This window comes from Saccopteryx leptura, chromosome 4 (assembly GCF_036850995.1).
Source record: "Saccopteryx leptura isolate mSacLep1 chromosome 4, mSacLep1_pri_phased_curated, whole genome shotgun sequence".
Taxonomy (NCBI): Eukaryota; Metazoa; Chordata; class Mammalia; order Chiroptera; family Emballonuridae; genus Saccopteryx; species Saccopteryx leptura.
In genome coordinates, this window is record NC_089506.1 from 169995930 (window position 1) to 171149362 (window position 1153433).

A 1153433-nucleotide genomic window follows, 5' to 3' on the forward strand; every position below is an offset into this window, starting at 1 on the left:
TCATAAATATTTACTTGATTTCAGTAAATGGATGTATAATTTAATTTGGAAGGACATAGTAATAGCTAGCATGTTCATTGCCAAGGCCTGTGCCAAATGTACTATGCATCAGTATCTCCCACAATGTGCTCTGCATATGCACTTAATCCCAACATCTGTCTCTATCTCACCCTCTCCCTCTTCTTTCTCTTCCTCAAAACAAAACATCTTTCTTTATTTTCCTTTCAATGTATATATTAAGGAGACAATGTATATATTAATGTTCCACTCATTTTACAGAGTTTTCTCCACTCTAGATTTTGTAGATTATATAATCCTTACAAGAACAATCATGTGATTAATCTTATGAGGTAGGTCCTAGTATTATCCCCATTTTGCAGGTGAGGAAAACATGGCTCCGAATAATACAAATTTGCCCTGGCCAGTTGGCTCAGTGGTAGAGTGTCAGCCAGGCATGTGGAAGTCCCGGGTTTAATTCCTAGTCAGGGCACACAGGAGAAGCGCCCATCTGCTTCTCCACCCTTCCTCCTCTTCCTTCTCTCAATCTCTCTCTGTCTCTCTCTCTCCTCCTGCAGCAATGGCTCGATTTGTTCTAGAGAGTTGGCCTCGGGCTCTGAGGATGGTTCTGTGGCCTTTGCCTCAGGCGCTGAAATAATGGTTCCATTGCTGAGCAATGGAGCAGTGGCTCCAGGCGGGCAGAGCATCACTCCCTAGTGGGCATGCCGAGTGGATCCTGGTGGCGGCTCATGCGAGAGTCTGTCTCTCTGCCTCCCCTCCCCTTACTAAAAATAAAAAAATTTAAACAAAAAATTTTTTTAAAGAATGATGCAAATTTTGCTTAAGGGTAACATAGAAATTTATAAGTGAAGATGCAAACTGGGTCTCGCTGACTCCAAGACCCATCCTCCTGACCACCAGTCAGACAGCCTCACATATGGCCTTGCCCAGCGAGCATCTGCCACAGGGCGGTCACGCTCTCTGCCATAAATCATCTTTCCACTTAGGTTGAGATATTAAAATAGAATGGTGCTTTTATGGTTTCTGTTTATTTGCAAGTTTTAGGAGAATCATAACAATATTCAATGTTTGACTAAAGCATAGCATACACAATTCTCTAAAATGACCAAAATTTGTCCTAAATAAACCAGAGACATCACAATTTTATCATGGACAGTTAATTTGCAAAGATTTTTTTGATCAAGTTCTTTAACTCATAAGTTAAAAGGTAAAATATGTAAGTAAGTTTGAAAAGGATTTAGATAAAAATATTAGATATATAGCAGTTTACAAAAGGAAGCCAAGTATATCTACAATATATTCCTATTTTTTAATTGTAAATAAGAGTAATGAATGTTTATTATTGAACATTTAGAAAAATTTTTAAATATAAAAGAAATAAGAGCCACCGACCATGTCTTACCCTCGGGCCCCCCACCCTCTGAGGCTGATGTGAGAAGAGCCGGGAGTCTCTTCCACAGAACGGGGCTGCAGAGGTGAAGCCGGGCCCGCTGGTAGCGAAGGTCTGATGTCCCGTGTGGAGTAGCTAGAGAATTTTCAGAAGGGGTAGAGCACATGCTCATAGACACTGGAGAAGGGGACACATTTGAGATAATAAAAGATCTAATACTAATGGGAAAAAGAATCATGAAACTTGGAATTAAAATCAGAGAAAGACACAAATAATAAAATCTGGATATTGATACTAGTAAGAACAACAACAACAGAAGAGGGGAAGATGAGGAGGCATGTGAATTTATATTTTAGGTGAGTTCCAGAAGTCTTGACATTAAAATCACCTGCATTATTTTAAGACAGAAATTTTGATCCATCTAATAGGAGATAAGGTTACAGGATGAAATGGAACATAGAAACTAAGCCACAGATCATTTCTAAAAACATAAAAGACCTAATTTTTCCCAAGCCAGGGGTTAACAATGCCCCAGGCAAGGCGGGACAGCTCCCACTCACTGAGCTTGCCATTGCAGACCCACCCTGGCTGTCACCTCGCCCCAGTCTTCATTCTCATCTCCCGTTCATTACAATGTACCCACGCTCCTCCGGGGAGGTTGCCACAGTAGTTGATAGCAGATCTGAGTTTAGAACCTTGCTACTCAAAGCGTGCTCCCTGGACCAGCAGCATCTACATCCCCTTGGGGACTTATTAGGAAGGCAGAATCTCAGGCCCCGCCCCAAACCTACAGAATCAAAACCTGCATTTTAACAAGATCCTCAGCTATGACCTTGGCTTCTCCCAATGATGATTTCTTTCTTGTAGTTTTCTTGACAGTTTTTGGAAAACATCTATTTTCTTCGATTCAGATACTTTGGGGGTACCCCTTTCCCCATTGTCACCCTGACCTAGCCTGGACACACTGACAAAACCATTTTCTAGGACACTCGTGCTGGGGATACAGCAATGAACAAAATACACAACAGTCCCTACATTCATGGAGCTTATATTCTGGAGGAGGGAGATTGGTTTAAAAAAAAAAAAAGAAAGAAAAGTTAAAAGAATGAAAAAAAAAAACCCTAGCTTCCTGCAAGGTCACCTCTCGCCAGGCAGCAGGTCAGGGCTGGGGTCCTCTGTTTAAGGACCTACTGCCTCTGGCCTGACCTCCATCCCCACCCTCCTCTCTGTTTGCCAGGGAAAGAAAAGGACCTTGCTGACCCCGATGCTAAGACCTGACGTGAATGATCAGTGTTCAGCAGTTTCCAGGGCAGATGGAAACAGTCTGACGTTGCCCTGCTACTGGCCCTTCTCCAAGTGCAATTCCTTCTGGAGACAGTCACGTTTGTAAAGGTGACCACATGCACCTCGGTAATGAAACCCGTGGTGCTTATTATGGTATTTAATGAATGGGGTATAACAGGCGAGGGTTTTATGGAGAGAACTAATAAGCAGGCCTACTTTATTATTATTATTATTATTATTATTATTATTATTATTATTTGTCATAAGACTACTCTACAGCCTGCTTTGCTGTCCTCTGTTAGATCATTTGCACACTCAGAGAGCCACAAACATTGGAGGCAGAGACCAGCTATGTCCTTTCTTAGGAGCCAAAATGTGACAGCAGGCTTTCAGCTCCAGAGATGCTACCTGGTTGGTCTCGTTTTTAAATTGGTACTTAACCACACTATATTTTCCAGAAGTTTTATTATCATTATTTGTGCTCAGGTAAAATAACCAACCATAAACTAATTTGGAGATTTTTCTATCAAGAGAGAAGAAGAAAAGCAGGCCACAGCAAAATGGGGTTGAGCAGGAGAGGGAGAGAAGCGGAGGGGAAGTTTTTTTTCATCAACATGAGTGAAGCCTTAGCCCAGAAGCCTCCCTGCAGCCAGAGGGAAAGAACGCTCTCTTTCTCCTCCCTAACCCCAGCCCGATTTACTTCACAGAATCCCACAGCACGGTATGTTTACAGAAACTCACCCAGGCGGATGTAGTGATATTTCTTTCACCCAGAGAAATTTTGATTTTACAGTTTCATGAAAGTATATCTATAATGTCTAGGCCTAAGTGAAATAACTGTTTGCATTTCTTTAATTCTTCTCATCTCTGTCTGCATATACACATACTTTTTTTTACATGATTCTTATACTTGAATATGTGTCATTTTGTTTTCCACATTTTTAACTGGATGCCTTTTATGACCTAGTCACATCTCTTCCCTTCTACCATATTCTGTTGAGAAGACCGTTACTGAGTACAGCCCACACTCAAAGGAGAAGAAATTTGCTTCTGCCTTTTAGGGGGAGGATGTCAAAGAATTTGTGGTTACATTGTTAAACTATAGTACAGCAAGCTTTTCAAACTGTGGGGAGTCAGGTGTATAGAGGGATGGGGAGAAGCATCAGCTCCTAACCTCATTGCCACCCCCAGAAACTGCAGAGGACAGTCAACAAAATCCTAAGGATTCTCACCAATACTCTCAAATTCAGAGAGATATATATGGAGGGAGTATGTCCGTCTCTCCGTCTCCTGTCTGAGGAGTGGTGGGAATGGATAAGGGGAAAAGAGCTGACAGAGAAAAGCGAGCCAGGGTGCTGACTCTCTGGGAAGCATGGGAGGCTCCAGGTTTCGGCTGTGTTAGAAACAATCCCAAACACCAAGGTATCTACCAGCACCTTCGAAGCTCCTGCACACCCCCTCAGCATTCACAGTTGCCATGTTTGCTTTCCAGACTTCCAATAGCGATCACCCACAACTCTCTGAGGGTATTTTTAACCAATAGAGCCACTTGGCTTTTTTTGAGGCAAGCAGAAAGTGCTGGGGAGTTAATGCCTCCTCCCAGCAAAGCTCAACCAATGACTGGCAACAAGTAGGATAAATATCCAGTTCCTCCATCTCTGTGGTGCTAACTCTAGTATGTGTTCTCTACCATCTCCCGGAGTACCCTGGTGGGACTGAGCTCCTCTAGTCTACACAAGTAACTATTCCATAGCACACCCTACTAGCTTCCTCCCTTTCCCTTTCTCACCTTTCTCCTCTTCTACCAGTGCTGTCTGGGGTTACACCCTGTGGGACAGCTGTGCTAGGCTTGCTCGCCGGTTTACCAGCTGCGAGCCCTTTGCCTGATTACTGCGTGAGCATGTGGCAGCACCATGTGAGTATGGCCTATATAAAGCTATGGGTGCTTGCACTCAGGGGGTTGTGGATGCCCGGATTGACTGCCTGCCTGCCCGCCACTGTGAGGGACCATTTTGCTGTTTGTTTGCCTGAGAGGCAGTTTCCCCTGCCTGAGCACCTGTCTGCCGTTGTGAGACTTGATTAAATGTGAATGGCCCAACGCTTTTCCTTCCGGCTCCACAGTTTTTCTACCATCTGCCCAAATCCAATGTGAACCTACCTGCCTGGCCTTGGCCACTAGCATTACACTTCCCAAAAAAACTTCCCTCATTTCTTTGCCTCAGCTTCTGCTTCTGTGGAAACCCAATGTATAAACCACTGAAAAGGATGAAATAAACAGCCACATGAGAAGTATGAATTCTGACATAAAACAATTAACAAAATACCAAAGAGAGAGTAGAGCCCAGGTAGTGTCAAAGATGATATACCCATCATAATGGTATGACTTCATTTTTATAAAAGTACCTTCTCTTGCTCTTCAACCAGCCTTTCATCTAATTAGTCATCTATCCATCCATCTCTTGTTCACCTATCTATTGACATGTGTAGAAAGCTGTCTAAAATTGTGCTTCTCTACTGTTCAGTTAATTCTCTCTAGAAAGTACAACCTGAAGTGTTTTTTACCTTTATTCTTGTCCTTTTCTACAGTGTACACATTCTTTATAATAAGCATGGACCATTTTTACAAAAACAATAGTGATTTCTTTTCTTCAAAAAGCAAAGACAAGCCTTAGCCAGGTAACTCAGTTGGTTTAGAACATCGTCTTGATTCACCAAGGTTGAAGATTTGATCCCTGTTCAGGCCACATAAAGAATGCATAAGTGAGAGGAATAACAAATTGATATTTCTCTCTATCTCTCTCTTATCAATAATTTTAAAAAAAACAAAGACAAGAAACAAGAGATAAATAAGTAGTTCATAGATCATGTGAATATAGACAACTATAATCTTTTATGACTTTTTGTATTTTTAGTGAGAGACTATTTTCTCTTCCTCATTTCTACCAAATCAGTGAGTAATGAATTTTTAAACTGAAAATACAGTGTTGATGAAAGATAGCAAAATAATCAGTTTTATATACTACAAAGCAAGTAGAAGGATAGTTCAAAGTGATGAATTGGTAAATTGATAAAACCTTTCAGCATGGTAAATTAGCAATCTAAATCAGAGACCTTAAAAATATCTATGCTTTGATCCATTAATTCCGCGTCTATGTATTTAGCCTAAGGCAATTTCCCAAAGCTTGATCCAAGCATCAGAATTACCAGCCCCCCCCCCCCCGAGATGTGTGAGTCTATATCTCTGATTCAGACTGAGATCTGGGAATTTTGCGTTAACAAGTTCTCTTGATAATTCTGACATACATTAAAGCTTAAGCCGTACTGGCTGGGGCAAATGAGAGAGTTGTTCATTAATGCTTATTGAGTCCTAATAAGAATCAGGCTCTATCCTAGGCATTGGGGACACAGCCATTCCTTGTAACACAGAAAAATTCCTTGTCCTCGGGGAGCTTACTTTTTTACTCAAAAATTGTATATAAGTGTATTCATTACAGTACTATTTATAATAAAAACAGGAACTAAAGGAAATATTTGATATTTTAAGAGTGGCAAAAGCTGTTTATCGTGTGTTGTCAAATGAAAATAATTATATTCCCTTTTTTTAAAAAAAAAAATATATATATGCATTGATAAAAAGACTAAAGGGAAATATACTGCTCACAAACAGGGGATATTTCAAAATGAATATAAAGCGATAAAAAAAGAAGCCCTGGCCAGCTGGCTCAGCAGTAGAGCATCAGCCCGGCATGTGGAAGTCCCAGGTTTGATTCCCGGTCAGGGCACACAGAAGAAGCACCCATCTGCTTCTCCACCCTTTCCTTTCTCCTTCCTCTCTGTCTCTATCTCTTTTTTCCCCCTCCCACAGCCAAGGCTTCATTGGAGCAAAGTTGGCCCTGGTGCTGAGGATGGCTCCATGGCCTCCACCTTAGGTGCTAGAATGGCTCCAGCCACAAAAAAGCAACGCCCTGGATGGGCAGAGCACCTGGTGGGCATGCTGGGTGGATCCCGGTTGGGCGCATGCAGGAGTCTGATTGCCTCCCCATTTCTAACTTCGGAAAAATACAAAAAAAAAAAAGCATTTGATTTTTTTTCATTAAACAAGAACATCAGAAAAGCAAACAAGTCAAAGAAAGTTGTTCAATTATGCAAATGAGATGCAAAACCAACTTATGTTTCATTGGTGAAAATGCACTGTACAAAAGGCTGAAAGTACTGGAGTGTCTGCACATTCCCTGAACCCCTAACTTTTGTGAGCAGTGTATATACACAAAAGTACTACTCTATCTCTGGAGAACATGATTGTAGAATATTTTTTATTTCTTCTTTATACTTTTAGGTATTTTCTAAAGTCCTAGAATAAACATGAATTACTGATAAAAGAAAATACACTGTCTTTAAAAGTTGATTTAAACAGTGGAGAAAATGAGAAATTTTTTCCCTTGTACATTAGAAGGTGGCCAGTAGATAACCAGTTCCACATGGGGCCTCCAGGCCCTGCCCATTCCTGTTAACAGGTTCCTTGGCCTTCCCCCTATTCAAACTGGAACAGCGGGTCTTGAGGGTCCTCCTCTCCTTCAGCGGTCTCCATCGTATAATCTTGTAACTGTGCCGCCTGCACACCAACCGTTTTATTAGTAGCTGCTGGGACCATTCGTCTCAGCAACTGGAATCTCTGTCCTGGTTTAAGCTGCTGCCAAAGCTCCAAAAGAACCTCATTAGGTTTGCCATCCAATTTCTCCCTATCTGCCCCAGCCGCAATGAAATCTACCCACATCTGTGTTCGGGTAACTTTCACAGGCCCATTCCTCTTGCTAGTCGAAGGGGCAGCAGCCCTCACAGCTTTGTGATTCCGTGCTATCTACAGCTGCCCCAAATCTGCTACCATCTGTGTAATCTTGTTGATAAGCTGTCCCACATAGGGGCCCAGGATAGCCCCTAGTGACTGAAAAAGGGTTGATGAAGCACTGCAGAGAATAAGTTCCCACATCCTGGCCATAAACACTTCTTCGTCTGGTCCACGGGACCCCGGGTAGAAAGCAGCATTCTTCATACCTAGTTCCCAAAGGACCTTTACTAACTCACTATAGCACTGCCACCGACTCACTGCCTCCAGCAAGTCCCCAGCATTCTGCCAGACCATACGAATGGCAGCCATCACCCACTCTAATAGGGTCTGGTTTCCTGGGTTGTCATGGCAGTTCTGAAGACATTGCCTCAAGAAGGAGTGTATGGTAATGGCAGCCAATTTCTCCATCTCTAATCCGGAGAACATGATGCCATGCACCCCTACGTCCCACACCTCAGTAGCCAGGCTGCCAGGAGCTCCATGGGTTTCTGCCTGAATTGCACCCCCAACTCCATCAGCTCTGCCTCAGAGTAGGGCTGGACCACAGAGTGCTCCACTACTGTGGAGGAGGGACTCTTTGTTGCTGGGATTGTGCTTTCTTGGCACCCACCAGCCGGACTGAGTCTGCAGATGACAGTTTTAGCCCGAGCCTCCCCTTAGAACAGTAGGAGTCGGAAATGCCTGCTCCGCCAGCTCAGAGCTGCTTCCCTGGCAGGAATGCAGCTCCGTCTTTCCTGACCTCTTCGGCTCCTGTGGCTGCCGGCTCTTGGCCTGAAACTGACTCTCGAGCTCCTGAACCCATTGTTGTTTCTCCAACAACTGTCCCTGCCACCCTGCCAACATTCAGCTTCCAGGGCAAACTGCAACTTGCGAACCCACAATTCCTTCTCCAGAGACCGCTCCAGGTCCAGGCGCTGTTGGTGTTCCACTTGTACCTCACAGTGCAACTCTCAAACCCGGTCAGCCTGCCTCGCCAGGGCTGGCTCCCGTTCACGCCGGCGCTGGTTCTCAGCCTGCAGTCTGCCTGCAATTCGCAGATCTACCGCTCTTTCTCCAGTGACCGTTTGCTCGTGCCATTGTTGCCGCTCGCTCTGCAGCTCACCCTGGAGCTTTGGACCTCGGGCCACTTCTTGCACAGAGCTCTCGGTTTCCTCTCACAGGGCTGTAAAAACCAGCCAGCCTAGGGCCCCCAAAAGGACAACCATGGGGAACCATATGCTGGAGAACAGTGACTTCTCCTCTACCCCACCCTTCAAGGGTGTTGGCAGCTCCATACCGACCTGCTCCAAACCCTGCCCACTATACCAATGTAATGCTGGTGGCCGAGGCCAGGCAGGTTCACATTGGATTCGGGAAGATGGTAGAGAAACTGTGGAGCCTGAAAGAGTTGAGTCATACTCATTTATTGGACGTTCGCAAAGACAGGCGAGCAAATAAACAACAAAAGTTAAAGAGCTAATAAACAAAGGAAGATCTAGCTATTCGCAGTAAGGGAAAGGGAGCAAGGGAAACAACACCTCACCGTGGCGGGAGACCAAACTGAGGTAATCACTGCTGCCCAAGGGAATCACCCGTAGCCTTATATAAGCTATGCACACATGCCTCTGCACTAATCAAGTAAAGTGCTTACAGCTGGTAAACCCGCCAGCAAGCCTAACACAGCTGCCCCACCAAGGCTTTCCTTTAAATTTTTTCAAGTTAACAATATCATATCCAGTTACTTTTTTTTTTTTTTTTTTTGAGAGAGGGACACAGACAGGAAGGGAGAGAGATGAGAAGCATCAATTGTTTGCTGCAGCACCTTAGCTGTTCGTTGATAGCTTTCTCATATGTGCCTTACCCAGGGGGCTACAGCAGAGGGAGTGACCCCTTGCTCAAGCTGGCAACCTTGGGCTCAAGCCAGCGACCATGGGGTCATGTCTATTATCCCATACCAGTGACCCGTGCTCAAGCTGGCAAGACCACGTTCAAGCCAGATGAGCCCATACTCAAGCCAGTGACCTTGGAGGTTTCAAACCTGGGTCCTTCATGTCCCAGTCCAACGATATATTCACTGTGCCACTGCCTGGTTAGGCAGCAGTTACTTTCACTTAAGAACTAAACTTTAGCCTGACCAGGTGGTGGCACAGTGGATGGAGCATCGGACTGGGATGCGGAGGACCCAGGTTCGAGACCCCGAGGTCGCCAGCTTGAGCACAGGCTCATCTGGTTTGAGCAAAGCTCACCAGCTTGGACCCAAGGTCGCTGACTCGAGCAAGGGGTTACTCAGTCTGCTGAAGGCCCACGGTCAAGGCACATATGAGAAAGCAATCAATGAACAACTAAGGTGTCGTAACGAAAAACTGATGATTGATGCTTCTCATCTCTCTCTGTTCCTGTCTGTCTATCCCTCTCTCTGACTCTCTCTCTGTCTCTGTAAAAAAAAAAAAAAAAGAGAGAACTAAACTTTAGATTCCTTTTGGGATCTGTGAGCTTTCAAATTCTCTGTGAAGGGAAGGTGTTTGACTAGTAAATGAACCATACATGCTTGCCAGCTCCAACAAATGGAGAGTTCAGGAAGATTCTTAATTTTTCTTTTAAATTTTTAATCTTTACTGATTTTTCTGAATTCCAACTATAATACATAACTGTCATGCAAAAATATTAGAGAAATATAGAATATAGAAATAGAAAATTAGCCATAATTCCAGCTCTCCTTCATCTCTAAGAAAACCACCTAAAAGGATTTGTTATATATTTTTTTTAAATGCTTGTGCTCTTTTTTTTTTGAAGATTTTTTAAAAATTCATTTTAGAGAGAAGAGAGAGAGAGAGAGAGAAGAGGGGAGGAGCAGGAAGCATCAACTCCCATATGTGACTTGAACCAGCAACCTCAGCGTTCCAGGTTGATGTTTTATCCACTGTGCCACCACAGGTCAGGCTGGTTATATTCTTTCAGATTATTTTCCATCATGCATTTGTGTACACACACACACACACACACACACACACACACACACACATGCTGTTTAGACCTTGTTATTTTCTCTTACCAAATATCTTAGCTCTCTTCCCCTGTCATCTTACAGAGATCCACATTATCTTTGTAATGGTTGTATATATTACATCGGATGGACATATGTAGAATTATTTAAAGAATTCCTCTTATTTAATCTTATTTATTTCTTTATTTTAGGGAGACAAAGACAGAGACAGACAGGAAGGGAGAGAGATAAGAGGCATCAACTCATAGTTGCAACACTTTAGTTGTTCATTGATTGCTTCCCATACTTCCCTCGACCAGGAGGCTCAAGCCATGCCAGTGATCCTTTGTTCAAGCCAGCGACCTTGGGCTCAAGCCAGCAACCTTTGGGGCTTAAGCGAGCGACCATGGGATCATGTTGATGATCCCAAGCTCTAGGCAACCCACACTCAAGCCGGATAAGCCTGCCCTCAAGCCAGCGATCTCAGGGTTTTGAACCTGGGACCTCAGCATCCCAGGTCTATTCTCTATCCACTGCACCACCACAAGTCAGGCTCATTTAATCTTTTTACATTGTGTTTTATAATTGATTTTTTGCTGATATGTAAGAAAGCTGCTGATTTGGCATGCTTATCGCTACACCTGGCTTCTTTATTATATTTCTCATCAAGCCTTACTGTTTTTCTTTTGCTTGTCTTAAATTTTCTATTTCTGAGAAGACAACTATATCCTTCAGTGATTATTTTTGTCTCTTTCTTCTCAAGACTCCTCATCCTGTTTTCCCCTGTTGTCTTATGCTTTGACTAAGACTCCAGAAGAGTGATAAATATCACCAAGAGTATCCATCTGTGTAAGTTAGGTGAAAGTTGATCTTTTGGGTTCTGGAATCATTGAGAGAACTATCTAACCAACCTGTGTAGAATGTACCTCTTCTCAAGCACCACATTGCTTCTCTTAACCTGACAGTGCACCTTGGCGGTAGAAAGTTCAAAGTGGACATTTTTAATTGCAGCCAGCAGAGACAGAATAAGGAGGTGATGGATGCCGTTTTGTCATTGGTACTAATTTGTGATTTCCAGCTTCAGACACAGTCCTGTTCAATTTCCTATTTCTTATTCCTGCAACCTTCTATGACAGAAGAAGAAAAAGAATTAGAAACCCTCAGGTTCTGCTGTTTTCGTACCTGTCCTCTCTGCAGACATCTACCCCCAGCTGGGCAGTGATAACTTAGGGAGGTAGAGCTGCTGCATCAAGTAAGGAGCAAAGGTCTTCCTCGGCCACCTCGAGGGAAACTGAACCTAAAGACTTGGTAGAATTACTGATATTATTAAGCTGACCTAGAAAGTTGCTTTGACTTGAGTGAGGGCATGGTTAGTTAAAAAGTCATTTCTACTTAATCTAAAAATCAAGCTAGAAAACTGGAACTATTATGGCTTTGGGCGGGTAGGGAAGAAAAGCAAAAATTGTTTGAGATCAGCACAACTCTATCAATAACCAACTTGAAACAGTTGGAAAGTTAGGCTGTTTTTACTTAGTCTCATCTTGTTCCCAGTAATTGCTTCCTTTCAACCATAAAGTTGTTTAGTGTAGGAAAGATATTCCAAGGCTTCTCTTTATATTCACTGCTGCAAGATCCCATTTTAGCATAATTACAGTCTTGGAGTTGCAGAGACAAGCTCACTCTATCTAGCTATGCAGCTGGCTTTCTCAAATGACAATAGGATGCTCACCAGCTTAGCTGCGTCCAAGGCTGTGAGCCAGGGAGAGACCCTGATGCTGAAATTTTGCCCTTTCCCTGTCCATAAAAATGAGGATATGGTTTAGAATTTTTAAAAGGACAAAAGTGGGGTTTTTTTAATTCTCTTAGGATTTTTAAAGGGACATGCTGAGCTTCAAATCCAGATTTCAGAATACCAAATCAAGTCAGAGATTATTCATCTTTACATTTCAAATAGACGTTACTGAGCAAAAACAACAAAAAAGAAAAACAAATTTTGCAGTATTTTCCTCTTCTCTGTGTCCTTCTTATGTATCTTCTTCTGAATATAAGTCTAACTTTGCTTACCTCCTTGCCTACAGGGTGATTCCAGATTCAGCTTGATTGCTTGCTACAGGGTCTTTTCATAATCTGAAATAATGTATAAATGTTCACACTTAATCCTGTTCTCTAGCTAGAGACTTCTGCTTACATCTGCACTGATTTCCCTGCTTCTAGGTAAGCCCAAGGCCCCTCCTCTCTTCTATCCAGCTCACTGGATGTTTTCCTCCTGCCTCCAAACCCCGTACATCCTTCCCTCACTCGAATATTTGCAACAACCCCCTCTCTATTCCACTTATCACACCTTAGTTCAGCTCTTTAGATCCCTTTTCTGAATGATTACAAAGCTTCCTGAATGGTCCATCTATTTCTAGGATCTCCCTATCCAAACTCTTTTGAAGGGTTCAGATCAACTTTCTTACAGCACCATTCAGAAAGGAATGAACAAAAAGAATACGAACCATTCGTTCTGTGTCAGGTGCCACAGCTGACACTTGGAATACATACAGGAAATCCACTTTCGTGAATAGACTTTCTGCTCTGGACAAACTGAGTCTTTCCTGGCTCAAGGGCAGGTTCCGTGCATTAGTGGTTCTCAAATGGGAGTGGTGGTTATTTTATTTTATCCTACAGAAGACTTTTGAAATGTCTGGAGACATTTTTGATTGTCCTAGCTTTGAGTGGAGAAGAGTTACTATCAGTGTATAGAGGCCAGGGATGCAGTGAAGCATTCTACAATCTACAGGACAGTTCTCCACAACATTAATAGTATAGTACTGCCTGGTCTGTGTGACACAGTGGATAGCGCATTGACCTGGAAGGCTGATGGTCGCTGGTTCAGACCCCTAGGCTTGCCCAGTCAAGGTACATATGAGAAGCAACTACTATGAGTTGATGATTCCTGCTCCTGCTCCACCCCTCCCCTTTCTCTCTCTCCTTCCTCTCTCTCAAATTTAATAAATTAAATATATTTTTAAAAACTAGTACAAAATGTCATTGGAGCCAAGACTGAGAAACTCTGCACATGTCAATAGTTAATTGTGAATTGTCCCTTCAGGTCAGTGCTTCACATTCTCCAAAGCTTGCTTCAACTTCACTTATCCCAGTTCTCTCTACAAATTTCTAATGCTCTTTTGGTCTGAACTACTCACTGTGGGTATATAAGCATCATTTTCCTTTGGAGATAGCAGTCTGCATCCCAAGTGCCCTACCTTGTCAGGGTATTGCTGTAAGTCACTGGGCTCATATTGCACTTTATTGTCCACAGCACCAAATGCAGGGCCCTGCATATATTACACAACTAGTAAATAGTTATAACTCAAAAGATGAATCCATTAGCACAGAAATTGACAATTGAAGTAGTCAGAGGACAACCTGCTGCAGAGTAAAATTTAGGGCAATTTATCTGCAACAATCTCATTAAGAGGAAAGCTAAGAGAAATGAGAATATGGAGAAGAAGAGGAACAAGGACCTCAAGATGTACTGCTGCTGATCAAAGAGAATGTGCACTTAATCAGACTCTCTATTGTGGTAAAATATACACGACTAATTTTATCATTTCAGCTATTTTCTTTCTTTTTAATTGATTTTAATTTATTGTGGGGGTTTTTTGTTGTTGTTGTTGTTGTTGTTTTTTCTTTCTTTCTGAAGCTGGAAACGGGGAGAGACAGTCAGACAGACTCCCGCATGCGCCTGACCAGGATCCACCCGGCACGCCCACCAGGGGCGATGCTCTGCCCACCAGGGGGCGATGCTCTGCCCCTCCGGGGCGTCGCTCTTCCGGGACCAGAGCCACTCTAGCGCCTGGGCAGAGGCCAAGGAGCCACCCCCAGCACCCGGGCCATCTTTGCTCCATTGGAGCCTTGGCTGCGGGAGGGGAAGAGAAAGACAGAGAGGAAGGAGGGGGAGTGGGGGTGGAGAAGCAAATGGGCGCTTCTCCTATGTGCCCTGGCCGGGAATCGAACCCGGGTCTCCCGCACGCCAGGCCGACGCTCTACTGCTGAGCCAACCGGCCAGGGCCAACTTATTGTGTTTACATAGATTCAAATGTCCCATCGACTATATCTCCCCCCCTCCCCCTTGTGTTCCCCTTGATACCCCCTTTGTCCCCTATTGGCCTCCCTCCTTCCCTTCAGGCTTTGCTGTCCTGCTCTCTATAACGCTGTCTAATGTATATATAATTTCACTAATCTCTTTTCTCTGATCCCATCCTCTTCTCCCCTTTCCCTCTGACTGCTTTCCTGCTGGTCCCTTTGATCCCCCCTCTACCTCTATTTTGCTCCTCAGTTCACATTGTTCACTAAATTCCTCATATGAATGAGGTCCTATGATATTTTTCTTTCTCTACCTGGCTTATTTCACTTAGCATATTAGACTCTAGGTCCATCAATGCCATCGCAAAAGGTAAAATATCCTTTTTTTCACAGCCACGTAGTATTTCATTGTGTATATATGGACCACAGCTTTTTAATTCACTCATCCACTGATGGATACTTGCGCTGTTTCCAGATCTTGGCTATTGTAAACAATGCTGCAATAAACATGGGGGTACATTTCTTCTTTTGTATCAGTGATTTGGTATTCTTAGGATATATTCCTAAAAGTGGGATAGCTGGGTCAAAAGGCATTTCCATTTTTAATTTTTTGAGGAATCTCCATACTATTTTCCACAGTGGGTGCACCAGTCTGCATTCCCACCAGCAGTGCAGGAGGGTTCCCTTTTCTCCCCACCCTCTCCAGCACTTATTATGTGTTATTTTATTAATGAGCACCATTCTGACTGGTGTGAGGTGGTCTCTCATTGTGGTTTTAATTTGCATTTCTCTAATGATTAGTGACATTGAAGATTTTTTCATATGCCTATTGGCCATCTGTATGTCCTCTTTGGGGAAGGGCCTATTCAGTTCTTTTGCTCAGTATTTGATTGCGTTGTTTCCTTTCATGGTGTTGAGTTTTACAAGTTCTTGATAAATTTTGGTTATTATCCCCTTATCAGACTTATTGTCAAATACGTTCTCCCATTGTGTGGTTTGTCTTTTTATTTTGCTCATATTGTCTTTTGCTGTGCAAAAGCTTTTTAGTTTGATATAATCCCATTTGTTCATCCTGTCCTTTATTTCACTTGCCCATGGAGATAAATTAGCAAATATATTGCTACAAGAGATGTCGGAGAGCTTACTGCCTCTGTTTTCTTCCAAAATGATTATGGTTTCACATCTTACATTTAAATCTTTTATCCATTTGAGTTTATTTTTGTGTATGGTGTAAGTTGGTGGTCTAGTTTAATTTTCTTGCAAGTACCTGTCCAGTTTTCCCAACACCATTTGTTAAAGAGACTGTCTTTATTCCATTGTATGCTTTTACCTCCTTTGTCAAATATCAATTGTCCATATAGCTGTGAGTTTATTTCTGGGTTCTCTGTTCTGTTCCATTGATCTCTATGCCTATTCTTATGCCAGTACCAAACTGTTTTGAGTACAATGGCCGTTTAGTATACCTTGATATCAGGAAGTGTGATACCTCCCACTTTATTCTTCTTTTTTAAGATTGCTGAGGTTATTTGTGTTCTTTTTTGGTTCCAGATAATTTTTGGAATATTTTTTCTATATCTTTGAATTATGCCATTAGTATTTTCATAGGAATTGCATTGAATTTATAAATTGCTTTGGGTAATATAGACATTTTAATGATGTTTATTCTTCTTATCCATGAACATGGTATATGCTTCCACTTGTTTGTATCTTCCTTGATTTCTTTTATCAATGTTTTATAATTTTCCAAGTACTAGTCTTTAACCTCCTTGGTTAAATTTACTCCCAGGTACTTTTGTTGTTGTTGTTGTAATAGTGAAGGGGGTTGTTTTCTTAATTTCTCTTTCAGACAGTTCATTGTTGGTGTATAAAAATGCCACTGATTTCTGAACATTAACTTTATATCCTGCCACCTTGCTGAATTCATTTATCAGGTCCAGTAGTTTTTTTACTGAAATGTTAGGGTTTTTATGTACAGTATCATATCATCAGCATGTAATGATAGTTTTACTTCTTCTTTTCCAATTTGGATGCTTTTTATTTCTACTTCTTGTCTAATTGCTGTGGCTAGGACTTCCGAACTACATTGAATAAGAGTGGTGAAAGGGGGCACCCCTGTCTTGTTCCTGATCTTAAGGGGATTGCTTTTAACTTTTGCCCATTGATTATGATGTTGGCCGTGGATTTGTCATAGATGGCTTTTATCATGTTGAGGTATGTTCCCTGTATTCCCACTTTTCTGAGGGTTTTGATCATAAATGGGTGCTGGATTTTATCAAATGCTTTTTCTCCATCTATTGATATTATCATGTGATTTTTATTCTTCCTTTTGTTTATGTGATGAAACACATTGATTGTTTATTGTACCAGCCTTGGCTCCCCAGAATAAATCCCACTTGATTATGATGTATGATTTTTTTCATGTATTGCTGGATCCAGTTTGCTAATATTTTGTTGAGAATCTTAGCATCTAAGTTCATCAGGGATATTGGTCTATAGTTTTCTTTCTCTGTATTGTCTTTGCCTGGTTTTGGAATGTGGATTATGCTTGCCTCATAAAAGGAGGTTGGAAGTCTTTCCTCCTCTTGAATTTTTTGAAATAGCTTGAGACGGATAGTTAGTTAGTTCTTCTTTGAATATTTGGTAAAACTCACCTGTGAAGCCATCTGGCCCAGGACTTTTGTTTGTTGGGAGTTTTTGATAACTGTTTTAATCTCATTTGAAGTAATTGATCTATTCAGGTTTTCTGATTCTTCCAGATTGATTTTTGAAAGATGATATGTTTTGAGGAATTTGTTCATTTCACTTAGGTTGTCTAATTTTTTGGCATACAGTTCTTCATAGTATTTTCTTACAATATTTTGTATTTCTGCTGTGTCAGCTGTTACTTCTCCATTCTTATTTCTAATTTTATTTATTTGAGTCTTCTCTCTTTCTTTCTTGGTGAGTCTGGTTAAAGGTTCACCAATCTTGTTTACCTTTTCAAAGAACCAGCTCTTGGTTTTATTGATCTTCTGTATTGTTTTTTTAGCCTCTATGTCATTTATTTCCACTCTAATCTTTATTATTTCCTTTCTTCTACTAGCTCTGGGCTTTACTTGCTGTTCTTTTTCTAGTTCTTTTAGATGTAGGGTTAGGTTATTTGGGCTTTTTTCTTGCTTCTTAAGGTATGCCTGTAATGCTATGAACTTCCCTCTCAGGACTGCTTCTGCTGTGTCTCATAAATTTTGAGTTGTATGTTCATTTTCATTTGCTTCAAGGAAATTTCTTATTCTTTGATCTCATTGTTAAGCCATTTGTTATTTAATAACATGTGTAGTCTCCAAGTGTTTGAATGTTTTTCAGTTTTTCTATTGTAGTTGCTTTTTAGTTTCATGCCATTGTGGTCAGAGATGATGCTTAATATGATTTCAGTCTTCTTAAATTAATTGAGACTCATTTTGTGTTCTAGCATGTGATCAATCCTAGAGAATGTACCATGAGTACTTGAAAAGAATGTATATTCTGCTGCTTTAGGGTGAAAGGTTCTGAAGATATCTATTAAATCCAGTTGATCTAGTGCAGGGGTCCCCAAACTACAGCCTGCGGGCCGCATGAGGCTCCCTGAGGCCATTTATCTGGCCCCCACTGCACTTCCGGAAGGGGCACCTCTTTCATTGGTGGTCAGTGAGAAGAGCACATTGACCATCTCATTAGCCAAAAGCAGGCCCATAGTTCCCATTGAAATACTGGTCAGTTTGTTGATTTAAATTTACTTGTTCTTTATTTTAAATATTGTATTTGTTCCCATTTTGTTTTTTTACTTTAAAATAAGATATATGCAGTGTGCATAGGGATTTGTTCATAGTTTTTTTTATAACCTGTCCCTCCAACAGTCTGAGAGTCACTGAACTGGCCCCCTGTGTAAAAAGTTTGGGGACCCCTGATATAGTGTGTCCTTTAAGGCTGCTGTTTCTTTGTTAATTTTCTTTCTTGAGGATCTATTCATTGATGTTAGCGGGGTATTAAAATCCCCTACTATTAGAGTATTGCTGTTGATCTTGCCCATTATGTCCATCAAAATCTGCTTTATAAATTTAGGTGCTCCTATATTAGGTGCATAGATACTTATAATGGTTATATCTTCCTGGTGGATTGCTCTCTTTGTCATTATGTAGTGACCTTCTTTATCCCTTACTATAGCCTTTGTTTTAAAATCTATTTTGTCAGATATAAGTATTGCTACCCCAGCTTTTTTTCATTTTCATTTGCATGAAATATTTTTTCCCATCTCTTCACTTTCAGTCTGTGTGTCTCTTTGGTTTTCAGGTGTGTCTCTTGTACACAGCATATATACGTGTCCTGTTTTCTTATCCATATAACTACCCTATGTCTTTTGATTGGAGCATTTAATCCATTTACATTTAAGGTTATTATTGATATGTAGTTTTTTATTGTTATTTTATTCTTTAAATCTACATTCTTCTTTTTTCTAGATTTTTTTCCCTTTGTTCTGTTTACAACAGGTCCTTTAACATTTCTTGCAGCATTGGTTTGATTGTAATGAATTCCTTGAGTTTTGTTTTTTGGGATTTTTGTTTGTTTGTTTGTTTGTCTGGGAAGCTTTTTATTTCTCCTTCAATTTTAAATGATAGTCTTGCTGGATAAAGAAATCTTGGGTGTAGACTCTTGTTTTTCATTACTTTAAATATTTCTTGCCATTCCCTTCTGGCCTCTAGTGTTTCTGTTGAGAAGTCAAATGTCATCCTTATGGGGGCTTCTCTATAGGTAATTGACTGCTTTTCTCTTGCAGCTTTTAGTATTCTTTCTTTATCTCTTAATTTTGGTATTTTAATTATGATGTGTTTTGGTGTAGGCCTCTTTGGGTTCCTTTTTAATGGGACTGTCTGTGCTTCCTGAATTTGTATGACTTTTTCCTTCATCAGTTTAGGGAAGTTTTTAGCTATGATTTCTTTAAACAGGTTCTCTATCCCTTGTTCTTTCTCTTCTCCTTCAGGAACCCCTATAATGCGAATGTTGTTTCTCTTCATGTTGTCACAGAGCTCTCTTAGAGTTTCCTCAGACTTTTTGAGACTCTTTTCTTTTTGCAGCTCTGCTTCTGTGCTTTCGTTTATCTTATCCTCTAAATCGCTGATTCTGTCCTCTGCTTCATTCAGTCTACTTTTAATTTCTTCTAGGGTAGTTTTCATTTCTGATATTGTATTTGTCATTTCTGACTCATTCTTTTTTATGATTTCAACTTCCTTTTTGATCCTTGCTATCTCTTTATTTAGGTGCTCATTATGTCCATCCATTGTTGCTCTAAAATCCTTGAGCATCCTAACAATCATTATTTTAAACTCTGCATCTGGTAATTTGGTTATTTCTATCTCATTAAGTTCTTTTTCTGGGGATTTCTCTTGTTGATTCATTTGGATTGCATTTCTCTGTCTTCTCATTTTGTCTGTGTATAGACTCCTTCTTTGAGTGTGTTATTTGCATAGCTAGATGAGTCTAGGGTTTGGTATTGTCTGCCTCCAATTTCCAGTTGTGTTGTATCTGGATTTTCTTGGGTTGTCATTAGCTGTTGTTTGTAATCCACTGTGGGCTACTTGTCTGCTGTCACTGTTCTTTTTGCTATTTGTGTTGACGTTTTTCTTGTCTTAGCTGGGTCAGGTGTGAGGAGCCCTTCCTTAAGATACTACTCTAACAAGGGTTGTTAGGTCTTGAACTGATGCTCTCCATATCTGGCCACTGGATGCGCACACCCTGGACCTCCCTAACCGGAGCCTGGTGCAGATCAGTGGGGGTCACTGCCTATGACTGGCCCTTATCAACCTTTTTGGAGCTACAGGTGATCCAGATCTTGTGGCTTTCTCTGCTGGGCCCAGGTGCCATTTTAAATATCAGCTGCACTCCTACACTAGCTTTTATCTACTCTTGGCCTGGGGAAAGTTTATTTAAAAGTTCAAGTTCCCCTGAGATCTTCTTTTTGCTGCCTCTTATTGCTGGCTACTTGTTGGGCTCTGTACTGTACTTAAGAGTTAGGTACAGTATTGGATGTGGCTTGCCCCTTAGCCTCAGGTGTCATTCTATCCAGACTTTTTTCTTTTTCTATTTTATTTTATTCTTTTCTTCTTTTTCAGTCCTCAGAAGGGTGTGGCCACCGGAGTACAGTGGGTGTGGCCACAGTGTTCCCTATGTGTGGTCTGTCCGCTGGCTCACCACAGCCATTGCCACCCCCTCAAGCATTTGGGCTTGTGCACTGCCCGTGCTGGCCCACCACTATGGCCACCGTGGCTTCAGCTGCTGTGGACAGGCTTCTACACGCATGCTCAGGCTACCGCCACAGCCTCCCTGGTTTCCGCCACTGTAGTGAGCTTGTGCTCGCGCCTGAACCACCATACCCCCCAGCTGCCATGGCCGCCTGGGCCTCTGCCAGCGCATGTAGGCTTGCGTGTGTGCTCCTTCTGCCCTGGCCCCTGCAGTTGTGCAGCTGCTGCCAGCCCACCCACCCTCCAGGAAGTACTCAGCAGCATGGGGTGGGGTGGTGGGGCTCAGCCCTCAGCACTCACAACCTGTGTCCCTGCTTCTAAGTGCCTCTTTGCTCTGACAGGAGCAGGAGAGCCTCTGGTGGGCAGGGTAAGTTCTTCCCTTTGCTGGTGTTGCTGCTCCCAGGAAAAATGGTCACTTTAGATTTGGGGAGTGACTCAGCCCAGGGGTTAGGGTGGCTGTCCCTCAACATGCCTCTCCCTGTTCCTCCAAGATTACACTCTCCTCTGGCAACTCCAGTCCGCTCAGTGCTCCCCGCTCCTGGAGCCCCGGGTAAGTAGCTGTGAACGAGGTTTTATGCACGATCCCTTTAAAATGGAGCCTGGGTCTGAGAGTTCTGTCTCTTTCTCGCAAACAGTATCCTGGCTCTTTTCTCAGCTAATTACTGTCCGTACACCTCTTCTAGGCTCTGGGGCCCTAGACTGGGGCTCTGGTCCTGGGGCTGAGGACCCACAACTCTCAGGGCTACCCACCCCACCATGAGAGTCCCTCCAGGCTGCCGCTCACTCCTGGGAGTGGGGCAGCCCTTTCTGTGTCTCCACCTCTCCTACCAGTCTCAGTGTGGTTTCTTCGGTGGTCCTTGGTTATAAAGTCCTCTTAGTTTAGTCCAAAGTTGGTTTTTCAAGATGATTGTTCTTAAAATTAAGTTGTAATCCATTTTGGTTCTGGGAGTTGGGAATTGGAACGTCCACCTACTCCGTCACCATCTTGTCGCCCCCTCAGCTATTTTCAAGTGTACAGTTCTGTGATACTAACTATATTCATATATTGCAACCATCAGCACCAACCACCTCCAGAACTCTTTTCATCTTGCAAAACTAAAACTCTACACCCATTAAACAATAACTTTATTCTGTTCTTCTCCCAGCTTCTTGCAACCACCATTCTATTTTCTGTCTGTATAAATTTGACTACTATAGGAACCTTATTATATCAGAAGAATCACATAATATAATTTTGTATTTTCATGACTGGCTTATTTCACTTAGCTTATTTTATCAAGGTTCATCCATACTGTAGCATGTGTCAGAATTCCCTTCTTTTTCAGGCTGAATAATATTCTATTGTATCTATATACCACATTTTGTTTATCCATTCATCTGCTGATGGACACACTTGGGTTGCTTCACTTTTAGCAAAAGTTATTTGTGAATAATGCTTATTTGTGAATAATGCTACTGTGAACATGGATGTATAAATGTCTCTTTGAGTGCTTGCTTTCACTTCTTCTGGAAGTATACCCAGAAGTGAAATTGCTGGATCACTTGGTAATTCTTTTTAAGTTTTTGAGGGATGGCCATACTGTTTTCCACAGTAGCTGCACCATTTGACATTACAACCAACAGTTCACAAGGGTTCCAATTTTTTAAATATCCTTGAAAACACATTATTTTCTGTTTTGTTTTGTTTTGTTTTGTGTTAAACAAAAACCATCCTAATGAGTGTGAAGTGATATCTCAGTATTGTTTTGATCAATGCTTCTCCAATGACTGGTGGTGTTGAACATCTTCGCATGTGCCTGTTAACCAACTGTAATCCTCTTAGAAGAATTGTCTATTCAAGCCCTTTATCAATTTTTTAATCAGGTTGTTGTTTTATTGTTGACTTGAAAGAGTTCTTTATAGTTTCTAGATATCAATCCCTTATCAAATACTGTATATGAATTACAAATATTTTCTCCCATTCCATGGATCACCTTTTTCCTATGCTGATAGTGTTCTTTGCTGCATAGACATTTTTAGTTTTGATGAAGTCCAATTTATCTACTCTTTCTTTTGTTGCCAGCATTATCATATCCAAGAAATTTTTGCCAAATCCAAAGTCATGAAGATCTTCCTCTGTTATCTTCTAAAATTTTTGCATTTTTAGCTCTATGTTGAAGTTTTTTAATCCATTTTGAGTGAATTTTTGTATATAGTGTAAGATAAGGGCCCAACTTTTTTGTATATCCAGTTTTCCCAACATTATTGATTGAAAAGACTGTCCTTTCCCTTTTTAGGAACCTTGGCAGCCTTATCAATATCATTTGACCATATGTGAGAGGATTTATTTCTGAGCTTCTTATTCCATTCCATTGGTTTATATTTCTGTCTTTATGTAAATGCCACACTGTTTTGATTACCATGGTCTTGTAATAAGTTTTGAAGTAAAGAAATGTGCAAATGACCTTGGCCAGTTACCTCATTCAGTTAGAGCATCATCCAAAAACACCAAGGTTGCAGGTTTGATCCTCGGTCAGGGGTTTGATCCTTGGTCAGGGCATGTACAGGAAGCAACCAATGAATGCACAACTAAGTGTAACAACAAATGAATGTTTCTCTCCCTCTTTCTCTTACTATTTCTCTCTCTTCTTTTCTCTGTTGTTCTAAAATCAATCAATTAAAACAATTCTAAAGAAATGTGAGACCTCCAACTTTGTTCTTTTTCTTTGAGATTGTTTGGCTATTTGGGGTCCTTTGAGATTCCATATGATTTTTAGCATGGTTTATTTTTCTATTTATGTAAATAAAGTTGTTGAAATTTTTATAAAGATTGCATTAAATCTGTAGATCACTTTGAGTAGTATTGACATCTCAGTGATGTTTCATCTTCCAATCCTTGAACACGGGATGTCTTGGCATTTATTTATTGTGTCTTCTTTAATTTCTTTCAACAACATTTTATAGTTTTCAGTGTACAAGTCAATTAAGTCCTTTTTAAAAGAAGTTATATTATAAACATTATAGTAACAACAGTATTAGAAAATTTGAAATAGAAATTATTTATTCAAAATCATTTAACTTTGTTTTCCCCATGTCTTCTTCTAGTTTTATCTGCAGGTATATATCATTTCAACATAATTGAAGATTCTGAGGGTGCTTTACTAATAGAGGGCTCAATCTGGGATGGGGAGAGGCAGCCAATGGCCCGCATTTTCTCTAACCCTAACTCTAAAATGCAGCATTGAACATTTGGAATCCATCTTGACAGATAAGAGTCCCAAAGCATCAAGAACATTAATCTGCTACACTTATCACAGTAGATGACTGAAATATTTATGTTCATCTGTAACTTTCAGTTACTCAGTTTCCAATAACTATTCAGAAATTCTATGAAATTGGACAAAATGCAAATATGAAGAGCCGTTTTAGTAATGTTTTATTTTATCACTTTTCTTGAGATGAGAAACTAAGCTGACAGTGTTGAGTGTTGAATTGAGAGGTAAGAACAGGTTTGGGAAGACTTGCCATGCCAAAGTTTATAATCAGACCAGTGAACATGCCCCTACAGTGAAAGCAGACTGTCTCCTAAAATTATCTCTCCTTGCATAGTTAGCAGGAGCCTGTACATGTCTGACTGCAGCAATGAAAACCCACAGCTTGGTCTTTTCTTTACCGGATTTGTGCCACTTCTTGGATGAATTTGAGGACTGGTAAAATGTAAACATGGGTCTTGGGTTTTTCTTTCCCCAACTTCTACCACCTTTTTTCCCCCTTTAATTTAGGGACCTTGTATTTCTAATTAGAATTACTAAAGTTATTATGGACAAAAAAATTCTACCAAGTATTTATTTTTTTCCCTTCTCCTCCTCCTTCTCCTTTCTTATTTTTCTTTTTTTTTTTTTTTTTTTCAGAGACAGAGAGAGAGAGTCAGAGAGAGGGATAGATAGGAATGGAGAGAGATTAGAAGCATCAATCATCAGTTTTTCGTTACGACACCTTAGTTGTTCATTGATTGCTTTTCTCATATGTGCCTTGACCGTGGGCCTTCAGCAGACTGAGTAACCCCTTGCTCAAGCCAGTGACCTTGGGTCCAAGCTGGTGAGCTTTTGCTCAAACCAGATGAGCCCGCGCTCAAGCTGGCGACCTCGGGGTCTCGAACCTGGGTCTTCTGCATCCCAGTCCGACGCTTTATCCACTGCACCACTGCCTGGTGCACTGCTCCTTTCTTCTTTTTCATCACCATCATCATCATCATCATCATCATTAGAGACTCTTACTCTACATTTTAAAGCTATTTATATAAATGTCTTAATTCACATTTTTCTGAAGTCGCACTTCCTCAGGGTTCAGGAATTGAAAATAGGTAAAGCTACACTCACAATGTTCTTTTTAACTAACTTCTAATGTTTTTTTCTCCACTCAGTTTAAAATGGAATCTTCTTTTTTTTTTAACCAGAATATATTTTAACATTCTTGGATTAAAACTTTTTTGATGTGGTCCTGGCTGCATGGCTCAGTGGATAAAGCATTGTCCCAGCATGCCAAGGTCATGGGTTCAATCCCATGTCAGGGCATGTATGAGAATGAGACTCAATCAATGAGTGCACAACTAAATGGAACAAGTTAATAACTCTTTCTCACTCTCAAATCAATAGGAAATAATTTTTTTCAGAAAACATTTTTTTAACCCCAGAACCAGTTCATAGGTCTATGAACTTACCGTATTTGCCCATGTATAAGACACACATTTTTTTGAAATATTTGAGGTCTAAAAACTGGGTGTGTCTTAATCAGTGATTGTAGGGTTTTTTTACTTGCATTTCCCGCTTTTTTGCACTTGTTTTTGTGCTCATTGTTGAAGACAGTGATTCTTCATCAGATATATATGAGGACAAGCTAATTGATGGGAGTTTTGACAGTGATGAGGAGTTGTATGAATTTTCTGATGAATAAAACTTGAGTTCAATAACTTTGTGTAATACATTTTTTTTCAAATTTCGGGCCCCAAAATTAAGGTGCATCTTATACATGGGAGCATCTTATACATGGAGAAATACAGCGGTAAGAGATTAAAGTGACAAATATCCCACTGAACATCTACTGGAGAACTGGTTTTTAGACTGGACACACAAGGTGGGCTATTTCCATCTATGGGGCACACTCACCTTACTGGTGAGTACAGAATGCATACATTTTAGCCAGTCACTTTCAACATGCACCAGGGATGTAGATGGTTCATTAGACCATGTCAGAGAAGATAAATATGTCTAAATTACATGCCAAAAATGCTTAGTGAGCATCAGAGAGATGAGTTCTGCTTTCCAAATTATTAAGCAGACTATTCAGAAGTACTGAAATATTCATTTTTCACTGCAAGTTATTAACCAGAAGTCAGGGACAGCTGTCTCCTTGTGATGCCCCGTGGTGACACCCACAGGAACTTTAGTGTTCAGGCACTAAAAGGTACGAAAGGATGTGCATCATTTTACATCCCTGACATTTAGGATGTGACTGAGGATTTTATACAGTGTGTCCGTAAAGTCACGGTGCACTTTTGACCAGTCACAGGAAAGCAACAAAAGACGATAGAAATGTGAAATCTGCACCAAATAAAAGGAAAACCCTCCCAGTTTCTGTAGGATGATGTGGCAGCATGTGCGCATACGCAGATGATGACGTAACACCGTGTATACAGCAGAGCAGCCCACGGCCATGCCAGTTGAGATGTGGACAGTACAGAGGAAAGTTCAGTGTGTTTTGTGGCTCGTTAAATTCAAATCTGTGACCAAAGTGCAACGTGAATATTGGCGCATTTATAACGAAGTGTCACCACATAGGAATAACCTGACTCAGTGGGATAAGCAGTTGAAGGAAACCGGCAATTTGGTGGAGAAACCCCGTACTGGTAGGCCATCAGTCAGTGACGAGTCTGTAGAGGCTATACGGGATAGCTACCTAAGGAGCCCTAAAACATCTGTGTGTGAGCCCATATCGAACTGCACTGAATAGGTATGAAACTGGGAGAGTTTTCCTTTTTTTTTTTTTTTTAATTTTTTTGTTTTGTTTTGTTTTTGTATTTTTCTGAAGCTGGAAATGGGGAGGCAGTCAGACAGACTCCCGCATGCGTCCGACCGGGATCCACCCGGCACGCCCACCCTAGCGCCTGGGGCAGAGGCCAAGAAGCCATCCCCAGCGCCTGGGCCATCTTTTGCTCCAATGGAGCCTTGGCTGCGGGAGGGGAAGAGAGAGACAGAGAGGAAGGAGAGGGGGAGGGGTGGAGAAGTAGATGGGCACTTCTCCTATGTGCCCTGGCCGGGAATCGAACCCGGGACTTCTGCACACCAGGCCGACGTTCTACCACTGAGCCAACCGGCCAGGGCCGAGAGTTTTCCTTTTATTTGGTGCAGATTTCACATTTCTATCGTCTTTTGTTGCTTTCCTGTGATCAGTCAAAAGTGTACCATGACTTTACGGACACACTGTATAGAGAAACCCATGAATCCTGGAAAGTCAGTTGTCTGCCTTTAGATGAATTTGTTTCAGTAATATCAACTTGTCTGTTTTTCTCTGCATATAAATACTGAAATAAATCATCACAGTTTATATATGTATTATATGTACCATAGTCTAAGTATATACATATTTCTGGGAGACAAGACCTGGATTTAAAGCATGACATATTTAATATGTGGCATTTTTCTTTGATTCTAGAAAAGATAGAATGAAGAAGTCAACTATTTCTAAGGAACTGCTTTGTAAAATGAGGTCCTAGGGACTATCTGCATCAGAATTATCTAGCTTTTAAAAAAAATAAGATTTCAGAATTTCACCCCAGGTAGGGCCCAGAATCTGCTTTTTAACAAAAATTCCAGGCAATTCTGATGCACATGGCCCCATCATCTCTTGTCTAAGAATCAATGTCCTGGGGGCAGCAGAGCGCCACCTCAAAGTCCCTCTCAGATGAACTGATTTCTCTGTCCCTCTTGGTGAAAGGAATTCAGCATTTATACTGCTGAATTATTTTACTCTGCAGAACTACTCATAAAGAAGAATTAAGAGAAGTTATTTTGACATCTGTCAACTCCATTATCTTCTTTTCTCACTCTGGTGTTTTTTTTCAATTTCTCTCCCTAATGAACGCTTGTGCTGCAGCTGTAAGCCCTTAGTCATTCTCATTTATTTTTATGTAGCTCACTAAAGAGTAGAGAGTGATCCACCATGGCCACTGTGTTTAGGGAATGATTCCTAAAAGAATTATCAAATGATTATTCTTTTATATTATATAATAGTGAGTGACTAGTGTTCTGTCTAGTATTTTTTTCCTTCTGACCATTAGAACACTTTGAAGACAAAGCATACAACAGAAGGTATAGGAGAATATGGGAGGTATAGGATACTCTCTGTTTAAAACCATTTCTTAGAAAACTTGTATGAAGGAGGTGGCATTTCCTCTTTAATGCTTTTCTTGTCACTCCAGAATGCCCCCACTTTCTCATCAGGTCTTTGATGAGAGCACATAGCTGTCCCGCTCCCTGTTTGCTCTCACCCAGGTGCCCCCCATCTTCACTAAAGCACTGCTGGCTAAAACCTTCTCTTCCTTCCTATACACCAGAATTTGTTCTCCAGTCAAACTTTGCCAATTCATTTATTAATATCAATGTAGAAGTCAAATAAAACATTGTCAAACAGAAACCAGCAGAACATCAAAGGAGTAACACACCAAGGCCAAGTGGGTTTCATTCTAGAGGTGCAAAGGTAAGCTCTTAAAATATATGTACGTCTATTCTTTATAAAAACTCCCAGTCCTTAGCATGATTAAGTTGCTCTGTCTTAACTCAAAAGCCATCATCATACTTCATGGGGAACCGCGAGAAACATTTCCACCAAAATCATAAACAAAGGCCACTTATTACTTTACTTCTCTTAAAAGGCATTATAGTAGGCCCTGGCCGGTTGGCTCAGTGGTAGAGCGTCGACCTGGCGTGCAGAAGTCCCGGGTTCGATTCCCAGCCAGGGCACACAGGAGAAGCGCCCATCTGCTTCTCCACCCCTCCCCCTGTCCTTCCTCTCTGTCTCTCTCTTCCCCTCCCGCAGCCGAGGCTCCACTGGAACAAAGATGGCCCGGGCGCTGGGGATGGCTCCTTGGCCTCTGCCCCAGGCGCTAGAGTGGCTCTGGTCACAACAGAGCGACACCCCGGAGGGGCAGAGCATCGCCCCCTGGTGGGCGTGCCGGGTGGATCTCGGTCGGGCGCATGCGGGAGTCTGTCTGACTGTCTCTCCCCGTTTCCGGCTTCAGAAAAATATAGGGAAAAAAAAGGCATTATAGTAAAATGATAATGTTTGAAGACCTTGGTATTCAACTACCAAGATTCTAATCCCAACTTTACCATCTAGAACCTGTGTGACTATGGGAAATTTGCATAATACACTGCTCACAAACATTAGGAGATATTTCAAAATGAATATGAAGCTATAAAATATCCCGTAATGTTTGTGAGCAGTATATATTTGCGCTGTTTCCCCTTCTCTAGAGGAGGATAATGATAATAATTCTTAAGACTGCTTGCTATGAGGTATAAATAGCTTGGTAGTTGTAAAGTACTTATGTACTACAAGGTATATAAATATTCAATAAGTTTAAGTATCTTTGCTATTATTTAACATTATTTTTGAAGTACTAGACAAACCAAATAGATAGAATTAGAGATATTAAAAGGAGAGAGAAAATTATTTACATTTTTAGTTGCTATAATTGTAAAACTGGAATATCAAAGGGAATCTACAGCAAAACTACAACAAATAAGAGAATCCTAGCCTGACCTGTGGTGGCACAGTGGATGAAGCCTTGACCTGAAATACTGAGGTTGCCAGTTCAAAACTCTGGGCTTGCCTGGTCAAGGCACATACAGGAAGCAACAACTATGAGTTGATATTTCCCGCTTCTCCTCCCTCTTTCTCTAACTCTCAGTTTCTATCTCTCCCCTCTATCTAAAAATTAATACATAAAAATAAATTAATAAAAGTAACCTTAAAAAAAAAGAAAATTCTATAAGTATAAAAGTCACATTCAGAAATCCTATGTATGAAGACTTGAGTGGATAAAAAGGCATACCATGTTCCTAGATAGGAAGATTCAACATCGTAAAGATGTTACACCTCTCTAAGTTAACGTATAAGTTTGACACTGTAATTAATAAAATGCAAGGAATGTTTTTAACTGGATAAGTTGATTCTAGTCTTATATGCAAAAACAATCATGCAGGAAGTTCCAGGGAAATTCAGGAAAAGAAGAGATAAGAGGTAACTTATTCTACCAGATATTTAACATTATAAAGCCTCAATATTTTTTAAAGAATATACTAGCATATATATATATATATATATATATATATATATATATATATATATATATATAAACAGATTAACTGAATAGAATATAAGCTGAGAAATTAGTTTAAACACATACAAGAATTTAGTGTATAACAAAGTTTTCATCTAGAATTAGTTTAAAAAGGAGGAACTATATTTTTAAAATAGTGATGGATAACAGTACAGCCATCTAGAAAAAATAGAGGTAGATCCTGTCAGGAACTGTGACAAGTCTTGGATTTTACCCTCTTGCAAACTAACAAGTTGGCCTCCTAGGATTTCACAAATGCTCTCAGAAGACATGAAGACTCCTAAATGAGAGACAAAAGGTTTTATTACTCATGCACAGCTGAAAGCATGAGCTCCATAATACATTAGTTCCTCTTGTTCCCTAAGTACCTCTGAGGCGAAGCAGAGATCGTTCCAGGTGGATGCTGCACACACAGTAGGGTGTGTCACAGTTGAACTCTGACCTTAGGAAACCCTCCAAGGTATAAGGGGACTGCAGGAAAACCTGACACAGGGGAAAACATTGTCTTTATTATACTAGATGGCAAGCAAATCTGCCCTTTGACCTACTTGTCTCCCAAGACTGATCACTCTGCAAATATCCTTGAAAAGATAGTTCAGAACAAAAGCCATCATAAGATGCACAAAAACATAAGCACTCCATGGAGAATTAACTCTCAGCATACCTTTCCCTTTATACCAAGATAAATTTCAAATAGATCAAAGAATTAAATCTTTACAAAAAAGTAAGCAATAGCAGAACCATAAGGAAAGGTAAAGAATCCATGACACAAAAATATTATGACATAATTTTTAAATACATGCTAAAATCGCCATAAACAAAATCAACAAACTTGGAAAAATAATTTGCAATTCCTATCATTAACAAAGAGCTAATTAACCTCATAGAGCTGTTACAAATAGAGTGCTAAGTTGAAACCCAAAGCCCAATAGAAAAGGGAAAGGAGATAAACAGTTCATTGGGAAAATATATATAAGTGGCTCTTAAACATATGGAAATTTCAATTCTACTCAAAACAAATGGGGAAAATGCCAATTAAAATTACAGTGACAATATTTCTCACCTATTAAATTTTATTTATTTTATTTTACTTTTATATTTTTTTTACGGAGACAGAGAGAAAGTCAGAGAGAAGGATAGATAGGAACAGACAGACAGGAACAGAGAGAGATGAGAAGCATCAAGCATCAGTTTTTTGTTGCAACACCTTAGTAGTTCATTGATTGCTTTCTCTTATGTTTCTTGACCGCGGGCCTTCAGTATATCAAGTAACCCCTTGCTAAGCCAGGGACCTTGGGTCCAAGCTGGTGAGCTTTGCTCAAACCAGATGAGCAAAGCTGGCTGGCGACCTTGGGTTCTCAAACCTGGGTCCTCTGCATCCCAGTCTGAAGCTCTATCCACTGCACCACTGCCTGGTCAGGCTCTCACCTATTAAATTCTTCATACCACTGTGTTAGTGGTATGGAGAAACAGCCACTCTCATGTTTTGCTGGGGGAAAGATAAATTGGGACAATCCTTATGAAGGGAAACTTGGCAATATTATCAAAATTACAAATGTGTATGTTCTTTGCTCTAGCAATTCCATTTCTAGGAATTTACAGATATAATTTCTTATTATTTGTTGTAGTTTTTCAGTAGATATACAAGGATATATATATTCATTGCAACATTGTTGGTAATATAAAACTATAAGGGATTTATTAAATAGATTATGCTACAGCTATATAAGGCAATGCTCTGCGGCTATAAAAAAGGATTAGAGAACTCTTTATGCTCAGATATGGAAAAGATTTCTAAGATACAAAGCTTTTTTAAGTTGATGCAGAAGAGTATGTGTTATATGTTTTTCTGTTCTTAAAGAGGGAGCACAAATTTGTTTGATTATATTTACATAAAATACCTCTGGAAAAATATATGAGAAACTATGTTAATAATAGTGATTGCCTTTGGAAAGAAAGCCTGGGAAAGAATGTCTTTCCACTGTAATTTCAACCAGTCAGAATTCGGTAGCAAAGAGTAGAGAACCTCTAGCTAGTCTAAACAGAAGGGCCTTAAGACAAGGATTTAGATCCTCATAAAACTCCCTGGAAGTGCTGAAAGAGCAGACTCTAGAACGGGCACCTGAAACGACTCCCAGAAAATTGCCAAACTCTCAAGGGTACGGCTACCTTTTTCACTATTGAGAAACTGCGGTGTGGGGAGGGAAGGATAAGAAATTTGTGACTTGACTCTGGTTCGTCCAACTTAGTTTCATTTCAGAGATGAGGCCAGAGCAGAGCTACGAACATTGGCTAGCTGAAAACTTTGCCTTCACTGCAATCCAGGACTCTGCCGATACCCTTCCCATGAACGCAATGAATGACTGTCATGCCATTTCTTTCCCCATATAACTTATTTCCAAATTCAAATTTTATAAAAAATATATCAGATTAGTATACCTAATTCATATCTGGAACCCTAGTTTCAAGGATATCTTTAAATACATATTTTGCTGCCTGACCTGTGGTGGCACAGTGGATAAAGCATCAACCCCGGAATGCTGAGGTCGCCAGTTCAAAACCCGGGACTTGCCTGGTTAAGGCACATATGGTAGTTGATGCTTCCTTCTCCTCCCCCCTTCTCTCTCTCTCTCTCTCTCTCTCTCTCTCTCTCTCTCTCTCTCAAAATAAATAAATATAGGTTTTGCTTTTCAGCCTCTATTGTGAAAGTTAGAGCACATGCTGAACAAGCCCATCTATTAGATTTACCACAATATTGCTTTTAAAATTTTTGAACTATGAGCCTGACCAGGCAGTGGTGCAATGGATAGAGCATCACACTGGGATGCAAAGGACCCAGATTCAAAAACCCGAAGTCACTGGCTTGAGCATGGGCTCATCTGGTTTGAGCGCAGGCTTGCTTGAGTGTGTGAGATCATAGACATAACCCCATGGTTGCTGGATTGAGCCCAAAGGTAGATGGCTTGAGCAAAGGGTCACTCGCTCTACTGTAGCCACCCCCCACCCGCCAGTCAAGGCACATATGAGAAAGCAGTCACTGAACAACTAAGGTGCCTCCACAAAGAATTGATGCTTCCTGTCTGTCCCTACCTGTCCTTTTCACTGAGTCTCTTTGTTTCTGTCAAAATATAAATAAATAAAATTTTTGAACTATGAGAAAGTATTAGCTATTTTTAAAAAAACTAAGTTATAATATTAAAAGCTGATCAATTATAGCTTTAATAGCTTTATTCACAATCACAAAAATAAAAACAAATGTCCCTGTGGTAATCTGCTTGGGTTGCTATAACAAAAATATCACAGATTGGGTGGCTTAAACAAAAGACATTTATATTCTCATAGTTATGGTGGCTGTGAAGTCTAAGATCAAAGTGGCAGCCAATTCAATTATTGTTGAGGATGCTCTTCGTGGCTTGTAGATGGCCACTTTCTCTGTGTGTGCTCACATGGTCTTTCCTGAATGCATGTGCTCAGAGAGAGAGCTCCTGGTGTCTCCTTATAAAGGCACTAGCCCTATCAGATTAGGGCCCCACCCTTATGACTTCATTTAATTTATTATTTCCTAAGGCGCTATCTCCAAATAGTTAGGGTTGGGTTAGGGGGTGCTCAATGCAGTCCATAGGGGTCCTTTAACTGGGAAATGAATAAACAAAATCTGGTATCCATACAAGGAGATACTTCTCAACAGTAAAAAAGGACAAACTATTGAAACATTTAAAATAATAGGTAGATCTCAAATGCATTATGCAATGTGACCAAATCCAGATTTAAAAGTCAATAGACTATATGAACCCTTTTATAGAATGTTCTAGAAAAAGCAAACCTCTAGCTACAGAAAACACATCAGTAGTTGCTAAGGAATAAAGAGGTGTTTGACACAAAGGGACGTGGAGAAATTTTTTTGGTGTGATAGAATTATTTCATATCTTGATTATGACAATGGTTACATAACTATGTATTTATCAATACTTACAAAACTGTATGCTAAAAGGACTGAAATTTACAGTATCTAAATTAATTTCATTTTTTTAATTAAAAAAACTGTTCTGTGTCCTATACCCTATCAGCTAGTTATAAGGTAATAATATTTATTAATGATATCAGTTCTTCCCTACCAAGTGTTTCCTACTTCTGCTTTTTCCATTTAACAGGGCCTACCAGGAAAAGAAACAACTGAAGTAGTGAATCTCAATAAAAGTTTAAGGAAAGACTTTTTTCTTAGGGTAAGGATGTCCTTTGAGTAAACCCACAAATAGAAAATCTCTGAGCCTCCAAACCAGGAACTAATAATATTGCTAGCAAGGGTAAAGTTGGAATCTTTGGAAACAGCCTTGCTCTTTCTTCCCTGGAGCCAGCTTTCTAAAAGAATGGACAAAGGCATCAAAGGGAACCAGAGAACAGAACCCATCCTACACAGTATCCTACAGTGATACTTCATCCCTCAAGGGACGAAGGTTAGATTTCCATTTCTCAACTGATGTCCTCCCCATGCCCCCTCTCTCCTCTATTTTCCTGCCATTACTCAGTGTCCACACAGCAATCGAATATCATTTCTATCATGTTCTACCATCAACAAAAGAAAAATAAACAGGTGGACCAAGCCCTTTGTAAGAATAACATCAGAAAAAATGTTAAGCCCCACCAAACAGGAAATAAATGAAAGCCACAACCACTAATGGAACTTCTCTTAGAAAAAACAACTAGCATGGCATTGATAGGCTATCAGTTTGATATGAAGTGAAATTTGTTTAAAATGTTTTAGGGAATCCTCAGACTAGAAAACATCAGACTGGAAAGGTCAGCCTGTCCGGGGTGGAAACAAAACCTAGTTTGCTTCAAAATAGTATCCCACATCCTGTTCTTTACCACTTAGATTCCTCTCATCACTCCCCCAATAGCCAGCTTTGCACATTATGGAAATGTGGGTGCAAGTTTGTTATCCACACTTTTTCCAACCTGGAGAATTAGTCTGAACAGTAGACAGCAGTGGAAGTGAAATGTACAAATGGAGGAACTGTGCACCTGCATTCTGCCTCAGGAACTGAGCCTCAAGCCCTTACTCTGTGAGTCTGAGCATTGTGTGCATTGGATATGACCTGCTCTGAAAGAACGCGCGACCCCTGTCAAGACTATATCTGCAAAACTGCTGGGACTCAGCTTGGCTGTCCATGCTCATTGCTTCAGTTCTGCAGGCTCGGGAAGCAGCTCTGCACTGCATTTTTCGGGCCTGGGCTGCCCAGAGATACCATGGAAACATCCACTCCTCCCTGCCCCTCTCAGCCAATCACTCATTCCTGATTTTAGGATTTCCTCGCAAGTGAGCAGCGTGTTATTCTATAAATAATATTTTGCATTCCTGAGTCTATTATTACACTTATCACCCCCGACACTTCCCCAAAATGTATGCCTTGTCTTCCCTTCAAATGCTCCTTCCACACGTGTGTCGTATTGTTCCTCAAGTTCCGCAGGGATAGGAAAAGCACGTTCCTCAGAATCTGCTCTGTGCCTTGTAACTCCTGGATTCAGGAAATTCCTCCTCGGTCTGCCCTAAACTATAATATTTCTAAAGAAGGTGAACCCTATTCCTGTTTCTCCATCTTCATCACAGATGAGAAATGGCTAATCAGAATTCTCTGCATAAGCTTTCATCTTACTTCATTAGAAACAAGAAATGAACAACATTTTAAAAAGCAATTATCTGCCTTTGAAAAAGCCACAGCGTCTCTGGCCAGGTAACTCAGTTGGTTAGACTATCATCCCAATACGCCAAGGTGGCAGGTTCGATCCTGGGTCAGGACACAAACAAAAATCAACCAGTGAGTGCATAAGTAAGTGTAACAACAAATCGATGTTCCTCTCTCTCTACAATCAATTTAAAACTTGTTTTTCAAGAAATAAAAAGCCACAGGGCAAGAGAGCTGCACTCACCCCACTCTGGCCCCAGTATGTGAAGAAGTGTAGGGTGAATTTATTTTTTAAGTCTCCAGGCCTAAGGAATTCTGCCATTTTTGTTGTAAATCATAGAAACATTTGTGCTACTGTTGTAAGATGTTACACTGTAATAAAGAGGAGTCTGCTTTTTTAATCTCAGCATTATTTTTAATCACCCACTCTTATCAGGTCTCGTTCTCACCCATCACTCCCTCTCCCTAACAGCCTGCTCCTATTCTCAGCTTGGTGAGAATGTTTGACTACGTGATACATTTTGGCAAAATCAGCTAGAGTCATTGAACGTACAAATGAAGAAGCTCGTTTTATAGTTATTTAAGATAATGCTAACTTAAAAAAACTAATCTTCCACAAGACAATACAATTTTATTTAGAAAATTAAATTTAACAGGGTGACATTGATCAATAAGAGTACATAGGTTTCAGATAAACATCTCTATAGCATTTGAACTGTTGATTATGCTGTATACCCATCACCCAAAGTCAAATCATTTTCCATCATCTTATATTTGTCCCTTTTTATACCCTTCCCCCCCACTCCCTCCCCCAGACCTCCATGTCCCCCTCCCCCTGGTAACCACTTCACTTTTATCTATGTCCATGAGTCTCAGTGATACAAAACAACTTTAAATGCATTATATTTATTATGAACATATTTTTCTGATGAGAACTTGACAGTAGCCAGCTCTATAATGAGCTTTGAACTTTCAACAAATACCAATGCGCTTTCAAGGTCGACAATGCGGGTTCTAGACTCATGGATACGGAGCCTTTGCTCCTGCTTTCCTGTAGCAACTGGTGTGCTCCACGAAAGACTTTGATCTCATTGGAACCCAAAGAAGGATGGTTTTAAGACAGGCCCTCCATTTTCTTGCCAACTATTTGCAGGTTTGTCTGCCTAGTGCAAAGCTCATATCACGCTAGTACTGAATGAATGACGAGATGGGAATGTGTGTAATTTGCATTAGCATGGGCTCTGTGGGACCATGACTTCTAAACTTGATTTTTATAGAGTAGAATATACCTTCTTTGACATTAACTTCAGCCAAATAAGCCAAGATAAAAATTAAATAAAGATATTATGGGATTCTGGGTAGGTCAGAGGCACTGATAGACTCAAATAGCCCTCTTTTATCCAGAATATTACATGCCTCTTAACAATCTAATGGAGTAATCAGTATTATGACAATAATTGCCAAGATTAAGGTATGTGCAAATTTAACACTTCTACAATTTTACCATCTGCATCTGTCTTTTAAACATTATCACCTTCTCTTAGTAAATGCTCATGGTTATGATTAAATGTCTTCTAACAGCTTTATCCATATTAATATACTTTTTTCCCAAAAGAATCATTTCTATTCTTATCCATACAGACCAAATGATGTAAATAATTTTTATTGTTATCTAAGATAAGCCAAAAAGGCCACTTTTGCATCAGCCAGCTGTATGTTAGAACAAAAGTACAATTTTGACAAAATTGTTTAGATTGTTTGCCTCAATTTTCAGACTCATTTTGAGCCAGCTGATGCTCTGTAGTGTTAGCCAAATGCTACTGTGGATGAGGCTCCTCAAATGGCTCTCTGAGGACCTTAAGGACCCAGAGGTCTTTGGTCCCCTAAGTCCACAGAAAAAGCTTTCAGCTGAGCAACTAGAGTTAGAATTGCAAGCTTTTCAGTCCAGGACAAGAGCGCACCTGAATGCTGGCTCCTCTCCATTGTTTCAGGAAGCACAAAGCAAGAGCAACTCCACGCTCTCCACGGCTGCTCTCCACGGCTGCTCCTTCTAACTTGCTGGGATCCGGCTTTGGTGGTTCTAAGCAATGTAGTAGTCCTCACCTCTTCTTCCCCTCCCCTGCTCCTTTCTGCCTCCCACCAACAAAAGCACATAATGGGTGACACATGTCTCCAAACTCAGCCATGAACAAATTAAATTCTTCTACCCAAAGGGGCCATTTTGTTCCCTTACTAAAGGCAAGTCCAGCATTTTCTTTGTTTAATACCTGAAAAGCCAGTTTGTAATAGGGATTCGTGGGTAATACAGCTAGCTAGAAACAGCTCATCCGAGTAGGTCCTTATGGGAGATTTAGCCAAAAGTTTTCACCTCATTCTTCTGTATCTCCTATGAGCTAATTTGTGAAAGAAGATTTTGGCCCTAAACACATTTCTGAGCAGTAAGTAAGAAATTGTGATAAATAATATTTAACTTACTTTGAAGCTACTACTCTGTGTTCCCTACACTATCAGTTTAATAACTTTTTAAAAATATCATGTTTTGAAGGGAGCTTTGTTATTCTCAGCTCTTTCCCCCATCTGCTACATTTTGTAACAAAGCTATAATCTGGTGTTTATATTAGTTGCTGTTGAAATTAATTTAATGTTCTGCTGCAATGTTTTACTGAGACAGCATGTCAGTCAAGGGGTTTGAAGCATGAGTTTTCAACTACAGTAAGCAGTGGAAAAGTGAAACATTTAATAAATAGAATCAATTTTAGACTTAATATGTACTCACCTTTGTGCTCACATATTGCTTAGTTACAGGTGCATTTTAAAGGATTCGGCCAAAGCAAATTCTATTTGAAAAGACAAATTGCAGGGGAAATAAAATTGCATCCAAACAAAGAGATGAAAATATTGTATTTTAAAGTGACCTTCATTGCATGTTCCAGCATAAAGTATTTTTAGAAAAATAATTTACCTTTCTCCCTCCATAAGATTAATAGAGTGTGTGTGTGTGTGTGTGTGTGTGTGTGTGTGTGTGCGCACGCGTGCGCGCGCGTCGGGGGTGGGGAACTAGTATGGGAGGAATGACAGAGCCCTGCTACCTTATGAGACACTGCTACCTTAAATAATTATTTTCTCACAGCCTTTTATTCCAGCCACTAGAGTGAAAGGAAATACTGCCTTCCTTCTCAGCGCCTCCTGGCCTTCCCATGCACTCAACCACCACCTGCCAGCTCCCACTCTGTCCTAGAGGACTGCACTGGCACTGCCCCACAGCAGGCCACTCTCCCCCACAACACCCCCCGGTTCTCTCGCCCTGTTGGGCTTTCCCCCTCCCCCCCCCCCGGGGGGGAGGAAGAGAAAGGACTGGGACTAGAGGAGACTTCTCATTGGCAATAATGTAAGTTTTGACTACTGGTGAAGAAAGACGCTGGACTGAGGAGGAAAGCCTGTGACAGCAAGCTCGCTAGTGGATGCTCACACAGCACTCCCGTCATTCTGTCATTCCGTCACCCTGGTGATCTCCTACCTACCTCCTTTGGCTTCGCCAACTTACTAGTTGCCTCCTTCCTGTTCATAGTCTTGACATTGTCTCTTTGCCACTTTGTCCTCTTAGTCATCGACAGAGAGGGGAATGTAGTTTACTGTTTAAGAGATTTGGCCTGGATTGTTTGGTAAATACTTATATTTGCAAGTTCCTTTTTTAAAAAAAATTTTTTATTTGTTGATTTTAGTGAAAGAGGAAGGGAGGGAGAGAGAGAGACAGGAGCATCAACCTGCTCCTGAATGTGCCCTGACCAGGAATTGAACTGGCAACCTCTGTACTTCGGGATGATAATCCAACCAACCAAGCCATCCGGCCAGGGCACAAGTCCCATTTCTTATCTCCTGGTTTCTGTCAGTGAGCGTCTTGAAATAAACGCTTATCTTCCAACATATTATTTACAGGCTGGCATTTAGCATACCATAAGTGCTTAGTAAATGTTATTATTTTTTTTGTCATATAAAGATAATTAATGGGGTGGATAATGTACCCTGGCCCCTGAAGAAGCTGTGTCACCATTGGGCTGTTGTCAGCTGGGAGAATTTGAAAAGTTCTGGAGCTTCTGAGATGCTCTGATGGGTGAAATGTGCCCAAGGGCTCCAAGTGCGGGTGACAGAACCCACAGACACTGCCCATACTGTTTCACTGAGCTCACACCTGAGTCATTTTGCTGTCCACACCAAGTACATGATTTAAGGGAAAATATGATAGTGTAATGGATTTAAAACTCACAATCTACTACTCGAGCAGGAAGAAAGATGTTTTAATTCATATCTCTCTAATGGAATTGAACTTGACTCTAAGACCCCATTTTTAATGATGGAAGAAACTCAGTCTTGTCATTCTCAAGGTCACTGTATCATCAAGTTTCAAAGTCAGTCTCTTGGGGTAAATATTCAGTCAAATTAAAGGTTTAAACTCAGTCCATTTAAAGCTCAAATTCAGTATCAGAGCTGGTCTGCACTCTCAAGGATTCTCCTCTTCTCTTGCCCTCAAGATGTATCTGGGTGCAGGGAAGGAACAGCAAGGGGAGCTCTGCTTGTGTTCCAGGTGCCTCTGGACTTGCAGGAGCTGAATAACTTGTAGTCTGTTGTCTTCATATAATAAAGGTCTACAACTCCCATCCTCCTGGCTCAAGTGAAGCTTGGACATTCAACCTCATCTTGATCCTTTGGGCTCCACACCTTAGAGCCTCTGCTATAGGGTCACTTGCTTGGGGCCTGTCATGCCGACTGCTCCATGTTCAGGCTCTGAGCACTGTCTCCAGCCTTCTCTCTGCTGAACTTACCACACTGCCATTTCCACCCTGGGTTCCGGAGAACAGGGTCAGAGGGCACTCTGCTCCAGGGTGTCCAAGCTTGTCTGGGAGTCTCTATGTCCGACAGGGACAGAAAAGGGAGCGGTAGGGGTCTGAAGCTGTCCTCGGGGTAAGGTGGGAAGAAGTGAACCTGGGAGCAGTATAAATACTCTCAGCTAAACGTTTATGCTTTCTTCGTCTCTTTCCAAGTTCCTTTCCCTGCCTCTTTCCTCTTTTTTATGATTTGGATATATTTTAAAAGATATTTTCTTAGCACAATCCATTCTTTGTTTCAAAATCATGTAACTTTATAAGTACTCCTTTAAGTTTAGGCAATGGATAGGTTTTAGAGCAACCTTGCAAATAAAATGAAAATTTGAATTATTATCAGGTGCTGTATGTTAAAATACTATTCTTAGTCTTAGTAATAGCTAAAATCTATACTCTAACATTATTCCTAGTGAAATCTAGTATTTTCTTAGTTGAGCTCACAGGTTACTTTGAAACTTCAAATTCTATCATTTTCCACCAGCATCTGATGACTCGTGCAGCAATTTGTCCTCACTAGCCTCAGCCTCTTTTCTGTGGGCAAAGCGAGAGCAGCAGATAATCTCAGCACCTCTAACCCATCTGTTCCCCAGAAGGTTCCTCAGAAGGTGCTCCTGGAGCAGGAACCCATGATTGGGAAGTAGGCCAATAAGGTGCTTTTGGTATGAGGGGGTGGGGACATTTGGGGGCGACTGAGGCCTGGAAGACACCCTTTCCTCAATAGTGAATAAGCTAGCTACTCTGGCAGAGTACAGGCTGTGGTCTGGAAGGCATTCAGGTGTCACTAGGAGCTGTGTTTCCTGGGAATGGTGTCCTGGGCCAGCCAGCTTTACTCACCTTGGATTTCTATGAGGACTCCATGAAGTATCCTTGGCCTCCATAGCTGGAGGCTCAGAACGTCTGGGGCTTCCTCCCTGCCCCCCCCCCGACCCCAGTACTGGGGATGTTATACAGATGACCAGTGACAGCACTGACACCGCCTTGCTTATCTGTGCAGTGTCCCAGGACTTCACTGCCACATTTGTGATGTTTGATATCACTGAATATGCCTGAGAGAGATGATTACTTCAAGGGTAAGTAGGAGCTGCTAGTGTACTCTCAATGACCCTCACATGAGTAGCTCATGACTGAACTCTATAATATCAACTTGGCTAACTGGTTTCATTACATACAAAGAAGAGCCAGAGGGTGGCCCCTATCTCAACCAAGATATAGGTACCTTCGATCTGCAGAGGGCAGTGGAATTCACACCAGCACCCAACCTCCACTAAGAACCTGGACAGCATCTAGTGATGCTACGGCCGCTCTCCTTTTTTAGTGGGAGGACTTTCTTTCTTGTTCCCAGTACCATGCTGCAATTCTCCTTTGGCCTGGGGCAGGGCTCTCCTCCAGTGTGTAGCCCAGCGTGAGGGCACTGAGCACTGGAGAGTCCTGATCTCCAGGAAGATTGACTTCAGGTGAGAATGGAGAGAAAGGAGGCTGAATTTGAAAGGTATGAGATGCTGTGGCTTTTTTCTGCTTTCTGCTTTGAATTCATTTTTCCTGCTCATTACTCTAAACTTACTCCTCATTGTCTGCTCTGTGATAATGTAGCTGGACTCTAAATATTTCTCTTTTTCCAGCTAGCATGATGTTAAGTCTGTCATGGAAGGGCCTTTCATCTAGGAGCTCACAATCTAGTGGGACACACACACACACACACACGCACACACACACTTCCTACAAACACAAGGAAGATGGAATAGGGTAAGAGTCCAGAAGAGACTGAGGGCATCCATGCCATCTCGGCTTTACTGAAAAATGTGACTTTCCAAAAGGAAGTGAGAGGAACTTCAGAAGCAGAGTGAATTTAGACACAAAAAAGATTTTTCTGGCCCCCTTCAGGAACATAGAGAAAGGGGTACTAAACTGCCTTCTATGCAGAGGCGGAGTTAATGGTGGGCGCACCAAGCATGCGCCCTGGGCCCTGACTTCTGTAGGGCCCCACAAAACCCCAACTTCACACTTCATATGTAAAGGGCCTAATATTTTCTTCTGCGACCAGGGCCTCAACCGACCTTAACCCACCTCTGCTTCTATGGAGACATAGCAGCAGTGGAATACACTCATTGCTTTGCACCTCATAGTGATATCTGAAGGTCTCCAAGTGAGAGAGCAGGAATAAAGCCCAGGACTTAACAATGAGAAATCAAAATATAGGCCTCTTGACCAGTTCTGCTGGTAAGGGATATTGGTGAGACCCTTAATTCTGAATCTAACTCTGTCTCATCAGGCAAGGACTGAAGACCCCCCAGGGACACTGGTGACCAAGACTCTAGACCAGGGGTCGGGAATCTTTTTGGCTGAGAGAGCCATGAATGTCACATATTTTAAAATGTAATTCCATGAGAGCCATACAACAGCCCATGTACGTTTCGCATTATCCAATAAAAATTTGGTGTTGTCCCGGAGGACAGCTGTGATTGGCTCCAGCCACCCGCAACCATGAACATGAGCGGTAGGAAATGAATGGATTGTAATACATGAGAATTTTTTATATTTTTAATGGTTTTTTTTTTTTATTAAAGATTTGTCTGCGAGCCAGATGCAGCCATCAAAAGAGCCACATCTGCTTGCAAGCCACAGGTTCCTGACCCCTGCTCCAGACTGCCTTTGTTACCCTGAAGCCAGAAATGCTTACTCTCCTTCCAGAGCTCACTCTCCTGCCATGTAAGCATTCCTGAAAGGTGACTCAACGCATTTATCAATCCCTGTTCCTCGCGTCCCCTTTTGCATAATTTCCTGGACTTGAGTCATAGAGTTTTTAGGGCCTTACTTTTCTCCCTTTTCTACTCCCATCCTTCTTGATAGGGAGACTGGAAGAGATACAGTCAATTCCCTACATATAGGTTCTTTAAAAAAAAAAAAACCATTCTAAATAATTATGAGGCAGAAATCACAAAAGTGTGGGTTCAGAATGATGAAAAACCTTAACTACTCCAATGTTATGCAAACAGGTACTTGTGGCTTGTGATAAAATCCCTGAAGATAGCTTCATGCAGACATTCAAAAAACACTATATTTCAAATAACAAAGCTGCTGATGTGCTCTGAAAAAACTGGGTTACATGACGAAAGAAGTGGGCCTAGTGTGGAGAAAGAGTCAGGCAAAGATATGTGTAAAGAACTTGGGTGAAATTATGCCGTGATAAGCAACAGAAAAAAAAAATAGCAACACTCCTAGATGTATATAATTTTAAATAATAAGGGATTTTTATAATTACTAATTATAACAATTTTTTTGTGTTTTTTTTAAAGAGAGATATTTGACTGCTTTGCTATATCTCTGGAAATGTATATTATATTCAGGTTGGCCCAACATAATTTAAAATTTTTTAATTATTTTATTTTAAAAAATGAGGACTTCTTATATTCAGGATTCCCTTGTATTTAGGCATAGAAGGTATACAATGAGTAGAATAGCTAGTAATCAGCCACAAACTTACCTCCTTGAGGTCAAAGTAGAGGAAGCCTAGGCCTGAACCTTCCTCCAAGCTTTCTGCTTCAGGAATTTATTAAACGCTGGGATCTAGTCAGGATGGTATCTGTGGCTCTTTGAATTACCCCTTTCCTCCCCCAAAAAAGAGTTTTCATAGCTTTTGACATAGAAGGCCTCATTTTACAATCCTAACATAACCTATATGTACACATGGTGAATTGATTTTTCAACAAAAGAGCAAAGATAACACAATAATGAAATACTAGTCTCTTCAATAAATGGTGCTGGAATAACTGGGCATCTGTATGCAAAAAAAGAAGAAGAAGAAGAAGAAGAAGAAGAAGAAGAAGAAGAAGAAGAAGAAGAAGAAGGAGAAGAACCTCAACCCTTATCCTGTGCCATATACAAAAATTAACGCAAAACTAGATCATAGACATAAATTTACAGCCCATAATTATAAAACTTCTAGGAGAAAGGCTTTTGATCTTGGGTTAGGCAAGGTTTTTTAGATACAGCTAAAACACAATTTATTAAAATAAAAACAACTAATCATTGGGACTTCATCAACATATTAAAACTTACCTTTTTCAATAGACACTGTTAAAAATACAAACTACAAACTGAAAGAAAATATTTGTGAAGTGCATTTTCATTAAAAAATGCGTATCTACATATATAAAAAGCTCTTTAAACCCAATAATAAAAGAACAAGTGCTTCTACACACCTATTAGAAAGATCAAAATCTGTAACAGTGACAACATCATATGTTGACAAGGATGTAAAGTAATGATAACTCATTCATTCTGGTGGAAATGTAAAATGGTACAGCCACTTTGGAAGACAGTTTTGTACTTTTTTTTTTTTTTTTAAATTAAACATACTCTTACCATACAATTCAACAACCATATCCCTTGGTACTTACTCAAAAGAGTCGAAAACTATGTCCATATAAAAACCTGCAGGCAGATATTTGTAGCAGCTTTATTCATAACTGCCAAAACTTGCAGGAACCAAAATGTACTTCAGTTGGTGAGTAGATAAATAAACACAGGTTTATTTATGTCCAGATGATGGGATATTATTCAGCACTAAAAAGAAATGAGCTATCAAGCCATGAAAAGACATGGAGGAAACTTAAATGCATACTACTAAGTGAAAGAAGTCAATATGAAAAGGCTACGAACATTATGATTCCAACTATATGACATTCTACAAAACTATGAGCATAATTATAAGCATCAGGGATTGCTGGTGTTGTGGCGAGATGAACAGGCAGAACACAGGATTTTTCAAGTAGTGAAAATACTCTGTATGATACCATGACTATAGATACTTATCATTAAATATTTGTCCAAACCTGTAGAATGTATGACTTCAACAGTGAACCCTGAAGTAAGCTATGGACTTTGGGTGACTATTATGTTATCAATGTAGGTTCATACTTGGTAACAAGTACATGTACCACTCTGGTGAGTGATGTTCATTGGAGGGTAGGGGGAAATTTATGGGAAATCTCTGTACCTTACTCTCAATTTTGTTGTGAACCTAAATCTATTCTAAAGCATTAAATAAGCCAACCAACCAATGGTTTTTTCATAATCATTTTGAATTGAAAATAACCCAATAGTTCTTCACCTGGTGAAGAGGTAACAAACTGTGGTACTGTATGGTAGTCTGTGTGCTACAATAAAAATAAATAAACTACAGATACAAGCAACAACATTGAAATCTCATACACAATGTTAAGTGGAAAAACAGAACTCAGAAGTCCACATAATGTGTGAGTCCTTTCCTATAACATCTGGGGGGAAAACAAAAGAGGGATAAGACACTAATCAGTGGTTGCCAATGGCTCAAGACAGGGAGGGGGCAGATTACACACAGGCTTGAGTGAATTTTGAGGGATAATGAAAATGTTCTATATCTTGGGTATGATGGTAGTTATGTCACTATATGCATTTGTCAGACTCAGAGAGCTGTACTCTACAATGACAAATTTTACCATGGGGAAATTATACCTGTATCTCAATTTTAAAAAATGTTAATGACAAAACACATAAACCTAAAAAATACCCTGACCCAGAGTCAGCATGGTCATTGTTGATAGAGACTGTTGCCTCCTTAGGTCCCTTCATGCGGGGTAGTCAGCTAATGCCAGGCATATTTGTGACTCCAGCGGTCCTGAAGGGTTGTGCAATGGTTTGTCTCCTTTCTCGTGAACAGCGGCTGGCTGATCGATGAAAGACTGAGAAGAGGCAGGAAAAGGCAGAAGGCAAGACAAGGAGAATTTACCTATTCTTTCCTTTCTTTCTCTTCTATTCTTCCTTGCTTTTCTGCTTTTTTCCTCCAAGCTCTTATTTTTCTTTTACTTCCTTTCCCTATTTATTAATCAGTTCATGGCTAGCTGAAAGGAATCTGCTAGAGGTTATGACAAGCGGGGCAAAAAGAAGCATCTGCTCTGATCCGTGATGGTTTAGTAAATAAATGATTAACAACCAACTGCAACAAACACACACACACACATACTTACAAGTTTATTTTAAATTTTATGGATACAAGGAGTATAGGGCACGTAGTTTATAAGTATTAATAAAATATACAATATTCTTTTATGTGAATTCAGTGTAGCCATTTGGTTCCCAAAGGTTTCATTAATTTTTCCTAAACTTTTGTATCTGTAGCCAAGTTATCATTGTAAGTAATAAACAAGTATAGTTTTTTGGGGGGTTTTTTTTTTGTATTTTTTTTTTCTGAAGCTGGAAACGGGGAGAGACAGTCAGACAGACTCCCGCATGTGCCCGACCGGGATCCACCCGGCACGCCCACCAGGGGCGACGCTCTGCCCACCAAGGGGCGATGCTCTGCCCCTCCCTCCGGGGCGTCGCTCTGCCGTGACCAGAGCCACTCTAGCGCCTGGGGCAGAGGCCAAGGAGCCATCCCCAGCGCCCGGGCCATCTTTGCTCCAATGGAGCCTTGGCTGCAGGAGGAGAAGAGAGAGACAGAGAGGAAGGAGGGGGTGGGGGTGGAGAAGCAAATAGGCGCTTCTCCTATGTGCCCTGGCCGGGAATCGAACCGCGGTCCCCCGCACGCCAGGCCGACGCTCTACCGCTGAGTCAACCGGCCAGGGCCCCCCAAGTATAGTTTTGACAAGAATCTTGGTTGATCTTTTCATTGATGTTAATGATTAAAATGAAAGTGAAACAACAAACAAATTTTTTGGAACTTCACTCATTCATAGATAAATTGGATAAATCTTATAATTGTTCTTGAATACTGGAGGAATATTCCTTTGATCTTTCTGTTATTCACAATGGAACAACTATAAATATGACACATTTTTTATTTAATGTACCATATTAACATTTTCTCCATCACTAACAATCAACAAAAGAATAAATGAAGCTCAAATTTGGAGCATTTGTTCATTTCTGTGGTGCAAATAGGTACCCTATCCAATTTCAAACCAACAATGTGAAGTCACTGAACAGAGTTATGCAGGGATGTGCCCAGGACACCATTCTACTGTATCTTCACCATACAGATACAATGGATAGAAACAACATCAGGAACAAAGGTAATAGCAAAATGTAAAAAATGATTAAAAATGGTAAGTTTTGAATTTTTACCTTTGTTTTGAATATAATTTATTTATAAGTGGTTTATCACTTATTTTTCAATAATGACTGTGTTTAATAACCAGTTCACCAAATGCCTGAAATCTAGCACTGTGCTCTCTAGTGCTTCTTTGAGCTGGCTTGTACCCCAGTGAGGATCCTGGTATGAATCTTTGAGCCTCTCCCCCATTACAAATTCTGGGACAGCAGTGGCAGCATGAAGGGACAGTGGGTACAAACATATGTTGTTTCCCTGAGCCCCATTACTCTTGACATGCTGCCAGGGCTGCGTGCCTTATGGGGTATTTCCCTGCACTATTCAGCCTGGCTGTTAGGACTGAATTATCAATGTCATCAGGCACACTATAAAATATATTAGGAAATGGATATGGATTTCAGTGGAATAAATGTGTTTTTTTATATTTAAGTTTCATTCATTAAAATATTCTGTTGGGTTTTTAAAATGAGGGTTTTTTGTTGATGGAGAACAAATTGTTATTCTGAACTTCCTTTTATTCTATTTATTTTCTTAAAGTTTGTTTTTTAACCTTTTTAAAAGTTTTATTTATTGATTTTAAAGATAGAGGAAGGAAGAAAAAGAGGTCTTCCTCATTGGTCTCTTTCTATATATGCCCTGACTGAGACTCAAACTGGCAACCTCTGTGCTTCAGGGCAAAGCTCTAACCAACCAACCTATCTGGCCAGGGTAAAATTCCTTTTAGTTTTTAAAACCAAATCTGGAAAGCTATTCATCAAAATGTCATTATCTTAGATGGTGAGATTTTTTTCCCTTCTTTTTCTTACGATTTTCTGTAACTTCCAATTCTACAATAAACGTATAATGCTCGGTAATAGGGAAAAAATTGAGAAAAATCTTTGATTATTTGATATTTAAAATTGTACTGGTGCTGTCCTTTAAAGACTAGAAGAATAAATAGCATTTCGGTAAAAGAATGCCTAAGGAAACAGACATTAATTACTATGTTCAGTTTCATTTAAAAGCCAGATGTCCAGGAATTGGATATGGCCAATTATCAATTTCTACCCAGATGGAGTGTTTTCTATTTTTTTTCCTGTCATTAGATGGAAAAGCACAGCATTTCTGGCTGCTTGCTTTATTACATTCAATCATTTGGCTGGAAAGCTCTAAGGAGTAGGTGGAGTTAGAGGAAGGGCACTCTATTCTATCATGAATGAAAGTTGAAGTAGGTACAAGAGGTAGGAGAAAAGAATTAAAATACGTGATTGGGTAAATAATGAAAGCTTTTCGAGCTTGCTCTTTGACCAATTCCAGCAGTGTTGGAAATGGAAATCATACCTTCTCCTGTCTGCCTTCTTATGTTACTCTATGGCTGTATAACAAATTACTCTAAGATTTAGCAGCTTAAATTAAGAAATAGCTATTATTATTTTATTTTATTTTATTTTAACAAGAGAGACAGACAGACAGATAGGAAGGGAGAGAGATGAGAAGCATCAACTAGTAGTTGCGGCACTAGAGTTGTTCATTGATTGCTTCTCATGTGCCTTCACAGGGGTGGGGTGAAGGGGTGGGTCTAGCTGAGCCAGTGACTCCTTGTCCAAGCCAGCAACCTTGGGTTCAAACCAGAGACCTTGGGCTTCAAGCCAGCGACCTTCGGGCTCACGCCAGCAACCATAGGATCATGTCGATGATCCCATATTAAAGCCAGTGACCACCAAACGCTCAAGCTGGTGAGCCTTTGCTGAAGCCAGATAAGCCCAAGCTCAAACTGGCAATCTTGGGGTTTCAAACCTGGGACCTCAGTGTTCCAGGTTGATGAAGAAATAGCTATTATCTCAAAGTTTCTATATATCAGGGAGGTGAGCATGGTTTACCTGGCTGCCTATGGCTGCCTGTGGCTGAAGGTTTCCTACAAATGTTGAACCAGCCACTCACACTGGGAATACATTTTATTTGTTCATAGATTTTTAAATATATTGTTGGATTTGATTTACTAATATTTTGTTGATATTTGCATCTAAGTTTATGAGAGATATTGGTCTCTAGTTTTCTTTATTGTATGATATTTGTCTAGTTTTGGTAATACTGACCTTATAAAGTGAATCGAGAAGTATTCCCTCCTATTCTATGAAAAAGATTGTATAAAATTAGTATTATTGTAATTTTTCTCAAAAGATTTTATAGAATTCTCCAGTGAAACCATCTGGAGGGGTTTTTTTCCAGAGAATTTTAAGGACAAGTTCAATTTCTCTAATGGTGATAAGACTATTTTATTTCATCTTGTTTGGGGTGTGGTAGTTTGTTGTTTTTGAAGAATTGGTTCATATATCCTAAGTTATTGAATTTATAAGTGTAAAGGTACCCGTGGGATTCCCTTACTATTCTTTTTTTTTTAAGATTTCATTTATTAATTTTATAGAGGAGAAAGAGAGAGAAGGGGAAGTGGAGCAGTGAGCAGTAGGAAGCATTAACTTGCAGTAGTTGCTTTTCATATGTGCCTTGACCAGGCAAGCCCAAGGTTTTGAACCAGCAACTTCAACTTCATTCCAGGTCAATGCTTTATCCACTGCGCCACCACAGGTCAGGCTTCCTCATTATTCTTTTAAAGGTTATGGGAATTGTAATGCTATACTGTTTCATGACTGACATTGGTGATTTGTGTCTTCTTTCTTTTTATTTTGCCAGTCTTCTTATAAGTCTATTAAACAACTTTTCTTTTATTGTTTTTTTAAATTGTTTTCCTTTCCAATTGCATTGATTTCTGCTCTATATTATTTCCTTCTTTCTGTTTTTTTAAAATTTATTTTGCTCTTCATATTTTAGTTCCTTGAGGTAAACTTAGATTATTATTATTATTATTATTATTATTATTATTTTGACAGAGACAGAGAGAGAACCAGAGAGAGGGACAGCTAGAGACAGACAGACAGGAAGGGAGAGATGAGAAGCATCAAGTCTTCATTGCGGCACCTTAGTTGTTCACTGATTGCTTTCTCATATGTGCCTTGACGGGGGGTCGGGGGGTGGACTACACCAGAGCGAGTGACCCCTTGCTCAAGCCAGCGACCTTTGGACTCAAGCTGGCGAACATGGGCTTACGTCTATGATCTCATGCTCAAGCTAGTGATCCCGCGCTCAAGCTGGTGAGCCTGTGCTCAAGACAATGAGCAAACACTCAAGCCGGCAACTTCAGAGTTCTGAACCTGGGTCTTTCGTGTTCCAGTCTGACGCTCTAACTACTGCATCACTGCCTGGTCAGGCAAAAACTTAGATTATTGATTTGAGAACTTTTATAGTGTAATCACTCCCTCTTTTCTGATATAATTAGTTAATGCATGAATTTCCCTCTCACCACTAATTTAGCTGCAACCCACAAATTTTGATAGGCTGTATTTTCATTTTCATTCACAGCTCTGTATTTCTTTAATTTCCTTTGAAATTTCATCTTAACCAGGTATTATTTGTTTGTTTTTAAATTGCTATTTATTGATAAAAGAGAGAGAAAAATAAATTTTTTGCTTCATTTATCTATGCATTTATTGGTTGATTCTTGTATGTGCCCTGACCAGGGATTGAACCCACAACCTTGATGTATCAGGATGATGCTTTAACCAACTGAGCAACCCAGCCAGGGCCTTTCCATATGCTTTTTTTTTTTTTCCTGCATTTTTCTGAAGCTGGAAACAGGGAGAGACAGTCAGACAGACTCCCGCATGCGCCCGACCAGGATCCACTCGGCACGCCCACCAGGGGGAAACGCTCTGCCCACCAGGGGGCGATGCTCTGCCCCAACCAGAGCCACTCCAGCGCCTGGGGCAGAGGCCAAGGAGCCATCCCCAGCGCCCAGGCCATCTTTGCTCCAATGGAGCCTCACTGCGGGAGGGGAAGAGAGACAGAGAGGAAGGAGAGGGGGAGGGGTGGAGAAGCAGATGGGCGCTTCTCCTGTGTGCCCTGGCCGGGAATCGAACCCGGGACTTCTGCACGCCGGGCCGACGCTCTACCACTGAGCCAACCGGCCAGGGCCTCCATATGCTTTTTAATTGTCTTTTCATATGACAATAATTTTGTTTTATTATATTTGTATCAACTGAATAGAAAGATAACTTATCTTTCTTCAAACATAGTTCATCAAAAATGTTTTTTACCTTGACAACTTGTTATTAATAATAACTTGTAATTTTTAAAGACTGTAGTAATATTTGAGGAAACTATTAGCTTTATTTATGAGCTATGAAATTTGGAAGAATTTTCTACAGATAGCTTCCAACTCTGTCCATATTTCTGATATAAGTAGCATAGGACAGGTCTGTATTGCAATACAATCAGTATTCCTGGAAGCTATTTCAGGTTAGCAATAGATACTGCACACAGAAGTGACTATGAATCACATAAATATCCTCCCACCAAATTCAAATTAATTGTACCTGAAACTCCCCTTTATCTAGATCCAAAAATAACCACAACCCCTGCAATACTACTCGACACAAATAGAAGTGTAGCACTGTGGAAGTCAGAGTAGAAAGAGACAATTCCCTTAAAGAATTGTGCTTAAGGCCCACACAAGTGAGGGCCCAAGCAAGTGAAGGCCCTTGAAGCTTAACTTTCATTAGTTTCATTGAAAATCAAGCCCTTCTGCTGACATTTAATGAGATACAAAGAGAAGGGAGTGAAATACTCGTACCTAATTCACAATCTTGAAACAGAAGTTTCTTACATATCTTTAAAAAGAAAAAGGCCCTGGCTGGTTGGCTCAGTGGTAGAGCGTCAGCCTGGCATGCAGGAGTCCCGGCCAGGGCACACAGGAGAAGCGCCCATCTGCTTCTCCATCCCTCCCCCTCTTCTTCCTCTCTGTCTCTCTCTTCCCCTCCCACAGCCAAGGCTCCAATGGAGCAAAGTTGGCCCGGGCGCTGAGGATGGCTCTGTGGCCTCTGCCTCAGGCGCTAGAATGGCCCTGGTTGCAACAGAGCAATGCCCCAGATGGGCAGAGCATTGCCCCCTGGTGGGCATGCCGGGTGGTTCCCGGTCGGGCGCCTGCGGGAGTCTGTCTGACTGCCTCCCCGTTTCCAATTTCAGGAAAAAAATACAAAAAAAAAGAAAAGAAAAGAAAAGAAAAAAATCCCACCTTTTTGTTATGAAAATTTCCAAACATGTACAAAAGTAGCAAGAACAATGAAATGAATATTGATGTTACTCATCATCCAGCTTCTAAAATTACCAAACTTTGCTAATCTTGTTTGTGTGGATTCCTCCAGGTCAAGACATTGTGAAGGATAGGTATAAAGATGAATGAGACACAGTCTCTGCCCTCATGTCTGTACCTAGTGAAGAAGATGAACCAGGAGCCTAACAAACCATGTCATGCTACCCAAAGGAGAACTCTGTACCCTGGAAGGAGATCACCTCTAACTAGCAATGACCACTAAAAGCTTCAAGGAAGAAATGGACTACTTAGAACACAAGTACCTGTTTTAACTTATGCAAGCTGAGGCAGAATTGAGATATATGACATACATATTTCTAGGTTTGTTTTACATTAGAATATTCCTCTTGGCTTTTGGAAAATAGTTCAGCCACCTAGCTGTTTATCTACATCTCTAACTGGATACGCAGATTCATTTAGATTTAATTAACATTTATTGAGTGCTTGCTAGGTGGTACTCATTTTCACATACACTATTTCATTTAATTTTAACAACAAGCCTGATGGATATCATCATCCTAATTTCTTAAGATGAGAAGAGAGATCCAGAGAGGCAACTTGCCTAAGCCTGCACAGATAGAAGACATAACTAAAGACCAGGACTTCTAACTTAATTAAAGATAATTAAAATCCAGCACTTCTAACACACTTCCAGTGTTTTTAAAGTTCTATCTACAACTGCATGGTACTTCCCCAGTTCATAAATCTTCAGTGGCTCACAATCAATACACTACAAAATTAATAATAAAAGTCCTTAAGTTCATCATTTCACTGTCTCTACAATGCAACCTTGGTTTTCCTTCAACTTTATCTTCCATTTATAAGATTGCATTTGACACCTCTTCCTGTGTTTGAGAACTTGTTCCTTCATGTAGCAGAACCCATTTCACAACATGGAAATCAAAAGTTCATACACTCATTTTCATGGCCTCCCTATCAGTTAGAACTGCTGTCAAATATGATAGCCACTGGCCCCACACAGCTATCTACTACTTCAAATGAAGCTAGTTCCTCATGTTGAAATGATAATATTTTGGATATATTGAGTTAAATAAAATATATTATGAAAATTAATTTCACTCTTTCATTTTCTTAATGTGGCTACAAGAAAATTTAGGCTCATGGGTGTGGCTTGCATTATGTTTCTATTGGACAGCATTGAGAGCTAAAATGTGAACATATGACTGGATTGTGTCAATCATTTGCCCTCAGGCATGAGACCAAATGCTAGTGTAGCGAAGTCTCAGTGACCCTCCTTCCTACCGAGAGTAGTGGCAGTGAGAGGAACTGTATCGAGTTTCCAGGGACAATAGCGGCATCATCCACTGTCTAAGTCAAGTGGCATTGGTGGTGCCAGCCGTGGCTGTAGTGGTGGAATCTTGAGACCAGTTCTGGGTATAATGTTGAGTGTTGCTCCCAAAGATCCTGCAGGTATCCAATATCCTTCTAATAAATTCCTCTTTGGCTAGGGTCCTTCATAAAGTCTCCCTTCTCCATCCCAGTCCACAACGATCCCTCCTGCTTTTGAAATCAATAGTGAATCAGATCCAAACCACACACTCGGCACTTGGCCTGTGCTAGTTATCTTCACAGCCAGACTGTAAAATTCTCAGTAGCAGGAACCCTGGCTTTGGCAAAATTGTTTCTCAGTATCTGGCAGGCTGTCTTGGTCACAGCATTTTTGGAGGAATACTTGTTAGTTATCACTGCAGGTCTGTGAGGTTGGCAGAACAGCTATTATTGTTTCTGTTCATACAGATGAGGAAACTTGGTCAGTAGGGTCTGAGGTCTTGTAAACCCAATTGACAGTCGTCCAAACCTCCTCACTGCCCACCCTCATCTCTGTCCTCTATTTCAGGCCCTGTCCTATACATAAGATGGTGTATTAGTTATAATAGTGCCACAAACTGGGTGAATTAAAACAATAAAATTTAATTGTCTCACAGTTCTGGAGTCTGTAAGTCTGAAATCAAGGTATTGATTGGCAGGGTCACGATCCCTCTGAACCCTGCAGGGAAACCCTTGCTTGCCTCTTCCTAAATTCTGGTGGTTTGCCGGCAATCTTGGGTGTTCCTTGGCTTGTAGCTGTGTAACTCCTTCTCTGTCTCTGTCATCACACGGTTTGTTTGTTTGTTTATTTATTTTTTGTATTTTTCTGACGCTGGAAACGAGGAGAGACAGTCAGACTCCCGCATGCGCCCGACCGGGATCCACCCGGCACGCTCACCAGGGGGCGATGCTCTGCCCACCAGGGGGTGGTGCTCTGCCCCTCTGGGGCGTTGCTCTGTTGCGACCAGAGCCACTCTAGCACCTGGGGCAGCGACCAAGGAGCCATCCCCAGCGCCTGGGACATCTTTGCTCCAATGGAGCCTCGCTGCAGGAGGGGAAGAGAGACAGAGAGGAAGGAGAGGGGGAGGGGTGGAGAGGCAGATGGGCGCCTCTCCTGTGTGCCCTGGCTGGGAATCGAACCCGGGACTTCTGCACGCCAGGCCGACGCTCTACCACTGGGCCAACCGGCCAGGGCTATCACACGGTTTTCTCTCTGTGTGTTTCTTTCTTTATATGGCCATCTTCTTATAAGGACACTAGTTATTAGATCAAGGGTCCACCCTACTCCAGTATAACCTCATTAAATTTAACTACTTAACTTCTAGTTACATGTAGGTTTTTGACTGCCCAGGAGGTCCGTGTCCCTACCCTCCACATTATTCAAAGGTCAACTATATGCCAAACTATATCTGCCATAAACCTATTTCCAAGTAAGTTCACATTCCTTATACTGGAAGTTAGGCCTTTGACATATCTTTTTTTTTTTTTTTTTTTTTTTTACCCCGGGGTGAAGCATATTCAACTTATAACAGATGGTAACCATAAGAAGAGAGAATACCATAGAAAAAGGAAGAAATTGTCTTGTTTTCAGTATTTATTCCAAGGAATAATTACACTACAGTGGGGTAGAAGGTGGAGAGTCTTTTCAGGTATATATTCCCACCCACTACTTGGTTCGTGTATACTATTTGTTGACAAGGGTATATTAACATGAATTATTATATATCACTTCCTTCATATGAAGACTGAATGGCTCCTGATATATAAGATAGAAAGCCCATCCTTTATAGAAGCTCTCCCCAGCTATCCTGAGGCAGCTAACCTGTTTAGAGGAAAATGATGGCGTGTATTTCTGATGAGTGAATGGGATGTGATTGTTGTGGTGAGCCTGGCACTCTTTGCCAGGGAACTGTCTTTGATGTCTGAAGTATTACCTGGGACCTGGATGAGAGAGCTAGTGATACAGTGACAAGCCTAACCTAGAGGGTCAGCTCGTATTCAGGAGATGCAGTTATTTTTCTGGTATCTCTTTTCCTTTGATGAAACATAGAAGTCATACATAAGTTTAAAAAAAACACACACAATTCTTAAAAACATGAAAAGGAAATGGCAAAATGAGCTCTGCTTCAGTTCAAAAGAAAAGAATTACAGCAGTTTTCAACAAGGCCCTTTGGTGAGGTCCTACACAAGAATAGCAATTTGATTAAGATTTTTAAGTGGCAGTAGCTGAAATCTCTAATGGAAGTTGACTAATGACACAGAATCAACTCATCAAATGAGCCATCTTCAAATCCAATTTCTCTAGATGGGAAGAACATGGGCTATAGGCTTAGTGCTACCTTTTAAGTGTGACCTTGGGCAAGTAAATTAATCTCTTTTAATTATCCTATGTATAAAAATGAGAACAACTACCTAGCAGGGCTATGGTGAGGATTAAGTACCTAACATAATACACAACACATATAATAGGTGCTCCATTAAATTGAAGCCTTGCTTCTCCCAGTCATGCAAACATAAGCAATACAATCTCTGCCCACTGCCCCACCATCACCACCTCGTCTTCTCCTTTTCATTCCCACCCCTCTTTCCAAAGTTCTATTTATAATCTAGTTGAAGAGACAATTTAGTAAGAAATGAAATGACTGCATTTAATTTTAAAAACAAACAAGGAAAGAACAAAGTAGTATACCTCTGATTACTTAGGTTCTGACAAAATTCCTTATTTGTTAATTCAACAAACATTTATTGAGTGACCACACATGTTGCGCATGGTGCTGAGCATGAGGTATTCACTGGTAAACAAACATTTTCTTTCTTTCATGGAGTTCACAGTTTAGTGGGTAGACAGTGAAGAAACAATACATGTATAATTTAAAAATATGCTGAGTGTCATGAAAGAAACAATCAGGTGGAGACTAATGGCAGAGCAGGAAGGAAACTTAAGAAGAATGTCCTTTCTAAGGTGACATTTAAGCTGAAACCTGAAAGAGGACAAGCTAGACATTCAAGGAACAAGAGTAAGGGTCTTTGAGAGCATTTAACCAGCATTTGCAAAGCAATAAGTCAGAGAGGAACTAGAGGTGGTTGAAGAGTAGTAGTTGGGGCAGTGTCAGCAGGTTAGAGGGCCCACTTGGAATAAAATCCAACTCTTATCATGACCTCAGTGTCCTGTCCTACCCTATTTGGCCCTTGCCTCCATCTGACTCCTTTCCTCCTACTGTGCATGTCATCTATTCTCTCTGAGCCTCCTCCTACTGTGGTCTCATTCCCATCTCAAGCCTCTCTCTGCTTTAGCTGCTCCCTCTGTCTGGAAGGCTCTACTCCAAATCTTCTCATGACTCTTGGCCCCTGTGGTTTGCTCTCTTCCCATTCCTTATTACATTTTATATTGATATATTTTAGCCTTTTACTGTATATTCTTTCCCACTACAATGTAAGTTTCATGAGCTTATATTTCCTGCTATAAACCTAGCACCTAGACCAGGATGTAATAGCTAACAGAAATTCAAATAATATTATTTGTTCAATTAATGTTGAGTACAAGTAAGAGAGGTAATGCAAGGTAAAGAACTGGCCAACCTGTGTGAGACGAACAGGGAGGACTTCCTGAAAAGATATGCTTTGCATTAAAACTGTGTGCAGCTACAAAACTGTAATTTAGGGTATTCGTTCACCTCTGTCTTCTTCATTAGATTGGGAACTCCGTTAGGGCTGGAGCCAAATTTTATTAAGCCTTCTGACATCAGCGCCTAGCAGGGAGACCTGGCACACACTATAGTAGGCATTAGATAAATGCTTGCAGAATAACTGACTGCAGGGTGCTCAGAAGGGCCTATTAGTTTGACTGCAGCACGGTTCAGGAAAGGAGAGTAGGTTCGAGGACCCCTAGATGCAGGTTTCCAAGTAGCCATCGTGCACGCGACAGGACAGTGAAGCAGGACTTCAGGGCCCGCGCGCCACGGCCAACGCGGCTGCGCATTACAGTCGCCTCTTCGCAGGGCAGGGGGCAGCTAGCAATCTACGGGCACGCGTGCGCACTGTATTCTTCCCGCCTCCGACAAGATGGCGGAGGCCGAGTAGCGAGGGGGCGGAGTGTTGCCGCCGGAAACCCTGCGCTGCTGGGGGGAGCTGCGGGAGAACGCCCGGGAACAGCGGGCCGAGGTTGGGGCGATGCTGTTCCCGGGAAGCGTTTTTAGATACCGGTGAGGAAGGTGAACAAGGAGTTGCCTTCCCGGTGCTCCCGGTGCCCCCTATGTACGCCTCCCTGGACTCGAGTCCGGAGTCCGGTTTGCCCGCCTCGGTACCACTCGCTACTCCCGGGTTCTGGAGCTGCGGCGGCGGCGGCGGCAAAGGCTGGATCCCGCAGGAGAGCAAGCGCCCGCGCGGCGTCCGGGCTTCTGGCCTCGGGGCGAACGTCTGGCAGGTGAGTGGGGCTGCAGGCTTGGTCGTCTCCTCCCGTGGCTCGTCTCCGCTCCGCCCGGCCGCCGCTCGGGACCCTCGTGGGACCCGTCCCGCCGCGGCGGTCAGCCTCCGGGCCCCACCCCCTGGCCGCCCCGCGCCGCCCTCGGGCCTCGGGCTGGCCCCGCGCTGTGCGGGTCGTGCCGCCCGCCGCCCTCGGGACCCTCGTGGGACCCGTCCCGCCGCGGCGGTCAGCCTCCGGGCCCCACCCCCTGGCCGCCCCGCGCCGCCCTCGGGCCTCGGGCTGGCCCCGCGCTGTGCGGGTCGTGCCGCCGGCCGCCCCCCGCGCTCCTCTCCCGGCTCCCGGAGAAGCTGCCCCCCTGCGAGCGCCTCTCCTTCGCGTTAGGTGGGTGGGTCGTCGTCCCTCCGAATTTAGTCGCCTCCCCCATCTTCTTCGTTTCGACCCTCTTCTTTCCTTTTAACTGTCTGGGCAGATTACCCGAAAGCCTGGCAGGTACGAGTTACAAAGAAAGCTTGTTATATCTGAGAGGAGAGTGAATTTTGTTCATTTTGACGAGGGAATTAAGCCCTCAGGAGACCGGAATGGTTTGAGAGAGTTGAACTACTACTTGGCCCTTCGAACTCTTGCAAACCGGGGAATGGTGTCACGGATGGCAAATGACTGTTCGTCTACATTCATCTTTTTCTGACTGTAGTAAATATTTAGCCTCTAAACTTTTGAGGCGCGGTGAAAAATTTCTAGACCCAGTGAAAGAATTGAGTGTTTTAAAAGAAAAGGCCTTAGGAATGTAAGATAACATGTCATGGCACAAGAAAGGATAAGTGATTTATTCCTTTATTCAGTGTTGGCTTAAATTACCCATTGGAAGAATTCCGTATTCTACAAGCTCTTTGTTTTATTTAGAAAGGAATAACATGGAGAAAAGCTTTTTAAATTAAAAACTTATAAAATTTCTTGGATTCTCCAGTGTAGCTACTATTAAGCAATCCTTATAGTACTTAATATACACGATAAAATTTAGACTTTGCCAGGCTCAATTCTCCCTTCTTTTTTACTGGGGTGGGGGGTGGGGTGGGGTCAGAGTTAATAGTATAAAGAAACTGTCCGAAATAACGTGATGTGACAGAATTTGTAAGTGCAAACTGCAGGATCCTACTGGTGGTAGTGGAGGAAGTTGCCATAGCTGAGTCTCCCACCTTTTCCTATAGTTGGTAATCTGTCAAGTGCCCCAAATTGTAAACGTGGCATTAGAATAAAAATGGTAGCTTGTCCTTTGAGTTTGCAAATGGGTGGGCCCTTTTAATTAACATGAAATTGAGCAATTTTTTGTTTGAACAATGCTAGGTGCTCCCAAGTTATTAAAGTACAAACTATCCTTGCCCTTTTGGAATTCTATACTAAAAATTTTTAACATGTGAGTTAAATCTTTTCCATAAAAATTTTTACCTCGGCCCTGGCCGGTTGCTCAGTGGTAGAGCGTCAGCCTGGCGTACAGGGGTCCCGGGTTCGATTCCCGGCCAGGGCACACAGGAGAAGCGCCCATCTGCTTCTCCAGCCCTCCCCCTCTCCTTCCTCTCTGTCTCTCTCTTCCCCTCCCACAGCCGAGGCTCTATTGGAGCAAAGATGGCCTGGGCGCTGGGGATGGCTCCTTGGCCTCTGCCCCAGGCGCTAGAGTGGCTCTGGTCGCGACAGAGCGACGCCCCTGGTGGGCGTGCCGGGTGGATCCCGGTCGGGCGCATGCGGGAGTCTGTCTGACTGTCTCTCCCCGTTTCCAGCTTAGGAAAAATACACACACACACAAAAATTTTTTTTTTAACCTCATGACACATGATAATTGTTTTCTCCTTTGCTGTAGACTTTAGGACCTCTTAATGAATTTCTCAAATTTAGAGCAGAATTTTTCAGATTGAAAGAAGGGGAGATATTTTTGTGTTTGGTTGTATGGGCTAGTTCATTCATTTGTTGCTAGCCTTCACTTTTCTACAACCAAGGACTGCATGGTTTTAGAATTGGTTGTCTCTCAGTTCTGTACTTGTAGCTGAAGAGAGTAGGACTGCTGAGCCCTAATCAATGGCTTGCTACTCTGGCAAAATAATTCGAAGCATTGTGTGAAAAGACATTTAAACCACAAACACTCCTTAAAATCACTCTCTTCCACTCTTACGGAATCTATTTTCTGTCTCACCATCTAGTTATGAACCCTTTTTCATCTCTCTGTTCATCCAACTCATTCGTCTGCTGCTGACTTTGTTTGCTTCCCTATGTAACCAGGATCCCACAGTCAACAGCTTTTACCAAGTTCTTACTGATGCCCTAGGATGGTTTACTTTCTGCAGATTTACCTTTCTAGTCTCCAGTCCTGAATAAGTCTCATCATTAGCTTTGTCAGTTTGACCCCTGAAATCCTGAAAGATACCAGATACAGTTATGTAAGGATTTGTGCTCAGCTCTCTGCTGGATCTTTAGTGTTGGTTGTGTTCCTTTCTGTCTCATTTCCTATAGGTTTCTATAGCACATAACTTGATCTCTTCCTTTACTAAGAGAAATCTCAACCGTCTGAGGTATATACCCCTTTTACTTTCCTCTCTTCCAACTCAGTGTCATTTCCCTTATTTACCATATCTCAGAAGAAGACTTGCCCTTTCTTTTTGCAAGAGCAACCCCCTCCAGGTGTGTCCGTGATCATCCCTCCCAGCTTTCTTTCTCTAGAAGTGTCCATTATCACTCCTTCAGTCTCTCCCTCTAGCCTACATACATGTTTGTATTTTTTCCAGGACTGCCAAGTGCAGTGCTGTGTGCTGTGCAACACAAGGACTCTAGTCTGACTCTGGAGCCTGTTGTGCTACTATATTTTCATTCCACTAGCTTGATATAGTGGAAAGAAAATTGACTTTTGAACCAGGTAGATCTGGGTTTTGAAGTCTATTAAAAACACTTAGTGGCTATGTGGCTGGGCAAGTTATTACTCAAACTATATTCTTTATGTATAAAGTATATAGAATGTTAGACTTACCTCACAGAGTTGTAATTAAAGGAGTTTAACACATGTTAAATGTCCATTTAAGTGTTTGGTACATTATGGACTTCTTAATAAATACAAGTAGTCTTTCCTTTGCACTCTGACTTCCATTACTATTTCAGCACTGAAATTGCTATTTACAAGTCACTTATGGCCTCCTAAGCACCAAATCTTCTGGCCTTTCTTCAGTCATCCTTGGTCTTAAACCAATTGTGAAATATACAGGAATAAAATGATCTGATATCTTGGTTCTTCTGCATTGTCTTCCTAATTCTCCTACTTCTTTGAAAGTTTCTTCACATTTCCTTACTGTTTTGACTTTGTTCTTCCCCCTGAGCATGGCTGTTCCTACCTGGCATCAGTTAGGATGCAAACAGGACCTAAAAACAAAAGAAATGTATTGGCTCATATAATTGGCAAAAGCATAGATAGAAATAGCTTAAAAAGTAATTTGTTCATAGGCTTATGTCATCAGGGCTGAGATTCCATTTTATGCTCTTCTCTCAACTTTGTTCACTTATTTGGGCTTCATGCTCCACCTGGCTTCCCTCCTAGTAAAAAGATGGCTATCAGCAATGTCCTTATTATTGCCTTCTTTATTTACTTCCAGAGGGAGAAAGAAAGCTTCTCTTCTACACTTTCCCCAAAAGTCCTAAACTCTGTTCAGATTGAATAAATGAAGAATATCATGCTGCCATGTCTGTCACAATATCTTTGTCAAGAGAGATGAAATTATTCTAATTGGCTTAGCCAGTGGATGAATTCCGTCTAAAATGAGGAGGAGGCAGAATGGATCCTGGGAAAGTAACCAGTGTCAAGGGTCCCTACACTTTTCACTGTGTTTCTCGATGATCATACCATTTTTATAAATGATATAAATTATCATTTTTATGTGGATCAGTCTCAGTTCTGTAACTATTTCCCCCTTCCACTGCTTGCTGTATATCTCTATATTATGTGTGCTACTGTAAACTTAAGCCATACCAAACTGAATCAATTTGCTTTTCTTCTACCTGCCTTCACCTAGTATGGTTACATGAGCATGTGTGTGTGTGTATTCCTCTTCCTCCCAATTTCTTTTCTAACTGCCTTTCTCTGAGCCACCCTGTCTTGAAACCTTGCAGTCATCTTGGTTCTTCTCCTACTTTCAAACAGTTGTCAGATCTTGAACACATCTTGTATTACTTCAGCCCTAGGTTATATAATACCCAACTGACAGTGATTTAACCAGTATCGCACATAAAAAGAAGTCCAGAGTTGGAAGATTCCATGGTTAGTCAATTGAGCTGCACAGTGTTATCAAGGATCCAGGTCCTTTCCACCTTTCCCCTTAGCATGCTGACCTTTGTGCTCAGGCTTGTCCTCTCATTGCAGATTGCTCTTTTTGCTCCATGCATCACATTCTTACGCAGCAACCAAAAACAGGAGGCAGTTTGCCCTCCCATCTCTCGACTAGGCAAATAAACCTTTTATAGAAGACCTGTATCGGATGTCTATCCTGTACCCCTATGTCCTAGTTGCAAGGGTGCAGAAAAATGTAATATCTGACATTTCAGTCTAGGAAGAAGTTAGGCAAATGGCTGAAGGGAAAGTAACCAACAGTGTCAGTAACATACCTTCATAGTATTGTGTGGAGAAATATTTTTAAATAAAGTAGAATTTTCAGATAGTTGTAGGAAACTTAAAGTACTGCTTACCCCAAGCTTATAGTTGTACATAGGATTTTGGCCAAACATTTAGATAGATGACTGGTGAAAATTGGATTGTTATGTAAAATTTTGAGTGATGTACCCCAGTTCTTTTATGTTGATATTAAGTACTTTCAAGTATGCCTGGTGGAATTATGAGGTCTTACTGACAGTGGGTAGAGGCCAGATATGCTAAGCGTCATATGAAGTTTGCCATAAAACAAGAATCATCTCTTCAGAAATGCCGTTAGTGCCCCTTCACACTGAAATAGGCAAATGCTTTGATTTTTGAAAGAATTTGCTGAGATTCATCTGTATTCTTATATTGCAAGTGACAGAAAACCAAATTCAAATCGCTTCAACAATAAAGAGAACGATTAAATCTTGTAGTTAAACTACTAAAGGCTTCATCTAGTGCCTCACTTTTCTCTCCCTCTTCCTCTCCGACAGCCAGTGGCTTGATTGGTTCAAGCATCAGCCCCAGGCACTGAGAATAGCTGGTTGGTTCCAGTGTCAGCCTCAGGCACTAAAAATAGCTTGGTTGATTTGAGCATGGGCCCCAGACAGGGGTTGGCGGGTGGATCCCAGTCAGGGTGCATGTGGGAGTCTGTCTTACTATCTCCTCTCCTCTCTCACTTAAAATAAAAATAAAAAGAATTTTTAAAAAGTTATATCATTTTAAATACTAACTATAATTAGAAATTATTCTAAATAATTAACATGTCATAGATTTTTATAATTTAAATATTAGGAAATGGTTTACCTGAATAATAAGATAAAATAGAAATTTTAAAGCTACTTTATGTTTTTAAAGATTTTATTACTCATTTTAGAGAGGGGAGAGAGAGAGAGACAGCGAGAAAGAGAAAGAGAGAAGAAAGGAGGAGCAGGAAGTATCAACTCCCACATGTGCCTTGACCAGGCAAGCCCAGGGTCTTAAACCAGCAACCTCAGCATTCCAGGTTGACACTTCATCCACTACGCCACCACAGGTCAGGCTAATGTATTTCATTTTTAATGTTGTTTGGTATATCTCAGGGTTATGATATGATTTATTTCTTACTGATTTTTAGAGGGAGAGGAAGGGACAGAGAGAGAAACATCGATTTTTTGCTCCATCCATTCTTGCTATCATTGGTTGACTCTTGTGTGTCCTTACCCAGGATCAAACCGCAACCTTGGCATGTTGAATGGTGCTCTAATCAACTGAGCTGCCTGGCTAGGGCCAGAATATGATTTGTTTAATCTTTGTGCACATCTATTTAAAATATTATATGTATAATTTGCATTTAATTTCTGAGATTAAATCTATTAAATAGGAAGACAAAGACACAGGTTAGAAATTCTACTGGCAAACTAAATTGTAGCAGTCTTTACATAAATTGCCATTCTTCTCTGGGTAGGGGGATATTGAAAATTTAGTATAACATACATTTTTTGTTTTAAATACATTTAACTTGAGTTAATCACAGCTGTTAGCATGAAATACCATCTATCACTTCGTGACTACATTGATGCATCAACAAAATTCACCAACAGTTCTCTTTTATGGAAACCTAAGCATTCTTATTTATTTACTTGATTCTTTTTTCACTCAACTAAAAGAAAATACTAGAATTCTTGTTAATTATAGTTCCTTTACTTTCCTGCTATGTTAGATTTAAACAGCTCTTAGTTTAGGTTTGCTCACTTCCCTTTAGAAAACTGAAGGACAAAATGAGACCTTTATAACTGAAAGACCTTCAAGACATCATTGGGTCTCCCATGTTAAACATGTGAAAACAGAGGACTCTGAAAGATGGGTAACTCCACTAGCCTAAAATTAAACAATTAAAATCCAGCTCTCTCCCTCTTCATAGTTTCCTGAAGTTCTTTTCAGCCATATGATACCATCAGCTGTACCTGAGCAAAGCTAACATGATTTATCAGTAACTATTAATATCTGATAAATGTTAATGTGTCTTGATTATCTGTATATTTATTACAAATGCACTTAATTTTATACTTTCTGAATTCACTTTGTAAGTGTAGTGTTTAACTTCTGAAAGTTAGCTGTCTATGACTAAACTCAGCTGTCATTCAGTCTTGCATTCAATCTCAGCATTTGTTCTTGAGTTCCACTTGCATATATGTTTTCTGAAGATTTTTGCTTCAATAATATCCTCCATAAAGGCAGCTCTTGTGTTAAACTAAGTACTTCAGACAGTGAGGAAATGATACTGTTCTGTTAACATAGAGCGTATTTAGTCCATGTACAGGGGGTCCTTGGGTTACGACACAGTTCCATTCCAACAACAATGACATAACCCGAATTTTGGTTTAAGTGGAAACACACCCTAGCCTAAGTCACTTACCTATCCTAACACAGTCATAAAATCATAATCTAGAACATAAAAACACAACTAAGCCACAGAAAAGGGAAAAGGACATAAATATACTGGACTGTAGTAACAGAAAAAATGAGTGTAAAAAAAATTCCTTACCTTTATTCCTGTGGTTGACTTGCACACTGGAAGGGGCAAGCCAGTGTGCAAGGTGGGAGAGAATGACCCATTGGGAAGAGGAAGCTGGGGAGGCAGGAGAACCTGCAGAAGGTGCTGGAGATACTGGGTCAGGTGAATCAGGATTGCCTAAGGAACATGCAGGAGACACTGGAGATGATTCTACCTGTACTCCATGTGTTTCATCTCAGGAAGCAGCTGATGTAGAGGGTACAGGATCTGTTGCAGACCTCTTTGCCTTCTTAAAGAATTGTTCTAGGCTTGTCTGGAAGGTTGATGACTTCTTCTCTTCCAGAATCAGCCTATAGCATTGCAATCCTATAGCATTACAGTCTGTAGACCTTACTGAATCTGTCATCACTGTATGATGCTAATGGTGTAAGCCGAGACACTGAAGTCTCAATTTTTAAAAGTTTTTATAGGAATGAGTGTTGTAAACTTGAAATGTCGTATGTCAAGACTGGCATAACCTGAGGACCCCCTGTACTTACTCTTATTTCCAAACTCTTGCAGTGCTTGCCACACAACTGTAAGACACATTTTCCCTATTATATTCTTTAATGTTGATTAGATCTTGATTTCAGTACCTCTCTTTAGATAGGCCTTTGATATTCAAGTTCCTCATTCTAGTCAATCTTACTTCTTTCTCTTTGCCATAGTTTCATTTCAGACTGATAGTTTCTTCTATGGTTCTCAATTCTAACACAAGAGTTTTTTCTCTGCCTTCTCTAATAAATATTAATATCACTGAAATGTATTAGCCATAAGTTAGGAAAATAAACTTAGAGGTTGGGAAAATAGTTACTAGACAAAACCTACAAATATATTTTAATTACAGTACTCATTTAGTTTAACAGTCACTCATACACATATATTCTAATGAATTATTGAGTTGATTCTCAGTTGAAATTAAGTTAGTTTTTTCCAGAAATTTAATGCTTATTCAAGAACCAGGTCATATAGGGGAAAACTTAGTTCTGTCATACCAATATATAATGGCAGCTTTAAAATCTAGTTATTGCTTTACTTTCATTGAAGAATATACAGTCATGCTCTCTTTTGGAAGTACTTACTGGTAGGATTTTTTTCCCACAACTTAATGATATTTTCTAATAAGTTTCCACATGCTATAATTTCTTATTAGTTTATATTAGATTAATGAGATTCTTGATTTAGTGTAGAATAAAGTCTTTTTTTTAACTTTTTAAAATATTTTTTATTGATTGATTTTTTAGAGAGAGAGGAGTGAGAGAGAGAGACAGAGAGAGAGAAGGGGGAGGAGCAGGAAGCATCAACTCCCATATGTGCCTTGACCAGGCAAGCCCAAGGTTTCTACCGGTGACCTCAGTGTTCCAGGTCGACGCTTTATCCCACTGCGCCACCACAGGTCAGGCGAATAAAGTCTTTGACAAAAGATTTGCATTAATACAGGTAGTAGCTTGCTAATTAAATACTATTATTAGGACCTTGAGGACTTGACTTTTAATCACGACACATGTCAGTTTTCTTGCCAAAATAGTAAATGTCAGGAATCAAAAAGAATAGCTGAATAAGAAAAAGAGTTATTTTCATCTTATGTAACCAGTGTTTGGAATATTGCTTTATATGCCTGAAAAAGAGACTGTGTTTGTGTGTGTTTTCAGTTCTATTCCTAATCTATCTCCGTGTTAGTTGCAAATTAAAATTGTTTATTTGACTTTTAATTTGTTCTTAATAAAGTTCCTAAATGTCCTCTGTAAACCTAGTAGTGGAGGCTTCTGGTTTTACTACTTACAGTACTGATACTCAACATTTCATTTTATTGGTATTTTGCACAAATTTTTTTTCATACCTGGCACACATATTCTCATTTTATTTGTTCATTTCTAGTGAAATTTAAGGACCAGCAATTGGTATAGAAAGACATCTCTGTTAAAGATAAGTATATTTATATTTCTAAATTAGAAATAGTTAAATTTTGTTCAGTGGAAAAGAAGACTTAGTTTCAAGTCTTTCGTTCTGCCTTAACTAGATTAGGACAAAACACCTAAAACCTTCTTGTGATTTAGCTTTTACATCTATAAAACAGGAACATTCAATATTTTAACTATGCTTTTCCCCAAATGTTTTTATGAAGTGATATAGGGAACAACTATCTCATAACTTTTCTAAAGCTGATATACTTATAAAATTTTTAAAATCATATTCTGGTTTTGTTATTAAAGCTAAAATGTTTCTTGTCATCTTGGTTGTTTCAAGGTTATAACATTTTGGTTGTAAATATTTACTTCTTGGCCTTAAATGTAGGCCCTAATAAGATACTGAGATAGTATCTTACTTGGTAGACCAAAAAAAGTAGTAATGAGTGTGGTTTTGTTAGCCATAAAAATAGCCTGACCAGGTGGTGGCACAATGGATAGAGCATCCAACTGGGACGTAGAGGACCCAGGTTTGAAGCCCCAAGATCACTGGCTTGAGCACGAGGTCGCTGGCTTGAGCTTGGGATCATAGACATGACCCATGGTCGCTGGCTTGAGCAAAGGGTCACTCACTCTGCTATAGACCCCCCAATCAAGGCACATATGAGAAAACAATGAACAACTAAGGAGACTAAGGAGCCACAACGAAGAATTAATGCATCTCATCTCTCTCCCTTCCTGTCTGTCTGTCCCTGTCCCTCTCTCTGTCTCTCTCTCTCTGTCACAAAAATAAATATAAATAATTTTTAAAAATTAAAATCACTTATTTTACCAACAAAAATGGGTTTATTCTGAAACAGCAAAAAATTGCAATTTGGAACAAGCAAGCTGTGGTTAAAGCAACAGTCAAATCTAACAAAAAAAAGAAAGGAATGTTATTTTATGGAGAAAAAGGAGGAAGTTGGGAGCGGTTGTTTTAAGTAAAAGTTCATTGCAGAAAAGTGAGAGTTCAGGTTTCTCATTGGCTCAGTTGCTGAGATATTCATTTCATGTAGTAGATGCAGTATACATCTCTTTTTTTGTTGGAGCCTTTAACTGATTCTATCCTTTTGATTCTTCTGTTAGCGGTCTATAATCAACCATGCTTCCTGTAATTAACATCAAGTAGTACTGTGTCAGAACTCCCCCTTCTGGCCTCTCATTTTATTTTAGTGAGGTCTTCCTTTAATCTCAGTTTTCACTAAGTACAAAAGTTGTTTTAGGCCTCGCATTTTATTTTATTTTTCTTTATATTTTTATTTTAATTTGTGTTAACATGGATTCAGGTGTCCCACACAATCTAACACCCTCACCCCCCAACCACGTGCCCCCCATTACACCCCTTTGGCCCCCTTCTCTCTAATTACCTCCCCCCCTTCTCTCTGGAATTTGCTATCCTGTGATCTGTATCTATGTGTTATGTATATATAATTTCACTAATGCCTTCACCTTCTCTGATCCTGTCCCCTCATCCTCTTCCCTCTGACAGCTGTTCCTCTGCTCCCCATGACCCCACCTCTGCCTCTATTCCATTCCTCAGTTCACTGTGTTCATTAGATTCCACGTATAAGTGAGATCATATGATACTTGTCTTTCTCTGCCTGGTTTATTTCACTTAGCATAATAATCTCCAGGTCCATCCATGCTGTTGCAAAAGATAAGATTTCCTTCTTTTTCACAGCTGTGTAGTATTCCATTGTGTATATATATGTACCACAGCTTTTTAATCCACTTGTCCACTGATGGACGGTTGGGCTGTCTCCAGATCTTGGCTATTGTAAACAATGCTGCAGTGAACATGAGAGTGCATATCTTCTTTTGAATCAGTGATTTGGTGTTCTTAGGATATATCCCTAAAAGTGGGATAGCTGGGTCAAAAGAGAGTTCCATTTTTAATTTTTTGAGGAAACGCCATGTTGTTTTCCACAGTAGCTGCACAAGTCTGCATTCCTACCAGCAGTGCAGGAGGGTTCCCTTTTCTCCACATCCTGGCCAGCAATTACTGTGTGTTGTTTTGTTGATGAGCGCTATTCTGACAGGTGTGAGATGGTATCTCATTGTGGTTTTAGTTTGCATTTCTCTGATGATTAGTGACATTGAACTTTTTTATATGCTTATTGGCCATCTTCTTTAGAGAAATATCTATTCAGTTCCTTTGCCCATTTTTTAGTTGATTACCTTCCTGGTATTGTTTTAGAAGTTCTTTATAAATTTTGGTTATTAACCTCTTATCAGATGTGTTGGCAAATATGTTCTCCCATTCTGTTAGTTGTCTTTTTATTTTGTTAATGGTGTCTTTTGCTTTGCAAAAGCTTTTTAGTTTGATCTAGTCCCATTTGTTTATTTTGTTCTTTATTTCACTTGCCTATGGAGATATATCAGCAAAGAAACTGCTATGAGAGATGTCGGAGAGTTTAGTGCCTGTGTTTTCTTCCATGATGTTTATGGTTTTGTGACTTGCATGTAAGTCTTTTATCCATTTTGAGTTTATTTTTCTGAATGGTGTAAGTTGGTGGTCTAGTTTCATTTTTTTGCATATACCTGTCTAGTTTTCCCAACACCATTTATTAAAGAGACTGCCTTTACCCCATTGTATGCTCTTACCTCCTTTGTCAAATATCAATTGACCATAAAGGCATGGGTTTATTCCTCTGTTCTTTTCCATTGATCTGTATGCCTGTTCTTATGCCAGTACCAAGCTGTTTTGAGTACAATGGCCTTGTAAAATAATTTGCTATCAGGACGTGTGATACCTCCCACTTTATTCTTCATTTTCAAGATTGCTGAGGCTATTTGGGTTCCTTTTTTGGTTCTATATAAATTTTTGGAATATTTGTTCTATATCTTTGAAGTATGCCATTGGTATTTTAATAGAAATTGCATTGAATTTATAGATTGCTTTGGGTAGTATAGACATTTTAATGATGTTTATCCTTAGTATCCATTAACATGGTATATGCTTATGCTTCCACTTGTTTATACTTTCCTTGATTTCTTTTTTCAATGTCTTATAATTTTCTGAGTACAAGTATTTTACCTCCTTGGTTAAATTTTTTCCTAGGTACTTCATTTTTTTGTTGTTATTGCTATAGTGAAGGAAGTTGTTTCCTTAATTTCTCTTTCTGATAGTTTGTTGTTGGTGTATAAAAATGCCACTGATTTCTGAACATTAATTTTACATCCTGCCACCTTGCTGAATTCATTTATCAGTTCTAGTAGATTTTTGACTGAGACTTGAGGGTTTTCTATGTACAGTATCATGTCATCAGCAAATAATGGTAGTTTTGCTTCTTTTCCAATTTGGATGCCTTTTATTTTCTTTTTCTTGTCTGATTGCTGTGGCTAGGACTTCCAGAACTATGTTGAATAAGAGTGGTGAAAGGGGCACCCCTGTCATGTTCCTGATCTTAAGGGGATTGTTTTTAATTTTTGCCCATTGAGAATGATGTTGGCTGTCGGTTTGTCATTGATGGCCTTTATGTTGAGGTATGTTCCCTGTATTCCTGCTTTGCTGAGAGTTTTTATTATAAATGGGTGCTGGATTTTATCAAATGCTTTTTCTGCATCTATTGATGTAATAATGTGATTTTTATCCTTCCTTTTGTTTATGTGATGAATCACATTTATTGATTGCAAATATTTTACCTGCCCTGCCTCTCAGGAATAAATCCCACTTGATCATGATGTATGATCTTTTTGATATATTGCTGGATCTGGTTTGCTAATATTTTGAGACTTTTAGCATCTGTGTTCATCAGGGATATTGGCCTATAGTTTTCTTTCTTTGTAGTGTCTTTACCTGGTTTTGGAATGAGGATAATGCTTACCTCATAAGAGGAGGTTGGAAGTCTTCTCTCCTCTTGAATTTTTTGAAATAGCTTGAGAAGGATAGGTGTGTTAATTCTACTTTGAATGTTTGGTAAAATTTGCCTGTGAAGCCATCTGGTCCAGGACTTTTGTTTGCTGGGAGTTTTTTGATAACTGCTTCAATTTCATTTGTTGTAATTGGTCTCCTAGGTTTTTTGATTCTTCCCAATTGAATTTTGGAAGATTGTATATTTCTAGGAATTTATCCATTTTGCCTAGGCCAGTGGTTGGCAAACCGTGGCTCGCGAGCCACATGCGGCTCTTTGGCACCTTGAGTGTGGCTCTTCCACAAAATACCACATACCCTAATTAAGTTAATAACAATGTACCTACCTGTATAGTTTAAGTTTAAAAAACTTGGCTCTCAAAAGAAATTTCAATCATTGTACTGTTGATATTTGGCTCTGTTGACTAATGAGTTTGTCGACCACTGGCCTAGGTTGTCCAATTTTTTGGCACATAGATCTTCATAGTATTTTCTTACAATCCTTTGTATTTCTGTGGTGTCAGTTGTTTTTCCACTTTCATTTCTAATTTTATTTATTGAGTCCTCTTTTTTTTTTTCTTGATGAATCTGGTTAAAGGTTCATCAGCCTGACCTGTGGTGGATAGAGCGTTGACCTGGAACACTGAGGTCACTGGTTCAAAACCCTGGGCTTGCCCGGTCAAGGCATATATGGGAGTTGATACTTTCTGCTCCTCCCCCCTTTCTCTCTCTCTCTCTCTCTCTCTCTCTCTCTCATTCTAACTCTCTTTCCTCTCTAAAAAAAAAAAAAAGAATAAGTAAAAATTTTAAAATAAAAAAAGTTCATCAATCTTATTTACCTTTTCAAAGAACCAGCTCTTGTTTTCATTGATCTTCCGTATTGTTTTTTTAGCCTCAATGTCATTTATTTCCCTCTAATCTTTATTATTTTTTTCCTTCTACTTTCTCTGGGCTTTATTTGTTGTTCTTTTTCTAGTTCTTCTAGGTGAAGGGTTAAGTTGTTTATTCGAGCTCTTTCTAGCTTCTTAAGGTGTGCATGTAATGCTATGAACTTCCCTCTCAGGACTGCTTTTGCTGTGTCCCATAAATTTTGAGTTGTATGTTCATTTTCATTTGTTTCAAGGAAGTTTTTTATTTCTTCCTTGATCTTGTTGTTAACCCATTTGTTAGTTAATAACATGCTATTTAGCCTCCAAGTGTTTGAATGTTTTTCAGTTTTTCTATTCTAGTTGATTTCTAGTTTCATGCCATTGTGATCAGAGAAGATGCTTGATATGATTTCAGTCTTCCTAAATTTATTGAGACTTGTTTTGTGTCCTAACGTGTGGTCTCTCCTAGAGAGTGTACCATGAGCATTTGAAAAGAATGTATATTCTGCTGTTTTGGGGTAATAGGTTGTGAAGATACCAAGTAAATCCAGTTGATTTAGTGTATCATTTAAGGCCGCTGTTTCTTTGTTAATTTTCTGTCTGAAGGAACTATGCATTGATGTTAGTGGGGTATTAAAATCCCTTACTATTATAGCATTGCTGTCAATCTTGCCCTTTATGTGCATCAAAATCGGTCTTACATATTTAGGTGCTCTTATATTAGATGCATAAAACAGGAGGTTATATTCTCCTGTTGAATTGCTCCCTTTATCATCATGTATTGACCTTCTTTATCCCTTACTATAGCCTTTGTTTTAAAGTCTTTTTTGTCAGGTATAAATATTGCTACCCCAGCTTTTTTTTTTTTTTCATTTCCATTTGCATGAAATATTTGTTTCTATCCCTTCACTTTCAGTCTATGTGTATCTTTTGTTCTGAGGTGGGTCTCTTGTAGACAGCAATATGTACGGGTCCTGTTTTCTTATCCATGCAGCTACCCTATGTCTTTGATTCGAGCATTAATCCATTTACATTTAAGGTTATTATTGATATGTACTTATTTGTTGCCATTTTATTCTTTAAATCTACAATCTCTTTCTCTCCATTTCTTTTTTCCTTTGCTCGTTTTACAGCAGGCCCCTTAACATTTCTTGCAGTACTGGTTTGGTTGTAATGAATTCCTTGAGTCTTTTTGTCTAGGAAGTTTTTTATTTCTCCTTCAATTTTAAAGATAGCCTTGCTGGATAAAGTAGTCTTGGTTGTAGGTTCTTGTTTTGTATCACTTTGAATATTTCTTGCCAGTCCCTTCAGGGCTCAGGTGTTTCTATTGAGAAGTCCGATGTCATCCTTATGAGGGCTCCTCTATAGGTAATTAACTGTTTTTCTCTTGCAGCCTTTAGTATTCTTTCTTTGTCTCTTTGGCATTTTAATTATTATGTGTCTTGGTATAGGCCTCCTTGTATTCCTCTTTAATGGGACTCTGTGCTTCTTGAACTTATGTGTGTGACCTTATCCTTCATCAATTTAGCTAAATTTTCAGCTGTGATTTCTTCAAACAAGTTGTTTATTCCTTGTTCATTCTCTTCTCCTTCAGGAACCTCTATGATACAGATGTTGTTTCTCTTCTTGTCACAAAAGTCTCTTAGAGTTTTCTCAGTTTTTTTATTCTGTTTTCGTTTTGCTGCTCTGCTTCTGTGCTTTCGTTTTATCTTGTCCTCTAAATTGCTGATTTGGTCCTCTGCTTCATCCAGCCTGTAGTTGATTCCTTCTAGTTCAATCTTCATTTCTGAAATTGTATTTGTCATTTCTGACTGGTTCTTTTTTATGATTTCAATGTACTTTTTGATGCTTGCTCTCTCTTTATTTAGGTGCTCATTATGTCCATCCATTGTTGCTCTAAGATCCTTGAGCATCCTAAAAATCATTATTTTAAACTCTGTGTCTGGTAGTTTGGTTACTTCCATTTCATTTAGTTCTTTTTCTGGGGATTTCTCTTGTTGATCCATCTGGGTCTTTGTCTGCCATTTCGTCTGTATATTACATAGTGCTGTCTGACTTTGAAATTTGTTGTGGTATCTTTATGAGGAAGGGCTCGGTTGTACTGATCTCCAGACCACCTGAGTTCCTTGCTCTAGGAATGCTTCTTGAGGGTACTATTTTCCCTCTTGTTGTATGTGAGTATTGAATGTAGTTGGTCCTTTTATGAGTACGGTTATCTCTTCAGGCTGACTGGCTCTAAGGGTCAACCTTCATCATGTGTATTACACACTGTGCAGTGTCTGTCTTGTTGGGCTTCTTTATTCTCCACAGTGTCTAGTGCCTGCTAGACTCCTCCTTTGGGTGTGCTGCATGTGTAGCTAGCTGAGTCTAGGGTTGGTGCTGTCTGCCACCCACTACTGGTTGAGTTGGCTCTAGAAGTGCTTGGGTTGGTATCAGCTGTTGTTTGTAACCTGCCGTGGGCTACCTGTCTGAAGCTACTGCTCTGTTCACTGTTTGTGTCAGCGTTTCCTGTGCCTGGGTAGTGTTAGAGGGGCCAACCTGTGTATAAGGACCAGCTTCCTCCTGCTTAGAGATGACAGCAGCTCCATAAAAGCCCCAAGCTCTGTAAGATTTGCCTCTACATTTCAGGTGCTCCTCCTCCTCTTGCAGCTGCATGGTCTTCCCACAGAATCTTCCGTAGAAAGACTGTAGGCTGGGCTTAGACTGGCCTCACCCAACCAACCCCTCTACAGGTTGAAAAGTTTGGTGGGTTATTGCAGCTGAGGTTGGGAATATAACATTAGTGGGACCCCTCACTTCAGGGATCTCAGTCAGGAGCTCAGTCTGGGGAAAGTGGCCCCTACTCCAGAGCCTAATCCCTCAGCATGGATACTGCTGTATACTCAAATTTTATTTCTCCCCAGCGAGGTGAGCTTCAGGTTCAGATTGGCTGGGACCAACAGTCCCCTCTGCAGAACTTCTTACAGCTGGTGAGACCTTGGTCTCAGGGAGGAAGGCTGAGAGAGTTCTCTCCTGGGGCTGACTCTGCCTCCCAGGAAGTGGCTGAGCCCCTTGACCACACCCAACAGTGGCACTGCTCACAGGGACCCACAGTTTAAATGTCCATACTCCAATCCTCTCTCCCTTCCCCCTGTGGAGTGTAGCCCAGTGGGGCAGGAGATCCAGCACCTGGGCCAACTAGCTGTGAAGTTCTACCCTAACCAATGCACATGAGCTGCTGTGCTAGTGCTGACCACAGAGAGCGGAGCTCACCTCAGCTGGACCACATGTGAGGAACCCTTCTTTAGGACACACCACCAGCAAGGGTTGTGAGGTCCTGAACCGATGCTCTCTGCAGCTGGTCCCTGGATGTGCCAGAATAGGCCTTTCTGGAGGGAACCCAGTGCAGACCAGTGGGAGACACTTTCCGTGACTGGGTCTCAGCAACCTTCTTGGATCTACAAGCAATCCAGAGTTTGTGGCTGTGTCTGCTGGGCCCAGGTATACGTGGAAATACCAAGGTGCAGGCCTAGGCTGGCTTTTACCCACACTGGTCCTGGGGGAAGGTCTGCTTAGAAGGCCAAGGTTCCCTGAGTCCCAACTCCTGCAGCCTCAGTCTACTGGCTCCTTGTTGGGCTTGGCCACTAAAAAATAACCTCTAGTAGAATGTAGAGCCTGCGGCAATTCAGGGATTAGCAAGGGTGGTGGGTGTGGCTCAGCCACAGGTGTCAGTCTGTCCAGACGTTTTTCACAGACCTCAGTAGTATATAACCCCAGAAATCCAGTGGGTGTGGCCTCTGAGACCCAGAGATGTGGTCTGCTCGCACTCTGGACAGTTTCTAGTGAGTCTTACATGAGGCGGAAGCACCAGTCATAGCCTGGAGAGAGTGCAGGGGGAAAGCTCCGGCCTCAATGCCGGAAAACTGAGTCACTGACGTGCACCCTGCTTCCTGGCTTCTCAGAATGACCCTGTCTCCATGACTGGGTCAAAAGAGACTCCAAAGGGTGGAACAGTTCCTTTTCCCCGGGCTGATGCTGCTCAGAGGGGACTGCTCCTCCCAAGAAAGATGGCGACTGTGGTATTGGAGAATGGCTCTGCACAGGGGTTCTGGTGGCCGTCCCCCACAGTGTCTTTGCCTGGGCTTCCAACTTCACACTCTCCTCACACAACTGTAGTCCTCTCAGCCCTCTCTCCACCTGAGTCCCGAAAAGTGGCTGTGAATGAGATTTTTTGCACTGGCCTTTTAAGATGGAGCCTGCGTCTCCATCTCTGAGAACTCTCTCTCTTTCTCTCAGACAGAAACCTGGCTCTTTTTACCACCAAATGCTGTGTGGGCACCTCTTCTAGGCTCTAGGGATGTAGGCTGGGCTCCTGGCCTGGGGCTGAGGACCCACCCCTTTCAGGGCAACCCTCCGGGCCCTCAACCCTGCTCACTCCTGGGAGCTGCACAGCCCTTTCCATGTCTCTGCCCTTCCTACCAATCTCGGTGTGGCTTATTCTGTGATCCTTGGTTATAGACTCCTCTTTGTTTATTCCAAAGTTGTTTTTTCAAATGACTGTTCTTAAATTAATTTGTAATCCAATTTGGTCCTGGGAGGTTGCAGTTGGAGCATCTGCCTACTCTGCTGCCATCTTGGGACCTCCTAGGACCTAGGTCTTGCATTTTAAACATAAAAAATGCAGCTTCCAGGAAAAGAATCTTAAAATATGAGAGAAACCCTGGCCGGTTGGCTCAGCGATAGAGCGTCAGCCTGGCATGCAGGGGACCCGGGTTCGATTCCCGGCCAGGGCACATAGGAGAAGCGCCCATTTGCTTCTCCACCCCCGCCTCCTTCCTCTCTGTCTCTCTCTTCCCCTCTCGCAGCCAAGGCTCCATTGGAGCAAAGATGGCCCGGGTGCTGGGGATGGCTCCTTGGCCTCTGCCCCAGGCGCTAGAGTGGCTCTGGTCGCGACAGAGCGACGCCCCGGAGGGGCAGAGCATCGCCCCCTGGTGGGCAGAGCGTCGCCCCTGGTGGGCGTGCCGGGTGGATCCCGGTCGGGCGCATGCGGGAGTCTGTCTGACTGTCTCTCCCCGTTTCCAGCTTCTGAAAAATACAAAAAAAAATATATATATATATATGAGAGAAAATATTTTATCTTTGAGCAAATATTACATGCATGTAGTACACATTTCAAAAAGTACAACAGAGTATATATAAAATTAAAATTAATCTTCTACATCTGTTTCTTAGCTACCCACATCCCTTCCACAGAGGTGATCACTGTTACCAGTTTCTTATTTACCCTTTCAAAAAAATTTCACAAACATAGCTGTGATGTTCTTTAGGAAGGCAAATACATATACTATTATGTTAGGGTCTTAATTTGTGTTTTCACCAAAAGTTAGCATTCTGGAATATGTCATACTCATACTTGAGTTTAAAATCATAATGGTAACTCTTATTCAAGCTCCATAAGTTTTTTACTTCAAAAATTACAAATCAGCCTGACAGGTGGTGGTACAGTGGATTGGGCATTAGCCTGGTTGCTGAGGTCCCAGGTTTGAGACCCCACAGTTGCTAGCTAGAACGCGGTCTCCTTGGCTTGAGCACAGGGTTGCTGGCCTGAGCCTAAGGTCACTGGCTTGAGCAAGGGATCACTGGCTTGGCTTGAGCTTCTGGGTCAAGGCAAGTATGAAAAGCAATCAATAAACAGCTAAAGTGAAACAGCTACGAGTTGATGCTTCTCATCTCTCTCCTCCCTCTCTCTTTCTCCCTTCCTGTCTCTCTCTCTCTCTAAAAAAAAATAAAAAAAAAATTACAAATCAGATTCTGAAGGAGAATAAACAGCCTTCTACTAATACTCCATTATCTGATACTTCAGTATGAAAATTCTACTGGTTTGTAGTTTAACAAAAATTGGTCCCATGATTAAAGGTAATTTGGAAAAACAACCTTTATGTAGGGAGCTTATTTACTAGTCACACAGAAGGTGGTTGTGAGAAATTTCCATTGTGAATTACAGTAAAGTGAGAGAATCTGTATATTTGGCTTATTTTCTCTGTCTACATGAGCAGCATTTGAGCATTTGTTGACTTGACAGGGTTGGAGGATCTGCTTCCAAGGTTAGTTTACTCATTTGGCTGGCAAGTTAGTGTTAGTCAGGGCACCATACCAGGGGTCCCCAAACTTTTTACACAGAGGGCCAGTTCACTGTCCCTCAGACCGTTGGAGGGCCGCCACATACAGTGCTCCTCTCACTGACCACCAATGAAAGAGGTGGCCCTTCTGGAAGTGCGGTGGGGGGCCGGATAAATGGCCTCAGGGGGCTGCATGCGGCCCGCGGGCCGGGCCGTAGTTTGGGGACGCCTGAATTATTGACCTTTCCATAGGATTGAGTGTCCTCACAACATGGTGACTGGCTCCAAAATGAGCAATCCAGGAGATTAAGGTGGAAGCTACAGTGTCTTTTTGACCTAGCCTCAGAAGTCACACACTTCTTCAATATTTTATTGGTTACAGAGGTCAGCTCTAATCAACATGGGAGAGCATTATACAAAGGCTGGAATAAATCGAATAGACTTAAAGATCATTAGGGATTTCTTAGAAGGTGGTTGTGTACCTCCCAACCATATTCTTTCTTGCTCCCCAATTTAAATAAGGATTGGATCAGCATTCTTGTATTTGGTGTTTGTGGTAATTTCAAGGTGAATTTATGCAAAAGAACCCTGAGGCTTTCAGAATGCTATGCATCTTTCTATTATGTATGCACTGTTCAGGAAAATGCTTGTTTGATTGCCAAGTGTTTTGCAGTGATTTATTTTTTATTATGTTTGCTGTCTGATGAGAAGAAAACTCACATAAACTGGGAATGCATAAAGATACTAATGCTAGCCTTCCTCTTAGAAATTATAGGATCTATTCTTTATCTTTAATACATTGCTAAAATCTTGGCTACCTTATTGTTGTTACTACTACTTCAACCTAATTATTTGGTTCAGTTATCATTCAGAAACCTAAATGTATGATACGTAAAGACACATGTAGCCCCATGTTCATTGCAGCACTGTTCACAGTGGCCAAGACATGGAAACAACCAAAAAGCCCTTCAATAGAAGACTGGATAAAGAAGATGTGGCACATATACACTATGGAATACTACTCAGCCATAAGAAATGATGACATCAGATCATTTACAGCAAAATGGTGGGATCTTGATAACATTATACGGAGTGAAATAAGTAAATCAGAAAAAAACAAGAACTACATGATTCCATACATTGGTGGAACATAAAAACGAGACTAAGAGACATGGACAAGAGAGTGGTGGTTACCAGGTGTGGGGGGAGGGAGGACACAGGAGGGAGGGAGGGAGGGAGAGAGTTAGGGGGAGGGGGAGGGGCACAGAGAAAACTAGACAGAGGATGACGGAGGACAATCTGACTCTGGGTGAGGGGTATGCAACATAATTTAATGACAAAATAACCTAGACATGTTTTCTTTGAATATATGTACCCTGAATTATTAATGTCATCCCATTAACATCAATAAAAATTTATTAAAAAAAAAAAATCAAACAAATATGATACACATTTTCTTGCCCATTGAGGTCAGTTTGTTGGTAAATAAAAATAGTTTCTTCTCAAAAAAAAAAAAAAAGAAAGAAACCTAAATGTATATGGGTATATTTATTTCTGAAGTAATGAATTTTGGCTGTAATCAGAAATTTAAGGTATTGGTATGTTTATGCTCTGGGATAGTATGTAAAAATAAAGCTGCCACTATATGATGAAACTAAGAAAAAAATTGCCCATGTATTATGTTTGAGGATGATTTTTAGAGGAGTAAGAATTTGAAAGATTTAAATCTGAGTGGGAGGGGGCAGGGAGATTTATGGATCATAATGACTGTTTAGTTTTAAATGTGTCAGATATCCAAGTGAAATATCAGCTAGATAGTTGGATATTTAAAGGAAAGGGTCAAGATGGTGATATAAATTTGAGCTTTAGCATCATAGATGATGTTTAAAGCCTTGGGATTAGGTGAGAAAACATTGAAGAAAGAAAGCAGTTCCAGAACAAGCCCTGAAGCACTTAATCTTTTAGAACAGTGGTCCCCAACCCCCGGGCCGCGGACCAGTACCGGTTCGCAGAGAAAGAACAAATAACTAATGTAACAAAACGGAAATAATGTAATTTCCGTTTTATTTATATTTAAGTCTGAACGATGTTTTATTTTTTAAAAATTCCCTCTGTTACATCCGTCTAAGACTCACTCTTGACGCTTGTCTTGGTCATGTGATACATTTATCCGTCCCACCCTAAATTAGGCCGGTCTGTGAAAATATTTTCTGACATTAAACCGGCCCGTAGCCCAAAAAAGGTTGGGGACCACTGTTTTAGAAGACTAGTGAAGAGGCAGACCATTAACAGAAATTAGAGGCTAGAGGAAAACCAGGGGAATATGTTGTGGAGGCCAAGAGAAGATGTCTGTTTAATGTAGAAGAGAGTAATCAGCTTTTTCTAATATTACTTTAGAGGTTGCACTAAGATGAGGGCATGGAATTTGGCCACATGGTGATCATTGATAACCTGGACAGTTGAACGTCAAGAAATTGTTTAGGATTAGGGTGGGTTAAAAAGTGAGTAAGAGGTGAAAAAACAGATAGGAAATGAAGGCTATAGATTAAGAAGTTTTGATGTGAGTACAACACAGAAATGAGGTCATATCTAGTATATAAGTTTGTGTGAGAGGGGTTTATAAAGATAAGGGATACTAGAGTATGCTTGTCTGTTCATGAAAAGGATCCAGAAGAAAAGGAGAAATTGATTGTACAGGAGAAAGGGGCTAATCAAAGGTGATTTCTTGAAAAGACAAGAATAGTTGGAATCTGTGCGCAAGTGAGGAGCAGAGGTGCTTTTTCCAGTTTAATAAGAGGAAAGTTCTTCCCTTATTGCTTTTTATGGGTATGAAGTGGATATGGGAGACATTTTGTCTCTTCCAATTGTGTATTTTTGTAGTGACATTTCTATTTAAGGAGTTCATTAAATCACAGTATTTATAAAAAAAAAAAATAAGAGGAAAGCAATGCAGACTTGGTAGGGAAATATGAAGGAATTTCTCTCTAATGGAATGCAGTAGGTCTTCAACTGTGAGCGTCATAGGTAAGAAAATAGCTCTGTTACAGGTTTGAAGAGAGAAAAATAGTATGAAGACTGAGAAAGCAGACTTTCCAAGAAAGACAGTAGTGTCTGCAGGCATGTTAAATATCCTTTCATGTTTATATTTGTGAATTTAAAATGAGACTAGCCAGTCCTCTTTTATCTGATCACCCCCCCCCCCTTCCTGAATAAATAAAAAGCTGCTCTGATGCAGGCATGCAAAAGTGGGATAATATAGTTCAACCAGAGTTGGGGTTTTAGTAGCTCAATATAACAGAAAGAGAGAGGAATGAAAAATTTGAGTTGTTGAACAGGGGTGGTTAATGTTGGGTCTGAGGAGGAAAAACAAAGGTATTAGTGAGAAATGGTGAGAACATCAGATTGAGGAACTCAATGAGGTAAAAGAATATTGTGTTTGGATGTAGTAGAGTGAGCCAGAGGGGTAGGAGGTATGCTTCCAAGACCGGAACTTTGTTAATTGAGATTTTTGGCCAAGATTTTGAAGTTGGTACATTTATTAATGATGGCAAGGCTCTGAGTATGATCATGGTAGTGGGTATTTGGAGATGAAGAAGTAAAATACAAAGAAACCAGGGTACTGGATGAGTAATCCACAGACCTCAAAGTCACTGAGAGTGCTGGGGACAGTAGTTGTTGCATAACTGGATACAGTACTGTGTCGAAAAGCTTGAGTCTTTAAAGAGGTAGGAAAATGGTTTGGAAGTGGTCATTGAACGCACTCAACTTCCTACCAGTCATGTCTGGGCTACAGTGCAGTAATATGAGGCCAATGTTCTCCCCCTTGAGAAAGGTGTAAAGAAAGTAGTGTCATGAAATTTCAACTAAGATAACTATGTAGGTAATGAAATTTCAACTAAGATAACTATGTAGGTATAGAGGATATTCACTGAAGAGCTTGAAGTTATAGGGGAGTTAATTGATTTTTGGTACCTTAGTCTCTTGTATTTTTATATACTGTAGTAGTATTAAAATATAGTTTAATTATGTGAGTTATGTAAATTTGTGTGTTATATTAAATATGTTAAACACTCTCAAACCTGTTGTGAAATTCAGAATTTCTTTTGCAGGAAGAGGAAATATGAAAAGAGTTATATATATAGTAGTTCAAAAATCCAAACATCTGGTATAGTCCTTAGGCATCATGTTGGCTATTATGATTATGTCCCCAGCCCTGCCCACAGACTGTTTAATCCGTATACAGTATTAACTCCCATAACTACCCTATATAACATTGTGTAACACTATTTCTAGAGGAAAACCTATTTGGCTTTTCAGTTTGGGCTGTCAAACATTTCATCTCTCCTTGTCCTGATGTAAGAGTTTCCCTTCTAAGCTTACTATTACCACCCCTATTAAACTGGGACTTTCCTACTTCTAAGCTACTGGTAAGGCTCTAGTTTTGTGGGTCAAGGGAGCTACTGTGAGAAGTGAGAATAGAATTTGGATGAAAAAGAGAGCAGAGTTTCAGGAAGTAAGGAGATAAGGAGCTGACTGAGCAATAGTTTAGACTTTTAATGGCTCCCTAACCCTAATCCTAAAACAAGCACAAAATATTTGTTAGAGCTTTATGGTCTTTTAGTATTAGTAAACATGGAGAAATAAATGAACAGGTTATCCTATGCTTGATATTTTTCACTTGACTTTTTACATTATATTCACTTCATTTACTCAACAAATATTTAATTTCTGCTAGATACCTAGGACAGTGCTTGTAATTAGGAAGATGAAGGCAGAGCACCTTTTCCAGAAGCTGCCTATGAGAAGAAATAGGTCTAAGTTGAGTTGGTAATTAACTTAAGTACTATAGGAATATAGAGGGCAACACATCTGACTACTTGGGATAGTTAGAAATAGCTTGACAGAATTGGATCTTGACATATGAGAGATATTTAATTCGTGTCCCACAAATATTTGAATAATTTCTTTGGAATAAGTAGAATACTGGCAATTGAAAAGCAATGATGATATATAAGCTTAGTGAGAAACTAGAAAGCCTGGCGGTCATAAGAAATGACTGCTGTTCTAGATATTATAAATTGTAATTAAAATGATTTGTGCAAAGGTGTCTGCTAATTCAAACTGAATTACCCAGGGCAGGCGGTGAGGACGCCCCTTTGCTTACTGCCCCACGGGGTTTCCCCCTTCTACTTGCTTAATTGCTTAAAGTAGAGGGCAATGAAGGAAACCACTGGTGGTACATTTCTTAAGAGCCACTGCTAGCTCAATAAATAAAGGTGATTTAAATAATAAAATGTTAATTCACATGTCAAAGATTTCTTTGTACACATTTCTTGTGTAGATCTTTCCATCATTTTTAAGCTCGCCTTGCAGAGGACCATCAATTATTTTTAATTTTACGTCCATTCTTTCACGAACGTAAAGAACATAAAGTTGACCGTGTCCAAATGCAGGCTCAGGTAAAAAAATACCAACACGCTTAAGCGTTTGGCCCTGAGACTTATTGATGGTCATAGCAAAGGCAAGTTTTACAGGAAATTGTCTACATCTCAATTGAAACGGCAACCCTGTTTGAGATGGAGCCAAATCAATTCTTGGAATGACATGTATTTCACCTTTAGAGGAGCCAGTCAAAGACTTAGCTATTATGACATTATTTTTCAATTGGAGAACCTCTAGTCTTGTACCATTGCAAAGACCCCTTCTGGTGTTAAGATTTCTTAACAGCATAATAATTGCTCCAATCTTTAACCTCAATTTGTGAGGGGCATGCCAGAAGGCGGGACTATTTGAATGTCGTGGCAACTTCACCCCATTGGCTAGTACAGTTACGCAAGCAACCAATAAGCTATCGGCGACAAACAGACACTTAAGCCGCATATAATAAAGATAATACTAACTAAGTAATCACTAAGTGTGTGATAAATGAGATAACTGATAAGCTGAGGGACCTTTGTAAGCATATTGGGGGAGAAGGGATCTAGCACCCTGGCAAGAGGACTTAGAGAAGGCTTTTGGGAGATGTCATCTAAATATGGTCAGAGCCCTAAATATGGGTCAGCATTAGCTAGGTAAAGTGTGGTTGAAAGCCTTCCAGGAGACAAAATAGTACAATAAGGTAGTGAGTGCACCAGAGTCCATATGGTTGGAGTACAGCTGGAGAGTATAGTTGGAGTAGTTGGGTGGTCATGGGTAAAGTTGGAGAAGTATGTAGGGCTCAGGTCATAAAAGACCTTACATGTAGTGCTCTTGAGCTTGGACTTGGAAAGCTACGAAAGGTGGGAAACACTAATCTTGAAGGATCTGTATAGAAGCTGGCAATTATGAAGAATTTTTAAAGTATAGCTTAGTGCCAGGTTGATTTGTTGTTCTTCTGATGTAAAAGTAGTACAGATCACTGTTAGGATTTAAACACTAAAAAAAAATGTCACTCTATTCTACTATTCCTCAGAGCAGGGGTCAGGAACCTATGACTCGCGAGCCAGTTGTGGCTCTTTTGATGGCTGCATCTGGCTTGCAGACATATCTTTAATAAAAAAAATAATGTTAAAAATATAAAACATTCTCATGTATTACAATCCATTCATTTCCTACCGCTCATGTTCATGGTTGCGGGTGGCTGGAGCCAATCACAGCTGTCCTCCGGGACAACACCAAATTTTATTTGATAATGCCTAATGTACACGGGTTGCTGTATGGCTCTCATGGAATTATATTTTAAAATATGTGGCATTCATGGCTCTCTCAGCCAAAAAGGTTCCCGACCCCTGCCCCAGAGGAAATCACACAAGTTTCTTGAGTATATATTTTTTAAGCGAGAGAGAGACAGACAACAGACAAACACAGGGACAGACAGACTGGAAGGGAGAGATGAAAAGCATCAGTCCTTCATTGTGGCACCTTAGTTGTCCATTGACTGCTTTCTCATATGTATCTTGACCAAGGGGCTACAGCAGAGCTAGTGACCCCCTTGCTCAAGCCAGCAACCTTGGGCTTCAAGCCAGCCACTTTTGGGTTCAAGCCAGCAACCATGGGGTCATGTCTATGATTCCATGCTTAAGCCGGCTAACCCGCTCTCAAGCTGGTGGGCTCTTGCTCAAACCAGGTGAGATCGCACTGAAGCCGGTGACCTCGGGGTTTCAAACCTGGGTCCTCAGCATCCCAGGCCAGTGCTCTATCCACTGCGCCACCACCTGGTCAGGCTTGCGTTTTTTTAAAAACATTTCAAGCAGCATCACACTCTTAATACCAAAAATAGTGTTAGACAAAAACATTATTTCTAAAGAAGTGGGGTAGGATCAGAATCAACCCTTCTAGCTTCCAGACAAATAAGATTTTATATAGACTACATAAAATAAATTATTGATAAATCCAACCAAGTTGCATAGGAGACTTTTTTTTTTAAAGAATTTTGTGTTCTCTGTTGTAAAAGAACAAATATCAAAAAGATCTCTTTTCTATGAAATTCCAAGTGTTTTATTGAGCAGATCTATTTGAGATAAAAAGAAAACTTTCTTTAGGAAAAGATTTAGGCAGAATGCCTAATAGAAGGCATCCCTGCCCTAAAAATTCCTAAACATTTTTCAAGGCTAGTTCTTTTACTGCTTTCTCTCTGAAATCTTTCTTGATTACCTGGCTGGAAATGATCTAATCTCTCATACTTGAAACTTTCTTTGGGCAGAAAATGCCTTTATCATATTATATTAGGTACAAACTAGTTTGGGGCCAAGATGCTTATTGGTTGTTGCTGTCTGTTGAGTAAGGTTTTTGAATGTGAAATGAAATACAATCCTGTTTGTAAGAAATCTTACTTTTTGCTTCTATAAAAGCTATGTGATACTTCAAATAATTCTACCCAATCTTGGAGGAAACTTGGCCAATAAAGTTTAAGAAGTCTTAGAAAGTAAATATGAAGTTTTAATTTATTAATTTCCTTTGATTTTTTTTCTTTCTCTCTTCCAAGAACATAATATTAAATATTTATTTTGAACTCTTTTATTAGGTGACTCATTCTCCTAATATTAAAATAGATCTATATATTAGGTACTATTGCAGGGTAATCCAAGTTGACCCAGAGGTTTCTGATTTGATTTACACAATAATTCTAGGTAGTTTTTTTATTTCCCTTTTAATTAATAATTTTAGAGTATTTAGCCTGTAATAGTGAACATTTATATTCAGCTCTCCAGAAGTGAAATAATTTTATAGTCTATACTTTACCTTATATCATACGTTTAAAATTCAGCATAAAGCAAGAGAGAGGGAAGACATTCAAGAAGAAAGAAAATGGTATAGTATGGCCGGTCATTAATATATAGGGTGTTCAGAAAGTGATTATTTTCACATCCAAGGAAGAATTTGTGGATATTGGCATAAGAATAAAAATCTTGACCCACTGATTTTGGCTTAAGGTCCTAGTTAATAAATACTGTTATTAGGCCATATATTTATTCTTTCATGTACACCTAAGTGTGTTCTTAACATCAGTTAAAATTGGGATTTTCCTCATCAGTTCCGATGTGTTTCAAGGGCTAATTTATGTGTTATAATTTGATGAATGATTTGTTAACTAATCTAGGTATTTCGTGATATTTTAAATGATCAAGATATTTTTGTTCTGAGAGAAAGACTTTAAAAAGATGTGTTCTATGTTCTCTTAAATTCACCATGATCCCATAAACATTCGGTGCTATTTTGGTGACCTTGTGCTACTGAGCTCTTTAGTGCTAAAATGTGATCCTTATGAATAGGTTTTATAAGTTTGTACTACAAATTGTACCTTTGGGAACAATTTTATTGCGGTTTTAGGTTTTCAGTAAAGATCAAAGTTTAAAACATTAAACTAGACATGCTTTTAAAAAAACATAGGCAAGCATAAAATTTTGTCATAAACATTTAGTTTTTAAAAAGTAGAAATCCTCCCCTCCCCCAAGGGGAAGTTTAGTTTAAAAACATCAGATGCCCTAAAACTAGAGCTTTCCCACATTAGGGCATATTAAGAATTAAAAATTTTTTTTCCTTATACACAAATAACCTGAATATTTTACTAATTGGGTTAAACAGTTGCCAAAGATGACTTTATTTATTAACAACATAAAATTAATGAATAACTGTGTGGTCAAAATTGCCAAAATAACACCAAATAAAACAAAGTTAAATTCCTTATAGAGTATGAAATTTAGTGTTTCCTCCTGCCATCATATTTTCCAAATGAAAAAGGTTTGGGCTATTAAATTTCACTATACATTATATTAGTATGCATATGAATTCTGATGATTTCTTTTCTTAAGTGGGAACTAGAAACTAATCCTGTTAATTTTTATAGATCTTGCTCTGACTGTAGATCTTGCTTTTGTGTATCTTTCCTTATTTGAAACAACTTTGTTTTTTGTTGTCTATAAGGTAAAGTCTAATTTTTTTTTTAATTTTTTTCTTTTCCCAAGTGAGAGGAGAGGAGATAGACAGACTCCTGCATGTGCCTGACCAGGATTCACCCTGCAACCCCCATCTGGGGCCGATGCCCTGCCCATCTGGGCCCATGCTCACAACTGAGCTATTTTTAGTGCCTGAGGCTGATGTTCCCAGCTGATACACTCAAACCATTCCAGCTATGGCTGCAGGAAGGGGAAGGGGTGGAGAAGCAGATGGTCACTTCTCCTGTGTGCCCTGACCAGGAATCAAACCCAGGACATCCACATGCTGGGCTGATGCTCTACCACGGAGCCAACCAGCCAGGGCCTAAATTTTTTAACTTGACAGATAGATAGTATGGAAATACATCCCTGCCCTGAAAAATTCCTAAACATCTTTCAAGGCTAGTTCTTTTACTGCTTTCTCTCTGAAATCTTTCTTGATTACCTGGCTGGAAATGATCTAATCTCTCATACTTGAACATATGTGTCCTTGTATTAAAATTGTTGTGATTGTTTTAGAGTCTCTACTAGACTGTAAGTTGATGTCTATTTATCTTTTATTATCTACTATACATTCATACATTTCTTTCCTTTTTTTAATTTTATTAATTGATTTTAAAAAGAGAGAGAGAGAAAAATCAGTTTGTTGTTCAACTTATTTATGCATTCGTTGACTGATTCTTGTATGTGCCTGACCTGAGGATCAAACCTGCAACCTTGGTGTATCGGGATGAAGCTCTAACCAACTGACCTACCTGGCCAGGGCCTACATTAATCCATTTCAACAAAATGTATTGAAATTATTACAGTGCACCAAGCACTGTTCCAGGTTTGAAGGAAACAGCAGTGCAAAAGAATCTAGATTCCTGTCCTCATAGAATTGTTATTCTACTTTGGGAAATAATGATGAGAGAGACAGACTACTAAATAGAAAGATACACAGATAGAGCCTTTCAGAACTTAAATTATTCTAGGACAAAACAAGCATGATGTGATAGAAAGTTTAAGGATGTAAGGTTGGTACCAGTGTTGATAAAGTGATCATGCAAGGTCTCTTTGAAGATGTGATATGTATGCCTAAACCTGAATGATACAATGGAGCAGTTATTTGAAGATTAGGGAGTAAAGTTCTTGAGGCTGAAGGAAAGGCAGTAAAGGAAAAGGAGAAGGAGGCAGAAAAAGATAGTGAGAGTGAGAAAATGAGCTAGGTAATGCAGAGTTTTGTAAACTACGGTAAGGAAATTTATTCTAATTTCATTGAGAAGCCAGTGAATGGTTTGAGGCTTTAAGGGCTCATTTGGGCTCACTATGATAATCTCTCTATTTTAAAATCAGCTAAATCCCTAATTCCTCTCTTTCATTTCTTGTGACATTGCTGTCATTTATTTCACTTAGCAATATGATATAATAACCAATTCATCATTACTACTATTACTTTAAATAGTTTTTAACAGTCCTGCCTTACCTTCAATTTCACTTTCCACAGTTTCAGTTAACCCACAGTCATGTGTCATCTGCAGTCTGAAAAACGTTTTAAGAAAAGAAAGTCAGCTAATTAATAACTTTAATTATATCTGCCAAGTCCTTTTACTCTAATGTATCATAATCACTAGAGTATCACCAGGGCATGTTTAACCTATTACAGATTTAACATACAGGGCAGTCAAGTTGAATTAGCTCAGACAGGGTAGCCATTATTGAGTCAGTCACAGTTTTATGATTTCTTTGGCCTTTATTGATGTCCCCACCATCAGATATTACCTCGTATTTGCCACAGCTCCAAACTGTTTCTCCTTCATTATTTAACTAAATTAACATAAAAGTATCTTCTGCATTTAAAGAAATTTTGTTATAGATATGTTCCAGAGAATCTGTGGTTTACTCACTATAAGAATTTCTGGGTAAAGGGTATTTATTGTGGATTCCAAATAGACATTTTCAAAGTTTGAGTTTTCTTGTTTTCACTTATTCTAATTGTTAGAATAATGCATTCATTCTATAAATATTTATTGAGCATCTACTACTGCAGAGCCAGGTGCAGCAGTAATCATCAGGATGATAGTAATTGGGGAATGAGGCTCTGAAGAAGTCAAGCTACTCTGGGAGATAAATAACATACTCAGATCTCACACTGTAGGGAGGTGCTTATGAGACCTGGAGAGTGAGTGATTTTGACTTGATCAGCATTGGCTTAGGAATCAGACTGCCACTTCACTATTGTATGGATTGCCCGAGCTTAAAAATATTTTTTGCATCAGTTCTGTGTGTGTGTGAATAGTAATCTTTTTCTTTAATCTCTGCGGAAGTTTTATTAAGGTTAGATGATTATATATATTTGCCTAACGTAGTATCTGCTCCTAGTTTAGAAGGAGTTTTATCATGAAATTAGTGAAGCTTAATGCACTTTATTGCACAGGCCCTTCCTAGGCCATTTTGCAGCAGCACTAGCAATCTTTATTAATTTTTCTTAAGATACTGCTACAGTTTATATGTGCTTCTGGCCCCCACAAAATCTGATTTTGCCTTTGGCCACTGGTGAGATGAGAAATAAATGTTTATTTCTCCCTCCTTCAAATGTTGTGATTTCAAATTCTGTCCAATTTAGAAGCACTTAACATTTGAATAAAATTACAGAAAATAGTATGTGTTAGGTTATACAAGTTTATAAAATTCAGAAATGGTTAAATTTCTGTAATCCCACACTCAAGAGAGGTCACTTAGTAGTTTGGTTATCTCTCTCTGGTCTTCTCTGCTCTTATATATAATTTACTTTTAAGAAAAGCAGGCTACTAAGTATCACATTAAGCATATAATATTCTGCATTTTCAGTTAATATTATGTGAATTATTATATATTATATGATAATTATATATCATAATTATCTTTTATGACATTTTTGTTTGAGTAAATTGACTTTTTATTTAGATTCCACATATATAAGTGATACCATGCAGTATTTGCCTTTGTCTGGCTTATTTCACTTAACACAATACACTAAAGGTCCATCCATAATATTGCAAATAACAGGGTTTCTTTTTTTCTCATGGTTATTATGAATAATGCAATTAACATGGTAGTCAAATATCTCTTCCATATTGTTTTCATTTCCTTTGGAAATATATATTCAGAAGTGGGTTTTTGGATTGTATGGTAGTTCTACTTTAAATTTCTTAAGGAACCTCTGTGCTGTTTTTCATAGTAGCTGCACCAATTTACTTCTCCACCAACAGTGCACAAGGGTTCACTTTTTACCATATTATCCCCAATATTTATTATCTCTTGTCTTTTTTATGATAGCCATCTATTGTGATTTTTATTTGCCTTTTCCTGATAGTTATGTTGAGCATAATTTTGTGTACATGTTGGCCGCTTAAATATCTTTGGGAAAAAATGTTTATTTAGTTCCTCTGCCCATTTTTTAATCAAGCTTTTTTAAAAAAAGTTTGACTACTGAATTAAATGAGTTTTTTAATATATTTTGGCTATATTCACATCTCAGCAAATATATGATTTGCAAATATTTTCTCTCATTCAGTAGGTTGTGTTTTCATTTTGTTGATGGTTTCTTTTGCTGTGCAGAAGCTATTTGGCTTAATGTAGTTTCACTTTTTTTAATTTAATTTTTTCATTGATTTGAGAGAGAGAGTGAGAAGAAGGGGGGTGGTAAGGAGAAAGAGAGAGGCATCAACTCACCGTTCCACTTAGTTCCGTTTTTAGTTGTACACTCACTGGTTGCTTCTCCTACGTGCGCTGACTGGGGATTGAAACTGCGACCTCAGCTCACCAGAACGATCCTCTGTACACTGACCCACCTACCTGGTCAGGGCCCCCACTTGTTTATTTTTGTTTTTGTTTCCTTTGTTTTGGTGTTAAATCCAAATAGCATTGGCAATATTGATGTCAACAAGGCTACCTACTATATTTTCTTCTAGGAGTGTTATGATTTCAGGTCTTAAATTTAGGTTTTTAATCTATTTTTAGTTGATTTTTGTGTATGGTGTTAATATAGGGGCCCCATTTTATTTGTTTGCATCTGTCTATCCAGTTTTCCCAACACCATTTATTGAAGAGACTGTCTTATCCCCATTGTATTCATATATGTAGATAGAATGGTGCTTGGTGCTTCTCGATTCTGGCAGCACATACCAATGCCTAGGCCTCATCCTTAGAGATTCTGACTTTAATGGTCTTTTAAAAATTCAAGCTCATAAAGTGATTCTGCTCTGCAGCTGCATAATCTCAGAAATTTAGTTCCAAGGCTGCGTCACATTTTTTTACCTATAAGGCCCAGGGTTATTACTTAAAGCATTTCATTTCCTCTGTTGAAAGTTGTATTTTTTTTTAATCAAACCCATTATTCAACATTTGCTCTACTATTATTTCATGAGGGCATCTGCATTGATAGTCTTTTGAAGATTAATGTTATGCCAGTCCTAAACAAATATTTAATGAACATCTATTACATATGTACAAAATATTATGGTACTCACCATGAGACATATGAGGTAAAATTAGATGTGGTTCTTCCTTTAATATTTTTATAGTCAAGAATAGGGAAGGAGATGTACATTTAAAGATACAAAATGTGTTTGTGCTATAAAAGAGATGGAACAATGGAGGGAAGAAGAGCGTTCATTGGATTGTAGGTATGATGGTAGATTACTTCATGGAAGTGTGTGTTTAAGCTGAACCTTGATTTGGACCAATGGAGCAATTAATAATCTGTTAATTTTAAAAAGTATTTCACAGTTTACAAAGTTTGTTCACAATGACAGATTTGATCCTTATAAATAAAATAAGCTAAACAGATAGCTATTGTCATTTTATAGATGAAAGATAGCCAAGTTTTAGAAGATTGTTAAGTGACATATCCAAAATCATAGAGCTACAAGATGAAAGTTTCAGAACTTTGAACCTAAGTCTTTAATTTCCATATTCTGGAGCCGTTTACTCTATCATGTTAGTGTGTGTGCTGTATGCCGCTGAGTCGGCTCTGACTCCTGCTGACCCTGTGAGTGAGTGATGTAGTGATGTTCATGATGTCCTGTTCCCAACAGCCCTGCTCAGCCCCGTAGACTTATGCCTGTGGCTTTTTGTGGAGTCCGTCCATCTCATATTTGGTCTTCCTCTTTTGCTGCTGTCTTCTGTTTTCCCAACATTATTGCCTTTTCCAAAGAATCCTTTCTTCTCATGACATGCCAAAAGTAGGATTCTGTTTTGTCATTTTGCCTCCAGTGATGTTTTAGGCTTAATTTGTTCTAGGACTTCATTTGCTCTAGGATCACATTAAAGTCAGAAAGTTCTATGTTTAAGGTGAGTTTTAGAAATGGCTAGTTGTTTAGTTTTGATTGGATTATTATTAAGATGCAAGTTCTGCCTGACCAGGCCATGGCGCAGCGGATAGAGTGTCAGACTAGAACGCAGAGAACCCAGGTTCGAAACCCTGAGGTCTCCAGCTTGAACATTGGCTCATCCAGCTTGAGCATAGGGTTGCTGGCTTGAGCATGGGACCACAGACATGACCCCATGGTCGCTGGCTTGAACCCAGGGTCACTGGCTTGAGCAAGGGGTCACTAATTCTGCTATAGCCCCCTTGGTCGAGGCACATATGAGAAAGCAATCAATGAACAACTAAGGAGACTAAGAAGCCGCAGTGAAGAATTGATGCTTCTCATCTCTCTCTCTTCCTGCTTGTCTGTCCTTATCTGTCCCTCTCTCTGTTTCTTTCTCTCTCTGTCTCTGTCACACACAAAAAAGAAAAGATACAAGTTCTGACGAATGGATAAAAAAGCTGTGGTAGGCCCTGGCCAGTTGGCTCAGTGGTAGAGCATCGGCCTGGCATGCAGGAGTCCCGGGTTTGATTCCTGGCCAGGGCACACAGGAGAAGCGACCATCTGCTTCTCTAGCCCTGCCCCTCTCCTTCCTCTCTGTCTCTCTCTTTCTCTCCTGCAGCCAAGGCTCCATTGGAGCAAAATTGGCCCGGGCGCTGAGGATGGCTCTGTTGCCTCTGCCTCAGGCGCTAGAATGGCTCTGATTGCGGCAGAGCGATGCCCTAAGATGGGCAGAGCATCACCCCCTGGTGGGCATGCCAGGTGGATCCCAGTCGGGCGCATGCGGGAGTCTGTCTGACTGCCTCCCCGTTTCTAGCTTCGGAAAAATACAAAAAAATAAAAAGGCTGTGGTACATATACACGATGAAATACTACACAGCTGTGAAAAAGAAGGAAATCTTACCTTTTGTGATGGCATGGATGAACCTGGAGATTATTATGCTAAGTGAAATAAGCCAGGCAGAGAAAGACAAATATCATATGATCTCACTTATATGTGGAATCTAATGAACACAGTGAACTGAGGAACGGAATAGAGGCAGAGGCAGGGTAACAGGGAGCAGAGGGACAGCAGTCAGAGGGAAGAGGATGAGGGGACAGGGTCAGAGAAGATGAAGGCATTAGTGAAATTATATATACATAACACATAGATACAGATCACAGGACAGCAAATCCCAGAGGGAAAGGGGGAGGAAGGCAAAGGGGGTGTAATGAGGGCACATTGTTGGGGGGGGGTGAGGGTGTTATATTGAGTAGAACACTTGATCCATGTTAACATAAATTTAAAAATTTAATAAAAAATAATTTTTAAAAAAGGTGCAGGTTCTGAAGTAGTTGAAGATAAAGCTATAGTGTGGTAGGCATAATACAGTGGTACCTTGAGATACGAACAGACCAACATACGAATTTTTAAGATATGAGCTGCGACTCGGTCCACATTTCTGTTTGAGATCCGAGCAAAATTCCAAGATACGAGTCGTGATTCAGGAAGCTACTGCTAGTTGGCGCTTTGGTGCTTGGGTCCAGTATCAGCAGCACAACACCAGCATCTCGTTCTTTCTCACGTGTTACCCGCAGAATCAAGTCGAATCTTGTGCGCTGTACTCATTCTTGCATCATTTTTGCATTTTTTACTATTTTGTGTGCTATCATGGGGCTGAAGAAAGTGAGCGTAAGGAACAGCGGTGAAAAGAAGAGAATGATGTCGATAGAAGTAAAGCAAGAAATAATAGAAAAACGTGAGCATGGTATACGAGTGATTGAATTGGCAAAGCTGTGCAACCACAATACATCTACAATTTGTACCATCTTTAAACAAAAGGATGCCATCAAAAGTGCAAATCCAGCAAAAGGAACTACAATTCTGTCCCAATTAAGGACAAATATCCAAGAAGAAATGAGGAAGCTTCTGCTGGTGTGGGTGAAAGAGAAAGAGCTGGGAGGAGATACAGTGACGGAGACTGTAATATGCGAAAGGCACATATTATTTACGGCGACTTGAAGAAAAAAGAACCATCAACCTCAAGAGACAGCAGAAGATATGTTTAAGGCAAATCAGGGCTGGTTTGAAAATTTCAAGAAGAGATCTAGCATCCACTCTGTGGTGAGGCATAGTGAAGCTGCGAGTGCTGACGTTAAGGCAGCTGAGGAGTAGTACATCGCACGTTTTGCTACGCTTATCACAAAGGAAGGCTACATCCCCCAACAAGTGTTCAACTGTGACAAAACTGGATTATTTTGGAAAAAAATGCCCCGGAGGACTTTAATCACCATAGAGGCCATAAACCCATGAAGGACCATCTGACCCTTGCATTGTGTGCAAATGCTAGCAGTGACTGTAAAGTAAAACCTCTACTAGTGTATCATTCTGAAAATCCTCGAGCCTTTAAGACTCACAAGATTCTTAAAGAAAAACTGCAGGTTATGTGGTGTGCCAATGCTAGGGCATGGGTTATGCGGCAGTTTTTTATTGATGGGTAAATCTCATCTTTGGTCCTGCAGTGAAGAAATACCTTCAAGAAAATAAACTCCCAATGAAAGTATTACTAATCCTTGATAATGCTCCAGCCCATCCACCTGGCTTGAAGATGACATTCTTGATGAGTTCAAATTCGTGAAAGTCCTCTACTTCCCACCCAACACGACTTCAATCTTGCAACCTATGAGTCAGCAAGTCATTTCCAACTTTAAAAAGCTTACACAAAGCACTTGTTCCACTGCTGCTTTGAGGTGACCGAGAATACAAATCTAACCTTTCAAGAGTTTTGGAAAGATCACTACAACATCGTGATATGTTTACGCATTATTGACTTGGCATGGCAAGAGGTTACAAGAAGAACCTTGAACTTGGCATGGAAAAAGTTATAGCCAGATGTTGTTTCAGACAGGGGCTTCAAAAGATTCGAACCAGAGACCAAGACTGAGGTAGAAGCATTGGAAGAGATTGTGTCCGTATGAAAGTCGATGGGTCTGGAGGTAGATGAGAGTGATGTAAACGAGCTTGTTGAGGAACATGAGGAGGAACTCTCAACTGAGGAGTTGAAGGAGCTACAGATGATGCAACATACGGAGCTTCTGCAAGAGATTAGTAGTGAGGGGGAGGTAGAGTCGGAGGAAGTGATTTCTACAAGTGAAATTAAAGACATGCTGGCAATGTGGGAGACGCTTTCAAGTTTCATTGAAAAGAAACACCCAGAAAAAGTTTCAACTGGTCGTGCTTCAGCACTTTTTAATGACACTTGTTTGTCACATTTCCGTAACATTTTAAAAGGCAGGCAAAAGCAAACCTCTTTGGATAGATTTTTATTCAAATGTCCTGCAAGTGAAAGTGCTGAAAGTGCAGCCAAAAAGGCAAAAACAGGTGATGATTAAATGAAAAATACGTAATGTTAAGCTTATGTTAAGTTTAAAGTTAAGAAAGTGAATTTTTTTTACAATTAAGTTTTTGTGGTTTCATTTTAAGTAAAGAAAGTGCAGTTTTAGTTTACATTTAGTGTTAAGAAAGTGCAGTTTAGTTTATGTGTCTATAGTGCCTGCATCCCTTCCTCCCTCCCTCCTCCTCTGCCATTCACCTCCGTTAGCCGCACTCATCTGTCTCCAAGGTAAGAATACAGTACTAAATAACACTTCTTTCTTTTATTTCATGTATTTTGTTACACATTGGTAAAGTATACATGTGTGTTTCTTAATTAAAAATATGTCGTTTTTTATAATTTAGGATGGTTTGGGGATGTTTCACAGGGCTGGAACGGATTAAATCTTTTCAGTTATTTTAAATGGGAGAAATTTGTTTGATATACGAGTTGACTGACTTATGAGCTCGGTTATAGAATGAATTAAACTCGTATCTCAAGGGACCACTGTAATGGCTCCCCGAGGATGTCCATTTTCTAATCTCCAGAACCTGTGAATATGTTAGATTATGTAACAAAAGGGAATTAAGGTTGCAGATGAAATTAAGGTTGCTAAAGAGGTAACCTGAAAATAGATTATCCTAGATTGTTGAGATGAGCCAGTATAAGCTTCTTTAAAGGGAGTCTTTAAAAGTGGAGTAGTAAAGCAGATGAATGAAGAATCGAAGAAAAAGATAGTCAGCCTGACCTGTGGTGGCGCAGTGGATAAAGCGTCGACCTGGAATGCTGAGGTCGCCGGTTCGAAACCCTGGGCTTGCCTGGTCAAGGCACATATGGGAGTTGATGCTTCCTGTTCCTCCCTCCCCCTTCTCTCTCTCTCTCTCTCTCTCTCTCTCTCTCATTCTCTCTCCTCTCTAAAAATTAATTAAAAAAAAAAAAAAAGTAAAAAAAAAAAGATAGTCAAAGTAGAAGCAAGGTCAGAGTGCTGCAAATTTAGGAGGACTCAATTCATCCTTACTAAAACTCTGAAGTTGGAGGAAGAAGGCTTTTCACCAACGAATACAGTCAATATCTAGAACAGGGGTAGTCAACCTTTTTATACCTACCGCCCACTTTTGTATCTCTGTTAGTAGTAAAATTTTCTAACCACCCACCGGTTCCACAGTAATGGTGATTTATAAAGTAGGGAAGTAACTTTACTTTATAAAATTTATAAAGCAGAGTTACAGCAAGTTAAAGCATATAATAATAATTATGATACTTACCAAGTACTTTATGTCAGATTTTCGCTAAGTTTGGCAGAATAAATCTTTATAAAACAACTTACTGTAGTTAAATCTATCTTTTTATTTATACTTTGGTTGCTCCGTTGCTGCCCACCATGAAAGCTGGAACGCCCACTAGTGGGCGGTAGGGACCAGGTTGACTACCACTGATCTAGAAGCTAGAAAAGGTAAGAAAAGATTCTTCCTTAAACCCTTCAGAAAAGAGTGCAGCCCTAGGAGATAGATACCTTGATTTTGGCTCAGTGAGATCTATTTTGGACTTCTGAACCACGAACTGTTAAATAATAAATTTTGTTGTTTTTAACTACTTAATTTGTAGTAATTTGTTACGGCAGCCATGGAAACTTAATATAAGAAGGTAGCCTTTTAGTGTAGGAAGACTAATTAACATGCCATTGAGGGCCCTCCATTGTTCAACTCCAAACTATCTCAATTCCACTGTCCAGCAGTGGAAAGCTGTGAAATGTTCCTGTGCAAAAATGCTGTTTTGGTATGTGTTGATTAGAGAAGAGAAAGATTGTAGGGAGAAAAGCTAATTAAGATTCTATTGTGCTAGAAATGTTTCTTTGGGGTAACTGTTTTCCCCATAGGTAACACAGAACACATAGTTAAATCTAGCGGAAGGCCTGAGTATACCTCTCTCTTAGTTTATACATCACTAAAAATCCCATTGTCATTGCAACATTTCCACTCTTTTCTGTATCCCATGAGAAGTATAGAAAAGATGGGAGAATGGGTCTTCACAGCCAATTTGGCCTTGGAAATCCGACCCATTTTATTCTTGTGCTTTTTTATTATACCATAACCCAGTATAAATTCTAAGACTGCAAGGTTTCTAAATGATTCTGAGCTTTATTTGATGGCTTAGCACCTGGAGAAATTAGATTTACATTGGCATGTTTTCTTTCTTTCCCTTTTTTTTTTTTTTTGGCATACATAATTATTTTTTAAGACAAAAACTTTTGTTGGTCTCTTTGTAGGCATAAATATATTCTATTCTGTATCTGAGGTCTTCAGTAGAGTTAAGTATTGACAAAGCACAATAGTTAATTAAGACAAGTAAAAGGAGCACTAATTTTTACTCATTTTATACTAGTTAATACTGTTGTTCATATTCTTCTCAGTTTTAAAAACTATATCTTAAATTAGGCCCAGTATGTCTATGTTAAAGTGGAATGCAAGATTTGAAACATTAGGAATCCTGTTAACCCAGTTTAGCCATTAATTTTTTTTAAGCTGCAGAAAGGTCTTTTCTTAAAAAAAAAAAAAGTGGGCTCTATGTTCAGGTTTATACATTTATTTATGAACATTTACTAAAAATGTTCAAGCCGATCATAATGAACTTACAGGTATTTGAAATCAGGGGCATGGTTGTCAGTGTCATCATACAATAACCTTAACATACAATTAATTTCTATAATTTTGATCAGAAAATATTTTTTAATCTTTAATATGTAATGTATATAACATTTTTAATTTAATAGGGATGACAGGAGCTTTATTCCTAGATATGTAAAAACCTAAATGCACAAATTAATGCTCCAGTGATCTTTGTTGTGTTTGAATTTGGCTCAGTACATTTTGATTGTAGGTTTTTTAATTATAATTTTTTTTTTTTTTTTTTTTGCATTTTTCTGAAGCTGGAAACAGGGAGAGACAGTCAGACAGACTCCCGCATGCGCCCGACCGGGATCCACCCGGCACGCCCACCAGGGGCGATGCTCTGTCCACCAGGGGGCGATGCTCTGCCCATCCTGGGCGTCGCCATGTTGCGACCCTCCTGGGCGTCGCCATGTTGCGACCAGAGCCACTCTAGCGCCTGGGGCAGAGGCCACAGAGCCATCCCCAGCGCCCGGGCCATCTTTGCTCCAATGGAGCCTCGGCTGCGGGAGGGGAAGAGAGAGACAGAGAGGAAGGCGCGGCGGAGGGGTGGAGAAGCAAATGGGCGCTTCTCCTATGTGCCCTGGCCGGGAATTGAACCCGGGTCCTCCGCACGCTAGGCCGACGCTCTACCGCTGAGCCAACCGGCCAGGGCCTAATTATAATTTTTAAAAAAGCTAAATATATTTTTTAAATAAAATTCAAATAGAGGCTTTGAAGAATCCCTGAGGAAACTGATTTGAAAATCTTACTGAATAATTCAGTTAGCAACATTGTAAAATATAAAGTTTTTAGATTGGCTTTCTTTTAGATTTGGATCATGATTAATGAACATGTAACAGTCATATGTTTCTTTAAAATTTTGTCATTTGTATTACTGAGTTCTACAATGCATGTAGACAAATATTTTGGCTATAAACTGGTTTACTAAATAATAACTTGAATCATAGTCTGAGTCAAGAGCAATAGAGTTGTTTTTTAGGGTACTAAGAAGTTATTTTTAGGAGCTTCTACAATGTATTCTTTGTTTTGAAGGGTACTTTTTCTGTACAGAAAGGAAAGGGCACTTTTTCTAGGCTTCATGAGAAATTCTGTTATGAATTTGTCACAAATAGTCAATGACTATATAAATAATTAAGTCCTGTTTAATGAATCATGCAGTTTGAGTAAGAGAATCTTGAAAGCCTTTTGTAAAACTAAGTCATCCTGACAGAAAGGATATTTAAGATAGAACCAAATTAACTTACATGTTTCTTTTATTTCAAGCATGAAGAGAAACTGTGTCTAAATATATTTAAACTTTTAATGTTTTTTTTTTATAAATTTTTATTAATGTTAATGGGATGACATTAATAATTCAGGGTACATATATTCAAAGAAAACATGTCTGGGTTATCTTGTCATTAAATTATGTTGCATACCCCTCACCCAGAGTCAGATTGTCCTCCGTCACCCTCTATCTAGTTTTCTCTGTGCCCCTCCCCCTCCCCCTCTCTCCCTCCCTCCCTCCTGCGTCCTCCCTCCCCCCACCCCTGGTAACCATCACACTCTTGTCCATGTCTCTTAGTCTCGTTTTTATGTTCCACCAATGTATGGAATCATGTAGTTCTTGTTTTTTTCTGATTTACTTATTTCACTCCGTATAATGTTATCAAGATCCCACCATTTTGCTGTAAATGATCTGATGTCATCATTTCTTATGGCTGAGTAGTATTCCATAGTGTATATGTGCCACATCTTCTTTATCCAATCTTCTATTGAAGGGCTTTTTGGTTGTTTCCATGTCTTGGCCACTGTGAACAGTGCTGCTATGAACATGGGGCTACATGTGTCTTTACGTATCAATGATTCTGAGGTTTTGGGGTATATACCCAGTAGAGGGATTGCTGGGTCATAAGGTAGTTCTATTTTCAGTTTTTTGAGGAACCACCATACTTTCCTCCATAGTGGTTGTACTACTTTACAATCCCACCAACAGTGTATGAGGGTTCCTTTTTCTCCACAGCCTCTCCAACATTTGTTATTACCCATCTTGTTGATAATAGCTAATCTAACAGGGGTGAGGTGGTATCTCATTGTAGTTTTGATTTGCATTTCTCTAATAACTAATGAAGCTGAGCATCTTTTCATATATCTGTTGGCCATTTGTATTTCTTCCTGGGAGAAGTGTCTGTTCATGTCCTCTTCCCATTTTTTTATTGGATTGTTTGTTTGTTTGTTGTTGATAAACTTTTAATGTTTAATTACTAATTACTAATGTGGTCAGATCATTTGTTAATACAACATATTTAGGGAGTATTTGCTATATATCAGGCATTATATTATAATAAACAAAGAAAAAATATTGAAAAGCATAAAGAAAAATAGAAATTACTCCATTATCCTACTTGCCAAGGATAACCACTGTGAACATCTCTTATATTTATGAGCATTTTGCCATATATCTGTTACTTTTCTAATTTAAACAATTTTTAATAAATTGGAATTACTCCAAATACACTGTGTCAAAGTAGGAAACAGCCAAACCAGTAGAGGATTTTTATGAGTTCATTTGACCCAAGCTGACTACAGTTGCTGGTAAGCAAAATCTCAATGGATTTGAGAAAGTACTCCAGAGAATGGCATTTTTGTAGCTTATTTTATATGTGAGAATAAAAGGAGCTGTAAAGAGGGTTACATGAAATCTATTGGTGGTAGAGTAAGGGGCGGGGGCGGTTGAAAGCAGAGTTGGTGGACAGGATCTCTGGAATTAGATAAAAAGACAAAATAGAGAAACTCACACTTCTGTATTCATGAGTACAGGCTAGTTGATAATTACCATTTACAGCACAGAGATGGTACTTGGGGGAAGAAAGATAATAAGGGGTTCTGTGGTCTCATTCTCTGGTGGTTGTGACTTGAGGGATCTGGAAAAGAGTACTCTGACTTTTCAAAGGTATGTTATCTTACGTACAAAAAGACAGGAGATAGACTCAGTTAAGGTGAATATTGAACTTTGTCAAGGAAGCTATAAGCCTATACAACATGACTACCAGCCAAGACCTGCTTTTAGTTAGGAATTATGTTCAGACCATTCTGTGTGTTTACTTTTGGTGGCTGAGTTTGTAAGGCCCTCATGCCTTCCCTGAGCTTGTGACCCCTTTTTCATTCACAGCTGTTTAATAGCTTGCTTCTTTCATGCTATTAATTTGAAAAATTAAAAAATATTGTAGTAAATATATTTCATTTAAAGACCTGAAGTTAAACATTCTTTTAAATTTGAAATAGGTCATGGAAACTGGTTTCCCTCTATTTAAACCAGAATTTAAGTCTACTTTAAATTTTGGCAACTTGGATTTTGTCTTTCTAACTCATAAAAATTAGTAATTTAAGCTTTACTTGCCTAGATTTAAATGAAATGCAGAATTTGCATTAAAATATTAAATTTAAGTCTCAGATTTGTAGTAGCCAATAGCCCTTACTGTGTCAGGGACTGCTCTAAATACTGCTTCATATATATTAATTCCTCTATTCCATATGTCTGCTACTTTTTTACAGAGGAAATTTAAGCACTGAGCCTTTAAGTAACGAAAATCAGAGTTAGTAAGTGGCAGGAGCAAAAATTCAACCCAGACAGTGATTCCATGATTCATTCGGTTATGCTGTCATCATAGCTTTTCTGGTAACTGTATTTTTTAATTTAAACATAGTTTGAATGATTTATCTAACAAATCAGTGATTTGTAATGTAAAAGTATTATAATACATTCATTTTATCTATACTAGGCATGTAAAGAGATGTAATTTATGTATTACCCACCCACCTCAGCATCTCATGCTAATCTATCCACCGTGTGGATCACCCCAACCCAACCTATCCTATTATGCATGTGGGCTTCTCTAAGCTTCGATGCGCAGTTGCTTGGTGGTAGGGGTGGTTAGGCTCGGCTTGTGCAGCAGGGTGGGACCCTGTGCCTTGCTGCCAGTGTGGAGTGCGGGCTTCGGGACAAGAAGCAGAGCGTGAAGCAGCTGTGAAATCCGCTGGATGCGGACCAGGGCGCTCCCCATCCCCATTCCCGTCAGCCACCCGAGGATTGGCTGGGCACGGGGACACGTGACCGACATGTGGCTATATTGGCGCAGCCCGCCTCTGTGTCGCTGGAGACGGAATGGAGGTGCTGCTGGCTTCGGAAATGGGGTAGGTGCTGGACCTGTGATGACCTGGCTTGCTGCAGAGGGACGGGAAGACAATTTTTCCTCGTACTGACTGAAACTGGTGGTTTTTCCTTGGCACAGGGTCCGCTGCCACATGTCAAGCGTGGAGGCAGGGGCGTCTCCCCCCCCCCCCCCCCCCCCCTCTACTGCAGCACAGGAGATGGATTTCCTGTGCTTCTTGATCCAGGGTTTTTGACAGAAGGGAAGAAGGGGGGAGGGGTCGGAGTGTTAAGGGGAAGCTGGTGAGAAAGCTATTTTTGAAGCTAGAAGGAGGTTTTGTTTTTATAATGCCTGTTGACAGAGTAGAGGGGAATAACAGTATCTAAGGAAACTGGTAGAGGACAACAAAGAATGGAGCATATTCATGACGAAGAGCAAAATTTCTAAACCGATGAAAGGCTTCTTTTCCTCCCTGGCTACAGGGACACATGCAGTGTTAGCCAAAAGAGGAGTTCAAAGCTGCTGCTGATGGCTGATGTGTACTAATGAAAAGGAATACTTAGGAGTGGAGGAAGAAGAGGCAGGTGTTGCAGAGCTTAAGGATAGTTTTGATTGACTGGTGAAATTTTGGTTACCAGAAGTGCGTGCTTGTGCAGAACATTTAAGTGAACTAACTCCCTGTGAATTGGGTGGCAGAAAGATACCAGCGTCTTTGTTAGTTTCGCGGCGCAGTGTAGTGGCTTTTGCAGATGACTGCAGCAGTGCTTCTCTCCCTCTGTGAGGCTGAAAGGACAACTGCAGAGGAGTAAGAAACCGTGTAGCGGTGCCCGGCGGTGGAAGTCCTTTACAAGAAGCCATGGTTTATCCTTGCAACCTGAATAAGAGAAAAAAAATATTTGCCTTTTTTAAAGTGGGAAAAATATGAGGCTATGAGTGTTTTGACAGTGAAATGTGTCAGACACTTTGATTCAGCATCTCAAAAGAGATGCTCAAATCCTTTACTCTAACATAAATCTTATAGTAAACCTTAAATTATGTATGAAGCAGTGGATCTTTTCCTTTGTTAGTATAGTCTTATTCTATTAATTAGGTTATTCAAGAGTAAATCACTTTATTATGTCATTTTCTTTGTGAAAAATTATAGTGATAAATTTTTCATAGGCCTAATATTTAAGATCTGTATTTTTAAAGTAATTTTATAAACATGTTTTTGGATTGATATGATTTTAAATGGATTATCTTTATTCAGATTTATAGTAGCCAGCCTGCCACACCTTCCTACTCCCTGAACAGGATGGCAGTGGCTTTGTAAAGTCCTCCAGGATTAGTGACAGTATCTCCTAAATAGTGCTCACCTAGTAGAAAGTCTTGAGATAACCTGTAATTTTGTCTTACTAATAAGGTAATAAGGACTTGGTCTTAAATTAATAAAACTAAACTTTTCAGTGATAAAATAATTTTATTTTTTTAAAGACTATTTCTGCTTTAAGAATCATTTATTATTGTTATCAGGGTTAATAGCCCTTAAAATGTGGTGGAAACTATAGATAGAATTAAGGATGTCACATTAAAATTCAAAATGAAATTTAATTGCTAATACCATTTAGTTCTTTGAACCCTAATTAGTTTAGTCTTTGAGAATTTATGATTCTTAGTTTTACATAAATGATCTCATTTAACTATTTAAAACAGCTCAGTGTAACATTTCATTTTAAATGTTATACTTTAATTAGGTATGTTGTGACTTTTCTCAAGGTCATTGTATTGTATAAGTTATTAATCATATGCATACTTCTAAATAAAACACCATTAGTTTGAGATATTTTTAAGAATTAAATAAGAAATAAAAACTAAAATAAGAAAAGTTGTCTTTTTCCCTATAAACTACCTAATATAGGCCTGACCAGGAGGTGGCGCAGTGGATAGGGCATTGGACTGGGATGCAGAAGACCCAGGTTTGAGACCCCAAGGTCGCCAGCTTGAGCGCGGGGCTCATCTGGTTGGAGCAAAAGCTCACCAGCTTGGACCCAAGGTCTCTGGCTCGAGCAAGGGGTTACTCAGTCTGCTGAAGGCCCACGGTCAAGGCACATATGAGAAAGCAATCAATGAACAAGTAAGGTGTTGCAACGCGCAGTGAAAAACTAATAATTAATGCTTCTCATCTCTCCGTTCCTGTCTGTCCGTCCCTGTCTATCCCTCTCTCTGTCTCTAAAAATAATAATAATAAACTACCTAATATAAGACTGAACTATTGGCTTTAGTGGTCTTTGAAATTATTCATTGCTAATTGATATGGCCAGAATGGAGTTATTAAGGAATTTAGAAGTTAAATATTCATAAGTATGCCTTATAAACTGAATCAAAGCACTTTATTAATGCTTTTCATACATAAATTGTTCTGTGGATTTTTATTTTACCATTTTTCCTGTTACTAATTTCACCAATTTTTTTTTTTTTTTTTTTTTTTTTCTCTGAAGCTGGAAACGGGAAGAGACAGACTCCCGCATGCGCTACCCGGCACGCCCACCAGGGGGCGACGCTCTGCCCACCAGGGAGCGATGCTCTGCCCCTCCGGGGCGTCGCTCTGCCGCGACCAGAGCCACTCTAGCGCCTGGGGCAGAGGCCAAGGAGCCATCCCCAGCGCCCGGGCCATCTTTGCTCCAATGGAGCCTTGGCTGCGGGAGGGGAAGAGAGAGACAGAGAGGAAGGGGGGGGGGCGGTTGAGAAGCAAATGGGCGCTTCTCCTATGTGCCCTGGCCGGGAATCGAACCCGGGTCCCCCGCACACCAGGCCGACGCTCTATTGCTGAGCCAACCGGCCAGGGCTTTAACCAATATTTTTATGTTAAATGTCTCTTTAATTTTGATTATTTTCCTTTTTCTTCTTTCTTTCTTTCTTTTTTTTTTTTTTTTTTTGTATTAAAGTCTTAGTGAAACTTTACATAGCACACAAGATGGCATGGCATAGGGCAGGGGTCCCCAAACTACGGCCCGCGGGCCACATGCAGCCCCCTGAGGCCATTTATCCGGCCCTCGCAGCACTTCCGGAAGGAGCACCTCTTTCATTGGTGGTCAGTGAGAGGAGCATAGTTCCCATTGAAATACTGGTCAGTTTGTTGATTTAAATTTACTTGTTCTTTATTTTAAATATTGTATTTGTTCCCGTTTTGGTTTTTTACTTTAAAATAAGATATGTGCAGTGTGCATGGGGATTTGTTCATAGTTTTTTTTTATAGTCTGGCCCTCCAACGGTCTGAGGGACAGTGAACTGGCCCCTGTGTAAAAAGTTTGGGGACCCCTGGCATAGGGCATTATGAGCTAGAAAAGATGAATGATCCTTGAGAAAATGCACTCACTACATATTTGAATACCTAATAAATGTCAGAACTATAAAAGGTGCTGGCGAGTCAGATAAGACATGGAAGCTAACCTCTAAGAAATTTATAATAGAACTATATGAAATGTTATTTGCTAGCTAAACACTGATAGCTTTTGCTACTTCTAGGATATTTAAAGGTTTATATTATCTAAAATACTTCTAATTTGAAGGAATGTGTTGGTTTGCTCTTTGAAACACTGTGCTTGTAAATTTTTCTAGGAATCACAGGTCACTATGAAAAGTAAATTACTTTTGAAGTATTAAGTGTCTTGAGTGTAAAATGAGAAGGTTAAAAGAAGTGATTTTAATAGTCAGTAGTGGTTTTAATAGTCAATAATCTGTGGTTCTTGATTTCTGTGGGTTCAACTGTTAAGATAGATACCCAGCTCTTGTTTTGGTACAGATGGCATCTCATACGTTATGTAGTAACTATGTTCTCAAAAAAAATTTTTGTAGATCAAATCATGACATAATCAATCCATATAAGGCAAGCCTTTTCCCCCCTTACTGCTATACCCTATTCCTGCTTTCCTTACAGCATTCAAAGGTATTCTTCAATATGCATTAATTCTTGTGAAATATTTGGCATCATTTTGTGTCTGGTTTCTTTGCAGTTAATGACTTTTTTATTGTAAAATGTACATACATAAAATTTACTATCTTAACAATTGAAATACATATATATTTATATCATTAAGTACATTTATATTGTTGTGAAGTACCATCCTTCATCCCCAGAACTTTTTCATTTTTCCCAACTGAAACTCTGTACCCATTAAACAGTAACTTCCTATTTTCCTCTCCCTCTAGATCAGGGGTCCCCAAACTTTTTACATAGGGGGCCAGTTCACTGTCCCTCAGACCGTTGGAGGGCCAGACTATAAAAAAAACTATGAACAAATCCCTATGCACACTGCACATATCTTATTTTAAAGTAAACCAAAACGGGAACAAATACAATATTTAAAATAAAGAATAAGTAAATTTAAATCAACAAACTGACCAGTATTTCAATGGGAACTATGCTCCTCTCACTGACCACCAATGAAAGAGGTGCCCCTTCTGGAAGTGCGGCGGGGGCCAGATAAATGGCCTCAGGGGGCCGCATGTGGCCCACGGGCCGTAGTTTGGGGACCCCTGCTCTAGATGGTGGCAACCACCATTCTACTTTCTCTGTGAATTTGACTTCCCTAGGAACCTCATATAAGAGGAATCATACAATATTTGCCTTTTTGTGACTGGTTTATTTCACTTAGAATAATATCTCCAGTTAATCTGTGTTGTATCACGTGTCAGAATTACCTTTATTTTTAAGGCTGAATAATGGTCCTTTTTATGTATATACCACATTTTGTATATCTCTTATCTGTCGATAGACACTTAGGTTGCTTCTACCTTTTGGCTCTTTTAAATAATTCTGCTGTGAACATGCTGTATGAGTCTCTGCTTTTACTTCTCAGGAATATGTACCCAAATCTGTATTTTTATTTTATTTTTTTTACAGAATCAGAAAGAGGGATAGACAGGGACAGACAGACAGGAACGGAGAGATGAGAACCATCAATCATCAGTTTTTTGTTGCGCATTGCGACACCTTAGTTCAGGGGTTCCCAAACTACGGCCCGGGCCACATGCGGCCCCCTGAAGCCATTTATCCGGCCCCCGCTGCACTTCCGGAAGGGGCACCTCTTTCATTGGTAGTCAATGAGAGGAGCACATTGACCATCTCATTAGCCAAAAGCAGGCCCATAGTTCCCATTGAAATACTGGTCAGTTTGTTGATTTAAATTTACTTGTTCTTTATTTTAAATATTGTATTTGTTCCGGTTTTGTTTTTTTTACTTTAAAATAAGATATGTGCAGTGTGCATAGGGATTTGTTCATAGTTTTTTTTATAGTCCAGCCAGCCCTCCAACAGTCTGAGGGACAGTGAACTGGCCCTCTGTGTAAAAAGTTTGGGGACCCCTGCTAGTTGTTCATTGATTGCTTTCTCATATGTGCCTTGACTGCAGGCCTTCAGCAGACCGTCACCCCTTGCTCAAGCCAGCGATCTTGGGTCCAAGCTGGTGAGCTTTTGCTCAAACTAGATGAGCCCATGCTCAAGCTGGAGACCTCGGGGTCTTGAACCTGGGTCCTCAGCATCCCAGTCCGACACTCTATCCACTGCACCACCGCCTGGTTAGGCCTGTATTTTTTAATTGCATGTTTTTTTTTAACATTTTAAGCTCAGTAGTGTTTTTAAGATCTGTTTTACCAGGCGATAGCACAGTGGATAGACATGGACCTAGGATGCTGAGGACCCAGGTTTAAACCGTGATTGCCAACTTTAGCATGGATTCGCCTCAATCTCAAGCTTGAGTGTGGGATCGCTGGCTTGAGCCCAAAAGTTGTTGGCTTGAAGCCCAAGGTCACTGGCTTGAGCCCAAGGTCACTGTCTTGAGCAAGGGGTCACTGGTTCAGCTGGAGCCCCCTCCCTGGTCAAGGCATGTATAAGAAAGCAATCACTGAATAGCTAAAGTGCCACAACTACAAGTTGATGCTTCTCATCTCTTTCCCTTCCTGTCTCTCTCTCGCATTCTCTCTCTCTCACTCACTTAAAAAAATATTTTAATTTATGTTCATCTAGTTTGTGGTGCTGACTCTACTGTATAGTGTTGTGAAGGTCCTAGGTTCTTTTCAAATCTCTTATACCATAACGCTGCTGTGGTGTGTATATATATATATATACATTTGTACATGACTACTTGTAGACTATTTTATGTTATGCAACAAAAACCAAAATCTTAGTAGCTTAAACAATAAATTCTATTTTAGAATTTCCACGGGATAGAACTTCAGGAATGGCTGATTAGTTGGGTGCTCTGGTTCAGAATTTCTCATGTAATTGTCTGTCAGACAGGGTCACAGTCATTTGGAAGGATTGACTAGACTGGAGGAGGATCCACTTCCAAGATGGCTCACTTACATAATTTATTTCTCCTGATCATTTGCAGGAGGCCTCAGTTTCTTACCATGAGCCTCTCCACCTGGCTGCTTGAGTGTCTTACTGAAATGGTAACTGGCTTCCTCCACTGATCATAGAAAGAGCAAGAAGGAAGCCATTTAGAACATAGTCTCAGGGGTGAGACACCATTACTTTTATCATATTTTCTTTATTAGAAGTGAGTAACTAAATCCAGCAACACGAGAGGAGATAAATTAAGGTCCTCCTTTTGAAGGTGTAAGGTCAAAGAAATTGTGGACATATTTTAAAATACTACATGGACCAATGAAAAGATTTCACTGGAATTTATCCCCAGGAGAAAGATCACTGGATCATAGGGCATTTTTTTCCTATTGCTGTTATAACAAATTATCACAAATTTAGGAGGTTAAAACAACACAAATTTATTATCTTACAAACCTGGAGATCAGAAGTCTGAAATGGTTTTCACTGGACCAAAATCAAGATAACAGAAATGTTTCCCTCACTTCCTCTCGAGGCTATAGGGAATCCATTTCCTTGCTTTTTTTCCAGCTTCTAGAGGCCACCTGCACTTGTTGGCGGATGGCTCCTTCCTTCATCTTCAGTGCCAGCAGCATACTAAATCTCTCTCTGCTTCTGATCCTCTGCTTCTGTTGTCACAGATTCTTCTCTGACTCTGATTCTCCTTTGTCTTATCACAGCTCTTGTGATTACTGTACATTATATGCACCAATATAATTAAGAAAAATCTTCCCATATCAGATTCTTAAATCACATTTGTAAAATTTCTTTAGTCATCTAAGTTAACACATACAGGGATTAGGGTGTGGACATTTTTGCTGGTTCATTATTCTTTCTTCTATTGGCATACACATAGATTTTTTTGTTTTTTAAGCTAAAGAGGGGTTTTTTTTGTTTGTTTGTTACTTACACTTTGTGAATGTGTTACTTTATTAGATAAATACAGACTTTCATTTACCAGATTTGTTAAAACTATAGTATATAGTATATAATGGTCACTAAGATGATAAGCAGAAATTCATTGAAGAATATTGAAATATGTTTTCTACTAGCTATTTTTAGATTCTTGATCTTATTATCATTTAATTTATTTGAGTTTATTAGCTACCTCTGACATAGTCTATAATAATAGAAATTGAGAAATAGTAAAGCAACATGGTCTTGTACCTCTGTTATCACACCATTTCCATGGGTACTCTATCCAAACCTCATCTTCCTTGCCCTGTGAAGTAACCTAGCCACAATGTGGTTCCAGTCCATATTTATGCTGTTTTCTCTCTCTTTTCCTTGATTCCTCCAGACTGTATTTCAACTAAATTACACTGTTGTCTATTATCCCAAATACATATTATTTTTCCAGTAGGAGTTTTGATCATGCTGTTCTTTCTTCTAGAATACTGTCCTCTTACATTTATGTTTGCTATATGATGCTATCTCTCAAGTCCCTTCTTAAGTGGCTTTTACATTCTGAACACTTTCTTTAATTTTCTCAACAAAGTGTGACTGCCAATGCTCTTATACCCAAATTTGTCTTTGAATGGTAGGTAATTTGTATTCTAGTCTGGGGTCCCCTGTAAGTCAGAGCTTGGAACAGTCAGGACCTTGTGTGAAATTCTTTCTTTTTGAAGTGATCCAGAAACAGGAGTAGAGGCCTTCCTAGAAAGAGTTAAATAATGAAGGAAGACAGCTAGAATAAGCACATGCTCTCAAGTTGATCATCACTTTGAACATTTGTGGCTTGATCTGTTAGGACTTTTTCAGGAACCATATAGAATTGTCCACTCAAGGGAGAGGATGATACATACTAGCAACCATTCCCCTTTAGTCAAGGATTATCTTACTAGGTATGCACTCTTTTATAGGTTGTACATGCAGAAATGTTGGGGTCCCACACTGTGGTATCACAGATGCTCTAAGACAGAAAGCAAAAGATACCTGGTGCTTTCAGTTTACATTTGCTTGTGAGCTGATTGATGCATTAATGAGTAAGCCAGGAGAATGTAAGATGGAACACAAACTTCTGATATATTAGTACACTGATACTTAAGAACAAGGAACGTGTCAATTTATCTTTTCCCCCCTCTATTAGTAGGGCTGTTGTGACCGAGTACCACAGACTGATGGCTTAAAACTATAGAAATCTATTCTCTCACAGTTCTGGAGGCTATATGTCTGAAATCAAGGTGTCAGCAAGGATGGTTCTTTCTGAGGATGCTAAGGAAGATTCTCTTCCATACCTCTCTCCCTAATTCTGGTGGTTGTTGGCAATTTTTGGCATTCCTAGGCTTGCAGCTGCCTCACTCCAGTTTCTGCCCTCATTGTCACATGATATTTTCCTGATGTCTCGTGTGTCTGTATCTTCACATAACCTTCTTTAACTAGTCATTGGATTTAGGGTCTATCCTCATCCATAAAGACCTCATCTTAACTTGATTATGTCTGCAAAGACTCTGTTTCTAAAATAAATCAGGTTCATAGGTACCAGGGATTAGCTATCTGTGACTCAGCATATCTCTTTGGGGAATACAACTCAACCCTCAAGACCTTTTTATAATATTTGCATGGTGTCTTATTTTATAGTAAGTTTTCAGAAATTTGTTGATTTGAATTGTGTAGCCATTGAAAGAAGTCCATCATCTTCTTTAATGCGAATGCCATCTTGGACATTCTCTGAATTTATGCCCTCTTTTCTGTTTTTTTGCCCTCCATGGTTGATAAAACACTGTTTTTGTGTATTCTTGCATGTATTTGTTTTTTTATGGCTGTAAAGGAGTCAAGCTTTATGGGCATTACAGATGCTACATATTAGATATACACTTTGTCTTAAAAGATGAGAAAACAAAACTCACCAAAGTAAAATGGAATAATTAGAAAATAATTAATAAAGAACAAAATAGGCCCTGGCTGGTTGGCGCAGTGGTAGAGTGTCGGCCTGGCGTGCAGGAGTCCTGGGTTCGATACCCCGCCAGGGCACACAGGAGAGGCGCCCATCTGCTTCTCCATCCCTCCCCCTCTCCTTCCTCTCTGTCTCTCTCTTTCCCTCCCGCAGCCAGGGCTCCATTGGAGCAAAGTTGGCCCAGGCACTGCGGATGGCTCCATGGCCTCTGCCTCAGGTGCTAGAATGGCTCTGGTTGCAACAGAGCAGCGCCCCAGATGGGCATAGCATCGCCCCCTGGTGGGCATGCCGGGTGGATTCCGGTCGGGCGCATGCAGGAGTCTGACTGCCTTCCTGTTTCCAACTTCAGAAAAATACAAAAAAAAAAAAAAAAAAAGAACAAAATAAACCAATGAAAAATAAGAGGATATAATTAATAAAGATAAATGAAAAAATGAATAAAATAGAAAATGAGGCACTGGAAAGGATATGTACACTAAAAGTTAATTTTTTGGTAAAGACCAGTAAAATAGATGAAACCCTATAAACCTGATTTAAGAGAACAAAAGACAAAACAAAAAGAACATGAATGGGAAAGAAGATGAATTTTAAAATAAGACAATATATATCCAACTGCACTTGAAAAACTAGAGGGAATGGATAATTTACTGGTGAACTATTAATGAATCACTGATACAATAAGATTAAGAAAACACATATAGCCACATAAGAAATTTCAAAATACTTAAAAATCTTTTCTCTAAAAGAGTACTTTCTGATTAGAATTCTAGCTGATTTGATTTCAAAGAATAGATGTTATTATTCAAACTATTCTAGACTGTATAAGATTAAGATGAGAAATTTACCAATTCATTTTTTTTAAAAACTTTTTTATTCAGTGAAAGGAGGGGAGGAAGAGACAGACTCCTGCATGCACTCCAACCAGGATCCAGGGCCATTTTTTAGCACCTGAGGCAGACGCCATAGAGTCATCCTCAGCACCTGGGCCAACTTGCTCCAATTGAGCCATAGCTGCAGGAAGGGGAGAGAGAGAGAGGGAGAGAAGCATGAGGCAGAAGGATGCAGAAGCAGACAGGCGCTTCTCCTGTGTATCCTGACCAGGAATTGAACCCAGGACATTCACACACGGACCAATGCTCTACCACTAAGCCAACTGGCCAGGACTGAAAACCTGCCAATTCATTAAACTTAGTGTAAACTTAATTCAAAATCTTATTTTAAAATACTGTAAAAATTAAAAATATATATTGGTTTCTCATAAAAATTTCACATGAAATACTGAAAAATAATAAAACATGAACAAAGTAGGATTTATTGTAGGAATGGAGGCTGGGTCAAAATGAGGAAATCTTATAACTGACAGCATCAATATATTAAAAGAAAAAACTGTATGGTTATATGTTATATCAGAAAGTGTTATTTAAAAAAAAGCATTTAGATGCCACTTCTAATAAGAAATGTAAAATAAAAGGAAAATATCTAAACATGTTGAAAATAGTTACTGAAATCTAAGAGTAGGACTGTTAAATGCTGAAATACTAAAGCATTCTTACTAAAATCAGGAATAAGATCACTATTGTTCAAAATTATTTTGAAGTTTTAAGGTAAGAATAAGACAAAAAGAAATGAGCTATAAATATTGGGAAAGAGACAAAATTATCTTTACTTATAGATTAATATGATTGCAAACTCAGAAAATCCACAAGAGAAACTATTAGAATGCATGGGATCATTTGATACGTGGCTGTAATAGCAGTATCTGGTATGGAATGGTAGGGTCTTATTCACAGCAAACCAAACAACAAGAACAACAACAAATAAATGTGATACAAAAGACATGGAACATTTTCTTGAAAAAACTGGAAAATTTAATTGAATTACCTTAATTATTTATGACACAGAGAGGAGAGGTAAGATTTAGTATCATAGAAATGTAATCCGTTTCAAATTAATTAAATGTTAATGCGTTACAGTTCTAATTATACATGAGAATGTAGCATATGAAAAATGCATTTCTACTCAGTGGAAAAGAAATGGTGTTTAATAAGTAGTGCTGATATAATTGTTTATCAGTGTGGAAGACAATAAAGTTAACAATTATACTCATACCATATACAAAAATTAAAATTCTGTTTGAATTTAAAAATTTATGTATAAACAGAATTTCTGATGCAAGCTAGTGAATTAGTTACACATACTTAGCACTTCATTCTCCTAAGACTCCATTTAAGTGATAGTAAAACAATTTTTTAAAGATATGTGCTTACAGTGCCATCGAGTGAGAGGAACCCAAGTCAAGATTGCAACAAATTTTTGGAAGTTGAAGAAATCATGGAAATTAAATTGATTGCTGAAAAATAATCAAGGATGTTAAAACTTCACAGTTTTCTATTCTTTCCAATATAGCAAATTACTTTCTATCATTTAAAAGTAAAATACTAATATTGAGAATTTCTCAATAGCCTTTGAAATTATTTGGGCTATTTTGGGGTGTTTGAAAACCAGAATTAGGAATTCATGCTCTGGGCCCAGGGGTCAGCAAACTATCACTGTTTGTGTAAACTAAGTTTTATTGGAACAGGTCATGCCCATTTATTTACATGTTGTCTGGCTGCTTTTGTGTTATAATGACAAAGTCAAGTAGTTGCAACAGAAATCATATGGGCAACAAAGCTTATTTATTATCTGACCCTTGTAGAAAATGTTTGCCAACCCCTGTCCCAGGTAACTTTGATAGCCGTATTTGGAAGTTTACCTTCACTTGGGATGGGTTTGGATGGAATCCAGCCAGTATATATAGCCATTTACAGAATGTAAGGAAAGAACTAAGTGGGAAAAAAATAAAGCAGCCCTGACCAGGCGGTGGCGCAGTGGATAGAGCGTCCAACTGGGATGCGGAAGACCCAGGTTCGAGACCCCGAGGTCACCAGCTTGAGCCCAAGATCGCTGGCTCGAGCAAGGGATTACTCGGTCTGCTGAAGGCCCCGCGGTCAAGGCACATATGAGAAAGCAATCAATGATGTTGCAACCCGCAACGAAAAACTAATGATTTATGCTTCTCATCTCTCCGTTCCTGTCTGTCCCTGTCTATCCCTCTCTCTGTAAAAAAAATTAAAAAAAATAAAGCAGACAGGAAATGTCACCACCTATGTATGGTTAGTGGAGAAGAGAAAGAGAAGTTGACTAGGAGGATAAAACCTGGTTAAATAAAGAGAAAAGAACTTAAAATGCTTAGAATTAAAGCCATTTTTTTGTATATTGAATCTTTTATCGGACAAACATGATAATTTTTTATATTTCTTAAGATTTTCTTATTTAGTTCCTTTCTAATCGTTATTCTTTCCTTTTTAAGCATTGACTGTGCTGATTAGGATTTCCAGAATTGTGTTGAGTGACAGTAGCAATAGTATACATTCTTACTTGTTTTTTATTTTAAAAAGAATGCTGTTAACATTTCACTGTTAAGAGTGTTGTTTCCTCATACAGAAGTCCATAGCCTTTCTATATGCCAACAATGAAACATTTGAGAACGAACTCAAAAGAATAATCCCCTTCACGATTGCAACAAAAAAAAAATAAAATACTTAGGAATAAACTAACAAAGAATGTAAAGGACTTATATAATGAAAATTATAAACCATTGTTAAGGGAAATCGAAAAAGATATAATGAGATGGAAGAATATTCCTTGTTCTTGGTTAGGAAGAATAAATATAATCAAGATGGCCATATTACCCAAAGCAATATACAAATTTAATGCAATTCCCATCAAAATTCCAATGACATTTTTTAAAGAAATGGAACAAAAAATCATCAGATTTACATGGAACTATAAAAAAACCCCGAATAGCCAAAGAAATCCTAAGAAAAAGAATGAAGCTGGGGGCATTACAATACCTGACTTCAAACTATATTATAGGGCCACGACAATCAAAACAGCATGGTATTGGCAGAAAAATAGACACTCAGACCAATGGAACAGAATAGAAAACCCAGAAATAAAACCACATATATATAGTCAAATAATTTTTGATAAAGGGGCCAACAACATACAATGGAGAAAAGAAAGCCTCTTCAATAAATGGTGCTGGCAAAACTGGAAAGCCACATGCAAAAGAATGAAACTGGACTACAGTTTGTCCCCCTGTACTAAAATTAACTCAAAATGGATCAAAGATCTAAACATAAGACCTGAAACAATAAAGTACATAGAAGAAGACATAGGTACTAAACTCATGGACCTGGGTTTTAAAGAGCATTTTATGAATTTGACTCCACAGGCAAAAGAAGTGAAGGCAAAAATTAATGAATGGGACTACATCAGACTAAGAAGTTTTTGCTCAGCAAGAGAAACTGATAACAAAATAAACAGCCAACTAAATGGGAAATGATATTTTCAAACAACAGCTCAGATAAGGACCTAATATCCAAAATATACAAAGAACTCATAAAACTCAACAACAAACAAAGAAACAATCCAATAAAAAAATGGGAAGAGGACATGAACAGACACTTCTCCCAGGAAGAAATACAAATGGCCAACAGATATATGAAAAGATGCTCATCGAGAAATGCAAATCAAAACAGCAATGAGATACCACCTCACACCTGTTAGATTAGCTATTATTAACAAGACAGGTAATAGCAAATGCTGGAGAGGTTGTGGAGAAAAAGGAACCCTCATCCACTGTTGGTGGGAATGCAAAGTAGTACAACCATTATGGAAGAAAGTATGGTGGTTCCTCAAAAAACTGAAAATAGAACTACCTTATGACCCAGCAATCCCTCTACTAGGTATATACCCCCAAAACTCAGAAACAATGATACGTAAAGACACATGCAGCCCCATGTTTATTGCAGCATTGTTCACAGTGGCCAGGACATGGAAACAACCAAAAAGCCCATCAATAGATGACTGGATAAAGAAGATGTGGCACATATACACTATGGAATACTACTCAGCCATAAGAAATGATGACATCGGATCATTTAAAGCAAAATGGTGGGATCTTGATAACATTATGCGAAGTGAAATAAGTAAATCAGAAAAAAAACAGGAACTGCATTATTCCATACGTAGTTGGGACATAAAAGTGAGACTAAGAGACATTGATAAGAGTGTGGTGGTTACGGTGGGGGGGAGGGAGGGGGATATGGGGAGGGGCACAAAGAAAACTAGATAGAAGGTGACAGAGGACAATCTGACTTTGGGTGATGGATATGCAACATAATTGAACAAGATAACCTGGACATGTTATCTTTAAATATATGTGTCCTGATTTATTGATGTCGCCCCATTAAAAAAAATAAAATTATTTTTTTAAAAAGTGTTGTTTCCTGTAGGTTTTTGACAGTTTTCCTCCTACTTGGACTTTATTAAGCATTTTTATCTTGAACAGATGACTTCTGTCAAATATTTTTTCTTTACCTATGGAGAAGATCATAAGGCTTTTTCTTCTTTAATGTTTTAATGCAGTGCATGACACATGAAAATTATCTCATATTAAACTATCCTTGCATTCCAGGGAAAACTCAGCCTGACTCTGCTCTGATTTCCTTACTGTATACTATGGTATTCTGTTTCCTGATATTTTGTTTTGGGTTTTTGTATCAATATTCATGAATCATATTAGCATATAATCATTGTTTTTCACACAACCTTTGTTTTATATTGCAATTATATTAGCATCATAAAATGCATTGGAAAGATATTTTCTGTTAAACCATTTGGATCTAGTGGGATTGTTTTGTTTTTTTGGTGTTGGGAAGAGGAGAAAAATACTGTTCCGGTTTTTCAGTAGTTATAGAACTATGTATTTCTCTTGAATCAATCCCCTGCTTCACCCACCACCTAGAATTTTGCTCGTTTTATGTTTGGGTTCTTCTCTTTCTCTACTAATATGGAATCTTCAATGAACTAACTTTTTGCTTTGATCTTTAAACACTTCAAAAAGAATATACATAAGAAGGAAGGCTTCTTGCCTGACCAGGGGGTGGCGCAGTGGTGGAGTGTCGGACTGGGACACAGAGGACCCAGGTTCAAAACCCCAAGGTCGCTGGCTTGAGCAAGGGGTCACTCGGTCTGCTGTAGCCCCCCCGGTCAAGGCACATATGAGAAAGCAATCGGTGCACAATTAAGGTGCTGCAACAAAGAGTTGATGCTTCTCATCTCTCCCTTCCTGTCTGTCTGTCCCTATCCTTTCCCTTTCTCTGTCACTCTCTCTGTCTCTGTCACACACACACAAAAAAAGGAAGGCTTTTTCCCAGCAGACCTTAGACCTTTTCTCCAGAGGCAATGACTATATATTTTTTATCCTTTCAATGACATTTGTTATCCTTATACAGTTATTTTTGCTAGCACTAGATGGACCACATGAGACATAGATATTAGTATACTTTTTTTGTTTGTTTTTTTACATTAACATCATTCTTTTTAACGCCAATAGAGTGTTCCATTGGATACATCCTGTTTATTTAAAAGTAGTTATGCTTTTACAACAAATAAAACTCTCCCATTTGTTTGAGGTATTCTAAGAACCCATTCTGTTACCCTATTCTAGTAACAGACGTCATCTCTTCAGAGAACTCCAGTTGGCCCTCTATGTGCCTTTTATACTCATTAATGAAAATGTTTGTTGCTCCATAGTATCCTTCTTGGAAGAGGGTACATTTCATTTAAATATCTCTCATTTAAAAACAAAACAATTTTGACAATTTAGATGTCATATAATATTTTTAAATGTTTCTTTTGTAGTTTATCTTAATATGAGGAATAGATGCAATTTTATCTTCTTCTTCATGACTGCCCTGTTTCCGAGTATAATATCACTTGTATTTGTGATACTACATATAACATTACTAAATGTACATGTATTTATGGATTTTTTATTGTGTTCCAATAGTTGGTCAATTCATATGCCAATATCATAGCTTTTTTAAAAAAAAGACTTCATTTATTGATTTTACAGGGGGAGGGAGCGAGGGGTATCAACTCATATTTGCTTCACTTTAGTTATTCATTGCTTACTTGTATGTGCCTTGACTATGCAAGCACAGGGTTTCAAACCCACAACCTCAGTGTTCCAAGTCAATGCTCTTTTACTATGCCACCACAGGCCAATCTGCCAATAGCATGGCTTTTAAAAACTTTAAAAAAAAAATAATTTAGGACTTACAAAAGAGTTAGAAAATAGTAAAGTTCCTGTCTACCTCTACTGAGCTTCCCCTGTTAACATTTTATATAATCATAGTATAATTATTAAAACTAAAAAGTTAATTTATTGGTATTGTACAGTTTACTAGATACTGTTTTACTTATAAAGGCTTTGTATAGTATTTTAATATGTGATAGGTGTACTCCTTCTGCTGTCCTATTTTTGCTTGTTAATTTTTTCAAATGTCCAGCTGCAGAAAACAAAAACAAACTTTATATAGTATTTTTATTGAGACTATGTAAAATTTATAAATTAGGGAGAAATGACAACCTTAATGATACTGACTCTTTGTGTACAAGAACAAGGTGTTAATCCTAATCCAGAGGGACCCGAAACATTGAAGACACGAACAAGGTCCGTCGATTACACACCAAAGCTTTATTGTCTAGCTTGGCCAAGCGGCGGCAAACTCCCAACAGTGGTCTGAGGGAGCGCACACTGGCCCTCTGTTCTACTTAGTTTTTATAGTTTTGTAAGTGGGAAGTACAGAAGCAAACATTGCAATTAGGAGCCCCTTACCACTATTGGTTATAGTCATATGTCCTTTAACATGATAGGACCACATTTAATTTGCAAGCCATACATTATTTTGGAGAAAACAAAATTTACAAATTAACACATTGGTAGAAAGATGTCTCTTTACATATTAAAAGGCATTCCTATATTATCTAGTATTTATTTGCCATCTCTCTGTCCAGAGTCACACGTGTTTACTACACGCATTTACATAGGAGAGGTAGTTTCTGTGGGGACAAATGCCCGCAAATGGCTCATAGTTATAAGAAAAGGCGCCTGACCTGTGGTGGCGCAGTGGATAAATCGTCGACCTGGGATGCTAAGGTCGCCGGTTCTAAACCCTGGGCTTGCCCGGTCAAGGCACATATGGGAGTTGATGCTTCCTGCTCCTCCCCACTTTCTCTCTCTCTCTCACTCTCTCTCCTCTCTAAAATGAATAAATAAATTTAAAAAAAAAAAGAAAAGGTTTATTTTGGCTTTTCTCTTCCTGCACCTGGCTAGCATTCACCCCTTTCCCCACAGGTGTGGAATGTCTGGGGATCCATGTTTTCCTCCCCTTTGCATTTACAATATAATGCCAAGGGCCATCCTGGTTATGCCAGTCACACAGTACAGAGGCTATTCTCACAATTTCTCTGCACACCTTAATCCAAATTAATAAAATGTTCTCCAAGCCTCTTAAAATATTAATATTAATTCTGTAGTTTTTGGTACCTTATAACACCTGCGGGTGAAGTAGCTCAGTGGCTCCTTAAAGGTATGTCTTTCCTTGAAATATTTTATAGTTTTGGGCACTTTGTTCTGTTCATGCTTAAGTATTTTATTATTTTTTAAATTATAAATGGGATATTTCCCTTCCATGTCTGGTTTCTCTGTGTATATATAAAGGAAACAGTTCTGTATATTTTGTACTACAGTACGTTACCACATTATCTTAATATATTTAGTAATATTTAGGAGTTTTTTGGATATTCCAGGTTTGTATTTATATCATCAGCTAATAGTATTCCTTTCTAATTATATTCTTTAATTTTGTTGACTAGTATTATGAATAATAGCTCTGGCTGGTTGGCTCAGTGGTAGAGTGTTAGCCCGGCATGTGGATGTCCTGGGTTCAATTTCCGGTCAGGGCACACAGGTGAAGTGACCATCTGCTTCTCAACCCCTCCCTCTTCCCCTTCTGACTTTATCTCTCTCTTCTCCTCCTGCAGCCGTGGCTCCATTGGTTTGAGCGCATCAGCCCAGGAGCTGAGGATGGCTCTGTGGGGCCTCCACCTCAGGTGCTAAAAATAGCTCAGTGTGAACATGACCCCAGATGGGCAGAGCATTGGTCCCAGATGGGGATTGCCGGGTGAATCCTCATCGGGGCACATGCAGGGATCTATCTCCCCTCTTCTCACTTAGAAAAAGAAAAAAAGTATTATGAGTAATAGAGTGGTAAAATGAGCTTTTCCTGACTTGAAGAATATATCTAGTATTTCCACATTAAGTATGGTACTGGCTTTGGGGCTGATACATATCATGTTAAAGAAGTGGTTTTTTTATGTTAATTTTCAACAAAGATGGGCATTGAATTTCTAAAACATCTTGTCTTTGGTAGATGATATTTTTTCCTCTATGTAAATCTATTAAGATATTGAATGATACCAATTTTCTAATAGTGATTTTTGTTGTAAATTTTATTTTTTCCATCTTTGGTGGATGTTTGTTTTGGTAAATTACATTTTCTAGTAAATTATTTCATTTAGGTTTTCAAATTGATTTGCATAGAGTTGAACAAAACACTCTTATGATTGATTCTTATAGCTTCTTCATATTCTATTGGTTTTTCCTCATACATCATTACCATCTGAAAGTGCTGGCAAGTACATCTTTTTTTCCACTCATTAAAACAGTAAAAGCGGTTTCACATGTAACACATTTTTTTCAAAGTGATCCCAAACTTCTTAAATTAGTAATAATGAGTCTTTCACATTTAATTCTGAAAGAGTATCCCCTGCCTGCCTAAAACTTTTCTGTCTTCTTATCCTATGTCTTAGGATACTTGTAAATTTGTTTTCCAGTGAACATTTGGATAAAAACCTAGATAACTGCCCTTTTGCTTTCTTCTCTCTTGCTCTGGGTCTTCCTAACTTGGGTAGTCCTACTAAAACTGCTAGCATTCTTCATGCCAAGGACCTCTTATTACCTGGCAATCTTCTATATATTTTCTTTTTTCCCTCTTCTTCCAGTTATGTAACTAACTGCCAGGCTCTGTTTTATTTCTCTTTGACAGTCTCGACTCCTGAAATTATCTGTTTTCTTTGAGTGTCTTTTGGCCTCAATCTGAGCATAGTTGGTTCCAAGACCTCATATGCCATAGCTTGGCATGTTATATTCATTTTTTTAAACTTTGTATTAGTAATTCTTATTTGTCATTTTCTGTCAGAAAAATTTAAAGTCTCATCTAATGCTCTCCTTTGTGTCTGTTTTGTTAAACAACTGCCTTTTAATGAGGCCTTCGTGAAACTTAAGAACTACTTCTCCAAGGATGATGTTGAAGACTAGTCTTTTATCAAATGAAAAGTGATGGAATACACTACTTAATCTCAGTAATTCATTGTGGCTCTAAAATTCTATGACTATCAGACAAAATTCAGAAATACATTAATATTACTAATATAAAGAAATTCCTTATCAATAATTATATTCCTAGGTTTTGCCTGTTAGACAAGGTACAATATCTTTAAATCCTTAAAAAAATTCTTACCTGACAAAAATCTCATCCACTGTGAAAAGGCAAACGTATTCAGACACTACTGAAGTTCTCTTCTGTTTTAGTCCTGTTTGTCTTCGACTAAGACTCCATTGTTTCATCCTCCTAGATGCTACTACTTGAACAATATTGTTTTGACACCTAAACGAGCATTTTAACTCATTCTTCTTATTAAATGTCTCAAGAGTTTTGTTTCTTTACCCCTTTCCTTGTAAACAAGCAGCCACTATATTTTTAGTAGTGAATTTCAAAATCCTTTTTAACCTTATAGGTCCAAGGGTAGCCAAGGATGGCTGCAGCTTCCTATGATCAGTTGTTAAAACAAGTTGAGGCACTGAAGATGGAGAACTCAAATCTTCGACAAGAGCTAGAAGATAATTCCAATCATCTTACAAAACTGGAAACTGAGGCATCTAATATGAAGGTATCAAGACTGACTTTTAATTGGAGTGTATCATTTTTATTCAGTATTCCCTCTTGTAAACTTGGGGGTTAGGTACTTAACTTACTTAAAAGTGTATTTTAATTAAGTGGTAACATGTAAACTCTTTTCCTACCAACATTAACATTTATTTATACTTTTAAATAAATTATATTGAATTCATCCATTTACTCATATAAAGAAAATAAGTATAAAACCTCAGTGATTAGTTAGTTAGTTCTTAGGTTCTTTTTAACTTAATTATCACTTGAGCATCATTCTACTGAGGCGAGTGTTCTATGTAATTCATAGAAACTAGCTTCGCAATGTCAGAGTAAATCTCAGTTATTAAATATAGCCTTCCTCCCCAACTCTCTCAGATCTGTTGCCACTGAATTGCTGCATCAATAGCTTGTCAAGAAAATCAGGGTGCCCTGATGGGAAGAGTCCTGAATGTAAGTCAGTTCCTGCTCCCATTCCTAGTATTGTCACAAGCTAAGTTGCATCACTTTTGAGTCCCCTTCTGGACTTAAGTTTAAGTTGCCTTGTTAGGAAAATAGGGCATTGAACTAGCCTAGAGAATTTCTATGGCACCTTGAAACCCTAAAATTGGTTTGCCAAAAAGCATTGAAAAGCTATATAACCTCCAAGAAGACTTATAAAAATACCCAGTCTGAAGTGGGGAAAATATATTCTAATTTCAAAACAATTGAGGTTAAAACTTGAGCTGTTTTAATTTCTAATTAAGTATATTTTCTTCTCACTAAATTTAATAACTTTATAGAATTAGAGATCATCAGTAAAACTGTTAACTTCCTTTTTAAAAAATTCTTCCTGCTTCCTGTTGTTTCTGCTCCTAGGCTATTTAACATCTGGGTTCTTGACCCTATTCCTGTCTGTTCACTTACTCCTATTTTTCATTCATTGTCTATTCTCTTCTGAGTTTTCTTCGATGCATTTTGAGATTTCTCTCATTCTTCAAGTTTCTATATAATCACTGTACTATTTCTGCTCCTCTTTTACCCTTTATATTCAATATCATAACAGTTCAACCTTTTTACTCATGTGTACTAGTCTGTCTGCTAAGAACCATTTCTACTCTAATTGCCTTTCTGTTATAAAAACTGTCTCTAGCAATGACAGATATCCAAGATATCTCTCTCAAATCCTTTTGGAAATAAGGTAGACTTTAAACAAACATTTTCTAACCACAAACTATGGGTGACCTTAAAAACAACCGAATTAATTACTTAATAGGTTAAAAAAAGAATAGTTTGATATTTTAACACTGATCAACACAGTGTATCTAAAATTGTTTTTATATTATTGTGGTTTTTATAATAGTTTAAAGATTCAAAATTCCCAACAGGACTACCTTTTCATCTGCTTTGGAGGTATATTTTGCAGAGAACTCCTGGCTGATCTATCTGAATGTTTTTGTGGTGTAGAGCTCTGAGATGACTTTTTTAAGTTTTGTTTAACTACTTGATCAATTTCAAAATTCATGTTGGGGAGACATTTTTACCTACCCTTAGATCCATCTCCATGCTGAAGTAGAATGTTAGAGTAAATAACAAAATCAGACCCTTAAAGTTCTGCAGTGGAATATCAGGTTGACATTTTACCCAGGTGATGTAATATGCATCGTGAATAATAATGGCATTTAAGATACATAAGGACTCAGCCATAAATTGATAATTACTCAGCATGTGCCTCTACAAAACATTCTTGCTAATCCATCCACATATTTTTTTAGGATTGGGCATATCATATAGGTATAGCATTTACAACTTTATAAGGAAATTATTTATGTATCTCTTCCTTAAAAGGCTTTAAGCTGTTAAAGAGCAGAACTATGATCTCTTCATTTTGTTTTGGAATATCGATTTGTGAAAAGACACTTGAAAACAGTGGCACTTCCTCCATTGGATTAAAGTTTATCTAGAACAATGGTTATTTGCCCTCCAACAATCACTTGTTAGACTTTGGAATATACTGTACAATCTTGAATCATGCTTCCTAATGATTAAGCTGTTTAACCCAAAGAAAGGCAAGGTGTGTCCCCTCCCACTAGATCATTTAAGGATGTCTGCAGTTTATGCAGCAGTACCATCTAGTGGCAAAAGAGAGTACTCCTTGTTTTTTGATTACATGGCATTGATACACACTATAAAAATATTTTTGTATGCCAACAGCAGAATCAGTATATAACACTGTGACTGTATATTTAAGAATATTAAGAAAATGTTTGTTTTTTAGATATAATGTTGGCATTGTGCTTGTGTTTAGAAAGAATCTCTGTTTAAATATACATATTGAAATTTTCTTATTGAATTTATTGAGGTGACACTGGTTAACAAAATTATATAGGCTTCAGGTGCACAGTTCTGCAGTACATCTCTGTTCACTGCACTGTGTTCAGCACCCCAAGTCAAGGGTCCATCCATCATCACTTATCCCTCAATACCCTCTTCCACCTCTTCCCACCCCACCCCCCCACCGGCAGTCACCACACTATTGTTCGTATCCATGCGTGTTATTTTTCTTTTTTGAAATATTTACAGAAAAAATAATATAATGTCTTAGATTTGTTTTCAAAATAAATCTGAGTGGAGGTGGGGAACTGGAGAAAGTAGGTATAGGTGTAGATGAAACAAGACCCTGAGTGGATAATTACTGAAGTAGGTTGTGAAGATATATGGGAGTTTGTTATAATGTTCTTTATACTTACATATATGTGTGACATTTTCTATAATAAAATTATAGTAAAGTGTAGTAGAGATGTCATCGGATTTAGTTGACCTGCAATTGGATAAAGGCAAAAATTGTTAATTAAACTTGACTGAAGTATGGACTGTATTTTTTACTCTAGGATTAAAACTCAACTTGATTGATTTCAATTGCTGAACATAGCAACATGATCAGTATGGTCATATAGAGATATAAAGCATTTAAACTAAAAGGTAACACGATATAAAAAAGTTTTCTGTAGGCAAATTATTAATGAACCATTTGTATCTTTGTTATATTTTGACAAAATGAAATATTTATAAATTGCTCTAAAGTCTTAAAACCATATTCATGTAAAGTATCTTCTACTTTCAGAGTGTAAAGGAAAAATGAGAAATAGAAATTCAAATTAACGTAGTTTATAACTAATTTTGGAGATTTTATTATCAAGTGTATTGTGTCTGGTAATGAAAAGAATTTATAACTGTGATGTATTGAAAAGAACAGAAGAGGGTCATGTAGCCACCCCCATGAATAAACAGTTGTTCATTGATAAATATTTTCTATTCACTAATATTCTCACAGCACATTTTGTCTCTAAAAAATAATTCTCTAATATTTCTAAAATCTTAAAATGTTTTTTAAAATAATGTCTGATTATATAATGTAGTTAATTTTTTAAACCAAGCTTCCAGAATTATAAATACAAATGAATATTGTCTCCTTCAAAATTACATATTAATTTTAAAATCTGCCGTCTCTCAGAGTACTTTTTGAAATTGCTTTACTGGTTGTTTTGTATTTTCTTTCAAAAATTCTTTGAAATTGAGGACGACTTCTTTTAGGTCTATGCAGTATGCAGCTTCAAACAATCAGTCCTACTGCAGCAACTAGAACACACTGGCTAAAACACACACCAAAAACCATACTTTTAAAGACGTCGGAGAACTGTGGAAGCATCAAGGACGGTATTAACTAAAAATCCAAACAGGAAAGAGCTATTTTCTAGATGAACTGAGATCTCTGGTGATTTTCTTCCCCAGGATATCTGTTGATTCTAGGTACAGACTGATATTTGTCATTGGAACAAGCAGAAGGACTCCAGTAGAGGAAAGAAACTACTAGAAGTCTTGACAAACATGTAGGCAGATGTTGACATGTTGACATTTAGAGAAGGATTTAGATAGGAAAGGAGTAATGGCATCAAAAGTCAGGAGGCATTGTGCATTTAATTATTATTTAAGTATCTGCTGGATGTAAATCAGTATACTAGAAGAATATACTTAAATGTGATACAGAAAAGCTTGAATATTTTTAGGGTAATAAATAAACAGCCTATTATAGTTTTGTTGATTTGATATTTTCAGGGTCGTTTTTGGTGTAAGCCTAAGAGACATAGATTCTAAATACTTAACTATTGAGCCAGCTTCATTGAGGCTTGGCCATTTGGCTGTTTTCTGATTTTTTAGGATTCTTCTACTTATTCTCTCTCTTTTACTTTTATATTTCCCTCGAACCAGAAGTCAGTAAATTTCTCTGAGTATCAGCATTTGTGATAAAGATGTTTTCTGCTCCCTGCATAAATTTGCTGCTAAATAGCTTGGTCAAGTCTTTTGAGTCTCGGTTGATCTATCCAAAAATGAGAATAATTCACCTTGTTGTTTTGTTTTAAAAGTCAGAGATAATAGTAAGGGTTCCATATAGTATTGTGCAAGGAGACTACTTCTTATCACCATTATTACAAAATATTATTAACGTTGTTGGAACATAGTTTGTTATTCTTAATTTGTACTGGATAATATATGTATAGTCCTTTACAACTTATAATATGTTTCCAGATTAATTGAAAATAAACTTTTTTCTATCATACCTAAGTACAAAAAATTAGAATTGTTTCTTCAAGAAGATTTAGAATTTTGTCATGTTCATATTCTGTTCTTTTTTTTACAGGAAGTACTCAAACAACTACAAGGAAGTATTGAAGATGAAGCTATGACATCTTCTGGACAGATTGACTTATTAGAGCGCCTCAAAGGTACATTGTAAAAGAGTGTTTTAAAATATTTTTTTATGCTTCAGTTGTCAAACTTTAGTTCTATGTATCTAACTTCTTTTGACTTGGGTGTTGGTATCAGTTATTTTGATATAACAGCTTTACCCATTAGGTTGTAATTGTTAAAGTAGAAATATGTTAAAGGTCTGTTTTCTTATTTCTTCAGTTAAACATTTTACAGGCTTTGAATGAACTATTTTGGATGCTTTCCTTGATCATTTTAAACTCTCTTTTAAAGCTCATCACTATTCTAACAGTCACTAAACAGCCCTTCATTCAGCTGTAGACTACAGACTGGGCCCATTGCCTCCTGTGAAGTGCTGTCCTTCCCTGTCCCATGTGGGGTAGAAATGCTTTATCCTCTCACAAATATAAGTTGACTAAACCATTTTTAGCAGAATTTAAAAAGAATGTTTTATTTTGTTGCTTAAAAATTCCGATGTAAAAATAGGGAAAAATGTGTAATTCTAACTGAAGCTAGACAAAGAAACTACCTTTTGGTCCTTAAACGTATTATTATCTAGCATGAATCTAAGGAAGGATATATTGTCTAATTTTATTTTAACATATTTCTTTTTCCCTTGCTTCAAGCTGACTTTGGAGGGAAAGTTTGGCCATTCTGTTTCTAAAGAATTGTATATTCAGTAATGTGTATTAGCAGTTAACTCTGTCAGAAATTTGTTTGCTTCTGAACCAAGAGTGTGTCCTTTTATCGAGTCAGTGCTTCACTACACTGTCCTTTTGCGGGCCCTCAGAGAGCCTGCCTCATTGAGACTTAGCCATTTTCTGATTTTTATTTATTTTTTAGTGTTCTTCTATTTATCCTGTCTCCCGCCTTTCCATGTTCCCAGAACCAGGAATCAGTTTCTCTGAGCCTCAGCATTTGTGATTAGGATTTCCTCTGCTCCTGGCAGAGTTGGCTACTCAATAACAGCATAATTTAGTACTCCTGTAGGCTTTGTGTAATATATCTATGAAGTATTTTCAATTCTGTTATAAAATGGGTTAAAATTGAGGGCTAAATATGAACCTACGCTTTCACTTTTAAAACAATATAATTGCATTAGACTTTAAGCAATTGTTATATTAAAACATCTTTATTTTATTTAGAGCTTAAATTAGATAGCAGTAATTTCCCTGGAGTAAAACTACGATCAAAAATGTCCCTCCGTTCTTATGGAAGCCGGGAAGGATCTGTATCCAGTCGTTCAGGAGAGTGCAGTCCTGTCCCTATGGGTTCGTTTCCAAGAAGAGGGTTTGTAAACGGAAGCAGAGAAAATACTGGTTATTTAGAAGAACTTGAGAAAGAGAGGTAATTTTTTTCATTAAATAGCAAACATTTTTTTAAAATAGCAAACATTGATTTGTATGCTTTAATTTTTGCTATTATTTTGTCAATTTGTAATACAAGATATGAATTACGAATCATGTTTGGTGAGTAACCGTTAATATTTAGAGCACATTCAGCATTTATTAACTCAAAGATAGTATGTGGCTGACTGTCTCTGTACTAAATCTAAAAATTTAAAGGACACAATTTCTTGTAAGACTTCTATTTTGTCACTTAAATATTTCAGATGCTGTGTTCAATGGGTCCTACACATGATCACAATCTCCATGTGTGGTTAAAATATATAACTGAATTTTAATTACATTTCTGGTTATCTTTTGAACTAAAATAGGTACTAGATTTAGTATAAGATGACTGCATTATGAAAGGCCTGTTAGAAGTGCCACAAATGAAACATTGCTTAATTTATCAACTTCAGCATTGAAAAACATTGCTTGACATATGGAATGAGTTCTGGTTTCTCATAGCTAGAGTAGTCTTTTCTTCCTGCAGTTAAAATTATTCTGTTACAAATATCAGAATATATATCATCAAGAATTTGTCAAGTACTTATGTCTCCTAAAAGATTATAAATTCCTCAGCGCATGAATGAAACCTTTTTATCTCCATATTCCTAAAATTTCAACTATACATTAAAGAAATTTTAACATTTATAAATGTTACCTGTCAGCTCTGGAATCTTGGTCAAGTCATTAAATTTTTGTATGTTTTCTTCTTTAAAATAGGGTTATAGCTTACCTGGTAGAGTTGTGAACATTGTATTTTAACATATAAAAAATGCCCAGCAGCCCTGGCCGGTTTGCTCAGTGGTAGAGCATCGGCCTGGTGTGCAGGAGTCCCAGGTTCAATTCCCGGCCAGGGCACACAGGAGAAGCACCCATCTGCTTCTCCACCCCTCCCCCTCTCCTTCCTCTCTGTCTCTCTCTTCCCCTCCTGCAGCCAAGGCTCCATTGGAGCAAAGTTGGCCCGGACGCTGAGGATGGCTCTGTGGCCTCTGCCTCAGGCGCTAGAATGGCTCTGGATGCAACAGAGCAACACCCCAGATGGGCAGAGCATCACCCCCTGGTGGGCATGCCGGGTGGATCCCGGTCGGGCACATGCAGGAGTCTGTCTGACTGCCTCCCCGTTTCCAACTTCAGAAAAATACAAAAAATAATGCCCAGCATATCTCACTGAAAAGCAAAAGACCTTTCAGTATCTTAGGTATGTCCATCTACAAAAATAGGGATGCTCATCGGGACCAGCAGTGTTAAGCTTTCTTTCATCTCTTAAGTTCACATGAGTCTATTTTCTACTTTGAACCTGGACTATTTCTCTCTGACAGTGTAGGAAATACTATGCTGAAAAATAAGAAGCTAACTAGGATCCACAGTCTTTTATCTCTTTTTCCCCTTTGAGTTCTATTAAGAAGCAAAGGACATGTGAGCATACTGACTTCCCTGGGAAGTTTGCTTCATGTAGGTAAAGTCGTGTTTTATTAAGACAGAGAGAGAGAGAAGAGAGAGTATTTTTATATGTATAGTTCTGATATATCTTGTGTCCGCTTGGTTCTGTTGGAAGAAAATTGAGACCTTACTTATGTGACAGTACCTAAAAATTGCTCTCACACTTGATTATTTGGATAGGTCTAGGTTCAAATTCATTTTCTTCTCATTATTAATGGCGCTGATGAGAAGTTCAATTATCAGTCTGATTCTTATTCCTTTGTAGGCAGCCGTTTTCCCTCTTTGAAGCTTCTACAATGGCTTGGTATATGTGTTTGTGTCATTCACTGTGCTAGATACTAGTGTACCCTTTTGATCTGAAAATTTGTGTGTATGGTTGTTTATTTTAGCTTTTGAAAATTCTGTTATTTCTTTGGTAATGTTTTCCCTTCTGTTTTTTTCTGTTCTTTCTTGCTAGCCCTCCCTTAAGTCATAGATTAGCTATCTCTGTCTCTTTATTTTCTCTTTTTCTGTATTGCACAAGATAGCTGTTATTAAGTTGTCAAACCAAGATTCAAACCCAAATCCATAGCTCTATAAGCTTTTTAAACCTCAGTTTTCCAGTCTATAGAAAAGATTTTAAAATCTATAGATTTTTTTAAAAAAACTCTTTAGCACTCTGTCTTATATATAAAGCACTCAATAAAAGTTAGCTATTGTCATGTTAGCCATTATTCATTCACTTTTTTTTTTTTGAAGAGAGAGGAGAGAGAAACAGACAGGAAGAGAGAGATGAGAAGCATCACTTCTTTGTTGTGTCACCTTAGTTGTTCATTGATTGCCTTCCCATATGTGCCTTGACCAGGGGGGCTTCAGCAGAGCAAGTGACCCCTTGTTCAAACCAGCGGCCTTGGGCTTCAAGCCAGTGACCTTTGGGCTCAAGCCAGCCACCAGGGGATCATGTCTATGATCTCACGCTCAAGCTGGAGACCTTGCATTCAAGCTGTTGAGCCTGTGCTCAAGCCGGCAACCTCGGGGTTTAGAACCTGGGTCCTCTGTGTCCCAGTCCAACACTCTATCCACTGCGCCACTGCCTGATCAGGCTAACCATTCACGTGTTTAACAGATGTTTATTAAATACCTACTACATTTGTACCATGTAACTTTGAGTTAGCTAGAGGACTTAAAAGTCGTGGGTTTATGTGAAGAAGCATTTTTAAAGAAGACTATTGACAGTCACTAAATAAGCAATAAAACACTAAACCCTAAAGACCTACCTGTGTTTCTGGGTCCAGATCCAGTTTCATTTCTAAGCCTTAAGCACTGCTGTGGGAGTTACAAGGTCAACTACTGTCATTTTAACCACTCATCATTTTGGCTCAAGACATTATAGCTATGGCTTTTCCAGAGTTTTTTATCACAGTTTGGTCTTAAACTTGATACTAACAACTTGTCCCTATTCTTCCTAATCTTCTCTCACTTTAGCACCATCAATAACATTGGCTTGTCAATTTAAGCACTTTAAATACCCAACTCTTATTTCATAAGCCTATTTATTAAAGAGTAATCAGAGGGTCACCATTTATCACTCTCTTTTCCCCACTTTAATCCGTGGGTCCTGCAGGTCATCATGAAGGAAAGTTGGGAAATACTATAGAATCCTATCTTATCTTTTATGGTAGTTTGTTGCTCAGCTTTAAAAGGGGTTCAGGCTTTCTGCAGGGCTTTTTCCTGCTTCTGTTGTTAGAAAGGGAGGAAGGAGGCAGCTTCTCATTAATCCACACTCCCCCAAGGTTGCTACATCATAAACAGGGATTCCTTGCCTGCCATGGATTCCCTCACTACTGAGGTTACCACATCAAAAGTGAAGGCTTATTTCTAATTGTTAAGCTGCTTCTCAAGTAAAGGAAAGGGAATTTTAGAATAGAACCTCCTACATTCATACAAACATTTTTTTTCTATGAAATTATAATCAAACAGGATCTTAAAGTAACAATATTCAAGTGGGGAACATCCCTCTCTGTGTATGAGCAAACTTCAGAAGCCATAATAGAAAATATTCACAAGTCTGACTATAAGAGTATCAAAAAAACTTACATGGCAAAACATTGTAAACAAAGTTAAAAAATAAGTGATGAATTGAGAAATGTTTGCAACCCATAAAGTGCTGTTATTCTTAATGTAGAAGAGGTACTGTAAGTAAAAAAAAAGTCACAGACAAGAAAACACAAATACTGATTGAAAATTGCTTACCCTCATACTAAAAGAAGTCAAATTAAAATCAAAGTGGTAGAACATTTTTGGAGAGAAAACAACCTAGTTTTACAATTGTAAAATAGCTTGATAAAACATTTACATTGGTGAAGGCAATAGGTGCATAAATAACATCTAATAGGTGCAGTATGTTAAAATTTTACATACCCTAGGAATTTATCTTCTATACATGCTTCCCACATGTGTGAAATCAGGTTATGTATAAGGATATTCAGTGCAGCGGGGTTTTTTTGTTTTTTTGTTTTTTAGATTTTACTTACTCATTATAGAGAGAGGTGGGGGAAAGAGAGAGGGAGAAGAGAAAAAGAGAGAGAGAGGAGCAGGAACCATCAACTCCCATATGTGCCCTGACCCGGCAAGCCCAGGGTTTTGAACCGGTGACCTCAGCATTCCAGGTCGATGCTTTATCCACTGCACCACCACAGGGCAGGCACCAGTGCAGCATTCTTCATAATAGCAAAAGGTTAGAAAGGTCTAAATGTCCTCTAACAGAACTGGTATGGATTCAAGAATACTATGGAATATATGGAATACTATGCCCCTGGCCAAAATACATGGGATTTTTATGTTCTGATAAAATTATTTCCAAGGTAGATTTTTTTTTAGTGAAATGTAAATTAAAGTATACTTTTTATACCAACAGTTTTATTATCTCAGTAAATTCTTTTTTTGCATTTATGTTTATGATAATCAGATAAAGTATCTTGATATAGATTATTATTGAGGACAACATTGGTTGATTAGGTCAGCAGTTCTCAACTGTGGGTCGCGACCCCGGCGGGGGTCGAACGACCAAAACACAGGGGTCGCCTAAAGCCATTAGAAAATACCCCTGTGTTTTGGTCGTTCAACCCCCACCAGGGTCGCGACCCACAGGTTGAGAACCACTGGATTAGGTAGTTCAGGAATTTCATAAATTCATCTTCAGTTCCAAACTTAAGAAAAATCTTGTCTCCCTCAGAATAACTAACTTACTGCACAGTGACAGTATATTTGTTATTATTTTGGCTGCTGAAAAGCAAAGGAGTTCCTCTGTCCAATGCAGTAGTTTCTTACACTTGAGATTTATTTTCTGCATAACTACTGCTTGTATTTTCTCCTTCATTATACCTTTTCTTCTTGTAATAATTTGGGATTTTGTTATATCTATTCTTTCTACTATAAACCATCATCATGTTCTTAGACTGAATGAATGTGAAGACAGTGTCTTTGGTTAAATATAAATATTACAGTAAGGTTAATTAGCATCTCATTTAGCTGAAAAAGTAAACTTTTTAATGATTATAATATTTTAAGTCCCATCTTCAAAAATCCAAAATCAGTGTTTTCCATTTATTCATTATTAATACTTTAGCTTAAAGAGAGAACTTTATAGTAACAGGTAATAGGAATTGCTGTTATGTACTTTATAGTAGCATTGTGTAACCTTAACCTTTTTTTAAAAAACAGATCATTACTTCTTGCTGATCTTGACAAAGAAGAAAAGGAAAAAGATTGGTATTATGCTCAACTTCAGAATCTCACTAAAAGAATAGATAGTCTTCCTTTAACTGAAAATGTAAGTAACTTGGCAATTTGACTTATTTTAGACTTTAATAACTTGATTTTTAGAAGTACCTAAATTATCTATTAAAAATCTAGGATAACTACATTTATAGTTACTTGTAAACTAAAATGTTTTATCTAACTTTCAACTTGAATATATAATTGTTAATAAGTTTTTATGTATAAAGATAAAACTTCATGTGTTCAAGTAAATATTTATATTAAGCTCCAAGTTAAGCTCTATTAAGTTTGAATCTTAGAGGACTCAGGATTTAACTAGGCAGCTGGTTTTTTAGTCTGTGTATTGAATTGCCAAACATATTCTGTAGAAGTGTTCATCTCCATCTGTCTATTTTATGGACCTATTGCAGGAATCATGCCTGATAGTTTTTTGTTTTGTTTTTTTGTATTTTTCCGAAGCCAGAAACGGGGAGGCAGTCAGATAGACTCCCGCATGTGCCCGACCGGGATCCACCCGGCATGCCCACCAGGGGGCGATGCTCTGCCCATCTGGGGCTTCGTTCTGTTGCGACCAGAGCTACTCTAGCGCCTGAGGCAGAGGCCACAGAGCCATCCTCAGCGCCCGGGCAAACTTTGCTCCAATGGAGCCTTGGCTGCAGGAGGGGAAGAGAGAGACAGAGAGGAAGGAGAGGGGGAGGGGTGGAGAAGCAGATGGGCGCTTCTCCTGTGTGCCCTGGCCAGGAATCGAACCCAGGACTCCTGCACACCAGGCCGATGCTCTACCACTGAGCCAACTGGCCAGGGCCAATCTAATAGTTTTTTAATAAAAATATCTTTGAAGATAATTTGAGTTCTGTTTCAGTTATTGTAAATGACAATAGCTGTTGGCATGGATTTAGAACTTTTTTCATATACTAAAGTTTGTTTATTTTGCAATTATAACTGTATAAAAAAGAATTTAATCTTGTCATTCTCTCCCTCCCCACCCCGCCTTTCCTTGTTGACTATCTTAATTCATGGAGGTGGCACATATAAGAAAATTTCTGAAATATAACAGTATTTCAACTGTTCATAAATTTTTTTGTAATATTTAAAATATATATATTTTAAGAAGAATCTGTTAGCTTACATTTTTTATTTCCTAATAGCATTTTTGAATAACATAATAAAACAAAAATAGAAAGAAGAAATACCTTTTCCAAAACATGTAGCTAGATTTCTTGAGTGAGCATTGTCTGGCAGGCGCTAGAAATAAAAGCTTAAGTGCTTAGTCATTGCCCTTACTCATGGTTTTGAGAGGGAGAGAGAAAATCCCCCTTCACCACCTTCCTGGGAATTAAGGAGACATAGGTAGTGAAAAAACAATTGTTAGAAAGTTGTTAGCAAAAGAGGAGTAGGAACTCAGGAGGGTTTGGCAGAATTTTTACTCTTATAAACAAACATACCAAGTATAGTTTTGTTCACCATTTACTTTGGTAATTAGAATATACAAATTTAGAGTCTAACTGCATGTAGTGATGTTCAGAAAAGGGCTCAGATACATGTAACAACTCAAGAGCAGTTTGTTAATGTTGAAAGAAAGATAAGTTGTCAAATAAATTATTCCTTTATGAATTCATTTAATAATCACATTTATTTAATAGATTATATAAGAAATTATTGTAGCTTATTTGGCAACATAGCCAATTTAAATTGCTTGCATTTTATAAATACAAAATATTATAAGCAGATTTGCTTATAATACTGGGAAGCCAAGTTAATAACGCTTTCATATGGAAATACTTATCAAAATATATACATTGCTTTTAAAATATCAGATCTAAAGCACGTTATTGCAACATGCTGTGTCATGTTCTTTTTTTCAGGGGTGTTTAGGAAATGGGGGACATATGAGTGGAGTTACAGCTGGCTAATTGGGAATTAGAAGTAAAACATGCAGACTTTCTTCTGTATTGCAACCCATAATTTGTGTATGCCTGTGAGAATACAGTCTGCATATGAATGAGAAAAGGGTCAAAGCTCCTCTTAAGTTAACTGACAATACAATTTGGAGTCCTTGGGCTCACAGAATTCTGAGTCAGACATATGTCATATGCACCTTTCTCTTGGGCATCAAGAGCTTGAAAAATCTATAGCACTTCATTATTCTCTTCATAGCACAATGACTTACTATTTTATTTAATTATATTTTAGCCTTTATCACTTCTTGGGGGCATGTGTTTATAAGTTTCATTATTTCGTCCTTTTATCTTTTTGTATGCCTAGAAGTTATCATAGTGCCTTGAATTTTAATTAGGACATTAGTAAATTGTTGACTGAATTATACTTACTCTGTGAAGCAATACTTCTTTTTGTTTGTTTCTACTTTGTTTCACTTTTGGATTTTTACCAAAAAATGTGTGTTTACTTTTTCCTCACAATTTATGATTATTTATATGACATAAAAGCTTTTTCTTATCCCATTTTCTGGATTTTGCAAATGGACAAGTTCTCTCTGTTTAGTTGGCATGTATATGGTAATTTTTACTTTAAATTGAGGTATAAACTTAAGGATGAAGGGCTTGTTTTTTTACTTTTCCATTTGTCTACATTAAGGTGCTATTTTTAAGTAATTAAAAATAATACCTCTTCAGTGGAGAAGAATCATAGGGAACTAAAGGCAGGCTTACTGGACCAATTATATATATTAAATGAAGTAATAGTACAATTTAACTAAAGACATTTGTGGCTATGGGGCAATAAAGAATGTTTCAATTCTGCATTTCATATCAGGGACCCAGACTGAGCAAGAACCTTTAAACTTAGGGCTCCTTGGAATAAAACATAATTTATTCATGCACCAAAAACTAATAACGTATTTGCTTATTCTTTTTCTTTTTGGTGTGTATGTGCTTTTTTGCTTTTATTGATAAACATACAAACATGAGATACTAACATTTTAATTTTATTTGTGGTTTCAGTTTTCCTTACAAACAGATATGACCAGAAGGCAATTAGAATATGAGGCAAGGCAGATCAGAGTTGCGATGGAACAACAGCTAGGAACATGCCAAGATATGGAAAAACGAGCACAGGTAACTGATTTATTATTCAACTAAAACCAGCACTAGCTAAACTATCAGCCTGTCTTCACTTTGGGACTATGGCTGCTGGGCAGCATAACTATTGCTCACGTAATTCTGCCTCCACTATATTTCATTTTCCTGACACTGTTCTGCTTTGCCTTGGAATTATAAGAGGGAAAAGAGTTAGATGCTGGTCATCTGGTAGCTGGTAGCTAGTTCCAGTCCTTCTTTGAAATTTTTACTTCTTGTAATCTAAGTGTGTATAATGACATTCAGAATACTGCTCTTCAAGTTGTACACTTAAAAGAAAAAAAGAAGCCCTGATTCAAGGATGTAGGAAGGAAACATATAAAAGATCTTTGGGAAAGATGAAATGAATTGGATGGAGTACACTTCCATATTTCTACCTTCAACTAATACCAAGAAAGAATATTAACTGGCTTTGTTATTTGTTAAGCAGTTCTATATATTGAATTTAGACCTTTTATGTTCACACAAGTGTATTACTGTTTTTAAGCCTTCAAGAGACTTTGTTGATTGCCTTGTCTTATTTCAAAGCAAGCATGGAGAATTAAAAACCCAAAACAAAAAAAATATGGGACATACTGGAGGGAAAACATTATTTGAGAGATTTTTCTATAAATAGCAAATGAAAGGGAGGGCCTACATTCATATGCGTGATATAACTGCATTTATGTGTTATTTTATAGTTTTAAAATCGCTAATACAGGACATTTTACATTTTCCAGAGTCTTTATCTTTCATGTAGTAGCTTCCTAAACATAATATATATTTTACTTATTCTAGAGTGTGGTGCCAGACTTAGGTGATTCCTAAACGCCATATATATAGTTCATGGTCCGTACTTGTTCGTTTCACAGCGAAGCTAAAGGCTCATTTAATAACATACATATATTGTATGTGTGTGTATGTATGTCTGTGTGTATGTGTGTGTATATATATATATATATATGTAAAGCATAATATAACCTTTTCTTTATGTTTCCCCTCACCGCATTCCATTCAGATTAATGTCCTAAATACCAAAAATAAAACTTAAAAACAAATGTAAAATACTAATTATAAAAGATTGATAAATTTTACTGTATTAAAATTATGAATTTATCTTCAGGGAACTTAAAGAAAGTAAAAAGATAAGTTACAGCTTGAGAGAAGATAATTATCACCATATAACTGACAAAAGAATTTAAATCGAGAATATATAAAGAATTTCTAATTACATACTCTTTTAAATTTAGTATTTGTAACATTTGGGATCTAATGGAATTACTCTAAAATGTCAAGCCAGTTTGTTTTATTTACAGAAAAACATGAGAAACAGGTTTTTGGTTTGCATGAATATTTGAAATACTGTATAGAAGTTATTTTTTCTGTATCTGTTAATGTGTTTGTTTTTAGAGATCCTTAAGAAACAAAATCACATAGTAGATTTGAAAATTCTTGTGTAATACAAATGTAGATAGGTGTATTCCAGGCAGTTTAATCCATATCCTAGAAGAGAGATTAACTTAAATTCTTTCTTGGCCATGTTGTTGAGATACATGCTGATAGAGTCATTTTTATTTTATTCTGGAATACAATGTTCTTTATTTTGGTAGTTAATATTCTAAGGAATATTATTCCGTATTTTTAGAAATACAACAAACATACATTTATTATGGAAATAGCAATTAAAGAAATATTGTAGACAAAGTATAAAGGCGAATAATGGAAATGTTTGTAGCATATACGTTTTGTTTTTAGTTTTGTTTTTTTTTTTAGCGAGAGAGACAGAAACAGACAGGAATGGAGAGAGATAAGAAGCATCAGTTTTTCCTTGTGGCACCTTAGTTGTTCATTGATTGCTTTCTCTTATGTGCCTTGACCAGGGAGCTACAGCCAAGCCAGTAACCTTTGGGCTCAAGCCAGCGACCATGGAGTCATGTCTATGATCTCATGCTCAAGCCAGTGAGCCCGTGCTATAGCTGGATGAGCCCCCGCTCAAGCCAGCGAGCTCAGGATTTCAAACCTGAGTCCTCTGGGTCCCAGGCTGATGCTTTATTCACTGCACCACTGCCTGGTCAGACTGTAGCATATATATTTAAGGAGTTAATATCCCTGATATACATGGAGCACCTATAAATCAATTGGAAACAAGATAACCAAATAGTAAGAGTCAAAATGTATGAATGGTCCCATCACAAATAAGTACAAGTGGTTAATAAACAATTACAGTGCTTAAACATCATTATTCATCAGGGAAATATAACATAAAATAGGTTGGTTTTTTGGGTTTTTTGTTTTTTTTATTTTTCTGAAGCTGGAAACGGGGAGGCAGTCAGACAGACTCCTGCATGCACCCGACCGGGATCCACCCGGCACGCCCACCAGGGGGCGATGCTCTGCCCATCGGGGGCGTCGCTCTGTCGCAACCAGAGCCACTCTAGCGCCTGGGGCAGAGGCCAAGGAGCCATCCCCATTGCCCGGGACATCTTTTGCTCCAGTGGAGTCTCGGCTGCAGGAGGGGAAGAGAGAAACAGAGAGGAAGGAGAGGGGAAGGGGTGGAGAAGCAGATGGGCGCCTCTCCTGTGTGCCCTGGCCGGGAATCGAACCTGGGACTTCCGCACGCCAGGCCGACACTCTACCACTGAGCTAACCGGCCAGGGCCAAAATAGGTTGTTTTTTATGTTAGTGGTTGTGGGTTGTGATGGTGGTAGTTTTATTTAGTTTTATTTGTTTTTTGGCCTATTAGACTGGCAAAAACTGTACAGTATAATGGCATGCAGTATTGGTGAGAGTGTGAAAGAAGCAGTTTCTACCCTGTTGTAAGAATAAATTGATATATTTATGGAAGAGAGGGTGGCACTCCCTGTCAAAATAAAAATACCTGTGCCTTCTGACCTGGTGATTCTGTAGGACTTCTAGGAGTAGGTCCTACAGAAATACTAAGGCAACAAGAATACAGCTATCAGTTTTTTGTTTGTTTTTTGTTTTTGTTTTGTTTTGGGTTTTTTTAATTTATTGGGGTGGCATTGGTTAATAAAATTATGCGTGTTTCAGATGTACAGTACTGTAATACATCAACTGTATTTTGTATTATGTGCTCACCAGCCCAAGTCAAGTCTCCTTCCATCACCATTTTCCTCTTCTACCTCCCCCATCCCTTTCCTTCTGGTAATCCTCATACTGTTGTCTTGTGTCTATAAGGGGTTTTTTCTTTGTTTAATCCCTTTACCTTTTCACCCAGGCCCCCAACCCCCACTCTCTGACATCTATCAGTCTTTTTTCTATCAATGAATGTTTCTTTTTTTTTTTTTTCTTTTTAGAGAGACAGACAGGAAGGGGGAGAGATGAGAAGCTCAATTTGTAGGTGCAGCACTTGAGTTGTTCATTGATTGCTTCTCATACATGTCTTGAGCGGCACGTTGCAGCTAAGCCAGTGACCCCTTGCTCAAGCTGGTGACCATGGGGTTATTTCTGTGATCCTGTGCTCAAGCCTGGTGACCTCAGGGTTTCGAACCTGGGTCCTCAGTGTCCCAGGTCAATGCTCTGTCCACTGAGCCACCACCTGATCAGACTGTTTCTATTTTGTTTGTTGGTTTATTTTGTTCATTAGATTCTACATATGAATGAAATCATATGGTACTTGTCTTATTCTGACTGGCTTATATCATTAGCATTAGCATAATGCTCTACAGGTCCATCCAAATGATGTCATTGCTACACTATTTGTGAGATGTTAACGAAAAGAGACAACTTCATAAATCAGAAAAAAACAGGAACTGTATTATTCCATACGTAGGTGGGACATAATAGTGAAACTAAGAGACATTTATAAGAGTGTGGTGGTTACGGGGGGGAGGGGGGAATGGGAGAGGGATAGGGGGTGGGGAGGGGCACAAAGAAAACAAGATAGAAGGTGACAGAGGACAATCTGACTTTGGGTGGTGGGTATGCAACATAATTGAACGACAAGATAACCTGGACTTGTTATCTTTGAATATATGTATCCTGATTTATTGATGTCACCCCATTAAAAAAATAAAATTATATTAAATAAATAAATAAATAAATAAATAAATACATTGGACAAGAAAACATGGATAAAACATTAAATTATAAACTATTTGTAATAAACTATTATAAACCATAAAAAAAAAAAAAAAAAAAAAAGAGACAACTTCAGTGTTCATGTGTTAGGGGAATTATTTAATAATTTGGCCAGAGAACTCCTTTCCCTCCCAACTATGCTTTGGTGACTGACTCAACATGTAAAGCAAGAACGGCCAGCAGTTGGACCCAGAAGTTGACCTCAAGAAGATTTGAGGCTATGAGAAAAGATGTGAGATCTCATTTGCAAGGTGCCAGGATAGATAAGAATTCTAAATAAGAGCAGAGTGAAAGTGTTTTAAAACATAAGTATTTAGCCTGACCAGGCAGTGGTGCAGTGGATAGAGTATCGGACTGGGATGCGGAAGGACCCAGGTTCGAGACCCTGAGGTCGTCAGTTGAGCGCGGGCTCATCTGGTTTGAGCAAAAGCTCACCAGCTTGAGCCCAAGGTCGCTGTCTTGAGCAAGGGGTTACTTGGTCTGCTGAAGGCCTGCAGTCAAGGCACATATGAGAAAGCAATCAATGAACAACTAAGGTGTCGCAATGCACAACGAAAAACTGATGATTGATGCTTCTCTCTCTGTTCATGTCTGTCTGACCCTGTCTATCCCTCTCTCTGACTCTCTCTTAAAAAAAAAAGTATTTATAAAAAGCTAACAGAAATAACAGGGTTATCACCATTGCAGTTAATGTTGTTGGGGTCCTTGCTGTCCCACTATTATTTAACTTTGTTTGGAGGCTCCATTAATGCAATTAGAAAAATAAAACAGGTGGTAAAATACCTATTTCCAGCTAGAAAGGGAGAGACCATTAATAATTGTCATTGGTAAATGATATGATTGTTTGTCTAGAAAAGCCCTAGAGAATAAACAAAAAAATATTTAAACAAATCGAGAATTGAGTAAGGTGACTGGAGTTAAGATACATTATACAAGTTAGTAGCTTTTCTCTAGTAGCAGTAGCTACCAGTTGAAAATGGAAATGCTCTCACACTAACAGGAAACTTTAAAATACTTAGAAAAGACCCACATGAAAAATATAAAATTACTAAAGAACGTAAAACAGGACCTTAAAAATAAACCTCAGATGGTAACTAGACTTATTGTAGTGATCATTTCAGTGTATGCAAATACTGAATCATTAATATTGTACACCTAAAACTACTGTATTTTTTGCTCCATAAGATGCACCTGACCATAAGACACACATAGGGTTTTAAGGAGGAAAATAAGAAAAAAAATATTCTGAACCAAATGGTGCTTTAAAATATTTTAGAAAATATAGTAACATGGTTATATTTCAATTTAACTCAGTTTTTTTAAAAAAAATAAAGAAGCCTGGATGGGAAGATTTCAATATCCTAAAAATGTCTGTATTTTTAAAATTAGTATACAGGGGGTCCTTGGTTTATGACATTCTTGACATACATTTCAAGTTTACAACGCTCACTCCCATAAAAACTAAAAAAATTGGGACGTGAGTGTTTCAGCTTAGGCCGTTAGCATCATATGTATGAACTACATGGGTGAACTAGTTTGGTTGCACACAGTGGAAGAATACTCAGTAATGTGGTGTGTGAATGAGGGAATTGCTGTCCCCTGGTACACTTACCTACACCTTTTTGGACTGTTAAAAGCACAAGTGTTCTGTTTGTGTTAGACTAGAATGTGTTTCAACTTACACCAAAATTTGGGTCACGTCACTGTCATAGGAACAGAACTGTCGTAACCTGAGAACCCCCATATAAATATAACATGGTTCTAGTTATAATCCAAATAAATTTTTGGAACTTGGAAAATTGTTTTTAAGGTTTATAATATAACAGTTTCCAAAAGTATTTAAGAAAGATATCACAGTGAGTGGGGATTTACCATTCATTAAAAATTACAGTAAAGGCTCTAGCCAGTTGGCTCAGTGGTAGAGCATTGGCCCAGCGTGTGGAAGTCCCAGGTTCGATTCCTGGCCAGGGCACATAGGAGAAGTGACCATTTGCTTCTCCACTCTCCCTCCTCTCCTTCATCTCTATCTCTCTCTTCCCCTCCTGAAGCCAAGGCTCCATTGGAGCAAAGTTGGCCTGGGCGCTGAGGACGGCTCCATGGCCTCCACCTCAGGCACTAGAATGGCTCCAGCCGCAATGGAGCAACGCCCCAGATGGGCAGAGCATCGCCCCCTGGTGGGCATGCTGGAGTCTGTCTGACTGCCTCCCCATGTCTAACTTTGGAAAAATACCAAAAAAAAACAACAAAGAAAACCAGTAAAAATGTCTCAATAATTAAAATGTGTTAGCACAGGGCTAGACATAAGCAAATGAATCAGAATAGGGAGTAGAGCCTGATCAGGCAGTGGCATAGTGGATAGAGTGTTGGACTGGGATGCGGAGGACCCAGGTTCGAGAACCTGAGGTTGCCAGCTTGAGCACGGGCTCTTCTGGTTTGAGCAAAGCTCACCAGCTTGGACCTAAGGTCGCTGACTTGAGCAAGGGGTTACTCGGTCTGCTGTAGCCCCACAGTCAAGGCACATATGAGAAAGCAATCAGTGAATAACTAAGGTGTCGCAACGAAAAACGTAATTGATGCTTCTCAGCTCTCTCCGTTCCTGTCTGTCTGTCTCTGTCTATCCCTCTCTCTGACTCTCTCTCTGTCTCTGTAAAAAAAAAAAAAAAAAGAATAGGGAGTAAAAGGAGATGGAAAAATATATGGAATTCTTATATGATAAAAGTTACATTATAAAATGGGGTGAAGTGGTAATAATACAACTACCAATCCATTTGGAGGAGGAATCGATTAGATCCCTACCCCACATCTGTACAAGAAAAATTACAGATGGATTAAATATCTAAATGTGAAAAAATAATCTAAAATTAATAGAAGAAAATATAAGACAAAAGAGATTTTCTTAACTAGAAATGGAAACCCAAAAGGCCTAACCACGCAGTGGTGCAGTGGATAGAGCGCTGGACTGGGATGCGGAGGCCCTAGGCTCAAGACCCCGAGGTCGCCAGCTTGAGCGCAGGCTCATCTGGTTTGAGCAAAGCTCACCATCTTGAGCAAGGCGTTACTCGGTCTGCTGAAGGCCCACGGTCAAGGCACATATGAGAGGACAGTCAGTGAACAACTAAAGTGCCACAATGAAAAACTGATGATTGATGCTTCTCATCTCTCTCTGTTGCTGTCTGTCCCTGTCTATCCCTCTCTCTGACTCTCTCTCTGTCTCTGTAAAAAAAAAAAAAAAAAAAAAGGAAACCCAAAAGTAATAAAGAGGGAAAATAAATTTATTTTGTAAAATTTTAAAGCATTATCTTGCAGAGGATAAAATAAGGGAAAATATTTGTAGCACATAAAAGGAAAATGGTCAATATCTCTAAAATTATAAGAATTCCTACAAATTAATAAGAAAAAGACAACTCTTTTTCAACAAGCAGGGGATGTAATCAGTCAATTTATTGAAAAGAAAATACAGATGACTAGTAAAATATACAATGACTAGTAAACATTTCAGGGAAACTGAAAACAAAATCCATTCTTGCTTGTGCCTGTGTGAGGTTCTTGGTTTTCAGCTACCTCTGTTAACAGTTTAATTATTTATTTACTACTTTATTTGATCGCATATTTAGCCACTTGTTGTGGTGTCATCCATCCATGACAGTATTATGTAAACAAATGGACATGGCGCCTGACCAGGCGGTGGCGTAGTGACTAGAGCATCGGACTGGGATGCCAAGGACCCAGGTTCGAGTCCCTGAGATCGCCAGCTTGAGCGCGGGCTCATCTGGTTTGAACAAAAGCTCACCAGCTTGGACCCAAGGTCGCTGGCTCGAGGAAGGGGTTACTCGGTCTGCTGCAGGCCTGCGGTCAAGGCACATATGAGAAAGCAGTCAATGAACAACTAAAGTGTCGCAACGAAAAACTAATGATTGATGCTTCTCATCTCTCTGTTCCTGTCTGTCTGTCCCTATCTGTCCCTCTCTCTGACTCTCTCTCTGTCTCTGTAAAAAATAAAAATAAATAAATAAAAATAAAAGTAATAAATAAATAAATAAATACAAACATTAAAAAAAAAAACAAATGGACATGGCTATGTGACAGTAAAACATAATTCACAAAAACATGGCTAACAGGCCCTAACTTGCTCACATCTGCTCTGGATTATATAACTGAAAGCATAATTGCTGGCCATTAGTTATGAGTGTTCTGAACTAATGTTTGGCAGGTTGTACTCAAAATGACTTTATTGATTAGTATGTGAGAATTCCTTTTTCTTCTGCATGTCTTTAGTACTTGAATCAGACTCTATATATATAATTAACAACCATTGAGCAATGAAATGTGTTATTTTATACTTCCTTGAATACTACTGAGGTTGAATATCTTCATATATTTATTAGAATTTTGGATTTTCTATTTGTTCATATTCTTACCATTTTCTATTATGTTAAATATCTTATTCTTAAATATTTGACAGATGTTGGCCCTGTCCATTTGGCTCAGTGGATAGAGCATAGGCCTGGCATATAGATGTTCCAGTTTGATTCCCGGTCAGGGCACACAAGAGAAGTGACCATCTGCTTCTGTCTCTTCTCACCCTTCTCTCCCTCTTCCTTTTTCACAGCTCGTGGCTTGATTGATTCCAGCATCACTGGGCACTGAGGATAGTTGGAGTATGACAGCCTCAGGCACTAAAAATAGCTCAGTTGATTTGAGCATCAGACCCAGACAGGGGTTGCTGGATGGGTCCAGTTGGGACATATGTGGGAGTCTGTCTCACTATCCCCCTCCTCTCACCTAAAAAAATATATATCTTTGAGAGATGTTTTAGTATCCTCTTGATGCCAATCTGTTGTAGATGATATATATCACAATTCTCCTTTGCCAAACCTGTTACCTATTTTAGCTTCATGATAAAAATTAATTTTTATTATAAAGCTAAATTAATTGTATTGACATATTTGTGCTTTCTTTTTTTTTTTTTTTTTTTCTGAAGCTGGAAATGGGGAGAGACAGTCAGACAGACTCCCGCATGCACCCGACCGGGATCCACCCGGCACGCCCACCAGGGGCGATGCTCTGCCCCTCCGGGGCGTCGCTCTGCGGGGACCAGAGCCACTCCAGCGCCTGGGGCAGAGGCCAAGGAGCCATCCCCAGCGCCCGGGCCATCTTTGCTCCAATGGAGCCTCGGCTACGGGAGGGGAAGAGAGAGACAGAGAGGAAGTAGGGGGGGGGGGTGGAGAAGCAAATGGGCGCCTCTCCTATGTGGCCTGGCCAGGAATCGAACCCGGGTCCCCCGCACGCCAGGCTGATGCTCTACCGCTGAGCAAACCGGCCAGGGCCTTTGTACTTTCTATGACCTATTTATATATTATTTCCTATCCTGAAGTCATCAAGTACCTACCTATTATTTCTAATAGTTTTAATGTTTATTTTTACAATTAAGTCTTTTTTTTATCTCAGATTCGCTATTATGTTGATCTGGAGGTAGAGATCTAATTTTACACATATACACACATCTTAAAATATGTATATATATAACTATTTAGTTTAAAATATTTAATATAAGTATATTTAATATTAATATTTACTGTTTAATTTTAGTATATTGTTTTATTGATTGTTAATATATAATATATTAAATATATGTTCACATATACATATATACAGGTACATGAATATTTATGTTGAATAATTTTTATTTTTATTTATTTATTTTTTTTCCCCCCCGAAGCTGAAAACAGGGAGGCAGTCAGACAGACTCCCCCATGCACCCGACCAGGATCCACCCGGCATGCCCACCAGGGGGCAATGCTCTGCCCCTCTGGGGCGTCGCTCTGTTGTATCCAGAGCCATTCTAGCGCCTGAGGCAGAGGCCACAGAGCCATCCTCAGCACCCGGGCCATCTTTGCTCCAATGGAGCCTCGGCTGCGGGAGGGGAAGAGAGAGACAGAGAGGAAGGAGAGGGGGAGGGGTGGAGAAGCAGATGGGCGCTTCTCCTGTGTGCCCTGGCTGGGAATCGAACCTGGGACTCCTGCACGCCAGGCCGACGCTCCACCGCTGAGCCAACCGGCCAAGGCTTGTTGAATAAATTTTTTATCATTCTGTAGGCTGGCCATTGAAAAAGACTGATTTATTGAACCCCACTATTTTCCCATTGATTAGTAATGCCATCTCTGGCATATGCTAAGTTCATCTTTTCTGGATATTTCGGGACTCTGTTTCAATAGTCTAATTTAGTTTCTCTGTGCCTGCACTGATACCATATTTGTTTTATTTGCTCTAGTTTTAGAAATCTTGGTACCTGGGAGGATGAGTTCTTATTTTTGTTTGTAAAAGTGTGGTTATATTCTGTCTCATTACTCTTCTATTTGAAATTTTGTATCAGCTTATCTAATTCAAAGAAAAGCCTTTTAGGCTTTTGATTAGAATTACATGTAATGTATACATTAATTTGAGGAGAATTTATCTTTACAATATTGAGCCTTTTTGATTGAAAGGATGGACTTGAAAACCAGACCTCTTGCTTTTAATCTTAGGCCTGTTAATTTACCAGCACTGTGATCTTGGATCAACTGCCTGCCTCAGTTTTCTCATTGTTAAAATACAGCTAATGGTAAACTATAAAATGTAAGGATTAAGTGATTTAATACATGTCAAAGCACTTAGAATCATGTACATAAAAACATTCAGTAAATATTAGGTATTATTAATTTTATATCTCTATTCATTTAGGTCTTAAATTATGTCATTGAATAAAGCTATTATACATTTTTTAAAGATTTATCCCTAGATATCATATAGTTTCTGTTGCTATTTTGAACTAGATTTTCTTTGAGTACATTACTAAAGTACATTTAAGTAATAAGTATCCAGTAATCTTCCCGAAATGTTTTATTAGATTGTCTCATAAGCTTAAGATTTTTTTGATTTTAAATAAACTGTCATATATTTGCCAGTATGACAATTTTGTTCATCTTTGCCAGTACTTTCTTTCTTTGTATTGTGTAAGAGCTGTAATGCATATTTTTTAAGATTTATTTTTATTAAATTTAAGGGGCAATGTTGTTTAATAGGATCATACAGGTTTCAGGTGTGTACATGTCTATGGTACATGATCTGTACATGGCGTTGTGTGCCCATCACCCAAAGCAAACCATCTTCCATCACCATGTATTTGGCCGCCCCTACCTCTAATATGTCTTTGAATAAGAAGCAGGATATTGGTCTTCTTTGTCTTGTCTTGACTTAAAAGGGGCTTCTATAATTTCACTCTTAAGTATTTTGTTTACATAAGGTTTATGATAGATACCTTTTGTCAAGTTAATTTATTCTCAATTCCTAATTTGCTGAGGTTATCCTAAATCTGTATTGAACTGTGTTACTACTGTAATTTTTTAAAATCTGTTTTTCGAAGTCATACCAACTCCGTACTCCTGAACAATTAAGCACTTTTATTAAACATAATGTCATACATATTCAAGATTATCATATAGAAAAAGAAAAATACTGTTGGCCTCCTCCGTTTTCCTGTTGAGAAACAGAAACACAAGGGTTGTCATGTCAGAAATCATCCATCTCAGTGGACATTAAGACAGACTTCACTTCAGGATTTAGTGATATATTGGCAATATAGAAATGTAGTGTTGCATTATTCCATACGTAGGTGGGACATAAAAGTGAGACTAAGAGACATTGATAAGAGTGTAGTGGTTACGGGGGGAGAGGGGAAAGAGGGAAGGGGAGGGGCACAAAGAAAACTAGATAGAAGGTGACAGAGGACAATCTGACTTTGGGTGATGGGTATGCAACATAATTGAATGACAAGATAACCTGGACATGTTATCTTTGAATATATGTATCCTGATTTATTGATGTCGCCCCATTAAAAAAATAAAATTATTATAAAAGCAAAAACAAAAAACAAAAAAAGAAATTAGTGTTATGGAGAGGAATATTAGCTATAATTTATACTTTTATCCTCTAAATATTAAAAATTTTAATTTAGGACTTCATTGGGGGAGGGTATCTAGTCATATAAAGAAAGGAGAAATATTCAAATATTACAAAGCCAGCAATTGTGTATAGTTCCATTGTTTCTGTAAAACCAGGAAATATTTACCATCTGGTTGTAGAAGTGATTGTTCATCTTTATAATGTCTTTAGAAAGCTACCAATAGTACAGGCATTTGTCCTTCAACGTATTTTCATGATGTAAGTTAGACTCGGACCTGTTTATTAATATTTATCTTACGTTCACTATTTTCAGATCCATGGTAGAGAGAATCAGCATAGTGTTAGTGTTACAAAGGTAGGGAGGGAAGAGGTTTTTTTTAATTTTGTGAGCACAACTTCCATTCGTTTTCTGTATTTAGCATAGTATTGGATAATAGCAGTAAACATTTTTACTATGTCAATAAGAAGAAGACATGGCTATTTAAGCAAAACTAGATATGATCAAAGGGTAATTTTTATTAGTTTTTAAATTATATATACTTAAAGTTTTTTGTTATAGTACTTTTATTATCTATTGGGGTATACATGCTCAGAAATCTTTTGATGGGGCTTATAGTCAAAAATGTTTGGGAACAACTTTATCTACTAACATTTATTTCAATCAGAACAATTACTGTTATAATACAATTTTTCATACCTCAATATTAGAACATCAGCTACAGAATTATTTCAGAAAATGGTACAACATTGGCAGTACTTGTATTTGAAACCTGTATATTCGATCTATCATAAAGCTAATTAAAAGTAATTTCAGTTTATAAGATTTTTACATATAAGTGATTTGGTTTTTCCTACTTTCACTAGTATTTATACAAATTAAAGCAATATCTAGCTTTTTCTAAAAGGACTTTTTCCACTGTTTCATTCCCATATTCTTTGATCTACAGTTACTGCTTTCTGTTTACTTGAAGTAAACAGATAGTAAGAAAAAGCTTGACCATCAGTGAACCCATTACTGGAAATAAAAATAAACTTGTAATAGGAATAACTTTGGGGAATGTTTATCCTCCTGTTTAAACCCTGATGTTTATTAAAACAAATCAGTTTTTCTTTACAAGCATGCCATGTTTTATATAAATATAAATAATGGATTTTTTATTACATGATACTGACATCTGAATTAATATAAAGGATTAAATTCAGGTGTAATTTTCCCTTCATTGAAATATTTTTTGAGATTAACTTTTAAACAATTTTTCATACTACCTGCATTATGTACAATTTGACATATAGTTGTACCATTTTGCTAAACAGAGCTATAGATCTGTTGTATAAAGTTGGGTATGTTAAAAAAATTGAACTGAACCTAATGTCATCAGTCTGTGAATATATATAAATATCTAACTTCTAATCTAAGAATTGTCTGACATAATCCTGAGATGTTAAGTGGTAGCCATAGTATGATTATTTACACTAATATCTTTAATAAGAAAGATTTAATTTGGTCACTTATTTTATTTTAGCAAAGAGTAACCAGAATTCAACAAATAGAGAAGGACATACTTCGTATACGACAGCTTTTACAGTCCCAAGCAACAGAAGCAGAGGTTAGTAAACATCTTTATTGTTTTCAGATATAAATATAGGTATTTATTGTAAGAAAAGAAAATATATATAATTAATGTGACATCATTGAAATATAGATGATTAGAGAATTGAGATACTTTGTTTTTCATGAAATTAAATTATCAAAAACCTTGACTACTATGATTTTTCCTATAACTTTTAAACAATTAAAATTTTATAGAGCCATACAAATACTTTATTTCAGTTGTCAATTTACATATAATCAGAAAACTAATTTAATTTGGCTATTATCAGCTAGTAAATAAATTTTCTTCTGGTAATCCATAGTAAAAATTGATGCTGCACATTTATCTATGCTTACTCCACAAACCTCATTAAAATGACAGTGAGAGACACAATGAAACAGTCACAAAGACTAGGTGAGGTGACATCAATAAAGTTTTGGGCCTGACCAGACAGAGGCACAGTGGGATAGAGCATTGGACACACTCCCAGGTTCGAAACGCCAAGGTTGCCAGCTTGAGCACAGGGTCGCTGGCTTGAGCGTGGGGTCATAGACATGATCCTTTGGTCGTTGGCTTGAAGCCCAAGGTTGCTGGCTTGAGCCCAAGGTCAGTGGCTTGAACAAGGGGTCACTCGCTCCACTGTAGCCCCCCCCCCCCCATCAAGGCACAGATGAGAAAGCAATCAATAAACAACGAAGGAGCCACAACGAAGAATTGATGCTTCTCATCTCTCTCCCTTTCTGTCTGTCCCTGTATATCCCTCTCTCCATTTCTCTCTCTCTGTCTCAGTCACAAAAATAAAATAAAACTTAGGGAGCTAGAAAGCAGGTAAACATTTGGTAGAGAATTGACCTACAGTTTAACAGTAGGAAGTTAGGAAGCAACTTGTTTTATATTGTAGAGTCTTAAAAAGTTCCAGAATTGGTTACGCTAGATACCTTTGTATATGAGGATTAAAATGGGGTCCAAAAGTAAGAGGATGATTTAAAATTTGTTAAGAAGCTAGTAGAGGCTCCAGACCTCTCTTCAACTCTGCGTAGCTGGGTGACTGCTCCTTTCCAGTCCGAGCAAAAGATGAGAGTTATTTGAAAGGATAAACTAGGGGTCCCCAGACTTTTTACACAGGGGGCCAGTTCACTGTCCCTCAGACCGTTGGAGGGCCACCACATACAGTGCTCCTCTCACTGACCACCAGTGAAAGAGGTGCCCCTTCTGGAAGTGTGCCGGGGGCCAGATAAATGGCCTCAGGGGGCTGCATGCGGCCCGCAGTTTGGGGAAGCCTGGTAAACAATGTGTCTTTGAATAGGAGTAAGCCTAGAATTGAAGTTGGATGTACCATATTAAAAACTACATTAAATAACAATTTACTTATCGAATGCTCAAACCTTCACTGGTATCCAGGCTTACAATACAGGCAAGTTTCGGGAAGCAACTTCTCTAAGAAATATGTCTAACGTCCCCAAAAGAGATCTAAAGACATTGACATTAGAAGATTTCTCAATAAAACAATTCATCTAGACTAGCCTACAGGATAGCTGTAGTTAATAAGCTTCATCTCTCAGGCATAAGAGTTTCACTTAACTTTTTCATAGGTATCCCACTCTTAAATATGGTTGGATAACTAAGGACTTCAGGCATTTTAAGAAAATTTCTAGGCCCTCGCTGATTGGCTCAGTGGTAGAGCATCGGCCCAGCATGTGGACGTCCTGGGTTCAACACTCAGTCAGGGTGCACAGGAGAAGTGCCCATCTGCTTCTCTCTCTCTTTGTATCTCTCTTTTTCTGTTCTCCTTTCCTCCTGCAGCCATGGCTTGATTGGAGCAAGTTGGCCCCAAGCACCATGGCCTCTGCCTCAGGCACTTAAAAATGACTCCAGTTGCAATAAAGCAAGGGCCCCAGATGGGCAGAGCATTGCCCCCTAGTGGGCTTGCCCAGTGGATTCCGGTCAGGGCTCATGTGGGAGTCTGTCTCTGCCTCTCCTCCTCTCACTAAAGAAAAAAAGAAAAAGTTTCTAATGCAAAAGAATTTAGTGAAAACAGATACTATGCAGGAAGAAAACTTTTGAAAAATAAAGCTAGTATCAATATTCTCAGATAAAAGATAATGCATCCAAAAAGGAAGAAAATGATGGTATATAAAAGGAACATTTAGAGAATTTTTAAAAAAAGAATTTTGGGGAATTAAAATTGTGATAGCAGAAGTGAACTCACTAGAAAGGTTAGGAAAATTTCTCAGAAAGTAGAACAAAAAGATAATAAGATTGAAAATAGAGAAGACGAGAAAATCAAAGTATTGTTATAGGAGTGTTTAATAGCCAAATGAAAGAGGAGTTTCTGAAAGAGAATGGAAAAGTTCTCGGATACCCACACTGGGTGTCCTACAGTTCAGTTAAGTTTTGGTGCTACCTAATGTAGACCCTACAGAGGTAAAGTCATTCACAAGACGGGCTTCACTTCAGGCACCAGCTGCAAGTTTTAGATGTCCCCAAGCCACCTTCACTTTGCCCACCTTGCTGTAAATTCCACCCCAGATGGATGTACTGCAGTGGAATTCAGTTCCAAAACTACCTGAAGTTAGCATAGACCCTACACATTGGGGCCAGAGTCCTTCACAAGACTGCCCCCATTTCAGTGCCAAGGCACCCATACTTCTGCCCAGCTGACTACAGATTTGGGACTTCCCACAACCCCCTTAGGTTTGATAATTTCTTAAAATGACTCAGACTCACTGAGAGTACAACACTTTCAGTTATAGTTTTATGATACAGCTCAGGAACAGAAATAAAGAAACATGTAGGGCAAGATATGAGGGTAAGGAGCTCAACCAGGCGGCGCAGTGGATAGAGCGTCGGACTGGGATGCGGAGGACCCAGGTTCGAGACCCCAAGGTCACCAGCTTGAACGCGGGCTCATCTGGTTTGAGCAAAGCTCACGAGCTTGGACCCAAGGTCACTGGCTTGAACAAAGGGTTACTAGGTCTGCTGTAGCCCCACGGTCAAGGCACGTATGAGAAAGCAATCAATGAACAACTGAAGCAGCGGTTCTCAACCTGTGGGTCGCGACCCCGGTGGGGGTCGAACGACCAAAACACAGGGGTCACCTAAAGCCATCAGAAAATACATATTTATTATACAATACATTTTTAAATAAAATATTTCGCGACCCACAGGTTGAGAACCGCTGAACTAAAGTGTCGCAACGAAAAACTGATGATTGATGCTTCTCATCTCTCTCCGTTCCTGTCTGTCTATTCCTGTCTATCCCTCTCTCTGACTTTCTGTCTCGGTAAAAAAAAAGAAAAGAAGGTAAGGAATGGAGGATGCAGAGCTTCCATGTTCTATCCTCATAGAGTCTGGACATACCACTCTCCCAGCATGTAAGTGTTTTTATCAGCCAGAAAGCTCCACTGAACTTTGGTGTCCAGAGTTTTTATTGGGGTTTCATTATATAGGCATGCTTGATTAAATAGGTGGCTACGTGACTTAACTCAGTTCCAGCCTCTTCCTCTCCCTGGAGGTCAATCTGGCCCAGAGTTCTAACCCCCTAGTAATACAGTTGGTTTCTCTGGTGACCAGCACTGAAGCTTTCTTGGGGCCCTCCTTGAGGCACCCTATTTGCACAGTAAAATCAAGGAATTCCAAGGGTTTTTGAAGTTCTGTCTCCCAGAAATGAAGGGACAAAAGATATATTTTATATTATACCATACCAGCCTGTAAATTTAAACCTCTAATCAAACTGCCTATTAAATTTGAAAGGAGAATGTACACTGCTTACAGAAATTAGAGGATCAGGGAACACGTAGGTACTTTCAGCCTTTTCTATACTGCATTTTCACCAATGAAATAAAGGTTGGTTTTGCATCTCATTTGCATAGTTGAACAACTTTCTTTGACTTGTCATTTGGGTGTTATGACCCTTTTGGTTCAATTATTCCCATCAGGGCACACAGGAGAAGTGCCCATCTGCTTCACCCCTCCCCTTCTTCTCTCTCTCTCTCTCTCTCTCCCCCCCCCTTTCCTTCCTGCAGCCATGGCTCAATTAGCATGAGTTTCCCCGGGCACTGAGGATGACTCCATGGCCTCCACCTCAGACACTAAAAAATGGCTCTACTTGCAACAGAGCAACAGTCCCAGATGGGCAGAACCGGGACACCTGTGGGAGTCTGTCTCTGCCTCCCCTCCTGTCACGAAAGAAAGAAAAAAGAAAGAAAGGAAGGAAGGAAGGGAGGGAGGGAGGAAGGGAGAAAGAGAGAGAGAAAGAAAGAAAGAGAGAGAGGGAGAGAGGGAGGGAGGGAGGGAGGGAGGGAAAGAGAAAGAGAGAGGAAGAGAAGGAAGAGGAGAAGGAAGGAGGAAAAGAACTAAAACCCCTTTTTAAATTATTTTGCTGTTTTTAGTTTTTTTATTGCATTATTGTCATTTTTCTAATAGAGATCACAGAGAAAATCTAGAAAATGGAGAATACTGGGGATTTGACACTTATAAATTAGTTTATATGCAATATAGACAAGAAGAGATTGCTGCCAAATAATTTCTCCACCACTAAGCAGATTGTGCTTATTGCAGTGCTTATCGCACTGTCTCTGCCTTACCTCCCAACAGTTCTGGTTTCCTGTCTAGATGCTGCACATAATTCAAGGGGCATAATTATTGCACATGATTCAAATTACAGAAGGGCATAAGAGACAACCAGTGCTGCTACTTGTGCATTATTTCTGGCAGGTTATTTAAGAAACAGTGAGAAAAATCATAGCATGGTTTTTAAAAGCTCTAGATAATAAGCCAGGGAAAAATATTTATTAAAATCCTCTGCAAAGTACTTACAACTCAATAATAAGGAGACAGCCCAATTTAAAAATGGACAAAACAGTTGAATAAATATTGCATGAGAAAAGATACAGGAATGGCCAATGAACAGATGAAAAGATGCTCAACATTATTAGTCATTAGGGAAATACAAATCAAAACTACAGTGAGGCCTGACCAGGTGGTGGCACAGTGGATAGAGTGTCCCAGGTCCCAAACCCTCAGGTCGCCAGCTTGAGTGTGGGCTTGTTCAGCTTGAGTACGGAGTCACTGGCTTGAGCATGGCGTCATTGACATGATCCCATGGTTGCTGGCTTGAGCCCAAAAGTCGCTGGTTTGAACAACGGGTCATTGGCTCAGCTGGAGCACCCCATTCAAGGCATATATGAGAAGCAATCATTGAACAACTAAAGTGCCACAACTACGAGTTGATGCTTCTCCTCTCTCCCTTCCTGTGTCTCTGTCTCTTGTCTCTCAAAAAAACAAAAACAGTGAGGTGCCACTTTACATCTGTTAGGATGGCTGTACTCATAAAGACAGTCGTAATAAGCATTGGCAAGGATGTGAATAAATACAGTGTTGGTGAGACTTTAAAATGGTACAGCCACTTGGAAAACTGGCAGTTTCTCAAAATATTAAACATAGAGATACCGTGTGACTCAGTAATTCTACTTTTAGGTATCTGTCCGAGAGATGAAAGCATGTGTCTACACAAAAACTCTTACTTGAATTTTTATGGCAGTATTATTCATTCTAGCCCAAAAGTAGAAACAATAAAGTATATATTGCCTGGTGAATGAATACAGATATGGTATATCCTTATAATGAAATACTCTTTGGTAATAAAAAGAAACAAATTGATGATACATACTATAATGTGGATGAACCTAAAAAACATGCTAAGTAAAAGAAGCCAGACGTGTAAGTCCACATATTCCATTGAGAAGAAATGTCCAGGAAATGTACATTTATAAAGACAAATTAGTTGCCTGGAACTGTGGGTAGTAATGAGGATTATCTGTAAATAAGCACAGGAGATCTTATTAGAAAGATGAAAATGTTTTGCAACTGGATTGTGGTCATACTTGGTAGATTTAATAAAAATCATTGAATTGTACACTTACATTGGGTGAATTTTGTGGTATGGAAATACCTCAACAAAAAGCATATATTTTAGTCCTAGTTATCCAGTAACAATAGGAATGAGGAAACTAGTTAGGATTCAGAACAGCTTCTTTGCCTTCAATGTTAGCACTAGTTTTAGACAGTGATCAGAGATGCAGGCACATCTGTAGCCTAGGATCAATGAAAGAATAAAGGGAAGTAAATAAGGAAGGAGGAGAAAAAGTAATAGCCGTAAATGTTAGCTATTAGTTTGGCTCTGCAATCAGACTCTCTGGGTAGTCTGTCTCTGTCATTGACTAGGTATGTGACCTAAGGCCAGATACTTCCCTGTGTCTCAGTTTCTTCGTCAGTAAAATGGGGATAATAATTCCACTACCTCATAGGGATAATAATTCCACTACCTCGTAGAGTTGTTATGAGGATTAAATTAGTGTATGACAAGTGATAAATGCATAGTAAACATTAGATTTTTTTTTAAACTTCATCCTATTTTTCCTTATCATCATCATCAAATGGGCCTGGTAGTCCTGAATGCCTACTATGTTTCTTTGGGTCCTCCATTTTCCCTCCATTGGAAATAACTATTTCAACCCTTTCTCCCTTCTTCTAATAATTCCACGTCCTCCTTCACACAGAAAACAGTAGCTATCAGAGAAACTATGTCTCCTAACAGGAAGCATTGTGCACTACTTCCTTCTTGCACTTTGGATTCTCAATTCCTGCCTTCTCAGGAACATTTTACTTTTTTCTCTCAAGTATTTATCATCTTCCTCTTCTGTAGCACCTTTCCATTGACAATTAAACAGAATCAGATCTTATGTTTAAAATATAAAATGAACTTTCCTCAATTCCACCCCTGCCTGCAACTGTCTGTCTTCATCTCCCCTTCCCTCCCTCATTGTCTTTTCCCAGTCCCCACTCTAAAGGTGTTTCTAGACTCCAAGTCTACATTTCTCCTCACCATTTACTCTTTTTTGTTTGTTTGATTTTTGTTTTTGTTTTTTTTTCTTTTTGTGCACACGTGTAAGAAGCGGGGCGAGCTGAAGGGAGAGAAATGAGAAGCATCAGCTCATAGTTATGACACTTTAGTTGTTCACTGATTGCTTCTCATATGGACCTTGACTGGGAGGCTACAGCTGAATCAGTGACCCCTTGTTCAAGCCAGTGACCATGGGATCATATCAAGGATCCCACCCTCAAGCCAGCAACCTCAAGATTTCCAGGTTGACACTTTATGTGCCACCACCAGTCACGTCCCACCATTCATTCATTTTTTTTTTCTCAAGTGAGAGGAGGGGAGATAGTGAGACAGACTCCCGCATATGCCTCAGTCAGGGTCCACCCAGCAGCCCCCATCTGGGGTCGATGCTCAAATCAACCAAACTATCCTCGGTACCTGAAGCCGACACTTGGACCAACCAGGCTATCCTTGGTGCCCATGGCTGATGCTCGAACTAATCAAACTGATCGAGCCACTGGCTGTGAGGGGAGAGAGTAGGGGATGGAGGGAGGCGAAGAGAAGAAAATGGTCGCTTCTCATGTGTGCCCTAACCAGGAATTGAACCCGGATGTTCATGCCCCAGGCTGACACTCTATACACTGAGCCAAGCAGCCAGGGCCACCATTCACTCTTAATCCAAGCCAATCTAATTTCCATTCCCATAATTTCACTAGCATGGACCATCCGTGACTTTCATATTGTTAATTAACTTGATATTTTCAGTCTTCATCTTAACACTTTTCACATTATTGAATACTTCTTGTTATTTGAAATTATTTTTCTCTTGGCACATATGACAATATTTTTTTGGTGTCTTTCCACCTGTTTGGCCTTTAAGGGCTCATGTTCCTTTATGTGGATGTTAATTGTAGGAATTTCTTAAGGCTTATTTCTCTTTTCTGTGTATTGTCCCTTCCTAAGACCATCTCATTTGTGCTTAGAGTTTGTTACCATCTGTATACTATTGGTGCTTAAATTTGTTTTTCTAGCTCTGAGCTCCAGACTCCTAAATCTGTGTGCCTACTCTGCATCTCCCCTTGTGTCAAAGGCACTTTAATCCACCATAGCTAAAACATAATAAAAGGTCTCTTCCTGAGTCTTCTTACCACTCTCCCTCCTTCAGAAAACCTTTATCCTCTTTTAAGTTATTATCAATCTTTATTATTAACACCATTCTTATTCAGATGTGTGAGCTAAGGAACATAGGAGTAATTCTTGACACCAGTTCTCTTTCTTCACACGCCGTACCCAATCTACCACCAAGTCCTTCAGATTTATCTCTATGTCTCCACTTCTTTTATCTCCATCACTGCTTTCTTAGTACAAAGTGCCATCATGTCACACTTACATAAATACGTTAGCCTCCAGAGTGATATCCTCTGTTTCCTATTTACTTAGACCCCTGCTCTGCAAACTGCGACTCGCGAGCAACATGTGGCTCTTTGGACCCTTGAGTGTGGCTCTTCCACAAAATACCATGTGCGGGCGCTACCTCAATAAGGAATGTACCTACCTATATAGTTTAAGTTTAAAAAATTTGGCTCTCAAAAGAAATTTCAATTGTTGTACTGTTGATATTTGGCTCTGTTGACTAATGAGTTTGCTGACCACTGATCTTAGACCATTTAAAAATTGACTTTAGCCTGACCAGGGTGTGGCACCGTGCATAGAGCATCAGCCTGGGATGCTGAGGACTCTGGTTTGAAACCCCAGGGTTGCCAGCTTGAGCCTGGGATCATAGACATGACCCCATGGTCTCTGGCTTGAGCCCAAGGTCACTGACTCAGCTGGAGTCCCCTAGTCAAGGCATATATGAGAAAGCAATCAATAAACGACTAAGGTGCCGCAAAAATGATTTGATGCTTCTCATCTCTCTCCCTTCCTGTTTCTCTGTGTCCCGCCCTTCTCTCTCTCTTAAAAAAAAAAAAAAACTGACTTTATAAAATCAATTTACATAAAACATTTTTCATTAATATGCTCATATTAGTTATTTGGGAGCAAGAATGTGATCTGAGAATCACTAAAATTCAACAAAATCAGTATTTTACTGTCTTTCTGTTCTCTTCACCCCATGATTCTCTGATATGCTAAAACAAGCCATGCTTCCTTCTATTTCCAGGTCTTTTATATGATCTTCTGTTTACATAAAACCTTCATCCTGTACCCATGTCCCTTTTCTTAAAACTCCTCTATTTATTATTCAGATCTTAATTCAAACAGGTCTTCCTAAGAGAGCTCTTCCCCAAACCCCCAGACCATATGACTCCTGTTACATATTCTTATAGCACCTTGTGCCCTTCTTTCAGAGCACTTGTCAAAGTTTTAACTTTATTGTTATTTCTCCCATTATTTGATAGTATCCCTGACTGGACAGTAAGCTCCAAGAGTGCCTAGAACAATGTCTGGTTTGCTTAGCATTCTTTCCTTAGCACATAATGCAGGTAACTAGCATAGCGGTTGCTACTTTTACATTGACATCTTCGGTTATGTTAGTGTCAAATCTTTGTGATTTTCATTGGTTTTGATTCATTTTGTTTCTAAATTGACTCTATATGTCTCTACCTTTGTTCATTTTTATCAATTTTATAGTGTGATTTTCAGATGATACTGTTTTTTTCTTCTATTGCCAGATTATTAGGGCTACCTCACTTTTAGCCTACATAGTTATACTAGTTTATTGATGGAAATGTTGCATGTAAATTAATTTTTAAGTCACATTTTAAATGGTCTAAGAAAGCATGATGTTTAAAGAAGTTCCAGTGGAAGCCATTTTGTAAGATAATTATCCACTATAATGTAACACTTTTTAAAGTATAATTTTTATTTCAGAGTCGTTTTCCCAGAGCAATCATATTTGTAATTGTTTCTATAAAAGATATTGGAAAAATTGTTTTTGATTCTGCAGTGTTATTTTTTACAAATCACTGCTTTATACTGGATATAATCTATCTTGAAATGCCTACTTTTACTAGATATAATCTGTCATTTTCATTTCATATACCAGCTGGTAGTTACATTAGAAAAGATTTTTAATTTAATTATATCAGAGTCTAAGAGATTATCTGCTTGTTTCATATATTTTAATAGCAAATGCTATGTATAAGTATACTTACACAGAAGGTATTTATAAGCTTAGGTAATAGCGTAACTGTTATATTTGCAGCTCCATTAAATGCCAGAATCATGTGACCTTGCAGAAAAGACAGTTATTTGTTCTAGTTGGATTATATTCCTGATAGTGGTGTGAGCACAGCTGCTGGAGGATGGTGTTTCTGTGAGTCTCAGAAAATCCTTTGTCTTGTGCAGCTCTAATGCTCAAGGGACACACTTCACTTTCCTCTTACTGAAATAGCCGACTGGCAACCATGCTGGAGGTTATGAAGTCTGAAGTGCAGTCCTCTGCCTTCATAAAGCTTCATAACTGATGCATTCAGACCCTTAAAACAAGGAAGGAAAAAAAGCTGTGAGCTAAAAAGGTATACACCATTTTTGTCTGTAATGATGTTAACTCCATGTTAACAGAGGTCATCTCAGAGCAAGCATGAAGCTGGCTCACACGAAGCAGAGCGGCAGAATGAAGGTCAAGGAGCGGCAGAAATCAACATGGCAACTTCTGGTAGTGGTCAGGTAAATAAATCATTTTATTGGTTTTTTTTTAATTAACTATTTAAATATTTCAAAAGGAATATGGAGTTAGATGGTCCCCAGAATGATCTGTAAATCTTGTTTTCTTAGTCCTGAATGGATATCTTCAGAAGAAGAATTCAGTACCAAAATGCTATCATTATTCTTTATTACATCTAACAATAATGTTTTCAAATCTCTAAGTATATTTTATAGTCTAAATTGTTTGTGTTTTAATCTGAAGTGATTAGTGTGAGTAGTTTTTTGAAAAATAAATACTAAGCTGCATTTTGGTTATGCATGTGATTTGACCTAGTTATTGCTTGCGTTGACTAGGTTTGCTCTTTCTCTAAGGCATTCTGTGCAAAGACATTTTTGTTTTTAAAAAATGATCATAAGGACTTTGTTAGAGTTCTTGTTTTCTCTTGTAATTCAAGATTACTTAAATCTATAAATCTAAGTCTTATCTTTGAGAAGATGATTCTAATGCTCATAAAAAAGTAAAGACAAAGCCTAGTCATATTTAACTATTATATCATTTTTAGCAACATTGTGGAAGTCAGTGTGATTTTTTTGAAATGTAGGACTATATTGTCTTATTGTGCTGCCATCAATTTTCTATTAGTCTTATTGGATTTATCCTAATATAACAGAATTTTTCTTTGAGGTGTTCTGTATGCTCTGTGGTTTTTCAGTGAATATATTTATGCTGTAACTAAATAATTATTTAAAAATAGAATTTCACTAAGTTGATTTTAAGGTAATTTTCCTATGGTTGACATAAACTATTTCTTTAGTGTTTATAGGTTACTTTTGGTATTTATGAAAATGAGCATGCTTCTTTTAGTTTATTAAAATTTAAAACTTAAAATTGAAGCTAAAATTTATTATACTAAGTTAAAACAAAAAGTAATTCATTTTAGTATTACTAGTTAGCATTGCAGTGGGGAAAGTGCTAAGTTATAGATGGTAAATTAGTGCAAAAGAAATTATATTTAAATAGCACATTTGACTTTTATTTTGTTTCATTTCTTTTGTTTTTGAGAGAGTGAGAGAGAGAGACAGGAACATCATCTGTTCCTATATGTGCCCTGACCAGGTATTTAGCACTCCAACCTACTGAGCTATCTGGCCAATGCTTAATTTTTATTGATTTTTAGAGAGCTAGAGAGAGAAAGGGAGAGAGAGAAGGGAGGAGGAAGGGAAGTATCGTTGTTCCATTCAGTCATTATTTTTTGGTTGCTTCCTGTGTGTGCCCTGACCAGGGATCGAACCCTCAACCTTGTTGTTTCAGGATGACACTTAACCTCTGAGCTAACTGGCAAGGGCCACATTTGAGTTATTTCTTTGTTGTTTAGGGAATTACTTGGGAAGCTTATATGTTTCTGCACATATGTAGAAAGAAAGAAAGTTCCTTTTGACAGAAAAAAATTCTGTGCTTAGGATTAGACTTACCATTAATGCTTTGGGTCATATTGCAATTATTATATACTACTTTAAAGCCTTACCTGTCCAATCTGGGTGTCCAGTTAAAAAATAATAGTTGAATTTTATCACACTTATTTCATCAGAATTAATCCTAAGATTAGATTTAATGTCAAAAATAAAACTAAAAAATATTAAAAGATTACAAGAAAGTATGGGTAAAATTTTTATAATCATGAGGTAGGTAGGAAACCATAAAAAAGGGCTCAATAGGCCCTGGCCAGATAGCTCAGTTGGTTGGAGCATCATCCCGAAGCACAGAGGTTGCCAGTTCGATCCTGGTCAGGGCACATACAGGAACAGATCAATGTTCCTATCTCTCTCCTGCTCTCTCCCTCCCTCTCTCTAAAAATCAATAAAATAAACATTTTTTAAAAAGGTTCAGTAGGTTTCATATAAGAGTGTAAAACTTCATTGTGTCATAAAATCAGAGCAAGATTATAAAGCAAACAACCAAGATCACATTATTTATGAATATTTATTGCACAGAAAAAGTTAAAATTCAAAATACATAAAGCGTATTTACGCCCTGGCCAGATGGCTCAGTTGATTAAGCATACCCAAAAGCACAGAGATTGCTGGTTCAATTCGCAGTCGGGGCACATACAGGAACAGATCAATGTTTCTTTCTCTCTCTCGCTTCCTGTCTCCCTAAATATCAATAAGTAAAATTTAAAAAACAGAGTATTTATAAATTAACTATTGAAAAACTGTTAAAACATGGAAAAAAGGCTGTTAAAACAGGAATTAAAAGGAAATAGAAATGACTTGAAAACATATGGAAAGATTATCAGTTTTATTAATAATAATGTATAAATATAAACTACAACCAAAATGAGGTATTTTTAAGGCCATTGGGTTAGCAAAGATTAATAACACTCAGTATTGGTAATGGTTAACAGGCTTCTCATATACTTCCTGTTCCAACTTACATACAAATTCATCTTAAGAACAAACCTCCAGAACCTATCTTGTTCATAGCCAGGGGACTGACTGCCTGTAGTGCTCTCTTTGTCCTCCTTCATTCAGTTACATCAGTTCTTGTGTGCCTGAGCTTAAGATGACTTTCTCAAGAGGTTGAATAGTTCAAATCCCACTGTTACAGGTTCTCCTAGCATGTTTCTCTTTTTCGAAGATGACCACATTTGCAGTTTTACATTTATTTGTTTGAATATCTGATTAATATCTATTTCCCCCACTAAACTGTAAGCTCAGAAGGCCAAGGATTCTGTCTAGTTTTGTCCATTTTTATGCTCCCACAGTCCCTGATAAAGAGTAGATAACATAAGTATGTGTTGTTTGGAAGGACTGGCATCCCTTCTACAAAGAGGGTATCTTGATCTGTAGTCTCCCCTGGAACTTATTTGGGTCTTTTCTTTCTTTTCTTGTTGAGTCTGGTTGAAGGTCAATCTTGTTTATCTTTTCAGAGTACCAGCTCTTGGTTTCATTGATCTTTTGAATTTTTTTTTTAAGACTATTTCATTTACTTCTGTTCTAATCTTTTTATTTCCTTTCTTCTACACACTTTGGGCTTTGCTTGTTCTTTTTCAAATTTCTTTAAAGTGTAAAGTTAGATTATTTATTTGAGATTTTTCTTGTGTTTTTTTTTGTGGTAGGTAATGCTATGAATTTCCTTCTTATGACTGCTTTCTATTTTTCTCATAGATTTTGAGTTGTTGTGTGTTCATTTTCATTGGTTTCAGGGTATCTTTTGATTTCTTCCTTGATCTCATTGTTAACCCATTCATTGTTTAGTAACATGTTATTTAGCTTCCCATGTTTTATGTGTTTTTCAGTTTTATTCTGGTGATTGATTTCTAATTTCATACCATTATGGTCAGAGAATATGTTTGATGTGTTTTCAGTCTTCTTAAATCTGTTGATACTGTTTTGTGTCCTAGCGTGTAATTTATCCTAGAAAATGTCCCATGTGCACTTGAAAAGAATGTATATTCTGCAACTTTGCGGTGAGATCCTCTGATGATATCAATTAAATCCAGCTGATATAGTTTGTCATTAAGGCCACCATTTCCTTGTTGAATTTCTGTCTGGAAGATTTATCCACTTATGTCTATGGGGTATTAAAATCCTCTACTATGATTATATTACTGTCTATCTCTCCTTATATGTTTATCACATTTTGTTTTATATATTAGGTGCTGCTGTGTTTGGTGCATAAATGTTTACAAGGAGTAAATCCTTTTGTTGGATTGCTCCCTTTTTCATTTTGTAGTGTCCTTCCTTTTCTCTTATGATAGCCTTTTTTCAAAGTTTGTTTTGTCAGATATAAGTATTGCTACCACAGCTTTTTTTTTTTTCATTTCCAGTTGAGTGAACTATCTTTTTACATCCCTTTACTTTTTGTTTGTGTATATTTTTCGTTCTAAGATGGATCTTTCGTAGATGGCATACATATGGGCCTTGCTTTCTTACCCATACAGCTACCCTATGTCTTTTGATTTGAGCATTTAAGCCATTAGGTTTAAAGTGATTATTGGTAGGTATGTATTTATTGCCATTTTACTCTTTTAGCTATGTTTCTCTTTCTGTTTGTTTCTTCCTAAAGCAGGCCTTTTAACATTTCCTATAATACGAACTCCTTTAGCTTTTTCTTGTTTGGAAGCTCTTTATTTTCCCTTTGATTTTAAATGATAGCCTTGGTTGAAGGTTCTTGCTTTTCATCACTTCAGATATTTATTTTATTCCAGTTTCTGTTGAGAAATCAGCTCACAGTCTTATGAGAGCTTCCTTGTTGGTAACTAGCTCCTTTTCTCTTGCTGCTTTTTAAAATATTATCTCCTTGTCTTTAACCTTTGTCATTTTAATTATGATATGTCTTAGTGTGTGTATCTATCTCCCTTGGGAATTAAATGGGAAGAGAAAGCTAGAAGTAAACTATACAGGTCAGATTCCTGATTGCTTAGTGTATAACTATGTGTACAATTCATTTATGAATTGGTTCCCAGCGTTTCTATTTCAAGTTTAGAACCAGACCTCTAGTGACAACTAATAAATAATGAAATTCAACCAAGAGTGGGAAAGGATGAAATCGGTAAGAAAACCTTTTCTGCTGCTAATAAGTGTTTTAAAATTTTTAGTGTGGAAAATTTCAAACATATACAGAGACAAACAATGATATAGTAATCTGCATGTACCTCATCCACTTTGCCCTCCCATTTTATTTTTGAAGATTCCACACATCGTCATTTCTTCCCTGGATATTTTACTGTGTATTTCCAAAAGATGAGAACACTTTTAAAATATATAACTATAGAGCCATTATATACTCCCAAGTATTCAAATTTGCAACTTTTTCATAAATGTCATGATTTTTCAGTTTTTTTGACTCAGGGTTAGATACAGTTCAAGCATTGAGATTGGTTAACATCTCTCTGAAGTCTCTTTTACTATAGGTTTCTTCTTTGTCCCTTTTGTTTTCTTGCTTTTATTTGTTTAAGAACCAAAGTTGTTTGTCTTACAGAGTTTTTCGTAGTCTAGATTTTGCTGATAACATATCCATAGTGTAGTTTGACATGTTTCTCTATCCTCTGTATTTCCTATCAATTGGTAGTTGAACATAGAGATGTGTTCAGTTAGGTTTAATCCTCTTTTATTTTTTGGCAAGACTTTTTTCTAAGTAGTATTGTGATCTTCCATCAGGAAGCACACTAATGTGTGGTTGTCTCTCCTTCACTGATATTAATAGCCATGGTATTCAGTGTCTGGCTCCATTAAGAGTTACAAAATTATCTGGAATACTTCTGTAAAGAAAAATTACTTATCTACTGTTTGATAACTCCCAGGTACAGTTTGTACAGAAAAAAAAATGGAAAATTCTTCTTTCTCTTCTTGTGCCAGGTTTCGTAGTGAGTTAGTGGCACTGCCTTATAAGTAGAATCCCTTTCCAAAGTGAACAGCAGGAAGATAGATGAGGTTCTGACATAGCAGGTATAATTGAAATTGTATATCTACTTGGTTAAGTGTAACTGTCAAGCATTAAGTGCCTATAATGGCAATGAATATATTTGGATAAATAAAGGGAAAGTAGAAAATAGACAAATGCTTGATTCTAGAATGTAGTAGAAAGGAATTGTACTTACTTGAAGGATAGGTACATTCATCTTATCTCCATCTTTCTATTTCCTACCCCATTTTTCATTCTGCTGTTAACCTTTTCCTCGACCCCTTACCCCTGAAAGGTAATTAACATCTCATCATCAATGTTCATCATATGTTTACTAAGCATGTACATTATACCAAGACTATTCTCAACCCTAGAATATGGTGGTAAGCTAGGTAGATGCTACCTTACCCTCAAAAATGTATAATCTAGAAGTAAGGCATGAGCAGTGTCCACAAAATGCGTAAGTACTATGGGAGAGCAGGTACACAGTGCTGCAGGAACACAGAGCACATCACCTAGTTTTAGGGTAAGGTTGGTCCTGGAAAAAATTATAAGTTACTTTATTATGACTCTTCAAAACTATTTGGGTAAATTAGATAACAGTAATCTAGATGAACTATGCTGATGGCTTAGGGTTAGGGAAGAATTGATCGATTTAAGTCCTTTACTCAACAGATATCTGAGTATCTGAAAATATTTGGCAAATAGAATTCATAAGCTTTAGTGTTGGGTGTGAAAGTTGAGGGGAAGGAGAAGTTAGGAATAACTCCCAGGTTTCTGTCATAAGCGGCTAGCACAGCGGTTCTCAATCTGTGGGTCGCGAACCCGGCTAGGGTCGAACGACCAAAACACAGGGGTTGCCTAAAGCCATCGGAAAATACATATTTCCTATGGCTTTAGCCGCTGAAAAGCCGCGCTACCGTCTGCAGCAGTGCTATTCAGCTTGAACGCACGCTGTTATGGACGTGCATTCCAAACTGAATGCCTGCGGTCATGCGCAGACGTGATTGCATCATCCGTCCGGGGCCTAAGGGGCTGAGGGGGGGGACGCTCCACAGTGCATAGCCCCGCGGCTGCGCATCCATAGCAGCTCATTACATGTGTCCGGTGCTTGCTGATGTCATCAGTGGGCGGGTGCAGCAAGCGCCGGAGGACAGAAGCCTAGGAGGTGGAGAGGCAAGAGGCAGAGAGCCTGCGAGACAGCCTGCTGGTGTAAAAAAGGATAATAATGTAAAAACAGTACATACACCATACACACAATACTGTGTAAGTGTAAGGTGCTTTGTGTGTAATCATTACACAGTACACAAAGCAGCTTACACTTACACAAAGCACCATACATTTACACAGTGTGAACTACATCGGTCTTATACTATAAGAGACCACTATAAGATGTAGTTCACACTGTTCCCCAATGTTTAATTGTCTCCCATATCTCCCACTATTTTCCCATATTCTGAATGAGGAAACTGCTGAAATCAGCGGTTTCCGGCATTGAATCCGCCTCCTATTGATTTCATTGGGAGTGCAGCGGATTTTGTGGAAGAGAGCTCCCGAGAATCTCGGGTTACCACACAATCCGCCGCAGCCTCCTTTTGATTTCAATAAGAGGTGGAGAAATGACAGTTCCCGACACATTTCTTCCTCTCCTATTCAAGCCAATGGGATGCCGCAGCAGATTCCGCTCAAATATAGAGCATGTTGCTTAATTTTTTCCATGCTAGAACTTTTCCTAGAGCAGAAAAATTCCAAAGGTGGAATCTGCCACCCCCGATAGACTTCTATAGGAGGCAGATCTTTTACACTGCAGAATCCGCACAGCAGATTCCTCAGTGTGAGGCCTCTTTCAGTCTATTGGGGGTGGCGGATTCCACCTTTGGAATTTTTCTGCTCTAGGAAAAGTTCTAGCATGGAAAAAATTAAGCAACATGCTCTATATTTGAGCGGAATCTGCTGCGGCATCCCATTGGCTTGAATAGGAGAGGAAGAAATGTGTCGGAACTGCATTTCTGCTGTACAGGGGATCTCTCTTCTGCAGAATCCACGGGTCTCCCATTGAAGTAAATGAGATGTGGATTCCACCGCAGAAACTGCTGCTTTATAGTGTGAAAGAGCCCTGAAAGATACCATGCTGTGCAGAAACTGCAGTGTATCCTATGACGTAGTTCACACTGTTCTATATAGAAAACTTGCCACTAATCTGGAAAAAACAGATCCATTAATTAAGCAGCTATTTACGGAATGGTAGCCCCAACACACTAGGTAAGGAGGTCCATTAGTAATAAATATTTCTCAATATATAATTAAATATTGTTTTTGTGATCACTATGTTTAAATTATGTTTGATTTGTAGCAATGAGAATACATAATGCATATCAGGTATTTACATTCCGAATCATAACTGAAGCAAAATTACAGTTATGAAGTAGCCACCAAAATTATTTTTTGGTTTGGGGTCACTGCAACATGAGGAACTATATTGCGGGGTCACGGCATTAGAAAGGTTGAGAACCACTGGGCTAGCAGGTAGTGATGCAGGTCAGTGACATCAGTAGATGAAAAGCAGGTTTGAGGGAAAATAATCTAGTTTTGAAAATGTTAACAAAGATATTTAGACATTGAAGTAGAAATGTGAGATAGGCTAGTTGGTTTTAGAATTGAGGGGAAAGGTTAAGAATATAATAATTAAAAGTATGAAAGATTTTTATGTCTTTTGTGATTATAAAGTGAGAAGATGAAGACCACTAAAATCCCAAAGCAGGGGAATAATATTGTTTGAGAAAAGAGGAAATAGTTAACAGTATCCACAGTCAATCATAAGGGCCAAAAAATCTCCACTGGGTTTTAAAAAAAGAAGTATGTATATAATGCTAATCATGGCAAAAACAATTTCATTGACTTTCCTCCTTACCTTATCATATTGGAGTGAGTTGGGGGTTTAAATGAAAGATTAGAAAGCAGAAGAGAACAATTTTAGCTAACTCAAAAAGTCTGGGTGTGAACTGTTCGAGAGAGAAATGACTGTTAGCTGATGCAGAGTACAGGTTTGAAAGAAAATTTGAAGGTTGTTTGATAAGATAGAAGAGATGAGCATGTTTGAATTGTGATAGAAAGGAATTGGGACAGAAAAAGGTTGAAGATCCAAAAGAACAGAGAGAAATGGGGAGAGCGGATCCAGAGCACACGTGGAGGGTGGGCGTTAGGTAGGAGAAGGTGCCTCTGCTGCAGCAGCAGGGAAGAAGACAGAGCCAGGTAATTCTGTCAGTTTGGTAGCAAGAAGTTGAGGGAGTTTTTCTGATGACTTTTATTTCTCTGTAAATTAGAAGGTGAAATTATTTGTGGTAAAGGAAGGAAAAGAGCCACAATTTTATACAAAAGTAGGCCTGTCTAAAATAGCCACTATGGCCTGCCCAGTGGTGGCACAGTGGATAGAGTGTTGACCTGGAATGCAAGGTTCCCGGTTCAAAACCCCGAGGTTGCCAGTCATAGGCTTGAGTGTGGGAATATTGGCTTAGGGTGGGATTGTGTCGGTCCCAAGGTCACTGGCTTCAGCAAGGGGTCACTGGCTCGGCTTGAGCCCCTCAGCCGAGGCACCTATGAGAAGTGATCAATGAAAACCTAAAAGTGACGCAACTACAAGTTGATGCTTCTCATATCTCTCCTCCCTCTCTCTCTCTCTCTCTCCACCCTCTCTCTCTCTCTCTCTCAAAAATAATAAAAATAAAATAACCACTATGAAGAAAGATAGGAAAGTTAACTAGGGATACACAAGGATTACAGGTGCAATATTAAAGGCCTAGGTGTATAGGTGACCATCATGTTATATGGGCAGCATGCTGGAGAATTGTATGATTTTTCTCATGTGGTAAAATTCCTCAAAGGCCCTGGCCAGTTGGCTCAGTGGTAGAGCGTCGGCCTGGCGTGTGGGGGACCCGAGTTCGATTCCCGGCCAGGGCACATAGGAGAAGCGCCCATTTGCTTCTCCACCCCCCCCCCTCCTTCCTCTCTGTCTCTCTCTTCCCCTCCCGCAGCCAAGGCTCCATTGGAGCAAAGATGGCCCGGGCGCTGGGGATGGCTCCTTGGCCTCTGCCCCAGGCGCTAGAGTGGCTCTGGCCGTGGCAGAGCGACGCCCCGGAGGGGCAGAGCATCGCCCCCTGGTGGGCAGAGCGTCGCCCCTGGTGGGCGTACCGGGTGGATCCCGGTCGGGCACATGCGGGAGTCTGACTGTCTCTCCCTGTTTCCAGCTTCAGAAAAATACAAAAAAAAAAAAAATCCTCAAATATGTCTCAGAATTCATATCGAAGTGTAGAGAAAACACATAATTGGATTCATCTATAATTGCAGTATTTCCCAGCAGGTGAGATGGAATAACTGTGAAGCAAAACTTTGAAAACTAGCAAGAGAATTATGGAAGTGATAAACCACAAGAAATCCAAATTGGAATATATAGAGAGATTCATGCACTGGTTACTCCAGTCATTTCAAAGAGGCTTTCTTGGGAAAGATTAAAGGAGATTGATAAATGAAGAGGCTGTCAGAGATACAACAGGATAAGTAAATTATTCATAGATAAGCATTATTCAGAGGTGGTACATTTTCATGTAATGCAAAATGGTCCAGAATATGGCCATGGATGTCAATGGCTAAAATGGAGTAGAGGAGAAAAATCATTGACGAAGAAATCAGAGAACTGAGAGGCTAGGGTTTTGAATGGGTCATGTGCAAGATGTTAAACTTACTCAGTGATTGCAGTAATTGAAGTTAACCCTTTGAGTAGTATGTACATTCATGTACATGGTCATGTATTCTGCCCATCCAGAGTACGATCGTACATGTGTAAGGCAACACTAAAAAAAGGCAAATGTATGTACTTGGCCCTGGCTGGTTGGCTCAGCGGTAGAGCGTCGGCCTGGCATGCGGGGGACCCGGGTTCGATTCCCGGCCAGGGCACATAGGAGAAGCGCCCATTTGCTTCTCCACCCCCACCCCCTCCTTCCTCTCTGTCTCTCTCTTCCCCTCCCGCAGCCAAGGCTCCATTGGAGCAAAGATGGCCCGGGCGCTGGGGATGGCTCTTTGGCCTCTGCCCCAGGCGCTAGAGTGGCTCTGGTCGCGGCAGAGCGTCGCCCCTGGTGGGCGTGCTGGGTTGATCCCTGTCGGGCGCATGCGGGAGTCTGTCTGACTGTCTCTCCCCTTTCCAGCTTCAGAAAAATACAAAAAAAAAAAAAAAGGCAAATGTATGTTCTTCTTGTTTCCATAAATTGGTTATCAAACATGATTTTAAATTAATAAAACTATAACTGGAACTAGTTTCATTTTTTGGGAAAAAAACTCACTCCAGAGGGTCAGTGAGCATGAAAAAGACTCTCTACTCAAAGGATTAAAGAAAGTTAGTAACCCTTGAACCAAAGTCTTTAATGATTGAGGATAGTGATTGGGACATTAGTAGATGATAACACTGGAGAAGGGGAAAGGTAGATTATAACACAAAATTTGAAACTATTACAACAAAGTGGAGGAGTAATGGTTTCAAAGTGGTATGTAAGAGTGAGGAAAACAGGCTTGTGCTACCCCTGAGTCCGAAGTATGTGCAGTGTGGGAAAGAGAGCTATAGGGGAAGTGGTGTCCTATGAGAGCGAGGTTTCAGTTCAGGCCAGGAGTAAAAGGAGCATTAAGTAAAAAGCTGAAGATGTGGGGGTATCTATGAAGCGTGGAACCTAAATTCCACAAGTAAAGTTAGAAAGGAAAGAGAGCAATGAGAAGTAGGGTCTCACACATTTTAGGGCTGAGAGTCAGGAATGATAAAGAACTTACCGTATTTTTTGCTCCATAAGATGCACCTGACCATAAGACACACCTAAGGTTTTAAGGAGGAAAATAAGAAAAAAAATATTCTGAACCAAATGGTGTGTTAAAATATTTAATAAAATAACGTATTTTTTGCTCCATAAGACGCATGGGCATTTTTCTCTCCACTTTGGGGGGGGGGGGTGCATCTTATGGAGCAAAAAGTACAGTATATCTTTGGACAGTGAGTAAGGCCGATTCAAGGAATATGCATCATGACTGATTTTAATAGGTTTTGAAGTTGTGAGAGTTAATTACACTCACGTTTTTTCAGAATTTAGTCATGAGTTGGGCAGGAAATGCTTTTTATGAAGTTACCAATTCTTGTGGTAAAGAAACATCTTTCTTTCTGAAAGATACTGGCTAAGGTCTAGCCATAATAAAGGGGCCCGGGAAACATTCTCAAGGCCCAAGTTCTAGACTTACAGTGAATGTGGGCACGGAAATGTTCTTTTGATGTCTCCATTTAATAAAGGCATCTGGATTTCTAGCTGGGGGGGGGGGGGAGTGTCCCACAATTAAGGAACTGTACAGGGAAATACTAAGACTGAAGCTTAAAGATTTCATGTCCACACTGAGGTCAATGTCAGGAACAGCTTATTGTGGAAATAGGGTTTTGGTTTGTTTGTTTGTTTGTTTGTTGACAGAGGGACAGAGACAGGTAGGGAGAGAGATGAGAAGCATCAGTTCTTCGTTGCAGCTCCTTATTTGTTCAGTGATTGCTTTCTCTTATGTGCCTTGACGGGGGTGCTACAGCAGAGCAAGTGACATTTAGGCTCAAGCCAGCGACCACAGGATCATGTCTATGATCCCACGCCCAAGCCAGCTACCCCGCGCTCAAGCTGGTGAGCCTGTGCTCAAGCGGGATGAGCCCGTGTTCAAGCCAGGGACCTCTGGGTTTGGAACCCGAGTCCTCCACATCCAAGTCCGACACTCTATCCACTGTGCTACTGCCTGGTCAGGCTAGTTTCTCTTTTGTTTCATGTAGTGTATTATCTGTTGCTGCTTAACACATTTAGGAGCTTAAAACAACAGACTTTAGCAGCTTATACAAAAAAAAAAAAAAACATTTAGTTTCTGTAGCTGAGTCCCTCTTGACGGTCTCTCACAAGGATGCAATCAAGATGTTGGCTAGGGCTACAGTCATCTCCAGTTTTGACTAGGGGAAGTTCTGCTTCTCAGCTTACTCATATGGTTTTTGGTAGGCCTCATGTCCTTACTGGCTGTTGGCCAGAGATGCCAGTTTCTTGCCACCTGGGCCTTTCCAAAGGGCACTTCATAACATTGTAGCTGGCTTCACTCAGAACAAAAGAGGGTGCTCAAGATGGAAGCCAGTCCTTGTTATATTATTCTAGAAGTGATTTCTCATCCCCTTTGCAGCATACTGTCACTAGAAGCCAGTCATTAAATCTAGCTCATTCTCAAAAGGAGAGGATAGAGGGCATGAATACCAAGAGACAAGGGTCATTAGTGGGTGTGTTAGAGCCTGCCTACACAAACAGTAAAAATAAAAATGGTGTGTTCACTTCAGGATAAGGAGTCATTCCCCTTCTACTGAAGACCAAGGCAGGCCTCATCCTGGAATCAGAATAAGCTTTTTATATCCAGGCCTCTGTCCCTCTCTCTTTCTCTCCTCCCTCTCTCTCTTTCTCTCTCTTTCTGGGACCAGAATAAGCATTTTATATCCAGGCTTCTCTCCCTCTCTCTCTTTCCTTCCCTCTCTCTCTCTTTCTCTCTCCCTCTCTCCACACACACACACACACACACATGTTCTTTCTGACCTTTGCTTATGCTTCTGCCTGGGCTGCCCTGTGACTAATCCTTCTTTTTGTTGGCTAAACTCTCCATAGTTCAAATCTAAAGTCAGGTAACACTTTTTCTAGGAAGCCCTCCCTGTACTCCCAAGACTGAGTATATGCCCTTCCTTTATGTTCACATGCCCTCTGTCAAAGCATTTACCACTGTGCGTTTACATGTTGACCTCCACCTCAAGACTTTCTGTGCAGTAAAGGTGGAACTGTTTTCAGTTAGATTCCTCGTGACTAACAGTATACCTTGAAAGTAGTAGAAGCTCAGTAAATATTGCTATGTGGTTGTATATGAATTGAACAATCATTTTAAAAGCACCCAGTGGCTGGTGGCAGTGAGAAGAAATGCAGGATGAGTCTGTCTCTGCTGCGCTTTCTCCCTGCTCTGAGGAGTGCTAACTAACTACTCCAAATAGAGATGTATCCCTAGACTCTAGGGCCTAGAGAACCAATCAGTATAAAGCATCCAAACCTACAAAGAGAGTAGAGACTAGAAAGGGTAGACCCTCAGGGACTCTGTACTAGTATTTTTACTCCAACTCTAGATTTCCCTATGTGAGTGAACATAATTGGGTCTTCATGCTTTTATATGTGGAGACATTAAAAAGACTTCTCCGCCCTGGCCGGTTGGCTCAGTGGTGGAGCATTGGCCTGGCGTGCAGGAGTCCCAGGTTCGATTCCTGGCCAGGGCACACAGGAGAAGCGCCCATCTGCTTCTTCACCCCTCCCCCTCTCCTTCCTCTCTGTCTCTCTCTTCCCCTCCCGCAGCCAAGGCTCCATTGGAGCAAGGTTGGCCCAGGCACTGAGGATGGCTCTATGGCCTCTGCCTCAGGCGCTAGAATGGCTCTGGTTGCAACAGAGCAATGCCCCGGATGGGCAGAGCATCGCCCCCCTGGTGGGCATGCCGGGTGGATCCCGGTTGGGCACATGCGGGAGTCTGTCTGACTGCCTCCCTGTTTCCAACTTCAGAAAAATACCAAAAAAGAAAAAAAAAAGACTTCTCAAGTTGGCACTTCTTAAAATAATCTTGATTAAGGAAAGATTAGCATACAATAAAATATATCCATTTTAAGCATACAATTAAATGAGTTTTACATTTACAATGTTTTAAAACTTTTACAATTAAATTTGCAAAGTAATTTTCTCTTTAAAATGTTATTGTGAATGATAGTAAAATATGCTTTTATAGACTGGACAGAAAAAAAATAACCTTGGCTTGTAATTTGACTTCTATGGAAATTCTCAGCAGTGTTTTTAAAAATGAGCTTTATAAAAGTATTATCTATTTAAGGACTTGTTATAACAAATTCAGAAATCTCTGTAAGAGTATCTAATTGTCAGATTATTAGTATTTAATATTAGTACTTCAGTGCTGACTAATCAGTTAGGAATGCTTGTTAACAATATTCTATATTGTCTACCAGCGGAAGTTAGCAGATGAACAGTAAAGATTGCTGGCTAACAAGGAAGGTTTTTTGTTTGTTTGTTTTTTGAGAGAGGCAGAGAGAGAGAGACAGGAACATGGAGCTGCTCCTGTGTGTACTGTGACCAGAAATCCAACCAGCAACCTCTGGCTCTAGAAGGACTCCCAGCCAACTGGCCAGGGTTTATTTTCAGAGGGACGGAGAGAGGAAGAGAGAGAGGGGAGAGGAAAGAGAAACATTCATTTGTTGTTCCACTCAGTTGTGCACTCATTGGCTGCTTCCCATGTGTGCCCTGACCGGGAATTGAACCCCCAACCTTGTTGTTTTGGGACAACAGTCTTAACTGACTGAGCTAACTGACCAGGGCCTAATAGGGAAGTTTTAAATGTGTCATAAATTACAAGATCTGTTGATTCCAAACTTTAGGGCAATGGGTTACGTTCAGAGATACTGATTCGTTCTGAACCATTGTGCAGCCGCTGTCTGGGACTGATGCTCTGCCCATCTGGGGCCATGCTCGCAACCGAGCTGTTTTTAGTACCTGGGGCTGCCACTTGGACCACAACTAGCTATCCTCAGTGGCCCTGCTGACACTTGAACCAACTGAGCCATAGCCTGTGGGAGAGGAAAAGGGAGAGGAGCAAATGGTTTCTTCTCCTATGTGCCCTGACTGGGAGTCAAACCTGGGATGTTCATACACTAGGCCAATGCTCTATCCACTGAGCAAACCAGCCAGGGCCAAAAGCGACATTAAAACGACACATGAGATACTTAATTTTTTAAGTAAGAGGAGAAGAGATAGTGAGACAGACTCCCACATACAACCTGACCATGATCCACCTGGCAACCCCTGTCTGAGGCCAATGTTCTGCCCATCTGGGGCCCTCATAACCAAGCTATTTTTAGCACCTGAAGCAGAGGCTCCACAGAGCCATCCTTAGCGCCCAGGTCAACATACTAAAATCAAGCAAGCCATGACTGCAGGAGGAGAGGAGAAAGAAAGAGAGAAGTAGGAGTGGGAAGAAGCAGGTGGTCGCTTCTCCTGTGTGCCCTGACAGAGAATAGAACCTGAGTTACTTAATTAAATGAATGTAACCTTTATCTCCTGCTGTATACCTTGTATCCTTTTCACTGTAAACTGGAATACTCCATACTCTCCTTAACCCCAAAGTTCAAGGCCTATCTTAAATGTTACATTTTATGCAGGCTTTAATAGTTTCTAAGCAGGTAGTTGTTTCTTCCACTTCCCCCTCTGAATTTTATATATTCTTCTATGATAGTGCTTATATCACACTGCAGTTACTTATTTTTTCATGTCTTTCGCAAAAAGAAGTTTCAGGCCCTGGCTAGTTGGCTCAGTGGTAGAGTGTTGGCCTGGAGTGTGGATGTCCCAGGCTCAATTCTCGGTCAGGGCACACATAAGAAGCAACCATCTGCCTCTCCACCCCTCCCCTTCTCTTTCTCTCTCTCTCTCTCTCTCTTTCTCTCTCTCTCTCTCTCTCTCTCTCTCTCTCTCTCTCTCTCCCCCTCTCTCCTGCAGCCATGGCTTGATTGGTTCAAACGCATCGGCCCAGGCGCTGAGTATGTCTCTGTGGAGCCTCAGCCTAAGGCACTAAAAATAGCTCAGTTGGGAGCATGGCCCCAGATGGGCAGAGGATAGGCCCCAGATGTGGGTTGCCAAGTGTATCCCAGTTGGAGCACAGGCAGGAGTCTTATCTCTCCTCCTCTCGGTTGGAAAAGAAAAAAAAAATTTTTTTCAAGTTCTCCTACTGTGAGCTCCCAGAGAACTGGACTATACTGAATTCAGTCAGTTTTGCATTAATTTAGAGCAGTTCATCAATCAATGGAGCTCTCTATTGATCCATTTATATGTAACTGAATGTAATTGCATGTCTTTGGATCTATGAAAAAGTAATTTCACAGGATTTCTTCAGTGTTTGGTTACTTCTGTAATGTAGTTTAACTGGCTTTTGCAACAGATCTCCTTTTCTTCAGTTTTTCTCAAAACTTTACTTAATAGGCCCTGGCCGGTTGGCTCAGTGGTAGAGCGTCGGCCTAGCGTGCGGAGGACCCGGGTTCGATTCCCGGCCAGGGCACACAGGAGAAGCGCCCATTTCCTCTCTGTCTCTCTCTTCCCCTCCCGCAGCCAAGGCTCCATTGGAGCAAAGATGGCCCGGGCGCTGGGGATGGCTCCTTTGCCTCTGCCTCAGGCGCTAGAGTGGCTCTGGTCGCAATATGGCGACGCCCAAGATGGGCAGAGCATCGCCTCCTGGTGGGCAGAGCGTCGCCCCTGCTGGGCGTGCTGGGTGGATCCCGGTCGGGCGCATGCGGGAGTCTGTCTGACTGTCTCTCCCCGTTTCCAGCTTCAGAAAAATGAAAAAAAAAAAAAAAAAAACTTAATAAATTTGTAGGTAAAAAAATTATTTTGAGCAGTTATAGTGTTTACACTTTTAATGGTATATTTAGCTGTCTACCCTAAAGAGTGCCTTAACATGAAGCTAGCTGTAGTTGTCTACAATCTAAATTACACTATCTATAATTTGCTTAACTTCTAGGGTTCGACAATACGAATGGATCATGAGACAGCCAGTGTTTTAAGTTCTAGTAGCACACATTCTGCTCCTCGAAGGCTGACAAGTCATCTGGGAACCAAGGTAACAAGATTATAAACCTGGTCACTAATACAATGGGTACTTCTCTAGTATCTGTAGATAAGTCACTAAAAACATTTTCTTCATCTTTTACATAGAGGAGAATTTTGATTCCATTATCATAGTCTCTTAAAGAAATGATATCTTCTTATACAAAGAAGCAAAGACAAAGGGAAAATAAGTATTATTAAAAGGGCCAAATTAGCTAGTTATTTTTTTCTTTTTTCAGCCATAGAAACTTCTCTGCAGTGACCCTAAGCTCCAGCCTCACTGGCTTACTTGCTGAGCTCTCTCTCCTGTGACTTGCTGCCTCCATGCTTTGCCTGCACACATCTCCCTGCATGTCACCTCACCACGGCTGTCAAACCTTAGCCGCCTTCGGAACTCTTCTGTCTTTTCTTCTTACACAACCATTTCTGAGTCCCATGGTCCTCTTGTTTCCTCACTTGGTCTTTCTACCTCCTTTGAATCACCAATTTTCATGAAGCTCTTTTGGAAAACAGGAACTGTTTTCTGTGTATTGTTTGCTGCACCTAGCATAGAGCCTGCAAAATATTTGAGTAGATGGGAAAATTATTGAAATTCAGTGTTATCCAGTGCTGGTAAGTCAGCTTTCTTAGGGTCTCTCAGATGTTTATAAATATCTTAGAACTTGGGTATAGCATGTTCGAAAAGAAATTTTTTTTATTGTTTTAAAGCCAGAAACTTTAATATTATATTGACAAAGAATGAAATTCTGATATTACCAAACAATATTTTTTCATTATTTCTAAATATAAGGTCTACCGGAAAGTTCTGTCCGTTTCTATCACAAGTTTCGACATGTAAGCACGTTTATTTGGCGCATGTGTGCCTCTCTATTTTTATCACTTAATGTATACATACTGACGTAGCAAACTAACTAAAACAAAGTTGATTCACATTAGTCTTATGTGTGAAGTGATAGTGTACCCATAGCTACTGATAAAGTTCATTTACGCCACTGTAATTTTTACGAATTTCAACAAGGAAGAAATGCTACAGAAGCATGTCTGTCGCATCCACCATATTCCCCGGACTTAGCACCCTCCGACTATCACTTGTTTTTGTCTTTACAAAATTTTTTGAAGGGCAAAAAATTCAAAAATGAAGAAGATATCAAACAAGCACTGGTTCAATTTTTTGCATCAAAATATAAAACATTTTTTAAAAATGAGATATACAAATTGCCCTCACACTGGCAAGAAATCATTAATAATAATGGCAATTATATTATTTAATAAAGTTTATTGACGGTAAGAAAAATTTGTATTTTGTTTTATTCCAAAAATGGACAGAACTTTCTGGTAGACCTTTAATTCCATTAACTGTTTTCATAGCATACTTTATATACTCTTTATTTTAATAATATAATGGCTCTTAGGAACAGCATTACTGAAATACCTAATGTTGATTTAAAAAATAATTTTTAGACTAGTCCATGCTATTGTTAATATAAGACATAATTCTTTTAATAACTCACATTAGCCAGTTCTTAGGATCACTGGAATGCTAGTAACTGTGCTAAAAGTTGTATGTATATGATCTGTTATCTTCTCAAAAACCCTGTGAGATATTCTTGTTTCTCTTTTTTAAATGAGAAAACTAATACAAAAAGATTCAGGCAGCTATGTGATTAAATTGAAATTCATCCCCAGATCTATCCAACATCAATACATAATTTTTACTATAAAGAAAGTCTCTAATATTCAACATTACTGTTGTGTGAACACTGGCAGCAAGAATACCTTTTCCTTTTGAAGTAATTTATGCATGATATTAAGACCTTCCTGGCCTGACCAGGCGGTATAGCACAGTGAATAGAGCATCCGACTAGGATGCTGAGAACCCACATTAAAAACCCTGAAGTCTCCATCTTGAGCGTGGGCTCACCAGCTTCAGTGCAGGGTCTCCAGCTTGAGAGTAGGATCATAGACATGACAGCATTGTTGCAGGTTTTAACCCAAAGGTCACTAGCTTGAGTCCAGGGTCGCTGGCTTGAGCAAGGGATCACTCATTTTGCTGGAGCCCCCAGGTCAAGGCACATATGAGAAAGCAATCAATGAACCAACTGAGGTGCCACAATGAAGGATTGATGCTTCTCATCTCTCTCCCAACCTGTCTCCCTCTCTCTCTATCTCTCTCGCTTATAAAAATAAAAAGCCTTTCTACATTTTTGAATGCCAGCTGCAACCCTGCATATGTATTACTTTATTTAATCTTCACAGAAAACCCTAGGAGGTAAATTCCTCCATTTTGCAATTGAGAAAACAGGCTCAAAAAAATCAGATAACTTGTGTCACACAGCTTACTCATAAGTGGTGGAGCCAGAATTTGAAAGCCCATTTATCAAGTTCTACACAGCCTCCTGAAATGTTTAATATAAGAGTAGGGTATGTTTACACAGTTAGAGTCAAGTTCCTCAGTCTGAGTCCTATGGGCTGGATAATTCTTTGTTGCATTGTAGTATATTAAGGAGCATCTCTGGTCTCTGCCCACTAGACACCATAGCACTTCATCCTGCAATTGTGACAACCAAAAATGTCTCCAAAGCATTACTAAGAGTTAAGAACCACTGATTTATAGACCTGACACATTCCTTATGCAATAGCTTTAAAATGAAGCTGGTCACAGTCCAAGATAACAGTACTGTTTCCTGTTTCTAATTGGCTTCTAAGTAAATCCTTAGACTTTACTTTCACAGGGTAATTGATGCTTAGCAGTTGCTTTAAAAAATTGTGTAAGAATCCTGGCTTTGTACTCTATGTGATCATGGCATCCTTCTTTTTATGACAAAATATTTTTATATGTGTAAGGAAGAAATCTTACAGTTTTTACAATGCTGTTAAAATCCAGTGAGGTTTAGTGATTGCTGAGAACTAGTACTTAGTTAAGTAATGATTGTTGAAAGTGTTTTATTTTTATTAATTATAGTTGTAGAGTAAAAGAAGTAAAATAAAATGTTTAATTGTGCAAAGAATTTAGATAGATACATTACTCTCCATGGATATAAGTGGTTAATTGGTTTTCATTCATTATAATCAATGGATTATCACCAGCTTATCCAAATAAACAGCACTTTAAGTATGTAAGAACCTACTTATTTTCAGCACTGTATACTACCACTGCTACTTACTCATATAAACAAATTGGTGATGATTACATAGATTTTGAAACAATATTCATTACTTCATCCTGGAAAGGGTTTTTTTTTTTAATGAGTTACAATAAATATCCCATTCATCACTTCATTGGTATTGGCTTTTGGATATTAAAGTCATAATTGTGTTTCTAAACTCATTTGGCCCACAGGTGGAAATGGTGTATTCATTATTGTCAATGCTTGGTACTCATGATAAGGATGATATGTCACGAACTTTGCTAGCTATGTCTAGCTCCCAAGACAGCTGTATATCCATGCGACAGTCTGGATGTCTTCCTCTCCTCATCCAGCTTTTACATGGCAATGACAAAGACTCTGTGTTGTTGGGAAATTCCCGGGGCAGTAAAGAGGCTCGGGCCAGGGCCAGTGCAGCACTCCACAACATCATTCACTCACAGCCTGATGACAAGAGAGGCAGGCGTGAAATCCGAGTCCTTCATCTTTTGGAACAGATCCGAGCTTACTGTGAAACCTGTTGGGAGTGGCAGGAAGCCCACGAACAAGGCATGGACCAGGACAAAAATCCAAGTACGTTTCCTATAGTGTACATCATAGCGCATGTTACAAAACAAATGTAAGTTTAAAAAAAAAAACTTTTTTAGTTAGTATGTTTTCTTTATGAATAGGAAGGGAAAATGTTTATTAGCCATCTACACTACTAACATAGTTTAAAGCTTAAGTCTATTTTAAGGCTAAAATTAAGAAAAATGTTTTATGTATTATAGCTAAAAAAAAAAGAACAGGAAATGAAGAGAGACTGAAAGGGTCATAGGATAGTAGATCTAAAAAGAACTGAAACAATTATGTTGACCATCTCTTTTATTTTATACATGAAGTTCAACACAATCACTTTACATAAGTTTTTACAGCTAATAGTGACTAAGCCATCATCTTTTATATTTGTATATTACTACTTAATGGATACAGAGCCCATCTGGGGCCATGCTCCCAACCGAGCTATTTTCAGTGCCTGAGATAGAGGCTCCACAGAACCATCCTCAGTGCTCAGGATGATGCGCTTGAACCAATCAAGCTGTGGCTGCAGGAGAAGAAGAGAGAGAAAAGGGGGAGTAGGAGGGGTAGAGAAGCAGATGGTTGCTTCTCGTGTGTGCTCTGACTGGGAATTGAACCTGAGACATCCACACACTGGGCCAGTGCACTATCACTGAGCCAACGGGCCAGGGCTTGAAACTTCTTTTTTGAGAAAGACATGAAGAAGTATATAATTGCAGTGTGATATAAGCACTGTCATAGAAAAATATTTGTTTTTATCTGATCCTCACAACAACCTTGTGAAGTAGGAGGGGAAGTTATTATCATCTCCATTTTACAGATGAAACAGGCTCAGAAAGGCTAAAAGAGTTGCCTGTGGCCTCACAGCTAGTAAGTGGTGGAACCAGGAACAGAGTCCAGATTTTCTGATTCTCAACCCTGTGCCTTTCCTATTGTACCATCCTGCTCCAGACAGTGGCCCCCTTTTGTTTGGGGTGGGGGGTTATCAGCCACCCAGCTCTTTGCTCAGGGAAGGATTCTTGGCCAACGGAACCTTTCCCCCAGGAGCAGGGAACATGGGAATTGGGACTCTTGGGGACATAACTTACTTCATTCCTGTAGCAAAAGCAAGAACCAAAAGCAGTAAGTATATAAGGTAAGAACTTCCTTTCATCTGATAAGAGCATGCACACACACAGAAAGGACTGTTGTGTCAACCTACTGATTTGAGAAGCAGCAGGGGAGTGATGGTGAGAACATTACCTATGAAGCTTTAACAGACTTTTTTTAAACTTAGTTATAAAATTGAATTTACTTTAAAAATCTAAAAAATTTCCAGGATAAGAAAACAGAAGAAATATACTGCTCACAAAACTTAGGGGATATTTCAATGCTTAGTATTCATTTTTGAAATATCTCCTAATTTTTGTGAGCAATAGTTCTTTATGTGTCCTAGGGATGAAAACTAGTAAGATACTTTACTAGGAGAACATTGTCTTTTTCTATATTGTTTTCTTTGGCTATTCACAATAATGACTAGCATTTTGTGCTCTTGATAACCTCTTTAAAGTTAAATATAATAAATTAATATTCCTTCTGAAAAATAGATCTGCTTTTTATTTTATTTTTATTTTTGTATTTTTCTGAAGTGAGAAGCAGGGAGGCAGAGACAGACTCCCACATGTGCCTGACCAGGATCTACTAGCATACCCACTAGGGGGTGATGCTCTGCCCATCTGGGCTGTTGCTCCGTTGCAACCAGAGTCATTCTAGTACATGAGGCAGAAGCCATGGAGCCATCCTCAGCGCCCAGGCCAACTTTGCTCCAATGGAACCTTGGCTGTGGGAGGGGAAGAGAGAGAGAGGGAAGGGTAGAGAAGCAGACAGTCACTTTTCCTGTATGCCCTGGCCAGAATTCAAACCCAGGACTTCCACATGCCGGGCCAACACTCTACCACTGAGCCAACTGGCTAAGGCTAGATTTGCTTTTTAAATTTTATTTCAGATAACAAGTTTTGTAGTAAATGTAGAGGTACATTTTCTTGGGTAACATTTCTTTAAATTTTTGTTTACTGCCTAGTATCTTGTCAATGCAATAAATAAACTTCACTAGGTTTGTACTAGATTTCTCTACTATATTTGTACACTCATGACAATAGTTTAAATAGAAATTATAAATAAAATGAAACAGTTTTATACCAAAATGGTACTGTTCTTTCATATAGTAAACATAATTGTAAATTATTTGAGTTATTGCATAAACCTGCAAGGGACTCATTCTGAGACCTTTGTCAATGGAAGAGGAGTGGTAAACATTTTTATGGAACCAAGAAAAGTCCTATACTCATATTTTCGTTTTCATGTTTGTAATATTTATTTCTCTGTTCAGCAAATAGTTTTTGATCTATTAAACTATGCATTAGTGATCCCTGTTAGTTTTTTAAGTATAATAAACATCATTGCTTTTGAGAAAAACAAAGCATTATGGTTTATGTCAATTTTATTTTTCAGTGCCAGCTCCTGTTGAGCATCAGATCTGTCCTGCTGTGTGTGTTCTAATGAAACTTTCATTTGATGAAGAGCATAGGCATGCAATGAATGAACTTGGTAAGACAAAAGTGTTTCTTAATGCCACAGAAGAATACTAAAGATTTCTTCATTGTTGAAATGGAATATAAGGCCACTAACTTCTATTACCAGCTGCTTCCTCCCTGTAGCAAATGATTATACTCTGGTTTCCAGAGAAGGAAAGAGACTGAATGACAGAAACTGCTACCCTTAGCTAACTTTGATTTTCAAAATATGAGTCATAGATTGGAAAAATTCTTTTTGTAGTAACTTTTTAAAAAATTAATTGGGGTGACAATGGTTAATAAAATTGTACACGTCTCAGGTACCCAGGTGTATAGCACATCACCTGAATATTCCATTGTGTGCTCACCACCCCAAGTCAAGTCTCCCTCAGTCACCATCAATCTGCCCTCTACCCTCCTTCATCTCCCCCCACCCTCCTAGAATTTTTCCAGTCTGTGACTGATATTTTGAAAATATTCCTTTAAAAGGAAAAATTACTGAATGGACCACTCCTTGCCCCTATCGCCAAGGTAGACCTTGTGTGGTAGTTGACAGGAAGGGTCATTTGAATTATTTTCTAATGTGGAGCTGCTTCATATTCCTGAACTCAGTCGCTCTGATGGACACCAGAAGGAAATACTAACATTTTCATTTGTCTTGTGGTTATTGATACTTTAATGGATTTTCATGATAAACAGCATGGTATCTTTGAAATTGGTTACTGTGGAAAAGCATTATGCTCTAATTTAAATCAGAAGCATTCCATTAATTTTGGTTTTGTGTTATCACACACTCTGATCTTTATATAACCTGCATTTGTGCAGCCCATTTTTCATGTAACGGCTTTTCTTTGATTTCTAGGTTGATTTTGCACATGTGGCATTTATAAATTGCATCATGTTGAGCCATCTCGTGTGAACTGGATCTCTAGTGGTGCCACAAGCAAGACCATGCACTGAGCTCCCATCTAGTGTAGCAGTGCCCTGGCTTTTTGTGCTGTTTATGTTACATTGCATCCCCGCCCCCACTTCGTATTCCTGTCACCCGCATCATCATCATTCATCGTTTATCTTTAAAGTGACAAGGTCATGAAACTTAAACAGAGAACCTGAACAGCCACAATGAGTGTTGTCTCCTCGAGAGTTATTACTCAAGAGGCTATGCACTTCTGATGTCAGGACTGTCCTCAGCACGCTTTTCTTCCTGCAGGCCTAGCAGTTGGCCCACCTGATTCTCTTTCTTTCCCCCACCACCTTTCTCAGCCTCCTGTGGAACTGAGTGTAATCTTATGAGTTTTCCCCTCCTCAATATAGTCTCAACATTTGTGAAAGTTATGTTTGGGTGGGTTTTTTAAATCCTAGCAATAATGGGAAGGGGATAAAAATACTGAATAAACAGGAAAATTAATCCAATTTTAAGCTAACACAAAGATTTTTCTATAAATGCCCCTGTGTTCCAATGAACTGTAGACTAGGACTGATACATTAATCATCTGAATTTCAAAGTAAAACGTAGACTCAGTATTTGTTCCTCTTCCTTCTTCAGGTAGAAAGGCTACCCGGGGCATTTCATCACAGGAGCTAGGGCAGGGGCTTTCAGGTGAGGAGCAGGATGGGGCCTCTGGGGGTGTGACTGCTGGGGACATAGCCACAGAGGAGTACCTTCTTCTCATTCCTAGCCTCCGAATTTGCACTGGAACAAGGTTTGTGGATTGTGGAGAAATAGAGTAAGGTACCATGAAGTATCTGACTGTGAGAGATAGGGAGGAAAAAAGTCCCAACTAGGTGAAGAGAAATCCCCAAGCCCAGTCAGCTGGAACTGTCATTTGTCCATATAAGATTCTACAGCTATCAGGGTCATCTAAGTTTGCACCTGTTAATACTGCAAGTTTTAGACTATAACGTTAGTGTTATTAATTTATTAATTCTTAACTCTGTGCCAGAAACTTTGCTAGGCACGAGATATAAAAAAGATTAAGACAAAGTCCTAACTTGCAAAGAACTCATGGTTTATTCGCCTTGTTTCTGACACCAGATCATAATGATCACTATAGAAGTACTTGTTTAACCAAGTAGGTTCTCTTGCCCTGTAGGAAGCAGGCTTAGTAAAACAGTCTCCAGAGGGAGAATCTAGGAGTCATATTTAATTAGTGCCTCGGGTAATTCTTCTGATTAGGAAATTTTGTGAACCACCAATTGACAGAATATTGATGTTGGGCCCCTAATATTTATATATTTTAGAATGAGGCATTTTATGCTGATGGTGACTAGCTAAACCAAGTTTATACATACACACATACATACAAACTTTAAAAATTATGTCATCTTTCTGTTATCTTTTTTTTTTAATTAAGGATTCTGTTGAATGTCACCTGAATCTGTTGGTTCACTACTATCTATAACATTATGAGATAACATACTGGGTAGTATTTGGTTTATCTGGACCCCTATTTTCTAATGTAGGCACTAAAAAAATATGGAATGATATGCTCATTATCTTTGCACTACCTTGAAATATTCTAATTTTTCTCAGGCAACCCTGTTATTTATTCTAACATTCATGAATTTCCATCATATTTTTTATTTGCCTGAAACCATAAGGGCTCTCTCTTTTATCTGATATCCTAAATTCTTTTCAATGTTCTTTTTTTATTAGCCATGTTCTTCATGGTTTTGTTCAGATTGGCCATACCCTTCTTCATTTCTTTTGCAAAATCAAATGCTAAGATTTTTAGTTTTTCCATACAAGAGTGCTCAACTGTTTGCTCATTTAGTGCCTTCTTGGAATCTTTATCACAGATATTGCTACACCAGGCAAGATTTTACTTAGGCACAAAGCATAGTATGTTTTGTTTTGGTATTGATAGTCTGCTTTATAATGCTCAATATTTTGATGATCATTTCAGTACATAGGACCACTGTCTACAAGTCAACAGTGACCAGCCCCAGGTGAATTTCCTGGGTCAAAACTCTCAGTTCTGGCCCTGGCTGGTTGGCTCAGTGGTAGAGCTTCGGCCCAGTGTGTGGAAGTCTTAGGTTTAATTCCTGGTCAGGGCACACAAAAGAAGTGACCATCTGCTCCTCCACCCCTTCCCCCTTTCTCTCTCTCATATCTTTCTCTTTCTCTCTCTCTCCCTTCTTCCTCCCCTTTCCTCCCTTTCCTCCTCCTGCAGCCATGACTCATTCAAGCAAGTTGGTCCTAGTGCTAAGGATGGCACCATGGTCTCCACCTGAGGTGCTAAAATAGCCTGGTTGCAGAGCAGCAGAGCAGTGGCCCCAGATGGGCAGAGCATCGCCCCATAGAGGGCTTGCTGGGTGGATCCCGGTAGGGGCTTGTGAGGGAGTCTGTCTCTCTTCCTTCCCGCCTCTCACTTTAATAATAATAATAATAAACCGTTCAGTTCTTTTACTGGCTCCATCTCCTTCATACAAGTATCACATGGTGGAATTCCGCAAAGCTCTATCCAGGGCTCTCTTTCTTTCTCCCTAGGCAGTATCCTCTAGTCCCTGGCTTCAGTTACAGTGATTTTCAAATTTACATCTTAATCCAGGTGCTCTCTCCTGAGTTCTAAATATTATCAAACTGCTCCTCTGACAGCTCTACTTGGATGGTTTTACAGACATTTCTAACTCATGTGCCACAACTGAAATTGTTATCCCCTCTGTCCCCAGATCACTATCTCTCCAGGGTTTCGTTTCTCAGAAAAATGGCATTTCAGTCATCTGAGTTGCTCAAGCCAGAATCCTAGAAGACATCCATGACTCTATCCTTATCTCTTACATCTAGTAACTGAGTACTTTAATTCTGTTTTTTAAGTATATCGAGTCACTGTTCTTTCCATCCCCAGTTCAAGCCACTATCTTCTCTTCTATTGTGTAGTACTTGGTTTTATCTCCTAACCTCCAGTCAGAACCTATTCTGCACCTTACCACCATGAGAATCTCTTTAGAACACTTATACTTTTTCCTTCCCCTGCTTGAAGTCCTTAATGTGACACATGAACTCTTGCATGATTTGACCTCGACCCCTTTCTGTAGCCTCATCTTGTAACGCTGATGCTGTGTATTTCAGGCCCAGGGGCCCTGCACATGCTTTCGTCTGCCTAAAATGCTTTATTATTCCTGCTCCAGCTTTTTATATACTATACTTCTTTATCATTTAAGTCTCAAACATTATTTTCCCAATCTTTTTCTTGATCCCTCCAGTCCAGTTTAAGTTAAGTCCGCCTGTTATCTTGCCCTGAACTTACACAGCCCAACACACTTTAATTAGTTGTTCAGTGTCTATCTTGTCTAAATGTATAAGCTCCATAAAGACAGTGATTGTTTTTTTCACTGCTATATATTTTTCCATCATGGGTAGTTGGAGAAAATTTTTGTTAATATGATTTGGATTTTCCTTAACCAAATAAATTTTTATTTATCAAACTCATCTGTCATTTCTGCTGGTCATAAAAATTTATTTAAATCTTCCTATAATTAAATCTCGTGGCGTGGAATTCTTGACCCAGGATTAAAACGTAGTCTATTTTGCAGATCTCTCTTCATAATGACCCCCTGGATCATTTTTAAAATATGGTTCTCTCAGATTAATGAACTGACCATTAAGACTTAAGAGTATCCAAAATTTTTCTGTTTATATTCATCCTTCTTTTTTTTGTCTAAGCCACTTCTTTGTGACAAAACAATATTCTCATTCCCATAATGATTAATGTTGATGATGAATAATATTTTGAATAGCCTCCATATGCATTCTTATTTTTCTTTTTGTTCACTCTCACCATTTTGCTTCTGTCTTCCCTTTCCTTTGTCACTGTTTTCCTCCTTGACTTCCTAGTGTTGACCACTGTGGGGATTGTTGAGTCTACCCGATGGTGGGAATCAGGGGGGAAGAAAATACTAAATCCTGCTGTAGTTGCTATTTGATTCTTGTGACCATCAAAGAAAAGTAAGAAATTTTTTAAAAACATAGATAGTTTTATAGAACTTAGTAGCAAGTTGAACAGATCATTCTTTTTCATAAAAATAGAAGCTTTGCTTCATGCACGTTTTATTTATAACTTTCAGTATTCCTAAGTAATTATTAAGCAAGTAATAAATATTAATTAAGTTACAGTGTGCAACAATGAAGAGTGTAAAGTCCTAATAAAAATGTTACTTTTTTTCTGCATATATTCAGGAAAACCTAGTGTTAAACGAAATAGCCTTCCCCATCATTGACAACATACAGTGTATATGTAGTAAATAGAGCATAATGCTCATTTCACTCCGTAGGGCAAGGGTTGGAGGGTGGAGAAACTGGCAAAAAATGGGATAGTTGTTAGTTTTACTTTGTAAATGTATCACACAGAAATCCTTTATAACAGTTTTTATAGGTTGTAATTCTAAAGACAAATTTCAACCACATAGTCTCATTTTTGAGATTTTTTCCCCTAGTATTTAAATCATAAACTTGGTTCTAGTTTGCTTTATTTTAGATTATTGTCTTTTCTTCTTGCCCTTTTTAAATTAGGGGGACTACAGGCCATTGCAGAATTATTGCAAGTGGACTGTGAAATGTATGGGCTTACTAATGACCACTACAGTATTACATTAAGACGATATGCTGGAATGGCTTTGACAAACTTGACTTTTGGAGATGTAGCTAACAAGGTATGTTTTATAAGATTCATTTCTTAAAACATCTCAGGTATGAGTTAGTTTACTTTCATACAAACTACTTTTCACTGATTTTCTTTTTGTCACTCTCCTCATAAAACACTAACTAGTAAAAACTTGTACTTTATATCTCATAGTATCTTTTTATTCATTTGGTTTCTTATGATTAAATAAAAGCAAAAGATATAGCACAGTAGTGGATTTCTTTAATCTCATTTTAAACACTGTTCCTAGGAATGAGAGCAAAAATATGAAAAGCCTGATGACCAGTACAGGTGTTATATATTAGTTGTATCCAAATAAGAGACCTTACTTTAAAACCCTTTGCTTATTTATTCACTTTATTTTTCCAATTTTCCAACGAAAAGGACAGATAACAAAGGATTAGGAGAGTATTTGTCTTTCATTTATGTAATCTGATTCTGGATACTTTATGAGTAACATACTATATATCATATAATTAAAATGGGGACAATTAAAACTGGGTTTGAATTTCAGTAGTGAACAATGAAACACAGCTGCAATTGTCCTGTTCCTGACCCTCTGTTCTGCCTCTGATCTTGCAGGCGACACTGTGCTCCATGAAAGGCTGCATGAGAGCACTGGTGGCCCAGCTGAAATCTGACAGTGAGGACTTACAGCAGGTACTACCTAGCATTTCCAGTGTTCTTCTAGGACATCAGCTGGTGAACACCTGATGTAGATTATTTTAAGCTGTGGTTCAGTATTTAGTATGTCATGTTTAAATTACAATTACATTAACACCAGAATAAAGGAAAAGAATTATATTGTAGGAATTCTTCTTGGCACCATGGTAGCATTTAGTAGGAATTTCTTAATTTCTACTCTTACTCTAGCATTAAAAACAAAAAATGCAGCTAGTATCAATCATTTTATATATAAATATTCTAAAATTGATTTATTTGCAGGTTATTGCAAGTGTTCTGAGAAATTTGTCTTGGAGAGCAGATGTAAATAGTAAAAAGACATTGCGTGAAGTTGGAAGTGTGAAGGCATTGATGGAATGTGCTTTAGAAGTGAAAAAGGTACCTTTAAAAACATTTAGTACAGTAATATGGATTTCATCTTTGGATACTGTTTTGCCACTCTCTCCACCATTGACATTCCCTAATTCCTGACCTGTGTATCTCACCAATCCTTACTACTACAAACTTCTAAAGTATTAAGATGGAAAAAGTTGTACAGTGGCCTAGTGTAAGTCAGGATTTCTCAGATTTGGCACTGTTGACATCTTGGCCAAGATAATTCTTTGTTTGAGGGAACTGACGTGTAGTTTGTAGGATGTCTAGCAGCATTCCTGCCTTGCCCACTAGATGTTAGTACACCCTCCCCTCATTCGTGACAGTCAAAAATGTCTCCAGATATGACCAAATGTCCCCCAAAGGGAGGAGGGACCGAATTACCCCCTGCTGAGAATCACTGATAAGAGTGTTGCCTCTATGCTACTGAAATCTTAATGCCCCAAAGCCCTCAAATTTTCATGGTCATCTTTACAAGAAGTGATCAGACTCAACAGTGAGGAATTCCCAAATAATTGTTTATTAAAGGAAATATGTCCAGGTGGGATACCTATTTTAAGAACTAAGCTTTTTTTTTATTATTATTAAACTTGAAATTTGGGCCCTGGCCAGTTGGCTCAATGGTAGAGCGTCGGCCTGGCGTGCAGGAGTCCCGGGTTTGATTCCTGGCCAGGGCACACAGGAGAAGCGCCCATCTGCTTCACCCCTCCCCCTCTCCTTCCTCTTTGTCTCTCTCTTCCCCTCCCACAGCCAAGGCTCCATTGGAGCAAAGTTGCTGGAGCGCTGAGGATGGCTCCATGGCCTCTGCCTTAGGTGCTAGAATGGCTCTGGTTGCAACAGAGCAATGCCCCAGATGGGCAGAGCATCGCCCCCTGGTGAGCATGCTGGGTGGATCCGGTCGGGCTCATGCGGGAGTCTGTTTGACTGCCTCCCCGTTTCCAACTTCAGAAAAATACAAAAAAAAAAAAAAAAAAAAAAAAAACCTTGAAATTTGACTGGGACTGCGCAAGTCTTCTTAGCTAATCAGGGCTTCCTACACCTACAGCCAACATTTTTTCTTTAAAATTTTCTTTTCAGAGAAGGCAAAATGTTTTGCTTTTTATTGTTTCTTTCTTTATGCATTTTTGCTAAATTATGTTATTTTATACCTAGAAAACCCAATAAAATCAACCAAAAAATTATTTGAAATAAATATATTTAACTAAATAATTGGTTCTAAAGACACAATTCATATATACTTAGGGTGAGCATAAAAGTACCCTTGAAACTCTGAACTGTCAGAACACTTGTACTGATGCTGCAGAAGAGAAGATACTTGAGTGTTCAATCACCATTGGAAAAGATACCCAACATTAGTCATCAGTGAAAACATAAATTAAGACTACAATGAAATACTGTTACACGTGATATAGTGACTAGAATTTAAAGATTGACCAAGCTTGTCAAGGATGTTGAACAGCTGGAGTTCTCATATACTGCTGGTGGGAATGCGAAATGGTAAAACCACTTTGGAGAACATCTGTCATTGTTTTAAATAGTTAAACATACACTTTCCTTACAACACACATTTTAATTCTTAAATATTTACCCAGGAGGAACAAAAATTTACATTCACACTTACACAGATGTTCATAGCAATATTATTTGTGGTAGCCAAAAACTAAAAATAACTCTAATGTCCATCAACAGGTAAATGGAATTATGAAATATCCAAATTGGAATATTCAGTTATAAAAAGAATGGACTATTGATACACGCAATAATTTATGACAGAAAACAAATCAGTAGTTGCCTGAGGTTAGCGAATTACAAAGAGTAACAAGAAAATTTGGGGTGGTGAAATAAATGTTACCTTGATTGAAGTGATGGTTTCATGGTATACACATACATCAAAAGTGATCAAATAACACACTTGAAATATGTGCAGTTATACCTTAATAGTTACACAAATGAGTTAGTACTGTGTACACTTCAAGACTCCTAATTTACATCTTTTCAGAGAAATTTAATGGTTTATATGTATTTTGGGAACTTGTACTGCTGCTAAATATAGTAGTTCATAATGATATTATCTCTCAAGGACCTTAGAGATCTACATACAAACTAATTGCTACAAATCAAGAAAACTAGATTGAAAAACACATACTACTGGGGAATGTAAAATAAGATAATAAATGGAAAGCTCTACTCTGTTCTTATAAAGAAAGAGTAGTATTTTAATAATCATTTCTCCCTAAATTCATATATAAATTTTAAATGCAAGTTCCATCTTGGATAAACTAGCCCATCAGAAATTTATGATACCCAATTCTGGTTTGGGCTTGCTTCTGGTTAGCAGTATTAAACTTTGTTTCCTTTTTTTCTACATGTATAGCAACAGTCATGAACAGTCTCTTTCTCAATTTATCATCTTTTCCTCGACTTCATTTGCTACTAGTGACCAAGAGAATCAGAACTACCTTTCATATTTCCCCTACTTTGTCTCATTTTAACTTCATCCAGCTGGCTTTTACTCTTCTTCACACTAGAACCTTTCTTTCCTTCACCTGCAGTCTGTGCCCCAAGTGCTGCTGTTCACTCAAAGATATCAGTCCCTTACTCTTGTCTTTTATATCTTCTCTACTGGCTAGAGAGAAGAAAGCATTTTATGTTTCACCTGTCTAACAAAGGCCAATTTTTTTAATTAAAAAATAATTTCTGTTACTTCTAATTCCTCTTTTTTTTTCTGTAACAACCAAGACCCTGAACAAGTCACTTGCTCCATTTATTTTTTTTTAAGTGAGAAGAGAGGAAATACTGGGATGGACTCCCACATGCACCCCCACTGGGATCCACCCAGCAACCCCCATCTAGGGCCAATGTTCAAATCAACCAAGCTATTTTTAGTACCTAAGGCTAATGCACTGGGACCAGCCAAGCTATCCTCAGTGCCTGGGTTGATGCTCGAACCAATAGAGCCACTGGCTATGAGAGGGAGAGAAGGGGAGAAAGGCAAATGGTTGCTTCTCTTGTATGACCTGACCAGGAATCAAATCTGGGCTGTCTACATGCCAGGCCAACACTATCCACTGAGCCAATTAGCCAGGGCCACTTGCTCCATTTCTTAACTGGTATGTCTTCTTCAGTCCCTCCTAATTTTGCTTCTAACAAAACCTACATTTATACATTTTTACTTCTACCTACACATATATTTGATACTTTTTGTTCACACACCTATTGAAACTCCTCCCTGTGCTTTTACCACCTAAACTTTTCAGCCTATAACTATTTCTTCATGTTTCCTCTAATTTTAACTGTAAGGCTTCTCTGACACAAAACTCTTGTCCCTCTACACGTAGAGAGCAACTTCTCTTTTCTTACCTTCAGCTCTCCTTCTGGGCCAGATGCAGTTTAAAAGCTCACTCCTCTGAACTCTTGCTGTTTTTTCTGTTCTCAGGACACTTTGAACGTCCCACCTGTGTGTCAGTCATAAAATTGAGCTCTCAACCTTCTTTTATATTGATTAGTGAAAGCACTTCTTCCCTACCTTCTCATAAATAGTATCTGAACTTGGTCGTAGATTGTTTCACTTATTTAATGTTCTGATGAAGAGAATACAATGGCTATTTATTGAATTAGGTCCAAAATGTTGGCTGTGACATTCAAGACTTGACCTCTCTGACCTTAATTCTCACTATTCCCCAGCATGGACTTTGATGTCCTCTCCGTCTTCTTTCTGTTCTTCAGTTCTCCCTTGTTGATTCCCACTTCCATGCATTTTTTAATTCTGCTTCCTCTGCCAGGAGAAACTGTCTTCTCTGAGTCAGAGGTCAGAGATACAGGTCTTCTACTGAGCTGCTCTGCTCCATGAAATATTTTATTTGATTAAATTTAGATGGCAACTATATTTCCATTAGAGCACTTTGTTTCATTGAAGTGTGGTTTTGCATCTTTTTTTCTCCCAAAGTACATTTTTAGCACATTCAAGCAGGCGTTAGTTTACTATATTTGTATCCTCTCTGGTACCTCTAATTGTGATAGCCACAGATTAGGTTTCTAATGGATGGTTACTCCTTGACTGATTTGTATAAGCAGAAAGGTCATGGCAGGTTTTGACCAAATATCTTTAACTGTATATACAGAGTGCTACTGTGGCAGTTAGAATTTGACAGTTTATTGTGATACTGTATACCAGGGAGTACTGATTTTGTAATTAGTTTGTTTCTTTGGAAGTTTTAAGAATTGGAGTTTTCCAGTGTGCTTTTTAAGAGATTTATTGTTACTTTTGAATCAACTACATATTAATATATATGTGTGTTTCATACAAACAGAACATTGTACATACTACTCTGCAGCTTGTTTTTTTTCTTTAATATATCTTTCCATATCAGCATACAGAGGGTTTTTTGTAGTTTCTGTTGTACTAATAATGTAATCTTTTAAGCATTCACATCAGTTCTATTCATTTTCTTTTTTAAGTGAGAGGAGGGGAGATAGGGAGCCAGACTCCTGCATGCTCCCTGACTGGGATCCACCCGGCAATTCCTATCTGGGGTGGATGCTTAGACCAGCCAAGCTATCCTCAGCAGCAGGGGCCAGCACTCAAACCACTCGAGCCATTGGCTGTGAGAGGGGAAGAAAGAGAAAGGGGAGAGGTATGGGAAGAGAAGCAGATGGTCGCTTTGCATGTGTGCCCTGACCTGGGATCAAACCCTGGATGTCCCCATTCTGGGCTGACGCTCTATCCACTAAGCCAACCGGCCAGGGCCTCTGTTTGTATTCTAGTATCAGCTCTTATGAAATATATTTGTACCACTTAGAATAAATTTCAGAAAGGTTATTATTTTAATACTGTGTTCTGCTTATGGAGATATCAATAACTTAACTTCCATTTGTTATTTTATGAAAGTTTTTCTAAATGGGGAATTCCTAATACTCTACCAGTGAGGGGTAGCAGTAGGGGAGATTAAAAACATAAATTACTCTAAAGAGTTAAATTAGAAGTTATGAGAGACAAATTCCAACTCTAACTGGTAACACATAATTTGTTTTTTAATAGGAATCAACCCTCAAAAGTGTATTGAGTGCCTTATGGAATTTGTCAGCACATTGCACTGAGAACAAAGCTGATATATGTGCTGTAGACGGGGCACTTGCGTTTTTGGTTGGCACTCTCACTTACCGGAGCCAGACAAATACTCTAGCCATTATTGAAAGTGGAGGTGGGATATTACGAAATGTGTCCAGCTTAATAGCTACAAATGAGGACCACAGGTAAATACAGTGTGATATTACTTTTAAATGAATTACTATCGAATTTATTTCCTCAGAAAGACTATTTTTTTGTATAAATATGCAAGTTCTAAGCCAAATTACATTTATTGTTGTGAAAAGATAACTATTTGTTTCTAATTTACTTGTAAATATATTTCAATAAAAGGTATTTTAATAAAAGGTCATAGTATCATAAAGAAGTATAGAAATGAACAAATGATAGCTGGAGGTATAATTCGTATGAAGAGAAGAAAAATTAGTCACACAAACAAAACTTACCGATGTGATCCAGAGAGTACAGTGGTTTACATTTTTCTGATGGTGCCCTAACAGCAGTAAGCAATCTACTGGAGCTCTGGTACCTAAGAGTGCCTCAGATAGAGAGCATACATTTTCAGAATTTGGGCTCTGTGTTACGCCAACAGAAACACAGGTATCTTTCACAGCATATTCATTTTATTCAGTATTGTTCCTCTCTCATTTTCAAAAAGACCATGTAGTACTTTTAGTAAAAGAATGAATAGAGTATATAGACATCTTTTCTTTAAGTTTTGAAATATAAATTACATGCCTTTTAGCCCTTTCTGCTATGCAAAGAAGACTTTTTTTCTTGAGAGACAGTGAGACAGGAAGGGAGAGAGATGAGAAGCATAAATTTGTAGATGTGTCACTTTGGTGATGCATTGATTGCTTCTCATACATGCCTTGACCAGAGGGGTCAAGGCAAGCCAGCGACCTTGGGCCTCAAGCCAGCAGCCGTGGGACCATATTGATGATTACCACACAAACCCTATGCTCAAGCAAGCCAGATGAGCCCATGCTCAAGCCGACAGCCTTAGGGTTTCAAACCTGGGTCCTCAGCATCCCCAGTTGACACTGTCTGCTGCACCACCCTCAGTCAGGAAACAAATAATACTTTTTAAACTTTAGGAAGCACTCAGGTGTCTACTGGACTGCTGAGAGAAGACCACCATGTTAAAGCTTATTGTACGCTCCTGCCCATCAGTTTTAAAGTCCACTAAAGCTGAAGATGTTGTCACTAACTTCAGCATTAAGCAAGCTGTAGCTTTTTGGGTTCCACAGTTCATTATGTTGATTATCAAACCTTATTTTTATAGTTACTTTTAAATGTTTTGAAAACCTTTCTTTCACTTTATTTTAGCAATAATGACTTCATACAATTTGCCAGAGAGCACTTGTAAGGGGAATGCAGTATAGCAAAATCAAGCCAGGGACAGCAATTGCTGATCTAGGCACTTACAGCATGCTCCTTGACTACATAAAGATCTACTGATTAAATCACACAAAGTTCCTTTCAGGAAGACATAGTCCTTAAATTGGGAAACTCTGTCACTATGTAAATAACATAAATGTATCTGCTCAAGAGAAGTTTTAAAAGCTATCAAGTCAGAATAGGAAATGCAGAATAAGTTACACTGAGTATTGTACTTCTTTTAGTCTGACAAGAATACTTTAAAACAATAAACCTTAACCAAACTAAGACAGAACAGAAGGAGATGTAGAATGCTTAGAATTTATAGTATAATTTGGTACAATTTTATTGTGCCTGTTTTAGTAGTTATCTTAGATTTGTTTTCTATCTTTTTATTTGTTGTTGCTACAGATTTTGACCTTAATTTTGTGATCTTATTTTTATTTCAGGCAAATCCTAAGAGAGAACAATTGCTTGCAAACCTTATTACAACACTTAAAATCTCACAGTTTGACAATAGTCAGTAATGCATGTGGAACCCTGTGGAATCTCTCAGCAAGAAATCCTAAAGACCAGGAAGCACTATGGGACATGGGAGCAGTCAGCATGCTCAAGAACCTCATTCATTCAAAGCACAAAATGATTGCTATGGGAAGTGCTGCAGCTTTAAGGAACCTCATGGCAAACAGACCCACAAAGTATAAGGATGCCAATATTATGTCTCCGGGTTCAAGCTTGCCATCTCTTCATGTCAGGAAACAAAAAGCTCTGGAAGCAGAATTAGATGCTCAGCACTTATCAGAAACTTTTGACAATATTGATAATTTAAGTCCCAAGACATCTCATCGTAGTAAACAAAGACACAAGCAAAGTCTTTATAGTGACTATGTTTTTGACACTAATCGACATGATGATAATAGGTCAGACAATTTTAATACTGGAAACATGACTGTCCTTTCACCATATTTAAATACTACAGTGTTGCCCAGCTCCTCTTCTTCAAGGGGAAGTATAGATAGTTCTCGTTCTGAAAAAGATAGAAGTTTGGAGAGAGAACGAGGAATTAGCCTAGGCAACTACCACTCAGCAACAGAAAATCCTGGAACCTCTTCAAAGCGAGGTTTGCAAATTTCCACCACTGCAGCCCAGATTGCTAAAGTCATGGAAGAGGTATCAGCCATTCACACCTCTCAGGAAGACAGAAGTTCTGGGTCTGCCACTGAATTACATTGTGGGGCAGATGAGAGGAATGCACTAAGAAGAAGCTCTACTGCCCACACACATTCAAACACTTACAACTTCACTAAGACAGAAAATTCAAATAGGACATGTCCTATGTCTTATGCCAAATTAGAATATAAGAGATCTTCAAATGATAGTTTAAACAGTGTTAGTAGTAGTGATGGTTATGGTAAAAGAGGTCAAATGAAACCTTCAATTGAATCCTATTCTGAGGATGATGAAAGTAAATTTTGCAGCTATGGTCAATATCCAGCTGACCTAGCCCATAAAATACATAGTGCAAATCATATGGATGATAATGATGGAGAACTAGATACACCAATAAATTACAGTCTTAAATATTCAGATGAGCAGTTGAACTCTGGAAGGCAAAGTCCTTCCCAGAATGAAAGATGGGCAAGACCCAAACATATAATAGAAGATGAAATGAAACAAAGTGAGCAAAGACAATCAAGGAGTCAAAACACAACTTACCCGGTGTATACTGAGAGCACTGATGATAAACACCTCAAGTTCCAACCACATTTTGGACAGCAAGAATGTGTTTCTCCATATAGGTCAAGAGGAGCCAATGGATCAGAAACAAATCGAGTAGGTTCTAATCATGGAATTAATCAAAATGTAAACCAGTCCTTGTGTCAGGAAGATGACTATGAAGATGATAAGCCAACCAACTATAGTGAACGTTACTCTGAGGAAGAACAGCATGAAGAAGAAGAGAGACCAACAAACTATAGCATAAACTACAATGAAGAAAAGCATCATGTAGATCAGCCCATTGATTACAGTTTAAAATATTCCACAGACATTCCTTCTTCACAGAAACCAACATTTCCATTCCCAAAGAATTCATCTGGACAAAGCACTAAAACTGAGCACATCTCTGCAAGCAGTGAGACTACAGCTACACCCTCATCTAATGCCAAGAGGCAGAATCAGCTCCATCCAAGTTCAGCACAAAGCAGAAGTGGTCAGACTCAAAAAGCCACCTCTTGCAAAGTCCCCTCTATCAACCAAGAGACAATACAGACTTACTGTGTAGAAGATACCCCAATATGTTTTTCAAGATGTAGTTCATTATCATCTTTGTCATCAGCTGAAGATGAAATAGGATGTGATCAGACGACACAGGAAATGAATCCTGCTAATACACTACAGATTGCAGAAGTAAAAGAAAATGGTGGAACTCGGTCAACTGAAGATGCTGTAAGTGAAGTTCCAGCAGTGTCACAGCACATCAGAAGCAAATCCAGCCGACACCCCGCTTCTGGTTTATCTTCAGAATCAGCCAGGCACAAAGCCGTTGAACTTTCTTCAGGGGCCAAATCTCCATCAAAAAGTGGTGCCCAGACCCCTAAAAGTCCTCCAGAGCACTACGTTCAGGAGACTCCACTCATGTTTAGCAGGTGTACTTCTGTCAGTTCACTTGATAGTTTTGAGAGTCGTTCAATTGCCAGCTCTGTTCAGAGTGAACCCTGCAGTGGAATGGTAAGTGGCATCATAAGCCCTAGTGACCTTCCAGATAGCCCGGGACAAACGATGCCACCAAGCAGAAGTAAAACCCCTCCTCCTCCCCCTCCACCTCCCCCTCCTCCTCAAACAGCTCAAGCTAAACGAGAGGTACCTAAAACTAAAGTACCCAGTGCTGAAAAGAGAGAGAGTGGACCTAAGCAAGCTGCTGTAAATGCTGCAGTACAGAGGGTCCAGGTTCTTCCCGATGCTGATACTTTATTACATTTTGCCACAGAAAGTACTCCAGATGGATTTTCTTGTTCATCTAGCCTGAGTGCTCTGAGCCTTGATGAGCCATTTATACAGAAAGATGTGGAATTAAGAATAATGCCTCCAGTTCAGGAAAATGACATTGCAAATGAAACAGAATCTGAGCAGCCTGAAGAATCAAGTGAAAACCAGGAAAAAGAAACAGAAAAACCTACTGATTCAGAAAAAGATCTTTTAGATGATTCAGATGATGATGATATTGAAATACTAGAAGAATGTATTATTTCTGCCATGCCAACAAAATCTTCACGCAAAGCCAAAAAGCCATCCCAGAGTGCTTCAAAATTACCTCCTCCTGTAGCAAGGAAACCAAGTCAGCTGCCTGTGTACAAACTTCTGCCATCACAAAACAGGATACAAGCACAAAAGCATGTTAGTTTTACACCAGGAGACGATATGCCACGGGTTTATTGTGTAGAAGGGACACCTATAAACTTTTCCACAGCTACATCACTAAGTGACCTAACAATAGAATCCCCTCCAAATGAGTTAGCTGCTGGAGAAGGGATTAGAACAGGGGCACAGACAGGCGAATTTGAAAAACGAGATACCATTCCTACAGAAGGCAGAAGTACAGATGAGGCTCAAAAAGGAAAATCCTCATCTATAACTATACCTGAACTGGATGACAGTAAAGCAGAAGAAGGTGATATTCTTGCCGAATGCATTAATTCTGCTATGCCCAAAGGAAAAAGTCACAAGCCTTTTCGTGTTAAAAAGATAATGGACCAGGTCCAACAGGCTGCTATGCCTTCATCTGGAACTAACAAGAATCAGTTAGATGGTAAGAAGAAGAAACCTACTTCACCAGTAAAACCTATGCCACAAAATAATGAATATAGGACACGTGTAAAAAAAAATACAGATTCAAAAAATAATTTAAATGCTGAAAGAACTTTTTCAGACAACAAAGACTCAAAGAAACAGACCCTGAAAAATAACTCCAAAGACTTCAATGATAAGCTACCAAACAATGAAGATCGAGTCAGAGGAAGTTTTACTTTTGATTCACCTCATCATTACACACCTATTGAAGGAACTCCATACTGTTTTTCACGGAATGATTCTCTGAGTTCTCTAGATTTTGATGATGATGATGTTGACCTTTCCAGAGAAAAGGCTGAATTAAGAAAGGGGAAAGACAATAAGGAATCAGAAGCTAAAGTTTCCAGTCACACAGAACTAACCTCGAACCAACAATCAGGTAATAAGACACAAGCTGTTACAAAACATCCAGTAAGTCGAGGACAGTCTAATAAACCCATGCTGCAGAAGCAATCCACTTTTCCTCAGTCATCCAAACACATGCCAGACAGAGGGGCAGCAACTGATGAAAAATTACAGAATTTTGCTATTGAAAATACTCCAGTTTGCTTTTCACGAAATTCCTCTCTAAGTTCTCTTAGTGACATCGATCAGGAAAACAACAACAACAAAGAAAATGAACCTATCAAAAAGACAGAGCCCCCTGACTCACAGGGAGAACCAAGTAAACCTCAGGCATCAGGTTATGCTCCTAAATCATTTCACGTTGAAGACACCCCTGTTTGTTTCTCAAGAAACAGTTCTCTCAGTTCTCTCAGTATTGACTCTGAAGATGATCTGTTGCAGGAATGTATAAGTTCTGCCATGCCAAAAAAGAAAAAGCCTTCAAGGCTCAAGGGTGACAATGAAAAGCCTGGTCCCAAAAATATGGGTGGCATATTAGCAGAAGATTTGACACTTGATTTGAAAGATATACAGAGACCAGATTCAGAACATGGTTTATCCCCTGACTCAGAAAATTTTGATTGGAAAGCCATTCAGGAAGGTGCAAATTCTATAGTAAGTAGTTTACATCAAGCTGCTGCTGCTGCATGTTTATCTAGACAAGCCTCATCTGATTCAGATTCCATCCTTTCATTGAAATCAGGAATCTCTTTGGGATCACCATTTCATCTTACACCTGATCAAGAGGAAAAACCCTTTACAAGTAATAAAGGCCCACGAATTCTGAAACCTGGGGAGAAAAGTACATTGGAAGCTAAAAAGATAGAATCTGAAAATAAAGGAATTAAAGGAGGAAAAAAAGTTTTTAAGAGTTTGATTACTGGAAAAATTCGATCTAATTCAGAAGTTTCAAGCCAGTTGAAACAGCCCCTTCAAGCAAACATACCTTCAATATCTCGAGGTAGGACAATGATTCACATACCAGGAGTTCGAAATAGCTCTTCAAGTACCAGTCCAGTTTCTAAAAAAGGACCACCCCTTAAGACTCCAGCTTCCAAAAGCCCTAGTGAAGGTCAGGCAGCCACCACTTCCCCTAGAGGAGCCAAGCCATCAGTGAAGTCAGAATTAAGCCCTGTTACCAGGCACACATCCCAACAGACTGGGTCAAATAAAGGGTCTTCTAGATCAGGCTCTAGAGATTCCACTCCTTCGAGACCTGCCCAGCAGCCATTAAGTAGACCTATGCAATCTCCAGGACGAAACTCAATTTCTCCCGGTAGAAATGGAATAAGTCCTCCTAACAAATTATCTCAACTACCAAGGACGTCATCCCCTAGTACTGCTTCAACTAAGTCCTCAGGTTCTGGGAAAATGGCATACACCTCTCCAGGCAGACAGCTGAGCCAGCAGAACCTGACCAAACAATCGGGTTTATCCAAGAATGGCAGCAGTATCCCCAGAAGTGAGTCTGCCTCCAAAGGACTAAATCAAATGAATAATAGCAATGGATCCAATAAAAAGGTAGAACTTTCTAGAATGTCTTCAACTAAATCAAGTGGAAGTGAATCTGATAGATCAGAAAGACCCGTGTTAGTACGCCAGTCAACTTTCATCAAAGAAGCTCCAAGCCCAACCCTAAGGAGGAAATTGGAGGAATCGGCTTCATTTGAATCTCTTTCTCCATCTTCTAGACCAGATTCTCCCACCAGGTCCCAGGCGCAGACTCCAGTTTTAAGTCCTTCTCTTCCTGATATGTCTCTATCCACACATTCATCTGTGCAGGCTGGTGGGTGGCGAAAACTCCCCCCAAATCTCAGTCCCACCGTAGAGTATAATGATGGAAGACCAGCAAAGCGCCATGATATAGCACGCTCCCATTCTGAAAGTCCCTCCAGACTTCCAATCAATAGGTCAGGAACCTGGAAACGTGAGCACAGCAAACATTCATCATCTCTTCCTCGAGTAAGCACTTGGAGAAGAACTGGAAGCTCGTCCTCAATTCTTTCTGCCTCATCAGAATCCAGTGAAAAAGCAAAAAGTGAGGATGAAAAACATGTGAACTGCATTTCAGGCACCAAACAAACTAAAGAAAACCAAGTACCTACTAAAGGAACATGGAGAAAAATAAAAGAAAGTGAAATTTCTCCCACAAATTGTACTTCCCTGACCACTTCCTCAGGTGCTGCAAATGGTGCTGAAACAAAGACTCTAATTTATCAAATGGCACCTGCTGTTTCTAAAACAGAGGATGTTTGGGTGAGAATTGAGGACTGTCCCATTAACAACCCTAGATCTGGAAGATCTCCCACAGGAAATAGTCCCCCAGTGATTGATGGTGTTTCAGAAAAGGGAAATCCAAATGCTAAAGATTCAAAAGATAATCAGGGAAAACAAAATGTGGGGAATGGTAGTGGTCCCATACGCACAATGGGTTTGGAAAACCGCCTGAACTCCTTTATTCAGGTAGATGCCCCAGACCAAAAAGGAACTGAGGCAAAACCAGGACAAAGTAACCCTGTTCCTGTGTCAGAGGCTAGTGAGAGTTCTATAGCTGATCGTACCCCATTTGGTTCTTGCAGCTCAAGCAAACACAGTTCACCTAGTGGGACTGTTGCTGCCAGAGTGACTCCTTTTAATTACAACCCAAGCCCTAGGAAAAGCAGTGCAGATAGCACCTCAGCCCGGCCATCCCAGATCCCGACGCCAGTGAATAACACAAAGAAACGGGATTCAAAAACTGACAACACAGAATCTGGTGGAACTCAAAGTCCTAAGCGCCATTCTGGGTCTTACCTTGTGACGTCTGTTTAAAAGAGCTGAATTAATGAAACTAAGAAAAGTATGTGTTAATTGCAACTGCTATGTAGAAATTTTGTTTCAAATGAAACTTTAAAAGACTGAAAATTTTGTAAATAGGTTGATTCTTGTTAGAGGGGTTTTGTTCTGGAAGCCATATTTGATAGTACACTTGGTCTTCACTGGTCATATTCTGGGAGACACTCTTGATAGTTAGGAAGAAAATGGTAAAGCCAAGTATATTTGTACAGGATGTTTTACATGTATTTAAGTAGCATCCCATCATCCTTTAATTATTGCTTGTCTTAAAATAATGAACACTACAGATAGAAGATATGATATATTGCTGTTATCAATCATTTCTAGATTATAAAATGACTAAACTTACATCAGGGAGAAATTGGTATTTATGCAAAAAAACCATTCCGTTTTAGTCCTTGTGAGTCCATCTAACATCATAATTAATCATGAGGCTGTGAAATTCACAGTAATATGGTTCCCAATGAACAAGTTTACCCAGCCTGCTTTGCTTAACTGCATGAATGAAACTGATGGTTCAATTAACAGTTCTGTGGTCACATGATGTGCATTAGATAGCTACAGTGGAACAATTTACACTTTGTGCTCAAACGAAAATCTGTGTTAATTGTAAAACATTGAATGAAACTATTTTACCTGAACTAGATTTTATCTGAAAGTAGGTAGAATTTTTGCTATGCTGTAACTTGTTGTATATTCTGGTATTTGAGGTGAGATGGCTGCTCTTTTATTAATGAGACACGCATTGTGTCTCAACAGAAACTAAATGAACATTTCAGAATAAATTATTGCTGTATGTAAACTGTTACTGAAATTGGTATTTGTTTGAAGGGTCTTATTTCACATTTGTATTAATAATTGTCAAAAGGGCCTCTTTTAAAAGCTTATATAAAATTTTTCTTCAAATTCTATGCATTAAGAGTATAATTCCTCTTACTGTAATAAAAACAATTGAAGCTGACTGTTGGCATTTAACCATTCCTAAATCTTATTTTTCTTATATATCGTTAGCATTTCTTAATGTTTAATATTCTTTCGCTCTATGTTGTTTTTCTTACTACACAGGAGTTGATTTAAAATAAATTTATTTAATAGCAATGTAAATTGCCTAGTACATACTAGACATTGAACATAATAGAAAAGTCAGATATTTCTTTTTTCTTAATAGGATTCTATACTTGAAGTTTTAATTGATTATTTTTAGGTTTAAGTAGTCTCTTCCTACCCTGTCTTGGAATGTAACTGTTTTGTCCCTTCATCTTTTCCCTTCTTGCTACTGAGTCTGGATTGAACACCTTTTATCACCCTATATGTTATAGCAAAATTCCAGCAACCAAGTATGATCAGCACTTTGCCATGCTCAGAAAATGCAGATACACGGAACATCAAAGGAAGATGTAATACCATTGGGATATTGAAAAGACTATTTAAAACCTGACTTTTGAGGAAAACTTTGTTTTTGACAGAGTTGTGGGGTACGTGTTCTAGTGGCCCCTTCTGACCTGGCAGGGAGAAGAACTCTCCTCATGAAGAAGACAAGCATATGTTTATTAACAAAGACAGTTTATCTCCCCAGAATTTGTCCTTAAAGATTGGAGGATGAGGATGATAAATACATTTTTTACTAAATGAAAATTTATTTTTAATAAGATTCATGTACTCTGCATTTGGAGAAGGGAAAAGATTTAGAAGATACTGTGGGGTGCTGGGAAAGGCGGGTGAAGAGGAATAAGCACATCTCTCTTGTGCCCTTGAAATCACATCGTGCAGTTCGTTTCCTACCCTTACCTGTGTTTATCACTAGGTAATGAGGCTGATTTTTTTAAATGTCAGGAAAATGTGCCCAATTTGTCAATATCAGTGGGAGTGATTAACAACTAACTATGGCAAATAAATTGGTATTTGAGAATAAGCTTTACAAGTTACCTGGGCACTAAAAGGAAAGTTTAAAGTGCTATGATTAAAAGTAGGCATTTTACTACAAAGTCCATACTCTCCACTGCACCACTCTGCAAACACCTCATTTTACTGATCTTTGCAATATATAATATGTCAAATTTTATCTGAATGAAATAGTTGTGAATAATACTAATTTATTCTATTGATATTTTTTGTAGTTTGCTTTATCCAACAGGGATATGTGCATTTAGGTCGCATATCTTTTCTCTTTTAGTCCTGATTTTTTTATTTTTTCTGAATTATTGCATGCCAGTTTTTATAAACCACTTCAACTACTTTAATGGAAAAAGATGGGATGTAAGCCAATTAAAATTAAATTGCCCTTTTCAAGTAAGGGGGAAAATTTGTCTTTTTCAAGTAAGGCAAACTATTATCAATGCTGGATATGAAAACAAGGGTGCCTTCCACGTGCCGGAAAACTCAGGAATTCCTTCCTGTAGGCAACACCTACTGGGAGAAGGGCCAGTCTATATTGCCCATAGAGGGAAATGTTGCTCTATGAGACACTCTGGTTAGAGGATTAGTGAAAGGGGCAAATCTCCATTCTGCTTTTAGAAGTTAAAAGGGTGCTGCTGTAACACCAGATATTCCCAGTTTATGCTTGTTACTTAAATGGCATACTGAGCTCAGTGTTGTGAATTTAGTTGAGTTGTGATGCCTGCTGAGAGAAATATCTAGCTTTGGACTGGAGCAAACAACTAAGGCAGTGGTTTTCAAGTGAGTGCATTTGAGTCACCAGAAGTGCTTATTAAAACAGCTGGACCAAACCCCGATGGTTTCTGAGTGGGGGCCAAGAATTTGCAATTCTAACAGTTCGCAGGTGATGGTGCTGGTCTGGAACCATGTTTTGCAAACCACTGCCCTGAGTTATAACAAGGAAGCTTCTTGAGTGATTGCCTTCAGTTGTAGTTATTTCAACAACTGGACTGGACCTTTAATCTGACAGGTATACCAAGAAATACACTTGCCTCTCCTGTAGTCATGAAAGACTTGAATATTTAACTATGCAGTCTGATATAACCCATCTCAACTTCTAATAGTGTACAAATTTACCACAGATGAATGAAAGTTATTTTAATGACAATGACTATATCTGAGGGGTTAGTTAATATTCCCTTTGGAACAGGTATTGTAAAGGCAATAGCAGGTATGTGATTTGGATTTGCAGTAATAAACTATGAAAAAGAACTTTGAAAAGGGGGAAGATTGATTTCAGGTGAAAGAAAAATGTGCTCATTTTGTCAATATGCAGTGGGAGTGATTAACAACTAACTAGCAAATAAATTGGTATTTGAGAATAAGCTTTACAAGTTATCTGGGCACTAAAAGGAAAGTTAATGAGAGGGAAATAATGAAAGATAAAGCCCATAAGGAGCAAATAGTACCATACGTACAGTAAAAAAAATTGACAAGTACAGATCATGTTACCACAAGATTAAGTAAAGGGATGAGTCTTGCTGAGGATGGGAGCCAGTTGCACTATATTTGAGTTTATGTTATCACTGGGGTTCTTTGTATCTAAGGAAAAGAATAGAGTGCCAGAAATCAAAATATATTGCCAAGAGCTGAAGAAAGAATTTAGTCAAATCAAAATTTACCAAACGTAACTTTTCAAAAGTCATGGTGGCTGAAATAAATTATTTTTTAATTTCTAATCGTATTTTCCTCATATTATGCTGACCTGAAAATACTGCTTTGTAGTGTTGAAACCTATGGACTTTGACTTCTGTAAACACCAGGTCATTTTCTTGCCATTCCCATCTATTCTGTGGTCTATAAAACTATATTCTGGTTTTTGTTAGGCCATTGATAATTCTTTCAACCTGTATGTTGTATGTGTATAATATCGTTCTTGGTGCTAAATATACTTTTCTTTCCTCTGATGTTCAGGATAATTCTTTATATTTGTGAGTTCACTCATTTTTTTGAAGTTCGTGATTGTTACTATTTTTAAATTAAAAATACACCTAATGTATACTAATGAAGGTGACCATTGAATATAAGTTCACTAATATAAGAATTAGTGAAAAATAACTTGAGAACAATGTCAGACATTACCTGCTCCACCTATACTACCTTTGGAATCCAACACTTAACCCCACTAATTAGTCACAGAACCACATACCCCATCTTTCCCCCTGACATGAGGAAGACTCATCATCAACTGACCAGTGGAACAATTACTTGTATGGCCTGGCTTAAAAGAGATTGGGCAATCAATTTGAAGTAAGAGTCACAAAGGAAATTTCTGGTAGGTGATTGAGGGCTAGAACTGAAAGATCTTACAGAGTTCAGCCTGAAGTGATTATGTATGATTGACATGAAGGTAAACCTAACCTAAGGGAAAACCAGCCAGTAGAGAAAGAAAAGGGTTTAGATATGGTACAGAGGCAGAGAGCAAGTGGAAGACGAAAGTCACTAGCTCCTGTTGACTCAATCTGCACTTCTGGGACCTGGTGCTACTTTTCCTTGTGTTTGGGGACATTTGTGAATTTCTAAACCCACTTTGTTCCTGACATAATTGGACTAATCGAAAAAGGTATTTAGACACATCTTAGATTTTTTTATTTAAAAGACAGAAAAAACTAAAAACATCTGTAGGGAGAGAGGAATGGATTGCCTATAAAAAATTGAGGTTGGCATCAACCTCAATGGCTAAATACCAAAAAAGTAAAACAATAGAACCGTATATGCTGCATTTGGAAGGGAATAGAAATACTATGTAAGACTTATGAAAACAGCCAAACTGACATTTAATTTATCTGAAGTACTTGTATTGTTCAGAAGTCTTTAGTTAACAGTACTATCCCTAGAATACCAAATATGATGTTCATTTATTTAACGAATATTAGGTAATTCACTGGGTTTGCCTGTAAGACCAGAAAATTATTCTTGGAAACTTGACAATGGAAACAATACCCAAACCATACTGATCATGCTTCATTAAAGATTCAGTTGCCCCTAACCATCAGAATCTTCTTACACATCCCTGCCTTAAAAGATTACACGCACTTGTTTTTTTGTTGTTGTTGTTTTTTGTTTTTGTTTTGTATTTTTCTGAAGCTGGAAATGGGGAGAGACAGACTCCCGCATGCGCCCAACCGGGATTCACCCGGCACGCCCACCAGGGGGCGACGCTCTGCCCACCTGGGGGCGATGCTTTGCCCCTCTGGGGCGTCGCTCTGTTGCCACCAGAGCCACTCTAGCACCTGGGGCAGAGGCCAAGAAGCCATCCCCAGCGTCCAGGCCATCTTTGCTTCAATGGAGCCTCGCTGCGGGAGGGGAAGAGAGAGACAGGAAGGAGAGGGGGAGAGGTGGAGAAGCAGATGGGTGCTTCTCCTGTGTGCCCTGGCCGGGAATCGAACCTGGGACTTCTGCACGCCAGGCTGACGCTCTACCACTGAGCCAACCGGCCAGGGCCCACGCACTTGTTTTTTTAAACTGCTTACTTCTGAAGCCTTACTTGGGTAGACATGATTGGCACAGGCTATGTCACCATGCCTGTGCTGGATTCATAAAACATGAAGTCCTCAAATCTGTGAGAAGCATTTCAAAAGTACTGAGCAACCAGATACCATGACCTATTTTTACCTCAGTATCCCTGCTGCCCAAGCAATTAAATAAGTTAACTTGAATAAATGTAAATAATTGTGATTAATCTGATAATGAATCTCAATGTGAATGTCCAAGTAACTCAAAAGTGAAGATTAAATTCTTAATTTTAATCTTAAATTCAGGATTATTCCAATCCAATCTGGGAAACTATTTAAAAGGGAGGAAAGATATTAAAGCATCCTAAATTTCTAATTTTAGCCTGACTAGGCGATGGCGCAGTAGATAGAGCATCGGACTGGAATGCAGAAGGACCCAGGTTCGAGACCCCGAGGTCGCCAGCTTGAGTACGGGCTCATCTGGCTTGAGCAAAAAGCTCACCAGCTTGGACCCAAGGTTGCTGGCTTGAGCAAGGGGTTGCTTGGTCTGCTGAAGGCCCATGGTCAAGGCACATACGAGAAAGTAATCAATGAACAGCTAAGGTGTGCCAACGAAAAACTGATGATTGATGCTTCTAATCTCTCTCCATTCCCGTCTGTCTGTCCCTATCTATCCCTCTCTCTATAAATAAAAAAATAAAAACTTTTAAAAAAATTTCTAATTTTATATAAGCAGTGTTAAGAGATACTGTTTTACTTTTAACTTAGAAAAATACAAATTCAATATTTTAATTTAGTAGTAACTCCAATGTTAAATAAAATTTCCCATCCAAATCCCTAGCCAAAAGACAGGAATACTTGAACACGGTATCAAAGAACAGGAGAACTGGGAGAATTATCCACACAAAGCAGCATGAAATGACAAGAGTAATACCAAAAGTGGGTTAAGCATGTATAATAAAATAACCATTCAAGTAAAAAAAAGCCCTCCAACGATATGCCATTAGCAAAAGATACACTTAAAATGATCCAGAATGGATAAAACTAAAAGTACAAAGCACACTTGTATAGGAAAATGCAAAGAAAGCAGTGGTAGATTTATGTCAAAGTACCATTCTGGATAAAATCATCAGACAAAAAGAAAAGAAAATGAACATCTTTAAATGTCAAATGATATAGCATCAAATGTATGAAACAAAATTACAAATATAAAAATTGGGACCAATGGCTCTATTTGGAGATGGGGACTCTGAAGAACTAATTAAGGTATAATGAGATTGTAAGAATGAGGGCCTAATCTGACAGGACCCATGTCCTTAAAAAACATCACCCCCCACTTACACCCAAAGAAGAGGCCATAGGCGCACACAGCAAGTAGGAGGCTGCCTGGAAGCCAAAAGAAGGGGCTTCAGAATGAATCCTACCTTCCTGGGTCCTTGACCTTTTACTTCCTTGCATCCAGAACTGTGAAAATACATTTCTGTACTTTACACCAAAAAAAAAAAAAAAAAGTTATTATTTTAAATTACAACTTCACTCTTAAAATAGTGAATCTTGAAGGTTCTCCGAAGGTCCTTTTCTTTAGTTGAAGACCTTGATGGGCTTGGGATCTGAAAAGCTAAACCTGTAGTTTAAGTGAAAGGAGGATTTGAGAAAATCTCATAGGTTTGCTTAAGAGAATCAAGAAGGGCCCTGGCCAGTTGGCTCAGTGGTAGAGCGTTGGCCAGGAGAGGCGCCATCTGCTTCTCCACCCCTCCCCCTCTCCTTCCTTTCTGTCTCTCTCTTCCCCTCCCGCAGCCGAGGCTCCATTGGAGCAAAGATGGCCCGGGCGCTGGGGATGGCTCCTTGGCCTCTGCCCCAGGCGTTAGAGTGGCTCTGGTTGCGACAGAGCGACCCCCCGGATGGGCAGAGCATCGCCCCCTGATGGGCGTGCCGGGTGGATCTCGGGTGGGCACATGCGGGAGTCTGTCTGCCTGCCTCCCTGTTTCCAGCTTCAGAAAAATATGGAAAAAAAAAGAATCAAGAAGCCTGATCAGGCCCTGGCCGGTTGGCTCAGTGGTAGAGCGTCGGCCTGCCGTGCAGGAGTCCCGGGTTCAATTCCCGGCGGGGCACACAGGAGAAGCACCCATCTGCTTCTCCACCCCTCCCCCTCTCTTCCTCTCTGTCTCTCTCTTCCCCTCCCACAGCCAAGGTTCCATTGGAGCAAAGTTGGCCCAGGTGCTGAGGATGGCTCCATGGCCTCTGCCTCAGGCACTAGAATGGCTCTGGTCACAACAAAGCAACACCCCTGATGGGCAGAGCATCGCCCCCTGGTGGGCATGCCGGGTGGATCCTGGTCAGGCGCATGCGGGAGTCTGTCTGACTGCCTTCCGGTTTCCAACTTCAGAAAAATAAATAAAATACAAAATAAAGAAGCCTGATCAGGAGGTGGCACAGTGGATAGAACATAAGCCTGGGATGCTGAGGACTCAGGTTCAAAACCCCGAGGTCGTTGGTTTGATCATGGGCTCACCAGCTTGAGCACAGAGGTCACCAGCATGAGCGTGGGATCATAGACATGACCCCATGGTCGCTGGGTTGAGCCCAAAGGTTGCTGGCTTGAGCCCAACGTCTCTGGCTTGAGCAAGGAGTCACTGACTTGGCTGGAACTCCCCAGTCAAGGCACATATGAGAAAGCAATCAATGAACAACTAAGGTGCTGCAACTATGACTTGATGCTTCTCATGTCTTTTCCTTTCTTTCTGTCTGTCCCTGTATGTCCCTCTCTCCTCTCTCTCTAAAAAATAAAAAATGAAAATTTTTAATTTTAAAAAAGTCAAGAATTTGGATTCTTGGTGTATTCCAGGATGGGAAGTGGGGGCTGAGGAGCAGAGATGGGGGAGGACAAAGGAATAGAGGAGGCAGCAAAATGGTTAGTAGTCAAGGTCCTGTGTCTGGTGGCATGGCCAGTAAAAACACTAGTGGTGCAGTGGCTAAAATGATTTTAGAAAGTGAAACAGGCCCTGGCCAAGTGGCTCAGTAGATAAAGAAAGCATTATCCTGGCACACCAAGGTCATAGGTCCGATCCCTGGTCAGGGCACTGACAAGAGGCAATCGAGTATACAAGTAAAAATGGAACTAAATAGAATGAGTCAATGCTTCTCCCTCTACCTCTCCCCCTCTCTCTCAAATCAATGGAAAAATTTTAAAAAATAAAAAGAAATACATCACTTGTTCACTTACTGGGTTTTTTAAAATTTTGTTTTGTTTTTAATTTAATGAGAGAAGGGAAAGCAGAGAGACAGACTCCCGCATGTGCCCCAACCAGGATCTACCTGGCAAACCCACTAGGGGATGATGCCCTGCTCATCCGGGACGTTGCTACATTGCTCAGGATCCAAGTTCTTCTTAGCACCTGAGGTGGAAGCCATGCAGCCATCCTCAGCACCAGGACCAACTTGCTCCAATTGAGCCATGGCTGCATGAGGAGAAAGAGAGAGAGAGAGAGAGATGGAAAAACAGATGGCAGATGGGCATTTCTCTTGTGTGCCCTGACCAGGAATAGAACCTGGGACATCCACACGTGGGGCCAATGCTCTACCTCTGAGCCAACTGGCCAGGGTCCAGTTATTGTTTCTTTCATCATCAGTGTGGTAACAACATTGCTGTCTTTCACCCATCCACTCCTTTTTCTTTGTACAGTATTTTAACAATAGTGTAAAGTTAAATAGAAGCTATGAATCTACCATCGAATAGCACTAATAAAAAGCTCCATCAATTCAGTGTCCATGAACCAGAAAAGATAACCAATTTTAATATTGGTCTTTTTTTTTTATCTCCAACTACTTATAGCTCTAAAAAAAACTCCATGGTAAGTAGGCATGTATTACATGTATTAAACTTCAAACTACCATGTTCATTTCCCACTTTTCCCACGTGTATATAAAATGTTGACGTTCTGAAGAGTATTTGAATTTCATGATGCAAGTATGAAAGCAGAGTCTTTAAACATGTAAACTATGTTTTTTTGTTTGTTTTTTAAACTTTTTTTTTAAGTTTGGATTTGCCTGCCTGGTGGTGGCAGTGTCTAAAGCATCGACCTGGAACACTGAGGTCCCTGGTTTGAAATCCTGAGGTTGCTGGCTTGAGCATGGGCTCATCCTACTTGAGTGCAGACTAACCAGCTTGAGCGCAGGTTGATAGGCCTGAGGGTGGGATCATTGACATGACTCCATGGTTGCTGGCTTGAGCCCAAGGTCCCTGGCTTGAGCAAGGGGTCACGGGCTCAGCTTGAGCCCCTCCCCCCTGCCCCCAGGCATACATGAGAAGTAAGTAATCAATGAACAACTAAAGTGATGCCAGCTACGAGTTGATGCTTCTCATTCATCTCTCTCCTAGTCTGTCTGTCTGTCTCTCTTTCTCTCAAAAATAAATAATTAAAAAAAAATAAAGTTTGGATTAATTTCATTCCTAAATGTTTGGTTTGATCATTTCATGAAGGTCTTTTTTTACAGGAATCATGTATACCTCCGCTAGAAATATTTACATTAGCACCAAACTAATCAGGTATTAATAAACCACGAGGAAGATTGGAAAGCAGAATTTAGGGCATGTAGAAAAGTTGCGGGCTTCCAGTCAGACTAGCTGGGCATCTATGCTCAGCTATCATAAGCGTGAATGGGTAAATTACCTGACCTCAGTGAGACTAAGTTTTTTGGGAATTGTTTTTTTTCCATCTGTAAACTAGAATATCTATATTACCTTGCTTATTTTTTTTATAAAGTACCTTTGTAGGTGTGGAATGAACAGCAGTTACTAAAATAGAAAAGATGTGTTTAGAAGGATGGAAATGTCAAAAATAGTGCTTTGTAGTTAACCTAGTGTGTGCAAAAACATAGTGAATTTTAGTGTAGAAAGTCTCAAATTAAACCAGGGAGATTAAAGACTTGTACTCAGAAAATTATAAAACATTGATTAAAAAAAAATCAGGGAAGATACAAACAAGTGGAGGCATATACCGTGCTCATGGTTAAGAAGAATAAATATCATTAAAAATGTCTATATTACCCAAAGCAATTTATAAATTCAATGCAATACCAATTAAAATACCAATGAAATACTTCAAAGATATAGAACACATATTCCAAAAATTTATATGGAACCAAAAGAGAACACAAATAGCCTTAGCAATCTTAAAAAGGAAGAATAAAGCAGGAGGTATCACACTTCCGGATATCAAGTTATATTATAAGGCCATTGTACTCAAAACAGCCTGGTACTGGCATAAGAACAGGCACATAGATCAATGGAACAGAACAGAGAATTCAGAAATAAACCCACACTTTTATGGACAACTGTATTAGACAAAGGAGGTAAGAGCATACATTGGAGTAAAGACAGCCTCTTCAACAAATGGTGTTGGGGAAATTGGACAGCTACCTGTAAAAAAATGAAACTAGACCACCAACTTACACCATTCACAAAAATAAACTCACAATGGATAAAAGACTTAAATGTAAGCCCTAAAACCATAAGCATCTTAGAAGAAAACATAGGCAGTAAGCTCTCTAACAACTCTCGCAGCAATATATTTGCTGATTTGTCTCCACAGGCAAGTGAAACAAAAGACAGGATAAACAAATGGGACTTTATCAAACTAAAAAGCTTCTGCACAGCTAAAGACAATAAGAACAGAATAAAAAGACAAACTACACAATGGGAGAATATATTTGACAATGCATCAGATAAGGGGTTAATAACCAAAATTTATAAAGAACTTGTAAAACTTAATACCAGGAAGATAAACAATCCAATCCAAAAATGGGCAAAAGAAATGAATAGACACTTCTCCAAAGAGGACATACAGATGGCCAATAGGCATATGAAAAAACTAGAAAGCCCGGCGGTCATACGAAATGACTGCTGTTCTAGATATTATAAATTGTAATTAAAATGATTTGTGCAAAGGTGTCTGCTAATTCAAACTGAATTACCCAGGGCAGGCGGCGAGGACGCCCCTTTGCTTACTGCCCCACGGGGTTTCCCCTTCTACTTGCTTAATTGCTTAAAGTAGAGTGCAATGAAGGAAACCACTGGCAGTACATTTCTTAAGAGCCACCGCTAGCTCAATAAATAAAGGTGATTTAAATAATAAAATGTTAATTCACATGTCAAAGATCTCTTTGTACACAACATTTCTTGTGTAGATCTATCCATCATTTTAAAGCTCGCCTTGCAGAGGACCATCAATTCTTTTTAATTTTACATCCATTCTTTCACGAACTCTTGAACAGGCAACCTAAAGTTGACCATGTCCAAATGCAGGCTCAGGTAAAGAAATGTCAACACACTTAAGCGTTTGGCCCTGAGACTTATTGATGGGCATAGCAAAGACAAGTTTTACAGGAAATTGTCTACGTCTCAATTGAAACGGCAACCCTGTTTGAGATGGAGCCAAATCAATTCTTGGAATGACATGTATTTCACCTTAAGAGGAGCCAAAGACTTAGCTATTATGACATTATTTTTCAATTGGAGAACCTCTAGTCTTGTACCATTGCAAAGACCCCTTCTGGTGTTAAGATTTCTTAACAGCATAATAATTGCTCCAATCTTTAACCTCAGTTTGTGAGGTGGCATGCCAGAAGGCGGGACTATTTGAATGCCGTGGCAACTTCACCCCATTGGCTAGTACAGTTACGCAAGCAACCAATAAGCTATCGGCGACAAACAGACACTTAAGCCGCATATAATAAAGATGCTCAACATCACTAATCATTAGAGAAATGCAAATTAAAACTACAATGAGATATCACCTCACACCAGTCAGAATGGCGCTCATCAATAAAACAACACAGAATAAGTGTTGGTGAGGATGTGGAGAAAAGGGAACCCTCCTGCACTGCTGGTGGGAATGCAGACTGGTGCAGCCACTGTGGAAAACAGTATGAAGATTCCTCAAGAAATTAAAAATCGAACTGCCTTTTGACCCAGCTATACCACTGTTAGGAATATACCCCAAGAACACCATAGCACTGTTTGAAAAAAAGAAATGCACCCCCATGTTTATGGCAGCATTGTTCACAATAGCACAGATCTGGAAACAGCCCAAGTGTCGGTCAGAGGACGAGTGGATTAAAAAGCTTTGGTATATATATACTATGGAATACTACTCAGCCATAAGAATTGATGACATTGGATCTTTTACAACAACATGGATGGACCTTGGTAACATTATACTAAGCGAAATAAGTAAATCAGAAAAAACTAAGAACTATATGATTTCATACATAGGTGGGACATAAAAACAAGACTCAGAGACATGGACAACAGTGTTGGGGTTACAGGGTGGGGGTAGGAGAGGGAGGGGGTTGGGGGAGGGGCACAAAGAAAACCAGTTAGAAGGTGATGAAAGACAATTTATCAACGTCACTCCATTAAAATTAATCAAAAAAAAAAAAGAATTTGTCTCACGGCTAATTCAGGCAGTTAGAAGAATAGTATAAGGATGCTAATTCTGCTTCTCAGGCCACATCCTGCAAAAGGGGCCCCAAGAAAATTCGTGATTTGGCTCCTCTGATTTTGCCAATTGGATTAAAAAAAAAATAGGTCAGGAACGCCCTGAAATGGAACTAACAATACAAGGGCATAAATTTAAAGGACTTTTAGATACTGAAGCTGATGTATCTATTATTGCTAAGCTACACTGGCCTCCTTCCTGGCCCACTCATGCAGCAGCCACAGAATTACAAGGTATAGGGCAGAGTAAATCCCCTCAACAAAGTTCTAGTTTTCTAAATTGGGAAGATGAAGAAGGTCATTCTGGATTTTTTTAAGCCTTATGTGCTCCCTGGATGACCAGTTAATTTGTGGGGTAGAGATGTTTTGAAAAATATGGGAACATTTCTTGTCAGTCCTAATGGTTAGTCAGTACTCAGATGCTTGATCGGGGATTTTTGCCCACCAAGGGACTAAGGAAAGAACAGTGAGGAATTCTCACCCCCATAGAAGTGGCACCCAATACCAGAAGGTGTGGACTAGGATATCAAAATTTAAGATAGGGGCCTTGGTAGCTCCTGCTACCTTAATAATGCATTGTGCAGACCCAATTACTTGGAAATCAGATAATCCTGTATGGGTAGACCAACGGCCCCTTTCTCAGGAGAAACTTAGGGCAGCTGCTCAATTGGTACAAGAGCAGCTACAGTTTTGGGCACATTGAATCATCTAATAGCCCATGGAATACACTTCCATATTTTGATCTTGTTGCCTCCTGGATTATCAAGGGGCATAGGCGACCCTTACAGCTTATAGGTTTTGAGCCTCAAAATTATTGTTGTTTCTTTTTTCAAAGGATCAACAACAATGGCTCTGGGAAACTTCCACTAAATGGCAAATCGCTCTTGCAAATCAATGGACTTTATACTGAAACTGTCAACTTAAAATCAGCTCAAAGACTAGAATTATATGCCATGATCATGGCTTTTCAGCATTTGCCATATTCCCCCTTTAATCTATATACAGATAGCAAATATTTACTTACGGTGTTTCCACTATAAAGACTGCGGTCTTAGGGACAAATGCTGATGAACTATTTCAGCACTTCCTCCTTCTTCAAAGACTTGTATGTCAACATAGAGCTCCATGTTTTATAGGACATACTTGAGCTCACTCCATGCTCCCTGGAGCTTCAGGACAAGGGAATGCCCTTGTTGATCAAGCTACCCAAAAGAAAATTATTTGGAGCAACCATGACAAATCGAGCAATTCAGTCTCATATTATTCATCACCAGAATGCTGCAGCCCTGTGTAAACAGTTTCAACTTTCTCGGGAAGCAGCATGGCAGATTGGGAAATCCTGTCCAAGGGGTCCTATACTACCATCTGTCCCTTCATTTGGAGATAACCCTCAAGGACCCCTACCAGGACAACTTTGGCAAGTGGATGTTACTCATATACCTTCATTTGGCAACCAGTCCTATGTCCACGTTACAGTGGATACATATTCTGGATTTATAGTAACCTCTGTCAGAACAGGAGAGGCTGTAAGCATGTTTTAGCTCATTGTCTGTATGCATTATTCTATTATTGGATTTCCTAAACTGGCTAAACTGACAATGCTCCTGCATATGGAGCAAAAGCATTTATTGTATTTTGTCAAACCTTTCAAATTATGTGTATTTCTTACAATCTTTAAAGTCAAGGAATTATTAAAGCATACCCAGCAAATATTTTAAGGTCAATTTAAAAAAATTTAAAAGGGGGTAGTCATATCCTGGAACTCCTATGGGTCTACCATACCATGCTTTTTACTTTAAAATTTTTTAAATTTCTTTTGAATGCTGATGAACAGGAGACGCCAAATATTTTTCTCCTGCAAACTACTACTTTCTTTATTTGATAATAACACTGTTTTGTCTTTTTCCAAATAGCCCCAGATATACGGAAAAGATTTATGTAGGCGGATGGGGATCCTCAACCCCCTCAGCGAGATCTTCTGAGCATGGCTTTTAAGATACCAACAGGCAGAAAAAGCCCAATAGAGATCAGGGGAACTACCAGCTTTTAGGATATGCCCTTAAAGGCTCTGATACCCCAAAGGGGTCTCATAGGATGCCATCTGGGTCCTGCTTCAATAGTGGAAAGGTCATTGAGCTAAAGCCTGCCAGACTTACATGCCTCTGCTGTGAGGAAACAGGGACACTGGAAGGTAGGCTTCCCCCTCGCTCCTCTAAGGGAGGGTTCAGTCTCTTCCAGCCCTGCTCCAGCCACCTGTGACCTAACCTTGCCCAGAATGCTGGGGTTTGCCACTGAAGGCTGAAGGTGCCCAGGGCCATCGGGCCCATCTACGACACTGTGGATGAGCCTAGGGTATTTCTTCCAAGAAGCAGGTAAACTGATCTCATTTGCACAAGGGCCACTTAACTATGTTTTGCCTGAACAGTCAGGTTTTTCATTCTTCCCTCGAAGATTTCTGTTGTGTGTTGATAGTCCCATTTTCTGCTGCTTTAATATATAGTGTTTCCTTTATTCCTCCTACCTCAATGCCCCACTCATATTTTAGGCTGGGACCTACTCCTAATTCAGAGCTCTCTTTCCCCCTTTTGCCAACTTCTATTATGAATCTACCTTTGCCACCCAGCTTAGTGTATCCCAAGGTTCTCTTTACCAAGCCACAGTCTCAGAGCTCCAGGGAAAAGCAACCTGGTCTCATCTCTCCAGGAAGAGAACAGAAGCTCCATCTCCACACATGCTGCAGATGGCTTTTCCAGTCTACCTGAATCATTACCAGCTAGAAGCAGTGGTCATTGGGACTTGGACGTGAGCTGCAAAGTATAGAATTGTGACAATTCCAGTGCCATGCGGACTTTTCCTGGATGTGGACTTTTCCTGGACTCCTGCTCCTAGGGACAGCTCCTAACAGACTGAACTGGGGTTGGGTTGCATTTATCAGGGACTTGGCATGGTGTTGGGGCCAACTTGGACTTGGTGAACTTGTTAAGGACTCTTTTATGGATTCTTGCTGTATTGGCCAAGAGTTTGCTTAAAGGCTTTAATCACTGTAAAAAAAAAAAGTAGAAGACTGGATAAAGAAGATGTGGCACATATACACCATGGAATACTATTCAGTCATAAGAAATGATGACATCGGATCACTTACAACAAAATGGTGGGATCTTGATAACATTACATGGAGTGAAATAAGTAAATCAGAAAAAAACAAGAACTGCAGGATTCCACACATTGGTGGGACATAGAAACGAGACTAAGAGACATGGACAAGAGTGTGGGGGGGGGGGGGGGAAGGAGAGAGAGGGGGAGGGGCACAAAGAAAACTAGATAGAAGCTGACGGAAGACAATCTGACTTTGGGTGATGGGTATGCAACATAATTGAATGACAATATAACTTGGACATGTTTTCTTTGAATATATGTACCCTGATTTATTGATGTCATCCCATTAAAATTAATAAAAATTTATTAAAAAATAAATTAACGACAAAATAAAAGAAAAAAAGATAAGTCTAAAAAGCTGTGTAGTCAAATGTTTAACATTTATACTGCACACTGAAAAACGTGCCAGTAACTTTGCTAGTTCCTCCACGATAAAATCCATTTTGCCAGCTTGAAAGCAAGCTGCTAGGCCCAGAAGCTGATAAAGATAAAACATGAAGGGTATCTTCTTGCATGTTCCAAGGACCTGCTTGGAACCACACAGATTACCTGCCGTGAAAAGCCCTATCTATAGGTGAGGAAAGCTAGCCACGTCCAAACTCTGCGTGAATCGCCAGTGGTACGCGCATGCGCCCAGAAGGCTTCGCGTCTACGACTTAAAATTAGAAGCTTTCGTGGATCCTATCGCGAGAGCATAGAGCCAAATGCCACGTCAGAAACTAGAGTCTGGCGCCGAGCGACAAGTGCCGGAACAAACGGACACTGCAAAGCAATGGGCGCGTAGGCGTTGCTGAGGGAAGGACTTCCGCCGGAAAACGGGGTAGTCTGGGAAATCTCAGAGCCGATTTCCGGCGGGCTGTGCGGCGGCGTCCCACCGGACTGGGCGAGGGTGGAGATGGCTTGCGCCGCGGCGCGATCCCCGGCGGACCAGGACAGGTGGGTCCTGAGACAGGGCGGGGCCCGGTGCGGGCCCGCGGGGGTTCGCCGCTTTCTCCAGCCCCGAGGTAGGCTCGCCGCCGAAGCTCTGAGCTTCTCCGGGCGTTCGTTTCCCGGGAGGCCAGCTGCACCGGGCTCTTGGCAGGGTCTCTGACATCCCGACTTTAGGTACTCCTTGTTTACCCAAAGGACATAGGGTGCTGCTACATGGACGTAACATTAAGTAACAACCACAAAGTGAGAATTCTGGTTTATTATGTTTTTTACTATTGTGACGTTCAGGAACGCTCCTTTAGATTCTTTCACGTTAATACTTCTGACGCCGTGCTTTCTATATATGAGAACAGTGCCCACTCAGAAACTTTTGACAGGTACCTGTATCGGACTGAATAGTTTTACGACATTGGTTCTTTTTTTTTCTTTTTTTTTTAAGAGAGAGGAGGGGAGGTAGTGAAACAGACTCCTGCACGCGCCGGGTCGGGATCCACCAGGCAACCCCCGGTCTGGGGCGGCTGGAATCAACTGAGCCGTCCTCCGCGCCTGAGGCCCACGCTGGGACCATCCAGTGGGAGTGGGAGGCGGAGAGGGAGGAGAAGCAGATGGGCGCTTCTCCTGTGTGCCCTGACTGAGGATCGAGCCAGGGACGTTCGCATACCGGGTCGATACTCTGTCCACTGAGCCAGCCGGCCAGGGTTTGGGTCTTGTTTGTTTTATTCTCTAGCAAGTGATGCTTTTTCCATCTAAGGTAGTGAGTTAAAGTTGCCTTTTTAAGGAAATTAAGTAAAAGACATAAAGAAAAACTGTAAGGCAAATAATAGTATAGATGTAGCGGTAATGATGAATGAATGAAATTTTGGAAATACTGCTCTAGTGATACCAGCGTGCTTTTTCTGTGGCAGGTTTATTTGTATATATCCTGCTTATTTAAATAACAAGAAGACCATCGCGGAGGGCAGGCGAATCCCCATAAGTAAGGTAAGAAGGCCGGCACCTTGGTCCTTGAGAGGAAGTTTTACTGCTAGGGCCACAAAGGCCTCTTTTACTAGGTTGTATATGATTTGGGGAGGAAGTCCTGGGAAGAACAGTAGCCAAGAAATGGGTGCTTTCTTAATAACACTGAAACTAGAAGGGCACTAATTCATAGCTGAAGGAATATTTTTTAAAAGTGGTTTTTCCTGAGCCTGTGTTTGAGAGAGGGGAAGGTTGTAGGTTTTGTATGATTTTCACCAGTTATGACAGTGTCCCCCTTAATGAAGGAAACTAAAATTATGTCACTCCAGGTGAGTATTTAAAGAATTGCAGAAAATTCAGTGTTGAGATTATAGTTTTATGTCCGGTAACTTTTCTGTTTTGAGACGTGTAAAGTTACTTGGTGTAGGAAAGTACCTAATGGCTGTCAAATGAAGGGTCTTGGTTGAAGCTTTTTATTTTCAAAATTGATGTCATATGTTCTAAGAATCACCTTTTGTAATCTAACAACAAATTTAAGGTAATTTGGTCTGAAGCTCTGCATTTGTTATTTTGATGTTATTTCATATCTCCCATTTTCTGCTTAAATGTGTAAATGAAAGTCTATTTTCCTGCCTCGGGATACAAGAGAAGATGCCAAAGCACACCAGTTCAGAGTAATGCCTAACTCCAGCCGCTGTACCAGAGGCCTCTCGTAGTAGCAAGCTCTCAGATAATTTGGAGAATGATTAAATTGTTTTTAATTTTTGTTGTTTTTTTTTTCTGAAGCTGGAAATGGGGAGAGACAGTCAGACAGACTCCCGCATGCGCCCGACCGGGATCCACCTGGCACGCCCACCAGGGGCGATGCTCTGCCCACCAGGGGGCGATGCTCTGCCCCTCCGGGGCGTCGCTCTGCTGCGACCAGAGCCACTCTAGCGCCTGGGGCAGAGGCCAAGGAGCCATCCCCAGCACCCGGGCCATCTTTGCTCCAATGGAGCCTTAGCTGCGGGAGGGGAAGAGAGAGACAGAGAGGAAGGAGGGGGGCGGAGAAGCTATGTGCCCTGGCCGGGAATCGAACCCGGGTCCCCCGCAAGCCAGGCTGACGCTCTACCGCTGAGCCAACCGGCCAGGGCCAAATTGTTTTTAATTTTATTGGTATATAGCATAAATACAGAAGCATATATAAATCCTAAGTGTCTCTTAACTTTTACAAAATGAGTACACATGGGTAGCCAGCACCCTAATTTTCTTTTAAGTGAGTGGGGGAGAGACAGACAGGGATAGACAGGAAGGGAGAGAGATGAGAAGCATCAACTCATAGTTGTGGCACTTTAGTTGTTCATTGATTGCTTTCTCATATTTGCCTTGACCCGGGGGCTCCAGCCAAGCCAGTGACCCCCTGCTCAAGCCAGCGACCTTAGGGTTGTCTATGATCCTATGCTCGAGCTAGAAGAGCCCACGCTCCAAGCAGGGGAGCCTGTGCTGAAGCCGGTGACCCTGGGGTTACAAATCTGGGTCCTCAGTGTGCCAGGTTGATGCTCTTATCTGCTGCACCACTGCCTGGTCAGGCCAGCACTCTAATTTTTTTTTTTTTTTTTTTTTTTTTGTGAAGCTGGAAACAGGGAGAGACAGTCAAACAGACTCCCGCATGCGCCCGACCGGGATCCACCCGGCACGCCCACCATGGGGCGACGCTCTGCCCATCCTGGGCGTCGCCATGTTGCGACCAGAGCCACTCTAGCGCCTGGGGCAGAGGCCACAGAGCCATCCCCAGCGCCCGGGCCATCTTTGCTCCAGTGGAGCCTTGGCTGCGGGAGGGAAAGAGAGAGACAGAGAGGAAGGCACGGCGGAGGGGTGGAGAAGCAAATGGGCGCTTCTCCTATGTGCCCTGGCCGGGAATCGAACCCGGGTCCTCCGCACGCTAGGCCGACGCTCTACCGCTGAGCCAACCGGCCAGGGCCAGCACTCTAATTTTTAAAAAGAAAACATTACCGCCTGACCAGGTGGTGGCACAGTGGATAGAGCATTGGACTGGGATGCGGAGGACCTAGGTTCGAGTCCCCGAGGTCGCCAGCTTGGGGCTCATCTGGTTTGAGCAAAGCTCACCAGGTTGGGCAAAAGGTTACTTGGTCTGCTGTAGGCCCACGGTCAAGGCACATGTAAGAAAGTGATCAATGAGCAACTAAGGTGTTGCAATGAAAAACTAATGATTGATGCTTCTCATCTCTCTCTGTTCCTGTCTGTCCCTATCTATCCCTCTCTCTGACCAAAAAAAAAAAAAGAAAGAAAGAAAAAAGAAAACATTACCTGCACCCAGAAAGATTCCTTTATGTCCCTTCCCAGTTACTGTCCTATCCACATTACTCACATGTAAGGGTAACCGCTGTGCTGACTTCCATCACCATACGTTACTTTTGCTTGTTTTTGAATTTTATTTAAACAGCATTGTATACTATGTACTTTTGCATATGTCTCTTTTTCACTGAACTTTAAGCTTATGATATTCATCCACACTTTTTAGTGAAGTTTTATTCTCATTGCTCTGTTATAGCATTTCTCAACAGCAGCGTCATTAATATTTTGAGCCAGATAATTCTTTGTTGTGGAGGCTATCCTCTGCATTTTAGGTTGTTTAGCAGCATCCTTGGCCTCTACACCCTAGATACCAGTGCCCTGTGCCATCCTAGTTATGACAGAAATGTCTCTAAGCACAGCCATGTGTTGGTTGGGAGGCAGAATTGTCTTAATGAAAACCACTGCTCTATAGTATTACAGTGTATGATGTGCCACAGTCCATTCCACTGTTGATGGATAATTGGGTTGTTTCTAGTTTGTGGCTATTGTAAATAAGGCCGTTGTAAACATTCTTGAGTTTGTCTTTAGTGAACTATCTTTGCATTTTTCTTAGAAATATAACTGCTGAGCTTTAATAAATACTGCCAAACAATTTTCTAAAGTGACTGTATTTGTAATAGTTGTTTAACTAGTATTCACGGAGCACCTGCTATGTTCCAAGCATCGTGCCAGGTGCTGGGGAATATACTGGTGAGTAAGATACTCCTTCCACATGTGAAGTTTATGTTCTTTTGGAAGGGAGATGAACACAGAAGTGTGAATCAGTGTTATTCCTGGGATGTTTTTATTTTTATAAACTTAAAATCACCATGGAAACAACTATGCCTAGTAGAAGAGGAAGCCAGGGTTTGGTGCATGTTTTGGTCATGGTGTTTGAAATGATTTATACAACAATATGCAGAATCCCCTTAAAGTTAAGCTGTTTTGTGTTTTGTTTTTTGTTTGTTTTTTTTAACTGTTCAGGCTGTTGAAAATCCTACAGCTACAGAGATTCAAGATGTGTGCTCAGCAGTTGGACTTAATGTATTTCTTGAGGTGTGATATTCTTTCTTCTTCACTATTTTTCATACTCATCTCATTGATATTATAACTTTCTTAAAGCCTGTTTTTTTATTTTTTTGTTTAATGTTAGAAAAATAAAATGTACTCTAGAGAATGGAATCGTGATGCTCAGTACAGGGGCAGAGTCCGGGTCCAGCTCAGACAGGAAGATGGCAGCCTCTGTCTTGTACAATTCCCATCACGTAAGCCTTTTTTATTTATCAGAATTTTTGTAGAGAGAGGGAAACATTGATTTTGCTGTTCCACTTAGTTATTCATTTGTTGGTTGATTCTTGGTGTGTGCTCTGACTGGGGATCGAACCTGCATCCATGGCGTATTGGGATGACACTCTCACCAACTGAGCTACCCAGCTAGAGCCATGGGAGCTTTTTTTAAACCAATGAATTAAGTTTGGGTGTAAAGAAAAATGTTTCAGGGTAGGTTATTCCTCTACACTGCAAAAAAGGTTCTGATCTTTTAAAAGGTAAAAATAATGTGCGTTCTACAGATTTATTTAGAGAAAGGACTAGAACTGTTGGAGAGGCAAACAGTGTTTCTCATTTCTTTAAAGTTAAGGACCTGTTTGATAATGTGATGAAACCTACTAATGATTTCTTCAAAAATACTTTTCAGTGAACATTTTATAAACCTCTGAAGTCCATCATTGCTCCCAGGTTAAAAGCATAAAATTATTAAATTGTCAGATGTTAATTGCCATTTCAGGTCCTAGAAATCCTGAGGTCTGCTTAGAATTTTTATTATTAATAAATTTAAAAAGCCATACTTAGTGGAAAAAAGCAAGAGGTTTGCATAGCGTAGTACTGCTTAGGTAAATTTAAACACAAAATAAGAAAATGCCCATTCTTCCCCCTCCTCTCATTTTATTTTATTTTTTTGTATTTTTATGAAGTGATAAGTGGGGAGGCAGAGAGACAGACTCCCCAATGAGCTCAACCGGGATCTACCCAGTATACCCATCTGGGGCGTTGCAGTTGCTTGGTCACAACTGGAGTCATTCTAGCGCCTGAGGCGGAGGCCATGGAGCCATCCTCAGCGCTCTGGCCAACTTTGCACCAGTGGAGCCTCGCTGCGGGAGGGGAAGAGAGAGACAGAGGAAGGAGAGGGGGAGGGTGGAGAAGCAAATGGGTGCTTCTCCTGTGTGCCCTGGCCGGGAATCGAACCCGGGACTTCCGCACGCCAGGCTGATGCTCTACTGCTGAGCTAGCCAGCCAGGGCCAGAAAATGCCCAGTCTTAAGATAGTAGTTAATGTAATGGCAAGCCGAGCAACAGAGTAGAGACCCTAGGGAGTTATGGTTAGAGAAGACTGTAGCATTATCCCTCATATTTTATTTCTTAAAAACAATAACTAAATGAAATTGGACATTGATATTCCAAAATATTAATTTTGAGTATTGGAATGAGGAGTATTTATTTACATGTTATTCTTTCCTGAATTTTTTTTTCTTTCTTGTTTTCTGACAGAGAGAGAGAGAGAGAGAGAGAGAGAGAAAGGGACAGATAGGGACAGACAGACAGGAAGGGAGATAAGCATCCATTCTTCATTATGGCTCCTTGGTCTCCTTATGGTCTCCTTAGTTGTTCATTGATTGCGTTCTCATATGTGCCTTGACTAGGGGGCTACAGCAGAGCAAGTGATCCCTTGCTCAAGCCAGCAACCTTTGGGCTCAAGCCAGCGATCATGGGGTCATGTTTATGATCCCATACTCAAGCCAGTGACCCTGAACTCAAGCTGGTGAGCCAGTGCTCAAGCTGGATGAGCCCACGTTTCAGCTGGCGACCTCAGGGTTTTGAACCTGGGTCCTCTGTGTCCCAGTCTGACACATTATCCACTGCGCCACCGCCTGGTCAGGCCTGAGTTTTTTATTTCTAAAAAATACATTTTAATTTTTTTAAATGGAGCTGCCTTTTTTTTTCTTTTGACAATAACTTCAAACTGACAGCTTGTTTTTAGTTGAATCAAAATAGACTGGTTCCTATATACCAAAATCTGTCAGGATTGGTATATATTTCTAGAAACTTAAGATTCTGACTCAGGAGTGGCAGATGAGTATATTCCAGTGTGGTTTTTTCCTTCTGTTTGACATCTTTCTATACTCTCTTAAAAGTCAAAACACACAAACTTTTGATTTAAAAACTGTAGTTGAAAAGATGTTGCTTCCTGTTTGCAGTAAGAAATCAGTTACAAAGTAAAAAGAAAGCTGAGGGCTTGGTGTAGTGGAGCTGGAGGAGGTGGTTAGTGTTGGAGCAAGGCTGTAGATCTTCATAAATCTGACCATACGAGTAACATCTTTTGTAGCTTAATGGCATTGGATTTTTGTTGTAAGTCATAGGGCCTGTGTTTCTATAGCTTAAAAGTTATAATGATATGCTGTTTCCAATTTATTATATATAGATATGTGCTCCTTTAATCTTTAAGTCAATTATTAGGACCAAGTCCAAAATTTTTATTTCGCACTTAATGTTTTGAATTTTGATTGTTTTCATTTAAATATTTTAGCATTGGTCTCAGTACTTTTCTCTACTAAAGACCCCCACTTGAATGAGTCATCATCTTCATAGTCATTTATTTTTTTCTTTTGAAATCCTTTTTTGATGTCATGATTTCTTGAATTTTATGGTATTTGAGTTAATGACCTTTTATGTCCTCTCGCTCAGATTATACACTAAGCTTAACTTCTTGTTCCTAGGTAAATCAGTAATGTTGTACGTAGCAGAAATGATTCCTAAACTAAAAACAAGAACACAAAAAACAGGAGGTGGTGACCCAAGTCTTCAACAAGGAGAGGGGAGTAAAAAAGGGAAAGGAAAGAAGAAAAAGTGACCTGGTATGAGAATCAAGTGTGTGGTACTACTGTAAGAGACACGAATGGAGGCTTCTGATTTGTATCTGAGAGAAACGGAATCTTTTTGTATCATTTCACCGAACTATGAACATGTGTGCCTCCCAGCTTCAGCATCAGGGTTGACAGTGAAATTTACACCAGAAGTTTGCATCTAGTTCTTTTGCAGTATATAAAAAATTTTTTTTTGCCTTTTCAATGCAGTTTTTGTGGAAGAAAGAAGCTTATTTTTAAATGCACAATGGACTTTACCAGAAGTTACTTGAAATCCTGTATCTGGCCTCTATGTAAACTTGTTCAGATAAATGGGTTTAGTAAGATTTGAAACACATTTTGTTCACTTTTAAGTTAATGAAATAAAATTTGAAACTGACTTTTGTAGCTTTTGCTTATGAGCTTATCAATACCAGTGGAAGAGAAAATTAAAAGAGAATAAAATGGGTAGTGGAAGTTGACTGTGAGCCTGAGACTGGAAGAAAGTGGTTCAATACTCTTGGAGGTCTATGAACAGCCAGTCTGCTGATCATGTTCCTTTAATTAATTTTTACTCAATTATGGTACTAGCTTTTTGACATATGTAAAGTGCTCGAGTTTAAGCTTTAGATTGCTTATTTTATAGGCTTAAGAACATTGTTTTAATTGGAGTTTAAAATTACCTATGCTTTAGTATCTTTAGATGCACCTTTCTTAATAAATTAAATTGAATTGATGATTCTGACTTGACTGCAAAGCACTGTTTCTGAATGGCAATTTTTTGTAAAAATTTAAGAGAATCCCTATCCAGCCATATGTTTTTTTCCACAGAGAGTCTCTCAAGGAACTGTCTTCTCTGACTCCATATGCTTTTGGAAGGGCCACTACAGTCGTGCACTACATAACGTTTTGATCAGTGATGGGCCACATATACCATGGTGGTCCTGTAAGATGATAATGGAGCTGAAAATTTCCTATCGCCTAGTGATGTTGTGATGTTGTAGCTGTTGTAAATTTGGAGCACAACAATGCATTACTTGTGTTTATGCTGGTGTAAAACTTGCGCTGCCGTTCATATAAAAGTATTGCACATACAACTATGTTCAGTACATGATACTTGATAATAAATGTTACTGGTTTATATATTTACTGTACTATTTATTCCTATTTTAGAATGTATTCTTCCTACTTATTAGGAAAAGTTGACTGTAAAACCGTATACTGTGTTATACCAGCAGCAGCCTCATATATCTTGGGCTTATCATGTCTCTTGAATACATCATTTTCTCTTGTACTTGATTTAATCTTGTGGTGTTTTATACATTTAGTGTAGCCTGAGCATACAGTGTACAGTAGTGTACAGTCCTGTCCTCGGCCTTCACCTTTACTCACTGATTCACCAGAGCCTCCTTCAGTCCTCCAGGCTCCATTCACAGGTGTGCCATATTTTTACTATGGTATGATGCCCTTTATTTTGAGAGAGAGACAGGAGGGAGAGATGAGAAGCATCAACTCAAGAGTTGTATCACTTTAGTTGTTCATTGATTGCTTTCTCATATGTGCCTTGACCAGGGGCTCCAGCCGAGCCAGTGACCCCTTGCTCAAGCTGGTGTCCTCAGGGTTTCAACCTGGGTCCTTCACATTCCAAGTCAATGCTCTCTCCATTGTGCCACCATCTGGTCAGGCTATAGTATGTTTTTTGTATGTTTAGATATGCTTAGATATACAAATACTTGGATACTTAGCATATGTTAGAGTCGCCTACAGTGACTGGAGTCTAGGTTTGTAATCTAGGAGCAATTGGCTGTACCGTCTATCGATACATAGATGTGTAATCTCATTATTGAGAACTGTGGCACATGTCCATTTTCAGCTGCAAGGCAGGCTGGGAAGGTGGGTATATAGCTTTTTCAGCCCCTATAATAGAGGTAGCCAGGAAGAAAGTAGTTGAGAATGGATATTGGGGCAGCCAACTTAAAAGATGTGCCACAGAAAGATGCCCGCAGTTTGTTTTAGTTCTAGGGCAATAAGGATTGTCAGAAAGGTTTCAGAAACTATTGCTGTTTCTTTATATTGTTGTAATCAGTGCATAATTGAACTTATCTTTGCCAATCAAGTAAAAATAGAATCTTTTCTAATGAACAAGATTGATTGTTTATTCATATGTTGAAATACCATTTGTATTTACTTCAATGAATACATTCACGTCCTTTGCCCACTTTTTAAGGACTTTATTCTTACTAGTTTTGTACTTGTACATTAAAGAGCTAGCTAGTTTTAATAGTTTCAGTTTAGGCACTAACTTCCATCTTGGAATAGAGAGACTTAGTTTCCCTTCCTCCCCCCCCCCCCCCCCCATGCATACCTGCTTCTGATCTTCCCTCCTACCAATTACCAATTTATTTCATAATTGTAATCACTATCCAGTGTACATTATTACCATATATTCCATTTGTAGCTGAGCCATGTAGTACATCTTTGGTACTCAAAAGTGTGGTCAGGAGTTCAGCCCAGAATTCAACCACATTTAACAAGATTCCCAAGTAGTTCTTAAGCACATTTTTTTTTTTGCAAATTACTTTTATTTCTCAAATTAATTTACTATGTAGATATATGGAAATTTAGATACAGAAAGCTAGCACCTAGCTTTTATCACTATCTTTACACACATACACTAAAGTACTATGAATTTAGCACACATTCAAGTTTAAGAAACATGTATGCTATGGATAATTTTGATTTCTGGACTTATGTTTTCCTTGGAGCTCTTTTTTTATTTGCTTAATTTTCTGAATATCTGTAACTCAACCACAAATTATCAGTTAGCAAAATGTCCTTTCAAAAACTTTGTTCACATCAAGTAGTCTATTAATTTTATCTCTGTAAGGCAATCTCCTCTGGAGCCTTTTATCTGGCCTCTAATCAGCTGTCACCCATTGAACCCCCTACACCGCTTCACTCGACGTTCTCTTCATCGCCCAGAGTGTGACTCCATTGCTCTGCTGTTTTGGGTATCCTCTGTTAGTGCTCCCTGTATGTTCCTCTTTTTTGGGATGTTTTGTGTAACCCATCTTAAAGATCTTTCTGGGAAAGATGTACAGGAAGCAAGTGTTCTTAGATCTTACATATCTCCAAGTGTAGTCATTCTACCCTACTGTTCAGCTCAGTATAGAATTAGCCTTCGAAATTACCTTATTCCAGAAGTTCAAGTGCATTTTTACTTCATGGTCTTCTGACTTCTGTTATAGTTGAAGGGAAATTCAAGCCATTTTAGTTCATAGTCTTTTGTGATCTACATTAATCCTGTCAAAATTTGCAGCATCTCAGTATTCTGAAATACCACAATAGTGTGCTTCGTTGTGGGTCTTTTCTCCATTGTGCTGGGTACTTAATAGACCCTTTCAATCTGGAAATTTGTGTTAAGTTCTGGAAAATTTTCTTGAAAATGTCATTGATGAGCCTGACCAGGCGGTGGCGCAGTGAATAGAGCATTGGACTGGGATGCAGAGAATCCAGGTTCGAAACCCAAGGTCACCAGCTTGAGTGCCGGCTCACCAGCTTGAGCGTGGGGTCATTGGTTTGATCATGGGATCATAGACACAACCCCATGGTCGATCGCTTGAGCACAAAGGTTGCTGCCTTAAGTCCCAGGTCGCTGGCTTGAGCACGGGATCACTCGCTCTGCTGTGGCCCCCCAGTCAAGGCACATATGAGAAAGCAATCAATGAACAACTAAGGTGCTGCAATGAAAAATTAATGCTTTATCTCCTTTCTCTCCCTTCCTTTCTCTCCCTGTCTGTCCCTCTCTGTCTCTGTCTCACTAAAAGAAAAAAAAGTATCATTGATTTCTCTGTCTGATCTTTGTTGGATTCCTGACTTGAATATGGGACATGATGAACTAATCTTCAATTTTTACTTATTTATTTTGAGAGAAGGGGAGGCAGAGACAGATTCCTGCATGCACCTGGACCAGGATCCACCTGGCAAGCCCACTAGTGGGTGATGCTCTGCCCATCTGGGGTGTTACTCTCTTCTGAGCTCTTAGCACCTAAGGCGGAGGCCATGGAGCCATCCTCAGCACCCAGGGTCCACTTTGCTCTAGTCAGGCCATGGCTGCAGGAGGAGAAGAGAGAGAGAGGGAGAGAAGGGGGAGGGGTGGAGATACAGATGGGTGCTTCTCCTGTGTGCTCTGCACAGATATTGAACCCAGGACATCCACATGCTGGGCCAACGCTCTAACACTAAGCCAACTGGCCAGCACCATAATCCTTAAATTTTCTTCTCTTTTTCTCCTTGTTTTCATTTCTTTGCCTTTATGTTCTATTTCCTAGAATTCCTCAGCTATATCTCCCATCCCTTCTATTGAATTTTTCATTTTTCTTCTATTTTCAACTTGTCTGAGCTCTCTTGTCATCTGAATGTTCCCTTTTTATAGCATTCTGTTATTTCACAGGTGAAATTCTAAGTTTCTTTTTATTTTGATCCCTAGCATGTTAAGTGGCTTTCCTTAGATTGATGGTTTTTTTACGAGTGAAAGATTAAAAAAAAAAAAACCTGGATGTTCTGAATATACAAGAGCTTGTATACTGAGTTTCTCTGAGGGGATGTCTGGCTGAGATGTTCTCTGGGAAATTTCTACAATCAGAGGTGTTTTCTCTTAAGTGGATCTGCTTCCCCAGAGAGGAATCCACCAAGCACCCGGGAGGATAAGGGTCTGGGGGCCTAGTGGGAGAAGGTAGGGTGGGGGACTGGATCTCAGTTTTCAGTAGTTCAATCCTTTTTTTTTTCGTTTTTAAAATTTTTCCATTGATAGAGGGAAAAGGGTGGAAGGAGAGAGAAAAGCATCAGTTCGTTGTTCCACTTAGTTGTTACATTTAGTTGTGCATAGATTGCTTCTTGTACGTGTCTTGACCCAGGATCGAATTCATGACACTTTATCCACTGAGCCACCTTGCCAGGGCCTCAGTCCTGTTTATAACACTTCGTTCTTCAGCTCTGCCTGTGTTCCTCCACTCCAAAGATCCTCTTACTATGTGCAGAAGATAAATCTCCAGTCTTCGACCTGAATAGGGACAGGGTAGTTTTTTTACCAATCCTCCTAACATAAAGATTGCTCTTTACTGTTATTTTGATCCTGAGAGTGGCTTTATAATAAAATTTCTATATCCAAAAAGAGACTAGGTGGGGTAGGCAGAATAGTGTCCCCACACAAGGCCTAATTATGTTGCTTCGCATGGCAAAAGAGTCTTTGCAGATGTGATTAAGGCTCCTGAGCTGGAGAGAGTACAGGCACATCTCGGGGATATGGGTTCATTTGCAGACCACTGCAATAAATCAAGTATCGCAATGTAGGTCAAGTTGTAATCTTTTTGCTGGTGGAGGGTCTTGCCTTCGTTTTGTAAAAACACCTGTGAAGCTCAATATAGCAAAATGCAATAAAACAAGGTGTGCCTGTGTCCTGGATTACCCAGGTGGGCCAGCGTAACCACAAGGATCCTTAGAAAAGGAGGCAGAGCCCCTGAGGGGCACGGGCCCAGGAATGCAGGTAGCCGTGCGGCTGAAAGAAGCGGGAAGTGGGTTCTCCGGTGTCCAGGAGGGATGCAGCCTTGACAGCCGTTTGGATGTCTGTCTTCAGAACTGTAAGCTGATGGTTTGTGCTGCTTTAACCAGTATGTCTGTGGCAGTATGTTACAGCAGCAATAGGGAACAAACACATCTCCAGACCTTGGAATTCGTGGCCTCCTAAGTCTCTAGAGTGGCTTGAAAGGTTTGAAACCCTGGCTTCATACTAGGATCATCTGAAGACTTTCTTTTTTAAAGTGAGAGCAGGAGAGGGACAGATAGGAAGGGAGAGGAGAAGCATCAACTCGTAGTTGCAGCACCTTAGCTGTTCATTGACTGCTTTCTCCTATGTGCCTTGACCGGGGGCCTCCAGCCAAGCCAGTGCCCCCCTGCTCAAGCCAGCGACCCTGCACTCAAGCTGGTGAGCCCATGTTCAAGCCGGTGACCTCGGGTCTCAAACGTGGGTCCTCAGCATCTCAGTCTGATGCTCGATCCACTGTGCCACCGCCTGGTCGGGCCACATGAAGACTTTAAAGCATACTGGCACCTGGGTACTGTGGGCTCTCACAATTTCTAGTAGTGGAGTCCAATACCAGTATTTTTAGGAAGCTCCTCTATACTATATGTAAAGACAGCATTTACCTAACAGTGGTTTAATCTTAAAATGTGATTCTGGGGGGAGGGAAGGAGGGAGAGAAGGAGGGCACAAAGAAAACTAGATAGAAGGTGACGAAGGACAATCTGACTTTGGGTGGTGGGCATGCAACATAATTGAATGACAAGATAACCTGGACATGTTTTCTTTGAATATATGTACACTGATTTATTGATGTCACCCCATTAAAATTAATAAACATTTATTTTTTTTAAAAAATGTGATTCTGGGACCATCAACATCACCTGGGAACTTGTTGGAAATTTAAATTTTTCAGCCCTGCCCTAGACCTACTGAGTTAGAAACTCTGGGGATGGGGCCAGCAATCTGTGTTTTTATAGCCTGCACCTGCCAAGAAATTCTGATGCACACTAAAGCTTGAGAAGCACTACTAACCTAAGAACCGCCTTATTGCTCTTAAGCTCAGAGATGTGCTTTATAAAGAGATGTTAATGGGAATACTGTGGTAGGGAGCCAGAAAAAATTAAGGTCATTCTCAAATATATTTACTCTCCTGTCATACTATAGAGAACTGTAAATTTGATGACTAAGGACCTGAATCATATATTATTCTAAACACTACGACTGTAGACATACAGACATATAAAGGCATGTGCGGGAGACAAAGCTAACACAGCCTCCAGCAGGAGGTATTTTTTAACACTCAAGTTCTTGGTCTCAAAGTACAGAATAATTTGGAGACACATAGTGTTTACTACATCAAAATAAATACACCAACTATGTCATATGACACGTGTATAACGCGATATGTGAGTAGAAAGCAGTAGTTTAGATTTCCTTTAAATCTAGTACGAATTATTGATTGAAACTTTTTTTAGTAAGGATGTTTTCTTTAGGGAAAGTCTGAACTCTGACAGGTAGTCATCACCAGGAGAAAACCACAGGCCGGGTGGGAATGGGATTAATAAACAGCAAGCAATGTTTAAAGTGTATCTGTTTTCAGATTTTGCATAAATTAGTCTAGTTTTAAGCCCCCCCCCCCCCCGAAATAAAATGAAATGTAACAGTTCAATGAGATAATGGAATTTTATTTACATCAATTTCCATTCACTATAGAATATCTTCAGGATAGGCGGTAACTTATTTAAAGGCTATGCTCATTTTCTTCAGGCCATGGGTAGAAGACTCCCGCGTAGCAGTAATTGTTGAATTGAAACCTTTCAAGTAGAAGAAATCTGGAGAGATTCTGTAACTACACATCCCCCAATCCATTCAGGTACAAATAAATACTTGCCTTCTAGCCAGACACAGGCTCAATTCGTTTTCCAAAGGCTCTAGCATGGCAGTATATTACTTGGGAAATCTAAGGTGGGACAGAATTGTTCATCTCGTAACATCTCCTGTATATATGTATGCTTTCACTGCCAAAAATAGTAACAAGTTTCTTCCAGAATGCACTGTATGCAAAAGCTATCAAGACCAAATTTTTGCATTCAGAATATATTTTCTTGCAATAGTTTTTAAACAGATAGTAGCCAGTAAGTAGTTAAGAGCAATAGTAACTTTTATGCCTCCCATCTTGCCAGATAATGTTTTCTATATACTAACAATTTGATTATATGTTCTGTGAGGTTGCTAATTTTCATTCTTTTGCCACCAAGAAATATGTACTTTATTTATGGGGTAAGGGATTTAAATAGTCCTTTATGTATTTTTAAATCTAAGTCTTGATTTTCTCCAAATAATAATTGTTTGCTTTCTAAAAGTTTTTTATTTTTTTAAGATTTATTGATTTTAGAGTGAGAGTGAGAGAAAAAGGGAGGGGGTAGGAGCAGGAAGCATCAACTCATAATTGCTTGTTGTATGTGCCTTGACCAGGCAAGCCTGGGGTTTTGAACCAGTAACCTCAGTATTCCAAGTCAACACCTTATCTGCTGCTCCACCACAGGTCAGGCACTAAAAGTTTTTTAAAGTAAGTTTTAATAAGATGCCTTATGATCACTATTTTTCCCAGAAAAAAATTAATGCCCTGATCCATATTATTAATATTTGGGTAATATCATCCCTTATTTTTTTTAAAAAATATTTTATTTATTGATTTTAGGAGAGAAGGAAGGGAGAGAGAGAGAGAGAGAGAGAGAGAGAGAGAGAGAGAGAAAGGGGAGGAGCAGGAAGCATCAACTCCCATATGTGCCTTGACCAGGCAAGCCCAGGGTTTCAAACCGGCAACCTCAGTGTTCCAGGTCGACGCTTTATCCCACTGCGCCACCACAGGTCAGGCCATCCCTTATTTTTGATATCTTTAATATTTTTAACATGAGATATCATTATGATCTTATCTAATTGTTACTAAAAGAATCACCTTTATTTGCATTAAAAAATATTTTACAGGCAGGATATTTAATCTTGGTGGTTTTGTTACACTCTTTAGTCCGTTTAGTCTAATTCAGAAGGGTCCTAGCAATATGGTTGGTCTAAAGCTCAGTTTTTCTAATCCAGACAAGCTATCAAGGTCCCTATAAACTACTTGACTGATGAAACTGGAGACACTGATTTTTAACTTTTTGTTCTATTCTTAAACTATGTAGTTATATGCAATTTATCAAAACAAAGCTTAAAGATGAAGGTGTTTAAACAGACTACAAATGATTCTGATTTGCAGACTAGGGAGGCCTCTTGTGTTTAACCTTAAAGGCCAGAGAAAGGTGAAGGCAGTCTGACTTAACCACTGCCAACTACTATAGGTTACAGGTTATACCAAGTTTCCTTTCAGTCTCCCAGAAGTGCTCTTAGAGCCCGGTGTCACCATCCGCAAGGATTGCTAGCTCATGATGTCAAGAACATACCTGTAATCAGAGGTGAGTAAGTCTCTGAGGATCCCTAAACTGGCTTGAAAAACGACTGGGAGGCCCTGGCTAATTAACTTCATTGGTTAGGGCATCCTCCTGAAACACCGAGGTTGTGGGTTCAATCCCTGGTCAGGGCACATAAGGGAAGTGACCAATGAATGCACAACTAAGTGGAACAAGTGAATGCTTCCCTATCTCTCTCTCCTTCTATCTCTCCCTCCCTCCTTCTATCTCTAAAACCAATTAAAAAAATGGGAAAGAAAGAAGACTAAACCAATGTGTTAGCATTGACGGTGAAACTAGGGATGATTTCCATTTTAGCATCTCAGAAACAGACAAACCTAAAGCTTTTATAAGCAGGTTATTAAAATTCCACAAGACAGTTACTGTTAGTTCCAGAGGGAATTGGGAGCTGTAGGTTACTGATGTGTGTGTACACTTCCCCGCTTATCAGCAAAGTGACTGATTTACAGAGCCGTTCTAGTACTCAGCTGCTACAATGTTAGGGAAACACCCAGGCCAACCTCCACTCAACCTCACTGAACACTTAACCGTTCACTTGAACTACTATTGTTTGTATGGATTTTCTCAAGTCCTCCTTGCAGATCACACCAGCACCGCGGGACCCTCAGCTTTTGGCAGTGCTCTCCATGAGCATATGCAGGTTACAGTCAGCACATGTCCCTACATATACGTATGCACAAATACATTAAAAACATTTCATACAAAATTGTACGTCACATGAAGTAGAATCTTAAAGAGTATACTAAAACATGAGTACAGAGAAAATTCATGCAGAGAGAGCCCTCTGAAGTACAAAGTCTGTGGGGTATATAATTTTAAGTTTACATTTCCTGCAGGATGGTAACATGTCTTTTCCTACCCAGAGGCAAAATATATTTTCCAAAAATTTAGATGCTGCCCATTACATTAAATTTAAATTAAAATGCTCCCTATGTTTATAGACGGTACAAGTAAGCAAAAAATACTTACAACACATACCATTTTTTAATATATCAAAAATGTTTCCAAGGCAACATTTTTAAAATGATTCTACCACAGTCCCTAACACAACATCAAGCTCTAATAGGAAGGTAGAGAGGGCAGAAAGGTTTCCTCCCATCAGTGGTTTAGGTGCTCTTCTTCTCATCACCCAGTAAATTCACGGCAGCTTTCTTGGCTGTTAGGAGGAAAGGAAATCATATCAAAGCTATTTGCAACACAGGCTCTGTGCGTAATGTAGCTATGAGATAACAACTGGGTGACTCATGTTGGGCTGGGAACACACTGAGGTGGGTGGTCAGGGCTAAGAAGGTTTCCAGAGAGTGGATGAGAAACTACTTCATGGCACACATCCTGAGTGCCTGAGCAGAGCTCTGGAAGGCCAGCTGGCCTAGCCCCCGGCAGTGACAGTGTCACCTCAGCCCCCATCCTCCCGCAAGCACTCCCAATGGTGGAGATTCCTTGGCCATGTGTTCCTCTGTACAATCAAATTCTCGTTTTCATCTGAAATTCTCGTTTTCACCTGTACAATTACACTATGTCTCAAAGTCTGATGACAACTAGGTCACCCACTTACTCTGTGGTGACAAAGTAGAGGAAGTCCACATCCCCAGAACCTAGGGAGACTGGTATATTTGTTCCCCTTTGTATTCTCTCATTGTGCCACCATTTCCTCCTGTGACGGGAAGAGTGTGCTGCGGGTCTTTCCGTTGGTGGCAAGATACAACATTCACCCAGAAAGTGTCCGTCCATCCGTGGGCACTCAGCCTTTCCCTTTCCAATCCCCACGTAGCTGGCAATGTGCTGTACTAGTGTGGTGTGTGGGGCAGAGGAGGCTTAATGTTTTCTGGACGAGTGAGGGCCTCCTGTCAGATTCTACAACTGCAGCTGTTTTCGATGGAGCCTACGCCCAGTAATGAGAGCTGGGCCCCTCATTTACCACCTGCCAGTTGCTGTCCATTCAATTAAAATCGCTGAGCAACGGAATCAAATTATAACCTCTCTCTTCACTGGCCCTTTGTAAAACTACTTCCTGGAGAATCCAGAAGCTTTGGGGAAAGTCTAATGTGTAGCAGCATGGAAGTTCCTCATTTTCATTCTCACACCCCTGGTCAGGAATGTAGCACCTCACAGTAAAGATGAATTACAACTGGATTTTAAAGTATTGCTACGTAAGACAGCCAAGAAACTCAGAAATGCGGACAAACTGGACAGAAATGACATCACCAGAGGTTGACATTTAGGTAAGGGCAAGGAGGAACAGAGAAGAAAACTCTTAAAAAGCAAGGGGTGATTCCAAAGTGGGAATATGTGAGGGTTTGAAGGTTACAGTGACACTCGGGATTGTAGGAAGAGGTTCTGAAGTAGAGCATATGCACAGAAACAGGAGTTCAGAGAGCTCTCTGAGGACAAATGAGGAGAACCCCACTGCGGGGACGTCAGTGCTGGTGGGGATCTCACCTCCCCAGCGGCCAGGGCACCCCTCGTCTCCCACTCCCCACGGGTCACAGAGCCCTAACAAAATCCCCAAGTTCCATGCCCACTGCCCACTTTTCTCCAGTTTCTGAATTCCTTCCTGTGCCCCTGGAACTTAAGAGCCATCAGCAGCAAAGTCTGTTCTTATTAACTTCTCCGAATATTTCCTCAACCTTACTGCTTTCACAGAAGTACGACTGTCCCTGAGGATACTGCCTTCTCCTGTGGTGACTGTTCTATGTTTCTTCCCTGACCCTAGCACCACTGGGTCTGGAGGTCTGGTGGTGTCTTTGTCCTTTACTGTCACATGCGGAAGCTCATGTCATCAGATTCTATCTTCCTCTAGCATTTCTTTTCCCAGTCATCTCTGACCCTTGTGCTATGCTGCCTTATTTCTTTAAGATTTTTGCTTGAAAGTTCTACTCCTTTTTAAATTATGGGTGATTTCAATATCAATAGATACACATGACCCTTCCAATATCCTGACCACTAAAATATCTGGCCCTTTACAGAGTAAGTTCGCTGACCCCAGCCCTAGACAACTATTTCATACCTCTCTTTCCATCCTTTCTTTCCATATCCTTTCTCACTAGACCATTTCTTCCTGCTTTACTGAGAAATTTGAAGCAATCAAAAAACTACTTCAGGAAGCTCCCACCATCACAAACACCTAGCAGCATTTTACCCATAAACCCTGATTTCCCTCCTGTTGTAAACTATTCCTGCTCCTGTGACCAAGCCCTCTATTTGTATACTAGATCCTGTCTCCTCTGGTCCGGCCCAAGACAGACCACCAGCAATTCACCGTCTCACTTGTGTCATTTTCTTTAATGATCCATTAATGGATCATTCCATTAATTTTCAAACACATTTTGTTTCTTCTACCTTACGGAAAAGGAAAAAAAAAAATTCCTCAGGACTCTAGTTCCTTTTTCCAGTTATAGCCAAATTCTTCTGCTCAGCTGAAGGAAATTTTTCAAAATAGTTATTTACCTTCTCTCATGCCTTTCTTCCCATTTCTCTCAAATCCATTCCAATCAATTTTGCTCCCACCATTCCACAAATCTGTTTTATCAAGATCTCTAGTGCCTTCCTCGTTGCTAAATCCAACGGTCGGTTTTCAGTCCTTATCTTACTTAACCTGTCTGAGCGTGTGCCGCAGCGGCCACAGCCTCCTATCTGAAACACGTCGCTTGACCCAGCCACACCCGTCTCAGCTCGCCGTTCCCGTCAGTCTGTGCTGCTGGTGGCTTCTCATCTTCTCCATCTCCAAACACTGGGGGCCCCAGAGTTCAGTTCTCAGACCTCTCTTTTTCCTACCCACACTCACCCCTAGTTATCTCATTCAGTCTACTATACTGTCTATGTGCTGGTGACACCCAAAGGCATATTCCCAGCCCAGACCCATCTACTGAACTCTTGATGTCTGTACCCAACTGGCTACTCCACGTAGGTACCTCACACACACCTTAAAGTCATGTCCAGAACTGAATTCCTCATTTTCCCCTCTCAACGTATTACACCCAGTCTTCCAAGCTCCACTGCAGTTCTCTCCTTCCTATGTTCTGGCTGAAAAGCTCGGCCTCGTCCCCGACTCCTCTCCCATACTCCACAAGCAAGTCTGACTGGTCTACATTCACAATCTATCAAGAACCCAATGACTTCTTACCTCCTACTGCTACCATTATGAACCAAGCCACCACCATCATTTCCAGCCAGATCACCACAATGGCCTTTGAACTGGTCTCCTGATTTCCTTCCTGTCTCTCTTCAGTCTAGTCTTAATACAGTGGCCAAAATGATCCTGTTCAAACCCGGGATGCTCAAAACCCTCCAACAGCACCCCATCTCACTCAGGGAGAGCCAAAGCCTGTCTCCTTCTAGCCTCCACTCTTCGCCCTCTCTGAACTCGCCTCCTGCTCTCCCTCTCGGCACTCTCTTCCAACCAGACTGCTGTTCTGTCTGGCGCATTCCTTTCCATCGTTCCTTCCTTTACCACTCATGTCTGACTCAGAATAGCCTTCTTGGCGAGTTCCTAAGTCACTCTATTTAAAATGCCTCTAGCATTCCCTTTTATTTACTATGATTTTTCTCTGTATAATCTGCTAAATATACCATATAACCTACTTTTTAATTTAATACTCATTCTCACTCTCTCCCAAGATTGTAAATCTTCATGAGTTCAAGGAATATGATATTTAAGTCACTGCTTTGTCCCAGTGTAATGAATATACTTGGCACATATGAAGCACCTCTGTAAATATCTGTTGAATGAATGAATCAGAGAGCTGCGAGAAAGGACATTCCCTGGGACCTGTAACAGAACAGCATTTTAAGCAGTTCAACCCTTTAGTGAATTAAAGAGATGTATCTGAATATAAATACGAATGATTCTCTATAATCTCTGCCCACCAGAAGGCCATTTTTCCTCTGTGCTGACTGAACAGTGGATTAAATGTGGCTTGGAGGAAGAGTGTTGTGTAAAGAACAATAGGCAGTCTTGGTAAAGAAACCCTCGAGTAACCCTGGTGTTTGGCAGAGGAAAGCTGAGAAGACAAGAAGGCCAGAAAGCTGATTGCTTGAGCCCACATGTCACACCCTCTCTCACATGCTGAACCAACCTTGTCCTCGAGTCTTACCTTCTTTAGCAAAGGCATCTGCAGTCTCTTTGGCTTTGTCCTTCAAGTCATTCACCACATTGTCTACCTGGGACTCGTGCTTCAGGAAGAAAGGCCGGATGATGCGCCTGTAGAGCAGTTCCGCCCCGTTGGAAGGGCTCGGGGCCATGCACCACAACAGGAAGCCGCACTGCACAGAAGGAGAGTCCACAAGGTAACGGGAGGGCGTGGCACCTGACCGCACGCTGCGCGCCGCTGCGCTGGAGTGCCGCGGCCTCTGCTCTAGTCTCACAGCACTGCCAGTGTCTGCAAGCTACAGGGGGCTGTTCTCCAGTGGAAAGAAATGTGACCGATAAAGGGCTAGAAAGGAAAGGCTGAGACCGAACAAGAAAGGTAAAACACACCAAGTCCCGCAGCTTAGCACCTTAACTTCCTTCCTAACATGGACCATCGTTTAGTTATAAAAGCCTGCTTTAATTATAATTCTTAAAATCGATTCAGAATCATAGTTCTTATTTGCATGTGTAAAGTCCAGTATAGATAAGCCTAAAATCTATGAGGCTTCTTCTTAACCCCAGTAAATTTGTCACGTTTATTAATCCTGGCATAGCAAAAATACCCTGGCCATTCTTGAAATCTTCCCATAGTGGAATCTCAGTTTTTTGTTGAGCTTAGCTTTCAAGTAATCTTTACAGTCAGGTATTTCTCTTCTTTCATCCTGAATGTAGATATTCCTCTTTATGGCTTTCCATTGCCACTGATATAAAAAAATTTTGAGTCTGACCAGGTGGTGGCACAGTTGGCAGAGTGTTGACCTGGAACACTGAGGACCCAGGTTCAAAACCCTGAGGTCACCAGCTTGAGCGTGGGGTCGCTGGCTTAAGCATGGGATCATATACATGACCCCATCCATAGTCACTGGCTTGAAGCCCAAAGGTTGCTGGCTTGATCAAGGGGTCACTGGTTCAGCTAGAGGCCCCCCCAATCAAGGCACATATGAGAAAACAATCAATGACAAACTAAAGTGATGCAACTACAAGTTGATGATTCTCATCTCTCTCCCTTCCTCTCACTTAAAAAAAAATTTGATACAAATTCTGCCCTAAAACTTAAAAAAACAAGAATTATCACACTATATCTTCAAAATAATTTTACTATTTATTCAAATGATAAATAACTTAGCACTTAAAGTTGTCCAAGCACTGTAGTCCTCTATAAGATAATTATTCCTCTAACATGCGTCCCCAAACTGTGGCCCCCTGAGGCCATTTATCCGGCCCCCGCCGCACTTCCGGAAGGGGCACCTCTTTCATTGGTGGTCAGTGAGAGGAGCACTGTATGTGGCGGCCCTCCAACGGTCTGAAGGACAGTGAACTGGCCCCCTGTGTAAAAAGTCTGGGGACCCCTGCACAACATCCAGAGTGATATGCTCATTTCCCAAAAAGTTTCATAAACACACATACTAGAAGTTTTTTGTTCTAAGATTCTAATACCCAGTTTAGATGACTCTATAAAAAAACTCATTTCTTGAGATTCCAAATCTGTAATTTTTTTTACAGCTTCTCCTTAAAGGACATATCCCTCAACTTCCACCACAAATTTAACTAAATATCCTTAGTCCTTGTTATTCCAACCTAATAATGTATTCAAATAATCACGAAGCTACATTGTGGCCCTGACTGAGTAGCTCCATTGGTTACAGCATCGTCCCAAGAGCCAAGGTTGTGGGTTCAATCCACAGTCAGGAAACATACACAAATCAACCAAAGAATGCGTAAGTAAGTGGAACAACAAATCGATGTCTCGGTCTCTTTCTTGCTCCCCCGGATTATGAAAAACAAACTATAGCTATATACCGTATTTTTCATTCCATAAGACGCACCTGAGCATAAGACACACCTGGGGTTTTAAGATGGAAAATAAGAAAAAAAATATTCTGAATCAAATGATGTGTCAAAATATTTTGTAAAGTACCGTATTTTTCACTGCATAAGATGCACGAGTATTTTCCCTCCGCTTTTGGGGGGAAGAAAAGCACGTCTAATGGATCAAAAAATACAGTACTTCTTACAAGAAACATATCTAAGACAAAACCAATTAAGAACACTTAAAAGAGATTTTCTTCCTTTTATTTGTATTAGACAAACACCAACTCCCAAATAGCTCGTATAGTAATATTAGTAATACTTAAGGCAAAATAAGCAAATAATGATAAAGTAAAACAATTCACCAAGAAGATTCACCTTGTATGTAAACATATGTAAACTACATATAGATTTTTTAAAACACATATAGATTTGTATACCGTATTTCCCCATGTATAAGATGCACCCTTTTTCGAAAAATTTGGGGTCTAAAACTGGGGGCATTTTTTTCAAATTTTGGGCCCCAAAATTAAAGTGCATCTTATACATGGGAGCGTCTTATACATGAAGAAATATGGTATATCTTAACTATATCTTTACAAGTATAACTTATTTTTAATTATATAATTTGTAATTTTATATATATATATAGCTATGTAGCTTCAAATATAGCTCTGAAATATATAAAGTCAGAATTATATAGACAAATGGACAAAATCCACAATCACAGGTTTTAACACTTGGATCAGAAAGTTAGATATCGCCTGACCTGTGGTGGCACAGTGATCAAGTGTCGACCTGGAATGCTGAGGTTGCCAGTTTGAAACCCTGGGCTTGTCCAGTCAAGGCACAAACAGGAAGCAACTCTGAGTTGATGCTTCCTGCTCCTCCCCACCCCCCTTCTTTCTTTCTCTCTTTTTCTCTCACTCTCTCTAAAATGAATTAAATAAAATCTTTTTTTAAAAGTTATGTATCAATAAAAAAGTTATATGTCAAACAAATTAGAAATTAGTATGAATATAGAACCTAGAACAAAATTTTAAATCTTGATTTCAAGACATATATTAACTTCTCTACCCAAAAGCTGGGATTCTAAGAGAATCGTATACTACATTATACAGAGGATAACAGAACAGCCCAGAGAAACTGGGTTCCAATCCTGATTCTGCCACTTGTTAGCCTGACAAACCTTGTGCATGTTACTTTCCTTAAGTCTGTTTCTAACCTCATAAAATAGTTATTAACTGAAATGTTTTTAAAAACTCTACCTCATACAGATTTTGTTGAAAACAAGAAACATTTGAGCAAAGTTTCTTACCAACCAGATGAACAGCCCCTGACTTACCAATTTGACAACAATTTTTCCACTTTCCGATGGTGCAAGAGCACAACATGCATTCAGTAGAGACCAGCTATAATGCTCAGTAGCAGGCGTCCCCAAACTGCAGCCCCCTGAGGCCATTTATCCGGCCCCCCGCCGCACTTCCGGAAGGGGCACCTCTTTCATTGATGGTCAGTGAGAGGAATACTGTATGTGGCGGCCCTCCAACAGTCTGAGGGATAGTGAACTGGCTCCCTGTGTAAAAAGTTTGGGGACCCCTTGCTCAGTAGCTTAGGCATATTGAATGCATTTCAACTTACAGTATAGTATTTTCTACTTGCAATGGGTTTATCAGGATGTAGCCCTATCAAAAATAGAGGAACATCTGTATTTGGAGAGAGCTGTTTTTAGCGTCTTACATCCTAATATGATATTTCTTATTTACATAGGTGTGTTTTGCTGTGTATTTTTCCCCCTTTTCTTTCTTTCTTATTATTATTTTGGGAGAGGAAGGGAGAGAGACAGGAACATCAAGCTGTTCCGGTAGGTGCCCTGACCAGGGAATCGAACTGGCAACCTCCGCGTTCCGGGACAACACTCCAACCAACCAAGTTATCAGGCCGGGTCTTACTGTGTTTTGTTAATATTTAGGAAATTCATAGTGACATTAATAAATTTTAATTCTTACCATTTAAAATTGCAAGAAATTTAATCTCCTGGCTGGTTTTCCTGCATAGAATATCTGGTTTTCAGGGATGGATTATTGATGTAGAGACAGACACCCATACTAGAACCACAGTGAGTAAGGTGAAGTGGAAATAACTCCCTGGATTAAGAATCAGGAGAGCTGATATCTACTTTATGAACTAGGTAAATCAACCTCACTAATAGTTAATCTTCTCTTCTGTAAGATTTTGTAAAAAAGTCACAAATTAATGTACTTGAGGAAGGTATATAAGATACTAGTAGTACACCAAGTCCTATAGTTCTTATTGTTCTTAAAAATCTCTGAAATATTTACCTGTGTAGATAGCAACCTCTCAGCAACTGAGAAAAGCTGCTTCATCCACCTCTTCTGGATGAATTCAGGTGAGACTACCAGAGAGGACCAGAGCTAAATGTCTATATTTTTTCACCTCTGCAATGTGATTACTACTCCAGACTGTCAATTTAGTTTTTTCCAGGACTCTCTTGAGACAGAAAAATAATTACTGCTCTCTACCTACATCTTTAGCATTTTCCAGTTCTCAAATAAAATAACTCCCTTGTATTAAAAATAAAGTTAATTACTGTTCAATCCTCAAGGTGATATTCAGCTTCCAGCTTTTACAACTCCCTTTTCTTATCTGTGTAACTATTCCACAGTCCAGGAACAGCCTGACCTACATGGACCTCGCCATCCTTCCGGCCAAGCTGTCGTCAAAGTGCCAGCTGACAATACTCCCACAAGCCCCCTCTGACCTGTAGTTTAGACAAAGACTCGATGCTTTTTTAACTGAACTGTTGGTATTATTAGCCCTGACACACAAAATCCTTTAATTACAAATTACAATAGGACAGATAATTCTGTTTGTGATTCTAATGCTGCCATCCAATTTTTCCCTAGAAGTGTTATTTCCAAAGTAGGGTTTGGGACCAACCTGGTCAAAACTGAGAGTGAATGTCAGAAAAAATATATTTCAACACTGGCCTCCTGATAAGCTAGTCAGTTCATCAGAAACCTAAGTCTTCAGAAGCCTTTGCTATGTAGTCACAGAACAGTGATGGGCTGGAGTTAAAACAGACTGCTCAGAATGTACGTATAAAAGCAAACAAAGAACATGTGAGGGGGAAGACTTCTCTATCTTCTTGGCCTCCTACAAAGTTAAGAAGAGAAATGTTATGCTCTCTGACAATGGGTGGAACAGTACTGGCAGCAGTCTGGACCAGGACTTCAACTCAACAGAATTTGTTCCACCTCATTTTAAAAATAAATCTAGAAAATGATTTCAATGAGGGTAAAGATGAGGTACAAAGTTATTCATTGCATCATTAGTTATAACAACGAAATAGATCTCCTAAATGTCTATTAATTAGGGAATGAGTAAATTATGATCTACAATGGATAGATAGTTATATCAAAGAATATTGAATAACATGAGAAAATAATCAAGTATTATATTAATTGGAAAAAGTGAGATACAGAATTGTATCTAGTATGTAGCCTCAACCACATATATATGGTTAAGACAATAATATAGACACAGTTTTGTGTGTACAGAGGTCCTCAGGCTACGACACAGTTCTGCTCCTGTGACAGTGATGTAACCCGAATTTTGCTGTGAGTGGAAACACACCCTAGCCTAAGTCACCTATCCTAGCACAGTTATAAAATCATAATCTAGACATAAAAACACAAGTAAGCCATAGGAAAAGGACATAAATATACAGTGCTGTGCACTGTACCGTGTATTCTTCCACTGTGTGCAACCAAACCAGTTCACCACGTAGTCCGTAAGTACAATGGCATAAGCTGAAACACTGACATTTCAATTTTTTAAAGTTTTTATGAAAGTGTTGTAAACTCGAAATGTCATATATCGAGACTGTCATAACCCGAGGACCCCCGTGTTTATGTCATAGACCAATATATATGCACATTAAAACGAACAGGAAGACTATCCTAAGATGTTAACAGTGGTAAGGCTACAAATGTCTTATCTAAAGCATGCCCCCTCTAGCCCTGGCCGGTTGGCTCAGCGGTAGAGCGTCGGCCTAGCGCGCGGAGGACCCGGGTTCGATTCCCGGCCAGGGCACACAGGAGAAGCGCCCATTTGCTTCTCCACCCCTCCACCGCGCCTTCCTCTCTGTCTCTCTCTTCCCCTCCCGCAGCCAAGGCTCCATTGGAGCAAAGATGGCCCGGGCGCTGGGGGTGGCTCTGTGGCCTCTGCCTCAGGCGCTATAGTGGCTCTGGTCGCAACATGGCGACACCCAGGATGGGCAGAGCATCGCCCCCTGGTGAACAGAGCGTCGCCCCTGGTGGGCGTGCCGGGTGGATCCCGGTCGGGCGCATGCGGGAGTCTGTCTGACTGTCTCTCCCTGTTTCCAGCTTCAGAAAAAAATGCAAAAAATAAAAATAAAAAAAAATAAAAAATAAAGCATGCCCCCTCTACATACACACGTGAATGTAAACAGTGATAGCAGAAACTTTTGTTTTATTCACCAAAGTATCCCCCAGACTGAGAACAGATTCCGGCAGAGTTTCTAAATAATTATCTGCTGAATAAAGAAATGAGCATATGCTTGAGAATGCAGCGATGGTGGAGGTAAGATCTATGCTAGTCCTTAAAATGGGATCTCTCCCCTAAAACAACTTCTACAGACTCCGTAGTTCAGAGGCTTTTTCTCAGCCTGTTCACTAAAACCACTCAGACTATGCCACTAATGCAGGAAGAAAAGATTTTAATTAACAGCATAATTCAAGTTTTTTTTTTTTGTTTTTTTTTTGTTTTATTTTACAGAGACAGAGAGAGTGTCAGAGAGAGGGATAGATAGGGACAGACAGAAGGGAACGGAGAGATGAGAAGCATCAATCATTAGTTTTTTGTTGCGCGTTGCAACACCTTAGTTGTTCATTGATTGCTTTCTCATATGTGCCTTGACCGCAGGCCTTCAGCAGACCAAGTAACCCCTTGCTCAAGCTAGCGACCTTGGGCTCAAGCTGGTGACTTCGGGGTCTCGAACCTGGGTCTTCCGCATCCCAGTCCGACGCTCTATCTACTGCGCCACCGTCTGGTCAGGCAGCATAATTCAAGTTTTAACCATGTCAAGTATATTATCTATTCGGAGCATATGCAGTGTACTCACTCTCTCGTCATCGATACTATGCCGCCATGCAGCTAGAAACTACTAACGGATGCACATTCATTTTACTATTAGGAAAGAATATTTGCTATAAAGCAGTTTTGTGACATACTTCAACACTAAATAGAAATGATTTAGTGATTATCTCTTAGTCTGGATCCTCTCTCTCCCTTGCGTGGCCTCTGTTAGCAGAGGTGATTCAGGAGCAGGCTGGGAGTCAGGCTTGCTCATGTTCCAGAAGGTTGAGGTCAGACACTGGTGTGAGTGCTGCCGCTGACATGATCCTGTTCACAGCAGCAAGCTAGTGGGCCCGAGGCAAACCCAAGTTTCTTTCCATTGGGGAGAACACTGTTACATCACTATCACTAGATGGGTCTTATTAGGGGCTTTAAAATTATTTAAAGTTTAAACTATATGACATCTGAATTAAAGATTATAACAATACATATATATTTTTAAAAATACATCTTTTTAAAAACTGTTTACTTTATTGATTTTAGATAGAGGGAAGGAGAGGGAGAGAGGGACAGGAACATCAATCTGCTCCCGTATGTGCCCTGATCGGGGATCGAACCAGCAACCTCTGCACTTTGGGATGACAATGCCAACCGAGCTATCCAGCCAGGGCAAAGATTATAAAAATATTTTTATAAATGCTAAATGTCTTTGAATAACAAAACCAAAAGACATCCAGTAAGCTCTGAAATCTTAAATCTTCTCACAGACCGATTTTTTCCATTTGTTTCAAAAGAAAAATTCTTCAGCTGTCTTCCAAGGCATTCTGTGATGATGCCAGTCAAAATCACTAAATATGTATACTACCATGAGCATGTTTTCATTTAAATTTTCAAACTAGCTTCTTGTTTTCATTTTACCATAACTGGTGTCATACTATATATAATGTTCTGTAATCTTTTATAATTAATGAGTTATGCAAAAAAAACCTATCTGTACATATGGGTCACTTTATGCCGTTTAACTCTATGGATGTATGATTAATTCATTTAACCATTTACCAGCTGATGGACACTCAGCTGTTTACAGTTTTTTGTTATAACCAAATCTGCTGCCATAAATATCCTTACACAGCTCTTTTGTGCAGCAAATATTTCCTTAGGATACTTAGATTGCTAGAAAGAGAATTTTCAATTTGACAAAAAAAACCATCAAAAAGTTCCCTAAAAGGGCCATTCCAATTTATATGGTCACACTGCCACCGTGCATTCATTTACCAATACATTCACCAATACCACGGTATTCCGCAATTTTAGCTCACATTTCCCAGTTCACTACTGAGATGTTAAATTGCTACTTACTTCTTTTTCTTCTGTGAAATATAAATATAAATCTATTTATAATCTTTGTCCATTTTTCTTTTTCTTTTACCTGTAAACACTTTTTATATATTCTGGATACTAATTCCTTGTCTATTTTAAGTGTTGTGATATATCCTCCTAGTCTGTCATTATTTTTTAACTTTGTTTATGCTGCCCACTGTCATAAATAAATTTAATTTTTAAGAATTTAGTCAAACTTCAATCAAATATTCTTATTTGTGACTTGGCTCCATACCTCCTAGTTAATACACATTCTCCTAGCCTGAGCAGGTGCTACTGCAATGGATAGAGAGTCAGTCCAAGAAGCTGAGGACCCAGGTTCAAAACCCCAAGGTCGCCAGCATGAGTGCAGGCTCATCTGGCTTGAGCAGGGGTTTTCGGCTTGAGCACAGGGTCGCTGGCTTGAGCACGGGATCACAGACATGACCCCATGGTCTCTGGCTTGTGACTAAAGGTCACTGGCTTAAAACCCAAAGTACTGGCTTGAGCCCAAGATTGCTAGTTTGAACAAGGGGTGGATCACTGGCTCAACTGGAGCCCCCCAGTCAAAAGCACATATGAGAAAGCAATCAATGAACAACAACTAAGGTGACAGAACTACAAATTGATGCTTCTCTTCTCTCTCCCTTTCTGTCTGTTCCTGTCTGTCCTCTCCCCCCTCTCTCTTCCAAAAAATATAACCAAAAAAACATTCTTCTATTCTTTTTTCTAAAACAGAGGTTTTGGCATAGACGCCCTGTCCTTGTGAGGTGCTGAGGAAACCAGGGGAATGAGTTACCAGGACAGTTCATTCCCAATCCCTCGAGTTGTGATTTACAATTCAGCAGCATCTCCCAATGAATTTTGGGGGAGCAAACGGGGACACCTCCACCCGAGGAGCTGTGAGGGAACGATGATTAATGGTCGTTCTCCACTGCCTCGGGCTCCTTCCCTAGGACCCACCAACCCCACCTAGCGTGACCAGGACTGGGATGCAGCCTTCCTTCAGCCCAGCGCCCAGCGCCCAGCAGAGGAGCTGATGCTCTGGCGGAAACTGAGCTTACAGACCAAAAGAACAAGGTGTTTGAAGAGGACAACTGTTTCAAAAGAAAGGCAGCACAGTCAACTACAGATTCTATCAGCAGCAGAAATATTAGAACTGAATGACCAAGAATTTTAAATTGGGTTACTAACTATACTGAAAGAAATATAGCAATTTGAAACAAGAACAAGAAAACACAGGAACAAGCCAACCAATAATATTAGGTATCAAAAATACAGTAGTTTATATAAAGAACCCAATGTAAGGTGTAAACAGCAGAATGGAACAAACTTGAATATTAGAAGATGAAATTAAGAAAATCTCCCAGAGAGAAGAAAAATATAAATACATTTTTTTTTTTTTTTTTTTTTTTTATTTCAGAGACAGGGAGAGTCAGAGAGAGGGATAGACAGGGGCACACAGACAGGAACGAAAAGAGATGAGAAGCATCAATCATCAGTTTTTCATTGCAACACCTTAGTTGTTCATTGATTGCTTTCTCATATGTGCCTTGACCATGGGCCTTCAGCAGACCGAGTGACCCCTTGCTCGAGTCAGCGACCTTGGGTCCAAGCTGGTGAGCTTTTTGCTCACACCAGATGAGCCCACACTCAAGCTGGCGACCTCGGGGTCTCGAACCTGGATCCTTCCGCATCCCAGTCCGATGCTCTATCCACTGCGCCACCGCCTGGTCAGGCAACAAATAAATTTTTAAAATAGCTAAGACAACTGAGCAGACGGTGGCGCAGTGGATAGAGAATTGGACTGGATGCTTGAGCGTGGGCTCATCTGGTTTGAGCAAAGCTCACCAGCTTGGACCCAAGGTCGCTGGCTCAAGCAAGGGGTTGCTTGGTCTGCTGAAGGTCCACGGTCAAGGCACATATGAGAAAGCAATTAATGAACAACTAAGGTGTCACAACGAAAAACTGATGATTGATGCTTCTCATCTTTCTCTGTTCCTGTCTGTCTGTCCCTATCTATCCCTCTCTATGACTCTCTCTTTGTCCCTGTAAAAAAAAAAAATTTAAATAAATAAAGAAATAAATAAATTTAAAATAGCTAAGATAAAGAAAAAGAAAAAAAAATATGCACAGTTACCCAGAAATGAAAGGAGATAATATCAATGTGGTAGTGGTTGTGGTGAGGAAGACCAAAAAACAGGAGAGTTTCCAAATAGAAATGTAGAAAAAGCAGGACAAATTGAAATAAGGGTCATGAGAAATATGTCTGAATATAGAAATAAGAAAACAATGATTAGTTCTAGAGGAAATAAAGACCATAAAAGAACCCTTCATGTACATACACTATATGTACGCTAGATGGCCATAAATAGTATTCACAGTCATACTAATGCAAGGGCGAATGTTTACCTGACCAGAATTACGCTGCAGATGCCAGAGGAAGAGGGCCCCTGAGGAAGATGGGGACAGAGAGGGCTTTGTGTGTGCAGCAGGGACACGGAGGCAAGAGAACAAAATTCCTATCTTCTGGTAGAAACCAAGAGCTAATTCGTAAAACAGAAGAATAAAAAGGTGCTGAACTAGAATATTATTTAGAGGCAGAGTAAAATGGCAAGATAATCTGCCATAAGTGAAGAGACAGTAGTTACTTTGAGGAAGTCAATACAGGGGGCAGTGGGGTGCAGAACTGCTTACAGAGCTCTGACTCTTTAAACTATGTGATGTGTAGCTTTTATTAAAATAAATACTTGATCTCTGGCCGGTTAGCTCAGCAGTAGAGTGTCAGTCCAGCGTGTGGAAGTCCTGGGTTCAATTCCTGGTCAGGGCACAAAGGAGAAGAGCCCATCTGCTTCTCTACCCCTCCCCCTTCTTTCTCCTCTCTCCTCTCTCCTCTCTCTCTCTCTCTCTCTCTCTCTCTCTCTCTCTCTCTCTCTCACTCTCACTCTCTGCTCCTCCCGCAGCTATGGCTTGAATGGTTCTAGCAAATTGGCCCCAGGTGCTGAGGATGGCTCCATGGCCTCACCTCAGGCACTAAAAAAGTTTGGTTGCTGAGCAATGGCACCAGATGGGCAAGCATCACCCCACAGGGGGCTTGCTGGGTGGATCCGTCAGAGTGCATGGGGAGTCTGTCTCCCTGCTTTCACTTAATAAAAAAATAAATAAATACCTGAGCCTAGCCTGTGGTGGCGCAGTGGATAAAGCATCGACCTAGAATGCTGAGTTTGCTGGTTCAAAACCCTGGACTTGCCTGGTCAAGGCACATACGAGAACCAACTACTAGGAGTTGATGCTTCCGTTCCTCCCCCACTCCTTCTCTCTCTCTCCCTTCTCTGTAAAATCAATAAATTTTTTAAATAAACAAACAAACAAATAAATACTTGAGCGTAGGAAGGGAAAGAAGAGATCCCAGAATAAAGGGCTGGACACACTACCCTTTCCAGTGGTGAGTCTGGCTCTGGAAACCAGACTACCTACACACTATACAGCTAACAGGAAGCAGGGCTTCCTCCATGGAAGACACCTGAGGAATCAACAGAAGACTGACAGCTTGTCCCATTTAGGGAGAGAGAACCACTCGACCTATTAAAAGGGATGAACTCTTTCTTTCTCATTCACTTCTGGTGCAAATCCGGAGTTGATACAATTCGCACTGAGAATGAGTCTCAACTTCCTACCCCTTGTCCCCACATGGTGGTGATCCTCTGCCAAACACGAGGTGTGTCAGGGCTGCTCCCTGACTACCACACCTGCCAGAGTCATTAAAATGACTTCCTCAGGGAGCCTGATTCACATCTTCTCTCTCTGCGCCTATATAAGAACTAAGTATTTTCTCTCTTCCACAAATACTATGACTCCTGCTGACCACTGTGAATAACCTACGGCCTGCAAAAACCTGCAGTGCTTCCACATTGAGTGTAGACCACACTGCATAAAGACAGCATCTTGGCAAGCAGCAGTGTTTGTGATAGGTCATAGTGTTTCCACCTTTTGCTATCAAATACATCTTGAACGTACAGTTGTTATGGCTGTTTACAAGAGAGTATACCAGAAAACTTAAGACATGTTGAATCCTGTCTTCCCGCTGAGCCACAGATGGCTAACATTCAAATATCTGTTCCTATTCCTTGCTTTTAGGTCCTGAGATGGAGTTTATTTTAGGAGTAGGGAGCAAATAAAGTATATAGACAGCAGGAAGCAGAGCAGTTTAGGGAAAGGCAACGTACCTTCAGCATGTAGTAGAAGGGGAACCATGACAGGAAGAGGTCAGAGAAGAATTCGGCAATGCTGAACACACCATACACTACCCAGTAGGTCAGCCACTGGGTATCATCTTCTTTGTTGGGACTCTCTATGGCTTTAATTCTGAAAGGCAATAGAAAACCAAGTACATCATGCGGTAAGATCTCAACATTTTCAAACCTACTTGCACAGCCTGCCCTCCAACACCAATGGAGAAACTAGGGCAGATACATGCACTGTGTCACTAGACCCACAAGTACAACATAAAGACAGGAAGCAATGTGGCGATCAGGACAAGTCATAAATATTTATTCCAGTGTCCTGGTCACCAGAGAAACCAGTACCAGCTGTCCCCTGGATCTCCACCAGCTCAGCCTCTACCCAGGCCCCAGGGGACACCACCAATAACTGGGAACCTGAGTAATTCCCACTCCCAGGAAGGTTCCTGCCACCAGGGGTATATCAAGAATTCTCATGATAACTCAGTTCTTATGCACTTTTTAGAAAAAAGATTTTATTGGCCCTGGCTGGTTAGCTCAGTTATTTAAGAGTGTTGTCCCGGAACAACAAGGTTGTGGGTTCAATCCCTGGTCAGGGCACACAAGGGAAGCAACCAACAAATGTACTACTGAGTGTAACAACAAATGAATGCTTCCCTTCCCCCTCCTGTCTCTCTCCCTTCCTCTCTCTCTCTCTCTGAAAATCAATAAAAATTAAGCCCTAGCGGATGGCTCGGTTGGTTGGAGCATCATCCTGAGCGTGGAGGATGCTGGTTCGACTCCCCAGTCAGCGCACATACAGAAGCAACTCAGTGTTCCTGTCTCTCTCAAAAAAATAAAGATTTATTGGTTTTAGAGAGGAGGAAGAGAAAAAGAAGGTGGGACAGGAAGCATCAACTTGTAGGCTTCTCATATGTGCTTTGACCAGGCAAGCCCGGGGTTTCAAACCGGCGACCTCAGCATTCCAGGTCAATGCTTTATTCGATGTGCCACCACAGGCCAGGCAGTTCTTACACACTTTTAATAACTGAGGTACATCATGGGTGAATAGGAATTTCCATAAAGGGACTTCGGGAACATAGGCCAGGCACTGCCCAAAGTCCGTAACGTATTTCCCAACACCCAGGTGAAAATAAACATGGCGTCCTTTTGGTTCTACACTGTGCGATCCTCAGGCTGAGGTCTTTCTTCCCATCAGTTAATAACATGACTTTCTCAGTACCAACAACTGCTTAAACAAAATTCATTCTGCAAATTAACAGAAATAAATTTAAGATATCTTACTTTTTTCATTAAATCCCCATTCCCCCACCCCATCCCCCTTTGGCCACCATCAGCTTGTTCTATAAATCAATCAGTCTGTTTCTGTTTTGTTTATGCATTTATTTAGGACTTTTTTTTTTTTTAATTCCACATGAAAGTAAGATCATACAGTATTTTTTTTTCTGTCTGATTTATTTCTCTTAACTCTAGGTCCATCCATATTGTTGTAATGGCAAGATTTTATTTTTAGGCCCTGGCTAGTTGGCTCAGTGGTAGAGTGTTGGCACAGCACATGGAAGTCCCAGGTTTGATTCCCCATAAGGCTACACAGGAGAAGTGCCCATCTGCTTCTCCTCCCCCCCTCCCTTCCCCCTCCCCTCTAACACACACTCTCTCTCTCTCTCTTCCCCTCCTGTAGCCATGACTCAAATAGTTAGAGCAAAGTTGGCCCTGGGCACTGAGGATGGCTCCATGGCCTCATCTCAGGTGCTAAAATGGCTCAGTTGCGCCTGACCAGGCGGTGGCGCAGTGAATAGAGCATCAGACTGGGATGTGGAAGACCCAGGTTCGAGACCCCGAGGTCGCCAGCTTGAGCGAGGGCTCATCTAGTTGAGTCCAACATCGCTGGCTCAAGCAAGGGGTTACTTGGTCTGCTGAAGGCCCGCGGTCAAGGCACATAAACAAACAAACAAACAAACAAAAACAATAAAATGGCTCAGTTGCCAAGCAACAGAATAGTGGCCCAGATGGGCAGAGCATCACCTGGTAGGGGGCTTGCTAGGTGAATCCTGGCTGGGCTGCATTCAGGAGTCTGTCTCTGCCTCCCCGCCTCCCAATTAATAAAAAAAATTTTCATTTTTATGGCTGAGTAATATTTCAGTGTGTGTGTGTAAGTGTCCATCGATAGATGAATGGAAAGATGTACAAATGGACACCTAGGTTTCTTCCATAGCTTAGCTATACTAATAATGCTGCAATAAACATATAGGTGCATATATCTTTTCAAATTAGTGTTTTTGTTTTATTCAGATAATACTCAAAGGTGGAACTGCTAGATCGAATGGCAGCTCTATTTTTAATTTTTTGAGAAATCTCCATATTGTTTTTCATAGTGGCTGCACCAAGCTGCATTCCCACCAGCAGTGTGCAAGAATTCCCTTTTCTCCACATCCTTGCCAGCACTTGTTGTTTATTGCTTTATTGATGATAACCATTCTGACAGGTGTGAGGTGGTATCTCATTGTGGCTTTAATTTGCATTTCCCTGATGATTAGTGATGTTTAACATCTTTTCATATGTCTATTGGCCATCTCTGTGTCCTTCTTGGAAGAAATGTCTATTCAGCTCCTCTGCTGACTTTTTTTTTTAGACACAGAAAAGTTCTCAGTTTATTAGTCCTCTCATGAGAAATCTGTGTAATCACCACAGACAGTCACGAAGAATCTTTACTCCTTCTGTTGTCCAATCGCCAGCTCACTTTTTGCCAGCACCAACATTGGCCTTTGCAGTCCCGATTTTCTTCATTCTGTTCTTGTGTTCCTTTTCTGTTTTCTTGAGGTCTTCTTCTTCTCATACAGGACATGTCTTGCAAGTCTATGTGTTTGGGTTCAATTTCTTTGCATAGTCCAAAGAATCATAAATCATGCCAAAGCCAGTCATCTTGCCACCACCAAAATGGGTTCTGAATCCAAACACAAAAATGACATCTGGTATCGTCTTATATCAATACATTTTGGCTAGTTTTTCCTAGATTTCTGTCTTGGGCACTGTTGCTTTCCCAGGGTGAAGGACATCAACAACCATTTGTTTCCACTGATGTAGCCTGTTGGTAATAAACTTCCTGGTCCAGGGAGTTACTGTGTCATTCATAACGGAGCCAATCTTCAAGCAGCCAGGGAGCAAAAGAGCTCCTCTGCTAATGTTTAATTGGATTGCTTTTTGGTGTTAAATTGTATAAGCACTTTATATATTTTGGATATTAATCCTTTATCAGATGTTCATTTACAAATACCTTCTCCCACTCAGTAGCCTGCCTTTTCATTATGTTAATGGTTCCTTTGATGTGCAAAAGTATTTTAGTTTGATGTAGTCCCACTTGTTTTTTCTTTTGTTTCCATTGCTCAAGGAGCTATATCAAAAAAGACATTGCCAAGAGCAATGTCAGTGTCTGCCTATGTTTTCTTCTAGGAGTTTTATAGTTTCAGGTCTAACATCTAAGTCTTTAAACCACTTTGGGTTTTTTTTGTTTGTTTGTTTGGTGTTTTTTTTTGTATTTTTCTGAAGCTAGAAACAGGGAGAGACAGTCAGACAGTCTCCCGCATGTGCCCGACCGGGGATCCACCCAGCACGCCCATCAGGGGGTGACGCTCTGCCCACCAGGGGGCGTCGCTCTGCTGCGACCAGAGCCACTCTAGCGCCTGGGGCAGAGGCCAAGGAGCCATCCCCAGCGCCCAGGCCATCTTTGCTCCAATGGAGCCTCGGCTGTGGGAGGGAAAGAGAGAGACAGAGAGGAAGGAGAGGGGGAGGGGTGGAGAAGCAGATGGGTGCTTCTCCTGTGTGCCCTGGCCGGGAATCGAACCCGGGACTTCTACACGCCAGGCCGACGCTCTACCAGAGCCAACCGGCCAGGGCCCACTTTGTTTATTTTTGTATATGGCATAAGAAAGTGGTTTAGTTTCATTGTTATTGTTTTGCATGTATCTGTCCAATTTTGCCAGCCCCACTTAATGAAGAGACTGTCTTTACCTTGCTGTATATTCTTGCCTCTTTTGTTATAGATTAACTGACCACATAAACAAGTATTAATTTCCAGGCTCTTTATTCTACTCATCTATAGATCTGTTTTTATGGTGGTGCCATGCTGTTTTAATACTATAGCCTTGTAAAATAGCATGATATCTCCTACTTTGTTCTTTCTCAAGATTTCTTTGGCTATTTGGGGTTTTCTGTGGTTCTATATAGGATTAAGTGTTCTAATAAAAATAATCTTTTATTTCTAAATCACAGAAATTTCTTCCATGGCCCTGGCTGGTTTGCTCAGTGGTCGAGTGTCAGCCTGGCATGTGGATGTCCTGGGTTCAATTCCTGTTCAGGGCACACAGGAGAAGCAACCATCTGCTTCTCCATCCCTCTCCTTTTTCTCTCTCTGTCTCTTCTCCTCCCACAGCCATGGCTCAGTTGGAGCAAGTTAGCCCCAGGTGCTGAGGATGGCTCCATGGCCTTGCCTCATATGCTAAAATAGCTCAGAGCATCGCCCCATAGGGGGCTTGCCTGGTGGATCCCAGTCAGGGAGCATGCGGGAGTCTGTCTCTCTGCCTCCCCACCTCTCACTTAAGACAAATTAAAAAAAAAAACAAAAAAAAAAGAACTTTCTTCTAGTCCTGGAAATTTCTTCATTCTAAACCTGAATTCAAAAATTTGTTTTTATCTTATCCTAACATATATCTGGATACTTATCATAACTAAAATAATAAACTAGAAGAAATCTGAATCTTGTTTAGCCCATGATATAGGTTAAATATTGAGAATACATTGGCTACTTAGTAAAATGGACTTCCCCAAAGAGACAGGCTGCTGAATCATGCTGAGTCATTCACAAAGAAAGCCTCTGAATTAATTAGAAGCAACTATGGGTTGGTATGTGTGTGCGTGCATGCATGCATAAGTTTTTAAAGGAAGTAACCACAGGAGAAAAGGCTGAATGTGATGACTGTTACTGATATAAGGAAGAGAAGGAAAGGAAGAAGTGACGAAGTGAAGACTGAATATCAAGACTTGGCAAAAGTTTTTCACTTTAAATACATGAATCATATAAAACGAATTTAAGAGAGCTGATTATAAAATGGCTAGTAGCGTGTAAACTGTGTCTGTGTTTTAGCTTTCCTCAGAGGAAGCTAGCTAATGGAACAGAAGGCCAAAGAAAAAGTGTAGGCAAGCGCATGAGCCAGAACCAACAACAGCACACCCTTACGTGTAAGGCGTTTTCCTCTGCTTTATCTGGATGTTGTTTATCTATTTATTTTTATAATAACTTACATATTTTATTGATTGATTTTAGAAAGAGAGAGAAAGAAACATCGATTTGTTGTTCCACATTTATGCATTCATTGGTTGATTTTTGTATGTTCCCTGACCACAGATTGAATCCAGAACCTTAGTGATAGGCACAACATTCTAACCAAATGAGTTACCTGGCCAGGGGTGGTTTATCCATTTACATCTAAGTGGATTTTTAAAGTTATTAGTCCAACAAAATTTCATTTCTTATACAGTCATCCTGGGCAGAGGGGATACACAGTTATATTTCACTTAGGGTCTTTTTTTTCCCCTTAAGTGAGAAGCAGGGAGACAGAGAGACAGACTCCCACATGCACCCCGACCAGGATTCACCGAGCAAGCCTGCTATGGGGCAACGCTCTGCCCATCTGGGGCTGTTGCTCTGCTACTCAGCAACCAAGCTATTTTAGCACCTGAGGTGAGACCATGAAGCCATCCTCAGCACCTAGGGCCAACTTGCTCCAATTGATCCATGGCTGTGGGAGGGGAAGAGAGAGACAGAGAGAGAGAAAGGAGAGAGAGAGGGTTGGAAAAGAAGATGGTTGCTTCTCCTGTGTGCCCTGACTGGGAATCGAACCCAAGATATCCACACTCCGGGCCAATGCTCTACCACTGAGCCAACCAGCCAGTGTCTCACTTAAGGTACTAATTATGGGAACTAAAACAGTCCATGAGTAAGTAAACACACATAGCCACACATAAATATAAACTGCTACATATTTCATGAAACCACCTGTAATTTTAAATTCTATTCTATAGTTATTTTTAAGATATTAGTCAAGATCCATAGATTCAAAAAACAGAAAAACTACCCTACTATTTCAAGTTCAGTGCTTTAAGGAATAAAAAAAATGGTTAGTTCCTTAATTTATCAACAATATGAATTCAAAAGTTTCTATGTTAATACACTTGGAATATTAAATAGTAATACTGAAAAGCAGAAAGAAAAGAACTCCAAATTTAATGGACACATTGATTACAACTTTGTAGAAAAGAGAAAAAAAAAGACCATAGTCTTATTAAAGGTGAAGAGATTTTTTTAAATAGGACTTCCCATATTGTAGAAGCATTTAATTATTGTTTGAATTTAAGATAACATAAAGTTTATTTTTAAAAATATGTCTACATGTCATAACATCATAAACTAGTCAGAACAAGAAAGAACACTGAAGATAATCTCACACATTTAGTTTACAGTTGAGGAACCTGAGGCTCAAAACGGTAGAGAAGAGCTTACAACTGGCGGTTCCGAAATGCTATTCACTTGTATACTTTTTCTTTTAAACTGATTTCAGCTAGAGAGGGAGGGAGAGAGAGACAGAGCAAGAGAGAAGGGCAGGAACATCTGTTCCTGTATGTGCCTGACCATAGATGGAACCAGCAACCTCTGTGCTTCAGGATGATGCAACTGAGCTCTCCAGCTAGGGCTTCTTTCTTGACCAGGTGAGCAGACATAGGTGATCTTCAACAATACTCTCTACTTGTACATATACTGAACCGTATTTCAACTTTTGTCTCAGAAGGAGGATGTATCAACTTATCATGCAACATGGGGATTCATGTAGTCATAAGATGCACTCTATGCCCTCAAGTCATTTGCAGTCCAGACAAAATGGCAAAGCTAAAGAATGGGAAGGGTAAGGAGCCTGATAATTACGTAATTTAACCTTCCTAACAGCCCTATGGAATAGATGTTATTCTCATTCTTGACAGGAAGAAACATAGACATGGCTGGGGTGCAGAAGATGGTTGGCAACATTATGGGAGCGGCTAGCAGCTCGAAAAGTTCAGAGCAGAATTAGAAATCACAGAATATGGAGCTGGAAGATATCTTAGAGATAAACTAGTTCAAATTCTACAAGATATAGATAAAAAATGAATTTTAAAGAGGTAAGAGTAATATTAAAATGAATTTCACTCATCCACTGATGGACACTGGGGCAGTTTCCAGCTCTTGGCTAAATGAGTAATATTGCAATGAACATGGCAGGACATATCTTCCTCCAAATTAGTATTTCAGGATTTTTAGGATATATTTCTAGAAATGGATGGGTCAAAAGGCAGATCCATTTTTAATTTTTCGAGGAAACATCATACTGTCTTCCACAGTCACTACACCAGTCTGCATTCCCACCAGCATTACTGAGGGTTCCCTTTTCTCTACATGCTTGCCAGGACTTGTCTGTTGAATTGTTGATAGCCATTATGACTGGTGTGAGGTGATATCTCATTGTGCTTTTAATTTACATTTCTCTGATGATTAGTGACATTGAACATTTTTTCATTTACCTATTGGCCATCTGTATGTTCAGGTCCTTTGCCCCCCCCCCCCTTTTTAAGATCATTTTAGAGAAGAAAGAGAGAAGGGGAGGAGGATCAGGAAGCATCAACTCCCAGATATGCTATGACCAGGGAAACCATGGTTTTGAACCGGCAACCTCAGAGTTCCAGGTCGACACTTAATCCACTGCACCAGCCACCACAGGTGAGGCTCTTTGCCCATTTTTTAATTTGACCATCTTCCTGGAGTTGAGTTTTACAAGTTCTTTATAAATTTTGGTTATTAACCCCTTATCAGATGTATCAGTGAATTTGTTCTCCCATACAGTGGTTTTCCTTTTTATTTTGTTAATGATATCTTCTGCTGTGCAAAAGCTTTTCAGTTTGATGTAGTCCCATTTGTTTATTTTTTCTCTTATTTCATTTGCCCAAGGATATATATGAGCAGAACTATTGCTATGAGAGATGTCTGAGATTCTACTGCCTATGTTTTCTTCTAGGATTTTTATGGTTTTGCGACTTACATTTTTTATTCATTTTGAATTTATTTTTGTGAATGGTGTAGATTGGTAGTCTAGTTTCCTTTTTAGGCATGTACCTGTCCAATTTTTCCAACACCATTTATTAAAGAGACTGTCTAAAAAAAAAAGAGAGACTGTCTTTACTCCACTGTATGCTCTTGCCTCCTTTGTCAAACATTACTGACCATAAAAGTGTGGGTTTATTTCTGGGTTCTCTATTCTGTTCTATTGATCTCTGTGCTGTTCTTATGCCAGCACCAGGCTGTTTTGATTACAATGGCCTTATAGTATAGATTGATATAACATAACATAATACCACCAATTTTGTTCTTCAATTTCAAGATTGCTGAGGCTATTCAGGGTCTTTTTTGGTTTTATGTAAGTTTTTGGAACGTTTGTTCTAGATCTGTGAAGTATACCATTGGTATTTTAACAAGAATTGTGTTGAATCTATAGATTACTTTGGGTAGCATTTTTTGTTGTTGTTGCAAAGACAGAGAGAGAGAGACAGAGAGAGGGACAGACAGAAAGAGAGAAAGATGAGAAGCATCAATTCTTCATTGTGGCATCTTCGTTGTTCATTGCTCTCTCATATGTGCCTTGATTGGGGGGCTACAGCAGAGTAAGTGGCCCCTTGCTCAAGCCAGCAACCTTGGGCTCAAGCCAGCAACCCTGTGCTCAAGCTGGCAACCTTGGGGTTTCAAACCTGGGTCCTCTGCACCCCAGTCCAATGCTCTATCCACTGCACCACAGCCTGGTCAGGCTGCGTAGCATTTTAATGATCTGAATTCTTCCTATCCAGTATATGCTTCCACTTGTTTGTATCTTCCTCGATTTCTTTTTTCAATGTCTTATAATTTTCCAAGTACAAGTCTTTTACCTCATTGGTTAAATTTATTCCTAGGTACTTTATTTTTTGTTGTTGTTGCAAGTCACCAGACTTTCTATAACTACTTGCTCCTATGAGATTAGGTCTCTCTTTAGGGCTTTGTTTAGAAACAAACACTAAAGTGAACAGACACATTCACTTAATTTCTCTCGTGAGGAAACAGCTCATGATTTTCTTACAAACAAACTTCCCTAATAATGATCAGACACAATTCCTTGTGTCTTAGAGCATTAAAAGGCCTTTAATACACACATAAAGACACAGAGAAAAGAGTCACACAACTCATCACATGAAACTGACTCATCCTTATTTTCTAGTTAAACAAAGCATACTATCAAAAGAATATTAATTACACTGATCTATGAAATAGCCAGGCTCTTTCCATCATTTCTTCCAAGTGCTCACCTGGCTTTACATCATTCCATTCTTAGCTTGCAGCTTTGTATCCTGATTCTACCACTTACCAGGTATATGACCTTGGGCAAGTTATTCTGGGCCTCAGTTTCCTCATTTGTCAACTAGGGATGATAAACTTCATTGTGAGGGCTAATACATGTAAAGCTTAGAAACAATGACTGAAGCAGACTAAGCATCACTAAATACCACCTGAATAGGTAATTATTACAATATGGTAATAACTTATTATCATTGGGAGGCCAGAGATTAAAAAGAAATCAGAGTTATAAGACTCTAGTTCTTCTACTTAAGCAGAGCTGATAAAGGATTAATAGCATTGTTAATAGCCGAAAAGGAGATTAGACAATTACCCATGGATTCTAATTATATCTTAATCTCCAAATCCCAGATGCTGCAGAGAGTAAAAAGTTGGCTGAAATTCCAAAAATTCTATTTGCAGGTCAGTAGGAACAAATTTGACACTGCTGAAAACATTTTTCAGCCACACACTGCAAAGGTAGCTCACCAAAATTCTTTACATTTGGTATTGAATCGGAACTGGTATGTCCATAACCCACTGGCCAGGATGCATCCAGACCACTGGGCCCCCATAACTGGTACCAGTTGCCTCCACCCTCCTTGGCCCATTTATTGTTCACACTTTTGCTACTATCTAAAAGCAAGGGCTCCTGACTGGGCGATGGCACAGTGGATAGAGCATCGAACTGGGATGCGGAGGACCCAGTTTCGACATCCTGAGGTCACCAGCTTGAGCCCAAGGTCGCTGGCTAGAGCAAGGGGTCACTCAGTCTGCTGTGGCCTCCCAGTCAAGGCACATATGGGAAGGCAGTCAACAAACAACTAAGGTGCCGCAGCAAAGAGTTGATGCTTCTCATCTCTCTCCCTTCCTATCTGTCCCTCTCTCTGACTCTATCACAAAATAAATAAAATTTTAAAAAATAAAAAATAAAAGCAAGGGCAGGAACCAGGCATGGCAAAAGGATAGCATCAAACACAAAGTCCATGTTTATTATGTGTAACGTAACAGTATTCAGAAGTTTAAGCAATTAAAAAATACAAAATATAATGTCAGATAATATATCCAACTTTTACCTAATATGTGTATTATAAATATTTTATTGTTATACAATTAAGAAATTAAAACTAGCAAATAGGACAAGCAGAAATGAGGGAGAAAGTCCTATTTTCTAGGATATTTGAGATATTCCTGTCATAGTTTCAATTATTAATATTTTCATCTTCTATCTATGACAACTTCAATTAAGTTGGATTGCTGTGATGGATGTTATAAATTAAGCATTTTTGACACTGTATTAGCTCTTTCAGACACAAAGGTTATTTCTAGTTATTGGGTATTTGACACCTTCATTAATGTCATTAATTTGAAAAATGTCAATTTCCTACTTTAGAATGGAGTATATACTGCATAAAAATTGTATCTATGGATTATACACACATGCACACGCATATGAAGGGTAAGCATAAGATTGATGGCAAATCCACAAAGCTCACTTCCTATAACCCATACTCCAAACGATATACTTTAAAAGTAGCTACTAAAGAGCAGTTAATAAAGCACTTACTAAAAAGTAGTAAATGGTGCATTAAATTGGAAGGAAAAATGTCACGTTTAAGACATAAACACTAGGTTGTTTCTATGCCAATGATATTTTTCTTTTTCATGGAAAACAGGTCAGAAACTGGGCGCTCAGTAAGTTACCTTGCTTTTCACTGCTGAGTAGGTGTGTTGCAAAGCAAGAGAGAGGATCAACAGATCAAGAAAGACTAGTGAAAGAAAAACAGAATACACAATAAAACCAACCCTCTTCCCCCACCCAAAAGAAGATATGAGATAGTAAGCGGCAAATACACTTCTTAAATACATAGAAACTATCTTCCATGATAGCTATAAAAGAATAATGGGAAAATATACCATGTCCCTTCTACTCTTTAATAAATGTTCTCCTAAGATACGGTATAATAAAATTCATAATATACAATAAACTAAGTTCACAGGCAAATACATTTTAAGATGAAGCTATAAAACATCTCTAATGGGGAGTAAATTATGGAAAATAAAAGCAGCCCCTTGCTGGTCAAACATTTCCGTTTGATTATAATGACATTATTTATCAGCTGTCCACCATTTTGTTTTTTAATACAAAATGGAAGGTTCGGTCACAGTCAAATATGAACCATGTGAAATGTTGACAGTGAGCAGGCCAGGGAGTGGAGCGTTTCCTAACCTACACCTGCTTTTGCCTCAACAGTTTTTTTGTTTTGTTTTGTTTTGTTTTTTTGTATTTTTCTGAAGCTTGAAACGGGGAGAGATAGACTCCTGCATGCGCCAGACCGGGATCCACCAGGCACGCCCACCAGGGGGCGATGCTCTGCCCCTCTGGGGCGTCGCTCTGCCGCGACCAGAGTCACTCTAGCGCCTGGGGCAGAGGCCAAGGAGCCATCCCCAGCGCCCGGGCCATCTTTGCTCCAATGGAGCCTTGGCTGCAGGAGGGGAAGAGAGAGACAGAGAGGAAGGGGAGGGGGAGGGGTGGAGAGGCAAATGGGCGCTTCTCCTGTGTGCCCTGGCCGGGAACCGAACCCAGGACCTCTGCACGCCAGGCCGACGCTCTACCACTGAGCCAACCGGCCAGGGCTCAACAGTTTTGTGACCTGAGTCAGGTAACTTCAGTTTGTGGCATTGGTTTCCAACTCTATTAAAGGTAGCTATACCAGCAGCTCGATCTCTAAAACTTCTCCAAGCTAAAATTTTATTACTCAAAACTCAATGCATTAAACAATTTGATAGATAACAGAGATTAATGCCTAAAGCAATAAAATAGCAGATGCAAATATTACTGGGTCAGCCCTTTGTCAATAAAATTGATGGCTCTATAAACATAATATCCGTGTCAAGTAAGGTATCATAAAGTTTATCTTAAGCTCACATACCCCGACTACCTACTCGGGAACAACCTAAACAGGCCTTTCCCGGACAAAAGAGGGCCACGTCTAGATGCAGACAGCAGTCTAGAGTTACGTCCGACATGTAAGTGATCCTTCACCAGATCGCCTGGCCTCACTATCTGAAGCTGCAGGATATATATAGGGGCCATGTGACTGAGAGGGACAGATGATAAGCTCTACTCCTAGGAATCGAAGAATGAGCAAGTGACAGAATGAAGTCAGGACCAGTTTCTACAGCCCCACTTATATTTCAAGTGCTACCAAAAGTACATTTCAATGGCAACTGTCAAAATTGTTTTTAAACTTCTGCTTATACTAATTCATTGTCCCTCAAAATTAATAATTAGTCATGTTACTGACACTAAATACCTCAAAATACCCCAATATGTATTGACACTTGTTTTAAATACTGAGGTCATTATGTTGAAAACTGAGTCCTCATTCAAAGTCGGTCTTGAAAAAGAGAAATCCAGGGAAGGGGGGAAATGAAAGCAACTCTGAAGGACAAATAGACCAAATCTCCAGAACTTTCATGAAGAGGAAAATAAAGAGTTCGTGCACATTCAAAGGAACACTTCAGAGCAGGAACGGGAGCTCCCCCTCCACCGCTTTAGAGCCCAGAAACTTAATCATTCATCTCAACTGCTCCTCAACTTTCTTTTTTCTATGATACAGGCAAAGGGAAAAAAAGAAATTTAACCCAACACTAGCTGTAATTATCTAAAAAAATAGCACATTGTTATAAGGATATTTTATTTTTCAGGTTTCTCCACCTGCCTCCATCTTAAAATATGTAGTAGTTCAGCAATATTAGCAATAATACTAAGTGAAAATCAGAGGCAGATTTAACAGAGGGGGCACCAGGTGTGCGCCCTGGGCCCCGATTTCTGAAGGGCGCCGCAACACCCCAACTTTACACTTTGTTCTAATGACACCAAGTTTGGCTTCATGTGTGCAATTTTAACATTAACAGTACATAATATTTTTATTTATTTAAAAATAAGCCTAACACGTATTTTTATTTTCCCTCTCTTTTTCTTAATCCATTCTCTTTCACATGTAGGGGAACTGCAGCTCAAAGACTTGATGGGTTTTCTGAGATCACACAGCTGGAGCGTGGCAGAGCCTCATTTGAGCCAGGCCTGCTTGGCCCGAGCTCACGCTGGCCTGAACAGCGTCCAGTCCCCAGGGTGGCCGCAGGGTGGGGCCTGGAGTTGGTCTGTTGCACACAATAGCCGCGGGCTGTGGGCAGAGGCATCATGAACACTGTTAAAAAACAAAGGGTGAAGGGACTAGGAGGCGGGTCATATCCTTGGGATGGGGCCAGCCCCTGTCAGAACCCTGTCACCTAGTAATTAGCTACTATTTACTGCATGAAGCTGGCTATTATTGTTTCCCATTTTTCAGATGAAGAAACTGACACTGAGAAAAGTTCAGTAACTTGCCCAGGATTAAACAGTGATGGAGACTGGGTTTGAACTCAAGCTTAACAGAGTCCAAAGCCTGGGCTTTCATTATACACCTTTCAGAGCCTGCCTGTGTGTGGAGTTGTGATAAACAGTGTGGGTGAGAGAGGGTGAGGGTTTGGTTGTGAATGGGGGGACCAGTATTTCCTTCTGCACCCGGGGCCTCAACCAAACTGAATCCACCTCTGGTGAAAACATAACCAGTAAAACGCTGACAGAAGTAATGTTTAAACGCTTATGATTTCAGTGTTGCTTAAGGCAAAACGTACAGGATGCCAGTTAGTTCTGATCCGAGCGCGCAGCTGGCCAGAATATTGACGTTTCCTTCACACTACCCAAAGCGCTCAGTGTGGGCGGCCACGGCTCTGCTCTCGCACACACGAACAGGGAGCACAGTTGCAGTGAGAAAAGCTAGTGTAACCGGAACAAAAGCAGCTTAGTAGAAAATATATATATGCTCCCAAGTTCTCCTCAGTAAGAAAGAAAAAATAATAAGATAATTATAAGTTCTCAAAAAAAACAAGAAAACAAGCACACCCCTTGCTAGTGAGTCAAATGCGCACGTCCTCCAGCAGCAGGGGAAGCGAGCTCTGCTTCAGAGGACTTGCTGCAGAGAGACAGAAAGCGGTTTGCAACTGCCCGTCACATGGCCACTGACTCAAACTCTGCTCTGGGCAATGGATCTCTGATTAGGAGTCTGCCACTGAGAATCTTAAATAAGTAGATTTGAACCATTTCTAACCTAGATTTCCTCACTTTGTCCTAGGTGCATCATTAGCTGAGAAGATGCTGTAGCTTTTACTTGTGTTTAATTGCTGTTACAACTTTTGCAGTTATTATGAGAGTGGGTTTTATTTTTATTTTTTTCCATTTTCTCCCTCGCCATCCCCTTTCTAATCTGACCTCCTAGGGGTCACCCCCAAACATCTCCCCCTGATATCTGTGGCTCCTGACATATAACTCGAGGCAAGGCGGTATTCCCTCAGCAAAGCCAACCCAGTGTGCCGTCTTCAGGTGGGCTTACCTTGGTCAAACAGCAATTCTCCTGCAAATAACTGTTTATATTGCTGCTGTCATACAGCGATGCCCCGTCACAGACAAGAGAAAGAACTTCTTAGTACCAGATTCTAACTCGTGTCCACAAACACTGCAGACAACTACACATGCAGATAACTGATCTGGAATGGCAGTCCCTTATGTGACAAAAGATACACTGCAGGAAGTAATGTATCGACAGTGTTAAACTGATTAACAGTTCAATTTTCATCTCTACATACGGTCGCGGCACTTTTCTGTGGGATACTCAAAAAGCCACTTGGGAAGTACTATAACATAAAAGTTCAAAACATGTACTCTGAAGCCAGACTTCTGGGTATAAATACCAGTTTCACCATCTCTTAGTTGTTAGACCTTAATCAAGTTACTTCTTTCTGTTTCCTCACCTGTAAAACAGGAATAATCATAGTTCTTACATGATAGGGTTGTCATGAGAATTGAATGAGCTGTATTTGTAAAGCACTTAAACAGGGATCCACAAGTGTCTATTAAATAGAGTGCTGCACAGGTGTTCTGCAATCATGCAAACAGCTCATTGCTATTACGCTCTTTGTACCAACGGCAAAGCTTAAACAGGTGAGGACACACACAAGAGAAAGTGACTCATCACTGAAGTGGGCATGCGACTTCAAAAGCGTGACCAAACATAGGATTACATATATTTATACATACCAAAACACTGGACTCTACACATACTTAACTTTCCAACCTTGGTTCTGAACTATTTCTAAATGTGCTTTCACGTTCCTGTGTGGTCACTGACAGCCCCAGACCAAATGTGGCACCCGCCTGACCTTGGGAAACATACTCCACCTCTCTGTCCCCAGATCATTTGAAAACTAAAGAAATAGACTGCATGTTTGACCTCTAAGACCCAACTGTGACAGACCCAGGGAGGTGGAAGCCTGATCCTTAAGAAAATATAAAATAAAAAGAGGAAAAGTTGAGTAGGACAAAGGAACCCTGCCCCCCTTTCCCTTCTCTGCAGAGCAAAATGAAAAATAGAAAATAAAACTGTGAGGCTTTCTCTCATAATTCCATTTGAACAAAAAAGCAGGGAGGAGACCAGGACCCACACTTGAGGACCCCTGGGAGGAGGTGATCTCAGAGCTCAGGCAACCGACTTTGCATACAAAGGGGGAGCCCAGCACCGCTCCTGAGAGATCTCTCAGAGAGATTCTTTTTTTTTTTTTTTTTTTTTGCATTTTTCTGAAGCTGGAAACAGGGAGAGACAGTCAGACAGACTCCCTCATGCGCCCGACCGGGATCCACCCGGCACGCCCACCATGGGGCGACGCTCTGCCCACCAGGGGGCGATGCTCTGCCCATCCTGGGCGTCGCCATGTTGCCCCCAAGCCACTCTAGCGCCTGAGGCAGAGGCCACAGAGCCATCCCCAGCGCCCGGGCCATCTTTGCTCCAGTGGAGCCCCGGCTGCAGGAGGGGAAGAGAGAGACAGAGAGGAAGGCACGGCGGAGGGGTGGAGAAGCAAATGGGAGCTTCTCCTGTGTGCCCTGGCCAGGAATCCTCAGAGAGATTCTTATGTGCACAAAGCCATAAAAAGCGGGGCTGCCCCAGAAACAAGGTCACATATGATACGATTGCATTTATATACAGTGTCCAGAATAGGCAAATCCATAGAGACAGTAAAGAAAACGGTTGTTTCTGGGGATGGATGTGTTGTAGAAAAGGGGAGTGATTGCTAATGGGTGTAGGGTTTCCTTTTGGGGTGATGAACATGTTTTTTAATTAGTGGTGGCCCTGGCCGGTTGGCTCAGCGGTAGAGCGTCGGCCTAGCGTGCGGAGGACCCGGGTTCGATTCCCGGCCAGGGCACACAGGAGAAGTGCCCATTTGCTTCTCCACCCCTCCGCCGTGCTTTCCTCTCTGTCTCTCTCTTCCCCTCCCGCAGCCAAGGCTCCATTGGAGCAAAGATGGCCTGGGCGCTGGGGATGGCTCTGTGGCCTCTGCCTCAGGCACTAGAGTGGCTCTGGTCCCAACATGGCGATGCCCAGAATGGGCAGAGCATTGCCCCCTGGTGGGCGTGCCGGGTGGATCCCGGTCGGGCGCATGCGGGAGTCTGTCTGACTGTCTCTCCCTATTTCCAGCTTCAGAAAAATGAAAAAAAAAAAAAAAAAAAAAATTAGTGGTGATGCTTTCAAAACTCTATGAATATACTAACCATTGAATTGTACACTTTAAAAAGGTGTGTGGATTATATTTTAGCAAAAGGAGGGGGCAGGTCTATATTAATAATGGAGATTACTATTTTTATCCAGTAGTCTGCCTTCTCTTATCAGGAATAGAGGAAAATAAGGAGATTGAAGGAGTTCTGTCAACAGCTCTTGATAACAAGAAGGCTGGAATTAGATTTCATACTGCCTATACATAAAATGTCTGGTGGCCAAAAAGTCTGGAAACGACAAAGTGCAGATTAAAGGCTCTGTTCTCAAAGAGCTCACAGGGAAATTCTGTGCCCAGAAAATGGAGGAAACAGTGAGGAGGCGCGGCCGTGACAAGCACTGGTTGCCCACGTGAGCACTGGCCAGGCCTTCACCTGAGTACTCCGACATGCCGAGACCTGACCTGGAGCCAGGTGCTCCTGAGCCCTGCCCACAGGTTTCCCAGGGCAGTGAGTCATAAGAAAAGCGAGGAAGCCAAATGAGCTTTTCCAAGTTTTACTTCTGCACCCTACAGCCCCGAGCCCAAGGCTGCCCATAACGCACAATCTGTGGGGCCCTCTCTATGACCCGAAGAGAGGAAACAAAAGGAAAAGCTGAAAGGTGAGAAAAGAAGGGAGATCATAGCTTGACAGGATCATCAATTCCTTCTAGAGGTCGCAGCAGTCAGAAAGATCTGTACCTCATATCATCTCACGCCCTATTTATTTAAAACCCATCCAAGGCAACCAGAAAACACACAAACTTCCACCTGGGATAAAACACTCTGTGTACCAGCCACAGGCTGTGCTGGTGGCACCTACACTGCTCTGGTCCTCCCTCATCCCTCACCACTCCTTCCTCACAGAACTTCCTAAGCGCCCACTACCTGCACCCCCGCCTCCCCCCCATGCTGCCCTGGGGCCTGCCTCTGCCTCTGCTCTTGGCCAGCCCCTCCCCCTTCCTCAGGCCATCTCAAATAGGATCTCAGGCAAATCCTAGAGTCCTTCCCATTATTCCCACCACAGCTCCCTGTTGATTATGGGGGGGGGGGGGGGCTTACCGTGCTATGTCACTACTTTACTTTTAAATTAACATTAGTATTTATTTTTTGTGGGAGAGAGAGGGACAGATAGGGACAGACAGACAGGAAGGGAGAGAGATGAGAAGAAACGATTCTTCGTTGCGGCACCTTACTTGTTCGTTTGCTTTCTCATATGTGCCTTGATTGGAGGGGGGGAGTGCTACAGCAGAGGAAGTGACCCCTTGCTCAGGCCAGTGACCTTGGGCTTCAAGCCAGTGACCTTTGGGCTCAAGCCAGCAATCATGGGGTCCCGTCTATAATCCTGCCCTCAGGCCAGCAACCTTGGGTTTCGAACCTGGGTCCTCTGCATCCCAGTCCAGTGCTCTATCCACTGCGCCACCATCTGGTCAGGCAAACCTGTACTATTTTTAAACATAAATCAGGCTAGAGAGCACAGGGAAAAATACAAGAGGCAAGGAAAACATTTAAAGTGAAGGTAATCATAGAGCACACTTGAATTAACACTGATTTAGGTGCTATTAATACCACCACTTTCAAGGGCTTTTCTTTCTGACAATTATACAGTCACATTGGTTAAGCAATGAACAGACTTGATCAGACGAAGGTAACACAAGTTGCCTGATGTTTACTAACTGGGGGGCTGTATGTCTTATACTTGCACACAGCCCCACGTTTCCTTGAGCCTCCCTCACAAAGCGGCGGCCAGGCAGACTTCTGGGCTATTCCCAGGGTCAGCAGGCCATTTCCCAGCCTTTCGTTTATCTTCAAATGTAATAAGCACAGGTTACTGTTACCACTCTTCACCAGGGTTCTCAACACTGACTGCACATTAGAAACCTTTAAAAATTGTAAAAGACTGAGGCCACACCTCAGACCAATTACATCAGACTCTCTGAGGGTGAACCCAGGCATCAGTAATTTTTAAGGCTCCTTAGACAATTCCAAAGGGCACTCAAGGCTGAGAACCACTGTTTTAGGGAAAAGTCCAAACAGCAGAGACCAACCTAGTCATCGAATTTTATATTTAGCCCTGGCCAGATAGCTCCATTAGAGCATCGTACCAAAGCGCTAAGGTTGCAGGTTTGATCCCCGGTCAGGACACATACAGAAGCAGATTGATGTTTCTGTCTCTGTCTCCCTCTCTCCCTACCTCTCTCTCTAAAATCAATATAATGAACATTAAAAGAAAAAAAAAAGAATCGTATATTTATTTTGAAGGTAAAAGAGTTGGGTCTTCCAAAAGAAAGCATCCTATGAATAAATACTAATCCAGAAATATTCATTATTTCCTAAATTTTTTCTTAAATCATTAAATTCCCTTTATTAGTTTAATACTTTTCCAACTGCTATTTAGATGTACTACAATTGTCATTTTGTCTCAGAATATTCAAGTAGAAAATAAATTGTATATACTTGGTGAATAGACTAATTTTTTTTTATTCAGTGAGAGGAGGGGAGGCAGAGAGACAGACTCCCGCATGTGCCCCAACCAGATCCACCTGGCAAGCCCACTAGGGGGTGATGCTCTGCCCTTCTGGGGCTTTGCTCCATTGCTCAGCAACCCAGCTCTTCTTAGCACCTGAGGCAGAGGCCATGGAGCCATCCTCAACTCCCGCAGCCAACTCACTCCAACTTAGGCATGGGTACAGAAGGGGAAGAGAGAGAGAGAGAGAGAGAGAGAGAGAGAGAAAAGAGGGGGAGAGGGAAGGGTGGAGAAGCAGATGGGTGCCTCTCCTGTGTGCCCTGACTGGGAATCGAACCCAGGATATCCACATGCCAAATGATGCTCTACCACTGAGCCAACCACCAGGGCCAACTAATTCTAAAATACATAAAACCCACTTGAACTATTCAGACATATGGCTGTCTCTACCATTTTACAGAAATCTTAGCAACAGAAACATTTACCTTCTTATAAGGAAAAAGAGCAAATAATATTCATTTGGTTATATAAATAATGAATTGAAAGAATGACTACAAAAAGAGATAAAGCTGCCTGTGGTGGCACATGGATAAAGTGTCGACCTGGAACGCTGAGTTCACTGGTTCAAAAACCCTGGGCTTGCCTGGTCAAGGCACTTATGGGGTTGATGCTTCCTGCTCCTCCCCCTTCTCTCTCGCTTTCTCTCCCCTCTCTAAAATGAATAAAATCTTAAGGAAAAAAAATAATAAAGCTGAAATTGGCAGGCTTGAAACTTCTTTAAAATCTGACTTTAAAAAACAGCCCTTGAGGCCCTGGCTGGTTAGCTCAGTCATTTAAGAGCATTGCCCCCCAAAAACAAGGTTGTAGTAGCTCAGTTGGTTGGAACATAACCCAGAGTGTGAAGGTTGGCAGTTCGATTCCCCAGTCAGGGCACATACAGAAACAGCTCAATGTTCCTTATTCTCTCTTTCTGCATCTCAAACATAAATAAACAAATATAAATGAATAAAATAAAAAATGGCCCTTGAAATAAATAAATAAATAAATAAAATAAAAAGTAAACTAAAAACGGCCTATGCTAGAATTAATCCACTCCAGGTCAAAGAAAAGCATATTCACGTTATGTCCACATCTTCAGTCACATCCACTTCCACATATACATGGATCTAGCTGTCCCACCTACAGATTTTACCTTCCTTACGCCTACAGCAATGACCTCATCAGACCAACAGATTATGTACCAAATAACACTAATTTGGGAGGGGATGGTTTTCTATGCTATTCAGTATTTTTAAAAATTCATATGCCTTACTAGTTCAATATAATTCAAGCAGTGAGGCAGTACTAAACTGCCACACCAGATTTGTTCTAAATGTGATAACATGTAGAACACGAACCTGGAAAATGCTTCAAAAGCTTTCTTTTTAAAAGAGCTCCTGCAAGTAGACTACACAAACCAAAGGAGAGTCAAGGAGTGTACTACTGGATGATTTAATCTGTTATCCTAGGCACAACTACATGCAAGCCATTTTGAATCAAGGTTGTCTACATAGAGCAGTAGATTACTAGTAGATTACCTTTAGCGCAAAACTGCTATTCTTGTACCTCCTTCATTGATCTGAAAGCCACACTAGTTTTTCTGATGTCTTCAGTATTCTTTGGTATTCACATAAAACCTAGATGGTGCTGTCACAGGTAGTGCTAGAGAGGGTCAAAGCTCGTCTCAACCTGAACACTGAAGCTCCCAAATTCATATGCAAACAGTGTTCTATATGTCGCTAGACTTTCTAGAATGTACCAGACTAACATAATAACTATTAGTTATGTAATTTCAATTTAATTGTTCAACTTAAAACTTCTAAGACATGGAAATTTGGCTGTGACATCTGTCAATTAATCAATTTCGGCTGATCTGGCTGGCTAGGCGGTGTCTCCTTCCTTCCTCACTGCTCCATGTGCATCCCTCCCATCCCTCCTGAAGCTGTGTGCGACCTTCCCTGGCAGAGGAGAGGACCGTTCTTCAGTCAAGGGAATCTGAATAGCTGCGCTCTCCTGCTAGCACCGCCAAACAAAACTTCTAAAACATGTTTCCTCCTTTCCAAAGACAGACTCAAGATGTGAACATGTATGTAATCTGTGCTTTAGCCTTGTAGCTGAATGAACATTCTTCTTCATTTATTTTTGTTCCTATGGTTGAGGAAAGTTGCAAAAACTAATTCAGTGAAAGAAAGTAAAATCCACACCAGCTTTCTTGAAAAGAGCTGTAGAGTAAAACAAAATTCATTTGTATGAGGAATAATTCCTGGTTCGGTGCATGGAAAAATGAAATTGTAGAATATTTCAAAATAAACACACTGTAAAGTAAAAACCTCAAATCATAAATTCAGCTCTTAACCAGATAAGGTTCATTTGTAATTTAGTTTAATTACATAAATCATTTATATAACTAAGGAGCTATATAAGGGATGCATTTCATACGGTTTTTGGTTTTTTATTAGGGTTTCTAATTTACCTTCAATAAGTGGCAAGCCTTGGCCCTGGCCGGTTGGCTCAGTGGTAGAAAGTTGGCCTGGCGTGTGGAAGTCCCGGGTTTGATTTCCGGCCAGGGAACACAGTAGAAGCGCCCATCTACTTCTCCACCCTTCCTCCTCTCTTTTCTCTCTATCTCTCTCTTCCCCTCTCACAGCCATGGCTCCATTGGAGCAAAGTTGGCCCAGGTGCTGAGGATGGCTCCATGGCCTCCGTCTCAGGTGCTAGAATGGCTCCTGCCAAAAAGGGAGCAATGCCCCAGATGAGCAGAGCATCGCCCCCTGGAGGACATGCCGGGTGGATTCCGGTTGGGCGCATGAGGGAGTCTGTCTTGACTGCCTCCCTATTTCTGACTTTGGAAAAATACCAAAAGAATAACAATAATAAGTAGCAAGCCTTATTTTTTTACTATTTAAAAAAATTTTTTTTAGATTTTATTTATTGATTTTTAGAGAGAGGGATAAAGAGAGAGAGAAAGAGAGAAAGGGGAGAGAAGCAGGAAGCATCAACTCATAGTAGTTGCTTCCTGTATGTGTCTTGACCAGACAAGCCCAGGGTTTGGAACAGGGGACCCCAGCATCCCAGTTCTACGCTTTATCCATTGAGCCACCACAGGTCAGGCTATTATTTTTTATTATTATTATTTTTTTTTACAGAGACAGAGTCAGAGAGAGGGGCCGATAGGGACAGGCAGATAGGAAGGAAGAAAGATGAGAATCATCAATTCTTTGTTGAGGCTCCTTAGTTGTTCCTTGACTCTCATATGTGCCTTGATGGGGGAAGGGGGGCACAGCAGAGTGAGTAACCCCCTGCTCAAGCCAGCAACCCTGTGCTCAAGCGGGATGAGCCAGGGCTTGAGCCGGCGACCTCAGGGTCTCGAACCTGGGTCCTCTGCATCCTAGTCTCACACTCTACCCACTGTGCCACCGCCTGGTCAGGCTACTGTTAATTTCTTTAAAAATTAAACATATCGTGGTAACATTGTTTAATAACATTATACAAGTTTCAGGTGAACAATTCTATACTCTATCATCTGTATACTGCATTGTGTGCTTACCACCCAAATCTAGTATTTTTCCCTCACCATATATTTGACCCCCTTTACCCTCTTCATCCTCCCCCAACTCCCTCCCCTCTGGTAACCGCCATTCTGCTGTCCACATCTATGAGTTTGTTCGTTCGCTGTTGCTTTCTGTTTTATATTACACATACGCGTGAAATCATGTGGTTCTTCTGGTAAGCCTTTTTAAAAGCAAGATAAAATTCTCCTGTATCTGAATCAACATTCAGAATTACGTAAGTCCTGATTGATTGATGGGGTTTTACTATCTGTGTACATGAACATAAGGTGAAAAACACATTAAAATAATTATTAGGGGAAAGGAATCAGTACAGGTTGAGAACTCCCCAGAGCTCCCCACCAGTACCGACAGGATTTCCAATTTGTGCATCCATTAGAAGGTACAGACTCCACCAGTGTAATCTGATGAAATACACATTTCGACTAGTCATCAACAAGCATCAAGTTAAGGCTCTAAAATGTGTAACCTTAAACGGTCGGTTACTACCCCGTGGTGCTTTGACGGTTCTCTGAGAGAGACTGGGGATAGAGTAACTAGGGCAGCCCTGGATGGGGCGAGGGGAGTGAAGGGGAAGGAGCATGGCTGCAGGGGGAACCACTTACGAGATGTAGGCTGGGTAGCCAAATCCTATCAGGTTGCACAGGAGAGAGGCTCCATAACCAAACATCAAGTACAAGGCCACCAGCCCGATGGCACCTGGAGAAACGAGGAGAGAAGTGGGTCCAGTCGCACGGGAGACACTCAAGCCGCAGAGCCTTCCCACCCACTCCGCAAGGCTTAGTCGTATAAGGCGTTGGAGAAAAACAAACCACGCAGAGGTGGGCCTGCGCCTTGGCTGGGCTTTGCCTTGGGTCTGAAATTAGCGGGCAGCCCCACTATTGTGCCCTTCTTCCCGCCCTCCATCCTGCAGGGGCTCTCACCGGGCTGCACACCAGTCCAACAGCCCCACTCCACAGGGGGCCTGGGGAGGCCTGGATTCTCGTGCCCGCCCCCGCAGTCCCCTCCCCTTCTGGGTGTGGAGCTCCATGGAGGGTCTGGATAGGAATGGTTACCATTCTGCGCCAGCCCTGAGAACTGCCAGGGGACAGACACGTCAGCGCCGGCCCTTCCCTGCTCCCCGCTTCCCAGGCACTCGGCCACCTGGCCGCGGCCACAAGCCAGAGCCCCCACCCCCCAGGCCGGGGCCACCCCCGGAGAAAGGATCTCCGGCCCCTGGCCTATTAGGCAGCCAGTGCAGCCCCCAAGTATGCCGATAGCTTCTATCGGTCACTGACATCGACGTCCCCGAACCCTCTCCCCGGTGGTTTGATTGGCGGGCCGCGGCCCCGTACCCACCGAGCGCAATGTAGCTCCGGTTCACGCCTGTCTTGGCCTCGAGCTTGCCCAAGAGGTCGGTCATGTAGTTCTTCTCGTGCAGGAACTGGTCGAACCTCTGTCTCATGGCCGCAGACATGGCGAGCGAGAATCGTCGCGCCGCCGCCTGGGGCTGCTGCTAGTGCGGTAGCTGCAGAGGGGGTGACGGTGGCGCGGGAGGGGCGGCAGTGGGCGGGCCGGCCGCGGCTGCGCGTCCCTCTAGCGCCGGCCCCTCCTCCCCCTCCCGCCGGGCTGCGCCACCGGGCCCCGCCCTCTGGCCGTGCTCCACAGCCGGCGCCACACCCTGGGCGCTGCGAGGTGGCCCGAGCTGCAGCGGCTCCCGGCAGGGCTACGCTGCCCTGTGTCGGCTAACAGCCTTAGTCCTTTGAGGGTACAAGAGGGCAGATGCCTCTTCTAAGCTCCTTTCGCAAAACAGCTAGCGCAAAAAGCAGGTGGAAAGGAGGAGGCAGGTGACCTGAAGCCCGCACCTGCTGTGTAGTGGGACTGATTTGATGATGTACCTACACTGCCGGGCTAAACCTGCTGAGACATTTTAAATCTAAAGATTGAAATGTCTGACCATCCTAAAAGAACTCTGATAGCAGACCTGCTTTTTCCTTCATTGCCAGTTTTATCACCTAAGGATAATAGTAGTTTTGAAAAGCCCCTTGAAGAAACCTAACACACTTTCTTCTGGGGACGCCTTTCCCAAGAAGGACTTAAACCTTTTCCTGATGGACCTGCATTTGTTTGATGTCTGATACCTTGAAAACATTTCCAAACCCTTCAGTGGAGACAACAGTCTGCACTTGCCTACAAGCAAAAGCACCATGAAGAAGGTAATTGCAATCCTTAGGGCAGGACCTTATTTTGCCTCCTGAAGAATGTCTTGCTCAAGCTCTTCGCCTAAACCCAGGCTCTTGTTATCTTTCACCATATGATTTCAGGAGATTCCTTTTTAAAGTATTCCTTCTGGATCCGAGGATCTGCACACTCCTGCAAAGTTTTCCTCGTTTCTGAAGCTTCCAACGCTCCCTATTAATTACAGACTAGAACGCTGATTCCTTAGCTTAGCATTCACTGGCCCCGCACACAAACTGGCCCCCAACATTCTCTCTCTCCCCTACACAGCCCCTGTGCTCTTTCAAATCCACGCAATCACCGTACTGCCTTCCACTTCTGCAAAACATCGTGTCCACTTGTTGCTTTTTTTCTTTTATGCTAATTCTCCTTCCTCTTTTCTTCTCCAGAGCTTCTTAGCACTCCCACTACCATCCAGCTAAGTCAGTGAACAAATTAAACCAAATAAAAAATTAATGGGATTATTGTGACAGCCTCCCTCCTGAGCTGTCCAGTTCTCATTCCATCTACAGGCTTTTCTCAATGGAGCAGCCAACTGGATTGTTTAAATGTAGGTTAAATTGTGTTATCTTTTTGCTCTTAAGCCTCTGGTGGCTTCCTAACTGCCAAAAGAGTGGCCTCAAGGTCACAGGTGATGTGATTCATTTCCTCTCCTACTGCCTGTCTCTCTGCTGTGCCTCAAACCACTGAGCCCCCACCCCCACCCTATCCCCACCTTGGTCTCCTTTCACTTTATTTCTAGCTCAGTGCTTTTCAACCAGGAGTCACTCAAACCCACAGAACGTGGGGCAATGCCTGGAGACATCTTTACTTGTCAGACTGATGGTCACAATTGAGGTGGTAGATGGTGCCCACTATTATTAGCATCTAGTGGATAGTAGCCAGGGATGCTGCTAAACGTCCTACAATGCACAGGACAGCCCTCCACAACAGAGAATTATCCAGCTCCAAAGGTCATAGCACTGAGGTGGGAAAACTTCATGTCTGAAATGCTCCATAACCACTTAACTGCCTCCTCCCATTCTTCATGTCTCTGCTCAAGTGACACCTCTGTGAGGCCCCTCTGATCCCAAATTACAAACCTCAACACTCTCTAGCCTTTGTCTTGCGTTATTTTTCTCCATAGCACTTATTACTGTCTGACATTCTGTATGTTCTACTTTTTACATTGTTTTTGTTTCCCCACTAGATTATGAGGTCAATGAAGATAGGAATTGTTGCCTGTAAAGCCAGTAGCTGTGGCCACCATCACAGCTGCCTGGCCAATGCAGGTTCGCATTAGATTCGCGCAGATGGTAATGAAACAACGGAGCCAAGAACTAGTGGGCCATTAGCTTTAATCCTAGCTTGCACTGGTCAGGCAAGAAATACACACAGTGGGAAAACACTTCCCTTTCCATTCAGGGCTCACAAAGCCACTGACTTATCCAAGTTTCCTAGAATCAAAGGATTCTACCTCATCAGCCTTATTCACCTCTGTTCTCCATCTCCTTCTCTCTGCACAAACTCTGCACAAACTGGCTTCTCCTTCAGCACTCTGCCATCTTGGCTGCTTCTCTTCTACTCCACGTAGCCTTTCTCTGCTCTCCTCCTGCATGGGCTCCTCTGCCCCATTTTATAGTGTATAAATCAAAACCGTTAATCCAATATACAAACAAGGAAGTCTCTGATACAAAGTCACTTATCTGAGGCATAATGGGATTCCTCATGAGAGTGCACCATCCCACATTATGCAACAGTCAAGGGTGTGGGGAAAAGTTTAGTCTTAAAACTAAGCCTTAGGCTATAATGACCCTGCCTGCTTATAGCCTGTCCCCCACACCCAGTGCAAACTATAAGTGAGCAAACATATATATCATATTTACAAACTTATTTGACCAACATTGCCTACTTTGCTTACTTCTGAATTTCAAACACCTAGGAGTTCAATGACTATTTGTTGAATGAATGAATATCTAACATGTATTGTACTACCCAGTATTCTAAATTGAGAAATTATCTTAATCTGAAGAAAGAAAAAAAAACACAGCTCGATACTAAAATTGAGATAGAGGAATATTACACAATTCTTGCCTTTAGGAACTTGCAATCAGGTTAAAGAATGTGGGACCCTTTCATCACCCAGTCATCACTACAAGGACTCTTCATAGATGAGAAAAGACAGGCAGAAAATAAGAACTCTTGCCCTAGGTGTCTGACTATTCACTCTCTCATATTTATGAAGTATAGGCTATGTGGCAGACACTGCTAGACCTAGGTACCAGATGGACCAGGTCTCTGTCTGGGAGGCCATGAGGAAGGCTGGCCTGAAGCAGATTGATTTTGACTATTTTAAGAAGGAAGTCAAACCAACTTGGGATGATATGAATGCTGTTACTATACTGCCCTTCATTGAAGAGAAGAAATCTCTTCCAGAGGCCTGTGATCAGGTCTTTTGTTCTCTTAAAGCTGTTTCTTCAGATTAATTTCTCAACTACTTAAAGTCATTAACACACTTTTGTTCCAACGCTCACATATGTTAGGTAGAAGATCCCTTTCTTACCTTCCCCCACCCCTGCATTTGGAGGGGACCCTGGCTCCTATTGGAGCCTGACATGACACATCCAACCTCTCTATCAGACCTTCAGCCCCTGGGTACATAACCTAGTTGACACTCGCCCCATTCTCTGCTGGAAGAGGCTAATGGCAACACGTCATTGAAATTAAAAGGGAAAAGACAAAGTAAACAAAACCTGAGAGAGACCAGCCAGGCAACAGAAGGAAAATGCAGAGGCTGAATATAATTTAAGAAAGAGTATTTATGCCTGACCAGGTGGTGGCGCAGTGGATAGAGCGTCAGACTGGGATGCAGAGGACCCAGGTTTGAGACCCCAAGGTCGCCAGCTTGAGCGCAGGCTCATCTGGTTTGAGCAAAGCTCACCAGCTTGGACCCAAGGTTGCTGGCTTAAGCAAGGAAGGGGTCACGTCCACTTGGTCTGCTGAAGGCCTGCGGTCAAGGCATATATGAGGAAGCAATCAATGAACAACTAAGGTGTCGCAATGAAAAACTAATGATTGATGGTTCTCATTTCTCTGTCTGTCCTGTCTGTCCCTATCTATCCCTCTCTCTGACTCTTTGTCTCTGAAAAAAAAAATAAATAATAATAAAAAAGTATTTATATCCCACATAGGTGAGATATAAAACTGAGACTCATGGATATAGATAAATGTGAAATGATGACCCAGGGGAGGGGGCTGGAATAAAGAGGGGCAAATATACAGTGGCTATATACAGTGACTAAAAATGACTTGACTGGGCGATGGGCACACAACACAATCAACCATTCAAATACTTATAGAGAGGTTTACCTGAAACCTGTGTACTCTTTCTTTTTTAAAAAGATTTTATTTATTGATTTTTAAAGAAAGAGAGGGGGTCGGCGGTTAGGAGCAAGAAGCATCAACTCATAGTAGTTGCTTCTCATAAGAGCCTCAACTAGGCAAGCCCAGGGTTTTGAACCAGCAACCTCAGTGTTCCAAGTCAATGCTTTATCCACTGCGCCACCACACGTCAGGAAAACCCTATGTATTCTTATTGATTAATGTCACCCCATTACATTTTATTTCAAAATTAAAAGAAAACTGTGGTGAGCGCCAACCACCCCTCCCATTTTGGTGATCTGGCCTAAGTACCAGGTTTGTTGCAAAGTTTGAATGAATGAATGAATGAATGAACGAATAAATAAATAAATTATTACACCAAAAAATAAAAAATATGAAAGCCCTGGCTGGATAACTCCATTGGTTAGAGTAGGAGTTGCGGGTTTCATCCCTGGTCAGGGCACATACAGAATCAGATTGATGTTTCTGGCTCTCTCTTTCCCTTCTTCTCTTTCTAAAATCAATAGATTAAAAAAAAAGGATTAATAAAAATGTGACAATCACCCGGCATTGTTGAATACATTTGAATTACATTTTTTTGCCTTATTTGTCTTATCTGTAATATTTTCTACTGAAAATATATACTAAGCATTTTATTATACGTCTCCATTTATCCAACAGGAAGTTAAATTTTGAAAATTACTGTGCACAACACAAAATAAAACAACCAGGGGATATCCTTTTGTATAGCAAAGTACTTTTATTCTGAAATAAAATACCATGTCATTGCTATGGCACATTTATCTAGAGATTTTCACCAGGCATAAATGTATCGTTCATTTCCCCCTCTCATTTTTTTTACCAGCACAGGAGACAAATAGAACATACGTCACTCATAGGTTGTTTCTCTATGGTCAAGACCAGTTAATCCAGTTTGCCTCGGAGCCTGCAGGATGGCATGCATTTTTGCTTATTTTCCACGTAAGACAAGGACCAGAGGGAGACAATTTTGTGCACTTCCCTTTGTGACTAGGCATCAGAGGAATTTAGTTAACTTGAATAAAGGAACTGACTAGTTGTATTATTTTCCTATTGCAGCTGCAACAAATTACCACAGATTTGGTGACTTAAAATAATGCAAGTTTATCTTATAGTTCATACATCTCTATGCCAGATGACTCACTGGGCTAAAATCAAGCTAACTTTAACAGCGCTTCATTTTCAGTGAAGATACTAAGGTTTGGGGGGTTTTAGTTTTTTGTGCGTTTTTTGCTCATTTCAGGTTGTTGGCAGAATTGAGATCCATGTAGTTGTGAAACTAAGAGTGTTCCCTTCCTCATCTTCGAAGCCAGCAGCAGTGGGTTGAATCCTTCTCATACTCTCTTTCTTTTTCTTCTATCTTGTCTCTCTGACCCAGGGGTAGTCAACCTTTTTATACCTACCGCCCACTTTTGTATCTGTTAGTAGTAAAATTTTCTAACTACCCACCGGTTCCACAGTAATGATGATTTATAAAGTAGGGAAGTAACTTTACTTTATAAAAGTTATAAAGCAGAGTTACAGCAAGTTAAAGCATATAATAATAATTACTTACCAAGTACTTTATGTTGAATTTTTGCTAAGTTTGGCAGAATAAATCTTTATAAAACAACTTACTATAGTTAAATCTATCTTTTTATTTATACTTTGGTTGCTCCGCTACCGCCCACCATGAAAGCTGGAGCGCCCACTAGTGGGCAGTAGGGACCAGGTTGACCCGCACTGCTCTGACCTATCTGCCCTCCACTTCCATTTTAAGGTCTCATGTGACTAGATTGGGCCATCAAGATAATTATGATTATCTAATCACATTAAGACCTTAATTATATCTGCAAAGTCCCTTTTGCTATGTGAGAGGATATAATCATAAATTCCAGATATTAGGGCAAGGACATTCTGAGGGGGGCATTATTTTGCCCACCATAACAACCTTACATGGGAGATCCATAACCACCCTCAAGGTCCCTGAGAATGAATATGTTGAGACCAAGCAGCTGGTCTAGTTCTTTGACTCATATTGAAGGCCCACCTGGTTGGCTCAGTGGTAGACTGTCGGCCCAGTATGTGGAAGTCCTGGGTTTCATTCCTGGTCAGGGCACACAAGAGAGGTGACCATATGCTTCTCTACCCCTCCCCCTTTCTCTCTCTCTCTTCCCCTTCTCATGGGCAGCCATGGCACAAGTGATTGGAGCAAGTTGGCCCCAGGCACCGAGGATGGCTCCATGGTCTCAGCTCAAATGCTAAGATAGCTAGCTTGGTTGCCAAGCAATGGAGCAGTAGCCCCAGATAGGCAGAGCATTGCCTATTAGGGGGCTTGTCAGGTAGATCACGGTTGGGGTACATGCAGGAGCCTGTCTGTCTGCCTTCCCCTTTCTCACTTAATAAAAAAAAAAGAAGAAGCAGCCCTGGCCAGTTGGCTCAGTGATAAAGCATCGGCCTGGCAACGCCCCAGATGGGCAGAGCATCGCCCCCTGGTGGGCATGCCGGGTGGATCCCGGTCGGGTGCATGCGGGAGTCTATCTGCCTCCCCGTTTCCAACTTCAGAAAAATCCAAAAAAAAAAAGTTCTCATCATAAGAAAAAAAGTTTTGTAAATAAGTATGGTTTCAGATATTAACTAGACTTATTATGTATTCATTTCACAATACTTACAAATATCAAATCATTATATTGTACATCTGAAATAAATATTATGTTACATGTTAATTTTACCTCAAATAAAAAAATTTTTTTAGCCTAACCTGTGGTGGCACAGTGGATAAAGCGTTGACCTGGAATGTTGAGGTCACTGATTTGAAACCCTGGGCTTGCCGGGCAAGGCACATGTGCGAAGCAACTGCTATGAGTGGATGCTTCCCACTCCTCTTCCCTCCCACCCCCTACTCTCTCTCCTAGCTCTAAAATCAATAATTTTTTTTAAAAATCTTAAAATAAATTTCTTTAAACATGTGATGATAAGAATACTTCACCTCAATGATCTTGTTCCCAAAAAACACATAACCCCAGTCTTAGCATCTGACAGACCGAAATTGAGGAACATTCTATGAAATACCTGAACAGTACTACTCAAAGCTGTCAAGATGATCAAAAACAGGGCCAGACTGAGAAATTATCATAGAACAGAGGAGACTGAAAGGACACAACCACTAAATGTAACTTGATATCCTGGGTAGGGCTCTGAAACAGAAGAAGGACATTAGTGGAAAAACAAATGAAATCTGAAAACAGAGGAGTTCAGTTAACAGCAATAAGGTGCCAATGTTGGGAACTTCTTCTTGATGAATGCACCATGGTGATGTAAGATATTAACAATAGGGAAAACTAGGAAAGTATATGAAAGTATTTTACTATCTTTGCAACTTTTCTATAAAACTGAAATTATTCCAAAATTAAATGTTTGTTTGTTTACTAAAGACACCCCAGAGAGCTTCCTTTGCTCCTTCCATCATGTTAGGACACAGAGAGAAGACGGTAGGTAGTCTGTGAGCCAGGAAGCTGGCCTCACCAGACACTACATTGACTAGTACCTTGATATTGGACTTCCCAGCCTTTAGAACGGTGAGAAGTAAGTGTTTGCTGTATGAGCCACCCAAGCTATGCTAATTTTGCTCTAGCAGCCCAAATAGTCTAATACACCACCTCGTAGTGTTGCTGGGATAAATGATGTGCCCATTAAAGCACTTTGTAGGGTGCCTAGCCTCCTGGAGTGCTGATGAAGTTTTAGCTAATTGACAGCTAAGTGAAGTACAGAGAGAAACTGATGCCTAAAACTCCTCCCTCTTGTCTGGCTCATTTTATTCCTGGATTTGGTATTTGTGAAAATCAAAGCACTTGAAGAAATAAGAGCACATTTTTATCAGTAGTGTGACCATGGGAAAGAGAAAGGAAAATGAAAATTTACAATGAGCGCCTATTTTGTGTTAGGTAATTTGTGCGCATTAGGATCTGAGAACACATTTTAATGCACTGGGGGCACCAGGTGCTTGAGGATTCAAGGAGTAATCTTTTCCCAGGCACAAAGTAGTGAAACGTGTTTGTCAATTTCCTAATTTTGTCTAGGACCTTTTGCCTAAATTATGGCCAAAGGAAGTAGATCTTCCAAGTCTATACAAATGGGAACAAGGAACTGACCTAATACTGCATGTCAGGTCAAGGCAAACTGTTCTCTGACATTTGGCAAGCTGATTTATGCAGCTCCTTACTGCTTAGCGGTTTCCAAATGCTTTCCTCTCTTTCCCTGGTCTCTGTCTTTCAGACAGTTTTTGGATGGATTTGGCCCAAGGTCATCCAGCTCTTGGACATCGATCATGCCATAACAACACTGGCTGACTCTAGGACAGGGGTCCCCAAACTTTTTACACAGGGGGCCAGTTCACTGTCCCTCAGACCGTTGGAGGGCCAGACTATAAAAAAAATATGAACAAATCCCTATGCACACTGCACATATCTTATTTTAAAGTAAAAAAACAAAACGGGAACAAATACAATATTTAAAATAAAGAACAAGTAAATTTAAATCAACAAACTGACCAGTATTTCAATGGGAACTATGCTCCTCTCACTGACCACCAATGAAAGAAGTGCTCCTTCTGGAAGTGCGGCGGGGGCTGGATAAATGGCCTCAGGGGGCCGCATGGGCCCGCAGGCCTGGCCGTAGTTTGGGGACCCTTGCTCTAGGACAAGCCTTCCTTTGAATACATAAATGACTTGCTTTATTGTGAGTCTGCCATGCAGTTTGGAGAAAATGACTTGATAATGTAGCCTTTTGCATATTACCTAGGATGGACTCTAAAATCAATTCTGATGCAGATTTATAGCTACTTAATATTGAGAAATTTAGAATAAGATTTAGGGGAACAGGCTTGATTTTGCTCATACCTTTGTTTCTTTTTTTTTCTTTTTTGTATTTTTCCGAAGTTGGAAACGAGGAGGCAGTCAGACAGACACCCACATGCGCCCCACTGGGATCCACCCGGCATGCCCACCAGGGGGCGATGCTCTGCCCATCTTGGGGCATCATTCTGCGGCAACCAGAGCCATTCTAGTGCCTGAGGCAGAGGCCACAGAGCCATCCCCAGCGCCCGGGGCCAACTTTGCTCCAATGGAGCCTTGGCCACGGGAGGGGAAGAAAGAGACAGAGAGGAAGGAGATGGGGAGGGGTGGAGAAGCAGATGGGTGCCTCTCCTGTGTGCCCTGGCTGGGAATCGAACCCGAGACTCCTGCACGCCAGGCCGACGCTCTACTACTGAGCCAACTGGCCAGGGCCCATACCTTTGTTTCTAACAACTGTTTTTTATTGGCCACCATAACAAAACTTTCTGCTAAAAGTGAGAATTTATTAGTCTAATAAAAATCATGATTTCTTTTTCTGTCTCCAAAAAGCACCAACTGTTGTGTATATCAACTTAAGAAGCTTTATAAAATTAACTGAAAGTCGCAAGTGTTGATACTTTTAATCATTCTTATGCAAACAATTTGAACTTGGAAACATCAGCTGTTATAACTATAACTTCTAATTTTATACAATAGAAGCCAAATTTTTGTTTAATACATATACCCATATGTGTATTTGGTATGTTTATCTGCACACTGTGGCTTACAAGATGGATTAAAGGAGCACTCTGTTTCTAGATTCTTTGGCAATGTGATTACTTACTTATAACTTGTGTCTTTAAATTCTTTTTTTTTTCTTTTTTTGTATTTTTCTGAAGCTGGAAACGGGGAGAGACAGTCAGACAGACTCCCGCATGCGCCCGACAGGGATCCACCCGGCATGCCCACCAGGGGGCGACGCTCTGCCCACCAGGGGGCGATGCTCTGCCCCTCCGGGGCGTCGCTCTGCCGCGACCAGAGCCACTCTAGCGCCTGGGGCAGAGGCCAAGGAGCCATCCCCAGCGCCCGGGCCATCTTTGCTCCAATGGAGCCTTGGCTGCGGGAGGGGAAGAGAGAGACAGAGAGGAAGGAGGGTGGGGGGTGGAGAAGCAAATGGGCGCTTCTCCTGTGTGCCCTGGCCAGGAATCGAACCCGGGTCCCCCACATGCCAGGCCGACGCTCTATCGCTGAGCCAACCGGCCAGGGCCTATAACTTGTGTCTTTAATATGTAAGAGGACCTTAGATTACTTGATATCAAGTTCACAACTTTTATTTACTGTTAAACAGTGCCATAATTTGGACCTAGAGGCAAATATCCTAAATAAACCACAAAAGAATTGAGTACAGAATTAAGCGGAGAATATGTGCCTATTATTTTGATAAATTATTACTATCTTAATAAGTTAAAACAGAAAAACAACACTGGCTTAATTTCAAAGTGATCTTCCTAAAAAAAATTATTTTTTAATAGTTACCTCAAATCACTTTTAAATTTGTATTAGTTCAACGGAGAATAAAGAAAAAAATAATCTTAGACTGGTTATAGATTCATTAGCCTTCTGAAAATGAGTATAAAACCTTTGACAAATTAAATCACAAGGAGCTAAGATAGATAAGGTTCAAGCTATCATATGTGGATCTCACAGTAGACAATCATGGCAACCGTTAATGTCTATCATTGAGAGTTCAAAGGAAATTTGGTATCTTATTCCAATATTTATACATCTTGATCACTAAAAAGAAAACTATTATCATTTTTAAAAAACAAATCAATTTGACTATCAAATGATATAATATAACTCATCATCTCTTTACCAGATACCCTTTACTCTGGTAGCAGTAAATCCTTTTCAAATCTATTAGCTTTTTTTAAAAAAAAGTTGTGGTTTTTTTTTAACAGAGACAGAGACAAAGAGAGGGACAGATAGAGACAGACAGATAGGAAGGGAGAAGGATGAGAAGCATCAATTCTTCATTGTGGCACCTTAATTGTTCATTGACTGTTTTCTCATAAGTGCCTTGACCGGGGGGCTATAGCAGATTGAGTGACCCCTTGCTCAAGCCAGTGATCTTGGGCTTCAAGTCAATGACCTTTGGGCTTCAAGCCAGTGACCCTTGGGCACAAGCAGCAACCATAGGGTCATGTCTCAACTCTGTTAGCTTTTCTCTCATCTTTTCTCAGATCTAACAGGAATTGGGATGTGGCACCTTCATGGTTGAGTCACCATTTTATTACATTATGCAATAAATTCATAAATACTAAGAGTGGAAAAAACCAAACAGTGGGGGGAAATCCACTGTTTATCCCTCATTTTCCAGTTTCCCAATACTTCTTCAAGGGATGGATTGTGAAATGATTAGATCCATGAGGAGAGGGAGGGAGGGCTAATCACTGACCTAACCAAGCATCTGAAGACAAAACTGTCTTTTTATTCTCTAAGGAAATATATATTTAAATTTGTATAAATACACATCTTATTGATTTACCTTAATGCAACATATGTTAGCAGTTAGCAATTGTTTGTTATACCAGTCAACTACCATCTGTTAACAATGGCATTCTGGCATCCCATCCTACATGAGTAATTCTGAGGAAAAGAAGCCAGAAGAGCAGAGTAGCAGTCACCCCAAAATAGCCCTGAGGCTGCAGCTGTGGGCAGAACAACCTACAGACAAAGCTAGGAGCCAAGCTGAGCTGTTTATCTGCTTTACACACACCTATTCAGTGGCTGTGATGTGCAAAACATGATGTTTACAGATGAACAAGATGACTTCCTGGCCAAAGAAATTTATAAATATTAGCTTCCTTCTCTTGACTTTTTTTCTTTTATCGATACATCTACACACCCCATATACCCAATATCCTGGGACTCCTTCATCTCGGCTCTCTTGATTCTTTCCTCTTATGAAAAACTCTTCTTAATTAGCTACAAGTTGGAGAGAAATTGATTAAGTCATGCTAATATGTAAAAGACTGTAATGGTTTAATTTATAGTATTCTACTACCTTTCTGAGAGGTGTTTGCATTTTCAGAGAAAGGAATCCCTTAATCTGAAGAAGTGAAATTAATGAGAACTCTAGGCATTCCTGGAGCAATAGTGGAAATTCTTCCCCCAAGAATATGTAATCTCCCAAGACTTGCTATGCATGGATAAACCTAAGCCTGACTTTGAGTTCTGAATGCTCAGTTCAATTTTAGATATGAGCCCTAGCAAATCAAGTCAACTGTGTATGTTTTGTTTTGTGTATGTGTGTGTGTATGTGTGTGTTAGTATACAATATAATTAAACCACAATTACTTTCAGGTCATAGGGCACATTTCTCCTATAATCTATAATTAAAGAAAAGTTTTTATGGCTTTTAACTCTACAAATGTGTTAGGTGCCTATAAAATGCCAGCCATTCTATTAAGAAAAAATAAAAATTTCTATTGGCATTAATAACACAAAATATAAAATATATAAGCATAAATTTGACAAAATAAATGGATATATTTGAAGAAAACTATAAAACTCATCTGAGGAACATAAAAGATTTGGGACATATTCAATATTATACATATGTTAGTTCTCTCCAAATGTGTCCATAAATTTAATACAGTCCCAACATTTAGGATTTGACAAAATGATTCTAAATTTCACCAGTAAGAATAAACATGCAGAAATAACTAGTAACATTCCAAAAACTTAAAGTATGAGGACAGCTTGCCTTCTCAGGTATATAGCTACAATAATTAAAACCATAGATCCTGGGCTCTGGCTGGTTGGCTCAGTGGCAGAGCATCATCCCAGTGTATGGATTTCCTGGGTTTAACTCCTAGTCAGGGCACACAGGAGAAGCACCCATCTGCTTCTCCACCTTTCTCTCTGTCTCTCTTTTTTCCCCTCCTGCAGCCATGGCTCAATTGGTTTGAGCACATCAGCCCAGGAGCTGAGGATGGCTCCATGGAGCCTCTGCCTCAAGTGCTAAAAATAGTTCTGTTGTGAGCATGGCCCCAGATGGGCAGAGCATCAGCCCCAGATGGTGGCTGTCAGGTGGATCCCGGTTGGGGCGCATGCAGGAGTCTGTCTCTCTATCTCCCCTCTTCTCACTTGGAAAAGAAGAAAAAAAAACTGTAGATCCTGGTGTAAAAATGAACACTTCAGAGAAATAAAACAATATAAGATTAGACACCAATATGTATGTGAAATAACATGTGAAAAAAGTAAAGGAAAATGGTAAAAACGAAAACAAAACAAAAAGCACAATAAACAAAAATCTAAAAGATAAAAAATTCTGGAAAAATATTTCATATATATATCAGAGAGGGTTAATAACTTTATATAAAAGCAATCATTTTAATTTTTCTATGATTTAAAATTTTTCAATTACAGTTGACATTTAATCTTATATTAATGTATCTGGTGTACAGAATAGTGGTAAATTTATATAATTTATCCCCTGCTAAGTTAGTACCCATCTGGCATCATAACGTAGTTATTATAATATTATTGACTATTCCCTAGGCTGTATTTTACATCCCCGTTACTGTCTTGTAACTTCCAGTTTGTACTTCATAATAGTTTTAACTTTCTCACCCAGCCCCCCCAATTACCTTCCCATATGACAACCATCAGTTTGTTCTCTGTATCTATGAGTTTATGTTTTGTTTGTTCATTTATGTTGTTTTTCAGATTCCACATATTAGTGAAATCATATGGTAGATGTCTTTCTCTGACTTATTTCACTTAATATAATACCCTTTAGGACCATCCATGCCGTTGCAAATGGTAAGACTTCATTATTTTTTATGATCAAGTAATATTCCGGTGTCTATATGAACCACTACTCCTCTATCAGTGCACACTTAGGTTGCTTCCTTATCATGGTTATTGTGAATAATGCTGAAGTGAAAAACAGGATAAGCTGGTGACCTTGCGGTTTTGAACCTGGAACATCAAGAGCATACCAGGTCGATGCTGGATCCCCTGTGTCACCACTGGACATCCTGCTTTTATTAATTTTTGAAGAAGTGTATGCAATTTTTAGAATAGATAATGCTGACACATATAAAGTAAAAATTTTAAGTGTTCTTTATTTATACTCTCCTTCCATTTAATTTCCTGCTGTTAAAAGTTTGATTTGTAGCATGCTATATCATTTTCTGCATAAATAAAGTCACACATCTACATATATCTAGAGTTATAGTTATATCTAGATATACACATATATTTATTTATTCATTTTCGAGAGGAGAGTGAGAATGAGTGAGAGAGAAAGAGAGAGAGAGAGAAAGGGGAAGGAGCAGGAAACATCAATTCCCATATGTGCCTTGACCAGACAAGTGCAGGGTTTTGAACTGGCGACCTCAGCGTTCCAGGTTGACGCTTTATCCACTGCACCACCACAGGTCAGGCTACATATATAATTTTTAAACAAAATATAGGTCATTCTATGAACATATATATTATTCAGTAATTTCCCTTTTTCATTCTATAGTACATCATGAATATCTGTGATATATTAAGTTAAAAATAGGTTATAACACATGTTTAGATTGATCCTGCTTTTGGAAAGAGTATGTGTGTGTGTGTGTGTGTGTGTGTGTGTGTGTGTGTGTGTGCGTGTGTGTGTACGCACATATACCTGTGTGTACAGGGAGAAGAAGTCTGGGCACATTTTTTGGTGGGGAAATTATAGATGATTTTTAGGTGGGGGTTTTTTCTATATACTTTTTCCTACTGGTTAACTTTTAAAAATAAGAGTATGTGTTATTTTTTATATTGCTTTTATAACCAGAATAAAATCTGGTTACAAAGAAAAATTGTATTACTAAAAACATCTGAGACAGCATTTGGCTTAGTTTTTACTACTAAATAGTAGATTTTTCTCCTATGACCTGCTGTCCTCTCACAATCTACAAATTAAATTTAATATTATATATCTTTGTAACTCAAAATATGAGGTATAATAATATTACATAATTATTGTAGAGCCATAATGATGTATATAATATAATATACATAAACTAGATATTTAAAGTGAATTGTAATTATATTTAGGATTCCTGTTTCCAGGTAAGATGATGCTTAACATTTTGTGGTTTTTATTAACTTAGCTATTTCCAATAAATCTAGCAATAACAGAACAAACTGAAGTTTCCTCGAGAAGAAAAAATTAAAAACCACAATTATTTGTTGCCTTTTTTGGTTATTACTTTAAGTGGTGAGATTGATTTTCTTTTGCATCCAGAGAAATGAACTATAAATGAATTGTCCAAGGTGAACAGAGGGAGAATGCCCTTTTTTTTTTTTAACAGAGACAGAGAGAGTCAGAGAGAGGAACAGATAGGGACAGACAGATAGGAAGGGAGAGAGATGAGAAGCATCAATTCTTTGTTGCAGTAGCTTAGTTGTTCATTGATTGCTTTCTCATATGAGCCTTGACTGGGGGGCTACAGCAGCCTGAATGACCCCTTGCTTGAGCCAGTGACCATGGGCTCAATCTGGTGAGCCTTGCTCAAACCAGATGAGCCCGTGCTCAAGCCAGCAGTCTTGGAGTCTTGAACCTGGGTCCTTCGCATCTCAGTCTGACACTCTATCCACTGCGCCATGCCTGGTCAGGCGAGAATGACTTTCTATGCAACCTTCTGCATTCTCTGCTGTCCATTTTGTTATGCTGCCTGGCTACAAGGAGTAGGGACTGGTATGTCAGATCAATTTTGGCTAAAATGGGGTCTTTGCTTATGTATCTCACAGCCCCTTTCATGCTCTTTCTACTCTGGAGATATATAATTCTCCACTCTCACCCTCATTTTCCTTAGAAAATATGCTTTCAGAAATGTTGTCCTAAAGTGTCACTTTGGCCCAAGGTGCAAATAGGGAACAAACCTTAAGGCGAAGCAAGGACTGGAATGTCCGAGTCTGAGAGGTCTGCAGAACTTGACCTTGTAACAGCTGAAGAGGTAAGCTCCCCTGTCTTTACATAGAGTCATGAATTTGGAGCAGTAGTAAAAAAATCACTGCATAAAATTGTGGTGTGGGTGTTTATGTCTTTGTGGGTGTCTCTCTCCTCTGTGTATCAGTCTTGGCCTTGCTTTTTGTGCCTCTATTTCTTTCTCTCCATTTCCTTCCTTTTTTCTTTATTGACCATAATATTAAAAAACTTTGTTACTGTATCAAATAATTACATTTTCCATATATTTTATGTTGAAAGTGAAATTCAGTTGTCACCTAGAGATTTAGAATCATCATACCTTATATATTTTTAGAGCACTTACCACTGACTGTCTTTGTCTCATGTATTTTTTGGCTTCTCTCTCCCAAGAGGGTGAAGACTTCCTGAGGGTTGGGCACTTGTCCTCTGCTGTACCCCTATTGGGTCAACTCTACATCCACACCAGTTTTTCCACCAACCCTGTCCCAACGCCAGTCCTTTCCCTTTCAACTAAAAGTAACCACACCTTGACTGTAATGGTCATTTCCTTGCTTTCTTTAAAGTTATATTACCTAGAATGAGTCTCTAAACCCTATAGTTTAACTTATTTTTAAAAATACATACAGCTTAACCAGGCAGTGGCGCAGTGGATAGAGCATTGGACTGGAACACAGAAGACCCAGGTTGGAAATCCTGAGGTCGCCATCTTGAGCGCAGGCTCACCAGCTGGAGCGTGAGGTCGCTGGCTTGAGCGTGGGATCATAGACATGACCCCCTGGTCACTGGCTTGAGCCCAAAGATCGCTGGTTTGATGCTCAAGGTCACTGGCTTGAGTCCAAGATCGTTGGCTTGAGCAAGGGACTACTTGCTCTGCTGTAGCCCCCAGACAAGGCACAGGTGAGAAAACAATCAATGACCAACTAAAGTGCTGCAACAAAGAATTGATGCTTCTCATCTCTCTTCCTTCCTGTCCCTATCTGTCCCTCTCTCTCTCTCACACACACACACACACACACACACACACACACACACACACACACACATCTTTTATGACTCTTTCCATTTTTCAGGCAGCCCTCTATTCTCCTCTTACCCTACCTTTTTCTTTACAACTTAGTTCAGGAAGGCACTGAGTTGTTTGATTGAACTTGTAGCATTTACCACATCTAGATTTTGCTGAATGAATTCTCATGTAATTTACCCTGTCTTTCTGTCTTCTGTACTTCTTTTAAATTAGTAATTAGATTATGGACTTGACCAGATTCAGGTACCATTTTGGAACAGACCCCTCTGAAGGTGGCATGTAGGAGATATGTCCAGTTGATTGCCACTCCGCCTGTGCTGTTGGCAGCCACTGATACATGAATTCATTAGGCGTTGCAAAATGGGGATATTTGAATTTAATTATTCCTTCTTTATTTAGTTGGTGAAATACTTCCATAAAGAAACACTTCTCCTCAGCTTCTGTTTGCTTACTTTGTGTAGGAAAAGCAGCATAAATGTTTGATGAAAATACAATTTTAGATACACAAAATATGGACAATAACTATATAAAAATAAAAGAAGAAAAGAATATAGAAAACTTCATCAGTCCCAAAGAAGTAAAAATAAGAAAAGGAGTAAAAAGCAAAAAAAGAAATAGTAAAGAGAACACTCAAATTAGATGGTAGAAATAAATACAAATGTACTAGGATCAATATATGAGTGAATTGGATGGAACTTTTAGTTTTACTAAAAGGTCAAAACTATCCCATTTGATTTTTTTTTTAAAAAACATCAAGAAATTTGAAAATAAATGTAAGGGGAAATATAACAATCAAATACAAATGAAAAGAGGGAGTAGGCAGAAGAGTAATCATATTTAATATAATTAATAACAAGCAAATGGAATTTAAGATATATATATCTCATTGCCTGATCAGTGGTGGCACAGTGGATAGAGTGTCAACCTGGGATGCTAAGGTCTCAGGTTCAAAACCCTGCGACCTCAGGTGTGAGCATGGGTTCATGAGGCTCACCAGCACAAACACGGGTTCACCAGCTTGAGTGTGGGGTTCCCAGCTTCAGCCTAGGATCATTGATGTAATCCTGTGGTCACTGGCTTGAGCCCAAAGGTCTCTGGCTTGAAGCCCACCATTGCTGGCTTGACAAGGGGAACCCCCAGTCAAGGCATGTATGAGAAGCAATCAGTGAATAACTAAAGGGCCACAACTAAGAGTTGATACTTCTCATCTCTCTCCCTTCCTATCCCCCTGTCTCCCTGTCTCCCCTCTCCTCACTTAAAAAAATAAGTAAATAAAAATTAAAAAATTTTTAGAAAGATAATTTGGGATAGAAAGTAAAACTCTTAGCCTGACCAGGCAGTGGTGCAGTGGATAGAGCGTCGGATTGGGAATCAGAGGACCCAGGTTTGAAACCCCGAGGTTTCCGGCTTGAACATGAGTTCATCTGGTTTGAACAAGGCTCACCAACTTGAGCCCAAGGTCACTGGCTCCAGCAAGGGGTCACTCGCTCTGCTATAGCCCCTGGTCAAGGCACATATGAGAAAGCAATCAATGACAACTAAGGTGCTGCAACAAAGAATTGATGCTTCTCATCTCTCTCCCTTCCTATCTGTCTGTCCCTATCTGTCCTCTCTCTGTCTCTGTCTGTCCTTGTCACAAAAAAAGTAAAACTCTTAGATTAAAAAAGAATAATTTACTAGAAGATAGAACAATAAGAAACCAAAGAAGGATGAATAACCAAATCACAATCAAGAGGAAAGATCTTAACAATTAAGCTGACCAAAAGAAATGAAATTAGTGAGCTTAATTGAATTCATATATAACAGAGGAATCAGAGCTTCCCACTTGGTGGGCCACAAGATCCCGATACCCATAAGCCATACATAGATCAGAGCTGCAGGGTTTGGGTCATTGAAGTCTGTGCCCGTGACAGATGCCATTAACACTAGTCATGAGAGGATTGGAGAGAAATGGGCACTTTCATGTATTACTGGTGGGAGTTGAAATTATTGCAACCATTTTGAAAAGGTGTTTGGCCTTATCAAGGTTGAAGATAGACATACCCAGTAATTCTACATGAAGGTATATACCATAGAGAAACTTTTATGTATATGCACAAGTGGATATGAACAAGAACATTTCTTGCAGTATTTTTTTTTGAACCTGTGTAGAACTGGAAGTAACTTAAATGTACATCAACAGGAAAATGGATTTATTAAGATGAAATTCTAGGTAGTTAAAATAAGTGATATTGACATGAAATAAATAACAAATATGTATTATAAAGAGGAGGAAAAGGTCACAGAATAACAAGTATAACATGTGAAACTTAAAACATGCTTACACAGCAATAGTATATGTTATTTATGGATTGTACTGTTATGGTAAAAATATGGGAAAATGCTTGGGAATAATATAAAACATTTATAGAATGATTTTCCAAGAAAGGGAGAAAGATGCTTCCAATACTTCAAAATAAAGGCATCTATAGAGTGATAACTTATAGAGTAAGTACCATATCCTATAAACCTACTTATAGAATGTGTAGGCTAGTACAACTCTAAGAAAATAGACTGTAGTCACTAGAATGGCATATGAAGGTATCTGCTGTCCATTTCAGACAGTTGCAGTTTTACTAACAAATCTATAATCTATATTCCTTGGGAAAACTGGCAAATGGGAAGCACATGTTGGTTTTAGCTGAGTTGTCCTTCATTTTATTTGTGCTTTGTAAATAGTACATTCATGTTAAGTTAGTTTCACATAGCTTAGGTAGAATTAATCCCTCAACAGTTACCCCTTTGAATGTTATATCTGAAAAGTTCTGAAGAAAATTAAAAATAAATATAAAACATTTCCCCTATACTTAACTTAAAATCTAATTCTAGGAACAAGACAAACAGAATAATGCAAAACCAAATGTGGGCTCACTTGTATGTTATGTGAGATAAGAATTTAGAAAAGTTAGAGATCAGGATGAGCTCCAATAGCTGTTGATAAAGCTTCCTGGGGTGAGTGAAACCTGAGTTGGGCTTTTTAAAGTGAAGAACATTTACTGTGGTGCAGAGATGGAATTTAAAAGCAAGGCTTTTCTTGGGTTCTGCTCTTTTTCCACGTCTAAGGGAGATTCATTTCCATCAACCATTAACATTGGATTTAAAGCAGCTCAACTCATAAACATTGGTCCAGTGGGGAACATTGGGGTTAAATAACTCAGTGTTCAGCTCTTTCCCTACCCCAATTCCTTTTTTTTTTTTTTACAGAGACAGAGAGAGAGTCAGAGAGAGGGATACATAGGGACAGACAGGAACGGAGAGAGATGAGAAGCATCAATCATCAGTTTTTCGTTGGGACACCTTAGTTGTTCATTCATTGCTTTCTCATATGTGCCTTGATCGCGGGCCTTCAGCAGACTGAGTAACCCCTTGCTTGAGCCAGCGACCTCGGGTCCAAGCTGGTGAGCTTTTGCTCAAACCAGATGAGCCCGCTCTCAAGCTGGTGACCTTGGGGTCTTGAACCCGGGTCCTCCACATCCCAGTCCGACGCTCTATCCACTGCACCACTGCCTGGTCAGGCCCCAATTCTTTATTAGGTTGAAAACTGGAATAAAAGTAAAGATTGTGCTATCCTTCTATCTGTGCCCCTCACAGTTTGATGAAACTTATAGCAAGGAACAGAAACCCATTCAAGCATGCAAAAGTAGAAACAAGAGCTTATTAACACATACTGAGATTTAGTAGGCACGAATAGGCAGGATTCAAAGGCCTGTAATTATAAAGTCAGGCTTAAGATCTATTCTCTCTGCCTCTTCTATCTTTTTCTTCCCTTTGTTTTCCTGTCTTTGTCTTTTGTCTTTATTGTCCACCTTCCTCTGTTCACTCATGTTGAACTTAACTCAAAATAACAGCCCTGAGCTATCGAAACTTTAGATGTACATTCCTTTTGTTTTTGCAATCCAGATCTTGGAATTTACACTGTGGATATATTCACACAAGCATGCAAAAATAAATGTAGAAAGACTTTTGAAAAAAAAATATGCCAGAAACAATCCAAATGTCTATCAATAAAAGATTCTTTCTAAAAATTATGGTATACTTATTCAATGATATATGTGGTGGATATTACTAGTGTGCACCAATATTTCTTTATTTCTTTTTTTCCTTTCTTTTCCAAGTGAGAAGAGGAGCAATAGACACCCACATGCACCCCAACTGGGATCCACCTGGTAACCCCCATTTGGAGCCAATGCTCTGCCCATCTGGGGCTATGCTGGCAACTGAGCTATTTTTAACACCTGAGGGGAGGCTCCACAGAGCCATCCTCAGCTCTTGGGGCCAATGCTCTAGAACCAATCAAGCCATGGCTGCAGGTGGGGAAGAGATGGAGAGAAGAGAGAGTAAGAAGGGTGGAGAAGCAGATGGTGTTCTCCTGTGTGCCCTGATTGGGAATCAAACCTGGGACATCCACATGCTGGGTGACACTCTACCACTGAGCCAACCATCTTGGGCCTTAATATTTCCTGATCCCTTCTCCTGAGTGCATAGGGGGTTGCTTACCTGCCCATTTGAGGATGGGCGTTTTGAATTGGATCCTGAAACAAAAATATTTTTCTCTTGCTATAAAATACATTAGTGGGATAATTAGTGAAATTTGAATAAGGTCTATAGATTAGGTAATAATATATTGATGTTAATTTCTGGTTTTAATAATTATATTTATAAAGGAAAATGTCATTGTTTTTAGAAAACAAAAACTGACATACTTAGTGATAAAGGGCATCATGTTTGCAAGCTGATTTCAAATTGTTCAGAAAAAAAATGTATATACATATATATATATATATAGAGAGAGAGAGAGGGGTAAAGCAAATGTGACACAATGCTAAGGTTTGAAGAGTTTGGGTGAAGGGTATGTTTTTTTGGTTTGTTTTTAAATAGTCTTTAATTATTTTTATTTATTTATATATGTATTTTTTACAGAGACAGAGAGTGAGTCAGAGAGAGGGATAGACAGGGACAGTCGGACAGGAACGGAGAGAGATGAGAAGCATGAATCATTAGATTTTCATTGTGAGTTGCAACACCTTAGTTGTTCATTGATTGCTTTCTCATATGTGCCTTGACCATGGGCCTTCAGCAGACCGAGTAACCCCTTGTTGGACCCAGCGACCTTGGGTTCAAGCTGGTAGGCTTTTGCTCAAACCAGATGAGCCCGTGCTTAAGCTGGCGACCTTGGGGTCTCGAACCTGGGTCCTCTGCATCCCAGTCCGACGATCTGTCCACTGCGCCACTGCCTGGTCAGGCAGTCTTTAATTATTTTTTATTTATTTATTCATTTTAGAGAAGAGGGACAGAGAGAGAGAGAAGGGGGGAGGAGCAGGAAGTATCAACTCCCATATGTGCCTTGACCAGGCAAGCCCAGCGTTTTTGAACCTGAGACCTCAGCATTCCAGGTCAACGCTTGATCCACTGTGCTACCACAGGTCAAGCATGGTATGTTTTTTTATGTGTGCCAGTTTTGTAATTTTCTGTGCCTGAAATTCAAAACAAAAAGCTGAAAAAAAATATGCTTGTATAAGCTTAGAAAAAATTTTAACTGTAAAATGTAGTAATCTCTGACTAGGTGGATGAAAAGATGAAATTGGAGTTCTAGGGTAGAAGGGAGACTTACTTTCATTGGTATCCTTTTATTCTATTAGAATTCTCCAGTGAAAATCATTGTTTGTTCTTTCCAGATACAAAGTTTTGATGTAATGTATCTGGCAGCAATACATAAAATTAATGAGGGTGAATATTCAAAACCTAGCAATAACTTTTTACCAAGATGCAATAATTGGCTAATAACCCCTATGGCTGGTGGCAATAGAGGTGAGTACAGGGGAAGGCATACTCATACTTTACATTTGGAACTGTGAATTCCATACAGTCCATTGAGAAAACAATCTTACAGTTTCTCTTAAAATAAAATAAAAATGCATTTCTTTGCCCCCAGTAATTTCACACCAGGGAGTCTTTAGAAATAAAGACACCAGTATATAAGAATGGGCATAAAGTTGACTTTTACTGCCTCACTTTCTGTAGGGACAAAAAATTGGAAGCAAAGTGTATGTCTATTAATAGGGAAATAATTGATTAATTGTGGTATATCCACATCATAGAATATTAAAATTCTTTTTTATTTTATTTATTCATTTTAGAGAAGAGAGAGAGAGGAGAGACAGAGAGGGAGAGAGAGGAGAGAGAGACAGAGAGAGAGAAGGGGGGAGGAACTGGAAGCATCAACTCCCATATGTGCCTTGACCAGGCAAGCCCAGGGTTTCGAACCGGCAACCTCAGCATTTCCAGGTCGATGCTTTATCCACTGTGCCACCACAGGTCAGGCCACATCATAGGATATTAAGCAACACAAAATGTTACATATTGCCTGACCAGGCGGTGGCTCAGTGGATAGAGCATCGGACTGGAATGCAGAGGACCCAGGTTCAAGACCCCCGTGGTCGCCAGCTTGAGCATGGGCTCATCTGGTTTGAGCAAAAGCCCACCAGCTTGAACCCAAGGTCGCTGGCTCCAGCAAGGGGTTACTTGGTCTGCTGAAGGCCCACAGTCAAGGCACATATGAGAAAGCAATCAATGAACAGCTAAGGTGTTGCAACACGCAATGAAAAACTAATGATTGATGCTTCTCATCTCTCTTCGTTCCTGTCTGTCCCTGTCTATTCCTCTCTCTGACTCACTCTCTGTTGCTGTAAAAAAAAAAAAAAAAAAAAGTTACATATTTAAAAGAATAATGAGCTATCAGTTGACTTGGAGAGATTTCCATTGTGTACTTTTATGAAGAAAGGAAATGCAGAGAATTTCATAATCCTCCTTTTATTTTGTGAAACAACAAGGAAGAAATCCTCCATGAATATAAATGTTTATCTAATTAAGAGATATGGAGGAGGTGTGTGAGGATACACAGAGGCTGTTAATTTGCTCAGGGTAGGAGGAAGGGGTTACTGGGGAGAAGGGAAGAGAGAGGAGGTAAGTGAGATAGGTATAAAAGCAGGGCAAGGGAATAAGCAAAAATCCGTTCAATATTTATGATAAGTCTAACACCTGTACAGAGTAGGCTGATGCTTTGCAAATAAAACCTCAAATTTGTGAAAGCTAACATATGTCTTGGTATAGCTGTTATGGCGTGCTGGCGCCATGGGTGTTTTACCTTAATTCGGGATGCATGCTGTACATTCCAAGTTTAGCAATGCAAATTCTTTTCTGTAGAAAATTAAATGAGCAGACCTTAATGTACACACTGAAACAAGGCCAAAACTGCAGTTCTTTTTTATTATTTTTATTTCTTAGCAAGAGAGACAGAGACAGAGAGAGAGTCAGAGAGAGGGACAAATAGGGACGAGCAGATAGGAAGTGAGAGAGATGAGAAGCATCAATTCTTCATTGCAGCAACTTAGTTGTTCATTGATTGCTTTCTCATATGTGTCTTGACCAGGGAGCTCCAGCAGAGCGACTGACCCCTTGCTCAAGCCAGCGACCTTGGGCTCAAGCCTGTGACCTTGGGCTTCAAGCCAGTGACCTTTGGGCTTCAGCCAGCAACCATGGGGTCAAGTCTATGATCCCAAATTCAAGCCAGCGACCCCACGCACAAGCTGGTGAGCCCGCGCTCAAGTCAGTGACCACGGGGTTTTGAACTTAAAACAGCATTTCTTTTGCAACCTGGTAGCCTGTTTGCTGGGCATTATTTGCCATTATTTCCCAAATAGATACCTCTGAAGAAATGGCACTCAAAAGCCAGAGATAAATAATCTTTAAGACTTATTTACTTTTGGAAACTGTGCATTTATGGTTCACATACCCTACTCTCATGAAAATAATGATATACATGAGCAAATGTAAGGAAATTAACAATCTATTTTTTTCATTTTTATTGGTTTTAATTTATTGTGTTTACATAGATTCAAGTGTCCCACCGAATACATCCCCCCCACCTGTGTTCCCCTCGACACCTCCCACTGCTCCTCCCCCCAATGCCTTTCCCCCTTTTCTCCAGGATTCGCTATACTGCTCTCTGTAACGCTGGGTTATGTATATATAATTTCACTAATCTCTTTCCCTTCTCTGATCCCATCCTCTCATCCCCTTTCCCTCTGGTCCCTTTGACTCCACCTCTGCCTTTATTCCGTTCCTCAGTTCACACTGTTCATTAGCTTCCTCCAATGAGTGAAGTCATATATTTTTTTCTCTGCCTGGCTTATTTCACTTACCATAATAGTCTCCAGGTCCATCCATGTCATCGCAAAAGGTAAGATTTCTTTCTTTTTCACAACCGCATAGTATTCCATTGTGTGTATGTACCACTCCTTTTTAATCCACTTGTCCACTGACGGACACTTGGGTTGTTTCCAGATCTTGGCTATTGTAAACAATGCTGCAATAAACACGGGGGTGCATTTATTCTTTTGAATCAGTGACTATTTGGTATTCTTAGGATATATTCCTAACAGTGGGATAGCTGGGTCAAAAGGCAGTTCCATTTTTAATTTTTTGAGGAATCTCCATACTATTTTCCACAGTGGCTGCACCAGTCTGAATTCCCACCAGCAGTGCAGGAGGGTTCCCTTTTCTCCACATCCTCGTCAGCATTTATTCTGTGTTGTTTTGTTAATGAGCGCCATTCTGACTGGTGTGAGGTGATATCTCATTGTGGTTTTAGTTGCATTTCTCTAATGATTAGTGATGTTGAACATTTTTTCATCTGCCTATTGGCCATCTCTATTTCCTCTATGGAGAAGTGTCTATTCATTTCTTTTGTCCATTTTTTGATTGGATTGTTTATCTTCCTGGTGTTGAGTTTTACAAGTTCTTTATTGTATGGTTTGTCTTTTCATTTTGTTCATATTGTCTTTAGCTGTGAAAAATCTTTTTAGTTTGATATAGTCCCATTTCTTCATCCTGTCTTTTATTTCACTTGCCTGTGGAAATAAATCAGCAAATATATTGTTGCGAGAGATATCGGAGAACTTCCTGCCTATGTTTCCTTTCAAGACGATTATGGTTTCACAACTTACATTTAAGTCTTTAATCCATTTTGAGTTTATTTTTGTGAATGGTGTAAGTTGGTGGTGTAGTTTTATTTTTTTGCAGGTAGCTGTCCAATTTTCCCAACACCATTTGTTGAAGAGGCTGTCTTTACTCCATTGTATTTCCTTACCTCCTTTGTCAATTATCAGTTGTCCATAGAGCTGTGGGTTTATTTCTGGGTTCTCTGTTCTGTTCTGTTGTTCTATATGCCTGTTTTTATGCCAGTACCAAGCTGTTTTGAGTACAATGGCCTTGTAGTATAACTTGATGTTAGGAAGTCTGATACCACCTGCAGTGTCCTGCGCAACGTGTCTATTCCAGGGTCTTGAGCAGGAAATGGTATGAAATTGAATGAAAAATAGACAGAGACTTAAAGATATATACAGGATGGCTTCGGGAGGATGCCACAGCTCCTTGTCAACAGTCATTACAGTTTGAGCAGCAAAAACATGGCCGCCCCCAGAAAACATTTGTCTTTATTTTCTGGGTAATATGGGCCATTAGCAATTCAATTAAGTTTCCAAAACAACTCAAAGACAACCCCCACCATACTAGTCAATCTAACTTTACACCAAGAAGAAACTAGCTTCCAGGCTCTTCCAGGGAACATGGGCAGGCAGGTCGAGTACTGAAGCACAGCCCTTTGTTAACTTAGGCAGGTGAGGTGGGGGGTGGGCTCAACACCTCTGTCCCCTAGATATCCAAACTGCAGACTACCCTCTTGGCTTATTTGGTCCCCAACAACCACCCACTTTATTCTTCTTGTTCAAGATTGCTGAGGCTATTCATGTTCTTTTTTGGTTCCGTATAAATTTTTTGGAATATTTGTTCTATATCTTTGAAATATGCCACTGGTATTTTAATAGGAATTGCATTAAATTTATAGATTGCTTTGGGTAATATAGACATTTTAATGATGTGTATTTTTCCTATTCATGAACACAGTATATGCTTCGCTATTGTGAACAATGCTGCCATAAACATGGGGGTGCATTTCTCCTTCTGGGACCATTCTATGGTGTCCTTGGGGTATATTCCTAAAAGTGGGATGGCTGAGTTAAAAGGCAGTTCAATTTTCAATTTTTTGAGGAATCTCCATACTGTTTTCCACAGTGGCTGCACCAGACTGAATTCCCACCGGCAGTGTAAGAGGGTTCCCTTTTCTCCACATCCTCGCCAGCACTTATTCTGTGTTGTTTTGTTGATGAACGCCATTCTGACCGGTATGAGATGATATCTCATTGTGGTTTTAATTTGCATTTCTCTAATGATTAGTGATGTTGAGCATTTTTTCATCTGCCTATTGGCCATCTGTATGTCCTCTTTGGAAAAGTGTCTATTCATTTCTTTTGCCCTTTTTTTTTTTTTTTTTTTTGTATTTTTCTGTAGTTGGAAATGGGGAGAGACAGTCAGACAGACTCCCGCATGCGCCCGACTGGAATCCACCCGGCATGCCCACCAGGGGCAACACTCTGCCCACCAGGGGGCGATGCTCTGCCCCTCCAGGGCGTCGCTTTGCCACGACCAGAGCCACTCTAGCGCCTGGGGCAGAGGCCAAGGAGCCATCTCCAGTGCCCGGGCCATCTTTGCTCCAATGGAGCCTTGGCTGCAGGAGGGGAAGAGAGAGACAGAGAGGAAGGAGGGGGTGGGGGTGGAGAAGCAAATGGGCCCTTCTCCTATGTGCCCTGGCCGGGAATCGAACCTGGGTCCCCCGCACTCCAGGCCGACGCTCTACCACTGAGCCAACTGGCCAGGGCCTTTTGCCCATTTTTTGATTGGACTGTTTGTCTTTCTGGTGTTGAGATTTACAAGTTCTTTATAAATTTTGGTTATTAACCCCTTATTAGACATACTGTCAAATATGTTCTTCCATTGTGTAGTTTGTCTTTTTATTCTGTTCTATTGTCTTTGGCTGTGCAAAAGCTTTTTAGTTTGATATAGTCCCATTTGTTTATCCTGTCTTTTATTTCCCTTGCCCGTGGAGATAAATCAGCAAGTATATCGCTGTGAGAGATGTCAGAGAGCTTACTGCCTATGTTTTCTTCTAAGATGCTATGGTTTCACGCCTTACATTTATGTCTTTTATCCATTTTGAGTTTATTTTTGTGAATGGTGTAAGCATGTGGTCTATCCTAGAGAATGTACCATGAGCACTTGAAAAGAATGTATATTTTGCTGCTTTAGGGTGAAAGGTTCTGAAGATATCTATTAAATCGAGTTGATCTAGTGTGTCCTTTAAGTCTGCTGTTTCTTTGTTAATTTTCTTTCTTGAGGATCTATCTAGCGATGTTAGTGGGGCATTAAAATCCCCTACTACTATAGTATTACTGTTGATCTCACTCTTTATATCCATCAAAGTCTGCTTTATATATTTAGGTGCTCCTATATTAGGTGCATAGATATTTATAATAGTTATATCTTCCTGTTGGATTGCTCCCTTTATCATTATGTAGTGGCCTTCTTTATCTCTTACTATATTCTTTGTTTTAAAGTCCATTTTGTCTAATATAAGTATTGCTACCCCAGCTTTTTTTTCATTTCCATTTGCATGAAATATTTTTTTCCATCCTTTTACCTTCAGCCTCTGTGCATCTTTTGTCTTAAGGTGGGTCTCTTGTAGACATTATATGTATGGGTCCTGTTTTTTTATCCATGCAGCTACCCTATGTCTTTTGATTGGATCATTTAATCCATTTACATGTAAGGTTATTATTGATATGTAGTTGTTTATTGCCATTTTATTCTTGAAAGCTGTATTCCTCTTTTGCAATATTCTTTTCCCACTTTGATCTGTTTACAGCCGGCCCCTTAACATTTCCTACAGCATTGGTTTGGTTGTAATGAATTCCTTGAGTTTTTTTTTTTGTCTGGGAAACTTTATTTCTCCTTCAATTTTAAATGATAGCCTTGCTGGATAAAGTAGTCTTGGTTGTAGGTTCTTATTCTGCATTACTTTGAATATTTCTTGCCATTCCCTTCTGGCCTCAAGTGTTTCTGTTGAGAAGTCTGATGTAATCCTTATGGGGCTTCTTTGTAGGTGATAGCCTTTTTTTCTCTAGCAGCTTTTAATATTTTCTCTTTATCACTTAGCTTTGGTATTTTAATTATAATGTGTCTTGGTGTAGGTTTTTTTGGGTTTCTCTTTAATGGAGTTCTCTGTGCTTCTTGAACTTGTGAGAGTTTCTCTTGCATTAATTTAGGTAAGTTTTCAGCTATGATATGATTAAACAAAGTCTCTATCCCTTGTTCTTTCTCTTCTTCTTCAGGAACCCCTATAATGCGGATGTTATTTCTCTTTATGTTGTCACAGAGCTCTCTAAGAGTTTCCTCAGACGTTTTGAGTCTCTTTTCTTTTTTCTTTTCTGCTTTCATGCCTTCATTCCAGTTGTCCTCCAACTCGCTGATTCGATCTTCAGCTCTATTCATCCTGTTTTTAATTCCTTGCATTGTGGTCTTCATTTCTGATATTGTATTTGTCATCTCCGACTGATTCTTTTTTAATATTTCAATATCCTTTTTTATACTTGCTATTTATTTATTTATGTGTTCATAATGACCATCCATTATTGTTCTAAGATCCCTAAGCATCCTTAAAATCATTGTTTTGAACTCCGCATCCAGAAGTTTGGTTATTTCCATATCACTCAGTTCATTTCCTGGATGTTTTTCTTGTGGTTTCATTTGTAGTGCACTTCTCTGTCTTCTCATTGTATCTATTTGGGTGTTTTGTTTGTAGAGCTGATTTAGTCTAGGCTTGGTGTTGTCTGCCTCCAGTTTTCTTTTTTTTTTTTTTTTTTTAAATATAGATTTGTTCCACTTACTTATGCATTCATTGGTTGATTCTTTTTTTTTTAATTTGTTTTATTTTATTTTTATTTTTTACAGATACAGAGAGTGAGTCAGAGAGAGGGATAGACAGGGACAGACAGACAGGAACAGAGAGAGATGAGAAGCATCAATCATTAGTTTTTTTCATTGCGTGTTGCAACACCTTAGTTGTTCATTGATTGCTTTCTCATATGTGCCTTGACCGCAGGCTTCAGCAGACCGAGTAGCCCCTTGCTGGAGCCAGCGACCTTGGGTTCAAGCTGGTGGGCTTTGGTCAAACCAGATGAGCCCTTGCTCAAGCTGGCAACCTCGGGGTCTTGAACCTGGGTCCTCTGCATCCCAGTTCGACGCTTTATCCACTGCGCCACCTCCTGGTCAGGCTGCCTCCAGTTTTCAATTGTGTTATTTCTAGGTCTTCTTGGGTTGGCATCATTATTTGTAATCCACTTTCAAATTTGGGCCACTTTGAAGTCTTGGTTTGTTTGTTTTCTTAACAGGTGATTATCTTGTTTGCTGATCTCAGCAGGGGGCTTATTTGAAACTGTATCCAGGAATGCGGTGGGTGTGACCTGAGGCTCTGAAGTCCTCTTCTGCCAGTTAATCTCTCTGGGGGTGGGTTGCTTTCTCAGCTTCAGTAGGGGGAGGTGTATCTCAGATCTCCATGAAGACCTGAGTTACTGCCCCTCTTCCCCACTTCTTGTTTTCAGCTGTGTCTTGTTGTGCTGATTGGAGCTGGAGAGATGTCTGTATCTCTGTGACCTGGAAGTACTTTTGTATTTTGTTTTGTGGAAGGATCAGCCCCTCCCCCAGTTATGGCCACCTCCAGCACTGAATGAGTCAGCTTTTCAGGTCATCCCCTGCATTCCTCTCCCCCTCACCATCCATGTCTCTCTCTCTCCTTTCTTTTTGGAAGACAAGCGGGCCCTTTCAACACAATTTGTTTCCTGGTCGCCAGGCAAGTGGCTGTGAGCAGTATTTACTGCTCTTTTCCTTGGAGTGAGAGCCCAGCCTCATCCCCCCCCCCCCCCCGTTCCTGTAAGCAGGGGAGATTCAGGCGCTCCCTACCAGGTTTGTTGTGGCTTCTTCTTTGTTCCTTGGGTTTTGAGAGCTGTTCTTGTAGTCCAAATTTGGTTTTTCATGTTAATTGTTCATAAATTAGTTTATAATCCAGTTCGGTGGTGTGAGCTGGGAGTTGGTGCGTCTGTCTATTCTGCTGCCATCTTCAGGTCTCCTGTTGGGAGTTTTTTGATAACTGTTTCTATCTCATTTGTTGTAATCGGTCTGTTTAGGCTTTCTGATTCTTCCAGATTGATTTTTGAAAGATTATATGTTTCAAGGAATTTGTCCTTTGGATGTGCTGTTTGTGTATCTAGCTGAGTATAGGATTGGTGTTGTCTGCCTCCTGCTTCCAGTGTGTTGTTTCTAGATCTTCTAGGGTCCGCCTCAGCTGTTGTTTGTAATTTGCTATGGGTTACTTGTCTGCTGCTCCTGTTCTTTTTGCTATTTGTGTTGGGGTTTTCTATGCCTTAGCTGGGTCAGATGTGAGTAACCCTTCTTTAAGATACCACTCTAACAAGGGTTGTTAGGTCCTGACCTGATGCTCTCCGTATCTGGTCACTGGATGTGCCAGCCCTGGACTTCCCTGGCCAGAACCTTGCTCAGACCAGTTGGGGTCACTGCTTATGACTGGCCCTTAGCAACCTTCTTGGAGCTACAGGCAATCCAGAGTTTGTGGTTGCCTTTGCTGAGCCCAGGTGTCATTGTAAATATCCGCTGTACTCCTAGGCTGGCTTTTCTCTACTCTTGTCCAGTGAGTGGCCTCTGTGTATCTGAGGTGTGGTCTGCCCGGTGGCCCACCACCTCCTCCTCCTCAGGCGTCTGGCACGGGCACTGCTGGCACCAGCATGCCGCCGCTGCAGTGGCAGGCATGCGGGTGTGCAGGCCCGCAGGCCGCTGAGGGCCACCACAGGCAACCTCAGGAGTGCTGCAGGCCACCCTGGAAGCACTGGCCTCCACGGGCTGCCTCGAGAGCTCTGGCTACCATAGGCCACCCAGGATTTCTGGCCACCCTGGGAACGCCGGGCACTGCAGGCTGCACCAGGAGCTCTGGCTGCCCTGGGAGTGCTGGCCGCCGTAAGAGCTCCAGCGACCTCGGGAGTGCCGGGCACTGCGGGCCTCCCCAGGAGTGCTGGCTGCCATGGGCCACATCTGGAACTCCAACCACCTTGGGAGCGCCAGCCACCTAGGGAGTGTGGGCTGCCACGGGCCACCTGGGGGCATGGGCTCAGGTCCTGCCTTTGCTACCGGGCTGCTTGCCCTTCGGCGGGTACTCAGCAGTGTGTGTGGGGGTGCAGACCAGACCTCAGCACTCAAAACCTGTGTCCCTGATGGGCCCCCTGCTTCTAAGTGACTCTTTGTCTTGACTGGAGTAGGAGAGCCTCCGGTAGGCGGGGTAATTGTTTCCCTTTGCTGGATTTACTTCTCTCAGGTAAAATAGCCACTTTAGATTTGGGGAGTGACTCAACCCAGCAGTTAGGGTGCTGTCTCCCACAGTCTCTCCCTGTACCTCTGAGATTACCCTCTCCTCTCGCAACTTCAGTCCTCTCTGGGCTCCCCACTCCCAGAGCCTTGGGGAAGTGACTGGGAATGAGGTTTTCTGTGCAGGCCCTTTAAGATGGAGCCTGGGGGCCCTGGCCGGTTGGCTCAGTGGTAGAGCATCAGCCTGGCATGCGGAAGTCCCGGGTTCGATTCCCGGCCAGGGCACACAGGAGAAGCGCTCATCTGCTTCTCCACCCCTCCCCCTATCCTTCCTCTCTGTCTCTCTCTTCCCCTCCCGCAGCCAAGACTCCATTGGAGCAAAGATGGCCCGGGCGCTGGAGATGGCTCCATGGCCTCTGCCCCAGGCGCTAGAGTGGCCCTAGTCACATCAGAGCGACGCCCTGGATGGGCAGAGCATCGCCCCCTGGTGGGCGCGCCGGGTGGATCCTGGTCGGGCGCATGCGGGAGTCTGTCGGACTGCCTCCCCGTTTCTAGCTTCAGAAAAATACAAAAAAAAAAAAAAGATGGAGCCTGGGTCTGAGAGTTCTAACTCCCTCTCGCAAAGAGTAACCTGGCTCTTCTTTCAACTAAACGCTGTTGAATACCTCCCCTAGTCACTGGGGCTCCAGGCTGGGGCTCCCGTCCTGGGGCTGAGGGCCCATAACTCTCTGGGCAACCCACCCCACTGTGAGAGTTCCTCTGATCTACTGCTCACTCTTGGGAGTGGGGCAGCCCTTTCTGCATCTCCACCCTTCCTTCCAGTCTCATTGTGGTTTCTTGGGTGCACTTAGGTTATAGATTCTTCTTAGTTTAGTCCAAAGTTGGTTTTTCAAGATGATTGTTCCCAGGTTAAGCTGTAATCCACTTTGGTTCTGGGAGGTGGGAGTTGTAATGTCCACTTACCATCGCCATCTTCTGGAGCCTATCTCAACAATCCATTTTTGCATATTAATAGTATTGTGGCTTGGACTTTTTAAGCATAAAGATTTCATTCATTATTTATTCCCAAAGTGAGTTCTTCATTGATATGCATTGATTTTTCATATTAAAAGTTTAAAAAATTCACTCTTAAGAAGTCATTTTATTTTATGTTAGAGAGAGAGTAAGGCAGAAAGGGAGAGAGATGAGAAGCACCAACTCATAGTTGCAGCACTTTAGTTGTTCATTGATTGCTTTCTCATACATGCCTTGACTGGGGGGCTCCAGCTCAAGCCAGCAACTTTGGGCTCAAGCCAGCAACTGTGGGCTTCAAGCCAATGACCTTTGGGCTCAAGCCATGGGGTCATGTCTATGATCCTATGCTTAAACCAGTGACCCTGCGCTCAAGCTGGTGAGAGCCTGTGCTCAAGCTGGTGACCTCTAGGGTTTGGCACCTGGGTCCTCAGTGTCCCAGGCCAATGCTCTATTCCAGGTGTCCCCAAACTTTTTACACAGGGGGCCAGTTCACTGTCCCTCAGACTGTTGGAGGGCCGGACAAAAAAAAAAACAGCTATGAACAAATCCCCATGCACACTGCACGTATCTTATTTTATTTATTTATTTTTTTTCACATATCTTATTTTAAAGTAAAAAAACAAAATGAGAACAAATACAATATTTAAAATAAAGAACAAGTAAATTTAAATCAACAAACTGACCAGTATTTCAATGGGAACTATGCTCCTCTCACTGACCACTAATGAAAGAGGTGCCCCTTCCGGAAGTGCGGCAGGTGCCGGATAAATGGCCTCAGGGGGCCGCATGCGGCTGGTGGGCTATAGTTTGGGGACCCCTGCTCTAGTCACTGTGCCACTGCCTGGCCAGGCTAGAAACTCTTAAAAAAAAAAAAAAAAGCTAACAATGCTCTAACCAACCAAGCTATCCAGCCAGGGCACTTTTAGAAAGTCTTTTACTAGTAAAAACAATGAAGCTCATTTAAGTAGTAAAATAGAGGGCGTTTAATTTTTGCTAAAAAAAAAGAAAACTGTCTGGCCCTGGCCGGTTGGCTCAGCGGTAGAGCGTCAGCCTGGCGTGCAGGGGACCTGGGTTTGATTCCTGGCCAGGGCACACAGGAGAAGCGCCCATTTGCTTCTCCACCCCCCCCCCCCTTCCTCTCTGTCTCTCTCTTCCCCTCCCGCAGCCAAGGCTCCATTGGAGCAAAGATGGGCCGGGCGCTGGGGATGGCTCCTTGGCCTCTGCCCCAGGCGCTAGAGTGGCTCTGGTCGCGACAGAGCGACACCCCGGAGGGGCAGAGCATCACCCCCTGGTGGGCAGAGCGTCGCCCCTGGTGGGCGTGCCGGGTGGATCCCGGTCGGGCGCATGCGGGAGTCTGTCTGACTGTCTCTCTCTGTTTCCAGCTTCAGAAAAAAATACAGAAAAGAAAAGAAAAGAAAAGAAAACTGTCAAAAATGCCTATATGAGTGATGAAGTCTGATGTATTAATATTCTTCCTGGACATTTGCATTCTTTGAGGGGAAAAAGCTCTGGGATAAAGAAATAATATTTTTAAATGGTATTTCCAATATTAATAAAAATTTGAGCCTGACCTGAGATGGCACAGTGGATAAAGCATTGACCTGGAAAGTTGAGGTTGCCAGTTTAAAACCCAGGCTTGCCCAGTCAATGCACATATAAGAAGCAACTACTACAAGTTGATGCTTCCCGCTTACCCCCACCATCCTTTCTCTCTCTCTCTCTCTCTCTCTCAAATCAATTAAAATCTTAAAAAAAAAATCTAGGTTTGGGCCCTAGTAGGCAGGGAACCTTCTGTCAGGCAGAAAACTAGAGCCAAGAGGAGGAGGCCCTGCCCTTAAACGAGCTCCCCTCCTCACAGACCTAGCCAACAAAGGCCAGGTGTGGATTAGAACAATCACCAAAATCTCTGTTCATTTCCACCCTGATCATTTATTACTGTGTCTCTGACTCAGGAAGTGTAACTCCCTCACCCAACACCCCCCTTCCAATTCCACACCCCTCTCCCAATTTCTGGGTCTGCTTAGGACTGTCCAGACCTGCTGTGTGACCTGGCCTTCTGGGTACAGTTTGATGCTCCCCTCACTCTCTCAGATGAGTGTGATCTGGACTCTCCTCCTCTCCTCTGCAGGGCTGTTCATCAGCCTTAACAGTGCTGACACAAAGCTACATGACATAAAAAATTGTAGTCTTAAGGTTGCTTGAAGAGTGTGGAATTGAAATGAAGCCTAAATGGAGTGAGTGATATTTAAAGGTTAAAGGTCCTACTTGGAAGTACTGCCAAGCTGATGGTGAAGCCGGCTTCTCAGAGTGTCTCAGCTTACAGGAATGGGAGTGGCAGTGCCACAGTCTGCATCGCAGACCTTTTTTAGGCTTTCCTCTATGTCTTGTTGATTCATTGTTTTTTTTAGAGATGTGAACAATGTTAGTCTATTGTCTGATTCAGCTCTTCCCACTTGGACTTACGAGGCAATTTTTAGCAGATGTCATATTTCATTCATAATATATTGATTTTGTTAGTGTAATCAGAGTTCCCGAGTTCTCTAGGCTTCAGAATTCATTCTCATTTAGGGCCATTGTCTACATTCCCATCTCCACCCCAAGGTCGCCCTCTTGCTTTGGACTGCTGCTCCACTCCTGTCAATCATCGCCTGCTCTCATAACTATTTTTTTTTTCATGCTGCTTTTCTCTCCTAATAACCATCCACTCAAAAGGAAGGTATTGAATGCTTCCTAAATTCCCAAAGCACAGACTTAGTCTATTAGTCAGGACTGAGGGTTACAAGAGGCAGACACTGAACTCAAAGTGGTATTAAGGAGTAACAACACCATCAGGAAAAGAGAAAGTTCTGGTTTAAGGTAATGAGAAGTCCAGGGGCCACACATGGTTCCAAAGCTCTGTGAGATTCCAGTCTGCTCAAACAGTCTGATCAGAAGTTGGTTTCTCTTCATCTCTTACCCTTCTCCCCTTTCTTTTGGCTTCGTTCTCAGGCAGGCTGTCTGGAGTGAGAAGGCACAGATCCTCCCGCTTATGGTCTTGGCACTTTAGCACGCTGAGCAGAAAAAAAGGCATTTCTTTCCCAATGAGTCCAGCAAATATTCCAGCACTGGGTCTTTTGAGCCTGGTTTAGGTTCCTAGCTTATCTCCTAAATAATCACTGTGACAAATGCTCTCAGAGTTGGAGGTTAGGGAGAAGAGGTTATGGGTGAGGAACCCAAAGGCATGGATGCAAGGGAGGGAGAAGTTACTCCTGCAGGAAAATGGCTTCATGTTACCGAAGGGTAAATGGATGTTGAGAAGTAAAGGAGAGAGAGGGAGAGGGAAAGAGAGACCAAGAGACAGAAAGAGACAGAGAGAGAGAGTTGCTCACTACACCACTACACTCACTTGGACCTCAGTGAAGAAACTTACTGTGTAGGAAAAAAAAAACCCATTAAAGTCAATGCATACTGATAGCCTGGCTTCGGGATTGATCTCCGCAGAGGGCTTACTGCACTGGCTGTCACTCTCCTTCCGGCCCCAGTGGCAGGGGCATCTTTGAGAGACTGGATGATAGACATGGGAATCCTGGTCTTAAACTTTTCCCAGGGGGCTAGCCCTCAACTACATCTTTTTTTTTTTCTTCTAAAAAAAGAGGAAGTCCTTTTTTCCTTCTCCTTCTCCCTCCAACATTATAATCCCCTTCCTCCAGTGGATTATAATTCAGCTCCACTCAAAGGAAGATAAAATCTTGCATCATTCCACAGAGCAATTTACCTTCTAATTGTCTCAAACTCTTCAGTCTGTACTTGTTTCAGGCCTTTCATTTTGTATGATCAAAAAGCCTATTGAAATTATTTTTTTCCAAATCAAAAGACCAGTCTCAAGCCTCAGACAAGAACTGACTTTGCCTCCAGATAAGGAGAAGGGTGCTTTTGTTACTTTGGACTACTCTCTGCATATAACAGAAAACAAACCCAGTATCATGGCTTAAACAAGCTAGGTCTCTCTCTCTCTTGCTCTAAAAGAAGTCTAAAGATAAGCACCCCAGGTCTGGTTTGGTGGCTCGAAGACCATTAGAAACCATGACACCTATTTTGCTTTTCTGGCCAGAAGGACAGTTGCTGGCCTGAGGAGGGAGCAAAGAGGAAGGAGTGAAGAAAAGCCTTCCACTTTCCTCTAAAGTCTCCCCAGAGTCCTAGACAACCCTATGCTCACATAGTCACCATAGCAAACAGAGCTGTGAGAAGGGCCAGGAGAGAGGCTTTTAAATGAGCTGTTTAACTGAGAGGAAGGAAGAGAATAGATGTTGCAAGAGGCAGCCAGCTGTAGTGGTGGTATCTGTCACATGGTTGATGACTGCCAGCCATCAAGGGGGCTCCCACCGACTGCCCTGCCCCCCCACTGTGCTGCTGTGGCTCCGGAGTTCCGGGGTCTCTCTGCTATCCTGTGCAATTCTCTGAATCCCTCGTTTGAACTTATATTTTGTTAGTCTATGTATGTTCCTAAAATGTAGTCAGTACTATTTAAGGATTATATCAGATAGTATGTTTGACAGCTCTGAAAAATAGGTTTTGGTAACTTTAAGTATTTGTTAGTAAGTTCCTAAGCAAAGCTGAGGGGAAGATATGTAAGTCTTGAAAAGGTCTTCATTTGGAATATGTAAAAAATATTTGACACCCAGAAAGAAGATGCTGGCTATAAAAGGGCACCATGAAGGGTCCTCTTGGTGATGAAAATGTTGTGTGTCTTGGCTGTGTCGATGTCAATGTCCTGGTTGGGATATCTTGCTTTAATTTTGTAAGATGTTACCTTTGTGAAAAACTCGGTAACAGGTATACCAGATCTTTCTTCCTATAACTAGATGTGAATCTATCATTTCTTCCTTCCTTTCTTTTTTTTTTTAGAAATGAAATTTAATGTGATGACATTCATCAATAAGAGTACATAGGTTTCAGGTAAACAAATTTATCAAAGTAAAAAGTTCATTTTATATATAGTCAAAAGTATTTCATTGTGAACTGTATCTCAGTGGACACAGAGAAAGGCAACAGAGCAAGGTTATGGAGTGAATAACACTAGCCGTACTGTGAAGACCACATAATAGAGGAGAGGAGGCCAACTTCTTTTTTTTTTTTTTTTTTTTTTTGTATTTTTCTGAAGCTGGAAATGGGGAGAGACAGTCAGACAGACTCCCGCATGCGCCCGACCGGGATCCACCCGGCACGCCCACCAGGGGGCCACGCTCTGCCCACCAGGGGGCGATGCTCTGCCCCTCTGGGGCGTCGCTCTGCCACGACCAGAGCCACTCCAGCGCCTGGGGCAGAGGCCAAGGAGCCATCCCCAGCGCCCGGGCCATCTTTGCTCCAATGGAGCCTTGGCTGCGGGAGGGGAAGAGAGAGACAGAGAGGAAGGAGAGGGGGAGGGGTGGAGAAGCAGATGGACGCTTCTCCTGTGTGCCCTGGCCGGGAATCGAACCCAGGACTTCTGCACTCCAGGCCGACGCTCTACCACTGAGCCAACCGGCCAGGGCCGAGGCCAACTTCTAAGGGGAAGTTTTCATTATGTGGGAAAGGGGTTTTTCAGAGATATGAGTCACTTAACTAGAAAATAATTTAATTCCCTAAACTCCTTAGAAATGAACTCCTGCATACAGCAAAAACCTCAGTTTTCAAGTCCTGCTCTTGGGCTCAAAATATGAGTCAGCAATATGATGTAAAATTTTTAAATGGAAAGAGGAATAGATACCTTCTGCTCGCAGATATAAAACATGCTTCTGGTGTTTTGAATTTCCGTTTCCTTGTGTATCTGGGAACAGTTAAGCTGTCCAGGCCTAACACAGGGGGGACCTCTGTCTGGAGAGTGGCAAAAACAGTATGAACTATAAGCATTCTGTGGACCATGGAATAGAGATATGGGACCAAACTGAACTTATTATTTCATAATGAGTGATTGGAGAAATACTTTGGATTATTTTGTGGCTTTTTCAACAGAACCTCTTAAAGAATTCGGTATAAGAGATGCTATGAGATTTACCAGGTGGTGGTGCAATAAATAGAGTGTTGGATTAGGATGTGGAGGACTCAGGTTTGAAACCCCAAGGTCACGTGGGCTCATCTGGTTTGAGCAAAGTTCACCAGCTTGAGCCCAAGGTCACTGGCTTGAGCAAGGGATTACTTGCTCTGCTGTAGCCCCCCTCCCCCGGTCAAGGCACATATGAGAAAGCAACCAATGAACAACTAAGGTGCCGGCAACAAAGAACTGCTGCTTCTCATTTCTCTCCCTTCCTGTCTGTCTGTCCCCTATTTGTCTCTCTCTTTGTCTCTGTCACACACACAAAAAATGTTTCTAGAGTGCCTACCATATGTCAAAGACATTCTAAGCACTGGGGAGTCAATGAATAACGTAGAAAAGATTCCTGCTTTCTTGAAACTTCTAGTATAGTTGGGGAGAGGGAAAGGTTGATTGAAAAAAATGTCAACTTGCCCTGGCGGGTTGGCTCAGTGGTAGAGCGTCGGCCTGGCGTGCGGGAGTCCCGGGTTTGATTCCCAGCCAGGGCACACAGGAGAAGCGCCCATCTGCTTCTCCACCCCTCCTCCTCTCCTTCCTCTCTGTCTCTCTCTCTTCCCCTCCCGCAGCCAAGGCTCCATTGGAGCAAAGATGGCCCGGGCGCTGGGGATGGCTCCTTGGCCTCTGCCCCAGGCACCAGAGTGGCTCTGGTCGCAACAGAGCGACGCCCTGGAGGGGCAGAGCATCGCCCCCTGGTGGGCAGAGCGTGGCCCCCTGGTGGGTGTGCTGGGTGGATCCCGGTCGGGCGCATGCGGGAGTCTGTCTGACTGTCTCTCCCCGTTTCCAGCTTCAGAAAAATACACAAAAAAAAAAAAAAGAAAGAAAAGAAAATTCTAAAAGGTCAACTTAAGGAAGCCTAGTATGAAGAAAACAAAGGAATGTGACAGGAAATAACATTAGAGACTCTTTAGATGGCGCAGGCGAGAGGGTTTCTGAAGAGGTGAGGAGTAAGCTGTGCCCAGAGGGTAAGGAGGAAGGAGTTGCAGAGGGGGTGGGCAGCGTTCCAGGCTGAGGGAACGGTATGCAGAAAGAGCTTGCCGTATTTGATGAATTGGAGGAAGACTAGAGTTTAGTGAGCGAGAGGGATGAAGATGGGACACAGACGGAAGCTAGGGAGAGCGGCAGGTGCGCCCCGTCATATAAAGCCTCTTAGGCCATGGCAAGCAAATTGGATTTTCCTCTAAGGGCAGGAAGGTTTGCAGGCAGGAAAGTAATGTGATCAAATTCATGTTTTAAGACAATCGCTTTTGATGCTATGTGGAGGATGGATTAACGTGGGGAAAGAGCGGAAGACAGGAGACCATAGAGTACCCTATTGAAGTAGCCCAAGGGAAAAGATGACGTGGCTTGGACTAAGGTAAGTCAAATTGAAGTGGAGAAAAGGTATGTGTTAGGTCTTAGATATGTTTGAGAGGTAGACTGGACAAGACTCACTGATGGATGAAACATGGTAATGTTTGAGAAAGACTGGAAGCAAGGTTCACTCTTAGGTATCTGGTCTGAGCCACTGATGGCTATGGACATACCAATTGGAATGATTTGGGCCCAAGTAACAGAACTCTGGCTGAAACAAAAAGTAATACATGTGTTCATTAAGTTCAGAGGATTCACTTAGCTCCAGTAGTTAATGAGGAATCTGGCTTGTGGGTAAAAACTATGTGTGATTGTTCAGGCCTAACCGTAGTCAATTACAGAAGTTTTCCCTGGCATACCTCCCTGGGGATTAGCTGCTTTCCCGACACAGAGCATAGCCAGTGCACTGCAGTCTGTGAAGGGCATAGCCAGTGCACTGCAGTCTGTGAAGGGCATAGCCAGTGTACTGCAGTCTGTGAAGGGCATTGCAGTCAAGGACGAGGGCTTCTCTAACGCCTATGCTTCATAAACGTGCATTCCTAGCCCCAGGGCCTTCAATCCTAGGTCTCTTTATGTGAGGCAGGGGTCTTCTTTAGGTTCCTATGCTGAGCCCTTTGTACATGGGATGGAGGAGTGCTTTTCTACTCCTAGGCCTCCTTCCCCAGGGCCCAGAAAAATGCAGGAGCCTTTCGTTCAGTGAGATAAGACCTTGACTGGTGAACCTCTCCACGGGGAAAATGAAGGCAGTTTGCTTCCTCTGGTTGTAACTTTTTGTTCATAGCATCATAGTAAGTGATTAAGACTTAAAGCTTTCATCATTGGCTTGCTGGTTTAATCAGCTGCTCTGACATCTGACAGCTCTCTCTCTGTATTGAATGTCATCAGGGCAGGATACGATGCCTAGAACTAGTAGGGACAACTCACCATCATCCCAAGGATAAAGCTAATAGGTGGAGTAGGACAAAGATCTGAGACCTGTACTGAAATGCAGCTAGAGCCGTCAGGAGCTCAGCTGTGTTGGGAGAGGCCCTTTAGCACGTTAAGTATTATTATTATTTTTACACTTCCATGACAACTTGTGTTGTTGTGTTAAAAAAAAACAACAGCCTGACCTCTGTGGCGTAGTGGATAAAGTTTCGACCTGGAACGCTGAGGGCGCCGGTTCGAAACTCTGCACTGTGTGGTCAAGGCACATATGGGAGTTGATGCTTCCTGCTCTTCACCATTGTTGGAATCCATGGGAGTCCGAAAGACCAGAGTAACAGGCTTTATTGAAAGGAAGAAAGGAACCCTGCCGGGCACTTCTCCCGGGGAGAAGAGCACCAGTACAAGCTAGGGGGATGAATTATATGAGGTCAGGAAGAATTTTGAGCATGTGGGTGTTGAATCAAAAGTCCTGGTATGTCCAGAGCCCCTCCTTGGGGCGGCTTGTCAGCTTCTTGGAATTCCTCTGTCTCAGAGGCGATAGTCCAGTAAGGGTGAGGTCTGACAGATAAGTGGAACATCAAGAGGGCAGTTTGGAATACACATATCTATCACCCATCTCTCTCTCTCTCTCTCTCTCTCTCCCTCTCTCCCCCTCTGTAAAATAAATAAATAAATAATTAATATTTTTTAAAAACCCAACATTCAACCGAGTAAATTTGGAAATCTAATTGGTTTATTAAGGGACTCATGAATTGAGCAGCATCTCAACTAGCAAAACCAGAAGGGTCCTCTGGGAGGTTGTACAAAATGAAAGAATTTTATAGAAAAAAAGGTGAGGCAAGGGAGCTGTTAACAAAAGAAAGGATCATTCTCGGACTCTGACATCTTTTCTTTAGGGGAAGAGAATGGAAGGGTTTTTATCATACAGATCGCCTCTTCTTTCTAGAGGGCTTCAAGAGGGTCTGCATACAGATTACCTTACTGTTGCTTCTCAAGAAAAATCCAGAATGGTTGATTAAAATTACATTTCTGGGGAAAAAATTAAAACTGAAATTAGCCCTAGCTGAATGGCTCACTTGGTTGGAGCATCTTTTGGAAGTGTAGAGGTTGCTGGTTTGATCCCTGGTCAGGGCACATATAGGCATAGATTGATGTTCCTGTCTCTCTTTCTCTCCTTTCCTCTTTTGCTAAAATCAATAAATAAAAAAATTTAAAAACTATTAAATTTAGTTATGAAGTTTGATCAACTATTTAGGTTTGGTATCATGGGCTTCTAGCACCAGTGAAAACATTTTAGGCCTATAAAACCAGTATCCAGGGCCACCATCACAGCCGCCTGGCCAATGCAGGTTTGCATTGGATTTGGACAGATGGTAATGAAACAACAGAGCCAAGAACTGGTGGGCCATCATTTTTAATCCTAGCTTGCACTCAGCGGACAAGTAAAAACACACACTGGGCTCCAAAACCCACTCATTCAGTGCTCACAAAGCTACTGACTTATCCGAGTTTCCTAGAATCAAAGGTTTCTAGCTCACCAGACTTATTCATCTCTGTTCCCCATCTCCTTCCTTCTCCCTGCACAAACTCTGCACAAACTGGCTTCTCACTCAGCACTCCACCATCTTGGCTGCTTCTACTGGCCTCCTCCACGTGGCCTTTCTCTGCTCTCCTTTCTAATGTTAATCTCAGGAACCAAGAGAGAGCAAGCTCCTGGTCTGCCCCACTTTATAGTGTAGAAACCAAAACCTTTAATCCAATATACAAACAAGGAAGTCTCTGATACAAAGTCACTTATCTGAAGCATAATGGGATTCCTCATGAGAGTGCACCACTCCACATCAAAAAAAGTGGGAAAGGCTTAGTCCTAAAACCAAGCCCCAGGCTACAAGGATCCTGTCTGCCCACAGCCCGCCCCAACACACATTAATATCACCTGGGCAATGGGCTTCCATGTGGGCAGCACCATCTTTAACAAAGTGAGCATAATATATTTTATCTGCTCAACAATCCACCACTATGCTCACTTTACTACCCATAATCTCCACCACCGGCATCCCCATGTAAGGAAATTAGGCACATTACACAAATTACAACATGACAAATTATACAATTTCAACAATTACAAAGGTACATTTCACCAGTCTCTGAGCACTTTGCCAAAAGCGCAAAATGTCCTCAGCCTTCTTTCTAGCCATGGGAAAAGCTTCCCGGGGCAGGGGATGGCCTCTAGCTAAGCCGCCCCCCACCCCATCAGGGTATTTCACATTGTCCAAAATCCATAAGTCCATCCAACAAAGGAGTCAGTGCCCACTCCAGTCATAGTCCAGGAATCAGTCCACGCATGTGGGGCCTCAGCCTCCCCCCTCATCCCTGTCGTCCTGGCAGGTCTTACACTGTCCCAAAGAGGAGCACATGGCAATGGCAGTCAGCATTTCCATCTCTGCTCCGGAGAGCATGATGGCACCCACCCATATATCCCAAAATCACAGACCTACCAGGGCTGTAGGAGGTGCTCCTTCCAGCTGGGCTCTCACCTTCTGGAGACTGTGGATCGTAACTCCAGCCCGATTCTCCTCATCCTCCAAAGAGGAACTGAAAACATCAGCTTCTGCTGCCGGGTTTGAGCCCCGGGCTGCCGCCTTCTGCTCAGCAGGCCTTGCAGCTCCAGCTCTGGCCTCAGCCCCGGCCTCCCAGTGCTGCTGGCTCTCCACAATGTCCAGGGCAATCTGCAACTCATGAACCTGTGATTCCTGATCCATCATCTGCTCCATTTCAGGAGAATCTCGCAAACCTGGTCGGCCTACTCTTGTGCTTGCTTCAGCTCCAGGGTCAGCATCGGTTTCTCCCACGTTTGCTCCAGCTCCTTCCACTGCTCGGTTTGCAGGTCCCGGCAGCCTCTTCCACAGAGCTCTCGGTTTCCTCACACATGGCTGTAAAAGTCAGCCAGCCTACAGTCCCCAAAAGGACAGCCATGGGGAACCATAACAGCAACCAGTCCTCTACCATGCACATTAAAGGTGGCAGCTCCATACCGATCTCCAAATCCTGCCACAGACTATGCCAAATGTAGAGCCAGTATCCACGGCAACCATCACAGCAGCCTGGCCCATGCAGGTTCACATTAGATTTGGACAGATGGTAATGAAACAACGGAGCCAAGAACTGGTGGGCCATCATCTTTAATCCTAGCTTGCATCCGGCAAGTAAAAACACACACTGGGCTCCAAAACCCACTCATTCAGTGCTCACAAAGCTACTGACTTATCCGAGTTTCCTAGAATCACAGGTTTCTAGATCACCAGACTTATTCACCTCTGTTCCCTGTTACATCCCACGAGATAGGCCACAGCAAACCCAAAGTGAATTTTATAAGTTTTATTGCAAACCTGCGCAGGGACTGCAGGCAACCCACGCAAGGGAGCACTGCAGCCCCGAGCTTCTAAAATGGCTCCTTTTTATAGGGTGGCTATCTAGACTGAGCAAGCATTAAACAGAAGCAGATGTGGCAGTTAGCTATTCGCTAGGGAGGTCGCGCACAGCATAGCAACAGGGGTGGGGTGTAGCTTAGTGGTGAATTTCAAACATAAACTTCTGATAAGGTCTCTGACCTTCTTTGTTCTCAGCCTCACAGGGACCTTGTCAGCACTTCCCTGCTCCTGTTTTTCTAAGAGTTAGACTCTGGCAGCCACAGCACACTTCCTTGAACCTAACATTCCCTATCTCCTTCCTTCTCCCTGCACAAACTCTGCACAAACTGGCTTCTCACTCAGCACTCCATCATCTTGGCTGCTTCTCCTGGCCTGCTCCACGTAGCCTTTCTTGCTCTCCTCTCTAATGTTAATCTCAGGAGCCAAGAGAGAGAAAGCTCCTGGTCTGCCCCACTTTATAGTGTAGAAACCAAAACCTTTGATCCAATATACAAACAAGGAAGTCTCTGTTACAAAGTCACTTATCTGAGGCATAAAGGGATTCCTCATGAGAGTGTACCACCCACATCAAAAAAAGTGTGAAAGGCTTAGTCCTAAAACCAAGCCCCAGGCTACAAGGATCCTGCCTGCCCACAGCCCACCCCCAACACACATTAATATCACCTGGGCAATGGGCTTCCATGTGGCCATGCCATTTTTAACAAAGTGAGCATAATTTATTTTATCTGCCCAACAAGGCCCATGGTTTTTTTCTTTAACTATTGTGAGAATTAGTGCATTTAAAAAGAATTTTATACTATAATATGCATTATGGACATTAATAATTATTATTGGCCTGACCAGGCGGTGGCACAGTGGATAGAGCATCGGACTGGGATGCAGAGGACCCAGGTTCGAGACCCCGAGGTTGCCAGCTTGAGCACGGGTTCGTCTGGCTTGAGCAAAAAGCTCACCAGCTTGGACCCAAGGTCACTGGCTCGAGCAAGGGGTTATTCGGTCTGCTGAAGGCCCACAGTCAAGGCACATATGAGAAAGCAATCAGTGAACAACTAAGGTGTCACAACAAAAAACTGATGATTGATGCTTCTCATCTCTGTTCTTGTCTGTCCCTATCTATCCCTCTCTCTGTCCCTGAAAAAAAAAAAATTATTATTATTATTATTATTGTGTCTCCTGACCAGGTGGTGGCGCAGTGGATAGAGCACCGGACTGGGATGCGGAGGACCCAGGTTCGAGACCCCAAGGTCACCAGCTTGAGTGTGGGCTTACCTGGTTTGAGCAAAAAAAGCCCACCAGCTTGAACCCAAGGTCACTGGCTCCAGCAAGGGGTTACTCGGTCTGCTGAAGGCCCACGGTCAGGGCACATATGAGAAAGCAATCAATGAACAACTAGGGTGTTGCAATGCACAATGAAAAACTAATGATTGATGCTTCTCATCTCTCTCCGTTCCTGTCTGTCTGCCCCTGTCTATCCCTCTCTCTGACTCACTCTCTGTCTCTATAAAAAAATAAATAAATAAAATTTAAAAAATAATAATTATTATGTCATTTTTCCTAGAGCAGAATTTTTACTGTGAGTTCAGAAGAACTGAATTCTAGTTCTGACTCTATTACACATGGTGATTTAATCATTTAATCTTTATAAGTCACTCAATCTTTTTTTTTAAAATTTTTTATTTATTCATTTTAGAGAGGAGAGAGAGAGGGAGAGAAAGAGACAGAGAGAGGAGAGAGAGAAGGGGGGAGGAGCTGGACGCATCAACTCCCATATGTGCCTTGACCAGGCAAGCCCAGGGTTTCGAACCAGCAATCTCAGCATTTCCAGGTCGATGCTTTATCCACTGCACCACCACAGGTCAGGCCCCAGTTTACTTTATTATATAGCCATATGCAAATCAAGAAAGTCCTTGATACAAAGTTACACATCAAAGGCTAAAACAGGAACTCTCCCAAGGCATAAACAGGATGCATTAGTGAAATCTACCAACATCTGAAACAAACAAGGAGTCAGAGGAAGGGCATGTATATTGCTTCCAGCAACTTAAGAAAGCAAGTGAAGTGGGTGCAAATAATCAGCATAATAGCCAAATGTGGAGATGGAGGGGGGAGAACTTAGCCTTTTGCTAAGCCTTGAATCTACAATGGCTTTCTGCCATGTATGGTCCACAACATATCCCCCTTTCCTTTTTTATTTTTAATTTGTGTGCTGAGATTTGCACTCATCTGATTTCTTAGTTCCTAGATTCTAATTTGGAGGCAGACTGAAAAAATACAGAACAAACACAAAATTAGTATAGCCAATGCTAACAGATACCTAAACAAACATTCTAATACGTTACAGTGATTAAAGCCTTTAAGCAAATTCTTGGCCAATATAACAAAAATCTATAAAAGAGTAATGTCCTTAACATGTTCACCAAGTCCAAGTTGGCACCAACACCATCCAAATCTCTGCAAATGCAACCCAACCCCAGTTCAGTCCATCAAAAGCTGTCACAGGAGCAGGAGACCAGGAAACACATCCAGGAAAAGTCCACATGGCACTGGAATTGCTGTCACACTTCCACACTCTGCAGCTAGTGTCAAAGTTCCAATGACCGCTTGGTCATTAGCTGGTAATGATTCAGGTAGACTGGAAAAGCCATCTGCAGCATGTGTGGAGATGGAGCTTCTGTTCTCTGCCTGGAGAGATGAGACCAGGGTGCTTTTCCCTGGAACTCTGCGACTGTGGCTTGGTAAAGAGAACCTTGGGATACACTAAGCTGGGTGGCAAAGGTAATTTTGTTATAGAAGTTGGCAAAAAGGAGAAAGAGAGCTCTAAATTAGAAGTAGGTCCCAGCCTAAAATATAAATGGGGCATTGAGGCAGGAAGAATAAAGGAAAACTATATGTTAAACAAAGCAGCAGAAAATAGGACTATCAACACACACAACAGAGATCTTCGAGGGAAGAATAAAAAACCTGAATATTCAGGCAAGACATAGTTAAGTGGCCCTTGTGTAAATGAGATCAGTTTACCTGCTATTTGGAAGAAAGACCCTAGGCTCGTCCACAGTGTCATAGATGGGGCCAACGGCCCTGGGCACCTTTAGCCTTCAGTGGCAAATCCCAGCGTTCTGGGCAAGGTTAGGTCACAGGTGGCTGGAGCAGGACTGGAAGAGACTGAACCCTCCCTTAAAGGAGCAAAGGGGAAGCCTACTTTCCAGTGTCCCTTCTTCCTCACAGCAAAGGCATGTAAGCCTGGCAGGCTTTGGCTCAATGACCTTCCTTTCCACTATTGAAGCAGGACCCAGATGAAATCCTATGAGGCCCCGTTGGGGCATTGGAGCCTTTGAGGGTGTATGCCAAGAGCTAGTATTTCACCTGATCTCTTTTGGGCTTTTTCTGCCTCTTGGTCATTATAGACCTTAAAATCCATGCTCAGGAAATCTCGCTGAGGGGTTTAAAGATCCTCATCCGCCTATATAAACCTTTTCCATATATCTGGAGCTATTTGGAAAAAGACAAAACAGTGTTATTAGCTGGATCAAATAAAAGAGTGTAGAAGTTTGCAGGAGAAAAAGATTTGGCATCTCCTGTTCATCAGCATTCAAAATACATTTTTTAAAGATAAGGTAGATTTGCAGGAATTCCAGGATATGACTCTGCCTTTTATATATATTTTAAATTGACCTTAAATATTTGCTGGGTACACTTTAATAATACCTTGACTTTAAAGATTTTAAGAAATACCCGTAATTTGAAAGGTTTACAAAATATAGTAAATGCTTTTGCTACATATGCAGGAACATTGTCAGTTTTAATCACATCAAGAAGTCCAATAATAGCCTGACCTGTGGTGGTGCAGTGGATAAAGCATTGACCTGGAAATGCTGAGGTCACCGGTTCGAAACCCTGGGCTTGCCTGGTCAAGGCACATATGGGAGTTAATGCTTCCAGCTCCTCCCCACCTTCTCTCTGTCTCTCTCTCCTCTCTCTCTCCCTCTCTGTCTCTCTCTCTCCCTCCCTTTCTCTCTCCTCTCTAAAATGAATAAATAAAATTAAAAAAAAAAAGAAATCTTTATAAAATAAAAAAAAGAAGTCCAATAATAGAAAATGCATACAAACAATGAGCTATAACATGCTTAGCAGCCTCTCCTGTCCTGGCAGAGGCTACCATAAATCCAGAATAAGTATCCACTGTAACATGGACATAAAACTGTTTGTAAAATGAAGGTATATGAGTAACATCCATTTGCCAAAGCTGTCCTGGTAGGGGTCCTCAAGGGTTAACTCCAAATGAAGGGACAGATTGTAGTATAGGACCCCTTGGACAGGATTTACCAATCTGTCGTGCTGCTTCCCGAGAAAGTTGAAACTGTTTTCACAGGACTGCAGCGTTCTGGTGATGAACAGTATGAGACTGGATTGCTTGATCTGTCATGGTTGCTCCAAATAATTTTCTTTTGGGTAGTTTGATCAACAAGGGTATTCCCTTGTGCTAAAGCTCCAGGGAGCATGGAGTGAGCTCGAGTATGTCCTATAAAACATGGAGCTCTATGTTGACGTACAAGTCTTTGAAGAAGGAGAAATTGCTGAAATAGTTCATCAGTAGTTGTCCCTAAGACAGCAGTCTTTATAGTGGAAACAACCATAAGTAAATATTTGCTGTCTGTATATAGATTAAAGGAGGAATAGGAATAGCCATGATAATGGCATGTAATTCTGGTCTTTGAGCTGATTTTAAGGTGACTGTTTCAGTATAAACTTGTCCATTGATTATTAAGCCTGCTATTCCTGAGCTGGACCCATTAGTAAAGACTGTAGGTGCTTCAGGAATGGGCTCATTAACAATTGTTTTAGGAAAGACAAATGTAGTAATTAATGAAAATTGAACTATTTTATCAGCTGGGTAATGAGAATCAATTTGACCTGTAAAATTTTCAAAAGCAATTTGCCATTTAGTGGAAGTTTCCCAGAGCCATTGTTGTTGATCCTTTGAAAGAAGAAACAACAATAGCTTGAGGCTTAAAACCTATAAGCTGTAAGAGTTGCCTACACCCCTTGATAATCAAGGAGGCGACAAGATCAAACTATGGAGACAAAACTTTCTTAGGAGTAACAGGTAAATGAATCCATGCAATAGGACCCAAAGCTTGCCACAATAGTCCCATTGGAGTGTAACTTGAAGGACAAATTAGTAAGGCAATTGATTCTTCAGGATTTATGCATTTTAGTTGTGCTTGTTGCAAGGCTTTTTCTACAAGCTTTAAAGCTTGCTGTCCTGCAGCTGTAAGTAGCCAAGGAGAAGCTGGTTCAGCCGAGCCTCTAAGAATATCAAAAAGTGGCTTCAGTTCTCTAGTAGTTAATTTCAAGGAAGGTCCAAGCCAATTAATGTCTCCTAAAAGTTTCTGGAAATCGTTTAAAGTTCGCAAATGATTTGATCTGATTTCTATTTTCTGTGGGTGAATTTGTTGTCCCTCAATAATTTGTCCTAAATTAAAAAAAAAGGTAGATTGCTGTACCTTTTCAGGAGCTATATAAAGTCCTGATTCTTTCAAAGAATATTCTAGTTGTTGCAAAATAGTCAGCACAGTGTTTTTATCTGGATAAGCAATAAGAATATTATCCATATAATGAATTCTGTATGCCTTAGAGTGCTGCCTTCATACTGGAGAGATAGCTTGAGAAACGTATTTTTGGCACAAGGTAGGACTGTTAGCCATACTTTGAGGCAAAACTTTCCTCTGGTATTTCTCCATTGGAGCCTGAAAATTAAGTGAAGGAACACTGAATGCAAAACGCTTGCAATCATGAGGGCTTAAAGGAATAGTAAAAAAACAATTCTTCAAGTCAATAATTACAAGGTGAAAATTCCATGGAATGGCAGTAGAAGAAGGAAGTCCTAGCTGGAGAGGACCCATAATTCCCATAGACTTATTTATTGCTCTCAAATCTTGTAATAGTCTCCAGTTTCCTGATTTCTTTTCTTCTTCTTCTTCTTTTTTTTTTTTTTTTGTATTTTCTGAAGTTGGAAACGGGGAGGCAGTCAGACAGACTCCTGCATCCGCCCAACCAGGATCCACCTGGCATGCCCACCCGGAGGCGATGCTCTGCCCATCTGGGGCGTTGCTGTGTTGCAACCAGAGCCATTCTAGTGCCTGAGGCAGAAGCCATGGAGCCATCCTCAGTGCCCAGGCCAACTTTGCTCCAATGGAGCCTTGGCTGTGGGAGGGGAAGAGAGAGACAGAGAGGAAGGAGAGAGGGAGGGGTGGAGAAGCAGATGGGCGCTTTTCCTGTGTGCCCTGGCTGGGAATCGAATCCAGGACTCCTGCACACCAGGCTGACGCTCTACCACTGAGCCAACCGGCCAGGGCCCTGACAATCTTTTAATGACAAATACAGGCATATTCTATCGACTATTAGATGGTTCGATGTGCCCAAGCTGTAACTGCTCTTGTACCAATTGAGCAGCTGCCCTAAGTTTCTCCTGAGAAAGGGGCCATTGGTCTATCCATACAGGATTATCTGATTTCCAAGTAATTGGGTCTGCACAATGTACCATTGGGGTAGCAGGAGCCACCAAGGCTCCTATGCTAAATTTTGATATCCTAATCCACACCTTCTGGTATTGGATGCCAGTTCTATGAGGGTGAGAATTCCCCGCTGTTCTTTTCCCTAGACCCTTAGTGAGCAAAAAATCCCTGATCAAGCATTTGAGTACTGACTAAACTATTAGGACTGACAAGCAACACTCCCATATTTTTCAAAACATCTCTACCCCACAAATTAACTGGCAATCCAGGGAGCACCTAAGGCTGAAAAAGTCCAGAATGACCTTCTTTATCTTCCCACTGTAAAAAACTAGAACTTTGTTGAGGGGATTTACTCTGCCTTATACCTTGTAATTCTGTGGCTGCTGCATGAGTGGGCCAGGAAGAAGGCCAATGTAGCTTAGCAATAACAGATATATCAGCTCCAGTATCTAAAAGTCCTTTAAATTTACACCCTTGTATTGTTAGTTCCATTTTGGGGCGTTCCTGACCTATTTTTTTAAATCCAATGGGCAAAATCAGAGGAGCCAAATCACCAATTTTCTTGGGGCTTCTTTTGCAGGATGTGGCCTGAGAAGCAGAATTAGCATCCTTATACTATTCTTCTCACCACTTGAATTAGCTGTGAGACAAATTCTTGAAATAACTTATAAGGGCCCTGCTTAATTTTGCTCAATTCCTTTGTTTTGCCTAACTGAGTATAACCTTACACATAAACAAGACAATTTACGCACAGAAAACACAAGTATAACATATAACTTTGATCAATCCTAATACTTAAATTGCTATTTGGCTCCTAACTCTGAACACACCTCACAATGCACTAACCAAATCAGTAAGTCTTAAGTATCTACACTCTATTCTATTTAAATTTAAATGAGCATTCCTTACAAGTTCTAAAAACATTTTATTTTTTCTAAATATTAGAGCCAGCATTTCCAATTTTTGCATGCAAAAGAAAAGAGAACTTAATTCAGGCCTTAAAAAGACACATTTTGACAACATTAAACAAAGACTAAACAGAAACAAGAATTAGACGAACCAGACAACCCAGAGAGAAACCCAGGATTTCAGAGCACATCCAGATTAGAAAGATACCTGCCTGATATTAGTCAGGGCTTTTTCTGACAGAGGGATTGAAGGATGGAACTAAACAAAATCTCCCTAAGAAAATTTGCTCTTGGCAGCTGCTTGGATATAGTCAGATCCAACACAAGTCCCCTGCCTCAATTTCCAGGCAAAGAATTAGAAAGAAACAAAATAATAGTTCAGAAGATTGTAGTTAAAACATTAAAGAAAATCAGACCATAACAGGAAAAGCTGTAATTTTCCTAATATCTGATTCTCCTATCCATTCTCAAATTCTATAGTTGCTGTAACTGGCAGCTCAGGTTGACTATGCTGAGATTTTCTCCTACCTCAACAGCCCCTTCATGAAAGTCCAACTTCCACAGCAAATAATCACCCCCGGAGAGACAAGCACAAGCAATCACCTTCCAGTCATTTGAGGGAAGAGCCTTTGCCCTAATAGTATCTGATAAATCAAGTGAAAAAGGGGCAGTAGGCCCATACTGAACACAAGCACGTTTAAGCTCTTTCAGAGTTCTAAAAGGTACAGGTCATGTTCTCGCACTAGTCTCCTTGTATCATCCTGTATTTCTACAACAGGAAAACGGGTAAAGCCATTTATTGTTTCCCCTATATTTCGAACCTGGTCTATAGATTGTTGGAGGGGGGATTTCCCAGATTTTGAACTCTAGACTCCAGAATCAGCCCGATAAGGGAACGGAGGAGCAGAAGGTTGAATGTAGGAAGGAGCTGAGGGCAGTGGTGGCTCCGTGGCTAAGGCAGCCATAGCCACGAATATTTCATCTTCCGAGTCTTCCTCAGACTACAAGTTATCCTCATATTCACATCCCTCTGTTTCTAGCTCACCCTGATACACTTCAAACAACAATTTGTCTTCATGCAGAAACATTTCTACAAAAAGGTCCCTTATTTTTTACCCTATCTGTCCCATAATCTTTTAGTCCCGACTACACTTTTCCCAAAAACTTTCTTTACTTACTGTGTGCACTTCACTTTAGGGAGTTCCGTCACCTTCCTTCAGTTTTAGTTTCCTCATACTCATACTCAAGTCTTCTGTTCGGGCACCACTTGCTGCAGACCAGCGCGGCTCCTAATAGCAGTGCGGAATTAAGGAAATGTACTCACCAAGAAAAGATGGGACCGGGAGGACTCTTCAAATGCTGATGGCAATATCCGATTGCCCCATAGCCCCAGTTTGCTTTATTATATAGCCATATGCAAATCAAGAAAGTCCTTGATACAAAGTTACACATCAAAGGCTAAAACAGGAACTCTCCCATGGCATAAACAGAATGCATTAGTGAAATCTACCAACATCTGAAAACAAATAAAGAGTCAGAGGAAGGGCATGTAAATTGCTTCCAGCAACTTAAGGAAGCAAGTGAAGTGGGTGCAAATAATCAGCATAATAGCCAAATATGGAGATGGAGGGGGGAGAATTTAGCCTTTTGCTAAGCTTGAATCTACAATGGCTTTCTGCCATTTATGGTCCACAACAAGAAGCTAGTTTGTGCAGAGTTTGTGCAGAGAGGAGAAGAGGAACATGTAAGGTCGGTGGATAATGGGGAACTCAGGCCCTCCCGGGAACTTTGGCTAGGATTGCCCACAACCAATCACACCAAAAGAAACTTCCCAGGAGCCCTTTGGAAAAGAGTGACACCTCCGTCAGCCAGTGAGATTTCACCAGGTCATATTAGCTCGACCACCCTAGGGACCCTTTAAATATTGCTCAGGTGGGTCACTCCTTGCGACTTGCCTATCCTCTGTCTCCGGGGCTAGGGAACCTCGTTGGGCGGGAAGCGCTCTGTACTCAATAAAGCCTTTTATTATTCCACACTTTGTGGCTCCAGCCCCCTTACTTCTTTCTCAGCGGGGGAAAAATTCGTTACAGAACAGAGGTGAATGAAACTGGTGAGGTTAGAAACCTTTGATTCTGGGAAACTCATATAAGGCAGTGGCTTTGTGAGCACTGAATGAGTGGGTTTTGAAGCCCAGTGTGTGTTTTCACTTGCCCACTGGGTGCAAGCTAGGATTAAAGCTAATGGCCCACCAGTTCTTGGCTCCATTGTTTCATTACCGTCTGTCTGAATCCAATGCGAACCTGCAAGGGCCAGGCGGCTGTGATGGTGGCCGCGGCAACTGGCTTTACAATGGGCCATTCTGTTTATTAAAGTCTGGTACCAGTGGACCAGCAAACAGGCAGGAAAGACCACTTTCCTCTCATTCAGAGCTCCCAAAGCCCTGACGCATTCTCCGGTTCCACAACCTGGAGAATCTTCTCCGGTTCCTCCTGGATTCAAAGGCCCCACCAGCCTTAGCGGAGCTCCCAACAGCCCTCAGCTCCAGTTCCACATCCACACTTCTTACCCTCCTCCTGCAAAACCCAGGTTGGGGGAAAAATCCCTTCTCCAGCAAACATTAGCGGTACAATGGCCCTTTCCAAGCAGGAAGGTAATCTGCAATTTGCAATCTGCCACCCTGAGGGCAAGCACTGCAGCCTTTCACAGACCACACACACAGGGTGCTGCCCAGGCCAATGCAAATGTTAACGAGCAAATCTACAAATTTATTTGTCCAACAGTATTATGATTTAAGAACCTAGCATCTCACTTGCTCTCAACCACAGACTCCAATTTATCTGCCTTTCTCAAGCTGCAGGCTGCTGGGGCCTGTGGACAGCTATATTTGAATGAGGTCTTGAGTTATATGGGAAATAATTTCTCAGAGGACTGCTATAAGGGCTGCTCTACTGTGCACTAGCCCAGATTCTAGAAATGTGTGTTTGAGGAGGCAGGGGTGGGTGAGGAAATGGCAGGAAGGTAGCTTGGAAGATGTTTGCCCCTAGACATCTCTAGAACTCTTTTTCGGGGAGATTAGTTTAACACTGTGTGAGAGTTTTGGAACCCCATAGCCCCTAAGAGGGAGACTTCAAAAAAGGGATTGTATAGCTGCCCCTCAACTGGGAGACTACAAAGAGAGAGTGTTGGTCAAATAAGTTTGTAAAATATAATATTTATGTTTGCTCACTTATAGTTTGCATTGGGAGTTAGGCAGCGCCAGGTATGCGTGGTCTGTGAAATTTCAAATTATCTTCCTGCTTGGGAAGGGCTCTTGTTTTGCTAATGTTTGCTGGAGGAGAGGTTTTTGCACCAGAAAGTTTTGAAAAGAGAGAGAAGGAGAAGAGGCAGAAAGAAGCCATGTTTGCAGAGAGGAGCAGAAGGAGCAGAGAGATGCGGAGTGCTGAAGAAGAAGCCATGTTGGCAGAGAAGGGAGAAGATGTGCAGATTGGAACCAGAGGTGAGGGACTTTTGTGAGCTCTGCTGAGACTGCTGAGGCCTTTGATTCTAGGAGAAACCAGAGAAGATTCTCCTGGTTGTGGAACCAGAGGATGTGTCAGGGCTTTGGGAGCTCTGAATGAGTGAAAGGGAAGTGTTTTCCCTTCCTGTTTGCTCTTGGCTGGTGCAAGACTTTTTTTTTGTGTGTGTGTGCAAGACTTTAATAAAGAAATGGCCCACCATTTTTTGGCCCCACTGTTTATTTACTGTCTGCGGAAATCCAATGAGAACCTGCATGTGCATGGCCACAATGAAGGCGGCCCCTGGCCATACAGAGAGAAAGGCAGGAAGATTTCCTCTGGGTACCTCAGCAAGGGTCTGGTAATCTGCTTATTTGGATACCACCAGCCTCTTGGGGGTAGTACCCCTTTGCTTTTCGTTATTGTTTTACTGCCATTGTTAAAGGTACTCTAAAAACCAAACTTGAGCTTCAAGGGACAACTAAGAAAAATAGCCACTAATGTGCCCCCCAGACAGTAAAAAGAAGTTCAATTAGGACAGATAGCCTGTGCATCCAGCAAAACAGAACTACTGAAGGGGCTCACCCTCACCCTTATCAATGCATTACACTATGCCAGTGGTTCTCACACTTTTTTAAGTCGGGGTGCATTTAAAATCCTACAAATAGACCGGGCGGTGGCGCAGTGGATAGAGTGTCAGACTGGGATGCGGAAGGACCCAGGTTCGAGACCCCGGGGTCGCCAGCTTGAGCACGGGCTCATCTGGCTTGAGCAAAGCTCACCAGCTTGGACCCAAGGTCGCTGGCTCGAGCAAGGGGTTACTCAGTCTGCTGAAGGCCCGCGGTCATGGCACATATAAGAGGGCAATCAATGAACAGCTAAGGTATCCCAACGAAAAACTGATGATTGATGCTTCTCATCTCTCTCCCTTCCTGTCTGTCTGTCCCTATCTATCCCTCTATCTGACTCTCTCTCTGTCCCTGTGAAAAAATAAATAAATAAATAAAATCCTACAAATAATTGTAGGTGCACTATATACAAATTTCTGAGAAATATGTTATAATAATTAAGTCAAATATCAATGAAAAAAATATAAAGTCCAAGTGTGCTTTTATGGTAATTAAACAAAATAAATACGACAAAATTAAACTTATTCTGACATTAAAAAACATTTTTATGTTACAGTTTTTGAGTTATGCTTTTTTGAATTTATAAAAAAGAGGGGTTAAAAAATAAAAGAATAACAAAAAAGTTATATTTATATATATATATAGATACATTCTTAGTAAGACTTAGTAAATTTGGCAGGTCCTGGCATGAATGTGTTAAGTTTTTTCATTCTTATGTTTACGAGAAACATGAGCCTGATGTGTCCTGGCGATTTCTTCAATGTTGGGCATATATTTGAAAGGCAAACTCTCATTTCCTAATTAATACATTGAAGAATTCTTCTCTTTTTACTCTTAATTGTGTTGAGGGTAGAAAATCCTGGTTCACATAAATAGGATGTTGAAAATTGTAGTAAAATATTTTAGATATTGCCACATATTCTTCTTTTATAGAAATCCAAAAGGCTTCAATAGACAATTCTTTATGTTTAATCATCAATCCACTATCAGTGGATATAGCTGCCAGTTCTTCTTCTGTTAATGTTAAACCAAAATCACTTGAAACTCCCATAAATGGATTTCTAATCCAATCCTATTGTTCAGTGTTAAGTGATGGAAAATGCTATAAATTAAATTCTGTCCATTAGTCTTCAAGTCCTATTTTTTTTTAAACATCAATTTGTTGTTTCACTTATTTATTTATTCATTTGTTGCCTTTTATTATTATTATTTTTATTTACTTATATTTTTTTAGAGAGGAGAGGGAGAGACACACACACAGAGAGAGAGAGGAGGGACAGAGAGAGAGAAGGGGGGAGGAGCTGGAAGCATCAACTTCCATATGTGCCTTGACCAGGCAAGCCCAGGGTTTCGAACCGGCAACCTCAGCATTTCCAGGTCAATGCTTTATCCACTGCGCCACCATAGGTCAGGCCTCAAGTCCTATTTTATTTACACTTAACTTTTGCTCACTTCCAGAATCTGATTCTTCAATATCACGCTTCTTTTTGAGAAATCTATTTATCTAAAAATAATATAATGATGTACTACTAATATATATAATAATGATGTGTTAACAAAAAGAGCGGTATTTCTGTAATGAAATGGTATAATACAGTATATTTATTTTTATATCTGGGCACATGCCGCAAACCAGCACAGCTAGTAATTCCAGGTCCCGAGTAGGAACGGTATGGAATTAAGAAAATGCGGGGTCGCCTGACCAGGCGGTTGCGCAGTGGATAGAGTGTCGAACTGGGATGCGGAAGACCCAGGTTCAAGACCCCGAGGTTGCCAGCTTGAGTGCGGTCTCATCTGGTTTGAGCAAAGCTCACTAGCTTGGACCCAAGGTTGCTGGCTCGAGCAAGGGGTTACTCAGTCTGCTGTAGCCCCATGGTCAAGGCACATATGAGAAAGCAATCAATGAACAAATAAGGTGTTGCAACAAAAAACTAATGATTGATGCTTTTCATCTCTCTCCATTCCTGTCTGTCTATCCCTTTCTCTGACTCTCTCTCTGTAAAAAAAAAAAAAAAAAAAAAAAAAAAAAGCCTGAACAGGTGGTGGCACAGTGGATAGAGCGTTGGACTAGGATGTGGAGGACCCAGGTTCCAGACCCCAAGGTTGCCAGCTTGAGCACGGGCTCATCTGGCTTGAGCAAAAGCTCACCAGCTTGGACCCAAGCTCGCTGACTTGAGCAAGGGGTTACTTGGTCTGCTGTGGACCCACGGTCAAGGCACATATGAGAAAGCAATCAATGAACAACTAAGGTGTCACAACGAAAAACTGATGATTGATGCTTCTCATTTCTCTCTGTCCCTGTCTCCCTGTCTGTCTTTGTAAAAAAAAAAAAAAAAAGAAAGAAGGAAAATACAGGGGTCAATATAGGGGGTCGGGAGGGCCCTGTAATTGCTGCTGGCAAGTACAAAGCATGCCCCAAAACTACATCTTGCTTTATTTATAGGGCAAAGTAAGGCCATTAGCAAATCAATGGTCTCTGACCACATTTCCAAGACAACCCAAGAATTTTACCAAGTGCAGAAACCCCCACCATACACATCATCTTAACTTTACACCAAACAAAGGATAGAGGAAACTTGCCTCCAGTCTTTCTGGGGAACATAGGGGGTAGTGTAAACCAGGGGTCCCCAAACTAGGGCCTGCGGGCCACATGCGGCCCCCTGAGGCCATTTATCCGGCCCCTGCCGCACTTCCGGAAGGGGCACCTCTTTCACTGGTGGTCTGTGAGATGCATCCTGTGCTCCTGGAGTATTGTTTATTGCAGCGCTGCGCTTGTACTACTTCTGGTGACGTGGGATGCATGCGTCACGGCTCCGGAAGCGCATCATATCACTTGTTATGGCTAGCAGTGACAAATATGGAACTGGACATTGACCATCTCATTAGCCAAAAGCAGGCCCATAGTTCCCATTGAAATACTGGTCAGTTTGTTGATTTAAATTTACTTGTTCTTTATTTTAAATATTGTATTTGTTCCCGTTTTGTTTTTTTACTTTAAAATAAGATATGTGCAGTGTGCATAGGGATTTGTTCATAGTTTTTTTTATAGTCCGGCCCTCCAACGGTCTGAGGGACAGTGAACTGGCCCCCTGTGTAAAATGTTTTGGGACTCCTGGTGTAAACAATCCAGCACCACAGCTTAACAGCCTTTTGCAACCTAATCAGGCAAGTGAGGTGGGGGGTTGGGCAGACTGTCAGCTTATAGCCAATTCCCCACACCTCTGTCCCCCAAAAATCTAAACTCCAAAAACCTGTTTTTTTTTAGTCCCCAACAGGCAGATATTTCTCTGGAGTACAATAGGGCACACCTGGAAATCTTCTAGGGCACACATTTTGAGAACCACTGCTCTATGCTGTCTGGGCTTCCAACTGCTAGCATCTGCATTTATTTGCCTGAGGGCTTTTTCTGGCCCCCAGAGCCTGCCTTGCTCCCCATGTGTTAGGCTGGGGTGCAGGCCCCAGGAGCAGCCCTCAACCAAGGCAGATGGAAGCTAGTATATAAATATTCCATCTCCTTCACCCCTTGAGTGGGATAACTCTAAGTTGTGTTTTATCCTGTCTTGTGAAGTTCTCCAGCAGGATGGGCTTGTTATTCACAGTGCTAACTTCCTTAATAATACTTTTATTGATTTTCTTCCTTTTCTTGACTCACTTCCTTGCTCTGCTACCAATCTCTCCCAGGATCATTTCCCACATAAACTACTTGTATTCAAATTCTTCTCTCAGGGCTTGCTTCTTTGAAAACCCAAAATAAACATGTACTGTGCCAGGGGGGATTGAATAAAGTAAATGTATACTTTAGCCTGTGCTCCCCTACTTGACTCCCAAAATACTTTCAGTTTAGCTGGTGTAAACAAAAAAGGGGTAGGTGATAAACCTGACAAGCTACGGGGGCCACCTGGCAGGCCTGACAAGCTCAGTGACCAAAAGTAACCATGCAGGATGGTCTGATCATAAATTCCTAACTAGGCAGGTTAGAGTGAGTAATCATGTCCCAGAATTATAACTTCCTTAAGATTGACCTTTACCTTAAGTGAGCCCTGCCCATTGTTCTTATGCCTGTAGGATACATGGCTTTAAAATGTCAGAGTAATTTTCTTTTCCTACCCCTTGAAGACACAACTGAGGGCAACAGAGGATGAGACCACAGGACCCCTCATTGTTATCTTATTCCCCGTATACCATCTCTGTGCTGCAAATGATAATCATTAACTATCCTGTATCTACTGATGTAAAAGATGTATGTGTTTCTCTATTTTGTCTTTTAGCCAATCCTAGAGATCTCCCCGCTATGCTTTCTCTTGCCTCCTCAATGTACCAAGAATGGATTTTATGCACCTTTCTTACATCTTCCCTTTTGATTGTAATATATAAAATAGCTGCAAAAACTGACGTTCTTGGGAGCACTTGAGATCTTGTTCCCGGCTATGTTCCCAGTATGGCTCAAATAAACTCAGAGATTCTCTACCCGTGTGGACATTTTCTGCATTGACACCTGGAAGATTCTGTCTTTGGGGAATTTGACCAGCTGAAAATAATGACCTACAGATATGATGCCATGTGTTCCCAGCCAGCAGCCCAGCCACATCATCCCACAGTGAATGAAGTGTAGCATGCACCGGGTACGAGAACAGACGTCGGAGACTTTCAGGAGTATAGATGTTTCTTTATTGGCCAGTTTAACCTGCACAGGGGTGAATTCCCAGGTCCTTACATGAAGCTCTCAGGAAACCAGTCCCACTTACACGCTAGTAGTTTCCAATCACCTTTTATAGCACTTAACTCTGGTTTTTAGTTCCCTAATCTTAAGTATGAATGAATACAGAATACTTCAGAGATACTGTGGGTTTTGGTTCCAGACCTGCAATAAAGCTAATGTAATAAAGTCAGCCATAATCTCTGCCAGTGGGGATGGTCATGTCTTCAATTTGTAAAAAAATGCAACACCTATAAAGTGCAATAAAGCAAAGCACAATAAAAGAAAACAAGGTATGCTGGTAGTTGAGGAGCACCAGAAAACTTCAAATATGACAGATGGAGATTGAATTAATAGTAAAAAGGAGCTGAGTGGAATATGAGACTATTCAGGAGGCAGAAAACTTTTAAAATGTATTATTTTTATCCTCATAGGGATAAAAAAGTCTATGAAGCAAGGCTATGACAGAGATTTGAAGAACAAACGAGAACTTTAAAAAAAAAGTCTTTAAGTGGAGATAAATTTGAGAAATTCTCCAATAAAAAGGAATAAGGCAAAAATGGAAAACAGGAGAATAAAATAAATGGTAAAGGGGCTCTAAAAAAAGATGATAGCAGCCTGACTAGGCAGTGGCGCAGTGGATAGAGCGTCGGACTGGGATGCAGAGGACTCAGGTTCGAGACCCTGAGGTTGCCAGCTTGAGCGCAGGCTCATCTGGTTTGAGCAAAAGCTCACCAGCTTGAACCCAAGGTCGCTGGCTCCAGCAAGGGGCTACTCGGTCTGCTGAAGGCCCGCGGTCAAGGCACATATGAGAAAGCAATCAATGAACAACTAAGGTGTTGCAACGCGCAATGAAAAACTAATGATTGATGCTTCTCATCTCTCTCTGTTCCTGTCTATCCCTCTCTCTGACTCACTCTCTGTCTCTGTAAAAAAAAAAAAAAAAAAATTAAAAAAAAAATGATAGCAGTTTGGGCTTGATCATAGATCAGAAGCTGAAAATATAGTAACCTGTTCATATCTGAAAAAACAAAATTTGGGCAGTTTGCAAGTCAAGAATGGAGGTGGAGGTGCTTGGTTAGACAGCTTGTGCACTAGTAAGAAGAAATAATTCGAACCTGATGTAAATATGGGCATTTGGGCAGAAATTAAGAGAAATGATGGGAGATGAAATGGTAGAACTGACTAAACTAGTGACCTAGCAGGTGTGTATAGGGTTGTGCGGCTGATGTAAAAGGAGGAAGTGGGATCTCCTGTGGATTGCACTTCCTTAAGCAAGATGAGTAATGAAAAAGGGCTAGCAAACTGTAGTGGAGTGTGTGCGTAGAGGTAGAGTGCAGATTCCTGGGGTCAGGTTCACTATATGGCAGATATGGAGATAAAGTCCTTGACTTCACCTTCGGAGCCTTGGTGCCCGAGGAGGGACAGAGGTGAGCCACCACAAAAATGACAATCCTTTTCTAGTTTGTCGCGAAAGGAGGTACAACCCTGGGCCCGGAGGTAGCGGCGGCCGCAGGGTGTGTGCAGGATAACTGACGACGGGTATCGTGAACGCCCCCTTGGGGTCCACCCCAGAGGCAGGGGAGCCTGCTCAATCAAGAAAAGGCCGTGCAGACCACGCCCAAGTCCGAGCTCCTCTCGGGGTTTATAGGGAAAATCTGAGCCCTTTAGACTTCCTGGTAGGGCAAAGGCTGCATAGTGCGCACGCGCGTCTCCACCCCAGGGCTCAGTCAAAGGCGGCGGGAAGTTGGTTTTCTGAGCAGCAATTGAGTAGCTGGAAGACAACTGGAGACGACGGACCAATAAGCAAGCGTACCATTGGCTTACGCGCTCAGGCTCCCGATTCCTCAGCCTCCCATTGGGCCGTTCAAGTAGAACAGAGGCGTAACTACCGGGGCCCCGCCCCGCCCCGCGGCCCAGCCTCGGGGGTCCAGGGCTGAAGGTGCGGGACGGAAGTGAGCGGTCGTCGCCCCTTCCCCCTCTTGTTCTCGTGAACGCCGCCAGTGCGGCTACCTTCTCTCCGGCTTGCCGGAGTCTCTGTGCCGTGCCCTCCGTCCCCGGCCGCGCGGAGCCGGGATGCACTGCTCCTGCTGTGGGTCCTCATCATGGAGACCAAACGGGTGGAGATTCCCGGCAGCGTCCTGGACGATCTCTGCAGGTACCGCGGCGCCGTCCCGGCCCCGTTTCGTCCCTGGCTCCTTTTTCTCAGATTCGAGGACCGCGGAGGCCTCCCTCTCCTCCTCGCGCCCACGTCCTCGTCCGCGCTTTCCGGACCCGCCGCCGCTCCCTTTCCCCGGGGACCCTTCTCTCGGCCGACCCACCCGCGTTTCCCCCCCGCCTCCCTGCTTCTCGCTCGTCTTCCTCCTGTCGCAGAGCCCCTGAATGGCCGCATTGCCTTCGTTCCCCAGTTCTGCGCTCGAGCGAGGCCGCTTCTCCGGAGCCGGGTCGTTGGCGTGGTGGCCGCCCCTCCCCCCTCGTTGCTCTTTCTGCGCCGCGGACTTTTACCGACCGTTTCCTCTCCTCCCTCCGTCTCTTCTCTCAGTCCTGATGAAAGGCCCCAAGGCTTTAAATCTTAGAATCCCAGGTCCCGGCACCTCCGCCTGGAGCAGTTTTCAAACTTCCCCTTTTCACCGTGGCATTTTTCTGTAAACCGCTGTAAAGAATTACTCTTTTCTTCATCTCCACACTTAACGTTGGAAGGGGAAAACAAAGCCTAGAGCCGGTTTTCCTTGCATCCTTCAATTATCTTTCTTAAAGGAAGTTCTCAACCTTGGTTTTAACTCATGGTGTACTTTTTCAAGATAATTTACTGCATTTTCACTCTTGTCAGCCATGATTTCAGAGAGCCAGACGTGTAAAATGAACTTAAAAAATGTTTCTTTTCCTCCGAAGTAAATTTATTATTTTTTTTTGGGTGCAGTATAACTCCGAGTTGTCACCAGGTGTTAAGTGGGTTGTAAAATATTGAATTACAGGTGAGTTAAAGCTCTGATAAAAAAACACCTTTTCAATTATAGTTACTGTATTTACGTCTAAAAGTCTGACTTTTAATACTTGTGTCGCATTCATGCTTAATTTTTTTAATGGGAAATTCTCATGTTTATGGGTTTACTACCGGATGCCAGGCACTGAGTCCTCCCGTAATGTATTTTATTTAATCCTCAAAAAGAGCCCTGTTTAGTAGGTGTAGTTAATTCTATTTTCATCTGACAAACAGAGAGGTTACAATTTACATAAGGTCACATTCATTCTATTTCCAAAATATCAAGATTTGAAGTAGGGCTTTTTCTCTACAATGATTGTGCTTTTTCTTCTACACTATATGGATGTAATAGAAAATCAAAACTACCCTGGGCCCTGGCCGGTTGGCTCAGCGGTAGAGCGTCGGCCTAGTGTGCGGAGGACCCGGGTTTGATTCCCGGCCAGGGCACACAGGAGAAGCGCCCATTTGCTTCTCCACCCCTCCGCTGCGCTTTCCTCTCTCTCTCTTCCCCTCCCGCAGCCAAGGCTCCATTGGAGCAAAGATGGCCCGGGCGCTGGGGATGGCTCTGTGGCCTCTGCCTCAGGCGCTAGAGTGGCTCTGGTCGCAACATGGCGACACCCAGGATGAGCAGAGCATCGCCCCCTGGTGGGCAGAGCATCGCCCCCTGGTGGGCGTGCCGGGTGGATCCCGGTGGGGCGCATGCGGGAGTCTGTCTGACTGTCTCTCCCTGTTTCCAGCTTCAGAAAAATGCAAAAAAAAAAACAAAAAAAAAAAACTACCCTGGCCCATAAATAAGTTGATTAGACTGTCATCCCCTTACGTACGCCAAGGCTGTGCGTTTCTTCCCTGGTCGGGGCACGTACAAGCATCAACCAATGAATGCATGAATAAGTGGAGCAGCAAATCATGTTCCTCCTTCGTTCTAAAAATCAGTTCAAAAATTAAATCTAACATTTTAAGCCTCACAAAAGAAAGGTACTTGTAAATAAGTAAATAGAATAGTTTTGCAACTAATAAGAATTATTATCTGTATTTTTTGGTCATAGTTATAATTTTTGGAATGTAATAGATTCGGGTGAACCACTTAAAAGGTACTTACTTTTTGTAATTCCAAATTTTTGTAAGGAAAAGATAAAAGACTTGATGTCTGTCTGTCTGTATGGATAAATGATTAGAAGAACACGAACCAAAAGTGGGATGAGGCTTCTTTATTCATGTTTTTAAGATCTTTAAAAGAAGCATTTTTACCCTGACCAGGCAGTGGTGCGGTAGGTAAAGTGTTTGTCTGGAATGTTGAGGACCCAGGTTCCAAATCCGAGGTCACCAGCTTAATCAAGGGGTCACTCACTCTGCTGGAGCCAACTGGTCAAGGCACATATGAGAAAGCAATCAATGAACAACTAAGATGCCACAACGAAGAATTGATGTTTCTCATCTCTCTTCCTTCCAGCCTATCTGTCCCTGTCTGTCTCTCTCTTTCGCTTAAAAAACAAACAAACCATGCTGTGCATTTTATAGTTAGAAAAAAATATAGAGTATTTTGAAAGGTGACTAATAATTATGTATAGATTAACAGGGATACAGATTTATTTAGAAAAAGATAGGTAATCATACTTTTATTTTAGAAAGGAAGAGATAGGAACATCGATCTGTTCCTGTATGTGCCCTAATTGGGGATTGAACCAGCAACCTCTGTGCCTAAGGATGGTGATCTAACCCAGTGGTCCCCAACCCCTGGGCCACGGACCTGTACCAGTCTGTGGGCCATTTGGTACTGGTCCGCAGAGAAAGAATAAATAACTTAGATTATTTCCGTTTTATTTATATTTAAGTCTGAACGATGTTTTATTTTTTAAAAATGACCAGATTCCCTCTGTTACATCCATCTAAGACTCACTCTTGATGCTTGTCTCGGTCACGTGATACATTAATCCGTCCCACCCTAAAGGCCAGTCTGGGAAAATATTTTCTGACATTAAACTGGTCCGTGGCCCAAAAAAGGTTGGGGACCACTGCTCTAACCAACCATGCTATCCAGTCAGGGCTGGGTAATCATACTTTTTATAGAGGTTTAAACTAATCTTCCTACTAGTACAGTATTGGGTTTATTTTGTATATTACAGAAGATTATATTGTTTAAGGAAATATCAACCATTATGGAGGTGATTGATTTTATGTGTGGAACCTGACTCACAAAATAATTGTTGTAAGCAGTATATTAAACATCTGTTGAGTGTTAAGATTCTTACGTGGTTTTCCAGTGAGTGTATTTAAGCTATTTTATACAAATGTTTTAGAATAGAGTAACATTTTTTCATTTAAGAATTTTTTGCGATTACAATGGTCCCTTGTCTATGGCAGGAGTTAGTTTCCAGAACACCGCGTGATAGGAGAAATTCCGTGAAGTTAGCGACCTTGTATTTATTTTATTATTTATATATATTTTAAGGATTTATAAACCTTCCTCACACTCTTATAATCCTTTCCCACACTCTTACAAACACTTCCTATGCTCTTAAACACTTTCTACACTCTTAAACCTATGTAATTTTTTATTATTATTATTTTTTTTATTCATTTTTTTTTTAGAGAAGAGAGAGAGAGAGAGAGAGAGAGAGGAGGGAGGAGCAGGAAGCATCAACTCCCATATATGCCTTGACCAGACAAGTGCAGGGTTTTGAACCAGCGACCTCAGTGTTCCCAGGTCGACGCTTTATCCACTGCGCCACCAGAGGTCAGGCAACCTATGTAATTTTAACATATAAAAATACCTATATACTGCAAAATCCTGCGATATAGCGAAAAATCCGCTATACAAAGTTAGATATATACAATTTAAAAAATCTGCAATACGAGACCACGAAAAGTGAACCAAGATGTGACGAGAGACGACTATTATATTTTGGCCATCAAAATAAGGACGTGTTTTAAAATTAGGGTTAGCTACTTGATACATTAAATGAAACAAAATAAAAATTTCTTAAAACTTCAAGTATTAAAAGCAGTGCTATTTTCAAGTTAATATTTATAATATCTGATGATTAAAGTTTTTTTTGTAGTGTGTGTGGGGGGAGGGACAGACAGGCTGGAATGGAGAGAGATGAGAAGCATAAATTCTTCATTGAGGCATCTCAGTTGTCATTGATTGCTTTCTCATATGTGCCTTGAGGTGTGTGTGGGGGGCTCCGGCAGAGTGAGTGACCCCTTGCTTAAACCAGTGACCTTGGACTTCAAACCAGCAACCTTTGACTATGGGGTCATATCAATGATCCCACACTCAAGCCAACAACCCTATGCTCAAGCTGGTGAACTCAGGCTTTTGAAACTGTATCCTCAGCATCCCAGTCTGACACACTATCCACTGTGCCAGTGCCTGGTCAGGTTGATTAAAGATTTTTAAATTTTATTTTTATTTTATTTATTCATTTTAGAAAGTAGAGAGAGAGGGAGAGGGAGAGAGAGGAGAGAGAGAGAGAGAGAGAAGGGGGGGAGGAGCAGGAAGCATCAACTCCCATATGTGCCTTGACCAGGCAAGCCCAGGGTTTTGAACCGGCGACCTCAGCATTTCCAGGTCGACGCTTTATCCACTGTGCCACCACAGCTCAGGCGATTAAAGATTTTTAATGTTAACAATTTAGATTTTTGATTATGAGCTTTTCCAGAAATTTTTTACACTTAGAATTTGTTTAATTTCTATAAAAACGAGGCTTAACTTGAAAAGAGTTAATTTTTTTCACTTCCTTGCTCTTTTAATTACCTCTTTATTTTTTCTTTTTGTGACAGAGACAGAGAGAGGGACAGATAGGGTCAGGCAGACAGGAAAGGAGAGAGATGAGAAGCATCAATTCTTTGTTGCAGCTCTTAGTTCATTGATTGCTTTCTCATATGTGCCTTGACGAGGGACTGCAGCAGACCAAATGATGCCTTGCTCAAGCCAGTGACCTTGTGCTCAAGTTGGTGAGCCTTGTTCAAACAAGATGAGCCTGTGCTCAAGCCAGTGAGCTTGGGGTTTCGAACCTGGGTTCTCTGCACCCCATTCCGACGCTCAATCCACTGCACCACTGCCGGGTTAGGCAAATTACCTTTTGATTTATGAGTTTGAGCTTGACTCTTGTTTTTACTCCTTTTATAGTTCCCTATTTCTTCTTCTTAGTCTGTTTAGGAGGGGTTTTTTATGTTAATTTGATTTTTTTTTTTTTTTTTTTGTATTTTTCTGAAGTTGGAAACGGAGGTAGTCAGACTCCCGCATGCGCCCCACCGGGATCCAACCGGCATGCCCACCAGGGGGCGATGCTCTGCCCATCTTGGGGCGTCGCTCTGTTGCAACCAGAGCCATTCTAGCGCCTGAGGCAGAGGCCACAGAGCCATCCTCAGCGCCCGGGCAAACTTTGCTCCAGTGGGGCCTTGGCTGTGGGAGGGGAAGAGAGAGACAGAGAGGAAGGAGAGGGGGAGGGGTGGAGAAGTAGATGGGCGCTTCTCCTGTGTGCCCTGGCCGGGAATCGAACCCGGGACTCCTGCACGCCAGGGCGATGCTCTACCACTGAGCCAACCGGCCAGGGCCTGTATCAGCAACTTTTGAGCTTCGGGAGGACACTGTAATCAGCTGAGCTGTCCTGCTCGGGGTTACTTTTCTTTTTTAAGATTTTGTTATATTTATTGAATTTGGGGTGAGGGAGAGAGAAAGGAAAGGAAAAGGAAAGGAAGACCTGGGGGAAGAGCAGGAAGCATCAACTCAGTTACTTTTTTTTTCTTTTTTTAAGATTTTTATTCATTCATTTTAGAAGACAGAGAGAGAAGGGGGAGGAGCAGAAAGCATCAACTCCCATATGTATCTTGACTAGGCAAGCCCAGGGTTTCGAACCAGCGACCTCGGTATTCCAGGTCCATGTTTTAGCTCTGTGCCACAGTTGAGGTTTCAGTTGCTTCTTGAATGTGCCTTGACCAGGCAAGTCCGGGCCTTTGAACCAGGGGACCTTAGTATTCCAGGTCTACGCTTTAGCCACTGCGCCACCACATGTCAGGCAGCTCCCCCAAAACTTGACTACAAATAGCCTACTGTTGTGTCAGAAGCCTTATCGATAACATAAACAGTTAATATATATTTTATAAGTCATGTGTATTATATATTCTTACAATAAAGTAAGGTATAGAAAAGGAAATATTAAGAAAATCGTAAAGAAGGGAAAGTACATATACAGTATTTATTGAAAAGAAACCCATGGTTAAGTGGACTTGTACAATTCAAAGCCATGTTGTTAAAGGGTCATCTGTTCACCAAAGCGATAACACTGGTTACTTCTGGGAGGATTAGAATGAGAGGAAGTTAAGGGAAGATTCTTGTCTAAAATGTTCCAGTGGACAAAACATTATAATAAAACGTGTGTGTGTGTAAAAGGAAATTGGTACCATTTTTATGGTATGTTTGCTTTTGGACAACATGATTGTTGACGTTAAAAAAATCAAACACAGCTTTCCAATAATATTTAAATTAGCTAAAGAATTGGAAAGTATTTTTTTTGTGAATATGACAGAGACCTAGAGAGGGACAGATAGGGACAGACAGACAGGAAGCTAGAAATGAGAAGCATCAACTTTTCATTGCAGCACCTTAGTTGTTCATTGATTGCTTTTTCATATGTGCCTGGGGGGGGCTACAGCAGACCGAGTGACCCTTTGCTCAAGCCAGTGACCTTGGGTTCAAGCTGGTGAGCTGTGCTCAAACCAAATGAGCCTGCTGCTCAACCCAGGGATCTCAGAGTTTTGAACCTGGGTCCTTCGTGTCCCAGTTTGACACTCTCTCCTCTGTGCCACCGCTTGGTCAGGTGGAAAGTTTTTTTGTTTTTTTTTAAATAAAACTTGACAGTTTTGTAAGTTGTCTCTTTTAAAGAGATGCTTGGAATGTGGTGGTTTTTTTCTTTTTTAGGGCCCTTCTAGAATTAAATGGTGAGGTTACTGTTAAAAGGAACAAGGTGTTTTCTGGTAACAAATGTTGCTGTTATTTTGTTTATTTACTTATTATTGGTTTTAGAGAGAAGGAGAAAGAGAAACATCAACTGTTGTTCCACTTCTGCATTCATTGGTTGATTCTGGTATGTGCCCTGACTAGAGATGGAACCTGCAACCTTGGTGTGTTGGGATGACAGCTAACCAGCTGACTGAACTGGTCTGGGCTGTTGTTATATATTTTTTAAATTTTTTTTTATTTTTATTTTTTACAGAGACAGAGAGTGAGTCAGAGAGAGGGACAGACAGGGACAGACAGATAGGAACGGAGAGATAGGAAGCATCAATCAGTTTTTCATTGCGCGTTGCAACACCTTAGTTGTTAATTGATTGCCTTCCCATATGTGCCTTGACTGCTGGCCTTCAGCAGACCGAGTAGTCCCTTGCTGGAGCCAGCGACCTTGGGTCCAAGCTGGTGGGCTTTTGCTCAAACCAGATGAGCCTGCGCTCAAGCTGGCGACCTCGGGGTCTCGAACTTGGGTCCTCTGCATCCCAGTCCGACGCTCTATCCACTGCGCCACCGCCTGGTCAGGCTGTTGTTGTTATTTTGATGATTACATAGGTTAATTAAATAGTTTGTGCTCATCTTCAACTTGCCATTTTAGTAGTCAGTTCTACCGAAACATTTTTGTTTAATTGTAGTCCTTGTGCTAAAATTCTTTCTATTTTGGGGAGTATTGAAAAGATGATATTTTGTGATATGGAGAAAATTTCCCATAACAAATTATTGTGGAAAGCATTTCTATTTTTTTTTTGGTATTATTATTATGTTTTGTATTTTTCTGAAGTTAGAAGTGGGGAGGCAGTCAGACAGACTCCCGCATGCGCCTGACCAGAATCCACTCAGCATGCCCACCAGGGGGTGATGCTCTGCCCATCTCGGGCATTGCTCCCTTGCAGCCAGAGCCATTCTAGCGCCTGAGGCAGAGGCCATGGAGCCACCCTCAGTGCCCGGGCCAACTTTGCTCCAATGGAGCCTTGGTTGCGGGAGGGGGAGAGAAAGAGTGAGATAGAGAGGAAGGAGAGGGGGAGGGGTGGAGAAGCAGATGGGTTCTTCTCCTGGTGCCCTGGCTGGGAATCGAACCTGGGACTTGCACATGCTGGGCTGACGCTCTACTGCTGAGCCAACTGGCCAGGGCCCATTTCTTCTAATTTATATAAAATAACGTACTTAGAAAGTTACAGAGATGTAGTAGAAGTAAGCCAGCTAGGCTGCGTAGGCTCAGGAAACAAGTTACAGAGCAAAAGACGGGCTCTTGGATTTTAGGAGAGAGAATGGCAAAGCCCACCTGGGGGGAAGATAGAAGGAAGCCACAGGCACTAGTGTTCCCTAGAGGGAGGACCCAAAAAGCATTTTATCAATATTTATTACTATAGGTATATTTGTATATGTCCACATACATTTAAGTTTTTAAAACAGTGCAGAAACATATACAAAATGAAAGCACTGAAGTGTGATTTTCATGTATCTAAATTTCCTTCTTTTCTTAAAGACCAACTTTTAACTATTAAAAAGATGTACTCGTGTATGGTTTTTAAAAAAATCGGACAGTACAGGTGAATTTATAAATGAAAAGCAGCAGTCTTCTGACCTACACTTTTCCATCCCAGATCTGTTCTCCAATCTGTTTTTGTGTTGAATTCTGGTGACTACTTCAGTATTTTAAAATGCATTTACTTGCGTCAGTTTCTGTTTTATCAACTTTGGATATTAGATTGAGGGTTTACTTTACTTTGCTAAGTAGTAGGTGAGGATTTAGTTTACCACAGATACTGTTGGACTTGGCCTACTTCCAAGACATTTATATAACTTTGAAATCATTTTGTTTATTATCTTTGTGACTTTATATACTTCAAACCCCCCCCCCCCCCCGCAAAAAAAACCCGTGTGCATTACCTGACTGGTAGTGGCGCAGTGGATAGAGCGTGGACCTGGGATATTGAGGTCCTAGTTTCAGAACCTGAGGCTGCTGGCTTGAGTGTAGCTCATTTGGCTTGAGGGTGGGCTCACCAGCTTAGTGCAGGCTTGCGGGCTTGAGCACCAGATCATAAACATGATCCCACGCTCTGGCTTGAGCAAGGGGTCATGGTCTGGGCTTGAGCCCTCCTCCTCCAAGGCACATATGAGAAGTAGTCCGTGAACAACTAAAGTGATTTAACTAAAAATTGATGCTACTCATCTCTCTCTTCCTGTCTGTCTCTCTTTTTCTCTTTCTCTTTCTCTATCTCTCAAAAAAAAAAAAATATATATATATATATGCATTTCTGTTCCATGAACTTATAGACAATATTTCTTGAGTCTCTATTTGATAAGGTGAGGCAGTTAGTGCCCCAACAATTCTTCAGTTTCTTTCTTACCCAGTCCTTCAGCTTCTAACCAGGTGAACCTAAAATAAAAATGTTCAAATGGTAATAATTTACATTTTATTTTGTAAATTTGGATGTCTTATACTTTTTACTTGGGTTGATTTCAAAAGCTGAGCAATATTATTGCATTTATTAAGTAGCATTTGTTATACAGTAAAACTGTATACATATTTTTCACAGTAGAGGCAAGTATACAATGGTTAGGATTTTGTTTCTTTTCTATCAGGATACCTTGTTTTGTTTTGTTTTCTTTTCTTTTCCATCAGTCATGCTACCTTGGAAAGCATCTTGTAAGAGATTGTCCAAATGAATTCTCCTTTCCTACATTCTGATTGGTCAAAATGATGCTGCCTTGACTCCTAGCTGTTCTTGAAATCCTTTTTTTTTTTGCATTATCTTTCTGTTCTAATTTTGGTGTTTTGCTTCACATTTTGAGCCTCCTGTATATCTACCCTTCCCAATACATCCAAAGTTTTTGGGTTTTTTTTCAGTTACAGTTTACATTCAGTATTATATGTGTTAGTTCAGCATAGTGGTTAGACAATTGCGTACATATCCAAAGGTTTTCGCCTCTTCCCCTTCCCCCATCTGCTCCTTTAGTATATCCTCAGTCATACCATCTATTCTGCAGAATTCTTTTTTCCTCAAGAGGCCCCTCCTGGAGACCTGCACTCTTCCAGTCCGTTCTGGACTGGTGCGCTTGCCAACAGCTGCTGTTCTAGAGTTCTGTCTTACAGCTCTCCAGGGTTTCTCTGTTCTTTTGAATTACATGTTTTGTGCTGTCTTGGTTTTCTTTCTTGTTTCGCTGGTGCATGTTCTAAAGTAATTTACTTTGAGGGAATCATTAGGAAGTAAAATTCCTCAGCCCTACACGACTAAAATGTGTTTTTCTTCTCACACTGAGGCTCCTGCCCACTCCAGGGTCCACACTTTGAATACCAGGGTTCTAGGAGATATCCTCAACACTCTTTTCCTCAGGGCTAGTTTATAAAGTTTATTTAATTATTTTCTTGGTCCTGCCCCATGTTTTCCTTCACTGTTCAGTGGTTCTTGGTTGCCTTTTCATATTTTAGATGAGGCTGTAGAGGGATTTATGAATAGGCTTCTCCTGTTATGTGAGTAGATAGAAAGCTGGCTCTTACACTGGAGGACTCCTGAGAACCAGTGTGTGGGAATTTTACTTTGGGGTTCCAGTACCCAAACTTACCTGCTAAAGTTAGAAAAGAGCCTCTGGTGGTGTCCCCTCTTCCCCCATTCTTTTCTAGGAGAAACTTCTGTCAAAGGGGTCAAAGAGCAGACGGTTTTCTATTACATAGACCTTGCTATTCCCTCCCATCCCCCTTTAGTCCTATTTTTTTATTCTTATTCTCCAGCTTACCTTTCTTCACTTGGGGATTTTCTGGGTTGGGATTGGATTTTTCTTTGTTTAGGCATTTTCATAGTACATTTTAGGTTGTGGCTAGGATCTTCTAGAAGTTTGTTGAAGTGGGAATTTCTAGTTAAGAAAATAGATTTTGCACACAAACATCTCATTACAAGCAAAGTTTTTTGTTTTTTTTTAAAGTGTGTAAACCCACAAGGAGAAAACAAATGAAGAGATAAGTAACAACATATAAAACTATAAAGCAGCCTGACCAGGCCGTGGCGCAGTGGATAGAGCGTTGGACTGGGATGCGGAGGACCCAGGTTAGAGACCCTGAGGTCGCCAGCTTGAGTGCAGGCTCATCTGGCTTGTGCAAAAAACTCACCAGCTTGGACCCAAGGTTGCTGGCTTGAGCAAGGGGTTACTTGGTCTGCTGAAGGCCATCGGTCAAGGCACATATGAGAAAGCAATCAATGAACAACTAAGGTGTCACAATGAAAAAAAGAGATGATTGATGCTTCTCATCTCTTTCCGTTCCTGTCTGTCTGTCCCTATATCCCTCTCTCTGACTCTCTCTGTCCCTGTAAAAAATAAAGAAATGTTTAAAAAAAAATTAAAACTATAAAGCAGAAGGGAAAGTGGTATATGACTTAGCAAATATGATAGACTTGAATGAGAGTAGTGTCAAGTCTGTCCTAGACTAAGAATACTGAAAAATGGCAGAAGTGAATTTATATATCTTGTGTACGTACTGAAAACTCTCAGCCACTTTCTCCAGCTCAGCTTCCAGAGTATGACAGCCTGGCCTTTATTCTCCATGTAGGTCGGAGATTGGAAATTTCTTCAGGCATCTGACTAAGCTCATGAAGAAAGACATTGGAGGTTCCTTAATGAAATGGCTAAGCCTGATGACCTTAAATGTTGCCTTATAGTTTGACAACCCTCCTAAATAGCTTTGTGGTCTGTCAGACTTAACTATGAACATCTGAACTAGACATCTTAACATGAAAGGTAAAGCTTAAAATTAACAGGAAAACTCCTGGGAAGACTCAAACTATGCAGGTAGAAGAAAACTTAAAAAAAAACCCAAACCACTACATATATATCCTTAGAGAGGAAGATTTTTTTTTTTTTTTGTATTTTTCCAAAGCTGGAAACGGGGAGAGACAGTCAGACAGACTCCCGCATGCGCCCGACCGGGATCCACCCTGCACGCCCACCAGGGGACGAGGCTCTGCCCACCAGGGGGCAACGCTCTGCCCACCAGGGGGCGATGCCCTGCCCCTCCGGGGGGGGGGGGTCGCTCTGTCGCGACCAGAGCCACTCTAGCGCCTGGGGCAGAGGCCAAGGAGCCATCTTTGCTCCAATGGAGCCCCGCTGCGGGAGGGGAAGAGAGAGACAGAGAGGAAGGAGAGGGGGAGGGGTGGAGAAGCAGATGGGCGCTTCTCCTGTGTGCCCTGGCCGGGAATCGAACCCGGGACCCCTTGCACGCCAGGCCGACGCTCTACCACTGAGCCAACCGGCCAGGGCGAGAGGTAGATTTTTTACAGTCGTGAAATAACAGGATAATCTATAGAAACATAATTTATACAATTAAAAAGCATTTTAAAATAAGAATATGAGAAGCAGGAACACAAACCTTGATAGATGGCTTATAAGATAAGTTAACAGGCCTGACCTGTGGTGGCGCAGTGGACAAAGCATCGACCTGGAAATGCTGAGGTCGCCGGTTCGAAACCCTGGGCTTGCCTGGTCAAGGCACTTATGGGAGTTGATGCTTCCAGCTCCTCCCCCCTTCTCTCTCTCTGTCTCTCCTCTCTCTGTCTCTCCCTCTCCTCTGTAAAAAAACCCAAAAAAACAAAAAAAAACCATTTATCAGAAAGGGTGTGTGTGTGTGTGTGTACAGTCAGAAAAATAAAAGATTCATATGAGGGTCAGTCCCTGAGGTCCTTGAGCACTGCAGGAGTTTCTGAATAGGTAAGATCCATTGAATGGCTGGTGCAGTGGGTAAAGATAGGTACTGAGAAATTTCAGAATACTGAGGACAGAAGGAAGAACCTAGAACTCGAGGAAAATCAGGTCACATGAAGGATTGCGCATTGGAACGGCCTCAGTTTTTTTTTGTTTGTTTGGTTTTTTTTTACAGGGACACAGAGTCAGAGAGAGGGATAGATAGGGACAGACAGACAGGAACAGAGAGAGATGAGAAGCATCAATCATCAGTTTTTCGTTGCAACACCTTAGTTCATTGATTGCTTTCTCATACATGCCTTGACCGCGGGCCTTCAGCAGACCCAGTAACCCCTTGCTCGAGCCAGCGACCTTGGGTCCAAGCTGGTGAGCTTTGCTCAAACCAGATGAGCCCACGCTCAAGCTGGCGACCTCGGGTTCTCGAACCTGGGTCCTTCCGCATCCCAGTCCGATGCTCTATGCACTGCACCACCGCCTGGTCAGGCGGCTTCAGTTTTTTTAACATAAGAATTGGAGACTGGCAGGAGAGAGCACTGATTTCAGAATTCTGAAGGAAAGTGATTTTCAACCTAGAATTCTTTACCTAGCCAAATTATCAAGTATGAGGATCAAGTTTAGGTATTTTTATATGTACAATATCAACATTTAGCTCCCCTACATCCTTCTTTCAGAAGGTATGAGAGGATTTACTTCATGAAAGCAAAGAAGTAAATTGAGGAGGAAGACAGGATATGAGAAATGTGAGATTTAATATAGGATAGAGATTTAGGGAACCACGATGCTAGTGAAAGGACAGCAGAGTATAACAGGTGTGTATCAGGTGTAGACAACAACCAGTCGAGATTGGTACAGATCAGAAGGCACAAGGACAGTCTTCAAGATGACATTGATGCATCTGAATTAATATTGTGAGAAAAAATTTAGGAAACTATTGGAAGGTTGAATTAGTAACAAGTATAGAGAAAATGAAGCAAAGGCTATCACAAGATATTTATTAATTGTGAGGAGAATAAACGATTGTTCTAGAAAGGAAAAAGTTATAGCTTAACACGGCTTAGTTGTCAATTGCACTTACAGAGTCATAGTAATATAAAGACAGAATGCTGATCTAATGGTGATTTTGCTTTCATCAGAGAACATTTGACAGCATCTGGAGATCTATTTGGTTGCTATAACTTGATGGGGAGTACTGTCATTGATAATGGGTAGAGGCTAGGGATGCCACTGAACATCCTAGAGTGCAGAGGATGGCTCTTTTCAACAGAAAATGATCTTCTCCAAAGTGTCAGTTGTGCTGAAGTTGATGAAGTAACCAAAACTATCATATAATTTTATTGGGAGGATGGAGAATTGAGAGGGTGCGTAGAATGGATGTAGAAATTCTTCATCTTTCATGATGAAAGTAGAAAATGACTCAAACTAAGAAAATAAGAAATAGCGCACAGGTTTTTATTTAAAATATGGAGGTAAGTTAAATAAAGTCAGGTAAAAGGAGGCTAGTGTTTACGGTGCTGTTTGTCCTGTATGTCAGTGTTTTTCAGTGGCTAGTTTTTCTGTGCTGGTTTGTGAACGACTTAACTATAATCTAATCTTTACAAAATTTCTGATGGACCAGCACTGATCTGTGGATGGGCACTTGAAAAACACTGCCTACCCAGTGGCTTGTCAGTTGAAAAAAATACCCCACCCAGTGGCTGGTCTGATACTTGGACAGTGGTCTGTCTTGTCTTAGGGTTAAGTCTGAGCTCCTAAACAATTTTATGGGGCTATTTTCTTGAACTGTTTCTTTTCTGCTGGGACTTCTCAATTCCTTGGATCTCCCTATTTCAGTCCTATGGCGGGAAAAGATACTCTGCTACACACTTTCATGTACTTTACCCTCCCCATGTTTGGGACAAAATGACTGGAGGATAAAAGGATAAATGCAAGCCCTGGCTAGGTAGCTTAATTGCTCAGTTGGTTAGTGTTGTCCTGAAACAATGAAGGTTGCGGGTTTGATCCCCAGTCGGGGCACATATGGGAAGCGGTCAATGAATGTACAACTCTGTAGAACAAGAAATAAATGCCTGCCTATGTTTCTCTCCCTCTCTCTCCCCCTTCCCTCCTTCGCCCTTCTGGCCTCCCCTCCCTCCCCCTTCCTGCCTCCCCTCCCTTCTTCTTCTCCCTCCCTCTTCTCCCTCCACCCTCCCTCCTTCTCCCTCCTTCCTACTTCCTTTCCTCTCTAAAATCAATCAATAAAAAAGAAAATAAAAGCAGTGAAAAAGAAAAAAGGGTTTCTGTCGTGAGTGGCACACGTAGGGCAGCTCGATTGCTCTACGTGCGGAATCGACATCAAGAGATTTTGGAAGCATAATTTTTTGATTTCTGGGCAGCTGGTGATCGTAGGTCCTAGCGCCCGTAAAAAAAAAAAAAAAAAAAAAAAAGGCAGTGAAGATTGGCCCTACTGTCTACAGTGGTCGGCAAACTCATTAGTCAACAGAGCCAAATATCAACAGTACAACGATTGAAATTTCTTTTGAGAGCCAAATTTTTTAAACTTAAACTATATAGGTAGGTACATTCCTTATCGAGGTAGCACCCGCACGTGGTATTTTGTGGAAGAGCCACACTCAAGGGGCCAAAGAGCTGCATGTGGCTCGTGAGCCACAATTTGCTGACAAGGGGTCTAGGGCCATGCAGCTCTTGTGATCTGAGATGAAGATTCCTGTTATTCAGTTGCAGAGTATATGTCCCTGTTACAACCCCTATTGCTAGCAACTTTGTAGCCATCATTGCCTTGCTTTGGGGCTGGAGCATGAGAGAATGGAGAAAAGGGGGGGAATTTCCCCTACTGTTTCTTGAGTGTTAGGAGACCCTTTAGACTCCTTTTTTGATCCTTGAGGCAGAACTAGAGGCTTTCTAGAGCTCTCTGTCTTTGCTAGTGCCCCTTCTAATGCCCAGTCCAGCCAGGGGATGCTAGAGGGTGGAAAATGGTAAATTCACTTTGAATATTGCCATTTTCCTCCAATCTTCCTGTTAATATTTACTTTTCACAGTTCTCAAATAGCTGCTCCATGCAGTTTGTCCAGGTTTTTTAAGCAGCATTTTATGGGAGGGTCAAAGTGAAGTTTGCTTGCACCATATTATCAGGAATAGGAACCTTTGTAAACAATGAAAAGATAAATTATAATATCAGTATGTTGGTATCAATATATGTCAGACAATTTGCTAGACTATGGGAACAAAATATGCAAAGGTGTCATTCATTATCTCAGTGTACTAATTGTGGGGGGGGGTTTGTGGACAATATTAAAAATCAGATATTTGCTGTATTCGATTGGGAGTCTTTGAGAGTATATAATCTTAGAGTGATATGAGGTTGTGCAGGTGAGTAGTAACCAGATCTCAAATGCCAGAGAAGAGTTGAAATTTTATATCTTTGATAATGCCATCAGAGTTGCATATTATATATTTTGTTCTTAGTGTATGTGCATTTTAAGAACTTTTTCCCCCATAGTCTTTTCATATTGAAATGTAGATTATTACATATACATTTGTCTTACCATTTACTTACTACTTCCCCTATTGGGATGATAGTTATAGTATTTTCATAATTTAAAAGTTATTTTTTTTGAAATATAATTTGAAACTTGGAAACAAGAACATTTAACCTCCATAGTGAATAGTGTAAGTGATTAAACTGGGTGATACTGTTTTTTGGGGGAGGGCATGGTAATACTGTTTTTAATTTCTAAAAATGATTTAAAAAACCGATGGATTTCTTTTATGCAGTTCAATCTATCTTCTAAGGTCACTAGAAAAAAAAATACTGTGCAGTGGAAGAAGCATTTAGTGGTTGCTTGACTACTGTACATCACATTCACTTAGACTTATAAATTTTGACTTGTTACACAAAAAAAGGGATTCATTATCTGGATCACATATCTACAAATAATATACTCTATAAAATATATATGTCCCTTCCCCCAAATGTGCTGTACTTGGAAAAGACAATTTAGGATTTTTGAAAGTGAGTGTATTTGAAAGTTAGTTTGAACTCAGGTTTGGCAGATTAGACTCTTTGGGAAGTTTGTGGTCTATTAATGAACAATAGAGTGTTGATTTCTTCAATATTTTTTAAAATTCTGTACTTTAAATGTGAAGATTAAGCAACTGACATCTTTTTTTGTTTCATTGTCTAGATAAATTTGTATATAGTCTTAGAATATGTTAGTGGACATGGGAAGAAATCCTAGTGAAAGTTTTTTGTTTTTTTTTTTAAGTAAGAGGAGGAGAGAGACTCTCATGTGCCCCAACCAGGATTCACTCAGCAGCCCCCTAGTCTGGGGCCAGCTGAGTTACCCTCAGTGCACAGGGCCAACACTTGAATAGATTGAGCCAGTGGCTGTGGGAGAAGAGAGGGAGAGAGAAGGGGGAGAGGAAGGGAAAGAGAAGATGGTTGCTTCTCATTTGCCCTGACTGGGAATTCAACCCCGGAAGTCCACATGCTGGGCCACCTCTGTCCGTTGAGCCAACTGGCCAGGGCCATAGTGAAGGTTTTCTTGTTCACCTTTAGTTTATTGTTAGTGAACTCCCCCCCCCCCCCCCCCCCAGCTACAAACGAGGAGGCAGTCAGACAGACTCCTGCATGCGCCTGACCGGGATCCACCCGGCATGCCCACCAGGGGGCGATGTTCTGCCCCTCTGGGGCGTCGCTCTGTTGCATCCAGAGCCATTCTAGCGCCTGAGGCAGAGGCCACAGAGCCATCCTCAGCGCCCGGGCAATCTTTGCTCCAATGGAGCCTCGGCTGCAGGAGGGGAAGAGAGAGACAGAGAGGAAGGAGAGGGGGAGGGGTGGAGAAGCAGATGGCAGCTTCTCCTGTGTGCCCTGGCCGGAAATCGAACCCGGGACTCCTGCACGCCAGGCCGACACTCTACCGCTGAGCCAACAGGCCAGGGCCTGTTAGTGAACTCTTAATCTATGTATTTGTGAACAGAGGGTAAATGACCTTTAAAAAATTTTTGAGGTGTCTTTTTTTCTAGACTCATATTCAAATTTTGCTTTCTTTTTATTATTATTTAAAAATTTTTTTAAAGGTTTTATTTATTGATTTTAGAGAGGGGAGAGGAGCAGAAAGCAACTCCTAGTAGTTGCTTCTTTGTATGTGCCTTGACCAGGCAAGCCCAGAGTTTTGAACTGCTGACCTCTGAGTTCCAGGTTGACATTTTACCCACTGAGCTACCACAGGCCAGGCCAAATTTTGCTTTCTTGATCTGCACTGCACTCTTGGTCCCTTTTCTCTGATGGTGGGTCAGGGATGAAGCAATTAAATAAGTTAAAAGAAATTGTTACGGTTTGTAAATAATTTGTATATGTTTTTGTTTTTGACAGCCGGTTTATTTTGCATATTCCCAGCGAGGAAAGAGACAATGCTATCCGAGTGTGTTTTCAGATTGAACTTGCCCATTGGTTTTACTTGGATTTCTACATGCAGAACACACCAGGATTACCTCAGTGTGGGATAAGAGACTTTGCTAAAGCTGATATCCTTTTTATTACTATAATGACTGTTTTTCATTCTTTAGTAAAATATTGTAGCACAAATTTTCTTTTGCTTGTTTTTGAGGTTTAATTTCTATTTGATAAAACATACTTGATTTCTAAAAACTGTCAAATATAAACAGTAGACATAATTCAGTAGCATTCTAATTTTTATGTGGAGGACCTCTTGGAATGTACACTGATGATTAGAATTAAATTTGATCCCCCCCCCCAATAGTTTACCTATTTCTAGAGCTAACCTATGTTTTCTTTTCTTCTTGCCGTTCAGTTTAACCAGTAATCTTTAATGAGATTACTTCCTTTATGGGCTAGAAATTCTTAAATAATTATTGAATACTTACTGTGTTCATTGCAGTGTTTTTAGTTCTGTGGCAAATAACAAAGAAGTCCTTGCCTTTGAAGGTGGCTTTTTTCCCTGTTTACAAATAAGATAGAAGCTTATCATATTTATTAGTTATAAAAAATTCACATTAATATTTAAGATTTATAAAAGAAGTTATATCACAAGTCAAAATATTGGTGAATTGCTAATGGTCCTGATATTAAATGTTTTCAGAATTTTGAAAAAGGGTAGAAAGATTTTTAGACAGTTTTATTTATATATATATTTAAGTGAGAGAGAGAGAGAGAGACAGGAAGGGAGAGAGATAAGGTCAACTTATAGTTACTTCACTTTAGTTGTTCATTGATTTCTGCTCATATGTGCCCTGACTGGGTGGCACCAGTGGAGCCAGTGACCCCTTGCTTGAGCCGGTGACCTTGGGCTTCAAGCCAGCAACCTTTGGGCTCAAGCCAATGACCATAGGGTCATATTTATGATACCATGCTTATGCCAGCGACCCCGTGCTCAGGCTGGTGAGCCCACACTCAAGTCAAATGAGCCCGCCCTCATGCCAGTGACCTTGTGGTTTCAACCCTGGGTCCTCAGTGTCTCAGGTCGATGCTCTATCCACTGTGCCATCACTGGTCAGGCTAGACAAATTTATATTTTTAAGGGAATTTAGGATTTTTTTTTTTTTTTTTTTTTTTTTGTATTTCTCTGAAGCTGGAAACAGGGAGAGACAGTCAGACAGACTCCCGCATGCGCCCGACCAGGATCCACCCTGCACGCCCACCAGGGGCGATGCTCTGCCCCTCCGGGGCGTTGCTCTGTTGCGACCAGAGCCACTCTAGCGCCTGGGGCAGAGGCCAAGGAGCCATCCCCAGCGCCTGGGCCATCTCTGCTCCAATGGAGCCTTGGCTGCGGGAGGGGAAGAGAGAGACAGAGAGGAAGGAGGGGGGCGGGGGGCGGAGAATCAAATGGGCACTTCTCCTATGTGCCCTGGCCGGGAATCAAACCCGGGTCCCCCGCACGCCAAGCCGACGCTCTACCGCTTAGTCAACCGGCCAGGGCTGGAATTTAGGATTTTTAAAATAGGAATGGGGAATATGTTCTAGGCAAAGAAGACGGATTGAGCAAAGTTGGAGAGTTTGAATGAAAAATGGATATCTTAGAAGTAAATTAATTTGTATTGAGCAGTGTTCTTAGGATATAATAGAAGATATGGAGGGAAAGTAAAGGGGGGATTTATGGCTTCTTAAATGTTGAGTTAAAGTGGTTTGACTTTTATTCTAAGGGTCAGTGGTCCCCAAACTTTTTACACAGGGGGCCTGTTCACTGTCCTTCAGACCGTTGGAGGGCTGGACTATAAAAAAAACTATGAACAAATCCCTGTGCACACTGCACATATCTTATTTTAAAGTAAAAAATCAAAACGGGAACAAATACAATATTTAAAATAAAGAATGCCCTGGCCGGTTGGCTCAGCGGTAGAGCATCGGCCTAGCGTGCGGAGGACCTGGGTTCGATTCCTGGCCAGGGCACACAGGAGAAGCGCCCATTTGCTTCTCCACCCCTCTGCCGCACTTTCCTCTCTGTCTCTCTCTTCCCCTCCCGCTGCCAAGGCTCCATTGGAGCAAAGATGGCCCGGGCGCTGGGGATGGCTCTGTGGCCTCTGCCTCAGGCGCTAGAGTGGCTCTGGTCGCAATATGGCGACGCCCAGGATGGGCAGAGCATCGCCCCCTGGTGGGCAGAGCATCGCCCCATGGTGGGCGTGCCGGGTGGATCCCGGTCGGGTGCATGCGGGAGTCTGTCTCACTGTCTCTCCCCGTTTCCAGCTTCAGAAAAATGAAAAAAAAAAAAAAATAATAATAATCAAATAAAATAAAGAACAAGCAAATTTAAATCAACAAACTGACCAGTATTTCATTGGGAACTATGGACCTGCTTTTGGCTAATGAGATGGTCAGTGTCCACCAATGAAAGAGGTGTCCCTTCCAGAAGTGTGGCAGGGGCTGGATAAATGGCCTCAGGGGGCCGCAGTTTGGGGACTCCTGCTATAGGTCATTGCTTTTAACCATAAATCATATGTTCAAATGGTATTGTATCCCACAAGTTCACTGTACCACACTAGAGTTGGAGTAGAGATAGAGGACCTAAAATAACCCTCATACTCAGCTCCCTATAATTTTCCTTGAGCCCCATGAAATAAGGAACTCCATAGGGCTCTGCAGAAAATGAACACTGTTCGTTATAGATAAATGTTAATCAGAAAGTTTTTGAGCAGAGCTAAAGAATATTACATTAAATTATTTGAAAATGATCTGAATATTCAAGACGACTTACTTGACAGGATAGGTTGAATCGTAGTGTAGACTTTCACATTACTTGAGCTATGAAATAATAAGGTACCAAACCATAGGAGAGGGACTAAAGGGGAAAAACTAAAGAGACATTTCAGTGGGAGAAATAATAAGCTATTTTACTAATTAGATATAGGAAGTAAATGAGGAATCAAAGTGAAACAGAAGTATTATTGAACACTGTCTTAAAGGCTTGGTGATAGGTTCTCTGGAGAAATTATGGAAAACTTGGCTTTTGAGAAACTAATGTCTAGTTATAAAAACATCAAAGCAGGCAGATCCTCTTTGGTTTTTGTCTACTTTGCATAGACTCAGGGTTCTGCCAAAGTAACTTTTTTTTCTTTTAATTTTATTTTAAGTGAGAGGAGGTGAGATAGACAGATTCCCACATGTGCCCTGACCATTTGCCAACCCCCATCTGGGGTGGATGCTTGAGTCAGCCAAACTATTTTTAGCACCTGAGGCTGATGTGTTCTAGTGGGCGGTATCCTCAGTGCCCAGGGCCATGCTGGAACCAATTGAGCCACTGGCTGTGGATAAGAGGTAAGGAGTGGGAGGAGGTACAGGGGAGAAGCAGATGGTTGCTTCTTCTGTGTGCCCTGACCAGGAATTGAACCCTGGACATCCATAGGCTGGGTCAATGCTCTAGCCACTGGCCAGGGCCAGGAGATTTTTTTTTTTTAGATTTTTATTTATTCATTTTAGAGGAGAGAGAAGGGGAGAAGAGCAGGAAGCATCAACTCCCATGTGCCTTGACCAGGCAAACCCGGGGTTTTGAACCAGTGACCTCAGTGTTCCAGGTTGACACTTTACCCACTGCACCACCGCAGGTCAAGCCTAGAGTTTTTTTTCTAAACTATTTAAAACTTTTTTTAAAAACTCTTTAAAACTTTATTTTTTTTAAAAGACCTTCAACTTTCTGAGAAATTGAAAGATTATAGTGAATTACTATCATACCCTTCTTGATATATTCACCTATTATTATTTTTTTTGTTTTACAGGGACAGAGAGAGAGAGAGTCAGAGAAGGATAGATAGGGACAGACAGACAGGAATACAGAGAGATGAGAAGCATCAATCACCAGTTTTTCGTTGCGACACCTTAGTAGTTCTTTGATTGCTTTCTCATATGTGCCTTGACCGCGGGCCTTCAGCAGACCAAGTAACCCCTTGCTCGAGCCAGTGACCTTGGGTCCAAGCTGGTGAGCTTTTTGCTCAAGCCAGATGAGCTGGCGCTCAAGCCGGCGACCTTGGGGTCTCGAACCTGAGTCCTTCCACATCCCAGTCCGACACTCTATCCACTGCGCCACCGCCTGGTCAGGCATTCACCTATTATTAATGTTTTGCTACATTTGTTTTTTTTTTTCTTCTCTCTCTGGGTGTTTTAGAAGACAACTTTGTAATAGTGAGAATGATTTGGAGGAAGGCAAGATACTGTTTCACTAATTTATAAATTAGAAATGGAAATCTGTGATAGGAGTGAATAGAAGAGGTTAGATTTGAATGATATTTAGGAGGTAAAAAGGAGCGTTAACTTGGATCTCTGAGGAGAGTGGAAGAAAGAATCAAAGATGGTTCACAGGTTCTAGTTAAGCAGTTGAGTGGGTGGGTATGCTATTCCACTTGTAGAAAAATAAAGGATGAGAGATTTTGTTGGGGAATGATGGGCTCAGTTATGGACAAGTAGGTTTGTGATACCTGTGAGATATTGAAGTAGAGAGACTGCGTGGAATAAAAGTTATTAGCATGGATTCTGGAGGCAGATTCCTTGGGTTAGCATTTCTGGCCATGCAGACTTGGGCAAATTGTGATGCTTTTCTATGTCTCGGTCTTCTCTTATGTAAAATTGAGCATGGTTTTAGGATTTTTCTTCAGTGAGCCCTGAGCAATGTGGGTATAGATTGGGGTCCTGGGTTTGTTCTTGGGTTGAGGTTTTGCCAAGGCAGTGAGCAAAGGAATTTTGGATATACTCTAGTTAAGTGATTGATTAAAGTGATGGTCCCTATTATTTAGGGAAGAAAAAGTAGAAGAGTGCTAAGGTAGAGAAAGGAAAACAGTCAGAGGTGGTTGGGGAATAACCATGTAGTGTGAATAATTAAAAGAATGCCATAAAAAGTTGTGGTCAGGATGTTTCATTTTAATCAAACTGTCAGAATAGTTCTAGTGATATCAAGGTCCAGAATGCTGCTGTGGGACTTGGTCCTGGAAGTGGAATGGATGTGAAGGACAAAGAATATAAGAAACTGAGACTAGAACTTGAGACAAATTGTCCATTGGGAAATTGCTATTCATCTAAGATAACGATAGGATGATTGTTTATACCTAAAGCAGGTTTTTTCATGTTTTTGCAAAACAAAAAATAGTAGAAAAAGAATATAAAAAATACCACTGAAAATAAATGTAATACAAATGGACCTGCTTAAAATTATTACATTCTTTTTTTTTTTTTTTTTTCTTTTCTTTTTTCATTTTTCTGAAGCTTGGAAACAGGGAGAGACAGTCAGACAGACTCCCGCATGCGCCCGACCGGGATCCACCCGGCACACCCACCAGGGGCGAAGCTCTGCCCACCAGGGGGCGATGCTCTGCCCATCCTGGGCGTCGCCATGTTGCGACCAGAGCCACTCTAGCACCTGAGGCAGAGGCCACAGAGCCATCCCCAGCGCCCAGGCCATCTTTGCTCCAATGGAGCCTTGGCTGCGGGAGGGGAAGAGAGAGACAGAGAGGAAAGCGCGGCAGAGGGGTGGAGAAGCAAATGGGCGCTTCTCCTGTGTGCCCTGGCCGGGAATCGAACCCGGGTCCTCCGCACGCTAGGCCGACGCTCTACCGCTGAGCCAACCGGCCAGGGCAATTATTACATTCTTTATCTCATCTTTCTTTCTCTTAGAATTACTGTGTAAGGCCCAGTAATCCAGATTTAAGATTCAAAATAATTTGGTTTGGAGTTAAGAAAATCAGACAGTAGTTAAGTAAGAATTTTAGTAAAAATTAGAAATGCTAATTAACAGTTATTCAGTGTATGTTATGGGGTTTTCAAATTAAATACATTATCATTAAATAAAAAAGCATTAAAAATGTCCACTCCCATGTTTGAATTGAATTGCTTTTATTTGCTGTTAAGTATGAAGGATTGAAGAGTTGTCAGTGGGGAAATTGAGGTCATTTTGGGTTGGATTGTTACTTGCTAATTGTGTGGACTTGAGCCAACCACTTAACAGGTCCTTTTCAACATTAATTTCAAATGTATCTTGAACTGTAGTTGGTTAATTCAGTCAGCTCACTTATTTTGTGTGGTTCTGGGGTAGAAAAAAATGGATAAATGGAGAGAATAGTTTCCAAAGTTAAGTCAGTTGGTGTACTTTCTCTTGCTAAACCTTTTTTGTTACTTTTTAAAAAGAAGTTGTTTAATGCATAGAAAAATGGGAATATTTCTTTGTGGAAACGCAGATGCACCTTTGACTTTGGGCTCTTTGAGTACCTTTTTAGTTGTTACTACAACTGTAAAAACAAAACAGATTTTTAAATCTAAAACCGTAGAACTCATAAAATTTATTTTCATAAAATGAATTGATTGTGATTGTGTCGCCAGTAGCCGCAGCCATCACAGCCATGCACAGGCAGGTTCCCATTAGATCTGAACAGATGGTCAAGAAAGGGGAGCTGGAGGATGGTGGGCCATTCTTTATTCTAGCCTCGCACCCGGCTGGCTGGTGAGAAACACACAGAGGGAAAACACTTCCCTTTCCGTTCAGGGCTCCCAAAGCCACTGACTCACCTGGGTTTTCCTAGAATCAGAGGCCCCCACCAGTCTGTCACCTCTGGTTCCCCATCTGCACACCTCCCTTCTCCTCTCTGCACAAACTGGCTTCTCCTTCAGCACCCTGCCATCTTGGCTTCCTTCCTTCTCTTTCTTCCTCACAAACTTTTCTTGGCACAAAAACCCCTTCTCCAGCAACATTAGCATAACAATGGCCCTTCTCAAGCAGGAAGGTAATTACCAGTTTCACAGATCACATACCTGGACAGCAGCCATTCTTAACAATAAAAGTGAGCAAACTTAAAAAAATCATATTTTACAAACTCATTTGCTCAACAGTGATGTTATTGTTTAATCCAAACAACCAATCAGAATATGAATATAATGCCATGCTAACTTCTTTGAGAGTGTTTTGACATGCCTGTAAGTACTAGTTTTTCCACCATTTTTCCTTGTTATGAAACCTTTTTACTTTATGTTGGGGTATCTTTTGATCATTTTGCATTATTTGCATATTAGATTTCTTCTGTATTTTAGTCCCCAAAGCAGTTAAAGTAATACTAGTACCAATATGATCTCTGAAATTAAGTGATAGAAGTTGATATATGTGATCATATAATTTTTCATAGAAGACTTCAGGAATCTTAAGAATATGTTCTTAGTTTGAAAAAATCTCACAAACTATAGTTTCCCCCTCACTTTTCATAAAAAGCAGTGTTATAGTGATGACACATTTAACAGCATGGAATATTGGAAGTCTGTGCATATTACAGGAGGGCAAAGTAGGTTTACAGTTTGTATAAAAGTAATTAATAATACATAAATTATAGAAAAATAAAATTTGTGTTTTTTTTTTTAATTTAGAAAAAAAATTTCTAGAGCCCCTCGGGGCTTGCAAAATTTGTGTTTTGTGTACTCACAACTGTAAACCTACTTTTGCCCCACTGTACTTTACAGGTTTAGATTTTTATTTAAATTGTTCTGCCCAGTTTTTGGGAGGGAGCATGCCCAGTTTCTTTTGAAACAGGCTGAATTTTCCTTAATACTCAGATTTACCTTTCTCTTTAATCCTTAGTAAATTTTCATCTTAAAATGTTTTTAGGCCTGAGCAGGCGGTGGCGCAGTAGATAGTGTCGGGATGGGACGCGGAGGGACCCAGGTTCGAAACGCCGAGGTTGCTGGCTTGAGCGTGGGCTCATCTGGTTTGAGCAAGGCTCATCAGCTTGAGCCCAAGGTCGCTGGCTTGAGCAGGGGGTCACCTGGTCTGCTGTAGTCCCCCCCCCCCCAAGGCACATGTGAGAAAGCAATCAATGAACAGCTAAGGTGCCACAAGAAAGAATTGATGCTTCTCATCTCTCTCCCTTCCTGTCTTGTCTGTCCCTGTGTGTCTCTCTGTCACACACACAAAAATTGTTTTTAGTTGTGAAAGCAATACATGTACATGGTAAAGAAATACAACGTGTAGTATGGTATACTTCATCCCTAGTTCTCCTTCCCACAGTTAACCATTTAACTTCTGACTACTTCTACCTCTTACCAATATGTGTACTGTGCTTGTTTCTTGCTATTTCAGTATTTGTTGACTCCTGATAATGATGAATTTGACATAATGAAAAGAAGTATTTGCAGTGTTCACAGGGTCCTGAAATTGTGTTAACTTTGGGATCCAGGACTAGGAGCATCCAAAGCTTACTTAATTAGTGTCTAGGCTAAATAAAGAAGTTAGCAATGGTGTGTTCAAGAGAAAACAAATGTGAAAATAAAACAAAAACAAGAGAGTTAAATGTAATTGAGGAAAATTGGGTAATTTCATGGAAAATACTGTTGATTTAAATAGGTCTCTTTTTATAAGTTTTCTTAGGCTGTATAAAGAGAGAAAGTAACTTCCTTAACACTATGTATACTCTTCAGTCATTGTCCATTTTTGCTGCCTCAAGGTGAAGATGTAGAAAAAGTTTTGGATGAATGGAAGGAGTATAAAATGGGAGTACCGACATATGGTGCAATTATTCTTGATGAGACACTTGAAAATGTGAGTGTAATAAAATGAAGGATTTTTAGTGAAATGGTGATCATCCTAATAAAATATGTATTCTCTAAATATCCTAAATTGAGATTTTAAAGTACACTAGATTTTTAGTGCTAAAAGGTCAAATTTTGTCTGCATTCTGTTTCTTAAAATTTTATACATTATAGTATGGCTTATGGTAATGGAGTGTCCCTTCATTGTTGAATAAATACTTTTAAATGGGCAGAATGTTTTCAGACTAGTAGTATAATCATACTTATGGAGGATAATTAAACCAAGTACTATATCAAATTACTGATAACAGTTACTTGAAGTAAGGAGAAAAATACCTTTGACTTTTAGAAAGGAGCATGGGAAAGCAAGACAAGTTTTATTTTTATCTCTGCTTGTTTTGTAGGTACTACTGGTTCAGGGGTACCTAGCAAAATCAGGCTGGGGGTTTCCAAAAGGAAAAGTAAATAAAGAAGAAGCTCCTCATGATTGTGCTGCTAGAGAGGTGAGTTATTATGGTTGCTTCTTTTGTTCACATCTCTTCCTATAATTTCTTTCACTCTTTCTTACTGTGTTATCTCAAACTCTTGTGGAGGGGAAAGGATTGGATTTGGAATTGATAAAACATTTTGGCTGTTATAACCCTTGCTTCACGTTTACAGTCTTAGCTTCCCCACAAGGCACAATTTGAGCTTTTTAAAAAAAATTTACATTTGCCTGACCTGTGGTGGTGCAGTGGATAAAGTGTCAGTCTGGAACGCTGAGGTTGCCAGTTGGAAATCCTGGGCTTGCCTGGTCAGGGCACATGTGGGGGTTGCTGCTTCTTGCTCCCTTCCCTTTCTCTGTCTCTATACACAGGACCTGAGTTTCTTATTTGTGAGATGAAATTTAAAGTGGATAATTTTTAAAGTGTATTCTTAAAATTTTATTAAATCTCACCGGTCAACTGTATCCCACAGTAGTTTCTGAACTATAATACCAGTTGTTGTCTTTATCACTTGCTTTGCATTAATTATATAGAACCTTGTAATAGATTGTGTACTGTGTTTTTATTTATCAGTTTCTTATCATCATTATTATTTTTGACTCATTGTTTTCCTGCAGTAGTGTTCATTTCTTGGTTTAAGTTTGGGTGTAATTATAAGTGAGGGAAAACAGTTAAAATTTTTAGAAACCATTAGTGATTATTTACCATATGAAAATCATGAGTGGTTATTTACTTTGGAGTAGGATGTGACAGAGAATTAAAAATGCTGCATTTTAACTTCAGTATGGAACAGCTTATTTAAATAAGTATTTGCAACATCTTTTTTTTTTTTTTGTATTTTTCTGAAGCTGGAAATGGGGAGAGACAGACAGACTCCCGCATGCGCCTGACCGGGATCCACCCGGAACGCCCACCAGGGGCAACGCTCTGCCCACCAGGGGGCAATGCTCTGCCCCTCCGGGGCAGCGCTCTGCCGCGACCAGAGCCACTCTAGCGCCTGGGGCAGAGGCCAAGGAGCCATCCCCAGCGCCCGGGCCATCTTTGCTCCAGTGGAGCCTCGGCTGCGGGAGGGGAAGAGAGAGACAGAGAGGAAGTAGAGGGAGAGGGGTGGAGAAGCAGATGGCCTCTTCTCCTGTGTGCCCTGGCCGGGAATCGAACCCGGGACTTCTGCATGCCAGGCCAACGCTCTACCACTGAGCCAACCGGCCAGGGCCGCAACATCTTATAGACAAAGCTATTATATACTTACAAGTAAGGGTTTATGCACAATTCTTGAAATTGAAAGCTGTTTAGGGAACAGTTGAGGAATTGCCTCATTCTTTAAGAGCTTTCCCTTTTGTTTCTGTAGTTGTGTGTGTGTTATGTTCTGTTGAGTCAGCTCTGACTCCAGACGACTCTATGAATAAGTGATGTCCACCGTGTCTTGTCCTCTACAGCTCTGTCCATCTCATATTTGGTCTTCCTCTCTTCCTGCTGCCTTCTGTTCCAAAGAACCCTGCCTTCTCATGGTAGCAGGAGATAAAATGGAGCACGTGTAAAGTTTTCCCTTTTATGCCCTCAAACTTTGTAGTCCTCTTCTGAAAGGACAAAACAGGAACCATAGCATACTACTTAGAGGAGTTGATCTGTAGTCCTGTATGTGAAGTTGCACAAGTGCTATGGCAGAGACAGTTGTCCAGGTTCAGAAAAGACAATACATTAAGTGGAATAACAAACTCAGGCTAAATAGAATGAGATCACCTGTCTGTAATTGAATCTTCTTGGGGGAACTTGGAGGAAATCAGGTAAGTACACTTGTAAAACTGGAGTACCCTGTGCCCAACGGGTCTTTTTGTATCTACCGCCAGAACCCTCCTTCTGAGAAGTGTTACACACTATATTGTAGAGTCCAGATGATGCAGAATTAGGATGTTTGTGGTAAGAGAGGCAGTTAACCTGGGAACCGACGCTCCAGTTTTCATTTTGCGTCATCTTGTTTGTTCTCTGGTCTGGGATACTAACATAAAAGGTTGTCTTGTTCATGTGGTGCTAATTTCAGTAATGGCTGTACATTACCATAATTTCTAAGAAAGTAATAAAACTTATTCTTAGGGCTTGGGGAGTGAAAAAAATAGGGCTGTGGAGGATAGGGTGTAAGGATAATCTTGTGGGAGGATACAACCATTATGGAAGGTTATCCATTTTACAGGCAAAGAACTGAAACAGAGCAGTTTATTAACTTGCCCAAGGTCACATAGTGAGTAAGCAGCAGAACAGGGATGTGAAACATTGGTGGTGGGCTCTGGAGTCTAAATGTTCTTGACTACTACAATTTAGGCAGTTATGGAATGTTTGTAAGGGGTATTTCTAAACACACATATGCAGATGAGAACAGAAGGAATTTATGATTTTTAAGTATATATTTTCTAATAAGATTTACCTTTCTGATGTATAGCAATATGAATTTTTTTTTGCTTTTGTTTTAGAGTTTTTGTCTTGCTCTGAGGAAAGCTCAGGTACCCTGAAGAACTGTACTTCTTTAACTTTAGGGAAAAAATTTTCACTTTGCTAATAAGAATTGATCCTAATTCCTAACCTTTCTGATGTAAATAACATCCTCTTTTAGTTGATAAAGGACCTTGTCACAGAAGGCTTGACTTTATATGAATTTTTAGGTTCGAATTTTTAAAGGCAAGTCTTTTGACTTGATTCCGACTTTAAATGCCTTTCTTTGTCATAGAGAAAAGTTTTGGTATTAAGGTAGAGTATTGTTGTATTAGTCTACTCTTGCTGCCATAGACTGGGTGATTTAAAGAAAAAATTTATTTCTCACTGTTCTGGAGGCTGGGAAATTCAGGATCAAGTTGTCTGCTGGTTCAGTTCCTGTTGAGACCTCTCATCCTGGCTTGCAGACATCACCTCCTTACAGGCCCTATCTCCACAGATAGTCATAGTGGGGGTTAGGACTTCAACATAAGAATTTTGGAGAAACACAGTTCAGTCTAGAGCAGTTGCCATGTTTGAATGATGAAAGTATTTAACTAGGTATAGAGTTGCAGTTTGTTGTTCTGCTGCTTGGTGGTGCTGCAGTATAATAGAATCAGCACCATTGGAGAAGAGGGGCCACTAGTGTTAAAGTCTTAGCTGAAAACTAGATTGATTATTCTTTTTTTTTTTCTATAGTGAGAAACTGGGAGACAGAGAGATAGACTCCTGTATGTGTCCGGCCTGGATCCACCCAGCATGCCCACCAGGGGTCAGTGCTCCATTCATCTGAGGCTTAGCTCCATTGCATCTGGAGCCATTCTAGCGCCTGAGGTGGAAGCCATAGAGCCATCCTCCAGCGCCCAGGCCAACTTTGCTCCAGTGGAGCTTTGGCTGCTGGAGGGGAGGAGAGAGAGAGGAAGGAGAGGAGGAAGGAAGGATGGAGAAGCAGATGGGCGCTTATCCTGTGTGCCCTGGCTGGGAATCGAACCCGGGACTTCCACACGCCGGGCCAATGCTCTACCACTGAGCCAACCAGCCAGGGCCTGATAGTCTCTTCTTTTTAGGAGTTTATGTTAGTAGCACATTGTTTCTTTTAATTTTCACCTTATTAACTCATAAGGAGAGATTTCTAATTTTCAGCTCCATTTGTTAGACTTAGACTGATGTCTTAAGCACTTTTTCTTTTCAAGTTAGGCTGTACTAACGTGGATGATTACCCTTCTATTAAGTTACTAATATTTCTACTTGGTTATTAAACCATTTTATTTTGGTTTACTGTAGTTATATTGTTATTTATTTTACCATACATGGCCATCCAGCAGTGTTTCAATCCTCAGTAGCAGAATTTGACACCTCCCATAAGTGCTGTGTGTAGGCTGAGCTTAGAGAACAGGGGCCAACAGCCTTCTCAGGGAGAAAAGGTTGGAATGATTGTCAATAGAGAGCTAATGTCCGTCTTAATTAGTAATTTCCAGTCTTCTTTGACTTTTTTGGTTCGCCTTTGTTAACTGGATTATTTCTGGTCATTTTTTTTTTCTTTTTTCTTTTTTTTGTGGCAGAGACAGAGTCAGAGAGAAGGACAGATAGGGACAGACAGACAGGAAGGGAGAGAGATGGGAAACTTCAATTCTTCGTTGCGGCTCCTTAGTTGTTCATTGATTGATTTCTCATATGTGCCTTGACAAGGGGGCTACAGCAGACCGTGTAACCCCTTGCTTGAGCCAGTGACTTTGGGCTCAAGCTGGTGAGCCTTGTTCAAACCCGATGAGCCCGCACTCAAGCTGGAGACCTTGGGGGGGTCTCGAACCTGGGTCCTCCGCATCCCAGTCTGATGCTCTATCCACTGCGCCACCGCCTGGTCAGGCTCTGTTCACTTTTATTCGGTGAAATAGATTTGAGGGCAAAAACGAAAAATGTTTTCTAGGTATTTGTTGTCAGTTGTGGTAACAAATGATACTAGGCAGTTTACCTTTGGTTTCAAAATTTCATATTATTGCTGCTTACTTGGCAAAACAATGTATTTTATTGTAATGAAGTTGACTATATATTTATATGATTTTGTCTTTGTAAAATTTGTACAGAGGAACTATTGGTTGGCTTATTTCTAGCTCTTCCTGTAGACTTAAAGGACATATAGGTAGAGAATTTCATTTTTCTATTCTGGTGCTCTTTGGTTAGCACTTTTTTATATCTTAGTAGGGATTCTTTTTTTTAATTAAATTTATTTTTTAATTGAGTTTACTGGGGTGACACTGGTTAACTTAATTTACAGGTTTTAGGTGCTCAATTCTATGATACATCTCTACACCATATTGTGTGTTCATCCCCCCACGTTAAATCTTTGTCCATCAACATTTATCCCCCCTCTACCCTTCTTAATCTCCCCCACCCAGCAGTCACCACACTGTCTTGTTTAGTTAGGAATTTTTATCTGATGTTATCTGAGAAGTTAATGCTACTCTCTGTGCCAGGGCAGTTAACTGTGTATCACTACAAGAATGGATTTGATTCACAGAACGTGTGGTATTAAAATTTTTGTCATTGGTGCCTGTACATGTGAGTTATTTAGAAAATTTCCTGGGAAATATTTCATGACAGTGAATACCTGATTTTAAAGGCAAATCTGTCTTTATCACTTTTAGAATCGAGAGGTTATGTCTGTTACTTTGTTCTAAGTTTGGTTGCACAGAGTTTAAAGCTGACTGTGTTAGTATTGAAGACCTTTATATTTTGCCTCATATATATCACTTCTGCCCATATGATTTTTCATTATAACCATTCCCAGGTATCTAAATGGAGCGCTTTTTTCTTATCTGGCAAACTACTGTTCATCTTTAGGTCCTAGCTCAAGTGTAGCCAGCAGAACAGGAATGCTGACCATGACAGCCTTCCAAAGGTGACCACCTCAGCTCTCCCACCTTCCACCCAGGACTGAGTCAGGCACCCTGATTCTGGACTAAAATAGCACCACCTGCCTTTTGACACATATATCATACTACAGTTATTTTTTCCTTTTTAGACTGATTCCTTAAAGACAGTGCTTTACTAGGATAGTATGCACCAGTTGTTAAGCTCACAGTATGTATTTGAAAAGAACTAAAAACAAAGAAAGAAAAGAACTCAATATTAATTACATGTGACTCCTAAAAAAGTATACTAGAGTGAGGTAATTTCAAGCATGGAAAAAAAAATAATAGATTCACCTATTAATATTTTGCCGTGTTTGCTTTATTTTGATATATGTGTGTGTGGTTTTTATTATTGTTGAATAACTTAGGAGTAAATTGAGACATAATGCCCCTTAAACCCCCTTATTGCTTCTGCATGGAAATTTTAAGAACTAGCAAGTTCTCTTATGTAATTACCAAGTGTAGTTATCAAATTCAGGAATGTAACATTGATAGGTGCTGTCATCTTATGGGGGGTTCTTACTCAGATACTAAGTGTCCCATTGTAGTGCTTTTCAGCAGTCTCTACCTCCTCTCCACTCAGTAACCCATTCAGGCTCATGCATTTTACAGTTTGTAACACAAAAGTAACAGACTCTGTTCATAAGGAATTTAGATAATAGTTTATTTTTAGCATAGTTTCTAATTATTATTATACTGACTTACCTGACTATAGTTATTTCTGATTATAAGGTATTGTTAAAGAAGGGAGCTAAAGGGAATAACTGTAAAAACAGAATTAAGAACCATACAGGGTGGGGCAAAGTAGTAGGTTTACAGTTGTGAGTACATGAAACAGTTTATTTATTATTATTTATTCATTATTATTTTCCATATGAACAACTGTAAACCTGCGTTTGCTCCACCATGCATAAAAATCATTTTTAAATTTTTTCTGTTGGCAGCTAAAAACCTGAATAGTACACAAATCTTAACAGTTTATCATTTCTGTGTATTTACATACCTGTAACACCACCACCCTGATCAAGATATAAAGGATTTCTAGCACCTTAGATTCTTTCCTTTCTCTTTTTATTCAGTACCTATTTTTTCCTATACTTCCTGGAGGGAGACGACTGTTTAGAAAACTTAGGAGTGTATAGAAATTGTGATAGAAATGAGTTAGGTGTTCTGGAGGAACTAAATTGGCAGTCAGAGACTACACCTGATAGAATTACTGCTGTTCCTTTATTGAAGAAGGTAGGAAGAAGTACATGAACAGACTAGACAAAGAGGGAAGAGACAAAAACAATGGGTAGAAAGAGCTGCTCCCTCACCCATACCTTGTAAGAGATTCAGGCTTGTCCCACTGGTTGATTAGGAGATGCTAAAAATAGAGTGATGGAGAGAACTCCAGCGTAGAAGACCCACTGTAGTTTTTAGCTACTGAGAGTCCAAAGTCGTTTTGATTTTGGGGTGAAGTGAATAAGGACATTGTTAGAGTAATATGTTATTTAAAGGAGAACTTTAAGGCTAGAAGAGACCAGTGTTGTTGTGTTTTTTGATTTTTTTTTTTTTTTGTGACAGAGAAAGAGGGACAGATAGACAGGAAGGGAGAGAGATGAGAAGCATCAGTTCTTTGTTGCGGCACCTTAGTTCATTGATTGCTTTCTCATATGTGCCTTGACCAGGGGCCCAGGGGCCTTCAGCAGACCGAATGACCCTTGCTCGAGCCAGCGACCTTGGGTCCAAGCTGGTGAGCTTTGCTCAAACCAGATGAGCCCGTGCTCAAGCTGGCGACCTTGAGGTTTCAAACCTGGGTCCTCCCTGTCCCAGTCTGACACTATCCACTCTGCCACCGCCTGGTCAGGCAGTGATTTTTAAATTTTAAACTGAAGCCCCATATTTAATCATGGTAAGCATGGCTTCTTTGGTTGAAGAAAAGGTGAGGGTTAGACGCAACATTAATTCCTAAAATTTGTGTTCTCTCAGTTCTTCCTCTCCTAGCCTCTGAGACATTACATAGGAAAGGCAGTTTTAGAACCATTAATCCAGTTCACTAGTTTTTAGTTCTTTCACGTGTATAACTTTCCCCAAATGTGGTTATAGCTGTGCTTTTGAAGTCTGTCCATTTAAATGTTAGTATTGTTCACAATTCAATTTCATGTTTGAAAAATGGTTTTATTTTTGTAAGACTTTTTTTTTTTTTGTATTTTTCTGAAGCTGGAAACGGGGGAGAGACAGTCAGACAGACTCCCGCATGCGCCCGACCGGGATCCACCCGGCACGCCCACCAGGGGCGAAGCTCTGCCCACCAGGGGGCGATGCTCTGCCCCTCCGGGGCGTCGCTCTGCCGCGACCAGAGCCACTCTAGCGCCTGGGGCAGAGGCCAAGGCGCCATCCCCAGCGCCTGGGCCATCTTTGCTCCAATGGAGCCTTGGCTGCGGGAGGGGAAGAGAGAGACAGAGAGGAAGGAGGTGGTGAGGGGTGGAGAAGCAAATGGGCGCTTCTCCTATGTGCCCTGGCCGGGAATCGAACCCGGGTCCCCCCCACGCCAGGCCGACGCTCTACCGCTGAGCCAACTGGCCAGGGCCTTGTAAGACATTTTAACGGGAGCTCAGTATACATATAGATTTATAGATCCTGTGAATAAAATCCATATGTGGTCCCTAGTGATATACTTTCCACACATCGGGAACCACTGATATATTCTAGCATCTTAAGGTACTGGACCCAGTTACAATGTGTATGTAGGGATTTCTTCACACCAGTAAGCAATTTTTGAACATCAGCTGCATGTCCTATATTTCAGCTCAATTCTAACATGATGAACCCAGAAATAGCAGCATATTCCACAGGTTAAGGTCTCAATCCCAAAAGACTTCACTTCAAGGTTGTCACCTGTGATTCTGACCAACTGCCTATAGATTGAAGGTTCCAACGACCCCTTCCTTGGTTTTGATTAATTTGCTAGAGCAGCTCACAGAACTCAGAGAAACATTTTCTTACAAATCACTGGTTAATTAGAAAAGGCTATATCTCGGGAACAGCCAGAATTAGAAGAGGCAGAGGGCAAGGTATGGGGAAAGGACATGCAGCTCCCGTGCTTTCTAGAGCACCACTCTCCCAGATCTCCACATGTTCAGCAACACGGAAGCCCTGGGAACTCTGTTTCTCGTGTTTCTGTGGAGGCTTCGTGACTTAGGCATAGTTGACTAAATCCCTGGCCATTGATGAATGAGCTCAATCTCTAGCCTCCTTTCTGGAGAGTTTCAACCCTCACTCACTTGGTTGGTTCTCCTGGCAACCAGCCTCCATCCTCTCCTGTGGTTTAAAAATAACTTCATTATGGCTCTGGCAGAGCGACGCCCGGGAGGGGCAGAGCATCGCCCCCTGGTGGGCGTGCCGGGTGGATCCCGGTCGGGCGCATGAGGGAGTCTGTCTCTCTCTCCCCATTTCCAGCTTCAGAAAAATACACCCCCCCAAAAAACCCCTTCATTAGCATAACAAAAGACACATTTACTGCTCTTATCACTTAGGAAATACCAAGGGTTTTGAAACTGTACAGAAAGGGGGAGGAAGACTAAATAAATACATAATTCTTATTACAAATTATAATATCCAACATCCCCTTCATTGACTATATGAAGAAAAACTTAGGCTCATATATGTGAATAGTTTTTCCCACAAACGGTTCAGGAAGGCAGAGATAGAACTAGACCAGAGGTAGTCAACCTTTTTATACCTACTGCCCACTTTTGTATCTCTGTTAGTAGTAAAATTTTTTAACCGCTCACCGGTTCCACAGTAATGGTGATTTATAAAGTAGGGACGTAACTTTACTTTATAAAATTTATAAAGCAGAGTTACAGCAAGTTAAAGCATATAATAATAATTACCAAGTACTTTATTTCGGATTTTCGCTGTTTGGCAGAATAAATCTTTATAAAACAACTTACTACAGTTAAATCTATCTTTTTATTTATACTTTGGTTGCTCCGCCAGCGCCCACCATGAAAGCTGGAACACCCACTAGTGGGTGGTAGGGACCAGGCTGATTAATTACCACTGAACTAGACCCTTAAAACATAAGCAAATTTTAATGAACTGGAGATCTAACAGCAAAAATTGAAAATCATCTGAATTTATTATTTCCAGGTCTTTGAAGAAACTGGCTTTGATATCAAAGATTACATTTGTAAGGATGACTACATTGAACTTCGAATCAATGACCAGCTTGCTCGTTTGTACATCATTCCAGGAATTCCAAAAGATACAAAATTTAACCCGAAAACCAGAAGAGAAATTCGGGTATGAGATTGAAAGTAATTTCAGGTTGCTGAACAGTATCCCAATTCAGTGAAGTAGGAAATTGCTTTTAGAAACTCCTGTATTATAATTAATTAAATGTATTATTTTCTGCTTGTGTTGCAGAACATTGAGTGGTTCTCCATAGAGAAATTACCCTGTCATAGAAATGATATGACCCCAAAATCCAAACTTGGTTTGGCTCCTAACAAATTTTTTATGGCTATTCCCTTTATCAGGTATGTTCATATTTCTTGAAATAAAAATACTAACCATCATAATTCTGATACTCAGTTTCTTCATGTAGCCAAGTTTTAAAAGTGAATCCTTACTGTTTCTGTAGACCATTAAGGGACTGGCTCTCTCGAAGATTTGGAGATTCCTCAGATAGTGACAATGGATTTTCCTCAGCTAGTAGCACACCTGTTAAACCCACTGTGGAAAAATTGAGGTAAAGAAGTATATTCATAGGATTCTGACTTTCTGATAGTTTTTAATATAATAGTAACATTTTGCTTCTAAAGTTTGCAGAACTGCTAGATTCCTCTATAGGGACTGTTTTGTAACTGGTTTCACAGAACTTTTATTATTTTTTTTGAAGGGTTTTATTATGAAATGAAAAAGGTTATCTGGAATTGGGAAGGAGCTTCTGGGCACATTTTTAAAAAGTATACTAAAGGGGGTACCTACTCTTCAGATGGATAGATAAAAGTGGAAAAAAACCTCTTCTGTGTGTGTTTCCACTGTTACTTCTCTGTTCTTATATTCTACTTTAGAGATAATCGAGTTCCTGAAGGTGGTTGATAGAGGATATGTTGAGATCTTTTTGTGTGTAGAGGATGAAGGATGCTGGTATATAATTTGTTCAGAAAGAACTGTGAAGACTTGGATGGGCCTCTTTTCTTTCCCTAGTATAGTGGTCGGCAAACTCATTAGTCAAAAGAGCCAAATACCAACAGTACAACGATTGAAATTTCTTTTGAGAGCCAAATTTTTAAAACTTAAACTATATAGGTAGGTACATTCCTTATCGAGGGAGTGCCCGCACGTGGTATTTTGTGAAAGTGCGGCATGTGGCTTGCGAGCCGCAGTTTGCTGACCACTGCTCTAGTATATTATTAAGAGTGACTATTACATGGATGTAAACCACAAAGAACATTTTTAGTTGGAACATAATATGTAGTGTCTGAATCATAATTACAGAGTAGGCTGAGTTAATAATTTTGTTCAGTAAGCATATATATTTGCAATCAGCTTGTTAGAACCTTGCCTATGTTAGGTTAAGAGAGTTGCTTTTGACATTTTTTTAAATTTAGGTGTTCTGTTTTTATCCTAGAGCTTCAAAAGTTAAACAATAGAAATAAACCACATCGACAGTGAATATATTTTAAACACATAGACAATATTCCATTTTAGTTGGGTTTTATGAGGATAGGAGCTTGAACTAAATGTCATTTCTACCTTTTAGAATCTGTGGTTATAATCACCAAATTATATACCACTAGATACAAATAAAACAGTTTAAAAAATACAGAGTAGAGAAGAGTGCAGTCAGTTTTGAAAAGATAGTAAAAAGTTATGAAATAGTGATATTTGAAAAAAATTATGTGACCGTTCATGTTTGGAAAAATCTATTATAGTATGATATGACACCCGTATCTTTTAGTCCTAGGGTATGTGGTCTTAGAGAGTAGAATAAGGAGATAATAAACCAACTTCTTTAACCAAATTTGAGGTTTCTTATGGAGGATAGTATGTGTTTTTAGTATATAGACTAATGTCTGTAATGATGAGTTGAATTTTTTGAATTTCGTGTAAGAGTTGAGAGGCTAAAATTTTACTGTAATTTTTAAGAGAAAGGGGAAGACTTCTGAAATACTCAGTCTCATGATATATATAGTTCTTGAGGTTTGTGACTATTGCATTGTCATCTAAGTGGTACTGTAGAACATGTTTTTTTCTCTTGATTACAAACTAGTGCCTGAGTACAATCTTTTATAATCGAATTCTTGCATAAGAATTTGACAGGATCTTCATTTAATTTGCTCAGCTATTGTCTTCGGCCCCTTGTTTTTTGCTTTAGAGTATAGCTTATTTTTTCATATCTTCTTCCAACATGGATGGGTCCATAACTGACCTGTGTAGAAACAGATTCTGTACTTTAAACATGCTGGTAAAAATGTGAATTGTCTGTGCTTTTAAGAAGAAAAGTCCACTTATGTTTGTTTCAACTAAATTTAGGCAGAATTGCTTTCTTCACATTTTTAAAAGTTTAATTATTTAGAAGGTAGAGGTGGTATGGATAGTTTAGAGAAGTGTGGAATTAAACATAACATTCTTAATTCATTCAAGACATACTGAACACCAGACACTCCTTTGCATGTTGGATCTAGTAGACAAAGCAGACTTAAATTCCAGTACGGGGCGATAGACAATAAATAAGAAAGTAAAATTTTTAGTCTCTAAAATAAGCTATCAAGGTATTAAAAGACCTGTAAGTGAAAATTTTCTGACCTGATTTTTATTTTTTAAATTTTGGTTTAGTCGAACGAAATTCCGCCACAGTCAGCAGTTGTTTCCTGAAGGTTCTCCAGGTGACCAGTGGGTAAAGCACAGGCAGCCACTGCAGCAAAAGCCATATAATAATCATTCTGAAATGTCTGATCTTTTAAAAGCAAAGGTGAGTGATATATATTTATAGAATTTCATAATTTTAGATTATTTGACTTGAATGTATCTGACTTGAGGAGTGACAAATTAAGTTATAAGATCTCTGAATGGTTGATGAAAGACTATTATGTTCCTGATTTGTGATTTGAAGCAGGGCTGAGACTCTTAACATTTAAAATTTTGCTATAAATCCAGTATAGAAAGTAACAGATTAACATCTGACTTTGGTATATATACTACTATGAAAAGGTCATTAGCCCTGGCCGGTTGGCTCAGTGGTAGAGCGTCGGCCTGGCGTGCAGAAGTCCCGGGTTCGATTCCCGGCCAGGGCACACAGGAGAAGCGCCCATCTGCTTCTCCACCCCTCCCCCTCTCCTTCCTCTCTGTCTCTCTCTTCCCCTCCCGCAGCCAAGGCTCCATTGGAGCAAAGTTGGCCCGGGCGCTGGGGATGGCTCCTTGGCCTCTGCCCCAGGCGCTAGAGTGGCTCTGGTCGCAACAGAGCGACGCCCCGGAGGGGCAGAGCATCGCCCCCTGGTGGGCAGAGCGTCACCCCCTGGTGGGCGTGCGGGGTGGATCCCGGTGGGGCGCGTGTGGGAGTCTGTCTGACTGTCTCTCCCCATTTCCAACTTCAGAAAAAAATAAAAAAAAAATAAAATAAAATAAAAAAAAAAAAGAAAAGGTCATTACTGTGTTGTATTTCTAGTCTGATTATATGACAATTTATCCTTTTTTTTTTTTTTTTTTTAAACAGAGACGGCACGAGTCAGAGAGAGAGGGATAGATAGGGACGGACAGACAGGAACAGAGAGATGAGAAGCATCATCATTAGTTTTTCGTTGCGACACCTTAGTTGTTCATTGATTGCTTTCTCATATGTGCCTTGACTGTGGGGCTACAGCAGATCAAGTAACCCCTTGCTCAAGCCAGCGACCTTGGGTCCTAAGTGGTGAGCTTTGCTCAAACCAGTTGAGCCCGTGCTCAAGCTGGAGACCTCGGGGTCTCGAACCTGGGTCCTCCGCATCCCAGTCGGACGCTCTGTCCACTGCACCACTGCCTGGTCAGGCTTTTTTTTTTTTAATTTTAATTTTTTAGTTACAGTTGGCATAAAATACTAGTTTCAGGTATGTAACAGTGATTATACAATTATATAACTTATAAAGTGGTCACCCTGATAAGTCTATGACTATTGAAGACCCTTTATATTATTTTCCATAGGGGCTGCACTAATTTACAATCTCAACAACAGTGTATGAGGGCTTCTTTTTTTGTACATCCTCTCCAATACTTCTTTATCTATCTATCTATCTATCTATCTATCTATCTATCTATCTATCTATCATCTATCTATCTAGAGAGAGACAGATGGATAGTCAGGAAAGGGGAGAGATGAGAAGTATCAGCTTGTAGTTGTGTCACTTTAATTGTCCATTGATTGCTTCTTATATGTGCCTTGATTGGGGGGGGGTGTCCAGCCAAGCCAGTGATCTGTTTCTCAAAGCCGGTGACCTTTGGGCTCAAGCACCTTAGTTATTGAGTGCTTTCTCATATGTGCCTTGATTGGGGGGCTCCAGCTGGTGACCCTGCGCTCAAGCCGGTGAGCCTGTCTGTGCTCAAGCTGAATGAGGCTGTGTTCAGCTGGTGACCTTGGAGTTTGAACCTGGGACCTCAACATTCCAGGATGATACTTTATCCACTTTACCACCACAGGTCAGACTTACCTGGTCATTTTAAGGCTGCTGTTTTCTTGATTATCTGTTTAGATGATGTATCCATTGATGTCATTGAGTTGTTAAAGTCTCTTCTTACTGTCTTGCTGTTGATCTGTCCCTTTATGTCTGTCAATATTTGTTTCATATATTTCGGTCCTCCTATGTTAATGTGTGAAAATGTTTACAGGGGTTATATTCTTTTGTTGGATTGATCACTTCATCATTATGAAGTATTAATCTTATTATAGCCTTTTAAAAAGTCTTAATAGCTTTTGCTTTGAAGTCTATTTTGTCTGATAAAGGTATTAGAACCCCAGCTTCTTTTTCTGTTTCCATTTGCATCCCTCAGGCTGTATATGTATTTTGACTTTAAGTGGGTCTCTTGTAGGTAGCATATGTTCCGTTCTTGTTTTCTTATCTCTTCAGCTACCCTATGTCCTTTTTTTTTTTTTTTGCACATGTGAGGGAGACAGGGACACACAGACAGGAAGGGAGAAAGATGAGAAGCATCAATTCTTTGTTGTGGCACCTTAGTTATTGCGTGCTTTCTCACGTGCCTTGACTGGGGGCTCCAGCCAAGCCAGTGAACCTTTGCTCAAGTCAGTGACCATGGAGTCATGTCTCTGATCCCAGGCTCAAGCCATTGACCTTACACTCAAGCTGGTGAGCTCGTCTCAAGCCATTGACTCTCGGGGTTACGAACCTGGGTCCTCTATGTCCCAGGCTGATGCTCTACCCACTGTGCCACTGCCTGGTCAGGTTATTCTATGTCTTCTGATTGGAGTAATTTGTGTACATTTAAAGTGATCAGTGATAGTTATGTAGTTGTGCCACTTTACTATATTTATCGTTTTTTCTTTTTTTAAAGATTTTATTAATTGATTTTAGAGGAGGGAGGGAGAAAGAAAGGCAGGGGCGGGGAAGTAGTGGGAAGCATCAACTCATAATTGTTTCCAGGTCGACGTTATCCACTGCACCATCATAGGTCAGGCAATCTATTTTTCTTCTAAAGGAAAAAAAAGGGTGGTTTGGTGATGATGAACTCCTTTAGCTTTTTCTTGTCTGAGGATTTTTTGTGTGACAGACAGTGAGAGGGACAGACAGACAGGAAAAGAGAGAGATGAGAAGCATGAATTCTTTGTTGCAGCACCTTAGTTGTTCATTGATTGCTTTCTCATATGTGCTTTGACTGGGGGGGGGGGGCTACAGCAGACCGAGTGACCCTTTGCTCAAGCCAACGACTTTGGGCTCAAGCTGGTGAGCCTTGCTTAAACCAGATGAGCCCATGGTCAAGCTGGCAACCTCAGAGTTTTGAACCTGGGCCCTCTGCGTCCCAGTCAGACACTTTATCCACTGCACCACCACCTAGTCAGGCTTGTCTGGGAATTTCTTTATCTCTTCTAAGTGCTGCCAGGGGTCATCAAACTTTTTATAAAAACCGCCCACTTTTGCAGTGCTGGTCAACCTGGTCCCTACCATGCAACCAAACAGCACTGCGATTGGCCCATCATGAAAGCTGGAACGCCCACTAGTGGGCGGTAGGGACCAAGTCTACCAGCACTGCAAAAGTGGGCGGTTTTTATAAAAAGTTTGACGACCCCTGCGAGCCATCTTGATTGTGGGTCCTTGCTTTTCATCCCTTCTGGCATGCAAAGTTTCTGTTGAGAAATCAATTGACAGTCTTGTGGGAGGTCCCTTGTACATATCTAACTGCTTTTAAGATTTTTTTTTTTGTCTTTAACTTTCATCATTTTTATTTATAATGTGTCTGGGTGTAGGCTTCTTTGGGTTCATCTTGTTGGGGACTGTGTGCGTCTTGGACCTGTGTGTCTATTTCCTTTGCCAGGTTAGATAAGTTTACAGTCATTATTTTAAATAAGTTTTTAATTCCTTGCTCTCTTTTCTCCTCTGGTACCCCTATGATGCAAATATTGTTGTCCCAGAGGTCCCTTAAACTGTCCTCATCTTTAAAAAAATTTATTTTGGCCTGACCAGGCAGTGGCGCAGTGGATAGAGTGTCGGACTGGGATGCCGAGGACCCAGGTTCGAGACCCCGAGGTCGCCAGCTTGAGCGTGGGCTCATCTGGTTTGAGCAAAAGCTCACCAGCTTGGACCCAAGGTCACTGGCTTGAGCAAGGGGTCACTTGGTCTGCTGAAGGCCCCACAGTCAAGGCACATATGAGAAAGCAATCAATGAACAACTAAGGTGCCACAACAAAAAAGTAATGATTGATGCTTTTTATCTCTCTCTGTTCCTGTCTGTCTGTCCCTATCTATCCCTCACTCTGACTGTGTCGCTGTCTCAGTGAAAAAAAAAAAAATTCTGTTGATTTTAGAGAGGAAAGGGGTGGGGGAGAGAGAGAAAGAGAAACATCAGTTTGTTGTTCCATTTAGTCATGCGTTCATTGGTTGATTCTTGTATGTGCTCTGACCCAGGATCAAACCCAGAACCTTGATGTATTGAGACAATGCTCTAACCCACTGAACTAACTGGTCAGGTGGTCAGGGCAAACTGTCCTTATTTTTAAAAATTCTTTTTTCTTTACGTTGTTCTGATTTGGTGGTTTTTGCCGATTTGATCTTCTGCCTCATTTAATATGTTGATTACATCTAATGTATCCTTCGTGTCAGTATGGACTGTATTCTTCATTTCTGACTGAATATTTTTTTTATGGCTTCTATCCGGTTGTTGAAGTTCTCATTTATTTTTCTCTGTTCATTGAACATACTTATTACCAATGTTTTGAATTCTATGGTAGCTTGTTTGCATCCATTTTGTTTAGAATTTTTTCTGGAGTTTTCTCCTGTTCTTTCATTTGGAACTTGTTTCTTTGTCACCTTTCTTTGGCAGCCTCCCTGAGTTTGTTTCTATGTATTAGGTAGAGCTGCTTCGTCTCTCAGTTGTGGCAGAGGGTCTTTATGTAGTAGGTGTTCTGTGGATTCCAGTGGTGCAGTCTCCCTGGTCAGGTGCTCCAGGGGTATCCCTTATGTGGGTTGTGTGTGCTCTCGTTGCAGTTAAGCCTTGACTGATGTTGGCACATTGGTGGGTAGGATTGACTTGGAGTGCTAGGCTGTGAGGCCTCGCCATGACTGCAGTGGATGAGCTGGTGGAGTCGGCTTTAACAGGGCTCTGCCTGCCAACTCTGTGTTTTGGGTGTGTTGATATGGTCACCTCTTAGGAGCTACAAAGAGATGTGTGGGTTTTTGTTTTTGTTTTTTTGCCTATGTTGGGCTTTGAAGTGCCTGGGAGCGGTGATGCTGTGCTTTCTGCCATTGCTACTGGCTCTGGGCACTTAGCAAGAGCTGAAGGGTATGCTGAGGGCAGCTGCTGCTCTTTTGGGGTTTGTGAACCTTTGAGCGTTTTTAGGAAAGTGTGTCATACAGATGAGGCAGGCTGCTTGTGTGGAAAAGAAGCCACTGAAAAGGAGTGTGTGATCTGGGTGGGGTCTTGGAATCATGCTGGTGGACGGATCAGTGTTAGCCCCTTCACGGAGAGCTCAGGTCTGGCACCGGTCAGAGGGTGAGGGTTTAACAGAGGAACAGTGGCATCTGCCAGCACTTTATCAGGAGAGCTGATCTGACGCTTGCTCCTCTGTCCTCACCCTGAAGCTAGTCAGTTTAGTTCCTCCCCTTGTCCCTGGCACTTTTCTAGCTGCTGCCTCAGTGCTGAAGCTCAGAGCGAGTGAGTGAGAGTATGAGTGTGAGTGAGTCTTTGCTCAGGCCTATAAGATCTTCAGTGCCTCAGTCTCTAGTAGGCTGTGTCCTTCTCAGACACAATCCCTGTGGTTTTTATAGCCAGGCGTTATGGGGACTTCTCTGCCCTGCATTCGTGACCCAGGCTGGGGAGCACATTGTGGGGCTAGGCCTCCTTGCTCCTCAGGGTACCTCTGCAGCCAAGATACTGCTTTCATTTTGTTTGTTTGTTGTTGTTGTTTTTTAGATTTTATTTATTTTACAGAGAGAGGAGAGAGGGGGAAGCAAGAGGTATCAACACATAGTTGCATCACTTTAGTTGTTCACCACTTGCCCGTTTCTTGTGCCTTGACTGGGCAACTAAGCTTTGTTTTGAACTGGTGACCTCAGTGTTCCAGGTCGAAGCTCTACCACTGTGCCACTACAGGCCAGGCTCTCTTTTGTTTTTTTAATCACCACACCATGGTTGTGGGGTCTGCTTATTCTGCATCTCAGCCCCTCCTTCCAGTCTTGGTGTGGTTTCATTATATAGTTAGTTAAAGCTTAGTTTTCAGGTGTTTCTCAGGGATTTCTTTTTTAAGGTTTTATTGATATTTATTTATTTATTTATTTATTGCATTTTTCTGAAGCTGGAAACGGGGAGGCAGTCAGACTCCCGCATGCGCCCAACCAGGATCCACCTGGCACGCCCACCAGGGGGCGATGCTCTGCCCATTGGGGGGGGGGGGTCGCTCTGTTGCGACCAGAGCCACTCTAGCGCCTGAGTCAGAGGCCACAGAGCCATCCTCAGCACCTGGGCCATCTTTGCTCCAATGGAACCTTGGCTGCGGGAGGGGAAGGGAGAGACAGAGAGGAAGGAGAGGGGGAGGGGTGGAGAAGCAGATGGGTGCCTCTCCTGTGTGCCCTGGCCGGGAATCAAACCCGGGACTCCTGCATGCCAGGCCGATGCTCTACCACTGAGCCAACTTGCCAGGGCCTATTTTTTTTTTTTTAGAGAGAGAAAGGCGGGCTAGGGAGGAGCTGAAAGCATCAACTTGTAGTAGTTGCTTCTCCCTTGTGCTTTGACCCCTGGGCAAGCCCAGGGATTCAAATCAGCAACTTCGGCATTGCAGGTTGACGCTTTATCCACTGTGCCACCACAGGTCAGGCTTTTTTTTTTTTCTTTTTTAAAGTGAGAGACAGATAAGTGGACAGGCAGGAGGAGAGAGCTAAGAAGCATCAACTCATAGTTGTGGCACTTCAGTTGTTCATTGATTGCTTATATGTGCCCTGACCGGGTGCAGGGGGTATGGGGGCTCCAACTGAGCCAGTGACCTTTGGGCTTAAGATCATCATGGTGATGATCTTGTGCTCAAGCCTAATGAGCCCACATTCAAGCCGGAGACCTTGGGGTTGCGAACCTGGGTCCTCAGTGTTTTAGGTTAACACACTATCCACTTCACAACCAGTTGGGCAGTGATGGTTGTTTTATAAGTTGTAATTTTGATATGGTCATAGGAGAAGGTTAATACAGTGTTTACCTTTTCTACCATGTTGCCTGGAAATCCTCTATTCTACTCTGAATGGACATTTGGCTATTTCCAGTTAGGGGTTTTTACAAATAATACTGTTAGGAATTTTTTTTTTTTTTTTTTTTAAGGTGAGAGGAGGAGAGACAGTGAGGACTCCCACATGCTTCCTGATTGGGATCCACCCAGCAACCCCTTCTGAGGCTGATGGCTTGAGAGTACTAAGCTATTTTTAGTGCCTGAGGCTGATGCACTCAAATGGAGCTATCTATTCTAGTGCCCAGGGCTGCACTCAAACCAGTTGAGCCGCAGGCTAGGGGAGCAGAGCTGGGGTTGGGGGGAAGAAGACGGTTACTTCTCCTTTGTGCCCTGACTAGGTATCAAACCCGGGATGCTCTATCCACTGAGTCACCAGCCGGGGCTTGTTATGAATGTTAATGTGTGTGTGTCTTGTTTTTTTTTTGTATTTTTCTGAAGTTGGAAATGGGGAGGCAGTCAGACAGACTCCCGCATGCACCTGACCGGGATCCACCCGGCACGCCCACTGGGGGGCGATGCTCTGCCCATCTGGGGCGTCGCTCTGTTGCAACCAGAGCCACTCTAGCGCCTGAGGCAGAGGCCACAGAGCCATCCTCAGCGCCCAGGCAAACTGCTCCAATGGAACCTTGGCTATGGGAGGGGAAGAGAGAGACGGAGAGGGGGAGGGGTCAAGAAGCAGATGGGCGCTTCTCCTGTGTGCCCTGGCTGGGAATCGAACCCGGGACTCCTGCACGCCAGGCTGACGCTCTACCACTGAGCCAACCGGCCAGGGCTTGTGTGTGTCTTTTGATGAACATACACATTCTTTTGGGTCTGTATAACTGACAATTGTTGGATCACTGAATATGGCTATGTTCTTGGGTATATACTGCAAACCAGGGGTCCCCAAACTTTTTACACAGGGGGCCAGTTCACTGTTCCTCAGACTGTTGGGAGGGCTGCCACATACAGTGCTCCTCTCACTGACCACCAATGAAAAAGGTGCCCCTTCTGGAAGTGCGGAGGGGGCCAGATAAATGGCCTTGGGGCCGCATGCGGCCCACGGGCTGTAGTTTGGGCACGCCTGCTGCAAAAATATTCTCAAATAATTTATATCCCTAGCAAAATATATGAGAATTCCAGTTGTGCTATATCCTTACTAATGGTTGGTATTATTTTAACCATCCATTTTGGTGCCACTTTATTTTCATTCTTTTAAAAAATACACTAGATTTATCAAAATTAAACACTTTGTGCATCAGAATACACCATCAAAAGAGTATAAAGATAATCTACAGAGTAGTTATATTTATAAATCATTTACCGGCTAGATATCCAAATATATATAAAGAACTCCTAAACTCAATAGCAAAAAAACAAACAAACAAAAAAAAACACCAAAAAAAGAATTTAACCCAATTAAAAAAAATGACAAACATCCTGACCAGGTGATGCAGTGATAGAGCATTGACCTGGGACACTGAGGACCCAGGTTTGAAATTCTGAGGTCTCTGGCTTGAACACAGGATGAGCTGCAGGGTCCTTGACTTGAGCATGGGATCATAGACATGAATGCATGGTTACTGGCTTAAGCTAAAGGTCACTGGTTTGTGCAAGGAGTCACTGGCTTGGCTGAAGCCCTCAGTCAAGGCACATATGAGAAAGCAATCAATGAGCAACTAAAGTGCCACAACTACGAGTTGATGCTTCTCATCTCTCCCTTCTGGTCTGTCTGTGTCGTCCCCCCCCAAAAAAAGAAAAAAAAAAAGAAAAAAATGGGCAGACAACTTGAATAGACATTTTTCAAAAAAAAACCCCAACCAAAACCAGTATATATTTATGTATATACACACACACAACACACACACATACAAATGGCTAATAAGCACATGAAAAGATACCTAGCATCATTTGTGAGCAGAGAAATGCAAATCAAAACTACAGAGAGATACCATGTCATACCCATTAGGATGAGTATAATAAAGAAAATGGAAAATAACAAGGATGGCAAGAAACTCTCATGCATTGCTGCTGGGAATGTAAAATGGTACAGCTTCCATGGAAAACACTTGAGTATCTTCAAAGAGTTAAATCTAGAATTACCATATGACCCAGCAATTCTACTCCTCGGCATATACTCAAAAGAATTGAAAACAGAGACAAACCAGTCTTAAAACAGAGGTCTTAGCTCTCAGCTGAGGAGGGACTCAAAAAAATAATTTGTGTACTAGTGTTCATAGTAGCATTCCTCTCTCCCTCCCCCCTCCCTCCCTCTCTTTCCCTCTCCTTCCCTTTCCCTCTCCATCCCTGTCCCCCTCTTCCTCCCTGTCCCCCTCTCTCCCTCTTTCCCTCTCTCCCCTCTCCTCTTTCCCTCCTTCCTTCTCTCTCCCTCTCTTTCCTCTTTCCCCCTCTCTCCTCTCCCTCTCTCTGTCTCTCTCTCTCCCCCCTCCCTCTTCCTCCTTCCCCTTCCTTCCTTCTTCCCCTTCCTTTCTACCTTTCTACCTTTCTACCTCTATGATTGTTTAGGTTTTAGGTCTAAACTTAGAGATAATGAGCCAAATTTTTAAATCATCACAGTCTTATTTATTTTATAAAATGAGAATATTAATTTTAAAATGCTACTTATTAATCATTTAAAGCAGATTATAGGCTAACAGTTGATCACATCTGCTGCATATTTCACACTCTTAAGAGCTGTCTGTGGCCACTCTACCTCAGCATTTCCTCCCAGAGAGCTTTTCTTTGACAGTCACATAAGTTTTTCAAACTCATTCCTTTCCCCATCCCATCGTCTTTTAACTCATGCCTTGGAAACAAAATCTGGAAGCAAATGTGGCACAAGGCAAGAGGTGTGGAAAGATTCCTAGGGACCTTGCTTTGTGAAAAACTATCTTCTATAAGAAAAAGTACTGATCAGGTATGGTTCCCCAGTGTTTTAGGAAGATTTTGGGGTGTGCTTTGCTAAACTCTTGATTCAGCCCAGCTTATCAGATTTCATCGGCGATATAGTCTTTGGTCCTGTTGTTACATTTTACTATAGGTTTTTTTTTGTTTTTTTTTTAATTTTTTTTAAATTTTATTTATTCATTTTAGAGAGGAGAGAGAGAGACAGAGAGAGAGAGAGAGAGAGAGGGGAGAGAGAGATGGGGGAGGAGCAGGAAGCATCAACTCCCATATGTGCCTTGACCAGGCAAGCCCAGGGTTTCGAACTGGCGACCTCAGCATTTCCAGGTCAACGCTTTATCCACTGCGCCACCACAGGTCAGGCCATTTTACTGGTTTAACATTTTATTTTCATTGCAAAAACAGAATCAAAATATGAGGGGAAATGGCAGAAAACAGTATCAAGACTCACCTAATCAAAAGAAAAGAACAAATGGGATCCACAGCCAGCCAGCCAAGCAGCAGAATTTCTTGATGGTAAGGATTACTCTTCTCATGCTTAGCAGAGTGTTCCCCGCCTTTAAGAGTGGGGTAAAGGCATTGTCAAGGCAAATCAATTGATAGAATTTTTATGGCATGCAACTGCAGTTTGCCACGAAAAATTTTTTCAGCTACTTTCAATTACAGGTTTGTAGCATTGATTTAATTGTACATCTAATGCTTGCTTTTTTTTATGTAAACAGTTACTTAAATTAATTTTTAGTACTATGAAAACTGTGTAATCAACCCTGCTATCTAGATCCAGTCCTTGGCTATTCAGTCTATATTTTTATTAATAGTCTATATTATTTTAATGAAGTTCAAAGTTTGAAAGAATATTACAATATTTTTTTCTTCAAGTTGCTAGAATTTAAAAAATTAAAAATTAAATTCAGCCAGCATTTTCTAATTAAATTAGGCCCGAAGACAAATACTGTGAGCATTCAAGGGAGTTGACTTCCATTCTTTTAGTCTCTGCTTCTGAAAGCAATTCATAACTAATGGCCTTATCTTTTCTGAGAGCCCTGTTATTTGTATGTTGAATTGTTTTATTGTAGCCTCGTCTCTTTTTCTTTCTTTGACAGTGGGTAATAATAGTAATTTTAAATTTTTAGCAAAATATTTTACCTGAATTACGTGCTGTCCCTAACTTGGGGCTTACTGAGTTCACTAGCAAAGACATGTTAACAATCAGTTTACTGTTAGATTACTTGCCGTTTACTATACTACTCACAAAAATTAGGGAATATTTTATTGCTTCATATTCATTTTGAAATACCCCTAATTTTTGTGAGCAGTATATTACTATTTTTCTTGTCAGATTGGCAAAGATGAAGAGATACTTACTTGTGTATTGTTTTAGTGTAATGACAACACTTAAAAATTACTAACTGGTAGAACCTTCTAGAGAGTAGTATGGCTATATAGAAAGTCTGAAAAACTTCTTGTCTTGGTTCCATAGGAGAGAAATTTAAAGAATATTCACCTTATTACTCTTTAATAATGAAAATCTGGAAAATATGTAAATATCCAAGAAGATAAAATTAAATGCAGTATTATAGATCTGTGTAATAAACTACCATGTGGTCATTAAAATTGATGGTATAGATTTGTATTTATTGAAAAAGAAATATGTTCACAGTATTGCATTTTAAAAGTAGGTATTGCCTCATTGATAATAAGTAAAGTAACTAGAAATAGTATATTTTGTATGTTTGTTTATAGAAATGTGAAAAAAAGCTTCATCCACGAAAACTTCAGGATCATTTTGAAACAGGCAAGTCATTTTCTTTTTAAAATCTGCCTCATGGGATTAGGTTTTGGCCTTATCTTGATTTTACTGTAGTGTGAGGTAAACTACAACAGATAAGCAGAAAGGGTTGCATGTCTGGAGAGAGTTCATGTGTGTGGTCAAGTTCTCTTTTATATACAATTGGCTAAAATGCATTTATTTAAATGGTCAGGGTGAGATTATTTGCCCTTTCAATGTGCTTTTTATTTTCTAAATGTCAAGCCGTAGTGCTGTGGGTGAATATTGCAGATAAATAATTGCTTAAGGGTTAAAGCGGAGGTAGTAGAACCAAGTATTGTGAAAGTAAGGAGACCTCATTCTGTGTGTGTATAGAATATACGTGAGGGTGCACTGGTTCAGAAGGAGGAGCATTCCCCCTTTGGGTGATAGTGATTCACTTTTTAAGGTTTTACTAAGGGTAGCTGTTAGTAAAATGACATTTGGAACTTTTCCATCCTCAGAGTTGGTGTAATCTGATTGGAAAGTAATGCTGTTGAATATAGAAAGCTCTTTGGTAATACTGATTTAATTTGGAGGTACAGTAGACTTTTTCCTTAGGTGCTATTTTGAACTTTATGAAATTCCCTGTGCAGTTAGATATGCATTTATTCACTATCTAATGTAAGGCTTTCATATAAAAAGTCTAAGAAATGAAAAGCATTATAATCATTTTTTGGAGTACTATCTATGATTTAAGCAAGATAAAAGTTATTTTGGAAGAGATGTTTTAACCATAATGTGGAAAGTTACGGTTAGACGTGAGGAAGCAGGAACTACCATTAATTTGGTATAGGTAAGTTACGGGGGTAGAAATTCTCTTAGGATTTTTCTGGCCACCTTGGCTGGTAGGGGTGAGATAGGCTGATGGTTTAAAGTATGTAAGTTCAGAAACATTATCTCACAAAAGCTTTAAAAAGTCTATATTTGGGAACATTAAAAAAGGGCACACTATATACTTTTTTGCTTAGTTGGACATAATATTAGATATATAAAATTTTGAGTTATCTTGAGAAGGAAGTATAAAAGAAAGCTTTGTCCTGGGAAACCTCGTTTCAGACTTTTTGCTTCAGCTTCTTGGTGTCTATTCCAAATACAACTTTCCTAGTCAGACTCCTTCTCTACTTCATACAAAAAGAACCTTGGTTAAGTTGGTGCTTTGTTGCACTGTGGTTTTGAACAATTACTTTTCTTTAGGTTGATACATTCCCTGAAGATGGGTAAGCTCCAAATAAAGCTTCAACTTTATTTTTCTAGAATTGGAATCTTCACAAATCATACATTGTACTTTTAACCTTATAAGCTTATATTTTGATTTCTGTCAAGAAGCTCCCATTATTTTGACACAGAATATAAAAACTGGAGGTAAGCAAAGGTGTGCCCATATTTAAAAACAAGTGAATATTAAGGGTCTTCAAATGCTAGATTAAATGTTTGTGTGGAGATAAGGAATAACAGATTAGAAATTCAGTTGAGTTTAGGGAAAGGAAAATATCTTGGTGGTTCAATTTAGTTTAGATTAAGATTGTGGGAGATAAAAATATGCTGTACCTGATGAATTCTTGTATGACAAAAGGTGAAGGGCAATGTTTTATTTCTTACGCAGTTACTGAACTTATTTCTTTTGTTTCTTACACAGATGCTGCATATGATTTACCTTGCTCTGGTGAAGACCAGTTGCTAGAACATGCTGAGGGACAGACTGTGGCATGCAACGGACATTGCAAATTCCCCTTTTCATCCAGAGCCTTTTTGAGTTTCAAGTTTGACCATAATGCTATAATGAAAATCTTGGACCTTTGATAGCAGCAGATGTGTGTGGAAGTTCCAAGAGCAGAGACCTGTTGCATTTGAGTGGGTGTCTCTCTGAGCCTTACCTTTCTCAGGTGTTTTAAAGAAATGCAGGGAGGCAGTGATATTTCTGAAGAGATTGTGGAGAAGAGAGAGTAGAAAGAAACATGAGTTTGGACTGTAAATGCAGTTTTATAACTTTTATACAGATGTACCTTTTCAGTGTTTGGCTAATGAATTTAAGTCGCTTTTTATGAGGGCACTTTTTTTCCCTGTGATTGTGGTTTTTATATTCTGATCAAGAAAATAATGTTTGAGTTATCAAGTTAATGGAAATGCTGTCTACTCTACCCATTTTAGTGATTGCAATAATGTTTCCTTATATTGAAATTTTAAAAGAAACTACATAATTTATTAAGTGAACGCAAGAGCTGAAATGTCACAGAAGTCAAGATTGCAGGTCAACTTCTTTGGTGGCATTTCACATATTTTCTTTGCTTCTACCTACTTAGGATTTCTAATTCTCCTCTGCTTGAAGTTTTGTTGAAAGGTCATATTTAGAGCCAGCATCTGCTATATAATGTTCATATTCAAAATGAACTCCTAGCACTTCATTAAAGGACAAAGTCCTCAGCCCCTAGAGGGACTGAGTTGGGTGGTGGGGAGTTGCTGCTCTAATCCTGCGTGTGCTGCAGGCAGGCAGGGCCTGTGCGACTGCTGGAGAGAGGGCTGCAGAGCGCATGGAGCCTGGCGCGCAGCCGCCTCGCTATGTCTCCACCTCCTCACCATCCTGCCGCCAGCTCTTTAGTGTTTGCTATACAATGATTCTGTTCTTGTGAAGACATAGTCTATGTTACGGTTGTGTAAATATGAATGGAATATTGACATTATTAGATTTTACATTGCATCTCAGTGTTCATCTGTGGAAACTGATGTTATATTCGGTTCCAATTTGCAGTAGTAGCAGAGACTGATTTGCTTTTATTAGCATGCTGAAACCCCTGGATGATGAAGCTAGAATGGAGGGGTGCAGTTTACCCAAGTACAAGTAACACATCTCTGTAGGGGGGGATCGGAACTTGAAAGTAACCTGCATACCTCACTCCTAGGAATGCATTTTGCTCTTTCAGGATGCTTAAATCCAAATAAGGATGGCAGTGCCCATTTTAAGAAGGATTTCAGCTATAATTGAGGACAATCACCAGGGCTTTAAGTGGGCTTTAGAGTTTGGGCTGCTTCTGACCTCAGTTGAAGGTGCTTCCTTTGTGGGGGTGGGGGTGATGTGAGCATATGCGTGTGTGTGCATCTGTCATGTGGGTTTTAAAAATCATTTTTTTACATGTGGTATCCACAAAATATCTCTGCTTGTAAATTTTATTGTAGAAATCTTTATTCTGTGTAGATAGCCTATTTAATAGGGGTTCTTTTTAACCCATGGGACTTCCAAAAGAAATGCTATTTTAAGGAATTCACTTGTTATTACTTTGCTTTTAGCTTTTACATGGCTTGATTTTAAAGGAGAAATTCTATTTATTGATGAAAGTGTCACCCTCTTGGTGCTAAGCAGGAGAATTCACAATTGCAGTTGTGTTTAGAATTAGGTTATTTATAATCCTGCATCTTTTAATGTGACAAATTTGTGACTCCTTTTGTGACTTTTAAAAGAATGCATTTTATATGATTGTGTTAGGAAGTTCTTATTCTTCTTTCCAGAAGTACAGCTGCTTTGCTTGGGTCTCCTTGAGCCATATTTATAGTTGGTCCCAGCATTCCAGATTGTAAAATTGTTTAGGGAGTGAAAATTTTGTTTGCCTGACAGGTAAATCATTTTCACTCGTTTACTATCATCTGGAAACCATTTAATTTTTAGTGATTTTTTATGTTTTTTTCTTTTTAAGTGAGTATATACTATGGCCAGTCTTTCTGGTGCCTAGAGTTGGATTTTTCAGCTCTCAATACTAAAGCGAAAGAGATTAGCGTTCGTTGTCAGAAGTGTGTCTTCTAATAGTGTTGAGCCTTTTAAGAACCAACAAGCTCTTTTCAGTTTCGCTGAGTTAACCATAGTTCAGTGTTGCTGCTGCTGTGCTGCTTCACGTAATGCACTGGGGAACAAAGTGAGGGTAGTGTGGGGTGGGGTTTTGATAACTTGCCGCTTTTAGTTGTCTTGAGATAAAAAAAGTTAAAAAGATGTGAGTAAAGTTTATGTGTGTGATGTGACTGAACTATGCAGAAAATGTGTAAGTTGGATGTATCTGCTTTATGTACACCTGCTCTCCTTGTTCCCTCAAACCTGTGTTTTAGCTTCTCAGTGCTCAGGTTTCCTTGAGAAAGGCCATGATGAGCACAAGACTGAATTTCTCCATTGAGAAATTTCGCATGGTTTGAAGAAAACAAGTGATAAGGAAGTGCGCTGAATATGCAATAATTTACTTCTGTGTGCTGCTTTTTAAGCCAGATGAGAAGAGTAGTTTTGTTGGCTTCATTATGTTTATGTGTTTGAGAGAGAAATAGGTCTTTTAATCCACTTTTAAAATGATCTATGTTTCAGCCTTGTGTGTTCCAAGGTTCAGTGCACTGTGAATCTTTTATTTTTAAAAATAATGTAGGTGCTTTGATATATAACTGTAATGATTCATAAGATGTTAAATCATTTGTTTTTATACTTACCCGTTGTAATCCAGAAGATTAGGGGTATGGTTTACATGCTTTCACAAGTTTTTATTAAGAAATTGCAAGTGAATGGGTTTAGGGTTTCAAATAGTGATGCTCTCTTGAGAAATGAGCATTTGAAGATGTCTGGGTACCTAATAAAACTTTTATGAGCATGGGTGAAATTTGATTGAAAATGTTTGCAAATTAAATTTGATATTCACGCTCATGTAAAGGCAAGTCTCTGCTGTCAGAGAATCTGTAGTCACTGCTTGCTGCTTTGAGCTTTGAATATCCTTATTTTTCTAGTAACTATCAGTACAGATGATGAAGATACATAGCAAAATTTAGCAAAATAAATTCTATGCTAAAAGATTGGGTTGGTACTTTGTCTTTTAGTAATTTGTTCAGTAGTCCTCCCTTATCCACGGTTTTGCTTTCTGTGGTTTTAGTTGCCCACAAGCAACTGTGGTCTGAAAATAAAAAAATGGAAAATTCTAGAAGTAACCCATAAGTTTTAAATTGTGTGCTGTCCTGAGTTGCGTGATACAATCTCATGCTGTCCTGCTGCCTCCAGCCAGGGACTTGCGTCGTCATCCCTTTGTGCAGTGAATCCATGCTGTGGACACTGCTTGCCTGGTAGTCACTTAGCCTCCTGGGCTGTCAGGTCAACTGTCACAGTATCACAGTGCTTGTATTCAAGTGACCCTTATTTTAGTGAATAATGGCCCAAAAGCACAAGAGTAGAGATGCTCTCAACTTGGATATGCCAAAGAGAAGCTGTAAAGTGCTTCCTTTAAGTGAAAAAATATATGGGAAAAAGTATAGTGCATATAGGGTTAGGTACTATCCGTGGTTTCAGGCATCCTCGGGGGTCTTAGAATGCATTTCCGTAGGTAAGTGGGGACTACTGTAATATCAAATAGAAAGGACTCCAATCTAAGTAAATAGCGTCCTTCCACAGGGATTAAATTCTTCTATAAAACAACATATTATGGTGGTCTTTAGAAATGTTCAAGTCTGAGTGCATGTGTGTATTAAAAACATTTCATTATTTATTCTCTCATTTAACTTTTTTTTTTTATCTCCAGTAGTTAACAGTAAGGAACAAAGTCAGTTATAAAAGTTAGCCAAGTTATTTTTCTTATTACTGATACCGTCTCTTGGCTTTTTATATTTTTTGTACCATTGGACTTCCCTCTGCCTGCTCAGAGATTTTTTTTTGAGATTTTGTTTTGATTGACATCTATTGTCTCATTTATTCTCTGAGGAAGTATTTTCTTTGCATATTAATCAGAGTTACATGATCAGATTCATTACTATTTTTCTGATTGAAGAAAAATAAGTGTTACCTAGTAATTTTGACTTGGATTATTTTTTAGCCTGGGGAAGGAGTCATGTATTGCTGTAAACTTTAGATTAATGATAAGCAAGTCAAACTTATTTTGTCTGAAGGTATCAATATCCTTTCAGTACCTGTGTGTAAGTAAACAGGTGTTAGTATAACAACAGCTTTGATAAACTTGTTCCTGATAGCTTGGTAAAGCCAAGCTAGAGTTCCCCATTTTGTATTCTGTCTTAAGACTTTAAAGTGCATTTGTATAGTTGCCAAAAATTCTAAAAGTGAGATTATGATGGGCTTTCTCAGCATCCTTTTCCCTAGGATTGAGTTAGTCTTGAAATTTGTACTCCTGTGTCCTAAGGATGGCAGATTGAAGATGGCCAAGAAAGACTTTGTCCATGCTCTCAAAGTAGAGTTTTGGATTGCAGTTTCAAAAAAAAATTGAGAGGTTATTATTTTAGAACAAAAGTGCCCTGGAGAAGATAGGTATAGTTAATGGACAAAAAGAGCGAAGGAAGAAATTATAGAAGATAAATCAGTTTCGAGTGCTGTTTGACATACTAGTCTAGAAATGGGAATATTGCCTAGCTCAAGCAGAGTCTTAATATTACATGGCCATTATCAAGTGTTTTCTAACTGGATAAAGTTGTATTTCCTGAGTATGGTTGCCAAGCAATCCAGTAAATCTGAAGTAAAATTTCTCACTTTAAAGTTCAGTATTTGGCAGTCTGGTCCTTCCTTTGCTGATACTTTGCAACTCTAGCCATACTGAAGTGCACTGCTTTTTAACAGGGACATAACCGAGAGCACACAGCCATAGTCACTTCACATGATAGCTATATATTTGTCCTGAATCACCATTGATGATGCTAGTTGCCTTGTGACAAACAACATTTACTATTGAAATAGTAGTGTGTGTGTGTGTGTGTGTGTGTGTGTGTATAGCTAGGGAAAATAGTAAAGCTACCTCTCATGCATGGAAGTGGACTTGAGGGGCTGGCTTCCATAAGCTTAGTTGCTCAGAGTTTAACATAAAGTATAAAGACGTATAAAAGAAACTATAATAAAGTATGGAAGTCTTGTTATCTTGAGACATGTACATAATATTTAATCTGGGTTCCTAGGTTAATGAAATAACCAGTTTAAGATATTCCATTTGTCTTGGCTCTTCTGTGTTTAGCAGAGGAGATGATCTAGCTATGGTAGCAGATTGAAAACAAAATTTAAGAGGAACTAACCTTGCCTGACCAGACGGTGGTGCAGTGGATAGCGCATCGGACTGGGACGCAGATGATCCAGGTTTGAAACCCTGAGGTCACTGGCTTGAGCGTGGGCTCATCTGGCTGAAGTATGGGTTTACCAGCTTGAGTGTGGGGTCACTGGCTTGAGCAAGCGGTCACTCGCTCTTCTGTAGCGCCCCCAATCAAGGCACATATGAGAAAGTAGTCAATGAACAACTAAAGTGCCACAACGAAGAATTGATGCTTCTCATCTCTCCCTTCCTGTCTGTCTGTCCCCATCTGTCCCTCTCGTTCTCTCTGTCACAAAAAAATAAATAAATAAAAGGAACTAACATTAACAAGGTGCTTGCATTAACTGTGTAGTGTTGGTCAAGGGTGCTCTGGAGAAGGGGATGCAGTACAGGAATCAGTTGCCTTTGTAACTGTCCACACAGACTGTCTTCTGAGTAGACTTTAGTCCTTTTTGTCCAGTGGTGGAAGAATAAAGCGCTGAACATATAAAGTGGTACCTTGACACATGAGTTTAATAAACTTTAATTCATTTTATGGCTGAGCTCATGACTCAGTTTACTAGTGTGTCAAATCAAATTTCTCTCATTTCAATTAATGGGAATGTAATTAATCTGTTCCAGCCCCTAAAAACCACACGAATTTGTTTTATATGCTTTTAAATAAGCAAATGTACTTTATAAATAACAAATACATATATACATAATAGAGAATGTAAAGAAACACACTGGTTTATGAAGTGTATTTACCTTCAAGGTCAGGCAAAGGGGAAGGAGACTGGCTCGTTTTCATTTCCTGCGCTATCACTTAACATAACTTACTCTCTACACCAGGGGTCTCAAACTCATTCAGCATGTGGGCCGCAGAGCAAGATCACAGCTGTTCGGTGGGCCGCACTAGGTCTACAAAAGGCAACTGTTACGCAACACTTTCCTCACTGCAGTTGAAAACAAAAAATCAGTACAACAAGCACAATCGTACATGCAGTTTACTCAGTGTCACAAAACGACCAGAAACTGTAGTTTGCATCACAACTGCTGTTAACTAAGCTAAGCCCTTAAGAAGGTTTCTGTCCACTCAGCTGAGTGCGTTTGGCAGACACCAGACTGTCGAAGTTAGGCCGGAAGTTGTGTGTAGTCGCAAGTCGCAAAGTTGCTTTCAGATGTTCGTCAGTCAGTCTCGATCGCAATGCTGTTTTGTTGATCTTCATTGTAGAGAAGAATTGTTCACAAACGTATGTACTGCCAAACCGCCAGAATTCTAGCAGCTCTGCAGACTAATATTGGAAACTTTTCTCTCGGAACGGATTTGTAGAAATCTGGAACGCCAACATCAGCGTACTTCTGTTTTAGAATAGTGTCACACTGCAAGTCCAGTAGTTCCATCTGGACTTCTTCTGGAACGCTCTGCACATCAACTGTGAATGGAGTGGCAAAAAGTGCAAAATGCGGTTCCAGAGCCGTGAATTCCTGAAAGCGATGTTCAAAATCATCTCGTAATCTGGTCAACATATCTGCATAGTCTTTCAGGCGTTGTAAATCGACACACCTAACGACTTTAGAGCAGAGAAATGAGCCATGTTGCCACCTGTCAGCTGCCCACAAGGTGAGCTTGCATCTGAACGACTTGATGCGGTCAAACATCACAGTAATCAACTGCTTTGAGCCCTGCAGTTCTGAATTCAGTGCATTGAGGTGTTGTGTGACATCTGTCAGAAAAGCTAGATCCGATAGAAATGTTGGCTCACACAGCTCAGGAACGTCTCTGTCTTTCATTGCCATGAACAATGCTATTTCCTGCCTCAGAGCAAAAAATCTCTGCAGCACTTTGCCACGACTCAACCATCTGACTTCAGTATGATACAGCAACTCTCCGTACTCCGCCTCTAAATCGGCTAGAAATGACACAAACTGCCTGTGGTTGAGACCCCTTGCACGTATGAAGTTTACTGTCTTCACAACAACATCCATGACTTCCTTCAGTTGTATATTTTTGGCACAGAGTGCTTCCTGGTGCAAAATGCAGTGTATGGCTGCAAAAGGTCCGCTCAAACTGAGCCGATTCCGTTTGTCTTTCAATCCGACAACACCAGCCTTCTGTGAACACATTGCTGGAGCACCATCTGTGGCCACTGAAACGAGTTTGTCCCATGGTAGTCCACATCTGTCAATACAAGCTTCCAGTTCTTGAAAAATATCCTGACCGTTCGTCATTCCTGTCATCGGTAGCATGTCCAATAACTCTTCAAAGACGTTGAAGTTTGCGTCGACCCCTCGGATGAATACGGCACAATACGTGGTATCTGTTACACCAGTGGACTCGTCCAGTGCAATGGAATACGCTTCAAAATTCTTCGCAGCTGCAATCAGTTGCTGTTGTACATCGTCGGCTGACTCCGTGATCCTGCTGGCAACTGTGTTTGCAGACAAACTTATACCTTCGAAGAGCATCTTTTTCTCGGGACAAATAATTTCACACGCCTTTATCATACATTCCTTTACAAACTGGCCTTCAGTGAATGGTCGTGACGCCTTTGCTATCATCTCGCTAACAACAAAGCTTACCTTCACGGAATCTTCGCTTGCTGTGTTAACACGTTTAAAAAAGTTTCTTTGGTTGGCGAACGATGCCTTCAAGTGACGGACTTTTTCCTTGCGAATTGTGCCAGTCAGTGCAGCAAACTGTTGTCCATGCAGCGTGTCATAATGTCTACGCACGTTGTACTCCTTGGGCACAGAGATGCATTGCAGACAAATCAGACAGTTGATTTTGTCGCCTACTTGCGTAACAAAATATAAATTTTCCCACTTATCCTGAAACAGTCGTTTTTCATCCGCAGTCTTTCGCTTTTTAGAACACGACGACGACATTATTAAACACGGGGTGGACAGGACCAAAGAAAAATAGACCAGGCCATTTACAGCAACAAACCGCACTCAGCTGCAGCAGCTGCTTTCAGGCATAGCTAGCTTTGCTTTGTCTCATTCCAGAGCAAAGCTATAAATAGGCTATCTGCTATCGCCAGGCTTTGGGCGGGGCATCCACGGGAAAGCACCATAGAAGTAAGTAAGACGAATAATACAGTTTATTATCTAGCTAGGATGCTAGAGAAATGAAAAATACAAGTAGGCCCCTAGGCTTACTTAATTTTATCCAAAATATTTTGAACTTCGTGGATTAGTCTGCGGGCTGCACAAAATTGTTCGGCGGGCCGCATGCGGGCCGCGAGTTTGAGACCCCTGCTCTACACACTTAATGCTACATTTAATTGCAAAATTTAACTTACACACTACATATGATATGTAACTATCGCTAAACTCAATGCTATATTGTTGCTTTGCTTAATCATTGTATGGCTTCCTTCTCCTTCCCCTTCTCTGCTCTTCAAAACTTTTTGGCACGAAAACCCCTCCTCCAGCAAAACTAGCATAACAATGGCCCTTCCCAAGCAGGAAGGTAATTAGCAATTTCACAGACAGCTGCCCAGCGCCATTTTTTTTTTTTAATAATTTTATTTTTTTAATGGGGTGACATCAATAAATCAGGATACATATATTCAAAGATAACAAGTCCAGGTTATCTTATCGTTCAGTTATGTTGCATACCCATCACCCAAAGTCAGATTGTCCTCTGTCACCTTCTATCTTGTTTTCTTTGTGCCCCTCCCCCTCCCTTTCCCTCTCCCTTTCCCCCCTCCCCTCCATAACCAACACACTCTTATCAATGTCTCTTAGTTTCACTTTTATGTCCCACCTACGTATGGAATAATGCAGTTCCTGGTTTTTTCTGATTTACTTATTTCGCTTCGTATCATGTTATCAAGATCCCACCATTTTGCTGTAAATGTTCCGATGTCATCATTTCTTATGGCTGAGTAGTATTCCATAGTGTATATGTGCCACATCTTTATCCAGTCATCTATTGACGGGCTTTTTGGTTGTTTCCATGTCCTGGCCACTGTGAACAATGCTGCAATAAACATGGAGCTGCACGTGTCTTTATGTATCAATGTTTCTGAGTTTTTGGGGTATATACCCAGTAGAGGGATTGCCCAGCGCCATTTTTAACAATAAAAGTAAGCAAACTCAGAAAATACAAATTTTACAAACTCATTTGCCCAACAGTCATTTTCATTGACTTTTGGCTTTTTCTCCACACTTTCCTCGCTTTCACTTAGAGGCCGTTTCAACAGAAACCTTTCCGTGGAAGTTTGTTTGTTCCTCCCATTCACAACGTTCGGCAGGCCATCTAGTGGAGGGTTGTGGAAGCTCGTGATTCAGATATCCTCTTGTGACTTAAAGCAAAAAATCCTGTGAGTGACTGCTTGTCTCTTAAATTGCTCGTGATTTAAAGAGCTCGTGTGTCAAGGTACCACTGTGTTTGCTGCTTTTATGGTAGGAAGATTTCTTGTAGGTGCATGGGTGTTGTTTTAGTTATTGGCTTCTGTCTTTTGTACCATTTGAAGACCTATTTCTTAATCCGTTTTATTGATGTGACTAGCCAGGAAGAGGCCGTTGAGTTCCTCTCCCTGCTCCCTTGCCATCCTTGTCCCTTTTGTAGAACTTTTTTTTCCTTTTTATTTGTGTTGAATACTTATGTCTTATCTGCCACTGTGGGAATTTGGAAGCAGCTATCATATCTTGCCTTACAGAGTTGATCTCTCTGTGACCCTTGGGCCATAAGCACATTGGAGGGCTGTACACCTGTGCTATTTTGAAATTGTCAATATATGTAACTGTCAAATTGGGTTGGGAACAAAGAAGACTGAGTTTGTAGAGTGAAATGGGCAATGTTCTGCTGGTCCTCAATCTTTGAGATCTTAATGTTCTTGGGCTGTGGACTTTTAAAGGTAGAATGTGACAGTTTAACCTGTTTTTAATTCAGTGAATCTGAGGTTCTAAAGCAATCTATAGCTACAAACTGGTGTAAGACATTTGGGGCACAATTCTACATGGTTAGTCATTTCTCAAGGCTTTAAGTATATAGTTAGCTAGTTCTTTGTAAAATGATATCTTGGTTATGCTTTGTGATATTTAGGAATAGACTGGATGGCAGCAAAGTAAAGGTGTTCAATGGCAAATGAAACAGACAGCAATAACTATTCCTTAGCAGTTTGGTTGGCTAGTTGTGCCGATAGTTTCAGAACAAATGAGTAGCCGTGGACTTGCACTCTTAATGTACTTGACGTTTGATACGCACTGACACACAAGCACAGGGACATCTGCGAGGTGCACCCGCTGTGGTCCTGGAGCACTACTGTCTGTGCTTTCCATTTTAGGTTTGTGTTTGGGTCCTGCAGAAGTACACTGCTCACAAAAATTAGGGGATATTTCAAAATGAATATGAAGCAAAAAAAAAAAGCATTTTTTTTTTTTTATTAAACAAGAACATCAGAAAAAAAAGCCAAAGAAAGTTGTTTGATTATCCCTTTGAGCAGTGAGTTTTTTTCATGCTCAGTGACCCCCAAGAGTGAGGTGGTTGTTTTTTTTCTTCAAAAAACGAAATTAGTTCCAGTTATATTAGCTTAATACCATGTTTGTTTGATAACCAATATATGGAAACAACATACATTTGCCTTTTTTTAATGTTGCCTTACACATTTTTAAAATAAAAATTTTTTGTTACGCAATTCTCGCCTACCTCCCATCTGTAAATAAAAAAGTATTGTTATTAGCAGAATCTCAAATATGTACTCGTATCTGATGATAATTCTTGGGACAATGTATAGGTATTTTTATTTATCCCTTACATTTAAAATTTTTTCAAACTGGTATTCCTTAAAACATGGATGCAGGCAAAATGGTTTGTTACATTCAATGCACACCACCCTTGTGTCCCTCTGGTTACGCTCCCTTGTACTATCCTGACATATGAAGCATTTTCGTGGTGGCTTATCCTTTGAGGCTGTTGCAGGGACTGGCTTTGGGAAGTGATGGCAATGTCAATTTTATGAAAAAAAAGTTTTATATACCATTTCATGGTTTTTCTTACATTTCCTGTGAAACGTATTTGCATATCAGCCTTGTCAATCAAACCCATATTCTCATTGTGCCTAACCACACTTAGTGGCGTGGTAATGCTTTGCCCAGTAGTGTAATCACTTTTGCCAGTTTCAATCATCAAGTCCTCATGAATTGAAGTTAGCATGTTGACCTCTTTCTTGTCACGCCATCTTTGAGCTAACATGATTGTAGTATGTCTTGAAAACTCAGGCCTTCCCTTTTGGTTTTTTCTAATGGTACCCCAAGCACCAGTTCCATTTTCATGTAAATATTCAAATTAGGACTTGTATAACAATTGTCAAGGTAGACATTATGGTTTTTGCCTGTGTAAGAAGTAATGTCTTCAACATAGACCCTGAGATTCCAACATTATTTTCATCATACTCAATCTCAGTTTCCTTCCCTCTATAAACTATGTGGTCAAATACAAATCCTGTTTCACAGTCACAAAGAATGAACATCTTTATCCCAAATCTAGGCCATTTAGATGGAATAAACTGTTTTCATTGAAAGCGCCCTTTCCAAGCCACTATGCTTTCATAGATGCACAAATTTCTAAATGGATAAAGAATACACTGATATATATTGTTTTGAAGTGGTCTACCACAGCCCTAATTTTATACAGTCTATCACCTTGGGGTTAAATATTGTTACCACAAAAGTGCAACGGTCGTAGCGTCAGCTGAAAACTATCCAATGACATAATTTTTCCAAAGATTGGCATTTCAATCAAAGAATTTTTTGACCAGTAGTCCTTCAGCCTGTTCTTTTTTATGTGCCCCATCAACATAACGAGCTAGAAAAACATACAAATCTTCTACAGTAATTCCTTTCCACTTGTGTAACTTTGATTTTTCTTTTACTTATGTATTTTCAAGAATAAATTCGTGATAATTATTCATTTCAATCGCAATTTTGCTCAGAAAACTTTTGTCAACAAATTGAAATTTTCAGTCTGTTGTTGTCATCAGCATCATCCAATTTCTGAGAGAAACTATCGAAAATACCTGAATTTGAATTATCAAAGGAGAAATTGTTGCAAGAAACTTTCCTGCAGACATCCACTTTCTCAAAACAGGTGGTTTATCTAGTGTCAAACAAGGCCTTTTTGCTGTGTTGCTGGCTCAGGATCAGAAGAACTTTCATCAGACAGTCGATTATTTCATTGAAATTACTATCACTGCAAGGTGAATCTTCATCATCAGACTGCATTTGTCAAGATACTATGAATATCTTCCGGAGCTAGCCTTCCTGCCTGATGATGATGTGACATCTTTCCTGGGGAAGAGCTGAAAATTTTAGATGAATGAATGATGTATATGTTGAGGAAAAAGCAAAAAATTATAAAAATAAGTGTACCATGTAAGATCCTGAATATTGTGGTATTAGAACCATAACAACATAAAATGACAAAAACCAGCTGTGAATGCAATAAATCCTGTCAACAGAACTGTGGCAGCTACATATGGTATGCATGTCCTCAAGGCCGAATGTAGTTACTAATGTTATGGAACAGGTGGTAGCCCTCTTCAGAGATACTTTACAGTGATAATCGGGCTCACCAGCCCCCAGGATAGATGGCAACACAAGCTACAGTGCTTCTGAAAGGGAGGTGTGCATGCACGCCTTTATGGCTCCAGCTTGGTTTAAAGGCGTACATGAACGTTTGAAATGAGATGCAAACTCAGTTATTGTGGTTGAGTAGCAAGTGACATATTGGTGATGGTGAACAGAAGCATGTCAAACTGGACGAGAGTGCCACACATCGACTCTTCAGTAGGGTGTATGGTCTCCCAAGACTGTCAAAACAGAGTGATGAGGCCTGGATAGGATCAGATCGTCCAGCAGTTCTTGTGGGATCCTCAGCCACTCGTGCTCCAGGGCAACTTCCAGCTCAAGAAGTGTTATGGGAGCCATCGGATGGTTTCCCAGACGTCTTCCCAGTGCATCCCAAGCAATTTCAATGGGATTCAGGTCTGGAGACCGTGAAGGCCAGTCCATGTGTTCAGTTCCTGCCTCCTGAAGCATGTTGATGAGATGCGCACGGTGAGGCCTTGCATTATCATCCGTGAAAAGTTTCCAGTTGCTCCAGCAGAGGGTTACCATTATAGAGTGTAGGACCTTATCTCGATATCTGACAGCAATCAGCGATCCGTTTCTGATGACATGAAGTTGGTACGACTACCAACGCTCATGCCAGCCCACACCATGATTCCACCACCCCTGAAGGAGTCCCTTTCTTGCATGAAACATGGGTTCTCCCGTGTTCCTCATTCATGCCAGATCAGGACACGATGATTATCAGGCTGCAGACTGAACTGTGACTCATCAGGACAGTTGACCGCTCATCACGGGTCCAGTGATGATGCTCATCAGCCCACCTTCTATGGGTTCTACGGTGTTTAGCAGATAACAGAATGCATACCATTGGTCACCAGGCATGCACACAGTCCAACACATTGGAGCCGATTTTGTATGGTCTGGATGCATATCTACTGTCTAGTGCAGTGGTTGGTAAACTCATTAGTCAACAGAGCCAAATATCAACAGTACAACAATTGAAATTTCTTTTGAGAGCCAAATTTTTAAAAACTATATAGGTAGGTACATTGTTAGTAACTTAATTAGGGTACTCCTAAGCTGGCCTTTGTTGAAAACGTCCTCACTCTGAGTGAGGTATGTTCGCTGAAGTCGATCCCTTCCAACTCTCCCATCCACACTCATCTTGTATACTTGTTTCGTCTGTCTCCTTTCGTTCATCCTCTATGTCCACACCATCTCAACATACCTTTCTCAATCCTTGACACTATATCTTCTTTCACTCCACAATGCTCCCTAAAATTAACTTAATAAACTTTAAAGTTTTAAGTCTTAAATTATAGGTACATTGAATAAAACTTGATATCATACTTAATGATATTACTTATTGATAAAATTAAATTGTAAGGTATCCATAAAATTAAATCATGACAGTGACTGACAAACACTAATGTGAACAATGGCCTTGCATCTCCTTGGAAAGTTTGGGTAGTCAGGTTTGCATGTTGTTTTTAATTTTAGGCACGATTCCAGGTTCTCATCAATAAGACGACTTCTCAATTTACTCTTGATAAGATTCATGCTTGAAAATGATTGTTCGCATGAATATGTAGACCAGAATAAGGAAAGAACAGCAAACGCTAGTTTTTTCAGCTGACTCTATGAGTCAGGAATACTATTCCAGGTGTTAAAAGTCAACATATCTTCCTTCTCCAGGTCTTTCAAAGCAGACCACTTGTGCTGTACACTAAGTTCACATTTGTTTTCCTCCTATATTTCTATATCAGCACAAAGACGTTCAAATTTTGAGCTCCACAATTCTTTGTTTTTTAAATCCAGCAATTGCATTTCAAAGTTGCCAGTGTCAGTATTAACCAGAGAAAAATTTAATTCTGTTCCAGTAGCATTAAGAGGTTTTTTTTAAACAAAGCCTAAGGTCGCCTTGCTATTTCCGAATTCCTGAAACCTGTTGATAAAAGCTTCCCTCATATTTAAAAGTGTTGTTTTGAAATAGCAAACGTCAATATCAGAATTATTTTCTTGGTGATACTTCAACAGGCTTGGAAAGTGAATCAAAGTTTCAGAATTTTGAGCAAAAAGATAATTTGTTTTTGAATGAAATAACTTCTTCTAATATCGAAAAAATTGTGTTTCCTTTCCCCTATAGTTTACGATTAAGCTGATTTAGATGAGACGTAACGTCTACCATGAAATAAAATTTTTGGATCCACTGATCATTCGTTAGTTCTGGATAGTGAACACCCTTCTCAAGGAGAAATGCTTTAATTTCTGTTAATAAGGAAGTGAAACTTTTCAAAATGTTTCCTCTTGATAACCAACGTACCTTGTTATGCAGCAGATCTGCATACTCTCCATTTCAACTAAATGGTGATTAAGAGCTTTAGCTATAATGGAGTTGATAATCTTAATCACCAATTTCATAACTTTGCAAATTTCTTCTGGAAATGTCTGCACACAATACTTCTTGACGAATGATGCAGTGGTAAGCATCTCGTGATTTTTTTTCTTTCAAAACAGCAATAAACCCGGTTCTTACACCGGTCATACTTTTCGCCCCATCTGTTGCAATTGAGACAGTTTTATCGAGTGGAATATGACGTTTTTCCATGCACTCAATTACAGCATTTGCTATAGCCTCTCCACGTGTTTGATCTTTGAGTGGCAATAATCTTAAAAGGCCCTGTAGATCAAATAAATTGTACAAAAAGTGAAACTTGCACTGTATCATTTATGTCACAAGACTCATTAACTGCTAATGATAAAGCTGAAACCAATTTAAGGTCTTTGACTCGCTGGTTGGTTATATTCCAAGACATTTTGACCGTTCTATCTTTCACTGTTTTAGCAGACAATGGTAACTCTTTAATTTTTTTTAGAATATCTGCTTTGTTCTTAAAATCCCGAAATAGCTCTTCGGATGCATTTATAAAACAACTTTTTATGTATTCGCTGTCTGTATATGGTTTTCCTCTCAGCAATCTCTTGACTAACCACAAAATGTGCAATATTAACATTGTTAGAAGATTGCATTCAGTAATTAAATACAGAACTTGATTTTTCTTTTCTTTTTTTTTTTTTTTTGTATTTTCCTGAAGCTGGAAACGGGGAGAGACAGTCAGACAGACTCCCGCATGCGCCTGACCGGTATCCACCCGGCACGCCCACCAGGGGCGAAGCTCTGCCCACCAGGGGGAGATGCTCTGCCCCTCCGGGGGGTCGCTCTGCCGTGACCAGCGCCACTCTAGCGCCTGGAGCAGAGGCCAAGGAGCCATCCCCAGCGCCCAGGCCATCTTTGCTCCAGTGGAGCCTCGGCTGCGGGAGGGGAAGAGAGAGACAGAGAGGAAGGAGAGGGGGGGGAATGGAGAAGCAAATGGGCACTTCTCCTATGTGCCCTGGCCGGGAATCGAACCCGGGTCCCCCGCATGCCAGGCCGATGCTCTACTGCTGAGCCAACTGGCCAGGGCCCAGAACTTGATTTTTTTTTTACTCAACTGCTTTCTTCTTGCATCACTGACAGGATATTTAGTACTAAATGACATGTGTTTAGTTGTAAAGTGTCTCCCCAAATTTGATTTCTTGTTATGTGCCAATTTTTCCTGACAAATAAGACAGGTTGGAAGGCCATTTAAGTTTGAATAAACGCGAAAGTCTCGGTCCATTCAAGTTTAAATTCACAGTTTTCATCTTCCATTTTTCTTTGCTTCTTCTTTGTAGCCATGTCAGACAGGACACCTAAGAAAAAGTTTCATTTTATATAATAAGCCACCAACACAAAATAATTAAAATTCTTAATTTGATGACAAAAATACCTGTAGGATTTGCAGCTGTGTGGAAAAATTCAGGTAACTTTATGCTTCGAGGAGGTACTTTTGTCACCCATGCACGATTTGTGGATACGACAAGCACTAACCACTGCACAGTGAAACTGCTGACTCTCACTCAACTCCTGCATGAATTGTGTGCCTCCCCCGCGCTGTGTATCCCGCGGCCCACCTGTGTTGTGTCTCCTGTCGCAGGACCGATCGACACCCCTATGCATACCTGCGCGCCCACACATGGTATTTTGTGGAAGAGCCACACTCAAGGGGCCAAAGAGCCGCATGTGGCTCGAGCCACGGCTTGCCGACCAGGGGTCTGTCTAGTGGCAGCAAGAAACTGTCCTTGCAGCTCTGTTGCATTGCTGCGCCTGTTCCTTCTTGCCAGTAAGGTCAAGTAGCAGTCATCTCTTGCTGTTGTGGCAGATGGGCGTCCTTGCCCTCATCATCTTGATAGTGTGCCAGTCTCTTGAAAGCGGTTACACAGTCTGCTAATCACGCTTTGGGATGTTCCAAGTGTTGCCACTGTCATCTGTTTGACAAGCTTCGAGACGTCATATGGATGGCTCTCCAGGCTTTGCATTCGGGCAGATCATGTTGCCAGGGATATCGCAAGGGCTGGGAAATCGTAGGATGTGCACTTTTCACCAACGAAATAAAAGTTTGTTTTGCATCTCATCTTGCACAACTGTCTTTGACTTGTTTGCTTTTCTCATGTTCTTATTAAATACCAAATGCTTTCTTAATGCTTCATAGTCTTTTTGGAATATCCTCTAATTTTTGTGAGCACTGTATCTTTCAGTTTCAAATGCAAGTGTCCATAGGACTGTGTCTTTAATTTTACCTTTTGCTTATATTTTTCACTTTAGAATTAGGGCGTAAGACAGCTAACTTGACTTCCATTTGCTAAATAATACAAACCCTTTTTCTTCAGTGACGAATAGGGAAGGAAAATAAAATCATGAACTATTTTACATACATATATTTGTGTATATACACACGTATATATTTTTTCTTATAATTGTCTTTGGAGTTCGCTTATATAAATGATCTTTGGTAGGTACTGACTCATACGGTTCAGATTTTTATTTTTGTTGGCTTTAATGAAAATTTCAAGCAGTCTTATTTCAGGTTAAAATGATAGAATTATAATTCATGCATGAACTTAAATGAAATCTTATGTAGGTCTTTTATCTAAGCAAAATAAGGACATCCTACTTAGTTTGGATGGAAAAGGGAATAAGAATTTATTTCTTTTTATACCCAGCCCATTTTCAGAACAAGAGCAAGTATCTTGTCTGCTGTGGGGACTAGGTAATGTTCATGAAAGATAGATAGTCTTACAACAGTCTTCCTGGGAATAGTTTAGTCTGAGAAAGGTGAAGATACTTACGCTGAATCATGTTAAACAGATTTTATTTGGGACTTAAAAAGCTAGTAGGAAAAAAATTGAGGTGTTTTAAGTATATGATATTCAACTGAGAAAACTGGACTTCAGAATAAATGTGATAACTATTAATAAATAGATTTATAAACATTCAGTAATCATTGTCTATGGATGGAAATAACATTTAATTTTTGCCTTAATTACAGCAGCATTTTATTAGTTTGCCTTATGGCATTTTAATGCTTAGAGAAAAACTTTAGAGTGATTTTATATATGGTAATAATGAAATTCTTGGTGCTTGTTTTGGTTAATTGTTAAACATTCAGGAAGAGCAGAAAAGGAACCCCAAAATATCTGTCAGGTTCACACTGTAGTTATATCTGGATTTATTACATTCTGCTGAACAGGAGTAGCTTTTTCTCTTTCCCTCAGTGTTAATGACTGATTTTCATTTAAATTGGGTATGGCTATCATAAAGGAGTGACTCTGTTTATGAATTGGGAGTGTAAATGTTCGCAGGATTATTGCACTTCCAAAGTTGACTAGACATGCCAGCTCTATTCTTCCCTGCGAAAATGAACAAATTTCTTTATCTTAGCAGTTATGATGTTCTTGAAAGTTTTTGATGTAATACCAATTTAGAAATGACAGAATATAATTTGGATGATGGGAGGTTTTCTTTGTATTTTAAAACTTTCTTCAGTTTATTGTTCAAATATTGGCTTTCTGTAAAAATGTTATGTTAAATTTAGACTGTAGTGCAATATCAATAAATTTTACTGCTTGGGCAGTTTTACTCCCTTGTTTTCTGTTACTTGTTACAGGTTACAAGTTACTCATATTATGCTTGCATCTCTGGATCCATAAAAATTGACAAGTATGAGATAAAGGTATGTTTATATGATAGGAAGAAATATTAAACTGTAGAGTATCTGCAAAAATGGAAACAAAGAAGTGGTATGTATTTCCCCCTCAATTACAGGTTGGTTATTGCTTTAAAGGAAGATTTTACTGTAAGTTAGATACATAAAATCCAGCAGTTCTTGACTTTGTATTAGAAAACAGGTTTTTGATGCTTGACATCCCTTGGGCCTTGGGGGAGAAACACATTCTTTTCTACTAGAGACCTCAGCTATGTGATAGTAATTTTTATTTAAAATATTAACAGAGTGACTAAGCTATTATATTCTTTTTTTATTTAAAAAAAAATTTTTATTTATTCATTTTAGAGAAGGGGAGAGAGGAGCAGGAAGCATCAACTCCCATATGTGCCTTGACCTGGCAAGCCCAGGGTTTTGAACCAGCGACCTTAGCGTTGCAGGTTGACACTGTATCCACTGCACCACCACAGGTCAGGCTAAGCTATTGTATTATTATTGTCAAAGGTACTTTGCTTTGTTAGTGAGAACTGGTATGTTGCAAAGTTGCCTTCCACCTTTTCTTGTAGTCATGTATGACGTCTTTATAGTTCCAATTCTTGATTCTATTCCGTTTCAGTGATTTTTAAAAAAGAAAAAAAAAATCCTTGAATAACTTCCCATTCATACTAAACTTGAAAAGAGCCAAATAGAAATTAATGATGCAGGAGTTTCCTTTGGCTGTTTAGGCCTAATGCAGTCTGTCTTCTAGTCCCTGCTTTGACTAGGGCTTGTGATTTAATGTGAAACATCATAGATTTGATATTTCATGTTAGAAAAACTAGTATTACAGAACGACAGCCTTACTCTTTAATGAACAGTTAAAAGTACATCATGGAATTAGAAATATTTATTCAGAATATAAGAATGTAAAATATTATAAACGTCTCTGTATAAATAAATGGAGATTAAAAAAACAATTTATCAAATAATACTAAGTAGCTATTTTACAGCATCTAAAACTAAAGGCATCAGGAAACATTTAAAGCATACAAATGAAGAATAAAAAGTGATAAGGTCTAGTACAGTGCTAGTGGCAGCTCTGACACGAGACTGAAGACAAACAGAACACACTCAGCCACGTGCTTTAATAACTGACAGTACACTCAAGCAGGCTTTCTAATTCAAGTGAAAGGAGCACATTTTCAAATCAAAGGAAACTTAAATGTCAGGCAAAGTAAATAAGTCTTGACAATGTGTAAAAACTCAGAAATCGAAAAGAACGTGTTTCGCTATCTTTGTATTAGGTTCAAACGATCAGATTGTTAGGGGCTTGGAATGAGCACTAGAAGTGAATCTAGGAGTTCTACAAACAGAACATTTCCCCATGGATTTGATTTGCAAACAGTGCAAAAGTGAGCGAGTTTTTATATAGCCTGCTCTATTTTATTGAGCTGAGATTAGTGGAGTGATATATCTGCCTTGACTGACTGGAAAAATCAGGTACTGCTGGTCAAGGATATGGTTATCCAATAACATTTGCCATTACTGGGACGGAGTGCTCTCGTCACGGTCACATGCAGTATCTCACTCAGATGTGAGCAATAGAGAATGTGTCCAGTGTGACTCTTGACCAAAAATGAAATCAGTATATGTGAAACCAGCTTCCTTTACTCGGGGATTAGCAAAACAGGAATTCATGAATAGCTGCTATTCCAACTTGTAGCCTTTTCCACTTCTATTTTAATAGCCACTGAGCACTCAGTGATGCTGTGGTGGTAGTGCCAGCCTCACATTGATTGATGATTCTGATTCTAGTTCTGTCAAGTTACTTCTTGACAGCCTAAAGCATAGATCTACCTGTTAATAAATACAGATGTAGTCTGAAAGTGACTACGTGTGAAAGAGGAGGAACTGCGGGAGGCCACAAGTTTGGGGCCAACTTCAACCCGGCCTGTGTGTGAACACACAAGGTTTCAGTGAATTAGAGTAGGATTTGGATCAACTTCAGTGAGAACTGCAGCAAAGGTGTCGTTCTTGTTTTGTAATGAGTTCTGTTTTACAAAGTAGTGTTTGCAAGTGAAAAGTCTCAGTGAAAAAGGGGCGACTGCATTATTTGTCAAATAGGACATTCTGTTGGATAAATAGAAAAATAATTGCTATATGATCTTAGTGTCACCTACGATAAAAAATAAAAAATGTTAGCTTCCCCAAAGAAAAAAAATAGCTTTTTAAAGTCACTGCAAAAAATTTTAATCATCAGAGAACTCACTCCCTTTTGGCCTCTAGAAACAATAGCTCTGTCTGCTGCATCTAGAAATGGGTGCAGCAGTGAACTTAGTGAACAATATTGAAAACTTCACTTTAGTTTCATAGGTGAGACATACTCCCAGTTTTGTATTTGCAATGACTTCAGGCTTTTTGGAACCTTGTGACTCAGAAATCATTCATAAAGGTTTAGGTAGTGTTGCTGTGTTTCTCATCACTTCACATAAAACACAAGCATGCTACCCTAAACTCTTGAGATGTTTGGGTTATGGCGGCAGCGTTGAAGGGTAACGAGTGTGGGCCACGGGGAAACACCTGTAGAAGGGAACAGGCAACTATGGAGGCTCCTAATTCATGCCAGTGACAGGCAGTCCGGCTTAGATCAGGTGATCTACATGGAACTGGGAGACTGCCAGACAGTGTTCAGGTTGTTCTTGGAGTAGTAAAATCCTTACTAGCCACATCCTAATTTTTTTAAGGAAAAGCCTTATAGGGTCTAATTTGGGCTGCCTTTCTGGAGTGGTAGACTGTCAGGGCTGTCATTGAGTTCTCCGAGGTTCCTGTCAAGTACTGCTGTGGACTCGGGAACACTTAGTAAAAACTGCATGCACCTCAAAGGAGAATTAAGCAGTTATGTTTAACTGGCACTTACTTTTTTATTGACCTAACATATTTCCAGTTTCAGGCAGCATGGATATTAACTTCAGAAACCTGACATGTCAGTAGGTGAGAGTGAATATGAAATAGTTAATTACTTGTGTTGGCAACGATGAGACATCTAGTATACCCCTGGGGCCAGCACATGAGAAGTAGAGAGGGCATGATAAGTGTCAACTGTCTGATGACATAGATACTTAATCATAAAGACCTTTTGGTAACATTCTCGAAGAGGAATTTTACCACCTCCAAGTCTCTGGCAGTTTTGGGAGCTGGAGCACTTGGGGCCTGGCAGATCATCAGCCGAGAGCGCCTGCTGCTCCAAGAGGGCTCCCGTCCAAGCACGAACCAGGTCAGACCCTGCTTAGCTGCCGAGCTCAGACCACGTCAAGCGCTTTCTGGGTGGTGTGGCGTTGACACCCGGCAGAACATCGGATGTAGTGGTTGGTCCACACGTTGACGACACCAGCAACATCCAGAACTTTCACCTGATTTTTGCCTCAATTCAGCGGTGGGAAGTACACTCCGAGAGAACGATGAGAGGGGCCCTTTCTGTCCATGCCCATCGCTCTAAGGCCAGAGACTGAACTCTGAACAGAGAAAGAAACTGCCTGAAAGGGAGCAACCCACTGAGGAAACTGGGAGAAGGCAATTAAAAACACGAAGGCGTAAAGGTGTTTTTTTAACCTCATCCAAGTTAGAATTAAGAACATTGTTTTACCCCAATGGAGATAAACCAGCTTCTATTTAGAAAGACTAATTCAGGTTATTAAAAAGAAAAATTAACCAGGCACCTGCAATCATTTAATAAGAAATGCAGTTTTAGTAGTCCCCACAATTAGCATAATCAAGTGACTGTTGTCACCTTCAAGAATTGTGTCTTAGGTAGTATTTGAAAAATACAAGGAAAGGAAATCAACCATTTAATAATAGCTTTTTTTATTCTACACATATATAAAAGTAACAAGTTTTACTGGGGTAATAGTTTTCACCCAACCACTACATAATTTAAAAAGTATTATGTTGAAGTATAAACTCAGTTGAAGCCAGGCAGTTTTAGTAATATGGGGGCTCTCAATGAAGAGCCAAGACCTTCCTGTCTGGAGGGTTACACGCCCTGAAAGGGTGGGTTCTCTCGCCCTGGAGCAGGGCTGGCAGACGGCTGTGTTCCTGTGTCAGCACACTTTCTGGCCGCCAGAGCGCGCAGTTTGCATAGGAGGAGGATGTTTCCCTAGGCAAGCTGGAAAAGTGGGGGAAACTGATTTTTGTCTATTAAACCATTTTTGGACACACTTCAGCCAAAACATTTTCCTTGTGACAAAATATTACTCAGAATAAGTACTGATTTTAAAAAATCACAAGAACCAATTCTGACTCTGATAGGTTGGTGACAGACAAGCCCACGGCACTTCCTCGGTGTCAGAGCACCCAAAGGCTGGTTCTTAATTCATGAAACCAGATGACTTTCTCTGAGGCTTGGGCAGCCCCCCTGGCTTACCTGAGAAAGCTGGTTGCTTTTAGGGTAAAACTCTGCCCTCCAAAGTGGGACTATAGTGTCCATCCCCCTTGTGCAGGAGGCTGAGGAAGTTGATTCCCGCTTTCTGAAAACACATTGCACGGGGACACTAATGCAGTGACCGGGTCATAAGAACTTTGTGAGCTGTGGCATGGGGACACAATTCTCACAGGGCACTTGGGGTGGGCCCTCAGTGCTACAGAATAAATGGCAGGTGGTCCTTTAAAATGTCTCAGTGTAGGGCAACGACAGAAGAAAGGGTAAAACAGAGAAGGGTACAGTAGAAAAGGAATAAAGAACTTAAGATGGAAGCTCTTCCTGAAAGAATTCAGATACTTTGGTCCTACCCAGGCCTGTCAGCATTTTGCCTGAACTTGAACCTGTTTAAGCACCATATGTTACCCATCCCCAAGTCAGGGGGAAAAAAGGAGGCCTCAGGGGCCACTGCCTCGCCCCTGCCTTTCATAACAGGAGTGACGTGTTGAACCTGTGGTTCAGTAGCAATCAGATAGGGGGGATTAGCCTGCAGAGCATTATCGGCTCAGTGTCCTGCCTCTCGCCCTGAGACCGACAGAGGCAGGTCCATGCTCATGTACTCCTGGGGACGGGCTTGGGCGCCTGCCCTGGGTGGGCAAGTGCCAAAATGCTCCTCTGCTTCTGAGGAAATGCCAGATGACATTTTAGTTATTAGGAGCCTCAGCACTGAGCCGTGATGTTGACAAGACTGCACCAAGAGGGCGGGCAGTCCCAAAGTCAGAAGAGCCCCCTTCCCAGCGAGCCAACGGCAGTTGTGTTCTCCCATCCAGATCTGCTCAGGTGCAGCCCGGGGCGTGCTCTACTGTGACTTCACATCCAGGACTGTAACACCCATGTGCCACCCTCCTGTAGTCTGCCTCCCAGAGCATGAGTGGCAGCCTGTATCTTAGGGTTGACATGTGGGACTTGAAAAGCAAAGCCTTCTTGTAGTACAAATCTGTGTACTAGGACACATTCACACCTGTGTGCATCAGAGGTTTTCCCTGAAGGAGGAGAGAGGAGACATCGGGTGCCAGAGATAAGGTCGCTGTCTACAAAACAGAAGAGTGACTGCGGGGGCCCCTCCGAGCAGGAGAGGCGCAGAGCGACGGAGCTGGTGCCGAGCAGAGCGAGTAATTGCCATGCCCGCCGTGCCCAGGCAGCGCAGTCCTCGCCCCCAGGGCCAAGTCCACGGTGCTCCGTTGTCCAAGTGCTGCCCTGCCTGCCAGCCTTCCTTAATTCCCCCCACAGGAACTGTCCCCGGGGCCCTGCTCTCTCTGGTGACCTGCTCTAGTGTAGCTTCCATGGGCAGAACTTTGGTGCCTGCGCGCCGATTAAAGTGAAGTTTCGTTGGTGTGTGGCCTTGAGTTCTCCTCCTCCAGCAGAGCTATTCTCTGCTTGAGCATCCTTACTTGCGTCTCATGTCTCTCCACCATGGCCATCATCTGAGACTCCAGCTTCTTCAGTTTGTTTTGATGCTTCTTCTTTGCTTTCTCATAGGCGGCCACCAGGTTGCTATGTGGGAACAGAGGGAAGGAGCTCAGATTCACCCGGGGTAGCAGTGACACACACACACACACACACACACACACACACACACACACACACACACACACACACACACACTCCGGGGTAGCAGTGACACACACACACACACACACACACACACGCACACACGCACACACACACACTCCTGTCCTCTGGGCACCTGCTTCCGCGGCACCACTTGGAAGGAACAGGGCACTCAGCCTCTTCAGGAAGAATCTGAAATCATGTAGGATTTCAACACAGCAATTCGTCTCTTGGCTTAACTATGATTAACTCAGCTGGCAGCTCGAGGCTGCCATTAACATTAGGAGGGGTTTAAACCAGCAATCCAAACTGGCCGTGTTCAAAAAAGCAGAGGAGGGAGCTGAATTTCAGAAATCTGTCATTTAAATACAAATTCTGTGTATTGTTCCATGGTGCCTGCAGCAGACGGTCAAGGGTAAGACGAGAAGGAGTTCCTTTCTGCAGTCTGAGTGACCTCACCGAGGGTGAGGGCAGAGAGCCCACCATGACATCCCTTGATTCTTCGCACTGGTGGGATTCAGAGCACACAGGCCATAAGGTAGTGCTGACCAAACAGCACATAGGCCTCTGAACTGCCCGCCCTGGGAGCCCCAGGCTAGCTTAACTCATACATAAACCATTCAGTCCAATAAATCCTTGTCAAGAGGACTGTCCCCATCCAGCGGGGGTCTCTCAATCTACCAACCTCCGTGAAACCAACAACCCGCCTGTGGTCCAAAACAGCACCCGCTCCCCTTCCAGGGACATTCAGGTTCTTCAAGTGTGGCCTGAAGACAGACCCCTGAGTCTTCCCAAGGTCTTTCAGGGGAGGGCTGTGGGGGCCTGTATTTTTTACCTACAATCTGTGAAGCTGGTTTTCCTGATATGTTTAGTTCAAAACAATACATTGCCAGTAGAAGCAATTGTAAGAATGTAGCTGTTTCTATTAAATCAGACATTAGAGATTTGCAAAATTTTTTTTATTTTTATTTTTTATTTTTTATTTTTTTTTGGTATTTTTCTGAAGCTGGAAACGGGGAGAGACAGTCAGACAGACTCCTGCATGCGCCCAACCGGGATCCACCCGGCACGCCCACCAGGGGCGACGCTCTGCCCCTCCGGGGGGTCGCTCTGCCGCGACCAGAGCCACTCTAGCGCCTGGGGCAGAGGCCAAGGAGCCATCCCCAGCACCCGGGCCATCTTTGCTCCAATGGAGCCTTGGCTGCGGGAGGGGAAGAGAGAGACAGAGAGGAAGGGGGGGGGGGTGAAGAAGCAAATGGGCGCTTCTCCTATGTGCCCTGGCCGGGAATCGAACCCGGATCCCCCGCACGCCAGGCCGACACTCTACCGCTGAGCCAACCGGCCAGGGCTGCAAAATTATAAAAATTATAAAAACAGTGCCACTCCAATTTTTTGTAGAATTATTTTTTAAATAAAGTCCATTTGTATTACTTGTAAGGAATTGTGCTTTTAGTAAACAAAAACTTTTCAAAAATTTGTTTTAGTTTCTAAAATGAAAAGTGTCCATAGATAATTAGGAGAACAAAGCTCTTTGAGGTGCTCAGTTTTTTGAGCACACAGGGGGTCCTGAGCCCAGAGTGTGAGGCTGCTGTCTCAGAGCTGTGCTCCCAGTGTTCCCCACAGACGGTAAGTGTCGCACACATAAAAGGGTCTAGTGCCAGTTTTGTTTGGAAAACATTGGCATAAACACAAGATAGATTTTTTTTTTAAACTGTATGACTTCTCAGAACTTCTATATGAAGTATTAAGAGCGGACAGACCACACATTGTATTTCTGTGCTGCATATTCCAAACACATCTAGCTCAAGGACTTGTCTTTACCAAGCATTTCTTAGATTCCTATGGAACACTGGGAAATTGTGCCACAGGGAAGACCAGGCCCTAAGGCAGGGGTCCCCAAACTACGGCCCGCGGGCCACATGCGGCCCCCTGAGGCCATTTATCCGGCCCCGCCGCACTTCCGGAAGGGGCTCCTCTTTCATTGGTGGTCAGTGAGAGGAGCATAGTTCCCATTGAAATACTGGTCAGTTGGTTGATTTAAATTTACTTGTTCTTTAAATATTGTATTTGTTCCCGTTTTGTTTTTTTTACTTTAAAATAATATCTGTGCAGTGTGCATAGGGATTTGTTCATAGTTTTTTTTTATAGTCTGGCCCTCCAATGGTCTGAGGGACAGTGAATTGGCCCCCTGTGTAAAAAGTTTGGGGACCCCTGCCCTAAGGGCAGGTGGGGACTGGCCATTCTCAGGAGATTGCCCCAGCAATTAAGGAAACATCCTCCCTGATGTGTGAGTGCAAGTACCACTGGGGATATATGAACAAGGGGATCTTACCTGTTGGCTCTCTTTAGGTCATTAACGAACTCTGCTGATTGCTGGTGTCGGATTTCACTGCTCTTGGTGAGTCTTTCCAAGGCACTCACCAGCTCTTGAACTCGGGTCTTTAACTTCTTTTCTCTGTATCAGGAGAAACAGCATGCCATGAGTAACCAGACAGGGAGGTGGCTGCTCCCCTGGAAGTGTTTTGCTTGCCAAGTCAAAAAAGAGACAATGGAGCAAGAGGGCTCCTTTGCCCTCATATGAGCCATACTACCTCACCTCTGCATTCTTGCCTGCTTCCTTCAGTGATCAAGGGCCTGTGGAGGTCTAAGGTCTGTGTCCCAAAGGAACAACAATACAGAACGTCTTCCAGATGGAGGAACAGGTCATCCAGAGGCTCCCTTGTGTGGGCGTGAGAGATGCTCAGCAGTGACCCCAGACCCCGTCTCCGGCTACCTCCCCCCCCCCCTTTTCCATGAGTCCTGAGCTGCTTGGGCCTCAAGAACACAACCTGCTCTGGACAATCCCTATTCACTGAAACCAACATGATCCTACCTTGCAGAAAACCCAGAACGGTAGAGTAGAATTGATATTCTTATTTTAAAGGTCCTTATTTCCCTTTAAAGCACTTAAATTCCATTTGTACTTTTATTTGACTCCCCCACTCCACGGCTTTCAGTTCCGTGGGCTTTCCACTACTATAGGAACCCAAGTTAACTTGCTTAGGAGTCAGTTATGGGAGGTTCCTAGTGTCTATCCAGCTTGTCCCCTCCTGAATCCCACGAGAACACAAGGCAGGGAGCAATGACCCACTGCCTCTTACCACACACACTGTCACTGCATAGTATCAGATGTGGCACTCCATGCAACCTGCCATGATCTGGTTTATGGATTCGAGCTCAGCAGCCCCCACCCCCTACACACACACACACTGGCGCATGGCAGTGGGGTCACAAGGATCTTACTTGGTTTGGTTCCCAGTGTATCCCCAGTGCTGAGCGCCATGCCTGGGTGACAGCTTCAGAATACCTCACTGGAGGTATCTGTTCCTTGGAGCACATTAAAAACCCAGAATTATGGAAGAACTTCCTTTAAAAAGACCTCACTGTGTGTATGTGGGGAATGTAAAATAGCACAATAGTTTTGGAAGGCAATTTGGCAGTATCTAGCAAAATGAAAAATGAACACATTCCTTGACTAAGCAACTTGATTTCTAGGACTTTTCTTACAGAAATAGTGTAGGTGCCGAAAGAGATGAGATGACGCTTGTGTTCACTTCAGCATTGGTTCTAACAGCTTAGAGTGGGAAACAACCAGGTTAAGGAATATCTGTATCACTCTGCAATTTACTGCAGCTTGAAACGCACCAGCATAGAATCTGATACATTGTCAAGTGAAAAGGGTGAGTTCTACTGGATGCCATTTTTGCAAAAACAACTAAAGATCTGATATGCTAACGATGGACCAGAATGCTAACCACCACTTAGCAAAGGTTAATAATAGAAGAGGGATGACAGAAGGCTTTCATTTTCTACTTTTGCACCGCTTAAAATTTTTATAACTTAGTATGCTTTTATAAAGTATGTGAGACGTGTGCTTCCTGTAGGAGGTACTGGGGGGAGGACTCAGATGATGTTTCACCAGCTGGTTCTCCCTTCCTGACTTTTAAATATCTTGTACATTTCTGCTTCCAGCTACTGTAAGTACAAGTCAAACTTTCCAAACAGTTATAAAGGAACTGCAACACAAAAACCCTGGCCTGCTTTTGTGAGTGAGGTTGAAGGAGGAAAGATCTCTTAAAGTGAACTGCTTGACCTGCAGTGGCGCAGTGGATAAAGTGTCACCCTGAATACTGAGGTCGCCGGTTCAAAACCCTGGGCTTGCCTAATCAGGGCACATATGGGAGTGGATGCTTCCCGCTCTTCCCCCTTCTCTCTCTCTCTCTCTCTCTCTCCCCCCCCCCTCTCTAAAAATGAGTAAAGACATTTCTTAAAGTCTCACAACCAGCTTGGAAGTCCTATGACTTATCATCCTTCAGGAATCCTCCCTCCCACCCCACAGGCCCACTGAGGAGCCTCCCAGAGGAGTGGGGGTTTCCCCTGGGCCCCACAGCCACCAGGAAGTTTGGTTGCATTTCCTACAAGAACCTGAGGGTGGCACCATTTCCTACCAGAAGTGAGAACCACGTCTTGGGAGGGTGGCTCCCTCCCTCCCAGCTCAGCCTTCCTGCAGCACCACCAGCCTTCCTGGCAGTCCTCCCTGTGCTCAGGAAGGTGACAACATGAAAGAGGGCCCCCTCTTCCCTCTGTCTTCCCTCTGGCTAAAAACCACAGGGAAGGGTTATTTCTCCTACATTTTGTTACTGTTTTGATTCTTTTATCTTTCATTCTAAAGTTTATTAATAGCACAAAAGGAAAAAAACTGATGAGAATTAAAAATGTCACCATGAACTCAATAAATTCACAACTAAAAACAAAAACGCTCAGAGCAATACCATTATTTTCCACCCCCAGTTATATCTACACCCCTGCCTCACCCTGCAGACAGGAAGAATATGGAACTCTCAGTCTCGGCACAAAAAGGGCTTCCTTCCCAAGCAGCCAGGCCCCTGCAGGTGAGAGGAACTTTCCGGTCCGGGCAGGCTCACAGGCCCTGCTGGAGTGGGCTGAGCCAGTGCCAGGAGCTGAGAACTGCCTCTCAGAACTGCCTGGGCCTCGGGGATGGAGTGCACTGCTGTCTAAACCTCAGGACAGAACTAGGATGCCGATTTACTGAGAGACTTCAAGATACAAAGACAGGCTAAACCTAACATGTGGGCTAGTTTATCTGCTTTCATCTGAGTGAGGCAGATGCCTGAAGTAAAAGAGTTATGTCTCCACTGGTGCTCATGTCGACAGAAACTAGTACTAAACCACAGAGAGGTAATGACTCGAGACCGCGCCAGGTCAGCAGCCGCAGCGTGGGTGGGCCTCCGAGCACAAGAAACGTGGCTGGACTGAAAGAGGAAGTGCAGTATGTATAAAACATGCACAGGAATTTGAAGATTTAAGATGAAAAAGAGACTAAAATATTGCAATAATTTGAAAAATACTGATTACATCTTGAAATGGTAATATTTTGGGTGTGCATGAGCTTCATGTGGTCCTGGAACTCAATCTACATGCATGATCACACGCACGGGCACGCTCTCTGTATGAACTGCAGCTGGAACTCAATCTACATGCATGACCACACGCACGGGCACGCTCTCTGTATGAACTGCAGCTGGAACTCAATCTACATGCATGACCACACACGCAGGCACGCTCTCTGTATGAACTGCAGCTGGAACTCAATCTACATGCATGATCACACACACGGGCACATTCTCTGTATGAACTGCAGCTGGAACTCAATCTACATGCATGATCACACGCATGGGCACACTCTGTATGAACTGCAGCTGGAACTCAATCTACATGCATGATCACACGCGCGGGCACGCTCTCTGTATGAACTGCAGCCTGCCTCAGATCCTCACAGGACAACCAGAACAAGAACCAGAAGTCTGCTAATCCAAGTCCTTTTTTTTTTTTTCCCCAAGTCCTTTTTTAAAAAAAACTTTTATTTAAGATTTCATTTACTGAATTTAGAGAGAGGAGAGGGAGAGAGAGAGAGAGAGAGAGAGAGAGAGAGAGAGAGAATGGGGGGAGGGGAACGGGAAGCATCACCTTGCTTCTTGTATGGGCCTTGACTGGGCAAGCCCGGGGTCTTAAACCGGCGACCTCAGCATTCCAGGTCAACACTTTATCAACTGTGCCACCACAAGTGAGGCCAAAAGACTTTCAAAAATTAATTTTAGCCTGACCAGGCAGTGGTGCAGTGGATGGAGCGTTGGACTGGGACGGGGAGGACCCAGGTTCAAATCCCCGAGGTCACCAGCTTGTGCGTGGGCTCATCTGGTTTGAGCAAGGCTCACCAGCTTGAACCCAAGGTTGCTGGCTTGAGCAGGGGGTCACTCGGTCTGCTGTAGCCGCTCCCCCTCACCCCCGGTCAAGGCACATATGAGAAAGCAATCAATGAACAACTAAGGTGCCGCAACAAAGAACTGATGCTTTTCATGTCTGTAGGGCCAGGAGCGGCCATTGTGGCCATTCACATGCAGGTTCGCATTGGATTCAGACAGTCAGTAAAGAAACAACGGAGCCAAAAGCTGGTGGGCCATCATCTTTAATCCTAGTTTGCACCCGGCAAGCAAGTAAAAACACACACTGGGCTCCAAAACCCACTCATTCAGTACTCACAAAGCTATTGACTTTTCTGAGTTTCCTAGAATCAAAGGTTTCTAGCTCCCCAGACTTGTTCACCTCTGTTCCCCATTTCCTTCCTTCTCCCTGCACAAACTCTAAACAAACTGGCTTCTCCCTCAACACTCCACCATCTTGGCTGCTTCTCCTGGCCTCCTCCATATGGCCTTTCTCTACTCTCTTCTCTGCCCTCTCCTCTAATGCTAATCTCAGGAACCGAGAGAGAGCAAGCTCCTGGTCTGTGCCACTTTATATTGCAGAAATCAAAACCTTTAATCCAGGGGTCCCCAAACTTTTTACACAGGGGGCCAGTTCACTGTCCCTCAGACCGTTGGAGGGCCGGACTATAAAAAAAAACTATGAGCCCTGGCCGGTTGGCTCAGCGGTAGAGCGTCGGCCTAGCGTGCGGAGGACCCGGGTTCGATTCCGGCCAGGGCACACAGGAGAAGCGCCCATTTGCTTCTCCACCCCTCTGCCGCGCTTTCCTCTCTGTCTCTCTCTTCCCCTCCCGCAGCCAAGGCTCCATTGGAGCAAAGATGGCCCGGGCGCTGGGGATGGCTCTGTGGCCTCTGCCTCAGGCGCTAGAGTGGCTCTGGTCGCAACATGGCGACGCCCAGGATGGGCAGAGCATCGCCCCCTGGTGGGCAGAGCGTCACCCCTGGTGGGCGTGCCGGGTGGATCCCGGTCGGGCGCATGCGGGAGTCTGTCTGACTGTCTCTCCCTGTTTCCAGCTTCAGAAAAATGAAAAGAAAAAAAAAAAGCTATGAACAAATCCCTATGCATACTGCACATACCTTATTTTAAAGTAAAAAAACAAAACGGGAACAAATACAATATTTAAAATAAAGAACAAGTAAATTTAAATCAACAAACTGACCAGTATTTCAATGGGAACTATGGGCCTGCTTTTGGCTTTGCAGCGCCACCACATACTGTGCTCCTCTCACTGACCACCAGTGAAAGAGGTGCCCCTTCCGGAAGTGCGGCGGGGCCGGATACATGGCCTCAGGGGGCCGCATGGGGCCTGTGGGCCGTAGTTTGGGGACCCCTGCTTTAATCCAATATACAAAATAGAGAAGTCTCTAATACAAAGTCACTTATATGATGCATGATAGGATTTCCCACATCAAAAAGGGTGGGAATGGCTTAGTCCTAAAACCAAGCCCCACGCTACAAGGATCCTGCTTGCCCACAGCCTGCCCCCAACACACATTAATATCACCTGGGCGACGGCTTCCACGTGGGCAGCGCCATCTTTAACAAAGTGAGCATAATATATTTTATCTGCCCAACAATGTCTCTCCCTTCCTGTCTCTCTCTCTGTATCTGCCACCAAAAAATAAAAATAAAATAAAAATAGAGAAAGAAACATCAATTTGTTGTTCCAGCTATTTACCTATTCACTAGTTGATTCTTGTATGTGCCCTGACTGGGGATCGAACCCATATCCCTGGGGAATCGGGATGAGCTACCCGGCCAGGACCCAAGTCACTTTGGAACCTCAACCACTCGTGTCCAGATCCTTCTATCTAGTTTCCAATTCAAATTTGCTTGGCCTTCAGCTAAGGAATCCTTTTAGTTTGTCTAGGAAAAATAATGAGGCCAAAATGAGAACTTTTATAGGTTCCAAAAAGATGAGAAAGTAAAAATTAAACACCACACATTCCACTTGCTCTCTCAATAGTAACACATCCACTTTTCTGGATGCCGGGAACTGCATAATCCCTTTTTCCTTGTTTTTCACCCTCAGTAGGACAGGCGCTCAGTATACACAGAGGTGGATTAAGGTTGGTTGAGGCCCTGGGTGCAGAAGAAAATATTGAGCCCCTGTCATTAGAAGAAAGTGTAAAGTTGGGGTTTTGCAGGGCCCTTCAGAAGTTGGGGCCCAGGGCGCACGCCCGGTGCACCTGCCGTTAAATCCGCCTCTGAGTATACACTCTTACATTGTTGTAAGGTACCAAAAGCTGAAAGTTGATATTGATATTCTGGGAGGAAAGGTCAGGCTTTCCTGTCCCATCCCTCCTTTGGGGAGGGGAGGGAGAAGAATGTAGAAGTTTCTGGCTTGCAAGAACAATGGGTCATTCAGTTTTTTTTGTTGTTTTGTTTTTTTTTACAGAGACAGAGAGAGAGTCAGACAGGGACAGACAGAAACGGAGAGATGAGAAGCATCAATCATTAGTTTTTCGTTGCGCATTGCGACACCTTAGTTGCTCATTGATTGCTTTCTCATATGTGCCTTGACCGTGGGCCTTCAGCAGACTGAGTAACCCCTTGCTCCAGCCAGCGACCTTGGTCCAAGCTGGTGAGCTTTTGCTCAAACCAGATGAACCCGTGCTCAAGCTGGTGACTTTGGGGTCTCGAACCTGGGTCCTCGCGTCCCAGTCCCACGCTCTATCCACTGCGCCACCGCCTGGTCAGGAGGGTCATTCAGTTTTAAAGCTATAATAAAGGTTAACCTAGAAACTTCTTCTCTTTCAATAGGAGGTAGAATTTACATACCACCTTTCATTGATTGTAGTTCTTCCTCCTCCCTGGAATCTTGAGGGTAAAATACCTGTAGGCTAGTGAGGGAAGATGAACCCTGAAAGATTTGTAAACATCTTTGATTGTGTTACCTTAAAAGTCTTAATGTTTCTGTGTATCCCCTAAACAAATGTCAGCCCATGCCATGATGTCATGCTCTCTCCCTCGCCTGTGTGTGATCAAGGGTATATAAGCAGCCCCTGAACTATTTTTGGTACTGCACGATTTGGGCTTGCAGATGCCCCATGTCAGCCATATGCAGCCGGCATATTAATAAATCTCCTCCTCTAATAAAACTCTTCAAAATTCATCTGGACTGGGTGTCTCTACGTGAACTCGATGAAATGAGGTACAGCACCTTTCAGCATCTGGGGTGAGGTACTTTATAACATATGGGGGCTCGTCTGGGATCCGGTGTTTTGTGTCACTGGATCGAGACACCCCGAATTGGCTGGACTCTTTACTGAGCTGCCTGGCCCCGCTTGAATCTCGTGGAGAGGCACACTACTTGAGAGTTTTCAGAGCTCTTGGTCTTCCTGTGGGGTCCGGACTATTCCCTGATAGATGCCTTCCGGTTCCCAAACTCCATAATTTGGATAATTTGGCGGAGAAAATTGAGGAGGTAGGTAGAGCAACTCTTTGTGCTTTACTGAACTTTCTGGCTTCCCTTTGAACTCTTGCTTTCGCTTTTATGTTTGTAACTAAGTTTGTAGTCTGTGTCTGACTAGAATGTAGGTAGAGTGGATTTGGGGGCTTTGCTGAGTTGTGACACCAGGCATGTGAAACCCCGGTGGAAGCAGGTAGGGCTTTCAAAACTGCTTTGTTGGTTGTTACTAGTCTATGGTTTTTATGTTTTGTTTTTTTGTTTTTAATTTTATTTATTTACTTATTTTTTACAGAGACAGAGAGTGAGTCAGAGAGAGGGATAGACAGGGACAGACAGACAGGAACAGAGAGAGATGAGAAGCATCAATCATTAGTTTTTCATTGCGCGTTGCAACACCTTAGTTGTTCATTGATTGCTTTCTCATATGTGCCTTGACCGTGGGCCTTCAGCAGACCGAGTAACCCCTTGCTGGAGCCAGCGACCTTGGGTTCAAGCTGGTGGGCTTTTGCTCAAACCAGATGAGCCCGCGCTCAAGCTGGTGAGCTCAGGGTCTCGAACCTGGGTTTTCCGCATCCCAGTCCGACGCTCTATCCACTGCGCCACCGCCTGGTCAGGCTGGTTTTTATGTTTTGAACTGGATCTGTCGCAAAACAGACCAGATGTGGTCGTAAGTTCGTGCAGGCTCTCCAAGACCGAGACGGTGGTGGAAAGTTTTAGTGGTCCTGCCTTGGGTTCTAGTTGCGCTCTCAGTAGAATGCCAGAAGTGGGGACATGCATCTATCTCTAGGAAGGCTAATGGAGGTTAAGTTCATCCAGGATTAGTCAATCTTGCATCGCACTGAATCAGTGGAGGCTGAGCTAACCTGGATTGATTAATCTCGACCCAAGACTTCCAAGACACGTCTCTGTGTTTGTCGAGATCTCAGTCTTTATTTTAATGTTTCTGTTTCTAAAACCCCTGGTTAAGAAATCTCTGGTGCTGAGACCTGTGTGTACCTGAGAGGCCACAAGGGGGAGCCTTCCCTCGTCTGTGAGGCTTTGTCTTTGTTCATCAAATTATCCGGTATTATTTAATTGAAATAGGCATGCATTGTTTGTGTATAAGTCCTTTGTTCAATGTCTAAATATGTCTGTTTGAGTCTTTTGTGTCAAGATTAGAAGCTTCTGACTAAAAGCTATGTTAAGTGACTTTCTTTGTTCTCAAAATCTACCTTCAGGGTGCTCTATCTGACTTCTCCCCTGAAGGAAAATTATTATCTTCGGTTCGCTTCTTCCCCTTGTCTCGTGTAATAATTAATATCTCTATAGTCAAACACCCTCTCATTCTGGGTGCTAGTTAACTATCTGTCTTATATTTTTGTTTTATTGGTGCACTAATTCTTAGATTCTCCTGACGCAAGTTTCAGTTTTGTAATAAGTAATAGCAACTGGGAATTCTAATCCCCGGATAATAAGAACAGTCTGGAATATAGTAATTGGGAACCCAGGTTGTTCCGATCAGTTTCCATACATTGATCGGTGGCTAATTTAACAATGAATCCACCACAGTGGTTTAAAAGCTTGCTCAATACAGAAAGGGCTGGCAAGCAAGCGATTTAAATGAAAGAAAAGCGGAGCCCACAAATTGAAAGTGTTTCTCCAAACTCTGGAGCAAAAGGACTAGCAAGTAAGCAGTTTGAGTGAGAGAAAAACTGCGCAGCGAGGCACGGTGCCTGGAGCGAGGGGTGGGGCCGAGCACGCATGGTCCCTCCCCTCTCCGCCTTCATTCCCGGTCTCCATCTGTGCTGCACCCCAGCGGCAGGCAAACAGTGAACAGCCCGTGGCCTCCAGGTGCACAGTTAGGTTAGGATTCAGCAACACAAAAGAGCAATGAAGTAAGGATAAAATAACTAAAATATAGAATAGAAATTAATTTCAAATGTCCACCGGCCGACCAAAAGAGGTTTTGCCCATTTAGAAATTACAGGGTAGGGATAGTATTAAAAACTGAAACTTTGCTTTTGAAAAATCATAAGAAAAGGAAATTTAGAAATTTTTTTTTTCAGGGACAGAGAGACAGTCAGAGAGAGGGGTAGATAGGGACAGACAGACAGGAATGGAGAGAGATGAGAAGCATCAATCATCAGTTTTTCGTTGCGACACCTCAGTTGTTCATTGATGGCTTTCTCATATGTGCCTTGACTGTGGGCCTTCAGCAGACCGAGTAACCCCTTGCTTGAGCCAGCGACCTTGGGTCCAAACTGGTGAGCTTTTTGCTCAAGCCAGATGAGCCCGCGCTCAAACTGGCGACCTCAGAAACTCGAACCTGGGTCCTTGCATCCCAGCCCGACACTCTATCCACTGTCCCACCGCCTGGTCAGGCAAGAAATTTAGAAATTAACAAACCGTAGGTGTGGACCATGCTAGTTAATTGGCAGTTTCTTAAATTACAACTCCAGAAGTAGTGATACAGTCATAAATAATAGGATTATAGGGAATAAAATTAAAAATAAGCTCTCTGTGGGTTGGGGATGATGGCTTGTTGCCCCCACTGGTATAAAAATAAGGAAAAATGAGGAAAAGTTCCAACACTCTCCTGCGGGTGGAGAGGGTGTTGGAGTCTCTTCAAGTCTCTCAGTTACATAAAAGGCATGAAGTTCATAAGGAAGACCCACAGCATTAACCAAAATAGTAAAAATTATAAAAAGAATTTTCAGGGAATTGCGGGAAAAATTGGAAACCTCATATAGGCTAAAGCAACTCACTATTGGGAAAGTAATTTTGTGAAAGTTGTATTTAGCTGCTCAAAGCAAGGCAGTTAGTTTACAGGTGGCAAATTGATTCAAGTCCTGCTAGGGAGAAGCCCCACTGTCTTGCTAAGAGGCTTGGATACAGAACAAACTGCAGAAAAAAAGGTAAAAGCGGCAAGCTCTCAGTTCTTAGAGTCTGCCTCTCCCTCCGGCATCCACCCCGCCCTCGTGCAAAAGAAAGTTAATATCTCTTTGCCAGCTGCGTAGTTTATACCAAGAATCCCTTATTGTATAAAAGTATTTTCCATGTTAAAATGTATATATTGTTTCCAAGGCTTTTGCTAATTCTTTTATTTGCTGTTTTATAGTCCTGTAATACTGGAATCTCAGTTTAAATATTAGAAATTGTTAATAATGTCTTTTTATGAAATGTTTAGTTTAGTATCATTTTGAAAAAGTATTGTTAAAATTTGAATGCTAATGTACTGAATCATTTAGCAGCAAAGAGATTCTGGAATTCTAAAGGAGACACCCAAACCTATTTTTCTTGAATTGATCCAGCTAATAATGTTGTTTTTGTCTTTTTTCCAAAAGTTTATATGGATAGAAAAGGAGATCTTCTGAGCCTGGCTTTTAAGGTCTATAATGACCAAGGAAGTAACAGAAAAGGCAAACAAGGCCCAAAAGAGATCAGGAAATACCAGCTTTTGGCATACGCTCTAAAAGGCTCCAGCGTCCCAAAGGGCTTCACAGGATTCCAGTGGGGCCCTGCTTCAAGAGTGGAAAGAAAGGTCATTGAACTGAGGCCTGCCAGGCTTCCCGGCCCCACTGGGAGACACGTCTTTGCTGTGGAAAAAGGGACACGAGAAGTTAAGCTTCCTTCTTGCTTCATGGAGGGAGGGTTCAGTCTCTTCTAGTCTTGCTCCAGCTACCTGTGACCTGACCTTGCCCAGCTTACTGGGAATTGCCACTGAAGGCCCAAGGACATCGTTCACAAGCCTAAGGTATTTCTTCCAAGTAACAGATAAGCTAATCTCATTTCTTGTAAACACAAGGGCCATCTACTACGCCTTGCTTGAATATTTAAGTTTTATTTATCCCTCAAAGATCTCTACTGTGGGTATTGACAGTCTGATTTTATTGCTTTATTTAATGTACAGTGTCTCCTTTATTCCTCTTGTCTCAATGCCCCATGCCTATTGTAGGCTGGGACCTGCTCCTAATTCCAACTAGAAGCAGTGGTCATTAGAACTTGGACTCTAGCTATAAAGTATAGAATGTGACCACAACTAACTCCTGTTCTTTGGGACATTTCTCAGACTAAAGTAAAATTAAATTATATTGGCAAAAAATATAGTCAATGAGAATGTCAACATAGACTTAGTGAAGTCACGTTAACATGTTAAGAACATTTGTGACTATAAGAATTTTATTTTGAATTCTGTTGTATTAGTTAGAATTTTATTTTTGTTTAATAATCTAGTAGGCTTTAGTCACTTTATTGTATTAAGACACATTATAGTATTTGTTAACATTAGCTATTTGAATTTTATTGTTAATTGTGTATTTTTCCAGTCTGCCTCAAAATCAGAACATAGTAATTCAAATGAATAGATGCCACCCAGAACCAGTGGGGTCTTGGGACCCTTATTGCCAAAGGTATATTCGAAACCAATTAGAAAAAGGATTTGGCCAGTAAGAAAGGAACCCAATAATAATTAGAAGCTAATTTGAAGCTACATTGCGCCCACAGGTACCCAAAGGTTCAAGGCGAATAAATTGCATGAATCAAATAATAAAAGAAACGTAACCACCCTTTCCCTAAGTACTTGCAGGATTTACAGGCTACTCAGCAAACTGTTCAAAGACTGTCCAAGAAGCGCTTTCAGCAGGACATCACCCAAGGACTGACTTTCACATGGACAGGTCCACACACCGTGATCCTGACCACTCTCACTGCTGCTAAGGTAGAAGAACAGTAGGCCCTACTCCAACCACAAACCGGAAGCTGGTTGGTCTACATATGGCGAATATATGAAGAAACTAAGGACTCTTTTAATTAGACTTTGGGAAAAGGGAAACTAGGGTAAAACGAAAGCCAACTTAATTGTCACTAAAGGTTAAGATTTTTAAAATCAAGAGTTCTGACTAGAAAGGAATTGTATGGTTTTGATAATAGAAGGTATAAGGTATGGAAATACTTTTGAAAGAAAAAGGAAAAAGCAGGTTGTTGTGAAAGCCAGTAATTTCTGGATAAGAAAGTTTATGAAAGTTGAAGGTTGATAGAAAAAATAATTTGAACAGTCAGAAAACTGGTTTTTGAAGAATGTTTCATTAGTTACCCTGGCTAACAATCCTATTGTCTGTGGTGATTAGTCCTCTTAATATTGTCTTGTACCATGTTTAATCAGTTTTATAGCAAGGTTTGTTCCTGTTAAATATCTGTTACATGTTATAATAACCCTAGACAACAGCCTCATACTCCTCAGTAAATTACTTTTTTTTTTGTATTTTTCTGAAGTTGGAAACGGGGAGGCAGTCAGATAGACTCCCGCATGCACCCGACTGGGATCCACCTGGCATGCCCACCAGGGGGCGATGCTCTGCCCATCTGGGGCGTTGCTCTGTTGCAACCAGAGCCATTCTAGCGCCTGAGGCAGAGGCCACAGAGCCATCCTCAGCGCCCAGGCAAACTTTGCTCCAATGGAGCCCTGGCTGCAGGAGGAGAAGAGAGAGACAGAGAGGAAGGAGAGGGGGAGGGGTGGAAAAGCAGATGGGCGCTTCTCCTGTGTGCCCTGGCCGGGAATCGAACCCGGGACTCCTGCACACCCGGCTGATGCTCTACCACTGAGCCAACCGGCCAGGGCCTTCCTCAGTAAATTAAGTCAAGAATTTGACTTAGGAAATAGAACCAGTGGGGATGTTGTAAGGTACCAAAAGCTGAAAATTGATATTAATATTCTGGGCGAAAAGGTCAGGCTTTTCTATCAGGCTTTCCTGTTCTGTCTCTCCTTTAGGGAGGAGAGGGAGAGAAATGTAGAAGTTTCTGGTTTGCAAGAACAATGGGTCATTCAGTTTTAAATCTAAAATAAAGGTTAACCTAGAAACTTCTTCTCTTTCAATAGGAGGCAGAATCAGGGGTCGTCAAACTTTTTATAAAAACCGCCCACTTTTGCAGTGCTGGTCAACCTGGTCCCTACCGTGCAACCAAACAGCGCCGCGATTGGCCCATCATGAAAGCTGGAACGCCCACTAGTGGGCGGTAGGGACCAGGTCTACCAGCACTGCAAAAGTGGGCGGTTTTTATAAAAAGTTTGACGACCCCTGATACCACCTTGCATTGATTGTAGTTCCTCCCCCTTCCTGGAATCTTGAGGGTAAAATACCTCTAGGTTAGTGACGGAAGATGAACCTTGTAAGGTTTGTAAACATCTTTGATTGTGTTACCTTAAAAGTCTTAATGTTTCTGTGTAACCCCTAAACAAATGTTGCCAGCTCGTAATGTGACGTCATCCCCCCCCGCCCCCGCCATGTGAGCAAGGGTATATAAACAGCCCCTAAACTATTTTTGGGACTGCACGATTTGGGCCTGCAGATGCCCCGTGTCAGCCATATGCAGCCAGCACATTAATAAATCTCCTCCTCTAATAAAACTCTTCAAAATTCATCTGGACTGGGTGTTTACATGAACTCGATGAAATGAGGTACAGTGCTCAGATCTGTGGTGCGGTACTTTATAACAGTATCATCAAAGAAACAGACAAGGCTGGATTAGACAATTCCCATGAAAACCCAAGTCACCAGCATGCTCCCGGATTTCAGTTACAGGTCTTCCCACTCCACCAAAAAGGAAAGTTATTTTTGGTCGCAAAAGGTCCTATGGATCTTAACTGACCACACAGCCAGGAAGGTGCTTTTTCCTTTTTGATTGAGACATGATTTGGAGTAGTGGCACATACACAGGGTCTGAAGTGGACTCCCGGTAGGGGTCTGCAGGCGCTTGCCAGTGAGCTGGGCAGAGACCGAGCTCCGGGCTATGCTGGCCTCTTGTGCTGGTCACCGGCTGGGGAGCCTGGACGCTGGGCTCTGAGCAGTCAGGGAGGAGGCTGCACGCTCCCTGAAATAAACAGGCCTGTCGTGGTCATTTAATCACCAAGTCCAAAGGAGGAGCTGGAGCTGGAGGAGTCAACAGGGCCGGTGCCCGGTCTTGATGAGGTAGCGAGTAGCTTTGCCACCAGCAGGAACCTCTCAGAGGAGCTGTAATCAGACCGGACCACAGGGAGTCACAGCCATGCAGCCACAGGCTTGGAATTGCTTAGCAAGTGCTCATTACGTGGAATTAGTCATTAGGAGAACTGTCTGCACACGCAGTTCCTCTCTCCCACACCTTCCATTCATCCGTGAATGCCTACCAGGCTCTCTCCCCTGACCTGCTCGTGAGGTCACCAGTGACCTTGGGGTTGCCAAGTGCCCTCTCTTCCTGCGGGCCCCTTCCCTTCCTCCAGCGCCCTTCCCCAGGACTGCCTGGGTTTCACCCTGTCTCCCTGCTCTTCCCTGGCTCCTGCATGACCCCTCGCTCTCTGCTCCAGCCCTAAGTACCAGGATCGTGAGGACCGGGGCCCGGACTGTATTCTACAGCCTACCCACCGTTTCTCTACCTGATCTCTCCACTCCCATGTATTTTTCTAAAAACATGATAAACACTTCCATTTTTAAAAAAGACTTTATTTATTGATTTTAGAGAGAAGAGAGAGAAAGAGAAGGGGAGAGGAGCAGGAAGCATCAACTCCCATATGTGCCTTGACTGGGCAAGCCCAGGGTTTTGAACTGGTGACCTCAGCACTCCAGGTCAACACTTTATCCACTGTGCCACCACAGGTCAGGCAACACTTTCAAATTTTTATCTCCAGGCCTTTCCTTGGATTCCCTGGACTTGTCTGTGACTTCTCCACTGAACAGGCAAATACCTCTAAGGCAGGACTTTTGAGATGATCTCCCAAATCCAGTCTTCCTCCCTTGGCAGCAAGTGGAAACACCCTTTACCGTCTTGCTGACACCAGGCTGAGTCAGCCGTCACTCCTCCCTTTCCCTCACCCTTCACGTCCACCAGGTGAACCACACTGAGCACATCTCTCTGCACCCAGGGCCAACGTTCCTCACCTGAACGACCACAGAGCCTCCTAATGGTCTCTCTGCAGCACCGTGCACTCTTCTAGCCTGGTCTGCACAAGACCATCCAGAAGAACTTTATATGACAAATCAGATCATATACTGCCCTTCAGCGCCATCCGCCCAGTTGGAGCAAAGTCTTGGCCTGCTTTGACCTACCAGTCCCTGCTCTGACGGGTAAAGAAACGGTGGGTAGGCTGTAGAATACGGTCCGGGCCCCGGTCCTCATGATCCTGGTATTTAGGGCTGGAGCAGAGAGCGAGGGGTCAGTGCAGTCAGGCCCTGCCCCCGCCTACCCAGCTCTGGCACTGCCTTCCCCTTGCACGTGGAGCTCCGTCAGTTCTCAGCACACACCGCGCTCTCTCCCTCTGCTTGGGACGTCCTTCCTCCACTCAGCTCCTCCTCCTCCTCATGTCAGCCTAAAGGTCACCTCCTCCGAGAGGCTCACACATCTAAACAAATGTCGTAGTTCTAACATCATGGCACCTTGTCATTTCCTCCAAATTATTCATTGTAATCTATATTTCATTAAAAAACATTTTTCCCCATAGTGATTGAGAGAGGAAAGGAGAGAGAAGGAGAGAAGAGGAGAGAGGGGGAAAAAGAGGGGAAGAAAGGGGGGGTGAGAGAGGGGGGAGAAGAGAGAGGGGGGGAGGAGAGAGGGAGAGAAGCATCAACTCATTGTTCCACTTAGTTTCTCTACTGAACCTGCAACCTCTGCACCGGAAGACACTTTAGCCACTCAGCAGCCTGGTCAGGGCCTGTATTTAAGTGTTTGAAAACATCTCCACAGTGACTATGTCACATGACCCTTCGCGGTAAACATCACAGTCTATCACTACTTACTATTCTTTAGAAAATGCAGGCATTGTATAACAGCTATCTCTAAGTCCTTTACAAGGATAAAATTACTTAATTCTCAACAACCCTTGAGGTCAGTACTATTACTATTTTAATGTTATAAATGAGGAACTCAGGCACAGTTATGAAACTTGCCAGCAGAGCGGGGATTCTGCCCAGGAGTCCAACTGCAGGTCCCCAGTCTCAGCATCTCGCTGCAGGACGCTGGGTCCCACCAGCAGGCGTTGAGACAACACCTCTGAAGAGCACGGCCTGTGGAACTAGGACTGAGGTGTCCGCAGATAATGATGTTCTGCAGGTATGATGTCTGCATGTGGCTGCTCTCTGCCAGGAGTAGCAGCAAGTTGAGAGAAACAGTCTCTGCCATGAACATGTTTCTTGCCCAGGAAATGCATCTGTCATGGTCACATGTGTGCCTTTGCCTAGGGCTGTGGGGTACCCTCCACCACTCTGCCCTTATGAGATCTGGGTAAAACCTCTCTGAGCTTTTGGAATATGAGGGGAATGATAAAAGCGAAAAGAAGTCTCAGTGGCCCAAGCAACGCCCACCTCAAGCCCCGGGGCAAGCATTAGTCCTCACGGTGCCCTGCAAGGCCGGCTCTGGAGCTGGGCGCCTGCTCACGGGACGACCTGCGCAGGGGCACGCTGTGTCCCTCTGTCCTGCGGAGCACGTGCGGTGACAGGGCTCTAAGCACACTCCTATTGCCTGACTGCTGTCACACATCAGCCACACAGAAGCAGCAGCACGTGCAAGCCTACAGAACAGCCCCTTTTTAAATGATGGTCTAACAAAGTGGTGAAGATTCTGCTGCCTGTTTGCTCGGCAGGGGCTCCTCTTTCAAAGGACCCCAATCTGCTCCTTCTTCATCTCGTTCCACTCTCTGTGCGGCTCACACACAGTATGAGTCCATAGCGGCTGAAACCAGGACCAAGCAATGGGAGCCATCCTTCCTCCTTCATGGCCTGATGTGTGTTCCTCCAAGTAGGGACGAGACTAGACAGGTAGGGAAGGTGTCTAGAGCTGGGCAGATCTTGTCAGAACCTGGACCTGGAGGCTTGTTGCAGTTTGTTCTAAGGCACTTATACAACCACGTGCTCTGCGAGCCTCCCGATGGGTGAAGAGTTGTGCCTGCTCCTGGGGGCGTAGAGAGCAGGACGATGGCGGAGGTGACTGGGGACGCAGAGAGAGCAGGACGATGGCGGAGGTGACTGGGGACGCAGGGAGAACAGGACGATGGCGGAGGTGACTGGGGACGCAGAGAGAGCAGGACGACGGCGGAGGTGACTGGGGGCGCAGAGAGAACAGGACGACGGCGGAGGTGACTGGGGGCGCAGGGGGAGCAGGACGATGGCGGAGGTGACTGGGGGCGCAGAGAGAGCAGGACGACGGCGGAGGTGACTGGGGGCGCAGAGAGAACAGGACGATGGCGGAGGTGACTGGGGACGCAGGGAGAGCAGGACGATGGCGGAGGTGACTGGGGACGCAGGGAGAGCAGGACGATGGCGGAGGTGACTGGGGACGCAGAGAGAACAGGACGATGGCGGAGGTGACTGGGGGCGCTTCGGGAAGGTGGGTGTTCTGCTGGAGAAGAGGCGGAGAGGGGTCTACAGGTTGAGAGAGGGGGATAAAGTGAAGCTCACACTCTGGGGAAGATGAATTGTCCAGAGGGACCAGACCACAGACACATACAGGGACAGATGTGAAATATGAGCCAGGAGGTAAAGTTAGGGACCTACAGATGATCTTGAATATCAGGCCACTGAGGGCATTTCCGCAGAGCAGCCCGATCAGAACTGTGCTTTAAGGTCCTTCTGGTGGCAGAACCCTAGACGAGACTAGTGGCAGAATGACCCATCAGGGTGCTACTCCAAGAGTTCCGAGGAGCTAAGGGCTACACTTACAAGAAGGCCATTGCAAATGGATAGCATTTTAAGGGGAAAAGCAATGTGATCTGCTGACCAGAGACAGAGAGAAGAGACTTCAGAGTTAAAATCCGGGATCATTAGAAGACTATACTTTTAAAAAAATAAATAGGAATTCTGAAGAAGAGGCCACTATGAAAGGGCAGGAGGAAAGAGATGATAATTTCTGTTTTGGACACGCTGTGTCAGAGTGTGATATTAGGGTGGAGATGACCAGTGGGCAGAGAGAAATGATGCTGAGACCATTTAGGGACCATGTGGAAGAAGCAATGGCACTGGAGTTTAAGTCATACCTGGGTGAGTAAGCCATGATCCCTGCCCCAGCATCTCCTGTGCTGAAGGAGGGTGGTGAAGGGGAGGAGGAAGGGGTGGAACCAGGCACATAAATTCAGGGCACTGAGAAGGAGCCACAGCAACAAAATAAGTGGCGTGTGTGGAGGTGGAGGAAGGAAACACCCAGATGCATTGTACAGACTCCTGTGAGTGCTGGGGGCCTGTGCTTGGTCAGGAGGGAGCAGGAGCAGCAGGAGTCCAGTCCCAGAGGAAGGAGTGAGGGAGTGGGGGGCTGGCTGTGCTGGGGGGGGGGGGGCGCGTGACAGGCGGCGAGGGGGTCAGGGCAGGCAGGCTCAGACCAGACACTGCTGAAGATCTTGGACATGGACAGCTGGCATTGCTGGGAGCTTTTAAGTGATGAGGTGTGGTGGCCACTATTCGAAAATGACCCCCAAGATACTGGCTCCTTAGTGTACACACACCTCCCAGCTAGTCAGCCAAACTCTAATCTAGGTGCTGCTACGCGGCCCCAGACAGCTGATCTAACTAGATGAGTCCTTAAAGGGACTGGGCTTTTCCTGGAAAGGGATCTGAAGCAGAGAAGGGATTTGATGAGAGAGAGGTTCTTGCTGCTGGTGCTGAGGATGGAGGGGTCTTTGAAGAAAGAATGCCGGAGTCCTCTGGGAGCTGAGAGCTACTGCTGGCCAATAGCCAGCAAGAAAACGGCACCTCAGCCTCACAACCGCAAGGAACCAAATCCTGCCCGTGGGCAGATTCTTCTTGACAGCTTCCCGGGGAGAATGTGGCCCTAAATGACACCTAAATGGCAGCCTTATAAGACCCTGAGCAGAGAAGCCAGCCATGCTGTGCCCAGATTCCTGACCCATGGAAACCAGGAGCATTGTATTAAGTCACTACCCTTGCGTTAATTTGCTATGCAGCAACAGAACATTATAGTACCAGGGCAGCCTTCAGATTTGCATCTTACAAAGTTACTCTGACTCCGAAAAGTCGCCCCCCCTCCCGTGTACTCAGTCTTTATTGGGAGCACACAATGCGCTCTGGGGTCTCCATTCTTAGAAAGAATTCCTTGACAGTTCTCCTCTGCCTGGCAATTCTTGTCTCTCCCCTAGCCCACTCCAATGTGGGGTGCTTGGCCTCCTTGCTTTGAAACACTTTCTTTCCTTGACTTTTACGCCCCCCCCCCCCCCACTGGCGGGTGTGCCAAGGTGTGTTATCTGGAGGTCCTCCAGTCACTGGTAATCCATGCAGTGGGGGAGGGCCCAGGCCGGCCATTCTCCTTGAATTCTGAGATGTTGCCTCAGCTGTCTTCCTGTGCAGGGCAGCTCTGCTCCCCACCGGGGTGCATCAGGTCCTCCGGGTCAGGTCCCTGGCCACGCTAACCAGTCAGGACCCATCTGCCCCGGATGTCAGCCCTCTCCGAGCAGCAGTGGCCCCGTCAGTCACCAGACAGATAAAGGGCACCTGTGCACTCCTCTGCTTGATGGGTTGGGCATATCTGTCCCTGAAGAGTGGCTACTAGGATTTGTTGACTGCTTTTCTTACCTAGTATTTTATGACCGCCTGGCACACATGCAGACACAGGTGACAGATCTCAGGTCCCTGAGGGGCTCAGCAAAGCCGCCGGTGGCCAGTGACTCCGTGAGCACAGTCTCCTGCGGGACGAGGCACCCGACCTCTGCAGGGGGCTGTGTCAGGCTGGAGTCAGGTCCTGGTCTCCCAGTGACTCCGTGAGCACAGTCTCCTGCGGGACGAGGCACCCGACCTCTGCAGGGGGCTGTGTCAGGCTGGAGTCAGGTCCTGGTCTCCCAGTGACTCCGTGAGCACAGTCCCCTGTGGGACGAGGCACCGACCTCTGCAGGGGGCTGTGTCAGAGCTGGAGTCAGGTCCTGGTCTCCCAGTGAACGGGGCCCTTTCCCACTTGGGGGCCCAGTGACTCCGTGAGCACAGTCTCCTGCGGGACGAGGCACCGACCTCTGCAGGGGGCTGTGTCAGGCTGGAGTCAGGTCCTGGTCTCCCAGTGACTACGTGAGCACAGTTTCCTGCGGGACGAGGCACCCGACCTCTGCAGGGGGCTGTGTCAGGCTGGAGTCAGGTCCTGGTCTCCCAGTGACTACGTGAGCACAGTTTCCTGCGGGACGAGGCACCCGACCTCTGCAGGGGGCTGTGTCAGAGCTGGAGTCAGGTCCTGGTCTCCCAGTGACTACGTGAGCACAGTTTCCTGCGGGACGAGGCACCCGACCTCTGCAGGGGGCTGTGTCAGGCTGGAGTCAGGTCCTGGTCTCCCAGCGAACGGGGTCCTTTCCCGCTTGGGGGCCCAGTGATGCGTGGATGAAGACTAACCCTAACTATTCGCTGTCCCCAGCACTGAGGAATACAGCGTCCTTACCTTTCAACCAATACAACCTGGGGTCTGTGCAGCCCCATCTCAGCACTTCATGTGCCCCCGGCATCTGGGGGACAGATGCATGGTCATGGACGGGGAGCACGGAGGCTCCCAGGCCCAGACCTTGCACACGAGGGTGGGCGTAGTGTTCAGGCGAGCCCACACACGTGGGCTTGGCTCACACTCATCTGTAAGCAAACCTCTGGCAGCAGGTGGGGTCCAGCAGAGAAGGTTAGAGACCCGTACTTTCTCACCGACTGGCTGAGTGACCGTGGGAAACCCCTCAGCCTTGCTGTGCTGCTCCCACCCCCGCCCCCACATGGAGACCACCCCCCGGGCACCGCCTCCCTAGGGGACGGCGGAGATGAGCGGCCTGCTCCACTCAGCTGCGCTCAGTCTCCGGACGGGAGGCACACACACACGTCTAAAGATGAGTCCCTTCAAAAAGTCCCACTTTAACTGCACAGATGCAGCTCACTTCTCTGGTATAAAGACATTTAGTCAAATTTTACTAGGACCAAGAGCAAGGGAAGAATCTGAGACGGAGAAGGTTTTGTAACACGCGGCCTGTGTGGACAACAGGACAAGAAGGCCCCTGGGGGGGACGGCTTCCATGCAAGACTGGAAAGCCGCTCCTCCAGACGGGGTTTGATGGCAGTACTGAGCCAGTAACCCGTAAACGGTCACGGCACGGAGGGAGGCACTGAAATCAGAGCAGATGGGAGGCGCCTAGTACACCAGGATTGGTGCAGTCTTGGCTTTGTTCTAAACGGGAAGGTTGGGGAAAGACAGGAGAGAGCAGGGAGGGCTGGTGTAAGGCCAGTGGCCACGGCCACCATCACAGCCGCCTGGCCCATGCAGGTTCGCATTAGATTCGGACAGACGGTAATGAAACAATGGAGCCACGAACTGGTGGGCCATCATCTTTATCCTAGCTTGCACCCAGCGGGCAAGAAATACACACACTGGGCTCCAAAATCCACTCATTCAGGGCTCACAAAGCTACTGACTTACCCGAGTTTCCTAGAATCAAAGGTTTCTAGCTCACCAGCCTTATTCACCTCTGTTCCCCATCTCCTTCTCTCTGCACAGACTCTGCACAAACTGGCTTCTCCTTTAGCATTCTGCCATCTTGGTTGCTTCTCCTCTCCTCCACATGGCCTTTATCTGCTCTCCTTTCTCTGCTCTCTCCTCTAATGCTAACCTCAGGAACCCAGAAAGCAAGCTCCCGGTCTGCCCCCATTTTATAGTGTAGAAATCAAAACCTTTAATCCAATATACAAACAAGGAAGTCTCTGATACAAAGTCACTTATCTGAGGCATAATGGGATTCCTCATGAGAGTGCACCACCCCATATCATGCAATCAGTCAAGGGTGTGGGGAAAAGCTTAGCCTTAAAACTAAGCCTTAGGCTATAACAACCTGGCATACTTACAGCCTGTCCCCCACACCCAATACAAACTAAGTGAGCCACATATATCATATTTAAAAACTTATTTGACCAACAGGTGGCAAGGCTGTGACGGAGGCTGAAGCCCAGGGAGGTCGGACACCAGGCTGGGGCAGGCCAGAAACCTTGGAATCACAGGCACTTCCCTCAGGGGTGGCTGGTTCTCCTCAGGGAAAGACCACTGCTTTGCCTTTTCCCCTCCCCACTCTCTACTGCTGTCTTGAATCTGGATGCCTGGGGCCCATAGTTTCCTTGTTTAAGGGAGAAATAGTTCTGAAGATTCTGGGAAGTTTCCCTTCACTGATTTCAACCACTAGCTCAATTTAATACCTTCAAAGAATGTGTTAGTGCCTGACTGGTAGTGGCACAGTGATAGAGCATTGACCTGGGATGCTGGGGTCCCAGGTGTGAAACCTCAAGGTTGCCAGCTTGAGCACAGGGTCATCGGCTTGGGTGTGGGGTCATCAACATGATCCTGTGGTCCCTGGCTTGAGCAAGGGTCACTGGCTCTGCCTGAGCCCCCAGTCAAGGCACGTATGAGAAACAACAAATGCACTAAAAGTGCTGCAACTACAAAGAGATACTTAATCTCTCATCCTTCCTGTCTGTCTCTCTCTAAAAAAAAGAGGTTTTAGTTTCCACTTGATTTTTAAAAATAAAAACATCCGTAAACCTCAGCCCTCAGGTGTCTATATTATATCCCCTCATGAAATGATTATTCCAGTTTTTAAGCTATATTTACAGTATAATTATGTTATTGCCCCTTTTCTGGGAGCCCTGTGGGCTCTTTCTTGGCTCCATATATCTCGGTCTTGATTAGAAATCCATGCTAACCAACTTAAGGCTGGTTACTGGAAATCCACTGTGCAGGACAGAGCAAATGAAATCTCTTTTTGTTGAGTCAGCAGACTTGGATCCTACCAGTGCCAGCAAAGGCCTCTGAGGTTTAGGGCAGGGGTCCCCAAACTATGGCCCGCGGGCTGCATGCGGCCCCCTGAGGCCATTTATCCAGCCCCCGCCACACTTCCAGAAGGGGCACCTCTTTCATTGGTGGTCAGTGAGAGCAGCACATTGACCATCTCATTAGCCAAAAGCAGGCCCATAGTTCCCACTGAAATACTGGTCAGTTTGTTGATTTAAATTTACTTGTTCTTTATTTTAAATATTGTATTTGTTCCCATTTTGTTTTTTACTTTAAAATAAGATATGTGCAGTGTGCATAGGGATTTGTTCATAGTTTTTTTTATAGTCCAGCCCTCCAACGGTCTGAGGGACAGTGAACTGGCCCCCTGTGTAAAAAGTTTGGGGACCCCTGGTTTAGGGAATTTGAACAACACAGGGGCTTAGCTTGCAGACATAATATCCAAATGGCTCCCAGCAGGAGGCAGGGAGATCCCGCATCTCTTGCTGCAGGCATAGTAAATCGCTAGGATTCCTTGAGGGCATTTCCTGAGTAGCTTCTCTCCTCCCACCTCAAGCCAAGGAATTACAGTGGTACCTTGAGATACGAACAGACCAACATACGAATTTTCTTTTTTAAACATATGAACTGTGACTCGGTCCGTATTTCTGTCTGAGATCTGAGCAAAATTCCGAGGTAAGAGTTGTGATTCGGGAAGCTGCAGCTAGTTGGCACACTGGCTCACGGGTCCATTATTGGCAGCACAACACCAGCATCTCGTTCTTTCTCCTGTATTACCCGCAGAATCAAGTTGAATTTTGTGTTCTGTACTTGTTCTTGCTTCATTTTTGCATTTTTAATTAACTTTTTTTGTGTTCTATCATGGGGCTGAAGGAAGTGAGTGTAAAGGACAGTGGTGAAAAGAAGAACAGAATGATGTCGATAGAAGTAAAGCAAGAAATAATAGAAAAACATCAGTGTGGTATACGAGTGATTGAACTGGCAAAGCTGTACGACCGCAAAACATCTACAATGTGTACCATCCTTAAACAAAAGCATGCCATCAAAAGCACAAATCCAGTGAAAGGAACTACAGTTCTGTCCCAATTAAGGACAAATATCCATGAAGAAATGGAGAAGCTTCTGCTGGTGTGGGTGAAAGAGAAAGAGCTGGCAGGAGATACTGTGATGGAGACTGTAATATGCGAAAAGGCACATATTATTTACGGTGACTTGAAGAAGAAAGAACCATCAACCTCAAAAGAGGCAGCAGAAGATACGTTTAAGGCAAGTCACTGCTGGTTTGAAAATTTCAAGAATAGATCTGGCATCCACTTGGTGGTGAAGCATGGTGAAGCTGTGAGTCCTGACGTAAACGAGCTCGTCGAGAAACAGGAGGAGGAACTCTCAACTGAGGAGTTGAAGGAGCTACAGATGATGCAACATACGGAGCTTCTACAAGAGATTAGTAGTGAGGAGGAGGTAGAGTCGGAGGAAGTGATTTCTCCAAGTGAAATTAAAGACATGCTAGCAATGTGGGAGACGCTTTCAAGTTTCATTGAAAAGAAACACCCAGAAAAAGTTTCAACTGGTCGTGCTTCAGCACTTTCTAATGACACTTGTTTGTCACATTTCCGTAACATTTTAAAAGGCAGGCAAAAGCAAACATCTTTGGATAGATTTTTATTCAAAAGTCCTGCAAGTGAAAGTGCCAAAAGTGCAGCCAAAAAGGCAAAAACAGGTGATGATTAAATGAAAAATACGTAATGTTAAGCTTACGTTAAGTTTAAAGTTAAGAAAGTGCATTTTTTTACAATTAAGTTTTTGTGGTTTCATTTTAAGTAAAGAAAGTGCAGTTTTAGTTTTGTTTAAAGTAAAGAAAAATGCCTGACCAGGCGGTGACGCAGTGGATAGAGCGTTGGACTGGGAGGCAGAGGACCCAGGTTCGAGACCGCAAGGTCGCCAGCTTGAGCGCGGGCTCATCTGGTTTGAGCAAAATCCCACCAGCTTGGACCCAAGGTCACTGGCTCCAGCAAGGGGTTACTTGGTCTGCTGAAGGCCTGCGGTCAAGGCACATATGAGAAAGCAATCAACGAACAATTAAGGTGTCGCAACGCACAATGAAAAACTAATGATTGATGCTTTTCATCTCTCTCTGTTCCTGTCTGTCCCTGTCTATCCCTCTCTCTGTACAAAAAAAAAAAAAAAAAAATTTAAGTAAAGAAAATGCAGTTTTAGTTTACATTTAGTGTTAAGAAAGTACAGTTTTAGTTTATGTGACTATAGTGCCTGCATCCCTTCCTCCCTCCCTCTTCCTCCGCCATTCACCTTCGTTAGCCGCACTCGTCTGTCTCCAAGGTAAGAATACTGTTCTAAATAACACTTTTTTCTTTTATTTCATATATTTTGTTATGCATTGGTAAAGTAGACATGTGTGTTTCTTACATGTTTTTTTTTCATAATTTAGGATGGTTTGGGGATGTTTCACAGGGCTAGAATGGATTAAATCTATTTCAGTTATTTTAAATGGGAGAAATTTGTTTGATATACAAGTTGACTGACTTACAAGTTCGGTTACAGAAAGAATTAAACTCATATCTCAAGGTACCATTGTACAATTTAACCACATGGCCAGAGGCGCTGGCCACCTAGAAACAGAGCTATTACCTGTGGGCAGAAGAGACAGAAGGTGACAGTAAGGAAGTCAGGAGGGCAATGCAGTTCCCAGGAGCAGCCTCAGTTCACTGTCAGCCTGGAGGCCACACTGTACTAATAGCCCCAGCTCTTTCCCCCTACCTCAGAAATGATGGGAAATGCGTTTTTTAAAAATCCCTTAACATGCCAGAAAGCAAGGAGTGTTCTTTGTGTGCCAGAAACAACGATCAATCATAGAAAAGTCTTTCCAAAAAAGGAAACCATAACTCAGAAGCAAACGGAAGGATGGTGCAACAGTAAGAACGGGACTCAGCCCTGGCCGGTTGGCTCAGCAGTAGAGCGTCGGCCTGGCATGCGGGGGACCCGGGTTCGATTCCCGGCCAGGGCACATAGGAGAAGCGCCCATTTGCTTCTCCACCCCCAACCCTCCTTCCTCTCTGTCTCTCTCTTCCCCTCCCGCAGCCAAGGCTCCATTGGATCAAAGATGGCCCGGGCGCTGGGGATGGCTCCTTGGCCTCTGCCCCAGGCGCTAGAGTGGCTCTGGTCATGGCAGAGCGATGCCCTGGAGGGGCAGAGCATCGCCCCCTGGTGGGCAGAGCATCGCCCCCTGGTGGGCGTGCCGGGTGGATCCCAGTCGGGCGCATGCGGGAGTCTGTCTGACTGTCTCTCCCCGTTTCCAGCTTCAGAAAAATACAAAAAAAAAAAAAAAAAAAAAAAAAAAAAGAACGGGACTCAAGCCCTGGCCAGTTGGCTCAGTGGATAGAGCACTGGCCCAGCATGCAGACGTCCTGGGTTTGATTCCCAGTCAGGGCACACAGGAGAAGCGACCATCTGCTTCTCTTCTCCTCCCCCTTCTCTCTCTGTTATAGTAACATAAAATCAAATTAATATAAAATGTAAAGAGGAAACTAAGATTGATTTAGGTGTAACCAGTTATGTCCTTTTGAGATAACTCCATATGTTTCAACTATGTGTGTGAATTAATGTGATTAACTATATTTTACACAAAAGCCCACTATGCAAGGCCCAACTGCCAAGGTGTAATGGGTTTACTCCCTTTTCTGGTAACGCCATCCGTCAACCCTATCAAGCCCATGTGTGACTTATTTTTGAAGTGTGATCATGTAACCCTATGACCTGACGAATGGCTAAATCAGATTAAGGTAGCTGGGGTGAAGATTGAGGCAGTCTCCTGAGACTCCACTGAGACCCCTCGGCAACTGCCACGAAGCACTCTGCCTCTCCAAGCAAGTTCACTCGGGACCCCACTGAAGTGAGGACCTAGACAGAGCCGGCCACGCGTCCTAACCATGAGTGAATTAAAGTCTGTGTTCTTTAGCTTGCTATGAGTGTCTCTGCCTATTCAGTTGAGGCCTCATTACTTTCATTTTACACTGTGAATTACCTAACGAACCCAGCTATAACTTAATTATAACCAACTAAATAGTTTATCACGACAATCTTTCTTCCCCTCTCGTAGCCAGTGGCTCTACTAGTCTGAGCATTGGCCCTGGGTGCTGAGGATAGATCAGTGGTCCGAGCGTCAGCCCCAGATGGGAGTTGCCAGGTGGATCCCAGTTGGGGCACATGTGAAAGTCTGTTTCAATCATCTTTCCTCTCACTTCAAAATGAATGAGTGAATGAATGGGACTTATAGGGGCTCCAGCTGAGGTGCCGGCAGCAGGCCAGGAGGGCAGGTGCCTGGGTCAGACAGGCAGCCTAAAGAGCTGTTACGGGCCAGGAGGAAGGGAAAGCCCAGACGGTGAGCCACTAACCAACACCAAGAACAAGCCACAAAGCTCGGTTCTAAAAAGAATATGATGTGAAGAAATAGAGTCAATGCAGTAGACAAAATAACATTTTAGAATCAGTATAATAAATATCCTCAGAGAAAGCAAGAGGATATCATATCACTAAGGAGATGATAAATTTTATCACCAAAATAAAAGTGCTCAGCCTATAAGCCCAACACCGCAATGGACACAGCTAACGGGTAAGTCAGTGAGCTGGATGCCGGAGCTGAAGAACCCCTTAGAGCCGCACTGTCCGACCTGGCGGCCACAGCCACATGAGCACAGGGCACTGAAATGCGGGCTGCTTCGCCTTGAGATGGGCCATAAGGGTGAAATATGTATCAGATTTTGAAAAACTTGCTACAAATAATAATAACCTCATTAATATAGCTTTTAAAACATTGATGACGTTGAAATAATATTTTGGAGACATTGGGTATATAAAGTGTGCTATTAATGTGGATTTCACCTGTTTTCTTTTGATTTTTTAATCTGGCTACTAGAAAGTAAATCTACACCTGTGGATGGCACTCCATTTCTACTGGACGGTGCCCTCTGGGATAGAGGACAGAAGTCTGACAAGAGAGGCTCTGAAGATAGGCCCCGACGAATCCGAATCCGTCTCTCCTTGCAGAATGAGAGAGAGAAGAGAGGGGAAGAAAGACTAAAACAAGGGAGGAAAAGGTCCACCACTCTATTAATACAGGGGCCTGCTGAGCAGAGGGAGCTGGCAGTGCCCACGGAGGCATTCCCACTGACGCTAGAAACAAGGTAAAGACGCCCATTTTGCCTGACCAGGCGGTGGTGCAGTGGATACAGCATTGGTCTGGGACGTGGAGGACCCAGGTTCAAGACCCCGAGGTTGCCAGCTTGAGCGCAGGCTCATCTGGTTTGAGCAAGGCTCACCAGCTTGAGCCCATGGTCGCTGGCTTGAGCAAGGGGTCACTGGAATTGCTGTAGCCCCTCGGTCAAGGCACATATGAGAAAGCAATCAAGGAACGCTAAGGTGCCGCAATGAAGAATTGATGCTTCTCATCTCTCTCCCTTCCCGTCTGTCTATCCCCCCCTCTCTCTCTCTCTCTCTCTCTCTCTCTTTCACACACACACACACACACACACACACACGAAGACACCCATTTTGATCGTCACCATTTAACATTGTCCTGAAGGTTCCAGCCAACACAACAAAAAAGCAAAAGGACATTTCCTCTTTGCAGATGAAATGACAACCTGTATACCCGCCCATCGTGTCCCTCTGAAAGGTCTGGCACCAAAAGGGCTTCTCCATGTCTGGCCAGTGAGGATAGACAAATGTAGGACCCATCATCAAAGAGATGATAGACTTCATCACCAAAATAAAAACTCAACATAAGGAGAGGCCTTTCATTAAAGGTTTTTTGATAAAATATAAGACACTAAGTTAAATGTGGATTTCAGATAAACAAGGAATAATTTGGGGGTGGGAATTACAGAACAAAATAAAAACTCAACATGTACATAAGCCAAGCACCACAATGGACACAGCTGAAGCTCCTCCTTCCTGCGCAGGCCTGTAATGACCCTGGAGCACCGGCATGAGTAGCCAAGAGAACTGAGGATAAAGCCGTCACTCCCAGAATACACTGCTTGTCAGGGACACGGGAAGGGTGCTTACCGACGGATGGCATTGGCGAACTCCGCAGCCAGCTCACTGTCGCTGTACGTGGTCCTCAGTTCAGGCAGTGACAGGGCTGGGGAGGCAGCGTCAGCACACTCCTGAGAAGAGCAAACAAATTCTTGTCAGACCCGGAGCCAACGGGAAGTGACAGCCCCAGCTCTGCCCCAGGTTTGTGACCTCCATCAACTGGCCCGGGGGTGCTGATGGTCCCCATGTGCTCAGAGCACTCCCGGGAGCCAGGCACTGGCCTGAGTGGTCACACACACATCCTCACGTTTAATCGTCATGATCCTCCGAAGCGGTACTGTCAGGATCCCCATTTCACCAAGTAGAAAACAGGCACAGAGAAGTTACACTGCCCAGGTCACCAGCTAGGACATGGTGCAAGGAGGATTCAAACCCAGGTCACTGGCTGCAGGTCGGGGCTCTTCACCACAGCGTCAGCCTCTCGGAATTCATAAAAGACAAGTGGGAATCCTCAACGCCAGCCCCATTTCTCCTTGAGAGAAAAACCAACCTTCTCTCTGCTTAGAGGCTTTAGTGAGGTCAGGGTAATACTGCAGGAAACTCAGAAAGGAGGAGGAAAACGGAAGTGCACTCTGCTCATGTTATAGAATTAGACAGGAACACTGACATCACCCTCACACTTCACAGAGGAGGAAACGTGAGTCGGAACTCCCACATCCTAAATCCAGTGAGGACTGCACCAGGCAGTGGTCACGCCTGTCCGAGCACTCTGAAGGGAGGGCTGCAGCCACGCTGCACAGTGGAGTGGCCGGGGGAGGGTGCTCATCTGGTCATCTGCTCAACAAACGTTTACTGAGCACCTATTACACCCCGGGCATGAGAATAAAAAGCTTGTGACCTGTTACAGATGATAAATTTATTTATTGACTGTAAACAGTTTTATTGCGATGGGAGGAGAGCTACACAGAGTTTAGTGCTGGAAGTCCAGATGACTGGCGGGGCCTGTGTCCCCTCAGCTAGAACAGAAATGCGACCCAGGAGTCCCCTCAGCAGCGCAGCCATCGCCTGGACACCCTTCCCTCAGCCGTGCCCTCCACCTGCATGGCTCTCCTCCTGCCTCTCCGCCTAGCTGCCACCACGAGCCCAGGGACTCAGTGAGATCCCAACAGCCCCCCTTTGCAGACATCAGCTGCTGTGTGATGTGAACATTTCCTTAAAGACAGGGACGGCTCTGCCTCATACTGAGCATGCTCAGTAATCCCTGATGCACAGACACAAATGTGCAAAAGCCGAACGCAGCTCAGCTGAGACCTGGGTTCTAGCGTGTTGGCTGGAGGGGGGAAAGTTCTAAACCAAGCAGGACACCTACCCCCTGGAGCGAGAGTGGATGCTGCAGCTCCGAAGCTGGCCTGCCACCTGTTTTCATAAAGTCCACGGGTTAGGAATTGTTTTTCTATTGTTAAAATCATGAAAAAAAATATTAAAAGAATATTTTGTGATGTGTAGAAATGATATGAAATTCAAATTTCAGTGTCCACAAATAGTTATGAGAACACCGCCACACCCATCTGTGTCTGTATTTTCTCAGCTTTCCCATAATTCTACTGCGGCAGGAGTTAAGTAGCTGCTGCAGAGGCCGTGTGGCTTGTAAACCCAAATGTTGACTATGTGACTCTTGACAGTCTCCCAGCCCTGGCTCTGGACAATCTGCTTCATCTACCAACACGTAAGAAAAATGAACAGCCCAGAAGGGAGATTTTACTGAAATAGTAAATGGTTCGGATATTTGAAAGAGAAAAAGCCTACTCTAATTTCGTTACCTAAACAACCCAAGGTACCCTTATAAAGTATAGAGTACTCCTTACTCTAATGTTAAAAAAATAATCATCTGGTCTTTACCATCAGAGAGACTGCTGTACTTTGAAGCCATTCCACAAAATACAGTGCTTCCCCCAGTCAAAACAAATACCAAGAACTAGAGAAAATGCTCAGTGCCTGGGCCTTCTGGCCAGAACCTTGTAAGTCCATTTCCACCACACCCTCAGCACACACAGACACTGGAGCTGTCTCAGGCCCTGCCCCCAAGTGACCGCTAGCGAACTCAAGAGGCGCTGCACAGATGTTTACAGTGTTGGCAGGGAACAGAAGCCCCCTCTCCCCGCGCCTGGGAGCTACCTTGTGAAAGAGCTGTGTGCAGCCGCCCGCCCCCACGCGGGGCAGAGGGTCTCACAGGGCACTCCACACAGACCTTCCCAGAGCGCCCTTGTGTCACCTCAATGGCAGACCCTGGGCAGACCCCTCAGCAACTCCCCGCAGTCTTCAGGAGAGCAACCCTGGCTGACCCTTCCAGCCAGTGTTCCACTTCCTCTGCCCTCCGCGTGTTCCGTGGGCCCAGTGGGCTTCCTTCTTCTCCCCGCCCGCCCTCTTCAGGCCAGCTCCTGCTCTCCGCTGGCTCTGAGCTCAGGAGACCTGTCCCGAATCTCCAGACCTGAATTCTGGGTCAGGCCTGTGGCCCCGCATCACACTGGGACCCGATCCTCGCCCTCAGAACATGCTGTCCCTGTTCTGATCCTCTAGCTGCTTGTCAGTGTCCCCTCCCTGGAGTGGACACTGGAACTGCCGCCAGCGCCTCCCCAGGACCAAATCCCACTTATCAAGTGAACGGGAAACTGACCGAGAGGCAGCTGGGGTCCTGGGAGAGTGGGCCCAGCTGGGGCCACATTCTGGACGCCCTTGGCCCCTCAGTAGGGGAGAGGTGGGTAGAGTGCGGCTGTGGCCCTTTGTGAAGCATGCTCCAAAGTTCTTAGCTATTTAGGAAGGGACAGTTCACTGCCGCATGGCATCAGCAAGTGGCTCCTTTCTCAGGGGCACGACTGCCAGGAGACACCCCGCACTGGGCTGCCCGAAGCTGCTCGTTAGACCAGCAGGTCAGCATGTGCCCAGGGGTCTCGGACCTGAAACAAACTGGGATCAAGGGAAGCTAGCGCCTATGAGGAACAGAAAATCCAACGCACAGAATTCAGTGCCCTGGATCTAGGAATATAATTCAGTCCAAAGCTTTCTTTCCCTCTAATGCAGTATTTAAAATAATTCTGAAATGCAGTATGATGGAATGAGCTTGAATTCTAGGGGAAAAAAAGACTGTGGGCTAATGGGAGTATGTGTCCGCAAGCTGACGTCACCCGACAGCGAGCTACTCTGTGATATCTGGTGAGGAGTCCTTCCCCTTCCTCTGCCCTCCTCGCTGACGGCGGAACTGCCAGCAGAAGCCAAGGAGGCAGAGGAACAAGAGGAGGAGGGCCTGCGAGTCCAAGAGGGGCTGAATCCGGGTTCTGCCACTGATTAGCCCCGAGGCCTGTTACTTCCTCTGAGCTTCACTGTCCTCCTGTAACTGGGGAGAACGCTGCCCTCCTCGAGGCTGTGTGTGACTGGAACAGAAGTGATTCACTGACGACGGCGCTGTGTGAATCGGGAGGGACACAGGAGGTGAAACTGGCATTAGACCTTTGGGCAGCTGCACAGATCACTCCCTGGTAAGACATGATACGTGACAACGATTTCCACCATGACACACAGGGAGGTTTTAAAAAATGTACATTTGGTTTCTTTATACTCAAATGTCACCCTCTTTTAGATAACTGGGATGGCTTGCAGTTCCTGGGTAGATGCACCGGGCAGAGATAGCGGGACCCCCGCCGAAGAGCCCCCGAGCCCGGGGTCCCCCGCCCGGCCCTACCTTGCCGGACTTGTCCTTGCCGCCGCTGCCGGTGGAGCCGAGGGACCGCATGCGCTGCTCCTTGTGCTCCTCCACCTCGGACTTCAGGTGCTCGATGTGCACCAGGTAGGCCTGCTCCTGGGCCTCCCGCGTGCTCAGCTTCAGCTCCAGGGCCTTCTTCTCCTTCTCCAGCAGGTACAGCTGGGCCTTCAGCTCGGCCATCTCCTCCTGCGGAGAGAGCACAGGAGGCGCTCCAGCTGTGAGAGCCCGCCGGGCGCGGGAAGGTGGGGCAGTGGGCGGGGTCTGTGGCGTAACCCGGGACCTGTGCTGGAGTCAGCCCCTTGCAGCTGGGACCACGGCGAGGAGATGGGACAGCTGTCTCCACACAGGTGAAGGGCTGACATGCAGACAGAGCCCTGTGTGGTGTCACTCTACGGCCCAGAACTGAGATTAATGCGTAGACGACACAGGCAAGCAGACTGTGGTTCGCTACCGGGAGAAACTTCCTAATGGCTGGAATGCCCCGCCCACCAAGGGCGCCGCTGCTTTGCTGGGAACCCGTTTTCCTGCGTGCAGAGGCCAAGCGTTGTCAGCCAAAGAGGTTACACAGGAGGCGCCCCCACACGGCTGGGTCTGACCAGGTCCCTGCCGGCTCCCGTTTCCCTTTCCACTTTCCGTGGTACCAATCCATATATGCAATCACCCCTGACCGCAACCTTGGTGCCCTGAGCCTGAGTCAGCAGGAAGGGAGCAGCTACAGCAATGGGGCCACCCCTCCCCGCTCCTGCCCGCTTTAGGGAGCCCAAGTGAAATCAATAGAAACAGTCCTTTACAGGTCACTGACTGATGAGTAACTTCTCAAGGTATCTGAGTTTCTGCTGGAGAATAAGTAGTAACTCCACAATGAGACGAGGAGCCAGACAACAATGATAACCACCAGCACTTAGTGAGCATGTTTCAGATGTTTATACAAAGTCAGTTGTTTAATGCTCCCAACCTGAGATGGGTAGTAAGAGCACCTCCTTGTATGGATGGGAAAAGGAGGTGTGCAGAGAGAAGCCCATCTGCTCGCTCTCCCTGGTTGAACTGTGGAGCCAGAGTCTGTACCCAGGTTCCTGGCTCAGAGCCCAGGTCCTTAGCCACCCCGCTAACCCTGCCCCCTGCCCCGCCTCCTTTTAAGGTCAGCCCATGCATGACTGTCGTCACCTCACTTCTGCTGGAGGGTGAGCCCACCCCCACACGACCACGGTTCAGTGTCCCCAGCTATCTCTACAATCTTACTTAAGAGGAGTCTTCATAATGCTGAATCCCTGCCTTGAGAGGGATTTACCATGGTCACCAATTCTGGTCACCCCTGGAGTCACCCTGATCTGAGACAATAAACCACAGGCCTGGTGTGCTGCCTGAATAACCCAGCGCTGGGGGAGATGTTCTTGCCCTTCAGTGCGGGGGTGGGGACTTAGCGGGCCCCATTACAGCCTGTAATCCTCGGGGCTGGGAGGCATTCGACGTGGGCAAGGCAACGTGCTCAGGGACTGCTCACAGGAAGATGCCACACCTTTCCTAAAGGTGAGACAGAAGTCAGTGTCACCCCAATAAATTAAATAAAATAAATAAAACAGACAGAAAACCAGAATGAAAGGTTTCCATACACAAAACCCTTCTAATCATTTGCCAAAAGCAGCAGATTCTGAAGGTTCTGGAAACACAGGCTGCTGTTAATGTGGACTGTTATATCCAGAACAAACAAATAGATGCAAGCTTGAGGGAAGGAAGGAAGGGTGCCAGAAACTGAAGAGGGAACGGCTGCTCGAGGGGAAAGGGGAGGTGGCTATAGTGTCGGCCAGCAGAGGCTCCGAGGCTGGGAGGCCCCAGCGCCTGGGCGTTCAGACCTCTGCGGGGGCGGGGCAAGGGCCCGAACTGAGACCCAACGTGAGCAGGGCACTCACAGTGCTGCCCAGCAGGAGACTAGGAGTTTTCCTTTCCAGGGATGAGGCAAGGAAGCTTGTCATCAGTCTGGCTCTGGGTGGGGAAAGAAAGAAAAGCCTCTGAAGGAATTGGAACCACAGGCTTGTGTCATGTGTGGATGTGGAACAGGAATCCTGAGCCAAAAGGGTAACAAAAACTAATCCTAAATCTCTTAAGCCCACAGGTCCCAAAAGACCCAAACACAGAACCACCACGTGGGGACATCTACCACCCAGAACCATAGGGCCCATGGAAGACACAGCCTCACTGTAGATAAACTGGTGCAAACGGTCTCCCCCAAATACAAAGAGGAAAATAGAAATGATTCATGTAGAGGCAGAATCAGCATCTACGAGACCTGGAAATAATAAGTGCAAAATGAGAAAATAAATATTCAAAACACAGATAAAGAAAGAGGAGTCGCAATAAAAGAATAGGATATTTAAAAAAGAAGAATGGATTCAAAAAGGAACCAAGTCAGTCACTGGAAATGAAAAGGTGGTTACTAAAGATCATATGCAAGAGGTAAAATAACCCAGAAAACATGAGTTTTTCAGCAGCTGTAGTCTAGAACAAAATGGTGAAATCCAACATAATCTTCTGCAAGTGCATTTGGTACGGGTGAGTGTGAATCTTCGAGCACACTGCTAGGTGTCACAGGGAAGGGTGATGACTCTGATGTATGCCTTCAAAACACGCACAGGAAGGGACCAGTGAGCCAAGCCAGAGCACGAGTAATGGCCGCTCTTGGATCATGATATAATGAGTTATTTCTCTCCAAGCTTTTTATAGTTTCTACTCGTTTAGAAAATTTATATGATGTGTCCACCTTTTATTTTCAAGCAGCATAGGGAGTATTAGTGCTTTCATTCCACCAAACACTTTCTTGGCTAGAATAACACTGAATTTATTGCACAAAATATTGACTTGAACATATAAAAAGAAATCGTTGGCCCTGGCCAGGTACCTCAGTTGATTAGAGCATCATCCTTAAAAACCAAGGTTGTGGGTTTGATCCCTGGTCAGGACACATATAAAAATCAACCAATGGCCCTGGCCGGTTTGCTCAGTGGTAGAGCATCAGCCTAGCATGTGGAAGTTCTGGGTTTGATTCCCAGCCAGGGCACACAGGAGAAGCGCCCACCTGCTTCTCCACCCCTCCCCTTCTCCTTTCTCTCTGTCTCTCTCTTCCCCTCCCTCAGCCAAGGCTCCATTGAAGCAAAGTTGGCCTGGGCACTGAGGATGGCTCTGTGGCCTCTGCCCCAGGCATTACAATGGCTCCTGTTGCAGTAGAGCAACACACCAGATGGGCAGAGCATCGCCCCCTAGTGGGCATTCTGGGTGGATCTTGGTCGGGCGCATGCGGGAGTCTGTCTCTCTGTCTCCCCGTTTCTCACTTCAGAAAAATAGACACACACACACACACACACACACACACATCAACCAATGAACGCATGAATAAGTGGAACAACAAATTAATGTTTCTCACTCTCTCTAAAATCAATTAATTTAAAAAAAAGGTTAAAAATGAAAAGGCTTTTTAGTCTCTGACTAAAGGAAACACGGTTAAAGTTTAAAATGAGCAGTGGAAGTGCAGCCTTACAGCTCATGCCACAGGGCACGAAGCCCCACACAGGGGGCGCCCGATGAGGCTAACACGGTGCTGGTGCTGTGGTTATGGACCCAATGCTGGGCTCCCGGGCAATGCGGGGAGATCGGCCGCACTGCGGGAGGTTCCCCAGAGGGCACAGAAGTCTGAGCCGAGTGGGTGGGACCCAGATAAGCCAGCTTGGAAACACGGTGTGATTCCTGTATCCGTTTCCACTGGCCAAGGTCTTCCCAGGCTTCACCGAGACTCACGCCTGAGCACCACTGAGGGCGGTGAAATGCTTGCTGAGCACGTCACCCTGAGTGACCGCTGCTGACGGCTCCTCTCTCCTCTACGAAGGTGGGGTGACCAGCAGCGGGCCTGCTCTTTCTTCTGAGGAGTGCTGGTGCCAACAGGAGAGTCCAGTTACAGATTAACTCGGCACCACTGAGATCCACACTGGCCGGACAACCAGTCTCAGGTTCTCAGACTGACCGGGACTGGGCTTCAGCCCGAGAGCCCTCCCTCAGGTCTCAACACCTGGAAGCCAGGGACCCCGCAAAATCCAAGGCCCTGAAAGTCAGGCCTTTGCACACAGGAGGGTGGAGTTTGGAAAGGAGGTTAGGGAACGGGGCTCCGCTCCAGCTTCCCAGTCAGCAGCCTGGCAGCAGAGTCCTGTGCGGGCCTGAGAGTAGGCGGCAGAGTCCTGTGCGGGCCCGGGCCTGCAGGAGCCAGGGCCTGAGAGCAGGCGGCAGAGTCCCGTGCGGGCCTGAGAGCGGGCGGCAGAGTCCCGTGCGGGCCTGAGAGCGGGCGGCAGAGTCCTGTGCGGGCCCGGGCCTGCAGGAGCCAGGGCCTGAGAGCAGGCGGCAGAGTCCCGTGCGGGCCTGAGAGCAGGCAGCAGAGTCCTGTGCGGGCCCGGGCCTGCAGGAGCCAGGGCCTGAGAGCAGGCGGCAGAGTCCCGTGCGGGCCCGGGCCTGCAGGAGCCAGGGCCTGAGAGCGGCAGGAGCCACGGGCCCGAGAGCAGGCGGCAGAGTCCCATGCGGGCCCGGGCCTGCAGGAGCCACGGGCCTGAGAGCCGGCAGCAGAGTCCCGTGCGGGCCCGGGCCTGCAGGAGCCAGGTCCCGAGAGCAGGCGGCAGAGTCCCGTGCGGGCCCGGGCCTGCAGGAGCCAGGTCCCGAGAGCAGGCGGCAGAGTCCCGTGCGGGCCCGGGCCTGCAGGAGCCAGGTCCCGAGAGCAGGCGGCAGAGTCCCGTGCGGGCCCGGGCCTGCAGGAGCCAGGTCCCGAGAGCAGGCGGCAGAGTCCCGTGCGGGCCCGGGCCTGCAGGAGCCAGGGCCTGAGAGCGGGCGGCAGAGTCCCGTGCGGGCCCAGGCCTGCAGGAGCCAGGTCCCGAGAGCAGGCGGCAGAGTCCCGTGCGGGCCCGGGCCTGCAGGAGCCAGGGCCTGAGAGCGGACGGCAGAGTCCCGTGCGGGCCCGGGCCTGCAGGAGCCAGGGCCCGAGAGCAGGCAGCAGAGTCCTGTGCGGGCCCAGGCCTGCAGGAGCCAGGGCCTGAGAGCAGGCAGCACACGAGCAGCCCCTGGTGGGCGGCTGTCCCATTCCCAGTCACTGGATACAGACAGCACCACTCTGATGTGAGCTTCCCAGGGTCTCATGGACCCCACAGGTTAAGGGCACAGGCCTCCACAGACCACCCTTACTCCAGACGCCAGCCACAGTCTTGGGGTGAGGGGGGCCCAGGCCACTTGTGCTTCTCACCAACCACCTATGACTATGGGGTTCCCGCAATCCTCTCAGGATCCATAGCGTACTAGAACGACTTGCAGGACTCAGGAAAGCACTATCCTTAGGATTATAATTTTATTGTAAAAGGTGCATACAGGATATGCCTGGAAGGCAGACCTTCGGCGCCCTCTCCCATGGAGTCAGGGCGGGTCACTCTCGTGGCTCATCGATGTGCTCACCAGCCAGGCAGCTTCTCTCAGCTCTGGTGTACAGGGTTTTTATTTTATCAATCATGACACGATTGATTAAACCACTGGCCACACAATGGAATTCGATCTCCATTCTCCCCTCCCTGGAGGTCAAGGGGCTGAAAGTGTTGACTCTCACACATGCTGTCTGGGACCTACCAAGTCACCCCATTAGCATAACAAAGACCCTTCTGTCACTCAGGAAATTCCAAGGGTCTTTGAAACTCTGAGTCAGGAACTAGGAACAAATATTAGATAGATTCCTTATCATACACAGCTGTCTTCTGAGAAAGCATGGAGCAGGTGAAGGCCTAGTGCTTGGCACCCTGGCCAGAAATGAGCCAAGTGTGTCCTGATGAAGGGTGGCTGTTTAACCACATCCCAGCGGGGGCACCAGTTTTCTAAGAAAGCACCCCCTGCTTCAGGCAACTCAGCTAGCTGGGGAAACACCCAGGGTCTCATCAGGAAACACTAACCCGAACAGCACACAAACCTGCACACTCGCCGGAGGGCGTTCCGACCTGACAGCGTCCGTGCAGCCCCCAAGGGACAGGGTGTCAGACAGCCAGGCTCTCCTGAGTTCTGCACCTACGCACCTGGCTCCACCTGCTCTCCCTGGCCGCACGTCAACACCAGAATCAACCCGAGAAGTACGTGTAAGCTCCTGGAAACGGGGTTCTTCACAGCGGACAGAGGCTGCCCCAGCCTCTGGTCTGAGGGGGCTTCTCTTGCAGAAGGAGGCGTCCCCAGGTGGGGCACCCTGGGCACTCTCAAAAGTTCAACTCTCTCTTCCAGGAACATGCCAGCCCAAGTGGCCTCCTGACACATTAGGGCTGTTCTTATTTTTTCTTTTTCAAAAATTTTTTTTCATTGATTAGAGAGAAAGGAGGGAAGGGAGGAGGTAGGGGAAAAGAGGGAGTGAGGGAAGAGGAGGTGGGGAGGGTGAGGAGGGGAGGAGAGATGGGGAGGGAGGGGAGGTGGGGAGGGAGGGGAGGTGGGGAGATAGAGAAAGAAGGATCAACTTGTTGTTTCACTTAGTTGTTTCACTGGTTGCTTCCCATATGTGCCCTGACCAGGGATCGAACGTGTGACCTCGAGATTCTGTGACCACAGTCTATCCAGTGAGCCACCTGACTAGGGTCAGTACTGCCCTTGTCTACAAATGCGGCTCTGGCTTTCCTCTGAGGAGAGGCGACTGAGCACGAATGGGGCGGACCTGTGTACAGGGGCCCTGTTGTCTTCCTGCCAATGACAGTGGAGTAAATGGAAACAGGTTCTCAAACAGGCCCGCCCCAGGGATACCTTCATGGCCATCAGCTCCTGCATCAGCACAGCATTTTCAAGGTCCAGCCGCTGGCTGTCTCCCCGGGGCTTGACGTCGTAGCTGAGGGGGTCGATGTGGATGCTCTCCAGCTCCAGCATGGTCAGCTTGACGGCGGCCCTGTCGTTCTTGAGCTGCTGGATGTAATCCTTCAGCCTCTGCTCGTCCTCTTTCGTGAACTCCGTGTCGCAGCTGCTGGCGGTGGAGCTGGTGGTGCTGAGCAGACAAAGAAACCCATCTCGTTTCCCAGTCAGAGCTAACAGGTGCTGTTCCCCCACTCTCTTTCACACCCATCTCTCCAACAGCATTTAGGTGGCAGTCCGAAAAAAGAAAAGCATTTTTCATGGCATAGTAAACTGATACCACCCTTTAGGACATAAACATAAAGAATGACAGAAATATTAACACAACAGTGTGGACCCCAGGAGTGAATTCTAAGAAAAAAATTCCAGAGAAGCAACAAGATACACACGTACAAAGATGTTCCATGGAATACAGGGTTTAGTGAATTACAGTACAGGGCAAAAGAAGGGAAATTAAGTGGCCATCAGAGTAGTAATAATTATGACAATGGTGGAGATATTTTAAGTGAGGAAATAGGATAAAAAATCATGCATGAGTCATAAAAATAGGTCATATGTAGACAGGACTTTGAAAAAGGGATGCGTTAAGGGAACAAAACAAGTTAAAAAACAAAGTGTCTACGGCATGCTCTATAGCCCGTGTGTGCATATACACGCTCACACGTGCACACACGTGTCTCTGGCTGTAGACAGCAGTCCCTTTGGGGCGAGAGCCCACACCAGCAGGAGTGAAGGGGGAGGCTGTGTACCATGAGAACCATAGTGTGCTTTTGCTGCCATAACAACGGAGACAGCAGGGTGCTCCCCGGCCTCTCCTAAACCACGACTGAGTATAAAGTCCCCCACAGGGACTCAGACTGGTCCACGGGGCCCTTGGCCACCCACACTGAGTAGGGTACCAGAAATAAGGCTCAGTCCATCAACATGGTGGCCCATGAGTGTTTCTGGGGGACCCTGGCCATAAAAGGGTGAGCGCTACAAGAAAACGAAGGCTATGGCTCTCAAGAGCATTCTGGGCTTTCCCAGCAGTGGGCAGGCAGCTCCGTGGCTCAGGACAGTGCTTGTGCCTGTGAGGCCAGCAGGGACCTCTTGCAGTTTCTGTGGACTGACACCGAACCTGGCTATGCTTGACACAGCTCTCCTAGAACTGCTTCGGAATGACGGCAGAGAAACAAGCAGACGCACACTGAACTCTCATCAAACAGGCCAGCCTGGCATTATCATCTCTGTCATTACAGATTTGGAAGCTGAGGCTCAGAGACGTTAAATGGTTTGTCTGGTCAAGAGGCTGAAAACTGGTGCAACTGGACCCAGGCCACAGCTTTCTCATTCCACAGAGCTGTCTTCCCAAGATGCCCATCACTACAAGCTGTGCCAGGAGCGAGGGGTGGCAGCCGCAGGTGGCTGGCTGCCCTGAGCCAGCCTGCCCTCCTCGACCACATTGGAATAGGTATGACGAGGCCCCAACGCAGTAGATGTACTCTCCTCGTAATCTAGGTGTAACCAAGCGCCATTCCAAGCTGGTCGTGCATGTGAGGAAGAGAGTATCTTACGGCTTGGGGTGTTCTTCAAGTCAGAAAACTTCCTACTAGGACAGGAAGCTCACAGACACCAGAAATTCTCGGGGGCTAGGGTGCCCAGTGCTTGGCCAAGCACCTATCTTAGATCCTGCTATGAAGGTTGTGCGTGGATGTGACCACCATTTAAATCAGAAGGCCTTAAGTAAAGCAGACTAGCCTTCATCTTGTGGGTAGGACTCATCCAATTAGTTGAAATCCTTAATAGAAAAGACAGAGATCTCCAAAGAAAGAAATGCTGCCTCCAGCCAGTCTCCAGACTCAAGACCGCAATATCGGCACGTCCTGGACCTCCAGCCTGCCTGCCTGCCCTGCGGATTCAGGACTTGCCAGCCCCTATCCTTACACGAGCCAGTTCCTTATAATCAATGGGTCCCTCTCTCCATCCGCATATGCACATTCACACCCCCCTAGTGGTCCCATTGCCCTGGAGAACCCACTGCAGAGGCACTACCTTTACCTGCGACCCAGCACCGCACACACCTGGTAGCTGTGGAGGGGGCAGGCCTCAGCTCTCTGTGCCCATTTCCTCATCTACAAAACGAAGGTGACCACAGCCCATGCTCCCTAAGGTTGTGGGAAGAATTGAGTGTTGAGAATAGTGCCCAGCACACAGCCAGCAGTCAGTAAGTGTACCTATTACCAATTTCTCTACGGAACACCGGAGCACCCACTACAGGGCACTCTTCCAGCCCAGGGAACCCTCTGCCCCCGCGGGAGTCGTGCTTTAGTGGGGAGACAGCACGGGAAATACACGGGACATCAGACAGTGAGACAGGCCAGGGAGGAGGGGGCGGTGACAGGGAATGCAAAAGAAGATGGGTTAATCTTCGGAACGGAGCGGCAGGGAAGGCCTGCCTGAGGAAGTCCCGTTGAGCAGACCGAAAGGAGGCAGGAAAGGGAGACACGTGGACCCTTGGAGGAGGAGTGATCCAGGCAGAGGACTCGGCAGCCGCGAGGCCCGCGGTGGCCAGCCTGGCCCGCAGGAGGGTGATCGACTGCAGCGGTCAGCAGGGAGAGGGAGGAGGGGAGCTGGCTGGAGGGCGGTGTGCAGGGAGGGCCCAGGGCCACTGCCAGGCGACGTAGGGCTTTGTAACTTCTTCTCTGGCAGGATGAGCCCTGCTCTGCAACGGGACTGCCCTGGCTGCTGGCCAGAGCACTGCACTGAGACGAGGAGACCGGGGCTGCTGCAGCCACCTCGGGGAGAGATGCCGAGAGCTGGGCAGGCAGGGAGACGGGTACAATTACTAATGTCATGGCTGTGTTTTCTCAAGCTCCGTTTAAAAAGAATAAGGGAGAAGAAGCAACAGCCTCCAGTTGTAACACTTCAAGTGCAGTTTCATAGAAAAATGAGGCTGCTTTAAGAGAAGCATGAAAGAATGAACAGTATTCCCAGCAGAGGGCGCCAGGGAGCCCAGCGGGTGTCTGAAGATGGTCCCCGTCTAATAAGGGGGTCTCACTGAAGGGGGAAACCAGGGTCCCTCCCTCAGTATCTCAGCAGTCTGCAATCAAGACCTTAAGGCCTGCCTGCCAACAGATAAATGGTAGGAAAAACCACGTAGGACACCACACATCGCCCACATCGACACAGAGGGACAGCACTTAATGTTCCACAGACAAATGAGCAAACAAAGGAAAGCAAACCGAGTGGCGGCACTGTTCACAGAGCATCCCCCGGGGCCGAGTGTGAGAGGTGCTCACCAGGACCGCCGAGTGTGAGAGGTGCTCACCAGGACCGCTGTGCTGGGACAGCGAGGCCCTGGAGAATACCAACGCTGCCCTTCCAGCGAGCGCAGAGGAGGCTTCGGGGATGGCATCCACCCCGCAGAGCTGGGACTCAGGACCAGAAGTGCCTTTTCCATCCCCAGTTCTTCCTTTCGTTACAAATTATTTTGAAAAATGTTAAATATACAGAAAAACAGAATGCCTGACACCCGTGTACTTACTATCCAAGTCACCTTTTTGTCGTATTTTCTTCAGACTACTTATTAAGAAACAAAACTTGAAGCACCCTCTTTCTCTGAGTACACTTAAATTTCTAAAATTCAAAGAGCACTAGAAGCTAGAGTTCTCTATTCCGCAGGCACTGGAGTGACAGTATTTTGTTCGGCTTTCCACTTAGCAGGACGGGTCTACCCCAGCGGTTGTCAGAGAGCAGCCACTGGGCTGGACAGAGCAGCGCGACCCAGGAACTTGGTAGGAATTCACATTCCCAGGCCCCCCTGCAAGACCTGCAGGCACTGGGAACTCCCAAGTGGGGCCTAGTGAACTGTATTTTAACGCACCCTCCCAGTGACTGTAAGGCACAGCCAGGTTTGAGAACAACCGGTCTACCCAAAGGACAAGTGGGCATTGCACTGTGGCTGGTGAGGGCATGGAGCCCTGCCCAATTCTCAGGGAGAGGCCCCTACGCTCTTGGGAGCATGCACCAGCCAGTGATCTCGATCAGGTCTCCAACATCAGACAGACCCGAGGAAATACACTTCCACCAACCACCATACCTAGCTTTATGGCCCGGAGTGACTCTCCCAAGCTTTCTGGGCTGCGGTAGAGTGGGGATCCTCACAGGTCCCCTGTCACCAGATTGTGGAAAGGAGACAATGGGCCCTGATGCAGGCAGATTTCTGTCACAGAGCAGTTGTTCTAGGGAAGGAGGAACAGCGGTGTTCCAAAGGCCCCTCAGCACCCAGCGCTACACGAGGAGCTCCTGCTAGCAATGCCAGACACCTGCCAGGTCATCCAGAAAATCTGTCTGAGGGAGAAGCAAGGCAGCCAGTGCTTGACCTCATTAGAGAAACCGCCTCGAACCACCTGGGAGACACGAAGGTGGGTGGGCAGAGGCTGGCAGGCTCGGGGGCGTCCTGGACTCCACTAGGGCCTGGGGCTCGATCCCCCGGCCAGGTGGAGAGGGCTTTTCTTTTGTTTCGCCATGTCTGCTAAGGGTACAGTGTTCAGAAAGGAAGAAAATGAGAAAAGAACAAAAGAGCTTCTTGCAAAGATCCTACCCTGTGAGGCTCAGAGCTTTAAAATGCTTTTACCAGGGGAAAGTTTAATTTCAAGATAAGGACCACAGCCCCGCAGCCCCGGCTCCCCTCTCCCTCTCAGGACACCCGGCGGGGAGCAGACCAGGCGAGGTTAATTACCACTCTGCTTTGTGCCCTAATGTTCCACTGCGGAATATGATTATGACGAGGCAGGAGGGGAAGCACTGGCCTTTGCTGGCCTCCCGCAGACAAAGACGCTGCCAGTCTCCTGGGGGCTTGCTGCTGGCACTGGGCGAGGGTTAAGTCATCCATTAACTCTCCTGCTTGGAATGCTGGATGATCTCAGTTGTCAAGAGTGAATGAATCACTTTGCGGGGTGGGAGGCCGCACACATTCTCTGAGGGGAACTGTGGAAAGGCTGCAGATGGAGACAGCCCAGCCCGCCCTGGATGGTGGAGGAGCACGTTGTTTTGTGTTTTCTTCTGGTTTTGTGAGGAGCTGGGCCAGGGCCCATGGGGGTGTCCCATCTGTGGTGTTCTACTTAGCGCCCCTCATGCTGGCTGTGCTCTGTGGATCTCTGGGCGTACCGGACCTGTGTGGCCTGCAGCCGGGGAAGCACGCACTGGCCAGGCCTGGCACGCCCCACCCTTCCGCCTGCCCTGGCCACCGTGGGGCATGGACACAGGTGGATCCAAACCACCACTGATTTCAATTAACCCCCACCTGCCCCTCCCAACCATGTCCCATCCTTATACTCAAGACAACTCCTCATCCTGCTTTTTAGAAGAAAAACCCATTTTTCTTGAGTTTCTTCATCTTGTCTTGGCAAAAAGCTAGAAGGGCATTTCTCTGCCTTGAAAACCAGAGACAAATTTTTCCTGAAGTTTTTTATCATTTTACCTGGCCCAGGTGAGCTCTTATTGTATCCAGGGGCTGTTTTCAGAAGGGAAGTGACATGAAACTGGCCTTCTGTTTTGCTGAACACTTCAAATGAAGGGGGTTGGCCCAGGTGACACTTGGCCAAGTCATTCCTAAGTGGCTTCAGTACAAGCAGAAGGCTGGACGTTGTCAATTGCCTGCTTCATTAGCGTTGTGCTGGGATTATCCTCCCATTCTCTCCCTCTCTCTCTGTTTTAATGCCAATTCTTTGTCACAAAGGACTAACAGCCACTAAATACAATTCAAACTTCTGAGGTCTTTAATGCTCTTGAATGGTTATCAGAATTCTTTAGAAAGAGGAGTGGGGGTTAAATGAAGGAAAATGATGGAACAAAATACAGGTGTGGAAAAACCTGCTGCCAGGTGACCCAAGTCCTCAAAAACTGCCTGGTGCCAGAGAGCTCCACAGGGCCTGGCTGACAGTGGGAGTCCAAATGAGACACGGAGACACAGGGGAGACAGAGCCGACATTTCTGCAGCCGTTTGTAAAGATGCCATTAAGCAAAGACCCTCTTCCTGGTTTGGTCTCTCGTAACATACCGGAGTGGACAGACTGCACTTGGCTGGCAGCTGCGCTGCTTAAGGATGTCCCTGGCGTTAGGAAGATTAAGTGTTATAAATGATTTTCAACATCACTAATAATTAGGAGATGTAAATGAAAACACTAAAGGCATTGTTTTGCTACAGGTTGCCAAACTGAAAAAACATCTAGCTCTAGTGTTAGCAACGGCATGGAGGGACAGGCCTCTCAGACACCGGCCACAGAGCACTTGGATAGTGCACAGAGGGCTAGATGACATTTGAAACACCCATCTTCTTTTTTTTTAATTCAGTGAGAGTAGGGGAGGCAGACAGACAGACTCCCACATGCACCCCTATTGGGATCCACCTGGCAAGCCCACTATGGGGCGATGCTCTGCCTTTCTGAAGTGTTGCTCCATTGCTCAGCAACCAAGCTTTTCTTACCACCTGAGGCAGAGGCCATGGAGCCATCCTCAGTGCCCCGGGCCAACTGGCTCCAATTGAGCCATGGCTGCAGGAGGGGAAGAGAGAGAAAAAAGAAGAGAGGGGGAGGGGTGGAGAAGCAGACGGGTGCTTCTCCTGTGTGCCCTGAGTGCAAATTGAACCCAGGACATCCACATGCCAGGTCAATGCTTTACCACTGAGCCAACTGGCCAAGGCCCAAAACATCCACCATTTTTGAGCCTGCCCATTCTGCTTAGAATTGGTCCCATAGAAATTGCACTGGTGGGGCAGGTAGAAGGACAATTTGGGATACGTCCGAGTGTGCACGGTCCTGGCTCCCTGGAAGTGACCAGGGCTCACCACAAGGCTGAAATCCCCATTCTCACACAGCTCACCATGGTCCCCACCTGATGGGAGGGCAGAAGGGACCTATTCTAGTCTCTGTGAGGGCAGAACTGCCAGGGCTTATTCCGTCTTGGATACTTGCCCTTTTGTAGATTGAGATCAATGATTGTGTTTCCACTGAATGAACTGAAACTGTGATGCTTGATAAAAAGGGTGGATTTGATTAAGAATTCCTATTTCTAACAACTTAGTCCATTTACCTCTCCATTGCGATAATGTTGCTAAAGCCACCCAGCCCATCAACATTACTAGTTACTTTGTCCATTACAATTACACTTCTGGATGAGGCTGTGGCTGTATTTTTCAAGAGTGAGACAGCAGTGAGCATTCCTGGGCTCCTGGCAACAGTCAACTACTGGGCTAGCTGCCATTTTTTATTCTCCTTGCTGGTCTCTACTCTTCTCCTTTCCAAAACCTGACTCTCTTGCCATCAGGAGCTGTCCATGTGCTGCCAGAAAGGCCTTCCTTTCCTGAGACCCTGAGGAGCAGGTGACCAATGCTCTGATTAGAATTCTTTTTTTTTTTTTTAGAGAGGAGAGGGAGAGACAGAGAGAGAGAGACAGAGAGAGAGAAGGGGGGGGGAGGAGCTGGAAGCATCAACTCCCATATGTGCCTTGATCAGGAAAGCCCAGGGTTTCGAACCGGTGACCTCAGCATTTCCAGGTCGATGCTTTATCCACTGCGCCACCACAGGTCAGGCCTGATTAGAATTCTTTATACCAGTTGCTTATAGTGGGGGAGCCACATGAAGCTCCAACTCAGAAAGCTCCTTTTCTTTCTTTCCTTCCTTCCCTCCCTCCCTCCCTCCCTCCCTTCCTACCTTCCCTCCCTCCCTCCCTTCTTTCTTTCTCTCCCTCCCTCTCTCCCTCCCTTTCCCTTCTCTCTCTCTCTTTCTTTCTTTTCTTTCTTTCTTCCATAAATGTGACATGGGAGAATGTCTAAATGGAATAGCAAGATTTACAAACGAAATTATTATAGTTATGAGCGGTTGGTGGTTTCTGAGCCCATGTTTAGCATAGAGCAGTCTAGTTGTGTCATGACCTCAGAACGTGAGTGCACACAAAGGCCCTCTGTGTGGTTCCTTTTTGTCCACTCTGAGCTGCTCTGACAAGCGTGAGGGGGTGAAAGGAATTTTAAAGGGAGAATGGAGTGAAATCGAAGCGCAAGTCCTCTGTACTTGGATGGGAAGACCCATTTGAGACTGAAATTAGTTCAAGGGCCATACTTTAGCGTGGTTGTCCTTGAAACGGAGACTAGGTGCTGAACTGATCTCAACCTGCAGAACTAGATCACCTAAAACTACGTGCCTCGAAATAAAGGCTCATCGATTGTAGATGTTGAAGTATATGTAACAAAACTTCAGAACCAGGATTTTCTCTAAATGAATGGTGAGAATTACAACTCCTGACTGATTCCAAATTTGCCTCTAGTTTGGATTAAAACAAAATTATTTGGGGGGTTGGGGAGGTGTGAGCAAAAATCTGTCACATTCCTCTTATAAACTACTGAGACAGCACACACTTCCTGTCGCAATTCTTACGCTCGTTAATTCAACAGCACAAGATCACTGACAAAACGAGAATGGCATTCTAGTCTACATGAACATGGAAATTATAGATTACACACATCTGGAAATGTCATTAAGAAGAGCATCTGCTTTCTGTGTTTAGTCAGAAGAATCCGGTTTTAAGAAAAAAAATTATAATCTGTGCTTCACTGAATAAGACAATTGTTGCTGGAGACAAAGTCAGTCCCTTGTGGGCACCTGGCCAAGTGCGCTATTGGGAACGTCCTCTTCCCTGAGGCACCAGGGCCAGGACAGGTAAATGGATGCACTTAGGCAGATGGCTGTGTCCTGCAGGGGAGAGATGGAGACACTTTGCTTTCAGGTATCAAGTAGCATCAGTATTTCTCCTTCAGCTCTTGAGAGGCAACCTCTCCTTACGTGTTGAGTCACTTGATCTGCAAGTAGACACTGTGTTTTAATGTCATGAGATTCAACCTAGTAGAGTGGACACAATAACATGCTTGGTGCTGAAGTCCTGGTTCGAGTCCCGATTTCCCTCTGACCTAATCGGCCACAGGACCTTATTTAGGCAGGTCACTTATACATCCTTAAGCCAAAGTTTTTTACCTGTGCAAAGGGGGGTAAGTTACTCTTCCTGTCTTTAAGATTTGGTTATCACATAAGAATTTCTTACAAAGTCCTTCCTAGACTGGGGACTGGTCTATAAAGGGAAAGCATTCATGTTCTTAGGGTTTCTCTGGCAAGAAAGGAGAAGATCACCAGCAAAGGTTCCATTCCAAAGTTTCATCGACCCCCTCCCATCCAAAAGAATCCAAAAGTTCCTGAAAATTATGCTCAGCAGGTCTTCACTGCGTTCCTCCTGATCTTTTTCAAGTCCTCACTTCAGTTTCCTAGATTAACAGACTTGAACTCAGGCTCATGAGTGTGTTAAGCACATGCTGTGAGTGTGGCTTCACTATGGACGAAAGCAACGAGACGGAGGAGGCTACTAGTCCTGAGAAGAGCACACAGAGGGCAGAGCACATGAGGGCAGAGCACACAGAGGGCAGAGCACACAGAGGGCAGAGCACACAGAGGGCAGAGCACACAGAGGCAGAGCACACAGAGGGCAGAGCACACAGAGGGCAGAGCACACAGAGGGCAGAGCACACAGAGGCAGAGCACACAGAGGGCAGAGCACACGAGGAAGGGACAGGACGGATGCTGGGTGACCAGGGACCATGTGCAGCAAATAGCTACCCCAAACGCTTCTAAGAAATCAAGAACTATAAAGAAACGGAGAACAGAGGAAAACAGGAGAGAGAGCACCTGACAGGAAGGAAGACCCAGGGTCTGTCCCCACCACTTTTTTGGACAAATCACCCTTTCTTTCTGGGCTGCAGTCTCCACGGGGGAAGGCCCTTTCTCGCCCTCTCTCTCGGACTCTCGGACACCCCTGGATGGCGCAGGCTGTAAGCTGGGAGAGAATTCTCTCACCCAGCCTCGCAGTCCCCACGGGGGAAGGCCCTTTCTCGCCCTCTCTCTCGGACTCTCGGACACCCCTGGATGGCGCAGGCTGTAAGCCGGGAGAGAATTCTGCTCGCACCCAGCCTCGCAGTCCCCGAGAGCGGGGTCCCTGCGTGCCAAGCGAGTGAGCAGATGTCCACGTTGCAGCAGGAAGGCCGACACTCACCTGGTGTGGCTGTTGGAGGACAGGCTCTCCCAGGGCTGCACGCTGCAGCCGGCCACGGCGAAGGCTCCCCCGCAGCTGCCGTCCAGCTTCATGAGCAGGGCCTTGGCCGCGTTCTCAGCTGTCTTCCTGCAGTCGTGGGCTCGCTTGAGCATCTGAGTGATGTTTTCATCCCCCGACTGGTCTCCTGAGAGAAGCCAATGGATTAATCGACACAGGTCTGGGTAAGACAGGCCTGGGAACAAGTTGGATAACCGGGTCTCAGTTACTTGGGTGGAGGAGTCGTGGTCGGGAGGAACAGGGGTGGCCATGTCTGGGCCTGGCTCTGTCACTTAGAAGCTATACTGAGGAAGGCACTCCTCTGCTCTGGGCTCCACTGTCCTCATCAACAAATGAAGGGCTGGCCAATGTGATTTCTGAGGTCTGTTTCCAGCCCTAACATGCTGTGGTTTTCTAACCATCCAGCCTCCCGGCTTCTCCTCCCACTCAGGCACGAGGCTGCTGCTCGGCCAGTGTTCCCTGTGTTAGCACTTCTGCGGGAGGGCGGGCCCGGGAGCTCAGGGAACACGGCACCTCCCCTGAGTCTGCTTGAGCTGTGCAGGCAAGAGTGACACACTCCATGGTTAAAACGAAATGTAAGGTTATTTAGGTTGGCTCTGCATTTTCTGTGCTGATGCTATCCCTGACCTCTCTCTCTCAGCTTCACTGCGGTCAGTGGCGAGGTCAAAGGCCTCCAGGAGCCAGGGGATGGTCTGGGGCAAGAGATCGAGAGTGGAGGACACAGCGTAGAACCACCCAGTGAACTCCCTGCCCAAGATGCTCATATTCTTGTGTTTTAAAAACCGTACTGGTCAAACAAGTCACTAGTTTGCTATCCCTACAGCCTAGATCCATGGTCTTCGGAATATTTCCAATTAAAATCTTACGCCAAAGCCCAAGATATAAAAATAGTAAATGTGGACCTGGTTGAAGTGGGCAGGGGTAGGGTCATACATTCAGCTCCCTCTCCCTCCACAGCCACTGCTGAGCTCCCAGGAAACTCCTCTCATTGCCCAGGGCACAGTCTGAGAATGGCTCATCTAAATCATCTAGAATGAATGTACTGAGCACCTGTGCCATCGATAAGAAACAAAGGAAAAACCCACAACAATTGATAGTATAGGTCAGGGGTCCCCAAACTTTTTACACAGGGGGCCAGTTCACTGTCCCTCAGACCGTTGGAGGGCCGGACTATAAAAAAAACTATGAACAAATCTATGCACACTGCACATATCTTATTTTAAAGTAAAAAAACAAAATGGGAACAAATACAAAATTTAAAATAAAGAACAAGTAAATTTAAATCAACAAACTGACCAGTATTTCAATGGGAACTATGGGCCTGCTTTTGGCTAATGAGATGGTCAATGTCCGGTTCCATATTTGTCACTGCTAGCCGTAACAAGTGATATGACGCGCTTCTGGAGCCGTGAGGCTTTGCGGCTCAGCCACATACAGGACTCCAGTACTGCATCCGCCTCCTGTGCTCCTCTCACTGGCCACCGATGAAAGAGGTGCCCCTTCCTGAAGTGTGGCGGGCCAGATAAATGGCCTCAGGGGGCCACATGCGGCCGTGTGCCGTAGTTTGGGGACGCGTGGTATAGGTAAATGTCACAAGCCAGTAGGCTTTGCTGTGCAACCATACGGCCTTTAGGGCAAGATGATAGGTCAACTGCCATGTGGGGGGGATGGATTGAGATTCAACAGGGAACTGCTGGAAGCTTTTAACTTGGAATCTAGAAATGACAAAGGAGACTCAGCCTCAGGGAGAGTAAGAGGAACCCCGGGTGCCCCTGTCCTGCAGGCTAAGGCTCCCTGGCCCCCTCGGGCCATTTCTCTGACAACCCTCATGCCTTTCTTCTTTCCAAAAATAAAGTATTTTCCATATATCTCACCAAGTGGCTGCTCTCTGTATTCAGAGAAATAGGCATGATGTTACTGCCTGGCTCATTGTACAAATATATCCACAAGCTACCTAGGATTAGATAAATACAGAGCATTTCATGACGGATTTTAAGCATTTTAAATGCAGATTTATTTAAGCCCTTCCAGCCCCTACCAAGTAACTGGGATGAGTAGGTACATGCCTCATAAAAGGTACCTTTCAAGGACAAAATGGTTTAAAACATTCCTCTGATACAAACTGGAAATGAGATGATTGATTTTTTTTTCCCCTTTAATTGATCGGGTTTCTTAATACATATATTAAAAAACCTGACAGCAGGCCAAGATCATCTCAGGATCTGTTTAATATGAGGAATAAAGTTTTATGGTTCAGTTAAAAGACCCTGAAAAAAATGAGGTTTCTAATGGAAATGCTGGCAGAGTTTCTACCTCTGGGCTGAGATGGAAATACTATTTTAGAAAAAACCCAAAACAACAAAGAGAGGAGTGGAGGATGGTCACCCGTTCAAACAGAGGCCTGCTGCCTAGCTGGGTACTTGGATGAGAAGCAGGAAATTAATACCCAGGTACTTCCTTTCTTTCAGATTTCCTTCAGATTCCGGCACATGTCAAAACTGAAGGAGGAAAAATCTGCATGTTCCGAGCAAAAGCGAGACCCGCACGGCGGGAGCCGCTGGTAAGGACGGGGTTCACTGCGGAGCTGCCCTGCCTGGCGATGACCTTCTCTGCGAGGGGAGTCCGGAATGCAGCCCTGGACAGGCCCACAGCCTTGAGGACAAGCCAGTCCGTGCTGCATGGCCTGGTCCCCTGGCTGGGGACGGCTGCCCTGCCCACACCGCCCTTCCCTGGCTTGGGAGTGACCCTGGCACTTCAGCCGTCCGTTCACTTGCTGTTACTGCTCCAAAGAAGCCGCTGGTAGAAAGTGTAGGCTCCAGGCATTGGCGCTTAAAGGTCACCCCCACCTTTCTCCTCACACGTGGTTTCTACGGCGACCTCACGTACTGCAGGCCCAAGGCCACAAGCCCCGGTGAAGGGCTAGCCAGTGCTGTTAATGAGGGTGCCACACTTGTGTCTTTTTCAATTAACACTCCTTCTAGTTACTCTAAATTGGAGGGGCAGAGTGGGGGCAGGGAGGGTGTGGAGGAACAGATCAGGCCAGCAGGACACACGGCCCTTGGGGTGGGGGGTGAGGTGGGGAAGCGTTCCCCCCCTCCGGCTGCCCCACCGCGGGGCAGTGTTCTGTGAGGCCAACGAGAGCAGGGTGGGAACCATCTCCGCTGTGCTCAGAAGACACCTGGAAACAAGGCAGAGGGTACTCATGCTTCAAAACTCTGTGAAGGAACAAGCCCGCAGGGAGAGCACAACCAACAAAAGCTGCGTGAGGAGACAGAGGCCACACGGGCAGCAAAGGGATCTACAGCCAGCGTCACAGAGGAGCCGTGGAAACGCCGTCCCTGCATCACACGCGGGCCTGCGCTCCATCTGGCCCCACTGTCGGCAGGGGAGAGTGTGTTCCCTACGAGGGCTTGTTTGTTTTAACTTGCCTGTAATTCTGTTTCCACTCCACTTCTCACTGCATTCAACATAAACAATTTACTCATTCAGTCATGAGGAAAAAAATGAAAAACACACTTGACAAGCGCGTTTCATGTTGTGCGGAGGTGCTCGCTCCAATGCCAGAGCCGAGGAGGGGGCGGAAGAGCAGAGGCAGGGGCGAGATGAGGCAGAGGGACGGCTCGGCCCACACTTACCAGGGGAGGACCCCACGCCGGCTGCCCGGAACTGCCCCAGGATGAGGCTCTGCTCGCTCTCCGCCAGCGCCAGGAGGAGTTCGTAGGCCTCGATGCACTGCTCGCTGAAACAGAAGCGCGGCGCCCTCAGCTCCGGTGCCCGCGGTAGCCTCAGCACCGCAGCGGGGTCCCACCACCTCAGACCTGCCCCTGGGCCTCCTGCGCAGAGCCAGGGGCATGCTCTGCTATGTTGTGCCCCCCGCCTTTTAACTTTGGGATCTAGAAATTACAAAAGAAACAATAGACGTGGGAGAGGCAAGTTTGTGGCCCTTTGGATGACCCGCTAAGAGGGAAAGGTGAAGACGGCCTCCTATGCTGGTACCCACCCCCTCACGTCGTCCCGTTCCACACTGAACCAGGGTTGGGCTGTGTGACTACAAGCATATGGCAGAAATGATGGCAGCTCACTGTCAAGATCAGATTAAGAAACACAGTGACCTCCACTCTGGTTACTCTCTTCCTGCGCCTTCTCTCTCTCATCATCCTCTCTGCACGAGGCCAGAGCCGTGTCCTGCAGACACCTGAGCAGCCCTATGGGAAGGCCCATCTGGTGAGGAACCCAGGCTTCTAGCCAAGAGCCAGTGATGCACTGGGGATGAGCCTTCTCAGAGCTCATCCGCCAGCCGTAGTGAAGGCCGCAGATGACGAAGTCCTGGCTGATGGCTCGACCAGGACCTCATCAGAGACCCTGAGTCAGAACCACCCAGCTAAATCACTCCCAGATTCTTGACCCTAAAAACTGTGACATAATAATAGTTATACTATATTAATATAATAGTATATTACTGTAACAAGAAGCAACTGATATTATACCTCAGATAGGAGACTATTTTGACATAGATCTACACTATTCAATACAGTAGCCACTAGTCACATGTGGTCATTAAAAAAATAATAAATAAGTGAAATGAAGAATTCAGTTCCTTGGTTGCAGTAGCCACCCTGGGCAGCACAGATCAGGGACAGCTCCCTTTATCGCAGTTCTGTCAGATGCTTATGGAATTGTCTCATGAAACAAAATCTCCGACAAGAGTTTGAGTTTGGATTTCTAAAAAAGAAAAAATTCAGGTAGAGGATCAAACAGCGATCCCTTTCTCGTTGCCACTGGTGACCCCACATGGACCCTCATCTGCACAGGAGGTGGAGCACGTGTATAATGCCTGAGTGGTCTGGGACAAGATGCCCACAAAAATCCCCCCTGAGCAAACAACTGATTAGCTTCTCCAAGCTGAGCAGGGGAAATATTGCTCAGCTCAACACTTAGTCAATAGACCATCTGTGTTTTGACTGTCTTTACTTTCATCTTCCTTTACAGAGAGATAAGGAAAAGGGCCCAGGCACTATTTGTGGGTGCTGGCAGCTCCTCCTTGCGGGTCGGAGACCCTGGGACACCACTTCGCCCGTGAGGCTGGAAGGGGCTGTGGTGCAGAGCAGCCGTCTCCAGGGTTATCCACGCTGGGTTCTCTGTTGGCTTCGATGTGTTTGTAAACAAGTATGACGCTATCTAGCTTTGGTCTTGTCTATTTTGGTTTCTGTTTCTTGAAAAAACAATGTTTCTTAAAACCATATTGAACTTTGTAGAGGATGCCAAGAGTAAGATACAGTCATTACTCTGAGATTCTGGCAAATATGCCTAAGTGGCGACACTAAGAAAATAAACCTATGAAAACAATCATAAGGCATAGCTTTGTAGCTATTAAAAAAAGCAGTAGTTTAAAAATAAATTCCAAAGCTGATGAGGCTGAAAATAAAAGCGGTATATCCTTTTCTTTTCTTTTTTCTTTTTCTGAGGTTGGAAATGGGGAGGTAGTCAGACAGACTCCCGCATGCGCCCGACCAGGATCCACTCAGCATGCCCACCAGGGGGCGATGCTTTGCCCATCTGGGGCGTTGCTCTGTCGCGACCAGAGCCACTCTAGCGCCTGAGGCAGAGGCCATGGAGCCATCCCCAGCGCCCGAGCCAACTTTGCTCCAATGGAGCCTTGGCTGCGGGAGGGGAAGAGAGAGAGACAGAGAGGAAGGAGAGGGGGAGGGGTGGAGAAGCAGATGGGCACTTCTCCTGTGTGCCCCGGCCGGGAATCGAACCCGGGACTCCTGTACGCCAGGCCAATGCTCTACCACTGAGCCAACCGGCCAGGGCCTCCTTTTCTTTTAATTGAATTTATTGGGAGTCATATTGGTTAATAAAATTATGTAGGTTTCAGGTGTACAATTCTGTGATACAGCATCTGTACACTGCACTATGTCTATCACCTCAACTCAACTCCTTCCATCACTACATATCCTCTCTTTCCCTTTTGGTAATCACCATACTGTTGTCTGTGTCTACGAGTTTTTTGTGTTTTATTTTATATTATTTTTATTTTTTGTGGCAGAGACAAAGAGAGTTAGAGAGAGGGACAGAGAGGGACAGACAGGAAGGGAGAGAGATGAGAAACATCAAAGCTTTGTTCCGGTTCCTTAGTTACTCATTGATTGATTTCTCATATGTGCCTTGACCAGGAGGCTACAGCAGACCGAGTGACCTCTTGCTTGAGCCAGTGACCTTGGGCCCAAGCTAGTGAGCCTTGCTCAAACCAGATGAGCCTGCGCTCAAGCTGGCGAGCTCAGGGTCTCGAACCTGGGTCCTCCACATACCAGTCCGACGCTCTATCCACTGAGCCACCTCCTAGTCAGGCTTGTATTTTTTTTTAAAGCGGTACATTCATATACCACTTGTTCATCAATGAGTGCATTGTAGCTATTTAAATTGGCTTTTTTTAATGGGGAAAAAACTGGCAGTGTGCCTTGAAGAGCTATGAAAATATTCTTATTCTTTGACCTATAATCCCTGCTTCAGGAATTTTATCCTGAGGAAAATATTAAAAGGAATGAAGATATTATCTGCATTAAAAGATCTACCACAGAATTATCTTCAATGTTAAAATGTGCAAAAGTCTTTTACAGAAATGAGTAAATAAAATAACCATCTTTAAACTTCATGCAGGGGATACAGCTATTTAAAATAAATGGATACTCTTAAGCAACACTGCAGAACTATAGCACGTTGAGGAAACAGAATGCACCAGATTAAGAGCAATGTAAAACCTAGATGAATATGAATAAACACTGGAAAGAACAAATGACTATGTAATACAAAGCCTGATATTTTGAATGATGTTACTTGAGTGAAATTATATTTAAGTTGAATATACTAGCAGAACATACCTGTGTACTAACACCATCCTCAATACTCTATAACTTTCTTAATTGTTACAAGGGTGCTCATTGGTTTTCCATATGTACCATGCTAGTATCTGCTGGTCCAACCCCACAGTATTCTAAAATCCCGCTTTCTAGGGACACATTTCTGCAGGACAGTGGCCCCGCCCCCCGCCCCCCGCCCCACGCCCCCCGCCCCACGCCCCACCTGTACTGCAGGGCCAGCCGTAGGGCGGTGGCGTTGGACTCGTATTTGCCCACCAGCATGCTCATCCTCTCGGCGTTGCTTTTGCATTCTTCCAGGGTTATGGTCAGGAGGTCGTTTTGGGACTTGAGGTGTTCGATACGGCTACAAAGGAAGAAAAATCGCTTTAATATTTTCCATACTAGGATCACAACGAATGTGCCAATATCTTAGTTGTCTAAACTGGGTTCAGGCTGGAAATGCATGTTGGGATATAAGTGTGTCAGATGTTTTGGCAAATGTAACTGACATGAAACAATAAAAGAACTACTAAACTCTGTGTGAATCAGAAGTAAAGATAAGCACCCAGTTACTTCCACCTGGCCACTGACCCTGTGCTCTGGGGATTACCAGGGAGAGGAGCCGACTGCGCGACCGCAGGCCCTCATGAGAGGCACGACCGGCATACTTCAACAAACCACCCTCCACAGGGACAGAAGAGCGGCAGGATAGTCACAGCCACCTTTCGCTGAGCCGTTGCTCAATAGCCCTTTGAATTAGTATTGTTATCACCACTTCTCAGAAGAGGGAGCAGAGCACAGGAAAGTTAAGTGCCTTGTCTTGGAGTTTGAACCAGGTGGTTTGACCCCAGACCCTGTGCTTAGTCACTAGGTACAGAGCAGATGCAAAAGAGGAATTCATGAGCGAACAAGAAACTGCTTAACAGATCTCACTAGGGAAGTGGACCAGGAACTGCAGAGTGCATCCAAAGTCCCTTCCAGGTCAGACAGTCCTGCAGCTGCCAACCACTGGCAGGACAAGCAATGGGAACATTAGGCTTTATAGGAATCAGAGCAGATGAGCTCATGACAAACATAAAAACTTGTCTCCAGCATCTCCATTTTCTGCCCCAGGACCCTGACTCTTCGGGTACAATGATTCTTTCTCCATGGGACACACCCATTTGAAGTGCTCTCACCACCAGGCCTTACAGAGACTGAGGGTTTCACACACACAAATGCAAGTGACACTTGAAATGTTAATAGGCTTCGAAGCCATTTGCCTTGAGAATCAATCTTATAACCACATGTTTGAGAACAGAATATAAAGACATTTACCTACATGGGAGATGCCTCGGGAGTGTATAACTAAGATAACTGTGAGGCTTAGGCAAATCCAGTGTCAGTTCAATGTAAGGTGTTACAAGAACATACTTTACTGCCCTTATTCACATTTAGACTTGATACAGTCTGACTTTCTCATTACTCAACTTGCTCCTGTGTATGTCTGGTCCCCAACTAATCAGATCAAACCATTTACCCAGCTCACAGACCTCCTTGTGGCTAAAACCATCTGAGGGGCTTTCTCAGGTAACCTATGTTAATGGGCCACTCTTTCCTCTTAAAATGTCCTCCCTCTCTTGGGACATAACAGGTCTCTACCGGTTTTCTTCTTGCCTTAAAGGCCATTTCATGGTCTCCTTTGCTGGCTCCTTAACCGTCTATGAAATCTGTGAGTGTTGGCCTTTCTTCAGGGCTCAGTCTGCAGCCCTATCAACACTCTCTCCCTGGGGGGATGTTTATCTAGTCCCATGGCTTTATTTTTTATTTTTTGTATTTTTCCGAAGTTAGAAGTTGGGAGGCAGTCAGACAGACTCCGACATGCGCCTGACTGGGATCCACCCGGCATGCCCACCAGGGGGCGATGCTCTGCCCATCTGGGGCGTCGCTCTGTTGCAATCAGAGCCATTCTAGCGCCTGAGGCAGAGGCCATAGAGCCATCCTCAGCGCCCAGGCCAACTTTGCTCCAGTGGAGCTTTGGCTGTGGGAGGGGAAGAGAGAGATAGAGAGGAAGGAGAGGAGGAAGAGGTGGAGAAGCAGATGGGTATTTCTGTGTGCCCTGGCCAGGAATTAAACCTGGGACTTCCATACTCCAGGTTGACGCACTACTGCTGAGCCAACCGGCCAGAGCCTACCATGGCTTTAATAGGCGTTTAAATTTCCCCAGCCTGGACCTCTCTTCTGAGTGCCCATCTCCCAGCTGTCTCTTGATTTTTTCATTTGGGCGTCACACTGACACCTCAAATTTAAAACTCCCAACTAGGACTTTTGATTTTTCCCAAAACTTGTCTTCCCCTATCTTCTCTGTCTTGGTCAATGCCACTGCCACACAGGTGAAAGCATCCCTTTCTCTCATACCCAGATCTAAATCAGCTGCAGTTGACTTCACCAGCAAACACATCCTGACCCTGACCCTTCTCATCATCTCCACTTCGGCCACGCTGGTCTCCTGCGTGTTCTCTCTGCTTCTGCTCTTGCCCCATATACGAATGGTCTTTCACATTTTATATTAGATCTGTTCTTCCTCTACTTAAAACCCTTTGATGACTTTCAGTGACACTTAGAATAAAGAGTAAACTTTGCCCAAGGCCTCAAATCTATACCGTACCCAACCCTGACGGCTCTGCCACCTTGTCTCACGTAACTCCTCCTCTTACTCACTCTATTTTAGTTCAGTTGGCCACTGGACTGTTCCTACTTCACACCAACCCCTTTCCAGCCTTGAGGTTGATAAGTTGGCCCATAAGACAATTCTTACTTTGTCATATGGGTGCTCTGTTTTTTCCCCTTAAAATCTCAACTTAAACATTTCCTCTTCAGAGATGCCTTCCCTGGCCACCTATCAAAAAATCAACCTTCCCTGTTATTCTACCACAGGGTTCTATTTACTTGGAGCTTTCTTCTGATCTTATTTGATTTTTGTCTAGCTCCCCTAACAGAACATAAGTTCCATCAGAGCAGAGACCTTGTTGGTTTTACTTCCCTTTGCATGCCAAATAGCCTAGCACACAGTAGGTGCTTAACAAAGATTTGTTTAACAAGGAAGCACTTTTGAGTAGGTATGACACCTGCACCCCCCCACAAAGTTAAAGGCTGTTATTTTTTGAGGTGCAATAGGCCTCCAACTTTGCGATATGTAGTTAAGTAACAGATATGAAGATATACTGTTAGATTAAAAACTCCCACATTGTAGTTGCAGCTATGATCATAAAGAGGACAATGGAGGTAAGGTAGAAGAGAGGGCTATTAAATAGCACAAGGCACTCTCTCTGGAAGCTTTTGTTTTCTTATTTGCAAAACGGGACTACTACTCTGCCCTCCCAAGTTGATGACTAAGTGGTTGTCTGTGAGAGCCCTTTGTAAACTGTTAAACACCGCAACAATGTGAGCTACAAGCACCAAATATTTCCTCCTTCTTTGGTCTCTCCTAGGTGCATATAAGTGAAGAGAAAGGAGACTCCCCCAAGTTCAACTACACGGTAGGCTTGTTAAATCTCAGAATCTATAGAGAGGAGATCTTCACTAAACAAGGTCTGAAGGCATCTGACTTCATCAAACTGCAAAGGGCGTATCTGCTTCCATTTTTAAGCACTCTCATGCCTGTAATACTAAGAGGGCTATTTCTTTATTGCTACAAGGTAATCATCAGGATTGTCACTCTTAAGTATTTTGGATTTAATAAGGAGACCGTTTAATTTCAAGATTTAAAATGACCTAGATTGCCACATTTCCTTAGTTCTCAAGCACTATATTAAACAGCTTCAAATCAGAAAGGACTAGCACAGTAATTAAATTTATTCAGGTTTGCCACACACAAGGGGAAAGGCATTAAGCAATGGTAGATGGGGAGTGGGATCTGCATTTCTTCCTGGTTAGTTCATAAGCCTTTCCAATTCTTACTATGCTTTTCCATTAAAGATTGGTAGGTAAAGCCAGCCGTGCCATACTCGGATGAGATTTGACAGTCCTTTCTGCCACTGAGGAACAGATTCTGAGTCAGAGCGGTTACCATGGTTTGGCCCTGGTCCTTTTCTGCTTTTTTGGCAGCTGTCTTTCATTGCTGAAATGACCCACAAGCCGGCCTTTGCCCAGATTCAGGAGGGCAAACTCAAATTACGGCTGTCCTGAGACTTGGGAAAAATCCATAATGCAAGGTTATATAGCAGGGGTCGGGAACCTTTTTGGCTGAGAGAGCCATGAACACCACATATTTTAAAATGTAATTCTGTGAGAGCTATACAACGACTCGTGTACCTTACGCATTATCCAATAAAAATTTGGTGTTGTCCCGGAGGACAGCTGTGATTGGCTCCAGCCAACCGCAACCATGAACATGAGTAGTAGGAAACGAATGGATTGTAATACATGAGAATGTCTTATATTTTTAACATTATTATTTTTTTCATTAAAGATTTGTGTGTGAGCCAGATGCAGCCATCAAAAGAGCCACATCTGGCTCATGAGCCATAGGTTCCCGACCTGTTATATAGTAAGGTTTACAGAGTAAAACTATTGTAAGTAAGGCAGGATCTAGAAACTGAGGGCTGTGTACATTTGTGAAAAGCATAAACAAAATTAGGTAAACTCACCTGACCAGGCGGTGGTGCAGTGGATAGAGTGTCGGACTGGGATGTGGAGGACCCAGGTTCGAGACCCTGAGGTCGCCAAGTTGAGCGCGGGCTCATCTGGCTTAAGCAAAACTAACTAACTAACTAAATAAATAAATAAAGCTCACCAGCTTGGACCCAAGGTCGCTGGCTTGAGCAAGGGGTTGGTTACTCGGTCTGCTGAAGGCCCGTGGTCAAGGCACATATGAGAAAGCAATCAATGAAAACTAAGGTGTCGCAACGAAAATTAGGTAACCTCAGAGCAGGAAGGGTTAAGCTCAGAACGCCCAGTTAATCCTGAGCGTCTCTATCAGATTGCCTTTGCTGATTCCTGGTGCCTCTGGGCGCCCCTGGGATGCTGACTCAGCATCCTGGAACTTTTTCCTCCGTGGCTCTCGATAGCACAGGCTCGCACGCTTGGTGGCCATCTTGTCACTCTGACCTTCTTGTCATTCTACACGAACAGCTCCGGGAATTACAACACAATTTCCGAGGGACAGTGCCAAATAAGAAGGCGGGGCCCCTTGTTCATAAATTATTAAGAATTTAAAATGGTGAGAGCAGAGCAGTAAAGCTAGTGTGGGTCCTTCTAAGTACAAAGCCCCGTGCGTTCAAATGCCAGGCCTCCCGCTGCCCACGAAGCCGCCCTGACTGCTTGCGGTAAACAATCCTGTGATGAGTAAGATGGCAGAAACGCCACCCGCCCGGCCTGACGACGTCCCTGTGTCACAACGCACACGCCTCCTTTGACCATCTCTACAGAGGGGGGGAGGGCAGCGCCCACCACCGCTCACACACACAGGGTTCTCCTTACCTATTTAGCCGTTCCGTTTCCACCTCAAACTCTCGAATTTTGCTTTCAGAGATGGCAGAGCCATGTGAGTACAGTGTCTGGAAGATCTCTTGGATGTTGGAGCAGTCCTGAAGAGAGTGGGCCAGGTGTTCCGCCACGCTGCTGGACACCTGTGGGAGGGAGCATGAACCCTCGCTGAACAGTGTCCCTTCAGGGACACTCACCCCCCAGCATGCTTCGCATGCAAAACAATTTAAAGCTTCTATTCCTGAGGACCAGGCACCAGGAGATGGCTGCCCTGATCTTTCTCAGTGCGTATAATATGGTTCTAATATAAAAAGCTACCTGTGTGCTGTGAAAGCAATAATAAACAGGATCAAAACACAGCGGCATACTCCAAATATACGCTGCTGGGGGACGATGCCTCTGCTGAGTCCCTACAATTGTGGATACTGAGCAGAGTCTGGACTCCCTTCCCCTGTCCTGAACCCCCGTCACTCCAGGCCCTTGTTTCTGACTGCTATAGCCAAGAAGAGCAGCCGACTCCTTTAATTCCAACATTTGGATGTGGCACGGAATCGGGATGCCCGGTATTTCTGTGCAGTGTGGAATTCTAAATTAGGGCCTTCAAAGTGCTATTCAGGCTCTCTCTACCCCTGAGGATCAAACAGCTTGCCCTTCTAACTTCACCTCCAATCCTAAAAGGTATCCCCCAGGGAATGTGAACTCCTGCCTTTCCACGGTCCATTGGCGCTCAGCCCCAGGAGTTCGCAGGCTCTACAAATGAACACTCTGGTACTGGGCTAGAAGGCCCTGGTCTGTCACAGCACTGGGCGGCACTTCAAAGGCAGCATTCATCCCCATGGGAGAGCACACTGCCTTTCAAGAGGGATGTGCAAAAGGGGAAGCTGTTTTAGAGCTTCCTGAATCCCTCAGTCTCTGGGGAGCAGGGGGAGAGAAAGCAGATAGTTCAAGCAGTAACTAGACCTAAATCATTTTTGAATGGCTTCAAGGAGAGGGAAGAAGTGTCCCTTAAAGCTGAAGAAGCAATTCACCATGTGGAAACCACTATATATTTTAATGTCTTTGGAAGGAAACTGAGTATGATTTATTATGTTAACTAGCTGGTTTACTGGCGGCAGATTTTGGAAGTTCTTCCATCATGTCTAAGCCACTGTCTGTGTAGCTCTACTGGGAACTGTCCTGCCTGGATTCGCGGGAACACATACCCCAATGCTGCTGATCTCTGAGCCCAGGACTGGTCGATCGGACGACGAAGACTCGGATCTGGTCTTCGATAGCTTCACCCTCTCAGCAATCTGAAAAAGCAAAACAACAAATTATCAAAAGAAAAAAAAAAAGGACACATTACACCCTAGATAAACTGTTTAGACTGTTTATACAGGGCTACTGGTTAACCATGGTGTCTAAACTGATTAATATGTTAAAAATGACTCACTGTCTAACTTTTCTACCATCCATTGAGCCCCGAGCTTTCCAGCCTCAGCACTACTGACATTTGGGGCTGGATCATGTTTGTTGTGTGTGTGGGAGGGCTGTTCTGTGTCTGCAGGACGTGTAGCAGCATCCCTGGCCTCTAGCCACAAGATGCTAGTCGCACTCCAGTTGTGACCATGAAAAACGTCACCAGACACAACCAAATATCCTTGGGGGGAACAAAATCACTTCTGGTTGAGAAACACTGTTTTGGCCTAACTTACTCAATCTGATGGTTGAGAACGAATCTTCTTGTGGAGACGGCTACCAGGGGAGAGGAGACATATGACCAGTCTCTGTCTCTCCGGGGCTGAGTCAACATACCAGGCGGGGGCTGTGGCAAAGAGCGGGAGGGGCGACTTCTCACAGCTGCCATGGCCTGCCCATCATAACCTGTTTCCCTGCCGGCTGGGCTGTCAGTCCTACGAGGGGCAGACTATGGTTCATCACTCAGAGAGCCCTCCTGGGCTGACCCCGAGTCCTCAGAGTACATCTCCATCTACCCCTGGGTACTGTGGAACCTGACAGAACATCTCTCTCTCCACAATGACTGTCAGTGTGACACGCTCCAGCTGGCTGATTAATGAGAGCTGGGGTCCAGGTTGCAGCTGAAAGAGACTTAAAACTATTAGTGGGTTATCTCTCCCCCGCAGCTCCAGTGGGAGGCCTGAGTGAGACCCCGGGGAAGCCCCTCGGGGCCATCTGAGCTGATCTCATGCCTGTACAGCAGCCGTGCCCGCTGGAGGCCGGTGCTTCCCGGTGACAGGGCTGTGCCGCCACCCCCAGAAACTCACCTTAGCGATGGGAATGTCATTGCTGCTGCTGCTGGTGCTCAGCTCCCCAGTGCTGGGGTTAACGGGGCGGTTGGTGGAGGTGAGGCGGCCCGGGCTGGAGGGCCCTGTGGCCTGCACGCTCTGGAGTCGAGTCTGAAGCTCTCGCACCTGAAATAATGATGCCTTTAGACACAGCTGGTGGTTTCCCTGGCCAAAGAGAAAAACCGCCAGGTGGGTGGATGGCAGGACGTGGATTTACATCAAAGGATCAGCTTCACTGCAAAGCTAAGTTGGTTGAGTCCACATAAGTGTCACTGCACCCTTAACTAGACCTGCCACTGGCATCATCTGTTTTTCACAAATATGAGATGAACACGTTATCAAAGGCACTGGAAGCTTCCAGCAGAGGTGGAATGATCGCCTTTAAGGCGTGGTTTATTCGTTCCGCCTCACGTGCCTGGTGCCGTCCTGGGCACTGCAAATGGAGAAGCCAGGATGAAGTCTCCGTTTTCATGGAACTCAGGGCTCAAAGGAAAGACACAAATAATTTGCACACACTGCACACTGAGTGCTATAAATGTCTATCTGAAGTGGTGTAGGAAGCAGAGAAGGGGACTCCATCTGGAATTCAGGGAAGTGAGGAGGAGGGAATGGTACTGAGCAGTCTCCCCAGCGAACAGGGGCCTAGCAGAGGAGTAAGGGGCTGGCTTTGGTGAGGGCTGGGTGAGCTGGGCTAGGAGAACAGCTTACACAAGAGCACAGGGATCATGGTGACATGCTATGTTTGCATAACTGCAGGTTATTCAATATGCATGGCGCAGAAGAGAGATCTGTGCTGGCGAGGAGGCGAGGCCACGCTGAACAGAGACGGACCCACAGCTCCTCCCCAGGGACTTCAACATGGGATTATCCCTGGGGCAGTGGGAAGGAATATCTAAACAGTGCTTTTGTATAAACATGAAAGACAGAGACCTTTGAATGACATTTAGAACACACATTTACCTGCACAGAATTTAAATGTCCAAATCCTGCTTCTCTATGGTTACGGCTCAGTAGCAAAGGGAGAAGTGTTTCAACTAAGTGAAGATAGTTGGCAGAAATTGGTCTTTCTCATGACCTTGGTCACAGTGTTATCACCTGGATAACATCTATCTTAAAGGGCAAACTGATTACAGCACCCATGGGCCCTTACAAATGGGTGGCAGGCTCTTCTGGGAAGAATTAGCACCAGGACAGCTAAGGCAGTGTTTTTCTAACTCGGAGGTGCACCGGAATGCCCCAAGGGGAGTCCCACCCCAGGGATGCTGGCTGAGGAGATGAGGACCAAGCTCAGGAATCTGCATGTCTAATAACCTCCCAGGAGATGTTGGTGCTGCTGGTCAGGGGCTCACATCTTGAGCAGCGCTGACCTAACTAAGGGACTTTCAAGGACACATAGCACTTCAGTCCCAGACACAGGTGGCGCACAGCCTCACCCCTGCCAGCCCCAGCGCCCAAATCCTTCCAGGAAAACCCTTCTCTAAAGCGGCTGGAAAGCTTCTATATTAAGTCTCTTGGATGTCTCCATCCTGCTAAATTAGGAACCAAAAGTAATTGAAATTTCAATAATTCATCAACATATTAGAAACCAAATAGGAAAATTCCCTCGGAGCAAATTGCATTCTATAGTGAAACAGCTAAAAAAAAGTGCCTAACGCCCTGCTGAGGCTTCCAGTAACTGTGGGTTGACGGCAACGTGTGTCGTCCTCGTAACACACCAGACACAGGGCTGACCTTGAAAGAGAACACACTCCTGTCAAAGCTAAATGGTACTGCTGATGAGAGATTACTGGCCCATCCTGAATGGTGCCCCGCAGACCAAGCTGGGTGTTGTGTGGATGCTTCCTGACGGAGTATGTGAAGGAGGGGCCCAGTTCCCCATCAGGCCAGCTTCCTGGCCCCAGGGAGACCTCCCTGGTGAAGACGGTGGGTGTCAGTTTCTACTGCTGTGAGAGTCTGACTAGGTCCTGAATAGTTAACAATGTTAACACCACTCCAAAATCTAAAGGGTGTCTGACTCATTCACAAAACAAGCAGTGGTTTGTTCCTATCATACAAATTGGCCCCCTCATCTTGCTTTTTAAAAAAATTAAAGTTGTCCTGCACAATTTATAAAAACTTCATTAAAACTTCCCATGCCTTAAAAATGTTTCCTCTTCTAATCACTACTAATCACTATAACAAAACATGTTCAGTATGGAAAATTTAGATGACACTGAAAACAGAAAAAGCACCTATGTTTTTTCTTACTATCTAGAGACATTTACTTCTAGTCATTTTCCACGGTGTATTTGTGCACAGGCACACATGCTTAAAATAATTTCTAAGTCCAAATATCCATTTTCTTTTTAAAAGCTTTGAAAACTAAACAATGATAAACATTTATTTTGGTTTATGCCTCATTCATTCATTCAGTGAGAGGAGGAGAGGCAGGGAGACAGACACCCACACCCACATGTGCCCTGATTGGGATCCACCTGGCAGCCCACTAAGGATGCTCTGCTCATCTGCGGTGTTGCCCCATTGCTCAGCAACTGAACTGTTCTTAGCACCTGAGGCAGAGGCCTTGGAGCCATCCTCAGTGCCTGGGGCCAACTCACTTCAGTCAAGCCATGGCTGTAGGAAAGGAAGCAGGGGAGGGGTTGGGGAAGGGGGGGGAGAGAGAGATTAGTGAGAGGGGGGAGAACTGGAGAAGCAGATGGGTGCTTCTCCTGTGTGGCCTGACTAGGAATGGAACCCAGGACATCCACACGCCAGGCCAACACTCTACGCTTTATTTTTTAATGATGATTGTCAGGCAGGGAAAGAAATCCAGCTGAAGGGAGTGGAATGATTCCATCATGGAAAAAAGGGGATAGCTGGTTGAGTTAAACAGCCTTTTCTTCCCTTTTGATTTCGCCATTGGGAGCATCTTACTTCCAATGAATGCATGCAAAGAAATGAAGGCGACAGGTTGTGTAGTCAGCCTAGTAAGGCTTAGGAGGGGAAGAAACACAGTTATTAGATCCTCACTTTTACACTCAACCATTACAGGTTGTACTGTGTTCCCCCAAAAGATATGTCGAGGTTCTAGCCACAGTGTGACCTTATTTTGAAATATGTATGGTGTTTGTAGATGTAATAAAATTAAGGTTCAGTGGAAAACAGTAATAAGGGGACAGTTTTGCTCTGGGAGAGAAAGAAGAGAGGTAAGGATAGCCAATAAGAAATCTGAGTTTGCAACCCTGGCCAGTTGGCTCAGTGATAGAGCATCAATACAGCATATGGAAGTTCTGGGTTCGATTCCCAGTCAGGACACATAGGAGAGGAGACCATTTGTTTCTCCCCCCCTGCCCCTCCCTCTCCTCTCTCTTCCTCCCTCTTCCCCTTCTGCAGCCATGCTCCATTTGAACGCATTGTCCAGGGCATGGCACATCATACCAGGTGCTGAGGATGGCTCTGTAGAATCTTTGCTTCAGGTGCTAAAAATAGCTTGGTTGTGAGCATGGCCCCAGATGGGCAGGGCATCAGCCCCAGATGGAGGCTGCTGGGTGGATCCTGGTTGGCGCATGCAGGAGTCTGTCTCTCTATCTCCCCTCCTCTTAATTAAAAAAGAAGAAGAAAAAAAGTAAGGTGAGTTTGCAGACTGGAGAATGAGGATGGGAATTAGAAGGGTTTCCACCTGGTAGTTTCTGTTTCTCTAAGAGAAAAGAGGTAAGGTCGTTGCTAGGAGTGAGTGGGGGATAGCAGACATCAGAAATGAAGAAGCAAGCTGACCTAGGACCAAAAAGGAAGGGAGAGAAACAACTTACACAGCGCTGAGAGCTTGACTGAGCCGTTCATTCAGACGGCAGACTGAAGAAATGCACTGTTATCTTCCAACGCTGGATGCCTTGTGAAAATAATAGTATAGAATAAAAAGATGAAAACCATAACGGTGAAAAGAATGTGGTTGGGGCATTAGCAAAAAGAAGAATTGGGCACATTCCTTAAAGGCAAAGTGAAAGGACGAGTCCTGATGAAAGAAACAGAATTCAGAAAGCCAAATTCTCTAAAATACACCAGGGAGGTGGCCAATCTCCCCAGAAGAAGGCTGGCAGGGTTCAGAGTCTTGCTTTGGCAGGTACTACAAAGGACAAGAATGAGAAGTAGGCTGAAAACAGGAGGAGTAACTCTCTGTACACAGAACAAATGAAAATCTCCAGCACGACAGCCCCAGCTGAAATAAACAGGCACTCCTATTAAAAATGCAGAGAAACGCTGCATAAAAAGAAACAATGAGACAGAAATCCACTGCCAAGTTTAAAAGAAACGCAATAAAATCTCCAGATGCCAAAAATGAAGTGAAAAATAAAGCGAGGAGGCGAGGAGGGAGGCGCGGCCGCAGTGAGCCACGGGGACTGAGAGCAGGGCGGAGAGCGTTCATGGCGGGGTTGGGGGGCGAGGAGGGAGGCGCGGCCGCAGTGAGCCACGGGGACTGAGAGCAGGGCGGAGAGCGTTCATGGCGGGGTTGGGGGGCGCAGGAGATGAAGAGGTGGCCCCTGCAGGTCAGCTGTGGGGCTGATCCGCCACATGAAGCCTGGACCCTTCCTGCCCCACCCACCTGAGAACAGTGACAAAGAGTCCTCCCGCCCACGAAGCCAGAGAGCAACCCTAGAACCGGGCAGAGGGGCCAACAATGAGAAATTCAAGTCCCAGACCCATGACATATCTGGAGGTGGAGTCCAAATGCATACCGCAGGGCCCAATCTTACACATTAACGGTGAAAACTGCTCTGGATTTTGCCAGGCCATGTACTGCCTCACAGGCCTAATTTGTAAGTCGCCCAGTATCATTAGGGAACAGGAGGCTTAAGCCTCCCATGACTGGGAGCCCGGGACCACGAAGCTGCTAGACACGGAGGTACGACTGCAGAGAAAGGAGGATGAACCGGGGGATGGATTCCCCTGAGAAGACAGAAAAATAAAGGAGACAGTCAATGACATCACAATAAGTACATTTATGATCCTTAAAGAGATTTTTTAAAAAGAGTCCCCTTAAAGAATAAGAAATTATGAAACAAAAATAGGCAGTTTCAAACAACAATAGGTAGATGAGAAAAAAAAAAAGCCAGCAGAAGATGTAATCAATGAAATAGAACCAATGCACTGGTTAAACTCTAGACTGGATAAAATTGAGAAGAGAGAGAGAATTATGAACTGGAACAGAGTACAGAGAAATTAATGAGAACCCCACCGGGGAGGTAAAAATATACAAAAGATACAAGTGTCGATGAGAGATATAAATGACTGCCGAGGCTCCAGCATACTTTTAAAGGAGTTCTAGAAAAAAAAGAACATAGGAAATGACAGAAAAACAGTATTTAAAAAGAAAGTAGATGAGTGTTCCAGATGTAGGTGTGACAGTTTTCAGCTGTCAGCAAATTCTTGGATATTTATTCCATCAAGAGGTGGAGTCCAATTCCCCTCCCCTCGCATGTGTCTGGCCTGAGAAATTACATCTAGTAAACAGACCATAGTGGAGGTGATACTAAGTAACTTCTGAGGCTAGTTTCAAACGGGATATTTTGCCCAGTTCTCTCTTGGAGCTGGCCCTTACAAACCAGCCACTCCAATATGAGGCAGCCACACAGAGAGAATGCGTGTGGGTCCCTGCTAAGCCCTGGACAATAGCCAGATTCAGCCACCAGATATATTGATAAATAAGAAAGCCTTTAAAGTGACTCTGTCTCCAGACACCATGTGGCAACCACATCTGAACCCAGGGGAGAACTGCCCATGGAGTCCAGTCACCCCCAGAACCACGCGGTCCCTAAATTTGGGGTAGTTTGTTATGTTGCTAAAATTAACTAGAACAGGAGGGTGACAAAGTAACTGCATATCTAGAAACATTGTAGTGCAAATGTAGGGGGCAAAAATGATAAAGAGATCGTCTTAAAAGCTGTCTAGTGGGAGAGGTAGACACCTTAGGCAGGGTGTTGTTGGTTTGTTTCATTTACTACTAGATTGCCAACACCTTGAATGGTGTCTGACACAGTGTCAGTCTCAGTATGACCTGCTGAATTTTAAAAACATTTGTCAACCTAAAACCCGATACTCAGGTAGACTATTGTGGTAAGCTGGAAAATGGCCGCCAAAGATGTCCATGTCTTAAACCTGAAAACTCATGACTGTGTTACCTTAAATGGCAAAAGGGTATTTGTAAGAATGTTTAAGCATTTTCAGATGGAAAGACTATCCTGGGTAAGCTTCCCGGGAACCACTAGTCACAGGATCCTTGTAAGAGAGAAGCAGGAGTGTCCGATGTAGAGAGGTTTGAAGGTGACGTCCTGCTGAAGACTGAGGAAGGGCAAAAGTCAAGGATCAGCCTGACCAGGCAGTGGTGCAGTAGATAGAGCATCGGACTGGGATGCCGAGGACCCAGGTTTGAGACCCTGAGGTCACCAGCTTGAGCGCGGGCTCATCTGGTTTGAGCAAAGCTCACCAGCTTGGACCCAAGGTCGCTGGCTCGAGCAAGGGGTTACTCGGTCTGCTGAAGGCCCACGGTCAAGGCACATATGAGAAAGCAATCAATGAACAACTAAAGTGCCACAATGAAAAACTGATGATTGATGCTTCTCATCTCTCTCTGTTCCTGTCTGTCTGTCCCTATCTATCCCTCTTTCTGACTCTCTCTCTGTCTCTGTTAAAAAAAAAAAGTCAAGGATCACTGGCTGCCTCTAGAAGCTGGACAAGGAAGGATGTAGAACCCCTCGGGCTCCAGAAGAACCAATCCTGATGACATCTGACTTCAGTGAGTGAGATGCATTTAGGACTTCTGACCTCCAGAATTATAGATAATAAATATGTATTTTTGCTTCAGGAGCAAAAGGGAATTATACAATTATCATCAAGCGTGTTGGCAAAAATACATTCTCAAACAAAGATTGAGAATTTCTCTTCTGCCTGATTGGTGATGGAGCAGTGGATAGAGGGTCGACCTGGGAGAATGAGGGTCCAGGTTTGAAACCCCGAGGTGGCCAGCTTGAGCATGGGCTCATCGACATGAATCTATGGTCACTGGCTTGAGCTCAAAGGTTAACTGAAGCCCAAGGTCGTTGTCTTGAGCAAGAGATTACTGACTCGACTGGAGCCTCCTGGTCAAGGTATGTATGAGAAGCAATCAATGAACAATTAAAGTGATGCAACTACAAATTGATGCTTCTCTTCTCTCTCTCTCTCCTCTCTCTCTCTCTCTCAAAAGAGAACTCATCACCCAAAGACCTTTGCTGAAAGAACTTCCTAAGGATATATGCTTTTCAGTAACAAGAATCTTAAATCCAGAAAAAGAATGGGATAAAAGAAATTATGGTAAGCACAAAAAGTACAGGAATTTAGGGGCCAGGAGGGGCCCTCCCGTGATGCCGGTGAATGGGTGGACCGTGGGCCGTTCTGGAAACTGCACTGCTGGACTTGGTCCCAGTAAGAAGATGCACACCCTAGGACCTGCGGCCTCGCTCCTGGACACGCATTCCAGAAAGACTCATGTACAGGAAGGGGACGTGTGCCAGGTTGTGTGCCCTGGAGAGCTGCTTGCAGTAGCGGGAGGTCGGGTTGCTGGGCACAGTCACCATGGTGGGTGACCACATTAGACACGTCCGCAATATGGACAAACTTAAAATAAGAGTGCTGAGGGAGGAAAAAAATAAAAGACATCTATAGTATAACAACATTTATGTGAATTAAAAACAGCACACAAACCACTGGGTATTGTATAAGAACACATATAAAATGGGGGAAAGGAAATGGGATAGAAAAGGAATAAATTAAAGGAGAGACCTTTCATGGATCAATGAGTGTGCCTTTAATAGAGGAATGTAATTAACTTATCTTTGTGCCCTGCAGGCCAAATTAAACCAAACAAATGAAAGCCAGTGAATACACAGATGAGCTCAGGGAGAGTGGGGAACGCGGGGCTGGACGGGCGTGTCCCAGGTGAAGATCAGGTGGGGAGGGTACGGAGGTGAGCTTCAGAAACGGGGGAAGTTCACTGAAAACAAACAATGAGGCCGGCACAAGTGTACAGTGGGTCAGCCACTGGACGCTCCCATCTCCTGGGACAACTGTAGGGGCACAGACAAGATGAGCCAGTCTGCTGCTGAAGTCATGTGTGACTGTGGGTCACAGCTGAGTGCCACGCGGGAATGAAAGGTGGCTGCGGAGTCCTGAGCAGGAGTACAAACATTGTTATTAGCCATGAAAGAACGAGTCTGCTCTGCGTGTGATACGCAGCAGCGTTCACTGGGTAGTTGTAGTATCAGGCAATTAGGTTGTAATTCATAATTTCCCTGTGTAATGGAGCTGGCTGAGACGGTGTCTGCGCTGTGGAAGGGTGAGCATCGCTGGGCTGGGACAGCTCCACTTACTGAGCTCAGGGCAGCAGTTCTGCCTCCTGGAAGTCCAGGCTTTGTGGGTATTTTGCAGAGAACCACTCTCTTACTGGAAACTTGATGAGATTTTTTTTTTTTTGGAGCCTTCAAATTAGAAATCAGAATGTATTTACAGAAAAAATATATTCTTCCCTATAAATCTCATTTACACAGTGTTTCAGGAAAGTAATCTTTTATCGTTAATGGTAATTAAGAGAAAGTTGAATCAGAAGAGAGGCTACAAAATAGAAGGAGAACTAACCCAACCGCATTTCCATTCTCTGAAGGTGTTACAGGTGCACTGTTTTCTCTTCTGTTTTACCGCCCACTACAGAACCTAGATGGATTATCAAAATGGCTGCATCAGGGATGAGGTCAGCGTGTTGGCTGCCTTCCTGATTTCTTCCCAGCTTTCCAACACACAGAGTCAGCTATTTTCTTTATAGTCAGGAGTGCGCCTGTGAGCAGCCTGACCTCCTCTGTGCAGGGATCCGAGGATGGAGGAGCAAACCCTGGTGACTACAGCTACACACGTTACCTCATCATCTCCACGGCACCAACAGGCCACGAAGCCCTTGTAGAGAAACTGGAACTATTTCCGAAGAAGACATAGATGAATCATAGTTCTGAGGGTTTATTTATTTATTTTGTCTGTATCCCATTTAAAACTTCCTTGAACTACAGTGAGGAGAGGTGACTGGTTTTACTAGGCATGCTCTGCAGGGCTGAACTCAAGAGAAATAAAATACAAGCACAAAAAGCTTACCTTCTATGAAGCAAGCCCTTTACAAAGTAAAGTGTGCCTTTGCTCTGTGTTGTCTTAGAATGCCGGCAAGATGGAGGTGGGCAACCCTAAGGGATCCGGCACCCATGCTATTACAACAGAGGATGTTTACTGGCTTCTGTTCTGCGTGGAAGCAGGAAACAGAACGGGGAAAAGAGGTGAAGAGAACATAGGAAAGTAGCTCAAGCCACAGAGCAATAAGAACTGCATCCCATTGTAAGGCGCCCGGAACCTAAGTTTTGATGCTAAGAGAACATCAGTGTAGACCAGGACAAGCTTGTTAAACTTCTGTGGGCCTGAGTCTTCTCATCTCTAAAAGGGATATAATAGAAGGATCTGTAGAGTTCTGGTGCAGATTAAGTGAGAAGTGTGTACATCATTGCTTACCACAAACAGGTGCTCAAAATATGTCCAGTGTTATAATTTAGGCTTTAAGTCCTGCTGTGTCTTCAGGGGTATTTGTTCTTAATCTGTGAGAGGTATGTTAGACTGCAGATGTTCAAAGAATGTTAATACTATCAATATAAACAGGTCCTTAAAAATAAACTCTTATCAAGATTGCATTGAAAAAAAAAAAAAGACCTCAGTAAGGGTCCCTTGTAAAACTTTCCTTCACTGGGTGAGCACGGGGGTTCCGCCCTGCGCCAGGCGATGCCTCCATGCCTCAGAGTCCCCGGGTGCCGAGTCCTGCCCAGTTCCAGGACAGCACACCCTCTCTGCCCTCCCTTCCCCAACTCAGGTGACCCCGGTGAGTGGAAAGAGCAGGGCTGAGAACCCCTTGTCTTTCACAGGCAGGGCTCATCCCTGCCACACTCTGGGCCCCAGGAGGAGCAGGCCAGGTGAGTGGAAAGGATCAGAGAAGCTATGGACCTCTATGTTTCACTCTATCTTCAGGCAGTGAGGCTCTGGGCCCATGCCCAGTGCACACCTGAAGGGCACTGCCTTCTCCTTCCTGTCCTGAGCTCTTGCTGGGATCACAATCGGGAAGTGTGCTGGGGTCCTTTTGGGTAAACAAATGGTTTATTTTAGGTTTGCTGGCTTGTACTGGTGCAGTGCTGTGTCTATGCAAGGCTGCAGCTGCGGAGCTTGCCATCAGGCGGCAGACTGCAAACTGGATTGCCTTCCTGCTTGGGAGGGACCACGGTTTGCTATTGTTTGCTGGAGGAGGGTTTTTTCCACCAGCCTGTTTTGCTGCACAGTGCAGAGTAGAGAGTGGAGAGAGGAAGAGAGGGGGAAGGAGAGGAGGGAGGGAGAAGAAGAGAGGGAGTAGGAGAAAGAAAAGGAGAGGAGGAGGGAGAGGAAGAGGGAGAGAGAAAGTGTGCTGAGGGGCTTGGCTTGTTTGTCTGGGGAGCACTGTTTTGTTTGTAGGGACCCGTGAGTCCATGTGAGTCCGGAGGGAGAAAGGGAAGTGTTCTTCCTGGTCTGTTTGCTCGTCCGTGTTATGAGACTTCAATAAACGGAATGTCCTACTATTTTCTGGCTCCACTGTTCCTTTAGCGTCTGCCCAAATTCAATGTAAACCTGCATGGCCATGGCTGCGGCCTCTGGCTCTGCAGGTCCCAAATCCCATTCAGTGATTCAGTGGCTCATGGAAGGGCCTGGGCATAGGTCCTTTGAAAGAGCTTCCCGGTGCCTGAACAGGCGGTGGCGCAGTGGATAGAGCATCAGACTGGGATGTGGAGGACCCAGGTTCGAGACCCAGAGCTCGCCATCACCAACTTGAGCGTGGGCTCATCTGGTTTGAGCAAGGCTCACCAGCTTGAGCCCAAGGTCTCTGGCTTGAGCAAGGGGTCACTCAGTCTGCTGTAGCCCCCCCCCCCTCCCCCGGCAAGGCACATATGAGAAATCAATCAATGAACAACTAAGGAGCTGCAAGGAAGAATTGATGTTTCTCATCTCGCCATTCCTGTCTATCTGTCCCTATCTATCCCTCTCTCTGACTCTCTCTGTCTCTGCCATAAGAAGTGTGTGTGTGTGTGTGTGTGTGTAGTAAAGAGGGACAAATATACAGTGATGGAAAATGATTTGACTTTGAGTGATGGGCACACAGCACAATCAATAGTCCAAATGCTAGAGATTTTTACCTGAAACCTATGTACCCTTATTAATCAATGTCACCCCATTCAATTTAATTTCTAAATTAAAGAAACAGCTTCCCAATGATTCCGACATACATGTTAAGAACCACCTCAAGAGGGATGCGTGGAATGGTCTGTTTCTCTGGCACTCTGACTCATGTCCAAGTCCACCTGGTGGTGTCACACTCAAAGCAAATGAATCAGCTGGGTCAGAAACATTCCCTGCTGAACAATTATCCACATGCCCCCTTCCCCCGTATTTCTCAGCCCCTCTATGGTTAAGGTGGAGCATATGTCTGATTCTGGCCAGCAGGCTGTGGGAGGGAGCATTTAGTGCAGGATGGGTCCCTGTAAGTGATATTTTAGATGACGGGTTGCCATCAGCCTGGGTTCCTGAGTGAATATATGGAACAGAGCTGTGTCCCCACCCCCAAAGCTGCATTGAATATGTAGTGCAAGTGAGAAATAAGCTTTTCTGGTGTGCTATTCCACTAAAATTTGTGTGTTAATTTGTTACTGCTGTATAACCTATCCTTATCCCAACAAATACATCAGCCATACAAACAGCGAGCATGGGAGACCCAAACTGAGGCTGGGAGAAGAGCACAGAGCCAGACCCCCTCCCTCTGGCCCCTCCTACACAGTCTGGCCAGGGCTAGAAGTGTTGAACAGGATATTTTTTTGTTTGTTTGTTTTTGTTTTTATATTTTTCCGAAGTTAGAAGCGAGGAGGCAGTCAGACAGATTCCTGCATGCGCCCGACCAGGATCCACCTGGCACACTCACCAGGGGGTGATGCTCTGCTCATCAGGGGTGTTGTTCCATTGTAGCCAGAGCCATTCTAGCGCCTGAGGTGGGGGCTATGGAGCTGTACTCAGCGCCTGGGCCAACTTTGCTCCCATGGAGCCTTGGCTGTGGGAGGGGAAGAGAGATAGAGAGAGGAAGGAGAGGAAGAAGGGTAGAGAAGCAGATGGGTGCTTCTCCTGTGTGCCCTGGCCGGGAATTGAACCTGGGACTTCCACACACTTGTCCGACGCTCTACCTCTGAGCCAACCGCCCAGGGCCGCAACAGGTGTTTTTTATAAATCTTTTTATGAATTTAAACTTAGGTAATATTGGTATCCTCTACTTCATCATATAAAATAAAGAAATTCCCAAAAAGAAATGGGACAAAAGAGAGAAGAGCAAAGTTCCATCAAAGACAAAAGGGAAGACTGCTTACCTATAAACATCAAGGTGTCAACACCAGGAGATACAGACCACTGTCCATAGTCCATACATTATTTTTTCTTTCTTAATTTGAAAATTAAAGAAGAAAAATATGCTTATATATATTTTCACTGCCCAGATTTAGCTCTTGGCATATTAGCTTCCCTTATATTTCTATCTTTAAAATGCTGTATAATAAAAATTATACAGCCATAAGAATACATTCATTTAAAAAAGAAACTAGTACACTATAAAAAAGTTCAAGTACCCTTTGACTTGTAACCCTGTAACCCTTATAACTATTTCTGTGAGACTTGGCTTATATTGCTCTGGTCTATTTTAAATATTTTTACACACACACATATAGTTGATGTAAATTTAAATATATAAATTCATAGTAAATATGAAAGTATGGTTTTGCAGTCTTGCTTTTTCCACATGCAGACACTGTAGTCAAGAAAAGTATCATGGAGCCTGACCAGGCAGTGGCACAGTGGATAGAGCATTGGCCTGAGATTCTGAGGACCCAGGTTTGAAACCCCAAGGTTGCAGCTTGAGCATGGGCTCACCAGCTTGAGTGTGGGGTCGCTGGCTTGAGCTGGGCTCTTCTGGCATGAGCATGGGCTCACCAGCTTGAGCGTGGTGTTGCTGGCTTGAGCATGGGATCATAGGCATGATCCCATGGTCACTGGATTGAGCCCAAAGGTCGCTGGCTTGAGCAAGGGGTCACTGGCTTGGCTAGAGCCACCCCCCCACCCCAGTCAAGATACATATGAGAAAGCAATCAATGAACAATTAAGGCAGGGGTCCCCAAACTTTTTACACAGGGGGCCAGTTCACTGTCCTTCAGACCGTTGGAGGGCTGGACTATAAAAAAACTATGAACAAATCCCTATGCACACTGCACATATCTTATTTTATAGTTAAAAAAAAAGGGAACAAATACAATATTTAAAATAAAGAACAAGTAAATTTAAATCAACAAACTGACCAGTATTTCAATGGGAACTATGGGCCTGCCTTTGGCTAATGAGATGGTCAATGTGCTCTTCTCACTGACCACCAATGAAAGAGGTGCCCCTTCCGGAAGTGCGGTGGGGGCCGGACAAATGGCCTCAGGGGGCCACATGAGGCCCGCAGGCCATAGTTTGGGGACCCCTGAACTAAGGTGCCGCAACTATAAATTGATGCTTCTCATTTCTCTCCCTTCCTGTCTGTCTATCCCTGTCTGTCCCTCTCTGTCTCTCTAAAAAAAGAAAAAAAAGTATCGTGGAGGGGGAGGCAGAGTGGGAAGAGCTCAAATGGGACCTTAGGCCCAATAAGGTGTAACGAAGATGGGTCTTCATTTAACCTACATAAGCCACAAATAGTTTCACTTCCAGAAATATCTCCACTGTTACTGATTTTTAGTGAAAAATATCAGAGTACTGACTTAGCCTATAACTATAACTGAAGGAGACAATTCAGACCAGGTGAGTGGCCACTTCAGAGATGGACCATGTTCTTCACATGTCAGTATGATACTATAAATACTATTTCCCAGTAGGGATGAGCAGCCTAATTGTAAACATGTTATAAATGAACTAATTAGTAGAAAGAAATACATAATAAAACACATGACCAAACTTTAAGGTAATAACTCTTTCTAAGCAGGCCTTTTGGTTTAACTTGGATTCTTTTTTTCAACTCTTTTAAATATGACCATTGATTGGCAAGTGCCCTTGGAGATAATGTGGGTAAATACTGAAGGTGGATGGACTAAGTGTCTAGAACCAGTTCAGTATTTAGAAACTGACACCAATGGAATGAGAACTAATGGCTCTGGGGGAGGACCTTAGGACATGTAAGAGGACGCTCTGTAAATTACCATAGTTGGCAAGTTCATGGGACAAGTGCTAACACCCCCTGCCCCAACAACCTCTGGGGTCTCTCCTGTAGGAGAGTGACTATGGGCAGACGCAGGTCAGCTCCATCGTGCCTGTCGTAATCACAAACTGAAAAGTGGCCCAAAGGATATCAGCCCGATCTCCCTGAAAGAGAAGAGGCTGGAAGTTGAGTTCAGCCACATGGCCAACGAGTCAATCAATCACACCTACAAAATGAAACCCAATATAAACTTTAAATACTGAAGCTTGGACGAGCTTCCCTGCCTGGCGACGCTCCGACTGTGGTCCCACATCCTAGCCAAACGGGGAGAACACCGTCCGGACTCCGTGGGGAGAAGACAACTGGAGGCTGTGCCTTTGGACCCCTTCCAGACTTGATGTAAGCATCTCTTATTTTAGCTAGTTCTGATTTGTATCAGTTTGCTGTAATAAAATTGTAATCATAAGTTTAAAAGAAATGGCCCAAAGAAGTATATGACAGTGTTGTTACTTTGAAAAGCTTAAGGAGTAAATGGGTCCTGAGAGTGACAATGTATAATGAAAACGTCTCTCTTCTTACCTGTGTCCTTCCTTTCATGCCTCTGTCCCCAGAGTAACCTACTCCCACCCTCAAAAGGCTCTATTACCAGAAATATGGGGCTACTTCCTTTAAGGAGGCCAGGTGAGGAGGAAGGAAACGGGTGTGGCCGCACTCGGGAAGATCAGCTGTCCTTCTTCCTGGCCAAGGAGCCAGGTGGGAGCCACTTAAAAACCTGGATTTTTAGAGTCCTCGTTTATATTTTAAAAGACTTTTAGCTGAACTGGGTGATTGTTTTATTACATGGCTCCCATGAATACAGAACCATGAAATCCCTTCATAAATGTAACACTGCATTTAGGAATCAAGTGAGTGGATTGGAAGAGACACTTGTTATCTTATCACTGGTGGAAATACCATCCTACCTCCTTCCAAGGAAAGTTAATTAACTAAACTTAAGGGTTCTAAAGACATTTTGGGGGTGAATGAAAGAGAGAGAGGGTAACTTCAGATTAGGGTGACTTTTATTTGGTTCAAACAGTGTGTCTTCTAGTCTCTTGAACTTGCTGTGGTGATAACCAGAGAGTCAGAGCAAAACCCAGATCCCAGGGGTAAAGGAAGCTCAGTAGAGGTGATGGAGTTCATTTTTAGACATGGTGAAAATACCCAGATGGGGCATGGGGTACGAAGAAGGGACTCTTGCTACCACAACCTCATGCCATGAACTTGCAGAACTTTCTGAACATTTTGTATAAAATCTCAGAACTTGTGTGGTCCACTTTGTCTCAATCTGTAACTCAGTGGGAGACAGATTCATGAGCCTGTGGTCAGCTTTACCAAACCATCTGGGGAAAGCGTTAATCATTTTTGGTATATGACAGTTGACCTAAACAGGTAAAAAATGCAAATAGGGCCTTACCAGGCAGTGGCACAGTAGATAGAGCATTGGCCTGGGATGCAGAGGACCCAGGTTCGAAACCTCAAGGTCGCCTGCTTGAGCACGGGGTTGCTGGCTTGAGCGTGGGATTACAGAGATGATCCCATGGTTGCTGGCTTAAGCAAGGGGCCACAGGCTTGGCTGGAGCCCCCTGGTCAAGGCACATATGAGAAAGCAATCAATGAACAACTAAGATGCTGCAACGAAGAATTGATGCTTTTCATCTCTTTCCCTTCCTGTCTATCTGTCTCTATCTGTCCCTCTCTCTGTCTCCCATTAAAAAAAAAGGCAAATAGTGTGAAGAAGCTGGACCTGCCATCACATTGTCCTTCTTATATGTTCCCAGGTCACCCTCTATGTTCACCCCCTCCCTAACCCTTGACATATGCCATTGCAGTGACCTGTTTAATTGCCTGTCTCCCCAAATCCTTCAAGCTAGGGACTGTGTCTTATTTATCACTGTAACCTCTCTGCCTGGCACAGAGGAGATAACCAATCATGTTTATGAAATGAATAAATGAATGAATGAAGAGCAAAGTGCTTCCCTTCTAGTGTAATTAATTCTACCTTGACTGAATTAAGCTCCTTTCTTTAAGTGTGAGGAAATGAATGGTTATATTACAGAGCATGCAGAAATAAATGATTATCTCATTTAATAATGAGTCGGGACCAATAATAAAAATCATCTGCCTGTTGTCTGCTCTGCCAAGTAGCCCAATCTGTTAACTGACATTAAAAATCTAATTTAATTAAATCTTGAACAAGGCTCAGAAAACCTACTGAGAGCACTTTGTTTAATTACAGGCAGGGGGCAAGCACCAATTCTATTGATCTGGTCAGTTCAAATTCGATACAATAAATGTGGGCAGTTAAAAAAATGTGACCCCACTTGCTTTTCAGGCAACTTTGATGAACTTCCATATAGGCAACAAAGGCAAACCAGCCATATGTCATGTGATGTCACAAGGAGGAAGTGAACACGCACCTCAGTCACTCCACTGCGCCCCCCATGATGGAGAACAGAAGACAGCCAACCACAGAAAACAGATTTCTCCTCAGGGAAATAAAATATAATAGCAGATGGAAATAAAATATAATAGGTGATGGCAGATGGAAGCCACCTAGTGTTTAAAGTCTAGTAAACTGGCATTCAAAGGGATCTAGCAAATTCTATGAGATTCACAATTGTCTTGAAATGAAGAGAAATAGAATCCATCGGTATGTATACAAATCCCTGAGGATATTTCCAGCTGGCTAGTTGGCTCAGCAGTAGAGTGTTGGCCCAGTGTGTGGGTGTTCTGCTTTCTATTCCTGGCCAGAGCACACAGGAGAAGTGACCATCTGCTTCTCAACCTCTCCCCCTCTTCTCTCTCTCCTCCCTCTCTCTCTCTCTCTCTCCTCCTCCTCCTGCAGCCATGGCTTGATTGGTTCAAGCACATCAACCCTGGGTTCTGAGGATGGCTCCATAGAGTGTCTGCCTCAGGCACTAAAAATAGCTCAGTTACAAGCATGGGCCCCGGATGGGCAGAACATCTGCCCCAGACAGGGGTTGCCGGGTGGATCCTAGTCAGGGCGTATGTGGGAGTCTGTCTCCCTATCTCCCCTCCTCTCACTTAGAAAAGAAGGGAAAAAAAACATTCACTGCAAAACTGAAAACTACCTTTTAAGTGTCTAAGTGCATTATGAGGATTAACTAATGTTCCTGTGTTGCGTATTAGCATTATCCCCACTTCATGGCAGAGGAAACTGAGGCACAGAGAAGTTCGGTAACTTGCCAAAGACTCATGGCGACTTGGTAGGTCAGGCGGACAGGCTTCAGAGGCCTGGAACAGAGTGTCGCTGAACTATGCTGTGTTCAATGCTAACCTCCGGAGTTGGAGAAAACACTTGAAGAAGGGGGGCTTTTACCTTTTGCTATTCACAATACAGATGTCTCCTGTGCTTTAGCAACTTAAATTAGAGGAGGAAATTCATTCTAAACCACAATATGTAATCACACCTGAGACCAACACTTCCTTCACAAGACATGCACCATCAGAATGCCCAATGTACGAGCAAGCACACTTAACTAGGGCATTATAATGTTATTATAGTTATATAGTTATAATGGCCAGGGACTTCAACCCAGGAAATTACAGGTAGTGGGGACCTCAGCACAGAGGAAATTCCATCAGGTGCCCAGATCAAGTCTTTGCTGACTGGGATGATTTACACTTGCTGATTCAAGTACGGAACATGGTGTCCAATAGAGCTGGGTACTGGAAAGAAGCTTATCATGCACATGAGTTCAGACAAATGATATTCAGATCTGAGAGGCTGGAAATGCTGGCCTTTTAATTAAAACATTGGCCACAAGTGAGGAAGAGTTGATAACATTCAAAACAGTAATTTCTTCCATCCTCATACATAGCAGTAACCAAGAATACTTACATGTGGATTAAAAACAGAATGAGTTACACATGCTGATCTTTTTGAAGAACAAGTTATTTCTAAGGTGTTTTTTTTTTTAAGAGAGAGAAATGGTGAAGGACGATGACCTCTTCTAGATGTATTTTTCCCTCCCTAATTCAACTTAATCTGTGTGCAAAATGACCAGGTAGAGCATAACTAGAAAGTGAGCTTCTAATATCGCCAAGATGGCGAAAGAGAGGAAAGTAGGTCTTGTCATTCAGAGTAAAGTTCAGAAAAAATGGTTTCTGATTGAAAAATTCCTTGCTTTACCCCCAATGCAATCACAGATCAAATTCACAGCTACACAAAGATGTATTTGTGGGTTCCTGAGGGAAAGCAAAACTCTAACTTTGGAAAACTGAGTGCTTTTAACAATTCTGTCAACTATTTCTATCCTGAAACATCAGTTCCATCGTAATGGGTGTATCTCCTAAACAAAGTGATTCTCCATCTGCTTCAGGTGAAAAAGGGCCATTGGTACACTAGGGTGAATACCAGGACTTACACACACATACCCATATAGACATACACACACTTAACATACATATTACACAAAACATACATATATATACACACACACACGTATATACATATATACTTATTTTAACTTTAGTAAGTCTGCACTAGGTGACAGTTCTCATTAGATTCACTATAGATAAGTGAGAGCAGCTGCTATAAATTTAAAGATTAAAAAAACTGTAAAGGGGAAAGTTATATATATTTTTGCAGATTCTAAAATATTATTACTATATCTCAAAAGAAGAACATTTTAACTGAGCTTGGGGAAGACTCTCCTGTCCGGGAGAATGGTTTGAGAATCACTGTGCTGATATCATTTTACTTTCCACTTAGATTTGTGATTCTGGACAATAGTCTTCTTTTTTAAAACTCTTTCCTTCACACCTCAGCACTTTCAAATTACTTCCCTTTCAGGAATGACTTTAAAAAAATGACTTCATAACCAGAAAGGGATGGGAATTCCCAAGGCTCCAAGCGCCACAGCACTCCTGGGGCTGCCCTTGGCGCTGCACGCTGGCTGCCCCTGGCCTGCACAGCACTCCTGGGGCTGCCCTTGGCACTGCACGCTGGCTGCCCCTGGCCTGCACAGCACTCCTGGGGCTGCCCTTGGCGCTGCACGCTGGCCGCCCCTGGCCTGCACAGCACTCCTGGGGCTGCCCCTGGCGCTGCACGCTGGCCGCCCCTGGCCTGCACAGCACTCCTGGGGCTGCCCTTGGCGCTGCACGCTGGCCGCCCCTGGCCTGCACAGCACTCCTGGGGCTGCCCTTGGCGCTGCACGCTGGCCGCCCCTGGCCTGCACAGCACTCCTGGGGCTGCCCTTGGCGCTGCACGCTGGCCGCCCCTGGCCTGCACAGCACTCCTGGGGCTGCCCTTGGCGCTGCACGCTGGCTGCCCCTGGCCTGCACAGCACTCCTGGGGCTGCCCCTGGCGCTGCACGCTGGCCGCCCCTGGCCTGCACCCGGGGAGAAGGCCCAGCCTGCTTACCCTCCTGCGGAGCCGGTCCCGCTCCTCCCGGATGGCGTTCATGGTGGCCTTGGTCCTGTTCAGCTCCTCCTCTTTGCTGCACAGCATGGCGGTCAGGCTCTCATTCTCTTCCCTCAGCCCAGCCAGCTCCTTCTCCCAGCGAGACCGCTCCTCAGCCAGGTTGGGATACAGTTCCCGGCCGAGTACCCCCTCAATCTCCTCGACTGTCTAGAAAACAGAGCCACAAGAACAAGCCACGTGAGCGGCCTGGGAGGAAGGGGAGGGACGAGAACAGGCTGGAGAGCAGCGGGTGCCCACAGCGGCGTGGCTGCTATAGCATCTTCATGGCAAACCGTAACCATAACCAGTGACACTGCCACTCATCCTCTCCCTGTGTCAGACTAGGCTCTGCTGCTTGCTTGGGTCCTAGTCTGTGTCACCCAGCAGTCCCCAGAGTAAGGAAAACACTGTCCCTTCCTGGCACTAACTGTCCACACCGGTGGACAGATCCTTCGTCCACGTTCCAGCATCAGTGACCACACACAGCCGACACTGGGCCAGTGATCCCGACAATGCAAAAGTCAAGTTTCAAACTGCACACAAGATCTAACTTCAAGTTTCCTAAATGAGAGGCCTCCCCGGGGCCACCTCAGCAGTGCGAGAGGTCGCATCACCATTTCCAGCTTTTACTGTCACATCAGAATTCAGAGGCTGTGAATGAGGTCGGTCCCAAGACGTGAAAGACGAAAATAAACCTCAGTGACACAGAAAGAGGAAGCTCATTGTGGAGGTTTCTAAGACAGCAGGGATTTACTTAATTAATAAGACAAGCGAGGAGCTAAAAAGAACAAGATCGTCATAGTACTTGGAGAGTTTAAAAAAATCCACTTCAAACATACGATTAATGAAGAAGAAACGTGCAGAAAATTAGGGGGAAAAAGGAAGAACTCCTTCTGCTTGCTTTCAAAACTATTCACTCACAGTTCTTGCCCTTTGGAAACGAAGCAGAAGCCAAGTGACATGCAAAGAGGACTGTGGGTCAGATAAGTTGGTAAATATGATATATATGTTTGCTCGCTTATAGTTTGCATGGAGTGTGGGAGACAGGCTGCCTCTAAGCAGGCAAAGTCATTACAGCCTAAGCCTTAGTTTTTTTTTGTTTTTTTTTTTTTTTTACAGAGACAGAGAGAGATAGAGAGAGAGGAATAGACAGACAGGAACAGAGAGAGAGATGAGAAGCATCTATCATCAGTTTTTCGTTGTGAAACCTTAGTTGTTCATTGATTGCTTTCTCATATGTGCCTTGACCGTGGGCCTTCAGCAGACTGAGTAACCCCTTGCTGGAGCCAGCGACTTTAGGTCCAAGCTGGTGAGCTTTGCTCAAACCAGATGAGCCTGTGCTCAAGCTGGCAACCTCAGGGTCTCGAACCTGGGTCTTCCGCATCCCAGTCCGACGCTCTATCCACTGCGCCACCACCTGGTCAGGCATGGCTTAGTTTTAAGACTAAGCCTTTTCCACCCTTTTAATACTAAGATCTTTTCAACACTAAGCTTTTCCCCACATCCTTGACTGTTCCATGATGTGGGGTGGTGCACTCTTAAGAGGAATCCCATTTATGCCTCAGAAAAGTGGCTTTGTATCAGAGACTTCCTTATGTGTATACTATCTTAAAGGCTTTAATTTTTATACTATAAAATGAGGGAGACCAGGGGCTCTCAATCTCTTGGTTCCTGAAATTAACATTGCAGAGGAGAGGCAGCCAAGATGGCAGAGCGCTAAAGGAGACGCCAGTTTGTGCAGACAGAAGGAGATGGGGAACAGAGGTGAATAAGGCTGGTGAGGTAGAAGCCTTTGATTCTAGGACTACTCAGTTGAGTCAGTGGCTTTGGGAGTCCTGAATGGAAAAGGAAGTGTTTTCCCACTGTGTGTATTTCTTGCCCGCCGGATGCGAGCTAGGATTAAAGGTAATGGCCCACCAGTTCTTGGCTCCATTGTTTCATTACCATAAATCTGAATCAAATGCGAACCTGCACGGGCCAGGTGGCTGTGTTGGTGGCCGCAGCTACTGGCTTTACAAGGACAGAGAATTACTAGGTAGGAGTAGAAAGGGAAGAGATGGGTAAGAAACAGGTCTTGAAAACAAAACAACTAAACAGGATGTCCCTCGTGGTTGCTGACCCTGGTTTCCCAACGGGGCTGTCACTTTCCGCATGCTCTGCTCTGTCCTTCCTCTGCAACCTGAGGCCACGCTCTGTCCCTGGCTGCTTGGCACAAGTCCCTGGCTTCTTCCATTCTGCTCCAAGCTGAGGACAGGGCTCGTACCCAAGTTGACATTAGAATCAAATCTAAAGCCTGGGAGACTCCAGACAAAAAAACACTAGTGGTTGCTTCCCAAAACCACATCAGTGATATATTAATAATTGAGATGAATAAAGAGGGAAAACCAGCTGTGTTGTAAGTATGAATCACAGTTCACCTTGAGATACTATAACTCTTTTGTGCAACCCAGGATTCCTGTTGAAAGAAACTTGGGCCTAGAGTCCTAAGACATTTTTCAAGTAACACATCACATTTTCCCTTTGCATAGGCCCCTCCCAGACTTTCCGTTTTGAATCACTATGTCACAAGCTGTGGTGGAAAAATATAAAGATCCCAGAGGCCCAGCATCAACAGAGCTTGACGTTCCCATTGTTTATGATGAGTCTGTGCAGATGCAGCAAATTCCACTCTCTTCCTCCTCCTTAAGAAGCAAGATGAATGGATACGAAAGGCGTGGCTGAGACTCAGCAATGTGCTCAGGACACATGACTCACTGAGGCCTGAACTTCCCCCTTGTCAGCACCATGAATCGATAACTCCTGAATTAATATTCTAGAGGCTGTAAACCTTTAATAAAACTTCCAACTTAATCTTTGGGCTATATGATGAACCACACTAAAATGAGGTGGTTCAATACTAGTACTCTAAGAGTTTCCAAGAAGACTGTCATTCTTGCTGCAAAGTCAGTGATCTTGACTGTCGGCATAATGACTTTTTCTAACATAACTCAGCCCAACAAAAATTTACAGAACTCCGGCTTCTATCTGGTGGCCCCGTCTATAAGTATGACTTCCTCAGAAACACTCCCTCCTAACAGGTATTTGAGAAAACCCCACTTCAGAAGGGAGGGATGTGATCATTTCCCCCGTGATCTCAGAGGACCACACGAGGGTGGGGGCGCGCTCACCTTAATGGCCAAGTCGCAGTGCTCACTGGCCGTGGTGAGCTGCTCGATGTGCCTGTCGACCTCGGCCACGGACAGGCTGCAGCTGCTCTTCTTCCTGCAGCAGACGACGTTCTCCAGCCCCGTCAGCACCCTCTGCAGCTCCGAGTTCAGGTCACTGCAGTTATCTGTGAGAGAGCGCAGGCAAAAGGAGGTAAGGAGGCGGGTGGGCAACGAGTGCTCTTCATTTTGCTTACCTTGAAAAACCCACTCCAGGAAAACAAAATGGCAACAGAACTCAGCATTTCCAAGTTTAACGCCACGTCTCAGGCTGGCGTTCCCGAGGCCTGGAGCCAATGCAAAGCCTTTATGAAGAGGTTTAGGCCCATGGCTATTTTCTACGTTGCCATGTTATGCTGAATTCTCTTGTCTTTCACTTGAGGGCAGCCAGAACTTGAGTTTCTTTTGGTAAGAACAAAGAAGTGGCCCAGGAGGGGCTGGTGCGGCTTCACAAGCCTTCTGGTCTACCTTCCTGCTCAGCCATTCAGACAAGCACTGACTCCAGAAAGAGTGTTGGCAAAAAGATCTCATAATTTTACTAAACAAACAAAATAAATAAACCCAGAGTTAGTAGAGACACTAGCATTTTCAAAACCGGAAACTAAGAGTCAGTCCTTGCTTTCAATAAACTTATCATCCCCGCCCTCGCCCCCGATATAACCAGTCAGCATGCTCTACAGGTGCAATTTAACCCATTTCTTTCTTTCTTTTTTTTTTTTTTTTTGTATTTTTCTGAAGCTGGAAACGGGGAGAGACAGTCAGACAGACTCCCGCATGCGCCCGACCGGGATCCACCCAGCACGCCCACCAGGGGCAACGCTCTGCCCACCAGGGGGCGATGCTCTGCCCCTCTGGGGCATCGCTCTGCCGCGACCAGAGCCACTCTAGCGCCTGGGGCAGAGGCCAAGGAGCCATCCCCAGTGCCCGGGCCATCCTTGCTCCAATGGAGCCTTGGCTGTGGGAGGGGAAGAGAGAGACAGAGAGGAAGGAGGGGGTGGGGGTGGAGAAGCAAATGGGCGCTTCTCCTATGTGCCTTGGCTGGGAATCGAACCCAGGTCCCCCGCACACCAGGCCGACGCTCTACCGCTGAGCCAACCGGCCAGGGCCAACCCATTTCTTTCATCAGGAAAAAGAAACTGTCCTAAAGAACTACAACTGTCTTGTAAGCAATTCTAGTACCTGGAGTCTGACTCAAAAATCTGGACTACTTTTAATTGCTGGGTTATCCAGGGTTACATTAAAAATTATGATCTTAGTGTGAGCTAGACACATCTTAGAAGTTAATTTTATTGGAAACAAATCCCCCTGAAGTCAAATACAAATAACTTAACCTGTTACTTTGAATTCTATGTATCCTGGAATAATCTTTTACCCTGAGGTGCAGGGTTTCCTGATACCCTGAACTGACGGTAACACATTCCTGAATTATTTGCATTATTAAGTGACTATATAGTGTAGGATGAGAAAGAAAGATGTCTTTATTTAGCCATTCCTATGGATTTCCCTAGCACAGCTCCTCCTCATGCAATGACCACGTTACAGGTGTCTGCTGATGGCCTCCCACAGGGGGACTGGACAGGTGGAACCAGATTGTATCCTGAGGAGGCTGGGCTATAGGTAACAGGAAGAAGGTGTTAGAATCTGACTAATATTTCTTTCTCATTCTTCAAACAGTTGTTGAGCATGGCCTTAGGTTAGCAGTAGGATACAAAGATAAATAAAAGGATCTTCTCAACTCTGGGAAGCTTGTAGAAATACAGTACAAAGGCAAATATCACAGTTCCATCTCTCAGTTGACCACTTTGCAGTAAGTAACTGCAGAGAACATGATTCAAGTATTGGATGGAGAATCAGAACTGAGGAGGGTATTTAACAGACTGTAAACAGCCAGTGAGCATCATATATACAGTGCGATATATACAATGGGATACTCCTCAGCCATAAGAAATGATGACATATTGTCATTTATGATGACATGGATGGACCTTGAGAACATTATGCTAAGTGAAATAAGTAAATCAGAAAGAGCTATATGATTTCACAAATAGGAGGGATATAAAACTGAGCCTCCTGGACATAGATAAAAGTGGTTACAGGGGCACGGGGAGAGGGACAAATATACAGTGATGGAAAATGATTTGACACTGGATGATGGGCCCACAACACAACTGCTCAAATGTTATAGAGATGTTTACCTGAAACCTACGTATTCTCATGAACCAATGTCACCTCATTAAATTTAAATTCTTTAAAAAAAATTTTATTTCTGATTTTAGAGAGAGAGAAACATCAATCTGTTTCTGTATGTGCCCTGACCAGGGATGCAACTTGCAACCTTTGCATATCAGGATGATGCTCTAACCAATTGAGCTATCTGGTCAGGGCAAATTTAATTCCTTTAAAAAAAAGAATAAATTCTCAATTCCTTCCTTTGGCTTACAATACCCTGCACAATCTGGAGACTGGAACATCAGCACTAAAGGCTGAGGCAGTTGGAGTCTCTATAAACGATGAGAGGTGTAAGTTTAGGAAACAGAAGGGCAATAGAACCTGAGACAAGCGACCAAGGGAGTTCTAGAACAAACAGAAGGTGGCTCACGTGCAAATCAAAACCATAATGAGTTATCACGTCACACTCCTTAGGATGGCCACTATATAAAAACAACAACAGGAAATAGCAAATGTTGGCAGGACTGTGGAGAAATTAGAACCCTTGTGCCCTGTTGTTGGGAATATGAAATGGCGCAACCGCCATGAAAAACAGTATGGCGGTTCCTCAAACATTAAAAATAGAACTACCATATAATGTAGCAATTCCACTTCTGGGTATATACCCAACAGAATTGAAAGTAGGACTGAAAAAGATACTTGTACACCCATGTTTATAGCAGTATTATTCACAATAGCCAAAAGGTGGGAATAAGCTAAATGTCCATCAATAGCTAGACATATAAAATGTGGCATATACATGTATAGACCACAAAAGGAAGATAATGAAGACATACTACAACACAGATGAACCTCAAAGACATGCACCTAAGTGAAACAAGCCATTCTCCAAAGGACCAGTATCGTATGATTCCACTTACACGAGATACTTAGAGTAGGCCAATTCAGAGTACGTAGAATAGAGGTCACTGGGCTGAGGGGAGTGGGCCAATATTGCTTAACGGATACCGAGTTTGTTTGGGATGAGAAAGTTCTGGAAATAGAGAGTGGAGATGGTTGCACAACTCTGTGAATGTACTTACTGCCACTGAGGTGCACACCTGCCACGGGACTCTGAAGCAGACCCCTGGCTGTGCTCTGCTTTATGTAGGAAAGGTCATGGCTCAGCTCCATGTCCATGAGACAGACAGAAAAACATGTGCATGAAATACACGTTCTAACAGAGGTTCTTAATATCTTTGCACAGAAGAGTCTGAGGTTGCGTACAGCAAACAAACAAAAGGGGAGTGCCGTGATTAGGACCTGGGAAAGGCAGAGGGAGCAAACAAAAGAGAACAGCTGTTGGGCTGACTGTTCCACTTAACCATGACACGAGCTTCCTGGCAGCCAGGGAAAAAAGTAAATTATCTGCTGTCAGGAAGGAGGGAGCATTCCAGGCTCACAAGGATAATACGTGTCTTCAGCAATAGATGCCAGAGGAATTCAGGTACATGGGGCTTCAGAGGTGGCATGAAGCGATGTGATTGCCAGCCTGCTCTGCCAGTTTCACACATATGCAGATTTCACAGACTTTCTTCGTCTAAAACCTTCAATTACAATTAAGCTGTAGCCCATTAAACTACAATGCAAAGGGAGTTCAGGCGAGGTCTAAGCTCAGACAGGGTTGGCATTCTGCCTTCCAGTTGTCTGATCTGCTGTAAAGATGAAAGAGAGTGAAGAATAAATGGAACGGACATCTCCCTTAGACCAGAGGATGCAAATGAGCCACCTGCAGCCCAAGATGTTTTGTCTGGAGGGCTGGGTTTGAGAACTGGCACGGCTTTTTCTTTCTTTTTAAACAGTTTTTGAATTAATTGTCAATATATAAAAACCATTAGAATTTACGACTATTTTATTATTTTAGCGAGAGAGAGACAGGAACACAGATCTGTTCCTATATGTGCCCTGACTGAGGATCAGGCAACCCCTGTGCTTTGGGATGATGCTCTAACCAATCAAGCCATCTAGCCAGGCAATTCATAACTATTCTTGTAAAATTAGAAGGTCTGGCCACACCGGGCCACACTCTGCAAACGACAACAATGTGCAGAGCGGCCAGTAGCTCCACGACTCTGCCCACTTCCCTAACCACCGTTCAATGACCACCCCTCTCAGCGTCTGCAGGCCTGCCTTTGCTGTCCTTTCTACATGGAACTTTTCCCAGTTAGACTTTTGACAGGAGCTGGAACAAGGACAGCTCAGGTTGTATTTTCCTAGTGAGAACCCAGAGCTTTAGTTGTCTTTGTTGCTGTCTGAGGAAGACCCAAGGACTTTGGAAATGTACTTGACTATGAAAATTAAGCCTAACCAGCATCCTTGCTCAGTTAAACACACACTGGTGGGCTGGTGTTCTTCCCCACCCCTCAGGATCAACTAAGACCACCACTGGAGTTGCACACAATAAAATATACCAGAGTTGGTTCGTTTTGAATCATTTTTAGAGGCTGTCTTTTTTTTTTTTTTTTTTTTTTTTTTTTTTTTTTTTTTTTTTTTCATTTTTCTTAAGCTGGAAGCAGGGAGAGACAGTCAGACAGACTCCCGCATGCGCCCGACCGGGATCCACCCGGCACGCCCACCAGGGGCGGTGCTCTGCCCCCCAGGGGGCGATGCTCTGCCCATCCTGGGCGTCGCCATATTGCGACCAGAGCCACTCTAGCGCCTGAGGCAGAGGCCACAGAGCCATGCCCAGCGCCCGGGCCATCTTTGCTCCAATGGAGCCTTGGCTGCGGGAGGGGAAGAGAGAGACAGAGAGGAAAGCGCGGCGGAGGGGTGGAGAAGCAAATGGGCGCTTCTCCTATGTGCCCTGGCCGGGAATCGAACCCGGGTCCTCCGCACGCTAGGCCGACGCTCTACCGCTGAGCCAACCGGCCAGGGCTAGGCTGTCTTTTTTTTTAACTTCTATGAAATTCCTAACCCAAATAAAAATACAGCTGAACAGGCTGTTGGAGAACCTCCCCTGGCTCACCCAGCTCTGTGCAGCCGCCGCACAGGACAAAGCTGCTCCAGAACACACGTGCTCACTTCCCAGCTAGTGGCACCCAGCTCTGTGCAGCAGCCGCACAGGACAAAGCTGCTCCAGAACGCACGTGCTCACTTCCCAGCTAGTGGCACCCAGCTCTGTGCAGCACAGGACAAAGCTGCTCCAGAACGCACGGTCTCACTTCACAGCTAGTGGCACCCAGCTCTGTGCAGCACAGGACAAATCTGCTCCAGAACGCACGTGCTCACTTCCCAGCTAGTGGCACCCAGCTCTGTGCAGCAGCCGCACAGGACAAAGCTGCTCCAGAACGCACGTGCTCACTTCCCAGCTAGTGGCACCCAGCTCTGTGCAGCCGCCATACAGGACAAAGCTGCTCCAGAACGCACGTGCTCACTTCCCAGCTAGTGGCACCCAGCTCTGTGCAGCAGCCGCACAGGACAAAGCTGCTCCAGAACGCACGTGCTCACTTCCCAGCTAGTGGCACCCAGCTCTGTGCAGCACAGGACAAAGCTGCTCCAGAACGCACGTGCTCACTTCCCAGCTAGTGGCACCCAGCTCTGTGCAGCACAGGACAGAGCTGCTCCAGAACGCACGTGCTCACTTCCCAGCTAGTGGCACCCAGCTCTGTGCAGCACAGGACAAAGCTGCTCCAGAACGCACGGTCTCACTTCACAGCTAGTGGCCCTGTTTCTGCCTAGTTTGGAAGGCCCTCATTCTCTTCTTCATCATGGCTCTTTTTAAAGTGTGCCTTGAAATCTCCTTTTCCAAGAAGCCTTCCCTGATTTCCTATAGTCTCATATATACTTTTTTTTTTTTGAGGCATCACATTCCAGATAATTACTTATTAACTGACATGTGGACCCTACCCAGCCCAGCCCCGGGAGCAGTGACCGGTCATCGGTCCATGTGTTTGAGCATGGAGTAGCGCTCAGTCAAGGCCACATGAGTTGAACATGCAAAATAAATGACTTTCTATAAGTCAACTTTTAAAAGTATCAGGTTTTTGTTAGCTTGCTCATTGATCAAGTATCATCAAATCTGAGACATATCATGTGGTTTATCAGACCCTGCTAAAAAGCTTCCAGTGGGTCCTTAAGGCAGAGGCTCTTCTAATGAAGTCAGAGATCTAGGCACAGAGAGTTTAGCCAGTCTGAGAAAGGGAAGTGGCGGCAGGCCTGCTGGGAATGGTCCTGAAGCCTTACCAGTGTGAGGAGCAGCAGCTCAGGCCAGGACCATAAGCCTCACTGCCTTCCAAGGGCCCACACCTGCCCCCCGTTCTGCCTGGGCACACGTCATGCTTTACAAAGCAACTCAAGTGGAGGAAACAGCTGCCAGTCCTTTCAGTGTCAACACAGACGTCCTGCTAAGAAGCCGATGTGACATCCTAGGGAAGGGACAGCTCAGAGCCTGTTGTGGTGCTTAGGCTATAACCAGGAGGGCTGGCACTTTCTTTCTAGTGGTCATCTCCCCTCTGCCCGCAGCAAAGCCCTCCCCAACTCCAGTGAGAAATAAGCAAAACTGAACAAAACAGCCTCACAAATGATAGAATAGTTGGTTCCCGGGTCTGAGTGCAAGGAGACTGAAGGGTCTCAGAGGAAAGGAGGAAGAGAGAATCCACCAAGGTCACCCCGCGTGATGTACAGGTGACTGTGTCTACTGAAGGCAAGAGGATAAGAAGGATGGCGTCACAGTTTGAGAACAGCTCAACATCACCAGTAATTAACAAACTGACACGAACCTCCTGCTGCAACACAGTAGTGAGCACACATCAGCACCCATGTATATTCTTGTGAAAAACATTAACCTCTGATCTAATAATAATAAGAAACTAGACCATCACAATTAGGGGACTTTCTATAAAGCTACTAACCTGGCTTTCTTAAAAATGTCAATGGCTTGACCAGGCAGTGGCGCAGTGGATAGAGCATTGGACTGGGACATGCAGGTTCAAAACCCTGAGCTCACCGCTTGAACGCAGGGTTGCTGGCTTCAGTGTGGGATCATAGCGACCCCATGGTCACTGCCTTGAGCCCAAAGGTTGCTGGCTTGGGGCCCAAGGTCGCAGGCTTGAGCCCAAGGTCACTGGCTTGAGCAAGGTGTTACTTGCTCAGCTGGAGCCCCCTGTTTAAGGCACATATGAGAAATCAATCGCCCTGGCCGGTTGGCTCAGCGGTAGAGCGTCGGCCTAGCGTACGGAGGATCCGGGTACGATTCCCAGCCAGGGCACATAGGAGAAGCGCCCATTTGCTTCTCCACCCCTCCGCCGCGCTTTCCTCTCTGTCTCTCTCTTCCCCTCCCGCAGCCAAGGCTCCATTGGAGCAAAGATGGCCCGGGCGCTGGGCATGGCTCTGTGGCCTCTGCCTCAGGCGCTAGAGTGGCTCTGGTCGCAATGTGGCGACGCCCAGGATGGGCAGAGCATCGCCCCCTGGGGGGCAGAGCGCCGCCCCTGGTGGGCGTGCCGGGTGGATCCCGGTCGGGCGCATGCGGGAGTCTGTCTGACTGTCACTCCCTGTTTCCAGCTTCAGAAAAATGAAAAAGAAAAGAAAAAAAAAAAAAAAAAAAAAAAAAAAAAAGAAATCAATCAATGAACAACTAAGGTGCCACAACAAAGAATTGATGCTTCTCATCTCTCTCCTTCCTGTCTGTCTGTCCCTATCTGTCGCTCTCTCTGTCTCTGTCACACACAAAAAAAACATAAAAAACAAGGAAAGAAAATGTCAATGTATGAGAGGTGGGGATGAAAGGGGGGTAAAAAGACTTGGCAACTAAACAATGTGTGAGGCTTGACCAGATCCTGGACTAAACAAAAGCAATTAAAGACAGTGTTGGGACATTTGGAGACATCTGAGTGTAGACTTTCTTTTTATATATATATTTTATTTTATTTACTTTTTTAAACTATTTTTTTTTAATTTATTTTTTGTGACAGAGACAAAGACAGAGAGAGGGACAGACAGGAACAGACAGGAAGGGAGAAAGATGAGAAACCTCAGTTCTTCGTTGTGGCTCCTTAGTTGTCCTTTGATTGTTTTCTCATATGTGCCTTGACCAAGGGGCTACAGCAGAACTAGTGACCCCTTGTTCAAGCCAGCTAGTTTGGGCTCAAGCCAGCGACCATAGGTCACATCTATGAGCCCACACTCAAGCCGGCGACCTTGGGGTTTCAAACCTGGGTCCTCCCAAGTCCCAGTCTGACGCTCTATCCACTGCGCCACCCGCCAGGTCAGGCAGCTTTATTTATTTTTTTTAAGATTTTATTTATTAATTTTAGAGAGAGGAGAGAGAGAGGAGAGAGAGGGGGAGGGGTAGAGAAGCAGATGGTTGCTTCTCCTGTGTGCTGTGACCAGGAATCGAACCCAGGACATCCATACGCTGGGCTGACACTCTACCATGGAGCCAACTGGCCAGGCTCTATGAGTATGGACTTTCTATAATGTTCCATCTAGGTTAAAGTGCCTGGGGGTGATAAAGGTGCTGTGGTTATAAAGATAAGGTCCCTGTTCTTAAGAGGTTATGCTGATACACTTAGGGGGAAGCACTGTGATGTCTGCAATTTTTTTTGTTTGTTTTTTGAAGTGATGGACATTAACTGAATTTATTGTGGTAATCATTTTACAGTATATGTACATGAAGTCATTATTCTCTATAACTTAAACTTAGCGTTGAATGTCAATTACATCTCAATAAAACAGGAAGAAAACAAAAGAAAGAGGTAGGCATTGATGGGTAGTGATTCTAAAGAGGGGTGGGCGGGGTGGGGCCGAGTGAAGAGTGGCCAGGCCCTCAGCCTGGGAAAAGCAAGGAATGGAGCTGAAAGGGGGCAGAGAGATAAGAGGAAAGAACTCTTTCTAAGAACCATTAGAGGGCTTTTACTTATTAAAGAAAATAAATGTTGCCCTGGCCGGTTGGCTCAGCGGTAGAGCGTCGGCCTAGCGTGCGGAGGACCCGGGTTCGATTCCCGGCCAGGGCACACAGGAGAAGCGCCCATTTGCTTCTCCACCCCTCCGCCGCACTTTCCCTCTCTGTCTCTCTCTTCCCCTCCCGCAGCCGGGGCTCCATTGGAGCAAAAGATGGCCCGGGCGCTGGGAATGGCTCCTTGGCCTCTGCCCCAGGTGCTAGAATGGCTCTGGTCGCAACATGGCGACGCCCAGGATGGGCAGAGCATCGCCCCCTGGTGGGCAGAGCGTTGCCCCTGGTGGGCGTGCCGGGTGGATCCCGGTCGGGCGCATGCGGGAGTCTGTCTGACTGTCTCTCCCTGTTTCCAGCTTCAGAAAAATTAAAAAAAAAAAAAAAAAAAAAAAAAGAAAATAAATGTTCATTCTAAATAAAAGTGCTAAACAGGACAGTTCCAAGAAGCAAATAAGAATGATCCAGAATAACTCCAACCTCAATTTACTGCTCGTAGCATTTTAACCGTTCCACATTTTTTCTATGAATGCGTAGATGAAGCTCTACGGATTTTTATTTTTTCCACAAGTATTTCTTAACATTTTATGACTACTATGATTTCTTTCTTGGCAAACACCATCATTTGGGAGGGGGCAAGTCACAGATATTTTTCCCTTAAATTCCTAGCAATGAAGTTAATGGGTCAAAAGATTATGAATATTGACCTGTATTATCTTGTTGCTGTGAAAATATTACGCATTTCCATTCGTGAATTGTGCGACTTACTTTCAAATGGCTCAGAAAAAGAAATTTCTGAGTGTGCAAAAATCAAATGTGCCAAAATGTTAACAACTGGTAAATCAAGGCAAAATATTCTGAGGGAGAATTTGTTTGATCTTTTACATAAGGTTGAAGTTTTTCAAAATAAGAAGTTGAGAGGAAAACAAATACGCAACTTTCAAGGCAAGGAGGTCTGACAATAGCATGCCCGTGCACATGTCCAGATTTAACTCGGGGCCGTTACGACGATCAATTTCTCAGTGCAGCTATGAGAACAGGAATGCTCTCCTGCAAGTGCCCCTGATGGACCCAAATTATTCCTGAAAACACAGGCACGAGTCAGGGTGACCCAGCCAAAAAGCAGCAGAGCCACATGCTACGACCCACACACACCCCTCCAGGCCCCTACCTAACAGGGAGGAAGAATCTACTTTGTATCTTTCTTTCTTTTGTCTTTCTCCTCTGTTTCTTTCCCAAAGAAAACAATGTTGCATTTTTAAGACTTATTTTAGCCAAGTCTTACTGGCTTGAGATTTGTTTTCATTTTTGCTTTTGTCACTTTGCAGTTTTGATACGGTTTGTTTCTCATCAACAGTGAACTTGATCTTAAATATGGTGAAGGTGTAAGGGAGACAACATGCCATCAGTTGCCATAAAACTCCTCCAGCGACTGCGAACCCAGCTGCTGGCACCTCTTTAGGATCCCTCGCTCTAAGGTGCCCCAGCGCCCCCACAGAATTCCCCCCCACCACCACCCCACCCCGGCCTTTGTGATACAGAAGTTCTGGCAGTGGCTTCTGCAGAGCGAGGTTCCAACACATACGTTGGAAAGTTCAAGTTCATGTATGATCATTTTACTTATTTGACTCCTACTAATCATCCAAAGAGGCCCTGCATTAAGATTTTAAAAATACCAAGAGTTGCAGAGGATGTGAGGAAACCTTTGGAGGGACAAAAGGGGTGCACCCTGGCACTCTATGGAAAGCCATAAAAATCATTCTGTACCTGTAACTCCAAGAAGTTACCCCAAGAAAGAGTTAGAGGCACATTTAGCAGGGTGACCTGCAGCCAGACCAGGCGGTGGTGTAGTGGATAGAGCGTTGGACTGGGATGTGGAGGACCCAGGTTCAAGACCCCGAGGTCGCCAGCTTGAGTGCAGGCTCATCTGTCTTGAGCAAAAAGCTCACCAGCTTGGACCCAAGGTCGCTGGCTCAAGCAAGGGGTTCCTCGGTCTGCTGAAAGCCCGCAGTCAAAGCACATATGAGAAAGCAATCAATGAACAACTAAGCAATCAACGATACAACTAACTTTGTATCTCTTTCTTTCTTTTGTCTTTCTTCTCTGTTTCTTTCCCAAAGAAAACAATGTTGCATTTTTAAGACTTATTTTAGCCAAGTCTTACTGGCTTGAGATTTGTTTTCATTTTTGCTTTTGTCACTTTGCAGTTTTGATACGGTTTGTTTCTCAACAGTGAACTTGATCTTAAAAACTGATGATTGATGCTTCTCGTCTCTCTCCGTTCCTGTCTGTCTATCCCTGTCTATCCCTCTCTCTGACTCTCTCTCTCTGTCCCTGTAAAAAAAAAAAAAACAACTTAGAGGGTGACCTGCAGCCTCCACTGCGCTACCAAGGCTCCGTCATCGGCCCCGGCCTGGTCTCGGGCCTCACCCCTGACCAGTGCCCTGGAAGCCCACTAACCTCTGGGACAAACGGGCCCTTCTCAGAGTTGGATCACCCACCTCAAGTTGCAAGTCTCTGTTCAGGCTAGGCTCCCTCGAGCCCTCGAGAGCAGACAGGACCCAAGCAAAGGGGGCCGGCCACCAGCCGGGAGAAGATGAGCTTCTGGCATCCAATGGGGCCTGTAATATCTTTGCTCACAAACCATGTGCACAGTGACAGCTGGGGCTGTGTACACTAGCGAGGTCCCAGTTTCCACCGCAGACCAGTGCTGGGATCCAGCTGGTTCTCACCAGCTCAGTAGAACCGATATCTAATTCTAATTTTTTGTTGAGTTCGGTGAACCGGTTGTTAAAATGGCACTTGTAATCAGGGTTCTCTCTAAGGTGGGCGCCTGGGCAGCCACCCAGTGTGGAAATCACAAATTTACATTCCTTACTCTTTCTTGATTTCATATGCACAGCAGCGTATTCTAAGCCCCTGTAGTGATGTTCATTCCGTCCATAGGTGAAAAAATTGCAAGTGAGGATGCCAATCGAGAAGCAATATGAAATATCTTTAACAACTCTATTGTTTTTTGTCAGGTATTATTTAATATTTTAAAACTCTTTTTTATAACAATCTAGTTTTGTGTACCTCTTTCATTGTTCTTATTTAAGTAGTAAATGCATGAAGTAATAAACTACCTTTCAGTATATGGGTTTTTAATACTGAAAATGGTCACTAGGGCAGAGAACCAGTTGTTAAATGATTTGAGTCCCACCACTGCCACGGACTAACTAAGCTGTCAGAGGTTTGTCTCAGAAGCTAGCACTCCTTTATAGAGCTAGTTTTAAGGAAAACCATGTCATGAGTTTCGAACAACCAAAGTGCATTCCAACCTGAGGAGACATGGCCTGTTTAGAAAACAAAGGCTGCTTGTTATGTCTCTGAAAAGGAGTTCACAAATGCAATAATTACAGGAGCTCATTTTGAACAAATGATCAGTGCCTTTTCATTTCTATTTTACATCGCAAGCCTCTTCTGGGGACTGCACATTACTGAACAGGACTTGAGGAAATATTCCCACATAACACCGAGTGAAGTGGAACAGGGACCTGTCCTACTCTCGAGTTTGGTTATGCTCCATGGAAAGTTCTGGAATGACTTTAGATGGCCTCCTCAATCACTCAGCCCTGTTACCATCTGCAGACAGGTCTTACTTGACCAGGCTCAGATTCCTGGGAGAAAGCACATAGCCGCTCAAAGAGCCCTCTGGTGAGTCAATGTTCCAAACTTCTGAGATTTCCCTGAGGTTGGCTCTCAGGGATGACCAACACGGAAAACCCCTTGGGAGAACTCAAGTTGCCTAATTAAAGTAAGGAGAAGAGAAAACGGGTGACAGAGGACCGGCCTGTTACATCAATGAGCCAGGTGTTATTTTCAGCCCTGTCTAACCTTTCCAACCTGTGGATTGGTTCTTCAGAGTTTAAGAATCGGATTACAAACAATCTGATTCTCATTGAAAATTCTTTGCCGGAGGATGCCTGACCACGTTGCCACCTCATTCCCAATGAAAAGCGAGTTTTCTCCCGACTGGCTGCCATGCTTTGTAAACACTCTCCACGTCTGCAGAAACCATTTTTGGAGGAGGCAGGGTTGTCTTTCCCTGCCCAGCCCCCCTTTTCCCCACTGGGAGTGGCTGCTTGACACTTTGGAACATTTTTCCCAAAGCCATTAAGCCTCATTGGCCATTAAGCCAGGAAAAAATCTGGCTTTAACGTTAAACATATTTCATAGCTACAGCCATGCCAAAGAACCAGGTTTCATGTGTAAATTCTTCCTTGGTCGTCCTCCAAAAAGTACTTCTAAGGAGGAGATCTCTAAATGATCACACCAGCAAGCAAGGTATCATATGCTTCCTTTTATCCCTAAGAGTATAAATAGCTTAGCATCGCTAAATTCCAGATAAATAAGAATTTCTCACCTAAAACCAGAAGAGACCTCAAAATATTGGACCAGAACCCATCCCAGGCTGTGCAAAGAGCCATCGCTTGAGGGATTTTGTCCGTTTTACAAACAACTGCTCCTGACAAGCTTTGCTATTCCATTATTGGAGTTGGGGAAACAGCTTGCTGGAGAGCACATTGCACACGTGCTAACATGCGTGATGCAATGAGCCCATGTGCACACATCTGTGCTCTGCTGTGACACCCAGAACCATTTGATCTAAGAGTGTTGTTTCTAAGACAGAGTTCTGCAAAATCTTGATTAACAACATACACTGCTAGTAGCCAGGTGCTTGATGACACAGCTGCTCCCTAAATTCCCCCTTCAGCACTGGAGACCTCAAAGGACTGCAGTCAAGTGCAGCGCACCAGCCACTGGCACGGCTCACTGTTTACGCGGAGGTGTGTCAAAGCAAAGCCACTGACAGAAACAGAGCAGCAACAACAAAAACAACCACTTAGCTGCACGGCCGTGGACAAGTGACCTACCCTCTCCAAACTCTGTAGTCCCAATTTTAGAAATGAGATTTACAAGGCCTCCTTCAAGTTTGAGGATTAAACATGAGGGTGCTTGCAAATGCCTGACACAAAGCATGCAAGCAAAGCATGTTATCTATTATATCCAACTAGAATTCTTAGCCAAATTGAGAAAATAAAAATCCCAAGCCACAATTTCTAACTTTTTCCATTTATTTACCTTTATTTCCCAAACAATTGTGTGACCAGATTTGAACAGAGGTAATGCAATTTATTTTATGATGCACTATGACCTGCCTGACTGGTGGTGGCACAGTGGATAGTGTGTCGACCTGGGACACTGAGGTCCCAGGTACGAAACCCCAAGGTCGCTGCTTAAGTGTGGGGTCACTGGCTTGAGCAAGGGGTCACTGGCTTGGCCTGAGACCCCTGGTCAAAGTACATATGAGAAACAATCAATGAACAACTAATGTGCCACAACTACGAGGTGATGCTTCTCACCTCTCTCCCTTCCTGTCTGCCTGCCTGTCTCTCTTTGTCTTAAAAAAATAAAAGTGCAGTGTGACCTCACTGGGACCTTTGTCTTTTATATGACTGCTCAGGTAAGTCAAAGCACTTTCTAATTGCTGGCTTACTCCTCCCGGCCCTGGGGACAGTGCCCAGGAGCCAGCTTACTGAAGGGGCAGCCTTGGCTCTGAGAGCTGTGGTTTAAAAACAAAAGGAAAGTGCTTTCTTAATGAAGGGAATAGGTTGGACTTACTCCTGTTACCTTAAATGGAGATCAGCAGATACACAGCAGCATATTTTGCATATAAAATCCAGCTCAAAGAAACCTCTGGGTTGCTAATGCATGTTTGCAGATACAGCAACCATAATGAAATGGCTGCTTTGTAATGATTTCCTATAATGGTGTTTATATATGGAAGCTTTTTTCCCTATTGAAGCAATTTAATTGGAAAATGGCAGAGGAACAAGAGGAGGCGAACGTCCAGTTCCGATGAACACGCGCAGGGACTGCACTCTGCTGCAGCCTTAATGAGCCTCCTCGCTGTCCCCAGGGCCTCCCCCCTCGCTGTCCCCAGGCCCTCCCTCCTCGCTGTCCCCAGGGCCTCCCTCCTCGCTGTCCCCAGGACCCTCCCTCCTCGCTGTCCCCAGGACCCTCCCTCCTCGCTGTCCCCAGGGCCTCCCTCCTCGCTGTCCCCAGGGCCTCCCTCCTCTCTGTCCCCAGGGCCTCCCTCCTCGCTGTCCCCAGGGCCCTCCCTCCTCGCTGTCCCCAGGGCCCTCCCTCCTCGCTGTCCCCAGGGCCTCCCTCCTCGCTGTCCCCAGGGCCTCCCTCCTCGCTGTCCCCAGGGCCTCCCTCCTCGCTGTCCCCAGGACCTCCCCCCTCGCTGTCCCCAGGGCCTCCCTCCTCGCTGTCCCCAGGGCCCTCCCTCCTCGCTGTCCCCAGGGCCTCCCTCCTCGCTGTCCCCAGGGCCTCCCTCCTCGCTGTCCCCAGGGCCTCCCTCCTCGCTGTCCCCAGGGCCCTCCCTCCTCGCTGTCCCCAGGGCCCTCCCTCCTCGCTGTCCCCAGGGCCCTCCCTCCTCGCTGTCCCCAGAGCCTTCCCTCCTCTCTGTCCCCAGGGCCTCCCTCCTCGCTGTCCCCAGGGCCTCCCTCCTCGCTGTCCCCAGGGCCTCCCTCCTCGCTGTCCCCAGAGCCTTCCCTCCTCGCTGTCCCCAGGGCCTTCCCTCCTCGCTGTCCCCAGGGCCCTCCCTCCTCGCTGTCCCCAGGGCCTCCCTCCTCGCTGTCCCCAGGGCCTCCCTCCTCGCTGTCCCCAGGGCCTCCCTCCTCGCTGTCCCCAGGGCCTCCCTCCTCGCTGTCCCCAGGGCCTCCCTCCTCGGGGACCTGGCAGGTGTGGCCCCGTGCCCACAGCACTCTTCCCGCCTCCTGCTCTTTGTCCGCATTGTCTCCACTTGTCCCTCGGTTTAAATGTATCATAAATGCAACTCATTCCCCAACGCTCCCATCTCAGGGTGTCATGGGGGGCTCCGTCCACCTTGTGCTGTGGTCCTTACCCCACTGTTGGTTATTCCCTGTTTCCTACTTCTCCCAAAGAATAGTGAGCTCCAAGATGGAATCTGCTGCTACTAAAATATTTGGGTGTCTATACTACGTGCGGGCACTGTTACATTGCTGAACAGGAGAGTTGTCCGCAAAGAGCCTGCAATCTAGCAAGAGACTGAAAAGACTGGTAATAGAGAATGAAATAAATGCAAACACGTGACATCACCAGGCAGTGCAAAGCGCTATGCAGACAATGCGGGGAAGGGGAGAGTGTGACTGAGAGTGGGACAGTGAGTGGACGCTGTCAGACGCAGAGAGGGTCGGGGGCAGCTCCCATGAGAAGGCAGCTGGCTGACTGTGGGAGAAAGCTGGGGGGGCAGCAGGGAGGAGCCGACAGGCAGAGGAACAGAGAATGCACAGGCCCTGAAGCCAGGGAAGCTGGCCAGTGAGGGGGTTGCAAGAGGGCCAGCGAGGAGGTCAGAGCTGAAAGAAAAACAGGGAGAGCTGGGGAGAATGAGGTTTGGTGGGGGACACTCGGGCCTTGCGGGCCATGGTAAGAGGCCAGCTGTCACTCTGCTGTGAGGGCGGGATACGGCAGTGCAGCCATCTGAGGGCAGGTCCTGTCTTCTCCCCCCAGTCCCTAGCACGGTTCCCTGTGAGTTTCAGAATAAATGAGTTAGAAGGCCGCCGACTGTGAGCAGAGAACACACACAGGCACTGGGCAGACAGCCTTTCTGCTCTCCAGGAGCTCTGATCCCGCCATTAGCTGCAACGACCATGCGTTTTTTTAACAAGGGAAAGGACGGAAAGAAGTGTGGAGCCTGAACTACGGATGCTCTGGGAAGTCCCACAGTAAAGACATCCAGCTGTGGAAGAGCCTTTATCCCTCCACTTCCCAACTTTAGTTGATTAAGAAACTTCGTTGGGGTGTGGGTCACTTATTTGACTTCATAAACTATATATAATTTCAGAGATACGAATGGAGGGATCAGTGCAGGAACATCTCTGTAGTGACCGGGACCTTTGCTGCGGCTGGAAGACAGAGTCCAGAGACTCGGGCCACTGGGGTTAGAGATTATGAAGCTGGGATAGCAGCATATAGGACCTGGGCACACAGCAGGGCCCAGGGTCTGGGTTCAGGTTTGGTTCAAGTTGGAGGGAGGCAGTTTGGGCCTGAAGTCAAGACCCCAGGCCGGTGGAGGCATCCTCACTCCTCACCCACTTCTATCTGGCTCAGTTGGGACCAGCTCTCATGACGGTGATGTAGCTAAATCCATCTCATTTGGCTTTAGTAGCATCCAGCCTGCTGACCCCTTCTTCCTATTAGAGCCTTCTCTGACCCACCTGTGTCTGGAAACCACTCTCATTCCCTGCTTATAGCTTTGCCTGGTCTGACTACTGGATACATTGGTTGATTGCTTACTAGTTCACTCAAAGAGGTATCTCTGAACACATACTGTGTGCCAGGCCCTGCAGTAGGGCTCTGGAGATACACTAGTAGGTAAGACAAGCATGCATCTGTGTAGCGGAGTTTAGTGGGAGGGTCAGGCAAGCAAAGAAATACAACTATATCATTTAACATTTCAATGTGATGTAGGAAGTAATCAAATGGGGCAGCAACAGAGTCAGCAGGACAGAGTGAGCATGGGGACCTGCAAAGACTGCTGCTCATGAGATGCTTTGGAAGGAGGTGCATTTAAACCCAGACCAAAATGATGAGAGGACCATTCCCACCCAATGAGTTCCTGCTGAGTCTCCTCATCAGCTGGTGAGCCCAAGGCTTAGGCTCCAGGCTCTCTTCACTTTTCATTCTACGCCTAGATTCCCATTGCTTCAGGAAGTATCTGTAGATAATCTGATGTCTCCTACCTGCTTTTCTTCAGCCCACACCCCTCTCCTGGCTTCATATGTATACCAACTGCCTTCCCAAACATCTCCCTATGCCTTCAACTTACGTCCAAACAAAACACAATCTCCACCGCACCCCGTCCTCCTCCCAAACACAACAAAACAAAATTGAGAGCAGACGCACCTGGTCCCTTTTCCTATACTGCAACATTGGTGAGTGTGCCCACGGCTCATCCACTGCGCAATCCAGACATGTACGGATCATCTCCACACACGCGCCTCCTCCTCTACCCTGTTCCCAATCCTTCAGCCAGGTCTTGCCGTTTTATACCTTTTCTACACTCATCTGCTTTCCTATATCTGGACTGCCACCACCCTAAATCCCAGCACCAATTTTTCCCACCTATACTTTTTTCCCCAGCAGATTAGAAAATGTATATTTATTGTTTTTTTAAACTGAATTTACTGGGGTGATAGTGGTTAGCATGATACAGGCTTCAGGTGCCCAATTCCACAGCACATCTCTATACTCTGTATTGTGTCTTCACGCCCCCAGCACAGTCAAGTCCTCGTCCACCACCATTTACCCCCACCCACACCCTCTTCTACTAGTACCAGGTCTTCTCCATCCTTGACTAAATTTATTACTGGGCATTTTATTCTTTTTGAAGCAATTGTGAATGGGATTTTTTTTCTTTTATTTTCTTTTGAGAGCGAGACAGACAGGCAGGAAAAGAGAAAGATGAGAAGCATCAACTTGTAGTTGTGGCACTTTAGTTGTTCATTGATTGCTTTCTCATACGTGCCTTGACCAGGGTGGGGGGCTCCAGCTGAGCCAGTGACCCCTTGCTCAAGCCGGCAACCTAAGGGTTTTGAACCAGGGTCATCAGCATCCCAAGTCAACAGTCTATCCACTGTGCCACCGCCTGGTCAGACAGGATTGTTTTCTTTGTTTTCCTTAGTGATTGATTATTGGTATATAAAAATGTAACTGATTTCTGGCTGTTTATTTTGTATCCTGCTATTTTACTGAATTCATTTATCAGTTCTAGTAGTTTTCTGGTGGAATCTTTAGGGTTCTCTATATACAGTATTATGTCATCTGCAAATGATGACAGTTCTTCCTTTCAAATATGGATACCTTTTATTTCTTCTTCTTGTGTGATTACTGTGCCTATGACTTCCAGTACTATATTGAATACGAGTAGTGAGAGTGGACATCCCTGTCTTGTTCCTGATCTTAAGGGAACTTGCCCATTGAGTATGATATTGGCTGTGGGTTTGTCATATATGGCCTTTATTATGTTGAAGTGTGTTCCCTCTAGTCCACTTCATTGAGAGTTTTTACCATAAATGGGTGCTGGATTTTATCAAATGCTTTTTCGCATCTATTGATATGGTCATGTCCACCTACACTTTTTCAATGCTTTCCTAGTTGGCCTCCCCCATTCACTTTTTCTTCCGTTGAGAGGGAGAGAAAAAGAGGGAGGAGGGATAGAGAGGGAAGAGGGAGGAGGGAGAGAAGAGGAGGAGAGGGATGAGAAACATCAACTTATAGTTGTGTCATTTTAGTTGTTCATTGATTGTTTCTTATACGTGCCTTGATGGAGGGGGGGGGGGGGCTCCGGCCAAGTCATTGACTCCCATGCTCAAGTCAGTGACCTTGGGGTTTTGAATCTGGGACTTCAGCATCCCAGGCTGACGCTCTATCCACTGCACCACTACCAGTCAGGCCCCCATTAATTCTTGATCCACTGATTCTTTCTCCTCATTCATACTGATTGATTCAAAATGCAAATCTGATTGCCTTTTCCCTTCCTTCCCACTATTAAAATCTTTCAGTTGGCGCTTCTGGATCTTTGAATAAAGATCAAACCTTTTTGCCCTTCATACACTATAATCCTTTTACACCTTTAGGAATACATCTGTCCCTACCCCCTAAATGTCATCTCCTCTTTTACCTGCTTAATTCCTACTTATTTGCCAGATCTCAGTTCAAATGACACTTTCCAAAGGGAGCTTTCCTGGAGATCCTAAATTGAATCAAATTCCTTCAATACACTCTCATGGTACTATGTTCTGTAATGTTGTAGCACTTATATAGGTTTATAATGAAACATAAATGTGTGATATTTGATTCAAGTCTCTCTCTTCAATGAAATTTTTAGTTCTATGAAAATTACACTACACTTACTTCCTTCTCCCAGTTCTTCAATCTCTTCCCTACATGTGAACATTTCCTAAGACATCAGTCTCCTCCCTGTTTAGATTCCACACCCTTTTGACCACAGGGAGCTCCTTACTTTATAACTTCAAAGCCTTTATCCTCAACCTCAAACTCTCCAAAGAGCTAGTTAGGCATCTCCAAGTAGACTGGTGGTTTTGCAACATTTGGACCACAACCCACATTTGGAACATTTCATTTGGCAACTTACTATTTACACATGTAATAAATAATTTTCATGAAACAATACCGTCATTCTATTTTTTCCTATTTGATTTCATTTAAAAAATATTTTATTTTTCATATAATTTCAAGAGCCACTAATAGGTCATGATCTGCAGTTTAAAACACACCATACGAACACATTGTACCAGATATTTCCACACGGACATTTTTCTACAACCTTAAACATATCTATTTTCCAGCTCATTTCTCAACCAAACTTCCTTCTAAGGAATATGATCATTCTTTTAGTCACTCAGGATTAACATGGTAGAATCATCTGATTTGCTCCTTACCCAATAGTTACTACTGCTTCTTCCATTGCAATATGCCTCCACCCATTCTGTCCTTGCTGTCATAGTTCAGATTTTACTATAACTTGAAGCACTTCAGTAGCCTTCGTAACTGGCTCCCTATTTCCTGATTTTTCAAACAGAAGTGACACGTTTGAATCACAAATATCAGGGCAGAAAGTTAATTCAGCTCTTTTGTTCCATTTTGACCAACAAAGTAGTAGGTAAGGGACTGAAATGAATACGCCTCCATCTACTGACCAAACTCCTTGACTAATTAGATTTTAGTTTAGGCTCCCTCACGTTTCTATAAATTCCTATCACAGAAACCAGACTCTGGCTTGTGGTAATGGCAGGCAGACTCACCCATGTCAGCCGTGACCATCGTGGACTGGTTTTCAGGGATGGAGACAGAGGTCTGGTCTTGGTCCATGCTTCGGGAGTCCTCGTTGACCTCTTGTTGACTCTGGCTGAGTTCTGATCGCAGCTCTGAGTACTCATCTTCCTCCCTGAGCAAAAAGGAGAGTTGCCCACCACTTAACAGAGATTTGAGACAAATCCCTAGGGAATGTGTCTTTTAAGGACAAGATAAAAGACATTCGGAGAGAAGACAGATTTCCACCCCACCCCTTAGGCCACTTGGACCGGGGCTCCTTCAGGTCTAATAGAGAGTCATATCCACGGTCAGTGTATGACTATGTCTACATACACACCCATATACCTATCAGGTTCCTCTCTCAGCCCACTGGGAACTTTCCTCTTCAATGATTTCCTGAAATTAGATGTCTTCATCTCCTCAAATTCCAACACAAAAAAGAACAAAGACTACTCACACTGACGCTACAGTGAGCAAAATAACTCAAGTGAACAGAAACGGCACGTTCTGTCGCCTGGAGGTCCCACTGGTGGGCCTTCTTCTTGGCGGAGGACATAGGAGGTCCTGGGAACAGAGCTACTAGAAAGCCAGCCCCTCATCTGTGCAGAGCAAAATGGGTGCTTTGAGAGAGATATGGATCAGCATATCTAAAAAGTATCACAATTACCCCCAAAGCAAGGTAGAGATAGGAAAATAGGAGTGAGGAGAAAAATGGCAACAGTGAGAGAGATGACCACAGGATGGTCTATTTCCTTCAATTTGCATTTGCTAACAGGAAGAAGGTGTGTTAAATGCAGCTGTGTTTCATTAGTAAAAGAATGCCCGCCCCTTCTATGACCTGCATGGATCCCTTACCTTTGGTTTATGAATTAATTATGAACAAGCTAAAACTAAAAATTGCATGTGCACACACTGGACAAAGACACAGAGTAAAATTAACTCTCTTTGCAGCATTTATTTTGCAAGTGAGCTAGAAAAAATTGTCAGTGGATTTAATTATGAGATTGGAAAGACCACAGGTGTGTCTCCTCAGCCCCAGGGGAAGGATGTTTGTGAAGAAAACTAGGAAGAGAAAAAATCCTCTTAGCCTGTGTGTGTGTGTGTGTGTGTAAGGCCAGTGGCCACTGCCATGGCCAGGCAGGTTCACACTGGATTCGGGCAGATGGTAAAGGAACTGCGGAGCCAGAAAATGGTGGGCTGTTCCATTTATTAAAGTCTCCTAACGATGGAAGAGCAAAAAGGCAGGGAAGACCGCTTCCCTTTCTCCTTTGGGACTCACTCGAACACATAGGCCCCTACCAGCCTCAGCAGTCCCCAGCCAAACAGACAGGGCGAACATCTCAGGGCTCCCAAAACCCTCAGTTCTCTCTCTCTCTCTCCAGACTCTCCAGCAAAAACCCTTTCTCCAGCAAACAATGGCCCCTCCCAAGCAGGAAGGCAATCTGCAATTTGTAATCTGCCACCCTGAGGGCAAGCACCACAGCCTTCCACAGATGCACAGGTGCGCGCGCACACACCACACCACACCACACCACACCACACCACACCACACCACACACCACACCACACACCACACCACACACCACACCACACCACTGCCTGTCGGGCAAATGAGTTGTAAAATCTGTATTTTCTGGTTTTGTTTACTCTTTTTGTTAAAGGTGGCGCTGCCCGTTGCCCAGGTGATAATTAATGTCCTTCTTACATGGGATGGGCTTGGTTATGCTAATGTGTGCTGGAGGAAGGGGTTGTCCCAGGGAAAAGTTTTAAAAGGAGGAGCTAGGAGGCCATTTTAGGGAAGAGTGGCCACGTTCTTGTAGAGAGGAGGAGCCCATGCTGTAGCAGGGTAGAGAAAGGCCATGTGGATGAGAGGAGGCATCCAAAATGGAGTCAAAGAGGTGGGAGCCTTTGATTCTAAGAAAACTTGGATGAGTCAGTGGCTTCGGGAACCCTGAATGGAAAGGGAAGTGTTTCCTGCTGTGTGTATTTTCTTGCCCGCCGGGTACGAGCTAGGATGAAAGGAAAATGGACCACCAGCTTTTGGCTCAATTGTTTCTTTATGATCGATCTGAATCAAACCCTAACCTGCGTTGGCCAGGCGGCTGTGATGGTGCCCGCGAATACTGGCTCTACACTGCTCAATGCAAAATAGAGCAAACCTAAACACACTTGTTTACCCAACAGTGTGAGTGTGTGTGTGTGTGTGTGTGTGTGTGTGTGTGTGTGTGTGTAGGGGAGTGCAAAAGCAGGTTTATAGTTGTTCATATGAGAAATTGTCATGGAGACAATGACTACTCAGAGACCACGTGGTGTGCACCCAGGGACCTAGGGGAGACCACCTCACAATCCTCTATACAGGTTTCATGAGAGGCCCCAACCCCCAGTCCTACAGGTATTTATTGGTACACACAAAATAGGAGTAGGGACAAGAATGAGGAAGTCAGGAAGGGGAACTTCTTTAGCACAGATAAAAGGGCAAGGGAGTAGCTCAAATGTCCCCACCTATTGATTAATCAGAATTGCTAATTCTATTCCTATTGGCTGCATTCAGCACAGTACTGTGTTCAGTACTTTTGTCAGTAAAGCCACTGTGGCCTTTGCCTCAGGGCACTGAATTCTGTCCCTGTTCTAAGTTTCTATTCAGGGCCTCAACAGGAAATAATACAATAATTAGTAAATAATAACAATACAACAATAAACTCTGTGTTTCACACACTCACAACTGTAAACCTACTTTTGCCCCCACTGTGTGTGTGTGTGTGTGTGTGTGTGGTCCCCAGTCTTGGGTTTTGGGTAGACCAAGTTGGTGAGTGGTGATCTCTGGGACTTGGAGAAGCGGGAACTGCCATTTTAAGCTGGGGAGACACAGCTGTAAATTAGAGAAATGTGAAGATCTCTTCAGACTTCTTGGTTCTCTTAAGAAATCAACATCCTCCCACGGAAGGAATTCAGCTGAGCCCCTGCTTTGTAAGTTATTTCTAATAAAAGCCACCCAGATCTGGGTGGACTTAAACAGATATAAAGACCCCAGACGTGCCAAATGTGAAACAGAATGGGTGCCCCCCCAAAAAACACAGGTTACTGTTCTATGATGAAGTTAACTGTTAGATAGCTGTAAAGCTAACAATAATTAGGTTTAGGAAATAAAACAATGAAACAGTACTCTTCAGAGTCACCTTTCTTTGGTCAAGGATAACTGTGTCCAGATATATCAACTCTGCTTTCAATCAGCATTGAAACTTCTAATTTCCAGTAACAGGAGACTTTGTATATGCTGAATAAATGACCTTTGTTGCATGGCCAGTGTGATCCGCTTCAGCTTGGCTGAGGCTGTTTTACAGCTAAGAAAACCAGATAAATGCTCTAGCAGCTCTAGCTATAAATGGCATTTGCAAAGTCTTTAAAAGCCACCTTTAAACCCTCCTCACTTGGCAGGTTCCAGAACGCACAGTGCCTGCCAAATGTTCTGCGCTGTAAGGAATTACTTCTGGAGATGATTAGGATGAACGTTATAAAGAAGCGCATAGGGAAGGGGTGAGAGGAGAAAGTGTTGCTTGCAGGGAATACTCCTTACTGAGGTTGGAGCACAGTCTGAGAATTATACCACACTAGAAATGTCACCTGAGCCGGAAGGCTTTCAGTGTCACGAAATGCAAACTAAGGATCTGTAAAGCCAGCAGCCAAGGCCAGGGCCACTATCAGAGCAGCACTAGCAGGGCCACTATCCATGCAGGTTCGCATTGGATTCGGACAGTCGGTAAAGAAACAGCGGAGCCAAAAACTGATGGGCCATAGCCTTTAATCCTACCTTGCACCCGGCGGGCAAGTAAAAATACACACTGGGCTCCAAAACCCAGTCACACTCAGTGCTCACAAAGCCACTGATTTATCCGAGTTTCCTAGAATCAAAGGTTTCTAGCTCACCAACCTTCTTCTCCTCAGTTCCCCATCTCCGTCCTTGTTGGGCGGATAAAATGTATTATGCTCACTTTGTTAAAGATGCCATCTCCCAGGTGATATTAATGTGTGTTGGAGGCAGACAGGATCATTGTAGCCTGGGGCTTGGTTTTGGGATTAAGCCTCTCCCACCCGTCTTGATGTGGGGTGGTACAATCCAATCATGCCTCAGAGAAGTGACTTTGTATTAGAGACTTCCCTGTTATGTATATTGGATTAAGGGTTTGGATTTCTACACTATAAAATGGGGACGGAACGAGAGTTTGGGTTTTTGGTTCCTGAGATTAGCATGAGAGAGCAGAGAAAGTAGAGCCAGCAGCGGAAGGCGGCCACGTGGAGGAGGCCAGGAAAAGCAGCCAAGATGGTGGAGTGCTGAGTGAGATGCCAGTTTGTGTAGAGTTTGTATCTGGGATAAGGCAGGAGATGGGGAACTGAGGAGAAGAAGGCTGGTGAGCTAGAAACCTTTGATTCTAGGAAACTCGGATAAGTCAGTGGCTTTGTGAGCACTGAGTGTGACTGGGTTTTGGAGCCCAGTGTATATTTTTACTTGCCCGCCGGGTGCAAGGTAGGATTAAAGGCTATGGCCCACCAGTTTTTGGCTTCATGGTTTCTTTACCGACTGTCCGAATCAAATGCGAACCTGCATGGGCCGGGCTGCTGTGATAGTGGCCCCGGCCCTGACTGCTGGCTTTACATTTGGCGTAGTCTGTGGCAGGATTCGATACAGATCGGCAAGGAGCCTTTGAGTGGTGGAGTAGAGGACTGGCTAGTGTTAGGGTTCCCCATGGCTGTCCTCTTGGGGATCGTAGGCTGGCTGACCTTTACAGCCATGCGTGAGGAAACCGAGAGCTCTGTGGAAGAGGCCGCCCGGGACCTGCAAACCGAGCAGCGGAAGGAGATGGAGCAAACGCAGGAGAAACCGATGCTGACCCTGGAGCTGGAGAAAATGCTGGAGGAGGCCGACCAGGTGTTCGAGATTCGCCTGGAAATGGAGCAAACGCAGGAGGATTCAGAGGTTCGTGAGTTGCAGCTTGCCCTGGATGTTGCGGAGAGCCAGCAGCGGCAGGAGGCCGGGGCTGAGGCTGAGGCTGAGGCTGAGGCTGAAGCTGAGGCCGGGTCCGGAGCTGCAAGGTCTGTGGAGCAGAAGGTGGCGGCAGACGGAGGCTCGAGCCCGGCAGCCGGAGCTGGTGTTTTCAGTCCCTCTTTGGAGGATGAGGAGAATCGGACTGGAGTTGCAATCCGTAGTCTCCAGAAGGTAAAAGCGCAGCTGGAAGGAGCACCTACTTCGGCCCTGGTAGGTCTGCGATTTTGGGAAATATGGCTGGACATGCTTTCCGGAGCAGAGATGGAAATGCTGACTGCCATTGCCACGTGCCCCTCTTTGGGACAGTGTAAGACCTGCCAGGACGGCAGGAATGAGGGGGGTGGCTGATGACCCACGTGCGTGGACTGATTTCCTGGACTACGACCGGAGTGGGCATTGGCTCCTTTGTTGGATGGACTTTCGGATTACGGATTTTGGACAATGTAAAATACCCTGATGGGGGTAGGGGGTGGCTTTGCTGGAAGCACTCCCCTACCCCGGGAAGCTTTTCCCGTGGCTAGAAAGAAGACCGAGGACATTTTGCGCTTTGGGCTAAGTGCTCAGAGACTGGTGAAATGTACCTTTGTAATTGTTGAAACTGTATGATTTTTGCTGTTGTAATTTGTGTAATGTTCTAATTTCCTTGCACAGGGATGCCGGTAGTGTAAATTGTGGGTAGTAAAGTGAGCATAGGGGTGGATTGTTGGGCGGATAAAATGTATTATGCTCACTTTGTTAAAGATGCCATCGCCCAGGTGATATTAATGTGTGTTGGAGGCAGACAGGATCATTGTAGCCTGGGGCTTGGTTTTGGGATTAAGCCTCTCCCACCCGTCTTGATGTGGGGTGGTACAATCCAATCATGCCTCAGAGAAGTGACTTTGTATTGGAGACTTCCCTGTTATGTATATTGGATTAAGGGTTTGGATTTCTACACTATAAAATGGGGACGGAACGAGAGTTTGGGCTTTTGGTTCCTGAGATTAGCATGAGAGAGCAGAGAAAGTAGAGCCAGCAGCGGAAGGCGGCCACGTGGAGGAGGCCAGGAAAAGCAGCCAAGATGGTGGAGTGCTGAGTGAGATGCCAGTTTGTGTAGAGTTTGTATCTGGGATAAGGCAGGAGATGGGGAACTGAGGAGAAGAAGGCTGGTGAGCTAGAAACCTTTGATTCTAGGAAACTCGGATAAGTCAGTGGCTTTGTGAGCACTGAGTGTGACTGGGTTTTGGAGCCCAGTGTGTATTTTTACTTGCCCGCCGGGTGCAAGGTAGGATTAAAGGCTATGGCCCACCAGTTTTTGGCTTCATGGTTTCTTTACCGACTGTCCGAATCAAATGCGAACCTGCATGGGCCGGGCTGCTGTGATAGTGGCCCCGGCCCTGACTGCTGGCTTTACAGTCCTTATCCCAAATACAAACTCTACACAAACTGGCATCTCACTCAGCACTTCACCATCTTGGCTGCTTCTCCTGGCCTCCTCCACGTGGCCTTTCTCTGCTCTCCTCTGCTCTCTCTTCTAATGATAATCTCAGGAACCAAGAAGCAAACTCCCGCTCCGTTCCCATTTTATAGTGTAGAAATCCAAACCCTTAATCCAATATACATAATAGGGAAGTCTCTAATACAAAGTCACTTCTCTGAGGCATGATAGGATTGTACCACTTTACACCAAAAAGGGTAGGAAAGGCTTAATCCCAAAACCAAGCCCCAGGCTACAAGGATTCTGCCTGCCTTTAGCCCACCCCAACACACATTAATACCACCTAGGCAACGGCCTCTTTAACAAAGTGAGCATAATACATTTTATCTGCCCAACAGGATCCTCATTCAATGTGTCTCAGCACCAAACCAGGGAGAGGAACGCCAAGACCGGATGGATGCTCTCTTTAGGGAACCAAATATGTTCACAACTAATGCTGACCTCAGAAGGCTGCTGAGTTGGATATGGGAGCAGTGTGTGGGGCTGCAGTGACCAGGGAAGACTTGGTGGCTGGAACAGGCAAGTAGATTTCAGATGGGCCACAAGGGTAGAAGGGCACATGCAAAAGCTCAGGGGAGCCAGTGTTGGTGAATGTGTGGAGGCTTGGAGAGGATTTAGTGGTTTGGTGCAGCTGAAACCAAAACGGGGTGCAGTATGGAATCGTGAGGCTGGAGGGCACTCAGGCCACTTGCTGAGGGGACAATTTGGGTCACAAGAAGAATTTATTGTAGTAAAGGAGGCAGATGTTAAGGGTTAGATGGCAGAAATAAAGGTCACATGTGTGAGGTCTGGAGTTCAGGGAAAGAGTGACTGTTGCTGAGACCTTGAGGGAAACATCAACTAAGCAGGCGGGGGTGGGGGGTGGGGGGGTGCAGAGGCTCTGTACTCTCGCCCTATGGGAGGGGCCGAGCACACGATCTCCGGTTAGGCTCCTCCTTCTGGTGATCATAGTGAGCATTTCAGCCCAAAAAAAGTAACCTTGTGAAGTTCAGGCAGGGTTCTGCATCACAAAGAACGAGGGACAGAAAGGTTAAACCGAGCCTGAATATTAGAAAGGTAGGGCAATCCTCTGGTTTCTCACACTGATTTTGGTGAAAGGAAATCGGGAGCTACAGATCCTAATCTCCTAAACATCACCATTGGCACCATTCCTGAAAGGAGGCTGGAACCTGGGCCTGGGAAATGACCAGCTCTCTGGGCGCCTGTGAACGGACAGGCACAGTGGGACTGCAGCACGTGGAGGAGCTGATGCAGGGGCCCCTCTCTGCCGAGCGCTGAGGAGAGCTGGCCCTTCAAGAGCAACGGGGCAGGAAGTCGAAAGCACTCCCCTGGCCCCCGGCAGCTGCACAGGGAAACACGCGAGGCGGGTCCTCAGGGCTGCTCTGTGCAGCAGTGAGTCGCCGGGCTGGTAACGCTGTCTGCTAACACGCAGCAGCAGCACCTCAAAGTGCCTTTATTGTTCCCTTACTTCTCTTGTGTATGAGCAACTCTTGGTGTTAACTTCTTTGGAGGAAAAATGCCTCCCAAAAGAACACCTACTGTTAGCGTGGTGACGAAAAGGAAGAAAATGTGAAAAGGTCCAAGAAGTAATCACTGAACCTTAACAAGCTTGGATAAACTGATAAATGTTGATAAGGAGACACTCATGTGGTAGTTTCATGATGATGAAGTTATGAAGTTCTTAGGTGTTTATGGAATATAAAGGATCATCTCACAATATTCTAAATGTATGTTATTTCATTCACTTGGAAGCATTCGTGAAGTGTTTCCTAGTTGCTTTATGTAGAGTTGCAATAATTGGTGCTTGCTTCTAGCTTAAACAACAAAACCATAACAAAAGCTCCTAAGAAGGAGTGAATTAGGTTGTATACACAGCTAGATAACTAGCTGTGGCAGGAAAGTCACAGTCTGGCAAGCTGGAAGGGATCTTAGGGACCATCTATCTAGGCCAGTGGTCCCCAACCTTTTTTGGGCCACGGACCGGTTTAATGTCAGAAAATATTTTCACAGACGGGCCTTTAGGATGGGACGGATAAATGTATCACGTGACCGAGACACGCGTCAAGAGTGAGTCTTAGATGGATGTAACAGAGGGAATCTGGTCATTTTTTAAAAATAAAACATCGTTCAGACTTAAATATAAATAAAATGGAAATAACGGAAGTTATTTATTCTTTCTCTGTGGACTGGTACCGGTCCACGGCCCGGGGGTTGGGGACCACTGATCTAAGCTATGACCAATGCCTTTATTTTACAGATAGGACAACTGAAGCTTCAAGAGGCCAAGCAACTTAACCAAGATTATGCAACTAGTTAGTTTCACAGTAAAACAACACTCTAATATAGGAGCCTAAAGGGAAAGTATTTTTTTATTGTTGCAGTTATTTTTAAAGATTCCTTCTCTTTATTGGCTAGGAGTGAAATGATCTAATCAGAAAAGGGAAAAGTAAATGAAAGTATCATTCTTATCATGTTTTCCAGACCTCAGGCTGAAGTACTATGGAATCAGCAGCACTTGATAAAAATATTACTTCACTAGCAAACCCCATGTCTATTTATTTCAGGGTGTGCATTCCTGCCCTGTCATCAGGTCAGTGATCTGTGAACAAGACCCAGATGGACACCTGCCTGTCTTGGTAACTGTCAATTTTGTATAGCTAATCATTGGTGGTTTTTCTGAACATTTGTTTTTCTTACAATTAAAGCCAGACCTGCCCTGAAGTGGCAATCATTCTTTTAAAGAACAAAGGATTTTTTTTAGCTATAAGGAGGAAACATATTCCTTTCAGTTCTCTTAGAGGACCTATAGCAAGAAATTAGTGGTAAGTAAAGTCCTGATCTTCAATTCCTCCTCTTCTATTTTTTAATATACGGCACCAAGGTAGCTCAGACTCATCTATGAATCTTTTGGTGAATTACTGAATAAGGAGATTTTGAAAGACTAGCCATTCTTGCCATCAATGAGTACCAGTTTTAACAACATCTGATATAGGGTCAATATTCAAGAACTTCTCAATATGTATACCACACAAGAAGACAGGGAGAGAGAAATCTATCTTATTTTTCTGGGTTTATTTTTATTTCAGTATATCTTACCTGTTAGGCCAGAAACTAATCAAAACAACATGTTTTACTGGGAGATAAAGGGGTTTTGGTTACAGTGTCTGAGATGCAGCAATGTGAAGCTAGCGGATAGATACAGCACACAGGACAAAGGGTGAGCTGACAGATCAGGGGGAAGGCCAGGTTCCCAGTACAGACGTGAACAGACAGAGCCTAGAATAGACAGAGACTTTGGCTAATATCTCGGTCACCAAATGAGGAACATTCTGCAGTCAAGGAAGCAGAACAGTTAGGTGCCAATGCCGTGGGGACACAGGGAGGATGGTTTAATGCCCTCTGGCCTGTAGTTACTGACAGTGAAAGGTGTGGGGGACAGAGCCCTGGGTAAGAGCCAAGGCTGAGGATGGATCTCAGGGACAGGAGATTCAAGACCTACAGGGTCCCAGAGGTCTCAGAAGAGCACCCAGGAAGGAAAGAGGAGTTAGGGTCCATGTTGTAGAAAAGGGCCAGTAACAAGCAAAAGTCAGGAAGTTTTTCAGTTAAGAAATCACTGGTGATTTTCAAAAAAAGTGTCTTAGCTCAGGCTACTGTAACCATAGGCTGGGTCACTTATACAACAGGAATTTATTTTCTTATCATTCTAGAGGCTAGAAGTCTAAGATCCAGGTGCCCACACGGCTAGTTTCCGGTAAGGGCTTTTTACCTGGCTTGCAGATGGCTGCAAATGCCCACACTTGGCAGGGAGGGTGGGGCTGAGGGCAAGGAGGGAGGGAAGGCGAGTGTGTTCTCTAGTGTTTCTTCTTATACTGTCCCATCATGCAGGTCCATCCTCATGCCTCATCTAAGCGAAATTATCTCTCAAAGGCCCCATGTCTACCGACCATCACATAAAGGGTGAAGGCTTTAATATATGAATTTCAGTGGGGACACGATTCAGTCCATAGGTAAAAAAGTTTAGGCAAACTGTCAGAGTCAGAAGCCAGACAGCAGTGGGCTAATGAGCCAACGGGAAATGCAACCGAAAACATGGGCTACTCATGAGAGCTGGCAGTGAAAGATTGATGCTTTTATGTAAGTAGCTTTTTGTGGCAGAGACAGAGAGAGTCAGAGAGAGGGACAGATAGGAACAGACAGACAGGAAGGGAGAGAGATGAGAAGCATCAATTCTTTGTTGTTCATCGATTGATTTCTCATATGTGCCTTGACCAGGGGGCTACAGCAGACCGAGTGACCCCTTGCTCGAGCCAGTGACCCTGGGCTCAAGTTGGAGCCTTGCTCAAACCAGATAAGCCTGCACTCAAGCTGGTGACATCGGGGTCTTGAACCTGGGTCCTCTGCATCCCAGTCTGATGCTCTATCCACTGCACCACCGCCTGGTCAGGCTATGTAAGTATAATAGCTTTTGGGGGAAAAAAAAATCTCCATGGGAAACAAAAGACCTCATGATTAATTTGCTTAGATATCTTCCCTCCCTCCGCCCCGGATCTGGAGGGAACTACTGATGTATCTTTCCATTTTCCCCATCCCATTATATAATCTCCCCAAGTCAGATGAGCATTTAAAAGAGCTACTCTTAAGATGTAGTTAAGCAAAAAAAACACAAAAAACCAAAAAAAACCCCCAAAAAAACCATGTTACAAAACAGTGTGCACCATATGATCCAATTTGTTTAAAATATTCATGAATAAACATTTTTAGAAGGCCATATATACAAAACGTCCACTGTTCATTTCTAGAGATGGGAATGAGGATACATTAGGCAGCGTTCGGTTAGGAACACAAACTATTAATATGTTGGCTGTTTCAGGTAGAAAGGATTGAATTGAGGCAGTTTTGTGCTGGCAAAGCCATCGAGAGGGCTGGAAGAGAAGGGCGCATGGAGGCCACCAGGAGCCGTCAGGTGTGCCAGCATAGCTGGGTCCCCTCAGAGATCAGGAAACTGCTGCGGCCTTCACACCTGCCCAGTTAATGAGGACCTCGTGCCAACAAAGCCTGTGCCTGCACCCGCGGTGGCCCGAGGGACTGTGGCTCCCACCTCCCTTCCAGATCCATGTGAGCACATCTCACTGGCAAAGCCACAGCTCTGTGCAGAACCCACTCGTGAAGGGAGTCTGGAAAGTAGTCTCCGGGGTCTAACCTCTTTGATTCTGAGGAGGGTAGAGAGAAGGGGTGGGAATGGTGGTTCACGATAGTCTATTCTCTGGCTACTCACCAACCATACACACTCTCTTACACTTAAAATTCCAAATTGCAACAGCAATGGACAACAAACTTCTGTGACTATCCCTCATTGAAATATAAATGAACTCATTTGTTCACCAAAACAGGAGACAAAAGGCCCATTAGTTATTGTACCCATTGCTAAGAGATCACTCTTCTTACAGTTCAATGTCAAATACATCTAGATATCATGTAACTTAACTACAAAATTGTACGTTTCACCAACTTATCTTTAACTAACTGATCATGAAGCTACGCTGATTCTTTTGGGTTGTAATGCACTAACTTTTACCACTAGGGAATTTCTAGGAGATAGCTTATAGAACTCTTTGGTTTCTAGACACAGTTCTCCCTGTCCCATGCTATAGCAACAATCCAATTTCCTATTGATCGTTAGGACCAATCACTCCAGCCAGTACAGTAACTCTCTTCATTGCAAAGGCCCTGGTACCAGTCAATGGAATCACTATTATATTTTTTGGTGAAGGCATAGTTCCCTTGGGAAATAAGACTTCTAAACTAGCAGAGCTCTAAGTTGCATGGGTGAGAAGCAACAATTTTTTAAAGTGGATTTTTAGGTATATAAATGAAAGGAGCTACTTCTACTTCTACCTTTTGGTCGCTGGACGCCCAGAAAGGCAGCATCAGATGCTGTTGCTGGCTGGGAGTGTTTATCTCCAGAGCACTGAAACATGTTTGTCTCCCCAATGGTGCAGTGCACTAGATTAGGTCTATTACAGTAGGCATTCCGGTCAAAAGTGCTCATCACCCGACCTTCTGCTGTGAACTGAATTGTATCTCCACTATTCATATGTTGCAGTCCAACCTTCAATGTAATAGTATTTGGAGATGGTATTTTTGGAAGATAATTAGGTTTGATGAGGTCAGGAGGATGGGGGCCTCATAATGGGATTAGTGACCTTATAAGAAGAGCTACCAGCGAGCTTGCTTCCTCCCTCTCTCCCTGCCACCTTTTCCAACTGAGGGACAGAGCCCTCCTGGGGGGACCAAATGGGCTGGCACTTTAATCTTGGCCTTCCCAGGCTCCAGAACTGTGAGAAATAAATTCCTCTTATTTAACTCACCCAAACTGTAGTGGGTTTTTTTGTTTTGTTTTGTTTTATTTTTGGTGTGTGTGTGTTTTGTGACAGGGACAGAGAGGGACAGAGAGGGACAGAGAAAGGGACAGACAGGGACAGACAGACAGGAAAGGAGAGAGGTGAGAAGCATCAGTTCTTAGTTGCGGCACCTTAGTTGTTCATTGATTGCTTTCTCATATGTGCCTTGACCGGGGGCTACAGCAGACCGAGTGACCCCTTGCTCAAGCCAGCGACCTGGCTGAAGCTGGTGAACCTTGCCCAAACCAGATGAGCCGGCGCTGAAGCTGATGACCTTGGACTCTCGAACCTGGGTCCTCCGCATCCCAGTCCAATGCTCTATCCACTGCACCACCGCCTGGTCAGGCTGTAGTGTTTTGATACAGCAACCTGAGCTGACTAATAATACAGCTTTGTAAATCCTCACTCTGACTGATGGACTATAGGTATTTTGGGTTTCCAGGGGCTATCATCATCTCAGAGCTAATAGTCACTCCAGAATTGTCATGATCTTTTTCCCACTGTAAGTCTCTCTTGTAAGTGGCAGTGATTCTCCTTGGAAGACTGACCGTACCCACATATGGTGGAGTTGCATACATCTTCCCCTCCACCTAAGGGGCTCTGGGTTTGTGTACCGGGCCAGGTAAGGTAATTGGATGAGAGGCCAGTAGAATCCCAGGCAACAGCAAGTCAAATCTCTGTTCACCAGACCAGAGTTTTCTTACTACAAAAAAACAAAACTTTAATAGGCCACACATTTACACTAGTCCTAGGGACCCTATGACCAATTAGCCAGTATTAACATCTCCACAGGGCAAAACTGTCTGGTTAGTACTGCTGCCCTGCTGACCAATAGAGGACTCAAGCCTACCGACCCCAGTAGTTCAGTGTCCTCAAAGATCCTGCTGTAAGGATGTCACCTCCCACCCAGCATCCTGACTCCCTAGGCCTCTGGACTCCTTCCTACATTACACTATTGTAGTTCTGACATTAAAACATTATTTAACATAGTCCTCCACTGAGCCTAGTTTTTTCAGTATTCAAACTACTAGAACTAACACACGGAATCTAGAATCTCTGGTAGGAATAGTCATATCAATAACTTCACCATCAATCCAATACTTCATTCCTCCCTCCCTGGACTAGATCCCGTAGGTCCTAAGCCCACACACATTCCCTCCAAATTTCAGTGAGTATAAGTGAACAAACTCTTACAAATCTCTTCCTATTTTAGCCGTATCTTTCAGGTTGGAATTCCTACCCATCTCCCTGGGATGGAATGAAAGACGAGTGCTTTTGGGTCTAAAGGGGGAACAGAGGGGCAGTGGGCACGAGTGTATCTGGCACCCCCTGCCTGGGGTCAGGTGGCGACAGTCACCAAGCAAGGGAGGACCAACATTGTTAGACTGGGAGGGGGACTGCTTCTGCAGGAAGGGAAGGTAAGCTTGTAAGGAAGGATCTAGAAATTTGGACTGCTTTGAGTCTCTTCAATCGTCTCCACTTGAGTTCTCATCATTTCATCTCTTCCTATTAATGCTTAATCTTTACCTGAGATAGCTGATGTGGCTGTGACTTCAACTTACACTGGCATTCAGCAAACTGTAGTATTTGATTCTTGGCTGCATTAGCCCTAAGTATATCAACGATGTGACAATATCCTAAGGCAGCCCTAGAAGGTCCCTGATTCTCTAAATGGGACCTGAGATAAAAATTTTAAAACTATGAGATAGTCATTTTCTTTCCTGAAGCAATTCAGTATTGCTTAAGTATGAATATATCATAGTTTACATAAACTAGTGCCTTATTAATAATTTTTTAGCTTTTCCAGTAAATTCCTAAGTCAGACCCAGATGGAAGCACAAGGAAGTCTGTAAGGTATCAGACTTGTGCATGACTACTATGGCAATCAACTCTCTGGACCCTGGCTATGCTAGGGCAGTTAGGGTTCGTACAAGATATCTGGCTGCTACCGCATGGAAGCTACCATAGACTCTCAGCACCTGAGGGCAAACCAGTTTCCTGGTGTGCTGGGCGCTGGGGCAACGCCTTAGCAGCTGGAGTTCAGAGGACAAGAAGAGCCTTGTCTAACTGGCCCGCAAGTGTGCATGTCTTCCAGCCCTTCGGGGAGTCCCCTCAAGGAGGGGTCAGTCATTTACATAATGAAAACTGGCAGGATTTAATGTGACATCTGCACAGATGCAATTTTCCTTTCAATAAAAGGCAATGATAAATGTTTATGGTCAAGAAGCTCACTGTCTTTCTACATGAAGCAGTTTGGCCAGTAGATTCAATTTAAACATCCTGAAATTGAGTTTTCAGGTGATGTGTGATGCACTTTTATCACAACTCACTGAGCCCATTTGCCTTCATCTTCAGGTGTTTAAAGTGCAACATGGTTTAATGAAAATTACAAATTTGCCAATGTTCCCTGTCAGCCTCCTTTAAATCTGCTATAATCGTTTCTTTGGGCAGAAAATTCTTCTCTGCTCATGCATTACTAACCTACAATCACTCTGAAGACCAGGATACAATTTAAAAGTTCTGAGGTTCTAAATTAGAATATGAAGTTTATTGTGTGGCTCCAGTTCAGTGCAAATTTTTCCATGATTCTGCCCAGGAAACACAGGCCCATCAGAACCCTCATCGAGTAGCCCTGTCATTACTATAACTCTCAGAATTGGAACAAACGGCATCAAAGGTTTCTTCCAACTCAGGACTTCTGGAGAGTTTAAAGTAGCTGCCTCTACAACTGTTGTAATTGTGGCTTGTGCCAACATCCTGAGAACAAAGCACCTTTCTCCGTAAAGGTAAGTGCCAAACATCTGCTTTCTTCGGGGCACAGGCAGGAAGATAACTGTTCTCATCCTTGGCTCAGTAAGTCACTTCAAGCAAACCTCTCCTCTGAACAGCAGAGCGGATACACCAAGTGTGTGCAGGAGGCTTAGGGGCCAACTGATTGATGAGCATGGAAGAGCAGTCCCTTAATATTAAGACTCAGCCTTTTCACTAGTGACAGATCAAATCTTGCCCTCGCCTTAGGAATTTGTAAGAGGCTAAGTCAATGTTGGTCAATCAACTTGAGGTAAATTAAAATTATTATTAGATTATCTAGAAGTCTACATAATGCTTTGTTATAAGCCTCACTCCTAAATCTCCCAAAGTCCGCCACGGAACAGAAGGCATGTTAGGGATGCTGGTCTCTCAGATACAGAGGCTCCAGTTAGAAGTTGTTCATAAAGCATCTATTTCGCTCAACTTCCGATGCCACAACCTTATCAATAGACTGCCTCCCTCAACCAGCACAGAATAATAAAGGGGAAGGCAAAGAGGAAATACTTTACCAACTGTAGAAGTCTTAGTGACAAAGAGAACATCGTTACAATTCCCAGGGGTGCCTTCAGCTCCAAGCCCCAGACCACGGCTTGGAGAGGCAGCAGGGCTCCTACCTGATGGTGGCGCCCTGCAGGCGGTCTATCTTCTTGTTGAGCTCCGCGATGATGCTGTGCAGCTCCGTGATGCGCTCCTCGTACCGCAGCGTCGTGCGCTCCTGCACATCCTCATGCTCTCTCATCAGGTGCGACTGCTCACACTGGAATCGAGACAGCAGGGAAGACACGCCAGTGAAGTGAAGCACCTGTAGGCTGGTGATTCTAAGTTCTGTGGCCTCAAACCATCCCAACCTCAACGATGAGCATGCTCAAAGTGAAACCCAGGCCTGCTCACTGACCAGCAAGCCCGAGAGCTCACCAACACCTCGCTCCTACAGTGTCCCTGGTAAACATCTGTGTTCTCGCCCCTTTAACACTCATTCTCTCCTTGGGGAAAGATCCCTTTGCCACTGCATAGTCTCTGTGGGGCTACCCGTCTCCTCTTTTCCTTAGCCAAGGAGTGGGCACATGTCCGAGCGAGGTCCTTCAGATACCTGCTTTGGGAATTTTTTTTTTTTGCATTTTTCCGAAGCTGGAAATGGGGAGGCAGTCAGACAAACTCTCGCATGCACCTGACCAGGATGCCCACCAGGCATGCCCACCAGGGGCAATGCTCTGCCCCTCTGGGGCGTCGCTCTGTTGCAACCAGAGCCATTCTAGCGCCTGAGGCAGAGGCCACAGAGCCATCCTCAGCGCCCGGGCCATCTTTGCTCCAATGAAGCCTCGGCTGCGGGAGGGGAAGAGAGAGACAGAGAGGAAGGAGAGGGGGAGGGGTGGAGAAGCAGATGGGCACTTCTCCTGTGTGCCCTGGCTGGGAATCGAACCCGGGACTCCTGCACGCCAGGCTGACGCTCTACCACTGAGCCAACCAGCCAGGGCCTGCTTTGGGAATTTGAGCCTTGAGTGAATGGACCCAGGGGGCATGGAGTCAATTCACCAGTTGAGGGTCCTGAAGCTCCTGTTGCTTAGGTTTTTTGTTTTTTGGTTTTTTTTTTTTTACAGAGACAGAGAGTCAGAGAGAGTGATAGACAGGGACAGACAGACAGGAACGGAGAGATGAGAAGCATCAATCATTAGTTATTCATTGTGCATTGTGACACTTTAGTTGTTCATTGATTGCTTTCTCATATGTGCCTTTGACTATGGGGCTACAGCAGACCGAGTAACCCCTTGCTCGAGCCAGCGACCTTGGGTCCAAGTTGGTGAGCTTTTGCTCAAACCAGATGAGCCCGTGCTCAAGCTGGCAACCTCGGGGTCTTGAACCTGGGTCCTCGGCATCCCAGTCCAATGCTCTATCCACTGTGCCACCGCCTGGTCAGGCCTATTGCTTAGTTCTTGCTCTGTATATCCCCAGAGTTTCCTGCCCAAGCTCCCTTATGGCTGTTCAGTTTTCCATCTACCCATTCATTCCTTTTTTGCTGAATCTGCCGAGTTCTGTTTCAGTTACTTTTCAACCCAAGAATCCTAAGTGATACGACACCATTTCTTATTTGGTTGGTTCTCTGTAGGCTCAATGCTTTCCTGTAGCATTTTCCTGCCAGGCTCTGACCTCCTGGACAGTAGGCACAGGGTGTTTTGATGACTTAGCCCCAGCACCTGGCACACGGCCTGGTTCAGCCAGGATGACCTGGAAGTGTTATGGAATGAATAAATCACAATGTGCCACCCTGTCGTGAAGGCTGCTTTGCAGAAACAATGACAAGAGAGGCTAAGGAGCTTCCCTTGCTCAGTGCCTGATAGACTAAGAGGCAGCAGATGTTATAAAAACATTTTTTGTTGCCAGAGTTCAAATCCTAAGGAACCTGTTCACCTCCTTCATTTCTCTCCTTCCTTCACAACTGCCCCCAAGTCACTGTGCATCCGTCTCATTTACATAATAATAGAACACTCACTGGTGGTGGAACAAGGAGTCTAGCATATGTTCCTGTCTGCTACATTCCGCCTGATTAATTTCCTGTCCAGCAGAGGAATTTTTATTTCATTTTCTGCATGGTTCTCCTAAGGCCAAGAGCCAGATGTACTTGCCAGCTTTGTACTTCCAGGGTTGGTGGCAGACAGGCGAGGGTAGACTTCTCATTGGCCACCTCCACTGTCTCCCCTCGCTACCTCTGCTAGGCGCCCAATGGTGTGACAAACAGATGCTACTGGGCAGGAGTAAAAAGCCTTCAAAGACAGGCAGAACACTACACTAAGCCCATCTCAATAATGAAACAAGTGCTCAGCAAAGAAGTCTGATAAATATGTTGGTATAAATCCCGGCAGGGAGCACTCCTATGAAGAGGACCCTGAACCACTACCTGATCAGTATGGATGTGAGTAACATCCCGGGGGCCAGAAACAAGATCAGATGCAAATAGGTGGATGAAAGCTGTATCACAGGTTTTTGCAAGATAGTTACTTTTAGAGAAACAGTAATATGACTTTTGTTCTTAGTGACAACCTGAAACGCCCAGGAACTGCCACTCAAAGTCAAACACACAGGAAACAAATGGAACCCAGGGGCAAGGGTTAAGAGGGAGCGAGAGGCACATCCACACGGACGCTTTCCTAAACAGAATGTGTCTCTAACAGGCCACAAATACGCTTTCCGTGAAGTTATGCCTTTTTCATCCATGATCCAGCACACTTTAAAAGAAACAGATGTGCACAAAATGATATGTCTCAAAGATAACTTCTTTTTATATCTGAAAAAGCCTATTTCTCTGGAAGATACCAACAACAGGATGCTATTCCTCTCCATCCAAGCAGAATTACCCATGGGCTTTGGAAGATGGATCTTTACTCCCATCTTCAAATTGTATGTGTGCACGTATGAACGTGTGTATGGTATGTACATGTGCATATGTAGCTGACACTCATACAAAGGTCACTGATTCCAGATCCTACAATAATTACAGGATAATGCCTGGCCAGACCGGGTCTCGTCTGTGCCACAACTCCTCCCACACTGCCATCTTGCTGGTTCTTCCTCTTCGCTTTCCAAAGTCAGCTCTCTAAGGCTACTAACTACTACAAGATGCTTCCCCTTCCAAACTCAATGAGCTCTCTCTCCCTGTTAAGTCCCCTTTATTCTTGCTTCTTTACAGTCTTTATAGGTCAACAGGCCATTAAGGCAGACAAGAAACTGCAATACCCACTTAAAAATGAAGAGGTACAAGTGTTTATACAAGAAAAAGGCATGTGACCAATTTATAGCCACCAAGAGACAACTCTGGGCGTCCCTGTTAACTCTCATGAGCTGCCTACAAGGTAAGATCCCACGGGGTTGCCCAGGTTGCAGACAGATCAGATGGGCGATGCCTGGATAACCAGAACATGAGAGCTGGTGAGATTATGGACAAGAGACAACAGGAAGCCTGATGATTCAGTCAGACGGAGAAGCGTTTATAGCTGAAAGAAGAAAAGAGACTCATAATGTGTATTTGGAACTTAGGGGTTCACTTGGGAGTAACGACAAGAATATATCAGAGAAGAAATTTCTTAGCTGACAGCAAAGATACCTCTCCTTTACAGTCTTATATTTTCCCATAAGTATGCTTTTTAAAAAATGGTGGAAAGCCTCTATAATATATTCTCCCTCTAAAATGATTAGATATGTCCTGATTTCCCATAACGTCTAAGATACTGTACCAGGTGCCATGCTGCGGTCACTATAACACCTACTTTGAAGGGAACTGTGGCCCCAGTTGTCAGGTGGCCTGCTCTACTGGAGAATAAAAGCATGGAAGAGTGAGGCTGGGGGGAGAGGAGACGGTGGAATGGTACTTGAAGATTCCTTTCCCAGTGGAAAGAGAGTACTGGAAAATAATGATCAAATCTCCTAGCCTCTAGATGAATGAGCGGTTGAGAAAACATTACTTAAGGTTCATCTATATAAATCAACGACCACTTGAGGTATATCATTAAATGTCTCCCTGTTTTGTGCACACTCATTGTATGCAGCCAAAGATATATCGAAGCATTGATCTCCAACTTGAATGAAACTCCCATGGCCTTTTCCAAGCCGTGGTGCAGGGGAAAGCAGAGCAACTCCCACAAGGCAACGGTGCAGGAAGAAACAAGTCATCACCTGCAGGAGCCAAAAGAAACCAACAGAACACTCTCTTGTTAGCCCTCCCATTAAATTTCGCAAGAGCCAACCCCAGGAATGTGGCACTTCAGCGCAGGAGAAGTAGGAGATGAGTGGGTGGCACCCGGGACAGACAAAGCTGCTCTGTGCCTTCTAGCCTGGTGACCTCCCATCAGGCAGGACTGGCCAGGTGAAGTGAGAACCAATTCTGTCATCACACTCATGTTGTTACTAAGCCGGCGCCTCTCACCACCCTGAATTTCCACGACCTGGGAGGTGTGTGATTTCGACTCCTTCACAAGGACAGAGGCTAGGTCGAACCGGACACCACACCTCTATATAAGGGTCACCTATGGCAGGTATCCCAGCAGAGCCTCATTCAAGAAGATAACACAGTGGTGGCAACTATAGAGGAGAAAGGGGTATTATTACTTTGCTGATTACCGCTTAATGTTTGCACAAATTTTTCAGTTTTTAATTTAGAATTTTAACACATTACAGACATTTTTCAAAAATGACAAAGAGACATCCATTATTTCATAATCTATTAACACAATCCTTTTTCAAATGATGTCCCTTTCTAGCCAGTATTTTCTTACGTATGTGAGGCTGTGCCAGGACGAGCATGTGGGGTGCATATCATATAAGTATCAGCACCCCTGTGGCAGCCAGCAGGGGCCTTCACCAACACTGGTCACCTTTACCCTGCACCGGGGCAGGCCACACTTCCTGTGAAGATAGATGTGGCCATGTGACTTATTTTGACCAATGAGATCTGAGTAAATATACACTCTTTTTGACTAGAAGCCTTTAGGAGCTCATGTGGGATTTGCCACATTCTCTTCCCCAGGCAGTGGCTGCTGGCACCAGCCCAGAGGGTAGAGGCCCATCAGTGTAGGAGGATGGGTGAGGGCACTGCCCACAGAGTCTCCCACCAGCCCCTGTGAGCTCCTACTGGGCAGAAGTAAACCTTTTGTACTTTAAACCAGTGGTCCCCAACCCCTGGGCTGCGGACCGGTACTGGTCCGTGGGCCATTTGGTACCGGTCCGCAGAGAAAGAATAAATAACTTACATTATTTCCGTTTTATTTATATTTAAGTCTGAACAATGTTTTATTTTTAAAAAATGACCAGATTCCCTCTGTTACATCCGTCTAAGACTCACTCTTGACGCTTGTCTCGGTCACGTGATACATTTATCCGTCCCACCCTAAAGGCGGGTCTGTGAAAATATTTTCTGACATTAAACTGGTCCATGGCCCAAAAAAGGTTGAGGACCACTGCTTTAAACCACTAAAAATGCAGTTATTAGTACTGCATATCCTGCTGATGCAACCACTTCATAGATAAAAACAGTCTGAATGTAAAGTGACCAATTTAATTGCCAGGTAACAAGCAGAAACCCTCTGAAAAACTCCCTCATTCCTCTTTGTATCATCAGGCCATTGAAGTTTTCAGCTTTGTAGCCACAGTTTTTTCCTCTCTACTTCTTCCCATCTCCCTGACCTGTCTCCTCTCTACGATTTTCCTAAAGATCTCAAGTGGCGGCAGAATGTCCCACCTCGAAATCCTGCTCCGAATCACTTCTGGTGAACCTTGGGCAATAATGAAGCTCATGCTAACAGACCAGATGAGAGCTGGGAAACCCTACAAGCTCTCTCCTCAACCCCTGGGAGCACCGAGACAGCAAAGTGGACGCAGGGGGCACAGAATTCTAAGTCCCTTCAGCTTCCAGCAAGCCAGCGTTAGCCGCCAGAGTTAATTACTCAACGACGACTTTCTTAACAAGGAGCAAGGGCGGGTTCTTCTAGGAGAACTTACAAGTGAAGGACTGTTTTCTTCTTCTGTACAGAAATATCCCATACAATTTCAGCTGAACAAAATAAGACATGGTTTCGTACAACATGCTACTGCTTTTCTTCAGTTATTACTGGTAATTGCATCCAGCGCTCTCCCTTCTCCAATTTGTGCCTGATTCTACACTGCAGCAAAGCCAGAGCGCCTGTGGTTGCTGCATCTTGCCTGCCATGAATTTCTGGAGGTCAGTATCATTAGGAGTATGGATTTCTCCTAAAACTACAGACTTCCAGTTTGAAAAGCAAGGGAAAAAAAAAGGCTGAGATTAAATGAGGAAACCGTTTTCATCCTGAATTTAATCGGACTTAATGCATATATATACCCTAAGCTCCTTTTCTAGGTCTTGGCTCTCCTACCATGATGATGAAAAAAATAAAAAATCTCTGTAGATACTCTGTCTAGCCACATAAATCAATAAAATTGCCTATATGTGAAATGTTGAATAAAAACAAGCAACATCATCATTACAACCACCAAGAATAAAGCCCTTTAGGCTCTCATTTCTGCTCTTGGTGCAACCAGAGGTAAAGCCATGAGTCAGCCCTGAGACAGACCAGCCCAAGACTTTGAGCCTTTGTTGGAAAAAGCCTGTGCAATGTGGTGAGGCTAAGGAGCTTTATGGTTTTGTTAATGTTCTTCACTAGGTTTTATCTTACTCCACAGAGGCCACGGATCTTTAATCATCACATTAGTCTCAGCTGTCAAACCTAAGAGCATTATGAGCTCCACTCTTGAAGAATGCAATGCCATCATTAATTTGTTAACCCTCTCCACCATCTTCTGGAGGAGGGGCCAGTACCACGTCCTTTTAAAATAGGCTAAGAAGTGATGCTGCTCTCTCAGGGTCACACTGGATTGATCGCAACCAACTAACTACTTATCCCCATTTTCAGTCCCTGCCCAGGTTCTCCTGAGAAGGTGGGAGGAACCAAGCCAACTAAACAGAGACGCTCAACACAAACTAAACTCCATCAATAAACGAAACAGCCAGAGCAGCCTACCAACGAAGCACATAAACGAAGAGGAAAGGAATGGGGCGGGGGAGGTCCCGACAAAGAGAACGCGTGCAAACTACATCTTTAACTTTCACATTCCAAAGGAAGAGAACATACTCTCTCCATTACATCTAATAGAAATTGTTTATGTGTTTTCCCCCTTAAAGCCAAGAGGTAGAAAATTCAAAAGACTTTTCAAAGATGGAGAGCTTCTAAAAAGAGCTCCTTATGACAACTGATTAAATTCCATGGGGCTCATAAGCTTGTTTGAAAGATCTCCTTCTGTAGTACATAAAAAATACAGAAAGTTAATTTAAAATAATTGACAATACTAAAGAAAGAACAAATATGCTGAAAGCACCACTGAGTCTGTTCTACGTACGGTATGATCTCAGCCAGTTCCCACAAGGCTGCTCCGCCACGGGGCTGTTGAATGTTGGTGACAATGCATGCTCTTGTTTGTGTACTTGTTTTACTTAGGAGGGTAAGGATGTTTAAACCAGATTAACCTGTGCCCCATGCTCCACTCCCTTCCAGGTCTCTGCTAGATGCTAAGGGCAACCTGGGCAGTTTAAGAGACAATACAGGATTAATATAGCTATGAAATTTCACAAAATCCTGAGTCTTGGTACTTTCCGGCTATAATACTCTTGGGCAAGACATTCAAATTATCTAAACCGCAACTTCCTCATTTGCAAAATGGGGATGTGTAATAGTTTCTATACTGGAGGTCATTATGAGAACTCAGATAAAGCATGTGCAATGCTTGGCATACTGCCTGGCACAAACAGAGATAAAGAAATGTGGTAATTATCACTACTGATATAAGCTAATAGTAATGCTACTAATCAAAGTCCCCAGAGAGCTGTGATGGATAGACTCTAAGATGCCCCTATAATTCCTGCATCTCCTTGTATTGAGCCTTTGATACCCTCTCATTGAGTCTGTGCAGGATCTATGACTTGCTTTTAACTAATACAATGTGTCAAAGGTAATTGGATGTCATTCCAATAATTAAATTACATTATAAAAGACTGTCTTGTGAGATTTATTCTAGAATCTTTTTCCCCATTGCTGGCTTTGAGGAAGCAAGCTGCCATGAATCATACAACCACCAAGAATTATTCTGCCAATGAGAGAAGAGAGCTTGGAAGTGAACTTTTCCCCACTCGACCCTCCAGATGAGCATTCAGCTCTGCCCAACCCCTTGATTGAAAAACTTGCAAACACGCAGCAAAACCTGGGCTCCTGACACACAGAAACTGTCAGATAAGAAATGTGTGCTGTTTTAAGTTGGGAAATTTGTGACAATTTACTACACAGCTGTGGAAAACTAATCCAGAAGTACTTTGTCTTCCTCAGCATATTGATTTGGGGCTCCTTTCTCAGCTCTTCCTTTCCCATCCATATCCTCAAAGCTCTACCAACAGGTTGATCTCATGACCATGTATTATGAGCCTTCTTCTATGCAGCCAGTGTTACCACTAATAATTACTCAACAGATGCTGAAGCTCGTTTTGATTATTTCAGAGGAACATACATAAAATTTGCATTTTACACTTCAGTTTAATTGTAGCTCTGTAATACATATTTAGAGAGCTGGTAAAACTTACTAAAGCCACAGAGCATAAATTTACACATGAACTTGCTCTTCCAAAATCTGGTCAGGCCTCAGACATGAATCATTTACCAAGGCATGTAGCACAGAAAGCATGATACAGTCATTCCACTGTTCATATTTTTCCTCGCCTAAACCTCATCTTTATAAAAGGTATGAGACTGGCAAGGCTGACTTTTTTTTCATGTTCTCTTCCCCGGGTCCCAGTATATGAACTGGGAACACATCTTCAGTGAAAGGAACAGAGAGTAATTTTAAACTATAGTTAGTATACAAACACAACCAAGCAAAAATGAACGGCAACTATGAAGTGACTACTGTCATTTGGAGTAAAACCAACCATCGAAAACGATGACATGAGAATTTCTTGACCATGTCAGTCAGAAGGGAAATGAATCAGTCTTTGACATAGCAGAGAAAAAGTCCCTTATCTTCTTACTATCCTCTACACAAGCTACTCGATCTTTGCAGGCTTAAATTTTCAGAAATTCCTTCCTGACCGCCTTTTAAAATCCAAGACTATTTCCCATTAAAAGCATTCCAAAATTTTTTTCCCTCCTATTTCTTTTTCTTTAAATCTCACTGATAAGAACAATTAACAACAGTTGGCTTTGGAGGGTTGTAAAGTAGAAAACACTTTATAGTCACTTAACACCATTCATTGTATATGTTTCTTTAATGAAAAAATAACCCCTTTCTCAAAACATTTATGAAATAAAAGTATTTTTAAAAAGTGTTAAAATAGGCCCTGGCCGGTTGGCTCAGCGGTAGCACTTCGGTCTGGCATGCAGGGGACCCGGGTTCGATTCCCGGCCAGGGCACATAGGAGAAGCGCCCATTTGCTTCTCCACCCCACCCCCTCCTTCCTCTCTGTCTCTCTCTTCCCCTCCCGCAGCCAAGGCTCCATTGGAGCAAAGATGGCCCGGGAGCTGGGGATGGCTCCTTGGCCTCTGCCCCAGGCGCTAGAGTGGCTCTGGTCGCGGCAGAGCGACACCCCGGAGGGGCAGAGCATCGCCCCCTGGTGGGCATGCCGGGTGGATCCCGGTCGGGCGCATGCAGGAGTCTGTCTCTCCCCATTTCCAGCTTCAGAAAAATACAAAAAAAAAAAAAGTGTTAAAATGTTTTAATTCACTACCACCTATCACTAAAACATTGTACTATTTTCCTTTTTTTTCTATCACATTTTTATTACTTTTATAATAAAAAAGAAAATATCTTAAGTAAAGTTTATATTTAAGTTAAAACTGGAAATTTTTGTCTGCCTACCATCCATGTGAGAAAAGAACACTGGTGGCCTTATCCTGGCTGTGGTGCTAAGCTATTCACCTGACCCTGGTAAGCAGGTTAACTTCTCTGAGTTGCCTGTCAAATGTGGAGGCAGATGATCGCAAGTACAAAGGTCTTTCCTCCCCTATTCCAACAGTCTATGATTATGAGACACGGGGTTGCACAACTTTCCATACGTTGTTCTAGACTGATGACTCTGGCAGCCTGGTTTTTCAGTCTCTGAATTCCCACATAAAAACCGAGGGAGCACCTATACACACAGCACAACCCAACAATTAGAAACAAGGCATCCCCTTAAGCAACGAAATCCAAGCAGGTAGTGAGAAACCACCACCATCCACCAGCCCTGGATGACGTCTGCGTGGGCAGAAGCAGGAGGGCAGGCCTGACAACCGGAAACGCCCGGGATAACCAGGAAGTTCACACAGGAAAGTGGAGAGGGCCAACTGGAGAACAGTGGCTAAAACCGCAGGGGTTTTGCCTGAGCCCAGAGTGAACGAGCAAGGGGCACACACACAGGAAGATCTGAAGGGGCTAGAGCAGCGACTCCTTATGAACTTTCAAGATTGACCCAGGACTCCTCTCCAGGAGGAAACACTGCTAGGAGTGGGTCAAAATGGGACAGAATAGGTAACAGAGACAAAGGAAAAAACGGATCCAGGTAGGAGTCGGTGAGGGGACCAGAGCCAGGAAGCATCAGAAAGCACACTGCCATCTTCACAACAACAGAAGGCTCAGCGCTATAAACTTTAAAAGAAAAAAAAAAAGAAAGAAGCTATTTTAAACTCTGCCTCCTAAAGTTCAAGGAAACTATTTTTCACATAAAAATGAAAAACAAAAGCATTGATGTCACATTCCATACACAAAATAGAAGAAAGAAGGAGGAAAAGAGCAGAATAACATCCCTTATTAGCCACGCCACGAGACGGAGAAGGGGAACCCAGACAAAACCTCACTATTTCAAAATAAGTTAAAAGACTTTCAGGAAATAAAATGACATAAGAAACAAAAGAACATAATTTAGAATTAGAAAACCTCAGAAGGTAAGAGAATACAGAAAAAGACAGACATAATAATGCATTATAGAAATAAAGATTAAAGTAGGAGGCGCACAAGTGGAAGAGACACAACATATAAGGCCCCAAGAGAAACAAGGTGAGAAAGGAAGAACAAGGTAAAAGGGAGTGATAGAAAGGGATTGAAATACTGACAGATACTGAAGACAGGCAAAGAAAACCTAACATACAAGTAACAAGCATCCTTGAAGAAAAATCAAAGCAAGGGAACTGAACTAATATTCAATACTAAAATTAAAAAAAACCAACGACACACCTTTCCTGCAATTGAAAACATTGATTTTAAACTATAATCAAAACAATACACAGCAAATCTGAGAATATCAAACCAGAATGACTGTTACTATAGTATAATGAATGTATTTTATTTATTTATTTTTTAAAATTTATTTATTTATTTATTTAGTCACAGTGACAGAGAGAGTCAGAGAGAGGGACAGACAGACAGGAAGGGAGAGAGATGAGAAGTATCAATTCTTTGTTGCAGCACCTTAGTTGTTCATTGATTGCTTTCTCATATGTGCCTTGACCGGGGGTGGGGGGTGAGATGGCTACAGCAGACTGAGTGACCCCTTGCTCGAGCCAGCGACCTTGGGCTCAAGCTGGTGAGCTTTGCTCAAACCAGATGAGCCCACGCTCAAGCTGGCGACCTTGGGGTCTCGAACCTGGGTCCTCCACATCCCAATCCACCGCTCTGTCCACTGCGCCACCGCCTGGTCAGGCTGTATTTTATTTTTTTTAAAAGGAAACAAAAATAATGATAAAAACATCTAGAATAAGTGTCTTATGAGGGAAAAGAAAATTGTGTTATTATTAGACTTTGAGAACATACTCTCTGCCAAAAGAAATAGAGAAACATATTCAGGTAAAAAAAAAAAAGATGAATCAAGGGTTTTATATCCAGCAAAAAAGCTTTTCAAGTATGAAGGGCACAGGCACACTGTTATTAAATAAGCAAGAACTTGGAGAAGATTATTTCACTGAGTCCTTCCTGAGGAATCTAAAAACAGAAGAGTGACATCAACATAAGGACCATGGTAAACATTAAACATGTAGTTACTTGTGAAGACCAAAAGGAAGAAAGTAAAAGATTCAGTGGCTATATGGTCAGGCCGTGTACATATAGTATTGCTGCAAATTATTGGGGAAACGAGGAAAGCATGATGAAAAAACAATTTTTAAGATTCTCAACAATTATATTTGTATGGTAGTGTTAATATTATCCTGAGACTGTTTGTATATAATATGGAATAAAACAAATGAATAATTACAAAATATTCCAATTCAATCATCTCTGTAACCTTAAGAACTAGGATTCTTAATATAAAAAGAAAAAATATACAGATAAAACACAGAAGAAGTTGAGTAAAAGTACCCTGTAGCCATCTCTGAGTAACTCAGCAAGGATGGTGCCAAGGCTTGGTGTGGGGCTGCCGGATTCTCAACACGAGAAGCCAGGGTAAGGCAGAACGGAATTAGCTTTTACCTTTGGAAAACATGAAAGTTGAATAGGGAAAATTACTTTATTTTTTTTTAATGTTTACTTTATTGATTTGAAAGAGAGAAAGAGAGACAGGAACATCAACCCATTCTTGTATGTGCCCTGACCGGGGATCAAACCAGCAACCTCTGTGCTTCCGGATGATGCTCTAACCAACTGAACCATCCTGACAGGGTTGGGCAATTCATAGATTTTTTTGCAATTTAAATGGGAGCAATTAGTGTAATTCCTATGGTATTTCCTCTTAAAATTATGCCCAAACTGTGGTGGCACAGTGGATAGAGAGAGCATCAACCTGGAATGCTGAGGTCACTGGTTCGAAACCCCAGGATTATCCAGTCAAAGCACATATGAGAAGCAACTACTATGAGTTGATGCTTCCTGCGCCTCTCCCCCTGCTTCTGTCTCTCTCTCTCTCTAAAATCAAGAAATAAAATCTTTAAAAAATAAAAAAAAGAAAGAGAAAAAGCTTTTACATACATATGTAGGTAGATAAATAATTTTCTAGTTGTCTATAAAAACAATGACCAACCTAGAAGCAATAGCACACTTAGCACCCAGATTGTGGTCTTCAAATAACATTTTTTTCTGAGTGAAACCAGGGCAATTTGGAGAATGACTATTTCCAGGTTTGGACACAAAAATGTAGTAGGTGAGTCAACTATAAGGCTCATATCAAAAGACTCAAAAGTCATCCTGAGGAGGTTCTTATTGGCCAAAGATACTCTAATTTGAGTTTCTACAAGGAAAATAATTACAATTAATTGCAAACCAATATGTTTAAATACATAAATTCAAGAAATAGTTAAAAAATAATAAAAAAAGTACAGCCTGACCAGGTGGTGGTGCAGTGGATAGAGTGCTGGCCTGGGATGCAGAAGACCCAGGCCAGGTTTGAAACTTCAAGGTTGCAGGCTTGAGCACAGGCTCATCTGGCTTGAACGTGGGCTCACCCGGCTCGAGTGCAGGGTTGCTGGCTCGAGCCTGGGATCATAGACGGATCATAGACATGACCCCAGGGTCACTGAATTGAGCCCAAAGGTCACTGGCTTGAAGCCCAAGGTTGCTGGCTCAAGCAAGGGGTCAATCGCTCTGCTGGAGCCCCCTGGTCAAAGCACATATGAGAAAGCAATCAATGAACAACCAAGATGCCGCAATGAAGAATTGATACTTTTTATCTCTCTCCCTCCCTGCCTGCTTGTCCCTATCTGTCCCTCTCTCTCTCTCAAAAAATAAAAAATAAGAAAATAAAGTACTTTCAGAGAATCACAGTAATCAATTATCTTGAAAAATGTTAAATAAATCAAAAGAATGAAGCATTTATTCTGCTTTTCTTGTATGAACTATACCATTGTTTTAACGAATCATAAATGGACATTGTCTCTTGATAGCCATAAATAAGAAAAAATTAGTAACTAAGGAAGAAATGGAAAAAATAAAATATTATGATTTGTAAGTCCTAATCAATCAATGAACTTGGGCACTGAGTATCAATAGCTGCTAACATCACAGAAAGAGAGATAACCAGACATTATGTGCTGCTTAGTGAAAAACAAATACCCTGTAAAGTCACGTCAAAGGGTCTGGACATGACTCTGACTCAGCCTCTGGATCCAGCTGCTTATTTGCAGGAAATGCGAGGGACAGAGAAACATGTGGAACTGCACCATGAGTGTGCAATCGGCAACACCCAGACTGTGGGAAACTAGAGGTGAAGTGGACAGGTTTTAACAGATTAATTATAAAGCAAAGAATAGAGGAAAAACCTGTAGTTTAAGAAATTAAGAAATTCAAGGACACAGTTGTTAAACAGGTAAGATGAAACTCTATTGTCTACAGACTTCAGTGGGGAACTGTAAAGGCACAGGAAGAGACGACTATAAAAGTCATGGCAGCGGCCACCTTTGTGGGAGGGGACAGTGGGATTGGGGTGACTGGCAAATTCTGTATCTTGATCTGGACATTGATTATGACAATGTTTGCTCATAAGCTATACTTTGTTTCGTGGGATGTTCTAGATTTAAGTTTCATCTCAAAATAATTTTTAGGAAAAAGTTCAAAGTCTCTGCAGATCCCTTACCTGTGCCTTGGCCAATTTCTTTTCCAGAAGGTCCCGTTCCCGCTCCGTTTGCTGCAGACGTTTATTAAGCTCCACTATATCTTCCTTTAGCGATGCCAGAGCGGCCAAGTGGAGCTGCAGGTGACAGAAAAACCGCAGCCCAAGGTTAGTCCCCTCAGCAGAAACTCATTTCCTTCCTTTCATTCCCTGTAATTAGTGTGTATCACCTCAACCAAGAGGCTCAGGTGTCATTAATCTCAGGGGACAACGGACATAAATCAGGGGTCTTACAGGAAGCTGCGTTGGATGGTCACCCTAAAGGTAATGGGAGAAAACTGTTGTGCGTGGGCAGTGAGGCCTCATTTTGGATGGTCAAATCCGAACAGAGAGCAAAGTTCCGCATTCTACGGGCTTTCCCTGAGTTCTTCAGCAAGGATGATAGTAAGGGCTGGTGTGGGGCTGCCTGATTTTAAACATAAGCAGCAAAGATAAGGCAGAACTGAAGTAGCTTTTTCCTTTGGAAAAATATGCACACTGAATACGGCAATTCAATTATTTGCAATTCAGTCACCCACATTAGCGTGTGGCCAGCAGACTGACCAAGGGACTGAGTTTTAAGGGGAAAAAAAATGGGAGAGCTCATTTCTTCCGATAGCCTCCTCTTCCAGTTGGCCTGTATTTTCCTGTCAGCCTATTCTTCCTCCTCGTCCCCCAGCCAGATCAGATTGACTGTACCAGCAGGTCCTCTTGGAAGCCAGAGGTCCGGTAAATGATGCTATGAAAAGACCGACCGAGACTCCCATCCAGACAGCTTTCCCTGGCCAATTCTCTCAGGTCAGCTGGAGCTATAAGGAATATTCTTCACCCGATTAACAAGGGGTAGCATGTGCTTCCAGGATCTTAAGGGCTCAACTTCCAAGTTCTGAACACTGAGCTTCAGCTGCACATACACCCGCCATACACATGCCTTTGGGGGCTTCCTGGGGCTTTCGAGGGCCTGGACTAGTCCAATGGATGGGACTAGATCTAAGGTCCATTCAAAACACTAATCCCAGAGCAGTACTACCTTTCGGCCTGGCACTGAGTCACTACATCTTATCTGACGATTCCAGGTGGAGCTCAGACCATTCCCTAGTGCAGGGGTAGTCAACCTTTTTATACCTCCACCCACTTCTGTATCTCTGTTAGTAAAATTTTCTAACCGCCCACCGGTTCCATAGTAATGGTGATTTATAAAGCAGGGAAGTAACTTTATTTTATAAAATTTATAAAGCAGAGTTACAGTAAGTTAAACCATATAATAATAATTACTTACCAAGTACTTTATGTCGGATTTTCGCTAAATTTGGCAGAATAAATCTTTATAAAACAACTTACTACAGTTAAATCTATCTTTTTATTTATACTTTGGTTGCTCCACTACGCCCACTATGAAAGCTGGAACGCCCACTAGTGGGCGGTAGGGACCAGGTTGACCACCACTGCCCTAGCGGGATTCCACATTACAGCTGGGTGAATGACTAAAATCAGAACAAACCCTCCCTCTTTAGAGGTGTTTTTGTAGCTTCTGCCAAGAGAGAGTCAAATTAAAGAGCGAGCAAATAAATAAATGTGATCTTTAAAAATGGACACAGTACAGCAGTATGTAATTCAACTTTGAAGATTTTAATTTCAGGTTTAGAAAAATTCTCTTTTCTGCCACAGGCCCCCTCCATGCTGTGTGCTGTTGGCTGGTAGGCTGGGGGTGGGGTGGGTGTTGGGAGGGAGGGAGAAGGAGACAGGCAGGGACTGGGCTTTCAAAGCAGTTGTTTATGTTAGACTGTAACAGCAATGAAAGCGACTTCACTTAATTGCATCAGGGCTGCAAACCAACAGATCAATGGCCGATTTGAAATCAAGAATGCTTGAAATTTAAAAAAGGAAATGTCAGGCAATCTGGCGGTGTTTGCCTTCTCATGTAGGGCTAGGGCCGCTCAGAAAAGGTCACTATGCGTTTCAGATACAAGGTTTTGTCTGATGAATTCTCAGCACAAATACCACAGTGTTCTCATTGTACAATCTCTTTGAGGCCGTTTTGCTTCCCCTATGGTGGAGAGGGACACAAATTCACTCCCTTAGCAGCTGGGGTGACCCCTCCCTACGAGCTGTCACTCTGAGGATTTTCCTTCAGCTCCAGACACTGTTCCCTGCTGGCACTGGTATGTCGAGTCTCCGAGAAGAGTCTCCACCTCACTTCTGGTGGGAAGGATAAGCACATGGAGAGCTGAAGTGTTCCTTAAGAAACAAAGGAGTGGGAATGAGGACCCTAACTGCGCTGGCCTCGTTTCCTCCCTTGTAACAGCTTTCCACCTAGTTCTCGGGAAAAGGGTCGCCGGGAGGAGCTGGGAAGAATTAGGGGGCGTGCTGCCAGAGGAGGCTACACACTCCGCATCAGCTTCATGCACGGGGCCAGCTGGGGAGACATGCGAGCGTTAGTCCCATCCCAGGGCACAGCAGAGTGGGGCCAGTGTGGACCACTGCCATTGAGGAGAGCACTGGGCTTGGAGCTGGTGACACTTTCTGCCTTCTTGCTCTCCAGACTGGCAGGGAGATCCACAGGATAAGCACGGAGGGCCAGTCCCTTCACTTCGCTGGATGGAAGTGCCTATCCATCAAGTGAGAGTCTTAACCTTCCTTGGGTCACAGATTCCTTAAGAATCTCATAAGGCCCTAGCCGGTTAGCTCAGTGGCAGAGCGTCGGCCTGGCGTGCGGGAGTCCCGGGTTCGATTCTCAGCCAGGGCACACAGGAGAAGCGCCCATCTGCTTCTCCACCCCTCCCCCTCTCCTTCCTCTCTGTCTCTCTCTTCCCCTCCTGCAGCCAAGGCTCCATTGGAGCAAAGTTGGCCCAGGCGCTGAGGATGGCTCTGTGGCCTCTGCCTCAGGTGCTAGAATGGCTCTGATTGCAGCACAGCGATGCCCCAGATGGGTGGAGCATTGCCCCCTGGTGGGCATGCTGGGTGGATCCCGGTCAGGTGCATGCGGGAGTCTGTCTGTCTGCCTCCCATTTCCAACTTCAGAAAAATACAAAAAAAAAAAAAAAAAGAATCTCATAAGTGTGATGGATCCCTCTTCTACAGAAGAGTATAAATTTGGGGTTCACCCATGTGTTCAACCTAATTATGGTGATAACACACTGTGGGCTCAATTCTGAGCCCCAGATTAAGAAACATCTGGACTAGATGCCAGCTCTGTGACGCTGCATTTTGTAGATTGTTTCACGTGTCATAACACAGACGTCTGAGTGAGGAAAAGGCCCTGGTACTTCGTATCTCCCACTCCCACACTGATGGGGGAGCACCTGAAACCCTCGCTTCACCAGGGCCCGAGTGCCCTTTCCTTACTACATGGTGTTATATGTGACAGGGATTTTCAGGGTGGCTTTTTTTGGGGGGGATAAAATTTTAATTTAAAATATTTCCCTCTAATTATTAAAAAAAAAGAAAAGAAAGAAAAAAGAAAATGCAACAACAACAAAAAAACCCAGAAAGATATTCTAAACTTAGGGTGATGTCTGGGTGATTTCAAACTATTTTTGAGTACTTGCTTTTGTAAAAGAGAAAGAGGATTTTGTATTAAGGAAACAACGGAGTTGTGATTGTGCTTTCTGTGCGTGTAAGCTGTAGTATACCAACTGTAAAGCGTTATTTTCCTTCCTCACTACCTCTCCCTTCCCATCCATCAGCTTTTCTGATAGAAGGTAAACATTTAAATATGAGGTAGAATATACACGCATCCCCAAGATGTTACTGACAAGTACTCAGCAGAAGCCTTAATGCCAGAAGGTGGGAGAAAGTGGGGAAAAGGTTTGCCCGCAAGTCACAGGACATGCTGCTTGGAATCGAGCTGACACCCCCCCCCCCCCCCACGACTGGATGGCAATGAGCTCCCACCACAGGGCGCGCTCCACGTCGCCTGTGCATTTCAGTTCAGCAGCTCTCCTTGTCCTGCCTGTCAGTAACTCAGTAATCCCCCCTTCTTTTTGGGTCCCACCCCCTCATTCTGCCAGACCTGGTGGTATCTCTGCAAATGCATCAACTAGAGAGTTTGTGGACAACACTACTGGTAGTGTGAAGGAACCTGTGTAACGTTAAAAGACAGGCATTAAAAAATAAATATGGAGGTCTTGCTGGGTAATTTTATTATTTTTTAATTCAGTGAGAGGAGGGAGGCAGAGACAGACTCCTGCATGACCCTCGACCAGAATCCACCTGGCATGCCCACTAGGGGCCATCTGGGGTGCTGCTACATTGCTCAGCAACCGAGCTCTTCTTAGCACCTGAGGCGGAGGTCATGGAGCCATCCTCAGCGCCCAGGCCGACTCACTCCAATCGACCCATGGCTGTGGGTGTTGGGGGTGGGGGGGAGAAGTGAGAGTAGGAGAGGTGGAGAAGCAAATGGGTGCTTTTCCTGTGTGCCCTGACTAGGAATTGAACTTGAGACATCCACATGCCAGGCTGACACACTACCACTGACCCAACCGGCCAGGGCCAATTGCTGGGTAATTTTTAAAAGAAGTGACAGTGGGTATAAATCTCAGAAAGATAAATTTACCAAAACAACCAAATTGACAAATACCTACAAATAGGAAAATTACATATGTATCATTTGGGGGGTTCTTTTAACTTCTATTCTGATTTCTGAAATGGCCTCCAACTTGAGTCAGAACTTCAGTCACATGAACTAATAAGTACCATTAGATGAAGATGTTTCACTAACTAAGGGGAAAGAAAATATATGATGTTTGGAGTCTGTCCTAGTCTTTTCCACAATACATTTCTCTCTTCATGCTCAGAAATGAGACCTTGATTTTTTTTTTTTTTTGACAGAGAGAGAGATAGAAAGGGACAGACAGACCAGGGAGAGATGAGAAGCATCAATTCTTCATTACAGCATCTTAGTTGTTCGTTGATTGATTGTTCATTGATTGCTTTCTCATATGTGCCTTGACTGGAGTGGGGAGGCTACAGCAGAGTGAGTGCGAGTGACCCCTTGCTCAAGCCAGCGACCTTGGGCTTCAAGCCAGTGACCATGGGGTCATAATTATGATACTACGCTCAAGCCAGCGACTCCACGCTCAAGCTGATGAGCCTGTGCTCAAGCCAGCAACCTCGGGGTTTTGAACCTGGGTCCTCCACATCCCAGTCCGACACTCTATCCACTGTGCCACCACCTGGTCAGGCATAAGACCTTGACTTTTAGCTGGCCAAACTGCAGCTCGGCTACAATGTCCCAGTTCTCAGCTTCCCTTGCAATTGGTGCTTGATGTAGCCATGCGACGAAGTTCAGGTCAAAAAGATGTAAGAAGAACTATTATGTGGGAGTTCTGGGAAAATCTTTTTGAAAGAAGTTCTGCCCTTTTTCTCTCCCTCCATTCCTGACACTTTGTACATTAATGTGATACAGAGCTCCAGCAGCCATCTTGCTTCACAAAAATGATGTCTCCCTGCTAGGGAGACGAAAGGTGCCTGATCCCCTAATAGCTTTGTAGAGCTACCCTATCACCTCTGACTGGCCTAACTCCAGACTTGTGTAACAGAATAGTAAGAATCAGGCCTCTGTTGTCAAGACCACTATTATCTTGAGGTACTCTGGCATATGAAATTGATTTAATTTATAAAGAATCAGATAAACCTGGGCTCAATCTCTCTTGGGCCATTTATTGGTGGATTGTCTTTGGACAGTGTACTGAATCGCTTTGTCCTAGGGTTACCTGAAAGGCAGAATGAGACAGCTTCCAGAGAGGGATCAGCACAGTGTCTGCAATCAGGGAAGCATTCCTCTTTTCCAGCCAAGTTTCAAGTCAACAGCCTCCTCAGCCTAAGCCCCATTAGGGGAGTGAGACGATCACTCGGATGAATAAGTAACACAGTCCTGAGAGCACCGTACGACCGGGTGGGTATCACTCAGGATTGAGAGGCCAGAGCTGCTCTGCTGGGTTGCACTGAAATCCCAAGGCTTATCTTGAGGAGATGACTGGCCAGGCTCCTAATTCTCTGTGAAATTGTAACCAAGGCCAAAGCAGGGTTGGGATGGGACCCTGCCACTTCCCATACAGATGCAGATCCAGTGCATGAACGATATAAATCCATACATTCCTCATGTCTAGAGATAAAAGGCACTAATTCCCTAGGCTGTTTTCAGCCCTGCTTCACATTTATTTTATGGTGTGCTTCCAAAAGAAACTAGACCACCTGTAAATTTAGCTACGAGATAACTGTCAAAATGGTTGTTATGTTTGGATGAAATATAACTTGTCTACTATTTCATTGTTCAAGTGGCTGTAAGGATGAACTCCTTTAGCCTCTGACAGATAAAGCGCCCGGAGGTGCGGAGGACAGGTGAGAAGCTAGCAGAGCCTTTGTGACAGCCTGTCCCACTGGTTCCTCCTGTGCCAAGTGGCTAAATGTCACTGTTACACATCAGCCATGAGACACATCCTAAGATGCCTCTTTCAGCCAGCAGCTCAGTGACTCGGATGAGCCTCGAGGAGCGCAGAGTATTCACAGTGATAAGGTTCTTCTCTATCTTGCTCTGCGGGCAATAAAACCAGCGAGCACATGCAGGCCGGCACAGCCCTGTGCGCGGCCCTCTCTCACGCATCATTCCCTCGGATCTTCACCCTCGCCCCACAGCTCGGGTCTCTGAGCAGCGATGATCCCCAGGTCGCCGAGGGACGAGTTCTTTTCCCCAGGACCACAGTGGGTGAGGGGGATCCAGGACCTGAGTCCAGGCTGTTGCACTCTCAAGTCTACCATTTTGCTTATCTTTCTGAGACTCAGATCTGCTTTTTAACAGCACTCTCTTCGATGGGACCACTGGCTTCCACAGCCACACCCCAGACAGAGGAATGAGTTCATCCCGAGTCTCCATTGAGACGGGTCCCGCGGGGCACCAACAAGGCGGCTGCTGAGCCAGCCTTACCCGCTCTCTCGGCAGGCAAGTTCATCCGGGGCAAACTCGGTTTGTTCTCCTTCCTTCTCCTTTACTCCATCTGGCTACCTGAATGGCGCTCCTGCAGGCTGTGCCACTCTGCCGGGTACCTCTGTTGCCTTCCCATTCTGTCCTGACTGAGCCACTTGCCCTCCAGGTACAATGGGTATAGTTTTACTCATGTTAGAATGATGCCATGGGCAGTGCCAACTTCTTTCACCTAGTGAACTGTTGTTCTCTTTGTTAAAGGGGAAGAAACAAATGCAACTAAACTTGACCAAACACATACTCTTCGCAGGTACAACGCTAAGTGCACTCTATTCTTTAATCCAATCAGCTGAAGAGTCCTGTGGGAGAAAGGCAGTGTCAAAACCCCAGTGCCAGCCTCCGGAATATTTTGAGAATTCTAGTCAACCTGATAGTAATAGTAAAAATCACAATGTTAGTATTTACCATTTGCTTAATGTTTAATGGGTACCAGCTGCTTGGGCCAAGCCTATTACATGCGGTACAGCATTTAATCCTCACCACAACGTTGTAAGACAGGTATTATTACCTCCTTCTGACAAATGAGGAAACGGTGGCCCAAAGGAGGAACAGGAAATCAGCCTAAGAGCAGAAAACTAATCAAAAGCAGAATAAATATTAACACACAGCTACTCCGTGCTCTGGTCTTCTGTGCTGCGCGCTCACTAGCACCTGCAACTCAACATGCCACTGCTCCCCCTTGCTTGTGGGACGCGCGTGCGCGCGCGAGCATGCATGTGGGTGGGCGTGGAGTGGGTGGTCGGCTGTGTGCATCCGCGGGCGGAGGCATGGGGAAGGGCAGGGAGCAGCCGGAGGCGGCAGGGCAAGCCCTCTGCAGCAGCAACGACGCTTGGGGCTGGAACTCAGCTCAGTGTGTATTTGGGGGATTCTCTTTAATTTTCTGTGCTTTTTCATTCTTTTGAGAAGGGTTTATTCCAAATGGCCCCACTCTGAGTTCTGTGTTTGGGGCTTTGCAGAGTTTATTTGCCCACTGGTCTCAGAAAGGAACTGTGGAAGCTCACCACCGAAGGAAGCTCTGCTGTACAGAACTGATCAGTCAAGATCTCTTCCTTGAAATGGAAAGCAAACTCAGAATCGCACACAATCTTATCACTGGCGGGGGAATTGGAGAATGTCTAGTCCAGTTCCCTTCCTGTAAAGACATGAAACAGACCCAGAGAAACAAAGCTCATCAAATCCCGATTTCCTCTCTCCCTGTCCAGAGGCCTCTACTCTCCCACAAGGCAATCCAGCAGCTCCTGGGCAGTGAAACGTGTACGTCCCAGCCCCCGCCTTGGAAACAGCAGAAGACATCTGTACACCAGAAAACAGCCTCCTTCAGCTTCCTTGCCAAGACTCCCTACACCCCAGGGGCTCTAATTCAGATACATAAAGAACAAAAATCCCTGGCAAAAGGGTAGCGGTCCCTGCCAGATGGACACAATCAGGCCTGTTCAGTGGCTTCCAGGACTGGAACATTCCTATTTACTGCTCGAGTTCCTGCTAGGGGCACCTGCTGTGTACTATTTCAAGAAAGGCTGTTCATAGCCTTGAAACTTAAAACTCATTAAGTATCATCTACAAGATTGCTCACTGTGTGCGAATCACTCTTTGCAGCCCTAGATCAACCCAGAAAGCAGCAGCTTTTGTCTTTCACTTTCCTGGTGATTTCACTGAGAAGTCAGGGGTCCCTGATTTACTTCTGTAGCCTCCATTAAATTCAGTTGTTGAAAACAGCATTTTAAGGCCTTTTCAACATGGCAGCACTAGAATACCATCTATACACAAAATATTCGACCCCATCCAAGGGTACCTGACATTGGTGATGTCAACTCACAAAGCAGCCATGCCATCAGCCCTAGGACCCACCTGAAGAAACTCCTTCCTCCCTCAAATGTAATAGGAGATGACTCCCAAGCAGGGAAGTGACTCTCAAGGATGGGAGGTCACCAAGCCTGACTCCTGTGGGATTTGAAGATGACCCTCAATCCCACTGCAGACATATGCTCCCGTAAAAGGAAGTCACGTAATTGCACTGGAAATAATATTCATTAGCACATAGGTGCTTACATGTGCTGGCTGCTGTACTGTATTCAGCATCTACCACTTTCTCATATATTCTTCACATAGCCTTATGACCTGGAGACTGGTTAACCCCAACTTACCTTATGACCTGGAGACTGGTTAACCCCAATTAAAGAAGTAGGAATTGAGGCTTAGAAGTTCTGTAACTTGTTCAACTTGTAAGTGGCAGAGCTGGAATGAAAGCCCAGGTCTGTCTAACGCCTCGCAGGGTCCTAACCGCCACGCCTCAGGCTCTCAGGCTCTGCAGCAGAGCACAGAGCACTCCCCAGACCCTGCAGGAAACTGCTGAGGAGATAAGGTCTCCTTTTATGAGAGGGGAAAGTGGGGGAAAGAGTACTAATTATCTAAAACTTCTAAACTATCTAAAACTTAGAAATAGAAGACCATGCAGCTGACATCAGATCCAGGAAGGAAGCAGAGAAAAATTAATCTCCAGCTATTTCCATATCATTTGAGGGGAAATTAATGAGGAAAATATGGCAGTGGAGGCGGAAAAGCCCTTAATTGTGCTAATTAAATAGTACATGGGAGGAAAGGTCCCTTTAACTACTAGATTTTAAAAAATAAAATTTAAACAGTAGACTAAATGTATATATTTTAAAATTTACTATACAAATGTTATAATACAATAATTGCTAGTAGAAATAAATCACTTGGTATTTTCCACTATCAAATAATTTCTTACTTTTTTTGCAGTGTTATTTGGTTTTCCAGGGAAACTAGAATTACATGTGTAGACAAGGATATATGTAAAGAAACACAGGCAAAATAGAACACTGCAATAAACCAGCAGCATCCACTTAAACTTCAAGGTGGGTTGCATCCTAATGACACATCACGAAGGAGATGAAGATGTAACAATTAAATCCTGCTAATCAGTAGACATGAATATTTCAGCGTGCACTAAATACTGATGTGATCTCTGAGGCAGAAACTCCCACAGAGAATTATATGCACAGGAGTAAAAAGAGTTCCTGACAAGGCCTGCATTGTTCATAAATTTTTATATTGATCCAATTCAGCACATATTGAATTCCCCATTCTAGAGAAGCCAAGTACCTATAATGGTGAAACAGTCAATAAACTCTACAGATTAGGAAAGGCCACATTATTTTGCAGCAATAGTGGAAGAACCCGTTTTTTTTTTTGTTTTTTTTGTTTTTACTGGATTGAGGACAATGTTTTTTTTCTTTGGGAAAAGGACTAAAGATTTAGATTTGATTGTATGTACACACACACATACAGATTCATACATATATACATTCACATGTATTAACACACACACATATAAACTTGATATAGAAACTCAAGGCACATACTTTCAGACTTATTAAAACACAGAAGATAGTCAAGTTGTTGACTATTGAGATATTCAATAGTTAGAAAAATTCCTGGGCGATTGGAATGGGGAGACAAGATACTATGTCCCCCCAGGTATAAGAACGCACCTTTTCCCGAAAAATTTGGGGTCTAAAAACTGGGTGCATCTTATACAGTGGTTGTGGCATTTCAAATGCCCCTAGATGGAACTGAGGACGAGGCAATATATGAAGACAGTGATTCATCATCACACACAGATGAGGACAAGCTAATGGATGGGAGTTTTGAGAGTGATGAATTTTATGATGAATAAAACGAGTTCAATAACTTTAATACTTGTTTTTCAAATTTCGGGCCACAAAATTAAGGTGCATCTTATACATATGGGAGAATGTTATACATGGGGAAATATGTTAATTAAACAAAGCCAAACGAATGACCAGTTTACAGCCAGCAAGTCACAGGACCTTATCTTCCCCAACCATGGACACTTGAGAGCAAATGGTTTACACCTCACCTCCCTGGCCAGAGAATATTCAATAAATAGCTTGAATCACCCTGGTCAGGGACAGAGAGGACAGAGACCCAATTAATGCCATTTGTGCCAGCCAAACCCAAAGATGGATGAAGTCAGGGTAACAAATAACAAAACCCCAATTAGAGCCAGACAGACCCAAGATTAAAGTAAAATAAAATAGTAAAAAGCTGATCAAAGAATAATCCCAAACTCCCTTAAATGCTCATTTTGATGCATCAGCATACTAAAAATGCACCTGGAAAGCTGATGAATATTCTGTTGATACTTTCTCCTCCGACTCTCCCCCACAGAAGAGAGAGAAGAACACTCAAGACGAAGGATAACAGAGCAGGCTCACTCTGGAGCATGCCCGTGCCTTCTCCCCAGCATGGACTTATTACTTCCTTTCTCCTAAACACTAAGGGTCCCCACGAGACCGGCAAGCAGGGCTGCAGCAGGCAGCGGCAGCCTGTCCCGGGCTAACAATCTGAACCGGTCTCAAAGGCCCGCTTTTCTCTGACTTTCCAGTGAGCTCAATTTTTTGCTCACCTCTTTCCTATGTTTCTAGGGAGCCAAAGCAGAGCACTGCCTCAGCTCTCTCCTGTTGCTTCTTCTGCCCTGGGCCCTTCCTTGTTTCACTGTGTCCAGCTTTAATAAATAAATGTACTCTCCACATCACCTGGACCCATGTTGTGAAATCTCTCCTACATGAAGTCAAGAACCCACACACTACGGGCTGGCCTAAGGCAGACTGGTTCTGGGCTCAGTTCCTGTCCGGTGACACAATCATTTTTAAATGCTTTACCAACTTTTAAAAGATACTTTAACACGCACTATTTCATTGAAAGAAAATAACTTTAAAATGTCAGATGCCGCCTGACCTGTGGTGGCGCAGTGGATAAAGCTCAACCTGGAAACACTGAGGTTGCCGGTTCAAAACTCTGGCTTGCCTGGTCAAGGCACATACGGGAGTTGATGCTTCCTGCTCCTCCCCCTTCTCTCTCTCTCTCTCTCTCTCTCCCTCCCTCCTCTCTAAAATGAATAAATTTAAAAAAATAAATAAATAAAATGTCTGATGCCATAAACAAGTTCCCATTCAGTGAAAGCACAGGCAGGCCGTGGAGTCTCCTTCCTCAGCCCAGGGCTGCTGCCTGGATGGGCCCCTGTACCACTTACTGGTTCATCTAATCTAACCAGGAAAGGGTAGAAGAGACACATTTCAAATCTGCTCAACGTTATCTGCCGTGAGGGGCCCTGATGACTACTTCTGAGAACAGTGCGTTTAAACAGAAGAAAAGATCTGAATCTTCTCTCCTTTCCAAATCGCCTAGCCCAGACAATTGTAGTCCTAAGCGGGATAGTCCTGTTCCCTGAAAAGGAATAAAATGGGAGTGGGAGTAGAGGGAGAGAAAGTGATGGGGTAAATTCTTTAGATAAGGACACAGACTATCACAAAACAGAAATAGAAACCCCAGTCCTGAGTACCAGGTTAGCCTTGGTCAAGCTGTCAAAAATTTTCCGGCCTCAGTTTACTTACCCTGTAAAATGGAAACAATAGCCATACAGAATTGTGAAGATTCAACGAATATTCTGCAGGTAAATCACTCAACCACGATGCTGTCTGGCAGTGTTAGCCACCATGACCATTATCACCTCAGTTATGATGATCACCATGCCATGCTTTGTGCTTGCTGGAACGTGTCAAGATAAAATTGGGCCTTTAAGAGTGATGGGTTATTCCTATGTCCTTGTTTACACAAACCCTGATGAAGCAATCAGCAGGACTCATCACATTGAGGCCCACATCATAGTAATCATAGCAATCTACACGTCGCCTTTCAACAGGTGCAACGGAATCCGCTGCGCCCTGCACCCCGGCTGGGCCTGCAGGTAAGCAAGCAAACACCTTAATCCGAAACAGCCAAGAAACGGAAGCAGCCTCACACCCAGTCTGTACCCCCACCTTCTGGCTCTCCTATCACAAGGTAAGAGAGGATCAAGAACCAAATGAGATTATGTATAAGTTCCCAAAATTAGTTATCATAAAAACGCACCTAAATGGTAAAGCTTACTATGAGCAAAGATATGCACAAAGATTAGTGCATAAGAAAATGATTAGGTGAATAAATTGTATGATAGACACAATATACTATGTTGTCAACAAAATTGAGAGCTATACATAACAATTAACATGGTATCATAACTTCCCATATGAATACTCATTCCCTTAATTCATCCAGGCCACCCCCACCAACCACCTGGAGAAAGTTTTCCTTTCCCTCAACCCCCCTTCTCTTTCCTTTTACTCCTCTTTATTTTTAAAAATACTTATTAATACCTGACAATATATCATACAAGGTTTTGGTTGATTCATCCCCCCACGAGACTATGAGTTTCAAGAAGGCAGACATGTCAAGAAACTGGGAAAACAGCCAATGAACAAAATGAACTGTGCCTGGCACATGGTGGAACTTCAGACCATATTTGTGGAACGGATAAATTCAGAAAATTAGAAAATTCAGATAAAAGAACGTACATGATCCTACCCCACCATCTAAAGATCACATCACTAAAAAATCTGTCAGACATTTTTCTAATGTAAATATACTTACAATGGCTTATGTGAAATAATGTGTCTAACGTAGTCCTCTCTTCCATACTTCAAACTCTTCTAATAATCCACTGTATTAGCACCCCGTATAAGTTGTCAGACCTCTACAACAATCCTCCATCCTCCAGTGGCCCCTAGAGGATGTCAATGCCCCTTTAGATCAGGGGTTGGGAAACTTTTTGGCTGAGAGAGCCATGGCCGCCACATATTTTAAAATGTAATTCCATGAGAGCCATACAACGACCCGAGTACGTTATGCATTATCCAATAAAAATTTGGTGTTGTCCTGGAGGACAGCTGTGATTGACTCCAGCTACCCGCAACCATGAACATGAGCAGTAGGAAACGAATGGATTCTAATACATGAGAATGTTTTATATTTTTAACGTTATTATTTTTTTAATTAAAGATTTGTCTGCGAGCCAGATGTAGCCATCAAAAGAGCCACATCTGGCTCGCGAGCCATAGGCTCCTGACCCCTGCTTTAGATAAGTGCCAGCCAGAACCAAGTACAACATGCCAGGTGAATTCTGGCCAGCACACTTCCCATGTGCCAGGGACCCTGCCAATCGCCTTCCACACGTTTTCACAGGATTCTCACCAAATAAGGTAGGCACTATTATTAGCTCATTCCACAGACAAAGAAACTGAGGCAGAGTCCGTTTTTCTAGGACCGAAATCCCAAACTCCCAGCCTGACCTATGCCATTCCCCACCACTGCATCTCATTTACCACGGGTACCGGGGTCACACACGTGCAGCTCACACGGCCTGGCGTGGGCCAAGGGAGAGAAGGTGAGGAGTTAAGATCGCAGACTTGGATGACGCCCTGCTCCAGATGGTTTGTAGCAGCACTGCTCAAGTGGGAAAAGCCCCGCGACGGTGTTGGAAGGGAGTGGCAGTGAGACCCCCTGCACTTGCTTTGACGGTGTCTGGCGCCCGAGGGAAGAAGCTTCGGCGAGTGAAGGGCACCACGAACTCTGGCCAAACAAACCTATAAAGATCCTGGTCCTGCAAGTGAGCCATTTACCCACCAAAGCAGGTGTGTCCCCCGCCCCACCTGCCAGCACCGCCGGCAAAGGCCGGGTGAGCATTTCATAATCCCTTGCCGAATCTTGAAGACGTCAGAGCTGCAGATGAGTGCTGTTAACACAAGCGAGCCAGCCATAGGCAAGAAGGAAGCCCTGCGGCGTGGGGCCAGCCGACAGCATGCGCCTCTCCTGCGGGGAGCTGCTTCTCCCCAACGGCTCCTGCCTCTTCGGCTCTAGAAACCAAGTAGTAACTCGGTTACATAACAACTCAGCACTATTTTAATGAACAAAGCCTCCCGTTTTCTCCCACTACCTCTAAGGAACACGTTTTATCCCAGACGCCTTGACAATTTTCTCTCTCACCATGCGATTTATTCCCCTTTCGTGCCCCCTCCATTTCACGGGCTAATATTTAAATTCATAAAGATCTGGGCAGGGGGCAGGGTGGGGGGGCGTGGCAGAAGGCACTGATCACAGATGGGAGCTATGGACAACGTGAGGTCTCCCTCTGCATGCCGAGGGCCGTGGGTCTCTTCTCACACACCCTTGGAAGAGAAGCAGCAGAAAGGATCAAGAGGAGGCCAGCCGGTGGGCTGAGGAAAGAAACGTTCCTCTGGGAGCATGTATGATCAGTTGGTTCGGATTTTCTCTAAATTGAAAGAACTTCCGTGAGGAGGCACTGTCCTCTAGCCCGTAATGTGTGGCTCCCAACAAATGCAAGCAGGGCTCCAGACCTAGCTTGGTGCTGAATGCTGGGACCAGACACAGCTCGGCTGCTCAGGCCGGTGGGAGCCTCAGGGTCCTCGCCAACAGCAAGCAGAAGGTGTTCTTTCATCGTGTATTGTGGATACGGCCCTGTTTCTTTCCCATGATGTAGGATCACTGGCAAAATAAATTCCTCTTGTGCTTATAAGGGCAGAACTGTACAACTTCCCAAGCCCAGAGTCAGGCCTCCTCATTAGTTCAAACAGCAAAAGAGGTGACATCTAACCCCTGAGTGCCTGGCGATGCCTACCTCCACCCAACACCCCTAACCCCTGAGTGCCTGGCGATGCCTACCTCCACCCAACACCCCTAACCCCCGAGTGCCTGGCGATGCCTACCTCCACCCAACACCCCTTACCCCTGAGTGCCTGGCGATGCCTACCTCCACCCAACACCCCTCACCCCTGAGTGCCTGGCGATGCCTACCTCCACCCAACACCCCTTACCCCTGAGTGCCTGGCGATGCCTACCTCCACCCAACACCCCTTACCCCTGAGTGCCTGGCGATGCCTACCTCCACCCAACACCCCTAACCCCCGAGTGCCTGGCGATGCCTACCTCCACCCAACACCCCTCACCCCCGAGTGCCTGGCGATGCCTACCTCCACCCAACACCCCTCACCCCCGAGTGCCTGGCGATGCCGACCTCCACCCAACACCCCTCACCCCCGAGTGCCTGGCGATGCCGACCTCCACCCAACACCCCTCACCCCTGAGTGCCTGGCGATGCCTACCTCCACCCAACACCCCTCACCCCTGAGTGCCTGGCGATGCCTACCTCCACCCAACACCCCTCACCCCTGAGTGCCTGGCGATGCCTACCTCCACCCAACACCCCTTTCCTTTCCCTCCTCAGAGACACAGCACTAGGACGCAAACAGAAAGATGCCCCAAAGCTGCCTTATTTTGTTTCCTGAAAGCAGAAAGGCGGGGAGCAGAAATTTGTGTTAAAGATTTCTAAGAATAAAACATTTCTAACATAAAGATGTCAAAGGATATCCTAAATCCGACAGCGACTAGAAATACTGCAGTTTGAACACTGTAAAAAACAAAATTTCCCCAAACTATTAAAGCCAAGCTTCACTGCTAAGAAAGTGATACTGCCGATCATTAGGCACAGAAGCAAATACAGGGGTGGAGAAGAATCCGGAGCCGCTTTCTCCTGGTATTGGATGCAGTCTCCTTAGAGGCCTGAGTGAGTTGCCCTGTGAGGTCAAAATTCTGCAATGCTAATTATGAAACAGTGCTGGTGATATTATAGTTTAAACGCAAGCACCATTCTGAGATGGATAAAGAGGATTATGAGACCCAAAGACTCTGTGAGACAGTCTTCCCATCAATTTCAATCTAAGGCATCATTTATCAAAAATATTGAGCTTATTTCTGGGCTCCCAGAAAAAAATATCACAAATGTGAAATGGGATTACTTGGCTCTGAGGCAAGAAGGATGACGGCAAATTAGCACTAGCAGACAGGCATATGATACGCTCTTCCAGGGAGGGTAGCCGCAGCGTGCACGGCTGAGATAATGGGTTTACACTGCGGCAGGAGGGTTCGGGTCTGCTCTCCAAGCCTCCCTGAAGAGAACCTTGTTAGGTCCTACAAGGTGCAGCACAGGCTGTGGGATTCTTCTCCGGAAAAATCTTTCAAGACAGGGGCGAGTCTCATCTCTGTGGGAGAGTGTGTGTAGTCCTGCCTGAGAGTTTAGTCTACAGCCTCTCGGAATTCATTCCAGTCTGAGGGTTCTCTCATTTTACACCAACAGAGGCAATGGAGCAAAAAAGGTGAGTCAACATCCAGAGTGACTATGCGGCAAAAAACGAAACAAAACAAAAACCCCCCAGAGGTTATGCCAAGGGAAGCACGGGCTCCTCAAAGTAAGCTTTTGCTTGTTTGGTTGTTTTGTTTTGTTTTTGTGACAGAGAAAGCAAGACAGATAGGGACAGACAGACAGGAAGGGAGAAAGATGAGAAGCATCAATTTTTTGCTGCGGCACCTTGGTTGTTCATTGATTGCTTTCTCATATGTGCCCTGACCTGGGGGCTACAGCAGACTGAGTGACCCTATGCTCAACCCAGCGACCTTGGGCTCAAGCTGGCGAACCTTGCTCAAACCAGATGAGCCCGCGCTCAAGCTGGCGACCTCGGGGTTTAGAACCTAGGTCCTCTGTGTCCCAGTCCAATGCTCTATCCATTGCACCACTGCCTGGTCAGGCGCTTGTTTGTTTTCTGAGTTTTTAAAAACCCTAGCAATAGCGGTTCCTAACAGAGTAACCTTTACAGGAGCGCAGGATTTGTACTTCATTCCCTGCTGCGCTATGGCCACGGCATTTACACGCCTGCAGGGCCAAGGGCTGCCCAGAAAATGAATGCAACAAAACTGGATGTTTATTTAAAGTGATTACTACATAAAGGAATAGCTCCTCCCTCTGCCCCACCCAAAAAACAGGCTAGAGTGAAAAAGGCACAGAGAAAGGCCACCTTAGGCTTGCAGTGGAGTGGGTCTAAACTCTCCCTTATAACAGCCTTTCCAAGGGCTGAGAAACCTGATCTACAACTACCAACTTCCCCTTTCAATTGACATCGTAAATCAAAATTACTCAAAAGTTGCCAATTGTCTCAAGATTTTAAAACTTAAAAATGTATTCTGCCTCACTCCAGATATTTACATTCTTTTGGGGGAGTGGATTTATGTTCACGAAAAAAAGGGGAAACATATCACATCATTTCCTAGGGAAAACACGGAGCTGAGAGTATGCTTGTAAAGCCAACGAGGTTATGCTCTATTTTTTTTTAGTCATTCCACATACCTAGTACAATATTAAACCACAGGCACGTCACGGTGAGACTACTGGAGCTCATAACACTATTCATCTTGCACCAACATGGCAACTAGAGAGCCTTAAGGAATTGATAACTTAAACGTGGAGTGTTAAAATTATGCTGAAAATGTGTTCTTTTCCTAATAAACTCCAGATGTTAAGTACCTTCATATCCATTTAGACCATTGCTTACATGATCTGTTCTTTGAAACCGTCTGAAAACATATACTTGCAATTTCTTTCTTCCACTGCATTTTATGAACAAAAATGCAGTTATTAAAGTACTTATTAAAACACTTAAAAAAAAAAAGATTAGGTCTGCCCCATAAGTTAAATGATTTCCACAGAGGTATGTTAATAGAGTATACAGAATGATAAATGTATGCTATGAAAGATGATAATAGAAAGCAGACCTCCCCTACGGTGAGTTCAAATTCCAGAATATACCACATGCACAAAACCTGCAGTTTATGGAATTCTGAATCTCCCAAGTTTAAATAGTGGGTGCAGGCGACAGCAACCTATGCCTTTGTGTTATGGTTTTTTTATTAAGCCCTCCTAGTGGGTGTGGGTTGAAGAGAAGTGGGTAAGCAGAGTGCTGGGGGCGGGTGTCTGGGGAGGGCGGGTGTCTGAGCGGGTGTGGGGGGGGGGGGCGTGGGTGTGGGGGGGCGGGTTCTGGGGAGGGCGGGTGTCGGGGGGGGGGCGGTGTCCGGGGAGGGCGGGTGTCTGAGCGGGTGGGGGGGGGCGTAGGTGGGGGGGCGGGTTCTGGGGAGGGCGGGTGTCGGGGGGGGGGCGGTGTCCGGGGAGGGCGGGTGTCGGGGGGGGGGGGCGGTGTCCGGGGAGGGCGGGTGTCGGGGGGGGGCGCGGTGTCCTGGGGGGGGCGGTGTCCGGGGGGGGGGGGCGGTGTCCGGGGAGGGCGGGTGTGTGTGGGGGGTGTCCTGGGAGGGCGGGTGTCTGGGGGGGGGCGGGGCACAAGACGGGGGCAAGGCTAAGGCTAAGTCCACATGTTGCCTTTTGCCCCTGACAGTCTGTAAAGCAAAGAGGCCCTGGAATCAGGCTGGACCCATAGCAACAGCTCAGGCAGGCTTCAGCCCCCATTGTGTCCACTGGTGCTCCTGCAGACATCCAGCAAAAGCAATCAATCCATGTAAAGATGGTGCTGGCGAGGCAGGCAGAGCTTTAAGACAAGCCCCTTGGTCTCCTCCTTCCCAGAGCATCCACCTGCGTAGAAATTTTGGAACTGTCACTGTCCCAGATGTTGGCCCTCTGCTCTGAGGAAAGGGGAGGAAGAGACACTGACTTGCACCACTCTTGCTGTTCTGTGGTTAAGAAGGGACGGAGGGAAGGGAGAAGGAATTAAACCAAAGGCTAGGAGGAAAGGGAAAATAGAATAGATACACTGTATGCCTGAAAGCAGCCATTAATTCTACAGGAAGCCAAGAGACCCAGAAGGAGAAAGGAAAAGAGAAGATCATAAAGGAATTAGCATTATAGGTTTAAAAAGAAACACGTGAACCCTTTGAAAGGCTTCTCGCAGGACCATTTCTGTACCTCAGTGTGTCCAAGTCTTCATCTTGCATCATCTCCCGTAATGCCAATCCCACACCCTCTAAGCAAACACACTCAGGAGCATTCATGCTTAGATAATTGGGCAGAGTTGAGCTGTGGAATGAGAAATAGCTGGAGGTTGTTTTGGAAAAATAATTCTCTCATTCAGACCCAGTCAAACTGCTCAGGTGCAGAGCAAAGGGGTTAATGTTCAAGTTCAGAAACACAGTGCAGGTCACATTCTGGCCATGGGGAGACACAAGGGTGGATTTCTTAAAATGCATCGACTTGCCCTCTTCTCCGTGACAGGTCACCTTTTGAACTGCTGTGGGATGACCTGGGAGAAAAATAGAAAGGTCTGCAGCCAGGCACTCCCATGTGAGTGCAGGGAACAATCTGAGGGCTGTCTAGAAAACAAAATGCCTTGTTTCTTTAATAGTAGCTGTTCAGGCAGCAAGAGGCAATTCAGAAAAGGGCACTGCTTGGGAGATCAGCAGAAATGATACGTTTTTATTCTGCTACGGCACTTATGCAATGCTGAACCTCACTTTGGTTAAATAAAATGCTTTCTTCTGGGGATGGCAAGTACATAACTCAGCTATAGCTAATGTAGCTATAGTAGAATTAGATGGATCTACCCCACGTATCTCAACTCCAATGTAAAATTCTTAGGATTTTTAATAAGATGCATTTTTTTTTTTAAAGTACAAGATCATCAGTAGGTCTGGTCTTCATGGAAAGAAAGTAACGAGTGTGTCTAAATTCAATTTTTTCTTTCTTTCCAGCAATTATGTCTTTTAAACGAGAACAAATAGAGCTGTAGTATGTACCTCGTTCCATTATTTCTTTCATCGTTTTCCCCTTTTCTTCAATGGACTTTACTTCTACCCTATGGCAGAAATATCCTTTTCTTGTGGCTTTGGGCGATATCCCATTGTCCCACCACCTGGACAGGAGTTCAGAAAACTCCTGATAAACAACCACTACAAGAATGATGGGAAGCTTGGATGCTTTTCTGTGTGTGTGCCTGTGATGAAAGCACCTCACGGCCCAGCCTCTGTCTGTCCCCCAGCCGCTCCTGTTGCTGTATCTGTTCTGTGGCAGTTAACATCTAACCTACGCACTGCCCAGGAGTACTGGGGAGATGGGGAAATGCTTATGTAAGTGTTGCATGTTAAAGGCACTATAAAAATATTATTTTCTCCCTGGCCGGTTGGCTCAGCGGTAGAGCGTCGGCCTGGCGTGCAGGGGACCCGGGTTCGATTCCCGGCCAGGGCACACAGGAGAAGTGCCCATTTGCTTCTCCACCCCCCCCCCCCTTCCTCTCTGTCTCTCTCTTCCCTTCCCGCAGCCAAGGCTCCATTGGAGCAAAGATGGCCCGGGCGCTGGGGATGGCTCCTTGGCCTCTGCCCCAGGCGTTAGAGTGACTCTGGTCGCGAAAGAGCGATGCCCCAGAGGGGCAGAGCATCGCCCCCTGGTGGGCAGAGCGTCGCCCCTGGTGGGTGTGCCGGGTGGATCCCTGTCGGGCGCATGCGGGAGTCTGACTGTCTCTCCCCGTTTCCAGCTTCAGAAAAAAAAAAAATTATTTTCAACATATATAACAGTTCAAGGTGGTTATTTATGGACTTTTATAACTCCCCTTACTTGGGTCCTTAAAATTAATCTCTAACACACTTTACTGTATTTGCCTCTGTGTGTAAGATTTGACAAGAAGTCATGTCGTAGACTGTATCCTCTTTGCTAATGGGGTCAGCAGTGCAGTATGAGCAGGCACCTCAGACGTGTTCTGCTCCCGGCAAAGGAGCCACAGGGAGAGAACTGATTGTTAGGATAAGACTTGAAGTTCGAGGGTCAGGATCCATGTATTGCCAAATCACTCTCCATATCTTTACTCTAATAGAAGTCTCCTAAAGTAAAGAATGAAGATATGGCTCCCAGTCCCGGGATTTCTGCACCCTGTCGTGCTGGGTTTGGGTGTCCCTAAACTGCTGGCTTCAGATATGCTGGGTGCTCTTGTGAACCATTTCTGTTTCTCAGGGGATTTGGTTATAACCTCATCAAATCAGAGAGACTGAAGTCCTGGAAGGTCAACTCAGATAGCCTTCACTACAAAACCTCTAAATCACAACTGTGAGTGTCTGCAAAGAAGTTCCTGAGACAGATTTTGCAGAGCTTAGTAACAGCATGGTACAAGATAACTTCCCATCGGACAGGGAACCATTTTCTTGACTCTAAAGACTTTAAAAGGAAGCACAGAAAACAGAACTAACTTTTGTCACACTGGTCCCTGGTAACCTGCACTTCTGCCCCAATGTGCTGCGCTTCAGTCTGGCAATTAGTTGACAAAGGCGAAAACGCAGACAAGCAAAAGGTGAAAACCCCTTTAACCCAGAAAACATAATTGGTGGCCCTGTGTTCCCTATCATTTCACAGTGGGTACTGAACAACCTCCAAGAAAAAAAAAAAGCAGTTATAGTGAAGGAATTCTCCAGAAATTGTAAGGTTTCAAGACACAGAGAGAGCTTCAGAGAGATCTGCTTGTCACACCAGGAAGTCCCCGTCACTGTTTCAGGAAGCCTCATCCAATGAAGGCTCTCTCTTTCTGCCCCCATGACCCATCTCTCATCAGTTGAACTTTTCAAATTTAATATGAGAAGTATTTTTGTTAAGTAAAGAAACATACACTGCTCATAAAAATTAGGGGATATTTTATCGCTTCACATATTCATTTTTAAATATCCCCTAATTTTTGTAAGCAGTGTATGAACAAGTAAAATGGAAAGCTATCCAAATGTTGTTTGACTTCCCTTTAGGCGCTGTGGGGGTCTTGGGAAAGAAAAGAATTATTATTTTAGATAAAGGATTCTGCATGAGAACACATAGGACACTTTTTTCCACTCAAGGAGTGGAAAAACAAAGACACATACCAGTAGACAGTTTACATAACACAGTTTACATAGAGGAACATAATTCAACTCAAAAAATCCAGGTATCTGGATTAATACCGATGACCAAGTTTCACCTACAAACAAGACGGAGCTCAGAGCTGGTTGGCACAGCTTCTGTCCGTGTGACCACAGAACAACATAAGTAAACATCTCAGGAGTCAAATTCGCCTCTTTAAAGTTATTTCACAGCCTAGGTAAGGCTTTGGATGTCACTGCACTATTTAGCTTCTTCAGCAATTCATTTGATGACAGAACACGATTCATTTTCTTTCACATGACAGGCAGTTAGCTACTTCCTACGGCTTAATGGTTGAGAAATATTTACTTTCCATGTACATCTATTCCAAGTAACATTATTTGAATGAAAAGGGGTTAAGAGTGGCAAATATAAGATTTCGCTCTTGCCCCATACCTTTTAAACATTGTCAAAACCAGGCTACAAGAAAAAAGAGACCATGAATGGCCATCTGTCCATCTTAATATAATTACCTGTGGCCTGGATGTACCATAATTTAACCAACAACCAATTACTGCATGTGTAACCAATTTTCCTTGGGTGATGCTGTTATGAAGAGCATTAGGAGAAATTCCTGGAAATGGAATTATTTGACCAAAGCTTCTGAGTGTGAGATTGTCCCCTCTACATTAGCTATTGTAGCACATATTTCTGTCAGCCATTGCTGTCTTGCTTTACTCTCAACTACTCTAGATTTATCATTTAAATACTTTTATTTTTTTAATTATTAATTTAGAAAGAGAGGACGGGAGAGAGACAAAAAACATAGCATTGTTTCTGTCTGTGCCCCAACCAGGGATCAAACCTACCTTTGCATATCAGAATGAGTGATAAACAATTGAGCTATTTGGGCAGGGCCAAATACTTTTTTTTTTTTTTTGCCCATATCATTCCAAGATGACTTTTCAGTTTTTATTTCCTTGGTTATTTATGGTCAAATTTCATAAATTTATAGACATGTGACTTTATTTTTAAATTGTTCATGTTCTTTGCCCATTTTGACAAGATGTTGACTTCTTAGTGTTTGATGTGTATTCAAGATATTAACCTTTCCCCATATGTACTGCAAATACTCCTTCCCAGTTGGCTATTCACTTTTTAATTTATATAGCACTTCTTGACATCTGTATTTTATATTTTTATGTTGTTTCAATAAATATTTTCCTTTACAAATTCTTCCCTCTGCTTTTTGTTTAAAAAGTCCTTCTTGCCTGACCAGGTGGTGGCGCAGTGGATAGAGCATTGGCCTGAGATGCGGAGGACCCAGGTTCGAAACCTTGAGGTTGCCGGCTTGAGCGTGGGGTCGCTGGTTTGAGCGTGGGATCATAGACATGACCCCATGGTCGCTGGCTTGAGCCCAGAGGTTGCTGGCTTGAAGCCTAAGGTTGCTCGCTTGAGCAAGGGGTCAATCGCTCTGCTGTAGCCCCACTCCCTACCCCAGTCAAGGCACATATGAGAAAGCAATGAATGAACAACTAAGGTGCTACAACAAAGAATTGATACTTCTTAGATCTCTCCCTTCCTGTCTGTCTGTCCCTATCTGTCTCTCTGACTCTGTCTCTGTCAAAAAAAAAAGTCCTTCTCTACTACATTTATTGTGATTTTTTTAAAATGTCATTTTTAAGTCTTTAATCCATTTGCAATTTCATTGTATACATAAATTAAAAATGTAACTTGTTTTTATTATTTATCCTACTATTAATGAATAATTAAACCCTTTCTCCTGTTCCTACACAAAGCCATTATCATGTAGCTAAATTCCTTTTTTATTACTTTAAATTACAGTATTATAATGTTTAATGTTTCATTAGTACAAAATCTCCTCTTTGTTTTTCAAAAACATTTTAGCTATTTGTTCATTCTTCCAAACAAACATAGAATTATTATGAAGGTTTAAAAAATCTCAACGGGTTTTAGATTAGAACAACAAATTTCCATTCTCCTCCTGGTCCGTGCAGTCATGTGTAAGATGGAATCCCACCTAATAACACACACATTAATCAACTGTAATGTTCTTGATAGTAGAATAGTAGCTCTCCTATCCTAGACTCAAATTTTTTTTTTGTACTTTTCGAAGTGAGAAGTGGGGGGGGGGGGGCGCAGACAGACTCCCGCATGCGCCTGACTGGGATCCACCCGGCATGCCAACCAGGGGTGATGCTCTGCCCATCTGGGGCGTTGTTCTGCTGCAACTGGAGCCATTCTAGCGCCTGAAGTGGAGGCCATGGAGCCATCCTCAGTGCCGGGGCCAACTTTGCTCCAATGGAGGCTTGGCTGCGGGAGGGGAAAAGAGAGACAGAGAGAAAGGGGAGGGTGAAGGGTGGAGAAACAGATGGGCACGTTTCCTGTGTGCCCTGGCTGGGAATCGAACCCGGACTTCCACATGCCAGGCCAATGCTCTACCACTGAGCCAACCGGCCAGGGCCTTAGATTTAAATATCTTAAGGAGAAACGCCATGTCTATTTTGCTCCTCAGTGTATTAGATTCCTAACATAGCATAGTGCAAAAACACATAGAGTTACTGAATGAATTAAATCAGAGTGATCTAGAAAATTTATCTTAAATATCTAACTTAGGCTCTCTAACCCCAAATACCTAACATAGCATGGTAACTCTGAATGCATTGGTGTGTATAAACCGAGCAAAGGTGTCCAGAGGATTTCTAGGCTATTTCTCCCAACTCTGACCAATGGCATAACCAACTGCAAAGATGGAGACCTCCTGACTTCCTGCAATACGAACACAAAGGGCAGGAGAAAGTGGAGGGTAGCACTGGGGTAGATTACCCAATAATAGTTACTGAAATGAACAGATTAGAAATTCACACTTCACAACTACAGAAACTTTACTGGAAAGAGTTCTTTTTATATCGTTGCCATGGAGGAGTAGAGACGTCAGCAAAAGACTTCTAAAGAGTCCGAGACCCAGTCCTCAGGGAGATTTGGGACGTTTAAAGAACAATGGCCCAAGACAAGGGTGGGCAGAGAGAGAAGCATCCTAAGTAAAAAATATGGCCTGAACCAGTCTCTCTGATTAGTCTTATTTCCAACACTTTGCTGAAGGGACTCAACTGATAAAAATCAATCTGCTGGGGGAACCCGGAAGGAATGCGGGCACGTGCTGGGTTACTGGGGAGGACCCCTGCATTACTTAGGACACCTAGGGAGCACCTCTTGTGATCTAACAGCTGACAAGCTTTAAGATATATTTACAAAGATATTTGTTATAGCACGATAATGATGACAAACGGCAGACCAAACAACTGAAGCACAAATGCCTATCAACAGGGGAGGGAATAGCCGAACTATGGCCCATCCCTGTTTTACAGCTATAAAAAAGAATGAGATCTGCTGGAGATATTAGCAAAACTCCACAATATATTGAGTTTTAAAAAAGAGTTAAGGTTAGGATGTATCTAGCCTGAACTATTTTTTATAAAAATGTTTACCACATATCTAAATATTTGTGTATTTTACATGAGCATAGGTGGGTATTAAAGAATAAACACACCAAGTTTCAACATGGGTTAAGTAGGGAGACAGAAATATATGGGGGAGGGGAGGAGCCTGACAGTGGTGGCTTAGTGGATAGCATGTTGACCTGGGATGCTGAGGACCCAGGTTCAAAACCCAGAGATTGCTGGCTTGAGAGAGGGTCGCCAGTTTGAGCAAGGGATCACTGGCTCAGCTGGAGCCCTCTGGTCAAGGCACGTATGAGAAGCAATCAATGAACAATTAAAAACGTGATGCAACTACAAATTGATGTTTCTCACCTCTCTTGCTTTCTGTCTCCCTGTCTCTCTCTCAGAAAAACAAAAAACAACACCACCACCAAAAAAAAAAAATAAAAAAAAAAAAAAAAATAAAAATAAAAAAAAAAATATATATATATATAAAAATAAAAGGGACTGACATGGCTTTTTCATGGTTTACATCTATGTCAACTTGTTACAATGGGCATGCATGGCTTTTGTTCTTGAAAGGAAAAGCTAACAAATTATTATTCTAGAAAATAAACAGATGTGTCAACAAATTTTGAAAAATGGACATTAATAATGCAAATGTAAAATTATCTCAGAGTTATCAAATGTAGAACAAATAAAATAATGAGCCCCATTAAAACATGCTTGAGACAGTCAGGCTTTGATGACTCAAAGCTGAAAGAGGTGCTACCATTAGTTTTCCTTTGATTTGAGCATATTCCAGGAAGACTAAATTAATTTAGCTATTCATAGAGTGGCACATTTGACAGGGAAAATGCAAATCAGATTACCTTAGTTAGTGGTCGATTAGCCCCTCAAACTGGAGGGGAAATAGTGACATCAGTAGAGATGATGCCACAGCTGCCCTCGTTTATTTGACTTTTGAAAACTGTTCGACTTACTCAGGAAAATATTTAGGAGGTTGTATGAGATTTGTATGAGACTGCAAATATGCTGTGGAGTACTCCAGGGGCCAAAGTAAAGACCAACCACATGATATTCCTTATAATATACTCTGAAATGTAGTCCATTCTAAGGAAGAGATAAAATGGTCTCCAGTCAACCATCCCTGGAGTACTTTTTATAAAATACTTTCAACCTGTCAGTCATGACTCATAAATGAGCCCAGAAATAAATTTAGTGTGCTGTGCTCACCACAGGACTAGATTAAAAAACATTTGCAAACCCTGCCTTACATGCTGCCATTTCTCCTGCCCCTATGGCTACACCTTCGACTCCCAACCAGCAGGAACAAAGCACTTCCTCTCCTCTGTTCAGCCACACCCTGTGCTGATTTGCAAGGAGCTGATTCTGTCATTTAAAAAAGTCAAGTTCAAGTGACTAGAAAAAATTTAAGAGATAATTCTATTTTCTCCAGCTCTCAACAAAGTGCCTGTTAGAAAGGGTAACTTCGTTATAATGGCTTTGCCTTTGGATGTCTCCCTGGGAAATAGTTCCTAAATTCTCTTCTCTTGTATTTTGAAACACCACGTAGGAGTACGGAGGATGACAACAATAAAGTTATAACGCTGGGATCGGGCTGAGTTCCTAAGGATTTCATTGACGCTCAGCATCAGCAGCACGGAACAGAGAGGACATGTGCCCTCAGTGCAACAGCTAGTAAACCCTTCAATCTGAAAAGTGACTTTTTGCAGCCATGCTGCTGGTATTTGGAATTCCAAAGACTGTTGTTGCCAGCAGAATTCTCAGGGTAAACACATTTACTACCGAAGCTCTAGCATGTGTCTCCCACACGGAAGTATGACACTAATCTCGAATGCAATAGCCCTGGATAACAGCTCCCTTGTGCTCAAAACCTACACATTCAGCTGCCTCAGACCTCTGTACCCAAAGGGACGCACTCAACGTACTCCTAACTCAACCTGCCTTCTCCCCTTGCGAGCCGCCCCGCCCCACACACCCACCATGATCCTCTATTGCCCCCATCAACCAAAGGAACCAGTAATGTGCATGAGCCAAGTTGCACACGCCCACTTGCCTAAGCCAGAGACTCGGGCATCCTTTTGAATTTTTCCTCCCCAATTCTCATTTTTATCATTAATTTTTATTGATCTTAGCTCATCAATCTCTCTGAAAACTGTCCACCCCTCCCCATGCCTGCTATAATTATCCTCACTCAGGATACTACTGCTCACCGGGCCTGCGAGAACAGTGTTTTAATTGGTTTTCCTGCCTCTCTAGCTTTCTCTCCAAACTGTTCTCTAAAACCAGCACCAACGCTCTAAAGTGCAGTTCTGAGTACATCCCTTTCCTTGCTAAAGGTAACTAAAAGTGCCCTGGCTGAGTATCTCAGCTGGTTGTAGCATTGTCCCAATACATCAAGGTTACAGGTTTGATCCCTGATCAAGGCACATACAAGAATCAATCAATCAACATAGAAGTAAGTAGAACAACAAATCGATGTTTTTCTCTCTAAAATCAATTAATTTTTTTTTAAAATAACTAAAAGTAATCAACAGCTCTTCAATAGCCATGGAATAGACACTACCCTCAGGTGGAGTTCAAATTTCTTAATGTGGCTTAAGTGTTCTCCTACCCAAAGCTATTGCTCTGGCCATACTGAACCAACTGCAGTTAGTGATAAATCACAACACCCCCTCCCCCAATTCCACTGAACTCCACCCCTCATTCAGGGAACCTCTAGAACAGGGGTCTCAAACTCAACTCAGCATGTGGGCCGCAGAGCAAGATCACAGCCGTTCAGCGGGGCCGCACTAGGTCTACAAAAGGCAACTGTTACGCAACACTTTTCAGTGTCACAAAACGACCAGAAACTGTAGTTCTTGGATTAGTCTGGGCCGCACAAAATTGTTCGGCGGGCCGCATGCGGTCTGCGAGTTTGAGACCCCTGCTCTAGAAAGACTTCTTGAACCCTGGTCGCACCACTCCCACACACCCTTTCTCATTTCCATAACAGCATCTATCAGAGTACTTCTATCCCGGGTTTCCTCCACCAGGTCTGCAAATTCCTTGAGGAGTGGGATTCTGTCTGACTGGTTTACCACACCCAGCAATGTACCTGCCATAATATAAGCATTGAAAACATATATGTTAAAGGTTAACATGAATCAATTTCTCTGTATGGGGCAATAGGAACTCTGGAAAAGCTAAACCAGGCACTGAATTACACAATGTGGACTTTCAGCGCTGGCTAGGAAACCATGAAACCTCTGAGATGTACAAGGATGGAAAACCTAAAGGGTGAGGGTCATGCAGTGACTCTTGGCCACATAATCTAAAAACAAAAGGAAACATTCAAATCAACTACATAAATCTGCTTATGAGGATACAATGTCAACATTAAGTATATTTTACCTTAAAACCACTTTATATAAAGACATTACACACACACACCCCAATCACTATTGTAACAGCTATTAGAATTCTCCAAGGTTCTTTCCAATTTTATTCATATATTTTTTGTTTTTCTTTAAATAGTTGTAATCAGAACACGCACATATTGCTAAGTCAGTCTTATTCTGTACAGGTTTTCTGAAGTGGCCACACAGTCTTCATATACATAATTTTAATAACTGAGTCAATGCTCCAAGTAAACACAGTATGTATAATTTTCTTAATCATACTTAGTTTCTAAGCTGTACTAATTTAAATAATGCTTGTAACACACATCAAACAAGTACATAAATTTTTTTTTTCAAATTAGAACAGAATTTATTTTTTCATTTTAGAGAATTATTTTAGTACCCAGAAGAACCTACAAAAAAAATGCACGCTTGGGACACTGTCCACATGAGCAATATTCAAAACCGTGGTGGGTGTAATTACGGAAAAAAGGGGCTTGCTAATCAAAACCCACGCCTGGTTTACAGAGGAGTGAGCATGACAGGCAGCTGCCAGCGGGGATGGCGGAGAACGGAGAAGGGAAGAGATGCTGCCAACCGACCCGACCCGGAGAGAAGCAGGAATCTAGAGGGCCAGGTGCCAGGGGAGCGAGTGCCTGAGAGACCCGAGGAAAGTAACTGCAGGGTTACTGCCGGTTCTCACACAGCCACCGAGACTCCACACCCTTCAGCTGTCCCTGTTCAGAAACAGGGCATCCCAGCAGTGAGTGGACTATCCTGGTATCTGAGAGTACAGTGGCTTTCCCAGTCGGGTGGTTAGGCACCAGATTTTAACATTGAGAGTCATGACTGACAGCAGAGGGTTTTGCTGTTTTTCTAATAGCTGGGAGACTAGGAGGCAAGAAGAGGGAAAACATGTGGGGGGAGGAGGCTCTCGGGGCAGAAAATTTGTGGGATATTGAGCATATCTGAAGGAACAGTAGAATCTATGCCCACGACAATTGGTCACTCAATGGTACTCCTTCTTCACCAACAGCCTCATTCCTTCCTCGGTAAGCTTCCTATAATTAAAATTTGATTCAGCACTCATGTAAATATTATCTCTCACACAGCTGTCATCTTCTATCATTCTTTTGCTAACCTCAACAATTCTCCCATTCCGCTTCTACTGTGAAAGAATAATAAAATCCTTCTAGACATCTCCTTCTTAATATGCTGTTTTCTTTTCCTCCTACCCTAGCACCATGGATCCCGCTCTGACAGAGGGCAAAGGGATCTGAAGTCTCCTTGCAAACCCAGAGCTGTGGTCTCAAGTCAGTACAGTCCTATTTCTGCTTATGTCATTTATCAAGCAACATTTATAACACTATTTTTATATCCTTTAAGAAGCCAGATTACTCTTAAGCCTTGAATTCAGCAGAGCTTAAAAACAAGAGGAAAAAAATGGTCAACAAGTCATACTTCACTGTTAAAAATGCTCCATATCTCATGCACCATTCCCCACCCCCACGCTGCTTCTGTGCCTCATTCAGTACCCTACAGAGACCCTTTAAGAACACAGTCTGTGCTTTCAGCAATAACTGACATCCCTGTAAATCCATGTAATGTTCAGAAAATAAATCCAGTGCTCTCTGCTGCCATAGAGCAACATTAATCTTATGAACAGTACCACAAAGCACCCTCCCCCCTTCCCTGCCTTCCCTCCCTCCACCTGCTTTAAGTAGGGCAAGTACTTTACTCATGTTAATTGTTCTGACAGATGAGGATCAACACTGCTTTAATCCATTTGCAGCCTAGCACTGGGAACATTTGTCTTCTCAAACGCTGCCGTGGGTAACACGAGAGCTACCTCAGGCAAAGCTCAGTACGCCTGACAGGCTTTACTTCCCTTGTAGAGGAAATCCAAGGGAAAGTCTTCCCCAAACTGGTTCAAGACTGTTTGCTTCCCACTGTGGTTGTGTTTTGAGCCTTTGAAAACAGTAGGTAGTAGGATTTTATTAAATTAAGACAATTTGAATCGATTTCTATTGATCTCCTTTTAAAAATGTTAGTATCTTCCCCTTTACCAGTTAATCGTACACAAGTGTTCTGCAAGACCAAAGGATACAGGCAGATTCAGTAGGAGTTTGCTATAAAAAATGACAGCTCAATTAGCAACCATGTGCATTTTGCAAGGATATGCCGCCTATTTATAACTCACACTGGGGAGTGTTAGGGCCAAGGCCTGCCAGTGTTTACAAGAGCGTAGGAACACCTGGGTTCAAATACCAGCTCCACTAGTGGGCTCCATGCCTGGCTACCATAGACACTTAGTTTAAACCACCCCAAACAGACAATCTAGACAACTGCCTGAAATTTAGATAGATCTGATTGGAAGCTTTGATTTCCAAGAAGCAGTTTTCCTGGGTCTGCTGCTAACAGCACATGCCTGGATGACCTCGAGCCTCTTCACGACCATACCGGGCACACACTAGACCAGCATATTCATCAGAATCCCATGACCAGCCATGGAATGTCCTGATTAGAATTTACAAATAGATTCTAATGAGCTATACTTTTATTTGGACTCAAAAAATTTAGGATGGCTGTTCTCTTGTTTACAATTGTTGAAGTCAACATTTAAGAAAATAAAAGACAATACACACAAACTCCAAAGACAAAACTGATAAGTCAATGAAAATAGCTCACATCTATAACTACCCCACAGAATATAAATGAGAGAAAATGCACAATGGCCTTTGCCATATTCTGACTCTGCATTGCTGTCAGAGGACTGGTGTCAAATCTGACTTTGTTCTCTGGGTTTCAGCTACAGAATGGGAATAAGAATCAACCTCAACCCCAACCCCAACCCCAACCCCAGCCCAGGATGCAAAGAAAGGAAGGAGAGTATGAGTGAATAGAAACAGTAACAAAGTTGACAAATGTGAGGTGTTAGGCTTATAGTACCAACCACAAAGGCAAACCTCAAACCAAATTGAAGATCATCCACCTGGATAGCTCCTTTCTTCACACATCAAAGTCACAGTTGCAAAATGAAAATTGCATTAAAAATTTTTTTTAAAAGACAATGAAACAATCTCTTGGTCTTTGTGCTGAAGTCTCATTACCTGTGACTGCAGCCCTGCCATAGATTCTGAGCCGTACAGTGTCTCGGTGCTGACCACAGTCCCAGGCGGGGAGGTTCCTTTCCTAAGACCATTCCCTGTCAGCTGTGGCTCGCAGGTATCATTGTCCTTTCCTAACAACCCCGCCAGGGGACCTGCGGCAGTACAGGACAGAGCAGACTGGGACAGAGCAGACTGGGGCCTGCGGCAGTACGGGGCAGGGCAGACTGGGGCCTGCGGCAGTCAGGGCAGAGCAGACTGGGACCTGCGGCAGTACGGGGCAGAGCAGACAGACTGTGTTCCTGTCAGCCTCTGTGGGAAGCATCCCTGTGTGTTTACAAGGCAGCAGCCTCCTCTGCACTGGGGTTACTCGTTACTTGACAACTGAGTTTCTATATTGGGGGACATCTCCTCAATCGAAATACTTGTACGATTTTACAGGAGAGAAGGGAAATACACTGCCTTGTCTACATTATACAGAACCTCTTCAGTCAGTCAGCACTTGCTCAGCGGCTGATGTGACAGGTGCTCTCTCTGGCCTTCAGAACGTTTTCCCATTGGAGCCCTCCAGCCAGACCCAGGGCTATAGTGCAGTTGATTGGGCACACATCCTTTTTGCTAACTAGATGGTGAGTGAGTCATCCAATATACACATACTGGGAACCTGCTGAGTGTCAGGAGCATGCTCTTAGGTGTGGAAGTCCAAGATTGATAAGACACTCCCCAACTTCAAAAGGTTAGAACTCAAAAAGCTCTATGGAGATACCCACATGAAACTATGAAAGCACTCGATACCTTTCACTGTCTAACATAGATCACAGTGAGTTTTTTATTTACAGACCAGTCTCCATATGGGATGGTCAGCACTTTGACTTACCTATTTCCTGTTCCTAGGATAACACCTGGCATGAGTTGCTACCCCTAATGTGTTTATCCCATGAGAAGTTTACAATCTAGGTAACAGACAGGAGTATACCCACTAACTGCGCTGCCACAGGAAGCCTGTGGTAAGGGCCACAGGGGAAGCCCCAATAGTGCGCCCTTAGCACAGGACAGCTCCAGGCAGTTCCCATTGAAGGGATTTAGGAAAATTTTATTGGAGAGTGGGCATTTGGGCTCAGCCTAGAGGTAGGATTTCAACAGACAGAAAGGATAAGAGATGAGAGGAAGGTGTCCAGGTGGGCAGAACAGTTCCAGTAAAAGCATCCTACAGTTTATACAGGATACACAGCTGCCAGGAGACAGGCCCTGTGTGCTGGAGGTCTGCAGCCCACTGCCCCATCTGCTCCTTATGGTTGCTGCTTTAAAGGGTTAGTGGCTGCTCTGGTCGCCAAAACACAGGTCCCAAAGGCTGAGTTAAACTGAAGAGAGGTCTGAAATTTAAGTGGTGGTATATGCTTATGTCTGTGTGTGTGTGTGGGGGGGGTAGACTAGACAGAAAGATTGACAGATTTTCCTCAATAGTTGTTACAGTAATATAATGTTATAGTAATTAAATATAAGGAAATATAGAAAAATATGAAGGGTATATAGAAATAAATTAGGATATAATATTAAAAGCCATTAAGGCAAGTGAATAAGGCTATGCTGTCTGGATAGGAATTAATCTAGTGTGCACAGATGTGATAGGGAGAATCTGCCTTTCGCGTAGGGCCCAGTTAGTGTGTGTGTGAAGTTATACATAGATAAGAAGTGTCTTGATGTCATAACTCTGTAGGTTAACATAAACAAGAAGCTTCCCTAGGAACACCATAAAGGCCACTCGATGTGACATTTTGGTAGATTAACATAAAAAGGGCTCCTTGCTAGGAACTCCCAAAACAGTGGTTTGAGGTGATAATCCTGTAGAGTGACACCTGTTAGAAGACATAGGCCAGAAAAGGTACTAAAGCTGATGGGCCCCCTACTGTGGAAGTCGCCCAGACTCCAGCGTTGATGTGGACTGTCTCCACGCTGCTCTGACCAAGGACAGCCAAGAGGAGCATGCTGACAGGGCCCCCTTAAGCAGGCACGCCAAAAGGATTTGTGAGTAATAAACTGCCTGTGTGATTCTTGCAACTAACTTGTGTGTCGGTTGTATCTTTTCTCCGGTGGCAGTTGGTCTCGGCACTTATCAGTAGCATCCTCATAGCCGCCTCAAGAGTAGTCTTGAAGAGGCTGCCAGCCCTGCTGATAAGCAGGAGTTTCCCACTGCACGGGGAAGTTGAATCAGGGATGCCTGATCAACGTAGAGCTTGGACTCTTCTGGGACAATAGTGTTTCTCTAAATTTCAGTGTTTTTAATATATGACTTTTTTCAAATCTGTTTTTTTTTTCTTTTAGATCACAGGTTGGAGAAGACCTATAAAATTACTTTTAAAAATATTCTTTCCTTTCTACTTAAGAAAAGAGGGTACAGAAGAAAAAAAAAGAATAAATATAAAGGAAAAAAAAAGAGGGTAGGTACACTTATGACCCCTGATTGAAACATCATAATCACAGACAGCAACCTCACTCCCGCAGAACAGCTCCATCCTCAGGAGGGAACTGCCTTCAAAAAAGGGTTTTGGCTCCAAATAAGCCTGGAGGGGGGCACTGCATTAGCTTCCCGGCCTGAGGATCCAATCTCAGCTACATTAATGAGACTACTGCTTCCAGCACAGAGGAGAGCTGGAGTCTCACCACACCCAGAGCTAGACAGACCTCTGGAGAAGTGTGCAGATGCAAAAACCACACCCCAGAGCACCACGGGGAAACTGGACCACCCAGAGGGATGTGAATACCTGGACACACGAGTGAGGAACAATTTCAGAACTTTCTTATGTTCTTTCTGGGAAAAGACTCCAGGAGAAGGGACGGAGAGAGCAGAGGACTAGCTTCCACATAGCTCCTTCCACTCTACTGCTGCCTTGGTTACGCTTCCTACCACCGCCCCTCGGATCTTACCCCGTCCCAGTTGTTTCCTCGTTGTGCAAACTGAAGCCCACGGAGTTTAGAGTAACTCTACAAAGTTGCAAAGCTGATAAACAGAATAAATACAGATGCTAAAACTCATCTTCAACCCTCCAAAGCTCATCAGAGAAGCCGGCAGCATTTAATTTTTAGCGATATTCCAAAAAACTGTCATTTCTTAATGTTATTTGTTCTTTCAAGATTGTTTCTTCACTTATATTTGTTGAGATGAATGTGGACAATATTATACTTTGGCAGGATATAATGGCACAGTTCAGGTCCTTACCCCAAAGCTCTGTTTCTATTTAAGATGGCCTAAAAAAGCCACAACATCAACTTCTAAACCTCTGCCACCCACAATCCCACCAACTCAATTGATTCTCCTTAATTACCAGACAGAACTGGAGTTTTTTGTTTAGACTACTTAGAAAGATGCTGGAAGAAAAATCAGACCAACTTGTAACATATTATTTTGCTAATTTGTGGAATAGCACAAGGCTTTCTTCCTCTGCTACAGTTCAGCTTCTATGACCCTATAGGAACAGAGGTGAACCAAGCTTACTTTGATGAAAAATGTCAAAAGAAGAAATGGACAGGTATCAGTCAAAGGAGCAAGTCTGAAACTGTAGAACACACAGCTGCTGTGTAAACTCTAGATTTCACTGACAGACAGACAGCTGAGAGCTCCCACTTAACCTCTCTAGTTCTGGAATTATACTCTGAAACAGACAGGCTGACAATCTTAACTTTATATTAAGGACTCACTGACATACACTGCAGAGAGAGAAAGAAAACAGAAAAAAGAATCTGTCCCCAAATCCAAATCTCCTGTACTCCGTTTGCTCCCTGAATGGGAGGAGAGAGAAGGGCAGCAAAGGCACGTGGGAGAGATCTAATGCTCATCTACACACACACCCGCTGTACTGACACGGGTCTAAAACACAGAGTCAATGTCAGGCCACAGAAGGCTGATAACCGCTCCCTGCGTAAGCCTCTCCACCATGGCTGAAACTTCATCTTCTTGAGAAGAGACAATCGGCATAAGGGGCTCACTTCCTTCAAGTCTGTCGAAGGTGTGTCTCCAAGCTGAGGTTCCAATTCTCCAGGCAGCCAGGGGCCGTGGGAGTGTGAGCAAGGGTGGCCGTGTCAATGGGAACACAGTGACTCTACACAGTCAAATCTTACTTCAGGGGCCATGGGAGGGTGAGCAAGGGTGGCTGTGTCAATGGGAACAAAGTGACTCTACACCAGGGGTCTCAAACTCAACTCAGCATGTGGGCCGCAGAGCAAGATCACAGCCGTTCGGCGGGCCGCACTAGGTCTACAAAAGGCAACTGTTATGCAACACTTTCCTCACTGCAGTTGAAAACAAAAAAAAAATCAGTACAACAAGCACAATTGTACATGCAGTTTACTCAGTGTCACAAAACGACCAGAAACTGTAGTTCGCATCACAACTGCTGTTAACTAAACTAACATCTAGCTAGGATGCTAGAGAAATGAAAAAATACAAGTAGGCCCCTAGGCTTACTTAATGTTATCCAAAATATTTTGAACTTCGTGGATTAGTCTGCGGGCCGCACAAAATTGTTCGGCGGGCCGCAAGTTTGAGACCCCTGCTCTACACAGTCAAATCTTACTTTAGATGTCCTAGAAGGAAAATTTCCTCTATAGACCTAAAAACTGTGAGGAAAAAGAAATAAATAAATGGCTCCAACCAGCAAAGAACACATCAATAGCCAACCAGTGCTCATATAAGAGGGGTCTACACGCAGAGACCATCTGTCTTGTTTGAAATTCTAAAAATTCTGGTTACAGGATTCTAAAATTCCCGGACACATGATTTTCCAACTCACAAAAGATTAGAAGCAGGAAAATAAAAGGCTAGAGACAGCTAGCTACACAGGATACAGCAAGAATTGACAGCTGACAGGTTAAAAAAGACAGTAATTATTTTTAAAAACAAATATATTTAAAACTCAGCAGCAGTCTAGTAGGACCACTGAGAGGGACAGACACCTTTATAAGTAAGCTTCAGTCGCTCTTGAGTCATTACCATTCGCAAGCATGCTGAAATGATTTATTACAAGTGGAGGAGAGAAATATGGCTTGGTAGCTGGCCATATAAAAGAGATTTAGGGATTCTAGTTCACACTAAGTTCATGGTGAACTAAGCATGCCTGTGGCTGCCCCAGGGCTCTGCAGAGTTGGGGTACGGCCACAGAGGCCATGTGGGGGGTGGAGGAGGAGGTAATTCTCCCCCAGCCCACACTGGTCAGATTAGTTTGTTTCCGGACTCCATGTTTTGAGAAGGAAGAGCAAATAGTGTGCACTCAGATGACAGGCACCAAGACACTGGGATTTGAAAACAGGTAATATGAGAAAGAAGTTTTATTTTTTTAAGTGGGGGGTAGGGGTGGGGAATGAATACAGTATGTAGGATTGAATCAAGCTGCGGCTGCTGAAGCAGGGTAGGGGTCCCGGGATTCCCAGGTGAGTACCCACACCTGCGCTGCAATTGATCTACGCAAGCGTATGAATGACCCAGCCGCTTGTGCTCGGTATCTCTGGCTCAGAGGCTCCGCTTCTCAAACCAGGGGAACCCAGAGTGTAGGCGAGGGACTGTGTGCCAGGAGGCACACATCGTGTGTGCCCGGGGCCAGTTGGGGTGGTGGTGGTTTATAAATTGGCCTTACAGATGCCTTGTGGTTGGTTTGCACAATGTCTCTCGTTTGAGCCTATTTTAAATATGAAAGGATTTAACATGAAAATGCTTCCAGATTTCTTTAAACAGCCTGTACTCTGGCAGCCGGGGGCCTGCAGCAGCTGTGGTGACATGGGACTGGAAGGGAGGTCAGCTTTCCCACCTTGGCCACCACTTTGCAAAATTAACAGCCTGGACAAAAACAAAAGCCGAGCAACCTCAGCCCACTTCATTGACTGAATCTCCCCTGCCTGGCATTTAAGCCCATAAAGCCTGTGCTAGAGCAACACTTTCATTTGATTGAAAAGTAACTCAAAATATTTTAACATTTAAGACCAATAATGGATATATATATCAGAGAACAAAGTGAAACCCACATGCATCTTTAAAAGAAAACTTATATTTGCCCTGAGCTGTTGAAGAACTTTCAAGCTATGTACCCTTCCAAGTGTCACCATGGGCTGCATTCTGCTTCCCAAGGGGGAAGTTTCTAATCTTGTGTTATTTTAGGGTAGTGGTTCTCAACCAGGAGCAATTTTGAACACCTGGCAATGTCTGGAGACACTTCTGGTTTTCACAATAGGAGGCGGAGGGGGTAGGGGGCAGAGGCTAGGGATGCTACTGCACACGTACAGCGCATGGGACAAAGAATTACCCACCCAAGATGCTGGGGCCGAGAATCCCTGCTTTGGGGGAGTGTTTGAAGACTGCCAATGGGATTTAGGCTGTTCTGCGGCTCCGCAACATTGGGCCACATCCAACCGTTCCAAAGCCATCTAAATGTTTTCAGTCCTTGTCATTTCTTCTCCTCCATTCCTCATCTGTCCCATCACTACCTATCTTTCTTCTACTCTTCACACAGTCAAATTTGGCCACACCATCTCTGATTGTACTAAAGCCACACCCTTCTATCTCTCCTTCCAAGGTCGTTCTCAGTATTACTTCCTCCTAGAAGCTGACCCCAAGCTCTCCTTGCCAAAATCAGATTGCTTCTTCCTGCGTTCTCTTTTTTTTTTAATTAAAAAAACAAAACAGAAACAGAAACACCCCTCCCCTTAATAATATCACAAATGTGAAAAGCTTTGTTGTGTGTTGTTCAGTCTGTCTGTACCTAGAGCACTGCACAGAAGTCTCACAACAATGCTATTTGAAAGACAAGGGCTTGTATTAATGAGGTGGTTAAAAGCAGGGCTCTCGACCCAAGCACATCAAAATTTGGATTCCTGCACCATCTCTCATTGGGTCTGTGACCACGGGCAAGTTTACTCACTTCCTTTTTATGAAACTGGGTAAAGCGTACCCTCAGTGGACTGGGTTGTTGTGAGGATCAGAGGATTCCAAGGTATTTGGGGACTCAGACAAGGGAGTCTTCAGGATTCTGAGGGTATCTTCATGGCAGGTCCATGTCTAATACCACAGCCGGACTGCTGTCTATGTAGGAGAGATGTCTCGTTTGCTTGGACTAGCTTGAGAAGCACCCTGCCTTCCCCAGAAACAGTGCCAGCTGACCCCAAAGGTAGGGTCTCAGAGGATCCAACCAGACACGGAGGGAGTGCCTATTCCTACATAGAGACTAAATAAATAGCCAGCCACCCATGTCCACAGCAAAGCGCTTAGCCCCACTCGTGTGTCTGCAGCCACGTTTCACGGTGACGCATCCTGTACCATTTCAGTGTACGAGCATTCCGGGTCCAAGCTGGCCGTGCAGACCTCACCCCCCCATGGCGACGACGCTTGGCAGCGCCAAACCTGTGAGGATCGTTTAGTCTAGTCGAGAGCGTTGTACGCTGACCAACGCAAACATGCGCATCCATGGCCCCGAAGAGAAACCAGATGGACTCTTTCTCAAAGAGGTGAGTTATCACACATGTGAGCCACGGTACAAGTCAGGCTCCTTAACATTGTAGCACACACTCAGAACAAATCGAGGGACAAAGACTGACCAAATCAGGGATGTGGCTGCTCGAGTGTGATTCTAGTACCATTCTAGAGAAGGGAAAGTAGGAGCAAGTAAACCAAGCCCTAAATGAGCCTCTCTTACTCCCAGGGCTTTGAAAAGGGGATGTAAAAGGGGCCATGCATTATTTAGAGTGAACAAGGTGGGGACCTCGGATGGGAATTGAAATTATAGCTCATATCAGAGCCAGCCTGTCCACATTACAGGCAAGCCTGTGGTTGTTTCTAGATGCCCCATCTTCCACTGTAAGTTCATCGCGGCCATGACTGGATGTCAAGCTTTATGAAAAGACAAGAGCCAGCTGACAAACCACACTCATCTCATTGTTTACCAAAAGGAGGTAGAAAACATTCCGATTATTCTAGCACCATCATGAAACAGGCCACCCCCCACGTGCTCTGCCCCAGAATGCATGCAGTCCAGACTTAGTTTTAAAGGAAACCGCAGTGACCGCCAGGGTACGGCTGCAATGTTTATCCTATTTGATAAGTGTATTTGATCAAGAAGCGGAGTGCTTTACATTTTCGTAATCATTAAGTAAAGATATATTACAAACAACCCAATAGCAAAGAGGAAGGGGGTAGAAATCAAGACCGAGGGCATACACACTTCTCAGAAGGATATGCTATAAGGGTGCTGACCAACACTTAACCTGAGTGTCATGTACAAAGTTCTGTACCCAGATCACCTCGGTTAACCATCACAAAGGCCCTTCAGGGAGGGTGCCATTGATATTCTCATCTTACAAGTGCAAGGTAACTGAGTCTCAGAGGCTGATACTCTGTCCCAGGTCACACAGCCCAAAGTCAAGTCAGTGGCAAAGCCAGGAATCAAAATGTGTGGCTGCCCACAAAGCCGTGCCTTCTACTTAGGTCAACTCTAAGCTCAACTAACTTATAAAAACAGAGTGAACAGTTATCAGAAGCCAGTCAGAGATAATGTGGATGACCAATGGGTACTAAACAAGGAAAAGGAGATGTGAGAAAACAACACTGTGCTCCCACGGGATGAGGCGGAACCGTGTCACAGATTTCCTTTGTGCAAAGCCCAGCGACAGCTTCCCTTGGAAGCCAGGCTGTCTCCTGCACCCTGCGGGAGGCAGTCATGGTGCACAGCACGCAGAGCCTCCAGGAGACCGAAAGAAGCACCTGAACAGAATCCTGACCGGCTCAGACCCTGCCCACTGCTTCCACAGGCTTCAAACCAGTGTTCGCAAAACAAGTTAATGGTGCACTCAGAGTTCAGCGACAGCCAGGGCCCTCGCCTGCCCGGACACCCTTTCTGCCGAGGCTGACCTCCTATACTGTGGCCAGCAGTCTACTGTCTCCTGGATAGTGAGGCTGTCAGTGTGGCTCTGAGAGGACTTGCTATAGATCATGCCCCCCAATGTCACAGTACAGGTTGGGGTGGGGGTAAAGTTTTAGTTCAATTTTACACTTAAGCAGAAGAGATGGACCATGCTGATCTGTCAGAAAATATACCAGCATGGTTATGAGGCAGAGAAATAGCGAGAACGGTTGAGCAACGGCAGATTCGGCTCCACTCCTCTCGTGGCTGTGCTGGGTCCTCCTGGGAAACATGCCCGGGAAGACAAGCATTTCCTCTCACGATGTTGCCGCCACCCTTAAACGTTTGCAGTCTTGCTCTGACCGTCACACCAAACTCTCAATCAGAAAACAGCACTGTCCTTATTTATTATCTCCCTCACTCAGATTCAATGCCAACTGCCCTTTATTTTTTAAAAGGCCAATTTTCCCTCAAAGGACAAAGATCTGTAGCTACTAAGAGAAGGTCACAACGAGAATGTGCAGTAATCTTTGCAAGAAATTCCAAAGGGTGAGTTCCCCAAATGCAGTCTCTGTGTGTTTCCTGTTATCAGAAAATATGCAGAACATATGTACTGACCACCTCAAATTAGTAAATGTGGACCTTTTGTCATATTTTCTTCCAGACTGTTTAAAAGAAAGTATGTGATAGCTACAATTAATGCCCCCCTTTGTCCCCTCCTGGGTATCATTCCCTTCCTCAGAGATGGCCAAGCCACTAATGCTGATGTGACCCTGCCCTACCAGGTTCTCATACTTACGACGTCACTGACCATAAATGTATTAAACTGTTTATCTTTCTTTGTACATAGTATTCTCTTATACAGAGCCTTCAACATCTAGCTTTACTCATTATAAGGTCACCTGTGCTGACACAGCAATATTAATAAAGTGTAAATTTTAACTGCCTCTTTTTCATTGGTTACAATCTTAAGGAAGTGTTCATTTTAACTGCTGTACGGTATTCCATCATGTGACGATCCCATTGTTTGGCAACTTACCTACTGCTGAAGTTTCAGCGGCCCTTCATTTGTTCACTACCCTAAACAAAGCTGTGATGTAGAGTCCTCTACCTGCCTCCTGTGCTCAGGAGCACCTTCGGGATACACCTGGCAGTGAAATTGCTAGACTATCTTCATTTTTCCAGGAAGCTGCCCAAAGGCTTTTCTAAATGGCGGTGCCAATTTGCACCGCTACCAGCGTTGTATAAGAGTGGCTATTGCTTCTCTTCCTCATATAAATCGTACAATTAGAGTTTAACTTTTGATAAATGAGGAAGTGTGAAAATTTTCCTTTAATATTTATTTTCAGTACATTTCAATGTGATGAGGAAGAATCCTGGCTTTTGAGTCAGAATCCTGGCTTCGAACCCTAGCCCTGCCATCTGGCGTTCATGTAACACCGGGAAAGATCCTTGGCTTCGCTAAACTTAGGCTTTCTTGTATATAAAACGGTGGATGTAAAAATAGCATCTTCTTCAGAGGCATTATGATGAGGAAATAAAATAATGTACTTAAAGCACCTAATACTATATGCCTGGAATGTAGCAAGTGCTCAATAAATGTTAGCTGCTATCATCATCAACGTCGTCGTCGTCGTCGTTGTCAAAAAGCAGTCTCAAAGTAAAAGCCTGCTGCTGTTTAGGTTACTGTAAGCCCATTTTACAGGTGGCAAACCTGAGTCTGAGAAGTTAACCGGATGGACTCTCCAGGGTCTCTCTGACTTGCTCAAGCAGAGCCAGGACTGAGATGACTCCAAGCCCTACTACCGAACGCTATGCTGGTCTGCCCTGATTGGAGATTTCGCACAGCAGACAGAACAAATCAAAGTGAATGCAAACCACCTGAGCGGACTCCCAAGCTGAGGGCATGATCAGGGTCTCGTGGGATCATGGGTTAAGCTTTGAAAAGAGAAGTACTTTGTGTTCAAGGACACAAATGAGTGCTACCAAATTTAATTTGAAAAATCTAGCCACTTACTTTTTATTAGTCACAATCTTAATTAAACAGTCACCCATAAAGAGGCAGCACTGTAACCACCACCACCACCGCGGCCCCAGGCTCCCTTCTTTGCTGCAGGTGACCACGGCAGCCTCCTCACCCACTGAGACCCTGGCCGAGAGGGCCAGCGGGGGCCGGGACAGCCTGTCTACCCAGTCTAGCCACCTGCAGTCCACCGCCCACCCCCAGAGTCTGTCAGCATCAGTCGGGTGTTCAACGGCCTCTGAGGTCCCCGTACTTCCTGCCTAGACAGCTGCTCTAACCATCTTGGCCACACTGTTGCTGTACAGCGATCCAACCCCCAGCTCACAGGTCGGGCGACAAGACGTGCGAGACACCGTCGCCCTCCTGCTTGCACTTGCGAGTCCGCTCCAGTCACGAAGCTAACAAGTCACCTGTTTTCCGAACGGAGCTAAAGAGGCTACAGGGGAAGGATGATAACAAACTGGTGAGAGGTAATTGTGTTTTCCTAGATCCAGGAACTCTGGCCAACCTGGCAAGGGCAAAATCAGATGAAAGAGGAAGGTTATAAAATTCTCCAGCGTTAGAAACGTTAAGTGATGCACTCCACAGGGAAAGAGGGGGCTTGGAACACAGAAAAGTGGTGGCTCTGGATCAAAAACAAAAAAAAAGCCCCCAAGCCAGGCAGGAAAACCTGTTCATGAATCACAGCAAAAAAAGTGTCAAGCTCGTCAGTATTAGCTCTCCCTTCAGCTGATAAAACTAAACAAACAGACAAACTGCAAACTTTAGGGTGGGGTGGGTGAAAGGCAGAGCTGCTACAATAACACAATCATATCTTAATGGTTAGGCCAAACGTCAGTACCAAGCGGGAGAGGGAGGCGAGGCGGAGGCCAGAGCTCCGTGCCTGCACACAGCAGGTGCGGCCAGGACAGCTGGTCCTCTCCAGATTATAGTATTAATAGAGTATGAAAAGAGCAGAAATCACCAAATGCAAAAATTGTGATCACCTCCTTTCGGCATTATCCATCATACTGCGTTTAAACTCCCAAATGTCACGGAGCAGAAGGTGGGGGCCGTTCCCGGCCCATGCTCCAATGTCGCCCCTCCAGTCGTGACAAGCGTCAGAGCTGGGAAGGGTGGTGTGCCCCTAAAAAGCCCCCATAGCCACTTTCCACACATTTTTATGACCCTCTTTCTCTGGGCATCTCAGATTTCAAAAACTCTTTGCAAGTGTTGACCCCATTTTCCAGTCCACCCAGCCTGCCAGTCAGCTGTCTAAACCTCTCACTTCATGTCAGCCCAGGCTTTGCTTCTGCCCCTTCCGAGGGACAGGGAATCCCCCCTTTTTAAAAAACATGTCTCCTTCTGGCCCTGGCCCATGTGGAGCAGTAGTAATCCTGGTCAGTTTCCAGACCACACCGCAGGGACCTGAGGCCCGTCCTGGACGTGAAGTCCTGGGACCCAGAGAGCACCCACCGCCAGGCTGCTGCGCTCCTTTGGAGCCAAGGAAGGGCGGGCAGACGGGAGGAAGAGGGTGCGTGAAGGTGACAGCCACAGGCTCCCCGGTCTCATGGGGATGCAGACAGGTTTGCTCCTCATCGCTGGCCACACTGTCCCTTGAGCCACAGCTCTGTGCACATGAAGGTGAACAGGAAGGAAAGTCATAGGGCTAAGGGGGGGGGGCAATGCTTTTGAGTTTCTTCTTCATGTGACCGTTAAGAGTGACACAAGTAAATGCAGAAGAGCAACTAAGAAGAGTGGGCTGCTGGTGTGTCACGAGCCCCAGGGGCACGGTGCCCGGTGTGTTGGGCCCCTGCAGCTCTGCCCCACCGTTACTGCGGCATGCTCCCGGCTGGCCCTGAAAAGGTGCCCACACCTGAGAGCAACAAAGACAACACCTGGAGGGGTCACGTACGGCCAAGCAGGAGATCAAGGCACCTCTGAAAACCACCTCTGAGAAGCACAGTCTAGCGGCCTCGGCTTCAGGAAAGGACATTCTCCGGCAGACTTTGTTTATGATGACAAATAAATGAGAGGCAAGTTACAAGTCTTCCACTAAGAACTTTTTACCCTTCTCCTGAACACAAGGTTATACATGTTTTCTCTGTTGAAAATGTGTAAGTTATGAAAACAAAGGGAAGAAAATATCACTTATAACCCTAACCAGTATTTATGATTGAGCATGTGTCCTTTGCATACATACACTCATAAGTGAGTTCAAAACACACATGTGTGGGCTCAGGGGCCAGATGGAATCCCAGCTCTGACACTAATGGTGTGATGTGCAATTCAACCATGTAAGCTTATACTTTACCTATTGCAAACATGAGAGTTATACCACCTTCCCTGTAGGTCTGTGGAACTGAGAGAGATGTTACAGGACAGCACACAGCACAGTCTGAACAGAGAAGCCTGGTTAAGGCTCAGCAGATGTCACGAGAAAAGATTCTCCTTCATTTAGGCTCTGGGCTGGTTCCCATTGCTGCTGTAACAAATGACCACAAATTCGTGGCTTAGAACAACACACACTTACCACCTCACCCTTCTGGAGGTCACGGTCTAAAATGGTTTCACTCGGCTAAAATCAAGGTGTGGGCAGAGCCGGACTCCCTGCGAGGCTGTAGGGGAGAACCTGGGGGCTGCTGGCATTCCCCACTCCAGGCCCCTTCTTCCTCCGTTAAGCCAGCAACCTCGCTCCGCAAATGTCTGACTCTGACCTTCTGCTTCCATAACCACAACTCTTTCTTCTGACTTCCATCTTCCCGCTCCTCTCTTAGAAAGACACTTCTGATAATGTGGGGCCACCTGGGAGTCCAGGGTAACATTCCGTCTCAAGATTCTTACCTGAATCACCCATGAAAAGTCCTTCTCATCATGTAAGGTAACGTATTCACAAACTCTCGGGACTAGGACACGGACATCTTTGCGGGAGGCGTTATTCAGCTTACCAGATGCTCTTACTATATTAAGCTATTTGAGGATGGTAATATGAATTTGTTGGAAATATTTTCTCCAGTTTGTCTAAATTCTTTCCAGAAAAAGAACATATTTGTTGTCAAATCCTGTTGCTCAATTCTTTTGTCACTTCTCCCACTACTTTTAAGGCGAGGGATATCCTTCCATATCCAGTCTAGTATTTGTATACATGTGCATGTATCTGTATGTATTACTCATTGTTATAAACTTGAACAATACAGAAACACATAAAGGAAGAGTAAATTCTACAGTCCACAGGAAATCACGTAAGAGTCGGGTTGGACTCACTCCTCTACACATACACATACACACACACACACACACACACATACACATACACATACACTTCTATTTGTGAATGGGGTCAATTTGTATAGGTCTCCAGTCCAACTGGAGTGCTATACACCAAGGAAGTGCTATACACCAAGGAGTTTTTTCTCTAGTTTCTTTTCTAAAAATGGTTAACCAAAGCACTGCTCAGGTAGCATTTGCTATTCTTCTATGAAAGGGTGTTTCAGTGCTACCTCCTGTTTGCAGGTACCACTCACTGTTCACTGGTGAAACTGCAGAAAATAGCACTGGGGCAAAATTAACCAGTGTTGAGAGGACTCATTTTGTAAAATTCAAGGGCATTAAGTGGCATAAACGTCACATTTCTAGCTTTATTGGTGAGGAAAGAAAAATAGTTATATTTGACAAGTGCGTAAGTCTGCCTTGAATTTGTCACAAAGAAATTCAGAAATTCAGCAGGAGCACATGATGTTACCTTTTCACTCAGTCACACTGGCATCTCCAGGGCCTTGCATGATTCTTACTGCTCACAAAACACGCTTGAGAACTTTCTGTGGAATGAATGGGGAAAAGAAGTCCAGCACTGGCCCACAGGAGAGAAAACAACTTGATGCTATTTAAAAGGCCTCCTGATACCACTCTACTCACTAGGAAGAGGTCTGCAATCATGAATCCCTTATCAACAGCCACTTCTCCTGGATCCACTGTGAAAATGAATCTAGATGCAGTGCAAAAAGCAAACAAAATAAACCAAACCTATCACAGCCACAAAACCGACAGAGGATGAGCACCGTGTGACTCCAGGGGCAGGCCTCGCGTCCCTGTCTTCTGTGGCCACGCCATGGCCAGGCCAGTGGCTCGATGCTGGAGGCAGTGATTTTAACTCTGAGTGAAACCAGGTCATCCCAATAGCATCTGTCCCTGTTTCTGATGGTGATTGTGCCATGGGCTTTCCAAAGGTGTAATGCAGGTTAGATATAGCAAAGTGTCTATTAAAGAGAATAGCAAAGGGGCCCTTGCTGGTTGGCTCAGTGGTAGAGCGTTGGCCCAGCATGTGGAAATCCCAGGTTCGATTCCCAGTCAGGGCACACAGAAGAAGCACCCATCTGCTTCTCCACCTTTCCCCCTCTCCTTTCTCTCTATCACTCTCTTCCCCTCCCACAGCCAAGGCTCCAGTGGAGCAAAGTTGGCCCAGACACTGAGGATGGCTCCATGGCCACCGCCTCAGGTGCTGGAATGGCTCCAGTTGTAATGGAGCGACGCCCCAGACTAGCAGAGCATCACCCCCTGATGGGCATGCTGGGTGGATCCCGGTCGGGCACAGGCAAGAGTCTGACTGCCTCCCTGCTTCTAACTTTGGGCGAAAAGAGAGAGAGAGAGAGGGAGAGAGAGAGAGAGAGAGAGAGAGAGAACAGCAAAGGAAGCTAGCTTCAAGATCAAGTGAGGACTATACCTGGTGTGAGGAAAGGCCTCACTTAATAATTACCCAGCAGCAGCACTCTCAGCAGAATGTGCCTGGAAGTGGGGGTTAGCAGAGCTTCTCACCATCACTCAGACCCAGGACCTAACACCAGGAAGGCAGAGCATCTCTGCCAGTGCTCACTGGTGGGCAGCAAATTATAAAGATGAGAATCCAGTAAGTCTCATTTAGAGGACTCAACTTGCTATCTGGGCGGAGCCAGACACAAACAATTGTACAAACCGGTCTGATGATTTAGAGCCGCCCCAAAACACGTTTCCCATCTCTTTGACAGGCAGATTAAACTTTCTAAGTGTTGCCACACCTCTCTAATGCACTTCAAATTGGAAGTGAAATTTCTCACCCGTTCATGGGCTCTGGGCCTGAGGTCTCAGGCCTGAGAATGAAAGGAGACCTTTCTGACATCATCGGAGCACCTTTAGAAGACAAGGGCTTCAAGGAAAAACAGGGCGGAGGGTGCACGGGGCACCAGGTGAACAAATCAAGGGCCATTTCTGCGTTTGGGATGTTTGCTGCCATGGCTAAAGAAATCTCACTTCTAAAAACTCCTTTTTAATGGAAAATTGATTTTAGAGAGAGGAAGGGAGAGGGAGAGAGAGAAAGAAACAGAAACATCAATCTGTTCCTGTGTGTGCCCGAGAGGGGATTGAACCAGCATCCTCTGTGTATCGGGACGATGCTCTAACCAACTGAGCTATCCGGCCAGGGCCCTAAAAGCTCCTTTGATCACAATATTCTCCTCAAAAACCTTTGGCAGCTCCTTACAGCCTATGGTCCAAATGCCACTAAGTGGCCTTCAAGGCCCCTTCTCTCTTTCCACCTCCCTTTGCTCCTCCATGTGTGGGTCAAACTGGTCAAGTCACAGCTGCCTTTTGAGCATATGTCACTCCCCCTGGGGAGAAAGGGCATTTTCTCCTCCAGATACTGAAATCCTATCACCCTTAAAGAGCTAGGTCTCCTCCCCCTCGCCCCAAGCAGCTCAGACAGAAGCAGAAGCCCTCCCTTTTAATTCTTTACTTGCACCATGAACTTGGCACATATCATCTTTCACCACCGTCAGTCCTGCACATGAACTGCCTCTCCTAGTCTGCTGACTTACTATTGGTGATACACATGAATTCTGTCCTCCGTTTCCCTTGCCCTCCCCCAGCATCTAGTGCCAGTTCTTAGAAGCAGCACTAACTGGATGAATAACCCTCCTTCTTGACACCAGACTCCCATACTATAATAAGGATGCAGCCACAAACTCCAGTGTCCAGGAGGCCGGGCAGGTGAGATACAAGGGAAGTGGTCTAGGTGAGCATTAGGGAGCGGTGGGGTCTATGGTAAACTGGACAGGGCATGTCCCATTTACCACTGGGCATCTGCTTCTCAACTCCAGCATTCACTGCCAGGTGGGAATGTGGGCCCCATATTGCTAAATGATTTTGTAAGAAAATTAAAAATTTGAATTTTTAAGTGAAAAATATATATTTCAAACTTTTATTTATTGATTTTAGAAAGAGAGGAGAGAAAGGAGAGAGGAGGGGAGACAGGAGAGAGAGGAGGGGAGAAGGGGAGACGGGGAAAGGGAGAGGGGGAGAGAGGGAGAGAGAGAGGGAGAGAAAGGGGTGGGGTAGGAGTGGGAGGCATCAACTCATAGTTGCTTCTTGATGGGGCAAGCCTAAGGTTTTGAACCGGCAACTCCAGTATTCCAGGTCAACGCTTTATCCACTACACCACCACAGGTCAGGCTAAGTGAAATATCTTGCTGTGTAAGAGCTACTTACTAACGCTAATTTTAAAAATGCATGGGCAAACAGAAGCACATTGTGGGTTCCAGTTGCGAGTTTAGGACTGGGATCTAGAACCTTCATGAATTACTTTTCCACTACTATTTATTAACGGTGCCATCCTGCTTGTCACAATGAAAAGAAAACAGTCTCTATCCTCAGGGAGCTTGAACCCTAGTTATGGACACATAACACGCATATGCAGTGACAGGAGGGAGAAATGGCCGCGCATGTTGATATTGTAGAAACAGGACTTCAGGCTTTTTGATGTGAAAAGGGTTGCCATGGGCCAAGGGGTCATTGTGACGAGCTTCTTTCTCATTAAAAGAGATTCTCATCGCACCTCTTCAGCACGCGGCAGGTCTGACATCTCAGACTGCAAGTGACGGAGACAATCTCTTTTCTTTTCACCTCCTACGATTTCTTGGGCTACGGCAGGCCATCGCAACAGTTAGTGACGGCATCAAACATTGAGAACTCACTGTGTCAGGACTTCATTTAATTGACTTAAGATAGAAATTAAATTAAGCACACTCATGTCATTCCCTTCTCGTCGCAACCTCACCAGGGAGTAAGTAGCGCTATCATCGCTATACCGGAAAGAGGAAGGCAGGCATTAAGGAATCTGCTCAGGGTCACAGAGGAGCTGTGAAACCGGAACTCGAACCCAAGACCATAAATAGGAAGACCTGGGCTCTCTGCACTGTGTTATGCTGCCTTCTGTAAACCGAGGCCGGAGGAGAAGTGAAGGAAGTCACGCGAGGAGAAAGGTAAAGGTGTGCTGCCCGAGGTCTGAGTGTTTCAGCGTGGCTGTGCTGTGAGCTGGTGAGAGTGTGCAGGCTTGAAAGGGCAGAGGGACAAGCTGCTGGCCATGTGGGAGCCAGTGTGACTCAGATAAAGGGAAAGTGTGCAGGTTTGAAAGGGCAGAGGGACAAGCTGCTGGCCACGCTGGGAGCCAGTGTGACTCAGATAAAGGGAAAGTGTGCAGGTTTGAAAGGGCAGAGGGACAAGCTGCTGGCCACGCTGGGAGTCAGTGTGACTCAGATAAAGGGAAAGTGGGTGCGCTTGTAAGTCTGGCATGAAACGGGTCTCCTACCATGTATGGAAATCATATCACCCAAATAATGTGGTTCAACTTGTTCATATCTTTGCTGGTGTAATGACTTGAGTTTAAAAGGTTTGGGCATCTTTTTCCCAAGCTGGATAACAGCAGGGGCTGTTGTTTTATTTCCATCTTCCCTTGTCACCTGAGTGCTAAACACCCAGGAAGTGCTCAGGTATTTTAAAACGAATGAACCATGGAGAATTCAGGTATTTCCAGAGAGGAGTTAGGAACAACACCGTATCCCGGCTAACCTTTTAGAAACGTAGAGATGTGACAAAACCATTTCTGAAATAAACAAGGAAACTTGCACAGGATTCCGAAAGAGGCTAGGCTGGGTTGGACAGGCGGGACTACAGGGGCTGAGATAAATGTTGCCACATTCCAGTTTCTGCATTGGGGGTGGGCTCGCAAGTGCTCTTTGTTTTATAGACAAAATGGATGGCAGGAGTCCTGCATGGACTGGTGATGAGCATGACAGAAACCCAGGACCACGGTTAACACAACTCTGAGCACCCGAGGTCCAACAGTAAGTAATAAATGAAACTACAAGACACACAGGACACAAGTTAAGGCCCTTCTCATACAATTCACAATAAAGGCTGCAGTAACATACACTGTCAAGTTTCAAGACAACATGGGTAGAGTTCATGCAAGGGGTCCTTACCCTGGACTTCATGTATTTTGATTAGGACATGCTCAATCCCTTGAAACTGGACACAAAAATGAACATGTGTGTATTTTCTCTGGGAGGAAGGTTTGCAGCTCTAGATGCTTGAAAGAATGCATGATCTAAAAAGTGAAATCTGTGTTAGAGAGGGGAGTCTGGCAGCAGCATCCAGCAGGTGCTGCGTGTCACGAGCCACAGAACAGTCTCAGGATGACGCCAGGGGAAGGGGGGTGGGGTGGGGATCCTGCTGGGGCCCCAAATGGACGAGGAAATTACTCCGCCATGGTTGGAAACTTTCTGAAGAAAATGACAAATAGTACCAAGAACAACTTGACAGCTTGCCAAGGCTGACCCCACCTTCGCAGTTCCCCATCTGCTAATTTACACAGGAACAAGTAACACCATTACAATATCCTGAACTTTGCAAGGACAGTCCCAAAAACCCAAGGAAGGTATTTTCTTAGCTTCCTCTTGGTAAAGGTCATTGATTTTTAAAGATATGTGTGGATGTGGACTATAAAAACATCCATGATGATGCAAAACGGGATTTTTATTTATTTATCTTTTTGGTACAAGTTCTATAAGGCACTGGAATCGTGACTCCTACTAAGGTAGAAAGGACCACTCATGAGCACAAGTAGAAAGCAGTTTTGGAATGGACCAAGGTGAACAAGTTTTAACATGAAATTTGGAAAGTGGAGAAACATACTCAGAACAAAGCTAGCTACAGTGGAAGGCAATAAATACTTAGGTTATCTCAGAAGGGGTTGCAAACCCAACAGGAAAAACTGTGAAAGGGAGCTGGACAGTCACATAAGTGTACAGACTCTGGCAGTAAAGATCAAGAACCTGAGCTTTTGAAGGAAAGGTGATCTCATACCAGTATAGCCTTGGTGGAGGTGATACGCATAGCTAAAGGAAGGTGTTCTATGAAAGCCATCCAGAGCAGGGGAGGGGACAGCAGTTATGTGTCAAGATGACAAGCTTATAGTCATCTTGACATGGGACCCGCATTCGGTTAGAATAAAAAAGGCTGTGAAGAGGAGGGTAGTGGCAGGGTTCCTTCCAACACCAAGACTTAGTGGTTTAACATAAAGAAATGTTCTTGTATATTTAACTTCCCAGTTTCATTCAATTATGCTAGACCTTGGGTCTGTAGAGCTGATTGAGGTGATATAGGAAGCTCCTTACTCATTTCAAATTATAGAAAATGTTGGATAACAATAATAATAATAAAGTCAACTTCATAAGCAAAAGGGTCAATTGCCAGAAGCAGGAATTTCAAAGACGGAGCAATGAGGGGGTTTAAAGCTAGACAGCACCCGAGCCGGTATCTAGGCGACACCTGGAGTGAGACCAGGAGACCTCTGAGCTGGTGGGGAACTGGTGCTGTGCTCTGTGGAGCCAGGAGAAGGGAAGGACTTTTGTCAGGATGAATCTTTAAATGTATTTGTATTTCCTGAACACAAACTAACTTGACTGTATAATAGACGAAGGGCTAACATTCTGCACTGGATAACCTGCAGGTCATTTGGAATATGGCGGTTTGACAGCAAACATTAAAATTCTTATACTGAACCATTACACATGGGAGAGAAAAAGCTTCCAATCTAACTCTCTAAAATTAAATTGCCACCGCCCATATTTGAATCTGGAATTAGAAATGACTGGCCCCACTGCGATCTTGAGTCCCAGACCTCCATAACCTGGGGCCCCAAGGTCGCGGAAGCCCTACTCCAGGGCTCCTTGCTGCTGACTTACAAAACCTAAGAGCCAGCTCGCTTTTGTTTTCCTCCCCAGTTACGAATGTTGCTATACAAACTTCTTGCATTTCATTCTCATGTCTTTAACCTTTTATTAAAACCTGAAAGAAATTTAAACCATGTTCTGGGATCATACTTCAACCTCTAATTTTTAGAGGTGCTCCTTTACTTCAAAGCAAGCGATTTAATTATGCAGGAAGGTTAGTTTAGTAAAGGTTCATTAATGCCCAAGACACACATTCCTTTTTCTTTAAAAGGGGAACAGCTTATTCTGCTAGAGGGACCGATTAAACCAAGCAAGTTTTTACACTCAGGCTAATTGAGACCAGGGGAGCCAGGAATGAAATGATTTCCGGACGGGCCATCCAAGCAACAGGCCATCAGACAGGCTACAGTCACCCCAGCCAGGAACGAGGCGATGGCAGCGAGGCATGACCCCCACCAACCCAGTTCTCTCATCTTTCCTCTCTTCCCTCCCAATCCTTATGTCTGCCAACATAACCAATTAAACAGCAGGCTTTTCTTGCACCAAAACAGGCTTTCCTTCTTCCCTGACCCTGTACCACCTCTAGCCTCCATTGCTAATTTCCCCCTTTCCCTGAGGCCACCAGACATCTGCTGCCTGCTTTCCCTGTCTTAGACACCTCTGAACAAATTGGAATTAACAGGATTCCATGTTCAGTGCTGAAAAAAAAAAAAGAAAAAAAAAAAGAAAAGATGGGAGGGATGGAAAAGGAGCTCAAAAAAATAAAACATCCTTCATGTTCTGCTTAAGTGCACATGTAGCTTCAAGAGGAAACGACTTTTTACTAGTTTCTTATAAATAAATAAATAAATACATACATACATACACACATACATACATACATACATAAATAAATAAATAGCCCAAGCAGCCAGTTTTTCTTCTAGATTTGCCAAAATCAATTTTCAGGGACAGATGACTACACTGAGGCAGTGCCAGCATTCAGAGTTCACTTTGAAGGGTTGTCTCCAGCCACCACCAATTTTTGATTCTTTTTCTTTTTTATGTGTGTGACAAAGAGAGGAACGGATAGGGACAGACAGACGGGGAGAGTGATGAGAAGCACCCGTTCTTCCTTGCGACACCTTAGTTGTTCACCGATTGCTTTTTCATATGTGCCTTGCCCGGGGGGCTACAGCAGACCGAGTGACCCCTTGCTCAAGCCAGCAACCTTGGGTCCAAGCTGGTGGGCTTTGCTCAAACCAGATGAGCCCGTGCTCAAGCTGGCAACCTCAGGGTTTCGAACCTGGGTCCTCCCCATCCCAATCTATCCACTGCACCACCACGTGGTGAGGATATCCTTTTTTTTTTTACAACACATATGATCTATAGACTCATCTCTTTAGGTCCTTTTCCAGACGTTTATTAACAGTTCATTTATACTGCTCACAAAATTTAGGGGATATTTCAAAATGAATATGAAGCTATAAAATACCCCCTAATTTTTGTGAGCAGTGTATTAACGGTCATTCAGATAGGCCTACAGTGTATGTGACAGGGTCACAAAAACACACATGACGTCTCCATCTAGCATGCCGCACACACTCACGCACAAAGGAATGTTAGTCATCTAAGGCTGGAACAAAACTTAAGGCAAAGGCCACATGCTCTCTTATCTTACAGAGGTGAGACACAGTTTACTAGACTAGGACTTCTGCCCCAATTCCCCGCCCACCCAAATACCTTCTGCTTTCTTTCCAGCCCCAATGCAGACAAAAGTTTGCCATTTCTGAACTTTTTCTGGTGGTAGAGAAGCTTCAGATGCTAACGCTAAGGCACCTATGAAAATAACAGTGACTTAACATATTTTCTTCTCACCCATATTAACAATGCCTGCTCACTGACAAGTTTAAAGGTGACTTTAAATTATGCCTAGTCTAGAGAAATCATATTTGACTGCTAGACTAAGTAAAACATATACAATGTCCTCTTTCCTCTTTCAGAACTTAGAGGCACCACGTTAAGAAATCTTGGCGTGATCACCCCTCTTCCCACCTTGAATAGAGAAGCCAACCCTCAGGAGCCGAGGTCGAGTCGCCCTATGGGGCCTCCCTCTCTCATCATCCAGAATCTGCCCAGGGGTTCTCAACTGTGTCAGAGGTATTGAGCCTCTGAGATAGACCACCTTTTCAGGCTCCTACCTTGTTAAGGGCTGCTGTCCTCCTGGCCTGGCATGGAGTGGATTCTTTCCTAACCCAGAGGTGTGGGTGTGGTGGCAGCAGAGCCCGGGGGTGAGACTTGCTGGCCGCCAACCCCTGCTGTAGCTTTTAAATGAATTCCGTGACTCAGCGGCGTCCCCTTCCCCCTACTGGCCTCCCAATCTCACTCCTCTCAATCGCAGTGATGGCCATGTGACAGCATGTTGTCTCCACTGAGACTAATCCTGTATCAATCAGAGCTTTCAGCACCACCCAGACCAGATAACTCTGTCTCACAACCACTTTGCTGGCCTTCCCTGGGGGCCAGAGAATACTCCCCCAGCACGCATACTATTTACAGAAGAGTCCACATAAGTCCGATCATTTGGTGTGATGATTTCACTTCTAAAGTTTGTGGCTTTAACAAAGCAACTCAGCAACCAACATTCAACCACTCAACCAGGCGCTGTGCAAGCCACTAGGAGGAGAAAACGGCACCGGCTTTTACACAGATGCTGATAAAAAATCATTTCTGAGTTCTATAAAACACAATTACTACGGCAGAGTATCGATAATGAGTGCACCATCACCACCAGTACCAAATCAAAAGATGACAAAGTCTATAAAATAAATGACTTTGAGATGAACTCAAAAATACCAGATTTTCGCTATGAAATTTCTTTGCAATAGATTCAAGGTAAGACAACATGACGTTTTAGTCTCAGATGAATTCAGACTAAGTATGATACATTTTTTAAGAATACTAGAATAACCAAAATTGGTTTATAACCAATCCAGTATACACTAATTTTTTAATTGATTGAGGAGGGAGGGAGGGAGGGAGGGAGAGAGGGAGGGAGGGAGGGAGGGAGGGAGGGAGAGAGAGAGAGAGAGGGAAGGAGGTGGGAGAAGCATTCATTTATTGTTCCACTTAGATGTGCATTCATTGGTTGCTTACCATACGTACCTGACTGGGTTGAACCCTCAATTTTGATGTTTTGGGACAATGCTCTAACCAACTGATCTAACCAGCCAAGGCCTAATTCTTTCTTTCTTTCTTTTTTTTTTTTTTTTAAGATTTTATTTACTGAAATTTGAGAGGGGAGAGAGAGAGAAGAGGGGGGGAGAGCAGGAAGCATCAACTTATAGTTGCTTCTTGGGTTTTTTTTTTAAATTTATTCATTTTAGAGAGGAGCAGTATGCATCAACTCCCATATGTGCTTTGACCAGGCAGGCCCAGGGTTTCGAACTGGCGACCTCAGCATTCCTAAACTAGATAGAATGTGCTGGGAAACAGAGCACTAACCAATATCCTCCACTTTCTCATATTTACCAGCAATTTTTATCCCATTCCTAAAGTACCACAGCTGGTGAAAGGGAACACTGGTCTCTATCCACAGGCTTTCTGAGTAGATGACATAAATAAGAGGAATGAGCATAGAGCCTACAATCTGTCAAGGAGATAACTCGGTGTTTCTTGAGAACATACATGCATGTGTGGCGAGAAGGTCTTGAGCTTTTGAAAGAACAATTTCATTAGCATTTTGCACAAGAACAAGAATGCCAGGCCATTTAAAAAATTGTCACAAAGGATTTTTCTAGCACTGGTAAGTTATGAAGCCACCTCAATAGCAGAGGCCCTCTGCACATAAAGCTCTCTTCCCTAGAAAAGCTCTACTTCTTGATCTTGAAAGTTAAGGTATTTAATTCTAAAACTGTGATAACAGCTATTCAAAAATTCAGCCTTGACCCTGGCCAGTTAGCTCCATGGATAGAGAACTGGCCCAGTATGTGGATGTCCCAGGTTCAATCCCTGGTCAGGGCACACAAGAGAAGCAACCATCTGCTTCTCTTCCCTTCCCTCTCCCCCCTCTCTCCCTCTTCTCCTCTTGCCGCCAGTGGCTTGATTGGTTTGAATGTTGGCCTGGGAGCTGAGGATAGCTTGGTTGGTCCAAGCGTTTGACTCAGGCACTAAGGATAGCTTGGCTGATTCAAGCATCAGCCCCAGACAGGGTTGCCAGATGAATCCGAGTTGGGGAGCATGCAGGAGTTTATCGCCTCTCCTATCACTTAAAAGAAAATTTCAACCTCTTCTTTAGAAATGTATTAATATGAGACAATATGCACAAAATAAAAATTTACTTTTAGTACACTGCTCACAAAATTTGGGTATTATGGAACGTGCAGATACTCCAGTACTTCCAGCCTTTTGTACAGTGCATTTTCACCAATGAAATTAAAGTTGGTACTCTTTTATGGATTCTTGCTGTATTGGCCAAGAGTTTGCTTAAAGGCTTTAATCACTGTAAAAAAAAAAATAGAAGACTGGATAAAGAAGATGTGGCACATATACACCATGGTATACTATTCAGCTAGAAGAAATGATGACATAGGATCACTTACAAAAAAATGGTGGGATCTTGATAACATTATACGGAGTGAAATAAGTAAATCAGAAAAAAACAAGAACTGCAGGATTCCATACATTGGTGGGACATAAAAACGAGACTAAGAGTCATGGACAAGAGTGTGGTGGTTGGGGGGGGGGGGAGGGAAGGAGGGAGAGGGGGAGGGGCACAAAGAAAACTAGATAGAAGGTGACGGAGGACAATCTGACTTTGGGTGATGGGTATGCAACAGAATTGAATGACAAGATAACCTGGACATGTTTTCTTTGAATATATGTACCCTGATTTATTGATGTCACCCCATTAAAATTAATAAAAATTTATTTATTAAAAAAGTTGGTTTTGTATCTCATTTGCATAATTGAACAACTTTCTTTGACTTGTTGTTTGCTTTCCTGATGTTCTTGTTTAATAAAAAAATCAAATGCTTTTTTTTAAATTGCTTCATATTCATTTTTGAAATATCCTCTAATTTTTGTGAGCAGTATATTAAAATACTTGAAGATGACTCAAGTCTCTGTTCAAACCAAGTGAGCAGATCTGAGGTACTTTGGAGAACATCAGAGAAGAGAAATGGGAGGGGGGGGTTAATGGGATGGGGGTGGAGCAGGCCGTGGACTTCGGAGACAGCCCTCTGGAGAGAAAACGGGAGGGGAAAGCTTGGCTGTCAGGAACCCAGAAGACATTAAGAGGATTCATTCCGAAAATGCTTGCTCTCTGCCCCACAATTCTAATTATTACCACAGGGGAGGGAAATTCCAACTACTTTCTGACCATAATACCTTTTGCAGTTTGTCAGATATTAGGCCTCAGATCCTAGGTGAATTCATTTGGAAAACTAAATGAAATCCATGTTGAAGTCTTAGTTTAACATGCAACAATTAATAAATGCAAATATGCAATACAGAAAATATACAAAGGCCTAGAGTGAAAAGGGGAGCTGCCGAGATTTGCCTGAACCCACACCAGGGCAGCAGCAGGGGTCGGGGCTGGTTCACGGTTTATTGACAGCGGCAGAGAGTCCGGTTTATTGACAGAGTGGCAGAGAGTCCGGTTTATTGACAGCGGCAGAGAGTCCGTCATGAGGCCTGCTTCCCACTCACGGCAAAGGAAGCGGGCAACCCCAGTGCTGGTCTCGGTCCTTCCCATCTCTTCCTTTCTCCTGCCCTTGCCTTACTAGCATTTTCTTCAGTGAGTCCCTAAAACGTGATGTATCTTATGCTGTCGAGGTGAAGGCACTGCCTCAAGATGTCACAGGGCGTGCTGACACGGAAGTCCACAGGTAGAGTGGACAGAGCAGGCCCTACAAGTCAGGAGAGCTGGGTGTACGATGAGGAGTAATCACCCACCACAGGTGCTTGAGCAAGGAGGTTAACTTCTGAGGCTCCGTTTCCTCCGCTGTAATGACAGCACTACCTCCCAGCTTGCTGAAACAGGTCTGACCTGTGCCCGCACTGTCAGGCAGGTGATCACGGCTTTGTACCACCCTGAAGGTAGACTAAACAGGACGGAGAAAACAACGTCTGATCCCCAGCTCTGCCATGCCCCTGGTGCACCTTCCTTCCCCTTCTAGGCTCATCTATCAAATGTGCACAGTCTTTCCTGCTCTGTGTACCTGCCAGTGTCAACATGAAGCTTAAACAATGCACCTGAGAATAAATATGACAAACACAAGATGCTATTAGAGGATACATTCTTATCGGTTTTGAAGAGCTTTCTATCCAAAGACTGTAAAATTTGAAAGTATAAATAGCTCTAAGATTGAAAGAGAATCTTAAGAAACATTTTTATATTGTATTATAGCAAAATATCATATTGATTTAAATAACAGAAATCTAAGTTTGAAATCAATGCATTAGGGGTGGAATTGTAGAGAAGCAATGGGGTTACCAAGGAGGGCAGGTAATAGAACATTCTTCCAATTAGACCGTTGAAGCCAGCACCCAAGGTGTTAGTGACAAACCCTAGCTGAACAGCGCACAGACCAGCTTTGGAATCTAGCCCAGTTCTCTGAGACACAGGGAATCACGGCACGGAGACGGGTCCTCTGTGCTTCAGCCTAGGAGGGTCTGCCCACCCCTTCGCCAGCATGGTGAAAGGTGGAAGGCTGGCAGTGACCAGTGATGGCTACATAGGAGAGCTCAGGCCTGCAGGACTGCCCCAAATACTGAAGTTTAGAATGACAGGTCACTGGATCTTAGTCATTCAGTCCATATATCTTGTTTCATAGGCAGGGAAACTGAGGTCTGGCCGCAAGATGAAGAAACTTCCCCAAGAAAGCTCGTGTCCAAGCTCTGCTGAGCACCATGTCGACTCCGCACCCAGCATGCGCTCCCCCAGTCTGCGATGCTTCTGCCCATAGAACCGGAATCCGTACTGCTTGCCTATTTGCCTATCGCACATTCACACCATCGGACTTGTTCCCTATCCTCTCCCCGGGTCAAGTACTTTCCAAATATTTAACTATTTCAGGTGCTTTGGAGAAACCTCGCCTTGAACCATTTTGAACTTACAAAATATTTCAATAGGTAAGTCAGGTAATTAATTTATGGATCCTTCATAACATGTCTATAGTTCCTATGGTTTCCATAAGCTCTCATGTGACCCTCACAACAACTCTGTGATAGAGACAGGGCAAGGATTCTTCCCCCAAGAGGTTGACCGACTTGTCTGGTACCAGAACTAGAGTTGAAGTAGGTCTTCCAACCATAACCTTGGTCCTTCCTTCTCCACTCACTCGCATTAGGAGCCTGCTATACACCAGGCATGGGGGGTGGGGCTGAGGGGATGAAGACGCGTAAGACAGAGTTCAGGTTTCCAGGCAGCTGGCATCTAGTGGACGTACACGGAGGAAACAGGGTCTAGAGCGCTGGATTCAGACAGACTCACACTTGAGATCCGACCCTGCGAGGTACTGGCTGCACGAGCCTGGCAGCTGTGGGCAAGCCTGGGAACTGCAGGCTCCTCATCTCCGCTCTGCCTCGAGGGTCAGGGAACAGATGACAGGTGTGTCGTATAGGCCCGGTTCATGGGAAGCCTCCAATACACAGGATCTGTTTGTATTAACACTGACCTCCCAGTGGACAGTGACATGAAGGTCATGACTGGGGCAGGGTCTGGCACACCCCTGCTTCGTTTGGGAGGCAGAGTTTCTTAGAGAATGGCTCTAACGAAAGGGTTTTTCATACAAAATGATCCTGCTTTTCATCTGTCCTTCCATGTAGTTATCCAGGGCCTACTGTGAGCAGAGCACTTTACAAAACCGCTCTCAGCAGGGATCCCCTGGATAAAGGGTTTTCCTGAAATACTTAAAACATGAGCTCCTTTATAAAAGTTACACACACAGGCTGTTCAGAGTTACTCCTACTGGGTGGAATGAGGTAAATCCGGGGCCCATTCTGGTCTTAGCCAGTGGGAACACCTTAAGAGACATACACCTATAAAAAGAACCTCAACAAAATGACGTTTTGTTAACAATACAAAAACTGCTCCCCCAAAGGCCGCATTAGAGAGGCAGCTGAATGAGAACCCTACTCTAACCAGCAGAGGTGGAGCCAGGGTATTTGAGATTTCAATCATGTTGGACTTCCCCTTTCATTTGAAAGAAAAAATTTACCTAGACAAGTGTTTTCTCATGGGCAAGATATGCTTACCAAAGGTGTAGCATAGCTAATAATCCCATATGTCCACTTTGTACTATGATATCCATTCCCTCTCCATTGACGCCTTTCAACTCATATGTTCCTGTGAGCCCAAGGAGCTATGTGGATGAAGCAGAGATGCAACCAAAATGGGCTAGCCTATGAACTTCCTTCTGAAAAAAGAAAAAAGGTCTACTAAATATAAAAGGGGAAATAAAGCCACTAATATACAAGGTGAGGCAAAAGTAGGTTTACAGTTATAAGTACATAAAGTTTATTCTTGCACTATTATTTATTAATTATTTGATCATTTTCCATACAAACAACTGTAAGTCTACTTTGGTACCACTCTGTATAATAATTCATTAGCTGGATAATTTGTTCAAATTAACCCTTTGCATGGTAAACTTTCTGAGAAGGAAGCTGGCATCTATCTATCCTTTATCCCGATGGACAACATTAATTCCTTTCTACAAAGTTCCTTCATCTTATGCAGAAAGTACCATCCTTTAAAAACACCTAGAAGGTATTTATGGCTGGCCTCTTGAATGGCCTCCCCTGTCTCAGGCTGCTGCCCTGTACTTAAGAAAAGGGAAAGAGAAGGAAGAAATGAAGGAAGGAAGGAAGGAAGGGAGGGAGGGAGGGAGGGAGGGAAAAGAAAGGAAAGGAAAGAAACAAGAGAGAGAGAGAAAGAGAGAGACAAAGAAAGAAGAAAAGAAAGAGAGGGAAGTGGGAGGGAGGGAGGGAGGGAGAGAGGGAGGGAAAGGTAGGAAGAAAGAAAAAAAAAACAAAAGACTGAGTTATTTACAGAATGATCTTTGCAACTTTCTTCGACTACATTTTTTGAGATAGGGTAAGACTTGCACGCTCATCTGAAATGTGAGGTGAAAATAAACTTGAAAAATGCAAGTTTTCTAATCATAAGAAACAATTACTGAGATGTAACACTAATCTTTCAAATTCAATGGTTCACCTGAAGAAATATAGGGTTATCCATGACTTTACCCAAAGACAACATCACCAAAAACATGATCACAAAATGGAGACAGATTTCTTACTGCTTTTGCACATTACAGCTCATTATAAAGTGCAGAGGTCTAACACTGAAGTCAGAGCCCGAGGTCACTCTGTGAGGGGTTGGGATGCAGTATATGTCGATTTCCTAGAGCAGTCAAATTTCACCCAAAGACAGGCCCTAAAAATACTTCAGGAAGGGGATTGATACAGAATGCTTTGTATATTACCCTCCCTAAATGTCCTCACGTCCAACCAGGCTTTTTATAGAGCTGTATATTCGATAAAGCAAGAATCTGGGTTTTCCTGACAGGCTCTTACATTCTAAGATTGACGTTCTAAGTAATTCATTAATTCACGCATACAAAAGTCATTCTGATTTCAGGGATTACTTGACATGTTTACCCAAAGTCATAAAGAACAAACTTATTAAAATGCTTCAGAGGTAGAAGAAGTAAGGCTTCAAAAATTATTTTCATTCCCAAAATGTTATTGCTCCCAATTGTCATATATCAATGGCTCCCCAATCTGTCATGCTCTGCCTAAGAGCAATGCAACAAAACATCAGATTGAGCCTCTGGCAATTCCACTGGGTTCCTCCTAACAGAGCCCATAAAGACTACAAAAGAAATAGAAAGATGACAGAACGTATATACTTTATTTTAGACCTATCCTGATTTCCTTTAGGCTTTGGGTACATGACTACCTTTATGGCTGTGATAATTCTACCATAAAGACCCACCACAGATATTTCTTCAGGGAAGGAGTTTTATATTAAGTTGTCAAGCAAAAAGCAAGGTATGTTTTTTTCTCCTTCAGGGACACCATTGCACTCAGAACCAGAAAGGATTTGCTTACAAACATTAAACTGGAGCTCCTGGTGTCCCTCGATCTTTTGACACCCTTCTTCCATGGCCATTCCTGGGGAATCATCTACTTTCTAGGATATCACATCGTGGTCAGGTTTCACACTTGTCTTACCTACTCTTTGAATAAAAGAAACACTAAGTCCGCCAAAGAAAAAAATAAAATAAAATAAAAAGAAAATAAAATGTGGGGGAATGGGTGAGGCAAAGAGTAGATACAGCTTTGTTAAATTTTTAAATAGATATGCAGGCGTCCCCAAACTACGGCCCGCGGGCCGCAATGCGGCCCCCTGAGGCCATTTATCCAGCCCCCACTGCACTTCTGGAAGGGGCACCTCTGTCATTGGTGGTCAGTGAGAGGACCACTGTATTTGGCAGCCCTCCAATGGTCTGAGGGACAGTGAACTGGCCCCCTGTGTAAAAAGTTTGGAGACCCCTGACTAGAGTGTTATTTCATTTTTGCTAATAAAAATGGTGGCCATGCTTCCAGATCTTAGCTATTGTAAATAATGCTGCAATGAACATAAGGGTGCATATGTCTTTTTGAATTAGTGGTTAGGGTTTCTTTGGATAAATACCCAAAGTGGAAATGCTGGGTCATATGGTAGTTCTATTTTTAATTTTTTCCGGAACCTCCATCTCTGTCAGCAGTGATAAGATCTGTAAGACATAGTCTCCTCCTGACTTAAAGGACATATGGTCAAGGGTTGTATTTTTCTTTTTATTGTACCCTCCACAGCTTGATCCACCCCATTCCTTTCATTATACTCTTGCAGCACATATTGTGGCATTAACAGAGGGATAAATTAGGGCAGGGAATATGATCATAGTGCTGTGGCTGGAAAGAGTGGAACTTGCAGCTCTCAACAGTACAACAGAGCATGTTTTCTCCCAGACAAGTGACTCTGATCAGGAATTAAAAGGCCTCTCAATAAACCTTCCCATAATCTGCCCATATTCTCTCTTCCTCCTCCCCAATTCTCCCTCTTAAATACTTACTGTGTTTCATAGGAGTTTGGTGCTCTGCTAAACTGGGTGAGAGTTATTTAAAAATGCATGTAAGGCTTCATCTTAAACCTTCTATCTTACTCTGGCATGTAAGAATATAATGTTAACATTCCCCCTCCTTCACGCAACACACACATAAAACCAATACTGAGTATGAGCCAGCCATGTATCTGATGAACATATGTCCCCAGACTCTATGTGGTTGGCATTCAGAAAGGGGGTGGGGATTAGGAAGACAAGTGTGGTGAGGAATTCGCTGAGGTAAAAAGAAAGAGGACGTCTGGTGCACCATGAACAGAATTCTGCAGGCAAAAGGGAAAACCCGACATGAGTGTGCAGAGGAAGGAGGAGAAACCAAGGCTGGCTGGAGCTCCCCAAATGAGGAAATTAATTTCTAGTAAAGGAAGAGTATATAAATAATTTACTTTAAAATAGTCTAGCAGAGGCAATAGAATAGCGATGTCTTAGTTAACTCCCCCCCAAGCCTAGTGCTCTGCGAATGTGTTAGTTTCAATATACCCTCTAGTGCACAGATCTGCCCTCACACATACTCCAGTACTCCACAAATATTTGGGTAGCGTTTGAAAGATGTTCATTGAAATGCCTCAATCTAGAGGTAAAAACTTCACACAACATTCACATAAAACCAATACTGAGCATGAGCCAGCATGTATCCAGCTCTTCGCCTCTCTTTTAACACTAAAATCTTCATAAATTAGCTCAATGGAGTTTAGAAAAGATTTCTCATTGGTGAAATCAATGGTTTTAGGATAAGTGAATTGGCTAAAAATATGGTATAAGGCATCCTAACTGAGAATAAAGAGAATCCAACAAGCCCCACTTTACGCTTGACATTTATAGCTCAATTCTAGAACAAACAATCCTGTGTGCAGCCACTGGCTTGGAGACTTCATATCACTGATCCTGTACTAGGTTAGTGAATCTTGCCCCTAGAAACATCATATTAGGCCCTGGCAGCTTGGCTCAGCAATAAAGCATCAGCCCAGCATGTGGAAGACCAGGTTCCCAGTCAGGGCACACAGGAGAAGTGACCATCTGCTTCTCTACTCCTCTTTCCTCCTCTCTTCCCCTCCCGCAGACATGGCTCTAATGGTTTGAGCAAAGTTGGCCTCAGGTACTAAAAATGACTAGGTTGCTGAGCAACAGAGCTACAGCCCAGCGAGGCAGAGCATTGCCTGGTAGTGGCTTGCCAGGTGCACATGCAGGAGTCTGCCTCCCCACTTCTTACTTAATAAAAAATAATAATAAGAAGAAGAAATGTCATACTTGCTTCACAGTAACTTTTCACTTGAGGTTCTATCAAAGCAACAAAATGTTCGGAAAACAGACGCAATGAGTCTTTTCTGCCTACTTATGCAAGTGTTTGCATATACACCAGGGTTGGTAGGCGTCCACTCTTCTATGTGGGAGGAATAACTGAGGGATAGACTTATATTCCTCATCTCCCACAACTGATGGAGGTTACCGATATCCACCCCAAACCTCACTTTATCAAAAATAACCAAAATGGCTTAGGGATCATTTGCAGCACACTTGCATGGAGACATTTGTTTGAAACAAACATATCATAAAAACTAACATTTAGAAGAATGGAAGATGGGAATAGTAATGGGTGACACATGCCTGAAAAACAGAAACTGCAAACAACACTGCATTTTCATTAAAATCAGAAACTAACTGTTAAAAAAGTCAAGTAGCTACAATTATTTTGTTAAAGACAAGGATCAACTTGTTTCTCCACTTAGTTGTGCACCCATTAATTGCTTCTCATAAGGGTCCTGACCAGGGCCCGAGCCGTTGTCCTTGGGGTGACCCTGTGAGCCTGCCACCCCGGATCAGGCCAGCAACCCTGGCGCTCTGGGCCACACTCCGTCCACTCACTGTGCCGCTGGCCAGGGCAAGCAGCTACAGTTTAAACTCATACATTACATGGTTTTTCTAAGAGAATGTCCCTAAGATAGCATAAGATATCATAAGGTTCCAAATGATTCTAGAAAGAGTACATAATTGCAGCTCAGGAAGTATATTTTACTAAGGTCTGGAAATTGAAAACTGATGAGTATTTGATAACTAAACCTCATCAGATCTTTCAATAAGAACACATCAGTACATAAAATTGCGCTGGCATATTAATTACACATATAACAAATCTTTACCAATTCGTGTATAGTCAACAGGTACCTATCCAATGCTAAAAGGCAGAAAGAAAGCCAATCAATCCCCTTCCTCTGCCAAGCAGTTCCTTCTTGCTCATCTTAAATCCCTACATGTTTTGAACATGGACATTTGTCACTGACAACAGCCGTCAGACAGAACTCGACGACCTGACTGCGCTCTAGGGAAGGCCACAGAGAAGGCTTCACACCATCCTTGGAAAGCATTCAATTGCCACATGTAGCCTGACATTTTATTTTTAAAAAAATTTTCCATTAACCTAGAGATATTTTCTCTGAACATATGTACCCTGATTTATCAATGTCACCCCATTAATTTTTTAAAAATTCAAAAAAAAAATTTCCCATTGATTTGAGGGGGATAGGGGAGAAGGCAAGGAAGGGGAGAGAGAGAGAGATAGACAGACAGAGACACAAAGACAGACAGAAAGACAGAGAGAGAAGCATCAACCTGCTGTTTCCCCAAGTCATTCCATTTAGTTATGCACTCATTAATTGCCTCTAGTAAGTGCCCTGACTGGGGGGTCAAACCCGTGACTGCTGGTGCTTGCCGGGTTGACGTTTTATCCACTGAGCTTCCCGACGAGGGCCTAGCCTGATTTTTTAAAGCCAAAAACAAAACAAAACAAAACCCACATTAACGACAGCTTTGCTGTAATGTTAGCATCCTCAGTGTCACTCACACACACACACACACACACACACACACACACACACACACACCAAACTGTAAGCTTCTAAATAAAGCCACATTTACTTTCCAATGCCAATATTCAAACTCTTCTGGCAAAATTTATCACTACCTGCAATGTCATTCTCTCAAATCCCAGCCCCTCAAAGAAATGAGAAAACTGCTCCTGCTACTATTCACACTCGTTCTAGGCCAAGACCCTGTGTGTGCTGGGCACCGCATGCAAAGCCGACACACTCTCATCCTGCCTGCCAGGAGCTCAGGGCAGACATTTCTGTACTCTGCACAGTTTCTAAGGCGTCAGTCTCCTCGAACACTGCTGGGGGGCGGGGTGGGGGGACCAAAGCCACCTGCTCCAAGGCTGTCATCTACCCCCTTCCTGCGGTGCCTCCCTTTCCCATCCAGTTCTGATTCTCCCTTACCTTTGACTGACTCTCTTTAATTCCTCCCAAGCACATCTTCTCTGTAGTGTCTCCTCTTCCTTCTGAAGTAAACTTGCTTTTCTCACCTTTTAAAACTCTGCTCTGCTAGGCTTGCTTTCCGGTGAAAATGTTCTCTGACCTGTGGTTTAGAATAACCTAGCCAAGACTGTTCTCTACAAGATTGTAACTGATTGCTGCTACCATGTGCTATATATCACTGCTGTTTCAATGTGACACTTTGTCCAAGGGTCTCTAACTTACTGACAACCCCACGCCTCCCAAGCCCTCTACTGAAGAAGCCGACCCACGGGCTAGGAACAATCATGAACATAGCCAGCATCCTCAGGAGCTAAGTTTAGCAGGCTAACAAGATCTACCATGAGGCATTACAATATTAAACAGCATGTGAACAGTGCCCTGGGAGTTACAGCGGCTTGGACGAGAGCAAGAATAAAATCTGATTTGGAGAAGCCACGTGACTTGTAAAAGCATTAACGTCTCACAAGATTCACGGATGTCGGTAAATGCTTATAGTGACCATGGCTCTTCAGGCAGTTCATAGCAAGCAGTATCCTAATTTTAAAAAAAAGCGATAAAAGAAGAACAAAAACATAACCTGAAGAATGTGAGGATCCTTAAGAAAGGAGGACAGGCTGGCTACACTAACAAGCTGCCCGTGGTCTTGACAGCCTCCTGTGAGAGCACACTGGATAAGAGAAGAGGCGAGCCAAGGTCCTTTTAGTACACGGGAAGGGTGGGAGCACCAACTGTGTTTACAGGCTCAGAAGCTGCCTGGCTAAAAAGTAAGGCCAATTTCTAATTCCCGACACGCGCTCTCTTTCAGACACACTCACAGTGCACTGGCAACTTCCCTTTGTTACCCCGTCACTCACAATTCTGTAACTCACTCACCAAAAGCTACTCTGTCAGGAAGAAGACAGGCCAGCTAATCCCCAAGTCCTTTTGAGTGCTGAAGCATTTCCCATCAGGGAGCATCATTTATCCCCCCCCCCCCCCCCCGCCACTTCCTAAATCCTCCTCATTCCCCAGGTGCACAATACAGCACAAGGGACCCAGGCAGCCAGGTCAAAATTTGTCAGACTGGCCTGCTTTTTGCAGTAGTATTGTTTCTCATGTGTCCCTTCTCTCCCCCTCCCCCAATGTCCCCACCCCTTGTCTTTATAGCCCAGACTTTCTATACAAGGCCGCATACAATGGTGTGAATGCACAAGCCCAGTGCCACACACCATGCAGCTCCTACTCCAGCCTTGGAAGATGCCCCGGGGGGCGGCCAAGGCCTGATATGCCCCCTGCTCATTCCCTTGGTCCTGCTTTCAAAACCAACAAAAGGGCCGTAAAGCCAGTGGCCACGGCCATGCAGATTCACACTGGATTTGGGCAGATGGTTAAGGAACTGTGGAGCTGGAAATTGGTGGGCCATTCTGTTTATTAGAGTCTTGCAACAGCGGCAGATGAGCAAGCATACAGGGAAAACTGCTTCCCTCTCTCAGGGCTGCTGAGCAAACAGGTGGGGGGGACCCTTTCTCCGGCAAACAATAGCAAAAATGGCCCTTCCAATGGTAGCAGGCAATCCGCAATCTACAATGTGCTGCCCTGAGCCCAAGCACCTGCAGTCTCACATAGACTATACCCACGTGGTGCGTGCTCATGCACCAGTCAGGCAAAGTACAAGTGAGCAAGCCTAACACACTTGTTTGCACAACAAGGGCAACAGAGCTGAGGACAGGAGACACTACCACACGCTCAATCCTCTGCCCAGAGGTCCCTTATTGTTGTCACATATACAGAACTCTGATAATTTCCATAATCTGGTTGACCTTGGCTGTTTGTGTTACACTCCTATACTGGGTGCTATGGATACAGCAGTGAATCCTTCCGTAGCTGATAGTCCAACTTGAGAATCTAAGCAGTAGACTGTCGGGAGCTGATCCACTAATGCTGGCTAACTAGGTCACAGCAGAAGAAGATCCACAACTGCTGGTTGACAAAGTCACAGCAAAAGAAGATAGAGTCACCGCAGTAAAGACCAACAGCTGCGGGTTGACAAAGTCACCGCAAGGAAAGGCATGATACTTCCCCCTTTAATCTTTTGAATTAATCTGGCCTTATATCCCCCCTTTTTCTGGGTGTGTGCTATTATTTGTGGCACAGGGATAATAGTACCGTACTTTCCCTGTAGATTTGTAGTAATTTCTTTGGAAATGAGACAGAGGGTGTGAGTTCCACAGAAAAGCCTGTAAGCCCCTTGAACTGGGCTCATAGACATAAGAGGCTGGCTATGATATCCCTCATAAAGGGTTAAGTTTGTAGGAGAATTCCTTCTTAATCATGTTAGAAAGAATAGATTGTGACTTGTGACTAGGTAAGAGGCAGTGGCTGTGTACAGAGCACCTCTCGGCCTTCACTTAATTCAACATTTTTCCTCTTAGCCTTTTCATGTAATAGAGTAAAGAAACATTCCTTTCTTCTTGCTTATTTGATCTGCAGATAGTGATACACTCTGAGAAGAATAGAGGTAGAACTTAACTAGTGTTTAAATATAATAAATAAGTAATATTTGACTAGACAATAGTATCTTAGATAAGGTATAATAAAATGGCCCATTGTGTGGCCTAGGATGAAAGCGCAGTCAGCAAGAAAAGAGTGTTTTACTAAGAGAATTGTCTTTTGACTAAAGGCAATTGCTAGGCTTTCTCAATGAGATGTTCTCATAAGATTTACATATTTTCCAAAATTCTTTAATAATAAGAGAAATGTAGGGAAATCCATAGAAGTAATAACAATTAATGTCTTATGTTGCTACTAGGCTATCTTGCAAGTGCACTCTGTATATCTTTGGGTGAAAGCTATTCTTAATGTTCTGTCAATTTCTTTATAGGCAAGCCTTTTAGAATCTTGTGAGAAAAAGTAGGACACTGCTTAAACTCAAAGCCATTTATCTGAGCAAACGGTTGTCCATTGTTAGTCCTTAATAATCTCGTCTGCTAATCTCTCTCTGCCCCTTAACTCACAACAGCAGTAAAGTTAGTTAACTTTTAGTACTAATACCTTAAAAGCTTTTACCGATGTTGTTATCACTATTCAAGTTATTTTGTATTTTGAATGATTTGCTACCTGGTTTGTAATTTATAGATATAAATTAACTGTTATCCAGAAACATGTAAACATAGTGAAACAAAAGTAATAATTAACACCATGTGATTGTAACTCGGTGTGCGTGTATAAAAAGGGAGCTATACTAGCATTGAGCAGAGATGCCTGGCAGTAAATGCTAACTAGAGAATAAAGAGAAAGAAAAGAATTCGGCTCTCTCACTCGATTTCGCCAACGCCGTCTCTTCCTGTGGGACCCCTGAATCCCCCCCGGGGCTGGACCCCGGCATTTGGCGCCCGAACAGGGACCTACAGGTAATCCCCCCTCGTTGTCTCGGGACGGCTAGGACTCCACTCAGGGTGCTGCAGACCCCCCTGTAAGAAAGACAGGGTGAGGATAGGTGGAGAATTTCAGAACTTAAGATTTTGAGAAGTCATGGGCCATACTGAGTCTAAAGAAAGAAGACTCTTTATAAAAGTCATTAAGTATACACTTTCTAAAAAAGGAGTTAATGTTTCCACTAAACAAGTAGCTCGTTTTATGAAATTCGTACAAAAATGTTCTCCATGGTTTCCAGATGAGGGAACGCTTGATTTTGAGAAATGGGTTCAAGTTGGAGAAGATTTAAAACTTTATTATGAGGTACATGGACCAGAAAAGGTTCCAGTTGATACATTTGCTTTATGGAGCTTGATTAAAGATGCCTTAAATCCAGAACATGAGATGCATAAACTTTCTAAGGCAACTGCTCCTCCAAAAGAAGAGACTCCGTTAATTAGAAGTAAAAGGCAGTCTCAAGATAGTACAAATCATGCTATGGCCTCTTTAAAATTAAGTAAACATCAGGATGATAGTGAACATCTTTTATCTCCAAAAGATGAGGCTGAATTAGAAGATGAGGCAGCTAAAAATAATAGGAATAATGAGGATTGGAAGTCAAAAACAGTCTTGCCTATATTATATCCCTCCAAGACTGACAAAAAGGATGAAAATAAGGCTATTAAAATGTCTTTGCCTCTACCAGTACAATCACCAGATGTTAATGAAAAGAAAAAATCATCAGGGTTAACAGGGTTGCAGAAGGCAATTCAAGCTTCTTGCGACCAAGGGGAAACTGATTTGGCATTATGTTTTCCTGTGGCTGTGGCAGGTGAATTTGATGATGAGAAGAATCCTACATGGAAGCCGCTTTCTTATAAATTATTGAAAGAGTTGAAAATGGCTTGCAGTCAATATGGACCCACCTCTCCTTATACTATGTCTTTGATGGAAACAGTTTCTCATAATTGGATGACTCCTTATGATTGGGAACAAGTGGCTAAAGCTTGTTTATCTGGAGGAAATTATCTCCTTTGGAGAGCTGAATATGAGAAGCAAGCTAAACAACAGGCAGTTAGAAATCGGAGGACACATAATCCTGTGATTAGAGAAATGATTACGGGAGAAGGAGAATTTGCTGATGTTAGTAAACAGTTAAAACTTTCTAAACCAGCTTTGATACAAGTGAATAATTGTGCTATATCAGCTTGGAGAAAGTTGCCAGCTTTGTCTGGTGGAAATGTTACTGTGGTAGGAATAAAACAGAAAGGTGATGAACCTTATGAGGAGTTTGTTGCTCGGTTGATTCAAGCCGTAAGAAGAGTTATTTCAAATGAGGCGGCAGGAGATATTATAATTAAACAGTTGGCTTATGAAAATGCTAATTCCACTTACCAGGCTATGTTGCGGTCAGTGAGGAGAGAAGAAACGATAGAAGATTTCATCAAAGCCTGTCAGGATGTAAATCCTGCTTTTATTCAGGGAGTAACTATTGCTGCAACTTTGAAAAGAGAAACGTATCCTCAATTTATTAAAACTATGTATCAAGAAAAAATGCCTTCTGTCAATGAAGCTTCCTCTAAGGAAAGTCTTACTTGCTTTACTTGTAACCAAACGGGCCACTTTAGCCGACAATGCCCTAACAAGAGTGGGCAAGCAGGCCCAGGAGTGCAAGAGACAGCTCCCATAATTAATAATGCTAATAATAATGTCCCATTGCCTAGGACTTTGTGTCCACGCTGTCAAAAAGAATATCATTGGGCAAAGCAGTGCCGTTCTAAATTTCACAAAAACGGACAGCCATTAGGACCAAATTTAGGAATAGAATGGCAGCCCCCACATAATTTAAATCTGACAAATAATCAAAGTAGCAATCAGGGAAACTGGCAAGGGGGCCAGCCTCAGGCCCCAATAACAATTGGGGCCAGCCTGAATCCATTTGTCAACTCCGGTCTGTCTCAGACCTCACCCGGGCCTCCCACGTGGCAGGCGAGAATTCTACCACTGAACCACCAATGCCTCCATGCAAAATATGAAAAGCAAGCCTCTTGTGGGGGTTGAAATGGAGGGATTCCGGCTGCTGGTTGCAGCAGCTATTAGAAGTAAAGAATGATTAGAAAACTGAGATGAGTTTTAAAGTTGTGTTATTATCTGATTTTCTTTAGTAAAATAGAAGGACTTAAGAGTTTGAAAAAATTACAGTTTTTTTTTATTCTCCTCTTTCTCTCAACTCATTTTATTTCTTTCCTGTTCTATGCCTGAAAAGAGGGCAAAGGGAACACCTGTTTGGATATGGCTAAACAGAATCTCATAAACGGCCGTTCTTGAAACTTTTCAAGAGAGAGTTCTGTTTAGTTTCTATCCAATATGTTCCAGTCAAAATTGCCCTGTGTAAAAATCAAGCAGGCCATATTCTAATCTCTAAAATCCCGGGTTTCTCTCTAATTTGTCTGATTTGTCTACTTTGTCTGATTCTTGTTTGTGTTTGGTCTTTGTTTAATGTTGTCTAAATGTGATTTTTTAAGTTCTTGCATGCAAAAATTGAATATGCCGGCTCTAATATTATAAAAATATCATCCCTACAAATTTATAATTTTAATTGAAACAAGTAAAGCGCGCTCATTTAAATTTAAATAATATGAAATATGAATCCTAAAGACTTGTTAATTTTGACTAAACTGCTTCAAGCTTCAGGCTGCTTGCTGTGGCTACAGAGCATGAAGCAGAGTAGGTTTGCCTAACAAAGGTGTAAATTTTTTTAATATAGAAAAATAATGAAAGCCATACTAGAATTTTCCAGCTTTAATGTATTCTTTAAATTGCCTGTTAATTAATGAAGTAGAAATGTTTTTATGAATACAGAAAACTCATATACTGGAACTCCTACAAATCTTCTTTATCATGCTTTTTACTTTAAAAAATTTCTTTTAAATGCTGATATACAGAATTATTCAATACCTGAGACACTGGAATCTGAATCTGAATAAGCCTAAACCAATGGCAAAGTGGAAGGATTTATTGACAGGTCAATGGAAAGGTCCAGATGTAATTTTAACTCAAGAAAGAGGGTATGCTTGTATATTTCCACAGGACGCTGACTCGCCTCTTTGAATCCCAGACCGGCTGATTCGCCATGCCTCGCCGAAGGTCTCCGCTACCGCCCTCTCCTTATCTCCCTCCTCCTCCTCCTTATACACCATCCAGTCCGGAGAAGACTTCTGTGCCACCCGCATCACCAGTGACTTTCCAGCAAAAGCCATCAAAGAACTCTCTGTATAATCCTGTTACTCGAGTAATGCAGCGATTGTCACTACAGAAAGCTAGACAACCTCCCTATCAACGGATGGCTCGCTCTACTCGAACTGTCAACCCACCAACCTGGGGCCAGTTGAAGGCGTTGTCTGAAAGGGCTGATTCAATTTGTCGTCAACAAAATATAAAGCGTAACCCTGTTAATATGTTTATTGCTATGCTAGCTGTACTTTCAATTCAGGTACTTAATGTTGAGGCTACTGAACAAAACAAATCTTATTGGACTTATATTCCAAATCCACCATTAGTTAAGCCTGTTACTTGGGGAGGAGATGATATACCTGTGTTTAATAATCATACTAAGTTTTTGAAAAAATCATGTAATTCTTTTATTATACATAAAACTAATTCAAATTTCTCATTTCATGAAAAAACGGATAAGATACCTATATGTTTTATGTTTAATAATACTCACAAGATTTCTGAATGTTTTCCTACTACACTTAAGACTATTTTGACTGACTCTCCTAAAAGTAATAAACCTGGACACCCAACAAGAGACTTATGGTCTCTCACAATTTTAATGCCTGGAGGCCCTGACACCCATGAGTATAATCCTGTTACATTGCCTCCTAAGAGATTTCACCCATGTGAACTTTATCCTCCAAAAAAGGCAACTCAAAAGCCTTACTGGTGGTCTGTAGAAAATAGATTTGGTTTTCCCCCATGGCAAGAATGTGCATATTACAATTATATGAATTATACTGCATATGCTGTTAATTTCACTGTACAAGATTGGTCTAGTCCTTATTCTGAATATGATTATAAAAAATTAGTGCAAAAAATGAAAGACGATTACAGTTGGTCAGATAAATATAATCCTTTAAATAAAATCGTCACACGTTGGCAGTCTGCTGGATGAATACCTGCACAGCTGACTTATCAGAATGAATTAACCACCAGGTATCAAACAAAGCTTTGACAGCTAATTGCAGCTGCTGCACCAGCATATTTGGTTAGGCCTTACCCTTATCCTGTTCAGAATATTTTTGTTCAGGCTTGTGTACAGGCTCCTTATGTACTCTTGATTGCTACAATAGACAGTAATCTTTCTGTTAGTACTTATAATTCTATATTTAGCATTTCCTGCTCTCGCTGTGTTTTAACAAACTGTCTATCTTATGACACCAAAGCTCAAGTTATGTTTATTTTGCGGCAGCCACCTTATGTGATGTTACCTGTTAGTCTGTCTCAGCCTTGGTATGATGACCCAGGGTTGCATGCACTACAGGCTGCTTCTGAAGCGCTTGCTCGCCATCGAGGAAAGCGATTTGTTGCCGAATTGATTTTGAAAATTACTGCTCTTATTGCTATTATAGAATCTGTAGCTGCTTCCACCACTGCTTTAGCTCAATCAGTTCACACTGCAAATCATGTGAATAGTATATCTCGTAATATATCTCTTGCATTAGCAGTACAGAAGACTATAGATAGAAAGTTAGAATTGAAAGTGAATGCTTTAGAAGAGGCTTTTATTCACATATGTAATGAGTTGTTAGCTATGAAAGCTAGAATGACTCTTAGATGCCATGCAGGATTCAGGTGGATATGTGTGACTCCTTTAAAATACAATCAGTCTATCATAGCATGAAATAATGTACAGAATCATTTGTTAGGTGTATGGAATAATAATGATATTAGTTTAGATTTGAGAAAATTACATCAGCAAATACAAAACTTAGGACATTCAGGCTCTTTAGTCTCTGCCTCAGAAGTAGCTAATCAATTTGTTGAAAACATTAAAAGTATGTTTTCTATGCATGGCCTGACCTCTCTGGCTACTGATATAGGCATAATAATAGCTGTGGCAATTATCACTCTTCTTGTCCTTCCAGTCATGTTCCGACTTTTAAACAACAATCACAGGGAAATAGCGGTGAAAATACAAAAGCTTTATTTAAATAATAAAAAAGGGGAAGATGTCGGGAGCCAATCCACTAATGCTGGCTAACTAGGTCACAGCAGAAGAAAATCCACAACTGCTGGTTGACAAAGTCACAGCAAAAGAAGATAGAGTCACCGCAGTAAAGACCAACAGCTGCGGGTTGACAAAGTCACCGCAAGGAAAGGCATGATACTTCCCCCTTTAATCTTTTGAATTAATCTGGCCTTATATCCCCCCTTTTTCTGGGTGTGTGCTATTATTTGTGGCACAGGGATAATAGTACCGTACTTTCCCTGTAGATTTGTAGTAATTTCTTTGAAAATGAGACAGAGGGTGTGAGTTCCACAAAAAAGCCTGTAAGCCCCTTGAACTGGGCTCATAGACATAAGAGGCTGGCTATGATATCCCTCATAAAGGGTTAAGTTTGTAGAAGAATTCCTTCTTAATCATGTTAGAAAGAATAGATTGTGACTTGTGACTAGGTAAGAGGCAGTGGCTGTGTACAGAGCACCTCTCGGCCTTCACTTAATTCAACATTTTTCCTCTTAGCCTTTTCATGTAATAGAGTAAAGAAACATTCCTTTCTTCTTGCTTATTTGATCTGCAAATAGTGATACACTCTGAGAAGAATAGAGGTAGAACTTAACTAGTATTTAAATATAATAAATAAGTAATATTTGACTAGACAATAGTATCTTAGATAAGGTATAATAAAATGGCCCATTGTGTGGCCTAGAATGAAAGCGCAGTCAGCAAAAAAAGAGTGTTTTACTAAGAGAATTGTCTTTTGACTAAAGGCAATTGCTAGGCTTTCTCAATGAGATGTTCTCATAAGATTTACATATTTTCCAAAATTCTTTAATAATAAGAAAAATGTAGGGAAATCCATAGAAGTAATAACAATTAATGTCTTATGTTGCTACTAGGCTATCTTGCAAGTGCACTCTGTATATCTTTGGGTGAAAGCTATTCTTAATGTTCTGTCAATTTCTTTATAGGCAAGCCTTTTAGAATCTTGTGAAAAAAAGTAGGACACTGCTTAAACTCAAAGCCATTTATCTAAGCAAACGGTTGTCCATTGTTAGTCCTTAATAATCTCGTCTGCTAATCTCTCTCTGCCCCTTAACTCACAACAGCAGTAAAGTTAGTTAACTTTTAGTACTAATACCTTAAAAGCTTTTACCAATGTTGTTATCACTATTCAAGTTATTTTGTATTTTGAATAATTTGCTACCTGGTTTGTAATTTATAAATATAAATTAACTGTTATCCAGAAACATGTAAACATAGTGAAACAAAAGTAATAATTAACACCATGTGATTGTAACTCGGTGTGCGTGTATAAAAAGGAAGCTATACTAGCATTAAGCAGAGATGCCTGGCAGTAAATGCTAACTAGAGAATAAAGAGAAAGAAAAGAATTCGGCTCTCTCACTCGATTTCGCCAACGCCGTCTCTTCCTGTGGGACCCCTGAATCCCCCCCGGGGCTGGACCCCGGCAGTAGACACTTAAATACAACATGACATGTGCTAGAACAAAGGCAAACATGAGACTCCATAGCAGACTGGGATTGTTCCTTGACTCCTCCAGCCTCTCTGTCCCTCCAATCACAGGTGTTATCAATCCCCGCACCTAAGTCCTGCTGGCTGTCCGCTCTTCTCCAGCTCTGTCCCTCCCTCAGTGCACGTCACCAGCATCTCTCTCCTGGATCTCTTCAGTCTGCTGATGCTCTTACTGCTTCTAATCACATCTCCCCCCAAGCCATGTTCCCACAAGGCAGCCAGGAACATCTTTCAAAGTTCTAATCCTAAGCAGTACTGTACCCCTCTGTTGGGCAGATAAAATATATTGTGCTCACTTTGTTAAAGATGGCGCTGCCCACGTGGAGGCCGTTGCCCAGGTGAAATTAATGTGTGTCTCTGTGGTCAGGCAGGATCTTTGTAGCCTGGGGCTTGGTTTTGGGATTAAGCCTTTCCCACCCTTTTTGATGTGGGGTGGTACAATCCCATCATGTCTCTGATAGGTGACTTTGTATTAGAGACTTCCCTATTTTGTATATTGGATTAAAGGTTTTGATTTCTATACTATAAAATGGAGGCAGAACGGGAGTTTACCCTCTTGGTTCCTGAGATTAGCATGAGAGAGCAGAGGAGAGCAGAGAAAGGCCATGAGGAGGAGGCCAGGAGAAGCAGCCAAGATGGCAGAGTGCTGAGAGAGAAGCCAGTTTGGGCAGAGTTTGTGCAGGGAGAATGAAGGAGATGGGGAACAGAGGTGAATAAGTCTGGTGAGCTAGAAACCTTTGATTCTAGGAAACTCGGATAAGTCAGTAGCTTTGTGAGCACTGAATGTGAGTGGGTTTTGGAGCCCAGTGTGTGTTTTTACTTGTCCTCCAGGTGCAAGCTAGAATTAAAGATAATGGCCCATCAGTTCTTGGCTCCGTTGTTTCTTTACCGACTGTCTGAATCCAATGTGAACCTGCATGGGCCAGGCTGCTCTGATGGTGGCCCTGACTGCTGGCTTTACACCCTCACTTTAAAAATATATCATCCAATGGTTCCTCATGACCATCAGAATAAAGCCAATATTGTAATGCCAGTAGTAACCCCTGTCTCCCCATGTCCTTCTTGTACCTGGTTCAGGCATACTGAAAAATTCATAGCATCCCCAAATCACCATGCTCAAAGCACACTGCCTAGGGCAGGGACTACACACAAAACATCCCCCTACCCAAAACATGATTCTGTTGTAAAGTGCCAAAAGCTACAGAATTAATATTAATATTTTAGGAAGCTTAAAGAACATTTTGTTGATTTTGGGCTGGGTGTACAGAGAGGTTTGTGGATGACCTCTCTGTACTTGTGTGATTAGCATAAAACCAATATGGCCGATGGCATTGTGTTGTAAATGAAGAAGAGGAAGGAGACTTGGATTCCCTGACCTTCCCCCATTCCTATGGGGAAAAGGGTGAATAGCTAGCCAGGTACAGGAAGAAAAAGATTAAATTAAAATCTTTTCTTATACTGATGAACCATTTGCAGGTATTTGTCACTATGGAAACTACCCCTCCCCTCCTGAAAGCATGTGATTAATGTATGTAATCTCTAAACAAAAGGTATAAACTTAAGCTGTGACGTCAAGTTTTCTCCCCTCCCATGTATAAATAGGAGTATATAAACAGCCCCTGAACTGTTTTTGGGGGCTGCACAACTTGGGTCTGTTGCCCTGTGTAAGCCATATGCGGCTGGCATATTTAATAAATTCCCTCCTTTAATAAAACTTTTCAAAAACTTATTTGGACTTGGTGCCTCTACAAACACTCGCGGAATTGTGGATTTAGTTACTTTACAACAATTCCATCTCCCCCATCCTTTAATCGACTAACTTCTCCAAGCCCTTCAAGTTTGGGCTTAGCTATTTCCTCTAAGACATTGCTTACAATCCTAGACAGGGCTAAATGACTCTCTTTAAGTTCCTGCTATCAAACTTACAACCTTGTATTATAATTGCTTGGTAGCATACCTCTTTCCTTAAGTAGACATGAAACAACGGGGGGGGGGGGGGGGGGGCTACAATGGAATCTTCCATGGAGTAGTAAGGTTAATATCTGTTGCAAATAAGAAATCACAGAACAGGAACTCTGACTTAATGATGTTTATATCTTTGTCCTTTGCATAATGTGTGACAGAAGCAGGTGATTATTTATTAAATGAAAAGTCTGTTTTTGGAGGTTCCAGTGGAAGACTTCATACAGGAAGGGACCATCTGAGTTTTGAAGGGAAGAAAATGGTTCATCTTAGGTTTGGAAGGCTCAGTTGTGACCATGCTGTCAGTGGTTGTCATTCTGGAAAGATCCTCAAATTATAACAAAGGCAAAGCCCACCCACCCATTACCGTCATTCTTCCACATCAATCATGGATGCTAGAGGCAGGTCCTGTCTTCCACAATACGGGACAGAATCTTTCATTTTAGTTCCACAGAAAGATCACTGAGCTGAATTATTAAGACTAATTTTTATGTGTACAGGTGAGCTGTGGACAACTGCTGTCAATGTAACTCAAACACCAATAGACCTGGTGTGTTATCCTATCTCAGATGTTCACAAGTAACAACAGCGTGAAATGAAGCACTAACATTCTTACAATTAATAGGAAGTTATTAAAACCACCTCATAGCAACAAATAAATGGGTACTTTGACATTTAAGCCTTAACAAAACTATGGCCATGTTCAGGACGCATCTGTCTGTGCCCTGTGTATAATATATTGTACATATACCCTCAGACTTTAAATGAGAGATCAAAATTTTCTTCAGTGTCAACTACAGCGATATTTTTGGACTCTGAAGTACCAACACCTTCCCTGCCCCACAAAACAAACACAACAGTATGCCTGCCAGGCCCAAAACAAGCAGCCAGTATTATGGCTCCAATTAAAAGTAAAAAAGCAGCTTTCAAACAAAATGATGTTTCTGTTTTGCTTTAGAATAAAACATCAACTAATTTATACATAGTCCATTTAAAATGTAGGTCACAGTCTTACCACCTCCGCCTCTCTTCACTAGGGGACTGTCTCAGTTACTACCTCCAGGCTAACTGGGAGCCATCTTGTAGGCATTTGACAATACTTAACTACATGCCTAAAATACTCAAGGCAGGGGCTGCAAAGACTACACTAATCTCTCAAAGTAGCCACCAACTGCTTTGTTCTTCAGTTAAAACAGACCTTCGCAGTCCTACTTGTCTGAGAACAAATTTCCCTCCTTCCCCTGTTCCTAGGGTCAGGAAACAGGCCCCTGAGCCTAATCTGGCCTGCTGCCTATTTTCATAAAGAAACTGGCTGGAACCAGCCAAGGCCGTTCCTTTACATGGTGACGACTACGGTTGCTTTCATTGCTATAATGGCAGAGTAAGTAGTTGTGACAGAGACCAGATGGCCTGCAACACCTCTCCTCCATAAAAGACGATCTATCTGACCCTTTAGAGGAAAAATTTGCCAAGCTCTGCCCTATCTATCCTAACATTTCCCTGTGGGGTTCCCTCCTCCCCTTGTGACTGTGTACTCACTCCCTGGCTTTCGTTACTCTGTTGCCTGCGGAAGGTCTTCTCACCTGACACATCCCCCTCCTTCCATCCTGGTTTCCATGGCACCTGATCATCCCTTCATCACACACCTATGGTGCAATGATCTCTGAGCTTATTTGTCTCTGCAACAGACTAGGCTCCCTGAGGACAGGGCCCATGTGTCACAGCTATAATCCAACACAGCACTAGGCACAGACTCGTCATTCCAAAAAATATCCACTTGGTGGATGAGGATTTACTTCAAACATAAATATCTATAAAGTTTTGGCCCTGGCCGGTTGGCTCAACGGTAGAGCGTCGGCCTGGCGTGCGGGGGACCTGGGTTCGATTCCCGGCCGGGGCACATAGGAGAGGCGCCCATTTGCTTCTCCACCTCCCCCCTCCTTCCTCTCTGTCTCTCTCTTCCCCTCCCGCAGCCAAGGCTCCATTGGAGCAAAGATGGCCCGGGCGCTGGGGATGGCTCCTTGGCCTCTGCCCCAGGCGCTGGAGTGGCTCTGGTCGCAGCAGAGCGAGGCCCCGGAGGGGCAGAGCATCGCCCCCTGGTGGGCAGAGCGTCGCCCCTGGTGGGTGTGCCGGGTGGATCCCGGTCAGGCACATGCGGGAGTCTGTCTGACTGTCTCTCCCCGTTTCCAGCTTCAGAAAAATACAAAAAAAAAAAATATCTGTAAAGTTTCTGAGAAAAGTTCAGCTATGGTTGTTTGGCGAAAAACAAACCATTTGATACATGTAGTTTTTATTCCTTTATGTCATCAGTTTGACCTGTCTACAGGCAGCATGGGTGATAAAGGAGAAAACCTGAATAGGGGATGCCTTATCTAGACAACAGTTGAAAGTCTTACCTTGCCCTGTACTAGCTGTGTCTTAGTTAGGGTATCCATTCTTGGGAGCCTCAGTAGCCTCATCTGTAAAATGGAGACAGTAGGATGATAGGTGGATGTGAAACCAAGACTATGTATAAAATGTCTGCCACCTTGTCAAGCAATTTAGGTGCTCAGTAAATGAAGGTTATTATTATTATGGACAAGTTCTTCTGTTTTAAGGCTCTACGTGCATTGGCATTGTACTTGCCTATTATTGTTGTTATCTGTTATAGCATCACACTTTATCTTTTCATAGCAGAAACCCAGTTCAGGAAGTTGCTGGGTCTTATATGAATAATTATCCTTCAAAATAAAACATCAAACTCTAAGAGAGGATTTTCCCTCTCTTCCATAAAACCTCGTCAATTAAAAAAAACATTAGTGCTGATACTAAACTGAAGCATCAAACTGTCCTGTAAATTGTCTTTTCTTGACAGACTTTACCATGACTTGCTTTTTTGTCTATAACACCTATCTTAGAATTCAATTTACAATTTAGAAAAAAAAATTTATTGATTGAATTTAGAGACAGAGAGGGGGAAAGAAGGTGGGAAAAGGGGAAGGGGAGAAAGGGGGAGAGGGAGAAGAGGAAAAGGGGGGAGAGGGAGGAGGGAGAGGGAGGAGAGAGAGAGAGGGGGGAAGAGAGAGGGGTAAGAGGTGGACACTGATTTGTTGTTCCAGTTATTTATGCCGTCACTGGTTACTTCTTGTATGTGCCCTGACCAGGGATCAAACCTGCAACCTTGGTGTACCGGGACAATGCTCTAACCAGCTGAGATTCCCGGCCAGGGCCCCAAAGCTGCAAGTTTTTAAGAGCAGATTATTTGGTAATCAAAAGGACAATATTGAGTACGTGAGTCTATAAAGTCTTATTGCAAAGATACTTTTTTTCTAAATTAATGAAAATATATGAAACTTCATCTTTCTTTAAAGGCAAAAGCATTCGATGGGGGCTGAAACAGAGGTATCTAAGTTTTGCACATGTCACACTATAAAGAGGGAGTAATACCAATAAATTTACCAAAAAAAACCACCTCACAACACACAGATATCTCATCAGTCTATTAAAAAATTTGGAGGTCTGGGAATGAAGGGCACAAAGAGGAGTTTTAAACTAATCAGGGGAAAGCTCTGCCTTTCCCCTGTATCCCTAAATTGATACTCCCATTGCATCATGTGACTGTGATGGATGGCCAGAGCTCTGTCATTTATCTTTTGGAGTGAAACCAGAGAATTCAAGCAGAGCCCACTGAGCATTGCCCAAGGAAGAGCTATCCTTGTCTGCTCCCAGGGGAGAGGAGAAATACTGAGAGGTCAGAAAGGACATGTGCACCATGTGTGTGTCTGCGTTCACGTCACGCCCAAATACTCTCCTCTTCCAACTCAGCGTGTGTCTAGGGGCCGGGGAAGTATGGAGTAGATGTGCAAAACAGAAATCCCTCAGTATCTGCTGCAGCTTAATCTGCCCCACACTGACCAGACTGTACCAATATGTAGTTTCACTTAGAAAGGAGCCACAACTCCTGACTGAGCATCTGGTTCCTGAGGGGCAGCCAGGAGGAGGCCGGGAAGGAGGAGGCAGAGTCCTCCACCAGCTTCTGCAACTCACCAGCCCGACACTGGCTGGTAAATGCCTCAATCTTGATAAACAACTTCTGAATTATATGCTAGGAAGGCGGATCCATACCCTGGCTTTTATTAATTGTATTCTTTTGCATCTCTAACATTTGCATGTTTTTTAGGATTTGCTAATAGTTTTGTCACTGAACTGAAAGGCTGGGGATTCAGTAGGACAGTGTTTGGGAGCAGAGTGAATGTCAGGCAAGGGCAAAGGGCAGCAAGTGATCTGCTGAGTGCCTCTGCTCTGTCCTCCTCGTGACAGACATTATCATCCACTCAACCAGGAGGGTAGGAGGTAGGTCAGAATAATCGGCTAAGTGCATGAGGGGTTTTCCCCCTTCTTTCCTGCAAATCCCACGTGGGCAACTAATGAGGAAATGCCTAAAGGTAGAAATGAACCCTCTAACACTAAGTGTGGGTGCATTTCAATGTGCACAACTTGGAAAGTTAAAATTATCCTCAAATACATCATTAGGAAGCTACATTTTCACATCGTAAGTAAACTACTTTTAGAATATAAATGTCTGCTCAGGCATTTTAAATTACAGCCTTTGATTTATAAATGTGTTTGACAGTATCTTTTGTGCAAGTCAAGATATACTCAGGCCCAAAGAAATCTCAGTTTTAGATTTTTAGCTACTTAAAAAAAATTTTTTTTAATTTAAATTAATCACTATCCTTCAAAACAGTGGGGGAAACAGTGTAAGGCTTTGGAAATTAATCTAGAACTCAGATTAGCCACAGAAACTTTCAGCATATGGATAACATGTAATTTGTATTTTCTGTTGTTTCTGATAAGAAATCCCTGTATAAGAGAGTACCGTAGTAAAGCAGACGTTTTTAACCTGTCCTCGGCCCCCTGAGAGTGTTTCTGGCTTTCTGCAAACAGTAAGATATTTTCTGTCATCTGACCAGGCGGTGGTGCAATGGACAGAGCATCGAACTGGGACGTGGAGGACCCAGATTTGGAACTCTGAGGTCACTGGCTTGAGCGCGGGCTCACTTGAGCAAAGGGTCACTCACTCTGCTTTAGCTCCCCGGTCAAGGCACATATGAGAAAGCAATCAATGAACAACTAAGCTGCAATGAAGGATTGATGCTTCTCATCTCTCTCCCTTCCTGTCTGTCCCTCTTTCTGTTGCTTTCTCTGTCTCTGTCACACACAAAAAAAAAAAACAACAAAGAAAGATATTTGCTGTCAAACTCAGAATAAAATGCCAAAGGAGGGGAGGTAACCTATTCATGGCTTTTATCTTTGTAGTTGTTTTAAGTGTTGGGGGCTGAGATTTCACCTGAACAGAATCCTGTTGCTAAATAAGTCTGGAAACTATTGTTTAGAAGGTGCAGTCCAGGCTGTGCACAGGGAGGTTTGCAGAAACTGTCTTTGGCAATGCACTCACTCCCGGGGCCCTTCTTCAGGGGCCCTCACCTACGGTCATGGCAATGCACTCACTCCCGGGGTCCTTCTTCAGGGGGCCCTCACCTACGGTCATGACAGTGCACTCACTCCCGGGGCCCTTCTTCAGGGGGGCCTCACCTACGGTCATGACAATGCACTCACTCCCGAGGCCCTTCACCTACGGTCATGACAATGCACTCACTCCCGGGGCCCTTCACCTACGGTCATGACAATGCACTCACTCCGGGGCCCTTCTTCAGGGGCCCTCACCTACGGTCATGACAGTGCACTCACTCCTGGGGCCCTTCTTCAGGGGGGCCCTCACCTACGGTCATGACAGTGCACTCACTCCCGGGGTCCTTCTTCAGGGGGCCCTCACCTACGGTCATGACAATGCACTCACTCCCGAGGCCCTTCTTCAGGGGCCCTCACCTACGGTCATGACAATGCACTCACTCCCGGGGCCCTTCTTCAGGGGGGCCCTCACCTACGGTCATGACAGTGCACTCACTCCCGGGGTCCTTCTTCAGGGGGCCCTCACCTACGGTCATGACAATGCACTCACTCCCGAGGCCCTTCTTCAGGGGCCCTCACCTACGGTCATGACAGTGCACTCACTCCCGAGGCCCTTCTTCAGGGGGCCCTCACCTACGGTCATGACAGTGCACTCACTCCCGGGGCCCTTCTTCAGGGGGCCCTCACCTACGGTCATGACAATGCACTCACTCCCGGGGCCCTTCTTCAGGGGGCCCTCACCTACGGTCATGACAATGCACTCACTCCCGGGGCCCTTCTTCAGGGGGCCCTCACCTACGGTCATGACAATGCACTCACTCCCGGGGCCCTTACCTACGGTCATGGCAATGCACTCACTCCCAGGGCCCTTCTTCAGGGGCCCTCACCTACGGTCATGACTTCCAATGGTCAGTTCCTAGCATTAAGAATCAGCCATTATCGAATGGTTCAATGGGTGCTGAGGATGGCACCATAGCCTGTCTCAGGTGCTAAAATAGTTCAGTCGCTGAGCAACAGAGCAGTGCCCCTAGATGGGCAGAGCATAGCCCAGTAGGAGCCTTGCCAGGTAGATCTTGGTCGGGGCACATGCGGGGAGTCTGTCTCTCTGCCTCCTCGCCTCTCAAAAAAAGAAAAAAATCAGCCATTATAAACAAACAAACAAACAAACAAACAAAAACCCATGATCAGTTGTTACATTTATTCACAAATGGTTTTTAACATGTTTTCATTTTCAAAAAAAGTTTATTTGAAGAAATAAACATATCTCACAGAATAGCTCGTTTCTCCCTGTTAGTCATAGCACAGATTGATAATCATTTTAAAATTTAAAAAATTATTATAAAAAGGTCCTGGATACGGGACAGCATAATGAATCGCCTTATAGCTACTTTCTCAACTTTTGCACATGGCTAAAATTTTCCATAACAAAGACTTAAGTCCCAGCAGGCCAGAGAGATACTACATTAAAGGCTAAACTTCATGTCTCTCAACCATAGTTGATGGTTTGCCTCGATGACGGTACTGACTCCTCTTCAAGCAGCCTGGCCTGGCCTTCAGCACAGCTCCCACTGCTGTTTCTGTTCTACACCCCTTTTCTGCTCCATACCACGATGTGCTGTGGAACCTAGCCAGCCAGGTAAAAATAACTGGTACACCATATCTTCCCCATCAATGATTAAAATAAAGCCAATCACTTGATCAAAAACCCCTCTGCCCATTTCCTTTCCCTAGGAGACTTTAAAAATAGCAATATAGGATCCCAAGACAAAGTGCCTAGTCATTTCCAATAGAGAAATTCGGAGGTACATTATTAAAAAGATCCAGACTCACAATAAATAATTTGTGCTCAGTGTTTAGTCAGGTTTCCTTAAAAAGTAAGAGCGATGACCCCTCCTCTTTCTGTGAATGGCAGGAGAACAAACAAGAGAGGCAGTGTGACTTGGAGATAGCATCTGCCACACAGACTTAATTAATCAACAGGAGAGCTAAGGAAAGTAAAACTGTTTTATGTAAAGGTCAACACTATGGTATCAGTCAGGGCTCTAGAACTCTTCAGGTCTGACTTACTCATCTATAAAAAGCAAAGCTTGTCTTCATATTATTTAAGGTCCCTCTGGGCATAAAGGCACTGTCAGAGCTAAACCCCAGCTCTATTTTAGTCTTTTCTCCCAGAAACAAATCTATTAATGACAAGAAAAGAAACAGTGGAGCAGCTTAAAAGGAGAGATGATCCCAGGCAGCACACACTTGAATAGAACGAAGCTGAGACTGTGGAATCTGTAAGCTACCTCACATTCCTTCCTAGCCCCTCTCCGCCACACCCAACTTTATATTGAAAAGAAACTGGCTTCAGGAAGTAATTAACAAGCACATGTTAAAAGTAACAATGTATTCTGGACAATAGACAAAATCAAAGAAATATAGGTCCTGTCTTTTTTGAGTTTTGAGGTATAATAGTCATATAACAAACAGCAAGTATTTATAGTATACAATTAGAAAAGTTTTGATATTTACATACTTGAGAAACCATGACCTCAATTAAAGGAGTGAACATATCCATGACCCTTAAGTTCCGCACCTGTTCCCACTTCACCAAACTCCCAGCAATCATTGATGGCTTTCTGTCACTATAGGTCAGTTTGCATTTCTATAGTTTTATATTAATAAAATCATACATGTTGTCCTTTTTGTCTAGCTTGTTTTACTCATATGATAACCGAGATTCATTCATGTTGTTGTGTGTATTAACAGTTCATCCCTTTTTGTTGCTGAATAGTACTTTACCATACGGATAAAACAATCTGTCTTTTCACTCACTTGTTAATGAACATGTGGGTTTCTTCAGGTTTTGGCTGTTGCAAATAAAGCTGCAATAAACATTCACATCCAGGTGTTTGGAATGGCTGAGGGATACAGTAGATGTATGTTTCACTTTTGCCACCACGGTATCAAAGTTCCATTTGCTCCACATTCGTGCCCATCCTTGTTCTCGTCAGTGTTTGTTTTTAGTCATAGCCATCCTCAAGAGTATGTAGTGGCTCCAGGATGGTGACCACGTGCAGGCACAAGGGGAGTGGCATGCTCAGAGAGTCTGGAAGCTCGATGCCCTTATTATCTCTTCAATTGCCTGATGCTTTGTAGTGTTTGATAGCTTTTGTACTAAACCTGTAATCTAGTAAGTAAATGGGTTTTCTTGAATTCTGTGAGACACACTAGCAAATTAATCAAACCCAAGGAGGGGGTTGTGGGAACCTCTGAGTTGTGGCCAGTCAATCAGACGCACAGATAACAACCTAAATTTGCGAACGACGTCTGTAGGGGAGGACGGCTTGTGGGCCTGAACCCTTAACCCAGGGGTCTCAAACTCGCGGCCCGCCAAACAATTTTGTGCGGCCGCAGACTAATCCACGAACTACAGTTTCTGGTCATTTTGTGACACTGAAAAGTGTTGCGTAACAGTTGCCTTTTGTAGACCTAGTGCGGCCCGCCGAACGGCTGGATCTTGCTCTGCGGCCCACATGCTGAGTTGAGTTTGAGACCCCTGCTAACCTGTGGAATCTGAGTCCAACTCCAGGCAGATCGTGTCAGAACTGTAGGCTACCTAGCTGGCGTCTGAAATCTGCTTGTTGGTGTCGAAGAACCCACCTACCAGAACTGGGTGCGGAACTGCACTGGGGTAGGTTATAAAAGGGGTCTTTAAAGGAAGACCTCCAGAGGGTATGACACCTGAGCCAGATACTGCAAAGGCACTAAAGGCAAGGACTGTCCCAACCATCACCACAGCACAGTGCCCAGGGCTTTGTTTTCTGCAGCTGCAAAGTAGGACTGCTTTGCCAGGCCAGGGGTGAGGAGGTCTTAACATGTATTCCAGGCAGCCAGGACTTTACTAACAGGCACAGGGACACAGGTCTCACGGCGGGATGCAGAAGAAGAGCTACCAGCTGCAGGGGCAATTTCAAGTGTGATACAGAGAGTGCAAGGGGAGACTTATGGAAGATCTCGGGTGCCTAGGCTCGGACATTGAGAGCAGAAGTCGCACACCAGCGGCCTGTGAATCTGCTGGCCCACAGCATGATCTGTCTGTGAAACATTTGCATTAATTACCAAAGTTTAAAACTCTGGGGATTTATATACACATTTGGATTTCTGACCTCTTAAGATCTGGCCATATGGAACCCATGCTCCCCAGGGTCAAGAAACATCTGTCTCCCTCGAACTCCCCTAGTTCATCAAGCTCCTTACCCAGCCTGGTCCCGCATAAGGCATTAAGTTAGTGCAACTAGGTGTTAGATAAGATCACTGTGGTGGCAATACCAGCCCAATAACAGGAAGGCTGGTTGTAGGGACAGGTTAGAAGATGCAGCAAGCCTGAACTAGGGCAGTAGATATAGGAACTGAAGAAGAAAAAGGGTTATTGAAATTTTTTGTTTTTGTTTTTTAAAGTAAGGATCAGATGGTGATTCACTAAAGAGCAGTGTCAAGGTTCCTAGCCTAGATATTAAATTGGCAAAGTCACCAACAAGGGTAGATTTGCTTCTATTTACCTGGCTATCGATTTGCTATTTCACCAAGTATTCTATTTCCAGTAAATCCAGCTTGAAAGCTGGCGCTCCTTGTGAGCCCTCATTACTGGCACTGTCTCCAGGACCCCAGACGAAAGACTCCTGGGTGACAGGTGCTCCTCACACTGCTTCTCCACCTGCAACACTCCCCGAGAGCTCACTATGGGCCAGGCACTCTTTTGTCTTCTACAAACAATAACTCAAGTAATATAGCAATTCTTGGAGTAGGTCCTCTTAACATCTCTCTTACAGATAAGGAAAAGGAGAGATTAGGCAATTTGCCCAAAGACACAAGCTAATATGTGACAAAGATGCAATTTGAACCTTGGCAGTCTGGCTCTACATAGAACTCATGTTCTTTACCAATTTTTACACTCTCAAATAATTTGTAACTGAGAGACAAAAAACTGAGTGTAGAGCAACTTTCAGCTGATTGGCTAATTGCATTTACAAACATCCCTTCTTTGACACTGTCTAGCCTGGTGATTTCCAGAGTGGGCTTGTCATTTTCTCTTGGAGAACTGTTCACAAGTACAGACATCAAGTTCCCTTCCTAAAGATGAAGTTTGAGGACCTCAAATCGCTTCTTTGTACCACAAGCCCACTAGCTCCGTTTCAGTGCTCAGCCTGGGAACACTGGGTGTTCCACGGTGGCCCACTCTCTCTGCGAGTGTACTGGATGGCTATACCCTATGAGTGACAATATCATAATTTCTACCTATAGGTCCTGCAAGATGGATCAAGTGTCCCACGAATCCCAAAGAACATATCTAAAGCTCTTCTGATGTGAACAGCCTTTAAAAACGTCATCATCTCTACCCGCCTTTTCTGGTTTCCCTTCAAGTAACTTTTGCTTTAGGAATAGGGTCCTTTTTTCCTCCAATCATTGTTAAGTATCACACATTTTTTAAGCGAGAGAGAGAGAGAAATAGGAAGAGAGATGAGAAGCATCAGCTCCTAGTTGCGTCACTTCAGTTGTTCACTGACTGCTTCTCATGCATGCCGTGATGGGGAAGCGGGGGAGGGGGCTGAAGCCAAGCCAGCGACCCCACGCTCAAGCTGTTGAGCCTTTGCTCAAGCCGAACGAGACCGTGCTCAGGCCGGTGCCCATGGGGGTTTTAAACCCGGGATCTCAGCATCTCAGGCTGATGCTCTATGCACTGTGCCACCACTGGTCAGGCTGCTTTTGATTGGTCTTCAGTTAATTTTCACTTTCAACATTTAGGCTTTAAATTTTATTGCCATCAACCTAATATTTTATTTTATTTTTTTTTTAATTTTTTTATTCATTATAGAGAGGAGAGAGAGAGAGAGAGAGAGAGAAGGGGGGAGGAGCAGGAAGCATCAACTCCCATATGTGCCTTGACTAGGCAAGCCCAGGGTTTTGAACCGGCAACCTCAGCATTTCCAGGTTGACGCTTTATCCACTGCGCCACCACAGGTCAGGCTCAACCTAATATTTTAAATAACTTAATAATCTAAAAAAAGACTTGGAAATATTTGTAACAAGTCTTTCTATACATAAGTCAGTTCCCTTCCCTTCTACCTCCATTACCTTTCCAAGTTAAAAAAAACTTATAATAGGATATTCTTTAAGTTGGGCACACCTGTACAATATTTCCTTTTTGACTCTTAATTTCTTCCTCTCCTCTCCACCCTCTTTTTAAAAGCCTCCTTTTATATAATGAATGCATGGAAACCATTTTTCCTTATGTCTGAATTGGAGTGGCCCCAAACTGAAAATGCCTATCTTCCTTGGATGACATATCCTTATCTATAAAATGCTCTAATGGTGGCATAACATTAACATTACATTTTTTAACATCACTGTGGGAAGAACAGAAGCCTTTTAAGGCTTCAGACTCAGTAAACAGTATGTTTTCTTCTGTGTAAATTCCAAAGTACAGCCACTAATCCAAACAGCAGCTCTTCAAGGGGGAGTAAACAGGAAAAATCTCAACTGGGGTCTGAAAGGTCATTGACAGGACCTTTCCGAAGTATAAATGGGCATGGTTGCTACTACCTTCAAATCGCTTACAGATGCAACGAGGGAAATCTAAGTTCCCACTCCCTCTTATAAACAAATTCAACCAGGGACTATCAAGTGGCTCCTTAGGAAAAAGTTTTGTCAGAGATCAATTTACATAGGATACACAGGCTGAAAACTGAACAAATAGTGGAATGTAAGTGACACAGAAGTGGTGGCCCTGCTCCCAGTTTATACTCAGTCTGTAGAAATAAAGAAGCTGAAGAATGAGGCCACATTCACAGGGCCAAACGACAACTGATATATCTGCCTAGTACTTTACTGGTTTACTAAATGAAGCCTTTATATACATTGCCTGTTTTGGTGATAACTTCTGAGATGGGAATGCCAGATTGGTACACAGAGTCAAAGATGCCAATATCACAAAGCTGGTTACTGTCTGCGTTTTGGCCTGAACTCAAGTATCACACTAACGCTTGTTTTTTCCCTATATTCCACTGAACTAATGTTATCAATGAATTTCCTTCTAAAACTCTTGCCGTGGAGGTATTCTGACTGCCACCAATCTAAAGATCTCGGTTCCCACCCACCTTAGGCAGTCACCATTTGAACCTTACACCATTGAGAACTGCTCTGAGACTGCCATACCAAGATTTCCTCCTTCCATCAAACCTCTTGATCAACATTCCACTAATCCTACCTTACTGCTATTGAACTTCCTCTATGCCTCAAGAGTTAAGTCCAGGATTCACTGAACATTGATACAATTTGGCTAAATTATTCCAGTCTCTTCCTCTGAATACTTGCCCTTACCTACCCCAAATTCTGATGAGCACTTACCTATGAGTCCCACTGAGTTCTTCACCTCCTTGATCCTCTAATACAGTGGTCCCCAATCCTCGGGCCGTGGACCAGTACTGGTCCGCAGAGAAAGAATAAATAACTTACATTATTTCCGTTTTATGTATACTTAAGTCTGAACGATGTTTTATATTTTAAAAATGACCAGATTCCCTCTGTTACATCTGTCTAAGACTCACTCTTGACGCTTGTCTCAGTCACGTGATACATTTATACATCCCACCCTAAAGGAGGTCCGTGAAAGTATTTTCTGACATTAAACCGGTCCGTGGCCCAAAAAAGGTTTGGGACCCTGTTCTAATATAATTACTCTGAAAGATGAGAATCACAACACAGGAAATCTATGCCAGGCACCTTCTCCATCCCCGGCTCACTGATGTGTGCTGGACAGTCACAGACACATGCTCATGGATGAGAGTGTCAGGAAGCAGTGAGAATCCTAGCACGTTAGAGCTGGAAAGGATATTAAATGACCACATCTAATGCCATAACTACAGTTAGAATGCTAGCAAGCAATAGAGTCTGTGCTAATACAAAGAACCTTCCCAGGAAAAAAAGCAAACTTTTATTGCAATACCTAAGAGGTGCCAGGATCGGACCAAAAGCAATGACAATGAGTCCCTCATAAGGGACTGATGTGACTGCAAAGAGCAGAGAAAAACAAGATATGGTCACATTTTAGTTTGCACGCAAAAGAAAATCCATGAACCTTTCTGCAAAGGGATGCGCCATGATGAAACCTTTTGGAGAGGACTGTTCTAACACCATGCATAGAAGAAAACAGGCTTTCAAATAGTAGCTTTCATTTTCAAATTAAGTTAGGTGTGTCTCAATGCTACAATATTTGCAAGTAACTACTAATTTAATGTGAGGGTCTAGAGTTATTAAACTACACTTTAGAAGAAAATAGGCTACAATTTAAATAATTTCCAAGTGCTCTTTACAAGCTTTAAGTTATGCTAATTGAACACTTTCTCAAACCAACAATGAACAATATCCCTTAAAATGTTTTAAGTGTTTATCCCTAGGATGCAAAAATCATGGGCTAATTTAAATTAGAAAGATTTTTAAAATATTTTTATTTATTGACTTTTGGAGACACGGGAGGGAGAGAGAGGGAGAATCAGAAAGAAAGAAGAGAAATGAGAAGCATCTACTCATAGTAGTTGCTCCCTCTATATGCCTTGACCGGACAAGTCCAGGAATTTGAACCTGGTATCCTCAGTGTTGCAGGTTGACACTTTATCCACTGCTCCACCACAGGTCATGCTAATATTTTAAATTCTAACTTCACAATGTTTTGCTTTGTAGTAAATACTCTTTGCCATCAGGAGAAAACTGTATTAAATAGACTTGGCTTCATACAGTCCGATGTTTAAAATCCATCTCTGCTATTACGCAGCTGAATAACTTCAATTTGGTAACTTTATCTTAATAATGGTTTTTGCATCTAAAAAATGTGGATAATTGTACTTGTTTTGTGTATTGTTGTGAAAAGTAAAAATGTATACTATTATTTATTAAGGATAAAGCAATACAGGTACGTCAGCTTTATTTAGCAGTAGCAGGAATACAGTCCATTTTCATTTTACTTTTCAACCAAAATGATAAGATAACCTATTTCTAAAAGAGGCTAATTAAGTAATTTTGTTTAGTGTTAGCATATTATAAAACTTTGAATAGTTAACAAAATTGTCCATAATGTTCTAATGCCCTTTTTAACCTCTTACAATTGTCACTGACTATTCTCTTACTACCTCTAGGACAACCACTATCTATAGTGGTTGAATATCCCAGTACCATCTTCTAAAAATAAATCTGGCCCTATCTCCAATGCACCAGAAAATATAAGCATGCTCAACTTTTGTCAAATAATTTGGTGTTAAGTACTATAACAGACACCAAAACATTAGAAAAAAACCAGAACATGAAACCTCACCAAAAGGTACCACACATATATTGTATAGTATGTAACCATAGCTTGGAAAACTCAGACATCCATTTTCCAAATACTTCATTCTTGAACTGAATCACCATTTTTTTTTTTTCCTGAAGCTGGAAACGGGGAGGCAGTCAGACAGACTCCTGCATGCGCCCGACCGGGATCCACCCGGCACGCCCACCAGAGGGCAATGCTCTGCCCATCCGGGATGTCGCTCTGTTGTGACCAGAGCCAGTCTAGCGCCTGAGGCAGAGACCATGGAGCTATCCCTAGTTCCCAGGCCATCTTTGCTCCAATGGAGCCTTGGCTGTGGGAGGGGAAGAGAGAGGCAGAGAGGAAGGAGAAGGGGAGGGGTGGAGAAGCAGATGGGCGCTTCTCCTGTGTGCCCTGGCCGGGAATCAAACCCAGGACTTCCGCACACCAGGCCGATGCTCTACCACTGAGCCAACCGGCCAGGGCCTGAATCACTTTTTATAGCAACTTACATTATCAATCTGGTGCCTTCCTGTTAGGGAACATGGTTCCTAAATTTGACTTCAGCTCCTATCCTACAGTTATGGAGGTTATGTGGTTCATTCATGATACTAAGTTCTGAGCTTTAAGTAAATATGGTTTACAAACTATATCCCCCCTCTCAAAGTCTTTAAATAAAGGTCAAGTTCTACTATTTCAGTAGACAGTAGAACTTAGGCAAGTCTGGAGGAAACAATACTGGGCCAGCACATCAATCTTTCATGGGCATATACTACTTCTATATAACTACAATGGCTATAAAGTAGAAAATAGTTGTCAAACACATTTTGTTCCTATCATAAAAGTCAAGTAAAAGGCAGTCTTTTTGCCTCTTTAATCTCTGTTATTTTCCATTACCTCCAATATTTGCACCTGTCATGAAAATCATACAGTAAAGAGAATCTGCAAGGAAGACTTCTCTTCAGCTAGGCATCTTATGGTTCACTCCTAGGACAACATATCCTTCAGGTCAAAGGTTGGTCTAGCCCAGTGGTTCTCAAAGTGTGTGCCAGGGTGCAGTGGTGAGCCCTAGAAGATTTCCAGGTGTGCCCTATGGTATTCCAGAGAAATATGTGCCTATTGGGGACCAACAAACCAACAGGGTTTTTGGAGTTTAGATTGTTGGGGTACACAGGTATGGGGAATTGGTTGTTAAGCTGACAGTCTGCCCAACCCCCCACATCACTTGCCTGATTAGGTTGCAAAAGGCTGTTAAGCTGTGGTGCTGGATTGTTTACACTACCCCCCATATTCCCCGGAAAGACTGGAGGCAAGTTTCTTCTATCCTTTGTTTGGTGTAAAGTTAAGATGATATGTATGGTGGGGGTTTTCTGCCCTTGGTAAAATTCTTGGGTTACCTTGAAAACATGATCAGAGACCATTGATTTGCTAATGGCCTCACTTTGTCCTATAAATAGAACAAGATGCGGTTTTTGGGTGCGCTTTGTTCTTGCCAGCAGCAATTACAGGGCCCTCCTGACCCGTATTCTTTCTTTTTTTTTTTTTTTTTTTTGTATTTTTCTGAAGCTGGAAATGGGGAGAGACAGTCAGACAGACTTCCGCATGCGCCCGACCGGGATTCACCCGGCACGCCCACCAGGGGCGACGCTCTGCCTACCAGGGGGCGATGCTCTGCCCCTCCGGGGCGTCGCTCTGCCGCGACCAGAGCCACTCTAGCGCCTGGGGCAGAGGCCAAGGAGCCATCCCCAGCGCTTGGGCCATCTTTGCTCCAATGGAGCCTCAGCTGCAGGAGGGGAAGACAGAGACAGAGAGGAAGGAGGGGGGGTGGAGAAGCAAATGGGTGCTTCTCCTATGTGCCCTGGCTGTAATCGAACCCGGGTCCCCCGCACGCCAGGCCGATGCTCTACCGCTGAGCCAACCAGCCAGGGCCCTGACCCGTATTTTCTTAATTTCACACCGTTCCCACTCAGGACCTGGAATTACTAGCTGTGCTGGTTCATGGCATGTGCCCAGATATAAAAATAAATATAATTACTGTATTATACCATTTTATTAGGAAATACTGCTTTTTGTTAACACATCATTATTATATTTATTATTAACACATCATTATATTATTTTTAGATAAATACACCCAAATAAAATGGATAGATTTCTCAAAAAGAAGTGTGATATTCAAGAATCTGATTCTGGAAGTGAGCAAAGGTTAAGTGTAAATAAAATAGGACTTGAAGGCTGATGGGCAGACTTTAATTTATAGCATTTTCCATCACTTAACACTGAACAATATGATTGAATTAGAAACCCATTCATGGAAGCTTCAAGTGATTTTGGTTTAACATTAACAGAAGAAGAAAAACTGGCAGCTATATCCACTGATTGTGGATTGATTATTAAACATAAGGAATTGTCTCTTGAAGATTTTTGGATTTCTATAAAAGAAGTATATGTGGCAATATATAAAAAAGCTTTGAACATTTTACTATACTTTTCAACATCCTATTTATGTGAATTAGAATTTTCTAACCTCAACACAAGAGTAAAAAGAGGAATTCTTCAATGTATTGATGAGGAAATGAGAGTTTGCCTTTCAAATATATGCCCAAACATTGAAGAAATCGCTAGGACACCTCAGGCTCATGTTTTTCATAAACACAAGAATGAAAAAACTTAACACATTTGCGCAGGGACCTGCCAAATTTACTAAATCTTACTAAGGATGTATCTATATATATAAAAAGATAACTTTGTGTCATTTTTTATTTTTTAACCCATTTTTTATAAATTCTAAAAAAGCATAACTCAAAAACTGTAACATAAAAATGTTTTTAATGTCAGAACAACAAAGGGAACCAGAGACAAAGATGGACATTTCATAATGATATGGGGACACTGTATCGAGAAGACCTAACACTTCTTAATATTTCTGCACTCAACGAGGGAGCGCCAAAATGTATAAGACATTTATAACTTGACCTAAAAATAGAAGCAGACAAAAACACAATCATACTTGGAGATTTAAACACACCATTGATGGCTTTAGATATATCATCTAAACAGAAAATCAGTAGAGAAATAAATGCCTTGAATGACACTTTGGACCAAATGGACATAATAGACATTTATAGGACATTTCATCCCAAAACGTAAGATTATACATTATTCTCCAGTGTGCATGGAACATTCTCAAGGATAGATCATATGTTGGGCCACAAAACTAACATCAACAAATTCAGAAAAACTGAAATTATACCAAGCATATTTTTTGATCACAAGATGTTAAAATTAGAATTCAACTGTAAAAAGGAAGTAAAGAAACCCACAAAAATGTGGAAATTAAATAATATACTTCTAAAAAATGGGTCAAAGAAGAAATAAAAGCAGAGATCAAAAGATACATACAGGAAAATGAAAATGATGACACAATATGCCAAAATATCTGGGATGCAGCAAAAGCAGTAATAAGAGGGAAGTTTATATCATTATAGGCTTATACAATATCAAGAAACTAGACAGATCCCAAGTAAACAACCTATCATCACACCTTAAGGAACTAGGAAAAGAAGAACAAAGGCAGCCCAAAGTCAGAAGAACAAGTAAAGATTAGAGCAGAACTAAATGAAATAGAGAATAAAAAGATAGAAAAAGTTAATACAACCAAGAGCTGGTTCTTTGAAAAGATCGATAAAATTGACAAACTATTGGCTAGACTCACTAAGGAGAAAAGAGGAAGGACTCATATAAACAAAATCCAAAATGAAAGAGGATAAATTACCACAGACATAGATATACAAAGGATCATAGTAGAATACTATGAAAGATTATATGCCACCAAATTTAACAATTTAGAGGAAATGGATAAATTGCTAGAACTATACAATCTTCCTAGACTGAGTCACGAAGAAGTGGAAAACCTAAATAGACTTATAAGCAGGGAGGAATTAGAAACTATCAACACCCCCCCCTAAAAAACCCAAAAGCTCCAGAACCAGATGGCTACACAGTGAATTCTACCAAACATTCATAGAAGATTTGATACCTATCCTTCTCAAAGTCTTCCAAAAAAAGAGAGGAAGAAGCAATACTTCCAAACACATTTCATGAGGCCAACATAACCCTCATACCAAAACCTGGCAAGGACAACACAAAAAAAGAAAACTACAGACCAATATCTCTAATGAATACAAATGCAAAAATCCTAAACAAAATATTAGCAAATCAAATACAGCAACACATTAAAAAAATAATATATCACAATCAAGTGGGATTCATTCTAGGAGCACAGGATGGTTCAACATATGGAAATCGATCAACATAATACACCACATCAATAAAACAAAGAAAAAAACCCCATACAATCCTATCAATAGATGCAGAAAAGGCATTTGATAACACACAACATCCCTTTATGTTTAAAACACTCAATAAAATCATAATAGAAGGAAAGTACCTCAACATAATAAAGGCCATATATGACAAACAATCAGCTAATATCATACTAAATGGTGAACAATGAAGGCTTTTCCTCTAAAATCAGGAACAAGACAAGGCTGCCCATTCTCTCCACTCTTATTCAACATAGTTCTGGAAGTTTTAGCTGAAGTGATCAGGCAAGAGAAAGAAATAAAAGGCATCCATATCAGGAAAGAAGTAAACGTATCACTTTTTGCAGATGACATGATCTTGTATACAGAAAACCCCAAAGACTCCACCAAAAAACTATCAGAAACAACAAACCAATACAATAAAGTCACAGGATACAAACTCACTATACAAAAGTCTATGCTTTTCTATATGAACAATGAAACTGGAAAACAAACTCAAAATAATTCCTTTTACAACTGCAACAACAATGAAAATAATAAAGCACTTAGGAATAAAATTAATGAAGGATGTGAAGGACCTATATACTGAAAACTACAAAACATTTCTGAAAAAAATTAAAAAAGATATAATGAAATGGAAAAATATTCCATGTTCATGGATTGGAAGAATCAACATGATAAAATGTCCCTATTACTCAAAGCAATATTCAAATTTAATGAAATCCCCATCAAAATCCCAATGTCACTTTTTAAAGAAATACAACAAAAAATTACCAGGTTTGGATGGAACCATAAAAAACACCAAATACCAAACAAATCCTGAGGAAAAAGAATGAAACCAGAGGTATTACACTACCTGACTTCAGATTATACTACAGAACCACGATAATCAAAACAGCATGATATTGGCAGAAAAAAAGACATACAGAACAATGGAACAAAATTGAGAGCCCAGAAATAAAACCACATATATAATATATGGACAAATCATCTTTGACAAAGGAGTCAACACAAATAATGGAGAAAAGAAAGCCTCTTCAATAAATGGTGCTTGGAAATTGAAAAGTCACATGTAAAAGAATGAAACCTGACTAGTTTGTCCCCCTGCACAAAAATTAATTCAAAATGGATCAAAGGCCTAGATATAAGATCTGAAACAGGGGAGAAGACAAGATGGCGCTGGAGTAGGCGGACATAACAACTTCCACCTCCCAGAACCAAAGTGGATTACAAACTAATTTTAAGAACCATCATCTGGAAAAACCAACTTTGGACTAAACTAAGAGGACTCTTCAACCAAGGAACACTGAAGAAGCCACACTGAGACTGGTAGGAAAAGCAGAAACGCGGAGAGGGCTACCCAGCTCCCCGGAGCAAACAGCAGCTGGGAGAGACATGCGTGGCGGGAAATGAGTTTAGCAGAGAGGGGAGGGTCCTGAGTCCCAGGAACAAAGCCCCAGCCTGCAGCCCCAGAGCCTAGAAGAGGCATATGGGCAGTATGTAGCTGGAAACAAGTCAGGATACTGTTTGTGAGAAAGAGACTGATTTCTCAGACCCAGGATTCTTCTTAAAGGGACCGCGCAGAAAACCTCTCAACCACTCACCCAGGGCTTCAGGGGACGGGGAGAGAGGAGAGGACCGGAGTAGCAGGAAGAGAGTGTAATCTAGGAGTCACAGGGAAAAACATTTTGAGAGACAGCCACCCTAACCACTGGGCTGAGTCAATCCCCAAATCTGAAGTGAATATTTCCCCTGGAACCAGCTATACCAGCAAAGGGAAGCAGGACACCAGACAAACAAGCTCTCCCATGGCACTCAGAGCAGAGTTGCTTAGAAGGAGGGAGCTTTTGGGACTACAGTAGTGAGTGTTAGGGTCTGAGCTGCAGCACCCCCACCCACACAGCTGAGGGCTTGCCCGAGGGCAGGTGGCAGCGGGACGTGGAAGTGCGGTTCTGTTGGCAAGGGAGGAAGCCGGCTGGCCACCACTGAGGCCCAGGTGTGAGCTCAGTCTAGCCCGGCTGGGGAGGAGGAAATGGGCAAAAGTGGTCAAGCCCAGCTGCCTGCCGCCTGCAATCCAGCCTGCGCAGGAAGGCTGGGAGCCCGAAGAGGGGTGAAGACACGCCCTTGAGCAAGTGTGCAGGAGCACAGCCTTGCCCCGCCCGCGGAACCGAGGCTTGTGGCCTGACTTGGGAGCCAGCTCCTCCCACGGGGGTGGAGCCAAAAGCGCAAAATAGGCGGAATCCCACTACAGAGCGTGGGCATGCAGTCTTGACGAGCCTGTGGAGCCAAGGCTTGCAGCCATCCCACGAACAGGCTCCTCCTGCAAGGGCGGGACGAAAGCCTGGAATCAGGCAGAGACCCGCAGCTGAGAAAAGGTGCTCACCCCTGCTCTCAGGGCTAAGCATAACACCACCCGTGGTGGCGGGGTGAAGGCCAAGGCACCGAGGCTTGTACACCCAAGCACGTGATCACAGCCACTCCAGTGAAGGAGAGGCGGAAACCACAGCAAAAGCCCCAGTGGGCAGGCACCTGCAATGGCCATACCCAAACGCCCTAGGCAGCAACAGCAGAGGGAGTGGCGGGCCTGCAGACAGACCACACCTAGGAAACACAGAGGCCACACCCAGTGGACTCCAGGGGCCAAAACCTTCTTTTACACAGACAAAATGAAAAGGCAGAGAAATGCAACACAAATGAATCAAGAGAAATCCCCAGAAAAGGACCTGAATGAGTCAGATATAACCAAATTACCAGATGCAGAGTTTAAAATAATGATTGTGGTCCTGGCCGGTTGGCTCAGTGGTAGAGCATCGGCTTGCCATGCAGGAGTCCCGGGTTCGATTCCCAGCCAGGGCACACAGGAGAAGCGCCCGTCTACTTATCCACCCCTCCCCCTCTCTCCTTCCTCTCTGTCTCTCTCTTCCCCTCCTGCAGCCAAACCTCCATTGGAGCAAAGTTGGCCCGGGCACTGAGGATTTCTCTATGGCCTCTGCCTCAGGTGCTAGAATGGCTCTGGTTGTGACAGAGCAACGCCCCAGATGGGCAGAGCATCGCCCCCTGGTGGGCATGCCTGGTGGATTCCAGTCGGGCGCATGAGAGTCTGTCTGACTGCCTCCACGTTTCCAACTTCAGAAAGATACAAAAACAAAAAATAACAATTGTTAGGATGCTCAAAGATATTAGAACAACAATAGATGGTCATTACAAACATCTAAATAAAGAGGTAGTAAATATTAAAAAGGACATCGAAATAATAAAAATGAATCAGTCAGAAATGACAAATACAATATCAGAAATGAAGAACACAATGGAAGGAATTAAAAGCAGGATGGATGAAGCTGAGAACTGAATTAGCGACTTAGAGGACAAGATAAACGAAGGCACGGAAACAGAGCAGAAAAAAGAAAAAAGAAAAGAGACTCAAAAAGCAACTCTTTATGTTGCTCTGTGACAACATAAAGAGAAATAACATCTGCATCATAGGGATTCCTGAAAAAGAAGAAAAAGAACGAGGGATAGAGACTTTATTCAAACATATCATAGCTGAAAACTTCCCTCAATTAAGGCAGGAAAACATCTCACAAGTTCAAGAAGCACAGAGAACTCCATTAAAGAGAAACCCAAAGAAATCTCCACCAAGAAACATCATAATTGAAATACCAAAGCTAAGTGATAAAGAGAAAATATTCAAAGCTGCCAGAGAAAAAAAGGTTATCACGTACAAAGGAGCCCTCATAAGGATGACTTCTGACTTCTCAACAGAAACACTTGAGGCCAGAAGGGAATGGCAAGAAATATTCAAAGTAATGCAGAACAAGAGCCTACAACCCAGACTACTTTATCCAGCAAGGCTATCATTTAAAATTGAAGGAGAAATAAAAAGCTTTCCAGACAAAAAAAACTCAAGGAATTCACTACAACCAAACCATGGCTGCAAGAAATGCTAAGGGGCCTGTTGTAAACAGATCAAAGGAGAAAAAGAATATAGCAAAAGAGTAATACAGTTTTAAAGAATAAAATGGCAACAAACAACTACATATCAATAATAACCTTAAATGTAAATGGATTAAATAATCCGATCAAAAGATATAGGGTACCTGTGTGGATAAGAAAACAGGACCCATACATATGCTGTCAACAAGAGACACACCTTAAAACATAAGAAGCACATAGACTGAAGATAAAAGGATGGAAATAAATATTTCATAAAAATGGAAATGAAAAAAAAGCTGGGGTAGCAATACTTATATCAGACAAAATGGACTTTAAAACAAAGACTATAGTAAGAGATAAAGAAAGTCACTACATAATGATAAAGGGAACAATCCAACAGGAAGATATAACCGTTATAAATAACTATGCACCTAATATAGGAGCACCTAAATATATAAAGTAGACTTTTATGGATTTAAAGGGCGAGATCAACAGCAATACTATAACAGTAGGTGATTTCAATACCTCACTAACACCACTAGATAGATCCTCAAGAAAGAAAATTAACAAAGAAATAGTAGACTTAAAGGACATACTAGATAAACTCGATTTAATAGATATCTTCAGAACCTTTCACTCTAAAGCAACAGAATATACATTCTTTTCAAGTGCTCACGGTACATTCTCTAGGATAGATCACATGTTAGGGCACAAAAGCGGTCTCAACAAATTTAAGAAGATTGAAATCATATCAAGCACTTTCTCTGATCACAATGGCATGAAACTGGAAATCAACCACAACAGAAAAACTGAAAAATACTAACACTTGGAAACTGAATAGCATATTATTAAATAACAAATGGGTTAACAATGAGATCAAAGAAGAAATAAAAAAATTCCTAGAAACGAACGATAACGAGCATACATCAACTCAAAATTTATGGAACACAGCAAAAGCAGTCCTGAGAGGGAAGTTCACAGCATTACAGGCATACCTTAAGAAGCTAGAAAAAGCTCAAATAAACAACTTGACCTTGCATCTAAAAGAACTAGAAAAAGAACAGCAAGTAAAGCCCAGAAGTAGTAGAAGGAATAAAATAATAAACATCAGAGCAGAAATAAAAGACATAGAGGCTAAAGAAACAATACAGAGGATCAATGAAACCAGGAGCTGGTTCTTTGAAAAGGTAAACAAGATCGATGAACCTTTAACCAGACTTACCAGGAAAAAAAGAGAGAGGACTCAAATAAATAAAATTAGATACGAGAGTGAAGAAATAACAACTGACACAACAGAAATACAAAATATTGTAATAAAATACTATGAAGAACTGTACGCCAAAAAACTACACAATGTAGATGAAAATGGAAAAATTCCTTGAAACATACAATCTTCCAAAAATTAATCTGGAAGAATCAGAAAACCTAAACAGACCTATTACAACAAATGAGATTTAAACAGTTATCAAAAAACTCCCAACAAAGAAAAGTCCTGGGCCTGATGGCTTCACAAGGGAATTCTACCAAATATTCAAAGAAAAACTAACTCCTATCCTTCTCAAGCTATTTCAAAAAATTCAAGGGGAAGGAAGACTTCCAAGCTCCTTTGATGAGGTGAGTATAATTCTGATTCCAAAACTAGGCAAAGACAACACAAAGAAAGAAAATTATACGCCAATATCCCTGATGAATTTAGATGCTAAAATCTTCAACAAAATATTAGCAACCCAGATCCAGCAATATATGAAAAAAATCATACACCATGATCAAGTGGGATTTATTCTGGGGAGGCAGGGCTGGTACAATATTTGCTAATCAATCAATGTGATTCATCACATAAACAAAAGGAAGGAGAAAAACCACTTGACAATTTCAATAGATGCAGAAAAAGCATTTGATAAAATCTAGCACCCATTTATGATCAAAACTCTTAGCAAAGTGGGAATACAGGGAATATACCTCAACATGATAAAGGCCATCTATGACAAACTCACAGCCAACATCATACTCAATGGGCAAAAATTAAAAGCAATCCCCTTAAGATCAGGAACAAGGCAAGGGTGCCCCCTTTCACCACTATTATTCAACATAGTTCTGGAAGTCCTAGCCACAGCAATCAGATAAGGAAAAGAAGTAAAAGGCATCCAAATTGGAAAAGAAGTAAAACTATCATTATTTGCAGATGATATGATATTGTATATAGAAAACCGTAAAGTCTCAGTCAAAAAGCTACTGGACCTGATAAATTAATTCAGCAAGGTGGCAGGATATAGAATACTCAGAAATCAGAGGCATTTTTATATACTAACAATGAACTGTCAAAAAGAGAAATTAAGGAAGCAATCCCCTTCACCATTGCAACCAAAAAAATAAAGTACCTAGGAATAAATTTAACCAGGGAGATTAAAGACTTGTACTCTGAAAGTTATAAAACATTGATAAAAGAAATCAGGGAAGATACAAACAAGTGAAAGCATATATCGTGCTCATGGGTAGGAAGAATAAACATAATTAAAATGTCTATATTACTCAAAGCAATTTATAAATTCAATGCAATACCGATTAAAATACCAATGACTAGCCCTGGCCGGTTGGCTCAGCGGTAGAGCGTTGGCCTGGCGTGCGGGGGACCAGGGTTCGATTCCCGGCCAGGGCACATAGGAGAAGCGCCCATTTGCTTCTCCATCCCCACCCCCTCCTTCCTCTCTGTCTCTCTCTTCCCCTCCCGTAGCCAAGTCTCCATTGGAGCAAAGATGGCCCGGGCGCTGGGGATGGCTCCTTGGCCTCTGCCCCAGGCGCTAGAGTGGCTCTGGTCACGGCAGAGCGACGCCCCGGAGGGGCAGAGCATCGCCCCCTGGTGGGCAGAGCGTCGCCCCTGGTGGGCATGCCGGGTGGATCCCGGTCGGGCACATGCGGGAGTCTGTCTGACTGTCTCTCCCCGTTTCCAGCTTCACAAAAAAAATACAAAAAAAAAAAAAATACCAATGACTTACTTCAAAGATATAGAACACATATTCCAAAAATTTATATGGAACCAAAAGAGAACACGAATAGCCTCAGCAATTTTGAAAAGGAAGAATAAAGTGGGAGGTATCACATTTCTGGATATCAAGTTATACTACAAAGCCACTGTACTCAAAACAGCCTGGTACTGGCATAAGAACAGGCACATAGATCAATGGAACAGAACTGAGAACCCAGAAATAAACCCACACTTTTATGGACAACTGATATTTGACAAGGGAGGTAAGAGCATACATTGGAGTAAAGACAGCCTATTCAACAAATGGTGTTGGGAAAATTGGAAAGCTACCTGTAAAAAAATGAAACTAGACCACCAACTTACACCATTCACAAAAATAAACTCAAAATGGATAAAAGACTTAAATGTAAGTCGTAAAACCATAAGCATCTTAGAAGAAAACATAGGCAGTAAGCTCTCTGACATCTCTCGCAGCAATATATTTGCTGATTTATCTCCATGTGCAAGTGCAATAAAAGACAGGATGAACAAATGGGACTATATCAAACTAAAAAGCTTTTTGCACAGCTAAAGACAATAAGAACAGAATAAAAAGACAAACTACACAATGGGATAATATATTTGACAATATGTCTGATAAGGGGTTAATAACCAAAATTTATAAAGAACTTGTAAAACTCAACACCAGGAAGGCAAACAATCCAATCAATAAATGGGCGAAAGAAATTAATAGACACTTCTCCAAAGAGGACATACGGATGGCCAATAGGCATATGAAAAAATGCTCAACATCACTAATCATTAGAGAAATGCAAATTAAAACCACAATGAGATATCATCTCACACCAGTCATAATGGCGCTCATCAACAAAACAATACAGAATAAGTGCTGGCGAGGATGTGGAGAAAAGGGAACCCTCCTGCACTGCTGGTGGGAACGCAGACTGGTGCAGCCACTGTGGAAAACAGTATGGAGATTCCTCAAGAAATTAAAAATCGAACTGCCTTTTGACCCAGCTATACCACTTTTAGGAATATACCCCAAGAACACCATAGCATTGTTTGAAAAGAAGAAATGCACCCCCATGTTTATGGCAGCATTGTTCACAATAGTGAAGATCTGGAAACAGCCCAAGTGTCCATCAGTGGAGGAGTGGATTAAAAAGCTTTGGTATATATATACTATGGAATACTACTCAGCCATAAGAAATGATGACATCGGATCTTTTACAACAACACGGATGGACCTTGATAACATTATACTGAGCGAAATAAGTAAATCAGAAAAAACTAAGAGCTATATGATTCCATACATAGGTGGGACATAAAAATGAGACTCAGAGACATGGACAAGAGTGTGGGTGTTACGGGGTGGTGGGAGGAGAGGGAGGGGGTGGGGGAGGTGAGGGGCACAAAGAAAACCAGTTAGAAGGTGACGGAAGACAATTGGACTTTGGGTGATGGGAATGCAGCATAATCAAATGTCAAAATAACCTAGAGATGTTTTCTCTGAACATATGTACCCTGATTTATCAATGTCACCCCATTAAAATTAATTAAAAAATAAAGTGATAGCAATGTCATAAAAAAAAAGATCTGAAACAATAAATTACATAGAAGAAAACAGAGGTACTAGGCTCATGGACCTTGGCCATAGAGAACAGTTTATTAATTTGACCCCAAAGGCAAGGGAAGTAAAGGCAAAAGTAAATGAATGGGACTATATCAAACTAAAAAGCTTCTGCACAGCAAAAGAAATTGACAAAACAAATAGGCAGCCAACTAAATGGGAGATGATATTTGCAAACAACGGCTCCAATAAGGGTTAATATCCAAAATATATAATGAACTCACAGAGCTCAGCAAGAAACAAGCAAACAGTCCAATTAAAAAAATGGGAAGAGGACCTGAACAGACAGTTCTCCCAGAGGACATACAAATTGCCAACAGAGATATGAAAAGATGCTCATCTTCACTAGCTATTTGAGAAATGCAAATAAAAACTGCAATGAGATACCACCTCACACCTGTTAGATTGGCTATTATCTACAAAACAGGTAATAACAAGTGGACAGGCTGTGGAGAAAAAGGAAGCCTCATCCACTGTTGGTAGGAATGCAAATTAGTACAACCATTATGGAAGAAAGTATGGTGGTTCCTCAAAAAATTAAGAATAGAACTACCACATGACCCAGCAATCCCTCTACTGGGTATCTACCCCCAAAACTTGAGAACACTGGTACATAAAGACACATGCACCTCCATGTTCACCACAGCATTGTTCACAGTGGCCAAGACACGGAAACAAGCAAAGTATCCCTTGATAGAGGATTAGATAAAGAAGATGTGGTATATATAAATACTACTCAGCCATAAGAAATGATGACATAGTGACATTTACAACAACATGGAAGGACCCTGAGAACATTATAGTGAGTGAAATAAGTAAATCAGGAAAAGCTAAGAACTGTATGATTTCACACAGAGGTGAGATATAAAACTGAGACTCATGGACATAGATAAAAGTAAAGTAGTTACGAAGGGTATAGGGGAAAAGGTTGGGAAAAGGTGTAGGGGGTATAAAGAGGGACAAATATAAGGTGACAAAAATGATTTAACTTTGGGTGATGAGTATACAACATAATCAACAGTTCAAATGCTATAGAAATGTTTACCTGAAACCTATATACTCTTTTTTTTTTTTTTTTTACAGAAACAGAGAGAGAGAGGGATAGATAGGGACAGACAGACAGGAACGGAGAGAGATGAGAAGCATCAATCATCAGTTTTTTGTTGCGACACCTTAGTTGTTCATTGACTGCTTTCTCATATGTGCCTTTACCGCGGGTCTTCAGCAGACCGAATAACCCCTTGCTCAAGACAGCAACCTTGGGTCCAAGCTGGTAAGCTTTGCTCAAAGCAAATGAGCCTGCACTCAAGCTGACGACCTCAGGGTCTCGAACCTGGGTCCTCTGCATCCCAGTCCGACGCTCTAACCACTGTGCAACTGCCTGGTCAGGCAAACCTATGTACTCTTATTGATCAATGTCACCCTGTTCAAGTTAATTTTCTAAATAAAATAAGGACAGAAGAGAATGCTTCTTATAGAGTATCAACTAATAAACTTAAGAGTAATGACAGAAAAAAGAAAATGGCCTCTTGTACAACCATGATAGTAATTGTTCCTGGGAAGAATCATTCATAGATATTTATATGATTGGGTGAAAATTTTAGTGGGGAACAGGATGACCACATAGTCTTAAAGTAGCATTTCAAAAACCATTTACTACAAAAGTCAGGTAGACATCTTTAGAATAGGGAAATCTGGTGAATATCATTTTAACGTAATGATCCAGACTGGCATCACCAATAATGAAACACGATGACATCATGTGCCTACTGGTGATATTCTGAGAAGCAAATCACCTGTGTTATCCTCCTGCCTAAAATATATTCTCATGATTAACCTTGGATTACACAATCAGACAAATCTAAATTGTAGGATATAGTGCCAAACATATGGCCTAGAGTCTTAAAAAAAAAACAGTGAAGTCATAACAGACCAATAAAATTGGGGAAACTACATTTTAGATTAAAAGAGATTAAAGAGACATAACAAAAAAATGCAATTAATGACACTTGAATGGATGCCAAAATTTAAAAAAAGTTATAGTGAATATTATGGAGATAATTGGGGAAATTTGAATATGGACTATATTAGGCAATAATAATGTATCAATATTAAATTTCTTGAAAATTATACCTGTACCACAGGATATGTAGGAAAATGACCTTGTTCTTAGAAGATATACTCTATTATTATCACTTTTAAATCATTTTATTTTTCAATTACAGCTGACATCCAATATTATATTAGTTTCAGGTGTACACCCCAGTGATTAGACACTAGATAGCTTACTAAGTGACCAACCCAATAAATCCTATGTTATTCTGACACCACCCACAGTTATTAGAATATTATTGACTATATTTCCTATGCTGTACTTTTACATCCCCAATATTATTCTGTAACAACCAGTTTGTACTTCTTTTTTTATTTAAAAAAAATTTATTATTTATTGATTTCAGAGAGAGACGAAGGGAGCAAGAGAGAGGCAGAAACATTAATCTCTTTCTGTATGGGTCCAGAGGAGGGATTGTACTTCTTAATCATCTTCTCCTTTTTCAACTGTCCCCTCAACCCCCACTCCATCTGGCAACTGGCAACCTGTTCTCTGTATCTATGAGTCTGTTTTTGTTCTGCTTGTTAGTTTATTTTGTTTTTTAGATTCAATTGTTAATAGATATGTATTTATTACCATTTTACTATTCATATAGTTTATCTTTTTTTTTCTTTTAGAAGATACATGCTAAAACTTTTTAGGCATGAGTGGTTATGATGTCTATGATTAATTCATATGGTTTAGAAAAAAATAACTATACAAATGAATTACTAAACAAATAATAATAAATAATAACTAAACAGGCATAATAACTAAACAAAAATGGCAAAATGTTAGAACTAACAGATATACAGGTGTTCATTATACTATGCCTACAAGTTTTCTGAAGGTTTGACATTTTTCAAGGAAACTATAATATATACAGTTAAGGCTTTTTTAAATAGAAATATAATTAAAATGAAATTATCCAGAAGGATAAAGAAAATTACTGAGAAACAACAAAACTATCAAGAGGTGTATAAAATAATGTATTCTTGCAACTTTTCCAGGGGTGGGAGGAAAAGGATCCAAAGTCCATCCATTCTGCTAAATATTTATTGAGAACCTCCCATGTACCTAGCACTGAACTGGCTGCCAGAAACAGCAGTGCACAGAACAAGTGCCTGCCGTTATGCAACTTGTACTTCAGTCAGGGGGCAATACGTGCACTTCATTTCTGTTGTGTGTGTATAAATTCAGATAGTGTTGGGAATGCAGTGTTGGGGGGTAGAGAGAATGTTGCCATATTTACAGGATGGTCCAAAAGGCCTCCTTGTAAGGTAACATTTGCACAGGGACTTGAAAGAAGTGAGGGAGCAAATCATGTGACTATTTGGGGAAAGTGTTGCTCTGCAAAAGAAGTTGTTGGCATGCTAGAAGGGCAAGGCAACGAGTATTCCCGGGGCTGGGAGAATGAGGGGGAAATTTTAGGTGGTGGTGATGGTAGAGACCACAGAGAGCCTTATGGCCCACTTCTAGGACTTCTTGCAACTTTTATAAGTGACAGAGATGGAAAAGGGTTTTGAGCGCATAAATTGACTTACATTTTAAAAGGATCATTCAACTGCTGTGGTGACAACAGACTGTAGAAAGGCATCCCCATGATGAGTTATAAAAACTGTAACAAAACCAACCAACCAAAACATGACACAGGTGGACGGTGACTTGGCTGTCATGGCGACTAATGGTCAGATTCTGGATAGTTTTATAGGTAGAGATGATATGATTTGGTGACAGATTGAGTGTGGGATATGAGAAAGAATTTCAAGGAAACTCCACTGTTTTTGGCCTGAGCAAATGGAAGGATAGAGCTGACATTTATACACATGGAAAGACTGTGAGAAGTTCACAGAATCTGGCTTTAGCATGTTTAGCTTGGGACACCTGTTCAAGTAAGGATGCTAAAGAGGCAGTTGAATATGGATCTGGAATTAGAAGAGAGATTTGGGCTGACAAGATGGATTTAGCAGTCAGTGTTCAGATATTTTTAAAGTCACAAAAACTGGATAAGTCACCCTCGCATGAGGAGCCAGGCAAAGATGGAAGGACCGGAAAAGGAGATCAAGAGAGGTATCCAGCGAGGGGGGAAGAGCCACAGACAGCAGTGGCCTGGCCCCACTATGACAACTGAACTGAATGTCTACTTGCAATTTCATAAATCAGAGTCTTCCTTTAGGGAATATACAGTTAAATGTCTTGTATTAAGTATATACTTAATAGTGACTCACAGTAACCAGAAATTACATATATTCATGTATTTTTCTAAGCACCTAATACTGTAAAATATTAGTGATTTCAACTACCATACAAACAAAGGAATTGATTTAAAAAAAGAAAAGAAAAATTCTCAGGTTAGGAAAACTGATTCTTTTGAGGATACATGCCAAATCTAACCTTTTCTAATATCCTCTAATGTAGATTTGGGTAGTAACCTAGAGAACGATTTGGCAATTACTGTATAAGCTATATTTCTACTCCACTGGAATTTTCTCTCCAGCTAATGTGTAGTCAAAGGATGAAAGCCAATTGAAATGTTCACACCAACTCAATAATTTTGAAGTCCCTAATTGAGGAGATGTTAAATAGTGGATTCTAAAAATAGCTATGGGATAGTTCAACGATCTAATCATTTATTCTACTAAATTAGGGCAGTGATAGGATTTTCTAAGAACTGTTATTAATGGATTTTAAAATCTGTTCTCATCATTTAAAATTATCTTCATTAAAAATGCAATTTGAAGACTCTCTTAAGAGAACTACCACATCAACGTCCTTGAAATACGACTCTCAGGTAGCGCAATTTTTAGATAGCCCAGCGGGAGAACTTGCGTCTCATACATAAACAACACAGAACACCACTGTATTTTCAGAAACTAATCAATCTGATGTCACAAATGTTAATAAGAGAGCCCCAATCAAATTCTTAATGTGACATTGCCCATCTTACTATTCCTTCTAGCAAGGTAAACGGAAAGCAATAGGAAACTGACATTTCTTCCTTTAAGAGAAAGAATAAGTCACATTGGCTTTTCAATTCAGCAAAGTTAAGCCTCTGACCCAACAAAATCTAGTCCATCCAAAGCAGAGAAAATCTTAATGCAGCCTAACTTGGAAAAAGGTTACTCTTCCTTTGGAAGCTACAAACTAGTGTCCTCATCTGCAGATATAAATACAAATATATACTTGGTACAACTAGGAAAGAACCCTGGTGTCTCTTTCCACCTTAGGTCTAGAAACCTGGCCGCGTGACTGCATCTCCACACAGTGATTTTTCTAAACAGAAAAGACTGTTCCGCTTACTTTCTCTTCAAGCAACTGAGCCCTATTACTTCCAGAGGACTGCAGGGGGACTTCATCTCTCTCTTCTTTTTTTTTTTTTCTCTCTCTCTCTTCTTGTTAACATGCTCCTAAATCAGGGGTCGGGAACCTTTTTGGCTGAGAGAGCCATGAACGCCACATATTTTAAAATGTAATTCCATGAGAGCCATACAACGACCCGTGTATGTTACGCATTATCCAATAAAACTTTGTTGTTGTCCCGGAGGACAGCTGTGATTGGCTCCAGCCACCCACAACCATGAACATGAGCGGTAGGAAATGATTTGATTGTAATACATGAGAATGTTTTATATTTTTAATGTTATTATTATTTTTTTTTTATTAAAGATTTGTCTGCAAGCTAGATGCAGCCATCAAAAGAGCCACAGGTTCCCGACCCCTGTCCTATCTATTCCCTACACCTTACAAGGGATTTTCTCATTCCAAAGAGCTATGTCCAGCAGACACTTTTCTGCAGCTACCATGATTCCGTGGGTTGCAGAATTTATGTATTGCTGTCCAAATATTCAAGTCCTCATTCTGAAAAGCAATCCTTTTCTTCAAAACTCTTATCTAATTCCAGAAATGTTTCCTCAGGGTGAATAATAATTTCAAGAGCTTGGCCTTTAATCACTGGTGAAAATGACAGAGATCAAATCTTTTTATATTAATTAGAGTATTAAGGCCACAACATTTCCCCATTTCTATGCTTCTCCCCGAGAGTTTCTGCCCTTCCTTGTAAGAAAAGATTTCCCTTGTCTACGCCATACCACCCTGAACGCGCCCGATCTCGTCTGATCTCGGAAGCCTAGCAGGGTCGGGCCTGGTTAGTACTTGGACTAGAGAAAAGATTTCCCCAGCTTTAGAAATGTCCTAATGTCACACTTCCAACTCTAATTTAACTCAGCTCAGTTTGTACTGTATGCCTTCACATCACCAGTGCTGATGTCCCCACCTAAAAACTACCTTAGCATTCAAGTCCTTAAAAACCAGAATCATAGTTTCTTAAAGTTTTTGCAAATTAGATATTCTTAACATATTTACTTAAAATGAAGATGACCTATTAGTTAGCCAGATCACAGCTCAAAGCATTCACGTATTCACCACCACAGGATATGGCTGATGTTTAACCCGTTAATCACAGCTGACTCCCAGGTTGTCTTTGTTCCTGCAGCCAAATATGCTAATGAGCTTTGTCTCATTAATCCCCTCCTTTCCCCATATCATCTCTGCGCCGGAAGTTTCTCCCAGAAAGAGAAAGCTCACAAATTTTCTTGACAGCCATGAAAGTTAACAGCAATGTGTTTTAGATAATCATGATTATCAATATGTGTGAGAAAAATATGAAAACTATGTATTGAACTTGGAGACAATAAAGAATGTCGTGGGTTTGTTGATGTGCCGTGAGTTCTGGGGGCTGCCCTATTTATTTCAAGGCCATTTCACACCTCCAGTGTTCCTTGAAAACATCCAAATCCCAGTCTACTTTAATACTCTTCAACCCTATTCACAGGAAGCCCTAGTTTTCATTATATCCAACTATTTATTAACTGACACGAAGTTGTACAGGACCTATATAACTTTGAACTTAACACTCTGGTCATATATTCACTGTATAGCAGGTTAACAAACTATGGAATACAATTACCTAAATAAATTTATCACCATTCCAAGCACAAGGACTGCACATTATTAACTAGCTTTTACCTTAAAGGAAACAAACAGAAAAACCAAAATAAAGTTTGTCAGCTCAAACACTGGATTTTCTAAACTCCAGGGGAAAAAGAACCAAAAGACACGGCAGCCTGGGCCTATGGGGTAGGGATCTAACACACTCATGAACTCTTTCAGGTTTACATGAATAGTTTCTGCTTAATCCATTGAATATGACTGCATTCCATCTCCCAGTGCTGAAATGCTGGGTCTCAGTGGGTGGATGAGGGGGAGGTGGGGGCCCAGTTAATTGAGTCTTGGAGTCAATTCCCAGAATTAGAGGCCTGGATCTAGCACACAATAGCAACAGGCTGTGCGAGTCAACATGTCCATACCTTTTGCCCAAGTCAACCAGCTTCTAGGATCACCCCAAGTGCTCCCTTTGCCTTCCTAGTCTGCACTCACACACCAAAAACTCCAAACGGGTGACACTGGAGAACTGGTAGTTTATTTGGCAGGTTTTTCACATTAGAGTTCAAAATCATTTTACTGCATGATTATATACATATATATTCAATGTATCACCGCTTCAAATATCTTCAACTCTAATGAAAGGCACTTTGAAGAAATTGATTAAAGCAAGAAAGAAACTATTTGCACATAAGGAAGAAAACAGAATTGCAAATTAAGTATAATTTATATAACACATGAGACAGGACTTTTATACAGACCTTCAGAAAAACCCAGCCTTTTACCTGTGTGCAGAGTGCTTTTAGGGGCTTGGAGCCAGACAGCCTGGGCTTCAAGCTGGGCTCCATGGCTATGTGACCTAGAGTGGGCTTCTAAACCTATTATCTACCCAGAAGAAGAACTAGATTTGGGGGAGCTGATGCTTATAGAGTGGGTAGTCTCTATGACATATGATTGTGGGAACCTACACAGCCAGGCCCTCTAGAACTCTGAAAGTGGCTATGCACGAACATCCACACGACACACCCACCTCTACAGAGGCACTATTCGGTACCCATGAGGCTTGGTTCCAGGAACCCCCAAAGGACACCAGAGTCTGTAGACGCTCAAGCCCCTTAGACGGCCCTCTGCATCTGCAGATGGCAGACTGCACCCACTGCCAAAGCCGGGAACAGGGATTAAATGAGATGATATATGTAAAGCACTTAGCAACGCTTCCCACATGCAGCTAGCACTCTATAAACTTGACTGTCACGAATATTAGTGAAACAACATTATACAAAAGAGCAAAGGGAATAAGACCATTCACTTTATCTGAAACTATTAGAGCCAAGGAAACAGACTCCTTTGAAACAAATTATTTGGGGGCCAGATGGAATATTGATTTGCACAGCAAGTTGCCATGAGTTGTAAAGGCTGGAAATACCTGTAATTCAGGGAGAAAAATATTACCAAAATAATTTTGATGTTTTCCTTAGATAACTAAACTTAGAACCAAATGCCTCTCAATGGCTCAGACTAGATTCTTTGAATCCCCAGGTTTTTAAGTCTTGTATTATTCTGAGAGACAATCTAGTGATTGAGAACAGGAACAAAATTGCCATTTCTGTGACTTACAGCTCTGGGGTGATACAAACTTGCTTGTTTGAGCGTTCTCTCTCCCCCTCTGTCCCCCGAGTCTTCCCCCACCCCCACTCCAGCCAGTGTTAACAGCGTGTCTATCACTTTGGGGAGGAAGGCTGAAACATTTACCATTAAATCAACATTTCTTTTTTTTTTTAATAATTTTATTTTTTTAATGGGGTGACATCAATAAATCAGGATACATATATTCAAAGATAACAAGTCCAGGTTATCTTGTCGTTCAATTATGTTGCATACCCATCACCCAAAGTCAGATTGTCCTCTGTCACCTTCTATCTTGTTTTCTTTGTGCCCCTCCCCCTCCCCCTTTCCCTCTCCCATTCCCCCCTCCCAAATCAACATTTCTTTGAGAATTAGATCCACATACTTCCCAAGTCACCTAAAATATATTTGACTGCCCCAAATCCCTAGATTAGAAATGTTATTTAATCCTAACTACTGTGACATTTGTCAGACTAACAGATGGTGTAGAAAGACCTTGATTGTCAGAACCAATCCTGCTAGTCTGATCATCTCCCACCACCGCTCCCAAATACAAAAGGATACAGAGGACGCAGAGACCCTGGATGGATAGGTGGGTGGGGTGGGGGGATAGAGAGAGAAAGTGTGGATGCTAGAGATAAGGTTCTTCCACTCTCCACCACAAAAGGCAGGAGAATGACATTCTGAGTCACACAGAGTTTAAACGTAAAGATCTATTCTGACTAGTCCTGGAAAGAATAGGCACTCAGTATTTGCTGACCACCTGTATTTAGTGGTGCTGACTGCCTTTCAGGAACACTGTGATAGTTCATGAAATGAAATGGCCTAGTCATTACTTTGACGATGAAAGGCATTTAAACACATAAAGAAACCTATTCTACAAATACTGCCATATTATTGAAAATTACTTTTAAGTAGTGCTGCTCATTTGATCCACAGTCACTTTCAACTTTTAGCCTACATGAGATGAATTCTTGACACTGACTTGGGTTACTAGAAGGCTGAAATCTCATACAAATAAACATATTTGAATAAAATCCAGTGTTACAAGCTTGCCTAGAAGAGGAGGCCACTGAGAGCAGCAATTCAGTAACAGAACGCCATGGAGCTTACCGATGTCTTTGTCTGTGAACGCTCCTGGAAGCAGTGCGTGTGCATCAGATCAGGGTAGAGGAACACGCTGTAGGACCTTGTTGTACTTTAGGGCGCCGGGGCAGCCTACCCTAGGCAGACTTTCTACAAAATCCAAATCCCTGAACAAGAGGTCTCGATCCCTACCCATAGTTTTCAATTTCCCTTCAAAAAGATAGAAAAAGCTACACTGAGTACAGATATTATATATAGAAAACAACGACACTTAAAATAGGACTCGTCTTCCCGCCCATTTCCTCAAGGAAACTCGCAGCCCCACCCAGCCTTGTACGTACGGCTCGACTTCTTCATGGGCCCCGGCTCTGCAGACGCCAACACACACAGAGCCACAGGGCTGTGCAGAACGATGAACTCTTCCTTGGGTTCTAGCAGTTCAGTCCAGCGGTGCGTGAATGAGACATAAATGCCTCATAAAATGTTATACAACCAAGGGCCAGCCTGATTCTTAGAATTCTCGAGCCCCTGCCAAAGATTTAGGTGGTAACCTCAGTCTTCTGGCTAACTGCCATCTAACTGCATGTTATTACCAACAACATCCTACAAAGGCTCCTCCCTTTAAGTTCTGCTTCTCCTAGGCTGAGCCTGACAGGTTTCCTGCGATTGCTCAGGGTGAGATGATTCTGCTCTTAGAGCTGCCCAAGATGACAGGTGCCATATAAAGTTTAAATTGTTCCATGATAAAAATAAGTGAGTTCATTTGAAAATCAACAATTTGGGAACAATAATAAATTCTTCTCATCCTTCTTTTCTCTTCACATTTTGGGTTCTTCAAAAGCATGATTTCTCACATGAGAAAATGAGTTAAAGAGAAATTTACTCTAAACAAAAATACCAACTTCCTGTTCACTTAGATTCCACATACATACACCATGCTAATTCCTAAAGAGAAATTCCTTCCGAAAAGGAATTACCAGACATCTGAATCTCATTCAGCTATGCAAGAGAATTGTCTCTTCAACCCACATAATACGAGAAAAATAAATGATCCTCAGAGAAAATGTATATTTAAATGGAAGTTAGCATTTGCGAATTAAAGATTCAACTGTACTTAAGATGAACCGGGTGGGGAAAGAACAATAAAATGGTGAATGTGGATTTTACATTCTTGCCACTTGAGGGCAGAGAACCTGGGACGCTCTCCTGGTCCCCCTCTTTTCCATGATAGAACTACACAAGGAGATTTTAGAGCTTGGAGAAGCACATCTTCACTTTAGGTGTAAAGAAATTTCATTGTGAGTGTATGATTTCTTCTGCAGAAAAACAATTTTAGTAAAAAAAAAAAAAAAATTCAGAACTTACAGGAAACCAAACCACTTTGAGGCGTCATCCTTTTTAACTTCAATGACATATCCAGCTCTACAGCCCCAATTTTGCAAAAGCAGAATGAACTGGACTCTGAACATTTTCCCTAATTTAGCTAATTTTGATAACGATATCAGGATCTGATAGACTGTAGGAGAGTGCAGAGGAAGCCAGCGTTGGTGATGCACCGCTCCCATGTCCTGGGTTTCCTAACCTTAGTGGGCTCGTATTAACCTCGAGTGATTCAAAGGGGCAATTGAACAACAGGGCAAGACACTGGCTTTTCCGGCTTCTCTGATCTAACAACTCAAGAATATGAGATGGCAGCTCACAGGTGTGGCATACGTGATCCTGGGTTTGAAATGACACTGCTGAGTTTACTGCATAAACCAAGAAGGACACCAACAAACTGGAGTGCAAATTTCCCCAAATCCTTGAGATGTGGGTGGCAGCTGAGCTTGCGGACTCGTGGTCAGGCTGGGTCATGGGTTTTGGAACCAGACACCCCCTGCTTCAGTCTCAGCTGTGTCACTAACTAGCTATTTGACTTTGGACAAGTTCATTTTTCTGTGCCTCTGCTTCCTCATCTGAAAAATGGGGATAATTACCATATTTCCCCATGTATAAGACGCACCTTTCTTTGAAAATTCTGGGGTCTAAAAACCTTGTGCGTCTTACAGTGGTTGTAGATTTTTTTACTTGCATTTCCCGCTTTTTTGCACTTGTTTTTGCACTCATTGTTGAAGACAGTGATTCGTCATCAGACACAGATGAGGAAAAGCTAATGGATGGGAGTTTTGACAGTGATGAGGAGTTGTATGAATTCTCTGATAAATAAAACGAGTTCAATAACTTGATGTAATACATTTTTTTTTCCCAAATTTCGGGCCCCAAAATTAAGGTGCGTCTTACACATGGGAGCGTCTTATACATGAAGAAATACGGTATGTCTAAGGTTGTTGAGGTAGTTAAGGATTCATTACATTAGTGAATTATCAAGTACTTAGGATAATGCCAGGCAAACAGCTGAGTGCTATACAGTGTTTGTCTTCACTATTTGTGTCACCAGCTACAAATATTATCATTCCCAAGTGAGGCACTCTGAGGACCAGCAAAAGAACATTAAGCTAAACAGCAAGCTTAAGGCAGAGAGATGAAGAGCTAAAATGGGTTGGGAACCTATGGCTTGCGAGCCAGATGTGGCTCTTTTGGTGGCCGCATCTGGCTTGTAGACAAATCTTTAATAAAAAAAATAATAATGTTAAAAATTTATATAAAACATTCTCATGTATTACAATCCATTCATTTCCTACCACTCGTGTTCATGGTTGCGGGTGGCTGGAGCCAATCACAGCTGTCCTCCGGGACAACACCAAATTTTTATTGGATAATGCGTAATGTACACGGGTCGTTGTATGGCTCTTATGGAATTACATTTTAAAATATGTGGCGTTCATGGCTCTCAGCCAAAAAGGTTCCTGACCCCTGAGCTAGAAAAGAGTCAAGATCCTTCCCCAAGCTGATCTGACGTATGTTCAGGGGCCCGAGTGGGTGCTAGGCTGGGAGGCTGAGCCAGAGGGCGTTCCAGAAGGGTCAGGGCCCAAGAGACTTCTTTTCTACTCAACTGAATTTATAATATATACATTAAAACTTAAGAAGTCTGAATGTATACATTAAGAGAAAAGAAATTACAGCTGAAATTAAGTTGTATCACTCTGACAAAAAAAAATTTTTAATTGGGAAAGAAAGAGGTAAAGGAGGCTCCTACTGTACTGAAAGTCCTTAGGGTATTTATTCATTAAACACCCGCCAATTGACTGAACTTCCCTGTTCAAAGAAAATTTGGAAATGTATGTGCCCTTAGAGAACAATTCCTAAAGTATACAATTCACTTAACATCTTCCTTCTTAAAAGTAACCATACAACACAGTTTATATTTAAGTAAGTAACTGGTATCAAAATACAATTGAGTTCACAGAGGCAAAAATGTGAACATTGTATTTCAATTTTTTAATGGGTATAATTTTCCTCATTATGCTTAAAGCTAACACCACAGAAATTTCGGAGTTTCACAGCTCAAAGATATTTTAATACGACTTAGGTACTTTCATCGACCTCATGAGCTACCATGGCGGGGAAATAATTGTGTTCCCATGAAGTTAACAATCAGCTGCTTCTATCGTTCATTTATCTGAATGCTCTTGAAATATTTTGTGGAGAAACTCAATAATAAAACTGCATACTGGGAAAACCAGTGCCTCTAGGATTAGAAAGTCATAAAATTACTTAACCTAATTTCTGCCCCTACCCCATCCTGCTCCCCCCCATCCAAGTTCATATTTATTGAAGAGTCATTTACATTAAAATAGCTGTTCACCCAGGAGCCAGGGAGGAAAACACAGAGGTCTTCTGATTTAAACTGAGTAAGAGAATAAAGACAAGTTGTATTTTAGAGAAAGCACACATGGGCTATAAGAGATTGTGTTTGAAAAATAAAACCAGGTCTTCCTCATTGATCTGTTTTAGTGTTACTATAATTTTTGACTGATGCAGAAACTTCTTAGGCTCTCAGTGCCAAGACAGACAGGAGTTTTGATGTGTGCTGGCTGGATGCAAAATACTGCTGCTGATTGAATTTCTTCTAAGGCCAGAGCAGCGAAAAACAATCGGGATGTCTCATGCTTGAAGGACCAGAATTGAATTATTTTTCAGTAGCAGCAGAAAAATAATTTCCATGAATTAAGTATGATGGAAGGGGATGGGGGGGGGGGGAGGTTAAGGTAAAACTGAAGTAGAGATTCAGAGAAGGAAGAACGTGTCCTTTGTGGTATTTCCCTCCTTCAACAGTAATAAAGAGTTCAAATATTTCTGGCTGTTAGACTGGTATCAGACAGACATCAAGAATGCAGCTATATTTAGCTTCTCACAGGGCCTAAGCAGCAGTCAAAGTGATTCATACTCAGCCTCAAAGTTAAATTCGGAAAGTAGGAGATGCAAGAATTACAAAGCTTTGAGGGTGGAGGCACCTGGTAGTTTAGAATACAATCTGTAGTAAAACATCCAGGTGTGTTTCAATGCCTCGCAATGCCTACTGAGGCAGACATTCTTAAATCAGGGTGATGAGCTGTTGGTGCTTTTAGGAATGACAATAACATTTTGGAGGGAAATTTTTTTTGTTTTGTCAACAAGGCAATTATATCATTGATAACTGGGAAAGAAAGAGAAAAAAGTCACCTATAAGATCATTACTCACAACTAATTGTTAATATATATTTCATTTCAGTCTTTTTATTTTTTCTATTACCTATTTTCTTATTTGGTAGATAAACATGGTAACACAAGAGAAACCAAGTTCAAAATTTTATTATCTCTTTTTTTTAAAATATTTTTTTTATTTATTGATTTTAGAGAGAGGAGAGAGAGAGAGAGAGAGAGAGAGAGAGAGAAAGGATGGGGGAGGGGAACAGGAAGCATCAACTTGCTTCTTGTATGTGCCTTGACCAGGCAAGCCCAGGGCTTCAAACCCGCAACCTCAGCATTCCAGGTTGATGCTTTATCCACTGCGCCACCACAGGCCAGGCTTATTATCTCTGTTCAAAATAATTATTTACTAAAGCTTTTGTTAAAACAACCCAGTAATTTAAACTAACCAAATTTTGCTCACAGATTTCTCCCAACTTTCTTTCCTGGTGGTAGTTGTTTGTTTGCTTTTAATTTAAAAACCAAAGGTTGTTAATGCTAAGAATGAAAAGTAGAGACAAAGAGCCAGGAGGTTAGAAAAAACTCAACATATTCAGGAAGTCAAGTGTACCGTTCAGCACTGGTCCCCCCACCCCAAGGGTGTGCTGAGCTCCCAATCCCACCCTCACCAAGGTCTGCCTCAGAGTCTCCAGGGATGCAATATGACAATAGGAAAAGGCTTGGGGGTCTCAAGTTTATAACAAAATAGTAGTTCCAATTATTATAAAGTGGTTTAGAACTTAAAACACATTTTCCAGGGGAACAGTATAAGAAAAGGGTTGGGGTATATTTCCAGTTTACTCTGAAAACTCTATTTAAATCCATGTAGTTTAAACCAAAGTCTCACACAGAAGGTAATTGTAACAATTCACTGGAGTGTAAGAAGAATATTCATCCGTTTATTTCTCACCTTGCCCTTTAATGCCTAGTTTATATTTTATAGAATACAGAACATTAATACAGTAGGAAAAAAATACTTAATCTCTAAATATACAGAAACTGGCAATACAAGCTGTAAAAGCTCAAACAACTTATTTTTTAAACAGACAAGTTTGGAGACTATTAAACAATAATACCAGCCAGTCAACCTGACCAGGTGGTGGCGCAATGGATAGAGCGTTGGACTGGGATGCAGAGGACCCAGGTTCGAGACCCCGAGGTCGCCAGTTTGAGTGCGGGCTCATCTGCTTTGAGCAAAAGCTCACCAGCTTGGACCCAAGGTTGCTGGCTCAAGCAAGGGATTACTCGGTCTGCTGAAGGCCCACGGTCAAGGCACATATGAGAAAGCAATCAATGAACAACTAAGGTGTCACAAAGCGCAATGAAAAACTAATGATTGATGCTTCTCATCTCTCCGTTCCTGTCTGTCTGTCCCTGTCTATCCCTCTCTCTGACTCTCTGTCTCTGTTAAAATATATATAATAATAATAATAATAATAATAATAATACCAGCCAGTCAGAGAAAGACAAATACCAAATGATTTCACTCATATGTGGAATCTAATGAACAAAATGAACAAACAAAATAAAGGCAGACTAATAGCAGGCTGAATGCTGTGGGGGCATGGGCTGGTCGGCGTGGAGGGATTGTACAAAAAAGAGGAAAAACTCATGGATACACACAACAGTGCTGACTGCCGGGGGAGGAGGATATGGGGGGATAGATGGTGATCGATGGAGACTTGATGGTTCTCCATCAGTGTGCAGATGATGTCTTCTAGAATTGTACACCTGAAACCTGTATAATTTGTTCACCGGTGTCACCCCAATAAATCCAACAAAAATAACACCAGCATTACTCTTGGTTGCTACTATATTAATAATTAGATCTCTTTATAAAAACATGTTCCATGTTTCAACTGGGACAGCTATAGGAATAAATTTGTGGTTGGAACATCCCATTACACTGTGGGTCTCTTTTAGAAATGTATCACGTAATGGGAGTTTGGCATTCCAGAACAAGAACTCGGAGAAAGCAGGACCACCTTGTTTCCAGGAGCACTCGCACAATGCAGTGGTTCTTCATCTCCTTCAGTTTAGCCCCCTCTTAATCTAATAGGTGAGATGGATCTTCCACTAATAAATTTTCGGAGGTTTGATTGATGCATCTGCTAAATACCATTCATGGATTCCTGGGACCATGATCCCAGGAAACATAATGAAGGCTCAGCCACAACTAGAAAGGACCTCTGTTGTAAAGTCCAGATGGGGATTTCAGGTCCCATACATCAAAGTGTGGTACATTTGTGGCAAATTCTTCAGTGAGAAATGACTTGTGTGGATGAAGCTTAAATCTGGGATGCTTATCTTAGTCAACTATGGTGTATACACTCATTTGTCACATACATATTTGTCATTTGTCAGATTTCCCACAGTGAACTGCCAACTCCTTTCTGGGTGAAATCCAAACACTGCAGAAGACAGATTCCTGGTTCTGTGCCAGTCCTACCAGTTTCTGATCACTACTACCTAGCCTCCTATTTCAACTCAGTATATAAGTGATTGACTCAACACATAGAGCTCAGGTCAAGCTAAGACACAAATCTGATCTGATCATTCATTACATCATTAGTGTTCTCCAATGGTTCCTTTCTGCCTACTTTTAGAAGTCCAAATCCTGCTCCTCTCTAGTTTCCTTTTCTGCAAATTAGATCTTCACAAGTGGCTGTACTTTCTGCAAACGAAGCACAGAGTGGTGGGGCGCTGTTACTGCTTCCCCTGTTCCTTGTGGGAAAGGCTCCTCTCCTTTCCAGGTGGTTGCGGGAGGGACACAGCTCGAGGACGGACAGTCATGATACCATCTCCCCAACACAGTAACTGTCTGGGGTTGGGTCTTGAGTGAGTATTATCTCAGGTCAATTTGCACAGGCACAGTTAACAGATGCGGAGAGAGTAGGGCCTGAATATAATACCTGGAGCTCAGGATCTAGCCATAGTTCAAGTTAATCCTGGACTTACAAGTTAGGTATTCTAATTTTGTTTTGTTTTAAAGTTAGTTTGAAATAGCTTTTTAAACTTTCAATTGAAATAAATCTAGAACTTCGACCATATTGCACTAACCTGCCTTTGATAGGTGTTTAATATAGGTATTTATTTATAAGGCTACAGAAGTAAATATGTCCAGATCTTTCAACTCAGTGGAATGTAAGTATATCACATGACCCAAGATTTTCACTCTCTAGTTTCTACAGCTTTACCACACGGAGCTCTTCTAATACAGCTTAATAGGTCATTGGGAGTGTTTACAGTGAGAATAGTTTCAATAGAGATTGCTGGGTAATAACATTTCCCTTCCTCAGAAAGTCTAATGCTAGCTGTAACAAAGTCTCTAGCCCTACAGCCTGCACTCAGCAGAGAGCAAAGTGCGCTATTTCATTCACACAGTTAACACACCAGCAGCTGGGAAGAGCAGATGGGGTTAGCATTCAGCCAATGCGAGTCTGTGCTCCAGGAACCCGAGCCTCAGGACCAGAAGAACTAGGAACCAGAGCAGGCACCCGGCTCCACTCTGCTGATAAGGCACTGACATTCCACAGGGATTTCAGTTCTATGGGCTGGCAAGCCTAGGTCCATATTCAAGCCTTAGGAGTGAGAAGAACGTGGCTTTCACACGAGCTGTCCTCCCTTTCGGCCACACGCACGGAGAAACACAGAATGTTTACCCTAAAAGTTAGCTTGGAGACCAGACAGACCCTTATTCACCAAATAAGGAACTGGGCCCTACAGGGGGAGTAATGGAACTCAGAGCAGCACAGGGGGATACAGGTCTCCCAGTCCCACAACGCTGCTCTCCCAGAACACTGTGCAGGGCCTCCAGAGCACAAGTGCCGGTGGATGGCCATATTCTCTGGTTGCTCTATAGACTGGCTGGATCAGACACTAAATAATAGCAATAGTTCATTCAGAAATCATTTAGAATTATCTTTCATTTCATAACGATAATAGGGTTTTAATTATATGATACATTGAGATAACTATATATAGAAACTCAACTAACTCTAACTTGCCATCTCTTTTCTTTTTTGAGTGTCATAATATTGGGCTATGGTTAAATGTTGAGGATCAACCACACATTACTCACCTCTCCTTTCCAAAAAGAAAAGAGGAACAACAAGGGAGAAGGAATTTCAACAAATTTGGGGACCACAAAGCAGACAGATTAATGCCCGCCCCAACTTCTTCAACTCCGCTACAGCCTATAAAATCTGCAAAGGGGAAATCAGAGTAATCTGTCCTCTCAAAAACCCAAAGAACCTCCGGTCTGGAGAGACACTGTGTACCACAAAGGCCACACGTGAGACAGAAGACTGAGAACCGGGAGACTGCCTGGAAGTTTACTTAGAAAGAGATGGGAACCCTCCACCAAGGTCTTGGCCTTACCCCTGGTAGGTATAGGACCATACAACCTAAACAAAAGAACCCTGGAAAAAGTAAACTACGAGGACTGCAGACCTTGGGCACTTAGGCAACAGAAGTGAAGCTTGGACTGAGGGGGAAAAAGCTGTTAGATAAGCCCTGGCCAGACAGCTCAGTTGGTTAGAGCATCATCCCGATATGTCAAAGTTGCAGGTTTCATCCCTAGTCAGGGACCTGTGGTGGCACAGTGGACAAAGCGTTAACCTGGAATGCTGAGGTTGCCAGTTCGAGGCCCTGGGTTAGCCTGGCCAAGGCACATGCAAGAAGCAACTGTTGCTCACTCTTCCCTCCTCTTCTCTCTCTCTCTCTCTCTCAAATCAATGAATAAAATCTTTAAAAAAAAGAAATAAAAAATAATTAACGAATGCATGAATGGGTGGAACAGCAATTTGATGGGGATTTTTCCTTCCTAAGATCAATAAATAAACAACAACAAAAAATTGTTAAGCTGTTAGATAAAAATGTGCATTCACAAAACAGTATACTCCATAAAACAGTAACAGGGTCAGACAAGACCATGACAAGTGAATGAGCACTGGCTTATAGGAGTAGGTGGTCGAGTTTCCACTCCCCATTCAGATCAGGATCATCAAATAAACACAGTTAAGCCTGACCAGGCGGTGGTGCAGTGGATAGAGCATCGGACGGGGATGCGGAGGACCCAGGTTCAAGACCCCAAGGTCGCCAGCTTGAGCGCGGGCTCATCTGGTTTGAGCAAAAACTCACCAGCTTGGACCCAAGGTCGTTGGCTCGAGCAAGGGGTTACTTGATCTGCTGAAAGCCCACGGTCAAGGCACATATGAGAAAGCAATCAATAAACAACTAAGGTGTTGCAACAAAAAACTGATAATTGATGCTTCTCATCTCTCTCCATTCCAGTCTGTCCCTATCTGTCCCTCTCTCTCTCTCTGTCTGTCTCTGTAGAAAAAAAATTTTAAAAATAAAAATAAAAATAAACACAGTTAACAGTCAGATGCCACATAGAGCAACTCTTCTTTTTCTATTCAATTTACTTTAAAATTTTAAGCCAGAACAACCAGTCAAGTGGTCTACTGATTTCTGAAGCTAGCTAGCATCACACCTTCTGCATTCCATATCTTACAATCAATACAGTCCAGAAGCCTAGGCCTAAGAGGGCTGTCTCTCACCATGTTTTCAATTTTCTCTCTTTTTTAATGGGATGGTTATCAAGTACTGGCATGATCTAGAATTTTATGGCAGTTATACCAGTCCTTTCTTGGTAATGAATCATTAGCACATATAAATGAACAGTAAAGAAAAGACTATTTTATTAAAAGAAACAATTATTAACTCACATGGCAACAAAGCTTTGGCAGATACAGAACATTCGTGAGAGCCAAACCTTAGCTTCTGGAAAATAATTCAGTAATTCACTAGGTGTTGGTAAAACCTACTGTTTTTATCCTTATGCTTGTTTTAAAACTATCATTGAGTCTCTGACTCCTGAACTAAGCTACCAACTCCCAACCTGGCAATCAAGGCCTTAGCAATGGGGCTCAGGGCTCCCAACTTGTTCTATTCACCCCACGTGCAGCTAAGTGACACCACAGTATTTCACAAAACATGCAGCATTTCCCTACCTCTCTCCAGCTTCAGGCTCTACTACCACCTTCCTCTGCTTCTCCCGCACATCAACACCCAGCTCCACCCGGACTTCAATTCTATGCATGGTGTTATGCGATGGATTAGAGCACTAAAAACTCAGCAACAGGGAGCAGATAATGGGAGCTGGGATTCAACAGTACAGGCAAAACATACAGAAATCTGGCAAAGCCGTTTGTTTAGATAGTATATATGGAAATATAAAAATTACTGAAATCTGAATAATTAATTCTGAAAGATCTGGCTTATCTAATATGTAAATTTCTCAATGGCAATATACCTCTGTCACCCCAAATTGTATATTTAATGTGACTGTAATTGTTGGCCTCCATTACTTATGTAACTTTTTTTTTGAGATAGAAAGAGAGAGAGAGAGAGAGAGAGAGAGACATTGATCTGTTGTTATTTATGCATTCACAGGTTGCTTCTTGTCTGTGCCCTGACCAGGGATCAAACCCATAACCTTGGCATATTGGGACAACACTTTAACCAACTGAACTACCCAGCTAGAGCCCTAATGTACTTTTAATACATGGAATCGTCTATAGATGAGAAACACATATAAAATAAACACCACAGTTAAGTAATCTATAAGTAGACTTAAATATTAAAACCTACAGGAACAAACACAATGTATTTTGATCTTTCAACTGTTATATTTCGATTAAAAAATATTCCAATTTATATAATACTTGATACAATCTCTGGAATTGGAGGGAGAATGTGTTTAACATCTGCTCTGAAGTGTACCCTATACATTATGAAACTATAGATGTCTCAGATTAAAAAAGAAAAAAGCTTTAATAACATTTTAAAATACATTTGGCTACTAGCAGTATCTCTTGTGACTGAGAATTTACTTAGTCGGAAAGATGAAATGTCAGACTCTAAAAGGAAGGAAACAAAATTAGTGCAAATCCATAGCCACTCTCTCACTGGAAAAATGATTTCACTAAGTGAGTTCACTGAGTTCCACTCTTGGAGGCTGGTAGTAAAGATAGCTATGGAATGGGAAGACATGCCTCCCTAAAATAATTAGGAAAACAATGTTTCCCTTTAATACCATCTCCCCAAACACCACAGGTATATTATACTGTTATAAGTGTACATGTGAAATATAAGTACACTGTGACAACAAATTTGTCAGATAAAAATCTGAGTTTCTCCATTGTCATTCTACCAGCAAGGCTGCCTACTATATGTAAAAGTCAGTATCAATTAGGCAAAGTGGATTAAAAAGAATCCGCCTGAACCTGTTGGATTAAATCATCTGGGTAGCTCTTGCGTGGGGAAATACTGTTTTTCCATAGAGGGTCCACTCCACTTCTCTCAAGGACCAAATCAAAGAAAGCCCTGATGTGCTCTCTGTATGTTTTCCAAGTCACCGGTATTTTTCACCCAATTGAACATTTTAAATTGATCTACTTAAATGTGCCAGAGCCATCAGCAATCCAGTTAGAAAGAAGGATTTAGAGAAGGGCTGTAGAATTCAGCCCTTGCTACAGTATCTTTGGAGCAACCAAGGACATAAAGCCAGCAGGAATCATGCCACCAAGAGTAGGTTTGGAGTCAGTGTAAAAAACAAAACTCATGATTAATGCTGGCGCTGTGCCCTCGCCCTGCTACCCTCCCAGGGGGTGTATAGCTTCTCAGTTTCACTAACACATGTCTGACAAAGCCTCTAACTTTAATTTTCATCCCCCTCCTCAAATCATGGAAAATCCAAAGGGATCCAAGCCACAAAGAACTCCTACTGAGACGATTTAAAACCATTCAATCACAGCAACTGCCACTTAGAAAGGAAAAAAAAAGTCACCAGGAGTAAGGGCCAACGATGTAACCAACATCTAATGATCAGAAAGTGTCAGGGAGTCTGGGCTTCACAGTGACACTGAGGCCAAGGAGAACAGGGTTACTTCAGAGATGGGGATGGGGGGGCAGAGAAACATGTTTTAAAGGCTTTGAGATAAGGTCCTAACCAAAGATATATACCAAAGAGAAAATGGGGAACAAAAGAAATGAAGTTTTAGTGAAAAAGGGAGATATTTGGATTTAGTTATAAAGATGGGTTTACTAGAAGATTATTTGATCAACAATTGCAGGGCAAGAGTTCTTAGTCAGAATTTCAAGACTCTGTAACGACTCGGACTGTAGAATTTTTCAAGTTCCAGAGAGAGTTAAAACATGAACCCACTTGATGGCTCCTAATCAGCGAGTTAGTGCTGCTGGGGTTCAGAACAGGCATCCCCAAATGTGCCACTTTGGCGTGTAAATTATTTTGAGTTGAAGGCAAAGCAAGACCTGCAGGCTTGTGAGAAACATTTAATTCCCCCTGAAAGAATTAAAATTAGGGGCCTTACTCATATTAAGAGTTGTCACCAGAAATAACTTTTTATGACCTAAGTATAGGGCAGGACAAACTTTCTAATTAGAGAACATCTGTTCCTCTTACTGCCCTACAGTGACCTGCCTCCCCTCTGAGGCCACGGGGGCCTCCCCTCATCCAGCTCAGAGTGCCACATACACCTCATGTTCCCTTCTGTCTCAACCACTCATGTGTGTGGGGTCTCTGACTCTCATGTATGTGGGGTTCCCACACATATGTATTATGAAATTTGGTTATTTTCTCTTGTTAATCTGTCTCAGGTTGATTTAATTATTAGATCAGCAGAAAGAAAATGGAGGGTAAAGTTTCTTCCTCCCCCACAGAACAATGAGATTCCTCCCTACCCACTCAAATACTTTCAAATTCATAAATGAAAAATCAATTCATTCTTCCAAAAGCAATTTCTTGTGAAAAGTAGTCTCATTTTGATTGAGAAGAGAATATAAAAAGGGAAAATTTATTCCCGCACAAAGGAGGGCAGAGATATATCGTGGAACTGAAAGGAATTCAGATCAGGTCTTCCAGATAGAGGAGCAGGGTAGGGAGGAAGGTGCAGATCTCAGTTTTAGAAGAACAGGAAGGCCAAGTGACTGCTTTGCTAAGTGCCTGCTGTTTGCCAATTCAACTAGGAATCTGGAGGAATGGAAAGAGGCGGCTAATCTTATTTAGGACACAGATAGGGGCTGAGAGCCAAGTAAATGAATCCAGAGGAGATACTGTCTTTTGTCAACAGTAGTGAGCTTTTCATTATTTTTTTTTAAGTCGTCTCATCACTTTCTATGACTGTGCTTAAGGAAAAATCCTTCCCTGTTATTTCATGAACTCTCTATATTGTCTTATTAAGTTACACATTGCTTCTGTAAAACCACTTTACTCTCCTGCTTAATCAGAGCAGGAATGGGGAGGCTGCCACACAGATAGTGTTTCCAAATCCAATCGCTTGAGTCATGTAGATACTATTAGATATAGGACCAGAAAAATGGTGTCAGCTTCATTGGTATCAACTAAAATGGTGCCATATTTAAGCCTGTAAAAACTGAGGACTAGAGAGGTCAGGAGATGTGTCAAGGTTCCCTGTGACTTCTAGAGGCAAAAGTGAGATTTAAGCCAGTGGTGGGATTCAAATAATTTAACAACCGGTTCTCTGCCCTAATGACCGTTTTAAGCATTAAAATAATAATTTTTAAAAATTGATATATTGTGCCTGACCAGGTGGTGGCACAGTGAATAGAGTGTTGGACTGGGATGCAAAGGACCCTGGTTTGAAACAATGAGGTCGCTGGCTTGAGCATGGGCTCAACAGCTTGAGCATGGGATCATAGACATGACACCATGGTTGCTGGTTTGAGCCCAAAGGTCACTGGCTTGAAGCCCAAGATCACTGGCTTGAGCAAGGTGTTACTCGCTCTGCTATAGCCCTCCCCCACATCTCAATGCACATATGAGAAAGCAGACAATGAACTAAGGTGCCACAATGAAGAACTGATGCTTCTCATCTCTCTCCTTTCCTGTCTGCCTGTTTCTATATGTCCCCTCTCTGTCTCTCTCGCTAAAAACAAAAAACAAAACGAAATACCAAAAGGTAGTTTATTATTTCATGCTGTTAATATCTAAACAAGAATAAAAGAGGTACACAAAACTAGATATTATAAGAAAGTTTAAAAATATTAGTGAAAAAATATAATACCTGACCAGAAACAATAAAACAGTTATTTAAGATATTTCCATATTGCTCCTTGATTGGAGTCCTCACTTCCTACTAAAGTAACAAATGTGAGGGAATTAAAATGTGGTATTTCATCAAAGGTATAATGAGTTTTATGAAATGAATAAATATTACAACCATGGTTCCGTCAAATTTTTTTCACCTAAAGATGGAATGAACATTATTATGGGCACTTAGAATATGCTGTTGTGCAGATGAAATAAGGAATGTTAATTTGTGATTTCAACATTGGGCTGCTGCCCAGGCGCCCACCTTAGAGAGAACCCGGATTACAAGTGTTATTTTACCAACTGGTTCACCAAACTCAATAAAGAATTAGGTATCGGTTCTGCTGAACTAGTGCGAACCGGCTGATTTAAACCCAGTTTCCCCCTGGCCGGTTGGCTCAGTGGCGTGCAGAAGTCCCGAGTTCGATTCCCGGCCAGGGCACACAGGAGAGGCGCCCATCTGCTTCTCCACCCCCCCTCTCCTTCCTCTCTGTCTCTCTCTTCCCCTCCTGCAGCCAAGGTTCCATTGGAGCAAAGATGGCCCGGGTGCTGGGGATGGCTCTGTGGCCTCTGCCTCAGGCGCTAGAGTGGCTCTGGTCGCAGCATAGTGATGCCCAGGATGGGCAGAGCATTGCCCCCTGGTGGGCAGAGCGTGGCCCCCTGGTGGGCGTGCCGGGTGGATCCCGGTATGGCGCATGCAGGAGTCTGTCTGACTGTCTCTCCCCGTTTCCAGCTTCAGAAAAATACAAAAAAATAAAAATAAAAAAAATTTAAAAAAATAATAAACCCAGTTTCCCCCACTTGGTTCACTGTTCAGTCCAGAGCCCTTCCCTTCTACCTTTGTCCTCAGCTGGCTCGATGAAGAGAAAGGTGTTGGACACTGGAGATAAGAGTCTTAAGACATGATCCCCACCCTGGAGTACGGTACAACTACTGGGGAAGACAGGGCTTACATGTGAGAACACGCGTGATAACAACATAGTTAGCAAAAAACCCTGGAAGAATACAGAAAGGAAGGGGCCACAGAGGAAGGCTTTGTGAAGGCGGGGGGCATTTGGTGGAGAGAGTCAGCCACAGGTAAGAGCCAGAAGAAAGAAACCATCTTAAGGAGGGAAGGGAGGGGGCACATTCTCATCCCCAGAACACAAAGACATTGAAATGGCTCATGATATATTTAAGGAAACAGAACAGGTGTGAGAAGGAAGTAGACAAACTAGAAAGCCTTCAATGCCAAGCTAAAGAACTTGGACTTTTATTTACCAGACAGCCATAAAGATTTCTCTTGGCACAGAGAGAAGTATTAAAAGTAACATATACAAGGCAGTGTTTTTGTTTGTTTGTTTGTTTTTTACAAGGCAGTGATTTAAGGAGAATAGCTCTGGAAATGCAGTAAGAGCTGGACTGAAGAAAGACTGGAGGAGTCGGGGATCTGAGAGGAGGTCAGCAGTCCAGGTGTAGATAATGGGGACTGGTAAACAGAGGAAGAAAGAACAGAAGTAAGAAAGAACGTTCTGAAAGAAAGGTCAATGGGATTTAGCCATCAACCGGATGTGGGGCCAGAGAGAGAGATGGAGGAGTCAAAGGAAGCTCCAAATCTTCAGGGGTAAATTTAGGAGGGTGTAGTGTCTGTGACCAGAGAGGGAAATGTCCGGAACACCCTGACAGGTGTTGTCGGGGTGAGAGTGTGGTCACCTGTGAAGACGAGATCCAACAGGAAGTGATCAGAGCCACACTGCAGAAGGTGAATGAGAACAGGCACAGTACCCCGTTTACCCCGTGTGACCACTACCTCATGGCCTGGGTGAATATAATAATAAATTTTATATCTACATGAATCACATATACAAAGACTGTGTAAGAAATGGTCTTGCTGCTCCTTGAATTTCCTTAGCATTGAAACCCCAGTCATCTTCTAAGTGCTAAAAGGGACACAGGTCAAGTCTTTTTGGTCCAATACATTCACCAAGAAGGGTTCAAAGTAGTTAATCTACTGCCACCTGCTTATCCCATGGTAACACTGGAGCTCTGGTATAAAAAATATTCTCTGCACCAGGACAGGACCGAACAAAGTCCTCTGGTTCGCAGGCACGCGTGGCAATCTCTCTCGTTTAAATGCCTAACTGAACACCACACTCTATGAGAAAGGGAACAGTGAACGATGCAGGGAGGAGCCAAGTCCATGTTGTTTACAATAATTATTCTTCTTCACATACCAATCTCAACAAAGACCCACTAGAACCAAACAGAACACACAAAGATCAGGAGCTCGGCGAAGAAATGAGGACAGTGTGACTTTCCGACTTTAATGAGACAAGTCAGAAGAAAAACAATCTCTCCAGGTCCCTTGCCCCCAGTGTCTGGGCTGCGCTCTAACTCATTCCTTCCTTCATAGTTTCTGGGACGGCAAGATTTCCTTCCACATCTCACAAACCCTTACCCCCTACCTGCACTCCCATTCTTTCCAGCGTCTGCTCAGCTGCTGTTACATTAGTTATTTCCTCTCCTTTGTATCTTCTTCCCTTCCTCCTGGCTTAGCCCACAAATGTGCTCAAGTCGATCTGGTTGTATTTCTGTGTGTCCGGAGCACACACAACACACCTGTTACTACCGCTGGGTTTCAGGGCAGAAAGCAGAGCTCTGCAGAGCGGCATGCTTCATCTCAGTCAGACCCGCTCAGCAAGGACCAGGGCTGGGCAAGTTTAGGAGATGGATGCAGAGGGCCTTTGGGCGCTCTTACCAACGTCCCCTACTTTGGCATCACCATTTACCCCCAACCCTGTGGCACTGCCATCTGCTAACCTAATCCTCTGTGACTCAAAGACTTGTCATGTTACTATCTCTTCAAAACCCAGTCTTCAAGAAGGAAAAATAAAAAAGGTCGAAGAAAAAATACGCAGAATTTCAGCATGTTTCAATAAGAGAAACATCTGAAAGAAAACAGAACTTCCCTGCATTCTGAAATTCAGACAGAAAAGACGGTCTCCTCACCAATCCAGTCTTGCTCCCCAGTCTCCAGATGCACCGCACCCAGCAGATGACAGTGGTCACTGAATGGCCAGCGTCATCCCTAAGTTACACAAGATACGCTGTCCGTACCTCAGGGAAGAAGTCGCTGAGCAAGATCACTGATGAGATAGTCACTGAGGAGCATGTCTCCCTGGGACAAGACTAAATAACTGCTCAAATGTCAGAGATGGGAACCCTGCCTGGATGGTCATTGGTTCAGCTCCTTAGTTTACACAAAGGAAAGGAGATGAGAAAACTCTGCTCGAAGCTCACACAGCAGGACAGAGACAGATCTGGGACTGGAGCCCATGCCTCTTGAGTCATCACCTCGGTTCATTCTGCTCCCACAGCACACAGCCTTCCTACATCTGTTTTTACACACTAAGACATGTACCTTTATAAATTAATAAGAGTTACTCAGATTACCAGACTTCTTCTGTGATCGTGTGTTCTTGCTATTGGAATCTTAACATCAATCACAAAGTTATGTCACACACTTCCTGAGAAGTGCATGGAACTGTTTATGTAAGCAGTGTGGGGAATTCAGATCAAATATTCAGTGAGTGACTCAAAATTGAAGACAAAGACAGCCAGCACTGGAAAACGCACGTGGCTTCTTCTAATGGGCTGGGTTCCAAGCATGTGTAACGCCCCTCCCTCTCCTTCCTCTGTTCTGATGACTGGAAATCTTGGGGTTAGTCCAAGGTTGACCTACACACACAAAAGGAACTCCCTAGAATGGTCTTAAAAAACCATGGCTCCCAAAACAAGTAAATTTAGGGTACATCATTCCAGTAAAGTATTTCAACGGACACTCTTTCCAAATGTTATGTGGCACATAGGATTTATAAGTTTTCTTTACTGACTTAAGAGGCATAAAATTTATCCAGAATTTCTCAGGGTGCTCCTTCAACAAGACAATCAAAACTTTTATTCAGCTCTACTTTCCCACCTGTTAACACAGCATATTTCCAGATGAAAACAGAGATAGCTGATCCCTTCACTGTGAACCTCAGAAGGAAAAGTCCAGTTGTCATCTCACTGCCTTTGTGAAGGGCGGAGGAGCTAACCACATCACCGGGATTATTTACTGCAGTCTGGCCAAGCCAAGAGGTATTCGCTTTTATAACTGCTAATCAGTGCCCGCTTTTCTTTTTAAGCAAAAATTTGGTATTGACTAGGTTAGATTTCAACTTTTAGAATTAAAGTTTCCATATTATCCCATTTGTCTGTCCTTAGAGGAAAAGTACCACAACAAAGTGTATTAAGAGAATCCTTAAGATGGAGACAGCTCCTCTGATAATTTGGGATCTTTTTTTTGTTTTGTTTTGTATTTTTCTGAAGTGAGCAGGGAGGCAGAGAGACAGACTCCTGCATGTGCCTAACAGGGATCCACCCGGCAAGCCCACAAGGGGGCGATGCTCTGCCCATCTGGGGCATTGTTCCATTCCAACCAGAGCCATTCTAGCGCCTGAGGTGGAAGCCATGGAGCCATCCTCAGTGCCCGGGCCAACTTTGCTCCAATGAAGCCTTGGCTGCAGGAGGGGAAAAGAGAGACAGAGAGGAAGGAGAGGGGGAGGGGTAGAGAAGCAGATGGGCGCTTCTCCTGTGTGCCCTGGCTGGGAATCGAACCCTGGACTTCCACATGCTAGGCCGACGCTCTGCCGCTGAGCCAACTTGCCAGGGCCTGGAATCTTTTACAGTGGGATCTCCATAGCCAGAGTTACTGATGTAGGATGGCAGGGGCCTGACAGGTAACTAACTATGTGAGTCAAGAACCAGGGGTAAGTTCACATGCAGGTGTAAACTGAGTGGTAGGGGCCGTGGACACGTAGAGAAGGTACAGCCCATCCACAGAGGTGGCAATCATTCAGGCTTAGGCGATTACTACAGTGAGAAAGGCCATCTCGGTGTAGCCAGGTCTTAAAACCAGGTTTGGGGCAGGGGGAGGTCTCAAGTTTTTTAAATGTTAACTCAAGTTTTGAACACAAAACAAATTAAAACACTGCTTGTGCCCAACCAGATAGACCCACAGGCTAGCCTTGCTTGCTGAGCTTCCAGTTTGCTACCTCTCTCCTCGACAGGAAGAAGAATTAATGCATATTCAGTGACTACTGTTAAAATTACTTTAGAATGTTAGTCTCAGAAACCCTTCGGTGTCCTGAGGGAATATATAAAAGTCAGAGGAACGTAGCAGAATCAGCAAATAATATATTAAGGTTTCATGGACTGAGGGGAAATCAAAACATTCAGATTTGAACTCTGTCAAGTCGCTGGGTTGATGCGAATCAAGCCCCACCCTTTGTCCACTACAAAATCACCAGGGAGACTGCTCTCTCCACAACGACTCTGCCCCATTCACTCCAGCCCTCCCTGACGTCCTGCCAGCACCCACCTAGTGGCTAGGTCCCGTTTATTTCCTTCAGGAACTCTTCCAAACCAGCACGCTGCCCCTCATTCCCATCCCATGCCCTTAATGCAGACATGCACTTACTGCCCAGACCTCTGCGGTCAGCTCGGCACCTCAGGCTCCAGGCCTCTCCCTTCCTATCCCACTCCAACCTTCATCCCTTCTGCACACAACTGCCAAAGTGATCACCCCTCAATGGGCACATCATAAATTCTCTGGACGTCTGCAAGCTGCTGAGTGGCTGCCTCTAGGAGGGGACCTCCGTGTAAGGAAGACTTATTTTCCCTTGCATTTCCTTTCTGTACCTTTTGAGTTTCTTTTTTGTATTAGTTTCTCAAAAATATATTTTAAAAAATGTAATACCCCAGGGCCCCTAGACATCTCCTCATCCCGACCCACTGAGATACACCAATGAACTACACCTTTTTTTAATTTTAATTTTTATTTTATTTATTCATTTTAGAGAGGAGAGAGAGAGACAGAGAGAGAGAGAGAGAGAGAGGAAAGAGAGACAGAGGGGAGGAGCTGGAAGCATCAACTCCCATATGTGCCCTGACCAGGCAAGCCCAGGGTTTTGAACCGGCGACCTCAGCATTTCCAGGTTGACGCTTTATCCACTGCGCCACCACAGGCCAGGCAAACTACACCTTTTGATAAGTGACCAGAGAGCGTAGTGAGACTCTGAGCTCGGGACACAGCCAGGGGAGGGCGAGAGCGCTGGAGGGAGCGGCAGAGCTGTTCCTGGTCTGAAGTCAGATGTCTGCCCTCCAAAGGAGCAAGTCATCTGCGCGGAGGGATCAGCACTCCAGTGGGGACTCTCCTCCCGCAGAGGGAACCTCAGCTCGTCCGCCCTGCTTGTTCCGCCTGGGCACACCTCAAGTGACACCTGGTCTTTGACAAACTGTGCCCTCGGTTTCAGAACAAACAGCTGACCCTCCCAATGAAGGAGATGCTCAACAGGGGCACTAGCTGTTTTTAAGAGGAGGGGAATCAAATCAAGTCAGCTGCTTACAGCAGTCGACCTAGTCCTTCATTTGTGACTGTGGAAAGGTAATCAAGAACCACCCGAGTCGAGGAAAGCTAAAGGAATGAGAGAAAGACAAGCACGAAACAGCCAATCCCAGAGAAAACAGAGGTAGAAGGTAGTTCATGAAACAGAAGAGAATTTAAGGGGAATGTGAGTGTAGTCAAAGACATTAGAAAAACCATCATCCGGAAACCAAAAACTAATGAAAAGGAAAAGAGCACTTTGACATTAAAATCGGATGTTTGCAGATAAAAATTCAATCGAAGGGCTGAAACAAAAGGGTGATGAAATTCCCACAAAAGGAGCTGGGGGAAGAAGAGATGACAGATAATTTAATAAGATAATCTAAAAATTAGCCCTGGCCGGTTGGCTCAGCAGTAGAGCGTCGGCCTAGCGTGCGGAGGACCCGGGTTCGATTCCCGGCCAGGGCACACAGGAGAAGCGCCCATTTGCTTCTCCACCCCTCCGCCGCGCTTTCCCTCTCTGTCTCTCTCTTCCCCTCCCGCAGCCAAGGCTCCATTGGAGCAAAGATGGCCCGGGCGCTGGGGATGGCTCTGTGGCCTCTGCCCCAGGCGCTAGAGTGGCTCTGGTCGCAACATGGCGACGCCCAGGATGGGCAGAGCATCGCCCCTGGTGGGCGTGCCGGGTGGATCCCGGTCGGGCGCATGCGGGAGTCTGTCTGACTGTCTCTCCCTGTTTCCAGCTTCAGAAAAAAAAAAAAAAAAAAAAAAAGATAATCTAAAAATTAATACATGAAGTCTAACATCAATCTATTGAATTTCAAGGGGGGGAGGCGGTCAAGAGAAGGTAGTAGAAAGAAGTGATGCAAGAAAGTAAGAGAAAAACTAAAAATATGTTTAGAAAGAGAAATCCAAGAAAAAGGGGAATTAATCCAAGAATAAAAGGAAAGCCCTGGCCAGACAGCTCGCTTGGTTAGAGCATCATCACGAAGCACAGAGGGTGCCGGTTCTATCCGGCACGTATAAAAACAGATCAATGTTCCCGTCTCTCTCTCTCTCTCCCTCTCTCTTTTCCTCTCTCTCTAAAATCAATAAAATAAACATTAAAAAATTTTTAAAAGAATAAAAGGAAAAGAAATTTTAGGATGACAGTGCTGTAAACAGGTCCAGAAAGCGGTTAGTTGATAAAGCATCAAAAAGAAAACTATAACGCTTACTTCCGCTAGTAAGAAAACAGCAATCGAAAGTTCAGGAAGAACAGGCTGTCATGGTTCAGACATGAAGCAAACAAGTGTGCCACGATCCTAAGCAAACGATCATGCCTGAAGAGGAAATCTGACTTAGATGCTCAGAACATCTCCCTTCGAGTAACATCAGGTTCTATCTTTATGATTCATTCACATTTCGGATACTACTTTAAGGGACATATCTGAGCCTCTGAATCCAACCAAGGGAAAAAAAGGAAACCATCGCCTTGGGTTTTTCCTTGGAGTATAAAAGGTGGTGTTAGTTGGCTGAGTTCACCTCCAGTTCCCAGCCTTGATTTTCAAATGTCCTTTGCAACCTGACCACCTAGGAGCCAGGAACCTGGGAGCTACCAAAGCCCTTGGATACACAGACCAAGACCAGAGGTGGATTTAACGGTGGGAGTACCGGGCGTGCGCCGTGGGCCCCGACTTCTGAAGGGCCCTGCAAAACCCCAACTTTACACTTTTTTCTAATGTAAGGGGCCCAATATTTTCTTCTGCGCCCAGGGCCTCAACCGACCTTAACCTGCCTCTGACCAAGACGTGCTAAAGAGAAAGCCTTGCCCTTTTCCCTTCCCCATTTTTCCTGCCATGTTGTGACTACGATGAGAAAGTCATATAATAAGAATGGTGGGGGCAGGAGAGTAGAGGATCCAAAATGACTTCCATGAGTCCCTCTAGCAGCCTCGGATAGACTGCCTTCTTGCTTCTTGTTAAAAGAAAACTAAACCGCTTGTCTAATTACAATGTTAGTTGCATTATTTGCTCTTGGGGAACACAATCCTAACTAAAACAAGGAATCAATTTCCCATTTTAAATGAAATCCAGTTTGAGTTGGGTTTCTTCCATCTGCAAGTGAGAAAAATCTGACTAATATATATCCACTTTCTTTACATTTTGCTCCAGAGGGGAAAAAAAAAAGTCACAGAGGCCACATCTTTTACCTTCATCCTTAGAAGGAATATGATGTTGGGTACAGTTCTGCAGAACTTTCATTCAAAGGCTCCAACCACTAGTTAATTTCTGTGCTCACAGGAGACACGAACCTCACAAGATACCACAGTTGCCCTTGGGGGCCCAAGTAAAATGGGGCGGAGAGTTTACAAACACATGAAATATTGTCAGTGTGGGATTGTGTCATTTAGAACCATGTGGTAGTATTTCAAAGCATAGCAAATTCTAAAACTCAAGAGTGCTTGTTTAGTTTAGTCACACCAACATTTTATTCACCAGTCAGTAAACTCTTATTTACTGAACAATGGCACAGATAAGCCAAAATAATATTTGTCTTGAGTAAATTTATATTATAAACTGGGTGTGTGTCTGTTGTTTTGGGAATTCACCATACGCCAGATAAATTTAATCCAAATGGGAGGTTCTAATTTAAAAGAAGTCAGCATGTTGTTTAGCCAAGTCGATCTTCTTTTCTTTAGTAGAATTGTTTCTGTTTCTCCCCAGTTTCCCTGAAAGATGCACCTAAATACCACCACTCTAACTGAATCAAATCCTGTCATCCTAGCACTGCTTAGTTCATTCAGTTAAAAATAGTAAATAAACACCAATAATGTCACATGCTATGCCAGATGCTGTGGATATTCTAAAAAATAAGAATACCTGCAATGTCCAGTTTGCTCAGTGGATAGAGTGTCCACCAGGCATATGGATGTCTCGGGTTTGATTCTCAGTCAGGGCACACAAGAGAGGTGACCATCTGCTTCTCTCTACCTCCCTCTCCTCTTCTTCTCCGGCAGCCAGTGGTTTCGGCCTCAGCCCTGGGCGCTGAGGATAGCTTAGTAAGTTCAAGCACATCAGCCTCAGGCACTAAAAATAGCTCCACTGATTTGAGCATCAGCCCTAGATGGGGGTTGCCGAAGATCTTGATGGGGACACATGCAGGAGACTGTCTCACTATCTACCCTTCTATCATTTAAAAAAAGAGAGAGAGAGAAGGAGAGAGAGTACCTGCCCTCAAAGGGCTTATGTCTACTGAGGCTAGGGGGTAAAGTAAGGGTTCAGACAGGAACAGTCACCGAGCTATTACAATATATTATACTGAGCCAGAAGAAGGAGAAATTAAGAGAGTACTGTGGAAATTTCAGAGCAAGGATTTAGAGGATGTATAATTGGGGTAGGTTCTTCGGCATATGCAAAGTTCTAGAGGCAAGATACAACATGACACAGTCAAGGAACTTGAGTTCAAGCTCATGGAGGTTGTCTACCTGTACATTTAGGTAGACAGGTTGTATCATTATTGAAATTAAGAACTCAGAAGAACAAAGGTTTAATGTAAGGCATTCCAACAGAACTCCAGCAGGCAGTTACATAGGTTAAGAGGTATACAATCACTGCAGACACTGCCACTCAGTCTTTCAACCTGACACAGACACTTAGTGTAGCTTCAATTCTGAGAAAAGAGCCACTGTGGCCTTCAAATCCGGGTTAATGCTTTATTTCTACACCGTACCAGCTTTTTGCTTATTTTGCAGAAAATGCTAGTAAAGCAAAACTCAAGTCATTCTGAGAGCCGGATTACAACCTTCCTTGATCTCTCCAAGGTGACAAATTTGAAATCATATTACTCAACAGGAGGTGAGACCGCAGGAGACTGTCATGCTTTCCTACCTTGTGGCACCAAGTAGCTGTGACAGCTCACCTCTTTTTGCCTCATCCGCTCTATCTTCTTGGTGGCAATTACCAGAAGTGTGTGGTGTGAAGCTACGAAGGCAGCTGGGGACTTGTGGGGCTGAGCTTGCTCAGTTTTAAGATTCATGGACTTTCGGCACACACGCCAACCACCACTTCCATCATCATGGCCCAGCATGGGGTATGGGACCCGAGTCCAAAGAGTGCTGTCGAGAGCACTTGTGGAGAAAGGAAACCTCTTCCATTAAGGGAGGGAAAGAGGACAGATAAATGAATGGTATCAGGGCAGAAACCTGCATGTTGGCAACAAGCTGAGAAGTTATAATTCAATGGCCCTCTCTCTGTAAAGCAGGGGCCAGAGCATCTGCAGCAATTGAGAGCAGTGATCAGACGTGAGAGGAGAAGACAGGGAATAACCGCTGTGGGGAAGAACAGAGCTGCCCAAGGCAGTCTTTTTCAATGAGTTGGTTGTAAGGGGTCCTGAAATCAATATATTTTTTAAAAGGAGTAAAGGATCGAAGCACACTGCATAGAGTAAAGGTAATCATTGTTTATAATAAAATTAATATATCCTGTTTATGGTGTAAGTGAATCATGATGTAAAATGTTCTTTCTTGGGTGGCAGTCAAAACATTTGGAGGCCAACAGACAAGGACAAATAGAAGGAATCACTTAGAAGCCTGGGAACTCAGGTGAGACTGGAAATAATCTAATTTTGGTGGCACTAATCTACATTATGATCTGTGTCTCACACCTGGCCTAAATTAGAGGAGGTAATTAAATTGAAAGTCTCCTATTAAATGCAGTGACTCAAGAAGGGAATGCATATAAAAAGACATAAAGGAATGTATCTTACCATTATCCTACTTAATTATGCTAATTAAAACTTTTAAAGTAATTTGACAGTAAATTAAGAGACTGTATTACTCTGCTTGACCACATAACTATGCTTTTTGCTATCCATTATAATTCTTATACCAAAAAATCTTTAAGTGATCTATTTAACTTATAGGATATATTATGCACTCAGAAGAAAAAGGTTAAAAAGGTGTTTTATTTATTTATTTATTTTTTATATTCTTCCAAAGCTAGAAGCGGGGAGGCAGTCAGACAGACCCCTGCATGTGTCCAACCGGGATCCACCAGGCATGCCCACCAGGGGGCAATGCTCTGCCCATCTAGGGCGTCACTCTGTTGCAACCAGAGCCATTCTGGCGCCTGAGGCAGAGGCCATGGAGCTGTCCTCAGCGCCCGGGCCAACTTTGCTCCAATGGAGCCTTGGGTGCTGGAGGGGAAGAGAGGGATAGAGAAGAAGGAGAGGGGGAAGGGTGGAGAAGCAGATGGGTGCTTCTCCTGTGTGCCCTGGCCGGGAATCGAACCCTGGACTTCCACACGCCAGGCCAATGCTCTACTGCTGAGCCAACCAGCCAGGGCCAGTGTTTTATTTTAAAACCACTCATATTCTTACGATTTACAATAGCAAAAAGACCACTCCCTGTCACAAAACCTCATTCTTGTTAAATACTTTTAACAACTGAAGCTAAATAAATTCTTAGAAAGCTATCGCACCACCCCAGAGGAACCATAAAAGTGACTTCCATTATAGAGAAATGCATTTATTTCCCATTCTCAGTCATTTGCGAGGTGCCCCATTCTTACAGACAAATCCCATCTGAAACAGTCAAGAAATAAACATTGTCATCTTTCTTATATAGCCAAAATCACACACTCTTCAGAGATCAAGACTGTCCTTCAAAATCATTAAACCCTGACTTCTAATTTCAAGTTGTTTTGACTTATGAAATTTCAAAGAAGACAGCCTTTGAAAATACAGACAGTTGTCAGATCATGGGCTCCACCCTAACCCCAAAGTCACTTAATAGACTCATTATCATTTATTAAGGGAAAACAAAATTAATTGGAAGTATATTGCTCTTTATATGCTTCAAAAGTCACTTGCAAAGATAGCTGTGAAGCCCTTTGTTTATCTCCAGGAATTGGCTTCAACTTGATGGAGAGAGGACATACGTGGCCATCATTTTTCCCATCAAGATGATTCCAATTCCTTGGGTACATGAATCACCCCAATCAAGTGAAGCTATTTTATATGTGTGAGAATGTCCTAGGTACCACAGAATATAATACTTCCCTCAGATAATATTTATTTCTGAGAAAAGTCAAGCCTCAACTTGACCAAAATGTATAAATAAACTACAAAAAGACTCTAGGCAAGACAGAAAAAGATGAATAATTTAGTTGATGAATGAACATAATCTTTCAAGGTAGCCTGAATTCATTACAAATTCAAGAATACAAACAGGAATCAACAACATCCAACTTTGGAAAAAACCCTTTAAACACAGAAATTCATCTAACCCACTGGTATGCAAATTTTTGGTGTCAGGCAACTTTTACATGCAAATTATTGAGGATTTCAAAGCGCTTTTATGCGGTTACATCCACTACTATTTACTACATTCAAAATTAAGAAATTTTAAAAATATTTACTCATTTAAAACTAACTTTTAAAAAGTAAATATTAACTTAAAAACTTTATGAAAAGTATATTTTCCAAAAGAAAAAAAAATAAAGTGAGAAAAATAGCATTGTTTTGCATTTTGCAATTTTTTTTTAATAATTTTATTTTTTTAATGGGGCGACATCAATAAATCAGGATACATATATTCAAAGATAACAACTCCAGGTTATCTTGTCGTTCAATTATGTTGCATACCCATCACCCAAAGTCATATTGTCCTCTGTCACCTTCTATCTAGTTTTCTTTGTGCCCCTCCCCCGCCCCCTTTCCCTCTCCCTTTCCCCCCTCCCCCTGAAACCACCACACTCTTATCAATGTCTCTTAGTCTCACTTTTATGTACCACCTACGTATGGAATAATGCAGTTCCTGTTTTTTTCTGATTTACTTATTTCACTTCATATAATGTTACCAAGATCCCACCATTTTGCTGTAAATGATCCGATGTCATTTCTTATGGCTGAGTAGTATTCCATAGTGTATATGTGCCACATCTTCTTTATCCAGTCATCTATTGATGGGCTTTTTGGTTGTTTCCATGTGAGAAAAATAGCATTGTTTTGCATTTTGCAATGGTTTAATAGAAAAGAGTCTCATGCCTGCTTCCATGTACAATGCATTGTGAAGTGTTTAAGCTGAAGGATTTTAGAAAAACCTGCCCTCATACAACTATGTAGTTGGAAAATGAAGGTATATTCTAATGGCCTTTTCAGATAATTATGGATATTCTTCTACAGTACTTCCTTAAAATTCAACAAGTGGTAGGATTTTTTCCCCCAGTCATTTGATTAAAATATGATTGATACACAAAAAACTAGACACATTTAATGTATAGAACTTGATGAGTGTATACAGTCTGCTGAAGGTAATTTCTTAAAAGTTAACTTCAATGTGGAATCTGAAACAAATATTCTGTATTCTGTTATCTTAAAATCTAACAGTCCATCTTGCACTTTGAAAGGATCTTTCACCCATGCATGGTTTTCGAAAATCCTGGTTCACTGAGTTAGGAAGATATTCCAAATGCCAACACATTTCTTTAGAAAATATACAAAAAAAATATCACATTCATTAACATAACCATAAGTTTTATCAAAAAGGTCTTTATCTTATTTTTATTAATTTTAATGCAGTGAAATTGATAAATCAGGGTACATATGTTCAGAGAAAACATCTCTAGGTTATTTTGACATTTGATTATGCTGCATTCCCCTCATCCAAAGTCAAATTGTCTTCTGTCACCTTCTATCTGGTTTTCTTTGTGCCCCTCCCATCCCCACCCCCTCTTTCTCCTTCCTCGCCACCTCCACACCCCCCACCCCACTCCCCGTTACCATCACATTCTTGTCCATGTCTCTGAGTCTCATTTTTATGTCCCATCTATGTATGGATTCATATAGTTCTTCGTTTTTTCTGATTTACTTATTTCACTCCGTATAATGTTATCAAGGTCCATCCATGTTATTGTAAATGATCCGATGTCATCATTTCTTATGGCTGAGTAGTATTCCATAGTATATATGTACCAAAGCTTTTTAATCCACTCGTCCTCTGACGGACACTTGGGCTGTTTCCAGATCTTCACTATTGTGAACAATGCTGCCATAAACATGGGGTGCATTTCTCCTTTTGGAACAGTTCTATGGTATTCTTGGGGTATATTCCTAAAAATGGGATAGCTGGGTCAAAAGGCAGTTTGATTTTTAATTTTCTGAGGAATCTCCATACTGTTTTCCACAAAGGCTGCACCAGTCTGCATTCCCACCAGCAGCGCAGGAGGGTTCCCTCAAAAAGGTCTTTCGGTATTGGAAAGCTGTCAAGCATTAGGACTGCAAAGACAAGTTTTCCAAAATTCCAATTCTAACTTTTCACTTGACAACTCAAATTTTATTCTGGACAACATATACTATCAGGTTCTTTTCTTGAAGTGATAAACTTCTCATTTATTTCTGAGTAAAAATCAGGGGGCTTAAGCACTCAGAAAAAGATGTTAGGATACATCCTTATGAAGAATTATGTGGCCATTATGCTTTTTACAAATAATTTAATGGAATAGGAAAATGCTTATGATATAATCCTAAACAGAATACAGCAAAAGAACAAAAATTGTATATATATTATGGTATGAGCTATACTTTAAAAGCTTGCACATCTCTTCCTGTGGTTTTTCTATATTAGACAATGCCACAAAACCAAAAGCAAACATTCTTAAGCAAAATACATACCTGTTTCTTTAAAAAATTTACAATAAAGACTATCATTAATACCAAATATTACACTGATGAGAAAGCCTGACAAATATTATCATCTACTTTTAAGTTAGATTTTTTTTAAACATTCTTTTTTTTTTTTTTTAATTTTATTCATTTTTAGAGAGGAGAGAGAGAAACAGAGAGAGAGAAGGGGGGGAGGAGCTGGAAGCATCAACTCCCATATGCGCCTTGACCAGGCAAGCCCAGGGTTTCGAACCGGCAACCTCAGCATTTCCAGGTCGACGCTTTATCCACTGCGCCACCACAGGTCAGGCTAAGTTAGATTTTTTTTAAAGAGTTCAATGTCACCAACACAAACAAAAAATGGATGAAATACAAATCCTATTCTATTCCATCCAACATGAAAGTAATGAGTCTCTGTCTTTTGGCACAGCAGGTATGCATTTTTACACATTCTTTCCCAAAGACTGGTTTTTTTGAGAGTTTGTAGAACAAATGGGTTTTGTCCAAATCTAACACATTATTCTAAGCACTTTTTTATTACAAAGAGTCCACGCAATGCTGTATAAAAATCAAAAGCTATTTTCAAAGTGTGATGTTACTGGAGTATACAAAAATCCACTGGGTTATTTAAAAAAAGTTCCATGCATCCATCTACCCATTTACTAATCAAGAATTCGGAAGTATGTTTCACTAAAATCAAGGGAAAAAAGAGAATTAGAAAGACTGGTTAAGCAATCCCTTATCAACTTTCTCATGTATGACTGCAGCTTTTTAAAAGTACAAGGTCCATGAAACACTAAAGGCATATTCCCCTCGTGTTCCCTGAAACATGGGCCCCCTTTTGGGCTCATGACTATGAGCATAAAAAGTAATCCGAGTTCCATGACTGTAGGCACATTACTACTTCTACTTTCTTCAACTATCATGCTTCTTATCAGGTAGAAAAGGGGGCAGGGGAATCGAGGAAAATACCTTTGGCTTGGGTTTTGTGAGAAAGGCTACCATTTTTTTTGTCAAGTAATCATTTATATGTAAGTCATCTCTTCTCACTGCAAACCCTTCAGGGCTGTGCCCTGCTTTTATGCCTTTATCTTTTCATTGTGAATCACTGCCTTTTAAAAGATGGTACCACATACCAGCAGTTACTCTTTACTGAGTACTTATGTGTGAATATTTACATACTTCATTGTAATCCCCTCGATCACCTTGAAAGGCACAGATGGTTATCACTTTTTCATAGAAAGACAGAAACTGAAAGAAAAGTAACTAGTCCCCACTTAGCGTCTAAGAAACACAACCAGGATCCAAGCTCAGGTTTGGCAATGAACAAGCGAGTGACTGTCGAACTCTGGTGTGCATCAACAAACTCTGGTGGGCCTGATAAAAAAATTTCCTGGGACCACCCCATGATTTTCTAACTCAGTAGGTCTGGAGTGGGGCCGACAATCTGCATTTATATCCAGTTCCCCATGATGCAATACTGTGGGTGCAGGGACCACACTTTGAGAACTATTGCTCTAAATAACATCAGTCAACATGACCTTGCAGAAGGTTCAATGTGAATGCATGCAGAAAGCCAATGAAGGCTAAAACAGACACCAAGTTCACATGGAACAAAAAGTTTAGAATTCTGACACATTTTTAAAAAATTCAATTTGAGAAATCTTTCCCTACCTGTGTATGTTTCTACTCTCTCCCTAGGACCTTCAAGAACACTTGCTTCAGCCCTTTTGGTTTGCCTCGTGGCACCATTAGGGAGTCTGCAGAGCAAACACCACTCTGTCTACCATCCTGGCAGAGAAGAGTTGATAATAAACCCTAAGTCTCCAATTCCTTGCCTGGGAGATGGGGAGCGTTCTGAAGTTAGGAAAGAATACCAGGAGATCGGCCCCAACAACTGAAGTGTCAGTGTCTCTTCCCAGCTGGTCCGACAGTGGAGCAGCATCTGAGGGAGTTGGGGCAGACAGCTTTCTGGCCTGACTGGCTAGGGGAGGAGACTGCACAAACTCTAAGTGACTATGACGGAGAAGACCCTTAAAGCGGATGGAAGCTGAAGGCAAATGACCACGATATAGAATATGCGAGAGAAGACATCATCTTCGTGCACTAAGTCTGGATCAGATTTTGGCTCCCACACCAAAAAATCATAGCTGGGTTACTATTGATTAATCAATAGTGGCCTTGATTCACTTGCACAGCTGAACAGCTATGGCTTCAGTGTAACAACCTTCTGCCTAGTAAGCTGCGAAATTGGCGCTGTTAAAACATGGCTCTTTCAAATTGTTTAAAACGCTCCCACTGAGAGGCACATTTTCAGCAACATTTCATTTCTCAGAGTAACGTAACTCAAGAACAGGGCAGAGAGACTGCAATAATTTTATTCCAGGGAAGACACTCTGAAAAGTAAAAGCTGTAATACAGCTGTTACCTAAGGGGTTATTGCCAGGAGCATCTTAATTTTCCTGAGACATTCAGGGGCTGCAGAAAACAGCTTGAGTCTCACATACCAATTCCACACAGATCATGATGCAAAACTCACATCTCCACATGCCAAAAGCAATATAACTGGAGGAAGTAAAAAAGAAAGGAGGAAAGAAAACCAGTGTGCTTACATTTAAAGGGAAAGAAAAAGAAACAGAAAAGGACAACCATGGTTAGACTGGGAGCCAAACTTTGCTTAAGACATGCAATTTGTTTGGTCCTTTTAACTCCTCATTTTACAGGAGGTACTGGGTATTAGTGCTCTTTGGAAACAAACAGTAAATGATCCTCAGGATGTGAGTTTCAATATTTATGAGCATTTTATAAGGTAAATGAGCACTAAAACTGGCTTCCTAAAACCAGCACACTAAATTGGTGAAGATGTGAACAAACCCTCTTCCTGCTGGTGGGGATATAAAATGGTACAACCTCTTCAGAAAACAATTTGGGAGTTTCTTAAAAAGTTAAACAATTTCCCTGTGACCAGTTATTCCATTCCTAGGTTTTTCCCTGGGAAATGACACGTAAAAATACCAGGTCCATAAAAAGACATACACATAAATGTTAACAGCAGCCTTGGTTGTAATGTCCAAGAAGCGGAAGCAACTCAAATGTCCATCAACAGGTGACCAGATAAACATATTGTGGTACATTTCTATAATGGAATACTACTCAGCCACAGAAGAAATGAATTGATACGTGCAACATAGATGAATCTTAAAATCAGCTGAATGAAAGAAGTCAGACCAAAAGAAGTGTAAGACTTATTTACATAAAATTCAATAAAATGAAAACTAATCTACAGTAACAGAAAGCAGACCAGTGATTGCCTAGGAAAGAAGAGAGGCATGGGGAGATGGGGAGGGGGGAGAGGGGGAGATGGGGAGGGGGGGAGAGGGCGGAGGGGGAGGGGGCTGAGGGGAGGGGGGGGAGGGGGAAGGAAGCTTTGAGGTGATGCGTATGTTCAGTATTTTGTGGTAATGGTTTCATGGGTACATATATAAAAAATCCTCATATTATATACCTTAAATATATGTAGCTCATTATCACCTATAATTCAAAAAAAGTTTTAAAATACAATATATATCTTTCAACTGTTGAACAAAGGAAAGTGTAAATTTCAGTGGCTAAAACTACAGATAAGAAAATCAAACTCTCTCATTCTAATCTGGGAATCACATAAAGCATTTACACAATATTCTAGGGTTTAGTTTCTCTATTTGCATGTGGAAACAGCATCCGCTCCCACTGGGGACAATGCACACAGGACCTCAGTCATGGGTCAAGCACCTAAAGGACCGCTCTGGTAATTATTAGCTCCCAGTTCTAAATCTAGCTCATTGATCTTAAAACCTTGCCTCTATCCCACAGGTTTGTTACAACACTAACCTGCTATCCTAGAGGTCTGGTGGGGTTAGTGAGAAGGCTAAAATATTCAAGGACCATCCTCCATGAAAGCTCTCTCACCCGCCGGAGCTACTGGAAAAGCACACAGGCCCCTTTGCTTCCATGGTCTATTCTGGGTCTGCAAACTAGAGCCCAAGGGCCAAATCTACCTCACTGAATGATTCTACATGGCCTACAAGCTAAAAAGAATTTTTAAACTTTAAACGGTTGAAAAAAAACTAAAAAAAAGACTATTTTATGACATGCAAAATTTACTGAAATTGAAAATTCATATAAAGTTGTACTGGAACTTTATGCCCAGTGGTGGGATTTAAATAATTTAACAACCGATTCTCTGCCCTAATGACCATTTTAGTATGAAAAGTCGATACACTGAAAGGTATTTTATTATTTCATGTATTTAATACTTATATAAGAATAAAAAAGGTACACTAAAACAGACTATGTTATAAGAAAGTTTTAAAACATTAATGAAGGCCCTGGCCGGTTGGCTCAGCGGTAGAGCGTCGGCCTGGCGTGCGGGGGACCCGGGTTCGATTCCCGGCCAGGGCACATAAGGAGAGGCGCCCATTTGCTTCTCCACCCCCACCCCCCTCCTTCCTCTCTGTCTCTCTCTTCCCCTCCCGCAGCCAAGGCTCCATTGGAGCAAAGATGGCCCGGGCACTGGGGATGGCTCCTTGGCCTCTGCCCCAGGTGCTAGAGTGGCTCTGGTTGCGGCGGAGCGACCCCCCCCCCCCCCGAGGGGCAGAGCATCGCCCCTGGTGGGCGTGCTGGGTGGATCCCAGTCGGGCGCATGCGGGAGTCTGTCTGACTGTCTCTCCCCGTTTCCAGCTTCAGAAAAATACAAAAAAAAAAAAAATTAATGAAGAAATATTAAATAGTACCTGACAACAAACAATAAAACTTTTAACATACTTCCATATGGCTTGTGGTGTTTTTTTTTTGACAGAGACAGAGTCAGAAAGAGGGACAGACAGGACAGGAGACAGATGAGTAGCATCAACTTTTCGTTGCGGCACCTTAGTTGTTCATTGATTGCTTTCTCATATGTGCCTTGACTGGGGGCACTACAGCAGAGCAAGTGACCCTTTGCTCAAGCCAGCAGCCTTGGGCTCAAGCCAGTGACCTTGGGCTTCAAGCCAGTAACCTTTAGGCTCAAGTCAGTGACCATGAGGTCATGTCTATGATCCCATGCTCAAGCTGGTGAGCCCGCGCTCAAGCCGGGGACCTCAGTGTTTCGAACCTGGGCCCCCCGTGTCCCAGTTCGACACTCTATGCACTGCACTACGGCCTGGTCAGGTTCCATATTGCTTCTTGATTGGTGTCTTCACTTCCTACTGAAGTAACAAATGTGACGGAATTAAAATGTAGCATTTCACCAAAGGTATAATGAGTTTTATGAACTGAATAAATAAATATTACAAGCATAGTTCCATCAAACTTTTTCACCTATGGATGGAATGAACATTATTATGGGCACTTAGAATACGCTGTTACGCAGACGAACGTTTAAAAAAAGTAAGGAATATAAATTTGTGATTTCCACATTGGGTGGCTGCCCAGGCACCCACCTTAGAGAGAACCCTGATTACAAGTGCCATTTTAACAATTGGTTTTCCGAACTTAACAAAAAATTAGATATCAGTTCTGCCAAACTGGTGTGAACCAGCTGAATCTCACCACTGGCTATGCCAATCTGTCTACATGCATCTATGACTATGTTTAACCTCCAAGGATAGAGTAGGTGCGCCAGAGGCCATGTGACCCACAAAAGTTAGAATATTTACCAGCTGGCCCTTTACAGAAAATGTGTGCCAACCTCTGTTCTGGGCCCAAGTCATACACACATGCTTCTGAGTATTCTGAGACCTTTAGAAAATTAATCCTGGAGACAGACAGCTGATGGAAAAACACCACCAGCCTGCCCTGTGGTGGCGCAGTGGATAGGGCCTCGACCTAGAATGCTGAAGTCGCTGGTTCATAACCCCGGGCTTGCCTGGTCAAGGCACATATGAGAAGCAACTACTACAAATTGATGCTTCCCATTCCTCCCCCTGCCTTTCTTGCTCTCTGTCCTTTCTCTAGATTTTTAAAAATTCATTTTAGAAAGTGGGGGGAGAGGGAGAGAAGGGGGATCTGAGCAGGAAGCATCAACTCCCATATGTGCCCTGATCAGGCAAGCCCAGGGTTTTGAACCAGCAACCTCAGTATTCCAGGTTGATGCTTTTATTCACTGTGCCACCACAAGTCAGGCTCTATCCCCTCTCTTACAATCAATAAATAAAATCTAAAAACATTTTTTTTAAACTACAACTCTTCCTTCTAAAAAAAAGAAATTAAAAGCAGCACAGTGGTCATGTTAGCCCAACCTGGTGCCTTTAACACATGCTTCCTTCTAGTTCAGGGCAAGGCTATGGTGTCACAGGAGGTGACACCCCCCATTGCAATGTCCTCCGTCTGGGAAGCGTAGAGCAGCTCTCTCTGTGGGGCCATTTTCAGTAACACAGCCCCCGGCTTACACTCTCTACTTCAGTGGTCCCCAACCCCCAGGCTGCGGACCGGTACCGGTCCGTGGGCCATTTTGTACCCGTCCGCAGAGAAAGAATAAATAACTTACATTATTTTCGTTTTATTTATATTTAAGTCTGAACAAAGTTTTATTTTTAAAAATGACCAGATTCCCTCTGTTACATCCGTCGAAGACTCACTCTTGACGCTTGTCTTGGTCACGTGATACATTTATCCCTCCCACCCTAAAGGCCGGTCCATGAAAATATTTTCTGACATTAAACCAGTTCGTGGCCCAAAAAAGTTTGGGGACCACTGCTCTGCTTTACCTTGTAATTAATGTAATATAGGTCCTCATGGCGGCTGTAAAAATCTCAGGCTGCTTTTAACTACTGAACTCCTTAGTTCCCTTCGGTTACAGATTCCCCAAACCACCTGAGATAGTTTAGCAAAAAAGTGAACTTTTTATTCGTTATAAGTACAAAAGGGTGTCCAGGAGCCTGTGGACGCAATGCAGGAACAAAATTTGGGCAGATCTCCTGATTTTTCCCTTCTTTGCAGACCAACCTCCTTTCCAGTTCATATACCAGAGCTCACATCTCCCCCATTTCAGAAACACCGGGCTAAGAGTGGGAAACACTGGTTCCAAATGCCCAGGGGGTGATCGGGTCACGTGTACGGGGCCCAATATTAGCAGTACAAAGTACAGGGGGGGTCCCTAGACAATGAAGAGGGAGACCTAGATTACCAATATTTTAAGTATCTACTTTGTCCTCCATAATATAAGTGTGCTGATCAAACCATACACATTTTGGAAAAGAGATAGGAATCTCCTTTCAAAGACAAGTCTAAGGCTCTCACAGTATGGGTGGTATCAGGTATTTGATTTCAACTTTTATTAAGACTCTAAGTCCTATAGAAACTCCAGAGAATTTTGATGGGGCTTTTTGGTTTGTTCATTTTTTCTAGTGTTTAATTTTTTATGTTTCCTCTTTACTTCACTCCTCCTGGAAACCTAAATATATCTTCCCTTCTGGGTCCACCTCAGGTGACCACCACCTCCACCCGCCATCTGCATTGCTTTCTCCTGGTTCTGGTTTCCCATCCCACCTTCTACACACACACACCACAACCGCCCCACACATACACCTACCATTAACCACTACCACCACAAACAGAATCACAACATATTCCAAAAAATAAAAAACCTGCACAGTCTGACCTGTGGTGGCGCAGTGGATAAGGCATCCTCCTGGTACGCTGAGGTCGCTGGCTCGAAACCCTGGGCTTGCCTGGTCAAGGCACATATGGGAGTTGATGCTTTTTGCTCCTCCCCCCTTTCTCTCTCTCTCTCTTTCTTTCTTTCTCTCTCTCTCTCTCTCTCTCCACTCTAAAATGAATAAATAAAAAGCTAAAAACAAAAACAAACCTATACAGGAAAAAATTCAGACCAATTAATGTTCACTCTCCTAAAGTGGGGCTCTTGTGTATTCTGCAACCATTAATTAGACCATTTACAAATGTGTTACACAACATAGCAGAGCTTTGGGCTTCTAGCAAACACAGCCACAGTGAGTCCCAGGGAATCCCCAATATCTTACATCTGGCTTTATATGTATTTATTAGGGAGAGGGATGGGCAGCAGGTGGGATGGCACCACTTCCTTGAAGGCATCTTAAATTCTTACAAAGTGTGTTTGTACACCTTGATGCATTTGAGGTGATCTTCAACATCCCAGCAGGGAGCCAACTATCACATACAAAGAAAACCTAAGGCTCAAAGAAATTAGGCATCAAGCTCAAGCCAACATACCAGGCAGTGGAATCTTGGCCCAGAATCCAGGTCACAAGTCAAGCCCAGGGCATTTTATTATTTTATTGTTTTGTTCTACTTTGTTTTTTAAATAAGGGCCTAAAGTTACTGACCAGTTAGCAGATGGGCTCGGGTGAATAATAAATTGGGTCAGAGAATCCTGCACAGACATGACTTCGCCACCAGTTAGCTAATTAGGAGAAGTTACCAATGATTGCATTATTGAACCATTTCAGCAGAACAGGTTTAGTGCTCCATATATCCTAGGTGTCTCTCTCTCTCCTCTTTCTCTTCTCTCTCTCTCTCTCTCTCTCTCTCTCTCTCTCTCTCTCTCTCTCTCACACACACACACACACACACACACACACACACATCACTAGAAATCTCTTCTTCCTGCTTAGAAGTCTTTCCAGATGTGCCGCCTTTATCAGCTTCCCTTGACCACTGCACCGCATAATGGTTCTCATAATGGTTCTCTAAACACCTGGCATTAATAGTCTGTATGACGCACTTGACATTACAATAATAAGAGAAGACAATTTGTGTTCTGTCTCTGAGGGTCAAAGGCAGCTCAGGCAGGAAGAGGGTGTTACATCTTCCATGTCCCCCCCCCTCCATCCAGCAGGGCTAGACTACTGTTATAATGCCAAGTGTCACTAAATTTGCCAACTATTATCAAAGACCATGAGCTCCTAGAAATAACAGTTCACCCGTTTACTGTCAATATAAACACGCCAGAAGGTGTTGGTAAAAGAAAAGGTTTTTAGTTCGTGAAGTCAAATTTTTTTAATCATCCATTAATCTTTGTTATCGGAACTAGTCTTAACTGGCTTCCAAATGGTTCCAAATACTGGTTCAGGGGAGAAAAGCATCAGCTGAAACAGACCAGCGTGGAGAAGCCAACAGTTAGAACCAATGGTATCCTGATCGGTTAGTGCACACCACAAGAACAGCAATATTAACATTGACTGGTGTTTCTGTCAAGGCCAGACTGTTTTTCTCAAAGGTGAGAAAGCAGGGAAGGAGCAAATGATACAAAAAGGACAAAGGGAGAATGGCAGCAAAGACTAGGCTCTGTGAAGGCAGCAGTGAAACCGCAGAGCTAGAGGGTGGGTGAGCACCTGACAGAGAAGACAGGGATGAAGAAAGCAGAGTCAAACCAGCTTTGCAAGCTGGAGGGAGACGAAGCAGAATTACTCGCTGCTTACGAAACCGGGACACCAGCAGGCTAGTTCTTCTCCGGGCATCAGGGCTCTGTGATCTCTCTCCAGTGGAGACAGGGTCCTTTGACTCCAACAGGCTCTGCTTTGAGGAACCAGAGCCAAATGAACTCTTTGTTAAAAGCTCTTTTGAAAAAAAACCCTGGAAGAGTCAAGAATGCTTGTGTGGTAAAACTCCTGACTATTGAATGTAACTACTGCAGTGATAACACACCATAAAAGCACTTCTTCCTATCTTTGGAATAATGTGTTTTTTTTCACATTAACATTGAAACAATTATTAAATTGCGGTAGCTTTCTAAATCTGATTAATGTTATTCAGGGACTCCCACAAACAGTTTGCCATTTATTACACTTGCTAATTAGGAGATGTAAGGTCTTATCTTCCCCAACCTACAGTCACAGGCCCAGGATGGAGCTTTGCTAAAAGCAGGACTCCTGGCTAATACTGTTAATGAGTTTAGTACTGCCAAAATGTCAATGGTTTTTTATTTGGTCAGAAAGGACCTAATTTATCTAGTCTGCTGCTCTCTGTAATTTTCAGGGAAATGTCAGAGCAGCAATCAGCAGAAACGAATGGCAATAAAGATGATTACTAGAAGGGTAGCAAGAACATCATACTAACAAACAGCTTTCAATCTCCTTTCCCCACTGCAAGATTTAGTTCAGTGATACAGCAAGGGACTACACGGAGCTCAATCCAAAGCATACCCACATATTTTGTCTGAAATAAAATTATACTTTTAAAATTATGAGAGATATAAGAAGCTTCACTGTAGAGGGAAAACAGCCTACCAACATGTTTCCAGGGAAGAGATGGGAAGAGCAGGGCTGTTTTAAGAAAACTTGCTTTTGGTCACAATTTAGGATGCTAAATAAGAAAAGGGTACTGGAAGGAGCTGGATCCAGAAGGCTTTAGTCAGTTTTGCACCAGAAAAATATGCTTGCAATTTCAACACAAAATATAGATTCCTTCTTTAGCAATTTTCCATTCCTTCTTTCTTAAATAAGCATAAGGTATTAACAAATGTCAATCATTCTAAGGTCAGTAATAGATAACAGGGCTGTTTACCTTTAGAGGTCATTGGTGTTCAGATGTCTGAACATGGAAGGCATTCACTCTTAAGGTAACTGCAATGGAATGGGGTGTGTGGGGAGAAGAAGCTTATGCATATGTGTTGATTTGAGGATTTGGCCTTTCACTGACAGAATTTCAAATTTTACCATGGAAACACATCAAATTCATTCAGATTATGAAAAAGGGAATGACACAAATAAAGAATAAAGAAAATAAAGCACTTAGTCCAGTTCCCAACGGCTGACCTCATATGGAATAAAATTTCCAGGCTCCCAAGGTATTATTCTGTCAAATTCTTTACACCTACCCCTCTCTCTCTCCGACTCCCTTTATCCCACATAATGCGACACTATAGCGATGTTTCATATTTTCTGAGGCAAGGCCCATTGTAACTTTTCAGCTTACATGACGAAGCAGAGAATAAGGTAACAAGGCTCTGCTTAGAAAGCTGGGAAAGGGAAATCCCAAAACCGAATCCCACAAACCCTGAGCTAGCCCCAGCCTCCGTGCATGCTGTCTTCTCAGTCCCAGTCTGCCTTTGCTAAAGAGCCCAAATTCTACCAGTATCCATGCTAGAAAAACCTCTGGCGTAAAGATAACTATTTCACTTTACCTCATAAATTTCCCTGCATAAAATAAACAAATATACAAAGTTGGCACAGATAAGCTTAATTTAATCTATCCTTGAGGGAAATGAACAGTTTAAGACAAGGATAAAAATATTTGCTTCATTAAATTTTCTACCAATTAGTCTAGCTTAACTAAGCAATTTAACCAAGTCACTGATTGTAACAGTGCTACTTAAAATTGGACCTTTATGTGGTTAAGTATGTTTAAGATAAATGGAAGGAGATATTTCTATCTAGAGGCCTGTGTTTACATTTCTAAGCACCGACTCACCAGGAGGCCTTGCTGTTGAATGGGCTGCTGTGGATTCCTATGGCTGTAAGAAATGCTTTTCTTTTCTTTGACTCAGTTTTCCAGCCCTACCCAGAACATGATATGCACAGATGCACAAATTATTAGTCAATTTATACAAAGCAATGGTCTCCAGGCTCAAATCCAAAACAAAATGGACAAAAACCCACAGACAGGAGACCTAGCTGATAAAAAGAGAAAGGTTTTTTCTGATCAGTCAGCCTTGCTTCAATTCCTACAGTGAAATTAGAAACAAAACTTGCTGCCTACATCAGAGATAAGGTGACCAATGACCAACCCAGTTGCTCAGAACTATTATAGCCTTTACAATAAAATTTCTGGGTAAACCAGACAGTTGGTTACCTTCACAGAAATTGAAATGAGTAGAGTATTTGCATAATCAAAAATGATTGATCAGCTTAACAAATATAGTTACCTTAAACTCAATGCTCTGCATTAAAAAATTAGAGCTTGATTAGCTTCTAGCTTTAGCTTGGTTATATTTTATCTTTTTCTTGATTTTTTTCAGATTCACCAAAGGGAACCAGGAACAGGGTAGTTACCTGAGGCTCTGCCACGTACTCTGTGACCTTGGGCAAGCTATTTAACCTATGCCTCAAGTTCCACATCTTGCCAGGCACAGCAGTAAGCACTCAAACGGGAGCCAGCACGACTGTCTTAGTACTGTAAGTCTAGTGGTATGACTATATTTGTTCTGGTAGTGATTTTTAAGTATCACCCATCATCTCTATGAATACTGTGGATTTTCTTTCTTTTTAATCGCAGAAGAGACTTTAAGGTTGATATGCTCTCTTTTTATCCTTCCTTTTCCCTGACAGACCTACATTAAAAATAAAGAAGAAACTTAATTTCCTTTTTCTATTTAAAACCAGGCTCTACCACACTCATTTTAGCATAACTAAGTCTTAGAAAAATCTTTTAATGACAAAATATCATTCTTTCTTTCTTGATAATTTCTAATTACCAGGATACACTTGCCTACATTAGGATACATTCTTTTTTCCAACAGCTAACCTAGAAATGGGAATAAGCTTATTAGAATTCTAGCAACACCAGTAACAAAATATAATTAGCTTCTTGGAATTTATGAGCCTATTCTTTCAACAAAATACAGTAATTATTCTTTTAAAAAGAATAGATAATACATGGATTGCAAAGAAACACTTCAGTGAATGAATTATGGGACATTACTCTCCTATCATATCTGAGTAGGCTCCTTTTACTTTGTTGTCCTATATTCATTTGAATTTCCAATCTCCAGCTAATAAAACCACTGACTATCAAGTGCGTAGGCAGTACAGAATCACAAAAATGTAATAATGTTGATAAGGTAGCTGCTGATTCGATTCTCGGGGCTGCCAGCGAAAGGGACTGTAGAATGAGGCAAGGAATAGTTTAAAGAAGTTACTGTTACTGTTTCACCAATGTGAAAACATTAATGAGATCAGGAGAGAGAACTATTAGTCCCATGACAGTAGAAATGAAAATAAAAGAACCTCTTACTCTTAACCAACATATTTATTAGAACAGTACCTGAGGGGCTGAGAGCGACAGTGGACAAATTTTTGGAGTGGAAAGAGAAAAGAAGTATTTCCTTCAATGCAGGGAATTGATGTGTTGCCAATTACTGAATCAATGCACAGTTCCTAGCAAACAGTAGGAATGCCATGAATGTGTGTCCTCTTCCCCTCTGGCAGAGTTCCATTATCAGCTACAGCACATTATGTGAGGGGATCAGAGGTTTCTGACTTGCTCAGGGTTTTCTTAAAGCCACCTGCAGGGAAAAAGCTGTAGATGAGCAATGAGATCTTAGGATGTTTATATAAAGCTGAGAGTTGAGGATTCTGTGCACCATTTGGAGTCTGGCCTTCGGTAAGCATGGCCTTTCTCAACTGGATCTTCTTTGATTTCCCATTCGGTATTAAGTATGACAGAGGGACAGCAGAAGAGTACTGGGCACTCCCAGTCATGGGAGGTGCTAACAAGCTCATTGGGGAGGAAAAAGTTAAGTGCGAGAAATTGGAGGAGGCACGTTTTAAAGCACTTAACGTGTACAATGCATAGACTAAATGCAATAGGATTTTTAGAAAAGAGGGGTGAGGGTAGGCAAGTGGTGGAGTCAAGCAGAGTTAGCAGGACTAAGTAAGGGCATTTTCATGATTAAATTGGATTAGGCAAAGAAATGCAAATAGCACTATGCAAATAGCCATGGTAATAAAGATCAGGGCTCCCCACATCCCTAATAATAAGCTGGATGATGAAAGAAAGCCTGAGTAATATCAAGGGCAGGTAGGTTAATAAGCGCTTCCTCCATGAAATGGGCTCTGCTGCCTGTTTCCTTTCTTCATCCTCCCAGTTCTGCCGATCCAGTGATAGCCTTAAATTCCACTCCTAACTATGGGCTGCTCTCTGTACCAGTAACATGCAGAGGAAGAGAGGGTTTCATCTCTGCACAGAGAAATGCCAGGTTCTCCAACACATACAAACTGCCAACATTGTACACCCAACAGCCATAGGAAGCTGGGTGGGAGAAGGTTACTGAAGGTCACACAGAACTTTCAGTCATGCTACGGAACAACATGGACTTCCTACGATAGCCTCCATGCTTGTTACAATGTGTAGCATAATTAGAGCACAGCATAAATCAGATTCTGGCCATTAGAAACTTATCAGTTCCTTCCTCTACTTAGCTAAGAATGTTGTAATTCTTAGCAAACCAACTTCCTCCTAGGAAAGGGGGAAACCAGTAGAGAAGCATCTGTACTAGGCTGGGATCACTTAATCTGGACTAATGATACTTGGAAAGCTGATGACACGGAGACCAGCCTAGCACACTGAAAGTTATTCACAATCATTCCATCGGTCATGTTTCTACTACAATCCTTTGATGAGCCAAATACTGGGCTATTGGAATTTCCAAGTACAAAGGCTTTCATCATCCAAGCTTCCAAAATCAGCTCTATTTTCATAGTACTCATTTATGAATGAATGTTACACCTTATGCTTAAGAAAATGTTTGCATTCAATGACATTTCTGGGTAGGAAACCCGGCACTGACGCCTCTCCCTCCCCCTGCCTACGTTCCCAGCTTGACTTTCAGCACGCCAGAAGCAGGGAGAGGGATAGGAGGAAAGGCCAGCTTGCAGATGGATTCATTAACGCGGCCTGCAGCCTTCACTTCCTAAAATCAGCCAAGACCTAAGACCATCCTAGCAACCAAAGCCTTAGGCCAGTAGGTCATCCAGGGTGGGCCACTGGATTAATGAGCTCCTTATAAGAAACAAAATTAAAACAAAAAACCTCAAACCACCCTGAAGCTACAAGCCGGCCCTTGTCCATTTTGCTAAATTAGTTACTCTCCTCCCAAGAGCTAAACTGATTACACAGCATAGTTTGCCAAGCCAGTGGGTTAAATGTTGCTCTAGAATAGCATTTTAGTCATATTCACTTTACACAAAAATCAAATAAAGCCTTTAACTGCAGACTTGTACTTAGCAAGAAAGTTCAACTTAGGGATTTCCAAGTAATAATTCTGTTGTTATTTATAGGAAGTCACCATTAAAAGAGAAGTACTGGCAACTCATAATGGTAATACTTGGGCCAGAAAATAAAATTCAGCAGCCCCTAGGATTAAAAAGGACTCCCCTGGGCCAAAGTTTCAAGCTTCCTACAATTAGATTTGTTCACAGAAGGCTTTGTGACAACAGACTAACATTAGATCATGCAGAGACGGGTAAAACTCAGCGGATATATATAACAAGGGGGTAATACATTATTTGATGTTCAAGTGAAATATCCTTCTTGAAAACATTTTAAAACTGGTCTCACTAGGTTGTTAGAAGTAGAAAGGGCAGGCTAACTCACCTCCCCCACCCCACACCCCCGTAGATCAGAATGTCAAGGCCCCAGTGGCCACAGTCATGCCACCTCTCAAGGGGAACCTGTATAAAACTGTGCAGCAGCCCAAACTGGTTCTGGAAATAATGCCCCCTTTCCCGGTCTCTCTGCGCCCCTTCCGCGGGGCCATCCGACACGCAGCACTCCGTCACCATTCTAGAGGAATGCTTAAGCAGCAAGGGGCAGAGACTAGTAAAGCAGGCCTGGGAAGAACAACAGATGCTCCCAATTTATTATAGCCTGTGTATTTGGTTTTTTAAACTGACCTTTTTAGTCTTCGGATTATTTTACAAAGACTACCCCAGAGCCTCATAGTTGTTTTTCCTTAATATCAGACACCAACTCTGCACAATACACAGCTCAGTTTCTCTATCTGTACCCATTCTCTCTCCCCCCCGCCATCTGCCGAGAGAGAAGGAAACAGAGTTAGATAGATATATTGCTTATATGAACAAAGATGGAAAACCTAAATATTTATTCAATCATAACTGTATTTTATGGTATATAATATAAATTATTCAAGTTACTAAAATTTAAGTTTTTAAAAAGAAAATCTATGTCGCCCTGGCCAGTTAGCTCAATTGGTTAGTTTCGTCCTGAAGCGCAGAGGTTGCCTGTTCGGTCCCCGGTCAGGGCACATACAGGAACAGATCAATGTTCCTCTGTCTGTCTCCACCCCTTACTCTCTTGCTAGAATCATTAAATTTTTTTTAAAATTAAAAAATATATATCAAGGAAAATTTGATAAAAAGAGCTAATACTATAAAACTCAAGTATACTTTTAAAGAACTATCAAAAAATAAAATAAAAAATAAAGTGAAATATTAGCTGACAGTATAAATTATAAGATGGGGGCTGACCTATGTATTTTCCAAATTTTGTATGTACATGCATTACTTTCATGATCACACTTAATATTGCTTACTCCCTTTCCCTGCCATTTCTTTAGGGAGAAATCAAAGGTGAAAATGCTTGTGTGATGTGATGAAACGATCAGATTTTTCTTAAATTTAAAGAACCATGACTTAAAAAGCATAACCTGTTTCAGTGAAATGACAGATTCTGAACCACAAACCCGTGTATCTATTATGTACACATAAAATGCTAGTAGGCAGAGACTGAGGCCCTTTGACCTGCGCTGAGTACACATAGTAGCATTCGGTTGCTTCACGCTGCTTCTTATTTACATAGTTCATGAGGTAGAGGGCCTACTGTGAAGAGACTGGGTGAGGACCTACTGTGGAGAGGCTGGATGAGGACCTACTGTGGAGAGGCTAGATGAGGACCTACTGTGGAGAGGCTGGATGAGGGCCTACTGTGGAGAGGCTGGACAGAGGACCTACTGTGGAGAGGCTAGATGAGGACCTACTGTGGAGAGGCTGGATAGAAGACCTACTGTGGAGAGGCTGATGAGGACCTACTGTGGAGAGGCTGGACAGAGGACCTACTGTGGAGAGGCTGGACAGAGGACCTACTGTGGAGAGGCTAGATGAGGACCTACTGTGGAGAGGCTGGATGAGGGCCTACTGTGGAGAGGGTGGACAAAAGACCTACTGTGGAGAGGCTGGACAGAGGACCTACTGTGGAGAGGCTAGATGAGGACCTACTGTGGAGAGGCTGGATAGAGGACCTACTGTGGAGAGGGTGGACAGAAGACCTACTGTGGAGAGGCTGGATGAGGGCCTACTGTGGAGAGGCTGGATGAGGGCCTACTGTGGAGAGGGTGGACAGAAGACCTACTGTGGAGAGGCTGGACAGAGGACCTACTGTGGAGAGGCTAGATGAGGACCTACTGTGGAGAGGCTGGATAGAGGACCTACTGTGGAGAGGGTGGACAGAAGACCTACTGTGGAGAGGCTGGATGAGGGCCTACTGTGGAGAGGCTGGATGAGGACCTACTGTGGAGAGGCTAGATGAGGACCTACTGTGGAGAGGCTGGATAGAGGACCTACTGTGGAGAGGCTGGATGAGGGCCTACTGTGGAGAGGCTGGATGAGGGCCTACTGTGGAGAGGCTGGATGAGGACCTACTGTGGAGAGGCTGGATAGAGGGCCTACTGTGGAGAGGCTGGATGAGGACCTACTGTGGAGAGGCTGGATAGAGGGCCTACTGTGGAGAGGCTGGATGAGGACCTACTGTGGAGAGGCTGGATAGAGGGCCTACTGTGGAGAGGCTGGATGAGGGCCTACTGTGGAGAGGCTGGATGAGGACCTACTGTGGAGAGGCTGGATGAGGACCTACTGTGGAGAGGCTGGATAGAGGACCTACTGTGGAGAGGCTGGATGAGGACCTACTGTGGACAGGCTGGATAGAGAACACCGTCAGCCGTCAGCTAATCTGCACTGAGAGTGAACAGCCGTGAGGATAAGCAGTCCCAAATCCTGGCCTCTTTCTGAGCCTTATTATCCTGCAAACAATCACACATTTCCATTGAGATGACCAACAGGCATCTCCAATTCAGCATGCCCAAACCCAGACTCATCACCCACCCCAACTGGATTTTACAAGAAACCTAATCTCACCTTTCCACACAATCCTCTGAGAAACCTGGACATCATCCCCAGTGCCTCTCTTTCCTTTCCACCTATCTACCCAACCACCCAGGTCCTAACAGATACCACTTCTAGAGGCCACATCTATATGGTCCAAGAAGGCTGTAGGCCTTGTGCAAATATCAGGGTCTTCTGGATTCAGACAGTTTAAACTTGGCCCTGTCACCTACTGTGTGTGACCTTAGACAAAACCCTTAATCTGCCTGAGTTTCCTTTCCCTCACTATCCAATGCTTTTAAAGATAGGACCTGTTGGTCCTATGGAACTGCTACAGGTTTAAATTAAGGCCCTTCACTCACAAGGCATGTTGTGTAAACAGTGGTGAACAGCAGCCACTCGGGTAGGACACACCATGTCTGAGGCTAGTACAGTGTAGTAAGTGCTGTAACTCACAAATGGCCAATGCCATCGGAGCACAGGGGAGAGATGGGATCTAGACCAGAGTGGAAATGTCAGAAAACATTTTCACGGGGAACTGGCACTTAAACTAAGTCCTATGAGATGAGCAGGAGGCAGATAAGCCAAGTTTGAGAGTAGAGATAGTAGACCAGCAGAGGAACAGCAAATGTGTGATCCTAATGGTCAAGAGACCAACATGTACCTTGAAGGTAATGAACAGTTGAGCTGCCTGGAGACTAGCACGTCAGGGTGACGTGGCCAAAGGTACAGCTGGTGAGGTCAACGGGGGCTCAGGCTTTGGGTACCCAGAAATGACGGGCTTTAAGCAGAGAGATAACAAAGAATGCGTGCAGAGTGCTTACACTTCCGAGTGCCGCTCTGGAGCACTCTAACCGCCTTCATTTTTACCACTCTATACTCTGGTTTATGCTGTCTAGGAATTGGTAGTCCATCTATTTTTTCTTAAGCTGGCTGCTTCCTAATAATTTTTAATATGTTAGCGTATTCTTTAAAAAGTAATTTAAATTTTTTCTTCAATTCACTTGGTAAATTCAAGGCGGGAATATAAAGGGAAAAGCCCATCAGTCTCCACCTGAGCTCCTTGACAGTCAGAAGAGCAATCAATAAGGTTACTTTCTTCTCTAAGTCATCAACCTGAAAACTCTCCACATAACTAAGCACTGACTTCTCAGTTCCAACTGCCGTGCTAAGTAGTATTTATAAGACACCACTCATCAGCCTCGTCATTTCGTGGCATAATGTGTGACCATCTTCCCATCCAGCCCATGTAAGCGCCCTGGCTCAGGACAGTGGAGTCCCCCAAAGCATCGCAGGCTGATTGCTTTGCTGGAAACTTAAATCCTACCACTGAGCAACACTGCAAGTCATGTTTTGAATGAAATCCACCCAGTAACCCCAGGCCTCATTTCAATCCCTTATTAGCTCCATCCCGTAACCTATGAACACTGATATTTGTAAAAACCTAAATTAGTGAAGTGAATTAAAGTCCTTATCATTCCCACCAAATTAAGAATCATTCACTGAGAAAAGCAATTAACATATTTCTGCCCCTTGCAGATGATTACTAAAGCTTAACTGCAGGGATTTCCCTACCTCTGTGACAAAGGATATCTTTTCACATGTAGGGCACATTATACATAAAATTATTATCCACATCCTTAATCCTTAATTCCACATATTCATTATTCCTCATTTGGAAAGCAACCCTGATAAGGCTAGAAGCACTAGGTTACATTCTCACGAGTTCTTATAATTTCACTGCAGATTCATCAGAGCGTCAATGCACAACAGTAATTTCTAACAGGATGCTTGAGAATATCAGAACTGCTATTGTGCATCAATAAACAACCTGAGTTTTGTTGTACCGAAAGCGGCATGTTTTAAAAGGTATAGATTTAGTCTTTGATATGCCTGAAGAGAAGGAAGGCTTATAAGACAAAAAACAGAAGTGATTTTGTATGATATTGCTTCACTTGAAATACTTCAACAAAACATTAGCATTCTCATCCTTTTTATTTATAATTTCTAATACTATAACACAATCTAATCCCAGATCCTGGAGCTACTCCCACTATCCCTGAAGCAGCACCTGCTTCTAAATGGCCTCTGCTCTGATTACCTCTCTTCCTAAGAGAGAGTCAATACCCAGAGCCAGCCAGCCTTAGGTGCTCCTGTGAGATTCTCTGCCCCTCAGGACCCAGTGTTTGCCTTCAGAAGGCCACAGTGGGGAGGTAGAGCCAGGATCCAACTTCAGGGAGAGGCAATCTGGGACTCCCCTACTAGTTGGTATAAAAGCAATTGCCCTTTGCTTTATTTTTTCTTCTTAGTCTTATTTTCTTTTTATTTCCTTTTATCATTCTTAACGGACATGTCTCCTGTCAACCACATTGTGAGAATGTGCTCTGAGAAGAAAGCATTTTTCTGGCTGGACTACCCCCCACCAGCTAAGCATCTGAGACAGAGAAATACATAAACTGATCACATCGTAGAGCACTAAGGGGTCGGTCAGAGGAAGGAGTAGTGTTGCCAGACCACAGGAGGCATTTGGCACTGTACTAACTAGCAGGTAAGAAAGGCCTTCTGGAGAAGGTGGCATGTTGTGGGGTCCAAGATGACCTGGTGTCACTGTGCAAAGGAATATCATTGCAGGAAGGACCAACTAAGTTTGTTGTGCTTTGTTTTGGGTTTTTTGTTTGTTTGTTTGTTTTTTTGAGAGGACAGGAGGGAGGAGGAGAGAGAAGAATATTAACTACAAGGCATTTTCACACAAGACCTGTGCTTCTCCTTTTACCTGTTGAATATTCAAATTAGTCTGAGTTGGCAAAAGAGATCTGTGAGGCAACATGTTAGAGGTGGTAGTTTAAGCCGCGGGAATGGGTAACATCACTGTGGGAACGTCCACGGAGATGAGCTGGAAGTTCAAGGGTCCAAAACTTCACAACCAACAAGTAAGATGTTAGAGCCTCGGGTGCACGACTCCTGTCCGCGTCCTTCCCCTTGCCCTCACGCACACACTGCTCAGCGAGAGACCACACTAACAGCTCCAGAACAGGAGAGGGGATGCTCCACCACCTCCTCCTTCCTGTCATTAGTCAGAACCTCAACAAGGTTCCAGAGGCTTTTTAAAAACCACTTTCAAATGAAAAGGTGAGCTGTAAACAGAAACAGAGACCAGCTGTCGCTGCTGTGGGGCACCTCTCAAGCCCTCGCAAACCCACTACTGAACCCACCTACCGAGGCCTCTCTCGCCTTCGGCGGGCATGTCCCTCCACTCCTCCATCTGTCACTGTCATTCCCAAGCACAGCTCCCACTGGCATTGCTGCAACCTTCTTCCAGTTAACAGATCACAACTGGGAAGCGAATGCACAAAGTGGTGCATCTCTGGAAAACCTTATGCCCCTGAGAGAAACAGTTCCTCAGTTCAAGAACATAGTCTTTTCTCTGCAAGGCATCTTTATCCTGGCATGGGCAGGGCCTGCTGTGCCCTCCCTCTCTCGTGTTTTGCCATCCTAAGATCAGTTTCTGGACAAAAGAAGATCTGAAGATACCATAACCGGGACAAAATTCATAAAAATAAACAAAACTAATAAAAATTTAAATGCAAATTAGTATTGCCACTTGTTAGTTCATGAACATTCTGGCTTTGCGAAGCTCAAAAAGGAAATACCCAACTTTCTTTTCTAAGACTTATAATATTTGGAAGACGCTTTTCCCAGGTAGTGAACTTTTGGCATTAAGGCCCAGAGCGCAAAACGTCAGCAAAACGTCAGCAGGCTGTGAGAATCACAGGGTTCCTGATATTGTCTCCATGACATATGTGTCTCCACTTAGGAACTTCCTTTAAATTATTTCAGTGCTCACTTACAACTACAGCTTCTAATGTTCCATTTATAAGGTGCGTTCTCTTCTAATTGGTGCGTTCACCGTAGCAAAGTAAGTGCTGCAGTAGCGAAACAACAACTATTATTGTTGTTATCACAGCAGCAAGAGCTAACCAATGGTGTCTACCAGGCACTTTGATAAGCACCACACAGGTATGTCACCAGCCTTCTCAACATTTGTCTAGGGTGAATATTCTTATTAGCATCATTTTCTAGCATGGAATGTGCAGCCCAGAATAGCAACTTTCCACAGATCACCTAGCTAGGAGATCAGAGCCCACAACTGTATCACACATAGGTTTACAGATAGAGAAACTGAGGTGATGAGTCAAGGGTCTTGGCCTGGTGGGGAATTAGTAAAGAAGGTGGCCAAAAAAACCAGGGACCTTTCCTAGTCATTCAACATATTATTCTGACCCCAATATGTCACCCTTGCTAGCTGGGGACAGTTTAATGCCAAATAAAAGATGCCCATCTTTGACACTGCAGAATTAAAGGGTCTGGAGGCAGCTTTATCAGCATCACTTTGTTCAGCAGTAATTACATGTGTGTCCAGACAGCATTTTCATAAGCAGCTCAGAAGCCCAAAATGAGAAACGGTCTTGGAAGTCACTCTATCAATCATTCCAGAAGGCACAATACACATATCAGGGCATCCTGAAAAAGGAGGATCCAAACTTTGAGTTTAAGTCCACCCATTCTAAGTTGGAAAGAAAAACTCCTTTTATCCTGGGGTCCAACTCACCTGTTTTCCACGAGGCATTACTAATGCCCTATTACTAATCAGCCCCAGCACAGCGGCCCCGGGCTATCTCATCCCCACAGTAGTTTTACACGATGCTTACCTCTCATCCCAACATTTAATCAGAAGTGGTCCCAATCAAGCATGAAAATAAATTAGATTTTGGTTTAACTGGGATTAGATTCACAGTCCCAAGAAATAAAGTGACAGTTATCTAATCTAATAGGCCAGCCTCAGACTTTCTGGCTACTCTCCACAGGCTCCTCTTGCTAAAGCCCTCTCCTAAAATTCTTCTTTAAATATTGGGAAATCACAGCATGTCGGTAAAGAAAGGACAACTCTTCAAGAGCCAGGAACATAGCTCTACAGCTGGCACCTCTTTACTGCTGCTGAGACTGCGTGTCTGCTCCCAAAGAGCTGCCTGGGAACCGCGCTCTTGCCCCAGGGTGCATCAGAGGTGACTTCCTCCGGGACACCGTGGGGAAAGAAGCTTCCCGAGCTTGGGCAGAGCCCATTGTCCATGAAGAAGTAGTTCATTTTCATGCTGTTTTACATTCACTGTCACTTCATCTAGAAATACCAAGGAGTGAGTGCTGTGTAAACCCTCCAACCATGGAGAAAATCAGACATGGACAAAGGAGAAGAGGGGTGGGGAACTGACATCTAGGAGGTATGAAGGAAGTACTTTTACAATGCAACAACAAAACATTCCCAAACAACCCAATTAAAGAACGGGCTAAGGACCTGAATGGGCATTTCTCCATAGAAAACGGCCAAGAGCACATGAAAAGATGCTCAACATCGTAACCAACAGGGAAATACAAAGAAGAAACAACAATGAGATACCACCTCACACCTATATTTGGATGGCTATTATTTACAAAGAAAAGAAATAGAAAACAAATATATGGCCCTGGTTAGATATCTCAGTTGGTTAGAGCATTGTTCTGATACACCAAGGTTGCATGATCAGAGCACATACATGAATCAACCAATTAATGCATAAGTAAGTGGAATAACAAGTCAATATTTCTCTCTCTCTTTAAAATCAATAAATTAAAAAAACTAAAACTAAAAACAAGTATCAGCAAGGATAAGGAGAAATTAGAACCTTTTGCACAGCTGGTAGGAATAATATAAAATGGTGTAGTTACTACAGAAAACTGTAAAAACTGTTATAGAGAAGCAATTCCTCAAAAATTAAATATGGAATTATCATCTGCTCTAGTAGTTCCACTTCTGAGTATATACCCAAAAGAAGTGAAAGCAGGGATTCACACAGATATTTGCATACCCATGTTCATAGCAGCATTATTAACAACATACAAAAGGTGGAAGCAACCGAAGTGTTCATCCACTGATGGATGGACAAATAGAATGTGATATAGGCATACAATGGAATATTATTCAGTCCTAAAAAGGAAAAAAATTCCGATATATACAACATTGATGAACCCTGAAGACATTACACTAGAGGAAATAAACCGGTTACAAAAGGACAAGTATTGTATGATTCCACTTATATGAGGTAGATAGATCAAATTCATAGAGAGCAGAATGGTGGTTGCCAGGGTCAGGGGATGGGAAGGGGGAATGGAAAGTTACTGTTGAATGGGCACAGAGTTTCCATCAGGGAAGATGAAAAAGTGTTGTGGATGGATGGTAACGAAGGTTGCACCACAGTGTGAATATATTTAATGCCACAGACCTGTATACTTAAAAATGGTTTGCTCCCCTAATACACAGCTGCTGGCAAACCAGCCAGTGAGCCCGTCTCATCATACCAACACAGAAGAGCGCACCTCTGCCCTTTCGGATGCTTCTACCTGCAAGGCCCAAAAAACCCACTGAGAGCAGACAGCTACAACACACCCGAAAATCAGTTACTCCTAAAAACAAGTTATTCTAATTAATAGCATGATTGTTGGTAATGTCGTTATGTAGACAAGATTTCCTGAAGAATGAGACTTTCTCCTTTAAAAATATTACAGAACATTAGGAAACACGTTTTTCTTTTCTTTTCTTTCTTTTTTTTTTTTTTGACAGACAGGGACAGAGAGAAACAGACAGAAAGAGACGAGAAGCATCTAGTTGTTCATTGATTGCATTCTCACATGTGCCTTGATTGAGGGGCTACAGTACAGTGAGTGACCTCTTGCTCAAGCCAGTGACCTTGGGCTTCAAGCCAGCAACCTTTGGGCTCAAGCCAGTGACCTCAGGGTTTCAAACCTGGGTCCTCCGCAATCTAGTCCGACGCTCTATCCACTGTGCCACCGCCTGGTCAGGCAAAAACATATTTTAGGCGCTGGCCGGTTGGCTCAGTGGTAGAGCGTCGGCCTGGAGTGTGGAAGTCCCGGGTTCGATTTCCAGCCAGGGAACACAGGAGAAGCGCCCATCTGCTTCTCCGCCCTTCCCCTCTCCTTCCTCTCTGTCTCTCTCTTCCCCTCCCGCAGCCCAGCCGAGGTTCCATTGGAGCAAAGATGGCCTGGGCGCTGGGGATGGCTCCATGGCCTCTGCCTCAGGCACTAGAATGGCTCTGGTTGCAACAGAGCAGCGCCCCGGATGGGCAGAGCATCGCCCCCTGGTGGGCGTGCTGGGTGGATCCCGGTAGGGCGCATGCGGGAGTCTGTCTGACTGCCTCCCAGTTTCCAGCTTCAGAAAAATACAAAAAAAACCCCAAAACATATTTTAAAACAAATCCTGTGATATAGAAACAGAGGAAATTGAGGAAGAAGAAAAGAAACATCCCTAGAGAATTAAAAAAAAAAAAAAAAAAATCCAAATTCTACGTTCCCCCCTCTGCCACTAGCCAGCATTATTTAGGCCTCAGTTTCTCATCAGTCATGCAAATGGTATGAATAAGACAAACCTCAAGTCAAAGATAAGCTTAATGGCACCCCCAATGGAAGCATCCCTTTGTCCAATCTCACGCTGACCAGGCAACTTTCTGTTCATCAGCTGACTGCCAAAAAATGTCTCAACGAGAAAAAAAAAAGTGGCCACATTTCAGGATCCTTGATACCGTTATTTGTTATAAATCAATCAGCTGATGATAAAGTTAATAAAAATAGTGTTGAAGGAAATTGGTCCAAGTAAGAAAGGAGAGCCTAGTCTTCCTGCTTCAGACCTCCCTGTAAGTGTCCATGCCACTCTGTTCTAAATCATGTCTTTAAATGGGAAAACAAACTCAAAATATGCTGGAAAAGCCCCCAAATAATTACAGTTTATTTTTATGGAATATAACAATTATTTCTTATAGGAGAAAATGACACAATTTGAAAGTTTGGGAATATGCATAGACTTTAAGGGAGTGAATGGAGCAAAAAGGGAAGCATTCTGTTACTGTCACTCTAAACTTTTCTGAAAATACTTTCTTTAATAAGCGTTTGGGACAAAACCTTCCTGGCTTTTACTTGCTAGTTCCTCCTCCTCTTGACATCTCTCATACCCTGCCCCACAATTAAAAAAAAAAAAAAAAAATGAGGTATATGTTCAAAACACTCCAGAGAACCCCTGGCTGTGATATCTAGCCAGATGTTCTCTGACCTCATCCCTTTCCGGACTCCTTGCTCACTCTCCCAGCCACATCACCTCCTTGCTTAAACATATCAAGCACACGCTGGCTTCTGCACCTTGGCCCTATCCTTTCCTCTGCCTGAAATGATCATCCCCTTACATTGCATGGCTCTAACCCTCACTTCATTCAGATCTTAAGTAAAAAATCCTGCAGGGAGGTCTCCCCTGATCACTGTCGTAGAATCCCTCCCTCCTTCATTCCTTGTGGGGGGGTTTTCTTTCTAGCATATACCACTAGACACACATCTCATCTGTCTCCTTGGGGTGTAAGATCCATTAGAACAGGGACTATGCCAGTTTTGTGTCTGTACCCCCAGTCCTAAGAACAGCACCTACCTGGCATATAAAAGGAACACAGTCAGTATTTGCTAAAAGAATAAACGAAAGGGCAATAGAGAGTTACAGTAATAGTCACCAACTAAGTCCCCTCAGTGTGCTTTTTAGCCAAAATATAAAAGTGGTCAGTCTATCTGTCACACTAACATGGCGACTGGGCTTTGGTCCAAACAAGTAACTTTGAAGTTTGTTGATGCCCCACTATGTCACTTATTGACTAGGTGCTGGCAGTACAGTGATGGGTTTTACTCTGTCCCTGCCTTCAAAGACCTCAGTCTCCCAGGCAGGCTAGGGATCGTTACAGAAGTTCTGGACACAGATGAAAAGAACAACAACTAACTTGGGAGGCTAGGAGGAGCCCCGGCAGAACACAGAAGTATGCCTATACATGTGCCACATATTCAATGGACAAGTCCGTGCCACCCCCAGGAAACAGGGACAAGCAAGTCCTCCCACTCCTGCCGTGCAACCAGCCAGAGGACTCCGCTGCTTTCCTAATTGCCAGGCAATCTTTTTCCATGTTGGCATTCTTCCCTTGACAACCGCTTCAACATTTCTCACAATCAAGCTCAAGTCCTCAACTGACATGACTGCACACACAGGTTTCATGAAACTTTCTGTTCTCAGGTAATCAAACACTACAGCCTTTGGCTTAAGATTCATTTCCATCTCTGGCCCCATATGTTCAGTCATACGTTCCAGGCGCTGATCAAATCTCATGACTCAAAATATCTGCCTCAAAATATCTTACCAACCAAAGCTTCAAGTAACTTTAGACACACAATTTTCCCAGCCCAAAAGGCTTTGGTTTCTCATTTGCAGAGTTAACATACCTAAACCTATAGTTTTTTTGTATGGCAGTAGAATCAATAGCTGCTATGTCTGGATTTTCCTCCTGAAATTTCTCAAGGATTAATTCCTTTGATGGATATGAGAAATATCTTGAAAGATTTGCATGTATAAATTTGCTTTACAATCTCAGTCACTCCTTATAATACTGCAAACCTTCCAAAAGGTATTCTTTCCCCTCTGTGTACTAATTTTGGCTGTTTCTGTTCAGCAAGAGAAAAAACATTTGTTAGAAAAAAAGGATAGCTCTATGCTCCTAGTAAATATTTACTCTATAAATTGAACTGTTTACCTGTGTAATCCATCTCATTCTCTCCTGTTTCCTTTAAGAGTGAGAGATGACACTGCTAGGAATCTGGGTGTGGTCAGGTAGGGGGACCAGAAGCTCAAGAAAATAACTGCATATAATTTTTCTCTGCTATGACATCCCCTTGCTGATATTCTATTATCTATCAATTTTCTGAGTCTTTTCTGGCTTGTCTGAGTCTGTTATGCTGCCAACACAAACCCCTATCCGAGATTCTAGAGATTACTTAACAATGTAATCTTGGTTTTGTGAACATTGATTTCTTTGATCAGAAACTAAATTTGTAATCTTTGCTCATGAACTTCTTAACTGTACTGCAAAGGCAGGCCGGTCTTACCTTCCAGTTGGTCTGGCCTCGGAAGAAGCCCTCCATGTGACTTGCATTTAGGAAACTGGCTTCAGGCAGCTATTAAGACAGGACCCTTGAGTTTACCATCATGTTCCGTACTCTAAACAGGTGCCCCCACTTCAAGTTTTGGCACCCCATATCTGGTCTCCACAGTCCTGTAAGTACTTCCTTAACATGAAAAGAGTCTTGGAAATAATTTTAAAGCTTCCCAATGGGCAAAGCACTTCCTCAGAATCAAGGCTTTCTCTTTGCTTTTGGGTCTGTGGCCATCTTTTCCTGATCAGCTGCTGGTCTTTGACTAACCTCCTCTTCTCACACCCCATTTCTCCCTTTCCCTGTCCCTTTGACTAGCCCCTGGTTCCAGCCACACTGGATCCACTCCCCTTGCCAGCTGGGTTTGATGCGTGGTCTCACTGTCATGTTCTCATGCTTCCTCAGGACCTGGCCTCCAGCGGCTGCCTTGACATTGAGCCCCGGCTGCCAGTTCCATTGGGTTCCATGGCTCTCTACAACCATTGAGCCCCGGCTGCCAGTTCCATTGGGTTCCATGCTCTCTACAACCAACCCCAACACTCTGAGACTCACAGCGACGGAGTCAACTGTAGTAGGAGCCTAGAGCCCTAACTGCAGGGGTGGAAGAACCCTAATTCTTGCAACACAGGAAGCCTTAATTCTCCTTCTGACCTCTTAAATATCATAGCACTAACCCTTCAGAACCCTGAGTGCACACACTGTGGGACAGAGAGGTCTGTGTGCTCCATCTCCCTTGCAGTGAATAGGGAGTGGGGGAAAGGTTTTCTTGGGTGAGGATCACCCTATTTCTTATTGACAAACATCTGTGTGGGCCCTGGAATGCAACTCCTCAGCCACTTGAAGGTGATGGCAGTGACCATATTCTTCTAATTATATCCATTTCATTTTTATTAAAAACATTTATCTGGGCATTAAATAGAGATTACAATACAAGTCAAGTCAAACAGGCTTATTAAGTAGATTACTCTCTCCTAGGGACATGTGATCAAAGCTGAGAGCAGAAGCAGAAGGGAATGAAAGGAAACCTGCACTAGTGGTGGACCTGGGCTCAACTCCCAACTCCACCTTTTAGTCTGTATACCATCCTGGTAAGTTTTTTCACATCTGTATGCCTCAATTTCTGCACCTGTAACATGGGCATAAGAGAATGTATCTCACCGGGTTTTTATATTGTTCTTTTGACAATGAAGCATGTTAACACCTGGGAAATGCTTAGAAAGTGTTAGCTATTACAAACCACTCAATTAATAGCTAAAAGACAAAGCAACAAAAACTATTGTCAAGAATTGGGAATTAAGAGACCAGTGTTTTAGAGAAGATTGTCATTTTGTGGCCTCTGGAGTAGATTTAAAATGGTTGCAAATTCTTGGTCACATCCTCCTTAGAGCGGTAAGACCTATTTTCTTCATCCTTTGAACTGGGCTCTCACACTGCTACTCTGACCAATAGAGCACTTAAAAGCGACCTGGTGCCACTTTCAATCCTACATTTTAAAAGAACTGTCAGCTTCCACTCCCTTGTTCCTGGAACCCAGCTGCCACCCAGAGAAGCAACCCCAACAGCCACGTGGGCAGGCCCACGAACCAGAGCGCCGCGGTGCTCTCCCAGGCCGCGGGCTGACTAGGATTTGCCAGCCATGTGACTAAGCCAGTTTGGAAGTGGATCTTCCAGCTTCAGTCACAGACACAGGTCTTTCCCCTTGAGATCTGCCCAAACTACAGAGTCATAAGCAAATAAGATTGTCATTTTTTTTTTTTCTGAAGCTGGAAACGGGGAGAGACAGTCAGACAGACTCCCGCATGCGCCCGACCGGGATCCACCTGGCACGCCCACCATGAGGTGACGCTCTGCCCACCAGGGGGTGATGCTCTGCCCATCCGGGGCGTCGCTCTGCTGTGACCAGAGCCACTCTAGCGCCTGGGGCAGAGGCCAAGGAGCCATCCCCAGCGGCCCGGGCCATCTTTGCTCCAATGGAGCCTCGGCTGCGGGAGGGGGAGAGAGAAACAGAGAGGAAGGAGAGGGGGAGGGGTGGAGAAGCAGATGGGCGCTTCTCCTGTGTGCCCTGGCCGAGAATCGAACCCGGGACTTCTGCACGCCAGGCCGACGCTCTACCACTGAGCCAGCGGCCAGGGCAAGATTGTCATTTTAAGTCTCTAAATTTTGGGGCAGTTTGTCACATAGCCAAAAAGCCTCTTAAATCGGTTCTTTAAATTCCATATTTATAAAAATGGAAATGAAGAAGCAAGGTGCTCATTCATCAAACATTTCAAGAACACCTACTATGTGGCAGACTGACAGGTCTTGACAGTGCTCTTACAGTCTGTGACTAAGACAGACATTAAATAGCTCATTACAATGAAGTGGGATTCTATAGAGATAAGAGGATAAAGAAGTATAAAGGGGTCTGGGAATACTAGGTGATCTCACAGGCCCTTCCAACTCCGCTACTGTATACTTGACAAAGAAGAGTAAGTACATCTGTGAGATGGCCACTTAGAGATAGTCATATAAGATAATCTATCTAGAGAGTAATTTTCTCCCATATGAATAAATCTACTTCTTAATTAGAGAGAGTATCGGTAGAGATGTGGGATTTCAATAGCTACCCAACAAGTAAATGGTGAAAGCAGGGAGTCGCCTCTATAGCCTACATTCAAGAGTAGAACCATCTTATGAAAGAGGTTTTGAATAATGTGATAAGAAGAGAAGGAAATACAATTTCCAGGGCTAAGCCTTCAAAATAAATCATGACAAGAGAATTTTTACTTGTTCATTGTTTAATGTTTAAAGGCAAAAAATAGCCCCGGCCAGGTGATTCAGTTGGTTGGAGCATCATCCCCGTAGGCCAAGGTTGTGGGTTCAGTCCCTAGTCGGGGCACATTCAAGAATCAACCAATGAATGCATAATAATAAGTGTAACAGTGGATCAATGTCTCTGTCTCTTTCTCTCTCAAAATCAGTAAATAAAATTTAAAAGAGTTAAAGGGCAACAATATAATTGCTTCAAACAAAGTATCTTTGAGTTAAGAAAGCCATATATATGAAAATATTTTTTCATTCCCAGAGGTTTTCATGATTGCCAGGAAAAAACAAACCCTTAAAGATAAATCTTTTATTGTGCTACAAAATAGGTAGCTGTCTACCAAACAAATGGATCAGGTGCACAGTTATAGCATAAAGACCGGTCAATTCAAGGCATACTCTGATAATGCTGCACCTTTAGACATCTTCTTCCCCAAGTCTGAATTACTCTGAGAACCAAGAGGTATGATTGTGAAATAAGGGTCAAGTACGTACTGGTCCCACAGGTTTTACCGAGACGAACAGAATTAACTGCTAGCTGAAAACCCATGGAGGTGAGGAAGAAGATTTAAGAACCTTTCCTCCACAAGGTTGGGGAGAACTGAATCTAATGCACCTGACAGCATGTCCATTCAGCCTCTTGATTGTGAAGGAGGAAGACTGAAAGCCAACCATTTAATTTTCTAAGTACTTTTATTTGGCTGATGTTGAAGTTCTTCCTTAACCTCCCATTAGAAACAGAAAACATCCTTTGAGTGTTTGATAGGGACAGCTAAGAGCCAGGGAAAAAAAAAGAGTGAATTCGAGCTTCTGAAATTTTCCTTTTGAATTATCTGTTGTTAATGCTAAGGACTAGTTTGCTTTGATTCAAGTGTTCAAACTTGACATAAACCATTTGTGGTTATGGATAAGTAAAAATATTTGGAATGTCCCTAGGTAGAGGGCATTTTGTTATCTCCTCTAATCATCTCACAGGATCTTGTAGCTATTGTTTCAACTAAAAAAGACACAGAAGGAACACAGTCATGAATTTCCTGTTTTCCATAGAAAGTTCTCACACATGCAAAACACCTCAAGCCAACACCCGGCTCTGTGCCTCCTCTATCCTTCAAACCCAGTCTCTCCTGCCTCTCATAACCAAGCCTTCCTGGGGCCCGGCAGCCAGAGGTCAGCACCTGAATTGTTGACCAAAGCTTGCTGCTCTCAAAAAGCAGGTCCAGCACATTCCAACTACACAAGATTCAAATCACTTCCCCTTGTTCAAGATGTTATGAAGTCATTGTCAACAGTACTGTCAAAGAGTCAATGACTCCTATGGCTGCAGGACCCTTGCAGAAGGGTAAGTTCACAAGTCAATGCCAATGAAAGAGGCCTCTTGTTTATAATAACCAGGATGCTGGATCCTTTTAGTTTTTCCTGTCCCTGAAAAGCCTGGTGAACATCAGCCTGAATCTGACCCCATGGTGACCTCCAGGCAGCACTGAGGCTCCTGGACAATAAGAGATATGGCACTAAAGGGGCCCCTGAGGAATTTTATTAGCTCCGCTTCCAGGTGAGGAGGAGGAACCAACCATCAAAAGAGGATGACAACTCAGCCCCCCAAGACATTAAAGCAAAGCCAGTGTTTAAGAGAAAAATCCCAGCAGAAAGAAGAACCTCTCCTTTACACCAAACATGTAAAGTGATTAATACAAATGAATGGTCTTCGGATCTATGGGTTCATATGAACACCGATCTACAGATATTATAAAACAATGTGATGACTATTGCCCATGATAAATTGAACTGAGATTTAGCGTCTACAAGGTATGACGCCCACCTACTTCCTTGTGCCCTACAAATTCTCTTTACATATACCATGATTTAAAATATGCACAAAAGCTAAAAATATCTACCCTCACAGTCTGTTGCAACTATTCAATCTGCAGGGAAATTTAGGATTGGGGGGATAGAGGGGCAACTAAATCACTGAGCTTGAGAAGAAGGCTCTAAAGAAGGCAAGAAATGACTGAGAGTCTGAGAAAAAAGAAAGGAAATTTGGTAAAGGAGATGGTTGAGCCAGAAACTTATTTCCTTAGGGACAAAACTTGATGTCATGTAATGCGGAAATATTATTGCTCCAGCTAATGCAGACGTCACAAAGCACTCTCAACTCTTTCATTTGGCCACAAGTTTTCTAGAGAGTGAATAAACGAGGCACACAAGGCACAGGACAGAGAGTGTTTTATAGATAGTCCATCTAATGTACTCTCTGACCATGCCAATACTATTAAAATCAATCCAGGCCTCCTCTCTCTCTCTCTATTCAGCCTTCTAGCCACCTGGGTCCCAAATAGGTGATTCATTTTTAAACAGAGGTAATTGAACAGCACAGGTCAGCTGAAAGTGTGAAAGCTGCCAGAAAGAAATAAAGGATGTGAGGGCCTGGCCAAACCACTCTGCAAGATGTATGTCTTTAGTTTTTTATTTTTAAATGACCTTTGTAGATAAATCAAAGGCTTCTCCTTAAGTAGTGTTAGTAATGGAGCAGGGTCCCGGGTTCCATTTCAAATCTGAAACCTCTCCCCACATTTGAAATTGGCAAAAATCACTTAGGTCTGTGGGCTTTTCTCCCTCACCTCCCGTTTTTAAATAACGCCCTACTCTGAGAATCTCCCATCTTCTACATCACAGGGGAGAGCACCGGGATTAGGAAATGCCTCTACTTCACTTGGCCAACACTTCAAAAAGCTATTCCAAGCCCGATCAGGCACAGCACAGCAGTATGACACTCAGAGCACCAGGCTGGGGCGGAGGGCATTCACTGCTGGATACCAGCCGCACACCGACTCAGGTTTCCCCGTCTACACCCCCCCCCCCCCCCCCCCCCCCCCCCCCCCTTGCTCAGCACCAGCCCTCTCCCCTCGGTGAGGACTCTATACTTTCATTCTTCCTCCACGGTAAGTAATCTGACATCATTTCTATCTGCCTTCAGGCTGTTTTCACACCGGTCTCCTGTTTTTTCCCTTTTTTCTTTCTTCATCCGTACTCAAGCATAGATGACTCTCCTTTTGCTCGCAGAAATGGCTCAGTGATGGAGCGAAGAGGAAACCCCTCAGCCATCACGCCTCCTGCTGCAGACAGCAATCTTAAGACTTTCTCCTCTCTTCTGAGCATCCAGTCCTATAGGTTCCCATCACTACTTTTCAGGTATTCAAAGCCTTGGGGGGCGGGAGGATGTGCCCCAGGCATCCCTAAAGTCATCAAAAAAGTGGCTTTGAGCATCTTATAGTTCAAATATTTGCATACCGTTTGATGTAGCTTTTCATTTCAAAGCAGGTCTCAAACACTCAAGTGGATATGTTACAGTAAGAGGCAGGAATTGCAAATGCACTTGCCTCAAAGACTCAGGAGTCCAGTCCGGGTCAGGAAATAAAGTTCTAAGCGGCTTTGATGTGCTTCCTCCCTACGCCCCTCAGCGCGGGTCATTCATCTCCGCCGCGGAGAGACCACCTTGTCTGAATTTAACCAAACGCGTCACACGTGGGAGCCGAGTGGTAGATTTAATAATCCAATAAGCTCCCTACCCCCACCCCCACCCCAAATTAGTTACCACGACTTAAACTCAGATGGGATCTCCATGTGTTTTGCGAATACGAAAAGGAATGTTGTACCTAAGTTGGGGGAAATGGGTGGGAAGGGACAGGGGACTCAGACCGTAGAGAGAAAAACGCTTCGACAGCGACAGCTTGTTTCTTTTTCAAACCACTCGTTTCAGACTGAAATCAAGCCAGTTCAGGTCATTTCTTGAGTAACACTACAAGTTAAAACAAGATCCAGAAAATCTATTAATCTTTAATTGCGCTGCCTCCAGACTGGGAGTGCGAGGCGGGTGGCGTGGAGGGCGGGGGGGCTGAGGATTGGGAGGAAGAGGTGGGTTTGTCGAAAAGCAAATGCCTCCAAACCCAGCGCTCCCGACCTCAGCTGTTTCTTACCTCGCTCAGCTCGGCCGAGGAGTCGTTTCCGTATTTCATGGCAACTCCAGAATTCATGACTGCACTTTTCGGAGCTGAGCTCCTCCTCCTCCAGGTTTTGGAGCTTGCGAGTTCGGCTTAACAGGCTCGATATCCACTGCTTGGTCTCTTCTGGCACATTTTAGTCTAGACAGCCATTTTCACCCAGGACAGTGGTGAAGCCCAAATGAAAGGAACAGAGCCAGCTCGCTTCACGGACGAGCCATTGCTGCAGGAGGCTGGGTGGCGTGGCGCGCTTGCAGCTACTGCAGCGGCCGAGCCGGCGCGGGGACCCGCCCGCGCGCCCACCGCCCGGTCCCAGGGCAGTGCCACCCTCGGCGCCGCCTCCCCACTCCTACGGTGCCTCGCCGACCCTCATGGCCAGGCTGGAGGGGGACCTCCCAGCAGGATCCCGCACCCTAGAGGTCTTCGTCAAGCTCCCGAAGAAACCCGGGCGGCGGGGCGAGGAAGATCCACTCCTCGGGCTCCTGGGAAGGAAAGAAAGCTAGAGAGAGCCCGAGCGTGGCTGCACTTCACGCCGAAGTTTCCCTTTTGAATCGTCTGGAGTTGTAAGTGGTTTCTGATTGAACACAGCTGTCTAGCTGCTGGCTACGGGGTGCGCGGAGGGGGCGGGGCCAGAAAGAGAAACGAGGGAGGAAAAAAAACCCCTGCAGGAGGCCGAGCAGAGGAGACCGTGCCGGGAGAGCTCTCCACGTTAGTGATTACGGGACCCACGTCCAGAAGGGAGAAGAGAAACAGGAAAAGCCACCTGAGTAATTGTGCTGAAAAATTAAAATTAAAATCAAAAACAAAAAACTTCCCTTTTGGAAGCCACTTCACTTTCCACGATTCAAAGTTAAGACAAATCTGAACACACAGTACATCAGGCCACGCTGTGCACTTCTCCTGGTACATTAAGATTTTACAGGAGTGTGGGGCGGTTATTTCCCCTGATCTGTCCAAAATCAACACTGAGGATATAAATTCACTGTCCAACTCCCTCTCTGTCGCTGGGGGCAGATGACGTTTTCTGCATGTCCATGATAAAGATCAAGGTGTTCTATCCCTTGCAATATCTAAGACAGACTCAACTATCCTATCGTCCCCAACCCCCAGACCGTCCTTAAAAATATTACATTTTCCATCCTCTTCAACCCCAGACTTCCCTTAAAATCTTACTGCTCATTTGAGCGGAGCTCGATTTCTATTTCTGGGGCTCACAGTACAGATCAGAAAAGGTTTAAGGGGCTGTTAATATCCAGTGGACTCAGGGAATCAGAGCTCCCCTTCAGCCCTGAGTTAAAAACATGGTGGGGAGGGATTTTCTCTCTGCAGAGGTTAAAGTCCCACTGAACCTGAGATGCAGTGAAACTTGTCTGACCCTTTGAAACAGAAGTCTGCAGAGCTGCTGAGGAAGCCTCCTCAGTCTCTTTCTACACAATAGGAACAAACTGTCTCCATCTCCAGTGACAGACCTTGGCATTTCCTGAAGACTTCTATGAAAAAGCCATTGTGTTGTAAATTTCCAGTCTTTTTTTTTTTTTTTTTTTTAATCAAGTAGGATGTTTATTTTGCTCTTTAAGAAGGAGCAGAGAGTTTTACATTTGCATATATCTTCTTGTCCAACTGCCTTCCCGTTCAGTGGCTGATGGAGGCACTCCTGGGATGAAGGAGAGTTTGCCCCTTTTTTGGAGCCCTGGGTCCTACCCACCTTCTGAGGCACTGCCAGGAAGAAACTTCCACTGGGAAAGGATTGGGGTGGGATTGGGAAGGGGTTGGGAAGCCACATTCTTTTCTTATTCATGAAAACCTGTTGAGAACTGTGTACTTGAAGATGGAGAAGGAGGTGAAGGAATATCAAAATATAAAAAAGACTCAAGCACTAACATTGCCCATACAGTGTTTATAGTCTCATGAAACATAAATAAAAATGAAAATTCTAGATAGAAAATGATACTTGCTGTAAAAGCAGTACACAGGAAGATCTACTGCAGTTGGGAAGAAGATTTTGGCTGGGCTGGTTGGAGAAGACTCTGTAAAGGAATCTTAGGAGAGGCAGCATATGAGATGATTTTAAAGAAAGGCTGACTGACTAACTAGATAGCTCAGTTGGTTAGAGCATTGTCTCAAAGTGCAGAAGTTGCTGGTTCGATTCCTGGTCAGGGCACATACAGGAACAGCTCAGTGTTCCTGCCTCTCTCTCACACACACACACACACACACTAAAATCAATTAAAAGAAGAGGAAGTGAGAGGGGAGAAACCAGAAGAATGCCAAGGAAGGGGCCTGCAGGAATGACTGGCTCAGCCAGTGAGAGATTATCCACATCCTATAGATCTCTAACTGATCTCCTGGAGACTCTTACAATACTAACAAGAAAAACAAGATCTGTAAATAGATAGGGCCAGGGGTCTGGAAACCTCTTCCCCCTTGCTGCCCTGCTGAAACTCCCCCGCCCCACCTTGAGCCACGAGGTGCACGTGGGACCTCAGACAAAGGAATCATGTGCCCCTTGCATGGACCCTGTAAAAAGTATATAAGATGTAAGAAATCTAACTTCAGGGAGCTTGTGCTTTGGTGCTACTAGTCCCACATGCTCTGCCGGCTACTAATAAATTCTCCTTCCTCCATTAAGTTGTCTGGGTGCCTATTATTCTGTTTGCATGTCGTTTCTTGCACTAGAAGATGAGGACGAAGAAGAAGAATGGCTGAACCCAGCAGAAATGGGGAGTAAGGACAAGGTATCCCACCAGGCAGTGGGACTGCTGAGAGAAAGTATAGATGGAGACTGGAATGTGCAAAGCGTGTGTGGGCCGATTCATCTAGAATGGAACCTGGGTCAGATGAGTTAGCTGAAGCCAGATCATGGACAGTTCTGAGTGTGAGGCTAAAGAAACAGGACTCTGATAGGGAATGGAGAGCCACAACATGTTTCTGAGCACAGAAATAACAAGAGCAGAGCTGTGCTGTTGGATAGTCCAGTGGATTTGTATCACACTCATGAGGAACTAACACAAATCCAAACAGGCTAGTGTTTAGTGTTTAAAAAAACACATTTTTTAAAAAAGTAGTTGAGGTGTTTAAAGAAACATTTTTCATACTAGATGGCCTCTAAAACCAAGCAGATGACTTAATCTGGTATTCAACCAAAAGAAAAGTGATCTGTTCCAAAAGAGATGGAAAAATTGGCAGTGTTAAACTTATTAAGAAGCAATATGTCTGTAAATTCTACTTTATAGACAATAAAAGGCATTTTTCAGAGTGATGTTGACTATAAGGGATTTTCTTCTTAAACAATGACTTTAATATGTAACCGCCACATAAAATGCAATTCCACTACAATCTGGCAGCAGTAAATGTTGTAAATTCCAAGTGAGAAATGGACATGCCAAGTGGACTACCTCAACAGTCCAGCAAGAGGCTGCAAGGGCCTGATTTAAGTTGGGGCAACAGAAATGGACAGGAGGGGACAATGTGAGATTCTATAAAAAGAGAGTAGACAGAAACTGTGCTGGAATAAGAAGAATTAAAAAATGACTGGAAGTCTGACCTGTGGTGGTGTAGTGGATAAAGCATCAGCCTAGAACACTGAGGTCACCAGTTTGAAACCTTGGGCTTGCCCAATCAAGGCACCTATGAGAAGCAACTACTAAGAATTGATGCTTCCTGTTCTTCCTGCTTTTCTTTCTCTCTCCGCTCTCTAAAATCAATAAATAAGATCTTTAAAAAAAATTTTTTTAAATGACTTATAGATCTAGAACTTGTCTGAACAGAATTTTGAGTAATGTCCTCCAAAAAATGTGTGGTGGTGGGGATTCCAGAGGAGAAATAGGTATTTCAGAGAATAAATAGGTGAAGGAGGAAACTACGTTTGGGATATCACAAGTTGTAAGTGGTATCTGGTATTAAGTAGAGATGTTCAGCTGTTCAGCAGGAAGCTTAAAATGGAGCTAGAGAGATAAGCCAGGGTTGAGATGGAGATGGAGGTTTGGGGTTATCTCTATTAGAATAATGAATGAGCCTGACCAGGCGGTGGCGCAGTGGATAGAGCATCGGACTGGGATGCAGAGGACCCAGGTTCGAGACCCTGAGGTTGCCAGCTTGAGCAAGGGGTTACTCAGTCTGCTGAAGGCCCACAGTCAAGGCACATATGAGAAAGCAATCAATGAACAACGAAGGTGTCGCAATGAAACTGATGATTGATGCTTCTCATCTCTCTCCGTTCCTGTCTGTCTGTCCTTATCTATCCCTCTCTCTGACTCTCTCTCTGTCCCTGTAAAAAATAAATAAATAAAAATTAAAAAAAAGAATAATGAATGAAACCATGAAATGAGGTTAAGGTTGCCAAGGCAGAGAGCACAGAGAAAAGAGAAGTGGTCTGAGGACATTATCTTAAGGAAGGTCCCTTTCATGGAGCCAAAAGAATAAAAGAGGAAATGGTGGGGAAGGCCAGTTACAGAAATAGGAAGATAGCTAGGAGAACTATGAGCCTTGGAGTCTAAGGGAGATGTCAAGACAGAAGGGGCAGCATCAATATTCTACGCTACAGAGTGGGCTTGGGTGGGAGGAGAAGCCTGAAGACTAATAAAAAGTCCATTTCAAAGATATTAATGTCCTTCTGTAGGGCAGATAAAATATATTATGCTCATTTTGTTAAAGATGGCGCTGCCCACGTGGAGGCTGCTTGTCCAGGTGATATTAATGTGTGTTGGGGGCGGGCTGTGGGCAGGCAGGATCCTTGTAGCCTGAGGCTTGGTTTTAGGACTAGGCCTTTCCCACCCTTTTTGATGTGAGGTGGTGCAATCCCATCATGCCCCAGATAAGTGACTTTGTATTAGAGACTTCCCTATTTTGTATATTGGATTAAAGGTTTTGATTTCTGCACTATAAAATGGGGGCAGAACGGGAATTTGCTCTTTTGGTTCCTGAGATTATCATTAGAGGAGAGAGCAGAGAGGAAAGCAGAGAAAGGCCACGTGGAGGAGGCCAGGAGAAGCAGCCAAGATGGCGGAGTGTTGAGTGAAGCCAGTTTGTGCAGAGTTTGTGCAGGGAGAAGGAAGGAGATGGGGAACAGAGGTGAATAAGTCTGGTGAGCTAGAAACCTTTGATTCTAGGAAACTCGGATAAGTCAGTAGCTTTGTGAGCACTGAATGTGAGTGGGGTTTGGAGCCCAGTGTGTGTTTTTTACTTGCCCGCTGGGTGCAAGCTAGGATTAAAGATGATGGCTCACCAGTTTTTGGCTCCGTTGTTTCTTGACCTACTGTCCGAATCCAATGCGAACCTGCAGGCTGCTGTGATGGTGGCCGTGCCTACTGGCTTTACACCTTCCAACATAAATTTCTACAAAGCAGGAATGTAGGAATGGGGTTGGTAACCATTCACTACTATAGAGGCCCTGAATAGGAACATAGAACAGGGACACAGTTCTGTACCCTGAGGCAAAAGCCACAGTGGTGTCACTGACAGAAAGTACTGAATGCAGTACCCTGCTAAACACAGCACAACTGTATAGAATTAGCAATTCTGATTAATCAGTAGGTGGGGTTATTTGAACTACTTCCCTTACCCTTTTGTCAGCTACAAAGAAGCTCGCCCTCCTGACTTCTTCATTCTTGTCCTTATGTCTATTTGTATGTATCAGTAAATACCATAAGGACTGGGGATTGGGGCCGTCCCATGAAACCTATATAGAGGATTGTGAGGCAGTCTCTCCTAGGTCCTTTGGTGCACGCCATGTGGTCTCTGCGTGATCATGGTCTCTGCAACACACTATACTTTCCATAACTTTGAGGGTGACAGGAAATCAGGAGATGGATAGTTTCTTAGAACAGGTAAGCACTGTTGAGTAGAAGGTAGAATAGACATATTTGTAGTTTGTAGCTAAGGGAAACCCTGGAGATCCAGAGAGAGAGAGAGTGGTTGGAACAAAGTTCTTGAAAAGGGAAGGAAGGAAAGGGCCAAGGACAAAACCCATGAGATTAGCTTTGGGAGTAGGCTTGGAGAGGAGAAGGATTCCAGGAACAGGTGGGAGAACTGGAGAACTTACAGACTCATAAAGAGAAGATCTCACAGATACACAATAACTAATTATTTGAAGAGTTATCTAACATCCTCTGTGTGACTGTGGAGGAATAATAAAGACTAATGATAACTCATAATCAAATGTTAATTTAAGGAAAGAAATACAACAAATTGTCTGTCAATGGAAGGAGTATAGAGTAGATGTGACCCCCAACCCTGAAAGTATTCAAGCGTATGTTAAAGGCTGGTGGGGCACACCAAAACCAGTGGTACGCAGAGTTTCATGCAATGAGGGAGAGTCCAGATCAACTACTGTCTAACCTAAGATTCCATGAAATGAAGATGTTTTGCTATAACTTAAATGTTTTGTGATTTTTTCCCCCTCTTAGTCTGGAATCAAGAAAGTTAAGATATTGTTATAGACAAGGATGCAACTACATCACTATCCTAAGTATCAGAAATGCAAAAAGCATCTCAACACACTAATGGGGAATAAAGTCCCAAGTATGTTTCCAAAGTAATAAGAAAAAGGTCTCAAGATTATTGCTCATTGTAATTTATCAAGTGCGTAACTGTGCATGCCTACAAATCTTTTCATAATATGGCTGCTTCCATATGATCCCTCTAGAGAAGCTTCCCCAAGTTCTGCTTCAGCAGAGAGTAGGCTCCTATCAAGAATGATGGGCAGGATGTGGCAGGGGGATTTATCAAAATCAGGGAGCAAGTCTGGGAGGAGGAGAACCTGCTCTCCAACCTGCCAGTATCCTGGGGCCTCGGTCCTCTTCCTTCCTGGGCCTGTCTTCTCTAAAGGCTAATCTCTTCTCATTTGGTCTCTGGGAGAAGAGGAGGCCGTGAGCGGCAGTCCTGGAGAAGGAGGAGTTGCTATTTGGATGAGTGGGTGGGTCTGTGCACCACTTGCACGCTGTAGGCACACTGACATTGCCTTCCTGTTGTCAGGGCAGTCTGGTCCCTCTATGTGAGGCTGCTGACCAGGGACTTCTACACAGCAGGGAGTCTATTCCGTGTCTCCTCTGTACCCTCTACTGGTAATAAACAGATCAATTGAAGCAATCTTGGGTAAAAGGCTTGAACCTTCAGTATTAAGGAAATAGACTGCAACTTTGGGACTGGCTGACCTCAGTCCACTCCTAGGGTGTCCAAGCCACCCTTACCTGCCACAGCAGCCACTCTGCTTAGGCCTGTCCTCCTCCCGCCTACACAGGACCCAAACTCCAAAACTGCCTCCTTCCGCCTTGACTCTCTCAACCTAAACACAAACGTTGATACCTCAGATTTTAGGAAGAAAGCAGTCTGGTTAAGCTAATTCACACAAAGGTGAAAAATACTCATAACCTTTTCAACCAAGCCCAAAGTATTTGCATTGTAAAAAGGAGAATGCTTTGAAATAATGCTAAACTGGTGGATTTCCTGAAGAAGAGGCGATTTTTCAGGGGAAAGGAGTATTTCAAAATGTAGCAACGACAGGAAGTCCTTAGCCCTCTAAGTCCTGAAAGGTCATAGAAGTCAGGGAGCCCTCAAAGTATACACTCAGCAGAATTTCCTACCCTAAATCTATAAGCCCACACCCCTCTCCCGCCCTCATGAGTCTAGAAATGCCTTCCCTTCCCCAACTCCTGTGTCCCTCTGTTCCATCACCAAGCCGACGCTCCTCCCGGGTCTGGGCCAGGCCTACATCCCAGGCGGGAGCCCACGGGAAGCCACAATGACTTGCACCTTCACAGACATCATTTGTTCATTTGTTCCAAGTGCCCCAACTTAAAGAATTCAGGAAGCATCTCGCTAGATGACCTTTATCTTGTTCTCTATGTCCTCAGAGAACAACATTAAAAACTTGGAAGGAATCCTATAGTCACCTAGCTCATTCCTGCATCCCACTTATATAGGTGAGGATGTGCAGGATTGGCAAGTCTGTGGTATTCGTTCAAAAAAAGAAAAGCACCCACTGTTTGTAGTTACTGTGTTTTTGTGTTGTGCTTTAGGATTCAGTGTTGTATGAGACAGAAAAAAATCCTTGCTTTCACAGAGCTAGCATACTTGTGGGAAATGACTCATAAATAAAGAAGACAGCCTGACCTGTGGTGGCGCAGTGGATAAAGTGTCAATCTGGAACGCTGAGGTCGCCGGTTCAAAACCCTGGGCTTGCCTGGTCAAGGCACATATGGGAGTTGATGCTTCCTGCTCTTCCCCCCTTTCTCTCTCTCTCTCTCTCTCTCTCCTCTCTAAAATGAATAAATAAATAAATTTAAAAAATAAAGAAGACAGTTATAGCTTATGATGGGTGCTATAAAAGAATTCACCAGGAGCTGTGATGAGGGATAGCAGGCTCCTTAAATGGAGCAGTTAGAGAAGACCTTGATGAGGAAGTAACTTTTCAGCATGAAGGTCAAGAAGAAGCCAGCCCGGGAAGGTGGCCAGGCTAAGGGAAGAGCGAGGGCAAGAATCTTGGGGCAGAAGAGGGCTTCATCTTTTCAATAAATTTCAATAAACTTCAAGTTTTATAGTTAGTTTAAATGTAAATTAAAAGATAAACAGGGCCCGACCTGTGGTGGTGCAGTGGATAAAGCGTGGACCTGGAAATGCTGAGGTTGCCGGTTCGAAACCCTGGGCTTGCCTGGTCAAGGCACATGTGGGAGTTGATGCTTCCAGCTCCTCCCCCTTCTCTCTCTCTGTCTCTCGCTCCTCTCTCTCTCTCTCCTCTCTAAAAAAACGAATAAATAAAATTTAAAAAAATCTGTTAAAAAAAAAAGATCTCTCTTTAAAAAAAAAAAAAAAAAGATAAACAGTATAATGGAACATGATGAAAAAACAGATGGAGGAGCCCTGGCTGGATAGCTTAGTTGGTTAAAGCGCTGTCCCAATATACAGAAGCTATGGGTCCAATCCCTGGTCAGAACACATACAGAAACAGATTGATGTTTCTATCTCTCTCCCTTCCTCTCTCTCTCACTCTCTCAAATAAATCAAATTTTTTTTTAAAGAAGAAGATGGAGGAGCCAGACCATGCAGAGTGCACGGGCCATAGATTTTATTCCATATGAATGGAGATGACACAGAAAGACTTTATACAGGGTTAGAAACACAATCCGATTTGTTTCTAAAAGGTAAATCTAATCCTATACAAACCTTGCCACTAGCTAAGCTGAGGAGTAGACAAAAGAAAGTTCCTTCTTTATAGAAATATTCCTGTGAATACATGAAGATAAATTGATAGAATTAGAATATCCTTATTATGCAACCTCTAATAAAGAAATGGATTTAGGTGTAAAGCACAATGGCTACTAATCTCACAAAAAGACATGCAACCAAAACATAACTTCTGCTAGAAGAATGCAATACCACCTATGAAGCCAAATCAGCAGTTGTTAACATGAAAGAACAGAGATTCAATCAGCAAATGCAGATTATAACTTTACAGGACAGGCAATCTGTTATTTTTAACAAATAAATTTCAAGGAGAAAATAAAGGAGGCCTGATCTGTGGCAGCACAGTGGATAAAGCATCGACCTGGAAAGCTGAGGTCACTGGTTTGAAACCCTGTGCTTGCCTGATCAAGGCACATATGGCAGTTGATGCTTCCTTCTCCTTCCCTTCCTAACCCTTCCCTTTCCTTTCCTTCCCTTCCCTCCCCTCCCTTCTATTCTCTCTCTCTCTCTCTCTCTCTCTTCCCCTTTCAAAAATAAATAAATAAAAAGAGAGAGAGAGAGAGAGAGAGACCACATAAAATCACCCCAGGGAGAGAGAGAGTACAAACAAAGATGCAGTTCCAGGACTCATCACTGAAATGCTCAAATATTTCCAGATAGGGTAGAGGAAGAGAACCAGCAAGAAAAATAAAAAGAAAGCATCCACTGAGGAAGAAAAAATGTGACATCACAGATGCCAAGAGACAAGTGTTTCAAGGAGAGTGGCAACTTATGTGGAATGCTGCTGAGAGTTCAGCAAGGTTGACAACAAAGAAGTGTCCTTCGAGTAGATTAAAAAGCAGTGGTACATATACACAATGGAATACTATGGGGCCGTGGAAAAGAAGAAAATCTTACCTTTTGCAACAACATGGATGGACCTGGAAACTATTACGTTAAGTGAAATAAGCCAGGCAGAGAAAGAAAAATATCATATATGACCTCACTCATTTGAGGAATCCAATGAACAATGTGAACTGAAGAATGGAATAGAGGCAGAGGCTGGATCAAACAGATCAGAGGGAAAGGGGATGAAAGGATGGGATCAGAGAAGGGAAAGAGATTAGTGAAATTATATATACATAACACAGCATTATAGAGAGCAGAAAAGCAAATCCTGGAGGCAAGGGGGGAGGGCATTGGGGGCAGAGGGTCAAGGGGGATGTTGAGGGGAACACGGGGGTGGGGGGATGTATTCAGTGGGACACTTGAATCTATGTAAACACAATAAATTTAAATCAATTAAAAAAAAAGTGTCCTTGACTTTGGAGATGACCTTGAGAGGAACAATTTTATTAAATGATAGTGATGTATAGAAGCTTGATTAGTGTAGATTGAATAATAACTAGGAAGTCAAAAAATTGAGGGAGAACATAGAGATTACATTTGAGAAGCATATTGCCCCAAAACTCATCACTATTAAACTATCTGATGCAATCTTTTTTTTTTTTTTTTTTTTTTTTGTATTTTTTCCAAAGTGAGAAGCAGTGGGGAGGCAGACAGACAGACTCCTGCATGCGCCTGACCAGGATCCACCCGGCATACCCACCCGGGGGGGCGATGCTCTGCTGCTGCAATCAGAGACATTCTAGTGCCTGAGGCGGAGGCCATGGAGCCATCCTTAGTGCCAGGACCAACTTTGCTCCAATGGAGCCTCGGCTGCGGGAGGGGAAGAGAGAGACAGAGAGGAAGGAGAGGGGGAGGGGTGGAGAAGCAGATGGGCGCTTCTCCTGTGTGCCCTGGCCAGGAATCGAACCAGGTCTTCCACATGCCAGGCCAACGCTCTACCACTAAGCCAACCAGCCAGGGCCTCTGATGCAATCTTGAACCAAAGTCCTAACTTCTACTTCTGAACTTTTTTCCTTTCACTGCAACTCTTTTGTCAAGTTATCTTGAAATCCCTGGGCTGGGATTAGAAACTGTGAGTTGTTAGCAGTGGATCCCTCCCTAAATTGATAACTGAAATCTGTTCCATCATGCTGGGTCTTTACCTTATTGCTATGAAATTGGTTACATTGCTTTTAGACCCAATGACTTGCTTTAATATAGATAAAATTCAGTAGACAATTTGGTTAGTCTGTGTTTGAAATTTTCTAAGAAAAAAAATACTTGAAAACTCTTTTCAGATTAAATTTTACATGTAGAAAAAAAAAATTTCACACATAGAACAAAAACCCAGCCTTCTCCAACTGCAAATACAACTCAAGCATTAACAAAGCACCCCTGTGGTGTGTCCGTCTCATTAATCACTCTCATGAACAGCCTCACACACATCCTAGTTATTCTAATAACCTAAAATCATTTGGCATTGTAAAGCCAGGAGCCATGGCAGGGCCACCATCAGAGCAGCCCAGCCCATGCAGGTTCGCATTGGATTCGGACAGTCGGTAAAGAAACAACGGAGCCAAAAACTGATGGGCCATAGTCTTTAATTCTAGTTTGCACCCGGCGGGCAAGTAAAAAACTACACATTGCGCTCCAAAACCCAGTCACATTCAGTGCTCACAAAGCTACTGACTTATCCGAGTTTCCTAGAATCAAAGGTTTCTAGCTCACCAGACTTATTCTCTCCTCTGTTCCCCATCTCCTTCCTTATCTCAGATACAAACTCTACACAAACTGGCATCTCACTCCGCACTCCGCCATCTTAGCTGCTTCTCCTGGCCTCCTCCACGTGGCCTCCTTCCGCTGCTGGCTCTACTCTCTCATCCTAATCATCCCAGGAACCAAGAGAGCAAACTCTCGTTCCGCCCCCATTTTATATTGTAGCTTCACAACCTCTAATCCAATATACAAAGTAGGGAAGTCCCTAATACAAAGTTACTTCTCTGAGGCATGATTGGATTGTACCACCCCACATCAAAAAGGGTGGGAAAGGCTTAATCCCAAAACCAAGCCCCAGGCTACAAGGATTCTCAACACACATTAATATCACCTGGGTGACGGCCTCCACGTGGGCAACGTTATCTTTTACAAAGTGAGCATAATACATTTTATCTGCCCAACAGGCATCAATACCCTAGACCAGTGGTAGTCAACCTGGCCCCTACCGCCCGCTAGTGGGCATTCCAGCTTTCATGGTGGGCAGTAGCAGAGCAACCAAAGTATAAATAAAAAGATAGATTTAATTATAGTAAGTTGTTTTATAAAGATTTATTTTGCCAAACTTGGCAAAAATCCAACATAAAGTACTTGGTAAGTAATTATTATTATATGCTTTAACTTGCTGTAACTCTGCTTTAAAATTTTTATAAAGTAAAGTTACGTCCCTACTTTATAAATCACCATTACTGTGGAACCAGTGGGCGGTTAGAAAATTTTACTACTAACAGATACAAAAGTGGACGGTAGGTATAAAAAGGTTGACTACCCCTGCCCTAGACATTATCAGTGGGAAATTCCTAGTGGAGATTGACTAACTTATGCAAGCATCACATGATGCTTCTAAAACCTTTTTGCAGTCTGATAAGATATTTTGGAGCCCAAAACTTAGTATCTGTGTTATCTTGTTCTAAATATTCAGAGTGTCTTTCAAAAATCTTTACTCATTTGTTCTCCAGATTTCTTTAAACTATGTCAAAATTATCTATGAAAATGGAAAAATAATCAATGGAGATTAAGGATTTAAAATCCAAGGGAGTTAAAAAAAAAAGTTTTAAATCCTCCCAGGAGTACTTGCAGATGGTCAATCTCCTAATGAGGAAAAAGAAAAATGTACATTAAATAGATGCATAAAATAGATGCCTTAAAAATTTGGATAACATGTTTCAGTTAAATGAATTCCAATTGCCTGCCACTATTATTTATGGAGCGCTTTGTGAGGCTAAAACAGCATCATTCCTTTACTGTCTTTTAGCTGGAAAATGTTGCAGCATTTGACCAAAAGGTGCAGAGAAATAATTAATACACTAGACTGTCTCATAGACCTAATGACAAAGGAGGCAGTTCAGCAGGCATTGTACCAAGCCGACGGGAAGACAGAAGATCTGAGGCACAGGCTGGGGAAAGCCTCCATCCTAGACTCTGAGTCCACCAAGTGCCAATGGATGGGTGACTACGGTACAGCTTTCCTACAGGGACCTGTGGAGGCATGAGGAGTGGCCTCTACTGATAAGTCAACTTCCCTCTCCCAGCCATCATTAGTTGTTTTGTACAGTTGCCACTTGAGGTCAAACTTTCCTTCATTAAGCAAATGCTCTTTAATCAGCATCTCTAGCCATGACCCTTACTTGTGTTTAATACTAAACCCATTAATGTTTTTTCATGTGACTACCAGACAGACACTTTCATTAAGTCTTGCTGTCACCATAAATCATGTCTAAAACTGAACTTAATCACTTTCCACCCAAAAACCAGCTTTCATTTCAGCTTGCAAATTTCTGTAAATGGAATCACAATTTCCAGTCTAATACTTTTGGAGTCATTTTCAGTTCCCTTCTTCCTCTCCTTTTTCCAGTCATGTAGCCCTGTCTTCTCCAACTGCTCTGCACTTTACTGCTAGAACCATGGTCCAGGCCTTCATGATATGCCTCAACTCCAAATCATTCTGCACACTCCAGCCCAGCTGTTTTCTCCAAAATACGGCTTTCTATCATGTCACTGTATAAGTAATCTTTTAAATATATTTTTATAAGTTTTGCTGGGATAATTCACATACCTTAAAATTAACCCTTAATATATACAATTCAGTGGTTTTTAGTCTATGCACAGACTTATGCAATCATTACTGCTATCTTATTTAGAACATCTTCATCACCCCCACAGAAACCTATACTCATTAGCAGCTACTCCTCATTCATCCCAACCACTGATCTATTTAGTGTCTCTATAGTTTTAGCTATTCTGCACATGTCACATAAAAGGAATAAAATAAGATGTGGCATTTAATATTTGGCTTCTTTCACTTAGCATAATATTTTCAAGGTTTTTCCATGTTGTAGCATCTCAATATTTTCTTCCTTTTTATTGCCAAATAATATTCTATTGTATGGCTATGCCACATCTTGTGTATCCATTCATAATTTAATGGGCATTTGAATTGTTTCCACTTTTTTGCTATTATGAATAATGTTGCTACGAACATTTGTAAGCAAATTTTTGTATAGATGTGTTTTCAGTTCTCTTGGATATATGCCTAGGAATGAAATTGTGTGGTAAAAGGGTGGTTCTGTGTTTAACGTTTTGAAGAATTACCAAACTGTTTTCCAAAAATGGTGGCACCATTCCACATTTTCACCAGCAATGTCTGAGGGTTTCAATTTCTCCACATCCTCACCTACATTTATTGTCTTTTTTTTTTTTTTTTTTGCATTTTTCTGAAGCTAGAAACGGGGAGGCAGTCAGACAGACTCCTGCATTCACCCTACCGAGATCCAGCCGGCATGCCCACCAGGAGGTGATGCTCTGCCCATCCGGGGCATTGCTCTGTTGATCCAGAGCCATTCTAGCACCTGAGGCAGAGGCCACAGAGCCATCCTCAGTGCCCGGGTCATCTTTGCTCCAATGGAGCCTCGGCTGCGGGAGGGGAAGAGAGAGACAGAGAGGAAGGAGAGGGGGAGGGGTGGAGAAGCAGATGGGCGCCTCTCCTGTGTGCCCTGGTCGGGAATCGAACCCAGGAATCCTGCACGCCAGGCCGACGCTCTACCACTGAGCCAACTGGCCAGGGCCCATTTATTGTCTTTTTGATTACAGATATCTCCACTTTTCAAAAGTTGGTTTTATGCCATTTCACTTTTATATAAGACTTACATTAGTGCCTGTTTTTACTAAACAAAAAAAATCTGAAGGGGATTTTTGCTTTTACCAAAAAAGGGGGGGGGCAAAAAGCAAAAATAGCATTCGGCATTTTTTTTTTACAGCAAGCAGTCATCATGGCAGCTCACGCCCTGAGCAGCAAGAGTGGCGGCACCAAACTCCTTCCTGGGAACTACAGTCCGCATCTCAGAATAAGTCCACCATAGCTTTGAACTGTGTCTCCGAGCATCTGTGCTTTGTCCCAAGGTAATTGATTCTTTGCTTTAAGCCATTTTGGTTTAAAAAAGTTCCAAAGGAATGCTCTACTTTGTAAGGGTCGGGGTGGGGGCTGTAAACAGACGTCCTGGTGGGTATGAAGTTGTATCTCACTGTGATTTAGAGCTGCATTATCATAATGATTGATGAGGTTGAGGTTGAGCATCTTTTCATGTACTTATTGGTTATCTGTATGTCTTCTCAGGAGAAATGTCTACTCACATCCTTTGACCATTATTAAATTGGGTTGTCTTTTTATTAAGTTGTAAGAGTCTTTTATATATTCTTGGGACTAGACACATATCACATATAAATTTGCAAATATTTTCTCCCTTTCCGTGAGGTGCATTTTCACTTTCTTAATAGTGTCCTTTGAAACAGAAAAGTTTTTGATTTTGATGAAGTCTAGTTTTTCTATTTTTTTCTTTCCTTGTTTATGTTTTTGGTGTTATCGAAGAAATTATTGCCTAATGTAAGGCCATAAAGATTTAATTCTAGGCCATGGCCGGTTGGCTCAGTGGTAGAGCGTCGGCCCGGCGTGCAGGAGTCCCGGGTTCGATTCCCAGCCAGGGCACACAGGAGAAGTGCCCATCTGCTTCTCCACCCCTCCCCCTCTCCTTCCTCTCTGTCTCTCTCTTCCCCTCCCTCAGCCAAGGCTCCATTGGAGCAAAAAATTGGCCCGGACGCTGAGGATGGCTCCATGGCCTCTGCCTCAGGCAGAGCCTGAGAATTTCTAGAATGGCTCTAGAAACGCCCCAGATGGGCAGAGCATCGCCCCCTGGTGGGCGTGCCAGGTGGATCCTGGTCGGATGCATGTGGGAGTCTGTCTGACTGCCTCCCCGTTTCCAACTTCAGGAAAAAAAAAAAAGATTTATTTCTATACTTCTAATAATTTTATTGTTTTAGCTGTTACATTGAACCTCTGATACAGTTCAAGCTAATTTTATTTATTTTTTTAATTTATTGATTTTCAAGAGAGAAAACATCAACTTGTTGTTCTACTTATTTAAGCATTCATTGGTTGATTCTTGTATGTGCCCTGACTTAGGATTGAGCCCTCAACCTTGGAGTATGGAAACTACACTTTAACCAACTGAACTACCTGGACAGTGCTCAAGTTAATTTTTTATTTTATTTTTATTTATTCATTTTAGAGAGGAGAGAGAGAGAGAAACAGAGAGAGAGAGGAGAGAGAGACAGCGGGGAGGAGCTAGAAGCATCAACTCCCATATGTGCCTTGACCAGGAAAGCCCAGGGTTTCGAACTGGTGACCTCAGCATTTCCAGGTCGACGCTTTATCCTCTGCATTACCACAGGTCAGGCAAGTTAATTTTTTAAATATAGTGTGAGGTAAGGGTCCAACTTCATTCTTTTGTATGTGGGTAGTCGGCACTTTTTATTGAAGACTATTCTTTTCCTCATTGAATTGTCTTAGCACCCTTGTCAAAAATTAATTGACCATAAATGCAGTTTTATTTCTGGATTCTCTATTCTGTTTCGTTTATCTGTATGCCTATTCTTTTTTTTTTTTCTTTATTGATTTTTTTTTTTTTTTTTTTTTTTTACAGAGACAGAGAGAGAGTCAGAGAGAGGGATAGATAGGGACAAACAGACAGGAATGGAGAGAGATGAGAAGCATCAATCATCAGTTTTTCATTGTGGCACTTTAGTTCATTGATTGCTTTCTCATATGTGCTTTGACCGTGGGGCTACAGCAGACCGAGTAACCCCTTGCTTGAGCCAGCGACCTTGGGTCCAAGCTGGTGAGCTTTGCTCAAACCAGATGAGCCCGTACTTAAGCTGGCGACCTCAGGGTCTCGAACACATCCCAGTCCGACGCTCTATCCACTGCGCCACTGCCTGGTCAGGCTGTATGCCTATTCTTATGCCACTACTCCACAGTCTTGATTATTGTAGTTTATAGTAAGTTTTGAAAGCAGGAAGTGTAAGTCTCCCAACTTTGTTCCTTTTCTATTTGCTTTGGCTATTTTTGGTCCCTTGCATTTCAATATGAATTTTAGGATCACTCTGTCAATATGCAAATAAGCCAGCTATGATTTTCATAGAGATGAATGGAATCTGTAGATAAACTTGGGGAATATTAACATCTTACCAATATTAAGTCTTCCAAACCATGAATATGGGAAGTCTTTGCATTTATTTAGGTCTTCTTTAATTTCTTTCAATGATGTTTTATAGTTTTCACTGTACAAATCTTATATTTATTTTGTTAAGTTTATTCCTAAGTATTCTTTTTAGACCTAATATATATTGAATTGTTTTCTTAATTTCATTTTCAGATTGTTCATTACTAATGTATAGAAATGCAACTGATTTTTGTGTGTTGATCTTGTATCCTGCAATCTTGTTGAATTCATTTATTAGCTCTAATATTTTTTGTAGATGTCTTAGTAATTCCTATATATAAAATAATGTCATAGACTGGTTCAAAACCTGAGGCTTGCCCAGTCAAGGCACATATGGGAGTTGATGCTTCCTGCTCCTCCCCCCTTCTCTCTCTCTCCCCTCTCTCTAAAAATGAATAAATTAAAAATCTAAAAATAATAATAATAATAATGTCATAGAAATAATGCAAATAGAAATAATTTTAGGTCCTGGCAGGTTTGCTCAGTGGTGGAACGTCAGCCTGTCACGTGATGTCCTAGGTTCAATTCCCAGTCAGGGCACACAGGAGAAGTGACCATTTGCTTCTCCATCCCTCCCTCTCCCTTCTCTCTCTCTTCCCTTTCTGCAGCCATAGTTTGATTGGTTCAAGTGCATTGGCCCAGGGGATGGCTCTGTGGAGCCTCCACCTCAGGCACTAAAGACAGGTCAGTTGTAAGCATAGCCCCAGATGGGCAGACTACTGGCCCCAGATGGGGGTTGTTGGGAGGATCCTGGTCGGGCACATGTAGAAATCTGTCTTTCTATCTTCCCTCCTCTCACTTGGATAAAGAAAAATAATTTTTTAAAAAAGAAATAATTTTACTTCTTCCTTTTGCATCTATACATCTTTCATTTATTTTTATTACCTACTATAGTTGCCCCAGCTAGCACCTCTAGTATAATGTTGAATAGAAATAGAATCTTGGAGCAAACATCTTTGTCTTATTCTTGATCTTAGAGAAGGGAAAACATTTACTTAAATAAAGTGTCTTTCGATAGAGGGTTGGATAAAAAAGATGTGGTACATATATACAATGGAATACTACTCAGCCATAAGAACGATGACATATTGCCCCTTATGACAACATGGATGGATCTTGAGAACATTATACTGAGTGAAATAAGTAAATCAGAGAAAGCTAAAACTGTATGATTTCACACATAGGTAGGATATAAAACTGAGACTCATGAACATAGATAAAGTGAAGTAGTTACCAGGGGAAGGGGGATGTGGGTGAGGGATGGGGAGAAGGGTATAAAGAGGACAAATATAAGATGACATAAAATGATTTGACTTTGGGTGATGGGTATACAATATAATCAACGGTTCAAATAACATAGAAATGTTTACCTGAAACCTATGTAATTTTATTGATCAATGTCACCTGTTATATTTAATTTCATAAATCAAATTTAAAGAAAGAGAATAATTTAGCTGCAGGCTTTTCATAGATGGCCTCCCCCCCCCCCCCCCCAGTTTTGTCTCTCTCTTTAGTTGAACAGAAAATTTTTCTCTAGCCAAAGTGGTCTTCTTGCTGTTCTTACAATTGCTAAGCTTATTCTCACATCAATGTTTTTCCCTCTGCTCCTTCTCTTGCCTGGAGTGTTAGCCCCATTTACCTATTTAAATCTTAATAACTCTTCACATCCTGTCCTAATATTGATCTTTCTCTTCTCTGGAGTACTTCAGCATTTCTGGCCTTGGTGGCCCCATTAAAGGCTAAGCCATATAATGCTGCACTCACTATGAAAAGGGAAAAGCAGGGATTATATGGCTGTGTCAATACTGGAAAATAAAAACAATTCTAGTCCAGTTGCCCCAAACCACTCCCGTCCACTCATTACCCAGGCAGCCCATTCCTATTCATAGAAACCCCCGAACTTCCCAGTTTAGCAGCCACAGGACTAACACTTGAAATGATCAGGGCTTTAGAACCTCTTCCATTGCTATGGCTAGTCCCCACTGTCAAGGACTTTGAATATCACCCATAAAGAAAAGAAGTCTTATTCTTAAATGAAGACAATCAAGGAATACATTTTTTATTAGAGATACCCAATTACGTGGTCCAACTAAACTATCATCACACTCTTACAGAATTTCCTACCAGAGTTTGAACAGCACCCCCCATTTCTTTACCACTCTTTAAATATAAAGCCCATTTAATGTCCCCATTCTTGATCATGCCAATCTTCCTTCTTTCTTACTCTTCCCTTCCTTTTCCTTCTTTCCTTCCTTCCTACCTTCCTCCCAGTTTGTATTTCATACTCATTCATTATTTTAGAATTTCATGTCCCAGAACCAACCAGGCTTCAAAACTGTGGCTCATTTTCCCAGTCATCTGGGACGCAACTACTTGAAAGCACCGTCAGCCTCTAGTTGTCCGTTCGGAGCCTGTTATCTGCAAGCCGTGGCACACGAGAAAGCTTGCACAGACCATTGTCCAAACTAATAAAAACTACACTTATTTTTCTCTCATATCCAAAATATTAAGTTTTGGCCCTTTTTTCACATTGATCATGTTTAATCCTTTCCATTTGAAATTATTTCTCAAACACCTTCCATTACTGGCACCAGTGATGGACAGGGAAATGTATCACATGGGAAATAAAAGCTAATCATAAGCTGTACTATGAGTATTAAGAGATACTTAAGAGTATTAAGCATATTCTTTATAGCTGAATAGTTATTTATCTAGTGAGTGCTCAACAACTTATAGGTATTAGGTTGAACTTTATGAAATTGACATTTTGTAGAACATAAAGAAAATAGTAAATAGCATTAATGTTAAATAGTTCAACTTAACACTAAAAGCTTAAAACTTATAGCTGGTTTAGAAAAGTCAAGATTGAATTACATTATGTAAATAATCTTAATAGCATTCAGAGAGGTCAAATGCTCTTTATATGACCTTTATGAAAACTAAGAGCAGATTGGGTGATTAAATTATTTCTCATTGTAAAGTACTCAGACAGTACTGGACACAAAGTAGACTTTTAAGAGATGCTTCTTCCAATAAGTAGGAGAATGTACTGACCATTAGTCAGAGTCACAATTGAAAGATTATAAAGATATTATAAAAGAATATTCCTTTGTAGTATTGCTTAAAATCTTTTGTAGTATTGCTAACAAAATTAACAATACTAAAAACAACAATAAAGGGGAAAATATATTTTAGACCTCATTGCTAGCAAAAGCAAGTACCTATTCTTTTCTTTTTTTGTGTGGCAGAGACAGGGAGAGTCAGAGAGAGGAACAGATGGACAGGAATGGAGAGAGATGAGAAACATCAATTCCTCATTGTGGCTCCTTAGTTGTTCATTGATTGATTTCTCATATGTGTCTTGACCAGGGGGCTACAGCAGACTGAGTGACCCCTTGCTCAAGCCAGCGACCTTGGGTCCAAGCTGGTGAGCCTTGCTCAAATCAGATGAGCCTGTGCTCAAGCTGGTGACCGCGGGGTCTCGAACCTGGGTCCTCCACATCCCAGTCTGACGCTCTATCCACTGTGCCACCGCCTGGTCAGGCGCAAGTACCTATTCTTGTTGGAAGTAAATTCTCATAAGAGTTAAATATTTTCCTAAAGCTCATTTCTACTTCTGTCATGACACAATAAGTTCCAAGAGAGAGAGAAACTACATTTCATGTACCACCAGGAGCCCTTGCACATCTAATCTGTAATTGCCACTTTTAATTTACATCTGAAAAAGGAATGAATGAGAAGCTACAGGGATATAAAAGGCAGGGTGACATAAACACGGTATATAATTCTATTCTACCTGATGCCCACCTCTGAATAAATAAACTCCATTACATGTGCTGGCTTTATCTCAGAGGGTGAACTGAACTGCTCCTCTATCCCATGGCAGACATGCAGAATCTGTCAAATAACACAGCAGTCAGCCCAACCCACTTATCTGATCATATGTATATAACCAAGTTTTCATTTTAATAGCATCCCTTTTTAATTTGAGCAAAGCAAAATGGAAATAACACTGCAACAGATGCCAAACTGTGGTGAAAAGGTCTTCTCAGACAAAGCTATCTTAATGAAAGAAACTCTCTATGAGAGCTCTCTGATTCCTCCTCAGTATTTAACCACCCAAATTAGATTCACTTCACTGGCTGTCTTCATCAAATTTCACAAAGCTGGGGACTATCCAAAAGAAATAAAAGGTGAGGGTTTTCCTTAAAGTGGGATGCTGAGTTTTGAACACATTCAGATTAAATGAAGAAACTTGATTAAACCCACAATTCAAGATAATAATGAACTGAACATTGGAACTCAGCTGCCTGACATGCTTTAGCATATGAATTAAATTTTCTGTTAGCTAACTCACTTAAAAAAAAAAGTGTATTCAAACATCTCCCTTCAGAGAATTGGCCATATGTGAAATTAACAGTCTTTTGGGTCTCTCTGAGGTTTGTCTTGTAATTTCTGAGTTTGCTGGAAAAGTAAGTTTATCACATTATATTAAAATGGACACCAGGAGCCTGACCAGGCAGTGGTGCAGTGGACAGAGCATCGGACTGGGACGCAGAGGACCCAGGCTCAAAACCCTAAGGTCACCTGACCAGGCGGTGGTGCAGTGGATAGAGCATCCGACTGGGATGCAGAAGGACCCAGGTTCAAGACCCCGGGGTTGCCAGCTTGAGTGCAGGCTCATCTGGTTTGAACAAAAAAGCTCACTAGCTTGGACCCAAGGTCACTGACTTGAGCGGGGGGTTACTCAGTCTGCTGAAGGCCCACAGTCATGGCACATATGAGAAAGCAATCAATGAACAACTAAGGTGTCACAACGAAAAACTGATGATTGATGCTTCTCATCTCTCTCCGTTCCTGTCTGTCTGTCCCTATCTATCCCTCTATCTGACTCTCTCTCTGTCCCTGTAAAACAAAACAAACAAAAAAAACCCAGAGGTGGCCGGTTTGAGCACGGGCTCACCAGCTTGAGTGCAGGGTTGCTGGCTTGAACGTGGAATCATAGACATGACTCCATGGTCGCTAGCTTCAGCCTAAAGGTCGGTGGCTTGAAGTCCAAGGTCATTGGTTTGAGCCCAAGGTCACTGGCTTGATCAAGGGGTCACTTGCTCTGTTGTAGCCCCCCGGTCAAGGCACATATAAAAAATCAATCAGTGAACAACTAAGGTGCCCACAACAAAGAATTGATGCTTCTCATCTCTCTCCCTTCCTGTCTGTCCCTCTCTCTGTCTCTCTCTCTCTCTCTCTGTCTCTGTCACAATAAATAAATAAATAAATAAATAAATAAATAAATAAATAAATAAATGGACCCTGGGAGATTTATTAGATCATTTGACATTCTAATGGGCATGTCTATGTAATCAAATGTTCACCCACACAAGTATGTATATACAGGTGTACCAGCAGTTGTCTTCATGAGTGATAATGGCAAAAAGGGATGTGTATGACCAGATGCTAAAGAAGGCACTTTCAACAAGGAGGTGAGCACATGAGATGATAGGGGAAAAGCTGTCATCATGTGCAATGTGGATCTTTCTAAGTACATTCCCAACCCAGTAGCAAAATGTTTTCCATGAAACCTTCATTCCACAAATAGAATTAAAAAACGGGATGGTAGCATATGGCCATGTAGATTGTAAATGCAACCCATGTGTCTTCCACAATGCCAGTGTGGATGGACGTATGAAGATGCAAATGGGGAAAGGTATGCTAGTAAGTTGGCTACCTCACAACACCTAGATGGGCCAGAAAATCCAGAGCCATTCTGTGAGTCTCAAAAGGAAAAATATGATCAGAATATAATTTCAGCTTTCACAGGCACAGTCTTACAGACTTAAGATTTTATATAGCAGCTTAAATATCACAAGATGCATCAGGAGACTCCAGTGCTGTAGACATCAGATAAGAAGAACCAAAGGGAAGCAAGCCAATTATAAAGAGGAGGAGGCCAGATCATTTTCAATTATTGATTCCACATTGTAGGAAGATGGCTCGAGATGGATTTGTTAAGGAAATTCTGTAATGAAGTCCTGAAGAGTTTAGTTAGCTGCAAAGGAGCTACAGTTTGAGTACAAGGGTCCCTCAGTAACTCTGTGGGATTGGTTCCAGGACACTACAGATACCAAAATCCAAGGAAGCTCAAGTCCCTTATATAAGTCCCTTATATATGCAGTCCTCCCTTATACTCTAAACCATCTCTAATACCCAATACAATGGAAATGCTATGTAAATAACTGCTATACTGTATTGTTTAGGGAATAATGACAAGAAAAGTATTCTGTACATGTTCAGAACAGGCACAACCAGAGTAGGCCTAACTGCATAATACATGTCAGCCACAATTTTTTTTTCCTGAATGGTTTTCATCTGTGGTTGGTTGAATCTGTGGATGTGGAAGGCTGACTTCACTTTTATTTTTTTAAGCACTGCACTACATACTTTACATACATGGTATCACTGTTACTGCCATTTTGAGATGTGACCATGAAAGCTCAGAGATGAAATAATTTCCAAAGTCAGAAAGTTAGAAAATGCTCAAACCGGTCTGTGGATTTGAAGCCTAACGCATCTGATTGCAAAGCCTGTTCTTCTGCACAGCGAACAGACAGCCTGTCTTGCATGTATCACCTTCACACCTTTTGCCATGCCGTGTACCACCTGAATTATATTCTACTTCATATTTTTCCCTAATTCATAGGTTGATATTTTGAAATATTTATTTAAAATGAACAATTTTATAATACCATTATTAATGAAAAATAATTATAATTTACCAAAGTCAGAGGCAAGGGTAAATTTAATTCTAGCTAAACATTTACCTATCCAGACCTCTGAACCTGGCTGGGACCTGCCTTTTCTTTGTAAGGAAGGCTTGAAAAGTTTAGGAGGTATTCAAGACCTCCATGAACCAAAATAAGCCTCTTTTCTTGATATAAATAGAAAAACTAAGTGGGAATTCTATTCCTGTCCTGCAACAGTCTTATTTGAGGACTGTATGTGATACACATGGTGTCCCGCCTGGAATCACCGGGCCTACCGCCTGCAGCATGCTGGCCGTGCTTTGGGAAAGCATGTGCTACTTACTGGCTGAGCATTTTTCTGTGAAGTGAAGGAAGGGAAGATAAAAGGGAATTGATTGTATCTGATCTTTTTATTTCCAATCAAAATTCAACTCGAAAGAAACTAGATCTCTGCTTCCATCTCTGTATGATTCAATTACATTTTACATTTAACAAATCTGAGACCAAACTCAAATTAAACATAGGGCTGAATTCTTACAAGATTCTTATGTTCAACAGCCTTCAAGTATGCTGGCTCTAGGAACTATTCAGTATCCTTTGCCAAGCTTCCTGGTGAAACTACTGTAGGACGTCATCATGCAAGCATCACCAGGCCCTGACTCTTAGAAAACTTCTTGGAGGAGATGGGCTAGAAGGTCCTTGTACCTTGCCTACTCCTGGGAAAATCTAACACAAAGAGCGGTCAGGTCTCAGCATAATTTTGTCCTGGACTTCTTGCTTCTCTAAAAAAAGTACAGAATGACACCTGGCCATGAAAATACCAAGATAATCACTGTAAAATAATAAAAAAGCAATTCCATGTGTCAGGCAGAATAACCAAAAGATATTTCTACACCCTTATTTTAAAAGTATTTTGTTTCGCCTGACCTGTGGTGGCGCAGTGGATAAAGTGTTGACCTGGAATGCTGAGGTGGCCAGTTTGAAACCCCAGGCTTGCTCAGTCAAGGGACATAGAGACGCTTCCCACTCCCCCTAACCCCCCACTGCCTTTCTCTCTCTCTCCTCTCTCTAAAATGAATAAATAAAATCTTTAAAAAAAGTATTTTGTTTCCTAATCTTCAATAATTTGACTGACTAGCATATTTAATAATGTATATAAACTTCTGCAAAAATACAATGTCTTGGCTTTCTGTATTTTTATATGCATTAGGTATGTCTTCCCAGAAATACCCACATTATATGTATAAATTCAAACCTACTATGTAGTAATATGCACACAGACACACACACACACAAGCTGTCTCAAAAACTTGAATTTCAGTAGCAGAAATAGCAACGGATGTTAAGTGAGAACTACACTGAAAAAGAAAGGAATGCAAATTCGGAGTCATGTCAGGAAACGGATTTTACAGTGATGATAAAATTGTACACAAGACAAGACTAAGAAAATTCACTAGAGTCATTGCAAAAAAAACAACAAAAAAAACCCCACAACAATTTAAATGTCACCATGAGAGGAACAGACTCTTGACTAACAAAGAAGCTTCATAACCTACGAGCCCTCTACTTGTCCTAACTCAGTGGTCCCCAACCTTTTTTGGGCCATGAACCGGTTTAATGTCAGAAAATATTTTCACAGACCGGCCTTTAGGGTGGGATGGATAAATGTATCACATGACCGAGACAAGCGTCAAGAGTGAGTCTTAGACAGATGTAACAGAGGGAATCTGGTCATTTTTAAAAAATAAAACATCGTTCAGACGTAAATATAAATAAAACAGAAATAATGTAAGTTATTTATTCTTTCTCTGTGAACCGGTACCAAATGGCCCACGGACCAGTACGGGTCCGCAGCCCGGGGGTTGGGGACCACTGTCTTAACTGTTTATATCTCTGGACAAATACATGTTTATTTTAGAATTAGGAAAGCACGTTGCTTACATCTTAAAATTTTCAGGAGCCAGCAACTAGTTTAATAATTAACAAAGTCCCCCCCCCCAAAAAAAAACAAGAGTTCCCTGACCAAAGTACTGGGGGTCCTCGGGTTACAACACAGTTCCATTCCTACAACAGTGACATAACCTGAATTTTGGTGTACGTTGAAACACATCCTAGCCTAAGTCACTTACCTATCCTAAGACAGTTGTAAAATCATCATCTAGAACATAAAAACACAACTAAGACACAGAAAAAGGAAAAGGACATAAATGTACTATACTGTACACTGTACTGTAGTAACAGAAAAAATGAATGTAAACAAAATTCCTTATCTTTATTCCTGTGATTGGCTTGCACACTGGAAGGAGCTTTGCAGGTGGGAAAGTGAATTTCATAAAGCCATTTATATCATTGTATCAACTAAGAACGGGTAGGATATTATATTTTAAATATTTGAGAAACTATAATTAATTCTAAATTGACACCCCTTAGAGAGAGACACATAAGTCAAATCTCTCTTCACATTTCTAAAATCTGGCCCAAGTTTATTATATCTGAGGGCAAGATTTCACCTATGTACTAATGAGCTTCCCGTAGCTGAATTTAAAAACCAACATTTCTTTGTCAACTAAAACAAATACAAAAACATTTTTAAAAAACAAGAGAGAAAAGTATTATTCTCAGGGTCACATAATTTTAATAACTTCAACCCCAATTTCAACCCCAATTTCCTTCCTACTGGGAGGAGGAAGCTGGGGAGGCAGGAGAACCGGCAGAAGGTGTTGGAGATACTGGGTTAGGTGAATAGGATTGCCTGAGGAACATGCAGGAGATGCTGGAGGTGATTCTACCTGTACTGTTTTTACGGGAGCGAGTGTCACAAACTCAAAATGTCATGTCAAGACTGTCGTAACCCGGCCCTGGCCAGTTGGCTCAGTGGTAGAGCGTCAGCCTGGCGTGCGGGAGTCCCGGGTTCGATTTCCGGCAAGGGCACACAGGAGAAGTGCCCATCTGCTTCCCCACCCCTCCCCCTCTCCTTCCTCTCTGTCTCTCTCTATCCCTCCCACAGCCGAGGCTCCATTGGAGCAAAGTTGGTCCGGGCGCTGAGGATGGCTCTATGGCCTCTGCCTCAGGCGCCAGAATGGCTCTGGTTGCAACAGAGCATAGGCCCAGATAGGCGGAGCATCACCCCCTGGTGGGCGTGCCAAGTGGATCTGGGTCGGGCGTATGCGGGAGGGAGTCTGACTGCCCCCCCCCCCCCCCCCCCCGTTTCCAGCTTCAGAAAAAAAAAAAAAAAAAAGACTGTCATAACCCAAGGAGCCCTGTACTTCAAAAAAGGTAATTTCCTCACATACTACACCCCTCTCTGCAATCCAAGGCTAGGCCCAGTGCCTGGCACATAAACTTTGTTGAATGAAAACAGCAGTGGGTAAATTAGTACATAGGTGAAATCTTGCCCTCAAATATAATAAACTTGGGCCAGATCTTAGAAATGTGAAGAGAGATTTGACTTATATGTCTCTCTCTAAGGAGTGTCAATTTAGCATTAATTATAGTTTCTCAATTATTTAAAATATAATATCCTACCCTTCCTTAGTTGATACAATGATATAAATGGCTTTACGAAATTCAACTGCTCTAATTTTCTAAAGCTAAATTTTTTTTTTAATTTATTTATTTTTTACAGAGACAGAGAGTGAGTCAGAGAGAGGGATAGACAGGGACAGACAGGAATGGAGAGAGACAAGAAGCATCAATCATTAGTTTTTTTATTGCGCGTTGCAACATCTTAGTTGTTCATTGATTGCTTTCTCATATGCGCCTTGACCGCGGGCCTTCAGCAGACCGAGTAACCCCTTGCTAGAGCCAGCGATCTTGGGTTCAAGCTGGCGAGCTTTTGCTCAAACCAGATGAGCCCGCGCTCAAGCCAGCAACCTCGGGGTCTTGAACCTGGGTCCTCTGCATCCCAGTTCGACGCTCTATCCACTGCGCCACCGCCTGGTCAGGCTAAAGCTAAATTTTTATTAAAAAGGAAAAACAGACACGAAGTGATATTTCATCACACACTCATGTTTCAGTGGTCATTTTGTTGTTTTGTGAAATAGCCTCAGAACTACTGAAACTGTTAGATATAAAGGAAAGAAAACTGTAACAGGAAAAATAAGAAATTCTCATTTTTACTGAAATATGAAAGTATAGAATTTCTATTTTAAATTTGAAATCTAAAGTCAAAACTAAAATATCTTTCCCATGGCTAATTTTTTTATTTTTAGAGACAGAAAAGAAGGGAGGGTAGAGAGAGAGAAACATCCATTCGTTGTTCCACTAACTTATGCATTCACTGTTGGATTCTTGTGTGTGCTCTGACCAGGGGTTGAACCCACAACCACGGTGTATCAGGACGATGCTCTAACCAACTGAGTACCCAGCCAGAGTTTCCCGTAGCTGAATTTAAAAACCAACATTTCTTTGTCAAACAAAACAAATACAAAAACATTTTTAAAAAAACAAGAGAGAAAAGTATTATTCTTGGGGTCACATAATTTTAATAACTTCAACCCCAATTTCAAACCTTGGTTTTGGAACTAGAAGCTTGGTTTAGGAACCGTTCTTCAAACTGTTTCTGAGTTTGAGATAAACCCTAAATCAGAGCTCGGCCTTCTGGGCGTGAGAGGAACTGCACCAGGCAGGTGCAGCGGCCACAACAGGAAACAAAGGAGGGTGATATTCTGTGGTTAACAATTAGACTGCATAAAAACAGCCCTCAATTAGAAGCATCTCAGTTATAAGCAGATGGGGCCTTTTATCCCTGAACTTGACTCCAAAAAAGCAAATGCTCCATTTTTCTGAAGCACAAAAGACTTCTTAAATGCCCCAGGTCCTGTATGAAAGAGCAGTGCTTCTCAATCTTTCATGTGCGTATGAATTAAGAACTTGTTAAAATGCAGGGTTTGATTCACTAGGTTGGGGGTGATGCCCAAGATCTGCAATTCTAACAAAATCCCAGATAAAGGGGATGCTACTGATTCATGAACCACACTTGAGCACATACTTCTGTGCCTTCCCAGAATTTACCATCTAGTGGGGAAAAGATATAAATAAGTAAACATGTAACCATTGTAGTGAGACTTTAAGTCATTCCTACCTACTGATGATCTAATATGGTGATAGTAAATATTTATTTTGATTATTTCTGCATTATAACTTCTTTTCATGAATATATTGAAACAAAATGATCTCATAGATAAAGATACAAAAGATAAAGCTTTATGAACAGTTTAACTTAAAAAAGAATGAAGGAATTCAATTATGAAAAAATTAAACTTACATTACAAGCTTCCTAACTGAAATAAATAAAAGTGTTTAGTAAATAAAGAGGAAATCAACTCTTTCTATGCCCGTCCAATTATTCAATTAAAGTTTTCTGGATGAAATCAACATTAACCAGCAATGTTTATTTTATCCCTATTTATATGTCCTGTTTTAAACAATCAGCTGAATTAGAAGACGGGTGTTTCCTAGTCATTCAATAAATATTTATGGGGCAGCAACAGTGTGTTAGGCATGGGCTGGGTGCAGAGGACAGAGAATGAATGAGACAGGAAAGACAAATCACAAAGAAACAAATAATTGGACATAGAAAACATTCAGCACTGCCTTGCCAGGCCAGTAAGTGAGCCACTTGGAAAAGATCCCCCAATCCCAGTCAAACCTTCAGATGACTGCAGCCCTGGCTGGGGTCTTGACTGCAACCTCATGAGAGACCCTGACCAGACCACCCTGCCCGCCCACTCTTTGGTTACTGATTCATAAAAATGGTGTGAGACAATAAATATTGGCTGTTTTAAGCCACTTAGGTTTGGGGTGTTTGTTACATAACCATAAATAACTGTTACAGAAAGAAGTGGGTAAGAGGTAAGAACATTCCTATTTAAACAGTGTGGTCAGGCCTGACCAGGCGGTGGCACAGTGGACAGAGTGTCGAACTGGGATGTAGTGGACCCAGGTTCGAAACCCCGAGGGCCAGCTTGAGCGTGGGCTCACCAGCTTGAGCACGGAATCATAGATGTGACCCAATGGTACCTGGCTTGAGCCCAAAGGTCGCTGGTTTGAAGCCCAAGGTCACTGGCTTAAGCCCAAGGTCACTGGCTTGAGCAAGGGGTCACTAGCTTTGCTGTAGCCCCCCAGTCAAGGCACATATGAGAAAGCAATCAATGAACAACTAAGGTGCTGCAACAATACTTCTCATCTCTCTCCCTTTCTGTCTGTCCTTCTCTCTGATTCTCTTTCTCTCTATCTCTGTCAGAAAAAAAAGTGGGTGGTGGTGGTCAGGAAAGGCATCTTTAATTAAAAAAAAAAAATTTTTTTTTCCAGATAGAGAGAGTCAGAGAGAGGGATAGACAGACAGGAATGAAGAGAGAAGAGAAGCATCAATCATCAGTTTTTTGTTGCGACACCTTAGTTGTTCATTGATTGCTTTCTTATATGTGCCTTGACTGTGGGCCTTCAGCAGACTGAGTAACCCTTTTCTTGAGCCAGCGACCTTGGGTCCAAGCTGGTGAGCTATATGCTCAAACCAGATAAGCCCACGCTCAAGCTGGCGACCTCAGGGTCTCAAACCTAGGTCCACCGCATCCCAGTCTGACGCTCTATTCATTGCGCCACTGCCTGGTCAGGCAGGAAAAGCTTCTTTAAGAAGAAGGCATTTAAGTTAAGACAGATAACATGGAGTCAGCCCTGAGTAGAAGGTGGTGTGGCCAGACCTTATTCCTATAGGAAGGTGGGAAAGAAGAAATCACAAAGGTGGTCTTAGCCATATCTGGCCAGGTCTCTTATAAAGAGTTTTAATTATATTCTTAACACTGTGGGAATCCTTTGATGAGTCTTTAGCAGAAGACTAATGTGATCCACTCTCTTTTAAAAATCTCAGTGGGGCTGCAGCAAGGGAAAGGAACACTGGAGCCAGGCCTGCTATCTACGCTTCAGTTATTCAGAGACTCAGCTAAGAATGATCAGGACAGGCCTGAAAGAACAGCTATGTAATTGCCATTACTGTTGCTGTGACTCCAGACTCAGGCCTGGCGTGGCCTGGGGAATGATGCAGGGGAAGAAGCAAACGGAGGGGAGAAGCAGCAGGGCCCTGCTGTTTCTGCAGGGCCTCAGAGCCTTTCCCCAAGCAGCCTCTGCACCCAGTTCCAAACTCAGCAGGGGCTATGTGCTGGCCAAACCTAACATGCTGATGTGGAACAAGAATGAATTTACAATACAAACATTTACTTTAGGTATATGGGTATGATTTAAAATATATATTCATTTAATTGTTATTATGTAGCTAATGTTCATTATAGAAACTTTCTCACTTATTTTGCAGGTAATATGTATTGCAGAAAAATTTCGAGAGCAAATATGCAAAAGAGAAGAAACTAAAATTGCCAGTTACCCCAATTACTCCAGGATAAACACTATTTTTAACTTCCTTTTGGTACGTATCCTTCCAATATCCCTAGGCCTATATGGAATATATAACTAAGATTTTTTAAAAAGTTATTCTCCTTCACCTGATCAGGCAGTGGTGCAGTAGATAGAACATTGGACCCAGGTTTGAAACCCTGAGGTCACCAGCTTGAGCGTGGGCCCAGCCGGCTTGAGAGTGGGCTCACCAGTTTGAGTGCGGGGTCACAGCTTGAGCATGGGATCATAGACATGACCTCATGGTCGCTGGCTTGAGCCCAGAGGTTGCTGGCTTGAGCCCAAGGTTGTTGACTTGAGCAAGGGGTCACTCGCTCTGCTGTACCCCCTCCATCAAATCACATATGAGAAAGCAATCCATAAACAACAAAGGTGCTGCAATGAAGAATTGATGCTTCTCATCTCTCTCCTTCCTGTCTGTCCCTCTGTCTGTCTCTGTCCCTGTCTCTCTTGCTAAAAAAAAAAAAAGAAAAAGTTTTTCTCCTTCTTCATTATAAAAACCATAAATACTTATTTTAGGTAGTTTGGAAGACACAGAAAATACAAGGAAGAAAAATGCTAGCACCAATGATGTAACTTGTATTTCTTTCTGAAAATCTAAAGGTAACTGACAACTGACTCAAGTCTGCAGCTGTCACTCTGAGCTGCCATTTTTCAAATATTCATTTCCCTAATTTCAGCCTACCTCCTATTTCATCAGAAAAGGAAAATAAAAGTTGAGGATTGTTCACTACATAGAGGCTTTAGCAACATTTTTATACCTCATTTTGGGATAAGTAAGTTGTGTGGGGGGGATAGGAATAAGAGATTCTTTCTCACCACAAGTCCTGACATCAGCTCTCTGTACTATATTGTAGGGGCAGTGCTTGAAGAGATAGAAAAACTTGTAGTGGTTCACAAAGTAAGAATGCTCAAACTGAAATTTTCACCTCAAAATAAAACCAGTCTGTCTGGAGAAGTATATTAAATTCTGGTTGTTCTGGTGGCCTAAGTTTCTCTCAACGTATTTCCAATTACCAAAATTCAAGTTTGAAGTAAAAAATTCTTCCCTTCCTGAACATCAGCCATTTTTATTTTCATATTATTCCCTGGACTTCTCTGCAAAGTCCTTTGTTGGTATTTTAGGCAATCACCCAGAACCACACAAGTGCTGTGGGCCCAGAGAAACTTAAATCTCAGTGATAATCTTGAATATTTTATCCAGAACCTAAAAGCCATGTACTTAATGGAATGTATTACAATGCATGATGCCTTTCCAATAAAGGTTTAATTCATTTGCAGGGAGACTTTCAAGAGCCTAAACCTGCATTTTGCTTATAAAAGGAGCCATCCCACAGTTAAATTTCACAGGAATTTAAACCAGCCATCTACCGCCAGCCCTGATCCAGTTTTACTCTTCTGATAGATACTACAGTTACCTTTTTGGATTCATTGGAAACATTTTTAGCCAACTAGCTCTAACAGAGATTGATCTCAATGTACCCTAACTCTGGAAAGCCACAGCAAAAGCTGGGAATTTGGACTGCATTACAATAAGGAAACCTGAGATGACCCTGGGGATGTGGAGGAGGGCAATGAACAAATAGGGTTTCATTTACACCTTTGGTTGTAAATTAGATGCTTTGTCTAGATTAAAGCCATTAGTGGGCACAAATGGAGAAAATGTGTTTGAGTGTGATATGGTTTGAATTTCTAACATCTAACTATGAATCAAAACTAGGGACAAGGGTAATATGGGCATACAGAAGAACCCAAACAGAACCAGGACTGTCTCGTTATTTCTGGTTTCATAGTAAAGGGGAAGTTAGGACACATAATAGAAATCACCATATATTTTTTATGTATAGTTAGGGTGCTATATTAAATTTATAATTTATAATGAATTTTCTGTGGTTCTCACCATGAAGTATGGATTAATTTTCGACACTTTTAGTCATCACAAATTCCCATGCTAACGAACCCCTTCAAGTACTGTTAAACGATGTGCGTGAAGCGCAGAGCGCATTCCTAGCAGCTGTGGCTGATGCAATGCTGTGAGAACACTCCAGCACCCAGAACCCTCCTCGGCACACCCAGGAAGGGAGCTCGCTCGCTATAAGGAAGTGACTTAATGCCAACCACGCAGCTCCCTGATCTTTTCAGCCATTGGCTATGAAGGACACACTGTAATACCCTATTGGCTGAACCCATGTATATAAGCTAGCTTACTTCCTGAATAAAGTGGATCTGCATCACTGAACCTGGTCCCCGGAGTCGGGTCTTTGCGTCTCCATCATCCTCACCCCCGGAAGGACTTGTCCCCAAAACATAAGATGTCTGAATTGGGGTGGATTACATCAGACTATTTAGAGTCAATATTCTGTAATTTGTCCCTCTTTTCAGAATTCTGTCTTAATAAAATAAAAATTTTATTCCCCCAGAATTTAATTTTACTCAGTTAAATTTTTTTTTAATTAAATTTATTGGAATACAGGTTTCAAGTGTGCAACTTAATAAAGCATCATCTGCACACTGCATCGTGTGCCCACAGCCACAACGGAAGTCTCTTTACATCCCCAGCCCCCTCACTTTGACCCCTCCCTCCTTCCTCCCAGAATTTCTTTGGAAGAAATACATTGATAACCATATTACGTGGAAGTGTAAGATGCTAAGGGCATCTTTAGTAACAAAAGATGGTTTCTAAATCACAACATATGATATGAGGAGAGGAACCTGCATCCCCCTAAGAAGGAGGAGGAAGTAGAGCAGAGTGAGCAAGGCCGTGTCTGGGAGGAGGGTGTGGATCGCAGGGAGAAGAGCCTCAGATGTGGGCCAGCGGAGGGTCTCTGGAGGACGGGAGTGTCTAACATGGATTCTGCCACTCCTCGCTGAAGAAGGTGTGACTGTGTGTGACTGTGCATGAGTGTGTGTGTGGGGAGGGGAGTGGTTTACATGTGATATAAATCTCTTCCATGCCCTCATCTTTTACTAAATCCATATAGTTCACCAATTCATTGGTGAACATGGATTCTTCTGAGTTCGAATTCTGGGTTACAACGAGGGGGACTGAGATAGCACAAACAGGCACGGACACTGAAGGACAAAGAGGCAGTTAATATCTGGGTTATTCTCGTAGTACTACTACTGCTAATTATTATATTTTAGTATGAGACACTATATCGATGTCTGTAAACAAGGAATAAAAACTAATAATTAACAAATGATTTTTTTTTTTTTACAGAGACAGAGAGAGGGATAGACAGGGACAGACAGACAGGAACGGAGAGATGAGAAGCATCAATCATTCGTTTTTCGTTGTGCATTGCGACACCTTAGTTGTTCATTGATTGCCCTCTCATATGTGCCTTGACCGCGGGCCTTCAGCAGACTGAGTAACCCCTTGCTCGAGCCAGCGACCCTGGGTCCAAGCTGGTGAGCCTTGCTCAAACCAGATGAGCCCGCGCTCAAGCTGGCAACCTTGGGGTCTCGAACCTGGGTCCTCGGCATCCCAGTCCAATGCTCTATCCACTGCGCGACCGCCTGGTCAGGCAAATGATTCTTCTTCTAATAGAAGCATAATTGATGTCATAATTCATAGGTTGGCTAATCCTTTTCTGCCTTAGTCATTGGCAGTGCTTACTTCTTCTTGAGCTTATGTGAATGCCGTTCTTACAAATAAGCAGTGCCTCCCCACTTCCCTCCATAGAGAAACAAGTGGCACAAATGATCACTGGGGGAGGGTTGGAGAGGGCCAGGCTTGAAAGGGGGGCTGGCCTTCTAAGGATTAGATGAGATGATACAGACAGAGCTCTTCCATCAAAATCCAACACACAGTCAACACCGAACAAATGTGACCTATCATTACTAATAGGAATAGGAACACATTAGTCCCTCTGCCTGCTTCTATCTCTAGGGAAAGATTCTGCCCTCATCCATGGCACAAGGACAATTACCTCAAAGACCCAAGAGAGACAGGAGTGGGAGAGAGATTACTACAACTCTGCCCCTGAAGATCCTACTGACAAGTTAAGGTGGAGTTCACCTCTCTCACTACTTACTCTTTTCTCTCGACCTTTAAGTCAGCCTGCAGCATTGCCGGCAATTAGATTGAGGTCTCTCAGTTCCAAATGCATCTTTGATAGATGCCTTTAACTGCATCAAAGTGGCAGGAGCATTTCTCTCAGCATTTAATGCTAATCTTCCCTGTCATCTAGGCATAAATAACTACACAATCATGTCATGGAGGCCCCAACATAAATCCACCAGGGGTTTTAATTACTCTCCAGTGACAGTGTCTTATACAAAATCAGAGAAAGGAAAACCCAAGCAGTGAGTCTGGATCTATGTGGAGTGTGTGTGTGTGTGTGTGTGTGTGTGTGTGTGTGTGTGTGTAATGGCTAAAACCCAGACCAGCCAGGGCAACATTTCTGTACTATGAAGGAATAAGATCAGAAATCCACACCCAGCTCAGGGTGTGAGACAGCACTGCACCCTGTAGGTTTGGTAGGGATGGTGTTGTGTTGAGGGCACATTAATTAAGCTGCAGTCAGACAAAGTTCAAATCTCAGCCTGTTGCATCCTCACTGTTTCATCTTGAGCAGTCTTTCTAATCCTCAAACTACTAATCTGTACACAGGGATTATAATCATACATGAGGATAAATCAAGATCATCTATGCAAAGCACAATTGTAGTATATAGTAAATGCTCAATATGTAACAGCAATAGCAACAGAAATGGTCCCCATCACTGTGTTGCAAAGCACAAGCAGTTATAAGGGTCCAAGAGTCCTTTCTCCCACCCAGGACTCTGGGTAGGTGAATCCAAAGATCATCTTATCTCCCATCTGTGCCAAAGAGTACACAGAGTGAACAAACATAGTGAACAAACTGTTACAGATCTCATAAATTCAAAAACAAATCTCTGCAAATTCATTTTATATGTAACTTTTATAAAAAGGGACCCAGACAATACAGTCTTAGAGGGTTATCCCATTCAAAGAAACAGTACTACAACCACAAATAATTAAAATAAGTCAAATTCTTTATTTAGGTTCTTCAGATCCCATCAAAGATTGACCCATATAATCCACTGACATACTTCTAATGTCCCTTTGCTTTCCTCTTAAACTCCATTACGTTATTCGGCTGTGCTGGAACTTCTCTCTTCAGTGCCCCACAACTCTGCAAACACACAGCTAGGGCTTTCACTCTTTCTCAATCTACTCACCCCCAGACTATCTTTTTAGTATACAGATCAGCTGTGTCTCTCTCCCAGCCAGCAGGACACTCTTCTACATAGGAGTGGGCAGGAGAGGTAAAATGAGTGAGCTGAAACACAATTCTTTTTAGTGATCACCAGGAAGGGACAGTTCTACAGATTCATGGAAATGGTCTTTGCCTCTGCACATGCAAAGTGCAATAACACCTCAGTGTCCCTTTCTTCTTCGTCATTCTTAATTCATGACTTTACTACAAAGATGCAAAGATAAAAAGGAACCTTACCAAATTAGGCATGCAATATGTTTCCTATCTCTCCTTTGCCTTGTCTTAAAAAGAAAAAGGTCATCAAGAAGTTAATAATAACTAACTCTACTATTAAAGCTTCACTGAGATAAGTCATTGGAAGAATAGAAAAGAAATTACGAGAAATAATGGGTGCTGCCTAGTAGCTGATCTGTTATCATAAAAACTTCAGACAAGTGGCATTTGTAGGACGTGGAGGAGGCTCTGCTGCCTGCTCCCCTCCCCACAGAGGAGGCAGAGAAATGCAAAGTAAGTGTAACTGACAGGTGTCTAGATTTGGGGCCACTGCCCTCTAGTGTGTACTCTAAAATTTACAAGATTCCTTTATCCTGGTTAATCAGAAAACCCAAAGGGAGCAGAAAACAGAATAAAACATGAACCCCTGTTGAACTATTTAATAGAATAATTTAAAAATAATTTAAATTATTAAGAGAGTGAGATGTGATGGTTTCCACCACCTCACTGTCTGTGGGGGCCCACATTCTTATCAGGCCCTAAAAATGGATTTGTTGTTCCAGTCCAACAGATTGCCAAAAGGGCAGAAGAGATATTAAACATAATTAACAACTGGAGTGGCACAGCCCTGGCATTCAGAACAGATGCCCCGAAGATGCCAGCTGGCAGCTGCTATGGGGGCCCTACAGGGTCAGCGCTCACCCTTTAAAGCAGCCATTTTCACCCTTCTTCATCTCATGGCACACAGAAACTAATTACTAAAATCCTGCAGCACACCAAAAATATATTTTTTTGTTGATATGACATAAAAAAGGTATAATTTTGATTCATTCACACCAACTATTGTTGTGTTGGCTGTCACTTTTTTTATTCGATAACCTAAGGGAGAAAAGGTCAGTGCCTCCGACTAAATAGTCAGGGTAGTGCATGCTTTAAAAGTTCTCACGGCACAGCGGTGAGCCTCCTGCAGCGCACCAGTTGAAAGTTGCTGTCTTAAAGGCTGATTTGCCCTGGTTAGATAGCTAGGTGGGCTGGAGCATCCTCCCAAAGCGCAGAGGTTGTCAGTTTGATCCCTGGTCAGGCACATACAGGAACAGGTTGATATTCCTGTCTCTCCCTCTCTCTTAAAAAAAAAAGGCTGATTCATGGGGTGCTGGGGGTTCCTGGGAGACGGGACTAAGTAGCCAGGAGAATTGGGGGCCTGGTACAGAAGTATGTCAGTATTTTTACAAATGGTCATCTGTACTGAGTGTTGTGGCTGCACAGTAGCTCCACAGAGGGATTACAGAGCTGGAGAATGACCCAGCGTCTAACAGCAAAGATCCTAAAGAGAGGATGTAGGGTCTCTCATTTCCCACCAGCAGCTGTTGCTTCTCTTGCCAACAATGAGGGACAGACATCCACCTAGCCCAGGCAAGGGGCTTGGGGGGGGGGGTGTCAGGAAATCCACCTCTAGTCTCAGTCTTCCTGCTTCTCCCTATGTGACACTAGGCAGATACTGTATTTTGATCTGAGCCTCCATATCCCCATTTTTTAAAATTTTTTTCATTTAAGTGAGAGGCAGGGAGGAAGGGAGGCAGAGAAACAGCCACTTACATGAGCCCCAACTGGGATCTACCTGGCAAGTCTCTTACATGGCGATGCTCTGCCCATCTGGGGCCACTGCTCCATTGCTCAGCAACTGAGCTATTTCAGTGCCTGAGGCAAGGCTATGGAGCCATCCTCAGAACCAAGGCCAACTTGCTTGAACTATTTGAGCCATGGCTACAGGAGAGGAAGAGAGATAGAGAAAGGAGGAGAGGTGGAGAAGCAGATGGTCACCTCTCTTGTGTGCCCTGACTGGGAATTGAACCCTGGACTTTCACATGTTGGGCCAACGCTCTACTGCTGAGCCAACTGGCCAGGGCCCATATCCCCATTTTTTGAATGGAGAGGTTTGATGAAGGTTTTGAAAGGACCTTTTCATCTCTAGGTAGCAATTATTATCATATTTTTTTTCGTGATCTGGTATTTCCAAATGAATTCTACACACAAGATTATTGTGGACGAAAAAGGGGCCACATACTAAACCTGACAAGCTCAAGGGAGGCCTGCATGGTGGCCTTGCAAACTCAGAGACCTAAAGTAATCACAAGGGTGGTCTGAAATTAAAACATTTTATTTTAAATTATTGTTTTTTGAAGGCAGAGGGGAGGGAGGAATGGGAAGCACCAACTTGCAGTTGCTTCTCATGAGTGCCTTGACCCAGCAAGCCCAGGGTCTTAAACCGGCAACCTCAGCATTATAGGTGGATGCCTTATCCACCGTGCCACCAGAGGTCAGGTTGACATTAAAACTTTCTAACTCAGGGCCCTGGCCGGTTGGCTCAGCGGTAGAGCATCGGCCTGGCGTGCGGGGGACCCGGGTTCGATTCCCGGCCAGGGCACATAGGAGAAGCGCCCATTTGCTTCTCCACCCCCACCCCCTCCTTCCTCTCTGTCTCTCTCTTCCCCTCCCGCAGCAAAGGCTCCATTGGAGCAGGGATGGCCCGGGCGCTGGGGATGGCTCCTTGGCCTCTGCCCCAGGCGCTAAAGTGGCTCTGGTCACGGCAGAGCGACGCCCCGGAGGGGCAGAGCATCACCCCCTGGTGGGCAGAGCGTTGCCCCTGGTGGGCGTGCCAGGTGGATCCCGGTCGGGCGCATGCAGGAGTCTGTCTGACTGTCTCTCCCCGTTTCCAGCTTCAGAAAAATACAAAAAAACAACAACAACAACAACAAAAACAAACAAACAAAAAAAAAACTTTCTAACTCAGAGGCGGCAAGATGGCGATGGAGTAGGCGGACGTACCGACTTCCACATCCCAAAACAATCATCTGGAAAAACCAACTTTGGACTAAACTAAGAGGATTCTTTAACCAAGGAACACCGAAGAAGCCACACTGAGACTGGTAGGAAAAGCGGAAACATGGAGAGGGCTGCCCAGCTCCCAGGAGTGAATGGTAGCCTGGAGAGATTCATGTGGCAGGAAGTGAGTTTAGCAGAGAGGGGAGGGTCCTGAGCCCCAGGAACAAAGCCCCAGCCTGCAGCCCCAGCCCCAGAAGAGGCGTATGGACAGTATTTAGCTGGAAACCAGTCAGAATACTGTTTGTGAGAAAGAGACTGATTTCTCAGACCCAGGGTTCTTCTTAAAGAGACCATGCAGAAAACCTCTCACAACCACCCACCCAGGGCTCTGGGGGACGGGAGAGAGGAGAGGACCGGAGTAGCAGGAAGAGAGTGTAATCTAGGAGGCACAGGGAGAAACACATTGAAGGACAGCCACCCTAATCCCTGGGCTGAGTCACTCCCCAAATCTAAAGTGAATATTTCCCCTGGAACCAGAAATACCAGCAAAGGGAAGCAGGACACCAGCCAAACAAGCTCTCCCCTGGCACTCAGAGCAGAGTTGCTTATGAGGGAGCTTCTGGGACTCAGTATTGAGTGTTAGGGTCTGAGCTGCAAGGCCCCCACGCACAAGGCTGAGGGCTTGCGGGAGGGCGGGCAGCAGCAGAACACGGAAGCGCAGTTCCATTGGCAAGGGAAGATGCTGGCCAGCTAAGACTGAAACGCGGGTATGAGCTAAGTCTTGCCCAGCAAAGGGGGGGGGGCACGAAAGCGGTCAGGACCAGCTGTGGGCCCACTTGCAACACCACCTGCAGGGGAAGGGCGGGAGCCCCAGAAGGGGTGGAGACCCACAGCTGAGCAAGGACGCATAGGGGGGCAGCCTCACCCAGACTGTGGAACTGAGGCTTGCAGCCTGAAACATGAGGCAGCTCTTCCTGTGGGGGTGAGGCAAAAGCCCAGAACAGGTGTAGTCCCGCAGCAACTGAGCATGGCTGCGCAGACCCACCCCGCCCGCAGAGCCCAGGCTTGCAGCTGACGCACGAGAGGGCTCCTCCTGCGGGGGCAGGCGAAAACCCGGAAACAGGGGAGACCCACAGCTGAGCAAAGGTGCTCACCCCTGCCTGCAGTGCCGAGGCTTGTGGCCAGGGCCCACGCATAACCCCACCAGTGAGGGTGGGGCAAAGGCCCAAGCCACCGAGGCTTGTAGACCTGAGAACGTGATCACTGTTCCTCCAGTGGAGGAGAGGCAGAAACTGCAGCAACAACCCCAGTGGGCTGTCACCAGCAACCTCCATACCCGAATGCCCTAGGCAGCAGCGGCAGAGGGGTTGTGGCAGGCCTACAGACAGACCACACCTAGGGATCACAGAGGCCACACCCATTGGACTCCAGTGGCTACACCCTTCTTATACACAAAATTGGAAGGCAGAGAAATGCAACATAAATGAATCAAGAGAAATCCCCAGAAAAGAACCTGAATTAATCAGATATAACCAAATTCCTGGATGCAGAGTTTAAAATGTAAAATAATGATTGTTAGGATGCTCAAAGATCTTAGAACAACAGATGGTCATTATGAAAACCTAAATTAAGACATAGAAAATATAAAAAGGGACATTGAAATAATAAAAAATAATCAGAAATGACAAATACAATAACCGAAATGAAGAACACAATGGAAGGAATTAAAAGCAGGATGGATGAAGCTGAGGATTGAATCAGCGAGTTAGAGTACAAGATAAATGAAGGCATGGAAGCAGAGCAGAAAAAAGAAAAGAGACTCAAAAAGTCTGAGGGAACTCTAAGAGAGCTCTGTGACAACATGAAGAGAAATAACATCCGCATCATAGGGGTTCCTGAAGAAGAGAAAGAACAAAAGATAGAGACTTTGTTCAACCATATCATAGCTGAAAACTTCCCTCAATTAAGGCAGAAAAACATCTCATAAGTTCAAGAAGCACAGAGAAATCCATTAAAGAGAAATCCAAAGAAATCTACACAAAGAAACATCATAATTAAAATATCAAAGCTAAGTGATAAAGAGAAAATATTAAAAGCTGCTAGAGAAAAAAAAGTTAACACCTACAAAGGAGCCCCTATAAGGATGACATCTGACTTCTCAACAGAAACACTTGAGGCTAGAGGGGAATGGCAAGAAATATTCAAAGTAATGCAGAACAAGAGCCTACAACCAAGACTACTTTATCCAGCAAGGCTATCATTTAAAATTGAAGGAGAAATAAAAAGCTTCCCAGACAAAAAAAAAAACAACTCAAGGAATTCACTACAACCAAACCAATGCTGCAAGAAATGCTAAGGGGCCTGCTGTAAACAGATCAAAGTGGAAAAAGAATACAGCAAAAGAGGAATACAGCTTTAAAGAATAAAATGGTAATAAACAACTACATATCAATAATAACCCTAAATGTAAATGGATTAAATGATCTAATCAAAGGACATAGGGTAGCTGCGTGGATAAGAAAACAGCACCCATACATATGCTGTCTACAAAAGACACCTTAAAACAAAAGATGCATGTAGACTGAAGGTAAAAGGATGGAAAAAAATATTTCAGGCAAATGGAAATGAAAAAAGCTGGGGTAACAATACTTATATCAGACAAAATGGACTTTAAAACAAAGACTACAGTAAAAGATAAAGAAGGTCACTACATAATGATAAAGGGAGCAATCCAACAGGAAGATATAACCGTTATAAATATCTATGCACCTAATATAGGAGCACCTAAATATATAAAGCAGAATTTGATGGATTTAAAGGGCAAGATCAACAGCAATACTATAATAGTAGGGGATTTCAATACACCACTTAAATCACTAGATAGATCCTCAAGAAAGAAAATTAACAAAGAAACAGCAGACTTAAAGGACACACTAGATCAGCGGTTCTCAACCTGTGGGTCGCGACCCCGGCGGGGGTCGAATGACCAAAACATAGGGGTCGCCTAAAGCCAGCAGAAAATACATATTTATTATACATTTTTAAATAAAACATGTATTTCCGATGGCTTTAGGCGACCCCTGTGTTTTGGTCGTTCGAACCCTGCCGGGGTCGCGACCCACAGGTTGAGAACCGCTGTACTAGATCAACTGGATTTAATAGATATCTTCGGAACCTTTCACCCTAAAGCAGCAGAATATACATTCTTTTCAAGTGCTCATAGTACATTCTCTAGGATAGACCACATGTTAGGGCACAAAAGCAGTCTCAACAAATTTAAGAAGATTGAAATCATATCAAGCATTTTCTCTGATCACAATGGCATGAAACTAGAAATCAACCACAACAGAAAAACTGAAAAATAGTCAAACACTTGGAAACTAAGTAGCATGTTATTAAATAGCGAATGGGTTAACAATGAGATCAAAGAAGAAATTAAAAAATTCCTAGAAATGAATGATAATGAGCATACATCAACTCAAAATTTATGGGACACAGCAAAAGCAGTCCTGAGAGGGAAGTTCATAGCATTACAGGCATATCTTAAGAAGCTAGAAAAAGCTCAAATAAACAACTTAATCTTGCATCTAAAAGAACTAGAAAAAGAACAGCAAGTAAAGCCAAGAGGTAGTAGAAGGAAGGAAATAATAAAGACCAGAGAGGAAATAAATGACATAGAGGCTAAAGAAACAATACAGAGGATCAATGAAACCAGGAGCTGGTTCTTTGAAAAGGTAAACAAGATTGATGAATCTTTAACCAGACTCACCAAGAAAATAAGAGAGAGGACTCAAATAAATAAATTTAGAAATGAGAGTGAAGAAATAACAACTGACACTGCAGAAATACAAAATATTGTAAAAGAATACTATGAAGAACTGTATGCCAAAAAAGTAGACAACCTAGATGAAATGGACAAATTCCTTGAAACATATAATTTTCCAAAAATTAATCTGGAAGAATCAGAAAACCTAAACAGAACGATTACAACAAATGAGATTGAAACAGTTATCAAAAAACTCCCAACAAAGAAAAGTCCTGGACCTGAGGGCTTCACAAGTGAATTCTCCAAATAGTCAAAGAAAAACTAACTCCTATCCTTCTCAAGCCATTTCAAAAAATTTAAGAGGAAGGAAGACTTCCAGGCTCCTTTTATGAGGCGAGCACAATTCTGATTCCAAAACCAGGCAAAGACAACACAAAGAAAGAAAATTATAGGCCAATATCCCTGATGAATTTAGATGCTAAAATCTCAACAAAATATTAGCAAACCAGATCTAGCAACATATGAAAAAAATCATATGTCATGATCAAGTGGGATTTATTCTGGGGAGGCAAGGCTGGTACAATATTCGCAAAATCAATCAATGTGATTCATCACATAAACAAAAGGAAGGAGAAAAACCACATGACAATTTCAATAGATGCAGAAAAAGCATTTGATAAAATTCAGCACCCATTCATGATCAAAACTCTCGGCCCTGGCTGGTTGGCTCAGCGGTAGAGCGTCGGCCTGGCATGCAGGAGTCCCGGGTTCGATTCCTGGCCAGGGAACACAGGAGAAGCGCCCATCTGCTTCTCCACCTCTCCCCCTCTCCTTCCTCTCTGTCTCTCTCTTCCCCTCCCGCAGCCGAGGCTCCATTGGAGCAAAGATGGCCCAGGCACTGAGGATGGCTCTGTGGCCTCTGCCTCAGGCGCTAGAATGGCTCTGGATGCAACAGAGCGACGCCCCAGAGGGGCAGAGCATCGCCCCCTGGTGGGCATGCCAGGTGGATCCCGGTCGGGCGCATGTGGGAGTCTGTCTGACTTCCTCCCCGTTTCCAGCTCCGGAAAAATGAAAAAACAAACAAACAACTCTCAGCAAAGTGGGAATACAGGGAACATACCTCAACATGATAAAGGCCGTCTATGAAAAACCCACAGCCAACATCATACTCAATAGGCAAAAATTAAAAGCAATCCCCTTAAGATCAGGAACAAGGCAGGGGTGCCCCCTTTCACCACTCTTATTCAACATAGTTCTGGAAGTCCTAGCCACAGCAATCAGACAAGAAAAAGAAATAAAAGGCATCCAAATTGGAAAAGAAGAAGTAAAACTATCATTATTTGCACATGATATGATATTGTATATAGAAAACCCTAAAGTCTCAGTCAAAAAACTACTGGACCTGATAAATGAATTCAGCAAGGTGGCAGGATATAAAATTAATACTCAGAAATCAGAGGCATTTTTATAACACCAACAATGAACAGTCAGAAAGAGAAATTAAGAAAATAATCCCCTTCACTATTGCAACCAAAAAAATAAAGTACCTAGGAGTACATTTAACCAGGGAGATTAAAGACTTGTACTCAGATAATTATAAAATATTGATAAAAGAAATCAAAGAAGATACAAACAAGTGGAAGCATATATTGTGTTCATGGAGAGGAAGAATAAACATCATTAAAATGTCTATATCACCCAAAGCAATTTATAAATTCAATGCAATACCAATTAAAATATCAATGACATTCTTCAAAGATATAGAAAAAATATTCCAAAAATTTATGTGGAACCAAAAAAGAATACAAATAGCCTCAGCAATCTTGAAAAGGAAGAATAAAGTGGGAGGTATCACACTTCCTGATAATCAAGGTATACTACAAGGCCATTGTACTCAAAACAGCCTAGTACTTGCATGAGAACAGGCATATAGATCAATGGAACAGAACAGAGAACCCAGAAATAAACCCACACCTTTATGGACAACTGATATTTGACAAAGGAGGTAAGAGCATACAATGGAGTAAAGACAGTCTCTTTAACAAATAGTGTTGGGAAAATTGGACAGCTACCTCCAAAAAAATGAAACTAGACCACCAACTTACACCATTCACAAAAATAAACTCAAAATGAATAAAAGACTTAAATGTAAGCCATGAAACCATAAGCATCTTAGAAGAAAACATAGGCAGCCTGACCTGTGGTGGCGCAGTGGGATAAAGCGTCGACCTGGAACACTGAGGTCGCCGGTTCGAAACCTTGGGCTTGCCTGGTCAAGGCACATATGGGAGTTGATGCTTCCTGCTCCTACCCCTTCTCTCTCTCTCTCTGTCTCTCTCTCTCACTCCTCTCTCTCTAAAAAATTAATAAATAAAATATAAAAAAAAAAAAAGAATAAGAAGAAAACATAGGCAGTAAGCTCTCTGACATCTCTCGCAGCAATATATTTGCCGATTTATTTCCAAAGGCAAGTGAAAAAGAAGACAGGATAAACAAATGGGACTATATCAAACTAAAAAGCGTCTGCACAGCTAAAGACAATAAGAACAGAATAAAAAGACAAAGTACACAATGGGAGAACATATTCAACAATACGTCTGATAAGGAGTTAATAACCAATATTTATAAAGAACTTGCAAAACTCAACACTAGGAAGATAAACAATCTAATCAAAAAATGGGCAGGCCTGACCTGTGGTGGCGCAGTGGATAAAGTGTTGACCTGGAACACTGAGGTCATCGGTTCAAAACCCTGGGCTTGCCTGGTCAAGGCACATATGGGAGTTGATGCTTCCTGCTCTTCCCCCCCTTTCTCTCTCTCTCTCTCTCTCTCTCTCTCTCTCTCTCTCTCTTTCTTTCTCTCTCTCTTCTCTAAAATGAATAAATAAAAAATAGTTTAAAAATAAATAAAATCAATCAATAAAACAAATGGGCAAAAGAAATGAATAGATGCTTCTCCAAAGAGGACCTACAGATGGCCAATAGGCATATGAAAAAGTGCTCAACATCACTATTCATTAGAGAAATGCAAATTAAAACCACAATGAGATATTACCTCACACCAGTCAGAATGGTGCTCATCAACAAAACAACACAGGATATGTGCTGGTGAGGATGTGGAGAAAAGGGAACCCTCCTACACTGCTATTGGGAATGCAGACTGGTGCAGCCACTATGGAAAACAGTATGGAGATTCCTCAAAAATTAAAAATCGAACTGCCTTTTGACCCAGCTATCCCACATTTAGGAATATACCCCAAGAACACCATAGCACTGTTTCAAAAGGAGAAATGCACCCCCATGTTTATGGCAGCATTGTTCACAATAGCGAAGATCTGGAAACAGCCCAAGTGTCCATCAGTGGACGAGTGGATTAAAAAGCTTTGGTACATATATACTATGGAATACTACTCCAACATAAGAAATAATGACATCAGATCATTTACAACAACATGGATGGACCTTGATAATATTATACTGAGTGAAATAAGTAAATCAGAAAAAACTAAGAACTATATGATTCCATACATAGGTGGGACATAAAAATGAGACTCAGAGACATGGACAAGAGTGTGGGGGTTATAGGGTGGGGGGGGAGGAGAGGAAAGGGGCTGGGGAAGGGGAGGGGCACAAAGAAAACCAGCTAGAAGGTGACAGAAGACAATTGGACTTTGGGTGATGGGTATGCAACATAATCAAATGTCAAAATGACCTGGAGATGTTTTCTCTGAACATATGTCGCCTTATTTATCAATGTCACCCCATTAAAATTAAAATAAATTAAAAATATATATCTTGTAAAACTTTCTAACTAAAAGCAGTTTATGGTGGGTAGTCATTTTCTTTTTTTTTTTTTTTTTTTTTTTTTTTTTTTGTATTTTTCTGAAGCTAGAAGGGGGAGAGACAGTCAGACAGACTCCCGCATGCGCCCGACCGGGATCCACCCGGCACGCCCACCAGGGGGGTCGCTATGCTGCGACCAGAGCCACTCTAGCGCCTAGGGCAGAGGCCAAGGAGCCCTCCCCAGCGCCCGGGCCATCTTTGCTCCAATGGAGCCTTGGCTGCGGGAGGGGAAGAGAGAGACAGAGAGGAAGGAGGGGGGGGGGTGGAGAAGCAAATGGGCGCTTCTCCTATGTGCCCTGGCCGGGAATCGAACCCGGGGCCCCCGCACGCCAGGCCAACGCTCTACCGCTGAGCCAACCGGCCAGGGCCGGGTAGTCATTTTCTAGGGAGTTATTTTTCTCTAACAAAGTTCAATGCTTACCTTAATTGACCTTGGCTGTTGTCTTTTGTATATACAATAACACAACTGATAACATATCTTTAAATGTAAGAGCGATCTTTTCCTTCCCAGTTAGGTTGCAGTCATCCCACCAGAGCAGAAACCATAAATCCCCTCATTGTTAACTATCTCATGCCTGCCTATGTAAAAAAAGTTTGAGTATATACATTTTTACTTTTTATCTAACCCCAAAGATTTCCCCGCTTTGCTTTCTCCTGCCTCCTAATCTATCACCAATGGGTTTCCTATAACCCCTTACATCTCCCCCTTTGGTTCTGATATATCAAATAAGTGGTAAAACTGACATTTTCAGGAGCATTTTCTCAATCTGTTGAGACTTTGTTTCCCACCAATTGTCAACAGTTTGGCTCAAATAAACTCATAAAAATTCTTACAGGTTTGAATCCCTGGCCGGTTGGCTCAGTGGTAGATTGTCAGCCCAGTGTGTGGATGTCCTAGATTTGAGTCCTGGCCAGGGCACACAAAGAAGCAACCATCTGCTTCTCCACTCCTCCCCCCCCTCTCTCTCTTCCCTCCTCCCCTTCTGCAACCAGGGTTCCATGGAGCGAGTTGGCCCTGGGTGCTGAGGATGGCTCCATGGCCTCTGTCTCAGGCGCTAAAAAAATGGCTCTGGCTGCAACAAAGCAAGGGCCCCAGATGGGCAGAGCATCGCCCCATGGTGGCTTGCCAGGTGGATCCCAGTCAGGGCCAATGCGGGAGACTGTCTCTGCCTCCCCTCCTCTTACAAAAAAAAAAAAAAATCTCACAGGTTTGGAAGTTTCTGATGTTGACATTATTCAGCATAATTTTTAATGACATCGTTCATAGATCCTAGTTCATAAAACGTGCTCAGTGAATATCCTGAAATGTGCTTGAGCATCTCATTTCTTCAAACTTTTAGAAGTTTGTTTCCAAATTGTACCCCAAACTTATCCATTTGTTACTCTCCAGATTTGTTTCTGATAATTAGATGTGGAAAGCAGCACTAGCAACCACTATTATTTAATGAGCACCCACTTGCACAAGCACCTTCTATGCATTATCTTGTTTAATTCCCATGACAACCTTATTACGGGTGTACTATTATTGTAATTTTAGGAAAATGCAGAGACTGAAAGAGGTTAAAGAACTTGTCCAAAGTCAGACAAAAGAGCATAAACAGAGTTATGTCATTAAAATCCACATCCTTAGCTATTCTTCTGGAGGGCGTCATGCATGCCAAGATTCCCATCAGTTAACGGAGAAATGTGAAAAACAAAAAACAAATGTGAATTCTTTCATGAAGTTAACATTTTTTTCCACTTATTTACTTACTTAGAGATACCTACCTACCTTTTGTGGCAAAAAATCCTTTCTTTCATGATATGATGGTGATGTTAGACAGTAAGTAGGTTGACTTTTTTGATAGAAAGTTGGCAAGTTTCAATATTTTGAAATGTTACTGGTCCATGAAATTGCAATATCTGGGAGCCACTGTTCTCTTGTAATACAAACATCTGCTGTACAGGTTATTATGTTCATTGCCAAGATTAAAAGCTTCTGAAGAGTGGTATGTCTGATTGATGATAATTTGTTGGTAAGAAGACTCATATTATCTCTTCACAATATGAATAGAGTGTAGGGAAGAAAGAATCAGATTCCTCCAGCCATTATATAAGTTATTCAGTCCTTCCATTTGTGACAAAGCCATGGAGGAAACAGAAGCTAAACTAAGAGCATAGGGAAAAAAAGTGAGAGGAAGCTCAGATTCTGCTAAAGAAGAGCACAGAACCTCTCCAGAAAAAAAACCCAATAACAATCAATTAATTACAGAGCCTACAGATTTTGTTAGTGCTAATAATAGCAATGATTGTAACAGCAACAATCAATCCTTTAAGAGCATCTTTGTTTTTACAAATAAAGATAAAACAAAAACATTGTCAAATAAAAGTTCTTCCTAAAGAGTACTGTGACTTCAGTAGAATGTTAGAATTTAATCTCAAATTTATAATTGAAGAGTATTTTAGAGATTAAAAAAGATTTGTGATTGATTTTTAGTTTCACACAATTATGGTCAGAGAGATGCTTGATGTGATTTCAACATTCTTAAATTTAGTGAGACTTATTTTGTGTCCTAACATGTGGTATATTTTACAAAATGTTCCACATGCACTTGAAAAAATGTATATTCTGCTGCTTTGGAGTGAAATGCTTTGAAGATCAATTAAATCCAGCTGATCTAGTGTCATTTAAGGCTGCAGTTTCCTTGTTGGTTTTCTGTCTGAAAGATTTATCCATTGATGTTAATTGGGTGTTAAAATACCCTATGATGACTGTATTGCTGTCAATCTTTCCCTTTATGTCAATCAAGATTTGCTTTACATATTTAGGTGTTCCTATGTTGGGTGCATAAATGTTTACAAAGGTTTATATCCTCTTGTTGAATTGCTCCCTTTATCATTATGTAGTGTCTGTCGTTCTTTGTGTCTATTACAATAGTTTTTTTTTTTTTTTTTTTCTTTTTCATTTTCCCGAAGCTGGAAACGGGAGGCAATCAGACAGATTCCCGCATGCGCCCGACCGGGATCCACCCGGCATGCCCACCAGGGGGCGTCACTCTGTTGCATCCAGAGCCATTCTAGCGCCTGAGGCAGAGGCCACAGAGCCATCCCCAGCGCCCGGGCCATCTTTGCTCCAATGGAGCCTCGGCTGGCTGAGGGAGGGGAAGAGAGAGACAGAGAGGAAGGAGAGGGGGAGGGGTGGAGAAGCAGATGGGCGCTTCTCCTGTGTGCCCTGGCCGGGAATCGAACCCGGGACTTCTACACGCCAGGCCGACGCTCTACCGCTGAGCCAACTGGCCAGGGCCTATTACAATAGCTTTTGTTTTGTTTTGTTTTAAAGTCTGTTTAGTCATATATAAGTATTGCTGAGGTGAATCTCTTGTAGACAGCATATATATTATATATATATATGGAAGGCAGTATATATATGTGTATATATATATATATATACACACTTACATATACACACGCATATATATATATGGAAGGCAGTATGAAGTTAACTCAAAAATAAAATATGAAACTGTCTTAACCCAGCAATTCTACTTCTGTGACTATATCTAAAGAAACCCAAAATACTAGTTTGAAGAATATATGCACTCCTATGTTCAATATAACATTATGTACGATACTCTAGATTTGGAAGCAGCCCAAATGCCCATTAGTAGATGAATGGATAAAAAAAGCTGTGGTACATTTACAAAATGAAATACTACTAAGCTGTAAAAAAGAAGGAAGAATTTTTACCTTTTGCTACAGCATGGATGGACCTGGAGAGTATTATGCTAAGTGAAATAAGCCAGGCAGAGGAAGACAAGTACCATATGATTTCACTTATATGTGGAATCTAATGAGCAAAATAAACTAACAAAAAATAGAAACAGACTCATAGATACAGAGAACAGACTGACAGCTATCAGAAGGGATTGTGATTTGGGGGCTGGGTGAAAAAGGTGAAGGAATTAAGCAAGAAAAAGAAACCTTATAACACAGACAACAGTGTGGGGACTGCAGGAGGGCAGGGAGGGTCGGTGGGGAGTTGTAGAGAATAGAGGGGGGGAGAGATGGTGATGGAGGAGACTGGACTTGGCGTAGTGAACACACAATGCAATACACAGATGATGTATTATAGAGCTGCACACCTGAAAACTGTAATTTTATTAACCAGTGTCACCCCAATAAATTTAATAAAAAATTTTTAAAAAGAAAAAATACTTGTGAAGACTTTTTAATAAATCAGTCTTTATGAAGTTGGCCAAGTGGTTAAACCAAGAAGAAGATGCTTATCTATTTTGCCACTACCACGCACATTCCTTATTTATTCGCACACATTTTGAAGGTTTTTCTGTATTGGCTGAAATGTACAGATTTGAAGTGTTTCCTAAAGTAAAATAACTATGGACTCTGCATCAAATAAAATTTAGTTAATAATGAGTTACATTAATAACTATGATGATATAGATTTGCATGGCAATAGACATAATTTTAATTCAAATTCAAATACTCAGATGTTACAGCCTAAAGAAAAAAAGCTGCTTGAGCTATTGGATAAACAGAGTTGCAAAACTTGCTATGTCCAGTTTTAAATTCATTTACTTCTATTAGCACAGCTCATAACTGTCTCCCCCAACCCCTTTAAAATAATGTAAATCACTTCTGCAAAAACACTCTAAGTGCAAAATTAAATCAGAAAAGGGGCCAAGTTGAAACCAGATTGTCTGAAGGATTCTAAAGGAAACGGGCCTTGAGTAGCAGGCCGCAGAAGGCAGACACCATTTGTCTTCACCCAGGTAGAAATGGAGCAACATCATCATTAGAAATGTCAGGGGAAACTCTTGAAACAGTGTATTTCCCCAGCGATAGCTAGCACTTGAGATGACTAACAACAAAAAGCCAGGCGTATTTGTCTCTCTGTATCTAACCAAATTTATTGATTGAAATTCAGCTTCAATCACTTGAAAGTGACAGTTTGAGATTCTGAAATTTTTTTAGCAATACTATATTCTAAAGCCTTCCACAGCCACTCTCAAAAATGCAGTATTTTATTTGTATTGTCACAATTTTATGAAAATCTAAAGGATAATAAGCATGCCCTATGCTAAATAATTTCTTGTTCTTAATTCTGAATAATGCCCAGAGGAGAGAGAGCTTCCAATACAATCAGCTTTGCTACAATCACAAAGGCAGACAGAACACATCCTCCTGACCAAAGTTTTCAATATTGTAATCCCAAGTTTGTCAAGTACTGTGATGATTATAACATCTTAAAATTACAAAAGAAGAAATGGAAAGTTCCCTATATTAAAAGCAATTCAAGGATATATTAAAAAAATTGGGTGAAGACCTTTAAATGAGGACGGAAGGGGAGATAAATGATAACCAACCTTTAGTTAACTTTCTGTATTGATTCAAATACTTTATATCTTTATTTTATATATATATATATATATATATATATATATATATTTTTTTTTTTTTTTTTTTTTTTTTTTACAGAGACAGAGAGAGAGTCAGAGAGAGGGATAGACAGGGACAGACAGACAGGAACGGAGAGAGATGAGAAGCATCAATCATTAGTTTTTCATTGCGCATTGTAACACCTTAGTTGTTCATTGATTGCTCTCTCATACATGCCGCAGGCCTTCAGCAGACCGAGTAGTCCCTTGCTCGAGCCAGCGACCTTGGGTTCAAGCTGGTGGGCTTTTCCTCAAACCAGAAGAGCCCGCGCTCAAGCTGGCGACCCCGGAGTCTCGAACCCGGGTCCTCTACATCCCAGTCTGACGCTCTAGCAACTGCGCCACCGCCTGGTCAGGCCAAATACTTTATATCTTGTACATGTCTTCTTGTATAGTATAGTCGCATTTAATTAACATTAATTAATATTTTTATTAATAAAGATCAATAAAGTTGATCAAGTATACTTATAAAAAACAAGTAGCTTTCCTGGAAGGATCTATCAAAAAATTGATATTTTGTTCAGGAATTTGTTAGTATTGTAGCTAGAAAGCAAAAATTAGTTATTTTTATATTTTATAATACTTAAATACAGTATGTCACTACTTAGATTCTGTAACAATTCCATTTATATTTGCACTCTTCCCTGAAATACAAATCTTGAGAGAGAAAATACATCTGCGAACAGGGCGCATCTTCCCCATGGCCTCTGTTTCACTGACCTAAAGTGTCTCCCTGCTCCGCCCACGGCTTTGTGAGGAAGGCTCAGCCTGCACTGGCAGCTCAGCTGCCACTCTGGGGTGGCCTGGTACTAAGTCAGCTTAGCCAAGCTGGAACTGTTTCCTAGAGTTCTCTTTCCTGTAAGGTTCTGTGTGGCCACAAGAGACAGTCTATGTGAAATTCAGAAAGTAGAAGGGAAGAAGTCATATTTTTTATGTTCTAAAAGCAACAAATTGTGGTATAATTATCATAATTAATGAGTCACTATAGATATGTTATTATGCATAATTTATGCAGGTTTCCTTAGCTTGTACCTAATGTCCCATTCAGGGGACCACATTACATTTAGTTGTCATATCTCCCTTGGCTCCTCTAAGCTGTGACGGTTTCTTTTTCTCAGACTTTTCTTGCTTTTGATGTCCTTGACTGTTTCAAGGAGTACTGGTCAGGTGTTTTATGGAATGTTCTTTAATTGAGATTTGTCTAATGATTGTATTTTAATTATTGTTGGCACAAGTAGAATTATTAGTTCCTTCAGACCTGTCACCAAAAATGTCTGAGTTAGAAAATGTTCCTCAAACACAAAAAGCCTGAGAACCACTACTCTACATCAAAACAGATTGTAAATATACATAAGATAAGTGAAGTGGTCAGGATACTTATTACACCACTCAAAGTTCAGTGTCAACAAGCAAGGTGGGTATGGAGCTTTCCCACAGTGGCTGGATAGCAATCGCAATTTAAAACTGTCTGCACATCACCCAGAATGGTCCACCAGCCACCTACCCTCACTCCTCAGAGGTAACTTAAAAGGGAAGGCAATAGTTTTTCACCCAGAAGTCATCATGGTAATGATTCACTCTAAGGTAAAAAGGAAAGTTAAACTAAGCAAAATTAAATTCTTATAAATTGTGCCATAGTTTTCTATAAAATTTTTTTCTTTTTGTTTTTTAATTTTTATTTATTAATTTCAGCAGGAAAAGAAAAGAGAGAGAGAGAGAGAGGAACATGGATTTGTTTCTGTATGTGCCCTGACCAGGGATTGAACCAAGAACCTCTGTGCCTCAGGACGATGCTCTAACCAACACAGCCATCTGGCCAGGGTGCACCATAGTTTTCAACAGAAAATATTTTAAAAGTACAAATGAGCAAAGTCCAAATTAGAAAACAGAAAGGATTATATCCTATTAATTTGTAATGTTTGCTAACACAGAAGTATTCTAGTTGTGGAAAAGCTGTTATTGATATTCTAGTAATTAAATCTGTACAAATTACAGACCAAAAACACATTAGGAGTCCATTCTATTCTTAATAATGAGAAAATTCACCAACCATAAGTGTTTGGAGCAGTTAACATTATTAGCAATACTGGAACCAGTACAATGTTCATTAGATAAATAAAAAAGACAATACCTGATATGTCCCCTGGAGCTCAAAATTAAAATATTTGCCTTGGAATACACATAGGCCTAAAGGTATGTTCTGTGGACCAGAAAGCACTCACTGTGTTGGCTAGTTCCAGGTAGCTTCCTCCTATAGAGCTGCCAAAATGCGGGGCCTGCGTGAGCAGTTTGTGGAGCGCAGTGGTCTGCTGGTGCAAAGAGCTTCCGCCATACTCAAGAAGCTTCTGCAGGGCTGGCTGACTCTGCAAGTCCGGGCTCTGGAGGTCCCTGGCACCTGAGTCGTATTCCCAGCTCTCCCTGGCCGCTGATAAGGCACCTAGGAGAGGCCGGAGAATAAAAAGATGCTTCTGTCATTTGCCGGTGGGTGGCCAGTAGGCAATGATTTGGAACCTTCTAACACTTCCATGTGCCAGCAAGCCAGAACACATGTGGTGCCCAGGCTGCACGCTAAGCACTTTTCCTTTCAAATGAACACATGGGGAGCCCGGAGATAAAAGCAGTTTTAAATAAAAGCATGCAGAAATAGCTACCCAATGAATATGTGCCCCCATCCCAGCCAGAAAGCACTGGGGAGCCAAGAAAAGGGAATTCAGATTGGAATCACCTCTGTCTGTGATTGATGCAGCGTTACTGGAGGATGAGGCTTCTGACTGTCATTCTTTTTTTTTTAGCAGAGGCAGAAAGAAACCAGTGACAAGATACAAAGTTAAGATATGGCACTTTATCATAAGTTTCGGTGTTGATGTACTCTTAACTGGAAGAAGCCACAGGAGGCCAGACTGTATCTGCCAGGGATAGATAGTAGCCATGCAGCTGAACTCAGATAGTGTGATTAGAAGAGGTAAGCATCACTTCGGGCCCTGGCTCATACGCCCCTCCACCCAAATGTGTGACTCTCCATGCCCTTTGCCTTCAGGCCTCGTTCAGATGGGCAAAGGCCCCTGGGAAGCTCTGTGGGACGGATGGAAAATGTCAGGATCCCTGGATTACCTCCTGTAGCAGGGTTGTCTGCTGATCCCAGGCACTCTGTTTTGACTTTATATGATTAGGAAAGGGAAACTTCTTTTGTGTTTGATTCACCATATATTTTTGGTTTGTTTGTGAGAGCAGCTAACGTTACCTTATATATTATAGCAGATTGCAACCTAATAAAATATGCTAATAATTATAATACAATGGGAAAGCATAATAAAAAAAGTAGACCTAGAGGAGATGTAACTAACTCAGTCCCCTGGAGAGGGGTGGGGAATATTCAGGGAAAGTGTACTGAAGGAAAATGCCTTTTGCTTCAGTCCTCACTTTTACTGAAAAATAAAATAGGTTTTGGGTGAGGTTCGCTTCCTTGTGTTGTTCATTACCGAGTAGAAGTCCCTTGTGGGTGCGGCTGGTTAGTGGAGCCTGGATCACATGAGAGGCTGGGAGATTTGTTTTCTTGCTGGTGATCTGGGATTTGTAAGGACAGACCTTTCCCTCAAACATAGGGTCAAGAGGCCTGAGCAGCCAGAAGCCATGGCAAAGGAGTCCACACAGTCACCGGGCAGGTCCCGGGAAGAGTAGTGAGTACAGTAAACGGTAGTCCCTGCCTGAGCAGTTTTCATTTTGGTGGGTTTTAACCACGTGATTTTTTTTTTTTTTTTTGGAAAAGATCTTTAAGTTTTATTTTTCAGTTACAGTTTACATTCAATATTATTTTGTAATAGGTTTCAGGCGTACAGCATACTGGGCAATCATGTGCTTTACAAAGTGTTCCTTAATACATGACTTTTAATGACAAAAAAAGGGATCCATTAAAGTGATTTAATTTGTATTACAAAATGAGAACATACACAGATTTCTCTGCAATTTACCTGAATATAATTACATATAGGAAATTGCAAATTATGTATAGTAGGTTCTGATACAAATGTCCAATCTCTCCTTATTTGGCACTGGTGAATTAAATCAATTTGCCTTGAGAAACTGTCTTGTCTGAGACCATGTCAGACGGTTTTCCTTCACTGCCCGCGTTCTGCTGACCTGCAGTTGGTCTGCCAGCCCTCTTACTGTACAGCGCTACAGAGCGGGTGGCCCGTGGTTGTACCACAGCAGACAGCTCTGTCACTCTGTCTGCACATACAGTACTCAAAGTTCACGTTAATATCAAAGTCTGTTAACTGTACTGCAAGGGCAGTTTTGCCGTCCTTCAATATAGACTGAAAAATGCCAGTACTTCCTCCCCCCGCTCCTTCAAATGATCTCTGTCATCATCTAGCTGCCTCCCCTTCTCTGTCCCAGCTCAGCAACATGTGGCAAGAAGCCTGAGTGAGGTCAGAGTTGAAAATGGGTTGAATCACAGATGGCTTTATATTTCAAAACTAAGACAAATAAGCACAGGGGTTGGGCCCTTGCCGTATGTTTTACCCCAGTATCCCCAGTACCTTGCACATAGCCTGTGCCATGTCAGGCATTTAATATACATTAACTGGATGCATTGCTGAATTACCCACAGCTGTAGGACTACAGGGTTTCACTTCTTAACCGGGAGACAGAGATTAACTTTTAAAATCAAAAGAAATTATACACGTAAGCCTTTTCTTTACGCAAACAGAAAGCCTCATTTTCACATAATAAAATACAACAGTTCAGGGACAGACGACCCACAGAAGCTTCATTTGAATTTATTCTGCTGTATTAAGACCTAACCACAGTTTCTGGCAGAGTCATATAGTCAGGTTAGCCAAGCTCCACGTTAGTCAGCAACATCAAAAGGCCCCCACGCGATTACCCTACACGTTTGGCTGAAGTGATGCTGAGGAACTTAGGTCTTCTGCTGGGCGTCAAGTCAATCCTATTAGCACTCGTACAAATGGACCTCAAATTGGGAAGTGCATTTTTGAAAATACAGTGGACTATTCCCATTACTTTGTTTTAATGTGTTTTCATGTCAGATTTTTCTGAATGAAAACCAACATTCTTGAGGCAAAAATTCGTCATTTAATTGGATGATCTCATTGAAAAAACTTCAAAAAAATGTAGGTTTGGTAATCGTCTTTCTTTTGCTCTTTGAAGCAGGACGGTAATGACATTTCTAGGCTCTGAGTCAGCCTCTCTTCACTCCCTTGCTAACCTCAAAAAGTCTGTTGGACCTGTGGAGATGGCTGTGCTTTCTTTTTATAACATGGACACCATTACAGCTCCATTGTCCCCCATGCCCACTAGGTTCTTTGATGTCTCCTCAAATAAAGACACTAATCCCAACACAAGGCCCTCATCATTATGACCTCATCTCATTCTAATTATTTCTCAATAGTCCCATCTCCAAATACAATCACGTTGAGGCGTAGCACTTCAACATATATACTTAAGGGGGACACACACATTCCATCCATAATAACCACTGAGCAGTGTTTTCTAAGCCAGTAAGAAAACCGACTGCATGGCATCCTTGCAATACCAAAGGCCAAAGCACTCCCTGGGCCTCAAGGTCTCTGCACACCCAGAATCAAGGGAGCCATCATTTCTATCACTATAATCCTATAGGGTGCTCTGAAGTAAGGGGAAGGGGTATTCTTTTTTTTAAACCAAAAATATTTAGTGTTTAAAGGTGACAGGGCACAGATTCTAAATGTTTTGCTTATCAGAAAAGCATAGGAAACATGTGGCATTTTGACCTGTACATAAAATGCATCAGTGGGAACATTTGCTTCCAGAGAGAATGCTGGAATAGAAAATCAGCCAAACGCTGAGAACCCTGCTCTGCTGAGAGCGTGGCAGCTACATGCTGGTGCTTTAATCCCATCCTCAAAGTGCCACCCAGGTTTGGCTCCAAGGCTTGTAATTATTGTGCTTATTCACCAAAGGCACTATGCCACCTTCTCAGCGGGCAAGCCCCTACGAAAATAAGTCAAGCCAAAGCTTTTGGAACACCCAACCTTCACGTAACAATAATCATGATACCTAACATCTTTTCAAGGCCACCAGGGAGCCAGGCCCTGCTCTAAAGGCCTCACAGATCTTATTTAGTCCTACCCACAGCCTATGAATGGCTAAATAATTTTTTCCATGTTTAGAGGAGGACATTTTCTCTCTTTTAGCTTAATCTTGTAGACATTGCTTGTTTGTACAGAATAGTGGGTAAGAGCTGGGGTTTTGTTGTCAGTCAGATAGCGTGGGGTCAAGTCAAGAGTCACCATGACCAACTAGGTGACCTCAAACAAGTAATTTTAACCTAAGCTTCAGTTTTCTCACTTTAGAATGGGTACAATAACATGTACTTCATAGAGGTATTGTAAAAATTAAATTAGATTAAAATATGTACAACATATTAGATAATGTCTGGCATATGATAAACTTGTCAACACATGTTAGCAATTTTCTGATTATACCTTAGAGTTTTAGTTCTTTTTTTTTTTTTTACAGAGACAGAGAGAGTCTGAGAGAGGGATAGATAGGGACAGACAGACAGGATGGAGAGAAATGAGAAGCATCAATCATTAGTTTTTTGTTGCGACACCTTAGTTGTTCATTGATTGCTTTCTCATATGTGCCTTGACCATGGGCTACAGTAGACCAAGTAACCCCTTGCTCGAGCCAGCGACCTTGAGTCCAAGCTGGTGAGCTTTGTTCAAGCCAGATGAGCCTGCAATTAAGCTGGCAATCTCGGGGTCTCGAACCTGGGTCATCCGCATCCCAGTCCAACGCTCTATCCACTGCGCCACCGCCTGGTCAGGCAGAGTTTTAGTTCTTTGGAACCCATTTTGGAAATTTAGTAGAGAACAAATATATGGGGGAAATGTATACTCTCCCCAGCTTCTGAAAGTTACCTGTTAAATTTCCTAATTATTTTATTTTATTATTTTTGATTTTTTTAGATAGAGGAGGGGGAGAGAGAGAGAGAGCAAGAAAGAAACATCAGTCTGTTTCTGTATGTGACCTGACCAGGGATGGAACCCACAACTTTTGCACATCAGGATGATACTCCAACTGAGCTATCCAGCCAGGGATAAAATTATTATTATTTTGAGAGAGAGAGAGAAAGAGAGGGAGAGAGGGAGACAGGAATTGAGAGAGAGAAGCATCAAATCATTGTTTCATTTAGTTGTGCATTGATTGCTTCTCATATGTGCCTGACTGGCAATCTTTTTGGCAACCCTGAACTCAAGCCAGTGACCTTGTGCTCAAGCCACAAAGTCCTTGCTCAAGAGGGCATCCTCGGGTTTCAAAATGGCGACTTCAGCTTTCCAGGTCAACGCTCTATCCATTGTGCCACCACCAGTCAGGCAAAATTGCTAATTCTTTAAAAAAAGAATTTTGCACTTAACCAGTGGCTAAAATTTCATCAATAGTTTGTACTTAATATTGGTGTTAAAGACAATGAAAGCAATTCAGTAGGTCAGGGCCAAAGTTATGTTTTCCTAAGTATGGAATATTCCATTCGTAAGTCAAAGTCTCTGGTTATTGGGTCTGACAGACTGTGCTTCCCTATTCTATTTGGCCAACTCTTATATCTGGAGGACAACTGGCCTCCCCAAAACTTGAGGCCAGCACCATAAAGAAACCTGCACAGCCTAGCAGCAACAGCAGCAGCTGCTCAAAAGCAGACTGGGTATGATTTATTCATCAGGTCTGTGCTTTGGCCACCCTAGCCACCCCTCTGTTTTCTACTCCTAGTTTTTTCTCTTCCATCTTTCACGTGAATTCTGGGGCATCTCATCATATCACAGGCAGGTGATAATATAGAGTGCTTAGGGAGTCATGAGACTTGGATTAATAGTATTTTATAATATTGTCTCTATTTAGGTCATTAATCTTTCATTCATGTGAATTATTTAGATAAAATGGCCAAATTTATTACCCTTAGTGTCAAGAGAGAAAATACTCCTTCCAAAACACCAGAGGCAGCTACCGTTCTGAATTTAGAACCACCACACCAATAAAAAGAAGCATGGGAAAATTTGAGCAATTTGGCTGCTAGGTGTCAGCCTTCCCTGTCATAGCACATTTACTATTTCTAAATAATATTGACATCAACAGAAGCGGCAGTAAATAGTTTAATCCAGAACAGAATCACCATATGAGTCTTCAGTCATTTAGTAATGTCAATGTGTGGTACAAAATTCAGAAGCCACACTCTCATGAGGATCTCTAGCTGCTTCCAGCACAAATTACATCGCAAACATGGGCCAACTGTCTTAAAATATGTGTCTGTAGTCACAAGGAAAATTGGGTGGGAAAAGATAGATAAATAGAACCTACCTATCCTTTTTCTGGGAAAAAACAAAAAGCAAAAGCAGTTGAAAGCACATGTCCTACTAAGGGGGGGTAAATAATGTTATCTCCCGAGTGATAAAAGTCATTTTGTTGGTCTTTGGCAGCTATTTTCAGAAAGTGAGCCTATTCTCAATACATGTGACATGTCCTATCTAGGGATTATGTACTGAATTTAATGAAATAGTGGGAATAGAGTAGAACATGCATTTTGAAATGTAACTCCCTTTTTACCCAACCCCAAGATTGTTGACAAAAAAAAAAGGTACGAAGAGATGATGGTAGCATAAGTAAACACAGTACTTGCATCCTCCTACAACCACATCAAAATGATACCTGAACTACAGAACTACCATTCAGAACCACCTTATATCTGGCTAAATGGAAGTCCTACATCTAGGAAATTAAATTTAGTCCTATATCTAAAAAGCCACATCAAGACTGGTAGGAAGGGCAGAGACATGGAACTGGCTGGTCCCACACCTACATGTGGTGGTTTAAAACCAGGAGGAATATCTCAGCTGCAAAGGCCCCTCCTGAGGAGCGAGGGGTCCCAGTCCCACACCAGGCTCTCTAACCCAGGGTTTTAGTGCCAGGAAGAGAAGTCCCCATAACTTCTGGCTGTAAAACGAGCAGGTATTGAGGCTGAGGGATCCTGGGCTGCTGGAGGCCCAAGCAGTTCCTCTTCAAGGACCTGTGTATAGACTTACTCAGATTTAGTCCTGCTGGGTTCCAGTGCTGTTCCAGCAGTTTGAAAGACACCCGAGACAGGGAGGAACTGAATTATCCAGCATCAGAGTAAGAGCTAGGGGGCAGCTTTCTCCCAGACAAAAGCGCTGGCAGAGGCCACTGTTCCAATGATAAGTCCTCTCCCCACAGAGCTGACAGGCGGGCATCATATTTAATTAAACCATCGACCTGGCTTACACTGTTTGTCATGCCCAGTAGATTCCCTGAGGCCCTCATCTACCCAAATTTTGGGTCACATAAGCTATTTCCAGTGGCTTTTCCATACGAGTGGCCTGTCTTAGCTCATGCTTCAGATTTTCATAAAATCTCTCAAACAAGCAGCACTCAACCTCACTGTGCCCTGTATCTCTCCCTAAGTGGCCTCAGGCCTGGCACTAGCAGCATTGGCTCACAGCTTGGCCTCTCCTGGGTACCTCCAAGCCCAGTATAAGTAGCAACTATCTGCAGTTTGCTTTGTAGCTTATGTTGAGTGGCCCTGGGCAGAACACGGGTGGTAACTGACCCTGGCCTGTACTTCCCCAGAGGCCCTAGAACCAGAGCACCTGGTGGATAGCTTCAGGCCATGTCAAAGTATCACCCAACCACTTCCACAAGAGACACATTCAAAAGCCACACTCAGCTAAGTCCTGCTCTGTGGGGTGGGCCCCTGAACAGCTTATACTTCATGGTGGTTTGTGATACCAGCCAGTCTTTGCAGTTGATCAGCCTGGGGTAAACCCCTTCCATAGATGTGCCAACAGCAATCAAGGCTCAACTACAATAGAAGGCTGTACATAGTCCACATGGGGATACACCTGGAGTGCCCAGCTCGGGTAATCAAGGAGGCTGTGCCGCTGGATCCTACAGGATACTTACTATATAACGCCACTCTACCAAGCCCAGGAGATGTAGCAGCTCTACCTAACATATAGAAACAAACATAGGTGGGCAGCCAAAAGGAGGAGACAAAGAAACATGTTCTAAATGAAAGAACAGAACAAAGCTCCAGAAAGAGAACTAAACAAAATGGAGACAAGCAATCTACCAGATGCAGAGTTCAATACACTGATTATAAGGATGCTCAATGAACTTAGGGGAAGAGTAGATGAACTTAGTGAGACTTTACAAAGAGACAGGAAACATAAAAAGAACCAGTTGGAAATAAAGACTACATTAACTGAAATGAAGACTATATTACAGGGAATCGGCAGTAGAGTAGATAAAGCCAAGAATCAAATCAGCAATTTGGAATATAAGGAAGCAAAAGATAATCAGAACAGCAAAAAGAAAATAGAATCCAGGCTCTGGCCAGTTAGCTCAGTCAGTTAAGAGTGTCATCCTGCCTGACTTGTGGTGGCGCAGTGGATAAAGTGTTGACCTGGAACACTGAGGTCACCGGCTCAAAACCCTGGGCTTGCCTGGTCAAGGCATATATGGGAGTTGATGCTTCCTGCTCCTCCCCCTTTACTCTCTCTCTCTCATTCTAACTCCCTCTCCTCTCTAAAATGAATTAATAAAAATTAAAAAAAAAAAAATGAGGCCCTGGCCGGTTGGCTCAGTGGTAGAGCGTCGGCCTGGCGTGCAGAAGTCCCGGGTTTGATTCCCGGCCAGGGCACACAGGAGAAGCGCCCATCTGCTTCTTCTCCACCCCTCCCCCTCTCCTTCCTCTCTGTCTCTCTGTTCCCCTCCCGCAGCCGAGGCTCCATTGGAGCAAAGATGGCCCGGGCGCTGGGGATGGCTCCTTGGCCACTGCCCCAGGTGCTAGAGTGGCTCTGGTCGCAACAGAGCGACGCCCCGGAGGGGCAGAGCATCGCCCCCTGGTGGGCAGAGCGTCGCCCCCTGGTGGGCGTGCCAGGTGGATCCCGGTAGGGCGCATGCGAGAATCTGTCTGACTGTCTCTCCCCGTTTCCAGCTTCAGAAAAATACAAAAAAAAAAAAAAAAAGAGTGTCATCCTGAAACAAGAAGGTTGTGGCTTCAATCCCCAGTCAGGGCACATATGGGAAACAATCAAAGAATGGACTACTGAAGCAATAACAAATGAATGCTTCTCTTCCACCTCCTCTCTCTTCCTCTTCCTCTCTCTGTCTCTCTAAAGAATAAAAAAAATAAATAAATAATTCCTGGCCGGATAGCTCGATTGATTGGAGTGTTGCGCTGGAGCATGAAGGTTGCCATATCGATTCCCTGGTCAGGGCACATACAGGAGTAGCCTGATGTTCCTGTCTCTCTCCCACAAAAAAAAAAAAGAAAAAAGAATCCAAAAAAAATGATAGTGTAAGGAGCCTCAGGGACAAATGTATCAACAGTCACATAATGGGGGTGACAGAAAAAGAAGAAAGAAAGCAAGAGATCAAAACCTCTTTGAAAAAATGACAAAAACCTTCCCTAACTTGGTGAAGGAAATAAGACATTCAAGTCCAGGAAGTACAGTGAGTCTCAAATAAGATGAACCCAAAGAGATCCATACTAAGACACTTCATAATTAAAATGCAAAATGCCAAAGATAAAGAAAGAATCTTAAAAGCAGTTACCTGCTAGGAAGCTCCTGTAGGACTGTCAGCTGATTTCTCAACAGAAACTTTGAAGGCCAGTAGGGATTGGCAAGAAATATCAAAGTGGTGAAAAGCAAGGACCTACAACTAAGATTACTTTACTCAGCAAAGCTATCAAAGAACAGATAAAAGCTTTCCAGACAATAAAAAGCCAAAGGGGTTTATCACCACCAAATCAGTAGTACATAAAATGTTAAAGGGTCTTCTTTAAGAAGAAAAAAAAATTAAAAATATGAACAATAGAATTTTATCAGGATGATCACTTAGTATGTTATGTAATGTCTAATCAATGTACACCTAAAACTAATATAATAATGTATGTCCACTTTAATTTAAAAACAGAAAAAAGAGAAAGATATAAAGAAATGCATTTTTCTTTCTGAAGTGTGCTTATCACATCATCATCATTAGTGGATATTGCTTAATATCCCATTTGTTTTTTGGTTGTTTTTTTTTTTTTTTTTTAATTTTTTTTTAATTTATTTATTCATTTTTAGAGAGGAGACAGAGAGGGAGAGAGAGAGAAGGGGGAGGAGCAGGAAGCATCAACTCCCATATGTGCCTTGACCAGGCAAGCCCAGGGCTTCGAACTGGCAACCTCAGCATTTCTAGGTCGATGCTTTATCCACTGCGCCACCACAGGTCAGGCTAATATCCCATTTGTAACAAGGAAGTTCACCAAGCCTTGATGTATTAAACATAGGCTTGAAACTCATACTGGAAGATAGTTTAGAAACAATCAAAGGGACAGCTGGAACAAATAACCTTTAAAATTCTTCTCCAGTTTGAAATTCTATTGTTCTGTTCACCAAATTTAATATAAAAGGCAAAGTGCCCTTCAGCAGTTAATAGTATAGTTATAAAAGCACAGCTGATACAAGCATTTCTACTCAAAAGAAATAATTAAAAATATTTGGCAACTATTCTCTTGGCTTGTCTCAACTAGATATATAAAAGTAATAAGCAAGAGGGTTGACTCAGTGCTAAAAAATTCAAAGGACAGTTTAGGAAAAGTGTTAAAATGAACAGGCAGTAGAACAAAGAAGGGTTAACTGAGTTTAACCTGAATCTGAGGGTAGTTTGGGTTTGGGGTGGTAATATCAATGGTCTAGCGCAGGAGTAGACAACATTTTATACCTACCGCCCACTTTTGTATTTGTTAGTAGTAAAATTTTCTAACCGCCCACTGGTTCCACAGTCATGGTGATTTATAAAGTAGGGAAGTAACTTTATTTTATAAAATTTATGAAGCAGAGTTACAGCAAGTTAAAGCATATAATAATAATTACTTACCAAGTACTTTATGTCAGATTTTCGCTGTTTGGCAGAATAAATCTTTTTTTTTTTTTTTTTAATTTTTTTTTTAAATTTAAATTTTATTTTATTTATTCATTTTTTTAGAGAGGAAAGAGAGAGGGAGAGAGAGAGAGACAGAGAGGGAGAGAGAGGAGAGAGAGACAGAGAGAGAGAAGGGGGGAGGAGCTGGAAGCATCAACTCCCATATGTGCCTTGACCAGGCAAGCCCAGGGTTTCAAACTGGCGACCTCAGCATTTCCAGGTCAACGCTTTATCCACTGCGCCACCACAGGTCAGGCGGCAGAATAAATCTTTATAAAACAACATACTATAGTTAAATCTATCTTTTTATTTATACTTTGGTTGCTCCGCTACTGCCCACCATGAAAGCTGGAACGCCCACTAGTGGGTGGTAGGGACCAGGTTGACTACCACTGGCCTAGAGTTTAAAAAAAAAAAAAAAGATTTGTTTCTTTGGTTAGAAAGGAAGAGAGTGAATTTCGAATCAATTTATCTTTCCCTTACAAGGCATATTAAGGGCAATGTATTCAGCAATCCCTGGGTATTTTTAGATACCAGAAATGGACTGAACGGGGATAACATTAACCTGGGCCTACGCTCTGTGATGAGAAGCATCCCACACATCCTTCAGGTGGCATGCCGACAGGGCTGGTCATATTTTGAGGCTGAAAATTAGCCTAATCAAAATGGAAAATGACAGGAATACAAAAAATGATTCTGATTTCAACTTTTTAGCAAAAAGTAGAACTACATTATCTTTTATTTCTGGAAAGTTGGTATGTTTCATTCAATTTTTTAAATGTGGTGGGTAATATTAATTTTTAAACTTTAAAACCAAGCTTGCATTCGAAAGACAAACCCAACACAGTGAAAACATGTGATACCTTTTTTATATACAACTAATGTGGGTTTGCAGAATTGTTTAGGATTTTTGCATTTCTGTTCAAAAACAAAACTGATCTCTAATTTTTCTTTCTTTTTTTTTTTTTAATTTTTTTTCATTTTTTCTGAAGCTGGAAACGGGGAGAGACAGTCAGACAGACTCCCGCATGCGCCCGACCGGGATCCACCCGGCACGCCCACCACGGGGCGACGCTCTGCCCACCAGGGGGCGATGCTCTGCCCATCCTGGGCGTCGCCATATTGCGACCAGAGCCACTCTAGCGCCTGGGGCAGAGGCCACAGAGCCATCCCCAGCGCCCGGGCCATCTTTGCTCCAATGGAGCCTTGGCTGCGGGAGGGGAAGAGAGAGACAGAGAGGAAAGTGCGGCGGAGGGGTGGAGAAGCAAATGGGCGCTTCTCCTGTGTGCCCTGGCCGGGAATCGAACCCGGGTCCTCCGCACGCTAGGCCGACGCTCTACCGCTGAGCCAACCGGCCAGGGCTAATTTTTCTTTCTTATATTGTCCTTGTCATGTTTTGGTATTAAGGTGATGTGTGAGTCTATATAAAACGAATTATTTGTTCATTGAATATTAGGTAATCCTTGCCAGTGAAACTGGGCCTAAGGGTTCTTTGTAGAAAAAATTTTTAAGTTACTCTTTTAGGAAGAGAAAATGGCAATTTTAGTAGGCGGATGTTATGACTCCCACCTCCCAGAACCAAAGTGGATTACAACTTAACTTAGGAACAATCATCTTGAAAAACCAACTTTGGACTAAACTAAGAGGAATCTATAATCAAGCATTACCGAAGGAACCACACCAAGACTGGAAGGAAGGGCATAAACGCGGAAAGGGCTGCCCGGCTCCCAGAGTGAGAGGCGGCCCAGAGGGTTTCTCACAGTGGGGTGGGTTGCCCAGAGAGCTGTGGGTCCTCAGCTCCAGGACCAAAATCCCAGCCTGGAGCCCCAGAAACTAGAAGTGTATGGACAGTATTTAGCTGAAAGAAGAGCCAGGTTACTGTTTGTGAGGCAGACAGAACTCTCAGAACCAGGCTCTGTCTTAAAGGGACCGCGCAGAAAACCTCGTTCACAGCCACTTATCCGGGCTCTGGGAGTGGGGAGCGCCAAGAGAACTGGAGTTGCGAGAGGAGAGTGTAGTCTTGGGGGCAAAGGGCGAGACTGTGGGGGACAACTACCCTGATCCCTGTACTGGGTCACTCCCCAAACCTAAATGCCCATTCTTCCTGGGAGAACCAAGCCAGCAAAGGGAAGCACTTACCCCACCCGCCAGAGGCTCTCCTGCTCCAGTCAGTGCAGAGAGACACTTAGAAGCAGGAGGCGCATCAGGGACACAGGATTTGAGTGCTGAGGTCTGGGCTATGGTGCCCCCCACAAACTGCTGAGAACCCTCTGAAAGGCAGGAGGGCCCGGCTGAGGTAGTGGCTATGGCACTCTGCCTATGTGGTGGCAGGGGGCGGAGCCTGAAAAGGCCTCCAGTGCCCCCATGGGGGGCAGAGCCCAGCATGATGAGGTGTTGCTGGCACCCGAGGGGGGCGGAGCCTGGTGGAGTCCCACGTGCCCATGAGGGGCCTATCCAGAGAGGCATCCTGCATGCCTGGGGGGGGGACACAAAACCCGGTGAGGCAAGGAGTTCCCAGCACCTGTGGGGAGCGGAGCCAGGCAGAGCATCCTGCGTACCAGTGGAAGGCGGAGCCAGGCAGGGTGTCCCGTGGGCCCACAGAGCATGCCCAGGAGCCCACGAGCCTGGTACTGCCAGTGCCTGAGTGCTAAAGGAGGTGGCAGCAGCCGAGGGCTGGTGGAAAGACCACACCTCGGGAATAGAGAGGACATACACACTGGCCTAGAGTAGATAAAAGCCAGTCCAGGAGTTCAGCTGATATTTACAATGGCATTAGGGCCCAACAGAGGCAGCCACAAATTCTGGATGGCCTGCAGCTCCAAGAAGGTTGCTAAGGGCCAGTCAAAGCAGTGACCCCCACTGGTCCGCGCCAGGTTCTGGCCAGGGAGGTTCAGGGCTGGTACAACCAATGGCCAGATATGGACCTGCTCAGGACCTACCAACCCTAGTTAGAGTGGTATCTTTTTTATTTTAATTTTTATTAATTTTAATGGGGTGACATCAATAAATCAGGGTACATATATTCTAAGAAAACATGTCCAGGTTATCTTGTCATTCCATTATGTCGCATACCCGTCACCCAAAGTCAGTTTGTCCTCCGTCACCTTCTCTCTAGTTTTCTTTGTGCCCCTCCCCCTCCACCTCTCCCTCTTTCCCTCCACGCCCCTTACCACCACACTCTTGTCCATGTCTCTTGGTCTCATTTTTATGTCCCACCAATGTATGGAATCATGCAGTTCTTGTTTTTTTCTGATTTACTTATTTCACTCCGTATAATGTTATCAAGATCCCACCATTTTGTTGTAAGTGATCCGATGTCATCATTTCTTATGGCTGAGTAGTATACCATAGTGTATATGTGCCACATCTTCTTTATCCAGTCTTCTATTTATTTTTTTTCACAGTGATTAAGACCTTTAAGGAAACTCTTGGCCAATACAGCAAGAATCCATAAAAGAGTAGTGTCCTTAACATGTTCACCAAGTCCAAGTTGGCACCAACACCATGCCAAATCCCTGCAAATGCAACCCAACCCCAGTTCAGTCCGTTAGGAGCTGTCACAAGGAGCAGGAGTCCAGGAAAAGTCCACATCCAGGAAAAGTCCGCATGGCACTGGAATTGTTGTCACAATTCTATACTTTGCAGCTCACATCCAAGTCCCAATGACTGCTGCTCTAGCTGGTAATGATTCAGGTAGACTGGAAAAGCCATCTGCAGCATGTGTGGATATTGCGCTTCTGTTCTCCTCTGCCTGGAGAGATGAGACCAGGTTGCTTTTCCCTGGAGCTCTGCGACTGTGGCTTGATAAAGAGAACCTTGGGATACACTAAGCTGAATGGCAAAGGTAAATTCATAATAGAAGTTGGCAAAAGGGGGAAAGAGAGCTCTAAATTAGGAGTAGGTCCCAGCCTAAAATATGGTGGGGCATTGAAGTAGGAGGAATAACGAAAACACTATATATTAAACAAAGCAGCAGAAAACAGGACTATCAACACCCACAACAGAGATCTTCGAGGGAAGAATAAAAAACCTGACTATTCAGGCAAGACATAGTTAAGTGGCCCTTGTGCAAGTGAGATAAGTTTACCTGTTTCTTGGAAGAAATACCCTAGGCTCGTCCACAGTGTCACAGATGGGGCTGACGGCCCTGGGCATCTTCAGCCTTCAGTGGCAAACCCCAGCTTTCTGGGCAAGGTTAGGTCATAGGTGGCTGGAGCAGGGCTGGAAGAGACTGAACCTTCCCTTAGAGGAGTGAGGGGGAAGTCCACATTCCAGTGTCCCTGTTTCCTCACAGCAGAGGCGTGTAAGCCTGGCAGGCTTTAGCTCAATGACCTTCCTTTCCACTATTGAAGCAGGATCCAGATGGCATCCTGAGACCCCTTTGGGGCGTTGGAGCCTTTAAGGGCGTATCCTAAAAGCTGGTAGTTCACCTGATCTCTATTGGGCTTTTTTTTCCTCTTGGTACCTTAAAAGCCATGCTCAGAAGATCTCGCCGATGGGTTTGAGGATCCCCATCCACCTATATAAACCTTTTCTGGGCCCTGGCCTGATGGCTCAGTGGTAGAGCGTCGGCCTGGCATGCAGGAGTCCCGGGTTTGATTCCCGGCCAGGGCACACAGGAGAAGCTCCCATCTGCTTCTCCAACACTGCCACCCTCCTTCCTCTCTGTCTCTCTCTTCCCCTCCCACAGCCAAGGCTCCATTGGAGCAAAGTTGGCCGAGGCGCTGAGGATGGCTCTATGGCCTCTGCCTCAGGCGTTAGAATGGCTCTGGTTGCAATAGAGTGATGCCCCAGATGGGCAGAGCATCGCCCCCCGGTGGGCATGCCGGGTGGATCCTGGTTGGGTGCATGTGGGAGTCTGTCTGACTGCCTTCTTGTTTCCAACTTCAGAAAAATACAAATAAATAAATAAATAAACCTTTTCCGTATATCTGGAGCTATTTGGAAAAAGACAAAACAGTGTTATTAGCTGGATCAAATAAAAGAAGGTAGAAGTTTGCAGGAGAAAAAGATTTGGCGTCACCTGTTCATCAGCATTCAAAAGAAATTAAAAAATTTTTAAGTAAAAAGCATGATATGGTAGACCCGTAGGAGTTCCAGGATATGACTCCCCCCTTTTAAATTTTTTTAAATTGACCTTAAAATATTTGCTGGGTACACTTTAATAATACCTTGACTTTAACAATTTTAAGAAATACCCATAATTCGAAAGGTTTGACAAAATACAGTAAATGCTTTTGCTACATATGCAGGAGCATTGTCAGTTTAACCAGTTTAGGAAATCCAATAATAGAAAAATGCATACAGACAATGAGCTATAACATGCTTAGCAGCCTCTCCTGTTATGACAAAGGTTACTATAAATCCAGAATAGGTATCCACTGTAACGTGGACATAGGACTGTTTGCCAAATGCAGGTATATGAGTAACATCCATTTGCCAAAGTTGTCCTGGTAGGAGTCCTTGAGGGTTAACTCCAAATGAAGGGACAGATTGTAGTATAGGACCCCTTGGACAGGATTTCCCAATCTGCCGTGCTGCTTCCCAACAAAGTTGAAACTGTTTACACAGGGCTTCAGCGTTCTGGTGATGAATAGTATGAGACTGAATTGCTCGCTCTTTCATGATTGCCCAAATAATTTTCTTTTGGGTAGCTTGATCAACAAGGGCATTCCCTTGTGCTATAGCTCCAGGGAGCATGGAGTGAGCTTGAGTATGTCCTATAAAACATGGAGCTCTATGTTGACATACAAGTCTTGGAAGAAGGAGGAACTGCTGAAATAGTTCATCTGCAGTTGTCCCTAAGACGGTAGTCTTTATAGTGGAAACAGCCATAAGTAAATATTTGCTGTCTGTATATAGATTAAAGGAGAAATATGGCAAATGCTGAAAAGCCATGATAATGGCATATAATTCTAGTCTTTGAGCTGATTTAAAGTTGACTGTTTCAGTATAAAGTTGTGCATTGATGCACAAGCGATTTGCCATTTAGTGGAAGTTTCCCAGAGCCATTGTTGTTGATCCTTTGAAAAAAGGAACAATAATTTTGAGGCTCAAAACCTATAAGCTGTAAGGGTCGCCTATGCTCCTTGATAATCCAGGAGGCAACAAGATAAAAATATGGAAGTGTATTCCATGGGCTATTAGATGGTTCAATGTGCCCAAGCTGTAGCTGCTCTTGTACCAATTGAGCAGCTGCTCTAAGTTTCTCCTGAGGAAGGGGCCATTGGTCTACCCATACAGGATTATCTGATTTCCAAGTAATTGGGTCTGCACAATGCATTATTGGGGTAGCAGGAGCTACCAAGGCCCCTATGATAATTTTGATATCCTAATCCACACCTTAGAGTGGTATCTTAAGGAAGGGCTCCTCACACTTGACCCAGCTAAGGCATAGAAAACGCAGACACAAACAGCAAAAAGAGCAGTAGCAGCAAACAAGTAGCCCATGGCAGATTACAAACAACAGCTGAGGCCAATGCAAGATCTAGAAACAACACAACTGAAAGCTGGAGGTAGATAACATCAACACCAACTCTATACTCAGCTAGCTACACAAACAGCACATCCAAAGGAGCAGTCTATACAGAGACAAAATGGGAAGACGGAGAAATACAATTCAAATGAATCAACAAGAGAAATCCCCAGAAAAACAACTGATTGAGATGGAAATACCCAAGATACCGGATGCAGAGTTTAGAATAATGAATGTTAGGATGCTCAAGGATCTTAGGGCAACAATAGATTGACATAATGAGCACCTAAACAAAGATATCAAAGAGGACTTTAAAATCATAAAAGAGAATCAGACAAATGACAAACACAATATCAGAATTGAAGAGTACACTAGAAGAAGTTAAAAGCAGGCTGGATGAAGCAGAAAATTGACTCAGAGATTTAGAGGACAAGATAAGCGAAAGCACGGATGAAAATCAGCAAAAAGAAAAGAGGATCAAAAAGTCAGAGGAAATTCTAAGAGAGCTCTGTGACAACATGAAGAGAAACAAAGTACATATAATAGGGGTTCTTGAAGGAGAAGAGAAAAAACAAGGGATACAGAACCTGATTGAAGAAATCACAACTGAAAACTTCCCTAAATTGATGAAGAAAACAGTCACATAAATTCAAGAAGCACAGAGAATCCTATTAAAGAGGAACCCAAAGGGACCTACACCAAGACACATCATAATTAAAATACCAAAGCTAACAGATAAAGAAAGAATACTAAAAGCTGCAAGAGAAAAGCAGTCAATCACCTAGAAAGGGGTCCCCATAAGGATGACATCCCACTTTTCAACAGACACTCTCGAGGCCAGAAGGGAATGGCAAGAAATATTCAAAGTGATGCAAAACAAGAGCCTGCAACCAAGACTTCTCTATCCAGCAAGGCTATTGTTTAAAATTAAAAGAGAAATAAAAAGCTTCCCAGACAAAAAACAACAACAAAAAAAGCCCCCCCAAAAACTCAAGAAATTCATTACAACCAAACCAATGCTGCAAGAAATGTTAAGGGGCCTGTTGGAAACAGAACAAAGGTGGCAGGGAAATCTAGCAAAAGAAGAATGTAGATTTAAAGAACAAAATGGCAATAAAAGAACTATATATCAATAATAACCTTAAATGTAAATGGGTTAAATGCTCCAATCAAAAGACATAGGGTAGCTGTGTGGATAAGAAAACAGGACCCGTACATACGCTATGAGAGACCCACCTCAAAACAAAAGATACACATAGACTGAAAGTAAAGGAATGGAAAAAAATATTTCATGCAAATGGAAATGAAAAGCTGGGGTAGTAATACTTATATCTGACAAAATAGACTTTAAAACAAAGGCTATAGTTAGGGATAAAGAAGGTCACTACATAATGATAAAGAAAGCAATCCAATAGGAAGATATAACCATTATCTATGCGCTTAATATAGGAGCACCTAAATATATAAAGCAGATTTTGATGGGCATAAAGGGCGAGATTAACAGCAATACTATAAAAAAAGGGGATTTTAATACCCCACTAACATCAATGGATAGATCCTCAAGAAAGAAAATTAACAAAGAAACAGCAGCCTTAAAGGACATACTAGATTAACTGGATTTAATAGATATCTTTAGAACATTTCACTCAAAGCAGCAGAATATACATTCTTTTCAAGTGCTCATGGTACATTCTCTAGGATAGACCACATGCTAGGACACGAAATGAGTCTCAATGTATTTAAGAAGATTGAAATCATATCAAGCATCTTCTCTGATCACAATGGCATGAAACTAGAAATCAACTACAATAGAAAAACTGTAAAACATTCAAACACTTGGAGGCTAAATAGCATGTTATTAAATAATGAATGAGTTAACGAGATCAAGGAAGAAATAAAAAATTTCCTTGAAACAAATAAAAATAAACTTACAACAACTTGAAATTTATGGGACATAGCAAAAGCAGTCCTGAGAGAGAAGTTCATAGCATACAGGCATACCTTAAGAAGCTAGAAAAAGCTCAAAAAACAATGTAATCCTGCATCTAAAAGAACTAGAAAAAGAACAGCAGGTAAAGCCCAGAGGAAGTAGAAGAAAGGAAATAATAAAGATCAGAGCAGAAATAAATGACATAGAGGCTAAAAAAAAAAAATACAGAAGATCAATGAAACCAAGAACTGGTTCTTTGAAAGGTAAATAAGATTGATGAACCTTTAACAATATTCACCAAGGAAAAAAGAGAGAGGACTCAAATAAAATTAGAAATGAGGGGGGAGAAGTAACAACTGACACAGCAGAAATATAAAGGATTGTAAGAAAATACTATGAAGAACTGTATGCCAAAATATTAGACAACCTAGGTGATATGGACAAATGCCTTGAAACATATAATCTTTCAAAAATCAATCTGGAAGAATCAGAAAACCTAAACAGACCTATTACAACAAATGAGATTGAAACAGTTATCAAAAAACTCCAAACAAACAAAAGCCCTGGGCCAGATGGCTTCACAGGCAAATTCTACCAAATATTCAAAGAAGAACTAAGTCCTATCCTTCTCAAGCTATTTCAAAAAATTCAAGAGGAGGGAAGACTTCTGAACTCATTTTATGAGGTGAACATAATCTTCATTCCAAAACCAGGAAAAGACAATACAAAGAAAGAAAACTATAGGCCAATATCCCTGATGAACTTAGATGCTAAAATCCTCAACAAAATATTAGCAAACCGGATCCAGCAATATATGATAAAAACCGTACATCATGATCAAGTGGGACTTATTCTGGAAAGGCAAGGCTGGTATGATATTAGCAAAACAATCAATGTGGTTCATCACATAAACAAAAGGAAGGAGAAAAATCACATGATAATATCAACAGATGCAGAAAATGCATTTGATAAAATCCAGCACCCATTTATGATCAAAACCCTCAGCAAAATAAGAATATCGGGAACATACCTCAACATGATAAAGGCCATCTATGACAAACCCACAGCCAACATTATACTCAATGGGCAAAAATTAAAAGCAATCCCTTTAAAATCAGGAACAAGGCAGGGGTGCCCCCTTTCACCACTCTTATTCAACATAGTCTGGAGGTCCTAGCCACAGCAATCAGACAAAAAGAAGAAATAAAAGGCATCCAAATTGGAAAAGAAGAAATAAAACTATCATTATTTGCTGATGATATGATACTGTACATAGAAAACCCTAAAGTCTCAGTCAAAAAACTACTGGACTTGATAAATGAATTCAGCAAGGTGGCGGAATATAAAATTAATATTCAGAAATCAGAGGCATTTTTATACACCAAGAGTAAACTGTCTGAAAGAGAAATTAAAAAAAAATTCCCTTCACTATTGCAACCAAAAAAAGTACCTAGGAGTAAATTTAACCAAGGAGATTAAAAACTTGCACCCGAAAAATTAGAAAACATTGATAAAAGAAATCAAGGAAGATACAAACAAGTGGAAGTATATACCGTGTTCATGGAGAGGAAGAATAAACATCATTAAAATGTCTATATTACCCAAAGCAATTTATAAATTCAATGCAATACCAATTAAAATACCAATGACATACTTTAAAGATATAGATCACATATTCCAAAAATTTATATGGAACCAAAAAAGAACATGAATAGCCTCAGCAACCTTGAAAAAGAAGAATAAAGTGGGAGTTTTGATATCAAGGCATACTACAATGCCATTGTCCTCAAAACAGCTTGGTACTGGCATAAAAACAGGCATATAGATCAATGGAACAGAACAGAGAACCCAGAAATAAACTCACACCTTTATGGACAATTGATATTTGACAAAGGAGGTAAGAGCATACAATGGAGTAAAGACAGTCTATTTAACAAATAGTGTTGGGAAAATTGGACAGCTACCTGCAAAAAAAATGAAAGTAGATCACCAACTTACACCATTCACAAAAATAAACTCAAAATGGGTAAAAGACTTAAGTGGAAGTCGTGAAACTATAATCATCTTAGAAGAAAACATAGGCAATAAGCTCTCCGACATCTCGCAGCAATATATTTGCTGATTTATCTCCACAGACAAATGAAATAAAGGACAAGATGAACAAATGGGACTATATCAAACTAAAAAGATTTTCACAGCTAAAGACAATATGAACAAAATAAAAAGACAAACCATACAATAAAGAACTTGTAAAACAACACCAGGAAGACAAACAATCCAATCAAAAAATGGGCAAAAGAAATGAATAGATACTTCTCCAAAAAGGACATACAGATGGCCAATAGGCAGATGAAAAAATGTTCAACATCACCAATCAGTAGAGAAATTCAAATTAAAACCACAATGAGATGTCACCTCACACCAGTCAGAATGGCGCTCACCAACAACACAACACATGATAAGTAATATCAAGGATGTGGAGAAAAGGGAACCCTCCTGCACTGCTGGTGGGAATGCAGCAGACTGGTGCAGCCACTCTGGAAAACAGTATGGAGATTCCTCAAAAAATTAAAAGTGGAACTACCTTTTGACCCAGCCATCCCACTTTTAGGAAAATATCCTAAGAATATATTTATTTATTGCAGCATTGCTTACAATAGCCAAGATCTGGAAACAGCCCAAGTGTCCATCAGCAGATGAGTGGATTAAAATCTGCGGTACATATACACCATGGAATACTACGCAGCCATGAGGAAAAAGGAAATCTTACCTTTTGTGACAACATGGGTGGACCTGGAAACTATTAAGCTAAGTGAAATAAGCCAGGCAGAGAAAGAAAAATATCATATGACCTCACTCATTTGAGGAATCTGATGAATATGAACTGAGGAACGGAACAGAGGCAGAGGCAGGATCAAAGGGACCAGAGGGAAAATGGACAGAGGGAAAGGGGATGAGAGGATGGGATCAGAGAAGGGAAAGAGATTAGTGAAATTATATATACATTAGACAGCATTATAGAGAGCAGGAAAGCGAATCCTGGAGGGAAGGGGGGAGGGCGTTGGGGAGGGAGGCAAGGGAGATGTTGAGGGGAACACGGGGGTGGGGGGATGTATTCGGTGGGACACTTGAATTTATGTAAACACAGTAAATGAAAATCAATTAAAATTACTCTTAATTTTATTCTTAGTTATAGAACTATTCAGACTTTATATTTCTTGTTAATCAGTTTTAATAAGTTTTATTTTTCTGGAAATTTACTTATTTCTTCTAAATTTTTATATATACAGGCAAAAAGCTGTTCATAATATTTTCTTTTTATTTATGTCTGCAGCAGCTGTAGGGATGTCTTTTTTTCACTGCTGATATTAGTTATAACAAACCCTGACTTGGTCACTTACCCTGCCAACAACAGTGCAGACTTGCCGGGTGACACAATCTTGACTCAGGTGCTACATGTGCAAAACAGAGAACCCTGGACGCCCTTCTCCTGTTACGTGCCTTAACTACATAGCGTATGACCTTCAGCCAGCCCAGTGTGTACCCAACCAACACACCTGATATTGCCGTCAAAGTGCCTATGTACTCTGCATTGCTAATTTAGGACCAAGATCATTTGTGGTCTTCTTTTTCCCAACACGTCAACCTGGAGAGCCTTTCTGGACCCCATGCTTGATTGGGTTGCCTCCCTGGCAGTAAAACTTTCCCATTCAGCAGTCTCTTTCTTCCTTTCTTTTTATTTATTTTTTAAATTATATTTATTGATTTTACAGAGGGGGGAGCGAGAAGTATTAACTTACAGTTGCTTCACTTTAGTTGTTTACTGAGCAATCAATCTTTGCTTTCTAATAATTTCTGTTCTTTATTTAACAATTACTTGTGCCTTCTCTGTTTTTACTTTAACATTCTTGCCAGAAAGTTATCAATTTCATATATCTTTTTAAAATAGAATTTTAAAAATTGATTTTAGAGAGAGAAGATGGGAAAGAGAAGGGAAGAGAGAGAAACATCGATTTGCTATTCCACTTTTCCACTTATTCATGCATTCATTGGTTGATCCCTGTACGTGCCCTGACTGTGGACAGAACTCGAAACCTTGGCGCACTGGGATGACACTCTGAACTACCTGGCCAGGGCTTTCATATCTTTTTAAAAAGCCATCTTTAGTCTTTATTGTGCCCCTCTCTATATTGTGTGCTTCTTTCCTATTTTATTAATTTGTTTTTATCTTTCTTATATTCTTCTATTTTATATTATGTTTTCTTTCTAAATTTTATTTATTTACTTATTTATTTTTTTGTGACAGAGAGAGACAGCGATAAGGACAGATAGGGACAGACAGGGAGGGAGAGAGATGAGAAGCATCAATTCTTTGTTGCGGGCACCTTAGTTGTTCATTGACTGCTTTCTCATATGTGCCTTGACCCAGGGCCAACAGCAGACTGAGTGACCCCTTGCTCAAGCCAGTGACCTTTGGGTTCCAGCCAGAGACCATAGGGTCATGTCTATGATCCTACACTCAAACCAGTGACCCTGCGCTCAAGCTGGTGAGCCTGCGCTCAAGCCAGATGAACCCATGCTCAAGCCAGCGACCTCAGGGTTTGGAACCTGGGTCCTCTGTATTCTTGTCCAATGCTCTATCCACTGTGCTACCGCCTAGTCAGGCTCTTTCTAAATTCTTGAAATGGATATTCAACTCAGACCTTTTCTTTTCTTATTTTCTAATATATGTATAGAAAATTATCAAATTTCCTCTAAGTACTGCATTTTAACTGATGTTGTAATAATTTTTCAATTCAAATTATTTTTGAACGTTCATAAATTTGTCTTAGATCCATAGGCTATTTCAAAGTATATCCCTAATGTCTTATCATATGGGGTTTTGACACTTACTGATTTATAGGTTCATTGCATGGTTTCAGGACATATAGTTTATGTTATTTCAATCCTCTCAAATCTGTTGGGACTTGTTATATGGCCTGTACATGATCAACTTATACAAATGTTCCATGTACACTTGAAAATAAAGTATATCTTGTGGTTGCTCAGTGGAGTGGACTTTATAAGTCCATTATGTCAAGCTTATGAACTGGTTGTTCAAATCTATGGATCCTTATTTATTTATTTTTTTGGTATGCTTGTTCTAGTAATTAAGGAAAAATGTGCTAATACCTTTCATAATGATTGTGGATTGGTATATTTCTCTTATAGGTATCTATTTTTACTTTATGTATTTTGAGTTTTTTTTTATTGGTATACACAAATTTAAAATTGTTATATCTTTCTGGTGAATTTAATCTTTTACCATTTTGAAATAAGTCTATTTCTAATAATGCTTCGTGGTATAATAAAAAAATATTTTGGTTTTTGCTCCCTGTTCCTGGCACAGAGCTTTTAATGTCTTTGGAACTTCCTGAGTAATAAATTATCTTTTGTATACTAGTAATACGACACAAGGTCAATGGAGTATGGGGGACCTAGGTGGTGGAAATTAAGTTCCATCATCAATGGCCAATAATTTAATCAGTTATGCATACACAATGAGACCTCAATAAAATTCTCTTAACAATGGAGTTTAGGGTTTCTAAGTTGATGAACACATCTATGTTTTGGGAAGGTGGTGCATACAGATTCCATAAGGTTAGAGGCTCCTGGGCTTGGGATCCTTCTGGACTGACCTCTATACTCTTCATCTGTGCCCTTTATAACAAACAGTAATAACAATCATAACACTTTTCTGAGTTCTATGAACCATTTTAGAAGTTATCAAACCTGAAGAAAGCACTCTGGGAACCCTGAGTATGTATGTAGTCTGCTGGGAAGAAGTATGCATAGTCTAGGAATCCCATTTGCGCTGGTGTCTGAATGCAGGCAGACTTGTGGGATTGACCCCTTAACTTGTGGGGTCTGGACTAACTCCAGGTAATTAGTATCAGAGTTTAACTGAATTGAAAGACACCTGCTTGGTGACAGAGAATCATAAAATTGGTATTGGAATGATATATTTAGAGTGAACAAAAAAAATCACATATAGCTATCAAAATGAAAGGCAATTTTGTTTTCTAGTTACTCCGGATTTCTTTTGAAGAAGGCTTAACACATAATTTTCCGTTATTTTACTTTCAACCTTTTCATTGGTTTATTTATTCCTTATAAACAGCCTATAAGCAGATTCTTACAATTCATTCTTACACTCTATGTCTTCAAATGTAGAATTTAATCCATTTATGTTAATCAAATTGCTAATACAAAGAATAATCTCTTTCATCTCATTTTGTTCCTCCTATATGTCCATTTGTTCCATATTTCTTTCTCTTTTTAAGCCTTTTTGAGAAATTGTCAAATCCATAGGTTTGAGAGTTAAATGCTTTTCTATTTTAGTGATTATTCTAACAATTACATGCATACTTAATTTATCTAAATCTAAAATTAATACCTTTATATCTGGAAAAAATAAGGACTTGGGAAAACTTAAATTTATTCATTCCGCCTGACCTGTGGTGGCGCAGTGGATAAAGCATCGACCTGGAAATGCTGAGGTCGCCGGTTCGAAACCCTGGGCTTGCCTGGTCAAGGCACATATGGGAGTTGATGCTTCCAGCTCCTCCCCCCTTCTCTCTCTCTGTCTCTCCTCTCTCTCTCTCTCTCTCTGTCTTTCCCTCTCCTCTCTAAAATGAATAAAAAAAATAAATAAAAAATATTTATTCATTCCACTCCCAACTTATATGCTACTATTGTTGTATATTTATTTCCCCTTAACACTACAAGATAAAGTACTATTATTTTATTTTTATTTTATTTTTTTTTTGTATTTTTCTGAAGCTGGAAACGGGGAGGCAGTCAGACAGACTCTCTCATGTGCCCGACCGGGATCTACCCAGCATGCCCCCCAGGGGGTGATGCTCTGCCCATCTGGGGCGTTGCTCTGTTGCAGCCAGAGCCATTCTAGTTCCTGAGGCAGAGGCCATAGAGCCATCCTCAGCGCCCAGGCCAACTTTGCTCCAATGGAGCCTTGGCTGCAGGAGGGGAAGAGAGAGACAGAGAGGAAGGAGAGGGGGAGGGGTGGAGAAGCAGATGGGCACTTCTCCTGTGTGCCCTGGCCGGGAATCGAACCCGGGACTCCTGTATGCCAGGCTGACGCTCTACCACTGAGCCAACCGGCTAGGGCTAAAGTATTATCATTTTATATTGCTTATTTAAGTTTACCCACATATTTACCATTTTCTTTATTCTTTTTTCTCTTTTGCAATTCAGAACTTCTATCTGAAAATATTTTTAAAAATATTTTTATTGAATTTATTGGGATTACATTGGTTAATAAAATTATATAGGTTTTAACTATAATTCATCATCTATATATTATATGATGTGTTCATTACACAAGGTTTAATCTCCCTCCATCACCATTTATCCCCTTTACCCTATTCTACGTCCCCCCCACTCCCCTTTCGCTCTATTTCTATGAGGTATTTTCTTTCTTAATCCCAATTTCACCTAGCCCTTCACTGTATCCCTCCACCTCTGAGTTACTAGTCTGTTCTCTGTCTCTGAGTCTGTTTCTATTTTGTTTATTTATTTATTTATTTTGTTCATTAGATTACACATGTAAGTGAAATAATATGTTATTTGTCTTTCTCTGATTGGCTTATTTCACTTAGCATACGATCCTCTAGGTCCATCCATGCTATAGCAAAAGGTAAGATAAGATTCCATTCTTTTTTATGGCTGAGTAGTATTCCATTGTGTAAATGCACCACAGCTTTTTTTTTTTTTTAATAATATAGAAACGGGGAGAGACAGTCAGACAGACTCCCGCATGCGCCCGACCGAGATCCACCTGGCACGCCCACCAGGGGCGATGCTCTGCCCACTAGGGGGTGATGCTCTGCCCCTCTGGGGGGTCGCTCTTTTGCGACCAGAGCCACTCTAGCACCTGGGGCAGAGGCCAAGGAGCCATCCCCAGCGCCCAGGCCATCATTTTTGCTTCAATGGCTGCGGGAGGGGAAGAGAGAGACAGAGAGGAAGGAGGGGGTGGGGGTGGAGAAGCAAATGGGCGCTTCTCCTATGTGCCCTGGCCCGGAACCGAACCCGAGTCTCCCGCACACCAGGCCGACGCTCTACCGCTGAGCCAACCGGCCAGGGCCTGCACCACAGCTTTTTGATCTACTTCTCTACTGATGGGCACTTGGGCTGCTTCCAAATCTTGGCTATTGTAAATAGCACTGCAATGAACATAGTGGTGCATATATTCTTTCAGATCAGTGATTTGGGCTTCTAGGGATATATTCCCAGAATTAGAATTGCTAGGTCATAACTCAGTTCCATATTTTTTCTGATATATCTCTTTGGGCAAGGGAAATAAAAGAAAAAAAATCAACAAATGGGACTACATCAAACTAAAAGTTTTTGCACAGCAAAGACAACCCACTGAAAGGGAGAATATATTTGCCAATGATACAGCTGATAAGGAGTTAATATCTAAAACTTATAAAGAACTTATAAAAGTCAATACCCCCCCAAAAAAAAATCCAATTAAAAAACGGGCAAAACCCAAATAGACGCTTCTCCAAAGGGGACATAACAGAGGGCCAACAGGCATGTGAAAAAATGTTCAACATCACTAATCATCAGAGAAATGCAAATTACCACAATGAGATATCACGTCATACCTGTCAGAATGGCTGTCATTAATAAATCAACAAATAACAATTATTGGTGAGGATGTGGACAAAAGAGAACCCTCCTGCACTGCTGGTGGGAATGCAGACTGGTGCAGCCACTGTAGAAAACAATATGGAGTTTCCAGTTAAAGTTTTTTTCTTTTTTATGATTCAGTCATCAGCATTGAAAATTTAGAGAGATCATATTTAATAAAAGCAAAAACAGTTTCTGGGGCCCTGGCTGGTTGGCTCAGTGGTAGAGCATCGGCCTGGCGTGCAGGAGTCCCAGGTTCGATTCCCAGCCAGGGCACACAGGAGAAGCACCCATCTGCTTCTCCACCTCTCCCCCTCTCCTTCCTCTCTGTCTTTCTCTTCCCCTCCCACAGCCAAGGCTCCATTGGAGCAAAGTTGGCCCGGGCGCTGAGGATGGCTCTGTGGGCTCTGCCTCAGGCGCTAGAATGGCTCTGGTTGCAACAGATGGTCAGAGCATCGCCCCCTGGTGGGCGTGCTGGGTGGATCCTGGTCAGGCGCATGCGGGAGTCTGTCTGACTGCCTCCCCGTTTCCAACTTCAGAAAAATACAAAAAAAAAAAAAACCCCAAAACCCATTTTCTGGCATTGAACAAACACATACACAAACATGCATGATCTGAAAACATGTGGCCCCTATTCTTACATGGTAACACTTGGTTGTAGTTGAGCATTTGCTGTCTCTTTGTAGATGGTCATGTGCCTTCCAGTTTGCTGGAAGCTTTCTCTGGTCAACTCCACTCATTTTTGTTGTCTGCTTGGCCTCAGTAAGCTTTTGCAAACCTTCTGAGCTACAGTTCTGTGTCTGAGGACCTACTCTTCCCAAGGTGATGGACTGGGAGGAACCATCAACTATAACCTTAAGTATGTATTTTATTATAGTCCTAATAGCCATACAAGAGGTATATACTTACCATGGGGTGCTTTTGTTATAAGGAGAAATTTTGCCCAAGAGCAGTACCATCTAGAGCAGCGGTTCTCAACCTGTGGGTCGCGACCCTGGCAGGGGTCGAACGACCAAAACACAGGGGTTGCCTAAAGCCATCGGAAAATACAGTTTCTGTAGGATGATGTGGCAGCATGTGCGCAGGCGCAGATGATGACGTAACACCATGTATACAGTGGAGCAGCCCACGGCCACACCAGTCAAGATGTGGATGGTACAGAGCAAAGTTCAATGTGTTCTGTGGCTTGCTAAATTCGAATCCGTGACCAAAGTGCAACGTGAATATCGGCGCGTTTATAACGAAGCGCCACCACATAGGAATAACATTACTCAGTGGGATAAGCAGTTGAAGGAAACCGGCAGTTTGGTGGAGAAACCCCGTTCTGGTAGGCCATCAGTCAGTGAGGAGTCTGTAGAGGCTATACGGGATAGCTACCTAAGGAGCCCTAAAAAATCTGTGCGTGAGCCCACATCGAACTGCATTTCATACTGAATAGGTATGAAACTGGGAGAGGTTTCCTTTTATTTGGTGCAGATTTCACATTTCTATCGTCTTTTGTTGCTTTCCTGTGACCGGTCAAAAGTACACCATGACTTTACGGACACACTGTAGACATATAAGCATTTTGAGTGTCATGGTTTTGGCAGTAAAGCAACTAAAATTAGGTGAGACTGAAAACAACAGATTTACTACTTAGGAGACCAGGATGTCATTTTTACACCTAAATCTCTGCATAGAAATTTCTAACAAGAAAAACAAACCATTTTAGAGATTGTGATTTTAAGTCTTTGTTTCTATAGGAAGAGAAAAAGAGGAGAGAACATAGCAGTGTGAATTAGTAAAAAAACAACAGACCAGGAGCCAGGAGAGTTCCAGTCTAGTCTCAGCCATGTCACCAACTAGTTCTGTGAACACAGAATGATTATTCAACCCCCCAGGTCTCCATTTTCTCATTTATACTATAGAGAGGAGGAAACTAGATGACATTTAACAGACTTTCTGGACTGTAGTCTTGTAATTCAGAGGGAAAACATTATCAAAGAACTCTAAATAGTGTCATATAAATCAATGAGAACACTATAAATACTAAGAGAGAGGTCTGACATGGTCATTTTAAACATATCTATATCTATCTAGAACTGATATGCATCCATAAAATGAGAACTAAATAAATACACAAGGTAACAGATTAAATTTTGCTTCAACTAGAAGCAAAAATGTTTTTCTTGTAGATAGCAAACTTAAATGACTCATCTGGAAACCACACAATGTCCTTTCAAAACAATCATAAAACTGTAACTGACTTAAACAGTCATTTACCAATGCCCTTTCATTCATGTTTTCCAATGAACTTGCAGTAGTCATAGAAGAAATAATAAGGAAGCAAAATCCTGAGCCTTCCTGAGCCTTTTGTGATTGTAATGTTGAGTGGCAGGTTCTCTAGAATGAATGGACAATGGAATAGTCTGGCCAAAGTAAACAGTTTCTGTGATCAGACTGAACCTTTATCTCAGCCAAGTAATCATTTTTATTCCATGAAAAATGCCTAAAATCATGCCAACTTGTATCACTGCCACTGAAATTGGAATGGTTTCAACATCTCATTAAAACAATGACACTTAATGAATTGCTTCAGTTAAATCATGTGAGAAAGGAAGATAGATGAATGATTTGATTGTGTTACATGTGGTTCAAAAGATATGATCAACACAGGTGATCACTGGCACCCTTCATACCAGGATTACCACCCAAGATAAGCACACCTGGATTCCCATGACCTTTTTGTTTTACACTGGCTAAAATAAAGTGATTGATGTCACGGAGAAATGGTTTAAAATAATATATTCAAAAGGAACGGCACCAAGTAGCTTGAAACACACACACAAAGACAAAATCAGAAAGTAAGATGAAACCAGTTTGCATTACTCATGACATCATTTTACAAGAATTTAGACTATTATGGAACAGTGTATTATTGACTTACATGAGGTACTATTCTACATAAGAAACCTAACATATTTAATATCTCACAAAGTACCTAAGAATCCAATGATCTTAAACACGCTTGCTTAGGAGTTTTAAAAAAAGAAATACACCGTTTGTTACTTCTTACATCACCCTTTAGTTTTTCCTTCTATCTGCAGTGAGTGTGTAATGAAGAAATGATAACCAATATATTATAAATGAAATTTGACATCTGAAGTGCAGAGTTTAAAGTTCAGACTAAGAAAAGCCAAACAAAAACAAAGAACTAATATATCCAATACATTTCATTTTGATCGACAAATAATATACATCTGACTCCATTATTTTCCCTGTCTCAGGTGTCAGTCATTTGTTAGCTTTGGTTTTCTTAGTTGTTTGTGCTTACATGTTAGTGTGTGGGTTCACACATGACACCTCAAATAATCAATGAAGACATAACTGAGAGGGCCTGAGGGCGGGAGGTGATTTACAATATCCGACCCCATTCCCTTGTTCAGCAGAGCTCTTTGCCTCTTTATGGCAAATGACATAATGTTTCCGGTTAAACCTAAACAATTGTTTTCTCTAGTTTAGTGTTTCCTATTTTTCTTAGGTTAGGAAAAATTTTGTTTTAAAAGATGCTGCTGACCTGTGGTGGCGCAGTGGATAAAGCGTTGACCTGGAAATGCTGAGGTCGCCGGTTCGAAACCCTGGGCTTGCCTGGTCAAAGCACATATGGGAGTTGATGCTTCCAGCTCCTCCCCCCCCTCTCTCTCTGTCTCTCCTCTCTCTCTCTGTCTCTCCCTCTCTTCTCTAAAATGAATAAATAAATAAATAAAAAAGATGCTGCTGATCTGTAGGCTACTAAATCTGTTAGATGTATTAAGAACATTATCACATTATACCTTTAATTATGCTCATAATTTGAAAGAAAATTCACCGCATACAAGCTGCCACTAAAGTAACCCCACTTTTCTGTTAGTACGTGTTCAGTGCAGGGTTGCTTCCCTGTACCTGCTGAGCTGGACTTCTATTTTTTTTTTTTAAACACAAAGCCATTGCCATAGCCGCTCTAGAAAATGTCTTTGCTGGTGATCTTAACAATGTTTGGGCAGTCTTAGACCCTCTTTACTCTTAGATCCTGATGGGTTCTGTAAGTTACTATCTGGTACTAGAGCAATTAATTGTGTCAAGAGCCCTAAACCAGTGTTTTTCAACCATCAGTCCGTGGACCAGTGCCAGAAATTTCCTGTAAGCCCGCAAGAGTTAGCCACCCTGCAGTTGTATGAGAATTATAGACCCAATGATCTTAGTATAATTCACTTATGCTCAGGGTAATTTCTGCCTTAGCAGTCCTCGAAATAACTCTCCTACTTTCACTGGTCCGCAAGTGTAAAAAGATTGAAAACCACTGTCCTAAATAGCTCAAGAAGACAAACTAGAAAAGAAGCTCCAACGTTTACAGTTGTAAAGGGATCTATTGATAGGTTGCTTCTTCGTCTTTTCCACCAAAAGAGCACAAATGCAGAAGATAGTCAAAGTCTGGGGGAGAGAATGAATTACCTCCAAGCCAGAGATCTCTTGAAGTCTCATGTAGACTACACCATTTGTTGAAGAAAGTATCCTTTCCCCACTAAGTATTCTTGACTCCCTTGTCAAATATTAGTTGACTGTATATGTGTAGGTTTATTTCTGGGCTCTTGATTCTATTCTATTGGTTTATGTGTTTGTTTTGGCAAATGCCATATTCTTTTGATTACTATAGCTTTGTAATTTAGCTTGAAATCAGAAAATATTGATGTTCCGGCTTTGTTCTTTCTCAGAATTTCTTTGGCTATTTGGAATCTTTTGTGGTTCCATATGAATTTTAGGATTAATTTTTATATTTCTATAAGAAATGCCATTGGAATTTTGATAGGGACTGCACTGAAATCTGTAGATAGCTTTGGGTCTTTTGTCTTGATTCATATTCATAGTAATTTCATGAACTTTTTAAGGGTAATCTCCTGTGGTATCACTTAGCTACTGCTACATAACAAGTGATCACAAAACTTAGTAACTTAAAACAACAATTGTTTCTTGTGATTCTGGGTTCAATAACTTTGACTGGGCTCTTCTGGGAAGTTCCCTGCCATAGCTCATCTAGAATCACTAGTGTGACCTGCAGTCCTCTGGTAGCACATCTGGGGCTGGAGGGATTAAGATGTGCACACGCATGTGTCTGGGGCCCAGATGCTGGCTGTTGGCTGGGCCTCTCTGTGTGGTCTCTTGTCATTTGTCAGTTGAGCCTAGACTTACTTACATTGTGACAGAAATGTTCCAAGAGGTGCAGCTAAAAGCTGTTAGGCATTTTAAAGCCTAGGCTCCAGAACTTGCACAGTTTCAATCTTGCCACATTCTGGTGGTCAAAATAAATCACCAGACCTCCCTAGATTCAAGGGAGAAAGGCTCCACCTCTTGATCAGAAGAGCTGAAAAATACTGTGGCTGTATTTTCAATCAAGCACATCATGCCTTCTCCTTGTTTTGTCAATTTAGCAGCAAGTATCATAGTGAAGGCATACTGGATATCAGCTGAAATAAACTCTGACACTTTTATTACATCCAGCTTGAGACTACAACTTCAGGATAAGAATACATTTAAAGGAAAAAATTAATCTTGATCACATTAATCTACCACTAATTACTTAGCCTCATTTTCTTTTTAAATATTGCTCAGATTCAAACACACACACATCTTATTTCAAAAGAATAGCTATACCTCAAAGAAAGAAACCCACGCTTTGAAGCTTGACAATAAATCAACAAATTCTTACTATACCTGAGACAGGGTTACCAAAAAGCTTTGCTCATTAATGTATTCATATAGATATCAAGCATTCTTCCAGTGCTCACCATGTGTTTGGCACTGTGCAATTTGCCCGGGATGCATATCCTAGTAGTAGGGATAGACATGCTGACGGATAATTGAAACACAGGATGATTCATAATTATAATAATAGATATATACACAGGATACAATAAAAACACATTAAAAAAAAGAAATGTCATCAAAAAATTTATGACTTGGTTTGTGATAATGCACATGAATCTCCTAGTTGCTAAATATATGTGTATATATCAATTTTATGTAGCATTATTAAAGCCTTTTGAGGATTGCAAGGGTACATATACAAAGAAAGGAAAAAAGGCAAGATTTATAATATATGATCATGTGGTGAACATCTGTTCTTTTTGCCTGTGTAGCATCCACTTGCTTTTCTTGTGGTGACAGTACCTTGATTCCCAGCCCTCTTTCTTCAACTCTCAGTCTATGTGATAGGGATAGAGTCAGCTCTACCCCAGTCTTAGAGGCGGAATGTATGATCCAGGCCTGGCCAATCAGACTACTATATTTTTCTGTCCAGAGGGACTTGTTCAGAGTTAGGTATATGACCTAGGAAGACCTAGTGAGACTAATTTCCAGGACTTTTGTGGAACTTCTGTGAAGAGAAAATCACTCTCTTTTTTTTTATTTTTAATTTTTTTTATGTTTACTCAACAGACTGGGTGGGGGCTGCTGGAGGCCACAACAAGGAGCCTGAGAACAAAGGTAAAGCTAAAGGAAAGGGCTGACACATGGAGGGAAGAAGACTGATGGCATCTGAGCTTCCAGATCCATCCATGCTAGATCTAATTGCCTAGACTTCATTACATTCACATTCATGTTTTCTCTCTCTCTCCCCCTTCAAAGTATTAGTACTGGATGTTTGCTATTTTTCACCAAAAAACTCTAACAGTATGGAAGGAACAAAACTCAAGAAGTAGGCTTGAGAACTATGTATCAGTAAAACCAATATTATTAAAGCTAAGGGTCTCTGTGGGGAAAATAACTGGGAACAAAACAAGGTAAGATGAGGCTACTTGATGGGATGAGTCCTGACATTAGGAAGTGATAGAGTAGAGTTTATTAAGTAGACAAAAAAGAACCAATGCATTTTTACCATGAATACTATCAACAATATTGGAAGTCATAGCATCATCAGCTGAAATCAGTCAGTAAAAAACGAGGAAACTAGTAATTTGTAGGATGAGAAAGAGGACCCAGATAGGGACAATAGCAGTGTCAATCTGAGAAGTATAAACAGACAAATAATGGGGATTAAAGACTGCTCAAGAGCAAAATGGACAAAAGACTAATAAAAAGAGATACAAGGAGACCAAGTTAAGCAAAGAATGACTGACCAAGTCTACTCAAACTAAATCTAGAGAACAGTCAACTTATAGAAATTTGCTTGACAGTATTTTCAGTAGGCAATTAAAAAAGAACCTATTATTTACAGATTTTAGAAACCTATTCTAACTCTCAATTAAAGAGTAGTATAAATTAAATAAACATATCATTCACCCTGTGAGACAGGGCTTAGACTATGTAAAACAACAACAAAATCCAACTTCTGAAACCTTCAATCAGGCTATAAACTGTGTGTTTTGAGTCTGGTTTTATACTAGCTGGACAGTATTTTTAACAATGATTCTCATGATGACTTTATTTAAAAGTCTCTGTGTTAATTATTAATTGCGTACCCAGGGCCCATAGAGGATTTAAGACACTTCTGCTTTTCTTTATTCACCAGCCAGAACCCTACCTATTAGGGCCAATCCAATTGGATTAGAAAATATCTTCTTGTCTCATTTAATTTAACCTGTTTTAAGGGTTTAGAACAATATTTACAAACAGAGAAAAAACAAACAATATTTAAGAATAACATTTATTTTGGAAAACTGGAATGTGTCAGGACTAGACAGGTTTTGGGTCTATTAAATAATTGTAGCTTTATTTATTTTTTTAAAGCAAGATACTAAACCAAAAGTCAGAGGGCTGCTTATTTGTTTCTTTAAATCTGCGAAGGAATTAGGGTATCTCCTTACATTTACTCCCTTAGGCCTGCAGGCTTTGGAGTCCTTCCTGTCCAAATCTTATATTCTTTGATCTAACTTTTGCTCTGAGTTCCTGTTAAGAACAACTTGTGCCATTAGTTTCCCTGACAAACTTCAGTACTTTTTATGTTTCTTCTGGCCCATAGGGGTATTCTAAGAGCAGTAATGAAGGCTGACACATCAGGTGGGAATATGTCTCAGGGAAAGGTCTATAAAGTGTCTTTGAAGATATAGGTTATTGGACACTGTGCCTACTGTTCTAATCTTAGCATAAATTAAATTTAGTTGTATTAATTAGCAGGTTTTAATGTCTGCTGTCTTAAATGATGCTTTAAAACCATGGGGATTTGATTCAAATAAGTTCTTGGGCTCTCTGAAACCTGACAGAAGAAAGGAAAACAAGTGCCCTCCGAGATCTGAAAAGCAGACTTAACAACCTCGTTAGGCAAGCTTGAAGTCATACATCAGCTTTCCTCGGGCAAGCCCAGAGTTTTTTTCCAATGGTTATCACCTTGAAGCACTACCTCTTTCACATAATTTATTCATTTGACACAACTATGTGGAGATCATGTGTAAAGTTTACAGCTTGGTTGAAGTAAAAAACCAAATAAAAAACAAGCAAAGAAAGAAAACTTGTTTATTTTAAAGGGCATATTTTAATAAAGGCCCTGTTGGAACTGCCAACATATACTATAAATACCTAATGCTGGAAATTTAAAAAACTCTAGAGTCTTTTCTGATCACAGAGAAAAATATTTTAAATTTAAATCACAATTTAAAAAATATAACTTAAATTTCTAAAATTTAAATTAAAACTTTAAATCATAAATTTAAAAATGAAAATTACAAATAATTATATTGAATCTAGAGGATTTGTTTTCCACTGGGAATTTAGGCAGCATACACAAAAACTCATAACTATTTTGGTATAACATATACTGTCACTTCACTAACAAAGAAATGGGCTTAATCTAACAGGAATTGTCCTCTGATCCCTCCTCAAGGCTCAGGGGCCTATTGTGTCTAGAATATCTGGGAGCGGTCTCTGGGTAGCAGTATTATTTTTAGTTTGCATCTTGAACATCAGGATAGTTTTCCCAGTTCTAGCCCAGTAGGTCAGTTGGTTAGAGCACTGTCCTGATGCTGTCAAGGTTGTAATCCTTGGTCAAGGCACAGATAAGAGTTAACCAATGAATGCATTAATAATGGTGGAACAACAAATTGATGTTTCTCCCTTCCTCTCTCTCTAAAACTAGTTAAAAAATTTTAAAAAGACACTTTTTCTAAGTAAAAGTTGCAGGGGACTAAAAGAATCATCTACTCAATAAGCCACTTCTTAGTGTTCTCAACTCCTTAAGTAGCCCTATGCCTTAGAGCAAGTGGCTTAATTTCTGAGGTCAGTTTTCTCCTTTATTCTATTCTGAATTTAGAAGGTAGTTGCAAGGATTACATAATGTGAATAGGCACTGTGTAGGAACTTTCAAATTATACATAAGTCCTTCCAACTATGCTATAATGCAGGTGTTATACTCTATCTTTAAAGATAAGAAAACTGCAGCTCAGAATAATCAAGAATGTAGTCTAAGTTTCATAGCAACTCATTGGTGACCCTGGAATTTATCTTTTTAAACTATAATACAGGCCCTGGCCGGTTGGCTCAGTGGTAGTTGGCCTGGCGTGCAGGAGTCCCAGGTTTGATTCCCGGCCAGGGCACACAGGAGAGTAGCCCATCTGCTTCTCCACCCCTCCCCCTGTCCTTCCTCTCTGTCTCTCTCTTCCCCTCCGCAGCCAAGGCTCCATTGGAGCAAAGTTGGCCTGGGCGCTGAGGATGGCTCCATGGCCTCTGCCTCAGGTGCTAGAATGGCTCTGGTTGTGACAGAGCAACGCCCCAGATGGGCAGAGCATCGCCCCCTGGTGGGCATGCCGGGTGGATCCCGGTCAGGCGCATGCAGGAGTCTGTCTGACTGCCTCCCCATTTCCAACTTCAGAAAAAACAAAACAAAACCAAAAAAAACCTATAATACAATATGGTGCCTAGTAAATTGCCTTGTGCATAGTAAATATTAGTAACTTTAAACCATTGTTATTAGTTATTAATATGACTATTAAATTTCATGTAGCTGGACCTGAAATACATTAAAAATTTAAAATATTATTTCTATAATGACTTAAAACAGATATAAAAATTTATTATGACCTAGATGTCCAGATATCTTAATTTCCCCCCAATGTATATTTGAACAGAAAACGCAAGACCAAATGGAAGATTTGTAGATAAAATTTATAGTCAATTAAGTGTGCAAAATGCTATATATTTTAGCCTGACCAAGTGGTGGCACAGTGGATAAAGCGTCAAACTGGGACATAGAGGACCCACGTTCGAAACCCCCAAGGTCACCGGCTTGAGTGTGGGCTCATCTGGTTTGAGCACAGCTCACCAGCTTGAGCCCAAGGTCGCTGGCTTGAGCAAGGGGTCACTCGGTCTGCTGTAGCCTTTCTCCCCACCCCCATCAAGGCACATATGAGAAAACAAACAATGAACAACTAAGGTGCCACAATGAAGAACTGATGCTTCTCATCTCTCTCCCTTCCTGTCTGTCTGTCCCTATCTGTCCCTCTCTCTGTCTCTCTCTTCTCTGTCTCTGTCACCAAAGAAAGAAAAAAAGATGCTATATATTTTATTCTTCGCCTGGAGATTCACAAGAAACATTAGCATATTAAACCCTCTGAAATGTTTCACAGTAAAGAAAACTACTGATCTAGTTTAACAAAGCTTTCAAATGTATTTGACAAAGAAATTCTTTCTTCATATAACATTCATGATCATCCTATGAAATCAGTGTTCTGTGGAAAACATTTGAAAAAAAAAGGATATATCAAAATTCCTCATCCAAGTCAAGCATGTAATTTTGAGGGGTATTCATTTTCTGCCAACTTGACTTCCTGCTGTCGAATGTCGGGGTGACAATCAAGTCTTCCTGACACTTAACTGTTAAACTTAAATTTTTTTTAGGCTTTCCTCACAACAGTACATTTTAAAAATACTTTTTTCTATAACTGCAGCCACAGTTTAAATACCAACCCTTTCCCAAAACTCCTACTCATACTAACTCTTAGATCTCCTTGTAGGCCTTATCTTTTGCACCATTAAATGGCTTCTCAAGTTTCATTGACTCTAATTTAAACTTTTTAATTTGTCATATGCTTATGATTCCACAATTAAATAGTAACTCCCTTAGTGTTTTGAACCATTCATTACACTTCCATGAATCTCTCCCCAAAAAAGCGTGAACACAGTGCATTGGTCATTCATTCAACAAATATGCACTGAGCATCTCCCATGTGCCAGGCACTGTTATAAGTGCTGGGGAACTGGTCACCGGTACACTAGTGATACTGGAGCAGGTAGATACATAAGTCTTCAAGTAAGTACATAATGTTAATGTCAGGTAAGAGTAGGTGTGATGAAGCAATAAGGGCATGTGAGAGAGTGATTGAGAAGAGGTTACCTTGGAAAGGAATCTCTAAAGAGAGAATATTTAAGCTGAAATCTGAATAACAGGAAAGAACCAGTCGTGTTAGGAGAAAGTCAGGAAGAAGACTGCTCTAGAGCAAAGCAAAGAGCCAGGACAAAGGGTAGAGGCTGGCTGAATTTGCTAAGAGGAACAGCATAAAGGCCAGTGTGACTAGAGCACACATAGTGGGAGGAATCACTACAGTATCAACTTAAGAGTGGTGGATATGAGGCAGACTGCAGTAAGCAATTTGGACTTCGTTTTAGTTGCTATGGGAGCCATGGAGTGCTATAGACATGGAAATGACCTAAGCATGTTTTCATCACATTGAAAGACCTTTAGGACTGAGGGGTAAAGAATGAAAGCTAGAGAGTCAAAATGGGAATCAAGCAGGCCAGTCATAGGCTGTTTGCGTGGTCAAGGCCAGATATGATGGTGATTTAGAAAAGGGTGGTGGCAGGAGAACAAAGGAAGTAGACAGATTCTGGATGTACTTTGGCAAAAGGGACAATGGGATCTGCTGGCTTGAGCAAACTGGTGGATGATGCTATTTCCTAGACAGGAATATCTGGGAGAGGAATGACCCTGGGAGAAGGGGTGGTAAAGGTCGAGAGGTTTATAGGATATACAGGAATATGGATCAATTTTACCTGATTCTGAAACTCATGGGAAAGAAAAGAGCTAGATACATACATTTGGGAGTCACTGGCACAAAAAAGTTTTAAAATCATGGGACCACGTGAAATAATCAAAGTAGAGAATGTAAGCCCAAGGCATCTCAAAATTTGGAAGTGGTATAGGAGAAGAGGAGAGAGAGAGGGAGGGAAGAGAGGGGGAGGGCGGAAGGATGAGAAAAGGAGAGACTGGGAAAGGAAAACCGAAATGGTAGGCAGAGATCCAAGAGAATGCAGTATTGATAAGTCCAAGAGAATAAAGTACGGCTGCAATGAGGGAATTGTCAGCCAAGTCAAATGCCAAAAGTCTGGAAGAGAACAGAAGAGAAACCATCAGGTTGGTCAGCATGGAGGCAATAAGGGCAGGTTCATGGAGGGGTGATGACTGAAGATGGGAGATGTGGGTCAAAGCAAGAGAGGTAAGGACTGATACACATTCAATGTAGACAAACTCCTCAAAACGTTGTGCTATGAAGCAGAGCAGAGAAGTGGGGCTTCAGTTAGAAGGGGCATGAAATCAAGGCGGGCATCCCCTACTCCCCAGCCCAAGATGGGAGATACTAAAGTTCGTCTGTACAGAGTCAGAAAGAAAGATTAATGATGTAGAAAAGAGAAGAACTAATTGAAAATTATTGAAAGTTTAAAATCTATTTGATTCATATTAGACTGACTAGATTATTTCTCAATGCCTGATTTATAATTGTGACCATTTCCAGGAAATAAAACTGAGTGATAATAACAATATTAACTAATATGTAGTGCTCATTATGTGCCAGGCATTGTTATATGTTCTCCTCTTTTACATATAAATATATATGCTTTGCAATATGTGGGTGGGTGCATATGTTTCTGTATTCCTCTAAATAACAATAACTGTCCTCATCTTACACTTGATTAGGAAACTGAGCTACAGAGAAGTTGAGTAACTTGTAATGTAGGCAGTAGAACCAGAAATTCATGCTCAATCTGACTCTGAAGCCTCAACGACCAGGATAAACTGGTATAAGGTTTCACTTCAGCTGGCATTCCTCAGCTCATGACATGTCTTATCATTCACTCCCTCTCCTTTCTCCAAGGGTATATGGTTATAGAAAAGGATGAAACGAAATTGTTTTTAACCCTGTCTCCAGTTGTGACAATCTTATGAGATGGTCAAACCAATTAGATATGGTCAGCAATTCTATCAAATCTGTTGCTTTTAGAACATTTACAAACATATACTATACATTAAAGTACAATTTTTGACAGCATAGTTCTCCCCCCCAAACTATTTCTTCTATATACACATTTATGTATTACATTAATGGCTACAGGATATTCAATTGTTGAAATATACTACAGTTTAAGGATATTTAATTATTGAAATATACTACAGTTTACTTAACCCTTCAAATATATATGGGTGTATGTGTGCTTATGTATTTACACAAGAAATCCACAGATCTTGGCAGAAAAATTAGAAAACACAGTTTAGCAAAAAAAAAATTCTACTCATTCTTTCATTTAATAAATATTACTGAGTATCCATTTTATGTTGGGCAATCATTAGAAACAATGTTTTTAAATGCTATTTAAAAGCATGAGGAAAATGCAAATGGCTATCAAGTATGTGAAAAAATTAGTAAAAATATAATTAGATCACAGATATAAGAGAGACAGAGAGTGAGAGGAAGGAGAAACGTAAGCAGTACTTTTATTATTTCTAGGTGATGAGATAGTAAGGATGATTTTTAATTTCTTCTGCTTGTTTTTTCCTTATTTTCTATAATAAACATGTTACTTTAAAAATGAAATATTTTCACTTATTATGCTGAGAGCACATGCATTATCAGATATCTGATCTGAAGCTAAAATGGAACCCATTAAGATAGTGAGGTATAAGAGGCAAGAGGACATTTTTATTATTTCAATTATTCAGTAATAATGCTCTAAATTATTCCACTGCCAGGGGCAGTAGACTGACCTGTGTGTATGTGTGTGTGCATGTTATGTGTGTTTAAGGGACTACATAGTAACCCCTGCTAATTAGCATATATTTACAAATATTGATGAACAATCAATATGGAGGTTTGCTTCTTTCCACTAGATCCTTCTGCCTTTCTGAAATAAACAGAGAGACTCAGGAGACATTTTCAAGGAGAAAGTAGAGGTAGAAAATTCAGATATTTTCTCCTGTCTTATTCAGGCTACCCTTTAAGATACCTGTTATCTTTTCTTTTAAACTTTTTATTGTAAAAAAAATAGTAAATATATGAGAAAATATGTATTTTGAGCAATTTGAGTTAATTGCTCAAAAAATATGTACAATTAACTCCATGTTCTCATCACTCAGCTTTAATAATTATCAACATTTTTAAGAACTTTCTTATCTTGCTTTAGTAGAAAACAATAACACTTATGAACTACATTTATAGAAAAAAATTTACACATTAAATTGAAAAGAAATGTTTTTTAAAAACCTCACTGCATTGGCCCTGGCCGGTTGGCTCAGCGGTAGAGCATTGGCCTGGCGTGCGGGGGACCCGGTTCGATTCCCGGCCAGGAGAAGCGCCCATTTGCTTCTCCACCCCCCACCCCTCCTTCCTCTCTGTCTCTCTCTTCCCCTCCCGCAGCAAGGGCTCCATTGGAGCAAAGATGGCCCGGGCGCTGGGGATGGCTCCTTGGCCTCTGCCCCAGGCGCTAGAGTGGCTCTGGTCGCGGCAGAGCGATGCCCCTGAGGGGCAGAGCATCGTCCCCTGGTGGGCAGAGCATTGCCCCTGGTGGGCCTTCTGGGTGGATCCCGGTCGGGCGCATGCGGGAGTCTGTCTGACTGTCTCTCCCCGTTTCCAGCTTCAGAACAATACAAAAAACAAACAAACAAACAAACAAACAAACCTCACTGCATTAAGCTTTAAAGAAGTCCCTAAACAATTTGTGGGGCCTGCTGATGCAGTTACCACCTTTCCCATCCAGTTTGGCCTTCCTCTCCAAGAGCTATTTGCATTGTTATGCTTGGAAATGGTTAAGAACTAAAACACTGAAAGTGGTCAACTAGGAACTGTGAAGCTATAGTACAGAACAGTGGGGAATATCAAGCACCGAGGGAAGTGAGGCCAAGAAGACAGCCCAGGGACAAGCCGGCAGCAGGCTGGCAGGTCACTCTCATCTACAGAGGTCAAGGAAACACTATTAAATTGTCACCTGGCTGTACCTACCCAAACTGTTGTCACTGCTTGTGGGCCAGGAAGCAATTCTATCCCTCAGTTTCTTCTTTTTACAGGAGTTGTCTGACTTCTCAGAGAGGCCCACTTCCTCCTTCCTAATTTCTCGAACAAGCTGCATGCGGCATCTTATAAAATCCTGAAAGGAAATCTTCCCGTTTTCATCTGCGCCCAGTTGGTTCATGATCTCAGGCACAGACTCTTCCATATTCAATTGGCGACAGACCATCAACAAGTCATTCCTACAGAGGGGGTTGAATGGAATAAAAGTTGTTTAGGAGAGACATTTGAACTAGAGAAAGTGGCTAATGAAAAAAAAAAAGAGTTTCTTGTCTCTATCCACATATAGTAAACTTATTTCTGACCTTCTCATTGCTTCTAGAAAAGTGGTTACTGCAAAATGATCTCTTTCATCTGGGTTATTCTAGACAAGAACTCTATTATTTGGAAGAGTGAGGCAACTTTAAATCTTTTGTTCTCTGTTTTCTTCCTGTTTCCACACCCTCCCCATCTTTTCTATCCTTTGAAATTGATGGAGCACCTGTAGAATGTAGCACTGTAATCTCACTGTAAGATAAAGTTTCAGAACATAGAAAAGACATTGTTTCTACTCTTGGCAGAGTTTTAAATCTAGTTGAGTTGTAAATGAACAACAAATATTTTGATAAGCTTGGTTTTCAGCTTTCTGGACCAATCAGCTAACTTTAGCGCTTCTTTAAAATGTTATTTAATTTTAACTTTGATGACTCAGTGTTTGCCTACCTCTGGTTTTTCCTGATTTTCTTTTAATATTTTTCATGCTTCCATCAGCCATCAACAAGCCTTAAGACTGAGAGCAGGGATGACAGACCAAAGGTCTTGCAGGGCTGGGACATAATACTGTAAGTGTGTGAAGTGCATGGATCTAAGACAAGAGGGAATAATGGAGTCTGTAGTTTGACTAAGATGTATATCCAGCCTATAGGTTCTCAAATTAAAATACAAATAAAAAATATTTTGCGTGATGGGCACACAACACAATCAACAGTTCAAATGCTATAGAAATGTTTAACTAAAATCTATGTACCTTATTGATCAATGTCACCCCATTCAATTTAACTTTCTAAATAAAAAAGAAAGAAATAAATAAAATAAAAAGGGAAGAAAAACAATACTATGCTGGCCAAGAATGTATATCTGGAGAACATCATTGGAAATCCAACATGTGCCTGGGTTTTCTTTTTCCCCTATCTAAACTCTTTAGGGAAACATTCTGTTCATATTTTTCTAACCATAAGTTCAAAGGCTTACGAATTTAAGAGCTGGAAGAGACATTAGAAACTAGTCCACTGTTACTAACAATGTCAATCAGCGCTCCTATCTCAACAGACCACCAAAGTCCAATCATCTTCAGAGTGTGACCAATTTGGTGTTTGCTGATACCTGAAACCTAAACATATGCAAATTAAGGCCAATTTCTCTCTTCCAGTCACCCTTCACAAATTCCTTCTCCTGGTCAATGCTACATGACTTTCTCAAGTGTGCTAAGCTCATAGAATTGTAGACATTTTTAATATCTCATTCACTCCATCTTAATCCTAACTCTCCCATCCCAGTCTCCATTGTCTAATTTATCATCAAATTTCTGTTGGTCCTACCCCTGGAATGCTTTTATATTTACTCTGTATTTTGTTTTTCAATATAAATAACACTCTCCAAGACCTTCTCAATATATACTAGGCCTACTATACTAGCCTCTTTACCTGATCACCCTTGTTGGTCAAATAAGTTTATAAATATGATATATATGTTTGCTCACTTATATTTTGCATTGGGTGTGGGAGACAGGCTGTAAGCCAAAAAAGTCATTATAACCTAAGGCTTAGTTTTAAGACTAAGCTTTTCCCCACACCCTTGATTGTTGCATGATATGGGGTGGTGCACTCTTATGAGGAATCCTATTTATGCCTTAGATAAGTGGCTTTGTATCAGACTTTCTTATTTGTAGATTGGTTTAAAGGTTTGGATTTCTACACTATAAAATGGTGTAGACTGGGAGCTTGCTCTCTCTCTCGGTTCCTGAGATTAGCATTAGAGGGAAGAGCAGAGAAAGGCCATGTGGAGGAGAGGAGAAGCAGCCAAGATGGCAAAGTGATGAAGGAGAAGCCAGTTTGTGGAGAGAGAAGGAGATGTGGAACAGAGATAAATAAGGCTGGTGAGCTAGAAACCTTTGATTCTAGGAAACTTGGATAAGTCAGTGGCTTTGGGAGCCCTGAATGGAAAGGGAAGTGTTTTCCCACTGTGTGTATTTCTTGCCCATTGGGTGCAAGCTAGGATTAAAGCTAATGGCCCACCAGTTCTTGGCTCCGTTGTTTCATTACCATCTGTCCAAATCAAATGTGAGCCTGCATGGGCCAGGTGGCTGTGATGGTGGCCGTGGCTACTGGCCATACAACCTTGCTTCCATATTGCATGCCATTTTCGTGTTTTAGAAAGAATTTTTACACATAACCACATGTTTTATATTATTTCGTGCATATGTGTATCTCTGCATACAGATTTATAATATATATATATACACACACATATATATATGGTGGCAACAGTATATATTTATATATGTTTTTTGTAAGGCAGGTGGTTAGGGGGATGAATAAATAAATATACACATAGAATAGGTAAGGTAGATTAAATTACGAGTCCTAATTTTTCATTCCCCTGTAGTAATGTTAACTATCCATACCCTTGTCTTCTGTGCAGGGCCAAGGACACTTATGGTAGGAATGTCCCTTAACATCAGACTTGACATTTAACTTGCTTGGACCCCCAGGATGTTAGCAGGTATTGGTTTATACAGTTGAATTTGTCTCTTTCTGATTCTGCCATCATTATGAAAAGAACAAACCATGAGAGTTAGTAGTAACCTATTAACATGGGCCCCAAACTGAGCCACCTTGGCTGACCTCTAGACCTGTAGCCTAAGAAGAGCCACTCCAGCTGACCCTAAGATGTGTGTGTAATCAGGAACAAAATTTTATTGCTTATGCCAATAAAATGTTTTGATTGTTTCCCAACAACAGCTAACCAAAACACAATGTTTTTAAAAGGCGCTTACACATTATTTATTTATTTATTTTGCTCTTCCCTGAATGCAAACTGTCTGATACTCAGCTGGATTCATGTGACTTAGGGACAATCAGGATTGCTAAAGCAGAAACACAAACAGAAAGAAAGAGTTGATGTTGAAATTCTACATTCTAAATTAAGAATTAAAAAAAATATTTTTAGCCCCAGTCAGTTAGCTCAGTCTGTTAAGAGCATCATCAGGAAACAACAAGGTTGTGAGTTTGATCCCCAGTCATGGCAAAAATAGGAGCAGCTCAGTGTTCCGGTCTCATTCTCTCCCTGCCTCTCTCTCTCAAAAAACCAAACAAAACAAAAAACTGTATCTGTCTGTCTATCTATCTATCTATCTATCTATCTACTGATCGATACCTAGATATAGATGATATATAGATATAGATATGGATATAGATATAGATAATACTCTTAAAAATTAAGCTTGATGAAAGATAAAGAAGTTTTCTAAATTCTGTAAGTTCATATACTAAGATGTTAACACTTAGTATTTTCTGAATGGTAGGAATATGGTGTTTACATTCTTATTTTTGCTTATCTGTAATTTGTCTGTAGTAACCAAGCACAAACTGCTCAGGAGAAAAGCATGCTTATTGAACTAAACTGACAGCCTTACCAAGTGGAGCACTCTGTCTGCAGAGACCAGCCCTTCCTTCCTGCCTGTGGCTCACTTACACATATGGGCATTTGGTGAGAAAACCAACTCTGTCCAGGTTTGTGAACCCCACCCTACAAAAAGCAATTTAAATAAAGAATCTGTGTTGAAAAATGCCAACTCAGAGGAGAATGTGTCATGATGCATTTTTATTTAAAATTTTGGCCATTGAGAGGCCAAATAAAAGATGAAAAACAAAATATACTGCACTCCACTAAATAGTGTCAGACTGTAACCTTTAAATAGAAGTACTACTTTCTAAAGACTAAATTAAAGCTAAATTCTTTCGGCAATAACAACTAACTAGCAATAACTAACACACTTGCAGGGGAAGTACTATTATCCCCATTTTACAGATTAAATATGAAGGCTGAAAGAGTCACAGAGCTGGTTTGTGGCAGGGCCAGGAAACTACATGGAATCAGTGTGATTCCAAAGCTCTTACCCTTTCCATACAATCCACCACCTTAGATATTAATGATACCTAACTTTTGGCCTGTGAACACAAGGAAGGACAGTACTAATATGAGCAGCTTGATTATCAAAGGTTATTAGTTAACAATACTTTTATATCAAACCAGAATGACTACATACATGTATAAGAACATAAAATAAATTATATTTTCTTACGAACATGATGAAAAAACAGTTACAAGCGAAAACATAAATTCCAAGTTTGCCTTTAGATATCAAGAGCTAAGCCTAGAGAAGTTGGATCACAGAGTTTTATTATAAGCCATTATGCTAGGTTGTTTTAAATGGTTCTCAGCCCTGCTCTGTTGGCTCAGTGGTAGGGCATCAGCTTGGCATGTGGATGTCCCCAGTTCAATTCCCAGTCAGGGCACACAGGAAAAGCACCGATATGCTTCTCCGTCCCTCCCACTCTCACTTCTCTCTCTCTCTCTTTCTTTTCCTCCCCTCCTGCAGCCATGGCTCTATTGAAGTGAGCTGGCTCTGGGCGCTGAGGATGGTTCCATGGCCTCCACCACAGGAGCTAAAAACAAAAAAAATTGCTCCGGTTGCAATAGAGGGAGAGCCCCAGATGGACAGAACATTGCCCTCTAGAGGGCTTGCTGGGTGGATCCCGGTCCAGGTGCATGCAGGAGTCTGTCTCTGGCTCCCCTCCTTTCACTAAACTAAAAAAAAATGGTTCTCAATGAATTACACCCTCTGTGGACACATCCCCTTACAACATGTCTTTGCTATTCTTCCAATCTACAAGTGGAGGTTATTGCTCTGTCCTTGAATCTGGGCTGACCATCTTATTTCCTTTGGCCAATGGAATGTGGTAGAAATAACACTAGGATTTCTCAACACAGGCCTAACATGACCACTTCCAGCTCAAATCCTTCCAACTCCACATAGTCCTTGTAGCCCACTCAGGTCCCCGAAGTGATCACTTCCTTTTGATAGCATTTAGTATTTGCACCATTTATTCACTGACTACCTTTAGCTTTATGATAACCTTTGGATTTTTGTACAAAAGTTTCATTTCTCTGTCTCTTTTTAATTATTTTTACACACTCAAGTCTTATCTCCCAACATGACCCCAAGCTCCTGTAAGCCCGTGCGAGCCACGCATCAATCTCCCATAGGATCTGAGCAGCACCGACGCCCAGTGCCTCATCACACAGCAGATCTCCATCATGTTTACTTTGACGGATTGATTCATAAATTTTCAGAAGTTAAAAATGATCACTCTTTTGAAGGGAGCCCCACTTTGACATATTCCTACATATACCTCTTTATATTTTTCTACAGCAGGCAGCATGCTCAGTAAATATGAATGACCAATGGACACCATGTAAACCACAACCCTGTAGCCTCAGTGACAGAGCAGCATGACGGTTTCTCTGTCCTGGACCAGGAACACTTCTCAGAGAAAGAGATACCAGGCTGCAGTGGTCCAACACCAAGCCAATATCATGGAGAACTATTTTAGTAGTAATAACCTCATCAAAAAGGCAACTGTCTTAAAAAACAAACAAACCCACCAGCCAAACTTTTGTGCATTATTTAAGAAAATATGTTCATTCATTGTAGAACACATAGATAAGTAAAGAGAAGAAAATACAAATTGCATGCAATTCCTCTACACAGGGATGACCACAGTGAACCTTTTGGTTAATTTCACAAAATATTGGTGAATGTTTTTTCACTCTAAATTTCTATATTAAAAAATCCTCTAAATAATTTTTTCTTTCATTATTGCTACCACTTCTATAAAATGTATTTTATATTTATTCATATTCATATATGTATGTCTATCTTATCTTTAGAGGATATCACCATGAGACAAGAAAGGAACAGATTCAAGTTCATAGCAGAGGCACTAGCCAAGTCAGGTAATATTTAGTGCTGTAGAGAACACCAATCACCGGGCAGAAAAATTAAAATATAACTAAAATTTGATGCTTTTAGCTCAAAACTGCATGGTCTCACAATGCACAGCTCTTAGTTTTTGTATATAAAAGCCTTTTTGTTTCTTGGCTATTCTTCTTTTAACTTAAAAAGAATTGAGTAGAAAGTGAAAATTCAATGAAGCTATTTATCATTTAGGGAAATTCACAGCCTAACATCAATATCAGATTGTGGGAAAGATGGGCTTAGGTCCTTCAGGCTCAAAGATAGAGAAAAACATTATTCTTCCCCACAATGATACCTCATTCCACTTGGAATGAGGGCTGTGCAAAAGCAATCATTAATTTGAGTAAGAGGTTAGATGCTTCTGTTCACAATTCTCAACTAACAGACACCGTTGAGTAGTTATGCCGGAAATAGTTGCTTATGAAACAACTCAAAAAAGGTCTAAAAGTTCATTTTGCCCCTAACTGTTCAATTTGAGTCATACAAAAATATAATTTAGTATCATTTCAGTTCCATAGTATTCAAAGTGTGAAAAATTGACTAATGCACATTGGGTCCTGTTCAAAAAGTCCATAGACATTTGGTCCACACTGAAAGGTCTGAGATTTGGTCCTGTCCAAAACATTCACAGAGATATCTGATCCATGCCAAAGGTCCTTGAAGTACGAAAAGACAAACCGCAGAACCATGGATAAGATACCACCCAGGTTCTTGTTGGTCACACTCACATACGGCCACGAACCTTACGAAAATACCAATACAATCAAATCTGTATCACTGAAATTATTCACAGATAAAATTAATAGCAAGCCAATACTCAAGTCGATATATACTTAAGAGCAATTGCTCATCAATTTCAGAGTAACCCTGCTGAACTTCATAACGAGGAAGGACAAGCATCAATGTGAAATCCAAGATTCCTCAAGAATGACAGAGAAACACAATGTCCATACAATTTGAACAAGTTTCAGTGTTTGTATTCTGTAATAAATCATGGACCAAATGTCTCCATGGTCCTTTCAGAACAGGAGTAGATATTAAGGACCTTTCAGCATGGGCCGAATGTCTCTGTGGATATTTTGGACAGGCCCAAATAGCATAGATACATATCTTTCCTTCTCTTCAGCACTCACCACAGACTGCTGCCTTTTCCTGAAACTCCTTCCTTCCCTCTATGTAACAGCCCTACCTTTTGGTTTCCCTCAAACTCTGTGTGACTATTCCTTCAAAATTCTTGTTCTTAAATATTCTTGTTACCCAAGGCCTTGTTCTTTGCTCTCTCTCTCTCCCCTCCCCTACTTTATAGATTTTTGATAGGTGACTAATCTAAATTTATGGCTTATCTATCACTATGCATGGTTGACTCCCAAATCTCCATCTCTAGTTAAGTAGCAACCCATTTTCTACTGACCAGCTACACTTCAGTGTCACACATTTACCTCGAACTCAAAGTCCTAAATTGGATTCATCTTTTTGTACTATTCCTTAAGTTTATTCCTATTTACATAAATTATACCACTCACTCACCCAAACCAGAAATCTAGAAATTATCTGTTTCTTTCTCCTTTATTCCCCCACCCAATCAGTCACCCAGAACTAGAGGCTGTTTTCTAAATAGCTCTCATTTTCATCCCATCCCAATCATCCTTACTAACCTCCAACATTTTTCATTTGGCTTTCTGCAATGGTTTCCTATCTGGTCTACCTATGTCCAACCAGCAGACAACAAGTTACTTTTTTCTGTCTCTTAAATTTTTATTTGTTCCCCCCAAGACTTTCAGCTTCATATTCTTGTTTCTAGTTTCATAGCCAAGGCCCATCAGAACATGGCCGGAGCCTATCTCTCTAGCTTCCTCCTCCTGCTGACATAGACCACTTGCATTCTAGCCTCACTGAATTTCTTAGTTTCCAGAAGAGTCATTGTTGTCGAGGCTGTCCATACTTTGCACATGTTTGTCCCTCTACTTAGACATCCTGCCTTTCCCTTTCTCCAAACTCCATCTATGCTTCATATTTCACTTGAACAGTATCTGCTTCAGAAATGTTTTCTAAATACTCCAGGTAATCACAAGTCTAATTTGATGTCCCTTCTCTATGTTACTAAGGCACTGGTGTGTGACTTAATCACTTACCCCCCTTACAGTACAGGAGGTCCTCAGAGTCTGACAGTCTTGACATACGACATTTTGAGTTTCTGATGCTCACTCTAGTGTCGTACTTACAGGCTATGTGAGTGAACTAGTTTGATTGCTCAGGGCGGAAGAATGTGCAGTACAGGATACAGTACAGTATATTTCTTTTGCCTTTTTGTGGCTTAGTTGTGCTTTTATGTTCTAGATCAGTGGTAGTCAACCTGGTCCCTACTGCCCACTAGTGGGTGTTCCAGCTTTCATGGTGGGTGGTAGCACAGCAACTAAAGTATAAATAAAAAGATAGATTTAACTATAGTAAGTTGTTTTATAAAGATTTATTCTGCCAAACTTAGTGAAAATCCGACATAAAGTACTTGGTAAGTAATTATTATTATATGCTTTAACTTGCTGTAACTCTGCTTTATAAATTTTATAAAGTTACTTCCCTACTTTATAAATCACCATTACTGTGGAACTGGTGGGCGGTTAGAAAATTTTACTACTAACAGAGATACAAAAGTGGGCGGTAGGTATAAAAAAGTTGACTACCCCTGTTCTAGATGATGATTTGGCAACTGTGTTAGGATAGGTAAATGACTTAGGCTAGGGTGTGTTGTGACTTACACCAAAATTCAGGTTACATCACTGTCGTAGGAACGAAACTGTGCTGTAACCCGAGGACCCTCTGTAATAATTGATGTATTTTCTTTCTTCTACTAGACCAGAGGTTGGTTTCTAGAGCCTACAGCTAAATGCAGACCATTGACTGTTTTGGTGAATCCAGTTTATTGGAACACAGACACACCATTACGTCTGTGTATTGTTTATGGCTACTTTCTCCCTAGAGTGGTTTACTCCAATAGCTGTGACAGAGACTATATGGCCCTTTACATAAACAGGCTGCAAACTCTCATACTAGACTGTAGATTTCTACAGGACAGGGCTCATTCTTTGCTAATTTTTGAATCCCTAACACCTAGCATAAATAAGTGCTAAATAAATAAGTGGGTGAATAAAATGTTAGATTTGAGGTAAAAGAGGTGTGGAGATAATTTAAATAATGAGAACCTTCAATTCTAGTTCTCTTTTGCTGATTGCCCATTTCAATTTACAACCACAAGTTAAAACAAAACAAGTTGACACCATTAGGTTTTAAAATCTCTTCTAGTATATACGCTGGACTCTGTATCCTTCAAGCCAGTAATCTAAACTTCATTTGCTAGTGGTACTCAGCTTTGGCGGCACATCATAATCACCTGGGGTGATTAAAACATATTGATTAAAATATACTAACGTTCAAACTCGTGGCCAAGAAACTAAATGAGGATGGGGAAGCGGCAGCATCAGTATTTGCTAACAGGCTTCCTTAGTGACTCAGAATAGAACTTCAGTTCTATACCAACAGCCCTAAGGAATGAGGCTTTTGAGGCAACTCAAGAATCACAGTGATCAGAACCAACAAACCAAATACACTCGATTGTGATAGTATATATATACCTGAAAGATGAAAAGAGATGGGTATTTTACGGTGGAGCCTTGGCTGCGGGAGGGGAAGTGAGAGACGGAGAGGAGGGAGGGGAGGGAGAGGGGGAGGGGTGGGAGGTAGATGGGTGCTTCTCCTGTGTGCTCTGGCCAGGAATCGAACCCGGGAATCCTGCACACCAGGCCAATGACTCCTACAGGTCTACCATATCATGCTTTTTACTTAAAAAAAAAAAATTTTACATTTCTTTTGAAGGCTGATGAACAGGAGACACCAAATCTTTTTCGCCTGCAAACTACTACCTTCTTTATTAGATCCAGCTAATAACACTGTTTTGTCTTTTTCCAAATAGCTCCATATATATGGAAAAGATTTATATAGGCGGATGGGGATCCTCAAACCCCTCGGCAAGATCTTCTGAGCATGGCTTTTAAGATACCTAGAGGCAGAAAAAGCCCAATAGAGATCAGGGGAACTACCAGCTTTTAGGATACATCCTTAAAGGCTCCAACGCCGCAAAGGGGTCTCATAGGATGCCATCTGGGTCGTGCTTCAATAGTGGAAAGGAAGGTCATTGAGCTAAAGCCTGCCAGGCTTACATGCCTCTGCTGTGAGGAAACAGGGACACTGGAAGGTAGGCTTTCCCCTCGCTCCTCTAAGAGAGGGTTCAGTCTCTTCCAGCCCTGCTCCAGCCACCTATGACCTAACCTTGCCCAGAAAGCTGGGGTTTGCCACTGAAGGCTGAAGGTGCCCAGGGCCGTTGGCCCCATCTATGACACTGTGGACGAGCCTAGGGTATTTCTTCCAAGAAGCAGGTAAACTGATCTCATTTGCACAAGGGCCACTTAACTATGTTTTGCCTGAATAGTCAGGTTTTTTATTCTTCCCTCAAAGATCTCTGTTGTGGGTGTTGACAATCCTATTTTCTGCTGCTTTGCTTAGTATATAGTGTTTCCTTTATTCCTCCTACCTCAATGCCCCACTCATATTTCAGGCTGGGACCTACTCTTAATGCAGAGCTCTCCTTCCCCCTTTTGCCAACTTGTATTATGAATTTACCTTCGCCACCCAGCTTAGTGTATCCCAAGGTTCTCTTTACCATGCCACAGTCGCAGAGCTCCAGGGAAAAGCAACCTGGTCTCAACTCTCCAGGCAGAGGAGAACAGAAGCTCCATATCCACGCATGCTGCAAATGGCTTTTCCAGTCTACCTGAATCATTACCAGCTAGAAGCAGCTGTCATTGGGACTTGGACATGAGCTGCAAAGTATAGAATGGTGACAACAATTCCAGTGCCATGCGGACTTTTCCTGTGTGGACTTTTCCTGGACTCCTGCTCCCTGTGACAGCTCCTAACAGACTGAACTGTGGTTGGGTTGCATTTTTCAGGGATTTGGCATGGTGATGGGGCCAACTTGGACTTGGTGAACATGTTAAGGACACTACTCTTTTATGGATTCTTGCTGTATTGGCCAAGAGTTTGCTTAAAGGCTTTTAATCACTGTAAAAAAAATAGAAGACTGAATAAAGAAGATGGGGCACATATGCACCATGGTATACTATTCAGCTAGAAGAAATGATGACATCGGATCACTTACAGCAGAATGGTGGAATCTTGATAACATTATGCGGAGTGAAATAAGCGAATCAGAAAAAAACAAGAACTGCAGGATTCCATACATTGGTGGGACATAAAAGCGAGACTAAGAGACATGGACAGGAGTGTGGTGGTTACGGGGGGTGGGGGGAGGGAAGGAGGGAGAGGGGGAAGGGGAGGGGGAGGGGTACAAGGAAAAACTGGATAGAGGGTGACGGAAGACGATCTCTCTTTGGGTGATGGGTATGCGGCAGAACTGAATGACAAGATAACCTGGAAATGTTTTCTTTGAATGTATGTACCCTGATTTATTGATGTCACCCCATTAAAATAAAAATTTATTTATAAAAAAAAAAGAGAGAGATGGGTATTTTAGAAAAATTATCTACAGAAGTGAGGAAAAAAGGATTCCACTAGAATATATTATCCTTGAGGATGGAGAATTCTGTCTCTTTGGTCACTGTTGTATTTCCAATATCAAGAACAGTATCTGGCATGTAGTGAAGGATTTGTAAACAAATGATATATATATGAGTAATTTTTTCATTTGCTATTAATCAACCAGAAGCCCTTGATTTAAAATATTCTAGTTAATTGAAATTTTATACATAAAGAAGGCACATTGGCAAATATAGTGTTTAATTAAAAGACAACTTTCTGTAGGGGCATAAATATTACATTCTATCACTTAAAATTGGGTTTTGAGTTAAAGTGGGAAAGCAAAGAGACATGCTATGGATAAATATACCCTAGCCCCTTTTTAAAATTAAATTTTTATTTTAAAAAAAAGTCAGCTTGTAGTCTGTAAACATAAGGGGTGAGAACATATTAGCTGTGAAGGAAAGAGTAAACTAATTGGTGACATTACCTAAACAAACAAAATGCCATATAACATGCATCCTAGAGAATTAAGTGAAATCACCTACGATCCTCCCACTATGATTTTAACACACTACCAGATTAGTCAGAGTTGTAAATGTCTGAGTCTACCTCAAAGTTGAGCCTATGGGTTCATTCTCATTCTTCCTCCCACACCTTCTCTTTCACACACACACACGCACACACACACACACGCAAACTCTCTCGCGCGCTCTCTCTCTGTCTCTCTCTCACACACACATGTTTATCCCCCATAAAATATACTACTAGAAATAATGAAGTTTTGGCATAATGTTTGTATCTAAAAATTTCTTTTTTTGATGTTATCGACTATAAAAAATACATAAAAAAAATAACAAAGACAGTTGTCAAGATTGAAAGAAGAAACATTTTAGGTCATCTAATTTATACTACATGATTATTTTTGTAATCTCAAACCTAACAGAATAACAAGTATAAACTTTTTGTAAAACCGATTTCTAGTTACCAAGTTCCTCAATGTTGTCTATGTGGAAAACCATATTTTTGTTTTGTTTTGGAAACCTATTTTAACCCTTGAGAATTACTATGTACAGTCTTGAACTTCACTGCTGAATGTGATAGCCATGACACACAGGTGGCTATTTACATTTAAATTACTTAAAATTAAATACAATTGAAAATTCATTCCTCAGTGGCATCAGCTCAATGGTCACATTTAAAAAAATGTTTTTTCACTTTTAAATTACAGCTGACATACAATCTTATATTAGTTTCACGTCAATGGCCACATTTTGAATGCTCAATAGCAACATATGGCTAGTGGCCACCACACTGCACAGCACAGACACAGAATATTTTCATCATTGAAGAAAGTTCTATTGAATAGTACGGGAAAATAAAATGGAGTACATGAGCCTCAAAAAGCTTCAGGGAATAGAATCAGTCAAGGAAGGAAATTGTTACAAATGTCAGTTATTACTTCTAGGTAAGAAAGGAATTATAAAACTGGAGGCATTTCCCTCCAAATATTGAAAAGCCATTGTGTCATAAATCTGCTGGTTTTCTTTGAAGCTGATTTTCTAATTTTGGGTTTATTTCTATTCATTCATAAGATACACAAAATAGTGCCCACTTTTTGATTAAGGATATCCAATCAAATTTAAATTTATGTCCAATATAGTACATACTGATGAAAAAAAATTGGTTGAAAGATTTATCAGACTTCAGGAAGCAGGTGAAGTGATGTGTCTGTTTATTAGAGGAAGCACTAGCTTTGTCTTCTTAGATTTGAGTTATTGTAATATTAATTCTTTTGGATGTTTAGCCTGAACTTCCTGAAAGTTCACTGAAATAATGAATAGCCAAGATTAGTCACTGACATGATGGTTTTTCCTTCTCCAGGTGAAATGTCGAGTGACTAAAAGCCACCCTGACCAGATAGCTCGTTTAGCGTCGTGCTGAAGCACAGAGGTTGTCAGTTCGATCCCCGGTCAGGGCACATACAGGAACAGATCAATGTTCCTGTTGTCTTTATTTGTCTTTCTCCTTTTCTCTTTCCCTAAAATTAATAAAATAAACATTAAAAAATAGCAGTTTATTTTTTTAAAAAGTGACTAAAAGCCAACATTCAAGAAGAAAGCATCTGCAAACAAATAAAATATTACTTTTATATATTCTTTATTTTTTTTAAAGGAAGACTTATTTTTTTTTTAAATACTATTCAATTTTCAGAAAGGAGAGAGAGAATGAGAAAGAGAGAAAGAGATGGGGAGAGAGAGAGAGAAAGAGAGAGAGAAGGGGGAGGTGCAAGAAGCATCAACTCCCATATGTGCCTTGACCAGGCAAGCCCAGGGTTTTGAACTGGTGACCTCAGTGTTCCAGGCTGAAGCTTTAACCCACTGCGCCACCACAGGTCAGGCTATATATTCTTTAAAAGCTCTTTTATTTTATAATTCTTTTACATGTGACTGTTTCCTAATATTCTTACTCCTCATTCTTTTGACAATCTCTCATTTTGGCTTTTCCTAACAATATTCCAGTGGAAGAAAATATTTTAATGTGTTTGCCCCTTGGATTAATTTTTTAAATCAGTAAATTAACATTCTGTATTAAGCAAGATTCAGCTTGTCTTCACAGTGATTCGTAAATACTTCTCAAAAGCAGTCTCTGCCGTTCCTGGGAGAAAATAATCATCAGAGCACCTACGTTTCAGGGTCTGTGCCAAGTGCTTGAGAAACATTATTTCACTTAATCCTCATAATAACTTTAAGAGGTATTATCTCCATTATGTAGAGTCTACAGTTCCTTGTAAGAGGGAACTTGTCCCATGTTCCTGGCACGATGCTTAGTCCATAGCAGGTACTTAAATAGGTGGGTGGAAAAATGAATGAACAAAGGGCACCTCTCATAATCTCAGTGACAGACATATAACCTTGCAATAGCATTCAGTAAATCCTTACTAATTGAATCTATTATCAATAACAGTCAGTATGACTAATGCGCAAGTTGTTCTTAACATATAAATGTCCTTCCGAAACTCCCCTAAGGCTAAGCTAGTGGTTCTGAAAGTGTGTGCCAGGGCGCACTGGTGCGCCCTAGAAGATTTCCAGATGTGCCCTATGGTATTCCAGACAAATATGTGCCTGTTGTGCCTGGAGTTTAGATTTTGGGGGACAGAGGTGTGGGGAATTGGCTGTAAGCTGACAGTCTGCCCAACCTCCCACCTCACTTGCCTGATTAGGTTACAAAGGGCTGTTAGGCTGTGGTGCTGGATTGTTTACACTACAACTTGTTCCCTGGAAAGACTGGAGGCAAGTTTCTTCTATCCTTTGTTTGGTGTAAAGTTAAGATGATATGTAAGGTGGGGGTTTTGTATTGATGATTAAACATAAGGAATTGTCTCTTGAAACCTTTTGGATTTCTATAAAACAAGAATATGTGGCAATATCTAAAAAAGCTTTGAACATTTTACTACAATTTTCAACATCCTATTTATGTGAATTAGGATTTTCTACCCTCAATACAATTAAGAGTAAAAAGAGAGGACTTCTTCCATGTATTGAGGAGGAAATGAGTTTGCCTTTCAAATATGTATATGCCCAAACACGGAAGAAATCACTAGGACACATCAGGCTCATGTTTCTCATAAACACAAGAATGAAAAAACTTAACACATTCACACCGGGACCTGCCGAATTTACTAAGTCTTACTAAGGATGTATCTATATATATAAAAAATAACTTTTTTGTCATTTTTTTTATTTTTAACCCCTTTTTTACAAATTCTAAAAAGCATAACTCAAAAAATGTAACAAAAATGTTTTTTAATGTCAGAATAAATTTAATTTTGTCATATTTATTTTGTTTAATTACTATAAAAGCACGCTTGGACTTTATATATTTTTTCTTTAATATTTGACTTAATTATTATAACATATTTCTCAGAAATTTGTATATAGTATGCCTACAATTATTTGTCGGATTTTAAATGTGCCCCGACTACAAAAAGTTTGAGAACCGCTGGGCTAAGCAATTGACCCCAGATCCAAAAACTATGTATAAGGCAGTCACATCAGGAAGATGTAGAAAGAGAAGATACTTGGAATAGTATAATACATATGAGTTTTGGGGAAATAGAAAATTTGGGAAGGATGCCACTTTGTAAAAACTTATTTATAAGTGTATTTTAACAAAACTTAAGAGAATAGTTAACCTTTCAGATCATTTTAGGTCATACTTTTTTTTTTATTATTATTATTATTTTTTTTTTTTTGTATTTTTCTGAAGCTGGAAACGGGGAGAGACAGTCAGACAGACTCCCGCATGCGCCCGACCGGGATCCACCTGGCACGCCCACCAGGGGCGATGCTCTGCCCACCAGGGGGCGATGCTCTGCCCCTCCAGGGGGCCGCTCTGCTGCGACCAGAGCCACTCTAGCGCCTGGGGCAGAGGCCAAGGAGCCATCCCCAGCACCCGGGCCATCTTTACTCCAATGGAGCCTTGGCTGTGGGAGGGGAAGAGAGAGACAGAGAGGAAGGAGGGGGGGGGTAGAGAAGCAAATGGGCGCTTCTCCTATGTGCCCTGGCCGGGAATCGAACCCAGGTCCCCCACACGCCAGGCCGACGCTCTACTGCTGAGCCAACCGGCCAGGGCCTAGGTCATACATTTATGAGAAAATTACAGCACACAGATAACGCCATTATTATAAAAAGATGAGTGCACCCAAATTTTCACATCAAGGCAAAAATATTTATATTCTAGTACGTATTTAACATATAAAAGACTTAAAATCTGCTCTGAATGATAAACTTGTAATTATATTCATTTTTTCCATTGCAGAAGAGAAATAGCTAAAAGTGGTAATAGAAGATAAAGCAAAATTTTTCATCAAGTGCTCTTCAACTGTATAACCAAGGATAATATTTTTTAAAGCTAGGCTCCACATGTGTACTTGATCCCTGGCCCTGAAAATGCAAGTGGCCCGCCCACACAGCCTGCCACCAGGAGCTCCAGGTACAGCCACTCTGGAAGCCTGTCACCTACCCCCATCCTTTCCAATCCTCTGTCCCTTGGTCGTGTTCTCTCTCTCATATAACACCCCTCTCGGCCCATCCTGTATCGCAGGTCACTGGAATCTGTATGCTTGGCCTTAACTTCCATCCATTCTGCTCAAAATAAGAGATGTTCTCAATATCAATTCTGGCTCCTTGGGTCTTCCTTTGGTCTGAACAGAAACTCAAACCTCTCTCTGAGGCTGATCCTGTGACACTTTAAAATTTTCCCAAGTTTTATTATTTTTTTATTCTCCACCAGCATTTAAAAACATTCAGCACACACAGAACTTTTTCAAAGTGCAAAGCCATTGTGTGAAATTCTCCTATCTTCTAAAGTACTTTAGTTTTAGAACATGACACTAAAGGAAAAATACTAGGAAAGGAAATGCGGTTTACATTTTTCTTGGAAAATAAAAAAAATTCAGTGTTCTCTTCACAAATAATTTCTTCCCTATTCTATCACTCTCTGATTATAATTAAAATATCATAATGTGAAAAGCAGATGAGGCCTTATAGTCTGATCACAGAAACGAGAAGGAAAAGATTTCATCCCAGCATATTCAGTAGCCTGAGGCAAGATATTTTGTCATTGTGTCTCATTTCCTCAAGTACTACACGGGAATATTAAACATGCCACGCTATGAAAAAAGCTAAGGCAACAATTTTTAGAGCACTGCACCTGCCTTATAGCCAGAGAGTCACCAAAATTTGAGAAACTTTCTAGATTAATTTAGAGAATCTAATTTGTGATAGATTGATATTTTGTAGAATAAATAATTTTCAAAAAAGATTATAAAAGGACAAAAAAATATAAGCTCAATTATAAAAATGAGATTCAACTCTGTCAAATTGGTATAAAAGTTTCTGAACATTTATTTCCAATTTCTGTACTATTTTGTTGCAGTCAGGTAAGGAAAGCACTAGTCTGTGGGCCATTCTTTGAGGAATACTGTTCCAAGTATCATGAAGGTTACTAAAGCAATTCCTTCCCCCAGAGATTAGAGACCGACATGGGACGAATGGTACCAAACAGCAACAATGGCCGTATCCTTGGTAGCTATCTTTGTTTACCTGGATGTATCAATCTGAGCAAAGTAAGTTTACACTAGAACAGAGGTCCCCAAACTTTTTAGACAGGGGGCCATTTCACTGTCCCTCAGACCATTGGAGGGCCAGACTATAAAAAAAACTATGAACAAATCCCTATGCACACTGCACATATCTTATTTTAAAGTAAAAAAACAAAAAGGGAACAAATACAATATTTAAAATAAAGAACAAGTAAATTTAAATCAACAAACTGACCAGTATTTCAATGGGAACTATGCTCCTCTCACTGACCACCAATGAAAGAGGTGCCCCTTCGGAAAGTGCAGGGGGGGGGGGGGGCGGGGCGGATAAATGGCCTCAGGGGGCCGCATGTGGCCCACGGGCTGTAGTTTGGGGACCCTTGCACTAGAACAACATTTAAGTCTATGTTCAGTATTAGTGAAAGCTGCATTGGGGAAACAAAACCACAAGAATGCCATCAAAGCTTTATAGTTATAAATATCTTTTAATTTAAATAAAGTTAAAGTTGAATCCTTGAAAATAAGTCTCTCAACTAAACACACTATTATAAATTTAAGTGAGTACTGTGAGCTAGGTGCTCTACATGATTGGACAAAAGGGGCTCTTTAACATTTTAGAAGTTTGGAATATAAACCATAGCCCAGATTATAAAATAGTAAGTACAGAGAAGAAGATCTACAAATAGAAAAATCAAAGGGAGCTCTAGTTTGTGCCTGGACCTGTCGTGTTATGACAGTGGCTCAGGGAGAGGTGGTCAAGTTCCAACAGGAATCATAAAGGGCTGTTTGGATACATGGGAGGAGAGGAGATGAAGGTGAGGAACAGGAGTTGGGTAGGAAGTGGCAAAGAGAGAGCTGGCAGGGAGCCAGGCCCTGCAGGACAGTGTAATTTTGGCTTAGCAGAGAGAGTGGCTCAGTGGTGAAGTGATAGCCATATTACAGCATCAACATTTAGCTTTAAAGGTCAAAACTTCAGTTTGTTTATTTAAAGGTGAGAAGACTCCTTCCTATGTTGCCTTTCAAATCAAGGAAAATAAACTAATCTCTCCAATACCTCCATATCACCAAAACTCAAGGCTCTGAAACATCGGGGCTCCTTTAAAGCCATCAGCTAAGAGGAGACACATATAGAAATAAATCTACTGAGGCTGTAAGCAAGGCCCTCAAATGGTTGGGAGAGAATACAGTGTCCCAGAACGTTGGAAACTGTGTCTTGATCACAGACAGGAAGTCACCAGTGTAACACAAGTGAGCCCAGAGGCTCTGAACTCTGGCCAAGTTCAGAAAAATATACCCTTCAGTGACAGAGGCCAGGTCTAGGACTTAAAAACACATGCCACTCTCAAACCCTGCTCGTGGGCACATAACTTGTACACCATCTCCTGCAATTTGACAGTTTTTGTCAAAATAAATGTTGCACAAACCATTTGACCCAGCAATTCCATTTCTAGAAATGTATCCTACAGATATGCTGATGTATGCAAAACAATGACTACATGGAGTTATTCAATGCCAGTGCTGTTTGCATTAGCAAAAGATTAGAAATCATCTAAATATCCACCAGTGGGTGTCTGATTAATAAATTATGGTTCATCTATACCAGGGGTCGGGAACATATGGCTTGCAAGGCAGATGTGGCTCTTTTGATGGCTGCATCTGGCTCACAGACAAATCTTTAATAAAAAAATAATAACGTTAAAAATATAAAACATTCTCATGTATTACAATCCATTCATTTCCTACCACTCATGTTCATGGTTGCAGGTGGCTGGAGCCAATCACAGCTGTCCTCTAGGACAACACTAAATTTTTATTGGATAATGCATAACATACACGGGTCATTGTATGGCTTTCACAGAATTACATTTTAAAATATGTGGTGTTTATGGCTCTCTCAGCCAAAAAGTTTCTCAACCCCTGATCTATACAATGCAATGAATATCAGACAACCTTTAAAAACAATAAGGCAGCTCCATATGGTGGCACAATCTCCAAAATTGATCAACTTAAAAAAGACAGGTGTAGATCAGTGAAAATATTATATGACCATATGTATAAAAGAAGAAGTAGAATATATGTCCATATCTACTTGATGTACACAGATTATCTCTGGAAGGATAACTAAGGAACTATTACCAGGGACTGTCTCTAGAGAGGGGACTGTATCTGGAAGACAGGAATGGGATAGAAACTTACTATGTCGACTAAGCTTTTTTGCATATTGTGAATTTTGATTCATGTGCTTGTATAAGGCACTTTTTAAAAAGCAACATACCAGACCTACAGTGGCAGTCAGAATCCTGGTATCTAACGAGCAGTGTTAGAGAAAAGTCAGCAAAGAAGCTTAGCTTTGGCATCCCATGGCCCACCAGGAGAAAAACAATGCCTCCTTACAGGGTATCAGCTTACAGGTTATTCGAGTCATTATCCTGTCAAGATTTTTTAGTAGCTTGCAATTCACACTTGGCCTTGACAATAGTTCACTTCAATTGTCCAAAACTTGTCAGTCATCTGTAGGTGGCATATAATGTGGACATCAGTACATAAGATATCCAAACAGGATTCAATTACTTAGTAAATAGAATTTGAATTCTTTTCACTCTCCAAACTTTGTAAAGATTAAAAAAAAGTGCTCAAAATCTACCAGACAAGGTAATTTGGGGGGAAAGGAGTCACACACAACATGTTGTGGTTTTTGCAAAAGTGAAAAGTTTGTAAGTAATATTATTATTTCAAGTATCTAGCCCATGTCTATGTGATTTTTTTAAATGTAATGAGACCATGATTAATGAACACCAGAGTTGGTGGTGCAGGAAGAGCTGGGGGGCTCAGAGGAAGGGAGAATCCCTGTATGGCTTTCAGTGAAAGGCGTAATTTTCCCTCTGATGATTCAGAAAATCAAGATGCTCTCTGTGGTCCATCCCTCCTCCACACAATTATGTCTCAAAAGCTAGACAATTCGAGGGCTAAGTACTCCAAAGCAATGTCTCAATTAAAAACTCACAGGTTCACCTTATAAATTATAACCAGAAAATAAATTTACAGTTAAAAGCCTTACCTCTTGCCTGTCTTATCTATAATGCAATTTGTTCATCCTGGAAAATCATGGTGAAGGTAAACACAAACAGTACCTTCTAATTACAGACACATCTTCTTCACTGCAACTGACATCGTAAACTCCAGTTGTATGCTGTTTTATTTCCTTTTAGCTGAAAAAAGGGAGCTGCTATCTTAAGACTGTCTTGCCTATGGATATCTGATGTTAATCAAAAATTCGAGGTGGTCACAAATCATTTATCTCGTGAAATAACAATCCTAGACCCATTGGAGAATTTTCTAAAGTTGCCCAGATCAGACACATTCTGCTGTGATGTAACAAGTAACAAGCCTTTGCCTATGCAGATGTGATACAGATTCTCTGCACGCTGAAACTCCGCGTGGTCCTCGGCCCCTCTTCTGAACCCGCAATAAAAATCGTTCTCCACAATCCTGTTTGTAGTCTACTTCTGTCCCCACCAGTGAAAGCAGAATTAAATCACATTTTTTTAAGCCAGCCTAAAACTATAGCTGGCAATTCATTCAGGATAATTTAAAAAATAATAATTTTTACTTTATTGGGGGATCATTTTGTGAATTACATAAATATCTAACCACTATCATGTACACCTAAAAAGAATATAAAGTAATTTTGAATGCCAACTGTAACTGAAATTAAAAAAAAAGAAAATCATGCGTAAAATTCTGATATAGATGAAAGTTTAACTGAAGTCAGTTAAAAAATTAAAAACAAATTTAAAAAAGACACGACAACTAAATGCAGCGTGAGATCTTGGATTGAATCCAGGACCAGAAAATGGATGTCATTGAGACAATTGGTGAAATCTGAATAAGGGCTACAGACCAGTTGATGGCACTGTGCAGTGTCAGCGAGACAATTGGTGAAATCTGAACAAGGGCTACAGACTAGTTGATGGCACTGTGCAGTGTCAGCGAGACAATTGGTGAAATCTGACTAAGGGCTACAGACCAGTTGATGGCACTGTGCAGTGTCAGCAAGACAATTGGTGAAATCTGAACAAGGGCTACAGACCAGTTGATGGCACTGTGCAGTGTCAGCGAGACAATTGGTGAAATCTGAACAAGGGCTACAGACTAGTTGATGGCACTGTGCAGTGTCATTGAGACAGTTGGTGAAATCTGAACAAGGGCTACAGACTAGTTGATGGCACTGTGCAGTGTCAGCGAGACAGTTGGTGAAATCTGAACAAGGGCTACAGACCAGTTGATGGCACTATGCAGTGTCGATTTTCTATGTTGGTCATTGTACCGTGATTAAGGAAGATGTAAACATGGGGAAGGTGGGTCGGAGGGGAACTCTTTGTGCCACTCGGCCACTTTTCTATAAGTCTAAACTTATTTTAAAATGAAAAGTAAATAAAATAATTCTTAGGGGTTTTGAATTAATAAAAGAAAAAAATAATTTTTACTCATAGACAAGCAAATAAGAAATAAATTAAGAACTAAAGAATACTTTTTTTTTAAATTTTATTTATTTATTTATTTTTTTAGAGAGGAGAGAGAGAGGGAGAGAGAGAGGAGAGAGAGACAGAGAGAGAGAAGGGGGGAGGAGCTGGAAGCATCAACTCCCATATGTGCCTTGACCAGGCAAGCCCAGGGTTTCGAACCGGCGACCTCAGCATTTCCAGGTCGACGCTTTATCCACTGCGCCACCACAGGTCAGGCAAGAATACTTTTAAGATTGCGGCCATGTCTCTTACATGGGGATTTGAGTGCCACTGCTATCCTACCAGCAGGTTCAAGCAGAAGGCCTGTATGCCGAGGACCGCAGTGAGGTTTGAGTTGATCTACAAGAAGACTGCCAAAGATGGGAGCTGATGCCATTTAGGTCAGCCTTAAATGTTCCACACCTTAGCTTTGCCCATCAGGTTAAGAGGGTTAAGACCTAGCATTGTCTTGACAATTAAAAGGTGCCTGGCAAAGTGTTAGAAGTTTTACCGTCTTAGTTATTCCTCAGAACAATGCTGAAAAGTAAGTATTATTAGTAGTTTTATTATAATATATTACATATTATATATCTAAACATCCATCAGTGGGTATCTGATAAATAAATTATGGTTCATCTATACAATGTAATGAATACCAAACAGCCTTTGCTCTAATTGGCATAATCTCCAAAACTGGTCAATTTAAAAAAAGACAGGTGTGGATCAGTGTAAATATTAGTATAGAGATACATATTATATAAATATAAATTGTATTAGTGTAGAGATTAATACATATCTCTACCCTAATATATACACTATATATATACACACACACACACATATATATACTATAATATGTCTTATTATTATCAGAAAATCACTAATCCAAAACCAAACAGTGATAGAATTGGAAATTTTAACTCAGACATGTCTGGCTCTTAAAATCTATATCCATACTACTTTAATAAAATAAGCATTAGAACCAAAATATCAATCCTAGAAGAATTGGTAAGTAAATACTATTTGCCCACTTACTGAAGACAGACGCTGCCTCTAAGTATAAGTGTGCAGAACCTGGGCAACATAAGAAATGCTTATGATAAACTGTTCAAGAGCAAAAGGCAGAATACAAAACTGTGTCCACAGTGATTATAACTCAGAATAAGATAATATAATTATTATTTATTGAGCACATACTTTGTGCTCAGCACTTGACATAATCCTTCATGATAGACATACAAAGAGGATATTATTATCCTCTGTTTGAAATTGAGAAGACTCAGGCAGGTTGAGTAACTTGTTGGCTGTAATGAAGATGAGCTGAGATCTAGTCCAAAACCTACCGGATCTTGAAGGATCCAAAGGAAATGTTTAAAAATAAAACATTTTGAGGAGAAGCTGAGGGGTAGGTGTGTTAGGGCAATGAGCAGAGTGAAAAGCATTTTTTAGATTCAGAGAGGATTGAAATCCTGCCTTTGCTATTTCCTACATGTATAAGTTTGTAACCAAACCTCTCTTAGTCTCTATAGCCTTCCCTGCAAAAACAGGGGCCATATATTATTCAGGATAATGACTGGGAATGTGGTGAGCCCAGTTCCTCCGGTAGGGCCCATATATTCATGACATTCCACATCATCCAATTATTCACTTGGGCATGGCCCACAGGCAAAGGAATTGAGAGCTGCAATCTCTGTCTTTCATCTGGTCAAACCCCTTCAGTTTACAGATTACTAAACTAGTGGTTAGTTTGCAGAAGAGCTAGGACTAGAATTCAGGTCTTCTAGCTCCCCATCCAGTGCTCTTTCCAACTCAAGAGGCCAGGTTGGGAGCACAAGAAAACATATTAATACAAACTCCTCACATAACCCTAGCAAACAACCTCAAGTCCATCTCAAAGACATGCCTCGCACACAGAAATGTTCACTCCCAACACTTCAATGGTATGGAGTCTGAGAGTTTCTTAAAGTGAAAGCTGTACCTAGAACAGTGGTCTAAGACAGGAAGGAGACTGTCTGAGCAACAAAAATAAATTGAATATTTATAGAGTTGCCTGATTGAGTCCCAGTTTTTCTGAATTCCTCTTTTGTCATACACACTATACTACTTTCCATATTTATTCTATTTTCAAAAGAATAAAAAAGGGAGGAAAAGATTGGTTTGGGGTCAAATACTAGATCCTTCTCTTAGAGATCCAAAATGACCTATATCATTGACACTACAAAGTTTATAAAAAATCTGTTTGAGTCTTCTTAAATTAGCATTTTCCAATCTTAATCTGACAATAGAATCCTCCTCCCCAGCCTACTGAATGTGAAAAAAATGTTCCACAACATATACAGGCCAATGGTCCCCAGAGCAGCTGCAGCACCTGGAAAGAGGTTAGGAATGTGAATTGCTGGGTCCTGACCCAGAAGTATAGAATTAGAAGCTTGTGGGATGTTTTACCAAATCTTCTAGGGATGCTGATGAGAGCAAAAGTTTGATAGCCACTAATCTTGGCACACCATGAGGTTGTTTACATCATGAATATAGGTTGTTGGGGGGATTCTCTTAGGAGCAATGGCTTTCAAACTGCTTCTCGGGGGTGAAGAGAGCAAAGGAACAGGAGACAGATGAAAGTATGCTGTGTTTCAAGGCAGGTCGCTTACAGCATCCCCACCCTGCTTGGTTTTTTTTAAACATATATTAGGCTACAGATTAAGACTTTACTTCAGTGAAAGTTTTCACAGCTCAAATAAAAGTTTGAAGCTAGCTGTTAAGAAATTTTAAGAAGTTCAGGATCTGGATCATTTAGGGTCCTTTGATGGCTTCAGGCTAGAGTAGAAGCCCCAGGAAGGCCCCAGAGAAAACAGGGATTGAGATGCCCACTCTCTGACCTCATAGTTATCCTTCTCTTCCATACCCGAGAACCAAAAATGTGTATTCGTACTTGCTGGGAATGTGGCTAACTAGAAAAGACATAGACCTGTGCTCTGATTGTCATTTCCAAACCTTCTTAAGATAAGTTTAACAACACAAGGATTGTTCTTAGAGACAATGAAAATTTATCATCCAGATTCTATTAATACTGTTAAATCTAAATCATCTATGTAAATCATTAGGATAATTTTTACCAATTAAGATTTGGTAGTTAAAAAAAAAACAAGAATCATGTCCTACTTCTCATTCCTACCTCATTCCAATACTGACGACTATTTGTTTATCAGATTGTGAGGACAGGGATATTTAATTGGTTTTTGTCCCCTCTCCAACACACAGACCAGCAGCTCACACATAGCAGTCATTTAATAAATGTCAACTGAATAAATGACTTGTAACACATTTAACAGTTATAGATTCGGTGCAATATGTATGAGTCTTCTTTTTTTCACACCTACACCAACACTGGCTATTCTCTTATTTAAAAATGGTTTTCAGAACAATAGGAAAAAATAGTACCGTGGCTTTCCATCCATTATAGTTAACAAAGATCAAATTTTTGATGGCACTTTTGGTCAGAGTGTGGAGTAACAGCCACTCCGATACATGGTTAGTACAAGTGTAAATTGCTACAATCCCTATGGAGAAAATTCGGTAATATCTACACAATTAAAAATATGAATACTCCTGACCTAGCAATTCTACCCTTTGGGAAATGTCCTACTGATGTATTCTCACATAAGCCAAATAACCTATGTATAGGATTTTATGGCAGTATCATAAAGGCAAATGATGGTAAATAGTGGAAATATTTTAAATAGGAGACTCATAATATATATTATGGTATATAAACACATAATTAAATATTATGCAACTGTTGAAAAGAATAAGGCTCCAACTTTTCTGCCATATTTAAAAAAAATGTTGGGGAGATAAAATATAAGGCAGCTATATATGTAGTGATATAAAAAGCTTACCAGAATAACTGTTATGGGGGAAGAAAAGTATAGAACGTTGTGCATAGGATTATATACGTATGTATTTTATATATACACACACATAAATAATACATACATGTGTAAATGTATATGTATACACATTCCCATATTCATGGGCAACCATTAAAGTGGCCCATAAGAAACTGGTAATGGTGATTGTCCCTGGGGAGGAGAATGGAGTGGTTGGAGGATAGCAGAGGAGGAGAGAAATATACTTTTATTGTATAATTGTATATAATTTTGTATTCTAGAAATTTGTACCATGTGCATATACCTGTTCAATAATACATAAATAAATAGAATTTATGTCTCATTTTAGTTCACAGTTTTTCAGAACTAGAGGTTGAACAGATTTTTATGTACCTATTGACCACTTCTAGTTCTTATCTTGTGAATTGTCTTTTCATGCTCTTGCATAGATATATTTTCTAAAACTCCTATAATAATATTAAAAACCATAAGCATTTTGGGAAAACCTACAATATCTCATAAAGTAGAGTTGTGTGTTGCTATGCTACCAGTGGCCATACCTTCACTTAAGGAAAAGCTGGTACAGCTCATACCACTGTTGCCTAAGCTCTCAGTGCTTTTTCTTGGCACGAAACACAACGAAGAAAATTCACTGACGCACAAAACAGTTTCCACATTTGAAAAGCTACAACCATGATGAACCTTGGTGAGAAAGAACTTTTTATATTGGGGTTCTAAAAGCCAGTAATTATTAGTGTACATTTTTCTAGGTTTATGATTAATAAGTGTAAGGGACAATATTAAAATGTCATGCTAAAGTGAAAATAAGAAATAATTTGCCTAACCAGGTGGTGGTGCAGTGGATAGAGTGTCGGACTAGGATACAGAGGACCCAGGTTCAAAACTCTGAGGTCAAGGGCTTGAGCGCGGGCTCATCAGTTTGAGTGCAGGGTCACTGGCTTGAGCATGGGATCATAGACATGACCCCATGGTCGCTGGCTTAAGCCCAAAGGTTATTGGCTTGAAGCCCAAAGTCACTGGCTTAAGCAAGGAGTGACTTGCTCTGCTGTAGCCCCCTGGTCAAGACACATATGAGAAAGCAATCATTGAACAATTAAGGTGCCGAAACAAAGAATTGATACTTCTTATCTCTTTCCCTTCCTGTCTGTATATCCCTATCTGTCCCTCTCTCTGTCTCTCTCTCTGTTTCTGTCAAAAAATATAATAAAATAAAAAAATAAATAATCTTCCTAAAACAACTTATAACAAATATTACAGTTAAATATTAAAGAATTTAGAAGGTGACGACATGCTGCTTTTGCAGTCATTTTCCCTCTCATATAGCTTTTTAGGTTTGTCTAAGGCCCTCCTCTTTTTCCTTTATACTTAATATAGGGATAGTCTTGGTTTTCAAATACCAACTTTGTCCAGTGGGACAAACTAGAATCCAAAGAACCACATTTGAGTCAACATAAGTTAACCTTTCCAAGGAAAGGGAGGCCTTGCCTAGCAGCATCTCCCTGCTGTCCTGTCAACCTCCAGTATGTGGAATTTCTTCTCTGATTTAAATGTTGGTCTGGCCAAGTGAAAAGGGATTTAAAAGATCCCTTTCCTAGTGTATTGTGAAGATTAAATTAAGTAACATGTAAACCTCTTAGCACGGGCACGGTGTCTTGCACTAGGAATGAACCTAACAAGTTATGAAGTCATTGCCATCATCATCGTCATCATCATCATCAAGACAAATCCAAGAATGTGGCCATTTATCAAGGTAAAGACAGAATAGACATAGAAGGCACAAACGAATCTGCATACCACAATTCTAGGAATAGGAGGATCTTTAAATATTTCTTGACAAGTTGTAGAGAAACAGAACAAAAAAAAAGCAGCTATTGTGCATACTACTTCAAGTAGCACCTTGTCACAGTTTGGATGCATTGCTTCCTCTTTATGTCTCTCACATAACATCACAATCGACACAACCAACCCGGTAAGGATGAGTATTTGTGGGAGGACTGAACAGTGAAGGACATAAGGGTAAGTGACTAACACAAATGAATTCACTGCAAAATACTTTGGTGATTTCTCAATAAGTTAAGCATAGAGTTAGCATAGGATCCAGCACATCCACTCTAGGTATACACCCAAGAGAATTAATTGGAAACATACCTTCTAATAGAAATGGAGTGTCTTTGGGGGGTGATGAAAATATTCTTAAATGAGATAGTGGTACAACACAGTGACTACATTAAAAACCACTGAATTATTCACTTTAAAATGGAAAATTGTAGGTTATGTGAATTATATCTTGATTTAAAAAAAGAAATGAATTCATTGATGGCTCCAAAGATTACCATATCTCAGGTTAGGCAATGTAACCTAGAAAATGATTTGATGTTGTCCATGGAAGAAAAAAGCAGATACAACAATAGCACCAAAGAAAAGTTAAACACAAACTTGTAACAGTTAAAATAAAAAACAGGAAATAAAACACTGATGAGACTACTTAGAAAATTTCTGTTATAATAAGATTATATCAAACAACTTAGGAAAACCATTTTTGTGTTATCCCTTGAGCCATATTATGAAGTCTTTCAATTTACTTTGGGGGATAACACTTCATGCAGGGATCACCTCTGTGAAGTAACTTTTAACATACAAACCTGACAGTAAATCTTCCCCCAGAGATATTATACTACCTACAGGGTCCCCAAAAGAGAGTTTGGAACAAAAACTAAGAATCATACAACAGCAGGCCAGAGGTGTGCATTCCACTCCCACTGCACACCGAGCGGCTTGTGAATAGGAAGCGGAATTATTCCATGTTAAAAGTATAAGCAGCCTGACCTGCGGTGGCGCAGTGGGTAAAGCACTGACCTGGAAAACTGAGGTTGCTGGTTCAAAACCCCCGGCTTGCCCAGTCAAGGCACATATGAGAGTTGATGCTTCCTGCTCCTCCCCCTTTCTCTTTCCTTCTCTCTTCTCTGAAATGAATAAATAAAGTCTTTAAAAAATTTAGGAAGTATATATATAAGCAGGGTTTTTTTTTTTCCATGATGATAGTAACCAGGGCAAACAGGAGCATTATTGTTTTCTTTTTTTACCTCCTAAATTGGTCACCCTCACCCCCCTTAACTGCCTTTCTAGAACATTTCAGTCAATTGGCCCCTTTGCTCTTCAGAATCAATCGATTCTAAGGACTCAAGTTAAATCTAACACATTTAAATCTTCTAAAAATACTTACTTACTTTACATTATAAGCTAGTCTCTTGAACTTCGCAAAGATCTACAACTAGTAGAAATTTTGTAAAAGAATTTTAAATATGGGGTTTTTTCCTCCTGGATTTTCCTGGAAAAATTACTTCAACCAATTGCCCTAGAGCTTTTGCTGAGGGAAAAACAACTTTAATTTCAGAACAGTATTAACTGGTCAGAGAAATAATATATTATATGCGACAATAATCTCTTATTCAAACATACAGTTTCCTAGGCATTTTGATTCTATGCATCAATAATTTTTAACCCTCATCTGTTAACTATAGAAGCTTAGGTTTTCCAAGTTGATTAGGTACAAGATCCTTAGTTTAACTGCATCAGGCTTTTTAAGTTGATTAGGTACAAGATCCTTAGTTTAACTGCATCAGGCTTTTTAAAATATTGTAAAAATGGCTCAGATTCGTTTCCTGTGACTCTGTTCTACCATTCTTCATTTCATTTTCTTTTTTATTTCTGCTTAATAAGCACTCAAGTAGCCAATGCATATCTTTGTATCTAGCTACTGGCTCCTACCCCTTCACCTTTGTCAGTTAATTTCTGTTTTTATCTAATTTCATGCAATTTCCAGGCTACATGGGTGTGCTGGGGAATTAAAAATGGGTTGAGGGTTGGGGGTGGGCTCTCTGTGGAGAAAAAGCGCAGATTTGGAGCATTTGCCGATTTTCATGGTTTAATACTCCTGCCACTGCTGACTTGAAACCCTCACTGCCACGTGAACGTGGATTTGGAAGACAGTGCGGCAGCACACCCTGATACAGCTTTTCTACCCTAGAGACAGAAAAGACGTAAATAAACTCAAGCAGAGATAATAGCTAATTAGGAAGCAATAAATTTTGAGTATTTATTACCTTTATTATTAATATAGTTTATTTAATTGTAAGCTTATGTGCTTTAAAATTTTAATAATGGTTATGTTTAACATGGCTTCACAAAAATCCTGAAATTTAGCAGTTGGCTTTTGTGAGCCAGTACGAGCCAGCTCCAGCACACCACTGATTACTGGATATATGAAAACCTATATATCACCATAGTATGTTGTGGCGTGGCCAGGCATGGCCCAGCTTGTTGCCGAGGGGCTGGGTCATTTGAGGAACACTGGGGTCTGAAACTGGATGAGCCCCATGGGGATGCACGAGGAGAGAAGAGGCAGACTGAGCTAGAAGAACCCGACATGAAGACAAGATATCAGTTCCTTATTTATCTTACTTGTTCTCCTTCAATCTCTCCCAAAACTACCCTAAAATAAAAGGAATAAAAAATACACATAACACAATAGTAGTCAATCCCCATTATTTGCAGATTGTGTATTTGTGAACTTGTCTACTCTCTCTAAAACTCTTTTCTAACCCCCAAATCAATACTCACAATGCTTTCACAGTCATTTGCGAACATCTCAAAGTGGTGAAAACTCTGTGTCTCCTGATACCCATGTTCCCAACTGAGGTTGAACAAGGCGACACTCTGCCTTTTTGTTTCAGCTCTCACACTGTAAATAAGTATCCTTTTCATAGTCTATGTAGTAGTATATTTTTCTTATTTTTGTTAGGTTTTGTTGGTGATTTTTCTGAAATGCTATCTAGTGTTCCTAAGCACAAGGCTGTGATGGACCCGATGAAAACAATGTTTATTGGAAAACCTTCATTCAGGCATGAGTTACAGTGCTGTTGGCCATGAGTTAAATATTAATGAATCAATGAAATATATTAAATAAAGTTTCTCTAAACAGAAATACACATATTACAAGGTTATGAATTCATCAGTCAATGAGGCTCACAGGTACATAACCCCATATTTCCCCTTGGATTAATGGTTCAGTATTTACTAATTCAGGGTTTGGAGAAACTTTGTGGAAAATAATTAATAAAAATAATAAGAACTGATTGCATAATGGCAAGAAGAATGGAAGAGAAGACTAGAACAATTAAGTTTGGAAGTTGCAAGGCAGATGGATGAATGGATTTGGCTCATCACAGAGTGGCAGAGTGAAGCAGGACCTTGGACAGGCTCAGAAACAGAAGAGCAAATAAGGCAGGTATAGCTCAAAACAAGAAGAAAAAGTAAAGGTATGTATAAGAAGCTGTTAGATCCATGTTTCATATCCCCAACCCAGCAGACAAGTTTTTCCAACCCAGGCAGAAAACTAGAGGTTGATTCCCTACAGTAGTCAATCCCAAATTGATTCTCAATTCAGGGCCACCATGCAGAGGATAAGGGTGCCATCCTGAAATTGGAAAATTCAGTGAAAGTCCACATATTGAATAAGACCATTGGCCCATTTCCCCCAACTGAGCCCAGAGAACCCTAGCTAGAGGTAGAAGACTGAAGGATGTCCCTCTGGGCACAATGCCTGAGCCAAAGAAAACACCTGCATATATCAGGCAAAGGAAGTAGGGATCACCAATGAAACAGATCTCTCAGATGATCCTATGGTGAAGCCTACGGACCAAGATCACTTCTCTGATGAATGCACACATACACCTTCTAATCACCTTTGTTATGCCTTAGTCTTAAATATGTGACAGCCAACAACAACTAGAGATATTTGAAGAGAGAGCATCTAACATAAAAAAGACAAAAACAAACAGAAAACCTTCAATAAAAATTTTTTAAATTTCCTAGAACTGAAAGATATATTTCCAAAGGATAGGAAACCATAATGGCACCTTTTTTCTTTCTTTTTTTTTTTAATTTTTTTTAATAATTTTATTTTTAATGGGGCAACATCAATAAATCAGGATACATATATTCAAAGATAACAAGTCCAGGTTATCTTGTCGTTCACTTATGTTGCATACCCATCACCCAAAGTCAGATTGTCCTCTGTCACCTTCTATCTAGTTTTCTTTGTGCCCCTCCCCCTCTCCCTTTCCCTCTCCCTCTCCCCCTCCCCCCGTAACCAACACACTCGTATCAATGTCTCTTAGTTTCACTTTTATGTCCCACCTACGTATGGAATAATGCAGTTCCTCGTTTTTTCTGATTTACTTATTTCACTTCATATAATGTTATCAAGATCCCACCATTTTGCTGTAAATGATTCGATGTCATCATTTCTTATAGCTGAGTAGTATTCCATAGTGTATATGTGCCACATCTTCTTTATCCAGTCATCTATTGACGGGCTTTTGGTTGTTTCCATGTCCTTGCCACTGTGAACAATGCTGCAATGAACATGGGGCTGCATGTGTCTTTATGTATCAATGTTTCTGAGTTTTTGGGGTATATACCCAGTAGAGGGATTGCTGGGTCATAAGGTAGTTCTATTTTCAGTTTTTTGAGGAACCACCATACTTTCTTCCATAATGGTTGTACTACTTTACATTCCCACCAACAGTGTATGAGGGTTCCTTTTTCTCCACAGCCTCTCCAACATTTGTTATTACCTGTCTTGTTAATAATAGCTAATCTAACAGGTGTGAGGTGGTATCTCATTGCAGTTTTGATTTGCATTTCTCTAATAACTAACGAAGATGAGCATCTTTTCATATATCTGTTGGCCATTTGTATTTCTTCCTGGGAGAAGTGTCTGTTCATGTCCTCTTCCTATTTTTTTTATTGGATTGTTTGTTTGTTGTTGAGTTTTATGAGTTCTTTGTATATTTTGGATATTAGGCCCTTATCTGAGCTGTTGTTTGAAAATATCATTTCCCATTTAGTTGGCTGTCTGTTTATTTTGTTATCAGTTTCTCTTGCTGAGCAAAAACTTCTTAGTCTGATGTAGTCCCATTCATTTATCTTTGCCTTCACTTCTCTTGCCTTTGGAGTCAAACTCATAAAATACTCTTTAAACCCCAGGTCCATGAGTTTAGTACCTATGTCTTCTTCTATGCACTTAATTGTATCAGGTCTTATGTTTAGATCTTTGATCCATTTTGAGTTAATTTTAGTACAGGGGGACAAACTGTAGTCCAGTTTCATTCTTTTGCATGTGGCTTTCCAGTTTTCCCAGCACCATTTATTGAAGAGGCTTTCTTTTCTCCATTGTGTGTTGTTGGCCCCTTTATCAAAAATTATTTGACTATATATATGTGGTTTTATTTCTGGGTTTTCTATTCTGTTCCATTGGTCTGAGTGTCTATTTTTCTGCCAATACCATGCTGTTTTGATTGTTGTGGCCCTATAATATAGTTTGAAGTCAGGTATTGTAATGCCCCCAGCTTCATTCTTTTTCTTTAGGATTGCTTTGGCTATTTGGGGTTTTTTATAGTTCCATATAAATCTGATGATTTTTTGGTCCATTTCTTTAAAAAATGTCATTGGAATTTTTATGGGAATTGCATTAAATTTGTATATTGCTTTGGGTAATATGGCCATCTTCATTATATTTATTCTTCCTAACCAAGAACAAGGTATATTCTTCCATCTCATTATATCTTTTTCGATTTCCCTTAACAATGGTTTATAGTTTTCATTGTATAAGTCCTTTACATTCTTTGTTATGTTTATTCCTATTTTATTTTTTTTGTTGCAATCGTGAAGGGGATTATCCTTTGAGTTCGTTCTCAAATGTTTCATTGTTGGCATATAGAAAGGCTATTGACTTCTGTATGTTAATTTTGTATCCTGCAACCTTACTGTATTGGCTTATTGTTTCTAGTAGTCTTTTTGTGGATTCTTTGGGGTTTTCGATGTATAGGATCACATCACCTGCAAAAAGTGATACCTTTACTTCTTTTCCAATACGGATGCCTTTTATTTCTTTGTCTTGTCTGATTGCTCTGGCTAGAACCTCTTGTACCACATTAAATAAGAGTGGAGAGAGTGGACAACCCTGTCTTGTTCCTGATTTAAGGGGGAAAGCCTTCAGTTTTGTGCCATTTAATATGATGTTAGCTGATGGTTTATCATATATGGCCTTTATCATGTTGAGATATTTTCCTTCTATACCCATTTTGTTGAGAGTCTTAAACATAAAATTGTGTTGTATTTTATCAAAAGCCTTTTCTGCGTCTATTGATAAGATCTTGTGGTTTTTGTTCTTTGTTTTGTTGATATGGTATATTACGTTAACCGTTTTACGTATGTTGAACCATCCTTGAGATTCTGGGATGAATCCCACTTGATCATGATGTATTATTTTTTTAACATGTTGTTGTATTCGATTTGCTAGTATTTTGTTTAGTATTTTAGCATCTGTATTCATTAGAGATATTGGTCTGTAGTTTTCTTTTTTTGTGCCATCCTTGCCTGGTTTTGGTATGAGGGTTATGTTGGCCTCATAAAATGTGTTTGGAAGTATTGCTTCTTCTTCAATTTTTTGGAAGACTTTGAGTAGAAAAGGAACCAAGTCTTCTTTGAATGTTTGATAAAATTCGCTGGTATAACCAATAAGTCCTGGACTTTTGTTTTGGGGGAGGTTTTTAATGTTTTTTTCTATTTCTTCTCTACTAATAGGTCTGTTTAGGCTTTCTGCTTCTTCTTGACCCAGTCTAGGAAGGTTGTATTGTTCTAGGAATTTATCCATTTCTTCTAGGTTGTTGAATTTAGTGGCATAAAGTTTTTCATAGTATTCTACAATAATTCTTTGTATATTTACGGTGTCCGTGGTGATTTCTCCTCTTTCATTTTGGATTTTGTTTATATGAGTTTTTCTCTTTTTTCCTTGGTAAGTCTTGCCAAAAGTTTGTCAATTTTGTTGATCTTTTCAAAGAACCAGCTCCTTCTTCTATTAATTTTTTCTATAGTTTTTCTGTTCTCTATTTCATTTATTTCTGCTCTGATTTTTATTATCTCCTTTCTTTGGCTGGTTTTGGGTTGTCTTTGTTCTTCTTTTTCTAGTTCCTTAAGGTGTGAAGTTAAGTGGTTCACTTGGGCTCTCTCATTTTGTTCATATATGCCTGAAGTGATATGAACTTCCCTCTTATCACTGCTTTTGCTGCATCCCATAGATTCTGATATGTCGTATTGTCATTTTCATTAGTCTGTATATATCTTTTGATATCTGCACTTATTTCTTCGTTGACCCATTCATTTTTTAAAAGTATGTTGTTTAGTTTCCACATTTTTGTGGGATTTTTTCTCTTTTTGCAGTTGAATTCTAGTTTCAAGGCTTTATGATCAGAAAATATGCTTGGTACAACTTCGATTTTTCTGAATTTGCTGATGTTGTTTTTGTGGCCCAACATATGGTCAATTCTTGAGAATGATCATGTACACTGGAGAAAAATGTATACTCAGTCACTTTGGAATGTAATGTCCTGTAGATGTCTATCATATCCAGGTGCTCTAGTGTTTTGTTTAAGGCCACTATATCTTTGTTGATTCTCTGTTTGGATGACCGATCTAGAGCCGTCAGCGGTGTATTCAGGTCTCCAAGTATGATTGTATTTTTGTCAGTTTTTGTTTTAAGGTCAATAAGTAGCTGTCTTATATATTTTGGTGCTCCTTGGTTTGGTGCATATATATTAAGGATTGTTATGTCTTCTTGATTCAACTTCCCCTTAATCATTATGAAATGACCATTTTTGTCTCTGAGTACTTTTTCTGTCTTGTAGTCAGCATTATCAGATATGAGTATTGCTACACCTGCTTTTTTTTGGATGTTATTTGCTTGGAGTATTGTTTTCCAGCCTTTCACTTTGAATTTGTTTTTATCCTTGTTACTTAGATGAGTTTCCTGTAGGCAGCATACAGTTGGATTTTCTTTTTTAATCCATTCTGCTACTCTGTGCCTTTTTATTGGTGAGTTTAATCTGTTTACATTTAGTGTAATTATTGACACTTGTGAGTTCCCTATTGCCATTTTATAGATTGCTTTCTGTTAGTTTTGTGTCTTATTTGATCCTTCTCTTTCGTTTTTCTATCTTTTGTTTTTATTTGGTTGTATTCCATACATCTTTCCTCTGTTGCTATCTTTTTTATCTCATTTGCTTCTGTGGTGGTTTTTTCAATGGTGCTTACCTTTAAGTAATGAAAAGAGTTCCTACCCTGTTCATTGTAGTGCACTATTTTGTGAGTACTTTTGCACTCCATCATCCTTTGCTACTGGTAATCTCCATCCTCTCCCCACCCCTTTTCTTTTTGTTGTTGTCACAGTTTAAATTTGGTTTTATTGTGTTCTTCTTGGAGCTTTTACTTGTGGCTTTGTTTTTTTGTTGTTGTTCTTTGTATCTGATTGGAGAACCCCCTTTAGTAATTCCTGGTGTGGGGGTTTTCTGATGATAAATTCCCTCATCTTTTCTGTATCTGTGAATGTTTTTATTTCTCCTTCATATTTAAAGGATAGCTTTGATGGGTATACTATTTGTGGCTGGAAGTTCCTTTCTTTCAGGACTTTAAATATTGGGGTCCACTCTCTTCTAGCTTGTAGAGTTTCTGCTGAGAAATCGGATGATAATCTAATGGGCCTTTCTTTATATGTTGTAGTCTTCTTTTCCCTGGTTGCCTTGAGAATTTTTTCTTTGCTGTTGGTTTGTGCCAATTTCATTATGATGTGCCTTGGAGTAGGTTTGTTGGGGTTAAGAAAACTTGGAGTTCTGTTTGCTTCTTGAATTTGAGGCTTTAGTTCTTTCCACAGGCTTGGGAAGTTCTCATCTATTATTTGTTTGAGTATGTTCTCCATTCCATTTTCTCTCTCTTCTCCCTCTGATATACCTATTATTCTTATGTTATTCTTTTTGATGGAGTCAGATAATTCTTGTAGGGCTATCTCATTTTTTTTAATTTTTGAGTCTCTTTCTTCTTCTCTCTGTTGTGCCTCAAGTTGCTTGTCTTCTATTTCACTAACCCTCTCTTCTATCTGGCCTGTTCTATTAGCTAAGCTTGTTACCTCGTTTTTCAGCTCGTGAATTGAGTTTTTCATTTCTGTTTGATTTTTTATAATTTCAATTTCCTTGGAAATATATTCTTTGTGTTCGTTGAGTTGTTTTCTGAGCTCCCTAAATTGCCTTTCTGTGTTTTCTTGTATATCTCGAAGAATTTTTAGGATTTCTATCTTAAATTCTCTGTCATTTAGCTCCAAGGTTTCCAATATATTAAATTTTTTCTCCATAGATTTTTCCTCATCTAGCTGTGTTACCTCTCTTTCTTTTGTATCCATGATATTCGATTTTCTCTTCCTTAGTGGCATCTGAGGGTGGTTTTGTTGATAGTATTAATGAGATTTAATAAAGAATAAAAAGTTAAAAAAAATAAAAATCGAAGTTTTTTTTAAGAATTAATAATGAAATAAAGAAAAATAAAATAAAATAAAAATTAAAAAAGAAAAGGAAATTATTTCTCCCCCTCCTTTTTTCCTCTACTCTCCTCTCCCCTTTTTCTTGAGAAAATCTTGTGGTGAACTGTGAATTATATTGTACTAAATAGAACAAACAGTGCCTGTAATGGAGAGCCTGAATTGGGGAGAAGTAATAAAGGGGCAAAAAAAGGGGGGGGGGTATGGACCCACAAAAAGCAAATAAGAAAAATATTTGGGTCAAGAATAAAATGACTTACTTTTAGGTGTTGGTTGACTAAGAGTTATGATGAGAGGAATAAGAGGGAAACAGGAAAATGGGGGGACAAATTAAAAAATTACTATTGTATTTAGTGGAACAAGAACTAGATAAAATGGATAGCCAGGGATGGGAGCACTGCTAGTGTGTTAAAAGGTGAAGTAAAAACCCCCCAAAATGCCACAAACGTAAGTTTGAGTCCCAGATAAGATATTGTTTGTTATTGAGGTTTGAATGAGAGGAGACGTAAAGGAGAAAGGAAGAAACTAATCTAGAGGGAGAAAAGAAAGAGAGAGAGAGAGAGAGAGAGAGACAAAAAGAGGGAACCACTAAAAGAAGGAAAAAGAAAAAAGAGGAGAGAGAGAGAGAGAGAGAGAGAGAGTTAAGGGTTTTGGAGTGCAACCCTCATAGAGAGAAAGGAAGAGGAAAGAAAAGATAATGGGAGATATAACACTTATGGGTAGTGTAGTTCAAGGAGAGGAGAGAGTAAGACCGGCAGAGAGTTAAACGACCAGATTGGAGGAGGAAAACAAAACAAAATAAAAAAATCAAGGATGAAGATAAGAGAAACAAACAAACAAATATAATAAAATGGGATAGGTTATAAAGTCTGTGGATTATTCTTGATTTTGAGAGGTTATCTTCTTGCTTTTTCTTTTCTCTCCCTCTTCCTGGTCGGTGACTCTGTACCCCGGGTTCCGCCCCTTTGGCACGCTCAGGTAGAGGTTTGTAGTTGATAAGTCTCTATGGCGATGTCATGTACTGTGCTTTAGTCTCGTTGGCAGTTGAGGCTCATTAGCATTTATAGGCTCCGACAGTGAGAGAGTCCGTGTTCCTGGAGCCTCTCTCCTAGTCTTTCCTTCCTCAATTAGTAGCCTGATAATCCAGCCATGGGGTTGCTGCTGCCTCTGCCTGGATAGTAAGAGGCTCAAAGAGCTGGCAACTCCCCACTCTATTTCCACTCAGCACAGAGCTCTGGGTAAGGCTCAGTCAGTCAGAGCTGCTAGTATAATCAGGCGGGCCTTCCGCCCACTCAAAGACCTCTGGCTCTGCCCCTCTGTGGGATAACATGGGTGGGCACTGCCGAGGCACTTGGAGGAATCTCTCGCCCACTATCTGCATGAGCAGACCAGGATATCAGGCCAGCAGTCTCATGCTCTGAGTGAAACCCCCATCCGCACGGAAAAGTTCCAGGGTTGGAATTAGTTCTTGCTCCGTCCCCATGCGCGGCTTTCCCAGGGCACTGGGGCGGTCCGGAGATTCCGCCTTCGGCCCACACAAAGGCCTCTGACTCTGCCTCTCTGTGGGATAACATGGGCTCCCACTCCTGAGGTGCTCGGAGGAATCTCTTGCCCACTCTCCTTGCGTGCAGACCAGGATATCAGGCCGGCCGCCTCACCCTCTGAGTGAATCTCCCTCCTGCACAGAAGGTTCCAGCGTAGGAATTGGCTCTCGCTCCGTCCCCGTTCGCGGCTCCCTCAGGGAGCTGGGGCGGCCCGGAGATTCTGCTTTCGGCCCACACAAAGGCCTCTGACTCTGCCTCTCTGTGGGACAACACGGGCGCCCACTCCCGGGGCTTTGGAAGGAATCTTTCACCCACTATCTGCGCGCACCAACCAGGGGATCGGGGAAAATGGCTGCCCCACTTGTCTTTCTTTGTCTGGGTTTGGCGCGAGTGTTAGCTTGTATTGCCCGGGTTGCCACAGGAACAGTTTTTCCTTGGCTTGGATCTCCGTGCCACAGCCTGGTTCGGTCGTTTGTGCTGTGGCCTGGTTCTATTCACCCCCTTTGCCCGCCTTAGTTTCTATATTCTCAGTTCCCAGTGAAAGCTGCCCTATTTGGGTTATTGAGAAAGGCGGAGCATTTCTTACTCCCTATTTCCTTCGGGGTTTGATTATATATTTAGCCAATTTTTCACTTGACCATACCTTCGGGTGTATTGCAAAACATCTGGAGGCTCCAAGGATAGGTTTTTCTGTTTCTGGTTGAAGATCTTGTTGAGTTTTGGGGGAGATTTATCAGTATCGCTTCCTACCGCGCCATTACTCTCGGCACCTTTTTTCAATAGTGATTCTGGGTGCTAGAAGACACTGGACCAAGCACCTCAAAATTCCAAGAGAAAATAATTTCCAACTTCAAATTCTACACCCAAACTATCAAATGAAAGGGCAGAATTAAGAGTTCTCAAAACATGTAGCTGTCACGTCATGTACCCTTTCTGAGGAAGTGACTAGAGGAGAAAATCCACCAAAAAGAGGATATTTCCAACCCCTCCCCCCAAAAAAGAGACATAGCATGCTGAGTTTGACCAATGACCAAGTAAAATTGATATAGGCAAGACATTTCATTTTCTCTTATGTAACAAAAAGTCTGAATATTGATTTAACCAAAAATTATGATTAGGAGTAGGTTAAAGGGGAAGTGTGTGTGCATCTGGGGAGGAGCACTAAATCCACATATTCCTTTGTAGAAAAATCAATATATAATATCTACAATTGAATTAAAATGGAAGAAATAGCAATATAAGCAAGTTATAAATTACAAAGGCAAATGAGAAGAAACAGCTAAAAATGCTATAAGGATTACATAGAAAAAAATTGAATGAAGGGAGGGGTGGACAGAAGAGTGGTGCTTTTCATTATGAATCTTGAATATCTAATTTTTAAAACCATGTATAATTTTGCCTGACCAGGCGGTGGCACAGTGGATAGAGTGTCGAGCTGGGACACGGGCAGAGTACCCAGGTTCGAAACCCCGAGGTCACCAGCTTGAGCGCGGGCTCATCTGGTTTGAGCAAGGCTCACCAGCTTGAGCCCAAGGTCACTGGCTTGAGCAAGGGGTAACTCGGACTGTTATAGCCCCCCGGTCAAGGCACATATGAGAAAGCAATCAATGAACAACTAAGGTGCCTCAACGAAGAATTGATGCTTCTCATCTCTCTCCCTTCCTGTCTGTCCTCTCTCTGTCTCTGTTATAAAACAAACAAAAACCCCATGTATAACTGTGATTAAACATGCATGCATGAGCATGCCATTGTGTGGGGGTGATGGTGGTGGACTGGTAGGTGGAGGCCAGGCCAGGGATCTGGTGTCTTGGGAGCTGGCGATGCTCTGAAGCCCAAGGCATCATTCAGCGAGTCCGTCAGCAAACCCCAGCCATTTGGCAGAAGCTCAAAGATAGGATTTCCTTCCCTAGAGGGGAGTGAATAAGAACCAAACAGGGCAGGGCCTCCAGGGACTGAGGTTTGGTAGGTTGCCAAGGCAAGGAGACAGGCCCAGGAAACAATGCAATGTAGGGACTTGGGTATCAAAACTGGGACATCAGGTTGGAGTCTGTCTGGCAGCCAACGGGAGCAGAGGCTGAGGCCCAGAGTGCTTGGGGATCCCTCTTTACCTCCCTCTTACCTAAGCTAAGCATTAGGATTGGTCTGAGCCTGGAAGATGAGGGCAATGAGGAAAACACAGCTAGAGACCTGGGTGGCCTGACAAACACTAAGTCAACACCAGGTACTAGATCTGAAAGCTGCAGGTCATTCTCTTCCTGTAAGATGTTTCTTATTTCCCAATGGGCACCATAATAGCCCCACAAAATCTACCCTAGGACTAGTTCAATTGTGCTAAATCAATTCAGTGAGATAATATGCAGCCACTAAAATACACATTGAGAGTTCAGAAAAGCTTTTCTTTCCAGATAACGGTGCCACCACTTTCTGCTGCCGTTTCTATCTTCTTCGCGCTTGGAACGTGTTACCTGAAAATGCAGCAGCACTTGCATGCGCACAGAATCTTTCAACCCTGTGGCAACAAGTGTTCTAAGAATGGCAGGACATACAGATGGAAATCAGAAAACAAAAAAGGCTCGGCCTGACCTGTGGTGGTGCAGTGGATAAAGCGTCGACCTGGAAATGCTGAGGTTGCCAGTTCAAAACCCTGGGCTTGCCTGGTCAAGGCACATATGGGAGTTGATGCTTCCAGCTCCTCCCCCCTTCTCTCTCTCTGTGTCTCTGTCTCTTTCCCTCTCTCTCTCTTCTCTAAAAATGAATAAAAAAAAAAAAGAATCTGTTATAATAAATGAAGCACAAAACACACACACACACCATTAAAAAAAAAAGAAAGGCTCATTGAAGGCATCGCTGAGCCACCTGCCCCAGAGTTCTTGATGCCTGAAACAAACTAACTAAACACATTCCAATGTGATGTGCCTTTCCAACGTGATGGAATGGATTTTATTGGAAACCACAACTTCTATGCTTTTTAAAATATTTCAGAATCTCAAAAGTCACTCCTCTATAATCCAGTAAGAGTGGGAAACAAGTTCATTATTCCCCTTCAGACTCCATTTTGGAGTAATTGCCTCTTCACAAACAAAATCCACAAAACTCATCCTCAGACAAAATTGCCTTTGAGGACTCTGGAGGACTCAGAGTGTGCATGCATAATCACATATTGCCTTAGCAATTTTAATTGGGATTTTTTCTAGCCCTATCGTGCAGTTGGGAAAAATGAGGGACACACCTTCCCCAGGTCCAAACAATTCATTAAAATAATGAGTTACAAAACACATTTATCATCCTGAAAAGTTTGCTAAAAATAATTTTGAATAAATCACATAAAGCATATTTACAACCAGTTAAAAAATATTTTAGCCAATTTAAATGAATTGCTTACTTTGTAAAAGAGATAATAAGAAGTTTGTGCCTTTTCACTAAAATGCAATTAAAGCAATTGAAAGCATTTCCCAAATGCTTATGTGGATCACTGCTGATACAAGCTGCTACTGTTCAGGAGTCGATTGGAGAGTTCCCACTGATTTCTCTACATGAAAGAAACATACTGTTGACATTTTATAAGAAATCAAGTTATTCAATTTAATGGATCAGTACAGAAAACAAAACTCTGCCAAGCAGAATATTTTGCTGTGTTTGTGTTTCCTCTGATGCAAACTTTCTCTGAATGCTGCTTTTAAACTAACACACACTAATGGCATTTGAGATGACCTGCCTTATCCGTTAAAACCAAGCGAATATCATTAGGGAGTACACTGGAAAAGGTAGTTTGGGCTTTCTTACTTAATTAATCCATTACACTTAACCTTCCAGTGTTATACTATCTGAAAGTCCTGCAACCGTTATTAACACTTTACAAATATGCTTTGCATTATTAAATTTAAGAATTTAGTACCTAATAAAATTCTCAGCAGGGATATTGTTATTAAATGAGTTCATTAAACCTAACCATGCTAATTAACAACCAAGTGTTAAGGAGCACATACAGCAGTGGACCATGTTCCATATTCACCACTCCTCTGCTCATTCTAGCAAACGGATATAGACAATCTCAGAAAAGAAAATCTTGGAAGGTTACAGAAACCACATGTGCCTCTACAGAAATCAGCCACTCCAACATCAATGTCCAGGCTTGTCCAAAACTTACCTCTCATCACATCATCTATCAGTAATTTTCAATTTAGTGTACAACTGGCTCTAGTTCCTCCTTCCCTAATGCTTGCAGTGACATGACTGGAAATATTGTGCATTTTAGTTTAACAATTACTTACTAGTCTTAGCTGGCCTCAACCAGAATTTTTGGAGGACTCCTACATAAAAAATATTTAGCCTCTAGCACAAGGATGATCTTTCAACCACACACACACAAATCCCAAGGAAAGGAATGATTTTTAATGTATAATGAATGGCTCCTTGGCCTCAGCCCTTATTCCACATAGTGGATGCATGGATGTGGCACCTGACTCCCTTTTATGGACTGGGAGAAGTGTTACCTGCTGAAGGTTCATGACTGAGTTCCTTTGTGAAAACTGCCCTCTGCATAAGCAGCAGTGGGGCAGCAGTGTTAGGCTTGCTCGCTGGTGTACCAGCTGCAAGCACTTTGTTTGATTAGTGCATAAGCACCTGGCAGAGGCACCTGTGCATGGCCTATACAAGGCTATGGGTGCTTGCGCTCGAGAGAGATGGGGGACTGTAGATGGCGGATTGCCTGCCTGCCACTGTGAGGGGCCGTTCTTGCTGTTTGTGTGCCAGAAAAGGGGTTTCCCCTGCCTGTGTGCTTGTCCGCCATTGTGAGACTTTATTAAATGGAATGGCCCAACCCTTTCCAGCTCTGCGGTTTTTCTACTGTCTACCCAAATCCAATGTGGACCTGCCTGGCCATGATGGCGGCCACCAGCATTACACTTGCCCGAAGTTATGCCCTTCCAGAGGAAGTCAACATCTAATGACTGGCTGACATGAGGGTACAAAGGACTGGTGCCCTTCACTCAACTTCTGGACATGCTGAAGGGCCATGTTACTTCCAGAGAGAGCTTCCCATAAGATCAGCTGAGACATCTCTTGAAAATGCATCATGGTTCAACTTCTCCATCTGCCTAATCTTGCTTCTTTCAACTCTTTTGTAGGTGTTGACCCCAAGGTTGCTCCCCAACAAACCTTCTGCACCCAAATCTCCACCAGAGCCTGTTTCCTGGGGAACCTGACCCAAGACATCTCCATCTAAACAAACCAAAGTCAAGGAAGGATTTAAGGGGAACCTCATTTACATAGTTTGTCTTTCCATAAGAAAGTAAATTAACTTCAACCAAATACAGTTGAACTTTCTAGATTAAAGGTCCAAGTTTTCATAGTCCAAGAGATAGTAAATAAAATTGAGACCTCCCAGAAGGACTATCGATGAAGGCCCCAGGTTTGCTTATCTTAAAACAACAAGATGGTATCAGAATGAATTGTTTTCCAAGTATCAGGCTAAACTGCTTACCAGTGTAACTAATAACATAGACTTATTAGGTAGTTATGTTAGGTCAGAACTTACTGTGTCTCTAATCACACTATATCTAAGTGTCTCATTAACCATTAGCTTTCCTTCACTGAAGCAATGGGAAAAAACTTTATGTATATTTTTTTGAGATGGGGCATGCTATAAACTGAATTGTGCCCCTCTCCCAAATTCATATGCTGAAGTCCTAACCCCCAATGTAAACTATATTTGGAAATGGTCTTTAAGAGATAATTAAGGTCAAATGAGGTCATAAGGGTGGGGCCCTAATCTGATAGAACACTGGCCTCTTAAGAAGAGGGAAATGAGAGACATTTTTTTTCTTTGCTACATGAATGCATAGCAAGAAGGTGGCCATCTGTAAGCCAGGAAGAGAGCTCTCACTAGAAACCAAATTGGCTGGCAATTTGATCAACTTCCCAGGCTCCAGAACTGTGTGAAAGTAAATTTCTATTCTTCAAGCTACTCAGGCTATGGTTTCTTGTTATGGTGAAGATCATCATCAGTCCACCCAAGCTGCCTGATCTACAGGGAGCAACGGGATATGTAATGTAAGTAGACTATAGCACTGCAGTAGTTCTCACTTGTTTTTCTTTTTAGCTCCACTTTTCAGCCTTTTCTCAACTTTTCTTCAGCTCATTTTTTTTTTTTTCCATTTAGTATCAGTGCTGTTAAGTCAAGAATGATGTACATTTTTACTTTCTGGTCCTGGCTGGACCAGCTGATGCCATTCTGTTCAGGATTTCAGAGGCTGCTGATTATGGCCTAAAATATATGCATAGAAATTTGAGGGAGTTCCATATAGCAAGGAGCCATTAGAATTTAGAGATAAGGCAGCTGTAAAGCCAGTATCTAAGGCCAGGGCCACTATCACCGCAGCTTCCTGGCCCATGCAGGTTCGCATTGGATTCGGACAGTCGGTAAAGAAACAACGGAGCCACAAACTGGTGTGCCATAGTCTTTAATCCTAGCTTGCACCCGGCGGGCAAGTAAAAATACACACTGGGCTCCGAAACCCACTCACATTCAGTGCTCACAAAGCCACTGACTTATCCGAGTTTCCTAGAATCAAAGGTTTCTAGCTCACCAGCCTTATTCTCCTCAGTTCCCCATCTCCTTCCTTATCCCAGATACAAACTCTGTACAAACTGGCATCTCACTCAGCACTCTGCCATCTTGGCTGCTTCTCCTGGCCTCCTCCATGTGGCCTCCTTCTGCTCTGCTCTCTCCTCTCTCATGCTAGTCATCCCAGGAACCAAGAGTGCAAGCTCCCGCTCCGTCCCCATTTTATATTGTAGCTCCACAACCTCTAATCCAATATACAAAATAGGGAAGTCTCTAATACAAAGTCACTTCTCTGAGGCATGATTGGATTGTACCACCCCACATCAAAAAGGGTGGGAAAGGCTTAATCCCAAAACCAAGCCCCAGGCTACAAGGATTCTCAACACACATTAATATCACCTGGGTGACGGCCTCCATCTTTAACAAAGTGAGCATAATACATTTTATCTGCCCAACAGAAGCTGAGAGATAAATTAGCAAACATATAAACAAAGAAGCCAATGCTATGAATGAGGTTCTCAATCTACAGAAGTAATATATTCTGTGGTAGGGAAACACTAAAACCCAGTCAAGGCCACATCTTTGGACACTCAGATATGAAATGCAATCATAACAGATGCTGTGTCTTTCATGAATTTTGTTAACATGAACTAGCTCAGCTGAGGTTTCCATTACGGGATGGCACTGAGTAAAGCACTTCCTGTGTGGATAATTGGTCTCCCCTAGTTATTTTGGGGGATAATATGAGGGTAAGCTGGGGCTATATCAAAGGGGAACCTTGAATGCCAAAATTAAGATGGGCCTTTCCTCTGTATGCAGTGGGTCCAGTACTGCTGCGGCAGTGACATGAACATCACTCTATGTTGAGAAGATGACTCTGGCAGCACACGGAAAACAGGCTGAGACAGGAAAGGCTGTAAACGGGCTACTGCAATGGTACAGGAGGAAGATTTGAAATGGTTTAGTGAGATAGCAAGTATGCTTGTGAGAGGCCCTGCAAAGAAAGAATCAACATAGCCTTGTGGCTCTGTTTGTGGGAGGAAACATGCATGGAAAAGAACGAAAGTTTTGGGGTCTGGCTGACTGTGGAAAGAAGAGTAGAGAGAAGAAGCTGGCAGAGGGCTCAGAGGACTGGCTCCGTTTAGAGGGCTGCTGGGCTGGGAGACGGCAGGTGGAATTGATCGTTACAGTTGTGCGTCAACCTGGAAACGCTGAGGTTGCTGGTTCAAAACCCTGGGCTTGCCTGGTCAAGGCACATATGGGAGTTGATGCTTCCTGCTCCTCCCCCTTCTCTCTTTCTCTCTCTCTCTCTCTTTCTCTCTCTCTCCCCCCCCTCCTCTCTAAAATGAAAAAAAAAAAAAAGAAAATTGGATCGTTACAGTTGTGAATGAGGGCCCTAGGCTCTGGAGAGAAGCTGGGTTATAGGAATAAGCTTCAGAGCTAATGGTGCAGGGTTTATACTTGAAATTATGAAAATGAATATGAACACTGACAGGAAAACATGAAGAGAGAAAGGAAGGAAAGGACCAATGAAGCCTGTGGAAAGCTAAAACGTGAATGGTGGGAAGAGCAACCGTCTGAGGGACCAGGGAGCCAGAGGGAACTGAGGAGGATGAGGGCAATGAAAGCCTCATAAGAGATACTGTGGCCTCAGTAGAGTAGAAAGTATAATCATCGCCTTAGAGGGGAAGGAAGAGAGGAGCCTTACGCAGCGGAAGGATTGGGGAAAGCAATCCAGGGGAGTTAAGAAGTGAGGAGAAGCCCTGGTCGGGTGGCTTAGTGGAAGAGCATTGGTCCAGTGTGTGAATGTCCCCAGTTTGATTCCTGGTCAGGGCACATAGAGGAAGTGCCCATCTGCTTCTCCACCCCTTCCCATCTCACTTCTCTTTCTCTCTCTTTTCCCCTCCTGTGGCCATGGCTCAATTGGAGCAAGTTGGCCCTGGGCACTGAGGATGGCTCCATGGCCTCTGCCACAGGCTTAAACTAAGAAGAACTTGGTTGCTGAGCAACAAAGCAATGCCCCAGATAGGCAGAGCATCTCCCCCTAGTGGGCTTTCCAGGTGGTCCTGGTCAGGGTGTATGATGGAGTCTGTGTCTCTGCTTCCCCTCCTCTCACTGAATTAAAAGAGGTGAAGAAACACTAAGCAGTGAGTGGTAAGGGCCTAAGCAGGTTAGTTGCATTTGCTTGGTGTTTGGGAGCACTGCCTCACAAAGTACCATAAACTGAGTGGCTGAAACAATGGAAGTTTATTGTCTTACAGTTCTGGAGCTGGAAGTCTGAGATCAAGGTGTCAGCAGGACCTGCTTGCTACCTCTGAAGGCACTAGGGAAGGGTTGTTTCAGGCATCTCTCAGAGCTGCTGGTAGTCACTTCGCTTGTAGCAGCATAACTCTTATCCTCACAAGGCAGTCTCCCTGTGGCTTGTCTGTGTCCACCTTTCTCCCTGTTTTAAGGACGCCACTCATATTGGATCAGGCACTTGTCCAACTCCAGTATGATATCATCTTAAATAATTATATCTGTAATAACCCTATTCCCAGTAAGATCACATTCTGAGGTACTGGGTTAGGACTTCAACATACAAACTTGGGGGGGCATATAATTCAACTTACAACAGTGCATGAAGGGCTTCCTGAGACGCTAGAAAGCTGCAGGCAGAGGTGCTCTTCAAGGATTCTGAATTCTTCCTACCTCCACCTGCAACGGGTCATGAGGATGTGGCCTTAAAGGGTAAACCTTGAAGCAACAACTAAGAATGTGTGCTCGGGAGCTAGAGTGCCTGGGTTCTAAGCCCAACTCTGGCACTCATTTATCATGTGACCAGAGGCAGGCAAGTTACTAATACTGACTTTCCCCGTCAATATCCTATTTATAAAATGGGAATAATAATAAGGTCTAGTCCATTGGGTTATGAGACCTAAACACATTAACAGCATATAATAGCACTAACAGCAATAATAGTACTAACAAGGTTGGTACTATTATTCTCACTTAATAGATGAAGAAACTGAGACCCAAACAGGTTAATTAACCTGCCCAAGACCATGTGTTTAGTAACAGTAAAAACCAATCTGTAGAAATCAAAAGTTAATGCTTAACAGTTATGTTTTATTGCTTCCAGTATTATAGGATTAATTTGATTTTAGTATAAGTAAAAATTATATAAATAGAAAAGAAACATAAAGCCTTTTCTCTATCAAGTTTGATTCTGGGCAGGGTGATAGTGATTTGCCACAATATCAATTACAAAAAGCCTGACCAGGCAGTGGTGCAGTGGATAGAGCATTGTACTGGGACACGGAGGACCCAGGGTTGAAACCCCGAGGTCACCAGCTTGAGTGCTGGCTCATCTGGCTTGAGCAGAGGCTCACTAGCTTGAGCATGGGATCACAGACATGACCCACGGTGGCTGGCTTGAAGCCCAAGGTCGCTGGCTTGAGGCCAAGGTCACTGGCTTAAGCAAAGGGTCACTCCCTCTGCTGTAGCCCCCCATCAAGGCACACATGAGAAAGCAGTCACTGAACTAATACGGAGCTGCAACAAAGAATTGATGCTTCTCCTCTCTCTCCCTTCCTGTCTGGCTGTCCCTATCTGTCCCTCTCTCTCTGACTCTCTCTCTGTCTCTGTAAAAAAAAAAAAAAAAAAAAAAAAGATAAAAAATACAGAAGAGTTAGGAATGGAAATAAAATTTCCAGGTGCTCATTTTCAAATATTACCAGTACAGAATTTGAACAGGAGGGAGGGATATGAAAATCAAACTGAATAAAATCACGGTTAAGTCAGCTCCTATTTCTTTTTGTCTTTCCTCCCATTTTCTCCAGGCCCCACGCTACTCCTGAGGATCTAAGGTAATAACGGAAGAGCATGTATAGGGTGAAAGATTTCCAGCATTCCTGTCAGCTTAATGCTTTAGAAATATTTCTCAAGTCTTCTTTAAAATTTTACCTTTATTGCTGTCTACAATAACAAACATCCAGAATTATGTTTACCCTGGGGAATAAAATCACTACAACAATTGTATTTGGGCCCCAGTGTTGGTATCTTACCGAGGAAACAGGAAGACAAGCAGAGGCAAAAGCAAGAGGGAGACTGGAAGGCGGCTCCTGGCAAACCGGCCTTTCCCATCTGGGTGTCCCCTGGCTGCCCTCGGATCACGGCCGCCCACGTGGCTACGGCTGAGGGAACGTGGGCTGTGCTGACTGCTGCCCAGAAAGGGAGAAAGGGGAGAAAACCCACTTTCCTTTATTACTCCCTTATACTTTCTGTGTTCTATGTAGTCCAAGGATAAAGACAGTGAGATATGAGGTATTCATTCAGAAAGACAAATAATTACTGTGGGATTATGTAGGAACATCACACTTAAAATCTTCGATTGATTTGCACTTCACAAAAATCTGGGCAACAGATGATACATACACGCTCACACATAGACATTTACATACAAAACACATGGAGATAAAGCCAAAAGAGTGCAGCACTCAGATGATAGCTGTTTTTGTGCAGTTCTCTGGGCCGTACTTCTAAAATCAACTCTTCAGTGCCGCCCCCTCCACTTTGTCCTTTGATTCTTCAGATGCTTTCATGCACAGGTAATAGAGCTAGTCTAGAGCCCTAGGACATTTTATTATTGACTGGGTTGCTCTTGCTATAGAATGAGTGGGTATGTACATTCTGTGGCTTTTGGTGGGGGCAAGAGTGAGGAAGTTCCCCAGCCTTTGCTTCTTCACCCTTCCTGTCTGCTCCTTTAGTGACTTGTGGGATTCTACTTGGAAACCAGCCCTTAGGATGACGATGGTGTCCTAAAAGTAATGCCAAAGCTGTTAGCATCCCAGTCTCCCAGATCTCATGACAGAGCGAGCACAGCTCTGAGGACCTGGGAAAGAAAATGGTTCTCCTACATAGATACCAGAGTCCTTGTGCTAGGGCTCTGACAACTCTTTGTGACCTGAAGCAAGTGAAGCAAGTGACTTGTGCCTCTCCTCCCTCCCCAAAATAAGTTCCTTATTTGCAAAAACAAACAAAACAAAACAAAGGAACACATTCTCACTATGAATTCTTAAGAGCATTTCCACGTCTAACACTTCGTAATTCTGTATCTTGCATTCTCAAGGGTTCCGTCTGCCATGCGGTGAGGCACAAGAGCTGAGCTAGGTTTAGAACCCCAAATATAGAGTAGAGAAATCTTAAAACATTTTTTTTTTAATTTTTATTGATTTGAGAGAAAGAGAGAACACTTCGAGACAACACTCCAACCAAACAAGCTATCTGGCTAGGGCTAGATAAATCTGGTTTTAAATCTCGGTGGCCCCCTCATATTAACAGTTGGCTTTTGGAAAGTAACTTGTATTCTTTTCTGAATATCATCTGTGAAGTGGGGATACATTTCACACAGTTATTGTGGGAATTAAATGTGATAATTCCTGGCCTATCACCTCTGATTATTCTGGAATTGCGTTATGGCATACCAGTCTAAAGCAGAGCCATTCTACCACAGGGAGCCCAAGTTATACACAAAACGACATTCTACAAGGGACCTACAAGAGACCCTGTGAACAAATAAGTTTCAAGTATCTACTGAACACTTTTCTTAACACTGTGGAGAAGCTAAAAATATTATTTGGCCCCATCTTTTAAGATATTTTTATATTTATTTGGGGAAATCAATAGGACATAAACAAATGTTATAATATTAAAATATGTGAAGAAGTGCTAATTTTGTGGTAAATTTCTATATGTTATAGGAGAGAAGGGAAAAAAAAAAATCAGAGGCTGGGATTGCCCAGGAAAGTGCGAGAGCTACCTCATCCAGTCACCACTGGCCGGGAAGTGACCTATGGCAGGGTGTGGAGCAGTGTCCTCAAAGAGCACAGTCCCAGAAACCAAAGAACAGGTACTGAACATAATCGTTAGGGGATCAGTATCACTGTGGGTAGGCAACCCACAATGCAGGGCCAAGATCTGAGCAAAGGAAACAAAGAAAAACCAGTTTGAAAAAAAACAAAACAAATACGATGAAAAAGTGGGAACCAAGGTTCAGTTTTGGAGAAGTTGTAAGGAGCCCAGGTTACTGATTGGTTGAGGCAGGCCAGGTGGTGGGGGGTGGGGGAGCAAGACTCGGGCTCAGAGGGAAGTTTCAGTCAAGTCCCAGACTGGCTGGGAAGCCAGGCTGCATGCATTTATGGTGGCTAACCAGAGAGAGGAGGGTTTCATGGAGGTGATAGATACGTGCGGCCTTGAAACAAGGGTAGCAGTGATACAGTGAGCTGTAGATAGGTTAGGCAGGAAAGGGGAAAAGCTCCTGAATAAAAACACAGAGAGACAAATAGCAAAGAAGAAACCATTACAACATGAAAAATGCTGTGGATGAGATAGGGGTGAAGACCACGTAGCAGGTGCCCGAGGAAGGTCATTCCATGCCCTGGGCTACCACATGGCTGATGGGAGTGGGAAGCAAAATCCAGGGCTCAGCCACACACGTTCTGCTAGAGACCCACCCTACCAATGAGAGGCGAGGAAGCAAATCCTATGCTGGGATTAATTAACCAATTCAATCTCATGTTTCTGTAACTTAAAAAATATAAAAGCCAGCCCTGGCCGGTTGGCTCAGTCGTAGAGTGTCGGCCTGGGGGCGTGCCGGGTGGATCCCGGTCGGGCGCATGCGGGAGTCTGTCTGACTGCCTCCCCGTTTCCAGCTTCAGGAAAACAAAAACAAACAAACAAACAAATATATATATATAAAAGCCTTGCTTATCTTGGAAATTATACAAAAATAGGTTATAAGCCAAATTCAGCTGGCAGGGCATAGTTTGCATGCCTGGAGAGGGAGTGGGGAGAAGAAAGAACAGACAAACCTGAAGGCCTGGAAGGAGTGTTCACTGAGAGTTGAAAATGAAGGATGAGAAGGGGGATCCTGGGTAGCTACAACTTAAAAGATACAGGGATATTGGAATTACTAAAACTACAGTTGTAGTTTACTAATTGAATCTCTTGTGATGTCCTTCAAGAGTTGCCGTGTTGAGTTTCTCTGAAAGAATGAAAAAGGAAACAAGACCAGAACATATGGATCCCAGATTTATTTGGGTTACAATTGTGTAGTCCACACAAAGTTGAGGACTGGCCTTCAAAACGATGCCTGGTTTCATTACTGGGACTCGAAGGTCATCTATCTTCTTCTTTTCTTATTGTTACTACTGATTCCTGGCTCTTTTTTTTTATGCTAATAAAAAGGCTTCTCTCTCCCTTTCTCTCTCTCTCTTCTCTCTCTCTCTCTTTGTGTGTGTGTGTGAGAGAGAGAAAGACAGAGAGAGACACAGACAGATAGGGAGAGAGATGAGAAGCATCAATTCATAGCTGTATCGCTTGTTGTTTATTGATTGCTTCTCATATATGCCTTAACCGGGGGTGAGGGCGAATGGGGCTCCAGCCGAGCCAGTGACCCCTTGCTTAAGCCAGTGACCTTGGGCTCAAGCCAGCGACCATGGGGTTTTGACCCTGGGTCCTCAGCATCCCAGGTCAACGCTCTATCCACAGTGCCACCACCAATCAGGCTAAAAAGGCTTCTCTTGCTCATTAATTATTATAGCTCTTTTAAGTTAATGGCTCACTTAGTATCATAACTGTCTAGATTAAAGGCCTTAAATCAGTTTCTGGGCCAGTAATTCATTCCAATGACAATAACAACAAAAATAATAATGTAAAATAGGATTTATACTGGTTTTTTTTGGTCAATTATCCCCACAATAGCCCTATAAAGGTAGTATTGCTGTAGATGAGGAAACTGAGGTTCAAAGTAACTTATCTCAGGTCAGAGCTATTAAAAGGCAAAGCTCATGCTTAACTTGGCATGGTGCAGTCGATCTTACATCATTCAATCTCTCTGAATGATCACAAATTAGTATTTCAGGTACAGCCCAGGCGCTTTAACTCTCTTCACCTAGAGTATGATCCCTAGTCTCACTTTCCACCACCGGTTTCCAGGAAGGCTGCAGCAGCCTTCTTTGTCTCTCCGCTTCCTGAATCAAGTTCTAGATACCAGTCTAGGGAGCCATGGGAATAGGACACACCCATCATACGTAGTAACTGGCCCAGTCCTACTCCTCTCACCCTCCTTTCCTCAACTCTGAATAAGCCTCTCTCCCTGAGGGTTTGCAGGTACCTGTGCACAATACCACCCTGATTTTTCTACGGCTGAGTTTACAGCTGGAAGAGGTCTTAGAAATATCTAGTCCAACCACCTCCTTTGACATATGAGGAAGTCCACATGTTCAGTATGAATACATTTTGACGTTCTCTTATTGTTGGCTCATTCCCCAATTTGAGATACTATGAAATCGGCTAAAATTCAAATAAACACATCCTCCCTACATTCTCTTTTTCCAGATCTGCTCTCTCAGATATGGAAGACACTACCTCTGAGACCATTCAACATATGGGGCTTCTGCGTGTGTGCCAAAAGTCCAGCAGTGTCTGGAACTGCCACGGGAGAGCATTTTGAGATAGAGGGCCAGTGGCCTCATTCCCGGGCAATTGCTGGAGGACAGCCAGCAAATAGCGTGGCTTTGTTGACCTTCTTCAGAAGTCCTATGGGGCTGAAATCTGGCCATTATTTGGGGAGAATGAAAGGAGCTGTAAGAGGAGGAAGGAAAATGAGGACTACCTTGAAAACAAAAGAATTGAATTGTAGATTTTTACCACCATTGGAAATAAAATAAGGAACACATATTATATCTCACAATAGGTGACTTCTGTCATTTGCCTACTCACAGCTTCCAAACGTTTTAAATTATGGTGAGACTTAGAGCCCTTTCTTTGAGAGACAGAGCGCCCCTAGGCTGGGTGGGTGCTGTACTATTAGTGGGGCCAGCCGTCTTGCTTCTCCTTTCTTCTTTTTTATGATGCATAACCTTTGAAAGAAGAACATATGTGGAAGAGCTATGAGTCTTGTAAGAACACATAACTCGTGAAAATATCATGACTCCAGATACAACTGGCTTCACATCAGAAAAATCCTTCCAGGGTAAACATTTTGTTTAAATATTAAACTTAAGTAAAGCCAGATGCAGGAACACAGTTTAAATAGCAAGAAAGGCAGCAATAACTTCAAGTGAAAGGGCACTAACAAATGCTTCCTCCGACAGACAGACTGTATTGACACAGAATGACAGCTGTAGGTCCAAGGACCCCTGCAGTCTTTTATTTTTCAGATTTGATGAACTGCCCTCGGCTGCGATGCATACAGTTACAAGCTTTCTAAAAACTTAGCCTTTGCACTGATAGGAATGAGTACCCTGTTTTTCCATATTAAGGAGTTCTTTAATATTATTTTCCCAGATATTATAAATTTTCACTTTAAAAACTGGTAGTGTGGCCTGACCAGGTGGTGGCACAGTGCACAGAGCATCAGACTGGGATGCCAAGGACCCAGGTTCGAGACCCCGAGGTCGCCAGCTTGAGCATGGGCTCATCTGGTTTGAACAAAAGCTCACCAGCTTGGACCCAAGGTCGCTGGCTCCAGCAAGGGGTTACTCAGTCTGCTGAAGGCCAGCGGTCAAGGAACATATGAGAAAACAATCAATGAACAACTAAGGTGTCGCAATGTGCAATGAAAAACTAATGATTGATGCTTCTTATCTCTCTGTTCCTGTCTGTCTGTCCCTGTCTATCCCTCTCTCTGACTCTGTCTCTAAAAAAAAAACAGAAAAAAAAAACTAGTGGTGTGAAGTCCTTAGATTTCAATGCTAACAGTGAGGAGAAAGTTATCTAAAAATAAAGTGTGGGGGGTGGTCTTTAAAGAAGTCTCCAAAGCAACTACACAAATGAAGGCATAAGATTTTATTCTGACCTTGTCAATCTAGTATTTGATGTATTCCTAAACAAAGAAATTTATTTCTAATAAAGACGGCTTGCAATATAGATTCACTTTATTTTTATTTTTATTTTTTTTTTATTTTTTTTTTACAGAGACAGAGAGGGGGGGTAGACAGGGACAGACAGACAGGAATGGAAAGATGAGAAGCATCAATCATTAGTTTTTCATTGCGCATTGTGACATCTTAGTTGTTCAGTGATTGCTTTCTCGTATGTGCCTTGACCGCGGGCCTTCAGCAGACCGAGTAACCCCTTGCTCAAGCCAGCGACCTTGGGTCCAAGCTGGTGAGCTTTTGCTCAAACCAGATGAGTCCGCACTCAAGCTGGTGACCTCAGGGTCTCAAACCTGGGTCCTCGGCATCCCAGTCCAACTCTCTATCCACTGCGCCACCGCCTGGTCAGGCTAGATTCACTTTTTAATTAACCCATTTGGTGACACACATATTGCATGTAACAGGTAATATTAACACTGTCTGTCTACTGCTCTGATTTACTATTAATGTTCAACCATTCATCAGTGCTGGTTCAATCCCTAATGGTCACTAGGAAAATCCTACAGAGGGCCAGCTCACCTCTTTGCTGAAAATAAAATAGCACAACTGGCTCATGGACTAATCAATTGTGTAATTACTCTCAGGTTAGGGCAGATCCTCACTGGAAGACAATTTGATATTTCTCAGCACCAGGGATTTGAGAGAGGAAATCAGCTAATTGTAAAAGCTAGAGAATAGGACCTATGAGAAAAGCTAAAAGAAACAAATTGCTTAACCTGGAAAAGACAAGGCTAAAAGGATGCTCTAATAAAGACCCTCTATATCTGTGAAAGGCAGAAAAGATCATGGGGGCAAGGAAGAAAGAACAAGAATAAAATGAGACAAACATAGTGAAGTCAGGAATTCAACACTATAGTTGAGAACCGAGAAAAGTTTTTTTATTCATTTATTCATTCATTCACTCACTCACTCATTCATTCAACAGTGTGCCCTAGGTGTGTACTTCCAGCAAGAACCTGGCTGGAGCTGCCTCAGTGGAGGCCAGTCACCCGCTCTCCTGTGATGACTTCTGTGGGGCCTTATCTGAAGACAAAGGGATAAAATGGGAGTTAGTGTAATTGAGATTCTTTTCTTTTTTGAGAGAAGCAAGCAGGATAGAGGGAAATAGGAAAGAGCAGCATTCAGATTTGGAGCAGAGACTGATAGCAGCTGAGCTGAGACTGACCATGAGTGCTCAGCACCAAGACAATCTACATGTGGGTTTGGAAGATGGAGGAAGGCAAAGACTAAGCATGAATTTATCTCTCTGGTCACATTTGTCTACTCTAAGCCAATCCTAACACTATCTTCAAATCACAACAAATAAATAATGATTCCAAAAATATATGCATTGCCAGATTAGAAACTTGTAAGAATTTAGCCCTCTGGCCTGACCTGTGGTGGCGCAGTGGATAAAGCATTGACCTGGAAATGCTGAGGTCGCCGGTTCGAAACCCTGGGCTTGCCTGGTCAAGGCACATATGGGAGTTGATGCTTCCAGCTCCTCCCCCCTTCTCTCTGTCTCTCCTCTCTCTCTCTCTCTCTCTCTCTCTCTCTCTCTCTCTCTGTCTCTCCCTCTCCTCTCTAAAATGAATAAATAAAAAAATAAAAAAATTTAGCCCTGGCCAGTTGGCTCAGCAGTAGAGCATCGGCCTAGCGTGTGGAGGACCCGGGTTCAATTCCCAGCTAGGGCACACAGGGGAAGCACCCATTTGCTTCTCCACCCCTCCGCCGCGCCTTCCTCTCTGTCTCTCTCTTCCCCTCCCACAGCCAAGGCTCCATTGGAGCAAAGATGGCCCGGGCGCTGGGGATGGCTCTGTGGCCTCTGCCTCAGGCGCTAGAGTGGCTCTGGTCGCAACATGGCGACGCCCAGGATGGGCAGAGCATCGCCCCCTGGTGGGCAGAGCATCGCCCCTGGTGGGCGTGCCGGGTGGATCCCGGTTGGGCGCATGTGGGAGTCTGACTGTCTCTCCTTGTTTCCAGCTTCAGAAAAATGCAAAAATGCAAAAAAAAAAAAAATTTTTTTTAAATTAAAAAAAGAAAGAATTTAGCCCTCATGGGATGAAGAGAAGAGCACCTCTGTCTGGACCAGTAGGCCTGGATGATCTCACATGGGGGTAGACTACATGGCTGTGTTTAGAATATGACTATTTAAAAAAGTTTATCTTTTCCTTTCTAAAAGGAATAGAAGTTCATTACGTACAATGTGAAAAATACACTGCCATTATTTTAGTAAAATTTTCAAAGATACGATTTTATGGACCTTGGAAGGGTCTTTCTCTATATACACCCTCCCCCAAACCCCTAAGAATGAAACTCCTTCAATAGACTGTTTCCTTGAGTTATAGTAGTTCACAGTTAAAAACCAAATATTTTATGGGAAGAAAAAATATTAAATGTTACCTTATTATTACTATGTCACCTTGAACTTGTTTATTAATTTAAGCCTCGAGAACTGCCTCTAGGACCCTGAGAGGCCGCCGAGGGGCTCAGGCTGTTGGAAAGGGTGCTGTGGAGTTAGCAGTGGGCCTGGCCCTGCTGGGGACCTGGAAGCCTGAGACAGTTCTATGGCATATATAACTGTCTCTGGCGGATCTGGTGCCCCCGGACCTGGCAGAATCATGAACAGAATGTGTGTGAACCCCAGGACATAAAGCATTGGGCCTAGGACCATTTGCTTATCATAATCCTTCTGGGTCCCAGTACACTTTGGAAGCCATTTAACAGATAGGTTCTCACAACATATGCTACATCGAGAAATGCTTATAAGGTAGCTCAGAATTTCCATAACCCTCTCTCTCTAAAGTGATTTTGAATTTCTTTTCATAAGCGTTTTAAAACACATTCTCCTTCAACTGTGCCTCTTCCCTCTTCCCCAGGACACGGGCACATACATGCCTGAGACTCTCGTTCTCGAGAGAAGGCACTTCTGTAACACACCATCTGCATCTTTGAGATTTCTGCAGAACGCAAATTCCTGAAATATTTTTACAAAGACTTACTTTCCTATTCTAAAAGAGGGTGATTAGTCTCCATTCTTCTTACTAAACTGTATTAACAGAAGGGCCTTAGAGGTTGGAAGTCATCCCTTCCGAGGACAGCATCGACTCCCCTTTTGTGTTTTTCCTCCCCCGTTCTCTCTCTGGCCCACACTCTTTTTGTCTTTTTCATTCTCATGCATCTTTCCTTTTCCACAGTTGTATATTTCTCTCTCCTACTTATGACTGACGTAGGCCAGCTCACATCACTACACAGTTTGTGCCTCTTAAGTGGAACTGAGGGAGAAAAATGAGAATTCCTGCCTGGTAGCACACTCTGACCACACCTGGTGAGAGACGTTGCCCTAAGACACTAACCTCCATTTCAGACTCCTGTGATGAAGCCAGACTGTCTGTGGAAAGCTTGAAGAAGGTGACAGTGGGGAGTAGAGAGATTATAGAAAGGGGTATGCCTTTATTATAATACCAATAGCTAATACTTGCTAAGCACTTGCTATATAGTCCAAACACTGTTCTACATGCTTTACATGCATGTACAACTCCACACTGAAATAATAATTTTCAGCTCCACACTTAAAAGCAGAAAAGAGAATGTATTCGATATCCAAATCCTTCCATTTATATGACCTACATGAAGTAATGTAGAAGGAGAGCTCCTTTTCAACCAAACATTGAAATAATATTTCATTATATTTATATATTTGCAAATAATTAAACATATACATAACACGTATGTATATCAAACTATCAAAAGAAAAAGGGCTAAATGCAGAGAAAAAATAGCACCAAGAAAAATGTTTTAAATACCCTGACTAAGGTGGTTTTTCTTTGCATGTATACCTTCTACAGGAGCCTGCCTTCTGTACTATAACAAAAGGCCCAACGGTACAACAAGTGACTCTTTAGGGCAATATAAAGAAACAATAACAATTCAACAACTAGCATTTTAAATTTAATTTACAGTGTATCCAGTATATTTACTTATACTATCTTACTGGTCAACATGATAAACCTGTGATTCAGGTATCATTTGTATAATTCCCATTTGACAGATAAAGAAAACTAAGGTTGGGAATAGTCAAATCATTTGCCCAAGCCACACACAAAGTGTTTCAGTTATCTACTGCTGTGTAACAAACTACCTCAAACTTTAGTGGCTTAAAAATCAACTTATAATTACTAATAATTCTGTGGGTTGGCTGGGCAATTCATCTGCCCCACAAAGTATCAACTGGGATCTTGGCTGGTGGTATGACAACCAAGATGGCCTAACTCTCATGTTTGGCTATAGGTGCTGGTCATTGGCAGCATACCTTGGTTCCCCTCCACATGGCCTCCCATCTTCCAAGACCTCTCTTCTCATGGTATTTCTAGTAGGATAACTTAGAGACTTCTTTACAAGTCAGGATTTCCATGAGGGGAAAAACTGAAACTGCCAGCTCACTGTCATTGCATTGTACTGGTCAAAGCAAGCCATGGCCTACCAGGTTCAAGGGGAAGGAAACAGGTTGGATGTGTAGATGGAGAAGCCACATGCATGTATAGGAATGGAAAGAATGGTAGGCAGCTATATTAGAGACAATCTACTACACCAAGAGGAGCCTAGTTGGAACTCAGAAAGATCAGCGAGAATGCCACTATTCCACTAACTATTTAATGTTCAGCTCTAAAGTCATGGTTTTGGTATAAACACATACCTAGTGCAGGAATATAATCCCCCACTTGCCTTCAGGTGATGCTAGCATCATTGCAACTTTGTTTTTATGTGTTACTTCTTTGGACAGCAGAGATTAATCTAGGCCCATATATAAAAATTTGTTAATTTGACTTAATCTGTCTAATGCTAATGTTCTCAATAAGGACTTTAAGAACATGGTATGACTGACGGGTGGTGACACAGTGGATAGAGCTCCAACCTGGGACGATGAGATCCCAGGTTCAAAACCCTAAGGTTGTTTGGCTTGAGTGCAGAGTCTCCAGCTTGACTGCAGGGTCATGTATTCAATCCCATGGTCACTGGCTTAAGCCCAAAGGTTGCTGGCTTGAGCAAGGGGTCACTGGCTCAGCTAGAGCCCCCTGGTCAAAGCACGTATGAAAGTGACACACTACGAGTTGATGCTTCTCATTCATCTTTCTGTCTCTCTCTATATAAAATAATAATAATAATAATAAAAACCAAGGTAGGCCAGCTCACATCACTGCACAGTTTGTGCCTCTTAAGTGGAACTGAGGGAGCAAAATGAGGATTCCTGCCTGGTAGCACACTCTGACCACACCTGGTGAGAGACTTCGCCCTAAGACACTCACCTCCATTTCAGACTCCTGTGATGAAGCCAGACTGTCTGTGGAAAGCTTGAAGAAGGTGACAGTGGGGAGTAGAGAGATTATAGAAAGGAGTATGCCTTTAATATAATACCAATAGCTAATACTTGCTAGGCACTTGCTAATGAATGTTAATGGCAAAAGCCACTGTGACAGCAGAATTGTGGGTAGAAGGTTATTTATGTGACTGATAGCCTTATTCAATTTTCTAGCTTGAAAGCACATTTAGGGGTCATACAATCAAACTTCTCCTTAGTTAAGAGACATTATTATAGCTGAGCATCTTTTAGGCATGAACCTCCTCCCATACCTAAGTCACCTAACATTTCTATGTCTCTGGGCCCCCAGAATGTGCACGCGTGCTCATAGACACGTACACATGTGTGTGCACACACACAAACACACACATACAGTCCCTTCACTAAAAAATGTTATAGAACAGCTGTTTAAAGTAAACGAAAATTAAAGTCGACACTCTCCCCCACCCCGATTTTCACAAATCTTTTGAAGTAACCAGAGCCCCCTGGAGTGTCCGAGTCTAAGCTGTCATCACTAGTGCTTTACAAGCAGTCACCAGGCAGCAGTGGCTGCGACTCTCCCACTTTATTCAGTCAAGGACAAGTATGATGATTCCCTTCCTGGTTTTGAACCATCACGGACAGTATTTCTCCCTCTGTGAAAGCAGGTCTAGTTTGTAAGGGACTTTACAACTGCCTTCCAGTTGATTCCTGTGTCCCCCAGTTATACTGGATGTATATAACAAGAAGAAAACCACCAAAGAGAAAACCCCTGGGGTGGAGGTGCAGGGATTAATTTAAAAATTATTAAAGTAATAAGTATGTAATAAAGACTATTTTAAAAAGAACCCCTGATTGGTGAACACAATACAATATACAGATGATGTCTTACAGAATTGTACACCTAAAACCTACATAATGTTATTAACCAATGTCACCCCAATAAACTGAATAAAAAAGAAAAAAATGTAAGAATACCTAAAATCACTCCTATTCTTCCCTATAAAAAATAGATTGCTTTTTTTGTTTTTGTTTTCACAAAATTTTGAAAGAGAATCAAGTAAATTTTGTAATAGAATCAAGGGCCCAGGACATATGGTTTATTTCCTTAATAAAGTATCACACTTCCAGTTAAATATCATCATGATTAGCCTGATCAGGCAGTGGCACAGTGGATAGAGTGTTGGACTGGGATGCAGAAGACTCAGGTTCGAAACCGAGAGGTTGCCAGCTTGAGCACGGGCTCATCTGGCTTGAGCACAGGCATGTCAGCTTGAGCATGGGGTCGCTGGATTAAGTGTGGGATCATAGACATTACTCTGTGGTCATTGGCTTGAGAAAGTCACATATGAGAAAGCAATCAATGAACTAAGGTGCCACAACAGAGAATTGATGCTTCTCATCTCTCTCCCTTCCCATCTGTCTGTCCCTGTCTTTCCCTTTCTCTGTCTCTTTCACACACACAAAAATAAGATATATAATCATGATTAAACCCTAAGTAAGACTAATCGGCTAAAAATTTTAAATGTTTTAACCTGGTCAAATGACTTCAAAGAGAGTATCATTAACAAAAATGATAAGAGCATGTAAATACAAAAGATGTTCCTACATCATCAGCATTAATTGGAAGTTCTTCATATTTTCTCTAAAAGGACAGATTTAAAGAATTCTATTAGCTATAAAATTTATTGTTGAAAAATAAAGTGCATATGGTGGGGAAGACTCAATTAACATATGTCATACATTTTGGTAGTTATTTAAATATATTGACTACTTTGTTACACAGAATATACTAAAAAATATTAATCTAGAGGGGAAATAATATGTGCATGCACACATAGGATCATATATTGAGTAATATCAAACAAATAGTAACTGATACACACATACATACTCAGAGATGTCCCTCTCATCCTTCGCTATGTGTCCATGGCCTCCAGGGTAAAATCCGGACTCACCAGACACATGGAGCATTTCAGGTTGCACTCCCTTCCCCCCTGTTTGCCTTTTCTTCTGGCCCTGCCAGGGGTTCAGCCCTGCATGGCTTCTTGCATTCCCCACTTCTGCCCTCTTGTATCCTTTATTCTCTTCTTTGAAAACTCATCTGCACACCTATCGCTTGGCTCAGCTGATGCCTCATGCCAGCAGGTTCCAGGTCCCTCTGTGATAAGCCATGCCTGCAAGGCCACCTGCCCTCTCATCCAGCTTTCCTCACCATGCATGTCTGTTGTTCACTAGACCAGGGATCCTTGGGGACAAAAGTGGCATCTTTTATCCTGCCTTCACACCACCATCACCCTCCACTCACTCTGGCACATGGTAGGAATGCAATAAATACTACTGAGTGAATAAGGTTGTATATTTCAGGGGTCTGTAACAACTAACAATTTATAATCAGCCATGCATAGCTATGGGTTCTGCATCGGTGGGATTCAACCAACAGGAGATAGAAAATATTCAGAGTAAAAATGTTACGTTGTTGCTTATGTGTACTATGTAGTTAGGTATAAGATGGACTGTGTTTGTACTGAACACATACAGACTTTTCTTCTTGTCATTATTCCCCCTAAACAATACAGTATAACAACTATTTATATTGTATTCGGTATTCTAAGTGATGTAGAGATGATTTAAAGTATATGGGAGGATCTGCATAGGTTATATGCAAATGCTAAGTCATTTTATATAAGGGACTTGAGGACCCTCAGATTTTGGTGTCCTGAGGGGTCCTGGAACCCACCCCCTTCGATACCTAGGGATGACCGTATATGATAGGCACTTGCAATAGATTGCCATGTTGTTGCAGTAATATAATGTTATAGTAATTAAATATATAGAAATATAGAAAAATATGGAAGATATACAGAAATAATTAGGATATAATATTAAAAGCAATTAAGAAAATTAAATAAAGACCTGTGGTGGCGCAGTGGATAAAGCGTTGACCTGGAAATGCTGAGGTCGCGGGTTTGAAACCCTGGGCTTGCCTGGTCAGGGCACATATGGGAGTTGATGCTTCCAGCTCCTCCCCCCTGTCTCTCTCTCCTCTCTGTCTCTCTCTCTCTCCTCTCTAAAATGAATAAATAAAATAAAAATTAAAAAAAAAATAAAATTTAAATTTAAAAAAAAAAAAAAAAAGAAAATTAAATAAAGTTATGCTGTCTGGATAGGAATTAATCTAGTGTGCACAGATGTGATAGGCAGAGTCTGCCTTTCGCACAGGGCCCAGTTAGTGTGTGTGTGAAGTTGTACATAGATAAGTGGCTTGATGTCATAACTCTGTAGGTTAACATAAACAAGAAGCTTCCCTAGGAGCACCTTAAAAGTGGTTTGATGTGACATTTTGGTAAATTAACATAAAAAGGGCTCCCTGCAAGGAACTCCCAAAAAGGTGATTTGAGGTGATAATCTGTAGATTGACACCTGTTAGAAGGCATAGGCCAATAAAGGTACTAAAGCTAAGGGGCCCCTGCTGCGGTAGTCGCCCTAGACTACAAGGTTGAACGTGGACTGCTCTGACCAAGGAGAACAGTGAGGAGCACGCCGATGGGGGTGGGGGGGCCCTTAAGCTGTACACAGCCACATCAAAAGGATTTGTGAGTAATAAACTGCCTGATTCTTGCAACTAACTTGTGTGTCGGTTGTGTTTTTCCTCCGGTGGCAGTTGGTCTTGGCACTTATAAGTAGAATCTTCATAGCCACCTCAAGAGTAGTCTCGAAGAGGCTGCCAGACATGCTGTTAAACAGGAGTGTCCCACTGTGCAGGGAAGTCAATCCAGAACTCCTGATTGACATAGAGCTCGGGCTCTACTGGGACACACGTTTAATCCTTACCGCAGATCTCTGAGGAGGAAAGTACAGGTTTGAAGGCCCCTTTCCAAATCTCCTGGGGTTAGATATGATTTGAATTTCAGAAGTTTTTGTATTTTAGGAAGGTGATCTGTTGCATTAAAGACTGTACATATGTATATACATCCCCAAAGGAATTTGGAGCAGCACTGATAATCATATACATATAATCACCAATAATCACACATAAACAGCCATACAGATGAATAATCACTCTAAGTAGAATAAAGACTATAAATAAACTCTGGTCTGTTCGGGTCAAGTTTTGCTTCCTACTGAGTTTGCAGCAATCTTATAAAAATGCTGTGAGTTTTAGAGCTTTTTGGATTTCAAAAATGCAAATAAAGGAGCATGGACCTGCACAATTATCCTCAATACCTTAGAAATGAAGAACAGGGGCACAGAAAGGTTAAGTAATTGCTCCGAATCATACACTAATAAACTGGAATTCAATGTCTGACTCCAGAATGCTACTTTTAAAATGAAAAAGGTTAAATGATGTTATATTTGATACATGCAAAAGAATATGTGATATATATATATAAATTAATGAATAATAGTTAAAACAATAAATTAAAATAAGAATGAATCTGCCACCCAGTTTCCAGAGATGAATCCCGATCTCAACCCTGGGCACAGTACCCTAGGGCTGGCTAAGGCTGTTATTTGTGGATCTCTTGCACAGGCTGGGTTGTAATGGCTTTGAATGTCAACTTCGTGGGTGGGGCCCAGGAGATCACACAGGGGAAATTAAGTGCTTTTATAATATCAAGAGACCTATAAATTGGGAAGGGGATGAAGTCACATTGTTTCAAAGATGTAAAAATGATGCAATTTGAGGTATAAATGAATGAGGACTCTTTCCTATGTACTGCGGGTAAAAATGCAATGGGTGTTGCTTGTGTAGGCCAGCATAACAATACCTCAGGCTATTCCTGGACAGGAACTGCTGAGCCAATTAGAAGGAATTAGAAAAGAAGGCCTGAGGGCTCACACAAAGAAAGAGTGCCCCAGGCCCTGATCAGCAAGTGTCTGGTGTATTTATTTACAGATAATGGCAAAAGCCAAAGTGGCCTGGCCTGTTAATAAGATGTCACTTTCAGAGACTTCCGACACCGGAATTGACTGGGGGATCTTCAGCTCACCTAGATCAAAGGTTCAGAAGGATGAAAATGTTCTCACATCAGTTAAGTCAGTGATGGGCAATTTTTTTAGCTTGGTGTATCAAAATTCACCAAAAAACAGAGCATAACTCGGGTGGTGTGTCACTTCGAGAAAAAAACCATAATTTCGCTATATTTATAGTCTAAATGACAAAAATATATAATTGTAATATATAACTGTATTTAATAAACCAAAAACTAATTCTTTAACTTACCTGCTTAGTGACTTCTTTGTTCATCTGTCAGTCGGTTTCTTTTGTTGGTCTTGATATTATTTAACTTGTGTGGGGTGCTGTGAACTAAGATAAGTGAGGGGGACGGGCGAATTCTTTAACTAATCTGCCTATTAGTGACTTTTTTGTTGCTGAATTTTATTGGCTAAATCTTCAATTAAAGGTTGGTATTTTGTACACTTCAAGCCCAAGCAAGCGTTACTAACTTAACCTGTCAATCTGTTTTTTGTTGTTGTTGGTTTTGATATTATTTAACGCTGAGAATAAGGTCTCACAAAAGTACGTAGAGAGAAAAAATGTGAGTAAAGCTATTGCTATATTTTTCAGGGTGCTAAAAGTGTCTGGTAATCGGTTCCAGGCATTCCAAATTTCCTGTTCGTAGTGGCACTCCTCTTGATTCTCCAAGCAGCACCTTTCCAGATTCTCAAGCTTTGACCTCAAGTCGACAAACACCTGAGCCCAGATGCTGTCTTGAAATTCTGCAAGTTGCATCTTATATAAATTAAGATGACTGGTCTGACCAGGCGGTGGCGCAGTGGATAGAGCATCGAACTGGGATGCAGAAGACCCAGGTTCGAGACCCCAAGGTCGCCAGCTTGAGCGAGGGCTCATCTGCTTTGAGCAAAAGTTCACCAGCTTGAGCCCAAGGTCGCTGGCTCGAGCAAGGGGTTACTCGGTCTGCTGAGGGCCCACGGTCAAGGCACGTATGAGAAAGCAATCAATGAACAACTAAGATGTTGCAACGTGCAACGAAAAACTAAATATTGATGCTTCTCATCTCTCCATTCCTGTCTGTCTGCCCCTATCTATCCCTCTCTCTGACTCTCTCTGTCTCTGTAAAAAAATAAAAAATAAATAAAAAAAATAAGATGACTGCCATATCTCTAAAGGCGGGAAACGGCACCCATAGCACAGGCTCTCACCTCTCCCAGCCTCCCCCTCACTTATTTCAATAATGATGGTCAATTAGAAATCCACGACACCCCAGAACAGTAGATTGGATGATGGTTGCTGTGGTTATGTGGTTGCTGGTAACGGTGATCACAGGGCCCCCAGAGATGCGCCCCCCCCCCCCCCCGCATTGCACTGCTCCCTGCTCTGCCAGCCGGAAGTGAGGTCAGAGATACCCTAATGGCCTAACCGGAAGTCCCAGAACTAGACGCTCTGTGCCGGAGTTCTGTTGTTTTGGCCCACAGACCTCTGGCACAGAGTGTCTACACCACAGCAAATGTTTTATCCTCAGCCAGGTGCAGTAGCCGAAGACGAAACATCCTTCTCGGCATGCAGCCCCATACTTCTCTGGTATGCGGCCGCGTGTCATGGAAAATGGCTACGCGTGTCAGTGCTGACACACGTGTCATAGGTTTGCCATCACGGAGCTAAGTGGAACTGACTTTGTGGGAGAATTATGAGAGTTATCCATTGATGGACCCTTATCCTGAGAACAAACATCCCAAAATTGCCAGATACCAGGCTCTCCCAGAGAGCTTGCTCAAGAAGATCTGGGCAAGCTCTGAGGTTCAACCAATACCAGGGCTGAGGGCTGTGTGTGTGTGTGTGTGTGTGTGTGTGTAAGGGAAGTTTCCAGAAAAATAAAATTGTTGAAAAAGGAAAAAAATCAGAATTCTGTGTTCAAAGAATCTTACCTGAGCTATAAACATTTTGTTATTCTCTGACAGGTTGGGTAGAGGTGGTCTTGCTACTTCAGAAACTTTTGTTGCTAAACCTTTCAACTTTAGCTAGCCCAAGGTGATCACTAACTTGAAAGTGAAAGGGCAGACAAATGTTTCAAAGAGAACTAGATGATCTAAACATACATTAAAAAATATCCCAGAATCACTATGGAAAACACATGCTTGCACATACATGTGCACACACACCTTAGCTATATTCTGCAGGTATAGATAAAGAAAGGGGAACTAGGCATCCTAGAGAAACTGAGTTATAAACACTTGCTCCATTCACATGATATCCAGGAAAGGTGAGAAAAAAGAAAAGGAACAGAAGCAATAGAGAGTAAGTAGGTTGCCTAAAAGTACTTTGCATGAAAACAGATACAGTTTTATATCTAAACTACAAGAAAATGTTTTATTATTGGTATTATTATTATTTTACTTTAGTGAGAGGAGGGGAGGCAGAGAGACAGACTCCCGCATGCACCCTGACAAGGATCCACCTGGCAAGCCCACTAGGGGGCAATGCTCTGCCCCTCTGAGGCCATTGCTCCATTGAAACCAGGGCCGATTTTTTAGTGCCTGAGGCAGAAGCCATGGAGACATCCTCAGAGCTTGAGGCCAACTCACTTGAGCCAATTGAGCCATGGCTGCAGGAGGGGAAGAGAGAAAAAGAGAGAGAGAGAGAGAGAGAGAAAGAGAGAAGGGGGAGGGGTGAAGAAGCAGATGGGTGCTTCTCCTGTGTGCCCTGACCAGGAATCAAACCTAGGACATCCACATGCTGAGTCGACATTCTACCACTGAGCCAACTGGCCAGGGCCACAAGAAAATGTTAAAGGAAAAAAATAACAACCTCCCAAGTATTTGTAGATAAAGTTACTTCTAGCTTTTCATTATTGCTACACATGGACTTTGGGAATCTCTTATATGAAGGGAACCTTCTTTCCATTAGAAATCCTGACAAGCTATGGAGATAAGACAGTCAGCCTGAGGCACTTGACACATTTCTCTGAGGCACCTTGTCAGTGTTGGTACTTCAATGGAAGTGGCAGAGGAAGTCTCTGTTTGGGTGTGACCATTTGTACTTTTATCCAACTAATATTTGGGTTAATACATCTTTTCCTGTTAATTTTCTCATCAGTATTCCTCCATCTTTTCCTTCTCTTTTCCCTGAAACACAAAACACACATACTATGTCTGTAGCTCATACCCAGCTAATCAGAGAACTGATTTTCAACAACAAGGATAATGGCTTTGGCCCATTAAAAGCTGTGGGAAAGGATACAAAATCAATCAATATGTAGAAATTTGTTACATTTCTATACACTAGTAAGAGGCAACCAGAAACATAAATCAAGAAAACAATCGCATTTACAATTGAACCAGAAAGAATATAATACCTATGAATAAATTTAACCAAAGAGCTGAAAGACCGGTACACTGAAAACTTTAAGAAAATGATGAAGAAAATTGAATAAGACACAAATAAATACAAAGATATTCCATGGTCATGGATTGAAAGAATTAATATTAAAATGTCCATACTATCCAAATCAATTTATCAATTCAATGTAATCCTCAACAAAATTCCAATAGCATTTTTCACAAAAAAATAGAACAAACAACTTTAAAACTTGTGTGGAACCACAAAAGACCCTGAATAACCAAAGCAATCTTGAGCAAGATTAATGCTGGAGGCATTAAGTGCCCTTATTTCAAAGTATATTATAAAATTATAGCAATCAAAACAGTATGATATTGGAATAAAAACAGATACATAAATCAATGGAACAGAATGAAGAGCCCCGAAATAAACTCATTCATATATGGTCAACTAATTTACAATTAAGGAACTAAAATTATACAGTTGGGAGAAGGACAATCTCTTCAAAAAACGGTGTTGGAAAAACTAAACAGATAAAATATGCCAAAAATTAAAACTGAACCACTTTCTTAAACCATCCACAAAAATTAACTCAAAATGGATTTAAGACTTTAATGTAAGACCTGATACCATAAAACTCCTAGAAGAAAACATAGGCAGTAAGCTCCTTGACATTTGTCTTGGAAATTATTTTTTTTGGATTTGACAGACGTAAAGGTGAAAAAAAGCAAAAATAAACAAGTGGAACTACATCACACGAAAAAGTTTCTGCACAGAAAAGGAAACCATCAACAAAATAAAAGACAAATTACTGAATGGGAGAAAACAATTGCAAATCATGCATCTGGTAACAGATTACCAGTAATATCCAAAATATACTGCTCAGAAAAATTAGGGGATATTTTATGGCTTCATATTCATTTTGACATATCCCCTAATTTTTATGAGCAGTATATATAAAGAACTCATACAACTTAATGGCAAAAAGAAAAAAGCAAACAATCCAATTAAAAAATGGGCAGAGGATCTGAATAAACATTTTTTTAAGGAAGACATACAAATGGCTAACAGGTATATGAAAAGATGCTCAACATTATTAATCATCAGGGATATCACTTCATACCTGTTAGAATAACTATTATCAAAAAGGCAAGAACAAGTATTGGCGAGGATGTAGAGGAACCCTGTGCACTGTTAGTGGGAATGTCAACTGGTGGAGCCACTATGGAAAACAATATAAAGGTTCTTCAAAAAATTATAAATAGAACTACCATATGACCCATAATTCTACTGCTGGGTATTCCCAGAAAATGAAAATACTACCTCAGAAAGATATCTATACCCCATGTTCATTGCAGCATTACTTACAATAGCAAGATATAGAAACAACCTAAGCATCCATCAATAGATAACTGGGCAAAAGAAATACGGTATATATATTATAAATATAATTTAATACTATTCAACCATAAATATAATGAAGTCTTGTAATTTGTGACAACACAGATGGACCTTGAGGGCCATACTAAGTAAAGTAAGTCAGATAGAGAAGGACAAATACCATATGATCTCACTTATATGTGGAACCTAAAAAACAAAACAAAACTAAGAAACAAAAAACACCAAGTTCGTAGACACAGAGAAGAGGTGGGTGGTTACCATAGGTGGGGGATTGATAGGGGTGGGCAATATGAGTGAAAGGAACCAAAAGGTGTAAAATAAACACATCATGAGGATGTAATGTACAGCATAGTGACTATAGTTAATAATACTGTATTGCATATTTGAAATTTTCTACGACAGTAAATCTCAGTGTGAGGCTCGCGGGAGGGAAACAGGGATACAGGGTGGTGGGAGAGAGAAAAGGGAAGATAGACAGTGATGGAGCGAGACCTGATTTGGGGTGATGAATACACAATGCAGTATACAGAAGATGTATTATAGAGGTGTACACCTGAAAACTATATAATTTTATTAACCAATGCCACCCCAATAAATTCAATTAAAAAATTTTAAAATAAAGTTTTCATTATAAGAAAAAAATTCTTTAACTACATGTGGTGACAGCTATTAACTAGACTTATTGTGCTGATCTAACAGCCACACTGTACATTGTCCCCGCTGTGCCCACAGAGCTGCAGAAGAGTAGATTATATTTAAGTCCTGGCTTCTTCTAAATGCAGCCTGTCATGCCCAAGCACAATTTTGGACATAGGTGTAGTTTGCCGCCTTACATTTAGCAACTTCTACTCAAAAGGTGGTCTGTGGACTTGCAGTTTCTGCAATACCTGAAAGCTAATTAGAAATGCAAAATCTCAGGTTTGGTATCACAACTGCAGAGTCAGAATCTATACTTTAAAAATATCCCGCCCTGGCAGGTTGGCTCAGTGGTACAGCATCAGCCCGGTGTGTGGAAGTCCCGGGTTCAATTCCCTGTCAGGGCACACAGAAGTGATCATCTGGTTATCTGGTTCTCCATGCCTCTCCCCCCCCACCCTTTCTTTCTCCCTATCTCCCTCCTGCAGCCATGGGTCAATTGGCTCGAGCAAGTTAGCCTTGGGCACTGAGGATGGCTCCATGGCTGTCTACCTCAGGCACTAAACAATGGCTCTGGTTGCAACAGAGCAGCGGCCCCAGATGGGCAAAGCATTGACCCCTAGTGGACTTGTTGGGGGGATACCGGTTTGGGTGCATGTGGGAGTCTGTCTCTCTGCCTTCTCTCCTCTCACTAAAATAAAAAGAACATTCCTAAATTATTTCAATGTACATTGAAATTTGAGAAGTTATGGAATTTTATTACATTTATTCTACAAGAAACATATAGTAATTACTACAAACCAGGCACTTATAAAAAACATTTTTTTAAATAATAAGTAATTTTCTCCTCAGAACAGCCCCATTTATAGTAGTAAAGTAGATATATATTATCATACTCCCATTTTACAGACGAGGAAACCAAGATATTAAAGTATAAGTACTGGTCAAAGGTCATACAGCGAGTGTGTGATGGAGTTGGGATTAGAACTCCAGAATCCATTCTGTATGTCACAACTTTATACTGCCTGCCTCTTGGAGACATATAATAAATAATTAAAATAGATATTAAAGGATGGGCACTTTGCATGATTAAAAAATACCCACAGGTGTTTAAAACAACTGTTCTGCAAGCTACAGATTATACTAGAATGCCCAGAGGGATCCTCTACTGAAAAAGGAGTGTTGATTCAGGAGGGGCTACAAGAAGCCAAAGCTTCTTCCCATGAGATACCAGGTACTGAAAATAAGCAAGAGTGACAGGTTACTAAACAGAGAGCTAAATAAACAAAAACTATTCCACTTAAAAACACTGTTCGAAGTGAAGGGCAGTCTGGTGGTGAAGTAAAAAGGTTTAACCCACATGCCTGAGAACCTTACCTGTTAATGCCCACACAACACTTTCGAAACTGAGGGAAATAAATAAGATTTAAAAATTGCTACTCTTCTTGCCTGACCAGGAGGTGGCACAGTGAATAGAGCGTCGGACTAGGATGCAGAAGACCGGAGTTTGAAACCTTGAGGTCGCTGGCTAGAACGCAGGCTCATCTGGCTTGAGTGCAGGTTCACCAGCTTGAGCGCGGGGTTGCTGGTTGAGCGTGGGATCATAGACATGACACCACGGTCGCTGGCTCGAGCCCAAAGGTCACTGGCTTGAGCCCAAAGGTTGCTGGCTTGAAGCCCAAGGTCATTGGCTTGAGCAAGGGGTCACTTGCTCTGCTGTAGCTCCTTCCACCCCCATCAAGGCATGTGTGAGAAAGCAATCATTGAACAACTAAGGTGACACAACAAATAATTGATGCTTCTCATCTTTCTCATCTCTCTTCCTGTCTGTACATCCCGATCTGTCCCTCTCTCTGTTACAAAAAAACCCCGCTACTTTTCTTGCTTGATTTATCAAAGTGAGGTCAAAATACTTTAAAAGTAATTGCAGACCATTCACTGAGCTGGGCCTCTGGCATTTTGGAACTGTCCACGTGGTGATGTAACTTCAGCTGAACCAACCATTCACCAACATTCTACTTTCTCTTCTGGGTCTTGCATCCTCTTAAAACACCTCAGAGCTCTGATCTCAAATTAGCCCACAGGAAAATCGAATTTTCCTGGCTGCCTATTTCGTAGTCACCAAGATAATGTGCAACAGAAACACTGGGAAAGAGCACCTCCGGCTGCAGTATCTTCCTGAGGCTTCCAGAAAGTGGACTTCACCCCAGTCAAAACGCCTTTAACACCTCTGGAAACGCCATAAACAATGTTCAACAGCCATCGGTCCGGAACCGGTGCATTCCTTAACCCTAAGTCCAGGGGACATGCACAAATGACAGACAGCAGGTATATCAGATCTTGATAAAGTGAGAGAAACCCCAATAGCAGTTTCTTCTCTAGCAACTTCAGAAAAACCTAGATATATCTCAGGAAGGGTACTTTTTATTTTTATGGAAATAAATTTCTTATGCAAATGAAAATAAATATACCAGTGTGCCAATTATGCAAAATGCAACTTTTTGGTTTAAGTCTACAAAGCAAAAGGACTTCATTGATTCTTTCCACAAATACTTACTGAGTACCTAAAATATTATTGTGCTAGGCCTGAGGATTTAATGGAGAATAAAAACAGACATAGTCATTCCATGTAAACTGTAACTGAAAAATAAAAAAACATTAAGAAAACAAACCATAATCCCTGTCCTCATGGAGCTCATGGTTGAATGGACCAGAAAGACATTAATCAAGAAATTTCTATACATGGCCTTGGCCGGTTGGCTCAGTGGTAGAGCATCAGCCCAGCGTGTGGAAATCCCAGGTTCGATTCCTGGTCAGGGCACACAGGAGAAGCATCCATCTGCTCCTTCACCCTTCCACCTCTACTTCCTCTCTATCTCTCTCCTCCCCTCCTGCAGCTAAGGCTCCATTGGAGCAAAGTTGGCCCAGGCGCTAAAGATGGCTCCATGGCCTCTGCCTCAGGCACTAGAATGGCTCTGGCCACAATGGAGCAATATCCTAGATGGGCAGAGCATTGCCCCCTGGGGGGCATGCTGGGTGGATCCCGGTCAAGCACATGCAGGAGTCTGACTGCCTCCCCGCTTCTAACTTCGGGGGAAAAAAAAATTCTATAAATAAACATATCATTACAAACTCAAATAAATGCTCTGAAGGCAAGAAAGATGGGAGGGCCAAAGAAGATTGAAGAAATGATGCTAGAGCTGAGTTCAGCAGTTTGAGAATAGCTGGATATATCCAATTGCATGGGAACTGACAGCAGAACACACTGGAGAAGGTGAAATTTAAAGCCCACCGGAGGGATTGGTGGACAGAGAGCCAGGAGGAAAGAGAACAAGATGAGGCAGGAGAGGGGGAAGGAGGTGAAGCCATGCAGGGCCTCTGTAACTAAGTTAAGAACTTTGACTCACCTGAAGGTTTTAAGCAGGGGCGACAAGAACAGATTGGTGTTCTAAGAAGATCCCTCTGGCTGCAGTGGAAGACTGGATTGGAGAAGGGCCAAAGGGGTCACAAGAGAGTCAGTGAGGAGAGTGTGCAGTACTACAAGTAAGCAAATTAGGGGGGGTAGAAATAGAGATGAAATGAAGTGAACAGAGTTGAGAGATTTATTAGGTAAAATAATAGGGCTTGCTGACCTGTGGTGGTGCAGTGGATAAAGCATCGACCTGGAAAGCTGAGATCGCTGGTTTGAAACCCTGGGCTTGCCTGGTCAAAGCACATACGGAACTGATGCTTCCTGCTCCTCCCCACCTTCTCTGTCTCTCTCTTTTCTCTCTCCTCTCTAAAATGAATAAATAAAATCTTTAAAAAAAATAAAAATAATAGGACTTGGCAAGGAAGCCAACATGGAAGTTGATGGAAAAGGAGGTGTCAAGGATGAGGTTAAAATTCGTTCTGGCGTGTGTAAGTGGGGGTGGACAGGTGTCACATTCACCGAGCTAGCAAGGTTAGAGAATTCGATTTTTGTGGTGAGGGATCATGAATCCATTACTGGTCTTGTGTAGTTCAGCTGTTTTAGAGCTATCTGGAAAAAGGTGGTTAATAAGCAATTAATTTAATTGGTTATGCAGGTCTGAGGCTCAGAAGAGAAGTCTGAGCTGGACATTTACTACGGGAGTCATTGGCATCTATGATACAAAGATAACTGAGGCTGAGACATAAATGCCAAGAAAGAATGTGTGGGGTTAAAAGAGGAATGGGAAAAAGCTAATGCCATGAGAAATTCTGACACCCAGAGGAGATGAGCCTGCAAGTACGACAGGAAAGGAGGAGCCAGCCAGGTGGGAGAAAATAAGACCGTGTGTTTATGGAGCCAGAAAAAGAGGAGGCGCCAGAGGCGGGCGGTGGTCAGCACAAGCGATTGCTGAGAGGCAAAACAGGCAAGGACTGAAAATACACATTTTATTAACTGAAAAAAAGGTCACTAGTGACCTTAGCAATGTTTCAGTGGAGGGATAGTACGGGTTGATCAGAGGGACAGATGCTAGAATTGAGTTTATGAGAAGAAAATAGAAGTAAGAATACACAATCCTACAGAATCAAGCAGAACCTCTCACTCAGACAAAAAGTAAAGTCCTTACAATAATCTATAAGGCCATGACCTGCCCCCTCCTGCCTCCTCCTACCTCCTCTGCTTCTCTCCCCATCTCACTCCAGCCGCACTGATCTCCCTATTCTGTGAATGCACTTGCTTTTCGCCTCACCACTTTTGCTTTTGCTGTGCCTTCAATCAGGAACCTGTTCTTCCACACAAATAAATGGCTGCTCCCTATCTCTTCAGGTGTTTGGTCAAAAATTACTTTCTCAGTGAGGTCCCCCCTAACTACCCTATTTAATATTAAAATTAGCCTCTCACTCTTGCACTCACTATTCCCTTTCCTGCTTTATTTGGTATGTCTCACCATCTGACAGACCATATATTTTTTAAATTATTCTTTGGTTTAACTATTTTTAACTAATTTTTGCATTTAACTATTTATCTCACACCACCCCCTCCAAAGAATGTAAGTTTCTTGAGAGCAAAGGATTTTGTTGGTTGTCTTCACTGCTATATTATCAGCGCTTAGGAGAGAGTCTGTTATGTAGTAAACACTCCATAAATGTATTGAAAAACTAACGTCTTTGAACAAATATAATATTCTTAATATATGCAATCAATTGTTCAACTAGAGAAAAAGAGGTATAAAAAAAACTCTAGCCAGAATAGCAAGAAAATTCGGAGGGAAAGATAAAACAAAACAAAGAAATAAAGCATAAATATGAGGAAAACCACTGTGTGATATAAAACAAACCTTGAGTAAATATAGAAATATACAATCCCCTTGTAAAAAATTGGTTTGCAGAGATATCAATTCTTTCTATATTAATTTAGAAATGTAGCACAATTCCAATTAAAAGTCAATGGAGCCTGGCTCAGTGGATAGAGTGTCAGACTAGGATGTGGAAGGACCCAGGTTCAAGACCCCGAGGTCACCAGTTTGAGCGTGGGCTCATCTGGTTTGAGCAAAGCTCACCAGTGTGGACCCAAGGTCGCTGGCTCCAGCAAGGGGTTACTTGGTCTGCTGAAGGCTCGCGGTCAAGGCACATATGAGACAGCAATCAATGAACAACTAAGATGTCGCAACGAAAAACTGATGATTGATGCTTCTCATCTCTCTCCGTTCCTGTCTGTCTGTCCCTATCTATCCCTCTCTATGACTCTCTCTGTCTCTGTAAAACAACAACAACAAAAAGTCAATGGAATTTCTGAAGTTCTTTTAGGAAGAAAAAAATGACTGAAAATAGCCAAGACGCCTGACCTGTGGTGGCGCAGTGGATAAAGCATCGACCTGGAAATGCTGAGGTCGCTGGTTCGAAACCCTGGGCTTGCCTGGTCAAGGCACATATGGGAGTTGATGCTTCCAGCTCCTCCCCCCTTCTCTCTCTCTGTCTCTCTCTCTTCTCTCTCCCTTTCTGTTTCTCTCTCTCCCTCTCTCTCTCCTCTCTAAAAATGAATTTAAAAAAAATTAAAATAGCCAAGATGTGTTTTTGTGTTTAAGGAGAGACAATGAAGGAAGGTAATTAATATGAAATATTTAACCCTAATGTAAAGCAACAGTATTAATATAAGAAGTGGTAGGTCTATAAAAAATGTAGGATCTATAAACAGATGCATATACATACATATGTCTAAAGTTAATGTATAATAAAGTACATACTTTCAGATCAGTATGGAAAGGATAGATTTATTAAAAGGGATTAGCACAACTAACTAATCATTTGGAGGGGAAATGATGTTTCCTATCATGTAAATCATATACACATAAATTCCAGGAAGATTAGATATCTAATTACAAAATGAACTTATAAGATAGCCAAAGGAAAATAATGTCAGTATTTCAATATTTCTCTGCTGACCTCAATAGATAGAACCTTAACATATGTAACAGTAAAAGGAAAAAAATGACAGATTTGGCTACATAAAAATTTTAAACTTATATTTTGCCAAAGATATCACAACAAATTTTAAAAGAAAGCAAAAAATTTGAAAAAGTATTTGCAACCTACAAAAATTTGTTATGTTCATGAAGCTTATAATCTGGTAGAGAAGATAAATAGCAATTACTATAATACAAGTTAGGATTAGGTAAATTCACTTATTTTTATTTTATTATTACTATATAATGTTAGTTTACTATGAATACTCAGGGACCAAAGAGGAATAGCCTAAGAAAAATGGACTATAGTAGATTAATTTGAAAATCTTTTCTTCCTAAACTTTTACATGCCCTGAAAGAGTTAGTATAGACCTGTGTGGGCAACTGCCTGTTACCTTTTTAGTAACAACTAGAATATAAAATAATATAAAATATGAAATTCTAAAACCATAATTTTATATAAAATTTTATATTTAAATAAATATATTTTATATAGAATATAAAATTAAGAGTAGTTTTATTAAGTTCACTTCATCTCATAACCTTTACTTAGGAACCGACAGAAAAGAAACCTAACCAACAGGTCAATGTTTTTGAAAATACTACTAACTAGATAATATTGAAGGCTACTAGATAGATAAATACTAATATAAATAAAATATAATATAGAGATGTTATAGACTTGGCATTAGTTTATAAACATACACCAAACAGTTTAAACAGCATCCTTTTCCATAGAATATGCAGCCACTGAGATCCTGTTCATAAAATCAAAGTGTTTCAGTCCTGAGAAAAATGCTAAAATTATTTTACAAAAGATGAGTCTGATTAGAGAGGCCTGTGTGGCTTGCCTAAATTCAGATGACTAACTAGCAACAGGGGTGCTGACCACCCATCACACTGGTGTTTTAAATTAGGTAAACTGCACATGATATTTATTTTCAAATATAAATCCATAAGTTTCTTCTAAGTTGTACCAAACCTGATAAATCTTTTTTCTAAAAACTCTGAAGTATTTGAAATTACCATTACATAATGAGCATGTTTATTTATCTGACCAATATTTAGTAAGTTTCTATTACCTATAAGTTGGGCACTGAAGGTTATGAAGACAAAAGGCAAGAAGAGTAGTCTCTTCCCTGAGTGTGGGGAGAAAGGAAATGGAAGCAGGAAGAATATGAAATGTGAGCAGTGCTGGCCTCTGAGTGTGCGTAAGGTACAGAGGCATCAGGAAAGTTCCCAGAGAGCGAGAGCTACGTGAGAACTAAATCTAGAAGAAATGAGAAGATGCTCACCAGGAAGACAAGGGAGAGAGAAGGGCACTTCCAGAAGGAGCTGCATGCTGCAAAGCACTGATTTTCAGTAAGGCAAGGCGTTCTGGAGGGTGAAGTGGGAGCGATCACACTGGAGAGGGTTGGAGTCTGCGACAGATGCACAAGGGCCCTAAATTAAATGCCCCAGATGAATCTGAACTCATCTGTAAAATACAGGCAGCTCTTGAAGGATTTTAAGAAGAGCTTCTTACTCATTTTTGTGTTAGAGAAAAAGGACTTTGGTGTCCAGGTAGAGTGGCCTGGAGTGGGCAGGCTGCCAAGTAAGGACACTAGTTGAATAATTCTGATAAAGAGATTAGAAAATCAAGAAGAGGGAGGGAGATGAGCAACAGTGATCTCACCATTTGTTTACAATAAATTCAGGGTGGAGCAAAAGTAGGTTTACAGTTGTGAGTACATGAAACAGTTTATTGTTGTATTATTTCCCGTATGAACAACTGTGTCAACACATTTTTAGAAGAGTAAATACTTTCCCAATAATATTCTTACAGTGATTTTCATCCTGTTTATTATGAAATAGACCCAGGTTAAGACTCTAGAGCAGTGGTCCCCAACCTTTTTTGGGCCATGGACCGGTTTAATGTCAGAAAATATTTTCACGGACTGGCCTTTAGGGTGGGACAGATAAATGTATCACGTGACCGAGACAAGCGTCATGAGTGAGTCTTAGACGGATGTAACAGAGGGAATCTGGTCATTTTTTAAAAATAAAACATCGTTCAGACTTAAATATAAATAAAACGGAAATAATGTAAGTTATTTATTCTTTCTCTGCGGACCAGTACCAAACAGCCCACGGACTGGTACTAGTCCGCGGCCCGGAGGTTGGGGACCACTGCTCTAGAGTACATAAAATTATCAAAGTAAAATCCTTGCCTAAAAGCATTAACCTCTACTGTAGAATATTCTCTTGCTCATTATTTCTCAGAGAGAAGTTCTGAATTTTTTATATAAGTAAAAATTTCTGACATTTAAAGGAAATGTGGCTAAATTTTTTTTAAATGCCCTCCTTCATCCCATCGATGTTCTTACTTCATTTGTACCACAAATTTGTACATGCTGAACTTATAAATTATAGACAATAGGTGTCTTAACTGATGGCACTTGCCAAAATGTTGAATAGATCTCACTTAACACCAACATCAAGTTTAAGATGTGTTTTTAAGCCTGACCAGGCAGTGGCGCAGTGGGTAAAGCGTCGGACTGGGATGCGGAAGACCCAGGCTCAAGACCCCGAGGTCGCCAGCTTGAGCATGGGCTCATCTGGTTTGAGCGAAAAGCTCACCAGCTTGAGCCCAAGGTCGTTGGCTCAAGCAAGGGGTTACTCGGTCTGCTGAAGGCCCGCGGTCAAGGCACATATGAGAAAGCAATCAATGAACAACTAAGGTGTTGCAATGCGCAACGAAAAACTAATGATTGATGCTTCTCATCTCTCCGTTCCTGTCTGTCTGTCCCTGTCTATTCCTCTCTCTGACTCTCTCACTCTGTCTCTGTAAAAAAAAAAAAAAAAAAGATGTGTTTTTAAGTATCTTCTACATTGTTGTGAATGTCTTTTAAAAAATTAACACAAAGCTCATCTATTTAGAATTTTCCAAGTAACAGTTTCATGATTAAATCTTTAACTTAAACTCAGCTAACAACTGTCACATAAGACAAACACATTAATGTTTATTGGTCATTCTACAAATTTGTTCCATTTACATTTTCATTCTGTTAGGCACAGGCATCCAAATGTTTAAACAATAGTCCAAAGAGTCCTTCTGCTTACCCAACATTTTTTTTCTTCTATCAGTTAGAGTCATCAATAATCAATATCATAAATTTAGTAATTACTCATTTACCTATTTAAACAGACATTTTGAAATGACAATGAGAAACTGACAATTACTGTTCTCGAAGAAAATGCCCTTTCTCACCATATGGTTTCAATTGTGGGACTTACACTTAAAATGATTTTCAATTTACTGAACAATAGAGAGTCTCCCCAGCTGAGACTTCCTTTAGAATGCAAATGATTCACCTTCTGCACCAATAATTTAAGTGCCATTCCCATTGATGTTAAGAAGCCAAATATAAAATCAAAATTCATCCCCACCATAGACCTTGGGTAAATTAAACAGTAAAAAACATTAAGGCTCTTGAAAAATGTTTTCTTGTATTAGCTTGGAAATATGTATAGTGAAAAAAATCTTCAAGTAAGGACCACAGACTCATCCTTTTCCCCAGTGGCTACCTTATCTTGGCTTCTTGTCTTAAAATAAGAGATTTTGATTCCTGTTCAAGGATTACATGAGATAATGTAGAACTGATTGTAAACTATAAAGCTTCTATAAACATATGCTATTATAATTAGAGACATTCATTAATATTCTGACTCTAAGTAAAATGACTATAAAGTAAAGATGTAGGCTGGGGAAAAAATACTCTGAAAAATACAGTTATTAAAAATACATGTGGACAAACTTATCTATAGAGTCAACATAATCTCTATCCAATATCTTGATTGCCAGTTTTGAAGAAATTGACAAGCTTATCCTAAAATTTGTATGGGAACTCAAGGGACTAAGAAAAGCCAAACCATCTTAAAAGAAGGAGAATAAATTTGGAAGATTCATACTTCCTGACTTCAAAACTTACAACAAGGCAATAGTAATCAAGACAGTGTAGTACTGGTATAAGAATAGGCACATATATCAATGAAGAAGAATTGAGAGTCCAGAAATATACTCTTACATGTATAGTTAATTGATTTCTGACATAGGTGTCAAAAAATGGAAAAAAAGTAGTCTTTTCAACAATGTTTTTGATACACCTGAATATCCACATGCAAAAGGATAACCTTGGACCCCTTCTTTACATCATTTACCAAAATTTAACTCAAAGTGGATCATAGATCTAAATGTAAGAACAAAAATTCTAAAACTCTTAGAAGAAAACGTAGGAGTAAATCTTTGTGACCTTGGGTTAAGTAAAGTGTTCTTGGACATGCCCTCAAAACTAGTGACTAAAGGTCACATACTATATGGTTCCATCTACATGAAATGTCCACAAAAGACAGAGACAGAAAGTAGATTACTGGTTGCCTAGGGCTGAGGAGGTCAGGGGAAATAGGAGACGACTGCTAAAGGGTACAGGATGGCCTGACTGGGCGGTGGCGCAGTGGATAGAGTGTCGGACAGGATTGCCTGACCAGGCAGTGGCGCAGTGGACAGAGTGTCGGACTGGGATGCGGAGGACCCAGGTTCGAGACCCTGAGGTCACCAGCTTGAGCACAGGCTCAACTGGTTTGAGCAAAGCTCACCAGCTTGGACCCAAGGTTGCGGGCTTGAGCAAGGGGTTACTCGGTCTGCTGAAGGCCCGTGGTCAAGGCACATATGAGAAAGCAATCAATGAACAACTAAGGTGTTGCAACGAAAAACTAATGATTGATGCTTCTCATCTCTCTCTGTTCCTGTCTGTCCCTATCTATCCCTCTCTCTGTCTCTGTAAAAATAAATAAATAAAATAAAAATTAAAGGGTACAGGATTTCTTGTTAATGTAATGAAAATGTCCTAAAATTGATTATGATGATGGTTGCACAACTTTGTGAATATACTAAAAACCATTGAATAGTACACTTTAAATTGGCAAATTTATATATATAGTACGCAAGTTATATCTCAATAAAGCTGTTAAAAAATAATTTAAAGAAATGCATGTAGAAAGCAGCACCAAACAGTGGTCAAGACCTCCTTTTGAGAAACAGGAACATGAACTGAGTGAAGTTCAGGCCTTACTAACTGTGGAATCTTGAGAAAATAACAGTATCTCTGAACCTGTTTTCCTCATCTTTATATTGTTTGTAACAATAATTATTAATACTTTTTTCAAAGGGGTTATTGTATTAACTGAGTTATGTCCTTATGTACTATATAGTCCTCCATCCCGCTGGGAACTACCAGTGTCACACGGAAAAACTGCTCAAGACACTAACTGTTATCAAGAGAAGAGGGAGAGGCAGTCAAGAGAGACTAACCTCCCGAGTCTCCTTCTCCCAACACTTTTATTGATCAGAAGCAGAACAAAGGTAATAGGATTGCAGGGGAGGGAATCTGATGACAAGGGAAAGAATGACTAATGTGCTTCTTGTTGGTATAGAAAAAGGGCTAGTTTCAGTCAGTATATTCTTTTTTTGTTGTTGTTAATTAACAAGCAAGGGAGGGGCAATCTATAAACCACTAGGCTAACATCCTAAAGCCCGTTTACATGCACGTCCTCTGTGTCTGCACAAAGGTCACTCACTCACACAGTTTCTTGGTGTTTGTATCCAGAAACCTATTTCCCTGTGTTTGCAGCAGGAGATTACATTCTCATCACCATTCACACTCAGGGTTTTTCAACTAAAGTTCCTTAATCTAAATTATAGAGGGTCCAAGATCAGATAGGTGATTCCCTACAATGTACTTGCTTAGCAAAGAGCCTAGCACATTGTAAGTAATCAGTAATGTTAGCTATTAAAAGAAAAGATATGTGGACATAGGCTGTAGGTAGTAGTTTAAAAACAGTAAGTTATATCTGATCAGGTGGTGGCACCATGGATAGAGCATCAGACTGGGACACGGAGGACCCAGGTTTAAAACCCCGAGGTTGTCGGCTTCAGCACAGCTCACCAGCTTGAGCAAGGGATCACTCAGTCTTCTGTAGCTCCCCCCCCCCCCGTCAAGGCATATATGAGAAAGCAATCAATGAACAACTAAAGTGCAACAACAAAGAATTGATGCTTCTCATCTCTCTCCTTTCCTGTCTGTCTGTCCATCTCTGTCTCTGTCACACACAAAAAAACAAACAACAACAAAAAAAAAACCCCCAGTAAGTTGCTTGAGTTATTTCTGTAAATGTAATTATCAAATTATTTATACAAAAACTTAAGAAACAGAGTGCTTACAAATAGGCAGGCTCACTTTAGGACTCTCAGTAAAAAGAGAAATCAGGATTCGGGTCATTATAGGATCAGAGACTGAATTTACCTTCCTACCTAAAACAAGAAAACCAGACAAAATATATGAAACAATGATTTCTAGACAGTGTATAATGGACACCACAAGACTGCGTAAAAGGCTGCAACACAGGAGTCCAAACAGGGCCCTATGCTCCACTGAGTTGAGATAGAGAATAAAGTTCAGGGAAGTTAAGGCAGATAGAACTGGTAGTGTACAGACAAGAGGAAGGAATGCATCAGAGAGAAAGCTCCAGAGATCCTCAGAGGCTAACTAGCCCTAGACCAAAGGCTTCTCTGATTCTAACAAAGCTTAAAGTCAAGGTTGCAGAAGACCCAAACTCAACTGCATGCCAGGAAGGAGTAAAGAAATACAAGAAAAGCCAACACCCAACAAGTTAAGATGTCTGGCATCCAATAAAAAATTACTAGGAATACAAATAAGAAGAAATATGTCTCATAACCAGGAGAAAAATTAATCAATAGAAATAAATCAGGAAATGATAATGTAATTAGCAGACAAGAAAGTTAAAACAGCTGTTATAAACATGTGCTATACATTCAGGTGGAACTTCTAGAAGTAAAAAATACAATATCTGAAATATGACTGGGATTGATAGCAGCTTAGACACTGCAGAACAAAAGGTCAGTATATTTGAAGCTATAACAACAAAAACTACCCAAAATGAAACACAGAGAGAAAAAAAGTAAGAGCCTCAGTAAGAGGGGGGCAAATATTAAACAATCTAATATATGTGAATTGAAATTTCCCTCCCAAAACAGAGAAGGGACAGAAAGGATGTTTGAAGAAATAAGTTATACAGCTTTAAGAATTTCAACAAACTCCAAGCATAAGAAAGCACAGATGAGCATTTCATCACCCTATTTGATGGGTAAGGAAACTAAGACAGAGCCAGGGACTGGTATCATGTCACATAGTTACTTAGTGGCAGAGCTTAAAGTGAACCCAACTTTCCTAACTCAGATCCAGTGCTCTTTCAACTATGCTGTGGAGAAATAACATGATACAACTTACTCTTTAATAAGTTGTCTAGCTGCTATATGCGTAGTCTGTGCATATGGAGGATGAAGGGGCAAAGGCAGAAGTAGGAATTTATTGTAACAATCTCAGTGTGAGATGGGTGATGGTCTAGAGCTGTGTGGTACAAAGAAAGTGATGAAAAACAATCAGCTACAAACTATATTTAAAGGCAAAATTGATGGATTTGCTGATGAACTGAATACAGTTAGAAAAAAAAGAATACAGGATGACTTTAATTTTTTTGACTTGAGCCTCTAGCAAAGGAATATGATTTATTATAATGGGAAAACTGAAGGAGGAAGGATTGGGGAGGGGAGCCAGGAATTTTGTTTTGTATTTATATACGGTAAGTTCAAGATATTTTTCAGACATGCAAAGCAAGTGCACAGTTACTGCATATATCTGTCTTAAGTCCAAGGGAGAGGCTGCAGTCAGAGATATGGAAAGGTCATAAGTTGTGATAGGTAAATGACTCAAGTTTGCGAAGCTCTTGGCTAGATGATCTTTAAGAATTTGTGATTTAATAATACGGTGCCATGTTGCTCAGGCTGAGCGGTCTCTTACAGGAATCACAGAGAGCCCTTCCCACCATTATGTTTTCTCTTGCTTTGCCAGGACTATCTACATTTCCCCCTTTGCTTTTGTACTATCTCTCTTGCCTGGGTACCATAAGTGGTAAATAAGCTATATAAAATATATACCTAGTGAGCACTCAATAAATGTTCATTCTAACTTATCCTAAATGCAGAATCCTGTTTCTCAAATCTCATGTAATTCACTTGTCCATAAATGTTCATAAGTGTTCATGGCCTTAATTCATAATAGCCTCAAACCAGATGTAAATTAAATGTCCATCCGCAAAAGGATGAATAAAACAGAACATTAATGCAAAAGTAATTTAGAAGACTTGAATTTTAAATGCAAATAAGTTTTAGAATTCTTTGGAACACTTTGATTAGCTATTTTCTTTTTTTCATGTCTGCCCAAAAGTGAAAAAAAGAAGTTTAAGGGGGATATTTCAATAAGAATAAAATAAATTTAATTGTTGCGATGTATCTTATAGTTTGATTGTACATAAAATAATGATGTATCCCAATCAATGCAATCTTAGGTTTAATAAAATTCCAAAGTCCCGGGTTCGATTCCCAGCCAGGGCACACAGGAGAGGCGCCCATTTGCTTCTCCACCCCTCCCCCTCTCCTTCCTCTCTGTCTCTCTCTTCCCCTCCCGCAGCGAGGCTCCATTGGAGCAAAGATGGCCCGGGCGCTGGGGATGGCTCTGTGGCCTCTGCCTCAGGCGCTAGAATGGCTCTGGACGCAACAGAGTGATGCCCCAGAGGGGCAAAGCATCGCCCCCTGGTGGGCATGCCGGGTGGATCCCGGTCGGGCGCATGCGGGAGTCTGTCTGACTGCCTCCCCGTTTCCAGCTTCGGAAAAATGAAAAAAATAAATAAATAAAATAAAATAAAATTCCAAAGCAAATAATTGGAAACAACCTAAATGTCCAAAAATAGGGGAATATTTAAATAAATTAATTAAACAAATAATGGAATATAATTACAAGTCACATCTTCCAATTTTTTGTGTGACAGATTTACTGAGGTATAATCCATACACCATAAAATTCACCCACGTAAGATGTACAATTCAATGGTTTTTAGTATATTCAAAGAATTCTGCAACTATCACTACAATTAATTTTGGAATAGTGTCCTTATCTCAAAAAGAAATCCCCTACTCTTTAGCTATCATCCTTCACCTCACCTCTCCTCCATTACCTCCAGCCCTCAGCATCCACTAATCTACTTTTTTCTCTCCATAAATTTGTATATTCTGGACACTTCATAAATATGAAATTATATAATATGTGCTATTTTGTGACTGGGTCCTTTCACTTAGCATAATAATGCTTTCAGGGTTCATCCACATGGCAGCATCTTTTAAAGTACTTCATTTATTTTTATGACTGCTCAATATTCCATTATATAAATATATCATATCTTGTTTATTCATTCTTCGGTTGATAGACATTTCAGTTGTTTACATCTTTGATTACTATGTGTAGAAAGCCACTGCATCTGAATGTGTGCAGCTGAGAGCAGAGGAAGGGCCCTGCATGGCTTCGAGTGACCTGGCAGGACAAGGTCACTAAAACAACTTGATGGCTCTTTGTGCTATTGACACCAAAAGCAGGGCAGCAAGCACACACAGCCACCACAGGCTCAGGATGTCCTGATATGCTTGTAGGGTAGAGCGTTACATAGTAATCACCTCCACCCCCCAGCACAATACACTCTTGTTTAAGCATATAAAATAAACGGTTTTCCAGGCTCTGGGTCATTGTGTCTCCATCAGAGCACAATGTCCCACCTGGCCCAAACTCTTATCTATGTCTTTGTGTTTTCTTTAATCCTCCATCACCCCCACTCAGGTCTTCAGTTCCCCCGTACAGGTCATGGCAACTATGAATAATGTTGCTATGAAATTTGTGCACAGTTTGTGTGAGGACATATGCTTTTAGTTCTATTGCACATATAGCTAGAAATAGAATTGCTGCATCATATGGTAATTCTATGTTTAAGTTTATGAGAAACTGCTAGAGTGGTTTCTAAAGTAGCTGCACCCTTTCATATTTCTGCCAGGAATGTATGAAGGTTCTGATTTCTCCACATCCTTGCCAACGCTTGTTATTATCTGACTTTTTGATTACAGCCATCCTACTAGTGGGGACTCATTGTAGTTTTGATTTGCATTTTCCTAATAGCTAATATTTACATTAAACTCTTTTCCTGTGCCTATTGGCCAACTGCGTTATCTTCTTTGTAGAGAAGTCTATTCAGACTCTTTGTCCATTTTTAAATTGGGTTACTTACCAAGTTGAAGCAGAAGAAACTGGGGGTGGGGGGTGGGTGGGAGGGCACCGCTTAACCCCTGTGAAAATGCTATGAGAGAAGAGCTAGTACTTGTCAGACACAGGTATCAGAAAGGGCAAAACATTCTGCAAGTTTCTGTCAGGTGAGGACTCTAGGTATTAATTTCCTTTCTGCCACTGAGCCCAGAGACCAGAAGGAGTAGCTAATCAGTGTGGGAGTAGGGATGGAGCAGGAAAGAGGAGGAGAGGAGGCTGGGTGGGTTTTACCTCCAGCACAGCATCAGAGCTCATGCAGCTACCAAATGAGAATCATCGCTTTGAATGACATAAGATATATATTTTTTTATGTGCCTTGACCACAGGCCTTCAGCAGACCAAGTAACCCCTTGTTTGAGCCAGCGACGTTGGGCTCAACCAGATGAGCCCTCGCTCAAGCTGGCGACCTCGGGGTCTCGAACCTGGGTCTTCCGCATCCCAGTCCGACGCTCTATCCACTGCGCCACCGCCTGGTCAGGCTAGATTATTTTTTAATTGGGCAAGTTTCAAGCCTACATGAGTAAATCCCCTGCCGAGAACCTTTCTAAAGAGGCAACAAGAAAGCAAAATAAAGTTACAATTGTGTTACATGGTAATTAAGCTACACTAGTGTTATATCAAAAGAAAATAAATTGGATTACTTATCTTTTAATTATTGACTTGCAAGAGTTTTTTTAAATATGATTTAGATATAAGACCCTTATCAAATATATGATTTGCAAATATTTTCTCCTATTCTTTGCATTGTCTTTCACTGTTTTGAGAATGTCTTTTTAAGTACAAATTTAAAAAATTTTGAGGATGCAAAATTTAACTGATTTTTTTCTTTTATAGACTCTGTTTTGGTGTCATATATAGTAATCCACTGCCAAATCCAAGTTTGTGAAGATTTTGTCCTGTGTTTTCTTCTAAGAGTTCAATATTTTTAGCTTTTACATTTCAGTGTTTGATCCGTTTTTGTTAATTTTTGTTTCTGAGGAATGTGAGCAGGGGTGGGATTCAAATAACTTAACTGGTTCTTTGCCCTAATGACCATTTTAAGTTTAAAAAACTGATATACCAAAAGGTAGTTTATTATTTCATGTGTTAAACATTTAAATAAGAACAATAAATGAGGTACACAAAACTAGATTATGTTATGAGTTTTAAAATATTAATGAAGAAATATTAAATAATACCTGAAAAAAACAATAAAACTGTTATTTAAGATATTTCAATATTGCTTCTTGATTGGTGTCCTCATTTATAATATTTTTCACCTATGAACGGAATAAACATTACTATCACTGTTGCACTGATAAACATTTTAAAAGAGTAAGGAATGTAAATTTGTGATTTCCATGTTGGGCGGCTGCCCAGGCACCCACCTTAGAGAGAACCCTGATTACAAGTGCCATTTTAACAACTGGTTCACCAAAGTCAACAAAAAATTAGGTATTGGTTCTGCCGAACTGGTGAGCACCAGCTGAATCCCACCACTGAATGTGAGGAATACACACACACACACACACACACACACACGTTTGTATGTCAGGAAAGTGTCCAACATAATTCTTTTTTTTTTTTCAACATAATTCTTTTTTATGTGGCCAACCAGTTGTCCTAGTTCTGTTTGTTGAAATGTCTATTCTTTCCCATTTCACCCTTGATTTTGGCACTCTTGTCTCGGCACTCCTGTTGAAAACCAGTCCACCATACACACATGGGTTTGTTTCTGGACTGCCAGTTCTATTTCACTGATCCACATGTCTATCTTTTTGCCAGTGCTACACTGTCTTAATGACTGTTGCTTTGTAGTAATTTTTGAAATAGAGAAGTATTAATCCTCCAACTTGTTCTTCATGAATTTCCAAAATTGTTTTAATTATTTTGGATTCCCTCAATTTCCACATGAACTTTAGGATCAGATTGTCAATTTCAGCAAAAAGTGGCAGCTAGGATTCTGAGAAAAGTTGTAATCTGTAGATCAATTTGTGAGAGTATTGCCATCAAAACAATATTAAATGTTCCTATTCATAAACATGGGATGTCTTTTCTTTTGTCCAATCACTTTTAATGTACTAGAGAAATGTTATCATGCAGATATGTCACCAAGGAAAATAAAAATGATATTCCTTGGTTATAGGATAATGGATGATTACGATTTTGATTTTGTTTTTGTATGTTTCTATATTATTCAAATTTTCAACAAGAATATCTTTTATATGACCAGATAGATGTTATTTTTAAAGAATATTCTTTTAATAAAATGAACTATGCTTGGAAATGAAGATTTATATATATATATGTATGTATATTTAGCAAGAGAGACAGAGAGACAGATGGGGACAGACAAACAGGAAGGGAGAGAGATAAGAAGCATTAATTTTTCGTTGCAGCACCTTAATTGTTTGATTGCTTTCTTATACGTGCCTTGACGTATGAAGGGGGGGTGGCGGGCGGGCTTCAGCCTAGCCACTTTACCCCTTGCTCAAGCCAGTGACCTTGGACTCAAGCCAGCGACCATGGGCTTCAAGCCAGTGACCATGGGGTCATGTCTATGATCCCACGCTCAAGCCAGAGACCCTGCACTCAAGCTGGTGAGCTTCCACTCAAGCCAGCAACCTTGAGATTTTGAACCTGGGTCCTCTGCATCCCAGGTTAATGCTCTATCTACTGCGCCACTGCTTAGTCAGGCTTTTTAAATATGATATACGTATTTTAATATATTGATTTTAGAGAGAGATGAAGGGGGAGAAAGAGAGAAACATCAATCTGTTTCTGTATGTGTACTGACCAGAGATGAAACCAACAACCTCTGCATAGCTGGACAATGTTCTAACCAACCCAGTTATCTGGCAAGGGCAGAAATGAAAATTCTTAAAAGATTTTTCAGTATACATGAATATACTATTCTTTATTTTGATAATTTATTAATCAGAATTTACTGATTTATTGCTATAGGACAAATATGGCGCTATCCTGAATGTCTGTTTTAACAAAACAAACATGATTCCTGCCCTCATGAAGGCTACAGGTAGTGGGAGAATAAACAGGCAAACAAAGTAGCAAATAGAATTGCAACTATAAATTGTAAAAAGTGTTTTGGAAGAAAGCCATTGGTACTATGATGGAGAATAATGGTGCGGTAGAGTGAACCCACTTTGATATAGTGGTCGGGCAAGCTCTCTCTAAGGCACCAACAACTGAGCTGAGGCTTGGAAACTGGATATAAACATAAGTGTTAGTTTTAGATATTTACCAGAATGCTTAAGATAGTTTCTTAAGCCCTGGCCGGTTGGCTCAGTGGTAGAGCATTGGCCTAGCGTGCGGAGGACCCGGGTTCGATTCCCGGCCAGGGCACACAGGAGAAGCGCCCATTTGCTTCTCCACCCCCCCCCCTCCTTCCTCTCTGTCTCTCTCTTCCCCTCCCGCAGCCTTGCCAAGGCTCCATTGGAGCAAAGATGGCCCGGGCGCTGGGGATGGCTCTGTGGCCTCTGCCTCAGGCGCTAGAGTGGCTCTGGTCGCAACATGGCGACGCCCAGGATGGGCAGAGCATCGCCCCCTGGTGGGCAGAGCGTCGCCCCCTGGTGGGCGTGCTGGGTGGATCCCGGTCGGGCGCATGCGGGAGTCTGTCTGACTGTCTCTCCCTGTTTCCAGCTTCAGAAAAATTAAAAAAAAAAAAAAAAAAAATAGTTTCTTAAGCTGAAAGGAAAAAACAAGAAGCTTTAAAATGACAGAGGGAAATCAATTTTAGCAAACAGAGTAACCCCCCACCATCTTCTATAACATAAATCAGTTCCAAAAAATTAATACCATAAAATGTGAAGTTAAGTCCCTGTACAGCTAATGAAATACACAGAAAAGCCTGCTGTGGTCCCACTTGCAGCCCACACCCTGCCCAGTCAAAGGTGCAGTTTGGCTCCACCTGATGGTAGTTGTCTGCTCCAACTTAAATATCTACGAGGATAATTTTAGGTCCCTCTGGCAGGCTGGGAGTTCCTTGGTGGAAGCAGGTATTCCAGAAAGTTCCAGTCAGCAATGCCTTTTCTTTATCAACGTAATGGTGGAAGGTTGGGCCAAGAGAATACTGAAGATTCAAATCCCTACCTTTTACTTGCCTCTTCCTGAGATGGTGCCCTTGTCATTTTCCTTTCCTTATCCTTTCTCTAACCATAAGATTTCTAGCCCATTCCTGCTTGAGAATGAGAACTAGGCAAAGGACTAGAGCCAAGGTGGTGTTTTGGTTGTTACTTGCTTACCCAATACCCATTCCCTGCTCTTAATAACAGAATTCCAATTTTGCTTGGAGGCAGTGTAACCAACTGAATTACATGCTTCCTTGAACTCTGTTGCAATGAGGAAAAGTGATGCAATTTGACCAATAAAATGTCAGTGAAGGGCTTTGGGAAAGCTCTATTTTAATAATATAGGCAACACTCATTTCAGCTTCCTTTTACACCTTCCTCCCTAGAACTTGGAGATGAGCGTGGAAACAAAGCTGTCATTTGATGACTATGAGATAACCATGAGGATGAAAGCTTTATGTCAGGGGTCCCCAAACTACGGCCTGCAGGCCACATGCGGCCCCCTGAGGCCATTTATCCAGCCCTCACCGCACTTCCGGAAGGGGCACCTCTTTCATTGGTGGTCACACGCAAAGCGCGGCGTAGCTCAGTATAGTACTATTTCCGGTGACTAAGGACGCACACTTCACGGCTCCGGAAGCATGTCATATCACTTGTTACTGCTAGCAGTGACAGATATGGAACCAGACATTGACCATCTCATTAGCCAAAAGCAGACCCATAGTTCCCATTGAAATACTGGTCAGTTTGTTGATTTAAATTTACTTGTTCTTTAGTTTAAATATTGTATTAGTTCCCATTTTGTTTTTTTACTTTAAAATAAGATATGTGCAGTGTGCATAGGGATTTGTTCATAGTTTTTTTTATAGTCCAGCCTTCCAACGGTCTGAGGGACAGTGAACTGGCCCCCTGTGTAAAAAGTTTGGGGACCCCTGCTTTATGTGAAGGGTGACGCATTAAGACAGAAGGAAGCTGGGCATTGACACCATGGTGAATGGCTGTCCCAGCCTAGATGGAACACCTCTAGATTTCTAGGTGAGAAAGTCAACCCTTTTTGGACTGTAGTTAGGTTTCTATTATATATAACCAACTGAAATCCTAATGGATATAGCTATGTCCATGAGCATAAAGATTAATATCTTTTGAAGAACTTGAGGTTTTTAAGGTTTTAATGTAGAAAGTACAACTCTCACGTTTAATAAAAGAGAAAATTCATAGCATTCCACACTTTATTACGCACTCTAGAGTGGTCAGTAAAGGTCATTAAACAGGGGTAGCACAAAGAAGCAGCTTTGCAGAAGGAGCTGTTTAATGCCGCTTATCTTTATTTACCCCATTCCCTGAGCCATACTAAATAAACATACCTTCAGGTAAAACTGTGCTTGCTGTGTAAACATACTTCTAGAGAAATTCTTTGGTGCTCCCTTTCAATAAGATTGCACCCTTGAAATCCTCCTATATGGAATTCTGTCACAGCACAACTTCCAGGGCAACTCTGCCATAGCCAAAGATTAAGGTTCATTATGGCATAAACCTTCCAACTTTGAGGCAGATGTATTAAAATGATGTGGTTCAAGAAATGATAGTTTTTCATCACTTTTGCTTCCAAAGGTTTCTACTCCAAATCCCCTCCAGTGGTCGGCAAACTCATTAGTCAACAGAGCCAAATATCAACAGTACAACAATTGAAATTTCTTTTGAGAGCCAAATTTTTTAAACTTAAACTATATAGATAGGTACATTCCTTATCGAGGTAGCGCCGGCATGTGGTATTTTGTGGAAGAGCCACACTCAAGGGGCCAAAGAGCCGCATGTGGCTCGTGAGCCACAGTTTGCTGACCAGGTCCCATCACCACCTTAGACACAATGCCTTACCCTCTAACATAAAGTCCTCAAATTATGCTCACAGAATTCATTATCCTTCAGGGTAGACGCAGCCACTATTCAAAATAATATAAGCATTTGTACGGAAACTCTAGATCAGATAAAGCAACATATTAATAGGCCCAATTAGAGAAAGGAAAGAAGAGAATTTTACTGGTTTTCTATATGCACTCTTGCCCGTGTGGATTACATTCTTTTTGCATCCTAATGTGAAGACCGTAGATTATTTTCATTACTAAATATGAGATAATGGTCTTTCAAGTAGGAACATCACCACTAAACTATATGATCAATGTTTTTGAAACCCAGAACCAAAGCAGGGACAGACTTACAAATAAAAATCTACATGGTGTCAACTAGAGTTACATACAATGGTGGGATCCAGCTGGTTCTCACTAGCTCAGCAGAACCGATACCTAATTTTTTGTTGAGTTTGGCAAACCAGTTGTTAAAATGGCAGTTGTAATCAGGGTTCTCTCTAAGGTGGGTGCCTGGGCAGCTGCCCAATGTGGAAATCACATATTTATATTCCTTACTTTTTAAATGTTCATCTGCACAACAGCATATTCTAAGCACCCGTACTAATGTTCATTCCATCCAAAGGTGAAAAAAATTGCCAGTGAGGATGCCAATCAAGAAGCAATATTAAAATATCTTAAATGACAGTTTTATTTTTTTTCAGGTATTATTTTCATTAATATTTTAAAACTCTTATAATCTAGTTTTGTGTACCTCTTTTATTGTTCCTTTTTAAAATTCATTTTAGAGAGAAGAGACAGAGAGAAAGAGAGAGAAAGGGGGAGGGGAACAGCAGGAAGCATCAACTCTTTTTTTTTTCTTTGTATTTTTCTGAAGCTGGAAACGGGGAGAGACAGACAGACTCCCGCATACGCGGGACGGGGATCCACCCAGCACGCCCACCAGGGGCGATGCTCTGCTCACCAGGGGGCGATGCGGCGTCGCTCTGCCGCGACCAGAGCTACTCTAGTGCCTGGGGCAGAGGCCAAGGAGCCATCCCCAGCGCCCGGGCCATCTTTGCTCCAATGGAGCCTTGGCTGCAGGAGGGGAAGAGAGAGACAGAGAGGAAGGAGGGGGGGGGAGTGGAGAAGCAAATGGGCCCTTCTCCTATGTGCCCTGGCTGGGAATCGAACCCGGGTACCCCACATGCCAGGCCGACACCAGGTCGACGCTCTACCGCTGAGCCAACCGGCCAGGGCCAACTCTTATATGTGTATATGTGTCTTGACCAGGCAAGCCAGAGGATTCAAACCCGAGACCTTAGCATTCCAGGTTGAAACGGGGAGAGACAGACAGACTCCAGCATGCGCCCGACGGGGATCCACCCGGCACGCCCACCAGGGGGCGACGCTCTGCCCACCAGGGGGCGATGCTCTGCCCCTCCGGGGCGTCGCTCTGTTGCGACCAGAGCCACTCTAGCGCCTGGGGCAGAGGCCACGGAGCTATCCCCAGCGCCCGGGCCATCTTTGCTTTGCTCCAATGGAGCCTCGCTGCGGGAGGGGAAGAGAAAGACAAAGAGGAAGGAGAGGGGGAGGGGTGGAGGCGTTTCTCCTGTGTGCCCTGGCCGGGAATCGAACCCAGGACCCCTTGCACTCCAGGCCGACGCTCTACCACTGAGCCAACCGGCCAGGGTCTCGTTTTTTTTTATATTTAAAATGGTCGTTAGGGCAGAGAACCCATTGTTAAATTATTTGAATTCCACCACTGGTTACATATATATTTTCATCTCAGTACAGAATTACTCCATTTCTGATATACTTCTAATGTTTCCCAATGAAGCTTTAGAAAAGTAATAAAATTTAGCTAAGAATCAGTATAATTCAGTCAAAAGTTCAAAGTAAGTAATTGCTTTTCTAATTGTTAAAATCTTACATGTCAAAGTACCTGTTTCAGTGATCTTTTTTAAAAATGTGTATTTTGGGGGGTATAATTTCCCACTCTTTTCTTTAAGTAGGGAATGACAATCAGCAGGAAGCAGCCTGGAATTTTTAAAGATCTGAAGCCTCAAGACACAGGTGTAATAGACAAAAAATGTAATACTCGTGTATAATATACAACTGGCTGTCTACTTCCTCCAAGGCAATTCAAATTTCGGGGAGTAAGGTGTTCAGCGCCCTGTTTCAGCCCTTCACAGAAGTATAGTATGAAACATTACCATTGCCTTCTTCACCATCAGTGTCTGATAAGTGATTGAAATCTGGATAGAAGTAATTATTTTGCCAAGCCCTGCGACTTGAGCCACAACACCGCCCCTGTAGGGGATCTGGAAGCAAACACCGCAGGGGTTACGAGAGGTGGTGCGGAGGAGCCACGAGACCCCCGCCTCCGGACCCCCAGCCCCCGAGGCTCACCAGGTTAGCGCGCGGCGGCGGGTAGGGAGGAAGGTCTGTATTCCAGACTCATAACTACCCAGTTTGCGCCTGAGCGCTCCTACCGCTCAGGAAATAGGTTTAAATGGGTACTGGTGGCAAACTACACCCATTCTTTGGGTTCGGAAGTTTGGAATGCTGAGACTCTGGTATATGCAAGTTCTTCACAGCTTGTTTCATGTCCAACTCTGTCACTGAGAGTGCATCCCCATCCCAGTCCGCCCCGGGGCCGTACACCTAGAAGCCGGACAGTTCGCTGCCTGGTGCCACTGCATCTTGACACCTACGAGCCCGAGGCTGCAGAGCAGCCCCACCTACCCGGGACCAGCGGCCAGACCCGCTTCCCCACGGGCAGGAGCGCTCAGAAACCCGGGCAGGAGCGCGCAGAAACCCGGGCAGGAGCGCTTAGAAACCCGGGCAGGAGCGCTCAGAAACCCGGGCAGGAGCGCTCAGAAACCCGGGCAGGAGCGTGCAGAAACCCGGGCAGGAGCGCTCAGAAACCCAGGCAGGACTCGCATCCTACGGAGATGTCTCCTAACGCCCAGACAAAGACAACGCTGGGAAAAGTTGGACCAACTGGCAACCCCAGAAGGCGAGTAGAACAGCCCCTCGGCCTCTGTGACCGAGCCTGCGACGCGCTCTCTGGGTCGCAGCCAACTTTCCCCGTGAGCTTCTGAGCAACTTGCTGGAAGTTGGGGCGAAAGGGCAGACGAGGGGTCAAGGGCAGCGCGGAGAGGCTGGTCTCGCCCCTGCCGCGTTCGCGCACCTCCCCGAGTACCTGCTAATGTATCCGTCCCCGTCGCCGTCGCACGTCTGGAAGAGGCGCCGCATCCGCTCCTCCTCGCCGGTGCTAGACGTGTCGCTGCTGCTGCTGCCGGCGCCGCCGCTGGCGCTCCCCGCCGCGGCCGCCATCATGCGCCCGCTCCCTGCGCGGGAGGAGGAGGACGCGCGGCCGCAGGAGGAATCCGCGAGGCTCCGAAGCTGCTCGCAGCTGCGAACCTGCCTGACAACGGAGCATGCCCAGTGGCCGCCGGGGCGCTCCTGGCGAGGGATTCCACCTCTCCGGGTTTTGCCGGGACTGGGAAGATCGGCGCCCGGCCATCGCCTGAGTAGGCACCTTCGGAGAGAGGGAGGAGAGGAAGGTGTTCAGGGAGCCAAGGGTGGCAACGAGGATGCGAGAAGAGGCAAAATCCACAGGAGGCGCCCGGGAAAGGTGTCAGCTCCGTTCATCCGTCCACGTCGCGGGCCCCTCACACTTGGGGACGCTTCGGGCAGATGGCGGGTGTCCTTTTCGCAGAACGCTTCCGACTGCCTGCAGTCGTGAATTCCTTTTTCAGGAACAAAATAAACACTCCCGTTTTGCAAACTCAAAGAGGTGCTCCTGGTGCCACTCTGCAAACTGCGCTGGGTTCTGCACCTGCAGTCCGAAATGAGACTTGGACTGGCTGGTCTTTTTCTGCGTTTTAACACCTGTCAAGAAGTCTGACCTTTCCCGTCCGCCTTAGCCCCGACTTCTCTTCCACCCCTTGTGGGAACAGTCTGCGTTCCTGTGTGACATTGTGCACCGTTGACCCATTTCTGGAACCAGTTTGCTCTCCTGACCGGCATCAGTAGAGTTTGCCCCAACATCTTTAATTAAACATTAAGAGCTAACATAACTAGATGGTCCTATTTGATCCACACAACATACCTGAAAGATGTCTCTATTATTATCAACCTTATGACTTAGCAGTTAGGGTTATCTTGGTTATAAAATAAGATAGTATATAATGTACTTGGGGCAATGTCTGGCACCTACTAAGTGCTCAATAAACGTTAACTCTCATCACCCCCAATTTATAGATAACAGAGGCACTGAGATTTGTTTTAGTTTCCCTATTCAGTAAATGTCAGAGCAGAGGCAAGCCCAGGCAGGCAGTCTAACTCGGGAGCAGGAGTCCTTAAACACGACAGTAACCTTCCACCACAGCAGGAAGGGACTCACAATGAACCAATTTGTGGTTTTGTGAATGACTCATTATTCTGTCCCAGACTTTCTGCAGAGGTCTATGAAGTCCTGTGGCGGTTTGAAAACACATCTGCAGATTCTTTGGTGCAACTCTCATCAAGAGGTGTGGCCTGTCACCTCCCCTGGAAACTGTGTGGGCCTTTGTGACTGTCTTGACTTGTGAGGCCAGGTTAGAAAAGTCGGTGCAGAATCCACCTGTTTTTCTCACTTGGGACACAGATCTCTGAAGTCCAGAACTGTCTTGAAAGAAGTTTGGCCACCCTAAAGCTGCTATACTACAAAGACCAGGTGTAAAGACAGAAAGAGATGCCCAAGGAGCCTTAAATGTTTGTTTTGAGCCCTCCGAGCTCAGGAGCTAGATGAATGAATGAGTCTTGAGAGGCTGCTAGCCCTGAACACTGCAACTGCATGAAAAACCCAGAGCAAAAAATTGTCCAGCTGAGCCCCGCCGGCCCCCAAAGATAAGATGATAATAAAAAGGATCGTTGTTGTTTTAATCCACTCAATTTTGAGGTGTTTTGTCACGCAGCAATAGAGAACTGGAAAGTCCATATGTCTTGAGAGTCTCTACCAGGTCAGAAAGAAAGTTTCTCTGACCTGTTGTCTCCTCTCTCCAACCCAACCACTCATTCTGACTTTAGTTCTTTTTCATTCTGTAAATTCTCAGTATTTCAGTTCACTTAGAGGATGTCATCTCAGAAAAAACTTTGTCAATATATCCAATATTTGCTTAATAGCTTCTCCTAGAAACACAAATATTCCTGTATATAACAGAAGAAGGACCGGTGCCCAAGTTCCTAAAAATAAATAAATACTTTAAACCTTTGTTTTTCTAAATTTTTCATAGAATAAAACTTTTATTATTGTCTGACAATACAGCCAGACAGGTGTTGCTGTCCCTCAGATTTTCCTAGAACATCAATGGTTTGTGTGGAAGGGGAAAAAAGGAAAAAAAGCATTTTTCTAAATACAGCATGTCTGAAGAGTCTAGAAACCCAAGGATTTTCCAGGATTTGAGTAGACTTCTTCATAAACCACACTCCATATATGCAGAAAGTGGAGTGTAAACCTCAACTGATTATATCTCAAAGCAAAGGTTGCTTTTCTCCTGAGAAAAAATGTGCATGACAGTTCTGGAGGTTTAAATTTAAGCTATCTTGAATTAAATCTGAACACACAAAAAAGTGGATCTTGACAAAATTCCTAAACAACATTTGCTCATGCTTGGGTAACTTAGAAATGTCTGAACAGATAGACTCAACCTTCCAGAAAAGGATTTGCTTTGGAGCTGATACGAAGCATATGAAATTTCAGCTGAAAAGGTTACTAGAAGAGGGAGAAATTTGTTAGGCATTGAAAATAGAGATGCCATATGAATGTAAAGATGACAAATGGAAAGTAAGAGCCTAATGTGAGAACAATACCCATGGTCATAATTCTAACAATAGCGGTTACATCATTATTTCAAAGGTTTTAGGTATTGATCTTGGTTAGCACATAGCTAAACACTGTTGTTCTCATCCCCCCCTTTTTGTTTTCAGATTCCTCTTGGTTATAATAACACTTGATATTTATGTAATACATTTCAAAAGACCCTGTAGACTTTACAAGATATACTATCTCATTTAGACTCTGAGCAGTTACACAGGGGAGGCGCCCATCTGCTTCTCCACCCCTCCCCCTCTCCTTCCTCTCTGTCTCTCTCTTCCCCTCCCGCAGCCCAGGCTCCACTGGAGCAAAGATGGCCTGGGTGCTGGGGATGGCTCCTTGGCCTCTGCCCCAGGCGCTAGAGTGGCTCTGGTCGCAACAGAACGATGCCCCAGAGGGGCAGAGCATTGCCCCCTGGTGGGCAGAGCGTCGCCCCCTGGTGGGCGTGCCGGGTGGATCCCGGTCGGGGTCGGGCACATGCGGGAGTCTGTCTGTCTCTCCCCGTTTCCAGCTTCGGAAAAATACAAAAAAAATTAAAAATAATAAATAAATAAATAAATAAATAAATAAATAAATAAAACAATCGCAGCATTTGCAAACTTAATTATCCAGTGCTTACCCCTCCAAATGTGTTTACCTGAACTCGATTACATGCTAGAATTGGAGCAAGAACACCTCTAGTGCCCTCTGTCCACTTCCCACTCTTAGGTGTTTTTATGAGCTCAGCTTAGTTTCCATGTCCCTGAAGATGCCTTTCTTTACCTTCCCAGGTCACACTGATCTTCCAGAGCTCTCAGCTTGAAGCACACATTTTGAGAGAAGAATCATATAATTGGTGATTTGTCACCCCCTGCCACACACACATGATATCCATTGTTTATTCTTCAATGAAGTTATTTCTCTTACTGAGAGAAAACAATGAGGTAAAGTTGAATAAGCTGGACTAACTTCTATGGAGCCATTGTTACAAATCAGTAAGTATTGATTTAAATACTTGAATATTTTACCTTAATTCTATGTCATGGAAGAAGGTATTTATTATCCCTATTTATGGGATTGGGGGGACAAGACAGGAAAATTAAATTCAAAAAGTTTAGAGTAATGTACAAAGTAAATAGCTGGAATTAAACTCATATCAACCTGTTGGGTCCATTTTCTTCACATTTACTTCATAGTGTCTTAATAACTGGGCCCGTGCTGTTCATATTAGGTGTTATATTTTTTGAGAAACACTGAAAAGAGAGAACAAGGATAAACTTTTGCCTGACCAGGTGGTGGCACAGTGGATAGAGTATTAGCCTGGGATGCAGAGGGCCTAGGTTTGAAACCTCAAGGTCACCGGCTTGAGCGTGGGGTCATAGATATGACCCCATGGTCGCTGACTTGAGCTCAAAGATTGCTGGCTGGAAGCCCAAGGTAGCTGGCTTGAGCAAGGGGTCACTGGCTCAGCTGGGAACCCCCCCCCCCATCAAGGCACAAATGAGAAAGCAATCAATGAACAACTGAGGTGCTGCAACAAAGAATTGATGTTTCTCATCTATCTCCCTTCCTGTCTGTCTGTTCCTCTCTTTGTCTCTGTTTCTCTTGCAAAAAAAAAAAAGATAAACTTTACATTTGTTACTTACATATTTATAATTATAAGAAGTCATCATGATCTTTTATAATCTGTCCGAGGTTGGGTTCTCTGTGAAACAGACTCCAAGACAGAGTTTCAGATGCAGGATGCCCCTACAGTGTACCCGCAGTGCTCAACATGTGGGGGAGGGAAGGAAGGTCGCGGGAGAACACAGAAGTCCTGCTGTGACACAGGCCCCGAAGAACGTTAGTCTGACCCATCTCACAAAAGCTCTGGAGCTAAAACGGCCTGTATTAGTTCCCTATTACTGTTGGAACAAATGATCACAAATTTAGTGGGTTAAAACAACGCAAATGTACTATCTTACAGTTCTGGAAGTCAGAAGTCAGAAATGAGTCTCACTGAGCCGAAATCAGCATTTCAGGAAGACTGTGTTTTCTTCTTGAGACATTGGATTCACATCTTCATATTTATTTGGAGAGCATTTCCTCCTGGATGCTGCCGGCTTTCTCTTTTGGGGTAATCTTAAAAGAGGAAAAATAATAATACCTATAGAGCAGGGGTCTCAAACTCGCGGCCCGCGGGCCGCATGCGGCCCGCCAAACAATTTTGTGCAGCCCGCAGACTAATCCACGAAGTTCAAAATATTTTGGATAAAATTAAGTAAGCCTAGGGGCCTACTTGTATTTTTCATTTCTCTAGCATCCTAGCTAGATATTAGCTTAGTTAACAGCAGTTGTGATGCGAACTACAGTTTCTGGTCGTTTTGTGACACTGAAAAGTGTTGCGTAACAGTTGCCTTTTGTAGACCTAGTGCGGCCCGCCGAACGGCTGTGATCTTGCTCTGCGGCCCACATGCTGAGTTGAGTTTGAGACCCCTGCTTTAGAGACCCTGAATAGGAACATAAAACAGGGACAGCATTCAGTGCCCTGAGGTAAAGGCCACAATGGCTTTACTGACAAAAGTACTGAACACAGCACTGTGCTGAACACAGCACAATAGGAATAAAATTAGCAATTCTGATTAATCAATAGGTGGGGACATTTGAGCTACTTTGCTTGCCCTTTAATGTGCTGTAGAGAAGTTGCCCTTCCTTACTTCCTCATTCTCTTCTCTGCTTCCTGACTTCTTTATTCTTGTTCCTGCTTCTATTTTGTGTATCAATAAATACCCATGTAAGACTGGTGGCCATGTCCATGCAAATTCGCATTGAATTCGGGCAGACGATGAATTCAGGCAGACGGTAAAGAAACAGTGGAGCCAGAAAATGGTGGGCCGTTCTGTTTATTAAAGTTTCCCAACCGCAGACGAGCAAGTAGGAAGGGAAAACTGCTTCCCTCCCTCTCTCTGTACTCTGTACTCTCTAGCAAAAACAGGATGGAGGGGAGGGGGAACCACTTCCATGGCAAACAACAGCAAACAATGGCCCCTCCCAATGGCATGAGGCAATCGCTATTTGCCATCTGCCACCCTGAGGGCAAGCACCCACAGCCTTACAAAGACTATACACACGTGGCACTGCCCCATACTTATGCACCAATCAGGCAAAATACAAGCAAGCAAGCCTAAACACACTTGTTACATACACAGGGCCGTCTTATGAAACCTGTATACAGGACTATGAGGCGATCTCTCCTAGGTCCCTCAGTGTATGCCATGTGGTCTCTGAGTAGTCATTGCCTTCGTGACAAATGCCCAGCACTGCTGTAGGTCCTAGGGTTCCAAATGTTACTCACTGTCTCCCTCCTTTACTAGCAAGTCTAGACTCCCCTCATCCATTGAGAGGTGACCTGGGCTGCTTCCTGAGGGACACAAAAGAGATCTTTTCTCTGATTGCTGCACTTGTTCATTTACAGTTACAGCTGGACAAGGGAGTACAAAGAGATGCTGTTGGTCAAATAAGTTTGTAAATATGATATATATGTTTGCTCGCTAATAGTTTGCATTGGGTGTGGGGGACAGGCTATAAGCAGGCAGGGTCGTTATAGCCTAAGGCTTAGTTTTAAGACTAAGCCTTTCCCACCCTAAGTGACTTTGTATCAGAGACTTCCTTGTTTGTATATTGGATTAACGGTTTTGATTTATACACTATAAAATGAAGCAGAGGAGCCCATGCTGGAGTAGAGCAGAGAAAGGCCATGTGGAGGAGAGGAGAAGCAGCCAAGATGGCAGAGTGCTAAAGGAGAAGCCAGTTTATGCAGAGTTTGTGCAGAGAGAAGGAGATGGGGAACAGAGATGAATAAGGCTGGTGAGGTAGATACCTTTGATTCTAGGAAACTCGGATAAGTCAGTGGGTTTGGGAGCCCTGAATGGAAAGGGAGGTGTTTTCCCACTGTGTGTATTTCTTGCCTGTCGGGTGCAAGCTAGGATTAAAGCTAATGGCCCACCAGTCTTGGCTCCATTGTTTCATTACCATCTGTCCGAATCAAATTCGAACCTGTATGGGCCAGACAGCTGTGATGGTGGCCATGGCAACTGGCCTTACAGATGCCTAAGTAATTCACCTGTATGCTAAGCATATTCCTGTTTCCCCTGTTATGTAACTGTAGCCTTGCCTTTTCTTGTTGATTGGGGTGAGTTGCCTCAGCTATAATAGTGACTCTTCTTTTTGCCTGCTGATATCTGTATCCCATGTTGAGAGTTGTTTCTAATTTGGCAATAGGATTTCAAACCCTGTAGACGTGAGAGCTTTGGAGACAGTAGGCACAAATTTCCTAAATGATCATGGAGGGTGGGGGTCAACGTAAGTGTGGTCACTCCTATTTCCACCCTTTGGTTTCTAAATCATGTAGTTCTCCTTACTGGGCATGCAGCACTACATGAAGACTTTGATTCAAAGCATATTCTTTGTCCTGGAAGATAGTTCACCATCCTTATAAAATATCACCTTCAAGCTGGCACTTCAGCTGTATGTGATATATAATATGTGATATGACCTGTGGATCTGATGGTCATGAGCCCATTCCTGACCTTCAAGTGATGTAGGTTACCTGATTTGACACAACCTTATGTAGGATCCCATGTCTATAGAGCAAATACTCTGTAGGCCCTTGCACAGAAATACTGGCTGATGCTCTATAAGTAGGAAAGGCACACATACCAGGAATAAATTTCTAGTGCGAGCATGAGTCACTAGCCCTTTCAGAGTAGAAGTGGCCCAGTGTAGTCAACTTGCCATCAGAAGGTCAGTCAGGTTCCTCAAAGAATGGTGCCATGTTGGGGGCCCAGCATTAGTCTCTGTTAATGGCAGTTTCAACATTTGATAATAATAGCAGTGACATCAACCTCGTTAAATGGGTATCTGTGATATTGGGCATATGTATAACTTCTATTTCTGGGGTGAGTGATAATAGAGCCTGGTTGACATTATCTGGCCAGTCATGTCGTCTACTTGGTTGCTTAATGACTCTTCTGTTGTGAATGGTCTTTGGTCTAATTTAATACATGATAAAAAGGTCTTCCCATTTTTCATCCACTGCTCTAAGTCCACCATATGTCTCTATCATCCAATCCTTCTTGTCTTCAGGTCTGCCATTCTTCCTCCTTCCATGCTCCTGACCAGCTGGCTAGGCCAATTGCTACTACTTATGGGTCTATATATTTTAACTTTGGGACATTTTTTTTTCACTATACAAAGTGGATAACCATTTGAAGCTCTGCCCATTGGAAAGATTGTCTCTTGTTACAGTTTTGGTTCTCAGGAAAGAATAACTAGAGACAGAATTTGGTATCCCTGATATCTATTAAGGAGCATATCAGAAGGATTGCGGCAAAAAGGAAAAAGAAAAAAGATTGGGCAGAGGGGAAATACAGCTTGATAGAGATCTGCTGGGAATCTTAGTTGACCTGATAGGGAGCTCTGGAGTCAAAATGATCTGTCTGAGTTGTCCTATGTTAGCCAGCCATGGCTGGGCCTTATATCTCCACTTCAGTCAGTCACTGCGTACTGTCTGCTCTTAGAAGATTGTCACTCTAGTCAAGGAGTTTCTTTGAGGCTGAGTCAATCCCTGACAGCTGAGGGCTGATGCTCCAGATGTTCGCAGCAGCTGGAGCAACAAGGCCTTTTTTGAAGGGGGATTGGATGGCACATCTTTGTGTCCACACACGATAGCCTGAGTTCAAATCCTGTTTATGTTGATTCTTTTCTGGGCAATCTTGGACAAATTACTTAATCTCTGAGTTTTGGTTTCCTCAACAATAAAATAAGAGTTATATTATTACTATGCCATAAGAATTTGTGAAATTTCCAGACATAACTCATGTAAAGAATACTATTCGGATCACTAGGAAGAGCCCTGTGAAACTTTGTTATTATGATTTTTCATTATAAAACTGAATTAGAACATACATCATGATATTTCCAGGACCTTTATTGTTGGATATCTGAAATCATCAGACCTTCTCTTTTAAAGTGTTTTATATTTTACTTTCTGGGTTCAGATATAGGAAGTCAACTATCAATATATAGTAGTTAGTTTCATATCTCTAGAGAAGGGCCTGCATTTTCTTTGCATACAAAGAATTTCTTATACAAAAGCCTTGCATTTCTTCTTGAACCTGATGAGTATGGAAACACAATAGGAAATCTTGGGGCATGATAGTGTGCATGACTGAGTGTGTGCATGGCTTTTGGGTAAACAAGTGTGTTAGGCTTGCTTGCTTACACTCTGCCTGATTGGTACATGGGCAGGAGGCAGCCCCTCGAGTGTATAGTCCATGGAAAGCTGCGGGTGCTTGCCCTCAGAGCAACTGTGTATAGTCCATGGAAAGCCGCGGGTGCTTGCCCTCAGAGCAACTGTGTATAGTCCATGGAAAGCTGTGGGTGCTTGCCCTCAGAGCAACTGTCAACTGTGGATTGCCTGCTGCTTGGGAAGGACCACTATTTGCTATTGTTTGCCGTAGAAGAGGTTTTGTCCTGGCCTGTTTTGCTTGAGAATCAAGAGAAAGAGAGAGAGAGAGAGAGAGAGAGAGAAGCAGTTTTCCCTGCCTGCTTGCTTGTCTGCTGTTGCAAGAGTCTAATAAATGTAATGGCCCACTATCATACGGCTCCACAGTTCCTCCACAGTCTGCCCAAATTCAATGTGAATCTGCACGGCCATGGCACCTGGCCACACAATGGCTATGCATCATTATCACTCTCTCGTTGCCTCAAGAAATGACTGGCTCTCCAGCTACCTCCTCTCCAGCTATGGTGGGTTTGGCAGACTGTAAAGAAGAGCCTTCTATCTGGCAGGTGCTCAGTGTTGGTTGGTGTTACATAATCCCTAGCTAAATACCATCTTTTGTAAGGTGCCTAGGTATTCTGGATGCAAACTGAGCAGCTATACTCTGTGAAGAATCCAAGTGGCCCCACTGAGGGAAATGGTGAGGCCGAGAGGCCCTGAGAAAAAAGTTCGAATCCAACATTTTAAACAATGCCTTTGGGGCAGTGGTTTTCAAACTGTAGTTTGTGATTCATCAGTGGGTTGCAAAATCATTTTAGTGGATAGTATCAGCTCCCCCCCTCCTTTTTTTGTGTGTGTGTGACAGAGGCAGAGAGAGGGACAGATAGAGACAGACAGACAGACAGGAAAAAGAGACATGAGAAGCATCAAGTCTTCCTTGTGGCTCCTTAGTCCACTTAGTTGTTCATTGATTGCCTTCTCACATGTGCCTTGACGGGAGAGGGGGGGCACTACAGCAAAGCGAGCGGCCTCTTGCTCAAGACAGTGACCTTTGGGTTCAAGCCAGAGACCATGAGGTCATGTCTATGATCCCATGCTCAAGCCAGCAAACTTGGGGCTGCGAACCTGGGACCTTCGCATCTCAGTCCAATGCTCCATACACTGCGCCACCACCTGGTCAGGTGCTTTAAAAAAAAATTATTGATTGATTTTAGAGAAAAAGGAAGGGAGAGCGAGAGAAATAGCAATTTGTTGTTCTACTTATTTATGCATTCATTGGTTGATTCTTGTATGTTCTCTGACTGGGGATTGAACCCACAACCTTGGCATATTGGGACATGCTCTAACCAAATGAACTTCCTGGCCAGGGCTGATCAGCTTTTTGTTGTTTGTTTGTTTTTAACGAATTAGAGAAATATGAAATAAAAATATCTGAATGTATTTAACCTAGTAGTCTTAAATACTGTTTCAGAAAACTTTTTCATTTGTGCATATATTTTTTATTCTGGAATATAATGATAAAAAAAATGTATGTATCTGAGTGAAATACTCTGTGTTAGGGGAATATACTTATAGCAGGAACAATTAGCCTGACACTCAGCCCAGAAGCTCTATTTTTCTTTCTTGTTTTTGTTGTTGTTTTTATCAAGAATGTCTTGAGGCCCTGGCCGGTTGGCTCAGTGGTAGAGCATCGGCCTGGCGTGCAGAAGTCCCGGGTTCGATTCCCGGCAGGACACACAGGAGAAGCGCCCATCTGCTTCTCCACCCCTCCCCCTCTCCTTCCTCTCTGTTTCTCTCTTCCCCTCCTGCAGCCAAGGCTCCATTGGAGCAAAGTTGGCCCCGGCCCTGAGGATGGCTCTGTGACCTCTGCCTCAGGCGCTAGAATGGCTCTGATCGCAACATAGCAACACCCCGGATGGGCAGAGCATCGCCCCCTGGTGGGCGTGCCGGGTGGATCCCGGTCGGGCGCATGCGGGAGTCTGTCTGACTGTCTCCCCGTTTCCAGCTTCAGAAAAATACAAAAACAAAACAAAACAAAAAGAATGTCTTGAGGCATTTCTCTTAATCCTCTCTATTTCATTTGGGGTGATCAGGGAAGAATGTGTTTTATTTCTCTTTCTCCTAGGACCTTTCTCAGTTCTAGATGGTGCCTAGTTTGGGCCAAGAAGATTTGACTGTTCCATTTTTTTCTCCTATCATTTAAGAGTGAGGTAGGCTCTTGGGTTCTGGGAAGGTGTGGAAACCAAAAGGAAATCACTGGAAATCTCATTTAGATCTTTAAATCTAAGATGCTAGGCAGAAATCTGGAGCCAATATAGAGTCAGAAACAAAGTGGGGTAAGAAATTTCGATCTTAAAGTGTTGAAATGGGTGGAGGGGAGGTTAAAGGGAAGAATTCCCAAAATAAGGAAGATTCACAGCAATGCTTCATGATTTAAAGCATATAAGCTATTTTCCTCATCTATAAATTAACCTACTATTTTAAGTTGCTCAAAAAGAGATGATAAGGGTGTGGGTTACACAGGTGTATCCATTTCTAAATTATTTAGCTAAAAATGGAATATTTCAGTATATCTATACTTTACTTTAAAAAAATGATAAGCCATAGACGTCACGGAAATGGCGCTGTGAGCAGCGCATCCGACAGATCTCCCCAAAATCACAACAAATTTATCAACTAGAAACAGAAAAATTTATCCTCGGAGCATTCCGGAGTTCCACACAAACTGAAAGCGAAAGGACTGTTATCACTTGAATCTGAGAGATGAGGGGGTGGAGGAAGCTAAGCCGCGGAGGGAGTGCGCCTGTGGTGAGTCGGCCCACACTCGGGAGCGGCGAGCAGCCGCCGGCGCGCGCCCAGTCCGGTTGCAGAGCGAGCACCTCTAACGTTCCCAGCGGCCCGCGCACTGCGAGTGAGAGTCCCCAGCCACCGGTGCCTGGAGCACCCCATTCACGCGCGTGCCCTACTGGCCCGCACACCCAGGGTGCCCCATTATCCTGCGCCCGGTGCGCCCTACTGGCCCGCACACCCAGGGTGCCCCATTATCCTGCGCCCGGTGCACTCCAGCCGCCAGCGGCGGGGCGAGCGGGAGAGGCGCCAGGGCGGTCTTCCCTACTTGGGAGATTCTCTCCGTGGGCGGGGCACCTCACCCAGCCATTCAAGCAAACAATCAAGCGTTGGGGGAGGGGCGCGCAGGCAGCCTGAAATACCTTCGGGAGCACAGCTGCAGACCCAATCACTGAAATTAGCTTAACCCATGAAATCTGCGCACCCACGGGCTCTAATTGATAAGATCTCTCTCAGTTCAGCGATCCAAGATAAGAGGCGTGATATTTCTTAGTGCCTCTCGCTAAAGGGGCGGGGGCAACTTCTGACTGATAGAGCCTCCATATTCAGGGATAAACACTAACAAGAGGGACTTGGCAGATAATAAGATCTATACTACACTAGTCGCAAGCAGCGACTAGTGCCTCTTCTTCCCAGCCAAAACAGGCTATAAAGTGTGGAAAGCCTGGATTGAGTGGTCCAACTGAATGCTAGGCGCTGAACAGTCACCTTGACAACAATTGACTCCCAGCCCCTCCTGATTATGCTGGAGGCTCTGACTGCCAGAGCCTTTCCCAAAGCCTTGCGCTGAGTGGGGATAGAGTGGGGATTTCCTAGCTCTTTGAGCCTCTTACTCCCCAGGCAGAAGCAGTAGCAGCCTTATAGCTGGATCACCAGGCTGCTAATTCAGGAAGGGGAGACTAGGAGAGAGACTCCAGGAAAGCAAACTCTCTCATCGTTGGACCCTGCAAACGCCAACAAGCCTTGACTACCAGCAAGACTAAAGCCAATTATGTGACATTGCCATAGAATCCCATCATCTGCAAATCCCTACCTAAGTGTGACACAGGGACAGAGCCTGGGGTACAGAGTCACCGACCAGGAAGAGGGAGAGAAAAAAAAAAAAGGAAGAAGTTAACCTCTCAAAATCAAGAAAAATCCACAGACTTTATAACTTGTTCCACTAATTTTTCATTGTTGTTGTTTGTTTCTTCTATCTTATTGCCTTTATTATTATTATTTCTATTTCCTCCACCTCAGTCCATTTATTCTCTGCCCATCTTATGCTTCCCTTTTCTTGAACTACACTACCCATGAGTGTTACATTTTATTTCTTTTCTTCATCCTCACCCTCCTTTAAGGTTATACTCCAAAACACTTAAATCTCACTCTCTCCTCTTTTTTTTTTTTTGTTTTGCTTTATTTTGTTTTTTTCTCTTCCTTTTTTTCTTCCTTCATTTTTCTCTTTTTCTTATTTTTTCCTTTCTATTCGTTTTTTATTTTCTCGTTTTACTTTTCCTCCCATTTAATCCTCAATCACGAACAAATTAGTTAATTTGGGACTCAAGGGTTTTTTTTGGTTTTATTTTTCTTTTTCGCTTTTGTTTTTGTTTTTTTGTTTTTTTGTTTATTTTTGTGGCATTTTGGGTACTTTTTACGTTGCTTTTTAACTCACTAGCATTCCTCCCAACCCAAGGTCTCCATTGTATTTAGTCTTCGCTCCACTTAATACAACAGATTTTTACTTATTATTTTTATTTTTTTCTTTATTATTCTTTTTTTTCTCTCCTTTTTTCTGGTTCCCTCTTATCCCTCTCATTATATCTCTTAGTCGACCATCATTTACAAGCAAATCATCTTATGCTTGTCTAATATTTTCTTCCTTTTTTTTTTTTTTTGCATTTAGTAGGTCCCTACTCCCTTTCTTTGCCCCTTGAACTCTTCATCCCAAATCAGGCCCTCCATTATAGGCAGTTTTTGTTCCATTTAGCATAATATAATTCACAGGTCATCACGATATTTCCCTGAGGAGGGGATAGGAGGGAAAGAGAAGAAAGAAAAAAGGGGGAAATAATAAATTATTACTGTTTTTTTTTGTGGGGTGTTTTACCTTTTTTTTTTTTTTTTTTTTTACTTTTTACTCTTTATTAATTCTAATTAGTGCTATCAACAAGACCACCCTCAGATGCCAATAAAAAAGAGTAAATCGAATATTATGGATACAAAAGAAAGAGAGGTAACACAAATAGATGTGGAAAAATCTATGGAGAAAAGACTTACCATATTGGAAGCCTTGGAGCTAAATGACAGAGAATTTAAAATAGAAATCTTAAAAATACTCAGAGATATACAAGAAAACACAGAAAGGCAATTTAGGGAGATCAGAAAACAACTCAATGAACACAAAGAATATATTACCAAGGAAATTGAAACTATAAAAACAAATCAAACAGAAATGAAAAACTCAACTCACAAGCTGAAAAACGAGGTAACAAGCTTAGCTAACAGAACAGCCCAGATAGAAGATAGGATTAGTGAAATAGAAGACAAACAACTTGAGGCACAAGAGAGAGAAGAAGAAAGAGACTCAAAAATAATAAAAAACGAGAAAGCCCTACAGGAATTGTCTGACTCCATCAGAAAGAATAACATAAGAATAATAGGTATATCAGAGGGAGAAGAGAAAGAAAATGGAATGGAGAATATACTCAAACAAATAATAGACGAGAACTTCCCAAGCCTGTGGAAAGAACTAAAACCTCAAATTCAAGAAGCAAACAGAACACCAAGTTTTCTTAACCCCAACAAACCCACTCCAAGGCACATCATAATAAAGATGACACAAACTAATGACAAAGAAAAAATTCTCAAGGCAGCCAGGGAAAAGAAGAGTACAACATATAAAGGAAGGCCTATTAGATTATCATCAGATTTCTCAGCAGAAACTCTACAAGCTAGAAGAGAGTGGACCCCAATATTTAAAGCCCTGAAAGAGAGGAACTTTCAGCCAAGAATACTATACCCATCAAAGCTATCCTTCAAGTACGAAGGAGATATAAAAACATTCACAAATACAGAAAAGATGAGAGAATTTATCAGCAGAAAGCCCCCACTCCAGGAAATACTAAAGGGGGTTTTCCAACCAGATTCAAAGAACAAAAGAAAACAAAACCACAAGTAACAGCTCCACCAAGAACACAATAAAACCAAACTTAAACTGTGACAACAAAGAAAAAAAAGGGGGGGGAGATGATGGAGATTAACAGTAGCAAAGGACGATGAAGTGCAGAAATACTCATAAGATAGGGTACTACAATGAATATGGTAGGTACCCTTTTCATTACTTAATGGTAACCACCCTTGAAAAAACCACCACAAAAACACTTGACTTAAAAAAGGTAGCAACAGAGGAAAGAAGAATGGAACACAAACAAACAAAAACAAATGATAGAAAAACAAAAGAGAAGAATCAAACAAGATACAAAACTAACAGAAAGCAATTTATAAAATGGCAGTAGGGAACCCACAAGTGTCAATAATTACACTAAATGTAAATGGATTAAACTTACCAATAAAAAGACACAGAGTAGCAGAATGGATTAAAAAAGAAAATCCAACTATATGCTGCCTACAAGAAACACATCTAAGCAACAAGGATAAAAACAAATTCAAAGTGAAAGGCTGGAAAACAATACTCCAAGCAAACAACACCCCAAAAAAAGCAGGTGTAGCAATACTCATATCTAATAATGCTGACTACAAGACAGAAAAAGTACTCAGAGACAAAAATGGTCATTTCATAATGATTAAGGGGAAGTTGAATCAAGAAGACGTAACAATCCTTAATATATATGCACCAAACCAAGGAGCACCAAAATATATAAGACAGCTACTTATTGACCTTAAAACAAAAACTAACAAAAATACAATCATACTTGGAGACCTCAATACACCACTGACAGCTCTAGATCGGTCATCCAAACAGAGAATCAATAAAGATATAGTGGCCTTAAACGAAATACTAGAACACCTGGATATGATAGACATCTACAGGACACTTCATCCCAAAGCGACAGAGTATACATTTTTCTCTAGTGTACATGGAACATTCTCAAGAATTGACCATATGTTGGGCCACAAAGACAATATCAGCAAATTTAGAAAAATTGAAATTGTACCAAGCATATTTTCTGATCATAAAGCCTTGAAACTAGAATTCAACTGCAAAAAAGAGGGGGAAAAACCCACAAAAATGTGGAAACTAAACAACATACTTCTAAAAAATGAATGGGTCAAAGAAGAAATAAGCGCAGAGATCAAAAGATATATATACAGACAAATGAAAATGAAAATACTACATATGAGAATCTCTGGGATGCAGCAAAAGCAGTAATAAGAGGAAAGTTCATATCACTTCAGGCCTATATGAACAAACAAGAGAGAGCCGAAGTAAACCACTTAACTTCACACCTTAAGGAACTAGAAAAAGAAGAACAAAAACAACCCAAAACCAGCCGAAGAAAGGAGATAATAAAAATCAGAGCAGAAATAAATGAAATAGAGAACAGAAAAACTATAGAAAAAATCAATAAAACAAGGAGCTGGTTCTTTGAAAAGATCAACAAAATTGACAAACCCTTGGCAAGACTCACCAAGGAAAAAAGGCACAGGACTCAAATAAATAAAATCCAAAATGAAAGAGGAGAGATCACCACAGACATCATAGATATACAAAGAATTATTGTAGAATACTATGAAAAACTATATGCCACCAAATACAACAATCTAGAAGAAATGGATAAATTCCTAGAACAATACAACCTTCCTAGACTGAGTTATGAAGAAGCGGAAAGCCTAAACAGACCAATCAGCAGGGAGGAAATAGAAAAAACTATTAAAAACCTCCCCAAAAATAAAAGTCCAGGCCCAGACGGCTATACTAGTGAATTCTATCAAACATTCAAAGAAGACTTGGTTCCTATTCTACTCAAAGTCTTCCAAAAAATTGAAGAAGAAGCAATACTTCCAAACACATTTTATGAGGCCAACATAACCCTCATACCAAAACCAGGCAAGGATGGCACAAAGAAAGAAAACTACAGACCAATATCTCTAATGAATACAGATGCTAAAATACTAAACAAAATACTGGCAAACCGAATACAACAACATATTAAAAAAATAATACATCATGATCAAGTGGGATTCATCCCAGAATCTCAAGGATGGTTCAACATACGCAAAACGGTTAACGTAATACACCATATCAACAAAACAAAGAACAAAAACCACATGATCTTATCAATAGATGCAGAAAAGGCTTTTGATAAAATACAACACAATTTTATGTTTAAGACTCTCAACAAAATGGGTATAGAAGGAAAATATCTCAACATGATAAAGGCCATATATGATAAACCATCAGCCAACATCATATTAAACTGACATAAAACTGAGGACTTTCTACCTTAAATCAGGAACAAGACAGGGTTGTCCACTCTCTCCACTCTTATTTAACGTGGTTCTAGAAGTTCTGGCCAGAGCAATCAGACAAGACAAAGAAATAAAAGGCATCCATATCGGAAAAGAAGAAGTAAAGGTATCACTTTTTGCTGATGATATGATCCTATACATCGAAAACCTGAAGGACTCCACAAAAAGATTATTAGAAACAATAAACCAATACAGTAAGGTCACAGGATACAAAATTAACATACAAAAGTCCATAGCCTTTCTATATGCCAACAATGAAATATTAGAAAACGAACTCAAAAAAAATAATCCCCTTCACGATTGCAACAACAACAAAAAAATACCTAGGAATAAACATAACAAAGAATGTAAAGGACCTATATAATGAAAACTACAAGGCATTATTAAGAGAAATAGAAAAAGACACAATGAGATAGAAAAATATTCCTTGTTCTTAGATAGGAAGAATAAATATAATTAAAATGGCCATATTACCCAAAGCAATATATAAATTTAATGCAATTCCCATCAAAATTCCTATGACATTTTTTTAAAGAAATGGAACAAAAAATCATAAGATTTATATGGAAGTATAAAAAACCCCGAATAGCCAAAGCAATCCTAAGGAAAAAGAAGGAAGCTGGGGGCATTACAATACCTGACTTTAAACTATATTATAGAGCCACGATAATCAAAACAGCATGGTATTGGCAGAAAAATAGACACTCAGACCAATGGAACAGAATAGAAAGCCCAGAAATAAAACCACATATATATGGTCAAATAATCTTTGACAAAGGGGCCAACAACACACAATGGAGAAAAGAAAGCCTCTACAACAAATGGTGTTGGGAAAACTGGAAAGCCACATGCAAAAGAATGAAACTCGACTACAGCCTGTCCCCATGTACTAAAATTAATTCAAAATGGATCAAAGACCTAAATATAAGACCTGAAACAATAAAGTACATAGAAGAAGACATAGGTACTAAACTCATGGACCTGGGTTTTAAAGAACATTTTATGAACTTGACTCCAATGGCAAGAGAAGTGAAGGCAAAGATAAATGAATGGGACTACATCAGAATAAAAAGTTTTGCTCAGCAAGAGAAACTGATATCAAAATAAACAGACAGCCAACTAAATGAGAAATGATATTTTCAAACAACAGCTCAGATAAGGGCCTAATATCCAAAATTTACAAAGAACTCATAAAACTCAACAACAAACAAACAATCCAATAAAAAAATGGGAAGAGGACATGAACAGACACTTCTCCCAGGAAGAAATACAAATGGCCAACAGATATATGAAAAGATGCTCAGCTTCATTAGTTATTAGAGAAATGCAAATCAAAACTTCAATGAGATACCACCTCACCCCTGTTAGATTAGCTATTATCAACAAGACGGGTAATAGCAAATGTTGGAGAGGCTGCGGAGAAAAGGGAACTCTCATCCACTGTTGGTGGGACTGTAAAGTAGTACAACCATTATGGAGGAAAATATGGTGGTTCCTCAAAAAACTGCAAATAGAACTACCTTATGACCCAGCAATCCCTCTACTGGGTCTATATCCCAAAACCTCAGAAACATTGATACGTAAAGACACATGTAGCCCCATGTTCATTGCAGCACTGTTCACAGTGGCCAAGACATGGAAACAACCAAAAAGCCCTTCAATGGAAGACTGGATAAAGAAGATGTGGCACATATACACTATGGAATACTACTCAGCCATAAGAAATGATGACATCAGATCATTTACAGCAAAATGGTGGGATCTTGATAACATTATACGGAGTGAAATAAGTAAATCAGAAAAAAACAAGAACTACATGATTCCATACATTGGTGGAATATAAAAACGAGACTAAGAGACATGGACAAGAGTGTGGTGGTTACCAGCGGTGGGGGGAGGGAGGACATGGGAGGGAGGGAGGGAGAGAGTTAGGGGGAGGGGGAGGGGCACAGAGAACTAGATAGAGGGAGGCGGAGGACAATCTGACTTTGGGCGAGGGGTATGCAACATAATTTAATGACAAAATAACCTAGACATGTTTTCTTTGAATATATGTACCCTGATTTATTAATGTCATCCCATTATCATTAATAAAAATTTATTAAAAAAAAAAGATCTTATCATAAAAAAAAAAAAATGATAAGCCTCTTCCATCATGTGAGAATACAGCGAGAAGGTATAAGCTATAAATCAGGAAGAGGGCTCTTGCTAGAGAAAGGGCCATACTGGTGATGCCTTGCATTTGGACTTCCAGCCTCTAGAGCTGTGAGAAATAAATTTCTGGGTTTTTTTTTTTAAAGATAATAATTGTATAAGAATGGGAAGTGTGTGGAGGTACAGATGGATGAGGAATGGCAGATTGTCAAGGCTGGGTGATAGGTACATGGGGATTCATTATACTAGTCTATTTACTTCTATTTGAAAATTTCCATAATATTTTAAAATACCTTTAACACTCTTCTCTGGTATTAATCCACCCAACAGCTAATATTACCTTTTTCTCTATAACTTCAAACCAACATGGAAGCCATGGATGGGCCACATGGTTTCCACATTCTTGACTGCTCCCAACAACCAGTCCTAAAGTTGAGAAAGAGAATACTTTCCACGAGAGGAATATCTTTCATATGCAATCAGAAGGGATCTAAGAGAGATGGTGGATTTGTGTCTAAACTATTTATTAAATCTAGCATTTATTTATCCATTGACTCCACATATTTCTCTAGGAAATCTGTTAGCCCATCCAAGAAGCCTGTGAAGGTAATAAGTGGCTTCTGCTTGTTATTTCAGTTTTTCATCAGTAATTAAGGAGGCAATAAGACCTGTACCTATCTAAAAAGTGCCTGATGTTGTGAATTATAAATAGAGAAGTTGGGGTGGCAACAACTGGCAATTCAACATGTGTGGTTTGCTTTAACAGGAAGCCACAAACTAATCTTTGAGGTCCAACACAACACGAAAGCTGTAGAATTGTTTGCTCAGGGCTGAGAATTTAATGGCTTGCTGGTGAGGAAATGGCTCCCTTCATCTACTTCTTTATTAACAGGTCTAGAGTGATGGTGTGCAGCCGGAGGCTGATCTTGATGTCTAATGATATGAGGCAGAGCTAGAGCACTGATATAAAATGGTATGGTAGACACATATTCTAATCTTGAATCTTCATGTTACTATGCAGTATCGCAGTGGTTCCCAACCTTTTTTGGGCCATGGACTGGTTTAATGTCAGAAAATATTTTCACAGACCAGCCTTTAGGGTGGTATGGATAAATGTATCACATGACCAAGACAAGCGTCAAGAGTGAGTCTTAGATGGATGTAACAGAGGAAATCTGGTCATTTTTAAAAAATAAAACATCGTTCAGACTTAAATATAAATAAAACAGAAATAATGTAAGTTATTTATTCTTTCTCTGTGGACTGGTACCAAATGGCCCACAGACCAGTACCGGTCCGTGGCCCAGGGGTTGGGGACCACTGCAGTATTGGACAATCCACCTAGCTAAGCTATACTTTTGTTTCCTTATCTGTAAAGTGATCTGATTAAATTCCAAAGATTCTTTTCATTTCTAAAATTCCATGATTTATTTGCCATAGTTAAAGTTTCACTCCCTATTATATTGGCTAATTATCAATGAGGCAGAATTTTCCTCTGCTTGTGCATTACCTAATTCTCAATAAGAGTCAGTCTCACAGGCCCTGGCCGGTTGGCTCAGTGGTAGAGCATCGGCCTGGCGTTCAGGAGTCCCGGGTTCGATTTCTGGCCAGGGCACACAGGAGAAGCGCCCATCTGCTTCTCCACCCCTCCCTCTCTCCATCTTCTCTGTCTCTCTCCTCCCTTCCCACAGCTGAGGCACCATTGGAGCAAAGTTGGCCTGGGCGCTGAGGATGGCTCCATTGCCTCTGCCTCAGGTGCTAGAATGGCTCTGGTTGCAACAGAGCAATGCCTCAGATGGGCAGAGCATCGCCTCCTGGTGGGTATGCCAGGTGGATCCCGGTAGGGCGCATGCGGGAGTCTGACTGTCTCCCCGTTTCCAACTTCAGAAAAATACAAAAAAAAAAAAGTCAGTCTCACAAGCAAAGAGAGTAGTAACTACTTTTATGTCATGACTTAGAGCATAATGGGGTGCAATTTTAAGTTTGCTAACTTCTCACTAGCTATAGTATTTCCTGAAAGTGAAGTAGAAGAGATTTGTTTCTTGGCATTTTGGAGGTTCTTTAAGACTCCCTTATTAAAATCCTAAGACTAATCAGTGCTTGGCACTCATTTAAAACTTTAGAAAGGCAGTCCATTAGATAGTTCTTGTGGACAGAAGGAAAGGAAAGGGCTGAAGAATAGTACAAAGGCAGGTGCCTTTGTGTATCTAGTGCACTTCTTGTGTTTTACTTCCCTGAGTGATGCACCATGTGAGTTTTAACACATAAATCTGAAGTCCCTTACATCTCTGCTATGAACTGAATGCTTGTATCTCCCAAATTCACATGTTGAAACCCTTGCACCCTAATGCGATGATATTTGGAGATGGAAACCATGGGAGGTGTAAGGCTAGTAGCCGCGGCCACCATCACAGCCACCTGGCCCGTTCAGGTTCGCATTTGATTTGGACAGAAGGTAATGAAACAATGGAACCAAGAACTGGTGGGCCATTACCCTTAATCCTAGCTTGTATCTGGTGGGCGAGAAAATACACACAATGGGAAAACACTTTCCATTCAGGGCTCTCAAAGTCACTGACTTATCCGAGTTTCCTAGAATCAAAGGTTTCTACCTCACCAGCCTTATCCACCTCTGTTCCCCATCTCCTTCTCTCTGCACAAACTCTGCACAAACTGGCTTCTTCTTCAGCACTCCACCATCTTGGCTGCCTCTCCTCTGCAATGCTGATAGCAGAAACCGAAAGGGCCCCTGGTCTTCCTTATTTTATAGTGTAGAAATTAAAGCCTTTAAGCCAGTATACAAATAGGAAGTCTTTGATACAAAGCCACTTATCTGAGGCATAAATGGGATTCTTCATAAGAGTGCACCATCCCACATCATGCAATAGTCAAGGGTGTGGGGGAAAGCTTAGTGTTGAGAAAATCTTAGTATTAAAAGGGTGGGCCTGACCAAGCAGTGGTGCAGTGGATAGAGCATTGGACTGGGATGCGGAGGACCCAGGTTCGAGATCCCAAGGTCACCAGCTTGAGCACGGATTCATCTGGTTTGAGCAAACTCACCAGCTTGGACCCAAGGTCGCTGGCTTGAGCAAGGGGTTACTCGGTCTGCTGTAGCCCCATGGTCAAGGCACATATGAGAAAGCAATCAATAAACAACTAAAGTGCCACAATGAGAAACTAATGATTGATACTTCTCATCTCTCTCCATTCCTGTCTGTCAGTCCCTATCTATCCCTCTCTCTGAATCTCTCTCGATCTCTGTAAAAAAAGAAAAAGAAAAAGAAAAAAAGAAAAAAAAAGGGTGGGAAAGGCTTAGTCTTAAAACTAAGCCTTAGGTTATAAGGACCCTGCCTGCTTACAGACTGTCTCCCACACTCAATGCAAACTATAAGCGAGCAAACATACATCGTATTTGCAAACTTATTTGACCCACAGGAGGTAATTAGCATTAGATGAAGCAATGAGGGTGAGGACCTCATAATGGGATTAGAGCCCCCATAAAAGGAGACATAAAATACACTGCTCACAAAAATTAAAGGATGTTGCCTGACCTGTGGTGGCGCAGTGGATAAAGTGTCGACCTGGAAATGCTGAGGTTGCCGGTTCAAAACCCTGGGCTTGCCTGGTCAAGGCACATATGGGAGTTGATGCTTCCAGCTCCTCCCCCCCTTCTCTCTCTCTGTCTCTCCTCTCTCTCTCTCTCTGTCTCTCCCTCGCCTCTCTAAAATGAATTAAAAAATTATTAAAAAAAAATTAAAGGATGTTTTATAGCTTCATTTTCACTTTGAAATATCCTCTAACTTTTGTGAGCAGTATAGCTTGCTCTGTCTCTTTCTACTCACACACCAAGAAAAGACCATGTGCACTCACAGAAAGAAAGCTGGCTGTTTGAGCCAGGAAAAGAACTCTCAGCAGAATCAATCCTGCTGGATGTTGATATTGGGCTTTTCAACCTCCAGCATTGTGAGAAAATAGATTTCTAGTTTGGACCACCCAGTCTGTGATATTGGTCATGGCAGCTCTAGCTGACTAGTACAATCTTTTATTAATCCCTTCTGGTGTTAACTGAGAGACAATTTGCCAAAGTAGAAATGAAAGAAATCTTCCCAAAACATCTGGCAAGGGATTATTCTTAAACCTTATATCTCTCCCAGAGATCACCAGGTTAGTCTTTCTTCTAGTGCTGTTGCTCACATTGACTACTTTTGGATGAAACTGACTACTTTCAGAGGATGCATACAAACAATGTGATTGCATTTTTTAAAACAAAAAACAGGCCCTGGCCGGTTGGCTCAGCAGTAGAGCGTTGGCCTGGTGTGTGGGGGACCTGGGTTCGATTCCCGGCCAGGGCACATAGGAGAAGCGCCCATTTGCTTCTCCACCCCCACCCCCTCCTTCCTCTCTGTCTCTCTCTTCTCCTCCCGCAGCCGAGGCTCCATTGGAGCAAAGATGGCCCGGGCGCTGGGGATGGCTCCTTGGCCTCTGCCCCAGGCGCTAGAGTGGCTCTGGTCGCGGCAGAACGACACCCCGGAGGGGCAGAGCATTGCCCCCTGGTGGGCAGAGCGTTGCCCCTGGTGGGCGTGCCGGGTGGATCCCGGTCGGGCGCATGCGGGAGTCTGTCTGACTGTCTCTCTCCGTTTCCAGCTTCAATAAGAAATAAAATAAAATAAAATAAAAAAAAAAACAAAAAACAAAACTTCTCTCTAAACCTATCCTACGTGTGATGTAGGTTAACTTACTCTCTTAACCTATCCTGTGTGATAGAACTAAAAAGACTTAATAATTTTTTAAAAAATTGTCAACTTTTTCGCCTGACCAGGTGGTTGCACAGTGGATAGAGCATCGGACTGGGACAGGAGTCTCCAAACTTTTTACACAGGGGGCCAGTTCACTGTCCCTCAGACCGTTGGAGGGCCAGACTATAAAAAAACTATGAACAAATCCCTATGCACACTGCACATGTCTTATTTTAAAGTAAAAAACAAAACAGGAACAAATACAATATTTAAACTAAAGAACAAGTAAAGTTAAATCAACAAACTGCCCAGTATTTCAATGGGAACTATGGGCCTGCTTTTGGCTAATGAGATGGTCAATGTGCTCCTCTCACTGACCACCAATGAAAGAGGTGCCCTTTCCAGAAGTGCGGCGGGGGCCAGATAAATGGCCTCAGGGGGCCGCATGCAGCCTGCGGGCCATAGTTTGGGGACCTCTGGACTGGGATGTGGAGGACACGCAGAGGACCCAGGTTTGAAACCCTGAGATCACTGGCTTAAGCCTGGAATCATAGACATGACCTCATGATTGCTGGCTTGAAGCCCAAGGCAGCTGGCTTGAGCAAGGGGTCACTCTCGCTTTAAAAAAAAAAAAGTCAGTCTGACCAGGCGGTGGCGCAGTGGATAGAGCATTGGACTGGGATGCGGAGGACCCAGGTTCGAGACCCCGAGGTTGCCAGCTTGAGTGCAGGTTCATCTGGTTTGAGCAAAACTCACCAGCTTGGACCCAAGGTCACTGGCTTGAGCAAGGGGTTACTCAGTCTGCTGAAGGCCCACGGTCAAGGCATATATGAGAAAGCAATCAATGAACAACTAAGGTGTCAAAATGAAAAACTGATGATTGATACTTCTCATCTCTCTTCGTTCCTGTCTATCCTTCTCTCTGTCTCTGTAAAAAAAAAAAAAAAAAAAAGTCAACTTTTTCAAACATGCTCCAAAGTAAAGAGAATGGTACAAAAAAACCTATATATTCATCACCCAGATTCAGTGATTACCAGGATTTTGCTTGTGGAGATTTAAAAAAATGCCAGTGAGAGACAAAGTATTATATTTACAAAGCATGTCACGAGGAAAATAAATTCATTATTTTGTGGAGTGTAAATAAACCGTCAAGATATTGAAAAATGTATCTAATCCTCTTTAACTAAATGTAAAGGTAAATTTGGCCTAAGCTTTAAAAACTGGATTCTTTAATAAAATGAAAATAGGAAACAATCGTGTGATAAGCTTTTTTCTTTTAGTAGGGTTTTGATGTTTTCTTCTTTTTTGAAGTGGCCCAAGAGGGAGTTCCCAAGAGAGGCTCCATGAAGAGACAGACTCTTCTTCATATCCAAGTTCTTTGCAACAGTCACTTGAGGGAGAAACCTAGGGACTTCTCTCCCTACCCTACTGCATCCTCTCATAGATTCTCATCTGATTCTTTTTACAACCACAGTTAAATCATTAAAGTGTCATTATTTCTACACTTGATTTTTATAGGCTATTCTTGATCGACATTCTAACAGCATTATTTCCTTTCATTTCTATGAGGATATACACCAGCTGACATATTTATGTTGCTCCTATCTTTAAAGCTATGTAGTGGGTCTACTTCCCAGTAAAGTAAATTTCCTCTGCTACCAGACCATAGACTCGACCAGGGGTCCCCGAACTACGGCCCGCGGGCCGCATGCAGCCCCCTGAGGCCATTTATCCGGCCCCCACCGCACTTCCAGAAGAGGCACCTCTTTCATTGGTGGTCAGTGAGAGGAGCATAGTTCCCATTGAAATACTGGTCAGTTTCTTGATTTAAATTTATTTGTTCTTTATTTTAAATATTGTATTTGTTCCTGTTTTGTTTTTTTACTTTAAAATAAGATATGTGCAGTGTGCATAGGGATTTGTTCATAGTTTTTTTTATAGTCTGGCCCTCCAACGGTCTGAGGGACAGTGAACTGGCCCCCTGTGTAAAAAGTTTGGGGACCCCTGGACTAGACTGACCTTGATCACCTCAGGTCACTGCTTTCTTCCTTTCTTCTCTCAATCTGCCTCTCCATGTTCCCATGTTTAGGATTGTGACATGGTACTTTCTCTTCTACACCGCCCCTTTGCTTAGAAAGTTCTGCCCTGTAAGTTCTTTTTCAAATCTTTTCTTCCCCTTTTATTGTGTCTCTTTAAAATTATATCTACTTAAAGAAAAAAGAGGTGATTTTTCTCTTCTCCTTAGTCATGCCCAGCATGTTAGCAAGTGCTCAGTAAGTCACACAATGCATTTGCTGACCTACTATGTTCACATTTGGGGGTTGAGATTCAGTGTTTAGGAGGTGGTTTGAGGAGTTCCAGATGTTTTTGAGAAACATCCTATAAAAAATACTCCTAATTTTAAACTCTAAGAGTTAAGAGGACCATGTCTCCTTACATTTGTCTCTATGAGTGCTAAATATATTAGGGTTTGATATTTTGGGAAATGATTAGAATAGTCCATGATGACATGATAGTGGGTAAAAAAAGAGGAAGGATATGAAGTAGTTCACAGCATCTCCAGAGAGAGTCTATTTTTACAATTTTTAAATATAAGCACTGCCTCACATGAACCCAATTACTAACATCTCAACCATTAGCATAATTTCTGTTCATAGTTGTACGTTAAAATCAATGACAGTCATGATGCAGGACCTAAAGCAAAAGATAGCTTTTTAGTACCACCTTGTGGCTAACCTCTTAATATATACTTTAAGCTGATTATTATGTAGATTGATAGGTAAGTAGAGGCATATAACAGAGTATTAGCAAAATATGCATTTTTGATGTATATATAATTATATATGGAACAAATAATAGAGCTGGAGGAAATTTTACAATTACTTATACTTCGGGTGGTGGGGATAAATTTCATTTCACAGAATCAGATATGCAGGACTTAATTTCTCTGTAATTAACTTAATCTTAGTTCACTTAGGGGCCTCCTAGTGCACCCCTAGGCTAGTTTCTAAATTCTAGAGGACTTAAGAGGTGTCAAGGTAGTGTGGGAAGGGGCTTCCGATCTTTGGTTGTGAAGCAAAAGATCACTTTTGAGTCCTTCATTGCTTTTTCCCAGCTGCAAAAGACCTTCAGATCTGGTGTGTATCTCTGCCAATTCGAAACCCTTCTTAGGCGCCAGGACTCGTCTGCTTCTCTAAACCACACTGAGCTCCCTTGCCCAGACACAGCACAGCACCATTCCTTCCTGGGCTGACCCTCTGGTGCACTGTCTGGGAAAGCAGCACCTGCCATTCTGTTCTCAGATCTCCCATATCATTTGGGGTTTTTGTTTGTACTCTGAGAGAACAAGGCTCAGGATCCTTTTCAGTGACATGTTAGTACATGACTTCATCCTCCACTAAGTCTCCTTATTTCTCCCATCCCTAGCCCCTGGCAACCATGTTTATACTCTCTGCTTCAATGAGTTTGACCTTTTTTCTTTTTCTTTCTTTCTTTCTTTTTTACATTCCACATATCACTGATTCCATGCAGTATTTGTTTTCTCTTTCTGGCTTATTTCACATGGTATATAATGCCCTCCAGGTTCACCCATGCTGTTGCAAATGACAGGATTTCCTTCATTTTTTAAGGGTGAACAATATTTCATTGCATCTACACCACATTTTTTATTCATTCATTTATTGATAGACAGGTTTTTCCAAACCTTGGCTATTTTGAATAATGCTACAATAAACATGAGAGAACAGATATTTCTTTAAGATAATGCTTTTGTTTCCTTAGTTATATTTTTAATTTCTTGAGAAACCTCTATACTGTTTTTCACAGTGACCACACCAATTTACATTCCATTATTCATGTACCTATAGGCCACTTAAATGGCTCCTTTGGAAAAAATGTCTATTTAGGTTCCTCGCTCATTTTAAAATTAGGTTATTTGTCTTTTTGGTATTGCGTTGTATGAGTCCCTTATATATTTTGGATATTAACCTCTTATAGGATATGTAACTTGCAAATATTGTTTCCTTTTTCATAGATTGCCTTTCATTTTGTTTTCCTTGCAGAGCAGAAGTTTTAGTTTGATGTATTCCTGTTTGTCAATTTTTGTTTTTGTTGCCTTTGCTTTTGGTTTCAAATCCAGAAACATCATTGCCAAAACCAATGTCAAGGAAATTATTTCTTAGGGGTTCTACAGTTTCTGTCTTACACTCAAGTCTTTAATTTTGAATTAATTTTTGTGTAGGGTGTAAGATAGGGTTCCAGTTTTATTATAAACACCATTTATAATTAAAATCCTTCTGTAAGGAAGAGCTGTCCTTTCTCTTATTTATTTATTGATTAAATTATTTTACTATTACTGTGGCCTCATGGATATTTATTTATTTATATTTTTTGTTTGTATTTTTCTGAAGCTGGAAACCGGGAGAGGCAGTCAGACAGACTCCCGCATGCGCCCGACTGGGATCCACCCGGCACGCCCACCAGGGGCAACGCTCTGCCCACCAGGGGGCGATGCTCTGCCCCTCTGGGGAGTCGCTCTGCCGCGACCAGAGCCACTCTAACGCCTGGGGGGCAGAGGCCAAGGAGCCATCCCCAGTGCCTGGGTCATCTTTGCTCCAATGGAGCCTTGGCTGCGGGAGGGGAAGAGAGAGACAGAGAGGAAGGAGGGGGTGGGGGTGGGGAAGCAAATGGGCGCTTCTCCTATGTGCCCTGGCCGGGAATCGAACCCGGGTCCCCCGCACGCCAGGCCGACGCTCTACCGCTGAGCCAACCGGCCAGGGCCTCATGGATATTTATTTTTTTCTTTGGGTTATGAATCAGTATTATTATTATTTTATTACTAAAATAGTGCCAGCATTAGCCCTTAGGAAGAAGGAGTTCCTTGAGTTTGGCTCCTGTGTTCTTTTGATAGACTTGTGTCCTGTTTTGGGCAATTCCTTACTTTCTGACAAATCAATATGTTTTAAGCTCATCTTGTTTTTGTTATGTCCCATCCTTGGAGACCTTTTCTTAGGGAGCCCTGATTTCTTTCGCTGGAGAATGGTATTTATAAACTAGGATCTGGGGGCTGGTGTACTCAATGATTGGGGTATCATTGCTTCCAGACCTTCTCATTATTTATACTCATACATATATACTTATATAATTATTTTTATTTCTTTATCCATCTCTACATATATTAAAAGCTATGATTTTATACTGATACTGCTAATTCTAAACCAACACCACAGAGCTCATTCTGGATTTTCCTCTTTGCTTTTTTGTTATTCCTTCCCCCAACATATAGTTGAGGACCAAAGGAGAGGGAGAATCACAGGATGGGTAGTGTAAATCACTACTCTCCACATCCCATTGGCTAGAACTTAGCCATATGGCTTCACAATTTCAAGCCAAAAATAAGGGCAGAAATGTGCAGGAATATGGGAGCATCCAGTCTAGCATTACATTTGGAAAGAAGAGGAGAAACATTAACATTGATGAGCATTAGCATTTCTTGCCATACCCAGGGTCCAAAGCAAATATTATAATTCTTTTAGTGCGCCACGAGGTGAAAAATTTGAAAGTACTAATCTAGATATACTAAATGACTTGTAAAAATTAAGGAGCCGCTATATTTCTTAGAATGAAATCATATTTAATTAGAGTTAAACACAATTTTATTATTATTAAGAAATATTTTTGATATGCAAATAATTAAGTCAATGGGAAAACAAAAATTTAAATGTAATAAGATTTAGATTTGAAGTTTCAATTTAGAACACATTTTATCACTTTAATCTCTAAGACAAATAATTGTCTGAATATTTATGTATTTATGCTTGTTTGTTGGGTTGGGTTTTGGTTTTAGTTTTCGAATTATCATTATTATTTGTAACCCTATGACATTCTGTTCAGCACCATAAGAAAGTGACTAAGACAGTGGGTATGACAGTTACTCTTTAACAGATCCTGAGTTGCCAATTCAAATTTTATACTGATATACTGGGTGGTTGTGTGATCTTTTGAGCTTCAGCGAAGAGAGCAGCTGTTCCTTGGAGCTTACTTTCTGATACCTAAAAAGTTTGTAATGCATCTTCTAGGAATTAGGGTCCTTTACTCTCAAAGACAGTTATTCTTCTCTTTTCAGTGCAACTGTATCCCTAATATTTTCTTGTGAAAAATTAAACATATTTAGTTTAGATTAATTATCTAAGCTTAACAAACCTGCGAATTAGTACTTGTCTAACAGAATATTTAATTAATACAGAATATTTGATCATGCAAATTGTGCTGGAATTACCTTTAAAATTAAAATATCAAGATTACTGTCTATCTCTGTCTATCCAAAGGTCCCAGAATAACTTTTAAAAAGAAGCAAAAGGGTATCTCTGCCTTATGATATTAGGTAGAAGAGAAGACTAGACTCAAAGTTTTGTAAGTTATTTAAAAAACAAATTTATTAAGATATACTTGACATACAATAGCACATATTCATAGTGTACAATTTGAAAAATTTTGATATCTGTACACATATGTGAAACCATCATCAAAATAAGGTAATGAACATATCCATCACTCTTCAAAATTTCTTTATGGTTCTTTGAAATTCCTTTCTCTTCATTCCTAGGCAACTACTGATTTGCTTTCTGTTACTAAAGATTTGTTTGCACTTAATAAAGTTTTTACATAAAGGGAATTATATATGTACTCTTTTTGTCTGATGTCTTCCATTCGGCACAATTATTTTGAGTTTCATTCATGTTGCTGTTTGTAAGAATAACTTGTTCTTTTTATACTTGAGTAGTGTTTTATTGTGTACACAGATCACTGTTTGTTTATCCATTCACATGCTGATGGACGTTTGGATTCTTTCCAGTGTTTGGCTATTACAAATATAGCTGTTATGAACAATTACATTCTAGTCTTTGTACGGACATATGCTCCCACTTTTCTTAGGTATACACCTAGAAATAGAATGGCTAGATTTTACAGTAACTGTGTTTTAACTTTTTAAAGAAACTGCCAAATTGTTTTCCAGGGTTCTTTCTTTTCCATCAATAGTGTATGAGAATTACAATTTCTCTACTTCCTCTCCAATACTTGGTCAAAGCAGTTAATTTTAGACATTCTAATACGTATGTGATAGTATCTCTTTGTATATTTAATTTGCATTTTTTTGTGATTAATGATAGCTACTCGCATCTCTTAATGTGCTTATTTGCTATTTGTATATCTTCTTTGATGAACTGTCTGTTCAAACTTTGGCCAATTAAAAAAATTGGGTTGTTTGTTTTCTTACTATGGTATTTGAGAATTATCTATATATTCTTTTTTTTTTTTTTTTTTTTTTTTTGCAGGGACAGAGAGAGAGTCAGATAGAGGGATAGATAGGGACAGACAGGAACGAAGAAAGATGAGAAGCATCAATCATCAATTTTTCGTTGTGACACCTTAGTTGTTCATTGATTGCTTTCTCATATGTGCCTTGACCGTGGGCCTTCAGCAGACTGAGTAAACCCCCGCTCGAGTCAGTGACCTTGGGTTCAAGCTGGTGAGCTTTTTGCTCAAGCCAGATGAGCCCGCACTCAAGCTGGCAACCCCGGGGTCTCGAACCTGGGTTCCTTCCGCATCCCAGTCCGACGCTCTATCCACCACGCCACTGCCTGGTCAGGCTATCTATATATTCTTGACATGTGTTTTATCAGATATATGATTCACAAATATATTCATCCAGCCATTTTTTAGCTTTTCATTCTTTTAACAATGTTTTGCAAAGAAGAAAAATTTGTAACTGATAAAATCCAATTTATCTATTATTTTTTTATGTTTTGTGCTTTTGGTGTTGTATCTAAAAAGTCTTTATCTAACTCAAGGTCACAAAACTTTTCTCTTACACTTTTTTCTAGAAGTTTTATTGTTTATCTATAATTAGGTAAGTCCCATGATCCATTTTGAGATAATTTTGTCTATGGTTAAGGTAAGTTTGGGGGTTATTTTTAAATTTTTATTTGCATTTGGCTCATTCAATTCTTCAAGCATCATTTGTTGGAAAGACTATTCTTTCTTCAATGAATTTTTTTTCTTACCATTTTTGAAAGTCAGTTTTCCAAATAGATGTGTATCTACTGAAGAAAGAAATTGCAGAAGACACAAATAAGTGGAAGTATATAACATGTTCATGGATAGGAATAATTATCATTAAAATGTCCATACTACCCAAAACAATCTATGGGTTCAATGCAATTCTTATAGAGATACCAATGGTATAGTTCACAGAACTAGAACAAATATTTCAAAAATTCATAGGAAACCACAAAAGATCCCAAATAGCAACAGTAATTTTGAGAAAAAAAAAACAAAACCAAACAAAATTGGAGGAATCATTCTACCTAATATCAAACTATACTACAAAGCCATAGTAATCAAAACAACATAGTGCTGGCATAAAAACAGGCATATAGACCAACAAAACAGAATAGAGAGCCCAGAAATATACCCATGCCTTTATGGTCAATTAATATTTGAAAAAGGAGGCAACAACATGCAATGGAGTAAAGAGAGTTTATTCAATAAATGGTGTTGAGAAAATTAGACAGATATGTGAAGAAAAAAAATAGAAAAGAAACTAGACTGCCTTCTTACATCATGCACAAGAATAAACACAAAATAGATTAAAGACTTAAATGTAAGACCTGAAACCATAAAAGTCATAGAGGAAAAATCATAGGCAGTAAAATCTCGAACATTTCTCATACCAATATTTTTTTCTGATATATTTCCTTGGGCAAAGAAAATACAAGAAAAAATAAATAAACAAATGAGACATCATCAAACTAAAAACTTTTTGCACAGCAATAGAAACCATCAGCAAAATGAACAGGCAACCTACTGAATGGGAGGACATATTGCCAATGATATATCTGATAAGGGATCAATATACAAAATTTATAAAGAACTCATGCAACTCAACATCAAGAAAACAAACATTAAGGAACTTATTAGATTAAGTGCATGTTTAAACCAAGCAGGTGATTTAGATCAGGGAGCTGATAGAATTATTGGCTAATTATAATAAGTGGCTGATCTGATTATTAAAGGGTTGGTTAGATTAAATGGTTGGTTAGATTAAGACAGTGGTTCTCAAAGTGTGTGCCAGGGTGCACTGGTGCACCCTAGAAGATTTCCAGGTGCACCCTATGGTATCCAGAGAAATATGTACCTGTTGGGGACCAGAAAACCAACCGGGTATTTGAAGCTCAGCAGGCAAAGTAAATAGTCAAGTTGCAAAGCTAATAAATGACGAAGCCAATAAAAAGTTGATCTAAGAAGTTGTGAAGGATGAGACTCAGAGACATGGACAAGAATGTGATGGTAACGGGGGTGGGGGGTATGGGGAGAGGAAGGAGAGAGAGGGGGTGGGGGAAGGGAGGGGCACAAAGAAAACCAGATAGAAGGTGACGGAAGACAATTTGACTTTGAGTGAGAGGTATGCAGCATAATCAAATGTCAAAATAATCTGGAGATGTTTTCTCTCAACATCTATACCCTGATTTATCAATGTCACTGTATTAAATTTAATAATAATAATAATAATAAAAAAAGAAGTTGTGAAGGGAGGTTGAAAGCATTATGTGGCTGACCCCATGTAAAATGTTTTCAGTCTTATCACAATATAGTTGGTACATCCAGCATAGACCTACTATGTATGTTTTGTACTGGATTGAAGCTAGGTTGGGCATGGTTTTCATCTTTACCTCATTAACTATCAACAGTATGGCCTTTGGCCATTTTAAATTTCATTCAGTCTGTTTCCTCATTTGTATCATGAGGTAATGTAACTACTTAATATAGTTTTGTGAGTATTGGGAAAATAGTTCCTCTGGGTCCTTAATATATGGACATCATTACATACCCAAGGAAATTAGGATACACAGAGATCAAGGTAGTAGTAAATGTTTACATAATTCACTGGTAAACATGAAAGGACCAGAATACAAGACTTATATCTGCTTATTCAGAGCTCTTTCTGGTATCCAGCCAAAGAGATTAAGAACTCAAGGAAATATAGGAAAGTTTTTGAAAGGTCTAGAGACAAACCTAATTTCAGATTCTAAAATATGGCCAAACTAAATGTTTATTACGTGTCTATGCAGTTCTAGCTGCTGATGAAACTGTGACAAACAAGATAAACATGTTTCTTGCTCTTAAGGAGCTTATGTTCTACTGGGAAGAGCAAATAATATATAAATAAAATAATTTCCAACAGTGGTAAATAACAGACTGATGTGGGAGAGCCTGTCCAGATAAGGGATGGAATCCTGCCTTAAACGATGAGAAAGAGGCCTCCATAAGAGTACTGGGGGAGGACTCTCTTGTGCAGGAGGAAACTATGCAATTGGAAAGTTGCCCTGACCATAATGAGTTTGGGCTTTAAGGGACAGAAAGAAATCTGCAATGGGAAACTATTGAAGTGCTTTACACAGGAGTGTCATTCTAGCTGGCTTATATTAAAAAGATAACTCTGGTTGCAGTCTGGAGAATGGATCTTTGTTTATTTATTTATTTATTCATTTTAGAGAGGAGAGGGAGAGACAGAGAGAGAGAGAGAGAGGAGAGACAGAGAGAGAGAAGGGTGGGAGGAGCTGGAAGCATCAACTCCCATATGTGCCTTGACCAGGCAAGCCCAGGGTTTCGAACCGGCAACCTCAGCATTTCCAGGTTGACACTTTATCTACTGCACCACCACAGGTCAGGCTGAGAATGGATCTTTGGAAAACCAGAATGGAAGCAGTTAAAAGTGGCTAGGATTAGGTGTATATTAGCGGAATTGTGTACAAACAAGTGGAAATTTTCATCTTTTTTAACCTCTGAAATTAAAGGGTTCCACTTTCCTATTCCATCATCTCCTATAGCACATATTTAATCATTGTTTATTATCTGTCACTTCCATTTAGGTTTTCCAGATAAAATACAGACACTCACTTAAATTTGCATTTCAGGTAAATAGTGATTTTTTACTATGTGTTCCCAAATATTGCAGGGGACACACATATTCTAAAATATATGCGATATCTGAAATTCAAGAAAAAAACTGGGCATCCTGTATTTTTATTTGCTAAATCTGGCAGATCTACCGTCACTAGAATGCAAACTCCAAGAAGGCAGGAACCATGTATGTTTGGTTCTCCAGTGTATATCTAGGACGGAGCACAGTGCTTGCAGGGCACTTAGTAGGAGCCCAGCCGTGCTTAGTGAATGAATGAATGAGTGGATTCAACACAATAATGAATGAGTGAAATACGGGTACGCATAAGAGCCCGTTGGTGCTAGGGGTAGACGGTGATAGGAAATGACCGGGATAAGCAGTTTGGTTAGGAGCGTTGGAGTGAGGCGCAGGCGTCCGACGCGAGGGGCGGCGGGCGCGCTGAGGTCACGGGCGCCGGAGGCCCTGGTGACGTCATCACGCTCGCTCTCTCGGTGACGCCGGGGTTTTAGTGGCGACGGCGCCAACTCCACTGTTGTGGTGATTGACTGCGGCGTCCTGGTGACTTCGGCCCAGTGCAGGCCGCCCGTGGAGCCGTCCGGTCCCGACAGTGGCCCCGAGGCCCTCTGTCTCTATCACTGGCCGTCAGCCCGCAGGCCTGGCCACTTCCCGGCGGGGTGACCACCTCCTCAGGGCCATGTCCAGGCCGAGCAGCGTCTCCCCGCGGCCTCCGGCTCCAGGCGGCCCTGGGGGCGGCGCCCGGGCCAAGGGGCTGAAGGACGTTCGCATAGACGAGGAGGTGAAGATCGCAGTGAATATCGCTCTGGAGCGCTTCCGATATGCGGACCAGAAAGGTGAGGCTCCGGACACGGACGCCGCCGGCTGCCCGCCTCCCCGGACGCGGACCCGGGTGCGGAGGGGCCGCCTCGGAGAAGGGGGGAGGCCCGGCCGCGGGCGGTGTCCCCGTGGGCTGTGAGGAGCCGCGCGTGACAGCGCCCGGGACAGCGGGTGCGGGGCTCCGGCGGCGTCCGGGGGCGTCAGGCTGCGGGCCGGCCGCGGCGTTTCCTTTCTCCCGGGGAGGCTTTCCGGCCGCGCCGGCGCCTGAGCCTCAGCGGTTAACGCCGGTCTGTGAGCCTGTACTTTTAAGATACACAAGAAGAGAAGGAAATCAGACAAATAAATGCTCTGGCAATAGGGACTGCTTTGTTTAGAAGCATCATGCTAAATAAACACTTTAAAAAAATTACACTTGTCTTGGTATATGAAATGTTTTGCCCACCTCTTAAGGTTAGACCGCTACTTGTCTTGGGTCACACGGGGCAGCCCCAGCAGTTGGCCCCTGGTGATGGGTGCGGATATCGAGGGCTCCTTCTGATCTGGTGGCTCCGGAGGGGACCCCGATCTCAGGAAGGAGGCTTACGGTCCCACACTGGGAACGACCTGGACAGAGCGAGTCGGAGCTTCATTTAAACGAAAGGGCAGCCTCGGCCATAAATCAAGCCAGTGTGAGCTAGTGAAGGAGGATGTCTGTACCGTTTTGAAGGCAAAGACAGTGGAGGATTCGTGATGCTTGAGCATACCTCGTGATGGAAGAAAATAAACGCTTTGTTGATTAAGCAAATAAGGACTGAGTTAAAATACTGAAATTTGTTCATCAGCCATCATACCAACTCAAGATGATAGCACAAATAAATAGAATTTTTGGTGAACCATTAGAGCCTTTTACACACTTAGATTTAATTTTTGTTATAACTGTGGTAGACATTCAGGAATTATTGAATATCTACTTTTCACATAAAATAGGATAATACTTTGATTATATGCTTATATTCTTTTTCATATTTTATATCTATACATGCATATTGAAGCACCTTGAATGAAAATTGCTTGTCCCCAGATGGTACTTTGTGTATTTTTTCCTTGTAGAAATGGAATTTCCTTCGTCTTTGACCAGTACTGAACGAGCCTTTATTCATCGATTGAGTCAGTCTCTTGGTTTGGTCTCTAAAAGTAAAGGGTAAGCCAATACTTTTCTTATTTAGAGAAAATTATTTACCGAAAAAGAGAAATGTTTCTGACTGCATTTAAAAAGTTATAACTATTCTAGATTCACAGCCTTATTTATATTGTATGTAGATAAACTGATTCATGTCTCTACCAAACTCAGCTCTTTTCTCTTCCTTCTAGCCACCTGTTTTTTGTTTAGAAATAAAAAAGAAAGTAAACTTTAAAGTGTAAGAAAAAATAGTTTAAAAGTTGAAGTTGATTGCTTGAGAAAAATATTTTCTTATTTTATTGAAACAATCTTTTTTTAAAAAAGCACAGATGGACTAAAGATTATAAGCATAATTATTTACAAACTCTTCTAATGTTACTGTATTGTAATGTTAAGCTGTAGAACACATATTGATTGTTTTCTTTCTTAGTAGCTCAAGAATCTGATGATTAGAACTGATTATATAAAATGGAACAGGAGGAAGCAGTACATATTTGAGTCTCTGACCCATAGAAGGAAAGGTCATTTGAGCCATCCAAGTGGAAGAACTCTGAAATTATGTGGAACTATTTCATTTTGAGGTTAAGGATGGTGGGATTGACGTACAGCAGGGTTTCTCAATAGTGGAGCTATTGACATTTTGGACTGGATAATTTTTTTAATGGAGGGCCATTTTGTGCATTATAAGATGTTTAAGCCTTTACTTTTATAAATGCCACTGACACTTCCATCCCTAGTTGTGTCAATCAAAAATGCCTCTAGACATTGCCAAAATGTTCCCTGAGGAGCAAAGTTGTCCTTGGTTGAGAGCTTACTGGGGGTTGGTGGAGGAGGAGACCAAATTTCAGCTTACTGATTTTTAGGTTAAGAGGAAGAAAATCATACTTTATTAAGTGAATATATTAATAAATGGTAGGAAGTTTAAAGGTGAAGTTAGCTGATCTAGGTATGTCTTGCAAATGAATATACACCACAATGATACGTTACTGACAGGAGAGTTAGTTTAGGTGAATGTGCATTTTGAACATCATTGAGGGCAGTGCTGGAGCAGTGGCTAGGTTCCTGAGCACCCTCATATTATAGTCCTCTGGATAGGTAAAATACTGCACTTGGACATAAAAATAGATTACAGGGGAATAATTCCTTATCCAAAAACAACTGGATCAAATAGTTTTGAGATTCAGATTTTTATGATTTTAAAGATGTATTAGGGTATATTTGCAACATGTTATATAATACTTATAATAAGGTATAGGCATCACCTTTAATCACATCCATATTTCTACTGGAAAATGTATGAATAGTCACTCCAAAATAAATAAAGACTAGAAATAGCCTCATGTCAAGTAAATCAGCCTTTGCTGCCAGTTGAAGTTGCTGTAGACTTAAAAAATCTTGCAGAGCTGTTTGGGTTTAAGAGTTGTAGAGAACAGAATGGTGCTCATTAACAAAACAACACATACCAAGTGCTGACGAGGGAAGGCCCAGCTATCCCACTTCTAGGAATATATCCTAAGAATAACAAATCACTGATTCAAAAGAAGAAATGCACCCCCATGTTTATTGCAGTATTGTTTACAATAGCCAAGATCTGGAAACAGCCAAGTGTTCATCAGTAGACGAGTGGATTAAAAAACTGTGGTACATAATACACAATGGAATACTATGTGGCCATGAAAAAGAAGGAAATAACTATTTTTTTACCCTATGTGACAACATGGATGGACCTGGAGTCTATTATGTTAAGCGAAATAAGCTAGGCAGAGAAAGAAAAATATCATATGCCTTCACTCATATGAGATATTCAGTGAACAATGTGAATTGAGGAATGGAAGAGAGACAGAGAAGGGGTCAAAGAGTCCAGAGGGAAAGTGGGCAGAGGGAAAGGGGATGAGAGGAGGGGAACAAAGAAAGTAAAGACATTAGTGAAAGTATATACACATAGAGGGCAGGATAGTAAATTATGGAAGTGAGGAAGGAGGTGGGGGGAGGAGGCATAGGGGGTATCAAGAAGAACAAGGGGGAGGGAGGGAGATGTATTTGTGGGTACACTTGTAACTATGTAAACACAACAAATTAAAATCAATAAATTGTAGAGAAGAAGTTGTGAGACTGCACTAGAAAACATCTGTTATAAATGCACAGTTCTGCAGTTATATAATTTTTGTGGTTAAATGGATTTGAATTCTGAGAAATTAACTTAGAAATAACAAGAATTACTCTTAGGAAAATAGTCCATTAGAATAGACTACATCTACTTCTGTTTAATAGCATGATCATTTAAGGCAGGGGTAGTCAACCTTTTTATACCTACCGCCCACTTTTGTATCTCTGTTAGTAGTAGTATTTTCTAACCACCCACCGGTTCCACAGTAATGGTGATTTATAAAGTAGGGACGTAACTTTACTTTATAAAATTTATAAAGTGGAGTTACAGCAAGGTGAAGCATATAATAATAATTACTTACCAAGTACTTTATGTTGGATTTTCGCCAAGTTTGGCAGAATAAATCTTTATAAAACAACTTACTATAGTTAAATCTATCTTTTTATTTATACTTTGGTTGCTCCACTACCGCCCACCATGAAAGCTGGAACGCCCACTAGTGGGCGGTAGGGACCAGGTTGACTACCACTGATTTAAGGAATAGTCCAGACCAGAGAAGCATCTGGGGGAGAGGAGAGCAACAAAGACATTCTCAGGACAAAAAAGGAGGATACGGACACACTGAAAAGACAGAGAGAAGAAAGAGGAAAAGAGATGCTAAGGAAAGTGAGGCAACCCTGCCTACTTATCCAGTCCTTAATACCAATACCCAGTGCTCACCAACCCCTCGAATGAAATCTCCTAGCTCTTTTCCTTCTCTATGTATCTTTGAGCAAACCTAGTACAATGTTTACCTAGTGGTCCTTGTGATTTTCAAATGCCTTCTTTTTACATATATGAAGAATGAAATAATTTTGAATGTACTTATATCTTTTATTTTCATTTATATGAGAATATGTACCTGACTTATATTTCATGTTCTTTTCTGTTCACCCTTAACCCTTAAGTAAAGATTTTTTTTTTTACCTTTTAACATTAACTTCATTAATTTAGGAAATTAGTTTTTCTTCCTTTTTAACTTTGTACTTGATATTACTGTTTCTTAGTACATATTTGAGAGAGAACCTGGTATGGAGGAAAGGTCAGGAATCCTTGATTCTACTCCTAGTCTCTCACCGCCTCATTCTCTAGCTCTGGTCATATCCCTTACATTTTAAAAGCCTATTTTCTTTTTTTTTTTTTTAAATTTAATGTTTATTATTATTCGTTTTAGAGAGAGACAGAAACATCAGTCTGTTCCTGTATGTGCTCTGACTTACAGGGATTGAACCAGCAACCTCTGTGCTTTGGGACGATGCTCTAATCAACTGAACTACCTGGTCAGGGCAAGGCCTATTTTCTTAAATGTAAAATATGAAGAAGTTAATTTCTTTGTTTTAGCTAAGATTCTGTCATTCTGTGATTATGTTGAGTTTCTTCTGTGGTTTAAAAATAGATTCTAGGTTTACTGTAAGATAATCGATAATTTTTTTCTGATCATCTTCTTTTTAGTCTCGATCTTTTCAGAATGATGCCATGTGTTTTGGATTTCATCATCTCCTCCTAAAGAGTTGAATTTACTTTGAAATTGATTTTTAAAAAAATAATTACTGATCTTTGATGAAAATACTATTGCTGTAGTAACACCTGCGTTTTGGGTTCTTTAGAATATCCTAAAGTTATTTTTAGAATTATATTCAAGTTTTCCCATACCAAAATATCACCTTTTTAGAGTAGGTTTTTTTTTTTCCTCAACTGAGATTACTGTGTTCTGGTTTTAAGAGCACACATTTCTGAACAAAACAAAATCGTTTTTCTTGTTTTTAGTCCAAGTTAGGCAAAATGAAATTTGCTAAAAACTCTTCCAAAGATAAATTATAAATGGTATGAAAGTAAGTTTTCCAAGTAAAGTTTCTTATCTTGTTATTGCTGAAGTCACTGCTTAATAGATAAGCAAGTGCTCTACTCACCCTGACCAGGAGGCTCTAACCTGCAGGAAAGTCCCCCTTTTCAGATTGGGTTACTGACTTCCTTGCCTTTTGCCATGAAAGGTTGCATGCTGTCCTCCTCCTATTTTCCCCTAGCTAAATAGAAAACGGGTTAAAAGTGATGAACTCTAGCGAATTTTTGGACATCCATTGAAATAAAGCCTACAGCACTCAATAATAATAATAGCATCAGCTAACATTTATTAAGGGCTCTTTTGCAATAGGTTTATGGTAGGTGCTTTTTTTTTTTTTTTTTTTTTAAATAAATTTTTATTAATGGTAATGGGATGACATTAATAAATCAGGGTACATATATTCAAAGAAAACATGTCTAGGTTACCTTGTCATTAAATTATGTTGCATACCCCTCGCCCAAAGTCAGATTGTCCTTCGCCACCCTCTATCTAGTTCTCTGTGCCCCTCCCCCTCCCCCAAACTCTCCCCCTGTCCTCCCTCCCCCCACCCCTGGTAACCACCACACACTTGTCCATGTCTCTTAGTCTCATTTTTATGTTCCACCAATGTATGGAATCATGTATTTCTTGTTTTTTTCTGATTTACTTATTTCACTCCTTATAATGTTATCAAGATCCCACCATTTTGCTGTAAATGATCTGATGTCATCATTTCTTATGGCTGAGTAGTATTCCATAGTGTATATGTGCCACATCTTCTTTATCCAGTCTTCTATTGAAGGGCTTTTTGGTTGTTTCCATGTCTTGGCCACTGTGAACAGTGCTGCAATGAACATGGGGCTACATGTGTCTTCACGTATCAATGTTTCTGAGGTTTTGGGGTATATACCCAGTAGAGGGATTGCTGGGTCATAAGGTAGTTCTATTTGCAGTTTTTTGAGGAACCACCATACTTTCCTCCATAATGGTTGTACTACTTTACAGTCCCACCAACAGTGAATGAGGGTTCCTTTTTCTCCACAGCCTCTCCAACATTTGCTATTACCCGTCTTGTTGATAATAGCTAATCTAACAGGGGTGAGGTGGTATCTCATTGTAGTTTTGATTTGCATTTCCCTAATAACTAATGAAGCTGAGCATCTTTTCATATATCTGTTGGCCATTTGTATCTCTTCCTGGGAGAAGTGTCTATTCATGTCCTCTTCCCATTTTTTTATTGGATTGTTTGTTTGTTTGTTGTTGAGTTTTATGAGTTCTTTGTAAATTTTGGAAATTAGGCCCTTATCTGAGCTGTTGTTTGAAAATATCATTTCCCATTTAGTTGGCTGTCTGTTTATTTTTATATCAGTTTCTCTTGCTGAGCAAAAACTTTTTATTCTGATGTAGTCCCATTCATTTATCTTTGCCTTCACTTCTCTTGCCATTGGAGTCAAGTTCATAAAATGTTCTTTAAAACCCAGGTCCATGAGTTTAGTACCTATGTCTTCTTCTATGTACTTTATTGTTTCAGGTCTTATATTTAGGTCTTTGATCCATTTTGAATTAATTTTAGTACACGGGGACAGGCTGTAGTCGAGTTTCATTCTTTTGCATGTGGCTTTCCAGTTTTGCCAACACCATTTGTTGAAGAGGCTTTCTTTTCTCCATTGTGTGTTGTTGGCCCCTTTATCAAAGATTATTTGACCATATATATGTGGTTTTATTTCTGGGCTTTCTATTCTGTTCCATTGGTCTGAGTGTCTATTTTTCTGCCAATACCATGCTGTTTTGATTATCGTGGCCCTATAATATAGTTTAAAGTCAGGTATTGTAATGCCCCCAGCTTCATTCTTTTTCCTTAGGATTGTTTTGGCTATTCGGGGTTTTTTATAGTTCCATATAAATCTGATGATTTTTTGTTCCATTTCTTTAAAAAATCTCATAGGGATTTTGATGGGAATTGCATTAAATTTGTATATTGCTTTGGGTAATATGGCCATTTTGATTATATTTATTCTTCCTATCCAAGAACAAGGAATATTTTTCCATCTCATTGTATCTTTTTCGATTTCCCTTAACAATGCTTTGCAATTTTCATTATATAGGTCCTTTACATTCTTTGTTATGTTTATTCCTAGGTATTTTATTTTTTTTGTTGCAATCGTGAAGGGGATTATTTTTTTGAGTTCGTTTTCTAATATTTCATTGTTGGCATAGAGAAAGGCTATGGACTTCTGTATGTTAATTTTGTATCCTGCGACCTTACTGTATTGGTTTATTGTTTCTAATAATCTTTTTGTGGAGTCCTTCGGGTTTTCGATGTATAGGATCATATCATCAGCAAAAAGTGATACCTTTACTTCTTCTTTTCCAATATGGATGCCTTTTATTTCTTTGTCTTGTCTGATTGCTCTGGCCAGAACTTCTAGCACCACGTTAAATAAGAGTGGAGAGAGTGGACAACCCTGTCTTGTTCCTGATTTAAGGTAGAAAGTCCTCAGTTTTATGCCGTTTAAAATGATGTTGGCTGATGGTTTATCATATATGGCCTTTATCATGTTGAGATATTTTCCTTCTATACCCATTTTGTTGAGAGTCTTAAACATAAAATTGTGTTGTATTTTATCGAAAGCCTTTTCTGCATCTATTGATAAGATCATGTGGTTTTTGTTCTTTGTTTTGTTGATATGGTGTATTACGTTAACCGTTTTGCGTATGTTGAACCATCCTTGAGATTCTGGGATGAATCCCACTTGATCATGATGTATTATTTTTTTAATATGTTGTTGTATTCAGTTTGCCAGTATTTTGTTTAGAATTTTAGCATCTGTATTCATTAGAGATATTGGTCTGTAGTTTTCTTTCTTTGTGCCATCCTTGCCAGGTTTTGGTATGAGGGTTATGTTGGCCTCATAAAATGTGTTTGGAAGTATTGCTTCTTCTTCAATTTTTTGGAAGACTTTGAGTAGAATAGGAACCAAGTCTTCTTTGAATGTTTGATATGGTAGGTGCTTTTAAGTAAATTATTTAATTTTTAATAATTTAAGTAAATTATAAAATTATTTAATTCCCACAATAATCTTATATGTTAAGCTCTGTCATTAACATCTGATACCTATGTTACAGATGAGGCAATTCAAGCTTGGAGAGGTTAAGTAATTTTCCCAAGATCACACAGCTAGAGCAATTGGCAGAGCCAAGATTTGAACATAGTTAATATTTAATTAATTTTTGATTTTTGCAGTGAGTTCATAGCAATGTCTTGGGAGCTGTGAGTAGTCACAGAAAGGACAAATTTATTACAAAGATAGTATAGTGACATGAAAGCAACTGTGTTTAGTGACAGTTAACTGGCTGGTTTATTCAATTCTATGTATTAATTTTAAAAAGTGAAAATTAGCATGATATAAGCTTTAATAAGTTTGAAATTTTATATTAAAGTATTGGGGAGAAAATGGTTTGGAGTTAGATCTTTTCATCTATCTGCCTAAGAAATATAAATTAAGGAGATATGAAATTAATCATTTACTAGGCATCAAATGCATGTGCATTATTTTTTAGAGACATTAGCTCCTTGGAGGCTGTAATCTTTTTAAGTAGTCATTTTAGATTTTGGCTCTTTAGCTGATCTTTTAAACTGTTTATAAATTTGGAAAGCGGGGAATAATGATGCATATGGTTATATTTGGGTATATAAATTGATAAGCTGATCAGTATTAAAATTGCATCAAATTTTATTAATTCTATCATTTTTCTTTAAAAGAAAGAAGACATTGAAATGCCAAAACTTTATCATAGCATGTATTTATTACGTTTAGCCTTTAAAGTTAATTATGGTGTACATATGGTGTATGTAAAGTTAGTATAGTGTAATTTTTGTGCATTTATTTTATACTTAAAAATTGCATATGGGGCTTATATTTTGTTATTTTTTAAAACCTTCATATGAAGTTCAGTTATCTAGCATTTTTTCCATATCTTGTAGCTAGTTTCTAGTTTATTTCGTTTTATAAAGCAGATTCTTAAGATTTTCATCAAAGTGCCTGACCGGTGGTAGTACAGTGGATAGAATGTCCACTTGACCTGGGATGCTGAGGTCCCAGGTTCGAAAACACAAGGTTGCTGGTTTGAGTTTGGGCATCCAGCTTGAGCACGGGGTCACCAGCTTGAGCCCAGGATCATCAAAATGATCCCATGGTCATTGACTTGAGCCCAAGGTCGCTGACTTGAGCCAAGGGGTCACTGGCTCAGCTGGAGCCCCCAGGTCAAGGCAGGTATGAGAAGCAATCAGTGAACAACTAAAGTGATGCAACTACAAGTTGATGCTTCTCATCTCTCTCCCTCCGTGGCTATTTCTCTCCCTCTTTATTTTTCTCACCAAAAAAAAAAAAAAAAAAAAGAAGATTTGATCTCGATGTGCTAATTTACACAGTAGGACAAATCTCTGATGTATTGAATGTTTCCATCCTCACATTGAAAAGGTGAATAATTTACTAAAATTTTTAGTAATCTTTTTATTGTATATCAGTGTCACTGTGGTGTTGAATGTGGTAGAAACAAGCACTAATAGTCACAAATATTATTAATGTTTTATTAAAACATTAAAAAACTATCAAGTTGGCCCAAACCAGTGGGTTGGCTCGGTGGATAGAGCATCAGCTTGTCGTATGGACATCCCAGATTCAATTCCTGGTCAGGGCACACAGGAGAAGCGATCATCTGCTTCTCTCCCCTTCCGTCTCCCTCCCCCTTCTCTCCCTCACCCCCTTCACACTCTCTTCCCCTCCAGCAGCCCAGTGTGGAGCGTTGGCCCCAGGCACTTAGGATAGCTCAGTTGGTCCAAGCACCTCAGCCTCAGGCACTGAGAATAGTTAGGTTGATTCGAGGTCCCAGATAGAGGTTGCTGGGTGGATCCTGGTCGGGGTGCATGCAGGATTCTGTCTCACTATCTCCTCTCCTCTCACTTAAAAAAACACAAAAAACTATCAAGTTGATGTTATTTTTCTGCCCCACCCTTCATGTTCAAATTGAGTTAAGTAAATTTTACATAGTAATGACTAAGTACTTAACATCTGCTTAGTGTCAGTTATTTTTATACATAATTTTAAATATGTATATGTAAATACTTTTATAAAAATTATTTTATATGTAAATGCTGTATTGTTATTAGGCATTTTCATTATTAGGAAAGTTTCAATCTGACCCATTATTTTTGTTGTGAGTTTATTGAGGAAAGAGTGTACATATTTTACCCAACTTTGAAATCCCAGCTTCTCTAGATAGTGCCTGGCAGACAGCAGGTGCTTGATATGTGATGAATGATTGGATGAATGAATGAATAAATAAAAATTAGTTAAAGTATAGCAAAAGTCTACTGATATTATTTTTAAGAAAATGAAAGCATCTTGGAACCGATAGAAATAGTAGAGATTTTAAAGTGAACTAGTATACAGTGTCAGAAAAGTACAATGATTTACTTTTAATCATATAGTTAGTTGAAAAAGTATTAGCTGCCTGACCAGGTGGTGCAGTGGATAGAGCGTTGGACTGGGATGCGGAGGACCCAGGTTTGAGACCCTGAGGTCGCCAGCTTGAGCGCGGGTTCATCTGGTTTGAGCAAAAGCCCACCAGCTTGAACCAAAGGTCGCTGGCTCGGTCTGCTGAAGGCCCGCTGTCAGGGCACATATGAGAAAGCAATCAATGAACAACTAGGTGTTGCAACGCACAACGAAAAACTAATGATTGATGCTTCTCATCTCTCTCTGTTCCTGTCTGTCTGTCCCAGTCTATCCCTCTCTCTGATTCTCTCTCTGTCCCTGTAAAAATAAATAAATAAATAAATAAATAGAAAAAGTATTAGCTGAACACAAGCCTCCTTGCTTTTGCTCTAGTGCTCATTTCAGCATACTTCTTGTCTTCTATAGTTAAAATTCTATGAAGTAAATGTCACAGCATGGGAATGAATGATTGAGTTTGTAGCAAGTATGCTGAAGTTTCAGAATGGTCCATGTAACAGAGAACATCTCTAGAATCCAATAATTCCAATTTACCATGGAAATAACAAAAACTTCTATATCAAGTTAAACTAATTTATCTATGTCATCATTTAAGCATCACTAAGCACTTGTTAAGTAGATGACAGCATAGAAATTCCAGAAATTAAAAATCATGGCAAATTGAAAGCCTCACTCGTAGGGCTTACATAGTTAAAATTGTATAGGTTAATCCCCAGTTATATATCATTTTTACAGTGAAGATGTTGAAAAATTTTAAATCTAATGAAAATTAGGAAAATTATACATGAAATTTTTATTGTATTTGTGGCTATGTTGCTCACTTCTATAAAATGAGGATGATGAGCAAATAGTAAAACATTTAATCAAATATTTTAGGTAACATTTTTTAAAATACAAGAAATGATATATTTTTTATTGTAATTATAATAGCTTTTATTTATTTAGTGCTTACTCTGTAACTGATACTGCAGCTTTACCTGCATTGTCTTATTTAATCATATGCATAGTCCTTTGAGGCTAGTATTATTATCTTAGGCTCAGAGCTGTTAAAGAATGTGCTTATAGTTCCCCAGCTAGTAAGTGGTAGAGCAGGGATTTGATCTCAGGTAGGTGTGCTATTTATTAGTACTATTTTGAATTATATTATAGACATATTATTAAATCACTCAAAATACATTTGAAGACTTCCTGTATATTTAACATGGTCAGCCCTAGACCAGTTGAAGAAACAAATATACCTACATCAAATAATTTGAGAACAGTTGTGAATCATCATTGCCTTATATTTGAAAGCTAAGTCAGAAAGCTTTGAAACAAAAATTTCCCCAATACACATCTGAAAATACTTATCAGTATAATGCTGATATATGCTTTTTTGGTATAACCACTAAACTTGGCTCTCTTCACAGGTTTTCATGGGAGTGTGACATTACCAGCATGCTGTGGAGACATTCAGTGGGATATTTGTCTGGACAGTGAAACATAACTTTTTTATTATCACTTTTAGATTCTGTTATTTACATTGCTTTCCCCCCTCTGTGTGCTTCCCAGCATGAATTGTTGATGTTTCATATACCATGAAGTCTGCTAAGACAAACTTTTAACACTTGTGGGTAAGAAATCCATTTCTACTGATTTAAAATTGTATTTGGCCCTGCTTGAATGGCTCAGTTGGTTAGAGTTTCATCCAGAAGTGCAGAGGTTGCCGGTTGGATCCCCAATCAGGGCACATATAGGAACAGGTAGATGTTCCTGTTGCGTGCTCTCTTTCTCTCTCTTTCTCCCTTCCTCTCTCTCTAAAATAAATAAATAAAAAATTAAAAAAAATTGTGTTTTCAGCATTTTGAAATTTTAACTGAAAGTGATCTTATGGCTACTTTAGCACTACAACCCTCATTAATTGAGTTTTTTGGGATTTTCAGCATCTCCCAAATTATTTTGATTTTTTCTCAATGTTTTGCTTGAGATGTGTTTTCTGAGTAGGCATACATCATATGTGAACAAATTGACTATATATAGTAAATAAATGATTTTTATTAATATTCAGAAAGGGAGCAAATAGATATCTAACTGTGAAGAAGAAAGATGGATCAGAAACAGCTCATGCAATGATGACCTGTAATTTGACTCATAATACAAAACATGCTATTAGGAGCTTAATTCAAAGATTTCCTGTCACCAATAAAGAGCGTACTGAACTTCTGCCTAAAACAGAAAGAGGAAATGTGTTTGCAGTTGAAGCTGGTATGTATTTTCTGGGAGCTTCCATGTGTATCTTATTATTTATGACTGTTTTTTCATTTTATATATTTTTGAAAACTAAGATGAAATAAGATTTCCCAATTTGAATAGCTTGTTGAAATGATTAAGACTTGTAAAACTTTTGGAATGAAATGTAGTGTTAAGGCATGTCATGAAGTTAGACAAGTTTTTTAAGTGTCATAGGAATAGCTACTATTTATTGAGCACTTCCTTTGTGCTAGGAATTATACTATGCTCCTTATATAGGGCCTCATAGCAACCCTTGCAAGCTAAGAATTTCCCATCTCACAGATGAATAAACCGAGAAGTTAAGTAATTTGTTTAATGCCACTCAACCAGCTAATAAACTGCACAGCTGGGATTTGATTACAATGTCTATACTTTCCTGTATTATGCTGCCATGAAACACTAATGAGTGCAATTTGGAATTGGGTTTTAGCTTCTGGTAAGAGACAGGACAGTCTTTAGTACATTAATTTGTTGAATGGCAGATAAGTAATATATTCAGTTTATAAAATTAAGTTGTAATTTCACTATTTGAAAAAATAACTTTCTTAGTGAGAAAATTATTTAATACCTAAAGTGACAGTGTGCATAATTTTATTTGAGTAGATTTGCAGAATGCAGAAAACACGTAGTATTAGATATCAAGGAATTTAAGTTTTAAATATACACATGCAAAAATATTTTGAATTATGTGAAGACTATAAACAAACACATCACGGCTCTATTTTATTACTGTTTGTTTAGGTAAGTGTAGATGTTGGCTAAAATGCTCAAATAGGAAATTTGTTGAGCATAAATATCTTATATTTATACATATTATTCTCTTTAGTCACAGTCTTACACGTTTAACTTAAACATATAGGGTATTTTTCTCATAATGTGTATTCCACTTTGTATGTAACAGACTATAAATATAGTACACATTGTTCCCAACTATAAAATTTAAATTTCCTGTGTCATTATTGATAGAAACAGCCTGACAGTTTAATATATCAAATTGTGTTTTATTTTAATGTTTATTGAATGATTGGATTTTGTTCATTTGTAAAGATGCACCAGAAATACTTTTGAACAATTTGCTTTCTAAAGCTGAAATTTGTGACATATTCTCTAAGGATATTAAGTATAGGAGTACAACAGTTGAGGCATTGCTTGCTAACTTTATGTAAACTAAGAAGAAACTGGAATGAAGTTATATTAGAGTTTCTCATGTTGTTTTTAGCACTTTTAAAAATGTTGATCATACTTGTTTTTCTTTTATTCATTTTCAAAGAAAACCGGGAAATGAGCAAGACAAGTGGGCGGCTCAACAATGGCATACCTCAGATTCCAGTGAAAAGAGGAGAATCTGAATTTGATTCTTTCAGGCAGTCTCTGCCAGTGTATGAGAAGCAAGAAGAAATTGTTAAAATAATTAAGGAAAATAAAGTAGTTTTGATTGTAGGAGAAACTGGGTCTGGAAAGACTACACAGGTTTGTTTCTTTGTTGTTTATGGAAGAAAAAATATTTTATCCTGTGTGCCAATTTTATATTAAGTTTACACTACATGTATTTAAACAAACACCTAGAAACTTCTGGTTACTTTAGTAGTTATTTCAGAAGTAGATTATTACTGGGAGTACATTTTAAGACTCTATAGAAAGGAAATGTTTTAAATTATTTATTTTCAGACTATTACTTGTCCCTTCATTTAAATAGAGGTGAGGATGTGATTTGGTACCAGTGAAATAAACATAGACTTTGGCTTTTAGTTTAAATTTCAATTTCCTCATTTTTTGAGTGTAAAGTTTTAGGCTGGTCTTGTAACCTCTGTTAGCCTGAGTTTTCATTTTTTAATTTTTTATATTTTTGTATTTTTCCAAAGTTGGAAACGGGGAGGCAGTCAGACAGACTCCTGCATGTGCCCGACCGGGATCCACCCGGCACGCCCACCAGGGGGCGATGCTCTGCCCATCTGGGGCGTTGCTCTGTTGCAGCCAGACCATTCTAGCGCCTGAGGCAGAGGCCACAGAGCCATCCTCAGTGCCCGGGCCATCTTTGCTCCAATGGAGCCTTGGCTGCGGGAGGGGAAGAGAGAGAAAGGAAGGAGAGGGGGAGTGGTGGAGAAGCAGATGGGTGCTTCTCCTGTGTGCCCGGGCTGGGAATCGAACCCAGGACTCCTGCATGCCAGGCCAACGCTCTACCACTGAGCCAACCGGCCAGGGCCCCGAGTTTTCATTTTTAAAATGGAACTAATAACAGCTGCTATTCAAGGTGGGACGTAGAGATGTATATAAAGTGCAACCTATAATGTTTCATAAATATCAGCTAAATTAAAAGTAATATTAATAACAAAAAGTGTTAATATAAAATTGACTGTAAAATAGAATTAATATAAGTTGACTTGGATATTTAGACTCAAAGAACCTTTATTATCATGAAGTTTCACTCAGTAGGGTGACAGTTTGGCAGTAAGAATGGTACAATGATCTTACCTTTTCTTGGTTATGTTCTTTAACATGCTAGTAAGTGAAAATAATAAAATTACTGAGTTTTTGTTAGTGATTCAGATAGAATAGCTAATAGAATTTTACATTCTTTTATGGACAAATAAATTCACTTTTGACAATTACTTTTGACAATATTGGTTGGTTTAATAAACAAGTCAATAGGGAAGGCAAGGTTGTAAGGGAGGTTGACTATAAAATTTACAAATTATTTACTTGTAAGATTTAACCATTTTCACAGAAGTGTAACTCTTTTTTTTTTCTGAAGCTAGAAACGGGGAGAGACAGTCAGACAGACTCCCGCATGCGCTGGACCGGGATCCACCCGGCACGCCCACCAGGGGGCCACGCTCTGCCCACCAGGGGACGATGCTCTGCCCCTCCTGGGCGTTGCTCTGCCGCGACCAGAGCCACTCTAGCGCCTGGGGCAGAGGCCAAGGAGCCATCCCCAGCACCTGGCCATCTTTGCTCCAGTGGAGCTTCAGCTGTGGGAGGGGAAGAGAGAGACAGAGAGGAAGGAGAGGGGGAGGGGTGGAGAAGCAGATGGGCGCTTCTCCTGTGTGCCCTGGCTGGGAATCGAACCCGGGACCTCTGCACGCCAGGCCGATGCTCTACCACTGAGCTAACCAGCCAGGGCCAGAAGTGTAACTCTTTATCCCTAAAACTTGACCCTGTAAAACTAATTAAAAACATAAAGTTTTTATTGGAAGACAATATATAAGGTTTTTCTTTAGCATGAGTCCTTTTATGATTAAGTGGAATTGCATGGAGTCCAATCTGTTCAGATGTCTTAGATTGTTATAATTGTTTTAGTATTACAGTAAGTTTTCCCAGTAAGTGTTAATTGTTAAAAGTTTTAATTCTATTGAACAGAGGTTATGAAAATTATGGTAAATATAATAAATATATTTTTATTTAAATTATTTGAATGTCCTTGCTAATATTTGTACATTGGAATTATGTATGCCTATTTTCACAGTTATATGTCATTTTACTAGGCTTAATGGGGTATTTGAGAATTTAACTATGAATTAAATATTATGCTCTTTGATTTTCAAGAAGAAACTATAAATCTGATAGGTTTAAACATGAGAAATAATTGTATATAGTTGGAGGAGTTAAAGTAAAATTACTAGTGTTTCTGGTATATGAAATATAAACATAACAGAATTTAAAGTTAATATTGCTTTAGTAGCATTAGGAAGGTTAAGTGTCTTTGATTTTCATGTTTATTATATAAAATTAAAACTATAGAAAGTATTACATAGAAAGCGAAAGATTTCTGACTCTCTTGCAACACTCCCTGTGTTGTTGTAAAAAACTTTGGGTTTTTTTGTGTGTGTTTGTATATCTGTTTGTTTTTGTCCTCTATATCGATATATATTGTTTTTTAACACAAACATGGGATAGTATCATACATATATTTTGCATCTTGCTTTTTTCACTTAATACATATTGGATATTTTTTATGTCAGTACCTAAAGATGTACCTCTTTTATTAAAAACAACCTTATAGTATTCCTGAACATTTTTGTAATAAAATGATAAAAAATGACAGTTTACTATGTGCTCGACTTTTGCAAGTTATATCATTTAAACCTCTCAGTAACCCCAAGACATGTAGGCTATTTATGATCTCTTTTTACAGATAAGGAATAAGAACTAAAACTTGCAGATGTTAGTCTGTCCAAATTCACCTATGTAGGAAGTGGCAGAACAGGAATCTTATTCTTGTACTTAATTTCTTATAATGTAGCCTGATATTTCCGAGCTGATTTATGAAAGTGTTTTAATACATTAAATTTCTAAAAGTGGAAATACTGGGCCCTGGCCAGTTGGCTCAGTGGTAGAGCGTCTGCCTGGCGTGGAGTCCCGGGTTCGATTCCCGGCCAGGGCACACAGGAGAAACGCCCATCTGCTTCTCCACCCCTTCCCCTCTCCTTCCTCTCTCTCTCTCTTCCCCTCCCGCAGCTGAGGCTCCATTGGAGCAAAGATGGCCCAGGCACTGAGGATGGCTTTGTGGCCTCTGCCTCAGGCGCTAGGATGGCTCTGGATGCAACAGAGCGACGGCCCAGAGGGGCAGAGCATAGCCCCCTGGTGGGCATGCCGGGTGGATCCCGGTCGGGCGCATGCAGGAGTCTGTCTGACTGCCTCCCCGTTTCCAGCTTTGGAAAAATGCAAAAAAAATATAAAATAACATAAAAGTGGCAGTACTGGCAGTTAATATTTTAGCTAGATTAACTAGTTATTGTCTATTAACTTGAAGGGGTTATTAAAATTGAATTGAAAGTTTCAGTTTCTCTAAAGTGTGGGCAACAATAAGTATATATATATATATGATATTTTACTTTTATCAATCTGATAGGCAGAAAATAATTTAAAAAATTAAATTTATTTTAGTGAGAGGAAGGGAGGCAGAGACAGACTCCCCCATGCACCCTGACCAGGATCTACCTGGCAAGCCCACTAGGGGGCGATGCTCTGCCAGTCTGGGGCCGTTGGTCTATTGCAGCCGGAGCCATTTTTTAGCACCTGAGGTGGAGGCCATGAAGCCATCCTCAGCACCCAGGGCCAACTCACTCTAATTGAGCCTTGGCTTCAGGAGGTAGGAAGAAGGGGGGGGGAGAGAGAGAGAGGGAGAGAGGGAGAGAGAGAGAAAAGCAAGAGGGGGAGGGGTGGAGAAGCAGATGGGCTCTTCTCATGTGTGGCCTGACTGGGAATCAAACCCAGGATGTTTCACATGCCAGGCCGACGCTCTACCAATGAGCCCATTGGCCAGGGAAAAAAATAATGTTTTAATTTGCATTTCTTTGATTCTTAGAGAGTTGAATATTTTTTATTTGTTTACTGCCTATTTAGTTTCATGAGTTGCTTATTTATATTTCATTTTTCTTTTGGCTTAATCACTTTGGATTTACTTTTAATAGCACTTTATATATTATAGATAGATGCTTGTTAGATATCTTGAACATAATATTTTCCAATTTTTTGTTGCTTTTTAACTTTGCTTATGTTGTTTTGTTTAGTAGTTTTACATTTTTACTTAGTCAAATCCATCAAATTTTTTTTAGGTCTTTTGCCATGCTAAGAAAGGTACTTTCTACTCCAATATTAAGCATAGGGAATATAGTAAATAATATTACAGCAATTTTGTGTGCTGATAGTTACTAGACTTCTCATGATCACTTTGTAGGATATATATGTATAAATGTCATATCACAATGTTGTACACCTGGAACTAATACAATATTTTATACCAACTATAATTTAATTAGGAAGAACTTTACATTCCAGAATTTAAAAACTCCTCTTTTCTATAATTATTGTATTATACTATTTTTATATTTATAGTTTAAAAAACTCATCTGGAATTTATTTTATTTTATTTTATCATATTAAGTAGAAATCTTACTTATTCCTCATATTAATATCTAGTTGTTCCAATATAATTTTTATTTAAATATCCTTTCATCCCTTATTTAAGATACCACTTCTGACCAAATACTAAGTTTCTATAGTACCTGGGCCTATTTCTGGAATTTTTGTTATGTATCTTTAATTCTATTTTTGCACTGGGATTTTGCTTTTTGTAGCTTATAGGATGTAGCACAATATTTTTCTTTTTAAATATTTCTTAGCTTGTATACATTTATACTTCTGGGTAAGTAGTCAAGTTTAAAAAAGTCCCAGAGGCTAAGACATACATGAAAAGATGCTTTCTTTCTTTCACTCATAGTTTAAGAAATGAAATTGAAACAACTTTAGTTTTCAGTTATCAGATTGGCAGAAATTTAAAAATGTTTAAAAATTTTTATAATTTCTGTTTTTTATTTTTTTTATTTTATTTTAGTGAGAGGAGAGGAGGCAGAGAGACAGACTTCAGCATGTGCTCTGACCAGGATCCACCTGGCAAGCCTACTAGGGGGCAATGCTCTGTCATCTGGGGCTGTAGCTCCACTATCCATTTTTTTTTATTTTTTTTGTTTTTTTGTTACAGAGACAGAGAGAGAGACAAAGAGAGGGACAGATAGGGACAGACAGACAGGAAGGGAGAGAGATGAGAAGCATCAGTTCTTTGTTGTGGCACTTTAGTAGTTCATTGATTGCTTTCACATACGTACCTTGACGGGGCTACAGCTGAGCCATGATCCCTTGCTCAAGCCAGCAACCTTGGGCTTTAAGCCAGCAGCCTTTAGGCTCAAGCTAGTGACCATGGGGTCATGTCTATGATCCCACACTCAAGCCAGTGACCCCATGCTCAACCTGACAACCTCGGGGTTTGAACCTGGGTCTTCTACATCTTAGGCCAATGCTCTGTCTACTGTGCCACTGCCTGGTCAGGCCAGGCAGAGTTACTTTCTTTTCTTTTGTGTTTTTCTGAAGTGAGAAGCAGGGAGGCAGAGAGACAGACTCCCGCATGCACCCAACCAGAATCCACCTGGCCTTCCCATCAGGGGGGCGATGCTCTGCCCATCTGGGGCATTGCTCTGTTGCAACTGGAGCCATTTTAGCACCTGAGGTGGAGGCCACGGAGCTATTCTCAGTGCCTGGGCCAACTTTGCTCCAGTGGAGCCTTGGCTGCAGGATGGGAAGAGAGAGATATAGAGAAAGGAGAGGGGGAAAGGTGGAGAAGCAGATGGGCGCTTCTCCTGTGTGCCCTGGCTGGGAATCGAACCCAGGACTTCCACACGCCAGGCTGATACTCTACCACTGAGCCAACTGGCCAGGGCCAGGCAGAGTTCCTTTTAATTTTAAATATTTTTCACCTGTTTGAACTTAAGTCTAGAAAATTATCAGTAATCCTAGTATTAGGCTATTTTTGTGGAGTTTTTATTATGCTTTCCACTGTTAAAAAATCTCAATGGAAGTTTGATTGTCATTTCATTGTATAGAATAAATTGGTGAGATTTGACATTTTAGTAATATTGATTATTCCCATTTAGGAATATGCCATATTTATATATGCTGTATGCTTTTCATTAGCATTTTATAGTCTTTGTATAAGCTTTAACTATTTTATATATATATTTTTAGATTTATGAATATTTATAGTATATGGTTTATAATTAATTAAAAATTTTTTACTCAACTGTCCCAGATTTGGCCATTAAGTATTCCTTCCAGTTGGTTCCTGTGTGCTTTTGCCATGACTTCGCATCACTTTTTTATTACTTCCTTACTTCCTAGCACCACAAGTAGTTTTAGGTTTATCTTTAACAAGATCTTTTAAAATTACATTTCTAACTGATTATTAGTGGTTACATGAAAGTTGCAGATTTTATGATTTTATATTTGGACATGTTACAGAATTTTTTAGTTATAATGTTTTTTCAGGTGATTGATTTGGATTTCTGGGTCTATAATGTCATTTTATACTACTTTAAAACTTGTGTTTCAGATTCCTCAGTTTCTATTAGATGATTGTTTTAAAAATGGCATTCCCTGCCGTATATTTTGTACTCAACCAAGACGATTAGCAGCTATTGCTGTGGCTGAAAGAGTTGCTGCAGAGAGAAGAGAAAGGATTGGTCAAACAATTGGGTATCAGATACGATTAGAAAGCAGGTAAAGACAATTCTCCAGTAGCCTATCTTTTAGCAGTATTAGAAAAGATAAATGTCTGTGCTTCACTAAATATAAAGAATGTGTTAGTTGAAAAGTTAAATGATTATTTACTTCAAGTAATAATTCTATGATAGAACATTGAGGTCAAGTCTAAATTTAGTGAGATTTTTAATAAATAAATAGTTGAGAAAGAGTTTAGGCCATAGATACAAATCCTATTTCATAGTTATATGATCCAAGTACAAGTTATTTCACCTCTAAGCCTCAGTTTGGTCATCTATAAAATAGGGCTAATAAAAGCATCTAAAGCACACGATGTGAAGTTTATAGTAAATACTCAATAAATGTTAGTGATTGAATTGATTATGTATTTTTACTAGTAGTACTTTTGATTGAATTGATTATGTAAAAGTACTAGTAGTACTTTTTTCATCAACAGTACTATTTCTTAATTTGATTCCTTTTATGATATACTTTTGTCCTCAAGCAAAAAAGTATTTAAGGTCTTCCAAAAAATCTGTTTATGGTTTGTTTTTTTTTGTATTTTTCTGAAGCTGGAAACGGGAGGCAGTCAGACAGACTCCCGCATGCGCCTGGCCGGGATCCACCTGGCACGCCCACCAGGGGGCAATGCTCTGCCCTTCCGGGGCGTTGCTCTGTTGCGACCAGAGCCACTCTAGCGCCTGAGGCAGAGGCCATGGAGCCATCCCCAGCGCCCGGGCCATCTTTGCTCCAGTGGAGCCTTGGCTGCGGGAGGGGAAGAGAGAGACAGAGAGGAAGGAGAGGGGGAGGGGTGGAGAAGCAGATGGGCGCTTCTCCTGTGTGCCCTGGCCGGGAATCGAACTGGGACTTCCGCACACCAGGCTGACGCTCTACCACTGAGCCAACCGGCCAGGGCTGTTTATGGTTCTTTAGCAAAAAAAAAAAAAAATCATTTAATAAAAAGCTGTTTTAATCATATACTATTACATATAGTGTTTGTAATTCTGCATGTTATTTTGATTTTTTTAAAAGGGTTTCTCCAAAGACACTTCTGACATTTTGCACTAATGGAGTATTGCTTCGCACACTGATGGCAGGAGATAGTACGTTGTCAGCTGTGACACATGTTATTGTGGTAAGAATATTGCTGAATTTGCCATGTATAAAATTCAAATACGTAATCATATGTTTAGAATAGGTTATAAATGAGAACCAACTTTTTTTGAACAGGTTATTATAATCCAGTTACTTTTTATTTTATATAATTATTAGAAATAAATATTTTGTATTAAATACAGATATTCTTACCATCATGTTGTATGAGGGAAAAGTAAATAAGTAGATAGATTATTTTTTTAAAAAGTGCTTTTTATTATGAAAATGATACATGCGTACTTAGATTTCTCTAGAATGGTGTAAGTTTTCTTTTTTCTCTGTATGCTTAGTTATCTGATTCATCCTTCAACTAATGTGTATTTACTAGTCTTAGGACATACTTCGTAGTCAATTAACTTTGTGGTTAAGCTGTTAAATTAACTAGCTGCTGATGAAAGTAAATGAATTACCACCTTATTAAAGAATTATAAACTTTTATCCAGTTAATGTAAAAAAATTAGATTGTTTTATAAACTTGCAGTAAGCAGCTTTTGGAAAATTATTAGCTCTGTGTATTCAAACCAAAGGATGCACCCGAGCCCTGATGCTCACAGAAATGTATTTAAATAGATTTTGTAAACTATGTTAAAAGTACATTAAATTCAACTCCAGTAATTCAGAGTTTATTTTAGTTTGTGCGGTTTTATAGCCTGTGGAAAAAACAACAACAGACAAGGTCTTTTTCTTTTTTGACAGAGACAGAGTCAGAGAGAGGGACAGATAGGGACGACAGGGAGAGAGAAGCATCAATTCTTTGTTGCGGCACCTTCCTTGTTCATTAATTGCTTTCTCATATGTGCCTTGACTTGTGTGCTACAGCAGAGCAAGTGACCTTTGCTCAATCCAGCGACCTTGGGCTCAAGCCAGAGACCTTGGGCTTCAAGCCAATGACCTTTGGGCTCAAGCTGGTGAGCCTGTATTCAATTGGTTATGTCCATGCTCAAGCTGGTGAGCTCAGGGTTTCAAATCTGGGTCCTCCGTGTCCCAGTCCGACACTCTTTCTGCTGTGCCACCTCCTGGTCAGGCCCACATAGGTTGTTAATGTCCAATTATTTCCGAATTTTTCATAATACAAAGTTTTTACTAATACTGATTGCCTTGTCCACATTCAATATGAATTAATTTAAATCTTAACAGTTCCATAATTTTAAAGACTTAGTTATCCATGTTTTAACTGTTCCATGGTTTTATTTTTGTTTACTGCAGGATGAAGTACATGAAAGGGATCGATTTAGTGATTTTCTACTTACAAAGTTAAGAGATTTGTTACAAAAGCACCCAACTTTGAAACTAATTCTTTCTAGTGCTGCCTTGGATGTAAATCTCTTTATAAGATATTTTGGAAGTTGTCCAGTGATATATAGTAAGTTAAATTATAAGATTTCTTTTAGCATTTTTTATGAAAATATACTTTTTGGCATGATTGTACTTACTGTAATCAGAATTGGGGAATGTGCTGAAATAGCATTGATTTTTGTTTCCTCTGTGATATGCTTAATTAGTCATCGCTCTGTATTTTTTCCTTTCCATCTGCAACTCTGCTATTGTGTTACGAGGTCAATTCTCTAGTCTTAAAAGGAAATATTCTTCATTTCAGCCATGTATTCCTCTGTCCTGTGGCTTCCCCTTTCTTTCTAGACTCCTGGAAAACGTAGTCTACACTCTCTTGTTTACTTTCCCTCTACTTGTGAGCTTGCTGCCACTTAACTTATCCTTTAATCAAAACTGGTTTTGCCACCAGTCTTAAAAAATTAACTTTATCTTTAAAAATGGAAATGTTGTATGTGTTCACTTAAGTTATATGGTACAAACATATATAGGAAAGAAGTTCACAGTTGCCGTTAGTTGGAGTTAAAGCTTAATGTATGTCCTTTCTCACCTTGTCCATGCTCATACAAGATAGGCAAATATATATATCAGGTTTGCAGAAATTGGTTTTACAAAAACAAGTACATACATTATTTTGCAGTTTGCCTTATTCATATGACAGTACATCATGGATAGTCCTCCATTTCAGTGGTTTCAGATGTAGTTCATTTAAGCAGCTGTTTTTATAACAGGAATGTACAATGATTTATTTAACTGTTTCTTTACTTTTGGACATTCATATTGGTTATAGACTCTCATTCCCCCTCCATAAAGTGTTGTAATTAACATCCTTGTATGTATATCCTTATATATTGGTGCTCCTATGTCTAAGGATTGGTTCCTAAAAATGAACTTTGAGTAGAAGAATATATCTATTTTTAGTTTTAACAGGGTTTTCCATTTCCTCAAAAGTCTGAAGTGTTTCACAGTTTTGCAGTTGTATAGAGCTATTCACTTGTGTATTCTTCACAATATTGTTTTGATACTAATTTAATTTCCAAGCCTACTGTTCATATTTTACACAAAAATTTTAATTAAATTTTCTGTAATATTTTTCATGGTTAGTTAGCCCTCATTTTTTGTGTGTGAAATGCTCAGATCCCATAATTTATTTAACAACACTACTTTCTGAGTCACAGTGTACATGATAGCTTGAATTTTCTTTTGTGGTCTCCTTTATGGGGTTCTTCTTTTGCATGGTGCTTAAATATTGGTATTTTCTAGGATGATTCCCTTGATCTATTTTCTTTTCCTTCCCTTCCCTTCTTTTCTTTTCTTTCTTTCTCTCTCTCTGTCTCTCTCTCTCTGTCTCCCTTCCTCCCTCCCTCCCTCCCCTTCCCCTTCCTCTTCCCCCCTTCCTCCCTTCTTCCCTTCCTTCCTTCCTTTCCTCTCTTCTTCTCTTCTCTTCTCTTCTCTTCTCTTCTCTTCTCTTCTCTTCTCTTCTCTTCTCTTCTCTTCTCTTCTCTTCTCTCTTTCTTTTCTTTTTCTGTGAGAGGCGGGGAGGCAGAGACAGACTCTCGCTATCACCCAGACTGGGATCCGCCCAGCAAACCCCCTATGGGACAATGGTCTGCCCATCTGGGGCATTGTTCCATTCCTCAGCCACTGAGTTTTTCTTAGTACTAGAGCCATCCATAGCACCCGGGGCCAATTCTCTCCAATAGAGCCATGGCTGAGGGAGGGGAATAGAGAGAGAGAGAGAGAGAGAGAGAGATGGACAGACACACAGAGACAGAAGCAAGAGGGAAAGCAGTGGAGAAGGTCGCTTCTCTTGTGTGCCCTGACCAGGAATCGAACCCGGGACATCCACACGCCAGGCCAGTGTTCTACCACTGAGCCAACTGGTCAAGGCTCCTTCCTTCCTTTCTTTATTTTACTTCTTTTCTGCTCCATGGTACTGAAAATGCAGTTAGTTTTCCTGGAAGTTGTCATTCATGCCCTTTCTTAGCTTCTGCTTTCTTTTTTTTTTTTTTTTTTATTATTTTTTTTTTTTTGCATTTTTCTGAAGCTGGAAACGGGGAGAGACAGACAGACTCCCGCATGCGCCCGACCGGGATCCACCCGGCACGCCCACCAGGGGCGACGCTCTGCCCACCAGGGGGCGACGCTCTGCCCCTCCGGGGCATCGCTCTGCCGCGACCAGAGCCACTGCAGTGCCTGGGGCAGAGGCCAAGGAGCCATCCCCAGCACCCGGGCCATCCCTGCTCCAATGGAGCCTTGGTTGCGGGAGGGGAAGAGAGAGACAGAGAGGAAGGAGGCGGGGGGTGGAGAAGCAAATGGGCGCTTCTCCTGTGTGCCCTGGCCGGGAATCGAACCCAGGTCCCCTGCACGCCAGGCAACGCTCTACCGTTGAGCCAACTGGCCAGGGCCAACTTCTGCTTTCTTATTTAGACTGATGACTCCTGAATTTTTATTTCCAGTTCAGACCGTTCTCCCCAATTCGGACTGTTCTCCAGAGCTTTGGACTTGGATGTCTTAAAGCAGCTCACTTCTTTTTTTTTTTTTTTTTCTTTATTGCTAAATGAGAAGAGGGGAGGTAGTGAGACAGATTCCAGCATGTGCCTGGACCAGAGTCCACCTGGCAGCCCCATCTGGGGCCAATGCTTGAGTACTGAGCTATTTTTAGTGCTTCAGGCCAGCACACTTGGACCAACCCAGCCATCCTCAGTGCCTGGGGCCATGCTTGAACAAATTGAGCCACTGGCTGTGGGAGGGGAAAGGAGAGGGAAGGAGGAGAGAGAGAGGGAGAGAGGCAGATGGTTGCTTTTCCTGTGTGCCCTGACTGGAAATTGAACCCAGGATGTCCATATGCTAGGCCAACACTCTATCCACTGAGCCACCAGTCAGGGTCAGCAGCTCATTTCTAATATGCCCCAAACTGATTATTTAATGTTTCTACAAAATCTTTTCTTGCCTGTTTTGACTAATCATACCATTATCCTAGCCACCTAAGTCACAAATCTATAAATCTTCTCATAATATTCTTTGATAATAAAGCACATGAAATTTATACATCTGCTAATTTGAAAGCTAATTTTGGCACCTCACAGTTGATATGTCTAAAACAAACCCCAACCCCTACCAGCTAACTAACCTGTTTCTTTTTCAGTTTTCCTAGTTGCCCAGGGGAATAACATCATCATCTATTTAGTTTTGTAAGCCAGAAATCCAGAAACTGTGACACTTCCTTATCATGTCTTCATATCCAATCTAATGCTGAGTTCTGTGAGTTTTACTTTCTGACTGTCTCTAGAGTTTGTCTTTTTCCCTTTTACTATCACCAGTCTCATTTAAGTTTTTGTCTTCTTTTTACCTAAACTCTTGGAATAGTTCCTACCTGGTCTGCTCCATCCACTCTGTTCTCTTTTAAATCCAGTTCTCCACAGTGCAGTCAGACTGGCCTTTTCTGAACTGGAATTTCGATGATAATGAACACTTTCCTGAGCTTATAACTTTGAATGACCTTTACTTCAGGATAAAGACCTAAACTCTTTATAAGACTTATCTATTTCTCCTGCCTCATCTTCAACTATAATCCTCTCCACTCACCCTCTTATACTATATTCCAACCAGCTTGAAACTAGCTAGGTCTTTTAGTTTTTTTAAACATCATACTCTTTCACAGTAGAGTCTTTGCATGTGCTGTGTCTTTCCATATAGCTTATTTTGTTTACCCCCTTCTTTTGGTCCTCAGTTTCTCAAAGAAGGATGCTTTTCTTGACTCAGTAACACCCCCACCCCCATTAGATACTGTCATGGTATCTTGTGCTTCCCTTTCTTTGGTAGGACTTTTCACAACTGTGTCTTAAAATTTATATTCTGGATAATTGGATTAATGTCTGTTTCTGCTAGCTTGCAAGCTTCAATAGGTCTAGAGGTAGCTCTGTTTCTGCTTACCATTCCTAGTACCTTATTGTCAAACACATGATAAGTAAACAACTGGTAAAAATAATCATATAAACAGTTTTCTAAAGTACAGATCAAAGTTGCATTTAAAGGACAATGTTGCCTGACCAGGCGGTGGCGCAGTGGATAGAGCATCAGATTGGGATGCGGAGGACCCAGGTTCAAGACCCCGAGGTCGCCAGCTTGAGCGCGGGCTCATCTGGTTTGAGCAAAGCTCACCAGCTTGGACCCAAAGTCGCTGGCTCGAGCAAGGGGTTACTCCGTCTGCTGTAGCCCCATGGTCAAGGCACATATGAGAAAGCAATCAATGAACAACTAAAGTGTCGAAACGAAAAACTAATTATTGATGCTTCTCATCTCTCTCCATTCCTGTCTGTCTGTCCCTATCTGTCCCTCTCTCTGACTCTCACTCTGTCTCTGTAAAAAAAAAAAAATGATAAAAAAAAGGACAGTGTTATGAGGATCACTTGACCTATGGAATTGCTTTTGGATTTTATACTCCCGTTTATTAACTTGGGATTCTCGTGGTTTTATGTGAATTATCTCTAAGATGCAGTAACTATTTTAAAAAGTTTCTATTATTTAGTACAGGGAAGACCATTTGAAGTAAAAGAAATGTTTCTAGAAGATATTTTAAGAACTACTGGATACACAAACAAGGAAATGTTGAAATACAAAAAGGAAAAACAACGAGGTAAGCTTTTTATCAAACACATCTAAAAAGAAAATTACTATTCCTATTGACATTTTTTTTTTAAGTGAGAGGAGGGGAGATAGACTCCCGGATGTGCCCCGACTGGGATCCATCCGGTAACCCCCGTCTGGGGCCAATGCTTGAATTAGCTGAGCTATCCTCAGCACTTGTGGCCAATACTCGAACCAATTGAGCCACTGGCTGAAAGAGGGGATAAGAGTGAGAAGGGAGATGGGGAGGGGAAGAGAAGCAGGTGGTCCCTTCTCATGGGTGCCCTGACTGGGGATTGAACCTGGGACTTCCACACACAGTGATGACACACTATCCACTGAGCAAACTGGCCAGGGCCCCTACTGACTTTTTAAGTCTTGTGTATAATTGTGTAATATAGTAAGATACTGTCCCAAATGTACCTTGTCTTGTGTGTGACAGAGACAGACAGAGGAACAGATAGGGACAGATAGGAAGGGAGAGAGATGAGAAGCATCGATTCTTTGTTGAGCCTCCTTAGTCTCCTTAGTTGTTCATTGATTGCTTTCTCATATGTGCCTTGACTGGGGGCCTACAGCCGAGTGAGTGACCCCTTGCTCAAGCCAGCAAGCTTGGGGTCAAGCCAGTGACCTTGGACTTTAAGCCAGCAACCTTTGGCCTCAAGCCAGCCACCATGGGGTCACATCTATGATCCATGCTCAAGCCAGCAACCCCACACTCAAGCTGATGAGGCCGCTCTCAAGCTGGTGGCCTTGGGATTTTGAACCTGGGTCCTCTGCATCCCAGTCTGACACTATTCACCGCGCCACCACCTGATTGGGCCCAAGTATACCTTTTACATTCTGGTTTATGTCCAAAGTTATAATCTATAGTTAGGAATGCAAAGTAGACGCCAGTATAGTGATAACTGAAGGGAAAGGGAAAGGGGGGAGATAGAAGAGGGCAGAGGGGGTAAGTGGTAATGGCAGGAGACTTTACTCGGGGTGGTGAACACACAATGCAATATACAGATAACGTATTAGAGAACCGTACACCTGAAACCTGTATAATTTTATTAACCAGTGTCACCCCAATACATTCAATTAGAACATAAATAAGAAAATAATTAAATAATATTAAAAAAATAAGAAAGTGGATGCCAGAATTGAGGAGGTGTTTGTGTTTTTATTAAAAGAATTAACAACTGTTTTAAGGAGGGAGAGTAGGGTGTGCTGCCATATATATGATATGCCACAGCATTATGTCAAAACAAAGTGGGGAGTAGTGGGAGGGAACTCATCTTTGATACAAATGTCAAGGTGTTCAGATCCTGATATTGTTATGAATTGCTTCTGTACTTTGATTTTTAGCATTATTTGCCTATGAATATATTTCTTATCATGACATAGCTCAGATTTTGAATTTGGGTGAGATGGTTTGTTTTGTCTGTATGATCTTGGATAAATAACTTTGGATTTTTCACTTGATAAAGCAATTGGCAATACTTATTTCACAGTGTAGTGCTAAGTCACTAATATGTAAATTATAAAACTTCTAGATCTTGAAACTTGAATGTAAAAATTGTTTATAACTTGTTATTTCAAACCGCCAGCATGGTCACAGAAGTTCAATAAATGGTCTTATTCAAAATTGTACGTGAATTTCAGTCATTGATTTAGAAAGTACTTATTTGGCCCTGGCCGGTGGCTCAGCAGTAGAGTGTTGGCCTGGCGTGTGGAAGTCCTGGGTATGATTCTTGGTCAGGGCACACAGGAGAAGCACCCATCTGCTTCTCCTCCCTTCTCCCTCTCCTTCCTCTCCTTCCTCTCTGTCTCTCTCTTCCCCTCCCACAGCCAAGGCTCCATTGGAGCAAAGTTGGCCCGGGCGCTGGGGATGGCTCTATGGCCTCTGCCTCAGGTGCCAGAATGGCTCTGGCTGCAACAGAGCAATGCCCCAGATGGGCAGAGCATCACCCCCTGGTGGGCATGCCGGGTGGATCCCGGTTGGGCGTATGCGGGAGTCTGTCTGACTGCCTCCCGGTTTCTAACTTCAGAAAAATACAAATAATAATAATAATAATAAATTAAAAAAAAGAAAATATTTATTGTATGGTTAAAATACTTGTTCTTTGAGTTACGGACTTAGAAGTTAACATTTTATTAATAGACAGATGAGGTTTCTAAGCAGTTTCATGTGTCTTTATGGTTCAGTATAACACATTTATTAAATGTTACTAATTAATCTATTTTTTAAAATAACCATGGTTAATAAAGGAAATGGATGCTTGTGTTTCTGACATATGGCTGTATGTTGATGCCTTTGCTCAGATTTTTCGCCTTATTTTAACTGGAGATGGAAGTGTATTTATTTTTAATACGGCCAATTTTTAAGTATTTTCATATTCACTTAAGTTTTAAAACAAAGGAATAAATTTCAAAAAGCAAAGAATTTATTTATGTATCCTTCCTTTGGTAATCAATTTAGAAGAAAAACAACAAACCACACTTAAAGAATGGTATTCAGCTCAAGAGAATACTTTCAAACCTGAATCTCAGAGGCAGAGAACTGTTCCAAATGTGACTGAAGAATATGATTTATTGGATGATGGAGGTGATGCTGTTTTCAGTCAATTGGTAAGACCTCACTAGTTTCAGACTGATATTTTGAGTAAAAATTATATAGTTTAAAGAACATCTTAGGAGATTATAATATTTTACTTCCTTATTAAAGTGTGATTCTTTTAGTTTGTTTTAGGCTACAGCATTTTCACAGCTTTCTAAAACTTTATTTTTTAAAAATAATGCAATATCTTTTATTGTTTCATTCTGACTTTAAAATATTTTTCTATTTATCTATTTATTAATTAAGTGAGAAGCAGGAAGGCAGAGACAGACCTGAGTCTGCATGCGTCAGTGATCTGCCCGGCAAGCCCCCCTACCAGGCAATGCTCTGCCCATCTGGGATCGTTGTTCTGTTGCTCAGCAACCAAGCTATTTTAGTGCCTGAGGAAAGGCCATGGAGCCATCCTTAGTGCCCAGGGTTAACTTGCTCAACCATTTGAGCCATGTTGCAGGAGGGGAAAAGAGAGAGAAGGGGGAAGGGAAGGGTTGGAGAAGCAGATGGTCACTTCTCCTGTGTTTCCTGACTGGGAATCAAACCCAGGACATCCACATCCAGGCTGATGCTCTACCACTCAGCTAACTGGCCAGGGCCTGACTTAAAAATATTTCAATATTTTTTTCTAAATTTTTTGAATAAAATAGTTACAGACATTATGCATGTAAATTGGTATTAGTTGATATTTTATCTGAATAGTTAACGAGTTAAATAATAAGATATTCTAACTTAGAAGAAAATCGAGAGAAGATTGTTATAGCAAATAATTAATACTGGTGTTGTTTATACCACCAACTAGCTATGTGACTTTATAAAATCAATTACCCACTATAGACCAAATCAAGTTCTTCTTTTTTAAATTTTTCCTATTTTTTTTTCACAAAATCTTTTACAAGTGAAATAATTTGTAGAAACCTTGCCTGGTCATCCATCAGTCTTTATCCCCATCTGCAGATGGGGCCTCTGCCACACAGGGTTCTATAAAGTCTGTTTGAAAACTGGAACTAGCTGATTTCAAGGACCCTTCTGGTCTTTGATTCTGATTTGGAATTGTTTTTTATGTTTTGGGTTTTTTTTTTTTTAATTTAGAAATTAAATTTAATGGGGTGACATTGAGCCCTAAAAGTACATTGGTTTCAGGTAAACATTTCTATAGCATTTGAACTGTTGATTATATTGTGTACCCATTACCCAAAGTCAAATCATTTTTGGTCATTGGTTTGGAATTCTTTAAAAGGCTGGTAATTAGTATGATGCAGAATATGGCTGGGGCTATGCACTTTTTAGAAAAAGAATGTAATACTGTACAGAGCATGAGAAGGTAGATAATGCAGATATGCTTGCAGTTTTCTACCAGTATTTAGACTTCTAATGTATCCAAATGAATTGCACATAAGTTTTTAAAAATGCTTTTAAAGAATGTTTAAAGTTGTTTTTAATATAGGGAATGTTCATTTATTTCAGTGAACAGCATTTTGGTTATTATTTGTTCTTAAGCCTGGTTACACAGTAGCATCACCTAAGGAACTTTTAAGGCCCTGTGGAATCTGGCCTTCATTACTAGAGAGTCTCATGTACTTGCTCGAGGGTGGAACTTGGCCGAAAAGCTCCAGGTGATGGTCCTTCTAGTGAGCCTTTGGCAGAGAGAAATACTGGTGTACTTTTAACAATATCCTATCAGACTCACACTTAGGTAATATTTTGACTGAATAATACTACTATTTTTTTGACATTTTTAATCTTAGATGAAAGATGACTGTAAGAACAAGATATGGTGTTGTGATTGATAATGTTTGTGACCAGGTCAGAAACTTTTATGTCAAAGCCTTTACTATAATACCATATGCTTAATAGTTCTTGTGACCATTATGGCCAGCTCACATTCTTTGCAAACAAAGGTTAAGCTGTTAGGTAATTTATAACCTTTGCTTTTTTTGTTTTGTTTTCTTTAAAGACAGAAAAAGATGTGAATTGCCTTGAACCTTGGTTAATAAAAGAAATGGATGCTTGTCTTTCTGACATATGGCTGCATAAAGATGTTGAGGCCTTTGCTCAGGTTTTTCACCTTATTTTAACTGAAAATGTTAGTGGTAAGTGTAATTTATTTTTAAAAATTGTATTACTCTTATAGTTATTTATGCTGAAAATCTGTTAATTCAAAATAGATACACTACATTTTTTATTCACAACCAGTAACTTGTTCTTTTGGAGTATTTATTTCAAATGCACATATCAGGACCTTTTTAGCATAATACTGTTGGAATCCATGGGAGTCCGAAAAGACCAGAGTAACAGGCTTTTATTGAAAGGAAGAAAGAAACCCTGCCGGGCACTTCTCGGGGAGAAGGGCACTGAAACAGACTCTGAGGTAGAAATTTATTAAGGTGGGGGAGAGCTTTGAGCAAGTGTGCGTTAAGTCAGCAATTTGCATTGAGTCAGCAATTCTGGTATACTCCCTTCTGCAGTCTTACGATTTTGGCTTCCTGGAACGCTTCTCCTTGGGGCGATCGACCAGCTTCCTAGAACTGTTCTGCTTCAGGGGCGATAGTCCAACAAGCAAGAGTGGGGTCAGATAGACAAGCGGAACAGCAAAAGGGCAGTTGGAAGTTCTGGTGAATTTATGGATCTATCAAATACAATAAATAAATATTGTGTTATGCTATTCTTAACCTAGTTATAATAGAATAGTTTAAGGGAGTTTATGAGTGTATGACACTGTGCAGAAGTATATACTTTTATGTATATGTATTGTGCATATAAATGTACTTCTTCTACCTTTGTTAGTGTTGGAATTAAGCAAGACTCATGGAACAAAATACCTCGGCAAGGCAACTTTAATAACTTCCACAGAAGGGTGTGCTTCTGCTATTGAAAGCCAGCCAGCAAGCTTACGGGCAGAGGGCAAATCCTGTTTTTATACCTAACACAGGCCCTAGGATGCTGGGTCTTGCTCCATTGGCTGGAGTGTTGACCCTACAATCTTATTCTTTCTTGACTGGCTAGTTTAATGGCTATACCAAGGTGGAAGGGAGAGATGAGGATATCATTAACTAGGTAAGGGGGTTGGGGAATAGTCAGAAAAAACTGATGACCAGACAAAGGGGGCTGGGGGATTAGTAAACAAGTTAGTTATTTTTCATTCTACTCCCTGGTAAGGGGAATCCTAATGGAGGGGATTAGGAATTAGTTGAAGAAAAGAACATGAGTTAAACATTTCCTTTACCTTCAGGGGGAATATCTTGGATTTTCAAAAAGATTTGTGATTTAAAAAAAAGAAGAAAAAGCTTTGCTCTAGATTTTTAATTAAGTGAATGGAGAATTTTATCATACCTTTAGTTACGTAAGTTCGAGTTCTAATTCACATGTACATTCTGTATGTCATGTGGCATGTTTTCACTAGTGAATTTTCCTGATATTAGTTGATTATAGTGGATGTTGTCAACCAGAGGTGAGTTTCAGAACCCTGAGGCTTCTTGGTGAATGGTAGAAAAAAAGATCATAGAAAGTCAGTATTGAGAAAGATTTGATGTCCTGTCACCTGAACTTCTCAGCATTATTATTATTATTATTATTATTATTATCACTCCCTTCTTGAAACACTTTCTTTAGTTAACTTAAATTAACTTCTGATATTCCATACTTGATTTATTCTCATCTCCCTGGCTGTGACTTCTTGGTAGGGTTTTTCTCTTTTTCTTGACCTACAGTGTGTCCGTAAAGTCATGGTGCACTTTTGACCGGTCACAGGAAAGCAACAAAAGACAATAGAAATGTGAAATCTGCACCAAATAAAAGGAACCCTCCCAGTTTCTGTAGGATGATGTGGCAGCATGTGCATATGCACAGATGATGATGTAACACCGTGTATACAGCGGAGCAGCCCACGGCCATGCCAGTTGAGATGTGGGCGGTACAGAGGAAAGTTCAGTGAGTTCTGTGGCTTGCTAAATTCGAATCCATGACCAAAGTGGAACGTGAATAACGGCGTGTTTATAACGAAGCGCCCCCACATAGGATTAACATTACTCGGTGGGATAAGCATTTGAAAGAAACCGGCAGTTTGGTGGAGAGACCCCGTTCTGGTAGGCCAACAGTTAGTGACGAGTCTGTAGAGGCTATACGGGATAGCTACCTAAGGAGCCCTAAAAAATCTGTGCGTGAGCCCACATCGAACTGCACTGAATAGATATGAAAGTGGGAGAGTTTTCCTTTTATTTGGTGCAGATTTCACATTTCTATCGTCTTTTGTTGCTTTCCTGTGACCGGTCAAAAGTGCACCATGACTTTACGGACACACTGTATATATATGAAATGTCTGAGGCCTCAATCCTTAGACCTTCCTTCTATTTACACTTACTGTGTAGATTTCATCTAGTCTTAGCTTTGATATTTGTTTAAAATGACTTTAATTTTATGTCTCCAGTCCTGACCTCCTTCTCTCTTTAATATATCCTATCACTTGATATCTCCAGTTGTATGTCTATTGAATATAAAACTTTATATGCCCCAAACAATTTGATTCCCTCCTTACCTACCTCCCTTTCAACCTGCTCTTTCTTTAGTGTTCATAATCAGTTGTAGTAGATCTTTTAAAAATGCAAGTGCCTGGCTATCCTAGACCACTTGAATTTAAATGTAAGGTACTGCCTGACCAGGCAGTGGCACAGTGGATAGAGCATCGGACTGGGATGCGGAAGACCCAGGTTCAAGACCCCGAGGTCACCAGCTTGAGCGCGGGCTCATCTCTTTTGAGCAAAGCTCACCAGCTTGGACCCAACGTCGCTGGCTCGAGCAATGGGTTACTTGGCCTGCTTTAGCCCTACGGTCAAGGCACATATGAGAAAGCAGTCAGTGAACAACTAAGGTGTCGCAACGAAAAATTAATGACTAATGCTTCTCATCTCTCTCTGTTCCTGTCAGTCCCTATCTCTCCCTCTCTCTGACTCTCTCTCTGTCCCTGTCCCTATAAAAAATAAAATTAAAATTAAAAATTAAATGTAAGGTACTATAATTTATCTAGTTGCTAAGTCAACAAAACATCAAATCATCCTTGACTTTGCTTTCACAACCCACATATAATTCATTAACAAATCTTGTTAGCTTTACCTCTAAATAAATCAAAATCTGGCTACATGGCACTTCCCTTATTGCTTCAATCCTAGTATAAGCCAACATTTCTCTCCTGGACTATTGCAGTAGCCTGTTAACTGCTTCTATTATGTTATTGCAGTCTTTTCTCCAGAGAACAATCAGATCGATCTTTTCAAAAAGGAAATTGGATCATGCCACTTCCCTGTTCTTTGCTCTTCTTTAGCTTTTAATTATACTTTGAATAAAAATCAAAGACCTTTCCCTGATTTGGTCTCTGACTGCCTTTTTGGTCTCATTTTCTACTTCTGTTTTTCTTGTTCACTTTGCTTTAGCCACTCTTATCTTCATGTATGCTGGCACTTTCCCATCTTTGGGCTTTTATTTTGCTGTTTCCTATACCTGGAATTCTGTCTTCGTAGATACTTTTATGGCCTAATGTCTATTTCATTTAGGTTTCTACTTAGTGACTTCTCAGAGAGGCCTTTTCTGATCATTTTATTAAAATTGCACCCTTTTCTCACTATTTCTCTTTACTCTGCTTTATTATTTTTATTGGACAGTTGACCCTTGAACAGTGTGGAGTTAGTAGTACAGACCCCCATGCATTTGAAAATTTCATGTATAATGGTTGACTCTCCAAAAACTTAACTACAGTTCCTTGGAATCCCAGGGGTATCACTTCTAGGATCCCCTTAGGATACTGAAATTCACTGATACTTAAGTTTCTTATATAAAATGGCATAGAACAATGTATCATATATAAGTTGGCCTTATGCATCCACAAATTCCAAGTCAGAAATCGAAAATACTGTTTGAATAAGCACCCAATATTCTTTTTTTTTTTTTTTTTTTTAATTCAGTGAGAAGAGGGGGAGGCAAAGAGACAGACTCCTGCAGGTGCCCTGACCGGGATCCACCTGGCAAGCCCACTAGGGGGTGATGTTCTTTCCATCTGGGGCATTGCTTCATTGCTCAGCAACCAAGCTCTTCTTAGTGCCTGAGAAGGAGGCCATGGAACCATCCTCATGGAGCCTGGGTCCAACTTGCTCCAATTGAGCTATGGCTGCAGGAGGGGAAGAGAGAGAGAAAGAGAGAGAGAGAGACAAGAGGGAGATGGATGGAGAAGCAGATGGGTTCTTCTCCTGTGTGCTCTGACTGGGAATTGAACTGTGGACATCCACACGCTGGCCAATGATCTACCACTGAGTTAACCAGCCAGGGCCAGCACCCAATATTCAGTGTTTCTCAAATAATGATATAACTTTTAAGTATCCTACCAAATAATTATCTATTTGACTATGTTTAGTAATAGAAAGCTTACTACCTTTTTTAAAGACTTATTTTTTCAAATTTGATTTTTTTTTTATTAAGTGGGAGGTGGGGAGGCAGAGAGACAGACTCCTGCATGCAGCCTGACCAGGATCCACCCCAACCAGGATCCACCTGGCAAGCTCATTACCAGGCGATGCTCTGCCCATCTGGGGCCACTGCTCTGCTGCTCAGCAACCAAGCTATTTTAGCACCTGTGGTGAGGCCTTGGAGCCATCCTTAGTGCCTGGGACCAACTTGCTCAAACCATTTGAGCCATGGCTGCATGATGGTAAAAGGAAGATAGAGAGAGAAAGAGAGAGAGAGAGAAAAGGGGGAGGGGGAGGGGTAGGAAAAGCAGATGGTTACTTCTCTTGTGTGTCCTGACTAGGAATCAAACCCAAGACATCCACACGCCGGGCAGATGCTATACTGCTGAGCCAGTTGGCCAGGGCCAAATTTGATTTAATTGTTAATTTTTAAAAGTACATTTTAAAGTGAAATCTACCTATGTAACCTCTACCTTTTTTTGCTTCTTGGGAGATAATAAAGTATCTATTTTTGCCTAACAGAAATTCAGATATATGCAAATAGTTATTCTTTCTCCTATTTTTGTATTCTGGGATAGCCACACTTATGACTTCAACTATTCTTCTTTTTCATAACATGCTATCTAATTCTCTCCTGTCCTCATTTACCTCCTCTGGTTATGTTTTAGTTTGTCCCTTTTAAAAGCATGGTGTTCAGCCTGACCTGTGGTGGCGCAATGGATAAAGCGTCAACCTGGAAATGCTGAGGTCGCCGGTTCGAAACCCTGGGCTTGCCTGATCAAGGCACATATGGGAGTTGATGCTTCCAGCTCCTCCCCCCCTTCTCTCTCTCTGTCTCTCCTCTCTCTCTCTCTCTCTCCATCTCTCCCTCTCCTCTCTAAAATGAATAAATAAAAAAACCCAAAAAACAAAAAACAAAACAAATAAAAGCATGGTGTTCAGTCCTGAGTGATAACTCTCTTAGTGATCAGCTTTGGGTAGAGTAAATCTGTCAGCCTAAAAACCTCTACTCTTGACTTACAGTAATTCATCCTATAGTCAGTGTAACTTTTTCCAACCACATTTTTTACTGATTCAGATTGTCTTTGAAACTTCTAGTTCTTTTTTAACACATGATTAACTCTCCCTATAATTTACTTTTTGTTTTAAATTTTTTTGAGCTGAAGACATTTATTTATTCCTTTTAAATCTCATCATATAGGTAGATTTGGCCCATTGTTTCTGCTTACCAACTTTTTTTAGTTCTAATTGTTATCTGGCATATTAATGAACTTTCTCAGCTTATGAACTTGAAGAGGACTGTATCAATAACTAGGCATTATTTATCCTACAAGAGGCTTTTTGTTCAACATATGGGTGTGGTATTTCAAGTGGTTATAATACTATCTATTAATCTAACAAACCTCTTAAGAAAATAAAGGTCATTTGGCATTTCTTGTTCTTTGTAAATGTATTGTTGACTCCTGTTGATCTACTTTTTTCAACTTATCATTCATTTAAAAAATAATCTATATTTTGAAAAGTAAGTTGTTGTTTTTTTTGTATTTGGAAATGTAGCCATTTATTCATCTACAGTTTTCTGGCAGTCCTTTTTCTCCATTATTTTCTGAAATATATACTCTGAAGTTTACCAATCTTACCTGAAAGATGGGAAACTTAAACTTTGAGACATGTTGCTTTAAAATATTTATGAAATATTTTAAAGTATATATATATTATTTTTGATCCTCTTCCTAGATATATTTTTAGTGGATACCAGATGATTGCTTTCATAGTAGTCATCCTATGGACCCAGGTTCCTCTTCTTTATAGTTTTATTGGATATTTTTCAGACCTAGTATTTTAATGTCTTAAGCCTTATGGGATAAACTAAAATGTCTTTAGCTCTATGAACAGTTATTCCCTTCCCATCTATTTATTTCTCTTCTAAAATCTCAGCTTTTAATTGACACCAGAGTTGAAAATACCTTGTGTGATCCAGGAAACCTTGAGCTTCATCGATTTCTTTTTAATGCCATCAATTTTCCCATGTGATCCCATGGAAGCAGCTAGTAATTACCTGTGTTAGTAAGACCAAGCGTTCTCTGTCATGTTCTCTCTTCTGTTATCTATTGCTGCATAACATATGGTTCCCCAGTTTAGCAACCTGAAATATTACCTCACAGAGTTTCTGAGAGTCAAGAATCTGGGATTGGTTCTGGTTCCTAGTCACTTGTAAAATAGTGGTTAAACTGTTGTCAGGGGCTTTGGTTCTATGTTCATTAATATGCCAGATAACAATTAGAACTAAAAAAAGTTGGTAAGCAGAAACAATGGGCCAAATCTACCTTTTGGTCTGAAGGTTTACTGGAGCTGGAGGATTGCTTCCGAGAAGGCTCATTCACATGGCTGTTGGTAAGAACCTCACTTCATCTCTGCTGTTGGCAGAAGGCCGCAGTTGCTTGCCATCTGGATCTCTCCATAGGGCTGCCTTATTCTTTCCAGGATGTTACAGTTGGCTTCTCCCAGTGTGAGTGATTGAAGAGAGGAAGAGAAAAAGCAAACAGGCAGCTGTAGATACCTTTTATGACCTAATCTTCAGAGTTGCACGCTATTACTTTATTTGTTGTTTGTGAGTCACTTAGCCTAGCTCACACTCAGTGAGAAGGGAATTAGGCTCTACCCTTTGAAGGGAGGAGTATTAAAGAATGCTTGGATGTTTTAAAACATTCACGCTTACTCATGCCCCTCTGCTCAAAATATACACATTTTGGTTCTGTTTTCCGAGGCTGTTAATTGAATTTTTAGTGGAAACAGTAATTCTCATATAGTGAGTACAGATCATAATCTTGGCAGACCTCTTTAAAAATGTCATGTACCTGGCTATCCCAGACCTATTGAACTTGAATGTAGGAGTAAGGCATGATGACTCTCTGTGCTTTCAGAAATAAATTGTATGAGCTAAATCCCTTGTAAGTCTTCCTTCCCACCTTAAGAACCATTGATTTATATTAGTCCTGCATACCATGTTTTAGAGTGTTATTATGTGATGAGAATAATTAAGTATATATGGAAAATTAAAATTTCCTTTTGTAATTATCTTAAAATTTACTGTGGAGAATTTTTTTCAATGGTAATTTCTTTCTGAAGTTACCAATTTTATAATGTAAGCTAATTAGTGCTAAGCAATTACAATATAAAGCATTGCTTGAGAAATACATTCTAGAATGGAACTTAAATTCAATAGAACTTTAATTATTTTTCTCATGGAGGGTTTTTATGAGAAGTAAACTTTCTGCTAGTGTTTTTCCATTAAGAATCTTTGAAAATAGTAGCCTCAAATGATGGGGGGATAAAAGCAAAATGAAAGAACAGCAAAAAGTGGTTTTAAACTTTGTCACTTTTAATCATTCATTACCAGCTGCTGATGAAAATTAACTTTTTAATTTTTCTCTAATTCTGTCATGTCATTTGGTGATCAAGGCAATCTCTATATTTAGAAAGATAAGGGTTCTGCAATTCTGCAAGTTTGTAGCTCTCCTTTTCTGTTTTAATTGTCTTGGTGAGCTTAAAATATTTTACCAACTATCTTTTCTTCTCTGACCTTCCAATTGATAGTCCCTATTTCGTCCTGTTTATACTGAGGACATATCAATAACGTCTCCTGGGATGATATGAGTTAAGGGTTATATAATTCTGTTATAATGTAGCTGGGTGAAGGAGCATGTCCCAGGTTAATTCTCCTGATACTCAATTCTTTCGTTTAAATTTTAAAAATATTAAAGTGATTTAAAATATTTTGGAAATTTAACACGTATTTATCTTTTCCTTATTTCAGTTGATTACAAACATAGTGGCACCAGTGCAACAGCTCTGATGGTTGCTGCAGGACGAGGTTTTTCAAGTCAAGTAGAGCAGTTAATTAGTATGGGAGCCAATATCCATAGCAAAGCATCAAATGGCTGGTAATTTTAAACTGCATCCATTTTTTGTGTATCTTTGTATAGCTACATGTATCTTTTTTGATTTCTTGCTATTGTGTGATAATTGCTGGTACATCTCTAATGAGTGAATGAATAATTTTGAATGACTTAGTTTTATAATTTGTAGAACATTATTTCTCTGTCTTAATTTAATATCTTTGAATTTTGGCAGGATGGCTTTAGATTGGGCTAAACACTTTGGGCAGACTGAAATTGTGGATCTTCTAGAATCGTACAGGTAAAACTTTATACTATGTTTAATTCTAACTACTTTTTTTAAATATATTTTTTGAATTTTTCTGAAGTGAGAAGCAGGGAGGCAGAGAGACACTCTTCTGCACGTGCCCAACTGGGATCCATCCGGCATGCCCACCAGGGGGTGATGCTCTGCCCATCTGGGGTGTTTCCCTGTTGCAACCAGAGCCATTCTAGCGCCTGAGGTGGAGGCCATGGGGCCATTCTCAGTGCCTGGGCCAACTTTGCTCTAGTGGAGCCTTGGCTGCAGGAGGGGAAGAGAGAGACAGAGAGGAAGGAGAGGGGGAGGGGTGGAGAAGCAGATGGGCACCTCTCCTGTGTGCCCTGGCCGGGAATCGAACCCGGGACTTCTGCACGCCAGGCCGATGCTCTACCACTGAGCCAACTGGCCAGGACCCCTAGTTACTTTTTATAAAAACTTAGCTATGTAAATCATAGAAAGTGACAAATTTACAATCTCTTATCCAGACATTTCTTTTTTTGTAATTCTAAGAATTTTTCTGATTTTTTTTTTTTTTTGGTAAGTTGCTAATAAGATCCGCTAATTAGTTTTTATAAAAACTTAGCCATGTAAATCATAGAAAATGACAAATTTGCAATCTCTTATCCAGACATTTCTTTTTTTGTAATTCTAAGGAATTTTTCTGATTTTTTTTTTTTTGGCAGGTTGCTAATAAGATCCACTGTTTATATTTATCTTATTTTTAATTTTATTTTGAAAATGCAGAAGGGGAATTTCCAGTTAAACATGGTAGCTAAAAACATGTATTTATCTCTGCATTTTCCTAAAACATCACTAAAATGGTAAAAAAGGAATATAAAATAAAATTGTAAACTGACAAAGTTATTTGGCAGATCCAAATGCTCATTCTGGTATGGTAGGTTTTATTGTCATTTCAATACTAGCACTCAGAACTTGCAGTCCTTTTTAGTGCTAACATTTTGAATGTTTCAGACATTCTTATGCTGTTAGGTATATCTCACTAGACACTATAAATTAACAATAAAGTTATTATCTGGATAATATTTTAATTATCCTGATTAACTGGGCTTTCTTTTTATTTCCCAGATCATGACATTATCAATTATAAATTTCAAATATTTAAAATTATATTGGTTATGTTTGCTGCATAATTGATAATTGATATCTAAAGTTTATAACTTAAAACAAAGAACATAATATCTTCTTCATTCATGTGTTAAAGAGTAAGAATAAAACCTTGGAATGTTTTAAAATTGATCTTAAAATTAAATACTGCAATTATAGAGTTGTATAAGTTTAATATTTTCCCTGTTGAAAGCATTCTTATGTTTATCTTTTTGCTAAACTCTTTTAGAGTGATTGCACTATGCTGAACTTCCTAGAAATGTTATCAATAATTATTGGTAATGGCAATAGTTTGTATTTTTACATATAGGATAAAGAAGCAAGGCATTTATTTCAGTAATTTATGCTGATTCTGGCTTTTGGAAAATAGCATAATTAACCTGCTTTTGGTATAGAATTACCAAATTAAGAATCTTGTTAAGAATATTTTTTTAAATGTGGATTTTTCTTCAGTGTCATTTATTATAGTGAAGAATGAGAAAATAACCTGTTAAGAAAATGTACATGATAACCAGAAGTTTGGTTTTTAAATTTATTGAGATAAATTTTACAAACCACACACCGTATCTCCCCATGTATATGATGCACATTTTTTTCGAAAAATTTGGGGTCTAAAAACTGGGTGCATCTTACACAGTGTTTGTAGATTTTTTTTTACTTGCTTTTTCACGCTTGTTTTTGCATTCATTGTTGCAGACACAGATGAGGACAAGCTAATGGATGGGAGTTTTGACAGTGATGAGGAGTTGTATGAATTTTATGATGAATAAAACTTGAGTTCAATAACTTTATGTAATACATTTTTTTTTCAAATTTTGGGCACCAAAATTAAGGTGCATCTTATACATGGGATTGTCTTATACATGGGGAAATACGGTAATTCAACCATTTAAGTGTACAATTTAGTGGCTTTTTAGTATGTTTACAATGTTATGCAACCATTACCACAATCAATTTTGAGAACATATTACCCCAAGAGGAAGCCTTTACTAATTAGCAGTTACTCCTCATTTACCCTAACTTTCCCAGCTCTAGTCAAACACTAATCTACTTTGTGTTTCTACAGATTTATCTACTCTGGACATTTCAAAGAATTGGAATTTTATAATATGATTTGTTTTTTTGCAATTGGCTTCTTTCTCCTAGCATAATGTTTTCAAAGTTTATCCATCTTGCAGTATCCTTTTTTTGAGTAATATACCATTCTATGGACAGACCACATTTTGTGTATTCATTCATTAGCTGATGAACATTTTGGTTGTTTGCACTTTTTGACTGTGATGAATAATACTGATATGAACATTTGTCTGCAAATTTTTATATGGACATATACTTTAATTTTTTTGCATATATATATATATATATACACCTAAAAGTCAAATTGCTGGGGCATTATGGTAGCACTATGTTTAACATTTTGAGGAAATGTCACATTGTTTTCCAAAGTGGCTGCAATAGTTTATGTTCCTACTAGCAATGTATGGGGGGAAGTTCCAATTTCTCCACACCCTCTCAAACATTTTTTTTATTATAGTCATCAAAATCATTGTGAAATATTATCTCATGTGGTTTTAATATTTATTTCTCTAATGACTAATAACATTTTCACGTGCTTTTTGGCCATTGTATATTTTCTTTGGAGAAATGTCTTTAGTTTGTGTTTTTTAAAAAGCACTTATTACCAAATTATACTTTGAATAATGTACTTAAACCAAAGCATAAATTATAGCTAAGACATTAAGTATCACTTACCTTCCTTAGTGTATATTGTATTAAAAATTTGAAGAAGGACATAATGGGGCACATTAGCCTTAAAAGATTACTCTTTTTAATAAAAAATCGACTTGGTCCTTATTTACTTATTTATTTATTTATTTATAGTGCTTCGTTGGAATTTGGAAATCTGGATGAAAGTTCTCTGGTTCAGACAAATGGAAGTGATCTCAGTGCAGAAGATAGAGAACTCCTGAAAGCTTATCATCATAGTTTTGATGATGAAAAAGTAGACTTGGATTTGATTATGCATCTTCTATACAATATCTGCCATAGTTGTGATGCTGGTAAATAAGTGTTGTCTAAAACAGTATTTTTCAACCATCGGTCCAGGGACCAGTCCGCCAGAAATTTCATGCTGGTCCATGAAAGAGTTAATCACCCTGATACTGTATGAAGATTACAGACCTAATGATCTTAGTCAAATTCTCTTATGCTCAGGGTGATTTCTGCCTTATAGGTCCCTGAAATAACTCTCCTATTTTCATTGGTTCCCAAGTATAAAATAGTTGATAACCATTGATCTAAAAGACCTGGAACAAAAATGTATACTTTGATTTAAAAATTCATATTTTGTGTGTACAAATTTTTATGTAATTCCCTTGATAATGATGCACGATTTCTTAAATGTCATCTTATTACATTTTATCAGTACTTGAAAACGTGATGTAGTTTATTATAGCTAATTCTATTGATTGGGTTTGGTTTCACAGTGAAATTTAATATTAACAAAATCATTTTTCTCCAAGGTGCAATATTAATTTTTCTTCCTGGATATGATGAAATTGTTGGACTGAGGGATCGCATCCTATTTGATGACAAGCGGTTTGCTGACAGTACACATAGGTAAAAGCTAAAGCTTTATATTTTTTGCTTTATATAAGAGATACATACCATAGCATACTTTCTCTTTCCATTGTGAACAGATATCAAGTCTTTATGCTTCATTCAAATATGCAAACATCTGATCAGAAGAAAGTATTAAAAAACCCACCTGCAGGTGTTCGGAAAATAGTAAGCTTCATAATGTCTTATTTTTTCTATTTTATTAATCATTGTTTGTTTTTGTGTTAACTATAACATGACATCCCTTTACAGATCCTTTCCACCAATATTGCTGAAACCAGCATCACAGTCAATGATGTTGTCTTTGTTATTGATTCTGGTAAGGTGAAAGAGGTATGTATAGATAAGTTGTATTTTTAACTGAAATGAGGAAGGCTAAATTCTATTCAAATGCATACTTTTATAAGCAGAATTCACTTTATTGGAAAAATTTCTGGTTCTAGATAAATTTAACATAGTAAATGTTAGTGAGTATTCTGCCTTAAACAATTCAGTATATAGGATCTATCTTGTTATTTTAACAAATTATGCAAAACAATTATCTTTTCTCACTAAATACTAGGAGGAAAGTAAAAGGTTTGGCTAGTTACAGTGAAAATTTTATCAATTACATATTTTGTATGTTTTACATATTTTGTATGTTTTCCTTCTACATGTAGGAATGGCCTATGTCCTTCTTATTTATTGTTATGTCTTCAGTGCTACACATATAGTAGGTTTGCAAAAGATATTTAGTGCAAGAGAACCATGCTGAAATAAAGTGAACAAAACCATTAGCCTATCACCTGCTTTTATAAAAATAAATTTTATTGGGAAACTGCCATGTTTATTCTTGACCCACTCTCTGTGGCTACTTTTACACTGCAATGGCAGATACGAGTATTGCAACAGAAACCCTCTACAAAGGCTAAAATATTTAGTACCAGTTCCTACTGTAAATAAAGGCAATATAGGCCCTTGCTGGTTGGCTCAGTGGTAGAGCTTTGGTCTGGTGTGTGGATGTCCCAGGTTTGATTCCTGTCAGGGCACATAGGAGAAGTCCCCATCTGCTTCTTCACTCCTCCCCCTCTTCTTTTTCTCTCTCTCTTTTCTACTCTCCCACAGCCATGGCTTGATTAGAGCAAGTTGGCCCTGGGTACTGAGGATGGCTCCATGGCCTCTGCCTCAGGTGCTAAAAAATGGCTCCAGTTTCAACGAAGCAATGGGGTAGTGTCCCAAATGGGCAGAGCATCACCCCTTGGTGATCTTGCTGGGTGGATCCTGATTGGGACATGTGTGGGAGCCTGTCTCTGCCTGCCTTCCTCTCACTAAAAAAAACACCCAAAAACAGAAAGAATATAGGCAGCATATATGTTCTTTTAGTATTGGAATGCCTAGCAACTCTCAATATACTTAACCTTTCACTGAACAAATTGAAAATGATAGTAGTAGTTGATTTTTCAAGGAAAGAAGTACTATTCATGTTGTAGAAGGTGAATTATGTCCATTCTAGTGGAGATAAATGATTTTTTTTATGATAGAGACAGAGAGACAGAGAGAGGGACAGATAGAGACAGACAGGCGGGAAGGGAGAGAGATGAGAACCATCAATTCTTCATTGCAGCACCTTAGTCTTCTTAGGTGTACATTGATTGCTTTCTCATATGTGCCTTGATCAGGGGCTACAGCAGAGCCATTGACCCCTTTGCTCAAGCCAATGACCTTGGGCTCAAGCCAGCAACCTTTGGGCTCAAGCCAGTGACCATAGAATCTTGTCTATGACCCTACGCTCAAGCTAGCAACGCCGTGCTCAAGCTGGTGAGCCCTCACTCAAGCTAGCATCCTCGAGGTTTTGAACCTGGGTCCTCTGCATCCCAGTCCAATGTTCTGTTCACTGCACCACCGCTTGGTCAGGCTAAATGATTATTTTTAATGTGAAAATTTTGTTAATTACTTTATAATGTTTTCAATATAGTTTTTAGGAATAGCTTATTAAAAATAAAATATCATTATAAAATTTTGACATTTAATTATATTGGATATTGTAAAAGAGGGATATATTTTATTTTTTATAGGAGGATAAGAATATTATCATTAAAAGTCTGAATAAGGAATCAATGAAAATTCAGATTTTATTGCCCTAAAATTATCTAAAACTGAAGTAGATTTTGACTAAGAAATTAATTTCTTTAAATGTTATTTATCAAATAAACCATAGTTTAGAAGATGATGCTAGTGTCAAAAGTAATTTACATACAATATTGACAAATGTAATATTTCATTAAAAACTAAGCAACATCTTTACTAATCCCACAATTAAACTATTAGAACATTTGTTTGTTTTATATAGTTATTTTTCAAAAAAGAAAGTATATCACTGAATGAAGTATATATTTTAGTTAAGAATAAAATCTTTAAAAATATTTTTCTACAGTACATTTTCACTTTAGATTCTATGAGGAAGTATGCTGTAACAATCTGGATAGGCTAACTTCATTAGTCTCAGCAGGAGGTAAAATGGAAGGGGTTAAAATTTTTTCACTTTGAGATAGGATTGGTTCAGAAATTGTTGTTCTTATTTCTCCAGATCAAGCTCCCTGAAAAGTATTTTATAAAACTGTCTTTCCCTGATCATTTCTATTACCAACAGTAATGTAAATCTGATGGAAAGTGACATGGAGAGAATAGACCAGCTCTTTCCAGTCTTTGATGCTTGTGAGAACTGACTGCTATTACTCAGCTATAGCAGAGAGAAACAGATAGCTCAGCAAGGCACAGAGAGAGGAAGTTTTTAAGCTCTTCTGAGTTGTTTTCATTCTTTTCCTTAGAATGTTTTTATTCAGAAATCTGGATTAAAAAGAAATTAAGCCCTGGCTGGTTGGCTCAGCGGTAGAGCGTCGGTTTGGCATGCGGGGGACCCGGGTTCGATTCCCGGCCAGGGCACATAGGAGAAGCGCCCATTTGCTTCTCCACCCCGCCCCCCCTCCTTCCTCTCTGTCTCTCTCTTCCCCTCCCACAGCCAAGGCTCCATTGGAGCAAAGATGGCCCGGGCGCTGGGGATGGCTCCTTGGCCTCTGCCCCAGGTGCTAGAGTGGCTCTGGTCGCGGCAGAGCGACGCCCCGGAGGGGCAGAGCATCGCCCCCTGGTGGGCAGAGCATCGCCCCTGGTGGGCGTGCCGGGTGGATCCCGGTCGGGCGCTTGCGGGAGTCTGTCTGACTGTCTCTCCCTGTTTCCAGCTTCAGAAAAAAAAATACAAAAAAAAAAATAAAATAAAATAAAAAAGAAATTAGTCCCCTGTTGTCATTATCTAATCAAGAGGAGCTTTGAATTAAACTTGGCATATTAAATATATATATATGTAGTAATATTTTTGCTATTTCTTCTTAAATACCTTTTATGTTTTGACATGAAGTTGATTTAAATATTACAATATTACAGAAATCCTTTGATGCACTGAATTTTGTTACAATGTTAAAAATGGTGTGGATTTCCAAAGCTAGTGCCATACAACGAAAAGGCAGGTAATGTCTATCTAATGTACATATTATCTTCTTTCAAGTCTTTAAGGAATGAATTGGTAGAGACAAAAATGATGGTAGGAGGTTCTTTCTAATAATTCCATTTATAGGGAGAAATGAGAGTAGCCTGGATTGTTATAGAGGTGGTAGAAATAAAGAGAAGTAGATAATTCACTCAGGAGACATTTAGAAGAGTAGTATTGGTGATCATCTGTCCAGGGGTTCAGGGGTAAGGAATATAGTGGAATCATGGGTGTCATACATGTTCTTTTTTTTTTTTCCAAAGAGAGAGGGACATATAGGGACAGACAGAGAGGCAGGGAGAGAGATGAGAAGCATCAACTCATAGTTGTGGCACTTTTAGTTGTTCATTGATTGCTTTCTCATATGTGCCTTGACTAGGGGGTTACAGCTGAGCCAGTGACCCCCTTGCTCAAGCTAGCAACCTTGGACTCAAGCCAGCAACCTTGGGCTTCAAGCCAGTGTAACCATGGGGTCATGGCTATGATCCCACACTCAAGCCAGCGACCCTGCACTCAAGCTGGTGATCCTGCGTTCAAGCTGGTGACCTAGGGGTTTCAAACCTGGGTCCTCAGCATCCAGGTCAATGCTCTATCCACTGTGTCACTGTCTGGTCAGGCAGTACAGGTTCTATTTCAGAGAATTTTGTGGATAGTGATGCCATTGTCTGGTAGGGAAAATGGGAAGAGTAGTTATGTTGAGGAAAATAATTAATTTTTGCTTGTGTTGATCTAGAGCTGACTATGGAATATCAAGCGGAGTTAAGAGGCTTCTGAAGTATAGGTTAGAATTAGTATAAAGAGATCTAGATGGATAGAAATTAAAGACAGGAGGATAATGAAAATCACCTTGAGAGAGGGAAGAATAAGAAGAGCAGAGGTGAGTCCAAACTCAGAGGAACATCAACACTTAAGGATTTGCAAAGAGAACTTCTCAGAGGAGGCTGTCCAGGTGGGAGAACTGATGGGTGTATAGTAAGGGAAGCATTTGATGAAGGAAGAAATGGTCCAACAATGTTAGAGTTTATAACCTGTATCACATTCTGTTATAGTTTTGTTTGCCACTGTGATCTGTGAGCTTTGCGAAGATAGGGATTGTTTCTGTATCTTTATCACTTAGCATATTCAACCTTGCCATTAGCAGATATAGCAACTGGGTGAAATTAAAAGATTACTTTTCCTCAAAATAATTTTGTCACTGTCTAAAAAATTATACAAATCTCTATGATGATGGGATAAATGACACTGCCTTGGGGTTGTGTAATCATGGATAATTTGTATAACTTGCATCAGTGTACCTGAACACAGTGCTTGGTATCAGCTCAGTAAAGTTGGTCAAATTTAAATTACCATATGTTTATTCATGGTTTATTTTTTACTCACTTTCATATATAATTCTTTTTTTTTATTTCTACCATCAGCTTAGACTGTACAGAGGTGGGCAAAAGTAGGTTAATAATAATATCAATAATAAATACAATAAATAAATAAATAATAATACAAGCATAAACTGTTTCACATCCTCACACTGTAAACCTACTTTTGCCTACCCCCGTATATCATGTAGGTATCATTCATGAATCTTACTTTATAAATGAGATAATTAAGTCCTAGACAACTGAAGTGCCTTCTGAAAGGATTCATAGAGGATAAGTATCAGAATAGAGATTCAAACTTAGATGTCCTGATACTGGTTTATTTGTTTTGTCTCCTAAATCACATTGGTTATACAGTTTTCATATTATGGTCTTTATTCCTTGAGTCATACTTTTATATTTTACTTTAAAGGGCAGGGCGATGTAGACCTGGAATTTGTTTCCGTCTGTTCAGTAGACTTCGATTCCAGAATATGTTGGAATTTCAGACTCCAGAACTTTTGAGAATGCCATTACAGGTAGAAGTATACTTAATTCTAAAAGCCTATTTTTGTGGGTGAGGGAGGAGAAGGGACCATTTCAGCTTATGCTGATTGTATTTTTCAGTAATCAATTTATAAAACAAAATTATTAAATACATATTATGGAGAGTGGTTATGTATATAACTAATATTTTTTATATATAAGAAAATTTATTTCATAAATGTCCAAAGTTTTAAAGAATTACTTGAGAACACTTAAGTGATAATACAGTTTATATAAGCATATCATTTGTTTTTATGCAGCATTCTAAGAGTCTGTCAACCATGTAGTGTTCACTATTATATTCTCAATGAGGATTAGAAAACAAATTATTTAAGGTCCAAAACATAACACGAAAATCTCAGTTTAAAATGCTGATATTACCTTGGTAGATTTGGAAATAAGTTCATTGAGATTTTCTGCCCTTGTTTTCCTTTGGGTTTTCTGACTTCATGCAACAGCCAGACATGGTAGCTTCTGGGGAAAACTATCAGAACATTAATATGATACTTTGATGTGCTGAGCTAGATGCTGATTTCCAGATTTTTAAAGAGACACTGGATCAGATTTTGGTTACCACTTACTTAGATGACTTCTTACTCCCTCATGCTCATGTGCCATTCTATGTATGTTCCTCTTAGAATTAAATACAAAATTATATCCACTGCCTAAATTATCTCTCCTACTTGTGTTTCCAATTTAAATGTTTTAGTTCTTTCCTTTTGTCTTCTCTTGACTCATACCTGTAATTTCAATTTCCCCACCACATCTTATTTGTTTCTATCTTAGGGCTTTCATATGTGCTGTCTTCTCTCCCTAGACTCCTCCCACCCCTTATTCCTTTAACTCCAACTCAATTTTTACATCTTAGTTTAAGATCATTTTCTCAAAGAAATTGTTTTTGACTTCCCCATGGCCTTTTCCTGCTTGTTCCTCAACTTGATTAAATGTTTTGTTTTACCTCTAAAGTTCCGTGTCCTACATAGCACTTATCACAATTGTAATTAAGAAGTTAATTACATAATTATTCTGTTTTTCACACACAGTGAAACTCCGTAAGGGCAGACATTTGTCTGAAAATCTGTCCTCTTCTTTTTCTCCAATTGGCTGCATAATATCTAGCACTTAGTAAGTACTTAAGTATTTGTTGAATGGATTCCAGAATGTAAAGGAGGAAAAAAGATTTTTTTGGACAGTGACTCTTATATGTAAAATCAGTATGAGGAGACATTGTCAATGGTGGCAATGGTAATCTTAATATGAGTTGTTGGAGGGTGTTTGTAAAAATCTGGTTCCTATGGCAAAGCATAAGCCCATCTTTCATTGAAAGATATTGTTTCCTTTACTGTTCATTTTAATCAGAGATTCTGCTAGTCTTTATTTGGGAACTATAGTTCTCATGAGTTCTTTAAAAGTAAAAATCACTTATAAATTTTAATATTTCAAAATTATTTGCTATTCTAATTTACAGGAACTTTGTTTACATACCAAGCTGTTAGCCCCAGTTAACTGTCCTATTGCTGACTTCCTTATGAAAGCTCCTGAACCTCCACCAGCTTTAATTGTGAGAAATGCTGTACAAATGCTTAAGGTTGGTGTCTTCACAGTTTTAGTTAACCTATTTTACTTGAAACTTAAGCCAAATGAGAACACATCTTAACTAATTTTGTACTTTAAAAAATTATCTTAATCATGTACTTTGACTAATACTGTTGTAGTTATAATAAAACTAGTTTTTTTGTATATTTGAAACAAAATATATTTTTTGTGAGATGTGATAGCAAAACAAAATTTACATTCTTTTTCTTACAGATTGTTTTTAGGTATGTCACTTGCTTAAGCGTTGTTTTCGGTTATGTCAAGTTCTGTTTTGTATCCTTTTATTTAGACAATAGATGCAATGGATGCATGGGAAGATCTCACTGAACTTGGATATCATTTGGCTGACTTGCCAGTAGAACCACATCTTGGTAAAATGGTCCTGTGTGCTGTTGTTTTAAAGTGTCTGGACCCCATCCTTACAATTGCTTGCACACTAGCCTATCGAGACCCCTTTGTCCTGCCAACCCAGGCCTCTCAGAAACGTGCAGCTATGCTTTGTAGAAAACGTTTCACTGCAGGAACTTTCAGTGATCATATGGCACTTCTCAGAGCATTCCAGGTACTATCAGTGTTACTTTATTTCTGAAAATGTTGCTGGTTAAACACACTCCTTGAGCAAGTGTAAGAAATTTAAAAAGTAGATATGATTCCATTAATTTTGTTTCATTAGAAAGTCAACTTTTTTAATAGCCCAGAAGAAAACCTTCCTACTGTTAAGTATGTTAAAATTGTCAGTTTTTCTCTACCATTTTTCTTTCATTTCCTCCTTGTTAGGAATATGTGTATTGTTTTGTATATATTTTTTTATTTTTATTTATACTTGTATTTATTTTCAATACTCAGGTTCCTTATCTTTCAGTAATATCTTAGGTGAGGAATGCTCCAAAATTTTAGTTAATAAATATTGTATATTATTCTAGTATGTAGAAGAAAGCTTGAAAGAAAATTATCTTGATTTTAATATAATTTTTTAGAGTACATCTTTTTCTTGTGTGTTCAAGACACTATGCTAAAATCTTAATTTTATACAGCAGAATCATAGGATCATTTAGAATCTCTTAAGATAATAGAAATGAAAAATTGAGGGAAGTGCTAAATGGGAAAAAAAGATAAGGAAAGTGAGACTCTGAAGAAGGGAAATTATATGTAATTTAGAGATTTATATGCAGGGAAGAAAATGTTACTTCCTGAAAAGGTAGACATGTTATTTATCCTTAAATTCTCTTAAATGTAGTCTATACCTGTACATTAAAAAAATTTTTTTTTGTTTATGCAGAAAGTACTTTTTTCCCAAGCATTTTTTTATAATGCATACAATTTACACAAATAATGATAACCTTTTTTGTGAGCATTAAACAATGGATAATGCATTGCTATTAATTGAGTCTGTTCAGTACCATATATTTTAAAGATCAGTTGCATGATAATAATTAGAGGGAGATTTGGAGAATTACTGTCTATTTCTTGCTTTTCCCCTACTCCCTGAAAAGCAGAGAAGATAGATAATACTGCTTTTTTATATTCCAAAGGAAAAGAACGCATTTTCAATAGGAGCTGTTTTATTCTGCACATTGATGGTTTCTAGAAATTCCACTTTCCAGTCTCAGACTGATTAGGAGGTTTATAAAAAGGTTATTTTGGGAAGAATGGAGGATTCTTAGGTATAACTGATGTTATGATGGCTTAGTTGAAAAATCTCCATACTCTTCATGGAGAAAAATTAACAGCTATATATGAAAGGTAAATGTTTTTACATAGCTGGTCAGTTAGGTTACCTGATATTTAGTTCTTTCACAGGGATTTTATAAACTCAGAGGCTTTCATAGCATTTGAGTATAAATTAACTAATGATACATTTTATTTGATCACAAAGTTTTAGATTTTATTTTTATATTTAATTTTTAAATTATTTTTTAAAAATTAAGGTATAATTGGCATGTAAGTTTCAGGTGTACAACATAATGATGTACTATTTGTAAATCTAATTAAAACATTCATCATCACACCGTTGAAATTTTTTTTTTTTTTTTAATAAATAAATTTTTATTTTAATGGGGTGACATCAATAAATCAGGATACATATATTCAAAGATAACATGTCCAGGTTATCTTGTCGTTCAATTATGTTGCATACCCATCACCCAAAGTCAGACTGTCCTCCGTCACCTTCTATCTAGTTTTCTTTGTGCCCCACCCCCTCCCCTCCTCCTCTCCCTCTACCCCCCCCCCCCCCCCCCCGTAACCACCACACTCTTGTCCATGTCTCTTAGTCTCATTTTTATGTCCCACCAATGTGTGGAATCCTGCATTTCTTGTTTTTACTGATTTACTTATTTCACTCTGTATAATGTTATCAAGGTCCCACCATTTTGTTGTAAGTGATCCGATGTCATCATTTCTTATGGTTGAATAGTATATCATGGTGTATATGTGCCACATCTTCTTTTTTTCTTTGTTCATGTTTTTTTTTTTTAAATAATTTTATTTTCTTAATGGGGCAACATCAATAAATCAGGATACATATATTCAAAGATAACAAGTCCAGGTTATCTTGTCGTTCAATTATGTTGCATACCCATCACCCAAAGTCAGATTGTCCTCTGAAACCTTCTTCTAGTTTTCTTTGTGCCCCTCCCCCTCCCCCTTTCCCTCTCCCTCTCCCCTCTCCCCCCATAACCACCACACTCTTATCAATGTCTCTTAGTTTCACTTTTATGTCCCACCTACGTATGGAATAATGCAGTTCCTGGTTTTTTCTGATTTACTTATTTCACTTCGTATAATGTTATCAAGATCCCACCATTTTGCTGTAAATGATCCGATGTCATCATTTCTTATGGCTGAGTAGTATTCCATAGTGTATATGTGCCACATCTTCTTTATCCAGTCATCTATTGACGGGCTTTTTGGTTGTTTCCATGTCCTGGCCACTATGAACAATGCTGCAATGAATATGGGGCTGCATGTGTCTTTACGTATCAATGTTTCTGAGTTTTGGGGGTATATACCCAGTAGAGGGATTGCTGGCTCATAAGGTAGTTCTATTTTCAGTTTTTTGAAGAACCACCATACTTTCTTCCATAATGGTTGTACTACTTTACATTCCCACCAACAGTGTATGAGGGTTCCTTTTTCTCCACAGCCTCTCCAACATTTGCTATTACCTGTCTTGTTAATACTAGCTAATCTAACAGGTGTGAGGTGGTATCTCATTGCAGTTTTTTTTTTTTTTTGGATTTTTCTGAAGCTGGAAACGGGGAGAGACAGTCAGACAGACTCCCGCATACGCCGACTGGGATCTACCTGGCACGCCCACCAGGGGGCGACGCTCTGCCCCTCCGGGGCGTCGCTCTGTCATGACCAGAGCCACCCAAATGCCTGGGGCAGAGCCCAAGGAGCCATCCTCAGTGCCCGGGCCCTCCCCGCTCCAATGGAGCCTCGCTGCGTTAGGGGAAGAGAGAGACAGAGAGGAAGGAGAGGGGGAGGGGTGGAGAAGCAGATGGGCGCTTCTCCTGTGTGCCCTGGCCGGGAATCGAACCCGGGACTTCTGCACGCCAGGCCGACGCTCTACCACTAAGCCAACCGGCCAGGGCTCATTGGAGTTTTGATTTGCATTTCTCTAATAACTAAAGAAGATGAGCATCTTTTTATATATCTGTTGGCCATTTATATTTCTTCCTGGGAGAAGTGTCTGTTCATGTCCTCTTCCCATTTTTTTTATTGGATTGTTTGTTTGTTTGTTGTTGAGTTTTATGAGTTCTTTGTATATTTTGGATATCAGGCCCTTATCTGAGCTGTTGTTTGAAAATATCATTTCCCATTTAGTTGGCTTTCTGTTTATTTTGTTATCAGTTTCTCTTGCTGAGCAAAAACTTCTTAGTCTGATGTAGTCCCTTTCATTAATTTTTGCCTTCACTTCTCTTGCCTTTGCAGTCAGATTCATAAAATGCTCTTTAAAACCCAGGTCCATGAGTTGAGTACCTATGTCTTCTTCTATGTACTTAATTGTTTCAGGTCTTATGTTTAGATCTTTGATCCATTTTGAGTTAACTTTAGTACAGGGGGACAAACTGTAGTCCAGTTTCATTCTTTTGCATGTGACTTTCTAGTTTTCCCAGCACCATTTATTGAAGAGGCTTTCTTTTCTCCATTGTGTGTTGTTGGCCCCTTTATCAAAAATTATTTGACTATATATATGTGGTTTTATTTCTGGACTTTCTATTCTGTTCCATTGGTCTGAGTGTCTATTTTTCTGCCAATACAATGCTGTTTTGATTGTCGTGGCCTTATAATATAGTTTGAAGTCAGGTATTGTAATGCCCCCAGCTTCATTCTTTTTCTTTAGGATTGCTTTGGCTATTCGGGTTTTTTTATAGTTCCATATAAATCTGATGATTTTTTGCTCTATTTCTTTAAAAAATGTCATTGGAATTTTTATGGGAATTGCATTAAATTTGTATATTGCTTTGAGTAATATGGCCATCTTGATTATATTTATTCTTTCTAACCAAGAACAAGGTATATTCTTCCATCTTATTATATCTTTTTCGATTTCCCTTAACAATGGTTTATAGTTTTCATTATATAAATCCTTTACATTCTTTGTTATGTTTATTCCTAAGTATTTTATTTTTTTTGTTGCAATCGGGAAGGGAATTATTCTTTTGAGTTCGTTCTCAGTTGTTTCATTGTTGGCATATAGAAAGGTTATTGACTTCTGTATTTTGATTTTGTATCCTGCGACCTTACTGTATTGGTTTATTGTTTCTAGTAGTCTTTTTGTGAATTCTTTGGGGTTCTCGATGTATAGGATCATATCATCTGCAAAAAGTATACCTTTACTTCTTCTTTTCCGATATGGATGCCTTTAATTTCTTGGTCTTGTCTGATTGCTCTGGCTAGAACCTCTAGTACTACATTAAATAAGAGTGGAGAGAGTGGACAACCCTGTCTTGTTCCTGATTTAAGGGGGAAAGCCTTCAGTTTTGTGCCATTTAGTATGATGTTAACTGATGGTTTATCATATATGGCCTTTATCATGTTGAGATATTTTCCTTCTATACCCATTTTGTTGAGAGTCTTAAACATAAAATTGTGTATCGAAAGCCTTTTCTGCGTCTATTGATAAGATCATGTGGTTTTTGTTCTTTGTTTTGTTGATACGATGTATTACGTTAACCGTTTTACGTATGTTGAACCATCCTTGAGATTCTTGGATGAATCCCACTTGATCATGATGTATTATTTTTTTAATATGTTGTTGTATTCAATTTGCTAGTATTTTGTTTAGTATTTTAGCATCTGTATTCATTAGAGATATTGGTCTGTAGTTTTCTTTTTTTGTGCCATCCTTGCCTGGTTTTGGTATGAGGGTTATGTTGGCCTCAAAGTGTGTTTGGAAGTATTGCTTCTTCTTCAATTTTTGGAAGACTTTGAGTAGAATAGGAACCAAGTCTTCTTTGAATGTTTGATAAAATTCGCTGGTATAGCCGTCAGGGCCTGGACTTTTATTTTTGGGGAGGTTTTTAATGGTTTTTTTCTATTTCTTTTCTACTAATCGGTCTGTTTAGGCTTTCTGCTTTTTCTTGACTCAGTCTAGGAAGGTTGTATTGTTCTAGGAATTTATCCATTTCTTCTAGGTTGTTGAATTTAGTGGCATAAAGTTTTTCATAGTATTCTAAAATAATTCTTTGTATATCTACGGTGTCCGTGGCGATTTCTCCTCTTTCATTTTGGATTTTGTTTATATAAGTTCTTTCTCTTTTTTTCCTTGGTAAGTCTTGGCAAGGTTTTGTCAATTTTGTTGATCTTTTCAAAGAACTAGCTCCTTGTTCTATTAATTTTTTCTATAGTTTTTCTGTTCTCTATTTCATTTATTTCTGCTCTGATTTTTATTATTTCCTTTCTTTGGCTGGTTTTGGGTTGTCTTTGTTCCTCTTTTTCTAGTTCCTTAAGGTGTGAAGTTAAGTGGTTCACTTGGGCTCTCTCTTGTTTGTTCATATATACCTGAAGTGATATGAACTTCCCTCTTATCACTGCTTTTGCTGCATCCCGTAGATTCTGATATGTCGTATTGTCATTTTCATTTGTCTGTATATATCTTTTGATCTCTGCACTTATTTCTTCTTTGACCCATTCATTTTTTAAAAGTATGTTGTTTAGTTTCCACATTTTTTTTTTTTTTTGCATTTTTCTGAAGCTGGAAACAGGGAGAGACAGTCAGAAAGATCCCGCATGCGCCCGACCGGGATCCACCCGGCACGCCCACCATGGGGCGGCGCTCTGCCCACCAGGGGGCGATGATCTGCCCATCCTGGGTGTCGCCATGTTGCGACCCTCCTGGGCGTCGCCATGTTGCGACCAGAGCCACTCTAGCGCCTGGGGCAGAGGCCACAGAGCCATCCCCAGCGCCCGGGCCATCTTTGCTCCAATGGAGCCTTGGCAAGGCTGCGGGAGGGGAAGAGAGAGACAGAGAGGAAGGCGCGGCGGAGGGGTGGAGAAGCAAATGGGCGCTTCTCCTATGTGCCCTGGCCGGGAATCGAACCCGGGTCCTCCGCACGCTAGGCCGACGCTCTACCGCTGAGCCAACCGGCCAGGGCCAGTTTCCACATTTTTGTGGGATTTTTTTCCTCTTTTTTGCAGTTGAATTCTAGTTTCAAGGCTTTATGATCAGAAAATATGCTTGGTACAACTTCGATTTTTCTGAATTTGCTGATGTTGTTTTTGTGGCCCAACATATGGTCAATTCTTGAGAATGATCCATGTACACTGGAGAAAAAAGTATATTCAGTCACTTTGGGATGAAATGTCCTGTAGATGTCTATCATATCCAGGTGCTCTAGTTTTTGTTTAAGGCTACTATATCTTTGTTGATTCTCTGTTTGGATGATCGATCTAGAGCCATCAGCGCTGTATTGAGGTCTCCAAGTATGATTGTATTTTTGTCAGTTTTTGTTTTAAGGTCAATAAGTAGCTGTCTTATATATTTTGGCGCTCCTTGGTTTGGTGCATATATATTAAGAATTGTTATGTCTTCTTGATTCAGTGTCCCCTTAGCCATTATGAAATGGCCATTTTTGTCTCTGAGTACTTTTCCTGTCTTGTAGTCAGCATTATCAGATATGAGTATTGCTACGCCTGTTTTTTTTTGGATGTTATTTGCTTGGAGTATTGTTTTCCAGCCTTTCACTTTGAATTTGTTTTTATCCTTGTTACTTAGATGAGTTTCCTGTAGGCAGCATACAGTTGGATTTTCTTTTTTAATCCATTCTGCTACTCTGTGCCTTTTTATTGGTAAGTTTAATCCATTTACATGTATTGTAATTATTAACACTTGTGAGTTCCCTATTGTCATTTTATAGATTGCTTTCTGTTAGTTTTGTGTCTTGTTTGATCCTTCTCTTTCGTTTTTCTATCTTTTGTTTTTATTTGGTTGTATTCCATACATCTTTCCTCTGTTGCTATCTTTTTTATCTCATGTGCTTCTGTGGTGCTTTTTTCAATGGTGGTTACATTTAAGTAATGAAAAGGATTCCTACCCTGTTCATTGTAGCGCACTATTTTGGGAGTACTTTTGCAATCCATCGTCCTTTGCTACTGTTAATCTCCATCCTCTCCACCCCTTTCTTTTTGTTGTTGTCACAGTTTAAATTTGGTTTTATTGTGTTCTTTTTGGAGCTTTTACTTGTGGCTCTGTTTTTTTTTTTTTTTTCTTTGTATCTGATGGAGAACCCCCTTTAGTAATTCCTGGAGTGGGGGTTTTCTGATGATAAATTCCCTCATCTTTTCTGTATCTGTGAATGTTTTTATTTCTCCTTCATATTTGAAGGATAGCTTTGATGGGTATAGTATTCGTGGCTGAAAGTTCCTCTCTTTCAGGACTTTAAATATTGGGGTCCACTCTCTTCTAGCTTGTAGAGTTTCTGCTGAGAAATCTGATGATAATCTAATGGGCCTTCCTTTATATGTTGTATTCTTCTTTTCCCTGGCTGCCTTGAGAATTTTTTCTTTGCCGTTGGTTTGTGCCAATTTCATTATGATAACCCTTGGAGTAGGTTTCTTGGGGTTAAGAAAACTTGGAGTTCTGTTTGCTTCTTGAATTTGAGGCTTTAATTCTTTCCACAGGCTTGGGAAGTTCTCATCTATTATTTGTTTGAGTATGTTCTCCATTCCATTTTCTCTCTCTTCTCCCTCTGATATACCTGTTATTCTTATGTTATTCTTTTTGATGGAGTCAGATAATTCTTGTAGGGCTATCTCATTTTTTTTTTTAATTTTTGAGTCTCTTTCTTCCTCTCTCTGTTGTGCCTCAAGTTGCTTGTCTTCTATTTCACTAATCCTCTCTTCTATCTGGCCTGTTCTATTAGCTAAGCTTGTTACCTCGTTTTTCAGCTCGTGAATTGAGTTTTTCATCGCTGTTTGATTTGTTTTTATAGTTTCAATTTCCTTGGACATATATTCTTTGTGTTCATTGAGTTGTTTTCTGAGCTCCCTAAATTGCCTTTCTGTGTTTTCTTGTATATCTCAGAGGATTTTTTAGGATTTCTATTTTGAATTTTCTGTCATTTAGCTCCAAGGTTTCCAATATATTAAATTTTTTCTCCATAGATTTTTCCTCATCTAGCTGTGTTACCTCTCTTTCTTTTGTATCCATGATATTTGATTTTCTCTTCCTTAATGGCATCTGAGGGTGGTTTTGTTGATAGTATTAATGAGATTTAATAAAGAATAAAAAGTTAAAAAAATAAAAAATCGAAAAGTTGTTTTTTTAAAAAAAATTAATAATGAAATAAAGAAAAATAAAAATTTTAAAAAAAGGAAATTATTCCCCCCCCTTTTTTTCCTCTCCTCTCCTCTCCCCGCTTTCTTGAGAAAATCTTGTGGTGAACTGTGAATTATATTGTATTATATATAACAATGCCTTTAATGGAGGGCCTGAATTGGGGAAAAGTAATAAATGGGCAAAAAAATAAATAAATAAAATAAAAGAAGGGGGTATGGACCCACAAAAAGCAAATAAGGAAAAAATTTGGGTCAAGAATAAAATGATTTGCTTTTAGGTGTTGGTTGACTAAGAGTTATGATGAGAGGAATAAGAGGGAAACAGGAAAATGGGGGGACAAATTTAAAAATTACTATTGTATTTATTGGAACAAGAACTAGATAAAATGGAGAGCCAGGGATGGGAGCACTGCTAGTGAGTTAAAAAGGTGAAGTAAAACCCCCCCTGAAAATGCCACAAACATATGTTTGAGTCCCAGATAAGATAATTTGTTCGTTATTGAGGTTTGAATGAGAGGAGATGTAAAGGAGAAAGGAAGAAACTAATATAGAGGGAGAAAAGAAAGAGAGATAGAAAAAAAAAGAGGGAACCACTAAAAGAAGAAAAAAAGAGAGAGAGAGAGAGAGTTAAGAGTTTTGGAGTGCAACCCTCATAGAGAGAAAGGAAAAGAAAGAAAAGCTAATGGGAGATGTAACACTTATGGGTAGTGTAGTTCAAGGAGAGGAGAGAGTAAGACCGGCAGAGAGTTAATCGACCAAATTGGAGGAGGAAGAAAAAAATATCAAGAATGAAGATAAGAGAAACTAACGAACAAATATAATAAAATGGGGTAGGTTATAAAGTCTGCGGATTATTCTTGATTTTGAGAGGTTATCTTCTTGCTTTTTCTTTTCTCTCCCTCTTCCTGGTCGGTGACTCTGTACCCCGGGTTCCGCCCCTTTGGCATGCTCAGGTAGAGGTTTGCAGTTGATAAGTCTCTATGGCGATGTCATGTATTGTGCTTCAGTCTCGTTGGCAGTCGAGGCTCATTAACATTTATAGGCTCCGACAGTGAGAGAGTCCGTGTTCCTGGAGCCTTTCTCCTAGTCTTTCCTTCCTCAATTAGTAGCCTGATAATCCAGCTATGGGGTTGCTGCTGCCTCTGCGTGGATAGTAAGAGGCTCAAAGAGCTGGCAACTCCCCACTCTATTTCCACTCAGCACAGGGCTCTGGGTGAGGCTCAGTCAGTCAGAGCTGCTAGCATACTCAGGCGGGGCTTCCGCCCACTCCAAGACCTCTGGCTCTGCCACTCTGCCCCGTAACACGTGCGGGCGCCCACTCGCGGGGCGCTTGGAGGAAACTCTCGCTCACTATCTGCGCGCGCAGACCAGGATATCAGGCCGGCAGTCTCACACTCTGAGTGAAACCCCCACCCTCATCGAAAATTTCCAGTGTTGGAATTGGTTCTTGCTCTGTCCCCATGCGTGGCTTTTGCAAGGTGCTGGGGTGGCCCGAGATTCCGCTTTTGGCCCACACAAAGGCCCCTGACTCTGCTCCTCTGTGGGATAACACGGGCGCACACTGCTGAGGTACTCGGAGGAATCTCTCGCTCACTATCTTCACGAGCCGACCAGGAGATCGGGGAAAATGGCTGCCGCACTTGTCTTTCTTTGTCTGGGTTTGGTGCGAGTGTTAGGTTGTATTGCCTTGGTTGCCACAGGAACAGTTTTTCCTCGCCTTGTATCTCCGTGCCACAGCCTCGTTCGGCCGTTTGTGCTGCGGCCTGGATCTATTCACCCCCTTTGCCCGCCTTAGTTTCTATATTCTCAGTTCCCAGTGAAAGCCGCCCTGTTTAGGTTAGTGAGGAAGGCGGAGCATTTCTTACTCCCTATTTCCTTCGGGGTTTGGTTATATATTTAGCCAATTTTTCGCTCGACCATACCTTTGGGTGTATTGCGAAACATCTGGAGGCTCCAAGGATAGGTTTTTCTGTTTCTGGTTGAAGATCTTGTTGAGTTTTGGGGGAGATTTATCGGTATCACTTCCTACCCCGCCATTACTCTGACGTCATCCTGTGCCACATCTTCTTTATCCAGTCTTCTGTTTTGTTTGGTTTTTACAGTGATTAAAGCCTTTAAGAAAACTCTTGGCCAATACAGCAAGAATCCATAAAAGAGTAGTGTTCTTAACATGTTCACCAAATCCAAGTTGGCCCCAACATCATGCCAAATACCTGAAAAATGCAACCCAACCCCAGTTCAGTCTGTTAGGAGCTGTCACAGGGAGCAGGAGTCCAGGAACAGTCCACATCCAGGGAAAATCTGCATGGCACTGGAATTGTTGTCACAATTCTATACTTTGCAGCTCACATCCAAGTCCCAATGCCCGCTGTTTCTAGCTGGTAATGATTCAGGTAGACTGGAAAAGCCATCTGCATCATGCGTGGAGATGGAATTTCTGTTCTCCTAGCCTGGAGAGATGAGACCAGGTTGCTTTTCCCTGGAGCTCTGCGACTGTGGCTTGGTAAAGAGAACCTTGGGATACACTAAGATGGGTGGCAAAGGTAGATTCATAATAGAAGTTGGCAAAAGGGGGAAAGAGAGCTCTAAATTAGGAGTAGGTCCCAGCCTGAAATATGAGTGGGGCATTGAGGTAGGAGGAATAAAGGAAACACTATATATTAAACAAAGCAGCAGGAAATAGGACTGTCAACACCCACAACAGAGATCTTCGAGGGAAGAATAAAAAACCTGACTATTCAGGCAAGACATAGTTAAGTGGCCCTTGTGCAAATGAGATCAGTTTACCTGCTTCTTGGAAGAAATACCCTAGGCTCGTCCACAGTGTCATAGATGGGGCCGACGGTCCTGGGCACCTTCAGCCTTCAGTGGCAAACCCCAGCATTCTGGGCAAGGTTAGGTCATAGGTGGTTGGAGCAGGGCTGGAAGAGACTGAACCCTCCCTTAGAGGAGCGAGGGAGAAGCCTACCTTCCAGTGTCCCTGTTTGCTCACGGCAGAGGCATGTAAGTCTGGCAGGCTTTTAGCTCAATGACCTTCCTTTCCACTATTGAAGCAGGACCCAGATGGAATCCTATGAGACCCCTTTGGGGCATTGGAGCCTTTAAGGGTGTATCCTAAAAAAAAACTGGTAGTTCCCTTGATCTCTATTGGGCCTTTTCTGCCTCTAGGTATCTTAAAAGCCATGCTCAGAAGATCTCGCTGAGGGGTTTGAGGATCCTCATCTGCCTATATAAATCTTTTCCATATATCTGGAGCTATTTGGAAAAAGACAAAAAAGTGTTATTAGCTGGATCAAATAAAGAAGATAGTAGTTTGCAGGAGAAAAAGATTTGGCATCTTTTGTTCACTAGCATTCAAAAGAAATTAAAATTTTTTTTAAGTAAAAAGCATGATATGATAGACCCGTAGGAGTTCCAGGATATGACTCCCCCCTTTTAAATTTTTTAAATTTTTTTAAATTGACCTTAAAATATTTGCTGGGTGCACTTTAATAATACCTTGACTTGAAAGATTGTAAGAATGACAAAATACAGTAAATGCTTTTGCTCCATATGCAGGAGTATTGTCAGTTTAACCAGTTTAGGAAATCTAATAATAGAACAATGCATACAGACAGTGAGCTATAACATGCTTAGCAGCCTCTCCTGTTCTGACAGAGGTTACTATAAATCCAGAATATGTATGCATTGTAACGTGGACATAGGACTGTTTGCCAAATGAAGGTATATGAGTAACATCCATTTGCCAAAGTTGTCCTGGTAGGGGTCCTTGAGGGTTAACTCCAAATGAAGGGGCAGATTGTAGAATAGGACCCCTTGGACAGGATTTCCCAATCTGCCGTTCTGCTTCCCGAGAAAGTTGAAACTGTTTACACAGGGCTGCAGCGTTCTGGTGATGAATAGTATGAGACTGAATTGCTCGGTCTGTCATGGTTGCTCCAAATAATTTTCTTTTGGGTAGCTTGATCAACAAGGGCATTCCTAGGCCCTGGCTGGTTGGCTCAGTGGTAGAGCGTCGGCCTGGCGTGCAGGAGTCCCGGGTTCGATTCCCAACCAGGGCACACAGGAGCAGCGCCCATCTGCTTCTCCACCCCTCCCCCTCTCCTTCCTCTTTATCTCTCTCTTCCCCTCCTGCAGCCAAGGCTCCATTGGAGCAAAGTTGGCCTGGGTGCTGAGGATGGCTCTGTGGCCTCTGCCTCAGATGTTAGAATGGCTCTGGTTGCAACAGGGAAACACTCCAGATGGGCAGAGCATGCCCCCCTGGTAGGCGTGCCGGGTGGATCCTGGTCGGGCGCATGCGGTAGCCTGTCTGACTGCCTCCCTGTTTCCAACTTCAGAAAAATACAAAAGAAAAGAAAAAAAAAAAAAAGAAATAAAAAAGGGCATTCCCTTGTGCTAGAGCTCCAGGGAGCATGGAGTGGGCTCGAGTATGTCCTATAAAACATGGAGCTCTATGTTAACATACAAGTCTTTGAAGAAGGAGGAACTGCTGAAATAGTTCATCAGCATTTGTCCCTAAGACAGCAGTCTTTATAGTGGAAACACCATAAGTAAATATTTGCTGTCTGTATTAGATTAAAGGGGGAATATGGCAAATGCTAAAAATCCATGATAATGGCATATAATTCTAGACTTTGAGCTGATTTTAAGTTGACAGTTTCAGTATAAAGTCCATTGATTTGCAAGAGCGATTTGCCATTTAGTGGAAGTTTCCCAGAGCCATTGTTGTTGATCCTTTGAAAAAAGGAACAACAATAATTTTGAGGCTCAAAACCTATAAACTGTAAGGGTTGCCTATGCCCCTTGATAATCCAGGAGGCAACAAGATCAAAATATGGAAATGTATTCCATGGGCTATTAGATGGTTCAGTGTGCCCAAACTGTAGCTGCTCTTGTACCAATTGAGCAGCTGCCCTAAGTTTCTCCTGAGAAAGGGGCCATTGGTCTACCCATCAGAATTATCTGATTTCCAAGTAATTGGGTCTGCACAATGCATTATTGGGGTAGCAGGAGCTACCAAGGCCCCTATGCTAAATTTTGATATCCTAATCCACACCTTCTGATATTGGGTGCCACTTCTATGGGGGTGAGAATTCCTCGCTATTCTTTCCCTAGTCCCTTAGTGGGCAAAAATCTGCGATCAAGCATCTGAGTACTGACTAAACCATTAGGACTGACAAGCAGCGCTCCCATATTTTTCAAAACATCTCTACCCCACAAGTTAACTGGCCATCCAGGGAGCACATAAGGCTTAAAAAATCCAGAATGACCTTCTTAATCTTCCCAATGTAGAAAACTAGAACTTTGTTGAGGGAATTTATTCTGCCCTATACCTTGTAAGAAATTTTTTTCTTTTGTGATGTGAACTTTTAAGATCTCTAGACTGTTAACTAGATTTAGTGTGAAGATAGTTTCACAATATATACAAATATCAATCACTATGTTTTACTCCTGAAATTAATGTTATATGTCAATTATATCTCAGTAAAAATAAAACGTTTATTTTAAAAAAAGATCTATTCTTTTAACTACTTCCAAATATCACCTATAGTCACCATTGCTGTTCATTACATCCCCAGGACTTAAAACTTAATTTATAACTGGAAGTTGTGTCTTTGACCACCTTTACTTATTTTACTTACTCCTTCCTGTTGGTAACCACCATTCTGTTCTTTATATTTACAAGTTTGGTTTCTGAAAAAAAGTCATAGATTTTATAAAATAATTAGATGGAGAATTGATGTTGAGTGGTTAATATACTGGCTTTCAGTTACTTGACTGCCTACCTAAGAAGTTATTGGTAAATGTATCTATCTTATTATATAATTTTTATAGGCATGGCAGAAAGCACGAAGCGATGGGTGGGAACGAGCCTTTTGTGAAAAGAATTTTCTTTCACAAGCTACCATGGAAATAATTATAGGCATGAGAACTCAATTGCTTGGTCAACTTAGAGCATCAGGTAAAGTTTTTCCCCAAAGAACCTATTTAAACCACTGAAAGTACCCTGCCCATACCTTGTAGTATTTCTAGTGTTAACTGATACCATCATATATTATTTTTATGACATTATCACATTATTGTATATCTTATATTCATGAACTGCTTTGTAGACTTCTGTGTGACCTCAACTTTTGTCTGTTGAAAAAAATGATATTGCAGAAGTTTTAGCTGAGAAATGTATGAATACCTTTGATACTGTTGGCAGCAAGCAATTTATAATGCTTTTTTTGGCAAAGATAATTTAGATATTACAGTAGTCATTGTTAACAATTATTTAGCTCTATGAAATAAAAAGTATAAAAATTTAAGTAGATTGATATGAATGCTGGCCTTCATATTTTTAGAACATAAAGCAACAAGTAACACTTGAAGGTGCTTTGATTTTTATTTTTTTAAATCAAAAGAGAATGCCAGTGTTGCTATTTTATTTTAGAATTGTTCATTTCTTTTTGAGTAGTGTAGTACATTGAAGAAATACTCAGAAGAGAAGTGCCGGAGCCTGGATTTATGGATTAGCTGAAGTGCCAAAATAATGTAAAGATAAACCAGAGGAATTAGAGTTGTCTCAAATATGGGGAAATCTGAAAGACTTTAGAAACTTAAGCAAGAATACTCTATATTTACTCGACTTTACCTCCAATGTTTATCATAACCAAAAAATTATTAATACTTGTCAATGGAATGATTTAGGTTTTCAGCTATGATTTTAGTGTGTTTCAGATAGCAGCTTATGAACAACTTTACTGCAAGAATATGTAATTTTTAAAAAGTTCCTAAGTTTCTAATGAGTTTTCTACTTTCTTTATCCTGAGCAAACCTAAACTTTCCTAGAACTTTTATTCTATATTTTAAACTAGATTTTATTATTTATTGTAGAATTTGAATATTACTAAACTTATCTGAGTTATATAATTTTTTGTAAAAAACACAAATTTAAAAGCATATTTTGAACAATAGGAAAAGTGGGTGTGGTTTTTTCCTCTTTCTAGGTTTTGTTAGAGCACGAGGTGGTGGTGACATTCGAGATGTTAACACAAATTCTGAAAATTGGGCTGTCGTTAAAGCTGCATTGGTGGCAGGCATGTATCCTAATTTAGTCCATGTGGACAGAGAGAATTTAGTATTGACAGGGCCAAAGGAGAAAAAAGTACGGTTTCATCCCACTTCAGTTCTCAGTCAGCCTCAATATAAAAAGGTAAAACATTTTTAATACTCTTAGGCCTTGAGGTTTATAAAACTAACCTAATTTAGATGGTTGAAAAAATCAACAAAAAAAGGTTCCAAATACTGAACCTGTTTTATGAAATTAGTTTTATATGTATAATTTAGCATTGGAACAAAATTATGATTCACTCTTAGAGTTGAAAGAGTTAATTGTGTTAAGTAATGAGGACCTCTGTATAAACTACATGAGCAATGATTTGCTTTAATTTCTGCTTGGATATACATCACATATTTCATCAAGGGACTGTTTACATTTATAAGTATTGCCAGTTAACGATTTTTTGATTTTTTTTTTCCTAATAGATTCCTCCAGCCAATGGTCAAGCGGCAGCAATTCAGGCACTGCCCACAAATTGGCTAATTTACGATGAAATGACCAGAGCCCATAGAATTGCTAACATTAGATGCTGTTCAGTAGTGACACCCGTCACTGTATTGGTATTCTGTGGACCAGCTAGGTTGGCGAGTAATGCTCTTCAGGAATCTTCATCCTTCCGGGGTAAATGTATTATGAAGGAAATAAAAATCTATTGGAAATGAATTTTTTTACTAAACCAAATTTTGAGATTACAGAAACTTAGGTAGTAGTAGCTCCCTTTCAATATATTATGACTAATTTAAAAATACTAAAACATACCACTGTTCTTGAAATTAACTTCTAAGATAACTTGATTTTGATTAATCTTGCTGATAGGAAGTTTGTTTTTCTCTTCTATTGAATTTAAATGATAGTTTAACATAAATAAAGGTATTTATTTAAATGAAGTAATAATAGTAGTTACTCATAGTCTTTTTTACCCTTATTTAAATAATTTTTAATATATATATGAGAAATATTTTTATATATTATAAATTATATATTACAGATAGAAAAATATATAATAAACATGTATATATATGTTGTATATGTATACATATTTATGTATGTATGTATATGTGTGTGTGTATGTGTGTGTGTGTGTGTGTGTGTGTGTATATATATATATATATTTTTTTTTTTTTTTTTAATTATTTTACCCATCCATTTTTTTTTTAAGTATGAGGAAGGGAGATATTGAGATAGACTCCTATATGTGTCCCAACTGGGATCCATCTGGCAACCCCATCTGGGGCCAATACTTGAGTACTGAGCTATCCTCAACTCCTGGGGCCACACTTGAACCAGTAGAGCCACTGGCTGTGGGAGAAGAAAAGGGGGAGAAGAAAGGAGAGAGAAGCAGATGATCTCTTCTTCTGTGTTCCCTGACCAGGAGTTGAACCCGGGAGGTCCATATGCCTGGCTGATGCTGTATCCACTGAGCCACTGCCACAGCCCCATACTATTTTTTATATTCTTTTATTTTAATTATTTAATATATAAAAATATTTTAAGTATTTTATACTAATGGCTGAAAAATATTCTGTTGCAATAAAGTGGCATAATGCATTTAATATGCTTCTTTATAGTTGGACATCTTGATTATTTTTATCTATTGTTAGTGATTCAGCACATATTTATTGGGCATCTATTATATGTCAGGTATGTGCTAGGTATTGAGGATGTAACAGAAAGCAAGATAGACAAAGTGTTTCTGTCCTTAGGCATTTACAGGGTTGCAGATGTTAGACAGCAAAAAAGTAAGTAATTTGTGTAGTACTATGAAAGAAAGAAAGAAGCGGCTTTAGGGTTGACCTACTTTAGAAAGAAACCCTAGACAAGTTTCTCTGAGGAGATGTGATTTAAGCTAAAACCTAAAGTAGAAGAAGCCAGCCATGTGAAGATACAAAAATAAGCTGGCAAGGGCCAAGATTCTTTACTAGAATATGATCTAAGAATTGACAGAAAGATTATGTGATTGGAAACACAGTGGTCAAGGAGAGAGTGGGATGAGATAGGTTGAAAGAAAGGCAGGGACTTGTAAGTGGGAGAAGAAAGTGGGGTAAATGCAAGGGAAAACATTAAAAGGTTTTAAGTAAGGGAGTAACATGATGTGATTTATGTTCAAAAAGACCATTTGGCTGTGAGAATGGAATGCTGAAGGAACAGAATGGGAGGGAGGATGCAGGTAGGAGTTTTTGCAGTGGTCTTTTGACAGATAATGATGGCCCAGAACTATAGTGTTGGCAGCTGATATTAAGAGAAGTACATTCAGAATTATTTTGGAGATAGTATTAGTAACTACTGGGTTGAATGTGGGTGTTGAGTGAAAAGGAGAAGTCATTAACTCCCAGGTTTTGGTTGTGGTAGCTTGTTGAATAACTGATGCCACTTATTTGAGATTGAGGTTGTATAGAAGTCAGTTCTGTTTTCTACATGCTAAGTTTGAGACAGCTAAGGCATCCTAAATAAGACATTTTCTGGAGATATTGGATTTACATATCTGGAGTTCAGGGAAGAAACCTAGGCTAGCAATACAAATTTGGAAGTCACCAGCTTATAGACAATACTAAAGACATTAAAATGGATATCCTGATGGAATGTGTAAGTAGAGAAGAGGGTTCTTGACAACACTCAGAGAAATTCTAAGTTTTAGAATATGAGTAGAGGAAGAAAGAATGACCAGGTGTTGAAGGTAAATATGCTTCAAAATGGAATAGTCAGCTCTCCTGAATGTTACTTTGAGAGATTGAAAAAGATGTGTACTGAAAATTGTTTGTTGTATCTGTCAGTATGGCGGTCATTGATGACCTTTACAAGAGCAGTTACAGTGGAGTGATGGGGCCCATAGAGGGTTAAGTTTGCCTAGAAAGAGTAGAAACAGTATGGTAAGTAACTCATGAGGACATGAGTAAGTTGAGGGCATTGATACATTTATGTCTTATCTGTGTGTCCTTTTGCTTTCATAAAATATTTTCTTTGATATAAAATTCCTTTAAATAGAAAAAGAATATGAATATTATTTATGGTTCTTACTTCATACACAGCCATTGTAGGGCCATTAAGAGTGAATTTCATTGCAACTACATACCATCATTAGGTACTATTGTAGCTTTAAAAAGTAAATTTGCGCCTGACCAGGCGGTGGCGCAGTGGATAGCGCATTGGACTGGGATGCAGAGGACCCAGGTTCGAGGCCCCAAGGTCGCCAGCTAGAGCGCAGGCTCATCTGGTTTGAGCAAAAGCTCACCAGCTTGGACCCGAGGTTGCTGGCTTGCGCAAGGGGTTACTCGGTCTGCTGAAGGCCCGTGGTCAAGGCACATATGAGAAAGCAATCAATGAACAACTAAGGTCTCGCAACGAAAAACTGATGATTGATGCTTCTCATTTCTTTCCATTCTTGTCTATCGGTCCCTGTCTATCCCTCTCTCTGACTCTCTCTCTGTCCTTGTAAAAAACAAACAAACAAAAAGTAAATTTGCTATATTAGTAAATATGTTAATAAAATATATTTTTAAAGAAGATTTTTAAGTTTACACTTTTAATTTTATTTCTGTGAAAAAGAAATTATTATCCATGCATTTGCTTATATTTCTCTTTAATTGAGTTGTTTAATCTTTTGCCTATTCATTTGAGTGCTGATATTTTTCTTAACTGTTTCATGACTTTAAAGCTGTTAGTCTTTTTTCTATCATATGTAATATAATATAATATAATATAATATAATATAAGATAATATAATATAATATTTTTTCTTGGCTTTACATAACTTGAGTCTGTATTTTGATTACTATATATTCAAACTGAATAATCTTTTTCTATACTGCTCATTTCAAAGCTGAGAAAGTTTCATCTTGCATGGACCTAATAAGTACATTTTTTTTCTTCTTCTATAATTTGATTTTTAAGGTATTTTTTCTAAACATGTTGCATTGTCTCTGGTTTAGAGCTAATGTTTTTCTAGTGTAGATGTAATGTTTTTCCAAGTGCTTTTCCCTTACCGGCACCATTTATAAATAATCCTTCTGTATCCTCCTTTAGAAAGCTTACATTGATTTCATATTACATTTGGCATTTTAAAACTTTTTGTATATTCCTTTAAACTTCTGCTATATTATACCATCTTAGTCAATAGTTTTGTTTTTTAATAAGCTCTAATATCTGGTAGTGGAGGATCTACCTGTAACTTTATGCTGCTTTTCTGTTGTTAAGTTTTGATAATCTTACCTACTTTTTAATGATTATTGAATAGTCATCTTCTTGTAACCCTTTTTGCACCTAAGAAATCTTTTGTGATTTTAACTTACTGTTACTTCCAGCAAATTTAATATATTCTATTTAGTCATACCTTCTATTAAATTTAGCCATATTTTTGGGGGTAACTTTATAAAGGTTAGATATAATTCTTAAAATGATCATTAAGCTGTTTTATTGCTGGTTTTGAATTATTACAGTAGATAGGTTATTTTTCTCATTTTCCTGCTGATTTTGCTTAATAGGAACAATACTGTGGACAGTATATTTTATTTGCTGCTTTACTAAGCTCTTATTAATCCTTTAGATTATTTATTAATCTAAAGTAATACTTTGTTACCATAATTTATTTTTTCAATTTCTTTTTTATGATTTTGGAAAACCATGTTAATAGTCTGTTTCATTTTTTAAAATTTTAAAGGTTTGAATTTTAAAGTTGTACCATTGATTTAATGTTAATTTTTGTTTTAGTAAATTAAGAAGGATTGTTATTTTTGATGTTTTAAAAAATGTGTTGAATTTTATTTATTTATTTATTTATTTATTTATTTATTTATTTATTTATTTAATTTTTCCAAAATGAGAAGGGGCGGGGAGGAGGCAGGCAGACAGACAGACTCCCACATGCGTCCGACCGGGATCTACCCGGCATGTCCACCAGGGGGCAGTGCTTAGCCCCTCTGGAGCATTTCTCCGCTGCACTGGGAGCTGTTCTACATTCTAGCACCTGAGGTGGAGGCCATGGAGCCATCCTCAGCACCCAAGCCAGCTTTGCCTCAATGGAGCCTTGGCTACGAGAGGGGAAGAGAGAGATAGAGAGGAGAGAGGGAAGTGTGGAGAAGCAGATAGGCGCTTTTCCTGTGTGTCCTGGCCGGGAATTGAACCCGGGACTTCCATACGCCTGGTGGACGCTCTACAGCTGAGCCAACTGGCCAGGGCCAATGTGTTGAATTTTTAAAATAGTTTTTGAGCATTTCATATAATTTGTTTAGCTCACTGACATGATATATATGTTTGTGGGTTTTTTTGTATTTTTCTGAAGTTGGAAACAGGAGGCAGTCAGACAGACTCCCGCATGTGCCAGACCGGGATCCACCCGGCATGCCCACAGGGGGCGATGCTCTACCCATCTGGAGCGTTGCTCTGTCACAACCAGAGCTATTCTAGCACCTGAGGCAGAGGCCATGGAGCCATCCTTAGCACCCGGGCCAACTTTGCTCCAATGGAGCCTTGGCTGCAGGAGGGGAAGAGAGAGACAGAGAGGAAGGAGAGGGGGATGGATGGAGAAGCAGATGGGCGCTTCTCCTGTGTGCCCTGGCCGGGAATCGAACCTGGGACTCCTGCACACCAGGCCGACGCTCTACCACTGAGCCAACTGGCCAGGGCCGATATATATGTTTTTTTATGGAACTATAATTTTGTGCCAAGGATAAACCTTTGTTGAATTAAGGATCATTTATTGTAATGCTAAATATTTTAGCTAGCATTTATTAAAATTGTTATATTCACTAGTGAGGCTGACCTATAGAGTTTGTGTGTTCTGTGCATGTGCTCATTTACTTATCTTCAGATTTTAGGTTTTATCAGGTTTTAGGGTTTGGTTTATATTTCTCTGATTAAAGGAACTGGCTATTATTTGATTTTTGAAAGTTTGAGAGACTTGATATTCTGGATTTCTTTATTGTTCTTTAAGGACATCTTGAATTTTATCCTTAAATAATCTGAGTTTTTCTGTATCTTATTCTTTCAGTTTTAGTAATTATGTGTTCTTTCAGTTTATTTTGTAGAAAAGAATAAATTTATTGGAAAGTTTTAAGTTCCTTCCATAATTATGCATAGTATATCTTTTTAGCTTAATTTTTATATTCATTTTTATAACCTTATTCTCAGTTCTGATTTTGTAGTTAGATTTGCGCTTTTTTCTCTTAAATTTACCAGAGGGTTGCCTATTAGGTTTTCAAGAACTGGATTATAGCCTGACCAGGTGGAAGTGCAGTGGATGGAGTGTTGGACTGGGACACAGAGGACCCAGGTTCAAAACCCTAGGTTTGCTGGCTTGAGCACGGGCTCACCAGCTTGAGCCCAAGGTCACTGTCTTGAGCAAGGAATGACTTGCTCTGCTATAGCCCTCAGGTCAAGGCACGTATGAGAAAGCAATCAATGAACAACTAAGGTGCCACAATGAAGAATTGGTGCTTCTCATCTCTCTCCCTTCCTATCTGTCCCTATCTGTCTCTCTCTCTGTCTCTCTCTCTCACACACACACAAAAAGAAACTGGATTATAGTTTTAAATGTGAATAACATTTTGTCTTAATACATCAATTTTTTGCTTAATAATTTTAGTTATTATTTAACTTAATAAATTTAGTTATTATAATGTTCTTTGTCTAGTAATTATTTGAATGTACTTTTGATTTTTTAATTTCTTGTCTTTTTTGTTTTGTTGCATTGTGTTAGAGATGGTAGTCTTTACAATTCTTTTTTCCTTCTCCTTTTAAATATTGACATTTAATTTGTGACTTGTGGGGTTTAGAGAACTCCCACATGAATTATTAGTATAGCAGGAGGATTTCTTTAAATATGAAGTGTCTATCTAATTTACTTATTCTTTTTTGCTATCATATAAGATGGTAAAAGTGAACTTTTTTTTTCAATATTTGTTTGAACAGTGGATGGTATTTCTAACGACAGTAGTGATAGTGAAATGGAAGATAGAACTACTGCTAATTTGGCAGCTTTGAAACTTGATGAGTGGCTCAGTTTCAAACTAGAGCCTGAGGTAAGTTGCTTTTTAGTAGTGTGATAAATTTTTTTTATTCAGTTCATATGAATTGATAAACAATATAAAGAAAATTATGTCTATAATATTGCGCTCTTAATATTAGGGAATACAGCTTGTTTTTCAGTGTTAATAAGGCCATCAGATAGTCTTTGCTGTATTGGGGTTTATTCCAACAGAGGATTTGGAAAACCTACATGAGGGTCCATATTTATGTATGGTAATATTTGAGTATTTCTGTGTATATAAGAAAACTTTGAGTATTGGCTACACAAGCACTCCCTTTATTTTGTATAACTCTTTCTAAGAGAAAGACCTGAGTTTTTATATTCATTTTTTGTTTTGTTTTGGCAGCTAAGCTGTGGATAGTCAACACTGGCTTGATTTACTTTCTTACTAGTCATTTGTTCATTCATTTCTTCAGCCTACTGTATGTAGTCTTACTCGCATTTCCACCTGTCTGTCCAGTCCGTCACTTCACTGAAGTTGTACTTGCTGAGGCCAACACTGTCTTCATGTTGTCAAAGCCAACCTGCTGTCCTTGACAAATTTGACCTTCTCTTGTTTTTGACACTATTGTCCATACCTTTCTTTTTGTAATTCTGTCTTTCCCATTTTTCTTTCTCACCCCTGCCTGACCTTCTTTGTCACCAGTTACTGTGACATTAATCCTTCCTGATTCTTCTTTGTAGAGAGATCATTCATTCTTAGTTTCTTTCACTCACTCTTCTATATGTGTTTGTGCCTTAAATGATATGTCTTCCAGTACTCCTGTTTTCACTGTCTCTGCACAATCTCTAGGGACCTATCTCTACATGTGGATTTAGTAACCATTTATGCATTGATAACTGCCATGTCTGTATCTAGCTTAGGACTTTCTCTGGACCTATGAATTCAGCTGCTTTTTGGATATCATTGTTTGGATGTTCCACAAACAGTAAAATAAAAATTGAATGGAACTAAATGTATTTTTGTTTAGTTACCCTGCTGTTGATTTTCCATATTAATAACACTCTACCACATATTGTATACTGTCTCTCTCATTAAACTTTCATTTGATTTTGTGCTTCAATTATGGTAAATAAGTTTTATTTCACTCATGCTGCAAAAAGAATGAAATTAGTAGTAAATTATATGAAATGTAAAACTTGTTCTATATTTGCAGACCTTAACTAATAAACAGCTCTCTTGCAATATCTATTTGAACTAAGGACACTATTTTATTACAGGCTGCCAGTTTATTGCTGCAGCTCAGACAGAAGTGGCACAGCTTATTTTTACGCCGAATGAGAGCTCCATCTAAACCTTGGTCTCAAGTTGATGAAGCTACCATTAGAGCAATTATAGCTGTTTTAAGCACTGAAGAACAGTCTGCAGGTTTACAACAACCATCTGGGATTGGCCAAAGGCCAAGGCCTATGTCTTCAGAAGAACTTCCTTTGGCATCATCTTGGAGGTCAAATAATAGCAGGAAAACTTCAGCTGATACTGAATTTTCTGATGAGCCTACTACTGCAGAAAGGTACATTTACAACATTTTATTGAAATGGGAGACAGTTTCTTCAGGAAAATGAGTTATTTATCATTGAACCATGTGCTTTTTTAATATTTAGAAATTACATTTTTATAATGTAAGATACAAAAAAGGTCACAATAAAATGCGAAGAGATGTTTCCTTTTCAAGCATAATTCTTATAAGCATTAAGATAATAATAATAATGATTTTAAGCTCCTGACGTGAGCTATTTAATAAGGATTTTTTTGGGGGGTCAGGAAGAATTCAAAATGTTAAATTTCAAGAATTCACCAATTTAGGGTCTGTTAAAAAGATAACAACGTTTATTTATTATACATTTTAGTTAATATATGTTAAGTGGCACCTTTCCTAGATACCCTACGAAAGGAAGTATTGGCTATGGTCATTCAAAAGGACAACCTCCTGCCCTGGCCAGATAGCTCGGTTGGTAAGAGCATTGTCTCAATATGTAGAGGTGACTGGTTTGATCCCCGATCAGGGCACATACAGAAACAGATCAATGGTTTTGTCTCTCTCTCTCCCTTCTTCTTTCTCTCAAAATCAAATAAATTAAAAAAATAAAATAATAACTTCCCCACAAGTATTACCTAGCTATCAATATTACTGACTAGTATCTCTACAGAAAAATCATTCATTTATTCATTCATGAGAGGAAAACTTGAATTTATCAGAGGAAAAAACCCTGAAAAATTATCTTTTATACTTATTATCAAGTTGTTACTGATTCACATATACATTTTTTGTTGCTGTCTTTTAAATTTTTATTTATTTATTTATTTTTATTTATTTTTTTATAAATAAATTTTTATTTTAATGGGGTGACATCAATAAATCAGGGTACATATATTCAAAGAAAACATGTCCAGGTTATCTTGTCATTCAATTATGTTGGATACCCATCACCCAAAGTCAGATTGTCCTCCGTCACCTTCTATCTAGTTTTCTTTGTGCCCCTCCCATTCCCCCTCCCCCTCTCCCTCCTTCCCTCCCCCCACCCCCCGTAATCACCACACTCTTGTCCATGTCTCTTAGTCTCGTTTTTATGTCCCACCAATGTATGGAATCCTGCAGTTCTTGTTTTTTTTCTGATTTACTTATTTCACTCTGTATAATGTTATGAAGATCCCACCATTTTGTTGTAAGTGATCCGATGTCATCATTTCTTATGGCTGAATAGTATACCATGGTGTATATGTGCCACATCTTCTTTATCCAGTCTTCTATTTTTTTTTAACAGTGATTAAAGCCTTTAAGCAAACTCTTGGCCAATACAGCAAGAATCCATAAAAGAGTAGTGTTGCTGTCTTTAAGTTTTAGCTATTTTATTTTATTTGAGAAATAAGCAATCCTTTTTCTAAAATATTTTTTTTCTTTTGCCTTTTTTGTTTACGTTTCAAAATAAACACCGCACATTCTCATTTTACCCTCCGGTATTTAAATATGCAGCTCTTAAAACTACAAGCTTGATTTTCTGCAAAATCAAAATCTAATTATCAATCCCAATAAAATGATCTTTTCCCCAATTCTCTATAGATTTATTGAAATTAGCATCCAAGGGAGGACTTATATATTGTATTAGGGTATTTCTTTCTTTCTTTCTTTCTTTCTTTCTTTCTTTCTTTCTTTCTTTCTTTCTTTCTTTCTTTCTTTCTTTCTTTCTCAGAGACAGAGAAAGAGTCAGAGAGAGGGACAGATAGGGACAGACAGGAACGGAGAGAGATGAGAAGCATCAATCATCAGTTTTTTGTTGTGACACCTTAGTTGCTCATTGATCGCTTTCTTATATGTGCCTTGACTGTGGGCCTTCAGCAGACCGAGTAACCCCTTGCTCAAGCCAGCGACCTTGTGTCCAAGCTGGTGAGCTTTGCTCAAACCAGATGAGCCTGCGCTCAAGCTGGCGACCTCGGGGTCTCAAACCTGGGTCCTCTGCATTCCAGTCTGATGCTCTATCCACTGCGCCACTGCCTGGTCAGGTGTATTAGGGTATTTCTTAAGTTTCTTGTGATTTAGAGCAGTTCCTCTACTGACTTTTTTGAAGAAACTAGGTCAATTGTACTGTTAGATGTACACCAGGTCGTTGAATAACATCATTTTATTCAAAGTGTTTCATTATAACGTTGATGAGATAAGATGCCATAGTTACTTAACTTTGTTTATATCAATTAGCTTATGGTAAAATTGGTTTCTTTTTTTTTTTTTTTTTTTTTTTGTATTTTTCTGAAGCTGGAAACGGAAGAGACAGTCAGACCAGGATCCACCCGGCACGCCCACCAGGGGCGACGCTCTGCCCACCAGGGGGCGATGCTCTGCCCCTCCGGGGCGTCGCTCTGCCGCGACCAGAGCCACTCTAGCGCCTGGGGCAGAGGCCAAGGAGCCATCCCCAGTGCCCGGGCCATCTTTGCTCCAATGGAGCCTTGGCTGCGGGAGGGGAAGAGAGAGATAGAGAGGAAGGAGGGGGGGGGGTGTGGAGAAGCAAATGGGCGCTTCTCCTATGTGCCCTGGCCGGGAATCGAACCCGGGACTTCTGCACGCCAGGCCGACGCTCTACCGCTGAGCCAACCGGCCAGGGCCAAATTGGTTTCATTATACATCATTTGCTTAAAGTCACAGCACCTGTTGAGAATGCTGAGTACTTACTGAACCACATTCTGGTTTTGTCTCTATTTTTTCCTGGCATTATTTATTGCTCTACCTTAAGTATTTCATATAAAATGGTAGTTAGCTCTCAGTGCTTGATTAGATCCTACATTTTGTGAGAATATATTATAGGTGGTACTGTGAACTCTATATTGCATGACTTAAGGAAATACTTAAAAAAATTTTTTTGTTAATGTCTGGTAGTTCCACAAAAAAAAGCTCAGATAAATTAAGAGACTTGCTCAGGATCACATACCTCATTAGTTGTAAATTTATTACTGTCCTAGAAATCTTTTACCCTGACTCTTGTCTAGTATTATTTCCACTTTACCCTAACATAATTTTTAGTAAGATTTTTTTGTTTTGTTTTTTGTTTAACAAGAACGAGAGACAGAGAGAGGGACAGATAGGGACAGACAGAAAGGGAAAGAGATGAGAAGCATCAATTTTTCATTGCAGCATTTGTTTTTCATTGGTTGCTTTCTCATATGTGCCTTGACTGGGGGGTTCCAGCTGAGCCAGTGACCCCTTGTTCAAGCCAGCGACCTTTGGGCTCAAGCCAGTGACTATGGGGTCATGTCTATGATTTCACGCTCAAGCCATTGACCCTGCGCTCAAGCTGGTGAGCCCTCACTCTAGCCAGATGAGCCCCTGCTCAAGCTGGCAATCTCTGGGTTTTGAACCTGGGTATTCTGCACCCCAAGCCGATGCTCTATTTACTCTACCACCACCTGGTCAGGCATTTTTAGTAAGTTTTTAAAATCTATTTTATTTGGCTGTAAGGCAGCTCTAAAGTATTGGATAAAGGTAGAAGGGAAGTAGAGTGGGTGATATTCTTATAAGGGTCAAAAAGACATTAAATATCAATATAAAATACAGTTGTTAAAGACCTCTGCTGTACCATCATAAAAGAGGTTAGGAATTTTGTAGGGGAAATAGTACTTGAGTAATTGTTAATATTAACTTAAAGTCTTTTGTAGACTGTTTTAAATGTATTTTAGCCTATTATTTTTGTTAAGTATACCCTAATAGTCCAACTGTTTCTTAACTTCCAAATGTAATAAAAGAATGAAATTCCCCTTTAAAATAATATTCTGTCAGTTATACTGTCCTTGAAATTTTGATTTGAAATGGCATCTGCATTGTATTATGGATTTACATATAACTTAAATATAATGGATCTTTGCTTCCTCCTTCTTACTCAAGAGTATTGATGAAATCTCCATCTCCAGCACTACACCTACCTCAGAAGTACAAAGATAGAGGAATTTTACATCCTAAACGAAGCACTGATGACCGATCAGATCAGTCATCTGTAAAATCTACAGAAGATTACCCAAGTCCTTGTGCTAGCCCTTCTCCTCCATCCTCAGGAAAGGTAGAGTGTCTAAAAGTTGATGTAACAAGGATCAGATTTGTAGCAGATATAATATTACATATTTAGACAAAATTATAAACCAATTATTTTCAGTTACTAATTGTGGTCTTTATTCTAGATATATATTGAAGCTGGCAAACTTGAGACACCTTGAGTAAAGTTTTTACTTTTTTTTGCTTGCCAAATTTTTCTAATTATTACTTGGTGTGTTTTTAAAACTAACAGATTATTCACTGATGGCATATATATAGATAGCTAGACAGTTCTTTATTTTCTTTCTACATCTTTAGAACTTTTTTTTGTTAAATAAGATTATCTTATCTTAATTTTGGTTTATAATTTCAGAATTGAAAATAATGTTTTATTTGGTTTTATAAATTCAGTATATATACTATAAAACAAGACAGGATAGGGTTAGGAAGATAGGAAATGTTGATAGGGAATTTAGAACTATGTATCTTTTAAAAAACTTATAATATGAATGATTTCAAATCTTTGGGATATATTTTATTTTACTCTTCTGTGTTTTGAATACCTGAGTAAGTATTTCATTAAGGATTGTTTAGCTGTTTATTGTGTTCTGGTGAAAATGTCTGCTGAAACATTCTTGTTAAATAAGAATGTTTTTGCTGATTTACATTCTTAGGTTTTGGGTTTTATATTTTTACATACCTTTATTAAAGTGTAATTTTCACACAGTAAAATTTATCAATTTAAACTGTACAATTCAATGAGTTTTGAAAAAATATATACAATCATTTAAACCATACTACAGTCATATACAGAACATTTCTATCACTCCTGGCTCCCATTAGCCACTGAACTGTTCTCTCTTTCAAGAATTTTGCCTTTTCTGGAATCTTCTATAAATAGAATCATGTATGTTGTTTTTTTAGTGACTGGCTTATTTCACTTTTGAAATTCATCCATATTTTTGAGTATATTATTAATCTATGATAGTTCTATTTGCTCCATATTCTTGACAATGCTTGTTATTATTAGTCTGTAATTTTAGCCATGCTAGTGGATACATACATAGTGATATCCCACTGTAGTTTTAACATGCATTTTCCTATTGACTAATGATATTGAGCATCTTTTTCTGTTCGTATTTGCTATTCCTGCATCTTTGGTAAAGTATGTATACAAACTTTTGTTCAACTGTTTTGGGCTCATTTATTTATTTATTTATTTAGTATTTTTCTGAAGTGTAAAGTGGTGAGGCAGAGACACAGACTGCTGCATGTGCCCAACCGGGATCCACCCGGCATGCCCACTAGGGGGTGATGCTCTGCCCATCTGGGGCATTGCTCTGTTGCAACTGGAGCCATTCTAGCACCTGAGATGGAGGCCATGGAGCAATCCTCAAAACCCTGGCCAACATTTGCTCCAGTGGAGCTTTGACTGTGGGAGGGGAAGAGAGAGATAGAGAGGAAGGAGAGGGGGAAGGGTGGAGAGGCAGATGGATGCTTCTCCTGTGTTCCCTGGTGGGGAATTGAACCTGGGACTTCCACACTCTGGGCTGATGCTCTACCACTGAGCCAGGCAGCCAGGTCCTGGTTTGTATATTGGTTATCTTCTTTTACTTAGTAGTAAGAGGCTTTTAAAAAATATTCCGAATACAAGTCAATTGTATATGACCTGGAAAGTTTTTCTAACAGTCTGTGCTTGCATTTTTATTTTCTTAAGTGTCTTTTGAAGAGAAAATGTTTTTAATTTTGATATAGTTCATTTAACCTATTTTTTACTATCTTGGTTTCATGTATTTTTTATATTATGGTTTATTTTTTTTTTAAGTGAGAGGAGGGGAGAAAGAGAGACAGGCTCCCACATGTGCCCCAACCCCTATCTGGGGCCATTGCTTGAATCAACCAAGCTATCCTCAGCACCTGAGGCCGACACTCAGACTAACCAAGCCATCCTCAGTGCCCGTGGCCGATGTTCTAACCAATTGAGCCACTGGCTGTGAGAAGGGAAATGAGAGAGAAGGAAAGAGAGAAGAGTGAGAGGGAGGGGAAGAGAAGTAGATGGTCACTTCTCATTTGTGCCGTGTCTGGGGATCAAACCCGGGGTGTCCACACGTGGGGTTGACGCTCTGTCAACTAAGCCAACTGGCTAGGTCCAGTTTTTATTTTTTGTGTACTAAAAAATGTTTTACCCAAGATTACAAAGATTTTCTTCCATGTTTCCTTTTTGAAATTTTATAGTTGGAACTCTGATATTTAGGTATACAATCTATTTCAAGTTGATTTTTTTTGGCATTTGCCTATACGATTGTTCCAGCACATACCTTGAAAAGATTTTCCTTTTTCCATTGAATTACCTTGGCAGCTTTGTCAAAACTCAATTGACCATAAATATGTGGTTTCTTTATTGGATTCTATTCTGTTTCATTGCTCTGCATACTTACTTTTTGCCAGTGCTGCAGTAACTTGATTATAGTAGCTTTATATATATACATATATATATATTTTTAGCTTTATATTAAATCTTGAAATCACTTAAAGTTTTTCCTCCAACTCTATTTTTCAAAATTGTTTTGGCTATTTATGTGCTTTATTCTTTCATATAAACTTTAGAAAAAGCTTGTCAGTTTGTTCAGAAAAAATTTTTGATACTACACATTTTTTATTAAATTTATCCATATTTTATATTTTGATACTGTTTTAAAATTTTTAATTTCCAGTTATTCATTGTGAGCATAAAGAAATACATTTGATTTTCAAATATTTACTCTATATCCCATGATCTTACCTCACTTACTATTTTTATCATCAATTTATGTATTTTCTCAGGATTTTCTAAATGGATAATCATGCCATCTGTTAGTAAAGGTTTTTAAATTTTTTCCTTTTTAATGTGGATGCTGATCATTTCTTTTCTTGCCTTTATCTCTTTGGCTGGACCCTTCAGTAGTATTTGATAAAACTGTTGAAAGCAGACATATTTACCTTGACTTTTTAGGGGAAGAAAGCCTAATTCTTTCACCATTTAGCATGCTGTGACTATGGCATTTCTCCTTTTGTATGTAGTTGCTGAAAAGGTTATGATGAGCATTGAATTATGTTCAGTGCTTTATCTTAAAACATCTTTTGAAATGATAATTTTTTTGTATATTTTTATAATGGATTTCATTGATTGATTGTCTAATGTTTATACCTCAGTTGGTCATGGTATATTATCCTTTCAAAATATTCCTGGATTTAATTTTGTTCAATTAAAATTTTTGTTAAATGAAGAATCTTTGTTCATGAGGGATATTTTGTAGTTCTCTTGTGTTATTCTATGTTTTTAGTGTCAGGGTAATGCTGGCTTGTTAAGATTAGTTGGAAAGTATATTCTCTACTTCAGTAATTTGGAAGAAATGTGTAGATTTGGCATTGTTTTTACCATAAATGTTTGTTACAATTCACTAGTTATGCCATTTTTAGCTTTTCCTAATATATCTTGATTGTGCCACTTTCTGTATAGATTGAGAACCATTTATCAGTGTACTTTTATTTACCTTTTAGTCCTTTGTGTTATTGGTTTCATATATTTTATTTCTACATATGTTATAAATGCCACACTGTATTATTTTTTACTTACATAGCCAATTTTATCAAAATTCAGAAAAATATCTTTTATATTTACTAAATATTCACTATTTCTAGTGCTCATTATTCTTTTGTTAAGAATTTCTGTATACTTCTTCCTAAAAACCTTTGTGTAACATTTCTAGTACAGATCTGCTGGAAATGGATTGTCTAATTTTTTGCCTGGAAGAAATTAAAATTTTTCACTTTTATTTTTATAAGATATTTTTATTGTGTGTATAATTCTATATTGACGTTGGATTTCTTCATTACTAAAAAGCTGTCACTCCAGTATTTTCTGGTTTGCATAGTGTCTGATGAGAGATTTACTATCATTGTTATCTTTGTTTCCCTGGATATAATATGTCTTTCTTTTTCTAGATGTGTTTAAGATATTCTTTTTACCACTTGTTTTTAGTAGTTTGATTTTAGTATTACTTGCTCTGATTCTCCTTCTATTTCTTCTTCAATCTCTATATCTATATATTCCATCAATTTTGGAGAATTTAAAACCATTATTTCTTCATATACTTTTTAAAGCTCAGCTCTCCTGTATCCTTTCTGGGATCCTGGATACAATATCTAAGACCACTTGATACTGTTTTGCAGGTTACTGATGCTCTTTTTATTTTTTTGTTTCTTTTTTTATCTCTTTGCTTCATTTGAGATAGTTTCAATTGCTATTACTTTAATTAGTTCAATAATATTTTTATTTGTGGTGTCTTATCTACTATGCATTCTTTCTAGTGTATTTTCACTTCAAATACTATAACTTCATCTTTAGAGCACCCTTTCGGTCTTTAAAAATACCTCCTATTTCTCCTCTCATCATGTCCATGCTTCCTTTGCCTTCTTGAACATAGTGAACGTATTTATAATAACTACTTTAACATTCTTGTCTCCTAATTGCATCATCTCTGAGTCTGTTCTTATTGATTAGATTTTTGGAGGGATTTTGGATTGCATTCTTCTGTTTTTTGGTGTTTTTTTTTTTGTGTTTTTTTTTTACATTCCTTAAAAAATTTTGTTTGGCTGCTAGGTTTTTGTTGTATTCCTTTAAATAATTTTAGACATCCTTCTGGTACACAGTTAAGTTAGTGGCAATCAATTTAATCCTTTCAAGATTTGTTTTTAAACAGTGTTAGTGTGGGTCCAGAGCAGCTTTTATCTGGTACTAATTTAGTTCCAATACTAAGATGTGATGTTTCTCTGGGCTAATGCCCTGTGTATTACCAATTCTTTTTATTATGGCTAGGAATAACATGAAATAGTCCCAACCATGTGTGAGCTCTTGGAAGTGTTTGGTCTACTGCTTTCTTTTGAATTTTTTCCTGGTCATATTTCTACAGTCATGTGCATGTCAGTATTTAGCCAAAAACTTGTGGGGAACCCTCTACAATTCCCCCCAAACTCTCTTTCTGTGTAACTTCCCTCTATCTGTTCATTGCTATGCAAATCTAGCTACTTTGGCTTATCTCTGCGGTTCAGCAAGACCACTGGTTTCTTTTTGTTTCCTTTCCTTGCGCTATTGTCTGGAGAAGTTTTTGTTTTGTTTACAGACTTTGAAGTTTGTTTAAATATTTTCTGAAAGGACATTTGGAGTATAAGTCAGATTTGGTGACCCAGGATCCTTTCTTGATAAGGGATTTTGAATGCTCTAAAACTCGGTACTTTATTTTGACTCTTTAACCTCATTTTGATTGAGCTTCTGTAGGTTTTCAGGAATGATAGAGCTATTTGCATTTGGTGAATATTAGGTAAAATATTTTGGTTTATATGTTCATGAAGATGTTATTTAATGGAGCCTATTGATTTCGAAAGGTCAAATTACCTTTCAAGAACTTATGCATTCTTTTATAGGGGTCAAAATCTCCTTCACCAAGACCAAACATGCCTATACGATACTTCATAATGAAGAGTAGCAATTTGAGAAACCTTGAAATTTCTCAACAGAAGGGTATTTGGTCTACAACCCCTAGTAATGAGCGGAAGCTAAATCGAGCCTTTTGGGAAAGCAGCATGGTTTACTTGGTATTTTCTGTTCAAGGATCTGGACATTTCCAGGTGAGCCATCCTGAAACAGTAAGGGTTTTTCTGGCTGCAGGTTAGACCATAGAGATAAAAAAGCAACCCCCCACTGGCTTTTATTGTATCAGAACTCAAGAATTCATTTTGCTTGTCTGCGAGTGAGGAATATAGTGTATCTCTTCAAGGGAATGATAAATAGGGATGGATCCCTTTGTTTTTGTCTAACCTTACCAGAGAGCCTTTCCAGATAAACAATTTCTGCTTCTGAAAACAATGTAGATTTACCATAACTTAGGTAGAATAAAAGTACTGAGAAACTTGACTTTTTGGTAAAATGTTTATTTAAATAGGCCAAGGAAGTTAGTATTGACAATCAAGAAACTGAGTGTGCGTCTTAACTCATCTTGATTTAATATGTCTCTGAATTTACAAAATAATGAATTTATTTGATATTATAATTTTAGAAGTAAAAACTTAGAGGTTAGACTGTATCCATTTATCATAGAAGAACTGAGTTTAGAACTATTGATACCTTATTTAGAAAATATATTTAAAATTATGTTGGAAGGCTGAAATTGATCTTTCCTATAACATTTGCTAATATTTTGATAAAAAACACTTAGTAAGAAGCTTATTTCTTGTTTTTGTTAGCTATGAATATTTTTACCTTAAAGTAAAAAATAAAACTCAGAGCTTTCTCAGATAAATTGAATTCAGACATTTTAATATTGTCCTCATTTTCACTCTTTTCCCTCATTTTACCCCCAGGGATTTTCTAGGATGTCGTCTGAGATAGGAAAGGAGAAGAGCCAGGACTGGGGCTCAGCTGGACTAGGAGGAGTATTTAAGGTGGAATGGATACGAAAAGAAAGTCTTCCTTTTCAGTTTGCACACCATTTACTCAATCCTTGGAATGATAACAAGAAAGTCCAGATAAGCAGAGATGGGCAGGTATATAATGGCATTTAATATTTTCCTTCTACTTTTCTTTTTATTTTGTTTTGCTGTTATTCAGTGATTCCTTTGAGGAGCAAACATAAGAATATTTATTGTGTTTTCCACATGCACATGGGAGATAGTAGTTCAGATTTGTAAAAGAGCTAGTGAAAATTTATCTGCAAATGTCTTTTATGGAGATCACTGCTTTTTTTTAAACATTTTGTAAATTTGGCTTTTTTTCTGGCATTGCATATATAAAATCTTTCATAACTTTCTTTATGGAGGCTCCTTTGTTTTATTAAGATATGATAAAAACCGAGTGTAATTATGAAAGAATTTCACTCAAATCTGAGGATGGTAACAGTAGCTAACTCCTTTATGTCTTTAATTATGTAATATAAAACATAACCTTTATATTTTTATGGCTTGTTTTATTTCTATTATGTTTTGCTTTGCCTTCATTATGCTCCTGACATGCATTTTAAACTAGTTAGGGTGATTGAAATTACCATTTATATGAACTATTGTGCTAGTTGCTTTGTATGAGATAATTGCATTTAATGCATATAATGAACTATTAGCACAATTTTATGTAGAATAAAACAGGCTCAGAGAAATTAGTCTTGCCTAAGGTCACACAACTAGTAATTTATTTTAACCAGTGACTCACTTTAGATTACCATGTAAAAAGTGTTTTGATTCTTTTTAAAAGAATCACAAGAGGCCTAGGTCACAAGAGGACTAAAAATCACATTCTTTTCAGTTGTATAAGAATATCTTTATTTTTATCCTAAATAGTGATTTTGAAATAAAATATCGAAGATAAGAGTATTATATAGTCACCTAAGATAGTTTCTTGAAAAAAAAAAACACCCAAAACATCTAATATGCTAGGTTGTATAATGAACCTTTTGAAATTCAATCTAGTGCTTTTGCCAAATACCTGTTAGAAATGAAATTTATTATTTCCATATACAAAAATATTCCAGCAATTGGTGGAAATCTGTCACCAAATTGTCACATATAATTGTGATATTTGCAGATTATTAAAGTCTGAAAATCAAGTTTATATATCTTAAAGCAAAGAATTAGAGCAATGCATACCATATAATTTTAGCATGTTCTGATAGAAAAATGAAATCTAAATAGATTTTCTTACATTTTTGTCAGTGTAAGTGTTGGTGATTAAAACAAATTCAATCTAGTTCTTTTTATGTTTATTCTGACTTTTGATTTATCTAGGAACTAGAACCTCAGATTGGAGAACAGTTGCTACAGTTATGGGAACGCCTTCCCTTGGGAGAAAAAACCACAACTGATTGACATTCAGGTTATACCATTCTTGACTTTGAGTACTGGTAGTGTTTACAAAGGATATGTTTCAGATTATTTATCTTTTCCTTTTTAAAAAAAACCTTTCTAGAGCAATTAGCTACAGAACATCTTGCCTATATCTAACCACTAAATGCACTGACTTCCAAAAACTTGAATGGGTTTGTGTGTTATGAATAGACTTTTCTGGTTTAGAGTATTGCTTTAGAACCACCATCTTTGTATAAAAGAGAAAAGGATAATTTTTTTGTAGTGATTATAAGGAATGATTATGCAATGTTTGTTAATTGTATTTTTCTAATTGAATAAAATAGTAGTAGTTTCATTATTTGACACAATAGCAGTTATTTTAAATATACTTCATTTTAAATGGAATATTTTATATGTTTAAAACACTGAATTGCAATTCTCATTCATGATTTTTTTTTAATGCAAAGCAAATTGTTTACTGTTAAGAAAAGCCTGGATATATTAGTACATCTGAGCACCATTTTAGAAGAGTCAGCTCTTAAGACTTATCACTATTAAACAAGCAAACAAAAGCACAATGTTTCATTAAAAACAGTGTGTATGGATTAAGGACTATTTATTCTGCCATTTTTAACTCGAGGTACATTAAGAAAAAAAAGGAAGGATGTTCTTTTTCTGCAATTATGAAATGCAGTAAAGTCTGAAGAAAGGCACCATTCCTCCCTGTGTGTGATCAGATCGGATTCAGTGCTTCGTTTTCTTCCTGGTTCTGCCTCTTGTAACCTGGATATGCACCATACCTCTTTCTTCCCGTGTTACAACCTTCACACATCTCTTATATGAGCACAGTAATTATGACCTCTTTGTTTTGTCTAAGAAAACTTGATTTAGGCAAGTTAAAAATTTAAACAAGTTATACAAGTTAAAATAAAGTGTTCATCAGTTAGCGGTATCTTGATTGCTTTATGTTTTCCAAACTAAAGCCCACAAGCATCACAATTCTAAATGCCTTATACTTGTTTTCCAGCAGTTTTTATCCTGCTTATGTTTTTGGATATGATCTCCCCCTCTTTTTTGCATTTATAGTTTAATAAAAGGGGTGGTGGTAATTTTTTCTAAACCTTTATTAGTGCTATCAATCTACTTTGCCATATCAGAATTATTTTGGTTGAACTGTTTACCACCACTGTCTGTAAAGTTTCCTAAAAGGCTTTTGGAAAGGAAATAGAGATGCAGTTAAAAAAGGAATATATGTCTTGGTTACTGAGCTCTTAATAGAACAGGTTTGATAGCATTTCTCACAATACATTTGGGTCATTGCTACACAACAAAAAAACCCCATGAAGTTAATTTAAAGACAAGAAGAAACTCCAAAGTAATTTGCTTTTGTATTTGAGAACAAAGAAGTGAAAAATTATAGTTCAACATAAAATCTTGAGAACCCTTCTACTTTCTCTGGGAAAGCATTGTATATTGGTGCATTAGTTTAGAATTTCAACTGTGATTTTTGCCTGTTTTTGTAGTTATTTGGCTTTTAAAAATTTGTTTTATACTTTGAGACATACCCATAAGCTGAACCTATGTGAATTATGTTCCACTATATGTTTATTATAGTTCTTTCCTTTTAGAGCAAGTTGTGTTTTTCTAATAATGTTTACATTTTGTTTGAGTATATATTTAGCAATTCATGGTGTTCTCAATTTGGAAGTTAAAGACTTTAAAAAAATAAAACTTGTTTTAATTTTTATCTGTTTTCTAATATTCAACCCTCTATGTAAATGATGAGTTTGTTGATATTTAAAATGAATACAATTTGAATGTAATTAAAATGCTGTTTTTGGAAGAGATGAACTTTAAATATACTTATTAAATGAAATTCTATTAAATTATTTTTATCTTCTTTCTGCTACTATATAATAGGATTAAGATAACAATGATCAGCAATATCTCTGGAAATATTGATTTTCAAGCACATTGAAGAATATTAAATTGATAGAGAAGGTAATGGTTTCATATTAGTATCCCCTCCTTGAGAATAAATAGCCTTATTATGATAGGGGGATAGAAAAAGTCTATCTTTACTATAAAATCTTTTGAATATTGATAAAATATTTAGCCATCTATCTACCTTCTTAGGACACTTCATTATGGTAATTTGCCATTGTAGCCACTGAACAATCCCACTTCACTCTACCAATTACAGCAGACAGGCAGTGAGGAAACAATAAACTTAAATTAATACTTCAGGAAAAGACAGGTTCATTTAAGAATTTTTCCTCAGAGATTTATTCTTTACCATTAAAAATTTTATATCCTAAAACAGAGAAAGTCAAATGAGCTTTACCCTGGAATCAACACCAGGGCAAAAATATTGCAACTGAACATGTAATTCACAAGTGACCACACTTCCCAGACTGAGTGAACAGACACCTTCACTATGCTCTAGATCTCTCCATAATTCCACTCTACCCAAAGGACCACACAGTGTATGCCCAGGGCCACTGATGCATCTTGTTCTTTCATCCAAATGTGAAATTTTCACTTGGCAATCTAATAAAAAAACTAACCTCTACATCTTAAAAATTGAACTACAATTTTTTCCTTATAGCCTCTTCTACCAAAGCTGTCTGTCTTCCTTTCAGTTGATGCCAATTCTAGTCTTTTGGTTTCTCAGGCCAGAAAAGTCAGTCATTCTTTTCTTTTTCTTTTTCTTTCTTTTAGCATGCGTGAGAGAGAAAGAGAGAGAGAGAGACAGACAGACAGGAAAGGAGGTGAGAAGCATCAACTCATAGTTGCCGTACCTTAGTTGTTCATTGATTGCTTCTCATATGTGCCTTGTCCGGGGGGCTCCAGACAAGCCAGTGATCCCTTGCTCAAGCCAGCGACCATGGGGTCATGTCTGTGATCCCGCGCTCAAGCTGGCAAACGCCTGTGCTCAAGCTGGAACCTGCGCTCAAGCCAGCGGCCTTGGGGTTTTAAAACTGGGTCCTCGGCATCCCAGGCTGATGCTCTATCCACTGAGCCACTGCCTGGTCAGGCACTTGGAGTCATTCTTGATATCTTTCTTTACTCAATCCAGTGCATCAGAAACTTTTCTTGGATCTGCTTTCAAAATATTTCTGTACTCCAGCTGTTTCTCACCACAACTGTCATAATCATTCTGAACTGAGCTGCCATCATTCTCACCTAGGTTATTGAAATAGCTTCCTAAGATACGTTTTCTCTTCTGTCTTTCCCTGCTGCCACCAATCTATTTTCCTTTTTTTTTTTTGTATTTTTCTGAACTGAGAGACAGGGAGGAAGAGAGACAGACTCCTGCATGTACCCGACTATGATCCACCCAGCACATGCCCACTAGGGGGCGATGCTTGGCCCCTCTGGGGCATTGCTCCATTGCAACCAGAGCCATTCTAACACCTGAGGTGGAGTCCATGGAGCCATCCTCAAAACGCGGGCCAACTTTGCTCCAATAGGACCTTGGCTGTGGGAGGGGAAGAGAGAGAGAGAAAAGAGAGAGGGAAGGATGGGAAAGCAGATGGGTGCTTCTCCTGTGTGCCCTGGCTGGAAATTGAACCTAGGACTTCTGCACGCCAGGCCGGGGCTCTCCCACTGAACCAACTGGCCTGGGCCCACCAATCTATTTTCAACAGAGAAATTTTAAAACATTAAATGAATTAAGTCATTTTATTATTCATTTTATTTATATTACTGTGCTGCTCAAAACCCTGCAGTGGCTCCTCATTTCACTCAAAAGCCAAAGTCTTTATAATGGCATAAACACTTTACCTGTTCTGGTCCCCCATTATCTCTGACCTCTCTTCTACTCATTCTACTTTAGCCATATTGACCTCTTCACTATTCCTTTACTTTGTCAGGCACGTCCAGCCTCAGAACCTTGTTTTAGCTGTAAACTCTGCCTGGAATACTCTTCTCAGAATATTTGTGTGGCCAACTAGTTACCATTTAGCATAGGTTTAGTGTTAAGTTTTCTTTAAAATTTATTTAACTTTTAGAATTAACATAAATTAACTTTTTAAAAGATGTACAGCTCTATGAATTTTAAAACATGTACAGTTTTATATCTTTTACCATAATCAGGCCACGATCAGGATACATTTCCATCACTCCCCCGCCTAATTCCCTCATGCTATTCCTTAGTAGTTACATCCTCTTATTCCTAATTCGACAGCTATTGTAGTTTTTCCTCTTGAGAATGTCATATAAATAGAATTATTTTTCACTCAGCATAATGCCTTTGAAATTGATCCAAGTTGTTGTTTATATCAAAGTACATTTCTAGACTTCAGGTCAAGGTAGTGGAGTGGGTCAACACTGTGCTCACATCCTCCCACAACTACAACAAAATTACAACTAAATTATAGAATAGCTGTCATTGAGAACCATCTGAATACTTGCTGAACAGAAGTCCTGTAAGGATACAAAGAAGTCATGTCAAGATTGGTAAGAGGGGCAGAGATGAGGCATGGACAGGTCCCACATGTAAGTGTGAGGATTAAAAGTTGTGAGGACTAACTCAGCTGTGGAGGTCTTCCCTGAGGAGCATGGGGCCCCAACCCCACACTGGGATCCCCAGTCCAGGGCTCCAGCTCCACGAAAAGGAGTCCCTATGGCTGTGAAAACCAACAGGGATTGTACCCAAGTGAGATGGAGGGTTGCTGGAGACCTAGGTGGTACAGGTCTTAAAGGGCCCAAGTACAGACTCACTCACAGATTTACTTGCTCTGGGCGCCAATATAGTAACAGCAGCTCAAAGTGTACCAGGGACATATGGAAAGAACTTCAGGGCAAGGGCTAGAGGGACAAGGATCAGGAAAGCTCTCTCTGGAGATGGAGGTGCAGGAAGGTACTATTGTTTCTTTATTGAGTCTTTCCCCCACTCAGCTGGCCTGGCACAGGTGGGCATTGTAAGGACCAAGAGAAGATGAGAAAATAAACAGGGCACTAATGGAACAGGGAACTTAAGGCAGGTCCTGCTCCTGTTCTGTTAGGAATAACATGCCCAAGGTCGTTCAAGAAGCAGAGACAGATAGGGACTCTGGGAGGCTGAGAGAGAAGAAAAAAAAAAAAAAAAGAAAAAGAGACAAACGTTCGCATTCTATTGGTTAAAAGACCCTTATCAGAAGTTTAGGTTTGGAATTCACCAATGAGCTAGACCCCAGCCCCTGTTGCTATGCTATGTGCAGCCCCCTTAGCAAATAGGTTACCGCCACATCTGCTTCTGTATTAGGCTTGCTTGCTTAGCTTATAAAAAGATTTAGCTGTGAGCGCTAGGTGCGATCCCCATCTGCAGCTCCTTGTGAGCACAGTGTCTCTGGATACCTCGGGAATTTGCCCCTGCGCAGGTAAAACTGGCCAATAAAATTACATCTATACTCCTGAAAGTCTCCGACGTTTGTTCTTGTACCCGGTGGATGTTACAGGCATCAAGTATGCGCTCTTCATTAACCTGCCTAACTCACTTTGCAACACCCAACATGTGTGTCCACCCAACCTTTCAGCAGATCCTCCACACAAGCAGCCTGCCTCAGCTCATACTGTAGACTCTTCTAAGTTCTCTCAAAGATGCACAAACCTCAAATAAATAGCAGCTGGCTTTAGTGTACCCTGTACCTCCTGCTAAGCTTCCCTAATCCTGGCATAAGCTGACTGGTCTCAGCTTGTATTATACCTCCCATTAGATAGCCCCAAGCTTGGCATAAGCCACAGCTGGTCTTGGCTTGGAATGTAGCCTCAACTAAATGGTCACAAACTGGCACAAGTGGCAGCTGGCCTCAGCTCACATTATGATGGCCACCAAAGTGCCGTAGCCTGACACTAGTGGAAACTAGCCTCAGTTCACAGAATAGCCTTACCTGAGCACCTCCAAACTCAGCACAAGCAACAATCAATTACAGATCACTTTGTTGCTCCTACCAGACAGTGACCAGCGGTGTCTGACCTTGACATGTAACAGAGCCCCTCCCATGAGACTCCAGAACCAACACATCTGATCTCAGATCACACCAGAGTACCACCAATCAGCTCCATAAATGACACACTCAGAGGGTAGACTTGGCTGGCTCTAAAGCAACACTTGACCCATAGGGACAGCCCTGGCAGAACAGCTCATTTCCTATAGTCATGGCCAGCCCTCACAGCCAGTCAGCCTGAGGATGAATCTCATCCACTGATGTACCAACAGCAATCAAGGCTCAACTACAATAGGAGGGTACACATAACCCACAAATGGGACACCCCTGAGAGCATACAGCTCAGGTGACCAGGAAGACTGTACCTTTGGGCTCAACAGGACACCTACTACATAAAGCCACACTGCCAAGACCAGGAGATGTAGCAGATTTATCTAATATAGTACATAGAAACAAACACAGGGAGTCAGTCAAAATGAGATTAAGAAAGATGTCCCAAATGAAAGAAGAGGACAAAATTTGAGAAGAAGAGCCAAAATGGAGACAAGCAGTCTACCAGATGCAAAGTCCAAAGCACTGGCTATAAAGATGTTCAATAAACTTAGGGAAAGAATAGATGGACTCAGTAGGAACTTCAGCAAAGAGATATAAACCATAAAGAAGGAGATAGAAAACAAAAATGAACTAGTCAGAAATGAATACAATAATTGAAATGAACAATACATTAGTGGGAATTAATAGTACATTAGATGAATAAGGAATTGAATCAGTAATTTGAAACAGCAAAAATAAAAATAAAATAAATAAGGATACTTTAAGGGACCTTAAATACAATATCAAGTGTACCAATATTCACACCATAGTAGTACCAGAAAGAGAGAGCAAGAGAATGAAAACTTACTTGAAAAAATGACTAAAAACTTCCTTTCCTAGCAAAGGAAATGGAGTTATAAGTCTAGAAGTACAGGGAATCCCAAAGATGAACCCAAAAAGGCCCACACAAGCACACACCAAAATTAAAACGTTAAAGGTTAAAGACAGAAAATCTTAAAAGCATCAAGAGATAAACTGTTAGTTATGAACAAAAGAGCTCCCATAAGACTGTCAGCTGATTTCTCAATAGAAACTTTACAGGCAAGAAGAGATTGGCATGAAATATTTAAAGTTATGAAAAGCAAGGACCTACAACAAGATTGCTCTACCCAGAAAGGCTATCAATCAAAAATGATCAAGAGATACAGGTTCCCAGACAGGAAAAGCTAAAGGAGTTAATCACCTCAAAACAAATATTACAGCCCTGGCCGGTTTGCTCAGCGGTAGAGCGTCGGCCTGGCATGCGGGGGACCCGGGTTCGATTCCCGGCCAGGGCACATAGAAGTGCCCATTTGCTTCTCCACCCCCCACCCCCTCCTTCCTCTCTGTCTCTCTCTTCCCCTCCTGCAGCCAAGGCTCCATTGGAGCAAAGATGGCCCGGCGCTGGGGATGGCTCCTTGGCCTCTGCCCCAGGCGCTAGAGTGGTTCTGGTCGCGGCAGAGCGACGCCCCGGAGGGGCAGAGCATCGCCCCCTGGTGGACAGAGTGTTGCCCCTGGTGGGCGTGCCGGGTGGATCCCGGTCGGGCGCATGCGGGAGTCTGTCTGACTGTCTCTCCCCGTTTCCAGCTTCAGAAAAATACAAACAAAACAAAACAAAACAAATATTACAAGAAATGTTTAAGGTCTCATTTTAGAAAAGAAAAAAAATGACTAAAAATATAGGAAAGAAAAATATTTTTACTGATAAAGGCAAACACTTAGAAAAAATAGTGGATCAACAAACTAGAAAGCTAATACAAAGGTAAAAAAAAAAAGGTAGAAAGAACATATGCCATTATAACACTAAGGGATACATACACACACAAGAAATAAATAATGACAAAAACATAAATGTGTAATGGGTGAGTAAAAATGGCAGTGATTATAGAATGTGTTCAAACTTAAGCAACCATCAACTTAAAATAGATTAGTATAAAAATAGGTTTTGGCCCTGGCAGTTTGGCTCAGTGGTAGAGTTTTGACACAGCATGTGGAAGTCCTGGGTTTGACTTCCAGTCAGGACACTCAGGAGAAGCGACCATCTGCTTCATGGCCCCCCCCCCCCCCCCTTGCAGTCATGGCTCGAACGGTTCGAGCAAGTTGGCCCTAGGTACTGAGGATGGCTCTCTGGCCATGGTCTTGTGTCAGGTGCTAAAATGGCTCAGTTGCAGAGCAACGAAGCAGTGACTCCAGATGGGCAGAGCATCACCTGGTAGACTACTTGCTGGGTGGATCCTGGTCAGGGCACATGTGGGAGTCTGTCCCTCTGCTGCCCTGCCTCTCACTTAATAAAAAAAAAATTAAAATAGGTTGGTATAAGGAAGCACATAGTAACCAAAAACCAAAAGTCTATAAAAACAAACACATACAAATAACAAAGAGAAAGGAATTCAAATACAATAATATAGCATGTCAACATACAAGAGATCAGGAAAATAAGAAAGGAACAGAGAACTATAAAAAAAATAAAATGGCAATAACTGCATACCTATCAAAAATCAAATGTAAATGAACTAAATAGTCCAATCAAACAACATAGGGTGATGGCCAATAGACATATGAAAAGATGCTCAACATTACTAATTGCCAGAGAAATGCAAATTAAAACCACAATGAGATAACACCTCACACCTGTCAGAATGGCTGTCCTCAATAAATCAGCAAACATGTTGGTGAGGATGTGGAGAAAAGGGAACCCTTGCGCACTATTGGTGGAATGAAGATTGGTACAGCTATTGTGGAAAGCAGTATGGAGTTTCCTCAAAATATTAAAAATGGAACTGCCTTATGACTCAGCAATTTTACTTCTGGGAATATAGCCAAAGAAACCCAAAACAGTAATCTGAAGGAATATATGAACCCCTTTTTTCATTGCAGCATTATTTACAATAGCCAATTTTGGAAGCAGCCCAAGTGCGCATCAGTAGATGAGTGTATAAAAAAAGCTGTGGGTACATTTACACAATGAACTACTACTCCTCAGCTGTAAATAAAGGAGGAAATTCTACCTTTTGCAACAGCATGAATGGACCTGGGAGTATTATGCTAAATAAAATAAGTCAGAGAAAGACAGTACTATATGATTTCACTTATATGTGGACTTTAATGAAGAACAACAACAAAACAAAATAGAAACACTAATGGAGAACAGACTGAAAGCTGTCAGAGGGGATGGGGGTTGAGGGGCTGGGTAAAAAAGGAGAAGAAATTAAGCAAAGAGAAAAACTTATAGATACACAACAGTGTATGGATTGCAGGAAGGAAAAAAGGGTGGGAGAAGGTTGAGGAGAGTAGAGGAGGGGATAGATGGTGGTGGAGGGAGACTTGACTTGGAGTGATGAACACAGTGCAATACACAGATGATGTATTATAGAATTATATGCCTGAAACCTGTATACTTTTATTAACCATTGTCACTCCAATAAATCCAATTTAAAAAATTTTTAAAAAGACATAGGTTGTCTCAATGGATAAAAAAAACCCAAGACCCATGCATATGACTTCTACAAAAGACCCAGTTCAGATCGAAAAACACACACAGATGAAAGTAAAGGGTTAGAAAAAGATACATGTGCAAATGGAAATAAAAATGCTGGGGTAGAAATATTTATATAATGCATTTTTCAAAATAGACCACATACATATTAGGCCACAAAACAAGTCTCAATAAATTTAAGATTGAAATCCTATTAAGTAAGCATCTTCAATCAAAATGGTATGAAACTTGAAATCAATCACAATAAGAACACTGAAAACACATAAACACATGAAGACTAAATAACATGCTACTAAACAATAAATGGGTTAACAAAATGAGATCAAGGAAGAAATCGAAAGATACCTGGAGACAAATGGAAATAAAAACAATGACCCCAAATCTTTGTGATACAACCAAAGTAGATCTAAGAGGAAAATTCATAATGATTCAGGCTTATCTTAAAAAACAAGGAAAATCAAAAATACTCTAACCTTATGTCTAAAGAAACTAGGAAAGCATCAACAAACAAAACCCAAAGTGATTAGAAGGAAGATAATGGTATAGAAGAGAGTTAAAATAAACAAAATAGAGTCTAAAAAAAATACAAAAGATCAATGATGGGGTGATGGGTATGCAGCATAATTGATTGACAAGATAACCTGGACATGTTTTCTTTGAACATATGTACCCTGATTTATTGATGTCACCCCATTAAAATTAATAAAAAATTAAAAAAAAAGACCAATGAAATGAAGAGCTGGTTTTTTGAAAAGATAAGGAAAATTGATAACATTTAGCCCAACCCAACAAGAAAACAAGAGAGGGCCCAAATAAATCAAATCATTAATAAAAGAAGACAAGTAACAGCTGACACCACAGAAATACAAAGAATTTATAAGCAAATACTAGAAACAATTACATACAAATGAATTGGATAACCTGGTAAAAATGTATAATTTCCTAGAAACATACGATGTTTCAAGACTGAATCAGGAAGAAAAAGAAAATTGAAACAGACCAATAACTAACAAATGAATGAATTAGTAATCAAAAAATTCCCAACAAACAAACGTCCTGGACCAGATAGCTTCATAGGTGAATTTTACTGAACACTCAAATAAGAATTAATATCTATTCTTCCCAAACTATTACAAAATATTGAAGAGAAGGCAAGGCTTTCAAACCCACTTTATGAGGCTAGTATTATCTGATACCAAAAGCCAACAAAGACATTAAGAAAAAAAAAAGCTAATAAATAAGTAAATAAATAAATTCTGGACCTATATATACTATGATCAAGTGGAATTTTTTTCCAGGGGTACAAAGTTGATTCAAAGTTTGCAAATCAATGAACATGATACATCACATAAAAACAATGAAGGATGATAATATAATTATATCAGTACATGGAGAAATTTGACAAAATTCAATGTACATTTATGATAAAAGCTCTTAACATAGTAGGGATAGAGGAAACATGCCTTAACATAATAAAGGCCATATATGACAAACCCACAGCTAATATGCTCAATGGGGAAAATCTGAAAGCTTTTACTTTAAGATCAGGAACAAGACAGGGATGTATGTCCACTTTCTTTTTTTTATTTTTATTTTTTATTTACAGAGATGGAGAGAGAGTCAGAGAGAGGGAAGGATAGGGACAGACAGGAACGGAGACAGATGAGAAGCATCAGTCATCAGTTTTTTATTGTGACACCTTAGTTGTTCATTGATTGCTTTCTCATATGTGCCTTGACCGGGGGGCTACAGCAGACTGAGTAACCCCTTGCTCGAGCCAGGGACCTTAGGTCCAAGCTGGTGAGCTCTGCTCAAACCAGATGAGCCCGTGCTCAAGCTGGCGACCTCGGGGTCTCAAACCTGGGTCCTCCGCATCCCAGTCCGATGCTCTATCCACTGCACCACCGTCTGGTCAGGCTGTATGTCTGACTTTCAACACTTTTATTTAACATAGTATTGAAAATCATAGCCACATCAATCATATAAGAAATGAAAAAGGGCATTCAATTGGAATGGAAGAAGTAACTGTATTTGCAGATGATGTGATACTATATATAGAAAACCCCAAAGATTCCACCAAAACGCTCTTAGAACTAATAAATGAATTTGGTTGCATTTTTATACATCAATAACAAACTATCAAGGAAAAAAATTAAGAAAACAATATAACAATTACAACAAAAAGAATAAAATACCTAAGAATAAATTTAACCAAGGATGTAAAAGACCTGTAGTAGGAAAATTATAAGACATTGAAGAAAGAAATTAAAGAAAATACAAATAAATAAAAGCATATTTTGAACTCATGGATAGAAAGAATTAACATTGTAAAAATGTCTATATGACTCAAAGTGATCCTCATAATTAATGCAATTCATATCAAAATATCAGGGCATTTTCACAGGACTATAATAAATAATCCTAAAATTTATATGGAACCACAAATGACCCTGAATAGCCAAAGCAATCTTAAGAACAGAATTGGAGATATCATTCTACCTGATATCAAACTATATATGCCACAAGGCCATAGTAATCAGAACAGCATGGTACTGACATAAAAACAAACACATAGATAAATGGAACAGAATAGAGAGTCAAGAAATAAACTTGCAACTTTATGGTCAATAAATATTTGACAAAGGAGGCAAAAACATACAATAGGGTAAAGATAGTTTCTTTAATAAATGGTATTGGGAAAACTGGACAGATATGTGCAAAAAGATAAATAGAACTAGACCACCTCTTTACACCATATACCAGAATAAATCAAAATGGATGAAAGACTTAAATGTAAGTCCCAAACCGTAAAACTACTAGAAGAAAACATAAACAGTAAAATCTCTGACATTGCTCTTAACAATGTGTTTTGTATTTTTTTTTTGATATGTCTCCTCAGGCAAGGGAAACAAAAGAAAAAATAAACAAATGAGCTACATCAAACTAAAAACTTTTTGCACAGCAAAGGAAATCAACAAAATGAACCTACTGAATGGAAGCAGATATTCAACAATGATAAGAATTTAATATCCAAAATATATAAGGAACATACAATATAACAATGAAAAACCTTGCAATCAGATTTTAAAATGAGCAGAGGACCTAAATAGTCATTTCTGCCAAGAGGACATACAGATGGGCCAACAGACCTATGAAAAGATGTTCAATGGCACTAATCATCAGGGAAATTCAAATTAAAAGCACAATTTAATCAGGGAAATTCAAATTAAAATCACTTCTATCACCTGTCAGAATGGATATCATCAATAAATGAACAAATAAAGAAGTATTGGCAAGAATGTGGAGGAAAGGGAACCCTCATGCACTGTTTGTGGGAATACAGACTGGTGCAGCCACTGTGGAAAACAAACAATGTGGAGGTTCCTCAAAAAATTAAAAATACAACTGCCATATGACCCAGCAATTCTACTTCTGGGTATTTAGCTGAAGAAATTCAAAGCACAACTTTGAGAAGATATATGCACTCTTATGTTCACTACAGCATTATTTACAATAGCCAACCTATAGAATCAACTTAAGTGCTCATCAATATGTGATTGGATAAAGAAGAGGTGGTGCATACATACGATGGAATATTACTAAACCATAAAAACGAGTCAAATCTTGCCATTTGTGCAACATGGATAGACCTAGAGGGGATTATGAGATAAACACTATATGATTTCACTTCTATGTGGAATTTAAAAAACAAACAGAATATTGCTGGTTGCCCGATGGGGAGGTTTGTTGGGGGTTGAGTAGAAAAGGTGAAGGAGTTGAGAAGTGCAAATTGGCAGTTAAAAAAAGTCATGGGCTGTAAAATACAGCATAGGGAATATAATCAATATTATTGGATACCAGACTTATTGGGGTGGTCACTTTATAAATTATATGTCTTGATTACTATGTTGTACACCTCAAACAAATATAACATTGTATGTTATCTATAATTGAAAAGTAAATATTTTAAAACTTTATTTCCTTTTATTGTGGAGTAGAGTTTATTGCATAGAATATGCCAATTTATTTTTCAATTTTATCTGTACTGGTTTCAGATGTTTACTTAGTGGTTATACATAGTGTTCCCCGGATATTTCCAGTACCCCAAATAGTACCATACATAGTTATCACAATACTATTGACTATATTTCCTATGCTTTACTTACATCTCTGTGCCTATTTAGTAATTGCCAGTTTGTGCTTCTTAATCCACCCTGTCCTCCAAACTCCCTCTCTTCTGGCAACTACTACTTTGCTCTCTGTGTCTAATAAGTCTGTTTCAATCTTGTAAGTTTACTTTGTTCCTTAGTGTCCGATATAAGTTAAATCATACAGTATTTGTTTTTCTCTGACTGACTTAGTTCACTCAGCATAATACCCTCTAGGTCCATTCATACTATTGCAAATGGTAAGATTTTGTTGTTTTCTATGGCCAAGTAATATTTATTGTATATGTGTACCAGAGATTATTTATCACTCGCATATTGATATGTACTCAGGTCACTTCCATAGCTTGGCTATTGTAAATAATGCTGCAATGAACAGAGGGGAGTATATATTCCTTCAAATTAGTGTTTGAGGTTTCTTTGGATAAATCCCTAGAAGTGGAATCGCTGGGTCAAAAGGCAGTTCCAGTTTTAATTTTCTGAGGAATCTTCATACTGTTTTCCACAGTGGCTGCACCAGTCTGCATTCCTATGAATAGTGCATGAGGGTTCTCTTTCCTCCATATCTTCACCAACATTTGTTTGTTGATTTATTGATAATAGCTATTTTGACAGGTGTAAATTGATAGCTAATGATGGTTTTAATTTGCATTTCTCTGGCAATTAGTAATGTTGAGCAGCTTTTCATATATCTACTGGCCTTGTGTATAGCCTCTTTGGAAAAATGTCTATTCAGATCTGTGCTGTGGCTAGGACTTCCAGTACTATGTTGAATAAAAGTGGTGAAAACAGTCCTCCCTGTCTTGTTCCTGATCTTAGGGGAAATGCATTTAGTCTTCCCCTATTGAGTATAATGTTATCTGTGGGTATGTCATATATGGCCTTTATTAGATTGAGGTATGTTTTTTCTAATCCCACTTTGCTGAGAGTTATAATCATAAATTGGTGCTGGATTTTATCAAATGCCTTTTCTGCATCTTTTGATATGATTATGTGATTTTTATCCATCATTTTGTTTATGTAGTATATCACATTAGTTGATTTTTAGATATATTACCAGTCTTGCACCCCAGGAGTAAATCACATTTGATCGTGGTGTATGATTTTTAAAAATGTATTGCTGGGTCTGGCTTGCTAATATTTTGTTGAGGATATTTGCATCTATGTTCATCAGGGATATTGGCCTATAATTGTGTTTTGTTTTGTTTTGTAATGTCTTTATTTGGTTTTGAAATTAGGATAATGCTGGCCTTGTAAAATGAGGTTGGGAGTCTTCCCTTCTCTTGAATTTTTTGGAATAGTTTGAGAAGGATTGGTGTTAGTTCCTCTTTATATATTCGATAAAATTCACCGTAAAGTCATCTGATGGTCTAAGACTTTTAAAGTTTGATGGGAGTTTTTTTTAAATTAATGCTTCAATTTCATTTGTTTTAATTGTTCTGTTCAGATTTTCTGATTCTTCCTGATTCAATTTTGGAAGATTGCATATTTCTAGGAATTTATCCATTTTGAGTGAAAAAATTTTAAATCACTTTCCTGTTGAAGCATATTTAGGTTATTTCCATACTTTTGTGCATGATTATAAATAGAAGAGCTAAACATTTGTGTGCAGGTCTTTGTGTGGCAATATGTTTCAAAATTTTTTTTGTATGACAGAGACAGAGAGAGGGACAGATAGGGACAGACAGACAGGAAGGGAGAGAGATAAACATCAATTCTTCGTTAGTTGTTCATTGATTGCTTTCTCATATGTGCTTTTACCAGGGTGGGGAGTTACAGCAGAGCAATTGATCCCTTGCTCATGCCAATGACCTTGAGCTCAAGCCAGTGACCATGGGGTCATGTCTGTGATCCCTCATTTAAGCTAGAGACCCCACATTCAAGCTGGTGAGCCTGTGCTCCAGCTGGGCTGGCGACCTAGGGGCCTTGGACCTGGGTCCTCTTTGTCCCAGTCCAATGCTCTATCCATTGTGCCACCACCTAGTGAGGCTGTTTATTTCTTGAGTAAATATAAAGGACTAAGATTACTGGTTCAAATGGTAAGCATGTGCTCAGTCGTAGAACGTGGGCCCAGTGTGTGGATGTCCCAGGTTCAATTCCCAGGCAGGACACACAGGAGAAGCGTCCATCTTCTTCTTCAGCCTTTCCCCTCTCAGTTCTCTCTATTTATCTCTCTTTCCCTCCTGCAGCTATGGCTTGAGTTGGCCTCAGGTGATGAGAATAGCTCCATGCCCTCTGCCTCAGGTGCTAAGAAGAGCTTGGTTGCTGAGAAACAGAGCAATGCCCCAGATGCGCAGAGCATAATCTCTTAGTGGACTTGCTGGGTGGATTCCGGTTAGGATGTATGTGGTAGTCTGTCTCTCTGCCTCCTCTCCTCACTGAATTAAAGAAAAAAAAAGCTACCAAAGTATTTTTCAGAGTTGCTATATTATTTTGCATTTGTACTAGCAATCTCTGAGAGTTCTGGTTGTTCCACATACTTTATGGCACTTACTATTGTCACTTTTTTATTTTTACAAATCTAATAGATGTGTAATAGTATCTGATTGAGGTTTTAGGTTGTATCTCTCTAATGGTTACTAATATTGAACATCTTTTCATGTGTTTATTGTCATTGTCTTAGTCTGTTTAAACCTTTATTACAAAATGCCACAGATTGTGTGGTTTATAAACAACAGAAATTTATTTCTCACAGTTCTGGAAGCTGGAAGTCCAAGATCAAGGTGCCAGCATGGTTGGGTTGTAGCATAAACCCTTTTCCTGATTGCAGACAGCTGACTTCTTGCTGTGTCCTTACATGGTGGAAGGGGTATAAACAAGCTCTCTGGGGCCTTTTTGTAAGACAGTATTTTCATTGTTGAGGGTTCAGCCCTGTCACCTAATCACCCCCAAAGGCTACAAGAAGGCTACTAGTATTATTACATTGGGCATTAGGATCTTAATATACAAATTTTGGGGGGGACACAACATTTATCCTATAGTAGTCACTCATATATTCTCTTTGGTGAAATGTGTGTCTACGTGTTTTGACCATTTTTAAATTAAGTTGTTTTCTTATCATTTTGTTTTGAGAATTCATTGTATATTCAGAATATAAGTATTTTGTCAGCTGTGTGATCTGCAAATACTTTTTCTCTATTTGTAGCTTGCCCTTTCATTCTCTTGATAGTATACTTTGTGGATATTTTTGTTTGGAAAACTACAATTTATCAGATCTTTTATTTTATGGATTGTGATTTTATTGTTGTTGTAAGAACTCTTTGCCTAATTCCCTTGTCAGAGTCTATAAAAATAATCAAGACTCAGTTGCATGATGCCTACAAAAAAATGTACTTTACATATGAAGACACAATAGACTAAAGGTTAAAAGTGGAAGAAGTTATACCATGTCAGTATTATTAATGAAACCAAGGATAAAGACAGTCATTTAGTAAATGATGAAAAGGTCAGTGGACATAATAATTCTAAATGCTTAGGCACCTAATAAAAAAGCTTCAAAACACTGAAGTAAAAATTAATAGAACTGAAAAGAAAAAAAATAACTTTACAATTATTGTTAGAGATTTCTATACCCCTCTCGCAATTTTGAAAGAAAAAATAGGCAGAAAATCAGCAAAGGTGTAGTGGGATTGAAAAACCCTATCAAGCAACTTGACCTAACTAACATTTATAGAACATACCATCCAAAGCAGCAGAATATATCTTTTTTTTTAAAGTGCATACAGAACATATGTCATGACAGACCATTTATTGGGCCATAAAACAAACCTCAATAAGTTTATTTATTTTTAAATGTAGTAAGAGCACTTAAGATGATATTTATCCTTAACAAATTTTAAACGCACAACACAGCAACGTTAATGGAAGGCACAGTGTTGTACAGCAGATCTCTAGAACTTACTCATCTTGCATAACTGAAACTTTATATTCTTTTTTTTTTTTCTTTTTTTTTTTTCTCAATCATATAAATTATTTTTTATTTAGGAAATTAAATTTAACAAGATGACATTGATCAACAAGAGCACATAGATTCTAGATAAACATCTCCACATAATTTGGACAGTTGATTATAATGTATAACCATCACCGAAAGTCAAATCACCCTCCATCATATTATATTTGTTCCTCTTTTTTATTTTTATTTTTTTTATTTTTTTTTTTATATAATTTTATTTTTTTAATGGGGTTACATCAATAAATCAGGATACATATATTCAAAGATAACAAGTCCAGGTTATCTTGTTGTTCAATTATGTTGCATACCCACCACCCAAAGTCAGATTGTCCTCTGTCACCTTCTATCTTGTTTTCTTTGTGCCCCTCCCCACCCCCTATCCCTCTCCCATTCCCCCCTCCCCCCCGTAACCACCACACTCTTATAAATGTCTCTTAGTTTCACTATTATGTTCCACCTACGTATGGAATAATACAGTTCCTGTTTTTTTCTGATTTACTTATTTCGCTTCGTATCATGTTATCAAGATCCCACCATTTTGCTGTAAATGTTCCGATGTCATCATTTCTTATGGCTGAGTAGTATTCCATAGTGTATATGTGCCACATCTTCTTTATCCAGTCATCTATTGATGGGCTTTTTGGTTGTTTCCATGTCCTGGCCACTGTGAACAATGCTGCAATAAACATGGGGCTGCATGTGTCTTTACGTATCAATGTTTCTGAGTTTTGGGGATATATACCCAGTAGAGGGATTGCTGGGTCATAAGGTAGTTCTATTTTCAGTTTTTTGAGGAACCACCATACTTTCTTCCATAATGGTTGCACTACTTTACATTCCCACCAACAGTGAATGAGGGTTCCTTTTTCTCCACAGCCTCTCCAACATTTGCTGTTACCTGACTTGCTAATAACAGCTAATCGAACAGGTGTGAGGTGGTATCTCATTGCCGTTTTGATTTGCATTTCTCTAATAGCTAAAGAAGATGAGCATCTTTTCATATATCTGTTGGCCATTTGTATTTCTTCCTGGGAGAAGTGTCTATTCATATCCTCTTCCCATTTTTTTATTGGATTGTTTGTTTGTTTGTTGTTGAGTTTTATGAGTTCTTTGTATATTTTGGATATTAGGCCCTTATCTGAGCTGTCGTTTGAAAAAATCATTTCCCATTTAGTTGGCTTTCTGTTTATTTTGTTATCAGTTTCTCTTGCTGAGCAAAAACTTCTTAGTCTGATGTAGTCCCATTCATTAATTTTTGCCTTCACTTCTCTTGCCATTGGAGTCAAATTCATAAAATGCTCTTTAAAACCCAGGTCCCTGAGTTGAGTACCTATGTCTTCTTCTATGTACTTAATTGTTTCAGGTCTTATGTTTAGATCTTTGATCCATTTTGAGTTAATTTTTGTACAGGGGGAGAGACTGTAGTCCAGTTTCATTCTTTTGCATGTGGCTTTCCAGTTTTCCCAGCACCATTTATTGAAGAGGCTTTCTTTTCTCCATTGTGTGTTGTTGGCCCCTTTATCAAAAATTATTTGACTATATATATGTGGTTTTATTTCTGGACTTTCTATTCTGTTCCATTGGTCTGAGTGTCTATTTTTCTGCCAATACCATGCTGTTTTGATTGTCGTGGCCCTATAATAGAGTTTGAAGTCAGGTATTGAAATGCCCCCAGCTTCATTCTTTTTCTTTAGGATTGCTTTGGCTATTTGGGGTTTTTTATAGTTCCATATAAATCTGATGATTTTTTGCTCTATTTCTTTAAAAAATGTCATTGGAAGTTTGATGGGAATTGCATTAAATTTGTATATTGCTTTGGGTAATATAGCCATCTTGATTATATTTATTCTTCCTAGCCAAGAACAGAAACTTTATATTCTTTGAACAGCAGCTCTTTGTTTTTCTCTCCCCCTAGTCCTTGATAAATACTCTTCTCTCTTTCTATGATTTTGACTATTTTGACTACCTCACATAAGTGGAATGATGCAATATTTGTCCTGTGACTGGCTTATTTCACTTAGCATCATGTTCTCCAGCTTTATTCCTATTGTTGCATAATGCAGGGCTTCCTTCTTCTTCTTCTTTTTTTCTTCCTTTTCTTTTAAGGCTGAATAATATTGTGTTGTATGTATGTAGTACATTTTCTTTATCCATTCATTTGCTGATAGACATTCAGGTTGTTTCCATATCTTGGTTATTATGAATAATACTACAGTGACTTATAAAGGTATAGTACACAAAACAGCTTGGTATCGGCATAAAGATAGACAAATAGATCATGGGACATAATGGAGAGTCTAGAAATAAACCCAATATCTATGGACAACTGAAATTTTAACAAGGGTGCAAAAGCATATAGCCCTTTCAATAAGTGGTGATGGAAATATTGTCTATCCATATGCAAAATAATGAATTGAGATCCATGCCTCACATAATAACAAAAATCAATGCCTAATGGATTATAGGCTTAAATGTAAGAGCTAAAACTATAAAACTTCTAGGAGAAAACATTTCTTATCTTTGTTTATGAAGAGATGTCTTAGGTTTATTATCTCTAAAAGAACAAAAGGATAAATTTGGCTTCATCAAATTTAAAAGTTCTGTTCTTCAAAAGACACTGTTACGAGAATGAAAACACAAGCCATAGATGGGATAAAATATTTGGAAGACATGTACTTAATAAAGGACTAGTATCAGAATACTTAAAAAATTCTCAAAACTCTACAATAAGAGAACAAACAAACCATTTAAAATATCGGGCCATTTGAACAAATACTTCACCAAAAAAGATACACGGAAAACAAATAAGTACATAAAAAGTGCCCAACACTATTGGTCATTAAGAAAATACAAGTTAAAAAAAAAAAGAAAAAAAAAAAAGAAAATACAAGTTAAAACCACAATGAGATGCCATTATACTTCTATTAGAATGGCTAAAGTGAAAAAAGGACTTAACCATGCCAAGTGCCAACAAGGATGTAGAGAAACTGGATTTCTCATACACTGCTGGTGGGAATGTAAAATGATAAAATTACTTTAGAAAATAGTTTGGCCTTTTAAAAAAAGTTAAACAGACATTCACCACATTCCACTCTTAAGTACTGACATAGCTTTTTCCTCACTGCTTTGCATTTTCATTATAGAAATCAGATTGCTTTATGCCTGTTCTTATGTCTGCCTCCAGCTGCTCTTGTCCACAGACTATATACACTCCTTGGAGGGACAGAATCTTTCAATTTTATATGCTGAGTATCTTATCTATTATCTAAATCCCTATAGGGATTTAATAAATACTTGTTTAAGAAATCACTAAAAGCAATGATGAAAATAACAATCAGAAAAATTAATTATTGAATATGAATTTTGCCTAAACCCTTTTATAATATAGTATATTTTATTCTATTTATTTTCACTTATAATTATATGATAATGTTTCCTTCATGTTATTGCAGACTTTGATTTATACTAATGGCTAAATAATAATATATTTTCTTTATTATAATAACATTTATAATTTTATTTTGATTTTGTATAGTGAATAGTATTGCAAACATTTTCTTATATTAAGTAATCTCATTAGACAGATACCCAGGAGTTGTATTACTAGATAAAAGGGTATGAACAATTGTACTATATTATTTTAAAATCTCTTACATACTGGAATATTATGTTTCTTCAGCAGAATGAGTTCAGTATGGAAATGGCCTTAGCTATACTTGAGTAAGTTTTTAAAATTTATTTTTAAATCAGGGAAAGAATCTTTCCAAAATTTGGGCCTATTCTGTTTGGGTTTGACATAAAAAAAATAAAACAAACAAAACCTCTTTTCAATATTGGTGGTTCTTTTCTCTTTCATGTGGCAATAACATTTTAAAAACAATTCTACACTTACAATTTTTTCCTTAAGAACTTGCTTAACCTACTCTTATTCCATTCTAGCCATCTATCAGATACCCTTAGCTGAGTATATAAGTATAGAAAACACTCTGTCTTCTTCCAAAAAGGATTTGAGATTATATTAAATTCTGGTGTGAAATGCAGGGGAAAATAACAGAACAAGAAATAATGTTTTTTTTTTATTTAATTAAGCAAGAGGTGGGGAGGCAAAGACAGGCTCCAGCATTAGCCCTGACTGGGATCCACCCAGTATACCCCCTACCGGGCAGTGCTCTGTCTATGTGGGGCCACTGCTCCATTGCTTGGCAACCAAGCTATTTTAGTGCCTGAGGTAAGGCCATGGAGCCATCCTCAGTGCTCAGGGCCAACTTGCTCAAACTGTTTAAGCCATGATTGTAGGAGGGGGAGGGGGGAAGAGAAAGTGGGAGAGAAGGGGGAGGGGTGGAGAAGCAGATGTGTGCCCTGACTGGGAATTGAACCCAGGACATCCATATACGGGGCACATGCTCTACCACTGAGCCAGTGGGCCAGGGCCAAGAAATAACCTCTTGAAAGACTGTATAAATAGCAAAGTGCAGGACTCTTTTTTTTTTTTTTTTTTTGTATTTTTCTGAAGTTGGAAATGGGGAGGCAGACAGACTCCCGCATGCGCCTGACCGGGATCCACCCGGCATGCCCACCAGGGGGCGATGCTCTGCCCATCTGGGGCGTCGCTCTGTTGCAACCAGAGCCATTCTAGCGCCTGAGGCAGAGACCATAGAGCCATCCTCAGCGCCTGGGCCAACTTTGCTCCAATGGAGCCTTGGCTGCGGGAGGGGAAGAGAGAGATAGAGAGGAAGGAGAGGGGGAGGGGTGGAGAAGCAGATGGGCGCTTCTCCTGTGTGCCCTGGCCAGGAATCGAACCTGGAACTCCTGCACACCAGGCCGATGCTCTACCACTGAGCCAACCAGCCAGGGCCAAGTGTAGGACTCTTTAGGTGAGAGAAGGGTGCCCGTAAGTCTGGACTGGACTGCTGTAAGGTACCATCAACACTTTATCTTTAGAGAAGATGTGACTCTGGAAATTTTAGTTTAGTTTTTGGTCTTTTGCTTTAGATAAAAGTGCAAATGATAAAATATGTTGCATTGAAGGAGAGATACATTTTTGGTCACTTCTAACAATTTTATATGTATACCAATGAAAAACTTTGGTGTTACTTAATTGTAAGTAATACATTCTGACTTAAGCAGTAAAGGGATTTATTGGAAAGATATTAAACAGTTAAGAGAATTGATGTGATTGAAGAACCAGATATGGACATAGACAAAGAAGTGGGTAGATGATATTAGAGCCAAGGAAATGTCAGGCCAGGACCTCACCCCTGGATTTGCTGCTACTGGACACTCTTAATGCTAGATTCTCACTTCTTTCTTCAATAATTTTTTTTCCCAGCCTTCCCTGTGTCTTTTGTCACATCCTCTCAGGAATCAAAGTGTTTGGGAGCAATGATTGGCCCAGTGACTTCCTGCTAAGGAGTAGGAAGCAGAAGGATCTGGCCGTTTCTGCCATGGAAGGTGGGATCCTGCCTTCCCCCAGCCCTAAGACAATGAAGTAGTATCCCCAATAGAAGGAGGTTTGGGTTATAGTTAGGTTAAAAATAAAGACAAGACCCATGACATCTATTGATTCTTTACCATTATAAGATTATTTAAAAAATTTTTTTTTTTTTTTTTTGTATTTTTCTGAAGCTGGAAACTGGGAGAGACAGTCTGACAGACTCCCGCATGCGCCCGACTGGGATCCACCCGGCACGCCCACCAGGGGCAACGCTCTGCCCACTAGGGGGTGATGCTCTGCCCCTCCGGGGCGTTGCTCTGCCGCGACCAGGGCCACTCTAGCGCCTGGGGCAGAGGCCAAGGAGCCATCCCCAGCGCCCGGGCTATCCCTGCTCCAACGGAGCCCCGGCTGCGGGAGGGGAAGAGAGAGACAGAGAGGAAGGAGGGGGTGTGTGTGGAGAAGCAAATGGGCGCTTCTCCTATGTGCCCTGGCCGGGAATTGAACCTGGGTCCCCCGCACGCCAGGCCGACGCTCTACCGCTGAGCCAACCGGCCAGGGCATTTAAAAATTTTAATGGTTGAAATAATGTATATACAATGGAGATTGTTAAATTGTGGCCCATGCATAGCTGGGGAGGGGTTGCTGCACATGGCCATAGATTCCCTTAAATTGTATGCAGATTTTTGATCTATGTGCTGCATTTGTATTTGTGGGGGGGGGGGGGCAAGATGGTCTATAACTTTTTTTTATTTTTTTAAATTTTTTATTCATTTTAGAAAGAAGAGAGAGAGAGAGAGAAGGGGGAGGAGCAGGGAGCATCAACTCCCATATGTGCCTTGACCAGGCAAGCCCAGGGTTTCGAACCGGCGACCTCAGCATTTCCAGGTCGATGCTTTATCTACTGCGCCACCACAGGTCAGGCCGGTCTATAACTTTTGTTAGATTCTCCAAGATGCCCACAATCTATAAAAAGTTAAGAAATATTACTTGGAATGTTCTACATAATTACGTACTTTCTCTTTGTGAATTTTCATTTCATTTATCTCTGTTAATTGTCACTATTTACTACCTTTGGTCCACTAGATGGTACTGTTGTGTGCATTTTCAAACACCAATCAAACTTTATTGAGACTCATGGAAAACCACAGTGCTTTACATGGCAAGTTCTCAAGATCATTTTAGGGTTGGAAGTAATTTTACAAATCACATACTTCATCCCTATTATTTTACAGATGAAGAACCTGATGCCCAAAAAGTTAAGGGAGAGGTTTGAGCAGAACCAGGCCTTTGGGAAAGTCAAAAGGGGAAGGAACACCTGGAGCTGGGCTTCTCCTCCTTCAACCAGAACAGAACTTTGAAATGCGCTCTGGCTGCTATGGGTCTGGGGGTGGTACTGGTTGTGGACTTCAGATTCTTTGACTCAGACATCTGTACATTTTAGTTATAATCATGACTTAAAGTCTGTTCCTTGTCCCCGAGGGATCAGTACTAATGCTCAGAAGGGCTGTGGGTAAGTAGAAAGCTTGTACAGATCCTTGCTGGGACCAACTCTCCCTACCCCCTTGCCTGGTCAGCTTTAGACATGCCTTACAATTATGTGCATTGTGTTCTTTCCAGAACCAATGGTAACCCTAGAAATGTATGTATAAGAAGTATTGATGACACAACAAGGGACATGCTATAAATATTGGTGTTTAGATTCCTCAGACTTGAAGAGAGAGAAAACCCAAGTCAAATGGAGAGACAACTCGGAAAAAACAGTTTCTCTGTGGTATCCTGTGTACGGAACTGTAAACCAAGGCACAAATAGGAGCAATGGCATGTGCTTAGGACCCATCCTTTAGGATAATCCTTCCAGATTTCTCACCAAAAAAGTTTTGAGGTATCCAAGTCTTCAAAAAATGTGCTATTTCTGGCCCTGGCCGGTTGGCTCAGCGGTAGAGCGTCGGCCTGGCGTGCGGGGGACCCGGGTTCGATTCCCGGCCAGGGCGCATAGGGGAAGCGCCCATTTGCTTCTCCACCCCCCCCTCCTTCCTCTCTGTCTCTCTCTTCCCCTCCCGCAGCCGGGGCTCCGTTGGAGCAGGGATAGCCCGGGCGCTGGGGATGGCTCCTTGGCCTCTGCCCCAGGCGCTGGAGTGGCTCTGGTCGCGACAGGGCGACGCCCTGGAGGGGCAGAGCGTCGCCCCCTGGCGGGCAGAGCGTCGCCCCTGGTGGGCGTGCCGGGTGGATCCCGGTCGGGCGCATGCGGGAGTCTGTCAGACTGTCTCTCCCCGTTTCCAGCTTCAGAAAAATACAAAAAAAAAAAAAAGAAAAAAAAATGTGCTATTTCTATTTTCCCCTCCACTTCTCTGTTTTCTTTGTTCCTTGGTTCTTTCTGATTTTGACAATACCTTCCGGCCCACCTAGCCAAGACAGGAACCAAAGTACCCATCATTCACACCTGTTTCCACCAAAGCTAACAATATGGAATCAGTGAAGTACCCTTTCCATTTGCGCTGATAAATATACCTAACCATATCTAAAACTCAGTGTGTGCCTTAAATGTCCGTCAGCAGTTGTGAAGGTTGCTATGACAGTTGGTCTCTGTTCCTGCAGATCCCTCTCCTTTATGCGCCGGGTGCTGACTGTAGCATCCACCGGGTACAAGAACAAACGTTGGAGACTTTCAGGAGTATAGATGTAACTTTATTGGCCAGTTTTACCTGCGCAGGGGCAAATTCCCGAGGTGTCCAGAGACACCGTGCTCACAAGGAGCTACAGATGGGAATCGCACCTAGCGCTCACAGCTAAATCTTTTTATAAGCTAAGCAAGCAAGCCTAATACAGAAGCAGATGTGGCGGTAACCTATTTGCTAAGGGGGCTGCACATAGCATAGCAACAGGGGCTGGGGTCTAGCTCATTGGCGAATTCCAAACCTAAACTTCTGATAAGGGTCTTTTAACCAATAGAATGCAAACGTTTGTCTCTTTTTCTTTTTTTTTTCTCCTTCTCTCTCAGCTTCCCAGAGTCCCTATCTGTCTCTGCTTCTTGAACGACCTTGGGCATGTTACTCCTAACAGAACAGGAGCAGGACCTGCCTGTAACCCTTAAGTTCCCTGTTCCATTGGTGCCCTGCTTATTTTCTGATCTTCTCTTGGTCCTTACACTGACTTCCGTGTCCTCTGACTTCTAGTGGTTTTGGGCAATGTGAAGCACCAACCAGTGATGGGAAGGGGAGAGGAAACAGAGCTGGAGAATTTGTTTTCCTACACCTCTGTATGTGGGGTCTCTGGGCAGGTTGGCCGTGTCCCTTATCCTCTGCTGAAGGCCATTGCTCTCGTCAGCGCTCTCCTGCAGCTAGTGTAGGTAGGGTGCAGAGCGCATTCCTAGCAGCTATGGCTGATGCAGTGCTATGAGAACACTCCAGCACCTGGAACCCTCCCAGGCACACCCAGGAGGGAGCTCACCCGTTGTAAGGAAGTAACTCAGCGCTAACCAGGCAGCTTCCTGACCTTTTCAGCCATTGGCTTTGAAGAACACGCTGTAACACCCTATGGGCTGAACCCATGTATATAAGCTAGCTTACTTCCTGAATAAAGCGGATCTGCGTCACTGAACCTGGTCCCTGGAGTCGGGTCTCTGTGTCTCCGTCATCCTCACCCCTGGTGGGCCTTGTCCACATACTGGCGCTTCAAACAGGGACCCAGCCAGCACTCAAAGGTCGGGTGAGTGACCATCTGCAATGGGAAACCTTCTCCCCCACTCTCGAGCCCCATAGGCTCGAGCCCTGCACACCCTATTGCAGAGTAGGCGAGTTAAAGTTAGTGAAAAGGATCTCTGTCCTTACTGGGAGATTCTCTCTGGTTTTAATCCCTGGATTGAGGACACGCCCCTCTGGGACCAGGATACTTGGGCCCAAGCTTTCCAGCGCATCTGTTCCACCGAAGTACATGAAGGACAAACCTTCTCTCTCAGCCTCATTCCTGCCCTGTTAGCAATACGCGCCTGCCTGACCAGTGCTCCTGCTGGGGACCCTCCGCCGGTGCCAAAGATACTGCAGGCTGCCTCTCTCTCTGGGGAGCTCCTACCTCCCTATTTGCCCCCCTCCACTGAAGAGGAAAGTAGTTTAGCCTCCGAGTTTAATGGACTTGCAGCCGAGTGTGCAGAAACGAAACTAGATACATTAGAAACTGCACCATCAGCTCCGCTACCCGAAGAAGTGAAAGTTGCTACTTTCACATTCCCTGCCAGGGCTTAATGCCCCGCCCCAGTCTCTCAGACGCCATTTTCTACCCCAGCTTTAACTCCAACACATGTTCCCGCTGTAGACCCATGGGCCAGCCTATATGCCCCCATGTGTCTTTTCTCCCCTCATTTGTCTGTCTGTCTGTCTTGTCTGTTTTTCTGTATCTCTTGCTCTCTCTCTCCTCCTCCCCTCTCTCTGAAATGATGCTGGAAGGACCCAGCCACAGCACAGTGGTGGGGATCACACCCTCTCCTAATGCAAGGGAGAGGTTATGCTTGTGTTTTTCAGCCAATTTGGATCCCAGGAACCCCCCAACCTGCTTGACAGGGTTTCTTGGGCACCCACTAAGTGGTTCAGTCTTCACCTGTCCAAAGCCACAGCCCTGGTCTTCTCCACACTGACTACGCCTGAGGGGAGGAGGGCCTCAGCGCTCCAGAAGACCTCCTGGCCTGCATGCACGCCCCATCGCCTGGGGGGATGTGGAGGCTTCAGTGGAGCAAGCCCAGAGAGTGGCCCCTGGAGGGCCCCAAGCCCTGGTGCTCTGTTCCTCCTCATGTGTGCCATTATCACAGTGAACTCCCAGGCGTGAGGAGATCCTCATGTCTGGGCTGCTGTTCCCCACCCTGGCATAATTATGCCTGTTGAAATTAATAGCCCAGTTTCCAGCAGTATATTCCAGTAACTGCTCCCTTAATCTCCCTCGTGACAATAGTGGCCGGGAATCCCAACAGTGGGATGGCACTATATGGGGTAACCTCAGTGACCCAATGCTACTTAAGTTTATTCTGAATAATAATACCGTCCCCTCAGATGGGTGGGTCCTCCTTCGAAATCATACTACAGGGGAATTTGCTGAAAACAGTGCTACCGACCAAGGCTCAGTACTTGGCCTACAAGCCCTCCTCCCCCTAGCTACCAACAGAAGAGGTTTTTGATGTTTGCATTATTGGTATCTTCTTTTTGATATTCAATTGTGTATAGCTCTGACTAAATATACAATATTTAATCAATATTTTGATAAAATATTGAATATTTAATTGGTATTTAAATATTTGAATTAGAGACTGTTCTGGAAAGATGGTAGAATAAAAGTAGGTTTACCTTATTTTTCTCTCTGAAACTTACAGAAATAGAAAGAAACAAATACGTAGAGGACAAAAAAGGACCTATAAAGAAACTAAAAAACAGTTAAATTCAACATCAGAGATTAAAGAATATCTTCTAGATGCAATATCATTTGAACCATATTGAAGAGGGATGATCAGAGCTGATTCTTATAATCCTCTGATATTGGGAAACGGACAGATTTCCAAATGTGAATTAGTGGATTATAAAGAGCCCTACTAGTAACGTTTAATTTGATACAATAAGGACTAATCCTGTGGGTAGATCAAGGAGAAATAGGGAAGACCTTGACTGGTGCACATTTCTATTCCAAAACTGGCAAGGGAGACCATGTTGAAAGAGACCATGTGCCTATTCAATCTTTATTGTCTATGACCTGATCCCAGACTGGGATGACTTTCAGAATGGCCAGGATTCTAAGAGATCACTCTCACAAAACCAATATGTTTACACAACAGAGGATTTATCAATTTTGTAGGAAAAGAATTTATATTAAGCCCAGTTTTTTATAGAAAAGCCAAACAAACAAACAAACAAAAGCCCCAACACAAAATCTCTACGAGAGGAAAATAGAGGTCGCTGGTCTGCTGACCAGTTGGCCAGAAATTTTGTGCTGGCCTCAAAAGAGTTAACCACCCTGATGTTGTATGAAGATTATAGATCCAAGGATCTTAGTTGAATTCACTTATGTGTAGGGTGATTTCTGCCTTAGCAGTCCCTGAAATAATTCTCCTATTTTCTCCAGTTCCCAAGTGTAAAACAGTTGAAAACTATTGTTCTAAAGCAAGTGGTTTTTTTTTTTTTTTAAACCAAGAGATTCTTTTTTTTTTTAAATGTATTTTTATTTATTTATTCATTTTAGAGAGGAGAGGGAGAGACAGAGAGAGAGAGGGGAGACAGAGAGAGAGAAGGGGGGGAGGAGCTGGAAGCATCGACTCCCATATGTGCCTTGACCAGGCAAGCCCAGGGTTTTGAACCGGCGACCTCAGCATTTCCAGGTTGACGCTTTATCCACTGCGCCACCACAGGTCAGGCAGCAAGTGGTTTTGACAATAAAATGATCAAGAAAAAAAACTAATTGTGAAACTTTGGTACTATTCAGTGCTGTTATGTCTTGAGGAAATGTCTGGTCCCTGGTTTGAACATAGAGAAATAAAAAAATTCTGAAGTAATTTTCACACATGCATAGTTTACTCCAATTCTATTTGATTATTATTGGCCCATAGAGTGTTAGACATTTATGGCATTAGTTCTCAGCAACCTAACCACTTTTTAATACTAAATAAGAAAAGGAATTGGTGAAGCAAATTTGGAGCTCTTTCCAAGATTTTTATAATTTAGCTATTTTCTGCTTTCTGTGTCCTGAGATGGTCAAGAGTTGACTGGAGGTAAAGATATTACATTGAAAATCTCTGTTATTGGGTGATTTCTTTTTTTACTTTCAGGGTTTCTAATGTACACAGGTTATCAGTTGTTCCTTACCATTATTTCCTACTAAGTTTCAGTAGTCCAAATACAAGGTATTAATGTGTGGCTCTGCTGTCTACTTATCTGTGTGACTTGGGGCAAGTTTCTTAATGTGTTCAGGTTTTGCTTTTGTAAAATGCAGATAATATTTACCTTATAAGGTTGTTGTGAGGACTAAACAAGATAACATGGAAAACACCTGGTTCAGAGTCTGGGCCATAGAGGGCACCCCAGTAATAAACTGTTGTTTCTTATTCTTCATAAGAGCTCATAACTAATGAAGTATGGTAATGCCAGAAAGATTACTTCCTTCCCTGAAGAAATTTCCCCTCTTAGGTAGTAGCCCACCCACGACATCTGTTACATTACTCTATATTCTTAAAATTAGCATAGCATTGCATTCTTCTGGATATTTTATGGGTGGAAATAATTAGAAATTTTATTTTTGGTTCAGATAATGGCCTCTGAGCATATGGAAGTCTCTTAATTCATTGGCAATGAATTCATAAACTCTGTTGGATCTACAGCTGTGAACCTACAGTACACATCCTCTGGGCATTTTTAACAGATTTTTACTTGGTGATAATTAATAAATTAATAATTGGTGCTAAGAGAATTTAATGTATCATGCAAGGGGAAGAAGAAACAGCAAGTAAAAAACCCACATGTTTCTATAAGGGACATGCTACTAGAACAAAAGAAAAGCTGGAAAGGGGACTTACTTGATCTTGGCCCCCACCCACTTGTGAGGGTAAAATGAGTGTCCTTCATTTAAACACTGGTTACTGATGCTATGGAAGTTATGTTTTATTAGAATAGTGATATGATGGGAACTCTTGAATTATTAATGATTAGTGCTTAAATATTAAATTTATATGGAGTATATGTGCAGTAAGAAAAAGTGATGCACATCTTGTCTTTGAAAAACTGTTTATGTTGGAAGTCATGGTCTCCGACATAATTGCTCTCCTTCAGAAAAAAAGATCTTTTTGTATAGTCTTGTCATTATTCTCAATAATTTACCCAAAGATCAGTGCAATTGTGGGAACCCAATAATAAGAATTCAGAATCCATACATTGTTTTTTAAAGAGCTTTCTTAAGTTATTTTGCATTAAACCTTTTGTTATTATTATTACTTAATATCCAGAGATTGACAGTGTTTGTCAGGTTATAGGTTGTAGTGCTTTTCAGATAGAGTTGTGTCCAGAGAATGAAGCTGTCCTAGTAAAAACAGTACCTCTTTCTTCATTAATATCCTTGGAAAATGGAGAAAGGAGTAAGAAAGGTACTGGAAGACAAAATTGATTTTCTTTGTTTCTTTCTTTTTTATCTATGTTAAATTTCTAAGTGTGATACAAGGCCATGTAAAGAACTAATGTTCCACTGCCTATTTGACATCTCTGTTGGATGTCTCGAAGGAAACTTAAATCACCATGTCTAAAACTGTACCAACCTCACAATTTGGACTTCCCAATTCAGCAAATGCCACCACAATTCACGGAGATGCATGTCAGGAACTGGGGGGTTTCTTAATCTGGATGCATCCTTCTGCTCTACCTCCCACTACACTACAACTGACCACTTTACTTCTTAGTATCTTTCAAATCTCCATCTTCACTGCCACTGCTGTCAATAAAGCCATCAGCATATCTCACCTAGAGTACTGCAGTAGCCATCTAACTGGTCTCTCCATTTCCACTTCCCCTTCAATCCACTCTCTGCTATTCAAGTGGGCCATTTAAAACCTAGTTGGATCACATCACTGACCTACGTAAAATCTTTGCTCTTGGGATACGTATGACCTGTTTGACCTGGCCTCTGCTTATCTGTCCAGCTTTGCTTGAACACCTCCTCTTCATCTGCCACTTACTGTCTTACAATCCTTCAGCTGTGATGGGCTTCTTCCCACAGGGGCTCACCTGGGTTAACTCCTTCAGACCACAGTTCAAAAGTAACTCCTGGAAAGCCTTCTCAGATACTTTAGGTCAAATCCCCATTATGTGGTTTTATTGCACCAAGTACTTTTTCCTAGGACATTTATCACACATATACACATATACATTGTGTGGTTGTTGTTCAGGGTTTTTCTGTGCAGGAACACTGTGTATTAGGCATATGGTTGTGGCTTGCTGCCTGGGACTTTGTAGCCTTTCCCCATTATTTTAACTTAATTCCTTAGCTTCACTCATGGTTCTTTTTAAAATTTTTTTTTATGAATTTTAATTTATTGTGTTAACATGGATTCAAGTGTCCCACTGAATATAACTCTCTCACCCCCACCCCATGTCCCTTTTTATACTTCCTTTGTCCCCCTCCCCCCAACTCCCTCCCCTTTTCCCTCTGGGATTTGCTGTCCTGTTATCTGTATCTATGTGTTACGTATATATAGTTTCACTAATTCCTTCGCCTTCTCTGATCCCATCCCTTCATCCCCCTTCCCTCTGACAGATGACCCTCTGTTCCCTGTGACCCTGCCTCTGCCTCCATTCTGTCCTTCAGTTGATGATGTTCATTAGGATCCACATATAAGTGAGATCATATGATATTTGTCTTTCTCTGCCTGGCTTATTTCACTTAGCATAATCATCTCCAGGTCCATCCATGCCATTGCGAAAGGTAAGATTTCCTTCTTTTTCACAGCTGCTTGGTATTCCATTGTGTATATATATCACTGATTTTTAATCCACTTGTCCACTGACAGACACTTGGGCTGTTTCCAGATCTTGGCTATTGTAAACAATGCTGCCATAAACATGGGGGTGCATATCTTCTTTTGAATCAGTGATTTGGTGTTCTTAGGATATATTCCTAAAAGTGGGATAGCTGGATTAAAAGGAAGTTCCATTTTTTATTTTTTTGAGGAAATACCATAGAATACTGTTTTCCACAGTGGCTGCACAAGTCTGCATTCCCATCAGCAGTGCAGGAAGGTTCCTTTTTCTCCACACCCTTGCCAGCACTTACTGTGTGGTGATTTGTTAATGAGCGCCATGCTGACAGGTGTGAGGTGGTATCTCATTGTGGTTTTAATTTGCATTTCTGTGATGATTAGTGACATTGAACATTTTTTCATCTGCCTATTGGCCATCTGTATGTCCTCTTTGGAGAAGTGTCTATTCAGTTCTTTTGCCTATTTTTTTTTGTGTGTGTATTTTTCCAAAGGTAGAAGTGGGGAGGTAGTCAGACAGACTCCCGCAGGCACCTGACCACGATCCACCCAGCATACCCATCAGGGGGCGATGCTCTGCCCTTCTGGGGCATTGCTCCATTGCTGCCAGAGCCATTTTGATATCTGCACTTATTTCTTCTTGGACCCATTCGTTTTTTAAAAGTATGTTGTTTAGTTTCCACATTTTTGTGGGATTTTTTTCCTCTTTTTTGCAGTTGAATTCTAGTTTCAAGGCTTTATGATCAGAAAATATGCTTGGTACCACTTCGATTTTTCTGAATTTGCTGATGTTATTTTTGTGGCCCAACATATGGTCAATTCTTGAGAATGATCCATGTACACTGGAGAAAAATGTATACTCAGTCACTTTGGGATGAAATGTCCTGTAGATGTCTATCATATCCAGGTGCTCTAGTGTTTTGTTTAAGGCCACTATATCTTTGTTGATTCTCTGTTTGGATGACCGATCTAGAGCCGTCAGCGGTATATTGAGATCTCCAAGTATGATTGTATTTTTGTCAGTTTTTGTTTTAAGGTCAATAAGTAGCTGTCTTATATATTTTGGCGCTCCTTGGTTTGGTGCATATATATTAAGAATTGTTATGTCTTCTTGATTCAGTGTCCCCTTAGCCATTATGAAATGGCCATTTTTGTCTCTGAGTACTTTTGCTGTCTTGTAGTCAGCATTATCAGATATGAGTATTGCTACGCCTGCTTTTTTTTTTGGATGTTATTTGCTTGGAGTATTGTTTTCCAGCCTTTCACTTTGAATTTGTTTTTATCCTTGTTAGTTAGATGAGTTTCTTGTAGGCAGCATACAGTTGGATTTTCTTTTTTAATCCATTCTGCTACTCTGTGCCTTTTTATTGGTGAGTTTAATCTGTTAACATTTAGTGTAATTATTGACACTTGTGAGTTCCTTATTGCCATTTTATAGATTGCTTTCTGTTAGTTTTGTGTCTTGTTTGATCCTTCTTTTTCATCTTTCTATCTTTTGTTTTTATTTGGTTGTATTCCATACATCTTTCCTCTGTTGCTATCTTTTTTATCTCATGTGCTTCTGTGGTGGTTTTTTCAATGGTGGTTACCATTAAGTAATGAAAAGGGTTCCTACCCTGTTCATTGTAGTGCACTATCTTGTGAGTACTTTTGTACTCCATCGTCCTTTGCTACTGTTAATCTTCGTCCTGTCCCCTCCTTTTTTTTGTGTTGTCACAGTTTAAATTTGGTTTTATTGTGTTCTTGGTGGAGCTTTCACTTGTGGTTTTGTTTTGTTTTGTTCTTTGTATCCAGTTGGAAAACCCCCTTTAGTAATTCCTGGAGTGGGGGTTTTCTGATGATAAATTCCCTCATCTTTTCTGTATCTGTGAATGTTTTTATTTCCTTCGTATTTGAAGGATAGCTTTAATGGATATAGTATTCGTGGCTGAAAGTTCCTCTCTTTCAGGACTTTAAATATTGGGGTCCACTCTCTTCTAGCTTGTAAAGTTTCTGTTGAGAAATCTGATGATAATCTAATGGGCCTTCCTTTATATGTTGTATTCTTCTTTTCCCTGGCTGCCTTGAGAATTTTTTCTTTGTCGTTGGTTTGTGCCAATTTCATTATGATGTGCCTTGGAGTAGGTTTGCTGTGGTTAAGAAAACTTGGAGTTCTGTTTGCTTCTTGAACTTGAGGCTTTAGTTCTTTCCACAGGCTTGGGAAGTTCTCATCTATTATTTGTTTGAATATGTTCTCCATTCCATTTTCTCTCTCTTCTCCCTCTGATATACCTATTATTCTTATGTTATTCTTTTTGATGGAGTCAGATAATTCCTGTAGGGCTATCTCATTTTTTTAAGTTTTTGAGTCTCTTTTTTCTTCTCTCTGTTGTGCCTCAAGTTGCTTGTCTTCTATTTCACTAATCCTACCTTCTATCTGGCCTGTTCTATTAGCTAAGCTTGTTACCTCATTTTTCAGCTCGTGTATTGAGTTTTTCATCTCTGTTTGATTTGTTTTTATAGTTTCAATTTCCTTGGAAATATATTCTTTGTGTTCATTGTTTTCTTTTTTTTTTTTTCTGAAGCTGGAAACGGGAAGAGACAGTCAGACAGACTCCCGCATGCGCCCGACCAGGATCCACCCGGCATGCCCACCAGGGGCGATGCTCTGCCCACCAGGTGGCAATGCTCTGCCCCTCCGGGGTGTCACTCTGCCACGACCAGAGCCACTCCAGCGCCTGGGGCAGAGGCCAAGGAGCCATCCCCAGCACCCGGGCCATCTTTGCTTCTATGGAGCCTTGACTATGGGAGGGGAAGAGAGAGACAGAGAGGAAGGAGGGGGGGTGGAGAAGCAAATGGGCGCTTCTCCTATGTGCCCTGGCCAGGAATCGAACCCGGGTCCCCCGCACGCCAGGCCTACGCTCTATTGCTGAGCCAACCGGCCAGGGCCATTGAGTTGTTTTCTGAGCTCCCTAAATTGCCTTTCTGTGTTTTCTTATATATCTCTGAGTATTTTTAGGAAATCTATTTTAAATTCTCTGTCATTTAACTCCAAGGTTTCCAATATACTAAATTTTTTCTCCATAGATTTTTCCTCATCTATCTGTGTTACCTCTCTTTCTTTTGTATCCATGATATTCGATTTTCTCTTCCTTAATGGCATCTGAGGGTGGTTTTGTTGATAGTATTAATGAGATTTAATAAAGAATAAAAAGTTAAAAAAATAAAAATAAAAAAATCAAAGTTTTAAAAAAAAATTAAAGAAAAATAAAATAAAAAATTTAAAAAAAAGGAAAGTATTCCCCCCCTCCTTTTTTCCTCTCCTCTCCTCTTCCCTCTTTCTTGAGAAAATCTTGTGGTTAACTGTGAGTTATATTGTACTAAATAGAACAAACAATACCTGTACTGGAGGGCCTGAATTGGGGAGAAGTAATAAAGGGGCAACAACAACAACAACAAAAAACACCAGAAAAAAGGAGGTATGGACCCACAAAAAGCAAATAATGAGAAAATTTGGGTCAAGAATAAAATGATTTGCTTTTAGGTGTTGGTTGACTAAGATTTATGATGAGAGGAATAAGAGGGAAACAGGAAAATGGAGAGACAAATTAAAAAATTACTATTGTATTTAGTGGAACAAGAACTAGATAAAATGGAGAGCCAGGGATGGGAGCACTGCTAGTGAGTTAAAAAGGTGAAGTAAAAACCCCTCAAAATCCACAAACATAAGTTTGAGTTCCAGATAAGATAATTTGTTCGTTATTGAGGTTTGAATGAGAGGAGACGTAAAGGAGAAAGGAAGAAACTAATATAGAGGGAGAAAAGAAAGAGAGAGAGAAAAAAGAGGGTACCACTAAAGGAAGAAAAAAGAAAAAAGAGGAGAGAGAGAGAGAGAGAGTTAAGGGTTTTGGAGTGCAACCCTCATAGAGAGAAAGGAAGAGGAAAGAAAAGATAATGGGAGATGTAACACTTATGGGTAGTGTAGTTCAAGGAGAGGAGAGAGTAAGACCAGCAGAGAGTTAAATGACCAAATTGGAGGAGGAAAAAATGGAAAAAAAATCAAGAATGAAGATAAGAGAAACAAACGAACAAATATAATAAAATGGGATAGGTTGTAAAGTCTGCAGATTATTCTTGATTTTGAGAGGTTATCTTCTTGCTTTTTCTTTTCTCTCCCTTTTCTTCATCGGTGACTCTGTACCCCGGGTTCTGCCCCTTTGGCATGCTCAGGTAGAGGTTTGCAGTTGATAAGTCTCTATGGCGATGTCATGTATTGTGCTTTAGTCTCGTTGGCAGTCTAGGCTATTAGCATTTATAGGCTCCACCAGTGAGAGAGTCCGTGTTCCTGGAGCCTCTCTCCTAGTCTTTCCTTCCTGAATTAGTAGCCTGAGAATCCAGCTATGGGGTTGCTGCTGCCTCTGCCTGGAGAGTAAGAGGCTCAAAGAGCTGGCCACTCCCCACTCTATTCCCACTCAGCACAGGGCTCTGGGTAAGGCTCAGTCAGTCAGAGCTGCTAGCATAATCAGGCGGGGCTTCCGCCCACTCCAAGACCTCTGGCTCTGCCACTCTGTCCGGTAACACGGGTGGGCACCCACTCCTGGGGTGCTTGGAGGAAACTCTTGCTCACTATCTGTGTGTGCAGACCAGGATATCAGGCTGGAAGTCTCACCCTCTGAGTGAAACCCCCTCCCACAAGGAAAAGTTGCAGCGTTGGAATTGGCTCTCGCTCCGTTCCCCTTGCACAGCTTTTGCAAGGCGCTGAGGCGGCCCGAGATTTCGCTTTTAGCCCACACAAAGGCCCCTGACTCTGCCCTCTGTGGGATAACACGGGCGCCCACTGCTGAGGAAGTCGGAGGAATCTCTCGCTCACTATCTGCTCGCGCCGACCAGGAGATCGGGGAAAATGGCTGCCCCACTTGTCTTTCTTTGTCTGGGTTTGGCGCGAGTCTTAGTTTGTATTGACTGGGTTGCCACAGGCACAGTTTTTCCTCGGCTTGGATCTCCATGCTACAGCCTGGTTCAGCCGTTTTTGCCGCGGCCTGGATCTATTCACCCTCTTTACCCGCCTCAGTTTCTATATTCTCAGTTCCCAGTGAAAGCCGCCCTGTTAAGGTTAGTGAGGAAAGCGGAGCATTTCTTACTACCTCTTTCCTTCGGGGTTTGATTATATATTTAGCCAATTTTTCGCTCGACCATACCTTTGGGTGTATTGCGAAACATCTGGAAGCTCCAAGGATAGGTTTTTCTGTTTCTGATTGAAGATCTTGTTGAGTTTTGGGGGAGATTTATCGGTATCGCTTCCTATCACGCCATTATGCTGACGTCATCCTCTCTGTTTCTTACTTCTTAAGGGAAGCTTGCTTGTAATGCTATGAACTTCCCTCTCAGGACTGCTTTTGCTGTGTCCCATAAATTTTGAGTTGTTTTATGTTCATTTTTATTTGTTTCAAGGAAATTTTTCATTTCTTCCTTGATCTCATTGTTAACCCATTTGTTATTTTATAAAATGCTATTTAGCCTCCAAGTGTTTGAATGTTTTTCAGTTTTTCTGTTGTAGTTGATTTCTAGTTTCATGCTGTTGTGTTCAGAGAAGATGCTTGATATATTTCAGTCTTCTTAAATATATTGAGACTCATTTTGTGTCCTAACTTGTGGTCTATCCTAGAAAATGTACTATGAGCACTTGAAAGGAATGTATATCTGCTGCTTTGGGGTGAAATGTTCTATAGATATCAAATCCAGCTGATCTAATGTTTCATGTAAAGTCGCTATTCCTTTGTTAATTTTCTGTCTGGAGGATCTATCCATTGATGTTAGTGGGGTATTAAATTCCCTACTATTATAGTACTACTGTTGATCTTGCCCTTTATTTCCATCAAAATCTGCTTTATATATTTAGGTGCTCCTATATTATGTGCATAAATATTTACAATGGTTATATCCTCCTGTTGGATTGCTCCCTTTATCATTATGTAGTGATTTTTTATTTATTTTTTAGTATAGCCTCTGTTTTAAAGGCTATTTTGTCAGATATGAGTATTGCTACCCCAGCTTCTTTTTCATTTCCATTTGCATGAAATATTTTTTTCCTTCCCTTCACTTTCAGTATGTGTATCTTGTTCTGAGGTGGGTCTCTTGTACACACAGCGTATATATGGGTCCTGTTTGCTTATCTATGCAGCTACCCTATGTCTTTTGATTGGAGCATTTAACCCATTTACATTTAAGGTTATTATTGATATGCACTTATTTATTGCCATTTTATTCTTTAAATCTATAATCCTCTTTTTTCCGATTTCTATTTTTTCCCTTTACTCTTTTTATAGCAGGCCCCTTAACATTTCTTACCATACTGGCTTGGTTGTAATAAATTCCTGGAGTTGTTTTTTTTTTGTCTGGGAAGCTTTGTATTTCTTCTTCAATTTTAAATGATAGCCTTGCTTGATAAAGTAGTCTTGGTTGTAGGTTCTTGTTTTGCATCACTTTGAATTCTTTTTGCCAATTCCTTCTGGCCTCAAGTGTCTCAATTGAGAAGTCAGATGTCATCCTTATGGGGGCTCCCCTGTAGGTAATTAATTGCTTTTCCCTTGCAGCTTTTAGTATTCTTTCTTTGTCTCTTAACTTTGGCACTTTAATGATGATGTGTCTTGGTGTAGGCCTCCTTGGGTTCCTTTTTAATGGGACTCTCTGTGCTTCTTGAACTTGTGTGACTTTTCTTTCATCGATTCAGGGAAGATTTCAGCTATGATTTCTTCAAACAGTTTCTCCATCTCTTGTTCATTCTCTTCTCCTTCAGGAACACCTATGATATGATGTTGTTTCTCTTCATGTTATCACTGAGGTTTCTTAGAGTTTTCTCAGTCTTTTTGTGTTTCTTTTCGTTTTGCTGTTCTACTTCTGTGCTTATGTTTATCTTGTCCTATAAATCTCTGATTCGATCCTCTGCTTCATCCAGCTTGCTGTTGATTCCTTCTAGTGCAGTCTTCATTTTGAGATTGTATTTGTCATTTCTGACTGCTTCTTTTTTATGATATCAATGTCCTTTTTTTTATGCTTGCTATCTCTTTATTTAGGTGCTCATTATGTCCATCCTTTGTTGCTCTAAGATACTTGAGCATCCTAAAAATCATTATTTTAAACTCTGTATCTGTAACTTGGTTACTTCCAAACATTTAGTTCTTTTCCTGGGGATTTCTTTTGTTGATTCATTTGGGTTGCATTTCTTTTCCTGCCCATTTTGTCTGTGTATTAGACAGACAAACTGTCTGACTGACTTTGAAATTTTTGTGGGTCTTTATGAGGAAGATGGACTCAGTGGTACTGACCTCCAGGCCACCTGTTTTCCTTGTTCTAGGAATGCTTCTTGAGGGTACTATTTTCCCTCCTGTTGTATGTGAGTAGTGAATGCAATTGGTCCTTTTGTGGGTACAGTTATTTTTCAGGCTGTCTGGCTCTAAGGGTCAGCCTTTATCATGTGTATTACAGACTGTGCAATGTCTGTCCTGTTGGGTGTACTTATTCTCCATAGTGTCTGGTGCCTGCTGGACTCCTCCTTTGGATGTGCTGCTTGTGTAGCTAGCTGAGTCTAGGGTTGGTTCTGTCTGCCACCCAATACCAACTGTGTTGGTTTTAGATCTTCTTGGGTTGGCATCAGCTGTTGTTTGTAACCCATGCTCTTTTCACTGTTTGTGCCTGCATTTTCTGTGCCTGGGTAGTGTGAGAGGGGCCAACCTGTGTATTATGATCAGCTTCCTTCTGCTTAGAGATGACAGCAGCTACATAAAAGCCCCAAGCTCCATAAGATTTGCCTCCACTTTTCAGCTGCTCCACCTCCTTTTGCAGCTGCCTAGTCTTCCCACAGAGTCTTCTGTATAAAGACTGTAGTGTGGGCTCAGACTGGCCTCACTCAACCAACCCCTTTACAGGTTGCAAGCTTGTTGGGTTAGTGTAGCTGAGGTTGGGAATACAATGTTAGTGGGGTCTCTTGGTCAGGAACTCAGTATGGGTAATGTGGCCCCTATTCCAGAGCTTAATCCCTCAGCCACTGCTGGATAGTCAAATTTTATTTCTTCCTAACAAGGTGAGTATCAGGGTCAGATCGAATGTGGCCGACAGTCTTCTCTGCAGCAGTTCTTTCAGCTGGTTAGACCTTGGTCTCAGGGAGGAAGATTGAGAGAGTCCTCTCCTGGGGCTGACTATGTCCCCCTAGGAAGTGACTAAGACCCTCAACCAGATCCAACAATAGGCTCACAGGGACCCACACTTTAACTGTTTATACTCTAAGCCTCTCTCCCTTCCCACTGTGGAATCTAGCCCAGCAGGGCAGGATATCCAGCACCTAGGCCAGCTGACTCTGAAGCTCCACCCTATCCAATGCACATGAATCACTGTGCCAGTGCTGATCACAGAGAGTGGAACTTGCCTCAGCTGTGCCAGTCATGAGGAGCCCTTCCTTAGGATACCACTCTAGCAAGGGTTGTTAGGTCCTGTACCAATGCTCTCCACAGCTGGCCACTGGATGTGCCAGCCCTCGGCCTCCCTGGCAGGAACCTGGTGCAGACCAGTGGGAAACACTACCCATGACTAGCCCTCAGCAACCTTCTTGGAGATACAAGCAATCCAGAGTTTTTGGCTGCCTCTGCTGGGTCCAGGTGCTCACTGAAATATGAAGCTGCACTCCTAGGCTGGCTTTTCCCCACACCGGGCCTAGGGGAAGGTCTGCTTAAAAGGCCAAGGTTCCCTGAGTCCTGAATCCTGCAGCCTCTGTCTGTTGGCTGCTTGTTGGGCTCAGCCACTGAAGAAACCTCTTGTAGAGTTTAGAGCCTGTGGCAATTCAGGGATTAGGAAGGGTAGTGGGTGTGGTGCTACCCCTCAGCCCCAGGTGTCAGTCTGTCCAGTTTTTTTACAGACTTAAATAGGGTGTGGCCCTAGGAGTACGGTGGTATGGCCTCTGAGACCCAGAGATGTGGTCTGTCCACAGTCTGGACAGTTTCCACTGAGTCTCCTATGAGGCAGAATTATTAGACTCAGGAGCATGTGGGGGAAAGCTCTGGCCTCAACACCAGAAAACTGAGTCACTGACATGCCCTCTGCGTCCTGGCTTCTCAGAACAACCCCATCTCCTTGACTGGGGCAGGAGAGACTCCCCAGCATGGGGCAGTTGCTTTTCCCTAGGCTGATGCCACTCAGAGGGGACTGTTCTACTCAGAAAAGATAGTGACTGAATTATTGGGAAATGACTCAGCACAGGGTTTCTGGTGGCCATCCCCCATGGTGTATCTCCCTGGGCTCCAACTTTACACTCTCCACACACAACTCCAGTCTTCTCAGCCCCTCCCCTGCTGGAGCCCCGGGTAAGTGGCTGTGAATGTGATTTTCTGTGCTGGCCCTTTAAGATGGAGACACTGGCTCCAAGAGCTCCTGTCTCTTCCTTATAGACAGAAACCCGGCTCTTTTCACCTCCAAATACTGTGTGGGAGCCTCTTCTAGGATTTGGGGCTCTAGGCTGGGGCTCCAGGCCTGGAAGCTGAGCACCCACACCTCTTAGGGGACCCTCCCCGCAGTGAGAGTCCCTCGGGAACCTCAGCTGCCCCTTGCTCCTGGGAGCAGGCAGCCCTGTCTGCATCTCTGCCCTTCCTACCAGTCTGGGTGTGGCTTCTTTTGCGATCCTTGATTATAGGCTCCACTTCATTTAATCCAAAGTTGGTTTTTTAAGATGATTGTTCTTAAATTAAGTTGTAATCCAAGTTGGTCCTGGGAGGTGGCAGTTGGAATATTTGCCTACTCCGTTGCCATCCTGCAATCTTCTCATGGTTCTTTCTTATGTGTCATCTTTCTGGTTGGGTTGGGGAAGGAAGTAAGAGCCTGTGATAATTAGCCATCTTGCCAGGAACAGGGAATTCCTTATTTCTATTCTTTATAATTTTCATAATTAAAATTCAGTGACTTTGGTATATTTTATCTAATTGATGTACACAATATGAGCCATTCATTAAGGCAAGAAAAGTATAGTATTTAGGATCATAAAAAGGTGATAAAAGTATATGAAAAACAATAAAGTGATTATCATAAAAGTCAGGATAGATATTATCTTCATGATGAGGGAAAGAAATTTTAATTTGGAAGGGCAAGTTGAAGTCTTCTGAAGTGTAGCAAATTTTTTGGTTTTTTTTTTACATGGATGGTGATCAAGATGGGCTACATAAAATCTGGAGTCCCTTGTTTTCAAAATTATTGAACATCTCAAGACAGTGACAGCGGCTCACTGAACAAAACGTGGGACCGTTTGAATAGCGGATCCCTGTGTAACTGCACAGACTGCAGGCCTGTGAAGTCATTCCAGGTGGTGACTGGAGGAGCATTCCTTCTATGATCATTTGCTAAGCTAGATATTTGTGTTTTATGCATTTTTCCTCTGCATTGATATATTTCACAATTAGAGGTTAAAATAATTGAATAAAATGAGATCTCACAAATGAAAAATGATTAATTAAAAACTATATAATAACTTTGAGCCACTCCCACTGATTAGGAAAAGATAATAAGGGCAGAAAATATATAAACAAAAAGTAAAAACATATGAATAGTAAAAAGAATTGTGTTAATATCTTTATAATAAATAGGAGTCTCTACAGAAGGAGAAAAAATTAATCAATGGAATAAATATTTTAAGAAATAATAACTGAACATAGGGTTGCATATATTCTTTTGAATTCATGTTTTGGGTGTCTTCAGATATATTCACAGAAGTAGATGGAACTGGAGATTATTATGCTAAGTGAAATAAGCCAGTCAGAGAAAGACAAGAACCATATGATTTCACTCATATGTGGAACCTAATAAACAAAATAAACAAAATAGAAACAGATCTAGAGACAGAGAACAGACCGACAACTGTCAGAGTGGAGTGGGGTTAGTGGGCTGGGTGAAAAAGATGATGAGATTAAGCAAAAAACAAAAAAAACTCATGTACACGGACAAGCATGGTCATTACCATAGGGATGGGGGGTGGGGGGAGCAAAAGAGGGTAAAGAGGGGAATAAACGGTGACAGAAGGAAACTTGACTTGGAGTGTAAAAACACACAATACAGTATACAGATGATGTATTATAGAATTGCACACTTGAAACCTATGTAATTCTATTAATCAGTGTTACCCCAATAAATTCAATAAAAATTAATAAAAAGAAATAACAACTGAAAATGTTCAGAATGAGAGAAAAGTAGAGAGAATTCATAGAATACAAAATAGGATAGATAAGAAGAAATCTACACCTAGATATACTATCATAAAATTTAAGAGCAACTAAGGACCAAAGAAAATTTTGAAAGCCTATAGAAACAACAGATAACTCATAAAGAAACAAGAGTAGAATTAATGCCAAATTTCTCTTCAAGGACATGGAATGTAAGAACATAATGAAGTACTATCTTCAACGTGATAAAGAAAATATTTTTAAACATAGACTTTTATATTTAGCTATCTAGTTCTTTTTTAAAAAATTTTATTTAGAAAATTAAATTTAACATGGTGACATTGATCAATAAGAGTACATAGGTACCACATAAATGTTTCTATAGCATTTGAACAGTTGATTATATTTTAGCTAACTAGTTCTAAAACTTTTTGATATCAGAACTTTACATTTTAAAAAGTAATTGAGGACTCAAAAGAGGTATTTTGTATGTGGAATATGTCTATTGATATTTAATGTACTTCATATGAAAACAAAAATTGAAAATAGTTGTATTATTTTATTTAAAAATTAGCAATTATATTTTAACATTAAGAGCATTTTTTATGAAAAGTATGTTTCTTTTTTTACTGAATTTATTGGAGTGATATTGGTTCACAAAATCATACAGGTTTCAAGTATACAACGCAGAAAAACATAATCTGCAAATCACATTGTGCCTCTACCACCTCAAGCAAAGTGTTTTTCTGTCTTCATATTTCTTACCTTTACTCACCTCTACCTATCCCCACCCCCTTTTCCACTTCTGCTTTTGCCACACTGATGTCTGTGTCTATATGTTATATATATATATATATATATATTTAGTTTTCATCAAGTGAGAGGCATGGAGGCACAGAGACAGATTCTGGCATGCTCCCCAACCAGGATCCACCTGGCCACCTCACCTGGGGATGATGTTCTGCCCATCTGGAGCTGCTGCTCCGTTGCTTGGCAACCAAACTATTTTGGTGACTGAGACAAGGCCATGGAGCCATCTTCAGTGCCCTGGGCCAACTTACTCATTTGAGTCATGGCTGTGGGAGGGGAAGAGAGAGAAAGAGAGAAAGAACGGGAGGGGGTGGAGAAGCAGATGGTTACTTCTCCTGTGTGCCCTGACAGGGAATTGAACCTAGGACATCTACACGCCAGGCCCATGCTCTACCACGAAGCCAACTGGTCAGAGCCTGTATATATATATTTTTGCTTAATCCCTTTACCTTCTTTTACCCAGTACCCTGCCCTCCCCAAGAGTGTTAGTTTGTTTTTTGTCTCTGAGTCTGTATCTGTTTTGTTTGTTAGTTTATTTTGTTCACTAGATTCCATATATAAGTGGGGTCATGTGGTATTTGTCTTTCTCTGACTGGCTATTTTGCAAAGCATAATAATTTCCAGGTCCATCTATGCTGTTGTGAAAGGTATGATTCCCCTCCTTTTTTTTCAAGCGAAAGGAGGGGACATAGACAGACTCCCACATTCAGTGCTGGGATCCTCCCAGTAGTCCCGTCTGGGACTGATCCTTGAATCAACTGAGCTATCGTCAGTGCCTGCAGCCAATGCTTGAACCAATCAAGCCACTGGGTTCAGGAAGAGAAGAGAAAGAGGAGGAAAGGGGGAGTGGGAGAGAAGCAGGTGGTCAGTTCTTATGTGTGCCCTGACCAGAGATCGAACCCGGGATATATAATACATATGCTGGGCTGATGCTCTATCCACTGAGAAAACCAGCCAGGGCCTTTTTTATTTTTCAGCCGAGAAGTATTACACTGTGTAAATGTACCACAGCTTTTTTTTTTTTTTTATCTACTCATTTACTGATGGACACTTGTGCTATTTCTAGATATTGGCTATTATAAATAATGCTGCAGTGAACATAAGGATGAATACATTCTTTCAAATTAGTGTTTTAGATTTCTTAGAATGTTTTTCTAGAAGTGGAATTGTTGGGTCAAAAGGCAGTTCCATTTTTAATTTTTGAAGTAAATTCATACTGCTTTCTACAGTGGTTCCACCAGTCTGTATTCCCACCAACAGTGCACAAGGGTTCCCTTTTCTCCACATCCTCTCCAACACTTGTTTGTTGATTTATGATGAGCACCATTTTGACAGGTGTGAGATGATATCTCATTGTGATTTTATTTGTATCCCTCTGATGACTTGTGACATTGCAAACAAAATAACTGTAGTGAGAGGAATGATATTGTAATTACCTGACCTGACTCAAGACTTGATCTGTGGGAAATGCTCTATCCCCAAGGCATTTGTCAAGAATAAAAATCAGGCTCTGGCTAGATGGTTTAGTGGATAAAGCATTGTCTTGGAGTGCCAAGGTGGCAGGTTCAATCTCTGGTCAGGGCACATAGGAGAAGCAACCAATGAATGCACAAGTAAATGGAACAATGAGTTGATGCTTCTCTTTCTCTACCCCTCCCCAAGTCAATGGAAGAATTAAAAAAAAATAATAGCAAGCAGGAATTGTTTAGTATTTTAGCTGCCTGATGCTGCAATACCAGTTGAAGCAAATAAGCCTGGCCAGAAACTTAAGAGGAAAATCTGGGAGACAAGAAATATATTGGGGGCTTTGAAAAGCTGTGACTTAGCCCTGAAAATCTAAGAGGCCATGTTTGTGCATGTGAGCATACCCAGGAAAGGGCCTGTCTCTCACTTTGGCTGACCTTGAGGCTCTGGGCAAGCAGGAAGTGAAGATGAAGGCAGAATTGTAACTTCCTGAATGTTTTACATAGACTCCAGAACAAACTCAGAGCCCTTTGTCAAAGCTTCCAATTTCAAAATAGTTCTGTGGGATACAGGAAGATGCCTTATACCTAGTAAAGGAATGTTCTTTTGGTGATCAAGAGAGAGGGTCTGAACATATTCAGATATTATTTTCCTCTCTATAGATCGCACGCAAGTAATGACTCTATTTGTTTCTCTCTTCTTGACCTGCACATTCTCTAAAGGTAGTTCTAAAGGCTTGTGAAATAAGAATGTGGGTAATGAGAGGACACCAGTTTCTCTCATAAGACATACTCTAACATGAGGCTTTATTTCCACTGAACTTAACATCAGGAAACAAAAGCAAACAAATACAAATAAAAGACCTAATCTGTTTTACAGCATTAAAATGGGCTCCAGGGTAGAGTTGACAATAGTGTTTTAGAGAATAAGATCAAGAAAAATGAATAATGCTGAAAGCACATAGTAAATGACACCTGTTTCAAAGCAAAAGGGCTAAATCAAAACCAAAAAAAAAAAAAAAAAAAAATGTAGGCAATTCAGGGAACAATAGAAGTGTGCCTTTAAGTTGAGCAAGTTTTGAATAAGAAGGAATCCAACCTCTGTTTGGGGAAACCCTTTCCATTTCAAACTCACAAAACTAAGCTCTGTCATTTAAGGGTTAACCCTTGAAAAAAACAAGCTTTTATATACATATGTGTCTTGCCCCACCAATTTTCTTTACTTGGGGTGGCACTGAGAGTGCAAATGATGTGAAAGGAGGCCACAGCTCTCTCCCTAAATCAGAAATATAAGTTGGTCATGTTTTAATGGGGTCTACTCTACTGTTTGTTTTTAAAAACCTACTATGGATAGGGCTGCGGAATGGGGAGAGTAGACTCGTATTACTTTTTGATCTTGTTGCCCAATCTTAGACTTGTTCGTATTTCTGAAGCATTACCATTTTGGGAGTTGAGATGAATTCTCTAGGCTCACTTCCTGCTGGTTGAGTGTAGGAGCCCTGTGCATGCCTTTCCTCCCACACTCAGGAATCACATCTGTTTGAGGCTAATCCACTCATACAGGCTGGGCAATTCAAAGCAGATGAGGCAACCAACAGAGAAATTCATATCCCCATTCAAAACTGTTATAAAGGACAGGAAAATGCTTTATAACTGGTTTCAAATTCGTTGAATCTTCCACAAAAGGTCTCAGACCTGAGACCTTGTCATTGTGAGCACTGGAACAATGCAGACATATTTGAAATGCACAAACTTTGTGAGGACACCAGGATTGACTTTCCCTCGTCAAAAAGTTCGTTTATTATGTTGGTTCAGCTAAGATATTCACATCCCATAATTTCTTTTGAAATTTACAAGCTGCTTAAAAAACCCATAAGAAAAACAGCCGGATGTGTGGATGTATGTAGTAAGATTTTATGACAGGTAAAAAGTGTATCCCTGAAGCTTAATTATGGGTCCTCCATTCAGAAAAAATGTTGACATAATGCAGGCATTCCAGGGCTCCCAGGACAGGAAGGTCTGCAACTCACTGTCTGTTCTAGGTTTCTCAAAGGAAAGAATTCAAACACAAGCCAGCATAGAGTTTAAAGTGTCCTGGCCAGGTATTTCTGTTGGTTGGAGCGTCATCCTGAAACACCAAGGTTGTGGGTTCAATCCCCTGTCAGGGTACATAAAAGAATCAACCTACAAATGTGTGAATAAGTGTAACAACAACTTGATCTCTCTCTCTCTCTCTCTCTCTTCCTCCCTCCCCCCTTCCCTTTCCACCCCCTTCTTTTCTATCAATTAAAAAAAATATTGAAAGTGAGTTTATCAGTGAAGCAGTGAGACAGAGCATGGGCTACTCTTTCTAGCAGAATTTGCTTTCTTTATTGAGGTTAATTTAATTGGTGGGTAGGGTATTCAATAAGGGGAGGAAAATTCAGGATCTTCTTGGGAAAGGTGGAGATTTCTCAGATCTATGTTGGTCATTTTGTGTCCTTATATATGTTTTCTGTTGCTGATCATGGAGGCATAGAGTGTATTGTTTAGCATGCATTGTTTTAGTATTACAATAAATGCATTATGAGGCTAAGCTTTGCACAAGGTGAAATTAGTTGCCATGTTGTATCAAACTGGTCTCTGATGATTTTAAGCCATAAATATGGTGGTGGTGGTGGTGGTGAGGGGTGTTTTCCTTCTTCTTGACAGCTCCTGGAGCTTTTATTAGTTCCAGCTGTTCTGCCACATGCCTATCTCTGACAGAGGGGGCAGGATGTAGATCAGGCGCGTGGGACTGTCTGGATGACTGGGACTTAATGTTTCTAGTCACATCCTAATTCCAGATTGTAAGTACTTTCTAAAGGCTGCAGGAGAGAGGATTTGCTGCCTCAGTTTTTACCCTTACTCCAACTCATTATGTGGAAATGAGTTTAAGCCTAGAAATAATGATGCTTTTAAGACAGGGTCAGGGTCCAAGTCTGAGGCATTCATGTGGTTGAGTGCAAAATCAGGAGATAAAAGGGGTACTAGAGTCCTCTGTAACTTCACCATCAGCACCTTGCACTCCCCTCCCTCCTCAGTCAGGAGCAAGGTGAATGAAGGTTGGGGGTCCTGGCTGCCCTCCCTGCCCACTTCATACTGTAAAGTTTCAACTTCTGAATCTTTAATGCATGTTCAGAATACCATCTCACTGTCAGGATATTTCCTGAGGGGGGCATGGAGCCCTGACACCAAAAGCAGAAGCCGCCCTCCTCAGGGGGCACAGGGAGAGGGCACAGGTACTAGGCAGGGAAGAATGACTACAGTTTTTAAGGCCAGAGAGTACAGAGGTGAGAGCACAGGCTCTGGGCTCCGACCCTGAGCCCGCCATTTCCTGCAATGGGACTCGGGCAGATTGCTGGATTCCTTAGTGGCCTCATCTGAAGGAAGGCTCAAACAGCTTTGCAGGGTGGTTTTTAGACACGTGAGACAATATGTGCAAACTGCTTAGTAAGTGTTCATAAATTTTCACTCTCATTAAAAATATGCACTCTCTATTGCCTTGGGTGAAATCATAAAGTTGAGGAAATTGCATAGGAGCAGATAAATCACAGGGGTCCTGTTGGAGGGGCTTCTCTGATGGGGATGCATTCTGAGTGGCCTGGTTCTGTACACTTGGCAGCAACTTTATGCTAAATTGGCAGTTCTTCAGTTGATGATGAATCATTATTTCACCTCATTAGAAAAGAGCAGAAAATGACTATGATATGAATGGGTCATTAGCAAAAATTCTATTGTATTTTATCATATTAAATACCACTTTCAGAGATTAGAATAAGATCATAAGACTTAAAAACCTGTTACAAATTAGCTTAATATATATATTTCAAATGCTGCAATAGAGCTCATATCATGCCTAGGTAAAATTGCCCCCAATATTTAAGTGTTTCCTATAATTTACTTTGCATTTTTTACTCATGAATTTGTCTAAATCTTTGAAAAATCTACTGTCATGATATCTTTTTTTTTTAATTTAGAAAATTAAATTTTTTTTTTTAAATAAATTTTTATTAATGGTAATGGGATGACATTAATAAATCAGGGTACATATATTCAAAGAAAACATGTCTAGGTTACCTTGTCATTAAATTATGTTGCATACCCCTCGCCCAAAGTCAGATTGTCCTTCGCCACCCTCTATCTAGTTCTCTGTGCCCCTCCCCCTCCCCCTAACTCTCCCCCTGTCCTCCCTCCCCCCACCCCTGGTAACCACCACACACTTGTCCATGTCTCTTAGTCTCATTTTTATGTTCCACCAATGTATGGAATCATGTAGTTCTTGTTTTTTTCTGATTTACTTATTTCACTCCTTATAATGTTATCAAGATCCCACCATTTTGCTGTAAATGATCTGATGTCATCATTTCTTATGGCTGAGTAGTATTCCATAGTGTATATGTGCCACATCTTCTTTATCCAGTCTTCTATTGAAGGGCTTTTTGGTTGTTTCCATGTCCTGGCCACTGTGAACAGTGCTGCAATGAACATGGGGCTACATGTGTCTTCACGTATCAATGTTTCTGAGGTTTTGGGGTATATACCCAGTAGAGGGATTGCTGGGTCATAAGGTAGTTCTATTTGCAGTTTTTTGAGGAACCACCATACTTTCCTCCATAATGGTTGTACTACTTTACAGTCCCACCAACAGTGAATGAGGGTTCCTTTTTCTCCACAGCCTCTCCAACATTTGCTATTACCCGTCTTGTTGATAATAGCTAATCTAACAGGGGTGAGGTGGTATCTCATTGTAGTTTTGATTTGCATTTCCCTAATAACTAATGAAGCTGAGCATCTTTTCATATATCTGTTGGCCATTTGTATCTCTTCCTGGGAGAAGTGTCTATTCATGTCCTCTTCCCATTTTTTTATTGGATTGTTTGTTTGTTTGTTGTTGAGTTTTATGAGTTCTTTGTAAATTTTGGATATTAGGCCCTTATCTGAGCTGTTGTTTGAAAATATCATTTCCCATTTAGTTGGCTGTCTGTTTATTTTTATATCAGTTTCTCTTGCTGAGCAAAAACTTTTTATTCTGATGTAGTCCCATTCATTTATCTTTGCCTTCACTTCTCTTGCCATTGGAGTCAAGTTCATAAAATGTTCTTTAAAACCCAGGTCCATGAGTTTAGTACCTATGTCTTCTTCTATGTACTTTATTGTTTCAGGTCTTATATTTAGGTCTTTGATCCATTTTGAATTAATTTTAGTACACGGGGACAGGCTGTAGTCGAGTTTCATTCTTTTGCATGTGGCTTTCCAGTTTTGCCAACACCATTTGTTGAAGAGGCTTTCTTTTCTCCATTGTGTGTTGTTGGCCCCTTTATCAAAGATTATTTGACCATATATATGTGGTTTTATTTCTGGGCTTTCTATTCTGTTCCATTGGTCTGAGTGTCTATTTTTCTGCCAATACCATGCTGTTTTGATTATTGTGGCCCTATAATATAGTTTAAAGTCAGGTATTGTAATGCCCCCAGCTTCATTCTTTTTCCTTAGGATTGTTTTGGCTATTCGGGGTTTTTTATAGTTCCATATAAATCTGATGATTTTTTGTTCCATTTCTTTAAAAAATCTCATAGGGATTTTGATGGGAATTGCATTAAATTTGTATATTGCTTTGGGTAATATGGCCATTTTGATTATATTTATTCTTCCTATCCAAGAACAAGGAATATTTTTCCATCTCATTGTATCTTTTTCGATTTCCCTTAACAATGCTTTGTAATTTTCATTATATAGGTCCTTTACATTCTTTGTTATGTTTATTCCTAGGTATTTTATTTTTTTTGTTGCAATCGTGAAGGGGATTATTAGAAAATTAAATTTAATGAGGTGACACTGATCAATAAGAGTACATAGGTTGCAGGTAACATCACCTATTGTGTTGTGTGCCCATCACCCAAAGTCAAATCATTTTCTGTCACTAAAAATTTGTCCCTCTTTCCTTCTCTTCCTCTATCCCACTCTCCTTGGTAACCACTTCACTTTTATCTATGTCTAGGAGTCTCAGTTTTATATCCCACCTTTGTGTAAAATCATATAGTGTTTAGCTTTTTCTGGTTTACTTATTTCAGTCAGTATAATGTTCTCAAGTTTCATCCATGTTGTCGTAAGTGGCAATATCTCATCATTTCTTATGGCTGAGTAGTATTTCACTGTATATTTGTGCCACATCTTCTTTATCCAATCCTTATTGAGGGACACTTTGGTTGTTTCCATGTCTTGGCCACTGTGAATAATGCTGTGATGAACAATGTCATGATATCTTGAAGGTAGTGGGTTCCCTCAGTTATTGCCCATACTATTAAGTAGAAATTTTATCTCTTTCAAACACAAGTTGTTTTTTTGTTTTGTTTTGTTTTTTGGTTATTTTCTCATACAAAAGAAATGAGAAAAATGATGTTTAACTTTCATGATGCGTACTCATTTTTGAAATGACATAGTTTGAAAGTGACCTGGCGAATGAAATAGATTATTTACAAAAACACAGGAAGCACTGTTTTTTCTAGTCCAGTAAAAGCAGATGATTTCTTAAAATGGCTGTATACTGTGTCTCACTGTGAAATACAAGGCCCTCTGTCAAGAGTTAAAGTTTAGAGATTGTTGTCTTGGGCAAATTTTGTCAGCAAGGCTTCTCTGCTTTTCTGGGGCATGGTTAAGTACAGAACCTAATGTGAATATTGTTGTCCTTACTTTCCACTGGAAAATTAAGGAAACAAACTCTAGATGACTAAGAATTTTTAATTGAGGATGTACAGACTAAGTATACTTCCTAGGAAGAATGACCTGAACAATAAACTGTACGTATTGGCAGACAGTTCTCCCTGTGTCTCTTGTGGTTATGCACATCTTGTGACATAGGCACTGAGTGACTTTGTTTTGGGCTATCTCTTCATTGATGTTTGTATAGCAAACAGCCTTGGAAGATAGAGACAGGGTCTCCTTCTGGAACAAAGGGAAGGCATGCTTACTGTCCTTGTAGAAGGTTGCGTTTCTGCAACAGCCCAGTGTGGGTGTAGGTGTCCCTTGACTCTCTTTGCTTTGCCCTTGGAAATGGACTCAGGGAACTGACACAGAAAATGTGAAAACAATGCGACTGGTATCTCTGTGAGTAACAGTGTTTTGACTCTGACCCAGGAGTTTTATGTCTTCTGTCAGGATCCATAAACTGTGGCACATTGAAAGTAAAGAGGGGTTTACTGAAAGGAGAGTTGGAGTACAACTACCGGAAAAGAAAGAAATGAATGCTGGGCGAACAATGACCAGGTATCTGCTACTGTGACATATACTTTGTATCTTTGGGCCTTGGAGGCTACTGATTTTCATGCTCAGTGGCTCTATTTGTCAAAGTTTTAGTCTTTACTCAAGGTTGAGCAAGTCTCTCCAGCCCAAGAATGGCATTGAACCTCTTGGAATCTCATTTTTAGAACAATGTGTTGTATAAAGTAGGTACTCCATAAGTAATAGTTGGTGCTTTTTATGTGTTCTCCTATATGCTCTGGCTGTACGATCTTGCTGGACAGAGAGTGTAGCCTCTGGGATTCATTAAAATCTGCAGCTTATATTGAAGCATAATGTAAAAAGTTTTATTAATCTAGTTAATACATATTATCCATTTTAATAAGTAGCTTATTACTGGTGTCAAGCTTATATTGTAGGAAAAAATCAGTAATATAAAATATATGAAAAATAGGTACAAAATCTATCTTTTGGTAAATGTAAGTTGTGTTCTAATGTGTTCTGGGCTTTCAGAACATGCTGTATTCTTGTGAACTTTAAGATTTAGTGTGAGGAGAAATGCATACTAGGAAATATTGTTACCTAAAATATTTTAGCAGAATGATAGAAAATTTGATAAAAAATTAATAAGGAGAATGAAAAGATGGGTGATGGTTTTAATATGCAAAAGCTTGTTTAACTATATGTGTGGCTTAAGGTAAGCTTCTATTTGCACAGAGAGAAACGAGGCATGTTCCTGAATGCACTAAGTCTTAGAACCAGTACTATGCCCTGAGATTCTCTCTAAGATCATGGACCTCATTTAGAAACATTCCAAATGAACTCTCTTGAAATATGAAAAATGGCATCTCTTTTCCATATTCATATTAAGATTCCTTCAAAATGTCACCTCTTCCTTTTCTTCTCTGGGTTTAATATTTTATAGACCTTAAAGGTTTAAATATTTAATCATTTTTAAGAGAAATACTTCAAAATTATGTATAATTTCAATGTGTACAAAGCTTTACTCAAAGGAATTAAATCCAAAGTGATTTGCCTCTGCCTTTGACAGTTGTGTATACTGAGGCAAGGACTGGCAATTTGTGGATCTCTAGGGTGAGAGCAGTTTCTAAGTTCCTGGAAACACAATCAAATATCCAATAAGATATTTTTTTTGTTTTATTTTTATAAAATGACTTCATTTTTTAAAAGGATGTTATTGATTTTACAGAGAGAGGAGGTGGGGGAGTGAGAATTATCAACTCATAGTTGCTTCACTTTAGTTGTTCATTGGTTGCTTGTTGTATGTGCCTTGACCAGTCAAGCCCAGGGTTTCAAACTGGCAACCTCAGTATTCCAGCTCGATACTTTTTCTACTGCGCCACCACAGGTTAGGGTAAAATGACTTCATTTTAACACAAGAAACCACAAGGAAAAGTTTGAGTTTTAATAAACAAATAGAAAAAGTAAACCAGAGAGTTTTGAACTGAAAGATTAGAGAAACTATACAGAAACAAAGAACTGTATGACAGCAGTGGTTCCCAAATGTTTTTGCACATTAGAATGACCTGGGGATCTTTAAAAACCATTGATGCTTGGTTAAACATAGCTATTTAGTTGGCATGAGGTGCCACCTTGGAACCATTGTGACAAAGAATATTTCTTCAATAAGATGCTTCATAATCTATGACAGATTTTTTTGTGTGTGACAGAGACAGAGAGAGAGAGATAGAGAGAGGAACAGATAAGGACAGACCGACAGAAAGGGAGAGAGATAAGAAGCTCAATTCTTTGTGGCATTTGAGTAGTTTGTTGATTGCTTTCTTATATATGCCTTGACCATGGGCTACAGCAGAATGAGTGACTCCTTGCTCAAGCCAGCAACCTTGGGCTCAAGCCAGCGACCTTGGGCTTCAAACCAGTGACCTTTGGGCTCAAGTCAGCAACCAGAGGGTCATGTCTATGATCCCAAGCTCAAGTCAGCGACCCTGCGCTCAAGACAGCGACCTCGGGGTTTTGAACCTGGGTCCTCTGTGTCCCAGTCTGATGCTCTATCCACTGCATCACTGCCTGGTCAGGCCTTTGACATATTTTAAAGGATATTAATTACTTGTAGGGGACTCAATGGTGGTCTTTCAAAAGATATGTCCATATCCTGTGTTACCTTATTTAGAAAAAAGGATCTTTACAGATGAATTAAGTTAAGGATTTTGAGTGAGATCATCTTAATCAAAAGATAACTGAATCTGAGTGGCCCCTAAGTCCAATGACAAGTGTCTTTATTGGAAGGAAATGGAGGGACATTAGACAGAGAACAGAGAAGGCCATGTGACCATGGAGGCAGAGATCCCCCCTTTGGCCTTTTGAGTATTTATGACAGCACTAATAATGATATTGACATGAGCCCAGATTAAAAGTAGAAAAACTAATTTAATATGTGCACATGAGAGATCATAAATGATGCTCAAAGAAATGATAAAAGCAGCCAGCCTTAATATTTTTTAGACAAAAGAAATGACAAATTTGTGAAGAACCAACAGGATAAAGAAACAGATTTGGGTGCTCTTTAGAAAAGAATTTAAAAAGGAAGAGGGCTTGGGTAGTAAATTAGTAAAAAACAAGGTTTGTTTATACAGGCTTCTTGGCTCTGGATTTCTTAACTGTAGAAATGAGGAAATCTCTCTGCCTCCTTGGAGTAAGGAGGGTACTTTTCACAGTGGAGATTATTTGCTGCATTCAAGGAAACAGAGGAGGGTCAACACACTCTTCTTACACTAAATACTTTCAAGGAACTTTAATATGAAATAATCTATATACCAGTGTGGGGTATATTGAGACAACCTGCTAAAGGCCCTGACAAAATGATGTCTTGCAAGCCCAGGAATGCCAATAGTCACCAGAGGCGGGAAGAGGCAAGGACTGGAATCTTCCCTAGAGCCTCTGAGAGGGCGTGGCCCTGCCATTGGCTTGATTTCAGACTTGTAGTCTCCAAAACTGTGAGAGAATAAATTTCTGTTATAGTAAGCCACAGTTAGTTTAAATCACAGTTTTTGGTTGAGTTGTTGTGATATCTCTAGGAAACTAACACATTACCTAATGCTCCTGTAACAGCAAAGCCGATGCTAAAATGAGGGGTAAAACTAATAAATGCTAGCTTTTAGGCACAAACACATCATAGCCAGATGGATCCCTGAGTTGTCATGTAAGAAGTCCTAGGCTGCCGTGCTCTGAAGATGCCCAGACCAAAGAGAAAGACCTTTATATGCAGGTATTCCAACCAATAACCCAAACTGAGATCCCAGCCAACAGCCAGTATTAACTCTCAGACACAAGTCACAAAGCCTCCAGATAGTTCTAGCCCCCAGTTGTTGAATCACCCCAACTTTTGAGTCTTCCCAGCTAAGGTTACAGACATTACGGTGAAATGACAAGCTGTCCCTGACAAGTTCTTTTCAGTTTTCTGACTTGCATAATTCATGAGCATAAAAATAGTTGTTTTAAATTGCTAAGTTTTGGAGGTAGTTTGTTACACAACCATAGATAACCAGCAGTCCGTGACCACTTATTTCTTTGTTTTTCATCTTCTAGAATTTTCTTGTTATCACATACTCATTGCTTTCTTATGTTCTTTTTCTGTTTTTGTCTTTTTTGTTTGTTTAAACCTTTTATTTTTTTAATGTTATTTTAGGGATTTTTGCAGGTAGTTGAGATGAATACACATTCAATTTATAGTGTTTTGATGGATAACTGTTTCAAGTTTCTTCCATCTTGTTGAAGTACATTTCAAGATGTTTTTGTGTTAAGTGTGGTATGGCTGTAGATTAATATCTCTGTGACTGGGTGTGCCTGTGTACGCACAGAATTTATTTATTTGATCATTTTGAGAAAAATGAGGAGAGTGACTAGTACATAAAAACACTGTTCTTATTGTAAAACATGCCCATGGTATTCCTCTAAGGCTAAAGTGCTCTAGACAAAACACGTTTCCCATGTCCTTGGTGCTTGAAGATAGTATATTCTTGAGTTGTTGTACAGACAGTTACAGAAATACTCAAAGCCTCTGACATGAAATAACTAAATAGTATTTTTTATTTGCTGAATTATGTTCCCTCAAAATTCATATGTGAAAGCTTTAATCCCCAGTACCTCAGACTGTGATGGTATTTGGAGATAGGACCTTTAAATAGGTAATTAAATTAAAATGAAACTTTTAGAGTGGACCTTAATCCAATCTGATTGGTGTTTTTATAAATCTTTTTTGTTTGTTTGTTTTGTTTTGTATTTTTCTGAAGCTGGAAACGGGGAAAGACAGTCAGACAGACTCCCGCATGTGCCTGACCAGGATCCACCCGGCATGCCCACCAGGGGCGGATGCTCTGCCCACCAGGGGGCAATGCTCTGCCCCTCCGGGGCGTTGCTCTGCCGTGACCAGAGCCACTCTAGCGCCTGGGGCAGAGGCCAAGGAGCCATCCCCAGCGCCCGGGCCGTCTTTGCTCCAATGGAGCCTTGGCTACGGGAGGGGAAGAGAGAGACAGAGAGGAAGGAGGGGGGGTGGTAGAGAAGCAAATGGGCACCTCTCCTATGTGCCCTGGCCGGGAATCAAACCCGGGTCCCCCGCACGCCAGGCCGATGCTCCACCACTGAGCCAACCGGCCAGGGCCTGATTGGTGTTTTTAAAAGAAAACGACACACAAACAGAAACCAGAACACCAGGGATGCATGTGCACAGAAAAAAGACAATATGAGGACAGAGTGAGAAGGTGTCTGGCTGTCTGCAAGTCAAGGAGAGAGGCCACAGAGGATACCAAACCTGTTGGCACTTTGATCTTTGACTTCCAGCTTCTGTAGCTGTAAGAAAATAAGTTTCTGTTGTTTAAGCCACTTCATCTGTGGTGTTTTTTATGGTATCAGACAACAAAGTTAGCAAACTAATATAAATAATAAGTGTTTCTACTTTCTCTATAGGTCCCCACACCTGAAAGAAAACAAAGAATCAAATCAAGTCGCATCAGATCAAATCCAGCAGTGTTTTTGGAGCTCTTTAGGTAGAGTGATAGGTACAAGAGCACCTCTCAAATAGTGCGTGGAGGAGATCAGTATGGAATATCTGCTGCCTATCCAGGTCACATTGGGCTGATGGGGCTAATGTATTCGATTTGATCATTCCCAGAGTAGGAAGAGACAAACATCTAAATGGAGTCTCTAAACAGAAATATTTAACATGTTCTAGCTAGTGTCTAAGGCATTTCCTTTGAATTTTTAATTCTATCAAGATTTTACTTCTCCCAAACCGCTGAGTATACTGCTAAGGAACTTACTACCACTTCCGAACTGAAAGAATAATACCAACACAGCACAGACCAAACCAAGGTGTGCATTAAGAGAGCCCATGGAAGAAGAAGGGTGGGAATGACTCAGGGAGCCCAGACCCTTTCTCTCCCAGGCCTCTTCCTTTCGCCTTTGAGGTTCCGCCCCTGCTATGTACAAGGGCCTTCTGCCAGAAACGTCTTCCTGCGACTCCATCTCGTCGACACAGTCAACTTTACCCAGTCCTCATACCCGATTATTGCTCTGCATTGTGAAACCTTCTCAGCTCAGCCTCACCAGCTCCTCATCAGCTTTTTCTTGGATTAGTCATCACTGATGGTACGGATATGGTTTTTACAGACACTGTGAAGGTAAAATGTAACTTTTTTTTAAAACTGCATTTAATATTTAATGAGCACCACTAAGTTAATTCTGAGTTATTCAGTTTTTTAAATTTATTTTTTATTTATTTTTTTATAGGAAGGGAAAGGGACATCTTATTCTTGAGTCATTAGTCCATATTGTCATCTATCTGTCTCACTCATACTGACCCATTTCTGCTTGTCTTAATTGTCAGCTTCTGTCCTTGCTAACATCCATGAAACATGGGCTTTCCAAATGGATTCAAGTGCAAGCTCTATATAGAATATATTCTCTGTTCCCTCAGTCTGACTGACCTTGAGACTTCTTTGGGTTCCTGGGCTTTCTCTGCTACACCAAATCCCCACAGGCTCATTGACCCCTCGGTTAGCCCAGGGAGATTTCTGATGCTCTTCCAAGCTATACGGGGCCATGAGAACACAGTGGAGCTGTGTCTTAAGCTCCTTCTCTCTGGTCATCATATCTGCTCCACCACTGAAGAGGGTGTGTGAATTTTAGAATTTCATTTAGGAAGCAAGGTTCAATTTTATCTGTTCTTATATCCCCAAATTTACAGTGGGTTCTTTTAGCTGAGAGGGCAGCGGCAGTTACCAGGGACACTCACTAGTCTCTGGTTTCTTGCTTCCCTTCTGACTGCTCCTTCGGCTGACATAGTCTCCTCTGGGGTAGAAGATTCTTGCCGCAAGTAGTCATCTATGTGTTTCTGATCTCGACTTGGAAGCACCAAAGCCAATAATTTGAATCCTTTTTTTTCTCTGGGTTGCTTGTGACAGTTCTCCTTGTGTCCTTTCACCCCCTGAAACAATGGGCACAAATTGTGACTTTTCTTTCTATCAGGTGAGTGTGTGTATGGTTTTTCCTTATTTTTTAAGGTTTTATTTGTGCAGATAAAGATGTACTCTTTTTGCTCTTTCTTGCATTTTCTCCCTCTGGCTGACTAGAGCAGCTGCAAGGCGTCCTTGAAGATATAATTCAGTCTAAGGATGGTCGGCAGGATACAAAGAGGAAGCCTAGGTCCCTGATAACTTCACAGAGCAAAGATCCCTGCTCTGGACTGCCTTAGCCTAGGCAAACAGCCCTATGTCTGGATTCCCCTATGGAGAGAACACACCCTTTGTGTTTAAGCTACCATTATTTTTTCTTTATATGCAGCTAAACCTATTTCTCATGGATAGCACTACTCTTCAAACTTGAGTCTGTGCATATTGAGTAGACACAAGGTAAACAGGACATTGTTGTTCTCAAGGAGCCCACGTGCCAGGATGAAGGACAGAAATTTGCACAACTCTGGCACGAGGTAAGGTAGAAATACAGAAGTGATGTGCAAAATGCTGAAAGAGATACACGTTTAGCATGAAACAGATATGACGGAAGACTCAGGGAAGGTGGTTTTTGAAAGATAGTGTTTTTTTTTTTTTTGTTGTTGTTGTTTTCTTTTGACTGGAGTCAGGAAAAGAAGGGCTTTGCAGGCAGAATGAATAGCGTGAGCCAAGGAGCACTGTGTGCTTTCCGTTTAAGAACACTGCACTGTCTGGTGTGGCAACATTCCTGTGTGGAAAATGGCATTTCCATGTACTTGACTTTCTCCATAGTCAGCCACGCATGCAACTTCTTGGGGATCAGAAACATTAAAATTCTTAAAGTTGGAATGCAAACGAGAAGCAAGTGTTAATATTTCGCTTATGAAATTCAAAATAGGATTTAGCACCAAGACAATAAGCTTGAAAGCCAAGTTCTGTCTTAAAAGGAGAACAACTTTCTGAATTCTTTTAATAGGCTGAGAATAAAGCCCAGAGGCCTCTGATCAGAGGATTCTGCTACAGAAATGAAAAGATTCCATGTCCCTTTGTCATCTAGGCCTGGAGGCTTGATGTCCAAGTAGAAATCAAGAATGAGGCTTCCCAATCTGTGTGTTCCCAGTGAGTTAGAAGCATATTCTGACCCTTGGTTTTCAGGAGAGACTGGCATGAGCTGAGGTGGCCATACACCTTGGCTAGTACCTGTGGCACCACTGGTAGCTTCTGGACATGAACTATTTTATCTGGGACTTGAGCAAAATGGAATCATGTTCCCTCCCTGTGCTTGGCCTAAGAGATGCTCTGTACTCGGGCTTGAACTGCAGCAGCCAGCTAAGGGGCAGAGTGTGTGGCTACCCACTGTGGACATGTTGCCTCTCATGCTGCTGGGGGTTGCTGTGTGTGTGTGTGTGTGTGTGTGTGTGTGTGTGTGTGTGTGTGTGTGTGTGGAGGGGTATGTCTATTCTTCCATGTTGAGCTCAGGAGACTGGGATGCAACCTGAGGGCCGGTGGTCAAGGGTCAGAGTTGGGGAGCTGGTTGGGAGCACCTGGTAGACCTTTAGTTACTGTTTGCCATTTATCAGATACGTGTGCTTTTGTGCAAAAGGTGTGCCTTTTTTTTTTTTTGTATTTTCTGAAGCTGGAAACGGGGAGACAGTCAGACAGACTCCCGCATGCGTCAGACCGGGATCCACCCGGCATGCCCACCAGGGGGCGACGCTCTGCTCACCAGGGGGTGATGCTCTGCCCCTCCGGGGCGTCGCTCTGTTGCGACCAGAGCCACTCTAGTGCCTGGACAGAGGCCAAGGAGCCATCCCCAGCGCCCGGGCCATCTTTGCTCCAATGGAGCCTCGCTGCAGGAGGGGAAGAGAGAGACAGAGAGGAAGGAGAGGGGGAGGGGTGGAGAAGCAGATGGGCGCTTCTCCTATGTGCCCTGGCCGGGAATAGAACCCGGGACTTCTGCACGCCAGGCCGACGCTCTACCACTGAGCCAACCGGCCAGGGCCAAAAGGTGTGCCCTTTTTTTTTTTTTTTTACAGAGACAGAGAGAGAGTCAGAGAGAGGGATAGACAGGGACAGAGAGATGAGAAGCATCAATCATTAGTTTTTCGTTGTGCATTGCGATACCTTAGTTCATTGATTGCTTTCTCATATGTGCCTTGACCGTGGGCCTTCAGCAGACCAAGTAACCCCTTGCTCGAGCCAGCGACCTTGGGCTCAAGCTGGTGAGCTTTTGCTCAAACCAGATGAGCCTGTGCTCAAGCTGGCAACGTCGGGGTCTCGAACCTGGGTCCTCAGCATCACAGTCCGATGCTTTATCCACTGCGCCACCGCCTGGTCAGGCAAGGTGTGCCCTTTTATAGTGCCCAAGCTACTGCTGGAGTGACTGCTCTAAGAGTACACATGCCATCTGCAAATTAGCTTTACCATTAGTATGAATACTTCATGTGGGAATGAAGTTTGACTGGACTCTAAGTGCTTTTGCATTATCACCAAAAAGTTTAATATTACTTTTGTCCATGAAAGAAAAGAAAGAGCTGATTCATTCTTTAAATGTCATTTCAACTATTTTAAGTTTTTGGTTTTGTAAAATTTCAAAGATTTGAATGGCTTTAAAATATTTGGTGTAAAAATGGTTTTAGAAATGTTACCCATTTGTGAGAATAAAGATTCTCATAAAAGGAACTCTCTAGGATTTGAAGAGCTCATCATTGAAAACTTGATCAGGAGTAGTTTGTGCCTATTTTTTGAGATAGAAGCTGATATAAAATTTATGCACATAGGATCCATTTATGAACTTCTCATCAGTTCCAAGATGAACACACACCGTTTCTGGAATAAGACCCTATCTCTGCTCCCTCCAACAACCCACACTAAAATTCTTTACAATGAGAGCTATAAGTTTTCCTGTTAGGAAATAATCCGGCCAAATGAAGATGCTAATTAGAGCTTTTATGTCAGTTCACACTATTTATCAGTTTTTTTCTAAATCCTAACATGTACTAAAATACATTAGGTAACAACATGGTGATGAATCCACTTACATAAAGTAGCTATAAGTAGAGATTGTTTTTTAAAAAACTGGCATTGAGACATCACCAAAAACACCCTCCTAGGTCTGTAGAAGGGATTTGGGAAATGGCATGTGATACATTAATTATGTTTCCCACATACCACGGGATAATTATTTTTTAAGCTGAATTATTGGATGATTATTTGTACAATGTGAAGTGTCTTTCCATCATAGAACGTGCATTGTGAAATGCCTGTCATATGTTTCTCTGTGGTTGGGAATCTTTAGGCTACAGACAAATAAACATGGAAGCAGAAACATGAGTGTTGTGGGGAAGCTGGGCCTTTCAGTGATGGTGTTGGTGTGTCTTGGCCCCTCCCGCCTCTGACGTGACACTTTGGCTCAGGACTTAACTTCTAAACTCTTCTGCCTTGCCCTGTTTTCTTTATTTCTGGGGTGAAGTATCTCTTGGAACACTCATATTTTATCACACATTGTGTGGGAGTCATTTAGTAAATATGCTTTGCAATTTAGAAAGTGCTTTATATTATTTTCTTTGAAAAAGAAAAAGGGGAAAAGTACAGTTAAGATGCTCAAATTTGAATTATATACATAAAAATATGAATATTACTCATTGAAAATACAAATTCTCTACCATTTTTTGGTTCTAAATTATACCATTAATCAAAATGTTGTAAAGGAATATCTGGTTTATGAAAGGTGATTAAGTTAGGAGTGATGGATGCTTAGCTTTTAAATAAAACATGTCAACTCTTTAATGTATCACGAGGCCTAATTCATAAGGTCTGCCTCTTTAGCAGCCTGCCCATCTCACGTGTCTCCTTGCCTTTCTTTATTGTGAATGCACAATAATGCTGTTTTCCCAGGGCGGGGTGGGGGGGAGTCCTCTGGTATGCTAGTGATGAGAGACTAGGGAGGTCTCAAAATGATGACACAATGTTTTTTTATTATTCTGACAGTCTTTAAATTGGAGAGGGGTAATATGTTCACTATTTAAATTAATTATAAACCTTTTTTTTTAATCTCTGAAAAAAGGGAAAACATTAAGGTTTTAGATAGTACTTGTTCTTTGACTTTGGACATCAGTCTTTGGAGAAATTCTCTTTGGTAAATGCAATTCACATGCACGCAGTGGAAACAGCCATTAAAAGCTTCCATACAGAAGCTAATAGTATAGAGTAATAACTACTTTGCAAGGGTGTTGGGGGAATTAATCAGAGAGGTTCTGTAAAGTGCTTTGGAGACTCAAAGCGCAATATAAATGCTAAGTAGCCACATACTTTTCTGGGAAGAGGTGCAGTAAATGTAATCAGGGCTCTGCTCAAGCTGAGCAGCCTGATGGCCGCCTCCGCACTCATATTTAATGCTAATAGAACCACTGGCAAAACTTCCAACCCAGCATTTTCCCCCCTCCTACCACAACGTAAATAATTTCCACAAGACTCAGGGCAACTCAAGAGTCTAAAAGCTTTTGCAGCATCGTGAAGAAAAAAACCAGGCATACAGTATTTACATAGTAGGTGCTCAATAAATATGTTTCTTTTATTTTACCGTTGCTTTTTAGGACCCCTTTACTCCTGTGCTGTTGAATTCCCTTAAAACAGTATCAGCACTAGATGGCACTATGTCACCATGAAAGAGTGGTGGGGGTGAGGGTGGGGGTGGTGGGACTGAAGGTGGTGAGTGAATCTCTACTTTCTTAATTAGTCAAAAATGTAGATAAACAGAAGTTTAATTTATGTCATTTCCTCTTCACTTGAGAAGAAATGACCTTTTTATATTGAAGAAGGGGCGACAGGGACCTACTGTATTATTCTACCTCTGCATAAAGCAAGTGCAAGCAAGTTCAATTTGACTTAATTCTCACTTTGAGGGAGAAACCGCCAGAGTGCTGCCAGCCCTGTTTCCTCCTGTGTGGCATTGGTGATGGGCTCAGACACCCTCCCTCCTGTTACTGACACTGTCACACAAGCAGTGAGGAAGGTGACTTGAAATTGGGAAATAGGAAAGTGCATGACTGATTCACAATGAGAACGTGCGTTCTAGCCTTTCTGTCTCTGAAAGCTAATGACTTTTTAATTTTTATTAGAATAAAAGCATTATTTTGTCATAGTCCTTGAAAATTCCCATAATGGACGAAAATGTTCCTTTACCCTTTAAAAACAGTTTTTAATGATTCAGACTATTACTATGATTTTAAAAATAATTGAACAGTTAAGCTTTAAGGTAATATATTAGAGCAAATTCTAGCAAAAGAGATCATTGGCTTTTAATATAAATAGAATGATCTTTTCAGGGATAGAGACTATTCCCCTTAGCCTCCCATCATTTATATGTGAGAGGAGATGTGTTTAAATGGTTAATGGTGTTATGATCTGTTCAGTATTTAAAACATTCAAAGGGGATTAACTCCTTCAAGAAGCCAGAGAATGAAGGAAATGGGTCCTTCTCCAAGATAGAAGGCCCTCAATGACTGTATTACTACAATGAGATGCATGGTTACGTGCATATATACTCATGCCTTATTAAGACAGTCTTGGGGTTGCTCATACAGGACATTGGGAAGCAGGAATTTTAGAAAGGAAGCCAGCAAAGCTACTCAAGAGGCTACAAGTCACTTTGATGAAGAGAAGGAAAGAGGTTTAGGAATATGGTAACCCCACAGTCCCTAAATTGTGTACTGGGACACCCCGGGGAGGTACCACAAACCCTCTAGGATCTCATGGGACATTTTAATATTTGAGAGAAGCAAAGCAACATCTGACGGAGACCAAGCAAACTGTTTCAGAGTGTCAGTATTAGATTGCACTCACATTCTTTCGGATGACATCATATTTTTGGAAAGTTGGGTTTTCAGAAGTTAATGGGATAAAAAGCAAGTTCTATTTAAAAATCAGAATGGAACAGTGAGTGAGGTTGGCAGTGTCTGATCTGATTACAATGTCCAAGGAGTTGTGCAGTGTCCAAGAGTACCACACTCCTCATTTGTAAGTAATTGTGGTTATTCACAAGTAAATGAAACTTTTTTCCCCATTTATGCATATCATTTTTGTGAATGACTACTAAGTTGTTGGCACATAAACATTTAGGATTTAATTACCATATTTCTCCATGTATAAGACACACCTTTCTCGAAAAATTTGGGGTCTAAAAACTGGGTGTGTCTTATACAGTGGTTGTAGTTTTTAAACTTGCATTTCCCGCTTTTTTTGCACTCAGTGTTGAAGACAGTGATTCATCATCAGACACAGAAGAGAATAAGCTAATGGATGGGAGTTCTGACAGTGATGAAGAGTTGTATGAATTTTGTGATGACTAAAACTTGAGTTCAATAACTTTATGTAATACATTTTTTTTTCAAATTTCGAGCCCCCAAATTAAGGTATGTCTTATACATGGGAGTGTTTTATACATGGGGAAATATGGTAGCAATAAAAGGAACTGTTAGGTATTTATTTTGGCAGAGTGGTACTGTGAAAAAGTTATTAAGACACTTAGAAAGTTTGAGAACTTCTGGGCTACCACTGAGAGTGCTTCCATGATACTCCTTGAGGAGTGGCAGACATGCTCCCGTCTCAGAGCCTGGGCTGTGGCTGTTCCTTCCATCTGGAACACGCTTCCCTCAGATACCTGGCTGCGTTCATCACTTGCAGTAAAGTAAGTCTCTGCTCAGGTCTCACCTCGTCATGGAGGCCTGTACTCACCACCACCCTGTCTGCCCACCCCAGCAGTCAGCGACCCCTTCCTCACTCTACTTTTTCATCATGCATAGCACTTTTTATGGTACTATATAATTTAATTGTTTATCATTTTTATGTTTATTCCTCTCACTAAACTGTATGAGCAAAGTTTTTGATGCTGTGTTATTTACTGACTAGTAAATAAGTGTTTAGAAGAGTGCCTGGCACTTAGAGTTTTTTGTAAATATTTGTTGAATAAGTAAAAAGTAATTTGTGGTATCTTAAGCCCGGTCCATATATATTTCTTTATATATTTATTATTTTAAAAAGTATACAAAAGTAACATTAGGACCCTTTTCTTGCTCAGAGGTATTTTTGTGGTTTATATATTGGAAGAATTGTTAACTGAGACACTGTTGTTATCATTATTATGGCTGCTTAAATAAATCCTTATATTTTTACTTTATAGAATGAGGAAGTGAATGGATGCAAGGTTCTATTCTTGCTTTTCCTAGTTCTCTGTTCTTTAAGATGAACCTAACATGTGCCTAGAGCTATACTCATGAAATGCCTTTAATTGTCCTCCAGTAGAGGTGATCCTTATTTCTGTGAAAGAACTAAAAAGTATTTCCAGGTGTTAACTTAAAACTTCAGACTTCCCTGAAGTGAAGAAAACTTCACAGAGATAAGTATTATCCATTTGTATAGTGAGGGTTGAAATCATTATGAATAAATGAGGGAAGGATATTACTGAACTTGGTTGATTCAAAATAAAAAGGATTGCATGTTAACTCAGTGTATTAGCTTTCTATACTGCATAACAAGTTCCCACAAACTGGGTGGCTTGAAATTTATGATCTCACAATTAGTGTGGGTTAAGAGTCGGCACAGGTTAGCTGGGCCCTCTGTGTAGGCCCTTGCAAGGCTGCAGTCAAGGTGTTGTCCAGGTTGCACTCTCAGCTGGAGGTTTGATAGGGAAGAAATGCTTCCAACCCATTCAGGTTGTTGGAAAAACTCATTTCCTTGTGATTAAATGACTGAAGACCCCTGCTATTGGCTGGTGGCCCTCTTGGATTATTGAGACCACTTGCAGTCATTTGCAATGTGACTGTCTCTATAGCCAGTTTCTAACATAGCTTGTTTCTTGTGTAAGGCCAGCAAGAAGGGCTCTCCTTTTTGCTAGGATGGAGTCATAATTATATAACACAATCATGGGAGAGATAGCCATCACCTTTGCTATATTTTATAGGTTAGCAGCAACTCATGGGCCTCACACTCCAGAGGAAGACAGTTCACAAAGGGCATTAAGTGGGATTTACTAAGGTCTGCCTGGTACTCAGGGGGCAGAAAATGAAGCAGTTTTTATTTTCTATAGGAATCCTATATTTGCCACTTCATCTATATTTTAGGCTAACCCTCTTTTCCTACCCTCTATTCTGCATTCAGAGCTATGGAGACTGCTGAAAGGCCTGTGTGCTCCCGGTGTGAACTCAGAGCGACGAAGTCCTCCAGCCTGAGCTGCTCTGAGACCTGCTGGCCACCATTGCTACAGCTGCCCCCTTGTCTGACAAAAGTGGTTCTTCTTTAGCCTCTGCTGCAGAAGCTCTGGGTTTGTTAAAAATTAAAGGATTGAAAATATATTTTTTATTTCAGTTCCTCTCTGTATTAGGCTGAATTATTATTTTTTATATTCATGACACTTTTTACTTCTTTTTTCTTTTTCAATTATATTTTACATTCAATATTATTCTGTATTAGTTTCAGATGTGCAGCAAAGTGGGTAGAAAATTATGTGCCATACAGAATAGTCCCTTACTGCTTCAAGTACTCACCTGGCCCCATATCTATTTATCTCGATATTATCAACTGTATTCCTCACGCTGTAACCTCCATCTCTGTGGCTATTCTGCAATTATCAATTTGTATTGTTTAACCCCTTTACTGTTTTCACCCAATCCTCCAACCTCCCCCCCTCCATCTCCACCATCAGTCTGTTTTCTGTATCTGTGAGTCAGTTTCTATTTTGTTTGTTTATTTGGTTCATTAGATTCCACATATAAGTAAAATCATTTAGTATTTCTCTTTCTCTGACTGGCTTATTTCACTTAGCATTATGCTATCCAGGTCATCCATATTGTCATAAAACGGTAAGATTTCCTTCTTTTTTACAGCTGAGTAGTATTCTATTGTGTAGATGTATCACAGCTTTTTTATCCACTCATCTACTGATGGACACTTGGGCTGTTTCCATATCTTTGCTATTGTAAATAATGCTGCAATGAACATAGGGGTACATATATTTTTTCAAGTTAGTGTTTCGGGTTTCTTGTGATAAATTCCCAGAAGTGGAATTGCTGGGTCATAAGGCAGTTCCATTTTTAATTTTTTTGAGGAAATTCCACACTGTTTTCCACAGTGGCTGCACAAGTCTGCATTTCCACTAGCAGTGCAGGAGGGTTCCTTTTCTCCACATCCTTACTAGCACTTGTTGTGTGTTGTTTTGTTGATGAGCGCCATTTTGACAGATGTGAGGTGATATCTCATTGTGGTTTTAATTTGCATCTCTCTGATGATAAGTGATGAGTGATTTTTTTATATTTCTTTTGGCCATCTGTATGTTCTTTTTGGAGAAGTGTTTATTCCAGCCCTTTGCCCGTTTTATACTTGGATTGTTTCTTTCTGGTGTTGAGTTTTATAAGTTCCTTATAAATTTTGATTATTAACCCCTTATCAGATATATCAGTGAATATGTTCTCCCATTCAGTGGGTTATCTTTTCATTTTGTTGATGGTTGTTGTTGTTGTTGGTTTTTTTTTGTTGTTTTTTTTTTGCTGTGCAAAGCTTTTTAGTTTGATGTAGTCCTGTTTATTTATTTTTTCCTTTGTTTCACTTGCCCGAGGATATACCTCAGCAAAAATATTGCTACAAGAACTGTTTAAGATTTTATTGCCTATATTTTCTTCTAGAAGTGTTATCGTTTTGTTTCACATTTATATCTTTAATCTATTTTGAGTTTATTCTTCTATATGGCATAAGAAGGTGGTCTAGTTTCATTTTTTTTGCCCATTTCTGTCTAATTTTCCAATACCATTTATTGACTGTCTTTACCTTCTTGTATGTTTTGCCTCCTTTGTCAAATATTAATTGACCCTATCGGCATGGGTTTATTTCTGGGTTCTCTATTCTGTTCCATTGATCTATATGTCTATTTTTATGCCAGTATTATGATAGTTTGATTATTATGGCCTTGCATCAAAAAATAAAGTACCTAGGAATAAATGAAAACAATTTGGTAAAAGATCTGTACTCATAAAATTATAAGATACTGAAGAAAGGCATTAAAGAAAATACAAATAAGTGGAAGCATATACTGTGCTCATGGATTGGAAGAATTCACATAATTAAAATGCTCATACTACCCAAAGCAATCTATGAATTCAATGTAATTCTTATCAAAATACCAATGACATATTTTACAGAAATAGAACAAATAATCTGAAAGTTTATATGATACCACAAAAGATCTCAAATAGCCTCAGCAATCTTGAGAAAGAAGAACAAGGTTGGAGGTATTTTAAGTTTATTTTTGGAAATTTAGTTGTTACACTTGTGACCCAATGAATTATTGCCTTTGAATCAACAATAACATGTTATGTATAGCAAAACATGTTTAGATACACATCTAGGGGACCTAACAGGATACATAAATGTTCTTACCACAAATATAAAAAAATTACCTATCAGTAACTCTGTGCCTTAACCCTGTTCTTGACTAATTCGAACTGCTAGTCTATTTATTGCTAGCATAGGGAGGGAGTGCAATGATATTCTGTTAATATCAAAGATACATTGCAGTAATAAGAAGTCATGAACAGCAAGGTGGAGTTAACATGTAGCTGCAACTGACCACTCCTGAATTAAAACTAAATATTTTATACCCTCTCTCTTTCCCTGCTCTTAGATTTTTCTCAGGAGTATCATCATGAGACAAACTTCAGTCCTTATAAAAGTTGGAGGTAATTCGAGCTCACTTAAGAAAAGTTTAGACAAAAATGTGACTCTATTTTTTATGCAGGAAGATATTAAATGCATATTAAGTAACTATATTTTAATTACTTTGGCCATAAACTGTCATCATATTATAGCATACATTTTATTAAGTATTGGCAACCAACATCTTTTAAAAAATAAGGATAGGAAGACAAGGTGGCGCTGGAGTAGGCGGACGTACCAACATCCACCTCCCAGAACCAAAGTGGATTACAAAATAATTTTAAGAACTATCATCTGGAAAAACCAACTTTGGACTAAACTAAGAGGACTCTTCAACCAAGGAACACTGAGGAAGCCACACCGAGACTGGTAGGAAAAGCGGAAATGCACAGAGGGCTGTCCAGCTCCCTGGAGCGAATGGCATCTGGGAGAAACTCATGTGGTGGGAAGTAAGTTTAGCAGAGAGAGGAGGGTCCTGAGCCTCAGAAACAAAGCCCCAGCCTGCAGCCCCAGAGCCCAGAAGAGGTGTAAGGACAGTATTTAGCTGGAAACAAGTCAGGATACTGTTTGTGAGAAAGAGACTGATTTCTCAGACCCAGGATTCTTCTTAAAGGGACCGTGCAGAAAACCTCTCTCACAACCACTCACCCGGGGCTCCGGGAAACAGGGAGAGAGGAGAGGACCAGAGTAGCAGGAAGAAAGTGTAAGCTAGGAGGCACAGGGAGAAACATTTTGGGAGACAGCCACCCTAATCCCTGGGTTGAGTCACTCCCCAAATCTGAAGTGAATATTTCCCCTGGAAACAGCAATACCAGCAAAGGGAAGCAGGAGAGCAGCCAAACATGCTCCCCCGGGGCACTCAGAGCAGAGTCGCTTAGAAGGAGGGAGCTTTCGGGTCTACAGTAGTGAGTGTTAGGGTCTGAGCGGCAGCGCCCACACCCCACACGGCTGAGGGTCACCGGAGGGCGGGCAGCGGCGGGACACAGAGGCTTGGTTATGTCGGCAGGGGCGGAAGCCTGATGGCCGCCACTGGACTCATGTGTGAGCTCAGTCTTGCCCCGCTAGGGAGGAGTAGGTGGGAAAAAGTGGTCAAGCCCAGCTACCAGCAGCCTTTAATCCAGCCTGCAGGAGAAGGATGGGAACCCCGGAAGGGGTGGAGACCATCCCTTGAGCAAGGGTGCAGGAGCACAGCCTTGCCCTGCCCTCGGAACCTAGGCTTGTGGCCTAAATTGGGGGCCGGCTCCACCCATGGGGGTGGAGCCAAAAACCCAGAACAGGCAGAGTTCTGCTACTGAGCTGAGCGTGGGCACTTAGTTCTGCTTCGCCAGGTAGAGCCAAGGCTAGCAGCCGTTTCACAAGTGGGCTCCCCTTGCAAGGGTGGGGCAAAAGCCCGGAAACAGGCAGAGACCCACAGCTGAGCAAAGGTGCTCGCCACTGCCCTCAGGGCAGAGCATAATGCCACCCACGGGGGCGGGGCAAAGGCCAAGGCCAACATGGCTTGTGCACCCGAGCACGTGATCACAGCCACTCCTGTGAAGGAGAGGTGGAAACCACAGCAATAGCCTCAGTGGGCAGGCACTGGCAACACCCAAACCCAAAAGCCCTAGATAGCAACAAAAGAGGGGGTGGCGGGCCTGCAGACAGACCATACCTAGGGAACAGAGGCCATACCCAATGGACTCCAGTGGCCAAAACCTTTACACAGAGAAAATGCAAAAGCAGAGAAATGCAACACAAATGAACCAAGAGAAATCCCCAGAAAAGGACCTAAATGAATCAGATATAACCAAATTAACAGATGCAGAGTTTAAAATAATGATTGTTAAGATGCTTAAAGATATTAGAACAACAACAGATGGTCATTACGAAAACCTAAATAAAGAGATAGCAAATACATAAAAAAACATTGAAATAATAAAAAAGAATCAGTCAGAAATGACAAATACAATATCTGAAATAAAGAACACAATGGAAAGAATTAAAAGCAGGATGAATGAAGCAGAGAATTGAATCAGTGAGTTAGAAGACACGATGAATAAAGGCACAGAAGCAGAGCAGAAAAAAGAAAAGAGACTCAAAAAGTCTGAGGAAACTCTAAGAGAGCTCTGTGACAACATGAAGAGAAATAACATCCACATCATAGGGGTTCCTGAAGAAGAAGAGAAAGAACAAGGGATAGAGACTTTGTTCAATCATATCATAGCTGAAAAATTCCCTCAATTAGGGCAGGAAAACATCTCACATGTTCAGAAAGCACATGGAACTCCATTAAGGAGAAACCCAAAGAAATCAACAACAAGGCACATCATAATTAAAATACCAAAGCTAAGTGATAAAGAGAAAATATTAAAAGCTGCTAGAGAAAAAAAGACTATCACCTACAAAGGAACCCCCATAAGGATGACTTCTGACTTCTCAACAGAAACACTTGAGGCCAGAAGGGAATGGCAAGAAATATTCAAAGTAATGCAGAACAAGAGCCTACAACCAAGACTACTTTATCCAGCAAGGCTATCATTTAAAATTGAAGGAGAAATAAAAAGCTTTCCAGACAAAATAAACTTAAGGAATTCATACAACCAAACCAAGGTGGCAAGAAATGCTAAGGGACCTGTTGTAAACAGATCAAAGGAGAAAAAGAATATAGCAAAAGAGGAACACAGTTTTAAAGAATAAAATGGCAATAAACAATTACATATCAATCATAACCTTAAATGTAAATGGATTAAATGATCCAATCAAAAGACATAGGGTAGCTGCATGATAAGAAAACAGAACCCATACATATGCTGTCTACAAGAGACACACCTTAAATCAAAAGATGCACATAAGCTGAAGATAAAAGGATGGAAAAAAATATTTCACGCAAATGGAAATGAAAAAAAAGCTGGGGTAGCAATACTTATATCAGACAAAATGGATTTTAAAACAAAGACTATAGGAAGAGATAAAGAAGGTCACTACATAATGATAAAGAAAGCATTCCAAAAGGAAGATATAACTGTTATAAATATCTATGCACCTAATATAGGAGCACCTAAATATATAAAGCAGACGTTGATGGATTTAAAGGGCGAGATCAACAGCAATACTGTAATAGTAGGGGATTTCAATACCCCATTAACATCATTAGATAGATGCTCAAGAAAGAAAATTAACAAAGAAACAGCAGACTTAAAGGACATATTAGAATCAACTCGATTTAATAGATATCTTCAGAACCTTTCACCCTAAAACAGCAGAATATACATTATTTTCAAGCACTCATGGTACGTTCTCTAGAATAGACCACATGTTAGGGCACAAAAGCAGTCTCAACAAATTTAAGAAGATTGAAATCATATCGAGCTCTTTCTCTGATCACAATGGCATGAAACTAGAAATCAACCACAACAGAAAAACTGAAAAATACTCAAACACTTGGAAACTAAATAGCATGTTATTAAATAACAAATGGGTAAACAATGAGATCAAAGAAGAAATTTAAAAAATCCTAGAAACAAACGATAATGAGCATACATCAACTCAAAATTTATGGGATACAGCAAAAGCAGTCCTGAGAGGGAAGTTTATAGCATTACAGGCATACCTCAAGAAGCTAGAGAAAGCTCAAATAAACAACTTGACCCTACATCTAAAAGAACTAGAAAAAGAACAGCAAGTAAAGCCCAGAGCTAGTAGAAGAAAGGAAATAATAAAGATCAGAGCAGAAATAAATGACATAGAGGCTAAAGAAACAATACAGAGGATTAATGAAACCAGGAGCTGGTTCTTTTTTTTTTTTTTTTAAAGAATTTATTTATTTTTATTACTTTTACTAGGGTGACATCAATAAATCAGGGTACATATGTTCAAAGATACATGTGCAGGTTATCTTGTCAATCAATTATGTTGCATACCCATCACCCAAAGTCAGATTGTCCTCTGTCACCTTCTATCTAGTTTCCTTTTTTTTTTTTTATAATAATTTTATTTTTTTAATGGGGTGACATCAATAAATCAGGATACATATATTCAAAGATAACAAGTCCAGTTTATCTTGTCGTTCAATTATGTTGCATACCCACCACCCAAAGTCAGATTGTCCTCTGTCACCTTCTATCTTGTTTTCTTTGTGCCCCTCCCCACCCCCTTTCCCTCTCCCATTCCCCCCTCCCCCCCGTAACCACCACACTCTTATCAATGTCTCTTAGTTTCACTATTATGTCCCACCTACGTATGGAATAATACAGTTCCTGGTTTTTTCTGATTTACTTATTTCGCTTCGTATCATGTTATCAAGATCCCACCATTTTGCTGTAAATGTTCCGATGTCATCATTTCTTATGGCTGAGTAGTATTCCATAGTGTATATGTGCCACATCTTCTTTATCCAGTCATCTATTGATGGTCTTCTTGGTTTTTTCCATGTCCTGGCCACTGTGAACAATGCTGCAATGAACATGGGGCTGCATGTGTCTTTACGTATCAATGTTTCTGAGTTTTTGGGATATATACCCAGTAGAGGGATTGCTGGGTCATAAGGTAGTTCTATTTTCAGTTTTTTGAGGAACCACCATACTTTCTTCCATAATGGTTGTACTACTTTACATTCCCACCAACAGTGTATGAGGGTTCCTTTTTCTCCACAGCCTCTCCAACATTTGGTATTACCTGTCTTGCTAATAATAGCTAATCGAACAGGTGTGAGGTGGTATCTCATTGCCGTTTTGATTTGCATTTCTCTAATAGCTAAAGAAGATGAGCATCTTTTCATATATCTGTTGGCCATTTGTATTTCTTCCTGGGAGAAGTGTCTGTTCATATCCTCTTCCCATTTTTTTTATTGGATTGTTTGTTTGTTTGTTGTTGAGTTTTATGAGTTCTTTGTATATTTTGGATATTAGGCCCTTATCTGAGCTGTTGTTTGAAAATATCATTTCCCATTTAGTTGGCTTTCTGTTTATTTTGTTATCAGTTTCTCTTGCTGAGCAAAAACTTCTTAGTCTGATGTAGTCCCATTCATTAATTTTTGCCTTCACTTCTCTTGCCTGTGGAATCAAATTCATAAAATGCTCTTTAAAACCCAGGTCCATGAGTTGAGTACCTATGTCTTCTTCTATGTACTTAATTGTTTCAGGTCTTATGTTTAGATCTATGATCCATTTTGAGTTAATTTTTGTACAGGGGGAGAGACTGTAGTCCAGTTTCATTCTTTTGCATGTAGCTTTCCAGTTTTCCCAGCACCATTTATTGAAGAGGCTTTCTTTTCTCCATTGTGTGTTTTTGGCCCCTTTATCAAAAATTATTTGACTATATATATGTGGTTTTATTTCTGGACTTTCTATTCTGTTCCATTGGTCTGATTGTCTATTTTTCTGCCAATACCATGCTGTTTTGATTGTCGTGGCCCTATAATATAGTTTGAAGTCAGGTATTGTAATGCCCCCAGCTTCATTCTTTTTCTTTAGGATTGCTTTGGCTATTCGGGGTTTTTTATAGTTCCATATAAATCTGACGATTTTTTGCTCTATTTCTTTAAAAAACGTCATTGGAAGTTTGATGGGAATTGCATTAAATTTGTATATTGCTTTGGGTAATATAGCCATCTTGATTATATTTATTCTTCCTAGCCAAGAACAAGGTATATTCTTCCATCTCATTATATCTTTTTCGATTTCCCTTAACAATGGTTTATAGTTTTCATTATATAAGTCCTTTACATTCTTTGTTATGTTTATTCCTAAGTATTTTATTTTTTTTGTTGCAATCGTGAAGGGGATTATTCTTTTGAGTTCCTTCTCAGTTGTTTCATTGTTGGCATATAGAAAGGCTATTGACTTCTGTATGTTAATTTTGTATCCTGCGACCTTACTGTATTGGCTTATTGTTTCTAGTAGTCTTTTTGTGGATTCTTTGGGGTTTTCGATGTATAGTATCATATCATCTGCAAAAAGTGATACCTTGACTTCTTCTTTTCCCATATGGATGTCTCTTATTTCTTTGTCTTGTCTGATTGCTCTGGCTAGAACCTCTAGTACCACATTAAATAAGAGTGGAGAGAGTGGACAACCCTGTCTTGTTCCTGATTTAAAGGGGAAAGCCTTCAGTTTAGTGCCATTTAATATGATGTTAGCTGATGGTTTATCATATATGGCCTTTATCATGTTGAGATATTTTCCTTCTATACCCATTATGTTGAGAGTCTTAAACATAAAATTGTGTTGTATTTTATCGAAAGCCTTTTCTGTGTCTATTGATAAGATCATGTGGTTTTTGTTCTTTGTTTTTTGATATGGTGTATTACGTTAACCGTTTTACGTATGTTGAACCATCCTTGAGATTCTGGGATGAATCCCACTTGATCATGATGTATTATTTTTTTAATATGTTGTTGTATTCGATTTGCTAGTATTTTGTTTAGTATTTTAGCATCTGTATTCATTAGAGATATTGGTCTGTAGTTTTCTTTTTTTGTGCCATCCTTGCCTGGTTTTGGTATGAGGGTTATGTTGGCCTCATAAAATGTGTTTGGAAGTATTGCTTCTTCTTCAATTTTTTGGAAGACTTTGAGTAGAATAGGAACCAAGTCTTCTTTGAATGTTTGATAAAATTCGCTTGTATAGCCGTCAGGGCCTGGACTTTTATTTTTGGGGAGGTTTTTAATGTTTTTTTCTATTTCTTCTTTACTGATAGGTCTGTTTAGGCTTTCTGCTTCTTTTTGACTCAGTCTAGGAAGGTTGTATTGTTCTAGGAATTTATCCATTTCTTCTAGGTTGTTGAATTTAGTGGCATAAAGTTTTTCATAGTATTCTACAATAATTCTTTGTATATCTACGGTGTCCGTGGTGATTTCTCCTCTTTCATTTTGGATTTTGTTTATATGAGTTCTTTCTCTTTTTTCCTTGGTAAGTCTTGCCAAGGGTTTGTCAATTTTGTTGATCTTTTCAAAGAACCAGCTCCTTGTTCTATTAATTTTTTCTATAGTTTTTCTGTTCTCTAATTCATTTATTTCTGCTCTGATTTTTATTATGTCCTTTCTTTGGCTGGTTTTGGGTTGTCTTTGTTCTCCTTTTTCTAGTTCCTTAAGGTGGGAAGTTAAGTGGTTCACTTGGGCTCTCTCTTGTTTGTTCATATATGCCTGAAGTGATATGAACTTCCCTCTTATTATTGCTTTTGCTGCATCCCATAGATTCTGATATGTCGTATTTTCATTTTCATTTGTCTGTATATATCTTTTGATCTCTGCGCTTATTTCTTCTTTGACCCATTCATTTTTTAGAAGTATGTTGTTTAGTTTCCACATTTTTGTGGGTTTTCCCCCTCTTTTTTGCAGTTGAATTCTAGTTTCAAGGCTTTATGATCAGAAATATGCTTGGTACAACTTCAATTTTTCAGAATTTGCTGATGTTGTTTTTGTGTCCCAACATATGGTCAATTCTTGAGAATGATCCATGTACACTGGAGAAAAATGTATACTCAGTCACTTAGGGATCAAATGTCCTGTAGATGTCTATCATATCCAGGTGCTCTAGTGTTTTGTTTAAGGCCACTATGTCTTTGTTGATTCTCTGTTTGGATGACCGATCTAGAGCCGTCAGCGGTGTATTGAGGTCTCCAAGTATGATTGTGTTTTTGTCAGTTTTTGTTTTAAGATCAATAAGTAGCTGTCTTATATATTTTGGTGCTCCTTGGTTTGGTGCATATATATTAAGAATTGTTATGTCTTCTTGATTCAGTGTCCCCTTAGCCATTATGAAATGGCCATTTTTGTCTCTGAGTACTTTTCCTGTCTTGTAGTCAGCATTATCCGATATGAGTATTGCTACACCTGCTTTTTTTTGGATGTTATTTGCTTGGAGTATTGTTTTCCAGCCTTTCACTTTGAATTTGTTTTTATCCTTGTTACTTAGATGAGTTTCCTGTAGGCAGCATACAGTTGGATTTTCTTTTTTAATCCATTCTGCTACTCTGTGCCTTTTTATTGGTGAGTTTAATCCATTTACATTTAATGTAATTATTGATACTTGTGAGTTCCCTATTGTCATTTTATATCTTGCTTTCTGTTAGTTTTGTGTCTTGTTTGATCCTTCTCTTTTGTTTTTCTATCTTTCGTTTTTATTTGGTTGTATTCCATACATCTTTCCTCTGTTGCTATCTTTTTTATCTCATGTGCTTCTGTGGTGGTTTTTTCAATGGTGGTTACCTTTGATTAATGAAAAGGCTCCCTACCCTGTTCATTGTAGCGAACTATTTTGTGAGTACTTTTGCACTCCATCGTCCTTTGCTAGTGTTAATCTCCATCTTCTCCCCCTCTTTCTTTTTGTTGTTGTCACAGTTTAAATTTGGTTTTATTGTGTTCTTCTTGGAGCTTTTACTTGTGGCTCTGTTTTTTTTTTGTTCTTTGTATCTGATTGGAGAACCCCCTTTAGTAATTCCTGGAGTGGGGGTTTTCTGATGATAAATTCCCTCATCTTTTCTGTATCTGTGAATGTTTTTATTTCTCCTTCATATTTGAAGTATAGCTTTGATGGGTATAGTATTCTTGGCTGAAAGTTCCTCTCTTTCAGGGCTTTAAATATTGGGGTCCACTCTCTTCTAGCTTGTAGAGTTTCTGCTGAGAAATCTGATGATAATCTAATGGGCCTTCCTTTATATGTTGTATTCTTCTTTTCCCTGGCTGCCTTGAGAATTTTTTCTTTGCTGTTGGTTTGTGTCAATTTCATTATGATATGCCTTGGAGTAGGTTTGTTGGGGTTAAGAAAACTCGGAGTTCTGTTTGCTTCTTGAACTTGAGGTTTTAGTTCTTTCCACAGGCTTGGGAAGTTCTCATCTATTATTTGTTTGAGTATGTTCTCCATTCCATTTTCTCTCTCTTCTCCCTCTGATATACCTATTATTCTTATGTTATTCTTTTTGATGGAGTCAGATAATTCTTGTAGGGCTATCTCATTTTTTTTAATTTTTGAGTCTCTTTCTTCTTCTCTCTGCTGTGCCTCAAGTTGCTTGTCTTCTATTTCACTAATCCTCTCTTCTATCTGACCTGTTCTATTAGCTAAGCTTGTTACTTCGTTTTTCAGCTCGTGAGTTGAGTTTTTCATCTCTGTTTGATTTGTTTTTATAGTTTCAATTTCCTTGGACATATATTCTTTGTGTTCATTGAGTTGTTTTCTGAGCTCCCTAAATTGTCTTTCTGTGTTTTCTTGTATATCTCGGAGGATTTTTAGGATTTCTATCTTGAATTCTCTGTCATTTAGCTCCAAGGTTTCCAATATATTAAATTTTTTCTTTATAGATTTTTCCTCATCTAGCTGTGTTACCTCTCTTTCTTTTGTATCCATGATATTCGATTTTCTCTTCCTTAATGGCATCTGAGGATGGTTTTGTTGATAGTATTAATGAGATTTAATAAAGAATAAAAAGTTAAAAAAATAGTAAAAAAATAAAAAATCGAAAATAGTTGTTTTTTTTAAAAAAAAATTAATAATGAAATAAAGAAAAATAAAATAAAATAAAAATTTTTTAAAAAAGGAAATTATTCCCCCCCTCCTTTTTTCCTCTCCTCTCCTCTCCCCTCTTTCTTGAGAAAATCTTGTGGTGAACTGTGAATTATAACAAACAATGTCTGTGATGGAGGGCCTGAATTGGGGAAAAGTAATAAAGGGGCAAGAAAAAAAAAGAAAAACGAGAAAAAGAAAAAAAAAAAGAAAAAAAAAGAGCGTATGGACCCACAAAAAGCAAATAAAGAAAAAATTTGGGTCAAGAATAAAATGATTTGCTTTTAGGTGTTGGTTGTCTAAGAGTTATGATGAGAGGAATAAGAGGAAAATGGAAAAATGGGGAGACAAATTAAAAAATTACTATTGTATTTAGTGGAACAAGAACTAGATAAAATGGAAAGCCAGGGATGGGAGCACTGCTAGTGAGTTAAAAAGGTGAAGTAAAACCCCCCCAAAATGCCACAAACATAAGTTTGAGTCCCAGATAAGATAATTTGTTTGTTATTGAGGTTTGAATGAGAGGAGATGTAAAGGAGAAAGGAAGAAACTAATATAGAGGGAGAAAAGAAAGAGAGAGAGAGAGAAAAAAGAGGGAACCACTAATAGAAGAAAAAAGAAAGGAGAGGGAGAGAGAGAGAGAGTTAAGGGTTTTGGAGTGCAACCCTCATAGAGCGAAAGGAAGAGAAGAGAAAAGATAATGGGAGATGTAACACTTATGGGTAGTGTAGTTCAAGGAGAGGAGAGAGTAAGACCGGCAGAGAGTTAATCGGCCAAATTGGAGGAGGAAAAAAAGTATCAAGAATGAAGATAAGAGAAACAAACGAACAAATATAATAAAATGGGATAGGTTATAAAGTCTGCAGATTATTCTTGATTTTGAGAGGTTATCTTCTTGCTTTTTCTTTTCTCTCCCTCTTCCTGGTCGGTGACTCTGTACCCCGGGTTCTGCCCCTTTGGCATGCTCAGGTAGAGGTTTGCAGTTGATAAGTCTCTATGGCAATGTCATGTATTGTGCTTTAGTCTCATTGGCAGTCGAGGCTATTAGCATTTATAGGCTCCGACAGTGAGAGAGTCCGTGTTCCTGGAGCCTTTCTCCTAGTCTTTCTTTCCTCAATTAGTAGCCTGAGAATCCAGCTATGGGGTTGCTGCTGCCTCTGCGTGGATAGTAAGAGGCTCAAAGAGCTGGCAACTCCCCACTCTATTTCCACTCAGCACAGGGCTCTGGGTAAGGCTCAGTCTGTCAGAGCTGCTAGCATAATCAGGCGGGCTTTCCGCCCACTCAAAGACCTCTGGTTCTGTCTGCCACTCTGTCCGGTAACACAGGCGGGCGCCCACTTCCGGGGCGCTTGGAGGAAACTCTCACTCACTGGCTGCGCGCGCAGACCAGGATATCCGGCCAGCAGTCTCACGCTCTGAGTGAAACCCCCAACCGCAGGGAAAAGTTGCAGCGTTGGAATTGAGTCTCGCTCCGTCCCCTTGTGCGGCTTTTGCAAGGCGCTGGGGCGGCCCGAGATTCCGCTTTGGCCCACACAAAGGCCCCCGACTCTGCCCCTCTGTGCGATAACACGGGCGCGCACTGCCGAGGCACTCGGAGGAATCGCTCACTCCTTATCTGCGCGCGCAAACCTGGATATGAGGCCGGCCGCGCTTCCCTCTGAGTGAAACCCCCAGCAGCACGGAAAATTTCCACCGTTGGAATTAGTTCTCACTCCCTCCCGTGCGTGGCTTTCCCAGGGCGCTGGGGCTGCCCAGAGACTCTGCCCTCGGCCCACAGAAAGGCCTCTGACCCTGCCTTTCCGTGGGGCAACACGGGCACCCACTCTTGGGGCCTAGGAAGAAATCTCTCACCCACTAACTGCGCACCAACCAGGAGACCGGGTAAAATGGCCACCCCGCTTGTCTTTCTTTGTTTGGGTTTGGCGCGAGTGTTAGCTTGTATTGCCCGGGTTGCCACAGGTTCAGTTTTTCCTCGGCTTGGATCTCCGTACCACAGCCTGGTTCAGCCGTTTGTGCCGTGGCCTGAATCTATTCACCCCCTTTGCCCGCCTCAGTTTCTATATTCACAGTTACCAGAGAAAGCCGCCCTGTTTAGGTTAGTGAGGAAGGCGGAGCATTTCTTACTCCCTATTTCCTTCGGGGTTTGGTTATATATTTAGCCAATTTTTCACTTGACCATACCTTTGGGTGTATTGCGAAGCATCTGGAGGCTCCAAGTATAGGTTTTTTTGTTTCTGGTTGAAGATCTTATTGAGTTTTGGGGGAGATTTATCGGAATCGCTTCCTACCCCGCCATTACTCTGACGTCATCTCCAAGGTTATTTCTTAAAAGTTAGGAGCTGGTTCTTTAAAAAGGTAAATAAGATCAATGAACCTTTAGCCAGACTCACCAAAAAAAAAAAAAAAGAGAGATGATTCAAATAAATAAAATTAGAAATGAGAGTGGAGAAATAACAACTGACACAACAGAAATACAAAATATTGCAAGAAAATACTATGAAGAACTGTACACCAAAAAAGTAGACAACCTAGATGAAATCGACAAATTCCTTGAAACATATAATCTTCCAAAAATTAATCTGGAAGAATCAGAAAACCTAAACAGACCAATTACAACAAATGAGATTGAAATAGTTATCAAAAAACTCCCCAAAAAGAAAAGTCCTGGGCCTGATGGCTTTACAAGTGAATTCTACCAAATATTCAAAGAAGAACTAACTCCTATCCTTCTCAAGCTATTTTAAAAACTTCAAGAGGAAGGAAGACTTCCAAGCTCCTTTTATGAGGCGAGCATAATTCTGATTCCAAAACCAGGCAAAGACAACACAAAAAAAGAAAATTATAGGCCAATATCCCTGATGAATTTAGATGCAAAAATCCTCAACAAAATATTAGCAAACCGGATCCAGCAATATATGAAAAAATCATACACCATGATCAAGTGGGATTTATTCTTGGGAGGCAAGGCTGATACAATATTCACAAATCAATCAATGTGATTCATCACATAAACAAAAGGAAGGAGAAAAACCATATGATAATTTCAATAGATGCAGAAAAAGCATTTGATAAAATCCAGCACCCTTTCATGATCAAAACTCTCAGCAAAGTGGGAATACAGGGAACATACCTCAACATGATAAAAGCCATATATGACAAACCCACAGCCAACATCATACTCAATGGGAAAAAATTAAAAGCAATACCCTTAAGATCAGGAACAAGGCAGGGGTGCCCCTTTCACCACTCTTATTCAACATAGTTCTAGAAGCCCTAGCCACAGCAATCAGACAAGAAGAAGAAATAAAAGGCATCCAAATTGGAAAAGAAGAAGTAAAACTATCATTATTTGCAGATGATATAATATTGTATATAGAAAACCCTAAAGTCGCAGTCAAAAAACTACTAGACCTGATAAATGAATTCAGCAAGGTGGCAGGATATAAAATCAATGCTCAGAAATCAGAGGCATTTTTATACACTAACAATGAACTGTCAGAAAGAGAAATTAAGGAATCAATCCCCTTTACCATTGCAACCAAAAAAATAAAGTACCTAGGAGTAAATTTAGCCAAGGAGACTAAAGACTTGTACTCGGAAAATTACAAAACATTGATAAAAGAAATCAAGAAAAATACAAACAAGTGGAAGCATATACCGTGCTCATGGTTAGGAAGAATAAACATCATTAAAATGTCTATATTACCCAAAGCAAATTATAAATTCAATGCAATACCTATTAAAATACCAATGACATACTTCAAAGATATAGAAGACATATTCCAAAAATTTATATGGAACCAAAAGAGAACACGAATAGCCTCAGCAATATTGAAAAGGAAGAATAAAGCAGGAGGTATCACACTTCTGGATATCAAGTTATATTATAAGGCCATTGTACTCAAAACAGCATGGTACTGGCATAAGAACAGGCATATAGATCAATAGAACAGAACTGAGAACCCAGAAATAAACCCACACTTTTATGGACAACTGATGTTTTACAAAGGAGGTAAGAGTATATACGTTGGAGTAAAGACAGCCTCTTCAACAAATGGTGTTGGGAAAATTGGACAGCTACCTGCAAAAAAATGAAACTAGACCACCAACTTACACCATTCACAAAAATAAACTCAAAATGGATAAAAGACTTAAATGTAAGCCGTAAAACCATAAGCATCTTAGAAGAAAACATAGGCAGTAAGCTCTCTGACATCTCTCACAGCAATATATTTGCTGATTTGTCTCCACAGGCAAGGAAAATAAAAGACAGGATAAACAAATGGGACTTTATCAAACTAAAAAGCTTCTGCACAGCTAAAGAAAATAAGAACAGAATAAAAAGACAAACTACACAATGGGAGAATATATTTGACAATGCATCTGATAAGGGGTTAATAACCAAAATTTATAAAGAACTTGTAAAACTTAATACCAGGAAGACAAACAATGCAATCCAAAAATGGGCAAAAGAAATGAATAGGCACTTCTCCAAAGAGGACATACAGATGGCCAGTAGGCATATGAAAAAATGCTCAACATCACTAATTATCAGAGAAATGCAAATTAAAACCACAATGAGATGTTACCTCACACCAGTCAGAATGGCTCTCATCAATAAAACAACACAGAATAAGTGCTGGCAAGGATGTGGAGAAAAAGGAACCCTCCTGCACTGCTGGTGGGAATGCAGACTGGTGCAGCCACTGTGGAAAACAGTATGGAGATTCCTCAAGAAATTAAAAATCGAACTGCCTTTTGACCCAGCTACAGCACTGTTAGGAATATACCCCAAGAACACCATAGCATTGTCTGAAAAGAAGAAATGCACCCCAATGTTTATGGCAGCATTGTTCACAATAGCAAAGATCCTGAAACAGCCCAAGTGTTCGTCAGAGGACGAGTGGATTAAAAAGCTTTGGTATATATATACTATGGAATACTACTCAGCCATAAGAAATGATGACATTGGATTTTTTACAACATGGATGGACCTTGATAACATTATACTGAGCGAAATAAGTAAATCAGAAAAAACTAAGAACTATATTATTCCATACATAGGTGGGACTTAAAAATGAGACTCAGAGACATGGACAACAGTGCTGGGGTTACAGGGTGGGGGGAGGAGAGGGAGGGGTTGGGGGAGGGGAGGGGCACAAAGAAAACCAGATAGAAGGTGACAAAAGACAATTTTATCGTCACCCCATTAAAATTAATTAAAAAAAAAAAAGAATGTGTTTCATAGCTAATTCAGGCAGTTAGAAGAATAGTATAAGGATGCTAATTCTGCTTCTCAGGCCACATCCTGCAAATGGGGCCCCAAGCAAATTGGTGATTTGGCTCCTCTGATTTTGCCAATTGGATTTTTAAAAAAAAATAGGTCAGGAACCCCCTGAAATGGAACTAACAATACATGAGCATAAATTTAAGGAGCTGATGTATCTGTTATTGCTAAGCTACATTGGCCTTCTTCCTGGCCCAGTCTTGCAGCAGCCACAGAATTACAAGGTATAGGGCAGAGTAAATGCCCTCAACAAAGTTCTAGTTTTCTACATTGGGAAGATTAAAGTCATTCTGGATTTTTAAAGCCTTATGTACTCCCTGGATGGCCAGTTAATTTGTGGGGTAGAGATGTTTTGAAAAATAAGAAAGCATTGCTTGTCAGTCCTAATGGTTTAGTCAGTACTCAGATGCTTGACCGTGGATTTTTGCCCACTAAGGGACTAGGGAAAGAACAGCGAGGAATTCCCACCCCCATAGAAGTGGCACCCAATACCAGAAGGTGTGGATTAGGATATCAAAATTTAGCATAGGGGCCATGGTAGCTCCTGCTACCTCAACAATGCATTGTGCAGACCCAATTACTTGGAAATCAGATAATTCTGTATGGTTAGACAAATGGCCCCTTTCTCAGGTGAAATTTAGGGCAGCTGCTCAATTGGTACAAGAGCAGCTACAGCTTGGGCACATTGAACCATTTAATAGCCCATGGAATACACTTCCATATTTTTATCTTGTTGCCTCCTGGATTATCAAGGGGCATAGGCAACCCTTACAGTTTATAGGTTTTGAGCCTCAAAATTATTGTTGTTCCTTTTTTCAAAGGATCAACAACAATGGCTCTGGGAAACTTCCACTAAATGGCAAATCGCTCTTGCAAATCAATGGACAACTTTATACTGAAACTGTCAACTTAAAATCAGCTCAAAGTCTAGAATTACATGCCATTATCATGGCTTTTCAGCATTTGCCATATTCCCCCTTTAATCTATATACAGACAGCAAATATTTACTTATGGTGTTTCCACTATAAAGACTGCTGTCTTAGGGACAAATGCTGATGAACTATTTCAGCAGGTCCTCCTTCTTCAAAAACCTGTATGTCAACATAGAGCTCCATGTTTTATAGCCCAAGGGAATGCCTTTTTAAATTTTTGTTGTTGTTTTCTCTCTTTTTTCTCTGTCTCTTTTTTTCTTTTGTTTTTTGTTTTTTGTATTTTTCTAAAGTTGGAAACGGGGGGGCAGTCAGACAGACTCCCGCATGTGCCCGACCAGGATCCACCTGGCATGCCTACCGGGGGGGGGATGCTCTGCCCATCTGGGGTGTTGCTCTGTTGCAACCAGAGCCATTCTAATGCCTGAGGCAAAGGTCACAGAGCCATCCTCGGCACCTGGGCCAACTTTGCTCCAATGGAGCCTTGGCTGCGGGAGGGGAAGAGAGAGAGACAGAGAGTAAGTAGAGGGGGAGGGGTGGAGAAGCATATGGGCGCTTCTCCTGTGTGCCCTGGCCTGGAATCGAAACTGGGACTCCTGCATGACAGGCGACGCTCTACCAATGAGCCAACTGGGCAGGGCCTAGGAATGAATGCTGATGAACAGGAGACATCAAATATTTTTCTCCTGCAAACTACTACCTTCTTAGCTCTGATATATGGAAAAAGTTTATATAGGCGATGGGGATCCCCCAACCCCTCAGCGAGATCTTCTGAGCATGGCTTTTAAGATAACAAGAGACAGAAAAAGCCCAATAGAGATCAGGGGAACTACCAGCTTTTAGGCTACGCCCTTAAAGGCTCCAACACCCCAAAGGGGTCTCATAGGATGCCATCTGGGTCCTGCTTCAATAGTGGAAAGGAAGGTCATCGAGCTAAAGCCTGCCAGACTTACACGCCTCTGCTGGGAGGAAACAGAGACACTGGAAGGTGGGCTTCCCCCTCGCTCCTCTAAGGGAGGGATCAGTCTCTTCCAGCCCTGCTCCAGCCACCTATGACCTAACCTTGCCCAGAATGCTGGGGTTTGCCACTGAAGGCTGCAGGTGCCCAGGGCCGTTGGCCCCATCTATGACACTGTGGATGAGCCTAGGGTATTTCTTCCAAGAAGCAGGTAAACTGATCTCATTTGCACAAGGGCCACTTAACTATGTCTTGCCTGAATAGTCAGGTTTTTTATTCTTCCTTCAAAGATCTCTGTTGTGGGTGTTGATAGTCCTATTTTCTGCTGCTTTGCTTAATATATAGTGTTACCTTTATTCCTCCTACTTCAATGCCCCACTCATATCTCAGGCTGGGACCTATTTCTTATTTAGAGCTCTCTTTCCCCCTTTTGCTAACTTCTATTATGAATCTACCTTTGCCACCCAGCTTAGTGTATCCCAAGGTTCTCTTTACCAAGCCATAGTCACAGAGCTCCAGGGAAAAGCAACCTGGTCTCATCTCTCCA

At 41.5% G+C, this 1153433-nt stretch overlaps 7 protein-coding genes, 1 non-coding gene and 1 pseudogene across 22 annotated transcripts; 5 read left to right on the top strand and 4 right to left on the bottom strand.

The window, feature by feature from the left end:
* The first annotated feature begins 58408 nt into the window (after positions 1-58408).
* Positions 58409-208700, top strand: APC (APC regulator of WNT signaling pathway). Of its 11 annotated transcripts, none has more exons than XM_066382008.1 (17): positions 58660-58789; positions 123662-123814; positions 128492-128576; positions 129705-129906; positions 135093-135201; positions 138110-138223; positions 151789-151872; positions 162305-162409; positions 179427-179525; positions 182853-183231; positions 185707-185802; positions 187315-187368; positions 191281-191420; positions 191993-192070; positions 192356-192472; positions 197505-197719; positions 199382-208700. In XM_066382008.1, the coding sequence occupies exons 2-17, from the start codon at positions 123680-123682 to the stop codon at positions 205974-205976; spliced, it is 8607 nt and encodes a 2868-aa protein (XP_066238105.1). In that variant the 5' UTR covers positions 58660-58789; positions 123662-123679; the 3' UTR covers positions 205977-208700. The 11 variants fall into 11 exon arrangements, with proteins under 11 accessions (XP_066238104.1, XP_066238110.1, XP_066238107.1 ...); XM_066382014.1 differs by having other exon boundaries at positions 183156-183231; XM_066382009.1 differs by lacking the exon at positions 58660-58789 and adding an exon at positions 103649-103689.
* Positions 208701-222878: 14178 nt separating this feature from the next.
* On the top strand, positions 222879-231306 carry SRP19 (signal recognition particle 19). 2 transcript variants are annotated; one of them, XM_066382019.1, is made up of 5 exons: positions 222879-222980; positions 223880-223955; positions 227250-227321; positions 227419-227530; positions 230038-231306. In XM_066382019.1, the coding sequence occupies exons 1-5, from the start codon at positions 222940-222942 to the stop codon at positions 230169-230171; spliced, it is 435 nt and encodes a 144-aa protein (XP_066238116.1). In that variant the 5' UTR covers positions 222879-222939; the 3' UTR covers positions 230172-231306. The 2 variants fall into 2 exon arrangements, with proteins under 2 accessions (XP_066238116.1, XP_066238117.1); XM_066382020.1 differs by lacking the exon at positions 227250-227321.
* Positions 231307-237408: 6102 nt separating this feature from the next.
* Positions 237409-281563, bottom strand: REEP5 (receptor accessory protein 5). Its single transcript, XM_066382021.1, has 5 exons — positions 281354-281563; positions 280621-280714; positions 256858-256996; positions 244308-244476; positions 237409-240370 (listed from the first exon to the last, which is right to left on the bottom strand). The coding sequence occupies exons 1-5, from the start codon at positions 281469-281471 to the stop codon at positions 240321-240323; spliced, it is 570 nt and encodes a 189-aa protein (XP_066238118.1). The 5' UTR covers positions 281472-281563; the 3' UTR covers positions 237409-240320.
* LOC136402443 (small ribosomal subunit protein eS24 pseudogene) lies at positions 259538-260004 on the bottom strand (annotated as a pseudogene).
* A 62541-nt stretch (positions 281564-344104) lies between the features above and the next one.
* DCP2 (decapping mRNA 2) lies at positions 344105-404507 on the top strand. Its single transcript, XM_066382022.1, has 11 exons — positions 344105-344976; positions 362877-363028; positions 371390-371517; positions 371912-372010; positions 381505-381657; positions 381781-381893; positions 381998-382105; positions 384199-384334; positions 394562-394672; positions 395900-395951; positions 397603-404507. The coding sequence occupies exons 1-11, from the start codon at positions 344924-344926 to the stop codon at positions 397764-397766; spliced, it is 1269 nt and encodes a 422-aa protein (XP_066238119.1). The 5' UTR covers positions 344105-344923; the 3' UTR covers positions 397767-404507.
* On the top strand, positions 359771-359904 carry LOC136404729 (U11 spliceosomal RNA). Its single transcript, XR_010751433.1, has one exon. It is a non-coding gene; the product is annotated as a U11 spliceosomal RNA (small nuclear RNA).
* Positions 404222-405865, bottom strand: LOC136404279 (general transcription factor II-I repeat domain-containing protein 2-like). Its single transcript, XM_066383643.1, has one exon. It carries the CDS (start codon positions 405863-405865, stop codon positions 404222-404224), a length of 1644 nt encoding a protein of 547 aa, XP_066239740.1.
* A 14180-nt stretch (positions 405866-420045) lies between these two features.
* Positions 420046-941809, bottom strand: MCC (MCC regulator of WNT signaling pathway). 3 transcript variants are annotated; one of them, XM_066382027.1, is made up of 19 exons: positions 941557-941809; positions 844403-844650; positions 801330-801544; positions 564345-564458; positions 549880-550022; positions 533526-533668; positions 512499-512662; positions 509293-509499; positions 489524-489670; positions 488462-488551; positions 487254-487402; positions 482017-482157; positions 478569-478672; positions 474877-475060; positions 464704-464938; positions 457900-458106; positions 454194-454294; positions 424977-425099; positions 420046-422587 (listed from the first exon to the last, which is right to left on the bottom strand). In XM_066382027.1, exons 1-19 carry the CDS (start codon positions 941691-941693, stop codon positions 422407-422409), a joined length of 3033 nt encoding a protein of 1010 aa, XP_066238124.1. In that variant the 5' UTR covers positions 941694-941809; the 3' UTR covers positions 420046-422406. The 3 variants fall into 3 exon arrangements, with proteins under 3 accessions (XP_066238124.1, XP_066238125.1, XP_066238126.1); XM_066382028.1 differs by lacking the exons at positions 801330-801544; positions 844403-844650; positions 941557-941809 and adding an exon at positions 746238-746862; XM_066382029.1 differs by lacking the exons at positions 801330-801544; positions 844403-844650; positions 941557-941809 and adding an exon at positions 681810-681968.
* Positions 941810-977128: 35319 nt separating this feature from the next.
* On the top strand, positions 977129-1067664 carry YTHDC2 (YTH N6-methyladenosine RNA binding protein C2). 2 transcript variants are annotated; one of them, XM_066382025.1, is made up of 29 exons: positions 977129-977478; positions 978551-978641; positions 990152-990348; positions 991646-991845; positions 998258-998424; positions 999439-999541; positions 1000768-1000924; positions 1005422-1005529; positions 1007984-1008132; positions 1010070-1010205; positions 1018382-1018508; positions 1018699-1018764; positions 1021771-1021949; positions 1022412-1022508; positions 1022589-1022676; positions 1022761-1022841; positions 1025926-1026008; positions 1027814-1027919; positions 1029395-1029514; positions 1029812-1030084; positions 1044142-1044268; positions 1045299-1045504; positions 1045837-1046032; positions 1052315-1052424; positions 1053654-1053946; positions 1057805-1057976; positions 1063412-1063615; positions 1064348-1064530; positions 1065761-1067664. In XM_066382025.1, the coding sequence occupies exons 1-29, from the start codon at positions 977322-977324 to the stop codon at positions 1065839-1065841; spliced, it is 4257 nt and encodes a 1418-aa protein (XP_066238122.1). In that variant the 5' UTR covers positions 977129-977321; the 3' UTR covers positions 1065842-1067664. The 2 variants fall into 2 exon arrangements, with proteins under 2 accessions (XP_066238122.1, XP_066238123.1); XM_066382026.1 differs by lacking the exon at positions 990152-990348 and having other exon boundaries at positions 977460-977478.
* The last annotated feature ends 85769 nt before the right edge of the window (positions 1067665-1153433 follow it).

Coding starts and splice junctions, on each gene's coding strand:
- APC (XM_066382007.1), top strand. CDS start 58,619: ATGTACGCCTCCCTGGACTCGAGTCCGGAGTCCGGTTTGCCCGCCTCG. Junction 162,410..179,426: donor CAACTTCTGGTAGTGGTCAG/GTAAATAAATCA, acceptor CTTAACTTCTAG/GGTTCGACAATACGAATGGA. Junction 192,473..197,504: donor GTGCTTTAGAAGTGAAAAAG/GTACCTTTAAAA, acceptor GTTTTTTAATAG/GAATCAACCCTCAAAAGTGT.
- REEP5 (XM_066382021.1), bottom strand. CDS start 281,471: ATGTCTGCGGCCATGAGACAGAGGTTCGACCAGTTCCTGCACGAGAAG. Junction 280,715..281,353: donor CCGGAGCTACATTGCGCTCG/GTGGGTACGGGG, acceptor TCGTTTCTCCAG/GTGCCATCGGGCTGGTGGCC. Junction 256,997..280,620: donor GGCTACCCAGCCTACATCTC/GTAAGTGGTTCC, acceptor ATTGCCTTTCAG/AATTAAAGCCATAGAGAGTC.
- SRP19 (XM_066382019.1), top strand. CDS start 222,940: ATGGCTTGCGCCGCGGCGCGATCCCCGGCGGACCAGGACAG. Junction 227,322..227,418: donor GACTTAATGTATTTCTTGAG/GTGTGATATTCT, acceptor GTTTAATGTTAG/AAAAATAAAATGTACTCTAG. Junction 227,531..230,037: donor TCTTGTACAATTCCCATCAC/GTAAGCCTTTTT, acceptor TCTTGTTCCTAG/GTAAATCAGTAATGTTGTAC.
- YTHDC2 (XM_066382025.1), top strand. CDS start 977,322: ATGTCCAGGCCGAGCAGCGTCTCCCCGCGGCCTCCGGCTCCAGGCGGC. Junction 977,479..978,550: donor CCGATATGCGGACCAGAAAG/GTGAGGCTCCGG, acceptor TTTTCCTTGTAG/AAATGGAATTTCCTTCGTCT. Junction 990,349..991,645: donor TGTGTTTGCAGTTGAAGCTG/GTATGTATTTTC, acceptor TCATTTTCAAAG/AAAACCGGGAAATGAGCAAG.
- MCC (XM_066382027.1), bottom strand. CDS start 941,693: ATGATGGCGGCCGCGGCGGGGAGCGCCAGCGGCGGCGCCGGCAGCAGC. Junction 458,107..464,703: donor AGGAGCTGATGGCCATGAAG/GTATCCCTGGGG, acceptor CTCTCTCCGCAG/GAGGAGATGGCCGAGCTGAA. Junction 454,295..457,899: donor GCAAGGACAAGTCCGGCAAG/GTAGGGCCGGGC, acceptor TGCTCTTCTCAG/GAGTGTGCTGACGCTGCCTC.
- LOC136404279 (XM_066383643.1), bottom strand. CDS start 405,865: ATGTCGTCGTCGTGTTCTAAAAAGCGAAAGACTGCGGATGAAAAACGA.
- DCP2 (XM_066382022.1), top strand. CDS start 344,924: ATGGAGACCAAACGGGTGGAGATTCCCGGCAGCGTCCTGGACGATCTC. Junction 363,029..371,389: donor AAGAGACTTTGCTAAAGCTG/ATATCCTTTTTA, acceptor CACTATGTATAC/TCTTCAGTCATTGTCCATTT. Junction 381,894..381,997: donor ATGGCTATTCCCTTTATCAG/GTATGTTCATAT, acceptor CTGTTTCTGTAG/ACCATTAAGGGACTGGCTCT.